General features: G+C 42.2%; 3 protein-coding genes, 1 long non-coding RNA gene, 1 other non-coding gene and 2 pseudogenes across 5 annotated transcripts; 6 read left to right on the top strand and 1 right to left on the bottom strand.

The window, feature by feature from the left end:
- Positions 1–118,911: 118,911 nt before the first annotated feature.
- On the bottom strand, positions 118,912–171,639 carry LOC126175276 (probable RNA helicase armi). Its single transcript, XM_049921929.1, has 7 exons — positions 170,951–171,639; positions 169,680–170,864; positions 145,757–146,258; positions 143,381–143,706; positions 136,340–136,620; positions 124,755–124,997; positions 118,912–122,215 (listed from the first exon to the last, which is right to left on the bottom strand). Exons 1-7 carry the CDS (start codon positions 171,561–171,563, stop codon positions 121,853–121,855), a joined length of 3,513 nt encoding a protein of 1,170 aa, XP_049777886.1. The 5' UTR covers positions 171,564–171,639; the 3' UTR covers positions 118,912–121,852.
- Positions 171,640–171,927: 288 nt separating this feature from the next.
- Positions 171,928–215,272, top strand: LOC126175275 (tetratricopeptide repeat protein 1-like). The gene is made up of 5 exons (XM_049921928.1): positions 171,928–172,475; positions 187,069–187,242; positions 203,621–203,806; positions 214,866–214,920; positions 215,004–215,272. Exons 1-5 carry the CDS (start codon positions 172,128–172,130, stop codon positions 215,126–215,128), a joined length of 888 nt encoding a protein of 295 aa, XP_049777885.1. The 5' UTR covers positions 171,928–172,127; the 3' UTR covers positions 215,129–215,272.
- Positions 215,273–238,410: 23,138 nt separating this feature from the next.
- LOC126177856 (5S ribosomal RNA) lies at positions 238,411–238,528 on the top strand (annotated as a pseudogene).
- A 202,353-nt stretch (positions 238,529–440,881) lies between these two features.
- Positions 440,882–879,204, top strand: LOC126175274 (uncharacterized). The gene is made up of 3 exons (XR_007535547.1): positions 440,882–441,010; positions 637,126–637,242; positions 879,110–879,204. It is a non-coding gene; the product is annotated as an uncharacterized LOC126175274 (long non-coding RNA).
- LOC126177918 (5S ribosomal RNA) lies at positions 774,446–774,563 on the top strand (annotated as a pseudogene).
- Positions 879,205–887,537: 8,333 nt separating the features above from the next.
- Positions 887,538–981,196, top strand: LOC126175273 (probable sodium/potassium/calcium exchanger CG1090). Its single transcript, XM_049921926.1, has 9 exons — positions 887,538–887,690; positions 899,862–900,150; positions 919,043–919,317; positions 950,224–950,360; positions 950,469–950,676; positions 950,800–950,901; positions 964,477–964,608; positions 978,935–979,041; positions 980,401–981,196. Exons 1-9 carry the CDS (start codon positions 887,564–887,566, stop codon positions 980,419–980,421), a joined length of 1,398 nt encoding a protein of 465 aa, XP_049777883.1. The 5' UTR covers positions 887,538–887,563; the 3' UTR covers positions 980,422–981,196.
- Positions 981,197–1,045,441: 64,245 nt separating this feature from the next.
- On the top strand, positions 1,045,442–1,045,513 carry Trnag-gcc (transfer RNA glycine (anticodon GCC)). The gene has a single exon. It is a non-coding gene; the product is annotated as a tRNA-Gly (tRNA).
- Positions 1,045,514–1,049,180: the final 3,667 nt, after the last annotated feature.

The raw sequence follows: 1,049,180 nt of genomic DNA, 5'->3' as shown, positions 1-1,049,180 counted from the left end.
GGGAATGCAGCATTGCTGCACAATATACAAGGGTATTCATTATATTTTAGGGGGATATCAAATTAATAGTTGCTGGAAAGCATTTCAGTGAGGTGTAATGTAAACTAAGCTATATAACAGAGATAAAAGGATTTAAACCATCACGAGAATCTGCTACCTCTGCAGATTAGGCACAGTGATGACTGCCAGGTTCTGAGTTAACTGCTTAATTATTTTGCATTTACCTTTCCATGGAGAAATTTCATTCTCTTTAACTATTATGTTGTCTATAATTTACATCCCTCTCTTTAATGTCGTGTCTTACAGAGTAAAAGTACACGCAAAAGAAAGGTTGCATGTTTGGGTTTCACGTACTTTTATGGGGAAGGTGTGGTCATATAAGGTATTAAATATGTAGTGTAACTCATTCCTGACCACGGTTCTCAGTGACTTTCCTGAAATCTATCCCTTTTCCAGTCCATTTAAGCTTCTTTTATGTGTGTGTTCAGCTGTGCTTCATGAGTAGATTTTTTAACTACCCAATTAAATAATTTCGTCATTAAGTAAAGAGGTATTTATAATCCAATATATACGTTTCATAGTGGTAAAATGCTGTGGGTGACCACTAGCTTACAGACTGATGATTCAAAGACTGATTAATACTGATGACTGACATGTAGTTATCCAATATATGGTTATTAATAGAGGTGTCTTAGAGTCAATTTTTGGGGCCTGTACAAGTGAAACCATGAAAAGTTCATTCTGTAGGGTACATCGACCACTCTCCATCCTCTGGCATCATGGTTAACTACTCAACATGAAGAGAACCTTCAGTTGGGGGCTGGTATGAGATTCTGTTCTTGGGGAACTATATTCTTTATTTTTTCAGTTCTAGAACACTAATTCCTATGTTTTCCTTTTCAGTCTTTAACAGGAATACCAGTTGCTCTTCTTTACCCATGCCACATTGTGGTAAATACAACTTGTTTGTTTTCCAAGTAAAGCTGAGAGATGATTCAGGGTGACACATATTAGGCATTTGATGTTTGCTTTGTGGGGCACTCAACTGCTCAGTCACTAGCACCCGTACAAAGTCTCAATTTTTACACAGTTCAATTTTTCATGCAATCCAATCGAGCCACTGTCACAAATGATGATGATGATGATGATGATGATGATGAAATGATAACAAAAACACCCAGTCCCCAGGCAAAGAAAATCCCTAACCTGCAAATTAGGCGTATCAACATAGGCAGTGAGTAGTTTTGATGCACAAACATACGTGAATATAATAGTGTAAATAGTAACAACAACTGGACAAGGGGAGAAAACAACAGGTAGCACGAATTGTTGAAAGCTGATGTTCTAGCAAGTACATAGCAATGCGAAGACATGACACATGAAATACTTGGCTGCTGCAACAATAGTTGGCATTAGCATTATCTACAAGAGTGAACTTATCAGCTGTCGTAGCAAGTGAGGTGACAAATCACTCTAAAAACTCACATCACGTATGGGAAGTGTGTGCTAATGTATAAAAGATTTAAGGAGATGTAAGAAAAATATGGTAATACTGTAATTTCTCACATTTTTTGGAACAGCAAAAGATCTAAAGTATAATTAAGTAAAGGTTTTGTTCCTGATTATTATTAAAAGAAATTAAAAAGGAAATTTATAATGAACTAAGAAATGTTCTTACTGGGATTTAGCAAGTTAGGATTTCATACATGTACATGGTATTTGTCCTGATAACTGAAAAAGAAAACACAGCAAATCAAAGAAAACAAACACTTGATTTCTACCGAATTTTTGAAAGTAAGTGGTTTGTAACTGTGTTAATAATATTAAATGCAACAAAATATCATAATCCAATAACAGCACATAGGTTCCAATTGAACAAATCCTCACTGATGAGGACATAAAAGAAAATGGCTAAGATGAAATATGTTAATAATAATGTATGCCATATGGTGTTGTGAAGTGCATAAATAAACGTTCATAACAGTTGGGTAAAGTCAGTAGGGTATGGAGAAACTTTGCCAGGAATATTTATAAGAACAGGTATTAAGCTGTGCACACAATTTCAAAGATTTGAGATGGAGTGGACCCAATTTTATGTAGGTGCTAGAGAGTATAGAGTAGGCAGATCTATGGAAAGAGGTAGTGTACAGTATCTGTTTGAAGAAAGAGGTGAAATGCAGCTACTACAAGGATAGTAATTTACTATGTGACGATGACTTGGCTACTCAGGGATTCTTTAAATTTCATTTCCATATCTCCTGGCTTATCACAAACCTGAGATCATGTAAAGAGGGAGAGAGAGAGAGTGTGTGTGTGTGTGTGTGTGTGTGTGTGTGTGTGTGTGTGTGTGTGTGTGTGTCGGCATGTAACTCTTTATTGGAAAAAAAAAAAAAAAAAAGCTTGCCCTCTTTCTCAAGCTCAATAAATTTGAAAACCTGCTAATGTTATGTACAAGGATTTTAAGACAGCAGAAAGCTTGTTGAGCCTGATAAATTAGGGTAAGTACTCACACAGTTTTTTATAACAATGCAATGGACATAAGAGCAAAATAATGAGCTTTTAGTAAAAATGTAATAGAAGTCATCGACCAGACTGAAATACATGAATCAGCTTCATATTGAAATAAATGTTTGCAATTATGGTAAACATGTTATGTTATGAAATAGAAAATATTAAAAGGATGTGATGCTTTTGCTTTATCGATTGAAATAAATAATAAATATTTCTACCAAAATGTAACTTTTTTTTAAAGTGAAAAATAAAATGTAATCTAATCTCAAGAGACATTAATTTTTGTAAGGATAATATTGCATCAGACCTAGTAGACAATGATGAAAGAATGTAATCAACTGTCTAAGCTGAGTTTCATGACTTCTTTTGTCTAAGTGGGGGAATCTGTAGTGTAACATGAAACTTTCTGGAATAACATGTTCCACTATTATCCTCTTTGGCCAATGAAAGATGTTCTTGGGAGTTGAAAATGTATTTTAGTAGCTTTTAAGTAGTTGACTGCATACTTTATGTGGATTATGCACAGACATGAAGAGAGAAACTGAGCACAGTGCACAGGAAAGTTGTTTACACCTTGCCATTGGTACTTGGGGATGCTGTAGACTCCAAAGAAGAACAAGTCTGGTCAACAATGGTTTCACACTGGAACAAAAGAAGCTTCTTAAAATATTCTTGGACTTACTTATTGACTCACCATCTATATCTCAGACGGAGACAAAGTTCGGCAGTCAAAATTAGTGGCATTGCTTCACAGAACCACAGCATCAAGAAAATACAAGACGCCTATCAAGATTGAATAATGTAACTTTTACTATGAACTGCATCGGGATGACAGGTCCATACATGAAGTTCCTAGCAGTTTGACCTCAAGAATCAAAAATGGTTAAAATGGCTCTGAGCACTATGGGACTTAACATCTATGGTCATCAGTCCCCTGGAACTTAGAACTACTTAAACCTAACTAACCTAAGGACAGCACACAACACCCAGTCATCACGAGGCAGAGAAAATCCCTGACCCCGTCGGGAATCGAACCCGGGCGCGGGAAGCGAGAACGCTACCGCACGACCACGAGCTGTGGACCCTCAAGAATCCTCTATTAAAACACTTCAGTAACTATCATGAAGATCAGGCACTAGGGTCCTGTAATCCCTGTAACTTGCCCGCGGTTTTATGCTCATGGGAATGTTCATGCCAAGAAACGTTTTTATCTTACGTCATGTTGTGGGTTTGTAAGGCTTCCCATTTTTCTGGTACCCCCATTCAGTGACAAAGTTAGTCTGCATAACTATCCACTGAATTACAGCATCAAATATCAACAATTTGAACAAATTATAGTGAGTGGGATCCTGTAAGTCTCTCACATGCGCAGCAGGACCAGTTACTGAGGAAGAAGGGCATGTCATTTGTGTGAGTTACATTTTCATCACCTTCATTGCGAGTTGGTACTTGTTCTGGATCAGCAGTAGAACTGGATGCAGTTTCATCAGAACAGAAAGATGAGATACCCATTGTTTGATTGTGTATTTTCTCTGGGGAATAACGTTCATCTACAGAAATGGTTATTCCTGAATGAAGTGCACAGTAATCTGGGTCATCACCACTAAAATCTGCATCTTCATCTCACGAATTCTGAGCTGAAGGTATTTCAGCATGAAGTGTTGCCATTATCTCTTCATCTTTCAGTACTTCCCTACAACACTACATTATAAACTGAAATGGAAGATAATGTCTCTAATTAAAAATGTGAAGTTCATGTATCCTATGATGCAATTTTACTGCACAAAAAATGTAATAAACACTACTCAATGTCCCATACACTATCTAGCGTATTGGAGAATTGTTGATGCTTGGTGGTACATGTTATGAACTCTGAATTATGAACTAGTCACAGCCTGTAGAATGTAGAACTGTGAATTCCACAGTGATTCTGAATGTGTCCAAGTCATTATTTTTATCTGTAATAAAGAGCTAAATCAACATAATATCACATGAAGATGGAAACAGTTATGCACTCGGATGCAGAGGGCAAAGACCAGCAACACTGTGGGAAACAATGGTCACCACACATTGATGAGTCAGGACGTTTTTTTGTACCAATCGTGCACTTAAGCAAGGGGGAATCATGATACACATGTACCACCTACCCTTAATGAGTTAAAGGATATCATATTTTTGTTTGCTCTGATTCTGCAGAAGCATATTTCCTAACTTCAAATTTTCTAAAACTACATCAGAGCAGTTATATGAAGATGTGCTTGCTGCACACACTACATCATTCATTGTTCTATTTGCCTCCATCTTGGTAACTTTATCTTCATACAATGTAACACATAATACACCAATCACAATATATAGCTAATTTTACACAATTTGTACACTTGTCTTCTCTATTTCTCAATTTACTTACGGAGCTAGGCAATTTATTACCATGAAGCTAAATTGTGTTCCAAACTGAGATTTGAACTCAGGACTTTTATCTTCCACAGTAAGTGCTCTACCAACTGAGCTCCCCAAGCATGACTCATAACTGGGAAGTTTCTTGTCAGTGCATACTCCGCTGCAGAATGAAAATTTCATTCTGAAAACATCCCCCAAGCTGTGGCTAAGCCATGTTTTTGCAGTATCCTTTCTTCCAGGAGTGCTAGTCTTGCAAGTTTCACAGATTTTCTCTGAAGTTTGGAAGGTGGAAGATGAGGTACTAGCAGAAGTAAAGCTGTGAGGATGGGCCGCCGTGAGTTGTGCTTAGGGACCTCTGTCAGTAGAGCACTTGCCTGCAGAGGCAAAGGTCCCGAGTTCGAGTCTCGGTCTGGCACACAGTGTTAATCTGCCAGAAAGTTTCATATCAGCACAGGCTCCGTTGCAGAGTAAAAATTTCATTCTGAATTTATCATCGAGAATTGATCGTGTGAAAGTTATTGCACAATTTTCTTGATACCTCACAAATCTTATCAAGTAATGACACTTAAAATCTACTACCACTACTTATGGAATTTTGTGTATATCCAGCTCCCTCAACTGAGGCATGACAGAATCAGGTAATGTATGCAGGAATTCATCTGATGACAATTTTTTCACAAACCCCATGAACAAAATTTGTACTTTCAATGTTACACATTCTCCCAATGTTCCCAAAATTTATACATAGTTACCCTTCATAACTTATTACATAAAACATTACATTTTCCTTTACAATAGAAAATTGGTGCACAATAGAACACAAATTTATAACTGATTAAATCTGAGCAGGCACTGAGTGCATATAACATCACAGGACTACCACAATCTATTGCATTCAATGTAGCCTACAGATATAAATTTAAATAAAATTTTCTTGAGCTTCCAGCCATGACCAGATGACATGTTGCTGAAGATGGGAACAATAGCCCAGAACTGGTTATAGCATTGAAATTCAGAGTTTTTAAAAGTATTTGTGAGTACTTGCATTTTGCACCAACAATCCTTAACAGCTGTGGAGTTCATGAGATGCTGCATGGATTAAATAACTTTATGATGTTTGTTCTTGATGTTGCACTAATACCATGTTTCTTAATGAATGAAAACTGAAAAATAATTACAAAGGCTCAGTGTATAGCTTTTAAAATTATGATCTGCGACATTCAATCAATGAATCTTATTATGGTAGTGGTACTTCAAAGTTTTAGAAATGTGAGTAATCTTTATATTACTCCAGTAGGTAATATCATAGGGAATTGACTGTACAAGTCTGCACTGCACAACTTTTAACCAAATCCATAATTTACTTAAAATTAAAGCTACTTCTTTCACTTTACAAGAGATTCCTTCTGCTTTGTGCCAGGAGGGGTAAATCAGAAAATAATCAGACCAAGTATGTAAAAGTGGTTGCATCGTGAAATCAATAAATTTTCTCACTCTCCTGTAGTAAACAGAGTAATACTGTATATATCGAGGTACAAATATATTGAAATAAGACCTGCTGCTACTTTATACACATTTATACAAGTGTGGAGTCTGCATGGGAGTTGTGTGTAGGAGGGAGGAGTGGGGGGAGGGAAGCTAACAGCTAAGAGGGAGAGGCAGTGGAATAAGAATGTGATATAAGTGAGCCCACCTGGTGCAGTTAGAAGAAGCAGTGGGTTACACTCAAAGTGGAGAAATGGGGTGGAAAGGGGAGAGGGACAGAAAAGAGTAAGAGGGAAACCATTGAGAGAACAGTGTATATGTAGATCAATGGAGAGAAGAGTGTGTATGTAGATCAATGGAACGAAGAGTGTGTATGTAGATCAATGGAGTGAAGTGAGAGGTTTGGGGACAAAGCTGGAGAGTGTGGAGTAGTTACTGGTAGAGATTGAAGCCAGGAGGGCATTTACTATGAGGACACCTGTCATTCGTTCATTGATGTCAGTTGTAGATCCACTATCATGTATAATATGCTGCTACTCTTGAAAGGTGCGGACAGTGAACTTATTCTTTAGAATACCACAAGCCGCACAATTCACTGGCACTATCCTCCACGAGCGCCCCCACTCCATATGTTAACCACTTCCTACAACTGTGCAACAAGTTCAGTTGATTAACTTCTTGCTTAACTATTTGATATGAGTTTTAACTATTTGATATGAGTTTGATGTGTATTATTAATTGCTGTGAATCTTAAATTTACCTACATTATGACTGAGGTGGTTGAGGAACGCAAATTTTCACACAGTTTCTGTTCCAGGCACTTTCTGTGCAAAAATTCATGCTCAGCAGAATCCTGCCAGTTCCTGGTGTCCACGTAAATAGTAATGAGTGTTTGGTCCCATTATACAGAAAACAAACCACTGACACATTTTAGTAAGGATGGGTATTAGCATACAGTATTGTGCCATACCTGAACTAATTACATTCAACAATTAAGTACTATTATCCATTGTTTGTTACTTTGGCCATGCTCCCACTACTTTTGTATCCAAACTATTACTAAAAATTTTATGCTCACAGTCATTTGCAGTTTGTTTACTATTATTTGTCATGAGTACTGTTATTTATAATCTGTTATTGACACTGTTGTATGCACAGATGGCAAATGAGTATGAATTATGTCATTTTCATTACAGTCACTTAAATACTTCTTATGGAGAGAATATTAAGCCTAGCACTGCATTTAAGAAGTGTCTCTCTCATTTTTGCACAAAAAAGCAGAAAGCCATACAACTATGTGCTATACTACCTATGTGGAAGTGTTTGTGTATTGCGAGATTAGTGATACAAACAAGTGACCTCTCTGATGCGCATTTTTATTTTCGCTGTTCTCTTGCAAGTTCTATGCTTTTGTGTTATCTTGCTTTACCAAACATTCCTGTATTCTTATGCTGGAAAACAAATGTTAATTCCTTATATTAAAGTAAAAGGTGTCCATAATTAAAGTTTCAGTTTCAAAATGCTGTAGAAAGAGAACCACTGCTCAGGCTATTCCACACTTTTGTCGACAAGCTTGACAAATTCCGCAACAACATACAGATTTTGGAGCCTGCTCTCTTGGCAATTCTGGACATAAACCCTATGGTGTGCGACAAAAGTGTCACTAATTCTGCAAAGTCTCCACTCTACAGTACAGTGTACATTTTTGTCGAAGCAGAAAGTGATGTTAAACTGAACATAAAAACTCTGTTGGTCCTGATAAATTCTACCATGTCACAACCATATGCAACATTGAACTCTACAACAGAGCTCTGAATGCAGTAACTCAACCAGTTCCACATGATAGTTCAGTGAATTTTCTCACTAAGACTGAGTGTGTGGTCATGTCAGACTCAGGAATTTTACTAGTCTGGTGACGTTATCCATCCTGTGCAGTTCGAAACAATGAACTATTTGTCCACCAGATCCAGCAGTTCATCCACACTGTGCTCTGGCATTTATACAAACCCAACCACAAACTTGGTTTGTGGCAGTGGAAAACACTCTGTCAACAACAAATAACCAACAACCACTACAAATTTACTTTGATGTTTAGTAATTTGGACCACTAAATCACAGCATTCAGTTTTGGACATTATTGTGCACCCATCACCAGGTCAAGCTTACAACAAACTAAAGGATGTGTTGTTTCCTTGCTGTACGAAATCCACTGGGCTCATGATCAGACAAGTAATATATCAAGAGAAGCACAATGACAAGAGTTCTGGTGATATCTATGTGATTTAGTAGACCTCTCCACAACATATTTGCATATTTGGCAGCAAAAATAACTGGCACAAGTACAAACAGTGTTGGCACTATATGGCAATAAATCACCCAACAAATTGCTGCAGGTCACCAACAGGATCTACATAATGCTCGAGTCGTCCACAACAATTACCTTGACAACACTGGTGCACTAGCCACTTGAACGATGCCTAATGAGCTCACCTGTGCCAAGCCCCGAGAAAATACAAAGTTTATGAAGCATAATGGCAATGCTGGCAACACAAATACAAGTGAAACAGCAGCAACAGGTGCCAACAGTCAAACCCAAGACCAGTGCAACCTGGCACCAACATCATGAGAACTATGACAGCAGTGGAACAATAACCATGGTTTTTGCCAGTACCACAGATGTTTTTGGCAACACTCTGCAAAGTGTACTTAACCCTATAGTAATTCAAATAGCCAGTGCGTCCATGGTGCAGAGCAGTCATAGACACTGACTCTGAGTTCAGTATACTGCCTGTGCTAAGCACCAGACAACAAACAGGATGTTCAGACACGGTTGAAAGCAGTTAACAACTCCACGATCAACACTTACAGCCATAAAGTGTTCGCTTTTGACATCGGTCTATCCAGTCCTTTCACTCGGTCATTTATAATGACTGATGTCTCCAAACCAATTTAGGCACTACTTCCCACACACTTTGTGCTAGCAGTTGACCTGCAGGGAAAGTGCTTAGTAAACACAACTGACAACAGTGAAGTATCAGCGGCCAGGGGCCGCTGTATTTATAATGCACTACAGGGAACAGACATGGCTTATGCCCTTGAGGAACACATCACAGCTCCTTCAGGGTTTTCTTGCACACATACTTTTCTGCATGCATTATTGAAAATCAAAGACAACTGGTGATTGACTGCCATGATTTATTAAGGAAGAAGACATTTAAAGAGAAAAACAGGGCCTGAAAGCAAATCTATCTGCCATGAGTAAGAAGTTGCTGATGACAAAGGTTGAGATAGCAATTTTTGAGACGCAGAAATGCTCATGTAGAGAGGGCTTCTGAGAACCACACAGTTAAACCATCAATTGATTTACAGATACAGACATCCTGCAACAGTATGGTGTACAATACAGTGCATCACATCAGCATCTCCCATGGACAACCCACCTCACTCCATGCACATGGAAATGCATTGGATAACACCTAATGGATCAACCAACCCCACCTCACAGCCTGCAGATATATCTGTGCTGCAGCTGACAGTTTTGGCACGAAGACATTCCCGGTACTCAGCACTATGGATGGGGGACAGCAGCGGCTGTGATTGATTTTGTGTTCCCGTATCATGAGATTAGTGAAATTTACATGTGACCAATCTGAATTCATTTTTATCTTTGCCATTTTCTTGTAAGTTCCATGATTTTTCTTTATTACCAAATGTTCTGTATTCTTACATTGGAGAACAAATGTTAATTCTGTATGTTAAAATATACATACAATTATTAATGTGGATTCCCTGTCAAACTGAATGGTTGCCATTTCAGTTACACCATTGACTAGAAATATCTGGGCAAGACACTGAACCTGTGTTTCCGTGCAGAACAAACACCCTTTCCTAGTTCTTCCAAACACAAGTTTAACGTGAAACAACTGCATCACAGTGCTTGCTGTCCCTGAATTAACTCTACAGCAAGTGGCTCCTTATGTAATGAGAGTAGGCAACAATGATGATTTCTTTCTCTCTACTTGCTGACAGATAAATGTGTGCCTCTGACAAATGCTTACCTCTGTTATTACAAATGCAACAATTTTTAGTCTTTATAACAATGTGCTGCCAGTGTCATGTATTCAGTGGATGCGAAGTGCATATTCTCTACCTGAGGCACCAGCAAAAGTGACAAAAAGCAGATTACAGAGTACCTGACGGCCCAACACAAAAGTTTTGTCTCAAGTACAGATAGTGTTGAGGATCAGTGGACAAAGTTCAAAACCATCGTACAATATGCGTTGGATGAGTATGTGCCAAGCAAGATCGTAAGAGATGGAAAAGAGCCACCGTGGTACAACAACCGAGTTAGAAAACTGCTGCGGAAGCAAAGGGAACTTCACAGCAAACATAAACATAGCCAAAGCCTTGCAGACAAACAAAAACTATGCGAAGCGAAATGTAGTGTGAGGAGGGCTATGCGAGAGGTGTTCAATGAATTCGAAAGTAATGTTCTATGTACTGACTTGGCAGAAAATCCTAAGAAATTTTGGTCTTATGTCAAAGCGGTAGGTGGAACAAAACAAAATGTCCAGACACTCTGTGACCAAAATGGTACTGAAACAGAGGATGACAGACTAAAGGCCGAAATACTAAATGTCTTTTTCCAAAGCTGTTTCACAGAGGAAGACTGCACTGTAGTTCCTTCTCTAGATTGTCGTACAGATGACAAAATGGTAGATATCGAAATAGACGACAGAGAGATAGAGATACAATTAAAATCGCTCAAAAGAGAAAAGGCCACTGGACCTGATGGGATACCAGTTCGATTTTACACTGAGTACACGAAGGAACTTGCCCCCCTTCTTGCAGTGGTGTAACGTAGGTCTCTAGAAGAGTGTAGCGTTCCAAAGGATTGGAAAAGGGCACAGGTCATCCCTGTTTTCAAGAAGGGACGTCGAACAGATGTGCAGAACTATAGACCTATATCTCTAACGTCGATCAGTTGTAGAATTTTGGAACACGTGTTATGTTCGAATATAATGACTTTTCTGGAGACTAGAAATCTACTCTGTAGGAATCAGCATGGGTTTCGAAAAAGACGGTCGTGTGAAACCCAGCTCGCGCTATTCGTCCATGAGACTCAGAGGGCCATAGACACGGGTTCACAGGTAGATGCCATGTTTCTTGACTTCCGCAAGGCGTTTGATACAGTTCCCCACAGTCGTTTAATGAACAAAGTAAGAGCATATGGACTATCAGACCAATTGTGTGATTGGATTGAAGAGTTCCTAGATAACAGAACGCAGCATGTCATTCCCAATGGAGAGAAGTTATCCGAAGTAAGAGTGATTTCAGGTGTGCCGCAGGGGAGTGTCATAGGACCGTTGCTATTCACAATATACATAAATGACCTTGTGGATGACATCGGAAGTTCACTGAGGCTTTTTGCAGATGATGCTGTGGTGTATCGAGAGGTTGTAACAATGGGAAATTGTACTGAAATGCAGGAGGATCTGCAGCGAATTGACGCATGGTGCAGGGATTGGCAATTCAATCTCAATGTAGACAAGTGTAATGTGCTGCGAATACATAGAAAGAAAGATCCCTTATCATTTAGCTACAAAATAGCAGGTCAGCAACTGGAAGCAGTTAATTCCATAAATTATCTGGGAGTATGCATTAGGAGTGATTTAAAATGGAATGATCACATAAAGTTGATCGTCGGTAACGCAGATGCCAGACTGAGATTCATTGGAAGAATCCTAAGGAAATGCAATCCGATAACAAAGGGAGCAGGTTACAGTACGCTTGTTCGCCCGCTGCTTGAATACTGCTCAGCAGTGTGGGATCCGTACCAGATAGGGTTGATAGAAGAGATAGAGAAGATCCAACGGAGAGCAGCGCGCTTCGTTACAGGATCATTTAGTAATTGCAAAAGCGTTACGGAGATGATAGATAAAACTCCAGTGGAAGACTCTGCAGGAGAGACGCTCAGTAGCTCGGTACGGGCTTTTGTCAAAGTTTCGAGAACATACCCTCACCGAAGAGTCAAGCAGTATATTGCTCCCTCCTACGTATATCTCGCGAAGAGACCATGAGGATAAAATCAGAGAGATTAGAGCCTACACAGAAGCATACCGACAATCCTTTCCACGAACAATACGAGACTGGAATAGAAGGGAGAACCGATAGAGGTCAGGTGGCTTGCGGAGTATGGATGTAGATGTAGATAAAACAAGCATTAAACTTTTAAAGTATGTACTATATTTTTTTTATTTCATCACTTCAAAATTCTCATCAATTTTAATGAGCCTAGCTAGCACATCTGAAGTTTGCAAACACTATATGTCAGGCATGAGAAAAACTGATGTTTTCTATATGGTAGATACTAATGCTTCAGGTGGCCTGTACCTGTGCTTGAAAACACTGCTCAATGGATCCTGCAGTCAGACAGTTCTGCATCTCATTGTGAAGTCACAACAGACTAAAAAATTCTGTTTTCCATAGCACATGGACACCAGCAACTGGCAGAGTGTTGCTGAGAAATCATTTTTTGTACAAAACATGACTGGGGCAGAAAATGTTTGAAATTTTAAGTCACATTCTTCAACCACCTCCATTGTAATGTAGATAAATTCACAGCATTTAATAATAAATATCACACTCACATGAAATAGTTACATGAGAAGTTAATAAATCACTTTTGTTGCACAATGGTATAAATTGGTGAATGTGTAGAGTGTGGGCACTTGAGTAACATAGTGCCAGTGAACTGTGCAGCTTGTGGTATTCTAAAGACTAAGTTCACTGTCTGCACCTTTGAAGAATATAAGCATATTATACATGATAGTGGACCTACAACTGCTTAACATGACAGCAATGAATGAATGGCAGATGCCCTCATACGTAAATGCCCTCCTGGCTTCAGTCTCTATCAGCAACTACCTCACACTCTCCAGCTTTGTCCCCAAAGCTTCCACTTCACTCCATTAATCTACATATAGATTTTTCTTTCTGTGGTCTCCCTCTTAGTCTTTTTCTATCTCTCTCCATTTTCCAACCCATTTCTCCACTTCGAGTGTAATCCACTACTTCTTCTGATTGCACCAGGACAGGCTCACTGATAACACATTCTTATTCAACCCCCTCTCAGCTGTTAGCCTACCTCCCTTCCACCCCTCCCTGCTCCACACAACCCCACAGCAGCAGCAGCAGCAGCACAATACAGCCAGCAAGGACAATGAAGCCATATTAGAAGAGATGGAATTCATTTCAGCTTATTCAATTCCATTATTTGGAGATGATGGTAATTACAGTCTATGCTGACTACGATGGCAAACTACCTTCTTTGCACACTAGTCGTTTTGTTTACAGTACCCATCATCTTGTTTGAAGATAGTAATATGGCAATGAAAAAACACTGCACTGTCCCAGCTGACTACATTGCATTGGCACTGCAGTTAACATGAGGGATGAGGGGTTGTGTTACATGGAGGGAGGCAAGGGGAGGGAGGAGGTGGTAAGTGGGACAGAAGGATGGAGAAGATTGGCTAACCACGAGGAGGTAAAGACAACAGGTGCTTGTTCTGGCTTCAGGCAGTGGAGTTGTGCATAGCTCACAACAATGATGTGCACAAGTGGGTTGGGAAAGACAGATAGAACAGAGGAGTAGGGAGACTAAAGGGAAAAGAGAGTGCGTGCAGCATGAATGACACTAGGGTCACATGGCAACAAGCTGACACATTCCGGCCAGAGGGATACAATGCTAGCCATCATAATGTAAACGGCACACATAGTCTGTGACACAGAAAACCTCCTAGCCAAACTAAAGCACCTGAAGCACGTTCTACCACATAGTGATACAGTTAAGCTCAGATTAGAAGGGCATTCAAGGAAATAAAAGATGAATCAAACCAGAAAGAAGAGGATGGAGACAACAAACTCACTCTTCTTTCCTATATGGGGTCACTCTCAGCAAAGATTGATAGGCTGCTTGGAAAATATATGCCAAGGACATAAACATCAAAAGTTCAATGTGTCTATCACTACATTGGACAAACTCAGCACTCCTACCTGAAATTCTGGAAGAAACACATTAGACTTGTACTTCTGGCACACACAGGGAAATCAGCAATGGCAGAGCACAGCCTAAATGAAGAATATATGCCTGATTTTGTGAACATCAAGGATACTGTGTTGAGCCTACAACTATGGGGAAAGCATAGTAAACAAATCTATAGAAGTAAAGAGCCACAAGAATCTTGCCAACAGGGATGAAGGGTACAATCAAGTTCATTGTAGAATCTTTCATCACTAAAGCCACAAGAATCTTGTCAACAGGGATGAAGGATATCAACTAAGTTCGATGTGAAATCTTTCATTATCAACTGAACCCTGAGTGTGCACCAGCAGTGGGCAGCATGTGAGATGGATCAAGAGTACACGCATAAAGATTTGAATGCAGCCTCCACTCCCAAGCCCACTGCCCAGCACTCGATCTGGCCCCATTGCATCCATCAGCCACATAAGACCCAGACACCCACATCTAGGTGGAGGGGGTGGCTCCTGTTGCATATAAATATAGTATATGGACATCTAAAGTACCTCAACACTTTACGGAGGATGATGAGTATTACGCTCACTGAAATGGCACCATATTCCAACACTACAGACCGTCTGGAAATCTGGGAGCTTTTCATCAATAGTATGCTTCAGGAGAATCTACATTCACAAATTAATGGAGGTTTCCGTATTCCATTAACTAAACCAACCGTTTTAATCCAATTCCAGTGTGTGTAATTTGATGTACTGACAGCTGAGGAAGAGGGTGGTGTATATATATCTAGATCATCTATATCTGTAAGCTTGTAAAGGGCATGTGAACATTGGTTAATGTATTTTGTGGAATTATTTAGTGCTAAGGTCTGCCAGCAGCATCACAGCTGGGTAGCTGGGGTGAAGGGACAGTCGATTTTTAGTAATGTAACTAGTGACTTCCACATAACACATATGAATGATTAATGGAAAATCTCATATAAAGATGTGAAACAAATACTAACAAAGAGATAGAGGGGCTGGCCAGTACTTACCTCAGCTCAGTACAGCCGATAGATACACATAAAACAGAACCGAAAATTTACATTCCTAGCTTTCGGAACAAATGTTCCTTCATCAGGGAGGAGAGAGGGGAAAGAAAGGGAAGAAAGGAAAGGAGATTCAGTTACTCACAACCCAGGCTATGAAGCAACAGGGAAAGGAAAATAGGGAGGGTAGCAAGGATGGAGGCATGGTTGTCAGAGGGAAGCCAAAGATATTCTACTGTAAGTACTGTGCCAGCTTCAAACCAAAGAGGATGCATACAGAAGTAAAGAGGTATATAGTATAAAGATAAACACAACTATGTAGGATGAAAAGATGCGTGAATGGCTCAAGAGGAAAGGGAAAGAGGAGAAGACTGAAGAGTAAATGGGAGTGAGGTTGTTTAACGTAGGTTCAGTCCAGGGGGATGGCGGGATGAAAGGATGTGTTGGAGTGCAAGTTCCCATCTCCGCAGTTCAGAGGGACTGGTGTTGGATGGGAGAAGCCAAATGGCACATACGGTGTAGCAGGTTCCTAGGTCCCTAGAATTATGCTGGAGGGCATGCTCCGCTACTGGGTATTGGGCATCTCCTAGGCGGACAGTTCGTCTGTGTCCGTTCATGCGCTCAGCCAGTTTAGTTGTTGTCATGCCGATGTAAAAGGCTGTGCAGTGCAGGCATGTCAGTTGATAAATGACATGTGTAGTTTCACACGTGGCCCTGCCTTGAATTGTGTATGTTTTACCAGTAGCGGGGCTGGAGTAGGTGGTTTTGGGGGGATGCATGGGGCAGGTTTTGCAGCGGGGTCGGTTACAGGGGTAGGAACCGCTGGGTAGAGAAGGTAGTCTGGGAATATTGTAGGGTTTAACAAGGATGTTACGGAGGTTAGGGGGCGACAAAAGGCAACTCTGGGTGGTGTGGGGAGAATTTTATCAAGGGATGATCTCATTTCAGGGGTTGACTTGAGAAAGTCATATCCCTGGCGGAGTAATTTGTTGATGTTTTCGAGGCCAGGATAGTATTGGGTGACAAGGGGGATGCTTCTGTGTGGTCTGGGGGTAGGAACATTGTTGTTGGACGGGGAGGAATGTATTGCTCGGGAGATCTGTTTGTGGACAAGGTCTGCAGGATAGTTGCGGGAGAGGAAAGCACTGGTCAGGTTATTGGTGTAATTGTTGAGGGATTCATCACTGGAGCAGATGCGTTTGCCACGAATACCTAGGCTGTAGGGAAGGGAGCATTTGATGTGGAATGGATGGCAGCTATCAAAGTGAAGGTACTGTTGTTTGTTTGTGGGTTTGATATGGACAGAGGTGTGGATGTGAGCTTCAACAAGATGAAGGTCAACATCCAGGAAGGTGGCTTGGGTTTTGGAGAAGGACCAGGTGAAATTCAGATTCGAAAAGGAGTTGAGGTTATGGAGGAAATTAAGGAGTGTTTCTTCACCATGAGTCCAGACCACAAAGATGTCATCTATAAACCTATACCAGGCCAGGGGAAGCAGCTGTTGGGTCTTCAGGAAAGCCTCCTCCATGCGGCCCATGAAGAGGTTGGCATAGGACGGAGCCATCCTGGTTCCCATGGCCATTCCCCTGATTTGTTTGTAGGTCTGGCCTTCAAAAGTGAAATAGTTATGGGTGAGGATGAAGTTGGTAAGTGTGATAAGGAACGAGGTTTTTGGAAGATATTCGGGTGGGCGTTGGGAGAGGTAGTGCTCAAGGGCAGAGAGACCATGGGTATGTGGGATGTTTGTGTAAAGGGATGTAGCATCTATGGTGACAAGAAAGGTTTCAGGTGGGAGAGGAGTGGGAATGGATTTGAGGCGTTCTAGGAAGTGGTTTGTGTCTTTGATGTAGGATGGGAGTCTGCGGGTGATAGGTTGGAGGTGCTGGTCTACCAGAACTGAGATACGTTCGGTTGGGGCTTTGAAGCCTGCTACAATGGGACGGCCAGGATGGTTCTCTTTGTGGATTTTGGGTAATAGGTAGAAGGTAGGGGTACGTGGCTCAGGTGGAATGAGTAAGTCTATGGAAGCCGTTGTGAGGCCTTGTGAGGGACCTTGGATTTTTAGGACTTTGTGCAGCTCAGTCTGGATGGAGGGAATGGGATCCTGGATAACAGCTTTGTAGGTTGAGGTGTCGGAGAGTTGACGCAGTCCTTCTGCCACAAACTCCATACGGTCAAGTACGACAGTTGTGGAGCCTTTATCCGCCAGGAGAATGACAACAGAGTGGTCTATTTTCAGCTCCTTAATGGCACGGGATTCAGCTGGGGTGATGTTGGGGGTTGTCGGGATGTTCTTCAAGAAGGACTGGGAGGCAACACTGGATGTGAGGAATTCCTGAAATGTCTGCAATGGATGGTTTTGGGGGAGGGGAGGAGGATCCCTTTGGGAAGGCAGTCGGAACTGTTCTAGACAGGGTTCAACACGGGGTCTAGTATTTGGCGGCTGTGTTTGGGTAGTGAAGTGATATTTCCAGTTGAGGTTCCGCGTGAATGAGAGGAGATCTTTAACCAGGGCAGTGTGGTTGAATTTAGGCGTGGAGCTAAAGGTTAAGCCTTTTGATAGAACAGATGTCTCTGGAGGAGAGAGGGATCTGGATGAGAGGTTTAGGACTGAATTGGGACTAGTGATATGTGGCATTTGACTGTGGTTATAGTTGAGATTTGGTCTGTGTGGGGTATGTGCTGGGATGGGGAGATTGAGTAGGGTGGCTAGGCTACGTTTGTTGGCTATGAGGGGGGTTTGTTGAAGGTTCTGTTGTGGTTGGTGTTTGTGAGGGATAGGGAGAGGGACCACACTTCTTAGGTGTTGCACTAGCACTGTGGATAGTTTTTTCAGGTGGTGTGTGGCATGGAACTCAAGTTTGCAGCTGGCTTCTAGGATGATGTTCCTGAGTGTGTTCTCCAAGCAAGGGTTTGAGAGGTGAAGGAGTTTGAAGAGAGATAGGAGCTGTTGGGAGTGGTGGTTACATGAAGTAGTGTAGAGATTCAGGACAAGTTGGGTAAGGGCTAAGGATTGAAGGTTCTGGAAGTCCAGGAGAGACTGGTGGAAGGAGGAATTGCACCCGGAGATGGGAACTTTTAAGGTAAGCCCTTTAGGGATAATTCCAAAGGTTAAGCAGGACCGGAGGAAAAGTATGTGGGATTGCAGTTTGGCTACGGTGAATGCATGTTTCCGGAATAAATGTAAATAATGTGGTATAGGATTAGGGTACATAGTGGGTAACTGGTGGGTAGGGAAATTAAATAACTAAAGTTGAAATAGTAATCATAAGAAGGAATAAAACGGGGAGGGAATTACGAGAAAGAAAAAAATTGTGTTGGTAATGTTCAATACCAAAGGAAGACCACTAAATAAGAAAAATACGGAAAAAGTTGACCAGACCAAGCAAGTATGTCCAGATCAGGGGAAAAGAACACACGTTGCTCAAAAACAGAGATAGCGAGTGGCGAAAAAAGATCGCGCGTGCCGCTAAAGCGATCGCGCGTGCCGCAAAAAAGATCGCGCGTGCCACAAAAAAGATCGCGCGTGCCGCAAAAAAGATCGCGGGTGGCGCAGAAATGTCCCAAAAAATTTTCTTGTGGCAGAGAATGATAGCCAATGGCACAAAAATATCGCCAGCAACAAGAAATCGACGGAAATGGATGATACTGGTAGGTGTGGAAGAGATTGTTGGCAGTGATTGTTGGCTGGGAAACAGCGAATAACGAACGTTAAAACTATGGAATGTTGAATAAATAAATCAATAAATAAAAAAGAGAAGAGGACTATAAACGGAACAAGATAATGGGAGGAAGATGAAACTAGCACAGTTGGCGACGAAAATATTTATTTAATGTATATATAAAACACTGAAGAAGAGAAAGTGTTAAGATGACAGACGTAAGTGATAGCTAACAAAAGGGAAAAAACAATGAAGGATGTGGAACATATAGGTGATCTAAATGAGTAATGGAAAATCTCATATAAAGATGTGAAACAAATACTAACAAAGAGATAGAGGGGCTGGCCAGTACTTACCTCAGCTCAGTACAGCCGATAGATACACATAAAACAGAACCGAAAATTTACATTCCTAGCTTTCGGAACAAATGTTCCTTCATCAGGGAGGAGAGAGGGGAAAGAAAGGGAAGAAGGGAAAGGAGATTCAGTTACTCACAACCCAGGCTATGAAGCAACAGGGAAAGGAAAATAGGGAGGGTAGCAAGGATGGAGGCATGGTTGTCAGAGGGGAGCCAAAGATATTCTACTGTAAGTACTGTGCCAGCTTCAAACCAAAGAGGATGCATACACAAGTAAGTAGGTATATACACTCCTGGAAATGGAAAAAAGAACACATTGACACCGGTGTGTCATACCCACCATACTTGCTCCAGACCCTGCGAGAGGGCTGTACAAGCAATGATCACACGCACGGCACAGCGGACACACCAGGAACCGCGGTGTTGGCCGTCGAATGGTGCTAGCTGCGCAGCATTTGTGCACCGCCGCCGTCAGTGTCAGCCAGTTTGCCGTGGCATACGGAGCTCCATCGCAGTCTTTAACACTGGTAGCATGCCGCGACAGCGTGACGTGAACCGTATGTGCAGTTGACAGACTTTGAGCGAGGGCGTATAGTGGGCATGTGGGAGGCCGGGTGGACGTACCGCCGAATTGCTCAACACGTGGGGCGTGAGGTTTCCACAGTACATCGATGTTGTTGCCAGTGGTCGGCGGAAGGTGCACGTGCCCGTCGACCTGGGACCGGACCGCAGCGACGCACGGATGCACGCCAAGACCGTAGGATCCTACGCAGTGCCGTAGGGGACCGCACCGCCACTTCCCAGCAAATTAGGGACACTGTTGCTCCTGGGGTATCGGCGAGGACCATTCGCAACCGTCTCCATGAAGCTGGGCTACGGTCCCGCACATCGTTAGGTCGTCTTCCGCTCACGCCCCAACATCGTGCAGCCCGCCTCCAGTGGTGTCGCGACAGGCGTGAATGGAGGGACGAATGGAGACGTGTCGTCTTCAGCGATGAGAGTCGCTTCTGCCTTGGTGCCAATGATGGTCGTATGCGTGTTTGGCGCCGTGCAGGTGAGCGCCACAATCAGGACTGCATACGACCGCGGCACACAGGGCCAACACCCGGCATCATGGTGTGGGGAGCGATCTCCTACACTGGCCGTACACCACTGGTGATCGTCGAGGGGACACTGAATAGTGCACGGTACATCCAAACCGTCATCGAACCCATCGTTCTACCATTCCTAGACCGGCAAGGGAACTTGCTGTTCCAACAGGACAATGCACGTCCGCATGTATCCCGTGCCACCCAACGTGCTCTAGAAGGTGTAAGTCAACTACCCTGGCCAGCAAGATCTCTGGATCTGTCCCCCATTGAGCATGTTTGGGACTGGATGAAGCGTCGTCTCATGCGGTCTGCACATCCAGCACGAACGCTGGTCCAACTGAGGCGCCAGGTGGAAATGCCATAGCAAGCCATTCCACAGGACTACATCCAGCATCTCTACGATCGTCTCCATGGGAGAATAGCAGCCTGCATTGCTGCACTGTACTAGTGCCGACATTTTGCATGCTCTGTTGCCTGTGTCTATGTGCCTGTGGTTCTGTCAGTGTGATCATGTGATGTATCTGACCCCAGGAATGTGTCAATAAAGTGTCCCCTTCCTGGGACAATGAATTCACGGTGTTCTTATTTCAATTTCCAGGAGTGTAGTATAAAGATAAACACAACTGTGTAGGATGAAAAGATGCGTGAATGGCTAAAGAGGAAAGGGAAAGACGAGAAGACTGAGGAGTAAATGGGAGTGAGGTTGTTTAACGTAGGTTCAGTCCAGGGGGATGGCGGGATGAAAGGATGTGTTGGAGTGCAAGTTCCCATCTCCGCTGTTCAGAGGGACTGGTGTTGGGTGGGAGAAGCCAAATGGCACATACGGTGTAGCAGGTTCCTAGGTCCCTAGAATTATGCTGGAGGGCATGCTCCGCTACTGGGTATTGGGCATCTCCTAGGCGGACAGTTCGTCTGTGTCCGTTCATGCGCTCAGCCAGTTTAGTTGTTGTCATGCCGATGTAAAAGGCCGTGCAGTGCAGGCATGTCAGTTGATAAATGACATGTGTAGTTTCACACGTGGCCCTGCCTTGAATTGTGTATGTTTTACCAGTAGCGGGGCTGGAGTAGGTGGTTGTGGGGGGATGCATGGGGCAGGTTTTGCAGCGGGGTCGGTTACAGGGGTAGGAACCGCTGGGTAGAGAAGGTAGTCTGGGAATATTGTAGGGTTTAACAAGGATGTTACGGAGGTTAGGGGGCGACAAAAGGCAACTCTGGGTGGTGTGGGGAGAATTTTATCAAGGGATGATCTCATTTCAGGGGTTGACTTGAGAAAGTCATATCCCTGGCGGAGTAATTTGTTGATGTTTTCGAGGCCAGGATAGTATTGGGTGACAAGGGGGATGCTTCTGTGTGGTCTGGGGGTAGGAACATTGTTGTTGGACGGGGAGGAATGTATTGCTCGGGAGATCTGTTTGTGGACAAGGTCTGCAGGATAGTTGCAGGAGAGGAAAGCACTGGTCAGGTTATTGGTGTAATTGTTGAGGGATTCATCACTGGAGCAGATGCGTTTGCCACGAATACCTAGGCTGTAGGGAAGGGAGCGTTTGATGTGGAATGGATGGCAGCTATCAAAGTGAAGGTACTGTTGTTTGTTTGTGGGTTTGATATGGACAGAGGTGTGGATGTGAGCTTCAACAAGATGAAGGTCAACATCCAGGAAGGTGGCTTGGGTTTTGGAGAAGGACCAGGTGAATGTCAGATTCGAAAAGGAGTTGAGGTTATGGAGGAAATTAAGGAGTGTTTCTTCACCATGAGCCCAGACCACAAAGATGTCATCTATAAAACTATACCAGGCGAGGGGAAGCAGCTGTTGGGTCTTCAGGAAAGCCTCCTCCATGCGTCCCATAAAGAGGTTGGCATAGGACGGAGCCATCCTGGTTCCCATGGCCGTTCCCCTGATTTGTTTGTAGGTCTGGCCTTCAAAAGTGAAGTAGTTATGGGTGAGGATGAAGTTGGTAAGTGTGATAAGGAACGAGGTTTTTGGAAGATCTTCGGGTGGGCGTTGGGAGAGGTAGCGCTCAAGGGCAGAGAGACCATAGGTATGTGGCATGTTTGTGTAAACGGATGTAGCATCTATGATGACAAGAAAGGTTTCAGGTGGGAGAGGAGTGGGAATGGATTTGAGGCGTTCTAGGAAGTGGTTTGTGTCTTTGATGTAGGATGGGAGTCTGCGGGTGATAGGTTGGAGGTGCTGGTCTACCAGAGCTGAGATACGTTCGGTTGGGGCTTTGAAGCCTGCTACAATGGGACGGCCAGGATGGTTCTCTTTGTGGATTTTTGGTAATATGTAGAAGGTAGGGGTACGTGACTCAGGTGGAATGAGTAAGTGCAATTCCTCCTTCCACCAGTCTCTCCTGGACTTCCAGAACCTTCAATCCTTAGCCCTTACCCAACTTGTCCTGAACCTCTACACGACTTCATGTAACCACCACTCCCAACAGCTGCTATCTCTCTTCAAAGTCCTTCACCTCTCAAACCCTTGCTTGGAGAACACACTCAGGAACATCATCCTAGAAGCCAGCTGCAAACTTGAGTTCCATGCCACACACCACCTGAAAAAACTATCCACAGTGCTAGTGCAACACCTAAGAAGTGGGGTCCCTCTCCCTATCCCTCACAAACACCAACCACAACAGAACCTTCAAAAAATCCCCCTCATAGCCAACAAACGTAGCCTAGCCACCCTACTCAATCTCCCCATCCCAGCACATACCCCACACAGACCAAATCTCAACTATAACCACAGTCAAATGCCACATATCACTAGTCCCAATTCAGTCCTAAACCTCTCATCCAGATCCCTCTCTGCTCCAGAGACATCTGTTCTATCAGAAGGCTTAACCTTTAGCCCCACGCCTAAATTCAACCACACTGCCCTGGTTAAAAATCTCCTCTCATTCACACGGAACCTCAACTGGAAATATCACTTCACTACCCAAACACAGCCGCCAAATACTAGACCCCGTGTTGAACCCTGTCTAGAACAGTTTCGACTGCCTTCCCAAAGGGATCCTCCTCCCCTCCCCCAAAACCATCCATTGCAGACATTTCAGGAATTCCTCACATCCAGTGTTGCCTCCCAGTCCTTCTTGAAGAACATCCCGACAACCCCCAACATCACCCCAGCTGAATCCTGTGCCATTAAGGAGCTGAAAATAGACCGCTCTATTGTCATCCTCCTGGCGGATAAATGCTCCACAACTGTCGTACTTGACCGTATGGAGTATGTGGCAGAAGGACTGCGTCAACTCTCCGACACCTCAACCTACAAAGCTGTTATCCAGGATCCCATTCCCTCCATCCAGACTGAGCTGCACAAAGTCCTAAAAATCCAAGGTCCCTCACAAGGCCTCACAACGGCTTCCATAGACTTACTCATTCCACCTGAGCCACGTACCCCTACCTTCTACCTATTACCCAAAATCCACAAAGAGAACCATCCTGGCCGTCCCATTGTAGCAGGCTTCAAAGCCCCAACCGAACGTATCTCAGCTCTGGTAGACCAGCACCTCCAACCTATCACCCGCAGACTCCCATCCTACATCAAAGACACAAACCACTTCCTAGAATGCCTCAAATCCATTCCCACTCCTCCCCCAACTGAAACCTTTCTTGTCACCATAGATGCTTCATCCCTTTACACAAACATCCCACATACCCATGGTCTCTCTGCCCTAGAGCACTACCTCTCCCAACGCCCACCCGAAGATCTTCCAAAAACCTCGTTCCTTATCACACTTACCAACTTCATCCTCACCCATAACTACTTCACTTTTGAAGGCCAGACCTACAAACAAATCAGGGGAATGGCCATGGGAACCAGGATGGCTCTGTCCTATGCCAACCTCTTTATGGGCCGCATGGAGGAGGCTTTCCTGAAAACCCAACAGCTGCTTCCCCTGGCCTGGTATAGGTTTATAGATGACATCTTTGTGGTCTGGACTCATGGTGAAGAAACACTCCTTAATTTCCTCCATAACCTCAACTCCTTTTCGAATCTGAATTTCACCTGGTCCTTCTCCAAAACCCAAGCCACCTTCCTGGATGTTGACCTTCATCTTGTTGAAGCTCACATCCATACCTCTGTCCATATCAAACCCACAAACAAACAACAGTACCTTCACTTTGATAGCTGCCATCCATTCCACATCAAACGCTCCCTTCCCTACAGCCTAGGTATTCGTGGCAAACGCATCTGCTCCAGTGATGAATCCCTCAACAATTACACCAATAACCTGACCAGTGCTTTCCTCTCCCGCAACTATTCTGCAGACCTTGTCCACAAACAGATCTCCCGAGCAATACATTCCTCCCCATCCAACAACAATGTTCCTACCCCCAGACCACACAGAAGCATCCCCCTTGTCACCCAATATTATCCTGGCCTCGAAAACATCAACAAATTACTCCGCCAGGGATATGACTTTCTCAAGTCAACCCCTGAAATGAGATCATCCCTTGACAAAATTCTCCCCACACCACCCAGAGTTGCCTTTTGTCGCCCCCTAACCTCCGTAACATCCTTGTTAAACCCTACAATATTCTCAGACTACCTTCTCTACCCAGCGGTTCTTACCCCTGTAACCGACCCCGCTGCAAAACCTGCCCCATGCACCCCCCACAACCACCTACTCCAGCCCCACTACTGGTAAAACATACACAATTCAAGGCAGGGGCACGTGTGAAACTACACGTCATTTATTGACTGACATGCCTGCACTGCACAGCCTTTTACATCGGCATGACAACAACTAAACTGGCTGAGCGCATGAACGGACACAGACGAACTGTCTGCCTAGGAGATGCCCAATACCCAGTAGCCGAGCATACCCTCCAGCATAATTCTAGGGACCTAGGAACCTGCTACACCGTATGTGCCATTTGGCTTCTCCCACCCAACACCAGTCCCTCTGAACTGCGGAGATGGGAACTTGCACTCCAACACATCCTTTCATCCTGCCACCCCCCTGGACTGAACCTACGTTAAACAACCTCACTCCCATTTACTCTTCAGTCTTCTCCTCTTTCCCTTTCCTCTTTAGCCATTCACGCATCTTTTCATCCTACACAGTTGTGTTTATCTTTATACTATATACCTCTTTACTTCTGTATGCATCCTCTTTGGTTTGAAGCTGGCACAGTACTTACAGTAGAATATCTTTGGCTTCCCTCTGACAACCATGCCTCCATCCTTGCTACCCTCCCTATTTTCCTTTCCCTGTTGCTTCATACCCTGGGTTGTGAGTAACTGAATCTCCTTTCCCTTCTTCCCTTTCTTTCCCCTCTCTCCTCCCTGATGAAGGAACATTTGTTCCGAAAGCTAGGAATGTAAATTTTCGGTTCTGTTTTATGTGTATCTATCGGCTGTACTGAGCTGAGGTAAGTACTGGCCAGCCCCTCTATCTCTTTGTTAGTATTTGTTTCACATCTTTATATGAGATTTTCCATTAATCATTTAGATCACCTATATGGTCCACATCCTTCATTGTTTTGTCCCTTTTGTTAGCTATCACTTACGTCTGTCATCTTAACACTTTCTCTTCTTCAGTGTTTTATATATACATTAAATAAATATTTTCGTCGCCAACTGTGCTAGTTTCATCTTCCTCCCATTATCTTGTTCCGTTTATAGTCCTCTTCTCTTTTTTATTTATTGATTTATTTATTCAACATTCCATAGTTTTAACGTTCGTTATTCGCTGTTTCCCAGCCAACAATCACTGCCAACAATCTCTTCCACACCTACCAGTATCATCCATTTCCGTCGATTTCTTGTTGCTGGCGATATTTTTGTGCCATTGGCTATCTTTCTCTGCCACAAGAAAATTTTTTGGGACATTTCTGCGCCACCCGCGATCTTTTTTGCGGCACTCGCGACCTTTTTGCGGCACGCGCGATCTTTTTTGCGGCACGCGCGATCGCTTTAGCGGCACGCGCGATCTTTTTTCGCCACTCGCTATCTCTGTTTTTGAGCAACGTGTGTTCTTTTCCCCTGATCTGGACATACTTGCTTGGTCTGGTCAACTTTTTCCGTATTTTTCTTATTTAGTGGTCTTCCTTTGGTATTGAACATTACCAACACAATTTCTTTCTTTCTCGTAATTCCCTCCCCGTTTTATTCCTTCTTATGATTACTATTTCAACTTTAGTTATTTAATTTCCCTACCCACCAGTTACCCACTATGTACCCTAATCCTATACCACATTATTTACATTTATTCCGGAAACATGCATTCACCGTAGCCAAACTGCAATCCCACATACTTTTCCTCCGGTCCTGCTTAACCTTTGGAATTATCCCTAAAGGGCTTACCTTAAAAGTTCCCATCTCCGGGTGCAATTCCTCCTTCCACCAGTCTCTCCTGGACTTCCAGAACCTTCAATCCTTAGCCCTTACCCAACTTGTCCTGAATCTCTACACTACTTCATGTAACCACCACTCCCAACAGCTCCTATCTCTCTTCAAACTCCTTCACCTCTCAAACCCTTGCTTGGAGAACACACTCAGGAACATCATCCTAGAAGCCAGCTGCAAACTTGAGTTCCATGCCACACACCACCTGAAAAAACTATCCACAGTGCTAGTGCAACACCTAAGAAGTGTGGTCCCTCTCCCTATCCCTCACAAACACCAACCACAACAGAACCTTCAACAAACCCCCCTCATAGCCAACAAACGTAGCCTAGCCACCCTACTCAATCTCCCCATCCCAGCACATACCCCACACAGACCAAATCTCAACTATAACCACAGTCAAATGCCACATATCACTAGTCCCAATTCAGTCCTAAACCTCTCATCCAGATCCCTCTCTCCTCCAGAGACATCTGTTCTATCAAAAGGCTTAACCTTTAGCTCCACGCCTAAATTCAACCACACTGCCCTGGTTAAAGATCTCCTCTCATTCACGCGGAACCTCAACTGGAAATATCACTTCACTACCCAAACACAGCCGCCAAATACTAGACCCCGTGTTGAACCCTGTCTAGAACAGTTCCGACTGCCTTCCCAAAGGGATCCTCATCCCCTCCCCCAAAACCATCCATTGCAGACATTTCAGGAATTCCTCACATCCAGTGTTGCCTCCCAGTCCTTGAAGAACATCCCGACAACCCCCAACATCACCCCAGCTGAATCCTGTGCCATTAAGGAGCTGAAAATAGACCGCTCTATTGTCATCCTCCTGGCGGATAAATGCTCCACAACTGTCGTACTTGACCGTATGGAGTATGTGGCAGAAGGACTGCGTCAACTCTCCGACACCTCAACCTACAAAGCTGTTATCCAGGATCCCATTCCCTCCATCCAGACTGAGCTGCACAAAGTCCTAAAAATCCAAGGTCCCTCACAAGGCCTCACAACGGCTTCCATAGACTTACTCATTCCACCTGAGCCACGTACCCCTACCTTCTACCTATTACCCAAAATCCACAAAGAGAACCATCCTGGCCGTCCCATTGTAGCAGGCTTCAAAGCCCCAACCGAACGTATCTCAGCTCTGGTAGACCAGCACCTCCAACCTATCACCCGCAGACTCCCATCCTACATCAAAGACACAAACCACTTCCTAGAATGCCTCAAATCCATTCCCACTCCTCCCCCAACTGAAACCTTTCTTGTCACCATAGATGCTTCATCCCTTTACACAAACATCCCACATACCCATGGTCTCTCTGCCCTAGAGCACTACCTCTCCCAACGCCCACCCGAAGATCTTCCAAAAACCTCGTTCCTTATCACACTTACCAACTTCATCCTCACCCATAACTACTTCACTTTTGAAGGCCAGACCTACAAACAAATCAGGGGAATGGCCATGGGAACCAGGATGGCTCTGTCCTATGCCAACCTCTTTATGGGCCGCATGGAGGAGGCTTTCCTGAAAACCCAACAGCTGCTTCCCCTGGCCTGGTATAGGTTTATAGATGACATCTTTGTGGTCTGGACTCATGGTGAAGAAACACTCCTTAATTTCCTCCATAACCTCAACTCATTTTCGAATCTGAATTTCACCTAGTACTTCTCCAAAACCCAAGCCACCTTCCTGGATGTTGACCTTCATCTTGTTGAAGCTCACATCCACACCTCTGTCCATATCAAACCCACAAACAAACAACAGTAACTTCACTTTGATAGCTGCCATCCATTCCACATCAAACGCTCCCTTCCCTACAGCCTAGGTATTCGTGGCAAACGCATCTGCTCCAGTGATGAATCCCTCAACAATTACACCAATAACCTGACCAGTGCTTTCCTCTCCCGCAACTATCCTGCAGACCTTGTCCACAAACAGATCTCCCGAGCAATACATTCCTCCCCGTCCAACAACAATGTTCCTACCCCCAGACCACACAGAAGCATCCCCCTTGTCACCCAATACTATCCTGGCCTCGAAAACATCAACAAATTACTCTGCCAGGGATATGACTTTCTCAAGTCAACCCCTGAAATGAGATCATCCCTTGACAAAATTCTCCCCACACCACCCAGAGTTGCCTTTTGTCGCCCCCCTAACCTCCGTAACATCCTTGTTAAACCCTACAATATTCCCAGACTACCTTCTCTACCCAGCGGTTCCTACCCCTGTAACCGACCCCGCTGCAAGACCTGCCCCATGCATCCCCCCACAACCACCTACTCCAGCCCCGCCACTGGTAAAACATACACAATTCAAGGCAGGGCCACGTGTGAAACTACACATGTCATTTATCAACTGACATGCCTGCACAGCACAGCCTTTTACATCGGCATGACAACTAAACTGGCTGAGCGCATAAACGGACACAGACGAACTGTCCGCCTAGGAGATGCCCAATACCCAGTAGCGGAGCATGCCCTCCAGCATAATTCTAGGGACCTAGGAACCTGCTACACCGTATGTGCCATTTGGCTTCTCCCACCCAACACCAGTCCCTCTGAACTGCGGAGATGGGAACTTGCACTCCAACACATCCTTTCATCCTGCCATCCCCCTGGACTGAACCTACGTTAAACAACCTCACTCCCATTTACTCTTCAGTCTTCTCCTCTTTCCCTTTCCTCTTTAGCCATTCACGCATCTTTTCATCCTACATAGTTGTGTTTATCTTTATACTATATACCTCTTTACTTCTGTATGTATCCTCTTTGGTTTGAAGCTGGCACAGTACTTACAGTAGAATATCTCTGGCTTCCCTCTGACAACCATGCCTCCATCCTTGCTACCCTCCCTATTTTCCTTTCCCTGTTGCTTCATAGCCTGGGTTGTGAGTAACTGAATCTCCTTTCCTTTCTTCCCTTTCTTTCCCCTCTCTCCTCCCTGATGAAGGAACATTTGTTCCGAAAGCTAGGAATGTAAATTTTCGGTTCTGTTTTATGTGTATCTATCGGCTGTACTGAGCTGAGGTAAGTACATAACACATATGCTGTGTTGGCAATTGTCACCCTGGTTAGTAAGGCTGCTAGTGAAAAGCACAGTCAACGAAGTGGGGTAAGGGTGTGGGAGGAAGCAGTCACCTATTTTTGTGAACACCTCATGGAGCTTACTAATCTCTCCTGTTTCTGATATGATTAGGTGAGAACCCTTATTTGGTGCTTGATGGTCAACTGAAGATTGCTGGAGGATTATGCTCAATCTTAGAGCTGTACCTGGGAAATGGCTTAAAGGCTATTCCCGATTTCTAATGAGAAGATTAAGCTCTGAGGAGTTTCGGCAGAAGGGGCTGCTACTTGTAAGTAGTTCCAACATTAAGCATGTATTGATACCTTTAAGTCAAAAAGCACATTGTGGGGGAAATGAACCCACTATGTAATCTTTTTCCCCAAATCATCTGTCAGGTGGAAGAGGTCATCATGAGAGCCACTGAAAACAAAGACTTACTCAGTTGCAGATAATCATCCACATTGTCACTCAAATTGTTCGTCACCTGAGATTTAAGAGAATTCTCTACTCCTTCTGGGGACTCACAAAAATAGTAAAGACAGTTGATTTTCAGCATGTTCAGAAGACTTAAGTGGTTCCTCTAGTGCAGAGGCGAGAAGAACTACAAGCTACTTTATAGGGTGTTTCTCCTGATAGATCATGCATGCAGTACACATCAAAGTGACCATGTACAAGGCATAGTGTACCAAGCTACAAAATGAATCTGACTGAACTTTTTTTTGGATAAGAAGAAATTGTGTCACTTAACATTATCAAAAGATCTTTCACAGCCAGCAGACAGCATGCCAGTGTGGTACAGATGCTTCTCTCTGGACCTAAGTGATAAGTAAGTGGAAGGAAGCACAGAGAGAGAGAGAGAGAGAGAGAGAGAGAGAGAGAGAGACCCAGAATGTATCATGCATAGTGAGCATGATCTGTGTTCCTGTGTCACACATTGTGAAGAATTTTCTTCTGATTAATTTTAGAATGCCAGGGAGTGAGCAGCTTGTAAATTTATTGTATTTTGGAGGGAAATTACTTTATGTGATAATACTATTGTGACACAAGCAGCATGCATTTCAAAGGTACCACTAAATGGCATTTGGATGTGTTTTCATTGTAAGCCATTCTGCAATTCAGTGATTGGGTCTGGATGGCAATACAGGGATAACTTTTTGACAGCAGCATTGCAACTCATGTAAAATTTTCTGCTTTCTAACATTTATTTTTTCAAGCTTGTTGTCATGTGTGGAGGAGCTCCTTGACCTACTACAAAGTGGTGGTGGAACTGACCTAATGGCCTCAAGGTGTCATTCTTTGTTGGAAGCAAGGAAGATTAAGGTTGAAACTCCTATTGATGACAATGTCATTAGAGACAGAACACAAGCTTACATTGGAGGAGGATGGAAATAGAAACTGGTCATGTCCTTTTCAAAGGGACTATCCCAGCATCTGCCTCAAGCAATTTAAGGTAAGACAAAGACCTATATCTGGACGGCTGAACAGGTATCTGAACTGTTGTCCCCCTGATTGTAAGTTCATTGTCTTGCCGCTGTGCCATCTCATTCGGTTTCTGGCTGAGATCTGATTCTAGCAACATCATGTATAGAGTTAATACCTTCATTTGCACATTATGTAAAAAAGCAATATTGCAAACAAAAGTAAATATTATAAATATGACATATTCATTTTTTTGACTGGGTAACAGATGTCTGTGAGTTATAACTACTGATACATATCTATGAAACTCACACTCCATAACTTTGTGGTACAAAGTGCTGTTGCAATGTTACCACATACAGAAGATATTTTTCCTTAGACATCATCTTGTTTTCCTTAGACATCAGACCAAGATGGTATGGTCTCACAAATACCATCTAAGGGCTTGGCAATATTGAAATTATAGAGAGAAACTGCCTCAGGAGGCAATAAATGAATCAAATCAGATAATGTTGTGACATGTGAAACATCAATGATGTACTTTTATGTAATGTTCATCATAAATACATAATGAATATGTACAGACTAAAATTATTTGTGTAATTTCGTCATTATTTTGTTTTCTTTGCATATGGAATTTGCAGAAATACTTTGTGGCTTAAACTGAATGAAAGAACATTGGTGAACTATGCACATTTTCAGAAGAAGAAGAAGAAGAAGAAGAAGAAGAAGAAGAAGAAGAAGAAGCAATGTTTGTTGGTCAGATAATTACATCACCTCTGCTTTAACAGCAACAGCTTTTCAAGTATGATTCATCAATGAAGCCTACATAGACTATCATGACAAGAAAGAAATGCTGATTGTAACAAAACATGGTAGAACCATCCACTTGTTCTTGTATTATTCCTGATGAATATATATACACTTTTATTTGATCTCTTTCGTACAGGGCACATATGGGACAGTGAAACAAACTTAAGTAACTTTCTATTCACAACGTATTTCATCAGGAGTCACTGTTCAAGATATAGTTTCTCTAATAGTTTAGCTGAAAGTAATTTGCATAAACAAATTTTTGTAATTTAAGATGCTTCATGAACATGTGGAAATGGAATTTGTAGTGAGCTAATAGGTGGCTCTGACTTAAGTGTTATAACTCAGTTTAAAGATCACACCTTCTTCTTTTTAATAAAAACATCTTTTTTTTTTTCAAAAACTTTATATTCCAAAAAGTATTGTAATCAAAGTTTTAGTGTTCCAGATCTTTTGATTCTTAACTGATGTTTACTTCTAAAATTTGGTACATAATTTTGTAGCCATGATTTTTCTCATCTCTAAAATGCCTAGTTTTGTTAAGAAAGCTTGTTAGTTTGTCAATTATTCAACTCAGAAAATTTTATGGATAAAGAAACAGAAAATCTAGGAATAAATGATATCACGGAAGTAAATAATAATGTTCAAAGATTTACTGAATTAAATCTGCATAATAATAAAACACATTGTCTAAGTTTCAATTTACATAAACTATAACAGTGAAGATAACAACATTTGCATAGATGAGTGCATTGCAGAAACTCCAAATACACAAAATTTCTTGGAATAGTAATCGATGAAACTGTCAACTGGATAAACACATATAATATATAAATGGGAAACTCGAGTTAAAGAGATATGTGTTGCACAAATTCAACTAACTAAAAGATACACATTATGCTAATGATATACTATGCAATAATCCATTTGACATTACGTTAAGAGTATCAAATTATAAAAAAAAGCCTACCTTAAGTTGAGAGAATCATGTAGGCCAGCATTTAAACCTCTTAAGATATTAAAAGTACCCAAGTATATACCTATACAAACTCCTATGTTAGACAAAATTCAAATATGCTCCTGATACACAAGATAACAAGACACAACACAACCCAGACACAAGGAAATGGAACCTCTTCCATGAGACCATACACAACACTATGAGATACAACTCAAAGCCATCATATGCAGTACCACAACCCCAGAAAAAAATGTCTTCAAAGTTGAGAGAGATAAACAATAAAAATATTTTTAAAAAAATCTCAAAAATTTTTGATAGAAAACTGTTACTACAGTAGAAAGAATCTTATGTGCACTGAAGTTTAAGGCAATTGCAATGCAATTACTATATAAAAAGAAATGCAAATTATATGTACAAGCACACACAATACAAACAATAATAAAATTGTAATTTAACGTGAAGTAGGCCTAGAATATTAATGTAAAAATCATAATTTGTTAAATCCTTAGTACACAAGGTATATTTATCAATGCATGTAATACAATTTTGCCCGATCTATACAATGTATTCTGCCTACAGATGAAATAAATAAATAAATGTCCACTAATTTTATTAGCTTTTCTGTTATAAAGTAAAATATAACAAGGAATTTTGAGTTTTATTCACACACATTTCTACAAATAGTTGTACTGTACAATCCTTCACTCAGTCGGTTAAGTAATCAACTGGTTAACATCTTATGGTTTCTCCCAGCTGAAAATGTATTCTCGGTCAGCTAAATGATTCCAGCCAAATGTACTACTATGTTGTGATTCATTCTGCAATTAATCATCAATTTGCAAACTGCATATCAATTGTTTGTGTGGACAGCTACTAGATGCATTGATTATATTAACAAATTTTTCCTTAAATACATTGCCACCTCAAGAAATGAAAAATGCAGATACTGGCTTGTGATTCATGGACTATATAAATCCATAAATAGAAGATGATCATCATAATGTTTTTGTATATCGATAAATGTGAAAAGACATCAAGTTAACCTCTACAGTGTATTCATTTAACAATCAGGTCACTAAACCAAATAATTCAGGAAGATAATATCAACAAGACTAACTGTCGAGTGAAATAAAAACAGCTCAGTAACCTTACATGTTTTCCAACAATTTTCCAGGAAGAGAGTGGGTTCAGTCATTCATTAATCATCGCAACGAAGTTTTGTGTTAACATTCAGCAAAAAAACATTATTTATGGTAACATATTAAGGTGCCAATGCATACATGAAGGATGAAGTAATGGCATGACCATGCCATCTGTGATAGTGTGACTGAATTAATATTTTTAAGGAGTGGGACCTTGCCCAATACAGAACATCCAAGAAGTTATGCCAGAGCCACCTGTGGTTTATCTAGAGCAACCAACACTTTTTTCTGGCAGTACACAATGGTACACGGTACTGGTATTTTTTTTCTCAGGTTTTAGAAAGTGTTCAATCAATTTAGGGAGAAAGTGTTCAATCCATTAAGGGCAGAAAGTGTTCGATCCATTTACAGCATATGTTAAAAATAACGCAGCAGATGGCACTGTCTTCGTAAATGAAATTCCTTTAAAGATGGCACAACATTTTTTGTTACATTTGCTGGTATTAGAAATAGGAAGTTGTGCCAACTAACTTGCTATTGGATTTGGACACTACACTTTGATCTCAGTAATTAACTTTCCAACATGGGTGGACAAAGACACTAGGACACTAATAGATAATGTTTTCTTACATGAAGCTCTAAGCAAGAAAATAAGTGTTTGCCCAGTAACAAATATGTAATTTATTCATCTCATTACGTACAAATTTCAAATAATTTGATTTGATGTACAGGAGACATGCCAAGGTTTACAAAAAGAAACTTTTTTCTCTTTTTTAAGAGAAATACAAAAGTTTACATTATACTTTAAATTTCTAAGTTACAGCTACACAAGTACATAAAATAATACATGTAATACAATGCATGTGTTCAGACTGTGAAGCTGTCCTCAATGAATTCTTCGACAGGATAATAACACTTTTCCACCAGAAGAGTAAAGAGCAATCTTTTCCGTGAACCAAGCTCCATCTTAAATATATTACTGCCTTTTATTTTATTCAAAATTTTTAACCCCATATACTCTGGTGTTTGGGCATAAAGTTTTAAACGATGTGTCGGAAGTTTGAAATTATCTCTGCGGCGAGTGCTGCAGTTGTGGTCAAAATGGAAAGTGTCTAGTGTATGTTGATTTGTATATAAGAACACCAACACCTCGTATATGTAAAGTGAGGGGATATATAGTATTTTTAAATTTTTTAACAGAGATCAACAGGATTCCCATTTTTTTTTTCACGTATCTAATTAATTTCTTTTGTAATACTAGGAGCCTAGTGACATTTGCTGAATTTCCCCAGAACATTATGCCATAACAAATAACTACTCAAAGTAGCAGTGATAAACTATCTTTCTGGTACCATGTTTGCAGCACCTGACAAAACAAACATTGCAAATGCCACGCTGTTCAGTTTATTTCCTAAGTATCTATGTGTACCTTCCAATTTAAGTTTTTATCAAGATTTAGGCCTAAGAGCTTCACATGGTTCACTTCTGTGATATCCTGATCATTGCAAGTTATCTTTATTTCAGTCCTTTCTACTGATTTAGCTTCAAATTGCATAATTTTGGTTTTAGTTACATTCAGTTTTTGTCCGTTTTGCTGGAACCAAGATTTGAGTTTTTCTGAAGTATTTTTGGCTTTTTCTGGAATACTTTCAGATACCTCATTTTCAATTAGAACTGATGTATCATCAGCAAATAAGACTGAATGAATATCAATAGCAAGTGGTAGGTCATAGGTCATTTGCATAAAAAAGAAACAGAAAGGGTCCCAATATCGAACCTTGTGGGGACTTCTTGGGGGAACTGTTTTCCAGTCTGACGAAAAATTGGTTCCATTTGAAGTTTAAATTACTCTTTGTTTCCTATCTGACAGGTAAGAGCTAAACCATTTTAAAGCAGTGTCCCCGATTCCATACATCTGTAGTTTGTGGAGGAGTAATGCATGGTTCACTGAATCGAAAGCTTTAGTTAGATCACAGAATATTCCTGTGAGCTTTTACCCTTATCTAATGTGGACCATATTTTTTGGATAAACTCATTTATAGCATTCACAGTGCTTTTACCCTGTTGGAATACAAACTGGTTCTTAAAAATTATATCATTTACAGTAAGAAATTTATTAATTTGCTTTGCTGTAATATTTTCAAACACTTTAGAGAAGACCGGCAAAAGACAGATAGGGCAGTAATTCCCCATTATCTTCTGTCAATCCTTTTTTGAATACTCTCTTATAACGATGCACAGTTATTTATGATAAATAACATAGTACCTTAAAGTATAGATACTACTCAATGGAAATCAGTTAGAATAATTAATGACTCCATAATAAATATTTCTAAGAACAGTGTACAAGACATGATCTGGGATGAAATTTATAATGAACCAAATACTAAAATAAAATTTAGTCTAATCCATGATAAATTCTTATTATTTGAAACTAGCTTTCCCTATAAGTTAATAAGAAAGGACATTAAACAGCCATGTAATAAACCATGGATCACTAGAAGGATTAAAGTATACTGTGAAAGGAAAATGTATCTGTTGGCAATTAATAGTAGATATCCTGCAGCAGCTGCACATTAAAAAAGCTCCTCAGAATTACTAAGAAAGATTATCAGAAAATCAAGGAACATGCACATAATGGTAGAGATCAGTAATTCCAACAACAAACTTAAAGCTCTATCGAATGTAGTGAAATGAGCTTACGTAACAGGATAACATAACTATTGAACTGAATGGAAGGGCTATAAATGATGAGTCACAAGTAGCAAACATATTTAATAATCATTTCTTAAAAACAGAAGAAAGTATCAGAACAAACAATTCAAGGGAAAAATCACAGCAGTATGCTGAAAAAGTATCACTCTTCAAATACAAACATATTACTGTCCCACCAACTTCCTCCTTCTCAAATTAAGAAAATTATATATTATCTCAAAAATAAAAACTCATTTGATTTTGACGGTGTTTCCAATAGAGTACTACAGAAACTTCCTGGCAGATTAAAACTGTGTGCCCGACTGAGACTCGAACTCAGGACCTTTGCCTTTTGCGGGCAAGTGCTGTGAGTACCGGGCGTGAGTCGTGCTTCGGTAGCTCAGTTGGTAGAGCACTTGCCCGCGAAAGGAAAAGGTCCCGAGTTCGAGTCTCGGTTGGGCACACAATTTTAATCTGCCAGGAAGTTTCATATCAGTGCACACTCCACTGCAGAGTGAGAATTTCATTCTGGAAACATCCCCCAGGCTGTGGCTAAGCCATGTCTCCGCTATATCCTTTCTTTCAGGAGTGCTAGTTCTGCAAGGTTCGCAGGAGAGCTTCTGTAAAGTTTGGAAGGTAGGAGACGAGATACTGGCGGAAGTAAAGCTGTGAGTACCGGGCGTGAGTCGTCCTTCGGTAGCTCAGTTGGTAGAGCACTTGCCTGCGAAAGGCAAAGGTCCCGAGTTCGAGTCTCGGTCGGGCACACAGTTTTAATCTGCCAGGAAGTTTCATATCAGCGCACACTCCGCTGCAGAGTGAGAATCTCATTCTAGAGTACTACAGATTTGTTCCCATACAATAAGCCTGGTCTTATATGAAATACGTAAAGTATTATTAATGGAAGGCATTTTTTCAGAGAGACTGAAATATGCCATTGTTAAATCCCTCTTTGAGAAAGTGATAAGTGAGATATCATAACTGCTGACCTCCTTCATTGCTGACATCATTTTCCAAAATCTTTGAGAAGGTGGTGTATTCTAGAATAGTATCTCCCCTTAGCAACAATAATGTCTTCTTCAAATCACAGTTTGGGTTTCAGGAGAGTGGCTCTACTGATAATGCCATTTACATTTTCATTCACCAAATTTTACAAGCATTAAATAATAAAATGGCACCAGTTGGTATTTTCTGCAACCTATCTACACATTTGACTGCGTGAATCACAGTATTCTCCTAGATAAATTGAGGTTTTACGGGACTGATGGTATAGCCAACCAATGGATAACATCATATCTAACCAAATGACTGCAGAAAGTTGTACTTTATAATTCAACCAAAACAGTCCAGGGACAAAATTCTGACCGGGGTGAAATAAAGTATGGGGCTCCCCAAGCCTCAATCTTAAGTCCACTACTGTCCCTTATATATGTAAAAACCTTCTGTCTGATATAAAAAAAAGCAGAGTTAGTTCTTTTTGCAGAATGATACTCATATTGTAATCAATTGAAGCACACAAACAGAGATAGAAGAAATGGTACACAATGTTCTTAAAAGCATCATTGACTGGTTTTCTGTGAATGGTTCTGCGCATCTACGTGCACTACACCAATGATAAGTGTAACACATGGTGAAAAAATAACAAATGGGGTGGGAATTCCAAAATTCTTGTGTGTCCTTAGTGATGAGAAATTAAACTGGAAAAAGTACATTTTGGAACCCCTAAAACAACTGAGTTCAGACACATTTGCATTCTGAATAATTTCGAATCTTGGGGAGAGACAAATTGGTACGATGACATATTCCGCATATTTTCATTCAATAATGTAATGCGGGTGATAGGTTGGAGGTGCTGGTCTTCCAAGAACGCCTCAAATCCATTCCCACTCCTCTCCCACCTGAAACCTTTCTTGTCACCATAGATGCTACATCCCTTTACACAAACATACCACATACCCATGGTCTCTCTGCCCTTGTGCACTACCTCTCCCAACGCCCACCCGAAGATCTTCCAAAAACCTCGTTCCTTATCACACTTACCAACTTCATCCTCACCCATAATTACTTCACTTCTGAAGGCCAGACCTACAAACAAATCAGGGGAACGGCCATGGGAACCAGGATGGCTCCGTCCTATGCCAACCTCTTCATGGGCCGCATGGAGGAGGCTTTCCTGAAGACCCAACAGCTGCTTCCCCTGGCCTGGTATAGGTTTATAGATGACATCTTTGTGGTCTGGACTCATGGTGAAGAAACACTCCTTAATTTCCTCCACAACCTCAACTCCTTTTCGAATCTGAATTTCACCTGGTCCTTCTCCAAAACCCAAGCCACCTTCCTGGATGTTGACCTTCATCTTGTTGAAGCTCACATCCACACCTCTGTCCATATCAAACCCACAAACAAACAACAGTACCTTCACTTTGATAGCTGCCATCCATTCCACATCAAACGCTCCCTTCCCTACAGCCTAGGTATTCGTGGCAAACGTATCTGCTCCAGTGACGAATCCCTCAACAATTACACCAATAACCTGACCAGTGCTTTCCTCTCCCGCAACTATCCTGCAGACCTTGTCCACAAACAGATCTCCTGAGCAATACATTCCTCCCCGTCCAACAACAATGTTCCTACCCCCAGACCACACAGAAGCATCCCCCTTGTCACCCAATATTATCCTGGCCTCGAAAACATCAACAAATTACTCTGCCAGGGATATGACTTTCTCAAGTCAACCCCTGAAATGAGATCATCCCTTGACAAAATTCTCCCCACACCACCCAGAGTTGCCTTTTGTCGCCCCCCTAACCTCCGTAACATCCTTGTTAAACCCTACAATATTCCCAGACTACCTTCTCTACCCAGCGGTTCCTACCCCTGTAACAGACCCTGCTGCAAAACCTGCCCCATGCATCCCCCCACAACCACCTACTCCAGCCCCGCTACTGGTAAAACATACACAATTCAAGGCAGGGCCACGTGTGAAACTACACATGTCATTTATCAACTGACATGCCTGCACTGCACAGCCTTTTACATCGGCATGACAACAACTAAACTGGCTGAGCGCATGAACGGACACAGACGAACTGTCCGCCTAGGAGATGCCCAATACCCAGTAGCCGAGCATGCCCTCCAGCATAATTCTAGGGACCTAGGAACCTGCTACACCATATGTGCCATTTGGCTTCTCCCACCCAACACCAGTCCCTCTGAACTGCGGAGATCGGAACTTGCACTCCAACACATCCTTTTATCCCGCCATCCCCCTGGACTGAACCTACGTTAAACAACCTCACTCCCATTTACTCTTCAGTCTTCTCCTCTTTCCCTTTCCTCTTTAGCCTTTCACGCATCTTTTCATCCTACATAGTTGTGTTTATCTTTATACTATATACCTCTTTACTTCTGTATGCATCCTCTTTGGTTTGAAGCTGGCACAGTACTTACAGTAGAATATCTTTGGCTTCCCTCTGACAACCATGCCTCCATCCTTGCTACCCTCCCTATTTTCCTTTCCCTGTTGCTTCATAACCTGGGTTGTGAGTAACTGAATCTCCTTTCCCTTCTTCTCTTTCTTTCCCCTCTCTCCTCCCCGATGAAGGAACATTTGTTCCGAAAGCTAGGAACATAAATTTTCGGTTCTGTTTTATGTGTATCTATTGGCTGTACCGAGCTGAGGTAAGTACTGGCCAGCCCCTCTACCTCTTTGTTAGTATTTGTTTCACATCTTTATATGAGATTTTCCATTAATCATTTAGAATTGTGTAGACTGTCATGGTGGAACATGTGTAAGACTGTACAAGAAGATTGCTGATGTAGACTTTCCTTTCAAGCTTTACCATAAAAATTTCAAGAAAAGGACTTTGATAAGAAAGAAACACTTGGTTTGATAGTGCAAAGTACAGCATTGAAAAGAATATAATTATCGTTTTGTGCTGGGTAAATGATTACACATTAAAAGGGTCTGTGTCAAAAAGTGAAACCCCAGTGAATACCATGAACGACTGTCATGGGTTTCACCATCAGGCCTGCTATGTTATTGTGATAAATGAAAATTTCCCTATCAGTGGTTATAACAAAATGGTAGAAGTTGATTAGCTGCACACTGCCACTCATAAGTATGGCAGAGACATCTCATTGAGAATGAAGTAGAACACATTTGGGTTTTTGGCAGCACTGAAAGGGAATCGAGAAACTGTTTCATACTTCGAGTGCACTCTAGAGGTGAGCCCATAATGAAGCATTTCATTTTATCAGGTAGGAAAGTGATAACAGATTGCTGGAAATTGTATCAAAATTTGAAACAAGAGGGTATCAATTACGAATTTGTCAACTACTCAGTAGAGTTTGTATCCTCTGACGATCCGTCAGTGCACACCCAGAGTGCAGAATGGTTGAGGAAATCACTGAAATAATCAATTAATAAGAGAGAGGGCCAACTGGGGCACAGAGATGAACTATGTATCTTCCAATTCTTCCACTTACAAAATTTACGCTTGTCAGCAAAATCTCTTCCATGTGACACCCACTCCATATTTCTGAGAGACATTTCACAAGTGTATGAAGGGCACAAAAAAAAAGTAATGCTCCTGGCTGCCTATACTACAATTGACATCGTCCGCTCCGAGAAGCGACATAAATGTAACTACTATTACAATGTTCAGTAATTTCCAAGAAGCCTTGAGTATTGAAGTCATGCTCTCAATGCGAGCAATACATAATGAACATCTGACTGTCGAGGCAAGAAATTGGAAAGGGAATGTGGTATAACATTTTTAACAGTCATCTTTTTAAATTAAATCATGGGAGGAGATAGGTGGGGCAATGTCTGTTAATATATCAAACATGTGACTCTATTATTAATAAACATTGATCCAGCTACCTTCTCTCATTGTTTAATTAAAAAACACTGTTCCACTTACTCCATGTTTCTGAAAAATTGGGCATTCAATATATATCGCTCGCAGTGATGGCGCAACTTCAGTACCCATGGTTTCTTGGAAATTACCAGTATCTCTCTTCAAAGCAATGAGGCCATTAAGTTCCAAGCATTGAACGCCACAAAAATGAAGGACACAGTCCTACAATTAGTTCATTTGGTTTTTATAAAAGTCTGAAAGAAGCTTTTTGGTACGTGTCTGCTTGAAGGAGATGACGTTGATTAGCTCAAATACAGCAAAATTTTAGATTCCAATTACGAGGCAGAAAATCCTGGGAAGCGTGATATTTGGTGAAGCCAAAATTAGGAAACCACCTAGCAAATTTTGCTTAAATGAAAAAGAAACAGCTTTTGGTTTCCACAAATATCTTCAACAACATAAATTCCCAAATATACTACTTCCTCTGAATCACCCTTTGGGTGCAATTGCAATATTTTCTAGTGAATGTGAAAGGTATTTTTCTAAAATCAATCTTATATTTACTTTACCTATATCATCTATGCTTCTATGGACAACTACTGCACTGCTGTAATTACTCAGTTCACCTAGCAAGATATAGGTTCATGGTTGCCCCAAGATCATCATTCTGCAATTGAGAGCAAAAGCAAGAAATAGTCTCCAAAGGATATGTTAAAATTGTGAAAGTTGCTGGAATAACATCGTCTTTTTGAGTACTAGTGCCTTTTCTTTCTTTCTTTCAAGGGGGGGGGGGGGGGGGGGGGGGGGGAAAGGTCTGAGGACAACTACATAGCTAATTGATACCAGTGTTCACCACACGGAACCAACAGCAATATTAATTCATCAGCATCCACAGATGATCTTTATATAACTATACACAAAAGTAACAGTTTCATTTTGAGGAACTAACTATAAATTTGATTGCACAAATGTTAATTGTAATTCAGTTTGGTAAACTGTTTTTGGATTGAGAGAGAAAGTTGTTTAAACAATCTCTGGTTTATATAAATGGATAGGGAAAAATGCCCAGTGCACAATATTACTAATGAATGTTGGTATCATGAATAAATATGAAAGGGCATATGGAGTCCATGACATGTGAACAGTCTAGAAAGATGCAGTTCCACAATAAAATTACATGTAACATGGATTGCACAGTTGTCATGAGTGTTCAATAAATGGCTAAACAGGATTTTGAAGTCATTGTTCTGATAGGAAACAAATGGGCAGAATTTGGTAAAAGAAGGATTTGAGAAACTAAAGCAATCAATATAATCACAGTCCATGGAATAATCGATTAAAGATGATTAAATTTCCTCAGGGAGCTGTATCATGTTATTCTATAAAATCACGTTATTCTATAAAATATTTTAAGATCTATAAATTATAAAACCAGCATTTCAATTGTACTACAATGGCATCCCTCAGGGTAAGGCTGGTTTCACTGGAAGAACGGTGCCACTATTTATTGCAAACTATTGGTGTCAATGTGTCATTTCTGGAACTTTATTGGCCCTAGAATATAAAAGACTAGTCATGATGAGAGGGAGAGCGTACAAAGGGGGCTACTTGTAGATTATCTGGGTTGTCGATGATTTACACCTTCCCACAAATTAGCACTTGGTTTCTGATGGGCATGTTTTCTTTCTGATGTGTGTGGAAATATGCCAACAGTTCCTATATGGCTGTTCCTTTAGTCTGTTGCGTCTGCTTCTTTGTGTGACCAGATAATGAATGTCATCTACATACTGCATCCAACAACAGTGGCATAACAGTGCAAAAGTTAGGGTCATTTGCTCAAAGTTTCCATGAAGAAGTCCAGGGTGACTGGGGAGAGCCCACTGTCACTTCATCTAATTGCTAATTTCCTTCAGTACTTAAAAAAGCCTGCATACAAATATACAGTTCACTCACAAAACCGAAAATAATGGTATGACACAACTTTTGGACTTTTCTGGTAATCCAGCGAGGGCAGTATGTCAACAGCTGGACACGAAGTAGTTATATGATGATAACAGAAACCATCAGCTGGATTGTAACCCAACGTCTTTTGTTCAAAATGTGCTACCAGTTTCAACACTAAAAAGTGTCATCTTCATGCCCCTGTAGGTGGAAACATACACAGCATGACAGCAAAGTATGAGGGTACTGAAAACAAAAATCAGTTTGTGATGTATTTATTTATTTATTTACTGATTTATTTAACCTGGCAAGATTAGGGCCATCAGGCCCTCTCTTACATCTAACCAGGCAGTCTACTTATTTTACATTTATATGTTTTAGTAGGCATGTTAAACTACATCCAGTGCAAAAAGTGAAATAAACAATTACAAAGGCACACCAGGAAAAATACATACATATAGAGTTTATATTCGTAGATCATAAGTACTGTTATAATTAGACATTACTGAAGAGACAGATTTTAGATAGGAGTGCTAGCAGCAGGGCGTATGGGGAGACTGATGGTGAAAGGAGGAGAAGAAGAGACATGATGAAACATAATTAAGGAAATATAAAGGAAAAGAAGATTGCATGGTTAATAGGGACAGATGAAGAGGAAGGCATCTCAGGAGCAAGATAGGAGACGCTAGCTTTGCTATTTGACAGAGGAGAGGATTGGCCTTGTACATTAATTTTGTGGAGAACATTATGAGGATGATAGTAGGAAATGCTTCAACTTCTTTTTAAAAGCAGCAGAGGACTGAATTTTGCGCAAGGGAAGGGGCAGTTTGTTCCAGAGGCAGACAGCAGCAACTGAGAAGGAGTTTGCAAAAGTTTTTGTTTTGTGAGTGGGCACAGTTAGGATACCAAATAAGAGTGACCTCGTGTTTCGATTATGATGGCATGACAGGTGTTTAATCTCTGAAGCAAGGTACTGGGGTGCTTGCGCGACGAGGAGTCGGTGAAGTAGACATAGAGTGTGGTAGTCACGCAATTTGTCTAGCCACAGCCACCCTAGCTGGGAGTGTGAGGCACTAACATGATCATATCGGTGAATGTTGCAGGTGTAGTGCACACAGGCATTCACGGTTAGCTCTAGCCGTCTTTTGTTTTCACTACTCATGCCTTGTTGAATTACATCACAATAGTGGAGGTTCGGTAGAACGAGTGCTTGCACTAGCTGGCGTTTAAAGTCCTGTGGAAATATGTTCTGAAACTTTTTGAGAGCATAGAGACAAGCAGATGTCTTCCGGCACACTGCAACTGTATTCTCCGCCCCATTGAGATGCTCATCCAAAGTTACACCCAAGTTCTTAACTGTTTTCTGATATGGTATTGGAGTACCGTCGAGCAGAATAGGAGGCAGCTGTTCGTGGAAGTCTGAACTTATTAATTTATGATGGGCTATTAAGATTACTTGTGTCTTTTTTATATTTAGTTTAAGCCCCAGGTTTTTCGCCCATGTCACTACTGAAGACAGATCATCTGAGCGATTGCAGTGTTTATATCTTCAGGTCTGACACTTAGGTAGAGCTGGAGGTTGTCGGCATAGAAATAATATTTACAGGAGGACAGAACCGACGATATATTGTTGACATATAAAGAAAACAAAAGTGGTCCTAAGACTGATCCTTGTGGCACTCCTGAGGAAACATGTTTCCAGGAAGATTTTTCATTTACACAGACACCACATCGCTGTCTGTCTTTTAAGTAGCTTTCAAACCATCTCATTGCACTATCTGAGAAATTAAGCTGTTGCATTTTTCTGAGCAATATGTCAAAGTTAACAGTGTCAAAAGCTCGGCTGTTAGAGCGTCGTGGTCAATACGTTTCATGTTCCTACAAGTTATGTAATGTGATTTGATCCTTGGCAGCTGCACAGAGTAGGCCAGGAATATTACATCATGTGCGAGAGGCCAGGGGCTGATGTTTGACCAACATCTCTTACTTTGTCAGTCTGTTTCATTGCGATTACATCTATACGAGTATGACTGTGCGCCGTATGGAGTGTAGGTTGTAATGGAAGAATGTTCATGCTATTGCAACTAAACAATCTTCTTAGGTTTATTGTGGAGGGAGTGTCTCTTAGCAGGTCTATGTTCAAGTCACCAATTACGATGACATGTTTGTATTGACACTGAAGTGAATGTAATTCCGACTGAAACGAACTCACTGAGCTTATTTTTGGTGGCTTGTACACAACGCCAGTCAAGAACTTCGGACTTTGTATGTTTATTTCAATGACCTTGAATTCAGCCTCTTTTTCTTCAGAAGGGTTTGACATACATAAGACTTTCGCTTTGAGATCTGTTCGTATATACGCGCCGACCCTGCCACGTTGCTTATTTGATCTGTGTGCCCTAAGAAACGTGTACCCTGGGATATGAATAGATGCAGAGGATATGTGTGGTTTTAACCACATTTCGGATAAGAGGATTACGTGGTAGTTTAGTTGGTTGCAGAGGAGGCTAACTTCTTTGTAATGTGCAGGTAAAGACTGGATGTTGCAGTGAGCTGCTAAAAGCTATGATGCGTTATGCTGAGCAGCCTGGAGTAGTGTGGCAGACTGGTTTGTCCCTTGTTAGGCACTACCTGCCGCGAGGGGCACTGGCCGCTGCTTCCACCAAGTGACACAGAGGTGTCCGAGAATTTGCGTGACCTATTTGTGAGCCCGCGAGTGCCGAAAGAAAGGCAACCGCAAGAGATTTCCTGAGGTTGCAGGAGTATAGAAAATGGATTAGTGGTACTCGGTGCAAGGAGAACATGACCAAAATAGTGACGGCTGTGTGTCACTGTGTATCCTCTGTCATTAGAGGTGAAATGTATTAAGTGTATTTGAAACAGCTTAGGGTGGAAATAAGGGAAAGGGGAGTGATTTAAGAGGCCAATGCTGCCAGCAGAGAGAAGTAAGATTAATAACTAATAGATTATCATAGGAAGCTAGAATTAAATTGAAATTTACTAAAGTGCTACTGGTAGTGATTATTGTAGGAAGCTACAATTAGATTGAAATTTGCTTAAGTCATACTGATAGTGATTTTTGTTATGAATAATTTAAACCGAAGAGATGGGTGATTAATGAACTAAAGGAGACTAATAACTGCAATGGTACTACTACAGAATGGAAGAGAATAAACTGAGAAAATTAAAAAAGTATTAGCAGTAACTAAAATTAAGTAAACGTTAGAGCTACAGGCACCAAAAATAGTAAAAAGTTAATACAGTTACAAAAACAATTAGTTGAAGGTACAAATATGGGTATAATTAAAAAGTTAATACAGTTACAAGACAGTATATCTGAGTATAGGGCTGTTACAATTTGCAAATGGTGTTAAGTTTGCACTTTTGGCTCGAGTAGCTTCACTTAATACTATTCAGTTCTGTCATGTTTGTGACTGTCTTTTTTCCAGCTGCTGTCTTAATGATTACTCTGCCATCCTGAGTCCACACATTCTGAAGACCGGAATGGGATATGACACTGTTTAAAATCTTTAGCCGTTCGTGTGTCAGATCTTCCCTTATTGTAAGCCCTGCCCTTGCTATCCTCATTATTCTGGGTAAAGATCGCTGCCCTTTTTCGGTATGAGACAAATTTAATTATTATCGGATGAGGTTTGGTAGCACCTGGTAGTTTTCATTCCACCTGATGGCTCCTGTCAATGTCTGCCTCAGTCACACTCAACCTGTATAAGCAGGTTGTCTGTGTCTTCTTCCTTATTTTCTACTACTCCAAACAGTTGTAGACTATTTCACCTATGGTACTGTTCTAGCTCGTCTGTTGCGGCAGATGGTTTTACTTCCAACTCTCGTGCCTTTTTCTAGTATTCAGACACAGACTTTTTTAGTGCTGTAATTTCGGCAGTATTGGCCTCAACAGTTTCACGCATTTTGGCCAATACTGCTGCCGTTACTGTATCTGCTATAGTGCCTGCTATCAGATCGAGATAGTCTCTATCGCGAAGTGCAGCGTTTACCTCAGAGCGGAACAGCTCCGCTATACCGGGAGCCACAGCCACACCTTCCGCCAAGAACAGGCCCGCCGCACCTGCTGCTTCCGCGCTGCTGTTGACTCTTCTGTTTACCATTTTCTCGTAGATATTGGCGGAGCACAGTAAAAAAATAGCACTACTGCACAGAACACTGTTGTTTACACAATTTCCACTGGTACTAGACAACACCACCTGCGAGAGCACCTTTGAATTCAACTAAATTTCACAAGCCGAACTTAACATGTGTTACAATGCAGCCGCCATCTTACTGAATATATCCCCATTTCAGTCCACAACTGTGATTTTTTGTTGTTGGTTCACTCATACTTTGCTATCGTGTTATGTGTGTTTCCCCATACAGGGGCTTGAAGATGATGTTTTTTGGTATCAAAACTGGTAGCATGTTTTGAATAAATGACGTTAAATTACAATACAGCTGTTGCTATCAATTAGCATGATTCAAGTATGTGTGGACTTGGAAGTGTACAGAACCATCAGTGGTAGACTGGGACACAGGCATACTGGAAGCCAACAGACACTAACTGGTGTCAACACACAGAGCCACCATCACTTATCTCAGAGGTATTCTGTTCTGCATACACTGACTGCCCATACCTGTCAGATAAGTAACACTAACAATATAAAAGAAGAATTGAGAAGGCTATACCACATCTTTCACACCAACGGGTCTCACAACAACACTGTAAGAAAGGCAACCAAGGCCAAGCGGAATGAAACAAGAGAAGATGGAAAGGATGAGATATTTCTGCTAGTGCATTTACCATATGTGAAGGGCTTCAGCGAATGGTGTAACTATTCGCTCATATCAGTGGATAATAACAGACAGTTTTCAAGTCATCCCTTTTCTAACCAAAAATTTTTAAAGGTATTTGAATAAACTTCAATAAAAAGTATTTAACAGGAAATGGATCATAACTAATAGTAGAGGTACTGTAAGAAATTAAAGCATAATGTCATAGCTTGTTTTATGATATATAAGCTGAAAATATTTATTGAATGCTGTGTGTGTATTCAGATCTGTTCTGTCAAAACCTTGTCCGTTAGCGCTAATTGCTTCAATGTGATGTGTAAATATGAATTAGAAGTTGAAACAATATATCAGTATTATTAAAGCTGTGTTTTACCTGATTTGTCCAAAAAGAGAATTTGCCATATGGTCAGTATTGATTCCAAAGATCAGAATTTTCTTCACCAACTCTGATAAATCAGTTAAAGAAATAGAAAGACTTATTTTTGGAGATAGCTAGAGAGACTTAAATTATTAACAGATAAAGAATATGGATAGTGAAAAGCATTGAGGTGATAATACTTGATATTTACTTTCTGAAATTTTAACATAGCGAGCATTACACTAACAGTACTCAACTGAAGCCATGAGATGCAAAACAGCACAAGTCCAATTTTTGGCAATATATGAGTTATTGATATCACTGCATTTGTCTCACTCAGGGCTATCTTTTGAGAGTCAGAACAGCACAAATAGATCATTCTCTACACAATTACAGAGTTACTTATAGTCATAACCTCATAAGTCCAGTAACATGTGTTGTTCTGCATGTCATTCATGAAACATCTAATGAAGCAAATGAGATTCAAAACAACACAAGCTCGTAGATCGCCTTATTCCCACCTGGAATCATGATTGTGGCAACAGTCATTTTATTTATGCACAGCGAGTCCGAGTGATTAATGTTTGATTCCTCTGTAAATGTAGTGTTTATTTACAGTTTTCCTGAACTTTAATACCACCAATAATAGTAAAATGGGTGACAACAGAGATAATGATATCCCAGTGCCGAAACAAAAGTCATATCCCTCAAAATGGAATCATAATGTGCAAAAAACCAGTCTCATATCTGCCAAGTTGTATGTACACAATGACGGAACTGTTACATCTGGGGGGAGGGGGGGGGGGGGGGGGGGGAGTACTGGTGAAAACTCAAGTACGTATCAAGAGTAGTAACATTTTTATATGATTTGACAAAAAACATTTTCTAATCTACAGTTAATAAATAGCCTGGTGTTATGAGCATAAAACAAATATAGGTGGCTTAAGCTTATGCTAATGTTAAGTTTTATTAACACACTTAGGTGAATGATAGTGTCGCAGAAGAAGCTGAGTAGAACCGTGGTGTAGTGGTTATGATACTAAACTGTTGCACGGAGGGTCATGAGTTCAAAACTCACCTGGGCTGTAGAGTTTTAATTTCTATATTCGGTTTGAGTACATTCTAAAAGTATCCACAAATGTCAAGAATCATTGTACTGGAATGTTCTGTAGCTGTATATATACTGTATGTGTTCTGGCCAGAGGCAGTTCGCTCCGCGCTCCTGTATGTGCAACTGCTGAATAAACCTTCGTTAAGTGAATTTAGTGTTAGTCGTTCAGCTATTTACACCTTCTTCTACATGACATTAATCTGGTGGAGGCGCTGGGTATTGGAACTTGTGACAGCGCACATTATCGATGACAAGTGGCTCCCATCTGGCCACAACAGAGTCGCCGTTTACGTGGCGAGAAACCCGAGCCATATTCAACAAATCGCAATCTACCAGAGACAGAAGAAGAACAGTATGTTACGATGACAACTACTGTGTGCCACCACATGAGGCATCCTTTCGGGTTCTCTGGTGATGATGGCCAAGATCCAAACAAGTGGCTGAAGGTATATGAGTATACAGCCAAATTTAACGAATGGGATGACACCACATGTTTGGATAACGTATTTTTATACTTGGAGGGCACTGCCAAGCAATGGTATAAGAACAACGAGGAGAAGTTCACAAGCTGGTAAGTATTCCACGCGGAACTGCACAAGTACATCGGCGACACACAACAACAGAAGTGCAAGACTGAAGATAAATTAAAATGCAGGGCACAGCGTCCAGGATAAACTACAGCATCCAACATTCAGGACATCTTGGAGCTGTGTAAAATAGTGGACCCTAGAATAAAGGAGGAAGATAAGATTGCACATCTCATGAAGGGTGCTGCTGAGGACATGTATCAAGCCCTACTCCTGAAGGTGGTTTCGACAGCAGACGACTTCATAAAATGGTGCCAGTATATCGAGACAATGCATCAAAAAAGAATTGAATGGCTTCCAAACATCGTATCGATGTCTGTGATGGAGGAAGCAACTGATTTCACAAGTGTTCTTTTTCAGATAGTGAGAGAGGAAGTTCAGAACGCACTTGGATTGCACGGCGAGCAAAAAACCGAGACGCTTCAAGAGGTCATAAGTGAAGAAATGGAACAGACATTGAACGCAATCTCTCGTCCTTCATTTCCCTTTAAAACGGTGAAAAAGTCAAGACCTAGGCAGAGTTACGTTCCTACAATGCCGCATGAGGAACCTGGAAGACTGACGTCTGGAGGACCCAGGATAACCAACCAGTATGTTTCCACTGTGGACGGCCGGGACATGAGGTGCGCTATTGTCGAGAAAGGCAGCGGATATTTGATGATGCCCGTGCCAGAGAGAAGACAACAGACCAATCTTAGCTGATGCCAACTTTGGAACGACGATGATGAACAAGAAGATGTGGGTGCAGGACGACGTAGGTCACCATTGCTGCAAGCTAGCCATTGGTGAGGACGTTCCCCAATATGCCAGTCTCCATCGCCGTTTAGAAGCTCCAGCCGATCACCTAGCTGCTGCAACCTGGAAAACTAAAGGGTGCGACTTTCCTTGGATATGTGGCCACCGAAGAGAAAAATCCTCCGCCATCGATCACTACAAATATGATAGGAAACTACGTCGATATCCTCATGGATGGCCAACCAGCCCAAGCTCTTGTGGACTCTGGAGCATCATATTCAGTCATTTCGGAGAAGTAACGTTGCCTGTTGCAGAAAACCATATTCGTCGACAACAAAGCATCTCTGCTGAATGTGGCTAATGGGAAATATTTAAAACCTATAGGAAGATGTACCATTCGTATGGATATAAGTGGCCATACACAACCCTTACAATTCATCGTCTTATAAGAATGTACTCATAACACCATTCTCGAATGAGACTTTTTGAAAGCTTCTCAGGCAATTATAGATTATGGTTGCTCGAAGATTATGCTCGACGAGATGAGATACTGTGGACAGAAAGACGCGCATCTGAGCATGTGGAAACTATGTCTGCTGGATGAAGTGATAATTCCTGCAGTCAGTACTAGAAAGGTAACTGTCATGTGTCATGCCATGCATCAATCCATGGATCGTGTAGTGGAATGTAAGAGAAGCATACCACTGGAGAATAACTTGGTCATCCCAGCACCTGTTGTCTCATTTAAGAGCGGATTTGGTGAATTGTGGATAGTTAACTGTCGCCAAGAACTGCAGATGCTTCCAAGACGCATGTGGGTAGCAAACACTGAGCCGTTAATTGCAGAACAGCTGAGCGTCATAGAAACCTTCCATGCCGAGTCTGTGGGCGAACTTAGCGCTACCACTACGATCTTCTAGCTCGACTATCACCAAATCTCAATAAGGAACAACAGAAGAAGTTGCTTGCAATTCTAGAGTTCTCTGAATGCTTCAATCCACAGGTGAAGAGCAAATTAGATAAACCGATGGTGAAGCACCAGATTAGTGCTGGAGACCATCAACCAATAAGCCAGAGAGCATACCATGTGTCAGCAATGGAACATCGAATAATTCGCGACGAGGTAGAGAAAATGATGAAGAACGACATCATTCAGCCTTCACAGAGCCCATGGTCGTCACCAGTGGCCCTCGTCAGGAAGAAGGATGGCAGTTGGTGCTTTTGTGTTGATTCCAGGAAGCTTAATAAGATAACTAAAAAGGACGTTTACCCTCTTCCACGAATTGACAGTACATTAGATTGTCTGAAGGGGGCTAAGTTTTTCTCAACCATGGACATGTACTCAGGATACTGGCAAATCGAAGTAGATGAGGCTGATTGTGAGAAAACTGCATTCATCACCCCTGAGGGCATGTCTGAGTTTAAGGTAATGCAGTTTGGTTTGTGTAATGCACCAGCAACTTTTGAACGGATGATGGATAATCTGTGTCACCTGAAGTGGACGATATGTCTTTGTTATTTAGATGACATTATAGTGTTCTCAGAGACATTTGATGAACATATAAAAAGACTGAGGGCCATTCTTAAGTGTCTCCAACAAGGCGGACTGAAACTTAATCCAAGAAAGTGTCTCTTTGGAGCAAAAGAAATCAAAATACTTCGACACCTTGTGTCAAACGAAGGTGTGTGGCCAGACCCAGAAAAAGTGAGAGTTATAACGGAATTTCCTATTCCTAAAAGTATTAGAGATGTGAGAAGCTTCCTCAGATTATATTCTTATTACCATTTTATCAAAGAATTTTGTATTGTAGGTGCCCCGGTGGTCCCGGTCGCCTACGGTGGACTGGAAGCTGAGCGGTGAACTCTCCAATTGTCAGGATGCTAGGAAATGACTGTGGACACGTCAGAAATGCAAAAGAAACATTGTTAATTCATGACACCTTTATTCCTGCCGAGTACAATGTGGCCCGCGTAACACAGGCTGGCTGAGCTTGGTGATATCAACGACCTTCCCCGAGTCCTCGCTGACTCGGAGCGATGATGCCAGCTCCAGGCCACACCAGTCTTGCTAGTGCAGCGCCGTGTGATGTGACATAGCGGTGGAATGCCCTTACTTTGGCCGCGCGTGGCTGGCGGCACCCGGCTCGGCGGCAGACAGCAGGACTGCTAAGCAATTCTCTCTCGCCTGTTGTGTGTAACCAGGCCACTGCCCCTGCGTAACGACACATTCCGATACACGTGCAATCCTCTTACCTCTTGGCTAACCTACTGCCTCTGGCTCTCGGCATAGGCAACGAAACTCTGACAATATTCCACGTTTCCAACTCTTTACTATTCCGCGACACTACAGTATCAAAGCCAGGCCACTCCAAGAGTTGTTAAAAGCTGAAGCTAAATTCATCTGGTGTGGTGCTCAACAAGATTCTTTTGATGTGCTGCGAAAAGCTCTGATGACTGACCATGTACTTGGTCTGTATGATGAGAGAACACCTACAGAACTACACACATATGCCAGTGGGTATGGGATTGGTGCTGTTCTGGTGCAAATTTCGGATGGAAAAGAGAAGGTTATAGCCTATGCTTCTAAGACACTTACAGAAGCCAAGAGAAACTACTCAATTACAGAAAGAGAATGTCTTGCTGTGATCTGGGCCATGTGAAAATATAGACAGTATCTCTATGGAACGCCACTCACAGTTGTTACAGACCATCATTCTCTTTGTTGGCTGATAGGTCTTAAGGATCCAACACGACGACTCGCCAGGTGGGCACTACATCTTCAAGAGTATGACATTACCATAGTGTACAAAAGTGGAAGAAAACACCAAGATGCTGACTGTCTCTCAAGAAACCCTTTGCAAGTCCATCAAGACTTTGATGAATATAGTGACTGTCTCGCTGCACTCCAGGATCTCTCTGCTGAGCAGAAGAAGGATGCCAAGATATCTCAAATTATGCTTGCCTTAAATTGATCAGATGATGTGAACAGACAATTTAAGGTAGTTAATGGATTCCTTTGCAATAAAAACTTTGATCTGTTTGGAAAGAGGTGGCTACCAGTGATTCCTAAACACATGCACTTAGATGTTCTACAGAAATTCCATGACACACCTGAGGCAGGACACTTAGGATTTATTAAGACATACGATAGAATCCGCAAGAGATTTTTCTGGCCAGGTTTATTTAGGAGTGTCCATCACTGTGTTGCACTGTCAAGAGTGCCAGAGGAGAAAGTCAGTTCCTCAGAAACCAGCTGGCTGACTCATACCAATTCCACCAGCCGAAACACCTTTCCAGCGTGTTGAGATTAACCTCCTCGGGCGATTTCCAATGTCTGCTAGTGGCAATAGATGGATTATTGTTTGCACTGATTATCTGACATGCTATGCCATTACAAAAACCGTGAAAACAGCCAAAGCATCCGAGGTAGCCAAATTCATTGTGGAAGACATTGTATTAAAACATGGTGGCCCAAGGTTGTTAATTACAGATCGAGGTAAAGTTTGTCAATCGAATCTTGTGGCAGAGATAAAACGTCGGTGCAAATTTACTCATCACATGACGACAGCCTACCATCCGCAAACTAACGAGCTTACTGAATGCCTTATTAAGACTTGGTCGACATGCTATCAATGTTCGTCAATGTTGAGCAGAGCAACTGGGATGAGGTGCTACCTTTCATGATGTTTGCTTACAACATGGCCAAACAAGGCACCACAGAATTTACGCCATTTTTTCTGGTGCATGGGTGTGAGGCGGCTACAATGATGACACTGTGTTTCCGTTACATCCTGATGGTGTGGACGATGACTACATCGGCCAGGTGTTCACCAGAGCTGAGGAAGCACGCTGCAGGTTCAAGAAAATGATTGCCGAAGGTATGATGCGAACCACTGCCCTGTTGTCTACCAGCCTGGTGACCTCGTCTGGATCTTCACTCCTGTTCAGAAGGTTGGTCTCTCCGAGAAGCTCCTCAGATGCTACTTTGGACCTTATAAGGTTGTAAGACAGTTGTCTGATGTTACTTATGAAGTTGAAGATTTCGCTCCAATCAGAGTTACAGTCCACGTCTTTCAAATGAAGCCCTACAAGGATCCTGCAACCCAGAGTAAATTTGAAGCTCCAGCGACAGGCAATAAGCGGAAAGGTGACAAGTAGCAAGCGGAAAAATAAGTTCTAAAAAGATCATCACCAGGGCGAGCATCAGTCATCGGGAGTCGGAGTACGCAGGACCGATGACTCATTCCTGGACTAGGAGGATGTAACACCGAGACACTGTCGCAGAAGAAGCTGAGTAGAACCGTGGTGTAGTGGTTATGATAACTGTGCACGGAGGGTCATGAGTTCAAGACTCACCTGGACTGTAGAATTTTAATTTCCATATTCGGTTCGAGTACATTCTAGAAGTATCCACTGAAGTCAAGAATCATTGTACTGGAATGTTCTGTAGCTATATATATATACTGTATGTGTTCTGGCTGGAGGCAGTTCACTCTGCGCTCTTGTATGTGCAAGTGCTGAATAAACCTTCATTAAGTGAAGTTAGTGTTCATCATTCACCACAGAGTAGGGTTATCCTATTTTCAAAGAGTCACTAGAAAACAATGACTAATGTACATACCTTTAATAATAATAATAATAATAATAATAATAATAATAATAATAATACATTTTTCTATTGTTTTCTAGGTGAAGGTGTAAATGCATGGATGACACATCTCATGCTGCCAAGGAGCTATTACTTACACAAATGAACAACATGGATTTGAGGAATACACAGGATACATGTTTAGCTGGTTCAATATCACTTTGCCCACGAGCTAGACGCAGACAATGACTACATGATGCTATGAAGAACCATTCCTCTGTTTTCCATTATCATTTAAGTCATGTATTCATAAAATAAGTAATAAAATATCATAATATATTTTGACCCTTTACTATGCATGGGATTTCTAATTCAAGACTATGATGGGTCACTTCATTGGTAGCTGAAGGTGTACCATCTCCCAAAGATCGACAAGGAGTACACAAGAAAAATGCTGCAAGCCAAAAAATGCAAAAGAAAATATGAAGGCCCATATAAAATCATTTCCATGCTGAGAAGCTCATAATGGCAAATCAGGGAAAAAGACATGATATTTAAACCCAGAACCCAGTGTAATAACAACATGGAAACTATATTTACAAACACATGAACCAGAAGTATATCTGTCTCTACAAAATCTTGAAAGTGATGTTACACCAGACATCAACCATGAATATTACCTTCGCTTCTAACGTGATAACTTCAACTATTCCTTTGGATGTCTGCGAACTGACATTTGTTCATAATATGAAACACTGGAACTAGACATCCAATGTGAAAATATTGCAGCACTCAGAGACAATCCGAAAAGAACTTCATAAAACTGGAACTAAAAGATTCTACAATGATATGAAAGAATGTACACTATTAGTGAAGGAGGGAGAAACAGAGCATCGTACATTAGAGTATATTGCATTTGATTTTATGCAAAATGTTCCATATCTGGCAAATCCCATGACAGAGAAGTTCTATGCCAGACAGCTCTGGTTATATGCTTTGATGATCAAACTTTTATTTATTCCAATGCTGAGCTGATTGGTAAAAAGATGTCTAATGAAACTGTGTCTTTATTGGACAACCTTCTTACAAATTATGTTAGTGAAACAACAAAATGGTTGCATATATTCAAAGATGTCTGTACCTCACAGAATCAGAACACCACCATTGTTAAATAATTAACAACGAAAATAATCAATTATTGACAGTGTAATATAATTGGATAGATAAAAAAATCTACTCATCAAGCGGTGGCCAGAGAACACACACACACACACACACACACACACACACACACACACACACACACACACACACAAGGTTTTACTTATGCAAGCTTTTGGAGCCAGTGGCTCCTTATTCCAGCAGAAGAGTTGAGGGGGAAGGAAGTATGGTGAAGGAAAAGAACTGGAGAAGTTTAGGAAAAGGGGTACAGTTCAGAAAAGTCACCTAGAACCGGGGTCAGGGGAGACTTACTGGACGGGATGAGAAGGAAAGTCTGGTTGTAGGTTGCTGCCTTTTTTTGGAAACCTGAGAGCTTAAAGGTGGAAGACAGGGTAATATGCAAGACAGAGATTACTACTAAAACATCGTGCACATGTTACTAAGAGTGAAAAACTGAGTACATTGTATGTAACAGAGGTGGAAGGGGGAACTGCAAAATACACACAGGTCAGAAAATGAAAGATGTAGAAAACTAAAATGGAGTGAAGAAAGGAGTAACCACTGTGAAGAAATGCTGAGATGGAAGGAATTAATGTAAATTAATACCAGGTGGGTGACGAGAACCAAGGATATGTTGTAGTGCTAGTTTCCACTTGTGGAGTTTTGAGAAACTGTTGTTTAGGGGAAGAATCCAGATGGTGCGTGTGGTGAAAGAGGCACTGAGGTAGCAACTGGCATGTTGTAGAGCATGCTCTGCAACAGGATATTGCCACACGAACCACGGCAAGGCACCTCAGACCACACGGCTACCCAACTCGGCATTTTGGGTGGAGTAAGAAGTTCTATGGATTGAGGTGTAAGTCCTTGTGAGGGGCCTGAGGTTCTTAGGATGGACTGTAGGTCAGTCTGAATCGCAGGGCTGTGATCTTGATGGCAGATGCTGTATGTAGAAGTGTCAGACAGCTGGCATAGACCTTCACTAACATACTCCTGTCAGACAAGTACCACAGAGGTATATCTTTTGTCTGCCGGGACAATAATGATTGAGTCATAAGCTTTTAGGGAACATAGAGCCTGAAGTTTTACAGAGGACAGGTTAGGGTCATGCTGTAGGGACCTGAGGATGGGTTGTGAAGCAATGATGGATGTGAGGAATTCTTGGTAGGCTTGTATGGGATGATTTTGAGATAGTGGTGGCAGATCAAGTTTGGATCGTCGTCAGAACTGTTCAAAACTGGGTTCAGTGTCAGGTTTGCTGTTGGAAAGGTTTTGGGATTGGATTGCAAAGTGATATTTCCAGTTGACATTACATGTGAAGGAAAGTCATTCACCAAAGCAGCATGATTAAATGTAGGTTTAGTGTTGAAAGTGAGACCCTCGAATAATACAGATAATTCATAACGGGAGAGTTCTTTAGATGAGAGGTTGAGAACACTACAGTTGTGGCTGGTTCCTGTGATTATGAGGTTTTATTGGTCTGTCAGGCAGTGGTGAAGGCTGTAGGATGTTCAGGAAGTTGGCCAAGCTCAGTTTGTAGGAGAGGAGTGGTGGTTGATGTGTGGCTGTTTGGGGAGCTACAGAGGGACAGGAAGGGAAACACTGCTATTCAGGAAGTTTAGGAAAAGGTGGGATAGCTTTTTGAGGTGAAGTCTGGCATGTTATTGCAGCCTGAAGTTGGCTTGGTGGATGATACTATCCAAGGGAATGTGAGCAGCAAATCACTGCAGGATTTTGTAAAAGGAGAGAAGTCTGGTGGACTGGAAACTGGCAGATGAGGCATGTAAGTCACAGATTAGTTGGGTAAGTGCAAGAGATTGCTGTATTTGAAACGGTAATAGAGCCTGTTGTAGACTAGGACTGCATCCAGAAACAGGGACTTTCAATGTCAGGCCTTTGGGAATAACTCCAGGGAACAAGAAGGTTTCAAGAAACAGAATGTGGGACCTTAATTTTGATAGTGCAAAAGCAAGTTTTCAAAAAGAACGGATGTAATGTGTGATGGAATTCATCATAACAAGAGATGACAATTTGGAGTGTTAGAAATGGTGCGGGTGGTAAAAACGAGAGGCAGAGGGTGGAAAAACAAAGAAAAACTGAAGAAAATAAAGGAAAAAAATTCACACAGAAATTGTGAGAACAGACAATGGTTAACAAGAGACAACGAGTGGGTGAGAAATTCCTCGCCAGAAGAATGGTCTATATCATACGAAAAAATGATTGGAAAAGAAAAAAAATTGACAGGGAAAGTCGTGAAATGAGAGAGAATTTTAAAAATGGGCAAACAGAAAGCCATAGGAGAAAATGTAAAGTACTTTGCTTGACAAATAAAGTAATGTAGGAGACATCAGTAAAAGCAGACAGGAGCGGTTTGGCAAAAAACAAATGCACAAAAATGTGAAAGAATCGCATACAAACAAAGTAAGAGGAGGGTGAGAAAGAAAATAGCTATCAAATTTGCAAATAAATTAGTTAAAGAAGATTGGGAGAAGACCCAAACAATCAGTCTTTCCTTCTTATCCCGTCTGGTAAGTCTCTGGGTGACTTCTCCAAATTGTACCCTTTTTCCAAAAACTTTCCTGTCCTTTTCCTTCACCCCTGCAACTCTTTTGCTGGAAGATGGAACCAGTGGTTCTGAAAGCTTGCACAAGTTAAAACGTTTTGTGTGTGTGTTCTCCTGCCACCGCTTGACAAGTAGATTTCTTTTATCTACCCAATGACATTGTTAAATATTTGTAACATATGACCAAAAGTGGACGATTTAAATATATTTGACATGTATGAAAGGACATTTCTACTTATCGTGTGACTGGGATTTTGCACACATTGAACCAAAAAAGAGAAAACAGGACACAGTTTACATTCCCAATCAATGGATACAAATAAGGGAAGAGACTTAGCATAAGATAAGATGTATCAATGTGAACCAACCAATTATTAAGGATTATAAGACTTTATTTGCCAAGGGAAAAGCTCCAGTGCCAACATCAATACATCAGGAAAGGTGTCAGATAACAACATACAAATTCCTGGAATATCGACACATCATCATAACAATATGCACCACAGCAGGTGGAATAGTAACTGAGAAGTTTCAGTTTAAAGATAAATGGTCTGTTGACTTCAGATCACTTCAGACAGCATATTTCCATCAAAAACTACCAAGGGTACAGATATTAAAAATATGTATTAGGTCCTCAACACTGACCTTAATTTGAACATCTTATTTAGAGGTACAGAAATGAACCAAATAACGTGGAAACTGATTTGCATATTGAGTCAGAAAGTGAGGTCTGCGATTCAAAATAAAGCTTTGTACAATCATTGGATGGAAGTGGACATAATAAAATAATAATATGTAGCCATACTTAGGTTGACCTGAACATTATAAAAGCCATGTTAGAAAAAGAGAACATGTTTCCTAAGTTTACATTTAAATTTACATTTACATCAAAGACCATGTTCCCCTTGTCTCTGAGTGTATGTAAACTATATGACCACTCATCATGTACAATAAATATTATGTAAATATATAATAATGAAACAAGTTACTCTACAGAAACAGTTAAACAAATCAATGAAATAATGCTGAGATGCAAAACAACATGTGTTGTGATCTTCAGTCCTGAGACTGGTTTGATGCAGCTCTCCATGCTACTCTATCCTGTGCAAGCTTCTTCATCTCCCAGTACCTACTGCAACCTACATCCTTCAGAATCTGCTTAGTGTATTCATCTCTTGGTCTCCCCCTACGATTTTTACCCTCCACGCTGCCCTCCAATACTAAATTGGTGATCCCTTGATGCCTCAGAACATGTCCTACCAACCGATCCCTTCTTCTTGTCAAGTTGTGCCACAAACTTCTCTTCTCCCCAATCCTATTCAATACTTCCTCATTAGTTATGTGATCTACCCATCTAATCTTCAGCATTCTTCTGTAGCACCACATTTCGAAAGCTTCTATTCTCTTCTTGTTCAAACTATTTACCGTCCATGTTTCACTTCCATACATGGCTACACTCCACACAAATACTTTCAGAAATGACTTCCTGACACTTAAATCTATACTCGATGTTAACAAATTTCTCTTCTTCAGAAACGCTTTCCTTGCCATTGCCAGTCTACATTTTATATCCTCTCTACTTCGACCATCATCAGTTATTTTGCTCCCCAAATAGCAAAACTCCTTTACTACTTTAAGTGTCTCATTTCCTAATCTAATTCCCTCAGCATCACCCGACTTAATTTCACTACATTCCATTATCCTCGTTTTGCTTTTGTTGATGTTCATCTTATATCCTCCCTTCAAGATACCATCCATTCCGTTCAACTGCTCCTCCAAGTCCTTTGCTGTCTCTGACAGAATTACAATGTCATCGGCAAACCTCAAAGTTTTTATTTCTTCTCCATGGATTTTAATACCTACTCCGAAATTTTCTTTTGTTTCCTTTACTGCTTGCTCAATATACAGATTGAATAACATCGGGGAGAGGCTACAACCCTGTCTTACTCCCTTCCCCACCGCTGCTTCCCTTTCATGTCCCTCGACACTCATAACTGCCATCTGGTTTCTGTACAAATTGTAAATAGCCTTTCGCTCCCTGTATATTACCCCTGCCACCTTTAGAATTTGAAAGAGAGTATTCCAGTCAACATTGTCAAAAGCTTTCTCTAAGTCTACAAATGCTAGAAACGTAGGTTTGCCTTTCCTTAATCTTTCTTCTAAAATAAGTCGTAAGGTCAGTATTGCCTCACGTGTTCCAGTATTTCTACGGAATCCGAACTGATCTTCCCCAATGTTGGCTTCTACTAGTTTTTCCATTCGTCTGTAAAGAATTTGTGTTAGTATTTTGCAGCTGTGGCTTATTAAACTGATTGTTCGGTAATTTTCACATCTGTCAACACCTGCTTTCTTTGGGATTGGAATTATTATATTCTTCTTGAAGTCTATGGGTATTTCAACTGTCTCATACATCTTGCTCACCAGATGGTAGAGTTTTGTCAGGACTGGCTCTCCCAAGGCCGTCAGTAGTTCCAATGGAATGTTGTCTACTCCGGGGGCCTTGTTTCGACTCAGGTCTTTCAGTGCTCTGTCAAACTCTTCACGCAGTATCGTATCTCCCATTTCATCTTCATCTACATCCTCTTCCATTTCCATAATATTGTCCTCAAGTACATCGCCCTTGTATAGACCCTCTATATACTCCTTCCACCTTTCTGCTTTCCCTTCTTTGCTTAGAACTGGGTTTCCATCTGAGCTCTTGATGTTCATACAAGTGGTTCTCTTTTCTCCAAAGGTCTCTTTAATTTTTCTGTAGGCAGTATCTATCTTACCCCTAGTGAGATAAGCGTCTACATCCTTACATTTGTCCTCTAGCCATCCCTGCTTAGCCATTTTGCACTTCCTGTCGATCTCATTTTTGAGACGTTTGTATTCCTTTTTGCCTGCTTAATTTACTGCATTTTTATATTTTCTCCTTTCATCAATTAAATTCAATATTTCTTCTGTTACCCAAGGATTTCTACTAGCCCTCGTGTTTTTACCTACTTGATCCTCTGCTGCCTTCACTACTTCATCCCTCAAAGCTACCCATTCCTCTTCTACTGTATTGCTTTCCCCCATATCTGTCAATTGTTCCCTTATGCTATCCCTGAAACTCTGTACGACCTCTGGTTCTTTCAGTTTATCCAGGTCCCATCTCCTTAAATTCCCACCTTTTTGCAATTTCTTCAGTTTTAATCTACAGGTCATAACCAATAGATTGTGGTCAGAGTCCACATCTGCCCCTGGAAATGTCTTACAATTTAAAACCTGGATCCTAAATCTCTGTCTTACCATTATATAATCTATCTGATACCTTTTAGTATCTCCAGGGTTCTTCCATGTATACAACCTTCTATCATGATTCTTAAACCAAGTGTTAGCTATGATTAAGTTGTGCTCTGTGCAAAATTCTACCAGGCGGCTTCCTCTTTCATTTCTTAGCCCCAATCCATATTCACCTACTACGTTTCCTTCTCTCCCTTTTCCTACACTCGAATTCCAGTCACCCATGACTATTAAATTTTCGTCTCCCTTCACAATCTGAATAATTTCTTTTATTTCATCATACATTTCTTCAATTTCTTCGTCATCTGCAGAACTAGTTGGCTTATAAACTTGTACTACTGTAGTAGGTGTGGGCTTCGTATCTATCTTGGCCACAATAATGCATTCACTATGCTGTTTGTAGTAGCTTACCCGCATTCCTATTTTCCTATTCATTATTAAACCTACTCCTGCATTACCCCTATTTGATTTTGTGTTTATAACCCTGTATTCACCTGACCAGAAGTCTTGTTCCTCCTGCCACTGAACTTCACTAATTCCCACTATATCTAACTTTAACCTATCCCTTTCCCTTTTTAAATTTTCTAACCTACCTGCCCGATTAAGGGATCTGACATTCCACGCTCCGATCCGTAGAACGCCAGTTTTCTTTCTCCTGATAACGACATCCTCTTGAGTAGTCCCCGCACGGAGATCTGAATGGGGGACTATTTTTACCTCCGGAATATTTTACCCAAGAGGATGCCATCATCATTTAATCATACAGTAAAGCTGCATGCCCTCAGGAAAAATTACGGCCGTAGTTTCCCCTTGCTTTCAGCCGTTCGCAGTACCAGCACAGCAAGGCCGTTTTGGTTATTGTTACAAGGCCAGATCAGTCAATCATCCAGACTGTTGCCCTTGCAACTACTGAAAAGGCTGCTGCCCCTCTTCAGGAACCACACATTTGTCTGGCCTCTCATCAGATACCCCTCCGTTGTGGTTGTACCTACAGTACGGCTATCTGTATCGCTGAGGCACGCAAGCCTCCCCACCAACGGCAAGGTCCATGGTTCATGGGGGGCAAAACAACATAAAACATGATTATCAAAAATTAACTTTGTGAAACACCTTTAATATAGCCAATAAAATTTTACCTTCTTACAAATAATTACATTGTCTCCATTTAAAAGAATAATCCTCAATGTAGGACGAGCAGAATTACATTTATACAAAAAAAATCTCTATTATATCAAAACTATAGTTACTACACTTGTGTCATTTTGCACCTCATGGCTTCAACTGAGTGATTTTTGAAGGGAATGACAGTTAGAATTTCTGGTTTCTCTGCCAAGCTAGCTGGGACAAACATTATTACATTTCATACGATCACTAATTTGCCTATTGCTAGATATGTGGGGTAGATAGTTCAATTCAGAATCTTATTAAACAAGCTGGAAACAAATGAATTGCTTCATTTTAGTGTAGGCTTGGATAATAATCAACACAGCTTGTTGTCTAGCACCAGGCATTGTGGGGTTTTGTATGATTTGCAAGCATTTTAAAGTATCTCCTTTCCTGCTACACCCAAAGTGAAAAGTGACAATAAGGCAGGCTGTGTCTACCTGTCTCACAGTTCTCCACCAACAACACGAAGATCAGAGCACCCACAAATATGGTAAATAACTCGCCCTCCTCACAAAGAAAGCAAGAATTTCATACATAAAATTTCACCATCATAATATCACCACATCAGGAGAAAGGAGGACCCAGTACAACAGCTAGGCAATGTCTGCTGCCGATGAGGTTTCAAACTGGTTTTCCACATCAGCCACAGTGTCCATGACATCATAGGTTCCACCGAGAATGCAGTGAAAAAGCTTGATACTACAGGAGGATGTGAGCTATGTTGTGAGTATGGCACTGCCTACATAGGGGAGGCAGAGAGGCCAGTCAGCACCTGCCTGGCAGAACATGAACACTACAGGTGATACAAGATATAGCAGAACATAACTGTGATTGTGGACAACTTATCAAGTTGTACAAAGACCATCCTGTGGCAAAAGTGTTGTGGATGTGCAAATGCAAAATACAAGAGGCAACTGAAACTATTCCAATCTGACAACACCAATAGACAGGATAGCTAGAGACTTTCAGCATCCTGTTTGCCAGCTCTCCCACTCGCAGGAAAGAAAGCTCACTGGACACAGATGAGACAGCCTACACTAACAGATATATAGGAATCTTAGCGCATTTCTGTGTACACCAGAAACAAAACATGCCCACCAGAAGCCAAATTCTGATTTTCAGAGAGGTGACAGTCATCAACAAGCCAGATAGTCCATGAATATCTTCCTTCCTACCCCTCCCTCTCATCATGACTAGCCATTTATATTCCAGATCTATGAAATACCAGCACTGTTAGTTCATACCAAACAGGGGCTCCTTTCCTCCTGTAAAACCATTCTTGCCCTGCGGAAAGCCTTTATAATACGATCCAAATGTCAGTTACATAATTTATTTATTTTAAAGTATTTTATATTTTATACAATGAAATGGCACAACACATTGATGAATTTTAATCATCTTGACACTGGCCATGGAAGCCTACATAGTCACATAACTGAAAAAAATATCACTTGTAATTTTGGAGGTACAGCGGTATGTGTGGGACATTAATTCATGAAAGCAAGAACACCAATAGTGCAATTATTTTTTCTTACTACAATTTGTATATACATGAGTGTGTGATCTCCCTCTAGTATTGGTCAAACGCAAAAGAAATAAATACTTGTACTGAGGATCAAACTTTGATAATTTATCTGCCATTTACTGACTGAAGTTATTTTCAGCTTACCTGCATATGTTAAATGGTCCTAATTTATACATAATTAAAGTAAAGAAAGTTGGGGACAGATAATGGAAGAAAAAACAGAAGAGAGTAGAACATGTTTTGCTGCAAGTACATGTACTGTGCCACTTGCTTCTAACTACTGAGTGAAGAGATTGTGAGTGAATAGCTGTGACAAGCACAAAGGGATTTAAGACACAGGTTGTTGCTGTTATTATGACTCATCCATTAGTTGTGTTAAGTAGTTGTATATTGAAGACCATGTCAGTACATGGGCATGCGTAAAGTCTCTAGTCGACCTTAAGGTTAGGGGTGCTGCTGCTGATTAACAGTTACATTATAAACACTCATATTACAGACTGTTACACAGCTGTCCTACACTAAGTGTAAATGCTGAACAATTAAATACATAAATGACCAGACTGTTTAAAAACTTTTGTTTTTTATTTTAATATGTGATTACATAGGACAGTTTCAGACTGTAACCACAGCATACAATGCTGCTCAAATGACTTTGTGGCTGACAGGTTTGTAACATTTCATATGTAATTTTTGGAGTTACAAGAAATTTGTACATTTTTTTTACACGTTTTTGATGGCTGTAAAATCATCTATGGATTTTATAAATAACTAAACATGTATTACGTAATTAATTGTAATCAGTTCTGGTAAATGCACCAATTATTAATCCAGTTTCTATATAGGTACTTAAGTAATGACTGACTTAAGAATAATTTTTTAGCCTATGCAACCAACAGTTATTTGGCAATATTGTTTAAAACACGCTTTTAGAAATCTACTGCATTACTGGCATTCACACTGTAATGTAATTACAGTGTTCTGATAGACTGTGTCTCTGAAGTAAGGCGATCATATCACTGATCTACTGCTACCACACTGAACTAAGTGTATGAAATGTATTCAATGTTTCGAATACGGACAGCCATCAGCTCTTAATGGAATGATGACAATTAAAATTTGTGCTGGACCATGACTTGAACCCGGATTTCCTGATTATTGCGAGTGATTGCCTTACCGTTTGGCTACTCAAGCACAACTCTAGGCCTGATCCAAACTTCCCTAAGTCATCAACCATGTGTGTACAATGTGTAATCACACATTCATTACGTATATTCCCATACAGGAAAGACATTTTAGTTGAAAATTGCTGGCCCGATGTCAATGGATAAATACAATACAACACAATGGTACTTTGGACATGAATGCACGTCCAAAGGAACAGGCACTGTGGCGACTACAGCTATTATGAAATACATGAAATGTATTCATAGTTGCGAATATGGGAAACCACCGGCTGTATAATGGAATGATGACAATGAAAGTAAAATGTGTGCCCTGTACAGGAATATACATAATGTTTATACAAGTATAGGATGTAGACACATGGCTGACGACATGTGGAAGTTTGGGTCTGGCCATGAGTCATTCTTTGGTAGCCAAATGGTAAGGCGACCACATGTGATAAGTGGGAAATCTGTCCTTACATATACAGCTGATGGTTGTCCATATTCGCAACTGTGAATAAATTCCACATATTTCATAATAGCTGTAGTCGTCGCAGTATCTGTTCCTTCGGACATGCATGCATGTTCGAAGGAACATTGCATCATAATTCAGAATAACGCAGGCACTGCAATATCATATGAACTAAGTGTGTTACCATTATTGCTGTAATTATTCCTCTTTGGCTCACATTGTTTTCACTCAGGTTTTTCTGTAGCATGGATGGTTCCTCAAAAGACATGTGCAAGCCTTGCTGATAACTATATCTTCAGATCTTTAAAAAAATTAATTTTTTTAATTTTTTTATTCTCATTTTTGCTATATTCCTATTGAGAACATTGTTGTTACTTTGGGCATAACCACAGCTTACCCTGCTATTTAAATGGCATGGTAGAATCCCAGATTATGCAACTGATTTTGTGTAAGCCCTGCTGATAATTATATTTCCGCACTTTATGGTATTCCACTTTGGATGAAACCACAGCTTACACCACTTCTTTCACGACATTGTAGAAGCCCAGAGGTAATTTTTGCTTTTGCTTTTTTAGGATTTGTAAATTAAAAAAATTAAATATTTTAATGGCACTGTAAATGTGTCTGTGATTTATGTAAACTGTTAAATCCTGTGAGAAGTAATTTATTGTAAGTCATTTTGCATTAACTATACCAAATATACAGTCAGCTTTTACACAACCACACTGTGTAATTAACACAATTAGAATCATTTTTGGAGCCTGCCTTAATTAATTATTGTCAATAATTTTGTAAGCACATGGTTAGATTAATTTCATCCACTTTTAGCTAGCACATTGTATGTATTCATATAAATTATTTTAAGAAAGAATATACATGCTACATTAGCGATACCTGTTGATAAAACTGCTAACATCTATCCTTCACTGGACATCATTTGCCAGTCTAGTGGCGCCCTGCCTGTAATGATGTGCCCTGTTGTGAGTGACACGAGACAGACGTTGTGGTGAATAACTGTGTATGTAGTTGTTTTCATTTTGACATGATGATACATCAGTCGTATAGTCTGTTATGTACATGCCAACTGATGAGAAAGAGCACTTTTACTGCTATTTTAAGAAATATGCAACAACTTGTCCGCCAGGTATGTAGTATGTCTGTCTTCTTTTTTTAATATACTGTACCTGATACTGTATATTACAACTGTCTTGTATACAGTCAAACTGTACAAATGGCTCACAGATCTGAAGATGGTAACATTGATAATTGAAACCAGTTACTGATCCCAGCAAAGAAGTTTATCTCCTCTAATGTTTCCTAAGTATCTTGGCAGAAGCAAAGGCAGCTAAAGTCAATTTATATATATATATATATATATATAAAAAAAAAAAAAAAAAAAATTGAATAACTGCATGGCAGCAAATGATGAGTATATTCTCTAGTATCTCTAGGAAGCAAGGAAGGAAGATCAGTGTTTAATGTTCTGTCAACAACAAGGTCATTAGAGACAGAGTGCAAGCTCAGATTATTGAAGGATGAGGATGGAAATGGCCCTGCCCTTTAATGGAGCCATCTGGCATAACCAACTTGGAGAAATCATAGGAAACATAAATCTATTTGGTTGTACATAGATACGAACTGTCATTCTCCCAAATGTGGGCCCAGTGAGCTAACAACTGCTTCACCACACTCAGGCAACCCTAGGACACGTATATTCTGTTGCAGAATACTGCTCCTCTGTACACTGAACACAACCATGTAATGAATGGAGATGCCAAACTATACAATATGACGCATATAATCAGTACACTGCTACAATGGTTACCTGTGCTGAGCCACACTGTTGTGTCTCCACTCTGGTTAAAGAACTTGGTCGGTCAATTGAAGAAAATTCAATATGACCCAGAACTGCCAGTGCATAAGCAACATCTCTCATATATCACTGAGAAGTTTGATGCCCAGGAAACCACCACTACCCTTATTGCAGCAAATATTAGGTGCAGACTTCAATACCAATGTGCCATGCTGGACAGACTGGAGCACCACGTTTCACTACCCCACTTTAGACTCCACACAAAGGCCTACTGGACTTGAACTTTCCTGCCGACCATGGAAACCTCTTAACACAATCTGAACATCACATGGAGTCTGCCAATGCTTTCTGTTCAAAAGGGGTAAAACATCAAGTTCTCAGTGTGGCTATGGTGCTCTGCACCAGACAATGGACCAATCTCTGTAACCCATCGTCAATGCAAGGGTGCCAACGCTAGAATAAACGTGAAACAACGCATCGGTTACAAGTTATTTACGCTGAGGAGAGGTTTCATGCACTTAAAGTAGGAGCCTCAGTACCAAATAAATGTCGGTTTAGACCTTGTAGTTTACAACGGCAAAGCAAATTCAGTACCCATCGTGACTGTGAGGTTGCCAAGGCTAGAATAAATGTGCAAAAATGCATCGGTTATAAGTTATTTATACTGAAGAGAAGTTTCATGCACTTAAAGTAGTAGCCTCAGTACCAAATAAACGTCGATTTAGATCCAGTAGTATACAATGGTGAAGCTGCATGGTGTAGACATTAATATTGAAGGATTATTCTTGCTGTACATATTTCTTAGCCACTGTCAATTTTTCTAGTGTAAATTCATCCATTCATTTTTTATACTTTTTATTATTTCTTTTATTGTTCATTTTAATGTGGTTTATATTGATGATTTTGATGTTTATTCAGTTGTTCATCATACTGTTTACATTATTGTTCCTTTTTGTTGGCTATCTGTACAGCTTATTTTACTGCTAATTTTACGGCCCATTGCACTGCACGTTATGCTGGTCATTTGACTGTATAGTTTACATATATTTTGTAACTAACAGACATAAAACTTGATGCACTTGTTTTCTCAGCCACCCAGCTGGATTCATTTAAATGCCCAATGTACCACATATGTGAAGTGCTTATGACAAACAAACAAACAACTAAATAAATAACTGAAAAGGAAATGTGAGAAAGGCCAAAAAATGAACATTCAAGGGCAAAATACAACAGTAAGAAAACCAACAACAGGAAAAGAGGCTTGCACCATGAAGTCCATGACTGGACAATAATCTCGATTTGACAGTGCAAAGTCCAACAGAGGCAATACAAAGATTAATGTAATCATCAATACTCGTTGTGAAATATTTTGTAGCAACCGAATGAAAACTGGCATGTTCAATGCACAGATTTCATTTTGTCAAGTTGGTGTTAAGTTCAGGAGTTCTGCACAGTGAGAGTAATGGTTACTCACTCTCAGAAGAAGGTAAGACACTAGCTGCTTTCATATGTGTGTGGTGACATTGACTCCTAGTATTGATGCTCACCAACATATTGACTGCAGCAACTATGGACATGGGTTATCAGGAGCATAAAGCTCACAATCTTTGATTGTCAGTTCCCACTTGCCTCACAAACAGTGGGTACCACGATAATGTTTCTTGTATATTCCGTTTATGTTCACAGCAATGAAGTGTGAAATACTTTGCAAAGGTATCTGTACATTATTCTGCTCAACCCCAGCTACCTGTTATTCCCACACTGGTGACCCCAAACCATAGTACATTTGCCACATATAAAACGGACATGCAAACCACCATCAGGACAATGAAAACCAGTGACCAACAGATAATTATTGGATCTTTTAATGGGCTCGACAATATTCTTCACGGACTACACAGTGCAATGAGTGATTCGGGACATGTAAAACAACAAAATGTGAGCGAAAGTGACTTCTTCCACTCTCCCACGTGTGCACTCAAAAACCACCTTCTTCCACTCTCCCACATGTGCACTTAAAATCCTCCTTATTCCACTCTCCCATGTGTGCACTTGAAACCGTCATCCCCAAGTGTCACACATTGCCACTACGACAACAGATCAAATCAACCCACCTTCCATTGAAAATCTTCTGTACCCAACACATGTAAACCACCATTCTATTCCGCGGGATGCCAGTGATCACATGCGAGACTTGTTCAGGTCCCTCTCCATCCCGACCGAAACTTGTGCTACAATGTTGAGCTCTCAGCAATGAATCCATTCCTACATAGCGGGGTACTTGGCCAGCCGAGTCATATCAGAACACTTCTGGTCGCTCTACCATGCCGCAACAGGGTTCTGCACGCCACTACCCTTGGATCTAATCAAATAGTCACCTATGGGTACCTTCCCTAGAACACCTCACCAGTGCTGCTTACACCTCCTAACCTGCCTCCATCTTAGCAGATCAGTCTCATACCAGGTTCACTATTGCTGAATCAGTGTTCACCACACACAACATATTTGATGATGCATCGGAGTACTGGACTTCATTGTGTCATTTAGGTGAACATAGCAACACAATTAGTGACATCATAATGTCTCCATGTAGATTTAACACAAGTTCAGGCCAGGCAAGATGGCGTTGCTCCTGAGACTAGCCAAGACTTGCAAATAACAAGTAGTTGAAGCCATCCGTGTGGAACAATGAAATGGATGACCAGCTTTGCTGTTGTGGCATATTTTACAGACCACAGTGTGCCCCTCATTAATGCCTGAAATTTCACTGTGGGTTAAATTGTCACATGAAATCCAAGCTGTGCTAATATGCAATGAAGGAATCTCATTGGACTATTAATTACAGTTTGCAGATCACACGTAAGTTTTACAAAATGGCCACCCATGCTAGCCAGGACCCACTGGCACTACATGTTGCAGACAGTTTTTTGCGCACCGTGCTAGTAGATGGCTTCCAAATGACACCGACCTCTTCCAGAGGTACTTAATGCACCAAGTACACGGTAGCTGCAACCATCTTGCCCTCTCCAGGACACCACTAACGGAAAGTGTCGATCTCACCCAACATTCTGCGACAAGTCACGCATGGAGCAGCGGCGGCCATCTTACCTCCATGCCCAGCAAGCCAAGACCCACTGCTACTGGACCTTCCCAATGATGCCCAATGCTACCTCATCCTGTTACTATCCCCAGCTGGACACATCACGCCCCCCACAGCTGATGACAGCAGCCAATGCGATGCCACCCACACCACAGGATATGGCCAACAAACAACAGACCATGCAGTAGTGCTGGTTTCACACCCACTAACTTACCACCGCACATGTGTGTTCCCAGCCCTGCCAATACCAAAATATCTCCTGTGACCTTCACTAGGCATCAGAGGCCATGGCTTCAAAAAGGTTTGCCACATGTCGTGCCCAGTTAACATCCACTCATTGGCAACAACTTCAGCTCTACATGCAACATCATCACACCAAACAATACTCTTTGGTGGACTTAGGGTTGGAAATCAATACATCTCAAATACCACCCCACCCCCTCACATTCCCGACTCAAACCCACATTAAAAGCAACAAACAGATACATCATTGCCACTTATGGAACTGTCATTAACCTTGGCAGCAGTCAACACTTCACATGGACATTTCTTCCCACTAATGTCAATTAACCATTGATTGGGCTTGATTTCCTATGGCAATTACATCTCTACCTGGATTTACAGGAAGGAGTACTGTTCTGCAGACCAAGAAATGATACCATCAAAGGTACCATCAGACGACCACCGGTCCCATCTACACCACAACATGAGGACACCCACCTTTCAGTGGTACATGGGCTTCAACTTCTACGATCCTTCACTGAGAATCAATTGACAGCAACCAACCAACCACCAGTACATCCACACAAGGAAAGAATGCCTCACACTACAGGAGGAAAACTCATTCCTTCAGAGGCTACTGCATGAGCATCAAAATCAGTCAGTGGAAGCAGAATTACAACTTAGGGTCTTCAGACCTCACCTACCACCACTGTGAAACAACTACCACCTCAGGGCACAAATCAATGGACTTATGGCCCATGGTGGAGGACCTCCATACTAGAGCGCAGCAATTCTCCACCAGTCCTGGTGACGACAACGAACACTATCATCTTGACAAATCACTGACCCAGATGCAGCTCATCCTGGACTCCACAGACACTGCTGCCACTGCAACGAAACAGTGAATACCATCCAACGTCACATCAATCTGCTTGAGTCTCCATGAACGCTACCTCTCACCAACAGCAAGCAACCACCTTCGACAAATACTATGAATGAACAGGTTAAAACCAGTGAAACAAGTGACAGTGCAGTCAAATGTTTGTAGTTCAAGTGACTACGACAGACATGTCCACCCACTCCCTACTGCCTCCTCCCTGCTATGGCATTTACTAAAGGGATGGAGCACAGAATTGTACCAATAGAGGGACTGCCCATCTCCCCCCTACACACCGTCTCTTCCCCAAGACATGGCAAATATAGACAAGTTGCTTAACTTGGGCGTCATCCAATCCTCAAATAGTCCTTGGGCTTTGTCTGTACATATGGCCTGCAAAAAGGATAGCATTTTTTGAATGTGCGGGGACTATAGAAACCTCAATACTCAGACAATTCTCAATTGATACTGTACCTGTTACCTAACATCCACAACTTTGCACATGCATTATCGGGTGCAACAATTTTCAGCATCACTGACTGCTGAAACGCACATATGCTAATACCAAAAGTGACTGAAGACATTCCTAAAACTCCCATTATCAACCCCTTTGGTTTATTTGAGTACCTGTTCATGCCATTCGGACTAAATAATATGGCTTGAACACAACAGCAATTCATACATTCCATCCACACAAATTCCCATCCCTTACATGGATGACATTTTGATATGTTTACCTATGCCCCAAGACCACGAAGGCCACATGTGACAGGTTTTTCGTACCCTAGAATAGCTAGGTGTAGTCATCAACAATGAAAAATGCCACTTGTGTCAGCAGAGCCTAATGTTCTTAGGTTATTCTGTTTCATCTGCAGGGATCAGGCCAACAGAAGAAAGGAAGGAACTAATACAAGTCACTTCCAGGACCACTACCAACAAAGTGCTGTGCAGATTTCTAAGAATGGCTGATTTCTAATGGTGCAACATTCTGCAAGCAGTTGAAATCCAAGCACCAATAACCAATGCCCTTTCCAGAACCAACCTGTTCTGTGGTTGGAATAAACGTCACACGCTTTCTAGGCAATCAAACAGTCAGTACAGAGGGCTGTGACCCTGGCCCATCTTTCACCAATGGCCCACCTCTAAATTACTGCTGACATTAATGACACCGCCATCAGCGCTGTCCTACAGCCAACAGTTAACAGCAAACACCAACTCTTGCGACTCTTCTCACACAAATTGAAGATACTGCAAAAGTTGTGGTTTGCACACGACTGCGAACTATGTGCCCTCTACGAGTCAGTAATGCATTTCAGAGAAAACACTGAGGGACACCCTCTCACGCTTTTCACTGATCACCGCTCTTTGGTACAACCCATTTGCTGGAGGAAAAACATGGTGGTGGACTACATGTTCCCTATTCACACCATCAGTATCCTAATCAACTACGAGGACCTAGTGAACACATAAGTACATGACGAACAGTTACACGAACTCTTAGATAACCCCAACAATGGCCTGCAACATGAATAAATAACCCACCATGACACTCACATCATAGTTTGGTGCAACACATCAACACATTGCAGGGAAGACCATGTCCACAGATGACTATCTCACTAAGGAAATCAATTTTTGACAGCCTTCATAACCTGTCACATCCCACAGTTCGCCCAACTATGGGGCTCACCACAGAACATTTTGTTTGGCCGGGGATTAAAGAAGATTGCAGGAAATAGGTGAGGGTTGTGTTCCATGATGCACTGCAACACTTGACAACACTCATCCCCTCCACAAATCACTTTTACGGTTCCTAAGGGATGCTTCCAATATGTATACTTGATCTTAATCAGCCTCTCCCAAGTCCAGAGGTTACAAATACATGTTATTGGCTTCAACCACACAACCCGCAGGATAGAAGTGACCCCTTTATGATAAACAGCTGATTCAACGGCAAGGACTTTGGAGTTCCCACTTTTGTTGTCCCATCCAGCTGAATTGACCAAGACCAGCAATTTCAATCTGCCCTCTTCGCTGAACAGCTGAACAGTACAGTGGTGTGCATCTGTTCTATACAGCGGCTTACCACCTATACAGCAACAAAGATATCACTGGATTTTGAAGGCCTTCTTAATGTGCCATGATCTGCAATGGACAGGCACTTTACCCTGGGTTCTTCAAGGCACCTGGGCAGCATGTAAGGATAACCGCAAGTCATCACTTGTGGGGGGTGTTGTATGGCAAATGTCTTACCCTCCCAGCAGACTTTCTCTTGCTGCTGTCACAACTTTCAACTGCAAAGCTACCTGCATTAGTAGAGAACTTCTGATGCAACATTGACAATATCCTCATACCCCTGCCACACCCCCACAGGTTATGACCAATCTTTCTCCACAAAGAGCTAAGCGAGTGCTCTCAAGTAATGTTAAGTGATGACACAGTCCGCACTGCACTCCAGCAACTGTACACCGGCCCATACAAAGTACTCCAATGGGGGTAGCAAACATTCTCAATACTCAGAAGGACAAATCCACAACTGTATCTGTCCACTGGCTTAAACTGGACTGGGTGCTAACAGTAGAGGAGAACATTCACCTCTGCAACCCTCCTAGCTCAACCTCCCCTCACCCCCAACCATTCCAACATGGATCTTCACCCCAATTCAAAAGCTTCAACCCAGGACTGGAGATGCTTCTACACATAACTGATGGCAACACTCCTCGTTCCCACTATGGCAGAACCACCCCCCCCCCCCAACCCAATGTTCCTCTGGGACTACAAATGGGAGTGAACCACTGCCTCACTACTCACTATTTACTGCTCCGCACTGGATGGGGGGAGGGCTCTGAGGCAACACTGACCAACAGTATCGACTGCAGTAACTACGGACATGGTTTATCTGTAGCCTAGGTTCATGATCTTCGATCATCAGTTCCTGCTTGTCTGTCGAACACTGCATATTGTGATAATGTTTCTTCTATATGTTCTGTTTGTATTCACAGCAATAAAGTATGCAACACTTTGCAAGGTGTCTGTATTTCATTCTGCTCGACCCCAGCTACCCGTTATTTACAAATGTATAATGATACCTTAGAGAAGGTGAGCTTCTCCACCTCAAGCAAAATCAGCCAGGGCAAAACATAACAGAGCCACTGACCTCAACAGGCTGTCTTTGGGGATGTGGCTATGACAAAAACATAATATCAAATTAAATGGAAATGATGACAGAGGAGAGATGCCATGAGGCTCAGAAATTACTACAAATACCACAATTAAATCATGAAAATAGTAACAATTAAGAGATAAATGTTAGACAGATAACCTGGTGGAGGAAATGAAGCCTCCTATTTGGCCAGTTTATACTGCCCTTTCTGAGAGATGGATAAGATTTGTTTCATTTGGCCTGCTGATCTGGACAGAGAAGGGCATACTTCAGACTGACTATAAAGTGTAAAGTATAGGCTCTGAGTAAGTCATTTTTGTTGTAATAGAAAACTTGCACCCTGGGAGGGAAGTAATGTGTGATGTCAGTCAGATTTATTGGCTGGAGGTTCAAAGCAACAAAGCAGACGACAAAATAAATGATGTTCCACTGGGTTATCTGTCAATATTCGAAGTACTTATTCCAAAAGTAAATCAAATAATTGACAGACAATACCAGTAGCGAAAGAAGAGACATGAAAAACTAAGGAAAAAGCACGAGTAACTGAGAGTGGAGTGGGTAGATATATATAGAAAGATCCAACAAGCAGCTAAAGAAATAAAAATGCACCAATAATTGGTCTAAGGAAGAAATGACAGGTAAATTCAAACTGTTCACAGAGAATGTAAACATGACAATGAAGGACATGGAACTGAACATAAATGAGCATGTAGCAAGGGTTGAGATGGGATTACTTAATCATTTCAATGAGATAGATAAAGAAACCTAGACCACTTGCTCACAAAAATAACAGAATGCAAAGTGAACTTCCAACAGCAGCTATCTACTTTTCAGGAATAAGTAAAACTGGTCGAAGAAAAGTCAGTACAGGTAGTGCACTCAAACATGAACCCATGTATGAGTAATTTATGCAAGCTCAGGATGGAGTTGGACATTGAAACATGTTTTGATCTAGGTGCAAGTGAATAGTACTTAATTGCCTGCATGAAACACGAGTTCTGACTGCCTAGCAAGCTGCACTTAGCTGCTGCTCTAAAGTAATTCCAACACTTACGGCCCAAGCAATGGGAAAAATGGAAAATGATAGGATTTGTAATCAGTGGACTTGAGGATGAAGCATTAGCATGAGAATTATACATATCAGAGTTTCGCAAATATTGCTATACTACTGAACAGCAGTTTATACATAAGCTCTGGTCTAATGCAAGGACAAGGAATGACATGTTCCGAGGTCGAAATTTTATGAGGGAGACATGTGACAGCTTGAAAGAGTTCTTCCCATGGTCCTGGACCTTAATATGTATTTCTCAGAAACTGTAAAAGCTGGAAGATCCAGTGACACTAACACTAAGTGCCCAACAGATGTGCAAGAAAATTTAGTAACAATATCTATGTCAGATAAGGGAGGTCTTGTGGCTGGATCAGAACACCTTGACTACTATGAATATACATAACTGTATGCAAGCAGGGGAACAGAGAAATAATGCTATACATGGTGGTAACAAAAGAGGCACACACAAGAACAAAGAAGTAATGATCAGAATGGAAATGGGAATCGACCACAATGATTCGAAAATAGAGGAGAAAGGGCAGAACCCAGAGTGAGAAGGTATGTAAAAGGGCACACACAAGGGAAGCAGAAAGAGATGAAGGAAATCATGACGAAAGGGATGTGATGCATGGATGAGATTAAAATAGCTTTAATGGAAGAGACAGAGTTAACCATTCATGAAGTAGTACATTCTGTGTCAAGTGTTGGATAGGCAATCAGGAATTCACCGCAATCCTGAATTCTGGGAGAGAGCTATAAGCAATGACAGGAAATGCACGTGCAATGTTAAGAGGCTGAGAAGCTGTAGCCAAAGTCGCTGTTGAGAGAAATTATATTAGTGAACACTGTTCTTTCCAAATGTAGGCACGTAAAAATGTAGGTGTTGATTGAATTTGCTGTCAATAGGCAGCTATTAAAACCGAATATGACTGCAGAATCTAGTTTAGGCATACCCGTCATTCTAGGGACAGGTTGATTAGCAAGCAACAAGGCATAAATCGATGCAGTCCAAGTAACCTTATCAGAGTCATTGATCAGAACAAATTAATTCACTTCAGTTGCTGGGCAGAACGAAATGAAGTGACTGAGCATCATGTATCAATAGTCAAATCCAATGAGCCAACAAGTAATTGAAACTAACGGTAGTAAGCTTGGCCAACACTCTTGAAAGTAAAATGGAAGAGACCACTTGAGTGTTGACAGATAAAGAGTATTTTGGAGTGGTTGTGAATGAGAGGCCATCCGATCAATTTACCACGAGTGTTGCAATCTAGCCAGCTGGCATATGAAATGTTTCACTCTCATACAAGACAATTCTTACTACTTTATTCACCCATGTAGAGGTAGAAAAAATCTTGTTGACTGAGAATACAGCATTGTCAAGTTTTACTTTATGGTAGAATTATCCCTACACAGTACTGACAAGACAATTAGCCTGTTAATAAGAACTATTTATTATCAAGAAAGGTAAAAAGGTTGTCTAAGAGTAATTGAGATGTTGCTGAGGAACACAGTGCCCTTGGTGGCTGGCATAAAAATATTTTGACAGTACAATGTGAATAAGCACTCGCAGCACCACACAACAGTGCACTACACTGAGTAGAGGTGACCTTAGCCACTACAAGTGCATTTAAGACAACTCTCAGCTTGCCACGAAAGGTCTCCTCACAGAGTGTGGGAGACATACAGGTCATGAGCGCAATTTTGAGGTGAAATGCTCTCTTCCATGCAAACTTATTCCATTCTATTTGCAAAACATGAGGTATTAGACAATGAGATACAGTCCATTGTTCTGGAAGATATCACACATTCTTACAGTCAGTATAACAATCCAATAATACTACGGTTGAAACAAGATGATTCCATGCATCTCACGCCAGATGCAAAGAAGCTGATAAGAATATAGTTGAGGAGGGCAACAGACCAGAAATAATGGAGCAAGCAGCACCACATTTTAATGAGGAACGAGTGTTAATCAGCACTGCCCTCATACATTGTTATTGACAGGTGAGACTTACACCCAAGTGCAGGAAATAGACAATATTGCTCCATGGAAGATGAACATATCAGTTTAAATGTCTTCCATTTGGCTTAAATGTGCTGAAACTTTGAGAATATCAGTGATCATTATAAAAAGAGCTGCACCCAGAAGGACACGGTGGATTGTGATCACTGTTGGCAGACAAGTAGATGGTACTGCCCTACACTTTTAAAGTTGAGGGATCAACGTTTACAGTGCTACATGGCAACACAATAAGTGTTAGTAGGGCATTGAGCCTCCATAGTTACAAATACAAGCATCCAGATGTTGCACCATGGAGTTATACAGGTCTCAGATGTCTTCCTGTGATACTCCATCCCATGCCACTTGCACCTGAGCGCACAGTATCCGCACATTGTTGGGGAGGCGGAGTCCTGATGACATGCTCCACGGAATCCTACTCATTCTCAATCAGAGAGAGATCGGGCAATGTGGCTGGCTAGCCATGGCAGAGTATCCATAGTATACTCAGGAGGTGGGAGCAGTATAAAGACAAAAGGTATGAGGACAAACATTGTCCTGTTGAAATAGGGTTTGGGGATGACCATTAATGAAGGGCAGAGCCATCAGTCCCAGGACCTTCTCCACGTACTGTGCAGCAGTTATGGAAACCATTAAGAACACTAATGATGAATAGGCACTATAGGGTACTGCTTCCCACACCATCATGCCAGGCAAGCAGAATGTGTTATGGGAGATCACAAACCACTCTTCTTGGCGCTCACCACTGTGCCTTCGGACAGGGACCGGTGGTCGTCACTTCCATGGCAGAAAAAGGATTTGTTGCTAAGAATGACCTGCAGCCAGTCTGCAGGGGCCCATGTCCATCGCTGCTGATACCAGGCGAGTCAGATACAACGTTGTGGGGGGCATGAGGGCAGGCATCATAGCGGTCAGGATGCGGCAGAGCCCTGTGTCCTGCAACTGCCTGCAAATGCATTAGCACTCATGGAATGTTGTGCAGAATGCAGGACAGCTTGCTGAATGACCCCCATCATTGCCCTTGGATTTCTTCACACATGGCTGTCAGTATGCCAGTCCTCCATCCTTGTGGTGCATGCTGGATATCCAATTCCCATAGGTCATGCATGTGTGCCTTCCTATAACCACTGCTGCCAATAATGGGCAATGGTGGTGTCTGTATGACCATGGTGGCTCACCTAGCCTCTCACATCCCCATGATGTAGCCCCTCCTGAATTCGTCTAGCTGGGCACCTTGCAGTCTAACAAGTCGCCTGGACATAATGAACATTCTGATGATGTTCTCTCTGGTGATTCTGCCTGCACTTCATACTGTCTGGTCTGACCATTTGGGCTCTCTTACATCAACCAATGGGCACAATGTCATGGCCCCATCCACACTCCCGAAGTGTGCAGCTGACGATGCAAAAGCAATCATTGGCATAGCCTATGGTGTGCAAAATGCTCATCCAATTTGCTGACACAATAATAGGATGCAGAAGGGTTGGTAAAATTCTCTTTTAATACTTTTCAAGATTTTTATAGACATTTGAATTTTGTACTACGAGAGAGAGAAAAACTTAATAGTTAGATATACACCAGAGCACAGAAAGTACAGCACTACGATATTCAACAGAAGACATATTAAAGATATACCAAATTACAATAGATTTGACTGATTTTACAAGGGTACAGGGATAACATAAGGGACAGTTCAGAGGGTAGAGTCCACTCAAAAAATAGTAACAATTATAATTAATACAATATGAAAATAAAATTAAAGTTAAATGTTTTTCAAGTATAGATTTACAACAGTAAAAATTACAGATGCAATACAATTATTATTAATAATAATTTAGTGTGCACAAAGGAAGCTTTTTATTAACACAGAAAATGGCCCTGATGTTTCAGTAGCTATCTTTCCATTTCATGGTCCTCTCCAGACACAACTGAGACTATATAAGCAACCACAGAGCTACCTTGTGGTGCACTCACTCAAAGTATTTTTCTAACAGTTTATGTCTCCATTAAACAGGGCAGTGTTCAACTGCACTACAAATAGTGTTGGGATGCTATCCACAACTGGGAATGTGAACTGAACTGCAATACTTGAAATGCGTGTTCTTTTTGGTCTAATATGGCCAGTTCACTAATGATAGTATTCTAAATTCACTTGGAAAGTGGAGTATTCAAATTTACCATTTTTTGGCAAGAAATGAAAAGTACTTTGAATTCTTAGAACAATTTGTTTCAGAACAGTAATTAACATTAAATGGAATTCTGAGGAGATTTAAGCTCTGAACTGTGCCAGTTGCTGTTTAGAGTAGTAAAAACTCAAATGCTTTTTAAAAGATCCAGTATGTGTGAAACAATATATTTTCTGAGTATACTTTATTATTGAAGACAGTGAACTTTTAATATTTTGCTGTTATTACCTTACTCATTTCCACAGTAATGAGTATGACTATTTTTCAGTTTTGGTGAGATTAAATGCGGACAGGTGGAATGTAGATTACAAGCATCAAGTTTCAGTCTATTTTCTGGATGGTCATCAGAGTAATTTACAAGACCTAGTGGCTTAAAGACCATGAAAATTCTGCATCAGATCAGCCGAGAAAAACAGTGAAAGTAGTCTGTGAAAATAGTGAACTCAGTAGCCATAGAAAAGGTAAACGGAATAGAAAGAGGTGATATTAAGTGACACAGAAAGTGAGAAAAGTTCATATTTTTTTGTGACTGTGGCAACTGTCTGGTGGATGTCACCTTCAATGACTTTGGACATTACAAGCAGAAAGATGATGATGCTATTACATGGCTGCCATTGGTGCTGAGTGCAGAAGTAACTGATGTGTCATAGCAGTGATGAGTGGTCTCCAAATGGCCACACAAGGTCAAGAACTCCAGTCCCATAACCCCTTCCATCCATAAGTTAAGCCAAGAGTAACTATATTAGTTATTAGCTGTCTCTAATCAATTAGAAAAAACATAATCTACGGAAAATGGCAATGTCAAAATCTATACCAGGCCAAAAACCAATAATGTATGGAAATGGATCAGGAGCAATTGTGCTTTCATAACGAACGGAAAAATAATATTCTGTCAACTATGTGAAAAAGAGGTAAGTTTAATTTTGTTTTTTTTTCTTTTTTGATAATTTTTCCAAGAAATTAAAACAATTATTAAGTTCATTTGTAAATTTGCATGCATGTTTTCTATGTATGAATGGGAAGAAACAAAAAAAATAACCTTTAGGAATTACATTCAGCGTTCTTGCAAATTAAAAATGTTGTGAGGGGATTGAAGTTCCAATTTTTAGAAACTTATTTGTAGCCTTAATTCACTTTTTTGAGTGACCGTCTCACAGATACACACTGTTCACTTACATTTTTGTACAATTGTACATATTTATTGACTTCTCCAATGTTGAGAAGAAATTTCACCTGGATCAGTATAAAAAGACATGTCAGCACCAGAACAATGTAGCCAAGACACAGTTAAAAACTTTACAGCAACCACTGATCTCCTCATTTTCGAAGTATATGGACGACAAAAATGAGTTGAATGAAGATCTCTGCGAGGCTTTAATAAAAGCAAACATCCCCTTGAATAAGCTGGAGAATGAAGGATTAAGGACCTTCTTGAAAAAAATACACAGGAAAAGATATTCCTCACAAGTCAACGCTCAGAAAGAACTATGTAGACACATTGCACGAAAAGGTAAGGTTTTTCGGTCATTTTTATGAACGTAGGTATGTGAAAGTCAATGGATATAATTTGGTATATACATGGACCGAACATTGTTACTTGAACGTAAAAAAAACTAAATTTAAAGTGAGTGAAGTTTTTCAAGAAAGCAAAAGACAAATGAAGAAAGGACTTGAAAAGGAGACAGCCCGTCTTGAAGCGTTCACTGCAAATAGGAAAGTAAATTTATTTTTAAGCAATATAATTTTTTGTGCGAGTTAAATGACTACTATTTCGATCACTGTATACATAAGAAAATTGTCAAAATGTAGGTAGGTGTTAAAACGGATATAGTTTGTTTTCGTGTGTATGTCTCCTATGTAGTGTCCACATGTTTATGTGTATTTTTTTAATTTAGTTTCTCTATTACAGACATTGGAGAATATTAGGAAAGACATTGGCGATTCTCCAGGCTGGCTATCCATTGACGAAACCACTGATTCTTGCAGTCGGTATATGGTGCACGTCATAGTTGGAAAACTCTCTGCTGACTAGGCTGGACGAGAACACCTCACACTGTGCAAAGATGTGGAACGAATGACACACGCCACGATTGCATGCACAGTGCAGGAAGCATTGTGTAAGTTTCACCAATGCTGAATAGTTTAAAATAAATTATAGGTAACATAAGAGTGCAGTTTTTCACATCATATCCCGAACCAATAATTAGTTTTTCACATCATGTCCCGAGCCAATAAAAAAAAAATTGTAAAATTTTTAAAATCCTTTCATTTTCTTGCGTGCTATGGAGAAGTGAAGAAAACGAACGCAACATAGAACTCCAATATTAAGCTTATTTCTCTGTACAGTAGTTTTCAGCCTGAAATCGACATTCACTATTTCCTACTGTTTTGTTCCAAATCCTAAAGGACTTTGTTGTTGTTGTTGTTGTTGTGGTCTTCAGTCCTGTGACTGGTTTGATGCAGCTCTCCACGCCACTCTATCCCGCGCAAGCCTCTTCATCTCCCAGTACCAACTGCAACATACATCCTTCTGAATCTGTTTAGTGTATTCATCTCTTGGTCTCCCTCTATGATTTTTACCCTCCATGCTGCCCTCCAATATTAAAATGGTGATCCCTCGATGTCTCAGAACATGTCCTACCAACCGATCCCTTCTTCTAGTCAAGTTGTGCCACAAGCTCCTCTTCTCCCCAATTCTATTCAATACCTCCTCATAGTTATGTGATCTACCCATCCAATCTTCAGCATTCTTCTGTAGCACCATATTTCGAAAGCTTCTATTCTTTTCTTGTCTAAACTATTTATCGTCCATGTTTCACTTCCGTACATGGCTACACTCAGTACAAATACTTTCAAAAACGGCTTCCTGACACTTAAATCAATACTCGATGTTAACAAATTTCTCTTCTTCAGAAATGCTTTCCTTGCCATTGCCAGTCTACATTTTATATCCTCTTTGCTTCGACCATCATCAGTTATTTTGCTCCCCAAATACCAAAACTCCTTTACTACTCTAAGTGTCTCATTTCCTAATCTAATTCCCTCAGCATCACCCGACTTAATCAGACTACATTCCATTATCCTAGTTTTGCTTTTGTTGATGTTCATCTTATACCCTCCTTTCAAGACACTCTCCATTCCGTTCAACTGCTCTTCCAAGTCCTTTGCTGTCTCTGACAGAATTACAATGTCATCGGCGAACCTCAAAGTTTTTATTTCTTCTCCATGGATTTTAATTCCTCCTCCGAAATTTTCTTTTGTTTCCTTTATTGCTTGCTCAATATACAGATTGAACAACATCGGGGATAGGCTACAACCCTGTCTCACTCCCTTCCCAACCACTGATTCCCTTTCATACCCCTCGACTCTTATAACTGCCATCTGCTTTCTGTACAAATTGTAAATAGCCTTTCGCTCCCTGTATTTTACCACTGCCACCTTCAGAATTTGAAAGAGAGTATTCCAATCAACATTGTCAAAAGCTTTCTCTAAGTCTACAAATGCTAGAAACGTAGGTTTGCCATTCCTTAATCTTTCTTCTAAGATAAGTCGTAGGGTCAGTATTGCCTCGTGTTCCAACATTTCTACGGAATCCAAACTGATCTTCCACGAGGTCAGCTTCTACCAGTTTTTCCATTCGTCTGTAAAGAATTGGTGTTAGTATTTTGCAGCTGTGACTTAATAAACTGATAGTTCGGTAATTTTCACATCTGTCAAAACCTGCTTTCTTTAGGATTGGAATTATTATATTCTTCTTGAAGTCTGAGGGTATTTCGCCTGTCTCATACATCTTGCTCACCAGATTGAAGAGTTTTGTCAGGACTGGCTCTCCCAAGGCTGTCAGTAGTTCTAATGGAATGTTGTCTATTTCGGGGGCCTTGCTTCGACTCAGGTCTTTCAGTGCTCTGTCAAACTCTTCACGCAGTATCATATCTCCCATTTCTTCTTCATCTACATCCTCTTCCATTTCCATAATATTGTCCTCAAGTACATCACCCTTGTATAGACCCTCTATATACTCCTTCCACCTTTCTGCTTTCCCTTCTTTGCTTAGAACTGGGTTTCCATCAAAGCTCTTGATATTCATGCAAGTGGTTCTCCTTTCTCCAAAGGTCTCTTTAATTTTCCTGTAGGCAGTATCTATCTTACCCCTAGTGAGATAAGCCTCTACATCCTTACATTTGTCCTCTAGCCATGCCTGCTTAGCCATTTTGCACTTCCTGTCGATCTCATTTTTGAGACGTTTGTATTCCTTTTTGCCTGCTTCATTTACTGCATTTTTATATTTTCTCCTTTCATCAATTAAATTCAATATTTCTTCTGTTACCCAAGGGTTTCTACTAGCCCTTGTTCTTTTACCTATTTGATCCTCTGCTGCCTTCACTATTTTATCCCTCAAAGTTACCCATTCTTCTTCTACTGTATTTCTTTCCCCCATTCCTGTCAATTGTTCCCTTATGCTCTCCCTGAAACTCTGTACAGCCTCTGGTTCTTTCAGTTTATCCAGGTCCCATCTCCTTAAATTCCCACCTTTTTGCAATTTCTTCAGTTTTAATCTACAGTTCATAACCAATAGATTGTGGTCAGAGTCCACATCTGCCCCTGGAAATGTCTTACAATTTAAAACCTGGTTCCTAAATCTCTGCCTTACCATTATATAATCTATCTGATACCTTTTAGTATCTCCAGGGTTCTTCCATGTAGACAACCTTCTTTCATGATTCTTAAACCAAGTGTTAGCTATGATTAAGTTATGCTCTGCGCAAAATTCTACCAGACGGCTTCCTGTTTCATTTCTTAGCCCCAATCCATATTCACCTACTATGTTTCCTTCTCTCCCTTTTCCTACGCTTGAATTCCAGTCACCCATGACTATTAAATTTTCGTTTCTCTTCACTATTTGAATAATTTCTTTTATCTCCTCATACATTTCATCAATTTCTTCGTCATCTGCAGAGCTAGTTGGCATATAAACTTGTACTACTGTAGTAGGCATGGGCTTCGTGTCTATCTTGGCCACAATAATGCGTTCACTATGCTGTTTGTAGTAGCTTCCCCGTACTCTTTTTTTATTCATTATTAAACCGACTCCTGCATTACCTCTATTTGATTTTGTATTTATAACCCTGTATACACCTGACCAAAAGTCTTGTTCCTCCTGCCACCGAACTTCACTAATTCCCACTATATCTAACTTTAACCTATCCATTTCCCTTTTTAAATTTTCTAACCTACCTGCCCGATTAAGGGATCTGACATTCCACGCTCCGATCCGTAGAACGCCAGTTTTCTTTCTCCTGATAACAATGTCCTCCTGAGTAGTCCCCGCCCGGAGATCCGAATGGGGGACTATTTTACCTGCGGAATATTTTACCCAAGAGGACGCCATCATCATTTAATCATACAGTAAAGCTGCATGCCCTCGGGAAAAATTACGGCTGTAGTTTCCCCTTGCTTTCAGCCGTTCGCAGTACCAGAACAGCAAGGCTATTTTGGTTAGTGTTACAAGGCCAGATCAGTCAATCATCCAGACTGTAGCCCCTTCAACTACTGAAAAGGCTGCTGCCCCTCTTCAGGAACCACTAGTTTGTATGGCCTCTCAACAGATACCCCTCCGTTGTGGTTGCACCTACGGTACGGCTATCTGTATCGATGAGGCACACAAGCCTCCCCACCAACGCCAAGGTCTGTGGTTCATGGGGGGCTTTGAAGATAGCGAAAATTTAGCTGTACCAAAAGCCAAGGACACTCTGAAGAATTCCAGTGTGTTACACAGCCTATCTTTCATCCGAGCGCATTTGGTGGCCTTCCAGACCTAATTGAAAAACTTGAGACTCGTAACATGGAAGTTACAAAGGCAGTGGCTTTCGTCGAAGGACTCAGGAAACAGAGCAAGAGTTGGTCAGGTCCAATCAGTGAGAGACTTAGGAGAAAATTGGATGCAGTTCTTCACAGAAATCCTGGTTGGTCTACGATTGGAAGGTCGCTCAGTTACTGGAAGGAGAGAAACTGTGGTGTCACCGCCAGACACTACACTTGCTAGGTGGTAGCCTTTAATTCGGCCATGGTCCGTTAGTATATGTCGGACCTGCGTGTCGCCACTATCAGTGACTGCAGACCGAGTGCCGCCACACAGCAGGTCTAGAGAGACTTCCTAGCACTCGCCCCAGTTGTACAACCGACTTTGCTAGCGATGGTTCACTGACAAAATACGCTCTCATTTGCTGAGACGATAGTTAGCATAGCCTTCAGCTACGTCATTTGCTACGACTTAGCAAGGCGCCAGTACCAGTTACTATTGATACTGTAATCATGTACCGTCAAGAGCGACGCTCATCATTATTGGATCAAAGTTAAGTATTCCACCAGCTACGTCCGTTTTTCTAAAGTCTAATTTCCTTGTCCTGTTCCAGACCTTACGCCAGCCTGCGTGAGCTAAAACGCGTGCCTTTCAGCTTCCTCTCATACCCGGTGTTGGCTCTCCTGCCAATCCACAACAGAAACGCTCCGAGAATTTAGATGATTTCACATCGTCTGATGTCGCTGCTCTTAAATTTTTACCTGTAGTGTCATGTGATGTTGAACGATCATTTTCAAGAATGAAAATGTTATTATCTGACCACAGCAAAAATTTTCATGTAGAGAATATGGAAAAAAAAGATGTTGTTAGTTGAAACTAACTCTAATTTTTAGAATTTACCAATCTTATCATGTAAGTACCTATGTTATACTTCATTTTATTCATTGAATTATAGCCATTATTGAAAATATTTGATGGTTATTCATTAATTTTCCCAAGTACGATGCATATTTTAAAGAATTTATCTAAGAGAAATGCATAATTGAAGATTTTTAGCTGCATATTTAAAGGCATATACTGGCAGTAAGAGCTTATTTTAACTGCATATTTCTAGGAGTTTTGGCGCATATTTCGTGGGTTTTAAGTGCATATCGATATGAACACTAGTTATAACATTACTGGCTGTGAGAAGAGCCGGGCAACTATAGCTTCTTCTTGGTGTTCCTTTTTTCCTGTAAATAGATGGTTGGGCTGGGTTGTTTTTGGGGAAGGAGACCAGACAGCAAGGTCATCGGTCTCACCGGATTAGGGAAGGAAGTCAGCCATGCCCTTTCAAAGGAACCATCCTGGCATTTGTCTGGAGCAGTTGAGGGAAATCACGGAAAACCTAAATCAGGATAGCCGGATGCGGGATTGAACCGTCGACCTCCCGAATGCGAGTCCAGTGTCTAACCACTGTGCCACCTCGCTTGGTAAATAGGTGGTATGAGACGTTATATACCATTGGAATGTTGAGAAATCAATCTATTTAGTGGTCTAAAATACACTAAATTTCTTTTGATAGTTTGCAAGAAGCAATTGTTTTCAGGGTTTTCATCAACTATGAAGTAGCAAGCAATGTCACACTATAAAAAAGTTTCTCTCTGAAGAGGAAATTAAAAGTCTATTGAATAAAAGTAACGGTGATGTTTCTGAAAGTGATATTTCTAATAGATCTGGTAATGAAGATAGTGACTTAAATGGTACTAGCCGTGACAGTGAGGCAAATGAAACAGGTAGTGACAGTGATGTTGCAGCAACAAGTGCGAGTGTTGTTAAAAAACAGAAGACTGAAAAATGGAAATGGGGAATAAATCAAGATAAAGGTTCCAAAATTTCATTTTCTGGTTCTAGTGGCATGAATCCTAGGGTTTAAAGACAATACTCTCAAGAACTAACTCCCTTAGATATGTACAGAAAAATGGTTCATGTGTCTTTCTGGGTGGACATAGCAGTAGAAACACACAGACACGCAACAGGTTGTTATAAAAATGTCCTATTTGAAAATCATCCTTGATTTCCTACTACATCTGATGAAACGCTTTGGCATTTTTGCTTCATATATTCTTAGGGCACAGGCAAAGAAGCCAACAATACAGTCAATCTGTTCTATAAAAAAATCAGTTCATACTATTTACCTTTCTTTTCTGATGTCATGCTAGGTAGAATATTCTTACATGCTTCTAGGCTGTTTCATTTTGTAAGTAATGGAAATGCTGACCCTGAAAACTGTCTGAAGAAGTTACAATCTGTTACTGACCATCTCAAATAATATTTCCAAAGTATTTCTTAACCTGAAGAAGATATTGCAACTGATGAAAGCCTCATGAAATTCAGAGGTATACTCTGCTGCATTCAATTCAATTGCCAAGAAAGGACATTTTTTGGAATAAAGTTCTTACAAATTTGTGAGTCAAATAGTGTCTACTGTTCAGGATTTAATATCAACCCAAAACAGAAACCTGAGCCAAGCAATAAAGAAATCCTGGTTAGTGAAGCTGTTGTTACAGACCTCATGCAACCATATTTGGACAATTTTCATACAGTATATGTTGACAACTGGTACGCTTCCCTGTCACTGTTCGTAAGGCTCACTGAAAGGAGCACAAATGCCATAGGGACAGGCAAAATATGCCAGACCAGCTCCAAAAATCTAAAGTAAAAAAAAAGGAGAGACTCTTGTGTTAGTGGCGACCCTTTCCATTGCCTCCATTTATGGCAGCAGACGACAGACTGCGCAGACTGCAAACCAGCACTCCCAAAAACTCTGAACTGGTTACTTCCATTGAAGGGAGAATTTAGATGGCCACATTTTCTGGATGCGAGGCACACTGAATCATCGCTCAAGCAGTCTGCTCCTAGGAGGCAACAGCCCTGGCTGCAGTATCGGCAATTCGTCCACGCAATGGCACATGCAGTGAAGGCCGATTTATGAGGGCCTTCTTTTTTTTTTTCAACCTTGCAAAGCTTGTTCACAGGTATGATAAATGTCTCAATCTTTTCAGTGATTATGCTGAAAGTAACCATAAGTGTACAAAACTTTTGGTAATAAAATAATTGTTTTCTATTAACTTGTCTTTTATTTAAGCCTATCAGGGGCTGGAAAAAAAGAAAACCAGCCCTTGTATTACAATTCTATCTCCGGCCATTTTGGCACCCCCTCCGCATCAAGCACGCCATTGAAGCAGGTTTTCCTGCATCAACAGATGACACCAAACAAAGGTACTGTGGTCCACCCAGTCCAGAGTCTCCACCCCGAGTGGAAGCGCTCCTTGATTAAGAGGTATTAGCTTTTAGGTTAATACGTTAGAAGTAACCTGCACGGCTCTTCCAGCATGCCGTCATTTATTGTCATTTTTCTTAACTAATACACTGCTTAGGCATGTATGCTCCTTAGGAGTATAGAAGTAAACATAAATTGTTCCCTCACTAGTGACCACCCGTAAAACCAAAGCACTGAGTCTTACCGAAACACACTGGTTTTTCTTTTTTATCCTGATTAGAAGAGCCCACGTGGTTGCAAAATCAGTTCCTGTTAGGTTGGCCGGACGCATCCCGCTCACACTCCCACCCGTCCGTTGCCTTCTCCATCCTCCCACACCCGTCCACACACGACAATCCTCCGCATGCACCACTGCTCCTCTCCTACACCCCTCCATTCGCACTCACCGCACGCCACTATGACCCTCCCACAGCCCACAGACATGCGCCTTGACAAGCTACAATGTTACTGTGCGATGAGCTGACCACCCCTTCCCGCAACAACACATGGCGGAGATTATATTTCATGGTTCACATTGTGTGTCTCCCACCTGTCTTCTGCGCAATGTTGCCTGCCAGCACCATCCCGCTTACCAGGACACACTGCCTGCACGGTTAAGTTGCAACACCTCTGCCGCATATTCCCACCCCTATATTGGTCATGCCCGACAAGCTCTCTAGCCAGCAGCTCCCTGTTACCCCTCTCACCCCAGCACAAGGCAGTTTTTGCAGGTTGCTCTATCAAGTGCAACACAATGAAATTCAGGGTGGTTGTCGGCCACCTCCTCAACACCACCGCTGCCATCCAAGTCCAGGATGTTACTTTACGCCCACCCCCCTCCGACAACTACAGTAAACAAAAAAGAACCCATCGTATCCAGCTTTGTGCCCTTGGAGCTGCAATGGTCACATAATTTGTTATCATGAAAGCAATATGACGTCATGTGTCTGTCCCTGTTGCTGCATCACATCAGAGCACTCACTGAACACCTGTTCCTAAACTGCTGGTTCATGTGCCTTCCTGCCCCCCATATGGGCTGCCCTGGCCTCACATGCCCGTTTATCATTAGGTGATCAATGGTTTTGGCCAATAAACTGCTCAAAATCCTGAACTCCTTCCCCACTGTGGCTGCAGCATGGAGCGCCGGCTACTACTCTACACCTCCGGCCGACTATTCTCCTGCCCCACCCCAAGTCACGATATCAACTTCGCCATCTGCTGCAAACGACCCTTCGCCCAGCATGCTGGCCCTCAACCACTACCAGATTCTGCAGTGCTTGAGTTCCAAGATGGCAGCACTTGTAACCAGTGTCACCAGCCTAAACCTTGTGCACCCATCGCCAGGCCCCTGACTACCCTCAAACACACGATGCCGGCATAGGCGTAAACAGCCACCCCTGCAGGCACAATTCTAACCATCCCCCCCCCCCCCCCCCGACAACAATAACCACCGCGAACTAGGCACAGCTTGCTGATACCACCAGTGGTTTGGCAAGAATGCGACCAACTGCAGACCTCTGTGCTACTCTCATCTCAAAACCTGGCAGCCACTGGTAGCAGGTGCGCCCAGTTGCTGTACCACTTCACAGCACCTATTAATATGGGATTTTTTATGACACTAGTCCCCCTGCACACCACCTCGTTGACACCGGCTCTGACTCATTCATATTCCCCTGCAAAATATTCTAAATCCTGTCCCCCCCTTTTCTCCTCCTAAACACTGCTGCCAACAACTCAGCCATCCTTACTTACAGGGTGTAAACCCACTTGTCTGACCTACGCTTCCAGCACGAACTCTCGTGGACCTTCATGGTAGCAGATGTTATCGGCCCCATTCTGCGCGCTGTCTTCCTCACTCATTACAGCCTACTGGCCAAAGTAGTGAAGCAGCATTCAGTTGATGGTACCTCCGGTAGGACTGTCTGCCCTGCCACATTCTTTGCCATGAAACAGGTGGCACTATCAAGCCCATACGCTCAGCTCCTTGCAGAAATCCCCCTCCTCATCCAGCCACCCAGTGACCCTCAGAATGTTCAGCATGAAATTATACATTACATTGCCACTACCCCCAGTTTTCCACCATGCCCACCCCCTCACAAGCGCAAAATTGCACAAAAAAAGTTTGAAGAGCTGTTCGCTGCCAGTGTACTTCACCCTTCCAAAAGCCCTTGGGCTACAGCTCTTCACCTTGACCCCAAGGACAGTTCCTGGCTTCCTTTTGGTGATTACCATAAACTCAACACCCACACCATCCCTAACTGCTATCCGGTCCCATTCCTCCGTACCTACAATGACACTAGTATCTTCAGTAAGATAGATCGCACTAAAGTCTACACACAAATCCCAGTCGTCCCAGAGGACATTTAGAAAACAGCCGTAATCACACCTTTTGGCCTGTTCAAGAGAGCATTCATGACAATCTGCCTCTGCAATGCCGCACAAACATGACATCTACTTCAGAGGTCCTACTGAGCATCACCAACAACTCCATGAAATTTTTTCCCACCTACAGGAAGCTGGAGTGATCCTCAACATCAGTACCGTACCCAATATGATGCAAGCCAACACTGTCCCCTCTGCTGATCCTGACATGCCATCAGCTGAAGCCACCCAATATGCCGTGCCTGACACACCACCAGCCGATACTGCCTCTGGTCCGCCACCAACCAACTATATGAGTGACACACCCCCTAGTGCCTTGGACCCAGATATCGCCACCACACTACCCTTTTCGCAGCCTCCAGACGATGTAAGGAGAACCCTGCCCCCACAGGCACCCACCACTCCCAACAGTGTCATCACCACCGCTGCTAGCATCTGCAACATTGGAGCAGCGACGCTACTTCATAAGTTCCCAACACTACACGCAGGAGCTGCCCATGCCTCTCACCGGAAACCACTGCACGAGCACAGCAGCAACAACTTGTGTATGCCACTCAGCAAGCATTGTCAGTCAGCGTCAAACACCACTCTGCGCAGTAGACACTGGTGTTTTCTCTTGAAAGGGGGGAACTGTGTGGCGACTCCTTGCATCGCCTCCATCTGTAGCAGCAGACGTAGACTGGAAACCAACGCCCCAATACCCTCGGTGATCACATCTGCCGGAGGGAGGCAACCGCGCTTTCCAGACGCGAGGCATGCAGAACCATCACTCGAGGTCACTCGTTCCACTCCAACGATGCAACACCCTCCACCATGGCTTCAGCAGCTTGCCCGTGCAATGCCATGTGGTGCATGTCGATGTCTGCCGCATTTTGATGGGATATGCATGAAGTGCAGAATTCTTATCCTACTCTCAGTGTCAGTCTTCTGTCGCAGTTCATTTACCGAGAGGAGTGCTACTGAATTTTTCCACGCCACCTTCCCAAGCTGCGTTTCCTTGAAGTGGTTCTATTGACTATGCATGTACTAAGCCTGATGCCGGACACCTAGTTTATCCTCCTGGCATCAGCAATTGCAATACTGTGTGCAGTGTAGTGCAAATAGTGCAGTGCAAGCCAGGAGTACTGGACGGATTTATTACCATTCTATCCCGGTCTGTTTTGGTACCCTTCTGCCACCAAGCATGCCATTGAAGCTGGTCTTCCCGCGCTGCTAGACGACACCAAATGAAGGCTGTAAGCCACTCATGGTCCACCCAGTCCAGTCTCTCCACCCTGAGCGAGGGTCCTTGTCGCTTAAGAGGTATTAGCATGTTAAATTTAACTGTAGTCTTTAGCTTTTAGGTTAATATGTTAGAACCAGTCCTCTTGGGTTTTTCAGCAAACCCTGTCATTTGTTATCATTTTCCTTCACTAGCACACCACTCAGGCATGTATGCCCCTTACAAGTATAGAAAGGAACATAAAACATTACTTCATGTTATTTTCACACAAGTTCATGACTCTGAAGTAGATGGATAAAAAAGAAGTAAATATTCTATCCATTATCCATACAGATATCAATATGAAAGTAACAGGATAAACTGACATGAAAATCAAAACTGCAGTCCAGAATCACAAGCAATTATACAATATAATAATTCAATAAAAAGAGTCGACGGATACGACCAGTGGTTGTCATTTTTCCCTCTCCTGAAAAGTTATGCCAAAGGATATAAGAATATTTGCTTCTACCTGAGGCCATTGGGATTTTCAATTCATATGTCCTAATGCACAAAGTGACAGGAAAATAATCTTGTTTCAATCAGTTTAGAATTCACCTGGCAGTGGACATTATAGAGCAGATCACACCACCAGACTACCCCAGTTGTGGTGGCCTCAATCTGGAATTTCCCATTAGAGTGCTAGAAGCAAATTGGGAACATTTTGTTATGTTCCCCTACCCCCAAATCCTACCAAATCATGTAGTGTGAAAAGCAAGGAAGAGCAAAAGTGACACATGGTTTGAGTGTGAGGAATGTCTTGTGGCACTGCACATGCCTGAATGTTTTCAGTTATACCACAGCAACAAAAACTTCTAAAACAATATTATCTTCAGTCCTCATCATCTCAATAAAGAGTACAGTAAGATTTATAAACAATTCCCAAAAAAAAAAAAAAAAAAAAAAAAAAAAAAAAAAATATAATAATTCTGAGAAAAGGGGCAAAATATCCCGATTTTCATAAATTTAAATGATAAATACAGGGTCAACTATGAGGAAAAATATGTTAATAAGTTTCACATGTATACCTACAACGAAAAATTCCACTTAATCATTTCTTGCATCTCTGCTAAGAAACAACAAGGATATTCCAATAGCATACTGTGATATGGGAATGGAATCAATTAGTTGTCTAAATAGGGGGGTGGGGCATAGAAATTTGAGCTGTGTGGAACTCGAGGCCACCAGGAGATGTGACTTAGATGGGCAAACTTTATGGTTTCTTGGGCAATTTAAGTAAACATACACCATAGCCAGGAAACCAATCTACAGACTGTAAATGAAGACTACTTTGCACACTGTAACACTATCAACCTTTTGTGATTCGAGAGACTTTGCACTAATGAGGCAAAGAATGAGATATGTACACTGTGTAGTGTATACGAGTGCCTGCAGAAGACAATATTCTTTGACTGTGTGAAGCTAAATGTGTATATGTAATTAAAAAATGTTTGCAATGTTATGTAATTAACAATAACTATCTTTTATTTAACTATGTATAATTGTTTGTAAAGTGAAGTCAACAACAGCTCAGGGCTAAAGCTAAATATGGGTGAAAACCAGTAGGGATCTACCAATGTTCTGGAAGGTCGGAAAAGGTGGATGTTTTTTGCTGCTAACGGAAGCAGGTAGGAGAGCGGAGAAGCGGAGTGGGTCAGACAGGCGCAAGACACTGTGGAGGCAGGTGACGAAAGCTGATGCGCGCTGTACTCCACACTATTGTTTAAACAAAGGTAAAAATTTAACTGCTTAATAGACGTGAGTGAAGGGGAAGTGCTAAGGTACATGTTTGCAACACTTTAGAGGAGATATAAAATGATGTCTGCAACGAGTGTTCGTTCCTGGGTGGGAAAGGTCTAAGGCATCCATTACTTAGACTGACGCAGATCGCCAGGAGAGCCAAACTCATAATTGCACTGGTATAAGTCACATAATTTGACGCCATTAAGACAAGTAATATTCTCTGTTGCTGCAAAACGGTGCGTGCCTTCAAAGCACCTAAATCTCCAGCAACTCTGCTAAAGACGACAATAATGAAATTAACTGTCCATAGTTCTGTATACGAGCTGTGTTGACAAGTTCAATAATCATTTAATTGTTTTTTAAATGCAAAATGACTCATTTAACCTAAAATTTTCCAAGTAGGGATCCTTTTCTATACTCAAGAGAAAGAAACCAAGAATCTATTGGTGTGAAACATTATTGCGTAACTGAGTGTTTTCTTTCAAAGTAAATTTAAATTATCACTCAAGTGCAGCAATTAAAGTAAATATGGAGAATTGTAGACTGCATTGAAAGTACGTAAAGTAAATAACAATTCTACCTAGTGTGTCAACTTGATTATTGGGACCTTCTGTCCAAGAAATCACGTAAAGTAACTATTTCAATAAAACTGAGAAAAACCAAGTATAAAACCTTTTGCAAACATTTCGATACTTACAGAAGCATCATACAATATTTGTTGTGTATAATACATGTTTTTAGAGGCAGTGTTGCTGATCTTACCTTCAGAAACATAAGTGGGCATTATTGTCACTCCGGTGTTGTTTTCATGGTCCAAAACTTTCTAAGTGTGTGTAACTTATTCTGAAAGCAGTTATTATTCAGCAATCTACATGCATTAGCCTGTTCCTTCAGTGATATAGAAATTATTAAAAGAGAAGAAGTTTTAATGAGAACCAAAATATAGTAAAGACCAAATTTGGTGAATTTGTTGAATAATGTCTTCAGGCCAGGAAGGAGCACAGGTTCAGCAGTAGCTCACTTCACAAATTTTGTCTTAGAAGCACTTGACGAAGGTGAACACGTAACAGGCATATTTCTTGACCTTAGCAAAGCATTTGACACGGTAGACCACAAAATACTACTAAACAAAATGGAGGCACTAGGAATAAGGGGAACAGTAAATAATTGGTTTCAATCGTACTTGGAAAATAGGGTACAGTGTGTAGAGATCTCACAAACGAAGTTCAGCAGATTGACAAAACACATTTCCAAACCAGAACATATTAACATAGGAGTCCCTCAGGGAAGTGTGTTAGGGCCAATACTCTACCTAATATATATCAATGATTTTCCCCAGAGTGTCAAATACGGGGAAGCAATACTATTTGCAGATGATAGCAGCATTCTTATCAGTGATGAGTCACCAGACAAATTGAGAGACAAAGCTGAAGAAACTCTCGATCATGTATGCAAGTGGGTAGTAAGCAACAAATTAACCCTCAATATTAAAAAAAAACAAATAGTATTAATTTCCACATAAATAAAAAACATAATAGCATAGGCCTAAAAGTTAAAGATGAACTTATAGATTGTGTCACAAACACAAAATTCCTAGGAATCCATGTTGACTCACAGCTTAACTGGACTGACCATATTGCAGCACTAGAAAAGAAAATTGCTACTGCTTGCTATGCACTCCGGATAATTATGTCAGTATGTAATAGTTCATGTGCTAAGACTACATACTTTGCATATGTGCATTCAATAATTATTTATGGCATAACCTTCTGGGGTACAAATGTGCAGAACATACAAGCAATTTTCAAGCTGCAAAGGAGGGCTGTATGAATAATAACAAAAAGCAGCAAGAGAGCTCACTGTACTGATTTATTCAAAACCATGGGAATCTTGACAGTACCATGTGAATACATCTTTCAGACTGTGATATATATAAAAAAACACATTGACCAGTACACACAAAACAGATCTATACACCAACACGGGACTAGATCCTGCCACCATTTGCATCTCATACGAAAAAACAAAACAAAAACCCAAAATAGTTTATTATTTAATGGAATAAAAATGTATAATAGACTTCCAGGGGTGTAAAACTAGTTCACATCCGTAGTAGAATACTACACGTGCACCCTGGGTAACGCTAAATGAACTAGTAAAGTACAGGCGACCAGATAATCCTTAGTTGATCTCCTGGTCACGGCAAATCAAGATGAATTCTAGCAAAACGAACCCTTTGACTAGAGAACTCGGATCGCTGATTCGAGTCTGCCACATGAATATTGAAGGCATAAGTAGAGCCAAATGCATGTACTTGCATAAAGTTTTAACAAAGAACGACATTGACGTAGTCGCAATTCAGGAGACCCATACTGAAGATGACGAGCAGCTAAGATCAAGGGGCATAATATCTGGCTATGACCTAATAGGTGCCACACACCACAGACATTATGGCACGGCAACATACGTCAGGAGAAATATCGAAGAAGTGGCTCTCGTATCAACATCTACCACAAACGAGATTCACGAAGTCATTATAAAAGTGGGTGAAGTCATAATAAATAATATATACAAGCCTCCAGGGCAATCGTGGCCCCCACAAGCCCTTCAAACCCTGCCTCACCCAGCAATATACGTGGGTGACTTTAATAGCCACCATGAACTGTGGAAATATCAAATATCTGACCAAAACGGCGAAGACCTGGTAAAATGGACAGAAGATCATAATACTCAACTAATCTTTGACGCCAAAGACCGAGGTACATTTAAATCAGCCGCTTGGCTAACTGAGACCTGCCCTGACCTCAGTTTTGTTACAACTGACAAGAACAACAAACCCCTGCCGGTCTCTCACAGGGTACTTGAGGATTTCCCCCATTCTCAGCATCGCCCAGTGCTCTTAGAAATAGGTCTTACTATTCCCCTGATATCCTCTTATCCTCGTACTATATGGAACTTTGGGAGGGCAGATTGGGCTGCTTTCTCGGAGAAACTTGATAAATGCCTTGGATGGATACCCCCAACGTATAAGAACTACGAAAGATTTGTTGGAGCCGTCATCAGCTCAGCTAAAGTTAGTATGCCCAGAGGATTCAGAAAAGAATATGTGCCAGGATGGAGCGAGGAAAGTGAACGGCTTTATAGACAGTTTCTGGACAATGGGGATAAAGAAATTGCAGACGATCTATTACATAGCCTAGACGCGGCCAGGCGTGCTAAGTGGATGGAGACCGTGGAACAAATGGATTTTACAAGATCAAGCAGAAGGGCGTGGTCTTTGCTTCGGAGACTTGGAGGTGGAGGTAAAAATCTGCGAATGACCAGTGCTATGTCCCCAAATACAGTTGCGGTTCACATCAGCAAGACTTCCAGGGCCCCAAAGGAACGAGCCCATACTATAAAAATTAAAAAGGAGCTTAAAGAGCTAAAATCGACAGCAGAGAACAATACATCTTATTCCCAACCCTTTTCAGTCGAAGAGTTAAATATGGCCCTGAACGATATAAAACCAGGAAAGGCCCCAGGGTTTGATGGGATTCACCCAGAATTTCTGCTCCACTGTGGTAAATTTGCAAGATTATGGCTTGCGCGATTCTTCTCTAATGTGTTGCAAACTGGAAAAATTCCGCACACTCTCAAAAAGGCTAAAATTGTTGCCATATTAAAACCGGGCAAACCGAGTGACCAACCTCAGAGCTACCGCCCAATCGCCTTACTCAGCATGATCTATAAATTACTGGAGAGACTTATGTACAACAGAATGAGTGAAGTCATCCTGGAGGCTGTACCGGTAGAACAGGCGGGCTTCCGGCCGAAAATAAGCTGCACGGATCAGGTCCTCGCTCTAACAACCTACATCGAGGCGGGCTTCCAAAGACAGCAAAAAACATCAGTAGTATTTGTTGACCTGACGGCAGCGTTCGACACTGTCTGGAGACAGGGCCTGATTTATAAGCTCCTCCGCATCGTGCCATGTCTAAAAACGGCTAACCTTATCAACGAAATGCTCTGTAATAGACCATTCCAGGTTGTCATCGATAACAACAGAAGTAAATTCATGAAACTTAATAATGGCCTGCCCCAAGGTTCAGTACTGGCTCCACTGCTTTTCAGCATGTATATAGCCGATATGCCTAGGACGAGATCCAAAATGTTCGGATATGCGGACGACTGGGCCTTGGCCACACAACATCGAGTGATGGAGGAAACTGAGATCACACTATCCAGCGATTTGACCACTCTAGGAAAATACTTCCGTGACTGGAGGCTCCAACCCACCCCATCCAAAACAGAGGCCACTTGTTTCCACCTGAATAACAAATTAGCAAACAAAGAGCTCAAGATCCGCTTTGATGGCGGCATTCTTCCATATAATAGAACACCAAAGTATCTGGGCGTGACACTCGATAGAACATTGAGCTATAAACAACACCTTGTAAACACTGCTGAAAAAGTCAGAACTAGAAACAACATTGCCCAAAAGTTTTGTGGCACTAGTTGGGGGTCCACTGCCTCCGTTCTGCGTAGCTCTGCACTAGGACTTGTCTACTCTGCAGCAGAGTACTGTTCCCCAATATGGTTAAATAGTGCTCACATCAAGAAGGTGGATGCAGTCTTGAACCAAACGATGAGGATTATCTCTGGAACGATCAGGTCAACTCCTGTCCAATGGCTGCCTGTATTGAGCCATATCCCGCCGCCACACTTGCGCAGAGAACACGCACTTGTCAGGGAGTGTCGAAAAATCCAAAATAGCCCAGATCTTCCTATCCACACAATGGAATTGAGCAAAATAAATTGAAATCCAGACACCCCCTCTCGCAAGTGCCAAAGATCTGGTAAAAAACGCTTTTATTCTTGAGGACCGCTGGAGAGAAGAATGGGAGGAAAAGACACCGCCTCAGGTTAACACCTTATTGGGAACATCTAACAGACCTCGGGGCTTTGACTTGCCCCGCAAAATCTGGTCTACCCTTAACAGGATCAGGACGAGCCACGGCCGCTGTGCGGACTCCTTGTACAAATGGAGCATAGTGCCATCACCACAGTGCGACTGCGGCGCTGACAGGCAGACAATTCACCATATCGTGGTAGAATGCCCTCTGAGGGCCTACCCTGGGCCAACAAGGGACTTCATGGATGCGACTAACAGTGCAATCGATTATATTTCTAACCTAGATGTTTGTTTGTGATATTGTAACTGTTTTGTGTGTTATGTACTTTTAGACTTTTCATACGTGATTTGTACTTGCCATACGCTAAATAAATAAATAGACTTCCAGAGGAGATCAAAGCTGAAACTGGAATACATGCCTTTAGAAAAGCTGCAGAAAGTTATTTAGCAGATAAATGTTACTATACTGTCAAACAATACTGTAAATGACGTGTTCACCTCAATTCATGCAAGAGTACCTTTGTAAATTTATATTTATCTGTAATTAAGATTGGTGTGTATTTGTTTTGTGTAATCCATGCAAGAATACATTTGTAAATTTATATTTATTTGTAACTAAGATTGGTGTGTATTTGTTTTGTGTACAAATGATTAAGTTGCACCATAGAAATATGTACTACCAGAAGTACTATTATGTATATACTCATTCCATGTATACAGTTGACGACATCCATACAACACAAGTTGTCTACGGATGAATAAATAAATAAATGTCAATTGATTCGTCATTTTGGCTGGCGACCGTGTTTTTCAGTATTATTATCACTTGCAAGAAGTAGTTGACGGAATAGAAAAGCTGCAACCAAGATTATACGATAACTTCACATTTGACTGAGCTTTATCCATTACGCGGTATCTGAGGTCACTAGTGGTTGTTAAGGAGATAGTTGTGTTTAAGTGCTTCAGTTACTAAAGCTAGAATAACATCTGAAGTACTAAACGTAGTTGTAAGAGTAGAAATCATGGGTTTGTAAGCAGCCTTGAGAAGGTGACAGAACAGCACTTACATCACCATACTACCGTTATAATGCCATTAATATATTGAGTTGTTTCCATTTCTGTGGATCTGGATTTCAATCCGGACACGACTAGGACTATTAATGTGTGGCTTACAATGGGTTTTGCATCCATTATGGAATTTATCACCTTGAAACTTCCTGAGTAAAGTCACACACCACCATTTCCCACTTTGTATCATTTGTGAACATGTTCCACACCAGTTTTAAATTTACTTCACGACATGTGGAGTGGGAATAGGTAATAGTGCATGTTTTGTAAGGAACAATTCATGTTTGCATCCATGGGGATATGAAAGACACAATAAGGTAGTTCCTACACATGTCCTTCCACCATGGAAAAATTTATGGTGCTACAGAAGCAGTAGCTTCAACAAATGCATCAGCAGCAACTCTGGATCAGTTGCAGAAACAATAGTGGCAGCTTGAGTTACTGTCACAGTTGCAGCAGCAGAGGCTGTTGGTGACTGTCCCAGCCCCCCCCCTCCCCCCCACCGGCTTTGACAGGATGCTAGAACAGTGGGAAGCATATTTGAATTGTTTTCTGTTGTACTGTAAAGCAGACAATGTTGTCAAGCCAACTCGTCAACAAGTGTTACTGCTCTCTCCTGTAAAACTCACTGGGATCAGAAGTCTCCAGATAGGCCTTCATGACAGTCATTCCTGGCCACACAGGTCCTCACATGGTTAGAATTCTCAGAACTCATTAACAAGCAGTGATAAAGCACCTCTATCTGTTAATAAAAACTATTAGACAAGCAGAGCACATACCAGCGCCATGTGACTCAATTCCCTAACAAGACCTGTACAGGTTTTCCCAGGTTTCCAAGTGTTTCATTAATCATTCTCATCCCAAGTGTCCCATCTGGAACAAGAAACATGATCACTGTGGCAAAATCAGACAAACTATGGAGCAGGCTCAGCCCCAGTCACTGCCTGCCATGACCAGCTCACACTTAACTCCCCTGACCACTGCAGTGTAAACATTTCAATTAGTTGTTTACATAGCTCAGTGTGTTCACAGAAAGACATAATCAGAACCTCTTATAGTTTACCATTAATAAGACTCCTGTCCAATTTAATTATAATACAGATGCCACACTTGTTAGTAGATGCGCTCAAATACGAAAAACTGTTGCCCTTCCCATCAAATCTACTGTAGGTCTGTTGTTAACAGTGAACAAATTATCCCACTCTTTAGAATTTGCTATTTGGATGCAATGTACAAGAAAGATCTTATGCCACTCTCCACCTTGGTTGTTGCTTCTGCCTGAGCACATAACATTTTTAGTTTAAATGCTTTTAAGCTTTCAGTTTTCAGACTGACGATATAGTCGATAATGTTTCACAAGGCATTCCCTTTGACACTCTAGAGGAATTCTGTGATGAATTTTCTTCTCTCTTTAACACCAGGTTGGGTTGTGCAGCTGACTATCCTGCACATATCACACAACACACAATGACACCTAAAATCTACTCCACTCAGCCTATTCTGTCATTCTCCACAAACCTCTCAAACAAGACCGTGCTTGTCTCGAGTAACAACATATTCTCACACTGTTCTCATCCAACTAATGGGATATGTCTCTAGACACTATAAAGGAGCCTAATGGCAAACTTCGCCTCTGCAGTGATTTCAAATCCACTATCAATGCTCAATTTGTGGTGAATCCATATTCAATATCTCACCCAGTAGACCTTGTGACCAAACTCACAGTTGTAACCCAAAATCAATCTGGCCGATACACATCTCCAGTTTCCACCTGATTCCTCCTCATTTACACTCATTAACACACCATTTGTTGCTATCGTCTGCCTTTTAGCATTCCTAGCATCATGGTGATTTCCAGCACTACCTGAGACTTAGTTGTAGCAATTATGAGAGTTGTTCAACAAACAATGCCCCACAATTTTTTTATCAGAAAATTTATTCTTAACAGTTGGATATGGTGACAGTATCAATTACTCTCTCTTTCACATGTACTATTTTTCTACAAAATCTCTTGAAATGATCCATGGTCTTATGCCAGTGTTGTGTGTATTCTCTATTGGTAAAAGCTCCTGTGCATGTAGTCATGTTTTCAATGCATGAATTACACTCTCAACATCTTCATAGTGTATACCATGTAGAGAACCTTTAAGCAGCCCAAACAGGGACAACTGAGGGCAGCAGTGGCTGTGACAGGATGTCCCAAACATGGCCTGTTCTGGAGCTCAGTTTTTTGCACTTCCTGATGTTGTAATCCTCTTTACCCACAAACCAAAAGTACTCCTATCAACTATATCATTACCATAAACTGTGCACAAATGCTTATGGATGTTCACCAGTTTCCTTTCAATACAGTCAATTTGTGTTAAGAAGGGGCACTAGCAGGAATGTTGTGGGATCGTGGGATAGTTTCGATTTCTCCCATTCTATTTGGTTTTTGGGGTGCTGAATCTGAATCTGAGGTGTGCCAACAAAATCTCATGATGCAAATTCAGGAAGGGGGGGGGGGAGTCATTTTTGGTGCTTTTTAGCTTATGACTCAGAACCTATCAACTTTTCTTAAATAACCTCTCTGGTCTAAATTAAACAACATGAAATTTCCTACAGATTTTACCCCCCCCCCCCCCCCCCACGTACAGTTGGGGCCCAAATGCTGTTTGAAAAGTTGACCTATTTTGGATGTCTCTGCAAAAACCGACTTTGTACACTCCAATTTATTATTAAAGGCTGTAATTTAGTGAATTCCTCCTAGTTTTAAGTTGAATACAACAGACTGGTATCGTCTGTTTTACCTGTGCCAGTTTTGAAAAAAAAACTATGAACCAAAACAGCTGGAGAGTTTGTGTTGCACTGGGTCAAATGACATCATGGCCAGGCATATGCAGAAATTTGCTGCAGTTATGTACTGTGATAAACCTTTTGCATTTTCTTTATGTTTTCGTCTTCCTTAAAAGCAAAGAGACAAGATGAAGCGGTAGCCCATCATAGAGCCTATGCCTACCGTCATGTATTTTTTGACTTTCAGTTGTTAATAAACAGAGGATTTTTTCTGGTACCGGTAGGAGCAAGGAGGGATTCGCGCTCGGCTAGTGAAAGAGTGAGAAGCACGTCAATATTTTAGCGAGTAATTGTAGACCGCCATTTTGGGGTCGCTATGAATAAGTGAGGAGTGTGGATTTTATATGTGCACCGTTCAGAAAAATACAGTATTGTTTTATTAACAGAAAGGTCGTGTGAGTTGTTATTTCAAATAGTGCAATAATTACAACCACTGAAGCCCACCTGTGTACTTTGGAAAATTACGAAGATCCGATAAGCTTAATAGGAACACGGTCAAGACTTCAAAGGTGAACGCGGCGACCAAACATAGTATTATAAAGAATGGTAAGCACAAATCTACAGCGGAGAAAGAAACTACTCCGCCCTGCAAAATAATATGAACTAATACGGACTTATTTCCAGGCAAAGCTCAGCTTATTGTGCTTGTCATTCACGCCGAAAAATTAATCTCATTAATTCAATACATTTTAAGAAGCCACGCATATTATTATCATCTATTTCATTATTTTATTATACTATAAAGTTGAACAACGTCCTGTCACGGTCGCCACTTTATAGTATAATAAAATAATGAAATAGATGATAATAATATGCGTGGCTTCTTAAAATGTATTGAATTAATGAGATTAATTTTTCGGCGTGAATGACAAGCACAATAAGCTGAGCTTTGCCTGGAAATAAGTCCGTATTAGTTCATATTATTTTGCAGGGCGGAGTAGTTTCTTTCTCCGCTGTAGATTTGTGCTTACCATTCTTTATAATACTATGTTTGGTCGCCGCGTTCACCTTTGAAGTCTTGACCGTGTTCCTATTAAGCTTATCGGATCTTCGTAATTTTCCAAAGTACACAGGTGGGCTTCAGTGGTTGTAATTATTGCACTATTTGAAATAACAACTCACACGACCTTTCTGTTAATAAAACAATACTGTATTTTTCTGAACGGTGCACATATAAAATCCACACTCCTCACTTATTCATAGCGACCCCAAAATGGCGGTCTACAATTACTCGCTAAAATATTGACGTGCTTCTCACTCTTTCACTAGCCGAGCGCGAATCCCTCCTTGCTCCTACCGGTACCAGAAAAAATCCTCTGTTTATTAACAACTGAAAGTCAAAAAATACATGACGGTAGGCATAGGCTCTATGATGGGCTACCGATTCATCTTGTCTCTTTGCTTTTAAGGAAGACGAAAACATAAAGAAAATGCAAAAGGTTTATCACAGTACCATATATAAAATGCTCTTATCATTTTCGATGGGTATCATGATGGAGCTTGTGGATGCTTTATCTGTGTAATGGAAAACAGATGGTGCAAAAATTGATTCACCGAAAGCTGTGGAAGGTATATCATAACTATCACAACAGCTCTCATGTTGGCTCCCTCAAATGAATATGTAACAGTGCTGGTGGGAGGATATTATACACCTTTTAGTGATTTTGATTGGCCTGTGGAGTCCTTATATAAACAATGTCTCCCTTTTGAGAGCAGGACCAGGAAAGGTGTCTCAAACCTTCTACAATCCTCGGCAACTGGTAGTGTTTGTAATTTGTGTGTGTATGAAAGTTATAGTTCAGTAGTACAAAACAACAAATATGTGCCTTGTAGTGATATTACTGTGAAGCTAAACGAACGAATAATCAGTCTGCAGAAAACTGTGGAAGTCCTACATAAAGAAATCGTATACCTGAAGAAAGAAAATCAGCAGCTATGACTCACTCAGAGAGCATGTGGGACTTCAGAAGCAGTAAATAACGAATCGCAGATATCGAAGGTAACCTGTACTGTAAAGGAACCTCCACTCTGTGAAACGGTTCACCATAATAATAGCTTAGCAGCAGTAAATAAACCACCAAGAAGAGTAAGGTTCACCGATGTAAACAAATATTCGCAGCTCTGCCCGGTAGAAGACAGTGTAAAAACCTGTAGAGTGAACGTAAGTAAGTTTTGTGAACGAAGTGATGAACAAGAACCATTCGCAGCAAAACGGCATAATGCCAAAAACAGCATAAGTAGCTGCAGTGTGAATGTTAGCAAGTTTAGTGTGAATGTTAGCAAGTTTCATGAACAAAGTAGCGAACAGGAAACACATGCAGTGAAACATAATAGTGCTAATAAATATCAGAAAGAAATTCAAACAGGAGTGAAACAGTGTGATGGTCAAAGTTCAGTACATAAAACCTGTACAATTACCTTATTGAGTGATAGCCAAGGTCACAATGTTTCAAGTTACCTTAATGAAAACATAAATCTCGAGTGTCTGGGGTATGTGTATCCTTTAGCAGAAGCCAAGGATGTCTTGCAAAACACGAACAAAAAGGCTTCTGAAGCTGATGTCGTCGTAATTATGACTGGAACAAATTACATAGCGAAAAACAACAGCGCGAACTTAATAAAAGGTTTAAGAAGCACATTACCCAGTATCACATTGAAAAATGTGTTTGTTGTCGATGTTCCACTTAGATATGATCTTACAAAATGATCCTCCGTAAATCGCGAGGTATTGGAAGTAAACAAATGGCTATATCACCTGTGTTCGAAATTCAAAAATACCACAATCATTAAAGCTAGCGAGTTTGACAGGGAGTGCTACACACGACAAGGATTCCACCTCAACAACCAAGGAAGAAGATTAATCTCGAAACTAATTACCAAAACTGTGACTAAAGAAATGGCCAGCTTTACAGTAATACCGCTGGACCAGGGAAACCTGTAAAGCCTGCTGGCCTGTCTGGCAAAACATTAACAGATATGCTCCAGCAGGATCAAAATAATCTTCAAACCATTCACTCTGGGCCCAGGAAACTAGATGATCTCAAGGTAAACAGACTCAGGCACAGACCAGACAATTTTAACGTCCTTCACTGGAATGTATAGTGTTTATCTAATAAGTTGGAAGTACTGGAAGATGTCATAGAGATTTATCACTTAGATGTAGTCTGTCTCGTAGAACACTGGTTAAAGCATGATGAAATAGATCTATACTGCCCTGAGGGCTACACCCTAGCTGACAAATATTGTAGAACTAATAAAAATTATGGTGGGTGTGTTATATTTCCAAAAAAAAAAAAAAAAAAAAAAAAAAAAAAAAAAAAAGGGGGGGTGGGGGGGGATTAAATATGAACCAATAGCAAAAGGGGGGGGATTAAATATGAACCAATAGCAAAAGTTAAAGCATTATCTCTAGAAATGTTATGTGAAATTGCAGCTGTTAGGTTAACAGATTTAAATTTAATAGTTGTAGATGATTTTGTTAACAAGTTAGTGTCTTTATGTGAGACAGTCTGTAAGTATAAGTGTAGGATACTAATTTGTGGAGATTTCAATTTGAATTTTCAGTTGTCCACTATCTATAACTCATATGTAAATAATTTATTAAATTCTTTTGGTCTTTATATTACAACCACTGAAATAACAAGGCCACATTATAAAGGTACTAGTACCTGTATTGACAATATAGTTGTATCAAATGAGTTAGTGCAACTGAAGTCAGAGGTAATTAAGACCTGGGTATCTGACCACTGGCCACTACTTCTTAGAACAGATATAACAAGAAATTGTAACACTGACTCAGTGCACATGGCAGGAAAGAAAGTATGTGTGGTTAATTATGATAATCTAAATATGTTTAAGTCTCATATTGATAAAAGTAATTGACTGCAGGTTTATCGAGAACATGCAATAGATAGAAAGGTGGAAGAACTCATATCTACTCTTTCTGTATATGCTAAGATGTCCTTTCCCATTAAGTTACTAAATAATAAAAAGGCACTTAGAGTAAATAAGGTCAAGGATGAAAAGGTGTTGAAGATCAAGAGGGAGTGTGATCAATATTATGACTGGTATAGAAGTACAGGTTCTCAAGTATTTAAAGACATGCTCACAGTTAAAAAGAAAAGATTAAGACAGGCCTTAAAGGAAGCTAGGTGTAAAAAAATGAAGATATAATACTAACATCTGAAAATAAGACAAGTGCAATATGGAATATCATTAACAGTCAGTGCAACAGGAAAATGACTTCACAGGATGAAAGCAGTAATCTGAATGCTGCACAGTTAAATACATTCTTCACTGAGAAGGTGCAAGAAATAATAAAGGTGATTGGCGCTTCCAATATAGCCACTGACCATAAATACTACCTGAGAAACACCACAAAACCTGAAAGTACATTTAGCTTTAAACTGGTCAAGGTACAGGATGTTACTAATATACTGAGGAAAATGAAGAACAGTTTTAGTAATGACATTTATGGTTTAAGTTCAGCCATGTTAAAGTGTGATTCAGTCCAACTGCCAGAATTGATAACAAATGTAGTAAATACATGTATTTTGGAGGCTCAGTTCCCAAAGGCACTAAAGTTTGTTAAAGTCACCCCAATACACAAAAAAAGGCAGCCTCTCAAGTTGTGATAATTTTAGGACTGTTTCAATTGTGCCAATCTTGTCTAAAGTGATTGAAGCTATATTAAATAATCAAATAGTAAAATACTTCGAAGAAAACAAAATCTTCACTGATAGTCAATTTGGCTTCAGATAAGGGTTAGGAACTGTTAAATCTGTCTTATCACTTTTAACACAGTGTGTGAAGCAACTAGAAAGCAAGCTAGTGGTTCAGAATAAACTCTTTGATTTATCAAAAGCTTTCGACACTGTGTCTCATGAAATCTTATTGAACAAACTGCAATTCTATGGCTTTACAGGAAGTGTTCTGGAATTGATAAAATCTTATCTAAGTAATAGAGTGCAGAAGGTGGTTTTTAATGGTGCAGAATCAGATTACTTACCTGTGGGCATGGGTGTCCCACAAGGTTCTGTACTTGGCCCAATTCCATTTATTATTTATATAAATGACTTACCATGTAACATAGTTGGGCCGTCAACTAGGACTTACTTATTTGCAGATAATCTTGCAGTCTGTATAACTGCAGAAACAGCACAGAAGGTGAAATATGAAGCAGACCAGTGCACTGTCAAAGTTGAAAATTGGTGTACAGCTAATTCCCTTTGTGTCAACCGAAAAAAAATACAAGACCTGTATGTATCGTGGAATAATAACACTGAACTTGAGCAGAGCTTAAATGCTGTTAATTTCCTTGGAATCTCAATTAATTCAAAATTATCCTGGGGTAGCCATATAGAAAAAGTGGGAAGCAGCATTAGCAAAGGAATATTTGCTCTAAGGAAGCAGCGTCTTTGTCTAAACGTGCCAGTACTTAAAGTGGTTTATTTTGCTTTAATACATAGTCACATTTCCTATGGTACAATACTGTGGGGACATCAAAGCAAGGCAGCTAATGTCTTCAAACTACAAAAGAAGGCAATAAGACTGATATGTAGCTTGGCACCCAGAGCTCACTGTAGGCCAAGCTTTAAAAAATTACAGATTATGACCTTGCTGTCAATATTTATACTACAGTGTGTAATGCATATTAAGGAAAACTATCCAAGTTATCAACAGTATGACATGCGGCATAATTATAACACAAGAAACAAGCAGGACCTAGTTTCTCTCCGATGTAACTATAAAAAACACAAAAGTGCTTCTTATACAAGTCCATAAAATTTTTTAATGCCATACCCCAACATATCAGGGATCTTCCAATTCAACAATTAAAAAAAAAAAGAGTAAAAGAATTTCTTCTTGAGCTCAACATTTATGAAACTGATGAATTTTTAAGGGAGGCAAAGAATATGGTATGACTACACTTTGTGATCAGTTTTTATATGCTTCTATATATGAGTAAGTCTGTAATTGGCTAAATTTACTATGAAATATCAATTTGTACCTGAAGTTTCTCTGTTTTGTTTTTGTGTGAAGGTACCATAATCGTCTAGTCTAAAAGCTAAATGGCAGCAGGTACAGGTGTACTCGACTTTAACGCTCAAATGAATTATAGTAATGCAGTCAAAAAAGAAGCGTGTGTAAAGTATAAAAGTGAATTCTCGAAATTTAGTGAACGCATTTCAAGTTTACATTTCGTTATTGATGGTCTAAGAAGAGAAAACCACAGCCTGAAGCTCCAAAATGTACAACTAAGAACGAAGGTAAACGTGCTTTTACTCCAACAAGATAAAATGGGTAAATCGACGGCATGGAGGAAAGTCAACAACAAACGCAGATCGCCGGGCGCTAATACTTCACAAACAGTAAGTGACACAAACTTGGAGGACGTAAATAAATTTGCTCTTAGTAACAGTGTATCAGTGACTGGCGCAGAATCAAAACTAAAATTGTGTGTTAAAGTCCCTAAAAGTGAAAGTTATCACAAGGAAGTTTCATTTGATAAGCCAAAGCCTATATCTTCACCAAATGAACGTTCGAGTTCTGACAACTACAAACTTTCTGCTTCAAATAAATCTATCAAACGTGTACACATTTTTGTGGACAGTCATGGTAGAGGCTTAGCAGATATCGTAAAAAGCTATCTTAGCAACGCTGAAGTGTGTGGAATAGTGAAACCTAGTGCAAAAATCGAGCAAGTATTATCGGGTTGCAATCCTGAGAACGTTAAAAACGACTATGTGATAATAATCGGTGGTGCAAACAATGTAGCCTGTAATGAAGGCCACGATGTGATACAAACGTTGGAAAAGAATTTCTCAGTGCTAAATCGCTCCAAGTTATTTGTTGTAAACATCCCGAAAAGACATGACTTTGAACCACAGTCATGTGTCAATGAAGCTATCTCGCAAACAAACTATAAATTGGCAAAGACTTGCAATCGCTTTAATAACAGTTGTGTTGTAGATGTAAGCAGTTTTAGAAGAGAGTTGTTTACAAAACATGGTATGCACCTAAACCGGGCAGGAAAGAGAGCATTAGGTATTCTCCTAAAAGCAGCAATGACAGAACAACTCAACTCTGTGAGATGCACTTCGTATAAACAAACTACAATAGACAAATGGATTTAAAAAAAAACAGGACAAGAGTGCATTCGTGAACTCGACAGTTAAGAATAATTTTTTAGGCAAAACCCTGTAACAGCCTCTGTAACAGATCAACTTGCAATCTTCCACCAAAATATTAGAGGCCTGTTTAATAAGCTAAACGAACTCTCAGTCAATGTGCAAGACAATGGAAGCATAGATCATGCCCATGTACTATGCTTCACTGAGCATCACGCCTGCTCAGGGATGGAAAGGCTGGTAAAACCTGACTACAACCTGACGTCTTCATACTGCAGAAACCAAAGAAAAGGTGGTGGTGTTGCAATTTTTGTTAAGAACAGTATCAATTGCAAAGAAATGTATGTTCAAAATTTTTGTTTAGAGCAACATTTTGAATTGTGTGCCATCGAAATTTCTGTAAGTAATTCCACCCTATTAATTGTGGCAATTTATAGAGCACCTTCAGGAAATCTTGACCTCTTTTTGAAGCAGCTCGATTTGCTTTTACTGCACTTATTCAACTATAAAAGAGATGTTGTACTACTTTGAGATTTCAACATCAACTTTCTTACACACAGTAGTGGGAAGACAGACCTAGAAAATCTGATGTACACCTACAACCTTCTGCCAGTGGTCAATTTTCCCACCAGAGTAACTTCATATTCAAGCACACTAATTGACAACATTTTTGTAGACCAAGAGAAATTGGGCAGTATCAGTGTTAGTAAAACAATAAATGGTCTTTCTGACCATGATGGTCAAAGACTTACCATCAAAAATATAAATGTTTGTCAGAATAAAACTGAGCCAACATGGAAGGTATTCAGGCCCCTAAATGTACTAACAATCAAAACATTCAAATCATGCCTCCATAATGTAAATTGGAGTCACATATATTCCGAAACAGATGTAAATTCCAAGTATAACCTGTTTATTAAAGAAATTGCATCAATATTTGAAACCTCCTTCCCAAAAAAAGTTTATAGGAATTTACCAATGTATAACAAATGGGATTAAGACTTCTTGCAAGCAAAAAAGAATTTTGTACATAACAGCAAAAGAATCAGGAAACCCAGTCAAATAAATCATTATAAAAAGTGTTGTAAAACTTTGAGTAAGGTAATCAAACTTTCAAAAAGCATATATTTTAGATCCAAAATCAACCAAACCAGTAATAAAATTAAAGCAATCTGGGACATAATAAGGAGCGAGACTGGTACGAACAGTGCCAGTAAACTAGTAGACATTGTACTAAACATAGATGACAATACTGTAAGCAACCAAGAGACTATTGCGAATGCATTCAATGACTACTTCATAAGTGCTGCAGAGCAAATAGGTTGAATTGGATCCTTAGAAAGTGCCATGGATATACTGAAGCACAGTTTTCCCATTCCAGTGAGCGAGATAAGGACATCCCCCATAACCAGATATGAGATTAAAAAAACCATTGCCTCATTAAAATGTAAGGGATCATCTGGTGTAGATAATATCTCCAGTAAGCTGCTAAAAACCTGCTCTGACCAATTAAGCAAAGTATTAGCCCATATATTTAATGCCTCTATGTACCAGGTGTTTTCCCAGAGGGCATGAAACTTGCTATAGTGAAGCCTCTCCACAAAAAGGGAGACACAACGCAAGTCTCAAACTATCGTTCAATCTCCCTCCTGTCCACTTTCGCTAAAGTCCTTGAGAAACTACTGCATTCCAAAATTGTAAGGCACCTAGAAAACTTTGGAATCATAAGTGATAGACAGTTCGGTTTCCGGAAAAGTATGTCCACAACTGAGGCCATATTTTCTTTCACAAATGATATACTGGAATCCCTAAATAATAAAATGAAGGCAGTTGGAATATTTTGTGATCTGTCCAAACCCTTCAACTGTGTGGACCACAAAATACTCCTCAACAAAGCACGCCACTATGGGATCACTGGGAAGCTGGCTAAAATCCTACCTCCAAAACAGGAAGCAGAAGGTAATTCTCATTGGGAGCAATAAAGAGGGAGAGGTAGTAGAGTCAGACTGGAGCACTGTACTCCATGGAGTACCCCAGGGATCCGTCCTTGGTCCGTTGCTGTTTCTGATATACGTAAATGACCTACCTTTTTCATGCAATACATGCAAGTTCACCATGTTTGCTGATGACACCAGCATTTTGAGTGGTAACAAACAGCTCACTGATATAGAGGTTGATGCCAACAAATTACTTACAGTACTATTAACCTGGTTCCAAGTGAACTCGCTCACAGTAAACCTGAGCAAAACAAATTATATCCATTTCAGCCTTGACCACAAACTCCCCCAGGAGATTACGGTTTTAAATAACAATAATCAGATAGGAAGGGTACACTGCACCAAATTCCTAGGCCTCCACATAGACAGTAGGCTCAACTGGGACCACCATGTCCTTGAGACTGTAAAAAGGCTGTCCTCAGCAATTTTTGCCATTAGGACAATCTCACAATTTGGAGACATAAATGTCACGAAGTCCACATACTTTGCATACTTCCACTCCATTATGTGTTATGGCATCATCTTCTGGGGCAGTTCACCCTCATCTAAAAAAATCTTCCTCATGCAGAAAAAAGTAGTCCGTATAATGTGCAGAGTACCCCCGAGAACCTCCTGCCGTACACTCTTTAAAAAACTTGGAATACTTTCCACAACCTGCCAGTATATTTTTTCCCTAATGAGTTCAATTATCACAATACAAGAAAGAAGGCTGACCTCTATTTTGAACTAAAAAGTTTAACTCGGGTACAGAAAGGAGTGCATTACTCCAGTGTCAAAATATTAAACTTATTACCGAGCTATATAAAAAGTCTACGTAGTAACAGTGCATCATTCAAAAACAATCTAAAGACATATTTAATCGAGAAAACGTTTTACTCACTTGATGAATACTTCAACAGAGAAAAGTAGTCTTTGTATGTATTTATATTTACTGTTGTTTGTTTATGTTCTTTTTGTTCCTATTTGTAACCATATACTTACTGTGACAAATAGGCTTTTGCAATGTGATAAAATTTGTATAATGTATTATTCCTACGACTTTATTTTAGTTCATTATTAGTTCTGCAAGTCTTATGTAATTTATGTCTAGTTCTGCTCTTGTAAACTAATTGCTACCATGGTCTGTGAACATATATTACTCAAGTCGTTCTACATCCTAGCGTCATACGCATAACAGGATCTATGGAATTTGTAGATAAATAAAATAAAATAAATAAATTGTGTAATATTTATATTCTGTAATATTTTTCTTATTTTTGTAATTATTTGTGTAACATTTATACTATGTAATATTGACTTTTGTAATGCCTCAGATGATCTCTGAGGTCTCTACCACAATAAAAATCAATCAATCAATCAATTAATCAATTTTGCCATTGACAAAACCCTGTAAGACCATATATTGTTCCTGCATGCATCAAGTAGTTCTGACACCATTCCTGCTCTGTTTAATCAGGAGAAACTGAGATTTCTCAAAGTCACTGATGCTTTCAAAGAACCTCATGCACACAATGATGAGATTGTCAAAGCAGTAAATGTATTTCTCGTAGCTCTGTATGGGGAAAGACATGAGATTAGCCTGAACAATTTGAAATGCAGGCAATATGTATCTTCACTGTACAAAAGTAAAACCAATATTGCCCCCTACTACCTCTCATCAAAGCTGCTGCACAACAACATTCACTAAAAGTTTACTTTCACATGCAGTAGCGATTTCTCGAGTCAAACCACACTTGATGATCTACAGAGACTTGAATGAGTGGGGGTGGAAAAAGAGTGGTCTTGAGTCAGTGCCAGGCAGTCTATACTGGACTTGATACTCCGGCAGATTTCCTACAAATGTAAAAAAGGCTGCCAACACAATTGTGGATGCAGCAAGGCAGGCCTTCATTGCTCCACAACCTGCACATTGTGCGAAAGGCTATTCACCAATGTTGAACCCCAGAAGACAGCACTGACATAGACAAACAAGAAAGTGAAGAAATAGATCGAGAACAGATTTAAGAAAGACTCTTACATAATGTGGAAGGTAAGTCAGATCTCACAATCTATTTCATAAGCATTCACCTTTCCTCGCGATACAATCACAGGTTGTTTCGCACCACCTCTTTCATTTTCTGGATGAAGACCAGATGTTGATCGTAGAACAACTCCGCCAGCACCTGCTGCCTTCAATCTGTCATGACCCTCCAATTGGCAAAGCTGCATACAATTTTTGCTAATATAACAATGTAACATATAAACATATGTAATATAATATGAAAGATGTAATAATTTTTCACAATTTTTCATGTGAATTTCAACTTTTTTTGTGACTAAATCTGTACAATTTTGCACATAATTAAAGAATCTGAACATTATGTAATTTTTGAAAAAAAGAAAGAAAGAAAATGACATTTACCTTTACATATATGATCCAAATTATGTATGTGTAGAGAACTCGGAAGAATGGAGAGACAGTGAAATTGAGTTTTGGAGTGGACAAAGTGGGTTTTTGTGGAGACAGGTGAAATAAGCCAATTTTCAACTAGCACTTGAGTCCCATTGGTTTGTGGGAGAATAAAACCTAAATAGTGAAATTTGAAGGAAATTTTATGTACTTTCATTTAGAGTAGTGAGGTTATTCATGTTAAGTTTATAGTTTCCAGGTTATAAGCAAAAATCTGCCAAAAAATGAGGTTGTAATATCTTTCGTTTTGCATTTTTTCACTGATGTGCCATGAAATTTTGTGGGCAAATGTCAGTTTCAGACCCTCAAAAAACAATATAGAATGGAAAGAATCAAAACTACCCCACAACTTCCCTGGTGAAAACACAGTTTGACTGTAGTATTTTCCAATGCTAAGAATTAAATTATAGCATACTGACTGTAAAGAGTGTCATGCATAGATGCCATATTGATGCCTCACTACAGTTCTAGCATTTAGTGAAATTGTTCAAAACTTTGCACACGTGCGGAAGAAACATTAGATTTGAAACAGCTAAGAGGACATTTTCCTATGTTTATGAACAACTGTAAAAAGAAATTAATGACTGCAAAAAATTTGGGGGGATTATTTATTGCACGACCTTGAACTTGGATGATATAATTGCGATGTGCTGTACGGAAACTCAACACCTTCACAATCTGCACCTGCTTTACTACCACACTCCAGCAGAATGGTCTACAGTACAATTTAGATAAATGTGAATTCTTGAAAGCTGAAGCTGAACACCAAGATTACACCCTTAGCAGTACAGGCTTAGAACTGATGCAAAATAATGTAGAAGTCATTACTAATTTACTTGCACCAACAAGCTTAAGGGAACTATCTGTTTTCTTAGAGAAAGTAAATTACTACTCTAAATTCATAATGCAGACATCAAAGATTACTAAACCTCAGAATAATTTGTGAAAAAAGGCACACGGAATGTTTGAATAGCACCTGTCAGGCAGCATTTGAATTGACCCTTAAACAGGCTCACTGCTTAGGTAGTTTTGATCCCGTGAAACTTCTCTCTTAGGCACTGACACGTTACCAAATGGCATCAAGGTGTTCTGTCCCAGAAAAATCCTGACAGATCCAAGCAATCCATTGATTATGCCTTTAAAATTCTGCCCCTGCACCAGTCAACTGTAGTCAAATTGAGAAAGCAACTCTTGCCATTATTTCCGGTGCTTAAAAATTTCACACATTCTTATATGGTACCAAATTTCATGTAGTAACTTGCCATATACCAGTACTAAATCAATAACTTAAACACTGAGCTGTCTTTTTTTAAGTGAATAGCACTGTGACATTCATTACTGTCCACCACCTCAACAAGCAAACACTGATGCACTCTCTTGCCTCTACAAGGGATGTGATTCCTCATTCGATTCTCTGGAGCCTATGTCCTATCAAATCAAGGACACCATCAGTGAAACTATTCAGGGTTTTTCAGTCAAGGGAGGAGCTGTTGTTATAACAACCAGCGATGACCCCCTACTTGATCAAGTATGTTATTTTATTACTCATGGCTGGCCCGCACACATACTTCCCAGACCTACACAAGTCATTCTCTCAAGCGCCAGTTACAGGTCACCAATGATGTCAGTCATTGCATACCTCTTGTTTAATAAAGAATGCAGGGTAGTCGTGGTTCAATCACTCTACTGTTTCATCCTGCAGATGCTCCATGTAGATCACAGGGTCACCACTTGCATGAAGGTGACAGCACACAGTCATGTCTAGTGGCTGGGACTAGACAGATGTGTATGCACAGCCCACACTTGTGCAGCCTATTCCGCCCACCATGCTGCTCTATCACTGTGCTATGCAGCCTGGGCCACCAGCTCTGTGGAACCTCATTCACATGGACTTTGCATGACCTTCTGTTGGAAATGTGTGTCTGAGTAATGCTCACTCAAAATTCCATTATGTGGCACATATGCACTCTTCTACTTGCATTACCATCTCAGTCCTCAAAGTAATTTTTTCATTTAAGGTCCTTGGAGTCTCATGTCAGACAATGGCACATCATTTGCCTCTGCTAATTTCTCTCCTTTTGCCACTGTACCAGCTTTGGTTTGGTTGGATGGGGGAAGGGGACCAAACAGCAAGGTCATCAGTCCCATCGGACAACAAACAAGTTCTGTGCAGGTTGATACATCAAAGGAAAAGGTTCCTTTGCAGCTCTGTTTGGACGACATTTCTCACTTTCTATTTTTTGACATGTGCAACCCCTCCCCCCCTCCCACACACACACACACACACACACACACACACCACACACACACACTGAAACATTGCTGCACACCTGCGAACACTTTGCTCCATTCTGTGCTGGTCTGTGGTTTGTGCTGCAAGTTTACGCACAATGCGGCATGACTGTTCAGAAAGTAATTTATTTCAGCGAGGTTAACTTAGTGTGACAGTGTTCAACCTGATCCTATGATTACTCTTAAAACATCTGACTACCCTCCACAAGCAAAATTTGGTTCTCTTGTTGGTTGATGCAATGAGGTAAAGGGACTAGCTGAGTGTGGTCGTACAATATGTTTTGACACGCGACAACTCACAAGTTTTGGCTTGTATGAAATACAGTTTGTGATAAAGCCAGTAATGTCACAGCCCCACAACTATCGCTGGGTGCCATACTGGATCATGGGCACATTTAATGATACCAATGGCAAAATGTTCTTTGAGCTAGATGCCAAAGGAGTGAACTTCCAATGCTAATGCCAATCAACTTCACCATGCAATACACCCTATCCTCTGTATTAGGACCACCCTCATATACTGTTTCCACAGCATAAGCTCCAGCATTGCCCTGGAGCAGTCATCTACAAACCTCCCTCATTCCTGTTTGATGGGGGCAGGGGGGGGGATCTCGAATACCGGCCTAACGACAATTCAGGCTCCCTCTCAGATACTGGTATAGAGACCGTACAACTGGTGGCAACAGTCCAGTCAGTGGTAGCTTTCACTCACAAGATACTGTGGCCAGCACTAGTTGGCACTCGCATGATACTGTGGCCACACTAATGGCACTTACAAGATACTGCAGCCTGTGCTGGGGGCATCACAAGATACTGCAGCCTACACTGGTGGCACTCACAAGATACTGCATCCAGCACTAGATGGCACTTGCAAGACACCATAGTCACCGGAAGGTGGCACTCACAAGACGCTGTGGTGACTGCTATGTGGCACTCGCAAGATACAACTGTAAGCAACAGTACACAAGCACAAGACACAGCACCATGCACTCTCTGAGGTGCTTGCAACATGTGCTGTGGTGCCCTCAGTTACAGTGCATGGACAGTATTTAGGGAGCTGCATTATCCTTGTCAGCTCACTCTGAATTGTCTAGCACCTTGTGACACTGGCTGACTGATCATGAAAGCCTGCCCTAGCATGTGGACATAGATTCTACAGGACTGCTGATTTGGAAGGCTTTGTAATTGGATATGATGAGTTAGCTTGGTCTGCTGTACTTTCTGATTAAGCTATACTGTTCTATTTTTCACCCTAGTGGACTATGAGTCGACATTTATAGATTACAAACTGTTTCACTTACTATATACTGTGCTTCAGTTTGTAAAGAAATCAGAGCATTCAAGTCAGAGTTGAATACTTCAGCAATACTGACACTGTCTAACAAATGCAGGATTTTCTGCAGTGGTATTGAAATGAGATTAAGGAAAAGATTGGAAAAAGAAATATTTTGTCTAGGGTATTCTACGGCACCATACTGAAACGTGGACCATAGATAGAAAGGCAGGAACAGGCTTGATGCTTTTGAAATACGCATACAGTGGATAATAGAAAAAATAAAATGGGTGAAACTGTGATAAATGAATAGGTTCTGAAGAGAGTGGTAGAATACATACAATTACAGGATGTAGCTGAATGTAGAAGATGAAACTGGACATGGTATGTACTGAGAAACTGTGAAGGAATTTTAAAATCATTTTAGAAGGATATGAGGAAGGGAAGATACAGAAAGGACTGAAATCCTGACGATCTACTCAATGGATGCAAATATACCAACCTGAAGAAGCAAGCAATCAGTCGCAAAAACTGAGTACAGCAAGAAGCTGCTCACAGGGCAGAAAACTGATGATGATAACAATGATTGATTCTACATCAGAATTGAATGAACGTATTAAGAATGTGGAAGGTAACAGTTGCTGGGCACTAATGACTATGAGTGTCATACTTTGGATTCTTTTATCCATATATTTCTTAGTACAGGTATGATGAAAGAGGTTTAGACAAGTTAGAAGCTGAAAGATTTATATATTTTGAAATTTGCTTGCTTAGAATATCTACCTATTCATTTGTTTATCGAGATGTAAATAATTACTTCTTAGTTCAGGCTATTTGTGTGAGAGGCAATTTAAGTAAATGGAAATTCTTGAAAGCATCACCTATTATACATGTGTTGATGAAGGCAGGAATAAATAAACTGTTAATGCTAACAGATGGTTGCTTACTCCATTATTGACTATAACTTGATTCACATTCATGAAGAAGGTTCTCATTTATAATCAGTTCTAAGAAACACGGTGAACATATGCATGAATGAATGACTGCAAATTATACACTTACTTTGCTAGTATAAATGCTTATAACTCTGCTGATACCCTATACACAATACAACAAATCATTATTTTAAGTAATATTCTTCAAACATACTGACAAAGTTCAAATTGTTTATGGATTGTAAAGTAAAATTAATGTTGCCAACTTACATGCCATGCTTGAGAATATATGAAACTACTAACAAAAATAATCAAATCACAGACAAAGCATGAGAAGCTGCATCTTATAGTTAAAAAGTATATAAGGAACTGAAGTAAATAATGAAAATTTGAGGAACTTGGACAGATACAGATCAGTAATTGATAAGTCATCACTGTAATTATATTAAAATGACAGTTAAATCTTTCCAGTCTGGCAACTGGCTTCAAAGTATAAAAATTACGAAAAAAGCTTTAAATTATCTCTCTGTTAATGCTAACAAAAAATGGTTCATCACTGTTTCTCAGTACATGGGTCTGACACGCATTTTCCACATATGGCAGCACAGTGCCACTTCAAGTCATATACTTATCCTGTATTTACATATTTGTTAGAAATCAAGAACAATCCTGCACACTGGTTGTACAGTACTGGCCAAACATTTCATATGGGAGAACAAAGCTTTTGAACTCAATAACAACTATGTGTTGTCTAACTGATCATCACACATGTTCTGAATACTCACTGGCAAATCACATCCAATATAACAGTTTCTGCTGATACAGAATGATACCAGAATTCGCCAGAATGGATCACGTGCTAAGAGAACTGGATTTCCTACAACTACCAGCAAAGCTCGTGCCCTTGTAATAGCCACATTTAATCTCTGTGGTGATGAAACAAACCCCAGTGCACGCCTAATGTCATCTTCAATATGATATGCATTACTTCGAACTGCTGAGAGAATAGTCACCATGCGTTCTTGACCTTGAAACTCTTCTACTGAGCCAATTTTAGGAATATATGTTTCCAACTGTTTAAGAACATCTCTGAGTCGTTTAACCTGAAACAAAAGATGAATTTTTTTACATTAGTATTAAGTTCTGTTACATAACTACTGAAGTTTTTGTGACCACTTCTTGGCATACTGCCTCAAGCAACAGTTCTTGGTTCATTGGCTGATGGTTCTTTCATTAATAATCTCATGTTTGGCCAGAAGAAGTGGCTAGCATTCTCAAAGTATTATTCTCCATTACCAATGGAGGACTGAACTTGAGCTCATGGGTGGAAGTTGTATGTACTAATGACAAAATTGTTGGAGGGCCTTCTTGTGACCATTGTTGACATGTCTTCTTACCATATGCCATAATTCTCTGTAAGATAGAAATTTAAACTTTTATTAGCCTGAAAGTTTCCTCTTTCTTGTTGAAGTTGTTACTGTGCTTTTAGATTGCAATTACTTCTCAGAATAGGATAAGGTCATTAATTTTCACAGACAGAACTTGAGTTTCAGGGAACTTTATACACACATAAATAAAAGTTTTGCATCACTGTGGTTCCAAGAGTTCTGGAACCTGTACAGTAAATTGGAATAAAGATCAAGATAAACATCATTTCTGCCCCTTTTAATGCTCATGAAAATCACACATTGCATGTTGTGCCACCATACAGCAAGACCTTCAGAGGTGGTGGTCCAGATTGTTGTACACACTGGTACCTCTAATACGCAGTAGCATGTCCTCTTAAATTGATGCATGCCCATATTTGTCAAGGCATACTATCCACAAGTTCATCAAGGCCCTGTTGGTGCAGATTGTCCCACTCCTCAACGGCGATTCCCTCAGAGCAGCTGGTGGCTCATGTCATCCATAAACAGCCCTTTTCAATCTATCCCAGGCATGTTTAATAGGGTTCATGTCTGGAGAACATGCTGGCCACTCTAGCCGAGCGATGCCATTCACAAGATGTGCACAATGGGGGTGCGGTTTGTCGTCCATGAAGACAATTGCTTCACCGATATGCTGCCAAAACGGTTGCACTATCTGTCAGAGGATGGCATTCATGTATTGTACAGTCATTATGGTGCCTTCCATGACCACCAGCGGCACACGTTGACCCCACATAATGCCACCCCAAAACAGCAGGGAACCTCCACCTTGCTGCACTTGCTGGACAGTGTGTCTAAGGTGTTCAGCCTGACCGGGTTGCCTGCAAACATGTCTCCGATGACAGTCTGGTTGAAGGCATATGCGACACTCATCGGTGATGATGAACATGATGCCAATCCTCAGTCGTCCATTCGGCATGTTTTTGGGCTCATCTGTGTTGCGCTGCATGTTGTCATGGTTGCAAAGATGGACCTCACCATGGACATCGGGAGTGAAGTTGCGCATCATGCAGCCTATTGCACACAGTTTGAGTCATAACAAGACGTCCTGTGGCTGCACGAAAAGCATTATTCAACTTGGTGGCATTGCTGTCAGGGTTCCTCCAAGCCATAATTCATAGGTAGCGCTCATCCACTGCAGTAGTAGCCCTTGGGCGGCCTGAGCGAGGCATGTCATCGACAGTTGCTGTCTCTCTGTATCTCCTCCATGTCCGAACAACATTGCTTCGGCTCACTCTGAGACGTCTGGACACTTCCCTTGTTGAGCAGCCTTTCCTGGTGCAAAGTAACAATGCGGATGTGATCGAATTGTGGTATTGACCATATAGGCATGGTTGAACTACAGACAACACGAACCGTGTACCTCCTTCCTGGTGGAATGACGGGAACTGATCGGCTGTCGGACCCCCTCCGTCTAATGGGTGCTGCTCATGCATGGTTATTTACATCTTTGGGCGGGTTTAGTGACATCTCTGAAGAGTCAAAGGGACTGTGTCTGTGATACAATAACACAGTCAACGTCTATATTCAGGAGTTCAGGGAACCGGAGCAATGAAAAACTTCTTTTGGTGTGTGTGCAATGTTCTGTATCACTCAATGGGTGCTCATTCTTGGACTGTCAGCTTGCAATTTTGTTTGTGTTCTGTTATCCCGATGTTAATGGGTTTTTCCTATCACTGTGATATACACTTTGTTGCAAGTGGGTATTATTTAGTAATTTTATGATTTTCTAATTGGGTTTCATTTGTTTTTGGGCATTCTGGGGCACTCACTGCTTTTCTTAGCCAGTCTAAACAATTTTCAAAGTATATGTCCAATTCTGTTAATTATGCAGGGGATGTATGGCACAAAGACAGTGGCTGGAATATCTTCTTTAAAGGTATCATTTCATCAGTTGAGGGGGTTTGTTACATTTTTATGTGGTCCATAGAATATCCATAACATCACACTCATGTCTGAGTAATGGCGCTACAAATATTCTGCTTGCACATGTTACAAGGGTGACAAAGCCAAAAAGTGGTGAAAACACCAGCCCCTCGTACTCATTGAATGCCAGATTATGAATCAAACAGCAATTGGCTGATGGAACCAAAACAGACATGTCCAAGGCTATACATCAATGAATTGTGTGTTTCAGTTCATGAGACAACAGATGAAAACTATACAATGTAGCTCTACATTAAAGAAAAAATTACCTAAATAGTAACAGTAGTACCTGTCTTTGATATGGTGTGATGACTCCAATTTGATCAGCGGTCAGACCCAATTTGTAAAGTTTTTGGATGTAGGAAGTTACAATGACAATTTCCTCTGGGTTATACCATGATGGACATTCAGCATCCTGATAGTTTGTGCCAATAACACCATGAAATACAACTGCAGGTGGTGATGAACGCGATGGCAGTATAGACTCAACTGATGCCAGAAGTTTTGCCTCATTGCTTTCTTTTTCAGATATCTGTTTTATAAACAAAAAGCATTCCATGCAATCATTCAAATACAACTTTTGAAAAATATCAATTACACACAAAAAACATAACTATTAAGAAGTGTGCCAAATAACTGGGAGGTTGGTAGCAGCAGCGACTAGATGTAAAATTGGACAGGTGAAATTCGACAATGGAATACACAGCACGGAAAGTAGTTTTAATGTTACTCACATCCTCCACTGTTGCTCTGATTGTTACCCATTAGCCAGATACTCATCATTCTTCACTAAGTCTTTTCCTACAACTGTTGCCTGATATCACACAAATATACATGGCACATTATCCACTTCTGATTAGGAAACATTGAAGTTAAAAACAATTTTACATAGGTTATTAATTTTTAGGATAGTGGGTTTTGCAGCAAAATACATATTTTGTTCCATTATGGAGCTTATTCACGTGCCACAACTCACAACAAAAGAAAACAGTGCAAAAAGAAAGAAATTTGACTTTGATTTTATCTATACTAATAACAAAACTGTAATGTCTGTATGTCTGAACAAGCTAATATGCAAAACTACTAGACAAATTTTCTCTGTATTTTCACAGGTAGCTTGAGCACAGAAAATTGTATCACAGAGGAAAAAAGATATCATATTTTTAAGAGTTTGCTCTGTAAGTAGTTCAGATGTTTATCTTAGTGACAGCACAGTACACCAAAGAAAAAATAGATGGCACTGTTAGTTTTGAAGTACACCCAAGAATCAATTGCCAAGCCTTATCTTTCCAGTCTCCCATCACCTCCCAAAGTTCCACCATCCGGCCGCAGAGGAAGATTCCCCTCGTAACTCAATACCACCCAGGACTGGAGCAACTGAATTACATTCTCTGAATTACAACCGAATAACAGGGCTTCGACTACCTCTTGTCGTGCCCTGAAATGAGAAATGTCCTGTTCACTATACTTCCCATCCCTCCCACAGTGATATTCTGTTGTCCACTGAACCTACACAATATACTCGTCCATCCCTATGCAGCCCCTGCTCCCAACCCTTTACCTCATGACTCATACCCCTGTAACATACCTCGGTGCAATACCTGTCCCATGTTTCCTCCCACCACAAACTACTCCAGTTCATTCAAAAACACCACCTATCCCATCAAAGGCAGGGCTGCATGTGAAGCCAGTCATGTGATCCACAAGCGAAGCTGCAACGACTGTGTTGCATTCTATGTGGGCATCACAACCAACTGTCTGTCTGCATGAAAGGCCACCGACAAACTGTGGCATAGAAACAAGTGGACCACCCTGTTGCTGAGGACACCACCAAACATGGCATCCTTCATTTCAATGACTGCTTCAGAGCCTGTGGCATATGGATCCTTCCCATGAACACCAGCTTTTCTGAATTGTGCAGGTGGGAACTTTCCCTGGAGCATAATGTTCCCGTAACCCTCATGGCCTCAACCTTCATTAGTCATTGTCCTCTCTCATCCACCACCATTCCCTGTTCCCATTCCTGCACTACACTGCCCTCATTCCACCATCACACTCAGTAATTTTACTTCTCTCCTTTCCTGTCCCCCCCCCCCCCACTCTCTCCCCACCTCTCCCCTGTCCCCATCTAACCTCTCGACTGCACACAGCTTCCCTATCCTCTCTCCACCTCGGCCCTGCGCGCTCCCCAGCAGCACGTCACTGTCCGCACCCATGCTCGACTATCCCTCCTCCTCCCCACCTCCTTCTTACCGCCACCCAGTCACCACTCCCATCATTCACTGGTGCTGTTTGCAGTGCGGCATCAGTTGCCGGAGACTGCAATCATGTGAATGAGTTGCATTTGTGTGAGTGAGTGTGAGCGTGTGTGTCTGTTGTCTATTTTTGGTGAAGGCCATACTGGCCGAAAGCTTTATTTGTGACAGAATTTTTGTTGTGCCTATCTGCAACTCAGCATCTTTGCTATATGGTGAGATGCAACTTTCCTTTCCATTATATTGTTACATTCCATCCCAGATTTTCCATTGCTTGATTTATCGTGTAAATTTTGAAAGGACTCTCAGTTCATGTTTATGTCCACCTTTGCAAGTACACATATTGCAAATAGTTATTATTCCCTTTTTATGCTTATTTACACAAAATGTGCAGCTGTGCTCTAAGACAGTGTGAATGCAGAGATGTAAATATTTGCAACAAGTACATCAGGATTGGTGCATTGAGGTATGTAATGTGCTTTTACTACTAAGATAATAAAAGTGACATTAAATAGTTTTTTCATAACAACCAACGAAATAGGTTTTCACTGTAACCAGATGAAGATTTCTACAGCATTCAAAATTAATTACTCAAGCATTTTTTTCAAAAAAGGGGAAAAACAGTTCTTCAATCTTAGTCAATACCACACTATCACAGGGTACCAAAACTAAACACATCAAACAAGAAGCATGTAGAGTAGCCTGACTTACATAAAGTGCTTAATTTTCAACAGTTAGGCAGCATCAATCAGAAAATGAAGGTCAAACTTCAAACATGCATCACTGTTGAAGGGAATTTATTTAATCTGTTACAAGCAACATTTCTCATTCCTTCTTATTTCTATGCCTCCCATCTTTTTCTAGAGATTCTTAAGATTCTTTGTCATACAGTTCTTCACTAATTATGCAAAAACACACACACACACACACACACACACACACACACACACAAACACACAGTTTCAAAATTCAAATAAAAATTTTCTTAGAGGCAGTACGCAAACTGCACATAAATTTGTACCTCACATATACAATCCAGGGAACTCTTCTTCTCTCTAAAGCAAAAGAGAGCTTATAAAAAAATACTGAAGTACAAAGAAATCATTCCAATATAAAAGCCCTTGATCTGTGATGTGTTATCAATGTGATACCTTAAAATCTGATAAAGGTGTGAAATTTCAATTGTGTCCTTATAGTTATTTGAATATATACTTCACACACTGGATACATGAATGTAAGAGGTGAAGAAAAAAATGCTGCATTTGGAGGTCAACAAGTGATTTCTCATTCAGATTCAAGACAAGAGTTTATCTAGCAAAATCAGATCAATTGCATTTTGGTAACATCAGTACGAAAAAGATGAGCTGGCAGCACTGTCACATCGCATAGTACATTGGAATGTACAGAGGAATGTATATCAACACACACTACTGTACCAGCATTTGTGGCTCACTGTGTACACTGCTGGGACATCAAACCCTCCTCCACCATGGAGCTATGTTTTGAATCATCATCAGATTCCTTTTTCATTTTTCAGACATGCGTTCCCTAGGTATCGTCATTTACAAACAGGACATCATTCGGCCACATGACAATAGCCTGTCATATGACACTGGACTCCATTAATCTACATGTCTGTATTTAATAACCATGCTTTGCCCAAATATAAGTGGTACTGTCAAGCCCATGTAGGGGATGCTCCAGATGGAGCACACAAGCGATGAACACGTCAATATGCTTTTGGGGCTGAGTGCATCTGACAACCAAGCTGCTGCAGCTGCTCATGCATATGATGCTAAGTATCCTCAAAGGTGCCAGCCTGATAAGAATGTTTTTCATAGCAATGTCTTTGGGAAACTGGTAATCTTCATCCACAAGCAATGGAAAAAAGTTAATACTAGGACTGCATGTGCTCCACAAATAGAGGGTGTGATTCTTGAAATCATTCACCAATCACTTCCACAAAGTACCTGTGATATTGCAAGGAAGTTCCAGATATCTGAAAGACTGGTTGTTGAGGTGCTGCATGATGAAGAACTGCATCCCTGTCATCACCTGTTACCTCAGCACCATTGGCAACGAGATCACTTTAGACATTACAGTTTTGTGAATGGCTTTTGCACTAAGTGGAAGATTATGAACATTTTATAAATAATGTGATATGGACTAATGAATCTAGCTTAACTCATGAAGGTATTTTCAGTCTCCACAACAGTCAATATTTGTTGGAACACAACCCATGCCACCCTTGAATGTGGCTTTCAGGCATACTTCAGCTAAAACCTGTGAGCTGGAGCTGTGTGAGTGCTTTTGGGCCCTTACCTATCGTCAGACAAGTAGAATGTGCCCTGTAATGTACATTTCTTTGCCATAGTTTGCTTGACACATTAGAAAATGTTCCACTTTGTGTTCATCAACAGCTATGGCTTTAGCATGACGGTGTACCACCACACTTTGGAATAAATGTGTGTAACTATTTAAATGAAGTGTTTCTAGGGAAATGGATTGATTGGTCAAGAAGGCCCAATGTTCAGGCCTTCACATTTCCCAGACCTTAGTTCACTAGATTTTTATTTGTTGGAACTCTTAAAGGAACAAGTTTATTGTACTCCATTCATGGCTGTATATGACCTAATAGCTCACATGCATGCCACTTCAGCAATGTGGAGGCAGATATGTTGCTTAGGGTCCAGCAAAGTATGATTTAGTGAGTGGTGAAGTGTTTGCAAATGCACAATGGTCACTTTGAACATCTTCTCTGAAGTGAATGTTGCTTGTGCCTGTACGTATAGGCTCTGTTAAGATAAGCCTGGACATCAAACATACCGAATGGAATTACTGCACGTAGCACAATGTGCAGTCTAGCTTAGCCTAGCTATTATGTTTCTTGTGCCTGATCAGATACAGATGACGCCACTGTATTCATGACTGTTTCCTACTGGATTTGTGTCAAGGACAAAACCAAGCAGTCATTTATTATACTGCACTGTGGAAGTGTAAATTGGATACAATTTGATGCTTTAATTTGGGGGGGGGGGGGGGGGGGAAGTTTGGCACAAACATTCTTGTTCATGGACTTGTTGTCCACAGTTACAGTACTGTGTGTGTGAAATCTTATGGGACTTAACTGCTAAAGTCATCAGTCCCTAAGCTTACACATTACTTAACCTACCATATTTACTCGAATCTAAGCTGCACTTGAATCTAAGCCGCACCTGAAAAATGAGACTCGAAATCAAGGAAAAAAAATTTCCCTAATCTAAGCCGCACCTGAAATTTGAGACTCGAGATTCAAGGGGAGATAAAAGTTTTAGGCCGCACCTCCAAATCGAAACAAAGTTGGTCCATTGTAATATGAGACAAAATTTAGGTCGAATGAATGACGATACAGCTACAGTAGTTTGGTTCGAGTAGTAAGCTTAGCAGTTAAGCTTTACCAGGTAGCCATTGCTATGCGTCAGGCGCTCCGTACGTATTTATATGGGTACCCTTCCTTTTTTATGTGCTTCGTCTGGTTTGAATTGATTGCTTATTTTTCTTTGATGTGATAAGTGCTGTTCTCTTTGTTATAGGTGTTCACGTCACTCTAAGCTGAAAATGCATTACTGTACTGTGTCATGCATTGTTTGTCGCATTCTGATAGTGTGTGTTTATGGCCTGTCGCTGCTTGCGAGATGGCTTGCTTTTGTGCGCGCTACTGCTGCTTACAATTAAAATAAAAAAGAGAGGAATCGCCTCATTAGCGAAACAATGACAAGAGACTGCTACTTGTTGTTATTTACACTGATCCTTTCTTTGATAATGATCAACAAGAACCAAATAATAGACTGCGTATGATAGAAGATGTTCTGAACGAGAGTTTAGCAAAAGTTTTTCTCCGTTTGAAAATTTTTGCAGGCGTCTCTTTAGTACATTACATTCTGCACAGAAATTAGAGTCATCTTAGATTTAAAAATCTAGTCAATTGCCGTGCTTCATTTCTGACTGTATCACTATTAGGCATAAGAATAATACGAATATAAACATGACTCACTCTAGTTTCGTAGTTTATTAGGCAGACAGGATTTAAATGAGATAGCAGCAATCACGAAACAATACATGGCAAAATGGTTATATTCGTATTATTCTTATGGTGAAGAGAATGCTGCATGTGATTCACAGTTCATAAAAGTTCCTATTAGCAACCATCTCTTCTCACAGATAGGAAAAAAATCAGAACGTAGAACATCCCAAACAGTCTTGCCAGTTGGATTTTCGTAGTACACTGAAATGCTGCTACATTCGAAGATGAACAATACGGAATCTGTATTTACTTCGTTGGATAATGTATGAAAATGCAGTGGTTGAAACTTGGGGTGGAGAAAAAAGCTCGTCTTTAACTTTTTGTAATCCAAAAAACCACAGGCGGTTTTTTGGATTACAAAAACCAGAAAAAAAGTGCGGCTTAGATTCAAGTAAATACGGTAAATTATCCTAAGGACAAACACACACACACCCATGCCCGAGGGAGGACTCGAACCTCCGCCGGGACCAGCCGAGTTACAGTATTACTTGAGCCTTCTTTTGTAAATCACATCTCTATTAAACCTATTGCCAGGACTAGGTTTTGTTTAAATGCACTTTTGTCTTGAATTAGGATGAGGCATCACATGCCTACCGCCAAATGTAACATTTTTTCTTCACTCTGTATACATGAACAACTCTCTTCTTCTGTTATGCAGTAGGACAAACGTCTCCTGCTGACCAAGCAGAACTAGCACATCTAGTAAGCAGACTATGTTCAAAAAATGTCCAAAATAAAACGACAATCCAATACAGATGTAAAAGTCAATGCTTACCAGGTAGCTACACACATACAAATGAGTAAAAAACAAAATCACTGGTTTCCAAAACCACATGTTCTGTTTACAGAAAGAAACAGCAAAGGAATGGAAGAAAGGGAATACACAAGAATTGTTTTTGTATACTTCCATGTATTACGCAAGGCAAAAACTTCAGAGTTGAGAGATTTTAAACTATTGCAATACTACTGCATACAGGATTATTTGCTAGCTAATGTTGTGAACAATTGGAAACAAGTCTGATCTTTTTTTTTAGTTTCCATGGATCTCAGGAGTCCCACTAAAAATGCAAAGATATAGAAAAGTCTTGTAATTTATCGTCTACTTCTTCCATATCATGGTGGCAGCACCAATGCCACCACATGGCCATTGCCCCAAAGAAATGTATATATGTACAAAATTTCCTCTTCTCCAAATCTTTACGATACTTTTTTCAGCTGACTCTCCACCTCCAACCAAAGATGATGAAGGAAAAAATGTATATTGCTTACTACATTTTTGCTGTTCATGCAGTAAAACTGCCACATCAGTCATGAAGTTTTAATTTATTGCTTCTTTACAACTGGAGTTGCCATCAGGGTGAATACTTTGGCCATGATGCTTCAATGTCAGGTCAACGTAACACCACACAGAAATTGCTAAAGTAGACTCGGAGGGTACATGCTGCCTCATGCCCAAAGTAGTTACTGAAACAATATTAAGCATCATATATTTCCTGTCCAGACAAATACAACAGCTGAGATATCAATGTTAAGGCAGCTAGCATTGGCATGTGCGCAGACAGTAAGCGCCCACTCCTTAATGTGCTGACCAGATGTGCCTCGCAGTCACGGTGGCAGTACCAATGTCACCACATGGCCATTGCTCCAAAGAAGTTAGCATGCGCTGTGTCGTCTGCACTGCCAAGGTGCTAACAGTTTCCAGGAGATGATGACCAAGCCACCCATGACCCTGTCATAGACTGTGAACAGGAGAGGCAGCCATGGCAATAGAGTCTGTCATCAGGAGCAGCCACATTGGCTCTCCCATTGTGATGACGGAGGAACAGCTGCATCTCTCCAGATGGGAACCAGAGATGCTCAGTATGGAAGACGGCAGCAGCCATAGTCGAACCCTCCATACAGACCACAGGTCACAGGCATTTTAGTTCTTCCCATCTATATCAGCACGGATGACGACAATGTGACTGGCAGTGTCAGAGTTCCCAGAGTGGGACATGCTGTTCCACAGAAGAACATTGACAGCTACATGACTAGACAGCAGGCCAGCATAGGTTTTACGGCCAGGCTGGTTGGTTGCACACTGAGCCTACCTCCACTGGAACTGACGATGGCCTGCATTCATCATGCTACTGTAGGGTGGCAATGACATCCACTGGTCTGCTTTCCTTGCTTGGTCAGAATTTCATAACTTTACCTTTCAGACAATCTTTCTGCTGTGTCAGTACACTGACTACTTACTCGTACATCTAACTTACGCTTTCTCGTTCCACTTTGCACGGTCACCATTGTGACAGAATCTCTCTGTCAACACACTGTTATTCTGCTGCTTTGCTGGCTTGGGCACCCAGCTCAATTAATGTGTAGCAATCGCTTCTGTGTTCACTGCAATATCAGTGGTTCTTTTTCGCTGGAATTTCACCAGGCTATTAACTTGTTCTGTCCTGCCTCTTGCAACATCAGAAATGTTTCTAAAGTTTATCTGGCTGCACAAGGTATACTATCGTGTGGCACTTCACTACTAAGTCTGTATGCAACACTTTTTGCAGACAGTATCCACATACACTACTAAATGTTTTTGCACCAGACAATGATGTAGCTATTCTTTGAAATATACCAATAACTACTTAGTTAGAGTTCATGTGATATACCTTGGTCTGTGCAGGGAAGAGGACAAACTGACAGTATGCACAACCTGACTTCCTCCATTATAAAATGCTGTCATTGCATCTACTGTGCTTGCAAACTGCAATCCTATTCTGTATAGGACAGAAATAACAACGAAAATAGTCTATGTGCATTAGCCAACAATCTACATGCAACTAAGGTGGCCACTTCTTTATATCACAGAGATGGACTTGCTGAACACACAGAGAGCATATACATTTTCTGTGCATAGCCATCTTACTTTGTTCACGCTCTAGTACTCCATTTGATGTGACTCATGATTAACTAGAGATGCCGTACAAAACAGGATTAAAATAGACCATGATAGTTGAAAGATAATATTGACTCTTTGCATACTGTATTTGCCTAAATGTAAGTCAAGTTTTTTCCGCAAAATTCAGCCATGAAAAATTACATAATGGTTAATCCTCATGATCTTATGCACATGATAATATTTTTGTGTCACAGAATATTTGCTGTAGCACTCATTCCTAAGTTAGAAACAGAGCAATAGTATCACTAGTGTTCAGAATTAATCAATGTGTATGAGATAACAATGTAACCATCTTCAATTATTGACATTTCATTTAGGCAATCACTGTTATAATTTTCACAGTTCCATTATTTTACATGACAGAACAAGCAAAAGTTTTCTCCAACTAAAGGAAAATTATGTGTGCACCAATGATCTGTAACATCGAGAGAAAATCATCAACAAATTTCGAAACTCGGTGCAGTTATGATGCAAAGTTCGAGCTCAGAATTCCTGTTTTGCAAAGAATACATTTAACTGAGAAGCTGGCAAAAAGTATGGTTTAGATGAATGTAATGATTGGTGTTGAACATATTGCAGAAAAAGCAACACACCACAGTTTCAGCAAGGAAAACCTACAGATGGGAAAAAGCTAGGAAATATCCTAAACTTGAAGCTATGCCTTAACCATACCATGGGCAGAGTGCTATGGTAGTACTGGTTGGAGCTGCATGGTTATCCATTTCACATACACAGAGAATGGCAGAGGATTTTACCAAGAATCTCAGCTACTTTCAAATGCAGGCAATCCAAATATGGCAGTGACACTCTTACCCTCATATATCAGATGAGCAACAAACATTTTTTTGGGACAAACCAAGCAACATGACAGAGGACTATGGGAACGAAAAAAATCAAAGCATTACATCTACATCTATAGCTACATTTAAGTGCCTGGCAGAGGGTTCATCGAACCACCTTCACAATTCTCTATTATTCCAATCTCGTATAGCGCGCGGAAAGAATGAACAGCTATATCTTTCCGTACGAGCTCTGATTTCCCTCATTTTATCGTGGTGATCGTTCCGCCCTATGTAGGTCGGTGTCAGCAAAATATTTTCGCATTCGGAGGAGAAAGTTGGTGATTCCATCGCAACGAAAAATGCCTTTCTTTTAATGATTTCCAGTCCAAATCCTGTATCATTTCTGTGACACTCTCTCCCATATTTCGCGATAATACAAAATGTACCGCCTTTCTCTGAACTTTTTCGACATACTCCATCAGTCCTACCTGCTAAGTATCCCACACCGTGCAGCAGTATTCTAAAACATGATGTTAGTAGTTACTGCAGAGGTATGAAAGCTCCCCTCTCCCTCTTCTCGTTATTCTGAAGAGTAAATATTTGCCCAAGGAATATTTCCCAAATGGAGGTTGTGACTTGTTGCCTACAAAAAGGCTGCAAGTACAACTACAAAACTGCATGTGCCTGACGTCATCGCGAAGAAGCCATTTAAACACCATCTCTTAAAAGACTACTCTGACTGACTTTATATGGGGACCATGCACTCACTCCATCAGTCAATATTAAAAACTCATCAGTCAGAGTTATATGTGAGTGGATTATCATTATCTCTCCATAGTACACAATATCACAAGATTCTATCACAAAAGCATCAAGTAGTGTAAGAGTGACCACATTGTGTACAGATATTGTAAAAGGGTAATTTGACACTATTTTTCTTCAATGAGACCCCCCCCCCCCCCTCCCCGACGCACACACAATAAACTGTGTGGCTTATATTCAGGCAAATAAGGTATTATCAAATAATAAATATGTGTATTCTTCACAAATTTAGTTCAACGTAACGTAACAGCAAAAATATAAATTTACATTGACAGAAACTTTTTATCTGTATACTGACATTTCTGTGAGAATAAACTGTGTGGCTTATATTCAGGCAAATAAGGTATTATCAAATAATAAATATGTGTATTCTTCACAAATTTAGTTCAACGTAACGTAACAGCAAAAATATAAATTTACATTGACAGAAACTTTTTATCTGTATACTGACATTTCTGTGAGAATTTGATTGTCATCAAGCGTGTATTATCTGATAATGAAAAATTTTGTTCTTTTTGAGCAAAGTAGTTGTTTTGTCTATTTGATTTATCAGCATTATGAAAGACACGTTTTGGTGCAACTTTTATAGGGTTTTTCATCAAGTGTGTGTGTTATAGTAATGATCTCTTATAAACATTTTGTTATTGCCAGGTACTGCGCCTCCTATTTTTCTAACGACATGGCATTAGTTTTCATTTATTATACCCAATTTTATATTGTACTGTAAACAACACACCAAATACTACACTGATAAAATGTCAAGCTACATAGTTGTTATAGCAATTTTTGGGAGTATAAACCTCTGAACTACCCCTTTAAAGGAGTTTTTTTCTTTTTTTTTCTTTTTTTTGGTATCACCCATGCATTAAAATTATCATATTTCATTTATTCCTCTAATATATTTCAGAATTAAAGGTACTTTGAGATTAAACACACCAGTATTAATAACTCAATGATTTAAGTAATAGATATGAATAACATCTAGCCAATTTAATTAAAGAAGCCATTACTTACCTGAGCAATTAACTCACTGTTGTAGAACATTTTGTTAGGCACTTCAAGAATCTCAGGCAGTGAACGATAATTGTACAGTAACTTTGTTACAAGTCGGGGGTTATAACCTGTGCCAGGAAACCCAGCTGTGTCTCGCAAATAAGGGGGGCAGTGTAGGAGACGAGACAAGTATGACTCGCCAAGCCCATATTCCTTGGCTGCAGCTGATGATACTATAGGGCCCAGTTGTTGCGGGTCACCTGCCAGCACCACCTGACCCAACTTCTTATCAAGGCATCCCGCTGTAGACAAAACGAAATCACAACACTTGTAATATTCAGGCTAACAGAAGAAATATTTCAGTTCTGCTCTTTATGAATGCATCATATACTGGTGTATTGTGAAATCTGATGAATGTAGAATGAAAAACAGAAATTTTAGGGAACTTTGACTATTAATTTGGTAAATCATGCAGAAGATTTAGGAAATCTATTTATGGAGTACAAACAGGCAAACTTCTGATAGAAAGTTTAAGACAATACTTATCACTCAATTATCATTTTATTTTATTTTTGTTTGGCTACAGAGAGGCAGTCATGTCATTCATATAACACAAATATTGTCTCTCTACCCAATGGTTCTAAGTACTCTGGCCTATACAGTACTAGTATGATCTTTTTAGGATTTGAATATACAGGATATAAATTCCATGAGCAGCTAGAGCTAAATGAATCAGGTGGAGAATAATGGGGATCAAAATATCTGACAGAGGTAAATAACAAGGTAATTATGTAGAAAATGAAGTGAAAATTATTGTATTTTCCTTTGTTAAGAAACTTGAATTGTTTACTTTAGTGTCTTATTTCAATTAAACTGACATGTGAAAAGAAAGACAGTCATGGATATGCAGCCAATGTGTATGATACAAGAATAGCTAGAATTTTAGAATGCTGGAATAAAATAGTGCCATATCTGCAAATGTCCCTAATGCTCTGACAACCCTCCAAGAACCACCCCTCACACCCAATACCAACCTGGACTGGAACAAACTTAACCATACCCTTCAAAATGGCTTCAACTACTTATCACCATGACCAAAAATGAGGAACATCACTCACCTTTTCCAAAATGGTATTCCAACCCCACTCAATCTAGAAAATATCCTTACAGCACATCTCAACCCCTGCCACATGGGTCATACCTCTGAGGAAGACCTAGTTGCAAGCCAATACAACCCCCCCCCTTCTCCCCCTTTCTCCCAAACATCCTATTCCAGAGGCAGGACCACTTGTGAAAGCAGTCATATCATATATCAGTTTTGCTACGACTTTTGCACAGCATTTTATGTGAGCAAGTCCATTAATCGGGTGTCCACCTGACTGAATAACTACTGACAGACTATGGCCAAGAGCACAGTTCACCACCCAATTGTGCAACATGCTGCAGAGCAGTACACACTTGATTTTACCGGCTCATTCAAAACCCAGGGCATCTGGATCCTTCTCCTCAACATCAGCTTCTCTGAGTTACACAGCTGGGAGCTGCCGTTGCAACACATCTTTCGATCCTATACTCCTCCTGGCACTTTATCTGCACTAGTCCCTACAACACACCCACTTCCACCCCTGCCCCATGATCCTTAACTCATCTCATCCTGCACTCACAACTTCCTCTGCAGAATATTCCTCTTTCTCTGTTCTGTCTCCTCCTCTAACCCTTCCACACCCTCTGGCTACATCTTTTATTGTATTTATCCTCAACACAAGCTTCCCCCCCTCAAATGGAAGCCTCAGGTACACATCTGTGAATGTTCCACTGTTTTATCGTGTGCAAGTGCTGTCAATTGTTGGGCATTACTACGAAAATATCAGCAAGTCATTCTAGCAGTGCACAACAGCTTATGACCACCTGAATGCATGTATGTTGTTGGTTCACTATATTCCACTGTATAATTGAATACTGTTGTTGTTATTTTGCATGGCAATTATTAAAAGGTCATTTTACTATTTATTACAATAGACACTACTTCATAAACAGTTATTTTAGCCCAAGTGTGCAAACTATGTTTTGAAAACCGATACACATTTTTGTATAAATCTTGCATTTAAAATAATTTTGAATCACCTAAGAGCATAACTGCATAAACAATTTTCCTTCCTCCAGAATAAATTCAGGTCTGAAATAGTTAATATACTCCTCTATATTGTATGCTGCACACAACTGCTTCTGCCTGTGATCAGAATGAGCTCACTGGTGGGACATTCCCATCCAGTGTCTTGCTGCCTCTCCCTCTCAGCCATCAACTAGCCTTCCTGAATCCCCTCCCTCCCTCCCTCTCTTCGCTGCCTTTCACCCACCACCCACTCCATCAGACACAAACCCTCATGCTAGTTGTGCTGCAGTACCAGCACAATGAAATCAGCCAGGATAATGTAGCCATGCAGTCGTGAGAGGACACTAAAGCTCTGAAGAAGGATCCATCCAAAAGCAGTAAGATTCTCTGTCTTGTTTGCTTGCCTATAAGTGAGTCAATGCCTTAACTACTCAGTTAGTTGTTACCTTTACTCCTTCCATTATTTCCACTCCTCAAGGGGCTTTCCATTACCATACAAATAAATAGTTTCAAATTATATGACATTATGGTCATAATGACAATCTTTTTGTTCATCAACAGCAAGCACATCAAAGATCAGTGTATAATCTGATTCGTGAAAATGAAGTGACTATTGAAACAGTATATATCAAAACTGAATCCACAACATAAACAGTCATCCAGAAATGTGTTTATTACCAATCACACCAAGAAAGCTTTGAAGTTTACAGGTTGTTGTTGTTGTCGTCAGTCCTGAGACTGGTTTGATGCAGCTCTCCACGCTACTCTATCCTGTGCAAGCTTCTTCATCTCCCAGTACTTACTGCAACCTACGTCCTTTTGAATCTGCTTAGTGTATTCATCTCTTGGTCTCCCTCTATGATTTTTACCCTCCATGCTGCCCTCCAATGCTAAATTTGTGATCCCTTCATGCCTCAGAACATGTCCTACCAACTGGTCCCTTCTTCTTGTCAAGTTGTGCCACAAACTCCTCTTCTCCCCAATTCTATTCAGTACCTACTCATTAGTTACATGATCTGCCCATCTAATCTTCATTCTTCTGTAGCACCACATTTCAAAAGCTTCTATTCTCTTCTTGTCCAAACTATTTATCATCCATGTTTCACTTCCATACATGGCTACACTCCATACAAACACTTTCAGAAACGACTTCCTGACACTTAAATCTATACTCGATGTTAACAAATTTCTATTCTTCAGAAATGCTTTCCTTGCCATTGCCAGTCTACATTTTATATCCTGTCTACTTCGACCATCATCAGTTATTTTGCTCCCCAAATAGTAAAACTCCTTTACTACTTTAAGTGTCTCATTTCCTAATCTAATTCCCTCACCATCACCCGACTTAATTCGACTACATTCCATTATCCTCATTTTGCTTTTGTTGATGTTCATCTTATATCCTCCCTTCAAGACACTGTCCATTCCGTTCAACTGCTCTTCCAAGTCCTTTGCTGTCTCTGACAGAATTACAATGTCATCGGCGAACCTCAACGCTTTTATTTCTTCTCCATGGACTTTAATACCTACTCCGAATTTTTCTTTCGTTTCCTTTACTGCTTGCTCAATACACAGATTGAATAACATCGGGGAGAGGCTACAACCCTGTCTTACTCCCTTCCCCACCGCTGCTTCCCTTTCATGTCCCTCGACTCTTATAACTGCCATCTGGTTTCTGTACAAATTGTAAATAGTCTTTCGCTCCCTGTATTTTACCCCTGCCACCTTTAGAATTTGAAAGAGAGTATTCCAGTCAACATTGTCAAAAGCTTTCTCTAAGTCTACAAATGCAAGAAATGTAGGTTTGCCTTTCCTTAATCTATTTTCTAAGATAAGTCGTAGGGTAAGTACTGCCTCACGTGTTCCAACATTTCTGCGGAATCCAAACTGATCTTCGCCGAGGTCGGCTTCTACCAGTTTTTCCATTCGTCTATAAAGAATTCGCGTTAGTATTTTGCAGCTGTGACTTAATAAACTGATAGTTCGGTAATTTTCACATCTGTCAACACCTGCTTTCTTTGGGATTGAAATTATTATATTCTTCTTGAAGTCTGAGGGTATTTCGCCTGTCTCATACATCTTGCTCACCAGATGGTAGAGTTTTGTCAGGATTGGCTCTCCCAAGGCCGTCAATAGTTCCAATGGAATGTTGTCTACTCCCGGGGCCTTGTTTCGACTCAGGTCTTTCAGTGCTCTGTCAAACTCTTCACGCAGTATCGTATCTCCCATTTCTTCTTCATCTACATCCTCTTCCATTTCCATAATATTGTCCTCAAGTACACCGCCCTTGTATAGACCCTCTATATACTCCTTCCACCTTTCTACTTTCCCTTCTTTGCTTAGAACTGGGTTTCCATCTGAGCTCTTGATATTCATACAAGTGGCTCTCTTTTCTCCAAAGGCCTCTTTAATTTTCCTGTAGGCAGTATCTATCTTACCCCTAGTGAGATAAGCCTCTACATCCTTACATTTGTCCTCTAGCCATCCCTGCTTAGCCATTTTGCACTTCCTGTCGATCTCATTTTTTAGACGTTTGTATTCCTTTTTGTCTGCTTCATTTACTGCATTTTTATATTTTCTCCTTTCATCAATTAAATTCAATATTTCTTCTGTTACCCAAGAATTTCTACTAGCCCTCGTCTTTTTACCTACTTGATCCTCTGCTGCCTTCACTACTTCATCCCTCAGAGCTACCCATTCTTCTTCTACTGTATTTCTTTCCCCCATTTCTGTCAATTGTTCCCTTATGCTCTCCCTGAAACTCTGTACAACCTCTGGTTTAGTCAGTTTATCCAGGTCCCATCTCCTTAAATTTCCACCTTTTTGCAGTTTCTTCAGTTTTACTCTACAGTTCATAACCAATAGATTGTGGTCAGAGTCCACATCTGCCCCTGGAAATGTCTTACAATTTAAAACCTCTAAATCTCTGTCTTACCACCTATCTGATACCTTCTGGTATATCCATGTATACAACCTTCTTTTATGATTCTTGAACCAAGTGTTAGTTACGATTAAGTTATGCTCTGTGCAAAATTCTACCAGACGGCTTCCTCTTTCATTTCTCTCCCCCAATCCATATTCACCTACTATGTTTCCTTCTCTCCCTTTTTCTACTCTCGAATGCCAGTCGCCCATGACTATAAAAATTTTCGTCTCCCTTCACTACCTGAATAATTTCTTTTATCTCATCATACATTTCATCAATTTCTTCATCATCTGCAGAGCTAGTTGGCATATAAACATGTACTACTGTAGTAGGCATGGGCTTCGTGTCTATCTTGGCCACAATAATGTGTTCACTATGCTGTTTGTAGTAGCTTACCCGTACTCTTTTTTTATTCATTATTAAACCGACTCCTGCATTACCTCTATTTGATTTTGTATTTATAACCCTGTATACACCTGACCAAAAGTCTTCTTCCTCCTGCCACCGAACTTCACTAATTCCCACTATATCTAACTTTAACCTATCTATTTCCCTTTTTAAATTTTCTAACCTACCTGCCCGATTAAGGGATCTGACATTCCACGCTCCGATCCGTAGAATGCCAGTTTTCCTTCTCTTGATAACGACGTCCTCTTGAGTAGTTCCCGCCCGGAGATCCGAATGGGGGACTATTTTTACCTCCGGAATATTTTACCCAAGAGGACGCCATCATCATTAACCATACAGTAAAGCTGCATGCCCTCGGGAAAAATTACGGCTGTAGTTTCCCCTTGCTTTCAGCTGTTCGCAGTACCAGCACAGCAAGGACGTTTTGGTTAGTGGTGCAAGGCCAGATCAGTCAATCATCCAGACTGTTGCCCCTGCAACTGCTGAAAAGGCTGCTGCCCCTCTTTAGGAACCACACGTTTGTCTGGCCTCTCAACAGATACCCCTCCATTGTGGTTGCACCTATGGTATGGCCATCTGTTTCGCTGAGGCACACAAGCCTCCCCACCAACGGCAAGGTCTATGGTTCATGGGGGTAGGGTTTACAGGTTAATTTAATTATTTGAAATGTTACATAGTTTGTTAACTGTAGGTTAAAAGAATTAAAAGAAAAAATCTCTTGTTCTGACAACTTGTCTGCTTAAAAAGATGTATCATACAGTGTGTCTCAAACCTTTTGAACAGTGCATGATGCCTAGACAAAGATCGAATTTTACTCATCAGGAGAGTTGGCAAACATTCATTTAATGTGAGTTGTGGCAGGATGTAGTGCCCGTAAACCAGCATAAATGCATAGAGAATGCTTTCCTCAAAGTCGTCATCCTAACTGGAAGACGTTTATCTCTGCAGATACCAACTTATGAGAGACTACAAGGAGCCGACAAATGGTCCCACCAAACACATGTCCAAACACAAGCCTTTGAGGAGATGGTGTTGGATCCTGTCTCCTGGTACAATAGACACCAGGAATCTTTGAGCGAGTGTGACAGAACTTCATGTGCCACTGCCATGCATGCGTTGACACTGGTGGTGATCACTTTGAACAATTATTATAAGCTACATTGTTGTTATTCGGTTTATGCTGTGTATGTGTACAACATGATAAATATGCCCAAAAGGTTAGAGACACCCTGTATATGCTTATTTGAAATCTCCATGTCAATTATCGAACTTGTTCACTGGAATCTACAGCACACAAATATTTCTACAAACATTAGTTGAGCTCATTGCTTAGAAGTGTCATACTTCACATCTCTTCTACACAAGTGCATAAAAAGTAAGACTATGCCCAAAAAATTATACTGACAACACAAAACTTTTAGACAACTTGACAATGCCTAATAAAAGCTCCTGTATTTATGGGCAATGCAAACTAACAAACTACAGAATGAATAAAGTGTATTGCACACAGGATATTTCAAAGCACAAAATTACAACAATAACCCACCCACAACTTTCAAAGTAAGTAAAAGGGGCTAAACAAAGTAATATAAATAACTAAGTTAACCATACCCACCAACAGGAATAAGCAGTTCTGGTTCAAGTGCTTGTCCAGCCTCATCCACCAGTACATGTGTGAAATGGCCACGAGGTAATCCTGCAATGAACAACTGGCCAAGTGCAACACAAGTACCTACAGTAATCCGATGTCTTCCCATCAGATGTGATTGTTCTACTTCAGCACAGAGACAGTAAGGAATGAGATCCTCAGGCATTCCACCTTCCTCCAGGTACCGATAACCCACAAGTCTTACCATATCGCCAGGTTGGAGCAAACCTGACTCCAGTAATCGCTGAGCCACAAGATTAGCAGAACTATTTGATGGCGTAGCAACAACCAATCTGAAAGTAAGCAGTGCATCAGAAATAGGTCAAAATCAAAATACCTGCCACAGATTTTCAGCTGTGAACACCAACATAAAAGGCAGTGGACCATACGTGGAATCCAAAACATGAAAGAAGGATGTTACAGGAGAACGAAATAGGTATCATTTGCATATTTACTGGAAGTTTTGAAGCAGTCACTATCATGTACACAGTTCCTATACCAAGTTCAAAAAACTTTGGGTTTTCTGTGAGTACATCCAAAGCAGCTAAGTATCATAATACACATTATATGGCAAAATTACGGTCCCATTGAAGCCATGCTTCATTGGGGTAACCGATCTAACACCAGAAGTAATGTACAGGGTGATTCAAAAAGAATACTACAACTTTAAAAATGTGTATTTAATGAAAGAAACATAATATAACCTTCTGTTATACATCATTACAAAGAGTATTTAAAAAGGTTTTTTTTCACTCAAAAATAAGTTCAGAGATGTTCAATATGGCCCCCTCCAGACACTCGAGCAATATCAACCCGATACTCCAACTCGTTCCACACTCTCTGAAGCATATCAGGTGTAACAGTTTGGATAGCTGCTGTTATTTCTCGTTTCAAATCATCAATGGTGGCTGGGAGAGATGGCCGAAACACCATATCCTTAACATACCCCCATAAGAAAAAATCGCAGGGGGTAAGATCAGGGCTTCTTGGAGGCCAGTGATGAAGTGCTCTGTCACGGGCTGCCTGGCGGCCGATCCATCGCCTCGGGTAGTTGACCTTTTTCGTAGGACTCTCCATACAGTTGATTGTGGAATTTGCAGCTCTCTGCTAGCTCTGCGAGTCGATTTTCCTGGGCTGTGAACAAATGCTTGCTGGATGCGTGCTACATTTTCATCACTCGTTCTCGGCCATCCAGAACTTTTCCCTTTGCACAAACACCCATTCTCTGTAAACTGTTTATACCAATGTTTAATACACCACCTATCAGGAGGTTTAACACCATACTTCGTTCGAAATGCACGCTGAACAACTGTCGTCGATTCACTTCTGCCGTATTCAATAACACAAAAAGCTTTCTGTTGAGCGGTCGCCATCTTAGCATCAACTGACGCTGACGCCTAGTCAACAGCGCCTCAAGCGAACAAATGTACAACTAAATGAAACTTTATAGCTCCCTTAATTCGCCAACAGATAGTGCTTAGCTCTGCCTTTTGTCGTTGCAGAGTTTTAAATTCCTAAAGTTGTGGTATTCTTTTTGAATCATCCTGTATTGTATCACCTGAAGAGCACTGGAACATTGGCAGTTCAATCTGCACAACAGAATTACATTATCTGCTACTACACCATAATGAATTCAGCTTTATACATTGAGATAAATTTATAATGTAAAATATGGAAATTTTATGTTTAATGGAAGTTGAACATACAGATGAATAGTTGTGTAATATAAACGGCATACTAATTTTGAAATAAATCATTTGTTTACTGAGAAGATACCAATAAATGTTGATAGGCACCTGAATCTTTAATGTTAAGAAATTAGAGGAAAGATGGACAAGGGATGCAGTTTCCTTTTGTCTCTCTCAGTTCAAACATAGATTTGGTATCACTAACAAGGACGCTGAAAATTAAGAGGACTTATAAGAAATGAGAAGGTTATTTGCAGAACTGGAAAAGAAAAGATATGTGAAAAACTCCAACTAGAAGAAAGGGCACAATGATAAGGTATGCAGGCGCAAGAGAATAATGTCTGTGTTAATAGAGGTAGGTATAGAGGGGAAGAAATTGTAAGTAAAGACAGAGATAAGGATATATGCAAAAAATAATTTAGGATGTTGGTTATAAGTGCAACTCTGAGATGAACATATTGTCACAGGAGAGGAAATCGCAGCAGCCTACATCTAATCAGCCAACAGAATGTTGATAAAAAGATTAAATAAATAAAACCAAAAAAATTATAATTTGAGTAAATCAGTTGAAATTTTGTACATGATAGAAATATATAATGAACAGAATCCTTGATGAGAGAAAATATGTCACTTAAACTAACTAAGCAATACTCACCTGCTATCAGGTATCAGATGAAATATTTGAAGAATAACTTCTACCAGTGTGACTGTTTTGCCTGTTCCTGGTGGACCAAATATTACATATGGAAGGGGACGGGCTTCTCCTTTTAAAATACATTTTATTGCTTTCTTTTGATAAATATTTAGATTTCTATTAAACCACTGTATTTTACGCCTTGCAAAATCAATTTTATCCTTTGTACTAGAAGTGCTGGAAGTTCTCTTCTGGTGCTGCCCTTCATCATCATCATCATCATCATCATCATCAATATGAAGCTGTGGTGATTTTAGAGTAACTGTTGTTGGGAAGAGCATGTCAGAACCAAGGTTTTTAACTGCAAGATCAACTGCAGCATGACATCTCATGTATCCACTACGGCTTATTCGAAACGTTACATCATATTCTTCTCCATTATATGCGAGGTGAAAATTTTTATTGAACTTCAACCAAACTTCTCTCTGGTAAACTTCATGAACAAATCCTTCATATTCCATTCCTAAAAAGGATTAAGAAAACAAAAGAAAAATAGAAAAATCAAGTTTGGACCACTCAGCACAAAGCAAATAAAACTTAGCAATTTTTAAATTAGCTAGCACGAGAGGTAGCAGCAGCTACATACCAAATGGTGACAGATTTCATATCTTTTAAATCGAAGTTCCACCAATGAAAGAAATAAAGAAAATGAAGAAGGGAAAACTATATGAATGCTTTAATGGAAAGAGAGGGTAGTCACCACAAATGCCATGTCAAGTATGACATAGCACGAAAAAGGAAAATAAAGATATACAATGAAGCACATGAGGTCTGCAACCATTAACAGGAGGAACATTGCTGGAGCAGGTAGTAGCTCATGAACTACAGGATGTTACTAATCACTGATGGCTGTCATATGTTCTATATTTCCATTAAGTCCTACCTCATTTGCACTTTACAACACTGACTGGCAAGCTCTTCCTTCTCTCCAACAATCTTTTCCAGTTAGTATCATTTTTTCTTTGATTGGTGAACTTCCCTTCTTATTTAGAAGTCATTTTTTGTGATCAATTTAGAAGTAAAGGTAACAACCCGTTAGATAGTAGAGGTATTAAGATGCCAGCAGGCTCACAAAAAGACTGAAAACTTTGCTAGCTGTTGAGCAAATCCTCTTTTGGGCAACAATACACAGATAAATGTGCGCCGACCCCCACCCCCCTACCCACACATGTACAGCTACTTTGTGATGGCTGAATAAACTGGGACTGTTTATTTAGCCAGCACAATAGACTGGTATGTGTGTGTGTGTGTGTGTGAGAGAGAGAGAGAGAGAGAGAGAGAAAGGATTTGACCTAAAACTAGGTAAGTTTTCAGTCTTGTTTGTGTGCCTGTCGACAACTCAATGCCTCTATTATTCCGTGAGCTGTTAACTTTACTCCTAAATTAATCATATTCTGCAAGAACTTTCAATACCATATTTGTAAACACTTTTGTTGTTCAGTGAAATATTTTACTGATCTCTTCAATGGAGTAAGATTATTTAATTTTTGTTTCTCTTTCCATTATTTCTCAAGATTCTCTGCAAATCTGGGATTCGAGTGACTTGACTGATCTCATCCCTCTTTTCCACTTTCATCTTTCCTAATACCTTTCGCAGAAAATTTGGAAGCTAGGAGAAATGGTATTTTATTTATTAATGCACTTCTAATGGCTGTACTAGGATTTTTGTCTCCTGAAGAAGTTGTGGTCAGCCCATCTCTATCTTCACAAATGAAACAGCACTCGATGAGCCAAAAGGAAAGATAAATGGTAAATGTTAGGGGCAGGCAAACACAAATGTTGAACAGAACAAAATTTTTCACTTTGAGCTGTAGTGTGCGCTGATATGAGACTTTCTGGCAGAGTGAAACTGTGTATCGGACTAAGACTCAAACTCGGCACCTTTGCCTTTTGTGGGTGAGTGCCCTAGTGACTGAACTACTGAAGTATGAATCACGACCAGTGCTCTAGTGACTGAACTACTGAAGTATGAATCACGACCAGTAGGGAGAGCACTAGCCCGCTAAAGGTAAAGGTCCAGAGTTCGAGCCTTGGTCCGGTACAAAGTTTTAATCCACCAGGAATTTCCATATCAGCAAACACTCCACTGCAGAGTGAAAATTTCATTCTGGAAACACCCCCTAGGGTGTGGCTAAGCTATGTATCTGCAATATCCTTTCTTCCAGGAGTGTAAGTCTTGTTAATTTAACAGGAGAACTTCTGTGAAGTTTAGAAGGTAGTAGATGAGGTACTGGCAGAAGTAAAGCTGTGAAGACGAGTTGTGAGTTGTCCTTTGGTAGCTCAGTTGATAGAACACTTGCCCGTGTATGGCATAGGTCCCGAGTTTGTGTCTTGGTCCAACAAATAGTTTCAATCTGCCAAGAAGTTTCACACATGTTGAAATTGCAATGGGCAAAGTATGTGGCAGAGAATCAGGACAAAAGAGAACAAAACAACACATAAAATAGGAAATACAGAATCAAACAAATGAAGAGAGGGTATGAAAGTATTCAGTATAAATATATTTCATTTATTTATGTCCATTCAGACTCACAAGCAAAAGATGGCGGGACACTTAAAGTTAGAAAGCCCTATCATTTACTTCTAGTACTGAAGAGTTTACTGTCATTGCAACATGAAACTACCAACAGTACCTTACATCTAGAGTATCTTTATTAAACAGACAAAAATATTACTAATCACCTGTCAATGATCACAGAGTGGCACACACTAACATAAACAGCTTACAAAATTGTACTTGCCACAAATGGATGTTTTTGTTCAGTTCAGCATATTCTATTTTCATGTACTTAAGGGGACTTGTATGTGAACAACTGTCAAAAAATGGATTTTTTAAAATTTTTGTCTTAAAAAATTCTCTGTAGTTTTATGAACAAGAAAAAGTTTACTTCCAGGGAAATGAATCACAGAAAGTACCAAAAGTAAAGGAATTTAAAAGTGGCTGCACGCACCATGACGTCCCCAAGGCATATAATCAACTCTGTTAAAAATAAAGTTTTGCTCTCATTTGTTTCATTTTTATGACTTTTTAGTCCCTTAAGCTGGCTAACCTGCAGAAGCTTTACAGTTGCTTATCTTTTATTTATACAGGGAGTTTAGTCATTGTTTTGGCACTAATATTTTGTTTACAGCGAAATAATTGTGTGTGTGTGAGTTTCTTATAGAGTGTGTAAGTTTCTTATTCCACTTGAAAGCAAAGGGAAGAATTAAGAAGTTTGGGGTTAAATAATGTACATTTTATGGAAATTGAGTCACCACATGGATTAATTCTGCTAATACTGGAATACAATACAGCTTCAACTACTCCAAGTGCTTCGAAGCTAAAACTGAAATATTTGGACATTGAGCTTGACAGTATTAAAGCTGATAATAAGAGGCACCAACTACTGATACAGGTTGTGTTATTCATGAACGCTCTGCTCTATCTGAACTAATAAATAAAGCTTTGCAGTATAAGGAATGTGACAATAGTGGTGTGAAGGTAGTTGAGGAGATACGTGCTAGAAGAGGTTGCACAACGAAATTGAGAATTGTTTGTAATTTTTGTGATTTAAACGAATGTGGTTATACTTGTGGTGTAACTAAACAGAGTATGTTTACCACAAATATTAAACTTGCTTATACTATGCAGTGTATAGGCAAAGGTTACAGAAATACACAAATTTTCTGTGCTCTAATGGACTTATCTCCTCCTCCAAGGTCTGACAGGTACAATAAAATTATTCTACAGACTGAAAAGGAACTAAAAAATGTTGTAATTTAATCTCAAAGATACAAGAAGAAAATTTGTTCGACTGTCATACCAGAGGAATACTCTAAGAAACTTTTTTATCATTGAGAGACAAATGACTAATTTCGAGATTCTTTTATTAGGTACTTCGAGTATTAACTACCTTTTTGTTCTGATGTGCTGGCGTAAAGACGTACTGTATAGTTTTATGTCTATGTGTGTGTTAAATGATGAAAAATGTGTTTTATAATTTCTGTCAAGATCAAGCCTAAATCCCATACCAATGGAGTACAAATGATTCTGTTAATTCGAGAAGCCGAATTTTAGATGGAGACGACGATCTTTACGACGGCGCTGCTCAACAATAGAGGTAGTACGTGATTGTGCTCACTACTTTCCTTTGGTAGCCGCTAAGATTAATTTCGATGTGTTTTTGCCGAGACATTCAGAAACTGTAATCTTCCTTTTCATATAAAAATAGGAGTCCGATTGAAAAAGAAATATTCTTAAATTTAAATAATTGCAATTCTTTTACCCAGGCCACGGGGAATGATAGAAAGAACGTGCCTCTACCCAAATTTTACACAAAAAGATTTAAGATAGATCTTTCTCATCAGATCGCAACCACTCGTACGCGAATGTACGTACCCTCTGAATGTGTCTAGTCAGCCATGCGCATTGTTCTAAAGCTTTTCTGTTAATATTCTGTGGATTGCATCTCCGCAATTAATTTTTGTTTATGCCGCAAATCGCGCTTCACGTGCAGTATTTATTACGCAAGTTTCAGGCGCCATTTAATGTCAAAAAATTCCGAAGTACGGTTGACTAAGCAAACTGCTACAATAATTTAATATCTCTACAACTACAATAACAATAACAGAGAGGGTACGTTACAAGACTTTGAAGGCGGTAGCAAATGATTATATGAAAAATGCTGCTCAGGAAAGTGTAGACATGAATGACAGCAATATGTGTATGTCTGCAGCCCTGGATGCATCCTGGCAATAAAGATGCCCTAGTTCCCTAAAAGGTGTAGTGACAGCTACCTTCTTGGATAATGGCAAAGTCACTGATGCGGAATGTATTACCAAGTACCGTCATGGTTGTACTAGTGGAAAGCAAAATCATAAATATTGATCAATTCTAGTGGTTATAGTGGAGGGACAGAATCTGAAGGTGAAGTGAAGATATTTCACAGGTCAGTGGAGAAATAAGGAGTGATGTATACATCTTACCTAAGAGATGGAGATTCGAAAGGGTACCAAAAAGTTTGTGAATCCAAACCTTATGAAAACACAAAAATTGAAAAAATGGGATGTGTTGGACATGTCCAGAAAAGGTTAGGTAAAAGACTGAGGAAATTGAAGAGGAATTTGAAAGGAAAGAAATTAGCTGATGATAAGTGCATTAGTGGGGGATGGGGATGGTGGTATGGGTGCACAATGGCAAGGTCTTTAGTGCCTACACAAAAACAGATTGAGACGAGAGTCAGTAAAATACCCAGAACAGAAAGATAAAACACTAAGCAAAACACATGTAACACAGGATGGAAAACTATATGTGGACTCACACCGAAGCAGGGATGAAGTGTGGCGTCAGTAGTAAAACTCGAATGATACAGGAAGAAAGTGGTAGAAGGAGTTAAAGTGCACTAGTGGACGTGATCAGGTTACAGATGAAGAAATAGGCAGGTTTCAGTATTGTCATGGCCGAGCCATAAGACAAAGTAAAAATGACCCTGAGGGAATGAAAATGGCCGAATGGGCTACCATCTTTCATAAATCCTCCACAGATGACAACCCATATCATGCACTCTGTGCATCTGGCAGAGATTCATGGTGTGGCTACCAGAGGGCTGCTACTCAAGGTGAGACCTACAACCATAAACATTCTTTGCCATTTACTGTAATGTATGTTGTAAAATCTATATATATATAAGGAGCTTAGTGACACAAGATTATTAGAGAAATATTAACACAGTAGAACTCAAAACCCAACTGAAAGTTTCATCAATTGTATTTGGGAACGGATACTATAAACTGTTCTGGTAGGACTAAATACTTCAAAAATAGGTGTGCTAGATGCTGTTATATGTTTCATTGATGGTGCAGTATCAAGGATTAAGGGGAGATTGTACCTTATATACTTACAATGTTAAATTTGTCAATTTTAGGTACATTTATCTTGTGAATGGTTCATGAGAATGATATAAAAGGTGGAGGAAGAATTTCTCTCCATTGACCTATTTTTGTAGATAAGTCACTTGCAAATTTCTACAATATTAAACTGAACTTCTTTTAAAAATGAATCACTGATGTTCAGCCCAGTTTCTGTAAATTGTGTAAGTTTCACTGTTCTAAGATGAACATAGTTTGTAACTGATCTTAGAACTTCCCTGCGCCATATCCTGGGTCATCTGCATTTTCTTCATCCTCCCTGGATCTCTTAGCATTCCTTGAGTGCATTCTTGCCTTCCTAGCTATCATAATCTACTTTCTTCACAAAAGCATCCAATTCGGAGAGTGCCATCATCGTATTTTCCCCAGGTTATATGCCTAACTTTTGAAGCAGCCTACCTCTCCCCACATTGCCATCATTAAATGAAAGAACTGCATCATAAACTCTGAAATTCAATGTATCTTTACCTACAAATACTGTTTTAGGAATTCTTGACCATATGACACTGTTAAATGATTCATTTGGTTCTGGAAGGACAAGGAACAAGCAAAAGTAGTGTACAAACAGGGCAGCCAACTGTGAGCACAAAATATTTTCACAAATCAGGTAATTACGTTTCTGAAGTTCAAGAAGCTGACAGAAGGCAAAAGGTGGGTATGGCAACATGTGCTGCCCTTAAAGTAAAAGAATATTTAAAGCCCTTAGAAAACATATTTCTCTAGTAAAATACACTCCAAGGAATGTTTATGAGAAAAAAAAATTAATATTTTGCCCCCTACGAAGGAATTACTCCCCTTAACGTTACGGAACTGATGGGAGTGCCTGGTGGGCTAAATGTGCATAGAACTCTAGTATCCATTGACCAAAGAAGACTCTTCGAAGCAGTAAAATCAGTGTTGGAAGCCACCAAAGAGGCAAGAATAAGAAGGACAAGTGTGAAAAGAGAAGGGACGAAGAACAACACAGGAAACAAGATGAATATGGACCTGGGATGAATTAGTGCCATGCAAGTTTAATAGAAAAACCAAGTTTTGACTTTAACTTGAATTTCCTGAAAGTTAAATTATTTCATGTTCTGATACACTTTGACTAAAAAGTATTAAAGATAGAGAAATGGAATTTTGTATATTGTCTTAAAACATGGTTAACTAATAAGCAGGCTGGTCTTGTGACTTAACTTTGAAAATAAAATGCTTTTTTGAAGAAAAACCCTGAATTCATTTCCAAAATTTTTGATAAGCATAATTAAAATTTTTTTGCACCACAATTAATGACAACACCATCTTTTCAATAGTCTGCTTTAAAGATAATAGTGTAAAGAACTTACAGGAAAAAATATACCTTAAACTTTCTTTGTATTTTGAGTAATGTGTACCTATGATGTACATAAATAATTAGCATGGTTTATTTCATGTGTAACAAAAAAATACAATTAAAAAAAGTGTGAGAGCCAAAGCTGTGGTTCATATATAAAAATGTTCCCAAAAAGATGTCTTAAAATATGGTAGGCATTAAATGGTCTTACAAATCTTATTTTTTGAGTTACACTGTTTAGAAAACTGACCATTTCTTCCAGGTTTCCCCTGGTATTCAGGAACCAGTCACTTCAAAATTCTTGTACTATCTTCAGTAGTTACTTAGTTTCATTTGAGATTTTCTTCTGTTTTATTATTTTGTATCTGTAACGTATTAAGGTGTTTGTATAAGTACCTTTGTTAAATAATTGCCTCTTTCATCCAAGTTGGTATAATCTCCATATTTTCTGAGATGCTGAACTTATTTATTTAATCTGATCTGGTACACCTCCTTATACTTAGATAAATTAACATCTACAGTCCTGATTTATTATTGTATAGGTTTGTTACTTCCAATCAGTGTGTCCATTTTCATCCTAGATTTTCTAGTACATGATCACTCTAAACTTTAAAGCAGTTCAAGACTCACATGAAATACAACTTCCTTAGTATTTGATAAAATATAGTCAGTTTCATATCCCATTCCACATGGTCTCTGTCAAGTGTGTTTTCTAGTTTCATACACCGAAGAGTGTGTTTAGGGTGAACATGTTATTCTTGCTGGTGAAGTCTGCTAATTAATGACATCTGTCATTCCCAGTATGATACATGAAATTTTCAGCTGAAGAATCAATCTTAACTTTTTGTCCTGCTTTTCCATTAACATCTCCCATTAGGATGGTGTATGAACTTCTTTAAAATGGACAACAGCACCAATTAGTGATCACAAGACAAAGGAATGGTCTTTTTGTTGTGAGTACATATTTAATTATTGTTGAAAGATAACTGGAGCTGTCTGCAGCATAAATCTGTTCCATAAGCACTAAAGGCAGTGTGTGACAAAACGCGGATTTTCAAACCCAAGTTCAATGCTTTTCACTCAGTAAATTTCACCTACTTCCTGCAGGAATACTTTAGATTCATAGTTCTGTTACGAAAGAAGAGAAAATGTTGTTCATATGTGAATTCTTCAGGTCAGTTTGAGTTATGACAATTGTAACTCATTCAAATAAACTTTATAGTATAAAATACCTATTAGTCAACCACAAGATTATTGCACCTGGGAATGAGGACACATAGAACAGCTTATCAAGACTTTCTATACATTTCACAAGGGCACATTGAACTGCTTCATAGTATAAGAACAACTGGCTTAAAATCATCCACAATGTGCTGTGTTTTCCTAAGCCATCACTGTATTAGTTTACTGTAATGTCACTGTATGTTTCTGATAACGGCCATGGGAGAATAAATGCAATAATACTGTGGTTGGGTAGTATTTATGCAAATAGAATTCAAACTTGTTTACTTCATGCCAACATCTTAATTTTCTCAAATCACTCTGTATAAATACTGGGGTAATTACTGCTGATAGGGAATTCCCAACAAGATCTTGTTTCGGGCATCACTGTAAGGCTTTGTAAAATTAAGTATATTCTTATGCTCATTATTATTATTATTGTTATCATTTGCTTATTATTTTTCACACTTCAACTGTTTGTCACCACATCTGGACCTGTTTCAGTGATGCTGTGTAACTGACAAAGAGACCCAATAAGACAAACAAAGGTAAAATGCATGGGGGAATAGCAAACCGCCTCATTAATTTCTTGATGCGTAAAAGCCAAACACTGTTGTCTATTTGCATAGACCCTATCATGTTATCTGACAGACTGAATTGAAAGTTTATCTTTACACAGTATACGATATCTCATTTGGCTCTCTCACGGATTTTAACAGAAACACGATTGTCTGTCAAAACAGAAACTACCATAACAGAAACTTACCATATATCTCTCACAGACCCAAAAGAAACTGGTTACAAGTAAAGGCTGTTTGTGGCACCAAATTTAGTGTCCACACACTCATGGATGACATAGGAACTAAAACTGAGAGTAGCGAAGCAAACACATAAATGCTTAACTCTGCTTTAAAGTATTCTTTCACAAAGGAAAATCCAGTACTGTCCCTGTTTAATTCTTACACTATTGCAAAATAAAAGATGTTGATAAAAGTGTCAGCAGCAGTGAGAAACAGCTAAAATCGCTAATGTTGAACACTGTCCCAGGGTCCAATGGACTCCCGATCATGTTCTACGGAGGATCTGGGAATGAGTTAGTCCTTTTAATCATAATATATCATACATCCCTCAAACAAAAAGCTGTGCCCAACAGTTGGAGGAAAGAACACATTATTTCTGACTGTTGTTGTTGTTGTTGTTGTTGTTGTTGTTGTTGTCTTCAGTCCTGAGACTGGTTTGATGCAGCTCTCCATGCTACTCTATCCTGTGCAAGCTTCTTCATCTCCCAGTACTTACTGCAACCTACATCCTTCTGAATCTGCTTAGTATATTCATCTCTTGGTCTCCCCCTACGATTTTTACCCTCCATGCTGCCTTCCAATACTAAATTGGTGATCCCTTGATGCCTCAGCGCATGTCCTACCAACCGATCCCTTCTTCTGGTCAAGTTGTGCCACAAACTTCTTTTCTCCCCAATCCTATTCAATACTTCCTCATTAGTTATGTGATCTACCCATCTAATCTTCAGCATCCTTCTGTAGCACCACATTTCAAAAGCTTCTATTCTCTTCTTGTCCAAACTATTTACCGTCCATGTTTCACTTCCATACATGGCTACACTCCATACAAATACTTTCAGAAATGACTTCCTGACACTTGAATCTATACTCGATGTTAACAAATTTCTCTTCTTCAGAAACGCTTTCCTTGCCATTGCCAGTCTACATTTTATATCCTCTCTACTTCGACCATCATCAGTTATTTTGCTCCCCAAATAGCAAAACTCATTTACTACTTTAAGTGTCTCATTTCCTAATCTAATACCCTCAGCATCACCCGACTTAATTCGACTACATTCCATTATCCTCGTTTTGCTTTTGTTGATGTTCATCTTATATCCTCCCTTCAAGACACCATCCATTCCGTTCAACTGCTCTTCCAAGTCCTTTGCTGTCTCTGACAGAATTACAATGTCATTGGCGAACCTCAAAGTTTTTATTTCTTCTCCATGGATTTTAATACCTACTCCAAATTTTTCTTTTGTTTCCTTTACTGCTTGCTCAATATACAGATTGAATAACATTGGGGAGAGGCTACAACCCTGTCTCACTCCCTTCCCAACCGCTGCTTCCCTCTCATGCCCCTCGACTCTTATAACTGCCATCTGGTTTCTGTACAAATTGTAAATAGTCTTTCGCTCCCTATATTTTACCCCTGCTACCTTTAGAATTTGAAAGAGAGTATTCCAGTCAACATTGTCAAAAGCTTTATCTAAGTCTACAAATGCTAGAAACGTAGGTTTGCCTTTCCTTAATCTTTCTTCTAAGATAAGTCGTATGGTCAGTATTGCCTCACGTGTTCCAGTATTTCTACGGAATCCAAACTGATCTTCCCCGAGGTCGGCTTCTACCAGTTTTTCCATTCGTCTGTAAAGAATTCGTGTTAGTATTTTGCAGCTGTGGCTTATTAAACTGATTGTTCGGTAATTTTCACATCTGTCAACACCTGCTTTCTTTGGGATTGGAATGATTATATTCTTCTTGAAGTCTGAGGGTATTTCGCCTGTTTCATACATCTTGCTCACCAGATGGTAGAGTTTTGTCAGGACTGGCTCTCCCAAGGCCGTCAGTAGTTCTACTGGAATGTTGTCTACTCCGGGGGCCTTGTTTCGACTCAGGTCTTTCAGTGCTCTGTCAAACTCTTCACGCAGTATCGTATCTCCCATTTCATCTTCATCTACATCCTCTTCCATTTCCATAATATTGTCCTCAAGTACATCGCCCTTGTATAGACCCTCTATATACTCCTTCCACCTTTCTGCTTTCCCTTCTTTGCTTAGAACTGGGTTTCCATCTGAGCTCTTGATGTTCATACAAGTGGTTCTCTTATCTCCAAAGGTGTCTTTAATTTTCCTGTAGGCAGTATCTATCTTACCCCTAGTGAGATAAGCCTCTACATCCTTACATTTGTCCTCTAGCCATCCCTGCTTAGCCATTCTGCACTTCCTGTCGATCTCATTTTTGAGACGTTTGTATTCCTTTTTGCCTGCTTCATTTACTGCATTTTTATATTTTCTCCTTTTATCAATTAAATTCAATATTTCTTCTGTTACCCAAGGATTACTACTAGCCCTTGTCTTTTTACCTACTTGATCCTCTGCTGCCTTCACTACTTCATCCCTCAAAGCTACCCATTCTTCTTCTACTGTATTTCTTTCCCCCATTCCTGTCAATTGTTCCCTTATGCTCTCCCTGAGACTCTGTACAACCTCTGGTTCTTTCAGTTTATCCAGGTCCCATCTCCTTAAATTCCCACCTTTTTGCAGTTTCTTCAGTTTTAGTCTACAGGTCATAACCAATAGATTGTGGTCAGAGTCCACATCTGCCCCTGGAAATGTCTTACAATTTAAAACCTGGTTCCTAAATCTCTGTCTTACCATTGTATAATCTATCTGATACCTTTTAGTATCTCCAGGGTTCTTCCATGTATACAACCTTCTATCATGATTCTTAAACCAAGTGTTAGCTATGATTAAGTTGTGCTCTGTGCAAAATTCTACCAGGCGGCTTCCTCTTTCATTTCTTAGCCCCAATCCATATTCACCTACTACGTTTTCTTCTCTCCCTTTTCCTACACTCGAGTTCCAGTCACCCATGACTATTAAATTTTCGTCTCCCTTCACTATCTGAATAATTTCTTTTATTTCATCATACATTTCTTCAATTTCTTCGTCATCTGCAGAGCTAGTTGGCATATAAACTTGTACTACTGTAGTAGATGTGGGCTTCGTATCTATCTTGGCCACAATAATGCGTTCTGACTATAAGAAGCATTATTCGAAGTGATCAACAAACTCAAACATAATGAAGTATCTCAGTCAGTATAACCCCCTCAATGTCAACTATCATGGATTCTGAGAATTTCAGTCATGCAAAAGCCAACCTGACCTTTCTGCGCACGACATCCGGAACACCATGGATCAAAGTTACTGGGTAGTTGCAATATTTCTTAACATTAGAACAACATTTGAAACCATATAAACTAAAGTATGATCATATGAGGTATAAAACAAAATTTTTGACTTGATTGGGGATTTCTTGATATGGAGGATGGAACATGTTATCTCGGTTTGAGTTTCATTGATAGATGTAGAAGAACTTCAGGCACCTCCCAGATTTTTGTGGAGGGTCTGTTGCTGTTCATGTTGCACATTAATAACCTAGTAGACAGTATTAACCTTCCATTGGTCCCACCTATATCTGTACAAGTGGTAGTGTACTGAACAAAGCACAACACATTGTTTGTTTCAATTATTGGTGTTACTTTAGGTTAACTGTGTTATATAATGTTGTAACCCTACAGTGTGAGTGCATATGATCAAACAGAGCACAATACACGTGCCTCCACGAATGGCCTAGAGAGGTCACCTCGCAACCTGGACAGACGGTGCAGCAAGCGCTGTGACATGCCCATAACAGCCTCAGCCTCACTGCTGCAGCAAATCCTGTCTTACATCAGGTTGCACAATTTGTCCACCATAGCTGGCTGCATAAACCACCGGGCTGAGCATTGGATTCCTTGCATAACTATTATGCTCTCTGCCACCATCTCTCAGTTCTTGACAGTGTGTTACTATTGGCTACTGAAGATTCAGCATCCAGGGTTGTGATCCCACGTGCTTTATGATGGGGTGTCACGCGCCTACTCCACATGGACCGTTGGCATGTTTCACAAACAAAATTGCTGGCCCACCACCACATATTTTGGCCGGGTATTGACAATGAGATCTTGCGCTTGTGACAGTACGCTACCCATCACGTGCCATCAAGGGTCTCTATTTTCCCGTGGCCTGCACCCCCAGCACCCCTGGGAGAGTATTCACGCCGATTTTGTAGATCCGTTCCTTAACTCCTTTTGGCTTGCAGTAGTCGATGCTTTTTAAAATTTTCTTCTGTGGTTAGATGCCTGTCCATGTCCATGGCAGATATGGCCCTCTCGGAAATTATTTCCTTAGGATTCACCATATAACAGGGATGCTGAATCGCAGATAGGCACAACGAAAAGGCTGTCACAAATAAAGCTTCCAGCCAGTAAGACTTTTGCCAAAAATAAATGACACACACACATACATACATACATACATACACACACACACACACACACACACACACAAACACACACACACACACACACACAAACGTGTAGTGTGGGAATGGGGACAAAGGAAGGGGCTGGATGGGTGAAGACAATGACCAACGAAGGCTGAGGCCAGGAGGGTTACGGGAACATAGGACATAATGCAGGGAATATATTGCAGGCAATATATCCTATGTTCTCATAACCCTCCTGGCCTCTACCTTCATTAGCCATTGTCCTCACCCATCCAGCCCCTTCCCTGTTCCCATTCCAGCACTACACAGCCCTCATTCCACCATTGTACCCAATCTTTTTACTTATTTTCCGCTCCCCCCCCCCCCACCTCTCCCTTGCCCTCTGTCGACTGCTAATAGCTGCCCTACCCTCTCTCCACCTCGCCCTGCGCGCTCCCCAGCAACACTTCACTCTCCACCACCCCTACCCTACTATCCCTCCCCCTGCCTGCCCCAACTTCCTCCTTACCCCCACCCAGTCGCCACTCCCATCATGCACTGGTGCTGCTGCTCGCAGTGTGTCTTCAGCTGCCTGAGACTGCAGTCATGTGTGTGTGTGAGTTTTGTTTCTGTCTGTGTGTGTGTGTGTGTGTGTGTGTGTGTGTGTGTGTCATCTATTTTTGACAAAAGCCTTACTGAGCAAAAGCTTTAATTGTGACAGTCTTTTTGTTGTGCCTATCTGTGACTCAGCATCTCCGCTATATGGTGAGTAGCAACTTACCTTTTCATAATATTGTTATATTCCATTCTCGATTTTCCACTATTTGATTTCCTTAGGATTGTCTTATATGCTTGTTACAGACAATGGCCCACAGTTTGTGCCTCAAGATTTTGAAGATTTTTGTTCAAAGAATGGCATCCGGCATGTTACAGCTCCTCCATTTCGACCTCAGTCCAACAGGGAGGTGGAGCAACTGGTCCGTATGCTAAAAACCCAGATAATATTGCTCAATCTTCTTCCAAGGAAGCCCTTGATAGATTCTAGAGTTCATATATGTTCACTCCAATCGGCGACCATAGCCAGATGGAGCTGTTTCACAGTCACCAGTCCCATACACTGCTTCATCAGCTGTGGCCAACCCCGGCCAACCGCCAGAGCTGTGGTGCTCATAGAAAATATCATAAAATCATATATTAAAAACATATGCTGGGGTGAAATCTCTCCTGTACTACACTAAATCTAAAATTACTCTGGGTCTCTGCAGTAATCACAGTGGCAGGTGATTAAAAACCTCAATTTGGGATTGAACTTGCTCCACAAGTGATTCCAGCACACACTGCATACTGATCCCATACGGCATTCATTATTCCTCATGGATGGTAGGCAAAATGGCATTCCAGAGGTCGACAAGCAACAGTACAGTATGCAGGTGAAGTCTGAGCTGCGAGGAACTTACATGCCTGATGCACCATGAGGAGCTGCTGCCAGACGGTGAGTGATGGCTTCCCAGCCTCAGCACAGGGACTGTTTATGGTGTTGGTCCTATAAGCACTCATGGCCAGCATAGTTCCTTCATGGTGGATAACATCAATGGCCCTCAGGTAAAAAGGCCTCATTGAGTTATACACTGTGCATTCATAGTCTAGCCACAAATGCATGGAAGCCCTATAAAACTGTAGTGGATATGCCCTGTCTGATCCTTAGTATGGTTCATGCCACCTCTGGCTCCAGCACTGTCTACACTCTGGCTGGTGCCATCACTGGGTGGAGTATTCAGTGCTGGGCTGCCTCCATCTCCACACTCTCTGTCATCACCGCCATCTTCTAAGGTGTCACCATCAGCGAGTGACTGCCCAGATGTGGACATGGATACAGCACCATCTTCACCAGTGCTCCCTTATGGTCTCTCGCAGAGTGGGCACTGTACCTGTCCTTGCCTGCACCACTCCAGACCACATTCCCTTGTGACAGCAAGACAGTTGCTCCAGCAGTCATCACCTGCCAATGAAGAGATGGATATCTCCACAGTGAACACTTTTCCACAAAGGGGAAGGAGTGTTGTAACCCTATAGTGTGAGCATGCATAATCAAACAATGCAATTCAAGTGGCTCCGTAACCAGCATAGAGAGGCTGCCTCACAACATGGACAGATGGCACAGCAAGTGCTGTGTCATGTGCGCAACAGCCCAATATAAACCCAGAATGCCAGTACCTCGGCCTCATTTATGTTTACTTGCTTACAGAATGCTCATCTAATACTGTATTTTGATGTGTTCTATAGTTATGAGACTTTGTACAGTTCTATACTTCATTCAGCATTATTGTGATCTCTTCTTGTGGAAGCAGAATAAAACATAGTTGGTGTTACCTCTGATACTGTGTCTATACAATGTTACAACAAATAACATATTGTAACCATTTTAAGTTCAAAGTATAGTGCTTTTCATATGTAATTATGTTATACTTTTTTATTATATTTATTCACATAAAAAAATTTAAAACAAGAAATATTTATTGTTCTTTGTATTACAACTGATTTTTTTTACAATCATAAATCATCACTATTGGCATTTATTGCAAACAATTTTTATTTAAGAGTGAGTTTTGCATACAAAATGACCAGACATACTGCATGCCATTGTTGTGGAGCTGTTTTACTACCTGTCACAGACGTTGCGTAACTGATGCATCTCTTTTTCTTGAAGACTCAATGAAACTGAAGTTGAGGATGGTGGGTACTGGAGATGTAGAAATGCTTCCAGGTCTATTGGGAGACAGGTAATTTTTCTTCTGGAAGATCAACAATGTAGAAAAGATAGACTGCTACTTACTGTAAAGATGACATGGTAAGTTGCCGACAAGCACAATTAAAGACATGTTCCTTCATTAATTCAAGGGAACACATACTCAAGAAATTTCTGCATAAAATGGGTCTTTCATTTCCTTTTAGCATTACATATATCACCTGTGTATTCCCTCCAGCTATATTTGTAATGGTGAAAAATGTTGATAAGGGCCACCTTCTTGTTGTTTTGGCTCCAATATATGAATCGCATTGTCCAATGTGTCCACTCCATCTTTGGCCCTATTATAGTCCAGAATATTATCTGCTTTTCCACTTTCATGTCTATATCTCAACTATCATGCTTTCTTGACATCAAATAACTGGTTTATTTATTGTGGTTACATATATACACAAGTGTTTGGCCTTTCTGATAACCAAATGCTGAAGAACCTCATCTTTTTAGGCAAAATTTCTAGAGAATGATGACTTTTTTTTATTGTTCCTGGAAGCGTATACTTTTTTTATACAAGATATTTGAACATGGACAAAGAGTTAATGAAGAACAAAGTGAAGGAAAATAATCAGAAAGGGAGTGGTCGCACACTCTATTCTGTACAACAGCCAGGCATACTCTGACTAAATTGTTTATGGGCATGACTGTACCACAACATAGGGATGAGGGGGGACAAGTGGCAAGACAAATACTGACGCAAGGAAGAGCTGGTGCCTATTTTGAGAAGCTGACCAGAAGTGATGGTCAGTTAACAGCGCAATCAATGGGACAACTGGAGGAGGGGGGGGGGGGGGGGGAGGATAATAGTGACATCACACTTTTTGCAGATGATATATTTGGGACCCATAATAAGCAGGAGTAAATGGAGATATTGAATGTATACAAATAAGGGTTGCATGAATTTTGACGTGCTTGTCTGATACTTAGAATGGTGTCACAGAAATGCTCAAACAACGAAAAGTGAAGATAGGTGCTAGCTATCCTGTGAACGCATACTAACAAAGTTTCAAGAACCAGGAATCTACTAATATACTACAATCACCTTGTTTATCATTTCTGGAGGGAATGCAAAGATAAGATTAGACTAATTACAGTGTGCACAGAGGCACTGAAATAGTAGTTCTTCCTGTGTTCCATATAAGTGAGGAACATGTGACACTCTGGGAATTACCCTCTGTCATACACTTCACAGTGGTTTGTGGAGTGTAAAATTAGTTAGTTTAATGTTCCATGGTTTATCTTGCATGATAAGTCATAATGATGTTGAATAAATCATTTTCCATTCCATTGCAAATTAATCTGTGAACCTGGCTAGGTGCTGAACATTAATATGTCTTTTTTTCTTCTTCTTTTTCAATACGTCATTTTTCTTTCTGGTATATTAATTATGTACAGTATTGTTCCTTTTGAACTGTAGTGGATTATTTATCACAAATTTCATGAGGGAATAAATATACTGTAAAGCAGTAGTCATGACGCCCAACTCTTTAAAAGATGTTGTTGTTGTTGGTTGTTTTGGGCAAGGAGTCCAGACAGTGAGGTCATCAGTCTCATCGGATTAGGGAAGGATGGGGAAGGAAGTCGGCCGTGCCCTTTGAAAGGAATCATCCCAGCATTTGTCTGGATCGATTTAGGTAAATCACGGAAAACCTAAATCAGGATGGCCGGACGCAGAATTGAACCGTCGTCCTCCTGAATGCGAGTCCAGTTTAAAAGATGTCTACTAGGTGAAAGGGTGAGCACTACATTATTGTTACAGCATGCTTTTGAGCAATGAAGACTTTGTTTCTTAAAAATGAGTTACCCCAGAACATAATTCCATACGACATTATTGAATGAAAATACGAAAAGTATGTCATCTTACTGATTTATCTGTTCTCCAAACTTGCAATGAGTCTAACACAAATATGGTTGAACTAAGCTGTTTTAGGAGTGCCCAAATGTGCTATTTCCAATTTCATTTCTCATCAAAATGGATGTCTAAGCAATTCGGAGTTATCACTCTATTTATTATTTCCTCACTAAGTGTTGTATTTACCATTGGTGTAGTGCCCCCAGATGTACAGAACTGAATACATTGTCCCTTTTTAAAATTAAGGTTGACACCAGTCACAGAAAATCAAGGAATGATACTTTAAAGAACATTGTTTACCATTTCTTCTGCTTCTGTATGTATGCTTGGACTGATTACAATACTAGTGTCATCTGCAAAAAGAACTTATTTTGCCTGTTGTATATTAGACAGAAGATTATTTATATACATGAGCAACAATAGTGGACGTAAGAGTAAGCCCTGTGGAACCTCAAATGTGATTTCTTCCTAGTCAGAATTACATCTCTGATCTATATTGGATGAATTACTAAGCACAACTTTCTGCATTCTTTTGGTTAAATATTACATTATCAATTGGCTGACTATGCCATCGATTCCATAAAACTTCAATTTATCTAAGAGAATACTGTGTAGGATGTAGAAAGTACCAACAGGTGTTATTTTATTATTTAATGCTTGTAAATTTTGATGAGTGAACATGTAAATGACATTAACTGTAGAGCAACTCTTCTGAAACCCAACTGTGATTTTCCAAGGATACCATTGTTGCTAAGGTGAGGTAATATTCTAGAAAACACCACCTTCTCAAAAATTTTGGAAAATGATGTCAGAATTGTAACAGACATCTTGCCTATACCTTTCTTAAGGAGGGGTTTAACAATGGCATATTTCAGTCCCTCTGGAAAAATTCCATGAGTTAATAATTCTTTACACATTTTGGATAAGACCTGGGTTATTATGTGGGAACAAATCTTTAGTACTCTATTGGAAACACCATCTAAATCATATGAGCTTTTATTTCCAGGAATGAATAATTTTCTTAGTTTCAGAAGGAGAAGTTGATGATGCACTCATATCACTGAATATTATGAGTTACTTTTTCAATATACTAATGTGTTTTTTTGCTTGAACTGCCTGTCCCTATACTTTCTACTGTATTTAAAAAAATGATTATTAAATATAGTTGCTTCATGTTACTCCTCATTTATAGCCCTTCAACTCAGTTCAATAGTGATGTTACTTTGTTCTGTGGCTGGTTGATCTGTCTCTTATTTCACTACAGTCCATATAACCTTAATTCTTTTGTTGGAATTATTTTTTTCTGGCATTGTGTGTGTTTCTTGACTTTTTATTAACCTTTTTTAGTAATTTTGAGTAGTTTTCATAGTTTGCAACTATTGCAGGATTCTTAACTTGTTCTTGCAAACAGATAAAATTCCCTTTTCCTTTCACAAGATACGTTAAGCTCTCTAGTGAGTCATGCTTTTTTATGTGGTTGTTTGGTTCTACTGTCTTCATCCACTTGTGTTGGAAAGTTAAAAGTTAATTACTGAGATCGAATTGTATGATCTAAATAAGGTTTCCAGATAATTTTTGCTATCAGAATCCTTCAGAAAATCTACACTGAAGTCACCACAGATTAGTAAGTGCTTGCTGCTGTCTGACAGATAGCACAGAAAGGAATCCAGATTCCTCATAAACAGTGCAAAATTTTCCAGTGGGGACCTGTATACTGTTACAATAAAAGTATTAATTCACAAGTACACTCTTCTATGTGCTGGTCACTACAAAATATACTCGCCTCAATGTTTCTGAACTTGTGTTCCGTTTTAAAATATGTAACAACTCCTCCTTTTCTCTATTAGTTTTGCATGAGTAAAGTGATATAATGTAATCTTTTATATGCTGGAAATAAGAAGCTGAATATGAATAAAATAATGCAAGCTGTGGAAGAAATGCACTCTGAAGGAGTGGGTAGCATACAGATAGATGAATCTGACAAGAAATTAGACTAACTGAAGTACAATAAATCAAAAGGGGTTGATGAAATAACTATGGGACTTCTGAATGGAATGGCAGAAGAAATACATTATCAAATGTATAAACAGGAATGTGTTATTTATACACTCAGCCAGTTACATGCATACTTCATAAATGTATTAGAGTTCCCATTAAAAGACAGTTTCTACCAACATGTGCAGTCAATACTGAACAATGATCTTATATGTGAAAACATCATAACAAAAATTCTGCCTACAGTGATACTTTCAGAGTGGAGGAGCTATCCATAAAGATCAGTTCCATTTCAGAAGAAATAGAGAACAACAGAAGCAGTGCTAGCACTTAGGTATTTCTTAAAAAAAGAGAATGAATAAGGATTTGCATATATTGACAGCTTTTGGCACTGAGGCATGGGAATACCATTTTCAAGATACTAAGAGAAATTGTATGAAGGAGATATGATTGCAGTGAGATTTTTATATAGCAAGAACAGTATGTCAGAACATGGAGAGGCACGTGAATGGGTGCTCCTCAATATTATTCAACATTCACATCCAAAAATCACAAGAGGAAATCAGATTGCTACAAAATGTTAAGATTTTAAGATGCCATACCAATATTGATAGAAAATAAAGGACAATCAAACGATAAGCTGCTCAAGAAAGAGTCTACAATGAAAAATAGAACATACAAAATACAAGTTTTATGGGTTAATTGTTGTCTTTCGTAAATGTAATAAAAGGCTTATTAAGACCAGATGCATTTCACTTTATTCTAAAGCTTCTTTAGTGATCAAGGTGTTCTTTTCTTTCCCCTCTTCATCTTCTATACGTATGTGTTGAGTTTTTGCACACAGCACTTTAACCACAATTAATACAATCACATTTTTATGTTCTCAACAAATAAATGTGAATATATTACATGCAGTGGAAGTGCTGTGTTCAAAACTCTCTTACTATAATGTGAAACATGTCTGGTATTAACGCAAGAATAAAAAAAGAATCTACTGAAGACATTTGTGAAGTGTGTGTTGTTTGACAGGAGCAAAACAAGGACAGCGGAAGCACGGAGGAGGCAAAGGATTGAAGCCAATGAAATGTAGTACATTGTCACATCCAAAATATGTACTGGGTCACAAGCATAACAAATTAAGTGCAGAGACGAAATGGAATAAAACCAGATTTGTAGACAACAATATGGAGGCATGATGAAAATAATACTAGATGGTACAAAGGAAGGAGAGAACAGCAGACAAAGACTTGGGGAGATATTCACTGAGATACTGGAAATGGATAAAAGATGTAACAGCAACTTCAACATGAAGAGAGAGGCTACAGTCGAAGCAAAGTGGCTTCTGTAAACCAACTGACAAAGAACACTGTGTTGAACAAATTTAATTTTGAATACAGATTACTACTGCAAAAACGTTCTTTGGTTGAATCTTACATGACTTGAAACATTCACCAATATGTGACATGACACATAATAGCTTCCTGGATGAAAACAAAAATTGTGCAAGGAATCACCTAAGACTTCAGTTCTGGGTAAACTATGAAGAAAGCAAATGTGCTACCAGTTCCACTGAAACACTGGAATTTTTATATTCATTAGTTTACAAACAACATGTCATGTAAAATTTGGAAGTATGAGAACAATACATCTAAAACCTGTGTAATGGAAATAAGAGGCTGAATGCAGCCTGAAGAAAAAGTTACCGACAGTTGACAGTTGCTGCTAATAAGGGTTTTTTTCTGTTTTTTTTTTTCTTTTTTTTTTCATTCCAATGGTAGCAATAATCCAACCAGAGCACCAAAACTGAAACACTGATGGAAATTAAGTTAAGAAAGAATTAACCATGGCACAATGAAATTAAAATGCAGCAGAAAGGTTGGCATCAGTGTGATGGAACAAGCCTATATAGAAAAAACAAGAATGAAAAGTAATGCAAAAAATAAATACAAAAGCTTATCACATTGATAAAGTTTGCTTGCTGCGACAACACTGTCTCCAAAAACAAGTAATATCATAAGCAGCATTCACCAATATTTCAGTGTTATTCATATTTATGATAGTGCTACATTTTCCGGTAGCATTGTTATTTCTCATTATAGAAACATTAACATATTGTTCTTAAAAATCAAGCCATTTTGATGTTATTCTAAAACAACAACCATAATTTTTGCATGAGTGCAAGAATTAAAATATTGCTAATTTCAACTGATCCTACCAAAGTTAAAATCTGATACTGATCGGTTCAACCGACCTGTGAAGTATTTGGGGCTTTAGTGTATATTTTACAGTATCCTTAGGTCATTAATCAATGTATCTGTGACTTACTTACTTAACCCCATCCAAAACATAAACTGAACTAATACAAATAAAGAAAGAGGATATGCTAAATAAAAAAAATTTCTCACTTCCATACTACTAACAAGAGTATTACTTTTATTCTGGGTGTAACTGAAATGAATATTTAGCTACAGAGCATTAATGTAATTCATCAACGATACATCAGTATCGCACTTTCGATAAGAATTTGTTAGTGGACAATACACACATTTTACACTCTTAGGAAAAAAAATGGCACTAAATTGAAGTCGACTACATACACTCATCTTCCGAAGGAAAAAAGTGAATGGCATATCTCAAAATGAGTTCGCTTTGACTGTTGAAGATATCCAAATAAACGTTAGAACTCACATTTATATTTGAACAGAATATACTCAAACAGATTAAAATGTGACCAACAGTCCTAGCTCTACAGTTGGCATCTCGAAATTTTTTTTTTTTTTAAGGATCTATTAGGTCATCACACAAATGAATCCTGTAACATATTATTCATAAAAACTTGACTGTTGAAGATATCCAAATAAATGTTAGAACTCACATTTTTATTTGAACAGAATATACTCAAACAGATTAAAATATGACCAACACTCCTAGCTCTACAGTTGACATCTCGAAATAGGAACTGACTATTTACAACAACTTTTTTTTTTTAAGATCTATTACGTCATCGCACAAATGAATCCTGTAACATAGTATTCATAAAAACTTCGAAGTTTGCCGATGACATTGTAATACTGAGAGAGACAGCAAAGGACTTGGGAGAGCAGTTGAATGGAATGGACAATGTGTTGAAAGTAGGATATACGAAGAACATAAACAGAAGCAAACCAAGGATAATACAATGTAGTCGAATTACATCAGGTGATGCTGATTAATAGATTAGGAAACAATACATTAAAAGTAGTGGGCCTATATGAGTTTCTTCTATTCGGACAGCAAAATATCTGATGATGTAGAGAATATAAAACAGAGACTGGAAATGGAAAGGAAAGTTTTTCTGAAGAAGAGAAATCTGTTAACATAGAACATAGATCTAAGATTCTGAAGTGTAGCCATGTATCGAAGTGAAACATGAACAAAAACAGTAATGGAGGGAAATTTGTGGGGTTAAAGTTGTAGAGGGAGGCCAATTGATGAATACAATAAGTAGATTCAGAAGGAATGTAGCTTGCAGTCATTATTTTGAGGTGAAGAGCCATGCACAGGACAGAGTAGCATGGAGAGGAACAGCAAACCAGTCTTCACACTGAAGATCACCACCACCACCATCACTGCCACAACAATAACAGTTTACAATTAACTAGGCCTTACTAACAGTATGATTATTTAACACAAAGAAGAATGTAGGCACTTACTGTATTACTCACCTTTGTTTGAACTTAGCCCAGCAATAGCTTTGTCACCAACAAGAAGGGATGGTCTTTTCTCGGCTAAACCAGGAACTTCTAGTGCTAGGAATTCTGCACCTGGGCCAGTAATCCTGAAGGTCACATTTTTTAGGTCATACTGCCTCATCTTAATTGTTTCTGAAATTTCTTCCAGGTGCAACAGTGTGTGGAAAAAGTCACTGTAATTTATAAAACTGAGAATGTCAGATAAATATGGAACAACACTTGTTAAGCTTTCACTTCGTTCAATGCCACTTTTTCTTTGACTTTCAACTGTATAAACAAACTGCCAAAGATATTTTGGCACTATGTATTGACCTATTCGAACAGGCACAAAAGGAGGTGCCTTCTTAGGCTTCACACCTGTAATAAGCAATCTGCCACTTACATCATTCTCTCGTTTGATTGCATCTAATGTGTCAAATTTCATTTTACCAGACTGTGAATTTCTAATATTATTACTCTGTGAATCATCTCTCACCCTCACTTCCACTGCAATCTCTATTTTGAAGCCCTTAAAAACAAATCTGAATTTCTCTGTGTGGCAACCTGCATATCTTCCATGGCAAATAAAATAATAGGAAAAACTTTTTCCAGGGTGCAACACTATTAGCTTATCAATACTCGGAGACTTCAAACGAAGCTGTGACCATGACTTTTGACTTAAAAATTGACAAAATTTCACTACCTGTTTTGTTTGTCCAGTGTTCAGCAAAGTAACTGAGACTTCTTTTTCTTCGCCTATCTTCAGTTCGCCAGATTGTAGAACAGCAGGAGTAACGGTGACACCATTTACAGAGATTGACTCCAAAACAGGTTTCTTCTGTTCTGCTTTACTTTTGTTGTAGTTGTGTTGTCCTGTGTTGCTTGTATGCAATGGGACAACACTAAGAGCACGCCACAATACCGACTGCTTTGTACTTTCAATCGCCTCAACTATAACTTCGTCACGTAACTCAGGTACGTAACCTGGTTCACAGACTTCCTTGCTGAAATATATCGACTTGTCCACGAGACCATCACCTGTACTTTCGTAATTTGTTATGCGTCCGGTGACAATACGTGATCGCAACGCTCGTACGGAAAATAAGTGTAAAATTTCTCCTTCCAAATTTGCTATACTACCATCCAATTCAACAAGAGCATCAATTAGTATCCAGTCTCCTGAAATCAGACACGAAGAAAACGCGTTTAAAAAAATACACAAACTAACATTGGATGTAATGGAATATCCTTTGTAATACACAAACCTTCAACTGGTATGAAGTCACAAGAGACGTCATCCAAGCTAAATTTGAATTTATCTGATATAATGACATTTCTGCCATCTCTGCTCATTACTTGTCCAACAATACTCCTCGACAGGGTATCTCGTTTTTCAATTAATGGCTCAGAATTTTCCCAGTTTTCTTCTTGTATAGAGTAAATTTTCTTAACTCTCCATTCGTCCGACGGCCTTAAACGGAAGGCAAGATATTCCAATTTGTTTCCGACCTTTATATTGCGGTATGCAGGATCTTTTAAATCACAATACACCTCATCATCAATCAGGGCATAATCCGAATGTACATGAGTTACTACTCCCACTCTGTAACAGCAACAACTGTCTTTGGAAAGGTCTTGTACAACACTACACTCAATTTCTGAAGGAGCACACGATTCATTACTGGCTGCATTCTGCTCTAATGAAGACAGAAGATCAACAACACTAAAATCTTTTTCTGAAGTTTCTAATTCCGAATCTGTGGAACCTAGTAAGTACCTAGATAATTTTGCAACAATTGAAATCATGTCTACGTAAAAGCTAGCCTCACATTCCAAAATATAAGAATAACTCTGAATGCCAGATTTTAATGCTACCATCAGTAAATTATATCACTCATAATTCGTTTACACAACAAAGTGCCTTCGAATCACTGTACAATACACGCGCGTTTCAGAGATGTTGGCGACAAATGTAAACACAAATATGGAACACTTGTTGCCGAAGCAGTTAACACTATGAGCAGAGATGTAAGACATTTTATTTATTTATTCGTCCGTATGACTGTAACAAATTTACATTGCGAATAATTGTAGCGTAAATAGCTATACGTGACCATTATTTCTGGCAAAATGGTGCCTCGTCCATAGTCAAATAATTAAAAAAAATAGTAACAACATAGTAGCAGCACAGTCTAATAGTGAGAATCTTTGTTGACATGAATAGTTTGACGTGAAAACCTAGTGCGTTGGAAAAGTGAGTGATCTTTTGTGTTGAAGAGCTTTGGCCTTTGGGTCTGTTAAATCATGTTTGTTGTTGTAAATGCTGTTGAAAGGTAGAGGAAAACGTTTGCAGCGCGCTTAGGAGTTTGATGGCATATCTGCTACAGAAGTAGTTTCCGTGCCAGTAAATTGAAGAGAACTTTTGATAATACTGTTAGCAGAATGTCAAAGGCACCGTGTGAGGTTTCAAGTAATGTGCCAAGTAACGAGGAAATTATAGCGGAATTAACTAAAGATCTGGAACAGTGCGCAGTTAAAACGAATTCTGTGAACGGTGACACGCCTTCTACAGTAGAGCATGGTAGTGTTGACTCTATATTGACTACACCAGTAAATTGTGATGGCGCAATTATCAGCAGTGTTTCGGACGAGAAAGCGAAAGAAGGCAAGGTAACAGATGATGCTTATAGGTCGGACGATGATGAATCAATCCTGCACGACGATTATGATACAGTTGATGAAGAGGCACTTAAAATCGCAGAAGCTACTTATTCGGACGATGAGAAGAAGGTTGTTACATTTTTACAGAATAAAATCTTATTCACATTTTAGATTAAGGTTAGGCCTAAGTTCCTGGAAGTACGTGTTGGCACAGTTATTCATTAGAGGGTGCGTGTTATACAACTTTTTGCATTTACGAAGCATGTGATATCGTCAGGCAAAACACGCTGTGACGTGTCATGTTCTGCTGTGCGATGTAAGTATCCTCAAAAATGAGAACGGCACCCCATCAGAAGTCACATTTGCATTTATGGTTTACTTAGTATACTTGATGTGAATGTACTATAAAGCAGAAATCTTCCAGTCACCAGTTACAAATCTGTTAGCATGTCGACATAATTTTTATAATTCTTTATGTTCATAGTTTAATCTCTGCCACAGTTTGTTTTTTACCAGCTCTAATAAATAACAGCTAATAGATTCACTGAAGCCCTCGAAACAGCTTTGATAACTTCGAGCAATATTATCGAATTATTAGCCTATTTGATGTTAATTAATATGGTACTCTTTACATGACAAAAAAATTATTTACATTAACAAAACGATTTACTGCGCCTGTGGTGATGTGCTGTTGTCAGACAATACTGTTTCTCACCATAGTGTTCTATAAGATTAGATAGCCAGACGCTTACAGTAGAAATTAAGAGTGTAATTTCTCTTTTTATTTATACTGAATGCTTGGGTGCTTCCAACGTGTCAGCTGCAGAAGAGGCACTTCTATCGTTATACTGAGTATCCCATTGACAAATTTTATACTGAGTATCCCATTGACAAATTTTATACTGAGTATCCCATTGACAAATTTAATTAAGATGCTAGATGCATATTAAGAACAATTTTGATACCCCTATTAGCAAATGTCTCTCTAAATTTTATGTAAGCAACACTGCATTAATGATGAATCTCACAAAAATGTTCTTCTGTGTGTAGTACATTTCACAACATATATAGTTTCTGGATCAACTGTTAAAAAATTTGGTAACATAGCATTAGACGCTACGTGTATATTAATTTTCAGAAGAGGCATTTGTTGTGTAATTGGTGCTCTAGGTTTGGTTGAAGTGTAAAACAGTTATGGAAAAGAAGTGTAGTTGTTGAGTAGTTCTCATTGTCTAGCTATGCAGAAATTTCAGGAATTTGAGAACGTGTTTCCATTTTAGGATTCGCATTAGTGCTTCGCTCCAGCTCTGGATTGTCTTAAGAAATTGTTATTGCTGCATCTACCTTTTAGGATGCTTTTGTTGTCTTTGTTGTTTCTTGCAGGTTGAACTCCCTAACTTCAGGTAATTCTTTCTTATTACCTTCCATAATACCTATAATTGCAAAAAAGGTTGGAAATTAAGGAGATGGGACCTGGATAAACTGGTAGAACCAGATGTTGTTGGAATTTTTAGATGGAGCATTAGGGAATGATAACAGAACAAATGAAATGAGTACACTATAAGACAAATGGGTAGCTTCGAGAGATGAAATAGTGAAGTCAGTAGAGGATAAAATAGGTAAAAAGACAAGGCCTAGTAGAAATCCTTGTGTAATGTAAGAGATTTTGAATTTAATTATTGGAAAGATAAAATATAAAAATTCAGTAAGTGAAGCTGACGATGAGTAATACAAACGTCTAAACAGTGAGATTTACAGGAAATGCAAAATGCTTAAGCAGGAATGGCTAGAGGACAAATGTAAGGATTTAGAAACATGTATCACTAGGGAAAAGATAGACACAGCCTACAGGAAAATTAAAGAGGTCTTTGGAGAAAAGAGAACAACTTATATGAATATCAAGAGCTGAGATGGAAAATTAGTCCTAAGCAAAGGAGGGAAAGGTGGAAGGAGTATATAGAGTCTTTACAGTGGAGATGTACTGGAGGGCAATGTTATTGAAATGGAAGAGGACGTAGCTGAAGATGACATGGGAGAGATGATACTGGGAGAGGAATTTGACAGAGCACTGAAAGACCCAAGTTGAAACAAGGCCCTGGGAGTAGATGGCATTCCTTTAGAATTAGTGATAGCTAGTCATGACACAACTCTTCCATCTGGTGAGAAAGATGTATGAAACAGGCAAAATCCCTCAGACTTAAAAAGTAATATAACAATTCCAATTCTAAAGAAAGCATGTGCTGACAGATGTGAATATTACTGAACTATTATTTTAGTATAGTTGCAAAAAAACTAACATGAATTCTTAACAGAAGAATGGAAAAACTGGTGGAAGCTGACCTCGGGGGAGGTCAGTTTAGGTTCTGGAGAAATGTAGGAACACGTAAGACAGTACTGACGGTATGACTTCTCATAGAAGATAGGTTAAGGGAAGGCAACCTATGTTTATAGCATTCATAGACTTCGAGAAAGCTTTCGACAATTTTCAGTGAAATACTCTTTGAAATTCTGAATGTAGCAGGGGTAAAATCCAGCGAGCAAAAGGCTATTTACAACTTGTACAGAAACCAGGCAGCAGTAATAAGGGTTGAGGGCATGAAAGGGAAGCAGTGGAGAAGGGAGTGAGACAGGGTTGTAGCCTATACCTGATGTTATTCAATCTGTGCATTGAGCACGCAGTAAAAGGAACAATAGAAAATTTTGTAGTAGGAATTGAAGTCCAGGGAGAAGATATAAAAAGTTTGAGGTTTGCTGATGACATTGTAATTCTCTGTAAGACAGCAAAGGTGTTGGAAGAACAGTTGAAGAGAATGGTCGGGTCTTGAAATGAGGATATAAAATGAACATCAACAAAAGCAAAACAAGGATAATGGAATGTAGTGGAATTAAATCAGGTAATGATGATGGAATTGGATCAGGAAATGAGGCACTGTAATAGGAGAGTTTTACTATCTGGACAGCAAAATAGCAAATGACCAAAATAGATAGGATATAAAATCTACAATGGCAGTCCCCCCTGCGGGTCCGGGGTAAGAATAGGCCCGAGGTATTCCTGCCTGTCGTACGAGGCGACTAAAAGGAGTTTCAACCGTTTCGGCCTTCCATGTGATGGTCCCCCTTGGGGTTTGACCTCCAGTTTTCTAAATTTCTACAGAAGTACAAGCCTTTTGGGGAAGGACACCTTACGTGATGTACCACTGGTCCTAAGTGCACTCAGACCTTGGCACTCAGCATTGCACCGGCGTTGTAACCATACCCACTATTACTCAAATTGGGCCTAAACGCCTTTTGGGTTGTCCCAGTTACGCCCATAGAGCGTCTCCATCTGCACCAGCGATCATGATGGACTTTCCATGGCACCAGAAATCCAGCACGGTAGCCAGCCCGTTGTGGTGGGGTCGTCATGTACCCTCTAGGTTGTAGCCCCCTGACAACACAGGGATCGTACTGCCGATACCTGAGCTGCACCCTCCCCACGTCGGCCAAGGAGTAGCTGCCCGTCTCCTTGGGGCATCAGGACTCCCGGCAATGGTCATCCTGCCAGGTGGCCCTTGCTGCGGCTGGGTGGCGCCCGTGGGGAGAGCCCCTGGTCGGAGTGGGTGGTATCGGGGCGGACGTTTTGCAGATGAAACGTCACCACGTATCGGGTCGCTCTGCGGCCGAGTCTTTCAAAAGAAAAGGTACCGTTTCTAGTTCTGGTTCTCCTGCCCCTTCCCCCTTGGCCACTCCATGGGAGGAGGGACAGGCCCGCCGGCTTGGAGCAAAGTACTTCCCCCGCTATTTGGTCTGTTCTCGAACCGATGGGGGGACATTCGCCACCTCCAAGCCCATGTTCTTTGTTCAGCACATTGAGGACATCTGCGGGGAAATCGAGGCTCTCAGCAAGATGTGTTCAGGGTCCGTTCTCATCAAGACCACGTCCGCCACACAGTCGGCGGCGCTCCAGGCGTGCGACCGCCTAGGGGACATCCCAGTCTCCATTGTCCCACATCTGGCACTCAATAGGACGCAGGGGGTTATTTTTCATCGTGACCTCCTGCTACAATCTGATGAGGAGCTCAGGGCCAACCTGGAGCGCCGAGGCGTGCATTTCGTCCGGCGAGTCCAGCGCGGCCCCAAAGACCGTCGCATCGACACTGGGGCCTTTATCCTCGCCTTCGAGGGGGACGTTCTCCCGGAGAAGGTAAAGGTAATGTGCTACCGGTGTGACGTGCGACCCTACGTTCCGCCTCCTATGCGCTGTTTTAGGTGTTTGCGCTTTGGGCACATGTCGTCACGGTGTGAGGCTGAGCCCCTCTGTGGCGATTGTGGACGTCCTCTTCGTGAGGAACATACATGCACCCCACCACCTCGGTGCGTTAATTGTCCTGGCGTCCACTCGCCTAGATCCTCAGACTGCCCCGCATATCAGAAGGAGAAGAAGATACAAGAAATCAAAACTTTGGATCGGCTGTCTTATTCTGAGGCCAGGAAGAAGTACGACCGCCTCCATCCCGTGCCATTGACCGCTTCGTTTGCCTCTGTTGTGTCCACTCCTTCCGCGGTATCCTCACCCCTCTCCTGTCCCCCCTCCGCCTCCTCCGCCCATCAGGGTGCTCTGCCTCCGCCTCCCAAATCCCTCCCTTCCAAATCCTCCTCCCCCGTGGCCCCCACCCCCTCTGCCCCAGGGGCCACCCTTCCTCCTCCTTCTCCCCACACGCCACTTGAGAAGCGATCCTCTTCTCAGGCGTCCATCGGGGAAACGTTCCGGACCCCGGCTTCCGAGGTCCGGCGTTCCAAAATGGACCCCGCGCGTGAGGACCTTCTTCGGGTCCAGCCCACCATCCCTGTGCCTCCTCGGCCTTCCAAGAAGGCCTCCAAGAAGAAGTCTCTATCCCCCTCTCCACCCCGGCGCGTTTCGACTGACGCTCCATCCGTGAGTCGCCGCTCCTGGCCGTCCTCAGTTTCGCCGGGATGCTCTGCTGCCAGGCGCTCAGCTGGCCTTTCGTCGGCAAATGATGCCGCCCCTCCTACACAACCAGGGACAGCGGCCGCAGCTGGCGACCAGTCGATGGAACCGGATCCGCCTCCCGTCGGTTGTAGCGTTGTTCCCTCGCAACCTGGCTCTCCGCGGCCGTCGAGGTGACCAGCTCTTCCCCGTCTCGTTCCCCCAACTTTTTGACTAGCGATGGCGTTGTTTCATTGGAACATAAGAGGTATTCGATCTCATCGGGAGGAATTACAACTGCTCCTCCGCCTGCACTGTCCGCTCGTCCTTGGACTCCAGGAAACCAAGTTGCGCCCGACTGACCATATTGCCTTTACCCACTATACCTCGGAGCGGTATGACCTCACCCCTGTGGACGGTGTCCCAGCTCATGGTGGGGTCATGTTGCTCATTTGGGACGACGTCTATTACCATCCCATCCCATTGACCACCCCACTCCAAGCAATAGCTGTCCGCATTACTCTTTCTGCTTTTACTTTTTCAGTTTGTACCATCTACACTCCACCGTCGTCTGCTGTTAGTCGGGCTGACATGATGCACCTGATCGTTCAGCTTCCCCCGCCGTTTTTATTGTTTGGCGACTTCAATGCCCATCATCCCCTTTGGGGCTCTCCTGCATCCTGTCCAAGAGGCTCACTCTTGGCAGATGTCTTCAACCATCTCAATCTTGTCTGCCTCAATACCGGCGCCCCGACTTTCCTCTCGGACTCCACTCATACCTACTCCCACTTGGACCTCTCGATATGTTCTACCACTCTTGCCCGTCGGTTCGAGTGGTATGTCCTTTCTGACACCTATTCGAGCGACCACTTCCCCTGTGTCGTTCGTCTCCTGCACCACACCCCATCCCCACGTCCTTCGAGCTGGAACATACTGAAAGCTGACTGGGGACTTTACTCATCCCTGGCGACCTTTCCGGACCACGATTTTCCCAGTTGTGACAGTCAGGTCGAATACCTCACGGCTGTTATCATCCATGCTGCCGAACGTTCCATTCCTCGTACTACTTCTTCACGTCGCATTTCCGTCCCCTGGTGGAACGAGGCTTGTAGGGACGCTATCCGTGCTCGACGACGTGCTTTACGCACCTTTCGCCGCCATCCTACGTTGGCGAATTGTATTGAATACAAACGACTCCGAGCGCAATGCTGTAGAGTCATCAAAGACAACAAAAAAGCTTGTTGGGCCTCTTTCACCGGCTCCTTTAACAGTTTTACTCCCTCTTCCGTCGTTTGGGGTAGCCTGCGCCGGCTGTCGGGCATTAAGGCCCACTCCTCGGTACCTGGCCTGACCTCAGGTAATGCGGTCCTTGTTGATCCGGTGGCTGTCTCCAACGCCTTTGGCCGCTTTTTCGAGGAGATTTCAAGCTCTGCCCATTACCATCCTGCCTTCCTTCCCAGGAAAGAGGCAGAAGAGGCTCGGCGACCTTCCTTCCACTCGCTGAATCTGGAAAATTATAATGCCCCCTTTACTATGCGGGAACTCGAACGTGCGCTTGCACTGTCCTGGTCCTCTGCTCCGGGGCCGGATGACATTCACGTTCAGATGCTGGCACACCTTTCTCCGGCGGGCAAAAGCTTCCTTCTCCGTACCTACAATCGCGTCTGGACCGAAGGTCAAGTCCCCATGCGTTGGCGTGACGCCGTTGTTGTTCCTATACCCAAACCCGGGAAGGATAGACACCTTCCTTCTAGTTACCGCCCCATTTCTCTTACAAGCTGTGTCTGTAAGGTGCTGGAGCGCATGGTTAATGCTCGGTTAGTCTGGATTCTTGAATCTCGACGGCTACTTACTAATGTCCAATGCGGCTTTCGTCGCCGCCGCTCCGCTGTTGACCATCTCGTGACCTTGTCGACATTCATCATGAACAACTTTTTGCGAAGGCGCCAAACGGTAGCCGTGTTCTTCGACTTGGAGAAGGCTTATGACACCTGTTGGAGAGGAGGTATCCTCCGCACTATGCACAGGTGGGGCCTACGCGGTCGCCTGCCCCTTTTTATTGATTCCTTTTTAACGGATCGAAAGTTTAGGGTACGTGTGGGCTCCGTATTGTCCGACGTCTTCCTCCAGGAGAACGGAGTGCCACAGGGCTCCGTCTTGAGCGTAGCCCTTTTTGCCATCGCGATCAATCCAATTATGGATTGCATTCCACCTAATGTCTCAGGCTCTCTCTTTGTCGATGACTTCGCGATCTACTGCAGTGCCCAGAGAACATGCCTCCTGGAGCGCTGCCTTCAGCGTTGTCTAGATAGCCTCTACTCATGGAGCGTGGCAAATGGCTTCCGGTTCTCTGAAGAAAAGACGGTTTGTATCAACTTTTGGCGATATAAAGCGTTCCTTCCGCCATCCTTACATCTCGGTCCCGTTGTTCTCCCATTCGTGGACACAACTAAGTTTCTAGGGCTCACGTTGGACAGGAAACTGTGTTGGTCTCCACATGTCTCTTATTTGGCAGCCCGTTGTACACGTTCCCTTAATGTCCTCAGAGTTCTTAGCGGTTCATCTTGGGGAGCGGATCGCACTGTCCTGCTTCGCTTGTATCGGTCCATAGTCGGATCGAAGCTGGATTATGGGAGCTTCGTCTACTCGTCCGCTCGGCCGTCCCTCTTACGCCGGCTCAACTCCATCCACCATCGGGGGATACGTCTTGCGACCGGAGCCTTCTACACTAGTCCTGTCGAGAGTCTTTATGCTGAAGCTGCCGAGTTACTGTTGACCTACCGGCGCGACGTACTGCTGTGTCGGTATGCCTGCCGGCTGTCGTCTATGCCCGACCACCCCTCTTACAAGTCCTTCTTCGCCGATTCTCTCGACCGTCAGTACGGGTTGTATGTGTCTGCCCTGCTGCCCCCCTGAGTCCGCTTCCGTTGCCTGCTTCGACAATTGGATTTTGCCCTCCCTACCACCTTCAGAGAGGGTGAGAGCCCGACACCACCTTGGCTCCAGGCTCCGGTTCATATTTATCTCGACCTCAGCTCACTCCCGAAGGATGGTACTCCGGCTGCAATGTATTGCTCACGGTTTGCCAAACTTCGTGCTCGACTTGCCGGTCACACCTTTATTTACACCGATGGCTCCAAAACTGACGATGGTGTCGGCTGTGCCTTTGTCGTCGGGGCCGCCACATTTAAATACCGGCTCCTCGACCAATGTTCCAGCTTTACGGCCGAGCTTTTTGCTCTCCATCAGGCCGTTCAGTATGCCCGCCGCCACCACCATTCATCATATGTACTCTGCTCTGACTCACTCAGTGCTCTTCAGAGCCTTGGAGCTCCCTATCCGGTCCATCCCTTGATTCAACGGATACAGCAGTCCCTCCATTCTTTCGCTGATAACGGTGGTTCTGTCAGCTTTCTGTGGGTTCCCGGACATGTGGGAGTGCCTGGGAATGAGGCTGCGGATGCTGCAGCCAAGGCTGCAGTCCTCCTGCCTCGGCCAGCCTCCCATTGTGTCCCGTCATCCGACGTTCGTGGGGATGTCTGTAAGAGGCTTGTGTCGTTGTGGTGGGATGCTTGGTCATCCCTCCAAGGAAACAAGCTCCGGGCAGTAAAACCGCTACCAACTGCTTGGACAACATCCTCCCGACCATCTCGGCGTGAGGAGGTCCTTCTGACCAGGTTGAGGATTGGGCATTGCCGGTTTAGCCACCGCTACCTGCTCTCCGGTGACCCAGCCCCGCAGTGCCCTTGTGGTCAGGCATTAACAGTGCGCCATGTTTTATTGTCGTGTCCCCGTTTTAGTCAATTTCGTGTTGTCCTGTCCCTGCCATCTACTTTACCGGATGTTTTAGCTGATGACACTCGAGCAGCTGCTCGTATTCTGCGTTTTATAACTTTAACTGGCTTGTCCAAAGACATTTAATCTTTTTACTTATTTTGTCTGCATCTTTGTCGGGTCCTTCTGGTGTCCCCTCCATCCCCTTGAGTTTTACCAGATTCCATGTGATCTAACAACAGTGACTGGGCGCTAATGACCTCAGCAGTTGAGCGCCCTTAAACCCAACCAAAAAAAAAAAAAAAAAATGGCAGTGGCAAGGAAAGCATTTCTGAAGAAGAGAAATTTGTTAACATCAAATATAGATTTAAGTGTCGGGAAGTCGTTTCTGAAGGTATTTGTATGGACTGTAGCCGTGCATGGACGTAAAACATTTGATGATAAACAGTTCAGAGAAGAAGAGAGTATAAGCTTTTGAAATGAAATTGGTGCTACAGATGAATACTGAACGTTAGGTGGATAGATCACGTAACTAATGAGGAAATTTGTGGCACAACATGACTAGAAGAAGGGATTGGTTGGTAGGACATAATCTAAGACATAAAGGGATCACCAGTTTAGTACTGGAGGGAAGTGTGGGGGTAAGAGTTGTAGAGGAAGATGTAGAGATGAATACAGTAAGCAGATTCAGAAGGATGTAGGCTGCAGTAGTTACTTAGAGATGGAGAGATTTACATGGGATAGAGTAGCGTGGAGAGCTGCATCAAATCAGTCTTTAGACTGAAGATCACAACAACAGTACCCACTATATCCTTATTGCCCAGTTATTGAGATAAGAGCTTAGAACTTCATATGTTCTCTTTGACGACATCTGTGAAACTAGTTTGTTTAGAGAATGAGGCATCGGTTTTTACTGTTTATACATTCAGGAGTGATTCCATATTGGGTATGTCATCCAGTATCTATTATTTGACCTTCAGAGAATGGGTAACTTATTCTTGTCAGATGCCTTTAGTATCCTCACCTCTTCTAATTGGTAGAGTGTAGTAGGCTTTAATTAATAATATCCAGAACGGTTTTCTCGAAAAGTTAATTGAACTTAGCGCCTTTAAAACTGGGAACTGTTTTCTCATCAACAACAATGCACATATGGTTAGATATTATTTTCAAAATGAACCTGCTTCAGTGTGTAAAGGTTTTCTGTCACAATTTTCTTCAGTTTTAATAGTTCATTTGGTCAGAGTTTACGTGTACAACTGCCTCCATTAATAGTTTAATAGTAGGGAAGCCAAATTAATGCTTGTAATGATTTACACAACCTGCTTGTCATGTAAAAGTGATGGATCCCCTGTTCTTTAGTGAGATCTGCAAACTAACTGTTAACTTTCATTTCAATTGCAGCTGCAGAAAGAGGAATGTGCTGGTCAGTGGCTGAAGTTTTTCTTCCATTCTTTTGAGAAGCCCCTGTGTCTGATCTATTCACATTCATTGCCCTGTGGTTGTTGGAGCATTAAACTGATTTTACTATTGATTCTGAACTATCACCAATAGTCATATTGCTGAGTCCTGTTGCATGCTGAATGTGAACAATAAATTCATTTTTCTTGCAGCAGTCCAAAACTTCTTTTCTAATGAACACTGATCCCTCCCTCCCTCTTCCCCCCACCCCCCACCCACCAACACACATAGTTTCCCTTTAATGGCAAGTATTGACACAACTACTGCACTCGGCACACCAACTTCCTTGGCAAAGTGGAAGTGGTAACACCAGTTCCTGTCAGATTGCCGAAGTCAAGCACTATTGGGCTTGGCTAGTGGTTGGATGGGTGGCCATCTGGGTGTGCCAAGTGCTGTTGGCAAGCATGGTGCACTGATCCCTTGTGAGGGCATTTGAGGAGCTACGCAACTGAGAAGTAGTGGCTCCAGTCATTAAAATTAACAACAGCTGGGAGAGCTGTGTGTTGACCACATGCCTGTCTGAATCTGCATCTAGTGATGCCTATTGATGATTTGTCTCTACCATTGGGCCTTCCAAGGCCTGTTTGGACAGAGTTGTTTTTAGTTTTACTGTACTTGGCACACATTTTAAACATGTAATTCTTTACATTCTTTGCATCGTTAAGCATAATCTCACTTGGGATCTGCGGAAAGAATGTTAGCGTGTGAATTCTTTTGTAAAAATGTATTTTTATTATTTTTGTTTTTCAGAGATGTTCTATAGCACCGTTCATCACCATCATATTTCATCAGTTCACATCATCCTTGAATTTTTTCAGATTAGTTTCGTGTGGTTGATCATTAGCCTATACCTCTTCATTTGTTTAAATACACTTCTGCACAAACTGGTCCTGACAGTGTTCTGTATCACAAGTATATTCATTGTTAAAGATTTTTAAGCCAACAGACCACTGTTGTCTTGTCTGGAATGTGCTGCTCTTCATAATGAAATGTAATGTGAGAAGTCTCAAACGTCTCAAACATGTTGCAGTACTGTCTTTTTGTGCACTGATAGTGTTATTTGAAGTTTTTAGGCTATCCTTTATCTTGCTCCATCTTGTACTATATCAGCTGAGTGGCATTGTTGTCTTGTAACAAAGTTTCAGTGAATTTCCTGCTTGGCACTTTGAGGTGAAGTGTCAGGTTCCTATGATGTGCGAGATTTATTAACTGCTGTAACACTGATTCCTCTGCTCAGGGTATAACTGGTGGGTCAGATGTAAGGTTCCAGAAAAGTATGTCACAGCTGGTGGTGGGAGTTCATGACCAGGGTAGCAGAGATGTCTTGACGTCAAGTCTTCGTGTAGCCTGTCCATTCTGTCTGCTGTTTCTTCTGCTTTGAATAAAGCTGTCGTGATGGATTTGAGCTGTTGCCAGATACCATGTACAGATTAGTTGAAAACAATTGTCCCAGTTGACAAGATTGTCATATATTTATATCTCCATTGTGTCTTTGAAGACAGTTCCAGAGCCTACTGGTGTGGTGCAGCCCCTTCATCTGTTCAAAACCAAATATGTGTCCTCTGTTGATGCTGTGCTCTGCTACCATGAAGTTGTTTGTTTGGCTGAGGCAGACTCTCCTGACATGCTATATGCAGCACTGTGAGTTGCAGTGCTACTTACCAAACTCGCACCTGATACTATAAGTGTCAGGTGTTCATAGTCCTAGTTGATCTTTTACTGAGGCAAGTAGGCCTATGTCCTTGATTTTGTCTGGTGCGTGGAAAATGTTTTTATGTGGTGTTTCTCCATGATCCTGTTAATCTTTGGTGTGGGTGGCTCTGCACACAGAACGATCATCAGGTGTGTGGTTTCTTCTTCCGGTCTTTTCTTTTTTCCTCTTGTTATGCCAGAATGCACGCCTTATTTTGGTCACCATTTACCCATTCTTATATAAAGGTTCCTGCAGATACTGTAACTTGACAGGCAGACTCTTCTTGTTCAAAATCTTCTTTTGATCCTTTGATCCTTATACTGAGGTGTGAGCTCAGAATTTTCTTGTGCTGTTTTGTGCCAACTATTAGCACTATGGTGCAAGTCCATGTGTATCTTCTTCCCGTAGAAAGATTGCCCCAACATGCCATCGTGGTTCTTCTTCATCATAATGACCAGTAACAGTAGGCATACATTTTCTTCCGCCTCCATGGTGAACCTGTGATGTTGTTATAATGACGATAAAGGGGATCCTATGACACTCCCATCTCTTTCTTCACAGGATTTCACACCACATTGAAAGTAAAGGGTTGTTAGTGCATGTCGGACCAGTTTAACTGTGCTCTTATCAAAGTGACCCTTGAACAGTACCATGGAGTGTCTCGGTGGCACCTGTCTGAAGACGGACGTGATGTTGAAGCTGACTAGGAGGTTCAGGTGCAGTTGCAGGTGCAGGTGAATCTTCAGGAGCAGTTTTACAATTTCTGTCGAATTCTTGACTTGTTGTGGGTAATGATCTGTGAGAGGTATCACCAGCTGCACCACATGTTGGTGAATTTATTGCATTCACTATAGGACGTAGTGGGACTCTCTCACTGTGTATTTTCATGAGATCGTGAAGCCATGGTGGTGCCTGTGTTCTGGAGTAAAGCAGTCTGACACTATCCTTCTCTTAAGCTGAGCTGTTTGGGTGTGGTGTGGTCTTCTGCATCATAGGTGGTGTAGAATCCTTATCCACTTCTTTGTTTTCCAGATGCTGTAGTAATTGTCTGTATTCATCCAATAATCATCTGACCTTAATAACACCGTCATGACTCTTTTGTCTGCTGTTTAAGTTGTCAGCTTTGGCCAGTGATGTAATCTTAATGGCTGCTGACACATCACTTTTGGTTTGTATATTCACAGTTTTATTAGTTGGTGAAGCCAATGAATATGAAAGCAATAAATAAATAAAATGGTTGTGGTGACTGACTGGTGTGTAGCTTAACACAACATATAGATTAGTTTGGGAAATGACAGTTTGGTTGTGAGTAGGTGAAGCCAACGAATGTGATACTAAAAAAAACCCTAGTTATGCTGATGGACTGATCTGTGCTGATGCCGTTTGGAAAAATTGCCAAAAACATAAAGTTATAGTTGGCATATTGTTTATGGCATTTGTCACATGTTTCCCATGACACTGGTCAAAAGCTTGTTCTCTGTTGCTGGGACCACTACATTATCACCCTCACCAAGATGGTGTTGGCATCTTGGCTCTTTCAATGGTCCTGCAGGTCTTCCTTCTCACTTTTTCCGTGACATCACTAATGGTTTGCTCGATGCTGCTAATGATCTCATGTTTATGTAATGCTCTTGGTACTGGTGCAAAATTCAAAGCTTTCAGCAGTATGGTTGTTTTCGTCCAGTAGAACTGTTGATGATCCCTTAATTGGTAGTGGAAATCAATGAAACTTGTTGCACTGTGTTGCGGTAGATCTCTCTGTGTAGAAGCCACTGGTTGCAAAGATGTTTCCATTGACTCGCTTCTAAATGCAGGCGAAGATACTGGATGCAATAAGCAGGCGGCAGCTTAATGCATCGTTTATAACTTTTAAATTATTTGAATAATTTTTATTTTGGTATCATAATTGTCCCTCTCCTCTTTGGATTCTAAAATTTAGTTATTTCCAACTATGTGATGACTGTCATTATGCCATGCATGTTGGACTGCTTAATGGCTGCCAGGACCAACTATGGATATTAGTTATTTCTGAGCTATGGTAGTGAGAATTGGGTACAGTGCCACCTTGGTTGAATTAGAGTACAGCAGAATTTTCCAGTGTGAGTTTGCATATGACAATGTTATGTTGAATTCATGCTGCAGTGGAAGACAGAGCAAAATAAGATGTTGGCACACATTATTCTAATCTCAATTAGCTCAAAGAAGCCAACAAAGTTTAGTGTCGCCATTGAAGGGATTATATGCTTCGACTCAAAAAGTTGCTGTTGAGAGGTTTGTGGTTTAATCCAAGGCATTTGGATATAACCTGTAATGATATGCTGCAATGTTTAAGAGACTCAACCTGCTTAGCTCCAATTGATGAACCATCCGAGTACAGTCTTTTTCAGCATTGAGGTGCTATAGAGAAACATTCAGGCGTATTATCTGCAATTGTAATAATCCATCCTGACGTCATATGTCATGGGTGAACAATGCTCACATTTTGAAAAAGCATGTGGGAATTCCTTAGCCATGTTGAGTAACTCAGAAGAAAGTGATTGGATTTGCAGGGAGCTATGTGTTGTGATATTGCTATGCAGTCACTGAATGTGATTATGATGTGCGGGCTTTATATTCCTGTCCAAGTATATTGATTAATCTTTTCTGTGGTTTTCCCTAATTTCCTTTGAAGACACCAGAGCAGAGTTTTACTTTCACATCCTTGTAGTGTGTGCTTTCCCCTCATATTTTTATACAACTGTGCAACTTTACTTTTACACGCAATTATGTTGTTTGTAGTGTATTTTTGATTTGAAATGGTCCAAGGAAAATAAATAAATAAATAAATGTGCCCGTAGAACCAAAGATAAGTGTGGTATTTTTTTTTCCAGGAAAGGAAAGATGAAGCAGAGAAAATAAAATTATCTGCAAATGATTTGTTTAAAGAAGGCAAACACAAGGAAGCTGCTTTAAAATACACTCTCGCCTTACGGACTTGTCCACTAAAGTATGAGCACGACAGAGCCATCTTATACTCCAATCGAGCAGCAGCAAAAATTAAAATGGTTTGTTGAAAATAAGATTTGTTTTGCTTGTGATTTATGTGTTTTACCATCTGCAAAATGTGAATTTATGCATTTAGGCATAGCCTCTGTTGCATGAGACTTATTTCCTACAAGTTACTATATCCTTGTAATTCACCATATACCGTAGCAGTAAAGAAGACCACTCACCATGAAGCAGAAGTGCTGAGTTGCTGATAGGTAAAAAAACACACACACACACACACACACACACACACACACACACACACACACACACACACCTGCCCTTACATGGTGTCAGCTGGACTAACAGTGCCAATGCTTTGGTTCTCAGTAGGTGGATTGGTATGGTGAGGGTAGTGTCGTGTGGGATGGGTAGAGAGAGAGAGAGGGGGGGGGGGGGGAGGGAGGCAAGAGACAGGGAGAGGGAATGGATGTGGGTGGCTAGCAGCTCGGAGGTAGGCAGTCGGTTTGCTGGCTAGCAATGTGAAGAGGAGAGGTGGCAGGTATATGAGCTAGCCATGTAATGCACAATTGTAGGGGCCAGCGGGGAACAGCACATGCTGAAGGTAATGTGGAGACATGAATTGGTAAGGGGTAACAGTACGAAGTAATGGGAGACTGTTGGATGGAGGGTGCAAGGATAGTGTGTTACCTTAGATTGAGGTCAGGATGATTACAGGAGTGGAGGATGTGTTGTAAGAAAACATCCTATCTGCATAGTTCAGAGACCAGATGATGCAGGGAAGGATCCAGATGGCCTGGGTTGTGAAGCAGCCATTGAAATTCAGCATGTTGTGCTCGACTGCGTGTTGTGCCACCAGGCAGTACCTTTGTTGTTGGCAACAGTTTGACAGCTGCCCTTTCATTCTGGTGGACAGCTGGTTAATTGTCATACTGACATAAAAGGCTGTGCAGTGTTTGTAGCAGAGTTGGTATATGACTAGGCTGCTCTCATGGGTGGCCTGGCTACTTATGACTAGAATAAGCTTATGACAGGACTGGATGGATGGTCTTCCACAGGGATTTTATCCTTGTGGCAAAGAACTGGGAGTGCAAATGCCTTAGGGATGGTCTAGGATGTTGTTTAGGTTGGGTGGGTGTCAGAACACCACCTTAAGGAAGGGTGGGAATGATCTTCCGTAGGATGTTCCTCATTTCAGAGCAGGGTGAGTGATAATCAAACCTCTGACGAAGAATATGGTTCAGTTGTTCCAGTACGTGTTGATACTGGGTGATGAGAGGGGCCTCCTTTGTAGATGTTTTTTTACTCATATTTTGGGTGGGGCTTGGGGTTATGCGAGTTTACAGCCTGGGAAAATAATTTGTAAACTAGGTGTAGGGGCTATTGTCAGCCTGTGAAGACCTTCATGAGGCCTTCAGCATATTGGCCAAGGGAGTTCTTGTCACTGCAGATATGTCGTCCGTGAGTGGTAAGGTGGAAGGGATCTTTTTCATTTGGGAAGGATGGTATCTGTTACAATGCAGGTGTTGTTGCTGTTTAGTAGGTTTAATATGGGTGGAGATATCAGAGACATGGGGGTCACTGTCCAGGAAGGTGGTATGTTGCGTAGAGGAGGACCAGGTGAAGTGAATGGGAGAGAGGAGGTTGAATTTGCAAAGGAATGTGCATGGTTATCTTGGCCCTGAGTCCAGATCATGAAGGTAACAATGAACTTGAACCAGACGAGTGTCGTCGTAACTGCCGTCTGCTTCACGTCTGCTGTGCAGCAAGCTACCTTAATTTAAGTATTAACTGTATTTTTCTTACTTGTCACTTCTTCTTCCGTGTGTGTTTGCTTTTAGGAAGCTTTAATTGTCGGGTGCTATTAATAGTGTTCCATAGATTTTGTGTTTGTTTTGAATACAGTCAGAGAGAGTCCCTTTAGTCAACCATAGTGCCAGTAGCGCTAGTGTTTGTTTTCAATACAGTCCAGAGACAGTTAGTGGTATTTTCTACAAGAAGTGGCTAGCAACCACAGTTTAGTCAATAAACAGCCGCCTTTAGTGAATTAGCGGTCTAGTTAAAGGTTGATTAACTCTCTCCAGTAAATTGATTCCTTAGGATGGATAGGATGTGTGACTGCTGTGTACGGACGCAGGAGGAGCTGGCCACTGTTCGTGAACAGCTGAGCGTGTTGATGACCGCGGTCAGCCGTCTTCAGGCAGCTGCCTCGGAGTGTAGCGGCAGTGGGGAGTCTGGTGCGTCGCAAGGTACACCCCAGGTGTTACATGCTTCACCCACTGTCCCTGCTGTCGAGACATGTTCGTGGGTACCGGGCGCGGTTGGGCCACCCTCTCCCCAAGGGGAGTGGCGGGTTCAGCGGCATTCGCGGTGCACGAGGCAGAGGGTCAATGTGGAGGCTGGCCGTTTGGCACCGCCCGCTCTGCCTGTGAGTGGACATGTGGCTGCTCCTTCAGCAAGGTCCGAGCAGGCACACGGGGGGGGAGGGGTTTATTAGTTATTGGGAGCTCCAACGTTAGGTGGGTGATGGAACCCCTTAGGGAAATAGCGGGAAGGTCGGGGAAGAAGGCCAGTGTTCACTCTGTCTGCTTGCCGGGGGGTCTCATCCGAGATGTGGAGGCCCTACCGGTGGCAATAGAGAGCACTGGGTGCACCCGACTGCAAATTGTTGCTCATGTCGGCACCAATGACTCCTGCCGTCTGGGTTCAGAGGTCATCCTCAGTTCGTACAGGCGGTTGGCGGAATTGGTGAAGGCGGAAAGCCTCGCTTGCGGGGTGGAATCAGAGCTAACTATTTGTAGTATCGTTCCCAGAACCGATCGCGGTCCTCTGGTTTTTAGCTGAGTGGAAGGCTTAAACCAGAGGCTCAGACGATTCTGCGGAGATCTGGGGTGCAAATTTCTCGACCTCCGCTATCGGGTGGAGAAATGTAGGGTCCCCCTGAATAGGTCAGGCGTGCACTACACGCCGGAAGCGGCTACAAGGGTAGCGGAGTACATGTGGAGTGCACATGGGGGTTTTTTAGGTTAGAGAATTCCCTCCCTAGGCCCGACAAGACGCCTCCTGAGACGCGGCAAGGTAGGAGTAGGCAAAATGCAACAGGGAATAACAATATTAATGTGCTAATAGTAAACTGCAGGAGCGTCTATAGAAAGGTCCCAGAACTGCTCTCATTAATAAACGGTCACAACGCCCGTATAGTACTAGGGACAGAAAGTTGGCTGAAACCAGCCGTAAACAGTAATGAAATCCTAAACTCAGATTGGAATGTATACCGCAGAGACAGGCTGGACAGTGAAGGGGGAGGCGTGTTTATAGCGATAAGAAGTGCAATAGTATCGAAGGAAATTGACGGAGATCCGAAATGTGAAATGATTTGGGTGAAGGTCACGGTTAAAGCAGGCTCAGACATGGTAATTGGATGTCTCTATAGGCCCCCTGGCTCAGCAGCTGTTGTGGCTGAGCACCTCAAGGATAATTTGGAAAATATTTTGAGTAGATTTCCCCACCATGTTATAGTTCTGGGTGGAGATTTTAATTTGCCAGATATAGACTGGGAGACTCAAACGTTCATAACGGGTGACAGGGACAAAGAATCCAGTGAAATTTTTTTAAGTGATTTATCTGAAAGTACCTTGAGCAGTTAAACAGAGAACCGACTCGTGGCGATAACATATTAGACCTTCTGGTGACAAACAGACCTGAACTATTTGAAAAAGTTAACGCAGAACAGGGAATCAGCGATCATAAAGCGGTTACGGCATCGATGATTTCAGCCGTAAATAGAAATATTAAAAAGGGTAGAAAGATTTTTCTGTTTAGAAAAAGTGACAAAAAGCAGATTTCAGTGTACCTGTTGGCTCAACACAAAAGTTTTGTCTCAAGTACAGATAGTGTTGAGGATCAGTGGACAAAGTTCAAAACCATCGTACATTATGTGTTAGATGAGTATGTGCCAAGCAAGATCGTAAGAGATGGAAAAGAGCCACCGTGGTACAACAACCGAGTTAGAAAACTGCTGCGGAAGCAAAGGGAACTTCACAGCAACCATAAACATAGCCAAAGCCTTGCAGACAAACAAAAATTACGCAAAGCGAAATATAGTGTGAGGAGGGCTATGCGAGAGGCGTTCAATGAATTCGAAAGTAAAGTTCTATGTACTGACTTGGCAGAAAATCCTAAGAAATTTTGGTCTTATGTCAAAGCGGTAGGTGGATCAAAACAAAATGTCCAGACGCTCTGTGACCAAAATGGTACTGAAACAGAGGATGACAGACTAAAGGCCGAAATACTAAATGTCTTTTTCCAAAGTTGTTTCACAGAGGAAGACTGCACCGTAGTTCCTTCTCTAGATTGTCGCACAGATGACAAAATGGTAGATATCGAAATAGACGACAGAGGGATAGAGAAACAATTAAAATCGCTCAAAAGAGGAAAGGCCTCTGGACCTGATGGGATACCAATTCGATTTTACACAGAGTACGCGAAGGAACTTGCCCCCCTTCTTGCAGCGGTGTACCGTAGGTCTCTAGAAGAGCGTAGCGTTCCAAAGGATTGGAAAAGGGCACAGGTCATCCCCGTTTTCAAGAAGGGACGTCGAACAGATGTGCAGAACTGTAGCCCTATATCTCTAACGTCGATCAGTTGTAGAATTTTGGAACACGTATTGTGTTCAAGTATAATGACTTTTCTGGAGACTAGAAATCTACTCTGTAGGAATCAGCATGGGTTTCGAAAAAGACGGTCATGTGAAACCCAGCTTGCGCTATTCATCCACGAGACTCAGAGGGCCATAGACACGGGTTCACAGGTAGATGCCGTGTTTCTTGACTTCCGGAAGGCGTTCGATACAGTTCCCCACAGTCGTTTAATGAACAAAGTAAGAGCATATGGACTATCAGACCAATTGTGTGATTGGATTGAGGAGTTCTTAGATAACAGGACGCAGCATGTTATTCTCAATGGAGAGAAGTCTTCCGAAGTGAGAGTGATTTCAGGTGTGCCGCAGGGGAGTGTCATAGGACCGTTGCTATTCACAATATACATAAATGACCGTGTGGATGACATCAGAAGTTCACTGAGGCTTTTTGCAGATGATGCTGTGGCGTATCGAGAGGTTGTAACAATGGAAAATTGTACTGAAATGCAGGAGGATCTGCAAGGAATTGACGCATGGTGCAGGGAATGGCAATTGAATCTCAATGTAGACAAGTGTAATGTGCTGCGAATACACAGAAAGATAGATCCTTTATCATTTAGCTACAAAATAGCAGGTCAGCAACTGGAAGCAGTTAATTCCATAAATTATCTGGGAGTACGCATTAGGAGTGATTTAAAATGGAATGATCATATAATGTTGCTCGTCGGTAAAGCAGATGCCAGACTGAGATTCATTGGAAGAATCGTAAGGAAATGCAATCCGAAAACAAAGGAAGTAGGTTACAGTACACTTGTTCGCCCACTGCTTGAATACTGCTCAGCAGTGTGGGATCCGTACCAGATAGGGTTGATAGAAGATATAGAGAAGATCCAACGGAGAGCAGTGCGCTTCGTTACAGGATCATTTAGTAATCGCGAAAGTGTTACGGAGATGATAGATAAACTCCAGTGGAAGACTCTGCAGGAGAGACGCTCAGTAGCTCGGTGTGGGCTTTTGTCAAAGTTTCGAGAACATACCTTCACCGAAGAGTCAAGCAGTATATTGCTCCCTCCTACGTATATCTCGCGAAGAGACCATGAGGATAAAATCAGAGAGATTAGAGCCCACACAGAGGCATACTGACAGTCCTTCTTTCCACGAACAATACGAGACTGGAATAGAAGGGAGAACCAATAGAGGTATTCAAGGTACCCTCCGCGACACACCGTCAGGTGGCTTGCGGAGAATGGATGGAGATGTAGATGTAGACTAGGGGTTGGGAGGTTTCCTCCAGATGGCCCATGCGAGGATGTCATGGAGATGCCCATGGCTGTGGTGTGGATTTGTTTGTATACCTTTCCTTCAAAGGAAAAATAGTTGTGGGTCAGGATGTGATTGGTAAAGTGTACATGGAATGAAGTGGTGGGACTGATGTCTGAAGGACAGTGGGAGAAGTACTGTCCAGTACCGGCAAGGCCATGGGCATGAGGGGTGTCGTATAGGGAGGTGGCATCATCAGTGATGAGTAGGGATCCAGGAGGTAAAGGTTGGGGGGTGGTTGAAATTCAGTGAAGGAAGTGGTTAGTATATTTGCTGTGGGAGGCTAGGGTTTTTTGCAGTTGGTTGGAGGTGTTTGTCAACAAGAGTAGAAATTGCAAATAGTCTTCAAGGGTTTGCCACGGGATGACATTGTGCAAATTTCACAATATTTCCTTGGAGAAATTGTCCAACATCTTCAAGTGGTTGAACCTTGCTGCTTTGTTGGTGGCTAGGTGTGACTGGCAGTATCCACAAGTCGAAACCCCTGTATATAGAACATGCGTACGAAGAATGCCCGAGTGCGGAAATCGCGCATGCACAATGATTTGCAGATAGATGGCGCCATACTCAAATGCCCTTTGCTGAAAATTCTGGAGCAGCCCTCCTGTGCATGCGCTATGTTCACTGACAGTGTGGACAGACGTTACTCACTAAAAAACCGTACTAGACCATTGTTATGACAGGTCTGTTATTGAAAAATCTTGTGATTTTCTTATCATTTAATAGCACCCAATGCAGGGTTCCAGGTGTTCTCAGTGGAGATCCTATATCCCTTTTGATTAGATTATCAGCTGTAGAGATATATATTACCTCCTTAATGACGCAGTCCTTGAAAGATGATGCTGGGGATGAAACCTCCGTCTTTTCATAAATAATGCGATCTCCCATATTCAGATAGTATTCTGTGATTGCCGACTTCTCCAATTGGTGTAGGTATGTATGAAGTTGATGTTTATCACAGCGGGTCTTGTACTATGTGACATGTCTGGCCTATATATGCCACTCAACATTGACATGTTTGAGTACGGCGCCATCTATCTGCCAGTCGCTGTGCATATGTGTTTTTCGCGCATGTGTTCTATATATAGGCGCGTTGACATGTGGATACTGTCAGTCGTACCTAGCCACGAGCAAGGTTCAACCACCTGAAGGTGTCTGACAGTTGCTCTGAGGAAATATTGTGAAATTTGCACATCATCTGGCAGCAAACCCATGAAGACTGTTTACAACATATCCTCTGGGAAAGCTTGAAGAGTCACATCTGGTACTCTTATGGAGAGGAGATGGCAAAGAACATATGCGAGTTCAACAAGTTACACCTCAAGAGAGGTAGATTGTTAAGCACCCTTGCATTTTATTTGAGATGCTGCAACAAGCGAATCATTCCCATGTTTGTTGAATTTAAACTTTGTTGAAAATCACGAATATTCTCATTCCACAGGTCTCAGCCAGTTGACAGAAAGTTTAAGCACAATGTTTGAGGAAGATTAAATTGTGGGAGGGACTGGCGGCAGTTTAGGATGGTATTAGCCGTATGATATTGCTTGTAACTTGGGCAAAATTGCTCCTGAGATTCTCACTGCTGATGTTTGCTTTGTGCAGCACTCCGATCCTGGTCTCAGACACACATTTAATCTGCCATAAAGTTTCAAATCAGGGCACACTGAAGACTGAAAATTCATTCTGGAGATATGTGGTTGAATTGTTGGCCAGTACGTACCTACAGGAGATGAAATGTCAGTGCTGCTGATAGACACACAGAAAAGTACACACACTATTCCAACTTTCAGAACTCCTGGAGGAGCAGAGAGCTGTAGAGTGGGGAAAGATTGAAAAGGAAAAGCAAGTTACTCCAGTACCAGGACAAGAGAGACCTACCTATTGTCAGGTCAAGGGGACATCTTTTGAATATTTTTTCAGGTGTTGAATATTCATCCAGAAAACATAAATGCATTTTCACAGTAATGATATTTATGGAACCAGAGAGAAACTTCTTTTTCTCTGCTTCTACTTGATCAATGCTTAAAACGATCTAGTCACGCAACAATGCTTTCTTTACATTTTTTACTTCAGCATTTTGCTCTAAGTGTTTCAGGAACCCATTATACTTTATGTGGAAGGCATTGTAAACCCAATCAAAAGTAAATTCTATTCCATACCACACACAGATCTGAATCTTACGCGAACATATCACAAAATTGTGTTTGTAAGTCTGATTCTCACTTGGAAAGTCCTAGGCTCTCAACACACAGGATGAAGTGGAAAATTTTTCAGTTATTCTGTAGCAAATGCCCCAGCTGTGCAAGCAGAGAAAGAAGAAAGCGACCTGTTCTATGAACTGGAAAGAACATATGATGACTGCCCTGTGTACAACCTTAAAATAGTTGTTGGTGATCTAAATACTCAAATGGGAAGGGAACAGATTTTTAAACCAATGATTGGAACCCACAGTAAACAAATCACAAGTAGTAATGGAACAGTGCTCATATTATTGTTGGTTCTTCACTGTTCCCATACAAAGATATACACAAAGTAACATGAAAGTCATGAAATGGGAACATTGTTAAGCAGACTGATCATGTGTTGACTGATGCAAGGTGCAAGTAGGACCTTTTGGACTTGGGGAGCCGCAGAGGCCCAAATGTAGATTCAGACCACTTTTTACTACGTGCCTGAGTGAGGGCTGGAATTTTCAATACGTGTAAAGGAAACAAAACCAACAAACAGGAACACAATGTAATAGCTCTAGAATCATCTACAATTAGAAAGTAGCACCAGGAATAAAATCACAGATCCCTGGGTTGGTACCCACACCTGCTGATAATGCTATGATAATGTAGGACACAGAACCAACAATTTTGGCAGCCAGCAAACTGGGTATGATGGCTGTTGACAGGGGGTGCTCACACTATATGTATGAGGGTTGCCCAAAGAGTAATGCACCAGAATTTTTTCTCAGTCGAAAACAATGCTACAAATGCGAAACGTTACATATGTAAGTCTCCTGATTGAGCGTGCCAAGTTTCCGTCACTTCTGACAGATAGGGTAGCTGCAGGACAGTTTCAAAATGGTGTCTGTAGGTGATGTATGTTAGCAACATACCATTATTGAATTTTTCACTGCAGAGAAAGAACTGTGGGGAATATTCACAAATCCTTGTGTAAATTCTGTGGAGCATCTGTTGTGGGTAGAAGTACAGTTAGTCGCTGGGCATGGAGGGTGAGGTCATCAGAAGGTGGTTTGGCGGAGCTCCAATATTTGTGGTTTGACGGAGCTCCAAGATTTGCAGCAGTCGGGGAGATCATCCTCAGTTGTCACACTTGACTTGTTGCAGTCAGCTGATGTCATTCTCAAGGACAGATTAAAGGATGCTGTTCGTTAAAGACATTTTGAGAACGATGAGGAGGTGATTCACACAGTGAAGGACTGTCTTTGCCACCAGGATAAGAATTGGTACTGACAGGGCACACACATACTTGTTTCGCGCTGGAGGAAGGCCATAGAATGGGATGTAGATCACGTGGAAAAATGGGGTGTGTAGATAAAACACCATTCTTTCATGTGTGTAATTCTCATAATGTTCAATAAAGAATTGTTGAAGGAAAAAAATGCGGTGCATTACTTTCTGGACGAGCATCATACAAGCAAGAGCCTCTAGTTTCCAAGATACCAAGTTAAGGTGTATGCTGACTCGAGTCAGTTGTATGTTTAGTAGCTCAGCAGCATTTATGTTTGCATGTTTAGGGGATCTCTTTTTCTTTGATCTCTTGATTACATATGTGGTTGACGTTCTGGCTTGTGTTCTGGCCTGTTCTTTGTGGTTGTTATAATTCCCGCAGTTGAATTGGTGCAGCTAGGATAGAAAACTTGGAAGGACTGATGAGTGTGATAACTCTGAGGATAAATGGAAAATAATAAAGACTGTAACAGTGGTGTCAGGAAATGAAACACTGGGAACTGAAGCATGGTGCATAAGACGTCCATGGCTTGATGCTGAGTGTGAGATAGCAACAGGGGCAAAGAATGTAGCATATAGAACAACACTACAGTCAAATTGTATAAGAGCAAAAATGGAAGTTGAGGTGGGGTTGGAGGAGGGGGGGGGGGGGGGGGAACTATGAAAGCAGACATTAAAGAACTAGTGTGAAATGTATTTGCATTTGCAAATATGGACAACCATCAACTGTATAATGGGGTAACAACAATGCAAATTTGTTGCGAGCCGATTTCCCACCTATCGCAAGTGGTCACCTTTAACCGTTTGGCTATTCGAGCATGCTCCACGGCCAGATCCAAAATTCCATATGTCATCAACCATGTGGCTACAACCTGCACTCTTGCATCGATTATGGATATTCCTGTACAGAGAATTTTAATTGAAAGCCACTTGCCCAATGTTGGCAGATAAATATGGTATTGCAGTGCTTGTGTTGTTCAGAAATACAATGCTCTCCCCTGTACAGGAATGTACGAGTGCAGGTTGTAGACACATGGCTGATGACATGTAGAGGTTTAAATCTGCCCGTGGAGCATGCTTGAATAGCCTAATGCTAAAGGGACCACTTGCAATAAGTGGGAAATCTGGGTTTGAATCGTGGTTCCAATACAAATTTCCATTGTCATTATTCCATTATACACCTGATGGTTGTCAATATTAACAATTGTGAATAGATTTCACGAATTTCATAGTGCTGCTATTGTGTATGTTTCTTCAGATGCATCATACTTCTGAACAGCACAGCTACAGCAATATTGTATCAAAGAACTGGAGTTTCAAAATAACGAGAATGATGTGAAAAATTTTTATAGGAAGGTAAATGCTGCCTGCAAATCCTTTAATGGTAAAGGATGAAACAGGTAAAATCATAAGTGAAGGGGGGGAGAGGGGTGAGAGATGGTGCTGACATTTTGATAAACCATGGAATGATACCAAGAGATCTCGTGAAGTACAAGGATTAAATGAAATTTAATTGGATGGATAAAAATCTACTCAACAAGCAGCAGCAGCAGCAGCAGCAGGAGAAAACATACATAATGCTATTGAAATGTGCAAGCTTTCGGAGTAAGTGTGTCGTTTCACAGGGTTAGCCACCTGTGAAATGACACGTTGTGTACCACCTGTTGTGTAAACATTGTTTGGTCTTTTACATTGGCATGACCACCATGAATTTATCAGTATAAGTAGGCATAGGTAGAGGATGTATACTATAAACACAATATTCTGTTGCTGAACATGCTCAACAACATGACAGTCATGACCCTCGTGCCTGTTTCACTATATGTGCCATCTGGATTTTTTCCATCAGACACCAGTTTCTCAGAACTCCATGAGTGGGAACTGGCCTTACACCATGTCCCACCTAGCCTTAATTTCCAGTAATTTCTACACTTTCAGCATTTTTTTCTCAGTAACTATTCCTTTCTTCACTCCCTTTTCATTTTCTATATATTTTTTTTCTGACCTGGCTATTTTTCCCTGCCCTCCACCTCTACCACATACTTAGCTTCCTGTTTATTAACTCTTGCATGGTGTTTTGTCACTAATCTCTCTCTTGCATGTTACCCTATCTTCCACCTTTAAGCTCACAGGTTTTCAAAGCTTGTCCCATGCAGTCCCCAACAATCAGTCTTCCCTTCTCATCATGTCCAGTGAGTCTCTCCTGACCCAGGCTTCCAGGTGACTTTTACAGTGCTCTCCATTTTCTAAACCTCACCAGCATTTTCCTTCACCACTATTCCTTCCCCCTCAACCCTTCTGCCAGGAGGAGGAGCCACCGGCTCCAAAAGCTTGGAAATTTCAATATTTTTTATTTGTGTTTTCTTGTGCTGCCTCTTGCTGAGTAGATTTTTTAACCATCCAGTTACATTATATTTTCAAAAATTGATTGTTTTCATTTCGAATGAGTTGGACAAAATTACTTGCCCACCAGATCTAGAAGAGACGAGAATTGCTTTGAAGAAATTGATGAACAATAGGTTACCTTACCAGGAACACACAATATTCTGGCAGAATTTTTCAGGCAAGGCGACCTTAGATTAGAACAAGTTCTCCTAAAACTGGTCATTTCAGTATGGAATGAGGAGAAAATCCCCCAGTAGTGGAGAGAAGGAAATATGTGCTCTGCATACTAGAAAGAAGATAGTTTGGAATGTGACAACTATCAAGGAAGTATGCTGCTAAACTTGGTATATAAAGTATTCTCCAACATACTGTTCGACCACTTCCTCCCAATTGATCAGAGAGACTGGCTCATATCAATGTGAATTTCACCAGCGCAATCAATACTAGATCAAGTAGACATCCTAAGACAAATTTTAGAAAAGAGAATTGAATTCTGGATTGGCATGCATCACCTTTGCATCAGCTACAAGTCAGCATATGGTAGCCTAAACAGATAGCAACTGCACTATGCTTTGACCAAACTTGTAACTACCAGAAAATCATTAAGAATTGTGACAATGACAATGTATGTGGTACGTAAGAAAATCTACTATTCAGGGAAATGATATTTTGTAAACCAGTACAGCTACTTAGTTTATGCCGACAACGTAGATATAGTCACAAGAACTATAAAGGCAATGAAGAAGACATTCAGCATTTGGGAAGGCCAGTGAGAATATAGGACTGAATATCAACAAGAAGAAAGTGCCACCCCCAATAACATTGGGCGATTATACTTTTGAGAGAACTGAGCAGTTTCAGTATCTGGGAAAACAGTCAGGCACTTCAGTGACACCTCTTATGAAATTAAACAGAGGTTAATACCAGCCAACAAAGCCTATTTTACATTAAAAAACTATTTTTCTCAAGACTCTTAACTCATAGTATCAAGTTAACAATTAATGAAACTCTTATGAGAACAGTGTTTACATATGCTTCAGAAACTTCATCATTATAATTAAAAGATGTTGGAAAGCTAGATGCCTTTGACGGAAGGTATTTCGAATAAGTGTTGGTCCAATCTGTGAAAGAGGAAAATGGAGGAGGTACAGTCATGAGTTGTACAGTATATGTAAAGATCGTCCTCCTAGAAGAATATGAAATCAGCCAAATGGAGATACGGTGAGCACGTGGCACGGATAAGTAATATGGAAGTAAAGAAAATAATAGTAGATGGAAATCTAGGGGTGTCAGAGAGGACAGCGTCAACCAAGGACCAGATGGAATCAGGGAGGACCAGCAGAAAATGGAGTGTACAAGGAAAACTCGATTCTTGAACAGTGATATCAGACAAAGAATTGTTGAAGAGGCTGTAGAACCATAGAAGAGTAATTTCAAGAGCCTGTGCCCCATTGTGTGGTAGGTATTGTAGTTCCAATCAAAACTAAACTTTGTCCTATATCATACAAAAGTTTGAATCTCACACGGACATATTGCAAAACTGTGTTTGGATGTCTGATACTCTCTTCAAAAGTTCTTGTACTGGCTATCATGTATACCTGACACAGAGAATCTACATTGTCACGATAGTACAATGAGTACCTTTGCTTGCAATTACATACCAATCAATCTACCTCATTGTCTTTGACTTCATCCTGGATGTACAAATACATAGAATATTATTCTGTGATGCAGCTGAGTTAATTACATTCATCCTTGCTATGCTGGGACATTTGTTAACAAAGTGCCACTTACAAAACCACAGTCTTCGAAACGAACCTGCATATCTGTTTATCCAATGAATTTCAGTCACACTAAAAAACATTGGCCAAGTGCAAATAGGACATGTGCACTAAGGGTTCCATACAAATTTTTAAGTTCATTCATCCTGTGAATTGAGAATCTCAAAGCATATTGCCTGTTATCGATATAGATACTGGCAGGATATTGGTCCCAGAAATTCAAAGATCCTATCAAAATCTTTACAGTAGTTCCTCAGCCCAGCCCGGATGTACAAAAAGAAGTGAACAGGGTACTTCAGTTCATACATGCAGAGAGAGGTGGTTTAATAATACAAAAAAATATTTTCACACTAAAACATGATTACAACTTACATTTTGTGTTTGCATCCAGTAATGTTTGTCTATTATGCTTTTGACAGATGATAAATGAAATGTATGTTCAAATGGCAAAACAGATTTTTACATATCTTTCAGAAGTCTTAGATAGAGACAGACAGATGAAAAAAAAATATTTTTGTGTTATATAGTTACAAATTAACAATTTTTTGATTTTTTTTTTCCTGCGTTTGTACTGTGAAATGTTGCTTCTTACCAAATTTTGAGGTTATAGGTCAATGGGAACCAGTCTATAGGTTTTGATTAGCGAGTTTTTGAGTATCAAAGTATGTGACCTAAATGGCCATATCTTTTTTATTGCATTGACTTAGAAGCTTAACATTTTTATACCCGCAAGGGACCATAGACTTTAATGTGTAACATAAAATTGAGCTTGATACATGTACCTGTTCATGAGAAAAAGAGTTCTTGACAGTCGGACAGACAGATAGATGGACAACAAAGTGATCATGTAAGGCTTCCATTTTTACGGAATATGTGAAACCAAAACATGTAAAGTTTGAGCTGTAAAATCTGACTTCTTCTCAGTTTTTCTGTGATGGGATCTGCTGCAGAGTTTTTTGTCAAAGACATACATCCCATTTTCTTTTCTGAAAGGCAAGTTTTAACTGTCTCAAGACTTGACATTATGCATCAGCTTTAATTGTTCTAATAGGAGCCATAAAATCCATCAGAAGAATTTTGTGTGTCAGAAAACAATAGCAGAGTTTTTTGTTACAGAATTCAAATTTTGTGTTTTTGAAGCATTTGTGTAGTGCTATTACACTGCTTTGTATAAAGTCATGGATGCAATGAAACACTGTTTGAAGGCCAGTATCTTTGAAATCAGCAGTTATTCTCTTTTTTGTGCTCATTGTGTGTGGAAGAAACCTCCAGATTTGTATTTGAGATTGTGCAAATGTGTTATTCCCAGTTACATCTGTTTATCGTGAATTAATCCTGTCCTCCTCATATTTATATTAGATAAGGATATTATGTTGTGTTGTGGTTCCCCATGTTAAGTTTGACTAAGAATCATAAGGTTTTGGAGCACACTCTTTATTTGTTCCAGGATTTATTGTGGCATTTAACAGAACTTTTACCTGAATGTGGAGAATACCAAGAAGTCCTATCGTTCAGTTTTTTTGGTGTAGGAAGTGTGACCAAACCATTAACAATAGTACCAAGTGCTAACTGTATCATGTTTGAACTCTGTTATGGTTGTTGGTTGTAATATTTGCATATGCTGTATCAAATTTATTGTAATCTTCACTAGAGTGTGAACAAATATGAGTTGTACACAAAATCTTTCCAGTAGTTTCAGTAACAGATCAAATTGCATATTAGCCCACAAAACCAGCAATAGTAATTCCAGATTGAAATTACTATAACTCCAAGCGTGACTACTTCATTGTGCATGCATTTTACATTTTTGTTTTTCCTCCTCCCACTGGACAATCACTTGTTGAAGCAGGATTCACCAGGTACTCTATGGGATTCTGGATTGTGTTGTACATTGCTAGACTTGCTGTTGTGCTTTTATTTTCAAGTACAAAATAGCTTTATCATGGGTACTAGGTCATATGGCTACAATACATAATACTAGTTGCTTTCTTGCCAAGTACAGTGATGGTATACACTTTAAACTTTATTAAGACTTCAAGCTTGTCACATCATTTCCACCACCCAATACTTTAGCTAGCTGGAACTTAAGTCGCGCTGGTCTCATAATTTGTAAATACAGTGACAGTTCTCTGAATGTTAAGTATAAACTAAATGTATATAGTTATGAGTATTTTGCATTGCTGTTGTTGGGATATTTATGTTTAATTTCTATTTGGCAATTTATTTTCCATTACTTCAAGAATAAGAATAGGATAGGTTTTCAGTGGTCATGCTTGCAGAGAGAGAGAGAGAGAGAGAGAGAGAGAGAGAGAGAGATTTTCTATACAAGTGTGTGTGTGTGTGTGTGTGTGTGTGTGTGTGTGTGTGTGTGTGTGTGAGTGACACAGTCTTGAGTGAACAGACCTGATAGATGTTAATTGATATGGGTTTTAAGTAATTGCATGTAACGTGTGTCTACATTCTGAAAATGCTTAGTGAATGATGGACGTCGGTAATTTTGTTTATGAAAATACGCAAATATTAAGGGGACAATTTAGAGACTGAGCTAGTCAAGTTACTGTTGGCAGAACGTATTCTTAGGTGTTTGTAATTGTCCAAATTCATAAAACTTTATGATGTACTTGAAAGAACTTATGAAATTACGTGTGTTGGATTGAAGCAATTATTTTTCTTGATGATTCAGGCATTTGTCACTGGCGATATCTAGGATAGAAATTACATTTTTCTGTAATTCGTCACTGCACTTGCATTATATTTTAATAATGTTATCTATTACCTCTGCAGTTTTGACTAATGATTTTGTTGTAAAAAGTTGTATCATTATTTTAATAAGTTTTTCATTATTCTACAGGACTTAAAGAAAGAAGCTGTTGAAGATTGCAGTAAAGCCATTGAGCTAAATCCAACATACGTGAAAGCACTCTTGCGTAGGGCACAGGCACAGGAGTCACTAGAGAAACTTGATGAAGCCTTTGAGGATTACAAAAAAATACTTGAGATTGAGCCAAGCCACAAAGAAGCAAAGGCAGCTGTTCAGGTGATTAAACTTTTCAATGCATATAACATTTTTCACTAGTATTAATGGCTTAGAAATAATGAGACTGTCATATAACAACAAAAAAATCACTTCTCTTTGCCCTCACAAAACCTGTACTCTGTTCTAGGCTTCTCTCTAAAGAAAAAGTTTGGCAGAACTGGGAATCAAAGCTGGTCCCCCTGTGCCTCAGCCACAATTACTGACAGCTCAGCTGTAGACACAGATGTGAAACCACTAAAATCCAATAACATTTATGAAGTTCGAACTTACTGATGGAAGATAGGACCAATAACTTCGGTTTTCATTATTTTTATATCTGTCACAGTTGAGATAACAGTTATTTCTTTCTGGTTACTAATTTCGAACCACAGCATCAGTTTTCAAACCATAGTCTTAGATGTAGATGTAATCGTACAGTCCACCAATTTGTATATGTGAGTAACCAATTTTTCATTACTTGTCACTGGTAATCATTACATGAATTAAAAATGTTAAATTATATGAATGTGTGGTGTCTGTTCTTCTTACGTGTCTGAAAGAACACACACTGCACATTCATATAACTGATTTGCCATTGTGGGCAATGTGTCCACAATATCCAGGGTGGATGCACATTTCGTTCAACCTCCTGTGGCAGTCTAAAATTAGTGAGCTTGGAGATCATGGATGGGGACTACGGATAGATGGTACTAGGTGGGAATGTGGGTCAGCCAGGGAGCATGGCAAGGTAGTCCACACATTTATGATAAACACTGTGTCTGGATGGCACATTGGTTAATGCAACTGCCTAGTAAGCAGAAGAGCCCAAGTTCGAGTCCCAGTCCGGCACACATTTTCACTCACTGCTGCTGATTCCACATAAAGTCCCAATGCCACTTATTCCACATAAAGCCCCAATGCAAGTGATATCAATAGTTCCTTCCCTTTCATTTCCTTTCTACATCACGTTACATACTATAATGTGTATCACAGCTGCGGATTTTGCATGGTGTCTGTTCTTTCAGACATGTCACAGTACTGTGGATAGGTGGCGCTGGGTGGGAATGTGGGTCAGCCAGTGAGTGTGCCGAGATAGTCCGCGCATTTGCGACAAAAACACTGTGTCCAGATGGCAAAGTGGTTAATGCTACTGTGTAGTAAGCAGGATATCCTGTGTTCGAGTCTGGATCCGGCACACATTTTCACTCACTGCCACTGATTCTGCAAAAAGTCCTGACACAGTTGTATCAATAGTTTCTTCCCTTCCCTTCCCTGTTCCCTCTTTGCCCTTCCCCCTTCAAGTTACAAAATTTTAAGCTTCATATGAGTATACAGTGTGATTTCTTTCCAATGTAATGGGTTTGCTGTGTTTGATTGGCAAGGAATTGCAATGTATACTCACATGAATTTTAAAATTTTGTTTTCATATAGTGATTACTAGTGATGAATAATGAACATTTGGTTACTCACATGCACAATGATGGTGGACTGTATGATTACACTTATATCTAGTGCTATGGTTTGAAAATGGACTTGATGGGCCAAAACTAGTCACCACAGAGAAATGACTATTATCATATGTGTGATGGATATTGGAAGAAAATAAAAATATCCTATACATTGGTTTATTGGTCCATTTATCCTGCAAAAAATTAACCACAGCAGAGAAAACTGAAAAAGATATTGCTATTTTTTCTTCAAAATATTCCATACTCACCTCAAAAAAGTGCAAAATTAGATGTTTCGATCTCAGTGTTAGGTGGTTCTTTTTCTAGCCCACATAATCTTAGTTTGCATTACTCGCCCATACACAAGAAATTTCTCAAGTGTCACACATTTATGTGTTTCCTGTGACCATAAAGTAATCCTGTCTCCTTAAAGCTTGACAGACCTTACATGTAATGATTTTGTCAGTGTCATTAAAAAGGCAGAAACTTTTCCGTGCATTTTCTCAATATGTCCAAGCATTCTGTTGGAGTTATGCTTGTCACTATCAAATAAACTTGTCATCTCGAAAGAATTAATAGAGATATGCATCTCATCATTAATGTTTGATCAACAGTTATTGAGTTTGTTACGGCTATAAAAACCAGTCATAACTTGTAAACAGCTGTATGAATTTTTGTTTATAATTTGTGAATGTTATTTTTAACCCTTTGAAAGTGGCGGACATGCTTGCTACTTGACTGCTGCATCATTATCAGTAATCCAGCTAGCTGCTTGACAAGTGCCTTGCACTGCAGCTTACCTGCACCTGAATTACCCAGAATGACCTATGTTGCTCCATGCAGAATATTTTCTTTGAGTTTGGCCATTACCGATACAACATAGATACAATGAATGTGCAAGTTATTCAGACAGTTAAGTTTCTGACTCTGAAACTTCACTGCATATAAATAACTGAAAAACTCAGAGTTATTTTAATTGTTTCCTTGACTTAAATTATGTCTTTTGATACTATTTTAGTAGTTTATGATGAAAGCAACACTCACCTTTGGCCAGTATTTCTTACCATCTGCTCCTCTCCATGTATTCCTCACTGTTTTAACTGAAGGAATAGTAAAACAAATCACAACTTACTTGAGGATATTTTTGTTAGTGAAAAAATCATAGTACATTAATTGTAAGGGGAAGGGATGTACTGACCATCTGTTGTATTGCTCTGATGTCAGAATTTACTGTGAACCACAATATAAACTTTTTCACTCCAGTTTATTGAATGCATTTCATGTGTGCTTTTTGTCATTTTATGTATAATTTATTCTTTAAACTATAACAGAGGGCTTAATCAAAGGATATATTTTCCAGCTTCAATAAGTACACTGTGTAAATAGTGTTAGTAAAGCACAAATATTGCTGCCCTGGATAGTAGCTAATCAAAATGCTATTTTAATTTTGATTTACTTTTTGTGAACTTTAAATAGTTGACTATCTACGAATGACTTTCTTTTGAGCAGTGATGCTTAATGTTTATGTTTTTTTTTAAATCCAATCTGAAATAAATACTTCAGAATCCAAAATGTCAAACAGTTCCTGTTCGTCAGTGCTAATTTAACTTCTCTCCCCATTAAATTGAAGTTAAATTATTATGACTGAATTATATTTTGTTACTTGAGTGGAAACTTTTGGGCAAGAGAAGTCGCTCCTCCATTATTTTAACACAGATATATCCCACACTTCCTGCTATACATTTAATTCCTAATTGAATTCTCAAGTGTATAAAACAAAATTATTAGACAGTCACAGTTCATAATCATACTATGTCTGCCTCTCGATGTCGAGGTTAGCATCTGGAATAAAATTTCTTTAGCTCTGCAGAATGACAGCAATCCTTGACTCTGAAAATTCATAACATAGTCAGAGGCACAATCGTATGCCATGGGGAAGCCGTCTTGGGTGCTATGATGTATTCACTCTGCAGCATGGGAATCAGTGTCAAAGTTGTGTATTAATTTCAATAAAAGTCCAAAAATTGATCTCTCAAAATAGAGCATAAATGAATGTGTTGCAGGCTTTACTGATTTTCTAGGATACAAAGTTCCCTACTAGTTACGACGTATCAAATAATGTTCTTCTGAGCCACGGACAAGGGGAAGTTAAAATACCCAAAGAATAAAATGTGTCGTTTCCATTAATGAAATTATATTTTTCCATAAATGATTTTCAAAGCTACATTTCAGGCTACATTATCCTGTTGTATGAGATGAAATGTTATCATAATTAATTAAATTTCATTCCATATTCAAAATGGCAGCTTACAACAATGCCGCTAATTACAGTTCCACTGCAATCCTACTCTCCACAATTCTAATCAGAAGTCAGCCTGTCCATTGTACAAGTAATGTTCCACATTATATCCACAAAGTTTTTATATCATGAGTCAGAGATAATCTGTCTTTCACAGTTGTAATGAGTCTTTTACCCGTATAGATGACTTACACAGTTACGCAAAAACATTTGCTCTTAAAAAAAAGACAGAGAAATTGTGATACTACACGAGCACAGTAACTCCTCCATAAACAACTTTCAAGGGAGATGTCTAAGTACTAGAAAAAAACTCTTCAAATATATAACATTACATTTTTAGCATATAATTCCAATAAAATTTCACTAGGTAACCTTCAAAATTAAAAAAATCAATGTATCTGAGCCCTTTTCATTGGTGCCCAAGTAATAGTTACACATTGGAAGTAGTCAGTTAAGTACAATTGTGCTTCATTGACAAAATGTGTGCTGGGTTTCATTTGTGTACTTCGTAACAGATATTACTGCATCAGAAACGCATGAAGTCTATGTGTTTTTCAGGCCAGAAATTCATCTGAAGAGAAGCTTCAAAGTCAGTTACTCAAACGTGTTCAAATTCTTTTCACTTCTTCTGTATGTACTATTCATTCTTTTTTATCTGGGCTTTGGATTGGAAATGGCAAAGTGATGGTTCTTTTTTGAGTTCGTGCATGGTGCACACGGGGCCCCGACCTATTGCATCTCATTCTTCATTCCCTAGCTGCGTTTCCTTCTCCCTAACCCCTCCTTCCCTATCCCCACTCCTTCCCCTCTCTTGGAGTTCTGATTTATGTCGACCTGGCTATTCCCCTGGTTTCCTGTATGGGTTGCAATTTTGTTCCTTTTGCCTGTTCTTTTGTGATTTTGGTGTTAAGGTCACCACTTGAGGTTTGACCTCCACTTCAGAATTTCCTGTTTTTGGTGTGAGCCATATGGGGAAGTACTCCCTCGGTAGTATCTAAGGTGTGGATCCCTCACCCACCCACCTTCCTTCCCCTCTCCCTTCCCCACTGTAGCCCCCTTCCACCATGGTAGGTCACCAGTACGTGTAGCCAGTCTGTGTGGTGGGGCTGTTATGTACCCATATGGCTGAGCCCCCTGACAACACAGGGATCACACTACTGATACCTGAGCTGTACCCTCTCAGTGTATGACACTAGACTCACATTCAGGAGGACGACGTTTTAATCCCCCATCCGGCCACCCTGATTTAGGTTTTCTGTGATTTCCCTAAGTTCCTCCAGGCAAATGCCAGGATGGTTCCTTTGAAAGGGCGCCACAGACTTCTTCCCCGTCCTTCCCTAGTCCGATGAGACTGATGACCATGCTGTCTGGTCTCCTTCCCCAAGCAACCCAACCCTCCCCTTTTATGCCAAGGAGTGGTTGCTTATCCTCTTGGAGCATCGGAACTCCCGGCAATGACCATTGTGCCAGAGGACCCTTGCTGAGGCTGGGTGGCGTCCAAGGGGAGAGCCCCTGGTCAGAGTGGGTGGTATCACGGCAGATACTTGGTGCATGAAGCATATCAAGCTGCAAAAAATTGGCCCCTCTCAAATGGCCGTCTCTTCAAATGGTGAAGGATCCTCGATTGCTGCTTCGTATGATCCGGCAACCTTCCCTTCCCTGGCTACACCATGGGAAGAGGGCCAAGCTCGCCATCTTGGGCTGAAAGCCTTTCCCCGTTACCTCGTGTGTACTAGGGTGGATGTATACACATTCACCACTACAAAGCCATTGTTATTCATGGAAAATATCGAGGACAAGCTTAGTGGAGTGCAGTCTATGTGTAAGATGCCTCGGGCTCCATATTGATCAAAGCTTCTTCTGCCACTCAATCCACAGCTATTCGTGGCTGTAATCATCTTGGCAATGTCCTGGTGTCTTGTCACTCCTCACCTATCCCTGAATATGGTCCAGGGAGTAATTTTTCATAGGGACCTCATCCTGCAAACTGATGAGGAACTTTGGGCTAATCTGGCGTTCATTTTGTTCTGTGTGTGCAGAAGGGTTGCAAAGACAACTGCACTGATACTGGTGCCTTCATTCTGGCATTCGAGGTGATACCCTCCCAGAGAAGGTCAAGGTTATGTGCTACAGATGTAAGGTGAAGCCGTACACCCCTCCACCTATGCTGTGCTTTCGGTGCTTCTGTTTTAGGCACATGTCTTTCCGCTGTACGGTGGTCCCTTTGTGTGATGACTGTTGCTACTCACTCCATGAGGTAAGCCCCTGTGTTCTGCCGCCTGTGTGTGTATCAATTCTGCTGACTGCCAATCCCCTCGCTTGCCGAATTGCCCAGCTTACAAGAGAGAAAAGAAGATCCAAGAATAAAAGTCCCTGCATTGCCTGTCTTAAGCTGAGGCTCGCCAGAAGTATGAGAGACTCCATCCAGTGTCACTATCTTCAAATTTTGCTTCTGTTACTTCCTTTCCTCCTCCTCCTCCCTCGTCCTTACCCCAGCCCCATCCCACTCTCCCCTCCCCCTCCCCTTCCCCTGCAGTTCCCACAACCTCCCATCAGGGAGCTGCTCCCCCTTTCCGGCTGAAGAAGCGACCCCTTTCTTCAACATCTGTCGGTGATGGGGCTCCCTCCCAGGACCCCTCTCCCCAGCGTATCTCAGGCCAAAAGACTGTTACCACCACTCGGCCATGAGGTGCACCACCTGTGTGCCCCAAGGTTGCCTGCTGTCTTTTGGTTCCTGTACTCATCCTGTGCCCTGCCCTCCTCTACCACAGAAAGAGAAGAAGAAGAAACATAAATCCCAAGACAAGGCACCCCCGTGGCCCCGGAGGTGCCATCTCCCCCCTCACAACCTGAGTCTGACATGTTATTTATGGATGTCACCCCATCCCTGTAGGTGACAACTACGACCAAGTGACCTGACCTCCTCGACTTCTTCACGTCTACCTTGGACCCAGGATCATCCAATGGAATTGCAATGGATACTATCATTACCTACAGGAAATGCAATGTCTTGTCTCCTCTTATTCTGCATTCTGTCTCGTTCTTCAAAAAACATATTTCCATGATGACCACTCTCCAACTTTTCGTGGTTATTGGGCATTCTGTCAGAACTGTGCTGGTCCTGGGGTGGCATATGGTGGGGTCTGCACTTTGGTTCGCTCCTATGTCATTAGTGACTGGATCCCCCTATGTACCACCTTGGAAGCGATAGTGGTTAAAGTGCAAACGACTCTGGAAATCACCATTTGAAATGTCTACCTCCCTCCAGGTTGGCCACTTGTTTATGTTGCACTGTCTACCTTAATCCAGCAACTCCGACCCCCATTTCTCCTCCTTGGGGACTGCAGTGCCCACCATCCACTGTGGCGAGTGTCACTGCAGCGGGTAGGGGTATCCTAATTGATCAACTTATCACGGACCTCGATTTGTGTCTCCTCAATGATGGTTCCCCTATCGACTTTAGTGCCGCTCATGGCACCTTTTCTGCTATCAATCTCACGCTCTCCTTCTCTTCCCTCATGGCTTCCCTACATTGGTCATCACATGATGACCTTCGTAACAGTGACCACTTTCCAGTGATTTTATCGTTCCCCCTGCTGCTGCCAGGCAGACAGGCCCACACATTAGGCATTCTGCAGGGCCAGTTGGCCTTTATATATCTCTGCTGTCCACTTTAACACTGCCTTCTCAAATTCCATTGATGTAGCTGTGCAAAGCTTCTCTGCCTCTCCTCCTTATGCTGCTGTCCCCCTATCTTCATGTCCCCCTCGTCACCCACCAGTATCGTGGTGCACCAAGGATGTCACAGTCACTGTCCATGGCCACCAACATGCACTGCAGCAATTGAAGCGATAACCTTCACAGCCCAACCTCCTCACTTTTAAGCGTCTCCGTGCTAAGGCTCCTTACCTTATTAAGCTAAGTAAAAAGGAATGCTGGGTGCCTTGTTTCTTATGCAGTCACCATTCACCAATTCCCTGACCATCCCATGTACGCTGTGCTCTTCGCCAATGAGGGATGTCTCCCTCCTAACACCTGCCCATGGGTGGGATTGCCGGTTGGCATGCTCCTCACTTCCCTCTCTCAGGAATCTCCATCTCCACTCACTGGACTGTACCCCATGTCTTTCCTCCCTTACCTCCCTCCTTGGATGGTGCCTAAACCACAGATTAGGACTGATCTATTCCAGGGTCCTGAGGTCTGTCACTCCTATAGTTTTCCAGCGTCTTGTCTGTGCCATCCTAGCAGAGTTTCAGGGTGCCACCATCTTTTACACTGATGGTTCTAAGACCACCGATAAGGTGGGATATGCTTTCACGCCTTCTACTGGCTTCGAACACCATTTACTGCCAGGATCATGTAGTGTGTTCACAGCAGAGCTAGCCATTCAGGTGGCCCTCCTTTTTGTTTCTCAGGCCTCCCTCCACAGTGTTTTAATTTGTTCAGTCTCCACGAGCAGCTGCAGGCTATTGGTCAATGCTACTCTTGTCACCTTTTGGTCTCTGCTATCCATGACCTTCTCTTTGCCATTGAGCACACCACCTGTTCATTGTCTTTCTCTGGGTCCTAAGTCAAGTGGGCATCCCAGGGAATGAATTGGCCAACCATTTGGCTAGAGAAGCAGATACATACCCCCATTTCCTTTTATGATTCCAGCTGCAGATATGGGGATGTATGTCAAATCTCACTTTGCCCAACAGTGGGATGCCATCTGGAATGCTACTGCTCATAATAATAAACAACACACAATCAAGGAGTCTACTGCAGTTTGGGGCACTTCTCTCTGCCCCTCTCGGAAGGAGTCCACTGTTTTATTCTGTTTACGCATTGGCCACACCCGTCTCACTCATTGTTTCCTGCTATGTAATACCCACCCCCACAATGTGGTTGTGGTGTCGGACTGACAATACCTCACATATTGGTGGCATGTCCCCTTTTTTCGACCCTTCATGCTAAGTATAGTCGTCCTGCTTCCTTAAGTTTAATATTAGCAGACGATCCACGGATGGTTGACCTGGTCCTCGGTTTCCTCCGTGAAAGTGGGTTTTATTTCCAGATATAAGGCGCTCCTTTAGTCTTGGAGCAGGGGAGGGTAGTTGTGGTTGGGACTCCTTTTGCAGCCTTCACAGTCTGAGACCCCATCATCACCCCCCTTTTTTCCCCCAATTTTTAGATTTAGTCTCACCTTTTATGCTTTTACTGTGTTTGTTTAATGTTCATTCTTTTATAATTCGACTCCTCTACGTGAATCCGTCCACTTTTAGGAGACCCTCTTTCTTATATGACCCACTTTGGAATCGCATGACTGATGACCTCACCGTTTGGTTCGATACTTTCTCAATCAATCAATCAGCTACCTGACAACAGAGTTTACATACTTGTACAAAACTCTCCACAAGAATGAAACTTTGAAACCCAAATCATTTGTGCTTTCTAGACAAATAAAAGGTGAAATAGGACAATGAAAAGAACATGGGTTTGGCATTCCTAACCTTAAGCAAAAGTGCTTACTGCCCAGGTAGATAAATTCAAGGATCATTCAGATTTGAATTGCTTTTTTGATGACAGGTAATGTTACAAAAGCAATATTTTTCTTTTTATACTTTTTGTCCTTCAACACATTTATTTACGAGAATGGCAGCTTCCTCATAAAAATATGAGTACTTCAGCAACCTATTACACATTTATTGTCGACTACTTTACCATTACTGAAGTTTTGCCCACCTGAGCCTCCTTCATGAGCGAAAAAGAACGTTTGAGATATGATCAGTGAATTGCTTTGATTTTTTAGCTGGTTAAAGCTGCTGTGTGCAGCTGAAGATCGTTATTCAATAATATTGGCAGTATAGTTTCTTGCAGTAGGTAGGTTTCGTATTAACCAACTACCTGCAATATTATTCTGCATCCATCAGCCTTCCATCACAATGAAAATCAATGTGCAACACACATTTTGTACCCTGAATGACAGTCGCTAGAAGTTGTGTGTCTAATGGGTTTGTTCTGGCTTTGACTGCAATATCCCCTACACCTTTTCCCAATATCCCCCACACCCTTTCCCCTTTTAAATTTGTCTTATTTTTTTCTGGTGTATAGTGAAAACCTGAATCTTGTCACTTGAAAGTCACTTCCTCTCACTGAGGACACATGGGACCCACCTTATTGATATCTTGTGATATCAAAGATCTTTTTCTGATAATAGTATGAACACTCTCACATTCAGTGAGATGTTGACATCAGCTGAGCACTGGTAATTTTATATATTGTTATGGTCAGTGACAATGTTTTCATTAGTCATACCCAACCATGAAGGACAATAGTGAGCTTTATCTTCAACATGGTCATGACAGTGGAAACATCACTGATCCATTCAAACACTTAGGTCTTTCCAAATAGAGCAGCTGCAAACTTTGTTTCGTCTTGTTAAAGTCTCAGTGTATTTGTCATCTTCTTTAACGTGGAAATGAATAATACTGTGTTGCGCAACAAGGGGGAGATGGTTATAAGTGCTGCACTCAACTGATGGACAGCTGTTATGGAATGACAAGGGAAGAGTTGGCTTGGAATGATGTGAGTGCCCCAGCCAACAACTACTAGCAATCCATGGTGCTTCTGGCTCTTTCACCATGCACAATGTGGAAGTTTGGCTTAAATTCGTGTGAATTGTGGACAGTGTGGGGTGTACAGATCTGGGTATGAATGTGGACCCCAGTATATAGGGCCAACATAGCATTGTAATTTCATCGTCAAGATATTACCTTCTTTTGAATGCTCAGATGTTACCAGTAATTAGTTCTGAGCCTCTTGTGATCAAAAAGAAGCAGTGGGAGTAAGTGTAAAAGTGATTTGCTGAAGCAGAACAGAAGTTTCCATCTAAATTAAACTCCCTGCCACCACCACCACCACCACCACCACCACCACCACATTGGGCAGTGTGTGACTGGTCCATCTGGTGTTCTGTTGGGAAAGCAGAGGTGTAATCCAGAATCTATAAATAACAGCTTCCACTTCACCAGAACAGAAGTAGAATATTTATTGAAACATTGTATTGGGGTGAATTTATCTTTGTGCTGATAATCAAGAAAATTTTGCCATATCGTTGATATGAAAACTTTACTTTAAAAGTTATTTCTTAACATAACTAATTCACCAAAACTGATATTACCTATGGTCTCATTTTCAGTCATAGCTAAAAACATCTGGCCAAAGTCTCTTGTAAACATAATTCCCAGTCCTATTTGTTGAATCTATTGCATTGATAGATCAGTTTTCAGTTCACAGAGTTTGAAGTACCTTTTTTGACATCCACACTGTATAATAATTTTCTGTGTTGCAGAGATTACCATATGAGATAGAACAGAGAAATGAAAAATTGAAAACGGAGATGCTATGTAAGTAAAGCAAAATTAATTCCTATTGTCTGAGAGAACAAAAGTAACAGAACAAGCTAACGGAAGTATTGTCACTGTTTCAGCAAAACTGAAGGATTTGGGTAACATGATACTTCGACCATTCAACCTTTCAACTGAAAATTTTGAACTCAAGAAAGATCCAAACTCTGGTGGCTATTCAGTTAATTTTAAGCAGAATCCAAGATGAAAAGTTGTGATAATGAATGTAATTTATTGGCACATGGACTGTTGTACAATTTTAACAGTCCTTTCTTGTGACTGCATCTTTCTGTGATATATTATATGATATTACAATATGCACCAAAATAAATAAAATATAATCATGATGCTAGTCAGTGAAAGCTAATTTTGAAGATACAAGTCAGGACCATTATTGCTTGTGAGACAATTTTATTAATTTTATTGTTTTTAAGACACATGTAGTATTAGCTAAATAGTAGGGCTGTTGGTGTAATAAGAATCCTAATTGTAAGTGTTAAAAGTTAGTGTTTTCCTTCAGCACTTCAAATTAGTTGCAAATATGTACTTATTGTGGATTTGGCAAATAACAGACAAATATGACTTCATTGAAGTATTAATGTAGATAAGTTATTAAAACAGATGAAACTATGTTAGTTTGTTAAATGTTGTGGAAACCAGTGATTAACATGGTGTGAGCACATATTATACTGCCATAGTTTTTCATCAGTTCATGAATTGTTTTCAAGGCAGAACTGTTATATATAAATAGCAGTTCTTGTGATATCATATCATTATATGATTTTGGGTAGAAGGTGCTGAAGAGTATTACGCATAGAGCTATAACTTCCAATAAATATTCACGACTACCACTGTGCAGTGATAACAAACTAAAGCTGAATTTTATTGATTCAAACAAAGTTATGCATTTCCAAGTGTCAAAAGGTGATTGACAGTGAGTTGTGTTGGTAGCATTAATTTACATTTCTTTGAAGACATCTTCTGAAATGATTAAGGTTTCCAGCAATAGGGAGGGGAAAACTAAGAAATACAAGAAGAAAGTATGCTACTATCCTCATATATCTTTTTACTTCGGATGAATTTCAAATCATTTCTGTGTCTTCAGTTGAATTAATGATTACAGACTGTAATGTAAGTTTTGTTTTTGCCTGATTTTAGTGGACACAGGTTACTTTTGAGAAACTGCGCACAGTTGCATTTCCCAGTTTTCACCTTGTGGAGATACAAAACTGGTTACCCAAAATTGAGCATGAAACTTAGCAACACCTAGATACGTACACTTTAAATAAATCTGCTTGATGGTTGTTCAAATCACACATAATGTACCATTAAGATGGGTTTTTATGTTTTCAATTGATATTCAGTATAATTACATCAATCTCAAATATATAAAGTAAATGTTCATGTAATGTACACTTTTCAAAACAGTTTGGGAATTGGAGATGATATCCTGTCATATCCTGAGCTGACTGTTATGGCTGGAGTAGCTGAGAATATATGCAACAACACTATGAAAAGGGTAGATTGCTACTCATTGTAAAGATGACACGTTGAGTTCCAGACAAGCACAGTGAAAAGACTATTACGCATTTGATCATCCGGCCAAAGCATTCTTTTCAAAAGAAGGCGCACACACACACACACACACACACACACACACACACACACACACACACAAAAGTAAGCAAGCAAGCAGACATCACACGCACGTGACTGCTAGCTCTGGACTCTGAAAAAGTCTGGCTGGAGCAGCTGTAGGTAATGGTCATGTGTGTATGAGGTGTGCTTGCTTGCTTGCGTGTGTGTGTGTGTGTGTGTGTGTGTACTGAGTGCATTTCTCAAAAACTGGCACCCTAAGAGTTGTCTATTTTCAATCCTTATTTTTCAGTATTATACAAATAACAGTGATGTAATATCTGAATATAATCTGTCAAATTTTGATGGGATAAATGTTAGTAAATGGTATAGAGATGTCCCAAAGTAAAATTTCATGAGTGGCATTCCCAAGCACCTGGAAGACCCCATCGGTGTTTGGTCACCTGGTGCAAGTAGTTTTTTGGCTTCGGTATTTCTTCTACTTCAGTGACTTGGGCATAGATAAAGTTGAGAAAAAATGATTAGTACAGCACACACCCAGTCTCCAACTGAAGAAAATTTTGAACCTGGGAACCTGCGATTTAGTAAATAGTAAATGATGATGTGAAATTTACTGACTGGTTTTGCACAAATGGGCAAATGTAAAGCTCATTCATTATTGTACAGTAAAAAAGATGAGATGTTAGAAAAGTAATCGACCATTTTTTGTTTTGTTTTTGCTGACAGCTGGTGGATCTGAATCTAACACACTTGCATGAGCCAACCTTGAGCCTTCGTGGGCATGTGTGAATTTTTTTCTGCCTGTCGATAACATCAGTTGTTGGCAAGCAGCAGTTGCGTGAGGTTGTGTGTAACGTTCATGGCAGTTTTTCATTGCAAAGAAAATGACAGAATGACTGGAGCAGCTCTACTGAATCAGTTTGCCAGAAACTGGGTGACAGCCAAATGGCAGCCATTCTGAAGATTCAGACAGCTTCCAGTGACGTTGCTGTGAGCATCACACAGATTAAGGAGTGGTACGTCTAGTTTAAAGAAGGCTGCACGTCGGTGGAGAGTGAGCCACACTCCAGTTGGCCATCAACGTGCTGAAAAGGCCAGGCCATTGCCAAAGTGAATACTGTGTTGATGTCGGCTGGTCATGTGACTATTAGAGAAGTTTCAGAGGAGGTGGGCATCAGAACATTTTTGGCACATTCCATTGTGACCAAAGATTTGGCCGTGAAAAGAGTGTCAGTAAAATTCATGCCAAAGCTCCTCACAGCAGAGCAAAAGGAACTTTGTGTTGAAGTCTCACAGAACACACTGGACTCCACAAATAGTGACCCTGACTTTATGAATGCCATTATCACTGGTGACGAATCCTAGGTGTATGGTTATGATCTGGAAACCAAATCCCCGTCGTCATAGTGGAAGCATTCCTTGTTACCAAGACGGAAGAATACCCGCCAAGTGCGCAGCAACATCAAAGTGATGCTGACTGCTTTCTTTGACTCCTGCAGTCTGGTACACCGCAAGTAGACACCATAGAGGCATAGAGTCAAACAATCACCAAAGAGTGCCGCAGCAGTGTCGTCCATTGCCTATATGATGCTGTGTGGCACGGCGAGATGGACTTGTGGTCAACAGGAAAATGGTGCCTCCATCACGACAATGCTTCAGCACATACCTCGCGCTTGATTCACACTTTGTTGGCGAAAAACAAGATTCCTGAGCATCAACAGTCTACTTATGCTCATGATGTGGCTCTCTGCAACTTCTGGCTGTTCCCGAAACTCAAGAGGCCATTGAAACGAGTGTGATTTTAGACGAGAGGACATTATGGCAGCTGTGACAGCTGAGCTAAACTCACTTCCCAAATAGGCTTTTTCGGCATGCTTCCCACAATGGTGGCACATGTGGGAGAAGTGTGTGTACTTTGCTAAAATATTTAGGTACAGCTACTTCTGCCATAAAAATAATTGCCAGCTTTTGAAATACAGGAGTCAGCAAGTCAACATATTTTTCATGTTTTCATTCACAGATGTATTATTCTTGGGTAAGTCTTCATTTTGGTGAGAAATATTCAAAAGAAAAAAGAAAGTGATTAAAATTGTGTGGGTCCCCACACTAACATCTTACAGGCATCTCTTCACGCAGCTGGCTATATAACCACAGTCTTGTGGAACATTTATTCGCCTATGAAATTTGTAAATGATTTGTCAGAGTTTGAGAGTAACAGAGGTATTCACAACTACAACACTTGAAGGATAAATGAGCTGCATCACTCTTTAATGAATGTAAAATTGGCATAGATAGGGAAAGGGGTGAAAGAAAAATGGTTCAAATGGCTCTGAGCACTATGGGACTTAACAGCTAGGGTCATCAGTCCCCTAGAACTTAGAACTACTTAAACCTAACTAACCTAAGGACAGCACACAACACCCTGTCATCACGAGGCAGAGAAAATCCCTGACCCTGCCGGGAATCGAACCCGGGAACCCGGGCGTGGGGAGCGAGAACGCTACCGCACGACCACGAGCTGCGGACAAAGGGGTGAAAGATGCAGCTATAAAACTGTTTGACAATCCACCCTGTAAAGTAAAATGCCTGACAGATAGCAGAAGTGTTTTGAAATGTAGATTAAAGATGTTTCTCTTTAAGAGAAACTAACTGAATTCTTGAATAGAAATAACTAGTTATTTTCGTAGACTGAACATGTAAAAGGCCAGAATGCAGATATATAAACATTTTTCCATATGTATGTTCTGTTGACACATTCCACATAATAACAGTTGCTGGCCGGTGTGGCCGACCGGTTCTAGGCGCTTCAACCGCGCGACCGCTACGGTCGCAGGTTCGAATCCTGCCTCGGGCATGGATGTGGGTGATGTCCTTAGGTTAGTTAGGTTTAAGTAGTTCTAAGTTCTAGGGGACTGATGACCTTAGATGTTAAGTCCCGTAGTGCTCAGAGCCATTTGAACCAATAACAGTTACTATGAATCTGGTCTGTGAAACAACTAACAAACTAAGAAGGCATTTTGCAACTTTAACTAACATTACATAATAAAATGAAACACCTGCAGCCATAATTTTGAAGCTATTTTATTATACTGCAACCAGTTTTGGTGACTCAGTATACCATCTTCAGGCCTTAACTAATGCTGGGAGGGTGAACTCCAATCATTTACATGATCCCATCCGTAGCCAACATCTATGAACTGGCTTCTGTAAAATACTGTAACAGTGATTTTGTGTCTGCAACTATGAACTACGAACTGACTGGTAGTTGGTCATTAATGGTTGTATACACATCATCACTGTTACAGTATTCCACTGAAGCCAGTTCATAGATGTTGGCCGCTGATGGGATCGTGTAAATGATTGGAGTTCACTCCCCCCCACCCCACCCCACCCCACCCCTGCATTAGTTAAGGTCTGAAGGTAGTATTCTGATTCACCAAAACTGGTTGCAATATAATAAAATAACATCAAAATGAGGGCTGCAGGTGATTCATTTTATTATGTAAGTGAATGACAAAGTCCTGCAGTCCATCAGTCAGAAGGATGGACGTACAAAAACTCAGCTAACACTGGAAACAGGATGTAGAATATTGTCTCCAAACTTGTTTTCGTAAATTGACTAAGGCAAAGGCAGGGATTGTTCCTTTGAAAACATCATGGCAGATTTCCTCCCCCATCCCAACTCTTCCCGGAGCTTGTGCTCAACTTCTAAAGAACATTTAACATTAATGTTCCTTCATTCTCCATGAATAAATGAAATTATCTTGGAGAATTCAGTCTTTATTCATATAGATTACATTTAATAATGAACAGTGTAATTCAGCAATATCCTGATAATATTAGTCAGAGTTCATGGAATAAATGAAAACTTATTTTGACTCAATACTAAGCATAGTTGATCATTGTAATGCCAATAGATTTTGTCCAAAAGTATGCTGAAACATCTATTATTTCACTCTGTGTGCCAGTACACGAGTACATGCTGAAAAGTAATGTCTAGAAATTTTTCTATGTGAAAATTCTTAATGTTTTTTAAATAATACATATGTTAATAACACCCTACATCTTTATTCCTAATGTCTACTTATTTATTTCTCAACATAGTCACCCTTGTGACAAACATGTCTCTCCTAATGAGAGACAATGTTGTTGAGACCGTCGCTCTAGAACGCTTGACTTCATTGACAATGCCACAACCTTACTTCTGCTTGCACTGTTTATCACAACCAAAGTGAAATCCTCAGAGGTGTTCTTTAAGCTTTAGGAACATTAAAATCAGATGGGGCCATGTTGGGACTGACCCCAAGGTATTGGATTGTTGCAGATGTAGCAGCATTCTTGTGTGGTGTATCACTCTCGTGCTGAAGAAGAGAGTGCGTCACATAAGGAAGAGCTCTTCCAATTTGAAATTAGATTACAGCACACCGTTTCTCATATCCTGATATAGTTACATTGATGGACTGCAGTGCTATAAGCTACAATTTGGAGCCCTCTATGACAGAGGGCTCAAAATCCATAGACATGAAGAATAAAGATTTAGAATGTTAATAATCTGTGTTTTATTTAAAACACTTTAAGAGCTTTCATGTAAAATATTCAGAGGCATTACTTTTCAGCATGCCCTCGATTAAATAGCACTAAACTCAAGCAAGCTCTTTCTTGGCATACTGTGTTTTGTTGTCTCAAAAGCTGTTTAGGTGGTACTGGGAACATGTTCTTGGGTGTCATTTAGGTCTTACATTTCTCACGACAAATGAATGTTTCATTTCTGCACACACTGTGGTGCAGAGTGCAAGATTCTTTCTGAAAATAATATCCTAGGCTGTGATTAAGCTGTTTTTCTGGTATATCCTTTCATCCAGGAGTGCAGATGAAGGTTATAAGGTAAGACAGGTATTGGCAGAAGTAAGGCGCTGAGGGCAGGTCATGAGTTGTGCTTGGCTTGTTCAGTTAGTAATAGCATTGCTTGCGAATGGCAAGAATCTGAGTTGGAGATCTGCCCTGGCATACAGTTTTGTTCTACCTGGAAGCTTCATGCCTGTGAAAGTTTTTTACAGAGACCTCAAAAATTAAAGCCACTACCCACATCAACAAGTCCATATGGAAGCAAATAGTGCATCAACTGCAACTTCATGATGAAGTACACAGGGTCATTTCATAGTCTGTGACAGCACTTAAACCGACGTGTGATTGTAGGACCATGTGCACATTGACTATAGCCACCTTGTTCCCATATTTGAATATAGTTTTAAACCACTGTATTGTACAGTATATCATAGAAATCCTTTGCCAGCCGGAGTGGCCGTGTGGTTCTGGGCGCTACAGTCTGGAGCCGAGCGACCGCTACGGTCGCAGGTTCGAATCCTGCCTCGGGCATGGATGTGTGTGGTGTCCATAGGTTAGTTAGGTTTAATTAGTTCTAAGTTCTAGGTGACTGATGACCTCAGAAGTTAAGTTGCATCTTGCTCAGAGCCATTTGAACCATTTGAGAAATCCTTTGCGACAATATCAGTGACATTCAATTTTATTCTCATGGGAAAGGTTTATATAAGATGGAACATGTTCAAGAATGTGTTCCTGCAAGAGCCCAGTGAGAGCTAGTCCCAGCCTAAGTCTCTATCACCACTACTGTTCCAGTTAATTGCACCTCTCTCTTCCAAAGAAGAATCAGCCACTCTTTGACAGCATATGTTACCACCACAGTGGTGCCTATGCAGGATAGAAGACTGTAGTGTGCACCAATATGACAAGAGTCTGAGCAAGACTGTCACAGGCTAGGAATATTGTATAACAATATCTTGAATCTGAGTACTTGACTCATTGAATGAAGATCTGTTCCGCAAAATAGAAAACCTCTGAAGCAGGCAGCTAAAATTTTCTAACAAACTCACTTCGTCTGGCAAGTCAGTCATCCTGTATAGCTTGTGTTTTGTGAAGGAAGTCTAACTTGCAGAAGTTGTGCAGCTCATGGTCACAACATCCCTCCCTCCCCCTCTCCTCCCCATTCCAAAGGGAGAGATGCGGTGCATCTTTTCCTGCTGCTACTGCTGTAGGCAGATTAGATCCACCTTCATGCTGACCTCCACACTGTCACTGCTGGACTTTCTCTGCATAGACACTGATGCAGTGCGATGTCAGCATTGGTTGACCACTGCGATTCCTGTCCCCCCCCCCCCCCCCCTCCCCTGCCAGATTGATCTCATGTCCCCATCTGAAACTAAAAAGTTTTTCATCTTCTGGAATGGATTATCCAGTTGGTGGTCAGATCTGCTTACAGAAGATGCCATCATCTTACTATGTACATCACCTTTCCCAGTTTACAAATCATAGTCCCCAGGTACCATACTTTCTTTCTGCAATAGACTTTGTATATAATTTCATTACAAATGTTGAAAATACTTTTTCTACTTCCAGACTCACTGGCAGCAGTTACAGCATACCTGTGGGGTACTGTTAGGGAGAGAGCTCTCATCTTCCATCCATGAACCAGCTTGACCGGGGACATGTCCTTTTGTGGAGTGCTTCTGTATGAAATTACAAACATTGTCTGAGTGTTCTCTGTCATGGTCAAGTTTCCGCATCTGTGTTTTGAAAGTCCTGTCAGAATGTTCTGCAACTCTGTTAGATTCAGGGTGGAACTTTGTGCTGTGGAGATGCTGTATCCTTTTAGCCATATAGATCTTTTCAGATTTTCTGGGAACAATCTGTATGTCATTGTCAGTTACAATGGCAAATATCTGCTTCAGTACTTTATTTGCAGTGCACCTGTGTCTCATCCTTCCAGTGTCTGAGAAAGCCGTGAAGGCAACTACTAGTATGAGCTGATTTTCTCTAAGAATCGTCCAGTCTAATCCAAGTAAATTCCATTCCCAAGGTCATGACAGCTAGGGCATGGAAAATATGACTCAGATGGAGCAGCATAATATTTCCTGCAGAAAATACATCTAGCAAACATTTTTGTCTGTGACCTACTCAAGATCTTTTCTGTAGAAGTGTTGTCTTGCTGTTTTCATGGTAGAGACAGTTTCCAAATGGCATCAACAAGAGTTTTAACACTTCTGGATGTAATGCTTGTGGAATGCCAACACGCACTTTCCTTTCACTGAGTGTAGGATGATTACTCCTTTAAATTGAGGTAATGCGTGTTGATGATCCTGAAGTGCACTACAATTCAAGGAGCATTAGTTGCGTCTTAGATAAAAATACTTCACTTTTGATAGAACTTGCAATTCCATTCTTCGCCTTTTTTGAGCATTTTGTGCAGCAGCTAGGCTATTGTGGCTGCTGCTGAGAAGAATTTTTTATAATTTCTAGTTTGACCCAACACATACTGCAACTGTTGTGCATTGGCGGGTACTAGAAGCTCTGTGATGGCTTGCAAGTGTTTGGTGGTAGGACATATATCTTCTCCTGACAGTATATATCTGACAGTATATTTCTTTCTGAAAGAAAGAACAATTGTTTTACTTATTATTACAGTCTTCCTCTTTCAGTAGTGTATTAAACAATTTCTCTAAGTTGTCCAAGTGTTCTTCATTGCACTCCCTGAGACTACTGTACCATCTACAAATTTACTTTCCCCATAATCATTGTGATTAAATGCTCTAAGGGTCTTCGATATAACGCTGGGGCAAAATTTATCCCATTTATAGAGACTAAATGGTGTGTTAATTGCCATCACTTTCTGGCTTTCTTCATCGAGTGGCAGTTAAAGGAGTGTCTATTAAATCAGTGTGTTAATAGCATCTGCCTCCATCTAATTTTACATTATACCTTCAACTCTCAGGATTGGCTCTGTTTCAATTATGGACTGAACTTTCATGTTTGATTTGAATTTAATGCACAGCCATAGCTTCCCCATTCAGTTTTTTCACTATCACTAAGTGTGTAGCCCATTGACTGTTCATGGTAGGTTTAAGTATGCTATTTCCTTCCGTTCTAATTCACTAAGCGAGGTGGTGCAGTGGTTAGTACACTTGACTCGCATTCAGGAGGATGACAGTGCAAACCCACGTCTGGTCATCCTTATTTAGGTTTTCTGTAATTTCCCAAAATTGCTTATAGGTAAATGCCAGGATGGTTCCCGTGAAAGGACATGTCTGACTTCCTTCCTCATCCTTCCCTACTCCGATGGGGTTGATGACCTTGCTGTTTTTCCCTCCTCCGAATCAACCAACCATCTCTGTAATTCCTGTATGACCTCATGCAATGTGTAAGGGATGGATCTAGCCATGAAAAAAACTTTGGTATTGCATTCGGCTTCAAGGTTATATGCACCTGGTTATCTGTGATGCTTTCTGGGGTTCCTCAGAAAATTCCTTCACACTTTTACAGACCTCCAATTCCTCTTTCTCATTTGTTACATGTATTTGATTTGCTGAATCCTGGACTGTAAATAGATTGAGTCCCATGATGTTGACAGCTGTTGGCGACAGTGTCACGAACAGTGATATGTGCTTATACCAAACATTTACTGTGCTGTGTCCTTTTTTCTTTAAACTGGTTGGTCACTGTAACCTGTTAGTGTATACTTAACTAAGATGATCCAATAAATTCATGAGTTGCAGTATTGATTATAGTTTTGGATGAACCCATAACTACTTGAATTGCACACACTTCCAATCATATTCTATGTAACTACGTTGTTTCTGTAGACATACTTCTTTCTGTCTTGTGCCTCGACATTAAAGTCGGTGTAAACATTTGATGTCTTTGTTATAATATGCTTTCCTGTTGTGTGTAATGAAACACTTGGCAAATTATTTTACTTTTTTTATTATCATGATTCGCATTTCTAACTAACTTTGTATTCCCTCCTCTTGTACAGATCTTTTTGTACTCGTGAGTACTTGTCTCCCCTTAAAAATTTCTGGTGCTGTGAAATTCTGTATTGAAAACTTTATTTTCCCCATTGCTTAGTCTTCTATCCGCCTGTTTTATATACTCAAATACCTGAATTCCCCAAAACGTTCTTCAAGTGTTGAGTTATTTAACCTAATTTGGCCGTTCTTTCAAATTGCATCAGGAGCGTGTACCATTAGCTTGTTCCCTACTGCCACATCAGCATATGAAAGGTTACTCTCCGGGTTCTCACATTTAAATGTACAGTCTCCGGTTAGACCCTGGAGCATAGTGGCCCACTACTTAAAAAAGTGTGACAGGATTTCTGGCATGCTTTGTAAAATGTTATCAACAATACCATGAAATGTCAAAACTTCAAAGCTCCATATTAGAATACCAACAGTATTGGAAAGGATAGGTTGCCACTCACCATAAAGATAACTGTTGAACTGCAGATGGGCACAACGAAAAGAATGTCACATGTTATAGTTTTCGACTACAGCCCTCTTCAGCAAAGAAAACACACACACACACACACACACACACACACACACACACACACACACACACACACAAAAGCAAGCAAGCACACCTCACGCGCGCATGACTGCTATTACCGGTGGGTCCAACCGCCGAAAGCTGTAACAAGTAACATTTTTTTTGTTGTGCTTGTGTGCAACTCAACAGGTCATCTTTACGGTATATTATGGAATATGATATTTCTACCTGGAATTTCCATTGTTTGATTTTAGTTTTGAAGTATTCAGATAATTTTTCTTTAATTTCTGTAGAGTCTAATGCGATGGGATTCTTGTCCAAAAACAACTGTTGATATAGGTTATAAATGTCATTTCCACCACAGATAGCAAAAAGGCTCTTCGCATTATATTGCCTGTTCACGTGACATCAAATGCTGCAACATCTGGGCGGTGTAATTGGTCCATTTGTACTGTTGGTCGAATGTGTGGATTGCCCCGGCATTCTCCTGACTTCCCCTTGCCCATGTACTTGTTTGCCTGCTGTGATCAGCAGCCTTCTCTTCAGGTTCCTAATAGATTGTTTGCTTCGTAGTACAAATTTGTTGGTCCATCTGAGAATATAATCAATATAGATTATTACTCTCTAACTTTTCTTCCGGGGAAAAAATTGGTTAGACAGTGCACTTCCTTAGCAGGTTGGACACAAAATTGAAAAATAAGTATAATGTATTGAAATGTTCAAATATGCTAAATTTTCTTTATATTATGACATTCTAAAACAGTGAGTCCTTGATACTTTTGCAGGCTGTTTGAATTGCACTATGTCTGTATACAACACCAAGATATAACTGTTGTAACTACACTTTGTCGTCAATGTGTACGAGTATGTCGAGAACAAACACAGAGGTGCCAGTGACATCAGTGTAAAGAGGGGTGCTACTCACAACCAGACATCAGGCACGTGTACCTGTAAGGGGCAGTCAAATGAAAATGAGACATGTGGAAAAAAAGTAAGTAAACTGTTCATCATTTCAAAAGTAATTGCCATATGTTTTAATACACTTATCCCACTGTGAGACAAAATAGTCCGTGCTATAATGTAAAAGTGTTTGTGGTTGCCTGTGGAACCACGATTCAGGCAGTTGGCTTTCAATATCTTCAGAACCCTAACTTTTGACATTTACAAATACCTGAGATTGTTTCTGCTGTAATTAAAACACAGGGTGGGTATTTATGACGACTATCCTGAGTTAAGTATTGTGTGGTTGCTCTGATCACTTAATGTGAATGGCAGACGGGCTATTCCCAGAGATTACATCAAATTTGCCATCCATCTTTCCTCCACTGATATCCATTTTCTAAGACATCGATGTCAATAGACGAAAGGGATGACCCCATGTATTGCCAAGGTCGTTTTGACTATGGTGCAGAAGTTTCGCTGGGAAGCCCTTCATATTCTCCATGTAGTCCCAGTCTCTCCCCATCTTTTTAGAGCCCTAAAGAAAGATATTCATGGCCATCTGTTTGCTTTGGACAAAGAAATGCATGCCTGAGTACAATCATGGGTCCATAAGCAACTGCAAACGTTGTGCCATGTTGGGTTTGACTCTCTTGTATCACAGTGGGATAAATGTATTGACAGTTATGACAATTATGTCTATCTCATTTTCATTCGACTGTCCCTAATATAAGCACAACTACATAAATGATTACAATTCTATATCCAAAAACACACACTTATTCAGTGGCATACAATTACTCAAGTCCAAGAAATTTTTACACAATATCCCTAGCATGTGACACTCCTACTCCGAGGCGAAGTCCAGTCTGTGCACACTATGGTCTTCTATTCAGATTCAGATTCTTTATTGGTCATTCAGCATTATTACATGCAATAGACTTCGTCAGTTCACTTAACCTATTAATTTTACAAAATAAATTTTTACATATTTAAGTTGATATTGGGCATTTCTAAAAATTCTTCTAATGAATAGAATGGATTAGTTAACAAGAAGTTATGTACATTTTCTTTAAATAATTTGTCAGGCTTGACTGATGCATTTTTAGACAATTTGTTATATATTTTAATTGCCATATAGTTATGACTATTGTTAGTTTTAGTTTTGTGGCAACAGCAGAGAAGTACAGGTTCTTGTATAGTAGTCATGCCTTTGATTTGTTACACTTAGATTAGGTAGTTCAGCAAGTATGTTGTTAACACTGTCAAGAATATATAAATTAATAACCATTAAAATTCTATATTTAATGAACAATGGTTTACAATGTGTTCTATTATCTACCTTAGCCATTACTCTGATTGCTTCCTTCTGGATCATCATAATTTCATTTATTTTTCTGCTGTTTCCCCAGAGTCACACAACACATCAGTCTCTTCAACAAATATATAACTCTTGACAACATGAGAGTTCCATGTTAGACTGTTGTCAAGTACGATACCTAAAAACTTTGCCTTTTGTTTTTCTATTTTTGTAGTCTTTGATAGACTGAACCACATATTCTGGGTCTTTTCCTCATTTAATAGCAGACCATTTGCATTAAGCCATGATGTTGCATTTTCTTTTGCCAATTTCATACCACTTACAACGTTATCAAGTACATGGTTTACAGATAGAAAAGTTGTATAATCTGCATACATATAGGTCTTTACATCTATATTTCCTGGTAAGCCATTTATGTCTACAAGGAAAAGAAGTGGTCCCAATTTAGATCCCTGTGGCACTCCGTATTGGACCTCGAGTATGTTTGACAGATGACTTCCTGAACTCACCACCAGTGTAGGCTGCGCCATGGAGGTGCCTTGTAGTGTTCAAGAGAGGTGGATTCTTCTTCGGAAATGTACTGGATCAGTAGTAGTGACAGCTACTGGAAATGGTGTGCTTGGCTTTCGTTGGGAGTTCTCAGAGAAATACAATGTCGACCACACCGTGCCAATTAAATTGCAAAACGCAAGTTACAGCCTGTTGTACAGTGATACAAAGCTCCATATTATTTGTTCCACATGATGTGTGATGTGAAACAGTTTCACTCTACTAGCGGCCTCTGAAGCAGCCCACTAAAATTTGCTGGTGGACTGGCTCCGCCTGGGGACCTATTCTGTATCATTCACACCGATCTGTGCAGTAGGTTAGCCTCGGTAGTGAGGTCATTTTCGGTTCTTGAGCCGAAGTTGTTATTCTGTAAGCTTCTGAGACCTGTTACTGATCGGGCGGCCTGCCGATTTTTTGACAACTGTACTAAGAGGTTTTGGATTTCGGTATGGCCCTCTCTTTCGGTTCGGTGTGATTTATTTACACCTAGAATTTGTTATTTTAAACATATTGAGCGATTTTAGCTTCGGATTTAGTGATTGATACTGAAGAATCACCAGGGCGTGTCCAGGTGGAAAATGAGTTCATAATAGACTCTTTTTCCTTTGTTAGAAATTGATTTGTATTATTGTTACTGTGAATGATTATAACATTAAAAACAGTGTCGGTCAATATTCTCACAAAATACCTGTTATTTTTACGTAATTAAGAGTTTAAAAAATCATTAAATTTCAAAAGGTCTGCTCTGCTTACGTATATCACACGAGGGTTAGCTGAAATTACTAGTGACTTCGCGTACTTTTTTCAGCAAATGGTTTACTTATTAACCATCGAAACGCGTTTGAAACTTTTAAGTAACAATGGAAAGGAATTTTGTGAAGCCTGGTGGAGGAAACCTTCCAAAATTTCGTGCATTTACGGCTTACGCCGCATCATTCAGCAACGAAGTCGGCATGCGTGTCTCTTCACTGGAATTACGTAAAACAACATGCGTTAGTCATGCGAGTTCTAGAAGTGCAGTGGATAAGGCTACCGCTGCTTATCAATATACATATATATTCTTCGCGTTTGTAACACATTCTGAGACTTCATTAATCGTCAAAGTTAAGCATTTTTCTGATATATTTTTTATTTACACATAAGACCACACTTTCTCATTAATGAGTATCTTCGATTTCGTGACTTCCATATATGTAAGAAGTGAAACATGAAATTTCTGTGCATGAAACAACTGACAGTGACATTTATACTTCGACCATAGATACTAGTAGACTGGCCTTGCTGTGCAGAAGCTATTGGGCTGGTGTGGCTCCAACATAAACCACGTGATTGTAGACAAAACGTGGCGGGATTTCAAATCAGCGGTCTGCCATCCTGTGTTTGTATCGTATTTTACCCACATTTCTCAATTGACTGTCAAACGCTTCCTTTTTTATTTGCGAAAAATTATGGCAGAACTACATTTGACCTGGATTTGCCCACAGTATCATTTATAAAATCTAACAAATACATCGAACACCCCTCTGGTGAGCAGCGGGACGAAATTACTATAAACTATCAATCAAAGTAAAATGCCGTAAAAATTCTTTTAAACACTAAGAGTGGTCTCGTGTCAAAACTGTAAATGTTGGATTAGCCGCGTTTTGAGCTCTAGTCACTTTATAAAAGAAAATGGGATATGGGAATTATGTCAACTATAGGTGCCAAAATTGTCGACTTTAGGAGCAGGTCCATTTTAGAGTATCAATTTTAGGTGCACTTCAAAGGTTCAGTTCCTACTATTTTTATAAAAGATTATACTATCAGTTTTTAAAAAAATGATATTTTAGATGAAAGGTGAGACTTTGAAGTTTCAGAAAATAATTTTGGAGCCTACATTTATTTGATAGCATTAGAAGGTAAAAAAAAATTCTCTTCAGGTGTCGACTATAGGTGCTTTTACCTTATTATAATCTCACTTGTATATACAAAAAGGCGATGCCGATGGCTTAAAGTTTTTCCGTTTCAGGGCCTGTATCCAAAGCTGCCTTCGGTTTTCATCCTTAGGGAACCTATGAGTAGGAACGAGAAACAGTTATATTTACTTCTGTAACCGAATTATCACAGATAGTTTCCAAAATTTAGTATGAGTCTGACTTTACAGGCATCACTTTCAACACTTTAATTTACGTGATACTCTATTTCAAGGGTAAAAAACATATAAAAGTCACTTCAGCAGATTTCAATAAACGCATCTGCACTGTCATAGAAACACACGTGAAATGTAATGCCATTTTCCCCGACAAAACGCTGAGTACAGCCATAAGCGCAACACGAAACAACCATGTTTTGCCAACATTCACGTGACTTTAGCCCAGAGATGTTGGAGCCACGAAAATGACGTCAGGGCCAGTCTATTATATTTATGGTCGAAGCATTTATACTTTTTCTTGTCACAAATAATTCACCATTTTTTTCCGAATACGTAGGGAGTGTGTGGTCAGACAGGAATCTAAGAGTACAACAAATTAAAGAAACTAGCAGCAATCGTCTTTATAATTTAGGTTGTCACAAGTATTTATTTTCGATCGAATCTTTAACAACAGTAGACAGAGATGAAAGATTGCTGCCACAATATTTTTAGACTATACCACCATATAGGAAACATTTTGATTCATCAGATGCATGTTATAAACTACAACGAACTTCTATAGCGGCACTCGCCACACGTTCTCAGAAAGCCGTTTTTTGGCCGTCCGTGGTGGCCGAGAACACAGTCAATATTCTGTCGTTACCATGCATTCATGGAAGCACGTGGCCAGCGAAGTTTGAACAGTATTATGTACACTAGTCACACTTCTCGGTACTATGAAGAACAGCGTGCCTGTGTCGGCTGCTAGCCGCTTCGGGCTCGTGGCGCTGCAGGGCGCATGCGCGGATCTGGGGCAGATTGCTTGTGATTGGTTGGTGCGAGGAGAACTGTCGATAGCTTTTCAGTTCGCTAGGACCATTCGACATCGCTTCCAAAATGCTTACAGAATAATTTTGGGGCTCATTAGAGAACAAGACCGTTCTGTGCACTCGCTTACTGAACCGATCGGCAAAATGGCGGAAAGATGCAGAATAGGACCCCTCAAGAGAAGACTGTCCTGTGTACCTTGCATTGTTTGCGGGAAGTTTAGCTTGCAAAAGTTGCGTCTCATGGTAACAAACAATGATTCCTCCAGAAAACAAACCATTAGTACCGTTTGATACAGATGGCGATGTACAAGACACCGGACTTGCATTTGGAAGGATGATACTTTCAATCCTTGTCCAGCATCTCCAAATCAATTAAGGCTACCGTAATGCTATGGTGGTTCCTCTGAAAAGGACATGGCCAATTTCCTTCCCTGACTTTCCCAGGTCTGTGCTTGTGTTCTGTTTCTAATGAACTCATCATCGAGATGACGTCCGCAGCTCGTGGTCTTTTGGCTAGCGTTACTACCTGTGGATTATGGGGTCCCAGGTTCAATTCCCAGCCGAGTTGGGGATTTTTCCGGCTCAGGGACTGGGTGTTTGTGTTGTCCTCATCATTTCATGACCATTCATGAAAGTGGCGAGACTGGGTTAAGTAAAGATGGGGAATCTGTTCGGGTGCTGATAACCACACAGATGATTGCCCCACAAACCAAACATCATCGCTAGGATGTTGAACTCTGATCTTCCTTCCCTTTCATCTATTGACAGCAATGTCTTTAAGGGTGGATGTCAATTGGGCGAGGATGAATGATAAATTGGCTGTGATCTCTAGAAAGAACCATTCTGACCTTATTCTTAAGTGACTTAGGGCAACCACACAATACTTAACCGAGGATACTCATCATAAATATCCAACCTGTCTTAAACACTGTACAACCCTCAGTTCTTTGTAAACTTCAGAAAGATTTAGGGCTGTGAAGACATCGAAAGTGAATGTGTAACTGAAAATGACATTAGAGTTCAGAAATAAGTGAATGAATGTCTAGAACACAGCTAAGTAGCATATCTGTTTCTGAAAGTGGGCCTGTTTCTGAAAGTGGGAAGTAGGCATACATAGTCATAGAAGTATTTGCTTGTCTATAGATAGATGTACGTACATTTGATGGAATTTGTTAGGTAGCTGTTATTATATGAGAAAAATAGGCATTTAGAACTGCTCACACGCAGCATGCGTGTGCCAAACACAGTAGAGTATAGAGGTGTTAAACGGCTATTTAATGATATTAGTCATTGAAGTTAAAGTTATTCGTGGATATCAGCTGTTTCATATCTACATCGACATGACTGCTCTGCAATTCACTTGAAAGTGTCTCGCAAGATGGTCCTTCTAACCACATCTTCAGATTATTTCTCTACTCTTCCACTCTCCAACAGTGCATGGGGAAAATGAACACATTGGCGAAATTAAATATTTTTACATTCAGAGGTGAAAACTGCTAAACGAAATTTCGTTGAAAGTTCTCACCACAATGAAACGCCTTTGTTTTAATGAATGCCATCCCAGTTCGCCTATCATATCCATGACACTCTCTCGCCTATTGTACGAATGCTGGAAAGTGCTGTCCCGAAATCTCAATAGCAAATCTCTGTGTGATGCACAGCGCCTCTCTTGTAACGTCTGCCAGTGGAATTAGTTTAGCATCTCCATAACACTTTCTCACTAGCTAAACGATCCTGTGATGAAACGCGCCATTGTTTGTTGGATATTCTCTATCAGTCCTACCTGATAGGGATCGCAGATAGATGAACAATACTCAAGAATCGGTCGAAGAAGCGCCTTAAAAGCCACTTGTTTCGTGGATGAGTTACATTTCCTTAAGATTCTTCCAATGAATCTGAGTCTAGTATGTGCTTTTCCCTCTATCTGTTTTACGTGGTCATTCCACTCAAGTTCGCTCTGGCCTAGATATTTCACAGCAGACACTGTCTCCAGCTGTTTGTCATCAATAGTGTAGCTGTTTGCGAAATCCATGTTGATTTTTGTAGAGGAGATCTTCATTATCCGAAAACGTCATAATTCTTGAGCATAGAACATATCTAACATGCAATGGAAAAGAAGTGTTGTTCCTAGCCCCTAGCACAAAAAATAATTATAAAAATGCTTCGTTATTTTATGATTTCTCAAAATGGCTTCAAGCAACATCGTAATTTATAACAAAGACATTACGTTTTTCATATCTTCCCACCATACACGTAGTAAGTACACTATACCTCTACACAGTATCCTCTAGTGTTGAATAACTATTGCATTTAATTAATACTGCAACTGTTAATAACTGTCAGGAATGTGTAAAACCTCTGCATTAACCTCCTCCATGGCAGATTAAAACTGTGTACCGGACTAGAATTCGAACCTGGGACCTTTACGCCAGGGTGTTTAAAATCGGCGACACTCATTCGCAGAGTGAAAATTCTTCCTGGAATTCCTTGGTGTTGTCAGACTATCATCTCTGGCGTCGTGTCTATAGCGGGGTGAACGAAATAGACGGCGCGCGTCACAGCACGGTATGCTAAAGGTCTTATGAGCTCCAACGACTTTCTCCGGCGTCGAGCCAGCTACTTTATCAGACCAGTTTAATTATTCGTAACTGCACCATTAAATACAAGCAAGCTCCTGATAACCCATGACAAAGTTAAGGACTTCAGTGAGTACCTTTTCATTAGCATATTGATTTCTCGTGAGCTCTGGACAGGGCCAAGTGTTCACGATGTATGTCAGGCAAGGCAACTTGAGTGACGTCTCAAGTTCGTTGTGGTGCCCGTATTTATAATGCTTCTTGGTCTACAGCTTATGAAGTACTCTTATTACGAAAGTGATACTCATATTATCGAGGGGCCAAATTATTTCGCAGAGTTGATGACAGAACAATGCACAGAAGTTTTGGAACAGCCTGGGTCCATTACAGCACAGTGCCTTTGTACTTACAAACTGTAAAAATCGATAACTGCAGCAAAAGATAACTGAAGGGATCAGAGGAAGAATCAGCTAACCCTCAGTTTAGTGAGGATTAGACTGTTAATGTTATCTGTTGCATTTTCGAATGTACTGCATGCTGGTAACAAGTAGTTTCATATGTAAGGCTTGAATGCAAAATCTACTCTGGAAGATGTTCTCTTTTATTGTGTTTGTGTTCTTGTCTCAAAATACACTCATGCTCACAAATTAAGGGTAATGCTGATACATGGTGAAACAACGCTCTGGTGGGTGGTTTACGGGTTTAAGTCACCTCGGGGTATGACTATGCGGTGCATTTGACCTGCGGTCGTCGCACGGTGGCTCTGGCAGCAGTCCACACATGCAGAGGTGTGTTGGTGCATGTCAGAGTACGGTGCAGCGAGTAAGTGTGCAGACGTTTTCAGACGTGCTAATGGTGACTGTGTGTTGAAAATGGCTCAAAGAACACATACTGATGACGTTGTGAGGGGTAGAATATTAGGGCGACTGGAGGCTGACCAAACACAGCATATCATAGCACGGGCCCTAGGTAAGCCACAAAGTGTGATCTCAAGATTATGGCAACGATTCCAGCAGACAGGAAACGTGTCCAGGCGCTACAGTATGGGACGTCCACAGTGTACAACACCACAAGAAGATCGATATCTCACCATCAGCGCCCGCAGACGGCCACGGAGTACTGCAGGAAGCCTTGCTCGGGACCTTACTGCAGCCACTGGAACTGTTGTCTCTAGACACACAGTCTACAGACTACTGAACAGACATGGTTTATTCGCCCGGAGACCTGCAAAGTGCATTCCAATGACCCTGGTCACAGGAGAGCCCGTAAAGCCTGGTGTCGAGAACACAGTACATGGTCATTGGAACAGTAGCCCGAGGTTATGTTCACGGACAAGTTCAGGTATAGTCTGAACAGTGACACTCGCTGGGTTTTCATCTGACTTGAACCAAGAACCAGATACCAACCCCTTAACGTCCTTGAAAGGGACCTGTATGGAGGCCGTGCTTTGATGGTGTGGGGTGGGATTATGATTGGTGTACATACACCCCTGCATGTCTTTGACAGAGGAACTGTAATAGGTCAGGTGTATCGGGAGGTCATTTTGCACCAGTATGTCCGCCTTTTCAGGGGTGCAGTGGGTCCCACCTTCCTCCTGATGGATGATAACGCAAGGCCCCACCAAGCTGCTATCATCGAGGAGTACCTGGAAACAGAAGATACCAGGTGAACGGAGTGGCTTGCCTGTTCTCCAGACCTAAGCGCCATCGAGTACGTCTGGGATGCTCTCGGTCGACGTATCGCTGCACGTCTTCAAACCCCTATGACACTTCAGGAGCTCCGACAGGCACTGGTGCAAGAATGGGAGGCTATACCCCAGCAGCTGCTCGACCACCTGATCCAGAGTATGCCAACCCGTTGTGCGGCCTGTGTACGTGTGCATGGTGATCATATCCCATATTGATGTCGGAGTACATGTGCAGGAAACAGTGGCGTTTTGTAGCACATGCGTTACGGGACGGTTTTCTCACCTTATCACCAATACCGTGGACGTACAGATCTGTGTCGTGTGTGTTCCCTATGTGTCTAAGCTATTAGCGCCAGTTTTGTGTAGTGCCACTTTGTGTGGCACCACATTCTGCTATTATCCTTTATTTATGAGCATGAGTGTACACTCCTGTGGGGTAACACTTTCTTCTGCCGACCCCTTCAGTTATGTCGATGATGGAACTCATTATGCAAGACTTTGAAGTAAGTCAACAGATGAAAAAAAAATCTGTTCCTAAGATCTGAGATTTGGGGGGAGGGAGGTGCAATGTTAGTTTTACAGTGAATTTGATGACAAAAATAGTTCCGGGATTTCACGATAAATTACCTGTGTTCCCTTGCTGCTAGTCAATATTTATTGCTTGTTCTGGCTTTCTTCAAATAGATATTGACTTAAAACCTCTCTCTGTCTGGTGTGGCAGTATGCAAATTTAGTTTGTGAAGATCTTTTTTCTAGGAATGGAAACAGGAGAGAACGGCAGCTGCACTCTCTTGCCCCTCACTGGGCATGCTCTTGAGATCGATATTCCGGAATTTATTCACTTCAGCAGTCTCCACTTTGACAAAAGGAACTAAAGAATCTCTAAACTTTGGTTATTTCCGTGGAATCACAAATCATCAACTGGATTAATCAATATTTTTCTCTCGATAGTTTTAAGATCAGACTTAACTATGAGCTATAGATTCTAGCACGGTATTGTTGTCTCCATGTCAAGAAAAGTTGTTCCTACTCAGGTAAGTGTAAGAAAATATCTTTTACCTCTGGAGAAAGAACCGGTTCATACAGGGACATGTTAATACTGAAAGTTCACTATTATATATATGTGGCAGATACTGAAAGCTCGATGTCGCACTTCAGTAAACGAATGCCATGCCATGTTAGGTTATATAATATGGGTCACTGGTTATTACAATAACTGAAAGCATTTAGTGACTGGTTATTTACTGCTGTTAATTCATTCGTTACTTCCTGTATGGGACAGTCTGCAGGGGCTGTCATTACAAACAGACTTGTCTGAGATACTGGGTTGGATGCAGTAGTTTCTATGGGTGTACACCGTTCTAGTTGGTCCGCAACAACGAAAGTAGCTGGCCTGGTATCACACCTGTTCATGCCGAATTAGCTTGGGGTACTCATAAGTGCACAAGAGAAAGTATTCATCGCACCGCTTTATCAGCTACTGCCTTTTCTTGGAGTCCTGTTAGGCCAGGCGCTTACCAGAATACCACTACCTTTCCTGACTCCTGTAGCTGGTAAACAGTGTCCTGATATTACATCACTGTTTTCCGAAGCGCCATTCTTGTATGAAATCTTCTTGGTATACAGACTGCATCAAATAAGAGTTAAAACTCGAGTTGTTGAAGATAATCACCATATTCCTCGTCAGGAGATGTCTGTCTGGTGGGAGCAAACGCTTCCTCCTTTGTAATAGCGTTCAAATTTGTCACCGGCCGAGTGACGTTGCTTGGAGTTCCAACTTATATTGCCAAAGTGACGTCACCTGCTGGTGGATTCGCATGACCAAATGCGGGAAATTGGCAATGATAATGATGTTTGCTCAACTGCGCTGTCATCAGCGCCCGTACGAAGTCCCAATTTTTACACAGTCCAATCTAGCCACTGTCACGAATGATGATGATGATGATGATGATGATGATGATGAAATGATGAGGACAACACAAATACCCAGCTCCCGCGCAGAGAAAATCCGTAACCTGGCCGTGAATCGAACCCGTGCCCCGTGATCCGGAGGCAGCCACGCTAACCACTAGATCACGAGCTGCGGACGAAATTGGCAAGGAGGCAGTAATTCCCCCTTCCCTCACTGAGCTGTGATTGAGGGGCGGAAGGGGAATGGAGATCAAGCTGTTTTCACTGGATGCGGCTGGGTGGTGTCTACAATGTACCAAGTGAATGGGGCGAAAATTATGGAGGGCAGACAATCTGCACCGTAGATTAGCGCTGCACTGAACATAGACAGCAGATCAAGTTCAGAAAACTCGCAAAAAATGACAGCAGAACACTGCCTTATGGAAGGGCACAATCAACTTTGAGAATACGAAGATCCTTTCTTGTCCATCGAATAACTGAGATTCTGCAATAAAAGAAGCGATGGAATTTCGATTGTGCGCAAAAATTTTTAATAGGGACAGAGATTATAATCTCCGTGGTGTCTGGGGACGAGCACTTCTTCAAATAAAGAAGACCATAAAAAGGTAATTCTTAAGGGTAGGGGAAGGGTGGCCAACGGCCTTGCCACAGTGGTAACACCGGTTCCCGTCAGATCACCCAATTTAAGCGCTGTCGGGCTGGCCTAGTACTTGGATGGGTGACCATCCGGTCTGCCGAGCGCTGTTGGCAAGCGGGGTGCACTCAACCCTTGTGAGGCAAACTGAGGAGCTACTTGATTGAGAAGTAGCGTCTCTGGTCTCGGAAACTCACATACGGCTGGGAGAGCGGTGTGCTGACCACATGCCCCTCCATATCTGCTTCCAGTGACGCCTTGGCCTGAGGATGACACGGCGGCCGGTCGATACCGTTGGGCCTTCATGGCCTGTTGGAGAGGAGTTTAGTTTAGTTTTAGGGGAAGGATGGGCGCAGTGACCAAGTTAAGGGAAAATGTTGTTTTTGATAGGTGAAAATTGATAGGTATTAGTTAGCTTAATTATTTATGTTTGTGTGTAAATTTTCACTATTACTTTGTTTCATTTACTTTTTGCAAAAAAAAAAAAAAGTTTTTAACTCACTCTGCGAAATGGCTACTTTGCCCTGTTGGCTAATGTAAAATGGCAACTGGATGGCCACCATACCTGATTTTAAAAAAAAAAATTAATTGCATTTTGAGAAGTGTTTATTTTATCCATTTTGGTTGGAGAATACCGCAGTTGTTTTCGTAAATAACACTGTAGAGCTACTGCAACCAGTCACAAGTTTTCTTGAAAGATTTTCTTATACAAAATCAGATCTCTGTCCTACAAAATGCAGAGGAGGACTTTTCAGGAAGACAGAAATGTAGAGCTAGCAAGAAGTCAACACCATCATCTGATGGTGGGTTCAGGCCCGAAACTAGTACTGGTAGAACAAAATCATTTCAAGAAAACTTGTGGCTGTATGTAGTAATTCCTACAGTGTGTATTTTCGCAAATAATAGGAATTTTATCATCGTATATAAATGCTTAACAATTTACAATTTGTTTTAAAATTATGTCCTGAGTTAAATTAAACAATTTATCCAAAATTGCATTTCAACGTTGTTTCACAATATATCTTTGGCTATTGCCTTTTTCAGTTTATTTGGAGAGATCACAGATGAACTCATTGTCTCCTTCCTCTCACCTGGCACAAGCCTCGTGTGCCCAATCCAGACAGTCTGAACACCTGGGCCATCCTTCATTTTCTCTGGACCTTGAAAATAAGTCCCTACAGTACAGGCAATCAGTGTCACTATCAAAGTCTTGAAACAAAGCTCATTTAGCCACTTTCGATTTCTTTTTTCCTTGTACTTCTTTCTTCTTTATTTACTTCTTATTTTTATTTTTCTCTTCCCTTTTTAATTGTATTTGAATTTTCTCCAGTCTTTCTCTTTCTTCCTTTTCTGCCTTTGCTGTTACAAGAAGAGATTTGTAAGGGGTTGCAGTTAAACCTGCTATTGAACCTTTTTTCCGCTTATTTTGGCGTTTGTTAATGTTTGATGTTGGGATTGGAACAATATCATGAGGGCTTACTGCAAATGAGGTTGGCCTCCTGGGCATGGAGAATAACCTTACAGTAGATGTGCTGGGCTTTATAGGGGGATTAACTGCAGATGAGGTGCTAAGATTTGATGAGTCTCCAGAGATGAGAACTAAGCCAGTGTTGGGGGTTCCAGAACCTACTGTGAATTCTGCACTGCGATCCCTAGAAAGTGCAGGTGCGTGATCAATCTCAGCAGAACGAGTTCATTCAAATCCTAGAACCTGTTAGTCTTGACTGTCTTCAGTTGGTGGGCATGCAGCAGAGGCAGATAGATGGATTGGGAACTTCTGAGGCTGTAGCCGAGGCAAAATCCGCTTCAGTAAACACGTTCCTGTTGATTGGTTCTACGCCACACCTCCAAAATCCATGTACAACAGCAGGGGTAGCTGCACTTAAAAAAGCCTGAAGGAGGCGAGACACTTCCTATTAAGTTATTTTCCTGCCACGGTTATTATGCAATAATCTCTGGATAGCCTGAATGTAAAGGGTGTTGAAAGGCCCCACAAAAGGTACGTCCAGCAGCTGCAGCTTGTGGCTGCAATGTGGAGGGAAGGAAACTAGAGTTGTTTGGTTATTCATAGCAAGTCAAGGTTCCTCATGGGCGTAGCTTGTGCATAATGTATTAGTAATACAGGGTCGTTTTTTGTTGGTTAGCATACTTCAAAAAATGTTCAAACCATACTGCAAATACCTCACTTCGCATCCACTCTGACGTGCGACAAGCGAAAGCTGCCGAGGTGGAGGGTTATCTTGGGGTTCTACTTTCATACGCTATCTGGGAAATATGACGAAAAGAGGGAGAAAAGAGACTCCAGCCGCCATAAAAATTACAAACGTAGACAGAACATCTTTTTCGGCAGATGTAAGAGGACCAACTTGCCGTCTACCTTTTACTGCAAAAACCTTAGCTGATTTAGATCGCCTATGGTTTTCTCAAAACAATTTAGGGACGGTGCTTTCTGAAGCCTCTAATCCAATCTCTCTCGGCTAATTTTCTGTCATGGTGTAAGTTATTCTTCTTTTAGTGTTCAACCCTGAGGTTGGTTTGCAGCAGCTCGCCATTCCTCTCTTCTGTCTGCCTTCCTCTTCATTTCCACGTATGTGTTACTTCCAGCGTCACTCATGATCTGTTGCATGTATGATATCCTTGGTCGCCCCCGCCGATTCCTTCCCTCAATAGCTCCTTCTGCTATTGTTCCAATGTTGTTGTGTCGTAATATATACCCTACAAGTTTGTCTCTTCTTGTTTGGATGTACCTCCACAGAGATCTGGTTTCCTGTACTCGTCTGAGCACCTCTTCATTTGTTCCTTTGTCTCTCCAGCAGTTCTTCATCATCCTTCTATAGCACCACATCTCCAGGGTCTCTAGCCATTTTCTCTCTTCTCTTCCAATTGTCCAAGTTTCACATCCGTATAGAGCCACACTTCAAACGAAACCTTTCATGATACGTTTCCTTATTTTCAGATTGATGTTGTTGCTGGTGAGTAAGTTCCTTCTCCGATTAAATGCAATTTTGGCCTTTTGTATTCTGGTCGCAATTTCTTTCCGGCTTCTACCATCCCTTGTAATTTTGCTTCCCAGGTAAGTAAATTCCTCTATCACTTCCAGCTCCTCTCTTCCAATTCTCATTCTCAGAGGTTCATATTCTGCTTCTGTACTGCATACCATTACTTTAGTCTTTTTCTTGTTTATCCTCATTCCATACTGATTGCATAGAATTTTTTCCATTGTTCTGAGGACTTCCTCTAGATCTTCTTTTGTCTCCCTGACTATAGCAATATCATCTACATAACGTAATATGTCTATTTTCTGCCCATTAATTTTGATCCCCACCTCAGTAGCTTCTCGAACTTGGCGTATAGCTTCCTGGATGTAAGCATTGAATATAAGAGGAGAGAGAGCACATCCTTGCCTTACCCCTTTTCTAATATTTGCTTCTTGTTCATGGTGACAGTTCCTAATCACTGCCACCTCATTCTTATAGAAACTGAGTATCACAACTTTATTCCACTTTTCCTCAGCACTCTGAACATTTCTTGCCAGATAACGTTATCAAATTCCTTCTCCATGTCTACAAAGGCAATATAAGTTGGTTTATTTTTCTGTAATTGCTTTTCGATAACGAGTCTCAGTGCCAGAATCGTCTCTCTTGTTCCCAGTCCCCTTCTGAAACCAAACTGATCTTCACTCAGCATATCCTCAACCTTCTCTTCCATTCTCTTCAGAACTATTTTTATGAGAATTTTTGATGCATGTGATATTAGGCTTAGAGTTCGGTACTCTTCGTATTTTGTAGCTGCTGCCTTCTTTGGTATAGGAACAATGATACATTTCTGGAAGTCTGTAGGTATCTCTCCTGTGTTATAGATGGACCTAATAAGTTTAAGCAGCAACATTTTCATGCTGTCACCAGCATTCTTTATTAGTTCTGCAAGAATGTCATCAATACCCGCTGCTTTGTTGTCCCGTAGTTCTTTTAGAGCTCTGTCAAATTCTTCTTGCAGAATGTCATCTCCCTTGTCATCTTCGTCTACTTGCTCATCTCTTCCTATTACTTGCTCCGAAAGAGGTGTTCCGGCCTACAACTCCTCTATGTATTCTTGCCATCTCTTCACCATGTCTTCACCAAACAGCATTTTCCCCTCTTTATTTTCTATTGTGCCTGAGAGCGTTGTTTTACGTTTGTTAAAAAACTGATTTACTGTTCTGTAGGCTAAATCAGTTCTTCTGTTTTGCATATTTTCTTCCACTTCTTTGCACATTTCTTCAAGAAAATTTTCTTTTGCTTTCCTAGCTTCTCTATTAACTAAATTCCTTAGTCTTCTGTATTCAGCTTTTCCTTGTTCATCAGTTGCATTTCTGTATAATCTCCTGTTTTCTATAAGCTCAATAATATCTGCTGTAATCCATTTCCTCTTGTCTTTGGGTTGAGTTCTTCCAACTATCTTTTCTGCTGCTTTGTATATAACAGATTTAATTTGATCCTAGTCTTCATTTACTCCGCCATGTTGAAAAATCTTAGCTAGGTTGTCTGTTTCATGAGCATAGCGCTTTGGCAGTCCCTCAGTTTTTAGTTTTTCTAGTTCCCATTTAAGTTTTGCTGGCTTGTTCTTCAAACTTTTGAATCTCAGTGAACTTTTCATCAGGACCAGGTTACGATCACTGCCTATGTCTGTAGATGGATAGCTCCTGCAATATTTTATCTGGTTCCTACTACGTGCTTTCACTAGAATGTAATCAATCTGTTGTCTCCTCAGGTCTCCAGAGACCTTCCATGTGTATCTTCTTCGTTTGTGATGTTGAAAAAATGTGTTTGCAACAACTAATTGGTTCCTCGAGCAGAACTCGATAAATCGATCTCCTCTTTCATTTCTTCTTCCAAGTCCATATTTGCCAACAATTCCTTCCTCCGGTTCTTCACCCACAATTGCGTTCCAGTCCCCCATGGCAATCAGGTTTCCATCTCCATTAACATTTCTCATCGAATTACTTATTTCTTCGTATATTTCGTCAATGACTGCATCTTCTTCTTTGGATGTTGGCATGTATATTTGTATTATCACAGTGTCCTTTGGTTTAGTTTCAAGCTTGACTAGTATTATTCGAGAGCTATATTGCACATATCCCTTGACACGTGAGCCATAGTTTTTCCTCAAAATTATTCCAACTCCTTCCATTCCTGGTCTATCTTGGTCAATTCCGGTGTGAATGACTCTGTATTCTCCAAACCAGAAATCACCTGGTTGGGGCCATCTCATCTCTGATATGCCTAGGATATCGATTTCAAGTTTTACATTTTCTAGCTTGCTACACTAAAGCAGTGTTCTCACATTCCAAGTGGCTGTGTTAAAATTGGGATTCTTTTCCTTCACGTTGTCTGTATCTTTTGCAGTCCCCACCTGGAGATCCGATTGGGGGATTATTTTATCTCCGTAAAATTTTACAGAAGATACTGACATGGTTTACTGCTGATGCTTGGGATAACCGTAGTTCTATAATGTGGTGGTTTCCTGTTGCCTTCCACATCCTATGCCGTTGACCATCAGCTGGTTCTTCCGCCTTTGGAAATGATTTCTCATTTCCAGGGCAAGAGGGTGCCCTGTCCAGCAAATGCTGGGGTGATGACTTATCCCGGTCATCTCTCGATCCCTGTCTACGTTAGACATCACATGAAGTGACATTGCCCACTCTCTACCGCGTGGAGGTGTAGGTCAGGAGTTTCCCTTCATCGGGTCTAGGACCTTAACGGCATTACCGAGTCCCCTCCAGTACTTTAGAGAGTTATTAGGGATATTATTCTGCCGGCCGGTGTGGCCGTGCGGTTCTAGGCGCTTCAGTCTGGAACCGCGTGACCGCTACAGTCGCAGGTTCGAATCCTGCCTCGGGCATGGATGTGTGTGATGTAACCGCGTGACCGCTCGGTCGCAGGTTCGAATCCTGCCTCGGGCATGGATGTGTGTGATGTCCTTAGGTTAGTTAGGGTTAATTAGTTCTAAGTTCTAGGCGACTGATGACCTCAAAAGTTAAGTCGCATAGTGCTCAGAGCCACTTGAACCAGGGATATTATTCTATTCTACGAAAGTCAGCAATTTTTATTCCATAAAAACTAACCTCCACATCCAAAAGATGTTGAACGAGCTACTGTTCTTGTTCTTCATTAAAAGCAGCACGGTAGTATCCTATACATTTTTTGTTTCCAGTAGCGTGCTGGTTTTTGTTTAGAAAACGACGTTTTAGAGTGTTTCTAGGTACTACCGGAGTAGTTGAGGCCCTTGCCGCTTGGTGGTAGCAATATCAGGCGAAAAAACAGCTAGTAATAAGTGCGAACGCCGAGACCACTATGCCCATCCTTCCCCTACATGTAATGCTTGGGGGCGGAGTCCGAACTCCTTCCACCACTTAACAGCGCACCGTTGGGGGAGGAAGAACCTACAGGCTCATTACCGATTTCGCGTAGTTGCCCATGCAAATGCTGCTCTCCTAGTGATGACACTACGCTAACAAGTTAGGGATCCAAATGACGACACGCGACCTATGGCAAGTCTGATCGCCACTATAAGGAGGACAGACTTTGCTCTTGGCATTCAATCATTTCCTAATGAAGAAGATGGTGATTATTTACGGAAGCTCGAGTTTTAATTCCTATTTGTCGTGGTCCATACACCAAGAAGATTTTGTACAAATTGTGTCTTGGATTGTTTGGACAATTTTGTCTGCTGGTAGTGTACTCATTTGGAAAACAAATTCTGAAGACATCTGGATTATCTGCATGCTGTTTTCCTAATTGGTATGGTCACACTGGATGAAATGTAGTCTATAACACGTCGTTCGTGATGCTTTTAAGACATCCAGCCTTAGTTTTTCTGCGGTTACCGTAAATCCCTAAGGGTAAATGCACACATGATTCCTTTTAGAAGGACACGACCAGTCTGCTTCAATATTCTTCTGCTTCATCTCTAAAAACGCGACTTTAAACCTTAACCTTCCTTCCCTTCCTTGATACGTCTGTCATCGTCTCATTTGGGTGGACTACTATGTAAGGTAACATTTTTTTCCTGGTCGTTTTTGAGTAAGGTCACAGAAAACTCGACAGCAGACTCAGTATGTTATAACTCAGTATATTTTCTCCACACACAAAGAATTATAATGAAAAATTATTTTTTGTTCCTTAAGTTAGGTAGAAATTAAGGGAGGGGAAACTAATGCTGGATCTTGTGTTTGTTTTCCATTCAAATCTAACCAAAACTGCGTACCGCTGAGAAAACCGATACGAGTGCCATCTAGCTGTAAGTTGTGGAACTCTCTCAACAGACAGACCCATCAGCTTATGCCAGCTAGAGACATAATACTGTGCCAGTTTAAATTTCAGCTTCTGAGAAACGTCAAGTGGTTCAAGTGGCTCTGAGCACTATGGGACTCAACATCTGTCATCAGTCCCCTAGGACTTAGAACTACTTAAACCTAACTAACCTAAGGACGTCACACACATCCATGCCCGAGGCAGGATTGGAACCTGCGACCCTAGCGGTCGGGCGGTTCCAGACTGTAGCGCCTAGAACCGCTCGGCCATCCCGGCCGGCGAGAAACGTCAGATTTTGGCTTTAACGAACATATATAAGGGCTGGAGATATTAAAATGACCTCTCTCTTTGATCGGATATTAAGTGGGTCAAGTCTATAATTGAATTGTATTGTTTTGTATTTTCTTATATAAAATCTCAGAAATAATTTAATTGCCTGTAAAACTAATGCAATGGGAAGTGCGTTAACATTTTGTTGTAATGTACGAATAAATGATTGCAAGCACGATTTTGTAGCTATCAAGAAATACTTATTTCTGAAGTTCAGCGCATTGTAATGTCGTTTCATGTGATTTGCCTTTTCCGTCATTTCGACTGCAAACTGACTGTTTCACCATTTAAAAAACTATTTTTCTGGGACTGTGACCAGAATTTTGTGTGATATGACCTAAACTTGTGCTGATGGAGACTCAAATGGGACTGAAAAGTACTGACGCAACAATTAGGTTTGCTAAAGAGAGAAATACATTTATCATAAGTAAGTAACAGTGGAAGCATATAGCACGTGTACGGTAATAACTATTTTCAGATAATGGGACATGTAGGAACTTTTATTTTTTAAGTCGCACCGGTGATGGTATAAAATTCTGTCACAGTTACGGCAAAAAGTGTGCCTGTTGGATGTTTCTTGTCAGAACAGAACATCTCCACGGTTTCCTGATATCTAAGTATTCTTGGAAGGTGTTTCCACGTGTCTGGTGACGCTGGAAACGCAGCCCATTTAAACTTAAATGTTCTTTACGTAGTTTTTTGGAGAGGAAATTGTTCCTCTCTTAAGGCTGGCAATACATTGACACCTTTGCAGACCTATCTTTCAAAAAAATACCCACATTATTTTGTTAATTCATTTGATTATTTCACATCCGCATGTGCTTTACGGATTGTTAGTATTTGGCTTCAGTTTGATCGTTATTAATGGAAGGTCATTGATTTCGGATATACGTTTATTGGTCACCGATATCCTGGCAACCGTATTGTTTATTTTAATTACTTTAATTGTGCAATGCAGTGCTTAGTTTGCATCACAAACGAAGTCCGATTGTGCGCGGTTAACATTGTGAAGGTACAAAATACATAGCATCACAACTGTCGATGAAAGGCATTCGTTTATTTGCTTACAGCTCCCGCTTCTTCAGCGTCCCTATTTACCAAACAGTCTCTCCCAAACTGTTTCAGTATGGTTTGAGTATAATCAACCACAATATTATGGCACCTGGGAGTGGGAACGCTTCGGTCGGCTGAAGGGGGTTGCGGAGGGAAGGAACGCCGGTACAACCACAGCCGTGTAATGTAAATTGCTCTAACCTTGGTGGTTAGAGTTATTAAGTGGATGGTCCATGTGACAAGGGGTAATCGTAAAGTGCATCATCTGCTTTAACTGTTTCACTGGAATCCGTTCCAATTTCACCCGCCGGGTAAGTTTCCATGTAATTGACATGGTCATGTGTTTTATATTCATCTCATCTCTCCAGACCAACACTGATAATTGTAGTCTCTATTGCGTCTTCCATTATCCCATCTCTACACCAATATTCCTTTTGCATATTCGCAGGATTTAAACCAGTCGTGTTGGATAATCTTAGGTAAAGATTCTTTGGATATTTGTTTTAGGGTAATTGAATGAATGAAAGAAACTTTTTTTCTATAATTAGTTTTACTGTATCTCATATTAGCTCTATAGCGTTCAGATCACAGTGGTAAGATGGGAGTCTGATAACAATGTATTCCTTATGCTTTAAAACGCATTTGCTTTGAAAACAGGCCTTAGCTTCTTGTAATACAAAAAACTGATTTTGTTCTGAGTGAGCGTGGAATTATATCCATTTTACGAGTTGCAGTAGTTTGGGCTTTATTTATCCGAACAGTATGATACGAGGCGTTACCAAGAACAATATAAATTTCAACAGGGATGTTAGGAATCAGTTTCTCTTCTAACCATTTGTCATAGCTATCTGCATTCATATCCTTATGATATTGTGGGATTTTAATTTTGAATCACAAATGAACTCAGTACACAGCAAAAGCTCTTTGGCCTGCACTGCTGTTAGTCATTACACCCTGAACGTCACCAGGCTGGTATAACTACTATACACCAGCTTTGATCCGTGAACACTACTGGTTTATTTGGCTCTTCTCAATATTTCTGATTTGTCTCAAGTATGCCACGCACTTTACAAAAATGTCGGCGAGTTCCCTTAGGATGGTACTCATAGTTTTACATTTTTGAAACGAATTCCAACTCTCCCACCCTCAGGAAATTTATCTCAGATTTTGAAAATGTAAGCAGCTTCCCATCGTTGAAATTTCCTTCTTCTGCTCGTAATTCTCCAAACATTTTCTTCAAATAAGTGCTTTGTCGAAGTCGTCTAGAAAAAGTACTTTTCTAAAAAAGTCTTTCTTTTTAAGGAGTTTTAACTTTTTCCCCGGTTTCTTCCGTTTCTTTAAAGTCTTTAAAAATGTATTTTACTCTTCGTTCTAATTTCACTACTATTTTTTCTGTCCGCAAGATTGCTTTCTGTAGGAATATCATTACCCGATTCTGTTTTTTTTTAATTCCTGGAAAAATTGTACATCTTTGCATATAAGCTAATTTTCACCTGAATGTTTTCCGTTCCTAGGCTGTTCCTGATTATGGATAACACCACACTCCACTTCTGACGATATTTCACAGACACGCTGAACCACTTGATATTATATTCACAGCTGACCTGAAAGCATCGGCAGTCTGACGTGTTTTCCACAGCCACCGCTGTACTTGTTTACTGTAATGTTCGCGTGTTTCCGATAACGGCCACGGGAGGCCAAGTGCAGTAATATCGTGGCTGGGTAGGAAAGCTATATGCATGTGGTGACACCGCAGGTCACGTGACCACAATCGTATTGAACATTCAGTGTCTGGAACGCAGTCAAGATAGACGTGCGTGCCTTTGAAACAAAAGAAGCAGCGTCGTAAAGTTTGACGCCCCGCCGTCGACGACGAGTTGATTAGGAACGGAGGACAAGCTCAGAATGGGGAAGGCAATAAGCCGTTCAGGACAGTCCCATAAATTTGCCACAAGTGGTTTACGGAAACGTAACTCTGGATGGTCGGACAAGAATCTGAATGTCAGTTGTGATATTGCGGCTTTATCCTGTCAATGGCGGTACAATTAATTCAGTCTCGCGAGGACGTAATATTTTTTAAAAAAAGATCCATACCGCAGGTGTCAGAAAGCGCTTTCGAGTGATTGAAGACTACCCTACTCGTGGTTCACCAGTTTTACCAATTGTAGCCACTTTTTCAGATGCGATTACGCGTTACCAAAAAGTTAAAAAAGAATGAAAAATCAAATTACAGATAAAATGCGTTATTAAACGAAATGAATAATTAAGAAAATCTGTATTTTGTCGCTCCTACAAAATATGAGCAGTTAATGTCAGTGGGGGTACAATGAAACTGAACGAATTTTAATTACATTGCTAGCCATTAAAGTTAAGGGGCATTCCGTGCGTCTTCTTTTAAGGGAAGTCTCGTATTTATTTGCTAGAGAATAACAGATCTGCGTCAGACAAATACAGTGATATACCTCTTTTATTGATCTGATAAGAAAATACGGATTATGAGTATACTGAATATGAGGAATTGTTGCGGCCGTTTGAATGGGGCACCGACTGGAAGTTTGTGGCATATTCCATGGATACTGTCGCAGACGATTAAAGCGATGCGTGAAGTTTACTCCACACATTCTACGGGTCCATTCAGGTTAACGAGATTAGTTACTGTAGCGGTATGGGACAGCTATTTGCGACCTGGCATTCGATCGTTTTAGTTAGCCCTTGGTCACTATTCGCGCAGATAAAAAGAGGATATTTAATGAGTCAAAAGCCATCTGAAGCGAAAAAGTCAGGCGCCTCATCCTGTATACAGAATGAGACAATTCAGGGTCGTACCGACAGCGTGGCGGGATAGGCACCCGCCAAGGGCGCAGACACAAAGGGGACAAAGAAAATTAAGAACTAACCAGGAGAAGTATGTTCCCCGAACTATCGCGCTGCCGTCTTATGTCTACGAGGAAAAGCCTTTCCCCTCGAACTGAGAGTGTATGCAGTTGCCACAGTGTCTTACCAATGGAGTTCTTTCGTCCAAGTGGCATTTTAAAGCAGTGATTACTACCGAAGACGCGTTTGTCGCTAACATGGCGTATGTGGTACCAGAGCGCTTGATTGACATACTTGCCGCCTGGACAACTCGACTATGTTCAACAGTGGAGTTCACAACAGGGTTGTGATATCTCGAAAGTCGACGAGCAAATGCTGAAACAAATATGCTGTTTGACCGTAGGCTTCCGATTTTTGCCGACCGAGAACAGGAGTAAGAATGAGCTAGAGATTTTCTTTCCTTTTTTATTTATTTTATCCATATGTTGCGGCAAGGGTTGCCAGACGTACGTTTCAGCCAGAACAATACAGAATTTTCCCGTTTTGTTCCGGGTACGGTGCAAACCTTTAACCGTACGCCAAATGTTCAGATTTTGAACACGAGGCATAATGACTTATATTTTTTTTTAATCTTCCGGTACCAAATTTTATTTATTTATTTATTTATTTAACCTGATCAGATTATGGCCATCAGGCCCTCTCTTATATCGGACCAGTGTTTCACACATGCAGCATTTCACACATCAGAGTTACATCATGACAATAGTTTAAATAAGAAAAATTTGATTACTCTAGTCACAATATGAATAAAGAGTAATGACTAAGACCGAATAAGTTCTGGCAGTATTTTTACAACAGGTGCTATACATACAAATTATGATAAAAGCAATAATAGTAAAAGTAAAAAAAATCTAATAATAATGATAAACATGAGAAAAATTGGCAATAGTAATGAAGATTTGTGCAGATGTACATTAATATCTTGGTGTGTAAAGTAGATGTTTACTAGTATAGCGAGGTTTGGGGAACGGAGATTTAAGGAGGGGGAAAGAGGGAAGTAATGAGGTGAAGTGCATTCATGTACAGAGGAAGGCATTACTGTTGCTTAAGTAGATACGCCATTAACTGTTTTTGAAGCCAGACATGTTTTTAAGTTCTCTAACGTAACGAGGGAGGCTATTCCAGAGTCGGGTTCCCGCTACTGTAAAGGACTTGGAGAAGGTGACTGAGCGATGCAGTGGAACAGAGAGGATTTTATTATGATGGGAACGCGTGTTTCTGTCATGTTGTTCCGACATAAGCGTTAAGGACGAGGAGATATATGAGGGACAGTGTACATTTATAAGGCAGTAAATGAGACCGAGTGTATGGAAATCTCTGCGTTTGTCTGCACGCAGCCAGGACAATTTTGCATATGCTGGTGAAATATGATGCACATTACGTTTTTCATGCTAGGGCGCGCATGTGATGGCAACTGAGACTGAGAATGAGAAGGATGTGACGTCAGAAGCAGAACTGCGTTGTATGCCGTCTATTAACACGGAGATCAACGAGTCCTGCCTAGTTCTGGCTCGGCAGAAGTCGGTCGACTTCGGCCTGCTCGTGTTTTGTGTCGGTCGCTGCCAACCTCAGCGATCTAACACGGAACCTTGCGTTGTAGCCATTGCGAAGTGATCGTTGTCATGTGTTCTTTTTATTGCCTAAATGTAAGTTTTATTACTGGCTCTTTTCAATTTCTAATTGTCTGTGATACGGAAATAGGAGAAAAAGGCACCATCATTGAACATCAAACTGTCAACTCCGACTGGAGCCTTGCTTGGGCATAAATTAATACCGGTATGTAAATGCGACTGTACTAGTAACACTGCGTGACGGAAGTGGGGCTTATTCTCCCAACTCCGCATCCCCTCAGAATTTTTCTTCTTTTTTATGAACAAGCTGTACTTCCACTCCATGCAGCAAAGGCACAGTGTTTCGTTGATTTCGGGAGCAGGTTCAACACTTTATCGGAAGCCATCGTATATTTTACGTTTTAGAACTTATTCCTTTGTGGAAGAAGTGTGTTCAAAATGGATGGGACTGTGACAAATCCCACGAAAGGGAAATGAGATATTCAAACCAGCACGCACTGGAATAGAAGACTGCTAGTGCATCGCCCAGTTTGGGAAAAATAATTTCCAGAACTGCGGCCAGTTCAAGGAAATGCACTCAAAGCAAAATGTACCTTATGTGTTGGAAAAGCTGGAGAGGGATTTTCGATTTCACACGGCGGCGTAACCGATGTTAGGCATCACTTAAACAGTGTCAACCACAAGCGCAGATGCTTAACACCAGTACAAATCACACTGATGAAAGTTCTCTATAAGATGGATTCTGTTGAAGCACACAATATATCTGGTAGGTGCATACTAATTTTAACATTTCTAATTTTCAAGGTAATAATAGACCTGTTTAGGCAATTATAAAAAGACGCTATTAATAATGCTTCTTTTTTCCTTTTCAGATAACAGCATCTGAGCTTACATTCGCATTTCATACAGTTAAATATCAACTTACCTATGCCAGCACTGAGCGCAATGTAAAAATATCTTCTCAGTTTTGCACGGATTAGACAATTGCAAATAAAATCACTTGTGGTAAAACAAAATGTGGAGAATTAATTACTGGTGTTTTGGGACCAAATAGCGTCAACAATTTAACTTAAAAGTTGAAAGATAACAAGTTTTTTGGTGTGGGGTTTGACGTTTCTAACAAAGGTAATCAAAAGTGTTATCCCATTTATGTAAGGTACTTGATTTGCAAGCAGGCGTGCCCCACAGAATTCTAGATTTCTATGAGGACTCTGGTGTATCTGCATCTGCAACTTCTGACCAGGTCTTGAAAAGGATTCCAAAACACGAGTTGAATTTGGCCCAGGTTTCAAGTTTTACTGCAGACAATACGAATGCAAACTATGAGAAGAAAAACTGTTTATGTTCACTTGAAAAAGGAAAATCGTGGTATTGTGAATGCAAACTGTGTGAACATATAGTCCATAATTTTTGTAAATCTGGTATGAACGCTATGTCAATAGATACTGATATGTTAGTAATTAGGACAGTCAGTTGAAAGATTTATTTCAATTTATTGATATAGAATACAATGCTCTATTGAGACATGTACCTACAAGGTGGTTAAGACTAAAGTGTGCTATAGGAAGATTGTTGAAAAATACTTCTACAGTTATATCATACTTTTCTAGTGTAGATGGTTGCCTCAGCTTAATTAAAAACAACTTGATAGATGTGTCTGGTTCAGGTAAACTATTTTAGCGGAATTATATCTACAATTTTCCTTGCACTTAATTGACGTTTTTTCGAATGGTGTACTCAACTTAGAAAAAAATGAAATGACAGTTTGTGAAGTATACTGAGTGATGAAGAAAATAAAAATGGAGTTAGAACGTAGGATAAATGATTTGGTTTTTGTTTATAAGGTACAACAGTTGCTAGATAAATTGGAGGACCTGATCCCAGGTGAAAAACAAACAGAACTGGAAGAATGCTGATGTATATATGAAGTCTATCTGAAACATTTAAATAGAGTTTTGATTTTGATGAGAGTAACGTTTTGTCCAAGTGGATTGCATATCACTTGAGAAAAGCCTGAGTTTCAAAATATTTTGAATTTAGCCAAATCACTTTGTACTGTCGATTTCCTTGGTGTATATACTATATATACAGAAGTTGCTATGATTTCTGATTTGTCTTGGGGGGAAGGAAATGAGCATTTGAAAGCAAAGTTAGCTACTTTGACAACACCACACAGATGCATCTACGTTATGGAAATGATTGGCACATCAAAATTGTGCAGTGTTTTAGTTTTAGTTACATTTGTTTTGAGTATATTTCCTTCAAATGCATTCACAGAGAGAGTTTCCAGCTTTATGAACATTAAATGGAGGGATGAGCAAAATAGACATTCAATTGATCTAATAAAAAATAAATTGTACACTTATTTCAATTATGATGAAAGTTGCAGCGATTTTTATAAGACAGTATTGTCTAATGAAAAAAATCGAGAGCTGCGCACTGAACAGAAAAGTACTCCTCTTCATTGTGTTGAGTGTATTTTGAAGAAAATGTGCACTAAATATAATTATTTAAAATAATGTCAGTTTCTATAAATGCGTTCCTATTTTCCCTCACTGAAATCTGGCAACCCTAGTTGCAGCTATGACCGTGACTGTATTCAATACACAAGATGTTTGAATAAAACCACCATCAGTTACAATTTTGTTAGTGTTTTATTAAATTGCGCCACGCATTTCGAACCTTGTAGGGTCCATCTTCAGGTACAAATCGTATAATACAAAATTTTCCTGTCTTGAGAAAGTTAGATGTTAGGTTTGGTATTTCATGAATCGATTGCGGAAATATACAAGAAATAATGGAAAAAAGTGAAAGACTTACCAAACAAACAAAGAAGAACATTTTTAACCATTTGAGGTCAGCTTATGTTGGATTATTTATACTGGTGTCACACATCTCGTCAATCAATGAACACATTTATTTATAACTGTTTACTAATTTAGAACTAGATTATATACTACATCCACTAGAACTGCAATGAACTGAAGAGTATGCAGAAAGTATTGTAAACATAATCCAAACTGAAATCACATACAGGCACTAGAAGAAGTTAGAAGCGATACAATCAAAACTTCGTCGGCAACAGGACAACCAACCATCCGACAAAGCATAGTTTTATGAAAGAGTCATTAATCAAATCTTCAGTGGAAGAGTACAACATTTGCTCAAAAAAGGGTTAAATGCAATGTAACGCCCAGATTAAGCAACAGTAACCTAAAAAACGCTCATCATACACACTAAAAAAGCAGCTCCTTAGTTGACCTAAACAGCACTGAATGTACTGTTCTAGCACACAACAAAAATAAAATCATTCTAGTAGCTACAGTGATATCTCCGAAGTACGAGGTGCATTCAAGTTCTAAGGCCTCCGATTTTTTTTCTAATTAACTACTCACCCGAAATCGACGAAACTGGCGTTACTTCTCGACGTACTCGCCCTGCAGACGTACACGTTTTTCACAACGCTGACGCCATGATTCCATGGCAGCGGCGAAGGCTTCTTTAGGAGTCTGTTTTGACCACTGGAAAATCGCTGAGGCAATAGCAGCACGGCTGGTGAATGTGCGGCCACGGAGAGTGTCTTTCATTGTTGGAAAAAGCCAAAAGTCACTAGGAGCCAGGTCAGGTGAGTAGGGAGCATGAGGAATCACTTCAAAGTTGTTATCACAAAGAAACTGTTGCGTAACGTTATCTCGATGTGCGGGTGCGTTGTCTTGGTGAAACAGCACACGCGCAGCCCTTCCCGGACGTTTTTGTTGCAGTGCAGGAAGGAATTTGTTCTTCAAAACATTTTCGTAGGATGCACCTGTTACCGTAGTGCCCTTTGGAACGCAATGGGTAAGGATTACACCCTCGCTGTCCCAGAACATGGACACCATCATTTTTTCAGCACTGGCGGTTACCCGAAATTTTTTTGGTGGCGGTGAATCTGTGTGATTCCATGAGCTGACCGGCGCTTTGTTTCTGGATTGAAAAATGGCATCCACGTCTCATCCATTGTCACAACTGATGAAAAGAAAGTCCCATTCATGCTGTCGTTGCGCGTCAACATTGCTTGACAACATGCCACACGGGCAGCCATGTGGTCGTCCGTCAGCATTCGTGGCACCCACCTGGATGACACTTTTCGCATTTTCAGGTCGTCATGCAGGATTGTGTGCACAGAACCCACAGAAATGCCAACTCTGGAGGCGATCTGTTCAACAGTCATTCGGCGATCCCCCAAAACAATTCTCTCCACTTTCTCAATCATGTCGTCAGACCGGCTTGTGCGAGTCCGAGGTTATTTCGGTTTGTTGTCACACGATGTTCTGCCTTCATTAAACTGTCGCACCCACAAACGCACTTTCGACACATCCATAACCCCATCACCACATGTCTCCTTCAACTGTCGATGAATTTCAATTGGTTTCACACCACGCAAATTCAGAAAACGAATGATTGCATGCTGTTCAAGTAAGGAAAACGTCGCCATTTTAAGTGTTTAAAACAGTTCTCATTCTCGCCGCTGGCGGTAAAATTCCATCTGCCGTACGGTGCTGCCATCTCTGGGACGTATTGACAATGAACGCGGCCTCATTTTAAAACAATGCGTATGTTTCTATCTCTTTCCAGTCCGGAGAAAAAAAATCGGAGGCCTTAACCTTGAATGCACCACGTAGTTTATGAAGAGAGAGAACTTGTACACGCCGGCCGGTGTGGCCGAGCGGTTCTAGGTGCTCTAGTCTGGAACCGCGCGACCGCTACGGTCGCAGGTTCGAATCCTGCCTCGGGCATGGATGTATGTGAGGGCCTTAGGTTAGTTAGGTTTAAGTAGTTCTAGGGGACCGATGACCTCAGATGTTAAGTCCCATAGTGCTCAGAGCCATTTGAACCATTTTGAACTTGTAAACAGCACAAACATGAAACTCAATATTAATAATAATGCGATGAGTTTTGAAATCTGACAAAAGCATTTCTGTAGTAATTATGAACGAAGATGGACACTTTATGACACTCCACTCCTTCTCTCTTTCGTCAGACATCAGCAGAAATGACTGCGAGTGCATAAGCGTCTATAGAATAAATGACTGGGGTAAGAAGTGGACGCTTGTTCTATGACAGAACACAACGGTGTTTAAGCTGTACACAAATTGGTTTTAATGCAGAATTATTGTCAAGGAAATACACGAATTTACACATATTGTAATGTGGCAATGTTAGGACAGTTGTTAAGATAACGCATTTCGTCCTGAGTAATCGAAATAACTCTGAACACAACAATATGAAATTTCTTACCAGAAGTTTCTTTACAAAATCGTTCTTACTAATTCATAATGAAATTGGCCATTCTACAACAAATCCTCCGATTCCGGTTCGAAGTTTGGTACTATTTAGGATGACAATCAAGTGTATGGAGGATGGTTAGTTTTTTGTGACAAGCTGAGCAAAAGATTACTCAACGTTGCTCAGGTTTACAGTGGACATAATCTGGTGAACCAACAAGTTTACACCTCTGCTCATGGTATTTACCTTAGCTGCAATGAGCCGTTGGCAGCATGGCTACTCTTGTCCTCTGATACGCCTATAAAAGCTAATCGAAACCTTTGCTGATCTTATCAGCAGAAACTCTCCTATGTTTCTCGTTAGGCGAGAAAACATGCACTCATCCCTAGTCTTGAAATATGGCAATATGCATGCACATGGCTGGAGCAGCATGCATATTACAATGCCCTCTCAGTTCTTGCAGGAACAATTAACTATGTGGCTGATTCGTTTCTCTGCCGTTGGAGCTCATAGAGGCTACAGCTAATATCTAGCTTAAGGTCAGCTGAGGTGAATGCAGTGTTCACACAAATTCCTCCTGTGCGTCATCCAGAGCGTTAGGCGCCCCATTCTACACTTGACGCCAATTCAGATGAAAGTCCCCGAAATTATTGCTCTTGTGTCTCATACAGCCAAACTGTCTCCCACCTGGGTCCTTTCGTGCTCCACGTCACGGCTTTTTCCGACCAATAAGAGCGTTCCTCTTATTTTGTGGAAACTCTCTCTGCCAATCGCAAAGGGCCTACCACTAAACTGCATCGAAATTTGGGCACTTTACTCCTTCTTAGTTTGTGTCAGCCAATCGGACAGTTTGTGCCCGCTCCAGACACCTAAAAGTTACATGAGTACAGCATGAGCATACCAGGCGCAGTTCACATGATCGACTGCATCACTGGTTTGTTCGTATCCATCTGGAAATTCCCAATGCAGTTTTCTAAAGCTTCTTTCCGTACCTCTCCGGTGGCCCGCTACTTGCCCTCCAGGATGAGTCACCTGTCCTGTTTGTTGTCTCATGCCGCAGGTCGCTTTCAAGAGCTTTCCGTTGTACTCCGCCCGTGATGTGCCAGGGACATCGCCTCTCTGCTTCCCAAACGAAACGTTTCCTCCAGCAGCTTGTTTCACCTCTTGCTCATTGACATGCAGGATATAGGTTCAGTGTGTTAAATACCGTCGATTGAGTGTCATCCCTTTGCATTGCATACTGTACATTTTTATAGGCAAATCTATTCATTTTCGCCGAAGTTTGTCAGGTGATATATTTACCTTCCTGTTACAATGTATAAGAACTCTCTTGTAAGTTGCGAAATTGACCATCATTTAATCTGCCACCTTACAACTTCTCTAAAATATTGGACTTCTTTTCTGAAAACAACATACCTAAAAAAAAAAAAATCAGAAAAACATTAATAAATGCTATTTCTTGTTCACAGAACAACAAGCAAGAATATGTATTATAATGAATCCTACTGCCCTCAGACTGAGAGCTCAACCTAATATCCATAAATCTCATGTTCCAATGAGTCTGTTGTTGGTTCTAGAAATGCTCCTTCCTTTAAAAGCTCTCAATTCCTGAACGAAATTCTGAAGCAGAAATATACTTCTGATACATCATACTCAGTTAAGAACACAAGTGGGTTAACAACTGAAATTGAAGTTGTAGAAATTCCAACAGCTGCTACGTTTACTTCTTTCGATGTAGCTAACCTGTTAACAAATGTAGCAATCAAAGAAATAATAGAGATAATCCTTAAAAACAGAGTCAAACATAAAACATTATCAGTTTCAGAAATATCAAGTCACTGACATGCTGCGACTAGTATTGCAACATAATTTCCTGTATCTTAGAACCACCAATCTCGAACAAAAATGTAAGTTCAACATACACAGAAAGTATACACACACATATATAACAACGAAAAATTCATCATAGCACTCCACTGCACAGAAGCATGCTGCCTTCAGGTCCATGCTACACAGTGCACGGTCACTTGATTTAGAAGAACACCGTCTTAGAAAAGAACTGGGCACAATAAAAAGTATTGCCATAAACAATAGCTGCACAATCAGAACAAGTGATAATCTAGACACACAAATACACAAAAACAGGGCAATACAATACCACACTAAAAAAGAAGGCAAAATATTTGCCAGCTTCCCTTACCTAGGCGCCACATCATAAAAATTTGCTAAACTTTTCAAGAATACCAATGTAACAACTGCGTTCTCCACTAATAATCAGTTAGGACACTTACTGGTCCATAATATGAAACCAAAAACTCAACAGCAGTGGAGTGTCTAAAGAATTGTGGCCCATTTGTCCTGCCTCTTAAGCAGGGAAAAAAGCCAGAAATTTCAAAACCCATTTGCAAGACCAAATAAATGTTTTCAGACTCAACCACTTTGAAAAATCAGTTATTGTACAGCAAATGCTAGAAACCAAATATGTGATCAACAAGACGGAAGAAAAAAATGTTCAAATGTGTGTGAAATCTTATGGGACTTAGCTGCTAAGGTCATGAGTCCCTAAGCTTACACACTACTTAACCTAAATTATCCTAAGGACAAACACACACACCCATGCCCGAGGCAGGACTCGAAGCTCTGCCGGGATCGGCCGCAAAGTCCATGACAGCAGCGCCTAAGACCGCTCGGCTAATCCCGCGCGGCAGGATGGAAGAGAATTTGGTAGTGCTACACAATGAACACAATAGGAAGACCCTAAATCTAATAGAACAACTGAAAATATACCTCCACAAAATCAAAAAACCTGATTCTACCTGTGAACGAGTATCTCGAAAACGGCGAAGATGGTCGAATGTTCACATGCTACTGTCTTGAGCATCCACGAAAAGAGGTAGAAAGACATTGGAACTACCACTAGGCACCAAATGGTTGGAATCCAAGATCTTCACAGAATTTAGGGCTCGGAGGTTTGTCTGCTCTGTGTAGTAGGATAGTAGGATAGTAGGATCTGTGGCATATTTTCTGAAAGAGCTCAATACTGCATTCTCCACTAATAATAAGTTAGGACGCTTACTGGTCCATAACATGAAACAAAAAATTCAACAGCAGTGGAGTGTATAAAGAATCATGCCCCATTTGCCTGCCTCTTATGTAGGGAAAACAGGCAGAAATTTCAAGACCCGTTTCCAAGACCAGGCCGTTCATCGTACATAATGTTTCGGCTCATCAGCGTATATTGGTGTGACGGAAGTCATGAGGTACCTCCTTATATCACGTCGGACCTCCTTTTGCCTGACGTAGTGCAGCAATGTAACACGGCTTGGGCTAAACAATTCGTTGGAAGTCCTCTGCAGAAATATTGAGCCGTATTGACTCTGTAGACGTTCATAATTGCAGAAGTGTTGCCTGTGCTGGATTATGTGCACTAACTGACGTCTCGATTATTTCCTGTAAATGTTCGATGGGATTCATGTCAGGCGGTCTGGATGACCAATTCATTAGCTCGAATTGTACAGAATGTTCTTCAAACCAGTCGTGAGCAACTGAGGCCCAATGACCTGGCGCACCTTCATCCAAAAAAATTCAATCGTCGTTTAGGAACATGGAGTCCATCATTGGCTGCAAATGATCATCAGGTAGCCGAACATAACCATTTCCAGTCAATTATCGGTTCAGTTTGACCAGAGGACGCAGTCGATTGTATGTAAACACAGCCCAGCCCATTATGTGGCCATCACCAGCGTGCACAATACTTTGTTGACAACCTGGGTTCATGGCTTCCTTTGGTCTGGACCATACTCGAACACTACCATCGGCTCCGACCAGCTGAAATGGGGACTCATCTGACCAGGCCACGGGTTTCCGGTCGTCTAGGGTCCCATCGTTATGATCACGAGCGCAGGAGAGGCGCTGCAGGCGATGTCTTGCTGTCAGCAAAGGCACTACGCGTTGGTCGTCTGCTGTCACGGCCCATTAACGCCAAATCTCGCCGCACTGTCCTAACGGATACTATCGTCGTACGTCCCACATTGATTTCTGCAGTTGCCTGTTAGCACTGATAATTATACGCAAACGCCTCTGCTCTAGGTCGTTAAGTGAAGGCCGTCGGCCCGCGTTGTCCGTGATAACAGGTAATGCCTGAAATTAGGTATTCTCGGGCACACTGTTGACACTGTGTGTCACGGAATATTGAATTCCCTTACGATTTCCAAAATGGAATGTCCTAAGCGTCTAGCTCCAACTAGCATTTTGCGTTCCAAGTCTGTTAATTTCCGTCGTGAGGCTATAAACGCATCTGAAACCTTTTCACATGAATCATCTGAGTATGTATTACAGCTCAGCCAACGCGCTGCGCTTTTATACCTTGTATACGCGATACTACCGCCATCTGTATACGTGCATATCGATATCCCATCACCTTAGTATACATCAACTTCTTAGAACTCAGATCTCAGTCAGTATGTGATAAACTTCATCTTTGATCACGCCAGGTTAAACTAATTCTGTGAAGCGTTTTTAAGCAATTGTAAAGAAATGTGCTGCTTGAGTGACGTGTGCGCGATGATAGCACGAATAATTCAGCGTATGCTGGCCTCGAAAGGTTAAAAATGTTGTTCCTTGTTTATTTGGTAAGTTTTTTGCTGTTATGTTCCCACAGTTTCGCACATATTTACGCACTTGATTCACGAAACACGAAACCTAACATCTGACTTTCTCGTAACAGGAAAATGCGTTTCGCATCACTCAAGAGCAAATGTAAATTATGTATTATGCGATCCGCAACTGAAGATGGACCCATGGGGTTCGAAATGTATCAAGTAATTTAATAAAAATCGAAAAATATGGCAAAAGGCGATTTTAATCAAACTTCCTGAGCTAGAGTTCTTCAAAATGGTTCAAATGGCTCTGAGCACTATGGGACTCAACATCTTAGGTCATAAGTCCCCTAGAACTTAGAACTACTTAAACCTAACTAACCTAAGGACATCACACACACCCATGCCCGAGGCAGGATTCGAACCTGCGACCGTAGCAGTCCCGCGGTTCTGGACTGCAGCGCCAGAACCGCTAGACCACCGCGGCCGGCAGAGTTCTTCAAAGTAACTGAAAGAATAATAAGTCAAATAGAAAACAGATCTCACAGGTAATACGCCATTTCCTCTGATATTTATTTCCTGTTGGAAAACACGTTAAGCGGACGCTCTGTATGTTATCTTGAAAAATATGGAGCTGATTTTAATGCTAAAAGTAGCAGTGACATTAGTACAGCCGAGCTAGTTCGCGACTTTTTTTTTTCTTTTATGGGGCCTGGGGCCCCTCCACGCCCACACCAATGTGGTGACCAAGCCAAAAGTTCTACTGTCACCTCCGTATAACATATTAGTTTTCAAATCGTGAGTCACAGGATGCGGGCTGTGATGTTGTCCATGCGTCTGGGTAGGATTACTCATTGACATGGTCCATCCGGAGACAGAAAGTGGACGAAAGCGATAGAAGGATGGCGGTTTGTAAGGGCAGAGGGAAAAAAGTGCCAAGGCAAGCGCCTAGGAGAAAAACCTCTGCGACAGTAGGACGGGTAGTAAGGGCAGTAGCGGCTTGCTAGCTGCGACAGTGCATGCAAGGTGTGGTTATGTTAGTGCGAGGTATCGTGCATTGTGTCGTTGCGGGTGCTCGTTGTAGGGCCTGCTGTAGATGCTGCGTCCCTGTAACAGTTCAAGGTCGTCATACATTAGTGGGCGATCGGTGATAGGTCAGCTCACAGTGTAGAGGCTGTGTACTGTATTGTTAGCGTGCTATGGACCACAGATGTTTAGTTTCTTGCTAATAGTGTCTCTGGTCTATTATGTTTCCATCTATGGTTGTGGGCGTAGTTACCCAGAGGAAGGATAAACTGGTTACGCGAGTGTCTCGTGTTTCTGTACAGTCGTGTGGAGAGTTTTTGGAATACCTCAAAGATGGTATCTAGCCGATATTCCCGGTGAAGATCCGCGGTGCGTGTGTAGTGCAGAGCGTTGTTTATGATTCTGAGTACTTTGTTCTGTATGAGCTACAGATGGCGCAGGCGGGTGGGCGCAGCGTATCACCAGACGGGAGCAGCATACGTCATCAGAGGTCTGATACGTGTGGTTTACATGGACCTGGACACCCTCCTATTCAGTGTGCTACGCCTGTTACGCATAGGGTAGAGTTGTTTGAGCCTCGCGTTTGCTTTGTTGCTCACGTGTTGAATGTGGTCCTCCCAGAGTAGTTTCCGGTCCAGCCAGACACCGAGGTATTTGACCTTCTCGCGGAAACGTATTGGGCGTGCATGTAGTGTTATTGGGTTGCAGTGTTCATGTTTGCGCAGTAGTTTCGGTCTTCTAGTGAACAGAACAGCTTCGCACTTGTCGACGTTCACTCTAACACGCCATTTCACCAGCCGAGGTTCAGCCGCTCTGAGTGCAGTCAGTAGTCGTGAGTTAATGTTGGACGGCTTCCAATCTTGCGCAAGGATTGCAGTGTTATTCGCGTAGATTGCCACAGTCGTGTTGAACTGCGTTCAAGTTTCAAATGAAACCTGCGACCGCTACGGTCGCAGGTTCGAATCCTGCCTCTGGCACGGATGTGTGTGATGTCCTTAGGTTACTTAGGTTTAAGTAGTTCTAAGTTCTAGGCGACTGATGACCTCAGATGTTAAGTCCCATAGTGCTGAGAGCCATTTGAACCATTTGAACGTAATCACCGAGTTTGCTTCACTCAAAACAAGGAAATGCAAAGTAAAATTATAATAAAAATATAGTTCCTGGAAAAGGGTAGTTTCACAGCTCTTTTTCTTTTATTTATAAATAGTAATTAATGCTCTGTTAATAATTTATGAGGAATAAATAATATATATGCTTTATTGTGCTTCGTGCTGAAACCTCTGTACAATACCTGCCATAAACAACAAATAAGATATATATTCTGTTTTCTATTTCTTATAAAGTTTTACAACTTGTAGTTTATTTACTGCTATGATACAGTAGTTCGTTGTGAACAATATTTTATCTAAATCTGCATCTGCACACAGACTTCGCAAGCCGCCGTATTGCGGAGGGTAGCTTGCATCACTACTTGTCAGTTCCTTTCCTGTTCCAGTGGAAAATAGAGCGAGGGAGAAACGGCTATCTACATGTCTCTGAACGAACCCTAATTTCTCTTACCTAATCTTCGTGGTCCTTAAGCAGTCGTTCTGCAGTCAACTGCAAACCCTGGTTCTCTTTATTCCAGTTCAGTTCCTTTCAGTTATATCTTTTTGAGTAATGATTCATTTTTATTAAATCTACGTGAAAATTATAAATTTCGATAAATCTATATACAAAAGTTGCAAACAGTTAGTTTTAGGCGGGTGGGATGGCGCAGCTTTGGCTGGCAGAGGTGCAAGGATCGCCTCGGTTCAGCCCTGAAGCCATTAGACAATCCATGTCAAATCCGTATATTCAGAGCGAGTGAATACATCGAAATGTGGTTTTTCGCTAACTTATAGCCAAGGCCGGTTCGAGAACATTTTTGCACAAAAGCGACTTACCATTTGGTGCCCCCTACCCCCAACACCGTTTTTCCCTCGTAAACTTTCACCCATGCCAGCTTTCGCTACTACTAGTAATACTCACGGTATACAAATCTTACACTTCGGCGTCCCTGTCGCTCATATGCGGTCACGGCCACAGTCAGACTTCCATGGATTTTGCCGTGCCGCCCCGTGCGAAAATTCAAGCGCCTCCTCCCCCCCCCCTATCCCTACCCCCTCCCTCCTAGCGTTTCCAGACAGTCAATCGTTTTTTCAATGTCATTCATCCATAACCTCTTATTTTCACACACTGACTCATTCATCTTTTTCGCGTGAATACCACCATAAGACGAGAACCAGGTATAGCGCACCAAACAGTGGAAAAGACCGAGCGAGGTGGCGCAGTGGTTAGCACACTGGACTCGCATTCGGGAGGACGACCTTGCTGGTTCAATCCCGTCTCCAGCCATCCTGATTTAGGTTTTCCGTGATTTCCCTAAATCGTTTCAGGCAAATGCCGGGATGGTTCCTTTCAAAGGGCACGGCCGATTTCCTTCTCCACCCTTCCCTAACCCGAGCTAGCGCTCCGTCTCTAATGACCTCGTTGTCGACGGGACGTTAAACAACACTAACCTAGACGGTGGAAAAGACTGAAAAGTTTTCAGTGCATACTTTACTGAGAAGGCGCACATAGGGAAGGAGTACAGTGTCACAGTAATGTTAAGTGGCGAGTGGCTGTGTTAAAAAATTTGGAGGTCACTACACTCTTGCAACATTATGCCTTCCCACAACATAAAACCTGCACCACCAAAACGATCATCTTCGGCAATGTTTTTGGGTGCATTAAGTGTTCCCAACTCTCGCAATAAGAGGGCATATCCCAGTATTGTCGAACAAGATCGCATTGGTGTCCCATGTGTGGGGAGGCAGAACGTTGCATGGGAGTAGTGACCTCCAATCTTTGAAAACGTTAGATTCACTGGTCGACATTATTATGTCACTGTACTCCTTCCAAATTTGCGTTTTTTCAGGAGTGCATTCAGCTCTAACTTAATTTTTATGGCAGACAGTGTGTGACCGCATCGAACTGCTTAGGTGGAGGAACTCTTGGAATGGGTTGTTGATTTGGGGGAGGGGACCAACCAGCAAGGTCGTCGGAATAGGGAAGGACGGGGAGGGAAGTCGGCCGTGGCCTTTCAAAGGAACCATCCCGGCATTTGCTTGAAGCAAATGTAACTGCGGCCAGCAGCTCTTTAATGGTACAAAGCACCCTGCGATTGTAGTATTTTCTCACGAGATTTACTTTAAATTGTTTCTGAAACACAATAGGCATGATACGAATCTGTTGAACTTAACAAGATTCGGTATTGCATCATCCAATGATTTGCATCAGTATTTGCAGTATGATAGTGGATGTGCAACTAATCTACAGGCTGTGGTGTTATAAAGGAAAAAACGGTTGGTATGACTTATTCATGCACTCAGTAAGCGGTGTGGGTCAGCTGTATGCCGGGCAGGCATGAAACCGCGCTTTCCGCCCCATGTAACTTTACAATGTGGTCCGGCTGAACTCCCGGCGCGTGGCACTATACAGGGCGAATCACCTAAAATTTGCACTGGAAATATTGCGGAAATTAAAATGCTTTGGATGCGTGGTTTTCACAGAATGGATTAGTAATCAGGGGCTTGTATTGTTAGCCAATAAGCAGATTGTAATAATGCTTAGAAAGTACTTTTTGTGCAAATATGCACTTTTTTAAATAGAGCAATGCCTGTTGACATTAGCAGACTAAAAGTAGGATAAATTAAAGCATCAATGATGTTTATTGCTGGATTCGAGATATAGTATTTTGAAAAGTTTCAACGGCGCCAATTGTTTTGCCATTCAACCTGCGTAGTTGCTAGGTATGATGTTACGTTTGCTTACAGTGTGCTTATGTGTTCCTTGAGTGCATTGCGACTTGCTTGTCGGTTAGTGTGTGACAGTCCAAGCAGTAGGTCGTCGGTGGACGATGGGATTTACCAATCCAGAACAATCTGACGTGCTCATGATGTATGGGGAGCGTAGGAAGAATTCAGTTCTTCCTTGTACAGTATATCTGGCATGATATCCCAATAGACGTCAACCATTTCGGCAATTATTTATCAACCTCTTTAACCAGTTACGTGAAAGTAGTAGTGTAACACCTAGACAGAGCAATAGAAGGAAACAGTTGACGACAGAAGAGGGAGAAAGTAATGTTCTTGCTGCTGTTACATTTGATCTACACGTCAGCTCCCGCTCAATCGCACGAGCAAGTGGCATGAGTCAGGCCACTGTCCTGCATAGGGAGCTACGTGGAAACGACTATGAGAATCATGCACTATGGGTCTGCTGACAATCCCTGTTGGCTTCTTCGTCAGATGGAATGTCAGCGTCCATGGAGTGTAAATGTGTTGTGTGGAATAGTGAACCGCCAGCTCATTGGCCCATTTTAATAGATGGAGAGCTGAATCTCTACAATTTCGCGGTCTCCTAACAAACCATCTTCCACGGATGCCAGAAGAAGTACCTCTACAAACTAGGAAGAACCTGTGGCACCAACATGATGGCTGTCCAACCCACTGTGCATGTCTTCACGAACTGTTTCTATATCGTTGAACCGGACACAGAGGACTTGTAGCTTAGCCGGCCGATTCTCCAGATTTAACTCCTATTGACGAAAGCTATTGGTGAAAGCTAAAATACGCTATCTATAAGGACACATCAACTACACCCAATGATATGCAACGACGTATTACTGCAGCCTGCTCGGAAATCTCTGCTAAAATGCTATCACATGTGCAACAGCCATTCCATACCAGAAAGGAAGTACTGCCGCTGCCGGTGGTCATTTTGAACACAACCTGTGACGGTCAAATATCTCGTTACTGATCAGAATCTACATAACTAGTATATGCACTTGTATTGTTCTTTAGTGTGTGCTACCACAGGTATCATACAAGTTTCAGTGTGGGGACTTTCCAAAATACAATATCTCGCAAACGATTCACACTAGAATCCTGCAACAAACACCACTGGCATTCTAAACTCCCATACTTTTAGTCTGTTAATGTCAAGAAGCATTGTTCGATTTAAAAAGTATATGCTTGCACAAAAAATACACTTTCTAAGTGTCGTTAGAATTATTTGATTGGCTAAAAAAAAAGTTACCAGTCCCAAAGCTTACACACTACTTGACCTAAATTATCCTAAGGACAAACACACACACACCCATGCCCGAGGGAGGACTCGAACCTCCGCCGGGACCAGCCACACAGTCCGTGACTGCAGCACCATAGACCGCTCAGCTAATCCCGCGCGGGACTGGCTAACAATACGAGCCCCTGACTACCAAACCCTTCTGTGAAAACCGCACATTAATAACACTTTCCATTTCCGCAGTATTTGCAGTGCAAGTTTTAGCTGATTCACCCTGCACAGCTCCTTTCACAGCAGAAGCAGGGTGGCGCCGCACTACAATTGTGCGTTTCACCTTTTGTTTAGACTTCGTCCATCCCAAGGTGCTTGACATCGAACGGCTTCTTCGCGACGATGTTAAATACCACCACAGGATATCTTTAACATCCATCTGTCCAGAGTTAGTAGTAGCCTGTACGTCAAGATGATTAACGATGTAGCATGCGACAGGGTACTACAGGAGCCCAAACGTGGACTACGTTTCTGTCATTCCGACAGGAACATAGAGCCCGTAACCATCGATCACGCCAGTTTCGGTGTACGACTTTACGGATATTCGAACTACCAATGGACACCATCATTGCGGCGCTCCGACACTGCAGTAACGTCCTGGAACATGTTGCTGAACTATGGGTACAATTCCGAACCATTCCCATCTTAAATAGTGACAGGCAGGTTCGTATTGACCTACAGAGTCATGTGCCCTCCTACCTTCTAATTGGAGGCTGCTCTGCCATCATAATGTATGACGGTCAGCCCTATACACGTTTAGGTTGCGGGAAGGAGGGCCATTTGCGGTCTCTGCGTCCAACGATGTGCCTCGTGGTTCCTGTTGTCAGAAGCATCCGTACAACCCACGTTGAATGCCCTATCAGTAACTTACGTGACAGCTCTCGTCAAGCCTTTGGCTTCGGCCAGCACGTTGCATGGTCTCTCCGATCGGTAACTCCCGCCATCCCACCATCCTTCGGACGGTGCAGTCACCTCACCAGATGACGTGGTCGTCACAGATTCCTGCGTCGGACGCCAATGGAGACAAATACCGCTTCACAACACTCGCTCGACTCCTTTACTGTACCGACTGAGGCATTCGAACCAGGCCGACGCTCCTTCTCGCAGTTGTCCGTCTCTGAGGAACACATGTGCAAACAGCGCTCACAATGTTGGCGCAAACGTCGTCGCCACTCGCTCACAGGTCCTCAAGATATTGTTACCCAAGCCTATGGAGACGCCGCCCAAACAGCTTACAGTCCCATGCAGATGTAGATGGACGGCACTAGCGATGACCAACACATTTTGCTGGGTGGCAGGCGGGAAGGCCACCAAAAAAAAAAAAAAAAATACAAACCGGTGCGTAGGTTGAGATGTGGACGGACCTTCGGCGAGGGGCATAGGGTGACGCTTTGGAGGATGAAACGCCTCCTCCGTGGGACTGTCTGCAACCCCCCCCCCCTGCTGCCCCCCCCCCCCAATGAGGTTGTCCCTTAACATCTGAATCGACACACTGCAGTCAGAGTTATGAGCCATCCCTCATCCCTGTGATCCCCAGCCTACACTGATGGTAGACGTGCGTCCACCACTGCAAGCACAGATGTACCCATTCACCAAATTGAACACAACATTATCAGCATCGCACCAAAGCTGCAGCTCCTCCATGATGTGCTTCACGCCTCTGGCGTCGATACAGTCCTTTTTCAGATTGTTAGTACTGTCACATACACCAGTTTAAGGCTATGACTCATAAACGTCAGTAGGTGATCACTCAGGCTACAGATCGGCCTTTTACATATGCGAATAGATCCTAGTCATGGACATGACACTCTCTCCATCTGGCTATGGCATGGCTGTAATCATCTTTCACATGCCCGTCTTCAATATCTAAGCCATGCCTGGCTCTACAAATCGTCGGCAGTTGTCCACACTCTTCATAGGTCATGTGACCTGTTTTCCAGATCCTATGATCGCTTCATTGTGGTTGGCGATTTCAGCTGCAGCAGCTGCATCCTCCGCCCCCCCTCCCCCTCCCGATGCAGACATCTGGTTGTTCTCCATATCCATTGATGCAAAGCTTGGTCGAAGAGTTTCATCTTATTGACATTTGGGAGAAGATTCATAGTGGCGTCCCTGGTTATACCCATTATGCAGGGCATTCTGTGGGCAGACTCGACCGGTTTTATAGCTCTGTCCACCTTGGAAACGAAATCTCCAAAGCAGAAAAATTGCCTCTTGTGTTTTTGAACCATTGTGTCATACGCACTCTACCACCTCCGCCAGACTGAGACAGCAAAGGATTCTGGAAGCTTAACACTCCCCTACTTGGAGACCTGCACTGCCAACATATTGCCACTGCATGGACATCCTGTGAAAAGCCTCCTATGGTACATGTCCATGTCGCACTGGTGGCCGAAGTGTGTGAAACTTGCAATCATGCAATGTGGCAAGGAAGCAGTGTTGTGACATTGGGACAACACCAACTCTCACTACACTGTCCTTCATGGGCTTAATGTGCTCCCCCTTTCACCTGATGTCCACAAGGAACGACAACATACTAAAACCTGTGTTCTCATTCTCCAACGCGAGAAATTGTGTGGCGTCGAGGTGTCATCGTGACGACAATACCTTCTACAAAAGGAATCGGTGTCCAAATCTTCGCTACATCTGACTATTCTCGTCGACGTCGACTCATTTGTTTCTACCCTCACCAACACCGAAGGTACTCGCTACACCACGCAGACCACTACCACCACTTCGATGATGATGATTCGATGGCTACACCAATTCCTGGCGATCTCCGCACCACTCTTGAACGAACTCTCACCATTGCGGAATCAACACCAATGATGTCCAATTACCACAGATAAGGTCACAGACACGATCGACAAGGGGGTGAGGATCAAGTCGCTGGGTCCAAATGGTCTTCCGTTGGAGTGCTGCCGGCGTCCACCAACTTAATGCTCCCTCGCTGGATGCAGTTACTTAGCGAACTCTTTTCTCCATCCTTCCTGATGGCACCTGAATTTGTCACTTGTGTTCTTATGCTGGTTTCTAAGCCATCAGGAGGACAAGTGTCTCCACACACTGCCCCCTTGCATTAATGAATACAGATTATAAAACCTGTGCACACCTCGTAATGGTTGCAAACACAAGGTCTTAATCAGGGTCCTCCCAGCGGCACAGACTGCATGTGTTTGTGGGGCTATCCTTCAAATGGCTTTGGGGGAATACTGTGACATCATCACAGTAGCTGTGATCTGTTGGCTCCACAGGGTACTGATCTCCATTGTTTTACAAGTGCCATCGATCATGTTCGACACATATTTCTTCCCATGGTCACGGCATGTATGGGGTTCCCACCACTCTTTGTAGACGCCATTCGAAGCTCACTGCTTCCCCCTTTCTCCATGGATCAGGTCAAAGGGAGACTTGTTGGACTGAGTCCTATACGCTGCTCTGTGTGTCAGGAATGTTCCCTGTCCACGCTACTGTACGCCATTGCACTAAAAACCATCATTCCCAGTCTTACAACTCACCTATAGGGTCTTACTTTGCGTGCTCTTACCTGTCGCTGCACGGTCTACGCAGATGACCTCCTACTTCTCAGCCACTCCACACCAGAACTCAGTAACACCATCCACTGGATTCAGCAATACGGACATATTTTGGATAGCGTCCTTAACATTTGCAATCGATGATGATGCATATCGGGTATGTACTGCAGTTTTCGGCGCTGGACCTACTTCCTGTTGGTACCACTCTAAATTACTTAGGGATCGACTTTATGGGCTACACACACCACACTATGGTATTGGCTTATTGCTGGCTTTTACAGTCCTTATGGCACAATGTTCACTGCCATGTCCATTGTAGCTTGAACCAACCACAACGTGTGTCCTGTGTCAAGAGTTATGTGATCTCTAAAATGGCCCAAATCCTCCCAATGCCGTTACTCCTTTGTCACTAACTTCAAACAGTTTTTGGATGCTTCGTATCAGCAGGAGCCCCTTTGAAGGTCCATTACAACACTCCAACATTGTTCCCTGTAAATGGTGGCCTCGGACTCGTGAATGTGCACATGTGATGCACTGTGCTCTTTGGGCATACTATCCTGTGGTCCTGGCGGGAGTCATCCCCATCTTTAACACACTGTCTCTTGAATATACTTCGACCAGTTACTCTCCAACCAAAGACCGATATAGCACATATCTCCCCACTGTTTTACAATAACGTAATTTATTTCGACGAATTCAGCTATGTTTGGAACTATCTCCCGGTCACCCACCCTTCCCATGCAAAGGACTGTTACCCTTTGTTTACATCATTCACTCCAACACCCCTCTCGTACCACAACCCCATGGAGGTTCAGTACCCAAACGTTAACTGACAGATGGTTAGAGGGTGCATCCACGCATGAACTTGTCTGCACTCTGGTATGTAGTTGTCAACGGTAAGCTCCCGAAGGATCGTCGACTTCATCATGAAGGACTTGCTGCTTCGCCCCTTTGCTCTGATGCAAACTTGACGACACAGATGAGCATCGTCTTACACGGCCCTGAAACGGGACGTTTGGCTACTCATCCAGCACATTGTGGGCTGTTATCTCTATGCCCTGTCAGTGACAGCTTCTTTGGAGTTCCTGCTGTTACCTCAGACTTCACACTACCTTCTTGCTAAACAACACACACTCATCTGGTTTCGAGGACAGGCTTTGAAATTCCTTTTTCACAGTGATCCATATGCGATTCTTGACTTTTGGAATCAGGTTGTGATCGTACACAGTACGCTCACCCAGTCGGCCCATTACCGTCGAACTTTCGCAAAATATCTCCACAGCTTCTTTCCTGACCTCTCCCCCTTCTCCCCCTACACATGGGTTGTGCCCAATCTCCCCACTTGATGGCGCATCCATGATCATCTTCCATGGCATAGTGATAGTGCAGCGACACGGACGGGCCAACGAAAGGCTATAATGCGAAAAAAGCTGTTGTTTCATGGTTATGGGATCTCCTATTCGTCATTCCTGTTATATTTAAGGATTAGCGCTCGAACAATTGCCCCTTTTAGTTATCATAATTTCCTTAGGGGTTGGGGGGGGGGCGGGGAGGGAGGTTCAGGTGTAGTTAGGATGGCAACGCATGAAGAAGGATCAGTTTATTTCGGTCTGGTAGAGACACAAGTGGCTGTGTTCCAGGGGATTAGTCCTGCTTTTTTTTCCTAGATACCCTTAACACGCTAATCAAATGAAAAAAGAAGAAACGGAAGCGCACTAGGTTCATAACCGAAAGGTTTGTGGATCAAAACCACGCTCTGATAAACCGATTTTAACTTTGTGATGAACTGTTTAATTAATAAATGTGCACTGTCAGTTTCAAGTTTTCACTCATCAAAATCTATGAAATTGGTAGCATATCATTTGCTATAGTCCCGAATATTTCGGTACAGTAATATGATTGTTAATATTTGTTTATAAACAAACGCACAAAAGAAGAATGACGTTTTCAAAACGACAGAAAAGGGCCATAAGAATAATAATCAAAAAACTAACAACTGGGCTCATTGTAAAGATCTCTTCAGAACATTGTTGATTGGTTTCATGTGACCTACCACTCATTCCTCTCCTGTGCCAACCTCTTGATCTCAGGGTAGCACTTGCAAGATACGTCCTCAATTATTTGCTGGATATATTACAGCTCTATGGAAGTTAAACCGCCATGTCTTAACAGGTGTCCTGTCATCCTGCCCCTTCTTCCTGTTAGTGTTTTCCACATATTACTTTCCTCTCCGATTCTGTGCAGAACCTCCTTGTTCCTTACCTTCCCAGTCCACCAAATTTTCAACATTCATCTGTAGCACCACATCTCAAATGCTTCAATTCTCTTCTGTTCCGGTTTTCCCACAGTTTATGTTTCACTACCATACTATGCTGTGCTCCAAACGTACATCCTCAGAAATTTCTTCCTCAAATTAAGACCCACGTTTGATACTTGTAGACTTCTCTTGGCCAGTAATGTCCTTTTTGCCACTGCTAGTCTGCTTTTGAAGTCCTCTTTGCTCCGTCCGTCATTGGTTACTTTGCTGCCTAGGTAGTAGAATTCCTTAACTTCGTCCACATGGTGACCATCAATCCTGATGTTAAGCTTCTTGCTGTTGCCATTTCTGCCCCTTCTCATTAATTTCATCTTTCTTCGATTTACTCTCAATCCATATTCTGTATTCATTAGACTGTTCATTTCATTCAGCAGATCATGTAATTCTTCTTCACTTTCACTGAGGATAGCAGCGTCATCAGCGAATCTTATCATTGATATCCTTCAACCTTGAATTTTAATGCCACTCCCGAACCTTTCTTTTATTTCCATCAGCGCATCATCGATGTATAGACTGAACAGTAGGGGCGAAAGACTACATCCCTGTCTTACTTCCTTTTTAATGCGAGCACTTCGTTCTTGGTCTTCCACTCTTATTCCCTCTTGGCTCTTGCACATGTTGCATATTACCCATCTCACTCTATAGCTTATCCCTATTTTCCCCAGAATTTCGAACATCTTGCACCATTTGATATTGCCGATCGCTTTTTCCAGGTCAACAAATACTTTGAAGGTGTTTTGATTTTCCTGGTGTTTGGTTTTCCTTTAGCCTTGCTTCCATTATCAATTGCATCGTCAGAATTGCCTCTCTGGTGCATTTACCTTTCCTAAAACCAAACGGATTGTCATTTAACATATCGAACAGTTATGTACATAAGAAACATTGATATTTAGTGCGCAGTCAGCTCTATCCATGACCGTGGTGCAAAACCCAGACTGAACATATATTTACGAAGAAAGAATTTTAAAAAATAAGAACATGAGTTTCTACCAGGAAACAAAATTTTACAATGAATTGCCTAAAGATGTTAAAGAATATACAAAAAAATTGATTTAAGAAGGCAGTAAAAAGAAGCTCTCCAACAACAAATTATATACGGACTCTATTTTTGAAGCAAGCAAATGGGAATATGCCTTACACAAAATGGAAACTATACATCATTACAGCGATCCTAACCCTAAAGTCTGCTGACAGTGTGTTTAGTGCGCGCAGTAATTAGTGTTGAGTTTTGGATAAACAAATTGTTTACTTCATGAAATGAAAACCGTAGCACCACGAAACGGGCACACGACTAATGTCAAACTGGCTTGAAGTGTAGCACATGTGTAGACATGCATATCATTAGCATTTCAGGTAAGATTAACGCCGTCTGCATTCTACATGTAAGGAAAGATTACTCAGTGGTTTTCTCACTCAGAAATCGCAGTTTAATGTTTATATGAAGATGGTATCTGTTCTTTCGGACATGTCCGAAAGAACAGATATCATCAGTGACCATGGAGCTCGTTAGAATGAAATTACAATGAAATGAATACCCCTAGCTGCATACACGCTTTGATATAAGTCAACAGGGACAGACGAAAATGTGTGCCCCGACCGGGACTCGAACCCGGGATCTCCTGCTTACATGGCAGGCGCTCTATCCATCTTTTTTTATTGTCTGTCTCATTTTGTTCTACATTGTTCGTTGAATTTGTTCGGTGCGGACGTCAGAATACACCCGTTTAGGTTCTGAGTTGATCCATTCACTCAGTTTTTTATTACAGAGGGTACCGCTCCGGCGTCTAAGCCACCGATGACACAGAGGATAGTGCGACTGCAGGGACTTATCTCTGGCACGCCTCCCGTGAGACCCACATTCGCAACTCATTGTCCCGCACTATATTCATAGTGCCCCTGCCCATTATACTCATTACTCGCGGCTTTTTACCGATTCCCGTTCGAGTTCGGGCACTGTTTGTGCATCTGCACAGAAGAAGTTGGTCAAATGGCCGGTGAGCCTTAACAATATCGTGACAGGGCCAAATATCTCACGAAATAAGAGTCAAACGAAAAAACTACAAAGAACGAAACTAGTTTGAAGGGGGAAACCAGATGGCGCTATGGTTGGCCCGGTGAATGGCACTGCCATAGGTCAAACGGATATCAACTGTGTTTTTTTAAAAATAGGAATCCCCATTTTTTATTACATATTCGTGTAGTCCGTAAAGAAATATGAATGCTTTAGTTGGACCACTTTTTTCGCTTTGTGACAGATGGCGCTGTAATACACTCCTGGAAATGGAAAAAAGAACACATTGACACCGGTGTGTCAGACCCACCATGCTTGCTCCGGACACTGCGAGAGGGCTGTACAAGCAATGATCACACGCACGGCACAGCGGACACACCAGGAACCGCGGTGTTGGCCGTCGAATGGCGCTAGCTGCGCAGCATTTGTGCACCGCCGCCGTCAGTGTCAGCCAGTTTGCCGTGGCATACGGAGCTCCATCGCAGTCTTTAACACTGTTAGCATGCCGCGACAGCGTGGACGTGAACCGTATGTGCAGTTGACGGACTTTGAGCGAGGGCGTATAGTGGGCATGCGGGAGGCCGGGTGGACGTACCACCGAATTGCTCAACACGTGGGGCGTGAGGTCTCCACAGTACATCGATGTTGTCGCCAGTGGTCGGCGGAAGGTGCACGTGCCCGTCGACCTGGGACCGGACCGCAGCAACGCACGGATGCACGCCAAGACCGTAGGATCCTACGCAGTGCCGTAGGTGACCGCACCGCCACTTCCCAGCAAATTAGGGACACTGTTGCTCCTGGGGTATCGGCGAGGACCATTCGCAACCGTCTCCATGAAGCTGGGCTACGGTCCCGCACACCGTTAGGCCGTCTTCCGCTCACGCCCCAACATCGTGCAGCCCGCCTCCAGTGGTGTCGCGACAGGCGTGAATGGAGGGACGAATGGAGACGTGTCGTCTTCAGCGATGAGAGTCGCTTCTGCCTTGGTGCCAATGATGGTCGTATGCGTGTTTGGCGCCGTGCAGGTGAGCGCCACAATCAGGACTGCATACGACCGAGGCACACAGGGCCAACACCCGGCATCATGGTGTGGGGAGCGATCTCCTACACTGGCCGTACACCACTGGTGATCGTCGAGGGGACACTGAATAGTGCACGGTACATCCAAACCGTCATCGAACCCATCGTTCTACCATTCCTAGACCGACAAGGGAACTTGCTGTTCCAACAGGACAATGCACGTCCGCATGTATCCCGTGCCACCCAACGTGCTCTAGAAGGCGTAAGTCAACTACCTTGGCCAGCAAGATCTCCGGATCTGTCCCCCATTGAGCATGTTTGGGACTGGATGAAGCGTCGTCTCACGCGGTCTGCACGTCCAGCACGAACGCTGGTCCAACTGAGGCGCCAGGTGGAAATGGCATGGCAAGCCGTTCCACAGGACTACATCCAGCATCTCTACGATCGTCTCCATGGGAGAATAGCAGCCTGCATTGCTGCGAAAGGTGGATATACATTGTACTAGTGCCGACATTGTGCATGCTCTGTTGCCTGTGTCTATGTGCCTGTGGTTCTGTCAGTGTGATCATGTGATGTATCTGACCCCAGGAATGTGTCAATAAAGTTTCCCCTTCCTGGGACAATGAATTCACGGTGTTCTTATTTCAATTTCCAGTAGTGTAGTCACAAACATATGGCTCACAATTTTAGACCAACAGTTGGTAACACGTAGGTTTTTTAAATTAAAATACAGAACGTAGGTACGTTTGAACATTTTATTTCGGTTGTTCCAATGTGATACATGTACCTTTGTGAACTTATCATTTCTGAGAACGCATGCTGTTCCAGCGTGATTACCTGTAAATACCACATTAATGCAATAAATGTTCAAAATGATGTCCGTCAACCTCAATGCATTTGGCAATACGTGTAACGACATTCCTCTTAACAGCGAGTAGTTCGCCTTCCGTAATGTTCGCACATGCGTTGAAAATGCGCTGACACATGTTGTCAGGCGTTGTCGGTGGATCACGATAGCAAATATCCTTCACCTTTCGCACAGAAAGAAATCCGGGGACGTCAGATCCGGTGAACGTGAGGTCCATGGTATGGTGCTTCGACGACCAATCCACCTGTCATGAAATATGCTATTCAATTCCGCTTCAACCGCACTCGATCTATGTGCCGGACATCCATCATGTTGGAAGTACATCGCCATTCTGGCATGCAGTGAAACGTCTTGTAGTAACATCGGTAGAACATTACATAAGAAATCAGCATACATTGCATCATTTAGACTGCCATCGATAAAATGGGGGCCAATTATTTTTCCTCCCATAATGGTGCACCATACACCCGCCAAGGTCGCTGATGTTCCACTTGTCGCAGCCGTCGTGGATGTTCCGTTGCCCAATAGTGCATATTATGCCGGTTTACGTTACCGTTGTTGGTGAATGACGCTTCGTCGCTAAATAGAACGCGTGCCAAAAATCTGTCATCGTCCCGTAATTTCTCTTGTGCCCATTGGCAGAACTGTACACGACTTTCAAAGTCGTCGCCGTGCAATTCCTGGTGCATAGAAATATGGTATGGGTGCAATCGATGTTGAGTAGCATTCTCAACACCGACGTTTTTGAGATTCCCGATTCTCGCTCAGATTGTCTGCTACTGATGTGCGGATTAGCCTCGACAGCAGCTAAAACACCTACCTGGGCATCATCATTTGTTGCAGGTCGTGGTTGACGTTTAACATGCAGCTGAACACTTCCTGTTTCCTTAAATAACGTAACTCTCCGGCGAACGGTCCGGACGCTTGGATGATGTTGTCCAGGATACCGAGCAGCATACATAGCACACACCCGTTGGGCATTTTGATCACAATAGTCATACATCAACACGATATCGACCTTTTCCGCAATTGGTAAACGGTCCATTTTAACACGGGTAATGTATCACGAAGCAAATATGTCCGCACTGACAGAATGTTACGTGACACCACGTACTTATACGTTTGTGACTATTACAGCGCCATCTATCACAAAGCGAAAAAAGTGGTCCAACTAAAACATTCATATTTCTTTACATACTACACGAATATGTAATAAAAATGGGGGTTCCTATTTAAAACAAACGCAGTTGATATCCGTTTGACCTATGTCAGCGCCATCTAGCGGGCCAACCATAGCGCCATCTGGTTTCCCTCTTCAAGCTAGACGAGTTTCGTTCTTTGTAGTTTTGTCGTTTGATGCTTATTTCGTGAGATATTTGGCCCGGTCGCTATCAATGGACCAAGAACGAAGATGGTATCTGTGTCCGAAAGAACAGATACCATCGGGGCACACATTTTCAGCTGTCCCCGTTGACTTATATCAACGCCTGTATGCAGCTAGGGGCATTCATTTCATTGTAATTTCAGTTGAATGTTGTTTGTGAGAGGACTGCGTTACGCCTCGTGTAAGAAGGGGAAAGAGCGCCTATGAGCATGTGTATGAATTCGACAGTAGCATGATCGTGGATATATATGATACTGCGATATATCGTTCAGCAATACTTGCTGAGCATATACATTGTAGTGGGAAGAATACGTGGTTAAATTTCTAGCTGTTTTGGGGATGTGTATGGTGCGGAATTTACTTCCCAGACCTGCCATCTATGGCAGCAACAGTGACTCTGACCTGACTGGGCAATGAGTCTACATTACCTTGGATCATAGAAACGGGTACGTCACTGCATGCTGCTTCAGCTCTGTGATGGATAATCCAAGCATTCTGTAACAGTCTAACGTTAAATTTGCAAACATTATTACCTGAAAACAAAAAAATGAGCGTATAGGAAATAGAAATTTAAAAAGAGTTTTTTTACCGAACTCGAACCAATATGGCGGACATGGCCAAAAAAATCGGCGAAGTTGCAAAAAATGCCTTCCATCGAATCCGAGACGGTTGAAAAACCGTTAAAAATATGTCCTCTGTAACTTGTCGACATTCACGTTTCCGTACTTGCTGCTTACTGTAAGTACAGACTGCTGTAAGCTGAGAAAGTTCTTGAAACTACCTGGCAGATTAAAGTTCTTGAAAGTTCTTGTCTCAAAAATTAAAAAAAATATTGGTTAATTTTCGAGTTCTGTCGATTTTTTGACAAAGGGCGCTCTCGATAATTAGTCTTCTCAGCGGATTACCCAATAGTAAGGGTTTTAGGCTTATTTTCTTTGCAAGGCGTTGTCCTATCATGCTACTATGTAATTTTTTAAATTTTAAGGATTAAAAACTGACTTCGAAGACTTGCTTCGCCGCCCAGTCCATCTGACCCACTCCGTGCTGCCACGTTTCACTTTATTACTCAGTTACTAATACTAAAAATCAGTGACACACATCCTACTATTTTTTTCTTCAAAATATAAGTATTCATTAACCTCCATCAAGCGCATCGCTGTAAATATTAATCGCGCCCACTTGATTTTTTAAAAGTTATCCCAGCTGCAGGAGGTAGTAACTTTTTTTTTAAATTCGTGAAATAATCCTTTCTTTCTTTAAAGGTTATTATCATAAAATAAAATTGAAATAGTTAGTTAAAAACACTCCCAACAAAATGACAAGTTTTTCTAAGTCATTTTTATACTTACAGTTAGTAAAATCGTAAAAATTATTTAATATCATGGTAACACAACCCTTTGCGAAGAAAAGAAGCCTAAATTAATGTACTCGAAAAATAATTAATATTTATAATTTTTCAAACAAGTACTTTTTTGACTTACCGTGAGAGATACAGTAAATAGCAAGTATGGAACGTGAAAGTTAATGAGGTGTAGAGAATCAGATCTGAACGCTTTTTTCGTTATATATGGAAACATAAGAAAGCAGTCGACACTTATAAAAAAATCAGGTTACACTGGTCCACTAAATCAACATTGTAAAATTTTCGAGTACGAAAATATCGTTATGTATTTCGACGTGCTGAACACGAGTCTGGCATTGGGTTTTGCACAGTAGCCACAGTTTTTGTGTGAATTGTGTATTTTTATTCGGTGTTTGTGTTGCTTAAACAATAAGATTTCGTCTGTAAATGCTAATTTATCAACATACCAGGTGTACCGGTATGAAATGAGCGTTAAGATAAAATGTGTCGATAGGGAACATTTGTTGTGAACGAGCCTTAATTTTTTTTTGTTTGGTTGGTATGACATCTGTCAAAGATATTTAGTATACATCAAATCATGGAAAAAACAACATCATATGTTTTCATCGTATTAACAATGTCGAATTTTGTACCAGAAAGTGATGATTTGCGGAGAGCATTAATATTTCGTTTTCATTTGAAAAAAAAAAAGTGCTGCAGAGTCGCATCGAATGCTTGTCGAGGCATATGGTGATCACGCTCTATCAGAAGCAACATGCAAAAGATGGTTTCAACGGTTCAGAAATAATGATTTTGATGTAAGAAATGAAGAACGTGGAAGACCACCAAAAAAGTTCGAAGACGCCGAATTGCAAGCAATATTGGATGAAGATGATACTTTGAGTCAGAAGAAAATGGCAGCAATGCTAAATGTTCCACAACAAACAATTTCTGACGGTTTGAAAGCTATGGGAAAGATACAAAAGTGTGGGAAACGGGTGCCACATGAACTGAATGAAAGACAGATGGAAAACCGAAAAACCATTTGTCAAATTTTGCTTCAAAGACATGAAAGAAAATCAATTTTACATCGAATTGTTACTGGCGATGAAAAATGGATTTATTTTAAGAATCCTAAACGGGAAAAATCATGGGTTAATCCGGGACAACCATCAACATCGACTGCAAAACCAGATCGATTCGGCAAGAAGACAATGCTCTGTGTTTGGTGGGATCAGAAAGGTGTGGTGTACCATGAGCTTCTAAATCCCCAGTGAAACTGTGAATACTAATCGCTACAGACAACAAATGTTCAATTTGAACTATGCATTGATCGGAAAAAGACCAGAATGGGCCAGAAGACATGGAAAAGTAATTTTTTTTACACAATGAACCTGCACACAAAGCAAAACTTTTTCAGGGTACAATGAAAACACTTGGCTGGGAGCTGCTACCCCACCCGCCGTACTCACCAGACTTGGCCCCTTTCGACTACCATTTGTTTTCATCAATGGGACACGCATTGGCTGAGAACCACTTCGATTCCAACGAAGAAGTCGAAAATTGGGTGTCTGATTGGTTTGCTTCAAAAGACGAACATTTCTATTGGCGTGGTGTCCACAAATTTCCAGAAAGGTGGTCAAAATGTATAGAAAGCAATGGTCAATACCATGAATAAAATGTTTTTACTTTTCAATTCAAAATTAGTGTTTCAATGTCACAAAAAAACACTCATTTCGTACCGGCACACCCGGTAAATAGCATGAAATGCTAATGAAATATGTTTTCATACACACCCGAATTATTTTTGGACATTTGCTGCGCCTCTTATGTGTGGCAATAATATCCTGGAGTAGTGTAGTCCAGTAGTAAGCCATAATGCTTGTTGCACATTGCCCCTGATAGCACTGGTCCAATGGTCTGATGAAATCTTTCCCCATGATCATCCGAGACTTGTCCAAAAGCACCAGCAGGAAAAATACTTCAAATGTGCGTGAAGAATGTGCAGTTTTAATGACATGTTACAAGCGCGATTACGTTAATACTGTAGTAGTTCGTTGACTAACACATCACTATTGTCTGCTCTCTTGTTTCCAAATAAATCAGAATGCAGCTTTCTGAAAGAACTCCAGCAGTCCAGTTCAAGAGGGCTCAGAGGTGTGACAAAATCAGGATCGTGAATACGTTGTCTAATTTTAGGGCCAAGAAAGACACCTGCTTTCACTTTGTCTTCACTCAATGCAGGGAGTTTCTGACCTAACTACATAAAACCAGGTCCACCTTTGTCCATTGTAGCAACGAACCGCATTATAAGTCGAAGTTTTATGCGAAGTGTGGTAGCAAAATGTTCAAATTCACCACTGGAACGTTTGCTATGTTCTTCCAACCAGGTTCCCTCTGTATATGGGCAGGCCAAATCCGTGTGTCTTAATGACTCTTCCGATCACGACTATCCCCTTCGCAAAGAAAACAGCACTGCTTTTTATACCTAGACTGTAATCCTGTAAGTATCCCAATTACACTACTGGCCATTAAAATTGCTACATCAAGAAGAAATGCAGATGATAAACGGGTATTCATTGGACAAATATATTATACTAGAACTGACATGTGATTACATTTTCACGCAGTTTGGATGCATAGATCCTGAGAAATCAGTACCCAGAACAACCACCTCTAGCCGTAATAACGGTCTTGATACGCCTGGGCATTGAGTCAAACAGAGCTTGGATGGTGTGTACAGGTACAGCTGCCCATGCAGCTTCAATACGATACCACAGTTGATCAAGAGTAGTGACCGGCGTATTGTGACAAGCCAGTTGCTCGACCACCATTGACCAGATGTGTTCAGTTGGTGAGAGATATGGAGAATGTGCTGGCCAGGGCAGCAGTCGAACATTTTCTGTATCCAGAAAGGCCCGTACTGGGCCTGCAACATGCGGTCGTGCGTTATCCTGCTGAAATGTAGGGTTTCGCAGGGATAGAATGAAGGGTAGAGCCACAGGTCGTAACACATCTGAAATATAACGTCCACTGTTCAAAGTGCCGTCAATGCGACCAAGAGGTGACCGAGACGTGTAACCAATGGCACCCCACACCATCACGCCGGGTGATACGCCAATATGGCGAAGACGAATACACGCTTCCAATGTGCGTTCACCCCGATGTCGCTAAACACTGATGCGACCATTATGATGCTGTAAACAGAACCTGGATTCATCCGAAAAAACGACATTTTGCCATTCGTGCACCCAGGTTCGTCGATGAGTACACCATCGGAGGCGCTCCTGTCCGTGATGCAGCGTCAAGGGTAACCGCAGCCATGGTCTCCGAGCTGATAGTCCATGCTGCTGCAAACGTCGTCGAACTGTTCGTGGAGATGGTTGTTGTCTTGCAAACGCCCCCATTTGTTGACTCGGCGATCGAGACGTGGCTGCATGATCCGTTACAGCCACGCGGATATGATGCCTGTCATCTCGACTGCTAGTGATACGAGGCCATTAGGATCCAGCACGGCGTTCCGTGTTACCCTCCTGAACCCACCGATTCCATATTCTGCTAACAGTCATTGGATCTCGACCAACGCGAGCAACAATGTCGCAATACGATAAATCGCAATCGCGATAGGCTACAATCCGACCTTTATCAAAGTCGGAAACGTGATGGTACGCATTTCTCCTCCTTACACGAGGCATCAAAACAACGTTTCACCAGGCAACGCCGGTCATCTGCTGTTTGTATATGTAAAATAGATTGGAAACTTTCCTCGTGTCAGCACGTTGTAGGTGTCGCCATCGGCGCCAACCTTGTGTGAATGCTCTGAAAAGCTAATCATTTGCATATCACAGCATCTTCTTCCTGTCGGTTAAATTTCGCGTCCGTAGCACGTCATCTTCGTGGTGTAGCAATTTTAATGGCCAGTAGTGTACTTTGAAGACAGCACAGATTTCCCGCTTTTGTCTGTTATATTGAATTGCTTACAACAAAAGTACCATACTGCTGTATGTTTCCTTCAAAATAGAGGCGTAAGCGACTGGAAGAGGAGGATATACACTGCTATTGTGAAGGAGTAGCGCTTTGAGGCTAATTTTGGAGCCATCAACAAATAGTCGCTATTCCGTTGATACATGTTTAACCCTCATCGCATTAAAGAGACTATTCATGTCATTGCAGTAACAGAGTGAGTCTTTCTGTCAAAGAACGGTGCGAAGGCAGCCTGACGAACTCGGAAAGAAACAAAACCTAGCATCTTTTTCCAGTAAATTGCACGTTTTAAGACTCGAACGCAAAAGTTCAGCTTGCACCGTAGAAAAACTCAGCTCCCTAACAAGGTCGTTCAGATCATTTTGTGTCAGAAGATGTGGCGTCATTTCTTCGTAATCGAAATCAGAGCTTGCGTTCTCCGCGTCTGTGCTAGATTAGACCTAGGTTTCAACTTCCCATGACCATGTGTCTGGAGGAACGGGGACAGATAAGGGAGAACTGTGCAGCACAGGTCGACTTGATGGAGAGATACTTGATCGCCTTTCTATACTTGCCCTTCAGCCCTGCCATTTTAACCATGCAGAAGTAGCAGCCATCTGCGTGATTGGTCGGTTCCCTCCATATCGTCGGGATGGCAAAAGCTATTGCAACATTTAGTCCTTTATCCGCTCAACCATTAATACGAGACGTAAAGTTCACGCAGACAATGTGTGGTGCCAGTTTCGGTACTGATCACCTAACTTGCACCCGAAATTAAGATCATATAATTTCCTCACTACGGGTGTCAGATGTCGTCGGCATGATTTAATACCATACTTCCCACAGATGTAGCAAAAGTAATTTGGGCGATTTAAAAGTACCCGTGACGATATACAAACACTAACGCAAATGCACCAATACAAAAAACGAAACACTCAGCACAAGATATATTTAGATCGCACTACTCACGCTCGCGAATGCACAGCCAAACAAAGGATGCATTTCCTCACGACTGATAGAACGTGGTGTTCAGAAGCAACAGACAATGAGTCACACGCACTGTTGCCCTATTGTAAAAGATTAATTATGAGAAAACTTTCCAGTAGCCGCGCCAAGAGGGTGGCCTTAAGAAATCTACCTATGCTTTCTATAATCAGTCTTATGTAATGAAGTATTTTTGAAAGTGAGTGTGCTTGGGGTTCAAAATACATAAGAAACACCCACTTCCATTCTTGAAAATTTTTCATTGTTGACTAGTTTTAGTAGCGTTGTCTGTCTTGCTGCATGTGACGACGGAGTTGGCATGAGAGAACTGCTTGACGAGGTTTACTCCACTATAGCCGACTCTGGGCGCATTGATTTAAATTTTAGTAGTGTTCTCTGATTCTTTTGGGAAAAATGTTTCATCCTCAGTATTAACAAACGCTATATCACTGTAATCGTCTTTTCAAGAGCTACTGAATGCTGTTATGAAAAATTTACGATTCCATTTAAAAAAACCATCATTGTTTCAAAACCTGTGCTGATACCAGATTTCTAAGCATTCTCCATATAAAACACTACGTGCCCCTCAGTCTACTATCAATTGTAGAAAACCTCGTTTCGACTTCTGGAGCCATACTCAAAATGAAAGGTGTGTTGTGTCTTACGTGACTCATCACTAGTGCTCGGATTTATATGCACTGAAAAGTATGAATATATGCATGCATATATGCATTAAAAATCTCATAAATACGCTCTAAAAACTTAAAAATATGAATAATAATTAAAATTCATTATTTCAACTTTCTCACATCGTTTGATCCTCCTAAAGTAATCTGATTATACAATTATTCTTAAAGCATTAATTAACATAGTTAATATTTATTACTGTCTGTTTGTCTCTTTCTATTAGTCTATTTTAGCATCAGTTGCTTTTATTGCAATAAACAATTAAATATTTTTCATAGTTTTCTGGAAAAAATGATTTCCTTCTGTCTCTTAAAATGTTTTTATACGAAGAGAAAGATCTCTCTACATCACACTAAGTCACAGGACCGTACCGAAAAGAGGCTATGTCACTTACAGAATAACTATTAAGCTGTTTTTCAGGTTCTCCTTGTAACACCTTATTCACATCCCGAAGAAACATTAAATTCCTTGCTTCAGTTTTCTCAATTCTGTTGCGAAGACACTTTCCTATTTCTCCTGGTATGTCTCCGACGACAGCTGTTTCGTAGGCGTCAAGGGCAGAAAATAAGAGGCATTGCTTTTTCTTCGAAACGTGTGATTGTGGCTGGGAGTTTACTGAAATAGGTCCTAATAAACACTAATTTACTCTGGAGACTTTCCTCATTGGAAGCACTAATTGCAGCTGGGATACTTGCTGCTTCGTTTCTGTCCATCACGTCAAGCACCCTTTTCACGTCTTCTAAATGCTCACTGTAATACAGAGCTGCTTCTATCCATGTTCCCCACCTCATGATCATCGGCTGTGGGGGTGAACGAATACCTGGCATCATTTCAGTAAATAATTTTACTCTTGATGGTGCCTTCACAAACACTTTTTTCACAGAGGACATTTTTTCACAGAGGAAATTAAGGCATTTACTTCTGGAAAATACGCTCGAATTTCTTCAGCCAGTCGGTGAAGAGCATGTGCTAAAAAAAAAGTTATGTAAACCGTCTTGGGATAAAACACCTGCAAAGCTTTAGCAGCCTTAATCATATACGCTGCTGCATCTGTAACTATCACCAGGAGTTTTTCCTCGTTCTCTTTAGCGGGCCACAAAACGCGTAATGCATCACGAACAACCCTGGCAATGGTAGAATGGTTTGTTTTTTCCAGTACTCTGGAGACAATGAGATGAGGTGTTCCTGGTTCAGATTCCGCCATTTTGGCAACGTTGGCAATATATCTCCCACATGAGTCAGTCGTTTCATCTACAGATAACCACACGTTTGAATCCCCAATATCATCTCTGATCTCTTGTATTACCGTAAAAGAATTATTTTATTGAAAATTTGTAAAGAACAGCCATGGTAATATGGGTCACACTTTTTTTTTGGGGGGGGGGGGAGCACAATTGTAAAATGGGGGAGGCGGTGGAGGATAAGTATAACAAAAAATATTAAAAATGTTTCTTGATTGTAAACTCGTCGACACTACAGGCCATACGAAATTATGTTTCGATTTTAAAATATTTTTGTGTAATAGATTAAAAATTCTTAAAAAAATTGAAAATTTTTAATGAAACTTAAATGGAGGGTGGGGGATATAGGGGTAGCTGACATGCAAACTAATTTCATTAAATGAATGTTTGAATTTGCCTCTTTGCTAACTTTGCCAAGATAGTTTTTCCTTATTGTTGATTCATCATAAACTTTTCGTTTGGTATATTTTTCGAGGAACCGTCGAAATTCTACATTGTTTAATTTTTTGAAAGGGATGTTGAAACTAAAGCTTTGCAGAGATCTTTCGAAAAAGTATCATTACCATCATTTCCACTTCTACTAGCAGAAAATGCTGCTGGTAAGGTTGTCTGGACGTTGGAGATATTTTTATTAGCAGCATTTCTATGAGCGGCTGTTTGTAAATGTTGTGTAATCTGGAATTTTTTATCACAGGGCACCTATAACAATGGTATCAAAATAAAATGAGTTTATTTTCATTAAGTAAAAAACTAACTCGAAAATCACATTTATTTTTAACTTTGAGAAAGCAAAAATAGAACTTAACGTGCTTCTCACACACTTGGCACAATACTACATTTCCATCTGTCGTTAGAGTAGGATTTCCATCAATCGACTGTCTAAGTAAATAAGCTTTACTGTTCTCCTTCAGCATTGTGGTAATATGGTCTCCTCCTGCGCACACTTCAGAGATCACGAAGTACAGCACACTAGTTACTGATTTATAGGTAGCTGACAATGGAATTTTTTCATTCTTGGAAATGTCATTGTTGCCGCCGGCGGCTTCGTTTGTTATACAATACAAACCGTACTGACTTTCATGACACGATGGCCGACCGAACTTAAAAGTTTGCCGCATGATTGTTGATCGCTATTTAGTTTTTGTTAAGCTGTTGAGAGACATATTTTTATAGTACAGGAACCGCTCATTGCTGATTGCTATGTTCGGCTCATTTTTAGGCGCCCTTTTATGGATTTGAAATATGACAGAGAAGTAATTCTACACAAACAGAGCAATAAAAGAGAAATTTGCTCAGGTCTTACTCTTCTTCTTAAACCATTGTGGTGAAATACTTGTATTTCAAGAATCATTGCTGCAAAAGTAAAATATATGCATAAATATGCAAAAGTTATTTATATATGCAGTAACCCCTTAAATATGCATTTATATCCACTATTATGCAAATATGCAAAAATCCTAGATCTACTCATCACGTATAGAGATTGTGCAGTAACGTCTGAAAGTCCTGTCGCCCCGTTTTCTTTTGGTCATGATGTGTGTTTATACTCCATATGTATTTTCTTTTTTTTTCAGATGGCGGGAACAAGTACCTGCAGTGTAGAAGAACATGTTCTCGCCAAGTGCATGTGCTCATGGACGTGCACACACCGGGGATACCACAAGAGGTGTGCAACGGGATTTTGAGGACGATTCCATAAAGAAGCTGCACCAAAGCGAACGGTACTGCGATGGCAACAGAAACTCTTCATAACCGGATCCATTGTGTATGGAAAGAGGTCTGGTCGACCATCAACACGACAGCAAACGTTTGCAGCAATGGCGGATTCTGTGACCCAGTCTCCCAAAAAGTCGTTGCGGAAAACATCTGCTGAATTTTGAATTCCAAAAACGAGTATGCTGACACATATGGAAAAAGATCCGTAACTAAAATCTTTTAGGGTATAATTCCTAAATTAGTTGAGTGCAGAGGACATGCGGTGAAGACATGAAGCTTGCGCAAGATTACTCCATTGTATGTGATGCTCCCACAGCGGAGAAACGTTTTCTTCTCAAACGAATGTGCGCGCAATTTATCGATCTTGTCGGAATAAGGGAATTTTTTTCTGGAGCAAGGAAAACCCATATTATTATGAAGAGTTGGAGACTAATCCCCCCGCACGTTATGATCTGGGCTGCAATGTCCACTATGCACCTCATACGGCCGTATTTCTTTGACGGTGCTCTGAATCAACATTCTTACTTGCAAATGTTACGTGAATGGTTTATTGCAGAGCTCCATAGACCGAACATTCTTGGTGACAGTTGACTTCAACATGGAGTTCCTGCCCACTACGTTCTCCGTGTTCGAGAATTCTTGGATGAAGTATTACCCCAGAGGTGGATAGGGAGAGAGAATCAATGCATCTGCCAGCGCCGATCGAGTAGCCTCCGAGCAGTCCTTGTGGGGAATAATTAAGCAACATGTCACAAAATAACGACACCAGATAATTGATGAACTGAAGCAATCTATCCGGGAGGCATTGAAGGAAATCACACGGCCTATGCTTGGAAAATTTCGCGCAGGAGCTGGCGCCGTATCATTTTGTGTTGCGACAATGATGGTGCCCGTACTGACGTTCTGGATCACTAAACAAACTGGAGCGTGAAGTATCAACGTTGGTCACACACGTCTGCTATGACATTTTCGAAATAAATAAATAAATACACATTATGACGGAAAAAAAGAGGAGAGTGACAGGACTTTCGGACCAGAATGCAGATTGCATGCCTTTGTGTGTTTGCACTGAAATGCTAATCATTTGCGTATCTAAACATGTATGACACTTCCGCCAGTTAGACGGTTGTTACTTACACGGTGCTGCAATGGCCAGCAGTGTAAACGTACAGGTGTTTACATACTTAGTGTTTTAGTGGAGCGTGTGTGGGACAGGTAATCGACAGTGGCCTTCAACATGGGACCATCCCAACATTTAAAAAACTGAAACTGAATCCCTCAATTAGGCTCCTAAGACCTCGCGATTGTCGACCGAGAGCCGTCTGACCTTCAGTTATTCATCATCGCATGCTGCATGGAGCGGCAAAGGATCAACACACCGCACTTCCGGCCGTTGTTGGCTTTGCAGACTTTGGAGTCTCCACTACTCGGTCAATTTGCACCTCAAATGGCATCACGAGACTGAGTGCACCCTGGTCCAGTCCTCAAACCAAGAAAAAATCTCTGGCAGTGACAGGAATCGAGCCCGGGTCCCTCACATTGAGACTCTGTCGCGTTGACTCGGGTACACAGGCGGACATCCCAGCATTTACTTGACGTAATTTACAGAAACTAAGGGAGACCTACGTCAAAAAGGCCGAATGGGAATTGGTACTCTAGCCTTCTGCATACAAGGCCAATCTGTTAGCTACAGCGCAACTTCTTCGATTTATCCCTGATTGCAATGCTGTTTTGTTTATACATTCTTGAAAGAATTCGTTCAATAATATAAGATGGTGCTACACTGTTTATTCACATCTCAACACTAATCAGACTTTTGACTGCTTGATTACAAATGCGGGTAATCAGCCATCCATGTTGTTGTTGTGGTCTTCAGTCTTGACACTGGTTTGATGCAGCTCTTCATGATACTGTACCCTGTGCAAGCATCTTCATCTCCCAGCACTTACTGCAATCTACATCCTTCTGAATCGGCTTAGTGTATTCATCTCTTGGTCTCCCTCTACGATTTTTACCCTCCCCCCCCCCCCCCCCTCCACGTTGCCCTCCAATGCTAAATTTGTGATCCTTTGATGCCTCAGAACATGTCCTACCAACCGGTCCCTTCTCCTTGTCAAGTTGTGCCACAAACTCCTCTTCTCCCCAATTCTATTCAATACCTCCTCATTAGTTATGTGGTCTACCCATCTAATCTTCAGCATTCTTCTGTAGCACCACATTTCGAAAGCTTCTATTCTCTTCTTGCCTAAACTATTTATACTTGCAGAAACGACTTCCTGACACTTAAATCTATACTCGATGTTAACAAATTTCTCTTCTTCAGAAACGCTTTCCTTGACATTTCCAGCCTACATTTTATATCCTCTCTCCTTCGACCATCAGTTATTTTGCTCCCCAAGTAGCAAAAGTCCTTTACTACTTTAAGTTTCTCATTTCCTAATCTAATTCCCTCAGCATCGCCCGACTTAATTCGACTACATTCCATTATCCTCGTTTTGCTTTTGTTGATGTTCATCTTATATCCTCGTTTCAAGACACTGTCCATTCCATTCAGCTGCTCTTCCAAGTCCTTTGCTGTCTCTGACAGAATTACAATGTCATCGGCGAATCTCAAAGTTTTTATTTCTTCTCCATGGATTTTAACACCTACTCCGAACTTTTCTTTTGTTTCCTTTACTGCTTGCTCAATATACAGATTAAATAACATCGGGGAGAGGCTACAACCCTGTCTCACTTCTCACTCCCTTCCCAACCACTGCTTCCCTTTCGTGCCCCTCGACTCTTATAACTGCCATCTGGTTTCTGTACAAATTGTAAATAGCCTTTCGCTCCCTGTATTTGACCCCTGCCACCTTCAGAATTTGAAAGAGAGTATTCCAGTCAACATTGTCAAAAGCTTTTTCTAAGTCAACAAATGCTAGAAACGTAGTTTTGCCTTTCCATAATCTTTCTTCTAAGATAAGTCGTAAGGTCAGTATTGCCTCAAGTGTTCCAACATTTCTACGGAATCCAAACTGATCTTCTCCGAGGTCGGCTTCTACCAGTTTTTCCATTCGTCTGTAAAGAGTTCACGTTAGTATTTTGCAGCTGTGACTTATTAAACTGATTGTTCGGTAATTTTCACATCTGTCAACACCTGCTTTCTTTGGGATTGGAATTTTATATTCTTCTTGAAGTCTGAGGGTATTTCGCCTGTCTCATACATCTTGCTCACCAGATGGTAGAGTTTTGTCAGGACTGGCTCTCCCAAGGCCGTCAGTAGTTCTAATGGAATGTTGCCCATCCACTGAAAAGAACCGAATGTGAAGTCGTTTTGTAACAGTGTGTTGCCTGTGTGAATCTCGTAATATTTCGGGTTGGACTTAGCACATTTGTGGCTGTCTTACGTGTGATATAAGCTGCACGAACTGGAAGTAGATGTACTACCAACGTAAATATGGGCTTGGTGGCACCATAAATGAAAAGGACCAAAATAAAACATCTACAAACAAAGATTTTCAATGAAGGGAGGAAGCACCCACTTTGCCCGTTATTAATAGAGATTTACAGGTTTATCTTGTTACTGGAATTACGCGGACTTTGTAATCGTAAGTATGGACGGTGGTTTTCTTCAACTCTGATTTTCTCATCGGCAACATAGTACCTACGAATGCAGAACAACGGGTGGCGAATGGACACTATACTGAGGTAGGTGGACAGTAATTAAAGCGCAAAACGAGACCTACCAACCCCGCCCCGCCACAATCTCACATCTTCCTTTCAAGACGATGTACATTTCGTTCAGCTACTCTTTACAAGTCCTTTCTTATGTCTGACAGAATTACAGCGGCACAGGCAAACCTCAAAGGTTCTATTTCATCTCCCTCAACTTGAATCTCTGCTCGAAATTTTTCTTTGGTTTGCTTTACTGCTTGCTCAGTGTACAAATTGCATACCGTCGGGAATAGGCTACAACCCTGTCTCACTCCATTCTCAACCACTGCTTCCCTCCCGTGCAACTCGACTCTTTTCAGAATTTTAAAAAGGATTATTCCTGTCACGATCGCCCGACTTAATTAAACCACATTCCACTACCGTCGTTTTTGTTTTGTTGATGTTCATCTTATATCCTCCTTTCAAGACACTGTCCATTCCGTTCAACTGCTCTCCAAGTCCTTTGCTGACTCTGACAGAATTACAATGTCATCGGCGAGCCTCAAAGTTTTTATTTCTTCTCCATGTATTTTAATACTTACTCCGAATTTTTCTTTTGGTTCCTTTACTACTTGCTCAATATACAGATCGAATAACATCGGGGATAGGCTACAATCCTCTATTTTCTCCAAAGGTCTCTTTAATTTTCTATCTTACCCCTAGTGAGATAATCCTTACATCCTTACATTTGTCCTCTAGCCATCCCTGCGTAGCCATTTTGCACTTTCTGTCGATCTCATGTTTGAGACGTTTGTATTCCTTTTTGCCTGCTTCATTTACTGCATTTTTATATTTTCTCCTTTCATCAATTAAATTCAATATTTCTTCTGTTACCCTAGGGTTTCTACTAGCCCTCGTCTTTTTACCTACTTGGTCCTCTGCTGCCTTCACTACTTCATCCCTCAGAGCTACCCATTCTTCTTCTACTGTATTTCTTTCCCCCATCCCTGTAATTGTTCCCTTATGCTCTCCGTGAATCTCTGTACAACCTCTGGTTTAGTCAGTTTATCCAGGTCCCATCTCCTTAAATTCCCGCCTTTTTGCAGTTTCTTCAGTTTTAATCTACAGTTCATAACCAATAGATTGTGGTCAGAGTTCACATCTGCCCCTGGAAATGTCTTACTCTTTAAAACCTCTAAAGCTCTGTCTTACCATCTATCTGATACCTTCTAGTATATCCATGTATACAACCTTCTTTTATGATTCTTGAACCAAGTGTTAGTTACGATTAAGTTATGCTCTGTGCAAAATTCTACCAGACGGCTTCCTCTTTCATTTCTCTCCCCCAATCCATATTCACCTACTATGTTTCCTTCTCTCCCTTTTTCTACTCTCGAATTCCAGTCGCCCATGACTATAAAAATTTTCGTCTCCCTTCACTACCTGAATAATTTCTATTATCTCATCATACATTTTATCAATTTCTTCATCATCTGCAGAGATAGTTGGCATATAAACTTGTACCACTGTAGTAGGCGTGGGCTTCGTGTCTATCTTGGCCACAATAATGCGTTCACTATGCTGTTTGTAGTAACGTACCCGCACTCCTATTTTTTATTCATTATTAAACCTACTCCTGCATTACCCCTATTTGATTTTGTATTTATAACCCTGTATTCACCTGACCAAACGTCTTGTTCCTCCTGCCACCGAACTTCACTAATTCCCACTATATCTAACTTTACCCTATCCATTTCCCTTTTTAAATTTTCTAACCTACCTGCCCGATTAAGGGATCTGACATTCCACGCTCCGATCCGTAGAACGCCAGTTTTCTTTCTCTTGATAACGATGTCCTCTTGAGTAGTCCCCGCCCGGAGATCCGAATGGGGGACTATTTTACCTCCGGAATATTTTACCCATGAGGTTCAAATGGCTCTGAGCACTATGGGACTTAACATCTGAGGTCATCAGTCCCCTAGAACTTAGAACTACTTAAACCTAACTAACCTAAGGACATCACACACATCCATGCCCGAGGCAGGATTCGAACCTGCGACCGTAGCAGTCGCGTGGTTCTGGACTGAAGCGCCCAGAACCGCTCGTCCACCGCGGCCGGCCTACCCAAGAGGACGCCATCATCATTTAACCATACAGTAAAGCTGCATGCCCCTGGGAAAAATTACGGCTGTAGTTTCCCCTTGCTTTCAGCCGTTCGCAGTACCAGCACAGCAAGGCCGTTTTGGTTAGTGTTACAAGGCCAGGTCAGTCAATCATCCAGACTGTTGCCCCTGCAACTGCTGAAAAGGCTGCTGCCACTCTTCAGGAACCACACGTTTGTCTGGCCTCTCAACAGATACCCCTCGGTTGTGGTTGCACCTACGGTACAGGCATCTGTATCGCTGAGGCACACAAGCTTCCCCACCAACGGCAAGGTCCATGGTGAGTTTTTTTTTTTTTTTTTTTTTTTTTTTTTTTTTTTTTGCTATTTACGTTACGTTTTGTTTTACCGAGACAGTGCTCTTTGTTTTCTGAGAACTCCGTCACCGTGTGGAATGTGTTGTTTTACGTATACTTTTAACTAAGACTTTTAATAAGTTTTTTAATTAATTACTTTGATTTCATTAGGCAGTTATTGAACTAATTTATTCTCTGATATATGTTCAGTGTGGATGCTATTCGATGGTTATTGAGGTCTGATTGTGCATTTACTACCAACATTTTCTATGTTGATATGTGACTGATAAATGTACTCACACGGGGAATCAAAGCCCTGTTGTTTAGAACATATCTCTACACTATGCCCTATTACTATTTTTGATTATAGGTGCTCTAAATTTAGAGCAGAATTTAGTGCTAAGTGCTTCTAATGCTAAGTGCTTTCAACATGAAAGCCTGTCTCGAAATCTGACAACAAAATCCGAAGATAGTCTAGCAGTATGTAATGTATACCAGCCGAAAGGCTCAGTACCTCCATGATAGCAAAGATGATGTTACCGATGACAGCGTAACTAAAGCGAAGTTAATAAACACGGATTCCTCAAATTCCTTTAGCAAAGGAGATGCAGTAAATATTCCAGAGTTCGAATCAAGAACAGCTGACAACGTGAGGTAATTGGGAAACAGATACTCTCGGTGTATCGAGGTAGTTAATAAAAGCAAGTCTTCCGGTCAGAATTTACAATATATCAGTTACGTAACTTCCAGATTGTGGTATGTAATCGCTCCATTTTTGCAAACTTATACAACCACCTGCTTGACAAAGGATCTGTACTTTAGATTCGAAAGTGGCAGATGTCACACCAACACTCAAGAGAGGAAATAGAAGTAATCCGCTGAATTTATAGACCCACATCGTTCTCATCGATTTGTAGCAGGATTTTTGGACGTATACAATGTTTGAACAATACTAAAAACCTCGAAGAAAATGATCTGTTAGCGCATAACCAGCATGGATTTAAAAATCCCGATATATGCGAGTAAGTGTTGCACACCGAGGTTTCTATTAATTTTTCTTATGTATGTAGATGCATTTTGTGCATCTCTTTATAAATAAATCTTAATATTCATATAGTTGTATCCAGATGGTAGAACTTATGACAAAGTAGCTGTGTCCAGCGATTAAACAGTTGTTCATAAAGAAAAGCTAATGCCGAAACTCACTATCGCCGCGTACGCGTCATCACTAAAGTTATCTCGTGGAGGTTTTGAGATGCGAGCCACTTGCGGCCCAGCAAACCGCGCAACATCGGAAGAAATAAAAAAGAAAAAAAAGGAACACATTTTGAGACGATGGGAGAATCTGACAGAATACATGTCGCTCACAATTCACCAGTTTACTTAATGAAGATATTTTTATGCGACCGCGTAACGAATTACAAAATATGCCAGAAAAGGGAGTAAACAGTTTCACTACTGTTTGCGACATGCCTAGCACGGAAAAGATCATAATTGTCTTGGTGTGAATGGAGAGCCAGTAATCTACTGCAATACGTCTCTGTAAATTACACTCCGTGACTTATTGTTCTCTGTGTATTTGTAGAGATTTCTGACTCTCGATACACGCGGGCAGTCAACGAAGATCTGTCCGTGCGAATAACATGATGTGCCCAGATGAATACCTGACTATTATTGATAGTGCTCGAGAAGGCCACCTTCAAAGGGAACTACAACGTTTGACATGGAAAGGCAAGTTTGTTGGGATGATAGGAATTCGTGGTATCATTATCGCCTCTTCTTTGGCCCCGTTGGTGATGATGGTGTCCTCAGCTCCGTGGTGAGTGACCTGGCGCCATTGCACTTGGTGAATCCAGGTGGTGAGAAATATTTTCATGCATATACCGTACGCTACATTGTTATGGAATTTAGTAGTGATTTTATCCTACAGCAATATTTCTGCTGCCCAAGATTTATGTACGCACTTATTTCATTTGTCAAAAAAAGGTAAAAACTTATCTCTACGCCAAACGCAATGCATTCATTTGATAGTTAACTGTCATGGATGGCTTTTTAGTCAAGTTGCCCATCCCACGGTAACAGTGATTTTTTTCGGAGTAAAAGGTAGCGTATGTGTTAATTCAGGCTATGTGCACTCTCCATTCCAAAGCTCATCCAAATCCGTCGAGCTGCTTCAGCGTGAAGAAATAACAAACATACAAACTCGACAAATAAAGAAAATAAGCAATTTCTGGGTCGGTGTAGGGCAAATTTTATAACATTTGCACGTGCAACAAAGTCATCAGTCCTCACAGGTGTGCCTGTTACCAGTGGATACGCTCGCATATCATAATTATACCCAGCCTCACCAAAAGCCTACCACTTTCTACATGTAAAGGCACGACTTTTCTGTCGTACAGCATTTAAATGGCATTGCCGTGAGACTTCAAGCGCCTCAGAAGCTGTAAGATACGTCTGACGCTCAGCAGCTAAGTGCAACGGGCTTGTATGGAAGTGTGGGTCAAATAGTTTGAGGACAGTATCTGCACTGTATTCATTACATTGAATCTTATTATGCAGGACATATTAAACAACAAAACCATTTTCGCAAACACGATACAGTTCAAAAAGACAAAGAGCAGATAATTTTTTCTAAGAATAATTATTGTTCCACATTTCGTGTAAATTCTTCAAATCAGTATTTGTACTACACGCTTTTAAAAGTAGCGTGTGTGTTAATTCAGGGTATAAGCTAATTCCATTTCAGATTTCTTCCACATCCGTCCACCGATTCAGCCTGAAAGAGTAACAAATATACAAACTTTCGCATTTGTAGTATATGTGGGTTATGGGATGACCTGCTATTAGTTTTGTACCTGTTGATGGGCGTAAGTTTGAATGTAGCAGTACACCGTTAATTAAACTATTCATCACAAAACGAAAGTGTGAATTTTTAAATGTGTATAGCAGAGCATGGATTTGATCCACGAACCCAATGCACTTCCATTTCATTGCTCTGCTTTTACTTCTTACGGAGCTGTACAACTCCAGGTGAAATAAGTTCGGCAGCCTCCCCCCCCCCCACCCCCCCCCAACGTTCCGTCATCTCCGCATCTGTTGTAAAGCTACGAGGGTCGAGAGAGCGCTGTTTCGTACCTAGGCGACATAAAGTGGTTGGAAGTCCCACTGCATTTGTGGCACCTACAAAAGATTCGGAAACACCACGGTCGGAAAAACTACGAAGCCAGGTTAGCTGCACATGCATTTGTTGTTGCTGTTGTTGTTGTTGTGGTCTTCAGTCCTGAGACTGGTTTGATGCAGCTCTTCATGCTGCTCTATCCTGTGCAAACTTCTTCATCTCCCTGTACCTACTGCAACCTACATCCTTCTGAATCTGCTTAGTGTATTCATCTCTTGGCCTCCTTCTACGGTTTTTACCCTCCACTCTGCCCTCCAATACTAAATTGGTGATCCCTAGATGCCTCAGAACATGTCCTACCAACCGATCCCTTCTTCCAGTCAAGTTGTGTCACAAACTTCTCTTCTCCCCAATTCTATTCAATACCTCCTAATTAGTTATGTGATCTACCCATCTAATCTTCAGCATTTTTCTGTAGCACCACGTTTCGAAAGCTTCTATTCTCTTCTTGTCCAAACTATTTATCGCCCATGTTTCACTTCCATATATGGCTACACTCCATACAAATACTTTCAGAAACGACTTCCTGACACTTAAATCTATACTCGATGTTAACAAATTTCTCTTCTTCAGAAACGCTTTCCTTGCTATTTCCAGTCTACATTTTATATCGTCTCTACTTCGACCATCATCAGTTATTTTGCTCCCCAAATAGCAAAACTCCTTTACTACTTTAAGTGTATCATTTCCTAATCTAATTCCCTCAGCATCATTTGCCTTATTTCGACTACATTCCATTATCCTCGTTTTGCTTTTGTTGATGTTCATCTTATATCCTCCTTTCAAGACACTGTCCATTCCGTTCAGCTGCTCTTCCAGGTCGTTTGCTGTCTCTGACAGAATTACAATGTCATCGGCGAACATCAAAGTTTTTATTTCTTCTCTATGGATTTTAATTCCTACTCCGAATTTTTCTTTTGTTTCCTTTACTGCTTGCTCAATATACAGATTGAATAACATTGGGGACAGGCTACAACCCTGTCTCACTCCCTTCCCATCCTCTGCTTCCCTTTTATGCCCCTCGACTCTTATAACTGCCATCTGGTTTCTGTACAAATTGTAAATCGCCTTTCGCTCCCTGTATTTTACCCCTGCCACCTTTAGAATTTGAAAGAGAGTATTCCAGTCAACATTGTCATGTGTATAGCAGAGCATGGATTTGATCCACGAACCCAATGCACTTCCATTGCATTGCTCTGCTTTTACTTCTTACGGAGCTGTACAACTCCAGGTGAAATAAGTTCGGCAGCCTCCCCCCCCCCCCCCCCCCCCCCAACGTTCCGTCATCTCCGCATCTGTTGTAAAGCTACGAGGGTCGAGAGAGCGCTGTTTCGTACCTAGGCGACATAAAGTCGACAGACCCTACTTATACTGCGTGCCAGAAGTCGCCCTTTTAACCGTTTCTATTCGACCGTGTACTGTAAACTGTACCCAATGAAATTTGAGCCCAGAAAGATCGAGGAAGGGCCCACTTTCTCCTACTCCCAATTCCGCGACCTGCTTGACAGATACAAGAACCGAGGGCCCTTCGTTACGTGGAGCACTGATGAAGAGGACTAGTTATCAGTATGAAATTTTCACTCTGCAGTGGAGTGTGCGATGACATGAAACTTCCTGGCGGGTTAACACTATGTGCCGAACCGAGACTCAACTCGGGACCTTTGCCTTTCGCGGGCAAGTGCTCTACCATCTGAGCTACCCAAGTACAGCTTTACTTTTGCCAGTAGCTCGTCTCCCACCTTCCAAACTTCACAGAAGGTCTCTGCGAATCTTGCAGAACTAGCACTCCTGGAAAAAAGGATATATCGGAGACATGACTTAGCCACAGCCTGGGGATGTTTCCAGAATGAGATTTTCACTCTGCAGCGGAGTGTGCGCTGAAACTTCCTGGCAGATTAAAACTGTGTGCCAGTCCGGCAGGACTAGTGATGTTTGAACAATAATTATAATGCCTAAGTTTTAACACACTGAATTTTCTAATTTTCTGTCAGACGTAATAATAATTTTTTTCATTCATGACCAAATGCCCAGAAAATACAAAGAAAATTGTTAAAAACTAATAAAAAACACGGATTTTAGAAATCGTTTCTCTTCTAATCGACAAAGCATACTTTAAAATAAAAAATGCTGTTTAGCCGTGGATCACTATTTGGTACATGTAAAGAACACAAGAAGCGCTGTCATACAAACTAAAAGGCGATTATGCATGTATGTATGTGATACGAGTTATATGTAGCCCCTACTCCCACTTTTAGTGCTACTTCTACGCGTCGTCTATTTGAGACTAAAATATAAAAGCAATTTTTTTTATTATAATGATTCTACATCTAAATCCATATTGTGCAACTACTGTGAAGGTGCTTCCAGTTGTATCAGTTATTAGGGATTCTTCCCGTTCCATTCGCGTATGGAGCGCAGGAAGATTAGTTACTCAAACGCCTCGGTGGGCGCTGTAATTAGTCTAAACTTGTGGGACAGATACTTAGTGGGTTTTAGTATATTCTTAGATTCATCATTTAAAGCTGATTCTTGAAACTTACTAAGTAGACTTTCTCGGGATAGTTTCCCTTAATCTTAAAGTGTCTGACCGTCCAGTTTCTTCATCATCTCCGCGACACTCTCCCAAGGTTGAAACAAACCTGTGACCATTCGTGCTGTCGTTCCCTGTATACGTTCCATATCCCCTGTTAGTCCTATTTGATACTTGTCACACACCCTTGAGCAATATTCTGTATCCGCTGTTAGTCCCATCTGGTACTGCTCCCTCACACTTCAACAGAATTCTAGGATGGGCCACTCCAGTGTTTCATGCGCAAACTCCTTCGGAAATTCATTGCATTCGCCTGCTACTCTATCAATGAATATGTCTGCCAACTGCTTATAATATCCCTCCAAATATGAACTATTGGTTAAGCTAAAATTGTTAAAATTCGTTGTGTCAGCGCATTTCGCCCGCGGAAGGAACGCGTTACTGCGAGAAATTGAGTTGCTCCGTGGCACGCGGTCGATTACAGCAAAAATTTTGCCATCGGGAAAAGGACACGCTATAGAAAAGTGTTGCTGCATGGATCCATGGAACTCAGATGAACGTAACTGTCAATTGATGAGCACCATCTTGTAAAGAGTAAAGTGATACAGAGTTATATAAAGAAAGAGAGAGAGGTCTGAGATTTTATCGTTGTAAAGCTATGCGACAATTTTTGGAAATTCTATAAAAGGTAGTTCAATCGACTTCAATTATTTTCTGAAGTGAATTTTGAGGAAGTAAACTGTGCTAAGCTTCTTAAGGAACTTCGGACGTTTAATTGATGATGTTTGCTGGCGCATGTGTAAGCACGGTCAAAGGAATTTAGAAATGTTTCCTCTTATTAATAGAAATCTGCGAACCGTTTCTGAGGCGCCTTGTCACGGTTCGCGCGGCTCTCCCAAATGGAGGTTCGAGTTCTCCCTCGGACATGGGTGTGTGTGTTGTCCTTAGAGTAAGTTAGTTGAAGTTAGGTTAAGTAGTGTGTAGGCTTAGTGACCGATGACCTCAGCAATTTGGTCCCATAAGATCTTACCACAAATTTCCAAACTTGCGAACCGCTACGCATCATATAACCAAACGTGGACTGAGTCGTACGGAATTAGTGCCCGAGGCTCCTATACAAGTTCCTAGTTGCCTCTGCTCTACGATATCAAAGAGTTTTAACCACTACAGATTTAATAGTATTTCTAGGTTGAAATCTTATCACCGGGCATTTTTTGACGAAGGCTGAGTGATATGTGCTTATGTTCTGTAAGACTATAGTTAGTGCGCTAGTAATTGAGAATGTCAAGCATTACCAAGAAAGTTTTTGCTCATTCATGACACAAACTTTCTCAGCGTGCCGTAGAGCAGTTAGACACAGATTCAGACACTGGTGCATTTATATTAGCTTGAAGTTACAATTAATTCAAGCTTAACTGTTTTATTTTCACGATTAATTGCGCCTTCAGTACAATATATCCGCACATACATACAACAATATACACAAACATAATGGGTTCGTACACTCGTGACATTTTCTGTCCGCTCGGTAGCGATGACCATCCTTGAGAAGACACTACTTCTCTTTCGTTATTGCAAATATTTCCATTACTCACAGTGTATAGAACGCAACTTCCTTACACTTGCGAAACCATATGGAAGCGACGGCTGTCGACGAAGGCACTGACAGTGACAACGCATCCGCTGCTAGTGAACGTCTGGCGTAAATCAGCACTGGGAGAGACTCTGGTCGGAAAACCCACGGTGCAAAACTACGTGGCTGGAAGTCCCACTGCACTTGTGGCACCTACAAAAGATTCGGAAACACCACGGTCGGAAAAACTACGAAGCCAGGTTAGCTGCACATGCATTTGTTGTTGCTGTTGTTGTTGTTGTGGTCTTCAGTCCTGAGACTGGTTTGATGCAGCTCTTCATGCTGCTCTATCCTGTGCAAACTTCTTCATCTCCCTGTACCTACTGCAACCTACATCCTTCTGAATCTGCTTAGTGTATTCATCTCTTGGCCTCCTTCTACGGTTTTTACCCTCCACTCTGCCCTCCAATACTAAATTGGTGATCCCTAGATGCCTCAGAACATGTCCTACCAACCGATCCCTTCTTCCAGTCAAGTTGTGTCACAAACTTCTCTTCTCCCCAATTCTATTCAATACCTCCTAATTAGTTATGTGATCTACCCATCTAATCTTCAGCATTTTTCTGTAGCACCACGTTTCGAAAGCTTCTATTCTCTTCTTGTCCAAACTATTTATCGCCCATGTTTCACTTCCATATATGGCTACACTCCATACAAATACTTTCAGAAACGACTTCCTGACACTTAAATCTATACTCGATGTTAACAAATTTCTCTTCTTCAGAAACGCTTTCCTTGCTATTTCCAGTCTACATTTTATATCGTCTCTACTTCGACCATCATCAATTTTTTGCTCCCCAAATAGCAAAACTCCTTTACTACTTTAAGTTTCTCATTTCCTAATCTAATTCCCTCAGCATCATTCGCCTTATTTCGACTACATTCCATTATCCTCGTTTTGCTTTTGTTGATGTTCATCTTATATCCTCCTTTCAAGACACTGTCCATTCCGTTCAGCTGCTCTTCCAGGTCGTTAGCTGTCTCTGACATAATTACAATGTCATCGGCGAACATCAAAGTTTTTATTTCTTCTCTATGGATTTTAATTCCTACTCCGAATTTTTCTTTTGTTTCCTTTACTGCTTGCTCAACATACAGATTGAATAACATCGGAGAGAGGCTGCAACCCTGCCTCACTCCTTTCCCATCCTATGCTTCCCTTTTATGCCCCTCGACTCTTATAATTGCCATCTGGTTTCTGTACAAATTGTAAATAGCCTTTCGCTCCCTGTATTTTACCTCTGCCACCTTTAGAATTTGAAAGAGAGTATTCCAGTCAACATTGTCAAAAGCTTTCTCTAAGTCTACAAATGCTAGAAACGTAGGTTTGCCTTTCCTTAATCTTTCTTCTAAGGTAACTCGTAGGGTCAGTATTGTCTCACGGTTTCCAACATTTCTATGGAATCCAAACTGATCTTCCCCGAGGTCGGCTTCTACCAGTTTTTCCATTCGTCTCTAAAGTATTCGAGTTAGTATTTTGCCGCTGTGACTTATTAAACTGATAGTTCGGTGATTTTCACATATGTCAAAACCTGCTTTCTTTGATATTGGAATTATTATATTCTTCTTTAAGTCTGAGGGTATTTCGCCTGTCTCATACATCTTGCTCACCAGATGGTAGAGTTCTGTCAGGACTGGCTCTCCCAAGGCTGTCAGTAGTTCTAATGGAATGTTGTCTATTGCCGGGGCCTTGTTTCGACTCGGGTCTTTCAGTGCTCTGTCAAACTCTTCACGCAGTATCATATCTGCTATTTCATCTTCATCTACATCCTCTTCCATTTCCATAATATTGTCCTCAAGTACATCGCCCTCGTATAGACCCTCTATATACTCCTTCCACCTTTCTGCTTTCCCTTTGCATTATCACTTTGCAAATTACGATGAGTATTAGTCGTCTGAGACAGTACCGAATCTTGTTGAGTTTAAGGGAATCGTACAATGCTGCTTGTACTTCAGAAACCATTTAAAGAGGAAGTAGTAATAAAATTACACTTAAAGCACAGTAAGATTCGTATAATTAAAAACCTTGTCGCAGCAGTTAAAAGTGTCTCCGCAGGTACACCTGATTGTCATTTTTTTATTATGTTGGCTGTTACCTTTAAGGCGCTCGATGGTGCTTTCATTTGTTGTTTCATTCATGTTGTTTTGAAAATAAACGGTCGCGAGCTATTCGCCGAAGCCTCTGGAGATATTTATATATATCTATGTATGTCCAGAGACAGTAAATATACTGAGGTGCAGGGCCATGTAGCGAATTTTCTGTCGTCCCCAAATAATTTTTAATGTTTATAGATACAAATTATAACACCGACTTATTCCTTCACGGACTGATGCTTTTTTCTCTGGAGCGTGCGCAAAAAACTTCGAAGAGGACTTCAACGACATAGCATGTATAGAACTTGATCAAATAGTGACAGAATAACAGAGACGAAAAGCACTGTCTCGTCCGCAGAACTGGTGCCACAAATGGCTGCCCTACTACACCAGACGTACGCAGAGAACTAACTCAAATACGCTTCGAGCGTTTGCCTTTGCGCTTGAAGCTTATCCAGCTCCGCTCTGCTGTTACAGCGATCAGATAGTTTGCTCGTGCAGCTTTTCACACATACAGTCGGAGCAGCAGTGCGGCTGTTTATCCTGGCCGTGCCAGACCCTCACGAACTGTTTTTACAAACATTGTAAATCAGTTGCGACACATTTTCCACATGTCACTACGAGGTAGCTTGAATGTACTACATGGACCAGCCAATCGAGTATTCTGGGAAAAGTACATTCCAACGAGTTTTATCTTTTGCACCTTTTGCTCTATCAGCAGCTTCATGGCAGTTACTTTCACCATTCGCTGAATGGTATGTACGAAAATTACGAGATGAAATGAAAGAGAGAGAAGTGAATATACAACGATCACGGCCTCTCATTGTGTGGGCGGACTTCTCAAGAATCGCAGCATTGGTTCCTGTTTTATTGATGGGACTCTAAATAGCCACAATTATCTACAGATATGCTATCACTTTTATTGGAAGACATTCCACTACACGTAAAGCAGACTTGTCTGATGTCCTGCCCATTCAGCACAGATAAATGAAGACCTTCGTAATAAAAAAAGTTCGGAGATCGTTGAATCCGTCGTCTGAAAAACGCAAAATGGCCTGTACGTTCACGAGACGTAATCCACGGTAAGATGATTACAGCGAATGAGAGTTCTAGAGAACACGACGGCCAGGCTAACAATCGTGCACTTCCTGTATCGAGGTAAGGAGGGGTAGCATTGGCAAGAAGCGGTCTTGCATTGTTGAAAGATGACGTCAAGGATAGATAAGAGCACAGCCACCGGCCTCAATACGTCAAACGTAACAGATGCTGCCCAAATTACCTGCTATGAAAACCGAAGATGTGCACTCAATGGTAGCCTATACAATTCCAAAGGAAGCGGTTGCTGACTGGTGTGAATATTACCAAACTATTAGTTTAATAAGTCATGGTTGCAAAATACTAACATCAGTTCCTTACAGAAGAATGGGAAACCTGGCAGAAGCCGACGTCGGGAAAGATCACTATGGATTCCGGAGAAATGCAGAAACACGCGAGGCAATACTGATCCTACGACTTATCGTAGAAGATAGTGTAAAGAAAGGCAAATCTACGTTTCTAGCATATGTAAACGTATAGAAAGCTTTTGACACCATTGACAGGAAAAGCTTTTCTAAAATTCTGAAGGTAGCAGTGGTGAAAAAAAGGGAATGAAAGGCTGTTTACAACTTGTACAGAAACCAAACGGCAGTTATAAGAGTCGAGTTGCGCGAAAGGGAAGCAGTGGTTGAGAAGGGAGTTAGATAGGGCTGTAGTCTATCCCCGATCATATACAATCTGTACACTGAGCAAGCAATAAAGGAAACAAAAGAAAAAGTGGAGTAGAGATGCAAGTTGAGGGAGATTAAATAGAAAAATGAGGTTTGCCTATGACACTGTAATTCTGTCAGATACAAGAAAAGACTTAAGAGGAACTGAACGCAATGTGCAGCGTCTTGAAAGGAGGATGTACGATGCACATCAGCAAAGGAAAACAAGGATAGTGGACTGTAGTCGAACTAACTCAGGTGATTCTGAGGGGATTAGATTAGGAAGTAATAGATGCATTTTGGTATTTGGGCAGCAAAATAGTTGATGATGGCCGAAGTAGAGAGGATATAAAATGTAGACTGGCAATGGGAAGAAGAGCGTTTCTGAAGAAAAGAAATTTGTTAATATGGAATATAGATTTAAGTGTTAGGAAGTCTTTTCTGAAGTTTTTGTCTGGAGTGTATCCATGTACGGAAGTGAAACATGGACGTTAAACAGTTTAGACGAGAAGAGAGTAGAAGCTTTCGAAATCTGGTGCTACAGAAGAATGCTGAAGATTAGATGGGTAGATCACGTGGCTAATGGGCGATACTGAATAGATTTGGGGAGAAAAGAAATTTGTAGCACAATTTGACTCAAAGAAGGGATCTGTTGAAAGAAGACATTCTGAGACATCACGGGATCTCCAGTTTATCATTGGAGGGAAATGTGAAGGTGTGCGGCAGGAGGAGGTAAAATCATAGAGGGAGACCAAGAGATGAACAGTAAGCAGCTTCAGAAGGATGTAAGGTGCATAGTTGTCTCCACGCATGGCTACGATCATCGTGATGCTGTACCAGAACCGGGCCTGTTCTGAAGTGACGACGTCGTGCCACCCCTCATCTCAGTTTTGTCGTTTGGATTTCCTCTCTCTGCTGCCACGTTACCTGGCAGCAGTGGTCGCCGTGTTGACCGGCCGGGGTGCCCCAGTGCCCGTGTGAATACTTGACTTGCTGCAGACAAGCCGATCTCCTGTCTCAAGGTACGTGCGTGGTTGTACGATACTGCATGGCCGAGCAAATGTAAGTCTGTTCTCTCGTGTGCTAGTCGCGCTGGGCCGTCGAGTAACTGCTTAGTCTTTAGTATGGCCTTCCTGAACTCATCGATAGCTCACTCGCACGACAGTTGTGGGATCCCGCCGAGAGCGAGTTACAGTCACGGGGAACTATACAGTGCAGTCACAGTAGGTTAACGAGTCTACTTCTGTTGCATCCCGACACTAGCTAATAGTCGTTTCTTCTTCTTGCACTATGCATAGCATGATCTTTTTACAGACAAACAACACTGGAGTGAGATTTCTGAACGAGAAACGCGCCGTACAATCTTTACTCATATACGGAATGCAGATGAAGAAACGGCTAGCTATTTTGTGCAGTTTTGCTGAAAAGCCGATCATTAGCCTATCAAAGCATATAAGACACTTAGGCCTGTTTGGAGTTTGTTGCTTGCCAGAATTTTCACGGCGAGCAGTGTGTATACAGGGTACAACAGAATGACGTTTCAAAACCTTTGGCGATGCTAGAGCATGAATTTTTGAACGTTTCAATATAAAAACCTAGGGCCAGAAATGTGAAACAAATCGACACAATGCCTGTGTGAGAAGTTGCCAGGTGAGGTTCATAATGATCATTTGGACTGTAATTCTTGGAGATCATGTTGTAGAACCACACATCTTACTACATCAGGTGAAAGGTGAATAGTACTAAGCCGTGCTGAAAGGTAATACACTACTGGCCATTAAAACTGCTACACCACGAAGATGACGTGCTACAGACGCGAAATTTAACCGACAGGAAGAAGATGCTGTGATATGCAAATGATTAGCTTTTCAGGGCATTCACACAACGTTGGCACCGGTGGCGACACTTACAACGTGCTGACATGAGGAAAGTTTCCAACCGATTTCTCATACACAAATAGCAGCTGACCGGCGTTGCCTGGTGAAACGTTGTTTTGATGCTTCGTGTAAGGAGGAGAAATGCGTACCATCACGTTTCCGACTTTGATAAAGGTCGGATTGTAGCCTATCGCGATTGCCGTTTATCGTATCGCGACACTGCTGCTCGCGTTGGCCGAGATCCAATGACTGTTAGCAGAATATGGAATCGGTGGGTTCAGGAGGGTAATACGAAAGCCGTGCTGGATCCCAACGGTCTCGTATCAATAACAGTCGAGATGACAGGCATCTTATCCGCATGGCTGTAACGGGTCGTGCAGCCACGTCTCGATCCCTGAGTCAACAGATAGGGACGTTTGCAGGACAACAACCATCAGCACGAACAGTTCGACAACGTCTGCAGCAGCACGGACTATCAGCTCGGAGACCATGGCTGCGGTTACCCTTGACGCTGCATCACAGACTGGAGCGCCTGCGATGGTGTACTCAACGACGAACCTGGGTACACGGATGGCAAAACGTCATTTTTTCGGATGAATCCAGGTTATGTTTACAGCATCATGATGGTCGCATCAGTGTTTGGCGACATCGCGGTGAACGCACATTGGAAGCGTGTATTTGTCATCACCATACTGGCGTATCACCCGGCGTGATGGTATGGGGTGACATTGGTTACACGTCTCGGTCACCTCTTGTTCGCATTGAAGGCACTTTTAACAGTGGACGTTACATTTCAGATGTGTTACTACCTGTGCCTCTATCTTTCGTTCGATACCTGCGAAATCCTACATTTCAGCAGGATAATGCACGACCGCATGTTGCAGGTCCTGTACGGGCCTTTCTGGATACAGAAAATGTTCGACTGCTGCCCTGGCCAGCACATTCTCGAGATCTCTCACTAACTGAAAACATCTGGTCAATGGTGGCCGAGCAACTGGCTCGTCACAATACGCCAGTCACTACTCTTGATGAACTGTGGTATCGTGTTGAAGCTGCATGGGCAGCTGTACCTTCACACACCATGCAAGCTCTGTTTGACTCAATGCCTAGGCGTATCAAGACTGTTATTACGGCCAGAGGTGGTTGTTATGGATACTGATTTCTCAGCATCTGTGCACACAAATTGTGTGAAAATGATATCACATGTCAGTTCTAGCATAAGATATTTGTCCAATGAATACCCGTTTATCATCTGCATTTCTTCTTGGTGTAGCAATTTTAATGGCCAATAGTGTAGTTTATCCTGGCGACGAACACATTTCTCCCAACGAGAGACAAGTTTGATGATACCGTCATTGTAGAATGTTCAACTTTGTTGTCGGAATAACAGCACCTCTGCTTCAACAGCTCCATCACTATCAAAGTGAAGTCCTCGAAGGCGTTCTTTAAGTTTTGAAAACGGATAATAATCGTATGCGGCCAAGTGGGGTTGTATGAGGATGACGGATGGCAGCGAATCCGCGGCGTCGGAACGTTGCAGATGTCGCAGCGCTCGTGTGTGGCCTGGCATTGTCATGCTGAAGTAGAGGGTGCTCCATGTCTGGACAAACTTTTCGAATTTGAAACTCGATTATAGCACTGTTTCTCACGCACCGAAATAGTTATGTTACACACCGCCACGTTGCACGCTACAATAGGACGCCCATTAGCGGCAGAGGCCTGTAAATATGTAGCCATGAAAAATAAAGATGAAGAAAGTTAGTAAAGTTTGTTTCATTTAAAAAGCTTTAAGAGTTTTTGCATAAAAAATTCGGAGGCCTCTTATTTGAACTTTTTTTTAATAACGTCTTGCCTGAGCTTCTGGAGGAAGTTTCCTTGTAATTTCGCACTAGTTTGTCGTTTCAGAACGATGGTGCTCCAGCGCTCATTGACCAAGGCCATAGACAGCTTCAGGTAGAGACTAATTGGAAGGGGATTTCCAGCTGCTTGCGCTCCGCCGACCTCACCCTCACCGTCACGTTTTCCTCTGCGGTTATGTTAAGTCCTTTATGTGTTCAATACTAGCAGGAAGAGTACCTGAGCTTACTGACAGCATCTTTGCAGCGTTTGATACCATCAGAGGGCAACGCGGAATCTTACAGAGAATCAGAAAAAATGTGGTTCGTCATTGCACATTTACTCTACAGTAGCGTAGCCATAGATCTGGTTTACAGTATTTGATTGTGTTCTACTTCCAACAAGCATTTTCCAGCACTCTCGTTCTTCATTTAGCCTAGTAAATGACTAGAAAATGCACAGTGCTGTAAAATCTTCATTTTATATTTCCGGTTGTAGGTGTCTTACATGAAAACTTTCAAAATTTCATCCTCTACAGTCTCCCAAATTTTTAAAACGTTATTCTGTTATACTCAGCCGGCCGCTGCGGCCTAGCGGTCCTAGGCGCTACAGTCCGGAACCGCGCGCCTGCTACGGTCGCAGGTTCGAATCCTGCCTCGGGCATGGATGTGTGTGATGTCCTTAGATTAGTTAGGTTTAAGTAGTTCTAAGTCTAGGGGACTGATCACCTCAGATGTTAAGTCCCATAGTGCTCAGGGCCATTTTTTTTTTTTTTTTTTGCACTGTGTAAATGTGCTTACACGCTTACAGCTCGTTCTGGACAAGAGTGGGACGGGAGTTGGCGGTCGCCTTATACTAGGGACAATCCACAGAGTTCACTTGAATTATTTTAGGGAAACTAAGGGAAACCTGCAACAGAATCGCTAAATGCGAGTTGATACTCTATGCTTCTAAATACAAGGCCAGTCTCCTAACAACAGCGCAGTTTCATCGGTTTATTCCTGGTGTAAAATGCTGTTTTGTTTATACAACGAAGAGCCAAAAAAATTGGTACACCTACCTAATATCGTGTAGGGACCGCTCGAACACACAAAAGTGCCGCAACACGACGTGGCATAGACTCGCCTAATGTCTGAAGTGGTGCTGGAGGAAACTGACACCAAGAATCCCGCTTAGCTGTCCATAAATCTGTAAGAATTGCAGTTGTTTCAAAGAAAATGCCTTTTTTGCATGCTGCACATCGAAATTTTTATTTTTATTTATGCACCCATACGCGTTTCGCCTTTTTTACAAGGCATCTTCAGTGCGTGTCCTGAAATATTACATGATTTGCCCATTTTTACACATAGATGTAAGAGTAATAGGCGGTGGAGTTCTCTTCTGAACAGCACGTTGCAAGGCATCACAGATATGCTCAATGTTCATGTCTAGGGAGTCTGGTGGCCAGCGGAAATGTTTAAACTCAGAAGAGTGTTCCTGGAGCCTCTCTGTAGCAATTCTGGACGTGTGGGGTATCGCATTGTCCTGTAGGAATTGCCCAAGTCTGTCTGAATGCACAATGGACATGAATGGACGCAGGTGATCACAAAAGATGCTTACGTACATGTTACGTGTCAGAGTCGTATCTAGACGTATCGGGGATCCCATATCACTCCAACTGCACACGCCCCGCACCATTACAGAGCCTCCGCCAGCTTGAACAGTCCCCTGCTGACAAGCAGGATCCATGGATTCATGAGGTTGTCTCCATGCCCGTACACGTCCATCTGGTCGATACAATTTGAAATGAGATTCGGCCTACCAGGCAACATGTTTCTTGTCATCAACTATCCAATGTCTGCATTGGCGGGCCCAGGCGAGGCGTAAAGCTTTGTGTCGTGCAGTCATCAAGGATACACGAGTGGGCCTTCGGCTCCGAAAGCCCATATCAGTGATGTTTCGTTGAATGGTTCGCACGCTGACACTTGTTAATCACCCAGCATTGAAACCTGGAGCAATTTGCGGAAGAGTTGCACTTCTGTTACGATGAACGAGTCTCTTCAGTCATTCTTGCAGGATCTTTCTCCGGCCGCAGCGATGTCGGAGATTTGATGTTTTATCGGATTCCTGATATTGACGGTACACTCGTGAAATGGTCTTACGGGTAAATCCCCACTGATACGTCATTTCTTAATCGTACAACACTTAAACATCACATATTAAATACCATAAAAGAAGAAGCTGGATAGAATCATGGCTGGTAGTCACAATAACAGTTAAGACAGTTTATTGACATCATCCCTTTAAAACAAAATTGACAATTACAAATTGTGGACGAGCCACTAGGTAAAACTTTGCAAATACAATCAGAAACCCAACATATTCAGTACTCATACAATTCCAAATTAAGAAAAGGGGGTTACTGAGAAACTTGAGAACTTCAAACCCCATATAGGACTTCCCTCAAAATAGATATAATAAAACAGTTACAGGTAATGGGTGACTTAATAACACTTGAACACTAGTGCCAAACTAAGATGCCATTACATAACATGATAGAATCACTTAATTTAAAAAACTACAACAGAGACACTGATCTAAAAAAAATAGATGTTTACGTGCTCAGACATGTTAATAAAAAATTACTAGTAAAAGCTGCACAAGGAACTCAGCAGATGCTACGCGGTTTAAGGTTTAGCCAGTTGCCAGTCTCTAATATTTACGAAAACAAGTTCATGTACAAACAGGTTACATACAATATATATATCTACCAGCTTAACCCGCCTTTACGGAAGGAAGATAATTTCTAAACTTTGGAAGGTGATATGTGACCAACTCCGGTAGTGGTCAGGTTCTTAAACACTGCCAGGCCTAGACCTCGGATGACATTTCACTCTCCGCCTAGGCGCTGGCACAATTAGAAGTTTCTGCCCGAATCACAAAGACATTCCAATAATTCTGAAACATAGAAACACTGAGCAGAAACTTAGACTCACTTACACATGGACAACTGTATTAATAGAGTGCAGGATTTAAAAACAGCAACATAAAATCATTTGATTGCAAGAGAGACAAAGCACTAGTAGAACTTCTGAGAAAATTTTGAGATAACTGCCACCATTTAACTCGGCCAAGAAAGTCTCTCCATAATAATAAAGTTTAAAATCGATGAGTGCATCGGTGAACAAACAATTACGACGACTTACTCCATATTACATAAGAATGCTGAAGATTAGATGGGTAGATCACATAACTAATGAGGAAGTATTGAATAGGATTGGGGAGAAGAGAAGTTTGTGACACAACTTGACCAGAAGAAGGGATCGGTTGGTAGGACATGTTCTGAGGCAGCGTGGAGGGTAAAAGTCGTAGAGGGAGACCAAGAGATGAATACACTAAGCAGATTCAGAAGGATGTAGGTTGCAGTAGGTACTGGGAGATGAAGCAGCTTGCACAGGATAGAGTAGCATGGAGAGTTGCATCAAACCAGTCTCAGGACTGAAGACCACAACAACAACAACAACAACTCCATATCAGGTACACAATACGAGGCAGCGGGTTCCACAGCTTCATCGCTTCCTTCAAATTTTGTTCCCAGCGAAGTCACAGAACTTGTATCTCCAAGGTGCCCATGTCGGCAAAACGCCCAACCAATTTCACACCACAACGTGTAACGGTCACCACGCTCGTTCGGCAGCCGTTGACACTCGTCTCCCTCGCGAATGCCACCGGATCTCGAGGGCTACCCGTCGAAAGCTAACGACCAACTCGCTTCGCCTGCGAAGCCGCAAGATAAGACACGCGAAAAGAAAAGATAGCTTACCTCAACCACAATCGATCTCAACCATACGTGGACAAAATAAGATTGGCGCCAGCTCGCCACGGCTCACCCAGTTCATCGCTACCTCGGAAATGCCGTGTCCCATCGCCCGTGCGCCGATTATAACACCACGTTGAAACTCACTTAAATCTTGGTAACCTGCCATTATGGAAGCAGTAACCGATCTAACAACTGCTGCAGACACTTGTTGTCTTATATAGGCGTTGCCGACCGCTGCACCGTATTGTGCCTGTTTACATATCTCTGTATTTGAATACGCATGCCTATACCAGTTTCTTCGGTGCTTCGGTGTATTAGGTTTGTGCATAAGTTCGTAGCGTTTTTCCGTAAGTTTAAGAAACACAACAGATACCTATTACAGAGACTTTGGTCATCAATAATATATTCTCCTTCAGTACTCAAATAGTAACAGTGATCCACAAATAAAAAATAGCAGTTAGTAAATAAATCCATAGCAACTGAAATACCGACATGAAAAACAAAAACGCTACGGACGTGTGCACTCACATAATACATTCTTACAATGAATGCATTTCATAATACAAATAAGCCGTTGACACTGTTTTTTCACAACTCAACGCTAATCGGGGTGCATATTACGCATACCGTCGACTGATATCTGGACCATCGCAGTGATTTATGGTTACTGCATTGTGTACTGAAATTTTCCACACTTATCTGAAAAACTGAGACAGCATTCCTCCACATTGGGTGAGATGTTGACCTCAGAAAGACTGTAACATTTGGTCCATTGTACAGTTTTAGTGTAAGGCTTCCTCGTAAAAATTGCCATTAGACTACGAAAGTGTGTTGTTGTAAAATGATAGGTGTTTTGTTACCTTTTACTTGTGTTACATTTACGAGACTCCTGTTCCATGTTATATAAGGACTCCTTCATTGTATAGAATGTATACTTTTTAACGACGTTTTTACACGGATCTTCTAGTAATGTGTTTAATTTCCTTAGGAAATTTATTGTACAGTTTTATTCCCTGGTAAAATATTCTAATATGATATTTTTGTTTATTCTTTCTTAATAAATGGAAGTTCTGGCTAGATATTATTCTAGAATCGTGGATAGAGCTGACTGTGCACTAATTAGCAAGTTTTCTTACGTGCGTAATTGGCCGGTAAAAAAAATGGTTCAAATGGCTCTGAGCACTATGGGACTTAACATCTATGGTCATCAGTCCCATAGAACTTAGAACTACTTAAATCTAACTAACCTAAGGACAGCACGCAACGCCCAGCCATCACGAGACGGAGAAAATCCCTAACCCCGCCGGGAATCGAACCCGGGAACCCGGGCGTGGGCAGCGAGAACGCTACCGCACGACCAAGAGCTGCGGACAATTGGCCGGTAAAATTAGTGTACTCACAAGCAGTCAAACTCTCTAATGTTTTGAACAGATGTTTATAGTGAGACGGATTACTGTTTATGGTTATTATTGTTATGGCTCTTTTCTTTATCCATATTTTTTGTCTTTCTCCATCCCCACACCACCAACAAAAAATCCTGTTGATAAGAACTGCGTGCATGTACGAGTGGTATGTAACTAAAAGACACTGATCGTTACACAGTGATCACAGGATTGTAAGAGCATAAACGTACTTCTACGTGGATTTTACTCAAATTTGTTTGAGCGGCGTTTACTATGTAGCATTTTTTATGTAAATGTTTGCATTAGCGTATGTGCGGGATGAAACCTGAAATCCATCGCTCTGGATTGAGAGACGCAGCGGCGACAGAGACATGGAACGAATCTGTGATTCGAACTAAGAACTTTTAGTCTGATGTTACTAGACAAAGCAAGCTGTCGTGGAAGCATGTTGTTCACGTGACTAGGTACTACCATACTGTAGTTTAACGTGCTGCACGTTGTTAGCTCGTGGTGTATCATGGAACGTGATACGAAAAATATATTCGTTGACAGGAGTGAAGACTTATTATTTATTTCATTACAGTTACTGACAACGAGAGGAAAACAAAATAGTTCTGCCGGAGAAGGTAAAATGTTAGCAATCGGTCCGAACACGACAGTATGTTCCCAACGGCCGCGCACGAAAATGCGACTTTTTAGGGGATTATATCTCGGGTTTTGCTTATCACAGAGATAAGGAGTCAACTGTTTTCGCTAACACTTGGTCTAGCGACCATTTGTATATCTATCGGAAGATTTCCTACAGTCTAGGGTCAAGATATAAACGTTATACACTTTCCCCAGCCCAGGCAAACAGAGCAACTCGGTTTATTCTTTTGCATTAGATATAGTACAGGGTGGGCCTTAGGCAGCTTATAAAAACACCATTTTTGTGCATGAGCGGTTCCTGAGAAAATCCCGAAAAACCATGATTTTTGGGTACCAAAAGTACCAATTGTGTGGATGGCCACTCCGATAACTTCTATTCATGACAAATCGTCGAAATTTTTACCATATGTTCTCGAAATGGTGTTATAGGGGAACTTCGAAATTTTTTTCTATATCACTGTCCGTTACCGAGATCCAGAGGTTCAAAGTTATCGTAGTCATTCACATAAAATATTCACATAATATCCGGTCTGAGGCGTAAATATGGTTTTAACTGACGCAATGAACACGTGGCAAGGGTCTTAGGACCGTCACAAGCGTTCTGACGTCACCAAAGGATGTTTTAGCCACCATTTCTTCACCAACAAATCATTATGACAGGCTGTCTTGACCTGGAAATTATTCAATGGTGCCACCTGGCGGTGTAAACCCGTTACAAAAAATTATATCGTCATACGAAATTCTATGCAGATGCAAATAAAAAAATGGTTCAAATGCTTCTGAGCACTATGGGACTTAACTTCTGAGGTCATCAGTCCCCTAGGACTTAGAACTACTTAAACCTAACTAACCTAAGGACATCACACACATCCATGCCCGAGGCAGGATTCGAACCTGCGACCGTAGCAGTCACGCGGTTCCAGACTGTAGCGCCTAGAACCGCTCGGCCACTCCGGCCGGCGATGCAAATGAAATATAACATTTTTTGTACACTGTAGGTGTAGCCTAAAAATGTGCATTTTTATGTAAAGTGGTATAAAGTGAACTTGCGTTGGATGAGAGATGATTTTCTTTTATCTTACATTCTGAGTACTTATTTATTGTTTACATGTGTCAAAGTATGTAAATATGCCGTCGTAAATAAACCGTCAAAACTTCACTGACCTACAGGCAGCAAACTCTGCTATAATAGAGAAAAGTAGGGAACCAGCTGAAATATGCCTCTGCTGGAGCACAAGGAAGGTGTATATGTCCCTTTACAAGTCTCTGACAGGAAAATGGGGAAGCAGCGACCTCAGTCCCTACTCTGCCCTTCTCAACAAAAATTTTGTCATGCATATTCGCGCTTTTTAAAGCTGAAAGAATGTTGCAGAAAGAAAGTGGCAATGGAACAGAGAGAGGAGACGGTGCTAGTTTGAGAGAAAGAGAGAGGAGACAGTGCTGGCAAGAGAGAGAAAGTGGCAGTAAAAGACAAAACAGACAGATGAAGACAATAGAAGTGAGGGTCAAAGAGAGAGGAGATTATAATGGTCAGTGAGAGACAGTGACAGTAAAACGGAAAGAGAGATGGGTGGAGACAGTAGCAGTGAGAACAAAAGAGAGAGGAGACAGTGGAAATAATAAAGAGAGGTGCCTGGAGACCATAAATAGCCTGGGGTGGGGTGGGGGGATTTTTTGACCCCCCAGACTCTCCAACTTTAACATCAAGAAATTTACCCAGTTTCCCCCATCCCCTACGCCCACTTGTTGAAGTTTACCAGTGTAGGGGTCAGAATCCTGGCAAACAATACCCAAGGACTCGAGTAGACAAAGAATGGCTCTGAGCACTATGGGACTTAACAGCTATGGTCATCAGTCCCCTAGAACTTAGAACTACTTAAACCTAACTAATCTAAGGACATCACACAACACCCAGTCATCACGAGGCAGAGAACTTGAGTAGACAGGGGACATCGGTGGTTGAAGAGAAAGACAGCAGACTGTAAGGGAGAATGAAAGAGACAAGGCAATTGGAGAGAAAAAGAATGAAACAGGGACAATGGCGGTGGGACAGAGAGACAGTAAAAGTGGCAGAGAAGGACACAGTTGTAAGAGAGAAAGGGACGAAAACTGACAGTGGGAGAAACTGATAGGAGAAAATGCCAATGGGTGTAGACAGTGGGGGGCAAGAAGCAAAAAGTTAACAGTCAACTATGGGCAGCTGCTTTTGTTGACATTTTAAACAGACTTTCATATGAATGTGACGTCGGTCATTTGCGCTCTTTGGTAAATATACATTGACTAGCTAGAACATTATGACCTCTTACTTAATAGTGTGTTACAAATTTGACAACTCATTGGTAGGTTTCTGGAGTTACGAGTGTGTAATACGAGATATCTACGCACAGGTGACACAATTCCCGTAATTACCGGCCGGTGGCTTATGGACGTGGTATTGGCGCCCGATACAGTCCTAGATGTGTTCCATAGGGTTCAGATTAGCGGAATTTGGCGACCTAGACATCAACCTAAGTTAACTGTCATGATCCCCAAACCACAGCAGCATGATTTCAGGTGGTGACACGGATAGTTATCCTTCTGTAAGATCCTGTGCCTGTCAATGTTACCGGCAGTGGTAACTGGTAGTGTATCGAGAGACGGTCCTGCTCGGGAATGAACGGCGCTGGCTTCAGTTAGTTGGTGCTGGGGATGGTAGATGGTGATTGTGGTGTCAGGGATCCGAAGGCTAAGCACGCACAATCCGTCACGGAGCTAATTATTAATTTGTACTCAAGGCCTCTGCGTTACCAATTTTATTTTACACTTAAATATGGGTAAGTAATCTATTTTATAGGGATGATGGGCTTCTAAAAATTGTTTTTCACATGTTAAATTAAGACCTCGTTTCAATTGAATTCAAATTGGTGCCGGCCGCTGTGGCCGAGCGGTTATAGGCGCTTCAGTCCGGAACCGAGTGACTGCTACGGTCGCAGGTTCGAATCCTGCCTCTTGCATGGATGTGTGTGATGTCCTTAGGTTAGTTAGGTTTAAGTAGTTCTAAGTTCTAGGGGACCGATGACCTCAGATGTTAAGCCCCATACTGCTCAGAGCCATTTACAATTGGTGACATTTTCAAGTATTTTTCAAAGCATAAGGCTGAAGGAATATATTTTCTGTAAATATTTTTGTTATTTTAAAAATAGAATTAATAATTATATACTGTCCAGTCACATCAATGTGACCACTGGCTATCTTAGACGTCAAATACAATAACTACTCACAGACGGTAGGACTGTAGTGAAAAAGGGGCCATAGATGACAGGCTTGAACGACGGCTTTGGAGATGTTTACGGACGAACAGATGTATAACTGTTTAGCCCAGATGAACCCTGAGGCAGCACTAGCAGTGGAGGGTTTATAAAGCGTGCCGAGGGGATGTGGAAAACAGTGCAGTCGTTGTCGTAATGCGGAAACGGAGATATTTATGACGTCCGAAAGAGAGTGATCACTGGCCTTCGGGCCAAAGGTGGAAACATTTCCAAAATGTCTAGCTCTGTAAATTGCTCGCGTGCTGCTGTGGTTAAAATGTACCGTTGTCCAAGGCTGCCACCGAGTCAACTGTAGTGCACAAGAGGCCATAGATGACAGGCTTAAACGACGGCTTTGGAGATGTGTACGGGCGAATAGATGACTGTTTAACCCAGATGAACTGTGAGGCTTTCTACAGTGTCTCCTCAACGACCGTTGAGCCAACGTTCCTACGTCTGGGCCTCCATAGCAGGCACCTGCTCATGCACCCATGTTGGCTGTTGATCATTGGCCGCAAAGGCTGAATTTGCACGCCAATACCGCAACTGAATGCCCACGGATAGGCGAGAGGTGGCCTTTCCACATGAATCCCGTTTTATGCTTCATCGGACCGAAGGCAATCGAAGTTTTTAAAATATATATTTTTATGTAGATCTAGAAGACACAATGGATCAGCATAAGTATGTGTTTATCCTTGGGGACCATGTTCACTCCTACAATCAGTTTCTCTTTACTCAGCTCTGTGGCATCTACCAGCAGGACAGCGCAATGTGTCATACAGCTCGCAGTGTGTGTCCATGGTCTGAAGAGATGTGTATGGTCTGAAGAGCTCCAGGATGACTTTACCGTACTCCCCTGGTCGCCAAACCTCAGAATCTGTGGGACCACTTCGATCGTGCTGTTCGTGCCATAGAGTCTCAACCGAGAAACCTAGCGCAGCTGGCCACTGCACTAGAGTTGGCATGACTCCACATCCCCGTCGGTACCTCCCAGAACATCTTCCTGCGCGTCTCGCGGCAGTCTGTGTGGCAAAAGATGTTTATTCAGGATTTTGACAGGTGGTCGCATTAATGTGACTGGACTATGTATGTTTTAGTGTTGTGTATAGTAATAAACGAACATTACAAACTATGTTTTCTTATGTAAATCATAAAACTAAATTAACATCTACATTAAATTATTGAAAATCAGGACTGGATTAGCCCATCATCCTAACTTCACTATTAGTTAGAGGCGCCAACGTAGTGCCTACACTCTGGCAGTAGATGGGCTAAGACCAGCTATGTCTGTATCAGAATACATCAGCGAAACGGAGGTACAAATGGGATACCCAACATCAGTTTTAGAATGTTGAAATAGAAATACCCTAGGAGGAGTTCAATACCACTGTCATCTATTGTGTGTCTGTAGCTGATGTCACAAATGCACGCTAATGTGGTAATCAATTCGAATCGTCGTGATGTAAGAAATTTTCGTCGACGGTAACTGACTGATTATGGGAGGACATATGGTGGCTTCTAATATCTGATCACCAGGTTCAGTGCCAAAGTACTGGGTTAAATCTTATCCCCTCCACACTGTTTCGCATCGTATCGACATGTGATACTTGTGATAGGGACCACGGTGGATACCTGGTTGGAGGGTGTGGGTGTGCTCTGGTGAAGGATGGTGAGTCAGAATGAATCAAAAGCCGCTCGACGATTATGGAATCGATTTATTACTTGTCAGCAGTTTATTTTACAATGTCAAACCCACAGCTGGCAGCGCGGGGAGGGGACCTCAACTAACGAATCCCAGCAGTAAAGTATTGTATTGAAGACATCCGTGGCTGCTACCTGTGGACCAAGCACGGTGTGACATGATGTGGTAAACAATTCCGGCTGGTAGCTGAGATACGTCAGCAGCTGATGTAGTAGACTGGCTCGGCTGGCCGAAGCAGAATAGCTGCCAGGCTGCTCCAGCCGTGGCAGGTGATGGGGGTTCAGACATGCAGGGAGTGAACCCCAGTTTCGATGCTGGTTGGCGGCGACTGGCGCTGGCCAGGATCCTAGTGGCTTGGTGACTAGAAAGGCCTCACTTCGACCCTCGTCCCACCCAACAGTGTTTGGAGACCCCTGTCATTGCCGCTTCAGTCTATAGACATAAAATCAATAAAATCATATGTGTATGAGACCAGTAATGTCTCTAAAATTGTGTCATTTCATTTGTATAAGTACATGCACCTGGGCTTCACGCTGGATCCCCAATTTACGTTCGATGCTTAGGTGCTATTCCAGAACATGGAGAATCTCGGCAATTCTATTCGTGTTTAAGGGGGAATTTGAAGTAGAATGGGACAACAGTGAGAATTTGGCCCAACGAGGGAGCCATGCCAGGGTAAAAAATGGTTCAAATGGCCCTGAGCACTACGGGACTTAACATCTGAGGTCATCAGTCCCCTAGAACTCAGAACTACGTAAACCTAACTTACCTAAGGACATCAAACACATCCATGCACTAGGCGGAATTCGAAACTGCGACTGTAGCGGTCGCGCGGCATGCCAAGGTAATTCGTACAGTTTTGTGAACTGCTGTGCCAGGGTGGTTTAGTAGCTAACGCACATGGCTCGTAAGCAGGATATCTGAGTTTGATTCCCGGCCTTGATACACATTTTCACTTATCGTTTCAGTCTATATACACAAAATCATGTCTGTATGAGACCAGTAAAGTCTCTGAAATTGTGTCATTTCATTCCTATGACATCAATGACTCAGCTTTTCCATCGTGTCAGTAACTTCACATTCTTGCTGTAATGGTGTCGTAACTTCTTTCAGAAGCTGCGAGCGATGACTTCTGCAATGTCGTCATATTGAATACTTACGCAAGAACATCTTAACTATTGAGACGTCTTACGTCAACTGTCCTATGACGTATTTTTGCTCAAACGATCACAAGAGTCAGCTGTTTTGCCAGACTGAACCGCGCGTGGTATAACAGGTAGTTTACTTTCCAGGAATAAGAGGATTGTAGTTGTTCTGAGACCCAGACCTCTGTTTGGCGATATGGCCGGAATTCCTTCTCTTTACAGCCAAATTTGTCACCGTGAGACCTTAACTTTTCCCGGCGAATTGAATGGCAGCGTGTGCTCCAGTCGAAATATCGGCGGTGGTCGACGACGTCACCCGGCAACAAACCCGTAAGTTATTTGAACAACTTCACCCACTGCAGTTTTAGATCCGAAACTCCCCTCCATTACAAAATTAACTACAATTATTACTTGGTACATCTGGATGGTTACCATCAATACATCAATTCTTTCAGTCACGCTGTGCCCCAAAAGCTCTTTTCTTCTTGTTTGGATGCAGTACCTTGTAATTTTTCATTTGACATATCCACCCAATCTTCAACATTCTTCTATAGCGTCACATTCCAAAAGCTTCTATTTTCTTCTTGTCTGTATTGCTTAGCGACCATGTTTCACTTCCATGTAAGGCTACATTCGACACAAACACTTTTACGAAAGATATCCTAACACTAAATTTATATTCTATGTAAACATATTTTTTCTTTTTCACGAAAGCTAATCTTGCAGTTTCAGTCTGCTTCGAACATCGTCAATTAATACGTATCAAATGGAAACAATTGCTCGTCTAAACATCCGGAAGCACACCATAAATCCTTTAAAGGAAGTTGTTTTCCTTGGTAGGCTGTTCTTTTATTTTATAATAAACTCTTTGTTTCGTTATTTTAGAAATTAGCTCATTTTCGTCCCCTCTTTACCATTATTAAGCTACATTATCGTAAAAACTCTTATCCTTACCACGTCATATATTCCATACACCAATGTGTGGTAAAAGCAACGTATGATAGCACTCCATTTTACATACAGAAATGCTGTGATCAGCGATCCCTATACTACCTTGATATCGAACTCCAGCTGTCTGAATGTGGCGACCAAAGATGCTCGTATTTCATTTCTTGCTTAGTTACAACATGGTTGCCACGAAATTTCACGAGAGCGCAAACTGAAAATACTTTTCGATTCTTCTCCCACATCAGCCTATTCATCACATATTGATATAAAGTTCAAAGGTAGAAATAAGTAAAGAATTCTTTATCATGTACACCCTGTTGCATATTATTTTGTCTAATTTCAGTATGGCGGACAATGCAGATGACAAGAATGCGCAGGCACGGTGAAGTTCCATGCTCTGAAATCAGTGATCTACATCCCGGTAAAGTAGAGATGAGTGGCTCTAATAGTTGTGCCCGTACACGCTGTTGTTCTGCGTATCTCTTAATTAAAGACGCCGTCATATCTTTGTTTACCACGATGAAGTGTGGAGTGTAATGTACTATAGGCCTGACAGTTTTTATTGTGATGTAGCCTGATTGTGCCAAGGAGAACAAATAAGCTAACTGTTAAGTAATGAAATAGAGCGTTTATTTCAGTATACGAAGGGACTTTAACAAATAAATTACATATTTTTACAGCAGGCCTAGTAACTTTCACTGGATGTTGAGCTACACTTCAAAACGACACAAATACATGAAGTATTTTTTACTACAGTCACCATGTCTTTTTAAACAACGGTAGGAACGTTATTTCAATTGTTCAATGTTTTCACCATTGAATTCCGTTCCTTGATCACGGAGCCATTCGAGAATCGCTATGTGAACTTCCCCATCGCTGGAAAACCTCTTTCTCCCAGATATTCGTCCTCGATTGTCTGGATATTGTCCTCTGTTGTCGATGTCAATGGCCTTCCTTCCCGATCGGCATCACTCACGTCTGTGTGACCATGGTCAAATTATTAACACCGTTCCAGTACGCTTGGAAGCTACATTGAATTTCCATATTCAGTCAGTATTTCGCGGTGAATCTGTGTACAGTGTAGATAATTTTCCAACAGGAATCGTAGTGACCCGCTTATGTCAACTTTGGAGTATGTTTCCAATTGCCGCTCGATTTCATTTGCACATCTGCTATCGGTGCCGCAGCAAACCTGTGCCTGTAGGAAACCCGGAACATGTACTGTCTTCTAACAATGCTCCACTCTTCTTGAGCACTCTAACAGTGGGATGACATTTGTAACTCACTTTCTGAAGTCCTTTTGTAACAGCACACTCCACCTAGCTAACCAATTTCCTTTAAGAAATTTTCATAGGATATAGATATGTACATAAAAAAGGCACTATAAACTCATCACATCAGGAAACTTGAAACACCGACCCTAGTCGGAGCTGTACCGCCGTAAGCGTACTGTATCTGCCAGAGTCAAGTTCTTTGCAATACGGACTTCATAGACTATTGGAGTGCTGACAATATAAAGTACTTAATGAATTCAACTCCATCTTCTGGACGGAGTGTGGGACTACGGCTGGTCAATATCCAATAAAGCAATACCAATCGCCGTTATTTAGGTTTTATTTTTATTTTTAGGCTACCAGTTTCGACGATACATTACGTCGTCTTCAGGCCTGCTTCAATCGAGTAATCTTCGTGTTACAAGATACAGCAGCACTTTTAACCGATCTCGTAACGATTTTACGGGCATTCGTGCTCCTTGGACACGTGTCAGTTGCTGTATCTTGTAACACGAAGGTTACTCGATTGAAGCAGGCCTCAAGATGACGTAATGTATCGTGGAAACTGGTAGCGTAAAAAGAAAAAAAACCAAATAACGGTGATTGGTATTGTTTTATTGGATATAAAGTACTGGTTTGGAGCATGCGTACATTTTCATACGACTGTAGTGAGTTGCTGGAGTCCTGCGGAGGCAGTCAGAATTTCGAGGATCCGCGTTACGTGGAATATTAAGAAAAGTAAAAACATGAAATTGATGTAGAGGATAGATAAGCAGGGGGACATGGTGAGACGTAGAATATTAAATAGTAATACAGAGGAAAAATCCTAATAATGGGTTATTAAGGAAGTAGTGTGTGCGTTTTAAATGGCACAAGTGATTTAAGTTAATTATCACGTGTGATTTATAAGAGACAGTAGTGCCTTTGTTACACTTTGACTTCGTCACCAGTTGTACGTTGACAACAGCTTGTGAGCTGATGCTGATATGTCTCTGCTAACAGGGGCGCTTCTCCCAACAAACAGTATCAGGCACGCATATACGTAAATATTACAACTGCTGAAATACTCATTTTACTAATATTTGAAGCTCCTCTTGATGTTCTCCCGTGTTTGCGATTTAAAAGTTGGGTTGTTTTGAAAATCCCCCTTATGCAAACACAATTAGTTTATTTTTTTTTTTTTACATTTACCCAGACATATTTCGTCACCTATGTGTCATCTTCTGTAGGTCAAATTTTTATTTCTGTAAAATACAATATCATATTTATAATAATTTAACTGTCGTAGGCCTAAGAATTACAATATATACAATTAGCTTTGTTTTGTTTAGACGCACACCTTAAAATTACATCGCTAAATGAACTGCATTATTATACACCGGGTTTTTGTGCTCTTTTTCGTCGTTTTTTAATATCATGTCATCTGCAAACTGACCATGAAGAAAATTATTGCGTATTTGTGAAGAGGTGTTTCGTGGGTGGAGGTTTTGTGCGTTTCTGTACTTACATTATCCGCCCTGTTTCGTGTCTCTGATTGGTGTCTCGATCAATCGCTGTTTCGAGACAGTTTTTCACAAAATTTTCGCTCACTAGTTCATCCTGTGTGGAAACAGTGCACTGAACAGTAGTTGATCGAGACACCAACCAGAGACACGAAACGGGACGGATAATGTAAGTACAGAAACCCTCACAATCTCCACTCACGAAACACTTCTTCACAAATACACAATAGTTTTCTTCATGGCTACTTTGCAGGTGGCATGCTGTCAAAAAAACGACGAAAAAGAGCGCAAAAAACCTGTGTATAATAATGCAGTTCATTTAGCGATGTAATTTTAAAGTGAGCGTTTAAACAAAACAAAGCTAATTGTATATATTGTAATTCTTAGGCCTACAACAGTTACGTTATTATAAATTTGATATTGTATTTTACAGAAATAAAAATTTGACCCACAGAAGATGACACGTAGGTGTCGAAACATGTCTGGGTAGATATAAAAAAATAAACTAATTGTGTTTGCATAAGGCGGATTTTCGAAACAACCCAACTACTGAAATAACTATAAATGTCTTTGTACGGAACATTAATTTATTCAGTAATACAAATTCTCAACTGTCTTGTGATCTTAGTACAAATAGTCCTCGCCTATGCCACTGTTCCGTGCAAAACCTATCAGTGAATACGACTGTCTTGTTCTCGGAGTAAACACTGCTCCGTGGCGACGTGTCGTGTTGTCGCAGGACGGCTGTTTTCTCATAAGACTCGTCATTGGCTTGTGTGACGGCCCCTGCGGCGAATAGGTCGGTCGGCAGGTGAACTGCGATCTAACTGCTACTGCAACTGCCTGTTAAGTTCTCTTTTCTTCCAATTTTGAAAAGCTTTGGCGGGCCACTGAGATAGATTTTACTCTGTCCGGCCAGTGGTTCACGGTATACTTTATTTTCTTTACTTTGACATTCTTTCTTGTTTTTGGTCATGAGTCTACTGACTCGTTTGATGCGGCCCGCCACGAATTCCTTTCCTGTGCTAACCTCTTCATCTCAGAGTAGCACTTGCAACCTACGTCCTCAATTATTTGCTTGACGTATTCCAATCTCTGTCTTCCTCTACAGTTTTTGCCCTCTACAGCTCCCTCTAGTACCATGGAAGTCATTCCCTCATGTCTTAGCAGATGTCCTATCATCCTGTCCCTTCTCCTTATCAGTGTTTTCCACATATTCCTTTCCTCTCCGATTGTGCGTAGAACCTCCTCATTCCTTACCTTATCAGTCCACCTAATTTTCAACATTCATCTATAGCACCACATCTCAAATGCTTCGATTCTCTTCTGTTCCGGTTTTCCCGCAGTCCATGTTTCACTGCCATACAATGCTGTACTCCAGACGTACATCCTCAGAAATTTCTTCCTCAAATTAAGGCCGGTATTTGATATTAGTAGACTTCTCTTGGCCAGAAATGCCTTTTTTGCCATAGCGAGTCTGCTTTGATGTCCTCCTTGCTCTGTCCGTCGTTGGTTATTTTACTGCCTAGGTAGCAGAATTCCTTAACTTCATTGACTTCGTGACCATCAATCCTGATGTTAAGTTTCTCGCTGTTCTCATTTCTACTACTTCTCATTACCTTCGTCTTTCTCCGATTTACTCTCAAACCATACTGTGTACTCATTAGACTGTTCATTCCGTTCAGCAGATCATTTAATTCTTCTTCACTCTCACTCAGGATAGCAATGTCATCAGCGAATCGTATCATTGATATCCTTTCACCTTGTATTTTAATTCCACTCCTGAACCTTTCTTTTATTTCCATCATTGCTTCCTCGATGTACAGATTGAAGAGTAGGGGCGAAAGGCTACAGCCTTGTCTTACACCCTTCTTAATACGAGCACTTCGTTCTTGATCGTCCACTCTTATTATTCCTCTTGGTTGTTGTACATATTCTATATGACCCGTCTCTCCCTATAGCTTACCCCTACTTTTTTCAGAATCTCGAACAGCTTGCACCATTCTGTATTGTCGAACGCTTTTTCCAGGTCGACAAATCCTATGAAAGTGTCTTGATTTTTCTTTAGCCTTGCTTCCATTATTAGCCGTAACGTCAGAATTGCCTCTCTCGTCCCCTTACTTTTCCTAAAGCCAAACTGATCGTCACCTAGCGCATTCTCAATTTTCTTTTCCATTCTTCTGTATATTATTCTTGTAAGCAGCTTCGATGCATGAGCTGTTAAGCTGATTGTGCGATAATTCTCGCACATGTCAGCTCTTGCCGTCTTCGGAATTGTGTGGATGATGCTTTTCCGAAAGTCAGATGGTATATCGTCAGACTCATATATTCTACACACCAACGTGAATAGTCGTTTTGTTGCCACTTCCCCCAATGATTTTAGAAATTCTGATGGAATGTTATCTATCCCTTCTGCCTTATTTGACCGTAAATCCTCCAAAGCTCTTTTAAATTCCCATTCTAATACTGGATCCCCTATTTCTTCTAAATCGACTCCTGTTACTTCTTCTATCACATCAGACAAATCTTCACCCTCATAGAGGCTTTCAATGTATTCTTTCCACTTATCTGCTCTCTGCTCTGCATTTAACAGTGGAATTCCCGTTGCACTCTTAATGTTACCACCGTTGCTTTTAATGTCACCAAAGGTTGTTTTGACTTTCCTGTATGCTGAGTCTGTCCTTCCGACAATCATATCTTTTTCGATGTCTTCACATTTTCCCTGCAGCCATTTCGTCTTAGCTTCCCTGCACTTCCTATTTATTTCATTCCTCAGCAACTTGTATTTCTGTATTCCTGATTTTCCCGGAACATGTTTGTGCTTCCTCCTTTCATCAATCTTTCTTTCTTATCCTAACAATTTCTTGCTGAATTCTAACTAAAATTAACAGTAGTTTTTGTCTGTTCTTACCATATTGCATTACAAAATCCCTTACTCTTTGTTTGTTTGTACCATATCGATTTACAAAATTATCTTTACATTTAGCTCATATCTATTGGTTTGACATTAACAGTGTAAGACGTATGCGTTGCCGGCGATGGGCGAGGCATGGCAGAGTCTCTGACCAGAGAGCAGTATGTAGTTAGTTGTTGCTTGTCGCGAGTCGGCGTCAGTCCGTGCTAGTAAGCAGTAGTCGACAGTAGTCTGCAGTAGTCGACAGGAGTCGGCGCGTGCCTGCGCGTGTCGGCAGTCTGCTCTGGTCGGGATTCTGGAGGATGAGTATTATTGTAGAAGGTAAAGAAGCAGCCTTGTGCATGTCTAGTAATGTATATTAACTGTCATTAATTTCTTTAAAAAAATGCCCCCAATAATAATTTTTATAATATAAAGAAATTTTTTTTAAAGAAAAGCATTCATTTCAATTTAAAGAAAATTTCCAATGCATGATCATTCCTTCCAAGAATCAGAAAATATATAGGCCAGCATTGCACGAAGCTGTGCCAAAAAATTTTTTACGTAAGAGCAGATATATTCGCAGTTTTTATTGAGGTAAGAATTTTTCCTTTTTTGATTCAGAATACAGGGCCGAGGCGCAGTGCTGCTGTCGTCATAAAATTTACCAGGATACTGAATTTTGTATTATTTTGATGTTTAGGAATTTTTCTGTTTCTAACTTAACATTAAAAGAGAAAATAATTTTGTGGGTACATTAAATGTGAATGCATTTCTGCACAGAGATTATCAATGGAAGCCAATTTTGTTCAGAGGTTACAATATTAAAAAATTCATTTTATTATTGTTTTTGTGCGGAGGTTACACTTGGTTCTTGGTTTCTAATTTAAAATAAAATTCTGTGGGGAGGTTACACTTGGCGACATCCGGCCAGGATCGTATTTCTTTGTGAATCTTCTGAGAAGTAGTCACATATCTGCTCTTATTTACTTAAATGTAGTTTGCATCTGGTGCAACGCATTTATTAATTTGTTAATCTTTCTTTCACAGATCATCGGCAATTTGTTGCTCTTTGTTGTAATTGTGATTGTTCCATTTTGCTTTGTCTTTGTTTCATTTTGTGCTTAATTGTGATTTGTCAAAAAAGCCGCGAAAAACTGTTAACAGTACATCCAAACGCATATAGCCGATTCGAATAATTTGACCGATAGTACTTGCAACACTCAGTGTAATAGTGACAGTCCTCCATTTACAGACAATCAGTGCGTACCGACCACTAATATTGACTTTGATCCTAGTGATGAGCAAATAAATTCAATTGTGTCGTCTGTTAATTTAACGACAATGGATGACGCGGCACGTTCTGTTACAATGAACGCTGCCCAGCTTGACACACCCGGTTTGCAAAATTTACGTAATGAACAGATAATTATTTCTAACGAAAATGAACAATGTACTCAAAATACGTCAGATTTATTTGATTCCGGGGTAGTGACTAACAGTGCACATCCGATTAGCAAACATTTTCAAGAATCACAGAATATCCAAACGGATACACAAAACGTGACAATTCCAGATACACCATCACACAGCACAGAGAATAGAGTTGCTAATTTTAGCTTGGATCAAATTATGGCATTGTTGCTACAAATTAATGAACATAATAAAAAACAAGACGAAAATTCCAAACAACAAAGTGAAAATTTCAAACAACTTAGTGAAAGTCTTAAACAGTCGAATGATAAGCAAGACAACAATCACAAACAACTTAGTGAAAATTTCAAACAACTTAATGAAAATTTCAAACAGTTGAATGAAAAACACGACCACCTTAATGAAAATTTTAAACAACTTAATGAACACAACAAACAACTTAGTGAACAGATTACAGCCGTTGCCGCGCAATGTCATGATACAAAAGAACAATTACGTGAAGAAATTAAGGCTTGTGCTAGGAAAAGTAGTGAAGAAATTAGATCTGTTGCTCAAGAATTAAGGAATACGCAAGCAGCTACAACAGAATCACTCAGAGACGAAATTAGTGCAGTCGGTAAACAATGCTCTGAAAACGCGACACAGTTACGCGACGAGTTTAAATTAATGTCAGCAGAACTTTCGCGCACATTGGATGCAAAGGTAGACGCGAAATTTGAACAACAGAACAGCCAAATTGACGAACGCTTTAATCACCACCTACAAAACAGTGAAACGCGTTACCGTAAATTTATATAGGGACAGAATAAAGTAAAGCGACAAGTGATGGAAACAATTACCGCACAGAGACAGGAAGATAAACGCAAATTGTTTACGAAAGCAAAAACATACGTAGACAACAATATTGCTACAGTATCAGACGAAATTAATACTATCAAACAGTTGAACACCGAATTGCGTGATGAAATTTCCGATCTTAAATCAAAAACAGATACACACATAGTAGACTTTCAGACAGTGACAGACAGACTCGAACAATTAGAACTAATACAGGATTCCAATGTCATCAAAGCAGACGTTAAAAAGTTGAACGAAACCACACGTAAAATACAAAAACAAATTAATGCTTGTGACACTAAAAACGATGATCAGGTAAAAATACTGACTGAAAAATATGATAAATTGGCCAGTCGTATTGACGTTATTGAAAGCAATAATGACAGCAAATCAGACGATACTTCACCGAATTCCAAAATTTACAGCAGACAATCAGTGAGATAGGTTCGTCCAATAATACATTACGTAGAAAATTGTCAACTCTACAGCAAGAGGTAACAGAGATGAAAAATGTTTCAGCCTTTAACACATCACAGCAGACGCCACTTTGCGAACATTTGTCAGACTCACACAGCCAGTATAATTTAGGTAATTTACAGAGAGTACGTGAGTTAGATTCCGAACAGTCACAGGCAAATAGATTCTCATACAATCCTGAACCTGTTCAGACATACAGAGACGATAATTTTGATTACAAGTATTTTCTATCCGTGAGAAAATTTAAAGTATTTAAAAATGATAGAACAGAAATTCACCCATTGGATTGGATACAGCAATTTAGCTTTGCTTTTCCACCGACTTGGCCTGTAACACACAAACTTGAATTTATTTGCAGTTTTTTGGAAGGCGAACCGGCAACTCGTATGAGACCGATCGCGAGACAATGCTATTCGGTAGAAGAATTTCAGAATGCTTTTCTGTCAGCGTATTGGTCGAAGACGACACAGCGCGGAATCAAGGATCAATTAATTAGTTTACCGAATTATGAGAACTCAAATTTTTCCACCGTCACGCAATTTTTTGAACACATGGTCCAACAAAACCAGTACTTAAGTGAACCATACAGTGAATCTGCACTTATTCAATTATGTATTTCTAAATTACCACGATCATTAAGAGTGTCACTTTTAACGGGTCAGCAGAAAGAAAATATTTCGGCATTCAGAGATCTGTTACAGCTTTTGGAAGTGCAGCAATCGGATTATTCCTTCATAAACAAAAATTTTTCACATAATGACCAAGGTCAGCAAGGATACAGTAATTACGATCAGTCACACTATTTCAATAGCAAAGCTAATAGACGCTTCAGGAACGACAACTACCAGAATTTTAATAACAGACAAAATTTTAATTATCAGAATCGTCAAAATTATCAGCAACCACATTTTGGTAACAATAGAGGTTTTTCACAACAACAGCATGAAAGCCAGCCGGTTAGCATACCTAACCAACAATGCAGTGTGCAAGGTCAACCAAGCTTTTATGTTTCGCCGCCTACACGTATAGCGTCAGCTCCAACAAATAGTAACGCACAGCAACAAGGGAATCAGTACGTACAGAAAACACACCATTTCAATTCCTATCACAATGCACCGTATAGAAATGATTATCATGACAGACGTAAAAGTTATGGACACAATTTTCAGCGTACGTTTAATAACAGTCGGTCTTACCAGCAGCAAAATCATCCGCAACAACATATTATCATGAATGAACCAGACAGTAGGTATCATCCCGAACGTAATACCTCAGGAAGAAATAACAGAACAGTGCAAATAGTTGAAATGCCACAGCATCCTCCCGAAAATAATAGCACATCAGATAGAATTTGACTAGATACAGTACAAGTTGCATCTTCCAGTAACGGAAGCAATACTTTTGATACGCAGAATCATGTTCACGAAAATGTTATTACTTTTGACGACATCCGAGACACTCTTTTGCAGGAAAAACCAGCTACTCAAAAAACCATTTCACACCCTGTCATTGAAGTAAAAGTTGGATCATCGAAATTTTCAGCAGTAATAGATTCTGGATCTCCTATGTCAGTCATAAATGAGGAAACTTTCAACGAGTGTAACAAAGAGAATACTTATCCTACGTTACCATTAGGCAAAAACAAAAGTAAAAGGAGCAGTATCTGGTAAAGGAGTAGATGTTAAATTACAGACACATTTATCATTTTGTATTGCAGGTCATACATTTCACTCAAATTTTTGGATTGTTCCCTTATTGACGACAGACGTTATTTTAGGTACAAATTTTCTGGTACAACACGACGCAATTATTGACTTTCAAAATTCCTATTTAATGTTAAAGGATGAAAATGTACAACTGGCTTTAGAATTTCAGCACTCTTTATCTGCAGAAGAACAAACAATTAATCGTACAGAGGTCATTTCCACATCGCGTAACATAGACTGTCATTCCACATTGTTCACAGATACGTACGTACACAACTATAATACTCCAGACGAAGCCAACTATGACGTTATACAGATGATTTCTGATAAAGTTAAACAGAGCAGTGCAAATACAGACGACGAACGCACACAACTACGCGAAATTCTTTTACAGCAAGCTTCAGTTTTTGACAACGTGCCTGGTACTATGTCCGGTTTTATGTATGAATTTCAAGTTAAACAGCACGACACATTTAAAGCCAAGCATTATCCCATTCCGTATATTCACAGAGAACAAGTTAAGAAAGAATTGCAAGCTATGCTTGACCAAGGAATTATTGTACCGGCGGTTAGTCCATACATAAACCCACTCCATATTGTTAAGAAAAAGGATGGTTCACTTCGCCTCGTACTTGATTCGCGTCACATCAATGACATTATTATTAATGAAACGGATCGCCCACAGACACTAGAAGAATTTCTACAGAAATTTCATGGTACTACTATTTATTCCACATTAGATTTGAAATCGGGATTTTGGCAAGTTCAACTCCATCCGAACTGCAGAAAGTACATGGTTTTTCTCTGTTTTGGTGACTGTTATCAATTTTGTAAATTACCGTTCGGTTTAACTATTTCTTCAGCAGTATTTATTCGCGGTTTGGATACAATACTTCCGACAGAACTTAAAGACAGAATCACAACGTATGTAGACGACATTCTTATTGCATAAGCTAACTGGTCTGAACACAATCTGATTCTTGAACAACTGTTGCAAACTTTTCGTGCACAAGGACTCACAGTTAATCTCAGTAAATCGCACTTTGGTAAAACTTCTATAAAATTTCTTGGACATGTAATTTCAGCAGAAGGCATTGCACCTGACCCGGAAAAACTTCAAGCTTTACGTGACATTACTGTTCCTACGACGAAGAAACAACTACGCAGTTTTTTTGGGTTTAATTAACTTTTTTCGTAAATTTATTCATTACTCTGCTTTAGACACCCCTAGATTATGTCAATTGACAGGTAAAAACACTATTTGGTCCTGGGATAAGCAAGCACATTCTGAATTTATGAACCTGAAACATGCTTTGTTGAATGCACCACTTTTATCACATCCAGATCTTACTAGAAATTTTTCTATTGCCACCGACAGTTCTAACACCGCTTTAGGCATACATATTTTTCAGGAAATTGAAGAAGATGGCACTACAGTAATTAAAAACATAGCCTTTGCGAGTCGCATTCTGTCACCTGCTGAACGTAATTATTCTGTTACAGAACTTGTAACAATATGTGTTGTATGGACATTTACGAGATTTCGGCATTTTCTTTATGGAAGACATACGACCGTTTACACAGATCATAGAGCGATACAGTTTTTACTTTCGGCTAAATTTACACACGACAGATTGAGCACATTGAAACTTTATTTACAAGAATTTAATTTTACAATTGTTCACATTCCCGGTACACAAAATATTGTAGCAGACGCACTATCCCGTTCTCTCAGCAACAATCAGCAAGACATCGCAACCAACTTCTGCAAAGCAAATTTCAGCGTCATGTACATTCAACAAGTTGCATTTGAAAATTTCATTTCGTCGTCATTACAGGACATAGCACAAGAGCAGAGTAAAGACAACGTGTGGAAAGAAATTAAACACCTTTGGCAAGATAGGAATAATGTTACCATTAGAAACCATTACACTGTACGCAATAATATTCTGTTTCGCCGCTTTCACCCTGACAGCAACAATTGGTTATTATGCATTCCCGACGAACTTGTTAACAAATTAATCTGGTATAATCATTTAAGTTACGCACATTACGGAGCCAGAAAATGTTTTCTTATACTGAGACAGAACTGTTATTTTACCAACATGGAGAAACGTATTCGACGAGTTTTAGCGTCATGCAAAATCCGCCAGAAAGCTAAGTCAGATACGACTTCACATATTCCTCCATTACATCCCATTGTACCTGTTAAATTGAGACCATGGCCGCTGTAGACATTTTTGGTCCGATTCCCAGAACTAGTAGAGGTTTTTGCTACATCTTTGTCGCTGTTGAACTCACTTCAAAATTTGTTACCTTCACTCCGTTACGCAAAGCTACTGCTAAAACTGTTTCGAAAGCATTTGTAAAACATTTTCTATTTCATGTAGGGCATGTATTGAAAGTAATTTCCGACAATGGACCACAGTTTCGATCTGCTATATGGACACGTATGTTACGAGCTAGAAACATTTCTCCGATCTATGTATCCAGGTACCAAGCTTCTTCGAATCCTTGTGAACGATTAATGAAAGAAATTGGTAAACTGTGTAGAATATACTGCCATAAAAGACATATTGATTGGGACACACACATACTCTCATTCCAGGATGTAATTAATTCCATACCAAATGAATCTACTATGCTCTCTCCGTCTATTATACTGAAAAATGTTGAACCACCTAACAAAATTAAAGAATTAGTAACCTTTCCTACATCTCGTCGACTACGACACCATGAAATAATTGACATTGCGCTGCACAACATCAAACGTGCCGCAGAGCGCCGGAGAAGACAGCAAAAACAGGTTTGTACACGCCGCGACTTTCACATTGGACAGAAGATATTAGTACGTACACACTATTTATCCAACAGAGGAAAGAGTAGATGCAGTAAATTTGAGCTTCTATACGCAGGTCCATATCGAATTCGCAGCATTCCTCACCCCAATGTAGTACACGTCGAAACTTTGAGAACCAGAAAAAGCAAGGGCAATCACCATGTCTCCAACATCAAGCCCTTTATTGAATGAACATACTTTATGATTTATCACACGGTAATGCCATTTCCTAATTTTTTTTATGACCACTTATGCAATTATATTCACATGAACACTTACTGAAGATTGTCATATTTTTTCTTGGCAAGTGCCCGGCAAGGTAATGTTAGCAGGTCGCTTTTCTTGTCGTTACACATCAGACCGTCCACATTTTTCCAGATAAACTTACATATTTTATGAACAATTGTTTTCCTGTTTTGTTTGTATGCACTATGAGATATTTAAGATATAACAAACACCAGTTGACTTTAACATTTTGCCTTATGATATCTCAACATCGTGACTACTTTACTTTTTTTTTGCTGCTACATTGTGATACTCTGTGTACATTTTTGCATCTAAACACTGTCTATGTTTTTGACATATTACGTTTTCTGTCATGCTATGCTGTATGCTTAATTATATCACTAGAAACCAGTTTTTATTTAATGGGTATATGATTTAAATGCAAGACATTAATCATTGTTCATCATTTTCAGAAAGAAATAACGTGTAAAAGAAATAAATTATGGGAATTTCACCTTCGCAGTGCACGAAAGAAGGTGCAATACCTCGTCACGAAGAGTAAATGGATCAGAATTAACAAGCATTAACGAGAACATACTATACACATCGTATGATAGCAGTCTTAACTAATTTTTTCTTTCAGAATACGAGGCGATTGATGCAGGCTGTCAGACAGAACTACACATCTTAGTTTTAGTGATGAAATATGCTAGAAATAAGGAATAGTTGTATAATGAATAATGAAGTGACTTTTTTGCAGATGATAATGAATGGTGATGAATAGTGATGAAGAGTATGCTACTATGGATAATGAAGATTTTCTTTACAGATGATGATAATAATGGAGTTATGATGATATGGATAATGAAGTTTTTCTTTGCAGATGAAAATAATGATGAAGTTTATATATTTACTGTTAGTTAAGAAATCTATGTAGTTATTTAAGTATTTGTTGCAGTTCGTTTTGACAGTATGTCTTATGTCGCATGGTATGATGACTGAAGGTTTTGGAAAGGACAGCTAGAGAACATATATATTTAATACACATTTCACTACCTGTTAATTCGAAGTTCACTACTTTTCAGCATAATATGCATTTCTTCTTTCAGTTTAATAATCCATTTTGTATTTTTTGCAGGAGAAATTATTCATGAAATTAATGTAATATAAGCAGTTGATCATTAAACCTGCGTCAATCATGAATGTGATTACATATACTCTATTTGTTTCATAACCTTGCTACAGCTGACTCATGACGAATGACGTTACACATCTTCATTTGCAGCAATAAGTCAAATGCAAATATTGTTATGCCCCAGTAATTAATTGTCGATCCCAACGCAATGCATTGCTAGCACAAAAAAAATGTATTACCTGTCCCAAATAATGCTACCAGTTTAAGAGAGTTCTGAGTAATTTTTCTAGTCACAGACGTTGAATAATAGTTACAGTATGTTACATTTTCAATATGTCCTATGTCACTGGAATGATCAGTTCTGAGTAATACTGAATGATGTTTTCTAGTCACAGACGTTGAATAATAGTTACAGTATGTTACATTTTCAATATGTCCTATGTCACTGGAATGATCAGTTCTGAGTAATAGTGAATGATATTTTGTAATAATGCATACATGCTATGCCAATAATTTCTGTAAATAATATTTTTTTATACTCTATAAATGCTATGCAAATAATTGACTCTCATTTTGAATGATAACTTCTGAATAATACTGAATAAGGTTTTATAAAAATATAAGAATACTTTGTAACTGGCCAATGAGTGCCAATAATTATTTTAAATATGTTGTATGTCACTTGAATGATGAAAAGTGTTTTGTACTATTCAATACTTGCTATATGTTTTGTAACTGGCCAATGAGTACCAATGATTACTATAACTAAGTGAATTATGTTAATACTGTGCCATTCCTTAGCTCCTGTTTTGAATGATGACTTCTGATGGTTTGTAACTGGCCAGTGAGTGCCAATGTTCACTGTAATCAGATGATTTATGAACATTATTCTGTAATACTTCATACATGGTACAGAAATGTTCAGTAACTGGGCGATGAGTGCCACCAATTACTCAAATCAGTTGTTAGACTAGTGTAATTCTCAATGAAGACTAGTATGTGACTTAATGTCCTTCACCTTCTGACCTAATTACCAGAAATTACTGCAATATCCGTTTGTCCTGTCTATCCTCATGATTATGGAGCACTATATTTGGTTTTTGCACTAATTCTACGTTGGTGTACCTTACAAGAACGTGGTGTTGACACGACATGCTGTCCACCATCTTGAGCGATGGAGATGTTATTATGGTCCCACTGTTTGGTGTACCTAATGTACTACCAAAATGATAACATGGAATATTACTACGACATTTCAGTGTCTTGGCTACACTGATTAATACTTCAAGGGAAAGAACTTCAGATTGTCTCACTTGGTGTTGTGCTTCTTTAGAAAGATATGGACTTTCAGTGCAGCTGCGTGCAACCTAAAGTGCTACAACCATGATGCAATCTTTCCCTTTCCTATCCTAGTTATTGTAAAATAGTAAAAAAAGTATATACAGTGCGTGTGCACTTTTGTCATTTTGTTAACATGATTTGTATTCATTGCATATACATTTTGTGATTTGCTGATATGTTCTGAACTACAGTGCGTGTGCACTTTTGTCATTTGGTAATATGATTTGTACGCATTGCCTATACATTTGTGTTTTCCTGATATGTTCAGTACTACAGTGCGTGTGCACTTTATGTCATTTGTTAATATGATTTGTACTCATTGTGTATACATTTTGTCTTTGCTTGATATGTTCTGTACTCAGTGCATGTGCACTATATTTCATTTCATGTTCTGCACTTATATATATGTATATATTCTGTGATATTAAACTTAGTTAATTAAGAAAAATTTGTTGCTCATGGCAAGTCCAATTGACTCACCATCGGTGCCAAATTTTTGCCCCCCCCCCATTGGAGGGTTATGTAAGACGTATGCGTTGCCGGCGATGGGCGAGGCATGGCAGAGTCTCTGACCAGAGAGCAGTATGTAGTTAGTTGTTGCTTGTCGCGAGTCGGCGTCAGTCCGTACTAGTAAGCAGTAGTCGACAGTAGTCTGCAGTAGTCTGCAGTAGTCGACAGGAGTCGGCGCGTGCCTGCGCGTGTCGGCAGTCTGCTCTGGTCGGGATTCTGGAGGATGAGTATTATTGTAGAAGGTAAAGAAGCAGCCTTGCGCATATCTAGTAATGTATATTAACTGTCATTAATTTCTTTTAAAAAATGCCCCCAATAATAATTTTTATAATATAAAGTATTTTTTTTAAAGAAAAGCATTCATTTCAATTTAAAGAAAATTTCCAATGCATGATCATTCCTTCCAAGAATCAGAAAATATATAGGCCAGCATTGCACGAAGCTGTGCCAAAAATTTTTTTACGTAAGAGCAGATATATTCGCAGTTTTTATTGAGGTAAGAATTTTTCCTTTTTTTATTCAGAATACAGGGCCGAGGCGCAGCGCTGCTGTCGTCATAAAATTTACCAGGATACTAATTTTTTTTATCATTTTGATGTTTAGGAATTTTTCTGTTTCTAACTTAACATTAAAAGAGAAAAGAATTTTCTGGGTACATTAAATGTGAATGCATTTCTGCACAGAGATTATAAATGGAAGCCAGTTTTGTTCAGAGGTTACAATAATTTTAAAAAAATCATTTAATTATTATTTTTGTGGGAGTTTACACATGGTTCATATTTAAATAATAATATTTCCCTTGGTTCATTTAAATTATTCTGTGGGGAGGTTACAACAGTAGTTTGTGTATTGTGATGTTTAGTTTGCTAATATTTCATCTGTTGTTCTGTTTTTGTTTGGTTTAGTCCCAGTTACAATCCTCTTTTCTAAAGGGCGATCAAAAAGTTTCCGTTTGAAGGCGTCGCTGCAGCGCGTATACGATGTAGCGCGACACCGATGCGAGTATATAAGCAGCGACATGTAAGCTAGCTGTTATTGCATTCGTGCCTTTCCGTGCGTGCAGGAAATGCGGAAAGGTCAACTACGCCGATGTTATTACCAAAGGCGTCCAAACAGAGCCAACGTGCTGTTATTTTTTTCTTGGTTGCCGAAGGACAAACCCCGGTAGACATTCATCGGAGAATGAAGAATGTATAGGGGTCATACAATGTAGGCTTTCACGGCCGGTGTTGTCTTCAGTTAAAACTTGGGTACTGAGAGGTCGTGGTCGATGTATAAAATTTCCACCTGACTCTATAAATGTGAGAGTACCAGCAGCCTCAGTGGCAGTAGCCGGACGACCTCAGAAGATGTCTCCCGCAGATGGAGACGAAACGTCAGGTGGAAATTTTATACATCGACCACGGCCTCTCAGCCCGGAAGTTTTAACTGAAGAATGTATATGGGGCTGCATGTATGTCGATAACTACCATAGGAGAATGGTGTGCCAAGTACCGTGCTGACCCCAATTCGTCACAAGACGCCGCTCGATGTGGGAGTTCAGCCTCGTTTCAACTCATGAGGACGACACTCGAGTACCCGCCCTATTGTCCTGATCTCTCCTCTCCCCATGCGATTATCACTCCATCAGACCCTTAAAAAAAGGCCTTGGAAGGTCGAAGATTGTTGCCGGACGAGGATGTGCACCTGGGCACGGTGTTTTACCAAACGGGTATCTTCAACCGGATGCGTCGGTGGGATTATAGATCAAATGCTCTCGGCGATTTTGCCTAGTAGCGAACCGCTTCTGGACTGTACGGTCTGCGAACGGACACTTTCTAATCACCCTTTACTTTTGTTTGATACTAATTTTATCGGCTTTGTCTTTCTGTATTTTACATCTCTTTCCACGTATCTTCATCCCTATTACGGTCGGAGGAAGGCAATGGCAAACCACCTCCGCTAGGACCTTGCCTAGTAGACCGGTGCGGTTCTCCTGCATCGTCCCCTACGCTCCTCGGAGTATGAGACCTCATCATCATCACCATGTATATTTTTATCATGAGGTTATGATGGTGTTTTTCCTGAACTATTCTGAAATGCCTTCTTCAGAGGTTAAACTCAGTAATTGTAGAGGTGTAGGAGTTACGTTGGGTCGTTGCTAGTATTTCATCTTTTTGTTCGCGTCCATCTACACTGAAGCGCCAGAGAAACTGGTATAGGCATGAGTATTCAATACAGAGATATGTAAACAGGCAGAATACGGCGCTGCGGTCGGGAACGCCTATTTAAGACAAAAAATGGTGCAATTGTTAGATCAGTTACTACTCCTACAATGGCAGGTTATCAAGATTTAAACGAGTTTCAACATAGTGTTGTAGTTGGTGCACGAGCCATGGGACACAGCATTTCCGAGGTAGCGGAGAAATGGGGATTTTCCTGTACGAACATTTCACGAATGTACCGTGAATATAAGGAATCCGGTGAAACATCAAATCTCTGACATCGCTGCAGCCGGAAAAAGATCCTGAAAGAACGGGACCAACGACGATTGAAGAAAATCGTTCAGCGTGACAGAAGTGCAACCCTTCAGCAAATTGCTGCAGATTTCAATGCTGCGCCATCAACAACTGTCAGCGTGCGAACCATTCACAGAAAATTCATCGATCTAGGTTTTCGGAGCAGAAGGCCCACACGTTCATCCTTGATGATTGCACGACACAAAGCTTTATGCGTCGCCGGGGCCCGTCAACACCGACATTGGATTGTTGATGACTGGAAACATGTTGCCTGATCGGACGAGTCTCGTTTCAAATTGTATCGAACGGATGGACGTTTACGGGTCTGGAGACATCCTCATGAATCCATGGACCCTGCATGCCAGCAGGGGACTGTTCAAGCTGGTGGAGGCCCTGTAATGGTGTGGGGCGTGTGCAGTTGGAGTGATATGGGACCCCTGATACATCTAGATATGACTCTGACAGGTGACACGTACTTAATCATCCTGTCTGATCACCTGTATCCATTCATGTCCGTTGTGCATTCCGACGGACTTGGGCAATTTCAGCAGGACAATGCGACACCCCACACGTCCAGAATTGCTACAGAGTGGCTTCAGGAACACTCTTCTGAGTTTAAGCACTTCCGCTGGCCACCAAACTCTCCAGAAATATACATTATTGAGCATATCTGGGATGCTTTTCAACGTGCTGTTCAGAAGAGATCTCCAGCCCCTCGTACTCTTAAGGATTTATGGACAGCCCTGCAGGATTCATGGTGTCATTTCCCTCCAGCACTACTGCAGACATTAGTCGAGTCCATACCACGTTGTGATGTTGCATTTCTGCGTGCTCGCGGAGGCCCTAAGCGATGTTAACAGGTGTACCAGTTTCTTTGGCTCTTCAGTGTATTAGGTCTGCGTGTTGAGTTACTGTGTTCTGTCGTAGGATCCATAGGGAGCGTGTCTTACACCCTCGTTGGTGCAGTGATATGAACTGCGCGCTATTTGTTACACGTGATTACTGACGGGCAATATAGTTCCCCCTATGCTGGCGACCTTTGTAGTAGCCCGCTCTATTTGCTAGCGAACTCGATCCGCCTGGTGTGTAGGCTGCCTGCGCTACGAGCGTTGCTAGAGGGAAGACTAGCTTGCAGTGGAGTCGCAACCACGACAATAGCTGTCTCAACAGTCCTGTACGATGTTTTACCTAAATTTTCAGGGAAGCCAAATCTTGCACACTAAACAAAATCAGATCCCACACATCCTCCTACAATGTGAGATAGATTCTGTAACCAACCGGCCACTGACTTGGCGACTATGACTTTTACAGGTAAGTGGACACTGCATCTGGCCCAGGAGACATGGTCGGTGCCCAGCCCAGTAGTACATTACGTCGATCTAGATTGATAATCTTATGACGAACCTAAGCTGTGACACAGGCAATCTTTCAGTCCACACGTATCAGCATTACACGATAACCAGTAACTAACCAATCTTACGCTTGGCCGACCTGTCGCAGATACAAGAAACTCCGCTGCTGCTTTAACTACCTGCCCAGACTGTTGCCGAAGTACTCGTATTTTTTCTTTTGGCGCTTACCTTGGCACTTATTTCACTCTTCCCTTAAACCCACTACTCTTCAGCACCTTTCGTCCATTTCTATTACCTCGATGAGCATGTGTTAGTGGGTTAATCATACCAACACGCATGGGCAACATCACGGCCCCACATCCCGTGAACTCCTCGATTTGCAACTAACAATACGGTGGTGACGGTAGATCTACTGAGATGGTCACCGCATCGCCATGGGCGTGAAGGGGCTCTACCTTTGAAAAAAATGGAGAATGTTCGTGATTGGCGCTAACCAACATGAAAATAATATTTCAACAATAGTGGCGAGTGCGAGTGCAAACTGGATATATTAGGGTTGAAACGCTTGTCTAACAAACAATGCCTGTATTTGCATATTTTTTTCGTCTCAGTTATTGAATAAAATCTATAAGCACTCTGTTTTCTGTAAGATATAAGCTGTATTAAAATCGAAACAGGAGTGTGGGATGGCGACTAGGCACGCGGTCATCGTGCGTAAGCTTTCGGTGATCACCTGTACGAGGGTTCTGGCCACCAACTAAATTTATTCCGATTTCCTGAATCAAAATTTTCGACCGGTATGTCCGTTGAAATTTAAGATACGATTCGGGGCGAAGCTTACACCATGTCTGAGCTCCGATGCACGCTGCAAACCTATCGTGTTCTCGTTTTTTTGAGTGGATAGAAAATGGTTTACGTAGGAATGATATATTGTAAAACGTGAAGCTGACGTATATCTTATTTTTAGTTGTATGATCTGTTTCAGTTGAAGACGACACTCCAGTACAAATTCTTGTTAACAAATGTATGAAGCGTCAGATGTGTAATTGGTACTCCAAGCATCTACCTTTGGATTACAAAATATTATTTATAAATGTTATATTTTGACGTTTAGAAACGTTTTAGAAACAGCCAGTCAGTCGTGGTTACAGGGATGTATTTATTATTTATTTACCAATGACACGTTTCGCTTAATTCAGGTATCTTGTAATTGGCTGAATATTAGATGGTGATAAGTACATGGGATACCGAACATACAGAACGTCCCAGCAAACAATTGCTCTCGTCAAATATTTGTAAATATTGCGCGGTGTCCTTGATGAGGCATGCGGAGTAGTCCAATGAATGCAAAACAGGATCAGGCTTACATAGATCTGCCATCATGCAAATATGTCGGACTCTACAACAACGTGTTTGCACGATGGCAGATCTGTGTAAGCCTGATCCTGTTTTGCATTCATTGGACTACTTCGCATGCCTTATCAAGGACACCGACCGATGTTTGCAAATATTTGACGAGGACAGTTATTTGCTAGGACGTTCTGTATGTTCGGTATCCCATTTACCTAAAACTATCTAATATTCAGCCAATCCGAAGATGCCTAAACCAAGCGGAACGCGTCAGTGGTAAATAAATAATAAATACAGTCTTGCAACCAAGACTGGCTGTTTGTTTCTTCATTTAGAAATTTGTTTTATGACTTGTGTGTAACACTTAGTATTAACAAAATTTTATACTGGAAGATGGTCTCTGCCCGAAACCGGTCGTACAATTAAAAATAGCTCATACAGCAGTTCCACGTGTTTCAATATGTCACTGCTACGTGTTTTCACAGCTGTGCAACACAATCAACAAAAATTATTTTAAAATTGTTTACATTATTGAGAATTCGTACCTGTGATTGACTATTAAGTGCAAAGTTATGCATCAGTCATCACTGTATTGAAGGTTCGAACTGTTTTCTGTTTACTGTGCTGATTTACAAACAACGAAAACAGTTCGGGATAGAGTTACATCTATTTCCTAATACCAATGTGACGAAACAAAAATGCACAAATGCTTGTAATGGGGTTATGTTGCTTAAAGCGTTAAATGCAAATGCAGAGTTAGTACGTATGGTAGCATAAATGAACAAGAAAAAGTTTACAGGAAAGAACTGGCTTCGAATGATGTCAAGAGGATGTTTAATGCAGCTAACTGAACGGTTTATGAAACTGGTCAAGAAAACCGAAAGAGAATTTGAACGATTCGACAGTAACTTCATTGATGGTAACCCAAAGGTTTTGTAAGATTAAAGCGCATTATAAATTCGAAATTTCCAAAAAGACGTTGCTAAAATATAAATACAGTTGAAGGTTTTGTTGTGTGAACAGAAAACGTGATTTATACTGTGTATATAAATTTAACCGATATGCAAAATTAAAAAAATGAAACTTACCGTTTTAAAGAGTCTGCAGAGACGTTATTGCAGGTTTCTCCATATCCCAGGTCTGTGTGTTCTAACCCTAAAAAGATGGCATGTTGATATCGTTTACAGCCTTTATACCAAAAAATAAGTTGATTAATTTTAGAAATCAAACAACCTTTTAGATATTTCTTAAACAACATTTTCTGTAAAGAAAACCTTTGAAATAATGACAATTTAATTTTTTCCAACTAATAAATAAGTTTATAATAATATGTGTCTTGCCTGGAAACGATCTTTCCCCACACATTCACGCTACTTGCTGTTTACAACGTTAACAAGGTCCAAATAAGTCCTGCTTCTGCATGAGTATCGTAATGGGTCTTTCAGTCTATTCGAATTTGTCCGTAGTAAATTACATTACGTCCAGAGTCAACCACCAACCAGTACACTTTTTTACGGCAAATAGTACTGAAAGGGTACAGTCCCGCCGACGTTGAAAGTAGGTACAACATTCTTCGTTATTCTTGTCAGAACAACATGTTTTTTCTAATAATAACTCAATTTCAATTAATACAGCGAAGCCGGATACCAGTGTAGGAAAGAATGACAATTTATTTATTTAATTGATCACATGTGCACTCCCACAAAATAAATCCCTACATCCAATTTGGTGAGGTCTGCGAAATGAATGAATGTATGGTTGTCTGCTAACCACAGATAGTGAATGAACAATATATGATCATCTTGGAGACGGTACTTGGGTCACCTTTGGTGGGACAAAAGAGATGAAATTTACCTGAGCTTTGAGCGTCTGAAATGTGGCTGACCAATACGGTAGCATGGTGCTCCCCCACCTTGGCGGAGGTGCGAGATCGGCCATGTTTCAGCACTCTGCCGCTGGATCTAGTGTTGGTAAGACATGTCTTAGGTGTGCTCCGTAAAAACAAAAGAGTGGAGACATGGTATGCATGTGAAATACTTAAGAGTAGTTTGGAATAATAATTTCTCTATTTCAGGAACTTTTGTGGGGAGAATTAAATGTCAGGCAGGTAATATTAAGGGGATCGTAGTAATCTTCGGAAGTGACCAACGGTCACAATGAAACAACGTGTAGCAATAAGTTGAAATACTTCCGAGTGTATAAGTTAAGCTGAATTACTGGCGTGTGTACTATAAGTTGGAAATATTTAAGAAATGGCGTGTGCAGAACTTGAAATTAGAGACGAGTACTTCCACGTGGTGAGTACTGTGTGAGTCTCAATCTGTGTGTGAGACAAAGGATAAAGAGAAGTTCTCGTCCATGGTATCAGTTGAGGACTCGCGTGTGTGATGAATATGTTCTTAATATTACTTTGCGTGTTATGTTTCCGTGTGACGCTTGATTCAAACTATAATACTCTGAGAGTGAAGCAAGGTGAGTCAACCGTCTCTCCAGCAACGCCACTTGGCTTGCATTGCACAGGAAGACGTGCATATGTCCTCCAGAGTCCATAGTAGGAAAGAAAAGTTACGAAGTGGGGCCGTGTCGTGTGAAATTGGGATGAATACTAATTGAAGTAGGAAAGCTGAAAGTGATGTGATTATGACGTTGTGACTATTCTTTGTATTGTAAGTTGCCAGTATGATGTATTTCATGAAATTTAAGTATGTGTGGTTAGCATGGGAGAGTAACAAGATAGTTTCAGAGGCAGTGGGTTATGCATGTTCCTTTTTTTGTACCACTCGGTCTGGAGGAAATTTTCGTGATGATGGGTGTGAGAGTCGAAGTGTGAGATATAGCAAAAGATCCACCATCCTATCCAGAAAGTGCACTGTAGCGTTAAATAATTACGAGACCATAAGATAGAGAATCACCAATGTAAAGCCATGCCCACTGGGCGGAATTTCTCATGTGTTATTGTTGTAGGTTATAGAATTTGTGTGTTTAGGTTATAGAATTTATCGGAATAAATAAGATAGTGAAAAGAAAAAGATTGGTGGCCTTTTCCTTCGAATAGTATGTTGCCATGATACCCAGAATTTATAATGTGTGCGCTATTCATATTCAGTGCGATGGCCACGTGTTGATCAAAGCCGTTGAATAAGAACGAAAATGTGGTATTGCCAGTGCGTAGTGAACAATCAGAGTTGTCCAGAATGAGATTTTCACTCTGCAGCGGAGTGTGCGCTGATATGAAACTTCCTGGCAGATTAAAACTGTGTGCCCGACCGAGACTCGAACTCGGGAGAGGCAAAGGTCCCGAGTTCGAGTCTCGGTCGGGCACACAGTTTTAATCTGCCAGGAAGTTTCAATCAGAGTTGTGTAAATTTTTAATAGTCAGATGTACGTTATCCGTTTCCGTTGGTTAATATTCAAACAGGAGAATAATTTGTAACTTAATTGTGAGTACTAGAGCTCACTCATGTTACTTGATAAATAAAAAATGAATCCACTCGCTTGGCAGACCACTCATCTTGCAGGCCTGACTGCTTGATGCCACAGTATGAGCAAGGCATGTGGATGCCTCTCAATACCTAAGGCGATGATGTGGTCCTACTTTGGGTGTAATGCATTTATTTGCAAGGGGTGGTTAAAAGTTTCCGTTTGGGGACATTGCTGCAGCGTATATGCAACGAAGCGCAACTCGATGCGGGTATATAATCACCGACATGTAGACAGGGGATTAGTGTGGCATTCCTGTCTCCCCGACATACGTGCGGTAAAAGCGGAAACGTGAACTACGGCGACGTTATTACCGAATGCGTCCAAACAGGACCAAAGTGCGATTTTCTTATTATTTGTTTTTTATTTTTATTTTATTATTTATTTTCTTTTGCTATCGAAGGACAAACACCGGTAGAAATCCATCGGAGAACGAAGAATGTGTATGGGGCAGCAAGTATGTCGAAAACTACCGTTGTGGATTGATGCGCCAAGTTTCGTGCTGGTGCGTCCCCATATCGCAAATGTTGCAACGCAGAAGTTACGACAACTGAATTGCGAGACACGCGAGCACGCGGCCTATAGTCCTCTTCCCAAGCGATTATTTCTCCGCCGGCCGCTGTGGCTTCAGACCGGAACTGCGCTGCTGCTACGGTTGCAGGTTCGAATCCTGCCTCGGGCATAGATGTATGTGATGTCCTTAGGTTAGTTAGGTTTAAGTAGTTCTAAGTTTCGGGGACTGATGACCTCAGATGTTAAGTCCCATAGTGCTCAGAGCCATTTGAACCATTTGTTGATTATCGTGCCTTCGGTTTTTTTAAAAAGTCCTTGAAGGTCGATGATCTCTGTCGGATGAGAATGTGCGACAGGCAGTTAACAACTTCTTCGCGCAGCAGGAAACGTTGTGTTACCAAACGGGCAACTGGGCAACTTCAACCTAATGTTCCGGTGGCATGGTTGCTTCAGTGCTCACGGCGTGTTTTCCTGAGTGGCATGCCGATTACGGACTGTACGTTCTACGAATGGAAACTTTGAAAGGTGGCTACACTGAGCCACAGCGCCAAAGATCGCGCCAGAGAGTATTGGTCCACCGCCTCCACTGGCAGTGCTTATTGAGACGTAGCGGCAGGCAGTTCTTGCCGAGAAGTTGTGGTGGACACTGCTTGTCGTGAAGTCAGAGTGAGATGTGGTAGTGGAGAGTGTTGTTCCATGTTTTATGCAGTGGTTTGATGGGAGAGATAGCAGTTGTTGTTCTAATGGAGATATTGTAATGGTAAGAGTGCATTTTGTCAATATATATGGAGGTATTTTCTTTTATTCTTTTATTCTTTCAGTGACCTGAATGATGTGTCATTACAGGTTCAGTCAACAAAGCATCTGGCGTGTGTTCTTGTATTAGAGTGTAATTTTGGTTTTCTTGCACAATTATAGTATTTGTAATTTTCTTCTATCATGTCAGTATAATTGGTATTTAAAAATTCTTGTCTTGTTGAAGAAGAACCGTGCCAGATGTGCGTTGAGTCATACTACCACATACAGAACAGCTACACTTGTACTTTGTTGGTTTCGTAGGTTTTATAGTTGCTGGGGACTTAATTAATTAACTGTGTTAAAGAAAATTTTCTTACATTCTTTGTTGTCATTCTAAGCAGTCAGATTGCGTACTAATACTAGTCAAGGCCAACCGTTTACGAGACTTGCGTAATCGGACAGACAGCTACTAAAAAAATATTTTCATTAATATTTAATAAAGCCCCCATGCACGTGGCGACCGCTGCTTCGGATCGTCCCTTGGAATTCTTCTGATTGCAAAAATAGTAGACAGTAGTATTGTTGTAGTAATTTGTAGTTTAGTAATTGTAGTCGATTTTGCATGTGTAGATTTGGTGATTGTCATTCTTCTATTGTTCGTTAATCGTGTTTGAAGGAAGCATTTCGTGTGATTGATATTGTTGGTGATAAGGAGTCATTGTGTGTAATTTTCGTACAGTGACGAATTTTTTATGTTTTGTAAATGATTACGTGGTCAATGAAACAGGCAAAAATGATGAATAGTGAGAATAACGAAATTGTTAACATGGCGAATTCGCCAACAGAGGAAAACAGTATCATGAATAATGAAGGGGAAAACAATTTAATCAGTCGGGAAAATAGTCCGGAAACAGTTCAAAATTTTTCACAATCGAAAAATTCTCAGAATACGAGATTAACGACAGAAGATATGCAGCAGTTGATGAGTGCAATATTAAATTTGGGATCTCGGTTAGACTCACAAAAGGGAACAATGGAAGCACGGTTAGACTCACTGGGATCACAAATGGGAACAATGGAAACACGGTTTGGATCTGAATTAAAAACAGAGATGGGAACTTTGGAAACACGGTTAGACTCACGAATAGGGACATGTTTCAAAAATATGAAAGATGAATTAAAGAAAGAAACCAGAGAAGAAGTACAACCAATTTTGAATGCTCACAATAATGCCACTGATGGACTGCTTCTACTGAAATGATGTCACCTGATGGTGTCTGCACCTACTCAACATTGCTGGGTGCTACTGCTGGAACTGTCAACTACTTGTTATGAAAACATTTTATGTGAATATTTGTATAAACTGATTTTTTGTGTATTACTGTTTGTGAAAAGTTATAAGACTCTTACCTGCTCATATTCGTCATTGCTGACGCTATCGATTGAATTGTTTAACCACATGATATTTGTGTAAACTATTATGTAAAGTCATATGTATGAAAGAATTTGTATTCCTTACTGTATTTTATATATTAGGCTATTGTAAGGTCAGTGCAAAGCCAAAATTTTATCTAGTTATATGATATTTACGTATTAATATTATCTTTTATTTTTGTCTGTGTTTTTTTTTGACGAATTTGGTGGTATTTTCACCACCAATGCTGGCAAAAATACCATCAAATTCTAGCCCGTGGAGGAAGGGCATATGAAAGGTGGCTACACTGAGCCACAGCGCCAAAGATCGCGCCAGAGAGTATTGTTCCGCCGCCTCCACTGGCAGTGCTTATTGAGACGTAGCGGCAGGCAGTTCTTGCCGAGAAGTTGTGGTGGACACTGCTTGTCGTGAAGTCAGAGTGAGATGTGGTAGTGGAGAGTGTTGTTCCATGTTTTATGCAGTGGTTTGATGGGAGAGATAGCAGTTGTTGTTCTAATGGAGATATTGTAATGGTAAGAGTGCATTTTGTCAATATATATGGAGGTATTTTCTTTTATTCTTTTATTCTTTCAGTGACCTGAATGATGTGTCATTACAGGTTCAGTCAACAAAGCATCTGGCGTGTGTTCTTGTATTAGAGTGTAATTTTGGTTTTCTTGCACAATTATAGTATTTGTAATTTTCTTTTACCACGTCAGTATAATTGGTATTTAAAAATTCTTGTCTTGTTGAAGAAGAACCGTGCCAGATGTGCGTTGAGTCATACTACCACATACAGAACAGCTACACTTGTGCTTTGTTGGTTTCGTAGGTTTTATAGTTGCTGGGGACTTAATTAATTAACTGTGTTAAAGAAAATTTTCTTACATTCTTTGTTGTCATTCTAAGCAGTCAGATTGCGTACTAATACTAGTCAGGGCCAGCCGTTTACGAGACTTGCGTAATCGGACTTACAGCTACTAAAAATATTTGCATTTTTTTTATTTAACTAAGCCCCCATGCAACTTTTTGATCGCCTTTTGCATCAATATCTGCCATTTCGGTATTCGTGCAAGGAACTGAAAGGTAGAAGCGTATTACGACCCTCCGTGGTGAAACAGTTTCGGAAGACCGAATTCAATACTTCAACCTTATCTTGGTCATCTTCCGTTTTGGTGTCAATATGGTCCTGATCGACTGAATAGTACCTAATACCGAACCGTGGAGGCACGTCTGATAGTCCCTGTCTCCACTGCAACTTTGTGGTTCCCGACATGGTATAGCGTCGCCATATGTCTGTTACGAAAGGGTTTGTAGAAGCTTGACGTGTGACGGGACGGGTCACAAAGTTATGCCGCTCCTTCCCAGGTGACGCTGCAGCGTCGACTGAATGAACGTTGTACAAGGTGAGCAGCTGTCCTTCGCACCGACCCCCGAGTAGGAGGTGGGGCAGAAAGAAAGCGACGCCTCCTCTTGGCATGCGCGCAGAACGTCGCGAGCAAGTATCGAGCGCCCGCGACGACGTCCGCAAATGAGATGTTACGGCGGCGAGCGTGGCGCGTGGGCGTCGAATCAATACCAGGCCGAGCCGCAACACGCCGCCACAGCCCACCACCTGGCCACCGCACCGCCCACTGGCTAGGCTGCGTCCACCCTATCCACACGTCGCCTAGCCGTCGCCCTGGTGACGCTCGCAACACGCTATGTCTGTGGCCGTTGCAGTGACAAGTAACTCACACGTCAATATCACCTACAACGCTTCACATTCCCGTTGCCCACTGGCGACCGAAATCTTGTTGGACACCTAGTTCTGATGATGTTGATGGTGGTGGTGGTGGTGGTAGTGGTGGCGGTGGTGATATTAAATTATATTGATTTTAAAATCAAAATCAAATTATATTGATTTTTTCCGTTTGCATAGTCGTGGCCCGTGAAACTTTTTCGATCCTGTTTCGTCGAGAGCTGAGTTGGATATCTTCAGGAGTACTCCAGGTTCCATTGAAACCTGTCGTCAACGGATTCAGAGACACCTCGGAAGATGTTAGACGCCACTCTGGACGAAACGTTAAGAACGAAAAAGCGTCATGGACCACAGCCACACAACACGAAAGGTTCACCAGCAGCCGGCCGGGTGGCCGAGCGTTTCTAGGCGCTACAGTCTGGAACCACGCGACCGCTACGGTCGCAGGTTCGAATCCTGCCTCGGGTATGGGTGTGTGTGATGTCCTTAGGTTAGTTAGGTTTAAGTAGTTCTAAGTTCTAGGGTACTGATGACCTCAGAAGTTGAGTCCCATAGTGCTCAGAGCCATTTGAACCATTTTTGTTCACCAGCAACTAAAACAACCGGTTGTTTAGTAACTGCATAACTAAATCATATACCTACAGCTATACTCCGCTAGCCAGCTGACAGTGTGTGGTGCAGGGTACTCCTGGTACCACCATCTGATCCCCACTTTCCTGTTCTATCGCGACTGATGTGTGCGAATAATGATTGCCGGTAAACCTCGTATGATGTATGTGGAAGGAAGTAATACATTGGCCGGCTCTCCCCGGAAAGTGTTCTCTCGAAATTGCTACAGTAACCCTCTCTGTGATGCACAAACCTCTCTTGTAGCGTCTTACACACGAATTTCCACATCTCCGCAACGCTCTCGCGTAGACTTAAATGTCCCGTGACGAAACGGTCCTCTCTATTATCAGTCCTCCCCAGTAAGGGTCCCAAACTGATGAACAATATTCAAGAATCGGGCGAATAATTACCACGTCTTTCGTGGACGAACGTCGACCTTGCTGGCCGAGTCGTTCTAGGCGCTTCAGTCCGGAACCGCGCGACTGCTACGGTCGCAGGTTCGAATCCTGCCATGGGCATGGATGTGTGTGATGTCCTTAGGTTAGTTACGTTTAAGTAGTTCTAACTTCTAGGGGACTGATGACCTCAGATGTTAAGTCCCATATTGCTCAGAGCCATTTGAACCATTTTTTTTTCGTGGACAACTTACTTTTCCCTAAGGTTCTTCTTATGAATCTGTCTGGTAGCCGCTTTTCGCACTATTTATTTTATGTGGTCATTCCACTTAAGGTCGCTCCAGATAGTTACTCCTAGATGTTTTACGGTAGCTACTGTTACTGTCAGTTTGCTACCAATAGTGTAACTGCAGAGGAGTGGATTTATTCTCCTAAATATGAGCAATAGGTTACATTCTTTCTACGTTCAGTTTCATCTCCCATCAATCTTTTCTGGGTCATTTTACAAATCGATACTTTCTTACAGACAAGAGCATCATCTGCAAACAGTTTTATGGAGCTTCCGACGTTTTCTGCTAATCATTTATATACGTTGTGGACAGTAACGGTCTTACCACCTTTCCCTGAAGCGCGCCAGAAATTACTTTTAAAACTGCCCATTTTGTTTCGTTAAAAGCGACGTGTTGGATTCCATCTCCAAGGAAGTCTTAAATTCAGTCAAAAATCTGGTCCGATACTTGGTAAGCCCGTATTTTTATCCAGTAGCCGACAGTGTGGAGCGGCGTCAAACACCTTCTTGAAGCCAGGTAACAAGGCATCAGCTTGAGTGGCGATGTCTACAGCGCTGTGCGTCTCATGGAGAAATAGAGCGAAATGAGTCACGCAAGGATCTCTGTTTGCGGAATAGACGTTGATTTTTATAGAGATTTTCGTTCACCAGAAACATAACAATACTTGAGCATAAAACATGTTCCATAATAATACAACAGACTGACGTCAGCAATGTAGGCATATACACTCCTGGAAATGGAAAAAAGAACACATTGACACCGGTGTGTCAGACCCACCATACTTGCTCCGGACACTGCGAGAGGGCTGTACAAGCAATGATCACACGCACGGCACAGCGGACACACCAGGAACCGCGGTGTTGGCCGTCGAATGGCGCTAGCTGCGCAGCATTTGTGCACCGCCGCCGTCAGTGTCAGCCAGTTTGCCGTGGCATACGGAGCTCCATCGCAGTCTTTAACACTGGTAGCATGCCGCGACAGCGTGGACGTGAACCGTATGTGCAGTTGACGGACTTTGAGCGAGGGCGTATAGTGGGCATGCGGGAGGCCGGGTGGACGTACCGCCGAATTGTTCAACACGTGGGGCGTGAGGTCTCCACAGTACATCGATGTTGTCGCCAGTGGTCGGCGGAAGGTGCACGTGCCCGTCGACCTGGGACCGGACCGCAGCGACGCACGGATGCACGGGACACTGTTGCTCCTGGGGTATCGGCGAGGACCATTCGCAACCGTCTCCATGAAGCTGGGCTACGGTCCCGCACACCGTTAGGCCGTCTTCCGCTCACGCCCCAACATTGTGCAGCCCGCCTCCAGTGATGTCGCGACAGGCGTGAATGGAGGGACGAATGGAGACGTGTCGTCTTCAGCGATGAGAGTCGCTTCTGCCTTGGTGCCAATGATGGTCGTATGCGTGTTTGGCGCCGTGCAGGTGAGCGCCACAATCAGGACTGCATACGACCGAGGCACACAGGGCCAACACCCGGCATCATGGTGTGGGGAGCGATCTCCTACACTGGCCGTACACCACTGGTGATCATCGAGGGGACACTGAATAGTGCACGGTGCATCCAAACCGTCATCGAACCCATCGTTCTACCATTCCTAGACCGGCAAGGGAACTTGCTGTTCCAACAGGACAATGCACGTCCGCATGTATCCCGTGCCACCCAACGTGCTCTAGAAGGTGTAAGTCAACTACCCTGGCCAGCAAGATCTCCGGATCTGTCCCCCATTGAGCATGTTTGGGACTGGATGAAGCGTCGTCTCACGCGGTCTGCACGTCCAGCACGAACGCTGGTCCAACTGAGGCGCCAGGTGGAAATGGCATGGCAAGCCGTTCCACAGGACTACATCCAGCATCTCTACGATCGTCTCCATGGGAGAATAGCAGCCTGCATTGCTGCGAAAGGTGGATATACACTGTACTAGTGCCGACATTGTGCATGCTCTGTTGCCTGTGTCTATGTGCCTGTGGTTCTGTCAGTGTGATCATGTGATGTATCTGACCCCAGGAATGTGTCAATAAAGTTTCCCCTTCCTGGGACAATGAATTCACGGTGTTCTTATTTCAATTTCCAGGAGTGTAGTTATGTCCATCTGTTCCACGACCATCCTGATGATCTACGCTTTTGTTCAGTCGCTAGAGACCTACGATAAGGTGCTGCTCGGCTCCTAGAAGAGTAGCATCTATCTTAGCATAATCTCTGTAGAATGTTATGGATATCTCATCTAGTCCAAATCCTTGTCTTACACCCTTTTTAATCCGAGCACTTCGTACTTGGTTTTCCACTCTTTCCTCTTGGTTCTTGTACATATTTTATATCACCCATCTTTCCCTATAGCTCACCCCTATTTTTCTCAGAATTTCGAACATCTTGCACCATTTTACATTGTCAAAAGGTTTTTCCAGGTCGACAAACCTTACCAACGCGTCTTGATTTTTCTGTGGTTTAGCTACCATTATCAGCGGCAACGTGAGAATTGCCTCTGTGGTACGTTTATCTTACCTAAAGCCAAATTGATCATCAACTAACAGATCGTCAATTTTCTTTTCCGATCTTCCGTATATTATTCTTGTCAGAATCTTGGATGCATGAGCTGTTAAGTTGATTATGCGATAATTCTTGCACTAATCGGCTCTTGCAATCTTCGGAACTGTGTGGACGATATTTTTCGGGAAGTCTTATGGTATATCCCTAGTCCCATTGAAACATCTACGTTTGAAATATGATTGAAATTACGTAACTGACAGTAGTCTGAAATACAGCTGCCAGAATGCGAATGGCCTGTGAACGTGTATTTTACCTCGTCACTTACGCGCTTTGCCCTGTACTGAGCTTTTCTGACTGCGAGACTGTAAATTTAATTTAGCTGCGACAATGTAAACTGCCAATAACTTTTAACGAAACCAAAACTGCGTGAGTTTACGTAACACAAAAACTGAATCTGATGCAACGCTGTTGATTTGCAATTGGCCCTGGTAATAAAACAAAACTTGATCAATTTCAAATAATGGTCCCTGTGCTTAATGAATGTTATCCTTGAAATAATAAAATTTCACACCTTTATCTGCGCAATGGCAACGCTCTTCGCACTGCTCTCTGTTAGTATTTTAAATTGTAAAGTTAGCAAACAGCTATTGTGCACGGCTGTTGCTTAGTATACATTTTAATTAAATCGAATATGACTAAGACAATAACTTATTGATAAAAATAGGAAATCAAAAATGACATGGATCTGCGAACTGGTATTGACTTGGGGTAAGTAACAATACGGCACTAACTTTAAAACTTGTTTTTTAACTCTTTGAAAATTAATAATGCTCACAATTAACACACTCAATAAAATGATAATACATTATCAATTAGCTCTAGAAAATCATTGGATGTGAGTGCTATACATTGTCTCAATCACCACTTGTGAATACGCGCACTGTGTTAGTAACAAAACAATTAACTTTACCTTAATTATTTCCAACTCCTGTTGAGATTCCTTTTACAGTTAGCAAACAACATACTATCTTGCAAATAAAAATTATTACTTCCAATAGCGAGTAAGTACATATCCAGCACTCATCAGATACAACACGTCTTTACACCTGAGAATCCTCCATACATCATTCTATCTAAAGTTAAGGCCCGTCCACACGCAACGATCTGTCTGCGCAAATGTCTGCGCAACTCACATCTGCGCAGACAGATCGTTGCGTGTGGACAGAAGATTTGCACCAACCTGAAGTGTGTGCAAACCTGGAAGTTGGAGTTGGAGATTTGAGCGAAACCTCTCAAATCTGTGGGTTCAAATCACATCTGCGCAGACAAGTTGGAGCGTGTGGACAGGAGATCGCCGCAAATCTGGCGCCAAACAGCTGTTAGCTCAATCCAGTGTTTGTATTTGAGCGCACAGGGCATTAAAATGGCTGATACTCGTCAGTGTTCCCGAGAGTTTGTAAGTGAATTCATTGAAATATATAGAAACCAACCATGTTTGTGGAAGATAAAAAGTAAAGAATATAGTGACCGAGACAAAAAGACAGCAGCATACAATGTTCTAATTGAAAAATTGCGGGCAGTTGACGCCTCGGCAAACAGAGAAACAGTAACAAAAAAAAATTCGTTGCGAAGTGTTTACCGAAAAAAGTTATCGAAAGTTCAGAAATCTAGAAGATCTGGTGTAGGAGTAAATCAAGTATACCAGCCAACGTTATAGTATTTTGATCTGCTTGGCTTTCTTAGTGATCAAGAAACACCAACACCAAGCAGGAGTACAATTGAAGATGAAATTGGCGTATCAATGTGCGAGGAAATGGAACACGAGGTAATGTAAAGCAATGTATTTCACATACGTTTATCAAAGGATTATTCAAAATAATATATTTGCGTGCAAACATAATAGAAAATTAACTGCTGTTATAAAAAGAAACATGAATATACTTGTCCATGTTTTAGGTTCGCCCTGCAACTCTCGCAGTAAATTTACGTGAGAAAACTGCTTTCGCTTTAGCAGCCACTGTCTACACCATTTTGAGTGCTTTCTCTGTTTCCTGTGGTTGGTTTGAATGTTTCTTGCAACACAAGTTGCGAACACAAACCACAACAGAACTTCCTCCATTTCTATATTTCGAAATAACTGAATTAAATTTTTGACGTTTAAGGGGAGGGTAGCCGCTTGCCACTGATATTTCTTTCCTACACCGACAGATGGCGGGCGAGTAGTAGATTGAGGTTTGTGTCGTGTGAACACACCACATTTGCAGCGATCTTTTGCATGTTCAGACGTCTGCGCCGATGTCTGCGCAGACAGATCGTTGCGTGTGGACCGGGCTTTAGTCTAACACCTTATCCATAATACCTTGAATCAGCGATCACTGTTGAGCAACGACACTACTTCACAATCGATACTGCATTTGACCATCTCTGGTTCAATAATATTTTCTTACAAAACTTGAATTAATTTACCCTGTGTATATACCTTTCACCATATCTTCTGCACACCAACATGAATAGTCGTTTGGTTGCCACTTCCCCCAATGATTTTCGAAATTCCGATGGAATGTTATCTATCTCTTCTGCCTCATTTGATGTTAAGTCTTCCAAAGCTCGTGTCAGCTATTATTCTAATAGTGGATCCCCTATTGCTTCCCTATAGGTTCCTGTTTCTTCTTCTGTCACGTCACCGGACATATCCTCCCAATCATAGAGGCCTTCCATGTACTCCTTCCATTTGTTCGCTCTCTCCTCTGAATTTAACAGTGGAATTCCCTCTGTACTGTTAACGTTACCGCCCTTGCTTTTAATTTCTCCGAAAGTTGTTTTGACTTTTCTATATACTGACTCAGTCCTTCCGACGATCATTTCTTTTTCTATTTCTTCACATTTTTTATGCAGCCATTTGGTCTTAGCTTCCCTGCACTTCCTATTTATTTCATTTCTAAGTGACTTGTATTTCCGTATTCCCGAATATCCCTGAACATTTTTGTACTTCCTTCTTTCATCGATCATCTGAAGTATTTCTTTTGTTATCCATGGTTTCTTCGCAGTTACTTTTCTAGTATCTATGCTTATTTTTCCACCTTCTGTGATTGCCCTTTTTAAAGAAGTTCATTCCTCTTCACGGAACGGCCTACTGATCTATTCACTATCGCAGTATCTATAGCCTCGGAGAACGTCAGGCGTATCACTTCATTCCTTAATGCTCCCGTATCCCTTTTCTTTGCATAGTGATTCTTCCTGTCTAGTACTGAACTACCCGTTCAGTATCCTCATATATTTCCTCTCTCTCTTCGTCGCCTGCTAGTAACGTCGGCATGTAAACCTGAACTGTTGTCGGTGCTGGTTTGCTGTCGCTTCTGATGAGAACAACGCTGTTACTGAACTCTTCACGGTAGCTCACGCTGTGACCTACCTTCTTGTTCATAAAGAATCCTACTCCAGTTATACAATTTTTTCTTCAATTGATGTTATCCTATACTCATCTGACTGGAGAGCCTTGTCTTCTTTCCATTTCACTTCATTGACCCCCCATTATATCTAGACTGAGCCTTTGCATTTCGTATGATGATTGAAAGGAGGGACCGTGAAATAGTCTCAGAGGACCGAATTCAGTATTTCGGCTTTCTCTCTGACATTTTCCGTTTCGGTGCCGGTATGGTCACTAAGGGATTGAATAGATGATTTAGATCCACTTACTGATTTTACGTGAGACCAAAACTTTTTAGGGTTTTTATTCAGGTCGGTTGACAAACTTTTACTTCCAAAATAATTGAAAGCTTCTCTCATTCCTCCCCTTAGTATCATTTTCGCTTCGTTCTGCTTTTGTTTGTCGGCTAAGTTTTGACTGTAATGATGATCTCTTTGTTCACGTAGCACAGATATTAAACGACGATGGGTATTTCCTATTCCTTAAAATCTTACTCAGAGCCTACTTGTTTAAGGTTTATTGAACACTACTTCTGAATTTTATCCATCTGTGCCCCCTATCTCCGTCCCCGCACTGAATGCTTGTTGTTGAATATTGAGGTATCTTGTAGTTTGTATTGTGTCAGTCTTGCTAAGCAAAATTACTTTCCCGCCTATCTTCACAGTCCTTACAACACCAGCAGTTATTGATGCCACCACAGCATAATGATTATTGATGCCGCCCTCTACGTTAGCTGATTCAACTAATTCAGGCCTATTTGTTGCTAGGAAGTCTAATTCTTTACATTCACGAGTTCGTTCCCTAACTACGAGTATCTGCTGGAAATATTTTGGACAACAGGTCTATAATAATGCCACATGGATCCTTGTCTTTGGCATCAGTTTTGTTTGTATGGCTCTGTCATTCTACAGCTGGCAAGTTACAACAGCATGAACAGGAAACTTATTCACGAAATTCTACAAGTTCTTTCTGAAGCCCTCTGCCACTGGAGTTCCTGACGCTGGCGGCTATAAAAACATCCGACTGCCGAGTTTGAACCACATTTGATGCTCAACGTGCGGTTATAGGCGCTTCAGTCTGGAACCGCGTGACCGCTACGGTCGCAGGTTCGAATCCTGCCTCGGGCATGGCTGTGTTAGGTTAGTTAGGTTTAAGTAGTTCTAAGTTCTAGGGGACTGATGACCACAGATGTTAAGTCCCATAGTGCTCAGAGCCATTTGAACCATTTTTTGATGCTCAACTTCACCCACGTCACTTTACATTCGGAGTCCGTAACAATCTTGCTAGATATTATTGATTTCCTTACGGTAATAAATACGCCGCCACCATTGGCGTCTTACATACACTTACGATAAATATTCCAATCTGTGTTTAGGATTTCGATGCTGTTCAGTTTCGGATTCAACCAACTTTCCGTAGCTAACAATATCTGCGCATTATTACCCTTAATAAGCGACACTATGTTTGTTTGCATGGCCATCTTCTGCAGCAAGTCAATTATTATTTTTCATCTCCCTTCAGTGCACTGAAACTTAAGGAAAACTACCACGTTCATAAAACCATAAAAGTAAAGAAACAGCTAATGAATGATGAGATGAACTCGGCAAATCACACACTTTTTAGACAATCACAGACGGGGGGTGGAGGGTGAGGTGGGTGGACGGGAGTGCTCTACTACGTGGTGTAGCCTTAACAGGTGGCACTATAGGCCCTGACTGGCTTTCATTCAATCGTAGAGATGGTGAATACTGTCCTGGGGTACGTTGTCACGCCTGCTCGACTTGTCCATGAAGTTCCGTAATAGTTGTTGGTTGACGAGTCGTACGAGTCACTTCTCGTCCCATCATATCCCATACATGCTCGATTGGAGACATGTCCGGAGATCGTGCTGGCCAGGGAAGTTACTGCACGTCTCGTCGAGTACGTTTAGTTTCACGGGCAGTATGTGGGTGAGCACTATGCTGTTGGAACAACACACCTCCTTCGTGTTGCAAGAACGGCAAAACAGCAGTCTAACAACATTCTGCACGTACCGAGCACTGGTTAGAAAAAGAAACGCGGAAGGTGAACGAGAGTTATAACTTTTGTACACCAGACCATAAGGTCTGGGGTGGGACAATTGTGTCTCGGACGAATGCACTCTACGAGACAGCGCTCAATCTGCTTTCATCAATGAAGACCACGGGGTGCTGTTCCATCTTCCGAGTGATCCTCTGACGGCAGCAGCCAAGCCGTGCACGTCGACGCTGTGACGTGGGTGGAAGACAGGTTGTAGCTGTGCGTGCCTGTAATCTCATTGCAAATAATCAACTAGCAGCAGGTCGTGTTGACACGCCTGGCCTCACAAGTCCGTTATCTGTCTGTGACGGCTGTACCACCCGCCACTGCTGGCGGGCGTCTGTGCTGCGTAGATGTCCAGATCCTGGTCTATGGGCGTGAGAACGTTCATGTGACCACTGGTACCACAATAGTTGCACAACAGACGCAGCAAGTCCAACTTGTATGGGAATTCTCCGAAAGGACCACCTCGCCTCTAGAAGGCCACAATTTGACCCCTTTCAAACTTGCTCAGTTGACTGTGTGTGTCTCCGTGCCATAGTTACCTGCTTGCTTCAAACGTTTGCTCCACACTGAGCCTTCTGACTGTGAGCATTCTCTGCTAAAGTGCAGCCACACGGTGCTCAGGTAGCTATGCCGCCACTCTACCTTTTGGCGGACGACGCTGGAACCATTATCAGTACATAACTATCCCCCGGGTGGCATGTGCAGTCATGGGATCAAAATCGTTGTCGTCTGTGTACTAATTTTTTTCCGACACTTTACTATCACCAAATCAGAATTAGGCCAATTAGAGATTAACAAGCCCCTGAGGCTAGGAACGATATCAGTTAATTCTGAATTTAATTTGTTTCGTGATTTTATTATGGGGAACGAGAGGCACCAAACAAAGAGTAATGATGCTCGTGGAATTTGGTGAGAAAGGCGCTTCACAAAGCACAACGCTTGACTGTAATGTCTGCCATTGAGTTTCATTGAGCATTTCTGTGACACTCTCATGGTGAATAAATAAACTCCTCACAAACAGTGCAGCACAAGTTTGAATGTTTTTTCTACCTTACGCTAATCCAACTTGCAAGAGTCCCAGAGCAACAAACAATACAGAAGACTTAGTCGAACGTGGGTTTTGTAAGAGACGTCTTTCATGCGTAATTAACAGTACCACAGGTTTCTCGCAATGAATCTGTCTACTATCTGCTTCCTCTAAGCTGACGTTTACGTGATCGCCCACATTAAATTACGCCAAGCAGAAACTCTTAGATACATAAAGTTTGTGCTGAATCCAGTTACTAAATGTCGCACACGCATTACATTACATCAATTGAAGCTTAGTTGCTAATCTTTGCATCACGTGCTGAATATTTGCATGGTCCTCTGCATTTTGTAACAAATTATACATGAAGATGACGCCGTGAAATGACGAAACCGGTCGCATAAATAAATTACATTCAAAATATAGGCGGTTCAGGGTGTTTTTGATTTTACGTGTTAAAATCACTAACTTCTCTGGTAAGGGATTTTCGGGAACCGAAAACAGTTGAGGAAGTGCAGTCATTCGTCGGAATTTGCAATTTCTATCGAAAGTTCATGAAGGGTTTTGCAGATTTAGCACAGCCGATGACGCGATTGGTACGGAAGGGTGTGAAATTTGAGTGAAAAGAAACTGTCAGAAAGCATTTGACAAAATAAAAGAAGTGTTAACATCAAGTCCGGCTCTTGTGTTTCCAGATTTTGAAAAGAAGTTTATACTAGCATGAAATGTATCGAATCAACCAATAGGGTATGTTCTTAGTCAGGAAATTGATGGGAAGCAACATCCTGTAGCCTATGCGTCTAGGCAGTTCAATGCAGCAGAGAGGAATTACTCAACAACAAAGAGGGAGACGCTTAGCGTAATCTATGGAATCACATATTTTAAATGTTATTTATATGGGAGAAGATTTCGGGTAGTGACAGATCATGCTGCGTTGAAGTGGTTGTTGGGCTTGAAGCATCCGTCCACTATACCCGCTAGATGGGCTGTGAAGCTTAGTGAATTTGACTACTAGGTGGTGCACAATCCTGGGAAGAAGCAGGGTAATGTGGATGCACTAAGTAGGAAGATGGCAAAACTAGTAGTCATAGGTTATGACCTAGCAGTATGGCAAGAACTACAGGACGTGGCCAACGATTGTAAATTGTATTGGACACAGCTACAGTTTAATACGTACGACGGTCTTCTGTGCAGGGAAACGAAGTTAGGGCCAAGGGTAGTAGTGCCATCGAAGTTGAGGGATGAGGTTTTAAAGGAAGCACATGATCACGTGTTATCTGGTCATGGAGGGTGTAGAGCGACGAATAGGAGAGTGGCGGAGAGATATTGGTGGAGAGGTAGGAAAGGAGATGTGGATCAGTATGTCAAGAATTGTATAGCATGTGCGCAGAGAGCAGATTTGAGTCGGAAACAGATACAGCTACAACAATTACTGGAAGCGACATCTCCATTTTCTTTGTTGGGGATTGATGTCTTAGGACCTTTTAGGCGAACACCATCGGGGAACATGTTTCAATCAACGACACAGGATCACAGGGAGCGTCTCTTGCGACTTAAAGTATAGTTTGTGGAATATGGTCATCCTCCTACACTACAGGCGACGAAACTTTACACTGGTCTGTGCAATGGATCCATACATATATATTTTATAGGGAGGTCACATGTGCTCGATGCTGGCACGCAGACGATAATTGTTTGCGGTAAAAATATTATCGAATTCTCTATTGGATGAAGTCAATTGAGTTTTTTTTTCTCTGTTGGATGGTACAGAACAACGATGATAGCGTCTTGGGGTGATAGATGTGAATGGGGCCTGAGGGATGTGGATCTGCTTCGGAGTGCAGTACCTGAATGTAGTTTGGGGACACACGACAATGCAGTATCAAAATCCTCGTCCTTCTAACAGTGCCCGTACTGTGTTTTATACTACCTCGTGTTGCAGGAGCAAGCTTCATTTGGTGCTCACCTTACACATCGTACACTGTTGGCAGAGCTATGACAACATGTACCCATTACCACCGAATGGTCAAAACACGGTCCTGTCACACTAACTCAGGTCACTCTGTTTCTACACTGGTTGCAGAAGGTGGTCGATATAACTCTCTCTGACTTCTCCTAAATTCTGACTTAAATTGGAACGATCATATGCGCAAAGCTGCAGAAATGGTAGCAGTTGTAAAAGGCATAGGGACTATCTAAAATTTTACTGTAGCTGATAGGTTCGAAAAGGGTAACACGTTTCAAGGTACGAGAGTGGCAGAAATATGATTCACTAGTGGCTGAAATCATTAAAAGACTTCTCCATACGATCCAATCTCGGTATACGGTTAAATGGAAAGACTTGATTCCAAATCACAGACAGCGTTTCTACCGGAAAGCGTAGCACTATCAATCTGAAAAGCTCGTATACATTTCTTATGACCTCAACCAGCACACCATCTGCTGTTTGTGATCATTGTCAATCAACCATCGCCTATACCTCAGTGGATATATCGCAGAACCTCTGACATGGCATCGAGGCAGAACACATTACAAATACTGGAGGAATATCTAGCGGCGGCATAAGGGAGCAGGAAATACCAGCTTCATACCGCGTTCGTTAGCCGAATCATTTTCTAAATTTGGTGATTTTATTATGACCTTACGCCGTCGGAGACGTGTAAACGCACTTTCGGTCTGTTAATATACACTCCAGCAAGCACCGTCTGTATTCAGTGTCGTGGTATTTGTCTGGAAAAACCACTTCATTCGTAGGTAATGCAATACCTCGATTTATAAAGCTACTATGGTTACTTGTGAGCACCTGTAGAACAAAGACCGCTTGTGACAGTAACGTGGTCGTTGCGATCGGTTTTTTTTTTTTTTTTTTTTTTTAACATCAGTCGGATTGTAAGATGATTACGCCTCTCGTACTAGGAGAAAGTGGTACCATTCGCAGGAAAAACTTATGAGACATGTCCACCCATCGTTGATTTTCGCTCAATATTGTTTTGTATCGCCAGCAATCGGTTATTGGCGAAGTATTATACTTTGTAGTAGAGGATGCGTGACAGGTTCACCTTGAACATCAGGCTTATAAAGTATGTTTGTGTGTTCCGACATGTTGGTGCTCACCTTACTATATCCTCTCATAAGGAAGGTATCGATTTGATGTGGAATACTGTGATAACAAAGGGAAAAGTATGTCAAGTCATAAGAATGGTGCAGATATTTCTATTTTCAGAGCCACAGCCGTCAGCATGGGGTTTTTGTGATACTTCGCTCATTGTCGAATGTCATGCAACTGAGACCGCAGTCGTAATATTTAATTGTATAAGTATAGCGATCAAATACGTGTGTGGCCGCTTTCCTAGGATGATTCTGTCTGGGGGTGTGTGGCGTGTGGGGGCAGTGGCTTGTGGCGGGAATGATTCACGTTTCCGGCCAATGGAGGAGCTGTCCAAATGGAAAGGCCCGCAGGGAGGCAGGAATGCAGTTGACCTAACCGTGTCGCCATCTAGAGGGATGAATGGCGAACTAATACTCAGTATGTGTTGGGCAGCCTTCACGATTGCGTGCGTTATTGGTGGAAATTCGAGGAGATTCAATATGGATGTGTGTTTGCGCTGCACCATTATTCCCTCCCATGTAAATCGTCCGGTTGACTGCTTCTGAACATACATGTTTGCTTGTTCTCTGGAAATGAAAAACACCTTAGTTGACTTTGTAAATTATAATAATGATTTGGAACATGTTATATCACCGATATCGTTATTCGTGAGTGGAAATATCGGTTTCCTCTATTTTTTCGAGTTTTCACGTGATGTTCATTGCAGTCGAGATAATGACAATGACACCTTTTTCTTTAGGAGGTCCACGAAAAGACTCTTAATGTAATTTGGGTTCCACCCGGAACAAATAGTGTGATTCAGCCTGTGATAAATAAATTTTTCGACAGTGTGAAGCACTTCTCAGAAAACTGTCGGACATTATAATTTCCGTTAGCTCTTTGTCATTTCAGGTTTATCAGGGGAGCAGTATTGTTAAACTTGAGTCATTTGTGCATTGTCAATGTGCACCACGGCATTTTACGAATTTGATGAAATATGCCTGATACGCAGCACACTGCGCTGAACAACGGTCTCGACCTTTTCTTACTACATTTTTTTTGGACAGGAGGCCTGTTGGTACATACTCTGTGTCTATGTCATAAAAATATTAGTTTTTCATCAGTGTATAGCGTCCCTATACCAATATGTAATAATAATATTTTTTGCAAATGAAGTTGTTGTTGTTGTTGTCTTCAGTCCTGAGACTGGTTTGATGCAGCTCTCCATGCTACTCTATCCTATGCAAGCTTCTTCATCTCCCAGTACCTACTGCAACCTACATCCTACATCTGCTTAGTGTATTCATCTCTTGGTCTCCCCCTACGATTTTTACCCTCCACACTGCCTTCCAATACTAAATTGGTGATCCCTTGATGCCTCAGAACATGTCCTACCAACCGATCCCTTCTTCTGGTCAAGTTGTGCCACAAACTTCTCTTCTCCCCAATCCTATTCAATACTTCCTCATTAGTTATGTGATCTACCCATCTAATCTTCAGCATTCTTCTGTAGCACCACATTTCAAAAGCTTCTATTCTCTTCTTGTCCAAACTATTTACTGTCCATGTTTCACTTCCATACATGGCTACACTCCATACAAATACTTTCAGAAATGACTTCCAGACACTTAAATCTATACTCGATGTTAACAAATTTCTCTTCTTCAGAAACGCTTTCCTTGCCATTGCCAGTCTACATTTTGTGTCCTCTCTACTTCGACCATCATCAGTTATTTTGCTCCCCAAATAGCAAAACTCCTTTACTACTGTAAGTGTCTCATTTCCTAATCTAATACCCTCAGCATCACCCTACTTAATTCGACTACATTCCATTATCCTCGTTTTGCTTTTGTTGATGTTCATCTTATATCCTCCCTTCAAGACACCATCCATTCCGTTCAACTGCTCTTCCAAGTCCTTTGCTGTCTCTGTGAGAAGTAGAAAAACCATGAGAAAAACTCGTGTGACTATGAAATGGATAAATATAGTGTTTTATGCTAACGGTGCAAATACAATACTTGAGTGTATTTTCGTCCCTTCGTTACAACTGCAAGAAAATGCGTGTTTCCCTCACCAGACGCGTTTCGATTTATTGAGGTAAAGCATCATCAGTGATCTGTAATTAAAGACATTTACTGATTGATTTTTTTTGATCGAAAAACAGTTCGTTAAAAATTGATTGGTTTTTACTTACGGTGATTTCTGCTTGGTTTTTCGCCTACAGCAGGAAATGCTGTCTGCTAGCACGTCAGTGGCGTCTTTCTTCGTTAGACATTGATACTTGAAGTCTAATTTTTCGTTGCTCTGCAGAACTACACATTTCTTACTTTGACACAGCACACTTTTTTGTGCACCATTGTTTGCTGTTTATTTTTTACTTCTAACTGCGTAGTGTGTTTTGTAGTGTTGTCAACATAATATTGCCACTAGTTGATCTTTGACCTATACTTTTTTAGTTAATTATATGTGTATTATTCTGTTTAATTATGTTGCTGTGTATTTATACACTGTGTAAGAGTAAGTCTCTAAGTATCCGTATCTAATGAAGAAAGACACTAAAGACGTGATAGCAGACGACATTCCCTAATGTATGCGAGAAACTAAGCAGAAATCACCGTAAGTAAAAACAAAGAAACTGTTAAGGAACTGTTTTCCAGTCTTAAAAACAAAACAAACTGTAAATATTTTAATTACAGACTCCTAATGATGCTTTACCTCCATAAAGCCAAACGCGTCTAGTGAGAAAAAAAACGCATTTTCTTGTGGTTGTAACGGCGGAACGAAAACACTCTCAGGAATTGTAAAGCAACAACGGACCATAGGGCCACACAAATGAACAAATTAAACAAAAATAATAGTTAAAAACACAAAGAGAGTAATTCCAGTTTTCAGAATTATAGCACTCTCTACAGCGGAGAGAAAACAGCATAGCTGGAGCGCTGCAGTCCGCCGCCATTACGCGGCACATTTAAAATCCACATTATTGTTTTACAGGCGTGTCACAATCAGCACAGATTAATAATTTTTCTTCTAGCAAAGTCGGAGACCTGTACCCGGTAGTTTACTGACGAATTTGCCAGTCATTATAAGGTATTGTGTGGAATAAGGCCCTGGGCTAACGGAAGACGATTTTCATTACTGAAAGTGAACATTATATTTGTCCAAGCACGTTGAAAAGCAAAGTAACAGTCAAAAGCGTATTCATTTTCACGAACAATCATCAGGGTGCACTTGGTTGTGTTTTAATGTGTTCGTAAGATATCGATAGTATGTGGCTTACAATTTGTATAGTGTTGCTAGATTGTTTTTACTGTTTTTTTCAATTTTAGCAATATTATTCCACATAAAGACAGTTTCACTGAAATAATAATTTCAGTATTTAATTAACATAATAATAAAAAAACTGAAATATTAACACATTTTCAAAGAATATATAAAACATAATTTAATGAGAGTTTGGGCAAATTAAAAGCGCCAACAGTGTCGTATATATGTTTCCAATTTGTATTTCGGAAATACGTTTTGGTGTCCTCAGTTTCTTTATCATATTTACTCTTATGATATAAATACAATTATTTATACGGTCGCTATGCAATGTACATGTGCCTGCAAAAATGTTGTCAGTCGAAATGCTGATTAAAAAAGAAGCTGTTGTTGTTACAGTCTCAGTTGCAGTTAACGTTTGCAACTGTAACTGTAATGCCGGCCGGTGTGGCCGAGCGGTTCTAGGTGCTTCAGTCTGGAACCACGTGACCGCTACAGTCGCAGGTTCGAATCCTGCCTCGGGCATGGATGTGTGTGATGTCCTTAGGTTAGTTAGGTTTAAGTAGTTCTAAGTTCTAGGGGACCGATGACCTCAGATGTGAAGTCCCATAGTGCTCAGAGCCATTTGAACCATTGTAACTGTAATAATAAGTATCTATCAAATTTTTTTAACATTTGTGGAATTTCAGATAGTATGTGATCCATTATAAAGAAGTGCTGATGGTTCCCACAACTCTTGGTGCTTCTGCTACACACATCAACAAAAGTTTTACGTCACCCTTTATTTCGATACTCATGACACAGAAAACAAAAACTGGCTCTGAGGCATGCGTATATATTCATTTGAATTTTGCCCAGATAACCAAATAAAAAAAAAGTGTAACGACAAAATCGACTGTTTCGCGGCCAATAGGTGGTGAACGTCTCCTTGTTCAGATGCAGCTTGAATCCGTCTTGACTTATCGTCTACGACATTATCAAGCCAGCCCTGATACAAATTGACTCACACTTGAACGGCGATTCTACTTAAGTGCCGGCCTCGGTGGTCTCGCGGTTCTAGGCGCGCAGTCCGGTACCGCGCGACTGCTACGGTCGCAGGTTCGAATCCTGCCTCGGGCGTGGATGTGTGTGATGTCCTTAGGTTAGTTAGGTTTAAGTAGTTCTAAGTTCTAGGGGACTGATGACCACAGCTGCTAAGTCCCATAGTGCTCAGAGCCATTTGAACTTTTTTCTACTTAAGTTGTGCAGAGTACGTGCTCGTTTCAATAGATCCTAAACATATTTGATTGGGTTCATGTCCCCGTAACATGCAGACCACTGCATTCTGGTGATTCTAACATGCTGAGAACAGCACGATGACCATAAGAGTTAACATTCATCAAGGTGAAATTGTCACCAATATGTTAGTGACACGGTTCCATTATTGTTTGCACAATCTTGTCTACGTACTGTAGAACAGTGAGATTGCCCTAAGCACCCGCGAGAGGTCCACGGTGGCCCAATGTAATGCCACCCAAGAATATATATCACATTTGTGGGGCATAAATTTGGGGGCGTTCTATATTACCGAGTTGTCTCCAGATACGTTGTCTACAATTATCAGGTTGCAAACAGATCAAAGTTTCGTCCATTAACAACACCTGACGCCAATAACGGGGCGTCCGTTCTGCACGGTTTCTTGCCCACTGTAATATAATCTATAGTGTTTTGTTGTACAACGTGGGTTTCACTATGGTCGTCGGGATTGGGGATGCGCATCACATAATCGTCTCCTAACAGTTTGATGCGGTACATGAAGTCCTGTAGCCACTTAGAATATCGAGTTATGGTCTGTAGCACTCAGCCCACGGTTTGTAACCTCCCCCTCACTTACCGACCTTAATGACAGTGAAAGATGAAACCGCGTGTACCTAATGGGAGTTTTGGAAAAGCAATCGTCACCGAAGTTAAGCTGTCGGTAAAGAGGGAGGAAAGGGTTACATCTAAATGAAAGGAAATGTGCTAATGAAACTGGTGGAAATTAATTTTGAAAAGGGGTAAAGTTAATAAAGAAAGTAAATGTGCAGCCGTTACGTTAACAATTAACTAGCGGTAATTAGGTATTTGAGATTTGGGGGAAATCACGGTCGCCAGTCCTAAGGACAATTACTATAGTAACTGAAAAAGAAAGGTTATTACACATATAATTAGCACTAGAAGCGTGGCAACTGAAGGTTGACACGTGTAGTGTGAAAACTGAAAGTTTGTCAGAAGTAATAAATTTCGCTACACCCTGACTTAATTTAGCAAAGAATTAATAAAACCGGAAAATCGAAAGTTAATTTAGTGACTGAAGTTAATAGTGAGCTTTCTTTCTGAAGCACATCGAAATTCAGTAAAATACGGTTAGTCTTGGACTACCTCAACAATCATTTCAAAAAACTACTTGAATCTGCGCAATTTGGAAATAAGGGATTTAACTTTGAACTTGAATTAAATGATTCTGAACAATTAACAATAGTAAAATTTAGTACGTACCAAGCTGAGCTGCAGTCACAGGTAAGCTAAAATACGATAACAAAACTCGCACTCTTAATTTGTGCTTGTGTAATCTGAATATTGTAGCCAGCTAACTGAACTTTGAAATTAAAGCAGTGAAATAGAATTAGCTATATTACTTTAGTGCTGGCGTTTAAATTTCAACGACACTCGGGTTCATTTCGGAAAAGGAAGGGACCCTGCTTGGTAATGCAATTGGGACAATGAGCAACAAAGGTTCATGCTAAGTTGCTGTTATTATAGTTACGAAAATGGTACAGTTTGAAAAGCTGAGGTCTGCCATACAGTTCTAAAACTTTACTTGCTTCCAGTCTTCCTTGATGGTTGATTGAAGGTTTGAAGCCGTCGATCGAGGAGGTGGCGACAGTCACTCATTGTCGGCCGTCGCTGTTGCAGAAGCTGGATGTTGGCGCGCCTTCTTCTCGACACGGTCACCAGACGAAACGGGCTCTTGATGTGAGCTAGTTAATGTTTCCCGTCCGCGACACCATGTCAGAAACTATCATCGCAAGTCGAGCGCAATTACATGCTGCCAAACCCCGAAAGCGCGGCAACTCGCGGGAGCGTCACACAACACACCTGCTCCACTCGCTACTCCCGCCAGACTCCTTCCCTCAGGCCGCGCTCCACGCGGCAGAGTTAACACTACCAAAGATCCTACACACTTTGATTCTTCACACGACCTATCGACGTAATCGTTCGATAGCAGTTTTCCCTAGGCAAGACCCAGCGTAAAAATACAAATAATATTTACGAAACAAACCAATTATACATCGACATAAATGCATAAATATACAAATAGTAAAACAATTACAATATACAAAGAGACAGAAATGTCATATCTTGAGGTAACAAAGCAAGGAAAAAAAATAGTACAATAGATGGAAATAGGAGGATATGCATTTCCGGCGTTACACGTGCCCCACATTGTCTGAGGATGTTCGTGTAACGTAAACAGACTCAGAAAATGTCCCAAAAAAGAAACAGCGGAAATGCATATGCTCAAAACATCAAAAAAATTTAGCATTCGTCTAATTAACCATAAACCAATTTTTAGACAATAATAATTGAGTGGAGACACTCCTAATCTTATTCCACTCTGTCATCTTGCACAAAATAAAACAGGTTGACAACATATCAAAATTCATAGAAAACATAGAAAATGGTTTAGCTATTCCAAAATCATTAAAATTCGTAACACTATATGAAATGGAATACTATTTGCAAAATTGATCAGAGTACATGGTCATAAAAAACAGGTATATCAAAATATGCAAACTAATAATTAATTACATAGAATACACAATTTTATGTAACCTTTTCATAATTAATATTCTCGTCATGTCCAATTAACGCTAAACAAGAAAATAATATACAGCAGATAAAATAAAACATAAATATTGACAGCAGAATCCTTTCACATCAGCTGTCCGGGAAGAAAAGCAACTCCACATTCCGTACTCGCGAGTACAAAGAATGCCGACAGCGGAACAAGAGCCGTCAGCGGCACAAGAGCCGACAGCGGCTTCGCCTCGCAAGTATTGTTGCGCCCGCCTGTGCGGCACGCTTGATCTCACTCGCCCTTGTAACGGCGTTTCCAGAACGTCCGTTTCACTAGATTCTTTAGGAAAAACTCACTCCCGAGTAATCTCAAGGAGTCCCTTAATACTATCACAGTGGATAACTCAACACTGTCCATCATCACACGCATGTACTAGCCTGAAACTTGAAACAGCGTCTAAGTACATCGGCAATGACTAATAAAAACACACATTCATGAAATATTACAGAAAGTTACAAAATCATATTTACATTGCTTAATCTACTGTGACTCAGCTGAAAACTTAAACTAGCAGCTTGGATTTTTCAGATGATTACTAATCAGTTACTCTTAAATCATTTAGTCAAAATTAATTACTTATTAATTACAACTTCTTTAATGACCTCTAGGTCAGGCAAAAGCATCGTAACATGGCACATCCTTAAATCTTACACTCTATATTTACATACTGTACAAATTACCCATTGTGTGGTATTAATCAATCCTAGGTTGGTACAATTTCAAGTCTACAATGTTCCGTGTACCTAATAGCTTTCCAGAGCTTGGATACTCTAAGCAATAAGCATTTGTGTGAGGTATACCAATGACTTTATATGGTCCATTATAAACAAACTTAAATTTAGAGATTTCATTGTCTATCTCGCTCGATTTCTCATGAGCTTTTACAAGTACTAAGTCTCCGATTGCAAATTTAGCAAAACGCGTTTTAGCGTCATGACGACGTATGCGAGCATCGGCTTTTAGCTTCATTACTTCTCGCAAACGATCTTTTTTCACACCAATACTAATGTCAATCCGTGGAGGGAATTTGATTATCTCTTCCAATTCACTTTCTACACTTTTGTCACTGCCGAAATTCCTCACGTTACGGCAGTTCAAATTCATTCCTACGTAAATGTCATGTGTATAGGCTGGTATTGCTTATGCACACCGTCTCCTGCCTCGTCAAAACTAACTACTATCGTTTGATTTTGTGACGTACATGTCAAAGTTTTACTTTCGCAATTAATCACTGCACGGTACTTTAATAGCCAATCTAACCCGATAATTACTTCCGTAGTCAAGTCTGGCACGACGACAAACTCTTGTTCAAATCGTGCCCCACATATCTCGAAGTTGACAAAAATCTGTTTTGTGACCGGTTTACTGGCCTTCCCAGTAGCACCGATAATTTTCACTCCTGCTACTGGCATAACTACGATGCCAGGTCTGTCTTTCAGTAACTCAAATATTTTCCCAGATACAGCACTCAATTCTGCACCGGTGTCAATCAACACGTTTAGTTGTAGGTCATGCATATTAACAGACACTACTATCTGTCTACACTTGTCCTCGGCTGTTTCTTTATTTTCCCACAGTAAATCCTCGTCTATATCCAGGTCATTCCAGAAAAAACCATCCGGCTTTGACCCTAAATCCGGCTTATCTGGCGGCTTTTTCAACCTCTGTTCAAATACAGTTTTAATTTCAACACGTTTGTCCTGAGGCGTAGTCTGTAGCTTCGCCTCCAATACCGAAACCTTTTCCTGTAACTCGTCAACTAGTGAGTGTTGCTTTGCTATCAATTCATTAATCGTCACCTTCGTTGATTCCACTTTGGTCAGATTAATCTCATCCGCCAATCTACCTGGAGAAATGTGCCCAGTAGTATCTGCAATTACTTCCTCTGGATCTGCGCAACCCACACTGCTACCGTCTGACCGTATAACGTCAGCTCTTACCTCATACACGCTGTAATCTATGTGCTTTTCTACCAATCGTGTCCGGCTATCACTAAAATTTTCGCAATCTTTCTCCTTAATACTCTCGCAGTTTTTAAACTGGAGGTTTGCGTCGGATGGGTCGGCTACTTCTACCACTGAAACTTTCGGTAAGGTCTGCCGGTTAGGGCCAGAACTTTCCGTTACTACTTCAACATCTAACTCCTGCGGGACGAAACACGACGAATCTTGCTCGTGCTCCCCATTAACATCAACTATTTCTAGTAAAGTCTGCCGATTAGGGCCAGAACTTTCTATCATTTCACAAACACTATCTTCCTGCGGGACGAGACGCGGAAAATCCTGCACGCGCTCCCCATAAACACTTCTCCCATACAGACCCCTATAATCTCTTAGTTCGTCGTATAAGCGACCGAACTGCCTTAACCAGACCTCATCCCTCTCTGCATCCCCTCGCTCGATGACGGACGTGTTATCCGACATCTGATCTTCTCTCAACAATTGCGAATCATTCTTAAACTCAATCTCCAGTTCCGCTGTGGGTATTACAGCTGCCACTTTATGATCGATTTCCGGAACACTTCTTAAATTGTTCTCACTGACAGCGAATGTATTTTCTACTGCCGTGTATACAGCTGATCTACTACTTGTGGGCGCACTCTTTTCTCTTAACACTGGCACACTCTCCCGCCGTTGATTATTCCATACGGAATTTTCATAACGGCGACACCTGGGTTTTCTCTTGTTATTGGGCCGCCAAAATTTCTCCACGCCCGCTCGGCCCCTCACCGGCGCGGCTAATGTTTTCCCTGTCTCGTCCCAGCAGATACGCTCCCCGGATGCTGCTGAGGCGGCTGATCACACCCTCTGGCGTTATTACTATTCTGTGAAGCCCGTATCACGTTAGTATGATACTGGTTTCTGTCATTCCTGTTATTGTTTGCATTGTACCGATTGTTATTACGGTCCGAACCATTATTGTTATTGCTGCGGTATGCATTATTCCCATGGTTATCGTTGTTGTGGTTGCTGTGGTACCCGTTGTTGTTACCACGGCCTCTACCACTGTCACGATTATTGCGCCAATTGTCCTCGTCCTCAACTCTGTCCAGGAAATCATTGATTGTCCTGTGATTGCTTCCTAGGTAGCGTTTTGTGTCATCTGGAAGCTTCCTGTAGAGTTCCCAGACTATTTCGGATTCCGTGCGGCGATCACGCAAATATTCCAACTTGCGGATCCAGCCCTCACAAAACTCCTTCATCGAACCACGCGAATTCGCATCGAAAGGCCTCGATACGACAAATTCGCGCCAAACACTTTGCTGTTTTTGCTCTGACCAGTATTCAGCCAGAAACAAATTTTTAAACTCGTCAAAAGTCAGGTTCGTAATGTTGAGGTTTAAGCCCCAACGCTTGGCATCACCAGCCAGCACATCAATAACCGCATTAATTTTTCTCTCATTAGTCCATGATCTGGGTAAAACTCTTTCACAATTTTTAATGAAATCCGTCGCGTGTATACCGCCTTTTTTCAAGGGGTCGAACCGCTCCTCTTTCGTCAACAATTCCGAACTATGTGCACAGATTGGCACATAGCTCTGTTTTTCGTCAAGTTTCTTTTCTAATTCCGACACTCTCGTAATTACTTGGCAAGTGGTTGTCGCAAGCGTTTCCACTTCCCTCTTTTTCTCTTCGCAGGTATTAGCCTGCTCCCTCACTTTAGTGTCTACTTCGGACACTAAAGCCTTTAAAGTTTCCACCTTCTGTTGATCCTCTTTTTTCACTAATTGAATTTGTTCCGTCACCTTATTCTCGATGATCGGAGCAACTGCTTCTCCTACAATTTTCTCGATTCTGCTAATTTCGGAATCAAAACGAGTATTTATGCTCGCAATTTCCGCCTGAACGCCTATCATTTCCTGTTTAAGATTACCGATTTCGGTATTAATTACAACAATATCTTCTTTGATTTTATCAACTTTTGTATTAACAACTCCAACATTGTTGTTAACAACGTTAATAGCTTTGTTCTGATTGTCTAGCTTGGCCGATTGACTCTTGATTTCGTTAATCAAAACATTCAATAAATCAGTTAAATTCCCGGAAACTACCGGTTCCACTTCCGTAGCGGCTTCCTCTTTAATTGTCCCCCCGTATTCGTCATAAAGGGATTCAGGTTTGATTTTCACTTCTGATTCCGAAACATTTTCTAAAGTTTGGAATTCCATTTCTGCTCTTTGTTGCGTTTCGGCGGTCGCGTCTTTCATGCTAGCCGCCTGCCCCTGAACAATGGGTACTGCGGTGCGCGTTTCCCACTGTTCGACCGATTGTTCCGTATCCAAGTCTACCAAATTTTTGCAATTGTTGCCTTCACTCATTTTAATAATTTTCAATATAAATGCCAAATCTCAAATATAATTAGGATTACTCCCACTACTTATTCTCGCTGACGTAACGGCCTGTACGTAACCAATACTTTGTTACGAGATTTGCACAATGCAAAATTCGTGTCCAGAACAACCTCAAATCTGAAGATTGTCCTGTCACCAGGTCGCCACGTGTAACCTCCCCCTCACTTACCGACCTTAATGACAGTGAAAGATGAAACCGCGTGTACCTAATGGGAGTTTTGGAAAAGCTATCGTCACCGAAGTTAAGCTGTCGGTAAAGAGGGAGGAAAGGGTTACATCTAAATGAAAGGAAATGTGCTAATGAAACTGGTGGAAATTAATTTTGAAAAGGGGTAAAGTTAATAAAGAAAGTAAATGTGCAGCCGTTACGTTAACAATTAACTAGCGGTAATTAGGTATTTGAGATTTGGGGGAAATCACGGTCGCCAGTCCTAAGGACAATTACTATAGTAACTGAAAAAGAAAGGTTATTACACATATAATTAGCACTAGAAGCGTGGCAACTGAAGGTTGACACGTGTAGTGTGAAAACTGAAAGTTTGTCAGAAGTAATAAATTTCGCTACACCCTGACTTAATTTAGCAAAGAATTAATAAAACCGGAAAATCGAAAGTTAATTTAGTGACTGAAGTTAATAGTGAGCTTTCTTTCTGAAGCACATCGAAATTCAGTAAAATACGGTTAGTCTTGGACTACCTCAACAATCATTTCAAAAAACTACTTGAATCTGCGCAATTTGGAAATAAGAGATTTAACTTTGAACTTGAATTAAATGATTCTGAACAATTAACAATAGTAAAATTTAGTACGTACCAAGCTGAGCTGCAGTCACAGGTAAGCTAAAATACGATAACAAAACTCGCACTCTTAATTTGTGCTTGTGTAATCTGAATATTGTAGCCAGCTAACTGAACTTTGAAATTAAAGCAGTGAAATAGAATTAGCTATATTACTTTAGTGCTGGCGTTTAAATTTCAACGACACTCGGGTTCATTTCGGAAAAGGAAGGGACCCTGCTTGGTAATGCAATTGGGACAATGAGCAACAAAGGTTCATGCTAAGTTGCTGTTATTATAGTTACGAAAATGGTACAGTTTGAAAAGCTGAGGTCTGCCATACAGTTCTAAAACTTTACTTGCTTCCAGTCTTCCTTGATGGTTGATTGAAGGTTTGAAGCCGTCGATCGAGGAGGTGGCGACAGTCACTCATTGTCGGCCGTCGCTGTTGCAGAAGCTGGATGTTGGCGCGCCTTCTTCTCGACACGGTCACCAGACGAAACGGGCTCTTGATGTGCGCTAGTTAATGTTTCCCGTCCGCGACACCATGTCAGAAACTATCATCGCAAGTCGAGCGCAATTACATGCTGCCAAACCCCGAAAGCGCGGCAACTCGCGGGAGCGTCACACAACACACCTGCTCCACTCGCTACTCCCGCCAGACTCCTTCCCTCAGGCCGCGCTCCACGCGGCAGAGTTAACACTACCAAAGATCCTACACACTTTGATTCTTCACACGACCTATCGACGTAATCGTTCGATAGCAGTTTTCCCTAGGCAAGACCCAGCGTAAAAATACAAATAATATTTACAAAACAAACCAATTATACATCGACATAAATGCATAAATATACAAATAGTAAAACAATTACAATATACAAAGAGACAGAAATGTCATATCTTGAGGTAACAAAGCAAGGAAAAAAAATAGTACAATAGATGGAAATAGGAGGATATGCATTTCCGGCGTTACAGGTTCCTTTGACTCAAAAGTCGTAGATATCGGTCATATTGTCCACCTGTCGAACGTGGGCGGCCTGTGCAGTGTACGTCCTCAGCACTACCTGTCAGTTGGATCCTATTCAATGTCCGCACCACATTACTTTGACCACGGTGTACACATCAAGCAACTTCTCTGGTTGACAACCGTGCTGCGTGTAACGTACTGATGCTGACCCGACGTCTTGTTATTCGCAACATAATGGATGTTTCAATACCGTTCCATAAACGTCTCGAATGCGTCCATACTCGTGTTTTATTTTCAATTGAAATGCTGCAATAAATCGAGTGGTGCGGCGTTCTAACCTTACGTAGCACTCATGGCAACTGTGAGTATGTTTGTAGCAAATGTCACAGGTGTCATCCCTCTCGGTGCAGGAACAATCTCGATAGCAACACACCTGCACGACATATCGGAGTGAAGCAAAACTTTTTTGACGTGTGTATTTGTGAGTACAGGAATATAATTAAATTATTTATTGATTTATTTGTTTATTTATTTATTTCATTAACAGTGCAGAGTAAACCACCACCTTGAAATGTAAGGTGGGTCGCATGCTACTAAATCTAATAACAAAGACTTCCTATTGTTACAGTCTTATTGGTAGAAGATGTTAATGCTATTTTGAATAATATAAATAACATTATATATAAAAGTTTCTCTAAGGTTGCAGAGCGTTTAATGCTTTACGATTGTTAAAGTGGTTCCTGCTTAGTCGAGGAGAATGTAATTTATATTTCATATAATGAAAGCGTTAAAAAATAAAAATGTAGTACAATAAGTGTGGTAAAAATATGTTGCATTATGTAGAGGGAAGTGATATGCTACATTTAGATGTCTAACATAGGTAAGTAGCTTGTTGGTTGATGATAACCTATTTGTACCTATTTCAGGTGAGAAGGTCCCGGTAGAACCTCGAGTTGAGCTCATCTGAAATAGTATGTTCTTATGTAGGTTTGTTTTGTTTGCGTGTATTGATATATTACTTGGAGTGTTCCATATCAGGTCACTACATGACATTCAGTAGCTTTTAGTTTGTCTAATTGATGATAGTTGTGGTACATTGTGTTTGATACCTTAGATACACACACACCTGGTGTCATGTAGATTATATGCTGACTGAGCATTTAATACATGGAATACATGAATTTTAGCTTTACATGAACAATACACTTATGGGTTTAAACACATTAGCAGAAAAAAATGAAGTTCATTGCTATTTGAGTGCAGTAGTCTGTAAATAACTTAATAGATTACATTTTTATACATGCTTTATACATAAAATACATCTGATATATAAAATATACTGATTGTAGCTTTAAATGAAGAAGAGAATATACTTCTGCCTTCAATAATAAGACGAATAATACATTACTGCTTATGTACAGTACACTAAAATAACATACAATGTGTCGTTGGGGAGGAGGAGCCTCGGAATACAAGTTCTTCGAGCCTTCTTCTCCCAGGCGACGTTACCTTATTACAGTCTTAGCGTGTGGTGTCACTGCTTGTGTCGAAACTTAGTTTGTTTTGTGATTGTTACTGCCTGTTGTGTTGTTTGTGGCTATATTATGGCGTGCAGTGTCGTGTGTTGTTGGTTGGGGTCCCTTACGTGTGGATCCCTTTTGAATCACATTCACTTAGTGTGTTGATTCCTTCCTCGGTTTCGGAGTCTGTGGTCGTAATTGTGTCCTCCCATGTGTTTCTTTATGTTGTTTGTGCTTGTCTACGCTTCCTTCCACATGGGTTTAGCCCTTGTGTTCTTCGTGTTGTGTGTTCGATACAATATAGGCTACGCTATTTATTTGTTACATTCATCGGGACTGCGTATTATTCTAGCAATGTCATTGTCTTGCTGCATAGGTCTCACACGTGTTAGCGTGTTGCGTTGTAGTGTGACATGTTCTGGTGTCCCAGTTTCTCCGCAAATGGATATTTCGTTGCTAGCTAGTCCCATGCAGTGTAAGTGTACCGGGTACGGCCTACGACCGGTCAGGAAATGGACCATCCCTCGGCTCGGATCGACATGTTTTAGTTGTAATCTTTCGCTTACGTCAGAGAAGAAAGAATGTACTCGGCGAACCTTGTCGGATACGTCCCACGCTCTCTGGTATATTTGAATCCTCCAATGTTTCATTTGTGCTTTGTTTATAATGTTGCTTCCTGTAATCTCGGTGACTTTATCGAGCCTTCCCCTATTGAGCCATTAAAGTGCAGCTCTATAACGTATTGTTAAGTCTATGAGACAAGTCCCCAACACAACGCAGAGCGCCTCTAGTGATGTGGTGTCAAAGGCTCCGCTTATTCTCAGGACTACACTACGTTGACTCGTCTTGCACTTGTCTTGTTAGTCTGTTCAGTCCGTGAAATCAAGCACTTGTGGCACGAAGCGTGCGATGGATTCAAATATCGCAATGTGGTAGGTCCTTATAGTCTTAATAGGTAATTTGTACTGCGTTGTGTGAGTCTTTGTAGTTTGTGCGTAATTTTGGAGGCTTTGTCAAATGTCAGTTTGATATGTTCGTCGAAAGCCTGTTTTTTGTCGATATACAGTCCTAGATAGCGTGTGGCCTGCTTCCTCTGTATGCTGGTATCGTCTAATTTTAGAATTGGGTTCCTCTGTAGTGTCCCTCTGAGTAGTAAATATACAGTTTGTTAGGTGCCACTTTTAAATTATTTTCTTTGCACCAACTGTTCATTTTCTGAACCAGTCGCGTGCCTTTTGTTTGTAGTGCTGCTCTAGAATTGGCTGATACCACTATGAGCAGGTCATCTGTATACGCCACCACACTCTTACCCTGTCGTCACCGTCCAGAGTGTTGAGCAACGGCTCGTTTGCGATATCCCAAAATATTAGTCCGCAGATCGAGCCCTGTGGACATCCCTTTCTTATTCGCTTCACAACCTTGCATGGCCAGCTCTGCCTCTGTGGTAGTCGAGGAAGCTATTGTAAGGGGAAGCTAATAGCCGCAGTTCCATTAATCTGGCGAAGAGGAACAGGAACCACAGGTTGTTAAAAGCCCCGGCTATGTCGATTAGTATGGCGGCCACGTATTTGTCGGTGATGTTATTTGTTGCTGTCAGTGCTTCGTTGACAGCGTTTCGTATTGATCTGCCTTTTCTCAAATCGAATAGATGGGTTGTTAGGCCGAAAAGACGTCTGTGCGATTGTAGGCGGTCACACAGGAGCCTTTCCTGCATCTTGGGTTGGGTTGATTTGGGGGAAGAGACCAAACTGCGAGGTCATCGGTCTCATCGCATTAGGGAAGGAAGTCGGCCGTGCCCTTTCAAAGGAACCATCCCAGCATTTGCCTGAAGCGACTTAGGGAAATCACGGAAAACCTAAATCAGGATAGCCAGACGCGGGATTGAACCGTCGTCCTCCCAAATGCGAGTCCTGCATCTTGGCGAGAGTGTTTAAGAGGCAGATCGGTCAGTTCGTTTTGGGGTCTGTTGGCTCTTTGTCTTCTGATTTCCTGATTATTTCTACATTAGCAGTGTTCCAAAGGTTTGGAATTCTGTCTGTTACTGGTGCCTCGTTGAACATGTTCGTAAGAAAAGGTGTGATTTGTGTTACTGTTTGTTTTAATGTTTTTGAAAGTATTTTGTCTGGCTGGGTGCTTTACTGTTTTTAAGCCTGCTGATTGACATTGCCACCTCTTCTTGTGAGAACGGTACAGTTGCACTGTCATTGACGTATGGTTGGTTCATCTTGTCTCTTAAGTCAGTGTGGTGTCGCTCGTCTTGTGAGGGGTCGTCATGTGGGAGGAGTCTGTTCAGGAGATATTTTTCTGTGCTTCTCCATCCTTTGGTCACTGTGCCGTCAGGTTGTTTTAGTGCCGACAGAACTGTCGGTGTTTTAACTCATTCTCATTCTATCTTGAATGGTCATCCCCAGGTGTCATTTTCTAATTAGATTTTGGTTGTCTGTTGTTTTAGTATTTCTGTTTAGGGTCACGATACAGGTCGAGTCTTATCTGTCTCTCAGGAGCTGTTTTTGCTTTTTGGTAGTACTTTGTTTTGTCCCATGAATACTTCCTTAATCTAGATGGTTCTGTCGACCACGGTTGTTTCTGTCCCCACCCAGTTTTCGCCCATGGTATAGCTGCTTCCTGTGCTCTTTGTAGGAACTCTGTCAGAACACGCGTTTCGTAATTTATATTGCCTTGAACAGTGTATTGTAACCACGCCTCAACAATGTCTCGAAATTTTTGAGAGTTGGCCCTTCCTATGAGTAGAAGAGTAGATGCTGCTATTCATGGTCCGTGTTAGGTGTACTGACAAATCTGTCTGTGGTTATGATGATGGCGCTGTCTGTGGCTCTATCTAATACCCACCATATGTTGACTAGTGGAAGAGATTTTGCGCTCCCTAGAGAGAGATCTATGTTACTTATGCCACCGGCGTCTCCGCGGTAAGTAGGTGGCTGCCCATCCCTAATCAGTATGAAGAGGTTGCATTCATTTACCACGTCAAGCACTTGTTGTCCTCTGTCGTCAGTTCTATCTGAGTTCCCCAAGGGGGATTTTGCGTTGATGTTGCTTAGAATGAGCAGCATTTTTCTTTCTAAGTGTGGTGCAGTGTCCTTTACTTTGTCCAAGAAAGCTTCTATGTCATACGAGTATCAAGCGTACATAGACGACATGAGCCATACACCCTGTGAGTCTGTTATTTCTGCTATGTCCATGTATTCAAAGCAAAAGTGGTGATCTGTGTTAATATGAGGATTTCATTAAGTGCTATTATCGCGGCTTTCGCACTTGGTCGTTCTGCTATTGCGATGTAATGTCAGGGCAGCCCTGGAACCTTCTCGCCTCTCAGATAGGGTTACTGAACGCAAGCGGTGTCTGCTTTTGTTTCATCTAAGAGAATACCTAGTTCCATGCTTACTAGGGTACTGCCCTGGCAGTTTAGTTGTATTACGTTCAAAAGGGATTTCTAGTGAAGCAAAAGCACTTGGTTATGATTTTCTTAACATTCATAAACACATGTTCATGTGCTCTCACGAAGTCCTTGTATATATATATTCCCTAAGTTTAGACACTCATCCCTTCGCACACATGCTTCCCTAAAAGCTTACATAGTTTTTGGGTTTCTTTGGGAGATTTCCAACCCTTCATTTGGGAAGCAGTTTTTATCTCGGTTTTCGTGCTTAGTTCGTATTACATAGCGAAGAGTTATTTGAAATACACTGAAGAGGCAAAGAAACTGGTACACCTGGGCCCCCGCGAACATGCAGAAGTGCCACGACACGACGTGGCATGGGCTCGATTAATGTCTGAAGTAGTTCTCGAGGGAACTGACACCATGAACCCTGCAGGGCTGTCCATAAATGCGTAAGAATAGCAGCGGGTGGAGTTCTCTTCTGAGCAGCATGTTGCAATGCATCCCAGATACGCTCAATAATGTTTATGTCTGGGAAGTCTGGTGGCCAGCGCAAGTGTTTAAACTCAGAAGAGAATTTCTGGAGCCACTCTGTAGTAATTCTGGACGTGTGGGGTGTTGCATTGTCCTGCTGGAATTGCCCAAATCCGTCGGACTGCACAACGGACATGAATGGATGCAGGTGATCAAACAGGATGTTTTCGTAAGAGTCGCCTGTCTGAGTCGTATCTAGGGTCCCATATATCTTCACACCATTACAGAGCCGCTACCAGCTTGGATGCAGGGTCCATGGATTCATGAGGTAGTCTCCATACACCTACACGTCCATCCGCTCTATGCAACTTGAAACGAGACTCATCCGATCAGACATGTTTCCATTCATCAACAGTCCAATGTCGGTGTTGACGGTCCCAGGCGAGGCGTAAAGCTTTGTGTCATGTAGTCATCAAGGGTACACTAATGGGCCTTCGGTTCCGAAAGCTCACATCGATGATGTTTCGTTGAATAGTTCGCACGCTGACACTAGTTGATGGCCCAGCATTCAAATCTGCGGCAATCTGCGGAAGGGTTGCGCTTCTGTCGCGTTGAACGATTCTCTTCAGTTGTTGTTCTTGCAGGATCTTTTTACGGTCGCAGCGATGTCGGAGATTTGCTGTTTTACCCGATTCCTGATATTCACAGTACACTCGGGAAATGGCCGTACGGGAAAATCCCCACTTCATCGCTACCTCGAAGATTCTGTGCCCCATCGCTCGTGCGCTGACTATAACACCACATTAAAACTCACTTAAATCTTGATAACGTGCTATTATAGCAGCAGTAACCGATCTAACAACTGCGCCAGGCACTTGTTGTCTTATATAGGCGTTGCCGACAGCAGCGCCGTATTCTGCCTGTTTACATATCTCTGTATTTGAATACGCATGCCTAAACCAGTTTCTTTGGCGCCACAGTGTATATCCTTGTTTTCGAGTCGGCTAGGCCGGAGGTTAGCTTGCAGGTTTTCATAGTTTACGTGACTAACAGTATACCGCTTGTGGTCGTCGGTTGTGGCTGGTTGGTGTACTTGACTGTTCATTTATTACTCCGATGATGAGAGATTTTGTAGTATAGCGTGCTTTCCCTGCTTTATGGTTTCTGGCAGTGTGTGGAGTTTGATGTGTTTACACTAAGCATTTCCGTTGATAACGACTTGTTGTTTCTGATCTCCACTGGGGACTCGTTCATGAAAGCACAATGTGTGTTTTTGTCAAACTACATTACTACTTTGTTTTTCGTGGTGACTCCGTGTACTGCCCCCGTGGACAAAATGAACTCGTGTAATATAGAGTCTACATTTGGTTGTATCATATTCTACTTGTTGTGCGGGTAGTGTGCAATTCTCTTTGTTTGTATTTGTCTGTGGTGTTGCATTTCTTGTGAACGTTTTCAACCTTAGGATATTAAGAGCTGTCGTTACTTTTCTCTGCAATGTATAGTAGTATTTCGTCTTCCAGTTCGTGAAAACGTAAAAGGAGACCAGCCTGGAAGACTATTCAATCAAACACGTGATGTCCTAGATACCAGGCTACTTCAAACTCAATTGGACCCTGCATGCACATGTCGTCTGTATAGTCGGTAATGCTGAAGTACCTAGACTGTCACAGAACTGAAGCATTTCATTAGTATTAATATCTACATTTGGGGGTTGTAATAACCTCATGCGTTGCTGCCGAGCAACGGCTCGCCGCCAGCCTCTCATCCTAGTCGACGGCGATTTGTATCTTTGCCTGTTTGCGATATAAGTTACGTCTGTTCCCGTGTGTTTCAAGGGGAGGGGGTTTCTGACAGTTATGGTAGCGCTCCTTATTAATTGATGTTGTCGAGTATATCGTACTCTGTGCACTCTATTTATCTTTCGTAGAGCTGTTTGTAAGTATGACAGACTGAGTCCTCTGCCTTATCGTATGTTCTGTTTCTGTGTTTGCATGGTACACAATCTACAGGATTCTCCTCCCTGCATTCTCACTTTTGGTGTCCCGGTTTTGCACACCTTCCACATACTGGGTCCTCGTCGCAACGCTTCGGTGGGTGACCGAAGCCCCAACAGTTAAAACATTTTCGTGCGGAAAAAAATGGTTGATATACAAGGATTCAAACTGGATAAAAACTCTTTCTTTCTGAAGCAGCTGTAATCGTACTCTTGACGATACCTCTGTCCTTTCACCCTTTGGTTCTGTTTTTAAATTTTGTGTTAACCTCGTTATCGAACCCGTCTTTAGTAATGTCTTTAGTCAGGTTTATTTCGTATAGCTCATCTACGAATTGCTGGTCAGTTAAATATGTTGAGACATGGTGCACTGCCAGAAGGGGTCTAAACTTCTCGGGTTCATCACACCAAATGTCCCTAATAATTAAACTGTCCGCTTATCTGTTCCTACACTCCAGCTTCCGAGCACACAAGGAGTAACTCAAACCGACTCATCTACATCTACATCTACATCTACATGGATATTCTGCAAATCACATTTAAGTGCCTGGCAGAGGGTTCGCTGTTATTCCAATCTTATATAGCGCGCGGAAAGAACGAACACCTATATCTTTCCGCACGAGCTCTGATTTACATCATTTTATCATGGTGATCGTTTCTCCCTATTTAGCTCGGTGTTAACAAAATATTTTCGCATTCGGAGGAGAAAGTTGGTGATTGCAATTTCGCGAGAGGATTTCGCCGCAACGAAAAACTCCTTTGTTTTAATGATGTCCACCCCAAATCCTGTATCATTTCAGTGCCACTGATACAAAACGTGCTGCCCTTGTTTTAACTTTTTCGATGCACTCCGTCAATCCTATCTGGTAAGGATCCCACACCGCGCAACAGTATTCTAAAAGAGGACGGGCAAGCGTGGTGTGGGCATTCTCCTTAGTAGATCTGTTATATTTTCTAAGTGTCCTGCCAATGAAACGCAGTCTTTGTTTAGCCTTCCTCACAATATTTTCTGTGTGTTCCTTCTAATTTAACTTGTTCGTAATTGTATTTAGTTGAATTTATGGCCTTCAGATTTGACTGATTTATCGTGTAACCTAAATTTAACGGATTCCTTTTAGCACACATGTGGATGACCTCACACTTTTCGTTATTTAGGGTCAACTGCCAATTTTCGCACCATTCAGATATATTTTCTAAATCGTTTTGCAATTTGTTTTGATCTTCTGATGGCTTTATTAGTCGAAAACGACAGCGTCATCTGCAAACAACCTAAGACGGCTGGTGAGATTGTCTCCCAAATCGTTTATATAGATAAGGAACAGCAAAGGGCATATAACGCTACCTTGGGGAACACCAGAGATCACTTTTGTTTTACTCGATGACTTTCCGTCAATTACTACGAATTGTAAACTCTCTAACAGAAAATCACAAATCCAGTCACATAACTGAGACGATATTCCATAAGCACGTGATTTCACTACAAGCTGCTTGTGTGCTACAGTGTCAAAAGCCTTCCGGAAATCCAGAAATACGGAATCAGTCTGAAATCCCTTGTCAATAACACTCAGCACTTCATGCGAGTAAAGAGCTAACTGTGTTTCACAAGAGCGATGTTTCCTAAATTCATGTTAACTATGTGCCAATAAACCGTCTTCTTCGAGGTAAGTCATAATGTTCGAACACAGTATATGTTCCAAAATCCTGCTGCATATCGACGTTAACGATATGGGCTTGTAATTTAATGGATTACTCCTACTACCTTTCTTGAATATTGGTGTGACCTGTGCAACTTTCCAGTCTTTGGGTGCGAATCTTTCGTCGAGCGATCGGTTGTATATGATTGTTAAGTATGGATCTATTACATCAGCGGAACGTAATTGGTATACTGTCTGGACCAGAAGACTTGCTTTTATTAAGTGATTTAAGTTGCTTCAGTACTCCGAGGACATTTACTTCAACGTTACTCATGTCAGCAGCTGTTCTCGATTCGAATTCTGGAATATTTACTTCGTCTTCTTTTGTGAAGGCATTTCGGAATGCTGTGTTTAGTAACTCTGCTTTGGTAGCACTGTCTTCAATAGTATCTCCATTGCTGTCGCGCAGAGAAGGCATTGAATGTGTCTTGCCGCTAGCGAATCTTTTAGGATTTTCTGCCAGGTTTCGAGACAAGGTTTAGTTGTGGAAACTATTATCAGCATGTCACATTGAAGTCCGCACTTCAGTAAAAGATCGCCAATCTTGAGGATTTTGCGTCTGGCATGTTCCCACTCGACTTGTAAAGCCGGAAATGCATATCCTCCTGTTCCCATCTATTATACTATAATTTTTTCCTTATTTTGTTACCTGAATATATAACATTTCTGTGTCTTCGTATATTGTAATTGTTTTACTATTTGTATATATATTTATGCATTTATGTCGATGTATAATTGGTTTGTTTCGTAAATATTATTTGTATTTTTACGCTGGGTCTTGCCTAGGAAAAACTGCTATCGAACGATTACATCGATAGGTCGTGTGAAGAATCAAAGTGTGTGGGATCTTTGGTAGTGTTAACTCGGCCGCGTGAAGCGCGGGCAGAGAGAGTGTGGCTGGAGTAGCGAGTGGAGCAGGTGTGTTGTGTAAAGCTCCCGCGAGTTGCCGCGCTTTCGGGGTTTGGCAGCATGACTTGCGATGATAGTTTCTGACATGGTGTCGCGGACGGGAAGCATTAGCTGGCGCACATCAAGAGCCCGTTTCGCCTGGTGACCGTGTCGAGAAGAAGGCGCGCCAACATCCAGCTTCTGCAACAGCGACGGCCGACAATGAGTGACTGTCGCCACCTCCTCGATCGACGGCTTCAAACCTTCAATCAATCAACAAGGAAGACTGGAAGCACGTAAAGTTTTAGAACTGTATGGCAGACCTCAGCTTTTCAAACTGTACCATTTTCGTAACTATAATTACAGCAACTTAGCATGAACCTTTGTTGCTCATTGTCCCAATTGCATTGCCAAGCAGGGTCCCTTCCTTTTCCGGAATGAACCCGAGTGTCGTTGAAATTCAAACGCCAGCATTAAATTAATATTATAGCATTTCGCTGCTTTAATTTCAAAGTTCAGTTAAAGTATTCATAGCTGGCTACAATATCTAGATTACACAAGCACAAATTAAGAGTGCGAGTTTTGTTACCGTATTTTAGCTTACCTGTGACTGCAGCTCAGCTTGGTACGTACTAAATTTTACTATTGTTAATTGTTCAGAATCATTTAATTCAAGTTCAAAGTTAAATCTCTTATTTCTAAATTGCGTAGATTCAAGTAGCTTTTGAAATGATTGTTGAGGTAGTCCAAGACTAACCGTATTTTACTAAATTTCGATGTGCTTCAGAAAGAAAGCTCACTATTAACTTCAGTCACTAAATTAACTTTAGATTTTCCGGTTTTATTAATTCTTTTGCTAAATTAAGTCAGAGTGTAGCGAAATTTATTACTTCTGACAAACTTTCAGTTTTCGCACTACACGTGTCAACCTTCAGTTGCCACGCTTCTAGTGCTAATTATATGTGTAATAACCTTTCTTTTTCAGTTAATATAGTAATTGTCCTTAGGACTGGCGACCGTGATTTCCCCCAAATCTCAAATACCTAATTACCGCTAGTTGATTGTTAACGTAACGGCCGCACATTTACTTCCTTTATTAACTTTACCCCTTTTCAAAATTAATTTCCACCAGTTTCATTTGCATTTTTCCTTTCATTTAGATATAACCCTTTCCTCCCTCTTTATCGACAGATGAACTTCGGTGACGATTGCTTTTCCCAAATTTCCATTAGGTACACGCGGTTTAATTTTTCACTGTCATTAAGGACGATAAGTGGGGGGGGGGGGGGGGGGCAGGTTACAGACTCGTCCAAAGTCTTTCATGACAATGTCAAAGGTTCTTCCTTGATATGCCTCTCGGAGTGTTTCAGAGTTAACACTATATTAAGCCCCTGACATTCAGTGCATCGGAATATCTTTTTTACATTTACTTAATAGTGAAGGTAATGTTCACACGGTTTACATATACTTCGCAGTATTTATATAACATGTGATATCGGTAATAAACACAAAAACATATAAAATATAACATGCAACCAAATGAAAATGAGACAGATGGAAAAAAGTAAACCGTTTATTATTTCAAAATTAATCTTCATAAGTGTTAATACATTCATTCCAATGTGAGACAAGACGGTCAATGCCTTCTTGGAAAAATGGTGGCGATTCCCTAAGAAACAATGACTGCGAGCACCTCTTCGTGCTTCGTCCAAAACAAATCGGGGGCCACTAATTTATTTCTTCAGGGCTCCATAAATACGGAAATCACACAGGGATATATCGGAACTCTACGGAGGATGTGTAAGGGCTTCCCAGCGAAACTTCTGCAGCCTAGTCGAAACAACAGGCACGCCAGCTCGGAGAAAGTCACGGCATTTTTCTTTGATAACAAGAGCCCGCGGCTCATTGAGTTTCTAGAGCACGCCGCCACGATTAACGCATAGCGGTACGTGGACACTTCGCAACAATTGAACTGCACCATCAAGTCCAGACTCCCAGAAACGTTGACGGGCGGAATCAATTCGTTGCAGGATAATGCCAGGTTACATTTTGCCAAGGTTGTTTCGACTCTGCTGCCGAAGTTCCGCTGGGAATCCCTTATACATCCACCATACAGTTCCGATCTGTCCCCATGGGGTTTCCATGGTTTCGGTTCCCTTAATATTCGCGGCCGTCTATTTGCTCCTAACGAAGGGGTGCATGTCTCGGTACAATCATGGGCTTGTAGGCAACTGCAAACATTTTTTTCGAAGGAGGCATTGACAGTCTTGTGTCACAGTGGGCTAAATGTATTAACGAATATGGCGATTACTTTTGAAATAATGAACAGTTTACTTACCTTTTTCCGACTTGTCTCGTTTTCATTTGACTGCGCCTTATAAAAAGAAAGAAAACTAGTTGAATAGTAATAAATTTGTTGCAGCATCACATAGACGATGATGGTTTACGGTCGGTACCAACAACAGTCTTTTTGCAATTGGCGGCTGTATGCTGGCACCAGCGGTGGCAGCTAGCAGGTATCTTTTCGCACCGTATGGGGAGTACTTTTGCATCGTGAGTACTGGAGGATTTGAAGAGGCTCATGAACGCCTAATGCATGTAATACACAGGAGTACAGAGTGTTGTTCGAGATCTCGGCAGCTGCTGAGGAATGGGCAACGCGAGGCGATGCTTGACATACAGTACTCCCGTCAACGACGACAGAAGGGGAGCTCATGACTATTTACATCTGCATCTACGAGGTGTGTGAGAAAGGTAATGAGACTGACAATACTGCGAGCGACCTGGCTACGTTGTGTTGTTCTACTTGTGTAAATCGATGTGTTCATCCCTTCCAGATGCTCAGTCCGATTTTTACCTCCGTACAGCCATCACATGATTTTGGAGAGCGCCATCAGCGAAGTTGTATTATTGTTGCGTGTTATGAAAATGAAACAGCGGAATTTAGAGCAACATAATCCATCAGGTTTTGTGTGTAACTAGGGGAAACCGCGACCTGACTTTGGAAAGTTGAAACAGACCTACGGGAAACATTACTTACAAGGAGCCCAAGTTTTTCTGTTGACAAATCATTTTTGCGACGAAAATGTCTAGCGTGTCCGTTCTCTTGTAAGATCATACCAACGTTTAAAATAAGGATGATGGACGATCTGTTTATCTTAAACACCTTCAACAATTTTTTTAAAAAGAAGAGGGAAGCGCAATTTGACTGTGTATTACTATATTTATCTTCTGTACTCTCTAGATTTCGGATTTTATGCTATTTACAAGTACAATGCTAAAGGAGTGACAGTTACATCTTAAAGATGTGTGTTAGTCTTGTTTACTTCTTTGGACTGCGTTAGTAGTTATGGCATAATAATGATTTAACAACTTTTTGCACTGTACTTGATAATGGCAAAAAAACAGAAATCTATATAGTACAGAAGATAAATGTTGTAATACACAGTGTAATCTCCCTCCTCCTTCCTAGATCCATCTATTTTCCACATTAGTCTTTTATGAAGATTTGAGAGGAGCAAGACTGCAATAAACTTTTTAGTTTACTTAGCTGTTTTTGTAGAGTTGGCTCCAGTTCTTCTTTTCTAGGGGTCAGATGCTCGAAGCTGAAAATGTCACATTTTAGGTCCTCATTGTTGGACTGATCAACGTAAATTTGAAGATTTTTGTTGCAGAGTTTTTGTTGTTACGTTAATATATTTTGTCACGTTTTAGTGTATCACACAGTCTTTTGATTTGTCATCTTAACAAAGCCAAAAGAACATTGTTCACACAAATACCCAAAAATACGTCCGATCACATCAGAGGCATGCTTACGACTCTCTCACTCAGCGGGAATAACAATATTCCAAAGGGTTTACAATTTTGCTTGACAAATGAATTTCTATTAGTTTCTATTACATTATTACTTACGATTATTATTTTATAAATGAAGTCAGAAATAAACATAGTAACGCGTACAGTATTGCGTAATTAATAACAGAAGTTTTAAGTGCGCGAGTAGTTCGTAATTTCAAATGTTTCTAAGAAAAAATAATTCCAACTGTACGTTCGGAATAGTACTTCCCTATTATAACATTAAAAATAGTGGTTCCTTTTCTTAAATTTTAGCTTGAAATATAGCAAACTGTGAATAAAATTATATGGAAGTTGAAACGTCCCCTTAAAAAATTGTACAAGACTGTGCTTATACTGACACCCAATATTTTTAGCGCAACGCAATCTGATTTTCAATAATCCCTACAAAACAATGGCCCTGACTAACATTAACCTATACCTTTCACAAATCACTTACCTCACAAAAATATTCGTTACTCGAACTACTGCAATACAGCGAGCGCCACTACTGCCAGCTAAATAAAAGATTCAAACTACGGAAGGCACTAACTACTGATAGGCATAGTTAGCAAATGAAAGATTTTAATAGAGAACAAACAATGTATTTACCTTAATAGTCATTATATATATAGCAGTTCATGACATCCATTCTGTACTCAAAAATCCGCCATCTCGTTTCCCACATCCACCACTGCTGGCGGCTCACCTCCAACTGCGCAACGCTACGCGCTGTTCACATCCAGCTGCCCAACACTACAATGGCGGACAACAATGCAAACTAGCCACAGACTGCACAGAGCACAGCCAGTGATTTTTCATACAGAGCGCTACGTGGCGTTACCAATAAGAATCTAAACAGCCTACATATAAGAACCTAAACAGCCTACTTACATAGCCCCCATGCTCCCCACAAAAAATTTTACAAATTGTTTTGGGCACTGGGCAATACATATTTGTTAAAATTTTTCATAATCGTAATTAGAATAACAAAGAAATCAAATGCACACACTTATTGATACAATGTTGGTCAAAAGCTTAAATTCTCTCACAGTCCATAAAGATAGTCCTGATCATTCATCATAATAGTAATTACAGTTTTTTTTTCACAAAGTCTCACTAGTAAAAGAAATTGCACACAGAAGTAGTGGATTTCCATGCAGTCTTGAAGAAGTAGTGTTGTCCTTCCAACGGAAAGACAGTGCTGACTCTTGACATCCAGACAGGTAATATGCTACAACAGAGCAAACCCACAGCAGAGTCAGTCGAAGTTTTGAAGAATATTGGTAGGTAGGTCATCACAGAGTAGACCCACTGTAGTCCTGGTAGAGATTATGGTATTGCTGGGCCACCAGAGGTGCAAACCTACTGTAGTCCTTGTAGAAATAATGGTATTGGTGAGTCATCAAAGGTGTAGACCCACTGTAGTTCTTGTAGAAATAATGGTATTGGTGGGTCATCAAAGATCCAGACCCACTGTAGTCCTTGTAGAGATGGCCAGCAGCCATCTGTTGTGACTGTGCAGGTGCACAATCACCTTTGAAGAGTCTTGCAGATAATATAGCAAGTCCATAAACCACCACTTGTGCACTCACAAAGTTTTTGGAATTGTCCTTAGAACCAGCAATGCTGTTATACAGTCCCTTGCTGAATCGTTAACACACGTGCAAACACTAACAGTCCCTACTTCTCACATATTGTCCGTATAGTATGACCAACAGAAACGTGTGCAGTGAAATGGAACTTACAAGTTACTTAATTTGATGAACTGCTGTCAATTACAATTTTATAACATAAAAATACAATAACAAAGGTACAAAATACATCATTAAAGAATATAAGAATACAGATAACATTTGTAGTACAGGCTTTACAAAACAATAGAAATAAACATATACATTAGTGTTACAGGAATTATGACATAAGTAAATACATAAAAGATCAGAATAACTTTTAAAACATCAACTTCACACATGAGCATTAAAATAAAACAGAATAAATAATTTCTAAACATCTTTACAAAGTAAATAACATAGTATTAGAAAAATTCTATGACATAGCTCTCATCAGCTAAACACATAAAGACAGGAAAAACACAAATACACAAGGGTACATAAACACATAGTGGGATAACACAAGGAAAGGACAGGTTTTGTTTTATTGCCGTATTTTGCAAACAAAACTTTCTTTGCTTCTTGAAGATCTACCTTCATTCATCATTATTCCCCAAAAGTCCTATCTATACCTCCTTCCTGTATTCTAGTCATATTTCTTTCAAAATAATTATTTCTCATTGTACAATACTCATTTTGGCCCAAATCTTTTTCATATAACTTCGCAATGTATTCATCACCTATTCTCCATAGTCAGTTTCTTATATAGTCTACCCCTCTTAAGCTAACTTAAATCTACTGAGCTCAGATGCTAAACGAGGCAATGCAGCAGCACAAAACAATTAACACAAACAGCAATGAAAAAAATGCAGATTTGCGAAGGAAGCAGCATTATAGATATTAGCAAAGCAATTGCAATATTACAACTAATATAAGGCTATGTGCAGCAAACAATAAAATAAATCAGTAGTAAACTAGCTTAACAGAGTAATACAAAGTGAAATTTAGGAGCACTATGCCTGGCAAACAGCCGCAACAAATGCAATAACTTACATATAAACATGAGAAAGCTCAAGGGGAAAAAATATTACAGTAAAAATGGCCATGTTTAATACCTATGTCACATCCTAACACTAGGGTGATGCATCACCTTAAATTACACTACTAAATAAGTTACCCAGTCACTGACAAAAATTATGTATGCAATTCCTGTGAAGGGAAATGTCTTTTTGTGCTCCCTCGTTTTTTTGAAGTAGATTATAAAATGGTTATTTACTGGATCTGTAGGCATAAAATATTTATATTAGTACATCTATTAAATTTTATTTTAACCAATGCTGCAGTGCAGCTAGGAACTAGATATTAAACAAAATGAGTAAAAAATACATAAAGCAAGCCATATGGCATTTCTCTCAACTAGCAAGACAAAAGCCGTGAAATGTTTCTCATCGTTTCATTAGGCATTTTAGTAAAATTTCATAAATTAAGAGCTCCACAGTATAATCACATGTTTTCAAGTTTGAGCGTGTCGTATTTGCGATGCTTTCTACAAAGGAATGTCAATAGCGAGGATAATGCCCTCCCCTTTTTTTTACCTGTGCCTCTGAAACGCACACACTAATGGCTATTTTTTCCAGGTGTCTGTCACACAGCTGGGTGCTTACAGAGACCTACCTTTCTTCCCGAAATATTTATGACAGCAGTTTCCACTACAGTGACAGTCTCATATAAAAATATTTCACAGGGCAAGAATTTGCGTTACAAATCTGTAGAAACAAAATCCTATTGATATAACAGTGTCCAAAAAATTTTCAGTGGCATTGTGATACATTCACAGATTTCATAACTCTTAAACTACGATTCTTGGTTTCCAACATCCTTTTTCACAAGCCAGAGTCCCTAAACACTACTCATTATTCCTTACCTTATTCGTCGACACTTCTTCAATATTTCATCATAACAGATACGTAGCATAATCAAATAACTCATATAGCATCAGCTTACTGATCATAAACATACCTCAGCAGCATAATACACATCGTCGTCGTAATAATAACATCATAACACCTCAGTCAACTCTCAAAATCGTCGTAGCTTCCTCCAATAATTTCAAAATCTAAAAAAAAATTCTCTACTCATGTCAAAAGTGTCATCTGCCTCAAACGTACTTTAAAAATCGTGATCCCATACCAAATATATCATTCAAAGCTCTCATAATATCACAATGGGTCTGAAAAAAATATGAACAGTTCACAAAGTACAGACAAAATACAATTTCGTAAGTGTGAAGTAATCCAACTCTGTAATTGTGTAAACATGTGTCACTGACGTAGTAAAAAAAATGTTTGTCTCTCAGTTAAATGATCAGATAGCTGTGTAATTTATGTGTTAGAGAAATATGGTACCGGTGTGTAAAGTTGTGTAAGCAAATACCATATTAGCTAGGGCTCCTTGTGCTTGCCAAACACATGGTACACAAAGTAGGCGTGTACCCCCCTGAGGATTAATGTAATTATGCCCTCAGGTGGTAAAGATTACAGCAATGGAATGAAATGGATCACGAAAAACCTTTGTATCATTGTACTGCAAATATCTTTAAAAATAAATGTTTTAAGTACAAAACTAATCACTCAAATACGTGTACTGTAGCGCTAAACTGTGCGCCTTGTTGTAAGATAATCTCTGTGGAAGTGTCGTATTTATCGTCCTCCGAAAGCTAAGTTCTGCAAAAGTCATTGTACTTACCTCATGATAAACAAAAGTGAAATGCTTTGCGTATGGATATCTTAGTTATTACGCTTATTGCTGTGGTGATGAAAGTACTGTGCTGTAACGTATTATTGTGCTAAGGAAAAGGCAGTCTCATTGTAGCTATACGACAAAAATTACTACTAAAACATGTTTTACTTTACAGAAGAATTCAGAAAAACTGTGCAGATATAAAACAGATACACTGCAAAAGCAACATTGTATATTGTCACTAATTAGTAGCGTCATGATAAAATCGTGTAGCTGTCACATAAACTAACCACTGTGTCATCTGGTATCTCACTGAAAGTACTTTAAATCCAGAATGTATTTTCAAGTAAACCAAAATGTTGCATTAAAATCTCATTAGCAGTACTGGTAAATGTTCTAAGTATGTGAGCCTTATAATCGTTACGTAATCGTGCAACTAACAAGCAAGAATGAACACACACAATAACACTGTGTCAGCTGTTCACAATAACAATGCATTCATAATTTCTGTTTAAATACGTTCTCTTGGTTCTTGACTGTATGGTTAACTTTATAAAACATAGTTGCATGTTAACAGTTTCTCAGTGTGACAAATTGTACTAGTAGCGTGAAGTGAAAAAATTTTATAGTAAAGACTAAATTACAAAGCAGATCATCTCTCAATAAACGGCTTTACATGTGAAATGTGGTGTAAACCTTTACTCTTCCTCAGTATGCAGAGTTTCAACTTTAACGCAATTATCATGTGGTATACGTCGGTAAAGAATACTGGAATTTTTCTCAAGGTTAGCGTCTATGTTATTTTTCCCTGAGCCAGCGGGCGCGCGTGGCTGCCTGCGGTGCGAGTCATTGTCTGTTTCTTTGTTGGCGCGCATCGTGACTGGGATTAGGAGACCTAACTTCTACAAATTCGCCTTGCCGAGAGGGCCCAGCCCTGTTAGAATCCCGCCAGTTCTGATGAAATTCACGTCTGTCGTTATGATTATATCGTCTGTCGTCATGTCTGTAGTTCGCGTAGTTTCTTTCGTGTCGGTTAATTGGTGGAGAATTTCTCCCTGAATTATCACTGCACGGTGGACCGTTGCGTCTGAAGTTATTCTGTCTCCCATGATAATAATTATTTTGGTTCCCATATTGTCTGTTTCTCTGATTGTCTCTGTCATATTCATTACTACGGAAATGCGATCTTTCTCTGTAACTATTACTCTGCCAGTGGTTGTCATACGGGAGGTGTCTGTTTTGGTCATGATTTATGTTGTAAGAATGGCCTTGTCGCGTCCAGTTATTTCTGTCATCGCGGAATTGTGACAGATGTGACCTGTAATTGTTGTGCTCCTGTTTTCGTGTTCCGCGATTGTCAGTGTCAATTTCCAGTTCTAGTAAGAGTCCCTGAAAAACTTCAATGTCGTCTTTGCAACATCCTGCCAAAATAATATGTCGTAAATGTTCAGGTAATTTGATTAAGCAAATGCGGATGAGTTCTGAGGGGCTGTATGGGCTTGACAGGTACTGATTCTTGTGCAACATGTCTTCAAAATATTTCACAAGACTGGAAAATTCAGATTGTTCAAAGTGTTTCATCATCATGGTGCTATGTTTTACTCGGTCTTGTGTAGCTTGAGACCAATATGCTGAGAGGAACGCATGGTAAAATTCTCCTTCACTGTGGCAATCATGAATGACCGATCGCATTCTTACAGCTCGTTCATTCTCTAAATAGCCACACATAAAATCTAATCTGTGCTCTAATGACCAGTTGGGAGGAAAACAATGAGAGAATTGATGGAGCTACGCTTGTGGATGAATGTCATTGCCAGAATTCTTAAACGTTTGGAATTTACGTGTAGTAATGAACAGCTTATAGTCAAAATCATCATGTCGGCGAGTCGCATGTCGGTCATTGTTACGTCGTGTCGGCGGTTCCATCTCAAAATTCGGTGCACATTGCCAATTTCTTTCATAATTCCGAAATGCCCTGTGTTATTATTTTGTGGCTGTTCCGTATTTCTATGTCCCTCTTCCAGTACTGGAGCGCGAGTGTCCTCTGAAATACGTAATTCTTGTATTACTTGTGTCAGCTGATCTTGTACTTCCTGGATTTCTCTTTTGTACTGTGTATTGATTTGATTTTGATTTTGTTTGAATTTTCTAATTTGTTCATACTCTTCTGTGTCAGTGAAGGCTACAGGTCTTGTGTCATTCAGATCATCTACCTTTGTAGATAAATTAGTGACCTGATCCGAAAGTTCAGCTACTTTCTCCGATAGTGAACACATTTCCTCAGTGTGTTTTTCTGAACCAAGTTTCAGAGTGTCCATTTGTGTTGAAATCGAATCTACTGTGTCCTTTAAGTTTTCCTGAGTTTTTGCAAGTTGCGTAACCGAATCGGTAGATGCAACTGAGTCAATTTAACCCACAAGGTCTCATGATTTTCATGAACAATGGTTTGCAGTTCTTTTATGGCTGCTTCGTGATTCTGTAATACATTTTCATGCCGCGAAAAAATAGGTTGAAAATGCTCACAAATTTTTGTTTTTACGTCATTACAGACTTTTTGACATTTCGATTCAATGGTATGTAACTCAGTAGTTAAATCTTCACGTGTTTGTTCAAGTGTGGTGTCTAACTTCCGAAGATTTTGTTCCATTGTGTCTAACTTTTGAAGCTTTTGCTGTGTTTGTCTCTGATTTTGTTCCATTGTGTCTAACTTTTGAAGATTTTCTTCCATCGTGTCTAACTTTTGAAGATTTTGTTCCATTGTGTCTAACTGTTGCTGTGTTTGTCTCTGGTGTTGTTCCATTGTGTCTAACTTTTGAAGCTTTTGTCCCATTTGTTGCATTAATTGTAATAACAATGCACTGGTGTCTGAAACATGTTCCTCAGTGCTTTTCGGCAGTGAATTTGCACCGGCAACATTCACATTTTGACAAGCGGAAAATGTGTCTCGACTCCTTTGAGAAAACGGTGAGAACCCAAAACATGAGTCTACAGTATTTGCAATATTTTGTTCTGTCATTCCCGATTCCTGAGGCGAGCTTTTGCTGACCGATCGATCGATAATGCTTCCCTGTTCACTACCTGTTTCACTGTCTACTCCATTATTTGACGCCCGCTCCATTTCCCTATGCACAGTTACCAAATTACTACTTTGAATATTAGTTAATTCATTACATGGTGGCGCTAACACACTGCTTTCGTCTTCACTGTCATTTCTCAGTTTACTTTGGAGCCTAGTATTACGTTTTTCACACGCCATTGTTTTCACAATATTTCACACGACAACACAGAAAAGCACAATTTGAAGAGCAAAAATAAGAGAACACATTAACATAGCACTGAAAATAATATCTAGTTAATTGCAGCTGCGAAATACTTGGTGCAAATCTACATGCGTGCCACACCTGTTTTACTGTACAACAATGAAAGACTGCAACTACAAAGGAAATTCTCTCTATAATTACACGCTAGCAATAAACAATAGCTACACTAATTACACAAACTACAAGAAAAAAATCAGAAGATTCCAGTGAGGTATCCTAGGCTAAGGGTCGACATATGAAACGTCCCCTTAGAAAAATTGTACAAGACTGTGCTTATACTGACTTTCAATAATCCCTACAAAACAATGGCCCTGACTAACATTAACCTATACCCTTCACAAATCACTTACCTCACAAAAATCTTCGTTACTCGAACTACTGCAATACAGCGAGCGCCACTACTGCCAGCTAAATAAAAGATTCAAACTACGGAAGGCACTAACTACTGATAGGCATAGTTAGCAAATGAAAGATTTTAATAGAGAACAAACAATGTATTTACCTTAATAGTCATAATATATATAGCAGTTCATGACATCCATTCTGTACTCAAAAATCCGCCATCTCGTTTCCCACATCCACCACTGCTGGCGGTTCACCTCCAACTGCGCAACGCTACGCGCTGTTCACATCCAGCTGCCCAACACTACAATGGCAGACAACAATGCAAACTAGCCACAGACTGCACAGAGCACAGCCAGTGATTTTTCATACAGAGCGCTACGTGCCGTTACCAATAAGAACCTAAACAGTCTACATATAAGAACCTAAACAGCCTACTTACAAAGTATTCAGAAAAGCAACTGAGATAATATTGACCTGTCCAAAATTCGAAAAATCATACTGGTATCGACAACTATAGTTAGGAAAAGTAATGTTAGTGGAATATGTCCCGCTACAAGACTCAAATGGCGGTTTTCTCTTTTAAAAAGTATTGGAAGACTGTGTGTGGTTCAACACCATCAAAGCTTTCACCATACATCAAATTTTGACCGAAGTTTTGTGGATGTGAAAGGTTTGTGCCGAAATGGTTTCTAAAATCCTCACAACTGAGCACAAGAACAATCGAAGAAACGTGTGCGTTGATCTTCTTGAGAGGACTGCTAATGACCACGAATGGTTCATCCGTGTGATCACAGGTGATGACTCCTGGATTTTTAGTACGATCCTGAGACAAAGTAGCAAAGCGAATAGTAGCACACTGTGACATCTCGACTGAAAAAAGCTCGAATGAGCTAATCAAATATCAAACAATGCTGATTTGCTCTCTTGATATTAGGGGTATCATGCGTAAATGATTTATTCCTCGAGGACAAATTGTCAACTAAATGTTTAACAAAGATTTTCTTGAAAGCCTCAGGAAATGAGTAAGTGGAGTGAGACCGGACATTGCAGACAAGTGGATGCTGCATCATGACAACGCCCCGTGGCACACGGCCACTTCCATCACGGAATTTTTGACCTCAGAAGGCATTAATTCCTGTTGTTCCACATCCCCCCCCCCCCACCTATTCACCTGATCTGAGTATTTGTAACTTTTGTCTTTTCCTGGAACTAAAATATGTCCTAAAAGGACGTCATGTTTGGACTCTGGAGAACATTCAAAAGAATATGACCGACATGTTAAGGTCCTAACAGCTGAAGCCTTTCAGCACTGCTATCAAGACTGGGAACAACGGCTCCACCGATGTATAGCTCCCGAAGGGAACTGCTTTGAAGGGGACAATATTTTTATTTGAAAAAAATAAAAACTTTGGTAGGTAAAAAACCAGTCTCATTACTTTCCTCACACAATTCGTATACTGCCAATAAAAATGTAAATCTACAAACCGTAGTAGCAGAGAAAACAAAATTTATGTATTGTAAGAGAAGGACATGTTCTGAGGCATCGAGGGATCACAAATTTAGCATTGGAGGGCAGCGTGGAGGGTAAAAATCGTAGAGGGAGACCAAGAGATGAATACACTAAGCAGATTCAGAAGGATGTAGGTTGCAGTAAGTACTGGGAGATAAGAAGCTTGCAAAGGATAGAGTAGCATGGAGAGCTGCATCAAACCAGTCTCAGGACTGAAGACCATAACAACAACAAGATAAAAAAGGAAGTTTTGGAATTATTGAGATGTCAACATAAAAAATAAATATGGAAAGAATAATATGAGAAATTTAGTAAATTTTCTGAGATTGTATTCTAGTTAATTATAATGAAATTTATAATAATGTAATAGTTTCAATTCATCGTTTAAAATGCACATAATGTTGGTGGAAGAGGCTACAGGAATATAGTTTGGGTTGGATATATACTATCAGAACAAGTATCGGATAACTGTTAGCGGACATTATTTGGGGTGTAATCGCCCGTCGCCTTTACAACGGCCATTTGAACTCTGGTGGGGAGCCTTTCAATAAGGTGACTGAATATCTGCAGAGGAATGGCACCAAGTCTTCCTCAGGAGCTGGAACCAGAGAATGTAGTGATACTGGACGCTGTGGCCTGGAGCGAAGCCGACCTTCTATCTCGTTCCAAATGTGTTCCATTAGGTTCAGGTCGACGTTGTCGACAGGCAAGTCCATTTCAGGAATGTAATGGTCCACAAACCATTGCCTAATATATGCTGCTTTATGATGAAATCCATTGTCATTCTGATAAAAACAATCATCGTCTCTGAAGTGTTGGTCTAATCTGCGCAGTACACAATACTGTGAAACGTGTTCATATCCTCCATCATTTAGCGTCTTCTTAAGTACAATAAGGGGATCACATCCTAACCACGTAACACACCCTCACACCGTAACACTAACTCCGTACTTCATTGTTGTCACTGCACGTCTGCACATGATGGTAGGTAACGTTCTCCAGGTATTCGCCAAACCCAAACCCTTCCTCAGGATTGCCACAGAGAATAGCGTGATTCATCATTCCAAATCACTAGTTTCCATTTATCCACTAACCAACGGTGTCCCTCTTTACACGACCTGTTTGGTAGCAAGGGAAAGTATTTTATGAACTTATGCGTGATCCAACACGCTGTAACCGAGATAACCATTCCTGAGGACAAAGAACAAGAGAGAAAGTAGCCGTTACTCAATGATTCGAGAGGCTAATGAACCTACAATGTAGTTAACCGATTCGCACCGGACAAGAGTAGAGCGAGAGAAAAATGGATGTTAGTTACAATTTTTGAAGCAGGACAACGAACATACCGAAAGATCGTTCCGCCTACGCGCTCCAAGTCACGCACCCCAAGACAAAGAGGACTGGGGTCCTCTGCTACAATTTTCCTCCTTGTTATTGTCCTGTGCATTCCAGGGGTTCAGCCCTCCGTTCTTAAGCTCAGAGAGGGCAGAAAATTTGCGTTAGCTCAGCCAAGCTAACAGAGGGAATTTTATGCAGAACAGGGAGAATTCGTGAAACAGAGCCTGTTGATTATAAAGGGAAAGTTAGGATTAAATAAAACACATGCCCCCCGCCCCCCCAGATCACTTTCTGTAGGGATTGGTCCGACTACAATATGATGGCATATAAAAATGATAAACTACCATACCTAGTTGATAGGATGCACTCTAATGAAAGCTGTACTCATATAAACGTTCGTCTTTCCATGTTATAACCTAACTGCAAAATTTCGCCGCTTGTTATTTTGAGTGATATCACGATCGACAGGTCCCTCGTTTTACATTCATCAGTTGATCTTTCACGTTCTAAAACGCCGTCTCAGAGTGGGAGAGAGAGAGAGAGAGAGAGAGAGAGAGAGAGAGAGAAGACGAAACGAAATGTCAGGAAATATTCTGGAAGAACATATTGCAACTTGCATTGTTTCTTTCGAAAAAGTTGAGCTTTCTCGTGATTGCAACAAGCAGGAGACAACTCTCGTTGAAGGATGACTGTCCTGGATATAAAATGGTTAGCTCTTTGTTTACCATTGGTTACTATGCGAAACTTCCGTTTTTTGTCGATTACGTAGTCTACCAGTGTACTGTTAGCGCAACCATAACGTTTATTGATTGCCACCGACCTCTAGTGGCCACTCTATAGTTTAGAGAACGTCAGTGTTTGTTGTTGATAAGTATTGACGCATCTTTAAGATTACTTTTCGTCTGCCGCAAGTCATTACAATGAACCAACTTCCGTACGAAACAAGATAATCACACGTCATTTCAGTCTATAACCACTGAGGCGCGCATCAAGTCCTGTTCTCACCGTGGAATCATCATGGAATCTCGGAGCTGCTGACCTGACAACTGACATATTATATCAACTACTGAGTAAATTACCAAGTGATTACTAGTAACCTTCGACAGTGACAGTGAAAGTGAAAAAGTGGTACCGCACCATGCGTCATTTTGTTTATGCGGCTGCAACCAATTATAGCATTATCTCGAGCGAAATTAGTGCAGAAGATAGAATGAGGTGGATGGAGTTTAGATTTGCTGGATTTGCATGGTTTGTGGGAACACTGCATTCGCCAACGATAGCAGCAAATAAAACACTCTGCATCATCTGTTAGAAACCAAACGTTCCACACGTTAAATGGGTAAATGAAACATACCTGCAAAGGGAACATGAAGTTGTGAAATGTGAAGCACAATGACTACCAACGGTGGAGCTAGACATGTGGTGTTGAACTCTGTGTGATTATCAGTAAGGACCGTTTTGCGGAGTGCCACAAAAAGTGAACAATCCTTGGTTTCCCAGTGGTTTAGTTCTGAAACCACATAAAATAAAAATAATGTTAAAATTTATTTCCTGAATCTACTGATACTTATGTTACTTGGACCCGTACTTGATTGCAATTATCTTCAGCAAATAAAATAAAAAATTCTAACAAAGATTTTACTGCTCGTAAACAAAGAATTAATAAGGAATGGTTTCCTTCCCAGTATTATGATGCAAGAAAGCCACCAGTCGATAACCTACTCCCCACGGAATATATTTAAATAATAGAATACGTGGTTAAAAATTACTCCAAAAGACACGCGAATACGATACTGTGTGGGGCGAAGGAACAACTAGAGCGATAGACTTCGCAAATAGCCTGCATCTGCTGGCGAATATTTTTTACAAATTACAAACAAAATTAAATAACAAAAAATGCTTAGACAAGTACTCATTTTGGTCCAAAATGGTTCAAATGGCTCTGAGCACTATGGGACTCAACATCTTAGGTCATAAGTCCCCTAGAACTTAGAACTACTTAAACCTAACTAACCTAAGGACATCGCACACACCCATGCCCGAGGCTGGATTCGAACCTGCGACCGTAGCAGTCCTGCGGTTCCGGACTGCAGCGCCAGAACCGCTAGACCACCGCGGCCGGCGCACTCATTTTGAAATCAACCCACCGACACCAAATAATCCAGAATTTTTTTTTTTTTTTTTTTTTTTTTTGCAGCTCTGAGTGTATGCTGAATTGAAACTTCTTATCATAAGACAGAAAAAAGTTGAATAATTTTACTAACTTTGGAACTGTTGTTGCTACCGATGCAGGTGCCGCAGAGGTTGCCAGAAGCGTCAACAAGGCCAGACACGCGTTTTGAACAGTATGGACATCAACGACGCTCAACATTATCACGAAACTACGCGTACTGTTCCTTAATATTAAGTCGATTTTTCTTTTTTGTGGTGCTATGCCGGGATCGATGTAGCTGTACTTCTGAAAACTGTGTAGAAACAACAGAATTTTTGCACTCTATTATGAATATAATGGTTACAAGTCATTCTCTGAGAGGAACTGAGGATTAACGAGGATACAGACAGAGATTGAAATTCGTCATAGAAAGTGGATCTGCACGCTGTACTGTGGAAAAATGAAAATTGTTGCCAGAGTAAAAGTTTGTGTTAGACAGAATCTTGAGACTGAATTTTTGTCTGTTGAAAATTAGGACAGAATTGCGGACGGCTTGCAGGTATTGTTGACGCTGTAAGGAGGCAAAGTACAAATGGTTTGTAAGTAGGTTGTTTAGGTTTTTATGTTGGTAACGTCACCTAGCGCTCTGTATGGAAATCACTGGCTGTGCTGTGTGCAGTCTGTGGCTGGTTGGCATTGTTGGAATATTCGCCATTGTAGTGTTGGGCATTTGGATGTGAACAGCGCGTAGCGTTGCGCAGTTGGAGATGAGCCGCCAGCAGTGGTGGATGTGGGGAGAGAAATGGCAGAATTTCGAGAGCGGACGATCTGAACGTGTGTCCATCAGAAAGAGTAAATTTGTAATATTGGATATCATGAACTGATATATATAGGATGACTTTGGAACATTATTAAGGTAAATACATTGTTTTTTCTCTATCAAAATCTTTCATTTGCTGACTGCCTATCAGTAGTTAGTGCCTTCAGTAGTTAGAATCTTTTATTTAGCTGGCAGTATTGACGCTCTCTGTATTGCAGTAGTTCAAGTGACGAAGATTTTTGTGAGGTAAGTGATTCATGAAAGATAAATGTTATTGTTAGTCAGGGCCATTCTTTTGTATTGATTTTTGAAAGTCAGATTGCGTTGCACTAAAAATATTGTGTGTCAGTTTAGTGTTGATCAGAATAAGTGAAGAGAGTAATGTCTGAGTACGTTCAGTTTTGGTCAGCTATTTGAAAATCAAATAACGTAAGAGGTTTTCCAGCACAGTAATTCATAATTTTTTCTAAGGGGACGTTACAGGTTCAAATGGCTCTGAGCACTATGGGACTTAACTTCTGAGGTCATCAGTCCCCTAGAACTTAGAACTACTTAAACCTAACTAAACTAAGGACATCACACACATCCATGACCGAGGCAGGATTCGAACCTGCGAACGTAGCGGTCGCGCGGTTCCAGACTGTAGCGCCTAGAACCGATCGGTCACTCAGGCCTGGCGGCAAAGTACAATAATCCTTTCTAGTCTATAATGACATTTTGTTTTGGTCTTTCAGAGAGTACTACTATAATAACGACGAGACTTGTTTATATCGAAAATCGACCTAGATTGTTTTTCGTAGACTGTCATTAATATGGTGACGCTAGGCAATGTGTAAGCGATAAGGGTTTGAATCGCCAGTGATGGAGTGCATAAAAATACTTGCAAGAAATTGTAATCGGACTTTGTAAATCATGAAAAGTTAATGAAGAGAGGTTCTCTGACTGATCATGCAAATTTGCATAGAGGCGACTATAATGGCGGCCGATCAATCGCATCACCGTATCAAGACTTCCACACTGTCTCGTCTCATGCTAAAGCTGAAACAGGTGGGATCCAGAGTATGCCAACCCGTTGTGCGGCCTGTGTACGTGTGCATCGTGATCATATCCCGTATTGATGTCGGGGTACATGCGCAGGAAACAGTGGTATTTTGTGGCACATGTGTTTCGGGACGGTTTTCTCAACTTATCACCAATACCGTGGACTTACAGATCTGTGTCATGTGTGTTCCCTATGTGCCTACGCTATTAACGCCAGTTTTGTGTAGTGCCACGTTATGTGGCACCACATTCTGCAATTAACCTTAATTTATGAGTATGAGTGTAGTTCGTTCACAGGTGGCAACTTGCACCAAACACTCGCCCCTGTCTATGTTGAAATATTTACTTTCATGAAAATGTCACGGCAGACACACACTGGCAAAATGGTTTCCCGTAGTTCACACTCCAGTTCCCACAGAGTACTTTCACTCTGTAGCTTGTCATAGTTTTTTACGTGGCACAATAACAGTTTGGATTCGGATCTCGGCAAGAAACAGGTTTACTTATTCTGCGCGTTCTACTTGGAAATATTAACAGTTCTCTTTTGCATTTTCTGTGTCTATCCTTGTCCTTTACAACAGTGTTTAACTTTTATCTCATTACATCACATAAAGCCGAGTAAATAGCAGTTAGGCCGATCTGTTTTTCTGAACACTCATTACAATACCGGCGCTACACAATTTACTAGCGCCACAATATTTCAGATTCAGGAATAAGACTATATTACATAGGAAACATCTGCACACCACAGACCCAGACAAACTGAAAACACATGAGCTAAGTCAAAGCAAAGAAAAACTCACAAACACGGTGCAAAATTGGACAGTGTATATACACTCCTGGAAATTGAAATAAGAACACCGTGAATTCATTGTCCCAGGAAGGGGAAACTTTATTGACACATCCTTGGGGTCAGATACATCACATGATCACACTGACAGAACCACAGGCACATAGACACAGGCAACAGAGCATGCACAATGTCGGCACTAGTACAGTGTATATCCACCTTTCGCAGCAATGCAGGCTGCTATTCTCCCATGGAGACGATCGTAGAGATGCTGGATGTAGTCCTGTGGAACGGCTTGCCATGCCATTTCCACCTGGCGCCTCAGTTGGACCAGCGTTCGTGCTGGACGTGCAGATCGCGTGAGACGACGCTTCATCCAGTCCCAAACATGCTCAATGGGGGACAGATCCGGAGATCTTGCTGGCCAGGGTAGTTGACTTACACCTTCTAGAGCACGTTTGGTGGCACGGGATACATGCGGACGTGCATTGTCCTGTTGGAAGAGCAAGTTCCCTTGCCGGTCTAGGAATGGTAGAACGATGGGTTCGATGACGGTTTGGATGTACCGTGCACTATTCAGTGTCCCCTCGACGATCACCAGTGGTGTACGGCCAGTGTAGGAGATCGCTCCCCACACCATGATGCCGGGTGTTGGCCCTGTGTGCCTCGGTCGTATGCAGTCCTGATTGTGGAGCTCACCTGCACGGCGCCAAACACGCATACGACCATCATTGGCACCAAGGCAGAAGCGACTCTCATCGCTGAAGACGACACGTCTCCATTCGTCCCTCCATTCACGCCTGTCGCAACACCACTGGAGGCGGGCTGCACGATGTTGGGGCGTGAGCGGAAGACGGCCTAACGGTGTGCGGGACCGTAGCCCAGCTTCATGGAGACGGTTGCGAATGGTCCTCGCCGATACCCCAGGAGCAACAGTGTCCCTAATTTGCTGGGAAGTGGCGGTGCAGTCCCCTACGGCACTGCGTAGGATACTACGGTCTTGGCGTGCATCCGTGCGTCGCTGCGATCCGGTCCCAGGTCGACGGGCACGTGCACCTTCCGCCGACCACTGGCGACAACATCGATGTACTGTGGAGACCTCACGCCCCACGTGTTGAGCAATTCGGCGGTACGTCCACCCGGCCTCCCGCATGCCCACTATACGCCCTCGCTCAAAGTCCGTCAACTGCACATACGGTTCACGTCCACGCTGTCGCGGCATGCTACCAGTGTTAAAGACTGCGATGGAGCTCCGTATGCCATGGCAAACTGGCTGACACTGACGGCGGCGGTGCACAAATGCTGCGCAGCTAGCGCCATTCGACGGCCAACACCTTGGTTCCTGGTGTGTCCGCTGTGCCGTGCGTGTGATCATTGCTTGTACAGCCCTCTCGCAGTGTCCGGAGCAAGTATGGTGGGTCTGACACACCGGTGTCAATGTGTTCTTTTTTCCATTTCCAGGAGTGTACATCGATCAGCCAGAACATTATGACCACCGATGTACTATCGATATAAACCCGTCCAGGCGATAAAAGCGTCACCTGGCGAGGAATGACTGTGTCAGACAAACGCACGGTGCATGTAGTATCAGTGAGCTTGCTGTCCGTGTGTAAACGGGGAAGGCATGCGATCTACCTGAGTTTGGTCGAGGGCAGACTGTGACAGCACGGAGGGTCTGCAGCAGCATTTCGGGAGCTGCGTGACTTATCGGCTGTTCGAGGACTGCTGTGGTGAGTGTCTTCAACAGGTGGCGAAACGAAGGTGAAACCACGTCCAGGCGTCGTGGGTTGGGCGGCTATCCTTCATTACAGATGTCGGACGTCGTAGGCTGGGCAGACTGGTAAAATAGGACAGGTGGCAAACTGTGGCGGAACTAACATCAGACTTACATACTGTGCAGAGTACAAGTGTGTCTGAACACACGGTGCACTGAATACTCCTAACGACGGGTCTCCACAGCCAACGACTCATGCGTGTGCCAATGTTATCACCACGACATCGGCAACTACTGGCCGTTGAAGCAGTAGCAGTGCGTTACATGGTCTGACGAATGCCGATACCTTCTTCGTCATGCCGATGGGAGGTCGCGAATCCGTCGTCTTCCAGAGGAACAGCTCCTTTGACACTTGTACTTCGGGACGGAGACAAGATGGCGGCGGTTACATTACGCTCTGGAAAACATTCAAGTGGGCATCCATGGGACCAGTGGAGCTCGTGCAAGGCACCATGAAGACCAAGAAGTATCGTACAATGGTTGCAGACAGTAGTATTTCCCGATGGCAGAGACATTTTTCAACAAGATAATGCGACATACCACGAGGCCAGGAGTGCGAGGGGATGGATCGAGGAACACAGTGGCGAGTTCCAGTTGACGTGCTGGCCCCCCAAACTCGCCAGGTCTGAACCCGATTGAATAATCTGGGATGTAAATGAATGTGGCGTCAGAGCTCATCGTCCCACTCCACGGAATTTAAAGGAATTAGGTGATTTGCTTGTGCAGATGTGTTCCCAACTCCCTCCAGCGACCTGCCAAAGTCTCATTGCTTCCGTACCATGACACGTCGCCGCTGTTATCCGTTCCATAGGTGGACACAACTGCTATTTGGTAGGTAGCCATAATGTTCTGGCTGATCAGTGTACAATTAACTTCACTAAGACGTTCGTCCACAAGGTACTACAAGTTTCGTACTCTATATGAGGCTATCAGAATAATGCCTCAAACAGGCTGTGAAGCCCGCATCTCGTGGTCGTGCGGTAGCGTTCTCGCTTCCCACGCCCGGGTTCCCGGATTCGATTCCCGGCGGGGTCAGGGATTTTCTCTGCCTCGTGATGGCTGGGTGTTGTGTGCTGTCCTTAGGTTAGTTAGGTTTAAGTAGTTCTAAGTTCTAGGAGACTGATGACCATAGATGTCAAGTCCCATAGTGCTCAGAGCCATTTGAACAGGCTGTGAAGTTTCTTGCATTAATTCCCTTAAGAGCAAAAAATACACATTCAAAATACTAGTTCAATGTAAAATGTTTACGAAAAAAATATCGCTTCGGCGATCGCCGTAAGAGTTCATTGCCATATATATTCATGGGCGTATAGCAGTTTAGTTAGCATTAAGCCGCTTAGGAAAACTTATAAACTAGCAGGTACAATTAAATTCATATTACTCTTCAACATAAAGCTATAATAGTTACTAAAGTCAGTATAGTTCGTTGGTTGGTTAATTTGGGGGAGGGGATCAAACAGCGAGGTCATCGGTCCCATTGGATTAGGCAAGGATGAGGAAGGATGTCAGCCGTGCCCTTCCAAAGGAACCATCCCGGCATTTGCCTGAAGCGATTTAGGGAAATTACGGAAAATCTAAATCAGGATGGTTGACCGCGGGATTTGAACCATCGTCCTCCAAAATGCAAGTCCAGTGTGCTAAACACCGCGCCACCTCGCTCGGTCCAGCATAGTTCCTGCCTCTTACTTCTACAGAGAGCACAGTAGTCAGCTATTATTCAGATAAATTGTTTGTTCAAAGTGTCGACATTGGTTATACACTAGTATCATGGAAACAATAAATCTTTTTCAAATATAAATCTTGTTTCTACTCACTGATAGTTTCTTGATAACGCAAACAAACAGTTAATATGAGATTGCTGTCTCAGAACATAAGTGCATGTCTTTACATTGTAAACAAAATATTTGAAATACAGAATGGTTGTTGTGAACATCAGGTTAGCCTTTAGTTGGTTCAAATGGCTCTGAGCACTAAGGGACTTAACATCTGAGGTCATCAGTTCCCTAGAACTTAAACCTAACTAACCTAAGGAAATAACACACAGCCATGCCCGAGGCAGGATTCGAACCTGTGAACGTAGCGGTCGCGCGGTTCCAGACTGAAGCGCCTAGAACCGCTCAGCCACAACGGCCGGCTAGCCTTCAGTCTTTCATACAGGTAGTACTTCAATTGAATAGACTCAGTATACCAACATTAACGATATTTAATGGAATGTAGTTACATATACAAAAACTTGAATCTGTCATAACATTTCATAGTCCATCAGTAGAAAACGTATATTTTATGATGATTCTCAGGTTGAAAACTTGGTGGCTAGCTATGTAAATATCTCTTTAGGGAATATAATCCTTTAATATCCCCTTATCTTGGAAGAGCTAAAAGAATACTGCCAAGGTTAGGTATGCTAATGATTTTATATGGACCAGTGTAAAGCAACTGCCATTGTCTACAGTGTTTGTACAGATCACAAGATTTCGGATGTGGTCTTACCAAAACTGTTTCTCCAAGAGTGTGTGTTCGAACTCGTTCTAATTTTTTATCGCGTGTTTTCTTCCGAATTCTGGCATGTTCTGTCAGTGCGATCAGTGTGTATCTCACCTTTTCTTGCTGAGCAATTTCTTCATTTCTCTAGACGTGGCAAGAGATTTATCCAATCATATGCTTCTTTTTGTTTGTTCTTGCTCAGTAATTCAGCAGGTGTGTAAGGTATGCTGTAAATTGGCAAGTTATTTACTATTTGCTCGAAAGGTTCTATGAGCTCGACCCCGCGTGTGGGTTGTATATTTGCATATGTTCTTATAGATCGGTTAAATTCCCTAAAAATAATTTATGGGTGAAAACGGAATATTAAAATATGCTTAATGTCGTTGTCTTATTATTGTCTTCTCTGCCTGTAAAATTCGATGCATTGTCCATAAGGAATGTAACAGGATTGCCAACTGTGGGTATGTACTGTTTGTCAATCCTTACTACAGCAGGTACTGCTGTTAATTTCAAGGCATATACACTCCTGGAAATTGAAATAAGAACACCGTGAATTCATTGTCCCAGGAAGGGGAAACTTTATTGACACATTCCTGGGGTCAGATACATCACATGATCACACTGACAGAACCACAGGCACATAGACACAGGCAACAGAGCATGCACAATGTCGGCACTAGTACTGTGTATATCCACCTTTCGCAGCAATGCAGGCTGCTATTCTCCCATGGAGACGATCGTAGAGATGCTGGATGTAGTCCTGTGGAACGGCTTGCCATGCCATTTCCACCTGGCGCCTCAGTTGGACCAGCGTTCGTGCTGGACGTGCAGACCGCGTGAGACGACGCTTCATCCAGTCCCAAACATGCTCAAAGGGGGACAGATCCGGAGATCTTGCTGGCCAGGGTAGTTGACTTACACCTTCTAGAGCACGTTGGGTGGCACGGGATACATGCGGACGTGCATTGTCCTGTTGGAAGAGCAAGTTCCCTTGCCGGTCTAGGAATGGTAGAACGATGGGTTCGATGACGGTTTGGATGTACCGTGCACTATTCAGTGTCCCCTCGACGATCACCAGTGGTGTACGGCCAGTGTAGGAGATCGCTCCCCACACCATGATGCCGGGTGTTGGCCCTGTGTGCCTCGGTCGTATGCAGTCCTGATTGTGGCGCTCACCTGCACGGCGCCAAACACGCATACGACCATCATTGCCACCAAGGCAGAAGCGACTCTCATCGCTGAAGACGACACGTCTCCATTCGTCCCTCCATTCACGCCTGTCGCGACACCACTGGAGGCGGGCTGCACGATGTTGGGGCGTGAGCGGAAGACGGCCTAACGGTGTGCGGGACCGTAGCCCAGCTTCATGGAGACGGTTGCGAATGGTCCTCGCCGATACCCCAGGAGCAACAGTGTCCCTAATTTGCTGGGAAGTGGCGGTGCGGTCCCCTACGGCACTGCGTAGGATCCTACGGTCTTGGCGTGCATCCGTGCGTCGCTGCGGTCCGGTCCCAGGTCGACGGGCACGTGCACCTTCCGCCGACCACTGGCGACAACATCGATGTACTGTGGAGACCTCACGCCCCACGTGTTGAGCAATTCGGCGGTACGTCCACCCGGCCTCCCGCATGCCCACTATACGCCCTCGCTCAAAGTCCGTCAACTGCACATACGGTTCACGTCCACGCTGTCGCGGTATGCTACCAGTGTTAAAGACTGCGATGGAGCTCCGTATGCCACGGCAAACTGGCTGACACTGACGGCGGCGGTGCACAAATGCTGCGCAGCTAGCGCCATTCGACGGCCAACACCGCGACAAAATCGATGTACTGTGGAGACCTCACGCCCCACGTGTTGAGCAATTCGGCGGTACGTCCACCCGGCCTCCCGCATGCCCACTATACGCCCTCGCTCAAAGTCCGTCAACTGCACATACGGTTCACGTCCACGCTGTCGCGGTATGCTACCAGTGTTAAAGACTGCGATGGAGCTCCGTATGCCACGGCAAACTGGCTGACACTGACGGCGGCGGTGCACAAATGCTGCGCAGCTAGCGCCATTCGACGGCCAACACCGCGGTTCCTGGTGTGTCCGCTGTGCCGTGCGTGTTATCATTGCTTGTACAGCCCTCTCGCAGTGTCCGGAGCAAGTATGGTGGGTCTGACACACCGGTGTCAATGTGTTCTTTTTTCCATTTCCAGGAGTATAGTTTAACATGTTTAAAGAAAAGATCATAGAGAGGTAGCAAATATTTGACGCCCCCTCGTGTAGCCGGTGCCGGCGCAGCTGTATCGACAGATTCTAAATGCATTGGTTGTGTTGATAATATTGGCTGCAGTTCAGTGCTACAGCAGTTCTTTGCTTAGCCTTCTGGCACTCCAGAAATTTTTTTTAAAAGTGTTCAGTGTACCTGCGCATATTTGCATAACAGCAGTATAAATTCTGTTCCCTCAAGCATTTAGCAGCACTGTACTGACCCCAAAGATAGTGAATATGCCAAACCGAATCCCAGTTATTAAATTGTCATTGCATCGGTAGAACAGTACTTCATTGTGAATCTTGTAATGTTGCTGAATTATCGCAGACGGATTATCTGACAGAAGCGTTCGTACCTTATGCCACTAGGATCTGAATCCCGCAATGTTGCCATGTTATTACGTGTGACTAAACAGTACTGAGTGTAACGGGTGTCTTTCATCAAAAGTATTCTGTAGTCTGTGATTTGTTCAATGAGATCCGAAATTTCTGGCGCTCGTTGTGGCAGACGTGATAAAGTGTCAGCGATGAAATTATCCTTACTTTGCACATGCACTTTTTCAAAGTCATGTTATTGAAGAAATGATGTTCATCTAGCAATTCTCGGGTGCAGTAACTTACTTGTTAATAGAAAACTAAGTGCATGGTGATCGCAGTACACATTCATATATTTAACTTTAATTGTAATAATTAAATTTCTTAAAAGCCCAAATGGCAGCTAGTGCTTCAATCTCGAAAGCTGAATATCCACGTTCTCATTCAGACAAAATCCTACTTGCAAAACTGATCATGTCACTCTCAACTTTACTATTTCTCTCTGACATCTGAAACAGCAAAGCTCTGATTCCTGTAAAGGAAGCGTCAGTGGCAATACAAAAGTTTAACCTCGTGTCAGGATAATGTAGGATATCGGTAGTCACAAGTGCATCTTTAATAGCATTAAAATTCGTTCGAGAACTATTTGACCAAAACCAAATTATGCCCCTCTTTAGTAATCCTACGAGTGACAGGCTATTCAGCAATTGATTGGACACAAAACGCCGAAAGAAAGAACATTAGCCAATAAATGCTTTTAACTGTCGTTTAGTGACTACAGGAAGATTCTTGATTGCACTTATTTTGTCGGGAGCAGGTACTATTCCTATTGGAGAAACAATACGACCTAGAAACTTAATTTTCTCTCTACCAAACTTCGACTATTATAGTTTAGCTGAGACTTCACTCAGTGAAATTTTGCACAAAATCCCATCTAGTACATCGAAGCATTCTTTCCATGTGGCTATAGCAATTAAGATGTCATCAACATATAATGTTACCTTGACTACCAAATCACATTCGAACACAGTGTCTACCGCTGTAATAAATACACAGCAGCTCACATTTAGACCGGAAAGCACAAAATTGACAGCTCCTGCCAGCCTGAACAAAAACTATGTATTTCCTAGACTATACTGGTAACGGGGTCTGAAAGATCTCAGATCGAAGCTAGATAAATAGTGTAAGGTGTGAAACGTTTGTAATTGCTCTTCTAAATTCTCAGGCTGTGTGCATACTGGTATTGTAATTTTATTAACTGCAAGAGTGTCTATGACCATAAGTATGTCTCCATTACGTTTCATTCCAGGTAACAAAGGAAGGCTCGATAACATTCCACGATAATATCCTCTTTCATCTCGCGATCTACAGCGACCATGGGATTGGGTATGACTACCTACAGAAAGTGTCATGTGGCGCCAAGTCCATGCGATATATGTAACTGTTTATCACTACAAGTTTTTCATCGAATACGTGTGAATGTGTCGTTAGTAATTCATTTAGTTTTTTTCGTTGCTGCTCATCAGAATGTGGTGATTTAAGTACATAATCAACCATACTGGTGTTGTCTGTATAATTATTACTGCAACAAGTCGATGTGTTGTCAATAGGTGCACTCACAGTCCACGTTCAGTCTCGATGCACACGTAACACTTACCTGAGAGAAGTTTATCGATGCGTCTTTGTCAGACTCAGTACCTATCGCACAATCAATTGCAAGATTCTTTACAATTAGGAACGGGCATAAAGTCATTTTATTATCTATTAAAACTTTTGAGTTTACCATTTGATAGGCTGCGACGTTGCACCAAAAACTACTGTTATCCGACAGTTCGGTACCGGATGTATTGGTAATATGTTTGCTTCCTTAGTTTTGTTAAATAAATTTTGTGACATGACATTCACATAGGCGTCAGTATATCGTATAATCGTGGCAAGGATTGTTCCTACAGTAGCATTTATAGACGCTTGCCCCATCACTTGCATTTCATTCGAATCTGTTTGTTGATCATTGCATAATTCTTCTCTAATATTGCCTTCATTATAGCGCAACATGTTGACGTGGCTACCAACACTGACCCCACCCTGCGATACGACCGAGATTGGAGGGCTTAATGAGATCGAATTTAGTTTGTTTAACTTTCAACGCGGGCGGCGGTTCATTCGTTACTTCAATGAGATTCACGGAATAACCCTGATTTGGCTATCCGCTGTCAAGCGGGCCGGGTGGTATCTGATTATGCTGTGAGTACTATTTTGCATTGTGTGCCTGCCCGTGACCGTTATTATCGTTCCTGTAATTTCGTCCATCGTCATTTCCCTGATAATCAGGATGATACCGGTTGTTATTATAGTATCTCCTATTATTATTCCTGTTCATATTCGGCGGTGGTTTCCGTGCTGCTATGCGTTCGGCTGGCTGAGCGGCGGCGCACCGTTTCCGCTGTTATTCTTACTGATCTTCACATCTTCGTGCATAAGGTCAGTTGAACCTAGAGCCGACATAAAGCGTTCTGGGTCATCTTCCTGCAAATGTATTAACTTTTTACCGATATCTAATGGCAACTTTGCCTTCAAAATTCTCACCATGTTTTTGTGCGAGACTGGCTCATCCTAGTCACATGTTTTATTTAAATACCTTTTGAAGTAACGGCGGAGGCTGCCTTGCTTGGAATTAAATTGCTATGGATTAAAAACCTGTTTTCTAAGTTTGTCCCGATTATCATGAGACCTATATTTTGACAAAAAGGTCGTTCGAATTGTTCGTAAGTTTGACAGCACTCAGCCGTTTTCGTCGCCCATAGGGTTCCGTCTCCTTGTATATGTCCTTTCGTAGAGCGTATCTTTTGCTGATCCGACAAGAATGTCGGTAACATACCTTTGAAGGGTTTAGTGAATACAGTTGTGTGTTGAGTACAAAGCTGGAACGGTCTATGTCTGATATGCTCTCTTCAAGAAAGGCCCTGTGCAACGTAGGGGTTGCTAGTATTTCGTACGGCACACAGCTCGGTAATAGACCATTAAAAGTCACAGCCTCACCTTACGGCGTAGGAAGAAACAGTGGGATTAGCACTTTCATCACATAGTGCGTTTGCAGTCGTTGCTGCACCTCGAACTGAACCTGTGACTGCAGTTATTTCTCGTTGCATGCTAGCAATCCGCATAGACATCTGGCCACGCCATTCTGGTAAATAATTATTTAAAGTTCGTTTGATTTGTCCAAGCTCCGCTTTAACAGATAGATCAGAACAGTCACAGTTCGATACGGTAGCAGTGACTGTTTCACGCACAACTCGTCCGAGTTCAAATTTAGTTTATCATTTATCTCCGTATCTTTCTCTGTCAGCCGTTGCGAAAAGTCGTCAACAATGACTTTGCACTAATCTTCAAACTGTTTTTCCACTTTCACTCCATGCTCATTGACTTTATTGGCTCTGAGCACTATGGGACTCAACATCTGAGGTCATCAGTCCCCTAGAACTTAGAACTACTTAAACCTAACTAACCTAAGGACATTACACACAACCATGCCCGAGGCAGGATTCGAACCTGCGACCGTAGCAGTCACGCGGTTCCGGACTGAAGTGCCTAGAACCGCACAGCCACCACGGCCTCATTGACTTTATTCTCTAATTGTTTTACAGTACCTCGCATTTATTTTTATTCTTTAACCAAACTTGATATGCCTCCCGGAATATCAAGATAAGCTGTTTTCAATTGTGATGCGTCGGTGGCTACACTATTGTATTGAAGAGACAAGTTATTAAAATTAGCAGTTAAAGCTGGATTGTTTTTTCTGTCCTGTTTGAAAAATATTACAATCTTTACGTAACTCTTGTTGTTCAGTTGACAATTCATTAAGATTTTTTCAGCAGTTTGCAACTCTAATACACGGAAAGCATTGTCCATTTGAACATTCGCTCCACGCGAAACATCATTTTTCAAAATCTGCATTCGGTGTTGTTTGTCGGTGTGAATATCATCTTTACACAGAAGATTTTCAGGTAAAATACGTACTTGCGTTTCAGAGCTCGATTCTAATTCGGGCTCGGAAACACGACAATTTTCTGCATTCATAGCGTAAACTTCTCTTTGTTCAGCGTTCATTTTAACATTAATGTTATCATGTGAAGCCATTTTGTTCACTTCTCTTATTTTCAGCATAATAAATATATTTAATAAAATAATTTTGAAAATTTTTGTAAAAGGTCAAGATTTGAAAAGGTATCTACAGCATTAAGCTGAGAATAAATAGTGGCTAGCTTAAGCAATTTATATTAGGGCATACAGTATGAAGTGGACATTCGCCACCATACATAAGTAAAGCAAAGGGTAGCCGTCTTGTGACACATAGATCATCAATGATTTACACACATAATTAAATTCAATGAAGGCAAATTTACATTTATCAAACAATAGTGGATGAGTGCCTCGGTGGTATCAATTGTGAGTACTGGAGCGTAAATCTTGCTATGCCTAATGTCTGAAATAGCGATGAGGTCGCATCGTCTCCAACAACGGGTTCCTCATTTAAGGTTGCTATATACACCTGCGTTCCATTTTTAATAGGAAAATAGTTTTTTCCTTCAAATTCGAAATAACAATGCTTGTGTCCTACATCGATGAGCTCAGATTCCATGCTACATAAAAGGAAACAATGGACAATTTCTCATACCCTGTCATGGTCGCCATTTAGAATAATCCTTCTCTGGTTTATAAAAACATTCCTTTTATTCTTTCAGAGAGAAGTATTGTTAGAACGACGAGATTTTGTGATAAAGAAAATGAAATGAACGGCGTAGCTGGTTTTCGCGGTAGGTAATTAATAAGGTGATGCTAGGACATGTATCATTAATAAAGGTTTGAATCGCCATTGCTGGTGTACATAAAAATGCATGCAAAAAATCGAAATTGAACTTCGTAAATCATGAAAAGGTAATGAAGAGAGGGTCTTTGACTGATCATGTAAATTTTCGTATAGATAGCTACAATGATGGCCAATCAATTGCATCACCAAATCAAGATTTCCATGTTGTCTCGTCTCATGCTAAAGCTGAAATAGATAAGAAGTGGGTTAGGACAAGCTAGTTACAAACATTTTAGTAAACATGAGTTTTCATTTCAACGTATATATTTTCATAAAATGTACAAGCATGAAAAAATACCGCTCATCCTAATTAAAGCATGTATCTACCACACGACACAAGAAGAGAGAGGGTGTGTGAAGGCGATAAGATCCCTCGCTGAAGAAACCAGTATAATTTGTTTCAGAGATTGCATTTGTTTTACAATGTAGCGTCACTGCCCCTGAGGAATGCTCGATTTCATAACTGATTTAAAAAGGGGTATCACAAGAGGGTGACTCAGCTAGCAGATGGTTACATGTGGAATGTAACATCCTGGATCAAGAGCCAGTCCGATGAACAGCTTTAATCTGTCGGAAAGTTTCGTCACCACCTACACTATGATGCAGAGTGGAAGTTTCCTTCCGAAAAAAAAAAAAAACATGCAAGACTAGTTTCGGAAAGGAATATTTGATTTGCTAGGTGTGAACTAAGGCATCTGTAAACAGCAATAGGAAGAATAAAGAAGGAGATGGAAACTTCGCAAGGGTCCACGAGGCCATGGCATAGCGGTGTTTATCGATTCTCTGTGTCTGTTAAGGACATTTGCTGGATTGCATGTACAGGGCTATTACAAATGATTGAAGCGATTTCATAAATTCACTGTAGCTCCATTCATTGAAATATGGTCACGACACACTACAGATACGTAGAAAAACTCATAAAGTTTTGTTCGGCTGAAGCCACACTCCAGGTTTCTGCCGTCAGAGCGCTCGAGAGCGCAGTGAGACAAAATGGCGACAGGAGCCGAGAAAGCGTATGTCGTGCTTGAAATGCACTCACATCAGTCAGTCATAACAGTGCAACGACACTTCAGGACGAAGTCCAACAAAGATCCACCGACTGCTAACTCCATTCGGCGATTGTATGCGCAGTTTAAAGCTTCTGGATGCCTCTGTAAGGGGAAATCAACGGGTCGGCCTGCAGTGAGCGAAGAAACGGTTGAACACGTGTATCTGGACATTCTGGAAAATTGGCTCATGCCACAACTGGAGACCGACAGCACCGACTTCATCTTTCAACAGGATGGTGCTCCACCGCACTTCCATCATGATGTTCTGCAGTTCTTAAACAGGAGATTGGGAAACCGATGGATCGGTCGTGGTGGAGATCATGATCAGCAATTCATGTCATGGCCTCCACGCTCTCCCAACTTAACCCCATACGATTTCTTTCTGTGGGGTTATGTGAAAGATTCAGTGTTTAAACCTCCTCTACCAAGAAACGTGCCAGAACTGCGAGCTCGCTTCAACGATGCTTTCGAACTCATTGATGGGGACATGCTGCGCTGAGTGTGGGAGGAACATGATTATCGGCTTGATGTCAGCCGAATCACTAAAGGGGCACATATCGAACATTTGTGAATGCCTAAAAAAACTTTTTGAGTTTTTGTGTGTGTGTGCAAAGCATTGTGAAAATATCTCAAATAATAAAGTTATTGTAGAGCTGTGAAATCGCTTCAATCATTTGTAATAACCCTGTATTACCTGTCTAGAATAAGATTGTTAACGCAGTTTGGTATAAAAGCTTTTTGAAGAGATTTTGCGCTTTACGAACAAATAAAGTGTGTCCCTTACGTTGATCCCCATTACTATGGATCTTTGTGGTCTACAACTGATCTACGAAATGTTACATCCAGGTAGTCAAGAAAGATTGACAACGAGGAAAGAGATTTCTTCGGATCGTTTTTCTCCAAACAATAGTTTGGTACGATGCGATTTGTCAGAAAGTTTTTTTTTAATGCGCCATTTGTTGCAAATACAGTACACAATCCTTTTTAACTAGCTAGTACTAATGGTGTGCTTCCGGCTGTTTAGCTGAGCTATTTCTTCCATTTTATGTACAAGATTTCGAGAATCGGCCCAGCGCCTTCTTCAGGTGCCGCGAGTACTGCTGCGTACACTCGCTGCCTGAACTCTGAGAACATTGTTGCTCTCGCGTCGCTATTTATAGCTGAATTGAACATCCACTGTGTCCTCTGCTGCTCTTTTGTTTTGTCAGTGGATGTGATGGTCGGCGAGACCTTGATAAACTGAATGCCGGACCCCAAGCCTTATTTAAACTGAACCCTCTGTCACCGTTCTTTAGTTTTTAAATCTTTGTTTCGATAGAGTTCTTAATTATGTTGTCCTGGAAACTTCGCTTTTGCACCACGATACTGGTCTTATCGCATTTCATTTGATCATTATATTCGAGGCAGTGCTCTGCGAAAGCTGATATGCTTGGATGCTTCAGTTGGGTATCTGGTTGCCATTCCATGAATATCTCCTCGGGTGGCCTAATAGTGTTCCCCGAGTAAGACACGTCTCATTCGCTGAACGTAGCGAAAAGTTGGGAGATCGCGTAACTTGTATTACATTTTTTCCTGATGTTTAGCGTGTAACGTAACTGGCACACCGAACGGAAGTATGGTACTTCAAACAAAAGTGCAGAGTATTAGCACTTTAACGCTAAACCTGTCCTATGACAGACCATCGATAATGTTCGCTCACTACTCACTACAAGCCGCGTCATATAAAAGAGCCTCCTCACTAAGAAACGAAACAAATTTTTTAAGCTAGTACTATCAGCACAGAGTTATAGAAGGTGGCCCAGCTAGTCAAAGTTTCATTTCCTCTCTTCTTTTATTTCTTCATTTCCTTTTTGATGTGTTTTGAGTGGAGTAACATGTAAACACACCATTAGTAAATTTTCCCGTTCCTTCATGTTTCTGTTAATTTTTCTCCTTTTTTCTAGACTGTCGATCGGTAACTAAATGAAACAATAAAATTACAGACACAGTACATCGTACAATATCGGAAATAATACTGGTATTATGAGCAAAGGACTCGGATGCTAACTGGACTTAAAACATAACAACGCTGACTTTTATCTCCATGAACGAGAAAAAGAATCTATGTCGTTTATGCTTCACTTGTTTTTATGTTTTCTTGTGATCTGTTCTTATCTTCAGCTCTGGCTCGTAATTGAACGTACGTATTATCCTTGTAAGTGGCATTAAATAATAAGCTATGTTGAAGACAATGTGTTGTGTTGTGGTCCATAATTTTATTTCTATTATTATGTTTCAATAGTTAATTTTAGGGAACAACTGGTGAGCTTTTGGTTAGCAGAATTAGCCGACTTAGTCGCGATCTGTTTAGACGCCACTGCGGTCATCTTATTGATATAACAGTTATTTACATTTGTTATACAGGTCGTGCATATTGTTATTTGACGAAGTCCGCTGTCTAAGTGCGAACAGAAAATGTCGCACTTATAATTTTAAATTTGCCTCTCATAGAGTTTTTCAACCAAACTTCTTAATTCAAGAGAAAATAATTCGTGCTCGTTACCTGATTAATAGGGTGAGAGAAAAAAATGTTCAAATGTGTGTGAAATCTTATGGGACTTAACTGCCAAGGTCATCAGTCCCTAAGGGTGAGAGAAAGTTATTTTATTCTAAGGCAACTCTTAAGAATAATTTCGAGGTAATTATCTCTCTCCCTGTGACAAGTGTCATACGTGACCTGAAATCGCGATTCGTTAATCAGTCAATCTGACTTCGGACGTTATTTGATAGAATATATTTTTCGGTAATTTTTTTTCTGCTCAGTTCGCAAACAACGAGCGTTGCAATACACAGACACTGATACAGTGAAATGTGACGGTATGTCCCACTTCCTTAGTGACTGTGTGAACTTTGTAGTATTACTTACTATCAATGAGTTTTCACTTCCATATTTTTTTCTCTTTGTTCTTGGGAAAGTATTCAGTCATCCTCAGGAGAGAAAGAATGCCACTGTGTACATTTATATTTATCTAACTTTCCTTGATGCAGAGCCGGCCGCGGTGGCCTTGCGGTCCTAGGCGCTGCAGTCTGGAACCGCGGGACTGCTACGGTCGCAGGTTCGAATCCTGCCTCGGGCATGGATGTGTGTGATGTCCTTAGGTTAGTTAGGTTTAAGTAGTTCTAAGTTCTAGGGGACTGATGACCTAAGATGTTAAGTCCCATAGTGCTCAGAGCCATTTGAACCAATTTGAACTTGATGCAGTCCAGTGCTTTTTCCTTTTCCTAGCGGTGTGAGTGTGAGTGTGTGTGTGTGTGTGTGCGTGTGTGTGTGCGTGCGTGCGCAACTGTGAGGACACGAATGTTTGAAAAAACTCGTTCCCTTGTAGACAGATAGCGTCCTGGTGTTCTTGGAGCGTAGTAGCCACTTAACTGTTTCACTTGCTTTGAGAGGAACCAGAGACACAGCAGAAGCTGGAAGTGTATGCTGTAGGCTAGTGTGGAATGCAGGTATTCATAACAGGTTCGACTTCCTGTCCCCTCTCCGCCGCCACGCACTGCTGCTGTGCTTGTGTGCTTGGTGAGTAATGGAGGCCCTGGCTTTTCTCGGCGCCAAGACTGCAAAAAAAAAAGTTTGCAGTATGGTACTTTTCATCTAAATTCAGACTGGGACAACGCAGGGAGGTATAGCATTCGTAAATCGAGATGATTCCGTAATTTTTGTGTAACTTTCGGGTGATTGGTGGTATTTTAGGTATCCTGCTTTGTCCACATGGAAAACTGTTAGGCTCTGGGTCCAATGAGCAGCTGTAGGTCTATCTTGATCAGGCCAATATTCAGGATCTGTTTCTGAATTACATATGCGGTCGTTTGTTATTTTATGCTGAAACGAAGTGTAATTTATTTTTCTGATAATGATTGGGGCCACCACGTGTTGCTAAACTAAATGCTGGTTCGTTTCACAAACGGCGAGGACACAGAAACTTGCATTGCTAAATGAAACGAACTCGCCGCATGATAATTTAAGGTGGAATTTAATTGAAACCATGTGTAATTTAGTTTTCTGATCATCACGGAGGCGACCAGCCGCCAAGTGTTGCTAAACTAAACGCTGGTTCGTGCCAGTGACGGTGAGTACACAAATTATGAAACAGCTCTGTGATGATTTAAGTTTTTTCCGGGGAGATCATAGCAGATCTGGCTAACTGAAAGGTAGCCGCCATTTCGTGCCATTTCTTGCATGTGAATTTGAACATCATAGAGAGGTGTTGTTGAATGAAGTGATAACCCACATATATGGTCAGTTCATGGCCTTAAATAGGATTTGTATTTGTTACACCATTATATGTGGAGCTTGCATTCGCGTGGCGCACGAATGCATTCCGTCGTTCTGTTCCGTAATGTGCTCTACGTTCCACCCATCAGCTCTGTATCTTTTCTTAGTGAGTGAATTAACTGTTGCAAGTCTCCTCAAAGTAAATCACAGGTACGATTCTGATTTGTGGTGTCCATATAACCCATCATACCCGACTCAAGCGGGCTGTATCTGATTAAGTACCGTCCTAATTGTTCTTTTAAAGAATGTATTTCATGTTGTTTAAAAGATTATCCCTGAGTGCAAGTGTGCTAAACCACAACGCAAGGGTGTTAAGCCACAAACTGTGCTGCAGTACTTCAAGATTAGGTATTGTATTAAACCAATATTATAATTAACTTATCTTTAAATGAAACACGTTACCCAAGCTGCCACGCCATCACGTTGTCGGGCGGAAGAAAGTACAGTACTGATTTGAGATCTCAAATATACGAGAGACTGCCTGGGAATATTTTTCAGTACTCACTACGTTTTCTTACAAGCGAGTCTGTGCTTCTGTCGTGTTTTCCATTTAGATTTTAGTTGTTATCCTTTTGCGACTTGGAAATTCATCTATGACTTTTTTACGGCTAATTCATGCCAAGATTAATAATACAATCATATATTATCAGATCGCGTACAAGATCCCAAAGAAAGCGTGCGTGAGTCATTTTAAAGTGTAATAACCAGATGTATTTAAGAAACTTCAGAATGAGATTTTCACTCTGCAGCGGAGTGTGCGCTGATATGAAACTTCCTGGCAGATTAAAACTGTGTGCCCGACCGAGACTCGAACTCGAGACCTTTGCCTTTCGCGGGCAAGTGCTCTACCAACTGAGCTACCGAAGCACGACTCACGCCCGGTACTCACAGCTTTACTTCTGCCAGTACCTCGTCTCCTACCTTCCAAACTTTACAGAAGCTCTCCTGCGAACCTTGCAGAACTAGCACTCCTGAAAGAAAGGATATTTCTGGAAACATCCCCCAGGCTGTGGCTAAGCCATGTATCCGCAATATCCTTTCTTTCAGGAGTGCTAGTTCTGCAAGGTTCGCAGGAGAGCTTCTGTAAAGTTTGGAAGGTAGGAGACGAGGTACTGGCAGAAGTAAAGCTGTGAGTACCGGGCGTGAGTCGTGCTTCGGTAGCTCAGATGTATTTAAGTATGTGCACCTGATACTAATGTCCCACGCAAGAACCAAGAGCTCACAGAAAGAGTGGGACTCTCTCAGTAAATATATACGCTAAAAAGTCAAAGAAACTGTTACAACTGCCTAATATCGTGTAGGGGCACCGCGAGGACGCAGAGGGCCGCAACACGGCGTGGCATGTACTCGACTAATGGCTGAGGTAGTGATGGAGGGAAATGACACCGTGAATCCCGCAGCGCTGTCCATAAATCCGTAAGAGTACGAGGGGGTGGAGATCTCTTCTGAACAGCGCGTTGCAAGGTACCCCAGATATGCTCAATAATGTTCATGGTTGGGGGTTTTGGTGGCCAGCGGAAGTGTTTAAACTCAGAAGAGTGTTCCTGGAGCCACTTTGTAGCAATTCTGGCCGCGTGGGGTATCGCATTGTCCTGCTGGGATTGTCCAAGTCCGTCGGAATGCACTTTGCTCATGAATGGATGCTTACGTACGTGTCACCTGTAAGAGTCGTATCTAGACGTATCGGGGATCCCCTTCACTCCAACTGCACACGCCCCACACCATTACAGAGCCTCCACCAGCTTGAGTCCCCTGCTGACATGCAGGGTCCATGGATTCATGAGGCATGAGGTTGTCTCCATACCTGTACGCGTCCATCCGCTCGATACAATCTGAGACGAGACTCGTCAGACCAAGAAACATGTTTCCAGTCATCAGCAATCCGATGTCGGTGTTGACGGGCGCAGGTGAGGCATAAATGTTTGTGTAGTGCAGTCATCAAGGGCACACGAGTGGGCCTTCCCCTCCAAAAGCCCATATCGATGATGTTTCGTTGAGTGGTCCGCTCACTGACATTTGTTGATGGCCCAGCATTGAAATTTGCAGCAATTTGCGGAAAGGTTGTACTTCTGTCATGTTGAACGATTCTTTTCAGTCGTCGTTGGTTCCGTTCTTGCAGGATCTTTTTCCGGCCGCAGCGATATCAGGGGTTTGATGTTTTACCGGATTCCTGATATTCACGGTACACTCGTGAAGTAGTCGTACGAGAAAATCTCTACCTCATCGCTATATCGGAGAGGCTGTGTCCCATTGCTCGTGAGCGGACAATAACACCACGTTAAAACTCACTTAAATCTTGATAACCTGCCATTGTAGCAGCAATAAACGATCTAACAACTGGGCCAGACACTTGTCTCATAGAGGCGTTGCCCACCGCAGCGCCGTATTCCGCCAGTTTACGTATCTCTGTATTTGAATACGCATCCGATACCAGTTTCTTTGGCGCTTCAGAGTAAGATGAATGAGGAGGCAAGGTACGTGCTTTGAGGGGTGATAGTACAAGTGGCTCTGAACAAAACGCATCATGGGAACATATGTCCGTTCTTAACAGTATCCAGGGAAACTAATGACAATAATGGAGAACAGGATAAACGCAGGTGACAGTATATGAAACATTTCCTCACAGAAGATGTTCAAAAATTTCACAGTCAACAGCAATGCGTTTAGCTGCCCTTATAGACAGCCGTGACGTTGCTGATCCGAGCTCATTCGTACGCACGTAAAATACGAGCGAGATGTTACTCCTTGTGCTTAAAGACTTCGCTCTTAAACCAACCCGTCAAACAGTAATCTAATAGAGAAAGATCGGGTGAGCATGGTGGCCAAGAAATGACTCCATAGCGACCGATCCAACGCCCAGTATACGTTTCAATGAGGTACTGTGCCAGTGGCTCTACGGAATGTGCAGGAGCTCCGTTGTGTTGGAAATACATAGGACTTCGTGTTGCCAAGGAAGATCTTCCAAAAATTCTGGAAACACATTTTCAAGGAAATCAGGACATGCGACTCACGCCGGTGATTTTCAAACTGCTGTATGTGGGATATGGTTAAGAAAACTCATATGTTCATTTGAAGTTTTTGGTTCAGTATCACCAATACTATCAACTCTCAAAGCATATACCTTTCCTCCTGACTCACCATATATATATATACACTGCGCAGCACAATTACCAAGCGAGGTGGCGCAGTGGTTAGCACATTGGTCTCGCATTCGGGAGGACGACGGTACAACCCGCGTCCGGCCAACCAGATTTAGGTTTTACGTGATTTCCCTAAGTCGCTCCAGGCAAATTTCAGGTCGGTTTATATGAAAACGCACGGCCGATTTCGTTCCCCATCCTTGACTCCCTCCGAGCTTGTGTTCCGCCTCTAATGACCTTGATGTCTTCCTTCCTTCTTTTTCGCAACATAATTAAAGAATCATTTTTCCTAAACCTCAAAATTTCCCCCATTACGACGCAGAAATTTGAAATTTGGCTTAAAGGTGCTACAACCTTCCTCAGTAACGATGGCGCCCTGCGAAGTCACCCTCGGGAACGGCGACGCTTCAAATTGGCACCAAGTTTTTCCACAATATTTCCAAACGCTACCGTCGACGTGTTACGCGATTGGAAGGCCGTCACACTCCTTATTACCCACATTTCACTCATTCGTTTGACGTCTGTGTGATGGATGTCAGAACAGCGATTCCCAGGGTTGAAATCACCCGGTTTTCTTATGGGTGTCCAAGGAAATCACCATCGTCATCGCTCAGGATCTACACGAAAAGGCATTGAGTGGCATAAAGGGCGTGGTGCGTTGATTCCCGCACATTTAGGGGTCGAAAACGACGAGTCACACCTAGAGTAGGTGGTGGTGCTGACACCCCCGGACGATTCAAATCGTCTGTAAGGACATCGTGGGCCTGAAACATAGAACTTGACCGTACCGCTTTGGAGTGCCGTACGACTTATATTTTTGGTTTGGTATAAAGCGTGGAAGGACCATGGACCATTCAAAACCATTCGACGAAATTTGAACGTGATCCGAAGCAGAAAATGTTGCATATGCTTTGTAGCCTTCGTGTGGCGTGATCGCTGGGGAAACGGCAGGGGGGTTGCAACATTGCAACGTCGACAGTTGCATGAATAAAATAGCAAAGGGTCGTTGTATCCCTGTAATACCGCTCTCCTCGCCATTCCGGCACCATGCTTGGTGCATCTGCCCACCTTTGTTAAGCGCTCTCAAAGTACGTATATCTGTACCGAGACAAACTGTGACAGAGTCCTAGGCGCCTGCAGGCAGGCTACATTGCTTCCCTAGCGCCTGCTAGCAGACATACTGGTCGGTATCGGAGGGGTGTCAACGGTTTGCAGTTTTCATGACTGTTTCCGCTAGTTTTTCTTTCGTTGAACAGTCAGCAGAAGAAAAACTAGCGGAAACGATAATGAAAACTGCAAAAGAAGTAGAGGGATCTAAGAAAGCTACTAAACAACTGGGAAGTTAAGAGATGAAAAAAAGGGCCTCATTGTCAAAGAAACGAGAGATGAAAATTGAAACAACTATTGACAAGATAGAATACTCAGGACTTTACGAGTGTATAAGGAAGAAAATAAAAGCAGAATAAAAAGTATCTTAAAATTATCGCTACAGAATAAAAGATGCTGTAAGAAATTTAAACAAAAGCTTAAGACGGAAAAAGATAGCAACACCAAAAAATAATTGATGTAGAGTAATAAAATTTTGGGAATGCGTTTGTCTAGGTAACATATTTGATTAACATTGCAATATCACAGATTAATGTAAGCACGAGACAAGCCATTGCCAATGTGAGATGCTAGTTTATTAATAACCAGTGTAACCGCCAGAATACTGAATACAAGCATGCAAACGTACATGCATTGTGTTGTACAGGTGCCGGATTTCAGTTTCTGGAATAGAATCCCGCGCCTGCTGCACCTGCTCGGTCAGTACAAGGACGGTTAACGCTATTTGTGGATGACACTGGTGTCGTCAACCGATGATACCCATATGTGTCCGAATGGAGACAGACCTGATGCACGAGCAGACCTAGGCAACATGATGACACTTTGTAGAGCATGTTAGGTTACAACAGTGGTATGTGGGCGAGCGGTACCCTGTTGGAAAACATCACCTGGAATGTTGTTCATGAATGGTAGCGTCACAAGTCGAATCACAAGACTGAATTACAAGTTTGCAATCAGTGTGCGTAGGATAATCACGAGAGTGTTCCTGCTGTCATACGAAATTGCATCCCAGACCGTAACTACAGGTGTCGATCCAGTGTGTCTAGCACGCAGAAAGATTGGTTGCACACTCTCAAGTGGCCTCCTTCAGACCAAGACACAGCAATCACTGGCACAGAGGCAGAACCGGCTTTCCTCAAGAAAGGCAACAGACCTCCATCCTGACCTCCAACAAACTCTCGCTTGATGCCACTGATGTCGCAACTGGCGGTGATTTGGGGTCAGTGGAATGCACGCTACAGGCGTCTGGCTCGAAGCTGTCCTTGAAGGAACCGATTAGTAGCGTTGTATCGCTATGGTGTCCACTACTGCTCAAATCGCTGCTGCAGATGCAGTACGAGGCACTAGAGCCATACGCCGAACACGATGGTCTTTCTTGTCGATAGTGCCACGTATGCGTCCGGAGCCCTCGTGACCACCGCTGCCAGAAATCATATACAATGGCTACATCCCTGCCAAGGCTTTCTGCAGTATCGCAGAAGGAACATCCAGCTCCTCGTAGCCCTATTACGCGATCTTATTCAAACTCAGTGAGATGTCGATAATGGGGTCTTTGTCGCCTTAAAAGCGTTCTTGACTAACATCAACTCACTATGTCCAATCTCAGAGGTAATTAACGTTCCCCATCGTTACAGTGCTTATTTAAAGCAAACCTGATTTTCATGCTCATAGTGGCGCTACTAGCGCTACACTTAGGCGTCTGGCGCGAAATTTGAGTAGACGTAATCTTTCAGATGTAGAAGAACGCCTATCAATTTTCTTTTATGTCGCACAACTCGTTCTTGGAGCTGCGACTTTTTTCCGTTAGTGTATACGAAGAAACGCATGAACGGCTAAGAACACCTAACGCAAATGAAAGTGAGGAAGTCCCAGAAATCCTCCCGAAAGAAATAGGAGAAGCTATAAACGAAATGCAGAATGACTAAGCACGTCTGACCGAGCGAGGTGGCGCAGTGGTTAGCACACTGGACTCGCATTCCGGAGGACGACGATTCAATCCCGCGTCCGGCCATCCTGATTTAGGTTTTCCGTGATTTCCCTTAATCGATCCAGGCAAATGCCGGGATGGTTCCTTTGAAAGGACACGGCCGACTTCCTTCCCCGTGCTTCCCTAATCCGATGAGACCGATGACCTCGCTGTTTGGTCGCTTCCCCCAAACAACCCAACCCAACTAAGCACGTCATGATGGTCTGACGATTGAGATACTTAAGCTTTCTGGTAAAGAAACAGAAATATATAAGGATAAAACCTTTACTACTTGTTTACAAAAAGGTAGAATCCCCGCTTCGTGGACAAAGGAAACACAATCCCTCTTTACAAAGAAGGAAGTATTCAAAATTTGAGGAATTACCGTCCCATCAGTTTACTCCCTCTCATCTATAATGTTTTGTCTAATCCTGACAAATGGCATCAGTGATACCGAGGGAAACCCACAGCCCATGGAACAAGCTGGACTGAGCAGTGGTTATAGCACACTTGACTATATACACACCCTGTGTGAAGTAATTAATCGAGCCAATGAAAAGGAACGCCATGTCCTTAATTTTTACAGACTTTGAAAAGTCCTTTGATTCTTTCAGCCGCACTGCTGTCAAACAGGCGCTGACCAAACGAGATGTGGAATAAAAGTACATAAACGTATTTCATAACATCTATGATACCTCAATGTCTTCTGTCAGCATACGAAAAATCACGAGAAAATCCTTCATTGGAAGAGAAGTGAAGGAGGGTTGACACTATATTCACGAAACTATTTGTAGCAGTCCTTGAGATGGCTATGTCCAGAATTAATTGGAAGGAAAGGAGAGTTAGAATAAAAGGGAAAAGGCACTCTAGTTTGAGATTAGCAGACGATATCGTAGTCCTAGCCAACAATATGATAGAACTGCAACCAACCAACCGTAAAGGATCTATCAGACAATACATAAAAAGTAGCCCTTAAGACAAAACTGTCCATAGAAATACTGTGAACAACAAATGAGTAACTGCAAGACCAATAATTTTGAATAACAACTGTCTAAAAATGTTAACGAATATTCTTAACTTGGAAAAATAATTAATATCCAAGGAGATTTAAAACTTGAAATTTTTCTTATGGAAGAAAGGCAACCGTTTTAAAACCTAATCTGACAACAAACGTATTGTTTTCGAACAGTGTGTTCTGCCCCTACTAACATGTGACGTCATAACTTAGATTTTAAACGAATTAAAAAAAAAAAACTACGATCGTTTCAGTGAGCTGTGGAAAGATCACTCCTAGATCTTACTAAGAGAAATCGGAAAAGAAGTGTATAGATAAGAGCAATATCAGGAGTTCAGGATGTTGTGGAAAGGGGCAGCACATATCGTACGAAGAAATGACGGAAAGTAGACAATGGCTGTATTAGAGTGGAGTCCCAGATAAAAGGTAAAGACTACAAAGAAGATCACCCGACCACTAGAGTACAGAACTCAAGAAAGTTGCAGTCTTCGTATAACTGAGGATAACGGAAGATAGAGAGCCATGGAAAGAGCTATCGAAATGAAGGAGGCGAGAAACGAGGACGAACATGTCTATTAAGTGCAGTTTGTCACAATTAACATAAAATATATTTCAGGCATACATTGAATGAAAATAACATACTGCAATGCAAACACCTTTAATTTTGTGACAAAAGGCAGTTCATATCTGCAAATGAAAATATTCCTATAAAAAGTACATGTTCTCATTTGAATGACCCATTTGGACATGTTCGGCTTTGAATGATTTTCAAAAGCAGATATCCGTTTTTTTAATAACTTACATCTTATTGTATAACGCTTGCTGTGCTATATCATATTATGTATTTGTCACAATTTAGGACGTGATGTAACAGGAAAATTTGTTTTACAGGAAGTTCTGATTTTAATGTTACATCACAATCATTTAAAATATTTCAAAACATCGTAACACAATACAGTGATGTAGCAGAGCCGTTACCTATTATTGAAAATGTTCTTGAGGTAACTATTACACTTAAGCATAGAAACCAGAAAAATCTTATAAACAATCACAAGCAATTTTCTCTGCCTTTCTGTTGAACAACATGCGTATTTCGTCAACGATGGAGGTGTTTTTCCAGTCTTCTCCGAAAATTGTTTACAGTAAACCACCAACATCTTCTTGTCATCTGAGTTTGGATGGCTGAGAAGTACTTCATCTCGTGGGTAAGAAGGGTTTCTTAACGGTCCAAACATGTTTATAAAGTGACTTCTGCTCTTCTACAGCTTGCTGGGATCTCTGTCTCCATATCAGAAAGGTCCTGTTCTTTTTTTATGTAGAACTAATAGTTTGACATAGCTAGCAAAAGCATATGATAATATAGCTTGTAGTTTTTGGAGGCATTGCAAGTTGCATGGAACCTATCGGTAGGGACAGCGTTTTGCGGCCAGCAAATGATATTATGCTAGGGGCGCGTACTTCAGTGTGTGAGAGTGAGTCTTAACTCTTGTTTGATTGAGATATTGAAGCAAGTATGATTTTGCAAACAGAACGATAAACGTATTTAAAGGCAACCGAAAGTGCTTGAAAAGACGAGTATACTGATATAATGATTGTTAGTTTTGAGGCTGAAATTCTTTGCAAAAGAGTCAGAGAAATATTCTAAACTGAAAGGCAAGCTGGCTGTTGCGTTCTAAACACGTTCATGCCTTACGCCTATTTACTAGTCGGCACTGCAGAACTAGTAGGAGCTAATGTGTTATCCACCGGCAGGTCATTTATGCTTCAACATTCTTTGCTTGTAGACATGTACATCAATGAGGAGAAGTTACACGTGCTATTTTTATACGGTGAAAGCCAAATAAATGCTATCGAAGCGGATGACGGTATAAATATGTCTATCCTGATCGTCGTCGTCCGTTGCGCAAGGCACTTATACGAATTATTAGGTTACTGGTGCGAAGCGGCAGCTTTAACTTTAGAGGACGAAGACGCAAACTCTAATTGACAAAGCAAATGAAGAAGCTGTTCTGGCTATGTCGCTTATCAAACCGCATTGTGGCACGAGACGTACTGCCAAAGAATGTGGATCGAGTGTCATTCGTATCTGGTATCAACGTAAATTCCAGCCTTATCATCTGTCACTGAAACAGGCACGCGGAGGACGTGATTTCGAAGTCCTTGTAGGATTTCGTCGGTTTGCTCTACAGCGCCTGGGAACGACATTACTTTTATCCGGCGTGTGCTCATTACCGACGAAGCAACATTTAAGAACTACGGCAAAGTAAATTTACGTAGCATACACTGCTGGGCAGCGGAGAATCCGCGTTCACGTAGTCAGGTAGAACAACAAGGGCCGCGAAGCGTAAACATACGGTGCGACATCATAGAAAATGTTGTGGGACATTACTTCATTCCAAAGGTATGAGCTGGAAATACGTATGCACACCTTTTTTAGGAACTTCCATCCTGTTCATCTAGAAGAGATACCACTGGATAAACGACAGCGTATGCGCTTCGAACACGACGGCAAGCCAGGTCATCCTTCCCGTGTTGCAAAGTAAATACTGAACGAAACGTTTCCTGACCGTCGGACATGACAGAATGTTCAGTACAAAGGCTGACCAAGTTACCTGATTTGACTCTGATAGATTTTTTTCGAAAGGGAGCACTGAAAGATGCAGTTTACCACGAAGCCGCAAACAAGCCAGACGATATGCGCCGTCAAATCGCCACAGCATACAATCATCTAATGTCCTTTCATCTGTTCATCTCTTTCTCGAATGGTGATTGCACATATGCCTTGCAGTCGATGATAAGCAATTTCAGTACATGATGAAGAGAAGTGTAAAACTAGATTGCATTAAGGAAAGTATTTATTTTGTGTGTAACATGTAGTCAGTCATTCCGAATAAAATGTTTAGTTTGTTTAAAGTGCAGTTCGTTCGATTACAGTGCTGCGTAGTATCTGTAGACACATTTGTCTAACAGCGGGTGTTTTACCTTGAAGAAGCATTCAGGCGGCTCCTGGCAAAGACGGGTCAGGTTCTACTTTTTCCATGAAAAGGGCTGTTTCAAAATGATTCAAATCGCTCTCAGCACTATGGGACTTAACATCTGAGGTCATCAGTCCCCTAGAACTTAGAACTACTTAAACCTAATTTACCTAAGGACATCACACACATCCATGCCCGAGGCAGGATTCGAACCTGCGGCCCTAGCGGTCGCGCGGTTCCAGACTGAAGTGTCTAGAACCGCTCGGCCACACCGTCCGGCGAATAGGGCTGTTTATTAACATGAAGTATGAAAGACTGACGTATCTACTGCGGATTTGACAAGTAGGCTGCAACACGGGGGGTTGAAATGGAGAACTGGCTTCCACAAATATATGGAAACGTACACACATTTGAAATACACCGGGGTCCAAAATTAAAGAACAAACGGAATTTTTGCAAGGTTGCGTTTATTTTGCCGTAAAGCATTATAAACAGGCGATAGTGAAGTAGAAACAATGTAGAGAACACGGAACGTAAACAATTACAACATGCATAACGGTAGACAAAAATTTTCTTCGTTTTTTCCAACTTAACAGATTTGCACACACATTCCGACAACTGATTAATGTGCTCATTATGGGGTGTGACGACCTCCGGCAGCAACACAGGCTTGACAACGGCGGGACATATAGTGAACGATGTCATCAGTCTTATGTTGAAGCAATAACGACCATTATTCCTGCAGAGCTGTTCGCAAGCCTTGGGTAGTGGATGGTGGATGCTGACGTAATGCAATCCGAGTCGGCAGTGCACCCCCAGACATGCGCTATGGGATTCAAATCGGAAGAGCGAGCTGGCCACGTCATCTTCCTTTTCCAAGACACCATCAACCACCTGTGGTCTATGAGGTCGACCATTATTGTCCATCAATACAAATTCTGAGCCCACAGCACCTTGAAACAACCGCATACGAGCTCCCAAGATTTCGTCACGACACCTGACAGCAGTTAAATCTTACCGATTCACCTGTACAACTTCATGAAGAGCTGTTCGAGTGGTCAGCATAATCGCTGTGCACAGCTTTAGGTATCCTCCTCGATATCGGTCTCTTTCCACAATGTTTGGGTCCCGAAATCTTATTCCACATTCCCTCCAGAGGAGAGTCCGCCGAGAATCACTCTCCAGACCGAATCGGGAGAAGAACGTAGGAGCACTGTTCGATCGTCCAGGTGGCACGCTGACGACTCTGTTCTAGACGTTCGCTCTAGTCCTTCTGTGGAGACGCGTCAGAGGTACACATCTAGCAGGTATCAGACAGTAAAGGCTGCCCTGCGATGCCTTCTGTACACAGTTTGCCTCGCTACAACACGTCCAGTGGATGCTGCGAGGTCAGCTGCCAATTGCTGTTCGGTACTAAGGCAGTACCGTTGTACCCTTCCCTGGTCATTGGGCTACAGCATCGGTCTCTAGAAAGCGTAGCCACATCGGAGAAACAGCAGAACGATTCACTTTAAGCCTTCGGACCACATCAGTTTGCGACTGTCTGCTTCCATTCTTCCTACGCCTGTCCAATCGAGTGTGTCTGGCAGCCGACTTCTCTGTGCCGTACTGCACCGTCTTTGACAGTGTGCACTGTGCGGCTGGTCCCGGCGGAGGTTCGAGTCCTCCCTTGGGCACGGGCGTGTGTATTTGTCCTTAGGATAATTTAGGTTAAGTAGTGTGTAAGCTTAGGGACTGGTGACCTTAGCAGTTAAGTTCCATAAGATTTCACACACATTTGAACATTTTTTTGACAGTGAGCGGAGTGATTGTGTCTGTGGAACTACCCGACAAATACTTCGCCGTCTGATGGGTGGCCTGACGTCATCGCTGGCGTGGTTGTCCGTTGACAAGAATGCCATCTTCCGCGCAGAGCTCAGTCGCACGGACATCCGTTGACAGTTTGTGTAATTTTGTCGTGAATTAGACACAGGAAGGGTAAACAGTGATTTGTTTAATTTTGGACATCAGTGTAGTTTTCCTAAGTCGCAAGTCTTGCGCCAGAAGCTAGTATCTGCCTTAGTTCCATATACAAAATCAAATTGGACCACGTATGTAAGTCGTTTAGAAAATGAAATTTCATTTTAGTAACGCAGGCCTCTCTTGCTGCATATAACGACAGTCTGGCATGAGAGTCTTGCTTGGAGCAATTTTTAAACCGCAATGTCGGCTCTGGCAGTATTGCTTTCCCATTTTTTTGGTACACTTCTTGGATTCTTTCGCTAAAGGTTTCAGTGTCAATATTAACAAGCGCTCTATCACTGTAACTGTCTTTCCAACAGCTACTGAATGCGGTTGTGAAAAGTATACACCTGTTTAAATATTTCGGTTGATACTAGAGCTCAGGGCATTCTTCAGGCCGCTGTGCGTGCAAATTCAAGAGACCCCCAGAGACGGTGTCAGACGTGCTTCGTTTGCTTCCTAAAATCCAGCAAGAGATCGATACAAAATTTGGACATGGGACGGCAGTAAGGATCGAACCAAAGGCTGAGCAGTCTCTTGGGCTGTCGTCTACATTATGAGAACAACTGATACCAAATGTATCTGGCGGGCCACTGGCATTTTTTGACCACCTCTTATGAGGGAAGGCTGGTTTGAATGGCTCAGTGCTTAACTAGGAATGGTCCTATTAGAAGAGGTACGCCGTTGCCTCCTCCGACCTTTGAAATGACTTCCGCAGTCAGTTACAAGTAACCTAAAGTTTAATGTGGATTCCGAACCACACTGCATTCATACAATACAACTGAACACGAATAATAACACAGAAAAATTGAAATTCAGTCTTTACTGTTGGTCACAGCTGGATGCTCATTTTCAGAGTGGAGAACTAGTAACATGTGCTCGCCTTTTTTAAATAAAATTAATTCTGTATTTTATGTGAAAACGCAATAATTTAAAAGATAGAACATAACAATCAACGGAAATTCGTACTTCCACTTACAAGTGGACTGGCCTACTCGTCATCACCGATTTCGTCCAGATTTATGATGTATGCAGGGGTTGGCCAGAAATGAAACTGAAAGAAGTGGAAGCTCCAGATGGCCAAGCGTTTAGGTAAAAATATTTCTGGTGCGGATCAGGCGAGGCATGAGGCGTTTGTATTACCGTTGTTGCCAGGCGTTGGTTGGCGCAGCGGAAAGAACACGAAACGGTAATCCGAGGGTCACTGAATTGAGTCCCTGTGTGGAAACCTTCGTGTAATTTTTTTATTTTCATTTTTTAAGTCACTTGCATTGCTCAGTATTTTGGCTTATTAATATTTTCATAGAAAGAATGAAAACAAAAGTCGAACGAAAATTTGCTGGATGAGCACGTGGAAAAATATAGGAATGTCGTCATTACTCCATCAAAATATGGATACAAAATTTTTTTGGCTTATATGATGAAGACTAACATAGAGGAGAAGTAATTTCTTCTGCTAATTGACTCATGGAATGGACAAAAATATTCGCAATTTTATGAATAGATTTTTGAAGATGAAAAAGCTAACATTAAACAGTATTAAAGTGGTTCCTCCCCTTCCCCTTCCCCTTCCCCTCCACCACTCCCCCACCCCACAGCAAATGCACTCTCCAGTGCAACCCTGCAGAGTCTATTTTTACCATCGGGTAAAGAATTTGATCAAAAAGCTTCAAAACTGCTCGAAACTCATCGAGTGAGGAAAATAAAACACATCCCGAGAAGATAGATTCCATTGCGAATATTTGGTGAAATAATGCATTATGCCTAGTTCGCTGCCACATTGTGCGATAATACAACCTCTTATGAATGTAAATCAAGTTTGTTTTTCTGTAGAAACTGTAAAACCACCATCTAATTATAAAAATGCGGCGTTTGTTACATGAACAAGTTACCTGTTTTTATGATGAAAATCCCCCTGCACTTCTACAGCATCAACTGTAAAATAATGAAAGTATCTAATTTAGACAAGAAGAGAACAAAAGCTTTAGAAATGTGGTGCTACAGAAGAATGCTAAAGATTAGATGGGTAGATCACGTAACTAATGAGGAGGTACTGAATAGAATTGAGGAGAACAGGAATTTGTGGCACAACTTGACTAGAAGAACCGGTTGGTAGGACATGTTCTGAGCCATTAAGGGATCAGCAAGTTAGTATTGGAGGGCAGCGTGGACGGTAAAAATCGTAGAAGGAGACCAAGAGATGAATACACTAAGCAGATCAAGGAGGATGTAGGGTGCAGTAGTTACTTGAAGCTTGCAGAGGATAGAGTAGCATGGAGAGCTGCATCGATCCAGTCTCTGGACTGAAGACCACAAAAACAACAAATTTACACAAGACGTTCTCGTGTACACCTTACAGTCCTTTTTTTTATTTGCGATCGTGAATTTTTGTTGACCTTTCCGTTCGTAACTTTTATAAAAATATTAATAAATACAGTGTACTAGCCGGTCGCGGTGGCCAAGCGGTTCTAGGCGCTTCAGTCCGGAACGGCGCGACTGCTACGGTCGCAGGTTCGAATCCTGCCTCGGGCATGGATGTGTGTGATGTCCTTAGGTTAGTTAGGTTTAAGTAGTTCTAAGTTCTAGGGGACTGATGACCTCAGAAGTTAAGTCCCATAGTGCTCAGAGCCATTTGAACCATTTGAACAATGTTTTGCTTATATGCGGCGTAAATAACGTGAAAATTGAAAATAAAACAAAAAGGTTTCTGCGTAGAGATTCGGGATTATCATGACCCTCGGATTACCACACTGTACTCTTTCTGCTGCGCCAATCGCTACGTGGAAACAACGGTAACATAAATGGCTTATGCCTACGAGTGCCAAAAATTATATTTTTCTGATCACCCGTTCATCTGAACCTTCCACTTCTGTCACTTTCATTTCTAGTCAAGCCCTGCATGTTCTACAAATATGGACGAAATCGGTGATGATGGGTAGGCGCGGTCCCCTTGTTAGGTAGGGCCCGGGTTCTCGAGACGGATGAATGGTATGTACTTAAATTCGTCGAGTCTAGTCCCGTGAGTCCGCCTAATTATTTCGCGTACAGTAGAGTACGATCGCGCAGGGATACGCTATGTGTCATTAAAGGGTTAACATGGTGTGAGCAACTGAAGATAGCACTATTCAGCCGAATTCCGTCACCCCAACCTGTTCTTGGTATCTAAAATGAGTGAAACAAAAAGTTGGCCGTTTTCTTTAAGAGAGATCCTTTCCAGAGTTGTATTCTCAAGCGGGCTGGTACGAAATATTGATTACCGTTCTTGTTCCTCTAAAAAAAAAAAAAACCTTTCACTACTTTGACCCTCCAAAGAAAGTAAAGAAATGAACGAATAGCAATATCTCTTCGTCCTAAAATCTGAAGCTTCTTTTGAACGTGAGATGTGGACCGCTAATGTTAGTTAACTGCGAGGAAGATAATGACACCGCAGAGCCAACTAGAAGATTAGCGATTAGAAAGAAGCGCGATAGTTGAGGGAGAAATGGAGAGGTAATAAAAAGAACAGCGCGGAGCTTAGTGTAATGACGCTTGCCGCTCGTACACAACTGGGAGCGGCGCCGGGGCGACGTCGTACAGTAGAGGAAGCTCCGACTGTGGCTGTTTCCCTCCTTCCTTCCTTCCTTCCCTGCTTCGCTTCTGCTGATCCGGCGCTCCGAGCCCGAACGATGCGCATGCGCCGTGCAGCGGCAACAGTTGAATGCGGATCGGCGCGAGCTGCGAGGGGGCTGTCCAGTCTGCTTGGCCACACACAGCCTGCCGCAAGCGAAACTTCCGTCGCCTCTCGACTTCTGCCGCGACGTTCTCGCGCCCCTCTGCAGCGGTTTCCGATTGCGACACCTCTAGCGGTAAGTGAGCTTCAGCCGGCTCTACGACGCTTACTGCGTTTTCTATCTGTAGCGTAAGCCCTGTTACCGGAGGAGAGCACAGCGGCCTGGTTCATTCTCGTACCAGCAGCTCTGTGTTTTGTCACCCACTGAGCGCTTTTCTGCTTCCGCTTAATGCAGTGCGACGTCTTTCTCTACCAGTACCTTGCTAATTCCTAAGCCGCAGCTGTCTGGTCATAATCGTGTACTGCCAGCTGTAAAGAGATTGAACTCGTCCGTGTGGGTACGTCACGTGCTCGTACACCGACGACGTTGCTATCGACAAAATTTCTGCGACACAGAGTAAGTGCACGAAGTGCTGTTGGTCTGGAAATATGTGTCGTGTAGGCTACAAGTGTATTGTGCAGTAATTAACAGCATTGACAGTACAATGGGCAGAATTATCTTGTACTCTCACTGCACGAACGTAAAATGTCAACCCCTTGCCTAAAGTTGTTCCGTTCGATCCAGCGAGCAAAAAGAAATATGCAATTCATAGTTTGTGTGGTCAAGATTGAATGTTGTGAATTAGTTTTAGATGCTGTTTGTGGTATATACTGATATTCGAGAGTGAGGCATATACTTTCCAGCATTAAATGATCAAAAATATGACAATGTACTACATCAAATATTGTTGAGAAAATACACATTTCAACCTCGTTTTTTAGTTAAGAGAATTATTCAGGTTTCACACTTATTAGGTTTGTTGATTGGGAACGAAAGAACTGTGGACTATTACTCGCACTTGGGGACTAAATTTGTGACCAGTCACGCAGAGGTTAAAAATACATGAAACGTGTCCGTTCCATGGGTTCTGTAATGACGGAGATAATATTTAATAAATAATTTTCTTCATAAACTTCATCAATATTCGACGAGTAATATGTATTGTGTTGCACGTTTCATTTCAGGCAATTATAGAAACGAGAAAACATTCATTTAAATGAAAAATTGTATTTACAACTGTCGAAACAAAAAAATTTGGTTTTCAGTTACCTCATTGTGTTTTCCAGGTCAAAGACAGCTTGTATCCCGATGTGGTGATTGACAAAAACAGTAAATATGGATGCGTTTCGGAGCATATTCGTTATTCAAACTGACTAGCGCTCAAAATGTGGATGTCGACAACTAAAAAATGTACCTCCTTCGAATTGTTGACTTTTGCAGATCCTGGTAAAGTAATGTACGAAAAAAATGTTCTTCCTCCAGAGGTGAATCTGAGAGTCTCAAGATCTGAAGATTGTCGCCAAACGGCAATACGGGTAAGCACCAAGTCCAGAAAGAATTTGCGTTGTGGATGTGGTGGGCCCTGTTTTTCAATAAGGGGAGCCCTTTTGGAGGAAGATCTTACCCGTCATTTCGTATGCCACGTTGAGGAAAATAGCTGTCGTGGGTGACACTAATGGCACGAAGGGCAGGCGAAGATGTGTGGTGATGCACGCTTGCTTTCTCGACACTGCCGGGGAGGATAGTATTCTGTCTTCTTGTGTTGACGGGGGCGCGGGACTCGCGTTGTATCGATTAACCAGACCTGCCGAGACAGTTACTGTCGCTGGCGACATTCCACCAATAGTACAGCGCCTCGCTGTTCCGAGCAGAACGTATCGGTTTTGGACTCGTCTGTCCTTGCGATGGTACTTCTGCAATGCTGCTCGAGAGGCTGCGTGCTTTAGCTGCTACAAGGCTTTCTGTTGTTCGGTATACATGTAGTACTGCATGTTCACGCCGCATTCAAGTACAATAATTATTAATCTTATCGCTGTACATCAATGCAGATTCTCCACTTCTTCCGTGATCTGCCGGTCGTTAACGGCTGTTGTCTTTTGTGTCACCGGAAACACTTAACATTTCTCCGTTGATTTTCATCCACATTCGTATTTAATTGTTTGTTCATGGTCCTGATCGTATCAGGCAGCGAAATTCTCAATGGTCTCCAACAGTAATAGCAAACGCATTTTGGGTTCAAAATGACCAATTTCAAATACACACATTCAGCGGTCTACTGGAACATGGACGCTGATACTGCCGTAACAGTACATTTGTCACTGTGTTCAAAATAATTGTAGCTCTTCAGTATTTGGCTATTGTAATTTCGCAGCTTTCCCTACTAAACTTAGTTCCATTTTCGCTGGACATTCTCCCGTATTCTGTATTAATTACTCGAGATTCATCACAACTCGCACTATCCTTGATATTTTTTTTAGCTGAAAATTAAATGACAATTGTTGGTTTATGCGCTAATGCAAGACGATGAAAGAAGTTTGTCATTTAATTTCTCATCAGTATCACTATTTTCGAACACCAAGAGAATTCAAAAGTGTGACTTTAAATTAATTTTATGTCGTTGCTGTTTATTCTCAAGCCCACGTCGTTGCTAATCTCTTTAAGCATGTTTAGCGAACATAATCGTTTCTTCTTTTAGAGAAGTAGCTTGTCGCAGCCCAAGTACTACCGTTCGATTCATATGGAGAATAAAATGAAGACGAAAGGTGTGAGAGGAGTAGTAGTAGAAGGGGGAGGAGCAGTTTTGATTTTGAAGGAAAAAAAGAAAACTTCTAAAGCAAATCATGCTGTGTTCAAAGTACGAGCTGTATATAGCGTTCATAATGCAGCAACACTTAATTAAATACGCATTATGTTATGTAGTCTGTAAACAGAGACGTTCTACGTTGCGATATACTGTGTAGTAAGAATTAGTTTCGTTTGAATTAAGTTGCAAGGGTGATGTGGCAGATGTAAGTTTATGAGTATCCACTAACTGTATTTCTTCGCGAGCTTATTAACGGTGATGTGTCAGATGTAAGTTTATGAGTATCCACTAACTGTATTTCTTCGCGAACTTATTAACAGCTGTCGGCTGCAAGGGAGCTATTAGAACTGTATCAAAGAAATTTGTTGAGGTGAGTAATTGGGGGCTTAAGTAAATTCTCGTGCTTCGAAATTTCACTAGGTGCCACATACGAAGAAATAATTTTTTGTTGGCTACCTCATTGGAAATGTCGACATTCAGGAAGACAATGAATGATCTTTTCACGACCACTATTTGGATATAACTGTTACAGTTTGTTTCTTTTACCTTCTTCATGAAAGGAGAGAGGTACAGTTCGTTTCAATTTACGGAGTTTAATAGTTCGGACATAAAAAAAACGCGCTCAGCTGCACTGTATTACATTAATGTTTTGGCTGTACTACAAAACCATTGTAGAAACAACTGAGGTTGGGATCTAAAATCTCGAAACCGGTGATGAGAATAAGTAAATCGGTAAGTGATTGTGGGAAGAGCATTCACTGTCCTTCTGAAAAACCGAATGACGTGACACTTTTTTAAAGAAATTGATCTTGTATTCGGGAGGGTGGAGGTTCCAGTCTTCATCAGTCCATCCTGATTTAGGTTTCTCTCTCTCTCTCTCTCTCTCTTTTCTTTTCACAAGTTATTTCCCTCGAATGCCGGAATGGTTCCTACTACTGCATAACGCCACAGCCGACTACCTATCCCATCCTTGCCAAACTAATCCTGTAAGCATGTTGTAACCTGTATATATGAATTACGTAACTTTTGGTGTTCTTAAACTATAATACCACAAGATGTCCAATTCCCTAGCAAAAGTGATCCCCGTAAGCGTCGTAATACAAACAAAAGAAATTTCGACGTTCTTCTGCCTGTTCAACATTTTATTTGCGGTTTTTTCGAATGCTGATATCTTCAATCAGTTGTAGAAGTAATTTGTTAATGAATCGAAACTAGAACTGAGTGGATTTGTCACTTCACCGAAACAGCTTTAATCTGTAAGGAAGTACTTTAAGGGGCTCCGGGACGCCCTATACTTGCAATGTTAAAATAACGCTTATAAATTACATCTTTCCTCACAAAGTATTTGAGGTAGGAAGTTAAACTTTTTACAGATTATTTATTGGAATATGGGCTACAACTTAACGCAGGGATTTTACAAAATTTTAGTTCAGTTATTAAAGATGATTTTTTTTCAATTGTAATGAAAATTCACAACATTTTTTGCAATTTTTTATTTATATATTCAAAAATATACAGTTTTTTGGAAAAAGGCTGTGTTAAATTATGCAGAAGGTACTGTGTAACATTTACTGAAAGTTTGAAACAAATATCTTTGGAAGATCCTTAGAAAACATGTAATTAGTATGAGAAAATAAAAGTTTTGGGAATCGAGCGACAAAGATTGGATGAACTTTTTAGTATATTCCAGGTCCATAGGATGGATTATCTTCATCCTCTGCAAACTCCTCCTCCAGCTTCCTCTTGTTCCTCCTCCTGTTTACTCTTGCTTGTATTTCTAGACTCTTTACAGCCCTGTCTGCAGCCCGAAGGAGTTCCTTGTCTAAAGCAAGCATCGCTCGTACCATGTTAGAATGTTATTATTTACAGTAATAACACATACCTTTGGCTTTCCAACATTTCTCCTTTTCTTAAAAGCCTTCAGAGGATTTCTAATAACTTTACTTTTACTCATTATTATACTTCAACAAAACAGAGACTCAAGAAACAGAATTAATTACGAATATTTTCGAGATAACGACAGAGTAAATAAACATGAAACAATCGACAATCACACCAGCGATATATATTGAACCATCACAGTTTAGCCACAACACATACTTTATCTCACATCACTAAAATGTACCTGATGAACACGGACGTTAATAATAACACCATTTGACAGCAGTTTAACAGCGCCACAGTGGGTCACGCCCATGTAGAACACACTTAAAAAAAAAAAAATTAAAAATAGTTGTAGTCTTCGGAATTGAATAAATTATATATCTATTAAAAGGTAATAGTCTGCAGATTCAGAAAACGCAAAAAAGTAAAAATTGAACTTTTCATGATTTTGAGCCTTTCCGGAGCCCCTTAAGCACCACAGCAGTACCAGTGATTACAAACGCTACATGAGCCACAGACTACGAGAAATGTCACAACGTTTATGAGATTCGTAATGCCGCATTTTATGCTCGCTTGTTCAGCTGATACGAAATGACGCTGCAGTCTGAATAACTAGTACTAAAGGCGAAGTTGCAATGAAGTTCAACGAAAGGAACGAAGCCAGTCCGTGCAATTGACACGTGTAGTTGTATCCCTGTTTTCTGGGTTGTGACCCAGATAAGAAAGTTCTGCATGGCTGATTGAAACATAACAACAAATATATTAAATTGTAAGGACAGTTTTCATCTTTCGCTTTTTTGTTTGGTTAGATTTTTAGTGCGGATTATGTCATTGTATATAAAAATGAATGGCATTTTTATAGAAACGCCGCTGGAGCAATTGTGATGATTACAGATTACTGATACCGGATGAAATGGTGCACTAGTAAGGGATTCGACTTAAACTAAGGAGGGACCGGAGTCAAATACCTAATCCATCTGTCTCGATTTAGGTTTTCCCTTGTTTCTCCTATATAACTTCGGACGTTCGAAAAGAAGGTCACTGGACAAATCAGTTATCCACCCACATTTATATTAAGTCACATCGCAAATGGTTTTCTTATAAGTTTGTTCCATTATGTAAGTTCGTTGCCTTACAAAAAACATAGGACAGGACGTTCTCCGTAATACGTCAATCTAGTGTTATTTGAGTGAGTATATATTGCCCTGTAATGTTAGTCTACGGATATCAATAGTGTTAGAAAGTAATAGAGCTATACATCACGATGGAAACATTGGATCAATTTTTCTGAGCTATGACTTCTACAATATATTACACGTTCTACTTGAAACATACAGATTCTTCGATGGCGGCGTGGATTAAGGTCAATTTTATTTGGAAATATAATTATTACAACCTAAATTATCGATCTGTGCTTATTATCATCATTTAACAGCCAAAGTTTTTTTTAAAAAAAGTTAACTTGTTTTACAGTTGAAACGGATATCAACAGTGCCCTCAGGGTATTGAAATAGTAATAGGTAGATGAGAATCAGAACGAACATTTTTTTTCTACATTCGTTCCACGTTTTGAGATCCAAAAAGTAGTAAATGCATCCTAGAGTTTCAAATACGCCAAGAACGTTTACGCGACATTTCACATAGTTAAGAAATACGATGAAAATAGCAATATTTTGTCCACTGCAGACTAAGGAATTGCACGATTCTACTGAAATACAGGTTGCATTGGAATGCCCACAACCAGGTCATACACCATCTCACAGAAGATTAGCACAAAATGCTCGAAACCAGGCATCGTTGAAAGAAGTAAAATACTTTCAACTCACGCGACTAGTTGCTGTCGTTCGGGTACAACCTGAAAACAACACTCTAAAAACCATCACCACCACCATCCCAATCACCGTCATCGTCAGGCGTTTTCTACTGGATAAAGGCCTCCTGTACACTTTTCCATTCATTATCGTCATCAGATGTAGGCATCCTTACAATGTCCCTGCATATTTTCTGACGTCATCCACCCACCTACGATTAGATCATCGTTTCGGTTTTTTTTGTTATCCCTTGTAATCTCAGCAAAGGACTTCCTAGGTCCATTTATATAATCTATTCGTCTGAATGCGGGCGTGCTTGTATGGATAGATGGGTGTATTCCAGCACAAATCTGGCACGCCTGGAGGAATGTCAATAAAACCAGGGCCGGTTTATAGCCCAAGCGACGCAAGCGACACGGTGCGTCATAACTAGTAGTGAGAACTGGTACAGGTAAAAGTATACGATAGTAGAAGCACCGCAAACAAGCCGTTTTCGACTTAACTACGAATGTGTGCTTACAAGCCGAAACTGGCTTCAGTATCAGCTATTGTCCTACTTAGGACAAATGTACATGAAATGTAGAGTCTTCACCTAATTGCGCTCAATTTTCGCTCAAGGCCTGTTTGTGTAAGGAATACAGAACTACTTCAGCACGTTACGCTTGGTGAAGGTAGTTTTTCACAACCTACGTTGATGAAGACATAACTAGAGTCGACACTGTCTCAAAAAAATATGTACGGGCTGTCATCTTCAACCATTTAAAGTGGTACCCTTAAGTCATTAGATTTAGGTTCTATTTTGACAGAGTTTTTTACGTTACAGGCAAGAAATATTTCAGCAGAATGTTTTTGTTCATAGAAAAAGTTGTCAGCACATATACTGAAAAACTGCACGAATCCTATACGAATTTATGAAAGGAATACTTCTCTTTCCAATCACACATAAATTTGCGCTTTGTTTGTAGTTGCATGCATAAAATTTTGACCTTGTTTACCACTTTTCAACTACTTTCATGGTAAATTTTCTAAAATTTAAATGTATACTGGTGAGTTTTTTTCGTATGAAACATACAATTTTCCAAGTTAAACAGTGTCTTATGATTAGCATGTCAATATAAAGGCAAATGATATTTTTCATTTCTGTCACTCTTTTTCCGATGGAAAGTGGAATAATTTGTAAATCATTGTATTGAAAGTTCCATTATTAAATTTAAAAAATAACAGAAATTTTATATTTCCTTTCTTTTTACTGAGTTTAACAGATAGCAATTTTTATTGAAATCTGAGCAATGAAATTGGTCTAGACCTTTCTCCTCACACTAAAAGCTTCTAAATAGTCAGGAATTACTTGAAATGGAAATAAATTATTCCTTGTTTTAATATTTAGCAGTGGAATAAGGTTGAAAAATATATTTCTCTAACAGAGGAATTTCTATGTTGTAATTATTTTGAAAGAAAAAAAAGAACCTATATACTCCATCACAAGAGTTAGATTTATTTTTAAAAGTCTTACCAAGAACTGAAGAAAAGGCAACTAATGTGCGAGTGTGTGTGGGAGGCAGGGGGGGGGAGGGATTTGTGGGTAGGAGAGGGGGGGGGACAGGGAGCGCCAAATGATATGTCGCTTGTGTGGAAGAATGATTTTGAACGGGCGCTGCGTAAACCTTACTACACATTTATCGTCCTATCAGAAAAAGTCTTCTGGGGAACACTTCTCTACTTTTTCCAGGATTTAGGTTACAAACTGTGGTTCATTTGGAGAAATTTCAAAAATTGATACTGGTACACGTGTGTCGAACTAAACAAAGAAAAATACTGCAGGAGTAAGAGACCACTAAAAAACGTGAGACTGATAGCGGTGGCATGGGTTTTACATTTAATAATAATCGATTACGTCTTTAATATAACATTGGTGCAGTTCATTAACCAGGTAATGCCAGTAATGAGCAGGTATGGAACACGAATCTGCATTCACTAAATACTGTGCCCATATTGAAGCTCCAGGCTGCGTTTCGAGCTCTACGGCGCGTCTCCAGGTGCAGACGTTACTTTTTTCATCAATATCTGTGTACAGTTTTTGACTGTTGCCCGCTGAACGACAAAATTATCGTATTTTCTTTGCGAGAGCTATGAACTCGTTCTTCTAGTGGTGATTGTATTAGATTCAGTAATTAGTATCCGTGAAAATTAAAGACTGTTACTTAACGCTAACTGCATCAGCTTACTGGTTTCCCTCGCACAGGACCAGAGAAACTGCACTGAGACGGTGCTTAACCTCATGAGCTGTCCTGAGTGTAAGGCGCCAGTCTGTCACACATTTCAAATAAATTAACGATTTGCCACGAAATTCAGATTTATGTTCCGCATTTTACGCAAGTATTGTAAAACCAACGAAATAAGAATCACGGGAACAAAAGGGACACTGATTTTGTAATTCAAAAGAATTAATTCTGTTAAGCTACTTTCGTTTTAGTTTCTCGCAAAAACGTCTGTTGAGGCACATCTGAAGTTGAAAACGTCCGGGTTTTAACTTGACAAACCACGCACATAACTAAATGGATAACAACTACGAGGAAGTGTGCCTGTAAAGTAAATTGATGTTCTGCGTTAGTAAAATAAAGAATGCAATACGAATTCGGATTAGCTTCTTGGTTCGCAGTGCCATTTGGTCCATATAGGTGAGTACCTACACAAAGGTAATTTGTTACGTAACACAATGACGGGGTCGTACCCGAGATTGGTCAACCGATGCTCAAACGTCGCTAAATTACTCAGTTGAATGCACGACTTGAAACTGTTTCTCCGAATTGTATGTGCTCTGCACAAGACCGATAGCGAAACATTTCTTTGATAAGGATATCAGCTGCGGACGGCTAATGTCTCACCACGCCATTCTTGCTGTCCACAAAAGCTACACATTCGCTTGTGCGTGATGTTTATCGACTAAGTCACTCATTCCTTACTTATAGAAAAGGTGCTTCTGAATTTCTGCTGGACTACTCCACTAACGTAACTGTTTCAAAGACAAGAAAAAGATTTCAGTTTGTTTTCTACGAAACTTCTTTGAAAGAAACATATTTTTAAAATTTTTCCATTAAGAACGTAATATACAAGATATTCACAGAGACAGAAACAAGTTCAGAGCTAAAACTGTTTTTCGGCGAATTTCCAGGTCCAGTAACATGTTTCACTTCGCAACTATAAGTTATGGCTATTAACATTCATTTGTACGTCTTTTGCTTGCAGCTCAGATGTCTAAAAGACAAAGGACAAAATGAACTAACCTCGCAATGTCATGTGAAATATAAACTGTTTCATACCAATATCGTTTAAAATATTCAATAAAACCAAGGTATCTTACTTACTTGCTTTCTTTTATGCGAGCTTCTTATTTTCCAGCATTGCATCACAAACATAAAGGCTGTTCAAAGTAACTTGGACATCCTTAATATGTCATAAACGCTTCATAATATCAAAAGAAAGTTTACAACAAATGCTACTCTTTAAAGGATTATTTTTGGTACGATTAACCTACAGATTATTTCGTTCGAAGACATATTGAAACACCAAAATCGAAAGGATAGGCCTACTTTTCACAGTCGGCAGATCTTCAAGAGATTTGTACAATTACACTCCTGGAAATGGAAAAAAGAACACATTGACACCGGTGTGTCAGACCCACCATACTTGCTCCGGACACTGCGAGATGGCTGTACAAGCAATGATCACACGCACGGCACAGCGGACACACCAGGAACCGCGGTGTTGGCCGTCGAATGGCGTTAGCTGCGCAGCATTTGTGCACCGCCGCCGTCAGTGTCAGCCAGTTTGCCGTGGCATACGGAGCTCCATCGCAGTCTTTAACACTGGTAGCATGCCGCGACAGCGTGGACGTGAACCGTATGTGCAGTTGACGGACTTTGAGCGAGGGCGTATAGTGGGCATGCGGGAGGCCGGGTGGACGTACCGCCGAATTGCTCAACACGTGGGGCCTGAGGTCTCCACAGTACATCGATGTTGTCGCCAGTGGTCGACGGAAGGTGCACGTGCCCGTCGACCTGGGACCGGACCGCAGCGACGCACGGATGCACGCCAAGACCGTAGGATCCTACGCAGTGCCGTAGGGGACCGCACCGCCACTTCCCAGCAAATTAGGGACACTGTTGCTCCTGGGTTATCGGTGAGGACCATTCGCAACCGTCTCCATGAAGCTGGGCTACGGTCCCGCACACGGGTAGGCCGTCTTCCGCTCACGCCCCAACATCGTGCAGCCCGCCTCCAGTGGTGTCGCGACAGGCGTGAATGGAGGGACGAATGGAGACGTGTCGCCTTCAGCGATGAGAGTCGCTTCTGCCTTGGTGCCAATGATGGTCGTATGCGTGTTTGGCGCCGTGCAGGTGAGCGCCACAATCAGGACTGCATACGACCGAGGCACACAGGGCCAACACCCGGCAATATGGTGTGGGGAGCGATCTCCTACACTGGCCGTACACCACTGGTGATCGTCGAGGGGACACTGAATAGTGCACGGTACATCCAAACCGTCATCGAACCCATCGTTCTACCATTCCTAGACCGGCAAGGGAACTTGCTGTTCCAAAAGGACAATCCACATCCGCATGTATCCCGTGCCACCTAACGTGCTCTAGAAGGTGTAAGTCAACTACCCTGGCCAGCAAGATCTCCGGATCTGTCCCCCATTGAGCATGTTTGGGACTGGATGAAGCGTCGTCTCACGCGGTCTGCACGTCCAGCACGAACGCTGGTCCAACTGAGGCGCCAGGTGGAAATGGCATGGCAAGCCGTTCCACAGGACTACATCCAGCATCTCTACGATCGTCTCCATGGGAGAATAGCAGCCTGCATTGCTGCGAAAGGTGGATATACACTGTACTAGTGCCGACATTGTGCATGCTCTGTTGCCTGTGTCTATGTGCCTGTGGTTCTGTCAGTGTGATCATGTGATGTATCTGACCCCAGGAATGTGTCAATAAAGTTTCCCCTTCCTGGGACAATGAATTCACGGTGTTCTTATTTCAATTTCCAGGAGTGTATATAAAGTTTCACAACAATGCCCAAATATAAATCAAAAGCGAGGCAAAAAATTATGAGTATAGAAGAGTTTGTCTCTGTTATTCAAAGTTGTTGTGGAAGTGGAATGGAATTGTACTGTTGTTTGCCTTGGGATAGGTTTTCGGCTCACCGACTACTAGCTTTCGGCAAGCACAAATAGGTGCTATATCACGAAATTGCTCTTCTCAAAAACTCTCGTATGCTTTTCTAAAATTTGTTTTAGACAAATTATAGTTTCTTCTACATGTCTCGAGACGCCGTTACGAGCATTAAGAACATTGTATTCTATCACTTGTATAAAACTGTTTCGTCACATTCGCTTGTTCCTACATTGTTATACTGTTCATAACACATGAGACACACCGCGAGTCTTTGGATTTCGAGCATCTGTTTGTTAATTAGTACGCTAAGCCAATACTGATGATAAATAAAATTTAATACTTTACACTATTGGAAGAAATTGCTAACAATAGATATATGACCGGCCGCTTTCTCCTCTATTAAATTAAATTCCAAATATTTAAATATCAGATCGCAACAGTAAATTAAATTTTTTCATCCTTTGTTAAACGTAACTATTTACACATGACATAAAAGCTTTATCTGTCATATTTTGGGACTATCAAATGTCCCGTCAACATTGCGGTTATTAGAATTAACAAATACTCGGTGGGCAAGTATGGAGCGAACTTTTCTTCTTCCTTTTCTTCTTCTTCTTCTTCTTCTTCAATGGTGGCGACAATCTCCTTAAATGAATTAACGTTATTGTTGGGACTCTAAATCAGTATGGCCGGAGGGGGATTTTAACGCAGCTCCTCCAACTTACGACTCCAGTGTCTCAGAATCGCACAACCGCCCTCGGCCAGTGAAATAATACGAAGTACATACGCGGCATTCAGTATAAAAGTGCTGTTAAGTCCGAACATAGTTCCACTAATTTTGCCTCAAAGTTAAAAACTAATTAAAAGTCAAGAACGTTCTTGTAGTTTCGTTTTTATCTGATTTATAGAAAAAAAGTTTTCTTATTATTCGTCTCATATCAAGAACTTATAGTATACTGGTGTGCTAAACTTTGGGACAAAAAGTGACTTCCCTGTGATGTGTCACTGACAAGTAACGTAGCTCGACGAAACGGGGTTCATACATTGAAAAAACTGTTACAGTATAGTGCAGAAGGTAACTGAAAGAAATATCCAATGGAACGAACAGATATGACACTACTATTCGAAGACAACAGTTACACTGAAGTCACCGCGGTGCTTGGCGGTCCCCTGGACATTACAAAAGGCGGTACGTGGTTTATAGTAGCGTGTATGATCGCCATCGATGGCAGTGCACCCTCTGCAACGTGCTTCGATACTGGCGAAAAGGTTCGCGTGGATATCTTGTTGCTCTTGCGGTAGGGCGTTCCATCTCTCCACCAACCCGGACGTCTGCCTAACGCATCCCGTGCGTGCTCAGTAGGATTACAGTCAGGGGAACGGGCAAGCCGGTCCATTCACCGCATATGATCTCGTTCAAAAAGCACTTCCACCTCCGCTGTTCGGTGCGGTCGTACATTGCCATCTATAAAAGTGAAATCAGGGCCGAATGCATTCCTGGAAAGAGTCTCATAGGGGAAGGAGTACAATGTTATAATAATATGCACCAGTGAATGTACCGTGCTCAAAGAACTGGAGGCCAATAGGTCCATGCAACGTCACGCTTCCCCCCACGGTGACACCTGGGCCAACAATACGATCATGAAAGTTCCTGGCAGATTAAAACTGTGTGCTGGACCGAGACTCGAACTCAGGACCTTTGCCTTTCTCGGGCAAGTGCTCTACCAACTGAGCTACCTAAGCACGACTCACGCCCCGTCCTCACAGCTTTACTTCTGCCATTACAGAAGTTCTCCTGCGAACCTTACAGAACTAGCACTCCTGAAAGAAAGGATATTGCGCAGACATGGCTTAGCCACAGCGTAGGGGATGTTTACAGAATGAGATTTTCACTCTGCAGCTGAGTGTGCGCTGATATGAAACTTCCTGGCAGATTAAAACTGTGTGCCGGACCGAGGTTCGCAGGAGAACTTCTGTAAAGTTTGGAAGGTAGGAGACGAGGTACTGGCAGAAGTAAAGCTGTGAGGACGGGACGTGAGTCTTGCTTGGGTAGCTCAGTTGGTAGAGCACTTGCCCGCGAAAGGCAAAGGTCCCGAGTTCGAGTCTCGGTCCGGCACACAGTTTTACTCTGCCAGGAAGTTTCATATCAGCGCACACTCCGCTGCAGAGTGAAAATCTCATCTTGAATACGATCATGTTTGACAGTATTCCTGTGTGCATTACGGGTTACCACTCTCGTCATATGAGGCTACCTCCAGAATCATATCGAACACGATCGTTTTGATGGTCCAGGTGTTGTGGTGTGGAGAGGCGTATGTTGCATGGGCACACTGACCTCCAATTCTTTGAACACAAAGTATTCTCCTGTTACCCTTATTGTCACACTGTACTCTTTCCCTACGAGCATCTTTTCAGAGGGTTCATTCGGTCCTAACCTCAATTTTATAGACAACAATGTGCGACCTAATTGAATTGCGAAGGTGGAACAGCTCTTGGAACGAGAGAATACTCCGCGAATGGACTGCTCTCCCCGTTCCTCCGAGTGAAATCACTGTGCACGTTTGGGATGCGATGGAAACCAATACATCCACAAACACCATCCACCGACCGACAGTTGTCAACTGCGCTGGTGGAAGAATCGAACGCCGTAAAACGAGAATCCTTCCCAACCTTATGGCCAGCTTTGGAGCACGTTGCACAGTGCGCGCTGCCGTCCGTGGCGATCACACACCTTGGTAAGAACGTATTCCGCGCTTTGAAATGTCCGCGGGACCATCATGAATAGAGGTGTCATTTTTGTTCGTCTCGTTGCGTACGTCTTTCAGTTACCTTTGCTATAGCTGGTAGATCTCTTCTATGTATGGTCTTAGTTTCGTGGAGCTATGTTAGTTGGCAGTGACGCATCATGCGAAAGATACTTTCAAATGGCTCTGATCCCTATGGGACTTAACTTCTGAGGTCATCAGTCCCCTAGAACTTACAACTACTTAAACCTAACTAACCTAAGGACATCATACACATCCATGCCCGAGGCAGGATTCGAACCTGCGACCGTAGCAGTCGCGCACTTCCAGGCTGTAGCGCCTAGAACCGCTCGGCCACTCCGGCCGGCAAAAGATACTTTCGTCTTTAAGTTTTCCGCACCAGTGTGTTAGGAAAAATTTATTACAAGGAAGTTACGAAACTGATACAAGCAGTAAGTAAGAGCAAAACTGTTCTTTTTTTTTGTTTTGTATCAAAGCAGATTAGTACTGTAAACCGTCCAGTTTCAGTGAGATCTTCACCGTTTTGACTGCCTTCAGTACATTCTGATTGAGTCGAGTGTGGACTACAATTGTCAGTTTCTTGAAAAATGTCTGAAAGATTGCTCGCAAGAATATATTTAATAGTAAAAAAAAGAATATAAGCAAAACGGAGATAAAGTACTTGACTGTATTGACCCCTTGCTTCACTTATCGCCCGAAACATACGCCCAAATTCATCTCTGGAATACAAATAATTGCCAGCTGATCGGTAACTGTTAAATTGTCCACTTGGTTCGCTACTAGTTTCACGAAATACCATACGGTAGCATATTTACAGAGTAGCAGCATTTTAACAACTTCTGGAGTTAAAACACTTGTATTGTGAACGCTATATATTTGACAAAATATTTCGGAGTAACTAGGGGAAAATTTCTTAAAACTGTAATGGGCACTCGCTGCAAATGACACCAGCCTAGAGTCCAAATTGCCTTTCGTAAACTGATGTAAGTTAATTTTAAATTGGAAATATTTTTCTTATTTCCTGCGAAATATCTATTTCATCACGAACCGCCTTTCGTCTTCTTAGGCTGTCGTCAGCTTACAACTGAATTTTGCAAGCACTGATAAAATGGCGTGCTATTTGCACAAATATTAGTGATATAGATACAGAAGATACGTGAAATGATGAGTTTAAGTGTGTTTGAAAAGGGAAAGTATTGCATTTTTTGTTACGCAGAACGTTTCAAGAATATGAAAAATAAAGTTTTCATTTTATATGGCAATCGTGAAGTGTAGCAAAATATGAAAAAGAGTTGAATTTACTTTTGTAATCGAATATTGTTAAAACTGAAATTTAATTTAACAGAAGAGTAAACGGGAATTGTGTTTGTTCGTTTAAAACTAAGATGGTATTCTTCAGTGCACGGTGAAGAAGAGGAAGATTAGAGATTAGCGTCCCGTCGACGACTGATTATTAGAGACTGAGCACAGACTTGGGTTAGGGAGGGATGTGGAAGGAAATCGGCCATGTCCTTTCAAAGGAAACATCCGTGCATTTGCGTTAAACGACTTAGGAAAATCAATTAAAGCCTAAAACCGAATGGCAGACGTCGAATTAATGCTACGTCCTGTAAATATCACGTTTCAGTCTTTTTAAATAAACGAGACGAAGTGAATCATGATAAAATTTCGATTAGTTTGCCTTGCAGTAACATGAAGTGACCAAGACTCGATAAACGTTATGCCAGGTTGCGCTGAATGTTTTACCTACTGTACAGTCTTAGAAATCAATTCAGTGGTTTTCCATATGGAAAACACCCACAAACTAAGTCTTAAATGAACCAGAGGTATTATAGCGGAACAATCGTATGGTAATTTGATTCGTTTTCGCTGGCCTATCACTGTAAATTTTCAGATTACGTACTGGAACACTTGATATTGTTACGTACATGTCCATTACCTGTCTGATACTGCGTTGAACCTCTCATACCCTCACTGAAAACATACTAAAAAAAAAAGAAATGGCCACGTGCAAGTAGGGCTTGCGCTTTGGTGGTTCTGTACAAACTTAATTATGTATAACTCTAGCTCATCCAACCCGAAATCGAGAACCTCGACGATTTTTGTTTGTTATCGATGTCGATATTTAACATACGGACAGACCGACAGTCGGTCAACAAATGACAAAATTTTTTTTCGTGTGATATAATTACAAATTAATGATTTTTGGATTTTTTCCTTTACCTGTACTGTAAATCTTTGCTTCTCTCCAAATTTCATGATTCTAGGTCAAGGGAAGTACCTTGAAGGTTTTAATAAGTGAGTTTGCGAGTACGATGTCAAAATGTGTGACATAAATAGTCGTATCTTTTGATTGCATTGACTCACAAGCTTAAATTGTTTACATCTCCAAGAGACCGCAGACCTCAATATGTGACATAAATTTCAACTCGATACGTCCATCCGTTCGTTAGGAAGAAGACAGACAGACTGACAGAAAGACCAACAACAAAACGATCCTAAGACAGCGCCATCTCGTTGTGCGGAGACGGACGAGCGCTGCGCCTGTGCTGTTGTGCTTAGCGGGGCGCGCTCTAGTGGGAAAGCTGTGTACGCGCTGACTACGCGGAACTATGTACACAACACCACTAATCTCCTTTATCGCAAGTTTCGTGCACATACAATTAAAATTTAAGCAAAAGTATGAAGTGTTCTACGCAATCGGACATTATTGGTAAATTAAAGAAACAATCACTTTCAGTTTAATTAAATTCACTGACGTGAAATGAATGACGTGAATGGGCTAGAAATCACTGAAGATGCGATGATATTAAACAATAATAGTGAAAGTGCTTCATCTGCAACGTAATCTTCAACTTTTATTTTGTCCTGTAAGTGTGTTCGAGAAATGTAGGATTAAATAGCTTTTCCTCCTGAAAATCATTTCCTGAAACCAAGCCTGAAATATTACAACAAATTATGAGTAGTTACATGTATTATTATTCTTTTACACATACTCTTCTTAGAAATCTTTGGAAACACTCATAATGAAGAAATAACAAAAAATGGTTCAGATGGCTCTAAGCACTATGGGACTTTACATCTGAGGTCATCAGCCCCCTAGACTTAGAACTACTTAAACCTAACTAACCTAAGAACATGACGTACATCCATGCCCGAGGCAGGATTCAAACCTGCGACCGTAGCAGCAGCACGATTCCGGACTGAAGCGCCTAGAAACGCTCGGCCACAGCGAGCGGCTGAAGAGATCACATCGCAATTGTCTGCATTATCTCTTTCTACATTTCATGGACCTTGCGGCAGTGGGGTGGTTTGCATGCCTCAACGATACATATCGCCACGTCGTACGTGCAACCTCATCTATGAAGAGGCTGGACTAAAATATAGTCCTTGATGAGGGACAGTAGCCTTTTCAGTAACTCTGGGAGCAAAATTGTGGATAATCGACTGTTATGGACTTGAGACATCAAACCAAATTGCTTTGGTACGTTGGCTGCAGACAGTTGAAAGGTAGGGAGACTACAGTCTTATTTTCCCCGAGGGGATGCATTCTTTGACGGTGATGGCAATCATCTTGGATAAAATATTTCACAGTCCCCATCGGATCTCCGGATGGGGACTACGCAGGCTTGTTTCCTCAGCAGACACAAAACTGGTGTTTTTCGTGTCGAAGCGTGGAACTTTAGATTCCATGACCAAATAGGTACATAAGATCATGAAAACAGAAACGGATAAGATGAAGTAATTTGTAGTGGTAATTAGTGAAGTGCGGTGATAAGAAGAAAAAGACTTCTGGTCCAGTCAGTACAGGGTTATCAACACAAAATCAAACAGGGGCAACCCCGAGGTAGATCTAATAATAAATAAGAAAATGAAGATGCGGAACAGCTTGATAATGTCATTATCATATCCAGAATAAACACAAATTTGAAAACGATGAAGCACTTGAAAGAATATACGATGAGATTAATTATCAGATCTTTAAGAAAGTCGTAAATTTAATAGACAGCAATTTAGGGCCCAGATTTTATATTCCAAAATATTCCCACGTACAGGCGTGAACTCTGACCATGATTTATCTGTTACGAAGAAGAAACTGAAGAAATTACAGAAAAGTATGAAATTAAGGAGATGGGATCTGGATAAGTTAAAAGAACTAGGGGTGGTCGAGAATTTCAAAAGGAGCGTTAGACAACAACCAATTGAAATAGGCATCATGATCACAATAAAAGAAGAATAAGTAGCCTTGGCAGATCGAATAGTGAAGACCACATAAGAAAAACAACAAGGTCCAGTAGAAATTCTTGGATAACACATGATATATTGAATTTAAGATTGAGATAAGACAGGAAATGTGATACAACGAGAAAAGTTTGACAGAGCTGTGAATGGTCGAAGGAGAAGCGACGCTCCTAGGGTAGACGACGTTTCCTCAGAATTTTTGGGATCCTTGACTGAGCAAACCGTTACAAAATTATTCCATAGGTGATAATAGGTGTGTATATTTCCAAATAAGTCATGGTTACAAAATACTAACACGAATTATTTACGGAAGAATGGGAAAACTGGTAGAAACTGAACTGGCAGTAGGTCATTTTGGCTTCCAGAGAAATATAGGAACCTTACGACTTAGCTTAACAGATAGGTCAAATGAAGACAAACCCATGTTTATAACATTTGTATATTTAGGAAAAGCTGGTGACAATGTTGAGTGCAAGACACTCGTTTAAGACTTGAAGTTAACATAATTACAATACAGGGAGCAAAAAGTTATCTACATCTTGTACAGGAACCAGATTGCATTCTAAGGTGATGAAAGAGCCGGTGGCTGAGACGGAAATGAAACGTGTTACAGACCATACCCCATGTTATTCAACCTCTACGTTGAGCAAACCGTAGAGGAAACCATGGAAAAAATTGGAAAGGGAATTGAAGTTCAGGGAGGAGAAATAAGAACTTTGAGGTTTGCCGATGATATTGTAATTCTGTCGAAGATGGCTAGGGAACTGGAAGATCAGATGAATGGAATAGATAGTGTCTTCAAACTGGCTATAAAATGATTATCAACAAAATTAAAATGAGAATAATTTGAGCGGCAAAATAACTAACGACAACTGAGGTAGATAGAATATGAAATTCAAACTGGCAACAGCAAGAAAAGCGATTCCGAAAAAAATAATTTGTTAACTCCGAGTCCAAATTTAAGTGTTAGAAAAAATTTTCTCAAGGATTTATACGAAGTGTAACCTTGTATGGAAGTGAAACGAAAACATTAAGCAATTTAGAGAACAGAAACTTTTTAAATGTGGTGCTGCAGACGGATTCTGAATAACTAATGATATGTTCCTGTTGTGGTCTTCAGCCGGAAAACTGATTTGATGCAGCTCTTCATGCTACTCTATCCTGTGTAAGTTCCTTCATTTCTGGATAACTACTGCAACCTACATCCTTCTGAATCTGCTTACTGCATTCATCTCTTGGTTTCCCTATAGGATTTTTACCCGCCACACTTCCCTCCCGTACTAAACTGATCTCTTCTTCAACTAAGGTTGTGTCACAAATTTCTTTTCTCCCCAATTCTATTCAGCACCTCCTCTTTAGTTACGTGATCTAACTACCTGATCTTCAGAATTCTTTTGTAGCACCGCATTTCAAAAGCTTCTAGTCTTTCTTATCTGAAATGTTAATGTCCATGGTTCACCTCCATTCACGGCTGCACTTCATACAAATACTTTCAGAAAAGACTTCCTGACACTTAAATCTATTTTTGATGTTAACAAATTTGTCTTCATCAGAAACGCTTTCCTTGCCGTTGCCAGTCTATATTTTATATCCTGGCTATTTCGATCATCGTCAGTTACTTTGCTGTCCAAATGGTAAAACTCTTCTACTACTGTAAGTGCCTCCTTTCCTAATCCAGTTCCCCCGTCATCACTCGACTTAAATCGACTACATTCCATTATCCTCGTTTTTCTTTTGTAGATGTTCATCTTAAATCCTTTCAAGACCCGTCCATTCTCTTCAACGGGTTTTCCAAGTCCTTTGCCGTCTCTAAGACAATTACAATGTCTTAGGCAAATCTCAAAGTTTTTATTTCTTCTCCCTGGACTTTAATTTGTTCTCCAAATTTTTCCTTTGTTTATCTCACTGCTTTCCCAATATACAGATTGAATAACATAGGCTACAACCATGTCTCACTCCCTTCTCAACAACTGCTTCCATACATGCCCCTCGACTCTTATAACTGCCGTCTGGTTTCTGTACGAGTTGGAAATAGCCTTTCGCTCCCTGTGTTTTATCCCTTCTACCTTCAGAATTTCAGAGAGAGTATTCCAGCCAAAACTTTCAAAAGATTTCTCTAAGTTAACAAATGCTATAAACGTATGTTTGCCTTTCCTTAACTTATCTTCTGAAATGAGAAACTCGCCATCGCACCCCCCTCAGATTTAGTGGTAGAGGGCCGAGTGGACAGCCCATCAAAAGTGAATACAAATGAAACACGAAAACAGGAAGAAAGTGTACTGGACTGTGGGAAAAAAGCAAAGTAGAAACAGTGAACGGTCCAAGAACAAGTAGTACAACATAGAGCAGCTGAGAAAAGAAATGGCTTCGTGGTTGAGTGGTTATGGTGTTGGTCGGCCAAGCAGGCGAGCCGTGTTCAAACCTCTCTCGTAACATTGTTTTTTTTCCCGCTGTTCGCTTTATTCAAATTTCTGTTTGTGTCGTGATGTAACGTCCATTTTCAACAGCGAGGTGTAAGGTAGGGACCTATAATGACAGTTCATTCTGCACAACTAGTCTATTAGCAGCCGAAAGGAAGTGACTTTCAAATGGGAACCGCAAACAGTTGATGACAAGTCAGCTGAATCCTCCACCGGAAAACACGTCTGATGTGTCATACATGGCCTTAGTGACAGTACGTGAGTCATATGAAAGGAATCTCTTATCGACGCACCTAATTTGTACGCCTGGTAATCGAGTGAGATATGCCTCCTTCTCAGATACAGATGTTCGTATGAGTGTGAATGTGATCACTCCCAGAGAAATGATGAAAACAGAATAGTTTGTCACATAAGCTGCAACAAATGAACGTAACAGTTTCACAATTACACAGTTTCTCTTTGGTCTGACAAGAAATATGTATTTAACGTTGCGTTCCGTTTTGGAAGTCTTGACTCTTTGATTCCTTTGTTGTAACATAGTTTACACCCGTTTATTTTCTGTTTCAATTTTTGTGAGACGTTTATGTGGTGTCTGGCATGTTCTCACTGTTCATCACATTTACTAGTGACGGTAATGTATTCTTATCACATGACTCATATTCTGTAACCAACGTATAGTATGACAACTGCTAAGATTACAGAAAAAGAACAAACATTTCAATGACCAGACGGACAGTGCATACTGTTGTAAAAACTAAAATAAAATAAATGGCCCGAGGGAGTTTCCAACACGGCTCGCCCGCTTGGCACTCCAACACCATGACTACTTACCCATGACGCCGTTGCTGTTGTAGGCTGCTCTTCATTGGGCTTTTTGTCCTTGGACTGTCCACTGTTTCTATTTTGCATTTCTTCACAGTTAAGTACGCCTTCTTCCTGTTTTCATGCCTGATCTGTGTTCAGTTTTTGACGGGCTATCCACCGGGTCATGTTACCAGTTAATCTGAGAGGATTGCGATGGGGAGTTTCCCGCGTATGAGAAGTCGTAGGGTCAGTATTGCCTCGCGTATTCCTACATTTCTCCGGGATCGAAACTGGTCTTACCTGAAGTTTTTCTATTCTTCTGTAAAGAAATAGTGTTAGTATTTAGCAACCATGACTTACTAAAACAGATAGTTCAGTAATATTCATACCTGTCAGGACTTGATTTCTTTGGAATTGGAATTATTATATGCTTCTTGAAGTCTGAAGGTGTTCTGTCTTGTCATACATCCTGCACACCAGATGTAAGAGTTTGGCTAGCTCTCCCAAGGCTATCAGTAGTTCAGTAGTTTTTACGGAATGTCTTCTACTCCCGGGTCTTCTCGCAGTATCATATAACCCATATCATCTTCATCTGCGTTCTCTTCCATTTTTATAATATTGCCCTGAAGTACATCTCCCTTGTAGAGACCCTACAGCTGTATGTTTCTTCCCCGAAGGCCGCTTGCTTTTCCTGTAGGTACAGCCTATCTTTCCTCTAGTGATATATGCTACTAAATCCTTACATTTAGCGTCTAGTCATTCCTACTTAGCCATTTTGCACTTCCTGACAGTCTCATTTTTTAGACATTTGTACTCCCTTTCGTCTGCTTCACTTACTGCATTTTTATATTTTCTCCTTTCATCAGTGAAATTCAGTACTTCTTGTGTTATCCAAGAATTTGTACTAGGCCTTGTCTTTTTACCTATTTGACCTCTTCTGCCTTCACTATTTCATCTCCGAAAGCTACCCAGTCGTTTTCTACTGTATTCCGTTCCCCAGTTCTAATGCCCCTGTGAAACTCTCGACAACCTCTATTTGTTTCAAGTTATCCAGGCCCCATCTTCTCAAGTTTTTACCTTTTTGCAATTTCTTCAGTCTTAATCTACTGTTCATAACGAATAATTTGTGGTCAGAGTCCACATCTGCCCCTGGAAATGTCATACAATTTAAAATCTGGTTCCTAAATCTCTGTGTAACCATTATATAATCAATCTGAAACCCTCCGGTGTCTCCAGGCCTTTTCCACGTATACAGCCTTCTTTCGTAATTCTTAAACAAAGTGTTTGCAATGATTAAATTATGCTCTGTGCAAAATTCTACTAGGCGGCTCCAACCTTCATTCCTTTCCCCCAGTCCATATTCCCCTACTATTTTTCCTTCCCTGCCTTCTCCTATCGAATTCCAATCCCCCATCGCTATTAAATTCTCGTCTCCCTTAACTATGTAATAATTTCTTGTACTCATCATACATTTCTCCAGTCTCTTAATCATCTGCTTAGCTAGGCGGCACATAAACTAGTACTACTGTGGTGGGTGTGGGCTTCATGTCTGTCTTGGCTACTGCTATGTTGTTCACAGTAGCTTACCCGCGTTCCTATTTTTTATTTGTTATTACATATACTTCTGCATTACCCCTATTTGATTTTGTATTTGTAGCCCTATATTCACCTGGTCAGACGTCCTGTTCCTCCTGCCACCGAACATCAACCTATCCACTTCCGTTTTTGAATTTTCTAACATATCTACCTGATTAAGGGGGGATCTAACATTCCACACTTCGATCCGTAGAATGCCAGTTTTGTTTCTCCTGCTGATGACATTCTCCTGAGTAGTCCCCGCCGGATATCCGAATGGGGGACAATTTTACCTCCGGAATATTTTATCCAAAAGGATGCCACCATCACTTACCCGTACAATAGAGCTTCTTGTCCACAGGAAAAATTACGGCTGTAGTTTCCCCCTGGTTTCAGCCGTTCGCAGTACCAGCACAGTAACGCCGTTTTGGCTGATGTTTTAATGCCCGATCAGTCAATCATCCAGACTGTTGGGAGGACTAGTGAAAATACTCTGCCGCTCTTCAGGACCATACGTTTGTTTGTTTGACACCTCAACAGATCCCTCTCCGTTGTGGCTGCACCTGCGGTACCGCTATCTGTATCACTGAGGCACGCGGGCCACCACACCAATGGCAAGGTCCATGGTTCGTGGGGTGGGGGGAGGCGTATTGAATCGTATTGGGCAGAAAAGGAACTTACGATACAAAACAACTAAAAGATAGGATTGGTTGACAGGACACATAAATTGAAATGCCAGTTTGGTAATGGAGGCAAGTGTGGGCAAGTAGAAATTGTAGTGGGATGCCAATGCTGGACCAAAGCAAACAGGTTTAAGTGGGTCCAGGCTGCAGTAGTTATGCAGAGATATGCACAGAATAGACCAGCGACGAAGAAGTCTGGGGACTGACGAGAATAACAGCAACATGGAAAGATATTAGCAATCGTTGTTTTAATTAATTAGTTCATTAAAATAACATCAAATACACGTAGCAGTTTAAAGGAATGGGGGGAGCTTTTATTGTTGTGGAGATGGCGCTATTGTTGGTGTTGTGCTGCTGCGTGCTTGGGAGCAACAGGGTCGCGGAAGTCGCAGCCGTGACTGCTGGTGGTTCCCGGAAACAGGCCACAGGCACGCTCCACTGCAACACGTGAGCCTTATCGTGACTCAGCTGGTATTCACTTAACAGCTTGTTCGTATTCGTTCCAGCGGCAGTGCATCCGTTCTGCGGCCACAGAAATCGGAAAATCATGACGGGTTCAGTAAGCTGTCCGAGCTTCAAGCATGCGACCGATATGAGTTATCACCAAACGCTTCAGGTGACGCAAAACAGTTATTCGACTTCGAAGAACTAACAAGTGTGCGAGATTTGTAAGATGGATCGAAAGTAGATAGTGCGTACCTCTAGATATTTTTTTTCCAAGTATTTAAGGCTTCGTCGAAAGCTTTGTCGTCTGAGACAGGCGGTACCTCACTTGGAAAGGGAAAAGAAACGGCTGAGATCTTGTTAAAGAAATCGATGTGGTAGTCGATTGAAGTAAACTGGAAGTAAGATTAGATCCCTAACAATGGATTTAGAAACTGGTAGCTATACTTTCACGAGCGACTGAATCAGAGTGACCCTCTGACTAACACCTAGAATACCCTTTCGCCCTGGTAAAGGCAGCGACACATCGTGGTATGGACCCCTCGAAACACCAAAGGCATCAAGATTGATCTTGAATCATGACAATTCAACCGTCACCCATTACTCAAGGATGTGACGACCCTCGTTTTTCCGCCAATTGTTCATCTCGTTCTTCGTTGAATACCCCAATCAGATATTTAAACAGCTGGCCCAAGAGATGACAGGACAGGTTTCATCTTTCTATGTACCTAGACCATCTGGCAAAGCTCCCTGATGGTTATCACCCGAGCTATTTACTAAATCCGTACCTGATCACTAGAGTCTTTCCTGATCTGTAATGACTCCATAAGGAGCCCACAGACTGTAAACCCTGTTGTTCCGCCGCGCGGGATAGCCGCTCGGTCTTAGGGCGTCTTGTCACGGTTCGCGCGGCTCTCTCCGTCAGAGGTTCGAGTCCTCCCTCGGGCATGTGTGTGTGTGTTTTCCTTAGCGTAAGTTAGTTAGATTAACTAGTGCGTAAGCCTAGGTACCGATGACCTCAGCAGTTTGGTCCCATAGTCCTTACCACAAATTTCCAAATTTTCCCTGTTGTTGCCAGCATTCACAGGTAACGCACAATCACGATCTTGTATTAGACCAACATCACAACTAGAATTCCTCCGTTTGCCCAGTCACGATGGGATCATGGGAATCGATCTTGTGGAGCGATTCGCCAAGGAGGCTGAAAATAAAGATACCGGGCAAGTGAAGACCGAAAGGATCGCTGTGTCAAAAATCTACGGATACCAGTCAATGAATGCTGACCCTTATTTTGACTGGACCAGAGGTGAGATTCTTCCCAAAAATCGGTCAGGGGCCTAAAGATGCCGTAATGTAGTGCTGAAACTGGTTGCTCAAATAAAATAAAAACTGGAAATTTAGACGGATGAAGGTGTTTTGATTCGACGCTTTATATTGAACAGCCGAGGTCCCGCGATCATCTGTATAAAGATGGACTTACAGTAAGTAAGACACAGCTTAAGTTGCAAAAAATTTGGGATTACAGTTCTTGTTCGAGTAACTCCAGTCCTTTCATCAGTAGTTATTAAAAAGGAACCACCATGCAAGAGCCTTCTGCTTCTCTGCTTGCCTGGAAAGTTATAGAGTTCGGACAGGGTGATTGCTGATCCCACACTTTTACGTGGCTCCTGAGTGAAGGATACTGGAAGCGGAAGCTTGCAATTGGCACGTAGCATATTGGCTACTAAGACAAGCCTCCTTTTCTCAGCTAGCTTACATTTTATAAAAGAAACTAACGTGTAACTGATTAATGCATCGCTGAAGTGACACAAAAGTTGATGGCGAGTTGCTAGAAATACCAGGTACAGCCTCTTCGCTCATTTCTGTAAAAAATGGCTCTGAGCACTATGGGACTTAACTTCTGAGGTCATCAGTCCCCTAGAACTTAGAACTACTTAAACCTAACTAACCTAAGGACATCACACACATCCATGCCCGAACCTGCGACTGTAGCGGTCGCGCGGTTGCAGACTGTAGCGCCTAGAACCGCTCGGCCACACAAGCCAGCCGCTCATTTCTGTAAATAATACCAACAACACTACGTACTACACAGCACACGGATCAACACTGTATTCACAACGGTTACTTAATGTTATGGCGCACAATGCGATTACTTAGCTAGTATTGGCAACGAGCGTAAACATTTCAGAGCGGCACGAATTCAGCCGACTTCTACGAACCACAGAGGGGCCAAGTAAAAGTATACAATCTTGACCTTTTCTGAGGACTTGTTTCATTGGGCGCAGTTTGCAGGGCACCGCACGACGAGCCCTGGTAGATCTTCTGTCGCTTTCGTCTGATTTCTACCGCACCCTGTTATCTTATATGTTCAAATTCTTTTGTAATTTATTTTTAACATCTTCTACGGCTGTCAAACATCAGTCTTTTCATTCCCCTTTACTTGCGGTTTAAAATCGAATCTTTTCTCCCATATTTCCGACATACCTTGTGTAGAAGGACCGATCACCATAGCAGTTCCTTAAAAGCCCATAATCCTTACATCCATCGACTACTGAAAGCGATACATTTCAGTTAGGTTTAGGGTATGCACATTTCGCCTATGACGTTCCAGATGTGCTCAATCGGACTGACATCTACTGGCCACAGATACCACACAAGAACCTCACGCACGCTGAAGACTCGTCAAACCACTGTGATACTGCTTCATCGGTTGACGAGCGTCGCGTCTTATAATGTTGTGGAAGCTGCACAGTATTTCCACGACAGGTGTTTACTGACGTATTGCTGCAATGGCTCGCCAATATACACGCTGACCCTCCAGGAAAGCACAGGCGCCAGGGGTTGTTATAACGTCACTGTATACAAATCATAGAGCACGGCGACGTCCGGTGCCCCCTGCCGAACAAACAGGCCACGGGCTTCTCATTCGTGACGCGGGAAAAGCGCGGCCGCAAATACAGGGCTATTACAAATGATTGAAGCGATTTCATAAATTCACTGTAGCTCCATTCATTGACATATGGTCACGACACACTACAGATACGTAGAAAAACTCATAAAGTTTTGTTCGGCTGAAGCCGCACTTCAGGTTTCTGCCGTCAGAGCGCTCGAGAGCGCAGTGAGACAAAATGGGGACACGAGCCGAGAAAGCGTATGTCGTGCTTGAAATGCGCTCACATCAGTCAGTCATAACAGTGCAACGACACTTCAGGACGAAGTTCAACAAAGATCCACCAACTGCTAACTCCATTCGGCGATGGTATGCGCAGTTTAAAGCTTCTGGATGCCTCTGTAAGGGGAAATCAACGGGTTGGTCTGCAGTGAGCGAAGAAACGGTTGAACGCGTGCGGGCAAGTTTCACGCGTAGCCCGCGGAAAATTGGCTCATGCCAGAACTGGAGACTGACAGCGCCGACTTCATCTTTCAACAGGATGGTGCCCCACCGCACTTCCATCATGATGTTCGGCATTTCTTAAACAGGAGATTGGAAAACCGATGGATCGGTCGTGGTGGAGATCATGACCAGCAATTCATGTCATGGCCTCCACGCTCTCCCGACTTAACCCCATGCGATTTCTTTCTGTGGGGTTATGTGAAAGATTCAGTGTTTAAACCTCCTCTACCAAGAAACGTGCCGGAACTGCGAGCTCGCATCAACGATGCTTTCGAACTCATTGATGGGGACATGCTGCGCCGAGTGTGGGAGGAACCTGATTATCGGCTTGATGTCTGCCGAATCACTAAAGAGGCACATATCGAACATTTGTGAATGCCTAAAAAAACTTTTTGAGTCTTTGTATGTGTGTGCGAAGCATTGTGAAAATATCTCAAATAATAAAGTTATTGTAGAGCTGTGAAATCGCTTCAGTCATTTGTAATAACCCTGTACTGGGCCAGCGCGCTCGTTGGCAGTGTGTTGGCGCCCAGTTTAAGTGTGCGGACTTTGATTCTCCTACCGTGTTGACTCGGATTCGCTCGTCTGCGGCCGACGTTCTGGATTCACTGAACAATCATTGAACACTATTAAAGTCACTTTCCAGTAAATCTGCAGTCTGTTTCAGTATTAATTCCGTTGTCCCCGTTTACATCCACGGCACGATCGATTACACCCGATGTACGTACTGTTTGTTTCTACATTAAATTCCACACTTTAAACATTCATTTTGTGGCACGCTACATCCTTGTTTGCATGTATCACATAATGCAAAACAATACAGGTTTAAATGCGGTGTCAGACACACGCTGACATTCATATCTGCTTGTACGCCAAAAACTACTTGCTTAACTCGATCCACAATCGCAAGCTACTTGCCCGCGTTGCGAACTGTCAACTCATTGGGCAGAGTTATCGATACAACTATTGTGAATGATGAACAGTTTCAGAGAGAGTAACAATTTTGAAATAACCAGATCAAACAGATTTTTCAAAGTCTGGATCTATGTCCATGCTGAGTTGTCCAATGCGATCAAAGACCAGTTATTAAAAAAGATGTTACACACTTAGAAATCTGTTATAAAACTCCCCGTTTTCTTCACTCAAAATTCAAGTATAGCATGAATATCTGTTTTCTTTGTTTCAAGTAATGGATGACGGCAAGTTATATTTGGTTTGGGTTGGAGGGGATTGGGGGGAAAGCGGGGGGAGGGGGGGGGGAAGAGAAATGTGGCCTTCCTTCCCCGTTACAACCGAATCCTGGATCCCTCCTTGCCGAAAATATCAGCTGAGAAAATGTAATCGCAATGGAAATAATTACGGAGAGATTATTATTACGTTATAATGTATCCATTCCTCGGCGGTCTAAAATGACATTAAAATATTTGTCTCTCCCTGTGCGGAAATCACGAAATGTGCGAGTGTAAGGCTGTGAACTCCGTGACACATAGAAGATTTATCGGTCTTGTAAACGTGCTTGGATAGCTGAAGTTGCTAAGGCGACCGCTCACGAAAAGCGGTAAATCGGGATTCGAGTGCCGGTCTGGCACAAATTGTCGTGTGTCGCAGACAGCTGATGTCAATCCGGATTCAGAAAATGCGAAATCCGTTTCGTAATTATAACTGAAAGACTCTTCTAATTTTTGCATTCCGGATTCAGAAAATGCGAATCCGTTTCGTAATTATAACTGAAAGGCTCTTCTAATTTTTGCATAAAAGCCGAATATAGCGCCGTCAGTAAATGGAAAATAATTCAGATAATTGTAACTAGATTTACGTCCAGCAGAGAACGAAGTGTACAAATATGTGCCCCGTGAAGGGGCGCCAGATTGGCGATTGGGTTAAACCGTAATGGTGGCATGATCAGTCCATTACCCGTGCAACACGGCCCGAGCAAAATTACTAGCGGCAGGGATTTGTGCAGCGGGGTACGTTAATACAGTGCGGCGCACCCCTCCACGGTTCGTTCTGATATCGACGTGGCCGCCGCCATTATGACTGACGTTATCGTTATTTGCGAGCGGCCGCGGTCGTTCTGGCAGGTGATTCACTTTCTGCTGCAGCATGCCTTCTATAGTCACTATCTTACCTCGTGGGACAGTGAAACTCTGTAGTTTGGTAAGTTACGCAATGGCAAAGGCTGTGAGGATTTTTCTCTTTCGAGATATTACTATTTAAATTGTAAGATCTTATATGAAAATCACAGCAAAGTCCGTTTCCCGGGGAGACTCTGTAATGACACGGTTCAAATCCTTACGTGCTTGAGTTTCTATCTTTAGGAGCAGACCTACCCATTTTGACTAATATAAGAATAAATTTATTCATTAAGTCGGTTGAATTTCTCTTTTTAAGGATCTTTGACCATTCTGAATGGCCAGTAAACCGTATATTTGCAGAAGAATACAGGGTGAGCATAAAGCAATTCGCGGATTACAAAAATTTGTTTCAAGGCAATTATCTACATCTAGACACTAGTATACAGACCGCAAGCCACCGTCCGGTGCGTGGTAGAGGGTACCCTGTACCACTACTAGTTGTATCCTTTCGTGTTCAATCACAGACAAGCAAGGGGAAAATGGCTGTCTATATGCCTCCGATGATCCCTAATTTCTTGCATCTTATCTTCGTGGTTCTTACGCGAAATATGTGTTGGCGGCAGCAGGATAGTTGTGCAATCAACTTCAAATGCCGGTTCTCTAAATTTACTGAATAGTGTTCCCCAAAAAGAACTTCGCTTTCCTTCCAGGGATTCACGTTTGAGTTGCCGAAGCATATCCGTAACATTTCCGTCTTGTTCGAACTACCGCAAACAATTCTAGCAGCTTGCCTCTGAATTATTTCGATGTCTTCCGTCAGTCCGACCTTGTGCGGATCCCAAACACTCGAGCAGTATAAGAATAACTAACACTAGCGTCTTATATGCGGTCTGATTTACAGATGAACCATACTTTCCTAAAATTCTCCAATAGCCGGCCGGTGTGGCCGAGCGGTTCTAGGCGCTTCAATCTGGAACCGCGCAACCGCTACGGTCGCAAGTTCGAATCCTGCCTCGGGCATGAATGTGTGTGATGTCCTTAGGTTAGTTAGGTTTAAGTAGCTCTAAGTTCTAGGGGACTGATGACCTCAGCTGTTAAGTCCCATAGCCCTCAAAGCCATTTGAGCCATTTCCCAATAATCCGAAGTCGACCACTCGGCTTCCCTACCACAGTCCTCACATACTCATTCTACACTCCTGGAAATTGAAATAAGAACACCGTGAATTCATTGTCCCAGGAAGGGGAAACTTTATTGACACATTCCTGGGGTCAGATACATCACATGATTACACTGACAGAACCACAGGCACATAGACACAGGCAACAGAGCATGCACAATGTCGGCACTAGTACAGTGTATATCCACCTTTCGCAGCAATGCAGGCTGCTATTCTCCCATGGAGACGATCGTAGAGATGCTGGATGTAGTCCTGTGGAACGGCTTGCCATGCCATTTCCACCTGGCGCCTCAGTTGGACCAGCGTTCGTGCTGGACGTGCAGACCGCGTGAGACGACGCTTCATCCAGTCCCAAACATGCTCAATGGGGGACAGATTCGGAGATCTTGCTGGCCAGGGTAGTTGACTTACACCTTCTAGAGCACGTTGGGTGGCACGGGATACATGCGGACGTGCATTGTCCTGTTGGAACAGGAAGTTCCCTTGCCGGTCTAGGAATGGTAGAACGATGGGTTCGATGACGGTTTGGATGTACCGTGCACTATTCAGTGTCCCCTCGACGATCACCAGTGGTGTACGGCCAGTGTAGGAGATTGCTCCCCACACCATGATGCCGGGTGTTGGCCCTGTGTTCCTCGGTCGTATGCAGTCCTGATTGTGGCGCTCACCTGCACCGCGCCAAACACGCATACGACCATCATTGGCACCAAGGCAGAAGCGACTCTCATCGCTGAAGACGACACGTCTCCATTCGTCCCTCCATTCACGCCTGTCGCGACAGCACTGGAGGCGGGCTGCACGATGTTGGGGCGTGAGCGGAAGACGGCCTAACGGTGTGCGGGACCGTAGCCCAGCTTCATGGAGACGGTTGCGAATGGTCCTCGCCGATACCCCAGGAGCAACAGTGTCCCTAATTTGCTGGGAAGTGGCGGTGCGGTCCCCTACGGCACTGCGTAGGATCCTACGGTCTTGGCGTGCATCCGTGCGTCGCTGCGGTCCGGTCCCAGGTCGACGGGCACGTGCACCTTCCGTCGACCACTGGCGACAACATCGATGTACTGTGGAGACCTCACGCCCCACGTGTTGAGCAATTCGGCGGTACGTCCACCCGGCCTCCCGCATGCCCACTATACGCCCTCGCTCAAAGTCCGTCAACTGCACATACGGTTCACGTCCACGCTGTCGCGGCATGCCACCAGTGTTAAAGACTGCGATGGAGCTCCGTGTGCCACGGCAAACTGGCTGACACTGACGGCGGCGGTGCACAAATGCTGCGCAGCTAGCGCCATTCGACGGCCAACACCGCGGTTCCTGGTGTGTCCGCTGTGCCGTGCGTGTGATCATTGCTTGTACAGCCCTCTCGCAGTGTCCGGAGCTAGTATGGTGGGTCTGACACACCGGTGTCAATGTGTTCTTTTTTCCATTTCCAGGAGTGTATTTCATATCCCTTTGCAATGGTATGCCCATATATTTAAACGAATTGACTGTGTCGAGGAGGACACTACTAATGCTGTATCCGAAATTTACGGGTTCGTTTTTCCTGCTCGTCCATATTAGCTCACATTTTGCTACATTTACAGCCAACAACCATTCATCACACGAACTAGGAATTTTGTCGATGCTGGATTCAGATAACCGGTTTGTTGCAGATGATAGCTTAACTCACAACTTTTTTAATGGATAGACACATATTTTTCGTTTTTTTGCCCTTAGAACGTCTAGGCGATAATCAATATTTCTCCACTTCTTCGCCAGTATCTCTTCCGTCAGTGCTGTTACAGTTTGCACGCTGAATGTTTTATCCTTAACGTAATACCACAAAAAAGTCAAGGGGGTTATTTATGGTGAACATGGTGGCCATTATGTTGAGCCGTCTGTCCGGCAACGTTTCATCCAAGAACTGGCGAACAAATAACCCCTTGTGTGGCGGTACTCTAACTTTTTGAAACACTACCCACGGTTGAAATTCCTGAAACTGAGGTCAACATGTCCAGGTAAACTGTTGCCGAAATGGTAGGTTTAGTTAAAAAGAGCTGTCCAATAACTGTGTTGCGGATTAATCCGCACCATACATTTACTTTCGGACTGCCCCTTACTTGTTTACCACGATAAGTGGTGTGTTCTTTGACAGATATGATGCGTATTTATTTTCCTGGAGTTGTGGAAAGTTACTGCATCTGAAAAGCAAACATTTATAAGGTTGCCTCCATCGATTCGTTCCAGCATGTTCCTAAGAACCTCAGGACGCCGGAGTCTGTCATCTAGCAGCGAAGCTCGCAGGAGTGCCACCTCTTACGCACGGAAATGCAGCCATTTGTATAAAATCTTCGCCACGGCGCTCTGAATACGCCCGTGTGTCCGAAAGACGACGCCTCGGTATCCTCGTACTGTGTTGGAATGCTGCGCGCACGGTATCAACAGTGTGGTCACTCGCTCCAGGTTTATCAGTTCATTCCATCACTAGCACTGCCAGTTTCTATAAACTTTTCGTATCATCCTTTGATGGTCTTCACATCTGGCGGATCCTATGTGTTTTAAAACTGTCGCTGAACTGTAATAGGCAAACATGTTACGAGAAACTGCAAAGTACATTGCGCTTTCTCCTGCAAGGACATAACTCTGAAAGCAGAAGCCCTAAAATACACTACCTGTAACGAGAGAGAGAGAGAGAGAGAGAGAGAGAGAGAGAGAGAAAGAGAGAGAGAGAGAGAGAGAGAGAGATAGAGAGAGAGAAGAAGAAGAAGAAATTAGATACTGTCAGAGCACGTGTGTAAATGTAGGGAAATGTATCCATAAAAACTTCATGGGACAAGCTACCAATTGAAGGGGGGGAAAACGGATTGACATGTGGAATTGTATCCATAAAGTTTGTGTGTTAAGCTACTTTTTGCAACAAACTGCATAGTTTTATTTAGCCTAGTTCCTTAGAAATAAATTTTTGTTTTCAGTGAAAGCCTTTATGCCTACCATGCACATCCGCGTTTTGTTTCTTGCAGATGGAGGAAAAACAGATCGGCAACCTAACAAATTCGTCCCTTCTGGACAGAATGGATGGCGTTTTGCTGACGTTTAGCAGGTTTGGTGGGAGGAGGCCGGCTAACGGACTCACCGAATGACACGTCTTTACATGGGGCCGACACCTTCTCGTTGCCCTCATTTGGTGATTTAGCTTGTTTCGTTCAGACAGGTTACATTGTCAAATACAAGCTATTTCAGTTACGACACGCTGCTTGCCGGCCGGTGTGGCCGAGCGGTTCTAGGCGCTTCAGTCTGGAACCTCGCGACCGCTACGGTCGCAGGTCCGAATCCTGCCTCGGGCTTGGATGTGTGTGATGTCCTTAGGTTAGTTAGGTTTAAGTAGTTCTAAGTTCTAGGGGACTGATGACCCCAGATGTTAAGTCCCATAATGCTCAGAGCCATTTGAACCATTTGAACACGCTGCTTCTGCCACTGCGCGATAGCAAGTAGCAACCCACATACAGGCAGGCTGTGATCACATGACGCTCAGGCACGTTACTCGGACTGTGTGGCGTGAGGCATTTTCGGTTTACTTGATTAAAATACTCTGCAATTTGGGAAAGGCCATGGGGAGTAAATCCGAGAGAATTGTTACTTTTGTGGCTTCAGAGTGGTGTGCCAGCTGCATCTGCTTTCAGATCTCTGCACAGACTCGCACTGACAGCTCACAAAGCAACGTCAGGGCATCGACTGCCCAACTCAGCTACTGCTGTCTAGTACCATTACTGCCACTGACTATTGCAGTCTGTGTGTGAGGGAGAGTTTGATCCTAAATTCTTTTAGACCTGAAAACGGCTACTTGCTCATCGGTCGACCTTTCTTGTGTGACAAAATACCGTCAGATTTGAATCTCTAATAATTATGAGATTAATGATGAATATAAAATGGTTGTGCCCACACCGGATAAATCACGTTTGTACGTCATCGTCGCGTAGTATTTCTTTTAACTGTGATGTAATCGAACCTGTCTTGGCTAGGACGATCGAAATTAAGACAAAAGAAATATTTGCCGGATTATACGTGAGAACCGGTATTAAATCGAAAATGACAAAATAATGAAAATGTCGTCTCATATAACTTGTAAATATGCTCGTAATTATAGATAACAAAAGTCCGAGGAACGGTCGTGTCATAATTATGCGAGGCGTGTTTTTTTAAGTAAGTACCGTTTTGAAACTTAAAAAAGACGTGCTAAGATATCACAATAATTTTATTTTTGCGTGAAAGCCTGTACCTTAATCTACGCACTGACGCCATTACAGTCTGATTCTTACTTGTTTACGTTGTGTACTGAGTGTTTAAGATGCCTCCTATAATCGTGAGTCCCGCCGACTGTCAAGTATGGTCTGTTATAAGATTTCTTAGTGCTAAACGCCTAAAAGCGATCGATATTCATCGTGAGATCTGTGCAGTTTACGGAGAAAACATTATGAGCGATGGAATGGTAAGAAAGTGGGTGAGAGCATTTAAAGATGGCCGCACAAATGTGCATGATGAACAACAGAGTGGTCGTCCTTCGGTCGTTAATGAAAGTTTGGTGCAGGAAGTGGACAATAAGGTGATAGAAAACAGACGCTTTACGATTTCCTCCTTGCGGGATGACTTTCCTAATGTTTCTCGTAGTGTTTTGTATGGCATTGTGACCGAGCACTTGAATTAACGGAAATTGTGGGCACGTTGGGTACCGAAAATGTTGCGGATGTGCACAAAATCAAACGTTTAGACAGAGCATTGACTTCCCTTGAGCGGTAAGGTAGATTAAGGTACAGGCTTTCATGTAAAAATAAAATTATTGACATATCTTAGCAAGTCTTTTTTTTAAATTTCAAAACGGTACTTACTTAAAAAAACAAGCCTTGTAGATAACAAAAGTCAGAGGAATGGTCGTGTCGAAAGAAATCCAAAAAGCCTAAAAAGTTCAGTATCGAGCGAACGCGAGAGGTACGGCATTGTCGGCAACGAAATGGAAAAAACTACGGAAGGCGACTACGTAGTTGGCCCGTCCAGCGACTGTCCAAACCTGTGATCAAACTATTCTGTAACCATTAAACTACTTTGTGTAACCATCGTACTTAAGAGATCGACAAATAAATTACACATTAATACGAAACACTTATGATTTAATCCCAGTGTTTTCACGAAAAATCCACGGCCCATACCCGAACTGCGTACAGCCGATCTGTGCATAGAGATTTCTTTTATGGTGAGGCATTTACCAGTTACATCGAACTACTATGTATGGTGGCGTCAGGACATACTTTGATCTGACACGTGTCGTGGTCTCACATTCTTTTCTGTTTGCTTTCCTTTTACTCTTTGCTAATATAAAGAAAGCGGATTGGGTGCGGATGTAAGTGCATGCTCAAATACACTTCTACTTTTCTTTGTTTGTTCTAGTATGAATGTCGCGAGGCAAAGGGAGTCCTGTGGACTCTGATACGAAATAGAGCGCAAGAAACATTTACAGTATCTTCCGACAAAGCGCAACTTCCGATCCAGAGGTAATAAACCAATGAACGTTACAGGTGGACTCTTGAAATAATAATAAAGGAGTAATTAAGAAAAACTCTACGAATGTATGTAGAAGTTACAATGTGTTTCTATGTTGGAATTCAATGTGTAACGTTTGACACACAATATTTTTAGCGCAACGCAATCTGACTTTCAAAAATCCCTACAAATGAATGGCCCTGACTAACATTAACCTATACCTTTCACAAATCACTTACCTCACCAAAAATCTTCGTTACTCGAACTACTGCAATACAGCGAGCGCCACTACTGCCAGCTAAATAAAAGATTCAAACTACTGAAGGCACTAACTACTGATAGGTATAGTTAGCAAATGAAAGATTTTGATAGAGAACAAACAATGTATTTACCTTAATAGTGTTGAAAAATCATAATATACATAGCATTTCATGACATCCAGTCTTACAAATTTCAAAACTCCGCCATTTCTCTCCCCACATCCACCACTGCTGGCGGCTCACCTCCAACTGCGCAACGCTACGCGCTGTTCACATCCCGCTGCCCAACACTACAATGGCAGACAACAATGCAAACTAGCCACAGACTGCACACAGCACAGCCAGTGATTTTCATACAGAGCGCTACATAACGTTGCCAATAAGAAAACATAAACAGCCTACTTACAAATGCACTTTCGTATGTAGTTTAGAAACGGAATTGGTATAAAAAGCAAAAAGCAATGGACTATGTTGAGCTGGTTTCAAACATAAAAAAATGGTTCAAATGGCTCTGAGCACTATGGGACTCAACTTCTGAGGCCATTAGTTCCCTAGAACTTAGAACTAGTTAAACCTAAGGACATCACACACATCCGTGCCCGAGGCAGGATTCGAACCTGCGACCATAGTGGTCTCGCGGTTCCAGACTGCAGCGCCTAGAACCGCACGGCCACTTCGGCCGGCAAATTCATCAAACATCAATATTTGAAAAAAGTAACTCCGTAGACTAATTCAAGGCGTTATCAGATTTGAACCAAGACAATCATTCATCTTAGTCACGAACAGAAAAACAAACTGTAACTGTTTTGTTTATTCAGTCACAATAGAATTGAATTAATTCAGCTGAATGTTTCAGTGTATGATACATGTTCGATTTCGATCTTGCTTTCAGTACAGGTCATTATCATTGCCATTGTATCAGGCAAACTGAAATCTAACTTTTCATTTCCAGTCAGTCTTGCTCAATGCACGAGTCTGATAATAAATGATAGGTTCAGCAACTACATAACGTAAATATATGTGGGCTGCTAAAGAATGTACGAAGTACTAGTGTGAACCTAATTCTTTTCATAGCCAGCACAATGAGGGACATCGTGGAACAAGAATAATATTTGAATGCGGGAGGTAGGCTACTGGGGAGTGTCACCAGGTGGCTTGGACATGATAGGGCCACGAGTTGAGGAACGGAAAGTTTAATCATTAATCACGAGACATGGAAATGAAAAAAAGAGACTGGCGTGCTGTTAGTGCAGTACGAAACATTTGATCGATCCTCTTCCGTCGAATCATACTTCCTACATGTATGTGAACGATGTTGTTACGTTAAGTGAACAGCATGGACTTCTGGGTTGCGCTACGCTAACCGTGATGTCTCGATCGTCTCTTGCCGTGGACGCCAGTTCTAGATTTAAGGCTAGCTCAACATCTCTATTAGAGGTTCTGAGAGAACTATGCACAAAAATTCAGCTGAGTTGCAAAAGAGAGAACATTTATTCTGTATAACTTCATAAAAAGTAACTACACATATGAATAAGAATGCCCTGTACTCTGAGTCGCCTGAACTGAGCATTATGTAACTTGACGTGTGTGATGAACGTTGCTGCTGCGGCTTCTACAGAACCGGCCCTTTGTCCGGCTTTTTGCGTCAGTGGGTCGTCAAGGAAACAAACAGAACTGCTCTCTCGGTCTCCGGTCTGTGGTGTGCGTCCGGTGACGGTGTGTGCGGCGGTAGCAGCCTTCGCGGCTCGGCTCCGAAGCGTGTCGCTCAGCCACGGGTGGAACACTTCTCCGGTGCATGACTTATCGTAGAATACCTCAAGCCGCGCGTAGGGCCCCGATGTCACGGACTGTGCAGCCTCTCCCGTCGGAGGCTCGAGTCCTGTGTGTGTTGTTCTTACCATAAATTAGCTTATGTGGTGTGTAAGTCTAGGGAACGATGACCGCAGCAGTTTGGTCCCTTAGGAATTCACAAACATCAATACTTCTGAAATCTCATTTTCCAGGTCCATGTCCTCGCTTTGGTTAGCACCATAACGACTGGCCTAGTTCATGACCTTTGTCCGCCTGTCCCCGCCATTCTACCTCGAGCGTCTCTCCCTCTCCTTTCTTGACCAACTGAGGCGCTCGGAGGCTAGATAATGGTACGCCGCCGGCCGGTGTGACCGAGCGGTTCTAGGCGCTACAGTCTGGAACCGCGCGACCGCTACGGTCGCAGGTTCGAATCCTGCCTCGGGCGTGGATGTGTGTGATGTCCTTAGGTTAGTTAGGTTTAAGTAGTTCTAAGTTCTAGGGGACTGATGACCTCAGCAGTTAAGTCCCATAGTGCTCAGAGCCATTTGAACCATTTGAATGATATGCCAAATGACGAGATATTTTGAGAATTGTACATTTTTTTCTATCTACCAGACGCTGGTAAGACACTGGTAGAGTAGCAATATTTGAAGAGAACGGGAGATGATGGCGCACACTCTGTTGTTATGTATTATACCAAGATGCAACATTTCATTTTGTGCTTTAGTATGGTAAGCTGAAACAAGATGTCGTTCCGCAGAGGAACGAGGATGAATTTTTTGGATGAAAAAATGCATTGTGGAACCGGTATGGACGCCCATTGTTTCGAGGGTGAATCCTTGTGCGATGGTGAGACTTCAAAAAATTCCAGAACCTCGTCTCCGAAATTGTTCGACGCTTACCATCTACTCACTGTGCATGGTCTCCTTCGAAATACTCTCCTCCACAATTGATGTACCGCTCCCAAGGCCGTTTCTACTTCCGGAAGCAGTCTCGGTACGCCTCTTGCTGGATCGCGCGAAGCACCGTCTGCGAGTTTTCTTTTATCTCGTTTATCGTTGCAAATCTTCGTCCTATTAACGGAATTTTCAAGTTTGGAATTAAAAAAATACCAGCAGGGGCAGGTGTTGGAAGTACGGAAGATGAGGCAGTACAGCGGTTTCGTTTTTTGTGCAATAGTCACACACCAACAGGGACGAACTTGCGGGTGCGTTATCGCGCTGCGAGAGCCATGATTTGTCTCGCCACATTTCAGGCCATTTCCGTATCACATTTCTTGCAGTTGCCACATTACAACTGGATAGTACCATCGATTAACAATTTGTCCCTGTGGCTCGAATTCATGGCTTTGACATTTGACTGACCTGACGAGCTTTTCTTGGTCATGGAGAACCTTTTCCGACCAATTGCAAAGATTGAATCTTGGTCTTAACATCACAACCACAGACCCAGGTCTCATCACCAATTATGATTCTCTTAGGGAACATCTTGTTCTCATTTGCGCGATCCAAAAGCTCTTCACAGATTGCGAGGCGAAGGTCTTTGTGGTCTTGACTCATGAGCCGTGAGACGGACTTGGCGGCAACATGATGCATTCCAAGATGCTGTGTCAGGATTTCATGACACGATCCACCTGAAATGTTACATTCTTCTGCAATCTCTCGGACAGTAAGTCTTCGACTGGCACATACAATTACGTTGGCGTTTCCTGTCATGAACGTCGTCGGTAGACGTCGAAGAGCGTCCTGAACGAGCGTCATCTTTAACTTCCGTCCGGCCATTTTTAAACCAAATGAACCATTCGTAACACCGAGTACGGCTTAAGAACTCATCACCGTAGGCTTCCTGCATCATTTGGTGCGTCTCTGTAAAGGTTTTCTTGAGTTTCACGCAAAATTTAATGCAGATGCGTTGCTGCTCTAGCTCTGCCATCTCGAAATTCGCGAACTGTACGACACAACGTTCTACTCAATACAGCACTGAACAGTAACTAACAGTCATACAGCAATGAAACTTCTAGCAGTTACACAATAACACAGGCGTCTCCAGGGATACCAATTGCGTTTCGCTCCAGTGTACCATTGATACGAAATTACGAACGATCGGAATTTTTTGAATAGTCCTCATATTATCAGGCAGATCCATGTGATACCTTATCATCATCCTCATCATAGGTAAGCATCAACAAACTATAATCAAATGGCATGTGATTATGTGGCTTATCATGATAGTGTGGTACGTACAGTACTTTTAAATAATGCCAATGTTTAATGGAACCATGAATTATGGGACAATATCTAATCTAAGATATTTATCTGGAGCTCATTAACCATATACGATTGTTGTCATGGTTATTACTAGCGCCTGCTATGGGGGTTACCGTGGCTTGCTATTATGTAGCTATAATGCTATGTTGTTCAGTGTAGTTTCGTAGCTTCATGCTAGTAGTCATTTCTACATTTTTTTCCCCCGTAGGGTGGAAGACTTAACTAACCAACCGAACGAGGTGGCGCAGTGCTTAGCACACTGGACTCACATTCGGGAGGACGACGGTTCAATCCCGCGTCCTGCCATCCTGATTTAGGTTTTCCGTGATTTCCCTAAATCGCTTCAGGCAAATACCGGGATGGTTCCTTTGACAGGGCACAGCCGGCTTCCTTCCCCATTCTTCCCTAATACGATGAGACCGATGACCTCGCTGTTTGACCTCTTCTCCCAAATCAACCCAGCCCACTCAACTGCCCACATAACAAAAAGAATACAGCAACGGATGGACATCGTATTAACTTCGCAGAAGTTACGTTGTTAAAACTTTTGACGTCAAATTCTGATTGAAATTTCCTGAAGCACGCTGTTGACGGAGACTTCCGTGAAGTTCATGTCAAGAAGTCTGGCTGTCCTATACAGACAACATGGATTACGACCTTAGCAACAAAATATCGTTTCAGTACAGCATAACAAACTGTCTTAACGACCTTTACTCGCTTCCCTACATGTACCTGCGGCGCAACATGGATGGTATTTATCGTGACTGAGTACGAAGCCACACAGCAAGTTCATGAACATGAATTAATTAATGGCAGTATCTTAGATTACGCTAAGAGCAACATGAATTGTGATCAGTAAAGCCACATGTTGGCACTGAAACTTTGGTGAAATACGACAAGCTACAAAATTATATGTATCTCTTGAATAATTGTTGTTTTTCACTAAGTGCTGTACTTAAATGTACTATTTCGTGTGACATGCATTGCCTGATAATACAGTAAACACAACTCTTATTTCCATCACCTGATTCATGAAACTTTTTGAAGCTTTGTGTGTCCCTCCTATAACATTATTTAATGAGGCTTACAATTATCTAACCCCAGGCGTCTCAGTTTTCTTCTGGTTATTCGTAGCCAACTTGCCTTGAGGAGTGTCTCTTATTCCATGTTCTTCAAAATTAACATTCCTATTCAGGGTCTCTTGTCACGACATAACAAGTTCTTTAAGTGCCAGTACGTCGCGCTCTGCATATCGTAGAAGCTGTTTACTGGCAACTACACGCGAGTACGTTAAAGTGCGACCGAGAGAAACTCATCATCCGCTTGAAAATATGCGTGTGTGTGTTAAAAATGTTTAAATATGTGTGAATTCCTAAGGGACCAAACTATTGAGGTCATCGGTCCGTAGACTTACACACTACTTAAACTAACTTATGCTAAGAACAACACACACTCATGCTCGAGGGAGGACTCGAACCTCCTGCGGTGTGTGTGTGTGTGTGTGTGTGTGTGTGTGTGTGTGTGTGTGTGTACTGTACTGGAATTCCGCAACGGATGGTAGTGAGTATCGAAGCTAGCAAATAATTATGTTAGCTAGCCCTCTGCGGAAGGCCAGTTTCTTGTCCATACATTGCAACATTTTTCGGAGCACTAATAATGAACGAAAATTTATTTCTTGCAGAAAAATGCAAGGGCATATACAGCCAATGCATCTGCACTATCTAATCGAAAGTCTCCAGACAGCCCTGTGTAATGCAGAACTGACCACTAGATGTCACGAGAGGCGGACTTGCCGGTATAAAAGAATGCGAAGAGTTTTATGTTGTCGGTAGAGAAGCAGTAAGACCAGAATGGCGCGGTCAGAAGAGTTGGATCACTTTGAACGTTGACTAGTCACTGGATGTCATCTCAGTAACAAATCCATCAGGGACATTTCGCTCTTTTGGAGCTGCGTAAGTCGACAGTTGTTGAGGTGATCGTGAACTGGAAGCGCGAAGGAACAACTACGGCTATACCAAAACCAGGCAGATCTCATGTACTGTGGGATAAGGACCGCCGACCATTGCCCAGGTAACTGTAAAAAATCGCATGAATTGAGCAGAAGCAGTCAATCGTGAGCTCCGAAGTGATACCAGCAGCCCAGCTAACACAATGCTTGTGCGTAGGCAGTTAAAAAAAAGAATTGGGTAGAAACGACAAGCAGTTCCTCATGAACTACGTATTCTCTAGTGCGGTTAAAAAAAGAATGGGGTAGAAAGCACGAGAGGCTTCTCATGAACTACGTATTCCATAGTGCATTTTAAGCGAGGGCTGAGGTGGTGTCGCCGGCCGGAGTGGCCGAGCGGTTCGAGGCGCTACAGTCTGGAACCGCGCGACCGCTACGGTCGCAGGTACGAATCCTGCCTCGGGCATGATGTCCTTAGTTAGGTTTAAGTAGTTCTAAGTTCTAGGGGACTGATGACCTCAGAAGTTAAGTCCCATAGTGCTCAGAGCCATTTGAACCATCTGAGGTGGTGTCAAATGCGACGCCATTGGACAACGGATGACTGGAAACGTGTGATCAAGAGTTGGGGTTTGGCCAATACCTGGAGAACGTCACCTGCCATCATGTGTAGTGCCAGCAGTGAAGTACGGTGCAGGTACGAAGCTGTTTTTCATGGTTAGGGTCTCTTCCCCTTATTGCACTTAATAGAACGCCAGCTGCGGAAGGATATGAACGCGTTTTACAGCATTGTGTACTGTGTATGCTAGAGGAACAGTTCGAAGACGATGATTAGTTTTATATGCACGACAATGCACCCTGTCGCAAAAGTAGTCTCTGTGAGGCGATAGTTTGTGTAGAGTAGCATTCCTGAAATGGACTAGGCTCCCGGAGTCTCGATCTGAAGCTAAAGGGACATCTTTCGGATGAGTTAGAACGTCGACTTCGCTTCAGACCTCAGCAACTAACATCACTATCTTTTCTGGTTTCGGCTCTTGAGGAATAACCGGCTGCCATTCCTCCACAGACATTCAGACACTTCACTGAGCATGCCCCTAGCATAGTCCCAGCCCTCATAAAGGCTAAGGCTGGACACGCACTATATGATTGAACTTTAACTGGTGTCCAGATGGTTTGATCAGATGATGTGTGACAGTACATACGATAGAAAAGGTTCTACGCGTCACCAGCCATCCACACATCCGTACGGCGATGACAGTCTTCTTGCAGGAGTAGTGGTCCCCTAATTTTTATCACGACCTGGCATCACTGCGTGGCAGGAGTTATTAAATATTTCAAGAGCAATCTGCAGCGTCCTGGCAAGACCGATATTGGAGATGAAGAACTGTCTTTCAAGATTAAACGCCGCTTGCCTCTCTCTCTTTCCCACCATCTCTTTCTCTTTCCCGCCCTCCCTCCCTCCTTCCTCTCTCTCTCTCTCTCTCTCTCTCTCTCTCTCTCTCTCTCTCTCTCTCTCTCTCTCTCTCTGTCAGTAACACAAGGCATAGTCATAGAGTTTTGCGTCCTCGAAAAAAATCAAGCTGCTGGCACGAATGTTGGTGATAGCGTCATATACACCCTCCAGTACCAAACGTTTTTCCAAACGATGAATAATTCGGCAATGCCCTTGATTGTAGAAGTATGCATTTCATTTGTTCAGGAAATGTATCACGGAATGCCTACCATGCATTGATTTCTTCATCTGAGGAGAGAGGAACAAGGCACTGGATATGGATCAGGATAATACGAGGCCTGTGTGGCTGTGTGGTTCAAATGGCTCTGAGCACTATGGGACTTAACATCTGAGGTCATCAGTCCCCTAGACTTAGAACTACTTAAACCTAACTAACCTAAGGACATCATACACATCCATGCCCGAGGCAGGATTCAAACCTGCGACCGTAGCAGCAGCGCGGTTCCGGACTGAAGCGCCTAGAACCGCTCGGCTACACAGGCCGGCGGCTGTATGGTGTTTAAAATGAGTTATGTCGTTGTCGTGGATCAATAACCCCTTCGACAGCTTACCGCTTCCCCTGACGCTTCGTCTTGCCAGAAGGAGATTTCAGGCTTATATAAACAAGACGGGTTGCTGACGCAACTACTTAGGTCTGAAGATGATCCGGAGTGACTGAAACATCTAATTTGACTAAAAATGTGCAACTGAGACGGAACAAAAAATGATAAATATATCAAATAGTGAGCACTCGCGAAACCCAGCGGTCGGTGACCACTGTCCTGTTCAGACATCGTGCAAAATGTTAAAACCATATCCATGACTGATTTTTCATTTATTCCACTGTCGCCTCGATATTGTAATGCGCTGGTTTCAAGCACCAAGGTCTCCATATCTACTGAGAATCGCGGTTCTACGCGGAGAGAGAATCTGCCACGTTATTCTTCGTCATTCAGATTTGTTTGACGACACTGGAAGTATCTACGGCACCTAACCACTGGTTCATGATTGTGCACTGGCGTAGTGTTCTCCCATCAACGTAACACGAAATTCTGCCGCGTTGTTCCTCTTTGTAATGCAGGAAACGAATTACCACCAGTTACAGTACCGGGACTGCAGACATGCACTTGAAAAGAAGAAAACGGGGGAGAGGGAAGAGAGAGAGAGAGAGAGAGAGAGAGAGAGAGAGAGAGAGAGAGAGAGAGAGAGAGAGAGAGAGAGAGAGAGAGAGAGAGATATGATGATACTTGAAACTTCGGCTATCCCTCGTAGATCTTGATTTATTCGCAGTCAAAAGTGCCTTTCAGAGTGTATAGCCGTTTTTCTGTGCTTCTTTTTCTCGAGAAATTCGAACCTGGTTTGTTTTTATTTGTTAACACTTTTATACTCACAATTTTCCCACTGTTGACAACTTAAAGCCTGCCAGTATGTGATAAAGTACGATAACCAACACTGTCTGTATCGATACCTGTTCATTTTCATCAGTACTGTTTACATCGCACGAGAGAAGCATAGGGTTCATCAGCTCGCACCAGTGTGTGCAGCAAGCAGCAGCACACTTTCAGTGGAGAGCGTACTATTCCAGTTATCATCGTGACAGCATTTGCTTGCTGCATTCGGAACTTACATGCGCCAAGTGATTTTCGTTACTATAGTGTCGAATGTTCGTAGTTCGATCTTGGAGTGAGTTAAGTTTCGAAAGTATCATCCGAATTGACATCGCTTATCTGTCATTCTTGAAATGTTCTCCCACCATCTTTGATCGTAAAAGTTCTCTTAATGTTCCTGAGACGCCACTGAAGACAGACGTTTGGAATTATATAGATGAACATGGACTACTGTGCTCCCATAAATTTCAAGAACCTCTACACGACATCACCAAAACTCCACAGGTAGCCTAAACTTTGAAATGAGTGGTTCTTCAACTGGAGCAGAGGCTGACTTTGTATAATATTAAATTAATAAAGCGATCAGTCCACCTGAAATGCTGTTCGTTCATTAAACATAGCGGCTTATCAGAAGATGTTACTTTAAGGCTTTATACAGGGTGGTCCAAATTGCATTAATGTGGTATTGCATTATTGCGGTATTTACAGGTAAACATGCTGTAACAGGACTCATTCTCAAAAATGATAAGTTCACAAAGGTACATGTATCACATTGGAACAACCGAAATAGAATGCTCAAACGTACCTACATTCTGTATTTTAATTTAAAAAAACCTTCTTGTTTCCAACTGTTCGTCTAAAATTGTGAGCCATATGTTTCTGATTATTACAGCGCTATCTATTACAAAGCGAAAAAGTGGTCCAACTAAAACATTTATATTTCTTTACGTACTACACGAATATGTTATAAAAATGGGAGCTCCTATTAAAAAAAAAAAAAAAAACCGGCCGATGTGGCCGAGCGGTTCTAGGCGCTACAGTCTGGAGCCGCGCGACCGCTACGGTCGCAGGTTCGAATCCTGCCTCGGGCATGGATGTGTGTGATGTCCTTAGGTTAGGTAGGTTTAAGTACTTCTAGGGGACTTATGACCACAGCAATTAAGTCCCATAGGGCTCAGAGCCATTTGAACCATTTTCCACTTTAGAGAGTATACTTTATTATAACTCACAAATACCTTGATGAGAACTCTGAACACAAGTACACCATACTTGCAGAAATGGAATCTTTGGGCCCGCATCTTGTGGTCGTGCGGTAGCGTTCTCGCTTCCCACGCCCGGGTTCCCGGGTTCGATTCCCGGCGGGGTCAGGGATTTTCTCTGCCTCGTGATGGCTGGGTGTTGTGTGCTGTCCTTAGGTTAGTTAGTTTTAAGTAGTTCTAAGTTCTAGGGGACTGATGACCATAGCTGTTAAGTCCCATAGTGCTCAGAGCCATATTTTTTGGAATCTTTGACAGAGGAAAGTCCAAATAGCGATGCAGTATTTGACTGTGCTGTTTACAATAACAAGTCCGTCACTACAACGGCCTATTCCAGAATGGAGTCCCAATTAATTCACTCTGAAGAACTGCCGATATGGACTCCGTGTCGGAGCTCTAGGGTCTGACTACGCGATGAGACTGCCTCCACAACCCTCGATTGTGGGTTGTAATAATACCTCGCAAATAAACGCAGTGGAGTCGCGTGACTGGCCGCCGGTGATGGAGATAGCGAGCTCCTCGCTGGCTGGCGTTCCTGACCAGATGATGTCTTCAAAGTCTCGGATTGACGCCTTTTGGAGGTGCGGAAAAAGTAGTTCCTCCGCCGAAGGCGACCTTCGCTGAACTAACATCGGACTGGCTGTGGTCACCGCGTTGCAGGCGTGGCCGGCAACCCGGAACACAGCAATGTGGGAAGGGATGTGTGCGGCAAGTGCATCCAGAAAATCCAGTACACACACACACACACACACACACACACACACACACACACAGGCTCGTGCACAAGCTCACACGCTCCCAAAAAGCTATAATTATTGTAAATTAACATCTTGTCCACAACAGTGGAAGCCGACTGATGCATGTCGGAGGTAGGGGCGTTATTGTTTGGGAAATGTTTTCCTGCCATTCGCTAGGTGATCACTTCATTCTGGAGGCACAATGAATCAACACAAGTATGTATCTATCCTCGAGGAACATGTCCACGCCCACATGCAGTTTGTTTTTCGGCACTATGGCATCTACCAACAGGAGAGTTCAACGTGTCACACCGCTCGCAGTGTTTGTGGGTGGTTCGAAGAGCACCAGGATGCGTTTACTATACTCTCCTGGCCCTCAAACTCCCTGGATTTAAACCCAGTCGAAAATCTGTGAGACCACCTAGATCGGGCTGTTCGCGCCATGGATCCTCAGGGCACTGGACTCGACATGCTCCATATCCCTGTAGGCAGCCTGCAGAAACTCATTGACTTTCTTCCTGCACGTCTCGCAGCGGTCAGCGCCGCTGCAAAAGGTGGTTATTCAGGCTTCTGATAGGTTCTCACATAGTGACTGGACACAGTATATGCTGAATTTCATTGCCTTACCAATCTGTACAACTGCAGTCTGAGATCAAGTAAGTTTTGTCGTGATTCACTGTAGTGTGGAAAATGGAGTGGTATCAACGTATATTAACACTGCTATCCAGCTTAGGTAAACAGTTTATCTCCCTCCACATTCTTCCTTCTCTCAGACGGACGCTATTTAGCCAATGCGGCGTGAGTGCGTGTCAGTAAGCACGAGCACATTAAGGAACAGTTACCAGGATGATTGAATAGGTTCTGCAGTCATTAGTGAGTTCCAAGTATTGCTTTCGACCGGCAACCTGTAGTTTAGGACGAAATCTTGCGGCAGCGTATGTCAGGATATTCCACGAAAGCGTTTGGTTGCACTAGTTGTGCGTTTCTACAAATTGTTTAATTTCTTGGATGGAGTACCTCATCACATAGCCATAGTAAAGATCGGAGCACTCTGCCAAATAAGCCGCGCTGCGTTGCGAACCTCGTTAGTTGTTGTGGGTAACCTCATCCGACCCGCACTGAATGTATTGTGCGACAGTTCAAACAGATTTTGTAAGCACGGATCTGTATCCATTGCTCAACTTCCCAGTGTGCACAACCGGTTATCATATAATTTGCTTGATGTGTTTATACGAGTGTAAATGCAGAGAATCATGAATAAGTAAATACGTAAAAGGAACCAACAGAAGTATAAGACACACTAAAATTGAAAAAAATCATAAAATAAAACAGTGCATGAAATGTAATCCAGCATCGTTTATACCATTTCCCAGCGTTTTCTGACAGATGATCTCGTTATAGACTACAGTTTTATTTTCGTAGAATGTTCTGCTTGACCCCACTATTGAGAGGAGTACTTAGATTTCTTCTCTAGCATAAAGTTCAGCTTTAGTGGTTTTCATATTCAGCTAATACGGGAAATTTCAGAAACAGTTTTTTATATGGAAATGGGGACTATCTCGTTGCTCTCTACAAAAATCTTGTATATTTTGTCGTCATTGTCTGGTGGTTGGTTCCCTTCCTTCAATTGATTTCTCTTTTCAGCGTCAATTTCTTCATCTCTGCGTATTTAGTGCTCATCAGTATAGATGCTTTCATACGTGGTTTTTAGATCTGGAACTTCCCTACATTTCAAGTTTAACAAGCCACGAAAGCCTTTACCAATTCTTATTGATTTATTTCCTTTTTGCATTTTATTTTTCGGTATAATTTTTAAGGCTTGTTGATGCACCATATACAGTATGTTTTCTCATCTTCAGATTTGCAAAGTTGTTACATCCATATAGAATTCTGTATCGCAAGAACAATTTTAGAAGAGTCTTACGCATTTCTAGGCTGATGTTTGAGACTACTGAGACACTCTTACTGAAGAAAGGTTTCTTCACCTTCTCTGTCTGTTGCTAATGTCATCTTTGTTCCCGCCATCGTGAAAAATCTTACTACCAAGATCATATATTAATTTCACTTACTCTGCTCCCCCATTCGCAGTTTTTATACAAAGCATGCTATTATTTTGATTTGTGCTGTCATCTTCAATCTTGATTGTATCTGGTTTGTCTTTAACGTTTATTCTGCGGTCAGCATTGTCCATCTTAGATCTTACATACCTTCAGCCAGAATATCTGCGTAAACTTCGAATTTTATCGTTGGAATCTACTTCTGTTATCAACATGTATTTCACTTACTTCATTGCCTGTCGCATATGTACATTAATTAGGAAGGCATCAAGTAATGATAATCTGTTAGAACAGTTGCAAGAACTGCTCTTCTTTGTCGGCCTACCATTATTACTGTCTACACTGTCCGTTCAATGAGTTCCGAGATTATTACTGGCTTATGAGCTGTGTCAGCGCAGTAACCACGGTGGCGGTTTCAACAAAAAACTCTAAACAACAGACGTACATTCCACCGCTTAGGTGTGAGCAGGCAGTGTTAAGTAGCGGACGCGCGACCCTAACGTATCAACGTCATTATGTGACAGATCGCAATGCAGCAGCAAATGTAAATCGAATGTTCAAGATATTCACCAGAAAGTTTTCAACAAAGGAAAATGTATGCAAAGTTTGTTCCGCACACTTGAAAGGCGTGGACAATTATTTTACTGCAAAAAAAAAAAAAAAAAAAAAAAAAAAAAAAAAAAAAAAAAAAAAAAAAAGAAAAAGAAATCACAGGTGACGAGACTTGGTGTTATCGATGCTAACCTACTACAAAACGACAAACTGCAGAAATTCACTTGAAGTCATTTCGACGCGCGATTGAACAACATCTCAAAAAAGACTTTTCTGAGTTTCATATGGTTGTATGAATGTTCTGTGCGTTGTACGAAAGTGAGGGGAAAACTATGTGGAACAAAAGAAGTATATTAAATCCACCATATTGACCATTTAATATTTTTATTACACTACTGGCCATTAAAATTGCTATACCAAGAAGAAATGCAGATTATAAATGGGTAATCATTGGGCAAATATATTATACTAGAAATGACATGTGATTACATTTTCACCCAATTTGGGTGCTTAGATCCTGAGAAATCAGTACCCAGAACAACCACCTCTGGCCGTAATAACGGCCTTAATACGCCTGGGCATTGAGTCAAACAGAGCTTGGATGGCGTGTACACGTACAGCTGCCCATGCAGCTTCAACACGATACCACAGTTCATCAAGAGTAGTGACCCGCGTATTGTGACGAGCCAGTTGCTCGGCCACCATTGACTAGACGTTTTCAGTTGGTGAGAGATCTGGAGAATGTGCTGTCCAGGGCAGCAGTCGACCCTTTTCTGTATCCAGAAAGGCCCGTACAGGAGTGTCGTCGTAACTGCCGCCTGCTTCACGTCTGCTGTGCAGCGAGCTACCTTAATTTAAGTATTAACTGTATTTTTCTTACTTGTCACTTCTTCTTCCGTGTGTATTTGCTTTTAGGAAGCTTTATTTTTCGAGTGCTCTTAATAGTGTTCCATAGATTTCGTGTTTGTTTTGAATACAGTAAGAGAGAGTCCCTGTAGTCAACCATAGTGCCAGTAGTGCTAGAGTTTGTTTTCAATACAGTCCAGAGACAGGTAGTGCTATTTTCATTGTTTTCTACAAGAAGTGGCTAGCAACCACAGTTTAGTGAATAAGCAGCCGCCTTTAGTGAATTAGCAGTCTAGTTAAAGGTTGATTAACTCCCTTCAGTAAATTGTTTCCTTAGGATGGATAGGATGTGTGACTGCTGTGTACGGACGCAGGAGGAGCTGGCCACTGTTCGCGAACAGCTGAGCGTGTTGATGGCCGCGGTCAGCCGTCTTCAGGCTGCTGCCTCGGAGTGTAGCGGCAGTGGGGAGTCTGGTGCGTCGCAAGGTACACCCCAGGTGTTACATGCTTCACCCACTGTCCCTGCTGTCGAGACATCTTCGCGGGTACCGGGCGCGGTTGGGCCACCCTCTCCCCAAGGGGAGTGGCGGGTTCAGCGGCGTTCGCGGCGCACGAGGCGGAAGGTCAATGTGGAGGCTGGCCGTGTGGCATCGCCCGCTCTGCCTGTGAGGGGACATGTGGCTGCTCCTTCAGCAAGGTCCGAGCAGGCACACGGGGGGAGGGGTTTATTAGTTATTGGGAGCTCCAACGTTAGGCGGGTGATGGAGCCCCTTAGGGAAATAGCGAGAAGGTCGGGGAAGAAGGCCAGTGTTCACTCTGTCTGCTTGCCGGGGGGTCTCATCCGAGATGTGGAGGAGGCCCTACCGGCGGCGATAGAGAGCACTGGGTGCACCCGACTGCAAATTGTTGCTCATGTCGGCACCAATGACTCCTGCCGTCTGGGTTCAGAGGTCATCCTCAGTTCGTACAGGCGGTTGGCGGAATTGGTGAAGGCGGAAAGCCTCGCTCGCGGGGTGGAATCAGAGCTAACTATTTGTAGTATCGTTCCCAGAACCGATCGCGGTCCTCTGGTTTGGAGCCGAGTGGAAGGCTTAAACCAGAGGCTCAGACGATTCTGCGGAGATTTGGGGTGCAAATTTCTCGACCTCCGCTATCGGGTGGAGAAATGTAGGGTCCCCCTGAATAGGTCAGGCGTGCACTACACGCCGGAAGCGGCTACAAGGGTAGCGGAGTACGTGTGGAGTGCACATGGGGGTTTTTTAGGTTAGAGAATCTCCTCCCTAGGCCCGACAAGACGCCTCCTGAGACGCAGCAAGATAGGAGTAGGCAAAATGCAACAGGGAATAACAATATTAATGTGCTAATAGTAAACTGCAGGAGCGTCTATAGAAAGGTCCCAGAACTGCTCTCATTAATAAACGATCACAACGCCCATATAGTACTAGGGACAGAAAGTTGGCTGAAACCAGACGTAAACAGTAACGAAATCCTAAACTCAGATTGGAATGTATACCGCAGAGACAGGCTGAACAGTGAAGGGGGAGGCGTGTTTATAGCGGTAAGAAGTGCAATAGTATCGAAGGAAATTGACGGAGATCCGAAATGTGAAATGATTTGGGTGAAGGTCGCGGTTAAAGCAGGCTCAGACATGGTAATTGGATGTCTCTATAGGCCCCCTGGCTCAGCAGCTGTTGTGGCTGAGCACCTGAAGGATAATTTGGAAAATATTTCGAGTAGATTTCCCCACCATGTTATAGTTCTGGGTGGAGATTTTAATTTGCCGGATATAGACTGGGAGACTCAGACGTTCATAACGGGTGGCAGGGACAAAGAATCCAGTGAAATTTTTTTAAGTGCTTTATCTGAAAACTACCTTGAGCAGTTAAACAGAGAACCGACTCGTGGCGATAACATATTAGACCTTCTGGTGACAAACAGACCCGAACTATTTGAAAAAGTTAACGCAGAACAGGGAATCAGTGATCATAAAGCGGTTACGGCATCGATGATTTCAGCCGTAAATAGGAATATTAAAAAGGGTAGGAAGATTTTTCTGTTTAGAAAAAGTGACAAAAAGCAGATTTCAGAGTACCTGTTGGCTCAACACAAAAGTTTTGTCTCAAGTACTGATAGTGTTGAGGATCAGTGTACAAAGTTCAAAACCATCGTACAATATGCGTTAGATGAGTATGTGCCAAGCAAGATCGTAAGAGATGGAAAAGAGCCACCGTGGTTCAACAACAGAGTTAGAAAACTGCTGCGGAAGCAAAGGGAACTTCACAGCAAACATAAACATAGCCAAAGCCTTGCAGACAAACAAAAATTACGCGAAGCGAAATGTAGTGTGAAGAGAGCTATGCGAGAGGCGTTCAATGAATTCGAAAGTAAAGTTCTATGTACTGACTTGGCAGAAAATCCTAAGAAATTTTGGTCTTATGTCAAAGCGGTAGGTGGATCAAAACAAAATGTCCAGACACTCTGTGACCAAAATGATACTGAAACAGACGATGACAGACTAAAGGCCGAGATACTAAATGTCTTTTTCCAAAGTTGTTTCACAGAGGGAGATTGCACTGTAGTTCCTTCTCTAGATTGTCGCACAGATGACAAAATGGTAGATATCGAAATAGACGACAGAGGGATAGAGAAACAATTAAAATCGCTCAAAAGAGGAAAGGCCTCTGGACCTGATGGGATACCAGTTCAATTTTACACAGAGTACGCGAAGGAACTTGCCCCCCTTCTTGCAGCGGTGTACCGTAGGTCTCTAGAAGAGCGTAGCGTTCCAAAGGATTGGAAAAGGGCACAGGTCATCCCCGTTTTCAAGAAGGGACGTCGAACAGATGTGCAGAACTATAGACCTATATCTCTAACGTCGATCAGTTGTAGAATTTTGGAACACGTATTGTGTTCGAGTATAATGACTTTTCTGGAGACTAGAAATCTACTCTGTAGGAATCAGCATGGGTTTCGAAAAAGACGGTCATGTGAAACCCAGCTCGCGCTATTCGTCCACGAGACTCAGAGGGCCATAGACACGGGTTCACAGGTAGATGCCGTGTTTCTTGACTTCCGCAAGGCGTTCGATACAGTTCCCCACAGTCGTTTATTGAACAAAGTAAGAGCATATGGACTATCAGACCAATTGTGTGATTGGATTGAGGAGTTCCTAGATAACAGGACGCAGCATGTTATTCTCAATGGAGAGAAGTCTTCCGAAGTAAGAGTGATTTGAGGTGTGCCGCAGGGGAGTGTCATAGGACCGTTGCTGTTCACAATATACATAAATGACCTGGTGGATGACATCGGAAGTTCACTGAGGCTTTTTGCAGATGATGCTGTGGTGTATCGAGAGGTTGAAACAATGGAAAATTGTACTGAAATGCAGGAGGATCTGCAGCGAATTGACGCATGGTGCAGGGAATGGCAACTGAATCTCAATGTAGACAAGTGTAATGTGCTGCGGATACACAGAAAGATAGATCATTTATCATTTAGCTACAAAATAGCAGGTCAGCAACTGGAAGCAGTTAATACCATAAATTTTCTGGGAGAACGCATTAGGAGTGATTTAAAATGGAATGGTTCAAATGGCTCTGAGCACTATGGGACTTAACTTCTAAGGTCATCAGTCCCCTAGAACTTAGAACTACTTAAACCTAACTAACCTAAGGACATCACACACATCCATGCCCGAGGCAGGATTCGAACCTGCGACCGTAGCGGCCGCGCGGTTCCAGACTGTAGCGCCTTTAACCGCTTGGCCACCACGGCCGGCTAAAATGGAATGATCATATAATGTTTATTGTCGGTAAAGCAGATGCCAGACTGAGATTCATTGGAAGAATCGTAAGGAAATGCAATCCGAAAACAAAGGAAGTAGGTTACAGTACGCTTGTTCGCCCACTGCTTGAATACTGCTCATCAGTGTGGGATCCGTACCAGATAGGGTTGATACAAGACATAGAGAAGATCCAACGGAGAGCAGCGCGCTTCGTTACAGGATCATTTAGTAATCGCGAAAGCGTTACGGAGATGATAGATGAACTCCAGTGGAAGACTCTGCAGGAGAGACGCTCAGTAGCTCGGTACGGGCTTTTGTCAAAGTTTCGAGAACATACCTTCACCGAAGAGTCAAGCAGTATATTGCTCCCTCCTACGTATATCTCGCGAAGAGACCATGAGGATAAAATCAGAGAGATTAGAGCCCACACAGAGGCATACCGACAATCCTTCTTTCCACGAACAATACGAGACTGGAATAGAAGGGAGAACCGATAGAGGTACTGAAGGTACCCTCCGCCACACACCGTCAGGTGGCTTGCGGAGTATGGATGTAGATGTAGATAGATGTAGACCTGCAGCATGCGGTCGTGCATTATCCTGCTGAAATGTAGGGTTTCGTAGGGATCGAATGAAGGGTAGAGCCATGGGTCGTAACACATCTGCAATGTAACGTCCACAGTTCAAAGTGCCGTCAATGCGAACAAGAGGTGACCGAGACATGTAACCAATGGCACCCCATACCATCACGCCTGGTGATACCCCAGTATGGCGATGACGAATACGCGCTGCCAATGTGCGTTCACCGCGATGTCGCCAAACACGGATGCGACCATCATGATGCTGTAAACAGAACCATGACGTTTTGCCATTCGTGCACCCAGGTTCGTCGTTGAGTACACCATCGCAGGCGCTCCTGTCTGTGATGCAGCGTCAAGGGTAACCGCAGCCATGGTCTCCGAGCTGATAGTCATGCTGCTGCAGATGTCGTCGAACTGTTCGTGCAGATGGTTGTTGTTTTGCAAATGTCCCCATCTGTTAACTCAGGGATCGAGACGTGGCTGCACGATCCGTTACAGCCATGCGGATAAGATGCCTGTCATCTCGACTGCTAGTGATACGAGGCCGTTGGGATCCAACACGGCGTTCCGTATTACCCTCCTGAACACACTGATTCCATATTCTGCTAACAGTCATTGGATCTCGACCAACGTGAGCAGCAACGTCGTGATACGATAAACCGCAATCGCGATAGGCTACCTTTATCAAATTCGGAAACGTGATGGTACGCATTTCTCCTCCTTACACGAGGCATCACAACAACCTTTCACCAGGCAACGCCGGTCAACTGCTGTTTGTGTATGAGAAATCGGTTGGAAACTTTCCTTATGTCAGCACGTTGTAGGTGTCGCCACCGGCGCCAACCTTGTGTGAATGCTCTGAAATGCTAATCATTTGCATATCACAGCATCTTCTTCCTGTCGGTTAAATTTGGCGTCTGTAGCACGTCATCTTCGTGGTGTAGCAATTTTAATGGCCAGTAGTGTAACTTGTTCTTGACACTTAGTGCACCAACGAGGTACTCTTCCATCAACTGCCACGTCTTTTTGCTAACACTTTTCCAACTGTCTCACTTTACATGTAAAATCACCAGGCGACTCTTTCTATGTTGTTTAAACGGTATATATTTCATATTAACTCCAGCCTGCTTGTGAGACAATCGATGCTTTTACTGTACAGAAAATATCTCAAAGCGATAGGCGTATATAAATTTCAAAATTACTTAGGCAGGAGCTTACAAGTGATTTAGAAAAATTATAAATTTCATTTTGGTCAAATAAATGATACATTAATGACACTAGACCATCTATGAACCATTTGAGGAGTTTGTAAGTGACCAATAACCATTAAAGGTATACTTTCTACAAGAAATCGTTGATCACAATAATTAATCCAATGTGATGTGGATGCTACTTGTCATGGTTGTGCAAGTGTTAGCAGACTGATGCAGTATAGAAGAAAAAGGAGTGTCTATCTAGAAAAATCACGAGAAACTCAATTAAATGATCTACATCTATACTTGCAGGCCACAATACGGTGTGTAGCAGAGGCTGCGTTGTGTACCAGACTTGGTGGATAGGAAAAATACGGTCACTAACCCTCTATATAAATCTGACTTTATCTAATTTTCCATTCGTCCTCAAGACATGACAAATATGTTCCTTGATTCGTTTCGGGTCATGGCCTCTTGAAATTGCGTGAGTAAGGCTGTACAATCCGTAGTAGCATTTTTCCACGTTAGCTGCTTTCCTGTTAATTCTCTTAGTCAAATTTAGCTTAACCAAACACAAATAGTTTGTATCAGTTTAACGATACTTCATTTTCATACAATTTATAGCTGCAGCTTTACTGTTTTAGTGCATGTCTCGTCTGCTCCCATATTCCTAAACGATTCCTTCCTTTTCTGAGCACTATGAAAGAACAAATTGAAGAATTAACGATCGTTTGGTACGTTTCGGCGTAATATTCCATGATACACAATGTCGGAAACAACTATATTTTTAGTGGAAATAAGGAAATGCCAACATTTCTTTGTTTTTCATTATTATTTGGAAAAAAGGTGCTGAATAAAAAAAAATTGTCGACTCAGTCGAGAGGGAGTTCCTAGTGACTTAAAATGCCCATGTTTTATGAACAATTTCGTGTAATGCCGAATTATCCAGCATGCTCTGTTAAATCGCTTTTGCTGTGATTTCCTTTACGAACCGTTTCTGTTCAATTACGAGTGTATTTTGTGATGTAAAGATACCATCTGCCACAACTATGAGCAATATAATTTAAGTTTCAAAAATCTTCGGTTGAAAATCGACATTCACACCAAACCCCACTTAAGTCATACTGATTTTTGTTTAGTATTTCTGTGATACTTGCAAGCGAAGTATGTAAAACTGTGAGCGCAGCTTTTCTTGGAATCTTTTAGATCGCTTTCGCTAATCCAGATTGCTAAGTCCCTCGGGCTGTTGAATAAAAAAAATGGTTCAAATGGCTCTGAACACTATGCGACTTAAATTCTGAGGTCATTGTCGCCTAGAACATAGAATTAATTAAACCTAACTAACCTAAGGGCATCACACAAATCCATGCCCAAGGCAAGATTCGAACCTGCGACCGTAGCGGTGGCTCGGTTCCAGACTGTAGTGCCTAAAACCGCACGGCCACTCCGGCCGGCGCTGTTGAATAATTCACAAACAATGGTCAAGGGTTATGCAAGAGCCGATAACGATTGCCTATGATTCATCGTACAAATTTTGAATGTTTTCTACCTCTCTCGCTTCTAAGTTTAAGTGGTCGTTCCATCTAAAATCGTTCACTTCGGACATGCTAAGAAATTTGCCTGTTGTGACGCTGGTCGCACATCGGGTAGTCGAACGATACTGGACTTTTTAGTCCATGCTATAAGGGCCTTGTGGTTACTGATTCGCGAAAGATCTAAGACCTGGAATGGTCTAGAGCGATTTTATACGTGCACTTCCTAGAAACTCTTTTCTGTATGCGTATGTGAAAGGTGTCTGTTGTTACTCGAAACTTCTTTCACGCCGCGTACTTGTGCGGGCGACGATAGGCACTTGTCTGCCTCAAAGATCTGTAGTAGCCTGTCTATCTGGTAGGGCAGTCCATCTCTGGTGCAAACTGCTATTTTTACTTCATGGGTCGTACGAGCTCTGACGCAGACCAACGACTAGGAAAGCTCGGCGGCACGTTTCGTTCGTTTTACTGAGGGCACATGGCCTGCACACAAAGACACTCTTCTTCAGGCTGCCGTGATCATGACAAGCCGATCTGACTAGTATTGTACTTGTCAGTATGTCACTTGTGATTGTGAAATGGGCATTGTTTGCACTGCATTTTCATGATTATACATTAAGTGACTTTTCAGGTAATTTAGAATAGATTTCTTTCCACGATACACATTGCAGTCATGAGTAATGAGGGAAATGTTGGGTGTTTGTTTGTGCTATCAGCTTCTTTAGAAAATTTGGGATCAATATCCTATTTTTATTGAACCATCTAAGGTTTCAAGCGGCTTATGTGATTGTTCCTCCACTAGGGTAATGCTTCAGACGTTAATACTATTTTCTGGTACTTTTCTTTTGTTTGTTGTATCCGGTGGTAATGTAAGACTCATAGTCTGCTGAATGGAATTGGCACATTAAATACGTTACATTGTACTCAAATACTGGTCATTATATTACGATGAACATAATTTGGGATTTTTATGAACTTATTATCACTACCCCTGTGTTTGTTCCAGTTTATCTTCCACGTGTTCTGTATCTCTACATGTGTTCGTTCAAGAACCACGTTCTCGAAACGTACCACACTCATTTTGATTGTGTTTAAAATCCGTGAGGAATGGTCTTACTTTCAGCAGAGATTGCACCTTTATTTAGTAAAATTGTCAGTCATGCTGGTGAGCGTGTGCTGCTGTTGAGTTTTGAGACAGGAGCCAGCAATGACGGAGATGTCGAGGCTATTTCTCCTACTACACTAGCTCAGTCTTCAGATTATTGTTAGGTATATATATACACATTGCACGAATTGTACATGTAAGATGCAATTCCTTTACATGCGTATTTAGTAACAGCATGATGTCTACAGTGAGAATCGTAATTTCAATTTCGTCTTGGTTGGTTCTGGTTAGCCTCCCTTTTTATTATTCTGTTGTGATTTGCGAAACTCCTTCCTGTTCCTGTTTGAAAGGGAAATAATTTGAGTAAGGTTGCTTCTATTCACGTATTTTTTTTCTTATGGGACTTAACTGCTAAGGTCATCAGTCCCAAAGCTTACACACTACTTAACCTAAATTATCCTAAGGACAAACACATACACCCATGCCCGAGGGAGGACTCGAACGTCCGCCGGGACCAGCCGCACAGTCCATGACTGCAGCGCCCTAGACCGCTCGTATTCACGTATTGGTCACTTTTAATATAAAGGAGTAACATTTCTGGGCATAGAAGCCAAGGTCACATTCACATCTGCATCTACATGACTACTTTACTATTCGCATTTAAATGCCTGGCAGATGGTTCATCGAGCCACCATCAGCATATTTCTCTACCGTTACATTGTCTAACAGCGCGCGACAAAAACGAGAACTTAAATCTTTAATTTCTCGTGTTTTACGTCTACGATCACTCCTCCCTATGTAGGCTGGTGTCAGCTATGTTTTCTCATTCGGAGTGGAAAGTTGATGTTGAAATTTTGTAAAATGATCTCGCTCCAATGGAAAACGCCATTATTTTAATGACTGCCACTCTACCATACAAAACGCGCTGTTGGATCCCATAAACGCTGCAATACTCCAGATGAGGACGAACAAGCCTATTGTAGGCATTTTCTTTAAGAGTTCTGTTGCATCTGTTGTGTTTCACAAGAATAATATTTTCCGAATCTGTGGTGACTGTATGTCAATAGATTGTTTTCTTCACGGTAGTTCAGAATGTTCGAGCGCAGTTTATGTTTCAGAATCCCATTAAACCGACGTCAATGATAAGGACGTGTAATTCAGCGGATTAACTCCGTCTGCTTTCTTCTATATTGTGTGACTTGTGCAACTTTCCACGTTTTAGGTACGGATCTTTTGTCGAGCGGGCAAATGTATATGATTGCTGAGTATGTAGGTATTGTGTCAACATACTCTGAAAGCGACCAAACTGTTATACGATCTGGACCAGAAGACTTGCCTTTATTAAGCAATTCAAGTAGCTTAGCTACTTAGCTACACCGAGGAAGTCTACTTCTAAGTCACTACTGTTAATTCAAATTCTGTAAGATTTACTTCGTCTTCTTTGATAAAGAAATGTCGGAAAAGTCTGTTTAATTACTCCGGTTTAATGGCACTGCCATCAACAACATTACTACCGCTGTCATATGGTGAAGATTATATTGCTCGCCTGGCAAATCTCATACGTTAATCATAACTGATTTAAAATCATTTCTATCTGAACTCTATTCCCATCAGTTAATAAAATCGTTAACGTTTGTAATTAAAGTCAGTGATTGTCAAGAGTTAGCCGGATACTTTTATATTTTCTCCCTCTTTCCTGATGGTTGTTTTGCATGTAATTTTCTCTGTACTTCAGTTGAGTATGTGATGAACCAGGTTGGGTACAGTGGCCCAAGCCAGTGACTAGGTGTTCGGACTTATCCGTCTGGTAGTGGATCTCTTTTTAGGGGAGGGCGCGAGAGGATGAGACGAGCTGACGTCTCGGGGCAGGTAGCGGCCAGCAACACTGCCATTGTCAGTGCTGCCATCTACGAGTTGCATTTTGCAGTTTTTCGCACTACACACCGCGCGCAATATGAGATCCAGGGCTACAACAACAGAAATCGTATAATGTGGCGTGACGAACACCTGCACTCGCAGAGAGTCTCAATTTTTACAAGAAGCGGCATTCGGCTAAAGCACACTTGAAAGGAGCATTGTTAGCGCCGACGAGTCTCTTTCTGAGAACGCTGGGTGGGGGAAAGTAAATTGCAAATAAATATCTCAGCATTCCGTGAGAAGCGTCAGACTTGCACTGTGGACAGGGATTCCTTTCTCTTTGCAACGCGATGGGCCTACTTCTCAGCGCCGTTGTTCATGGGCTGAATAGCCTCTGACCCAAAACGTTGTAACAGGGCTCCTTACTTGACAATCTAAAAAGAAATAGCACAATATTAGAAGTCACGGCACCAGTTTCCGAGAAATGCAGGCGTGGAGACGAGTGCACTGGCTGAAGTATAAACTTGGCTGGGGACTGGGAGAGTGAGTCAGCATCGTGTAAGAACTGCGTGCGAGGAAGTGTAACGATGGGTTAACATTGTAAAACATTTGCAGTAAATGGATAGAGCTGTCTTGTTATCATTGGCCAGTATATTGCAGAGCCTTGTTCAGTGGCACACGGAAATTGCTTGGACTCGTGGAGAGGAAAAAGGTTTCTGTGTCGCAGAAGGAGGCATTTTGGCTTGGAACACGGCGGGAGGAGAATTCTTCTGAGAACTGCGAAGAGACACTTGGTCTAGAGGTTTCGTCTGGAAGTCCACAGAAAGCTGATATATCGCAGTCTGCGGCAGATCTATGCTCCACACAACTGGCAATACGGTGAGAAACCGCTGCTTGGGCGAACAGGGTATCAGAATTACCATGCATTTGTAGGCGCATTGTTAGGATTAGGAACATTTCGTGCATCTACTAATTTTCTAGACTGACTGAAGGCTTATTCATCATTCAGTCAGCAATGCATATGTAATTTTTCATTCTTCTGGCAGATTAAGGCGACCACTGCGTGACCACTGCAAATTTATCCTCCTATAATTCAAAACTATCCAATCTTAGCCAGAACGATAAAGTACTAGATTAGTGCTGCCCATGCCGACAATTGTTAATTTAGTTATTCTGTGTATTTCGTGTGGTCGAACAGACCCTGCAACAATTCATGTATGTCAGAAGGGAACTTTGCAATAAACGGAGATAAATGTGGCCCATTATTTCATTTCATAGTTAAGTCATCAACTTGCTTGATATATTCAGTGAGGTATAACACCGACGTCTCATATTTGCTAGGGCCACCTCTGTGCTGTTAGTTACCTGCTTGTCAAATACATATAAGCCCGGTCAGATCAACCGACGCAGATCATTCTGACACCCACAGATGTTTGTCAAAAGCTCAGTTGTGCCCTCACAAATGTACTGACTGTGTCTTGCCGATGGCGAGCTTTATATACGACCAGATATCTCCAAATTTTCTGCCAGATTTCGAGACAGTGTTTCGTTGTGGAAACTGTGAGAAGCATCTCGGGCTGAAGTCCAGCTACGTTTCAAGCTTCAGTAAAACTTCGCCAATCTTGGAGATTTTGCGTCCTTTTAATTTGGCAACCTCTCTTCGCTGCTTCTGCGAGAGAGTTTTGACCTGTATTGTATACCATGGGGAATCATTTAGTCACTTATTAATTTATTTGAGATAAACCTCTCAACTGCCTACGAAACTGTTTCTTTGAATTTAACCACCTCTGGTCTACGCTTACATGATCAGACTGGAAGCCACGACTGTGTTTCAGGAACGCGGCAGCCTAATTTTTATGTGTTTTTTTTAAACTAATATATTCTGCTTTTAATTTTGATGGTTGTGGATGTTACGGTCATCTGATCATTCTGACACCCACAGATGTTTGTCAAAAGCTCAGTTGTGCCCTCACAAATGTACTGACTGTGTCTTGCCGATGGCGAGCTTTATATACGACCAGATATCTCCAAATTTTCTGCCAGATTTCGAGACAGTGTTTCGTTGTGGAAACTGTGAGAAGCATCTCGGGCTGAAGTCCAGCTACGTTTCAAGCTTCAGTAAAACTTCGCCAATCTTGGAGATTTTGCGTCCTTTTAATTTGGCAACCTCTCTTCGCTGCTTCTGCGAGAGAGTTTTGACCTGTATTGTATACCATGGGGAATCATTTAGTCACTTATTAATTTATTTGAGATAAACCTCTCAACTGCCTACGAAACTGTTTCTTTGAATTTAACCACCTCTGGTCTACGCTTACATGATCAGACTGGAAGCCACGACTGTGTTTCAGGAACGCGGCAGCCTAATTTTTATGTGTTTTTTTTAAACTAATATATTCTGCTTTTAATTTTGATGGTTGTGGATGTTACGGTCATCTGATCATTCTGACACCCACAGATGTTTGTCAAAAGCTCAGTTGTGCCCTCACAAATGTACTGACTGTGTCTTGCCGATGGCGAGCTTTATATACGACCAGATATCTCCAAATTTTCTGCCAGATTTCGAGACAGTGTTTCGTTGTGGAAACTGTGAGAAGCATCTCGGGCTGAAGTCCAGCTACGTTTCAAGCTTCAGTAAAACTTCGCCAATCTTGGAGATTTTGCGTCCTTTTAATTTGGCAACCTCTCTTCGCTGCTTCTGCGAGAGAGTTTTGACCTGTATTGTATACCATGGGGAATCATTTAGTCACTTATTAATTTATTTGAGATAAACCTCTCAACTGCCTACGAAACTGTTTCTTTGAATTTAACCACCTCTGGTCTACGCTTACATGATCAGACTGGAAGCCACGACTGTGTTTCAGGAACGCGGCAGCCTAATTTTTATGTGTTTTTTTTAAACTAATATATTCTGCTTTTAATTTTGATGGTTGTGGATGTTACGGTCATCTGATCATTCTGACACCCACAGATGTTTGTCAAAAGCTCAGTTGTGCCCTCACAAATGTACTGACTGTGTCTTGCCGATGGCGAGCTTTATATACGACCAGATATCTCCAAATTTTCTGCCAGATTTCGAGACAGTGTTTCGTTGTGGAAACTGTGAGAAGCATCTCGGGCTGAAGTCCAGCTACGTTTCAAGCTTCAGTAAAACTTCGCCAATCTTGGAGATTTTGCGTCCTTTTAATTTGGCAACCTCTCTTCGCTGCTTCTGCGAGAGAGTTTTGACCTGTATTGTATACCATGGGGAATCATTTAGTCACTTATTAATTTATTTGAGATAAACCTCTCAACTGCCTACGAAACTGTTTCTTTGAATTTAACCACCTCTGGTCTACGCTTACATGATCAGACTGGAAGCCACGACTGTGTTTCAGGAACGCGGCAGCCTAATTTTTATGTGTTTTTTTTAAACTAATATATTCTGCTTTTAATTTTGATGGTTGTGGATGTTACGGTCATCTGATCATTCTGACACCCACAGATGTTTGTCAAAAGCTCAGTTGTGCCCTCACAAATGTACTGACTGTGTCTTGCCGATGGCGAGCTTTATATACGACCAGATATCTCCAAATTTTCTGCCAGATTTCGAGACAGTGTTTCGTTGTGGAAACTGTGAGAAGCATCTCGGGCTGAAGTCCAGCTACGTTTCAAGCTTCAGTAAAACTTCGCCAATCTTGGAGATTTTGCGTCCTTTTAATTTGGCAACCTCTCTTCGCTGCTTCTGCGAGAGAGTTTTGACCTGTATTGTATACCATGGGGAATCATTTAGTCACTTATTAATTTATTTGAGATAAACCTCTCAACTGCCTACGAAACTGTTTCTTTGAATTTAACCACCTCTGGTCTACGCTTACATGATCAGACTGGAAGCCACGACTGTGTTTCAGGAACGCGGCAGCCTAATTTTTATGTGTTTTTTTTAAACTAATATATTCTGCTTTTAATTTTGATGGTTGTGGATGTTACGGTCATCTGATCATTCTGACACCCACAGATGTTTGTCAAAAGCTCAGTTGTGCCCTCACAAATGTACTGACTGTGTCTTGCCGATGGCGAGCTTTATATACGACCAGATATCTCCAAATTTTCTGCCAGATTTCGAGACAGTGTTTCGTTGTGGAAACTGTGAGAAGCATCTCGGGCTGAAGTCCAGCTACGTTTCAAGCTTCAGTAAAACTTCGCCAATCTTGGAGATTTTGCGTCCTTTTAATTTGGCAACCTCTCTTCGCTGTTTCTGCGAGAGAGTTTTGACCTGTATTGTATACCATGGGGAATCATTTAGTCACTTATTAATTTATTTGAGATAAACCTCTCAACTGCCTACGAAACTGTTTCTTTGAATTTAACCACCTCTGGTCTACGCTTACATGATCAGACTGGAAGCCACGACTGTGTTTCAGGAACGCGGCAGCCTAATTTTTATGTGTTTTTTTTAAACTAATATATTCTGCTTTTAATTTTGATGGTTGTGGGTGTTCCGGTATTCAATATCGATACAACGACACTGAGGTCACTGACCCCTGAATCCGTCAAGACGCCCCTATATGCTCAGGATTATTTGTTCCAACCATTTACACTTAGAGTGCTCTTGAACTAATTGTTCAAAATAATTTTCAGAGAAAACATTTAGGACAATTTCGGATGATATTTTATGTCTAATTATTAATTTATTCTCGCCATCAAGTATAAACTATGTCCATACGTTACGTGCTTCAATTTCACAACAAGATAAACCACTAATAACAGCAACAAATATGCCATTACCAGTTGTATTTAATCTACTCGTTCTGAACGCCGGTAGGCCCTCTGTAAAAATTTCGGCTGAACTTATCTTTGGCTTTAGCCAGCTCTCCATACCTCTAACGATTTAAATCTCAGTGCTCTCTATTAGCACCTGGAGCTAGCAACCAAACCGATTGTTGCTAGATCTACACTCTTCCTGTATTTGCCCTAAAGAAAAGGGTTCAGTCAACTCTGCACAGCCGCTACCTTTATAGCCGTCTCCTGTTCGCACAAGACCCCTGACCAATTAAGCGGCTCCCGAAACCCCACCATTATACGGCGCAAGTCGAGGAATTTGCAGTCTAAACGTCCGCAGAACTGAACCTCTGGTACAGAACAGAACGCAAGTCTGAATCAAAGGTCCGCAATCGGTCCTGTCGATGATGCTACAAACGGTGAGTTCTGTCTTCATTTTGCAAGCAGCATTGGCATTTTAAATAGCCACCGGAAACAAGAGAGATTCTCTTTCGATGCAGAGCGACACACATCATTAGTAGCGGCATGAATCAGCACCTGCAGTTGGCTGCACCCTGTGCTCTTCAAGGCATTCGAAAGTCCCTGTTCTACATCTGGTATGACTCCCACCGGTGAGTACACAGAGAGTACAGTGCACTTCTTCCCTTTGAAACGTCCCCTTATGAAAAATTATACATGGCTGTCCTTAAACTGACACACAATATTTTTAGCGCAACGCAATCTGACTTTCAAAAATCCCTACAAAAGAATGGCCCTGACTAACATTAACCTATACCTTTCAGAAATCACTTACCTCACCAAAATTCTTCGTTACTCGAACTACTGCAATACTGCGAGCGCCACTACTGCCAGCTAAATAAAAGATTCAAACTACGGAAGGCACTAATTACTGATAGGGATAGTTAGTAAATGAAAGATTTTAATAGAGAACAAACAATGTATTTACCTTAATAGTGTTGAAAAATCATAATATACATAGCAGTTCATGACATCCAGTCTTACAAATTTCAAATCTCCGCAATTTCTCTCCCCACATCCACCACTGCTGGTGGCTCACCTCCAACTGCGCAACGCTACGCGCTGTTCACATCCAGCTGCCCAACACTGCAATGGCAGACAACAATGCAAACTAGCCACAGACTGCACACAGCACAGCCAGTGATTTTCATACAGAGCGCTACGTAACGTTGCCAATAAGAAAACATAAACAGCCTACTTACATAGCCCCCATGCTCCCCACAAAAATTTTTACAAATTGTTTTGGGCACTGGCCAATACAGATTTGAAAAAAATTTTCATAATTACAGTAACAAAGAAATCAAATGCACACACTTATTGATACAATGTTGGTCAAAAGCTAAAATTTTCTCACAGTCCACAAAGACAGTCCTGATCATTCATCACAGTAAAACTGCCGCTTCTTTTCCCAAAGTCTGAGCAGTAAAAGACAATGCACACGGAAGTAATGGATTTCCATGCAGTCTTGAAGAAGTAGTATTGTCCTTCCAACGGAAAGACAGTGCTGACTCTTGACATGCTGACAGGTAAATGGCCACAACAGAGCAAACCACAGCAGAGTTATTCGACTTTTTGAAGAATATTGGTAGGTAGGTCATCACAGAGCAGACCCACTGTAGTCCTGGTAGAGAATATGGTATTGGTGGGCCACCAGAGGCGCAGACCCACTGCAGTCCTTGTAGAAATAATGGTATTGGTGAGTCAGCAAAGGTGTAGACCCACTGTAGTCCTTGTAGAAATAATGGTATTGGTGAGTCATCAAAGGTGTAGACCCACTGTAGTCCTTGTAGAGACGGCCAGCAGCCATCTGTTGCGACTGTGCAGGTGCACAATCACCATCGAAGAGTCTTGCAGAGAAGATAGCAAGTCCATAAACCACCACTTGTGCACGCACAAAGTTTTTGGAATTGTCCTTAGAAGTCTTGCAGACAATATAGCAAGTCCATAAACCACCACTTGTACGCTCACGAACTTTTTGGAATTGTCCTTACAACCAGCAATGCTGTTATCCAGTCCCTTGCTGAATTATTAACACACGTGCAAACACTAACAGTCCCAACTTCTCACATATTGTGCATTACTATGACCAACAGAAATGTGTGCAGTGAAATGAATGCTTACAAGTTACTTAACTTGATGAACTGGTGTCAATTACAATTTTATAACATAAGAATACAATAACAACAGTACAAAATACATCATTAAAGAACATAACAATACAGATAACATTTGTAGTAATACAGGCTTTACAAAACAATAGAAATAAATATATACATTAGTGTTACAGGAATTATGACATAAGTAAATACATAAAAGATCAGAACAACTTTTGAAACATCAACTTTACACATGAGCATTAAAACAGAGCAGAATAAATAATGTCTAAGCATCTTTACAAGATAAATAACATATTATCAGAAAAATTCTACAACATAAATCTTATTAGCTAAACACATACAGACAGGAAAAACACAAATTCACATAGTGTAATAACACAAAAATACAGGATAGGGTTTGTTTTCAGTGTAACATTTGGTACTGGAGTCCAACCCAAAACTTCATTCCATAGATCTTTCGTCTTATTTCAACATTTGTTTCCACCAAAAAAAATCCTATCCAAGCATGCTTTCTGTATTTATATGTTCACATATTTCTTACCTCATAATTTATATTCCAGTATCTTACCTCATCATTTATTTCCAAGAAAATCCTACCTGTACCTGCTTTCTGTACTTTTTTCGTATAACTTCTCAATGCATTTCTTCCAATTCATCGCAACTCATTCTCTTACATAGTCTACCCCATCTTAAGCTAACTTAAATCTACTGAGCTCAGATGCATAAACTAAGGGACGAGGCAATGCAGCAACACAAAACAATTAACACAAACAGCAATGACAAAAAATACAAATTGGCTAAGCTAGCTACAGTAAATCTAAATTACCAAGCAAATGCAACATTACAACTAATATGAGCCAATGTGCAGCAACAAGAAAAATAAATCAGTAGTAAAACCAGCTTAACAGAGTAATACAAAGTGAAATTTAGTAGCACCATGCCTGGCACACAGCAGCAGCAAATGTAATAACTTATATCTAAACATGACAAAGCTCAAGCAAAAAAAAATATTACACTAAAGACAACAATGTAGATAAGGGAAATGTCTATTCACATCTTAATACTAGAGTGATGCATCACGATAAGTTACTGTAGCAGACAAGTTACCAAATCGTTTAAAAAATTAATTATGCAGTTCCTGTGAAGGGAAATGTCTATTTGTGCTCTCTTTTCTAAGAAAGTAGACAGAAAATAGTGATATTAGTACATCTATTAAATTTTATAATAACCAATGCTGCAGTGCAGCTAGAAACTAGATATTAAACGAAATGAGCAAATATATATAGCCTATATAGAGCAATGCATGAAACGCCATCACTGGGCAAATGTCGTCTCCAAAGGCAAAAGAATCTCTCAACTAGAAGGACAATAAATGTAAAATGTTTCTCATCGTTTCATTAGGCATTTCAGTAAATATCATAAATTAAGAGCTCCACAGTGTAATCATATGTTTTCAAGTTTGAGTGTGTCGTATTTACGATGCTTTCTACAAAGGAATGTCAATAGCGAGGATAATGGTGTCCCTTTTTTTTCTACCTGTGCCTCTGAAAATGCACACACTAATGGCTTTTCCTCCAGGCGTCTGACACAGCTGGGTGCCCATGACGCATTACGTGCAGGTGGTCACTTAACTTTCTTACGGAAATATTTATGACAGCAGTTTCCGCTACAGTGACAGTCTCATATAAAAATATTTCACAGGTCAAGAATTTGCGTTACAAATCTGTAGAAACAAAATGCTATTGATATAACAGTGTCCAAAAAATTTTCGTCGGCATTGTGATACATTCACGCATTTACATACATTTCATAACTCTTAAAGTACGATTCTTGGTTTCCAACAACCTTTTTCACAAATCAGCGTCCCTAACCACTACTCATTATTCCTTACCTTATTACACATATACATATTCGTAGACACTTCTTCAATATTTCATCATAATAAATACATAGCATAATCAAATAACTCATATAGCATCAGCCTATTAATCATAAACATACCTCAGCAGCATAATACACATCGTCATCGTAATAATAACATCATAACACGTCAGTCAAATCTCAAAAAACGTCGTAGCTTTCTGCAGTAGTTTCAAAACCTAAAAATAATTCTCTGCTCGTTTCAATAGTGTCATCTACCTCAAACATACTTTAAAAATCACGATCCCATACAAAATAACTCGTTCAAAGCTCTCATAGTATCACAATGGTTCCGAAAAAATATGAACAATTCACTAAGTACAGACAAAATACAATTTCATAAGTGTGAAGTTATACAACTGTGTAATTGCGTAAACATCTGTCACGGACGTAGTAAAAAAAATGTGTGTTCCTCTGTTAAATAATCAGATCCGTGTTAAAGGAATATGGTACTGATGTGTAAAGTTGTATAAGCAAATACCATATTAGCTAGGGCTCCTTGTGCTTACCAAACACATGGTACACAAAGTAGGCGTGTACCCCCTGAGGATTAATGTAATTATACCCTCAGGTGTTACAGATTACAGCAATGGAATGAAATGTATCAGGGAAAACCTTTGTATCATTGTAATTCAAAAACCTTTAAAAATAAATGTTTTAAGTACAAAATTAATCACTCAAATACGTATACTGTAACGCTAAAGTGTGCGTCTTGTTGTAAGATAATTCTATGGAAGTGTCGTAGTTATCGTCCTCTGTAAGCAAAGTTCTGCAGAAGTCAATGTACTTACCTCATGATAAACAAAAGGGAAATGCTTTGCGTATAGATGTCTTAGTTATTACGCTTATTGCCGTGATGAAGAAAGTACTGTGCTGTAACGTATTGTTGTGCTACGGAAAAGGCTGTCTCATTGTAGCTATACCACAAAAGTTACTACTAAAACATGTTTTACTTTCCAGAATAATACACAAAAACTGTGCAGATATAAAACAGAAACACTGCAAAAGCAACATTGTAAATTGTCACTCATTAGTAGCGTCATGATAAAATCGTGTAGCTGTCACATAAACTAACCACTGTGTCATCTGTTCATTATAACAATGCATTCGCAATTACTTTTCTAAATTACCTATGTTCTTGACTGGATAGTTAGTTAGCTTTAAAACATAGTTGCATATTAACAGTTTGTAAGTGTGACAAAGAGTACTAGTAACATGAAGTGAAAAATTTTATAGCAAAGACTAAATTAAAAAACAGATTATCTCTCAATAAACGGTTTTACAAGTGAAATGTGGTGCAATCCTTTACTCTTCCTAATGCGCAGAGTTTCAACTTCAAAGCAATTATCATGTTGTATACGTCGGTAAGGAATGCTAAAATTTGCTCAAGGTTAGCGTCTATGTTATTTTTCTCTGAGCCAGCCGGCGCACGTGGCTGCCTGCGGCGTACGCAGCTGCCTGCGGTGCGAGTCATTGTCTGTCTCTCTGTTGGCGTGCGTCGTTACTGGGATTAGGAGACCTAACTTCTACAAATTCACCTTGCCCAGAGGGCCCAGCCCTGTTTAAATCCCGCCAGTTCTGATGAAATTCACGTCTGTCGTTATGATTATATCGTCTGTCGTCATGTCGGTAGTTTGTGTAGTTTCTTTCTTGTCGGTTAAGTGGTGGAGAATTTCCCCCTGATTTATCACTGCACGGTGAACCGTTGCGTCTGAAGTTATTCTGTCTCCCGTGATAATAATAGTTCTGGTTGCCAAACTGTCTGTTTCTATGATTGTCTCTGTCATATTCATTACTATGGAAATGCGATCTTTCTCTGTAACTATTACTCTGCCAGTGGTTGTCATATGGGTGGTGTCTGTTTTGGTCATGATTTACGTTGTAAGAATGGCCTTGTCTTGTCCAGTTATTATTTCTGTCATCGCGGAATTATGACGGATGTGACCTGTAATTGTTATGTTCCTGTTTTCGCGTCCCACGATTGTCAGTGTCGATTTCCAATTCTTGTAAGAGTCCCTGAAAAGCTTCAATGTCGTCTTTGCAACGTCCTGCCAAAATAATATGTCGTAAATGTTCAGGCAATTTGATTAAGCAAATGCGGATGAGTTCTGAGGGTCTGTATGGGTTTGACAGGTACTGATTCTTGTGCAACATGTCTTCAAAATATTTCACAAGACTGGAAAATTCAGATTGTTCGAAATGTTTCATCATTATGATGCTATGTTTTACTCGGTCTTGTGTAGCTTGAGACCAATATGCTGAGAGGAAGGCATGGTAAAATTCTCCTTCATTGTGGCAATCATGAATGACCGATCGCATTCTTACAGCTGGTTCATTCTCTAAGTAGCCACACATAAATTCTAATCTGTGTTCTAATGACCAGTTGAGAGGAAAACAATGAGAGAATTGATGAAGCCACGCTTGTGGATGAATGTCGTTGCCAGAATTCTTAAATGTTTTGAATTTACGTGTAGTAATGAACAGCTTATAGTCAAAATCATCATGTCGGCGAGTCGCATGTCGGTCATTGTTACGTCGTTTCGGCGGTTCCATCTCAAAATTCGGTGTACCTTGCCAATTTCTTTCATAATTTCCGAAGTGTCCTGTGTTATTATTTTGTGGTTGTTCCGTATTTCTATGTCCCTCTTCCCGTACTGGAGCGCGAGTTTCCTCTTCTTGTATTACTTGTGCCAACTGATCTTGTACTTCCCGGATTTCTCTTTTGTACAGTGTATTGATTTGATTTTGATTATGTTTGAATTTTCTAATTTGTGCATACTCTTCAGTGTCAGTAAAGGCTACAGGTCTTGTGTCATTCAGATCATCATCTACCTTTGTAGATAAATTATTTAGCTGATCCGAAAGTTCAACTACTTTCTCTGATAATGAACTAATTTCCTCCATGTGTCTTTCTGAACCAATTTTCAGAGTATCTACTGTGTCCTTTAAGTTTTCTTGAGTTTTTGCAAGTTGCATAACCGAATCGGTAGATGCAACTGAGTCAATTTTAGCTTGCAAAGTCTCATGATTTTCATGAACAATAGTTTGCAGTTCTTTTATGGCTGCTTCTTGATTCTGTAATGCATTTTCATGCCGCGAAAAAATAGGTAGGAAATGCTCACATATTTGTGTTTTTACGTCATTACAGACTTTTTGACATTTCGATTCAATGTTATGTAACTCAGTAGTTAAATCTACACGTGTTTGTTCAAGTGTGGTGTCTAACTTCCGAAGATTTTGTTCCATTGTGTCTAACTGTTGCTGTGTTTGTCTCTGGTATTGTTCCATTGTGTCTAACTTTTGAAGATTTTGTTCCATTGTGTCTAACTTTTGAAGCTTTTGCTGTGTTTCTCTCTGATTTTGTTCCATTGTGTCTAACTTTTGAAGCTTTTGTCCCATTTGTTGCATTAATTGTAATAACAATGCACTGGTGTCTGAAACATGTTCCTCAGTGCTTTTCGGCAGTTAATTTGCACCGGCAACATTCACATTTTGACAAGCGGAAAATGTGTCTTGACTCATTTGAGAAAACGGTGAGAACCCAAAACCTGAGTCTACAGTATTTGTAATATTGTGTTCTGTCATTCCCGATTCCTGAGGCGAGCTGTTGCCGACCGATCGATCTATAATGCTTCCTTGTTCACTACCTGTTTCACTGTCTACACCATTATTTGACGCCCGCTCCATTTCCCTATGCACAGTTACCAAATTAATACTTTGAATATTAGTTAATTCATTACATGGTGGCGTTAACACACTGCTTTCGTCTTCACTGCCATTTCTCAGTTTACTTTGGAGCCTAGTATTACGTTTTTCACACGCCGTTATTGTCACAATATTTCACACGACAACACAGAAAAACACAATTCGTAGAGCAACAATAAGAGAACACATTAACATAGCACTGAAAATAATATCTCGTTAATTGCAAGCGCAGCTGCGAATTACTTGGTGCAAATCTACATGCACGCCACAACTGTTTTACTGTACAACAATGAAAGGCTGCAACTACAAAGGAGATTCTCTCTACAATTACGGGCTAGCAATAAACAAAATCTATACTAATTACACAAACTAAAAGAAAAAATCAGAAGATTCCAGTGAGATATCCTCGGCTAAGGGTCGACGTATGAAACGTCCCCTTTTGAAAAATTATACATGACTGTCCTTAAACTGACACACAATATTTTTAGCGCAACGCAATCTGACTTTCAAAAATCCCTACAAAAGAATGGCCCTGACTAACATTAACCTATACCTTTCAGAAATCACTTACCTCACCAAAAATCTTCGTTACTCGAACTACTGCAATACTGCGAGCGCCACTACTGCCAGCTAAATAAAAGAGTCAAACTACGGAAGGCACTAACTACTGATAGGGATAGTTAGCAAATGAAAGATTTCAATAGAGAACAAACAATATATTTACCTTCATAGTGTTGAAAAATCATAATATACATAGCAGTTCATGACATCCAGTTTTACAAATTTCAAATCTCCGCCATTTCTCTCCCACATCCACCACTGCTGGTGGCTCACCTCCAACTGCGCAACGCTACGCGCTGTTCACATCCAGCTGCCCAACACTACAATGGCAGACAACAATGCAAACTAGCCACAGACTGCACACAGCACAGCCAGTGATTTTCATACAGAGCGCTACGTAACGTTGCCAATAAGAAAACATAAACAGCCTACTTACACCTTCCTTGGCAGCCATTACGCATCTACTAGTGGCCCTCTCAACTACCATTAATCCCACCCTCTATGAATGCCTGTATCTCTTATGAACTCTCAAGTTAAAGTATAAGAGGAGGGAAGGCTTTCAAATGAAATAGAAACTCGCGAAATTCTAACCAGAAAGAGAGAAAAAAAAACACCAGAAGAGTTAGCATGCATTCCTCTTTTGCTACAACAGCCGAGCCTCGAGTCCATTTCTTCGAAGTACATTTATCGTATGGAATCTACTTCGCATAAATTCATGTCTGAAGAAACATATTTTTTCTCCTTTTTTTGCAGCAGAGCAAGAAAGCAAGTTGCACCTTTAGCCAGAAGTTGAGTCTCGAATACATGAAGTATGATAGGAAATCCTGTAGCAGTAAGTCTCTGTTTCAGTGGTTGTTACTGCAGTATCAGTAACTTCGTCGGCTTCCTGCCAAAATCTGGTATGACGAAGTCCCAGCCCGCAAAAGGCAGACAGTAAAATCGAACGGGTAATAAAATAAATTTGTAGGTCACAGCAGTACCGAGGTTGAAACGCATTATGCAAACGAAGAAAGAACAGAAGGAAGAAAGAAACTTCTTGACATATATAAACTAAGCAGACGGTGGTGTGCATTTTGACTGCCGACCGCAATTATTTGAGTATTCAGATTTCATTGCTCAGAATGATAAGTGAGACGAGATCTTCACATCACAATATACACGCGTAACTGAGCGGGAAGGGTTGGAGTTCTCAGCAAAAACAATTAGCGCACGCTGGACAACTCTGTATTACAGGAAATAACTCTTTATAAAATGTAGACTTTTATGTTATAAGGAGCATCCAAACCGCAGTCAGTACGAATTTTATTCAGAATTCTAAGATCACGAAATTCTTGCAAATAAGAAAAGTGTAGAAATTGTAAAAAGTACACTACATACATGTAAAAGATATACCCTTGTAAAATCTGATGGTTCTTTTAGAAGGAAACAAAAAATATTTTGTACTATTCTGTCATTTAAAATATACATCTTGTTTCTGTTTTGATTCGTGTAGAATGGTACTGTCTTCTGAAAGCGGACGTGAAAAAAAAAAAGTTGCCGATCCCTCTTTTGCAACGTAAAAGCTGTTGTTTCCGACTCCGCCTGTCGTGAAAGGTTCGAAGCATTCGTTCATTCTTTAATTTGTTCATTAACTATATTCCGTAGATGAAAGGATAATTTGGGAATATAAATAGTGACAGGATATGCATTACAAAAGTGAAGCATGAGTTAGAAACTCCATAATAATTAACTATCGTTTAAATGACACAAACTATTTGTTTACTTATGCTGAATTTGACAAATAAAATTAACAGGATAGCAGCTACTTCAGAGAAACTGTGTTACCCCACAGGTTACAGTAAATATCACTATTTAACATTAAGGTAAGTTGGGGCTAAATGAATCGTTTTTTGGGTCCCAAAAGTACACTAATTATTTTATTGTACATGTTAAATTGTGTTGGTGAATAGGACACAGTTATAAGTTTTTTAAGATACAGACACATTGCTTCAAAAACTACTGCTCTTAGTTGCAGCTAAAGAAATATAGAATGTTGAAACATCGGGAAAATTAAAAATTTGTGGGATATTTGAATCGTAAATGGCGCTATGTGAATCATTGTCACCTGTCATACAGCTATAAAAAATGTGTAAGATTACACTGCAGTTTCCCTTCTTAAATGTTCCAATAGTTGTTCCCACAGCGGAATTGTTTACGACCAGCAGCCCTCACACAAATTTCGTGCAACCACACCTTGCACTTATCACAACCGATCCATTCTCCTTTCTTCAGAGATCTAGGGTCGTAATATTTGATGCTATAGAAACTACAAGGTACGTTTTCTTCCTCAGACCTAGCTTCCGGTGATGATGAAGATGAATCATCCTATTTATTTGAAGATTTCTCTTGAACGTCCGGCGCATTTCTGCAACGCTTGATCTTCTTGCTTTGGGAGTTTTCAAAAGGTAATTTTCTCTTCCCTGTCGTAAGACTGAGATGAACTGATGAAGTCCGATGGCAAGCTGAATTTTTGTCTCTTCTCGCACATGTGGTACCGGTAGTTTTTGGGGGGATGGCAAAGCAGAAGAAAATGACGTTGATGAGTTCCAACTTTCCGAATGTGTTGGAGGATTAGAAGGAGTTGTAGGGCTTGGGTTTTCTTCGGATTCTGCGGTAACAGAACGGGATACATCATTCAGGAATGTAGACGAAGGAAGGAATTTGTGTGATGATATTTTGTTGGACCTGAAGCGGAAAATTCCTGTGCACTCAAATGCCTTCACAGGATTTCCTGCACTAGCTCCACGCCTCCAGGCGACGTCGAAAATTTTACCAAAAACGAATTTTGTGATGGAGGCTGACGGATTATTGTGTATGAATTAATTTGCTTCTTGGAAGTAATACGCTTTTAATGGCTTGAAAACAGTTCTGTCCAGCGGCTGCAGAATATTCATGGTATGTGATGGCAGACACACCAGTTCAGTAAGATTCTTCACACAGTATTCCAGGCACTGTAGAGGAAGGTGTGAAATGTGACCGTCCAAAAATGAGACATCTGCCTTGTGAACGGTGCTTGTTGAAGTGACCGAGCCAAGTTAAAAACAAATCTTCGTTTATGTAGCCCGAATCTGACATAGATACTTGAGTACCTGGAGAGGTTTCCAGCTTGTATTCTTCTTGTATTCTTTTGCCTTTGAAGATAATGAACGGTGGAATACATGTCCCAGGGGCATTACGGGCAACAATGACTGACATTTCCTCCCTCCGACCTCGTCAATTCAACAACTTCTCTTTTTCCATTTTCCCTCACAACTTTTTCAGGCCTATTGTTCATCGGAGACCCGCTTTCGTCCACACTAGAGTGTTCCGTAGTTTATTTTGCAAATCAAATTCATCTAAGAGAGATTTCAAAACACTGTTAAATTTTTTAACTGCTTCCTCATTTAATCCCGTGGCTGGTGCTTTAGAAAGTGCCTCAGGCTCCCTTGATGAAGTATCGCCCGTATGTCGTTTCATGAGAGAAAGGAACTAATCCTTACCAGCCACTTTCGTATCTTCCCCTCATGGAACGACAATGTCATTGATTTTGGCATACTGGTACACTGATCTTCGAATGCAGAGTGAAGTAAGCCCAAAACCACGGTTAGATAAACTCTTCAATCTTTCGACCAAATCTTTTTCTTGTTATGCTGATAACACAGTTGGATGACCTACTTTCCTTCTTCTCTGAGTGATCACTTGATGCGTTTGTTTCTGTTCCATTCCTCAAAGGAAACGAGTTTCTTGAGCCCGTCTATAGAGCGTCGTAAATGGCACATTATAAAGCCCAGCTGCAGCAAGCATGCTTACATACCCTTGTAGAACACTGATTATAGCGCCTACCATAGTCTTCTGACCAGTGTAAACATGAATGGCTTCGTTTATACGTTCTTGCCATCTAAAATAGAGCGAAAAATCAGAAACTCTTTTTATAACTACTAAATTAGTCTCTCTTGTTAATTAATATAGGGTAAATTAGAGCATGAATGAATTATCGTTGTAAGCTATAGTAATTAGGCTATATGAATACGTCAATGAAGAAGAAATGTTAATATTATATTTCGATTCAGAAAGCCCCAAGATGACAGATCCACATATTATTATTTTTAAAATGCTAGCAGTTACTCAAATTCGCAACAGATGTTACTAGTTGTGCTGTTGACCAACCTGATGGATCCTGTACAACTGGTAGAGCAAAGATTTATATCTAGCATTCATGTATTTCAACATTAGATCGTATTTCAAACTGACTTAATGTTGCATGGCGGATTTTTATAAGCAGTACTATCTTACGTCTTCTGTTTCCTTCTGGATGATTGCTTCCTGGATTAAATATATTTGGAAAACGCTTCTTGCAGATTGTACACGACTTGTCTAGCAAAGATTCTGTAACATAATGTCGTCCGAGCTGCGTGCACGGGCTGCACAGTAGATTATTTTTTTGTTTATATCCACATAGCCCCATGATTCAGAAAGCCTCACCTTACTCTGTTACTATCTAGCATGACTGCAATCACATTTATCACAGAATAAGTTAATTTATGTACCAAACGAACAGAAATACGTTTATGATGAGCATTGCTTCTTGTCACCCATCAGTAGGAATCATAGATAATTAAATGTAAATAGTAAAATAATTTATAAATGGATTAGCAGATCTAGAATATTTTAATCATCTTTTGAATTTTAACTTCTTGTTCCATCATTTGGGATCTTGTAGAAGACCTCGCCAAAATACGGAATCCGATTGTGAAACCAAGACAAAGACGCAAAGTCTATGTGGAAATTCCTGAACACCAGAAATCGCGCTAGTGTACTATCCAATTCAATTCCGATGCACACTGTTTTGAATGGCGCAGGAATCCTCAATTCTTATGTTCATCTCACCGTTTTATCATAGCTCACATTGTCTCTTCGACTTCTCCCCCAGACTCCTCCACTACAATCGCTTCACCCAAATTCCATAGCTAATGTAAATTTTCGCTGCTCGACAAAAGTAATTTTAGACACTGGAAATAACAGATATTCGTTTTCCTTCTTGAACAGATAACTAAGTTCCTAAGAAGGAGCCACAGAATGGAAGAGATGCACAAATCACGTGTTTCTAACAAACTGTCATTTTTGCATATTGTTCTCAATCGACCTAAGGTATCTGCGGAATGTTCCAACAACTTCTTTTAAAGATTTTCAAGGATTGGGCTTTAGGCACTAAGAAATGTTCTACTTTGGTGCAACAATTACGGCAAGATAACCTTTGTGCTAGGTATGTAACTACTGCAATACAGCTAGATCCGAGGGTTGCAGAAACCGTCAAGCGCAGAACGTTTAGGAGCTGGTTTGAGGAAGACTCCATTCATAAGCGGACCTCCCCTACACGTCGTCGCCGAATTCGTCCGTATTTGTGGTATATGCATGGCTTGGCGAGAAATGAAAGTGACGAAAGTGGGAGCTCCAGACGGTCAATCGTTTAGAAAAACAGCATTTTGGGGGGTCGGGTGAGGCATGAGCCATTTATGTTAGTGTAGTTTCGAGGAAATGGTTGGCTCAGCGCAAAGAATTCAAAATGATAATCCGAGCGTCGCGGGGTAGGGTGCCTATAAGATGTGTTTTTCCATTTTTTTCATTCTGAATTCGTATGTTGCTTACACTGCAAGTAAACCTAAATACTGCTCAATATACTGTATATATTAATATTTACATAAAGCCGTGAAAACTAAAGGGAAAAGAAAATTTGGGATTGCAAATAAATTTCCAAGAATGAATTATAATTAATGAGTTCACGAGGACTCCGCAAATAACTTTCCAAGAAGGGATTATTATTACAGTGTGGAGGACTTTCTTTCCCCTTAGTTTAATTTTGACGTACGAGCAATCCTCCGGCTGGTGCTTGCTAAAAATAAGTTCCCATTGCAGCTGCCGAGAAAATTATTTCTTCCCCTGTTTTTACGATAAACATAACCCCAGCACGTTTAAATCTTCAGCTGTAAAATAATAAAAGAACCTAATTTTATACACGAAGTTATCGTGTACGTCTTACCATTACAAACCCTTCCAGGAAATTTATTTGCAGTCCAAAATTTTTCTTCGCCTTTCCTTTTCAGGCCATTTATGAAAATATTAACACTTTCGCTGCGGCATCGGTGCAGGCGCGCAACTCTCCAGTGCGACCCGGCAACGTGCGAGTGCGGGCCGGTAACACTCCGAAATGGCAGGTACCGCTCGTAACCGACGCTCTTAAGCACGCCTGAGCTACAAGCTGACGTCAAGACCTTGTAAGATCTGTAGGATCATGTTCTATACCGGCTTAATGATGACACCTTAGATGCATTACTTCAAATAAGCTTCGACTGTATTGTGGTCATGTTTTAAAGTCTGTTTGCTGTCTGACACCTATAGGGGTCACACAGGCGTCATTCAAATGTTCATTAGCCGCCATTGCAAACAATATACGTTCGATAACTGACCACACAAAACAAAAGTTTACACGCTATGATGCTAGCTTAGACACTGCAACTAGACTGAGTAATCCGACAGTGAGGGCGGACGCTTATAAGCGTCAGCCGCACTGGCTCATGGCTTGTTGTGACGCTTATAAGCGTCAGCCGCAGCGAAAGTGTTAAGTACAGTATATTGAGCATTATTTCCTTTTTGTAGTGCAAGTAAAGTAAAAATTGAAAGTAAAAAGATAAAGTTTTTCCTGGTAGGGTCTCGACACCACGGCGCTCAGATAACCGTTCTATACTCCTTCCGCTGCACCAGCCACTTCCTGGAGACGGCGCTGACATAAATGGCTCAAGTCATGCCAGAGAAGTGCCAAAACTGCTATTTTTTCTAAATATTGTTACTTTTAACGGGAGACGGAAGGCAATTTTTATCCCTAGTCTGCCAATGCTATTTTACCCTTTCAATAGGTACATTTTTCAAAAGAACTATAAGTGATAAAGCAATGAAATTTTTACTGCATATATATAACGTATATGCCTCAATTTACAAGTAAAATGAACATAATATCTCTTATGGGTTTGAAGAAAAAAAATTCTTTCACCAGTAAAATTTAACTTTTTTTGTACATTAATTATTATAAAATAGTTTCAGATTGTTTGGTGGTTCTCAATTTACTTTTAATAACATACTACCATCTGCAGTACAAATTGACCAAATTTCATGTTTCTAACCCCATTAACTTATCAAATAATGGTACCTGAAAGTAAAAAAGAATGTAGTTTTGAGAAAATCCATTTAAAGTTTAACATTGAAATTCTAGTATAGTTATTGATGAGAATTACTTACCACTAATATTTTCCTGCACCATACTTAGCATCATATGAATCATGCTGATCTTCTTTTCTTCTCTTTTCTGTCTAGCTTCTTTTGTGCATTTTAAATTTGCAATATCTGCTTTGCGGATTCTCTCTTCATCTATTTGCACCATCGATTTTGCCGTATTTCCACGAGATTTTATGCTCAATAATTCCAAAACATTTCTTCAACAACGTATCTTTACAAAGATCCCTAAATATGGGTTTAATTTCATTCATTACCTATGCAGGTAAAGTATGTTTGTGGTCATATCTGGCACTTCTCCTGTACTTGCACCAAATGTCAGGATCATTCGGGCAAATACTGTGCACTGGATTTTCATTTGTGAAAAGATTATGGTAAAAGATAGCCCATGCAACTTTTTCCATGTTTTCTAAATTCCCTACATTTCTTTTTATGGCCAAGCCATAATAATTCTGTAATCTTTATATTTCAACATTTGTCAGGCGACCTTTACCACCTATCTTCTTACCATCTTCCTATACTATTTTTGACCTTTCATATAAATTATTATTTGCCATTTTTGATGTCATTTTTGTAGCAACTGCACCACATTTTGTACAACTCAGTGTCAGGTTTGACACAATCTCTTTACGAAGACGCTGATTCTCACCCAAAGATACGTCGCCACGACATATTCTGCACACAGTATTTTTGGAAATGAAATCACAGAGCATGCTAAGGTTCACCATAATATTTCCAAACGAATGTTCATCTCAACAAGCTGACTGGGAGGAAATGCCTTAAAGACACTGCAGTTTCTTTCTTGATGTGCTGATTTTCTTTATGTCTAACATTCTTGGGTCCTTTGACACACTAACCTCATTTACCTTTACGTATTTATTTCCTTTCAATTTTAATTTAGGCGAGAATTTCTTTATTCACGGTATTTTTTATGAAAACACGCGGAACCAAAGAAAATACAAATCAACACGTACGTCACTCACAACAAACTTCACTAAGTACAACCATTAACGCTCGAAAACAATAACAAACACGATCGGAAAAACGAGTATCGATAGTAGATACAGGGTAGGAAACATTGAAGCGATAAAACAATAGAAGCATGAAATAATTTACAAGAAGTAAAAGAACGTTGTGCATTATCTCTGCATGGCGCAAAAAGTAAGACGTGGCATTTAAATGACAGATTGCACAGAGCGTCAGGAAAACCATCACATCGCACGAAAAAATTGTCTTATTTATATAAAACAGAAACTGTTTCATGCAGGAAATACCAGGCATTTCAAATATGCTAAAATCTAAAAATCGAATTTTTGAAGCCCACTTGCCTTCCGTCTTCCTTTAATCCTTTAATACTGCATAACGGCAATCCTTTTCATGTTCAAAAATCTATTCTTGTAATTGAGCCGCGCGGGGTAACCGCGCTGTCTGGGGCGCCTTGCCACAGTTCGCGCGGCTCCCCCTGTTGGTGATTCGAGTCCTCCCTCGGGCATGAGTGTATGTACTGTCCTTAGAGTAAGTAGGTTTAAGTTACATTTAGTAGTGTGTAAGACTAGGGACCGATGACCTCAGCAGTTTGGTCCCATAGCAACTTACCACGACCACCATCTTATAATTGTGGATTTGTTTGTTCTCACCACGAATCAGTTAACAGAAGAAAATTGTTATCCTGCACGTATGGCTGCATCACATTAGACAAAACAAATTTTGTATAAATTTCTCGTAAGCTTCCCAGAGTTTGATGAAGTAAGGACGACATTGCTATATTTTTCCACGTCCTCATCCATCAAATTACTCTTCGCTTTCCTTTTCAATCCTTTTAGGAAAATATTAATAAGTAATAAATACTGAGCATCATGTCGGTTTCTTTACACTGTAAGTAACGCAAAAACTAAAAATTAAAAAACGTTTTCACGGAGGGGCTCGATCTAGCGACCCTCTGATTACCGTAACATATTCTTTCCGTTGCGCCAGCCACTGCGTGGAAACAACACTAATGCAAAAATCCCAAGATGAAATTTTTTGTAAATGCTTATTAGCCATCTGGATCTCCCATTTCTTTCACTTTCATTTCTGGCCAGCGCCTGCGTATACCATAAATTAGGACAAAAAACGTGATGAAGAGTAGGCGCGGTTCCCTAGTCAGGATGGCGATGCCAAAATCGTCGTACTATTTTTCGTACGCCTATGCGTGTCCAAAGGGAGCGAGACACAGATTCTTCCGCTCCATCAGTATGTAAGAGGCAGCACGTCTCCAAATGAGCAGTTCCGTTCAGCCAGTTCCAGTTACACTCCTCATCGGCGAGTAGCACCGAGTTCCGTGACAAGCCAAGCCGTGGTCATCGGGAAGCTATCGATTGACCACCCAGCATATCATCTACAAGTGTTTGACTAAGTGATTAACTCTCTCTTACGCTTGGACGTTAGCGTCTAAGTGATTCTTTAACTCCTCTTAGTTTGGACTAGAATCAGAACTGATCATTTTGTCAGAACGTCGTGTAATTCACACTCCACCTCTTTACGTGTTCAATTGTATAAACTGTAATTTGGATAAAAGTTTGGATTTGAGTAAAACTGAAATTTATAATTATATACCCACCTTCACCGAAACTGACAATTCAAAGCGTGCATTCCAACACTCAGTGACTGTCGACACGACATTTTCAAAAGAGAAGTCCGATTTTGCAAGAGTATATCTTTTACACGTATGCGCACACAGTCTTAGGGTACTCTCTACAATAATGCTTAAGACCAAAGTTTTCATTTACCTTTCATATACAGGGGGCGGAGTGAAACATCAAAACGGAAAAACACGACACAGAAATACTCTTAAGTGTAGTGTCCAGTGGGAAGGTGCTCCGTTCTGTTGAAAAATGAACTTTTCGGCATATTTTCGCCACTTCGAAAAAATCCTGATCCGGAAGGCGATCGAGCTAGCTGCAACAGGACAAACCCTTACCGGCTAACATATAAATAGGCAATATACAACTGGTGCCAAGGTGAACAATCTCGTGAAATCGGACGAGCCTCTTGTAACACCTTGTATACTCTCTGGTCAAAAGTATCCGGACGCCTATTGATGAACATGAATTTGGGTTGTGTCCGCCGTTGGCGTATACGACGGCTTGCAATCTGTTGGGGACCCTTTTAGTGAGGTGTCTGAACGTCTGAAGAGAAATGGCAACCAACTGGTTCCCAAAGAGCCGAAACCTGAGGTGGCAGTGATGTTGGACACTGGAGTCTGGAACGAAGTCGCCGTCCTTACTCATCCTAAACACTTTCGATTGGGTACAGGTCGAGAGGCTGGTTAGGCCAGTCCATTCTATGAATATTACTGTTCGCAAACCATGTTGCTTCTGACAGGGCACATTGTCATGCTGAAACCACCAACCATTGTCTCCGAACTGTTCCTCTACTGTACGTACTATACAGTGCTGTAGTACGCGTTCATATCCTTCCCCACCTAGCGTTTGCTTAAGGACAGAACGGGACCACACACCAACTACGAGAAACAGTCCCATAACGTAGCACCATCTCTGTACTTCACTGTTGGCGGTACGCATGATGATAGGTAACACTTTCCAGGCATTCGCCGAACTCGAATCCTTCCATCGAATTGCAGCAGGGTATAGCGTAATTAATCACTCCAAACCACTCGTTTCCAGTCATCCACAGTCCACTGGCGTCGCTCTTTACGCCACCTCAAGCGTCACTTACCACTGACTGCAGAAATGTGCCGATTACGCGGAACACCTCGATCGTTGCACCCCATTCTTTTAAAGTTCTTACGCAGTCGTCGTGCTTGCTGGAATGCTGGTAGCACTTTGGAACTCACGAGTGATTTTTTCAACTGATTTCAAGCGATTTTTTACAATCACCCTCCGCAACGCTCGATTGTCCCTGTCTATCAGTACGTGAGGTCTGTCAACCTGTGGTTGTTCCTTCGCGTTTTCCCTTCACAATTGCATCACCAACAGTCGACTTGGAAAGCTTCAGAGTGATTGAAACGTACAGTTTGCTGGGTTTGTTACTCAGTTGGCATCCAGTGACTAGTCCATATTCGTGGTCACTGAGCTCTCCTAAGCGAGTAATTCTGCTGTTGCTGTTTCTCTACTGACAACATAAAACTCCCTGTCTCCTTTTGTGCTGATGAGGCTACCTCTCGTGACATATAGTAGACAAATCTCCCTTACATAGGGCTGTTGGGTACTTTTGAACAGATAGCGTATATCTTTCGCGATCTCCATCATTAATGTGATAGGATCAAGAACGTCGCTTGCGTGTTCTATGTAAACTGTGGAAGGTTGCTGGCCTACCCGTCAGAAGCGTAGGGCGCGACTCGGAATTTAAGTGTCTTTGCAACGACAGGGCTTCCCGACGCCTGCGCTACAAGTTGCAGTCAGCTGGTATCTGCGTGTGGGCTTCTCGGCCTTCCTAGCGAAGTGCAGTTTGTGTGTGTGGTACACATTGGTTTTTCTTGTTTTCGCGTAAACATACTGCGCAGTGACTTTCTCTATCGTGGACAACACAGATCTAAATTGTTGTACAGCCCAACGTCTACAATCACAAGTTGTTTAAATGTGGCACGTATTAAGAGCACACATAATAATTAATGTACATCTGTAAGACCGGAGGTAAATATTGTTTGTTAAAATGTTTCCGGGATGGAGATGTCCTATTCGCTTCGAATATAACTCTGGCGTTAAACTGATTTTCGGAAATGAACTGGTCTAACTTCCCGCGACTTACGTAGCGAAATAATTTCGTGATACACTATTTCAGCTAGTCATAGTCTGGACTATCGCATTTCTAAAGATACACGTAGTGGCCGTTGCTGCCGGCCGTGTGGCCGAGCGGTTCTAGGCGCTTCAGTCCGGAACCACGCTGCCGCTACGGTCGCAGGTTCGAATCCTGCCTTAGGCATGGGTGTGTGTGATGTCCTTAGGTTTAAGTAGTTCTAAGTCTAGGGGAATAATGACCTCATATGTTAAGTCCCTTAGTGCTCAGAGCCATTTGAACCATTTTTTTTTGACCGTTGCTCCGTCGTCGTATTTGGATCTGCGGTTTCAAATCTGTATGCAGTCTCTTATTTTTAGAGGTTTTTTGAGATCCATACGTCCACCTCAATATCAGAGATATTTCTTGAATGAGATCAGAATAATTTTTGTAACTTTGTCACACGTTGTTCATGTGGTTTAACGTTCCATTCCAGTTACTTGGCCTTCAGCGGAGTGTTATCTTTGATAAACAAACGTATCAGTGTGGAGTATTTTTCAGCTAGTTAAGAATGCATATACATTTACCGCCTAAATATCATTTATTATTGCCAGTACTTTCGGTGATCACAAGCAGAATAACAATTGTAATATCTGAGCGGCGATAAGTGTAGCGGAAACATGCTATACTGGTATTATTATTATGCAGTGTCTGGCTGCATAAGGATTCAAAGTGAAATCCACAGTTTCTGCCACTTGAGTAAGTCTTATTCGACAGAATGAGGATCGAAATGCTAATCGTCAGTCTTCTACAACGTGTGTCAATATCTCTTAGAAGCTTCTAGTTGATGTAGAGGGGACTTAGCAGACAAAGCTTTGATGAGGAACCCTTATCCGGAAAAGTGCCATTTGGATGTAAAATAAGTTTGAATCACTTTCAAATATCCCGCTTCACAGTACACACGCAGTAGAGGCAATGAGCTCAGTCAGATCTTTGTGGACTTCAGGAGACCGTGGCGTGGGCCGTGTTTGGAGTACTCGTTTTTAGGGATCTCTTCTACGTGACGAGAGACATCCTCTTCAAAGTCTAGAGTGCAGGGCGTCTGTGGAGCACCATATTCACCCCGCCCTAGTTGCAAATGAACCAGTTTCTCGTAGCACTTGTTGTACACGTCGAAAACGGTATGTGATGTCGTAATTACAACAAGGACTAGCGACGGAGCCCTTTTCTCAGATTGTGTGCGCACCGTGAAGTGTGAGATTTGAAACTGGTTTGCTTCTTTTACATACTAACGGTATGTTGCTGGACATGGGTTCCTAATTCCCTTACAACCTCTAGAAGCCTGCAATAGAAACTGTGAAGCACCATGTGTATACCACAAGGAATAGATGCGAAACTTAGTAAAAATTTTCAGAAAGTATGGTTCCACAATCATGCAGTGTACGAAGGCGTGCTGAAAAGGAATGCCTCCAAATTTTTTGTGTGAAATTTCTTTAAGCGTTTTAAGTAAAACAAACTTTATTAGCATCATAAATCTTCATTCTTCATGTCTACGTATTTATTTCTCAACAAAGTCACTCTGGCGACGAACACATTTCTCCAACGAGAAACCGGTTTGTTGAAACCGTCAGATGTAATGTTTGATTTTATTGACGTAGCCACAGCTGCACCTCTGCTTGCATCCCTTCATCACTGTCAAAGTGATGTCCGCGAAGGTGTTTTTGAATTCTGGAAACAGGTGAAACTCGGATAGGGGCCTAGTCGAGACTGCGTGGAGGATGATCGATGAGAGTGAACCCCAATCGCCGGATTGTTGCAGATGTCGCAGCGCTTGTGTTCTTGTGTGGTCTGGCAGTTTCATGCTGATGGAAAGAGTACTACATGTAAGGACGAACTCTTCGAATTCGAAACTCAATTACAGCACGCTCTTTCTCACGCACCGACGTAGTTACGATGCACTATGTCTCAAGTGCTACAATTCTGAACCCTATGGTGGTAGAAGGCTGCAAATAGACGTAAACAATACATATGTGTAATGTTAATAACGTTTGTTTTATTAAAAAAGCTTTAAGAATTTTCACGTAAAAAAATTCGGAGGCATTACTTTTCAGCGCGCCCTTGTATCTACTGGAGCCACGCGTGTCAGTAACATAGTTTGGTTATGATAAAAAGATTTAAGCTAATAACTGGCGCCGGCCGGGGTGGCCGAGCGGTTCTAGGCGCTACAGTCTGGAGCCGGGCGACCGCTGCGGTCGCAGGTTCGAATCCTGCCTCGGGCATGGATGTGTGTGATGTCCTTGGGTTAGTTAGGTTTAAGTAGTTCTAAGTTCTAGGGGACTGATGACCTTAGAAGTTAAGTCCCATAGTGCTGAGAGCCATTTTTGAATAACTGGCCACTATCGGAATATTTTTCGGTGAGTACCAAAACGAGTTGTTTCTTTGCAGAGGAAAAAGACTCTGCAACTAGCGTGAAATTTTGACACGGTTATAGAAATAGCTATAAGTATCTACAAAGTCTTAGAAAACACTTACACTGTAATATGAATGGATTAGGTTGTAAAAATAGTCAGGAAAGTTAAAATGGATCTTTAAATCGAAGTGATACGACCAAGTCAAGTCCATTATATGTGATGCACAATAGTCGTCGTAAGAAGTAAACGCTACTATCATGTATCACTTGCTCTGGAAAACCGTCCCTAGTTTTCACTCTCTACGTTTGCGATTTGTATTGTAAACGAAAAGTCTACGTAGCAACGAAAATTTATGCAGTTCTAACAAAGTTGAAAAAAGTAGTTACCTACCTTACTCTTGGAAACAGTGTCTTATGTCTATGATATTTGACCAAAAGAGCTATAATGTCAGTTAATTTTCAATATCTCACTAGTTAGTACCAGAGAACAGTTAACTGTAATGCTCGTTGACGACTGACTTGTGACGACGTTCAAATGGTTAGAAGTGACATATCGTATAAGACAGTTAAAATTGTCTTTGGGAGCAATATAGTTGTTGGCAGAATGAGATTTTCACTCTGCAGTGGAGTGTGCGCTGATATGAAACTTTCTGACAGATTGAAACTGTGTGCCGGACCTAGACTCTAACTAAGGACCTTTGTCTTTCGCGGGCAAGTGCTCTACCAACTGAGCTACCCAAGAACGACTCACGACCCGCCCCCACAGCTTCAGTTCTGTCAGTACCTCGTCTCCTACTTTCCAAACTTCACACAAGCTCTTTGGAAAGTAGGAGATGAGACACTGGCGGAATTGAAGCTGTGGGGGCGGGTCGTGAGTCGTGCTTGGGTGGCTCAGATGGTAGAGCACTTGCCCGCGAAAGGCAAAGGTCCCGAGTTCGAGATTCGGTCCGGCACACCTTTTTAATCTGCCAGGAAGTTTAAAATATAGTTATCGGCATACGACCCGTAGTGACAGACTCTTCGTGATTTTTTTCTAAACCACTGCAAGTGGAAATTAGAATGGTTTTTCGAGCAGGTTTTTTTTTATGCGGATGATTGCAAAACGTTAAACTCATCAAATTTCATTTTGTGTACAGTGTTCTTCGTTTTCTTCTAATCGGTTTTATTATTTTTATAGGTACAAAAAGTTGAGGTTTTCTCAGTTACGGCTTGAGAGAGCAGTAAATGAAAGATCAGTGCTCTGAATTACAAAAAAGTGCAACAGAAATGGAGGAACTGGTAAATCGAGATTAGTAACCTGCAATGGACAAACATAGGTTATCTTGGAGGTCAGCAAGGGACGCTATGATATCACAGCAACTGTTGAACGATGTTCCGTGCTCCACTTCGGGGAAGTCCATGACAGGAAGCTGAGCACGTATCGAACGACGCGTCTGGTCTGAAAATAGACTAACACAACAGCGGAGTGGCGGACTGCAAAGTGTGGAATGACGATTCGTGACTTCTATTAGCGCAAGGGCCATAAACGCCTTCTAAGCTTACTGTAAATAAATTTTCAGTTAACTCTTGAGTGACGATCATATTTAATGACAAAAAATATTTCGTTTGTGTACATTAAATAGTTGTCTTAGTTGACTCCCTCACAGGACTGCGACATTTGCTGAGTTTTTGTAAACTACATTGACATTTTTCCCGGAATATTCCTTGAGGAAGATGGTACAGGAGCTTCTGTTTCCGTATTTTTGTATCTCTCTTCATGCGAAATCAGTTAAAACACCAACGAACCAGCGGACGCCAGTGTGACATGCTGGGGATTTCCTCGTGTTCTGTTTGTAACTAAAAAGAAAAGAGAAGAACGGTTGTTAACTAAACAATTTCCTCAAAAGAACGCAAATGTTTGTGGAAGTATTTATCCTTGTTGTCCTTTCCAGTTAAGATGAAAAGCGAGATAGGCAAATACGACGGAAGCGGCTTATATTACGTCCATGCTAGACATAAAAGCAGCGATTTTCCTCTGTGTTTATCTTGTCTAAATGTTGCTGTGGCTGAAAGGGTGATTAAAACTCATTAGCATAGTCCATAATAAATCACTGAGCCTTATTTGGCACAAATAATAGTGATGTATTCAGCCATAAAAATGTTTGACACTCTGCCCAATTATGTAAAAAAAAAAAAGATAATAAAATTAACTTCAAACAAAAACTGAAATGGTCCGAAAGTTACCATACTTTTCGTTGGTAAAGTGTACAATAATTGTAAAACTGACACGTTCCGTATCAGAAGTAAACAAAGGGGAAAAGGAATGGCCGCAGAGCCATCACGCAATGGATTAAAGCGTATAACAACGTCTTGGGCAATGAGATCGCTGCTACTTTCGCTAAGGAGGCAGCCGACTTCTTTATATAAGACTATGCACACATTTCGGCGGATGATCTATTACCGATTTACAAGAAGAGGATTCGGAATGAGTGGGACAAAGAATGAGAAGACTCCCAGACAACTAAAAGGAAACGGTATGCCTTAGTAACACCAGTGCTACCACCCAGGGCTTGCTACCATGGTGTGATGTGTTCATGCAAAATTGCAATTACCAAAGCCCAGCTGATGTTCAGCCACGGTCGGCTTGTACAACACCCACGCCTCGTAAGGACGGAACCATCTCCACTTTGTCCATGCGACGAAGCGTAGGACCCGTATCACATATTTTTACTATGCTTTAACGGACTCACATCACAGCTGTTAAAGGATGTCGTGCGTAAGAAATTCCAGTCACTAACATCTGTCTAATGTATCCTGCCGATTTCAGCGTGAATAAACCCCTGGTGTCCGTTCATGGTAATCTGTGAACTCCAATTCTCGATTCGCTAATCCAGTTCACTATCCCAGTTTAGTAATTTGAATAATGAATTTCAAGCCATTTGAATACATTTGATTTTTGTACATTAAAGGTGATTTATGTATACCGATAACCAATCGGGTATTATCAGAGAGCTCTCTTCGGGAGCTTTCAGGAATTCGTTTCCCTTATAGGCCGCCAATCAAATATCTGTCCTCGATAACTTGTTCAAGTAGACTGCTCTTTCATATTGAATAGAAAGTAATTTAAATGAAGTTGAAACTCAGGTTCAGTCACAGTGCATTCGCCTTTTTCTTGTTCATAGCGGTATGTTCTGCCTGGGTGCCATTCTTTTATATACAGTAGTTGTCCAATTCCCCAAGTAGCACCTGGGTTATACGTAGCTTTGCCTTCCCTACCCAGTCAAAGCAGTTGGGTTACACTGAGGTCACAACAGTTATGGTACACCACCTAATATCGTGTCAGACCTCCACTTATCTGGCGTAGCGCAACAACTCGACGTGGCTGGACTCAACAAGCAGTTGAAATTCCTCTGCAGAAATACTGAACCTGAAACGTCCCCTTAGAAAACTTTATGAATTACTGTGCTGATAAACCTCTTACACTGTTTGATTTTCAAACAGCTGAGCAGAACTGAACGTACACAGATATTTCGTTCTTTACCTATTCTGATCAACACTAAACTGACACACAATATTTTTAGCGCAACGCAATCTGTACAAAAGAATGGCCCTGACTAACATTAACCTATACCTTTCATGAATCACTTACCTCATAAAAATCATCGTTACTCGAACTACTGCAATACAGCGAGCGCCAATACTGCCAGCTAAATAAAAAATCCTAACTACTGAAGGCACTAACTACTGATAGGCATACTTAGCAAATGAAAGATTTTGATAGAGAACAAACAATGTATTAACCTTAATAGTGTTCAAAAGTCATAATATATGTATCAGTTCATTACATCCAATCTTACAAATTTACTCTCTCTGATGGACACACGTCCAGATCATCCGCTCTCAAAACTCCGCCATATCTCTCCCCACATCCACCACTGCTGGCGGCTCACCTCCAACTGCGCAACGCTACAATAGCGAATATTGCAACAATGCCAACCAGCCACAGACTGCACACAGCACAGTCAGTGATTTTTCATACAGAGCGCTACGTGGCGTTACCAACATAAAAACCTAAACAGCCTACTTACAAACTCTGCTGCCTCTACAGCCATCCATAGTTGCGAAAGTGTTGCCGGTGCAGGTTTTCTTACACGAACTAACCTCTCGATTATGTCCCATAATGTTGGATGGGATTCATACCGAGCGATCTTGATGCCAAATCATTCTCTCGCATTGTCCAGAATTTCTTGAAACCAATCAAGAATTGTGGCTAGGTGACATGGCGCTTTTTCATCCATAAACATTCCATCATTGTTTGGGAACACGAGTGGCTGCAAATGGTCTCCAAGTAACCGAAGACAACAATTTCCAATCAATGATCGGTTCAGTTGGACCAGAGGACCCAGTCCATTCCATCTAAAAAAAGCCCACACCAATATGGAACCGCTACCGGCTTACGTAGTGCCTTGTTGGCAGCTTGGGTCCATAGCTTCGTGGGATCTGCGCCACACTCTACCCTACCATCAGCTCTTAGCATCTGAAATCGGGACTCATCTGACCAGGCCACGGTTTTCTAATCGTCTAGGGTCCAACCGATATGGTCACAAGACCAAGAGAGGCGCTGCAAGCAATGTCGTGCTGTTAGCAAAAGCACTCGTGTCGTTCGTCTACTGCCATAGCCCATTAACGCCACACTTGGGCGGACCGCCCTATCGGATACGTTCGATGTGCGTCCCACATTGATTTATGCGGTTATTTCACGCAGTGTTGCTTGTCTATTAGCACTGACAACTATGCAAACGCCGCTGCTCTCGATCGTTAAGTGAAGGCCGTCGGTCACTGCGTTGTGCGTAGTGAGAGCTAAAGCCTAAAATTTGGTATTCTCGGCAGACTTGTGACACTGCGGATCTCTGAATATTGAATTCCCTAAAGATTTCCGAAATAGAATGTCTCATGCGTCTAGCTCCAACTATCATTCCGCGTTCAAAGTCTTAATTCCCATCGAGTGGCAATAATAACGTCGGAAACCTTTCCACATGAATCGCCTGAGTACAAGCGACAGCTCCTCCAATGCACTGCCCTTTTATACCTTGTGTACGCGATACTACCCCCATCTGTATACGTCCACATCGCTATCCCATGACTTTCGCCACCTGAGTGTATGCTACTACATGTTCCCCAGGCGGAGTCAGCCCTACTATCGCATTGCCCGCTCGCTACTCACTCACAACATCGTCGCGCGTCGCGATACGACAATGCCCCGTCAGCCGGAGAGTCGGGAGACTAAAAGAAAGTTCCAGACACTAAGGTTCGACAACTGGCTACTGCTGCTAGGATGATCGCTGTATACTTGCAGAACCTTTGATAACGTAGTCCCTTGCGAATTGGACCCTTTTATCTCGGTTATCATTGTTCAAGTAAGGCGTTTGTCTTATCACGCTGCTGTTGTACCCTGCTTCTCCGCCAATCCTGTGGAGATTGTTCCACTTAAGTGCTTATCACATTCTTTCGGCAACTGGAGTGCAATTTTAGGAGCATTTAATAGAGTATTACGCTTTTCATATGATTAATTGCCGTTCGCTTTCAAATAGCTTCCTTAGTTATGGGCTAGATTCCATGTGATCTTCTCCCTCATATCATCTTGTACGCCAACCATAATTCTGGTACAATCAGCTATGTGACTACGAATCTTCGCATGATAAAAGGTGAGACGCTATCGCTGTCCGAACACTATGACGGATCCCTTGCGTCCCAATGCGACCTTATAGACAAGTCGGCAGGCCGGAGCATAAGTGAACGGACAAGGATAAACACGTCGTATCTCGTCACATTTGCACAAGAGAACTCAGGTTATACATTTACAAGAGCGAATATTAAAGTTTCAGTCGCTTACGATTATTCTAAAAAAATGTTTTATGAAAAATATTTCTTGACATTTTATTGTGATTCAAAGACGCTTTGTTAGTTAAAAGCTATCTCTCTACTTATTCGCAGCACGTATAATACATAATTCTCAATTGACTTCCAGAATTATTAAATCTTCTGGGGACTTTCGTTTTCTTGCTGCTAGTCGCGCGTATGCGAAGGTTCTTCTGGCACTGCTGCTTGTTTGGCCGTTCTTGACACAGTGCGCTAGAGCCTTCGCTCAGCCCCCCTCACCCCCTCCTGCCCCCCCCCCCCCCCATCTCCCTTTCTCCTAAGGCCTTTGGTTTGATCGCTGGCAGTCAGGATATGGCAACGTCTAAGCAATTTTCAGTTACTGTTATTGAAATGTTTCAGGATTGCGATGAGCATCTCTCAATGCTGTTGGTGCACTCTCGAAAGCATTTGAGTTACTTGGAATTTAGTAGTCGAGGTGGCTTTCGTCTATCGCCCAGCGATGGCTAAGAGAACTCTGTCACGTACCCAAATGAATACATCATTGAGATCTATCGTATACTTATTCCGCTGTGTGTGTCGTTAATGGCCTTATGGTTTCCCCTATAGAGGTGACGCTGTCCTCACACTATCTCTCTCTCTCTCTCTCTCTCTCTCTCTCTCTCTCTCTCTGCCCCGCGTTGGTAAGAGCTTTTAAGGCATCATTTCTGGACCTCACTATCTTAAAGATCATGCGTCAGGAAGATTTGCTTGATGTCTCTACAGTAAAGCACATTCACAACCTTTTTGCTGGCAGCCTTGACGTACGGTAAGTGCACCATCGGAAGCTGTTTCGTATACTTGACGTTCTCTGGTCTTTGGTAATTCATCTTATTACTTTGTCCTCATTTCTGTTGGTGCAGTTCATTCTAAATGTTGCGAGCATCAGGTATTCTGAACGAAGATCACGTTTTACTGTCCCGTCGACGACGAGATGATGAGAGACGGAGTACAAGCTCATTGTACGGAAAGAGGGAAAGGAAATCAGCTGTGTCCTGTTCACGCGAATGATACCGCCGATGGCCTTAATGGTCCATTCTCCTTAGTCAATTTACAAAATAAGAGATATTTACGATTTTTTTAGAAAAACTAAAGAAGCAGTCAACGTAAATATTTTTACACATTATTTATTAATCCTTGGATAACATTTTCTGATTTTTTAAAGAAAATCAGTCACCATTAAGCCTCCCATCCCAGGAGTTAAACTTGCTCTGTCGAAAATGAGGTGTGCCCATGACAGAAGTCCTGCAGCTTGTAAATGTTTTCCGGAATCAAAAAACAAACAATTTTCTTAATCTGCAGGATATTGCGCACGGAGTAATGGTACAGTTTTTTGGAATTTGAACAAGAAAGGAAACTGGCGGACGTTTGAAACAAAGTTGCTTTGTCGTATGGTTTTTGGTCACGTTTTTTGCAGTAACTAATGCATAAATTAAAATAAAAACAGTAGCCGATTACCTCTTGTGGACATGCCCGAGATTCAATGTGCCCGCGCTCCATTCCGTCAGCTTGAAATACACTGAACTTTTCGGATGTGGGGCTTAATGGTGACTGAATTTCTTTAAAAAATCAGAAAATGTTGTCCAAGAATCATTAAAAATTGTGAAAAAATATTTACGTTGATCGCTTCATTAGTTTCTCCGAAAGAAAATCGTGAAATTCACTTATTTCATAGGCTGTCTGAGGAGAATAGACCCTTAAACGAATTCCGTAAACTCAGAAAATATAAATCTAGAACGCCAGGCGTAGGTCTGAGTCGCTGTCCTCTCGAATGGGAATCCAGCGTCGTGGCATGTTTATCCGTTGTGCTGGACCAGCGAGCTCAGAGCACTTCAGAAACAGGATGCTGGCAAAATCCAGCTTACAGTTACTGAGAACTGCTAGGCATGACCTGGCACCCCGGAGTTCTACAGGACTCCTCGTCAAGAAATAGACTCGCTTCATTTCTTTCCTTTACGTACGTGAACGGTGTGCTTTTGTGAGGACTGTCGAGATTGTGATGAAAGTAGAATCTTGCATTCTCTGTGTACTTTTTTGTACCGATACTAGCATTTCCCAATCGATATAGGAGTCGAATCATTAATGTCGAACCGTATTAAAATACAGCTCGAACAACATGTGAATCACGTTATAGCACACCCGAAGGCAGACAACTTGTCTTACATAGCGTAATACTCCTTCCTCGCGAAGGAGCCTGTTAGCGAAAACAGTATCAAAATCCTTGCACTAGTTCCTGAGATTATAAAAGGTGTCACCTGTGTTATAACATTCGAGTAAGCAAGCCGCCACGCTCGTATACAACGAATTATACATATTGTCCCAGGAGGAATGGTCAATATTCATGGATGTGACAGGTTCAACCACTCGAAGCAAATAATTCCAGTAAACATGGGCTCTAAAATGAGTACTTTAAGAGCTATGAGCACTTGTTCATCTTCGCTATTGTGAAACCCATCACTTCCACTGAACAAGTGCTTGTATCTCTAAAGATATGCATTTTAGAGTCATGTTTACTAGAATTTTTTACTCCGAATGGTCACCCCTGTCATATCACTGAATACTTACCATTCCTCCTGGGACACCGTGAATAGTACTACTATCTGAGCAGCGTCGCTACCTTATAAGGGGACGTTGCGGCTTACAGGTGATGTTTTAACTATGCCGTTACATATATGTACTCTGACTGTAAATGAAATAGTGTCTGATAAATACGGAGATAGTTCACTTAAAAAAAGCAGGTTATCTGGTTTTGTGGCCTAGACGCTAAACAATAAATTTAAAAAAATGCCTGTTTCTGGTATAACATTGCATGGTAGCTGCAGAACTACATAGCTAAAGACAATACGCACGCCTGATTTCAAGAAAATACGTAAAATGCGAAGACATCTTCTTTACGGAAGAGTACCGCAGTATGATTCATTCGTTTTGACCATGTTCTCGACACGCTGCATAGCTTTCAACACTCTGCTATGAATCTAAATCCATCTACACTGGGTGTTATACGAAGAATGTGACATGGATAAGTATACCAAGAATCGATTTTATATTTACTACATCATTACCAATTTCAGGTAGCGAAGGCCATTCTCAGATACATGACTATATACACCTTTAGTTTAACGCGGAAGTCAACATGGTACTATGTATCCCTCCAAGTTTGTTGTTACACGAATGGATCCCCCTACAGGCAGGACCTAAAGTACACATTGTCGAGTACAGTCGTGTACGATTTTAAGGCTACGTTTATGCCGCAGCCTCGCTGCTCCCATATCGCCTTACTACCAACTTTAGCCTGCAGCCGGAAAATAAAACGTCAAACTGCATGTGAATTACATGCGAAAGTGATCGTAAAAACAACTTGTACAGAGAAAACAACAAAATTTCAAATGCCATGGAGCAGTTATTGTTTTGGTCATTAATCCGGAGGTAGTTTTGGACAACGACTCCATTCATACCACCTGTCAGCTAACTTCTTCACTTCTACAAAACAATGACATTCCTTACAGACTTACATCTAGACATGTCGTTCCCTTCATAGCACATTCATCTACAAATTTACGAACGACCCGTATCGTAAAGTGTGCTCAACCATTCTCTCTCTGCATTTCATTATTACCGAGCGAGGTGGCGCAGTGGTTAGACACTGGACTCGCATTCGGGAGGACGACGTTTCAATCTCGCGTCCGGCCATCCTGATTTAGGTTTTCCGTGATTTCCCTAAATCGCTCCAGGCAAATGCCAGGATGGTTCCTTTGAAAGGGGACGGTCGACTTCCTTCCCCATCCTTCCCTAATCCGATAAGACCGATGACCTCGCTGTCTGGTCTCCTTCCCCAAACAACCCAACCCAACCCCCCCCCCCCCCCATTTCATTATGTTCTTAAACAGACTTTTTTTCTTGTTGCCTCGTTGCGGGAAGTCTTCATTCCTAGTTCCATCAATCCATCTGATCTTCAACAGTCTTGCCACACTACATTTCGAAGGTTTCTTAGTGATTCATTTCTGTCTTGTAGAAAAGATGACTTTATTAATATAGGGTAAAAATATGGTAATACGTTTCACAACGTATCTACCAGAAATTTTAAGTTGGGCGATAAAAATAACACACAAAAAACAACCTGTCGCAAACAGGGTATTTCATCTGAATAAGGTATATGCAACAAAAAAGTGTTTTGTACAGGTTTCATCCCACAACCAAGTAACGAAGTTAATGAAAGCAGTATTTTCAGTCAGGTAATTTCTCAGCCCCATCAGAATTAGAGGAAACCAGTTCGCTATTGGAGCTGTCTTCTGCTGCATTGATGACACCTTTATTAACAACAGCCTCCATGAAAGCATCCAAGTGCCACATTCACTGTTCTTCTTTCACGACACGCAGCTCTGATAAAAAGTGGGTGTTCCTTTCGTGTATCTTTCATAACTTCATATTTGAGCTGTTGCGGATTTATAGTTATTCTTTATAAATAAAAATTGTGTAGACGACTGGGGAATGGACAATTTATTCAGTGAAATTGTCTCGTGTAACTCCTGAGGTCAGCGTCCTCATTCCCTTTCATATACCAATTCCTTCCGTAGCCACTTGCATGAAAACGGTAACATGGCGTCTTTCGGTCGAGCTTTAGACGATTCTTTCTATCTGTCCTTCCTCACCCAGGACAAGGAAGATTCGTTGGCCTTCTTCAAAATTGACCGGCTAAGCTAGCCACAAAGACGGCATAGCAGTTTCCAGCCGTTTTAAAAACCTAGGTTTTCTCATAGAATTGCGTGAGGTAGCTCCCAGAATCTACTGGAACTTCTTCTATTCTCAAGGCACTGGGGCCGGAAGCATCCTGGGCTTTTTCCCGTCACTCTGGTCTAGTGCGTCGCGTCGTGTAGTGGACGTTGGAGATTAGTCGGGATCGCCCCAACCACAAGATTTCTGCTCTGGAGTCAGCGTCCAGTTCTTGGCGGAGACATTCATGTCCCAGGCATCGGAGAGTACACGCGTTTTTGCTGGAACGTGGAGCTGTTAATGCCGGTTGAAATTAGTAAGTTACCTCGCGCTCAAACCTGATGGCATCGGCACCACCAGGAGTATGGAGTGATTCGTTAGATTCGTTTTAACAATCGCTGACGTGATTTAATTGTTTCGCGTGAAGCTTTAGATCGAGCACATGGGTCTTGTGTTGCCCACGAACCACCCCTGTGGACACATCATGAAGTCGGTAGCGAGTTTTATACTGACACTTTCCTTTAGATTATCAGACGCAACTAGGATTCGCGAAGCACTCACTATGCACTGGAAATAGTGTTGGGATCGATTACCTCGTGGTCACAGGTGTCTATCATTACAGCGGTAGTTCACGTAGTTGCAGTGCTTTTGTTTACACGTGATCTAGGATAAGGAGTTCACCTTCTCTAAAGTAATTATTGCAGATCGCCCCTTACTAGTCAAGATGAGGTCCGCCTGCTTAGCTGGGTGGTAACGTGCTTTGCCTTCCATGCACTGGGCGCGGGTTCGATTCCCGGCGGAGTTTGAGATTTTCTCCGCTCGGGGACTGGGTGTTGTGTTGTCCTCATCATTGTTTCATTCTCATAACCTGCCGAAAGTCGTCCACTGTGGTGCCGAACGAAATAAGATTTGCACTTCGCAGCTGAACCCGACTGGGACATCCCGGCCAACAATGCCGTACGATCATTTCATTTCACTCAAGATGGGTAAAGTAATCGGTGATCATAGCAAAAGATATAAAAATCCCTTGTGCAAATAGACATTAAAAATTAACAGTAAAAGGGGCAGTGATAGTTGAACAAAGTAACGCCACCTTGTTTCTTGCTTCGTAAACCAAGTTTGGAGCAGAAGGAAACAGTCAAGATAGTTTTAAAAAGTAAAAAGTTAAATGGTACCTGGCGACAACTACAAGAATAAGTGAAACTTTATATTGATCTCCCAAATGCTAGTATGAGAAACAAAGAATGGAAAATCCAGGATGGCATGTAATAATATTTGAAAAGGATAGATGCTACTCACCATATAGCAGAGATTCTGAGTCGCAGATAGGCACAGCAAAAAGACTGTCACAAAATAAGCTTTCAGCTAACAAGTCCTTTGTAAATAATAGACGACACACACACACGCACACACGCACACTGTGGCTTCAGCTGCCACAGAGAGTGGTCAAGTGTGTGTGAGTTGCGCTTGAGTGACAAGTGTGTGTGTGTGTGTGTGTGTGTGTGTGTGTGTGTGTGTGTGTATGTCGTCCATTTTTGACAAAGGACTTGTTAGCCAAAACCTTACTTTGTGACAGTCCCTTTGTTGTGCCTATCTGCGACTCAGAATCTCTGCTATAATATGAGAAAAAAGACACTTTATACCACTTTTGTATGTAAATGTGTTCAAAGATAACGCTCGTATGGAGAGAGTCGCGTATAAAGAGCTCAGCAATGACGCTCCGCGGGTCGCTTTCCGGGTGACCGGCGGCGCTGCCATTGACAATGGCACCGTCTGAAGCCTGCAAAGTGGCATTCACGAGCGCGGCAGAGCGGGGGTGGCTCGCGCCGCGCCGCCCACGCGAGTCCCGTCCCGTAACAGTGGCCGGCGTGCCCCTGGACGCGGCGGACAGCGGCGGCAGATGAAAGTCAATAACGCGGCGCGGGTGGCGCCCGCTTGCCGCGGCCGGCACAATCGAGCAGCCGAGCAGAAGAGCAGATAGTAGGCGGCCAGCGGGACCGCTGCCAGCGCCGCACCGCCGCGAAACAATGTGCCGCCCCCATCCGTCCCGCGCCCACGTCAGGGGCTCTTCAGGCCGCGGGTCAGCTGTCCGCCATTGCTGCACCGGGGCAGATCGTACCAGAGTGGCCTGCTAATGAAGACCTCTGGACTCGCACAACAGAATATCTGCTGCGAAGCTATCTTACCCGGCGACAGTTACTGAACTATATGAAATAAAACCGTCATAACTTCTGAACCCTTCGCGTTAGGACGTTCAAACTGCACCGTTGATGGGAATTAGTATGGTCTGCTTTAGAGATGAAGCGCACTTTCATTTGTGTGGATACGTCAATAAGCAAATTTGGCGCATTTGGGGACCGAGAATCTCCATTTCACCCTCAACGAATGACTGCGTGAAGTGCAATGTCCAGTCACGGAATAATCAGTGCGATATTCCTTGTCGGCACAGTGACTACCGAACGGTACGTGAAGGTTTTGGAAGATGATTTCATCCCCATTATCCAAAGTGAACCTGATATCGACAAGTGTGGTGCATGCAAGACGGAACTCGACTCCATCAAGCACGAGAGTATTTGACGTCATGGAGGGGCACTTTGGCAACCGCGTTCTGGTTCTGGGGTACCTAGAGGCCACTAGCGTGGGCGTCAAATGGTTCAAATGGCTCTGAGCACTATGGGACTTAACATCTGAGCTCATCAGTTCCCTAGAACTTAGAACAACTTAAACTTAACTAACCTAAGGACAGCAGTTACATCCATGCCCGAAGCAGGATTCGAACCTGCGACCGTAGAGGTCGCGCGGTTCCAGACTGAAGCGCCTAGAACGGCTCGGCCACACCGACCGGCGAGTGGGCATCGATTGGTCGCCTTATTCTCCGGATCCGAACACATGCGACTCCTTTTTGTGCCGTTATGCTGAAGACAAGGTGCACAGAAATAACCCCAAAACCATTGCTGAAGTGAAAACAGCCATTCAGGAGATCATCAACAGCATCCATGTTCTGACGCTTCAGCGAGTCATACAGAATATCGCTATTCGTCTGCGCCACATCGTCGCCAATGATGGCAGACGTATCGAACGTGTCATAACCTAACTTCGAATATCGGTAGTGACGTTTTCATGTTGAATGAAGTGTGTGCACGCCGTAGTTTGCAACTAAGGTTTTTTTTTTTACATATAGTTCAATAACTGTCGCCCTCTATAACTGTCTCAAGCACCAGTACTCAGAATTTTACGCGCTAGTAGTCAAACGTGCAATAGTTGAATTCATAGGATTATTTAAGTTTCTCCGAAAGAACTGACACCATTTTAATCCTGCGGCCACTATGAAGCGAGATACAAAGGAATTAAACACATTAGCTGCCAGAGGGCACTGATGTACAAGGAGAGCACAAAGTCTTGCCTGATTATAAAAATTTATTACAAATGGTTCAAATGTCTGTGAGCACTATGGGACTTAGCATCTGAGGTCATCAGTCCGCTACAACTTACAACTACTTAAACCTAACTAACCTAAGGATATCACACACATCCATGCCCGAGGTAGGATTCGAACCTGCGACCGTAGTGATCGAGTAGTTCCAGACTGAAGAGCCTAGAACCGCTCGACCACATCGGCCGGAAATTTATTACAGAAAAACCGTTTGACATAATAATTTACATTTGATGCCGTTACATATGTTATTGTTACTAGTTGTTTTTCTACATCTGCATCTACATCCATACTCCGCAAGCCACCTGACGGTGTGTGGCGGAGGGTACCTTGAGTACCTCTATCGGTTCTCCCTTCTATTCCAGTCTCTTACTGTTCGTGGAAAGAAATTGTCGGTATGCCTCTGTGTGGGTTCTAATCTCTCTGATTTTATCATCATGGTCTCTTCGCGAGATGTACGTAGGAGGAAGCAATATACTGCTTGACTCATCGGTGAACATATGTCCTCGAAACTTCAACAAAAGCCCGTACCGAGCTACTGAGCGTCTCTCCTGCAGAGTCTTCCACTGGAGTTTATCTATCATCTCCGTAACGCTTTCGCGATTACTAAATGATCCTGTAACGAAGCGCGCTGCTCTCCATTGGATCTTCTCTATCTCTTCTATCAACCCTATCTGGTTCGGATCCCACACTGCTGAGAAGTATTCAAGCAGTGGGAGAACAAGCGTACTGTAACCTTCTTCCTTTGTTTTCGGATTGCATTTCCTTAGGATTCTTCCAATGAATCTCAGTCTGGCATCTGCTTTACCAACGATCGACTTTATATGATCATTCCATTTTAAATCACTCCTAATGCGTACTCCCAGATAATTTATGGAATTAACTGCTTCCAGTTGTTGACCTATATTGTAGCTAAATGATAAGGGATCTTTCTTTCTATGTATTCGCAGCACATTACACTTGTCTACATTGAGATTCAATTGCCATTCCCTGCACCATGCGTGAATTCGCTGCAGATCCTCCTGCATTTCAGTACAATTTTCCATTGTTACAACCTCTCGATATATCACAGCATCATCCGCAAAAAGCCTCAGTGAACTTCCGATGTCATCCACAAGGTCATTTATGTGTATTGTGAATAGCAACGGTCCTACGACACTCCCCTGCGGCACACCTGAATCACTCTTACTTCAGAAGACTTCTCTCCATTGAGAATGACATGCTGCGTTCTGTTATCTAGGAACTCTTCAATCCAATCACACAATTGGTCTGATAGTCCATATTCTCTTACTTTGTTCATTAAACGACTGTGGGGATCTGTATCGAACGCCTTGCGGAAGTAAGAAACACGGCATCTACCTGGGAACCCTTGTCTATGGCCCTCTGAGTCTCGTGGAGAAATAGCGCGAGCTGGGTTTCACACGATCATCTTTTTCGCAACCCCTTGCTGATCCCCCACAGAGTAGATTTCTAGTCTCCAGAAAAGTCATTATACTCGAACATAATATGCGTTCCAAAATTCTACAACTGATCGACGTTAGAGATATAGGTCTATAGTTCTGCACATCTGTTCGACGTCCCTTCTTGAAAACGGGGATGACCTGTGCCCTTTTTCAATCCTTTGGAACGCTACGCTCTTCTAGAGACCTACTGTACACTGCTACAAGAAGGGGGGCAAGTTTCTTAATGCCTCTTATGTTAGTAAACCTCAACGTGTGCTCCATTGGTAGCTCGGAGAATGTCGAGGCGGTATTCCAGTTCCCGCCAGGTTTTTCGTAACAGAGCGTGGTGGCCAGGTTGTTGGACCGTTCCTTCCAATCCACCGATCCGGACATTACTCCCCTCTCCAGACATTACGCCCCTTGACTTTTTTTTCTGGGGCTATATCAAGGACAGAGACTTCATCACACCTGTTGCTGACATTGACGAACTGAAGGCTAGGACACAAGCTGCTTTGGTTACTGTGACAGAACAAATGTTACGAAAAACCTGGCGGGAACTGGAATACCGCCTCGACATTCTCCGAGCTACCAATGGAGCACATTTTAAGGTTTACTAATGTAAGTGGTCTTAAAAAAAACTAGTAACACTAACCTACGTGACGGCATCAAATGTAACTTATTATGTCAAACAGTTATTCTTTTATAAATTTTTATAATCAGGGCAAGACTTTGTGCTCATCCTGTATACTACATAGAACTAAGGCGATGGTGACCGATAATCGCTTCAGTGCAGATGCACAACAACTCGGACTCTTACGGGAATCGGCGAGATACCGCGAGTAATGCGGCGAATGAGTAGGGGCCCTACATCAATAGTGTGAGAATTTAGTTCTGATGGCAGGCGTGCTAGGGTGGTCCATGCACTGGCGGTGACCACTGTGGCCGGAGAGCACAGCGGTCAGGGCATCTACCTAGTAATGCCGGCATGGTTGAACAGCGTGTTCCGTCAGAGGGTTAGCGGCCCTCTGTAATAAAAAAACTGAGTTAATAGATCAACAACGAACTTAAACGGATGTCGTACGACGTCCGCCCCGAGCAGATGGAATGAACGAAAGCGAACAAAATGACATTAAAAAAAAAAAGTAAGCAGGAGACCCGGGTTCAAATCCCAATCCGGCACAAATTTTCAACCTGCCCCACTGATATAAATCAATGGTCACTGGCAGCTAATGTCTTTAATTCCTTTGCATCTTGGCTATTACTAATGGTTCAAATGGCTCTGAGCACTATGGGACTCAAAATCTGGGGACATCAGTCCCCTAGAACTTAGAACTACTTAAACTGAGCTAACCTAAGGACATCACACACATCCATGCCCGAAGCAGGTTTCGAACCTGCGACCGTAGCGGTCACCCGGTTCCAAACTGAAGCGCCTAGAACCGCACGGCCACACCGGCCGGCCGCTATTTCTAAAGCAAAGTGTTAAGTACTGTGATAAAATATATATGTGTGTGTACGGAAGAGTGTTGGCGATATACTTACGGTGTATCAAGAATCCGATGAAGAAATAAATGACTTCGCGAGTGATCTTAACCAGATGCATAAGAATGTAATACTTATAGTAGAGCATGAGGAACAGGGATTTTTAAATTATAAGTGACATACTAAAGAAACCCAAGGGCCTTGCCGCAGTGGTAACAGCGGTTCCCGTAAGATCACCGAAGTTGAGCGCTATCGGCCTGGGCTAGCACTTGGATGGGTGACCATCCGGTGTGCCGAGCGCTGTTGGCAAACGGGGTGCACTCAGCCTTTGTGAGGCAAACAGAGGATCTACGTGATTCAGAAATAGCGGCTCTGGTCACGAAATCTGACAACGGCCGGGAGGGCGGTGTGCTGACCACATGCCCCTCCATATGTGCATCCAGTGACGCCTGTGGGTTGAGGATGACACGGCGGCCGGTCGGTGCCGTTGGGCGCTCGTGGCAGAGTTTAGTTTTAGACTAATTAAAAACAAACACCCACACAATTCCAAAGTAATAACCACAAAGTGTTAAGAAATGTATCCCACTGAGAGATGAGACGGTCAAGCCCAGTTTCGTAGAACGCGGTCGCCCCCTGACGGATCCACAATTGCATCCACTCTGGCACTTCCTCGTACGACTGAAACCGCCGTCCAGGGATGTCCTCCTTCGGGTCACGACAGATGTGAAAATCACACGATGAATTATCCGAGGTGTACGGAGAAAGTGGTAGTGTTTCCCTACCAAATCGCATAAGCGTAGCCTTCGTCTGATTGGCAGTGTAGGAGCGGGCATTATCGAGGAACAAGATGATTCCCCGTGACAGCGTTCCGACAGCCCAAGGGTGAAAACGGTAAAGCCAACAGTCAAAGCATATTACATATCACATCTCCCCCCCCCCCCCCCCGCTAAAGAAATCCAAGACTCCAGTAATGTCCTCATGACCTCCTTCCTCGACTGCAAGGCCCCACTGCTCGTTGCGCTTCTCGAGCGTGGAACCACAATCAGTACGTAGGCTCTGAAAACACTTTGCAGAAACTGTGACGCGCCATGAAGCCAAAACACGCGGGAATGCTGTAGGACCGAATCACCCTGTTGTACGATAATGGCCGCCCCCACACTGGCAATCAGGCGAAGGCTATGCGTCAGCGATTTTGTTGGGAAACGCCGCAGCAGCCTCCGTGCAGCTCGGATCTTTCACCGCGTGATTTTCAAGTCTTTGACGACCTGAAGAAAGACGTGCCTGGACTTCCGGTTCGGTTGGGTGAAGAAGTACAAGAGTGGGAGCGGTTGTGTGTTCGTCAGCCGCCGAACGCGTTCTACAAAATCGCAATTCATTGTCTCGTCTACTAGTCGGATAACTATCTTTACCTGTGTGGAGATAATATTTCAGTGGAACCGTTCCATGGTTCCGTTGTGGCAGGTGTTCGGTTTTCATTTGACTGCCCCTCATAACTTCACTTCATTATCGAAAATAAGGATAACAAGCTTGAGATAAGAATATTTAGGAAACCTATCTGAAACGCCCAGTTTAACCCGCAGGACAGGACAGGTAGTTTAAATTGTGGAAAGGAGTCAAAATAAGGGGCTGTCAGTTACACTCGAACTTTACTATTTTTATTCTTTGAACTAGGCTGAAGGCCTTAAGAGCAAAACAACTCAAACTCAAAATCGACTGAAGGCCCAACACTTAAAATTCAACAACATTAAAACCTTTAAAACGCCACAGGTCTTACGTGAAACAGTTCTTTAAATTAGGCTGAAGGCATAAAGAATCTTATGGCTTAAGGGCAAAACTACCTTAATTTTAAAGCCATACAAGTACAAACAACACCAAAATAAAAAAAGGCAGTACACCCAAGGGCGCTCAGATGTTCAAGGGTCGGCCTGGAATTCAAACGATAACGCTCACTTAGGTGAGACAGGCAGTCGGGCCAACTATTCGCGATCCGACGACAACTCAACCAACCGACAGTCAACGGACCCACCGACAAGATAACTTCCACTTCACCCGACCAGGGCACAACAGGGAGTTCAACGGAACAACGTAGAAGATATTGGCGCCCACAACTAATCGTACATGGAGCTGTCAAACTACACGTCAACGGCCATGGCAGGCCACAAGGCAGAAGATTCCGCTGGAGCACTTCAATTCAAATAACCAAATACAGTGAAACTCCACCGGAGGGTGGCTAGAATTTTCCAACTTGGAAACCACGTTGTTACTCACGGGAATATCCCAACAGCCGACAACGAACTCCAAACGACACAATGTGAACAGTCCTGACTCGCTGGTAGATTAATCAAAACTCAACTTTCGTGTCCAGGGTCGGTGAGCCACGGACCTCGTAGCAATGGGAACAGCACCACACACTCTTGACACCGCGTAGAGACCGCCAGCGGCCCCAGCCAAACTACGTCCTGCGGAGAATTCCCCGCGGCTCCACGCCAACCGACCGACTGCCCAGACCCGGAAACGGTGAAAGGACCAAGTATACGTCGGCCGATGAGACGACCAATCGAACGACCAACCAACGGTCAACCCGCTCCGTTATCCCTCCGTCGGACAGTTCACGTGTATCGCCAGCGGTCGACGAGCACTGGCTGTCGTCGCCTCACCGGCGCTCCGTCCCCGACTGCACTGCTGGTCCGTCCAGAACTGACTGCCAGACACACGACGACCCGGAAATACTATCAGTCGCCCTAGAGATGGTACGACAGTGCACTTATCGATACGCGCTGCTGCTGCCGCTCATGGGCAAGTAAGGCAGGAAGTTAGTGACGCCAGTAAATGGAATAAGAAAACGAGGCGGCAGTACCGTAATAGAAGATGACAAAGAATAAATGGGATAAACGCGAGCCGCGCACGGATCACTATCATCACAGGTAAAGTAACTGATAAAATCTCATGTCATCCCACAGAAATAATCAGTTTTCTTAAAAAAAATGCAGTGCACAGAGTTAATTCGATTCCTCTGAAGAAATGGAAACAGGCAAATAGAGATAGAAAACGGTTTTGAGGCGGATGCAACAGATGGGAGTGCTGCGGTGATAGGGCACAGAAACCAACAAAACGAGAAAAATCCGCAGAAATATAAAGTAATACCATACTGGGGAACTATCTCATATAAATTGGCGATGTTATTAAACAACAAATTAGTGAAAATTGTATTTTGGACGGACAGAAAACTGGAGCAAAGGCTGAAGTATAAGACTGGTACAGGGTAGAACTGGATGGGAGAGGCGGGAGTTTATGAAATAAAGAGTCATGATTGTGAAATGAGACACGTAAGGCAAACTGATAAGCATAATAATAAAGAGAATGGCTCATGGGCGGTGGCGAAGCACCTCTAGAAGGAACAGCATTCGTTGGGTAACTTCACAGATAGCATGAGGGTATTACACATTGAGGACACAGTGTAGTTACTGTCAGATTTAGACAAAGTTGAGATTTTATGTGCTTTGAGACAGCAACGCGACAGCCTGTTAAATAGAAGACTAAAATGTCCAAAGAGCATTTTGCGCCCACTCTAGCGATGTCATCCTTCAGAAGCTACAATTAACTAGTTGTAATTGCTGGCATGAGGTGTAATATTTTCTATTCTTTATTCTATATGGATGCACAAATTGAAATATAGGGGTAATAGTGGTTTTTAGAATTTGCTGGGACATCGTCGGGGGCTGTGATGTATACGCCATAGGACACTACTGCCTTTCGTAGGTGAAGGATTTTAGTTTCCAACTGAGCCTTGTGACGGTATTATGCCCAATGTGAGATGTCCTAGAAAAAGTCTGATGTTTGTCATTGCATGTTTTATTTGACGGTACCTAATGGCACACAGTTTTAAGATGTGTGATACTACAGGACGTCAGTGTGTGTAGTTAAGATGTCGATTTGTTTCCTCGTTTTACAGCTCTTGATGATGGGTCTATGCAGTCCCGAAACATGTATTTCACACTTTTCATAACTGATGCGTAACACTCCAGGACCCAAGTAACAGACGCCGGAACACTGCGGCACTGTTTAGACATAAAGTGCTACAAGGATTATAGCGTCCACACCCATTCAAACAGCTAAGCAAGTCTGAAATCTGTATCAGCGTCTGCAACGAGATCAAATATCATTGCAGAATGCTAAGTAACCCTTGTGAGGCTAGTAGGGGAAAGCAACTGGGTAAACCTGCTGTGAGCGCCTGGTGTCACTAGTAACGAACAAGCTGACAGCCTAACTAGAGCAGGGACAACAATCCCATTTTTTGAGCCGAAACTTTCCCTAGCTATAGCTAAGGAGATGATAAAATCTAAATTATATATCTACATCTGTAGGTCGCAGTAGAACAACTAAAACGCAAAAACAAAAACATTACAAACTAAGAACGCCGAAACCATCTTCGAAGTGCAGTTGTACTTCCTGGACCTAGACCGGAAGTACATTAAACACATACGAGGGTAGATTAGATTGGATTAGATTAATACTTGTTCCATAGATCATGAATACGACACTTCGTAATGATGTGGAACGTGTCGGTTAAGAAAAGATGTCTGTACAAGATATTACATTACACAAAATATTGCATGACACTAATGTTTAAGTTTTTTTTTGCCCCCTTAATTTATATCTAAAAATTCAGCCAATGAGTAGAAGGAGTTGTCATCTAGAAATTCTTTTAACTTATTTTTAAATGTTAGTTGGCTATCTGTCAGGCTTTTGATGCTGTTTGGTAGGTGACCAAAGACTTTTGTGGCAGCATAATTTACCCCTTTCTGTGCCAAAGTCAGAACATAGTGAAGATAATCCTTTCTCCTGGTGTTATAGCTATGCACACTGCTATTACTTTTGAACTGGGCTGGATTATTAACAACAAATTTCATAAGTGAATATATATACTGCGAGGTTACTGCGAGGATCCCTAGATCCTTAAATAGATGTCTGCAAGATGACCATGGGGTGGGCTCCAGCAATTATTCTGATTACACGTTTTTGAGCAATGAATACTTTTCTACTCAACGATGAATTACCCCAGAATATAATGCCATACGAAAGCAGTGAATGAAAGTAGGCATAGTAAGCTAATTTACTGAGATTATTATCACCAAAATTTGCCGTAACCCTAATAGCATACGTAGCTGAACTCAGACGTTTGAGCAGACCATCAATGTGTTGCTTCCAGTTTAACCTCTCATCAATGGACACACCTCAAAAATTTTGAAAATTCTACCTTAGCTACAGACTTCTGTTCAAAGTGTATATTTATTACTGGAGTTGTGCCATTTACTGTACGGAACTGTATATACTGTGTTTTATCAAAATTTAAAGAGAGTCCGTTTGCTGAGAACCACTGAATAATTTTGTGAAAAACATGATTTACAATTACATCACTTAGTTCTTGGTTTTTGGATGTTATTACTATACTTGTATCATCAGCAAAAAGAACTAACTTTGCATCTTCATCAATGTGGAATGGTAAGTCATTAGTGTATATCAAGAACAGTAAAGGAGCTAAGACCGAACCCTGTGGGACCCCGTACTTGATAGCCCCTCAGTTTGAGGAATCAGCTGCTGTTTTAACATTACATGAACCACTTATTTCAACTTTCTGCATTCTTCTAGTTAAGTATGAACTAAACCATTTGTGCACTGCCCCCCTCAAACCATAATGATTTAGCTTATCTAAAAGAATTCCATGATTTACACAATCAAAGGCCTTTGAGAAATCACAAAAAATACCAATGGGTGATGTCCAGTTATTCAGAGTATTTAATATGTGATCAGTGAAAGCGTATATAGCATTTTCTGTTGAAAAGCCTTTCTGAAAACCGAACTGACATTTTGTTAGTACTTTATTTTTACAAATATGGGAGGCTACTCTTGAATACATTACTTTCTCAAAAATTTTTGATAGAGCTGTCAGAAGAGAGATTGGGCAGTAGTTGTTGACATCCGACGTATCCCCCTTTTTATGCAATGGTTTTACAACGGCATATTTCAGTCTATCGGGGAAAACACCCTGCTCCAAAGAACTATTACATACGTGGCTGAGAATCCTACTTATCTGTGGGGAACAAGCTTTTAAGTACCTTGCTGGAAATGTCATCAATTCCGTAAGAGCTTTTACTTTTCAGTGAGTTTATTATTTTACTGATTTCGGAGGGAGAGGTTGGTGGAATTACAGTTGTTTCAAACTGCACAGGTATGGCCTCTTCTACTAGTAGCCTTGCATCTTCTAGTGAAGATCTAGATCCTATTTTCTCCACAACATTTAAAAAATGATTATTGAAAATATTTCCAATTTCTGATTGTTTGTTAGTACACTTGTCATTCAGTTTATGGCACTAAAGTCTTCCTGTGCTCTTGGTTGCCCTGTTTCCCTTTCAATAATATTCCAAATTGCTTTAATTTTATTATCAGAGTTACTGATCTCAGACATGATACACATGCTTCTGGACTTTTTAACAACTTTTCTTAGTACCGCACAATAATTTTTATAATATTGAACAATTGTGGGGTCAGTACTCCCTCTTGCTGTTAGATACAGTTCTCTTTTACGGTTGCAAGATATTCTTATTCCTTTAGTTAGCCATGGTTTTTTATATGTTTTCTTGGAATTATGTTTAACTATTTTCTTGGGAAAACAATTTTCAAATACCCTTAAAATGTATTGTGAAATAAGTTATATTTCAAGTTTGCATCAGGTTCCTTATACACTTCATCCCAGTCTAGCTGCTGTAGGCTTTCCCTAAAGTTTGAAATATTTATATTGTTAATTGAATGCACTGCTTTGAAAGTCTGATTTCATATACTGCATGGAGCTATGTCATGTACTGTAACTAGCTGTGCACCATGATCTGAAAGACCATTCTCAACAGGATAAGCATTTATGTCCTTAAACTTATCTTGGTCTATAAAAAAGTTATCTATTAATGTACTGCTGTCTTTGTTATCCGTGTAGGAAAATCAATGACGGAGCTCAAATTGAAAGAACTGAGTAATACTAAAAGGTCATTCTTCCTATTACACTCTTTCAGGGAATGAACATTGAAATCCCCACAAATGATAATTTGCTTCCCCCTGTCTGACAGATAGCACAACAAAGCATCCAAGTTTTCTAGAAATAGCTGGAATTTCCCTGAGGGGGACCTATACACTGTTACAATTATGAAAGTGCCATCATTTAGTTTAAGTTCAGTGGCACATGCTTCCATATGTTGCTCTACACAAAATTTTTTAGTTTCTAAATTTTTTACACTGTGGAAGCTTTTGACATATATGGCAACTCCTCCTCTCATCATATTATCTCTACTTACATGTGCAACTAATTTGTACCCATTGATGCTAACCTTTTGCATATCAGTGACAATGTGATGCTCAGACAGGCATAGTACATCTATTACATTCTCAGTCTCTATATCTTTTAAACAAAGCAGAAGCTCATCAATTTTATTCTTCAATCCCCCAGTATTTTGATGAAATATACTAACATTATTTTTCACTTTACTTTTGTGAGTATCTTGAACTTTTTTGACATCTTTAGTACTTGCCTGGCTGAGTTTCCCACTGGACACTGATCTTATTCTAAAAAAGAGTTTCCACCATGAGATGTAGTTCCTCTCCCCTTTAAGTTTCCTGCTATCAGCCTAGCCAGTTTATCCTTCCCTTTCATGTTGAGGTGTAGGCCATGTCTAGTATAGTCCCACCTACAGAGTGAATCAACAGAAACCACACAAATGTGTGACCCTGCACCAGTTCCAAGTAGCCGTTACAACTCCAAATTAACTCTCCTGGCAGAAGAGCTCAAATGAGGTCGGTCGTAGTGTGGAAAGTTCGCGGAACGATGTTCCCAAGCAATAATAAGTCATCCTTTATGAGTGAAAACTTGGCGCGTCAGTCCTCTGGGTCGAGACCTGTGGTGTAAACGCCTCTCTGTTGCTGTTTCCGTGTAGTAATTGGTGAAGGTACGAAAAAATCGAGATTCAAGCAGTGATTAAGTACTTCGTAAAGAAGGGAAATTCATGTAGATTTTCAGAACATACAGGCGAACTCCTGTCCTTTATATTCAACTGTTGTCAGGTAGACAAATGAGTTTCAATTTGATCTTGTCAACTTAGATGCTGATCCACGTAGTGGTCGACCAGGACTGCCACTATCTCAGAAATTATTGCAAAATACCATCAAATGGTCATGAAGGCAAGCCAACTGAAAGTGCGAGAAATTCTTGAAGTTCTAGAAATGTCATCTGAATGGGCATATCACATTTTAACAATTATCTGCTAGATCGGTAGTGCGACTCTTGCTGCAGGATCAGAATGGGAATGTGTGACCGTTTTCAGAGCAAACGACAAGATTCTTTGCGCCAGTTAGTTCAAAATGGTTGAAATGGCTCTGAGCACTATGGGACTTAACTTCTGAGGTCATCAGTCCCCTAGAACTTAGAACTACTTAAACCTAACTAACCTAAGGACATCACACACATCCATGCCCGAGGCAGGATTCGAACCTGCGACCGTAGCGGTCGCGCCAGTTAGTGACCATAGATGAATCTCTGGTGAACTGCTATATCTCAGAGACAAAACACCAGTCAAAGCAGTGGATACATATTGATTCCCCGCCACCAAACAAATAAAAGACAATACAGTCGGCCGGAAAGATCATGGCTTAGTTTCCTGAGATGTGAATGGGATTTTCGTGCTAGATTATCTTATTACCGATCTAGAAGCTATGGGACAATACAACGCTAACCACCTGAATCACCTGGAGCAAAAAATACGCGAAAATTTGTCAGGATGGCATGGAAGAAAGTCATCTTACATCGAAACAATGCGCGCCCACACACAAGTGTCGCTAACACTGCTGAAATAGCATGAAATAAAACACAAATTGTTGCCACACCCACCTTATTCACCTGATTTGGCTCCATGAGACTTCCGTCTCTTCCCCAAGCTCAAAAGTTTCCTCGGTGGACGGAGACTTTCTTTAAACGAAGGACTGACGGCCGATGCTGACGGGCATTTTGCTGGCCAGGAGGAATGAAATTTTCGAGATAGGATTAAGGCACTGAAAAGTCATTGGGCCATGCGCTTTAGCATACAGGAAGACTACAGTGAAAAATAAAGTTTCACCGAGGTCAGCCGTTTCTTCTATTCCATTTCGAGAACTTTTCAAACTACCCTGGAAGTAAGTTTAATGATTGGCAATGGAAAATTCAAGAAAGACCTGAACACGATGGAAACAGGTACAGAAGCCCATAAATACAGACTTGCTGGTACGGGGAATGAAACCTCATCATGTTTAATCTTTCGGTGTGGAGCACTGGAGGCCAAAAAGACAATATATATGAGTCGGTAATTCTTGAAGAAATTGTGCCTAACAGAAATCTAATAAAGGGACTCCCACACTTCTAGGTACTGGTCGAGTTTACTAGAATGACAGGGAGAAATGCCTCACCATAAACTTAGATTCGGTGCGGGCTACAGGAAGCTAAGGCCACTGTTGTTTTGCCTCCCTTGTTAAACAAGACCAAATTATAATGATGAAGTTAGAGACAAAGACAAATGGCATTTGGCGAAGGAAGTAACAGATACGGTATCAGGGAGATAACGTAGAACATATTTAAAAAATAAAGGTACTGTAAGAAGAGACAACCAGATTGTATCTGACAGCGCTGAAGTGAATATTGTGAGTGCAGTAACACCGAGGATTCTTCGACGCAGGAATTAACTACTACACAGAGGATGACCAAAAGCAGTGTGGGTAGCCACGCGGTCTTGGGCGCCTTGCCACGGTTCGCGCGGCTACCCCCCGTCAGAGGTTCGAGTCCTCCCTCGGGCATGTGTGTGTGTGTGTGTGTGTGTGTGTGTGTGTGTGTGTTATCCTTAGCGTAAGTTAGTTAAAGTTAGATTAAGTAGTGTGTAAGCCTAGGGACCGATGAACTCAGCAGTTTGGCCCCATAGGAACTTACCACAACTTTCCAAATTTCCAGAAGCTGTGTGTATGTGGCCAACAACGTGGCAGCTATAGCAGAAATGAAGAGAATTTGTAGGTGACTTATGTAGGTCTCCCTGGATCATTTGTCCGCTGAGAGAGAGAGAGAGAGAGAGAGAGAGAGAGAGAGAGCGAGAGAGCGAGAGAGAGAGGAATCCGTTAAGTTGCATTGGTTGACCCCACTGGGAATGCGAACGACTGCGCTAGCTCATCTGTGACCTCATCTCAGGACTGACGTGTTCTGGATTCAGTTTTGTCAATGAAAGGGTACCCATTAAAGTGCTTAACGTTATCTTGTATTATCGAGAGCTTGAGTGTATTTAACCGTACAGCTGTGAAGCATTACATGGGTGTGAAATAGTAACACAGTGTCTCGTGAATACGGTCACTGCAACTCGTAAGAGTTGCCTGACATGCTACAAGGCCTGGGATGTACAGTTGGTGATGGCACCATGACTGTGAGCGAGGCCCACAAAAATGACACGCCATCGCACGCACATCAAAACACGTGATACTGCAGATCATACGAATGCCAGCAAGTGTCTCTGGCGGTTGCGAATAACTATTTTAGACGAGTTTAATAACTTTCGACTGCGCGTTTAAATGCATGCAAGCTCTAGGCAGCACACGACAAAGTTAAGACCTTTAGTGGGTACCTTTTCACTTACATATTGATTTCCCGTGGTCCCTGCGGACACCCGATATTTCATAAAGTGTGGAAGACAAGGTAATTAATGTTACGTCACAAGTTGGTCGCGCGGTCCGTATTTCTCGTGGCTCCGGGACTGGACAACAGTGACGTCGAAGGCGGTAGCGCCCCTGCTTGAGGGCAGCAGCAACCATACGTCAGTCAGCACTTGACGATGGTGGAGGAGTTCTCGGTCGAAAGGTAGCGGATTTTAAACCATTTTACGCAGTTGGAAACCAGAGAGGATTTTATCACAAAAAACAATAGGCGCCATTCTTTGAGCCTGGGCTACGAAATTTCGTACTTGAACCCTGCGGCTGGTACTTGCCCGAGAACAAAGAACACGTAATGGGGCTGTGACACGTAGTGATGCGATTTAACGGCGCTTGCGCTGGCGCGGCAGCTGATGCGAGGTGAACGCAGGTGGTCCCCGCGCGGAGCGGACAATGCAGCGCTGACGAGCGGCAGCCGGTGGCCATTAGGGGCACCGCGCTGCTAATTAAAAGCCACTAATGCCCCGGCACCTGCTGCCGGCAGCTGACGCCCCCACAGCCACGCAACAAGGGCCGCAGTTTAAACAGGGGCTGCGACTGCTGAGTTCCTCAAAATCACTGTGCGCTTCAGTTCTATTTGAGCACCCCAACGTTTTGTCAGTCTAACAAGGAGACCACACGACAAGCGGATTTTTGTCGAACCCGGAAACGCTTCGCATGTGCAAAATATGTACAGGAATTGAATATATTCCTATCTCCTTCTCCCCCGTCTCTGTCCCTCTCCTCTTCCCCCCACCCATTGTCCACCTCCTCCGCCTTTCTCCTCCTCCCCCCCATCTCTGTCCATCACCTTCCCCCCCCCCTCTCTGTTCATCTCCTCTTCCCTCATCTCTCTCTTCATATCACCCTTCCCTTTCTTTATATCGATTTCCTTCCCCTTCTCCGTGCATCTTCTCTCTCTGACCTTATTTATTGTTATTGCAAACGGAAACCTGATTGAGCGTAGAAGTCAAAATGAATGGGTAAATCGCTGTTTTTAAAAATCAGTAATTAAGAATTTATTTTTGCAGTGGAAGCTGGATTTCTATGCACAATATGTAATTAAAAATAGGGAAACAAGCATTTTTCGTAAAAATGACATCAAATATGTGTTATTTGCATCTACATCTACGTGATGACTCTGCTATTCACAATTAAGTGCCAGCCAGAGGGTTCAATGAACCACCTTTAAGCTGCCTCTCTAGCGTTGCACTCTCGAACGGCGCGCGGGAAACACGAGCACTTAAATTTTTCTGTGCGATTACTGATTTATTTTATCGTGGTGATCATTTCTCCCTATGTAGGTGGGTGCTGTGTTATTTAACATTTATTTCATGAATTTTATATTTAAATGACGTAGGCATCTGGACCAAACGAAAAAACCGAAAGAAATAGTGGCCGAATTTTATTTCTGTCAGTATATATTTTACGCTTCACGGAAACGTACGCACAACATATACATTTGTTTAAATTTGCACTGGCTAGGAATCGAACCCAGGCCACAATGCCCATCGAATAATCAACCTTACTTTATGGTATTAAAGAAGCTCGGAAATTTTGGAAGTTGCATCCAACTGCTTGGGTGAATATACATTTGAGTGCTGAACATCGCGTGCTATTTATACAAAATAATTACAAAAATCGATTGCCGTGTGGTCTTCTTGAAAAATCGATTGTAAGTTCTCGACCTACATCTAAAGCATTATTTCAGGCGAAAACCCCTTTATAAAATAAAATACATAATTTTCCATAATGAAATTTAGTTCTGATGTAACATAACAAAGAATTGCAGCCGCTCTATAAAACTGCTTGAAATTGTCCGTCTCCTTCCATTTCGATCTTCTTACCTGTACTTATTTTGTCAGCTTTCATCAAGTCTTCCAAGTTTTCTGCAGTATCACTGGGGGCTCGTGCAATTTCAACTAAACGTAGATAGATCTGAAATTGTAGAAATATCTTACACGCCTTGAGGTACCGTTACAAAATAAAGACCACGCACAGAGGATGAGGGAAGTAATACAAACGTCCACGCAATACGGTATGAGAGCCACATTTGACATCAAAAACTAATGAATTCTCCCAGGCGTCGAAGCGGAAATGCGTACCTGGAATAGAATGACGAAGTGCCTGACATATGAACACAAGTGAGCAATAAAGGATACAGGGTTCTAGGTTTGCCGCTCCCCGATCGCGCAACACAACTGAGGCAGTAACACACACATACTTTCACAAGCTTCCTGTTAGGGATTGGAATTTTTGGGAGCACAAAATTTTAGAGGGGATCCGAAAACCGCAACGAGCTGATTAGCGGAAATGCCTTCTGACTGGAAAAGTAAAACAGCGACAGCGCACACCCATACCCCACGCAAAATTCATCAAGAATTCCGTCATAGTATTGTAGATGGTACGCATCTACTGGCGAGCCTTTGCAACAGTAGGAAACCCACCTTCCGCGTCGCAGTAGGTACAACAAAATATTTTCACTGTGCAATACTATGGTGGGGCGCTGCATTTTTCTTTTAAATATTTCTAAGAGACGGCAGCACTTTCAAGTTCAACCTAATCCTTGGGTAACTACAGACCTATCCAATGGCAGTCCAAACATGTCTGAAGTGGTTGCGATTTTCACTAGCAGCATTGTTAGCACACCACAATGTAAATTGATCCAGCAGCTCCTCATAAGCCACAAATTTCTGTGGTCAATTCTAAACGACAATTCAGGTGGTCCAAAGAGAGACAGCACTGGACATTGGATGACTGGAAATGAGTGATTTGGAGTGATGAACCAAGCAACATCCAGTAGCAACTGGATGGAACGGTTTAGGTTTGGTAAATGCCTGGAGAATGTACCTGCGAAGTACCAACAATGGAGTCCGGAGGAGGCGGTATTACGGTATTGAGGTGTTTTTCGTGGTTAGGTTGTGAGGCCCTTAGTAAACTTGTAAGAAAACGTTACATGCATACAGCAGAGGAGTACTTTTATATCACCATGACGATGATGAAAGACGTGTGACTAGGGCGTCCCGTCGGGTAGACCGTTCGCCTGGTGCAAGTCTTTCGATATGACGCCACTTCGTCAACTTGCGCGTCGATGGGGATGAAATGATGATGATTAGGACAACACAACACCCAGTCCCTGACCGGAGAAAATCTCCAATCAAGCCGGGAATCGAACCCGGGCCCTTAGGATTGACATTCTGTCGCTCTGACCACTCAGCTACCGGGGGCGGACATCACCATGACAATGCATCCTGTCGTGAAGCAGCGTCTGTGAGGAAATATGTGGACAGTGACATTGAAACATACTGGTCTGGCCAGACTCTCGCTCTGCAACTAATGGAACTCCTTTGAAATGAGTTAGATTGTCGACTTCGCTCCAGACTCCAGCTTCCAATATCACTATCTTCTCCGACTTCGGCTTTTGGGGAAGAATGGGCTGTCATTCCTCCACAGGCATTCAATGTAATGTGTTCTCAGCAGGGTTCAAACTGTCATAAAGGCGAAGGGTGAGCACACCCCATATTAATGTCCACTAACAGGTATCCACATACTTTTGATCAGGTGTATGTTCTGTGTTCGCACTTGTGTTTGCGGCCAGGTTCCAGTACATTGCCAGAAACATGGTGCAAAAATCTTTGCAAGTATTGCTCTCGCAAACGGTCAACCGAACAAGATAGATTCCTTCTGATCAAGCGTCTGCTTGCTACACAACGAGGAATGCATTACACTCTGTCACTTCTGTCACTCGCAGATTCGTGCATAAAGTCTTTTGGTGGAGGATACCTATTTGGCCGAAGCTAAGCAGCAGTATGTTCACACACAGTTCGTCGGAAACACAATATGCAAATCAGTTCCCGTGACTTGCGTCGCAATTGCACACACATCCTGCTCGAGAACAGACACTTGTTTCTTTGTAGTTTGATTGCCTGCTAGTTTCATGCTATGTATGCATGGACGATAAATTTTAGTTATCCATGCCTGTGGCGATTTCCGCCATTTATGCGGTCACTGGTGTTTCCACGCTGGCAACTCTGTCGTAAGACGCGTTTCTCACCTCGCCCAACACTGTCGGTGACCTGCGCTCGTATTTTTGCAGTCTCTGACCCCACATCACGCCTGACTTTTAGTATCTGACGATCAGTCTTTTGACGCACAGTTTCAGCTCGGCTTGGGGCTTCGCAAGCCGCGTGTGGTTCCCCTGCCGCAGTTGAGCGTGTTGCTCCGCGGTCTCTGGGTCCCCCAGTTTTATTTTGGCTACCTGTTATATGGTGTTTGCTAACATTGCAAGGGTGCGATCCGACGTACTCAGACATTGTGCACTCATACAAAGGCGGCTTGTGTTTCCTCACTCACTCTCGAACGTTCATCGACTGACCTGTCAGGTTCTATGTCTAACGACTTTCCTGGCCTCAGTTACACGGAACCGTGACCGCGAATCAAAAGTACTCCACAAAACGACGTGACACAAACAAAACAATGTAGATGTCAACAGTGGTAGCAGCAGACAGAACAATGGAAATGCAAAGCAGAACACTAACACAGCAACAAATTACACATTCTAAAAGTACATCACAAGATAGAGAGAATGCTGCGGCTACAGACACTAACAAGGGAATATTCCCACATGAAATAAACGATCTTGATAAAATTTGCCCATCTGAATTCTTCCTAAATACCCCGCCAACACAAAATAATTTTGAAAAATTAAAACATTTTACAAAATAAATTTAAAAAACTATCACGCCACATACATCCATGTGTAATAAATATTGTTTCTGAACTACCATTTTTGGAAAATAAGCTTCACACAGTGTGCTGTCGAAGCATTTTCAACATACCTAATTAAAATATATAAGCGGTGGTTGTTATTCTAATTATTTATCTTGCTTATTTTTTGTTGCAATTGAATCAACTGCGGGTTTATTGTGAAACATTGCAAATTAACTAAACAATCATTATTTTTTGCCTTCTTTCATAAATTTCATTATACTTACTGCACAACCTAGATTTCGGGTTATAAGCCCATTTTCAAGTACTTTACTGATTCCAAAGATGATAAAGCAAAGATAAATTAATTTGTCAAAAATGGTAATTGAAGTAATTTCACGTTAATCCATGGATCGATATGTTAAGAAGTTGAGATGTTTATCTTTGCCTTATCATCATGTTATCTTTGCTTTACTTACTTTTATTTCATGTTTTAAATTTTTATTTCATGTCTGAAATTCATGTTTTTCTTTTGATGTACATGTATTTTACGAATGGAAAATAATGAGTAACTCATTATTCCGATACAAAATCATTACAATAATAATAATCCGTACAGAAGCGCCTATAAAAATTTTTTACAGCGTGTACATGATATGAACGAAATTTCTTCACGTAACACACTCGACAGAAAACACAATGAAAAACAAAATTCATCAGGATTCTCAAATTGTGGCGGACGATCCTGTAAATCCCCTGGCTTGTATCAACAGTATTTCAGTGAACTGGAAAACCTTGGCGAAGAGAATTGATTATGCACTAGTGACTGCAGCTTCATTATGTTGTTTCTCAAGTGGAGACTGATATTATAATCATTCAGCAGACTAGGGACATCTTAATCATTCAGCAGAACTAGATCTGAAAATCTTCTCACGGTGAGCTTCCAATATTGAATGCCATAATAGTCCAACGACTGTACCTGTTACGTTGACCCTTTTGGGATCACCAGATGAACAAGTTCCTTGTCCTTGGCTGCAATGTTCAAAACGGTTCATTCACACTGACCACCCCCAAGAATCTAATAATGATAATAATAATAATAATAATAAATATTATTATACAGATGTTTCTCCCGCACTGGGAAAGACAACTTCTGCCACACATCTTTTGACGTGGGTAGACGACGGTTTACCAGATGTCGATGCTGTCACAAGAACATTTGGAGCTTCAAAAAGACATTATCAAATTCTCGTCACAAATTGTCCATTAGTTTCCTTTAAAACGAGAAGAAGGGGAGGGATGGTAAGAGCGTAAAAATCGTTTAGAGCATCGTACCTGAGGATTATTTGATGATCTCAAAATACTCGACGGGACAGTACAACCGCTGCCTGTATATGACATTCGATGCTGGAAGAGCTTTGTAAGATGACTTTCAGATCTAGTTTTTCTGAATGATTATGACGTCTGTCTCCATTTCAGAAACAATATAATCAAGCTGCAGTCACCAGTACATAATTAATTCTCATCGGCAAGATTTCCCGAAGTACTGAAATACCCTTGATACAAATGAGGATATTTAGAGAACTGTCCGCCACAATTTAAGAATCCTGCTGAATTTTGTTTTATGTTGTGTTGTTCGTCTGTGTATTACGTGAAGAAAATTCGTTAATTTTATTTGAAAGGGGTAAAAAAAACACGTTTTAAGCATTTCTGTATAAATTATCATTATCGAGACTATTTTGCGGCATAATAATGAGTTACTTATTATTTTAACTAACAAAATACACGTATGTGAAATGGTAAACTAAAAAACATGAATTTAAAACTTAAAATAACAATTTAAAACATGAAACAAAAATAAGTAAAATAAATAATAAGAATAAGAACGAACGTTTAGATATCTTAATTAGGAATGTTGAAAATGCTCCGACAGCACACTGTGTGCAGCTTATTTTCCAAAAATGGTATTTCAGAAACTGGGTTTATTAGACATGGATATATGTGTCATGAAAGCTTTTTTAACCTATCTTATTACAAAATTTTTATTTTTCAAAATTAAGTAATGGTGATGGCAAATTTTGAAATATTTTCAAATTATTGCAAAAGTTGTTACTGTACTTTTCAAGAACGTTAATTACATTTCAAATTTTGTATGAAACAAACATACATACACATATTATATATATGGTTTTGAAGATATTCCCTCTCAACTTAATATGCCAAATTACGTTTTGGGCTGTGTTTTATCCCTTTAAAGTGAGACAGGGCAAAAACGAAAAAAAAGTTGACCCTCAACATAACACCCTCCCGCCCAAGTTTCATCAAGATCGTTTATTTACACCTGTTAATGTTCTCTTGCAAGTACACTAACTACAACTGCACATTCATTCGCAATGCACTCAGCACACACATACACACCATGTGGTGCCTGACCTCAAACTCAAAAAGGGTAACTTTTTGTATATAGCTATGAGAAGTTAATCTTTCCCGTGTCATTCCTAATAGTTTCGAGGTTTTCATACTAGCAATAAATGAAGGATGTGATAAAATAGAAGCCCCGTGTTGGAGATGAAAAACGAAATAAATTCAAAAATTGATTCTGGAAGCCAATGTGTAAATTACTTCTTGTTGGGCACCATAATGTTATAATTTCTTACGGCTTCTTGGAAAATAGAAATAAGGTGAGGTTACCTCATGTTTGGCGCCAAACTGTAATAAATTCAAATTGAGTGACGAAAATAATACATGCAAATCAGGTTACAGTGAAAACAAAGAAAGATTAATAAGTGGAAACATTTACGTTTACTGCAGGATCAACAACACAAATTTTACTATCAGTGCCTATTTCACAGGGAATAGACAAAGTAATTGGGGAAGTAGGCCGGGGAGGGAGAGGGATGAATTATTTCATCCCACCACTCGATGGAGACAGTTTTACATGTAGTCGTGTGCGGCAAATGTTATGTCAGCAATATGCGTTGATCATCCTTCGTCATATGTGTGTTTGCTTGTGGTAATCATATTGAGGGTTCTGGGTTTGGCGAATGCTTGAAGAACGCTACCTGGCGTCATGTATAATATCTACAGAGAAGTATGGAGAAGATGGTGTTGCGGTATGCTCTCCTTATTACACCTAAGAAAATGCTGAGTGCGGAAGGATATGAAAACGTTTTACTGCACTGTGTCCTGCACGATGTAGAGGAACAGTTCGGAGACGATGATTCTTTGTATCGCTATGGCAATGTACCCTGTCAGTAAGCAGCACCCATGAGGCAATGGTATGTGGACAATAACATTCCTGAAATAGGCAGAGCCTCGGACTGAACCGAATGACATACCTTTTGGGATGAGTTAGAACGCTCACTTCGCTATGGACCCCAGGTCCAACATCACTATCTTTGCTGGTTTCGGCTCTAGAGGAAGAATGGCCTGCCATTCCTCCACAGACATTCAGACACCTCACTGAAAGTGTCTCCAGCAGAGTTCAAGCCACCATAAAAGCGAAGGATGGAAGCACCGCAAATCACTTTCCAGCAACAGGTGTCCGGATACCTCTGACCAGATCTGTCCTGACTTCCGAACGAACTTAAGAATAGTGTTTACATTATTTCGCAAAGAAAATTGCAGGGGATTTACGAAGTAAGGTAGCATTCCTTCTAAAAGTAGAGATAGTGTGGCGAAACAAGCACTGCATCATTGTGAGAGATACAGAGGCGAGCGATTGTGCCGGGGCTAACCCCAGTCCACTGCTACTAGCGCCACGTCATCATAACGCGCCTGTGCGTCCAAAATATAACGATGAAATTAAAAATTAAGGTAGCTTTCCCAAACTTTGCCAACGAATGCTTCACTATACTAATGTTTAAACTGCTAAATCTCAGAGTGATCTGATGAATATGTTTCCCAAAATACAACGTTTTAAATAAAAAAAACAAGTGACGCTAAATAATAACGAAGCTAGAAAGCCAAAAATAGATCAGAATGTGCGAATATATATCAAAATCAGCTGTTACAATTTTCAACTTGATTGGAGCAATAATGGTCAAAATGGGCGTTTTTACAAAAAATTGTAGGTGCTAAATATTAGACTTAGAGATATGAAAATTGGTATGAAGCGTCAGTTCGATATAAAAACCTTAACTATGTGGCCCCATTAAGCTACCTCTAATAGCTTTCGAGTAATTTACTGAAAACCAAATTTGGAACAAAAACGTCCTTATTTGTAATAGATTAAATATCATTTATATTCATGATAGAAAGTTCTGATCACAACACCTGATGAAACTCATTAAATTATAAAGCTATAACAAGTTCCAAGACTTTGATGTAAATAACAATCAAAATAAGGTCTCTTAAAATTGTATTTCAGAGGTCATGTTCTACTGTCAGTTCCGTTTCTAGAAATTCTAGCCGGCAAAGTATAAATGCAGTCGAGCTAAAACTTTTTCTGTGATTAAAGCCGCCTTAACTGCATTAAAATAAAAATTACGAAAATTGTAAATTGATTCATGACCGGATGACGTCATTGCCAGTCTGTTGCTAAATGCATGTTTCCGGTACAAATAGGATGTGAACTTGCATGGACTGGATACCGTCCTGCAAACTGGAAACTTGTGGTAAGCTCCTATAGGACCAAACTGCTGTCATCTGTCGCTAGGCTTACACACTACTTAATCTAAGAAACTAACTTACGCTAAGGACAACACACACACACACACACACACACACGCACACGCACACACGCACATGCCCGAGGCAGGACTAGAACCTCCGACGGGGAGAGCCGCTGCACCGTTCTGTACAGCTTAGATTTCGTGGAAGTAACTTTTTGTGTGCCACCCGTGATGTTAATAAAACCGCGTGGCAAGTGGTGACATTATTTTCCACTTTTGTGGCGAGCAATTAACTTTGATTATTAGAAGTCAGGGCGAAAGCCCTTTTAACGGGAAATTAGCGTTGAGGCCGTCTCTGAAATGCTCATAGTGCTGTTTATGACAGAGATATTATTATTATTATTATTATTATCAGAAATATTACTATGTTTTGCGTGTGAATTTTTTAAATATAATTGAATCAGAACTCAAAACTTTTATTTATAATCATAGTTCCTGATCCCGCTGAGTATATAGAGAGTAGAAACATTTCTTTCTGTGAGTCCCAGAAGAAAGTGGACTTGCAGACTGGAAATTGTGGCCAGTACGTTCTCCATCGCTGTCCCGCTGACCGCAAAAATAGTTTTCAGGCTCTCGTAAAAGACGGCGACCAATAACTTATTCCACACGTTGCCCCACAACAGCCAAAGGAAGTAAAATGATACTAAATTTAATTGAAAATTAAACAAGAAAGATTAATGTGAAACACCCCGCTGAAAGCAAGGCCATTGAATAAGAATAAGGACATTAATCGTGTCCTTGACGTAGGGTGCCGTCCCGGCATTTCCCCTCTAGCGATGTAGCGAAATAACGGAAAACCTAAATCTAGATGGCTGGACTGTTATTTGGACGCCAGGCTCGGTAATCGATGTTCCCGTGTTTTGAGATAAACGTTGCAGAGGATGCGCGGAGACGTCGAAATTGGCCCGGAGCCGTAATGAAGACCGACGGCGTGGCGACGCGCTCCGCAGGCGACGCACGCAGCGGTCCCAGGTCGCTGGCTCGTGGCTTAATTACGATCGTGGCGGGCGAGGGGGCGGAGGTTGGGGGGAGGGGGGATGGTGAGGCCAATTACTCACGCAGAACGCGGCTGCGGCCGAGGGAGGGCAGGGCCGTACCGGAGCCTCTGCTGCTAACATTTCCCCCAGAGGACTGAGGAAAGGACATCGGCGTCACCGTGCGAAGGACTTGTCCTGGTATGTGTCAAAATATTCAGATGTTCAAATGTGTGTGAAATATTACGGGACTTAACTGCTAAGGTCATTAGTCCCTAAACTTACACACTACTGAACCTAAATCATCCTAAGGACAAACACACACACCCATGCCCGAGGGAAGACTCGAACCTCCGCCGGGACCAACCGCACAGTCCATGACTGCAGTGACTTAGACCGCTCAGCTAATCCCGCCGGCTGGTATGTGTCTCGGCAGATGAGAAAGAGAGAGAGGCGAGGAGAGAGACACAAAATAAAAATACTGGCATCTAAGTTTTATGTAGTATTGTCCACACAGCAGATTTTTTTCAACGACCCCTGACCCAGTTGGAACTGTAGACAAGGATAGTGTGTTGCTCATACAAGCAATTTATCTAATGCGTACGATCGATCGGAGCAGGTGTCCAGAGGGCAAAGTTGGTACACCTCGCGCAGAACAACACAGCCCTGGCACAGAAACGCATTCTTGTGTCGACCGCATCCCTACCTTCTGAAGGGATTGCCGCCACAGATGACTGCCGCCTGCCAACCTGTGCATTTCGAGCGTTCAGTTAGCTATCTCCTTCCTATGTAGCATGGCTGTGCTGTCTCCACGCACCCTACGTGTAGGAAAAGTTCTTCACGATCAGATGCTTGTGATTATACACTGATGTGACGAAGGTCTTGGGCAGCCTCCTAATATCGTGTCGGACCTCCTTTTGCCCGACATAGTGCGGCATCTCGACGTGGCACAGACTGAACAAGTCGTCGGAGGTCCCGTGCAGAAATACTGCACCATGCCGCCTCTGTAGCCGTCTGTAACTGCGAAGTGTTGCCGGTGAAGGATCTTTTTATAATCAATTATTCAAAATGACAGTCACAATCGCATTATTTATTTTGCCGCCAACCGGTTCAACCCGCGACGGGGTCATCTTCAAGGCAATTTTCACAATTTAGTCGTTCGCTGGAGTCGTCACCCCGCCTGTGCACGATGACCAACCGTGCACAGGGAGGGTGACGACTCCAGCGAACGACTAAATGGCGTAAATTGCCCTGAAGATGACCCCATCGCGGGTTCAAACCGGTTGGCGACAAAATAAATAATGCGATTGTGACTGTCATTTTGAATAATTGATTGCAAGTGAATTAATCGCTGTTATCTCCACACAACTATGTTGTCTAAAAATTTATGAAGGATTTTGTGCACGGACTGACTTCTCAGTTATGACTATGGGATTCCTGTCGGGCGATCTGGGTTGCCAAATCGTCCTCTAGACTTACGCAGAATGTTCTTCAAACCAGTCGCGAACAGTTGTGGCGCATTGTCATCCATAAAAACGTAGTCCATGAATGGCTGCAAATGATCTAGATGTAGTCAAATATAACCATTTACAATCGATGATCGTTTCAGTTGGACTAGAGGAGCAAGTAGTTTCCATGTAAACACAGCCCACACCGTTATGGGCTCACCAACAGCTTGCACAATGCCCTGTTGACAACTTGCGTCCATGGCTGCGGGGGGTCTGCACCACACTCGAACCGTACCATCAGCTCTTACCAACTGAAATCTGGACTCATCCGAGCAGATCACAGTTTCGCAGTCGTCTAGGGTCCAACCGATATGGTCACGGGCCCATGAAAGGCGCTGCAGGCGATGTCGTGATGTCAGCAAAGGCACTCGCGCCGCTCATCTGGTGCCATAACCCAATAACGGCAAATTTCGCCACACTACCCTAACGGAGACGTTCGCCGTACTTGACACTGTGGATCTCTGAATATTGAATTTCCTAACGAGTTCCGAAATAGAATGTCTCATGCCTCTAGCTCCGACATCATTTTGAGTTCAAAGTCTTAATTCCCGTTGTGCTGCCATAATCACGTCGAAAACCTTTCCACATGAATCACCTGAATACAAATGACACCTCCACCTGTGCTCTAACCTTTTATACCTTGTGAACCCAATGACTTTTGACATCTTAGTGTATATAGTACCATCAAATTTAATGCAAAAGTAGCAAATGAAGGAACAAAAAGTTCATTAAAATGTATGCTTAAAAGGGCTATTAAGAACATCTCTATGTTCCAGTTCCGCCATAAAAAGAATAAACGGGAAAAGGGAAAACATAGTTGCAAGTGCTTTCGAACGCTTCACTTCTTCAGGAGAAACGAGAAGAAAGTACAAGCAAATTTTTTACGAGGGCGTACTGCAAAGTGATGCCTCCGAATTTTTTGTATGAAAACTGTTCAAGCTTTTTAAACAAAGGAAACGTTATTAATATTCTACATATTTATCCTTTACGTCTACACGTTTATTTCTCAACATAGTCGCTCTGTCAATGAGAACATTTCTCCCAACAAGAGACCACTTTGTTGATACAGATGCTGCAGAACCTTGCTTTTGTTGACAGAACCACAATCTCACTTCTACTTGCAACGCTTTGTCACAATCAAGGTGAAGTCCTCGAAGGTGTTCTTGCTGTTTTCGAAACAGATGAAAGACAGAAACTTATCGAGGAAGATCGATGACAGTGAGCCCAAGGCGAAGGATTGTTTCAGGTGTCGCAGGAATTTTGTGTGGTCAGGTAGTGTCATGCTAAAGGAGAGGGTGCTCCAAGTGTGGACGAACTCTTCGAATTCAAGTTTTCAGTTCTCTGAGGGTCTCCCAGTATCTTACAGAGTTTATTGTGGTGCCTTTTGGCATGAAGTCCAAATGCACCACACCTGAACGTCCCAGAACGCTGTGGGCATGATTATGCCGGCTGATGGCAAGGTCTTGAACTTTTTTCGTGTCGGTGATGTTTTGTGCCGGAAGTCTATTGATGCTCTCTTGTTTTTGGCGTCAAAATGGCGAACCCAGCTTTCATCAGTTGCCACAGTGTTGTTAAAGAAGCCATCACTCTCACGCTCAAAACGCAAAAGCAGTTGCTGCGGATGCCCAATCCATTTTGGGAAACAGCAGCGAGCATTCGAGGCACCCACCGCACACACAGTTTTCTGTACCGCAATTCTGCAATGGTGGCCTGTACAGGCTCTCGTGACATGCCACACTTATCCGAGAGCCGTGTCTGCGTTAACCGCCGATTTATTCTCACTAGTTCATCAACGCGATTCCAACTGGTCTCGTCGGTTACCGTAAGCGGTGGTCCACTCCGAGCTCTACGACACACATTGAGGTTAGCGCCATCATTTCTTTCATTAGGGACACAAACAAGTCAACGTCGCACATTACTGACGTCGACTGAATCATAACCGTAAAAGCTTTCATTCTTCTATGGAGTTCAATTTGAGGCACGCTTTCCGCGGTTGGAAACTATTGCAGCACACTGTTTATCACGCACCAACATATTTACGTTTTTCTTTCTCGAGCCTGTTAACTACTCCTGTTCTGCGTCTTTTGGTCAGTAGCTTCGAACGCAGTTCTTAAAATCGATACTGCTGATCAACCACTCATCGTGCTCAGACACACTAGAAAATACTGTATTTCAAGTTTTCCCCAACAGCCAAGCATGAGAGCACAAAGCCGAGCCATCAGCAAAATCACAGACGGAATTACCGCATCAGGCACAGAAGCGTCTCTTCTGCCCAATACACTGCCTTACTAAAAAAGTGAAGCACCCGGATATCAATGTAGCTCCATACCTGAACGGATATGTAATGCCCAGAGATGGAATTTTCAGTGACTGGTAGCACGGCTACCAGAGTGCATTAATGTTGTTCGTGTTTAGTGTTGTTTCAACGCTTGTCATGGTATATAAGGAGCATTGAATGGCGCCAGATGTAGACTGAACACTGAAGTACACGGAGATGCCACGTGATGGTGTAAGACGGCGTTATCAGCACTTGACATGGCTTGAAAGGGCCTCCATTTTCGGTTTCCATTGGGCCAGATGGTCGAATCGTGCAATCTTCAGATTTGGGGGGGGGGGGGGGTGGGCGGCTTTCGGGTGTGACAGTGGCCCGATGTTGCACTACATGCGAACATGAGGCCAGGATACTCGTCGTCACGATTCCAGCTGACCATCACAAGGAGAGATCGCTGTATTGCGCACCAAGCACATCGTAAGTCCTCACATCTGCATCTCCCACCCGAGAACAAGTAACTGAATCCCTGCAGCATTCTGTGTCATTCCTTACCACTGGTCGGAGACTGGCGGCAGTCGACAAGGAAATTATCGTCCCATGCGTGGACTGCCGTCAACACCATAACACAGGCGGCTGCGTTTGGACTGGGGCTGAGACCGGGAAGCATCGGCTGCTGATGAAAGGTGACGTATTGTGTTCAGCAACGAATCGCGGTTCTGCACTACCCCAGATCACCATCGCCTGCAAAAACAGCTGCAGCCTGCGGAGAGGTCCTATTCTTTCAATGTTTTGGAAAGGCACAGAGGTGTTCCTCCTGGCGTCATAGTGTGCAGAGCAATCGGGTAAGACTTTATTTCATGGATGGCAATGGCTAAGGGAATTCTGGTGGCATAACGGTCCGTCACGGACATCCTGTGTCCTCTTGTGCTATCTCCCATGTGGCAGTACCGTCATGCCATTTTGCAGTGGGACAATGGTCGTCCAAATATGGCGCATGTCTCTGTGAACGGTCTGTGTGATGCTAAGGTACTCCCGTGGCCAGAAAGATCCGTAGTTCTATCAGTGATAGAGCGTGTGTAAGACCATCTCTGATGTCAACTCCTTCTCAATGCCAGTTTCAAGGATAATAATGACCACTTACAACAATTCGGGTCAGTTTGCCTAAAGAGACGGTACAATGGCTTTGGACACTTTTCCCACCCGAATCAGAGCATGCAGCCAGGATGAGGGAGAGGAACTTCATACTGACAAAAGGGCTCTCTTCCAAGTTCCGTCCTCCCCGATAGCTGAATGGTCAGCGTGACGGATTGCCGTCCTAAGGCGCCAGGGTTCGTTTCCCGGCTGGGTCGGGGATTTTCTCCGTTCAGGGAACGAGTGTTGTGCTCAATGTGGCGTCCAATGTAATAAGAACTGCACTAAGGCGGCCGAACCTGCCCAGTAAGGGGCCTCCCGGCCAATGACGCCAAACGCTCACTGCCAAGTTCTTGGTAATTTGACTCCATTTTTTTTGTAATCACTGAAATAACTTCACTTACCCCATCAACGAGTGAAGTTTTATTTCGTCCCTTCTTCACTTTTAAGTCTGGCAGTATATAAACACTTTTGTTGAAATGTACATTCCCCTCGCCCATTAGGCCACACATGAACAAATTAAAAAGATATCTCTGTTAACCTTCACCAAATGTGTTCAGAGCTGAAATCATGTGGGCTTTGTGTCCACGTGATGGCATACTACAATACGCATTACATAACTTGGTCCACACCTGCGCGAACGGGTCGGTAGTGGAGGGAACAATGGTAGTGGCGGGGTCTCCCGTGTCAACGGCTACGACGCGGCAGGAGTAGTGCAGATCGACAATGAATCCTAAACACAATTGCATATCTCACTTAACTTGTAACCGATAGCTATCGACTCCGCAAACGATAGTATTACCAGGCTATTTCAGCGCGACCAAAACTCAAACTAAACACAGTTTTCAAAAATTAAGTTTGAGATGTGTTTGAAATGAAAGTTTGCGGTTAGTGTGTTATCAGTTTTAAGTTGACAGTGAGATATGAACATATGAACTTTTAGTTCGAAATTGGATAAATGCATGCTGAAATTAGTAGGAGAGGCAGAGAATAAAGAAATTAATCAGAAAACGGAGAGGAAGACGAAATTACGAATGAAATGAAAATTAAATTGGGATGGGCGAAAGGCGAAAGAGTGTTAGAGCAAGAAAGTTCTTCGTTTAATTCTGGGAGATAAGAAGGCTGGGAGGAGACAGATGACAGCAGAAAATGTGCGAAAGTACATTGGGGGTTTCAGAGCACGACTGCGTGAAAATCAGGAGAAAAATGACATGAAGTTCTCTCCAAGTTTCGATCTGTAATACACACGGTGGCGTAGTTGCAGAGCGCACCGCTACGGTGTAGACAAATCATCCGTTCCGTGTTGCCGCATTGAATAATTTCGCTCCTGCATGTAGGCAACCCAATGAAAAGACTCTCAAAGCGGGTTGCTGTTGTAGCGCCTTCCCCTGCAGCTGCAGTAGCAACCTCACTGAAGTGCACCCTCGTATTGATGTTGGCCTCGTCACGAACAGTGACCATATTGACCATTTGTAATGTGAATTAAACGCTGGATGAGATGCTCTGTCCATTGATACGTGTGTATTTTCTGTATGTCTTCCAGTTTTTGCTCAGTCATCTTTTGAAACCCTAGAGGTATGGAGGGTATCGTAAATAATGATTTGTTTTGAATAATGAAATAGGTGAAACATTTGTAACGTCGTGATCTGAAATCAGCATTGGCTGTGCGCAGAAACGTTAAAATTGTTGCACTTGTGAGCCTGGAAATGTTAATAGACACAAAAATCATTTTTTAAGCTCTCGCCTTCCAAACGCGCGACGTACGCGGCAACTGACATGAGCTAAGTTGTTATTTTCCTTTATCAATTATGTTTTTCTGTCATTAATGACTTTCAGTTATCTGCGCGGAGAATGGCTGACGGGAGGCGTACTGAGTAGGCGTCACACTGGATTTCATCTTTCTACCAGTAGTACTCTGTATTTGATGGTCTTCGTAATGTAATTTGTATGTAACGACGAACTTCTATTTCCAGAGTTGAACATCTATGAAATACCTACAAACTTTTAACGATTTCTTAGAATTACAAGGCATAAAATGGCAAGTCGATAGATAAAAGAGTTGCTATTCTTCTATTCTACTACCAAATGCATTGTGAATACAGTAGACTGGCTCTCTCTGAAGTACTTTTGGCAGATTTCTTTATTTCCACAAATTTGTTTTCGAGCCTTTTCAGGTCCATCTTCTGATGGAGCATGCAGAAGTTAGATATTTATTTTAAACCTTATTTCAGAGATATTTATTGTTAGTATAAGTTCATACTTCCAAAATGAGCACATTATTCATTTAATACATAGTCACAGGCTCTATAGTGTACACAATGGATAAGCTCAATTGACCACTTCGTAAGTTTGTTTACGTAGAATTAGCAGTTGATTCCACTGAGATATGAATGAAGCGCGAGTTATATCTTCTAGCAGTATTACGTCCGTGTGAAGAATAGCTAGTTCTATACACATAAGAATACTTGAACGCGGCATTTGTATCTCCATAGAAATAAAGATTCTTACCCTGGAATACTTATACCATATACAGGGGTAACTAACAATACGGAAACACGAAAAACACAGCACATACCCAGTGCGATGTAGGAAACCCGTTGGCATTCAGAACAGCTTTCAGTGGTCTAGGAATGGGTAAAAAGATCCTGAATGGTTCTGAAGGGAATCTTACATCATTCCCCTTGCAAAATAACGATAATTTCAGGGAACGATGATGGAGGTGGATACGGTCACGCACCCTTCTCTCCAAAGCAGATCGCAAACGCTCAATAGTACTGGGATCTGGTGACTTTGGTGGCCAGGGGAGATGTGACAATTCATCCTCGTGTTCACAAATCCAGTCCCGAAAAAGGGCCCTGTCGTCTTCGAACAGAGCATCACCACTGTGGAACAAACATTGCTCCTTTGGATGGACCAGGAAATACATTGATATGGCTGTCAAAATAATGCTTCCCTCTTGGGACGTAAATAACCGGGAAGTGGGAACAGTGTGAAATAAGACTCATCCGACGAAACGACTTTCTTCCAATGACCTACAGTCTGTTTTGGCGCTTCGGCATCGCGTTTTCCTATTAGTGGAATTTGCATCACTGGTATGTGTTTCTGGAGTTCAAGTTCCGCAGTTCCTAGCTGAAGCAGCTCTCTTCATGTTGCTTTCCGAGTGCGACATTCCGTTATGCAGTGACTTTGCAGCTGCCGTGCGCCTATTTTTCATCACAATCCTCTTCAGCGACCGTCTGTCACGATGACTAGACACACAGTTTTGTCCGCGTTGTGACTTGGCGATGGTGTTTTTCCCCTTTCCCCGCATGCGATATAAATCTTCGATATGGTGCCTCTTGAAGCAGCCTCAAACACTTCGGCTACCTTCGTTACGGAAACACACACACCATACGAGTACCAACAATTCTTCCACATTCAGATTCACTTAAAATCGACATAATGACTTAAAACTACGCAGAACGCTGTTCCGAAGACGCCTGACACTTACAACGTATTGAGGGCATCGCTCAAATGACGACAGCCGAACCATACTGATCCAAGTGGCATTCTCATCATTTAGAGAAAGCTAGGGAGATGCTTTTGTGTTTGTTTTAAGGAAACAAGTCATTTTCTATGGTTTAATCTTCAATGGAATGTGACTAATATGTTAGGATACTTAAAAAACTAGTTCACTGAATTCTGTTTTACTTCAAGTTACTAAAAGTTTGGTTTCTGCATTAACCAAATCATTTGGATCACTTACAAACAATTAGTGAAATCACAGTTGCGTCGCACCGAAACGCTGAAGATCTATGAAGGTAATCAAACTTAATCATCTCCAAATATGGAGGGTAGCATGTTTTCATCGTCCTTGACCTCAATGCCCCTTCCTTTTCTGGGTACATGCGGAATTCATAGGTAGAACAGACAATGGACTGCTCGAACAAATTCAATTATTTTTATGTCTTGCATCTTTTTGTATAGTGTTGAATTTGCTGCCCAGCCTTGCAGTTATGTAATTTCGAAGGCTTAGCAGAAACGACTGCAAATCTGTTTCATTAGATTTGAGGTCAATCGATTTATACTTTTCTCAGTAGTCATCATTATAATGCATAAGACTTGGGTGCTACTTTTGGAATTTGTCATATCTTTGCTTTCTCCCCGAAAATAGTTTAGTAGGCTTTGTAGTGATGTGATAGGCTTTCAAACTCTAGAAACATGTCAGTAATGTCTCGAACAATGGAGCGTTTACGCTTCCAACAGCACACGCACGAAGTTCATCAGTGCCTGAGATGTGGATATGTCTGTCCTCTTGTTTTGCTCTCGATTTATGAAAGAAAAATCCAAGTCATTTGGCAAGTATGAATGGCTACTTACAAGGTAGTGCACAACAAATTTTTGAGACGGGATGATTTGATGACCAGAAACATTAAGAAATGCAACACGTTCCAATTTCTATTCTGTTCAGAGCAACAGTCGCTAAAAAGGTACAAGGTTTTAACGGTATACGGCAGAGAATCTTCTACGCAGTGATGGAGTGAGGACATCGCTTCCTGAGAACCTCTTTCTCCACAGTGTTCAGGCCACATGTTCCTAACTATTTTCTCTTAATGTTAGAGACAGGAATGTATTCCGAAATTGAGCATCTGAAGTTGCCTTAGATAATGGACCATACCCATAATTAATTATGGAAAAGGAAGTTTGCGCTCCAAATCAAAAGTTGTAACTATCAAAGTTTCATAGTCTTTAACTCGTACTTTACTGTCGTCCAGAATATCTCTCACTTTAGCTCCCAGTTTGATATGATCGTCTTTTTTGTGATCATTTGAAAAATTACTGCATAGTTAGCCCCGTATACGATCAATGTTATAAAAACTAAGTATCTGTTTTGTCTTTAACAAAACAAGTTACATGAACTCCAAACTATAAGTCGTAATCATAATAAGACACAAATCAAAAAAAGATGTGCATCACCCCGGTTCCCAGAACTCTGGAAGATAGTCGTTGACTGTGGATATTGTATCACAGACACAGTCCCTTTGGCTGTTCAGAGATGTCACTAAACCCGCCCAAAAACGTAAACAACCATGCATGAGCAGCACCTATTAGACGGACGAGGTCCGACAGCCGATGAGTTCTAGTCATTCCACCAGGAACGAGGTACATGGCTCGTGTTGTCTGTATTTCAACCATCCCTAGACGGTCAATACCGCGGTTCGATCGCGTCCGCATTGTTACTTTGTGCCAGAAAGCGCTCTCAACAAGGGAGGTGTCCAGGTGCCTCGGAGTGAACCAAAGCGATGTTGTTCGGATATGGAGGAGATACAGAGAGACAGCAACTGTCGATGATATGCCTCGCTCAGGCCGCTCAAAGGCTACTATTGCAGTGGATGACCGCTATCTGGGGATTATGGCTCGGAGGAACCCTGACAGCAACGTCACCATGTTGAATAATGCTTTTCGTGCAGCCACAGGAGGTCGTGTAACGACTCAAACTGTGCGCAATAGGCTGCATGATGCGTAACGTCACTCCCGACGTCCATGGCGGGGTCCATCTTTGCAACCACGACACCATGCAGCGCGGTACAGATGGGCCCAACAACATGCCGAATGGACCGCTCAGGATTGACGTCATGTTCTCTTTACCGATGAGTGTCGCATATGCCTTGAAGCAGACAATCGTCGGAGACGTGTTTGGAGGCAACCCGGTCAGGCTGAACGCCTTAGACACACTGTCCAACGAGTGCAGCAAGGTGGTTTCCTACTGTTTTGGGGTGGAATTATGTGGGATCGACGTACGCCGGTGGTGGTCATGGAAGGCGCCGTAACGGCTGTACGATACGTGAATGCCATCCTCCGACCGATAGTGCTACCATATCGGCCGCAAATTGGCAAGGCACTTGCCTTCATGGACGACAGTTCGCGTCCCCATCGTGCACGTCTTGTGAATGACTGCCTTCAGCATAACGACATCACTCGACTAGAGTGGTCAGCATGTTCTCCAGACATGAACCCTATCAAACATGTCTGGGATAGATTGAAAAGGGCTGTTTATGGACGACGTGACCCACCAACCACTCTGAGGGATCTACGCCGAATCGCCGTTGAGGCGTGGGATAGTCTGGACCAACAGTGCCTTGATGAACTCGTGGATAGTATGCTGCGACGAATACAGGCACGCATCAATGCAAGAGGACGTGCTGCTGGATATTAGAGGTACCGGCGTGTACAGCAATCTGGACCACTACCTCTGAAGGTCTCGCTGTATGGTGGTACAACGTGCAATGTGTGGTTTTCATGAGGAATAAAAAGGGTGGAAATGATGTTTATGTTGACGTATGTCCCAATTTTCTGTACAGGTTCCGGAATTGTCGGAACCGAGGTGATGCAAAACTTCTTCTGATGTATGTGTTTTGCACGTGGAACACTTCAGCTTTTGAACTGAATTAGAGCCTTAACGATCCATGTGTGATTTTTCACTTGGATCAATGGGGTGGGATGTATTTTTCAAAGTAAGAGCAAAAGTGGGAGATTGAGACCTTCTTACAGAAAATGGTGGTTTTTGCACTTGAATCAATGTGTCATGAAAATTTAAATTTTCTCCCATGCCTCCGAGTGAAAAGCTCTAATAAAGAAAAAAATGTCTCTTGGATCAGTATGATTCTACTATCCCCAAATGCCGTTCGCGGTCAGATACAACAGCGCAACGATCAGGCTCGCGCAGCTCCCACCGTCTGAGGTTCGAGTCGTCCCTCGGGCATGGGTGTGAGTGCTATCCTTAGCGTAAGTTACTTTAAGTTAAATTAAGTAATGCTAAGCTTACGGACCGATGTCGTCAGCAGTTTGATCCCATAAGACCTTAGCACAAATTTACAAATTTTTTTTCCATCAGGCTTGAGTAGCATCTGGATTTATGATTAAGTATAAATTTCTCACGAGGTTTCCATTATTTTTCACCAGTCCCTGTAATATATTTTTATTCTTTCGAGCCCGCAGCATAGAACAGCAGTGGTAGAGTAGTAGTAGTAGTAGTAGTAGTAGTAGTAGTATTATAGTGACACCGTATAATTATAATTTCAAGTACGCTGCTAAGTTTGATTGCGATCATCCAGTTACCTGTAAGCATATTTTCATATATTCACGGTCAGGAACGGCATGTACGGAAGAAGAATGCCATTAGATACATATCGGCATTAAAATAACTGTCTAACTGAAATAACCGGTTATTACAATAACTGTAATATCAGTAATAGGTTATTTATCCCATATAAGCCTTTCCTTGCCACCTAAGCGTCACAGATCCCTAGCGACCTACAAGGAAAGACTTTTCCAAAAAACTGGACTGGAAAGAAGAAATTCCGATGGATGTAACGATTGCACTCGTTGGTCTGCTGAAATTACACAACCAACATGTATTGAACTCAGAGAGAACGAATTTAGAACTTCACTGACCCTTATAATTCAGGGTCAATTTAGAATCTATACATGTTATAAATTAATATTTCCCGTGCGTTGTTCTGTCTGTGTGTGAACGATAATCTCAGATTTTGATACAGTTTTCAGTAATAGATAAACTGAATCGTGAATAATACTTTATATACAATTTATAATTATAGTAATAAAGAGTGTATAAATATCTGTGAGTCGTCCGAGTACGTCTCTGGCCGCGAGTGTGCTGTGGTGCTTGTTATCTCTGGCAGAGGCGGAGGGGAAGCGGTGTTGGATGGTACGCGCTCTCAGTCACGAGTCTGTCTACAAACGAGGAGGGGAACACACGGTCGGCTGGAGCGCCTTGGGTAGCAGCCAGCTTGTATATCGGAAACGTGGCCGCGACCGCTGAGCACGCAGGGCAGGTGGCAGGCTTGAGCTGTGCGCATCCAGAGCAGGCGGTTTGTCTGCGACTTTGTGTGTTGTGCACGGAGGACCGCGCCCGCATGGATGTTTTTGAGCAACAAACATTTGGAATTTTGTGAATTTTAACAGTATAAATGAACAAATACATCGTTGTATTCGCCAGGTCTAATGACTACGAAACTACTTCGCTTGTAGTGTTTAAGTTTGGAATGGTCTGTCAACGTAATTAGTTTACAAAAGTAGTTTTTCCTTCCATTACCCTGACGTTCGCCTTTTAATTAATAATCTTAACAAAACAGCCGATTATACTTGTGGCGTGGCCCGATCAATTGGGAACAAAAAAGATCGAATCGCGGGAGTAGTTCGTGTATTCGGAAATTTTTGTACAGTGGTAGGTGGTGGTGGTGGTGGTGGTGGTGGTGGTGGGGGAGGGTGGCGGGCACGAACAACACATGAGAAATCCTGACTAATGAGGCAGGAGTGTGAGGGTGGAGGTGAGTTTGAAGATCGCTTTTGTAAAGGTGTTGGATCGTACCTTCCAATCCACCGATCCGGACATTACTCCCCTCTCCAGACATTACGCCCCTTGACTTTTTTTTTGGGGGGGGGGGGGGCTATATAAAGGACAGAGTCTTCGTCACACCAGTTGTTGACGTCGACTAACTGAAGGCTAGGATACAAGCTGCTGTGGGTACTGTGACAGAACACATGTTACGAAACACCTGGCGGGAACTGGAATACCGCCTCGACATTCTCCGAGCAACCAAGGGAGCACACGTTTAGGTTTACTCGCGTAAGTGGTCTTAAAAAAACTAGTAACACTAACCTATGTAACGGCATCAAATGTAAATTATTATATCAAACGTTTATCCTGTAATAATTTGTTATAAACAGGGCAATACTTTGTGCTTACCCTGTACATTTCCTACAAAAAGGTCCTGTTCATTCTTTTCAGTACCACTAATAGTTTGCCCGTAGAGAGTGGGAGAATATGAAAGCGCGTGGCTTTTGAAGATGAGGATTAGAATTGATGGTCGCATAAAACGGTGATAGATTAACGTAAGACAGATAGACGGCCCAGTGTTCACCCCTCCAACTTTGAATTACGCGGCCGTAACTTAGCACTCTATTACGAAAATTTAGAGAACTGGGTTTGGGACAAATTGCAGGAGAATTCTACTGGCACCAAAGTACTTGTCACGTAAGCAATACGAAGTCAAAGTAGAGTAAAAAAGAGATCGTACGGAAGCATAGACAGTGGTTTTTCCCTCTCTCTGGAAGCAGAACGAGAAAGCATAGTCGTGGCAGAAGGCATTTCCGTCATGCATCGCATGGTGGCTTGCGGAGTATGTATGCAGGTGTAGGTGACGGCGCTAGCGACTGGTTATATCACAGGTGTGAGTGACCCGCCCGACTGCCGCTGACAATGCGTGCAGGCTCGGAAGCGCGCATCAAAGCGGTGCCCAGGGCTGTGACGTAAGAGCGCGGCGATTGCTGACGGCGAAGGCGCTCGGCGGCTGCGCAATCGCGGCCGAGAGCCGTGCCGTTTGTCGAGAGGCCGGGATGATTTTTATTTGCCGGCGGCGTGGCGCGGCCCTCGACTTTATCCAGGCCCGCAGGTCGGCAGGCGCCGAATCGGATTCCAATAAACGACAGCCGCAGGGGGCGGGCGCGACGCCCGCCGGCGCCAAGGACGAGGGCCGCCCTCCAGCGTCTGGCGGCTGCTGCGAGCGGCACCTAGCGCCAGCTGCGAGTAAATGCGAGGATCAGGTGCCGACCCAGGGTCACTTCTGGAGTGAGTCGCGAAACGTTACTGGCCATGTCTGCTCCTGCTTCCTCCCTCCATCCACCGCCACCACTTCTGAGGGGAAGGGGGTGGCTGATTCATGAATCACTCCTCCCTTGGTTCCGAACCTACCGAGGACCAAGTGCGTACGGCTGTCTTCCAGCTAAAGTTCACTTCCTCCCACAACATCCCAATATAATTTATAAAATAATTATAACTGGGGAAGCTATTAGAGACAGAGTATCGTGGTTCTGCCCATGTAGGAGTCAGCATTGCAGCATCAACAGTTAGGCTTGCTTCATTGGTCCGAGCACAAAGAGTAGCAACATCGTTGACTGGTATTGTGTGTACGTGATCCTTGACAGAAAGCCATAAATAGACGTCTGACGGTTTGACACTGGCAGAGTGCGGATGCCGTGTGATGGGGCCATCAAGGCCTATCCACATCTCAGGAAGTGTGTCATTCAGCTCATCCATCACAGTCAAACTCCAGTGTGAGGGGCACCATCATACTATAAGATGATGGACGTGTAGCTCTGAAGTCTGTGGTAGCAGGTACTCTTCTACCATGTCCAGGTAAACATTTTCCATTACGGTTTCCTCTGAGAAGAAAAATGTGTCTGTTACGCTACTGTGCGTTAGCCCACACCAAACGTTAAACCCCGGTTTATCACAGGTGTGCTGCGTGGCTTTTCGGACCTCCAGATCCTAATACTGTGGCGATTGACATATCTACAAATGTTGAACATTGCTTCTTCTAAAACCAGGCACTTTTTCAGGTAGTTATTGTAATTTACATCTTTATCATACTCCGCAATCCATTTCATGGTGAGTGGCGGAGGGTACTTCTGGTACCACTAACTGGCCCTCTCTACCTCTTTTCCACTCGCAAATGGCGCGTGGGGAGAATGATTATCGGTAAGCTTCTGTATTAGCTCTAATTTCTCGAATTCTCTCGTCGCGGTCATTACGTGATATGTACGTGGGAAGAAGTAATATGTTGTCTCGCTCTCCCTGGAAACCACTCTCTTGAAATTTCAATAGTAAACTTCTCTGTGATGCACAATGCCTCTCTCATACCATCTGTCAATGAAGTTTGTTGAGGATCTCTGTAACTCTCTCGCGCCGATTAAACGATCCTGTGCGGAAACGTTGGATCATCTCTTTCTCTTCTATCAGTCCTCCATGGTAAGGATCACAAACTGATGCACTTTCTTCGTGAACGAGGTGTATTTCTACGGAGGCCAGCAGGGAACACATGAATGCGTACGGTAGAGAATGATCGTTTGGCTGCAATGTTTGGACCATTTGCACTTGATTCGCGAAAGCCGTAACAGTTTATGTAACAATTTATAAACAGTTTAATATTACACTCCTGGAAATGGAAAAAGAACACATTGACACCGGTGTGTCAGACCCACCATACTTGCTCCGGACACTGCGAGAGGGTTGTACAAGCAATGATCACACGCACGGCACAGCGGACACACCAGGAACCGCGGTGTTGGCCGTCGAATGGCGCTAGCTGCGCAGGATTTGTGCACCGCCGCCGTCAGTGTCAGCCAGTTTGCCGTGGCATACGGAGCTCCATCGCAGTCTTTAACACTGGTAGCATGCCGCGACAGCGTGGACGTAAACCGTATGTGCAGTTGACGGACTTTGAGCGAGGGCGTATAGTGGGCATGCGGGAGGCCGGGTGGACGTACCGCCGAATTGCTCAACACGTGGGGCGTGAGCTCTCCACAGTACATCGATGTTGTCGCCAGTGGTCGGCGGAAGGTGCACGTGCCCGTCGACCTGGGACCGGACCGCAGCGACGCACGGATGCACGCCAAGACTGTAGGATCCTACGCAGTGCCGTAGGGGACCGCACCGCCACTTCCCAGCAAATTAGGGACACTGTTGCTCCTGGGGTATCGGCGAGGACCATTCGCAACCGTCTCCATGAAGCTGGGCTACGGTCCCGCACACCGTTAGGCCGTCTTCCGCTCACGCCCCAACATCGTGCAGCCCGCCTCCAGTGGTGTCGCGACCGGCGTGAATGGAGGGACGAATGGAGACGTGTCGTCTTCAGCGATGAGAGTCGCTTCTGCCTTGGTGCCAATGATGGTCGTATGTGTGTTTGGCGCCGTGCAGGTGAGCGCCACAATCAGGACTGCATACGACCGAGGCACACAGGGCCAACACCCGGCATCATGGTGTGGGGAGCGATCTCCTACACTGGCCGTACACCACTGGTGATCGTCGAGGGGACACTGAATAGTGCACGGTACATCCAAACCGTCATCGAACCCATCGTTCTACCATTCCTAGACCGGCAAGGGAACTTGCTGTTCCAACAGGACAATGCACGTCCGCATGTATCCCGTGCCACCCAACGTGCTCTAGAAGGTGTAAGTCAACTACCCTGGCCAGCAAGATCTCCGGATCTGTCCCCCATTGAGCATGTTTGGGACTGGATGAAGCGTCGTCTCACGCGGTCTGCACGTCCAGCACGAACGCTGGTCCAACTGAGGCGCCAGGTGGAAATGGCATGGCAAGCCGTTCCACAGGACTACATCCAGCATCTCTACGATCGTCTCCATGGGAGAATAGCAGCCTGCATTGCTGCGAAAGGTGGATATACACTGTACTAGTGCCGACATTGTGCATGCTCTGTTGCCTGTGTCTATGTGCCTGTGGTTCTGTCAGTGTGATCATGTGATGTATCTGACCTCAGGAATGTGTCAATAAAGTTTCCCCTTCCTGGGACAATGAATTCACGGTGTTCTTATTTCAATTTCCAGGAGTGTATATGGAGAGCTGATTCTGGTTCCTGTAGTTCACGTGATGCCCGACGAACTGACTTCTGAGAGCTCAGTTGAAATGGAGCTTGCACTCTGTCAACACGTGCTTGGCACAGAGGGGGACGCCCACTTCGAGGAAGGTCTCTGACACTGACTGTCTCTTTACAGTTTTTTGAACCACCTCTTTATGCTTGTTTTTACAGGTGGCATCCTCCTATACTGCCGTCTATAATTCCGCATGATCGTTGTCATAGATGGGAATTTTGCATACCAGACGATGCACTGCGCGTCCTCCAGGTCTGTCGCAATTTTCATCACTCCAAGCCAAATCTGCAGCAAAGGGCAAAGGAAGGATCTTTGAGGCCTGTTAAGCGTTTTACAACAAACTATTATTCTATCTGTAATAGTTTCCAACTTATAATTTTTTGGAATGATATGGGGACTTGAATCATACTGTGTACTCCACGTGGTATACTCCCTTTCATACAGGTCGTTAAAGACAATCGACTATTATTCGAAGTCACTCTATTCGAAGTCGGTTCGTCGGGCATCACGCGAATTACAGGAACCAGAATCAGCTCTCTATGTACTTTCAGTTGTAGTCTATTTGTAATGATGTAAGTTTTTCATGCTTTTCGTAAATTACGTCTGAAAAATGATGTGTAAACGTCCCTTGACCTCGTCCCCATGATGCCGTGGCATCACGTGAAGTCCGATGCACGTCGGTACCCGGAACATCAACATTTGCATAAATTCATCTCAAGCCACTGCACTGTGCTTGATAGAGAGTACATCGTACGAATATTATCCATTTTCTTTCTGAGACTAAACGAGAGAAAAATGACTGTAAACTGCGTACATCCCATAATCTCTCGTCATATGCCTGTGTTCCCTACGTGACATACAAGTTGTTGGTAGCGTGATGGTCACATTCTCTTTCTCCAACGCAACGTATCTAAATTCACCTTTCGCGAGAACAACGATGTCTTCCTTCGAAGGATTCTTGCCTAAGTTTCCCTAATATTTCTGCTTCGTTGGACTTCTATTATGATGCCCACTTCATAAGAACACATCAAACGCTGAAACAGTACCCTAGAATTGGTTGCACATAATGCAATTTCCTTTCCAGGTGGATTGCATTTTCCCAGAATCCTTCCAACAAATCTAAGTCTTTTATTCGCCTTTCGTAACGTTGATGTAACTCAGTCATCTCATCTTATATAGCTCTGAGTGTTACCCCTAAATACACTTGGAGAGTTATGTTGGATGAGGACGGGCTGTCAGGATGTGCCGTACTTAAACTAATCCGAGTTTCCCAAGCGATTTATTATTTCCAGCTTCAGTGCCCCTGTTCCTGTCAGTCTACATCACTGGGTCCCGCAATGCTGTGGACATCACTTTGCCAACTGCAAAATGGCCTGGCACGGAATGGCTGCCTCAGCGAGCCGTGCAATGCCCTGCTGTGTGTCGGCCTTGTACGGTCGCTGAATTGTGACGTCAGGATGCGCCGGAATTGGACTCAGCGGTGTCCGTCCCTGCCGCCTCAGTGCCGCCCGCTGGGAGCTGCGAGATGGCCCGGGGCTTGCTTCCTCGGCGGCGTGCCTAAGATCGCGCTGACAACAAGTGTCCACATTCTGGTGTCCGAATCTGTGGCCCTCACCTCGGGATGCCTCTGGCGTGTGTTGGGAGCCAACAAGACTGCCTGCAGTAGTGAGCCATGGCGTGGCCCACCGCTGGTTGGCCTCAGAGGTTCGAACCAGCAACCCGCCGTGGACTGGAACGCTGGCGCCCTATCTGCTGCTGCGTGTAGCCGGTGGTGTGACATGCCTCACCGTCCAGGAGAGCTGTCACACTTGAATGCCTTGTCAGTGAACCGGCGCCTATTTATATGCGGCTGTGCGCCTCTGTTTTGCTAACGCGTCGCTCCGAGTCATGTACTCATAACACCTGGGTTGGGCCAGTGGGCCCCTTCTGCCTGTAACTTGCACCATGCACACCGCTGCGTTTACTCTTTTCAGTGGGTCTACGGCACTGTGGCCTCCATTCTACTTCGCAACCGCTGGTAGCATAACTTACTGTCAACAGGCCCACGCTCTGGCTGTAACCTGTGCACTCAGAAGCTAACCTTTTTCCATCTTAAATGGTGGTGCCGCTACAAACTGGTGCACAAAACGGTAGAACGAAGTAACTTGCGCATGATGTGTCACTGCCAAGTAACATTACTCAATAAAACTGGGATCAAACCGTATGAAGAACTGCTACAGAAGGCAACTGAAAGAAATACGCAGTGAAATGAACGGAAATGACACTTTTATCCAAAGACAATAATTGCACTTAAGTCACAGCGATTTGTGATAGTCCCCTGGACATTACAGGAGGGCGGACATGTTTCCTAGCAGGGTGTGTGATTACCACGCACGGAAGTGCTTGCTCTGCAGATTGATGCCAAGCAGGTCACAAGATTGGCAAGGACTTTTTGCGGTGGGGCGTTCTATTCCTCGACTAGCGCGGTTGACAGTCACTGGATGGTCATTGGCGCATGTGAGCCTGCTGCAATACATCTCCCCAACGCACAATTCATCTCGATGAGACTTAAGACGAAGGAACAGGTCGGCCAGTCCATTCGCCGAATATCCATCTCCTCGTATCAAGAGCTCCTCTACCTGCGCTGTTCGATGCGGTCGCGCGTTGTCACAAATAAAAAAGAAGTCAAGGCCGAAAGCACACCTGAAAGGACGCACAGAGTGCGTTTTCTCAGCATGTTATAGTCTTAGGTGGAGATTTCAATTTACCTGATATAGACTGGGACACTCAGATGTTTAGGACGGGTGGTAGGGACAGAGCATCGAGTGACATTATACTGAGTGCACTATCCGAAAATTACCTCGAGCAATTAAACAGAGAACCGACTCGTGGAGATAACATCTTGGACCTACTGATAACAAACAGACCCGAACTTTTCGACTCTGTAAGTGCAGAACAGGGAATCAGTGATCATAAGGCCGTTGCAGCATCCCTGAATATGGAAGTTAATAGGAATATAAAAAAAGGGAGGAAGGTTTATCTGTTTAGCAAGAGTAATAGAAGGCAGATTTCAGACTACCTAACAGATCAAAACGAAAATTTCTGTTCCGACGCTGACAATGTTGAGTGTTTATGGAAAAAAGTTCAAGGCAATCGTAAAATGCATTTTAGACAGGTACGTGCCGAGTAAAACTGTGAGGGACGGGAAAAACCCACCGTGGTACAACAACAAAGTTAGGAAACTACTGCGAAAGCAAAGAGAGCTTCACTCCAAGTTTAAACGCAGCCAAAACCTCTCAGACAAACAGAAGTTAAACGATGTCAAAGTTAGCGTAAGGAGGGCTATGCGTGAAGCGTTCAGTGAATTCGAAAGTAAAATACTAGGTACCGACTTGACAGAAAATCCTAGGAAATTCTGGTCTTACGTTAAATCAGTAAGTGGCTCGAAACACCATGTCCAGACACTCCGGGATGATCATGGCATTGAAACAGAGGATGACAAGCGTAAAGCTGAAATACTAAACACCTTTTTCCAAAACTGTTGCATGGGGGCTTATTTATATATTAATGAAAATATTTTTTTTAGTAGCTGTAAGTCCGATTACGCAAGTCTCGTAAACGGCTGGCCCTGACTAGTATTATTACGCAATCTGACTGCTTAGAATGACAACAAAGAAAGTAAGAAAATTTCTGTTAGCACAATTAATTAATTAAGTCCCCAGCAACTATAAAACCTACGAAACCAACAAAGCACAAGTGTAGCTGTTCTGTATGTGGTAGTATGACTCAACGCACATCTGGCACGGTTCTTCTTCAACAAGACAAGAATTTTTAAATACCAATTATACTGACGTGATAAAAGAAAATTAGAAACACTATAATTGTGCAAGAAAACCAAAATTACACTCTAATACAAGAACACAAGCCAGATGCTTTGTTGACTGAACCTGTAATGATGCATTATTTAGGTCAGTGAAATAATGAGAGAGAAAAATAAAAGTAGTTTGTTACCTTAATTTATATTGACGAAATGCACTCTGATCATTACAATGTCTCCATTAGAATAACATCTGCTATCTCTCCCATCAAATAGCTGCATAAAACATGGAACAAACACTCACTACTACCCCATCTCACTCCAACTTCAGCTACAAGCAGTGTCCACCACAACTTATCGGCAAGAACTGCTTGCCGCTACGTCTCAATAATCACTGCCAGTGGAGGCGGCGGAACAATACTCTCTGGCGCGATCTTTGGCGCTGTGGCTCAGTGTAGCCACCTTTCACTGTTTCACAGAGGAAGACCGCACTGCAGTTCCTTCTCTAAATCCTCGCACAAACGAAACAATGGCTGACATCGAAATAAGTGTCCAGGGAATGGAAAAGCAACTGGAATCACTCAACAAAGGAAAGTCCACTGGACCTGACGGGATACCAATTCGATTCTACACAGAGTACGCGAAAGAACTTGCCCCCCTTCTAACAGCCGTGTACCGTAAGTTTCTAGAGGAACGGAAGGTTCCAAATGATTGGAAAAGAGCACAGGTAGTCCCAGTCTTCAAGAAGGGTCGTCGAGCAGATGCGCAAAACTATAGACCTATATCTCTGATGTCGATCTGTCGTAGAATTTTAGAACATGTTTTTTGCTCGAGTATCATGTCGTTTTTGGAAACTCAGAATCTACTATGTAGGAATCAACATGGATTCCGGAAACAGCGCTCGTGTGAGACCCAACTCGCTTTATTTGTTCATGAGACCCAGAAAATATTAGATACAGGCTCCCAGGTAGATGCTATTTTTCTTGACTTCCGGAAGGCGTTCGATACAGTTCCGCATTGTCGCCTGATAAACAAAGTAAGAGCCTACGGAATATCAGACCAGCTTTGTGGCTGGATTGAAGAGTTTTTAGCAAACAGAACACAGCATGTTGTTATCAACGGAGAGACGTCTACAGACGTTAAAGTAACCTCTGGCGTGCCACAGGGGAGTGTTATGGGACCATTGCTTTTCACAACATATATAAATGACCTAACAGATAGTGTCGGAAATTCCATGCGGCTTTTCGCGGATGATGCTGTACTGTAGTTGCAGCATTAGAAAATTGTAGCGAAATGCAGGAAGATGTGCAGCGGATAGGCACTTGGTGCAGGGAGTGGCAACTGACCCTTAACATAGACAAATGTAATGTATTGCGAATACATAGAAAGAAGGATCCTTTATTGTATGATTATATGATAGCGGAACAAACACTGGTAGCAGTTACTTCTGTAAAATATCTGGGAGTATGCGTGCGGAACGATTTGAAGTGGAATGATCATATAAAATTAATTGTTGGTAAGGCGGGTACCAGGTTGAGATTCATTGGGAGAGTCCTTAGAAAATGTAGTCCATCAACAAAGGAGGTGGCTTACAAAACACTCGTTCGACCTATACTTGAGTATTGCTCATCAGTGTGGGATCCGTACCAGATCGGGTTGACGGAGGAGATAGAGAAGATCCAAAGAAGAGCGGCGCGTTTCGTCACAGGGTTATTTGGTAACCGTGATAGCGTTACGGAGATGTTTAACAAACTCAAGTGGCAGACTCTGCAAGAGAGGCGCTCTGCATCGCGGTGTAGCTTGCTCGCCAGGTTTCGAGAGGGTGCGTTTCTGGATGAGGTATCGAATATATTGCTTCCCCCTACTTATACCTCTCGAGGAGATCACGAATGTAAAATTAGAGAGATTAGAGCGCGCACGGAGGCTTTCAGACAGTCGTTCTTCCCGCGAACCATACGCGACTGGAACAGGAAAGGGAGGTAATGACAGTGGCACGTAAAGTGCCCTCCGCCACACACCGTTGCGTGGCTTGCGGAGTATAAATGTAGATGTAGATGAATGTAGATGTAGATGTAGAGTGAAGGAGTCGACAGTGAGCACAGCAGTCGTGTTGTAACACACCGTGCAGTTTGGTGACAGTACTACACACTTTACATTAGACTTATGCTCTGCATTGGAAGTACTATGGCGAGTACGCTCATGTCCAAAAAGAAAAGGGGATAAGACACATCGGGCAGTGCCGAAGCCGAATGGGAATTGCTTTACTTTTTCTATTGTCTGAAGGTCATGCAAAGTGCTTAATATGCCATGAAATTATTATGAGATGTAAAAGCACTTGCTGGAACGTCATTACAACATCAGCCAAAAAGAAGATATGATGCTCTCGTTTTCTGACTAGCTACAGTGTCCTTAGGTCGGCCATTAGAGGAAGAAACAAAGGATAAGTAGATGTGACAATATATTTTATGGTCGACATCACCAATTACTTGAATTCATTAAGATTGATGCTATGGAAAAATAAATTTCAACTTCATGAGATGGAATATTTCCCGTAACTCAAGGCAGTCGTTTCTGGATCAGATATGACCGACTATGTTTGAGTAGCTGAAACTTTTCGTCATGCAATCCCAAGGAGATCTTAAGCCATTGCACGACTGAAGACGGACCTTGATTTATTTGTCAGACAATTCTCGATTTTGTCGGCTTATGCACCTCATTACTTTCAACTTGAGCTGATAAATGTACCGTGTAGCACCCGCTTCAACGACCTGTTTTTCCAACGCAGTAATTTACCGGGCTTTTAGAAAATGTTGCCCCAAAAGCAACATCCTCGACTACACAGACAAGCTGCTACTGTTATTTCAAAGTTTTATTCTACAGATGTGAGTGAACTTTTTTTTACCATTATGAAATTTAGGAAGTACAGCCAACGTTCGGGTTGAACAGATTTTAATATGCGTAGCTCCACGTGTCTGACTGTATCACGACCCGTAGTTCCAGGTAAATCACTTTTTCTAAAATCGAAATGTGTATAAATTTATAAACATCACATATTAATGTTAAATGCCTGTATGCAAAGCTTTTTGTAGTAATGATTACAGTATTAACACTACATGTATTTAATTAGTCAGGTAATAAAAGTTTTTGCGTTGGTAAAAAAACTGCAAAACAAACACACCAAAAATGCTGACTCTTATAAAACTGTACCACAATGTCCGCCTCTTAGAAGCAGTTGCAGTGTGTTCCAAACAGTCTTCCTAAGTTCCTGGAATCTGCAGCCTATGGCATATAGCCACCTCAGTCACAAAACTGCTCCGAATAGTGCAGCGATGGGGGAAATCGGAGGGCTGAGCAGATTCGGCTGTTCTCGAAGATTGTGGCTAGACATGATGTAGAGCACTGGGACTCGCGATTGGAAGGGAGAGAGAGGAAGGGTGGTTTCCCGCTCCCCACCTCAAATTTCGCAGGTATTCTTCTGAGCCACCTACTGCAAAAAGGTCTAACACATACAGTCACGACACTCCCGCTTATTTTTGTTATACAGTGCGACAGAGGCGCTACAGGCGGACAGGAAGCTACACTTCCGAATACGGTATTGGATTGTATTGTTTATATTGATTTACTACCAAATTGATAGTTGATGGTTGCAGGTACAACATCGCTGTTACAGTGGTCTACGGAAACCGGTTCATAGATGTTGGCCACTGATGGGATCGTGTATAGGATTGGGATTCACCCCCTCAGCCTTAGTTAAGGCGTGAAGATGGTGTGCTGAATCATTAACACTGGTAGTTATGTAACAAATAACGTCGAAAAGGACGGCCGCTGGTATTACATTTTATTACCAAAGGGAACGGCCGAAGTCTCCCAAACCTTCAGTCAGAAGAATAGACGTAAGATTTATTATCAGGTTATTGAAACTTTTGCACTTCTTGTGTCGAGCTTCCGTATGTGTCAAAGGAGATAATTTGTGTTAAGTCAAGGAAAATAATTTTGTTAATAAATGGAGACAGAACTTAAATCTCATGTTTTCTTGCGGGAGTGTTCCGAGAACGAAATATTTCATGAGTGATTCAAACTGCGGCACGAATCAAGTATTATTGCATTCCGTGGTTCTCATCTCCATTTTATAATAAAACGGTATGCAACTAGCTACTTACTTACAAATATTTGTTTTCTTTTGGGGCAACCGCAGCTGAAGTAATCCATGTTTCTGAAATAAACTGCTTTCAGCTCTACAGGGTGTTACAAAAAGGTACGGCCAAACTTTCAGGAAACATTCCTCACACACAAATAAAGAAAAGATGTTATGTGGACATGTGTCCGGAAACGCTTAATTTCCATGTTAGAGCTAATTTTAGTTTCGTCCACCTACTCTCAATGGAGCACGTTATCATGATTTCATACGGGATACTCTACCTGTGCTGCTAGAACATGTGCCTTTACAAGTACGACACAACATGTGGTTCATCCGCGATGGAGCTCCTGCACATTTCAGTCGAAGTGTTCGTACGCTTCTCAACAACAGATTCGGTGACCGATGGATTGGTAGAGGCGGACCAATTCCATGGCCTCCGCGCTCTCCTGACCTCAACCGTCTTGACTTTCATTTATGGGGCATTTGAAAGCTCTTGTCTACGCAACCCGGTACCAAATGTAGAGATTCTTCGTGCTCGTATTGTGGACGGCTGTGATACAATACGACATTCTCCATGGCTGCATCAGCGCATCAGGGATTCCAAGCGACGGAGGGTGGATGCATGTATCCTCGCTAACGGAGGACGTTTTGAACATTTCCTGTAACAAAGTGTTTGAAGTCACGCTGGTACGTTCTGTTGCTGTGTGATTTGAAGAGAAGTAATAAAATGAGCTCTAACATGGAAAGTAAGCGTTTCCGGACACATGTCCACATAACATATCTTCTTTCTTTGTGTGTGAGGAATGTTTCCTCAAAGTTTGACCGTACCTTTTTGTAACACCCTGTATATGAACTTTAACAGGAACACGACCGGTTTCGCAACTTCAGATTAAATCTTCAGGTGCACATCATCTACAAGATAGGAAGCGCACAATCGACATTATGATTAAAAACAGGTACTTATCCTTATAACCTATGCTCATGACGATCAATGAAATATTCACATGTCAGTAAAATATTTAAGCGCTGATACGAGAAGGAGGGGGACTCAACCATCTCAAAATAAAATACTTTTACCCACAACAAGCAGGGCGTCACAGTTTCAAATTGGGCAGTTGAGAAACTCACGTGAAAAGCGCGTTTAGCTACACTGAACAGAGCAATATATGAAAACAAGAAAAGCTAAAAGACCTTACTAGCGACATTGAAAGCCGATGGTTAGGAAACCTCACTTCGCACTTAGTCCAGTCAAACTGTCAGAAAAAAAGCCTGTACCTTGCAAAAGATGGGGTAGAAGATTTTATTTTTTTAACTCGTTCATATTGTTGGAAAGGTTATAAAACCAAGTGTTGCCAACAAAATTTTTCTTGGGGAAAACTTTCTGCAGTCAAAAAACTTCGAAAATTTCGGACTTTTTGCAGTTTTTTCAAAATATCTCAGTTTCATTTGCTCCTATCGCTTTGACATCTATTTTAGTTTTTAATGAGCACAAAATTCTCTACAAATTTGATTCTTACCATTTTTTTCTACTCCCAGTATCTAAGACGCTACAGCGCGTCAAAAAATACAAATTTTTCAAATTTCGAGCTAAGTGGCAAAGTACCTAATATTTGAACATTGTTATTTCAGTTTCATACTACACATCATGTTATTCATTGGAATTTACCATCTCACTCTGCTGCAGGGCCAGGACAAGCAGCATCATATTCAGTAACTACGAACACATTCACGTCGGATTGCGTGAAGTTTATTTGTGTTACAATATGTAATACGTTTGCTTGCAGGTGCCGTGCAGTTTCTACAGTTGATTGAAACAAGATGCGTTTGATCACACTTCTTAAAAAGGAATTTCTGGAGTGTAGCACTGAAGTGCACCAGACACAAGCAGGTGCTGACGTTATGATTGTAACATCTGCCATTTCAAGAACCTAAGATTTTGGAAGTGTTGTCATTGTAGCAGAAGATGTTGAGCTGCTTGTGCTCATCACCGGTTTGGGGCAAGGCATTGAAAACTTATTTTTCTTAAAGCCAGGAAGAGGAAATGCAGAAGACAAGTGGTTTTCCACTGCATCTTACAAGTATGACAGTGAATATATTCTGTTCACTCACGCCTTTGGCGGATGTGATACAACATCCGCTTTTTTTGGTGAAGGAAAAATTAAGTGCTGCAATATTGTTGCGAAAAATGAACACCTAACCTCAGCACTTTGCACGTTAAATAAACCACATGCTACCCGTGAAGAAATAATAACAGCAGGAGAACAGGTTACTATCGCATTGTATAGTGGAGGTGTCAGCAGTTCCCACACACTAGACCATTTGCGGTACCAGCTATTCGCCAAGTCTGCCACAAAAAGCAAACTGAATCTTGCACGGTTGCCACCTATACAAGATGCTGCACATCATTCGTTGCGGACTTACCAACAAGTCGAAAGTTGGATGGGAAACTGGAAACCTCCTGAGAAATGAGGCTGGAATCACAGTGACCACAGTCCAATACCCTTTATAATGAGCCAAGATCCAGCACCTGAAGCACTTCTTCACATTGTTTCATGCTCATGCAAGCTGAACTGTGGCGGAGAGTGCTCCTGCAGAGAAACGGGTTTGAAATGTTCATCAATTTGCAAGAAATGTATTGGGATCAACTGTGAAAACGTGTCAAAAATTTTATATGAAGACAGTGATGAAGATGTTATGGAGGATGTCGAGGAAACCGCTGACGAAATCAACGAACTTGCTGCGGCTGACTCGCTGTTTAAAGAAGAGGTCAATCTGGGATCAACTCTATGTACAGACCCTGAATCCGTAACTCAAGGTATTTCTGGTGACACTGAGGGACTTGTTCCATCAAAACGTTGGAAGTGATGCTCATATCTGTCTCAAGTGCGCTAAAGTGCGATATTACAAGTACTACACACCCGGAGCTGTCAACATTTTTTAGTAACTGAAAATGCATTTTAATTGTAATAAAGCTACCTATTTTTAATGTCAACTGTGTGGCTTTTATACACAAGAATAATTACCTACCTAATTAGGTTGTCTATTGCAGCTAATAATAGTTAAGTTTCCTGAGACAATTTATTTTGTTTGCGCTTTTGTGTGTGTGTGTGTGTGTGTGTGTGTGTGTGTGTGTGTGTGTGTGTCTGTCTGTCTGTCTCTTAATGATGTATTTTTATATTTATAGTTTTAAAATACCAGGGCTGAGGTGGCCCATAGTGAACTTCAGGTAGTGATGTAAGAATCACAATAGTTGGGTGCCCAGCAATCCTCATGTTGCATGCAGAAAAATTGAATACCTGAAAGTGAGGTGGTAAATTCCAACATATAACATGATGTATAATGTATTTATACTACACAAACAGAAACTGAAAAATTAGTGTTCAAAAATAAGGTATCTTGCCACTATGCTCAAAATTTGAAAAATTGGTATTTTTTGAGGCGCTGTAGCGCCTAAGATATTGGGAGTAGAAAAAAATGGCAAGAATCACATTTGTAGAGAATATTGTGCTCTTTAAAAAAGAAAATAGACGTCCAAGCGATAGGAGCAAATGAAACTGAGATATTCTGAAAAAACTGAAAAAAGGCCGAAATTTTCCAAGTTTTTTGACTGCAGAAAGTTTTCCCAAGCGAAATTTTGTTGGCAAAACTCAGTTTTCTAATCTTTCCAACCATATGAACGAGTTGAAAATATAAACTCTTCTACCCCACCTTTTGCAAGGTATATTTGCTATTTGACTGGACTAACTAGGAAGTGGCGGACAGCAACGCTCCAGCCGTCTAGTCGTGCAGCGCCACACTGATAGTGTGCTCAGGTGTATCATGGAGGACACTAGCGCCACCACTCACATAGCGGGGAAAGCTGCAAACATTTTCGTGCCTATCCAGATCTCATAGAAATGACTGAGGCCCCCATTACACAGCATAACCATATAAACTATAAAACTCTTTTGCGCAAAAATCGTTAAAACCAAACAAACCAGACGCAAGAGCATGTAACAGCAAGTTCAGGATGAATAAGCAAGCAGTCAAACAACTATGGCATTATGTCATTGAAAGGCAAGCAATGTTCGACAGTATATCGTTATGTCTGAACTCCAGCTATAGCTTTAGACTCCGCATAATGTCAGTCTCTTGCACCACTTTTCATTGTAGGTAAACGCGCTTTTAACATCAATTTCTCAACTGCTCAATTTGAAACCGTGACGCCCTGCTTGTTGCGGGTAACTGTATTTACGAGTATATGGCTGAGTCCCCTTGCTTCCCGTATCAGGGCTTAAATGTTCTACTGATGGGTGAGTATTTCATTGATTGTTATGAGCGTAGATCATTAGAATAGGTATCTGTGTTTTATCATAATGACGACTGTACGTTTCCTATCATGTAGATGTACATATGAAGATGTTAGATCGCATTCTTACTAGTTAAAACTAGTTCATACTGACCCACTTCGTCAAAACGCGTTTTTACTAGTTAAAACTAGTTTTATCTGACTTTCGCTTTTGACCAGCAGTAATTCTAGTTCTAACTAAGGCTATAAGTATGAACTAGTTTCAACTAGTAAGAACGCGTTCTACTTATACTAGACAGAACTAGTTTTCACTAAATTTATTTAGGGGCAAATATTATAATTAAGGGCAACAACGTGTTGATCGAAATAAAAAACAGTATTTTTGAATTGTGCAATGCAATATTTATTGAGAATATTGATCATACATCTAAGTCATTAATATTAACTACAGCAATGCTAAAATAACCATACACTGAAGAAACATTTTAAGGAACATTGCAGAGCCATATTAACAGTATTAGTTACGAAAGTAGAAAAAAATAATCGTACAGGAAAAGTATATTAATTACTCATACAATTGTCAAAATTTGCTACAGTCTTAATAAAAGAGAAACGTACCAAAAAAAATTAACAATTAGATTTTGATTATTTGTTATTGCAAGGCAAACTGTCGCGACATTTTGAGTTACAAAGGTTTCCTTATTTCCTACAAAAGCACCTTCTTGAAATACATGCCTTCTTACACACACAGCGAACAAATGCTTGTCCTGATCCTAAGGCTGCCATCTTGGCAGCAGTTCTTAATGATACCTTTGTCTCTGGCACGTCTTCCAGCAGCAAGAATTTCTCTTTGGACACGTCGAATTCGGATCTGGAAGAGAACTTTTAATTAGCTTGTTTGAAAGGTGATTAATTACTTAATACATATTATAAAATATATTACAACGTAAGTATTAAAACTTAAAATATTAATTAATTACTTGATCAGTTAGTAACATTTTCAGAGCATTAAATCGATAAGGTAAAGAATATGTCTGACATTTGTCCTTAATTATTGAAATCAATTCAGAAATACAACTTACAGTACAATTTGTCGAGTATCCCATATTTCGTTCCAATCTTGTGCAAGTCCTGTTCATCTTTCTGTAGAACAACTTCAATAATATTGGGGAGATCTGCTTTTGCTCTGTCGATAACAGGAATCGGTATAATTATATTGTCACTGGTTTCTACAATGGCGTGTATTGAATCTGAAGCCATCTTCATTCTTTTTCTAGTTGAAACTAGTTGGTACCGATAGCCTTAGTTACAACTAGAATTTACTGCTGGTCAAAAGCGAAAGGCAGTTAAAACTAGTTTTAACTAGGCAAAACGCGTTTTGACGAAGAATCTCAGTAAAAAACTAGTTTAAACTAGTAAGAACACGTTCTCACTAAAAACGGGTTTTGACTGTAATATATATATATATATATATATATATATATATATATATATATATATATATATATTGACGAAGAAGCTCAGTAAAAAACTAGTTTAAACTAGTAAGAACACGTTCTCACTAAAAACGGGTTTTGACTGTAATATATATATATATATATATATATATATATATATATATATATATATATAAGCGGTTTATTTCAGAAGCATTGCAATTAAAGTTAAGAGCTTTTTAAGAGTATAGTTTTCCAGCTCAGTACCAAACAAAAATACTTAAAAATACCTCAAGAGGCAGTAATGTCATAAGAGATGCTTAGTTTTATTTGGCCGCGTGTTGAGTGAAGTTGGCCGCTTATGTCAAGGGCGGAGGGGTAAGTAGCGTGGTCACTGCGGAATTAGAGTTTGTGAGAGGGGGGAATGTTTCACCGTTTGTCTTCCAGTACTGACAACTCATGCCGATCAGCTGCTATGATATGTATTTGACAGAAGTAACAGGTTTTCGTGAATGCTCGTTCAAGAAGTAGTCATCTCGAAACGCGGAAATAGTCGTAGCAAGGAATACTAAATTAAATTGAGGCGTTCTCTTTTTCGCAATGAGTGGAAGAAAACTGACATTTAACTCGTTTATATAATTATCGTGATGTTACCTCATAATCAGTAGTCCAATTAAATATAAGTGCAAATACTATTACTAGTCAAAGTGATTAAAACCAACACTTCACCATGCAAATATAGTATGACAACACTGTTAGGTGGCTAGGGTCGGCAGCAGTCTGAGAAAGGCCAGCCGATACGAAGTGTTTCGAATGGCGCCGACATTTGACGATCAGTAGTTGGGGGCTGGCGGCCAACTTATTGCGCCCTATTGTATTTGGGGCTCATACCATACTAGTTTACGCAGGCTGCCGGGTAATAATAAGATCGGTACATACGCGGCCCGAGTTGCCGCCCCACAATGTCAGTATTGACTCTTGAGCAAAAGTGTTTGACAGCCACTGATTTAGCAGACCCAACAGATCTACTAAAGAGATTGCCTACACAATGCTGGTCCGTCCTCTTTTGGCGTACTGTTGCGTGTTATGGGATCCTTACCAGATTGAATTGACGGAGTACACTTAAAAAGTTCACACAAAGGCAGATCATTTCGTATTGTGACTAAATAGAGGAAAGAGTGTCAGGAAATAATGAGACAATTTCGGTGGCAATCATTAAAATGAAGGCGTTTTTCGTTGTGGTGGGGCTTTTCATGAAATTACAATAATCAGCTTTCTCCTTCAAATACCGAAATATTTTGTTGGGTCCCACCTACATAGGAAGAAATTAGAACTATGCTAAAATGAGAGAAATCGGAGTTTCGAGGAAAAGATTTGAGTGCACGTTTTTCCCAGGTGCTATTCGAGATTGGAACGATAGAGAAATACACTGAAGAACCAAAGAAACTGGTACACCTGCCTAATACCGTGTAGGCCTCCCGCGAGCACGCAGAAGTGCCGCAACACGACGTGGTATGGACTCGACTAATGTACGAAGTAATGCTGGAGGGAACTGATACCATGTATCCGGCAAGGCTGTCCATAAATCCGTAAGAGTAACACGTTGCAAGGCGTCCCAGATATGCTCAATAACGTTTATGTCTGGAGAGTATGGTGGCCAGGGGAAGTGTTTAAACTGAGAAGTATGTTCCTGGAGCCACTATGTAGCAATCCTGAACGTGTAGGTTGTCGCATTGTCCTGCTGTAATAACCCAAGTCCGTCGGAATGCACCATGGACATGAATGGCTGCAGATGATCAGACGGGATTTTTACGTGCGTGTCACCTACCAGAGTCGTATGTAGACGTATCAGGGGTCCCATATCACTCCAACTGCACATTCCCCACGCCATTACAGAGCCTCCATCAGCTTGATCAGTCTCATGCTGATATTCAGGGGCAATGGATTCATGAGGTTGCCTCCATACCCGTACGCGTCCATCCGCTCCATAATATCTGAAGCGACACTCGTCCGACTAGGCAACTTGTTTCCATTCGTCAACAGTCTAATGTCAGTGATGACGGGCCCAGGCGAGGCGTAAAGCTTTGCGTCGCGCAGTCATCAAGGGTACACGCGTGGGCCTTCGGCTCCGAAGTCCCATATTGATGACGTTTCGTTGAATGCTTCGCTCGCTGACACATGTTTATGGCCCAGCACTGAAGTCTGCAGCAGTTTGCGGAAGGGTTGCCCTTCTGTCACGTTTAAAGATTCTCTTCAGTCGTCGTTGGTCCCTTTCCGGACGCAGCGATGTCGAAGATTTGCTGTTTTGTCGGATTCCTGATATTCACGGTACACTCGTGGTATGGCCATACGGGAAAATCCCCACTTCATCGCTACATCGGAGGTGTTGTGTATCATCGCTCGTGCGCCGACTATAGCACCAAGTTCAAACTCACTTAAATCTTGATAACCTCCCATTTGCCGGCCGGTGTGGCCGAGCGGTTCTAGGCGATTCAGTCCGGAACCGCGCTGCTGCTACGGTCGCAAGTTCGAATCCTGCCTCGGGCATGGATGTATGTGGTGTCCTTAGGTTACTTTGGTTTAAGTAGGTCTAAGTCTAGGGGACTGATGACCTCAGCTGTAAAGACCCATAGTGCTTACAGCTATTTGAACCGGTTGCAGCGATGTCGGAGATTTCATGTTTTACCCGGTTCCCGACGTTCACGGTACACTCGTGAAATGGTCGTACTGGAAAATCCTCACTTCATCGCTACCTCGCAGGTGCTGTGTCCCATCGCTCGTGCGCCGACTATAACACCACGTTCAAACTCACTTAAATCTTCGTAACCAGTCATTGTAGCCGCAGTACCGATCTAACAACTGCGCCAGACACTTGCCGTCTTATACAGGCGTTGCCGACCGCAGCTTGTTTACATATCTCTGTATTTTAATACGGAGGCCTATACCAGTGTTTTGGCGCTTCAGTGTAGTATCAGAGTGGTTCCATGAAGCCTCTACCAAACACTTAAGTGTGAATTTCCGAGTAGTCACGCAGACCTAGACCACTGTCGCTCGCCTGCCAAGCGGCTGCGCGTGCACGCACGAACGCCTCTTCTACTCCTCAGCAGAGTCTGTCAAGACAGCGTACGATGGCTAGCGGCAGCTATGTGTACAGAGCCAGAGTGCCAATGCGGGAGGCGCGAGTACAGCAACAGCCTGCTGCCTGTCCTGTTGTGGTGCTCCCGCCAAAGCACCACTACACTGCGCAGTGTCCTCGTGCTGCGTCATGGCTGCAGCCATGCATAGCGTCGCGTCGCCATGCCGCGCGCAGACTGTGTGAAGGGCGCCAGGTCACGGCTCGTTGGTGGCGCGTAGCTTGCTGCCTCATCTGCTGGGCGTTCCCTGTTGTTTCGTCGAAGCAGAACGTTCCTTCGTCTCGACCGGGAGCGACCGTGCTGTCGCCTGAAGTCTCACTGATCCGTCGGCTGGAATCCACGAGCTCTTTCACAATTAAAGACGTAATGCCTACAGGCAATGTACAGATATACAAACACTGTCTACTTAACTTTTTTTTATTGGACAACCCGTTTGGATCTTTATTAGGCCACATCCACATCCATTAATGTTAATTTTTCAAGCATGCGTAACTTCTGTCTTTATTTTGCTTAGACTTTTACTTTAAAACGTTAACTTATCATGAAGATGACTTTTATTACATAACGGCGCTGAAGTCTGTTGTCAGTCATACAATGAAGGCTTTCACGACCGGATGGTAGTGTTGTTGATAATTCTTCCGGGTTATATGGCCGTGGTCCATGGAATTCTTCTATTCCTAACGTTTCTTCCAATACTACGTTGGACATCCTCAGAGGTATGGCTGGTCCAGCTGTACCAGCGATACCTCTGAGGATGTCCAACGTATCATTGGACGAAACGTTAGCTGGACCAGCCATACCTCTGACGATGTCCAACGTAGTATTGGACGAAACGTTAGGAATAGAAGAATTCCATAGACCACGGCGATAACCCGGAAGAATCTGTTGTCAGTCACCTGACAATGTGCGTAAATTTCCTTGTAGTTCAATTCCACAACTAAAGTAGTTTTCCAACCCACGCTCCACATTAATTCTGTACGATTTGCTTTACATTGCTTTACTGTTATTTTGTGTATCTCCACTGTATATCATTTGCGTCGCTTTACAAGTATTCTACCGTCATACCCCCTTTTGCTTCCTTTTTAGTAAATAATTGATCTGAGGACAGCCTAAAAAGAACGGACCCGCAAAATTACAAACCAGTATCCCTAACTTCTGTTTGCTGCAGAATCCTTGAACATATTCTCAGTTCGGATATAATAAACTTTCTTGAGACTGAGAAGCTTTTTTCCACGAATCAGCATGGTTTTAGAAAGCACAGCTCGTGAGAAACTCAGCTTGCCCTTTTCTCACACGATATACTGCGAACTATGGATGAAGGGCAACAGGCAGATTCTATATTTCTAGATTTCCGGAAAGCATTTGAGACGGTGCCCCATTGCAGGCTGTTAACGAAGGTATGAGCATATGGAATAAGGTCACAGATATGTGAGTGGCTCGAAGACTTTTTAAATAATAGAACCCGGCAAGACTCAGCGGAGGAGCGCCTCTAAGCATTTCCGGGGCAGTCCTGGACGAAACGTCAGGAAGAGAAGAGTTTCTTGGACCACGACCTCACATCCCGAATGGTTTACTAGCGGCTACGTCATCCCGTCGTGAAAGCCTTCATTCTATGTCTACTGCCGCCAACAAACATACGTCAGTATTGACTCTTGAGCAAAAGTGTTTGACACCACGAAGAGAAGATACGAAGAGAAGATACGAAAAGTTAGGGCTCACATGGAGGGGTACAGACAGTCATTTTTCCCTTGATCTATTTGCAAGTGGAACAGGAAAGGGAATGACTGGTAGTGGTACAGGGTACCTTCTGCCACGCACCGTACGTTGGCTTGCGGTATATCTGTGTGGTTGTAGAATAAGATGTAAAATAAAGGGTCGAAACTGATTGTTCAATAAATAAAATGAGCGACCTAGGCCGTGTTCGTTTTTCTATACCACTAGCTCCTGGCGCGCGAGTCAAATTACGCGCCATATTGCTCCAAATGTTATATAGCTTAGATTCACTATACAGGGCTACACTTCCTAATGAGTACCTGGAAAATTATATCATTGTACTACATTGTAGTTCAGGAGATATGACATCATAAACATTGACGTGAGTAAACAATGTGATATGTGAAAAACTAACTTTTCTTAAAACGGAGCTAAAAGTATCCAGTCTATACTCATCCAGTTTTGGTTTCGACTTTTTCATTAGTCAGTGGGTGAATAAACCGAAATTAATAAAACAAACATAATTAGGATTTTACGTCTTGAACTATGAATATTTTACGTTCTTGGCGTCAAATACCGACCACACTAATCATATGCTTGAAGATGTTTTATAAGTGGGAATTCGAGTCTTTAAAGAATTAGGGGTGGGTGTGTGGGTGTTTACTGAACACTTTCTAAGTTGGAACAACTTTTCAGTATTCTGTTAGTAATCCCACCAACACCATATGACCTTTCACTTTTTAGAACTTTCATAATTCCAATAATTTCAGTTGGTTGTTAGATTTGGGGGAGGGGATCAATCAGCGAATTCATCGGTCTAATCGGATTAGGGAAGGATGTCGTGCCCTTTCAATGGAACCATCCAGGAATTTGCCTGAAGCGATTTAGGAAAATCACAGAAAACCTAAATCAGGATGGCCGGACTCGGGTTTGAACCGTCGTCCTCCCGAATGCGAGTCCGCTGTGCTCGGTATAATTTCAGTGAAAGCTGTTCGTACTACTTCTAGTTGCTTCAGTTTTCTTGGCATGACGTTTTTAATACAGTCTCTTGCTTCTTCAACTGAACCATTTAATCCTAGTTTTGCTGCTGTAGTTGGAAAGAGAATGTTAAAAATACTCGCAACGTGTGAATTATCAGTTACAACATAGTCATTTCCTGTAATTCTGATGGTACTTTGTGCACTGACTGGTTGTCCTGTTTCCCATTTCAAAATATCACGTATAGTTTTAATCTCATTATCAGCATTATTAATTTTTTCAGTATGTGCTTATTTCTGGGTATCTTAATGGCTTCCCTTCAAATATTTCAGTGTTTCTTGTAGAATGCATGTGATGTCGGACACTGATTTGGTATGGCCGTTGTATAAATTTCCCCTTTCTCTCATATGAGATTTTAATCCCTTTAGTTATCCATGTCTTACTTCCTTTCTTAATGGACTGTCTGGATAACTTTTTAGTAAAGCTGCTTTAAAATACTGACACAAATTTACTATGGAACACTCTGAATTATACATGAGCTTCTCTTTCTATATATACTTCCTTCCATACCATATCTTTTAACTTATTTTTAAAACATTGTATCCTGGTCTCATTAATAATGCTCACCATTTGTATGAAAATACGTCAGAGCTGTAAGATGCTACATTGTTTATTTCCTTAGACATCAAAATCAGGGAATCCATAAAGAATTAGAAACACATTAATTGTTTCATCCTGAGCGCTGTCTGTAAAAAAATGTTATCAGCGAAGGTCATGTTATCAACGTACATACAACCTGGTATCTTCATTACTGAAATCAGCCGCAAACAGCGAAATAATGTTTTAAAATCGTTTTTTCCGTTCGTGTCTTTTCAGAAATATACACTGAAAATTATGCTAACTACTAATGTTTCTTCCTGTGTGACAAGTAGTTCAATAATGCATCTACACGTCTCATAAACAGTTGAAAGTTTCATTGAGTGGGCCTATAGACGGTTGAATTTATGGAAACAACTCACAAGCATATGCTTCCAGGTTCTAATTTTAAAAAACTGCTTGTTTCAATATTTTTAACTTTATGTCCAACCTTTACATATAGTGGAACTCCACCTTTTCCATGCTTACACGAAAATCATCCTAGTCTATAATCGCCCATACATTGACGGAAAAAAATATCGAAACACCAAAAAATAATCGATATAGAGTAATGAAATTTTGAGAATAAATTTGTCTAGGTAACATATTTTATTGGTTAACATAGCAAGATCACAGAAACTGGAATATACAATCTACCATGTTTATCAGCTCCCTAATTGTCTGATGAAACAAACTAATTTTACTTTTCTGGAAACTGTTACATATGTTACAGTTCTATTCTTCTCTAATTTCTTTCAAGATAGTCTGTCTAAAACTGGACTCTAACCTAAAAAAATGTGGGTCTCTGAACCAGTAAGCACGAGATAAGCCATTGCAAAGGTGAAATGCTAGTACATTAAAACCTGGCCAGCCGCAGTGGCCGAGCGGTTCTAGGCGCTTCAGTCTGGAACCGCGCGACCACTACGGTCGCAGGTTCGAATCCTGCCTCGGACATGAAAGTGTGTGACGTCCTTAGGTTAGTTAGGTTTAAGTAGTTCTAAGTTCTAGGGGTCTGATGACCTCAGATACTAAGTCCCATAGTTCTCAGAGCCATTTGAGCCATTAAAACCGGTGTAACCGCCAGAATGTTGTATACAGGTATGCAACCGTGCACACATTGTGTTGTTAGAGGCCTGTTGCATTTGGTCGGTCACTATTTCAACATTTCTCTCACATACTTATCTTTTTGGTCAGTGTGTGTTTACTATATGCTTTTAGGTTCTTAAGAACATTAACACATCATGAAGGTATTTTTAAAGAAAACTAACACATTATGAAGGTTTTTCTCACTTATTTGAGGGCACTGACACATGCACACATGTCATATGGTTGACCACACAACTCTCTTTGTTGTTGTTGACTTCAGTCTTAAGATTGGTTTTATGTAGCTCCCCCTGCTATTCTACCCTTGCAAGCCACTTCGTCTCCAAATAACCTACATCCATTTGTACCTGTTTAATTTCTTTGTAGCTACGTTTGTACAATATATCACACTGGAAGACACCGAACGCAGCAAACGGTTATATTTTTTTCATCGTGATATCTTTCTTAACAACAGCTTGAGACTGGACGTTCCAGGTAGTACTGCCCGAGTGATTCAAGATTTCGGATGAGAATTTCTGTAAAACCTGTAGATTTCTGTTGCTCTGGTTAAAAAAATCTTGTTTCAAGGTTCGAGAATTGCCTGGATAATGGTGGTGAGTGTGTAGGAAAGCTTAGTAGGAGCGGTGTATTTGCGTATCTGTGATAAAATTTTGATCTGCTTCTTCTCTTATATTTAAAGTGAATTGACACTAACTTCATGATACGCCTCCTTTACGGATGGTAAAACACTGAGCAATGGAAATAATACAGCTGTCCCGAGGTGCAAACAAAAATCACTCTTCCGTCAGTTTCCATAGTAATCCAAATGCAATGCAAACTTCGAAAGACACATATCGCACTTGTCTCAGCTTTATCTATATTACATATCTGCTGCTTCGCCTCTGATACCGGATACCAGTGCAAACGGAAGCAGATGAAATGTCAACAGCATGGAGCAGCAGAATAAATGCAGAAATCCCGCCTGACTAAGCGGAAGTTACGCAAACAAACCCGAGTCAGCGGAAGGGAACTTGCACGTAACAAAGATAAAACAATGATGCCATCAAAAACAGTGTGTCAGAGAACACAAGTCAGTCAAAGGCCGTCTCTAAGCCGATGAAGTCAGTACCAATATTCATAACCAGACGAGATGGACGAAAATATTAAATCTTACGATAGACTCGAACAGATATTTGATCTATGTACACAGCAGGAAAGCAAGTTACCAAGTGACAGGCACACCATTAATTATCAATGAAAAACAACTAAGGAACGTATGCTCTACACTATATGATGACAAAGTTAGAACTATCTGAAACTGTCAAGAATGAGAACGAAGCAGGAGACTCTATATTCAGGGAAAACTTGCATAATCTTTTGTGCAATAATGTGACACTGCCCGACGGATTAAAACTTTATGCTGTACAAAAGTTGGATGCAGACCCATGCCTTTTGCGGACATTGTTCCACCGGATGAGCTTTCCAGAGAGCAATCACAACCCGCCTTTGAGGATTAGATTTGGTCTCAGGAGAGAACTACTGACACAAAGAAATAGAAGAGGTGACAGGTTACTGATGCTTTGAGTGTACCACGTAAACAAATAAAAGAGGCTGTGACAAGCTGGAAGGAACTGGAAGATGACATCAAGCCAATTTTTTAAATTCAATATGTTTAGTTGATAGAAGATAAACTCTACTGAATAGTCAGGTGAACAACATATTACATCTAAATCTGCTTCCACGTCTACATCTAAAATCTGCAAAGCAATGAAATGCAGGGTCAGTCACTAACTATTGCCATCAAGAATAACTCCGAAAGTATGATAGGAGCTGAAAAGTTTGTGGGACAAAAGCTGCATGAGACAACGGGAGCCATAATATGACGTTGGTTTTTTGTTGCTAGGTGGGGTCGCTTCAGAGATATGAAGGCCAACTTTTTTTTTTTTAAATGGGATGCTATAGTTTGGTACTTATTTTCTGATAGCGGCTATCGAGACGAATCCAATGATTTGTAACAGTAAGGTCTTTGAAGGTCAACGAAGGTCAAAAAGGTGACATGAACGTCCATTTACAGAAGGTGTTCGAAGAGATGACCATTGGTATCAATGCAGAGCTGCAATCTTCTTATCATGGATTAAGTGGTAATCCTTATCACATCGGCACTTATCGAATCACATGCTGTGACAATTTTCTCTCACATATCTTCAGGTGTAGTTGGAACGTCTTTATAAACAATGTCTTTCACGAATCCCCACAAGAATAAAACCCAGAGCTGTCAAGTCTGGCGAACGAGCCGGCCACGACACGTCTCCTCCGCGTCCAATCCAATGATTTGGGAATTGTCTCTGCAACTCATTTCTAGCCGTCAGCGAAATACGTGCCGGACACCAATCGTGTTGATACCACATTCTGTTCCTTGTTCCTAAAGGTATTTTTTTCAATAACATACCTAATATTTCTTGCAGGAATGTGGTGTACTTCCTATCATCAGGACCTTAGCCGCGTTCCAAAAGGCGGGGAAGTGTTGGTGTTTAAGTATGGCATTCGTGATGTGTGTAAGGTATTCTACAGCTTTATCCGTGAACTCCTAGAGGACACGGTTTTGAATGCCATCGTGACCAGGGGCCTTCCTAGCTGTGGTATGCATGATGGCCCATTTGAGTTCAGCTTTGGTAGCCTGTCGGATATCGTTGCGCGATGGTTGGGCCAAGATGCGTGTAACCGCCTGGTCGGTCGCAAGTATGAACGCTGAGTCTGAGGGATCCAGGTTCGGTGTGAATAACGCTGCAAGTGTGAGAGCCAGTGTGGAACGAGTCCGGTATTTATGCGTACGTTGTGCTACGCGTTTCCTCTGCGGTCCGCGCCGCATCTGGCGCTCTGTCCGTGGTGTGCACCGAACAGTTCAAAAATGGTTCAAATGGCTCTGAGCACTATGGGACTTAACATCTATGGTCATCAGTCCCCTAGAACTTAGAACTACTTAAACCTAACTAACCTAAGGACATCACACAACACCCAGTCATCACGCGCCGACCAGTACCAACGGCTGTAGCGTTTTCTTCTAGCCGCGGCTGTTCCGAACGCTGTGCGCGTACTTTGTGGGTATTATCCGCTGTCAATATAGCTGTATTAAGTTCTGAATGGCGTCCAAGCCGTGCTAGACGTTTTATCTTCCGACTGTCGTCATTTGAGCCCTTCTGTGTATTAGGACGTTCTGTTACCGTGCTGGCCCCACGGGAGCGGCTGCAGCGTTATTTTCAGGCCGATTGTGTTCAAATCGTCGCTCGAGACTCAGAAGAGCGTCCTCAGACACCGTGTCTGTTGTTTGAGGTGCCATTTCACGTACGTCCTTTGTTACGTGTACTGGGCTGTTATCTCTAATTCCATCATTATACTTGTGTCAGTGTTCTACAAAAACAGGTACTCTTCTCGAGATCTTCAAAAGGCGCTACGCCCTGTTTCCCCACGAGAGGTTCCTGAAGAGATACGTGAAATGGCACGTGCAGAGGTAGGTCCTGCTGGACAGGTCTGGTGAGGTGTCTTCCACCGGCAGTGTAGGACTCCATCTCCTCCTACTTTCAGCTCCTGCACTCTTGCCTTGTTCCACATGTGCCATGGGAGAAACACTACTTGCAGAAGGACGACGTCACCAAAACGGATTCTCACAGAGCTTCCATGTGGACGTTACATTCTGTGGAAGTTGGCGCAATACTGTGAGATACTCCTTAACACAGCTGTTCCGAAAATTTCCCGCTGATTTATGACGGAGTCCGAACTTTTTCGTCACGTCTATTGGATTCGTTGACTCGGGTCCCGTTGGCATGTCAGAAGTCCCTCCTCACGAGGAAGTGTGCTGGAGTGAGCATTTAGTCTTCAGTTTGAGAGTTCACGGCGGTTTCAGTACTTATGAGCACAGTCTGTAGCCTGTCTCCGTCCATACCGTTGGGAAACATCTAATGATTGATTGGACCATCTACTCCCAAAATCCTCCTGACGAAGCTGCACTTAGAGCAATAAATTTCCAAGTTAAGACTTGCTGAGCGAGATAGTGGGTCTTATCAGCAAACATGACTGTCCACAGTTTCGTTATCTCTTTGTTGGCTGCGTGGAACGTTTGGGCACTGTCACTGTAGAAGGTGTGCGGAATGCCGTGTCTGCCAATACATCTTTATAGTGTCAACACGAATCGACCTGTCATAGCACATGTAAATGGTACAATATAGCATTTAGGTGTGATCCTTCCTATTCCAGCGGACTACGACGTTGCAGAATTAACGTCAGTCACCTGAGAGGATCTCTCCGATGTTACAAGATCGGCTGGTAGTGGAGCTTCTATTTCTTGATCGCGCACTATTTTACATGGGAGGCACCGGAAAATAACCTCCTTCATCGCACGACGGGTTTGTATTCCCAGGAGAAGGATGAAGCTCTGAAAGCACAATTCTAACACCAAGATGATGGGAACGGATGTGAGTATATAAGATTACAAGTTTCGTAAAGTGTTAGTTTCCGTCCAGGATAAGTGGATGTCGTTGCACTTTGGTTAACTTGGCATAATGCAGATGACCACCTAGACACAACAAAAAAATGGTTCAAATGGCTCTGAGCACTATGCGACTTAACTTCTGAGGTCATCAGCCGCCTATAACTTAGAACTAATTAAACCTAACTAACCTAAGGACATCACACACATCCATGCCCGAGGCAGGATTCGAACCTGCGACCGTAGACACAACAAATCCTCATCCCAAAAAGGGTTGAGACTTTTTACTTTCGATCCATTTGGTAGTGGCGTGTTTTCCAGCAAAGCTTTGACTTCTTGAAAAAAGCACAGTACTTGTACAGCTTTCATCCAATAACGTCAGGGTACTGTCATTTCTTCGGCTGTAAATTCACTGCATGTAAATGTTGACTGGAATGCTCTCTTTCAAATTCGGAAGGAGGCAGGGGTCAAATACAGGGAGCGAAAGGCTATTTACAATTTGCACAGAAATAAGATGGCAGTTGTAAGAGTCGAGGGGCATGAAAGGCAAGTAGTGGTTTGGAAGGGAGTGAGACAGAGCTGTGGCCTATCCCCGATGTTATTTAATCTACACTCCTGGAAATGGAAAAAAGAACACATTGACACCGGTGTGTCAGATCCACCATACTTGCTCCGGACACTGCGAGAGGGCTGTACAAGCAATGATCACACGCACGGCACAGCGGACACACCAGGAACCGCGGTGTTGGCCGTCGAATGGCGCTAGCTGCGCAGCATTTGTGCACCGCCGCCGTCAGTGTCAGCCAGTTTGCCGTGGCATACGGAGCTCCATCGCACTGGTAGCATGCCGCGACAGCGTGGACGTGAACCGTATGTGCAGTTGACGGACTTTGAACGAGGGCGTATAGTGGGCATGCGGGAGGCCGGGTGGACGTACCGCCGAATTGCTCAACACGTGGGGCGTGAGGTCTCCACAGTACATCGATGTTGTCGCCAGTGGTCGGCGGAAGGTGCACGTGCCCGTCGACCTGGGACCGGACCGCAGCGACGCACGGATGCACGCCAAGACCGTAGGATCCTACGCAGTGCCGTAGGGGACCGCACCGCCACTTCCCAGCAAATTAGGGACACTGTTGCTCCTGGGGTATCGGCGAGGACCATTCGCTACCGTCTCCATGAAGCTGGGCTACGGTCCCGCACACCGTTAGGTCCTCTTCCGCTCACGCCCCAACATCGTGCAGCCCGCCTCCAGTGGTGTCGCGACAGGCGTGAATGGAGGGACGAATGGAGACGTGTCGTCTTCAGCGATGAGAGTCGCTTCTGCCTTGGTGCCAGTGATGGTCGTATGCGTGTTTGGCGCCGTGCAGGTGAGCGCCACAATCAGGACTGCATACGACCGAGGCACACAGGGCCAACACCCGTCATCATGGTGTGGGGAGCGATCTCCTACACTGGCCGTACACCACTGGTGATCGTCGAGGGGATACTGAATAGTGCACAGTACATCCAAACCGTCATCGAACCCATCGTTCTACCATTCCTAGACCGGCAAGGGAACGTGCTGTTCCAACAGGACAATGCACGTCCGCATGTATCCCGTGCCACCCAACGTGCTCTAGAAGGTGTACGTCAACTACCCTGGCCAGCAAGATCTCCGGATCTGTCCCCCATTGAGCATGTTTGGGACTGGATGAAGCGTCGTCTCACGCGGTCTGCACGTCCAGCACGAACGCTGGTCCAACTGAGGCGCCAGGTGGAAATGGCATGGCAAGCCGTTCCACAGGACTACATCCAGCATCTCTACGATCGTCTCCATGGGAGAATAGCAGCCTGCATTGCTGCGAAAGGTGGATATACACTGTACTAGTGCCGACATTGTGCATGCTCTGTTGCCTGTGTCTATGTGCCTGTGGTTCTGTCAGTGTGATCATGTGATGTATCTGACCCCAGGAATGTGTTAATAAAGTTTCCACTTCCTGGGACAATGAATTCACGGTGTTCTTATTTCAATTTCCAGGAGTGTATATATTGGGCAAGCAGTAAAGAAAACAAAAGAAAATTTTGGAGTAGGAGTTAAAATCCATGGACAAGAAATGAAAACTTTGAGGTTTGCCGATGACATTGTAATTCTGTCAGAGACAGCAAAGGACCTGGAAGAGCAGTTGAACGGAATGGACAGTGTCTTGAAAGGAGGATATAAGATGAACATCAACAAAAGTAAAACGAGGATAATGGTATGTAGTCGAATTAAATCAGGTGATGCTGAGGGAATTAGATTAGGAAATGAGACACTTAAAGTAGTAGATTAGTTTTGTTATTTGGGGGAGAAAAATAACTGATGACGATCGAAGTAGAGAGGATGTAAAATGTAGACTGGTAATGGCAAGAAAAGCGTTTCTGAAGAAGAGAAATTTGTTAAAATCGAGTATAGTTTTAAGAATCAGGAAGTATTTTCTAAAAGTATTTGTATGGAGTGTAGCTATGTATGGATGTGAAACATGGACGATAAATAGTTTGGACAAGCAGAGAATAGAAGCTTTCGAAATGTGGTGCTACAGAAGAATGCTGAAGATTAGATGGGTAGATCACGTAACCAATGTGGAGGTACTGAATAGAATTGGGGAGAAGAGGAATTATTGCCACAACTTGACTAGAAGAAGGGATCGGTTGGTAGGAGATGTTCTGAGGCATCAGCGGATCACCAAATTAGTATTGGAGGGCAGCGTGGAGGGTAAAAATCATAGGAGACCTAGAGATAAATACACTAAGTAGATTCAAAAGGATGTAGGGTGCAGTAGTTACTTGGAGATGAAGAAGCTTGCATAGGATAGAGTGGCATGGAGAACTGGATCAAACCAGTCTCTGGGCTGAAGACCACAACAACAGATTCACTGCGCAAGTACACTTTGTAAATAAAATCGGAGAACGTGCGCTGTGACTCTCAGTATTTTCTAGTAGGAACTTGACCTTTCAGTATCTCTCACTGTCTGGAGTGTCTCCGCAAGAACGGCCGAGTATACGAGTGTAATTTTTTAGTTTCCGGCAAAGAAGCAAGTGCAAGGAACTCACTTGGCCACCAATAGAGCTGTTGAGAAAGCCAAGGCGGGCCATGCTACCGTATGTTCATTGTACATAAGATTTGGAACGTTCTTTCTCTTGACAGATGATCCGCAGTATAGTCTCTACTAAGGTCCCTTTGAATTTCCGTGATCCTGTTGCATACAAAAGTGTCCCAAGTATTGGGATTACCCTTTAGCCGATCAAGCGTTACTATCGAGTCAGTCCGAAGAGCTGCTCTGCTTATACCTGAGTTGGTAGCCATGTCGCAGTAACTTAGAAGTCTCGTCTACATTAACGCTGCCAGTAATTCCAGTCGTGGCAGCATAACCGTCTTCACGGGTGATAATCTGCTTTGATTACATATCAGTATATCCGTACATACACTATAATCAAAAGCTGGAATTACTCTGACCTATTCCACCTCACATAATGATCATTTTCTTTTTTCCATTATAATTGTCAGTATACGGCAGAGGACGATCATGATTAAGAGCAAGTTACTGTGTTTGTGCCCAAGAGAAATAAAATTGTGTCACATGACTAGTATATTGGGTGAGTTAGCGTCTTGGGGTCCAGCAGAAGCAAAAAGAGATCTGCGAAAAGTTAGAGGCAGACGCTGTCTCGAGGTCTGACAGTTCGCCGATACTTCGAAGAAATGGCTCCGCTGCTTGAAGACGACTCTCCACATTGCTTTGCTATATTCATAGTTCAAGAGGTGAAACTTTCGCTTCTATGGAGCTTCTACCTTAGGTCCACCTCCTCCTCCAGTCCCCGAAGAGAATATTAGTCATGTAAACAAACTAGCAACGGTGTATACTATTGCGTCAGCGAGGAGTGGGGTGGCTTTTCAATAAGAGGTGCAAGACAAAGAAAACATGGCTGCCCCCAACGAAGTAGAATGTACGGGACCGAATACGCTAGCGGGGAAGTTCAGCAAGCAAATGGAGTTACTTCTCAGTGGACAAACCTTTTGTTCAGTTGTTCGATGCGACGCATGCTGCTGTACCTGAAACTTCGACAGGGTAAAGCTGTGTACCGGACTGGGATTCGAACCCAACACCTTATCTTTATCGGGCAATGCTATTGTTAACCGAAGTATCCACGCAAAATTTCACCTCCCGCCTCACTGCTTGCAATATCCAGCACGCCTTTTCGCAGAAGTATCGCCTGCGATAGATGAACATACCGATTACAGTGGCCCACAGCTTTAATTTCACAGAAAGTTTCATAACAGCGCGAACTGCCTTGCAAAATGAAAGATTCGTTTTGGAAACGACCCAAGGCTGTGGATAACTCATTCTCTGAAATTTTCTCTGTCATAAAGTAATTCTTTTGAATAGACCGTTCTTTAACACTCAAACAACTACTACAAGCATTAGATCGACATCTGGTTGCTTTTGACTGAAAACTCTTTATTCTTTTAACCTAAATTTTCACATATTGAGTATTGATTCTGGTGGAAGGTCACATACTTTCGGCTAGAACGTAGAACGGCTTGAAACTGACCGTCTATTTCATACCAGAAATTCTTTTCTTTTCTTTTTTTTAAATAGTCCGTTACAGTCTAATTAAGAACCAAGTCAAGATAACTATTTCTCTTTTCCTTCATTTTACTCCAAAACTCTTACCTTTTCTTAAATGGGATCATTTCCCTTCATCTGATCATTTTTCAGCAGTTATTCTTCTGCTTTCTTTAGCTTCCTGAAAATCTCTGAATTTCTTGAATTCGTATCTGAATTTGTATCTGTTAAGATCTCCTGTTCTCTCTGCACTTCTACTGAGTCCTTTTTTGTCTTGCCTTCACACCAGTTTTGTTTGTCCTTTTTGTTGTTTTGGAGGAAGAGCCTGTCTGTTAATCTGTCTTTCTTCATTCTCTCTCGATGTCAATAGAACGTAACAGGTTTTTTTCCTGATCTCATCTGTTATTTTAAAGCGCAATGAGTATATTTCATTATTTGGTCTCAGAACTCAATTGCCATCTTTGTTCTTGATTGGACCCAAATCTTCTAATGCCCTTTTATGTCCTATAAAAGCAGTGTATCCGACCCATAGAGGACTTCTGGTTTCACAACTATGTTAGAATTTCGTCATTTAACATCTTCAGAAAAACATTTTCTATTGTGCTTCATTTTGTCAGTCCTGGTTTAGACTGCTTCTTTTTCGCTTTTTATGCTTATATTTTCACCTAGATATTTAAAGCTTCCATTTTCTTGATTTTGCTACACTTGGCTTTTAAAACTCTTGGTTAGTTACTTTCTGTGGTGTCACCGCCAGACACCACACTTGCTAGGTGGTAGCTTTTAAATCGGCCGCGGTCCGCTAGTATACGACGGACCCGCGTGTCGCCACTGTCAGTAATTGCAGACCGAGCGCCACCACACGGCAGGTCTAGAGAGACGTACTAGCACTCGTCCCAGTTGTACAGCCGACGTTGCTAGCCATGGTTCACTGAGAATTACGCTCACATTTGCCGAGACGATAGTTAGCATAGCCTTCAGCTACATTTGCTACGACCTAGCAAGGCACCGTATTCAATTGATATTGAGATTCTATTAATGTATCATCAAGAGCGATGTTCTGCAAATGTGGATTAAAGTTAAGTATTCCAGAAGCTACGTACTTTTCTTTATAGCATTCATTACGTATCCTGTTTCAGACCTCACGCCAGCCTGCGTGAGTTTAAGCGCATGCCTTTCGGCTTCCTCTCATTGTGTCTAGGCTGTCTTGTCTAGACACAACACTTTCATTGGTAATGTATTCTGTCTTTTCGAATGTTATTTGTAGGCCTCCTTTCTAACTGTTTCCTTCCGAAGATTTAGCCTTTTTATTACTTTCTCTGATGTTCCACCTATTATTACGAGATCGTCTGCAAACGCCAAACAGATTCTTGTTTCTTTCGTTCTATCCAATGCCATGTAGTTATTAACGTTTTGTTTGTCTTCCTTTATTTTCCATTCTCTTAAAACTTTTTCCAGCGCACCGTTGAATGATGATTGTGACAAACTGTTCCCTTGTCTGATTCCTGATCAGAAGGGACTAGAAGTTGTTCCAAGAAGTTTAACTTCAGATGCTGTGAGTGTAAGAATTTTCATAGTTATTTCCAGAGTTTTCGTATCTGCTCTAAATTCCTTCAGGGGTTTGAGGAGGGAGTCTCTGCTTTTAAATCAAATTTTATTTTTAAAATCAACAAGTATTAATAAAATCTCTTTATTTGATATTTTCGTCTGGCTAACTATTTGTTTAAGAGACTTCTTGGCAGATTAAAACTGTGTGCTGGAACGAGACTCGATGTGAGGACCTTTGCCTTTCGCGGGCAAGTGTTCTACCGACTGAGCTACCCAGGCACGAGTTACGAGCGGTCCTCATAGCTTTATTTCCGGTACTTCCGCCAGTATCTCGTCTCCTAGCTTCCAAACTTCACAGAAACTCTCCTGTGAACCTTGCAGGACTAGCAGTCCTGGAAGAGAGGATATTGCGGAGTCATAACTTAGCCACAGCCCGGGTGATGTTTCCAGAATGAAATTTTCATTCTATTACGATGTACTGATATGAAAGGTACTGGTGGAAGTAAAGGTTTGAGCACGGTTCCTGAGTCGTGTTCGTGTAGTTCATTACTTGCCAGTGAAAAGCAGGGATTCCGAGTTCGAGTCTCTGTCAAGCACACAGGCTTAATCTTCCAGGATGTTCCATATCAACGCACACTCCGTTGCAAAGGGAAAATTTCATTCTGGAAGTATTTGTTTAAGGTTTAGAATTTACTCTGAACAGGATCTGTTACTCCTAAATCCAACTTCATACTCTCTAATGTGTTCAGTAAACTTTCGATAAGATTTTGTATAGTAAGGGTAGTAGCGAAATGCCTCTCTAATTATTCATATGTTTTGTTCGATTTTTTAAGAAGTGGATGAATTAATAGCACGTTTCAATTTGCTAGCATTCTTTCAGTGTCCCCGTCCTTAGCTGGTTTTTCGTTTATAACTGTGATCCCTAGATCTCAACTTCCTTTTAGAATTTCTGCTGTGAGGTCGTTTTCACCTGAGGCGCCCGTTTTAACTGTTTGGTGTAACTTTTAATCATACAGATGCTTGGTGATTTTGAATTTTAATTTGGAATGTTATCGTGGAATTCCAGTTGTTTGGTAGATTTTCACAGTTGAACAGCTTATCGAAATATGCTTCCAGTAACCTACAGTTTTCTTCACTGTAAAGTGCAAGCTCTCCATTTTCTTTGCTGAAATATAGTGATTTTGGGATGTGTGCAGACATACAGATCTTGAATTATTTGTAATATTCTCTTGTATTATATCTTTTAAAGTGTTTTTCTATACCTTTAAGTTGCACCTTTTCAAAGCACCTCTTTTGTGCCTAATAATTTTAATTGCTCACTTTTTCTCATACTGATCGATTTTCCAATTGCTGATTGTTTTCGTGTTATAGCGGTTGTTCCAAGCTTTCTTTTCTTGTCTAAGTGCTTCTTCACATTTATTGTTCCACCATCTGTGCTTTCTTTGCTTATTCTCTGGAGCTATTTTAAATGCAATGTATTTAAGTGTTTAAAGTTCCTGGCATCAGTATTCACTTCCTTCAGCATTTTTTGAAAATCGCATTCCTTTTCGTTCAAAGTTTCGTTACTAATACTCTCATGTACTCTGGGTGTTACAATTCGATATAACGTTATTGTGTTCACCTGATGCACATACATTGAGCCCAAACGTTATGACCATCTGTTTAATAGCGTGTTGGTCCACCTGTAAAACGCAATATAGCTTCGAATCTGCGTGAAAAGGACTCCTTGGTTGGTTTCCGGAGGTATGTGCTACCAGAAACCTAGCTCAGGTCGCGTAATTCCTTTAAATTACGGACCAGTGTTTCGTGGGAGCGGAACTGGCGTCCGATAGCTTAGCACGTGTGTTCCGTCGCGCTAAGATCAGGCGAATATGTTGGTCAAGACATCAACGTAAGCGACTTCCCCTCAAACCATTGTTTTCCCACGCTGGCCTTTTGACAGTGAAATTTATCCTGCTAGAAGATGTCATCGCCGCCAAGGAAGACATCAAGCACGAAGTGATGCAGGTGGTTCTGTAATTATGTTCGTGTAGTCCACAGCTATCATCATGCCTTCGATTACTACGACAAGTTTCATGAAAGTCCAGGTGAATGTCCACCAGAGCGTAATACTGAACACAACGGCCCGTGTCCATGGTGTGGTGAAGGTTTCGAGCAGCAGTTCACTTAGATGATAGCAGATCCAGATGCGACCATCGAATTGGCATAACAAGTAACGCATTTCATCCGACCAGGTGACACGTTTCTATTGATGTACAGACTAGTCTCAATGATCCCGTGTCCACTGCAACTGTAACAGTCGATGTCGTAGGCACAACATGTGAGTACGTAAGGGTCATCTCCAGCGGTGCCCCGAGTTCAACAATGTGCGCTGAACGGTGTGCTCCCAAATAGTTGTACCTGCACCAACATTGCACTCTGTCGCCACATCGGCCACAGATCGCCGCCTGCCCTGCTTCACGGAGCTCTGAAGCCTCCACGTCCTGTGCCGAGATGTGTCTTGTCGACTACTTGTGGTTTCGCAGTCCTTCAATCACTTTCAATGGATACTCACGACTGCAGTAGGCGAACAGCTGGCTAGCCTTACCGCTTCCTAGATGCTCGTTCCGAGACGCCGGGTCATAATAATCTGTCCTTTGTGAAAGTTGATTATGTCAGTGGATTTCGCCATTTGAGGTGCATATCGTCGGTAGAATGATTGCCCATTCGTTTATGCTCCTCTTATGTATTCTCTTTGTCGCATCACGTCCTTACCTCCCCCCCCCCCCTCCCTTCCCGCGCGCGCGCGCACACACACACACACACACGCACACACACACACACACACAGACACACACACACACACACACATCAATAAACGTCACTCAGTCTAGCTGTGGCAATGGCCATAATGTTCTGGCTCATGAGTGTACATCGTTATCTCAGCACTTTTGTGAAGACTGCATGAACAGCATTCTTGTTGGACGTAAAACAACCGCGTCAAGACATGTGTAACAGTTGAGTTGCTGGAAATCGGAAAGAATACTTTAATTCCAATTTACACAATATTTGCTTTTTCTAAAATGGTTCAATTAGCTCTGAGCACTATGGGACTTAACATCTTAGGTCATCAGTTCCCTAGAACTTTGAACTACTTAAACCTAACTAACCTATGGACATCACCCACATCCATGCCCGAGACAGGATTCAAACCTGCGACCGTAGCGGTCCCGCGTTTCCGGACTGAAGCGCCTAGAACCGCACGGCCACCACGGCCGGCTGCTTTTCCTCACACCCGTATTTAAAGACTTTTTCTTGTCACTTGTATGTATGTGTTTTAATGTATGTGTTCAAAAAGTTTAGTATCTTTGTGATCGTCGTAATCCCAGTATTATCCACAGAAGATTAAATTTGTCTTCGTAGCTCAGTATGACTATTTTGGTCGCGTGATCCCGAATTGCGCGCAAATCTAAACCTTTATCTGCTCTTGTACTGGTCAACTGCGCCAGCGGTCACTTTTCGAAATTCTCAATTTTTGAATCAAGTCAACTATACACGGAGGAACACAAGTTAAGTTGGCACTACAGCATTTTCCTTCCCATTGTCTGAGACTTAGTACTCTCTGTGAGTGCTAAGCTGGACTAATGCTTGAAATATAGGGAAACTATTTTCATTTCTCGTAGTACAAGAAGAATATAAGAAATCCAATCACAAAGAAAGCAGGTATTGACAGATGTGAAAATTACCGAACTATCAGTTTAATAAGTCACAGCTGAAAAATACTAACGAGAATTCTTTACAGGCGAATGGAGAAACTGATAGAAGACTACCTCGGGGAAAATCAGTTTGGATTCAGTAGAAATATTGGAACACGTGAGGCAATACTGACCCTACGACCTATCTTAGAAAATAAGGCAAACCTACATTTCTAGCATTTGTAGACTTAGAGAAAGCTTTTGACAATGTTGAATGGAATACTCTCTTTCAAATTCTGAAGGTGGCTGGGGTAAAATACAGGGAGCAAAAAGCTATTTACAATTTGTACAGAAACCAGATGGCAGTAATAAGGGTTGAGGGCATGAAAGGAAAGCAGTGGTTGGGAAGGGAGTGAGACAGGGTTGTAGCCTCTCTCCGATGTTACTCAATCTGTATACTGAGCAAGCAGTAAAGGAAACAAAAGAAAAATTCGGAGTAGGTATTAAAATCCACGGAGAAGAAATAAAAACTTTGAGGTTCGACGATGACATTGTAATTCTGTCAGAAACAGCAAAGGACTTGGAAGGGCAGTTGAACGGAATGGACAGTGTCTTGAAAGGAGGATAGAAAATGAACATCGACAAAAGCAAAACGAGGATAATGGAATCTAGTCGAATTAAGTCGGGTGATGCTGAGGGAATTAGATTAGGAAATGAGACACTTAAAGTAGTAAAGGAGTTTTGCTATTTGGCGAGCAAAATGATGGTCGAAGTAGAGAGGATATAAAATGTAGACTGGCAATGGCAAGGAAAGCGTTTCTGAAGAAGAGAAATTTGTTAACATCGAGTAGAGATTTAAATGTCAGGAAGTCGTTTCTGAAAGTGTTTGTATGGAGTGTAGCCATGTATGGAAGTGAAACATGGACGATAAATAGTTTGGACAAGAAGAGAATAGAGGCCTTCGAAATGTGGTGCTACAGAAGAATGCTGAAGATTAGATGGGAAGATCACATAACTAATGAGGAGGTATTGAATAGAATTGGGGAGGAGTTTGTGGCACAACTTGACTAGAAGAAGGGATCGGTTGGTAGGACATATTCTGAGGCATCAAGGGAACACCAATTTATAATTGGAGGGCAGCGTGGAGGGTAAAAATCGTATAGGGAGACCAAGAGATGAATGCACTAAGCAGATTAAGAAGAATGTAGGTTGCGGTAGGTACTGGGAGATGAAGAAACTTGCACAGGATAGAGTAGCTTGGAGAGCTGCATCATATCAGTCTCAGGACTGAAGACCAAAACAACAACAACATAGTACTGGATGCCCAAATTTTGGCCGCGAACCCACATTTTGAGTCTGTGAAGTACTTTATCAAATAATCAACAAAACATATATGCTAACATTTTCATTTTCAATATTAATGCTTATTAAATCTTCAGCAATGGCACCCCAACTTCTTCGCGAGGAAGAAAAGCCAAACCAAACATCCAGTGTACCCATTTACCCAGGTCAGTGTTACTTACTTCTCCGAGCAACGATCAACTTACGGCCTCGTTCACTTGTCATAAGCTCCACATGAACGATAAAATTCATTCATTACTTGCTAGTCACATCAAAGAGTAGGAACTGGCACACACAGCACTGCACTAAGAGAAAATGATTAATGATAACCCTGCCATCGAAGGTTCACTGCAGACACTACCGAGTAGCAAATAAAACACTCGCGCGCAGTCGACTTATTTATAACACATCCCATCGTGTACAATCTATCTGTTTGCTGAGGTAATGCTGAATTTGGTCTCGTGCTGTTGGGCAGACAGTAAACCTTTTCGCGCGCAATCAGTTCCGACCCATTTTGGTGACGTGCATGTTACACTCTTGAAGCTACCTGCTGAACCCGGTTCCTTGTTCCCGTTCTCACCTAAGATATAATTTTAAACTAGCAGTAAGTTTCACAACAGCGCACTGTTCTGTACAGAGCAGAGGCGTCACATTCAGCTTTTAACATGCCGTGCCCATCCCAAGCAGGCTACAAAAGTCTTGCTTGCTTGCCTGCCTGTCTTCTTGCTGAGCTACGCTACGGAACAGTTTATTCTGTACGCTTTCACCGTGGTGTTATGAATAGGGTTCGGAAGTTGATACCAGTACGCGAGTATGACAAAAAGAGGCTTATTTCTGGTCACTGTAGGCCAGAAAGGGGGGATTTTATATATCCTTTTCTTCCCTTTCCGGCGTAATTCTGGCTTATCTATTTATTTCAGTATGAACTGTTTTCTCTGCAACTTCACCATCTTTCGGCTAGCACTGGCTATTGTCAATTCTGACCACCATCAGGTCATCTCTAATACGTGTTTTTGTAGTAATGAGAACCGTCTCTGAAAATCGAGATTCTTCGCACCAAAGATTCTTCGCACTGAAGATGTCTATTATCTTGCAACACCAACTATAGTAAGGATTTGGAAGTCTAGTTTGTCTAACATTAGTGTGTTCCAGCCAAATACGGCCTAGTTATACCAATTTTAATTACATTTTCCAAGATACGTATTGCACATTCACTGAACTCATTTTAAGTGGTCAAAATAGTTCAGTCTAAATTCCCCAAATACATTTTAGCAAACATGAACCACGTTTTTCATATTATGTTGATGGAAAAGGTACATGGGTGACAGAAGAAGTTTTCTTTTCGTACGAAGCTTTCTTGCCACTAAACTGCATACTGCCTACCACTGGAACATGGTTTTCAATATCCACTGAGACATATTTTTTTCCTATTTTAACCAATGTTTGCCTTAAATTAAGAAAGTCCGTGTACTGCTAAATGCCCTCAAGTCCTTAACACAAATTTCCACTCACTTGGGAGCCGCCAAGCTTTTGTCCTCTTTCAAAATATGTACAGAGAGAGGGAAGTGCTGGTCAAATTTAGAAACATGTCTTAATGTAGTCGAGGTTCCAGAATGAGTATTTAGTAACTTTTTACAAAATTTTCATTGCGATACACACACTGATTTATCTGAAACTCTCTCATATACACACAACTTTTACGTTGCTGGACTAGGACTGGTATATATTCCCCAATTCTTAATTTTTGCTCAATCTCCTTTAAGTTTGGTTTGTTCATTTTCCTGCGCCCATCGTTATGGTTAAAGAGCTGCAGTGAAAAGTCCTACGCAAACATTTACCTGGCCAGTCGCGTTGGATTGATAGCGCAATCAGTCAGGTGCACAGGCTGAATAGGTCCCGTGAAACTTGCCAGACAAGCGGAAACCCAAGTTGGCCAGCATGAACCACTGTGCGTCAGTACAGATGCATTCTTGTGTCTCCGTTTGGACAGGTTGAGCTGTTTTAATGGTTACGGCAGAGAGATTGGGGCAGGAAAGCTGGATAGAGAATTTGTACACCTACGGTTGAGTGGTAGATTCATTATGCAAAACAGCTGTTTCAGCAACATGCAAATTCTGCTGAGCTTCCCCTCCAATTCGCATAAACGGAATGCTGCTCGCTTTACGACGCAAACACGGGAAATTAGAGGGCGCGGACTGGCTGTGGTAATAATGTAGCAGTATCGATGCGTGGCCAGCAACAAGTGCCTCGGTATCTGGTCTCCATCGCGCGGTCGCGTGACACTCGCCGACGCCGGCCACGGGGGACGACGCAACAGATGCCGCTGTTCGCCTCGCCCTTAACTGCTCCCACGCACGAGTGCCCCTCCCCGGCTTTCACTCCTCTCTGAAAAGTAAACAGTAAGCTCATCTTATTTTTCCAGTCCACACAGTTATTATTCGCCAACGTGAAGAAAACTCCGGCTGTCGCGACGTCCCTGCCTACTTACACTGATGTATTAAAACATGAAGACGACGACCCGCCACGAGATGCAATGACGCCTGGTGGCGTTGCGTGCATGATACGCAGCGAGAAAAGTATACAGGGTGATTCAGAATTCATATTCGGCAGTTAAACAATACTGTTGTAGAGGAGACTCAAGACAGCAGTACTTGGTAATAAACCTATGTCCGGAAATGTGCCGTTTAGAAGACAAACGACTTTGAACGACAGAAAGCAGTACACGCAGTGTTCGTGTCACGTGATGTCTTATGCGACGTCATGTCACATGCCATCAGAGAACAAACGAGTGAACTGAAGTGTATGTGCATCTGTTGCCACTGAGTGATCTAGAAAGACGGTGCACTACAGAACGTCAGAGTACACGTTTTCCGAGTGTACTGACATGTTACTCATCTACAGTAAAAGTGGACAATATGGTCGATTAGCATAACTTCTGTATCACGATCTGTTCCCCGGTCGTGCCCGTTCATTACATGCTATTTTTGCAAAACTATAGCAAAGCAGTCACTTGCAAGCGTAACAGGACCGATCGTGGTCGTGGTCGTGGTCGGGTGCGTCGCTCTGTTGAAGTGGAAGAGGAAGGTCTGCAATTGGTCGACCAGAACCCGTCGACGAGTATCCTCAACATTACAGGTTCCGTGAATGTATCCCAGAACGGCGTCTGGCGAGTTTTCCACGAACAACAACGTAAACCATATCATCTCCACAGGGTACAGGCATGGATTGTAGTTGATTTTGCGCAACATGCCGATTACTGCGCATGGTTCTTACACAGTTGTGTAGACGTTCCGCACTTTCCACGGACCATTCTTTTCCTAGATGTAGCGCGTTTGTCGGCCGCGGTGGTCTAGCGGTTCTAGGCGCTCAGTCCGGAACCGCGGGACTGCTACGGTCGCAGGTTCGAATCCTGCCTCGGGCATGGATGTGTGTGATGTCCTTAGGTTAGTTAGGTTTAAGTAGTTCTAAGTTCTAGGGGACTGATGACCACAGATGTTAAGTCCCATAGTGCTCAGAGCCATTTGAACCATTTTTGTAGCGCGTTTCACAAACGAAGGTCTGTTCAGCCGTTGTAACAGCCACATTTGGGATGAGGTTCAAATGGTTCAAATGGCTCTGAGCACTATGGGACTTAACTACTGTGGTCATCAGTCCCCTAAAACTTAGAACTACTTAAACCTAACTAACCTAAGGACATCACAAACATCCATGCCCGAGGCAGGATTCGAACCTGCGACCGTAGCGGTCGCGCTGCTCCAGACTGTAGCGCCTAGAACCGCTCGGCCACTCTGGCCGGCTGGGATGTGGAAAATCCTGATGCCACACATCCCCATGGGGTTCAAACTCTTTTCGGTATTAATGTGTGGGCTGGTATTATCCATGGTAGTCTGATTAGCCAGTGTATTCTACTGCTCCGTCTAACTGGTCACAGATACTAGGCCTTCCTCCAAGACGCACTGGTGCAGCAATTGGAGGACGTTTCACTGCATGTCCGTCGGAGGATGTGGCTCCAGCACGATGGCGCGCCAGCCGACTTTTCACACAGCATCCGTCATCACTTTCGCCAAACGATTCGTTGGCCACCACGATCTTCCGATTTAACACTTCTGAACTTTTTCCTGTGGGGCTACATGTATCCATGCCACGCAGAAATGCTGCTCTTTTGGTTACCAAAGCTGGACCAACACGCTCTTAACTAGGTGGTCATAATGATTCGGGTTATCAGCCTAAGGTGCTATAATATCCGACACAGGCTAACGTATGCATCTAGACCAGCAATCGGTCTCAGAATTATGCTAAATAATGTAGTCTAGATGTTAAATTGTCACTCACAAAGATTATTTATTTGAGTTAACTGCTGTTCATAATATAATGCTATTGCCTATACACTCAAAATATAAATAGTTATGGAAATATTGACCTCAACAAATAATCCTGAGCAAGTGGGGAGCATCATGACGGATGTAGGGATTAGTGACCAAGTTGTAGCAAGATGGAATACCGTAACGTCCAAACGTAGCGAAAATAAAAGGGGAATATATCTTTAAAAAAGGAGATACAAATTCGCTTGACACTTTACTAGGACACAGTCTCTCCTCACAATCTACGTAAGAATTCAAAGAAATAGTATGGACGACAATTGAGAAATGTGTACCAAATAAATTACCAAGGCACGGTACTGATCCCCCATTGTACACAAAACACGTCAGAACACTTTTTCAGAAGCAACGAAAAAAGCATGCCAAATTTAAAAGAATGCAAAATCCCCTAGATTGGAGAAGTCTTACCGAAGCTCGAAATGTAGCACGATTTCCAATGTGAGGTGTTTTTAATAGTTTCCACGATGAAAGTTAGTCTCGAAAACTAGTAGAAAAACCAAAGAGAGTATGGTCGTATATAAAGCACGCCAGTGGAAAGACGCAATCAATACCATCGCCGCACGATAACGATGGTCATGTTACTCATGACAGTGTCACTAAAGCAGAGCTACTAAACATGACTATTCTGAAATTCCTTCACCAAAGAAGACGAACTAAATATTCCAAAATTGGAATCAAGAACTGCAACCAACATGAATAATTTAGAAATAGATATCCACGGTATAGTGAAGCACCTTAAATCACTCACTAAAGACAAGGCCTCCTGTGCAGATTGTATACCAGTTAGGTTCTTTTCAGAGTATGGTGGTGCAGTAGCTTCATATTTGACAATCATGTAAAACCGCTCGATCATTGAAAGGTCCGTAACTAAAGACTGGAAAGTTGTAGAGCTCCCACCAATACCCTAGAAAGGAAATAGGAGTAATCCGCTCGTCAGAAAAGTCACAGTTCTTACTAACTGCCGGGAAGTCATTGAGTAAAACAGAAGTGATATCTGACGTTCCCCAAGAAAGTGTTACAAGTCCTCTGCTGCTTCTGACGTACAAAAAAGATTTAGAAGACAATTTGAGCAGACCCATTACATTGTTTGCCGATAATGCTGTCATTTATTGCCTTGTAAAGCCATCCGATGATCAAAACCAATTGAAAAATGCTTTAGACAAGAAAACTGTTTGGTGCAAAAAGTATCAGTTGACTCTAAATGATGAAAAGTGTGAAGTCATCCACATGAGTACCAAAAGGAATCCCCTAAAGTTTGGTTATACGATAAATCACATAATGTAAAGGCTGTAAATTCAACTAAATACTTAGAGATGACAATTGCGAATAACTTAAATTGGAACGATCACTTAGATAATTTTGTTAGGAAAGACACCTTAAGGCTGCTAGTTATTAGTAGTTCCCTTAGGAAATACAACAGGTCTACTGTGGAGACTTCTTACACTACACATGTACTCCCTCTTCTGGAGTATTGCTGTGTAGTGTGGGATCCGCATCAGATAGGGTTGACGGAAGACATCGAAAAAGTTCAAAGAAGAGCAGCTCATTTTGTACTATCGCGAAATAGGGGAAAGAGTGCCACGGATATGATGCGCGAAATAGGGTGGCAACCATTGAAACAAAGGCAAGGTCTTCTCATGAAATTTCAGTCACCACCTTTCTCCTCCAAGGGCGAAAACATTTTGCTGACACTCGCCAAAAACAGGGAGAAATTATCAGTACAATAAAATAAGAGAAAGCAGAGCCCGCACGAAAAGATTTAAGTGCTCATTTCTCCCGTGTGTCGTTCGAGAGTGAAACGGTAGATAAATAGCCTGAAGGTGGTTCGATGAGCCTTCTGCCAGGCACTTAAATGTGTGCTCCAGACGAATCATTTAGCTGTAGATATACAAATGGACATGTCAGAAAACGCGTCTGCTTTCTGTGCGATTTTAAGGCTGACCTAGTTATTCTACATTAGTTATTTTTTGTATCTTCTTTCAACGATATATAACACAAAAAGAGGAAAGCCTGCGCAAGTAATTTCTGTGATATTAATTCAAAATAATTATATGAACAAATTGTAAGATTTATTATGTTTTACAATTGCTAGAGGTCTCCCACTCTCCACGGTAGTACCACTACTCGCAACAGCTAATCCTTTGATGCGTTGTCAAACGTTTTTACTTTCGTTACAAATGAATATGATTGTGTTAGTCCTAATGAAATGTGCTATCGCAGTACGTTGCGACAAACAACTGAGCTTTAAAGCGAGATATCTGTACTACCTTTATTTTGCATGATTTTAAATTATGTGGAAGGAACGGCCGCCATTCCGCGATGTCACACGCTGTTGTCAACTAATTAGTTGCCAGCGAAACCTCCATTTATCACTTAAGCACATTTATTTGTGTTAAAACCTAAAAATTACGTGTTTACATTATTCTAAATAAAAAGGAACCCAGCATACTGTCTGTACAGAACAGTACTGGTGCATTAAAGCAGCAGCTTCATGTGGCGACCACTAACGTTGTTTCACACATTGTATCTACGAATCGTATTCTGGTACACACTCTCTCCATCCCACGTGGTTTCTCTTCATTTTCTAGTGAAATGGCCAGAACTCGTGCCAGCAGATCTTCCTCTGTCTTTACAGGAGTCTCGTAGCAAGGCAGAAGTTAAGTGACATCAGCAGTCTGAGGTACTACACGTCATCCTGTCTAGCATATTTCATACCAGGACAAGAAACTCTGAGTTTCTTGTCTTTCCCTATGTTATGTACTTACTCCCCTCTACAAGTTCTAGAAGTTAATGACGGGAATTTCCGAACTCCCTGTACAATCGTTTCCTAATTTAATGTCAACTGCTTCCTTAATAACACTAAGTAGGTGGGTGGAAGTGCCCGCGTACGGTGGGTGTCCACTGTATCACACGCATCTGTGGCATTCTCAGACATTGATGAGACCATTCAGTAGTATGGAGGACCGCTGTACACAGCGTGACAGTCAGACGCCTTTACAACAGTCGAGCAAAGCTGAGATGCAGGTAACAACACGGAGATTCTGGGGTGCACTTCCCGCTATTGGGATAGTGTTATTAAGGAAACAGCTGACATTGAATTAGCAAGTGACCTTATAAATAGATACGGAGGTTTTTGCTTAAATTGTGGTTGGACTCCTGCTCTCGACCTCTGATCAAACAAAAGAAGCACAGAGTTAATGCTGCTTGCTCACTTATTAGTAATTAATATTCATTACGATAATTTCTGACGTTGCTCTCATCTATGTTGCTCGTTGTGTTTGTGTTTTCTGCAGAGGCTGTATAATCGTTCATGGTCGGCGTACGCCCCCAGCCCCACCCCTTCACCTATACCCAGGGTTTAAATTTCATGCACAGCAGTCTCCGTTTCATTTGTGCCTTGAAAACGAACGCGGTATTCACCTGGCGAAAGAGCGATAGTTGTCGAAGGCATGCAGAACCTGCATTCCCGTAAATTGCTTGATCGCCTTATTTGTTTTGTATGTCACATGTTTGTGAAATACACTACTGGCCTTTAAAATTGCTACACCACGAAGATGACGTGCTACAGACGCGAAATTTAACCGACAGGAAGAAGATGCTGTGATATACAAATGATCAGCGTTTCAGAGCTTTCACACGAGGTTGACACCGGTGGCGACACCTACAACGTGCTGACATGAGGAAAGTTTCCAACCGATTTCTCATACACAAACAGCAGTTGACCGGCGTTGCCTGGTGAAACGTCGTTGTGATACCTCGTGTAAGGAGGAGAAATGCGTACCATCACGTTTCCGACTTTGATAAAGGTCGGATTGTAGCCTATCACGGTTTATCGTATCGCGACATTGCTGCTCGCGTTGGTCGAGATCCAATGACTGTTAGCAGAATATGGAATCGGCGGGTTCAGGAGGGTAATACGGAACGCCGTGCTGGATCCCAACGGCCTCGTATCACTAGCAGTCGAGATGAAAGGCATCTTATCCGCATGGCTGTAACGGATCGTGCAGCCACGTCTCGATCCCTGAGTCAACAGATGGGGACGTTTGCAAGACAACAACCATCTGCACCAACAGTTCGACGACGAGGAAGTTTGCAGCAGCATGGACTGTCAGCTCGGAGACCATGGCTGCGGTTGGCCTTGACGCTGCATCACAGACATGATCACATGCGATGGTGTACTCAACGCCGAACCTGGGTGCACGAATGGCAAAACGTCATTTTTTCGGATGAATCCAAGTTCTGTTTACAGCATCATGATGGTCGCATCCGTGTTTGGTGACATGGTGGTGAACGCACATTGGAAGCGTGTATTCGTCATCGTCATACTGGCGTATCACCCGGCGTAATGGTATGGGGTGCCATTGGTTACACGTCTCGGTCACCTCTTGTTCGCATTGACGGCACTTTGAACAGTGGACGTTACATTTCAGATGTGTTACGACCCGTGGCTCTACCCTTCATTCGATCCCTGCGAAACCCCACATTTCAGCAGGATAATGCACGACCGCATGTTGGAAGTTCTGTGCGGGCCTTTCTGAATACAGAAAATGTTCGACTGCTGCCCTGGCCACCACATTCTCCAGATCTCTCACCAACTGAAAACGTCTGGTCAATGGTGGCCAAGCAGCTGGTTCGTCACAATACGCCAGTCACTACTCTCGATGAACTGTGGTATCGTGTTGAAGCTGCATGGGCAGCTGTCCCTGTACACGCCACCCAAGCTCTGTTTGACTCAATGCCCAGGCGTATCAAGGCCGTTATTACGGCCAGAGGTGGTTGTTCTGGGTACTGATTTCTCAGGATCTATGCACCCAAATTGCGTGAAAATGTAATCACATGTCAGTTCTAGTATAATATATTTGTCCAATGAATACCCGTTTATCATCTGCATTTATTCTTGGTGGAGCAATTTTAATGGCCAGTAGTGTATGTAACATGGTGGCTGAAGATCGTTGTTTTCCTCTGCCAGTCTACCCCGTCAGGGCAACTGAAGCAATGGCAAATGGAAAAACTATATTTTGTGTAACTCTTCTCACGAGTTCGAAGAGTTTACGGGGAGACAAATAAGTGATTCACTAAAATGTGGACTTTAGAATTCTGGATATGACGAAAGACTGTTTTGAGGGGCGGTGTTTCAGCAGTACGGATCCGGAAAGTAGCTCTGCAGAGAGGCAGTGAGCTGTGAGCGCTTTGTGCGCTGTGTGCAGGTGCGGAGGTGTGCACTCCGTAGCGGACGGGCACTGTGTCTGTGGAACGGCGTGGCAGCCGCCCGCGACTTTCCGCTTCCGGCGGCTTCTGCCGGGCGGACAATGGCGACACACACACACACACACACACACACACACACACACACACCTGGTGTTTCACGGCATTTCAGCCGCTACCTCCTTCCTCCCGCGCCGAGCTTCCGTCAGGTGCTGGTTTCATACGGCGGAGTTTATTCGGAGGAAACGTCACAGCTCGAAATCGACTTGCAGTATAACAGCTTTACACTTACCGGAACGGAAAAAGGCGCTACTGCAACTTTATTCATTTCCTTTTCTATGTCGAAGATAGTATTAGAAGTTAACGTTCGGATTATTTTTTTTTGACTCATCGGTCTTCTGACAGGTTTGATGCGACCCGTCACGAATTCCTCTCCTGTGCCAACGTCTTCATCTCAGTAAATCACTTACAACCCATGTCCTCAGTGATTTGATGGATGTATCCCAATCGCCGGCCGGAGTGGCCGTGCGGTTCTAGGCGCTTCAGTCTGGAACCGCACAACCGCTACGGTCGCAGGTTCGAATCCTGTCTCGGGCATGGATGTGGGTGATGTCCTTAGTTTAGTTAGGTCTAAGTAGTTCTAATTTCTAGGGGACTGATGACCTCAGAAGTTAAGTTCCATAGTGCTCGGAGCCATTTGAACCATTTGTAGCATTTCGAACGTGTTTAAAATAGGAAACTGTAGCTGCGTTTTGTTCGCTGGTGTATAATGGATACTACTAAAACGCCCTCCTTGCAGTTTAGTCCCTTAGCCCCAAATCAATTAACCAGCCGGGTTCCTACTTACAACTGAAAGAATTACACGCCGTCGCCACGATCCCAGCGACTAACTGCAATTGGTGCACAGTACAGGGTGGAATAAAAAGAATCTGAAAGTACTGTGAGAGCAAGATATGAGACATTAAAGCGAACAAAATTTTCCGAATAGCTATAGGTCAGAAAAGCATCACTGTGAAGCTACAGCTATAAGACAATGACCAATCAGCTCCGAGAGCGCGGGAGTTTTTCCTGTAAGCGCACTACTTGAGGTCTGTCTAGCAGCGTGGTTGTGTCCGACCAAGCTGCTGCCGTGTGATGCTGTGGTTGTTCTGTTCCACTGCACTTGCTGGACGCACGAATTTCAAACTTTTCGTGCAAAAAAAGTTTTCTTTCTTTCTTTCTTCTTCTTCCTCCTCCTCGTTGTGTGTACCCGTTTCCCTACAGGACTATCATTACTGTACGGGTTTCTGCAAGTGTGAGTGCCCGGACGCCCTTCCTGACGCCGTTATTCCCCCCACCTACCTGCATCCAGAGTAAATCCCACCTTCAAGTGCCAGCATGTTTTCTAAACTAATGGCTGCGTGGCGTGTTTAGGCCTGTGCCGATCTGTTACTGTCCTAGAAACTCGTCTCTTAATTCTGACGTCTATTGCGAACACCTAAAATTGGCAACACTAGCGTCTTGTATGCGATTTACTTTACTAATGTCCGGAATTTTCGCAGAACGCTTCCAACAAATGTGTCGCTTGTTACAATTACCCGGAAATAGTTACCCAATGTGACGTGCTCAAGATGTTCATCACATCTATGTAATCAGATACTATACGGTTCTTACCCTTTATTATAGACATTATCTTACATTTATTCACATTTAAAAACAGCTGCCATCTGTAGCGTGTGGCTTCAGCTTCGTAGTTTACAGATTTCATTCCAAATGAACATTTTCCGATTTTCAGTTTTTCTGTTGATTCTGTGTACCTAGGCGTAAACCAGTACTTCTTTATATTTACTTGGTATTTGTTAGATTACAGATTCGTCTTTCGCAGAAAAAATAGATGCTAACGTAATTAGACTTCTTATTGAAAATTTTCATGAAATTTGTGGTAATGCATTATGTTTAACAGAGCGCTCACGGTGCTCTCTACACATGAGTAACGTAGAAGTAAATATCTTCGTAGTAGTGAAGCAACTTAAATCACTTAATAAAAGCAAGTCTTCTGCTCCAGACTGTATACCAATTAGGTTCCTTTCGGAGTATGCTGATGCGTTAGCACCATACTTAACAATCATAAACAACCGTTCGCTCAACTGGAAAGTTGCACAGATCACACCAATATTCAAGAAAGGTAGTAGGAGTAATCCATTAAATTACAGGCCCATATCGTTAACGTCGATATGCAGCAGGATTTTAGAACACATATTGGTTTCGAACATTATGAATTACGTCGAAGAAGACGGTCTATTGTCACACAGTCAACATGGATTTAGAAAACATCGTTCCTGTGAAACACAACTAGCTCTTTATTCACATGAAGTGTTGAGTGCTGTTGACAATGGATTTCAGATCGATTCCGTATTTCTGCATTTCCGGAAGGCTTTTGACACTGTACCACAAAAGCGTATCGTAGTGAAATTCCGTGCTTATGAAATACCGTCGCAGTTATGTGACTGGATTTGTGGTTTCCTGTCAGAGAGGTCACAGTTCGTAGTAATTGACGGAAAGTCATCGAGTAAAACAGAAGTGATTTCTGGCGTTCCCCAAGGTAGTGTTATAGGCCCTTTGCTGCTCCTTATCTATATTAACGATTTTAGAGACAATCTGAGCAGCCGTCTTCGGTTGTTTGCAGATGACGCTGTCGTTTATCGACTAATAAAGTCATCAGAAGATCAAAACAAACTGCAAAGCGATTTAGAAAAGATATCTGAATGGTGCGAAAAGTGGCAGTTGATCCTAAATAACGAAAAGTGTGAGGTCATCCACATGAGTGCTTAAAGGAATCCGTTAAACTTCGGTTACACGAAAAATCAGTCTAATCTAAAAGCCGTAAATTCAACAAAATACCTAGGTATTACAATTACGAACAACTTAAATTGGAAGCAACACATAGAAAATGTTGTGGGGAAGGCTAACCAAAGACTGCGTTTTATTGGCAGGACACTTAGAAAATGTAACAGACCTACTAAGGAGACTGCCTACACTACCCTTGTCGGACCTCTTTAGAATATTGCTGCGCGGTGTGGGATCCTTACCAGATAGGACTTACGGAGTACATTGAAAAAGTTCAAAGAAAGGCAGCACGTTTTGTATTATCGTGAAATATGGGAGAGAGCGTCACAGAAATGATAAAGGATTTGGACTGGACATCATTAAAAGAAAGGCGTATTTCGTTGCGACGGAATCTTCTCACGAAACTGCAATCACCAACTTTCCCCGCCGAATGCGAAAATATCTTTTTTTGACGCCGACCTACATAGGGAGGAACGATCACCAAGATAAAATAAGGGAAATCAGAGCCTTTACGGAAAGATACAGGTGTTCATTCTTCCCGCACGCTGTACGAGATTGGAATAATAGAGAATTGTGAAGGTGGTTCGATGAACCCTCTGTCAGGCATTTAAATGTGATTTGCAGAGTATCCATGTAGATGTAGATGTATCCACAGACGTACATTACGAGACTGGCAGTTTATGGTGTGACTGAAGCCAGCAGTGTAGTATAGCAACATGGCGGCGAGCGCAAAGGCCTTCTGAACAGCTGTATTTTTACTGATATAACACTCGTGAAAAATGAGATATACTGATAGAACTACGTTACTTTTAGAGTTTTGACATAACGATCAATAACGTTCGCGTTTCGTTTTAATATTTCGTGCGGCTGACGAAAGATAACAAGGAAAGGAACATGTCTCAATGCAAGCATAACTGGGAACATCTTACGTATTTTTGTTTTTGTACTGTATGTAAGCCTAAATAATCACATTACAGTTTGTCTTATCCGAAATACTGGTAGCATTTAAATAGTTTATGTCTATTTTAGGTAGTTTAATAATCTAGTGTTAACAGACACGGCTTAGTGATGTGCTTTTAACCAGTTTTGAGCGACTTCGGCTTTCCTTCGAATACTATGTACATTATGAAAGTGCTCCTATAATTAGAACGTGCTGCTTGTCGTTGATAACAAGTGTCTTCAATCATTTGAGTATTCCTACGAAAACTACAGTCTGCTTTAAACGTGCATATATGTAAATTGATGTTCTTCTGGTAACACGATTCTACATTGTATGTGTTAAACTAATCTAGTACGCAAATATTTGATCAGCTCCAGAAATTCTTTAAGCCACCTCATAAAGCTTAAACGACATTTCATTTCAGAAAATCGTGTTAGTACCACACACAAACTTCCTGACGCCGTCATCTTACCTCACCAAACGTCAGGCTTCAGTAAAAGCTATGTCTTTGCCAGTCTAGAAATGTATGTCTGTGATATTACCTGGATATCGTTCTCTGATCTCAGAGCACGGAACTTTGACTAGCCTGCAGATTCTTGTCATCTGCATAGTCCGTCATGTTGTAATTAGACAAAGAATTTCCACCTTCCACCCGTGTGTACGCGATAAAGGATAAAGAATTCCTTACTTATTTCTGGCTTCGAACTTTATATCAATATGCTATATGGGAGCAGAATCTAAAAGTATTTTCATTATTCGTTCGCATGATATTTCGTGGCAGCCATATTGTAATTAGGCAAGGAACGAAATACAAGCATCTTTGGCCGGCACATTCAGGCCGCTAGAGTTCAACAACCATACAGTATAGAGATCACTGAGCGCTCACCTCAGTATACCGATAATGGATCTTTCGCTAACAGTCAAACTCAAACTGATTTCAGCTTTAATGTATTTTAGGGTTGCTTTCAACTAATTGGAATAAAATATCTTTCTTCCACATTTAATTTCTATCTCAGTTCATTTTTAGAAACATCAAATACTGTTTTGCGAAATATACCTCGGCGAACTATTTGAAAGGGAGAAATATCCCTTATCACTTTCTATACTACTCACCATATAAGTGCTTCTTTCAATGTAGAGATTCAGTTTATGAAACGTTCATAAAGCATATCACGAAATAAATTTATTCTAATGTGAACCATAAAAGATGGTAAACTCACTCATTGCTCTTCAATTGCAAATCGGGTTAACTTGGTTTATTAACTCCAAAAGAATACAATACTGCCATGTATGAAAAACTTTTAAGTAAAGTAGTAACATATTTGTTGGATACATGGTGGTAAATTTACGGTGGTACAGTTCAGATTCTATATCGCTACCGGTAAATTACTCAGACATTTTGCACATATTGCACGTCTATTCATCCCACACCATTTGCTCAAAATAAATAAATAGATAAATAAATAAAAAATAAAAATACACCCTCAGTTTAGGATCATCATCCATTTGTACAATTCTAATCCAAAAGCTTGGTGTACCTTGTATGTAAAAAAGTGTGGACATGATGAAGCCGACAACGTGCTAGCTAGAGAAATACTAAAGGGTTTCTGTTACCTAGAAAACCTATAGCCGTCTTGTCGCTGGCGTGCTAGTGATAATAAAAGCTTGTAGCAAGCCTAAGCCTCTACTATAAGACACTGCTTAAGAGAGACACGTAAGTAAGTTGAAACTTCACTTCCGATGATAATGTAGGATCTCTTCGTCACACAAGATAGTACGGCAGCTGTTCAGACTTACAAAATGGTACAGGTGACACATCTTCGCGACAAGCGAAAGCTGAAGGTACTAACTAGCCCTCTTTTTTTGTTGCAGTGCAAACAGCGGAGCATCATCGACGTAGAAGGCCTGTGATGGCGTCCGCCTAGAGCGGCGGCCGATCGTGTGGCGAAGGAGGCAGCTCTTGGGCGGAGGCTCGTCTGCAGTATGGCGGTGAGTGCTTCTCCCCACGCGTTGGCGCGTTGTGTTACTCGCCCCCCCCCCCCACCCCTCCTCACACACACACACACAAACACAAGGAAGAAAGTCTTCACAATCCGAACTTACATCCTGCTCCACTAGACACAGATGTCTCAATCCAATACCAGTTTCAAGAAAGTCACAATTCTGATTTTCACTAGTGGACAGATGTACCTAGAGCCATTAGTCGCGAAATCTGAAAGCTATTTTGACAATGACGGCGAAACTAGGGTACTTGCCCCTCTGTTCCCATGGGTACACCCTTGCTGGCAGTGATGACATCTCGCTTTGCGACCTTTGGCCCAATAGACTCGTTGATAGTATTCTTGCGAATATTGGTGCAGCAGAGCTCTCTACTAGCGGATCAATCCGTATTCCTTTTGGAGTGACAGGGTCCAAAGAACACTTAAAACCAGTTAAAAATGTAAAGTTACTAGCCTTTTACCCGTGGCTTCGCCTGCATAGGCATTTGGGGCATATACTGAACACACTTCCTCATACCCCTCTCTTTGTACATTTTCTCACTCCCTCTCCATGACCATAACTTCTGCCCCTCCCCCAGATCTCTATGCATCACTGCCTTCCATCTTCCTTTTCCACCTGCCAACTACCCCTCTATACCTGCCTCGTGCATCTCCTCCTCTTCCACCCCCCTCTTTATTTCCTCCTACCCTCATTCTCTCCACCCCCTTCTCTACCCATCTCAGATTGTCATCAGTCATGCTCATCAGCACATGTAGCCGCTGCAATACAGTTCATTAAAGCAGGCCAATACTACTACCATAATGTGCCTTTCATGCAGGTTGGGCAACACGTCAGTGGTTTGAAAATTATTTATTTGCCCCTGATGTACAGGCTGCCATTCAAAGCAGGTCAGTAAAGCAGGTCTATACTACTGCAACACAACATGCCTGCCATAAGGGGCAGCCAACATTTCTTGCCCCTGACATATAGACTGCCCTGCATAGCTGGTTGATTTTGTAGTACAATACTATTCCTGTGCCATGCAAAGGAGCTCTATACTACTCCAGTGGGGCAGCCTACATTTCTTGCCCCTGACATATAGACTGCCCCACAAAGCTGTTTGATTTGGCAGGCCAATACTGTTCCTGCACTACATGCCTGTCTTGCAGTGTATCCTACATTCCAGAGGCTGGACAAAATACTTTTTTGTCTGTATCTCGACTCATATTGTAGTTAGGAGGTGCTGATACTTGTGATGCCTGCTGTTTCTGTGCCATATGGTTGAAATAGACACAGGGGGTTGGGAGGAGATTTGGAAACACACACACACACACACACACACACACACACACACACACACACACACACACACACAAACACAAACACACGACACACACACTGTCCTTTTTATATATAACAGATAAATTGTATTACATCCTTCAGTGTATGCCCTTTTTTCTTTACTCTCATAAACTTGTCTGTATGCATTTGTTAAAAGCACTTTTCAACTTAACCCTTTAAAGGTGAGACCCTTAATATGCAGGAGCAAGGAGAACATATCCTCACTATAAGAAACAACATATGATGGACCAATGAAGACATACTGTCACTAGGCTGTGTAACGAAAGTCTTAAGCTACTGAGTAATATCAATGTAGAGTTATAAAACATAAATCATTCCTTCCTACTTACTGTGGCAGCTCTCTCGAATACACGCTGCTCCAATCATCGGCGATAATTTGCTTACCTTCTTCTTTGCGTTAATCCTGCCTAGCGTGGGGTCCGCTGAATGCAAGATTTTTCAAGTTTTTATTTTATTGGCGTCCCAACTAGATGTTCTTCCTGACGCAGCAGTCATAGACTAACCTAAGAGAGGGAAATCGTATATATAACCTGTCTGTGAATTTTCGCAACTTTCTTCTGCAAGTGATCATACTGTAAATGTTTATGCATAGCATTTTTTGAGGCAGGACTAGGGTACCAGCTCAGCATTTTCGTAAACTAGCGTAGGAAACCGGCCAAATCTACGCTCGGGTTGGCCAGTGTGCCAGCCATGGTTGTTAGTCCGCCACACTAATTCGATCTCGGGTGGCTAACATTCCCGTCACGCAAGTTAATGCACTTCACGTTGCGCTATATGAATAGGTGATATCTTACATTTCTCCTCAATCTCCTTACTAAAAAAAAGTTGGAAAAGAGTGCCACTGTATTCTGTTTCCATTGTAATATATGCTGATCGTGAGTCGGTGATCTCAGATATTAATTTTGTTTCGAAAGATAGTGCTGACTCGCGGTGGAAAGGAGAACAAGCGACTGCAACAAGACGTTCCCTCTCCATCTTTTTGTAACTTTAATATGCCTGGCGTACTTCAGAGGCAGCACTCAACGAAATTAATTTCAAAATTAATTACTTAATTAATAATTGCAGAAGAAATTTTGTTCTGCAACCGGTTTATGAATTTAAATTGAATACGTTCGTGGCCCTATTCACGTTAATGTAGCTTCAATATTTTTAAACAAAACAAAAAACTCCCATGTTGCACATTTCACATTAATTTAACGACCATCCCTACGCAGCCTGCAACCAAAATTTTCAGCTCACGCGTAATTTCTCCCTTGATACGAAAAGTTTATTTACGATCACGTACATTGTGATACTGCCACATATCTATTATATTATTTGTTCTCCGTGAATCTCAGATTTTTAATGGTAAGAAACAAGATTCAAGCTCCTACGAATAAAAATGATTTATAAATCACATGCAGATGGGAAATTGAAGGAGTTAAAGACGTCCACAGAAAATCGTTCTCTCATTTCCACAGGTAGACACTCAACGCAATGCATAAAACTGTAGTACCAGACACCGATCACAATGCCTGCCACATCAGTATCAGGGTTCGAGCTCGGTGCCTGCCTACTTGAATCAGGCTTGGAATGCTTTCTCCAGAAATAGTATTAAATCTCAAGATTCACCCTCCCCCCTCTGATTAGTTCATCCGTCCCACCTTCCTCCCTCTGTCCCTTCCTTTGACCCTCTCTGTTTCCTTCCGTCCTTTCCTTATGGTATGTTTATTATATTAAATTTGTAAGGTTCACCTCCCCTACGAAAGTCTGACCTTGCAGAGATAGGGTGGCTTGCGTACCTATACAATACAAATAGCTGTACCATAAGTGATGCAACATTGGAGAGGTATCGGAGGAGAGGTCAGGCAACTAAGTGGTTTCTGAACAGGAGCATCAACCTTTTCGGTAATCGCAAGTAGTGGAGCAGAATGAGTTCTGGAACAAGGGCCCATTGTTCACCTCATGGAAACAAACCAGCCACTTCGCCTAGCATCTTCGTGTGAAACAAGCGGCCTCCAGTAAGTCACACTCCATTGTTAATTGTAAAAAAATAAGCAATCTCTAAAGGTACGTTTATGTTAGTCTAATTTATGACCAAATGCTTTTAGCCTTATCTTAATGGCCATAATTTATGACCAACTATAATACTTGACTGCCAGACGCTTTTAGCATTATTTTAATTATGATAATTTGTGATCAAATAGCTGCCTGCCCTCCCTCACTCCTGTATTGTAAGGGTGTTACCTGGTGGTGGATATTTAATCCTCATCACCAGTTCCCCACACCATTCATTGTGGTATGATAATACTCATCATGATATTGTCTTGTTATTTGTGCATTGTACATTTTTCGATCACCATGGAGTGTTAGCAGCAGCAGCGGTCATCGACAACTTCTGATAATAGACGCTGAGGCAGACCATAGCGTCAGCCCAGCCATCATTCAACAATAGTTCCTGCAACTACTTCATTGCTGTCACTGGGGAATGTCCCGCATGAAAGCCCTAGCCAGACATCACACTTACTGGCCAGACTTAACAGAGAATTGGAAGCCGCGGTTCGGCTTGCGCTCAGGATCTGGCAACATCACTCTTTTCATTCGCCTACCGTATCAACACTGGGACGTCAATCATATGGACTTTACAGGCCCATTTCTGAGCTCTACATGGTTAAAAGTCATGGACACCTACTCGAAATACCATATGTGTTAAGAATGGAGTCTACCGCCAAAGAAACCACAGATTCTTGACATCAAAGGGCTTCCCAGCGCTATAGTATTGCAAAATAAGCTTCCATTTATGGTAAAGACTTTCAGTAGATTCTGCACATCAAACAGCATAAAATATGTCCTTAGTCTGCCATTTCACTCGCCTTCCAGTGGTAAAGTGAAGCATTGTCATGAACATTCAAGGAATAATGTTGAGAGCAATGGGAACCATCACCACGACATCAGTGCTCACTCTATTCCTGAGCATGTACAGGACCACCCCCATTCAGGACCATAGACCTCTGGAGCTCCTCCATCACGGAAGTCGATGCAACAAAGACTTTGGAGAGCTGTCATACAACCTTGACTACATGTAACAAATGCAGCAGCACCAGTGGCACATCCTGAACTAGAACTCCAACCACTGCTAATCTCTCAAAGATACAACTTGTGCCCACGAAAACCAGTGGCAATTTCGTTGGACAAACAAGGAAATGGGGATCTCAAAGCCGCATTTGAAAGCAAAGCCAATAACGTCGAAAACACCGTGTCCTAGAATAATGCTGGACATTCCCAATTCTTCACATCAGCTGGCAGACTTAAGTGCTGGGACATAAACCATACCACCAGTTCACCTTCTGAAATATCGTCCAGGATGCTTGTGGCCATACACGCTCGTTACAGGGGGAGGGCGGGGGGGAGGGGGGGGGGAAGGATTTGGTAACCTGGCTTAGCGACTTTGCAAGCCCACCAGAGCGTATGGAATTGAATCTCGGCTACTAGGCAGAGCAGTTAAAACCACGACAGACTGACATGGGAGGGGACTGGGATCAAGTGGTTCAAGTCGCTCTGAGCACTATGGGACTTAACTTCTGAGGTCATCAGTCCCCTAGAACTTAGAACTACTTAAACTTAGCTAACCTAAGGACATCACACACATCCATGCCCAATGCAGGATTCGAACCTGCGACCGTAGCAACAGCGCGGTTCCGGACTGAAGCTCCTAGAACCGCTCGGCCACAGTGGCCGGCGACAAGCTGTTGCCTATGACAGAAAATGGAATTCACTCAAGTGATCCATCAGCTGCATCAGGCATAAACCGTTCGGACTCTCTCAATTCGTGTTGCCACTGTCCTCTTTCTAGCCTGTTTAAATAAAGCAGACGATGGAATCAAATCAAATATGAATTTCCGTCCATTAAGGTGCTGCGTATACAAATCGAAAATCACACTTGTAAGAATATATATCCATATTTACTCAGGAAAAGACTGGAGACTTACCTTGTTATAATACAGCGGGTTGTGAGGAACATACAGACTCCTTTCCTCGCTGTGTGCCTGAATTGGGATTCTTAGTACTTGTTTGGTCTTTTCCATTTCTAGAATACGAAGCAATCAGTACAAAGATCGCTTTTTGGAAGCAGCCTGTGAAAAATATCTGCTGGCAAAAAGAAAAAATGCTTTTGTTTAATTACTGCATTAATGAAAATTTACTGTTCGAAAAATTCGCAACATCTCAATTATGAAAACCTGAAGTTAGCTTATGGCCACAGATGTCAACAATAACTCTGGACTATTAACTATAACAAGCAGAAAGCACAATCTGAGTAGCCCCTTCTTAGCATGTGCGCGTTACTGCCGTTCACAGAATAGTGCACATGCGCGGATTCACAGGAGTTTAGAGCTGCTGTCTATTTCCGTGAATGGGTGTTGTGTCTGCTAATTCTTTTAGTTCCATTCTTTCTACCCCATATGGCATTCGCCCTAGATCTGTTGCGTTCGTGGCGATTTGTCGTGTAATACAGCCTTTCGGTCAGCGCGGCGTCTTTTTGTACGAGAGCTATTCAGAAAGTAGATTAAAACAATGGGCGGGGCTAGCATGGCCATATTGTTGTTTGAATGTTTGGCCACTTAGTCGGCATCCAGCCGTCCAGTGTTAGGTTCGTGTCGTCTCCAGTTATTTCACAAAAAAAGTTTTAAATATGTGCCGCAACTGAAAATTCCGCGACTTGTGATGTGCGGTCAGTAATAAGGTTTTTCTCGGCAAAATAACTATAAGCTGATTAAAATTTATAGTCAGCTATACAAAGTGTACGAAAACACCGAAGGTGGAGTGCGCAAGTGGTGCATTAGGTTTAATAGCCGCCGAAATAATGTCTAATGTTCGCGATAGAGAGCGAAGTGGACGATCCAGCATTTTAACTGATGAGCTGGTCGCAAAAGTCGCCGATTTACAATTGTGGAGCTCTCGTTTAGTTTCCAACAAGTTTCACGAAGTTTTTGCATCAAATCATTGCACAGAAGCTAGTCTAGTACATATTTTGTGCAATATGGGTAGCAAATATCTTGGCAGAAAACCACAAGAACCAGCACGTGGCTGGAGCATTGACATTGCTGAATTCTTACGAAAAAGATGGTGACTCATTAGGTTGATCGAATCGTAACTGGAAACGAGACTTGTGTCAAACATGTGAACTGCGAGACCGAGTTGCAGTTTGTGGGCTCATAAATTCCAAAAAACCTTGTCTCCAAGAAAGATTATGGCGATTGTCTTTTGGGACATGAAATGTGTCCTTCTTGTAGATTTTCTTTACCGTGGCACAACACTAAGCTCTGCATGGTATTTTCAAACTCTTCAGACGAGCAACTGAGAATAAGCGAAGAGGGAAGTTGCACTCAAAAGTTTTGTTCTTGCACGATAATACACGACCCCAACGGCAAATCACACCCGAGATGTATGCGATGCTTTCTAGTGAGACGGATCTCCTCCTCCGCCGTACAGTCCGGATCTTGCACCCAGTGACGAGTACCGTCTGTTTCCAACGATGAAGACCTGTCTCGTTACGCAGCGCATATGCCGTGCGCGTATATGCCGTGCATCTCAAGGGGTATATTGAACACCTGTGGAAAGGTATGAAAAAAACTTTTTGAGTTTCCCATTCATTAAGCAACAAAACTCGTTGTACACGTTTATTAGTTTCACAAATAAAGACGTGCCAAATTGGATGATTCGGTTTGTTACACCCTGTATTTTGATACTCGCAAGTCTGTCATCAAAGCCTACACGACACTTTGCTGTGCCCTGGAACCATGAAATATGGCAAGAAGCAAGGTTTAACACAACAACCAATGGAAAGGATCCTAAATTTGTTAATTATATCACCTGAGAAATTCACTCATTAAAACCTATAGAGTACTTCTCGTTGACGCAGAATCATCAAATTTGGCAAGAAGAAAGATTTCACAATACAAATAAAGGGGAAAAAAGTGTAATTTATAGTTGTATCACACTGAAAAGGTATTTTTTTGTCATTTTTTGTTCGACTTCAGACTTGGAATTGAAATTTGTCATTTCTTAGCCAACTGTCTATCTGGTCCTCCGTCAGACCCCTTTTTCTCAGGAGTGGGTATACGTTTCAAGTTGAAATTTATGTTGGATACTAAGGTCTATGGTCACTTGGCGTTGTAATAAATGTAAGCTTCTAAGACAATACAACCGGAAGATGCGGGCATATTTGTCACGTATTTTGACACTCGCAAATTCACTCATTAAAACCTATAGAGTACTTCCCGTTGACGCAGAATCATCAGATTTGGCAAGAAGAAAGGCTTCACAATACAAATAAATGGTGAAAAATATAATTTGTAATATATCTCCGGCCGCTGTGGCCGAGCGGTTCTAGGTGCTTCAGTCTGGAACCGTGCGACCGATACGGTCGCAGGTTCGAATCCTGCCTCGGGCCTGGATATGTGTGATGTTCTTAGGTTGGTTAGGTTAAGTAGTTTTAATTTCTAGGGGACTAATGACCTCAGATGTTAAGTCCCATAGTGCTCAGAGCCATTTTAACATTTTTTTTTTTTGTAATTATATCACACTGAAAAGATATTATTTGTCCGACTTCAGACCTGAAACTGAAATATTATCTAAAGTCTTGGGACACTGGGACCGATATCTTGCCAGTATTAATGCCGATAACAGGTGATTCCCAGAATGGTTCAAATGGCTCTGAGCACTATGGGACAACTTCTGAGGTCATCAGTCCCCTAAAACTTAGAACTACTTAAACCTAACTAACCTAAGGACATCACACACATCCATGCCCGAGGCAGGATTCGAACGTGCACCGTGGCGGTCGCGCGGTTCCAGACTGTAGCGCCTAGAACCGCTCGGGCACCCCGGCCGACGATTTCCGGAATGGATGGAACGTCTACATACAGAATTAAATTCGTGCGCAACCCTCAGTGAGCGAGTTCAACTCACGCTTGACCATCTTTTCCTTTTTTTAATACGAAAACATGATCTACTTTCTGTATCGCCCTCGTAGATCCACGTTTCGTGCCACCGCTAGTGATGCATCCCCACGAATAAGCGACCTTGTTGGAGACATCTCGCGACCGGCGGCAAACAGCGGGCAGGTGGGAGTTGTGTGGGCGCCGGTGTGGGCCTACGCACAGGAGGGCCAGGTGTGGGCAGGCCGGCGGCTGTATCGAACGAGGCGCGCGCAGGCCCGCTAATTCCCGGGCCCGCGGGCTGCCAGAGCGGAGCACGGCGCAGCGCGGCTCGGCGCTGCACAATGCGCGGGTCGCGCGCAGCTGGCCGCTTACGAAGCGCGGCTGGCGCGTAATTGGCTGGGCCGGGCACAAACGCCGCCCGTGATTACATTCCGACCGCCGCGCCGCGCCGCGCCGCGCCGCGCCGCGCCGCGCAGGCCGGAATCCTCGCCCGCGCGCCGCCCCCAGCTGTCAGCCGGCAGGTGGAGGAATCTGGCAGAACTAGGTGGCGCCTGAGGCTCAGGTTTAACAGCTCGAGAAAGTTTCTCTCCGAAGACCGAATACCGACAAGGCCCTACGGGATTGTTCTGCCCCTAAATTCCTACTGCATTTGCTTCAGGCCCTGTAGTAGTAAAGGCGCCCCATAAACAACACAACTTCTCGAATGCTCGCCATTCCTCCCCTCCCGTCCTCCCCCCCCCCCCCCCCGAGCAAGTTAGTAGCACTGAACGCTGCTCGATTTTTATTTGTTTTCGTGCAGTTAGTAAAGCCGGTCGGTGTGGCCGTGCGGTTCTAGGCGCTTCAGTCTGGAACCGCGTGACCGCTACGGTCGCAGGTTCGAATCCTGCCTCGGGTATGGATGTGTGTGCTGTCCTTAGGTTAGTTAGGTTTAAGTAGTTCTAAGTTCTAGGGGACTGATGACCTCAGAAGTTAACTCGCATAGTGCTCAGAGCCATTTGAACCATTTGCAGTTAGTAATGACGAAACAGCATGTCGGCATAGCGAAAACAATACGGTGAATGTTGAGCAAGAGACTCTTCGCAGTTTTCGAGGAATGTTTTGTCAATGTAATGCATCGAGTAAGTCGACTGTGATGAGACTAATTGCTAAATTTGAGAAACCGGTTCGGTCGTGGACATTAAACACTGCCGGCCGCTGTGGCCGAGCGGTTCTAGGCGCTTCAGTCCGGAACCGCGCTGCTGTTACGGTCGCAGGTTCGAGTCCTGCCTCGGGCATGGATGTGTCTGATTTCCTTAGGTTAGTTAGGTTTAAGTAGTTCTAAGTCTAAAGGACTGATGACCTCAGATGTTAAGTCCCACAGTGCTTAGAAACATTTGAACCATTTAACTCTCAGGACGTCCTCACTTACATCTCCATCATACTCCAAAAGTCACCTAACGATGTGTGCGGGGGATACTTGTGATACGTCTTAACTGATACCTCCTTCCCTGTTCCACCTGCGAATGGTGCGTCGGAAGAACGATTGTCGGTAAGCCTCTGTATTAGCTGTACTTTCTCGAATTTTCTCTTCGTTGTCTTTTCGTCAGATGTATGTGGGAGGAAGCAATTTGTTGCTCTACTCTTCCCGAAAGTGCTCTCTCGAAATTTCAATATAAACCTCTCCGTGATGCACAGCGCCTCTCTTGTAGCCTCTGGCGCAGGAGTTTGTTGAGCATCTCCGTAAAGCTCTCGCGCCTACTAAACGAACCCTTGAGAAGACGCACCTCTCTTCGTAAGATCTTGTCTATCTGTCCTACCTGGTAAGAATCCCAGACTGATGAACAATACTGAAGAATCGGTCAGACGCCTTGTAAACCTCTTTCTTCGGGGACGAGTTAAGAAGTTTTCTTAAGGTTCCTCCTATGAATCTCATTCTGGCATCTGCTTTTCCTACTGTTTGTTTTGTACTCATTCCGATTAAGGTCACTCTGAATAGTCATTCCTAGATATTTTACGGTTGATATTGTTTCCAGAAATTTCTCATCAATAGTAAAGTCGTACAGCACAATATGTTATATTTATTTACGTTCAGAGTCAACTACTAGAGCCTGCACCATTCACGAATCCTCTGCAGGTCATTCTGTGAATCTTTAAGGTCTTCTGGCGTGTTACTCATTTTGCGGAAAATATCGACATCTTGACTGATAACATTGCTGTAAGTTCACAACAAATAGATATTCCCTTTTGTCGAAAACTGACGTTTTGAGACGGTGACTGTGTACCAAAATAGGTCGATTCTTTCAAAAAAGCAGATAGCAATCAGCCACTAATGATAATGCTATTTATTTGTAAAAATAGTGCCGTAACCGCTTTCTAATCAACAGGTTAATCTTCAGACGGCTGTTCACGTCAAGATTCACACTTTTTAAAGTTCACATAAATTTTAGGCCATTTATTCCACCTTATTCTTGGGATGATAGTGCCGTTCAAAATCACGCGTCATTTTGCTGAAATGTTGTTGGCTTGTACTCACGAAGTACTGTAGATTACATGCAGCACTTATTTCTTTCGTGTGTAATCACACTGCATAACGCTTTACACAGTGTGATTATACACGAATCAATAAGTGCAGCACATACCCTACAGTATTTCATGAGTACAACCAACAACATTCCAAGAAAATGACGCCAAAAACGTTTCACCACAAGGCACAATAAAGGGTCAGAAACTTGTGTAAACACCAACAAACGTGCATCTTGACGTGGATAGCTGTCTGGAGATGAACCTGTCTGTTCGAAACGGGCTACGGCGCTACTTGTGCAAACGCATAGCATTATCATTACTGGCTTGCTGCTGTCTTCTGTGTGAAAGAATCAGCCTATAAATGAATAAACGCAGAACAAATTCTGAAAGATGATCCCAAAAAATCCAACTGACACAAGAACTGAAGTCAAACGATCATGAAATGCGCCGAGCACTTGCCGTTTGGATGCTGGCGAAACAAAGAGCGGACAACAGTTTCATCAAGGAAAATGATGTGCACTGATCAGGCACACTCTCTGGTGAATGGCTTCGTGAAGAAGCAAACTTCTAGGACTTGGGGCTCCGAAAAGCCTCGAGTAATTCTGGAGAGTAATTCCATCCACAACAAGTAACTGTTTCGCATTTGGGCGGAGGACACAACTAAGCTCTATTTCTTCGAAGTTGAAGCCGGAAACGCTTTATGTTAGGGGGGGTTATTATGCTCTGAACTGGATCATGTGAATGCTGAAGAGATTTGATTTCAACGAGATGGCGCAATCTGTTTCAAATTGATTGCAACGATGAACATGTTACGGGAAAGTTTCCTTGGTCAGGTGTTTTCTCGCAACAGTGACATGAACTGGCCGCTTAGATGGTGCGATTTGATACCATGTGATTTGTTTCTGTGGGGGCGTTTGAAATCTCGTAAGTGCGCCAACAAATCACGATGACATCCACCGCTCATGGCCGAGATTCGGAGTGTAATTTCAGAGCTAGAAGTACAAATAGCGCACCATGCCGAAAAATTATGGAATATTTCATCGATAGAACAGGAGTGTACCTGCAGAGCCGTGTAGGGTACTTTAATACTGTCATATACATAATTACGGGTATAATACATACCAATAATATGTTAATTGCGTAATGTTGTCAATAAATTCGTATATTATTACCATCCTGGCCCACCTTCGTACAGGTAACATTAAATATCTACAGCCATACAACATGATTGTCATGGCTTATTTTGTTTGGTGTCACGAATAAAATTCAAAAGCGAGCGCTAAATAAGTGAATGCCGTCACATTCATATAACTTAGCGATGTAAGCAGCGCATCCCAGATCTGTCGGAGGCATAAATGTTATGTGTTTCATACAGAATTGGCGTTTGGAGTGACATCTCAAGGCAATGAAGGAATCACGTCGAAAGTAACGTGTGAGCAACCAATGTACGTACCGTATGCGAATCATGGGTTTATGTGTGTGCGAGTTTGCGTGTTGCGGAAGTCATCAGGCGCCGACGCTACGCTGCAACACACTGCCAAGCGGGATGCAGCAAGCACCGCCCCTGCGACTCAACGATTGCACAGATGAGAAATTTACAGCTCGAACCGCAGGTGGCCTTAACATACACCAGACGCGAAAACAGATGACGCGCGCACGACCGCGACAGCGGTCTCCCCTGCTGCTGACCTTTTTGCTGCGTCCGCCATGTCACGTCGAATGCTGTATCTCCGCCATGCGAGTATAGGACCACACCGGCGCCGACCCAGTCAGTACCGTCGCAGTCAGCCAACTGACGTCATGTGCCACGCACTCAGCACCACTTCCGACTGCACGCCACCTTCGCCTCCAGAGGATACATCTAAGTTGGGCGGCGTGCTCGCGGGAACTGCTGGTATCATTCATTACTGTCAGACTCTTCTGGCGAGGCTGAAGGGATTTTGTAATTATACAGGTCTTGTCGGAAGCTTTTAAATTTCATGTAATAAAATGAAACACCTGCAGCTGTCCTTATGACGTTATTTATTATGTGGCAACCAGTTTTGGTGACCCAGTACACGATCTTCAGGCCTTAACTGAGTGTGAAGGTGTGAACTCCAATCGTACACACGGTCCTATTAGTGGCCAACATCTATGAACTGGTTTCTGTAAACTACTGTAACGGTTATGTTGTGTCTGCAACCATCAACTACCAAGCTCAGTTGGTAGTTTATGGTTGCAAACACAACTTAGCTGTTACAGTAGTCTACGGAAACCAGTTCATAGATGTTGGCCACTGGTGGGATCGTGTATACGACTGGAGTACAGCCTTTCCGCGCCAGCTAAGACCTTAAGCTAGTGTATTGAGTCACCGAACCTGGCTGCTATATAGTAAATAACACCGTAACGACGGCTTCAGGGGTTTCATCTTATTACATAAGTGAACGGCAGCATGGAAATATGAAAATTTTAAGTTTTGTTCCGTTCAGACTTACATCTCGCAGTAGGATCGTGGACTTAGACATTTCCGAATGTTCAGCCTATTGGGTGGACTGTATCATAACTTAAAGAATATTTCTGCGTGTTCCATTAATAGGATTGTATCAAACATTCATTGAACTTCGTGTTTAGTCTAAGATCTACTTACAGGTTATTGAAACTTTTCCATTTTCTGTTTTGAGCTTCAGTATAGGTCAAAGGAGACCGTTTCGTTAATAAATGGGGACAGAACTTCATTCTAACGTTTTCTTGTGTGAATCTTCCGAGAACGAAATAGTTCATGAGCGATAGAGTATGTATCGGAGGATGGCTGAAGTGGTACAAAAAGAAATAATAAGAAAAAACGTACATGATCTACATGGTTAGCTCGTGTTACAGCACTCCTCTTGTCAAGCTTAGTAAGCAATGTGACGCGCTATTGAGACTCGTTCCCACAATTCTTTGTCGGGGGCTTTTCATGGCAGACTTCTGCTCCGTACCGTGAAAGAATCTTGTTCACATGTAGGTTTGATTCAAGAAAGCAAAAAGCTGAAAGTTAAGTCATCCACTGCGTTACTGAAACAACGTATTGTATGTAAACGAAGCAAAGTTACTGCAGTACTTTTTCGGAAAACGTTTTACTTGAAGCATGAAAAATAAAACACCACTGTTTTTGGATTCGCCTGTATTGTCGCTATGCAACTGCTCTGAAAAGATTGCAGGACAACTATTGGTTAAAGATATTTGATTATTTCAAATTGTAAATCTCATATCACAGCCTCATGATGAGGTGGGTATTCGTTATTAGTCATATTACTACGATACTGCGAAGTTGAGTAAGTCACTGCCCGTTGTTCGAAACATTTGCAATGAATTAACAGTGCGAATCGGACTGTTAATCTAAGAGAAGCAAAAATTGAGACCGTTATAAAGGCTATATGTCTCCTGTGGGTTGGGGGGTGGGGTATGGGGTGGGGGTGCGGGGAGGATGGGGTGACTAACTGTTTATTCTGTGTGCTTAGTAACCAATACCAATCGGAGTGTATGTATTGAAGTAAGTCTGTTGTGTGTCAGTAACTAAGTATTCTTGCAGTGTGAGCTGAATAAAAATATATATTCTGGGGGGACTATGTAATCTGCTGCTTCAATCTACAAGTTATTCAATACAAAGCTTGTCAGATACCTGAGGATCAATTATTAACACAAAATAAAGGAGTATATCGTATGGGCTCTTAGCTGATTGGAAGCTATCTGTTATTTGAAAGAAGATTTGGACCACGAATTTGTCATAGGGAACAATGACCTACACATCTAGGAATGGCTCATGGCCACGGTTAATCTACAGTCACATTACATGGTTACTTAACTGCCGAAATGATATCCAAACATTCCATTAGTGCACATTTATTTCACGAAGTTTGCACACATGGAAAAACTAAACTTAACGAACGTCTTCGTTCAAAATAACAAGAAACACTTGAAGTATTAAACTGCCTCACCTACAAGTAATACACATGTGGAGGGCCACAGAGTACTGGGAAACACAGTATAAAAGAGGTGTTACTCCCAGAGATCGCGACTGAATCGCCTTTTAACGATGTAGCAGAAATAATTGTTTTACTCATAGTATTAAGGAGCGGTTAGACATGTACCGGAATTAATATGTGTACTTGGCAAGTTAACAAATAAATCATGATAACTCAAGATTCACTGTAATAAGTGTTGAGTCCCGATTCGTGAAGAAATTGAAATCGTAAAATTAAGAATCGTGACGACAGTTGTGGAACGACTCTACCTTTGTCGCAAGGTTCCTAAACTTCACTCGATGCTAATCTTAGGTAAGTCCCAGCACCACCAAAACACTTAACATTTGTGCCGCTATCTCAGATCTCGAATGAACACCAACTGCTCTCCATCAGTGTCAGAACCAGAAAGCTGGCGCCCTCCACGATCCTCAGGACCGGTGTGCTCTCTCCACCAGTCCCCGGAACAGAATGCTCCCTCTACCAGCCTCCGATACCAAATGCCTTCTCTACTTTTCATTTCCCTATCTCTGGTGTCTCACCCTCGTGCTTATTTGTTTAACCTATCGGAAGAGAGAGAATTTTTCACGCGACATTTCCTCCCGTCTTATGAGCCTCAGAAAGATCGACACCACATATTCATGGCCAGGAGAGCTCTTGTCTCGGCGTTAGCCTATGAGACCTGAGCAAATGATCGCATCTTCCGCTACCATTCAAACTATTTTCGAAAGCAACTTTACTAAACCGTAAAAGTTCTCACAGTACTTGTAAATACCTGTGGCATCGCTAAGTCTGACGAGGGCATAACTTCCTAGTCAATTAACAGACCGGCAATTCTCAACTGGCGCCTGCAACTCCCTTATAGGTGTAACTCAAAGTCAGTTTATAAGATACCTTCTCACTGCTGGTGCGATTCTGTCTGCAAGAGGTGCATCTCCACTGGTAACCAGAAGGACGTCTACCGCAGCGCACTCCACCAAACTCAATAATGACAGACTTCTCGCATGTCTGAAAAGAACGTAAGCCCGCTCACCAGAGTGATCTGTGTGCATTAAATGAGGGTCACGATTATCTAAGGGACACAAACGGGAGCTCTGCCCTTAGTCAAGCAACTGAAGTAAGAATTCAGTTACGCAAAAGCATATCAGAAGAAAAATACTGTACTTTGAGTAATGTCTGACCTACTTACCCCTTGCACTGTTAAGAGAAGTATCGAGTTATATATTTAGATTATATTAAAAGAAACTGATTGCTAGAGTGATTGCAATTACTTCTGCTATGTTAATGTCGCACTGGAATTACTAATGGACACCAGCCTCAAACGACTTTTAATCACAGCAAAGGGATGCCTCATGCAAAGTCCAGCATCTTCCTACATACTCTGTCAATTTACTTCGTCACCCGATGTAGGATTTCATTTTGATATAAGCCGTGTTAAGAAAGGAGTCAGGAGAGTGGATACGTATCATCATTTATCAAACATGCAAACCTAAAGAATACAGTGACACACTTCTTTCTGAGAGATTGGTTTGCTTTCTCAACTTTTAGCAAGTGGCAAAAGGAAATGGGTGGTTTAGAAACCAAAGAGATACGAGAGGCATCTGACAAATATACCTCAGTATTTACTGGTAACCGCTGGCTGAGCACTTCAGCTACTCACTCTCCTGTGGCCGCGCGGGATTAGCCGAGCGGTTACATGTTCCTTTTAACAGAGTGATCTTTATGGAAAATAAATAAATAAAAAAAAAAGGAAAACAAAAAAAAAGTTAGTAGAGCACTTGCCCGTGAAAGGCGTATGTCCCGAAAACATTGTCAAAAGTATGCACAGTAGTACTACCAGTTTTTTTTAATTAACTTTTCTTCCATTATTTGTACTAAACTGAATAGGGAACAAGCATTACAAAAAAAAAAAAAGCGGACTGTGCGGCTGGTCCCGGCGGAGGTTCGAGTCCTCCCTCGGGCATGGGTGTGTGTGTTTGTCCTTAGGATAATTTAGGTTAAGTAGTGTGTAAGCTTAGGGACTGATGACCTTAGCAGTTAAGTCCCATAAGATTTCACACACATTTGAAATTTTTTTTAACTCTCATGTGTGTTGTTGAAAACCTCGATAGAGACCTATAAATTTTAGTTCCTCCTAAAATACACAACAACCTTGATCTGAGGACATCTCCATCAATACATAAAAGTCTGAGTTTCAGGTCTTTTCTGCACTCTGAATCCCAAAAAAAATAAATTAAAAATGTTACTAACTAAACAAATATTGTTTTTTGCCTCGCTTCTCGAAGTTTGTTATTAATGTCACTGCACTACCTTGTTTGGTTAATTTACAATTTTTCACCAAGAACCCACAGTTGATTCAATGCAAATGATAAATATTTTATGTTGTTATTGGGGTCTTCAGTAGGAAGACGTATTTGTTGCAACTCTTCGCACTAGTCTGTCCTGTGCAAGCCTCTTCATCTCTGAATAACTACTGCAACATACATTCATCTGAAACTGCTTACTTTATTCAAGCTTGGTCTCCTTCAACACTTTTTCTCAGTTCTGACAGAGATAAAGTTGAGAAATTTACCACGTAGATAGCTGATGAAGTCACCGCACACACTTGAAAGTGTTCGCTAGTTAGACTCCCAGCTTCTATCAAGAAGTTAAAGCCTACTAGACACCTTAGACAACTGAACAAAAACGAAAAAACACACACAGAAACCGCATTCGAGTACATTACTACAGTCTGCCAACCAGCCAGTGTGCTGTACCAGTCCGTGCGAAGACCATGTTGAGGTACAGTGTCATAGTCTACCGGCCGGCTGGTGCACTGTACCAATCCATGCAAAACCACTTTCAGGTACAGTACTATTATCTACCATCCACTTAATGCACTGTACCATCCTTACGTAAGGGTGAGGCTCATGAGGAGCAGTCCTTCCCTCCCTTCATCGACACCGTGTGTGTGTGTTTTTGTTTGTTTGTTTGTTTTTAAGTGTAATTATACAGATAATTATGTGGCTGGTTTCCAAGGACGACTCTGCCTGGTGTCCGGACGTTTGGTGGAGGTGGCCGGAAACATGGATAACAATAATTACCATGACATACAGTGTATGTAAGGAACGCCATATAAATGCATGTCCTTAATTTGATCAATGTGTTTATTGGAAAGCAACTTCGATTTATACTCAAAAAACCGTTCTTGGCCACCCCATTCAGCAGTGAACAGCGCCGACGACTGCTCACACAGTGTACAACGGACCTGTTCCATTTCATAAAAGCACGCACGGTGGCGGGACGCAGTATTCGAAGCTTCTTCCGGTTAGTGAAGTATGTTTCGTCATTATCATTAATATGCGGGTGGGTATTTCTTCTCGCAAGTAGGACGGTGCGTTGTGGTTATTAGACACACGACATTGTTGTCTTTCACAGTTTCCTCATCTGTTGGACTTTTCCACGAATTCCTTTATCTTTAGAAACACGTGGCTTAACGGTGCGATACGCACTGGCTCTGTGACCCGCGGCACCCGGCCGGCGCGGTGTACAGCCCCGGACCTGGGACTGGCGGCTGACGCTACGGCGTCGGCCAGTTAACGCTCGCAGGGCTGTGTCCGGAAAATACTTACCCTCCTGGTGTTTGAGAGTACAGTATGGATTTTAACTTAGGGTGAGGTTGCACGGAGATGTGTATGGTTCTATGATGGTTATGTTACTGTCGTCCATTCCACTCATAAATCTGTGGTGATTTTTGTTTACAAGTGTAATACAGTAGTGAACTCCGTCTTCAGCATCAGAGTGCCACAACACTGGTGAGGTGGTTATGGCAGCAGTGTGCCTTGTCCTGTTTGCTCTCTGTGACGGCACGCAGCTGTGGCAGTCCCATGAGTGTTTTCGGATGGTCTACTTACCAAGAGAGGCCCTTGCCGTAGTGGTGTTTGAGGCGCAGTTGTTTCTATCCTAACTTTGCTCGTAGTGAGGGTACCACGGATGGGATGGTGGTGGTCTCCGCGACCTGCCTGTTGATTGTGAACTTTGCGATCATGGAATAGGCAGTTCTCTCCCTACAAAATATTTTTTAAGATAAAGATGGGAGCATTCCTATTTCACAGCGTACACTTTGGACTTCAACTTAGGTGAATACGTCAGCGCTACTGTCTGGTGCTGCTGGCATAGTGGAAGATGGCTATACACTGCGACAGGGTACAGCAGTGGCCACGGATATGGTTCGTGAATTGAAGTAGTAATCAGGCATTTTTCACTGTGGGACATAACATATAAGAACAGATTTTTTTACTGGATGAGGCAATACTTAGAGATAATATGGCTATTGCCATACTGCTATCAAGATTTTCACTATACTTTAGTGATGTGAAATCGCCTGTTTGCTCAGTCCCTACAAATATGGGGCAGGATATACATTTAGGAACGGGTGGTCCATAGACATGTATTTTGCTATTGTCCACAAGGCGGGCATGTTTTGGGTTATAGAAAGCATTTCTCTCAGAGTTCAGGAAAGTTCTTGAATCCATAACACTTAACTATTCGTGATATTCTATACAGGAATTTTCTTTCGAAGAACTTTAGTTTCGACAGGTATTACCTCTATCTCTCACTGCTGCAGGTGCTGAGAAAGCCTTTAGCATAATTGGCAGAGTGCTTTGGAAATAGCAATATTTTTGGAGGCTACTATTGAAAGTTTTGACAACTGTATCTCAGGAAGGACAATGTCTGTGAAAATGATGGAAAGAGTCCATCATTTATAAACGGAGAGGACCGTTGGCGGCATGAAAACACACACACACACACACACACACACACACACACACACACACACACACAGAGAGAGAGAGAGAGAGAGAGAGAGAGAGAGAGAGAGAGAGAGAGGGAGAGATGTTGCGAAAATATGCTATTGTTCTAGACAGGCGACAGCTTTTGTTTGCTCTCGCCCGTTTGTACATATTAGGCTGATTGCATATATGTGTTAGGGGCCGCAGAATGGACTATATCACTCCTGTGAAATCATAACAGGCTTCCGCATGCGCTCTGACATGCCAGGCATCTGGGTGAGTGTGCTGAGTGTCTCTCTATAGTTCTACCAGCGGCCCTCTGGTATTGCGACAGTCGGCAGCACACCCAGCAGCCCCGCTGCAGGTCACAGTCGCTGACAGAGCGTTAAGCGAACCACACCACCAGCCCAACACGACGTGTCACGGCCGGCCGGATTGGCCGAGCGGTTCTAGGCGCTACAGTCTGGAACCGCGCGACCGCTATGGTCGCAGGATCGAATCCTGCCTCGGGCATGGATGTGTGTGATGTCCTTAGGTTAGTTAGGTTTAAGTATTTCTAACAAGGGAACCTCCCCATCGCACCCCCCCTCCCCCATTTTTAGCATGGTGCTGTTGCCAGTAACAGGCATGTGTAGTCCAAATTTTTTTTACATCACTGCAGTTCCCATTTTTTAACACTGTTTTTTTCTATGCATATACCAGTTTTAGGGTGTTGTTTCAGTTGTCGTTTTATACCAAATCTTTTTCCCGCCAATTCATAAGTGGAGCAGACAGATTTATTTCAACTAGTAGGTGAAGTGAGTGTCCTATGTAGACTTACTATTATTTTGAGTCTGCTTGCTACTATTTTCGAGTGATATAGTGAACTTTCTTTCCAGCAGGGTAACACCAATTGTGCGACTTCGTCAATTTTGAGCTGTATTCCGATTTTAGTAACTCATTGCATTGTACAATGCATATAGATGTATAATCAGTAAGCGATTTTTACTTCAGTCTCCCACCAAAATTAAATAAAATACACTAATCTAATCTTCCTCTCCAGCAGCTGGACAGAGACTGTTTGTTTCCCACCATTTCCAAGGATGGGGTGGTCGTGGGGGGTAGGTGACGTCGTAGGAGGGGGTTAGTCGAAGTATCCCAATTGTTCTATTTTTCACCATTTCCAGGGGGTGGACGGGAATGGGTGACATCATGGGATGGCTGAAGGGATCGCCGCCATTTGGAATAGATTATTTGTTCTCGTAGCAGCTTTGTTCCACTACTTATGTGTCTCAATCCCTTCCAGTATACTGTCGCCCTTGAATGCCATTTGGCTCTTCCAGCTGCAGTGAGGTTTCTAATGATGCGTGACTAAGAATATATTTTAATTGCACGAATTGCATTATAGGTCTATTCAAAAAGAAGGAACAGATTTCAAACATATATTGCTTCCAAACTACAAAAGATAGAAACACCATACCTACGTTCCTGGAAAGAGAAAAGTTGAAATTTTTATGCATTCAATGTGAGCACCATGTGTTACACGACAAATATCAAAACCAATAGCTTATTTCATGCCACACACGAAGCAGCTAGTCTCTTGTTTTCGAATTCACAGAATTTCTCTGAGCACGTCCGACGTTACATGATGACACCTTTCCAGGGCCGGTTGGAGTGGCCGAGTGGCTCTAGGCGCTACAGTCTGGAACCGCGCGACCGCTACGGTCGCAGGTTCGAATCCTGCCTCGGGCATGGATGTGTGTGATGTCCTTAGGTTAGTTAGGTTTAAGTAGTTCTAAGTTCTAGGGGACTGACGACCTCAGAAGTTGAGTCCCATAGTGCTCAGAGCCATTTTTGAACCATTCCAGGACGTTGGATTGGAAGAGGAGGAGCAGAAAATGAGCTTCATCGCCGGTGACCTCCCAAGTCTCCAGATCTCACACCTTTCCTTTCCATAATATTCAAATAAAAGTGAAGAGGTTATAACACGTGAGCACTTTTGTAGGACACAGTTAACTTATTCCACTTTAATTTCAAGTAGCACATCCCTACATGTTCTGAGTACACTCCCACTACAATTACAGTTACTCGGTTGTCACGAGCATATGCAAGTTTATCATTGCCGATTCTTTACTGTACGATCACCATTTAGTTGTACAGGGTGTCCCAAAAAACACCGACTAGCTTTATTGACAGATTCGTAACTAAAAAAAAAAATAATTAGTAAACAGGGGCTCTAAAATGCATACCTTAAGAGCTTTGTGCACGTACCTGTCCATCTTCGATGTTATGAAACAGATCTTTCCTGCTGCAAGGACTTTGCTTTCCATAACTAGGGATGACGTGATATGGACCATACCAAGGAAAAAATGTTCAGTAAACATGGGTTCTAAAAGGCATTACTTAAAAGTTATGAGCACTTCTCATCACCGCTAGTACGGAACACATCTTTTCTATTGAACACGTGGTATTAATTCTTACAGTTCTCATTTTATTGACCATGTTTAATGGAAATATTTTTATTGTTTTGGTCCGTACTACCTCCTTCTAAAATATGGAAAGCAAAGAGCTTGAAGTAGAAGAGGTGTATTTCATAATATCGAAGATAAGCAAGTGCTCATAGCTTTTGCATAGGTATGCATTTTCGAGCCCATGTTTACTGGCTTTTTTTTCTTGCTTTACTGTAAGAAACCTGTCCCTGAAGTGGTTTTTTTGAGACCCTGTATAACTACTCCCGCGTTACATTAATCCTGAGCTTCAACAGTCTCACTTCAAAAAAATGGCTCTGAGCACTATGGGACTTAACTGCTACGGTCATCAGTCCCCTAGAACTTAGAACTACTTAAACCTAACTAACCTAAGGACAGCACACAACACCCAGCCATCACGAGGCAGAGAAAATCCCTGACCCCGCCGGGAATCGAACCCGGGACCCCGGGCGTGGGAAGCAAGAACGCTACCGCACGACCACGAGATGCGGGCAACAGTCTCACTTGCTCACACACGTATGCGTCCTAGTAGCGTCATGGCTCTGATGCGACTCTGTGTAATCTTTTCACAAAAATCCTTTACTTTCATCCCCGATCGCGGTAAGCGCGAACATCCGCTACCTGTCCTGAAGGCTTGCTTAGGTTCGACTGCCTCACTCCCTCGCAGGTATACGATAAGTATCTGTACCCTTACAGACGCCCGGAAAGTAAGAGTGAAGTTGTCTTAGCCGCAGACCACCGATAAACAAGTCAGAAATGGGGAAGCACTCGTCTGCTGTGATTCGGACCTTAAGCCGGAGCCGCAGTCACAGCGGGTAGCGGGCGGCAGTGGTTGACGGAGAGAGGCGCCGTCTCCATTGTGGGCGCGCAGGCGGCGTCTGAGTGGCGGCGCTTTTTAATTGTCGAGGGCCCTCTAGGAGGAGAGCCGCCTCAGCGCTGCCTGCTGGCCGCCGGCCGCACTAACTGCCTCCCCCTCCTGTTTCACGCGCCTCGAGTTTCTTTGTAAATGTAACAGGTCCTGCTAATGACCGTGCCACGTGTACGCCCTTTACCTGACCGATGCCTCCGGGTTCGTTTAGTTCTTCAGTCACCGATAAGCACTGGAATGGAGTACCTGCGTTGCGTCCCGACCACTGAAATTTATTTTAACACTCTGTGTTTTACATACGAAAAAGACGAAACCTCTTGGCTTATTATCTTACTTGTGCTCAATTTTAAGCGGACACGCGCCAAGTGTGACACGTGATACAGAATTTTATAATGTGCCTGAGCTGCTACTTGATTGGGTTGAGTAGACTTCTTATTGAGTCTCACGGTGCCATGTTCATCAAATTTTTCTCACGCTCACGAGCCACTTGTATTCCTACTACTATTTCAAACATACGCTGCCTGACAGAAAAAAATGTAGCACTAAGAAGGGAGCTGGAAACGGAATGAAACTTCCGGGTTGACAGGGTATGCGATGTTTTTTTTTTTTCAGTGACTACAAAATCATGTCGAATTTACAAAGATCTTGACAGTATTACTCCACTTGTCAAGTATGATGATGCATCACTGTGAGCTGTACGTGTGTACGGATTTTAGCGCCCAAGTTTACTGGAGATATTTTTCTTGTTTTGATCCGTACTGCAAAGTAAGAGCCTACGGAATATCAGACCAGCTGTGTGACTGGATTGAAGAGTTTTTAGCAAACAGAACACTGCACGTTGTTCTCAATGGAGAGACGTTTACAGACGTTAAAGTAACCTCTGGCGTGCCACAGCGGAGTGTTATGGGACCATTGCTTTTCACAATATATATAAATAACCTACTAGATAGTGTCGGAAGTTCCATGCAGCTTTTCGCGGATGATGCTGTAGTATACAGAGAAGTTGCAGCATTAAAAAATTGCAGCGAAATGCAAGAAAATCTGCAGCGGATAGGCACTTGGTGCAGGGAGTGGCAACTGACCCTTAACATAGACAAATGTAATGTGTTGCGAATACATACAAAGAAGGATCCTTTATAGTGTGATTATATGATAGCGGAACAAACACTGGTAGCAGTTACTTCTGTAAAATATCTGGGAGTATGCGTACGGAACGATTTGAAGTGATCATACAAAATTAATTGCTGGTAAGGCGGGTGCCAGGTTGAGATTCATTGGCAGAGTCCTTAGAAAATGTAGTCCATCAACAAAGGAGGTGGCTTACAAAACACTCGTTCGACCTATACTTGAGTATTGCTCATCAGTGGGGGATCCTTACCAGGTCGGGTTGACAGAGGAGATAGAGAAGATCCAAAGAAGGGCGGCGCGTTTCGTCACAGGGTTATTTGGTAAGCTTGATAGCGTTACGTAGATGTTTAGCAAACTCAAGTGGCAGACTCTGCAGGAGCGGCGCTCTGCATCGCGGTGTAGCTTGCTGTCCAGGTTTCGAGAGGTGCGTTTCTGGATGAGGTATCGAATATATTGCTTGCCGCTACTTATACCTCCCAAGGAGATCACGAATGTAAAATTAGAGAGATTCGAGCCCGCAGGGAGTCTTTCCGGCAGTGTTTCTTCCCGCATATCACACGCGACTGGAGCAGGAAAGGGAGGTAATGACAGTGGCACGTAAAGTGCCCTCCGCCACACACCGTTGGGTGGCTTGCGGAGTATAAATGTAGTTGTAGATGTAGAATGATTCCGTTGGGAAGGCTGTCAAAGTCATTGTATTATCTCCTGAAAGAAACCGAGTGAGATGGCACAGTAGTTAGCACACTGGACTGGTATTCAGGAGGACGACGGTTCAAACCAGCCTCCGGTCGTCCAGAGTTAGCTATTCCGTGAGTTCCCTCAATCGTTCGAGGCAAATAACTCAATGATTCCTTTGAAAGGGCGCGGTGGATTTCCTTCCTCTTCTAGACACATCTGAGCTCGTGCTCCATCTCTAATGACGTCGATGTCGACAGGACTTTGAACCCAGTCTTCCTTCCTTCCTTCCTTCTACTCACAGAAGTTAGTGTACAACTGTTGTAACAGGTCCTTGGTATCCTGGGACGGAGTTGACTAACGAGCTGGTTCCATACATGTTTTATTCGAGACAGATCTGGAGACCTTGCTGGCTGCAGAGGTACCTCAACATCAGACAGACAGTTCGTAGAGATACTACGTGAGAATAATTAAACTGACGGTGTTCTGAGTACTGCAGTGTAGGCTGTACATCTCACAAGACGCTGAAACATCGTAGGTATGTTTCATTAATCGGTTGAGTATGCTGAAAAAAATAGTAATTCCACTTCCTGCCACGAGGTGAAAATATGGCGCTGTAAGCACTTAAAATGTAGTGTAGGTGCAGGAAAAGGGGAGTAACGATCAGACACATGATAACGGTGGTTCTGCCACGTTTTATTAGAATACGGTCACAGGTTACAACTTTCAATACGCTCTACCAACTCAGCAGCATGCTGCATCCCTAACGTGGCATGCTCGACAATTGTTCAGCATATCTGGTGTAATCAGAGCGATATGTCGTCGTATGCTATTCTTCAAATCAGAAAGAGTCCAGATACATTCCTGACAGACACGATCTTTCAGATATCCTCACAGGCAGAAGAGACTTGGGTTTAGGTCGGGAGATCTGGAAGGCCAAACTTGTTGAAACTGCTAAGAGATGATGTTATCGTTAGCAAAGTTTCTCGAAGCAAATTTTTTACCTGCCAGGTGAGATGTGTTGTCGTCCCCATCTTGCGTGAAAATAGTGGTGTAGACGAGGTTGTCTTCTTGCAAAGCTGGAATCACGTGTTGCACAAGGTAGTCCTTACAACATACATTTTATTTTATTTATTTTCGTTCGATATGACATGCCTTACAGTACTATACGCATTCAGCATGGGAAACTTAATTAACATCCAAATGTAACAAAACATTACTCATTATAAATTTCGTTATACATATTGCAGTACTTATAAACCTATGGTGCATGCATGTTGTAACCTGTCAAAAAAATTAACAGGAAATTGGAAATTTGTGGTAAGGACGATGGGACCAAAGTGCTGAGGTCATCGGTCCCTAGGCTTGCGCACTACTTAATCTAACTTAAACTGACATACACTAAGGACAACACATACACACCCATGCCCGAGGGAGAACTCGGACCTCCGACGGGGGAGAGCCGTGCGAACCGCGACAAGACGAATTAGACCACACGGCTATCCCGCGCGGCAAAAAATTAACAATTAAACAGAAACATTTAAATTATAAAGCCAAGAAATGGCACAGTTTGTGAGTCTATACAGATTCTCTGGTGAACCGTCCCGAAAACCATGAATTTCTCACTCTATTATGTGCATCGTCTTTATTTCGCCGCAGTAACAGCCCCCCTTGGCCATCAGCTCGTTGCACCGTCCAACAACAGTTCTCATTCCGTTTAGTGCCACCCAGGTTCTGCGAGGGATGTTGAGACCAGGAACACGATCAGCCGAGTACTTAATGAGGTGTCCATTGTTAACATTTGCCTGTTGCCATAGGTGTTTCCATTCTGCTATGGTGTCCCGATTGTTCGAAGAGTGGTCCCAGAAGGGATTTCTTGACTTTAACCGTGTCGGGCCATGCAGATCAGCGTGTATTGGGAGTGTGGTATCAGCAGCAATTTTTTGCATTCCTCTTTGGACTGCGTGTTGTCTGCGGAGTGAGGGAGGTTCAGTGTTTGCCAGCACAGAGAGTCATGGTGTTGGGTAGGTCTCACTGTTTCAGTTATTGTTCGCAAGGTGTCATTTAGGCGAACATCTACTTTATTGACGTGCGAACTGTTGGCCCATACAGGCGCACAGTATTCTGCAACGCTGTAGACTAGAACAAAGGAGGAAGTGCGAAGTGTCATGGCATTACTTCCCCAGATGGAACCTACAAGTTTCTGGATGATATTGATTCTGCCTCTGAGTATTTGTCTGACATCCTGAAGGTGTTCTTTGAATGTCAGGCTGCGGTCCAGTTTAACACCCAGGTATTTTGGTGCTCTTTCATGTCTTATATTCTGGCCTGCTATATTCAAGCGCTGCTTCCTGTCTGCCTGTTTGTTATTCAGGTTCGTCAGTGTGCTTACTGTTTTTGATGCATGAAGGTTCAGATGCCAGATCCTGTAGTAGTTATGAAGCTGCACCAAGTCAGAATTTAGGCCTGATTCCAATTGTTCGAATGACTCGTCATGCAAAGCAATAGCCAGATTATCGGCGTATGCGAACTTCCTTGATTTGAGTTCCGCCATATCAGAGACGTACAAATTAAACAGTAAATGAGCTAGCACAGAGCCTTGTGGCAGTCCATTATTGAGGATTCGGGCTTTGCTTGTTTTTCCGTGAAGATGTTCTATGTACTTCCTTGTGGATAGCGTATTACAAAAGAGCTTTAATGACTTCTTATATTTGACTACTGTAGCAAGCTTATACAGTAACCCTTTAAGCCATACTGTGTCGTATGCACCTGAGAGATCTGTAAATACTACACCGCTCTTTTTCCTTTTCTGAAAATCACGTTCAGTATGTGTGGTTAGAGCCAGGACTTGATCGCAGCAGCTTCTCTTCGACCTGAAACCATCTTCCTCCACGGGTACTGCTGCATCTATTAGGTGGGTCACTCTCTTTAGGAGAATTTTCTCGAGAAGTGTTTTCTCATACACAGCAAAGATATAGGTCTGTAGCTCTTGGGATCTCTCTCGTCCTTTCCAGGCTTCAAGATAGCCATTATCTTAGACTCCTTCCATTTGTCTGGGATGTTTCCAGTCTCAAGTATGGCGGAGAAAAACTTGCAGAGCTATGTGCGTGCTCTTGGAACTAGGTTCTTTAGAAACTCCGGTATGATTTCATCAGGCCCGGCCGCTTTCCTTGATTTTATGTCATTTATTGCAGTTATCAACTCATCTTCAGTGCTTACAATGTCTGTCTGTTCTGCGCAGTTCTTCAGTGCTTCAGCCGTAAGTTTTTTAAGGTCCTTCTTTCGTTGTGTAGTGACGTGGCTCTTGGAGTTTTCAAGTATAATTGAGCTTGAGAATGAGATTTTCACTCTGCAGCGGAGTGTGCGCTGATATGAAACTTCCTTGCAGATTAAAACTGTGTGCCGTACCGAGACTCGAACTCGGGACCTTTGCCTTTTGCGGGCAAATGCTCTATCAACTGAACTACCCAAGCACGACTCACGCCCCCCTCACAGCTTTACTTCTGCCAGTACCTCGTATCCTACCTTCCAAAGTTTGCAGAAGCTTCGCAGGAGAGCTTCTGTAAAGTTTGGGAGGTAAGAGACGAGGTACTGGCAGAAGTAAATCTGTGAGGACGGTGCGTGAGTCGTGCTTGGGTAGCTCAGTTGGTAGAGCACTTGCCCGCGAATGGCAAAGGTCCCGAGTTCGAGTCTCGGTCCGGCACACAGTTTTAATCTGCAAGGAAGTTTCATAATTGAGCTTATTCTATTAGGGTTAACAGCACTCTGTTTGGAGCTAGGATGAACAGCGCCCCCTAATTTTCTGAGAAGGCCCCAACTTTTACCTGTGGAACGGTTGAAATCAAGCTGCTCAACCAGGTCATACCAACGTGTCCTCCTTTCTTCGTCAAGAAGCTTGGTCAGTGAGTCTGCAGTCTGGGGATTTCCAGTGTTGTTGTATTCCTGAAGAAGAGATTCACATTGATTGGTAAAGCCTGGTATGTATTCTCTTCTAACTCCACGTGGGATAGTTTCTTGGGCTGCTCACAGCAGCAGTTTAGTAAACAGTTCATAGTTTATCGGAATTGGAGGAATTGTGGTCACAGTTTGTTCCACGCGAGATTGGAATTTGTCCAATTTGACTTACGGAGGTTTCAGCGGGGGATTGGTGGGCTGATACCTGCAGGCCAATCTCCAAAATGACTGGCGAGTGTTGGCTTTTCGGCAGGCGTGTCAAAACAGTTCGCTTTTCTTGCGTTAGAATCCGCCATTACCGGTCGTCACAAAATAGAGATCTGGCGAAGTTGAAGTTTTCCATGCATCCGACGTAAATGTGGCCTTGTCCTTAGCATGGATGGATGTTGTTGACATCAGCCCAGTCTGCTAGCTGGAGACCTTGGTCATCACAGGAGTGGTATCCCCTTCTGAAATGGTGAGAACGGAAGTCCCCAATGTACGCTGCTGGGTGGCTTACATCAGGAAGAACAGGAGATGTCCAGTTTTTGGATGGAGATTTGTACACGTTGACTATCGTTAAGTCATTTACATTTACCTCTATAGCAAAGTCAGTGGCCATGGGAAGCTCTGTAGTATTATTCAATAGCTCATTTTTAATTAGTGTTGCGATTCCATGCTTTTCATGGCCTTTGGAGGCAACTGTGGTAAATCCTTGCACTACGTTGGTAAGTTGAACTCTCATCGGTATGTGTTTCTTGAAGTGCCAGGACGTCTACCTCGTTTTCTTTCATAATTTTGGAGAGGATATCACCTTTGGCTCTGCTGTAGCCTTTAATGTTGGCTTGGAATATTCTTAGAATGTGCCTAATTTTTGGTTTTTTGACGGGCCGCATTCTGCTAGCCTTCGAGTAGCGCATCTGGCAGGGCCGGGAGGTACGAGTACGTCCGGCCATCGCTTGGGGGTGACATTCGCTTCGTGTTTCGCTCATCTTCTTCTCATCGCATCGAAACGCTATTAGGGGAGTGGGCCACGTCGAGGCTGTCACCGTCCTCCACACTGTCCATACACATACAGATGTCGCTGAACAGCTAACAGGCGCACGAGGTGTCATCTGCTCGAAGAAAAACGGACCACGAAACGAGGGGCTTGTGATATCACACCACACAGTTGCATAATCTGGGTGCAGTGGATGTTCGTGCACAGCATGTGACAGAGTAGAACACCATTTACGAGTGTTGTGCATTCACCTCACCGTGCAGAGTAAAAAGTGTCTTGATCATCCAAAGAATATTCCCTAGCCACATATCATTCACTTCCAAGCGTGCCAAAAAACGAAGCCCAAAGTCATGGCATTGTAGCCTATCAAGGGGAATCATTTGGTGCACATTCTGAATCTCGCAGGTATACCATTGCAAAATGTGCCGCAAAATCTTTTGAACTGTTAACTATGGGAGAGAGAATTCCCGTGACACAGCTGGAGCACTGGCTGAGAATCTGAGGCTTGTGCTGCATGTTCAGCTGTAGCTACAACTTCAACAAAAACTACTGCCATGGGAATGGGCCACCTACCTATACCTTCTGCACTACCTAATTCACCTCTTTCTTCAATTTTCTTCTTCATAGTCTTTAGCCCATTTACTGACACGGGGCCTCTTCGCAGCTGTTTCTGTCTGTCGCATTCCTGCAATGCAGCGCTGCTATTTACCGTTTTGATAAAACAGCTTTACCAGCAGCGCACGGTCTTTCTTCTCAATAATCATCGCGTTTCGTGCGGAAAACCTGAACCTTCGTAATCCTTCACACCAACATTCGCGTCAGAAAAGAAATTAACATGCGCCGCTAAGCGACAAACAGCATACTGACGCCAAAGCCGGTCGCTGTGGCCGATCGGTTCTAGGCGCAACAGTCCGGAACCGCGGTGCTGCTACGGTCGCAGGTTCGAATCCTGCCTCAGGCATGGATGTGGATTAGCTTAGTTAGGTTTAAGTAGTTCTAAGTTCTAGGGGACTGATGACCTCAGATGTTAAGTCCCATAGTGCTCAGAGCCATTTGAACCATTTTGTAATGTTTTAGCGTCCTGCGATGTATCAGCGCACGCTGCAGCACACCCAACACCGCCAGTTTAACTACAACCACCGGTTGCGTGCCATGTGTGGACGATTATCGTCCTGCTGAAACAAGGCACTACCATTCCGTCGCAAGAGAGTCGGTAACACATGAGGACGCAAGATGTCCGCGACGTACTGTTGTGGCGGCACAGCTCCTTCAGTTACTACCAGGCATGACCTGGACAGACACCCATGGCTGACGACACCAAGACGTCAGGAGTAACAACGCTGTGCGTCTCGAAAACACTGGAAGAAGGCGATCTCTCCCCAGGCCGCCTCCATACTCGCCGATGATGGCCATCTGGGACGATTCATCGCAGAGCACAATGCGACGCCATTCTCAGCAGTCCATGCTTCCCTGTCACGATACCTCTCAAACGCAGCTGTTTGTGATGCGGTGTTAACAGCAGCCAAAGCATTGGCCGGTAATTCCCTAGCCTGGCTGCTGGTCTTCGGGCATGTTCAGTGATGAAACAGGAGCCAATAACGTGTTCTCGGATAGTAGACGCAAACGTGAAGGGGTTTCGAGGTGCAGGGATTCTTCTTTGTGGTGTCCACTCGGGATCAGTCGGAAGCTTGACAATGAGTATGCCTACTCTCACGTTGCCATGCAGTCCAATGTCGGGGCAGTGTGACATCCGAATGCCCGATAAATCTGGATATTGCACGGCCCCACGAGACAGCCAAATAAGACCCACAATGAGACCCCTGTCAGACTCTCTCAGGTGCTGATAACGCTCACTCACGTGGGTACGTGACATCTCAATGTCCTCCACAATCACAAAATGATCATTCAGCATCTAACGTTTTTAGGGCCTGGTAAACAACATTAAAGACGAACAAGAGTAATCCACTCTGGTGGCCGTCTTACCTGTCACAGAGAAATACACTCCTCGAAATGGAAAAAAGAACACATTGACACCGGTGTGTCAGACCCACCATACTTGCTCCGGACACTGCGAGAGGGCTGTACAAGCAATGATCACACGCACGGCACAGCGGACACACCAGGAACCGCGGTGTTGGCCGTCGAATGGCGCTAGCTGCGCAGCATTTGTGCACCGCCGCCGACAGTGTCAGCCAGTTTGCCGTGGCATACGGAGCTCCATCGCAGTCTTTAACACTGGTAGCATGCCGCGACAGCGTGGACGTGAACCGTATGTGCAGTTGACGGACTTTGAGCGAGGGCGTATAGTGGGCATGCGGGAGGCCGGGTGGACGTACCGCCGAATTGCTCAACACGTGGGGCGTGAGGTCTCCACAGTACATCGATGTTGTCGCCAGTGGTCGGCGGAAGGTGCACGTGCCCGTCGACCTGGGACCGGACCGCAGCGACGCACGGATGCACGCCAAGACCGTAGGATCCTACGCAGTGCCGTAGGGGACCGCACCGCCACTTCCCAGCAAATTAGGGACACTGTTGCTCCTGGGGTATCGGCGAGGACCATTCGCAACCGTCTCCATGACTGCATACGACCGAGGCACACAGGGCCAACACCCGGCATCATGGTGTGGGGAGCGATCTCCTACACTGGCCGTACACCACTGGTAATCGTCGAGGGGACACTGAATAGTGCACGGTACATCCAAACCGTCATCGAACCCATCGTTCTACCATTCCTAGACCGGCAAGGGAACTTGCTGTTCCAACAGGACAATGCACGTCCGCATGTATCCCGTGCTCTAGAAGGTGTAAGTCAACTACCCTGGCCAGCAAGATCTCCGGATCTGTCCCCCATTGAGCATGTTTGGGACTGGATGAAGCGTCGTCTCACGCGGTCTGCACGTCCAGCATGAACGCTGGTCCAACTGAGGCGCCAGGTGGAAATGGCATGGCAAGCCGTTCCACAGGACTACATCCAGCATCTCTACGATCGTCTCCATGGGAGAATAGCAGCCTGCATTGCTGCGAAAGGTGGATATACACTGTACTAGTGCCGACATTGTGCATGCTCTGTTGCCTGTGTCTATGTGCCTGTGGTTCTGTCAGTGTGATCATGTGATGTATCTGACCCGTGTCAATAAAGTCCCATAGTGCTCAGAGCCATTTGAGCTAGTTCTGCAAGGTTCGCAGGAGAACTTCTCTGAAGAGTGAAAGGTAGGAGAGGAGGTACTGGCAGAATTGAAGCTGTGATGACGGGTCGTGAGTCGTGCTTGGGTAGCTTAATCGGTACAGCACTTTCCCGCAAAAGGCAAAGGTCCGAGTTCGCGTCTCGGTCCGCCACACAGTTTTAATTTGCCAGGAAGTTTCATATCAGCGCATACTCCGCTGCAGAGTGAAAATCTCATTCAAGAGAGAAACTTCCTCCCCACTGTTTACGAACTAGTTTGATAGCCATAAAGATGTGCCATTGGACATTCTGCAAGAAGGTTCCAGCATTATGGCGCGGCAGTACATTTGCAGTTCGCGTCCGAAACCATCTGAACGTAGTCTAGGGGGACAGGTGGATTGGTCGAGATGGACCACATCCTTGGCCACAAAGATCCCCCGATTTAACCCCTTTGGTCTTTTCTTGCGGGGCCACATGGAGAGTCTTATTTACGAGACTCCAGTCGGAGGAAGATTTGGTTGCGCGGATCATGGCTGCGGCAGAAGCGATTAACCGTACACTACGCTTGTTGGAGAGAGTTATGCGAAGTTACTACCCAGATACACTGTGTGCAGCGAACTTGGTGGTCGTCATATAGAACTGCTGTTGTAATATCACATTAAATAGGAGGGAAATCTGTACATCTTTCCTTGCTTGTGACGTGGAAACGATCTGTTTCCGGACATGGATTGCTATCTACAAAGTCCCCTCTGCAGCCTCTACATGAGTGTAACATGGTTAATTTACTCATGTTGAGCTCGAAGGGGCTATATTTAGTGATTACTTAGGAGAACAACAACTTCTTAACCGAGATCGCCATAAAAGCGTTATTGTAGATAACCGGTTTCAATAAAACTAAGTTACAATCTTCAGATCTTCGTAAAGAGTATTAAAAATATCTTGTGCTAGCTACAAGCAAAATCTTTCCATCGATTTTAAAGGTACGTAAAACATGAAATAAGTGATGCGTCGTCGGCCGGAGTGGCCGTGCGGTTCTAGGCGCTACAGTCTGGAACCGAGCGACCGCTACGGTCGCAGGTTCGAATCCTGCCTCGGGCATGGATGTGTGTGATGTCCTTAGGTTAGTTAGGTTTAATTAGTTCTAAGTTCTAGGCGACTGATGACCTCAGAAGTTAAGTCGCATAGTGATCAGAGCCTGTTAAGCGATGCGTCGGCACAATAATGTGATGTACATAGTAATTTTCATATTGACGTGCCAACTATTCACGTATTTCATTTTTATGTACCTGGAAGTTCAACGAAGAGATTTTGTGTGTAGGTGGCACAAGATGTTTTTAATAACCTTTATGAAGATCTGAAGATGGTAACTTAGTCTTACCGAAACCGGTTATCTATAATAAAGCTTTTATAACGACCTCGGCTAAGAAGTTCTTCTCCTAAGAATGTGTAATATGACTTTTGGAACACACTGTATAAAAAGTAAATACAGACAATCAATACACGATTTAAAAAAAAAATAAAGTAAAAAAAAACACTCAGTGGAAGTGAAGTGTTCAAGTGAAATGTGCTAGAAATGCCTAAGGTGTGACATCCTGCTATACGCAGGACAACGAGGTAAAATTGCAGAACTAAGCAAATGTGGTAAGAAGATCACAAAAAATACTGTACATAGACGGTTCATCCATACTGGGAATCGAGGATTTCGACGATTTTTTCCTGTTATCGACATTGATACTGGCAAGATATCGGTGCGAGAGATTCCAAGACTTTCGAAAATGTTTTAATTTCAAGTCTGTAGTCGGATAACGAATGACAAAAGAATGTTTTTTGTGTGATGTAATTATAAATTAACACTTTTCTGATCGTTTTCTTTCGCTTGTTGAGGCGGTGGTTCGTGTCTTAACACTTCCAATTTTTGTTCCTAACATTCGCGTTTTTATTGGGTTATGATACTTTATTATTAGTTTAATATAAGTATATGCTATAATATTTGATGTTATGTAAATATAATTTCACCTTTTTTTGAGGGGTGACTTTGTTCGATTGGCTTAATCCAAAGGACAGCTTGCGCTACTTGTATAAAGATATTTTGCTCCTTTTTCTTCTACGTTTCGTAATTGATATGTTGCGAAGATTCTGCTCCTGGGTAGGAACAGTGATCAAGTAAAACTGACCTTGGGGTTTTACTAAAATGTGGGAATGATGAAACAATGTTTATCTTATGCGGAGAAGTGTTCCAAATTTGTACCGCACTGTTTGTAATGGAACCTTTATAAGGCTGTGTCCTTATTGATTGGACATGGTGCTTTCCTTTTCGTGGACGATGGTGGAAATGTGCGTTTTAATAGAGCTAACGTGGGAATTTTACGCGCGCCCGTTGAGTAAACAGTGTGATTTACGAACTAGAAACATCCCTCAAACTGCCGCTGGATTGCGTTGCGATCGCGTATACCACGCTGGGGCCCACGTACCGTATGCACAAGTAGCAACGTTCCTGAGTGTTCAGCAGCACGTTGAACTTGGCACGCTCAACGTTAACGTTCGACAGCACGGCCCGTGTGCCGACGGCTTAAGCTTAATGGCCCGCGGGCTGACCTCAGCCGCGCAGCCCTGAGACGGACGCAGAAGAGGCACGCCAGTGCTCGGCCTCGGAACGAGGGAAAGCAGAATGAAAGCGACGTTAATGGCGGTAACCGGCGGCCGGTAACGAGGCAGCAGCTGGCGCAGGGCGGCGCGGCTCCACTCGTAGATCGATGGGCGGCGCGCGCCGAGGGCGGCGCGTGACGTGACTGCGCCGCCCCCGCCGCCGTGGCAACCGTTGCTACAGCCGCAGCAGCAGCCGCCGCCCCCACCGCGCCGATCGATGCGCACCCGGGCACAGCTCCAACCTGCGCCGCCCACGTTAGCTGCGCTAGACACTCCGCGCCTCCGCCCAAACAACAATTCGGGTTCCTCGCAGGTCGCCCACGGCACCATTGGAAGGCAACGGATCATCTCGCCAGAGCAGGAAACATGGTGTCTTCCATTGTTAAACTTAATAACGTCAAGTAATTAATACACTACTGGCCATTAAAATTGCTACACCACGAAGATGACGTGCTACAGACGCGAAATTGAACCAAGAAGATGCTGCGATATGCAAATGATCAGCTTTTCAGAGCATTCACACAAGGTTGGCGCCGGTGGTGACACCTACAACGTGCTGACATGGGGAAAGTTTCCAACCGATTTCTCAAACACAAACAGCAGTTGACCGGCGTTGCCTGGTGAAACGTTGTTGTGATGCCTCGTGTAAGGAGGAGAAATGCGTATCATCACGTTTCCGACTTTGATAAAGGTCGGATTGTAGCCTATCGCGATTGCGGTTTATCGTATCGCGACATTGCTGCTCGCGTTGGTCGAGATCCAATGACTGTTAGCAGAATATGGAATCGGCGGGTCAGGAGGGTAATACGGAACGCCGTGCTGGATCCCAACGGCCTCGTATCACTAGCAGTCGAGATGACAGGCATCTTATCCGCATGGCTGTAACGGATCGTGCAGCCACGTCTCGATCCCTGAGTCAACAGATGGGGACGTTTTCAGGACAACAACCATCTGCACGAACAGTTCGACGACTTTTGCAGCAGCATGGACTATCAGCTCGGAGACCGTGGGTGCAGTTACCCCTGACGCTGCATCACAGACAGGAGCGCCTGCGATGGTGTACTCAACGAAGAACCTGGGAGCACGATTGCAAAACGTCATTTTTTCGGATGAATCCAGGTTCTGTTTACAGCATCATGACGGTCGCATCCGTGTTTGGCGACATCGCGGTGAACGCTCATTGGAAACGTGTATTCGTCATCGCCATGCTGGCGTATCACCCGGCGTGATGGTATGGGGTGCCATTGGTTACACGTCAGTGGACGTTACATTTCAGATGTGTTACGACCCGTGGCTCTACCCTTCATTCGATCCCTGCGAAAACCTACATTTCAGCAGGATAATGCACGACCGCATGTTGCAGGTCCTGTTCGGGCCCTTCTGGATACAGAAAATGTTCGACTGCTGCCCTGGCCAGCACATTCTCCAGAACTCTCACCAACGGAAAACGTCTGGTCAATGGTGGCCGAGCAACTGGCTCGTCACAATACGCCAGTCACTACTCTTGATGAACTGTGGTATCGTGTTGAAGCTGCATGGGCAGCTGTACCTGTACACGCCATCCAAGCTCTTTGTGATTCAATGCCCAGGCGTATCAAGGCCGTTATTACGGCCATCGGTGGTTGTTCTGGGTACTGATTTCTCAGGATTTATGCACCCAAATTGCGTGAAAATGTAATCACATGTCAGTTCTACTACAATATATTTGTCCAATGAATACCAGTTTATCATCTGCATTTCTTCTTGGTGTAGCAATTTTAATGGTCAGTAGAGTATTTAGCGAAAAATTGGTGAGGGAAGGGCGGTCGTAACGGGCACCCTAAGGCAAGGCTATTATTTTAACTAAGCTGCAAACGAAATAGAAAACTCAAAATCGCAGGTGTACAGTCGCACTTTCCCTCTACCAGCTTGAATTTTTTTTCGTTTTTGTTGAACAAAAAGAATGAACATAAATAATCAATAATCCCGAAAATGCCCAAGTTGCTAATGCGGTCGGCGCGGTAGGACATTATGGTTACATAGCTGAAAAGGGCTAAATAAATTTGGTAATGCAGATGTAAATGTGATGTATTGAGAAAAAAATATTTATTTACCAGTATTAATATTACACGCTGAGAGTAAAACATTAATTACTTCATACAATCATCGTTTTTTCAAGAATAAATTCTTTATTACTACTGAAAAGAACTAAATGGAGTCAAAACCCTTTAGGAGCCTTTTTCGCACAAATATTCGTTTTCGTCCTTACTAACAGCCGCTCACTAATTGTGGGACCACTTGACCACTTGACATTCTGTGGCGACTTGACTACAGTCTATATTTTAGAAACCTTTTCTGTAAACTAGCTCTCCACCTGGTCTTCTTGTTAAAATTGTGAGGAAGTTTATTCCTCTCGGCCAGTTGAAATGCTGCGCATCGCAGATCCTTAATTCTCATTCCGAAATACCTTGTCTCCAGCAACAGGACATAGTCGTAAATTTCCTTTGTTTGCTGTGAGATTAAAAAAAAAGCTGTAGGAGGACTTGCGTTCTGAGCTTTCCGTACACACTTAATTTTTGTGTATAGATAGTAACAATTTCGTGTGGCTTCTTTGCCTAGTGCAAGTCTTTCTACTGGACGCCACTCTAGCGACTTGCGTGTCCCTAACCTACCTCACTTATCCAGCCAGTGACAAGAGACCTACAGTGTAACGTGGAATCCGAAGCAGTTGTTTCTGGCGACTCGCCACATCGTTGAGAGGTGAAGGCTATGTTAGAACGAAGACCGAGAAGTCTGCGGTTCGACTCGCAATATTTCGGTTTCCAAGCATGCGCTTTATCGCTAGCCCACAAGGTCCGACTTCTAAATACGAGCAGATAGTTCATCTACAGGTTTTCATGAGTTACTTTACAAGTATCAAAATATGTGTAAAATATGACCTGTCTTTTGATTGCATTGGCTTAGAAGTTTAGATTATTGACACCGCCCAGAGATCGTAGACCGTGGTATTTGACATACTTGCACTTGATACCACTATCCGTTCCTGAGAAAAATGGGCCTTAACATATAGACAGAGATAGGCGGACAAATGGCAAAAAATATATATTTTATAATGTTATACAGCTACGAATTTACAATTTTCGGATTTTTTTCTTTACTTGCTACTTGCCAAATTTTATGATTACTGGTCAATGGGAAGTACCATATAGCTTTTGATGAGTGAGATTGCAAATACCGAAATATGTGACATTAACGGTCTTGTCTTTTGATTATACTGACTTAGAATCTTAAATTTTCCACGCCACCAAGGGATCGTAGATCGTAACATTGGACAAATTTCAACTTAATACTTTTAGCCGTCCCGGAGAAAAAGGGGACTTAACAGACAGGTAGACAGACGGACAGCATAGTGATCGTATAAGGGTTCCGTTTTTACTGTATGAGGTGCGGAACCCTACAAATTGGCTGAAGCTCTCCAAATGATTTATTGATCTCAGTAGCACTTTGCTTCCTCTTCAGAAGACTCCTCTTCAACGTGTGCCTGGCTACTCAGTAGGTGGTTGCAGCAGTTCTGAAAGCTGTGCCGTCTTTCACTTCCTGTATTGCTCTTTCCATGTTACGTAGGTCCCACGACTGTCTCACTCCTTAGCGCTCATGTATGAGCACACTCGCTTTAAGGAAAAAATATTTTATTATTTAGTAATAGGTACTTACTACTATTATTGGTTAATTATTATTATTATTCATCGTTTACTATGGTTATATTCAATATTTTTCACTTAAATAACAATAAAAACTGAAGAAAAAGTTTTAGTTGAGGGCTGGTATGCTGGCCAAAGTGGTGAGCATATTGGCCACTGACTGGTCACTATGCCAGCTAAGACGCAGTTCCATAAAGCGACGGTCTCCAATGGGTATGGAAATTTGTCGGTAAGTACCCTATCTTGATCTATGCCGGCGATTGCTGCGCAAACAAGTTTTCGACGTACGCGTACACCACCATTACCATTACTATACCACGCAAACGTAGGGGTTACACACGTCTGGTGTGTGTGAGACGTTCCCTGGGGGGGGGGGGGGGGGGGACGTGTCATCTGGGGGCCGAACCGCACAATAACCCTGAAAGAGTGGTTCGGTTTGGGGCGGCGGAGGGTGAAGTGGACTGCGGTAGTCGTCGTGGGGTTGTGGACCACTGCGGCTGCGGCGGGGACGGAGCCTCTCCGTCGTTTCTACGCCCCCTGTTAACATACAATACAATACCCTATCTTCATATGTGATGATCATATGAAGCGAGACGGTATCTTAGACCAGAAGTTCTCAAAACCATACAGAACGTGACTGCGAAGCAAAGCGAAGTGGTGGCTCCTTCAAATGACTATGCGTAACTTAGGGGATTTCGAGTGACACCTTTAGCAGTTTCCGTACTACCGCAGCAGTATTAGCCTCACGAACTCAAATGGGCTAACACAAAGGGCTCGGGTTCGATTCCGGCTGGGTCGGAGAGTCTCTCCGGTCGGCGACTGGATGTTGTGGTGTATCATCATTACTGACACGAAAGTTCCCTCAAACACACTGTCGTATCGCCTTTTCGCTGTTGAGATGGCTGCATCAGCATGAACCAAAATCCAATAAATTTAAATAATAACAAAATATCTGAAACGTCCGTTCCACCGTCACTGGCAATTATGGCCGCCCCTGCCCTAAGAGTAACGCCAGCTACATTACGTGTTCAAGAAAAGATTACGCACCAATTTTCCGATCACAGATCATATTTTGAACGCTAACTGTTTACGACGAGATGGTTTTATTCTTCGTATAGAAAGGAGAAATGTCTGCAACCATGTGCCGGAATTCGATAGTGACAGAACCATGGTCTGTCGAGACCGCGATTTATCGTTCCGCTATTTTGCTGCTCGCGCAGGTTGAGTTCACACAACTGTCGTACGAATATTTCATCGATTGGATCAACGGAGCCGTACTCAACGCCATGCAGCATCTCGGCGGTCCCGCCCGACCAGCGCCCTAGAGGAAGCACACGTTGTTCACCTGGCTGTGCAGGATCGTACAGTCACATCACGAACTTTGAATCAGGAAATGGGCTTGTTTGCAGAAAGAAAACAGTTATACGGGCGGTGCTACGACATCTGGATGACAACTGTCTGTCAGCACAGCGACTGTCGTTACGGCTTTCCTTTCCTCGGCTTGTGCAGCAGAAGGAGGTGCAACGAGAGTGGTGCGCCCGACGACACTGGACACGTGAGTGGCACCTCTTCGTCCCCGAAGGCAGAAACTGCTCTCATCGACATACGGCCTCAGCACCTGGCGTGATAGTGTGAGGCGCGGCTGGATACATAACACGATCACCTCTGGGTTTCATAGCCGGAAATTTGGACAACAGCCGTTGCATTACTGATGTATTAACGCTGGTAGTTGTGTCCTATTTTTGAGGTGTCCACGCCTTAAAGTTTCAGTAGGATAACGCAACACTGTACGTTGGCCATGCTGACCTAGGCTACTTCTGTACAGAGGGTGTTACACTGCTGGCCTCGTCAGCACGTTCTCCAGGTCTCTGAACGACTGGAAACATCTCCTCCTGCGTTAATGAGAGACTGGAATGACTCAGCTCGCCAACCATTACGATTAATGAGTTCTGGCATAGAGCTTTGAAGCAGCATGGAATGTGTTATCCGTACCTGTCAGTTCGACTCAGTGCCCAGCCCGGTTACAGCTGTAGTTGCGGCTAGAGGTGGCAGGTCCGTGTACTTTTAATTTCGCTCCTTGTTCACCCCTAAATCACCTACAAATTTAATAATGCATTCTTTCTGTTATAGTGTACACTCACAACAATAAAAGTTATTTGACTGCCTTCCTAGGTTTTCAATTTTAATGGCCAGAGATTTATTTTAATTACAAATGTTTCATACGCTAACATAAGGGCAGCCCTCCGCTTGGCTGGAAATCTGTCCATCGTCCCTGCCAACAAGAGTTTAACACCATTTCTAAATTTGTGAATCACGATCTTCCAATGTAAATTTAGGGAGAGAATGTCAATGAACTCTTAGTGGACGGATTTTTTTTTTTATTTAGTGGTCAGCCATCCACATAGAACACAGTTTTAGCATTTTTATTAAGCTTGTTCTCTTTCCATTAAGTAGCACATTAAACGAGTAGTAGTGTACATTCCATTGCACCTGTTAAAAAGTAGAACAGAAAAACACTTTTGTTGCTATATCTCTACTCGACGCACACTTAGCGCTAGGAGACTCCTTCCGGCATAAACCACACAACCCGACAACAGGCGACAAGATCAACTTTTGGTTTCGATATATCAGTTAAAATTCACCCCATATTTTTGTCCTGGTTGATATATGATATAATCTTGTGTAATAGTCTGAACCGTTTTAAAGCTCAAAAAACGTCATTTGTGAAATGCATGAAATCTGCGGAGCTCCGAACCCCCGTAGCGCTTCTGCTTGAGGGTGCTGTTTAGTGATCTAACCCTGCGGTACACGCAAAAGCGCTATCGAAACTCAATTTTTTGGGAAAAGCGATTTCAATTATCTTGGATGCGGCTGCGCAAGTGAAGCAGCCTGTTGTAATGCGGTATTGTGGCATAAAGGGCATAATTCTACGGTGCATTACTGCACAGTGCCATCTTAGAAAATTTAGATGAAGGCGCAGGTAGCAGAGGTGCAGATTACCCGTGCATCGCGGCGATCAGCTATTGACCCAGCTGAGGATTGTCAACAAATAAGAAGCTGATGATAATGATGGGTTAGAAGTACTATACAGAGTACAGCTAATGATAGTCTTTGCTGTGAAGTTTTGGCAGTTTTAGCCAAATACATGATTATTTACAACTTCCGTTTGCCAGAAGCTGTTCAGATGCACGGAGCTGATATAAATGACAATGACGTATGTAAAACTGTTAACTTCGCGAACGATGTTCGTACAAAAAGATTAAACTATTTGTTTATTGTCTGCGAGTTCTTTTCTGAAAATAATACACCCACTGCTCTGTTAATAAAATTACTGTGATCACCCCTGCTACTTAAAGTCCCATACAATACTACTACTGTACATAAGCTCTCTTCTCCTACCAGGCTACGCAATTAACAGCACCTGATTTTCTTACGCATCGCAAAGAAACCTGTTTCGTATCTCCACTGTAATATGTGAAATATCACTAGGGAGCAACTCAAAATTTACTTTCACGACGCAGGACGAGGAAATATTTACCTTACTTTTGACAAGCAGGAGAGAAAACACAATAATTACGTAAATAAATTTTGAAATGTGTGAATTTTCTAACAGGCAGCGTGAGCTAGCGTACAAAATGATGCATGAATGTTGGAGAAAGTGTTAAATGAATTATCTCCGGGTTTGTTTTTCATCATTAGTGTACTCACTAATTTATTACCAATAGCTTCGTTTCGGAGTCGCACTTATAACGAACGTCCTCAATTACTTGCAGGTTATATTCCGATGTCTTTCATTTTCTATTGGTTTTGCGATCGACGGTTTCCTCTAGCACCATGGAAGGTATTCTCTGAGGTCTGACACATGTCATAACATCCTGCCCCTTCTTAAAGCCCGCATCTCGTGGTCGTGTGGTAGCGTTCTCGCTTCCCACGCCTGGGTTCCCGGGTTCGATTCCCGGCGGGGTCAGGATTTTCTCTGCCTCGTGATGGCTGGGTGTTGTGTGCTGTCCTTAGGTTAGTTAGGTTGAAGTAGTTCTAAGTTCTAGGGGACTGATGACCATAGATGTTAAGTCCCATAGTGCTCAGAGCCATTTGAACCATTTGAACCCCTTCTTAAAATCAGAATTTTTCGTAAGATCCCTTACTAGCCCATTCTGTGGAGCACCTCTTCATTTCTAATCATATCAGTCCACCTAATTTTGAACATCCTTTCATAGCACCACTTCTCAAACGGTTCAATTTCCTGCTTTTTCCGCTTTCCCCAGACTCTGCGATTCACTTTTGTAGAAAGCTGTACCCCAGATGCACATTATCAGAAATTTCTTCCAGTGCTATTTCTCTGAAACACAGTTCGTAAATTGAGAACGTAACAGAGAACCAGAACTCTGAACTCTACATTGCCGGGATGGTGTGGAGCGGAGTGCAGTGGTGAGGATTTGTCAACCGCCCGAGGACGCTTTCTTGTGACATTGTTATCAGAATACACGGATACAAAGACGTTTCCAACGTATGTCGCAGCCACGACTGTTGCGACGAGGGAGGTGCCTGTTCAGCTGTCTGCGACGTCGCAGTCAACTAGCTGTAGCTCTGACGGCGTTGCCAACAGATTAGCAGGCCGCTCGTGTTGACGTAGTAGACTGTGCCCAGGCAAGGCAGCCAACAGCTCCGCACGTGGTGGCCGTAGTTGTGAAACGTTACGTCACGGTCCCTCAGCGAGAGATGAGCCACTGGTGCCGACGTCCGCTCGTAGACTCAGGTCGGAGGGGGGGGGGGGGGGGCGGTAACTAGTGTACTGCGCCGAGTTGATGGTAGTTCAGCAGCACACCAGGTTCCATCAGCTAAGCCTCCAGAATGCCTGGTGGTAGGAGGCACCCAAATCTTCTCATCAACGAAGGTGGAAACAAGATGGCAACTAAGTTCTTCAGGTGCTGCTGGCTGTTGCATCATTTGTCCTGGTCATCTAGGCAGGCTGTGGTCGGAGAGTCACAGGTCCCACCTTGTGACTGGGTTAGCTGCAGACTGAAAACAAAGTTGCGGTACTAAGGGTATTTGTACCGGCCGGTCTATGCCAATGACATTATCCTGTGGCAAGAATGATCGAATGCGCCCTAGTTTTCTGGACTCGTCAGCACACTACACTGTACCGCAGTGTCCCAGCTTCGCTCTACAGGCTCTCAGTTTAGTTATTTCTGCAGCGTCTGTGTGCTGACAGCCATTCTTGCATACGACTTAGGGTTTGCTGCTTCACTGATAGTGGTAAACAGAATGAAGTTACGCTGCTTTCTTCGTGAGGTCACTTTGCTGCGTCGACACCTTGATCCTGCAGCTTGCATGGTGCATGACTAACTCGATGGTGTGCTCATACTGCATGTAATATCAGCTGTTCTTCCTTGTTGTAATTCCGATCCAGATACTATGTACAGGGTGTTTCAAAAATGACCGGTATATTTGAAACGGCAATAAAAACTAAACGAGCAGCGATAGAAATACGCCGTTTGTTGCAATATGCTTGGGACAACAGTACATTTTCAGGCGGACAAAGTTTCGAAATTACAGTAGTTACAATTTTCAACAACAGATGGCGCTGCAAGTGATGTGAAAGATATAGAAGACAACGCAGTCTGTGGGTGCGCCATTCTGTACGTCGTCTTTCTGCTGTAAGCGTGTGCTGTTCACAACGTGCAAGTGTGCTGTAGACAACATGGTTTATTCCTTAGAACAGAGGATTTTTCTGGTGTTGGAATTCCACCGCCTAGAACACAGTGTTGTTGCAACAAGACGAAGTTTTCAACGGAGGTTTAATGTAACCAAAGGACCGAAAAGCGATACAATAAAGGATCTGTTTGAAAACTTTCAACGGACTGGGAACGTGACGGATGAACGTGCTGGAAAGGTAGGGCGACCGCGTACGGCAACCACAGAGGGCAATGCGCAGCTAGTGCAGCAGGTGATCCAACAGCGGCCTCGGGTTTCCGTTCGCCGTATTGCAGCTGCGGTCCAAATGACGCCAACGTCCACGTATCGTCTCATGCGCCAGAGTTTACACCTCTATCCATAGAAAATTCAAACGCGGCAACCCCTCAGCGCCGCTACCATTGCTGCACGAGAGACATTCGCTAACGATATAGTGCACAGGATTGATGACGGCGATATGCATGTGGGCAGCATTTGGTTTACTGACTAAGCTTATTTTTACCTGGACGGCTTCGTCAATAAACAGAAGTGGCGCATATGGGGAACCGAAAAGCCCCATGTTGCAGTCCCATCGTCCCTGCATCCTCAAAAAGTACTGGTCTGGGCCGCCATTTCTTCCAAAGGAATCATTGGCCCATTTTTCAGATCCGAAACGATTATTGCATCACGCTATCTGGACATTCTTCGTGAATTTGTGGCGGTACAAACTGCCTTAGACGACACTGCGAACACCTCGTGGTTTATGCAAGACGGTGCCCGGCCACATCGCACGGCCGACGTCTTTAATTTCCTGAGTGAATATTTCGATGATCGTGTGATTGCTTTGGGCTATCCGAAACATACAGGAGGCGGCGTGGATTGGCCTGCCTATTCGCCAGACATGAACCCCTGTGACTTCTTTCTGTGGGGACACTTGAAAGACCAGGTGTACCGTCAGAATCCAGAAAAAATTGAACAGCTGAAGCAGTACATCTCATCTGCATGTGAAACCATTCCGCCAGACACGTTGTCAAAGGTTTCGGGTAATTTCATTCAGAGACTACGCCATATTATTGCTACGCATGGTGGATATGTGGAAAATATCGTACTATAGAATTTCCCAGACCGCAGCGCCATCTGTTGTTGAAAATTGTAACTACAGTAATTTCGAAAGTTTGTCTGCCTGAAAATGTACTGTTGTCCCAAGCATATTGCAACAAACGGTGTATTTCTATCGCTGCTCGTTTAGTTTTTATTGTTGTTTGAAATATACCGGTCATTTTTGAAACACCCTGTATTAACATGCCTTGACTTCCACTCTGGCTCTGGTACTGGTCGGGGGAACTTTAAAAATTTTCTCATCCATCTGGACTGTCATCCACTCGGACTATCATTCTTGAGCTTAACAATACTGTCAGATTTAGTATGTATAAAGCTGCGAGGGTTGCCCAGAAAGAATTGCACCGCATTTTGTTTTCTTCAGCTATTCTCTATTGAACATAATGAGAATTACACACACGAAAGACTTTTATCTACACGCCCTATTTGTCCATGTAATCTCCAACCCGTTCTATGGCCTTCCTACAGTGTGAAACAAGGGCGTGTATGTCCTGTCGGTGCCAGTCTTTGTCCTGTTGGCGAAGCCAGTGCTTCACTGTGTGACTCACCTCCTCATCGTCCTCAAAACGACGTCCACAAATGTCTGTCCTCTGCAGTGACAACATCAGCTCGCTACAACATGTTAGGTGTGGCAGCCGTCGTTAGTCTCCCCGACCGCTGCAAATCGTGGAGCTCCGCCGAACCGCCTTCTGATGACCTCACCTTCCCTGCCCAGCGACTTCTTGTACTTCTGTCGACAGCATAAGCGTGTGTGAATATTCCCCACAGTTTCTTCCTCTGCAGTGAGAAATTCAGTTACGGCACGTTGCTTGTAACGTACATCACCTATAGACGCCCGTTTGAAACTGTCCTGCAGCTACGCTATCCCTCGGAAGTGACGGAAACGTGATGCGCTCACTCAGGAGACTTCAAATAATACGTACGTAACGTTTCGCATTCGTAGCGTCGTTTTCGGCGGGGGAAAAAAATGCGGTGCATTCCTTTCTTCTCAACCCTCGTAGTTTGCTACGCTAAAATGTGAAATAAGCTTATGGCACTGCTGAATACACACTGTAATATTGTAACTACACTCCATGTACACTCTAAGACAAAAAAAAAAGACGCGATACGAAGGAATTATGCGAATGGGGTGGAAATCGGTAGTTGTGATGTATATGTACAGACAAACAAATGATAACAACTGCAAAAAGTGGATGATTGATTCAAGAGAAAGAGTTTCACAAATGACGCAAGTCAGTTAATTTTGGTCCACCTCTGGCACTTATGCAAGCAGTTATCCGGTTTGACATTACTGACAGAGTTGTTGGATGTCCTCCTGAAGGGTTCTGCGCCAAATTCTGTCCAACTGGCGCGTTATAACGTCAAAATACGCAGATGTTTGGAGTGCTCTGACCATAAGCTCCAAACTTTCTCTGTCAGAGAGACATCCAGCTAGCTTGTTGGCCAAGGTAGGGTTTGGCAAGCACGAAGACAAGCAGTAGAAACTCTTGGCGTGTGCGGGCGGGAATTATCTTGCTCGCCATGAAAGGCCGCTGTACTGAAACGGTGCGGCGAATGATAGCCAAAGAGGTACTGCTATGAAAAGAAATGGCATCCGAGATCATCACTCTTGGCTGTCAGGCGGTAAATAAACGCAAATGTCATGTGACTAGGGCCTCCCGTCGGGTAGACCGTCCGCCGGGTGCACGTCTTTCGATTTGACGCCACTTCGGTGACTTGCGCGTCGAATGGGATGAAATGATGATGATTAGGACAACACAACACCCAGTTCCTGAGCGGAGAAAATCTCCGAAATAACCAGGAATCGAACCCGAGCCCTTAGAACTGACATTCTGTCGCGTTGACCACTCAGCTACCGGGTGTCTGGCAGTACTGGGGGGCGACAATCACGGTGATATTCCACCACTATCTGTGGCGCCTCCAGACACGTCTTCGCTGACCATCGTAGTGGGATCCATCACTGAAGACAATTCTACTCCAGTCAACGAGCTTTCAGGCCGAAGATGTGTCTGGAGATGCCCTGGAAAACGGTGGAAGACGGACCTGACTGTCGTCCGCCAAGCGGACTGGAGTGCCATTTATTTTCATAGAAGGACCTCTTTGGTTATCATCTCGGCACCCTTACAGCACACTTGTACGTCGACGGTATTCTACGTCCCGTTTTGTTCCCCTTCGTGGCAAGCCATCCTGTGCTTACATTTCACCGAGATAATGCCCGCCTGCACAAAGTGGGAGTTTCTACTGCGTGTCTTCGTGTTTACCGAATCCTACCTCGGCGAACAAGCTCGCATAATATCTACTAAACTGAGAACGTTTGGAGCATAATGGGCAAGGCCCTCCAACCATCTCGGGATTTTGACAATATAAGGCGCCAACCGGACAGAACTTCGCATAGTATCCATCTTGAGGACATCCAACAACTCTGTAAGTCAATGCCAAGCTGAAGAACTGCTTGCATGGTGCCCAGAGGTGGACCAGCATGCTATGGACTTGCTCAAGTTGTGAGGTTCTCTCTCTCAAGTACATCATCCAGTTTTTCAAAAATTGTAACCATTTTTTTGTCTTTACATGTGTTTGACACGTAACAATTTCCGTCCCACTTTGATAATTCATTAGCGGCGTATATATATATATATATATATATATATATATATATATATATATATATATATATATATATATATATATATATATATCGTGTATATTAAGCTATTATGTTATCCACAAAACAGTTTGTAAAAACTGCAGAGTGAAAATTCAATATGGGATCACAGTTTGTATTGTAACATTCACGTTCTACACGGTTTAATTTATAAACTTCTCTTTCTATACTAATTGTTGTATTAGGAATGGTAACATTACTTACAATCGAATAATTATGCTATTGTAAGAGGTTGCAATGCACATAGAATCGTATTAGTACATACTTTAAACATGATATAACTGTATGTAACAGGCAATGCCATCTTCCGAACGTAATTTCTTTTATCGATCTAACTGAAAATTAAATTAGGGACTATTGGCTTTAATAATACCAGTTTTTCAAGGTCATGAGAATGATAAAATAAAATAGGTAAACTAATAGTACTTTTTCGTTGTCTGTGATTTAATCAGTTCTTAAGAAACTAATCCAGTAGTTACATGTACTCACTGACTGTGGTACCTAATCAGATCCGTCATTTCTGCATATCTAATTCATGTGTTGTGTTTAAACTTCAATGGAGTTCTGGTACCTATCACTTTCACAGCCAATGGTTCAAATGGTTCAAATGGCTCTGAGCACTATGGGACTCAACTACTGAGGTCATCAGTCCCCTAGAACTTAGAACTACTTAAACCTATCTAACCTAAGGACATCACAAACATCCATGTCCGATGCAGGATTCGAACCTGCGACCGTAGCGGTCGCGCGGTTCCAGACTATAGCGCCTAGAAACGCTCGGCCACCAGCGGCCGGCCACAGCTAATGCTTGACACTTGAATATGAGTGAAGTATCCCAGACAACTTTCACAAGAGTTACAAAGTAAATAATTCTACCTTTACCTGATTAAGACACTTTACTTCGATCGATACGGGGGTCCGGTGGCTAAAGATGGAACGGGAAGATGCATAGACCACCAAATGGTAGACCGAAGTAATTTCACGTTATGTGAAATCTGGATCAGAAGCATCAGATAACAAATTAAAAGAAAACTGTAGTGTTGGCAGAAGAGCCAACACCGTGTTACAACTGGAGGCAAAAATGCACGCGTTTTAGCTCACGCAGGCAGGCGTGAGGAGGGAAAAACTATTTTGATGTGAGGTCTGGAACATGACAAGAAATGAGAGTTCAGAAATCGGACATAATTAGTTTGATACTTAACTTTAATCCATTAATGATGAACGTCGCTCTTGACGGTACATGATTCACAATCTTATCTGTTCAGACGACATATAGTAACTGAATATGGCGCCTTGCTAGGTCGTAGCAAATGACGTAGCTAAAGGCTATGCTAAACTGTCGCCTCGGCAAATGAGAGCGTCTGTAAACAGGGAACCATCGCTAGCAAAGTCGGCTGTACAACTGGGGCGAATGCTAGGGAGTCTCTCTAGACCAGCCGTGTGGCGGCGCTCGGTCTGCAATCATTGATAGTGGCGACACGCGGGTCCGACGTTTACTAACGGACCGCGGCCGGTTTAAAGGCTACCACCTAGCAAGTGTGGTGTCTGGCGGTGACACCACAAAAACAGTACCCGTTATGAGCGTAGAGCTTTTGTACAGTTATATATTACAAATTATATGTAAAAAACAGAGCACATTAGTTAGTCCGGTTTAGCCTAGGAGCAGACAACTTCAAATTGCATTAGGAGCTGCTGACATGAGGTCTTCGAGGCTTCACTGAGTGGCGTAATCAGGTCAAGAACACGTATTGGTTTGTTTGGACCTCACCACAACTGCAATAGTCAGACTGTACTACGGAGCACTCAGTTTAGAAGTTCTGCTTTCCATCTTGTCTCTGTTTGAAGGGATTCCCAAACGTCCAGTTTTCGCGATGGCCTGCGGCTAGTTCTTCTAGTGGTTCCACACAATATTCGTCGTTTGCGTCGAGCACGTGTCCACTGAGACTGGCGTTTGTAGTCCTCGGTTGTTCAGATGAAGATAATTCTAGATCTTAGCCTTTGGATGTGAGGATGTATGCCACATAACAGGTGTTATACCTACGTTGAACACTTACTTCCCTCTTTGAACGTAATTACCTCCTCTGGAATAGTCGGTGGTATGATTTCAGCCAAGTCGGTTTCAGGCAGCTGCTGATAATTCTACACGTTTTGTTTAGTGCCACATTAATTTGCTTAGCGTGGACTTTGTACTAGGTACAAGTAAATTATCACTGATAAAATCGACGACTAAGGAATGTGCCTGACTAGTAACTCAAACAATGATCACAATGAACGTTCACAAATAATCAACTCTAATAAGAAACAAATTTAACAACAAATGAAATAAATAAACTAATGACTGGAAACTTGGATAAAAGATCTGAAATTGTAATTCAAAGTTGGCGCATATTGGATGAAAACCTTTATGTCCATGGAGGTCATACCATAACTGCTGTATGTCAGTATACAGAGATAAAAAAACATACCACAGCATTTGCATATATTGCAGGAGCTGAAAGCATGTTGAACTTCTAACTGAAAATAAGTCTTCGAAATGATGATTTGAATTATTGTACATCGTAACGTAAACTTTGCCCTCCTCTGCAGTTCAGTGAGTGTGAAGTGGTTTCCGACAAGGATCATCATTGAGCTCTGTGTCTCTCAGCGTTGCCAAATTTCGATTAGCGGAATAATCATTCTTTTGAGTGCCGACCAGTAAGATCTATATCTTCATGCCAGAAGCTGCCATCACCCTTCACAGACCATAGGTGTCCTTAAGACCTTTGTGCATAGGACGCACTGTATATCCGATAAAGACAATTTGCAAGAAGAGCTCACATACCTCAAGAGCATTTTTAAATCGAATGAATTTTCACCACAACAAATTTCTAGAGCATTCAATGCAAAACATAGAATGCAGGTATGTGATGGGGAGAAGATAGTAATTCCTTCTAGTGCGTTTTTGCCCCATGTGGGTGCTCTTTCATTGAAGATAGGCCGTATTCTCGAGAAACAGTGTGTTAAGGTGAACTTCCGGCCCTCTAGGAAGACTGCAGCTTTACTCGGCTCTGTGAAGGATGATTTACAGCTTCGTAAAGCGGGTGTATTTCAGATTCCTTGCGGAAATTGTGAGAAGTCGTACATACGTCAAACAACACGCACCTTTCATGAGAGATGTGTGGAGCATCGAAGATACACACGCTTATTACAGCCAGACAAGTCAGCTGTGGCCGAACATTGTATTGATACAGAGCATTCCATGAATTACAGTGATGTGAAGATTTTAACATCCACATCTTCCTTTTGGGAATCTGTCTTCAAGGAAGCTATAGAGATTAGATTAGCTAATAATTTAATAAATAGAGGTAGTGGTTTTAATTTGGACAAAGCATGGAATCCGGCTCTTGGCGTATTTAAACTGCAGAGAAATCGTCATGGTGTCATCGCCGCCGATCATACATCGATAAGCGAATCGAATGTCTGTACGCCTTCGCCACAGGCGGCGCATGTGTTAGCGTATATCTCTGCCGCCGACCAGCATCTGTGACTCGCATGCGCAAATGGTTCAAATGGCTCTGAGAACTATGAGGCTTAACTTCTCAGGTCATCAGTCTCCTAGAACTTAGAACTACTTAAACCTAACTAACCTAAGGACAACACACACATCCATGCCCTAGGCAGGATTCGAACCTGGGACCGTAGCGGTAGCGCGGTTCCAGATTGCAGCGCCTAGAACCGCTCGGGCACTCCGGCCGGCTCGCATGCGCAGTACCGCCGCAGTGGAACATATAAGGCCGCGCTTGGCATCTTGTCGTCAGTCTTGTGATTCACTCCGAGGATGGCCGGACGATATGCGGCCGAAATACACTCCTGGAAATGGAAAAAAGAACACATTGACACCGGTGTGTCAGACCCACCATACTTGCTCCGGACACTGCGAGCAGGCTGTACAAGCAATGATCACACGCACGGCACAGCGGACACACCAGGAACCGCGGTGTTGGCCGTCGAATGGCGCTAGCTGCGCAGCATTTGTGCACCGCCGCCGTCAGTGTCAGCCAGTTTGCCGTGGCATACGGAGCTCCATCGCAGTCTTTAACACTGGTAGCATGCCGCGACAGCGTGGACGTGAACCGTATGTGCAGTTGACGGACTTTGAGCGAGGGCGTATAGTGGGCATGCGGGAGGCCGGGTGGACGTACCGCCGAATTGCTCAACACGTGGGGCGTGAGGTCTCCACAGTACATCGATGTTGTCGCCAGTGGTCGGCGGAAGGTGCACGTGCCCGTCGACCTGGGACCGGACCACAGCGACGCACGGATGCACGCCAAGACCGTAGGATCCTACGCAGTGCCATAGGGGACCGCACCGCCACTTCCCAGCAAATTAGGGACACTGTTGCTCCTGGGGTATCGGCGAGGACCATTCGCAACCGTCTCCATGAAGCTGGGCTACGGTCCCGCACACCGTTAGGCCGTCTTCCGCTCACGCCCCAACATCGTGCAGCCCGCCTCCAGTGCTGTCGCGACAGGCGCGAATGGAGGGACGAATGGAGACGTGTCGTCTTCAGCGATGAGAGTCGCTTCTGCCTTGATGCCAATGATGGTCGTATGCGTGTTTGGCGCCGTGCAGGTGAGCGCCACAATCAGGACTGCATACGACCGAGGCACACAGGGCCAACACCCGGCATCATGGTGTGGGGAGCGATCTCCTACACTGGCCGTACACCACTGGTGATCGTCGAGGGGACACTGAATAGTGCACGGTACATCCAAACCGTCATCGAACCCATCGTTCTACCATTTCTAGACCGGCAAGGGAACTTGCTGTTCCAACAGGACAATGCACGTCCGCATGTATCCCGTGCCACCCAACGTGCTCTAGAAGGTGTAAGTCAACTACCCTGGCCAGCAAGATCTCCGGATCTGTCCCCCATTGAGCATGTTTGTGACTGGATGAAGCGTCGTCTCACGCGGTCTGCACGTCCAGCACGAACGCTGGTCCAACTGAGGCGCCAGGTGGAAATGGCATGGCAAGCCGTTCCACAGGACTACATCCAGCATCTCTACGATCGTCTCCATGGGAGAATAGCAGCCTGCATTGCTGCGAAAGGTGGATATACACTGTACTAGTGCCGACATTGTGCATGCTCTGTTGCCTGTGTCTATGTGCCTGTGGTTCTGTCAGTGTGATCATGTGATGTATCTGACCCGAGGAATGTGTCAATAAAGTTTCCCCTTCCTGGGACAATGAATTCACGGTGTTCTTATTTCAATTTCCAGGAGTGTATCAGTGGCGGAAATTTTATTTGCGCGGCTGCATGCCCGACATTTAATGGACTATGAAACCAGTTTCAAATGAAACAAAAACACTTATGAATTATCTACCCCATCCAATACTACGGACGAGAGCAAAAGTTGAACAGAGTACGAGAAACACATTTTAGCTGCAGTTCAATGAGTGCAATACACACAAAGAGGTCGTAATCAGGAACATAATTTCCACTTCATAACAGCCACACGGTCGAAGTGGCAATGTTCGGTTTTACAACTAAATACACTTTATCACCAGGCTGCCAGACCTACCCATACATAAAGTATAACTGAAAAATACAGAGTGAGTCAAAAATAACTTTCCAACTTTGTAATGATATAGAAATTTATTGAGATAACTTACAGAATCGGTAGATGTGCCACTTTGTAGCAAACAACATCAAGTTTGATTAAGTAGTGCATCAGTACCCCATTCCGCCACCAGGAGCGCCAGCATAGTGCACAGCTAAAAATGGCTACTTTCACTGATGCTGAGCATGATCACTATGTGTTTTGGTTTCATAAAACGAACTCTGCAACAACTGCTTGGCGTAAATTTCGCACCGAATACGCTAAAGAACTTCCAAGCAGGCTTATAATACACTCTTGGAACAAGAACTTTGTTGAGACGGGTTGTACAGTGTGACATGATAAGTGACCAGATTTGCTGCAACGACTGAGGGAAGGAAACTGATTACCAGTGGGATATTTGCCGCATCAAAATTGGTAGTGACATCCTACGTAAACGACACTTGACGCTTTTATGAAACATTTACCGATTCTGTAAGTTATTGATATAAATTTCTATGTAATTCCAAAGCTGTAAAGTGCTTTTTGACTGACCCTGTATTATCGTCTAGTACTCGAATTTCAAAACGCAATAATACGGATTTTCGCGCCATATTTCTCGTATTCAAAAATCACTGCCAAGCGATTTGGAGCGCTGCCGTCATTCTCTTTCCGTGTCGTAACACGGGCCTTGCACTTGTGATATTTCGGTGTTGTGTGTTCTCTACGGACATACTCCCCCCTCGTTTTACACTACTGGCCATTAAAATTGCTACACCACAAAGATGACGTGCTACAGACGAGAAATTTAAACTTCAGGAAGAAGATGCTCTGATATGCAAATGATTAGCTTTTCAGAACATTCAAACAAGGTTGGCGCCGGTGCTGACATGAGGAAAGTTTCCAACCGATTTCTCATACACAAACAGCAGTTGACCGGCGTTGTCTGGTGAAACGTTGTTGTGATGCCTCGTGCAAGGAGGAGAAATGCGTATCATCACGTTTCCGACTTTGATGAAGGTCGGATTGTAGCCTATCGCGATTGCGGTTTACCGTGTCGCGACATTGCTGCTCGCATTGGTCGAGATCCAATGACTGTTAGCAGAATATGGAATCGGTGGGTTCAGGAGGGTAATACGGAACGCCGTGCTAGATCCCAACGGCCTCGTATCACTAGCAGTCGAGATGACAGGCATCTTATCCGCATGGCTGTAACGGATCGTGCAGCCACGTCTCGATCCCACGAGTCAAGAGATTTGGACGTTTGCAAGACAACAACCATCTGCACGAACAGTTCGACGACGTTTGCAGCAGGATGGACTATCAGCTCAGAGACCATGGATGCGGTTACCCTTGACGCTGCATCACAGACAGAAGCGCCTGCGATGGTGTGATATCTCAGGATCTATGCACCCAAATAGCGTGAAGATGTAACCACATGTCATTCTAGTATAATATATTTGTTCAATGAATACCCGTTTATCATCTGCATTTCTTCTTGGTGTTGCAATTTTAATAGCCAGTAGTGCATATTGGCAGTCCCGCGTCTCGTGACATCTAGTGGCCAAGTCCGCACTACATCGGGGTGTCCGCACACTGTTGATCAGATATTGTAGATGGCATTAGCCCTGTGTGCTTTGTGTAGTTGCACTGGAATACGTATCGAAGTATTTAGTATACTTGGTTCCAATTTTATGTTTGTCCCATGGCGCTATCATGGTGTTGCTATTTTAATGCTCAGCAGTCGTGTAGCAGCAACGGGGATGAATGTCGGCAGATCTGTGCACTGTGTACCAGAGTTGTAGGTCGCCTCAGCCTGAAGACGGTCGATAGCGTTTCACCTCGGTGCCGTTCGCTCCGGGCCCTTCGAAAGCACCCCTCCCCCCCCCCCCCGCCCCCTCCTCGGCAACTCTTGCTGCCCCAGATCGCGTCACCGTGCACTCGCGATGTGGCCGCGCTAGCAGTCCCCGGGATTTATTGCGTCTGCTGCCAAAAGCGGACCCATCTCCAGCCGTCGGAATCTCGACGCCTCTCCAGCCTCTGCGTTCGCTGCGGCAGCCTGCCTGGCGCTGATAGGTAATGGCGGAAGCAGCCGACGGTCCCGCCGCCGTCGCCGGAAATTGCGAATCCTCCTCTCGACGCCACCACTGCTAAATCTGGTTACGGAAGCGACAATGGCTAACTCGAGGAGATGAGGCGACCAAACTCGCCGAACGTCGATGCTGAGGACAGACCGGAATCTCGGCTGTGACGAGGTGGGAGTCGTTATGTCTTTCGTACACACTGCATCTGGCTGAACAAACTTGCCCGAGAACTTAGCTTCAAACTGACATGGCGCATCAGCGCCCACCGATAATAGTTAAAAGGTTCTGTGGCGGAGGTGTCCGAAAATATATTTCTCAATAGTGGATTAAAGAACCTACATTATCAGAAAAAAATGTTCAAATGTGTGTGAAGTCTTAAGAGCCCAAACTGCTGAGTTCATCGGTCCCTAAGCCTGCACACCACTTAACCTAACTTTAACTAACTTACGCTAAGGACAACACACACACACACACACACACCCATACCCGAGGGAGGACCTTCGACGGGGGCAGCCGCCCGGACCTTGGGAAGACTCCTTAGACCGCGCGGCTAAGTTGTGAGAATGCATTTCTAATATTTACTAAACGAATTTAAATAATAGGAGTCAACATTTTTCAGACTGTTGATATCGAACGATGTTTTTCAAGAATGTACGAGAGGCGTTCAATAAGTAATGTAACACACCTGTTTTCTTGGCTAGTTTCGGTTGAAAAGATGCAGCATTGGTTGCGGTACATCGTGCAATGTTTTCGCTTAAGCCTCTGTAGTTTATGAAATTCCGATAGGTGGCGGCGATATGCGCAGCCTTCAAAATGGCGTTTGTGACGGAGGTGCGTTCCAAGCAGACAGCTGTCATTCGGAAAACCAGAGCATCGCAGAAAAATCACAGATGCTTTAGAATGTCTACGAAGACCTGCCAGTGAACAAAAGCACGGTGAATCATTGGGCGAGGCGTCTTTCATCAACGTAACAAAGTCGCACTAACCTGTCCCATCTCCCGCATGCCGCACACAGCTGTAACTTCTGCAGTGTGGCAAAGTGCGGACGTTCTCGTACGAGGTGGTCGACGGATCACAATCAAACATTCCCCTGCACAACTGGGCGTCTCTGTTGGTAATGCTGACACACTCGTCCACCAGTTGGGGTACTCAAAGGCGTGTGCAGATTGGGTTCCTTGCCGCCTGACAGAAGACGGTAAATAACAAAGAAGGACGATCTGTGATGAACTACTTGCGCGTTACGAGGCTGATCGTGACAATTATTTGTCGAATATCGTCACAGACGATGCAACATGGGTTCATCACTTTGAACCGGAAACCAAACGGCAATCCATGAAGTAGCGCCACACCATTTTTCCTCCGAAGAAAAAGTTCAAAGCAACACTCTCAGCAGGTAAAGTCATGGCGACGATCTTCTGGGAGTCTAAAGGGGTTATTCTTTTTGATGTCTCCCTCGTGATGCACCGACCAAGTCTGAAGTGTACTGTGCTATGCTCAATACACAACTTCAGCGTGTTTGTCGCCACAAAAACGCAAACGAACCTCTCGTTCTCAATGGCAACGCCAGGCCTGACACAAGTCTGCGCACACGAGAGGAGCTCACAAAACTTCATTTGATTATTCTTCCTCATCCACCCTACTACAGTCCGGATCTGCCATGTGTTTGGTCCAATGAAGGATGCGCTCCGCGGGAAGCAGTATGTGGATGATAGGGAGGTTACTGACGCAGCAAGACGTTGGCTCAGACGTCGATCAGTGGGGTGGTACGGTGCGTGCATACATGATGGCCTCTCAGTAAGATGGCGTAAAGCCATCGCATTGAACAGAGATTATGTTGAAACATAGGGTTGTGTAACCAAGACAGTGGGGAATAACATGGTGTATTGGAGTCCTGAATATAACCATCCTACTTTCAAAAAAAAAAAAAAAAAAAAAAAGCGTTGCATTACTTATTGAACGTCCCTCGTAGTAGTTAGTTTTAAGGTTTCGCCTTTAAATGCCGGTTAGCTCCATGAATCGTAACTTTTACGGAGTACATCTCCTACAGTCCTTCCAAAGGCTCATTTCCTGCAGCCTAAGGCAGCGCTACAACCTCCACGTGACTTTCATATTACGCTGCTTACAGCGAAAGGGAATCAACACAATGATAATTAACTGAAACCCTCAGCTGCCGACAGGTGTTGTTGACATACCTCGATGGTTGAGCTGAGGGTTGCACTTAATTATCATTTATTCTAGGAAAACTGCACGGTCATGAATAGCATCTGTTCTTTCGAGAACAGTTACTATCCTCACATATATAGTTAAAGAGCTATCCAGCCATGGCCCTTCGTCTGTGCGAATGCGTACAGGTTGCCCGAACTCTTACGGGAATCGTCACCTTAGTGTGTGCGAGTAATGAGTGGATGGGCAAATATCTATTAGGTACATTGCGTATGTAGATTGTGAACAGTTGGGAATGTGGGTCTCACGGGAAGCGTGCGAGTGATAAGTCCCTGCAGTCGCGCTATTCATCCGTGTCCTTCGTGGCACAAATGGATTGAGCATCTGCCATGTAAGCAAGAGATCCCGGGTCGAGACCCGGTCGGGGCATACGTTTTCAGCTGTCCCCATCGAGGTATATCACGGTAGCTGAGGGTTTCAATTATCATTTATTCTAGAGAGGCTGCACGGTCATCAATGGTATCTGTTCTTTCGAGAACGGTTACTATCTTCATATATATAAACAACACAATGGCTGAGCCTACGCTATCAAGGAAGGAAGGAAGATAATGGTGTAACATCTCGCCGACATCGATGTCATTAGGGACGGAGCACAAGCTCGGAACGTTTCAAGGCCGGCGAACGAAATCGGCCGCGCTCTTTCAAAGGAGCCATCCCGGCATTTCCCTGGAGCGGTGTACGGAAATCGCGAAAAATCTGAATCTGGATGACCGGACGCGAACATTTACCGTCCGTCGTCCCATACACATTTTGCCAAGGTTCTTTAGCGTACGCTGAACAAATTTCTTTGGGAAGCCCTTAAACTTCCTCCATATGGTGCCGATCTCTCCCCATGCGATTTCCATTTTTTTAAAGGCCAGAAGAAAGACATTCATGACCGTCGATTAGCTTCAGACGAAAAGATAGAATCATGGTTCTGCTGGAAACGGCAAACATTTTTCCAAATATGCATTGAGTATCTTGGTTCACATGGGGATAAATGTATTAACAGTTACGGCGACTACTTTTGAAATAGCAAACAGTTTACTTACTTCTTCCATCTGTCTTGTCTTCATTTGACTGCCGCTTGTAATAGAACCCGAAAACGTAATCTTCATCAGGGACAAGGATATCGTCAGGAGTGCCCCAGGAAATGTGATAGGACAGACACGAATGATCTGACGGGCAGGATGACCAGGCAGTCTGCCATTGTTGCAGATGGCGCTGTAATATTCGGTGAAGCATCATCGTTGAGTAACTGTAGAAGAATACAAGATACTTAAACAGAATTGCTATTTGGTGTGACGAATGACAGCTTGCTTTGAATGTAGAAAAACGTAAGTTAATGCAAGTGAATAGGAAAAACAGCCCTGTACGTTCGAACACAATATTAGTGTGTGCTGCTCGATACATTCACGGCGATTAAATATCTACGGATAACGTTGTAAAGCCAAACGAAATGGAACGATCACGTAAGGACGTTAGTGGGGAAGGCGAATGATCGACTTCAGTTAATTAGGAGAGCCTTAAGAAAGTGTCACTCTTCTACAAAGGAGGCCGCTTGTAGAACACTTGTGTGAAACATTTTCGGCTGACTCCAAAACGATTTTACTCCCGTCAACGTGCATTTCACGTAAGGAAGTTAGAGAAATCAAGGCTAGCAAGGAGGCATATAGATAATCGTTTCTGCCCCGCTCCATTTGCGAGTGGAGTAGGAAAGGAAATGTGTAGCAGTGGTGACATGGTACGTTCCGCTCGGTTTTTCTCTGTCAGCCAATCACGGCAGACGAGCCATGAGGTCTCGTACTTTACTGTTCCGTCACGCGAACTCATAAACGCCAGGGAATGAACAAACACTAAAAGCATGAAATGCCTTACATTCGGAAATAAAAACATAAGAAACATTGAGAGTGATATGACGGTAACGTAAACCGTGCTATAGATCTCCCCAAAACGCTCTATTTTTAGTAATGTTTGATGTAATAAAATGTCGGACAACATGCCGTCGGTGGCTATATATTCTGTCTATAAATCTTATCTTGGAGTTATCGTTTGACGTTATTTAGTAGTTTATTATGAAAAGGAAAGGAGCTACAATCTGCAGACTTTTTATAGACTCCTGGCGTCACGGTTCTGATCAATGAATGTTGCAGCGTTCTCCAGTATTGAAACCACGAGCCGCGCCTGCGCTAGACGGAGGACATTTCGTTCTTCTGATGAATGACTCACTGAATACTCCTAAATAGGTGAGAACATTCGACATTCAAATATCTGTATCCAGTCATTCTGCTTTAAAACTACACTAAGAGTTTCAACATTCTATCTATCGTACGCCTTTACTTGCAGCTAATGTAAAATAAATTTTAACAGTGAAATCTATAATATCTCGTTTTTCACTGCGAGATTAAGATGAGTCTCACCCTCCCCCCTCCTCCGCCCCCCAAATTTCTTGGAAGGGTTCTGGGAAACTGCAGTGTCTCTGTAAAGTAGGACCAGTCCTCGAGTATTGTTCCAGCGTAAATGGGAATCCTTGGAGGGAAGACGACGTAGTTCTTAAGAAACCTGCTGGGTAAATTTAGAACCCTGCATTCGAAGTACTTACGGGACATGGACCTTCGAGGCTGTAGAGTCGTCCTGCAGTTTGTAGCAAACGCTGTGTCTGTAAACTACCTCAATATATTTTCGTGAAAAGATCGTCTTCTGCCATCCAAGAAATTCCAACTAAGCTCAAAAGCATTTCTGTAAAACTCTCGCAGTGGTACAACCTGCTGGAAACACAACCAGCGGCATGCCTCTGAATAGCTTCGAAGTTTCTGTGACCATCATCACCATGCACTGTATTGCATGCAAAAGTTACTGTCTCAGTTTATCAAGGTGGCTTACGACAACTATGGAGCGACAGAGCTCAGTCAAAGTCGCAGTACTTTACGCCTACAGTAAATACAATTCTTACTCTTATAAAGAGTCCCAGATTCTAAGATAATACGACGAGCGCAGGCTTACACGCTGTCGTCCAGGAAGTAGACAACCGTATACCACTGTAGACTTCTCTGTGACACTCGCACACAACTGGTAGGTAACTGTCTGTCGTTGGGTCGTGTGGCCCTTGAGTACTGTATGAGCTCAAGGGTACAGCCACACTATAGACTTGCTTTGTACAGCACTGCGGCCACATTGACATCCTATGGCAGATCTGGCGCCATCCATGAGCCTGAGCAGAGCTACGAGGGATGATTTTTTTCCAAGGTCCGATGGGTTGCGAAGTGGAAACCACTGTGAAAATCGAAAATGTTTTACATGTAACCTTCAGGTACACCTTCCAGCTACTTTCCTCCACACTTGTCGCTCCGACTTAGAACATTTGTAGAAGCGTTGTATGTAGTGTTTCCTTTCCCTCCGATGTGCATTTTCGTGACTTTAATAAGACAGTAAAATGTTGTCAAAGAAAGTAGGGATTGGCAAAATATATCGATACATCAGAGTACCGATGTTACTTCAAAGTAATATCGATTACTATAGCCATACATAAATTCCATATATATCGATTAATCGGTAGTTAATACTGAGTATCGAAAGCGATATTTTTATCGTCTATCTTTTCTTGATCCGTAGGTACTATAGTTCTCATCAGCAAATTTATTGCCCATCCCAACTACTACCAATATTCGCAATCTGATAAAAAATGTCTTACAATAGGCTTAATTAAATTTGATATTCAGTCTGCAAATGAGCATCAAATTTGAAAATAAATGTATGTATACTGTATATTCAGAGTGTTTGTCACTTTCGTGTGTCATTTCTGCAATTGAAATTCATTGGTACAAGGTGCAAAATGCTCACATTTTGTCACAGCACTGTATGAGAATGGTGGAAATTATTACTTGCCGCTCCCAACTATGAGGCAGAAAGTACGCTTCTCTAACCCCTGATTGCCTGGATAAAGAAAAGATAGGCGCACTGTAAAAGTAACAGACACTCGGTACAAAAGTCGCATATATTACTGCACTGGTATTTAATGGAATGAACTCTGTTGCCTCAAATGTTTAGTCAAAATTTCACGCCTGTTTTGTCAGAAATTGCTCAACAACACGTAATATGCCAACCCCTTCTGTTTAGTTCGAAAGAGTGACTTCCTTAGTAAACCTTATTGTGTCCAATAACATAAGCAGACTGACAGGGAACATATTAAACAAAGAGTTCTGTTAGTGTCTGTCTGTGATAATTATTGGCTTCATTGATTAGTTTTTTTTGTAAATAAGTGATTTTATAGCACATTTTGTGTCTTTTATTGGTTAATGTTAGATGTAATAAAATATATGTCAGTTTTTAAATGTCTTGTAAGTATTGAAATATCTACCGAGGCATCGAAATATCGATACTTTTGTCAGGATAAAATCGTTATCTCGTATAAATATCGATGCAATATCTACCGATGTTTTTCTAAATTTACCTATCCCTAGAAGAAAGGACACTTCATGTTGCCATTAAGAAAACATGTTATGAAAATTAGAAAGCGTTGAACTTTTCACTGTTCTTGTGGCATAAAAGGATTCTGCAAGAGGTTCTTTCCTTACTCTCATGAGTTTTGCTACAGAAGTCGTCGTTGGAAACCAGCAAACTTGGTGACACAAGACCGTGTTATTGTTGACCATTAATGCAAAGAAATAGTTTGCTTGATAATGATAATCACAGTCCGAGTTCCTTAAAATCATAGAGTGCAGGTTCGGCTTACAAATATTGAAATGTGAGAACGGTAGCACGCTTACGGCGCGTGATCTTTGCATCACCAAACTGACAACTTCAGCTGATTTGAAGAGCCAAAAAAATATACAAAATATTTCATTTTACAAGAAACTCAACTACCAAAATAAAGTTGTAAATGGCTATGTTATTATGGTATTTCACAACTTCCTTTCTTTTTTATAAAAAAGTTAGAAAATTTCATAGATAACTGAGACACTGAAACAAAGTTCACTCTATGGGATATAGTCTTACCGCTAATGTACTTAAAACACAATGACTTTCCAATACCCTTGTAGTAGAAGGCAGTCAGCTATACTTTCCGCACCGAGCGAGGTGGCGCAGTGGTTAGCACACTGGACTCGCATTCGGGAGGACGACGGTTCAATCCCGTCTCCGGCCATCCTGATTTAGGTTTTCCGTGATTTCCCTAAATCGCTTCAGGCAAATGCCGGGATGGTTCCTTTGAAAGGGCACGGCCAATTTCCTTCCCCATCCTTCCCTCACCCGAGCTTGCGCTCCGTCTCTAATGACCTCGTTGTCGACGGGACGTTAAACACTAATATCCTCCTCCTATACTTTCCGCCACTTCTCCACGCTGGTCTGCGTGTTGTTGCCTGTGTCAAAATGTTGTCCTCATAGCTAGCAGATCATTGAGCAAAGAGGTGAAAATCAGAGAAAGACAGATGTGGGCTGTATGGTGGGTGATCAAACACTTGTAACACCGAAAATACAGGATGCATGGCACCTGCTACCCATATATTACTTTTTTTTAAATTGTATGTAAATATTTGTAATTTAAATGCTTTCTTTTAATAAGTAAGGACTTTGCTTCACTGTATGTGTACATTTAGGTAGAACTCTGTTGACATTTCATTGTATTTATCTGTGTTTTACTGTGAAACTTATAAGCTCATCCAAAAAGCCAAAGGAATTGTTATTTGCATCGACTAGCAACGATAGTAGCAGTGCTTGTGCGTTGTGAAATCTTTGGGTAGGGAGTTGTATCGCAGAGCGCATGGAAAGAGGGGAGACGGGTTCCAGCGCTTGTAGTGTGCGGAAGTGTGGTGTCAACACTCTCGTAGTAGAGAGTACCATTTTCGGCGGCATCATGTACGCGCGCCGGCCAGATGTCTAGAGCAGGAGTACAGACAGTGGACGGGCGGAAAAGGCTGTATTAATTACGATTGCCCGTTCCTATAATTAGCCGTTTCTCCACAATATGCTACCGTCTTCAACAACAACAGCAGTTCCAGCAACACAGTTTCGTCCTCGGCTCCGAGTTTCGTTGTATGCACAGCACAGAAGTAAGACTGTTCATTGGTAGAAAGTATTAACGGCTAACCCAGCAGCACAACTGAATGTGATTTGATTGATAAGATTTATTTAAATAATAATCAGTTAAACTTACGGCGATTGTGTCCTCATTGCCCCCAGACATTGTTACCAAGCAGGATCCTTGTTCCTTTCTTTCCTAATATGAATACTGAGTGTCATAAGAAACAAATTGAATAGTTACAGCCAGATTATTAATGAATAATTTCTCTTTTAAGAATTTTAGCCTCAGTCTACTTTCAATTAACTGTTGTACAACAGAGGCTTCAGTACGTAACTAAAGTAAAGCAATTTCATTTTTTAAGTTTGAGAATCAATCACTGGAAAAAATCCAAATCTAAAGAAATGCACAAATTAAGAGAGCGGAAGTTTTATTTATTTTACATATAGCTTGGAGCACATGGCTTTTTGGTTTGATTCGTATTCTAGTATTTAATTATGTTCAAGTAAGCAAAAAAGGTTCAGTTGTTCAGACAATAATATGAAATGCAATCTGCAAAATAAGTAACGGCAAAGTGAAATGTGCTTGCTTTTTTTCTAAATTTCTTTGCTGACGTTATGCTGAATTCACTGAAAGTCATTGTTCACGTAACGAAGTTCAGTACTAACCTACAGTTTAATTGCATATTTTCAAATCATTACTCGATTGCCTTTTTCAAAATTTAATGCCGAACATAACGTAAGAGTGACTTCTCATTTTTTTTTATCATTACATACTCACTTAAAATTAGTGTAAAAAAACGTGGCAACCTTTAGTTAGTGTAACTTTTGGACTCATGATCAGTGGTACCCCTTTCTGTCCAGTGTTGTTCGTGAGTGAACGCACAAAATAACTTTCATTTTCCAAATTATAGCCTTGTTCGGTTTAATTACTTTTCTTTTTAGTAGACTTTCCATCAGAAGGGTCGGTTGTACACTTTCCTCCTACTTATCGGTATCACTTATTCGGGAAAGAGAGCGTTATACAATTAGAAAAAAATCCATTAGGCATACACGCGATCCACGGTCATATTTTATATCGCAAGCAGGATAGGCCGATTAGTAAGAGGGAGGTTACACACTTAGCATCGGAAACTCTGCACTAGCGTCCTTGTTGCAGCTGCAGTGTGCCGCCGAGCATTGTCTTGAAGAAGGATGGTGCCTGATGACAACATTCCTATACGCTTGTTCTGATTTCCCCTTAGTAGACGATTTTGTCGAAACGCTTGATCCACTCGCTGAACCAGGTCGTCGGCTGACACTCGCTTCCTTCCCTGACCGCCTGCGTCATGAACGTCTGTGTGTGCTTCAAAGTTCTTGCAGCACTGCGGCACGTTACATGGGCTGCATGAGATTAGATGGAACTCTTCAGCACGAAGAAACTCACTTCACACTTGGTGGGAGACACTATTGTTCTAGTCGTCTTGTACGTGCTCACTGTGCGCTCGGAATAGAAAAGTGTGATGTGACGTGATAGAATGGCATATTAGGTACACTGCGGACCACATCTGCACGAAGCGTCATCGGGTTTTCTCTGTAGTTTTAATTTCGTGTCCGATCGGATCTTGAAAAGAAAATAGCTCTCGTATGCTTGCATCTGCCGAGCAGGCAACTCTGCAGGCTTGGGTGTAGCTTGGGAGGTCTCAGTGCCCCTTAAGACAGCATTAAGTCTTCCTTTAATATGACGTAGTGGACTTCCCAAACACTCGGGTATTACTCTAGAACGGGTTACACGAGTGTTATCTATGTCGCTTTCTTTATTGGTGCGCTACACATATTCAGAATTCTCTCTAGAAACTACGTTTGCCATTCGCCTTCATTACAATTTATCTAATGTGCTCGTTCCACTTCATGTCATTTTACAACTTTACAGTCATACTTAATAGATTTGACTGAGTCAAGCAGCATACCATTAATACTGTTTTCGAACGTCGTAGATGTGCTACTTCTACCCTTCAGTAACTTACTTTTATCCACATTAATCTGATTTGACTGGCTAAAAGTTGCCTTTGAAAATCATTACACGCCTCAGTTTTAGTAAACATTGAAATATACTTTCCTGGAAATTGAAATAAGAACACCGTGAATTCATTGTCCCAGGAAGGGGAAACTTTATTGACACATTCCTGGGGTCAGATACATCACATGATCACACTGACAGAACCACAGGCACATAGACACAGGCAACAGAGCATGCACAATGTCGGCACTAGTACAGTGTATATCCACCTTTCGCAGCAATGCAGGCTGCTATTCTCCCATGGTGACGATCGTAGAGATGCTGGATGTAGTCCTGTGGAACGGCTTGCCATGCCATTTCCACCTGGCGCCTCAGTTGGACCAGCGTTCGTGCTGGACGTGCAGACCGCGTGAGACGACGTTTCATCCAGTCCCAAACATGCTCAATGGGGGACAGATCCGGAGATCTTGCTGGCCAGGGTAGTTGACTTACACCTTCTAGAGCACGTCGGGTGGCACGGGATACATGCGGACGTGCATTGTCCTGTTGGAACAGCAAGTTCCCTTGCCGGTCTAGGAATGGTAGAACGATGGGTTCGATGGCGGTTTGGATGTACCGTGCACTATTCAGTGTCCCCTCGACGATCACCAGTGGTGTACGGCCAGTGTAGGAGATCGCTCCCCACACCATGATGCCGGGTGTTGGCCCTGTGTGCCTCGGTCGTATGCAGTCCTGATTGTGGCGCTCACCTGCACGGCGCCAAACACGCATACGACCATCATTGGCACCAAGGCAGAAGCGACTCTCATCGCTGAAGACGACACGTCTCCATTCGTCCCTCCATTCACGCCTGTCGCGACACCACTGGAGGCGGGCTGCACGATGTTGGGGCGTGAGCGGAAGACGGCCTAACGGTGTGCGGGACCGTAGCCCAGCTTCATGGAGACGGTTGCGAATGGTCCTCGCCGATACCCCAGGAGCAACAGTGTCCCTAATTTGCTGGGAAGTGGCGGTGCGGTCCCGTACGGCACTGCGTAGGATCCTACGGTCTTGGTGTGCATCCGTGCGTCGCTGCGGTCCGGTCCCAGGTCGACGGGCACGTGCACCTTCCGCCGACCACTGGCGACAACATCGATGTACCGTGGAGACCTCACGCCCCACGTGTTGAGCAATTCGGCGGTACGTCCACCCGGCCTCCCGCATGCCCACTATACGCCCTCGCTCAAAGTCCGTCAACTGCACATACGGTTCACGTCCACGCTGTCGCGGCATGCTACCAGTGTTAAAGACTGCGATGGAGCTCCGTATGCCACGGCAAACTGGCTGACACTGACGGCGGCGGTGCACAAATGCTGCGCAGCTAGCGCCATTCGACGGCCAACACCGCGGTTCCTGGTGTGTCCGCTGTGCCGTGCGTGTGATCATTGCTTGTACAGCCCTCTCGCAGTGTCCGGAGCAAGTATGGTGGGTCTGACACACCGGTGTCAATGTGTTCTTTTTTCCATTTCCAGGAGTGTACTTTCCTGAAAAGCCGCCACTGATTAGTGAAAGATAGTGTCCCTGTTTGCCAACGAAATTGTGTGAAGTAAAATTAAATTATGCTGCATGAAACGTAATTGTAACTACCTGAAAAAAGAAGTATTATAGTTTATAAGCCGTCTTCGAATACAGTAACTAAGTTCACATATTGGTGTATTTCTACTGATAATCATAATATTCACAGGTAGGCTAATCTACAATGTCGTTACATATGTGTAAACCTACGCCGATCGAGTGGTGGAATTAGCGACACTGTTATATATCTGAGATTATCCAACTTTGTCGGTTTAATAAGGAAGAATCACACTAATATTTTTGTGAAGAAGCGTCCGATTGACTCTTGAGCAACGTTCAGCAGCCACGCGCCTTATCTGAGTTGAATACAGCAAGAGTTGGACGGACTCAAAGAAGCACACTGCCGTAACCAAGAGCAGAAGATGCTGCATGTTATGAAGCCTCGCTTTTACAATTCCAAGAATAACCTTCCAAGATGCGTCAAGAAAATTATTACTATTATTCTTCCCACACATCATCCGTTAATGGAATTGGATGGACGCAATAGAATACTTGTCCCGTTATGCCCTCCTTCAAACATTGTACAAGATTTTGGCGGAAAACTTTCGTATGCATTACTAGATTTTCCACACAGGTCACGAATGTGTGCAATTATCATCATTTGCAGTATCGTAATATGGCATGAAAAGGCACCCGAGCCCCGTGGTACAGTAAGATAACATATATAGGAGTTGAACAAAAATGTGGAAACGCCTAACACGGTGTAGTTAATGCTTTGTCATTCGAAACAGTTTCCAGTAGTCTCGGAGTGGATAGATGCATGTCCTGTATGGTTTTCAAGGGAATCTTATACCAGTCTTCGTGCAAAATAGTGGCAAATTGAGGTAACAATGATAGGAGAGAGGGGGATATCGATCGCTCACCCTTCTCTCCGAAATACACCGCAAGCCTCAATAATATTGAGATCTGCCAATTGTTGTGGCCAGGGGAGGCGCGACAATTAATCTGCGTGCTCGCAAAACCAGCCCTTGACGACGAGAGCTCTGTGAGTAAGGATCCTTCGTCTTGGAAAGCAGCATCACCATTGGGGAACAAATACTGTACCATCGGATGGAAGTAATCAGCGAAAATCGTCACATAATCCGTGGAGCAATGCAACCTTGCAGAGCAACCGTGGGGCCCATGTAACACCACAATGCGGCTGCCAAAATCATCAGTGAATCGCCACCATGTTCACTCTTAGGACGTAAACTCGGCCAAAAATTGGAAACTTTGAAAGAAGACTAATTCGACCTGATGACTTTCTTTCATTGCTCCATGGTCATGGTTTCATGGCGTCGGCACCATGCTTTCCAGTTACAGGTATTTGTATCACTGATGTATGGTCTGGAATTCCAGCTTGTCGTGAAATTCCCTGGTTATGTTGTTTTCGTGCTGACAGCATTCGTGAATGCGACATTCAGTTCTACAGTGACTTATGCAGTTGTCCACACGGAATTTGGATTTTTGTAATTTTGTTTAGATTTATGGTATTTGAAGATCAAAAATGAAATATCAATCACGCAAAGTAAATAGACGTAACTCTGAAAAATTCTCGGGAAAATAGAGTCTGAAATTTTGAAGTTTTCCGAGTGTTTTCAGTAACCTAATGTAAGATCGATTTCTCGACAGGCAATATGGCTTTATGATAGATGCTTGTCTGCTCTATGAGCAGTCTGGGTTCGATTCCCGGCTGATGCAAATTCTTAAGCCAAGGTACGAGCATTTCCGTAAAGCGTAAAATGCATAAAGATAAAGAAACTCGGTGGCGCACGGTACTGGTGACTGGTGGTTTGAGTTTCGTTTCGGTCATCATTTTTTTGTTGTTGTTTTTCATTAAGTTCAATATGAATATAAAATTCATCGAATATATGGTAATTAACACATACTTAATTTCATTTTATCAGAAATGCACATCTTCTATTTATAATTACATAATACAGGTGAAAACCCAGTTTTCATTGCAAGCATAAATTCTTAATCACTGATTTTTTTATGAAAAATATTTATGAAAATTGTTTCAAAAATTACAAATTATTTTTTTAATCTTTGTATATTACAAATACGGAAATTCAGGTAGAACATGCACTTTTGGGTTAAAAAAATTACTACAGCCAGTAACTGAACCTGTGTCGCCTATGTGGGAGGCAAGAAGTCTACCAAAGCGCCATACTCCCTATCGGAAAATCGGTCTTGTCCGCCTCGATAGTTGCGCGGTCAGCGCGGCGGATTGGTAAATGTAGGAGCCTGAGTTTGATTCCCGGAAAGGTCGGAGATTTTCTCCGCTCGGGGACTGAGTGCTGTATTGTCCTTAGTTAGTATCGTCCTAATTGACATTATTACACTGTGGAGATGGCTGAACAGGAACGCCCCAAAAGTCAATTTAAAAAATTGTTCTTAATTTGAGATATTAAAGATGTTCGGAAAACGTCAAATTCGATTTTCTCGACAATTTTGGGAGTTGCGTCGAATAGCTTAGTGCTATTGATATTTGTGTTCTGATCATCACGTGCCATAAATGCAAAAATTTCGAAAGTACGATTCTTGAAAGGCAAGACCTTGTAAACTCGCCAAGTTCGTCTGTCTTGTGAACTGGTGTACTTCAAGGCTTATCTACTCCTAAGGCAAATACACTACTGGCCATTAAAATTGCTACACCAAGAAGAAATGCAGATGATAAACGGGTATTCATTGGACAAATATATTATACTAGAACTGACATATGATTACATTTTCACGCAATTTGGTTGCATAGATCCTGAGAAATCAGTACCCAGAACAACCACCTCTGGCCGTAATAACGGCCTTGATACTCCTGGGAATTGAGTCAAACAGAGCTTGGATGGCGTGTACAGGTACAGCTGCCCATGCAGTTTCAACACGATACCACAGTTCATCAAGAATAGTGACCGGCGTATTGTGACGAGCCAGTTGCTCGGCCACCATTGACCTGACGTTTTCAGTTGGTGAGAGTGCAGCAGTCGAACATTTTCTGTATCCAGAAAGGCCCATACAGGACCTGCAACATGTGGTAGTGCATTATCCTGCTGAAATGAAGCATTTCTCAGGGATCTAATGAAGGGTAGAGCCACGGTTTGTAACACATCTGAAATGTAACGTCCACTGTTCAAAGTGCCGTCAATGCGAACAAGAGGCGACCGAGACGTGTAACCAATGGCACCCCATACCATCACTCCGGGTGATACGCCAGTATGGCGACGACGAATACACGCTTACAACGTGCGTTCACCTCGATGACGCCAAATACGGATGCGACCATCATGATGCTGACGTTTTGTCATTCGTTCACCCAGGTTCGTCGTTGAGTACACCATCGCAGGCGCTCGTGTCTGTGATGCAGCCTCAAGGATAACCGCAGCCATGGTCTCCGAGCTGATAGTCCATGCTGCTGCAAACTTCGTCTAACTGTTCGTGCAGATGGTTGTTGTCTTGGAAACGTCCCCATCTGTTGACTCAGAGATCGAGACGTGGCTGCACGATCCGTTACAGCCATGCGGATAAGATGCCTGTCATCTCGACTGCTAGTGATACGAGTCCGTTGGGATCCACCACGGCGTTTCGTATTACCCTCCTGAACCCACCGATTCCATATTCTGCTAACAGTCATTGGATCTCGACCAACGCGAGCAGCAATGTCGCGATACGATAAACCGTGATAGGCTAAAATCCGACCTTTATCAAAGTCGGAAACGTGATGGTACGCATTTCTCCTCCTTTCACGATGCATTACAACAACGTTTCACCAGGCAACGCCTGTCAACTACTGTTTGTGTATGAGAAATCGGTTGGAAACTTTCCTCATGTCAGCACGTTGTAGGTGTCGCCACCGGCGCCACCACCCTTGTGTGAATGCTCTGAAAAGCTAATCATTGGCATATCAGAGCATCTGCTTCCTGTCTGTTAAATTTCGTGTCTGTAGCACGACATCTTCGTGGTGTAGCAATTTTAATGGCCAGTAGTGTATGAAGTTAAGACTGTTAATTTCATTGATACATAACGTGCACTGTTAACACTGATTGCGTTATTTACACACTACTGTGAAACTATGCAGTGAGGTACCGTCGCACGTTCCGTTCGAAATGAAGTGGTGCTGTGTCGTGTGTAGTCCACAGTCATTATCTTTCTGCAAGGGCAACGTTCTTCAATAGCACCGGTAATTACACGCGGTCATGAACAGCACCTGTTAATCTGTGCCGGCCGGTGTGGCCGTGCGGTTAAAGGCGCTTCAGTCTGGAACCGCGTGACCGCTACGGTCGCAGGTTCGAATCCTGCCTCGGGCGTGGATGTGTGTGATGTCCTTAGGTTAGTTAGGTTTAAGTAGTTCTAAGTTCTAGGGGACTGATGACCACAGATGTTAAGTCCCATAGTGCTCAGAGCCATTTGAACCATTTTTTGTTAATCTGTTTGCAAAGAGTATGGCCCTGTGTGTTTGTCACCGGCAATTCCTGCCCATAAGCTGATACTGAAGCGAACTTCATGCTTCACTTCCATGATTGCCACAGTTAGCGGTCTGGACATTGCAATGATTCAGACATCGCAGAGAAATGCAAGAGTAAGAGAGCCGGCGCCACTGAATTCGACACATCCGCCGATAACTCAACAAGTTGTTTCCCGAACTTATAACTAGGGAACTTTTCTTTTCGCACCGGTAGTGCTGACACAGTAAGGATAAGAGGATCAGGGAGTGGTAAACGCCTGAGCTCACAATCAGCAGAAAATTTTCACGAATTTATTTCACCCAAACAAGGTAGTTTAAAGGCACCGATAAGGTACAACAAAAATTGCTTGAATGCGCAAACGAATAAACAGCAAAGTAGTTTAAGGGCTCCGATGAGCAAATAAAATCACACCACGATTTTAAACTTAGTGACAGAATTCCAATAAGAAGGGTTACACTTACAGAATGCCAGTAACAGACGAAGAACGTCAAGACATCACCCTGAAAATCTTCGTTTACAAGCCGATATGAGCATATTTACATTCGGCACAGTTCCCCAATAAGTGGCCTCACCGGATTTAAACGAGTAGAATAACACAATTAGGTTTTAGAGCTCTAAAACAGAAAAACCACAATATTACCACATGTACAATAACATTCTAAAACAGTTACATATAATTTAAGAAAAGATACCGTTTTTGGGCGTTTCCGACAATTTAACACGCCAAATGAATTTACCAAACCTACGATCCAGTAGTCTTCGGGGTGCACTCAGCCTCGAGATGCCAATTGAGGAGCTATTCGACCGAATAGTAGCGGTTCCGGTCAAAGAAAACCATCATAACGACCGGGAGAGCGGTGTGCTGACCACACGCCCCTCCTATCCACATCCTCATCTGAGGATGATACGGCGGTCGGATGGTCCCGATGGACCACTTGTGGTTTTTTTTTTTTTTTTATCCAGTACGCAGTTAACTACACGGCCCGTCTGGTCGAGTCGCACACAGTGAAACCTAGTGCCGGATCAGGCAGTTTACGGCAAGATGCCGTGCAGGAGGTACAACACTGTATTTACAGTTAGATTTAAAGCACATGAACAAACACAAGTTACCGCTGGCACTCTGTTTGAATCTTAAATAGAAAGAAAACACAAAACTGACACTTTGTACCACAGTGGTTGGTATCTGATTTCTCAACGACCAGTACAGGATCAGAACGCAAATGATAGGGCAATCGAGCTCCGACGAGCACTATTAAGACTTGACTCACGCGAGTAGTATGTTCACTTGCCTTTGGCACAACAAACCTCCGTTAAGATGTAATACAGCAGATAGGAGCTCACTTCCGTTGTTAGTCCACTCAGTTGCTGCTCAAAACAGCTGTTTTCGTAAGAAAATTACGTAAGTCTTTTTCTCAACGGTTTTGTATGTTTTATGGGATAGTGAATCCGAATTTCATATTTGCTACCATGTAGAAGATCGGCTTTACAAAGAAAACCTCAAAATTTTCACACTTTTCAGTTTTTTAAGCATATGTCTAAACCTATACGTTTTTCGAAGGTGTCACTAGTGATGTAATACGGATACAAAAGATATTTTAGATGTGTAGTGAACTATCAGTTACGGAGAAATACCTGTACTGTCGTCATATGTGCAGTGTTTTTTTACTTGTCTCAGTTTGGTTGTTGATGGCCCCAGACAATCTTTCTTTGCACTAGAAGGTCTATGTGCAGGGTGTTGGGCACTGGAAGGTCCAGTTAAAGGGTCAGGAGCTCTCGAAGATTCCGGTAAAGGATCAGGGACTGCGGCAGCTCCACGCTGAAAAGTGACTTTTCCTTTCTTCAGTTGAAAAAATTGTAATTGAGTTGTTAATTTTACGCTCGATAAAACTGATAAATGTAAATGTCGTGTGACTAGGGCCTCCCGTTGGGTGCAAGTCTTTCGATTTGACGCCACTTCGGTGACTTGCGCGTCGAAGATAAAAGTGATTAATAAAGATACATAATGCTGCATGTCCGAAAGAACATCGCATCGTACTTCTGAATAATTCAGGCACTGTAACATCATTTTTATCCGCCAACTTTGCAAGTGACTTTCAATTAAAATGTCTCCCCTGTACGGGAATATACTTAATCAATTTACCAGTGCACGTTGTAAACATGTGTCTGATGACCTATGGAAGTTTGCATTTGGCCTTTAGTCGTACTCAGATAGCCTAATGGTAAGACGACCGCTCGCGGTAAGCGGGAAATCGGGGTTCGAGTCCCGGTCCGGCACAAGCTTTCACTGTCGTCTTTCCATTATACAACTGATGGTTGTCCATATTCGCAACTGCGGTTACATTTCATGTATTTCATAACGGCTGTAGTCGCCGCAATGTCTGTTCGTTCGGAGGTGCCGGCCGCGGTGGCCGAGCGGTTCTAGGCGCTTCAGTCCGGAACCGCGCGTCTGCTACGGTCGCAGGTTCGAATCCTGCCTCGGACATGGATGTGTGTAATGTCCTTAGGTTATTTAGGTTTAAATAGTTCTAAGTTCTAGGAGACTGATGACCTCAGATGTTAAGTCCCACAGTGCTCAGAGCCATTTGAACCTTCGGACGTGCATGTATGTTCGAAGGAGCTTTGTACCCCACTTCTGAAGAACACAGGCACTGCAGGATCGTCCCGTACCATTTGACTGGGCTATGAATAACGATAATGACTGCCACCACGGTCTCGTAGTGGGAACACCTCAGTAAATTACCTTAGTGGTGGAATTAAACTCTGGACTCACCGCATCAAAATGCTCGAAATCAGCAGTGGAAATGGCACGTGAGAACCGACGACTTTATGTGTTGCTCCCCATCACATAGTCACGTCCACACAAAGTACTTCTCAAGCCACTGTCCACTGTATCGCGCTTGTGCCCCGTCTTCATACTCGCGCATGCGGAACTCAGGTCCTCTCGCGGCGTGCTAAGGAAACTGCAGACCACTGACGTCGAAGCATTGCCGCCAAGTTATCAAAATATCGAAACGAACGTATCAAATATCTCCTACAGGAACATGTGATACCACTTTTTAAACACTCTGAATAATTCCCATCAATCCACTAGCTTCAGCATTTAAAATCTATAGTAAGCATTTGATCGATATCTGATTGATTTCTCTTGGCAAACAGTTCTTTGGTTCTCTAATGCAAATTCCCACTTACGAAAACTTGATTCGACGTAACGTAATATGTAGTTTTGACCATAAGAGAAATTTGCTTGAGATTTCCGATCTCTTTCCCTACCAACAGTTTTACGCATTAATTATATCCGACATTTCGTTACGTAAGTAAATTTTCGCCATTTCCGACACACCACGATCCTAGCGTCCAGGTACAATTGATCCAAAATACGTTCCCGTAACACCTCCGTTTCATGATGAACCTGCAGTGACTCGAATAGTAGTCATTTTAATTAATAGCCACTGCTTAAAACACTGATTACTTTCAATAGGAGTCCTTGATTTCACTATTAAATATCTCGAAAACTGAGATCGATAGATGAGTGCAACAAAAGGTATGTTAGTTGTGAAAGCTGCAATAACTTTATACAGAGGATATACAGAAGTTTGACTGAGCGAGGTGGCGCAGTGGTTAGCACACTGGACACGCATTCGGGAGTACAACGGTTCAAACCAGCGTTCGGCCATCCTGAATTAGGTTCCCCGTGATTTTCTTAAATCGCTCCAGGCTGATGCCCCGATGGTTGCTTTGGAAGGCCACGGCCCGTTTCCTTCCTTATACTTGAATCAGTCCGACTTTGTGCTCCGTCTCTAATGACGTCGATGTCAACGGGACGTGTAAACCCAATTCTTCCTTACTATACAGAAGTTTGGAAATAGTTCGAAAAGCTGCTAACAGATGGCACTGTACAGTATTGTGTGTTGCGATAACAACGCCATCTATATTAGCTGCTTTTCGAACTAATTCCAAACTTCTATAATACTTACAGCTTTCATAAGAAACATACGGTTTTGTTTGTTTGTTTTTTTTGCACTCATCTGTCGATCCTAGTTTTCGAAATTTTTTTTTTTTTTTTAAATCAGAGACTCCTTCGCTGAGCACCCTGTATGTTGCCTAGAGGAAATCTTATTTCAGATTCAAATTCCCTAAATTAGACACTGTCGGTTGATATGCTTGATGGTAAAGATCCAGATTTATTTTGGTAATATTTGATTTTTTTCCCTGGTACACCATTCACACGACAGCTCGGTTCAGTTAATATGTTACAAACATGCTTTGCATGCATATAGACTCGGCGCACTGTGTCATTAAACCAGTCTGTAAATTGTCCTTCAGCCTGATTTAACACTAGTCATGTCACCAATATGAGTTATGCTCGCTTGACACTAAAGTTATATCTTCGCCAGATTCTGGTTAACCTCAGCTGAAAATTGGCAGTGTGGGTGAAGCGCCGACAAACACGTAATGAGTGCCATACGTGTTACATGCATAGATGTTAGCGTGTTCGTGTGACGCATGATAGCGAACTGATCCCAAGCAACCACAATTTTCAAAAAATTTCATTATCATCAAACCGTAAAACCCAAAGACAAGACATGGGCCTGCGCTCTTGGGGCTGAAAGTTTTAAAAGACAAACATATCATCTAATAAACGCGTAGATCTTTCAATATTCAAATTTACATTAATTGACGCACGAAGAACCTATCGATAACCAATAAACGTTAGGTTGATTGTAACATACACTCTTTCTAACGTTGTCTGGAGACAACATTGTCCTCGAAAAACATTAAAAATAGCTCCGGTCCCCTCGCTTAAGACCAAAGTTCTTGGGAGATTTCTGTTTATCGGATAACCCCTTCTATCCTACTCCTATCTCTGGAGGACCGAAAATTCTAAAATATCATCCCTCCCTCCCTCCTCCTTCCCGATTAAGGCAGGAAATGAAATACGCAAAATAAGTGCTGTTGAACTATATTAAATACTTTAAGAAACTGCAGCATTCGTCAGTTGACGCCTCGGCGGTTACACGATAACGCCCCTTCTACATCACCAGTAATTAAACTAGGTATGAAATCAATGTATAAAAATTTAGAAATACCTTTGTAATCCGACTCTCTTGCCCAAGCCTTGGATTCTGTCACAACCAATGTGAGCCGGCCGCTGTGGGCGAGCGGTTCTAGACGCTTCAGTCCGGAGCCGCGCTGCTGCTACGGTCGCAGATTCTAATCCTGCCTCGGGCATGAATGCGTGTGATGTCCTTATGTTAGGTTTAAGTAGTTCTAAGTCTAGGGGACTGATGACCTCAGATGTTAAGTCCCATAGTGCTTAGAGCCGTTTGAACCATTTTTGAACCAATGTGAAGATCCGAATGTATGAACAAAAACACAAGTACAGAAGATTTTTGGTTCGCATGGGATAGAATATTCTGCTTCAGTGGTTCGTCTTTTTTATTTGAATCTTAGCATACTCATTTGCATTTTTTGTTATCTCATTTATTAGTTCATGCGTAAAACAATATCCAGTATCTCGTTAGGACACTGAAGAGAATCTATATACAACAGTGAAATTGGTTTTTGCAAAGTGCGGTTGTTTTCTGTATTTTCGCCAATCGTCAGAAGCAGGCTGGTTGTCAGTGTCACTATTACTTGTAGACTTTGCGTGTTCATGTGTATCAATTTATGTATTTTCACCTTCACTGTCACTGTTTTGTGAACTGTAATTACTATTGTCATCACTCAAATCACTCACGCTTTCATCCAATATCTCCAATATTGCTTTAGGATTCTCAAATATATTCGGCATTTTTGATGTTACGGTTCCGAACACCGCCTTCGGAGTGAATCAGAAACGTGAAACAAAACAACAGCAGTATGCGTTCGACAAATGCGTGTTCTCGTCATTGTGTCTCTTGCCGACAGATGTCGCAACACATCAGTACAAGAAATACGGCGCTCACACCTCTGACATACGAGTTATAGCGAATTGAAGTTTGTCTGTTGCGGTATTTACGCGGTCGGGGCTGCCCATCTGGTCGACCGCCTAGGGTTAATAATGCTATAGACTCTGTTGTTCAGAGCGTAATATTGAGATTACTTCGCGTCTGTGGACATGTGAAACCCCCTGAGCCGCAGGGGAGTGTGGTAAAGTTGGGGTGTGTGGAGAATGTTAGCGGGAGTGAGGCCGGTCGGCGAGTAAACGGCAACTTGCTTGGGGAATCCCCGTGGGTCGCTGACCCAGTGACGTCACCGAGAGCCAATTAGCAGACGGGCTAATGGCGCACTCTGCGCCGCGCCGCTCGCCCCTTGCCGCCGGCAAATTATCGCGGCGCGCGGCAAATAATTATATTCCTGGGTGAGCGAGCGCGCAAGAGTGCGGGCCGCGCCGCTAAATGGTCACCGAGAGCGCTGCCGCTGCCGCCTCTGAGTAGGCTCGTTAAAAAGCCGGCCGGCCGTGTAGCCAGTGCCCTTGTTACCGCGGGCAGTCAGAGAGCAGGGGGTGGAACGCTAGGCTCGCAGCCTTTTTTTTCCCCTTCCAGCCACTGTTTACCGAGTAAGAAGCAGGTTTCACTGAGGCGATACAAATGCGACTTGCGATACAGCATAGTAGAAACGCACATTGGTGGAGTGCATATGTACGAAGTTGAAGAGACTTGACAGCGATGCAACACCGGTACAGTTCACTGTCGTATCGCCCTGCGCAGCTGTATCGTGAAGATACACGTTGAGGAAAATGTCAGGTGATCTGATGTGCCTCAAAAATATTTTTTTTACAGAAACAGTCCTGTCTCGGAGGAACATCCTCAGCTGAGCGTTGTAGTAGAGACCGCTTTCTTTTATATTTCAATGCTTTGACCACAACAGGTTTCGAGCTGTTACATGACCATCATCAGGTGTGAAAATTTTGTGCTGTGACCCCGAGTGCCGCGATGGAGAGTACAGGACGCGGTGTACCACCAGCGAACGGCCTACACTCTCCATCGCGGCGCTCGGGATCACAGCACAAAATTTTCACACCTGATGATGATCATGTAATACCTCGAAACTTGTCGAAAAAAAAATTACAACCGAAGCGGTATTTTTAATCCCTGTTTTATGTAGATAAGGCATGCAACTCCATAGTTAGTTTCTCAGTAAATCTTTTACTTTTCGCATAAAAAATTAAAACCGACAGTTTTGGGATTTGCATATATTTCTCATTCGATTGTAGTCTGATCTCACAGCTTGATAATGCTTGCCCTCTGCTGGTTAGGTAGCATCAAATTGATTCCAACTGGCGGTTGATTTCACATCAACCTAACAGTTACCAAACCCTCTGTGTAGCTACATAACATCCTGTTACTTGTGGGGATAACCGCTCACTGCATTTACTACCTTACGAATTTTCTTGTGAACAATCGATCAGACTTCGAAACCAGCAGTACCGTTCATGACTGTAATACTAGAAGGGGAAATGAACTCACTATCCATCACTGATCCTTATTACGGCACAGAAAGGAATGAGGTTTTCAGCCACATAAACTATGACCACTTATCTAATGAATTGGCGAATCTAACACATAATGAAATTAACTTCAAATAAGAATCCAATAGATAATGAAATTAACTTCAAACACAAACTGGAATCATACCAGATTGATAGCTCATTCTATTTCATCTCTGAATGTGTAAGAATGTGTGCGTGTGTGAGATTGATGTCGCATAAAGACAAATGCGAATAGAAAAGTACATTAAGATCAATGTAAAGACAATCATGTTAACGGTCCTGCTGTTAACTGGGAAAATTTGTTATAATTGTACGTGAACTAAATAACCGTCGTACGGTTGTTATTCACTGCGTCAAGCCAAGACGTAAAAGGATAATATTTCTTTCCAGAGCATATTCTAGCTAACGTTATGATGTAACAACTGCAAACGACACTGCACAACGGAATACATAAACTTTTCTTTTATCTGTAACAGTTCTACAATACCTTTACTAATACGAGGAAACGTCATAGAACCTCCTAGGTTGAAGAGAGCTTTTGTTGCTCATGTGAAAAAGTCCTCGAGTGAAAAAATGAGGAAATGGATAAAATTATAAAGACATACGAGTCTACTGCAAATGCTATCAACTCACATATAGACAGTCAAGAGTAAAACCTTTTTGCCATAAAACATGTAGATAAACGTTGCTGTAGGTGACGACGATTCTCTCAGCACAAACAAACAAATCTAGAGACATATTGAGGTAGTCGTACATCGCATTGCATCCACATCATATGTGTCAGGCACATGACTACAAGCAACTGAACAACAGAAATTCTCTTTGTTGGGTTGATATGTGAAGTCATCCCACGAGAAGCACGATCACGGTATTCATCCCTATGGAATTTTTTCTATAGGGTTTCTATAAAATCGTTGGAGTATGAAACCACAGTATAAACTGAAGAGGGACTGCAGGGGTGCTAACAGTCTGTCTCTGTAACAAACAACAGGATGTCTGAGACAGTGCGCCACAATGGCATTAGTTCCTTCTTCGATAAAACTCAGAATAGGATGTACTGTCACATGTACAATTCCGGTAGTAAAACTCATATAATGCAATACATTATGTTGTAGGCATGAAGGTAGGATATTGTTTATGTTAATGCTACATTAATTTCATTTTTTGCTATTATTGTCATGTTAATTAATGGCAATTTATGTTATTTTGATATTAATGCATTTATTTGTTAGTTACTCAACATAAAAATGGCTTTCTATACTGTAATGTTTTAGGATGTAGTAAGAAATTTAGCATAATCTATAACATCTTTACTGTAATACGTGTTACATGATCATAGTAGGCATAGGAAACAAAGATTTCTGTTCGGCAAACAAATAAATAATCAAACATGTTACCACAACCGTTGAGTTATGCTAGGATATTTCATACATTATGAATGAAAAACGATACTTCTGTTATATTCTAAGTGCTAAATGTGTGTGTTAATTGGATCTACGTCCTAGTCTGGGGAATCCTTGGTAACTGTATCAGGACGCAAACTTCAGCTCCTAGTTGCGACTTCGCCCTCTTTGAATGTATAGAACTCTAAACTGTAATGAATCACGTAGAATATGAATAAAAAAGTTTTTTTATTTTCGAATTCGGTTTTTATTGCTTTTGAGGCTTTTTAAAATTATTTTGTACACAATTACAAATCCTCAGAATGCACATCATTTTTCGTTTTTTTTTATACTATGTGATAAGATAATGAACTGGTTTTCTGAATTACCAGTTCACGAAAGGGCAACATACAAATGACCATGCGAAAAACACTCTGATCTTAAACTATTGCAAACGAAATCTTGATTGGAAATTGAAGTTTCTTAAGTTGAATGTGTAAATCGATTGGGATGACTGGTATATGGGGTATTAGAGAGACCTCTCCAGATGCTGTATCTGTCAGAATGGTTGCAAATTTGGAAATTTCTGGTAAGGACTATTGGACCAAACTGCTGAGGCCATCGGTCCCTAGGCTTACGCATTATTTAATCTAAATTAAACTAACTTACGCTAAGGGCAACACACACACACCCACGCCCGAGGGAGGACACGAACCTCCGACGGGGAAGCCGCGCGAACCGTGACAAGGCGCCTTAAACCGCACGGGTACCCCGCGCGGCGAACGGTTGCTTCAGCGTCACTGTTTCACATAGTTTTAACTTGCGAACAGGTAGCATTACGAAGTTTCGGACGATTCATATTGCATAGTAATACTCTAATCATAAGCCGCTAGGCCATAAATACTTCTTTCCAAAAGTATATCGGGTGACTCAGCTGCTCCTTCCGCTGAGTCTTATGCAGCTAGCAGTATCTTCAAATAACACACGCAAGATTTTCATAGTCTCTCGCTCGCTACGCGCAAACTGTTAGCCCTACAGGAAGAAACGAACAGAGCCTTTTGTAAGAAATTTAATATAGTGAAATTCTGTACTGGGATACGTTTCCGCTGGAGGCCACGATTTTCGAGTTTTTCATAAAAAACTTAATTGAAGAGTATTTTTGTACGTTTTTCTTGGATAATTCGAAAACTACAATCTCTTGTAAAACGCAACCAAGTACAAAATTTAACTACATTATATTTCCTACAAAAAAGTCCTGTTCATTTTTTCTATAAAACGAAGAGTTTCCACGTAGCGAGCGATAGAACACGAACATCTGCCGCGTCGTATCCGGAGGCACAGCAGGTTGCATAAAACACAGTGGTAGGGGCAACTGAACCATCCTGTATAGGTTTTCTGTTAAAACCGATTGCAAGGAAGAAAGCGAAACAGTACTTCTTTGTGTAAACAATTTCTTGTCTAAAATTATAAATACGAAGAAATAATGGGAGAAAATATTTGTCTTATGTTTTAAATGGCTGCTATCGTATTTGAAACCGTCTGCGAGAAAGAAAACAAATCCGGACATTTTCACGGCATAGCGCATTAATGGCAGCACAGCACGGTATTTTCTTCCTCGCAGCCGGTTTTAACGGAAAACTTGTACCTTGTTGTTTATCAAATGCAGTGCCTATTCCATCCGAATGTTTAAGAATGTCTAGTAAAAATTTGAAGTAAACCGAAAAGTACTTTTCGAGATTTTTGGAAACAACGTTCAACAATGTTTCCCCGTTATGTTTTAGTATAGATTTAACTAACCGGTTTTCGGTTGTTAGCACATCACCAGCTGCAAAGATAAATATGTGTGCTTTTTACCTGATGTAACAACAGAAAATACATATTGTAAAATATAAGGCAAACATCGTGTGTTTTTCATTCAAAAAACGGTATATTTTCGCCCTGATCACGGTGCAATTTCTCGCTAACGTTGGTTATCGATGAATGTTAAAATTATTAAACGGGCCATTTTCAACAATCCCAATTCTCAGGAAGTCAAAATAAAGGTTTACCGTGTCGCTTTTGGACTGTGGATAACAACTGACTTGGCTCTGTTTAGGAGGACTGCGGTCACACGTATCGGCTTCTATGCTAGTGTGCTGGAAAGGTACCTACAGCCTATGCTCGGGTGACGGCATCCTGCCTGCGGGGAAAGCGGTGACGCGAGATATGGGATGCAGAACTTGACCGACCATCCTGCCGAAGCTTTAACAGTTTCCCTAAATCATTGCAGCCGAACGTTGGGAAGATCCGTCATCGAGGACAGGCGACACCATTCACATATTGGTGACGGAATGAAACAGAGCTATTGGTAAAACATAATGAACACAATTGTGGCTTCTACAAGTCATGATATTCTGTAGCCGGAATGGTGAGCTATCCGATTCTCATCGGAGTAATCATTTATTCGTTACTGAGAACCTGGGGACACTGGTGCACATGTTTAATTGATGATCCCTTAGCGAATGAAAAGGTCACTGAGAAAACATCTTTTATGTTCAGGTGGAAGTTCTGCTCAAAGAAACTGTCATAGCACAACGTCACATACTCACATAAGATTATTCAGAACAGTCTCAATGGCAACATTATTACTCTGCTGCTAAATAAAATGAGAACCTCTCGTGTCACTAAAATCGACAGTTAAGTAGCAGGACAGACAGTGTTCATGCATATAAAGGAAAAATCAGAATACAACACATTCCCACAGTGTTGCTTGCACTTAGAAACAAACTACACTGAAATCGGTAGGTTCAAATGGTTCAAATGACTCTGAGCACTATGAGACTTAACATCTGAGGTCATCAGTCCCATAGAACTTAGAACTACTTAAACCTAACCAACCTAAGGACGTCACACACATCCATGCCCGAGACAGGATTCGAACCTGCGACCGTAGCAGTAGCACGGGAAATCTGTAGGAAAATGATATTTCATCAATCACGGGTTCCACATTTTAGTGTGTATTATGACAAATTACGAAGACAGACTGACGTGTTATTACTATAATGTATGTTTTTATTTACTGCAGGTAATAGTGTACTAATGTACTGTATTAATTTTTTTGTTTACATGTGTGACTTCTGTCTGTCTCATTATTTAATGCATGATTGCAGTGACACAAAGTGTCTTTGTATTATCTAATGCAGCAGTAATAACTTCCATTTTGCAGAATGTTGTAAACAATATTCTGTAAGTATGTGATACCATATTATGGCTACTTCCGTTAGCACGAACACTACATAGCGTTGCACTGATTGTTAAATAGTAAATGTATCTCCGTTGCTTTACAGGAGAGCTGAAAGTGACCAAACGTCACAAACCGTAATAAACAAAGAATTATTTTATGAGCAGCGCTTGGTGATTTTCTGATTTTTTTTCCCTTCAAAACAAGAGATCACTCACTCTACCTGACGTTTCACTGGACGTTTTCATTGTTTCCGCTAACACTCATGACAGCAACGAGAGACAGTAAATATCTTTTATATAATTTGCCAGAGACTCCAGCACGAGGTACACTACTCCAGTGCCTACTGAATGAATGTAGAACGAGGCTCTGCAAGCAGCAGATGGAGCCGTTCGTTAGAGCTCTTGCAGCGGCGGGTCACTAGAGAGCCCATTAAAACGTAAATGAGAGAATTAAAACGGAGCCCGGGGGTGCGCCAAGTTCCGGCGTCTGCTCAGATAACTGCCGGGTTCCCAACTTTGCCGGAACAGCGACGCGAGCCGCTCCAGCTTATCACAGACTGCCTTCCAGTCGTTCAGAACTGTTATTATGTGTATCTGTTGTCGTGCTGCCGAAACGTCCGAAAAATCATCAAACAAACGTCGGCCGAATAACCAGAGACTGAAGCCAACAGGCAGTTTGTCTATTTAAAACTGTTTATCTGCTCACACACTCCAATTATTTGTAAAAGGGGACAACTCACGATTAATAAATTACTCAAGATGAAAGAAGAAAACATTTCACAGCCTAATTTAATGCCGAATATCTTTTTGCCATGTGAAACAATTTATTATACGTATGAAGATGGTAGCTGTTCTTTCGGACATGCCCGAAAGAACAGATACTATATATATATATATATATATATATATATATATATATATATATATATAAAGGCTTATCGGCCATTTGACCATCTCCTTCTGTGCGGATGCACAAACAGTGCCCGAACTCTTAAGGGAATCGGCAAAAAGCCGCGAGTAATGAGTATAACGGGTAGGGGCGCTATGAATATATTGTGGGACACCAAGTTGTGAATGTGGATCTCACGGGAGGCGTGCCAGAGAAAAGTCCCTGCAGTCGCACTATCCTCTGTGTCCTCGGTGGCTCAGATGGATAGAGCATCTGCCAGCAGGAGATCCCGGGTTCGAGTACCGGTCGGGGCACACATTTTCAACTGTCCCCGTTGACTTATATCAACGCCTTTATGCGGCTAGAGGTATTCATTTCATTATTGTCTGAATGTGTCAGGCTAATATCAGATAGTTTGAAAAATATTTGTAGCTACTATGATGATTTTATTTCGCTTGGAGCGAAGTAAATGAGGAAGCAGATATATTTTGAGGCATGTATTTAAATTACATGAAAAGTAAAAGCTTGTATTTTATGAATGACAGTATTTCGAATGCAATAAATGTAATGTAAAGTATATATGTCTGTCTGTATGTACCATTACACAGAAAAATTGCCTTACATAATCATGACATGAAATACACTTAATTGATAACTAATTAACCTACTGTTTCTCAACGCTTTTGAACCTGAACCACTGAATATGTAAAAAGTATCTTTGCAGTTCTAAGTGTTCTCAAAATTACGCTCAAGTCTATATATATATATATATATATATATATATATATATATATATATATATATATGGATGTTCATATATAAGTTTGTATATACTAGCTTAGCACCCAGCATTGCCTAAGTATGTATTTATTCCTACCTTCTATTAGTCCATCTCCTCATTCCCCCTCTCTCTCTCTGTCCATCTTCGCCACCCCATCTCTCTGCCCATCTCCTCCTCTCCCCCCTAATTCCATCTCATCCTTCCCCTCTCTTTGTTACTCTCTTCCTCCCCCTCTCTCTGTCCACCTCCTCCTCCCATTTCTTTGTCCATCTCACCCTGCTCTATGTCCATCTTCTCCACTTTGCTTTCGGTGTCCATTTCGTCCTCTTCCCTTCCTCCAACTATTTCCTCCTCCCTTCTGTCTGTTCATCTGCTCCTCCCCCATCTCTTTGTGTGTCTCTTCCTCCCCTGATCTCTGTCCATTCCTTCCTCTTCCCTTTCCTGTCCATCTCCTCATCTCCCCTCTTTCTGTCGACTTCCCCCTCCCCCATCTCTCTCCATCTCCTTCTTCCCCATGCTGTCTAATTCTTGTCCTCTATTCTCTTTCCTCATAATCACACTCACCTCTATAGGAGGGTAGTGGTTCTTCTCCCTACTGTATTTCTTTCCAGAATATAACTAATATATGCACGAAATGTTATTGAAGTTGTTCCAGGGATGTAGCGTGAGCGTTTTACCCATGACTTTGCTTACATTGTTCAAATGTCAAATATACTCTCTAAGACAAAACTGGCGCATCACAAAATGAGACGGAAATCGGTAGATGTGACGTTCAAGTACAGACAGACATATGATTACAGTTTCAGAAAAATTGTGTTATTTATTCAAGAGAAAGAGCTTTACCAATTGAGCAGATCAATAACGCAGTGGTCGATCTCTTATGAAAGCAGTTATTTGGCACGGCATTGATTGATAGGGTTCTTGGATGTCCTCCTGAGGCATATCGTATCAAATTCTGTCCAATATGCGCATTAGATAGTCAAAATCTCGAACTCGTTGGAGGACCCTGCCCATAATGCTCGACACGTTCTCAGTTGAGGGGAGAGCCGGCGACCTTGCTCGCCAACCAAGGGTTTTGCAAGCACAAAGACAAGCAGTAGAAACTCTCGGCATTATCTTGCTGCAATTTGTTCCGAGGATAGCTTTCCATGAAGAGCAATAAAACGGTGTGTAGAGTATTGCCGACGTGTCGCTGTGCTTTAAGAGTGCCATAGATGACAACCGAAGGAGTCCTGCTGTGAAAAGAAATACCACAAGAGGCGGTCACTATTGGTTGCCAGGCCGTATAGTGGTTGACAATCCGGTTGTGCATGCCACCGCTGTCCAGGGCATCTCCAGACACATCTTCACTGACCGTCAGGGGTCAGTTCGAAGAGAGACTCATCACTAAAGACAATTCTACTCCACTCAATCAGATTCCACGCCCCAATGAGCAGCGAAGATGTCTGGAGACGCCGCAGACAGCAATGGCATACCAACCTGTCACCCGCCTTACGACGTGCTGTGTTACGTATTTCATTATTCATGTATTCTTATTTCGACGTAAAGGATTTGATAATTTACCGTCGGCAACATTTAAAAAACTGTTGACCCCTGAACAAATACATACTAAGCCAAAGACGCACCACGAAGGAATTATCCGAAACGGACGGAAATCAGTGGCCGTCCGGCATTTGCTAGCGTCTCCCGTTTCCAGGTGGGAACGCCAATTTCGTGAGCGACTGCACCACCACGGAGAAAACTTTCCACCGTTGTTGCCGCGTGCTGCACTGCTGCTCTCTAGTGGGAACCAGTCTTCAAACCAGCGTGCATCAATAGGCTCCCATCTGTCACCTCACAAAATACATACGCAGCGAAGCGAAAGGTTGATCGGCTTCGGAGTTCCCGCTGTGCTCGCTCCCAGGCTTCAGGCCATAATAATCTCCCAAGGATGCCATATTTTGGTAATGTCTTGTTATACACTGTCCAGTCACATTAATGTGACCAAAAAGCCAGAATAATCACCTATTGCAGCGCGAACGCGCAGGAAGAGTGTCAGTGAGGTTCTGGAGGGTACCTACAGGGATTTAGAGCCATGCCGACATCATTGCCGTGGTCAGCTCCGCTAGGTTTCACGGTTGAGGATCCATGGCGCGAACTGCGCAATTGAGGTGGTGCCTCAGATTCTCGACTGGAGAATCCGAGGAGTCTGCTGGCCAGGGGACTGCGGCAAACTCATCCTAATGCTCTTCACACCACTGCAAGCTGTGAGACACATTGCATTGTCCTGCTGGTAAACGCCATTGTACTGAGTAAAAACAAACTGCTTACAGGGGTGGACATGGTCCCCAAGGATAAATGCATAATTGTGTTCATCCATTGTGCCTTCCAGAATGACGCGATCACCTGGCGAATGTCACGAAAACTATAACGCTCCCTCTTCCGGCCTGGATCCTTCCGATGGTTGTTCTAGGGCTGTACACGCCATCGGCTACCTGTCCGATGGAGTATAAAAAGCGATTCATCCGAGAAGGATATCTGTCGCCACTCAGTGGACGTCCGGTTCGGGTACTGGCGTGCAGATTACAGCCTTCGTCATCAATGAACACGAGTCAACACGGGTGCAAGAACAAGGCATCTTATGCGTTGGCCCATACACAGAAACGTTCGCTGAATGGTGCTTGAGGAGGAACTGCTGTTAGCTCCTTGGTTCGTCTGGGCAGTCAGCTGCTCAACAGTCGCACGTGCAATCTCCCATACACAGCTTTGCAGCCGTCGTGAGCGCTGCCCATCTATGGCCCGTGGTGTACCACTGTTGCTCTACCGCCAGTTTTGGATAGCGCCGTTTTGGCATCCACGGTATTCTTAACCACGGTGGCACTCAAGAGTGTACATTCTTAGCCATCTCGGAAGTGCTTCCACCCTTGGCCCGAAAGCTAATTATCATACGATTTTGGACATCAGATAAATCGCTCCGTTTAGGCATTATGACGACAACTGAACTCTTTTCCGCGTCCCCCGACAAGCTTTGCATACCCTCCACTGCTAGTGCTGCCACCTGCCGACCGTGCGTCGTTAATATTCGGTGAGCTTGAAAATACACTACTGGCCATTAAAATTGCTACACCACGAAGATGACGTGCTACAGACGCGAAATTTAACCGACAGGAAGAAGATGCTGTCATATGCAAATGATTATCTTTTCATAGCATTCACACAAGGGTGGCGCCGGTGGCGACACCTACAACGTGTTGACATGAGGAAAGTTTCCAACCGATTTCTCATACACAAACAGCAGTTGACCGGCGTTGCCTGGTGAAACGTTGTTGTGATACCTCGTGTAAGGAGGAAAAATGCGTGCCATCACGTTTCCGACTTTGATAGAGGTCGGATTGTCGCCTATCGCGATTGCGGTTTATCGTATCGCGACATTGCTGCTCGCGTTGGTCGAGATCCAATGACTGTTAGCAGAATATGGAATCGGTGGGTTCAGGAGGGTAATACGGAACGTCGTGCTGGATCCCAACGGCTTCGTATCACTAGCAGTCGAGATGACAGGCATCTTATCCGCATGGCTGTAACTGATCGTGCAGCCACGTCTCGATCCCTGAATCAACAGATGGGGACGTTTGCAAGACAACAGCCATATGCTCGAACAGTTCGACGACGTTTGCAGCAGCACGGACTATCAGCTCGGAGATTGTGGCTGCGGTTACCCTTGATGCTGCATCACAGACAGGAGCGCCTGCGGTGTTGTACTCAACGACAAAACTGGGTGCACGAATGGCAAAACGTCATTTTTTCGGATGAATCCAGGTTCTGTTTACAGCATCATGACGGTCGCATCAGTGTTTGGCGGCATCGCGGTGAACGCAAAGTGGAGGCGTGTATTCGTCATCACCACACCGGCGTATCACCCGGCGTGATGGTATGGGGTGCCATTGGTTACACGTTTCGGTCACCTCTTGTTCGCACTGTCGGCACTTTGAACAGTGGACGTTACATTTCAGATGTGTTACGACCCGTGGCTCTACTCTTCATTTGATCCCTGCGAAACCCTACATTTCAGCAGGATAATGCACGACCGCATGTTGCAGGTCCTGTACGGGCCTTTCTGGATAGAGAAAATGTTCTACAGCTGCCCTGGCCAGCACATTCTCCAGATCTCTCACCAATTGAAGACGTCTGGTCAATGGAGGTTGAGCAACTTGCTCGTCACAATACGCCAGTCACTACTCTTGATGAACTGTGGTATCGTGTTGAAGCTGCATGGGCAGCTGTACCTGTACACGCAATCCAAGCTCTGTTTGACTCAATGTCCAGGCGTATCAAGGCCGTTATTACGGCAAGGGGTGGTTATTCTGGGTACTGATTTCTCAGGATCTATGCACCCAAATTATGTGCAAATGTAATCACATGTCAGTTCTAGTATAATATATTTGTCCAATGAATACTCGTTTATCATCTGCATTTCTTCTTGGTGTAGCAGTTTTAATGGCCAGTAGTGTAGGTGGTGGTCACATTATAAAACTGAAATTTATACACCGACTGAGCATGCTAGTGGTGCAGCGACATGGTCGAATTAAAAATGTAAATAAAACAAAGAGTGAGAAGGCTTAACCGCACCGTAGTTTCGAGGGCGGAGCTCTTGGACGAACAGGAGCAATCTGGTATAGCCGCTGCAGGAGCCGGTGCCGGCGCTAATGAACCCTTGTAGCAGTGCGCCGGCTGGAAGAAGCCAGACCCGGAGCCGAGGTCCGGGCCAATCAGCCGGATTACGCCGCCCCCCCCCCCCCCAGCTTCCTTTCTCCACGTGCTCCAGCGGCTGTTATACAAGCAGCGACACGCCGAGCGACTTTATTGTTGAGTTGAGATTAAATCTGCACAACTCCCGTACCGTGTAAAAGTAAAGCGACGTCTCTCGTTTATTGAAGAAACTAACTTATCACGTACGCATATAGTATCACAGAAACTAACTTATCACGTACGCATATTGTATCTCACAGATTTCATACATATTGCATTTAAAGGGCTATTCGAACAGAACAAACAAATTTCGAACATTTATTGCTTCCAAACTGCAAAAGATAGTAATACAATTCCAATGTTCCTGGATACATTCAATGTGAGCACCATGTTTACACGATAAAATATCAAAACTGTGGCTCATTTCCTGCCACAAATGAAACAGCTGTTCCTCGTTATCAAATTCACAGCTTCAGCATTGCGATGTCGCAGACTTTCAAGATTGTCAGGTTAGGGGGGATAAAAATACCGTATTTTACGCCACAGATGAGTCACAAGACGTGTGGTCCCGGACGTTGGATTGGAAGAGGAGGAACGGAAGTTGAACTTCAACGCTGGTGACCTCCCAGGTCTCCAGACCTCATACCTTGTAACTTTTATCTGTGGAGTTACCTAAAAGACACTTTTTACCCCTCCCCTATGCCTGACACTCTTCAAAGTCTGCAACATCGCATTGTTGAAGCTGTGAATTCTATAACGAGGGAACAGCTGCTCCGTGTGTGACAGGAAATGAGCCACCGTTTTGATACCAGACATGTAACACATGATTTTCACGCTGAATGCATAAAAATTTGAACTTTTCTCTTTCCAGGAATGCTAGAATTATCTTTCTATCTTTTGCAGTTTGAAAGAAAGAAATGCTTGAAATCTGTTCCTTCTTTTTGAATAGCCCTGTATTTCACATTTTTACGTAGAAATCTTAGTATTATTTGCTAATTAATGAGAATATGATCTTATGTGTAACCACATGGGCGTACATAGCAGTCGCGTGGACAAGAAAACACTGTCTACTTCAACACAAAAGAAAATTCTAATTCGGAAATCGACATGTATATTGAACACATATATTGCAGATATAAAAACACAAGGCTTAATCCCCTATGAGAATGTGGTTCAATGAAGGCACAAACCATCAAGTTTCCACAAATCGATAAAAATAAAAAAATTAAATACCATATTCCCCTTAAGTTTACTTGGTAGATTGGCAATGAATTAACATTATTAATCGTTCTAAGGAGGCATAATATCTTTGTAAAACCAAGCACGTCGTAGATCAATTCGATCTACACACAGAGCACCTCTCACAGTCATCACAGATATTCACGTAGATGTAAAACTACACTCGACATAGGTACTATAATTTCCCACTTGTAACCTCCCCTTTCCTAATCAGCCTACTGGACATATTGGAAACTCGAAGTGTGGAAACGATTCAGTGTCCTGCTGTGGTATATCAGGCGTTGCACCGTGGAGTCGATATGCATGCTGACTTGATTTCTGCTGCTGCTCAGGCGTATCAAGCGCTGCATCGGAGATGTCAGGAAGCTGTAGTGCTGAGCTAGAAACAAGAGGAAACACTAAAAACATACACCTACATATACGTACTTGACAAATAATAACCAGTGAGAAAGAGAGAGGAATGGTTTAATACTTACTATTGAGTGTGCGAATAATTTTTTCTGTCTGGAGGTGGTACATCTCGGATGACACTTCATGATGACGATTGACCTTTCACTGTAGAGTACAAAGCACAATTCGCAGGTCTGCTAGTCAAGTACGAGTAGTAAGCCTTGATAATAAGGTTAGGTGGTGTGGGTACACGACTGCAACACCACAGAAAATGGAAGAACTGTTTTGGACTGGTAACGTTGGAGAGTACGCTCTTATCTCTAGGCCCATCATTTTGGATTCGAATGTAATTGATGGCGTCATGAATCGCCATCTTGGATTGCTATCTTGAATTCTAAACTTAGAACCACGCAGACTGTGTCAGTTCCCTCAGGACAGCTTTCTCCTGCGCAGGAGAGCTTCTGTAAAGTTTGGAAGATAGGAGACGAGGTACTGGCAGAAGTAAAGCTGTGAGTACCGGGCGTGAGTCGTGCTTCGGTAGTTCAGATGGTAGAGCACTTGTCCGCGATAGGCGAAGGACCCGAGTTCGAGCCTCGGTCGGGCACACAGTTTTAATCTGCCAGGAAGTTTCATGTCAGTCACTTTGTTTACAATTTTGGAAGGTATTTTGCTACAGTTTTTGGTGAAACATATAGATGTGTGGTGAAGTGTTATGCAGTCCCCCTGTGAAGTGGACAAGTTCTTCAATTTCCCACCATATTCCAACTTCATACAGAACACCCAACGTCCAAACTTCTCCAAAATATTGCAGAGTAGTCTTCATAAGACAAAACTCCTCATAGCCTTAAATAATTCTAAGTTTGATGATTACTGGAACTATTTCACTACTGTCCTACACACTTTAGTGTCTATAACATAGAAAGCATGTAGAATTTCCTCAAGACAACGTACTGCCACTTTACATCACATCTCCTGATACCAACTAATGTGACCAGCAGAAAGACCTCCTACTGAAGCACACTTATTGGTGGAATGATGAAGACGTTCATCAGAAAATGATTTCCAAATCCTGTTGGAGCATGAATGCTAGCTAATGCCAATGCTACACCAGTCAATTACGAGCTTGTTTGACGTCTCACTCACATCTTCAGACACCATCTGTCACAATTTGAAAGAAGACTTATGTATAATGTAAAACACTTACAGTTTGTGACAGGAGCATGTAAAGATGCAGTGCTAGGTTGGACACTAGATCTAATTATGTTATAGGAATGATGGCTGGAATTTAACGTTTCGTCTACATAGATATCAAATTTCCATCACAATAAGGCGTACCTACAGCGAAAATCAGCATTAGTGAAAAAACAATACTGTCAACCATCAAAATAGCGTGTGGACGCTGTGGTACAGTTGACTGATAATCCGTGGTTATGACGCTACTACTGCGGCCATTTGGAAACCTTTTGCAATCTATAGTATGAATTTTCTGCTACCAACTTACTTAACTTGCCATGGGACCTAGTGTTGGAATCATTGCCTCTGTTACTTCTACAACCAATAGTACTCTACCAAATGGACCACATCAAGTCACACATCTTTCTGAAATATTATAGCACATTTTCCTGTCCGAGCACCCTTACAATTGATCACAAATGATACAGAAATCCGTTTGAAATGTTTGATGTATATTTTAGTCGTTTATGTATCTTGAGATGTAGGTCAATCGTAGTCCAAATCAAAACGATTACTCTTCCATGTCAGGGACCACATGCAACATTTGTAACTACAAGACTTTCATACTAATTCTGCTGAGTTACAGACTGAAACCTTAGAAAAGCAACTATGTGGACCCACAATTCCTTTCAGTTAGGTACAGACCGCTGGGAAACGGATTTCAAAGTAAAAATTGCTGTCTGTGATGAAAAATTGAAAAATCAAGTTGCATCCCCTCTAGATGTTAGAGTCCTTCAACTGAAGATGCATGTAAGATGATATGAAGTACATCACTTCCCTCTCACACCTTGGATATAAATTGGGTCATTCCGTTTTATCGCTTTAGCGATTCTACAGTAAATGATGAGATTCTGTCAGCTCTATGCATACCTTTCTCTAGCCATTTGCTTGACAATTATTGTGTGTGTGTGTGTGTGTGTGTGTGTGTGTGAGAGAGAGAGAGAGAGAGAGAGAGAGAGATTTTGGTAATCTAGTGTTCTGTTCTGTTCTTGTTCACTATGCTAGGGCATCATACTATTTAGGTTCTGACGTTAAGTGCTTTTTTTTTTTTTCTTCTAACTGGTCTGGTGAGGTCCACGACGAATTCCTCTCTGTGCCATCCTCTTCATCTCAGAGTAGTACTTGCATTACTTCCTGGATGTATTCCAATCTCTGTCTACCTCTACAGTTTTTACCCTCTAAAACTCCCTCTAGTACCATGGAAGTTACTCCGTGATGTCTTAACAGAAGTCCTATCATCCTGTCCCTTCTTCTTTTCAGTGTTTTCTAAATATTCCTTTCCTCTCCGATTTTGCGCAGAACCTCCTCATTCGTCATGTTATCAGTCCGCCTAATTTTGAACATTCATCTGTAGCAAATGAAGTACTATTCTCGAGACTTACAGAGATTTGAAAGACGCATCATCAACGAATCTAGTGCTATCAGCGCTTTTCGAGGAACCACAGTGTAACTTTGTTGGTGATTCTCTTCGAAAACGAAATGTTTCTCTCAGTGGAGTCAGGCAGGAGACAATATCACAGATCTACTCTCAGTAGTTCTATCCATAAAGTACTTATGTTATTTATGATGACACTGACTCATTAGCTCACAGGTCCACATGATGTTAAGCCACGGAAGACAGTATCATAAGAAATCGACTGGAAATGTTGGATGTACAATGTAAAACGATCATAATTCATATGCGGACTCGCTTAAAGTCACCTGAATAGTAGATCGCTTTCTATCTGTAGGAGGGATGACTCGAGTTTATCGTACCGCCAAATGTGTGAAATTATTATTATGGTATTCCAGGCTAAAGACTTTCACTCTGCTTCTGCTACGCTGCAAACCTTAGAAAAGCGACTACGTATACTCCACAAGCCTTCATAGAACATGTCGTGGAGTATATCTTACATCACTGCCAGTCGTTTCCTTCCCTATTCCACTCGCAAACGATTATATACTTTTGTACGTTAGGTGTTCTCCGTCAAGTAACTTTAAAAAATTCCAAGTGCCCTGAACTGCTCTTCCATTTTGTTGTCAAGTGTGTGCTGGAAGATAAAGTTCGTGTAGCTGTCTTATGGTCAGTGTTACAAATCAGAGGTGTCACCACGTGAGCAAAATACAGAATATCACATCAGATTCATGATTGGATTGAATAGTTCCTAGTTAATAGCATGCTGTCCTTAACGGCGGGTATTAATTTCATTAATTTCTGTACTATATTCCCTGCTTTCAACCCAATATTCGTTTTAAAGGCCTAAGATTGTATCTGGAGAGGGATTCTGCAATTCTTTAGGTACAAATTTCAATGATTCCGGTACTATATTCGCCGGCTGTTATGGATTCCATATGATTGGTTGAAAAAATCACAACTACCGAACCGGTATGTGACGGAGATTTCATAAACACTTGAAGCTATATACCCCAAAGAAACCTGTCAAAGGCTCGTGGTGTGCTGATAGTTCTCATCGGCTACAGCACAGGCGTTTCATCCCCTTATAGTATAACATCGAAGTATGTGGAACTCTACACAGAGCAAACATTGCTAGGTGTAACTATGTTACGTGCTGGAAATAGATATTCCACATTTAAATATTTACGTCTCACTCAAGGAAACCAGCAGGACTGGAATAGCTCTCACAAATGTTGTAGAGTGTTTGATACAATTTTGCACTGTCATCATATGAATAAAAGATGAAATAGCAAACTAGATTTGTGGTTGTGTTGAAGAGTGCCTAACAAACGGCGTGTTGTTAACGCAAAGGAAAGTTCAGATTTAAAAATTGTTCATGCATTTTTTTAGAGAGATAGGTGCAGTAGCGTTTTTCCGTAAGGTGAATAAACACAACAGGTACACATAACAAAGACTTTAGTCATCAATAAAGTAGTCTCCTTCACTATTTACAACAGTGTGCCAGTCTCGTTTCCACAACTGTAGAAATCACATGGTTCTTTGGCGAAGAACTCGTCGAACCATGTTCGGAGCGCATTTTCATCCATAAGGGAAGTTGCTTGAAGGTTGTTCGATAGAGAGCAGAAAAGGTGAAAACTTGAGGGCATAAGATCGGGGGAATAAGGTGGGTACTGAATGACTTTACAGCCCATTTCCTGTGTAGTGTTTTTTCAGTCTAGTAGAAAGCTGTCTCATAGTAAATACACAACCAGAAAAAAAGTTAGTACACCCTTTTAGCGGTTTCCAGTTCACTCAAGATTTATTGCTGCAACAGTGCATATGAAGGACATGAAATGATCATGTTTACAGATCAATAGCAGAAGCAGTTCTGAGGTACCAGATACCGAACCACGCTGAAATAACCATATTAGTACGTCGTGTAGCCTCCACTTGCGGATATGTAGATGCTGACTCCGGTGTCCAGTCGATCGTACACATGGCGAATACTCTCCTGGGTTACGTTATTCCACGCCCGCTCGACCTGTTTACGTAGTTCCATAAGAGTTGGTTGAGGAGTCGCATGAGTCACTTCTCATCTCGCCATATTCTATACGTGCTCGATTGGAGACAAATTCGAAGATCGTGTTGACCAGGCAAATTGCTGCACATCTTACAGAGCACGTTGAGTTTCAAGGACAGTGTGTGGGTGCGGATTATCCTGTTGGAACAACACATCACCTTCCTGTTGCAAGAACGACAGAAGAATGGATCTAAAAATATCTGTACATATCGAGCGCTCTTTACCGTCCTCTCCAGAAACACCAAAGGTGAACGTCAGTTGTAGCTTATTGAATCCCAGACCATTTGCTCTTGGAGGGTGGGGGGGGGGGGGGGGAGGGGGGGCAGTGTGTCTTGGACGAATGCACTTTACAAGACAGCACTCATAAGGTCTGTGTCGTCACTTGCGTGCAAGCAGAATCTGCTTTCATCGGTGAAGACCACGGAGCGCCATTCCACCTTCCAAGTGATCCACTGACGGCACCAGTCGAGCCGTGCACGTCGATGCTGTGGCTTGAGTGAAAGAAGGGCTAGACGTGTGCGTGCCGGTAGTCCCACTGCTAATAACTGGTCCGTACCCGTTCATGTTGGTACGTCTGGGCCCATAAGCCCTCTTACCTGTTCTGTGTAGCTGTACGACCTGCCTTTAGTGCCCTTACAATATGACGATCCTGGCGGGCGTCTGTGCAGCGTGGATGTCCAGAACCTCGTTTATGGGTGTGAGGATGTTCACGTGACCACTGATACCAGTATTGTTGCACAACTGACGCAGCACGTCCAACTTGTGTGGCAGTTCTCCGAAAGGACCATCCCACCATTCGGAAAGCCACAGTTTGACCCCTTTCAAACTCGCTCAGTTGGCTATAGGAACCGTGACACGGTTGCCTGCTTGCTTCACACTTTTGCACCACAGTGAGCCTTCTGGCTCTAAGCAGTTCCTATTAAATGTTAGACAACGGTGGGACTCTGGTAGCTATGCCACTACCCAACCTGTTGGCGGGCAATGTTGAAATCATTATCAGTTCATCTACTCTCCCCCAGGCAGCACATGCCGTCAACGGATAAAAATCGACGCCGTCTTTCCAGATGCACTAGTTTTTTTGCCGGCAGTGTACATTGTCAGTACAAGCTGTCCATTTTCGAAAACCGTTCTGTTCTTTTGCAACAGTGACTCTGCTATTGGCTTCAGTCGGTTATTTGATATGCCAACGTACAGTTTAAAAGTTGAAATTAATATTCTTATGCCTCCGTAGTTTGTAGGTTTATTTCTTTCCTCTTTCTTAAATATAGAAGGGACGGTTGAGGTTAACCATGTATCAGGGAATTTCATTGTAAGACAGCAGGTGTTTAATAGATGAAGAAGGTGGAGAGAGAGTAAAAGTCATTCATTCTTTACGAGTTCTGTATTTATACCCTCTGGTCCTGGCGATTTCATATTCTTTCGTTTTTTTATTAATGCCTCTGTCTCTCTCCCAAATAAGTAAGTCAATGTTTTTTAATTAATTCTGCGGCCCTATCTTCAGGGTCGGTAGAAATGTCTGCTGACATAATTTCGCTCTAAGTATCTTCCCCGCCATCCTTCTATCAATCCCTCCCAACCCTGAACGCCACACACTTAGCCTAGCTTTCTGAATCCGCTTACTCTCTTCCAAAAGATCCTTTACCTATTCGCCACTTTCCACCACCTCCTTGCTCACACTGAACGCTTTCATATGTCCTACACTACAATAACCCCATTTGCCGCCCCCCCCCCCTAAATCACCAACCCTGGTGTCCTGTCGGATCTCATCAATATATACCACCAACTCTACATTTACTTACTCTCCATATGCTCTCCAAGCGCTATTTTAACACACTCCCACTCCCTGACAACGAAATCCGGCCTTGCGTCTATTCCTCCTATCAGCTTTAAATCTCTGCTTCCTTTGGTTTCCGAGTTCAGGGCTGCCATCATTCTCCGTCCCTTCTTTTCCCTTGCTTTTCGTGATCACGGCCTGGCTTCCAATTTAGCTATTCGTACACTCAATTCCATGTTTTCCTACCAGTTATCCTCCCATATTATATCTATCTTCACAACCCAAGACAGCTGAACTACATATATCCACAAAAATTTAACTACCTCAAAGGACTCGTCCACATCACTCTCCTCTTTACTCCTACTCAATACGTGTCCTTCCCATAAAATGGAATCGTAATGCCCGAGCAGTCTTTATTTTAACTTTGTCGCAGCTCATTATCACAAAAAAATGGCTCTGAGCACTACGGGACTTAACATCTGAGGTCATCAGTCCCCTAGAACTTAGAACTGCTTAAACCTAACCACCCTAAGGACATCACACACATCCGTGCCCGAGGCGGTCTCGCGGTTCCAGACTGAAGCGCCTAGAACCGCTCGACACCGCGGCCGGCTCATTATCACAGTTTTAAATGTCAATTAGCGTTGTCCTGTATGTTATATTTAAATATCGTCGATGAAAATAATCTTTATTATATTTCAAAGGCCTGGAAATACAGTTAATTCTTTTAAACATTTTATTTCAATCTTCGTAGCTTTTAAACTCTTTTAGCTGAAGAGTTCAGGGACAAGCTGGATCCGTAACAAGGGTGAACTAGACGGAAAGCACGTTATCGTTACCTATAATAACTTTAACAGAGTGTAACTGAATATTTGCAACCAACAGCTCGAACAATTGCAGTCGGGTATCACAATACTGCCGTTAATAAATCGTACGAGTACTGTTAAATTTTTGTGGTTAATAGAAGCAGTTCTGCATCAACTAGTCACTTACTTCCCTCCCTTCTCCCCTGCATGACTCTCTCTTTATGTTTTTTATTTTCGTCCTATACATAAAACTCGTCTCGGTAATGGGCACCGTGTACAAAGTTTTATTCGTATTACGGCCCCCATCTCGTAATTGCTGTGCGGTGCTCGGCAACAGCAATTTATTTACAGGCCACTGGCTATCGCGGCTGGAAAAAATGACGTCGGCAGAACCACGCTGATATAGAATAACACAATAAATTAAACGCAGCGAAGTAGCGCTGCGCGCATGACGCAGCGAGCAATTTCTGCCGCATAATTCTGATAGCGATGCGATTACGTCCACTGGCAATAGCTGCATTTGCTACCCCTTATTTTTAGTCCTCCACTATGGGTTTCAGTTACAGCGTTGTACTCGTCATGCAATTGCATACAAAATTATCTTTGTACTGTGCAGGTAAGTAGAAGTAAATCAATTTTGGCTTTAAACGTTATGGTAGCAACAAATATACTTTCTGGGAGTTTTGGACTGTAACCACATATTACGAGGGCGAGTGAAATGATAATTACCGATTTCTTACAGTGTCTGGAAGGAGTTTTCATTTGTTCATCGATCATAAAATTGGTTTGCTCACTAATATAAAATTCACGCTGTTTACCGGAAACCACCTCATGGTGACCATTAACTCAGCGCGCAAAGCTTTCACCATCCATCCCAAAAGAGGGCAGTTTTAAACAGTGATATTTATAGCTAAAACTGTTTGTAACAAGAACCACATAGATTCCCGCACTAAATATCTGGGGAAAGGTGTATCGGAAGAACGGCTATGGTGAAAGAGATATTGAGTTAGCTTTATCTAAGAAACGAAAATACAGAGATAATAAATACAAGCTGATCATCCCGTAAAACTCTTCCTCTTCTTCTGAGCCACATCAGATAAAACAGGCAGGGGTCTGAGTGCACTACGCGTTCAGTCGATTTTGCAACCACTCAAGAAAATTAAAAATGTGATACGCATAATATAAGGCAGCCTTGATCTCAGTGTTCCGGAACTTTATAAAATTCCTTGTGAAAGAGGTAGCAGTTTTATTGATGAGTCTATACGTCTTTCGAAACACTGTACTGAGCACCGACACCAAGTCAAGCGTCGTGATTTTGACAAATCTGCTGTTTTCGAACACAGCCTCACACGTTTTATGAGACGAAAATCATGCCATACATCTACCTACTAGAGTTGTGTCACCAAAGAAGGCGTTGAGATCAGACTGCGGACCAACAACATTAACCGAAACAGCATGGAAATGTACTCTTGGTGCTGAAAGACTAGAGAGAAATAAGTTATCAAATCAGACGCCTACTGCCTTCCTTCAGAAGATTAGAATTATAGCATTATTGGCGAGCGTAAAAAAGAACCATGTGTATGCAGCATAGTACTATAGTCCTATTGCTCATGGTACATATCTTACGTACTAAGATCCATATGACTACAGTGCTATGCTGCATACAAAAGATTATTTTTCATGCTCGTTAATAATGCTATAATTCTAATCTTCTGAAGGAAGACATTAAGCGCCTGAAACCGGCAAGGAAATAAAATTTCTTTTGTGCTGCCCCCCCCCCCCTCTCTCTCTCTCTCTCTCTCACACACACACACACACACACACACATACACACACACCATTTCGCGCTAATACAAAATGAACTGCCAAATTTCTTTTGGCGTACGGACGTTGTTCCTTGTTATTAATTTCACTCTGATAGTTTCTTCTGTGGGTCACTAATGCCAACATGGCATGCGATCGGGAAAAGCGACCACACTACTCGTCGGGAAAAAGAGGACGAGGTGTTCACGTCAACAAAAACATGTATGATATAAGAGATAAAACTGACTTCTAAACCTTTTATATACAAAGCTATCATCCCCCATTCTATCCCTTTGCGGCAATTTTGAATTAATTTTATTATTTAAAACTGTGTCTGTTCTATTTTGTCTAAAATAAAAGTCCGATTGAAAAGGATCTGCTGCAAGCGCATGGTATTCCTTCAGATATTAGGCTGTGAAGATGCCTAGAAAATGTACCTGGAAATCGAAAAACAAAAATAAGGTCCTGTTGCGATTGCACGAGCCACAGTACCCGCTTGGGTACAGAAAATTAGTAATTATGAAAGCCTTCTCTTTTTCACTTAAAAATATTTGGTGTGGTACTTTCTAGTACGTAGATTCAAAATGTGCAAGAGTTAAGCTTCTTTTAATAACCATGGTCTGGTGAAAATTGAATTTCTCTTTGAGGGGTCACGTTCCACCTCCCCCGCCCCCCTCCTTTCTATGCGACGCAAGGTGTCGCCCTACAATGTCGTTCTCCCTTCAGTGAATTCTCTTCAACGATGAGCCTACATTTTAACTCACGGAACACTGCATGTATGAAATATATTCCGCACTGAGAAGGGCAGGTTGAGCATCAGAGGGAGTGGAGTGTGAACGTTTGGTGTGGAATTATTGGAGACTATGTAATTGGTCTTTAGGTTACTGATGAAATCTCTTCTGCCAAAGTTTTACCGGTTCTCTTACAGGAAGTTCGCAGATGTATGTGATGCCAGCACGATGGGTGACTGGCTCATGAGCTGCTTGTGGCTAGGAAAGCACTCATGTAATAATCTCCTGGCCCTGAACAGGATGTGAAGGTATTGTCATCTGGTGTGTTCGTTCACGTGATTCAGCGCCACTGCACGTTTTCTCTGGAGTAAGTTCAAAGACGAAATCGATGCGCTAGTTCCGTGTGTCCAATGGTACTGAAGGAACCAAATGGTTCAAGTGGCTCTGAGCACTATGGGTCTTAACTTCTAAGGTCATCAGTCCCCTAGAACTTAGAACTACTTAAACCTAACTAACCTAAGGACATCACACACATCCATGCCCGAGGCAGGATTCGAACCTGCGACCGTAGCGGTCACGTGGTTCCAGACTGTAGCACCTTTAACCGCTTGGCCGCTAGCTACTGAAGGAACCCCTCTGTCTTTCTAGAAGCCTGCAACAACGATTGCAAATTTGTCTTCTAGTACAAGATTGGCATTTCGAATATTTGATGACACAAATGAAATTTTATGGAAATGTTTATGAACACTTTCTTATGTTATTTCATTCCATCTTTTTTTGCAGTTTTAGTGTAGATTTTTATCTCAAAATTAAAGCAATATTAATTTTTTAGTTCAATTCCCAATTTAATAAATCAATTCAATTTCAAAAAACTTAACTTTCTTTAAAGGCTCCAGCGCTGTGCTCGTCAAACGTTTTTGATTAAGTGAAACAATTGCATGCATCTCCTGAAGTCCCGCTGCTTAATCTGTTAGCGAAGTAACAGGCAATGCGGATGGAAGCTGTTTGTATGCAAAATGCCAAAAACATTGAATTTACTTGTTCCAGGGGCATTTGCTGTTTCGCCGGAGCTAACGTGTGCTTTGTGAGTGACAGCTCGTTGCAGACTTACTTCTTACCCTCTGCGTGGCACCCCTCTCTAATAACAATTTTTTACTAATTCGGTAAATTATCATTCTCGTTGGATACTGTCTATAAGGACACTGATTAGCGTAGAATTCTGTCCGTTTCGCAATCCTTGTGCATTCTCCTTAAGGAAGTGTAGTCGTTACGTATTTCCTTATTTGAATCTGTAATCATTAAATTTCCTTATAAGATTATGTTAGAAGCTGAAGAAAGGAATTAATATCTATGCCAACGGTGGGACTCGAACCCGTGTTGGTTCAAATGGCTCTGAGCACTATGGGACTTAACATCTGAGGTCATCAGTCCCCTAGAACTTAGAACTACTTAAACCTAACTAACCTGAGGACATCACACACATCCATGCCCGAGGCAGGATTCGAACCTGCGACCGTAGCGGTTGCGCTGCTCCAGACTGAAGCGCCTGAACCGCGCGGCCACACCGGCCAGCCGAACCCGTGTCTCCTTGCTTACTAGGCAGGTATACTAGCCATTACACCACCAGAGCAATATAGGTGACAGAGTTACACGGATTACCCTAGTCCGTTGCTCTCCCTAAGACAAACTTCAATCCACATCTTCAGCTTACTTTCTTCTTCTTAAATTTGAAACTCGTACGTCTCAAGGAAAATTTAATTCCAAATAAGACATCATTGAATTGATATGAAGACTGGTAAATCCTAAGATTCTCCGATACTACTTGCAGTATTTCAAGGGCAACACCCGATTTAATTCGTGTATTGTGTGTGCGATCATGCAGTGTAAGCTTCCTAAACCCTCGCATCATCAACCCTCGCATCATCAACAGGATTAGAGTTCGAAGTGGAGGCTACGAGCAAAGATGAATTTACGCCTGTTATTTAGTATTTATTATATAATATTTTGACACACTCTAAAAATACCTAGAATGTAGAGCATAATATGCCATATAAAATCTTACAAACATGTAGTTCGGCAATGTTCCAAACTGCTTTTCTATCCCATCTAATTGTGAAAGTTTATCAGGTAGGCCTTGTCTCTCCTCCAACTAGAATTAAGGAAACCGAATCGCGGAGCAACCAGAGGACGGCTTCAGCACATCAAGACCACCAGACCAACTTTTCTTTGACACGTGCTCGTTGGGTACCCTTCGGAAAATTGAACGACTATTTTATAAGGGTTGCCTTTGTGTTTTGAGGCTGTACTTCTTTGTGAGGAACGGTAGACAGCTGTTTCGTTTATCTGTCTTTATATTCCGAAGAATTAACCAACTACAAACAAGGAAATGCTCCATAATCCTCAAAAAATTCCATGTATTTCTCATTAGACCGCTCAGCATAGCTAACTCAGCGGGGAAATTAAATGCGTGAGAAGAAACAGAATCTTTTGTCAAGTCAGCGGCAGTAAGAATCGAGGGCTGTTGTACGTCTCTCTCCGTCTGGTAGAGGGAGATTCCGACGTCTGCGCACTGAGGCTGGTGCGTGCAAATTAGACGCTTGCGTGGCTCTGCACCGTTGCGTGCGTCCGCTAGCACGCTCGTGCAACATCCACACGCACCCTGTGCGCACGCGATATTGCGCAGGTGCAGATGCCAAGTCCTGAAAACGTACAAACGAACAGAACAGAAGTACTTATCCAAATTGAGGCCAATCGCAAGCGAGAGTAACTGTGTACAGTCTGATAAGCTGTAGACGTAACGAGATTTGAGCTCGAACCGAAGCGCCACCTGCTGCTGATCTTCAAATGGTAGTTCTTCAGTCCTGCTGTGCACGAAGTTCAGTTCTTTGGATTGTGTCGTCTTGTCTTCATTTTTATACTCGTTTTATAATTGTCTTCTACACGACCCATGCTTCCTCTACTATGCACCTGGATGTTTATATTTCGAAAGTTGCGGATCTTCGTGTAAAAGGCGTACCAGCAGACGTAACGCCAGACACCCCGTGCACGATTACCGCTCCCCGCCTCAGTGCTCTACTTTGATGACGTGTCGTTGCCCTCTTGTCATGTTATAAACCAGGGGTGACCATAATGCGGCTCTTGCCTCAGAGACCAGGTCTGCTCTTGTCGACTTGCCACTGCTGTACACGCGCAACCTTGTCGTCGGTTTGAGAGCGCTGTAGACGGAAATTAGTAGTCAAGTGTTGTCTAGTATTTACAAAAGTTGAACGTACACTGAAGCGCCGAAACAGTATTACCACCTGCTAAAAGGTGTGTTGAAGAGGCCTAGACGATACCGGTGGAATATCGCGCTGTTGTCTTCAATGATGAGAGTGGGTTCTGTCTGTATGCGAGTGATGGACGTATACAGTGTGTAACAAAAATGTAAGGCACAAATTGCAGGACATTTTCCTCATAAGTAGACCAAGGAGTTAATTTATATGAACATGGGTCTGGAAACGCAACTCATATTCCCAACTCATTAATCATAGGAAACACACACGAACAGAACGCACCCGCGTACCACACGCAACTCTTTCTCACATGAGATGTTCAATATGCTCTCCGTGGGCACTGACACATGCATCAGCCCGCCGTCGTACTGAATCCCGGATGCGCCGATGTATCCCTGTAGTATTGCGTGTGGTTTCTCGGCCTTCCATAATACGGGCACAGAGACTGAACGTCTTGTACTGGGGTTCCATACATAAGAGCTTTCAAATGCCCCCGCAAATAAAAAGTGCAATGGGTTTAGGTTTGGAGAGAGTGGAGCCGAGTCAGTTAGTCCATCTCTACCTATCCATCTGTCACCGATTCTGTTATTTAGAAGCCGACGTACACTAAGATAAAAATGAGGAGGTGCTCCATGGAGCATGAAGTACATTTTGTATCGCACAGCTAAAGGCACATCTGCTAACAGATCAGGTAGAACATCCCCTACTTATTTATGATAATTTTATCCGCTGAGACTGGGTGGAAGAAAGTGAGGCCCTACCGAATAGTCACCAACAATGTCGGCTCAAACGTTGACAGAAAATCTTTGTTGATGACTTGTTTCAACAGATGCGTGAGGATTGACATCTACCCGTACATGCCTACTGTGAAAATCTACAATCTGATCTCTTTGAAACGACGCCTCAACTGTGAACAAGACCGTTGCACAAAAATCAGCGTTGACACTTTGTTTAGTAAACCATTCGCAGAAGAGCACCCGTGCAGAAAAATCAGCTGCTTATAGTACCTGCACACTCTGTAAATGGTGTGCATACAGCTGGTCTTCGTGTATCATTCGCCAGACAGCCATGTTGTCAACATTCAGTGTTGCAGTTACGTGTCTTGTACTGAAACTAGTGTCGTCTTCAAGTGTCGGGGAACCTTCCTTCTGGAAATCTGTCCCCGTATAAACGTTGAGCCCGAGCGCCATTACCGTTAGCTAATCCATAAATTAACTGGCCACTTCCAATTCTGTACTTTTGTACACTGCCATTGCACGAGCCAAGTCTGTGATTAGCTCTACGTAGTAACCGGTGTGCTTGCAACGATCGTACTGATTGCTGGAACAGTTGATGTTACCTGTAAAGAAGCAATGACGTACGTCGCATGTAAACAGGGGCATGTAAAACAAAATACTGGAGGTGCACAACGTAACCAGACGTGACCAAGAGGGATTGTTCCCCCTGATTCTAACGTTATGTTCTTGTGTGTTTCTCATGATAAATGAGTTGGAGAAAATGAACTGCAACATGGAAACAAAGCGTTTCCAGACCAATCTTCATATAACATAATTTCTTCGTCTACGTGTGAGGAACGTGTCCTGCAGATTTTGCCATACATTTTTGTTACACCCTGTATGTAGCTTTGGTGAGAGGCTTATTCTGGAGTGCATTCGTTCACATTGCATAGGTCTCTTCCCAGGCTTCAGGGGAAAGGGGGAAGGTGGGGGGACAGTAGACTCACAACTCGCGGTCGCATTTGGTGTTCCTGCAGGGTCAAGTAACCTAGGCGCCGCTACATTGCGCAGGCAGGCATTCCCGTGCTACTGCCACTTTTTCGGCAAGAAGGTAATTTGCTTTTTACGTAGAAAAATGCACGTCCGCATACAGCTGCTGCGAATGAAATTGCTATTCGTCTATTCGTGGTGTACAACTACTCTCGCAAGCAAGATCGCCAGATCTCTCGCCGGCTGAACACGTGTGGGACATGATGAAGCTGGAGAGCACCCGTTCTCCAGAGACTGCAAGAACAACTGCCGAATAGCAACAAGATGGCTGCGACAGTCTGTCGAACTATTTGAAACAGTTAACGCAGAACAGGGAATCAGCGAACATAAAGCGGTTACGGCATCGATGATTTCAGCCGTAAATAGAAATATTAAAAAAGGTAGGAAGATTTTTCTGTTTAGCAAAAGTGACAAAAAGCACATTACAGAGTACCTGACGGCTCAACACAGAAGTTTTGTCTCAAGTACAGATAGTGTTGAGGATCAGTGGACAAAGTTCAAAACCATCGTACAATATCCGTTAGATGAGTATGTGCCAAGCAAGATCGTAAGAGATGGAAAAGAGCCACCCTGGTACAACAACCGAGTTAGAAAACTGCTGCGGAAGCAAAGGGAACTTCACAGCAAACATAAACATAGCCAAAGCCTTGCAGACAAACAAAAATTACGCGAAGCGAAATGTAGTGTGAGGAGAGCTATGCGAGAGGCGTTCAATGAATTCGAAAGTAAAGTTCTATGTACTGACTTGGCAGAAAATCCTAAGAAATTTTGGTCTTATGTGAAAGCAGTAGGTTGATCAAAACAAAATGTCCTGACACTCTGTGACCAAAATGGTACAGAAACAGAGGATGACATACTAAAGGCCGAAATACTAAATGTCTTTTTCCAAAGCTGTTTCACAGAGGAAGACTGCACCGTAGTTCCTTCTCTAGATTGTCGTACAGATGACAAAATGGTAGATATCGAAATAGACGACAGAGGGATAGAGAAACAATTGAAATCGCTCAAAAGAGGAAAGGCCGCTGGACCTGATGGGATACCAGTTCGATTCTACACAGAGTACGCGAAGGAACTTGCCCCCCTTCTTGCAGCGGTGTACCGTAGGTCTCTAGAAGAGCGTAGCGTTTCAAAGGATTGGAAAAGGGCACAGGTCATCCCCGTTTTCAAGAGGGGACGTCGAACAGTTGTGCAGAACTATAGACCTATATCTGTAACGTCGATCAGTTGTAGAATTTTGGAACACGTATTATGTTCGAGTATAATGACTTTTCTGGAGACTAGAAATCTACGCTGTAGGACTCAGCATGGGTTTCGAAAAAGACGATCGTGTGAAACCCAGCTCGCGCTATTCGTCCACGAGACTCAGAGGGCCATAGACACGGGTTCCCAGGTAGATGCCGTGTTTCTTGACTTCCGCAAGGCGTTCGATACAGTTCCCCACAGTCGTTTACTGAACAAAGTAAGAGCATATGGACTATCAGACCAATTGTGTGATTGGATTGAAGAGTTCCTAGATAACAGAACGCAGCAAGTCATTCTCAATGGAGAGAAGTCTTCCGAAGTAAGAGTGATTTCAGGTGTGCCGCAGGGGAGTGTCATAGGACCGTTGCTATTCACTATATACATAAATGACCTTGTGGATGACATCGGAAGTTCACTGAGGCTTTTTGCAGATGATGCTGTGGGTGTATCGAGAGGTTGTAACAATGGAAAATTGTACTGAAATGCAGGAAGATCTGCAGCGAATTAACGCATGGTGCAGGGAATGGCAATTGAATCTCAATGTAGATAAGTGTAACGTCCTGCGAATACACAGAAAGGTAGATCCCTTATCATTTAGCTACAAAATAGCAGGTCAGCAACTGGAAGCAGTTAATTCCATAAATTATCTGGGAGTACGCATTAGGAGTGATTTAAAATGGAATGATCATATAAAGTTGATCGTCGGTAAAGCAGATGCCAGACTGAGATTCATTGGAAGAATCCTAAGGAAATGCAATCCGAAAACAAAGGAAGTAGGTTACAGTACGCTTGTTCGCCCACTGCTTGAATACTGCTCAGCAGTGTGGGATCCGTACCAGATAGGGTTGATAGAAGAGATAAAGAAGATCCAACGGAGAGCAGCGTGCTTCGTTACAGGATCATTTAGCAATCGCGAAAGCGTTACGGAGATGACAGATAAACTCCAGTGGAAGACTCTGCAGGAGAGACGCTCAGTAGCTCGGTACGGGCTTTTCTTAAAGTTTCGAGAACATACCTTCACCGAAGAGTCAAGCAGTATATTGCTCCCTCCTACGTATATCTCGCGAAGAGACCATGCGGATAAAATCAGAGAGATTAGAGCCCACACAGAAGCATACCGACAATCCTTCTTTCCACGAACAATACGAGACTGGAATAGAAGGGAGAACCGACAGAGGTACTCAGGGTACCATCCGCCACACACCGTCAGGTGGCTTGCGGAGTATGGATGTAGATGTAGATGCCATTCGCAACCTCTATGACCGTTTGCATGCGAGAATACACAACTGCTTTACCGCCAAAGCAGGGTACACTATGTGTTTCTGAAACTGTTTGGGCTTCTTTTACTGTGAGACATGTGTTTCGTGAGTTTTGTCATATACTCCTGCAGTATTGAACTACCTGTCACAACACTTGTCAATAAAATGACCTTCTGCTCGAGGGCGTTTTTTTCCGGCAGTGTAGACACCAAGGACAGCTGGGGAGGTTGTAACGTATCCACACTGTCCGGTAATTATATGACACTTGTCTGTGTGACAGTTACCGTCCATCTTCAACAGTCTGCCATTTCAGCATTTTAAGCGTTTATATGATATTCTCTTGTGAGTCAAACAAAACACGTATCTATTTGTGCTGTCCTCTTTTGTCTTCTTTCATTTTTCCCTGAACCAAAATCTGCCGCCTGCTTTTCCTACCATTAAGCCTATAGATCATTCCATTTCATCTACTCATAAAATGTTACACCCAGATATATTTTTATGCTTTGGAAGATTCCAGTTGTACCTCATAAAGGTACTGTAGCCATAGAATACTACGCTTCTGCTAATTTGCAACTGCACAGTTTTTACATTTCTTCCATAACATTGCATACTTGTCCCTACGTCTTGAAACATCCCCTTAGAAAAATTATACATGACTGTCCTTAAACTGACACACAATATTTTTAGCGCAACGCAATCTGACTTTCAGAAATCCCTACAAAAGAATGGCCCTGACTAACATTAACCTATGCGTTTCACAAATCGCTTACCTCACAAAAATCTTGGTTACTCGAACTACTGCAATACAGCGAGCGCCACTACTGCCAGCTAAATAAAAGATTCAAACTACGGAAGGCACTAACTACTGATAGTCATAGTTAGCAAATGAAAGATTTTGATAGAGAACAAACAATGTATTTACCTTAATAGTGTTGAAAAATCATAATATACATAGCAGTTCATAATATCCAGCATTACAAATTTCAAAACTCCGCCATCTCTGTCCCCACATCCACCACTGCTGGCGGCTCACCTCCAACTGCGCAACGCTACGCGCTGTTCACATCCAGCTGCCCAACACTACAATGGCAGACAACAATGCAAACTAGCCACAGACTGCACACAGCACAGCCAGTGATTTTCATACAGAGCGCTACATAACGTTGCCAATAAGAAAACATAAACAGCCTACTTACAGTCTTTGTGTGTATTTTTTCTTCGTCCAAGTATGCTGATGAGATTGCGCCTGCACCTTAGTGGTCTAAAACAATTGTCATCATCATTATTTTCTTTGTCCACAGCCTTACTGATACAATGTGTAATTTATGCAATAGCAGAGCCAAGTGTGTTAATAAAGATAATGTCTTTTCACGTGTAATTTTTTTTATTTCTGATGAGGACTGGGCCCAGGGTTTTTATGCTATTATTGACTGGAGTGATTTCGCTAACAGCTGTTGAAAATAATTAGTGCGACTGCCGTTTCGAAATTTTATCATTGTCAAGCATATTGAAAGTCAGCATTCTCAACATATGGAGTAAGCTGGGATTGAAAAGAAAGTAATAGAACGTTAAAACTGAAAAAATGAGTAATAGCTACATGGAATATTAAAGCTCAGTACACTGCGGTAAGTCATGATGTGCTAGAATATAGTTTCCAGCAGTCTGAAAGTAAATAGCAATAGCGGTGTAAGTATAACTGTACTTCTACGCTCCATGTGAGCATGTGCCATGAAGAGAAACACAAAAACTGCATTCCACGAACATAGGAGCTGAAACTTCATCCACAATTTACACAAAAACCAATCACTCGCGGAGCCACCGTGATGGGAGGATTACAACAGCGGTAAAATCAGAAAAGGGCGTGAATACGCAAAGATTGTAAGCTTGGGACAGTAAAGATATTAGTACCTGGAGACGGTATCTTATGGCTTGGGAAAGGTGTAACCACAATGAGCTAGTGTGATCAAAATACGTACGGTCGTGCAAAATGGTTAACATAGGTAAAACTATAATGAGAATTACAAGTAGATAATGCGTTCACATGTAAACATCTACACGATCTGATCAAATGCATCTGAACACCCCTATCTGATGCGTCCACAGCTCGTGGTCTAGTGGCTAGCGTTGCTGGCTCTGGATCACGGGGTCCCGGGTTCGATTCCCGGCCGAGTTGGGGATTTTCTCTGCCCGGGGACTGGGTGTTTATGTTGTCCTCATCATTTCATCATCATCATCCGTGACAGTTGCTAGATTAGACTGTGTAAGAAATTGGACTGCGAAAAAGTTGGGACTTCTTACGGGCGATGATGACCGCGCGATTGACCGCCCCACAAACCAAACATCAACATCATCACCTATCTGATGCAGAATTGACCGCTAGATGCCACGAGAGGCGGACCCGCCAGTGCAAAAGGCGACGGAGAGTAATGTGTCGTCAGTAGAGAAGCAGTTACAGCACAGTGGGTCGGTTAGGAGAGCTCACTGACTTCGAACGTGGATTAACCATTGAATCTCACTTGCGTAACAAATCCATCAGTGACATTCAACCGTTCTAAAGCTGCCCAAGTCAGCTGTTGGTGATTTGACTGAAGTGGAAACGCTAAGGACCCATCAAAACCACGCAAACCTCATGTACTGATTGACAGGGACTCTCGAGCATTGGGGAGTATGGTTGCAAAAACCCATACGAAATATTAGGAAAGAATCACTAGTGAGTTCCAAACTGCTACCAGTATTGCAGCCAGCACAAGGTGCGTAGCGAGTTAAAGAGAATGGGGTGATAATATCGAGCAGCACCTCATAACACGTTTCTGTAGCCGGTGCTAAGAGACGCTTGAGGATACAAGTGATCTGGATTGATGAATCACGATATATCCTGTAGCAATCCGTTGGAACGGTTTGGTTTTGGCAAATGCTCGGAGAACGTAATACGGCACCACGTGTGGCGCCAACAGTGAAGTACAGAGGTGGTGGCGTTACGGTACAGAAGTGTTTTTAGTGGTTAGGGTATGGTTCGTTTATTACGCTTAACAAAGCTCTAAATGCGGAAGGATATGAAGACTTTTGCAGTGTTGTGTACTGTAATGCGAATTAAAAGTTGATCGTACCTGCACACGGAAATACACTTACATCTTATCGTCATTTATGCTACCATACGTATTTCCATTCAAGCTGTTGGAAACTATGTTGCACAATGTCACCACTTAAGGTTGTAGAATGGGCTTTAATATCCCACGTAAGCACTGTATTTGTTTTCAGTTTTAAAGTTTTTTGTTCTTGACTTTACTTTAATGTGTAGCGTCATCCTGTCGTCGTACCTGTGGTGTGTCGTGAGTGACGTAGTTTCTTACTTATCACATTTTTATCTCTTCCAAGTATGTTGAACACCACATATCAATTCAAACAGTAAAGACTCACTCAAGATCCTATGTTCTTTGCCGTGTGCCAGAAGTCTTCACTGACTGATATTAATAATTTTCAGATTTAGGTTGCAGGTTCGGCTTTTTACAACGTGGGGTGGAAAAGATAACAGGATGTGTAGAGCAGGGATGAGGTCTGTGATAAACTTCGTATCTATCTGTCTTCAGTAACCTTCATTATATCGCCCCTGTGCGGGACAATACTTCAACGTTAAAAAAGAAGTAAACAAATAAAATAATAAATTCTTCCCTCTTAAAACTGTCTTGTCGAAATAATTCATCAACCTTTTGTCGTACATCCCTATAATCATCTCCGGGGTCCAACGTAAAGCAAAAATTATAATTTATTCTTCCAATAAAATTAATTTCTGTGTGCTCCTCAAAAATCAATGCATACAAATACAGAGCAACTATTTATTATCTTCCAGTCTACAACAAATATTTATTGATGGTACATGCTTTGTATATTAGAATGAGCAAACATATCTGATAAACTGGAATCAGCACAAGCAAGTCCATTAACCTAAAGTCACGAGTTTTCGATAAAAACCTCGCAGATAAAACAGGGACAATATTTGATCGGTGCTCTGAGGGACGATGGCTTTCAACGCGTAACGGCTAGTGACCAGGTATTCACCAGTGCGGCCCGTCTTCAGTGGTTACATGAAAAGAGATAAATGGAATTTTTGTAGTCACATAAGATACATACATATTATTCAAAACATGATAAAAACTTAAATAAAAGTTGTGCTTCATTTATTACACCGGCTGCTGCGAAAAATGACTCTCCCAAATGAATCGGTTACTGAAGAAACCCAATAAGTGATGTATTGTAAACCTGACAGAAAAGATAAAAAAAAACTGATCGCTAAATAAACTAGAAACTGTTTGTGAACTTCCTTGACTGTGAGCATTAATACTTACAGAAAGGCATAATGGAAGTGTCTCATGAATTTTAATTACTTATTAAATTTTCGTATAGATAACTTTAAAACTCTGTGACCTACGGGCTTTCAAAACGACATGAACAACATTTTGTTACTGTTTTTTTTTTTAAAAAAACAAAATTTATACTCGTAGCGGTATTGATGTATCAACTTTATTTGAGTGTGAAAAGTAATAAACATTTACAATACCAATAAACTGCGCCCAACTTTCACAAGAAAAATATTTGAGTACATGGAACATGTTTATTAAATGGAAATTAAAACAAAAATTCCAGCTTTTAGTGATACTCCTTATACACATAATTCTAAAAACTTTTAATCTCCTCTTCAAAAATGGTTCAAATGGCTCTGAGCACTATGGGACTTAACAGCTGAAGTCATCAGTCCCCTAGAACTTAGAACTATTTAAACCTAACTAACCTAAGGACATCACTCACATCCGTGCCCGAGGCAGAATTCGAACCTCCGACCGTAGCGGTCGCGCGGTTCCAGACTGAAGCGCCTAGAACCGCTCGGCCGCTTCGGCCGGCAATCTCCTCTTCCTTAGGCAGGTATCCCTCTGGCCTTTTCAGATCCTCCATTTCCATTATATCAGTTGGCAGATTACTGTAGTTCACTCCGTTTACTGTTATCGTAATCGTCCTGGAATCATAGCTTACATATCTGAATGTGTGATGTACAAGGTCATTAATCCATTGGCTAACCTTAACAACACGAAAATGATATCTCGAGTGAGGAGAATGGTCATATAGTGATACCTGAAATGATGCTTTCTCACCTTGAGGCGCCGCACTACCGTGGTATTCAATGGAAAAGTTGGCTTTCTTGAATGAGGAAGGACAACAAGATTTGTAGGAAACAATATTATTGCCTTCTACAACATTGACTGTGAGTCAGTTATTGCTGGATGCACCAGTAATCAGTGACACGTACTCCATCAGTATGTATGCCGTATCACATTTCCTTACCTTTCGGAATCAACAGGTTAAGTATAACACTTACTTGCAAGAAACATTACAACCTAGTGCATCCACTTCTTTGTTATTGTACCCCGTGTCACTTTTGCTATTTTTACTATGTTACACATATACGAACATGTATTTCTAATTATTCTTTTTTTTTTTGCACTAACATAGTTAGCGTCAGAAGATGACAGCTTAAACAAAGAGAAACGCTTCCATCACAAACGCAAACCAATATGCCTCCCTCGATTGGTGGAATTCGTGTTACCGACAGCTGATGCCAACAACACGCACTAGCGGACAAGCACTGTTACATTCAGAAACCCTGCAACTCAGTGACTCACGGAGTTTCAAACCAATGCAAATATTTACTATCCCCTCATGACCGTTTTACACAGAACACATACGGGCCTTCTACACGCAATAACTGTCTACCTTCGAACTTCATTTTGCGACATAAAACGAAATAGTCAAGTTAGTTAAAACTAACCGATTCAAATAAGTATGTGTCAACAAACACCAGCTTAGTTCAAATGACAATGTCGCTTTTCAAAATAGTAAAAAGTGGCAGTTAGTCGCTGTTTCAGTTCTAGCTTTATTAGGGCAGATACCTATTTCAACCAGTAACTAGCCGTCAGCAATACTAAAAATACAAAAAGTACATAGTTATAGTACAGTGTACAAAATTTGCTACTCATGACATGACCTATATAGCTTGTATATTACATACAAATATTTCAGAGTTGTTATACGTGCCCTAGTACGCGTACACCTGTCGTTCTGGTTCCTGTCACAGTTCATTAAAGACTATTGTGCAGTGGAGGTAGACTATTGCAGAGAACGCATCGATTGGCTGTGTGTCGCTCTCTACATTAAGAACGTTATACATGACGTTCATAGGAAAGAAATTATGTTCCCTAATAAAATTTAAAATTTGCACGGGAATTAAATTAAATTATTGACGTTGCTGTACTGATTTACTGCCACATTTATGGTTAACATTACAGAATTTGAAAAAATTCCAGATTCGCGTTTTTTGAGCCAATTATTTTGTTAACCTTTAAAAGCATAAGTAACATTAGCTTCATAAATTTTTTTCTTAAAATTTTACTAACAGTTAGGAGACACATTATGTTTTCTGTGACTACTAGAATTGATTTGAAAATTTTTCTTTTTTCATTCTTTTTTAAGTGTCACATCGAGGTGCGTGGCTCCTCTTACGTATTGAATAGTTCAAAGAGGGAGACAAATATCACCAAGATAGATTACTCGAGTTATTTGCCAATCCGTAACGGATGTGGAGAGTATTGATCTCGCAGCCACTTCAAACGGATTTTTACACTACTTGCCATTAAAATTGCTACGCCAAGAAGAAATGCAGATGATAAACGGGTATTCATTGGACAAATATACTAGAACTGACATGTGATTACATTTTCACGCAATTTGCGTGCATCGATCCTGAGAAATCAGTACCCAGAACAACGACCTCTGGCCGTAATAACGGCCTTGATACGCCTGGACATTGAGTCAAACAGAGCTTGGATGGCGTGTACAGGTGCAGCTGCCCATGCAACTTCAACACGATACCACAGTTCATCAAGAGTCGTGATTGGCGTATTGTGACGAGCCAGTTGCTCGGCCACCATTGACCAGACGTTTTCAATTGGTGAGAGAATGTGCTGGCCGGGGCAGCAGTCTAACATTTTTCTGTTTTCAGAAAGGCCCGTACAGGACCTGCAACATGCGGTCGTGCATTATCCTGATGAAATGTAGGGTTTCGCAGGGATCGAATGAAGGGTAGAGCCGCGGGTCGTAACACATCTAAAATAGCACCCCATACCATCACGCCGGGTGATACGCCAGTATGGCGATGACGAATACACGCTTCCAATGTGCGTCCACCGCGATGTCGTCAAACACGGATGCGACCATCATGATGCTGTAAACAGAACCTGGATTCGTCCGAAAAAATGACGTTTTGCCATTCGTGCACCCAGTTTCTTCGTCGAGTACACCATCGCAGGCGCTCCTGTCAGTGATGCAGCGTCAAGGGTAACCGCAGCCACAATCTCCGAGCTGATAGTCCGTGCTGCTGCAAACGTCGTCGAACTGTTCGTGCAGATGGTTGTTGTCTTGCAAACGTCCCCATCTGTTGACTCAGGGATCGAGGCGTGGCTGCACGATCCGTAACAGGCATGCGGATAAGATGCCTGTGATCTCGACTGCTAGTGATACGAGGCCGTTGGGATCCAGCACGGCGTTCTTCATTACCCTCCTGAACCCACCGATTCCATATTATGCTAACAGTCACTGGATCTCGAGCAACACGAGCAGCAGTGTCGCGATACGATACACCGCAATCGCGATAGGGTACAATCCGACCTTTCTCAAACTCGGAAACGTGATGGTACGCATTTCTCCTCCTTACACGAGGCATCACAACAACGTTTCACCAGGCAACGCCGGTCAACTGCTGTTTGTGTATGAGAAATCGGTTGGAAACATTCCTCATGTCAGCACGTTGTAGGTGTCGCCACCAGCGCCAAACTTGTGTGAATGCTCTGAAAAGCTAATCATTTGGATATCACAGCATCTTCTTCCTGTCGATTAAATTTCGCGCCTGCAGCACGTCATCTTCGTGGTGTAGCAATTTTAATGGCCAGTAGTGTAATTATAAGTACAATAAAAAGAAGATACTGAATTGCTGTTATTAACAAATGTAAATGCATCTAAATCAATATAACTATGTAGGTTCTATGTTACAGCCAGTGTACTCGAAGAGCAGTACGTCAACGGCTGCTACGTATTGGTAAGAAGTCAGGACCTATTTCGTGACCCCCTGGGTCCAGCCTTCAAATAATTCCCAAAAATGGGCATTTTACACACTGACTTGAGCATTAATCAGTTTGCAACTAACATTTTTTTGATGCCAAAAGATCTCGAGCTCTTCCAGGAGGTGCAGGAACGTGCAGCAAACTCATTTAAGACGTCAATGTCGGCAACCTATGTTTGCTCTTAGTGTGCTTTAAAATGACAAAATATCGAAACATAAATTCCAAGAAAGTTTCCAGCAGCCATAAATGGATTGACTACGTCCAATTTGTTATTTTGTTCGTCCCATGTAGGGAGGTTGCGCATAGCGTGGATGTCCACGCACGCTTTCCGATCTGACATTTCTATACAGCTGGGGGCAAAGTCCGCAAAGCAGATTACAAAGCCAATAGCCTTTCTGGAGCGATACTTATAATGAATACGTGGGAGACTACTTGCGCGAGGAGCCTCATTAGGCAATTCATTAGCGGACAGCGGCGCGTGCTTGCCGGGTTCGCGGTCTGGGAACCGTGGAACGGCAAAATACGGCCGAAAGCCGGGCGGCAGGGCGGGCGAAGAAAAGGCCGGGGAGGGGTCTGCGGGGGCTCGGAGGGCGGCGGGGCTTTCTGATTCTCTTTGTGGGCCCGGCCCGGCTTTGTGCTGTCCATTAGGGGCGTAATGCAGTCTCCCGAGTGCTCAGAGGCGGCCGCCCGTCTTCTGAGCCCGCGGCGAGCTGGCGAAACAGCGGCCCGGCTGCGCCCTCGCGGCCTCTGTGCTGTCCGCAGTCTGAATAGATCCAAACATGTTTCAACCATCTGGGTCAGTACTCCGCGAACCACTACCAAGTGCCTATCGGTGTGTTATCTTTTTCAGGCTGTCCTCGCGCGGCGCTGCTCAGGAGAAGTGAAGCACCCAGTAGGGGAGGAGAAACGAAATAAAAGTTCACGGGCTGAGAGGGTGTGTGACGTTATTTCAGTGATAACAAAATCGAGTCAAATTTACAAAGAACTTGGCAGTATGAGCCCACTCATCAGTATGACGTTGCCCCCACCCCCTTCTATGGCCTGGATGGTTGCTCTGACTAGGTTGTTAACTTTGTCATAGAGCTGTTGTATCCTCTCCTAAGGCAAGCTGAACCGTAAGTGTTGTAACTGGCCTTTGATATTCTGCATACTGTCACTGGGATCAGGTTGACGTGCGAGCTGGCCTCACACACGTTCTACTGGGATTAGATCTGGGTGACCTGTTAGTCACCGCCGGCCGGTGTGGCCGTGCGGTTCTAGGCGCTTCAGTCTGGAACCGCGTGACCGCTACGGTCGCAGGTTCGAATCCTGCCTCGGGCATGGATGTGTGTGATGTCCTTAGGTTAGTTAGGTTTAAGATGCTCTAAGTTCTAGGGGACTGATGACCACAGATGTTAAGTCCCGTAGTACTCAGAGCCATTTGAACCATTTTGTTAGTCACCAGCGTACCTCAGTATGACGTAGGTAGTTAATAGAGACACGAACCATGTGTAGACGAGGACTATCTTGCTAAAAAATGGCACCACGATAGTGTTGCGTGACTGGTAAAATATGGAGACGCAAGATGTCCGTCACTTACTGTTGCGCCGTCAGCGTTCACTTGACAGTGCCAGCTGTGGCCTTAAATACATCTGATAGCTCCGGAAGCAATGACACAAGGAGTAACAGTGCTGTGCCTCTCCAAGACATCAGAAAATCGGGACCTCTCCTCATATCGCCGCTGTACTAGCCGACGATGGTCATCTTCCTTGCCGGCCGCTGTAGGCGAGCGGTTCTGGGCGCTTCTGTCCGGAACAACGCGGCTGCTACGGGCGCAGGTTAGAATCCTGCCTCGGGCCTGGATGTGTGTGATGTCCTTAGGTTAGTTAAGTTTAAGTAGTTCTAAGTCTAGGGGACTGATGACCTCAGATGTTAAGTCCCATAGTGCTTAGAGTCATTTGAACCAATTTTTTCATCCTCCTGCAGAACCGCGATTTATCACAGAACATAATACGACGCCTTTCATCAGCAGTCCATGCTTCCTGGTCACAGCACCGCTCCAAACATAGGCGTCCATGCTATGGTTTTAACGACAGCCAACGCCTCGGGCAGTAATTCCATGGTCTGGCTGCTGCTAGTCTCGGACTATTGGTGTGTGATGACAACATGTTGCATCTATTGTTCTAGTTTTCTCAGACGGACGGCGCAGATATGAAGGGGTTATGATGTACGTGGTGCACAATACTGCGTCCTCCCTTGTGGTGGTCAGACGTGGTCGAACGGGTCGTTGGCCACAAGTATGTCTGCCCACACGATGCCACGCAGACCAACATTGGGGCAGTTTCATATTCGAATTCCCCACAAATCTGGATACTGCACGATTCGACCAGCAGACCAAATGGTGACCCGCAATGAGGCCCATCTCAAACTCTGTGAGGTGGTGATAACGCTGTCCTGTACGAGATGGTGGTATTTCTATGTCATTCACAGTGGCCATTCAACATCTGACACTGTTCACACCTGGCCTGTATACCGATGCCTTTTCTTTGATCTTTTTCTTCTTCTTGTTTATCCCAGTTTCTTGAGAACTGTTGTGAAGAGACACGATACAACAAGTTCAGTAGTGGTGTATCAATGAAGTTACACAACAGTTAAAATTTAACTTTTGAAAATGCCGGTTTATTGGCATTTATGGAAAGAAAAACACTCTCACACTCTCATACTCTCATGCAGTCAGCAAACTTCGTGTAACATTTTGTGTGTGTAATGGGCCTTACTACGTCGCAAATCGTTCTAACGAATTAATTTAGCTGCTTTACAGTGTTTGCTAGGCTACGTAACCAACAAGATGATACGTGTCTCAATCAAAACTGGCACTCGATATTTTGAATAAACTTTCGGTTCATTTCTTTTGTCGAAATCAGCAGTTGTCTCAAAATTAGTTTCCAACTTCGCGCATTAAGTCCAAACGCATTTGAAACTATTGTACTCGATTTAGGGGACAGCTCGTTCACGCACTGGCGTGTAACGTATTTCAAATCGAGCGCGCAGGTTTCAGTTTTCCTGAATGGGCTAAACGACTCTTTTGTAATAAAGTGATGTATCTATCTCACGTAAAGTTTAAATGAAACTGAATTTACTCTCCATTCGGGTCAAGATAACAAAATAAAATTCACCACATAGGTCAGCGAACTGTACACGCTCACTTTTAACACTCTAAGTGATAACTCGACTCAGAGTAAAAGCCGCACATAAATTCACACTTTTTTCTATGCATACACAATTCAAAACACCTTTATGTTAAACAAATAAGTTATGGCATGTACTCATTAACTAAACATTTCTGATTCTGAATAAACTTCAAGAACTTGTATTTCATAATCAATAAAATTTTATCACCTGAGAGAAATTATTAGTTTGCTAAAACGGATTCAGATTACAGTCAACTCGTGTCTGGATGATGACGTCACGAATCGACACTTGCTTGGAATGAACGAAATACCTGTACTGAAAAATACTGTCCGTTGAGTAATTTACTGACTTTTATAACAAATTTGGTGCCCCTTGCATCGCTACACCTGGAAACAACACTGATGCACTCATTTGGCCATTCTCTCTGTCACAGAGAACTGTAGCTCTAATCATTTACATCGCCTCTAGCAGTGTGGAAGTGTACAAAGTTCCGCTCACGTCTGACTATGACACTGTCACATGACAGGTACCATTGTACGGTCAGTTCTCTCAGTCATTGCCGGCCGTGTCCTAAAGTCATACCCAATGGCTCCCCACATTATGACATCGCTGTGTCTCTAGAAAACACTGGAAGAATAGGTCTTCTCCTAAGGTCACCACCGTACCCTCCAATGTTGCTCATCCGCACTAGTGCAGAACTGCGATTCATTACTGAACAAAATGTACGCCATTCATCAACATTCCATGTTTCTCACACTCCAAACCGAGACGTGTGTGTTGCGGTATTAACGGTAGCCTACACATGGGACAGTAATTCCCTAGTCCACGTGGTTCTAGCCTCTGACCAGTGGTGCGGCATGACACAGAATTATCAGTAGCAGTGCAGGGAGTCCATTAATTGTTCTCAGATGGGGGTTGCAGATGCAAAGAGGTTACGTTTTGTTTGGTCCACAGCACGGTGATCCTCCCGCGTAGTGGTCAGACGTGGCCGAGCAGAATCTTGGCGACTAGTGTGCCCGACCTCACATTGCCAAGCAGTTCAACATACCCTCACTGTCACATCCTAATGCGCTACACGTCAGAATACTGAACGATTCGACTAGGCAGCCAAATGGCGACCTACAATGAGATCGTTTCAAACTCTATCAGGTGCTGATAACGCCGTCTCAAACTTTTATGCGGTATCACTGTGTCCTTCACACTGATCCGTTAACAGCTCACGCTGTTAACGCCCCTTATGTGTCTTACAAGGGCTAGCAACAACAATGAACACGAACAACACCAATGGAGCCTAATGGCCATTCTACCTGTCACAGAAAATTGCAACTTCTATCATTTACATACTCGCGCATGGTGTGTACGTGTACGTAGCTGCACTGGCATCTGACAGTGTCTTCAGAGTGCTTCATTTTTGTTGTCATACAGTATAGTATGTGACGCAAGTTGGCAACGAGTCACTTGCAAGTTGCTTCCTGTGTGATTCAGTCAGAGATATAGAATTATGAAAGAGAATTTGCGATATCAGCTGTAATCAGACACACATCACACATGTAAATACATGGTGACTTTTTCTACCGGTACAAACTCTAGGGATTGGTCGATGAGAGGATACGGAACAAAAAAGGTCTAATGAACTTATGACTGGACATGCATGGTTTCTATGCTAGAGACCATTTATTCAGTCATACATTGTTACAGAGACTGCGCTCTAATACGCCCTGTACCATGCTGCCACAGTTACAGAATGTTTTGAAAATGGTTTCCATATTCCTCAACGCATGTGCGAAAGTGCTGTAGCATGTTCTCTCTCACACGTTCACATGGGTCAGGCTGCATTCGAACAGTGTCAAAGACAGCATGCTCCACATCTAGAATGGGCTCTGCATACACGATACTTTTGAGATAGCCCCATAACCAGAAATTGCACAGGTTGAGATCCGATGAACGAGCATGGAAACCATGCATTTCCGGCCGTAAGTTCATTTAGACCTTTTTTGTTCCGTATCATCGATCTATTCCTAGTATTTTTACACGGTGGAAAAAATCACCTTGTATATGATCTGTCATGGCAAAAATGATATCTTTAGTGTGGGTACACTCCTCGTTCGACCTCTTACGAGAATCAGGTGAGGCTGCGAGCAATGAGGATAATGGACAGGAGACACTATGCAGTATGCGACATATGGGAACTTCAGTTGGACCGGAAGCATGCTCGGATAGCCGAAGTTGTTAAGGCAACCACTCGCGATTAGTGGGAAATCTGGATCAAGTCCCGGTGTGGCACAAATTTTCACTGGCCGCCATTGGATTTATTTCAACGCCCAATTGCAGCTGATATCGAAATTTCCTTTTATCATGTACGAGGTGCATTCAAGTTCTAAGGCCTCCTTTTTTTCTAATTAACTACTCACCCGAAATCGATGAAACTGGCGCTAGTTCTCGACGTAATCGCCCTGCAGACGTACACATTTTTCACAACGCTGACGCCATGATTCCATGGCAGCGGCGAAGGCTTCTTTAGGAGTCTGTTTTGACCACTGGAAAATCGCTGAGGCAATAGCAGCACGGCTGGTGAATGTGCAGCCACGAAGATGTCTTTCATTGTTGGAAAAAGCCAAAAGTCACTAGGAGCCAGGTCAGGTGAGTAGGGAGCATGAGGAATCACTTCAAAGTTGTTATCACGAAGAAACTGTTGCGTAACGTTAGCTCGATGTGCGGGTGCGTTGTCTTGGTGAAACAGCACACGTGCAGCCCTTCCCGGACGTTTTTGTTGCAGTGCAGGAAGGAATTTGTTCTTCAAAACATTTTCGTAGCATGCACCTGCTACCGTAGTGCCCTTTGGAACGCAATGGGTAAGGATTTCGCCCTCGCTATCCCAGAACATGGACACCATCATTTTTTCAGCACTGGCGGTTACCCGAAATTTTTTTGGTGGCGGCGAATCTGTGTGCTTCCATTGAGCTGACTGGCGCTTTGTTTCTGGATTAAAAAATGGCATCCACGTCTCATCCATTGTCATAACCGACGAAAAGAAAGTCCCATTCATGCTGTCGTTGTGCATCAACATTGCTTGGCAACATGCCACACGGGCAGCCATGTGGTCGTCCGTCAGCATTCGTGATGACACTTTTCGCATTTTCAGGTCGTCATGCAGGATTGTGTGCACAGAACCCACAGAAATGCCAACTCTGGAGGCGATCTGTTCAACAGTCATTCGGCGATCCCCCAAAACAATTCTCTCCACTTTCTCGATCATGTCGTCAGACTGGCTTGTGCGAGCTCGAGGTTCTTTCGGTTTGTTGTCACATGATGTTCTGCCTTCATTAAACTGTCGCACCTACGAACGCACTATCGACACATCCATAACTCCATCACCACATGTCTCCTTCAACTGTCGATGAATTTCAATTGGTTTCACACCACGTAAATTCAGAAAACGAATGATTGCACGCTGTTCAAGTAAGGAAAACATCGCCATTTTAAGTATTTAAAACAGTTCTCATTCTCTCCGCTGGCGGTAAAATTCCATCTGCCATACGGTGCTGCCCAATTGCAGCTGATATCGAAATTTCCTTTTATCATGTACGAGGTGCATTCAAGTTCTAAGGCCTCCTTTTTTTCTAATTAACTACTCACCCGAAATCGATGAAACTGGCGCTAGTTCTCGACGTAATCGCCCTGCAGACGTACACATTTTTCACAACGCTGACGCCATGATTCCATGGCAGCGGCGAAGGCTTCTTTAGGAGTCTGTTTTGACCACTGGAAAATCGCTGAGGCAATAGCAGCACGGCTGGTGAATGTGCAGCCACAGAGATGTCTTTCATTGTTGGAAAAAGCCAAAAGTCACTAGGAGCCAGGTCAGGTGAGTAGGGAGCATGAGGAATCACTTCAAAGTTGTTATCACGAAGAAACTGTTGCGTAACGTTAGCTCGATGTGCGGGTGCGTTGTCTTGGTGAAACAGCACACGTGCAGCCCTTCCCGGACGTTTTTGTTGCAGTGCAGGAAGGAATTTGTTCTTCAAAACATTTTCGTAGCATGCACCTGTTACCGTAGTGCCCTTTGGAACGCAATGGGTAAGGATTTCGCCCTCGCTATCCCAGAACATGGACACCATCATTTTTTCAGCACTGGCGCTTTGTTTCTGGATTAAAAAATGGCATCCACGTCTCATCCATTGTCATAACCGACGAAAAGAAAGTCCCATTCATGCTGTCGTTGCGCATCAACATTGCTTGGCAACATGCCACACGGGCAGCCATGTGGTCGTCCGTCAGCATTCGTGATGACACTTTTCGCATTTTCAGGTCGTCATGCAGGATTGTGTGCACAGAACCCACAGAAATGCCAACTCTGGAGGCGATCTGTTCAACAGTCATTCGGCGATCCCCCAAAACAATTCTCTCCACTTTCTCAATCATGTCGTCAGACTGGCTTGTGCGAGCTCGAGGTTCTTTCGGTTTGTTGTCACATGATGTTCTGCCTTCATTAAACTGTCGCACCTACGAACGCACTATCGACACATCCATAACTCCATCACCACATGTCTCCTTCAACTGTCGATGAATTTCAATTGGTTTCACACCACGCAAATTCAGAAAACGAATGATTGCACGCTGTTCAAGTAAGGAAAACATCGCCATTTTAAGTATTTAAAACAGTTCTCATTCTCTCCGCTGGCGGTAAAATTCCATCTGCCGTACGGTGCTGCCATCTCTGGGACGTATTGACAATGAACGCGGCCTCATTTTAAAACTGCGCATGTTTCTATCTCTTTCCAGTCTGGAGAAAAAAATCGGAGGCCTTAGAACTTGAATGCACCTCGTATATACTGCTGCAGGATCATGAATGATGCCTCTTGGGACCGAAATAACAGACATCACACATGTAAAGACAGTGAAACAGGCTGAACAAGTCACCATCATGTTTTATATCCTCAAAACAAAGGAGTATGGCGTAGGACAGTGGCAGAATATGTAAACTAACTACAAAATAATATCTAAATTTTTATAAACAATTACAGCCAGGAACGAAAGTATCCATGATTACAGCAGAATAACACTGTCTCTCAGTAGTGACAGTAGCGTACACTGGTGAGCCAAACAATTATGACCACCTGCTTAATAGTGGGGTGGTCCACCTCTTGGAACACAGTAAAGCAGCGACTCAGAGTACCATGGATTCGCTAAGTCCTCGGCAGGTTTCTGTGGCACCAGATGGCTATGCAAAGATCATGCAGATCCTGTAAACTATGGCTCAGTGTTTCGTGGAAACACAGCTGGAACCCGATACCGTCCCGGATGTATTCCATCAGGTTTAGAGGAGGTGAATTTGATGGACGGGACATCACTGTCACATGCTACTCAGAGCAGTATTGCGGCCTTGTAACACAGACAGTTATCCTGTTGGAAGACGCCATCACCTTTGGTGAATCCATCAACACGAATTTTCACGTAGTCTACAGCTACCAAGGTGCTCTCAATTAGTACCTCAAGTCTCATTGACTGCCAGGTGAATGTCCACTATAGCATAATACTGACCCTGCTGGCCTGCATCGGAGGCGCAGTCGATGCCTCGAGCAGCTGTTCGAATTGATGATGTCGTGTCCAGAAACGTTCACCAACCTGAAGAAACGTGATTCATCCAACCAGGCGAAACGTTTCCGTTGATCTACGATCCAATATCTATGATCCAGTGCCCACCGCAATCTTATCTGACGATGTCGTTGGATCAGGGTCGGAACATGTAGGGGTCGATTGTTGCAGAGCCGCATGATCGTCTATATGCGCTGGACTGTGTGCTCCAAAACACTTGCGTCTGTACCAGCATTGCACACTGTCGTCACATGTACCACAGATCGCAGCCTATCCTGCTTTACATAGCGAGCAAGCCTCCAGCCTCTACATATTTTGATGAGGACTGGACATCCAGCACTCTACGCCTAGTCTCTGTTTCACCATTCTTCGACCACTCACCATAGATCTTCATGACGGGAGCACGCAAACAGCTAATCAGCTTCACTATTTCAAATGGTTCAAATGGCTCTGAGCACTATGGGACTTAACAGCTGAGGTCATCAGTCCTCTAGAACTTAGAACTACTTAAACCCAACTAACCTAAGGACATCACACACACCCATGCCCGAGGCAGTATTCGAACCTGCGACCGTATCGGTTGCGCGGTTCCAGACTGAAGCGCCTAGAAGCGCTCGACCACTCTGGCCGGCAGCTTCACTATTCCCGAGATACTCGTTCCCAGGCACCGAGCCCTAAAAGTCTGCCCTTTCTCAGAGTCACTTATAAGAGTAACCGGTATCGTCGCTAGAATAATTCCCCATTCTTCTCTGCTCCATTTATGCAGGGTGAACGTTAATAAAACCGACAAATTGCAGGGACGAATTCCTGACCAGAAATGGAGAGAAAGAGGTCCTATGAACATGTGTCTGGAAATGGAAGGTATGCGTGCAAAGACAACAAATCATCTAGGAACACATTATAGAGCTGCATCGCATCCACGTCACAACAGCTGTTCAAAGTGGCGCACGTTCGTCTGTCTGAAAGGACCCATGATCGCACAGACGCCGAAAAAGGGCTTGAAATATTGTGTGATGTGGTTGGTGTCTGTGAGGGTACTTGTTTTTGTACAGCCAAGCTCTTCTCGACCGTTTCTATCTTTTTGGCTATACACAAACACCATCTCGGCTTGTTCCCGACATGAATACCGGACCATTTTGCTGCTTATAGTACGCTGCGTCAATCACACAGCCTGCTACACACAAGGAACACACGGCACTTTGTCAGAGGACCTCTTATTCGTCAGCGTCATCTACCGTGGCAACGGCGCATTTCCGGACACATGTTCATAGGACCTTTTTTCCTCCATTGCTAGTCAGGAATCCGTCCCTGCAGTTTGTCGGTTTCACTAATGTTCACGCTGTGTACGTTCCTTATTGTGTCCCGTACTCCCATCCACCCAGGCAGCATTTAATCCTGTTGTGGACGGTGGTCGTAAGGTTTTGGCTTATCAGTGTGTGTAGGAGGAAGTAATATGTTGGGTGACTGTTCTAGGAACGTACACACTCGGAATTTCAACACTAAACCACACCGTAATGCACTACGCCTCTCTTGTAGCCTCTGTTACTGGACTTGGATGAGTATCTCCGCTAATCTTTCGCATTTCGTTGTTCCATTTATCAGTCCTGTCTGGTAAGAGTCCCAGTGCAAGTAAGAAGGTGGGTGGTAGACGAGTTCTGCACAGTGTGATATAGAGAAAACTTGGCAGCATCGCTGGTGCGCTCTCTGTGTTTGTCCCACGCCACATGTTCCAGTTGCTGTCCATCGTGCTAACTGGCAACGCTGGGGTAAACATCACACTAGGAAGTCAGTTGGCAGCCCTGCAGCCAGGCGGACGCGCGTGTACGAAGCTCTCACTAAGTTAACCGATTAATATTGAAATAAGAGTTAATTTTGTTAGTATTACATTTTAGACTACTGCATTTACTTCTTATCTAATCGATCTATTGAAGGTTTCGCTTTTCTAAACGTAATTACATCGAAAAGGAAGTATTTCGTAAAGGACGGCAGTCGCGAATTTGTTTACATACTTAGGCGTAAATTTCGTACGAGCGTAGATATTTGTTTATTGTCTAGACTCAGCGCTTCAAAGTTAAATTAATTCGTGTCTCTCATTCAGAATTTGTGTGGTTAATTAAAAGTTTCTAAAGTAAGTTTATAAGTTTGTTTACATTAGTGTTTAGTTACGTATTAGTACAGGTTACGAAACTATTGTGTTGTTGAAGTTATTTTGTGCTTTTGTGTTACGTTTTGCTATCAAACGATGTGTGACAAGTGTGGTGGTTGCCGTAGAAATTTGAAAGACGGGGTGTTCTGTATAAACTGTAGGTTGTGGTTTCATTCGGGCGAGTGCAGCGGAGAGGAAACGAGGGTAGATAATGAGGCTCTTCCATGGCAGTGTAGGTTATGTAGAAAGGACAGAAAAATCGCGGAACAGGAGGCAAAGATTTGTGCCCTTAAGGCTGAATTAGAAATCGCGAATTTGGAATTATGTAAGCTAAGGGAGGAAAAGGATTCTGGGCGCTGGGAGAAGGTAGCAAACAAAGGGCGAAAACTGGAATCAATTGGCAAAACTTAAATTCAGTTAGCAAATCAGTTTGGCTTGCTATCTGAAGTAGTGGGGGAAGGGCCTCATTCAGATGTAGTTAAATGTAGGTTGAAACAGAATACTAGCTTAAAGAAAAAAGACAGGTCGGGATCAAACCAGAATAGGAAAAGAAAAATTCTGCTTATAGGTAGCAGTTATGGGAGGGGTGTGGGCCAACAGCTTCAGGAGAAATTAGGGACAGAGTACCAGGTCACAAGTTTTGTGATACCAAGTGCTAGCATTAGCCAGGTGACAGAAAACTTAGGTCAGCCATGCAAGGACTTTGAGAAGGAAGATCAGGTAATTATATTGGGTTGTTGGTTGGTTTGGGGAAGGAGAACAGACAGCGTGGTCATCGGTCTCATCGGATTAGGGAAGGATTGGGAAGGAAGTCGGCCGGGCCCTTTCAGAGGAACCATCCTGGCATTTGCCTGCAGTGATTTAGGGAAATCACGGAAAACCTAAATCAGGATGGCCGGACGCGGGATTGAACCGTCGTCCTCTCGAATGCGAGTCCAGTGTCTAACCACTGCGCCACCCCGCTCGGTCAGGTAATTATAGTTGGGGGAGCAGGAAACAGCCTGGCCATGAATCCAAGATATAGTATTAGGAGTAACCTGGATAAAATAGGAGCAGAAACTGGGCACACGAATGTGGGGTTTGTGGAGGTCTTTCAGCGCCATGATCAGCCGTGGGTAAACACTGCTGTAAGGTGTGTTAACATTGAGCTGAACTGGATGCTCCAGACACCGGCAAAGTCTCACATGAGTATTGTTCCAGTTGATGCTATTGGTAGGTGGGGTTACACTAAATATAGCCTGCACCTTAATAGGAAGGGGAAAGGTAAGTTAACTTCTCTATCAGCAAATACTGTAAGGGGGGCCACAGTCACACAAGGGGTGATCCCTGTGGTTATTGGGACCAGGCAGACAGGTTTTTTTAGGTTAAAGCCAATTCCAGACAGACAACAACCGAGGAAAATAGAAGAAAAGAAACTTCATGCACAGGAAATAGGGATAGAGCTAACGGTGGTATCAACTTACTTCACCAAAATATCAGGGGAATAAAAAATAAAGTAGATGAGCTGATAATGTGTTTAGAGGATCTCAAAATTAAGAATGAACTTGATATACTTTGTCTGTCTGGGCACCATGTAGCTGTGGGGATGGAAAATGTCAGTATAAATGGGTATAATTTAGCATCTTACACTTGTAGATCTAGTATGGATAAAGGAGGAGTTGCCATATTCATAAAACAAGGGTATAAATACAGAAGTGTTGAAGTTAGCAAATTTTGTGTTGATCAGCATTTTGAGGTTTGTGCATGTGAACTTCGCTAGATAATATTGTGTTTATATTAGCAACAGTGTACAGGTCTTCTCTAGGAGATTGGGAGCTATTCATAAAAAAGTTTGACTCCCTATTATGCTGTCTGTCAGACAAAAAGAAGTAGTTATTAATCTGTGGTGATTTCAACGTTAACTTTCTAAGCAATTCTGATAGGAAAAGTGAACTAGAAGTGTTGTTAACAACATATAACTTAGAATCAGTGATCAATTTCTCTACACGTATACCTCAAGACGGTAGTGGTCTAAAAGATAATGTATTTGTACAGCAAGAGTATGTAGGACAAACACATGCTTTCCCTGTGGTAAATGGATTATCCGACCATGACACACAGCTGACAAACTTACAAAACCTAACAGGATGTACACTTCAGAAAGCGTTAAGTAAAAGTGTGAGGGTGCTGAACCCAGTATCTATAAATCACTTTAGAGAAAGTCCAGGAAATGTAAACTGGGAAGATGTATATGATGAGCCAAATGCTATCGATAAATGCAGCATATTTGTTGATAAATTTACATCCCTTTTTGGACATTGTTTTCCAAAGAAAATCACTGAATGTAACACCACAAAATTTTTAAGAAACCTTGGATTACTACAGGTATTAATTAAAGTGTCTTCAGAAAGAAAAAGAAAACTGTATGAGACAGCAAGAACTAGTAAAGATCCAGAAGTAGTTTTACACTATAAAAATTATTGTAACATACTGAGAAAAGTTGTAAGGAAATCAAGAAATATGTATGTTAGAGAATAAAATTAACAACTCAAGCAATAAAATCAAATCAATATGGAATGTTGTTAGAAGGGAGACAGGAAAAGTAGCCACTGGGGTAGGTAGTATTACTGTTAAGAATGAGACCATCTTAAGCAACAGTACACAGGTAGCCAATGTATTTAACAATTACTTTGTAAGTGAGAATAGTTCAAAAGAAAAAGCCAGGCAGTACATGGAAGAGTCAGTTTTGAAAAATTTTAGTCAGATTAAGTTTCATCTAACAACCTCTTGTGAAATAAGGAAAATTATTAAATCTTTGGAAAGTAAATGTTCTGTTGGAATAGATGACATCTCTAACAAGTTATTAAAACAATGTGGAGCAATTACAGCTGATGTTTTGAGTCATATATGTAATACATCACTGACTCATGGTATTTTTCCAAACAGGTTAAAATATGCCACTTCAGGCCTCTCTACAAAAAAGGGGAAACCACATATGTCAATAATTACCAGCCAGTATCCTTGCTTACAGTATTTTCAAAAATCTTTGAGAAAGTAATATACTCAAGAGTGGTTAGCCATCTCAACAGTAATGGGATACTTAGTCCGGATTTCAGAAATGCTGTTCCACTGAGACAGCAATATAGAATTTCGCTGTTCACATAGTAGAGTCGTTAAATAGTAAAATGTCACCAGTATGAATATTCTGTGACTTATGCAAACCATTTTACTGTGTGAGCCATGACATTATGTTAGAGAAATTACAATTCTATGGTATAAATGGAACAGCATACGAGTGGTTTAAGTCATATCTACAGAACCAGAAGCAAAAAGTCTCTTTATATGCTTCAAGTGATTCAAAGGAGTTTGCCAATTCATCTAACTGGGTTGAAATTACATTAGGTGTTCCACAAGGTTCGATCATGGGTCCCCTCCTGTTCTTGATGTATGTCAATGACCTCTCTTCTTATGTGAAACAAGATGCTGAACTGATACTGTTTGCTGATGATACAAGCACAATTATTAATCCTGTAAAAGAAAGTCCGATAGAAAATGATACAAATAAGGTCTTTGGAAAAGTTATTAATTGGTTTTGTGCGAATGGGCTTGCTCTGAACTTTGAAAAAACACAGTACATCCAATTTTCTGCTGCAAAAAGTATAATTCCTTCAATAAATATAACACATCAAAAGAAGCCAGTAGCCATGGTAGAGCATACTAAGTTTTTGGGTGTACATATAGATGAGAATCTTAATTGGAAAATTCATATTTTGGATCTCTTAAAGCGACGAGGTTCAGCAACTTTAGCAATCAGCATAATTGCCAATATTGATGATATAGAAATTAATAAGCTAACATACTTTGCATACTTCCACTCTCTGATGTCATACAGATTAATATTCTGGGGCAACTCAACACTTAGGCAAAAGGTATTCACTGCTCAAAAGAAAGTAGTTAGGATAATGTGTGGGGTTCATAGTCACAGATCTTGTAGGCATCTGCCTAAAAGGTTAGGAATACTTACAACTGCTTCACAGTACATTTATTCAATAATGAATTTTTCTCTCGACAACATGGACCAGTTTAAATTCAACAGCGACATTCATGATTACAATACCATAAAAAAGAAAGACCTGCGCTATCCTTTACTTAACCTATCTTTGGCACAGAAAGGGGTAAAATATGCTGCTATAAAACTTTATGATAAATTACCAGATGAAATAAAATGTCTGACATACAGCAGTAATAGTTTCAAAAACAAATTGAAATCATACCTCCTTGACAACTCCTTCTATACCATAGATGAGTTGTTGAATATGAGTAAATAAATCTGGACATATAATATATGCATTTTGTGGCATTTAAGGGAATGGGATAGATAATAGAAATGTTTAGGTATAACACTATAATGTAACAAAACTGTTTCCTGTGCGCATTTCTTGTGCATTTGACACGTTCCACATCATAACGGTGTTTCCGTGCTATTGATCAATGGAACATGTAACTAGCTAACTAACTAACACTGAGCCACTGCGCCTACTTCTGACTGTACCTAGAACAAAATGTATGCTCAGTAAACTATCGTTTGATAACTAATATCCGGCGGGTTACACTACAGTGAATAGAAGCCTAACCTGAACTGAAAACAAATGCTAAATGGTTTACTTTCATGCCAAAGCTCACACTATAGACTGATGCGACATTATGACGCTATGGACTGGGACGTCACGTGGTATACTACCCTTGCCGCTGTGCAGCGCCCCACAACTGCCTTACCGAGCGAAGTGGCAGAGTGATTTGCACACTGGACTAGCATTCGGGAGGATGAAGGTTCAGACTCGCGTCCGACCATCCAGATTTAGGTTTTCTGTGATTTTCGTGACACGCTCAAGGCAAATTCTGTGATGGTTCCTTTGAAAGAGCACAGCCGATTTCCTCCGCCATCCTTAGCATATTCCGAACTTGTGCTCCGTCTCTACTGATGGTGATGGCACATTAAATCCAGTCTTCCTTTCTTCCTTCCCCCACCAACGTCTTTTTCTGTGCACAGCATTACAATAATGAACAAATGGGGCTTTCCTAATCTATGTCATGGTTGGACAACGAGTTCCGTGGATTCTTCCAAAGAATCTGTCAGGCATCTGCCTTTCGTACAATTAGTTACATGTGTTCATTAAATTTTAAACCCCTTTGTATGCACACACTCACATTTTTAATGAATATGATGCCTTGCAGTATTGTGACTGGGGAATATTTTATTAATATGTCATACTATAAGGAGAGAAAATTCATCCGAAATCCTTGGACGGGCAGGCCTGTGAGATTACGAAATAGTTTCGCATTCTGTGACTACCCACTGACTTCAGCTATTTGCGACACATGAAAATTTGTGCCAGACTGGGACTCGAACTCAGATTTATCGTAAGCGGCTGCTTTAACCACTTGGCTATCCGAACGGGCTTCCAGAACGGATGGAAATTTCCATGTCATGTAGACACAACTCTTATGCTCGCTCAGTTCATGATTCCCGCACAGTGAGACAAGTACAGGGCTATTACAAATGATTGAAGCGATTTCATAAATTCACTGTAGCTCCATTCATTGACATATGGTCATGACACACTACAGATACGTAGAAAAACTCAAAGTTTTGTTCGGCTGAAGCCGCACTTCAGGTTTCTGCCGCCAGAGCGCTCGAGAGCGCAGTGAGACAAAATGGCGACAGGAGCCGAGAAAGCGTATGTCGTGCTTGAAATGCACTCACATCAGTCAGTCATAACAGTGCAACGACACTTCAGGACGAAGTTCAACAAAGATCCACCAACTGCTTACTCCATTCGGCGATGGTATGCGCAGTTTAAAGCTTCTGGACGCCTCTGTAAGGGGAAATCAACGGGTCGGCCTGCAGTGAGCGAAGAAACGGTTGAACGCGTGCGGGCAAGTTTCACGCGTAGCCCGCGGAAGTCGACGAATAAAGCAAGCAGGGAGCTAAACGTACCACAGCCGACGGTTTGGAAAATCTTACGGAAAAGGCTAAAGCAGAAGCCTTACCGTTTACAATTGCTACAAGCCCTGACACCCGATGACAAAGTCAAACGCTTTGAATTTTCGGCGCGGTTGCAACAGCTCATGGAAGAGGATGCACTCAGTGCGAAACTTGTTTTCAGTGATGAAGCAACAATTTTTCTTAATGGTGAAGTGAACAGACACAATGTGCGAATCTGGGCGGTAGAGAATCCTCACGCATTCGTGCAGCAAATTCGCAATTCACCAAAAGTTAAAGTGTTTTGTGCAATCTCACGGTTTAAAGTTTACGGCCCCTTTTTCTTCTGCGAAAAAAACGTTACAGGACACGTGTATCTGGACATGCTGGAACATTGGCTCATTCCACAACTGGAGACCGACAGCGCCGACTTCATCTTTTAACAGGATGGTGCTCCACCGCACCTCCATCATGATGTTCGGCATTTCTTAAACAGGAGATTGGAAAACCGATGGATCGGTCGTGGTGGAGATCATGATCAGCAATTCATGTCATGGCCTCCACGCTCTCCCGACTTAACCCCATGCAATTTCTTTCTGTGGGGTTATGTGAAAGATTCAGTGTTTAAACCTCCTCTACCAAGAAACGTGCCAGAACTGCGAGCTCGCATCAATGATGCTTTCGAACACATTGATGGGGACATGCTGCGCCGAGTGTGGGAGGAACTTGATTATCGGCTTGATGTCTGCCGAATCACTAAAGGGGCACATATCGAACATTTGTGAATGCCTAAAAAAACTTTTTGAGTTTTTGTATGTGTGTGCAAAGCATTGTGAAAATATCTCAAATAATAAAGTTACTGTAGAGCTGTGAAATCGCTTCAATCATTTGTAATAACCCTGTATATATCCTCATTTTAACGTGTGTAAGCATGTCTGATGACAATTTATTGTGAAGACGCCGACACTTTATAAACACAAACATTGTAATCATCAGTAAAGCCCGTGAGAGCTATGAGACGCCGATGTGGTGGGCAGGATATTTAGAGAAAGCAACGCAACTGGGAACAACTGCTCATACAGTAAGTACATGGTAAATTTTTGTCAGAAGACCAAGAGGCGAAGAATGATTTAGCTACAAGCCAGTCCATAACTTACATTAGGCCACAAAGATAATGCAGGGCGTCGGCTGCAATCATACCGGAGTGGAAAAGACCCTCAATAAACATACATAAGGGCGGACATAGCCATTATCAAAGTATTATCACAGAAGTGTCCAAGTAGTAAGCAGCCAATGTAGCTGAGACGGAGCCAGCGACCTTGGTTGACAGCATCAGCTACTGATAGGGTAGTAGAACTTCAGCCACGAAAAGACAGTATTACTTCGGGGGGCGCAACTACGACTGATGGATAAGTAGCAAGCTTACAAGTGTCTGATGTATGTTTCACTGATCAGTGTAGAAGAGAGACAGCCTGTTTTTGTCTCTAATATCATTGTAGCGGATTTCATTTGCTAGTAGTCACAAGAAGCTAAATACCACTTGTCTCCTATGAGTTCGACCAAGGAGCCAGTGATATGACAGGCCAAGTGGCCACTGATTTCGTAGTTAGACCAAGTGGCCATTGATTCAGCAGACAGCAGAACAAATGGCAACAATCACTGCATTAGTATCTGAGTGGGGCACTCCAGGTAGTCCGTCTCATAAAGATTAGATGAAGAAGCCAGGTGGGTCTTGTCAATTGATGGTGTGAAGCCCATGTGTAATAGAGCGGAATAATAGTGAAAGGTATTCCAGCTGATGTACGCGTAATAGTGGATTTGGTGGTCAGACACCTTGCATACAAATATGTTCAATGGTAAATAAACTTGTTTAAAGGGCGGATATTATCTTGATACTTTGGCAGACAAGCATTCTTGACAAAGACCCTTCTCTGTTTCCTAGAACCAACCCTAAATCACCAGAGCGGCTCTACTCCATCTCGACTCTGTCATAAAGGTTAATCAGCGGAAATCAATTATTACAAACAGAACATATTGTAGTCAACGTCCTGCTTGCGCCACATCAATTACGTATTGGTAGCTTATACCAGTACCGGGCTTGCGACACGAGTGCTCGTAAATGAATTGAGTTACTGGGGAATATGAGCTCTCTAATAATTTCCAAGAGTCCACTGACAAAGGAACATTATTTTAAGTGTTGGGGCATGATCTGGTAACTGATCGGTATTTCCGTTGTGTATTTCCCCCTCAGCCAACGGCCTTGCCGCAGTGGTAACACCGGTTCCAGTCAGATCACCGAAGCTAAGCGCTGTCGGGCTGGGCTAGCACTTGGATGGATGACCATCCGGTCTGCCGAGCGCTGTTGGAAAACGGGGTGCACTCAGGCCTTGTGAGGCAAACTGAGGAGCTACTTGATTGAGAAGTAGCGGCTCCGGTCTCGGAAACTGACATACGGCCGGGAGAGCGGTGTGCTGACCACACGCCCCTCCATATCTGAATCCAGTGACGCCTGTGGGCTGAGGATGACACGGCGGCCAGGCGGTACGTTTGGCCCTTCATGGCCTGTGCTGGAGGAGTTTAGTTTATTTCCCTTCAAATGAATTCAGCCAAGTGGTCATATTTTTTCTAGTAGCCAACTCAAATGGTTGTTTTCCGTAACGATGTTGCGGAGGTTTTTTCTCAGCGGTTCTGTATGTTTTTTTGGGGTGCTGAATTACAATTCATGTTTTCTTTGTTGTAGGAGGTCGGCGTCAAAACAAAAACCGCAAAAAACCTCAAAGTGTTTCCAGTTTTTCCTGTTTTTCAGTTATATATCCAGAACTATGCGTTGCTCGAAGATGACCATTCCGTGCAGAATAAAAGTAGACAAAATTTCCTATAAAATGCACTAGTCATGTTTGATTATATGACGAGCGATAACGGCGCTGGAGCGCGCTGAAAAACAGCCTTTTCTTCCGCTGTATTGGATGAGAAAAATTGCCTGGGTCACCTACAGCCAAACGGAGACGAATAAAAAATTGCGCACATTGCTTCTTTCTTTTCCACATGGATGTCCCACGCGAGTGACCCAATTCTGGGTTCGACATTCACTCATTTCATGACACATGTACATTACTAAGTACATATTTCATATTCATCTTTCTACTGAGTGTGGCCACTCCCGCCGGAGGTTCGAGTCCTCCCTCGGGCATGGGTGTGTTTGTTGTTCTTAGCATTACGTTAGTTTAAGTAGTGTGTAAGTCTAGGGACCGATGACCTCAGCAGTTTGGTCCCTTAGAAATTCACACACATTTGAACATTCTACTGAGTGTCATGTGCCTAACCTGTTGTAAATATAATTTATTACTGTTTTCATCAAACATGCTTTCCCATCAATACATTAAAAACAACCTCCGCTCATTATGATACATCGAAAATATAGTGCCCATGAGAGACTTACAATGGGAGGGGTCGTGTGGCTGTAGGACGCAGAAGGCATTTTTCGTAACTGTCACTTTGCTTCCTCCCCCATTATGTGAAAATTGAATGTTACTGACGTCTCTTGTAAGAAATTTCATATACTTTCACGTAGTGTAGGTTTTTTAGTTGGTAATATGAATATTTTTTGAGTTGTAGGGGGTGAGAGTGGGAGTTTCTAACGTTTTTACAGGACGGCCAAAAAATGATTGCTCTTCAGAGCACTCTAGCGGCAATACCGCTCGTCATAAAATGAAACGTGACTAGTGCATTTTATAGGAAATTTTGTCTACTCTAATTTTGTATGAGCGTCATCTTCGAGCAACGAATAGTTTTCAAAATACAATCGACAAACAGAAAATATCGGAAAAATCTTGAGGTTCTCTGTGTTTCTCCCTGTGAAGCCGACCTCCTTCGAGGCAACAAATACGATATTCTGATTCAGGTCACCAAAAAACATACAGAAACGCTGAGAAAAAAACTTCCACAATTTTGTTACGAAAACTACTGCTTTAAACACCAATTGAGTGGACTATAGTGGACACTTCCTTTACTCTGCCTGGCAACACAGGTTCCTGGTTCGGCTCTAAGAAGTAGTTGACGCTGGTGGTAATGAGTTTCAGCGGCTCGTTGCAGCGGCAAGTCGTGGTTGCGACGTGGGCAGGCGGGCAGCTGAGCTATGCTGTCGGTCCGCCTGCTGGAATCGCGGCGTCGATCTGCCGCCCAAGACGACGACAGGCGTTTGTCTCCAGAGGAAGGCGCGCCGATCGATGGCGCCGGAGCTGCCGGATTACCCCTGCGCGGCGGTCCTGATGGAACCACAACATTCCGGCCGGTAATCTCCTGCCTGCTTTACTACAGCCCTCCAGAAGGGAAGGCAGAGAGGGCGGTGGGGGATGCGGGCGCATTCCAGCCCTGCGTTGTCTCTCTTGTTTCCTGAATTCCAGCTCCAGCAGACTCTCTCCCTAATAAATACACACTTGTCTTGGTCACATTTGTGACCTTAAGTCAGTTTACCGTTTCGACACGTACAGGTTATCATCAGAACTTCTGTTTTTGGGTCATCACTTTTCTGTCGGGTTTGATACGGCCTGCACGAATTTCCCTCGTATGTCAACCTCTTTATCTCAGAATAGCATTTCCACCCAACGTCCTCAGCTATTTGTTGAGTATTTTCTACTCTGTCTTCCTCTACAGTATGTACCCACTACAGTTACCTCATCCGTCGTGGAACTTATTCCTTAGTGTCTTAAAATATGTGTCATTGCCCTATCCCTTTTTCTTGTCTGTTTCTTCATGTTTCTTCTGACACGCCGAACGATTCTCTTCAGTCGTCATTGGTCCCATTCTTGCGGGAACTTTTTTTAGCCGCAGCTATATTGGAGATTTGATGTTTTACAAGATTCCTGATATTGACGGTACACTCGTGAAATGGTCGTGCGGCGTAATACCCACTTCATCGCTGCCTCGGAGATGCTGTGTCCGATCGCTCGTGCACCGAAACGCTCAAACTCACTTAAATCTTGATAATCTGCTTTGCGGCAGCAGTAACCGATCTAACAACTGCGCCAGACACTTGCTGTCTTATACAGGGTGGTCCTTTGATCGCGACCGGACCAAGTATCTCACGAAATAAGCGTCAAACGAAAAAACTACAAAGAACGAAACTTGTCTAGCTTGAAGATGGAAACCAGATGACGCCATGGTTGGTCTGCCAGATGGCGCTGCCATAGGTCAATCGGATATCAACCGCGTTTTTTTAAATAGGAACCTTCATTTTTAATACATATTAGTGTAGTACGTAAAGAAATATGAATGTTTTAGTTGGACTAATTTTTTCGCCTTGTGGTAGATGGCGCTGTAATAGTCACAAACATATTGCTCACAATTTTAGACGGACAGTTGGTAACAAGTAGGTTTTTTTAAAATTAAAACACAGAACGTAGGTACGTTTGAACATTTTATTTCGGTTGTTCCAATGTGATACATGTACCTTTGCGAACTTATCATTTCTGAGAACGCATGCTGTTACAGCGTGATTACCTGTAAATAAGACATTAATGCAATAAATGCTCAAAATGATGTCCGTCAATCTCAATGCATTTGGCAATACGTGTAACGACATTCCTCTCAACAACGATAGTTCGCCTTCCGTAATGTTCGCAGATGCATTGACAGTGCGCTGACGCATGTTGTCAGGCGTTGACGGTGGATCACGATAGCAAATATCCTTCAACTTTCCCCACAGAAAGAAATCCGGGGTCGTCTGATCCGGTGAACGTGCGGGCCATGGTTTGGGGCTTCGACGACCAATCCACCTGTCATGAAATATGCTATTCAATACCGCTTCAACTACACGCGAGCTATGTGCTGGACATCCATCATGTTGGAAGTACATCGCCATTCTGTCATGCAGTGAAACATCTTGTAGTAACATCGGTAGAACATTACGTAGGAAATCACAATACATTGCACCATTTAGATTGCCATCGATAAAATGGGGGCCAATTATCCTTCCTCCCATAATGCCGCACCATAAATTAACCCGCCAAGGTCCCTGATGTGCCACTTGTCGCAGCCATCGTGGATTTTCCGTTGCCCAATAGTGCATATTATGCCGGTTTACGTGACCGCTGTTGGTGTATGACACTTCGTCGCTAAATAGAACGCGTGCAAAAAATCTGTCATCGTCCCATAATTTCTCTTGTGCCCAGTGGCAGAACTGTACACGACGTTCAAAGTCGTCGCCATGAAATTCCTGGTGCATAGAAATATGGTACGGGTGCAATCGATGTTGATGTTGTATTCTCAACACTGACTTTTTTGAGATTCCCGATTCTCGCGCTATTTGTCTGCTACTGATGTGCGGATTAGCCGCGACAGTAGCTAAAACACCTACTTGGGCATCACCATTTGTTGCAGATCGTGGTTGACGTTTCACATGTGACTGAACACTTCCTTTTTCCTTAAATAACGTAACTATCCGGCGAACTGTCCGGACACTTGAATGATGTTGTCCAGGATACCAAGCAGCATACTTAGCACACGCCGGTTGGGCATTTTGATCACAATAGCCATACATCAACACGATATCGACCTTTTCCGCAATTGGTAAACGGTCCATTTTAACACTGGTAATGTATCACGAAGCAAATCCTGTCCGCACTGGCGAAATGTTTTGTGACACCACGTACTTATACGTTTGTGACTATAACAGCGCCATCCATTACAAAGCGAACAAAGTGGCCCAGCTAAAAAATTCATAGTTCTTTACGTACTACAAGAATATGTAATAAAAAATTGAGGTTCCTATTTTAAAAACCGCAGTTGATATTCGTTTGACCTATGGCAGCGCCATCTAGCGGGCCAACCATAGCGCCATCAGGTTTCCCCCTTCAAGCTAGACGAGTTTAGTTCTTCTTAGTTTTTTCGTTTGATGCTTATTTGGTGAGGTATTTGGCCCGGTCATTATCAATGGACCACCCTGTATAGGCGTTGCCGACCGCAGTGCCGTATTCTGCCTGTTTACTTATCTCTGTATTTGAATACGCATGCCTATACCAGCTTCTTTGGCGCTTCAGTGTTTATAATTTTTCTTAAGTGGGGTCACTTCGGCTTATACCAAGGACTCTGGAGAGCTTAGCGCTAACTGTTTATTAGTAACGTGATTGACATTATTTATCCAGCCCTGAGTGCCAATTCGTCTGAAGTTCCGTGATTTTTCAGTTTAATGACAGCCCCGATTTCGGTCCTAGTGAGAAACCTACGCAAGAGATCAATTGTTGAACTTGAGAACGACGGATCAGCGATCAGATTTTGCTAACATATTTACTAACTTTCTGGTACAGGGTACAGGATCCTAATGAGTACAGGGCATGGGGGCATCCGCTTTCGTGGACTTAGGCGAGAAATTCTGCAACTAAGTAACTGCATTTCCATCATTTATTCATTATTTTTTGGTCTATGGAATGAAATATTCGATCTCAAAGAGTTAATGCTATGAATCACATATATTTAATAGGTGAGAAAAACAGTTAAAGACTGGCATTAGTTATAACAAGTGAGGCCGGGTCTGAACTAAGAAACCGAAACAGTCCGGTGGCTACAAACATCACGGCACACGACGTCGCAAATCAATATCATTGAGTGAGTGGCCGTACAGCTCTGGCAGCTTAAGAAGCGAAAGGAAGAAAATGAACACTACTTGGCTACGCTCGGATACCCAGTTTAATGCTGTCCGAGATTATCTGACCTGAAATCCGTCTCTATCCTTTCCGATGCGCGCTCATTGCTCCGCATTGCTCAGACCTTACCGTGGCTAACTCACAGTTACAGCGGCCGGCGTCGGGGTTTGGCCGCAGCTCTCCGCCCGCCAGTTGCCTCCGTCGACCAGCGACGGTCTCCATACCAATTTGCGCCGAGATTCGAACACTATGGCCGATCCCTATCAAAACTCATGGTCGAAGGCCCTATCTCAAGACCCCTACTCTCCACCTAGACTGGGTGCAGAGCTTCCTCGCTTAGCCGTCGACCGGTCACTGGGCAGACGTGAGGAGCAACTTTCAGACAAATCTGGAGTAAAATTTAAGCTCCCACCCGCGTGTCGAAGAGGGAAGAGCCAGTCAGATTCGCTCCCGCCTAAGGCAGAAAGTGTGCCCAAAACCACCCATCCAGCGACACGTCGGAGTGAAACTTCCTCTCCCCCAAAAATTTAGTCAAGTATCAAACACGTTATTTTCCGTTGGTTGACTGGCCGCCCGAGTCCGGTGAAGAAGCTATCGGGTTCTGAAGGCCCTGGCGTTCGCATTCCTCGGTCGCAGGCCACACTCCAAACCAAGCATTAGCTGGCGCCTATTCGTCCGACCACCACTACTGAAGCTAAAGTTAATGCTATGTCTCCGTCCCTCAGTATTGTTCGCGTTTGCATCTCTGAGAAAGCGATGTCAGAGAGAAATAGGTGCCAGAGCAACACCGTCCATTCGGGACAAAGATCCCCTGCTGCTTGCAAGGCCATTTGGCGGCCACCAACACAGCTTCTGAAAGCAGCTGCAAAATCTCGGCGCACACACGAAAGGCGTCTCCCGGTCGGCCTCTTACCGGACGTTGCAACATTTCCCAATTCGTCCTGCACAACAGAGTGGTGGTAACTAAAACGCTGGCTCAGAAAGCTACCCTGCGTACGCAATCACCGTAAGAATCTTAACTGCAAGCAAAAATCTGAAAAGAAATTACTGAAGAAACTTTACACCTGAATCTCGTAGTCACTCACTTATTGATCGAAAACAAAAGTGAGGCTAACATCGAAAGGAAATCGCATAAACTCGAATGTGATTAGTATCACTGCAGAAATGAATGTGAGGGGGTGACCGACAAAGCAGTCACCCCACTCTTTTTTTCTTTCCGTCATTGTTTCTTCGATGTCTAGACTGAACAGTAGGGGAGCAAGACTGAAACCCTTTTTAATACGAGTACTTCGTTTTTGGGCTTCCATTCTTAATGATCCTTCCTGTTCTTGTACATATTGTATATTACCTGTCTTTTCCTGTAGCTTACACCTATTTTCCTAAGAATCTGAAACATCTCGCATCATTTGACATTGTCAAATTCTGTTTCTACGTCGACATATCCTACGAATGTGTATTGATTTTTCTTAAGTCTTGCTTCCATTATAAAGCGCAACGTCAGAAGTGCCTCACGCGTGCCTTTACCTTTCCTGAAGCCAAACTGATCTTCATCTGACATACCCTCAATTTTCTTTTCCATTCTTCCGTATTTATTCTTAGGTACCTGAGCTGTTAAGATGATAGTGCAACAGTTCTCGAACCATCTTCGGAATTGTGTGGATGATATTTTTCCGCGAGTTTGATAATGTGTCTCCTGTCTCATAGAGTCTTCACACCAATTTGAGTAGTAGTTTGGCTGCCACAACGATTTTAGAAATTCCGAACGATTGTTATGTATGTCTTCCCCTTTAATTGATCGTATGTCTTCCAGAGCTCTATTAAACGCTAATTCTCAAACCTCGTGTGTCTTCAATATCGACTCCCATTTCTTGTTATACCACGTCATCAGTTCCCTCCCCTCAAAAGCCTTCCACCTAACCGCTCTCTACTCTTGCGTTCTTAATGTTTTCTCCTTAGCTTTCTGACGAACATACCTTTTTCGATTTATGCGTGTCTTTCGGCAGCCATTTCACTTTGGCTTCCCTCCATTTTCTATTTACTTCATTCCTAAGATTCTGTATTCCTGTCTTTTCCTGGGCGTTTTTGATCTTCCTTCTTCTGTTCTCCAACGTTTCTTCGGAGCTATTTTCCGTGGACTTATATTTGTCTTTTCAATTTCTGTGACTGTCCTCTTTAGAGATGTTCGTTCCTCTCCACCTGAATGGCCAACGTAGGTATTCATTAATGCAGTATCTACAGCCTTAGAGAACTTTAAACACGTATCATTCCTCAGTACTTCAGAGCCCCACTTCTTTCTAAATTGATTCTTCCGAGCGATTCCCGTAAACTTCAGTCTACTCTCCACTATTACATGAGAATCAAAAACCCAGAAAAGACAAAATACAAAATATTTGTAAATTACAGACTGATGCACGTATTTTTAAAACTCAAATTACGAGAACAATTCGGAAAGTAAGGCTCGATAGGTCGCGAAATGGAAATCACAGTGAAAATATGTCTACATCTACATGGATACTCTGCAAATCACACTTAAGTGACTGGCCGAGTGTTCATCGAACCACTATCACAATAATTATCTATTATTCCTCTCTCAAACAGCACGAGGAAAAAACGAACACCTATATCTTTCCGCGCAATCTCTGATTTCCCTTATTTTTTATGATTGTTTCTCCCTATGTAGGTCGGCGTCAACAAAATATTTTCGCTTTCGAAGGAGAAAGTTGATGAGTGAAATTTCGTGAGAAGATACCACCGCAATGAAAAACGCCTTTGTTTTAATAATTTCCACCCCAAATCCTGTATCATGTCCGTGGCAGTCTCAGTAATACAAAACCTGCTGCCGTTCTTTGAACTTTCTCGATGTAGTCCGTCAATCCTGCACACAGTGCAGCAGTACTCCAAAAGAGGATGGACAAGCGTAGTGTAGGTAGTCTCTTTAGTAGATCTGTTGCATCTTCTAAGTTTCCTGCCAGTAAAATGCAATCTTTGGTTTGCCTTGTTTTCTATGTTCAAATGGTTCAAATGGCTCTGAGCACTATGGGACTTAACAGCTGCGGTCATCAGTCCCCTAGAACTTAGAACTACTTAAACCTAACTAACCTAAGGACATCACACACATCCATGCCCGAGGCAGGATTCGAACCTGTGACCGTAGCAGTCGCGCGGTTCCGGACTGCGCGCCTAGAACCGCGAGACCACCGCGGCCGGCTGTTTTCTATGTGTTCTTTCCAATTTAAGTTGTCCGTAACTGTAATCCCTAGGTATTTAGTTAAATTTATGGCCTTTGGATTTGATTGATTTCTCGTGTAACCGAAGTTTAACGGATTCCTTTTAACACCCATGTGGACGACCTCACACTTTTCATTACTTAGGTCAATTGCAAATTTTGCACCATATAGATATCTTTCCTAAATCGTTTTGCAATATGATGATTGCCTGAAGCGATTTTAGGGAAATCACAGAAAACCTAAATCAGAATGGCTGGACGCGGGTCTGAACCGTCGTCCTCCCGAATGCGAGTCCAGTGTGCTAACCACTGCGCCACCTTGCTCGGTGAGGTTTCGCCTGATTTCATGCAACTCCACTAACCAAACTGTCGTGCATTTCCCTCTTCATGACAATTCTCATCCACACACTGCAGGGGCAATGAGGATGCTACTGCAGCGTTTTCGATGATAGATGCTTGATCACCCACCATACTGCCCGGAATTGGCACTCTCTGATGTTCACGTGAACCGCTCGCTATGAAGACAATATTTTCGCACAGACAAAGAACTGCAGACCAGCGCAGAGAAGTAATGGAAAGCACCGGCCGCTGCCTTCTATGATGAGGTTATTGGAAAGTTGGTACAACGCTACAACAGATATTTGAAGTCTGAGCAGTAATAAGTAATTGAAAGTTGTAGCAAAGAGCTGCATATAAAACATTTTTGATTTTCATTGTGGTTTCCATTTCGCGATAGATCGGACCTTTCTTTCCGAATAGCCCTCGTACTTTTGACGAGCTGAAGAAATCTGTAATCTGCTTTCACTTTGATGTACAGTGGTCAGGGAGTCATGGAAAAAAATGACGACGCGTGCTCGCAAACTTCATTAACAATCGAGGTAGGCAAATTAGCTTTTTTTCCTTTAAATGCAACTGTTATGTCTTTAATTTGCAAGCTGTGTGGTTCTTTGGTCGATAAAGAAGCGAGGAACAGATGCTGTTCATGACAGAAAATTCAGATATTAATTTATTCTACAGCTATTGTCAAATAGTGAAAATAATACTGCATGGGGGCATTATTAAATATTAATGAAAATATTTTTTAGTAGCTGTAAGTTCGATTACGCAAGTCTCGTAAACGGCTGGCCCTGACTAGTATTAGTACGCAATCTGACTGCTTAGAATGACAACAAAGAATGTAAGAAAATTTTCGTTAACACAGTTAATTAAGTCCCCAGCAACTATAAAACCTACGAAACCAACAAAGCACAAGTGTAGCTGTTCTGTATGTGGTAGTATGACTCAACGCACATCTTGCACGGTTCTTCTTCAACAAGACAAGAATTTTTAAATACCAATTATACTGACGTGATAAAAGAAAATTACAAATACTATAATTGTGCAAGAAAACCAAAATTACACTCTAATACAAGAACACACGCCAGATGCTTTGTTGACTGAACCTGTAATGACACATTATTCAGGTCACTGAAAGAATAAAAGAAAATACCTCCATATATATATTGACGAAATGCACTCTGACCATTACAATATCTCCATTAGAACAACGTCTGCTATCTCTCCCATCAAACCACTGCATAAAACATGGAACAACACTCTCCACTACCACATCTCACTCTAACTTCAGCTACAAGCAGTGTCCACCACAACTTCTCGGCAAGAACTGCTTGCCGCTACGTCTCAATAATCACTGCCAGTGGAGGCGGCAGAACAATACTCTCTGGCGCGATTTCTGGCGCTGTGGCTCAGTGTAGCCACCTTTCATATGCCCCTCCTCCACGGGCTAGAATTTGATGGTATTTTTGCCAGCATTGTTGGCGAAAATACCACCAAATTCGTCAAAAAAAATACAGACAAAAATAAAAGATAATATTAATACGTAAATATCATATAACTAGATAAAATTTTGGCTTTGCACTGACCTTTCAATAGCCTAATATATAAAATACACTAAGCAATACAAATTCTTTCATACATGTGACTTTACATAATAGTTTACAGAAATATCATGTGGTTAAACAATTCAATCGATAGCGTCAGCAATGACGAATATGAGCAGGTAAGAGTCTTATAACTTTTCACAAACAGTAATACACAAAAAATCAGTTTATACAAATATTCACATGAAATGTTTTCATAACAAGTAGTTGACAGTTCCAGCAGTAGCACCCAGCAATGTTGAGTAGGTGCAGACACCATCAGGTGACATCATTTCAGTAGAAGCAGTCCATCAGTGGCACCCAGCATTGTGGAACAGGTGCAGACTCCAACAGGTGACATCATTTCAGTAGAAGCAGTCCATCAGTGGCACCCAGCATTGTGGAACAGGTGCAGACTCCATCAGGTGACATCATTTCAGTAGAAGCAGTCCATCAGTGGCACCCAGCAATGTTGAGTAGGTGCAGACACCATCAGGTGACATCATTTCAGTAGAAGCAGTCCATCAGTGGCACCCAGCATTGTGGAGTAGGTGCAGACTCCAACAGGTGACATCATTTCAGTAGAAGCAGTCCATCAGTGGCACCCAGCAATGTTGAGTAGGTGCAGACTCCAACAGGTGACATCATTTCAGTAGAAGCAGTCCATCAGTGGCACCCAGCATTGTGGAACAGGTGCAGACTCCATCAGGTGACATCATTTCAGTAGAAGCAGTCCATCAGTGGCACCCAGCAATGTTGAGTAGGTGCAGACACCATCAGGTGACATCATTTCAGTAGAAGCAGTCCATCAGTGGCACCCAGCATTGTGGAGTAGGTGCAGACTCCAACAGGTGACATCATTTCAGTAGAAGCAGTCCATCAGTGGCACCCAGCATTGTGGAGTAGGTGCAGACTCCAACAGATGACATCATTTCAGTAGAAGCAGTCCATCAGTGGTACCCAGCATTGTGGAGTAGGTGCAGACTCCAACAGATGACATCATTTCAGTAGAAGCAGTCCATCAGTGGCACCCAGCATTGTGGAGTAGGTGCAGACTCCATCAGGTGACATCATTTCAGTAGAAGCAGTCCATCAGTGGCACCCAGCATTGTGGAACAGGTGCAGACTCCATCAGGTGACATCATTTCAGTAGAAGCAGTCCATCAGTGGCACCCAGCATTGTGGAACAGGTGCAGACTCCATCAGGTGACATCATTTCAGTAGAAGCAGTCCATCAGTGGCACCCAGCAATGTTGAGTAGGTGCAGACAGCAGTCCATAATATTCACTATCACTGATCACACAGTTCATCAGCAGAAATTAAACATGTCCTAGTGGCACCAATCATGTAGAAAAAGTACAAGTAACAGTCCATAATATTTACTATCACTGATCACACTGTTCATCAGCAGAAATTAAACATGTCCTAGTGGCACCAATCATGTAGAAAAAGTACAAGTAACAGTCCATAATATTTACTATCACTGATCACACAGTTCATCAGCAGAAATTAAACATTTCTAAGTGTCACACATCATGTTGAAAAGTGCAGGTAACAGTTCATAATATTCACCATCACTACTCAGACAGTTCAAGCATGAATAATAGTTTGAATACACATACAAATGCTTTTACACTAAACATACAAATCATAACAAACACACAAATGATGTCAGATAATTGTCATATTAACTATTACAAGTACATAAACATCAGTAAACCTATAATATTTATGGGTGTCAGTGCAAGCCACTACAAACAAATAAAATAATATTTAGGAGATAGGTGGGTAGGATTAGGAAAGGAAAACACACAAAACACACTCACTCATCTTTCATCCACATTAAGTACTACTGTGTAATTGAATAGTGTTAACTGTGTAAATGCAATTCTGTCAAAATTTCATGTTCATCATGTGTATCAAGTAGTAGTGGCAGCAATGTATAACAGTCAATAATAGTTAAGTCAACGTCATAGTCATCATGTCAAGACCAATGTTTGCCAAGCCAGATCAAAATGTACGGTTGCTGAACAACTGTCAGGGTGCCAAGATATGCAATGCTTCCTCTCTCCAAAAAAAAAAAAAAAAGTACATACTGCTTAGTGATTTAACAAAGTGTGTGTAGACAATCTTCCTTCCATTTTAGTGTTCTAGTCTGCTATCTTCATCCTCCTTGTTCCATATAGACCAAAAAAAAAAAAAAAATGCACCTCACTTACTTTACCTCTTATACACCAAAACTCCAATCAACTTCATATAATCTCAATACCTCAATAATACCTCTTCAATACGTCGATACATATAAACCTTATTGCCAGTATCATTTCACTTCCATAACAACTCTTTCCTCTAGTCAGTCTCCTCGAATAAGCACAGATAAAATCCTAATGCAAACCTCATCATCCCATACAATCCGAAGACACACTGTCAACACACAACCTCTGTGTAATCCATCTGACCAAAATCTTCTACTCATTATGAATTATAAACAAAGAATGCATACATGACCTCTAACAGACTTAGTTCGAATAACTCTCAGTAATTAAGTACGATTACGGAGTGTGAATGATCCTAATTTTTCACAGTGTGGACACCACTTCAAGAATTATGGTAAACAAAAGCAAACATGTGGAGTATTTCTTGTGTCAAGTGTCACTTCCTATTTCAGTTGCTCACGAAAAATGCAGTGTAATAACTGTCAATGGTCTAAACCTAGTTTTGGTATGTCATATCGTTAGCTTCCTTCCTATTAGCATAAATTTATACAGCTTCCATAAAACCCCCAGCTCATGTGACTTCTATGATGTTTCTTGTACTAAAGTCGCTCGTCGAATTACTGCAGTTCATTTTCTTATGTTAAAATATAAAGCACTGAGGGTAAGCAAAGCAAGCAATAGCGAGTAAATATACCAGTAGTGAACAGAATGTCAACAAGTGGATGCAGCACAATTCTTACAACGAGGCTCTGCCAAGCAAACAATCTATAATTAATACAATAGTGTGACCTAAACTCTATGTTCATACACAGTATTCAGCATTTCTATATACCAAATTATAGTTATGACAACAAGCAGAAATGTGTAAATATGCAATCCATACGCATAGCAGTAAACATATATCTTACGTACTAAACAGGTCATTAGCATCGTATCAGCGTAAGCAAATAAATGTTCATATGTAATCTTAATAAGTAAACATGAAGGCGCAAGCAGATAAATCACAAAGTATAACTTACATACCTAACCACATCAGCACAATTAATCAGGTGACAATTATAATTTAAATAAATAAGCACAGCAGGCACATAATAAAAAAATATGACATCAGTGAAAAAGCAGTGCAGCCAAGCGATGCAAATATACACAAGTAACAATCCAGTTCATTAATAATCATTGTCAAAATCAGTTAACGCACGCAAGCACGTCGCTTCACAAGTAATTTCATAGAACATGTAATTAGCACAAAGTATGAATCACGTAATCGCGAGCAGTAAATTACGTCTAAAGTACGTACCTAAGTGGAAATATGTTACCTGAAAAATAAACTCAATTAATAATTACCTTTTTAGTTTATTACTTTCTTCTTCGAAATGACATTTTTCCTGAAATTTTCTCGATAGCAAATCGTCTTAACGTCGGACACGCACAGAATTTACCTGAAGTTCTTAAATATTTTATAGAACCGTATCCTGAAAAATACTGAATGTTAATAACATAATTCATCAAGTCACTATAGCTTTATACTGATTTTATTCGGAGAAAGACTGTGTATTTGTTTACGGCTGTCAGTGCATTCGCATCGAGCGCTCGATCAGCTGTAGGCGCATGACATAGGAAGTGATTGTTTGCGGTCAACGACTGCCCTGTGCGGCGCGCAGACTTGACTGTTGCTTTGAGTATATGCCGCCGCCAAAACACAGCGCGGTATCCTTTGTACTCTCCGCATGTTTACATCTAGCTGTTAGTTTCTCACAAGTATGTCATTCCACAAAAATTTTAACGTTTGATATATGATGTATTCCCTTAGAGCGTCGAGATTTAAGAGTTTCTACTTCAACAGTGTTATCATGAATAATTTTGCGAATTCTATATGGACCGTTATAAAGCAGAAAAAATTTGCGACACAAGCCTTTTCCTTTGTGAGACAATCGATGAGATTTAATTAACACTTTTTGACCAACTGACAAGATTTTTAAACGACGAGGACGCTTAGCTGATTTCTCTCTTCTAGCAGCCGCAGATGCAATATTTTGTAGAGCCAGGTTGACAACTTCAGAATGCCGCAGTTTCCGTGAAGGCGGAAAAGGAACGATTTCAGAAATGCGATTTGTCGGTGCTTCGTTTTTTAATATCAGTATAGGCGGTAAAGAAGTTGAGTCATTAGGAAGTTCATTCAGAATGTTTTGAAAAATATGAAGATACTGATCCCACGTTCTGTGATTCTGATGACAATAAAGACGACACAATTTATTGATTTCCTTCATCCATCTCTCTGAAGCGTTAGATTGAGGGTGAAAAAGTGAAATGAAGATTGGTTTAATTTTACGACGCCGTAGAGTACGAAGCCAAATTTTAGAACGAAACTGTGATCCATTATCTGATATAACCTTATCAACATGACCAACTTCTTTAAGAAAATGGTTAATGAAAGCATTAGATACTGAACGAGCTGTTGCTTTGCGTAACGGTGTAAAACACACATATTTTGATGTCAACTCCACTGCTACGAAAATGTACACAAAACCATTAGTAGAACAAACCACTGGACCGAACAAATCAACTGCAGCCATGTCCTTTAATTTTGCTGGAATGATAGGAAACAACGGTGCTCTATGAGAAATTGTTGGCGGCTTAGCCTTTTGACATAATTTGCATTTGGCAAGAACAGATCGAATACGTTTTTCCATATTACTGAAGTAGCAATTTTCTCGCAATTTATGAAAGCATTTTCTGGGACCAAAGTGTGCATAACTGAAATGCGTATACCAAATCAGCTTATTAACCCACTCATCAGGAATACAAACTAACCAAACATAGTTGTCGACCGATTTTCGTTTAAAAAGAATGTCGTTGCGAACTAAATAATGCTGTCTAATCGCTACGCTTTCCTTTCTCCTCCACTTCTCCTTAATGTCCTTCCAGATTGGATCCTTATTTTGCTCCTTAGCGATGTCCTGGAGCGAAGACGAAATAAAGTTCTCAAACGCAACACCTTGAATATACATCAAACAATAATTGTTTTCCTTGCAGTCCTCTTCAGCACTTTGTTTCAAACCCATAGGTGCACGTGATAAAGCATCAGCAACAATATTTGAAGAACCCTGTATGTAAACAATACTAAAATCAAATTCCTGATGGTACAACGCCCATCGCGACAATCTGCCATGAGTTAATTTTGTAGACATAAGAAACTCCAGAGCTCGATGATCGGTGTAAACCTTAGTATGTCTGCCAAACAAAAATGTCCGAAATTTTGTAAAAGCCCAAACAACAGCCAAAGCTTAAAGTTCCGTAATCGAATAATTCTTTTCTGATTTAGAAAGAACACGACTTCCAAATTCAATAGTCTTTTGTACTACAACGCCGTTTTCTTCTATCTCTTGAAATAAATGTGCACCTAGCCCTTTGTATGATGAGTCCGTTGCCAAACAAAAATCTTTAGATAAATCCGGATGTGAAAGAAGTGGAGCAGCAACTAAAGCATCACGAAGTTGTTCAAATTCTGACTGAGCTTCCTCATCCCAACACCAATTAGATTTCCTTCCAGATAGTTCACATAAACGAGGTGTGGCCAAATTGTCCAATCTAACAAAGCGTCTAAGAAAATTACAGACACCAAGAAAACTACGAACATCACGTTTTGTAGTAGGAACAGCATAATTACGAATAGCGTCTAATTTTTCTGGATCAGGAAGAATACCTTCTATAGAAATACTGTGACCAACAAATTTCACCTGTTGACGACCAAATTCAGATTTTTCCAAGTTCACTGTAATGCCAACTCTTGCAAAGATACGTAACAATGAATCCAAAATTTTGTTGTGCTCACTCCAAGAACGTTTAGCAATAAGAATGTCGTCAACATATGAAGTAATATTGTCACGAAGATAAACAGGTAAAATTTCATTTAGGCTACGAATGAATGCTGCTGAAGATACAGTAAGTCCAAACGGTAATTTCCGAAATCACATTTGGGTAAAATAGTCATATCCGGTTATTTTTTACACTGTCTAGATAGATTGATAGTTGAAGAGTTGTTTCGATAGATGCAAAGAATAGTAAAAGAGTAGGCAGCAGTACAGAAAACTAAAAGAGAAAAAGCACCACTACAGCTCGGGGCCCTATGCTCGCTACGGCACATATTCACTTAGAGTAGCGAATCCCCTGAGGACTTTAATAGCCGCACATAAATTCTAGTTTGTGACTTAATGGCAAATTTAGCGGAAGTGCGTACAGAAATTGAGCTAGCCATGAACATGGATGTATGTCATTTTTAGATTAGCGAAAGATCTTAAATTTCAGAACAGTTAAAAAATGTTTATAGTCAAAGTTTTCGCCTCGTGGCGACAAAGACCTACCGCGTCTGTCCCAGTCCCAATGTCGATTATTGTCAAGTTCGCGCGCCTGGCGATCTCTTGTTGCATCCCGTAAATGAAACAAATTATTTTCTTCAAAGCCCTCTGCTATCCGTGATTCTAAATTTCTTCTGCTATCTTTTCCTACGATTTCGCCTTCGATCTGTTTGACTTGCTTTCGTAATGCCTCGACTTCTCTTTCAACGCGTTCATTAAATTTTCCCTGATTTTCAACATGCTTATTTATGTTCTGGTACTCTTCGGTTTCTGCAAATGGCAATGGTGCTGTATCATCCGAATCTCTGTCCCCATTTAAACTAAGACTTGTCAATTTGTCTGAAATCTCCTCAACTCTTTCCGATAAATCACCTATTTGTTCTTTCTGTTTATTTACGTCTTCCGTAAGTGTCGCGACTCGGGTTTCAGTATTAACACATTTGGTAGTTAACTGTTCACATTGTTGTGTTAGGTTATTTATTCTGTCATTTGGTACTGATTCCTCGATTCTCTCAAATATTTCTTCCTTATCTTTTGCACGTTGTAAATTTAACTCTGAAAATTTCTGTACTATCACGCGATCTCTTTCTTCCTGTTCTCTATCCTGTTCTTTTTGTCTGATTTCTACTGCAATTAATCTATTATTGTGAGCATTCAAAATTGGTTGTACTTCTTCTCTGATTTCTTTCTTTAATTCATCTTTCATATTTTTGAAACATGTCCCTATTCGTGAGTCTAACCGTGTTTCCAAAGTTCCCATCTCTGTTTTTAATTCAGATCCAAACCGTGCTTCCATTGTTCCCATTTGTGATCCCAGTGAGTCTAACCGTGCTTCCATTGTTCCCTTTTGTGAGTCTAACCGAGATCCCAAATTTAATATTGCACTCATCAACTGCTCCATGTTAACTGTTTCAAAATTCTTTTCGCCCCTAACATTTCCCGCAAAACCAGCTTCCTTCGTCATAGCTGTAAAGCTATCTGTGTTCGATACTATTTCAGAATCTTCTATCGTTAATCTCGTATTCTGCGAATTTTCTGATTGAGAAAAATTTTGAAATGGTTCCGGACTATTTTCCCGACTTATTACATTGTTTTCCACTTCATTATTCATCACACTGTTTTCCTCTGTTGGCGAGTTCGCCATGTTAACAATTTCGCCATTCTCACTATCCATCATTTTTGCCTTTTTCATCGATCGCGTAATCATTTACAAAACATAAAAAATTCGTCACTGTACGAAAATTACACACAATGACTCCTCATCTTCAACAATACCATTCACACGAAATATTTCCCTCAAACACGATTAATCGAACAATTGAAATAATTGCACCAAATCGTCAAACGCGTATACAAGGCAATAGAAATTAAATTTTGAAAAATACCATTAGAAGAATGCCAATTATCAAATCTACACATGCAAAATAGACTACAATTACTAAACTACAAATTACTACTACAATACTACTGTCTACTATTTTTACAATCAGAAGATTCCAAGGGACGATCCGAAGCAGCGGTCGCCACGTGCATGGAGGCATTATTAAATATTAATGAAAATATTTTTTAGTAGCTGTAAGTTCGATTACGCAAGTCTCGTAAACGGCTGGCCCTGACTAGTTTTAGTACGCAATCTGACTGCTTAGAATGACAACAAAGAATGTAAGAAAATTTTCGTTAACACAGTTAATTAATTAAGTCCCCAGCAACTATAAAACCTACGAAACCAACAAAGCACAAGTGTAGCTGTTCTGTATGTGGTAGTATGACTCAACGCACATCTGGCACGGTTCTTCTTCAACAAGACAAGAATTTTTAAATACCAATTATACTGACGTGATAAAAGAAAATTACAAATACTATAATTGTGCAAGAAAACCAAAATTACACTCTAATACAAGAACACACGCCAGATGCTTTGTTGACTGAACCTGTAATGACACATTATTCAGGTCACTGAAAGAATAAAAGAAAATACCTCCATATATATTGACGAAATGCACTCTGACCATTACAATATCTCCATTAGAACAACATCTGCTATCTCTCCCATCAAACCACTGCATAAAACATGGAACAACACTCTCCACTACCACATCTCACTCTGACTTCACGACAAGCAGTGTCCACCACAACTTCTCGGCGAGAACTGCTTGCCGCTACGTCTCAATAATCACTGCCAGTGGAGGCGGCAGAACAATACTCTCTGGCGCGATCTTTGGCGCTGTGGCTCAGTGTAGCCACCTTTCAATACATAACTCTGTTGCTCTTGCTGCAGCGTCAGTTGTTAAAAGTAGCACTGAATACTGAAACATACACAGACACAAAAATGTATAAATCTCTCACTCATCACTACAATGTCTATTGAGAAGACATCGAGTCCTGACAATTATGAAAATCTGTAAATGTTATTCAACTGGGAAACACACTAAATGGGCTCAGTACACGAATGTTTGAACTTAAATACACCCGCCGCTGAAACTCCGGAGAGGATTTAGTCGCATGACATTGGCACTGGCGTAATCTTTCGTGGCCGTCGTGAGGGCTGTAGGAAACGCGGCGGCGTAACTGGCGGAGTGCGTATTTGAAAGCGCGGCTAACTGGATTGCGGACGATGCCGCAGGAACTATGCTATTTTTTACGTTAGGACAACAGATCTCGATTAGAGAAAGTCAGTGACATAACTCTTTTGTGGATCTAACAAGAAATATAAAATACATCGAATATAAGGATGTTTGCGCTGTTGTTGCCACACAAGGAGTTTATGCAACTCTCCAAGAAAACTTATGCCACCGAGTCAGAAGGCATGTGATGTTTAAGCTGCTGCAGACAGAAACTGTGTCGTCGAGACGACCTGCGTCATCAGTTGTGTGTTGTACTTCGAAGGAGTTAACAGCAGTGCAGTGGAACCACTACTTACAGTACTACAGTAATTAAATCAAGACCTTAAGCTGTCGACAGGCGTTGATATACATCAATGGAGATACTGTCAAATGTGTGCGTCGACCGGGACTCGAACTCGGGATCTCCTGCTTACATGGCAGACGCTCTATCAATCTGAGCCACCGAGGGCACAGAGGATACTGCGACTGCAGGGATTCATCCCTTTCACGCTCCCCCTGAGACCTACATTCCCAACTTAATGTCCACACACTACATTCGTAGTGCCCCTGCCCATTACACTCATTACTCGCGGCAAACAATTTTACCGAGTCCCTCAGAGTTCGTCCAAGCACAGAAGAAGAACGTCAATGGCCGGTTAGCCTTAACTATATATGAAGATGATATCCGTACTTTCGGACATGTCCGAAAGAACAGACACCATCTTCATATAATCTACTTACAGGGGTCAATTTCTGTAAAAGATTTCTGGGTTATAGTCTAACACAGCATCATGTAAAATGTTGTACCAACATTGCAGCTGTAGTTGTAAGTGGGCTTCATGCTGCTTGAAAAACGACGTTGTATGATTTTGGCTAACACCCTCACTCTCTTACACTGGCAGGACGAATAAAATGAGAATAAATAAAAATAAGATAGGAATCGTGGTGTTGGTAATCAACGCTGTGAGGAAGATTTTGGTTAAACATCAGTTCCGTATGTGCGCCCATGGGTGTGAGTATACAGGAATTAAATCCACTCCTGCTGTAAACTGTCGTCCTGTTTCAACAAAGCGATACAAGAATCTATATGTGTGTTAACAAAGCACATACCTTGATCCGTAATACTGCTACAAGCGCTCTTCAAGACTTGCGTTCTTCGTAAGGCAGACGCGACGGAGGACGCGCCCACTGGCCGCAGTATTAGGGTACGGGGTGGGGTAGGGTGGGGGAAGGGTGCTCAATCTGCCGGAGGTGGCGTAATTTATTCTGGGCCCCGGATCGATACGGCGGATTGAGTTCACGGAGACAGGGGGAGGGGGATGATGGGAGGAGCGCAGCCGGCTAATAGCGAGGGCGGACGTCCCGTTACAAGCGTCCATGCACCAGCTGCGTAATGCTTTAGCCAAACCGCAGCAGCAAGCGAATAAAAAAGAAAAAGAAAACTTCACCGGAATACATACGGGTGCGAAATAAACTGCTACTATGCTTACATACGTAGCTGTACGTCCTCAGTCGCAACGAAAGGGACCAACCACAGATTACAATCTTTGCTTTTTTTCTTATATAAACCTGCGGAAAAATGCACCTATCGAAGCACAAAAAAGACGAGTATCCTCCTTTGCATTAAAAAACTCTGGTTGAAAAGTGGTGTTTCAGTTGCCTCATTCTACCTTCCTTAGCACCTTTAAAATTTTTCCCAGATCTTTTGCATGTGAACATATTCGCACTCTGTTCAACATGAAACTCAACTATCACTCCCACAAGCTCCCTTAATTGTAACTCTTTCACACCCATTAGTCCATTGCTGAAAGTCATTCACACCCATCCACCCCACTTGCCTGTTCTCACTCACCCATTCAGCCCAGCTCATTGTCATTGTCTCTGTGTATCTCTCTAACTCTCACTGGCCCCTGTGTTACAGCCACTGTCGCCTCCGTTCTGTCCTCCTGCTGCTCTCACTATCATTTCGTCTCTCCTGATCCTTCTTACTGCTGCTATCTCATTCATTCCTTCCCACTGCTGCTGTCTGTTCTTATGTCACTATCTCTCTCTTCCTCGTTGTCACTGTCGTAGACTCTGCATCTCTTTATGACTGGCTCTCACCCACTTCCATTTTCTCCTACTCTTTGTTCATATCGAACTGGCACTATCTCCTTCACTCTTTTCCTAATATGTGTCCCTCTCTTTCTCTCACACTGTCATTGTCTCCTTCACTCTTCCTATGACACAACCACGGTCTACTATCTTCCAATATTTATTACTTTTCCACCGCTTTCCCATTGCCACTATCTACTTCTTTCCCAGCTCGAAAAAGCGCGAATATTTTCGCATGCCAAAAAGTGTGAGAAATTTTTTAAAGTCGCTCGGAAAGGTAGAAAGAGGCAGCTGGTAACCCACTTTTCAGTCAGAGTCTTAATAAAGACAAAATATTCACATGTTTTGTTGTCTGATAAGAGCATTTTTCGGATGGTTTCCTTCTTTTCCCTGCTCCAGTAGATGTCATATGAAAAGAACTTCATAGGTTAGTAAAATTTTGGTAGTTTACTTATGTGAAATTGAAACAACGAAAAACTAATTTTAAACCTCATTGATTATTTTTTCATACACACCAGTATGGATAGGTTTACTGATAAAGAGCCGACCGACATGCACCTCGTGTTTCGGTTCACTGAGCATAGTGGAAGAGGGGCTCGACGCCTCAAGCAACTGCACATCACAGATTCGGACATCATGGTTATTTTTGATGTGGTATCGCTGTTCAACAGGGTCCCACTGAAGGACTCACTAGGACTTATTGCAGAGAAATTTTACGGTGCTCTGTTGGACCTGTTCAGTCATACACTGACATCCACGTATTTCCTGTACAGAAACCAATATTACGAGCAAACTGAAGGTGTAGCTATGGGCAGCCCACTGTCCCCTGTGGTTGCCAACATGTTTATGGAGAGTTTTGAGGAGAGGGCATTGGAGACAGCCACATTTAAACCCACATGCTTCTTTAGGTATGTGGATGACACCTCGTGATCTGGCCACATGGGATGGACAGGCTCAATGAGTTTCTTGAACATCTTAACTCATGCAACCCTAATATCAAGTTCACCATGGAACTGGAGAAGAATGGCCAGCTGCCATTTCTGGATGTACTAGTCCAGAGGAAAGCAGATGGATCAATTGGCCACAGTGTGTACCGAAAATCAACACACACTGATTTATATCTGCAGGCCAGCAGCTGTCACCACCCTGCACAGAAGAATGGGGTTCGACACTGGACTCGCATTCGGGAGGACGACGGTTCAATCCCGCGTCCGGCCATCCTGATTTAGGTTTTCCGTGATTTCCCTAACTCGCTCCAGGCAAATGCCGGGATGGTTCCTTTCAAAGGGCACGGCCGACTTCCTTCCCTGTCCTTCCCTAATCCGATGAGACCGATGACCTCGCTGTCTGGTCTTCCCCAAAAACAACAGAAGAATGGGGTTCTGAAGACATTGGTCCACAGAGCATGTGCCCTGTCAGACCAAGAGAATCTACCTATAGAGATAGAACGTCTCAAAACAGTTTTCTCCAAGAATGGATACACGGACAGACAAATTGAGAGGGCACTCCAACCAGCCACTATACCACAGGTTCCTGAAGAAGACCAAGATCAAGCAAAGAAGGTGGCATATCTGCCCTATGCTGGCTCTATTTCTGCCAGAATCAGTAGGATCCTCCGTAAACACAATATCAAGTGTGTTTTCTGTCCATCCAAAAAGATCGGGGGACTGCAGGGGAGTGTCAAAGACGACCTGGGGTTACGAAAACCAGGGATTTACAATATACCTTGTCAATGTGGCATGTCCTACATTGGCCAGACGACAAGAACTGTGGAGATCAGGTGCAAAGAACATCAGAGGCACACTAGATTAAGACAGGTGACTAAGTCAGCCATTGCTGAACACTGTCTAGAACTAGATCATGCCATGAAGTATGAGGATATCAAGATTCTAGCACAAACACCCAGATTTTGGGACAGTGTTATAAGAGAATCGATAGAAATTAAAATGTATCACGATCTTATCAACCGTGACACAGGGTACCAGCTAAGCAGAGCCTGGGATCCGGCTCTGGAATTGTTAAAGGAGCAACGGGGCCAGCTGCAACACTACACAAACAGAAGAACCAGAGAGATGGAGATGGAAAACGAGCCCCTGACGGACTGACAGGCGCACCAGACCGAAGATGGAACACCCAGAAGTGGGACTGGTGGGCGCGGACCGCAGAGGGAACATCCAGAGCCGCAGCGGACGAAAAACGGAGCACGTCACGTCACTTTACTTGCGAGCAGTCCTTTGCTCGTGAAGGGGCAGGGTGAGCATCGAGGTGCTATTCCTGCTAATATTGACTTACAAGATGAGGGAGAGAACTGGCTTACTTCGGGCTGGCCTATCGGATGCGTTGCATCCATTGGTTGTTGCAAGATTTTTATGCTTGCAACAGGTCGGGCCAACGTGTGGTCGGCCTGCGGTGTATTTGGTGGCCCAGTGCCTGGATGAGCCTATTGTGAGACCTGTGGGCCTCTTGATAGAAATGTCGCGCTGATTGTCGGAAGCGATCTCTCAGCAGAGGTGTACCAGTTTGTTGGTGTAGCAGGGCAGTTGGGTAACGCCAGGGTAGATGGAGGGCGAGCCGAAGTGCTCGGTTCTGCACCCTCTGGAGCTCAACAATGTCGGTTTCGGCCGCATTTCCCCACACCACGGCAGCGTACTCCAGCACCGGGCGAACCAGTGCCAGGTATAGTGTGATGCCGTGGTGAGGGGGAAGCGTCGAAGTCGGGTTGAGTAGAGGGTACAGGACGCGAAGACGCCCTGCAGCCCTGCCCTTTACCTCCTGTATGTGGAGGCGCCATGTTAACCGCTGGTCTAGGGTTACCCCGAGGTATTTCGCGGTTTTACACCACGGGATGGGGCCTCCCGTGATCGTCACCGGCTCTAAGTCAGGAGGCAGCATTCTCTTAGTGAATATTACTGCCTGACTTTTGGCAGCATTAAATTTCAGCCGCCATTTCGTCGACCAACTTCCTAAAGCCTCACACCCTAGCTGGAGATGCCGTCTCATTTCTTGCAGGTTCATGCTCCGGACGAGCAGCGCAGTGTCGTCGGCATATAATGCGAGCGACACCCGCGCCACTCGTGGAGCATCTGCGGTGTAGAGGGAGTACAGCAGGGGGCCGAGTACGGACCCCTGCGGCACTCCAGCCTGGATCGGTCGTTGAGTAGACACACCCTCCTCAAGGCGCACATGAAAGGTCCGGTTTTCGAGGTAGGACTTCAGTAGCACCCCGTGCGACGTCGGGACCCCGTGCACGAATAGTTTGTACACGAGCCCGTCGTGCCACACGGAGTCAAATGCCCTAGAGACATCCAGGAACACCGCCCCAAGGTATTCCCGGGTCTCCAGGGCTCTCATGGCTTCCTCCACGACACGCATGAGTTGGTGTACTGTGGAGTGGCCCCTGCGAAAACCGAACTGTTCATCTGGAAGCAGATGTTCGGCCTCCACGTGTCTGAGGAGGCGTTTGGCGTAGAGGCGCTCGAATACTTTCGAGAGTGTGGGCAGGAGGCTGATCGGGCGGTAGGAGGCCGCCAGACGGGGGTCCTTGTCTGTCTTAGGGATTGCTACCACTTCCGCGTGTTTCCACTCGGAAGGGTAGATTCCCGTGCGTAGGATGGTGTTGAAAATGTCTGCGAGCGTCTGGTATGCCTCTGCTGGGAGTTCGCGCAGGAGGATGCCAACGATGCCATCATCCCCTCCCGCCTTTTTCGGGCTGATTGTCCGTAGCTGCAGGGCCACTTCTTCCACTGTTATCAGTTCAATGTTGTCTCCGTCTTCTCTGGCCGCCAGGAAGGTGGGGAGCTGTGTTTCTACCAGGCGAACGTGATCGGCGTCCACGACGTCCTCCATGGGCGTGAAAGGCGCCGCGAAGTGGTCGGCCAACACGTTCGCCTTTTCATCGGTGTGGCTGAAGACCTCCTGGCCTACCTGAATTGGTGGGACGCGCCTACGGCGTCTCAAAAATGATTTTGCGACGCGCCAGGCGTTGCCGTCCGCGGGGTCAAGAGTTTCCACTAGGGCCGCCCATTCCCTGTTTCGGTGGGCCTCGACTGCAGCCTTGATCTCCCGGCGCATGTGGTTTAGCCGGGCCTTTGTGTGATGTTGGCGTGTAATTTGCCACTCTCGGAAGAGCCGGTTTTTCTCCCGGATCGTCTCCCTGATTTCGGGCGGGAGGCGACGGGAGTTTACCGGTGGATGTTGTGGGGGAGGCGGTGAAGCTGCCTCGGCGGCCTGGAGTAGTTTTTCGGTCAGATACTGCAGGGCAGTGTCCGTGCCAACCTCAGAAGGGTCTGGAGCGTCTGTCAGGAGAGGGAGGACCTCCTCCTGATAGCGCTCTCGATTTAGGTGCCTGAAGTTCGGGCGACGTGGCGGAAGGGCCGCACCGACGATGTCCACGTCATAGATCACTGGGACGTGATCTGATGACAGTGCACAGCGCGTCGATGCAGAGATGTGGTGCCCTATACCTTTGAGAAGTGCTATGTCCAGCACATCGGACAACAGACCCTGGCGAGCCGGGAAGATAGTATGTTCGAATGGCCCCAGCGCTATGGCGCCATTTCTCTGAGCAGCTCTGAGGAGACGGCGGCCACTGGCATTTGTGAGGCGGGAGTTCCACTCCGCGTGCTTCGAGTTGAAGTCACCCGCAATGAAAACCCGCCCCCCAGCCGCCAGTAGCGCGTCGATATCCTGGTCGGCAAGAATAGCGCGTGGGGGCTTATAGGCAGCGACAAAGGTTATCTGTCCTATTGCGGTGGACACGCTGACTGCTGTGGCTTCCACCGATACTAGGTCAGGGAGGTGGGTGGCATGGTGCATCAGTGCACGTCGAACATACACGGCTGTCCCACCACCGGCAGTCGGCCTATCATAGCGGTAGCAGGCGTAATTGGCTGCCCTGACTTGGACTCCAGGCTTAAGGTGGGTTTCGCACACGAGACATATATCGACTGCTTCGTCCTGCAGAAAGTTGCGAAACTCACCTTGTTGCCTTACCAGGCCGTTTGCGTTGAAACCGCAGACGGTTAGCCCATGTATGTGTGGATTATCCATGGTGTAGGGCTGGGACAGTGCTGGCCTGGAGGGCCGCCGTGACTGCCTGCACTAGTACCGGGAGTTGCTGGAGCATTGAGGTCAGCGAGTGCAGGAGGGCATTTAGCTGTGTTGTCTCCAAACAGGGTGTATTGTGGGGCTCAGGAATGGCTGTTGCAGTATTCCGAACCGGTGGGCTGTGTGCAGCAGGTGCCGTGCGACTGGCCCCCTGTGCGTTTGCCTGCAATGTTTGGGATGGGGAGCTGGGAGTGGGACGCAGTGGGCCCTGACTGCAGTCTTTGGTGCTTGTTGCGGGTGGTGTGGGGCCTGGCTGGGGGTTGCCGCTCCGAAAAACGGAGCGGCAACGCTCCAACAGGTCGTGGTGAGCAGGCGCGGACCGCAGGGGGAATGCTTGGTACCCCAGACCGTAGATGAAACCCCCAGGAGCGGGTTTGGTGGGCGCGGACCGCAGAGGGAACACCTAGAACCGCAGCGGACGGAAAACGGAGCAGCAACGCTCCAGCAGGTCGCAGGGAATGGGCGCGGACCACAGAGGAAGCGCCTGCAGCCGTTGGTGGAGGGGGAAGGCCATTGGCATAAATACTGTACCAGGTCCACTCGAGGAGCACTCGCTGAGTAGCAGTCGAGGGTTGAGCATCGCTCCTCTCACTCGCGTACTGTCAGCCATAGGCCCCCGCTTGTACGGGTGACACACCAGGGGTATCTACGGCTTTGCTTTTATTAAAGCATCGGCGGGAACCTAGTCAAGGTCCGCAGTGAGGAATTACGGCGGGCAGGATATTTTTGGGACGCCCGGCAGCAGAATTGTCGTGTTTTCTTCTTCGAATTGCGGGATGTCGAGCTCCAGTGGTGCCTTGGGGTCGAAGCGGTCCACCGCTGTCGACAAGAGGCGCGTCTTTTTGTTGCCGCGTGCCGCGTTTCCGGCGGACTCGAGCACTTCAGCTGCCGCAGAGCTAGGCTCTGACCCCCCCCCACCCCCCCAAGGTTAGGGAAAATGTGGGCCAGGACCTGGCAGCCGGCCGCGGAACCGCAGAGAAGGTTTCCGCCGCCGCCGATCAGACCTCCGCGTCCACTAGGAAAATAGGGCCAGCAATGCAGCCGGGCCACCTAACGGCGTCAACGATGGCTGTAACTGGCACCCCCGTGGCAGCAGCCCCACACTCCGCTCCGGACATGGCGAGAAGTACACAGAAAAACGCAGTCATACACAGTACGCCGACAACGAAATACATTGTCAGTACTTGCGATCCTGCCCCTCCTAACCTCATCCTAACTCCGCTCCTGCTTGCCAACGCCACCGGCACACTTCCCGAATACATTGCGTCCATGAAAAATGGCAAGCAGACGCCCCGTCTACCGACCAAAATCCTCCCCAAACCCACCCCCTCGTCTCAGTCTTCCACCCGCTCCAAATACCTTAAATCCCCCCCACTCAAGTCCACCACATCCAACCAGCGGCGAGTAAGGAAGGATAGGAAGGAGAAGCACTCCAAGGGGAAGAAGATATCCACCATCCCCACCCCAACCACTTCCACACCCTCTGAGGAGCCAGCGCCCCCGACAGCACCTGTCGTCACACTGGGAGGGGACCAGGAAACACCGGCACTGGAAGGGAACCGCGAAACCGGGCAGGATTCGGATGGTTTTGTGCTGGCGAGAAAAACGTTTCGCCAGCCGAAGCTTCCGCCAGCCCGGGGAGTGGAACCTACCCCGAACAGATTTCAGGCGGTTGCTGATGAGCCAGAGACAACAGAAAACACAACACAAACACAGAACCAAGTCGCCCACCACCTCCCCCCGATTGTCACAGAGTTTTCACAAAGCTATGAAGAGCTCTTCGAACTGTTGAAAGCAGAAATCGGGGGAGGCAGTTTTCAGGCAAAACCTGCTGGTGGAGACAAAATTAAAATCACATTACACACACTTGAAAACTACTCCGCAGTCAAAACACTTTTTAAAAACAAAAACATACCCCACTACACGTTCCCCACAACTAAAACAAGAAACAGAAACATAGTGATAAGAGACCTCCCAAGACGAGTGTCCCCCCAGGCGATCAAAACAGATTTGACTGCCCAGGGGTACATAGTCAAGGCGGTCTATCAGATGGGCAACATCAACAGCAAGTGGCCACTATACCAGGCCACACTCCCAGACATCCCCCAGAACAAAAGGGAGATAAAAATGGTTTTGGCTGTGCCTGTCACCACCAAACCGCTGCACCGTAAGAACAAAACGGTGCAGTGCTTCAGGTGTCAGGGCCTGAATCACATCGCCGCCTACTGCACCATGCCAGTAAGGTGCAGGAAGTGCGCCGAGGCCCACGACACAAGAACATGTACACTACTACACACGGACCCACAAATAAGGTGCGCACTGTGTGGCAAAAACCACACGGCAGGTTACCAAGGTTGTGAGGTCCACAAACGACACACACAACAGGTAAAGGGCGCAAAGGCCGCCCCCCACACACAGAAACAAAACACCATAAACCCACCCAGACACACAAGAAAACAAAACATGCCAACACACACGGACAAGGCCTGGGTAAAACCAAGGCCGGATACACCGAGGGCGACTTACGCGGAAGTGGTTTCCCCTCCGAGGAACCATGAAAGCGTGGCCCAATCATCACAACACCAGACACTATCACGAGAACAACACCAGGTAACACACAGCAACAACGACCAGGTCCACCATGACAGAGGAAGCACTAGGGAACCCCACACACACTCCCCCTCCATGGATCAGGTGTTAGGCGTAATGGTGCAGACCATGAACCTCGTCATGGAAATGATGAAGGATTTCAGGGAAGCCCAGAAGCAGAACGCACAGATCCTCGTCGCCCTTCAGGCAACAGTCCAGCAGTCGCTCCCCTCTGCGACTTCCTCAGTAGTATCAAAACCCCATCATGAATAGACGACCGAATATTCAAGGCCTGACAATGTGCGTCTTTAACGCAGACGGCATTGTTAATCTAGAGGTCGAGTTCAGAGAACTCATGAAGGAGTTCTCCATCGACATATGCATGATGGGGGAAACCCACCTAAAACCGGGAATAAAAGCGACAGTTCCCAACTACGTTAGCTACCGTAAAGACAGGCCAACCCAAGGCGGAGGAGTGGCCATATACATAAAAAGAGGGATCCCCCACCACCAGTTATTCTTACTAGCTACCAACAAAATCGAAGCAGTGGCGGTGGAAGTAACCACTGCCACTAGACACCTAACAATTGTTGCAGTCTACCGACCCCCAAACGACCAGATAGATGAGGGAGATATAGCTGCTCTAGGGCAAATTGAAGGCAAACTCTTAATAGGGGGAGACTTCAATGCCAAACATCCTGATTGGAATTCTAGAGTAACCTCCAGAGCAGGCGCCAAACTGCAACAACTAGCGCGCACCCAACACTTCGAAACATGGGGTCCAGCCGAGCCCACACATTTTCCAAAAAATGGAGGCAGGCCCGACGTGTTAGACATAGCTCTCACTAGAAGGATCGCAGGGTTTGTGGCCGCAAGGACAATCAACAGAATGTCCTCCGACCACAACCCAGTGATTCTGGAGGTCGATGTGGGAGAATGGGTAGCACTCCCACGGTACCAGACGTCGTACAAACGTACAGTCTGGGAGCGATACCAAGAAACTGTCGCCTCTGATATCGCTCGCGCTCCGCCACCTACTGCCGAAACAGTTGAACAAGCGCTACAAGACCTAACAGGCACCATCTTGCAGGGAGCGGAAGAAGCCACCCCTCCACAAAGGGATGGCCCACCGCCGCAAATACAGCTCCCGGAACACTTGCTAGCTCAAATTCGACATAAGAACAGAGTGGCAAAAGAGTGGAAGATCACCAGAAATCAGGCCACCAGGAGGCTGCTCAATCGTCTACAGAGAGAACTGAAAATAGCGCTCAATGAGCACAGAAACCAGCAATGGCAAAACCGCCTCACAGCTCTCAAAGTAGACGATCATACACTATGGCAAGCGACCAAACAGTTTACAAAAAGACGTGCTAGGATGCCGCCACTGCATGGCGAGCGGGGACTGGTCTACAGCCATGCTGGAAAGGCCAACGCCCTCGCCGACTCCTTCGAGAAGCAGTTCCAAGCGGCAGAACCCCAAGATGAAGAGCATGAAGAGGTAGTTAGTCGTCAACTGATAGTCTTCCTCAATGCCGAGGAGGACCCAGAGGACGAACCCATACTTTTTGCCCCCGAGGACGTGGCAAGGGTAATTAGGTCCCTCCCAACAAAAAAGGCGCCAGGGCACGATAGTGTCACTAATCAGTTAGCCAAAAAACTCCCACCCACAGCAATCACACACCTCGCGAACATCCTCAACGAGATTACTCGATCCCGTGTTTTCCCAGCTTGCTGGAAACATGCGGAAGTGGTCGCGATACACAAACCAGGGAAAGACCCTCTATTCCCGCAGCACTACAGGCCGATTAGCCTCTTGCCAACTCTCAGCAAGATCTATGAGCGCCTCCTGCTAAGACCCATACAAGAACATATTACCAGAGAGCAAATTCTGCCAGATTTCCAATTTGGGTTCCGGCAGCACCACTCTGCCCCACAACAGGTCATGAGAATGGTTGAAGCAGCCACAGAGGGCTTCAACCACAGAGGCTACTGCGGGATAGTGCTACTAGATGTAGCCAAAGCCTTCGATTCGGTATGGCATAGAGGGCTACTCTACAAGTTGTACACACAAGGGTTTCCCGGGAGCATAGTTCAGCTGATCAAAAGCTATCTCACGAATAGGACCTTCTCCGTCAAAGTAGAAACTGACACCTCCACCAGAAGGCGTATTCGTGCTGGGGTGCCACAGGGATCGGTCCTGGGGTCCGTATTGTACAGTTTGTACACTGCGAACACTTCAACGGCCCCCCTGGTGCACACCGCACAGTACGCTGACGATACAGCCTTCTACACGAGAAACGCGAATAAGGACCTGGTCATCCGTAGGCTACAAAAGGTTTTAGATGACACAGAAACTTGGGCTTGTCGCTGGCGCATCACCATCAACTCTGAGAAGACGCAGGCAATGCTGATTACCCGCAGGCTCGGAAGGCGCGAACCTCCTCAAAGCCCCCCCCCCCCCTCCACCTTTACCTAAACGGAAACCAACTCCCCTGGCGCAGAACCGCCAAGTACCTTGGCGTAACCTTGGACTCTCGTCTTACGTGGAAACCCCACATAGACGAGGTCCACAGGAAGGTCTGCGCCAGAATGTCCATCCTATACCCTATCCTGAACACAACCAGCTCCCTTCCCTGCCCAGTAGCAGTAAATGTACACCAGGCCCTGATCCGGCCAGTAATGGAGTATGCGTGCCCTGTCTGGGGATACGCGGCGAAGCAGCACCTGGACAAACTCCAGAGGCTGCAGAACCGCGCCCTCAGAAGGGCACTGCGTCTACCCCTTGGATTCCCCACAGACGACCTGCACGCCACAGCCGAAATCCCACTCCTGAGAGAGCGTTTCCAGGATCTGGCAAGGGCCTTGTATGAGAGTTCTTCCAGATCCGGAAACGCACTCATCCACTCCCTAGGTCGGTATGACATGTCCCGCGATAAGCACAAGCGCCCTATGACGATCTTCGACGACTAAGTCGAAGAGAAAATCCCAACACACAATCCCTAATCCTGTTCCTTCCCACATAACACCAATCTTCTCGCCTACCCCAGGCAAGTACCAGACACACTCACAACAATCATCACATTATCACAGACACCTTAAAAACTATAGAAAAATCACACACACACACGTCCACAGGGGAGTAAAAGCCGAAAGGCTACAAACTCCCCCTCACACTTCCCCAAAGAGGGGAAAGTAAAAGATGAGAGCAGCAGCAGCACTCGAGGAGCAGTCTCAGGTCGCACCTGATGAAGGTCACGAACTACATGGTTCAAATGGTTCAAATGGCTCTGAGCACTATGGGACTCAACTGCTGTGGTCATAAGTCCCCTAGAATTTAGAACTACTTAAACCTAACTAACCTAAGGACATCACACACATCCATGCCCGAGGCAGGATTCGAACCTGCGACCGTAGCGGTCGTGCGGTTACAGAGTGCAGCGGCTTTAACCACTCGGTCACTTTGGCCGGCACGAGCTACGTGACCGAAATATCGTGCAAGTACGACGCTGATATCCGGCAGAACACACGACAACCCAAGATGTCAAAACTGTAATACTGACCAAACATGTTGTTCTCCTACCACCCTATACCTATTTCATTTGGCATTGCTTTCAGCTAATTTGTATACTGAAATGTTTGTGTGTGTGTGTGTGTGTGTGTGTGTGTGTGTGTGTGTGTGTGTGTGTGTGTGTGTGTGTCTGTGTGTGTGTCTGTGTGTGTGTGTGTGTGTGTGTAATTTGTAACTTGCAACCTGATTGCTTTATAATGTTTCGTTAAAATGTCAGCTGTCGGTTGTTAAAAAAATGCTGAAAACTTTAGCCCTGTAACTTTAAATGCGAACATTTTTAGGTTAGGCTTTACCGTGACTGTTACTGACATTAAATGAAACAACAAGTTTACTGTTACCAGTCACCGTTTTATTTTATTTTTTCCACGACGCGTTTCGAAGGTTTAAACCTCCATCATCGGGTGGATTTACATTAGTTAGTCTTACATATGTGTGTATGTTGTGTTACGATTTTGGAGGAACTTGTGGCACTGCCTAGTGGGGAAACAAGACACTATTTCAGAATATGGTTTTGGATAACTTTTGACAAAAAATAAACTGATATCTAATGGTAAACTTTAATAAGTAAACTAGAGTACCTCCAGTGGTCACAGGTTCCTTTTTCTGTCGTAACACTTCACATGTATACTGCCACATTTGTAAACAAATATAGCGTCTGGAATCAGCTGGGTGCAAGGTTCGTACAGCAGAAGAGAAGACATAATCGCAAAGTGCAAAGAATATAGATCGTAACAACATTACTACAGAATAATCGTTTAAACCATTTGGGGGTGTTCGTTTTGAGGTGTCGAATATATGTGTGTGTACTTCAGGTGGTATATAAATCCAATTTTGAAAGGTTAAAACAGCTAAACATTCGTACTCATTTATGCAATCAGGTGAAATGTTAAAATGGCTTAAACTTCATACTTGCTAATAACAATTAGGTGAAATGTTACAGGCTTGAATTACAATGATCATATTGGCTACAGCAGTAAAATCATAAATAGATGACACTCTTTGAAGAAAGAGAGAGAGAGAGAGAGAGAGAGAGAGAGAGAGGAAGGAGTGATTATATGAGAGCAAACATTTACATGGCAAGGAGTCTTAAGATTACATGTTGCATATATTAGCTGCTTAAAGGTTGGGGTAACACACTGGTTAATGTTATGGATATGCAGATAGATATACATTTGTGCCAGTAGTTGATGTACCTACAGTTTTAAGCTGACAAGGGGTACAAGCTGTTGGTGTGATGAAATATCTGTGAATGAGGTCAATCTCTTGTACTCTTGGCGGCTGTCAATATTTATGGTAAATATTAGCATGTGTGCACATGTGTGTGTGTGTGTGTGTGTGTATGTGTGTGTGTGTGTGTGTGTGTGTGTGTGTATTTTTAAGAGTGTAGCCAGTTGCTGAAAACAGAGATGATACTATTGTAAATATTGTCATTTTTGTCATTTAAGATGGATTCTGGTTGTTTCAATTGGTGTTTGTATATTTGGAGTGTTTCAAGGATGTCTAGTTTTCTGCCTTTTGGTTGGATGTGTAGGATGCTAATACTTGTGTTGTTAACATGGTGTTTTGTTTCATGTAGGTGAGTAGCTATTGCTGATGTGTGGTATTTTTTGTTTTTTAGTGCTGCCATGTGTTCCTTGAACCTAATCTCAAATGATCTGCCTGTCTGGCCAATGTAGAAGCAGTCACAGTCCAGACATTCAATTTTGTACACACCTGTGTGATGAAGTGGGTTTCGTGTGCCGATGTTGTGGGGTAACTTCTGTCCAATCTTGTTGTCTGTTGTAAAGAATATACTTATGCCTTTCCGTTTGACTTAAACCTAACTAACCTAAGGACATCACACAACACCCAGTCATCACGAAGCAGAGAAAATCCCTGACCCCGCCGGGAATCGAACCCGGGAACCCGGGCGCGAGAAGCGAGAACGCTACCGCACGACCACGAGCTGCGGACCCCTGTAAATAATTAGCTCGTTGTTACAGTACGAGCGTTTTTCTGTTATTAATGTGTCGCACCTCCCACGTATTTGCTTTGCTTGGGTTAGATCTTTGCTCAATGGGAAATAAGTAATATCTTTATCTAGGGCACGTACTTTACTTTGTAAAGAAAAGCATCTAATGCAAAGTGCATGTGCGAAGCTCATACTGACATGAAGAATATTAGGAAGTTTGTTTTCATGCCACAGTGATTATTTCGAATATTTGCGATGTTTTCCCTGCAACTGTTTGTAAATTGTATTGGAAAAGGGTAAAGACCTTAGCAAGACAAAGCGCCGACCATGGGAACTTACGTTAAGTGTATACACACATCAAAAAAAGTTTTGTATCGCCACGATTCCCAGAACTCCTGAAAATAGACGTTGACTGTGGATATTGTATCACTGACACAGCCCCTTTGACTGTTCAGAGATGTCACTAAACCCACCCAAAGATGTAAACAACCATGCATGAGCAGTGCCTATTAGACAGAGGGGGTCTGACAACCGATCAATTCCAGTCATTCCACCAGGAAGGATGTACATGGTTCGTGTTGTCTGTAGTTCAACCATGCCTAGACGGTCAATACCACGGTTCCATCACTTCCGCATTGTTACTTTGTGCCAGGAAAGGCTCTCAACAAGGGGAGTGTCCAGGCGTCTCGGAGTGAACCAAAGTGATTGTTGTTCGGACATGGTGGAGATACAGAGACACAGGTACTGTCGATGATATGTCTCGCCCAGGCCGCCCAAGGGCTACTACTGCAGTGGATGGCCGCTACCTACGGATTATGGCTCGGAGGAACCCTGACAGCAACGCCACCGTGTTGAATATTGCTTTTCGTGCAGCCACAGGACGCCGTAATACGACTCAAACTGTGCGCAATAGGCTGCATGATGCGCAACTTCACTCCCGATGTCGACGGCGAGGTCCTTCTTTGCAATCACGACACCATGCAGCGCGGAACAGATGGGCCCAACAACATGCTGAATGGACCACAGCAATGGCATCACGTTTTCTTCACCGATGAGTGTCGCATATGCCTTCAGCGAGAGCCGGCCGCGGTGGTCTAGCTGTTCTAGGCGCTTCAGTCCGGAACCGCGTGACTGCTACGGTCGCAGGTTCGAATCCTGCCTCGGGCATGGATGTGTTTGATGTCCTTAGGTTAGTTAGGTTTAAGTAGTTCTAAGTTCTAGGGGACTGATGACCACAGATGTTAAGTCCCATAGTGCTCAGGGCCATTTGAACCATTTTTGAACCTTCCGCCAGACAATCGTCGGAGACGTGTTTGGAGGCAAGCCGGTCAGTCTAAACGCCTTAGACAAGCTGTCCAGCGAGTGCAGCAAGATGGAAGTTCCCTGCTGTTTTGGGGTGGCATTATGTGGGGCCGTAACGGCTGTACGATACGTGAATGCCCTCCTCCCACCGGTAGTACAACCATATCGGCAGCATATTGGCGAGGCATTCGTCTTCAGGGGTGACAATTCGCGCCCCCATCGTGCACATCTTTAGAATAATTTCCTTCAGGATAACGACATCGCTCGACTCGAGTGGCCAGCATATTCTCCAGACATGAACCCTATCGGACATGCCTGGGATAAATTTAAACGGGCTGTTTATGGACGACTTGACCCACCAACCACTATGAGGGATCTACGCCGAATCTCCGTTGAGGAGTGGGACAATCTGGACCAACAGTGCCTTGATGAACTTGTGGATAGTATGCCACGATGAATGCAGGCATGCATCAATGCAAGAGGACGTGCTACTGGGTGGTAGAGGTGCCGGTGTGTACAGAAATCTGGGCTACCATCTCTGGAGGTCTCGCTGTATGGTGGTACAATATCAAATGTGTGGTTTTCATGAGCAACAAAAAGGGCGGAAATGATGTTTATGTTGATCTCTATTCCAGTTTTCTGTACAGGTTCCCGATCTTTTTTTTTATGTGTGTATTTCACCTTATATTTAAACAAATGCTGGCACATTAGCAAGTTTTTGCCATCGAAACAACATATAAAGAGGCGCAAAGCATTCAAATGTTCTTCAGTCAACGACGTGCTAATGATGAAAACATTGATGTAATTAGAAACATTAGCCATCTGAAGATGGGCATGAATGGCCGAAACAGGTAATGACACTGAAATAAAGCAATTTAAAAGTATTTCTGGCTGGTTGCTTTATTCACTAGCAGCTGTTATGTAGCGATGACGATTATCGCTGAAACAACTGGTTTTCTGTTAAATCAGGTTCTTTTTTTTTCAATTCCAGTTTAACCGGAGTACGGCTCGAAATAACCTGTACCTGAAACAACCGATTTTAGGTTTTTTATTCCGATCGTTTCCTGTGATTATAGAAATCGAAGAAACCAAAAAATTTTATTCCCTCAGTTTAATCATGGAATAAAAATATTAAATACAGAATAAAAATAAATCTTGGTCCTTCCGCTGTTTGCTGCTTTCTTCAAAGGTGGTAGGCGGTTGAATGCTACAAAAAATTATCAGTGTTCTCGTATAGATCGTAAGGCGACAAATCAGCTACTTTCTATCCTTGTTTTGAACTGTGAATGACTGTTAAGCTTTTTCTTCTTATTTGATGTGGCAAGTTTGTTGTGGTTCATCGCATTCTTGATCTTTTAAAGCAAATGCGGCATAGTACTTCACCGATACCGCAATTTGTAAAGTACTTCCTGACTAGGGATAGTGCCAGTCTGTAATACAACTAATGTCCGACGACAACAGCGAGCGAGAAACTACTATATAGAAGAGTCGGGGCGAGTCTCGTTTACAGCGTGTACGTGCGTACCTTCCAGTAGGCCACGCGACATGGTAGCAGGTACTTTATTGTCTCAGCAAAGTTGCACCAATCCTTACGCCATGTGTTTGTCACTGGTTTCTGTCGGCATTGTTATTAAAATAGCACTGATCGCTTTTCCCATTTTCTGTAATAACGTAATATTTCAAAGCTATGGAAATCTTAGGAATAAAAAAACTCGTTTTTTTAAAAAAAGATTAATTTAAAAACAAAATATTTTAGCACTGCTGCTTTGATTACTGATATTTCGGTTTTTTACCCGGGTATTGATAAAAAATAAAAAAAATAGCTGTTCTAACAGAGACCAAACAAATGCCAAAAAATCGCAGTTATTCAAATGGTTCAAATAGCTCTAAGCACTATAGGAATTAACATCTGAGGTCATCGATCCCCTAGACTTCGAACTACTAAAACTAACTAACCTAAGGACATCACACTCATCCATACCCGAGGCAGGATTCGAACCTGCGACCGTAGCAGCAGCGCGGTTCCGGACTGAAGCGCCTGGAACCACTCGGCCACAGCGGCCGGCCCAGTTATTCATAACTAAAATACCGGTATCGGTTTCAACTGGCTGATTTTTCCGATCCTTACTTTAGGTTCACTGAGTCAACGCAGAGCTTACCAAGAATGCAGTTGATAAAAATATTACACTGAAGAAGACATAAATGTGTGGGGGAAAGACTAAAACACGCCCAGGCGTAAAATGAAGCAATACAAGTCAGTGGTTAGTTGTGTTTCTTCAAGTAACTGAATCCACAGGCACAGAGATCAGCCACCATTATATCGTGGATAAATGAAGTGGTTGGTATTCACACAAGAGAAGTCCGGCTGGGCGGAGCCGGCCTGTTTGCGTATTAGCGTGGAGAGCGCTTTGCTGCGCTGACGGGCGCTCGTCCGCGCGACAGAGTGACGTCACGGCGGCTGGCTGGCGGGCCATTAATCTCCTGCAGGCACGCGAGCACGGGCGCCACCAACACGGGTGAGGCGAAGCGAAGCAGGCGTCCGGCCGTGACGACGACACCCGGTCGCGGCCTTCCCGTCACGAGCGCCATATTCTGTCAGTGTTCAGCTGCCTGTGGACACACCATTTACCTTCATTATTTACCCGCCTGTTTGCTTTTGTTTCACCCGGAAAGAAGGATCCTGTGATACTGCCATACTATAGGGCCTGTGCCGCAGTTTACGAACATACGAGAGTAGGATTTTATTTTATGAGACCCGAACAGCGATTTAAACGTCACTTAGGTCGTTACACATGAGATTCGTTCAAATGGCTCTAAGCACTACGGGACTTAACATCCTAGACTTAGAACTACTCAAACCTAACTAACCTAAGGACATCACACACAGCCATGCCCGACGCAGGATTCGAACCTGCGACCGTAGCAGCAGCGCGGTTCCGGACTGAAGCGCCTAGAACCGCTCGGCCACATCGGCCGGCGTTACATAGAATATAACCTATCGGAGCAATGATTTAACAGGGGTGGTTGTCGTTGGTTCGAAAACTATTGTGATGTAGGTCTTCATTCGGGTCTATCCTGTGTAAGCCTGTTCACTCCTGCATACCTATGGCAACCTACATCCATCTGAACCTGCTTCACTGTGGTAAAGCCTTAGTCTCCCTCTACAATTTATCCCCACACCTCACTTCATTACCAAACTGACGATTGCTTCATGTCTCATGGCATGTTCTATCAACCTATCCTTTCTTTTAGTCAAATTGTGCCATAAATTCCTTTTGTCCCTAATTCGATTTAGCACCACCGAATTGGTTTTCGATATACCCTTCCAATCTTCAACATTCTTCTGCAGCACCAATTACAAAAGCCTCTATTCTGCTCTTGTGTTTCATTTTCGTACGTGGCTACAATACAGACAACTAGTTTCAGCAAAGACTTCCTAATTCTTAAATTCCGATTCCATATTAACGAACCAGCGGAAAAGTACTCCTATCGGAGCACAAAAAAAGCAAATATACTCCCGTTTAAAAGATCCAGACTGACAACTGGGGTACCAGCTGCTTCGTTCTACCTCCCTCAGCAGCTTTAAAAAAATTTGTAATAAATTTTGGCATGCGAACACATTCGCGCTATTTTTCACATGCAGCTCACCTCTTACTCCTGCAAGCTTCTCCCTCACACCCGCTACATCTCCGTAAGCCGCTCATACCCATCCATTCTCACTTGCTCATTCTCACTCACTCATTCAGCACAACTCATTGTCACTATAGACACTCAAATCAAACAAAAAATAATAATAAATAGGCTTTTTGTATCTCTCTAACAGTCACTGTCTCGTGCCTCACAGCCATAGTCCCCTTCGTTGTGCCCTACTACTACAGTCTCGTCTCACTGTCACTGTTTCCCTCTTGCTCTCTCTTACTGCTACTATCTCATTCATCCATTCATTCATTCAATTATTCATTCATTCATTCCCAGTGCTGCCATCTCTTCTCAGTGGTACTACATATCTCCTCTTCATCAACATAGTAAAAAAGGCTCTGAGCACTATGGGACTTACCATCTGAGGTCATCAGTCCCCTAGAACTTAAACTACTTAAACCTCACTAACCTAAGGACATCACACACACCCAGGCCCGAGGCAGGATTCGAACCTGCGGCCGTAACAGTCGCACGGTACCGGACTGAAGTGCCTAGAACCGCTCGGCCACCGTGGCCGGCGACATAGTCAAAGACTCTGTCTCTCATTATTATTGGCTCTCACTCACTTCCACTTTCTCCTTCTCTTTATTCCTCTCCCATTCACACTGTTTCGATTGATGATGATGGTAATGATGTTTGGTTTGTGGGGCGCTCAACTGCGCAGTTATCAGCGCCCGTACAAATTCCCAACCTTTTCTCAGCCCAATCTCGCCACTTTTCATGAATGATGAGAACAACACAAACACTCAGTCATCTCGAGGCAGGTGAAAATCCCTCACCCCGCCGGTAATCGAACCCGGGATCCCGTGCTCGACACACTGTTTCCTTCACTCTTTTCCTAACAATGTTCTGTCACTTCCAACTATGTTCCACTACCAGTAAGTTCCTCTCTTTCCCTCACAATTACTTTCTAACACTGCATTCTTTTCACGTTTGTCAGACATCAGCAAAAACACCCTGTGAGTGCGTGAGCATTACTAGAGTAATTCACTGAGGTTAGGGGTGAACCCTTATTATATGACAGAGAACATCGATGTTTAGTTGTAAAATTGCTTTAATTTCTCTATTATTGTCAAAGAAGCACACAAGTTTACATTGATTGTGACATGACAATTTCAGAACAGTTGTCAATTTAACGCATTACGTCCTGTTTAGCAGAAATAACACTAAACTCAACAATATCAAATTTAAATAGAAGGCCCTCTACAAGATTTTTCTTACTTCTAGACAGTGAAGTTGACCAATATGACGACAAATCATCCGATTCTGGTTCTAAGTACGGTACTGTTTAGGATGACAATCAAGTCTACGGAGCATGGTTAGTTTTTGTGACAAGATGAGCAAAGGATTATTTAAGGTTGCTCGAGTTCACAGTGGATGCAAGCTGGTGATCCAAAAATTTTACGCCTCTACGAACGGCATTTACCTAATACCCTCAGACTTCAAGAAGAATGTAATAATTCCAATCCCAAAGAAAGCAGCTGTTGACAGATGTGAAACTTACCGCACTATCAGTTTAATAAGCCACGGCTGCAAAATACTAACAGGAATTCTATACATACGAATGGAAAAACTGATAGAAGCCAACCTTGGAGAAGATCAGTTTGGAGTCTGTAGAAATGTTGGAACACGCGAGGCAATACTGATTAACAAAAAGCCAAACCTACGTCTCTAGCGTTTGTAGACTTAGAGAAAGCTTTTGACATTGTTGACTGGAATACTCTTTCAAATTCTGAAGGTGGCAGGGGTAAAATACAGGGAGCGAAAGGCTATTTACAAGTTGTACAGAAACTAGATGGCAGTTATAAGAGTCGAGGGACATGAAAGGGAAGCAGTGTTTGGGAAGGGAGTAAGACAGGGTTGTAGCCTCTCTCCGATGTTATTCAATCTGTATATTGAGCAAGCAGTAAAGGAAACAAAAGAAAAATTCGGAGTAGGTATTAAAATTCATGGAGAAGACGTAAAAACTTTGAGGTTCGCCGATGACATTGTAATTCTGTCAGAGATAGCAAAGGACTTGGAAGAGCAGTTGAACGGAATGGACAGTGTCTTGAAAGGAGGATATAAGATGAACATCAACAAAAGCGAAACAAGGAGGACAATGGAATGTATTCGAATTAAGTCGGGTGATGCTGAGGGAATTAGATTAGGAAATGAGACACTTAAAGTAGTAAAGGAGTTTTGCTATTTGGGGAGCAAAATAACTGATGATGGTCGAAGCAGAGAGGATATAAAATGTAGAGTGGCAATGGCAAGGAAAGCGTTTCTGAAGAAGAGAAATTTGTTAACATCGAGTATAGATTTAAGTGTCAGGAAGTCGTTTCTGGAAGTATTTGTATGGAGTGTAGCCATGTATGGAAGTGAAACGTGGACGATAAATAGTTTAGACAAGAAGAGAATAGAAGCTTCCGAAATGTGGTGCTACAGAAGAATGCTAAAGATTAGATGGGTAGATCACATAACTAATGAGGAGGTACTGAATAGAATTGGAGAGAAGAGAAATTTGTGGCACAACTCGACTAGAAGATGGGATAGGTTGGTAGGACATGTTCTGAGACATCGAGGGATCACCAATTTAGTGTTGGAGGGCAGTGTGGAGGGTAAAAATCGTAGAGGGAGACCAAGAGATGAATACACTAAACAGATTCAGAAGGATGTACGTTGCAGTAGGTACTGGGAGATGAAGAAGCTTGCACAGGATAGAGTGGCATGGAGAGCTGCATCAAACCAGTCTCTGGACTGAAGACCACAACAACAGGCGAGAAAACATGCACTCATCCCTACTCTGGAAAATATGACGATATACACGTGCACAGATGGAGCAGCATGAATGATTCAACCCTCTCTCAGTTTTCGCAAGAACAATTAACTACGTGGCTGTTTCGCTTCTCCGCTAGTGGAGCTTAACGACTCCTCAGGTAATTTCTAGCTGAATGTCAGCCAAAGTGATCATAGTTATCACACAAAAATATCTCTTTCGTCGTCATACAGAGCGTGATGCGCCCTGTTCTATACTTGATGCTGGTTCAGAGGAGAGTCTCCGAAGCTTTCGGTGTTGTGTCTTTCGTAACAAACTGTCCCCCACCTGTGTCCTTTCGTGTTTCACGTCACGGCTTTTTCAGACCAATGGGAGCGTTCCTTTCATCTTGTAGAAACTACCCTTGCCAATCGCAAAGGGCCTACTTTTAAACTGCGTTCGCAACATCGGCCCTTTTTCTCCTTCGAAATTTATTTCAGGTAATCGGACATTTTGTGCCCACTCCTGATGCCTAAAAGTTACACGCATACATCAAAAGCTTACCACGGGCCTTTCATGTGATCAACTGCGTTGCTGCCTACTCACCTAGCTGTATTGCCCGGCGCATTCCTTGTCTCTCTCGCTGCCGGTCACCAACCCCTCTTACAATCCGTCCGTTGTATGTGGGCCGTGATGGCGCAACTTGCGTCTGCCCCCAAACTAAAACGTTTCTTGCAGCAGCTTTTTTCACCTTTTGCTCATTGTCATGCAGGATTGGTGTGTTAATACCGTCGAATCGAGTGTCATCCCTTTGCGTTACATGGTGTACATTTTGATAGGCAAATCTGCTCACTATCGCCGAAGTATGTCAGGTTTCATATTCTTCTACTTGTTACGCCGTATAACATCTCATGTAAGGTGCGAAATTAACATTCATTCAAGCTGCCACCTTACAACATTGTCTCCTTCGCTCTTTCTACACCACTACCACTGTCTACTGTCTTGCAGTATTTATTACTTTTCACTCTCTTTCCCAATGCCACTGTCTCCTTTCTCAGCATAAATATGTGTGAATCTGAATGCCAAAATGCTTAGGAAAATGGTGAGGAAGATATATTGAGTCGGTTGGTACCCCACTTTTCAGTCAGTTTTTTAAACAGGACCATATTAAAATTCTTTGTGCTCTGACAGGAACATATTTCCACTGGTTCCCTTTTTTTCCTTGCTACATCTGGGTATGTCGCTCATATGAAAAGAACTTCATGAGTCAGGAAAATCTTGATAGTTTACTTATGTGAAATTGAAAAACCGAAGAACTATTTTTGCACCACAGACCGGATTTTAAATGCAGAAAAGCTTTTCATGTACTTCAGTACCCTTCCCATAATAACGGAGACACTTTCCAGCGTATTTCTCCTCCTACATCACTTTATAAACAACGTTTTCACCCCACATTGGTTATTACGTGCGTGTCTTACGTTTACAAGTAGGGTAACTTTGAACCTCTGTGCCTTGGGAACGGATAAAGATATACAGAAAATCTGAAAGACTATTCGAGGTCGGGATCTTAGGAATACATCGTCAAAACTTCAACCATTTTCTGTCCATAGCCGTCTGAGAATCTGCGGCTTGGCTTTGATACCTAGAAACCCTGCTTTTTGGGTTCTCTCACGAACCGCCCATGAGCTAAATGGTGCCTTCATAAACCCCTAAGCCACAACATTGACCAGATGAAAAGCAAAATGAACCAACCGATTTGCTGCATTTGCCTAAGTAGGGGGAAGTGTGTATTATTCAAACTTTGTGCCTATACTGGAGAATAGTTACAGTAAGACGATAGTTCTGTCGGGTATATAAATGGTCGCTAGTCCAAGGGCTATCCAAAATCTTCAACCCTACCTTTGTATCGCCAGTAATACCCGAGGTATGAGACCTGGAATAATCCCGTTTTTATGGGGGGCGATTTGGAACATACTAGGTAGCGCATATTGTCGAATGGGTATCGATTTTGTGCTAACTAGGTATCCCGGTGCGATACCCCTTAGGGATTCGGCTGTACCGCAACACATTCAGCCTTCTCGGGACTGTCTCGCCGTCGACCACGGCAGGTGTGCGGTCAGCGCGGTGGATTGCCAAGTGAAGGGGCCCGGGTTCGATTCCAGGCCGAGTCGTGATTTTTCTCCGTTCAGGGACTGGATGTTGTGTTGTCTTTATGTTCGTATCGTCATCATTGACATTCCACTAATGAGATGGCTTGATCGGCATATTCCGACAGCCAATAAATTAAGAAAGAGATAGCGCCCGTAATAAACACTAGAAGAGTGGTTCCCAAACTTTCTGAGACCATTACATCTCAGTGCAGTAAGTATTACAACACTGACGTCTAACTAAGCATAAGAATGAAAAAGAATTTTCTTTGAACATTTTTATTTTTAAAATGACGAAAGGAAAAAATATTTAATTTTTGTAGGTGTTCTATTAAACTACGAATTAATGAGTCAATGAGATAATTTGTAAGGCTTATTTCCAACAACCGTTCTTTAGAATGGTGAAGAAATTCAAAGTAAATCATGATCGCTACTTACAAACCTTAGCAAATAAGCCTAACTATCAACAATCAAGGGCAGACCCTTCTTGAAAGACCTGTTTCCTTTGCATCGCTCCTCTTTCCAATGACACTTGTTTCACCCACACCCTGCATCCCCATTTACAGTAAACTAAACCAAATTGAAATGTGAGCACTATTTATGTTACTAAACGGTTTACCCGGTTCATGGTACCCAACCTCAGTTGCTGGTTGCCTTGTAAAAGACGTCTGGAGGCTACAAAAATCTGATTTTCAGTATTTCATATAATTATTGACTGACTTTAAAAATTCAATATGTTACCGTAATCTACTAATTAACTTATAAATCTTAAGTATTACAGCAAGAAACTGTGTGTATGTCTGTGGCAGCGTAGCTCTGTGCGCAAATACCCAGACTGGATGGATACATCCAGTATTTAAGAATTGGAGTTCTTAATGGCTTGCAACAAACTAAACACACAATTTCAAAGCTTGACGAAACTTTTTTCTCGCTGACATCCCCACAAAATAACGCTAAGAAAAGTGTTTATTCACTTACTACAATTTCTCCACTGACAAAGTAAAATTGCCGCATCAGGCATGACATTTTAATACACTACTTCTTTGCTATTTATTTCATTCGTAACACATTTTGCAGACAGTGTCCACATATAGCACTGAATGTGCTTCCAAAATTATATTATTATATGACACATAGTTCAAAAGATATGTCATAAACATTGAGATGTGTGAAAAGATAGCTTTTGATTAAAATGAAATGGATATTACCCAGATTCCTTATGCAGTGTTTGCTAATGACAGCATTTAGCGACTTCTGACCAACTACAAAACAAAATTATCACACTTTTCTAACCTTTTTCCGGATTGCGTGCAATATTAAATCATTTGTAAAGTGATCAGAGGGTCGAAGCTGTGTAATACACGAAGGTTTGATTCTTTAAGGAATCGGGGCTTACTGATTCATAATATTTTAAGTCACTTACTTCTAAAGTGATAGAAACTGGAAGACATCAGGCTATAATGCTGACTGTTGCCACTAATGATGATGATGATGATAATAACAATAACAATAATAATAATAATAATACTGGGTAGGCCATATGACAGTGCAGTAGCCATTACATTGTTATTACTGTATTCTTATGTCAGTTACTTCGTTTATTGTTTTGAAGTGAATAATGAAGCACTTCATGGTCTATTGCTAGTACTACCTACAACTCGCTAAGTCTTTTTCATGACATATTTAAGCATGTGCGGTGTACAGGATGTCCCAAAAAACGCCGACTAACTTTAGGGACAGATTCCTTATAAGAAATAAGCAAAAAATGTCAAGAAACGCAGGCCGGGGTGCCAAGCGGTTCTAGGCGCTACAGTCTGGAACCGCACGACCGCTACGGTCGCAGGTTCGAATCCTGCCTCAGGCATGGATGTGTGTGATGTTCTTAGGTTAGTTAGGTTTAAGTAGTTCTAAGTTCTAGGGGACCTTAGAAGTTAAGTCCCATAGTGCTCAGGGCCATTTTTTTGTCAAGCAAACATAGGATCTAAAATGCATGTTTTAAGACCTATGGGCATTTCGTCATCTTCGCTTATGTGAAATATATCACTTCTACTGAAAAAAGTGCTCACAGCTCTTAAGGAATCCATTTTAGAGCCCATGCTTATACAACATTTTTTTCTTGTTTTGGTCCATACTACCTCCTCCAAAAATGAGAAAAGTAAAATGGTACGTTCATCAGCACCCACGGCCTGATACACTCACCAATAAGTAAGCAACAGTGATTTCACTTTCTTACAGGATCTCACTTAAGACAAAATGAAATAAGTTTTCAAATGTTTGGATTTAAATACAATACGTTGTGCTATCGCTTCTGTGATGTGTCCTCCCGACGACAAACCTTTAGTTCATGCACTGCATACTGTTAAGTAGATTCATTTAACTTTATCATTTTCGTAGTTGCTCACTGCTGCACGACGAAGGGTGCATTACAGTACAAACGATCCGTCTAGTGGGTAGACTACGTGAGGAAGGTGTTGTTCATACTTTGTTTCAAATCTCAAGTCTCCACTTTATTTTGCCATCCGCTAATAATTGTTCTTGAAGAAAAAAATGTAATTATTGGTAACATATAATTAATGTTACTATCTTAAAAATTGTGATAAAAGTAATTATCTTTTGGATATAACTTAGTTTCATGACCGAAACACAGTTGAACCCTGTCTGTGTTAACCCCTCAGAAAAACTTCTTTTACCTCTCAGGGAGTGATTATTCATAACATGGCAATCGTTACTTAGAGACTCTACATGCACTGCTTGTAAACATCAGTATATCTAAGTCAACACGAATTACGTACATTGGTTGCGAGTGGTCATTGATTTAAATCAATGAGGAAAGTTGAAATTTTGTGACAGACTGGGGTTCGAATCTGCATCTCCTGCTTACCAAACAGATGCACTGACCACTGTGTCATCTGGACACAATGGTCTTTGCAACTACATGGGCACCTTAGCGCGCCTCCCGTGAGACCCAGATTCTAAATTTATCCACACACTACTAATATAATGCACCTTGCCCATTATCCTCATTACTCGCGGCTTTTCGCCCATCCCTGTAAGAGTTGGAGCCTGGTGTGTGTCTGCACTGAAGAGATCACTGGCTGTCCTCACATTAATCATATATCTGTACATGTGTGTGTGTGTGTGTGTGTGTGTGTGTGTGTGTGTGTGTGTGTGTGTGTCTGTAAAATACAGGACGTTCATTTTAACTGAAGACATTGAAATTTCTCCAAAACTACACAACAGATCAAAGAAAGTTATAATTCCAATTTGCTTGTCTGGGAGGGGGACATCCAATGATCTCATCCCAACCCCTGTGTAGGTGGCGAGGGCAACCTTTAAATCTTTAATGGGAACCACCATTGAAATATGGCAAAATCTACATACGTTTTCTAGTAATGGGACAAACCGATTCTGGCGACATTTTTATATCGAATTGATATCAAATTAATTAATCCAATCAATCAATTGATGAACTAATTACCCCCATCTCTTAATGACATCATGGGTTATCCCCTCAGGGTACTCCCAGCACTCTCCCTTCCCACCTTCCCTCCCTCCGTCTCTTCCATGACGTAATCCAAGATGGCGGCCTGGGAAAAAAATGGCGGAAATTCGCTCAGTCTGTGTCAAGGTGCTGGACTGGGAGGGTGTCAAGATGGTAGGCTAATATAGCATGCAAAAGGCAATTTTAAACAATTTAAGAATATTGGTTACTTATTTCTGAAATCGCAATACATCTCGAAATTAACACTGGTGTTTAAACAAATGCAGGAAATGCTTAGTGCAGCTCTGCAACCACCATGCGTCGATACTGTGAGCCCGACGCACAACTCCGGTGGATGGAGTGTGCGCAAGAATGTTTAGTGATCTGAGGCAGTGTAGTTATGTGGTTCCTTTCACTATTGGAATAAAAAAGAAGTACCGCAATTGATTAACATTGTCTGAATTGTTTAAAAGCCAGCATCAATGTCGCTGTGTACTGAGATTTCAGAAATAAGTAATCAATAATCTTAAACAATTTGTTCAAACAATGCTTTATCCTCCTAGTCCAGCAGCTTGACACAGACAGAGCGAATTTCCCGCGATTTTCCCCAGGCCGCCATCTTGCATTATGTCATGGGAGAGGAATTGGAGGGAGAGTGAAGGGGACAGGTTGGAAGTACCCTGTGCTGGCAGGGTAACTTCCTTGACATCATCAGGGTGTGTGGGAGGGTAATTAATTGATCTACTAATTAATTTGTGTAATTAATTTTATATCAATTTGATATCAAAATTTCGCCAGAACTGGTTTTGTCCCACTACTTCCTGTCTGATGCATATCTTCGTTTGCCACAGTTGGCGCTGGAACAAGAGGATTCGAAATGGGTACAGAATAGTAAGTTAAGACATGCTAATCAATGGCCCTTGAAAATCCAGTGGTATGTGGAACCTCACCTCCAAGCAGTACAAATATGACAGGGCAGTATTTCATAACTTCTAATTGAAAACCGTTTTGCAACGTTGTACTGCTCAGACATATCAAACAGGAGGCTACTCAGTTCACCACCATGGTCATGTAGCAAACTACGATGTTTCATAATGGGCAGAACAGTACGACCAGAGCTCATGTATCATGCAGATGTAGAACAAATAGGGGCTCTAAGCATTACAATACTTGCACAGTGTTTACTGCCTGCACACCTTCCTATCGTTTGGAGAATACAATGCAAGTGGACGATGAATGTTGCAACCACAGAAGAAAAATTTGAAATGATTCTGATTTATGGAGAATGTAGGAGAAATGTTGAGGCTGCTATAGCTTTGTATGCCAAGCGTTTTTCAGAGAGAGCTCTCTCTCTTTCGTTCTATTACAAGGTTGTGAACGCCTCTATGTCTGGTGGTATCATATACAGGGTGGTCCACTGATCGTGACTGGGCGAAATACCTCACGAAATAAGCATCAAGCGAAAAAACTACAAAGAACGAAACTTGTCTAGCTTGAAGGGGGAAACCAGATGGCGCTATGGTTGGCCCGCTAGATGGTGCTGCCATGGGTCAAACGGATATCAACTGCGTTTTTTTTTAAATAGGAACCTCCATTTTTTATTACATATTCGTTTAGTACGTAAAGAAATATGAATGTTTAAGCTGAACCACTTTTTTCGCTTTGTGATAGATGGCGCTGTAATAGTCACAAACATATGGCTCACAATTTTAGACGAACAGTTGGTAACAGGTAGGTTTTTTAAATTAGAATACAGAACGTAGGTACGTTTGAATATTTTATTTCGGTTCTTTCAATGTGATACATGTACCTTTGTAAACTCATCATTTCTGAGAACACTTGCTATTACAGCGTGATTACCTGTAAATACCACATTAAAGCAATAAATGCTCAAAATGATGTCCGTCAATCTCAATGCATTTGGCAATACGTGTAACAACATTTCTCTCAACAGCGAGTAGTTCGCCTGCCGTAATGTTCGCACATGCATTGACAATGCGCAAACGCATGTTGTCAGGCGTTGACGGTGGATCACAATAGCAAATACCTTCAACTTTCCCCACAGAAAGAAATCTGGGGACGTCGGATCCGGTGAACGTGCGGGCCATGGTATGGTGCTTCGACGACCAATCCACTTGTCATAAAATATGCTATTCAATACCCCTTCAACCACACGCGAGCTATGTGCAGGACATCCATCATGTTGGAAGTACATCGCCGTTCTGTCATGCATGTTGTAACATCGGTAGAACATTACGTAGGAAATCAGCCTACATTGCACCATTTAGACTGCCATCGATAAAATGGGGGCCAATTATCCTTCCCCCATAATGCCGCACCATACATTAACCCGCCAAGGCCGCTGATGTGCCACTTGTCGCAGCCATCGTGGATTTTCCGTTGCCCAATAGTGCATATTATGCCGGTTTACGTTACCGCAGTTGGTGAATGACGCTTCGTCGTCCAGTGGTCACAGGTTCCTTTTTCTGTCGTAACACTTCACATGTATACTGCCACATTTGTAAACAAATATAGCGTCTGGAATCAGCTGGGTGCAAGGTTCGTACAGCAGAAGAGAAGACATAATCGCAAAGTGCAAAGAATATAGATCGTAACAACATTACTACAGAATAATCGTTTAAACCATTTGGGGGTGTTCGTTTTGAGGTGTCGAATATATGTGTGTGTACTTCAGGTGGTATATAAATCCAATTTTGAAAGGTTAAAACAGCTAAACATTCGTACTCATTTATGCAATCAGGTGAAATGTTAAAATGGCTTAAACTTCATACTTGCTAATAACAATTAGGTGAAATGTTACAGGCTTGAATTACAATGATCATATTGGCTACAGCAGTAAAATCATAAATAGATGACACTCTTTGAAGAAAGAGAGAGAGAGAGAGAGAGAGAGAGAGAGAGAGGAAGGAGTGATTATATGAGAGCAAACATTTACATGGCAAGGAGTCTTAAGATTACATGTTGCATATATTAGCTGCTTAAAGGTTGGGGTAACACACTGGTTAATGTTATGGATATGCAGATAGATATACATTTGTGCCAGTAGTTGATGTACCTACAGTTTTAAGCTGACAAGGGGTACAAGCTGTTGGTGTGATGAAATATCTGTGAATGAGGTCAATCTCTTGTACTCTTGGCGGCTGTCAATATTTATGGTAAATATTAGCATGTGTGCACATGTGTGTGTGTGTGTGTGTGTATGTGTGTGTGTGTGTGTGTGTGTGTGTGTATTTTTAAGAGTGTAGCCAGTTGCTGAAAACAGAGATGATACTATTGTAAATATTGTCATTTTTGTCATTTAAGATGGATTCTGGTTGTTTCAATTGGTGTTTGTATATTTGGAGTGTTTCAAGGATGTCTAGTTTTCTGCCTTTTGGTTGGATGTGTAGGATGCTAATACTTGTGTTGTTAACATGGTGTTTTGTTTCATGTAGGTGAGTAGCTATTGCTGATGTGTGGTATTTTTTGTTTTTTAGTGCTGCCATGTGTTCCTTGAACCTAATCTCAAATGATCTGCCTGTCTGGCCAATGTAGAAGCAGTCACAGTCCAGACATTCAATTTTGTACACACCTGTGTGATGAAGTGGGTTTCGTGTGCCGATGTTGTGGGGTAACTTCTGTCCAATCTTGTTGTCTGTTGTAAAGGATATACTTATGCCTTTCCGTTTGACTTAAACCTAACTAACCTAAGGGCATCACACAACACCCAGTCATCACGAGGCAGAGAAAATCCCTGACCCCGCCGGGAATCGAACCCGGGAACCCGGGAACCCGGGCGCGGGAAGCAAGAACGCTACCGCACGACCACGAATTGCGGACTAGCCGCAACAGCAGCTAAAACACCTACTTGGGCATCATCATTTATTGCAGGTCGTGGTTGACTGTAAGACTGTATGACATGAACTGCTATATATATTACGATTATTAAGGTAAATACATTGTTTGTTCTCAATCAAAATCTTTCATTTGCTAACTATGCCTATCAGTAGTTAGTGCCTTCGGTTGTTTGAATCTTTTATTTAGCTGGCAGTAGTGGCGCTCGCTGTATTGCAGTAGTTCGAGTAACGAAGATTTTTGGTGAGGTAAGTGATTTGTGAAAGGTATAGGTTAATGTTAGTCAGGGCCATTCTTTTGTAGAGATTTTTGAAAGTCTGATTGCGTTGCGCTACAAAAAAATATTGTGTGTCAGTTTAAGCACAGTCCTGTATAATTGTACAAAGGGGACGTTTCACTGTAGGCAGTATTGCCACAATACTGCATCCTCGTAAGAATCATTTATAGCATGTGTCACTGCACCAGGATCTTTATGGCACAGATTTCCATAACTGGGTAGTGTTTTGTGAATGGGTATATATTTTTAATATTTGTGGTAAAGTCTTAGCGGACCAAACTGCTAAGGTCATCTGTCCCTAAGCGTACGGGGGAGTCGCACGGACCGTGACAAGGCACATCAAGTCCGTGCGGCTACCCTGCGTGGCTGAATGGGCATATTAACAGCTGCAAACGATACCAACGTTCTTTCCCGAGGTACTATTTCCCGACGAGTCTACGTTCACAAACATGGTAGCGTTAACTGGCATAACGTATATACTGGAGTCTAGACTATCCACACTGGTTACGGCAAGTTGACCACCAACGTCCTGCATAGTACTGGTAGTTGCTGTTCCAGACACGTTCGATATTTGCGTCCACTCAACATGCCGTCGATAAAATACAGACCAGTGAGTTTGTTCCCCATGATGCCACACCATACGTTAATCAACCAAGGACGTTGATGGTCAAAATGAACACCCTATACAGGGTGTTACAAAAAGGTACGGCCAAACTTTCAGGAAACATTCCTCACACACAAATAAAGAAAAGATGTTATGTGGACATGTGCCCAGAAACGCTTAACTTCGATGTTAGAGCTCATTTTAGTTTCGTCAGTATGTACTGTACTTCCTCGACTCACCGCCAGTTGGCCCTATTGAAGGAAGGTAATGTTGACTTCGGTGCTTGTGTTGACATGCGACTCATTGCTCTACAGTACTAGCATCAAGCACATCAGTACGTTGCATCAACAGGTTAGTGTTCATCACGAACGTGGTTTTGCAGTCAGTGCAATGTTTACAAATGCGGAGTTGGCAGATGCCCATTTGATGTATGGATTAGCAAGGGGCAGTAGCCGTGGCGCGGTACGTTTGTATCGAGACAGATTTCTTGAACGAAGGTGTCCCGACAGGAAGACGTTCCAAGCAATTGATCGGCGTCTTAGGGAACACGGAACATTCCAGCCTATGACTCGCGACTGGGGAAGACCTAGAACGACGAGGACACCTGCAATGGACGAGGCAATTCTTCGTGCAGTTCACGATAACCCTAATGTCAGCGTCAGAGAAGTTGCTGCTGTACAAGGTAACGTTGACCACGTCACTGTATGGAGAGTGCTACGGGAGAACCAGTTGTTTCCGTACCATGTACAGAGTGTGCAGGCACTATCAGCAGCTGATTGGCCTCCACGGGTACACTTCTGCGAATGGTTCATCCAACAATGTGTCAATCCTCATTTCAGTGGAAATGTTCTCTTTACGGATGAGGCTTCATTCCAACGTGATCAAATTGTCAATTTTTCACAATCAGCATGTGTGGGCTGACGAGAATCCGCATGCAATTGTGCAATCACGTCATCAACACAGATTTTCTGTGAACGTTTGGGCAGGCATTGTTGGTGATGTCTTGATTGGGCCCCATGTTCTTCCACCTACGCTCAATGGAGCACGTTATCATGATTTCATACGGTATACTCTACCTGTGCTGCTAGAACATGTGCCTTTACAAGTACGACACAACATGTGGTTCATGCACGATGGAGCTCCTGCACATTTCAGTCGAAGTGTTCGCACGCTTCTCAATAACAGATTCGGTGACCGATGGATTGGTAGAGGCGGACCAATTCCATGGCCTCCACGCTCTCCTGACCTCAACCCTCTTGACTTTCATTTATGGGCGCATTTGAAAGCTCTTGTCTACGTAACCCCGGTACCAAATGTAGAGACTCTTCGTGCTCGTATTGTGGACGGTTGTGATACAATACGCCATTCTCCAGAGCTGCATCAGCGCATCAGAGATTCTGTGCGACGGAGGGTGGATGCATGTATCCTCGCTAACGGAGGACATTTTGAACATTCCTGTTACAAAGTGTTTGAAGTCACGCTGGTACGTTCTGTTGCTGTGTGTTTCCATTCCATGATTAATGTGATTTGAAGAGAAGTAATAAAATAAGCTGTAACATGGAAAATAAGCGTTTCGGAACACATGTCCACATAACATATTTTCTTTCTTTGTGTGTGAGGAATGTTTCCTGAAAGTTTGGCCGTACCTTTTTGTAACACCCTGTATATGTAACCATATTTACAGCAGGCGGTACTGCGGCGCCAGCATCGCTCCAGGCAGCACCACGATCACTGAACTATTTCCTACGCCAGGCAGGGGCTATCTAGAATGAATTTGTGTATGCTCCTGCCAAGCCTGTACTTAACAAGTCACCCGGCGCACAGCCAACCAGTTGTTCCATGAGCTCCGACACATTCCTGGGCACCAGTCTTCTTCAAAAGCAGCCTCGAAGGGCTCCGCCTGCAGTACGCTGCCGAGTCGCCGTGCCGCCGCACTGAGCGGTCACCTTCTGCCACCGATCACAACTGTGTGAGTCTAGCTTCCACTGTATGAGCCACTACGCCGATTCCGTGCAGCCACTGCTCACCCGCTGACCACGGTGTCGCTGGACGCCGCTCAGCCGTCACCAGGTGCAGCCATTGCTTAGCGCTGACCACTGCCTCATGGGACATTGATGGGCGCTGTGAGACATTTCCTGTTTCACTGATCGAACCCAGACACTCTGTGAATTTCCTGTGGTGGATACACTGTTAACCTTACTTCCTATTGTGAAGCATTGACTCTTATTTTCTTGTTTTTCTCATTCCATGTTCAGTGACATAATAAAGCACTGTTCATCACAGCGGGTGCATATATGTATATGTGTCGTTCCCCTTTTAGTCACAGACGTAAAACCGGCATTCGTGCTATACGCTGCACTTCATGCGCCATTCACGACACATCTTTAGTTCGGTCAACCATTCCGTAACTTTTGGCCACGCAATTCATAATCATTCTCAATCGCTGATGCTTCCCCATAATAAGATTAATTTTAACTAATTGTATGTTACACAAACTACACTTAATGACATGCAAATGTTTTCGACTTTATACACTGAAGGGCCAAAGAAACCGGTACACCTGCCTAATATTGCGTAGGGCATCCGCGAGCCCCAGAAGTGCAACAACACGACGTGGCATGGACTCGACTAATGTCTGAAGTAGTACTGGTAGGAAATGACACCATGAATCCTGTTGGGCTGTCCAAAATCCGCAAGAGTACGAGAGGGTGAATATCTCTTCTGAACAGCACACTGCAAGTCATACCAGATATGCTCAACAATGTTCATGTCTGGGGACTCTGGTGGCCAGCGGAAGTATATAAACTCAAAAGAGTGTTTCTGGAGCCACTGTGTAGCGATTTTGGACATGTGGGGTGTCGCATTGTTCTGCTGGAATTGTCCTTATCCGTCGGAATTCACAATGGACATGAATGAATGCAAGTGATCAGACAGGATGCTTACGTACGTGTCACCTGTCTTAATAGTATCTGGACGTATCAGGGATCCCATATCGCTCCAACTGCACACGCTCAACACCATTACAGAGCCTCCACCAGCTTGAACAGTCTCCTGCTGACATGCAGGGCCCATGAATTCATGAGGTTGCCTCCATACTCGTACACGTCCATCCGATCGATACAATTTGAAACGTGACTCGTCCGACCAGGCAACATGTTTCCAGTCATCAACAGTCCAATGTCGGTGTTGGTGGGCCCAGGCGATGTGTAAAGCTTTGTGTCGTACAGTCATCAAGGGTATACGAGTGAGCCTTCGGCTTCGAAAGCCCGTATCGATGATGTTTCGGTGAATGGTTCCCACGCTGACACTTGTTGATGCCCCAGCACTGAAATCTGCAGCAATTTGCGGAAGGGTTGCACTTCTTTCACATTGAACAGTTCTCTTCAGTGGTCGTTCCCGTTCTTGCAGGATGTTTTTCCGGCCACATCGATGTCGGAGATTTGGTATTCACGGTACAGTTGTGAAATGGTCATCTGGAAAATCGCCACTTCATCGCTACTTCGGAGATGCTGTGTGCCATAGCTCGTGCGCCGACTATAACACTACTTTCAAACTTACTTAAATCTTTATAACCTGCGATTGTAGCAGCAGTAACCGATCTAACAACTGCGCCAGACACTTGTTGTCTTATATAGGCGTTGCCGACCACAGCGCCATATTCTGCCTGTATATATCTCTCTGTATTTGAATACGCATGGCTATACCAGTTTCTTTGGCTCTTCAGTGTAGTTACAAATGCGTTAATGAAATATGCAGAGTGGAGTTTTAAAAAAGACATGGTGATGAGAGAAAATAAAAATATTCGTGAATGAGAGTAATAAATACAAGGAAGAAAGTTATGTCGAGATATATGACAACCACGGCAGAAAAGTTAACTTGACAGAAATTAATTTCACGAGGCAACGTAATGAAATATTGTCGTTAGCTATAGAAGTCTGCGCATGGAAGTATAATTAATCTGATTTATAATATTTGACTATTACTAGCACCATCATATGGCTAATTTGAACAGAAGCTACGCGAACTCAATGAAGTTAAAGCAGAAACATGATAGAATACACTGAATTATACAATTCGGAAATTTAAATTTCTCCCAGAGGATGTGATAAACGTAGGCTCTAAAGTGTATTAAAGTGTATACGTTAAGAGCTATGAGCACTTGCTCAGTAGAAGAGATGTTTCACAGTAGTGAAGATGAACAAGTACCTCTAGCTCTTAGGGTATGCATTTTAGAGGCCATGTTTACTGGACGTTTTTGTCTTGTTGTAGTCCATACTACCTCCCCCCAAAATATGGAAAACAAAGAGCTTACAGTAGAAGAGGGCCATAGTCAGAGGTGTAAGAAAGATTTTCGCATATACCTTTCGACTCAGTCGTTTCCAACCAGAGTCCGTTGCCTCAAATTGATAATTTTACACTTCATCATCATCCCTGAAAGATTGTAACCTCATAGTATTACCCTCTACATTTTTATAATGTCTTTTAATCTTTTTTAAGATTTATGTATGTTTTTTTACGTTTTCGAGAGGCAGGTCGGCGGAATATTTTAATTTCAAATATAGCATTTACTGCTTCCCCCTCCAGATTATTTATCAAAAAAATATGTTCCGACGTTTTTAATTTATTGACACGTTTAGTTTCCTATGCCACCCTTTGACATCGTTCGTGGTTCTGTGAAGAAGGAGATGAAGTTCCACTTTCTGGACCTAAACGGGCCAGTCTGGCCGACCGACCGCCGCGTCATCTGCCAATGGCGTCATCGTATGCTTTGTGGAGGTCAAACTAAGACCGCTATTTTCGGTGACCACCCAAACATCTTATTTTTCAATCCGGAAAAAGTTTTGTATGAATTTTAATTTTTTTCTGGGACCAAATAAAATAAAACAGGAAACACCTTCATCTGCTCTTTTTGCTTCCGATTTCGACGTATATGATGGACAGTTGTTTGAATTGTTTCGAACAACTATTATATGTTCCGGCCGTAAGAACAGTTAAATTTTCAGATAGGATTGTTTTGTCCGGAACAGATCCAGCGTTAGTTGAGTATACGAACTGTATCGTCCGAATAGCTCCTCGTCTTGTTCCACACAATCCAGTCTTGGAGTTATAATTTGGCATATTAGCGACGAAATCAAAAGCTTTATCTTACAAATCTTGAAATTCATCTTCAAAACTTTTAAAAACAGGCTTAAATCACAAGTTAGGAAAACTATGGTCGGAAATACCATAGTCCAAAAGGGACTGGTCGGAAGTACCACGGTACCTGTGGCACCTACCATAGGATCGGAAAGGCCACGTAGCCGGCTTGTAGGCTTACTTGTAGTCAGAAAGAAAAAATTACAGTAAATAAGTAACAAGTAATAGATATTCCTTCTTCCACTCTTCACATTAACCGAATTATGTATAGACAACAAGATCTTGAACCTTGTGAAAGTAACACTGCGGTATACGAAATGGTGGTTATTAGCTGTCTTGAATTTATTGTTACAGCTTCCCAACGGTTTAATGCCAGCATGGCTTTGATTCTGTTATGTCAAGTGGCTTCGCCACTTTCTTTTCGAGAGAGGCTTGGCTCATTCACATGCCTTCGGCATCTTTTTAATATCAGAAGTCTCTGTACAACACTCTTCTCCAAGCACAGAGGCAACGTAGTATCCATCCCATCCTAGGAGGTTAAAACCTAACCTATTGTATAGATAGAATAGATTCTAACTTAACCTAACCTTTCTTCACCCCGCCCACAACTGACGAACGAGATCCGACGCAGTATGACCAAACAGTCGGCCGATGTTATCGGACGACCTCTGGCGACGACTTCTAACAACTATTGTCGGTGCCACTGCGAACGCAGCCGTAGGCCTTGGGCCTGTTCTGACCGGCCGACTATTGCTTACAAGGCAATACGAACAGCTGTGTAGAATCGTGGGATCAGCATGTGGCCAGTCTATCCAGTCGTTATTCCAGTAGATTGTTTATTCAAGCAGTTCCTGATTTGGCCTCACAAGACAGAGTAGGCTCAGTTCCAGACCTCCCTGCCTCAGAAAAGTCCGAGGAGGTACCGGGAAACGAACGCTGGTCCTTCCACACCAAAGGCAATCACACTAATCATTCTGCTACTGAGGCGAACGGAATATAAAAATAAATAGCAGTAATAGGTTCTGGATTCGTTTTCATCGCAGTGGTGGTTAAATGCTTACCTACGTTATTCAGTATTTTTATTATGTCAATTTTGGAATGTGTGTGCATGCATAATTACAGCGTATGCTAATGTGAGGTTTGTACCAGTACAATATAAACAGATACTTCGTAAGTGTGTTTTGTGACTGTATCCGGGACGAAACGCGAGATTTTAACACATCGAGAAAGCACAATTAAAATCCTTCGACCACTTTCGCGCATATCCAGATAACTGCGAGCGGCAAGCTCGGAATTTTGGTGCGCAATAATGGAAGACGAAGTTGGCAGCAATTGTGAGAACCGCTCGGAAGCCAGGCCCTGCATTGAGGAGGCCACTTGGCCGCGGGATTACAGAGAACAACGGGAAACCTTAATTAGGACCCTGGGCGTCAGGCATAAAGGCGAGCGCTCTCTGTCTGCTTCCCCTACCCCTCCCCCCTCATCACTTTTCCGGAATATATCCGGTCTGGCGCCTGCCGCAGAAGTGGGCTCGCGTCCGCTATCTAAGTTATAAGCAGTGCTACAGCCAAGACGGGAAATTGTAACCAGTCAGCTCTAAAGATTCTGTAGCTGTCTTTGGTGTTATTGTTATGTTCGTCCTGCAATATCGCCACTCGGCATTACTGCCGAAAACACTGTGATACGGACTGGTTGTAACAACCATACACTTCACGAAGGTGTTCCTGGCGAGCATGTGGGCTTCACGTATACGTCACGAATTTTCTCTCCACTAATCTTGAATGCCTCCTATTTCTTTATTAGGCTAAACTCAGTACATAGCAGACGCAATATGAGCAAAATACCCTGAAAATAATCCCCTATTATACAAGATTTTGACCCAAGAACAATTACTAAAGATATCTCACTACCGTTTAATTGAAATATTCAGAAGTAGGAAATGCTTCCATCGCATAGAGGGAAAAGAAAAAAGCGAATATTTGAATGAATGCAGGCTTACGTTTACACCCTGTAACTTCCCAGCACGGTCTATATATATGTGACTGACATTCCTTATAGGCACATCACTTGCACTGAAGATATGCGGCCTCGCCTTATAAGCTTAATGCCTCCATTAATGAAGACTTCCGAGCTAAGAGGTCGTGGTCGAACAGTAGGAATTGTTCTCCTGACATTTCGTTGCCAACTGCGGGCAGCATCTTCGGAGGTGAGCCAACGACTGGCTGCTAGGCCGTGGAGCTCCTGTTCTTATAGAATGCATAGAGGACGCCACCATTCGTCACGTGCTGTCGACAGTGAACAATCTCTGACTAACGTCATAACTCCTCATCGAAGGTAATCGATTGTCGCATCGTTAGTTCAAAGCCGACCGCCATATCTTATCTAACTCGAAGCTTTCTTCTTTTCTGTTAAAATTATTGTGACGTTTATAAATCTCTAACGCTTCTCTATACATACATGCATAATAATGCGATGTCTTAGTTCCACGATTGCCTCACTAAATTGTATTTCATGATCACCGTCTTCGAAAACATGTTCCGCTACAGCCGGTTTGTCGGTGTGTTTCAGACGATAGCTCTTTTTGTGTTCGGTTAGGCGGATATTAACACTTCTTTTCGTTGTTCCAGTACAAACCTTCCCACAACTACCCGGAATTTTATACACTCTAGGGGTTGCAAAAGGGCATCGTGCGTCTTTCGCCGATCTTAAACATTCGCTGACCTTCTTGTGAGTCTAAAGGTTGTTTCAACTCGAAACTTGACCAGAACTGTCCCAGTACGGTCCGTAATACTGTGGATAAATGGAAGAAAAACTTTCCCAGCCGATGATTGTTGTTGTTCTTGCCTGTTTTCGGACACTTTTTCTTCTGCGATGGAGTGCTCGATCTGTATCATTATCAGCGTATCCATTTTTCTTAATAGCTGTTCGCAAATGATTTAGTTCCTTTTGCAAATAAACTGGCTTCACATATTTTATTAACCCTGTCGACCATTGTTTTAATGACAGTTCTCTCCTACCTGGGATGAAGGTTGGAATCCTTATGCAGGTAACGAACGGTATGTGTATCTTTCCCATAAACGTTATGATCTAATGTCCCATATGCCCGTTTAATTACTGAAACATCAAAAAATTAAGCTGTCCATTATTCTTTGTCTCCATAGTAAATTGTATCTTTGGATTAATGCTATTTAAATGCACCAAGAAACCATTCAGTTCCTTTTCACTGTGATGCCGTATCACGAAAGTGTCATCCACATACCGACACCATTCAAATGACTTTTATTGGCTGACTGTAGCACCTGCTGTTCAAAAAATTCCATGAAAAGATTAGCAACAGCTGGACGTAGAGGGCTCCCCATTGCCACTCCTTCAATTTGTTCATACAACTCATTATTATACTGAAAATAAGTCGTGGATAAGCAATGTCTAAACAAAGCTACTATATCAGTGGGAATCATGGGAAAGAGCTTCGTTAATGGGGATAATGGTGAACATGGATACCACATCAAAACTGAGAATGATATCGCTTGGGCTGACAGTAAACTCCTTCAGTTTTTCGATTAAGTGCATAGAATTTTTAATATGATGATCAGTTTATTCTGATATACGGTTGTAACAAGGAGGCGGGATGTCCAGCCAACCCTTGAGTAGGGGATCCAATAGAACTCACTACCAGTCTCAGTGGGACATCAGGCTTAGAGGAACCTTAGATAGCCCATATAATCTAGGAGGGTAAGCTTTCGTTTTGCAAAGATATTTTTTATCCTCTTTAAGAGTGGAAGACATTTTTATTACTCGATTGGTACCTGTTGACACTTTCGTTGTAGGATCCCTTTTCAACTTTTTATAGGTGGTCACTGATATTCCTGTGGTAGTCTTCACTCTTCAGCACAATGGTAGCATTACCTTATCAGCAGTAAGTACAATATTATTCTTGTCCGCAATAATCTCCCGTAGCGCCTTCTTTCCTCCTTGAGACAAATTACTGCTACGTGACTTAGCTTTACGTAGTAGCCTCGCTGTTTCCATCCTAACTTCATAAGCAGAATGTGATAGTAACAGACGAAGCCCCGCCTCTACATTATCTACAATATCCTCTGTGAGAACCTTCAGTGGAGTAATTGCAAAATTTCCTTCTTTCGAGAGAACAGAAATTTCTTCCTTAGATAATACTTTTCCGGACAAATTAATAACCGTATTGGAATTGCCTGTAACGGATGCTTCATGTCTGCCCTTCTGCAAATTATCAAACATCCTCTTCTCCCTATTAGAAGACACTTGTGCACTAAATTCCATAGATCTAAATGTTAGCTTGTCTACCTTATTCCAACCACAAAACTGCATTGTGTTGCTAATAAATAAATGGTGATTTAACAGACGACTGCTAGTCACCGCCAGCCCTCGACATATATGATGGACCCGCTCCCGTAGCATCGCCATTTCCATGCGGAAACAGGTACGGTTAGCGTGCGCTGAATGAAACTATCTTCACACCTTCAGAAACTTCGGAACAGTGCCGGTGTCACAACGTAAGAAAACAGTGATCGCACAAACCTACTAAGCTTCCTTCTTACGTAGATTCCCCAGTCGTCGCACCATAACCGACGCATCCTCCCCGTAGAGGCGTTTAATCATAACGTGTAGGCTTTCGCTGCCGATGTCTTCATTACTGAAGACTTCCGGGGTAAGAAGCGTGGTCGAACAGTAGGAATTCTTTCACCCGACGTTTCGTTGCCAACTGAGGGCGACATCTTCCGAGGTGAGCTCTATACAGGGTGTTACAAAAAGGTACGGCCAAACTTTCAGGAAACATTCCTCACACACAAATAAAGAAAAGATGTTATGTGGACATGTGCCCAGAAACGCTTAATTTCGATGTTAGAGCTCATTTGAGTTTCGTCAGTATGTACTGTACTTCCTCGACTCACCGCCAGTTGGCCCTATTGAAGGAAGGTAATGTTGACTTCGGTGCTTGTGTTGACATGCGACTCATTGCTCTACAGTACTAGCATCAAGCACATCAGTACGTAGCATCAACAGGTTAGTGTTCATCACGAACGTGGTTTTGTAGTCAGTGCAATGTTTACAAATGCGGAGTTGGCAGATGCCCATTTGATGTATGGATTAGCAAGGGGCAGTAGCCGTGGCGCGGTACGTTTGTATCGAGACAGATTTCCAGAACGAAGGTGTCCCGACAGGAAGACGTTCCAAGCAATTGATGGGCGTCTTAGGGAACACGGAACATTCCAGCCTATGACTCGCGACTGGGGAAGACCTAGAACGACGAGGACACCTGCAATGGACGAGGCAATTCTTCGTGCAGTTCACGATAACCCTAATGTCAGCGTCAGAGAAGTTGCTGCTGTACAAGGTAACGTTGACCACGTCACTGTATGGAGAGTGCTACGGGAGAACCAATTGTTTCCGTACTATGTACAGCGTGTGCAGGCACTATCAGCAGCTGTTTGGCCTCCACGGGTACACTTCTGCGAATGGTTCATCCAACAATGTGTCGATCCTCATTTCAGTGCAAATGTTCTCTTTACGGATGAAGCTTCATTCCAATCTGATCAAATTGTCAATTTTCACAATCAACTTGTGTGGGCTGACGAGAATCCGCACGCAATTGTGCAATCACGTCATCAACACAGATTTTCTGTGAACGTTTGGGAAAGCATTGTTGGTGATGTCTTGATTGGGCCCCATGTTCTTCCACCTACGCTCAATGGAGCACGTTATCATGATTTCATACGGGATACTCTACCTGTGCTGCTAGAACATTGCCTTTACAAGTACGACACAACATGTGGTTCATGCACGATGGAGCTCCTGCACATTTCAGTCGAAGTGTTCGTACGCTTCTCAACATCAGATTCGGTGACCGATGGACTGGTAGAGGCGGACCAATTCCATGGCCTCCACGCTCTCCTGACCTCAACCCTCTTGACTTTCATTTATGGGGGCATTTGAAAGCTCTTGACTACGTAACCCCCGTACCAAATGTAGAGACTCTTTGTGCTCGTATTGTGGACGGCTGTGATACAATACGCCATTCTCCAGGACTGCTTCAGGGCATCAGGGATTCCATGCGACGGAGGGTGGATGCATGTATCCTCGCTAACGGGGGACATTTTGAACATTTCCTGTAACAAAGTGTTTGAAGTCACGCTGATACGTTCTGTTGTTGTGTTTTTCCATTCCATGACTAATGTGATTTGAAGAGAGGTAATAAAATGAGCTCTAACATGGAAAGTACGCGCCTTCGGAACACATGTCCACATAACATATTTTCTTTCTTTGTGTGTGAGGAATGTTTCCTGAAAGTTTGGCCGTACCTTTTTGTAACACCCTGTATATACGGGACCTCCAAGGCCTAGCCAGCCAGTCGTTGGCTCACCTCGGAAGATGTCTGCAGTTGGCAACGAAACGTCAGGAGAAAGAATTTCTACTGTTCGTCCACGGCTTCTTAGCCCGGATGTTTCAATTAATGAAGACGCCGGTCGTGAAAGCCTACACGTTATGATAAGCCTAATACATATTCCCGAAAGAACATGGAACATAAGTCACGTTGGACGTAGTCTGGAAAAGTATCAGCCGCGAAGTGTAGTAAAGACTGAATTACCTTACTGGCTGCAATATACCTGCAAAGAATTGAAAATATTTCAGCCCACAGCTTCATATTTTTTTCTGGATAATAATTTATCGGTAGGCACAATAACTCGTTCTCAGCCAAAATACTACCTCACGTAAGAATGTAAGACCAAAAGGAAACAGCTCAACGACCGAGCAAGTTCTCTGAATTACTGGAGGATGTGAATAAATCTAAAGCAATTTAGTACTCTTGTTGGTTATTAATAAGTAACTCAATAAGCGTAACACCAAAATGAAATTGTCCTATGATGAACCATGTGGAGTACAATTCCACGAAAAATGAGAATCAGAACAAAGAGAAACTAGATACACTCTGTATCACCAGCAGTAGTACCAAAACAGCGGAAAAGTAATGAACACAGTACTCTGATCTCACAGTTTTCATACTGATATTGTTTAGTAAATATGGAACTAGATCACACTCTTTTAACCACACACCATTAGGTGGCTTGCAGAGTATGATGTAGATCTAGATTAAGCCTGGACACGACTGAGCGTGCATCTATAGCCCTGAAAGCGTTGCAAATAAAATATTACGACAAGCTGCGCCAGCGTAGCCACGACCTCATCATAACTCTTGTAGGATACACCATGGGAATAAGCATCAGAACGCAACATCAGCTCAGTACATGGAGCGTCCTCAAACCAGCCCCGACAAACATAAAGATCAAGTGTGGCTACCAACAAACAGCACAGAATAGAACGCCTTTTTCAAGCATTCACTGGGGTATGCTTCCACTGAACTTAGTCATAAGAGCATGTGGCTAGTCAGTTGACTACACTTCCAAAGGTATCAACTACAGATATACCATCACTTTTCCAGCCAGAGACTGTAATAAACTTGGTACTCGAGAACCTGGTACTGAATGGCTCTGCAGCGTTTCAGCGGTTCACGTCTCGCGTAATAATTAGTCATTTGGAAGCCGACTTCTAATGAACGGCTGTCAACGCTGCGCTTTCTATAGGCGTGTCGCTTGCACAGAAGATATACCACACAGTCGAAGCCTATTGATAGTACTCACCTTAACTCCAGTACCGATCGCTATGGGTGACTGATAGGCCTTTTGATAACTGACAATGAGTATTCACTTTCTAAGGATGCCGGAACACGTTTTATTATGATGAGACGTATCCTGGTCAGTGTTTACCACTCGCTTTCACAATCACTTTCAGTTATTATCACTCACAACTGAAGTAAAACATTTTTTAAATAAGTAATATTTGCACCACCTTCTAGGCACGCCTTTCTCTATGCACACTAACCCAGACTCTTGCCATCCCTTCATGTCAGTCCGTTCTGGAGTCTCTGTTTTCGAATACTAGCCAGTCAGAGAACAGAAAATGCAACGCTTCTCCGCAGGGGTGTGCTGCGAACAGCCAGTAGGAGACGAGAAACGTATTACTCATTCATTTCATGCAACCAGCGCGTTATCCGACGCAGTAGATGTCTCCCAGTTGCGTTTAACACATGTTGCACAACAAACCGCATTATTTTGCTAGGATGAGTGTCTCTTAGTAAACCAACACCATGTTTCAGATATGCAGATTTGTAAGGTCTCAGTATAGGATCAATGAGCCAAAAATACTATAGTATCCCAGTCCCTTTTCATTATCTGTCACATCTAAAACTTTACAGCGACCTGAATATCTGATACAAAAAGATAATACTGCTGAGACCGCTAAATATTATGTTTCAGAGCATGCGATACTTCTGTTTATGAGCAAGCCGATTTACATCACAACCCTTCCATCATGTTGTACCTCATCGTGATTTTCCAAAATCGTTTCAGACGAAGCTATGACAATGTCGACAAGGGTATGGCAGGTTCTTCCCGGCTTGAAACAACTCTTCCTCCTGATGAACAGACTGCCATACAATAATCAAGTAATGTGTCAATGTACCTGAAATTCAGACTTTCAACAGTTGTGCGATACTTGTCCTTTCACAAAACGGGCCTGTAAAGCGCGATCCCAACACTTGGATAGTGTGTCGTGTATCTTTAAAGTTCACTATCCAACTGCGGTACTTCGGAGTAACGTTCTTCCCTCTTGCACTCTGCGTGAGCTCGTCTTGTCCTATCATTGATCAAAAGGTCAGGCCGCGTTATCCTTGATTCACATTCACCTTCTGGGGGTAAATTCCGGGGCATAAAATGTGTTCATCATTTTGCATGAATACATGTAATTTGTCAAGATAGGAGAGCAGCATGTAGCCTATATAGAAATGGTGAGCTTCCAACGAAATGAATAGGGCCTATTCCTGACAAGTGAAAAACTTGTCTGACAGCTGAAAAATTGTGTCAGACCGGGTTCGGTCACGGATCTCTCTATTGCGAGCAGTCGCTTTAATCCATTAAGCCCCCTCGAAAACGTCTGCAGTTTTGTGAATCAAATTTTCAGTGTCTGCATCTATAACTACACTCTGCAAGCAACATTACAGTGTGGTGGGGCCGCTGCGTGAGTAGGAAAGCAGAGGGAATTCAAAAACAGGTAAACACAGAGTGATGCATCACTTCCAGTGAGCAACCTTTCCAAAATATATTGACAGGCATCGGGAAACGTTGCAGGATTTCGGTAGCCCACGATTGTGTGATCAGTGCAGGCTTGTGATATATTACTGCTACGACTGATAAGAGATCAAGGAGAGTTCAAGCCAAGATAACGATCTTATCACATCCGGTGTTAGGTTACACACCCGGTGTCAGGTTATACATCCAATGTCAGGTTACCCACTTGAACTCCATGGTCCCCCCACTCCCTTTCCCCAGGGAACCACTGGGGCCAGTCGCGGTGGCCGAGCGGTTCTATGCGCTTCAGGGGTCGTTAGTTGTGCTTGAAAACTTTTGCCTGTAAGAGCGTTGCACACGAAAGGCGAGGTTTCAGGATCGAGTTCTGCTCCATCACAAGATTGTACTCTGTTACAAAGGTTCAGGTCATTTTCGAAGCGAAAAATTGACGTGGCTCTCTTTGTATGTAGAGGATGAGGCTCATAAAACACCACCACAATAAAATGTCATTATTAATGACGGAGAGTATCTTCGCCAGAAGTCGTTAGAGGCGACGCGTGTCACTCCAGCAATGAAGCGATTTACAAACAGTAAGTATAGTGTACACATTTTAATTTGGTTGATTTTAAATGTGGTGCGGTGTGTGGATGAGCAAGTGCCGCTAGGGACACGAGTGGTTCGGAAGAAGCATGTTTTGTAACAAGAGTCTACTCTCACTGTGGATAGCTTTCATATTCCAGCGCGCTCGCGTGACCGCACGCGCGCACACACACACACACACACACACACACACACACACACACACACACAGGTACCACCCAAACACAACACATGAAAAAGAAATATGAAATTAAAGATATCGAGCGAGGTGGCGCAGTGGTTAGCACCCTGGACTCGCAGTCGGAAGGACGACGGTTCAATCCCGCGTCCGGCCATCCTGATTTAGGTTTTCCGTGATTTCCCTAAATCGCTCCAGGCAAATGCCGGGATGGTTCCTTTGAACCCTATGAGACCGATAACCTCGCTGTTTGGTCTCTTCCCCCAAACAACCAACCAATCAACATTAAAGATATGTAGATGTGAAAGTAGATTTTTGACTGTGGTAACAATGCAAATAAAAACAATGAACTGAATGGATTTTGAGCCGGAGTTATGTTATACGATGAACGAAAACCATTCCAATGTAAAATAGGTCGTTAAAGAGTACCAATTGTCTCAGTGACTCATTACTTCGTGTTTTAATGAAACACCCACCAAAAATAAAGATCATTCATCTTTCTTCATTTTAAAAATAAAAGTGTTCAAAGAAAATCCTTTTTCATTCTATAGTGGTGATGGTGGGGAGGGGCGGGGGAAGTGGGTTGAGGGAAGGGTGTGGCGGTCGCGGAGTGAAGACGGAGGCTGGAAGGGGAGGGGGGAGGAGGAAAGTACTAGCTAATATCTGATTGCACTCAGAGGTAATGGTCTAAGAAACGTTGGGTACGACTGATCTAGGGCATATCGAACAATAAGACTGAAATGCGCTCGAATCCAATCATGCTTCAATAATGTGATTTTTGTCGTACGGAGGGGTGCACCCTGTAGCACGTGTAGAAGAATGTTCTGACTGAAATTCTTGTAGAAAGCACCTGCAGGTCATGCTGGGAAAACATGGACCTACCGGATAGCCACGTACGACTCCCATCTTAGACATTTATCTTAGGTTACTGCTGGTGTATAGCATGACTTGTGCAGAGAGGATCGCTCAACTATGCGCAAAATGAATCGTAAGTGTTGATTACAAATTTTAATTGCAGTTTTCCCTGGAAATGTATTGGACATAAAGTTTCGTTAATGACTCAAAACCAATGATTTCGATCTTGTGTTTCTATGGACATTTTTCGTGTTTCGTTACGAGGAATCCACAGCCAAAGTAATTTTGATATACCTTCGTAATTGCATTGTCACCACCAGCCTTTTGAGGGTGCTAATCCTTATTTTGAGAAGCGCCCTAAATCATATCGACGTCATCAACAACACCAGCACTGTTGGAAACTTCTCCGTGCACTGAGCATCTTGTTGCTGCCGCGTGTCTCCTAAGATCATCTACCTATCCTCCATTAGGTGTCGACTCGTATCTCTTGGAATCCAGCAAAGAATCACCTACTATAAATATCTAAATATTGTTTAGATGAACATCAGAACAGTTGAATACAAATTATTATTAACACAACGAAACGAAAATAGCTATCTGCTCTTTTGCAGTGTGAAAAGTCAACAACAACTTGTCGCAGATGATACCTTTATCTATAATGAAATACAGTCTGAAAAAGCTGACAAATATTCAATCTTATCTTGATACAATTTCAAAGTGGTGCAAACTTGCTACAAATGTTCATAAATGTAAAATTATTCATTTCACTAATCGAAAAAGTAGTATCCCATGACTACAATATCAGTGACCCACCACTGGAAACGGTCAACTCATACAAATACCTGGGTTAAAAATTTGTCGAGATATGAAATGGAACGATAGCATAAGCTCACTCGTAAGTAAAGCAGTTGGCAAACATCGACCCATTGGTAGACTACCATGGAAATGCGACATCTACGAACGAGACTGCTTTCAAAACATTTGTACGACCCATCCTGGACGGCCGCGGTGGCCGAGCGGTTCTAGGCTCTTCAGTCCGGAACCGCGCGACTGCTACGGTCACAGGTTCGAATCCTGCCTCGGGCATGGATGTGTGTGATGTCCTTAGGTTAGTTACGTTTAAGTAGTTCTAAGTTCTAGAGGTTGATGACCTCAGATGTTGACTCCCATATGCTCAGAGCCATTTGGCCCATCCTAGAATACTGCTCAAGAATGTGAACCCATACCAAGTAGGACTAACGGGGCATTTAACATATACAGAAAGGACATCACGAATGGTCACATGATTGTTTGACCCGTGGGAGAGTATCACGTAAATACTGAACAAATTGAACTGGCAAACGCTTGAAAATAAATGCAAACTATCCCCTGAAAGCCTACTTACAAAATTTCAAGAACCAGCTTTAAGCTTCCGTCGGAATCGAGAAGACGAGATTACATTAATTACAGCGCCCACAGAGCCGTTTCAACAGTCAATCTTTTCGCGCTCTATACGTGAAAGGAACGGGAAGATTGACTGGTACAATGAGAAATCCCCTCTGGCGTGCACTTCATACTGGTTTGCAGAGTGTGACTGTAGATGTATATAACAGTGTTAATAGCTACAGTGGTACACAAAAAATATCCGAGTGTATGGCAAACACCGTACTGTTGAGTCTGCACACAGGGACCAGTGATAAAATAGAAAAAAAAACGCGGGACTAATGCAGTACTCTTGTTGTTGTTGTTGTTGTTGTTATTGTGGTCTTCAGTCCTGAGACTGGTTTGATGCAGCTCTCCATGCTACTCTATGCTGTGCAAGCTTCTTCATCTCCCAGTACCTACTGCAACCTACATCCTTCTGAATCTGCTTAGTGTATTCAACTCTTGGTCTCCCTCTACGATTTTTACCCTCCACGCTGCCCTCCAATACTAAATTGGTGATCCCTTGATGCCTCAGAACATGTCCTACCAACCGATCCCTTCTTCTAGTCAAGTTGTGCCACAAACTTCTCTTCTCCACAATCCTATTCAATACTTCCTCATTAGTTATGTGATCTACCCATCTAATCTTCAGCATTCTTCTGTAGCACCACATTTCGAAAGCTTCTATTCTCTTCTTGTCCAAACTATTTATCGTCCACGTTTCACTTCCATACATGGCTACACTCCATACAAATACTTTCAGAAACGACTTCCTGACACTTAAATCTATACTCGCTGTTAACAAATTTCTCTTCTTCGGAAACGCTTTCCTTGCCATTGCCAGTCTACATTTTATATCCTCTTTACTTCGACCATCATCAGTTATTTTGCTCCCCAAATAGCAAAACTCCTTTACTACTTTAAGTGTCTCATTTCCTACTCTAATTCCCGTAGTATCACCCGACTTAGTTCGACTACATTCCATCATCCTCGTTTTGCTTTAGTTGATGTTCATCTCATATCCTCCTTTCAAGACACTGTCCATTCCGTTCGACTGCTCTTCCAAGTCCTTTGCTGTCTCTGACAGAATTACAATGTCATCGGCGAACCTCAAAGTTTTTATTTCTTCTCCATGGATTTTAATACCTACTCCGAATTTTTCTTAGCTTTAACCTGCCCATTTCCCTTTTTAAATTTTCTAACCTACCTGCCCGATTAAGGGATCTGACATTCCACGCTGCGATCCGTAGAACGCCAGTTGTCTTTCTCCTGATAACGACGTCCTCCTGAGTAGTCCCCGCCCGGAGATCCGAATGGGGGACTATTTTACCTCCGAATTATTTTACCCAAGAGGACGCCATCATCATTTAACCATACAGTAAATCTGCATGCCCCGGTAAAAATTACGGCTGTACTTTCCCCTTGCTTTCAGCCGTTCGCAGTACCAGCACAGCAAGGCTGTTTTGGTTAGTGTTACAAGGCCATATCAGTCAATCATCCAGACTGTTGCCCCTGCAACTACTGAAAAGGCTGCTGCCCCTCTTCAGGAACCACACGTTTGTCTGGCCTCTCAACAGATACCCCTCCGTTGTGGTTGCAGTACTCTTATTATGTAATATCATGTCATTCAACCAAAAACATGAAAGTTTGCGTATAATCCTGATAAGTTCGTGTAACAATCATTGAGTATGTATATCCATGGAGTGAGCATAGTCTACTGCGCATCTTCTCGGCATCAAACCGGGTTAGTGACATGAGTTTAGGATGACGCTGCTTGTCTACAATTTGCAGCAATAGCAAAACTTGAATACCACACGTATTTGCCTTGTTTAATGTACGTTTCTGCTTGTCTGGGTTTTAGTGATAGCTATGGTGTAGTATTGTCGTCGCTACAGATATGAAGAAAAGTATGTGAAAGGAGGACTTTCATAGGTATGTACGACAAATGTATATTTGTAAATGTCATATTGATATGAGGCACTTCATATGTTGATAAACGTCGAGACAGGGTATTGTAAAGTCTTGTATTGTAGAGAAATTTCTGTGATTTGATGGCCATGTATTTACGAGACAAATGCTTGATAAATCTGCAAGGTATTAATTGAAGACATAAAGTCTGTAAATGAGTCTGCAATCATTTTTGGCACTTTATTTTCACAAGTCCGTCTTGATCACACAGATTTAATACACTTTATTATGGGTTCGGCATACTGCCGTCCTCAGATGATTAAAATATTCTGATGTAAATCATCGTCAAGCGAAACATGTGAGTACCATTTAACTTAACGATGATTTACATCAGAATGTTTTAATCATCTGAGCATGGCAGTGTGCCGAAACGGGTAATAAAGAGTAAGAAATCTGTGTGATAAAGACGGACTTGTGAAAATAAATCTGCAAGTGTGTCTGAGCCCAGTTTATGAAGGTTCTCAGACCCTGGTGTGTATCTAAGCGTTCCTGCATGTGACAGTTTCCTATCATCATAACATAATTAATTATAACAGATTCGACCATATGAATCAGTGCAATAAAAATCCTAAAAATTATAGTTGTCTGTCACTTCTTTCATTATTCCGAAATTTGAGCATTGATCTTGATTTTTTTATTTTTTCGCGCTAGTGTATGGTTTTACGTTTCTAATGAGTTGGCGAAAAAATGTTTTAGGTATTTTACTTATCCATAAAAAGCAGAATGGTAAATAAAGAAAAACTGAAAAGTTTTCCCGAAACTGTTATACATAATATAAAAAAAATAAATAACAGAGGCAGCTACGAATTTAGGTATTCTTTGGCCCTCTACAGTAGTGTAGTTATATCCTTGTAATTTAAGTGTTGTAAAATATTCCGGTTTTTTAATGGAAACTTTATTATATTGTTTCAAATTGCACCTTATTTGATGTTCATGTATTGCAGCAGATAAAACATTTTCGCTGTCAGTGTTTTTTTCTGGAAAGACTGAAAACAACACAGAATATTTTTCGCTTACCGTGTTTCCTGAAACAATCCTATAGTTCCAAATGCGTTGTTTTTCCGTGACGCGTCGCCGCCATCTACAGTGTCGTTGGAACGTAATTAATTAGATCGGAGATTCGACAGTACGAATATGTGCAATAGAAAACGTAAAAAAAAAAACATTGCTGGCTGTCACTTCTTATCCAGTAACTGAAAAAAAAGTGGAAACTGAGCTACGATACTGTGGCGAAAAAGCGTACTACCATTGCTCTTAACATGTTTGCCAACTTCAGTTTCTGGTCTCAAATTTTTTAGATGTCTGTAAAACGCCTATCCAAAGTTTCACGGTACTTCTGAAGGTGATCTGTCTGTAGCAGCGAAGTAACAACACTCAAAATACGCTAAGTGCTATACGGGCTAAAATGCGCCATTCCAAAATCACGTGACTTAAACTCACCCCATAGATGTTCATGGTTACGATAGACCAAGGATAGACCGCTGGACTGTGCCGCTGGTATGAACGAAAAGTGTAGCATCTTTGTGAGCTGATAATGTGATCGTTGGCTTTGCCTTATGTGTTACAGAAATGAGGAAATGGCAGATTGCATTTAATTTTATGTATTCTGAGTTCAAGACCCTTGAATTCTGCCGTCGCAGTATGAGAGACGCAAGTATTATCAAAAGTAATTCCCAAAATGGTTATCTACTTTATTAAAGTAAACTTCGTTGCTGATAACTATTGTAACGTGAAAGGCATTCTGCGTGTGTGTTTGTGTAGATGTTACAGTTGGTATCTATTCTGAGCACTAAGGTTCCATCTTCTGGAGTGGAAGCGTGCTATTCACTATGCTTTCTTTGTACGAGTAGGCTATGCCATATCCGCTTGCGGTATGGCGTACCGTTGCACCCAATCTGCCAATGGATTTAAATGGAAGATGAAAGCAACCTCAATAGTCTATCTTTCATAAATTAACTTCTGTTTCCGGAAAACGTGCGTAAGGAATGTTCCCTTCTCCTTTGCAGATTCACGCTTTTTCTCCTCCCTACATTTTCTCGTCTGATATTATAAATTCACATAAAAAAATAAAGCAGTTTTCCCGAAACTGTTATACATAATATAAAAAAATAAATAACAGAGGCAGCTACGAATTTAGGTATTCTTTGGCCCTCTACAGTAGTGTAGTTATATCCTTGTAATTTAAGTGTTGTAAAATATTCCGGTTTTTTAATGGAAACTTTATTATATTATTTCAAATTGCACCTTATTTGATGTTCATGTATTGCAGCAGACAAAAAATTTTCGCTGTCAGTGTTTTTTTCTGGAAAGACTGAAAACAACACAGAATATTTTTCTCTTACAGTGGCATGACACACATCACTGAGACGCGAAACGAAGCGCTTTCGCAAGGTTGAGACTAACGCATTGTTATTCACTTAGATATTGTTTGAAGATAAAGAAAAATATGAAGTGAAGTGAAATGCGGTTACTGTCTTCGTACAAAGTTCCCTCTGAAGTTAATGTCTTGCACTTTCTTTGTGTTTTACATGCTAGGGAAATGTACACATTACTACGAACAGAGCGTTATCATTGTAGCGTGTCAAATTATCTGAAAACTGGATAATTATCGCCTATAGTTTAGAGGATCTATAGCAAATACGGATGACTACTTTAAAATCTACCGGTTATCCTTAAGTCATTTACAACTCTAAAAGCTGAAACTGGGACAGTATTATCGTAGCCGAAACTTGGGATGCCAGAGGAAGATTTACTGAACTGCTGTTAGTGGTTCTAATAGGACTTCTTACCAGGCATTTTCATCATCATTTTGTGATAACTTCAGTACTGTGCATATTTTTCCTATAATGTACCATACCCTGCTCAAGAGAGGATTGAAAAAACTCAAAAGGTGCCACACAACATTCACATTTACGTGGCGAAAGTAATTGAAGTCTTTAAAAAGCTGTAATGGTTGTTCATGTATGATAAGGAGAAATCGATGACATGCACAGAGGTAGCGTTAATGTCAATGAAACTGCGTTGGTATGAGTTGCACAAAATCGTAATTCGAGTGTGAAACGAACGCGAAACGGTTTCGAAGTAGGCTGATAGCGTGTTTCATAGAAATGTATACACTAGAGTACAATGTCTCCATTACAATTGTTTTACGTACTGTTTATCGCCAATGAATATTTATTAGTTCGTTTTCAACAGTAGAGGAAGGGTCGGCTACATTAAAATATGATCGTATTTTTCTTCTAAATGATACGTACGAAAAGAATGACAAGGAGAGGTTTTAGTATGGCTCTGGAGAATCGCCGGTTAAAGGTGTGCGGATTAAGCAGTTGATGCCACGGGCAAGTCATAGTAAGGGCACATTGCTTTTTACCACAAGACTAAATTATGAGACAGCTTTGTGCAAGATGTGTACCGCATCTGCTGAGTGCTTTTCAAATGCAAACTGAGAAAATAATTTCTCTATAATTTTGGGGCGATTTAAAAAGAATTTAACAGTTTATGTGCACTTAATTGCAATGAACAGAGCTTGAACCTCCACTTTATGCTAGAAACGAAACACCAGTCAATGCAATGGACTGAACATTCCACGATTTTTCGAGCGTTCGTCTGGGATATCATTATTTCCTCTTCCGATATTTAGGCAAATAAACTTTCAGCCACTGTTAAGTCGGTAATTGAGGATTTTTGTCTTTAATCTCGCTCAGACGTCACCAACCACGGCCCGTGGCAGTTTTCGGGAACATAACACTTAACTCTGAGAACTTCAAACTATGAAAAAGGAAAAACGAGGTGACTTTCTAAAACACTGACATTACTAATGGTCATTTGGTTATTGTGTGCATTAAACTTCCATAAGCTCATGTTATTTAATTGGTCTGTGCGTAATCGATAAAATTAGTTTGAAAATGGTGGCCCTAATTAAACACGTGTCATGGGTTGACCATCAAGTAATACTCGAATGTATAATTAATGCCAAAAGGATTATCTATTACTAAATGAAACAGGATGCCAGATTAATTTAATTTGTTACAATTTGCAGTCAGAGAACGTTAACCAGAATTTATTCATAAGATGTGATTGAGAATCGTAAGTGGCAAGTATGTAGGCTGAGTGGTTGGTTGACATGAATGGCAAAGACCGGAATATGAGGGAATATGTGAGATCGTGGCCGGCCGGGGTGGCCGAGCGGTTCTAGGCGCTACGGTCTGGAATCGCGCGACCGCTACGACCGCAGGCTCGAATCCAGCCTCGGGCATAGATGTGTGTGATGTCCTTAGGTTAGTTAGGTTTAAGTAGTTCTAAGTTCTAGGGGACTGATGATGTAAGAAATTAAGTCTCATAGTGCTCAGAGCCATTTGAACCATTTGAGATCGACATCTCATAAATCATTTGTGAAAAATATATGAACTCATGCTGCCTGCTCAGTGATTGCGCGCTTACGCAGCAAGAACGATTAACTAAAGCATGATCAAAGAATGAACTGAATGTGCCCTAAAATTCTCCATGAAATAACAAGATTCGAAACAGTCACTTAGCGATGCAAGTCTATGATCAGAACTCGTGATCTAACAAGGAAATGGTCCAATATGTCTGTTGTGTCTAGACACAAGGCGAGGAAGCCGAAATGCACGCGTCAACTCACGCAGGCTTGCTTTAGGTCTGAAACAGGATACGTAATGAATGCTATAAAGAAAAGTACGTAGCTCCTGGAATACTTAACTTTAATCCATCATCTGTATACAGCATTCTTGATGATACAAGTGAGACTCTCTCTAGAAATGGTTAATGGCGCCTTGCTAGGTCGTAGCCATGGACTTAGCTGAAGGCTATTCTAACTGTCTCTCGGCAAATGAGAGAAAGGCTTCGTCAGTGTAGTCGCTAGCAAAGTCGTCCGTACAACTGGGGCCGAGTGCTAGTACGTCTCTCTAGACCTGTCGTGTGGTGGCGCTCGGTCTGCAATTACTGACAGTGGCGACACGCGGGTCCGACATGTACTAATGGACCGCGGCCGATTTAAAGCTACCACCTAGCAAGTGTGGTGTCTGGCGGTGATACCACAATGTCATGTCAAAATCTCCCCCTGAAATTTTTCACGCAGGAAGAATACACCGAAATAAATGTACTGACAAAATTTTAGTTGCTAAGGCGCACATCAGTTTTTTTTTTTTTAGTGTTAATGTTATTCATTGTTGCCGGACGAAGAACCGCTTAAAACAGCATATCGTGGAGCTTTGCTTGCCTAGCGCGCGAATCTGCGGATAAGCAGGCACAGCCAACGTACTGCGTCCTAGCGCAAAGACCAAAACGCACGCACGCGATTTTTAAGCGCTCAAACCGTATAATAAATGACACAAATCATTAATTTCTCGAAAACTTGCAATTAATATGGACTGCTAAACTCTTACAGATGTAATTGTTACACATGTGACTAGTACAGCAAAGAAAATCAAGGCAGTGAATGATGTTACATTACAGACAGCTTCTATAAATCGGCACTTTAATTTGTCAACATGAGATATTATGCAGGGTGAACATTAGTGAAACCGACAAACTGCAAGGACGGATTCCTGACCGGAAATGGAGGAAAGAAGGTCCTATGAATAATTGTTCGGTAATGTATTACTGCTGCGGTAGATCGTGCTGGCGAATGGAAGTTCCTCTGACCACGTGCCGTGTGTTCCTTGTGTGATCCAGGCTGTGTGAATGACGCAGCGTACTGTAAGCAGCGGAATGGTCCGGTATTCGTGTCGGGGACAAGCCGAGATGGTGTTTGTATACGGCCAAAAAGATTGAAACGGCCGAGAGGCAGCACGGCTACACCAAAACAAGTTCCCTCGCAGACATCAACCACATCACACAACATTTCAGCCCTTTTCGGTTGTTTGTGTGATCACGGGTCCTTTCAGACAGGCGAAAGTGCAGGAGGTGGTGGACTGTGCGTACACCACATGTGGAGGACGGGTTCTACAGTATATTTAGACGAATTCTAGTACAAGCTGCAGGCAAGTTGCCCGCCAACATGGTGTAAGCCAAAGTACGATTATGTGTATCCTGCATGACAACCGCTACTATCCCTGTCACCTGCAACGAGTGCAAGGATTATCAGCAGCGGATTTCCCTGTATGGAAAGGATTTTGTCGATGGTTTTTGCACCAGACCATCACAATAATGGGATTGCTATCATCAGTCCTTTTATCGACGAAGTAACCCTTACCAGAACTGGGATCATCAATCTGCATAGTCGTCATCTGTGGGCTACAGGCAATCCTTGGAGAATGGTTGAGGCGTCTCATCAGCATCGGTTCGGCATCAGTGTGTGGACAGGGATTCATGTAGACCTTATACTTGGACAAGATATTATTTCACAACGCCTCGACGTAGGGACGTACCTAGACTTCCTGCAGAATGCTCTGCCTCGGCAGCTTGGAGGTGTGCCTCTGGCAATGCGACAGGTTAAGGGGGCTCAGCATGACGGAGCACCACCCCACTTCCGCATTACAGTTCGCCGAAACGTCGACATCTTCCTCGGAAGTTAGATAGGACGTGGAGGCCCTGTAGTTTGGCCTGCAAGCTCATCGTTCATAAACTCCTTGGATTTTTTACCTCCGGGGTACCTGAAAAGCGTTGTGTATCTGCATATCAGTCCGTGATATACAGACTCGTCAACAGTATGTTCACGACACCAGTGACGCTATTTGGAGAGAGGCCGGAGCGTGCGAGAAAGTGCAGCAATCCATGATGCGACGTGTAAACAGCTGCAATTCATCCCATGGAGGCCACTTTGAACATCTGTTGTGACACGAATGCGATGTAGTTCTGTACTGTGTTCCAGGACGATTTGTTATCGTTGCACGCATACCGTTCATTTCCGGACAGGTCGTCATATGACCTTTTTTCCTCCATTTCCAGTCAGAAATCCGCCCCTGTCGGTTTTATTAATTTTCACCCTGTATAACAACTCCTACAGCACATGTCTTATGGTAATTTTTAAATAATGTATATATTACTAACAATGAAACAGATCCTTGTTTATTTCCTGTCGTCGTCACAAAAATATTAAATGTCTATTGGATGATGAAAACAAAATATTTTCCTTACACGAAGCACATCTGATAAAAGAAAAATTACTGCATTCAGGCGCTTCAAAGAATATTTAGCACTGAAGGATGTGCAGATGAGGTCTTGTAAGATCCAGGATGATGAGCTGAAATCAGTCTGCAAATTTAAATACCTGGGGTCGTACATACAGAGGGATGGAGCACTGGAAAGCGAGATACAACACCGAATAAATTGCGGTTGGTACAACTGGAGAAAAATGAGTGGAGTGTTGTGTGACAAGAAGGTGAGCATTGGGTTGAAAGGTTCAAATGGTTCAAATGGCTCTGAGCACTATGCGACTTAACTTCTGAGGTCATCAGTCGCCTAGAACTTAGAACTAATTAAACTTAACTAACCCAAGGACATCACACACATCCATGCCCGAGGCAGGATTCGAACCTGCGACCGTAGCGGTCGCACGGATCCAGACTGTAGCGCCTAGAACCGCACGGCCACTCCGGCCGGCTGGGTTGAAAGGGAAAGTGTACAAGCCGGTGGTAAGGCCTGCTATGATATACGGGGCAAAGACATGGCCAATCACAGTAGCCCAGGAAAGGAAGATGGAAGTGGCGGAAATGAGGATGCTGTGGTGAATGTGTGGGGTAACAAGGAAGGACAGGATTAGAAATGAATTTCTTAGAGGAGCTGTGAAAGTGGGACCCATGGGGAAAAAGATACAAGAGAGCAGACTAAGGTGGGTACCGACACTTGCAGAGAAAAGGGGAAGAGTATATCGGAAACAGAGTTGAAGATATAAAGATTGAAGGAGCAAGAAGGAGAGGAAGACCGAAGATGAGGTGGAAGGATAAGATATCCTGGGACCTAAGGGAGAAAGGATGGAAGAAGGAAGAGGCAATGGATAGAGAACTATGGAGGAGAAGGATCCAGAAGAGCAACGCCGACCCTACGTGACGTGGGACAAGGCGACGATAAAGAAGAAGAAGAAGGAGGAGGCGCTTCAGACTAATTCCTGGTTTTATTTAGACAGAACATGGATGGAGTAAGACGTGATTGTGGTCGTTATTCTTCTGCTTACCAGGCATATTTGAATTCGTAAGACATGGAGATACAAACTAACAATTCACAAATGACTAAAGTTTAAAAATACTCTTCCGTTGATGAATCTGAAATCACAAAGAGCTATCTGAAATTTTATACTCTGATAATTTCTAAAAAATGCTTTACACTGTCGAAAAATGTCTTTATTGAGACAGGTGGAACCGACTTATGTTACAGTCTATCCATTCATTGCCTTCCTTTAAAGAGAGAGATGTTTGTTATGTCCATGCCAAATGTCCAACAAAAGCAAAGCAAGCACGGTACGGAGATTGCCCGATGCAATACTGAAAATTATTCTCTTCCATTATTCCAGTTGTTGCTTCATTGATTACAAGTTTTTTTTGCAACTAAACAGTCCTTTTGAAATTTATGGCCCTAATTTGCCTTGAGGTTCCTGAAGACAGATATAAAGTTGCAGAAACAATAATCATGATACTTGTCACTGGCATTGTTGCATATGGATGTTCATAGCATTCGTCAACTGCACAAGCAACTCTTTCTTCGTTCGAAATGAAAGAATGCGGCTTGCACACAGTTCTTGCACAATACCGGGTTGCCTTTATGCACAGCAGTTTAGGGGATAACAAGAAGCTTCGTCTTCACATCAGCTACGAATTTCTCTATAATATTACCTGCTAATAACATTCCCCCTTCACGTTTACCTGAAGTAAACTTCGTTATTTTGCCACTTTCTTTTCCGTATACTTTGCCGAATCTGTTTAACCAGGCTGAAGAAGCCTGAAAATCAGTAATCTTCATCTCAGTAGCGATTCAGAGGGCCCAGTCTTGTAAATATCCCTCGGTGATGGCACACTGACTCCCACAAGCATTTCTAGATCTTTCGAATAGTTTTTGTTTCACACTTTTGCAAGTTTCAGTTTGGCTCCTATTTCGAACTTCGTGTAGATCTTTCTTCCACTTGTACAGTTCGTGTTCAGATTTTACAAAACAAAAAAACAAAACCGACTTTGCACGCTGCTAAACTTTAAGCCTTTTCTGGCTCGTTCGTTCAACCAAGATATTTATAGTCTTTTTCTTTGTCACAGAGCTTTTACTGTGCATGTTTTCTTTGGGCTAGAACGAACTGTAATTTTGTTCTGGACTTTAATTAACACAATAACCAATTTTCAAACCATAACTCATGGAATCGTCAGAGTTATTACCAGTTTTTTCTTCCACAATTTCTAATGAAATGTCAATATCATTCGAATGTATGTCCAAGAAATTAACTAATAAATAACACGACGTAAGTCTTCAGAGGAAATAGGTGATTTCAGTTGTATACCACGATCTTCTTATTTCATCTTTGTAAGGCTGAAAACATTGACTAGGTTCCACTTAACTGTGAAACTCGGAAAGCTGTACCAAGGCAGATACAATTAGCAAGCATATGCGAGCAAAATACATGGAAAATTAATTGAGTTTTATCTCCAGCGTTAACCTCTGGCAATATTGTAAAGGATACTGTTAATTATTATGGAAATTAAATTAATTACAAGTTCGAACGAATAGTATTTGTGAACAGTTGCGTCAGACAAACTGTCAGTGAAAACTATGAAATTCACTTTCAAATTACGATTGCTTTGTGCTCTGTTATCTGTTTACCAATTGGTCATCACCCAAGGATATGCATGTTGCGCATGCACTGTCTGCTACAGCTATACGTAGGGCTGTGCTTTTTTTCCAGCCACCTGGCGAGTTATGAACTTGGCAATTTTAACATTTTTGTAATGCTTACTGTGTCTTAGCAGCTAAAATTTTAACATTATGTTTCTTTCTGGGTATTCTTCCTGTATAAAAAATCTCAGGGCGCGTTTCGACGTGTCGGGTTGGACCGTTCGTTCTACATCTACGTCTATGCCTGGCAGAGGGTTCATCGAACCACTTTCACAATTCTCTATTATTTCAATCTCGTACAGCGCGCGGAAAGAACTACCATCTTCCCGTACGAACTCTGATTTCCCTTATTTTATTAGTATGATCGTTTCTCCCTATGTAGGTCGGCTTCAACAAAAGATTTTCGCATTCGCAGGAGAAAGTTGATGACTGGAATTTCGTGAGCAGACTGCTCCGCAACGAAATACGCCTTTGTTTTAATGATGTCCATCCCAAATCCTGTATCATTTCAGTGACGCTCACTCCCCTGTTTCGTGATAATACGAAACGTGCTGCCCTTCTTTGAACTTTTTCGATGTACTCCGTCAATCCTATCTGGTAAGGATCCCACACCGCGCAGCAGTATTCTAAAAGAGGACGGACAAGCGTATTGTAGCCGGTCTACTTATAATTAGATCTGTTACATTTTCTAAGTGTCCTGCCAATAAAACGATGACTTTCGTTTGCCTTCCCCACAACATTTTCTGTGTGTTTCTTCCAATTTAAGTTGTTCGGAATTCTAATTCCAAGATATTTAATTGAATTTATAGCCTCTAGATTTGACTGATTTATGGTGTAATCGAAGTTTAACGGATTCCTTTTAGCACTCATGTGAATGACCTCACACTTTTCGTTATTCAGGGTCAACTGCCAATTTTCGCACCATACAGATGTCTTTCCTAAATCGTTTTGCAATTTGTTTTGATCTTCTAATGACTTTACTAGTCGATAAACGACAGCGTCATCTGCAAACAATCTAATACGGTTGCTCAGATTGTCTCCCAAATCGTTTATGTAGATAAGGAACAGCAGAGGGCCTATGACACTACCTTGGGGAACACCAGAAATCACTTCTGTTTTACTCGATGACTTTCCGTCAATTAGTGCGAACTGTGACCTCTCTGACAGGAAATCATGAATCCAGTCACATAACTGAGACGATATACCATAACCATGCAATTTCACTGCAAGCCGCTTGTGTGGTACAGTATCGAAAGCCTTCCGGAAATATAGAAATACGAAATCGATCTGAAATCCCTTGTCAATAGCACTCAGCACTGCATGCGCGTAAAGAGTTAATTGTGTTTCACAAAAACGATGTTTTCTAAATCCATGTTGACTGTGTCAGTAATGTTGCAAGGCTTATTTGTAGTCTTGAAAGCATGTTTAATTTTTTACGGAGAGAGGGTGCTGGCCTCCCGTCCAACCTGCGGTGTTACCCTCACAGCTTACAGGACTGCTGGCTTTTCTTTCAACAGTAGATCACATCTTCAGTCTCCGGCAGCTCACTGAGAAACTGGGTGAATATGGTAAAGATTTGCTTATTTTATTCGTTGATTTTAAGAAGGCCTATGATTGCATGCATCGCAAGAGCCTGTTCAACTGTTTAAGGGAGTTTGGCATAGCAGAGAAACTCATCAATCTGATAAAGATCTGTCTGAACGAAACACGTGCAAAGGTGAAGATGGGAAATCGCGTAACTGAGGAGTTTGAAATTGTGACAGGACTCAGGCAAGGAGATGGGTTGTCCCCTATCCTGTTCAACTTTGCCCTCGAGAAGATCGTACGCGAGACCTTCCAAGAGAACGAAGGGATTGAAATCGAAGGAAAGAGACTGGCATACTTAGCCTATGCAGACGACATCTGTTTACTCTCTAGGTCGGTAGAGGAGTTGGAGCAAATGACCAAAGCACTAAAGGAGGCTGCCAGCAAATTTGGGCTAAACATAAACGAAGCCAAGACAGAGTACGTTCAAGATTCGACTGTACAAAACCCGTTCTATATGTCTGTGAGACATGGAGTATCCGGAAACAGGACTTCAATAAGCTCCTTGTTTTTGAGAGAAAAGTGCTTCGGAAGATCTTCGGTCCGGTTCTGGATGCAGATACAGGGGAATGGAGGCTCAGATACAACCAAGAGCTTGAGGAACTATACCAGCAGCCCAACATAGCAGGAACTGTCAAAGCCAAACGAATGGAGTGGGCCGGCCATGTGGCCCGGATGGAGGATCAGAGATGGCCTCGGAAGCTCCTGGATTTCACACCTACAGGAAAGAGACCTCCAGGGAGACCCAAGAAGCGTTGGAGGGATGGACTCCATGAAGATTTAAACCAAGTGTCAATAGATGCGGGCGAATGGCGGATAGCAGCAATGGACAGAATACAGTGGAGGAGGAAATTTGTAGATGCGTGCGGTCCACTGGGCCTGATCACGTAGTAGTAGCAGTAGTAGTATGTTGACTGTGGGTCAATAGATAGTTTTCCCTGAAGTAATTCATAATGGTCGAACACAATATACGCTCCAAAATCATGCTGCATATCGACGTTAATGATATGGGCCTGTAATTTAGTGGATTCATCATATTACCTTTCTTGAATATTGGTGTGACCGGCGCAACTTTCCAGTCTTTGGGTAAGGATCTTCTAAGTGCTGCTCGTGGGGCAGGGATCCTTCCTCACTACCGAGGATGGAGTGTTTCTACGTTGCCTGTTGCAGAAGAACTGAATTCTTCTCACACTCCAGACTAACTCTCGCCCCTTTATCTGCACAACTTTCTGTGCACCAATAAGACGATTTTACTACACACTGGGCCGGCCGAAGTGGCCGTGCGGTTCTAGGCGCTGCAGTCTGGAACCGCAAGACCGCTACGGTCGCAGGTTCGAATCCTGCCTGCGGCATGGATGTGTGTGATGTCCTTAGGTTAGTTAGGTTTAAGTAGTTCTAAGTTCTAGGGGACTAATGACCTCAGAAGTTGAGTCCCATAGTGCCCAGAGCCATTTGAACCATTTTTGAACTACACACTGAGAAATGCCACGGTCATAAATAATCGAATAATTTCCGAGTTTGCAACGTTAACCTATGGAACAATTTTGCCTGACGTCCCCACTCTGCTGTCGAGTTGTCCCTCAAGCCAGTCCGCTGGTTTCACATTCTGGATTTTATGGAAACCAGCCTCAGCTCCTCTCTGCTGAACTATTACTGTTGACTAACATGGAGTGTCGTTTTAAAATTTCCAGTAAGTGGTCTCGCTGTCCCGTGTGTAGAACAGTGCCGCTACGATTCTCAAGGAACCACACGGGGCCTTCGGCCTCTCACTTCTAGGAAGGGCTTTTCCAACTTGAAAACAAACTTCTTTGGATCACACCCAGTGCGAAATACCGCTCTGAGACCAGTATGAGTTTAACAGCACGAGGTGCACAAGGCGGCGAACAATACCGCAGGATGAGCGGCCTAGCTGCCAGGCCGCACGGAACTGTTTGCTGCCTGCTGGTGGTTGCTCCTGAATATACAGGGTGGTGCACGAAATGTGTTACCATTTTGTTTTTGAATATAAACTTTATTGTCAGTACCATCTGAAAGGAACATATACTACAATGAAGAGCCGTCCATGGAGATTTGTTCTAACTGAGGACATGATTAATATGTCCACCATTTTGTTTCCTAACTTTCTTCAAACGAACACTGAAGTTAGTGATTACCCTACGGCACATGTCTTCCGTAATTTCACTGCATGCTTGAAGAATAAGTCTTCTGAGTTCCATTAAATCACGTGGACGTTTCGGGAAGATTTTTTTCTTTAGGTACCCCCAAAGAAAAAAGTCACATGGATTGAGGTCTGGACTATTGGGGGGGCCAATTTTGTCCGTCATTGAAGCGACCTGGAAACCTTAGTGAAATGATCCGCATGTCGAAACGCTCGTGTAAAAACTCCAACACAGTGTTTGGAGTATGTGGCCTTGCTCCATCCTGCATGAACCACTGCGTGTTGAAGGGCAAGGCAGTAGCAAGAAGTTGTGGAATGAAGCTATTGCGAAGCATGCTCAAATAACGCTCGCTGTTCAGTTTCTTCAAAGAAAAAGGGTCCAATAAGTCCGTGACTGGAAATTGCTGCCCACGCTGTAACCCTCGGAGCATAATGTTGTCGTTCATGAAGCACTTGTGGGTTTTCTGTGGCCCAAAAGCGTACATTTTGTTTGTTAACCACACCGTCTAAATGAAAATGCGCCTCGTCTGAAAACCAAACGTTGTTGAGAGTTTCTTCCCCATCCTCCGCCCACTGAGCAAACACTAGTCTCTGCTGCTTATGTTCTTCAGTGAGCTCCTGTTAGAACACTACCGTCTGCTACTGCTATACCATAACCTCGAAGCTGTAGGCAGTTTGCAAAACAGAATTATTTTGTTAGAGTAATTATGGTATAAAGCAACAGAGCAGTCTTACCCTCTGAGAGGAATTTTGTTATGTTGACCGGGTTGTACCTAACGGAGGTGGCTTATCGGAAGTGAAAGTCAGAATTACGTAATTATTCAAACAGTAACAAATAATCTTTTTGCCTATCTGCAGTGTTTAATGGATAAAGAAAACGGTCGCCAGCCTACTTAGGCAAGAGAATGAATAACATTCTTGCTCAAGAGAATAGCTATTAGTAACTTTAACCGATAAACACAACCTATACTTTACCACACGTGAGTGCAATGAACTCTTGACACCTGCATATGTTAACGTTAATGTTGGAACTAACCGCTAGAGCAGCACAAATTATTTGCAAAAATAACGAAACACACTATTACTTTCAGGGCTTATTCAAACTGAATGGTCTTTATAACATTACTATTAATATTCACTGCAGAATCACTAATTGGACATAGGTTCAGTACTATTGTTCAAACATTTCCCCAGCTGACATAAAATTGTAAATGCAGTTCACTGCAAATTTATGAACTGGTCACAGGTTAAATATCTCTCAACTAAATACTATTCTATTTAGAATGAAAGTTAGATGGAATTCACAAACAGGTTACTTCTCACTGTCTTTTGAATAAAGAAATTATTGTTTTCATAAATAGTGGTAAAGGTAACCTGTGGATCTTATTACACTATTAATATGCACTTTCAATACCCAAAAGAAACAAGTGCTTAGCAAGCATCCAACTTTCCACAACTGCAATTCACGACTTTTACTACAGTGAGACACAATGTTGACAAATTTACAAGAAACAGACTCACCTTTTAAAATCTACTACAGGCAGCAATGTGATCATTTACTAAGAAAAACTTTATAAGCCTCAGTCTTAAGAACTTTTCATTTTGAATCTGGCAACAACATATTAATAAGCAGTTTTAATAGGAAAATTATTTTCAGCAAGCATCATTTACTATAACTCACTCTCTTGCCACATTAGCATTAACTTTCTTTTTGTTATGTTCAAGAGGCATTAATTAGCAAACCACTGGGCTTTAATATTCTTTCAGTAAGGACACTCGGTAATCATAGTTCAAATGGAGAGGAACCTGAGAGGTGTTGTGATAGGGAAAAAATCAAGGTAGGTACATAAATTCAGTTATAAGTTACATTATATTTGTGCACACTAAATCGCCCAATAAGCTGATCCTTCACTGTACATTATTATAGTACTCCTTTACAGTGATTGCGCAATGTGGTGGCAACTGCATGTTGGTAGGTGGATTTGCAGGCAGAATTGCTGGACTCTGGCCCTTCTTGGTGGCGATGATGAATACCAATTCCAGAATCGTTCCAGCTATTTATCCATCCATCCGAGGCATTGGAAAGTAGCAGAAAAAGCCTCTCTCGGAACCAGCACAATATGCAACATTTACATGGCAGTGCACAGTTTGGTAGCTCGTCCCCAACTGACTCTTGGTTCCACCTTTTCTACTTAGGGCAGCCACAATTTGCGCGCGCTACACAGTTAAGTTTCCGAGGGGAACCACTACACCTTTTACATACAAACTAATTAAGAACCCTAAGTGAGGATCAGCAGTTTACATAACAGCAACCAAACACATTAAATAAAACGGAACATTTGCACATACTGACATTTCTACAAAAAACTATTCACACAGAAATTACAATTACATACAGTAAGTGTTGTTCCCTCCAAATGAGACAAAGAATTCAAATGACAGATATACTACATTGCATAGAATCAAATCATGACATCAAAGTTTTTACAAAGAAAGGAGTATACAATTTTATGTTATCGATTCAAACACATTTACAGATACTCAATGTTATAACACTAAACCAAAGCAAAAGGCAAAATAAATCCGTACAGCATTAGAGCTATGGTGTTACACTGTGCACAGGTCATCTTGTATGGGTACATATGGAGGTCACTTTTAAGAATGCGTTGAACGGAACGTCTGGATATTCCCAGTTGTACTGCTGCCTTTCTACACGATTTCCCGGGACTTCTCTGTACAGCAACTCGTACCGCTTCAATATTCTCCGGCGAACAAACAGGCTTAGGCTGAGGTCGCTTCGCTTCCAGTACTGTTCCTTCCTGTACAAATTTATCGTACAACCTGTGGATGGTCTTCTTGCAAGGAACCCATCGTGTGTTAAACTGTTGTCGAAAACGCCTCTGAGTCACAACAAGGCTTTTCGTTTCATGAAAAAGTAACACAATTGCCAATCGTTGCTGTGTCGTGAGTCTTCCATTGTCAGCCATTGCTGCTTACTAGTCTCCTAGCGGCAGTATCTAGAATTACACGTCATTTCGTAACTCATTTGTTTTTCCAAGTTCTGCTGATACCGCTGTAAAGATCCCAGCGGGATATCTAATGTGCGTCGTAAATTGTGAAAGAAACAATTGGTAACACATTTCGTGCGCCACCCTGCATAAGAGACTTAGTTTCACTGTTCACAAACGAGGTTGTCAGGCGGTGGCCCATCTGGGATTCAGTATTCACGAAAGTTACAGAAAAGTTTGCGTCCAACTACCATCAGAGTAAAGAAAGAGATGAAAGATATTACTTGACGACTTAATCTCAGCAGTCGGTGAAGGTCCCTTGCTATAAACACGAGCATTCGTCAACTAACATCAATCAAACTCGAACCAAATAAATTAAAAGTAAGACAAGAAAACACGAGATTGTCATTCCAGCAATGGACTGCCACATGTACTCGTAGTCGATATTTCTATGATATTTTCATTTATTCTTGAAGCATAAATCCTTGAGTCGTTAAAGACTCGAACTCCCATGTATAAAACAGCTTCAAACATCTGATTACTTTACTAATGAGCTAATCTGTAAAATATTTGACGTTAAGCACATAAGCTGAGAAAATGATTGGAGAAGGTTTAAAATCACTTTTCCAGTGTGTTGGAAGTTCTTAGATGCTCTCATTATCAAACACTGCATGAAAGTAGACTGGGTAATTTGCGTGTCATGAATTTTGCTGCCCCAAGACATATACACGGATTCTAACTGTAAATTTTTAAATTCGGTCAATAATTATATGAAATATTGAAAATTAAATGCAATGAATGTTTCTGTGAAAGACAAAAAAGGTCTCGCATAACTTTACGAACAGTGAAGGAAAATCTTTGTTTATCTTAGTGCACCAAACCAATAAAAAACCAGTAACGAGTACAAAACAAGGCTCCAAGAGGAAAGCTAGGAAATCTGAAAGAGCTATCTGAACATAGATTTGTAATGCACTGAGCTGACAAAAGTCATGGCATACTTCCTGATACGACGTCGGACCTCCTTCTGCCTGGCCTAATGAAGCAACTCGACGTGGAATGGACTCAACAAATCGATGGAAGTCCCCTGCAGAAATGTTGAGTCATGCTGCCTCCATAGCCGGCCACAACTGCGAAGTGTTGCCGGTGCATATTATGTGCACGAACTGATCACTCGAGTATGTCCCATAAATGTTCGATGGGTACCCAAATCATTCACTCGAATTGTCCAGAATGTTCTTCGAACCAATTCTAAATCTACATCCGTACTCCGCAAGCCACCTGACGGTGTGTGGCGGAGGGTACTTTGAGTACCTCTATCGGTTCTCCCTTCTATTCCAGTCTCGTATTGTTCGTGGAAAGAAGGATTGTCGGTATGCCTCTGTTTGGGCTCTAATCTCTCTGATTTTATCCTCATGGTCTCTTCGCGAGATATACGTAGGAAGAAGCAATATACTGCTTGACTCCTTGGTGAAGGTATGTTCTCGAAACTTCAACAAAAGCCCGTACCGAGCTACTGAGCGTCTCTCCTGCAAAGTCTTCCACTGGAGTTTATCTATCATCTCAGTAACGCTGTCGCGATTACTAAATGATCCTGTAACAAAGCGCGCTGCTCTCTGTTGGATCTTCTCTATCTCTTCTATCAACCCTATCTGGTACGGATCCCACACCGGTGAGCAGTATTCAAGCAGTGGGCGAACAAGTGTAATGTAACCTACTTCCTTTGTTTTCGGATTGCATTTCCTTAGGATTATTCGAATGAATCTCAGTCTGACATCTGCTTTACCGACGATCAACTTTATATGATCATTCCATTTTAAATCACTCCTAATGCCTACTCCCAGATAATTTATGGAATTAACTGCTTCCAGTTGCTGACCTGCTATATTGTAGCTAAATGATAAAGGATCTTTCTTTCTATGAAGTCGCAGCACATTACACTTGTCTACATTGAGATTCAATTGCCATTCCCTGCACCATGCGTCAATTCGTTGCAGATCCTCCTGCATTTCAGTACAATTTTCCACTGTTACATCCGCAAAAAGCCTCTGTGAACTTCCGATGTTATCCACAAGGTCATTTATGTATAGTGTGAATAGTAACGGTCCTACGACACTCCCCTGCGGCACACCTGAAATCACTCTTACTTCGGAAGACTTCTCTCCATTGAGAACGACATGCTGCGTTCTGTTATCTAGGAACTCTCCAAAACCAATCACACAGTTGGTCTGATAGTCCATATGCTCTTACTTTGTTCATTAAACGACTGTGGGGAACTGTATGGAACGCCTTGCGGAAGTCAAGAAACACGGCATCTCCCTGTGAACCCGTGTCTATGGCCCTCTGAGTCTCGTGGACGAGTAGCGCGAGCTGGGTCTCACACGACCGTCTTTTTCGAAACCCATGCTGATTCCTACAGAGTAGATTTCTAGTCTCCAGAAAAGTCATTATACTCGAACATAATACGTGTTCCAAAATTCTACAACTGATCGACGTTAGAGATATAGGTCTATAGTTCTGCACATCTGTTCGACGTCCCTTCTTGAAAACGGGGATGACCTGTGCCCTTTTTCAATCCTTTGGAACGCTACGCTCTTCTAGAGACCTACGGTACACCGCTGCAAGAAGGGGGGCAAGTTCCTTCGCGTACTCTGTGTAAAATCGAACTGGTATCCCATCAGGTCCAGAGGCCTTTCCTCTTTTGAGCGATTTTTATTGTTTCTCTATCCCTCTGTCGTCTATTTCATATCTACCATTTTGTCATCTGTGCGACAATCTGTGGCCCGGTGACATAGCACATTGTCATCCATAAAAATTCCGTCGTTTTTTGGTAACATGAAATCCATGAAAGGCTGCAAATCGTCTCCAAGTACCTGAACATAACCAGGACCCATTCTATGCCACGTAAACACAGGCATTATGGAGCCACTACAGTGACTCGTTGACAAGTTGGGTTCACGTCTTCGTGAGGTCTGCGCTACACCAGGGCTTTACCATCAACTCTTACCAACTGAAATCGGGACTCACCTGACCAGGCTACGGTCCAACCAATATGGTCACGAGCCCAGGAGAAGCGCTGCAGGCAAAATCGTGCTGTTAGCAACGGCATTCGTGTCGGTCGTCTGCTGACATAGTCCATTAACGTCAGATTTCGTCGCAGTGTCTGATATTTTCGTCGTACGTCCCACATTAATTTCTCCTGTTATTTTACGCAGAGTTGCCTGTCTGTTAGCACTGACAACTCTACGCAAGCGCCTTTGCTCTCGGTCACTAAGTAAAGGCCGTCGGTCGCTGCGTTGTCCGTGGTGAGAGTTAACGCCTGAAATTTTGTGTTCTCGGCACAGTCTTCACACTATGAATCTAGGAATATTGAATTCCGTAATGACTTCCGAAATGGATTGTCCCATGCGTTTAGGTCCAACTACCATTCCTCGTTCAAAGCGTGTTAATCCCCGTCGTGCGGCCATAATCGCGTCGGAAATCTTTTCACATGAATCCCCGAATACGAATGACAGTTCCGCCAATGCACTGGCCTTTCACACCTTGTGTACGCGATACTGCCGCCATCTGTGTATGGGCATATCGCTACCCCATTACTTTTGTCACCTCAGTGTAAATCTGAAACCGGTAATGGTCTTATTTAAATAACCTTTTTAAGCTATACTTATGACTAGTTGCCTTGCCAATTATAAACCTTATAACTGTACTACAGCCGCGCTCTTCAATAAGTCAGCTATAGAAAAAACAGTGTTGCAATAACTGGTTTGATACTTGTACTGGCAACTCGACGTGAACTCTCTAGATGAATTAACAATCATCAGCCCTCGTGCGTGCGTGCGTCTGTGTGTCTAGGACAAGCTACTCCCGTACCGTGATTTTTGAAACTGTCTCAAACTGAATATTTCATAATTTCTGGCTTGCACTCTAGTCGACATTATTTCCTCTTGCACTATTTCAGATGTTATCCTTATCTCGCCATTACAAAGGGAAACGGTAACTGAGGCTCTTGATGGAATATCCTCAGAGGAAGTATCGTATGAGGAAATATTGGTGTCTTGGGTATACACCCAAAAATTATGGAATGTTCAGTCCACCAGGAAAACTTAACAATCGCAATGAGGAAGAAGTTGCTTGCTCTAAACAAAAAAGTTTTTTTTGTCGGTTTCCTGCTTTGAGAAGGGCATGGTCAATGTTCTCTGCAAAGCAGTGGGTATTGTGCTTATTGACTATCTGGGAAACAATCAGAGACGAACCTACTCGGCGAATATGTGTGTCTGTTTTGCGCGGGAAGTGAAGGCACTACAGAACAATAACAAAAGTTTGTAGGAAATAATTCGACTGTCAAGACAAAGAATCAGAGCTAGTCAATCAGCTGTACAGATACACATAAAAAGAACTTTGAGGAACACTAGAGGAGAGTTTCAATAATTTGAAACTTCAACAAACACTTCACTGCTTCTGAGGCATTTCATTGTGTCCGTAGAGCTTGCACAAGAGTTTGCTTGTGTAGGTAAGCGATGAGTGCCAGTGAGAGATACAGCCAATTGCCACCTAAGTCAGTTCAACACGACCGCCGGCTTATGTCGGCACCAATCACCCCTGTTTCTAAAATTCTGAGACCATCCTCAGTTCACACGGGCGGGTGGCGCAAGTGGTGAAGGCTGGTAGCCCCAGTCGTGCGGTGCAAGCAGAGCTCAGAAAATTTGCAGTATCGCACCCGGAGTTGCTCGTGGTCCTTTGATTTCGAGCGGAGGGGAGGGTCTCAACCAGGGGCTCCGTCAGTTCTGTGACGGTGTTGGCTGCAGATTCCTGGAGTTCCGTTATCGGGTGGGGATTTGTAGGATTCTCCTCGATAGGTCAAGGGTGCAGTACACACAGGAAGCGGCTACTCGGGTAGAGGAGTACTTGTGGAGTGCACATGATGAATTTTAGAGAATGAATCCTTAAACGTATTCCATGTTCGTGTATAATAAATTTCCTTGAGACAGAGAAAACTTCTGTCCCCAAATCACGGGTTTAGAAACTATTGCTCATACGAAACTCAGACAGCAAACAATGGATGAAGGGCAACAGGCTGATCGCATATTCCTAGATTTCCGGAAAACATTTGGCACGATTTCCCACTGCAGACTGTTAACGAAGGTCCGTGTATGCGGATTAGATTCCCAGGTATGTGAGTGACTCTGAGGCTACTTAAGTAACAGAACCCAGTACACATCCGAGATGACGTGCGTTCATCAGAGATAAGGATATCGTCAGGAGTGTCCCAGGGAAGTATGACAGGACTGCTCCTATTTTCTATGTACATAAATGATCTGGCAGATAGCGTGAACAGCAGTCTGCAGCTGTTTGCTGATGATTCTGTGGTGCACGGGAAAGTGTCGAAGATAAGTGACCGCAGGAGGATACAAGATGGATTTGACAAAATTTCTAGTTAGTGTGATGAAAGGAAGCTAGCTTTAAATGTAGAAAAATATAATTTAATGCAGATTGGTAGGAAAAGCAATCCTGTAGTGTTCGAATACAGTATTAGTGGTGTGCTGCTTGACACTGTCGCATTAATTAAATATCTATGTGTAGCGCTGCAAACTGATACGAAACAGAATGAGTACGTAAAGGCAGTAGTTTGGAAGGCAATTGGTGGACTTCGGTTTATTGGGAAAAATTCAGGGAAATGTAACTCATTTGTGTGTAGAACACCAGTGCGATGCATTATTGAGTACTTGTCGAGTGTTTGTGATTCCCAGCAGCTCGGAGGCATAGAAGCAATTCAGACTGATAGATTTGTTTCCTGTAAGTTCGATCAACACGTGAGTGTTACTGTGATGGTTCGTGAAGTCGAATGGGCATATTTGGAGGGATGAGTACGTATTTTTTCGTGAAACACTGTCGGAAAAATTTAGAGAACAGGCATTTGCAGCTGACTGTAGAACACTTCTACTGCCGTCACGTACGGACTGCGAAGACATGATAAAGAAAATTAGGGCTCGTGCGGAGGCACATAGACTGTTGTTTTTTTGTCGCTCATGCACCATACGTTGGCTTGCGCAGTATGTATATAGATTTAGAGTTGCAATTCCCTTTGAGAGAAAGAATGCCCATCAGAGTGCACTTTACAGTTCGCGCTTACTGTTGTTACCTGGAGTCATGGCCTGGGGAGTCATCATATCTGACTTCACGTCACGGCTGGTAACGACGTGCAGAACTCTGATGTCACAACAGCACATCACAGACATTGTGTGTCTTTATGTGTTACCTCACATGCGACAGTATCGTGCTGCCAGTTTTCAACAGGGCAATGCTCATCTACAAATAGCAGGCGTCCTTAGAAATCGTCTGCATGTTGGTAAGGTACTCCCATGACCAACAACGCCCCCACATCAGTCCCCAATAGAACACGTGTGGGACCTGCTCTGACCTCAATTCCACTTCACTATTACTATCGAGTATGCGTTATAAAAGCTGTGGGTCATCTTGCCCCAGGAAAGCATGATAATAAATATAAAATTCAAATAAATAAAAGTAAAAACACGCTCTGATTAGAGATTCGAACCTACAGCCTCGGGATTACAAGACAGAAACGTTAGGCATACTGCTACAAACTGCTGGGTTCAGAAGTTCGTTAACTGAGTTCGGAAATCTTCAAATTAGATTCTTCGAGTGTTGTTGAGAAGTGCATCGTACTCCTTTGGGAAATTGATGTCTGCGACCTGATCTTTGAATCCTATGAAGAAAGTCGAACAGGGCCAAACTGTAAGGTCTTCTTGTTCAAGGGAACACTATCTAAAATGCAGCAACAATGACCGTTAGAGACCTTTTCTTAATATAATGAACATTTTTTGTTATCTTAATCGTAGTGATGGAAAGATATTAATGGTTTGTAATTATGTTTTGTAAAAGGTAACTAGATTAACTAGCTGTGGTCCACGACAGAACATTTTTATAAAAATAAAACAATTGCAATGTGTTCTATTTACATTTTCTGCAGATAGTATACCTAATGTTTCAGTATCATAGAACTACAGATGCTGCACTTACTTGCTGTTACCTTACAAGTAATAAATGTAAGGTATTTAATTCGTTTCACCACGCAGAGCCTTAACGTAGTTAAATCAGTCACTACATAATTGGTAGTAGATGTAGAATAAAATTTCTGACTACTACAGCACTACGAAATCATCTCTAGCTGGTAGGATCGATAGAAACAGCTTTCTCTTTTTGAAGTGCTGTTGAAGTAAGTACCAATGTTTCTAGAAGGACAAGTCCTGATCACTCTTTATCAAAATCTACAGAAATAGTCCCATAAGCCACTGTACAGGGCATGGCGAAGAGCATATAATATCAACATTATCAGTTTTCAGTCCTAATCCCATCGCGTATTCAGTGGAGGAGACTGTCTATATGCCTTTGTAGGCACCCTAATCTCTCTCATCTTTTTCTCGTAATCCCTACGCGGGATGTGTATTCTTCTTGTTCTTGTTCCTCCGTCTTATCCTGTTTTTCGTACGGGGGTCGCCATCGTTATGTGGATTGAAGCAAATGTTAGCGGTAATTGGTGGCCGGATGGCCTTCCTGATGCCACGGAGAGGAATCAGTGCGTCCGACCTATTTGCGTCTAGAGTAATTCGAAGTTCAAGTGTGAGAAAGTTTTCTAAATATTTGTCTAGCGTGGGACGTGCGTACCAGCCTGGTATTTACGTATCTGGATGTGGCAAACCGTTTGAAGCTCAAGTCCAGGCTGGTCGGGTCGCCAGCCATCGTCGTTCTATCCGGGGCAAGCTCGTCTCCCCGTATCCCGGAAGCGGCGCTTTTAACGTGCTCGGACATCCCGACGGATACGCAAGACATACATTGGTGGCAGCATAACCGTCGCACAGTCACCTTCAAACACAGCTTCTCTAAATTTACCCAACAGGCTCTCGCGAAAACAATGTCGCCTCTTTTTCTTTTTTTTTTCTTTATTGAGTTTCGATTCCCCCCGAAGGGGGCGGGCTGGCAGCAGCTTAGTACGCCGCTCTTCAGCCTACAGAATTTTGTTTCAAAAAGATGAAGATAACAAATAATAAAAGCAGGCGATCAAAACGGTGATTTTAATGGTAAAACGGTGGAAAATTGTGGAACTTAAAACATAGAACAAAGGGTTGATGATGCTAATAAAATACATACGAAGCAGACAGATAGAAGAATAGACAGACAATTAAAAAAAAAACACGGCGACAGTCTGGTTTCTGTTCGCAGGAGATATAAAATTTACACCCAGCAACAGCATGGTTTCTGTTCGCAACAATTTGGAAAGACCAACAATACTGAACATTCACTTGAACACTGCACAAAAAATTGGCACAAATACGATATATCACAGCCGAGGGCAGATGGGGGGAACGTGGACAGATGATGGGAAAGGAAAGGGGAGGAAGGAGAGGAAAAAACGAATGGGGGGAGGGGGGAAAGGAACCGATGGAGGACGAGGACTCATAAGAGGGGGGCGGGTGCTGGGCAGACGCGACAGGGAGTGGGGAAAGACAGAGGAGGGGTATATAATAGGACTCGGGGGGGGGGGGGGGAAGGGGAGGCAGAGAGGTTAGGTTGGGAGAAAACAGGATGGAAGGGGGGGGGAAGAGGGAGCCCGGGGAAAGGACAGAGGAAAAGAGGGGGCGTGAGGATCAGAGTTGATAGGAGGGATATGTGGCGTCACTGCCAGACACCACACTTGCTAGGTGGTAGCCTTTAAATCGGCCGCGGTCCGCCAGTATACGTCGGACCCGCGTGTCGCCACTGTCAGTGATTGCAGACCGAGCGCCGCCACACGGCAGGTCTAGTGAGACGTCCTAGCACTCGTCCCAGTTGGACAGCCGACTTTGCTAGCGAAGCTACACTGACAAATACGCTCTCATTTGCCGGGACGATAGTTAGCATAGCCTTCAGCTACATCAATTGCTACGACTTAGCAAGGCGCCATTACCAGTTTATATTGAGATTATAAAGCCTGTACCGTCAGATCGATGTTCACCAATTATGGAATAAAGTTACGTATTACTTCAACTACGTACTTTATTTGCTACTAGCAAGTCCCTTAACTGTTCCAGACCTCACGCCAGTCTGCGTGAGCTTAACGCGTGCTATTCGGCTACAAGTCATAGTGGATTGGCTGTCGGGTCAGTCCACTACAGGATAAATGGAGGGACAGAGGGCATCATCCAGGAGGGGGAGTTGACGGAAGCCACCTTGGGAAAAGAGATGAAGGGTGTAGAGATGGAGGGTAGGGGGGACACAACAGTAAAGTCGTGGGAGAGTGCGTGGATTGAAGAGGAGAGGAGCAACCAGGGGGTGAGGGGGATCGAGGTGGTGGGAGGTGTAGAGGATGCAGATAGCTCACCTCTCTTCCAGGGACTCTAATAGAAGTTTCCTGAGCTTTTCTGTTACACTTTCGTATGGGCTATACCAGCCTGTTACGATGCTAGCGGCACGTCTTTGAGTTTTATGATACGGACTTCAAAGACTGGAATAACACTAATAGGTCACACTAGGGTCTTGCATATGATTACCTTTACAGATGCATTGCATTTTCTCTGAATGCTTCCTACTAATTCAAAGGCTCGTTTGAGCATTGCCAGAGGGCTACTACGAAGCGCCAGAAAACACGTGCTACTGCTCATGCGCAGCTACAATGGTACGTGGTACGGATCCCGTGCTCGGTGTTTGCTCTGTTCAAATGCTTTCCCTCGCATTTCTGTTTGGTATTTAGTGCGTACTGGGACATCATATGACCATGAGCAGCAATGTGGCATATTGTTCAGGGGGGACGTACGGAGTTGTTATACTTAGGGCAACTGGCAACTGTTTCATCATATCCTATCCAGATAAAGGATGCAATAAGGAAGCATTTCTTGGCACAATATTCATTTCAAAACTAAACTTTACAGCACAAAGTACCCCAGTATTTTGCTGTGTGGTGACTTTAACACAAAATTGTTTTTTCGTACTCTGCAATACAGTTATGCATCATTTCCAGTCAGGTTTAAATCTACAAAGCGCTGCAAAAATCTAGTAAGAAAGAATACATTTCTTGCAAAAAATAAACAGTTACTCGTATACACCAGAACTAAGGACAATAAGTTATTTCATCACGATTTCAAACTGTATAAACAATTAACAAGGTTATCTATGAAGCCAAGAAACTGTACAACTCGCAGTTTGTATTCTGCTCTAGGAATATATAAAAAGCGACATGGGCAATTACTACAATTTACCAAAGAATGGCATTCTGTAAATCTAAGACGAAAGCAAACAAATTAACGTCAAACCTAGAGGATGTACGAGACTAGTGTTGAACCATGTCTTGTGAACGCAAAACATGGTGTTTTACGGAAGGCTCATTTGTTTCAAAAGGACCATATTTGAAGTAAAACATTGTAGTCAGTACTACTGATCAAATTTGCCTGTTCATTGTTATTCCTCTTTAAGTGAATATTTACGTGTCTTCGTACACACATAGCATTAAGAGAGCTTACAGTATGTCATTAAATAAACGGGACAGCAGAGAATACTCCAAGCCCGTCGTAATTTCGTAAACCTTACTAAAATGCGTAATTCAGCTCAAATAGAGCATTCTTATGTCCAGATTTACACTGAAAGTACCTGGTATTAAACTTTTCACTGTGGTATTCGTGGTGACAATTATCTTAGAGTACCGGTAACATATTATCTCATGTTTGGCGTAATGCCGTACGTACAAGAAAATGAAAATGTACACTAGAAACTGAGCGAACAGTTGAAACTAGTCGATAGTATGAAATGAAACACTTAGTTTCAAGTAAATTGCATGCCTCTGCGGAAAACAATAGTTTATTTTGACTGTTTAAGAAGTCGAATTTCCTTAGAAAACAACAAAAATAACTTCTTGTACTGCAACACGGTTAATGCTTGATTTGCTAATAACGTGGAAACAAAATAAAATCAGTAAAGTGAAACTGGTAACATATTAGTTTAGTCTTCTGTGATTATGTAAACGTATTTTAATTCACAACCGGTCGCTGTGGCCGAGTGGTTCTAGGCGCTTCAGTCCGGAACTGCGCAGCTGCTACGGTCGCAGGTTCGAATCCGGCCTCGGGCGTAGATGTGTGTGATGTCCTTAGGTAAGTTAGGTTTAAGTAGTTCTAAGTCTAGGGGACTGATGACCTCAAATGTTAAGTCCCATAGTGCTTAGAGCCATTTGAACCATTTAATTCACTTGATAGATCCAGTTACCCAAATCCGCTTTTTTATTATTATTATTTGGCGGGATAGAAAAACAGCAAAGTCACGAAACGTAAACACGAGTCGCGTGGAGATTACCCCTTCTCCCCCCTCGCATACGCGAATCTCGCAGTTTGGGAGTGCCAGAAAAATTTTTCCGGGGCATGCCGTTGCGACTTAGTGATTAAAACACGTCGTGTTTTCACAGTATTAAATATCACATGAACATAAAATGGTGCTCGTTTGGTTTATTACTATTTTAACAGTTGCAATTTTATATATTTGAAACTTAAATCTAATTCGGAAAAGGAACTGACAAAATTAAGAATTTATGTATTAAGGATATAGGAAAAACGAAATAGAGGAAAGAATTTAGATTTATAGAATGCCACCGCAGATTCTTTCCAAGAGGGAGTACTTCAGAAGTATAATAAACCTCTCGCTCTTGGGCGGCTACCGACCTATCTACTACTACTCGCAGACGATGACGAGGGCCTCAGCAGTCCTTTGAGCGTCTCGTCCTCAGACTGTGTGATACTACGTCTAGGTTGGGTTCAACATTTCGTTTACTTTACACGGCAGCATGTGCTGTCTTCTATTTCAACATTTGTCTAATATTAATCTCAATGTACACTTGTTTTTATGTCATTCCGGTGAACATCCCTAATCGCTTTTAGTTATGATCCTATGAATAGTTTTTATAATGCTTAAGGGAAGTCTCTCTAACAAAGGAACCGCTTTTGACAAAGCTTAGGTATCCGAGTAATGAGGGAATTAGTATATTTCATCAAAATATACAAGGTATTAGAGATAAAGTTAGTGAACTGCTTATAGATGTTGACTATGAAATTATTGGTATATCTGAACACTTCTTAAATAAGGAGATAATTCAGAGGCTTCCTTGACCAGGATACAGGTTGGCTGGCAGCTTTTCGAGGAGCTCTTTGCGGTGTGGGGGAGTAGCCATGTATATGAAAAACGGCATCCCATTTGAGTCAATTGATGTTTCAAAGTACTGCACTGAAAAGGTGTTTGAATGTTGTGCAGGTGTGGTTAAATTTAACGGAGCTAAACTTCTAACTGTTGTTATTTATAGATCCCCAGACTCCGATTTCAGAACATTTTTGCTAAAGCTAGAGGAGGTTCTTGGTTCACTTTATAGGAAATACAAAAAGTTAATGTGGTGACTTCAATATTAATTGTATAAGTGATTGTGCAAGGAAGAGGATGCTGGTAGACCTCCTTAATTCATATAATCTTATGCAAACCGTATTATTTCCAACGGGAGTGCAAGGGAACAGTAGAACAACCATAGACAACATTTTTGTTCATTCCTCATTACTAGAAGGGCATTCTGTTAGCAAAAACATGAATGGCCTTCCAGATCATGATGCGCAAATTTTAACTCTAAAAGATTTTTGTGCTGCAACACGTGTTAAATATAGTCATCAGCTGTTTAGGAAAGCTAATCCAGTTGCTGTAGAGACCTTTGTAAACCTTATCAAGGAACAAGAGTGCAAGATGTTTATAGCGCTGATACAGTAGACGATAAATCTAATGTTTTTCTCAAGACTTTTCTCGTGCTCTTTGAAAGTTGCTTTCCGTTAGAACGTTCAAAACAGGGTACTAGCACAAACAGGCAGCCTGGGTGGCTGACTAGAGGGATAAGAATATCTTGTAGAACAAAGTGGCAATTATATCAAAAGGTTAGAAACAGTCAAAATCTAAATGCAGCAGCCCATTACAAACAGTATGGTAAGGTGCTTAAAAATGTTATTAGGAAGGCAAAAAGTATGTGGTATGCAGATAGAATAGCTAAGTCTCAGGATAAAATTAAAACCATATGGTCGTCGTAAAGGAAGTGGCTGGTCTGCAGAGACAGGTCGAGGATATAGAATCAGTGCGTAGTGGGAATGTCCGTGTTACTGATAAGTCGCTTATATGTACAGTATTTAATAGTCACTTTCTGAATATAGCAGGTGAACTAAATAGAAACCTAGTCCCAACAGGGAGTCATATAGCGCTCTTAGAAAAAAGTGTTCCGAGACTGTTACCTGAAATGCTCCTCCATGATACTGACAAGAGGGAGATTGAGTTAATAATTAAATCACTAAAGACCAAGAACTCTCATGGATATGACGGGGTATCTAGCAGAATACTTAAGTATCGTTCTATGTATGTTGGCCCAGTACTTAGCCATATCTGTAACTTTTCCTTTAGGAGTGGTCGGTTTCCTGACTCTCGGTAGTGAAGCCACTTTATAAAAAGGGAGACATTGATAATGTTGACAATTTTAGACCTATTTCTATGCCATCGGTGTTTGCTAAAGTTATCGAGAAGGCTGTATATACAAGGTTACTGGAGCATTTAAATTCACGTAATTTGCTGTCAAATGTTCAGTTTGGTTTTAGAAATGGTTTAACAACTGAAAATGCTATATTCTCTTTTCTCTGTGAGGTTTTGGAAAGATTAAATAAAAGGTTGCGAATGCTAGGCGTTTTCTTTGGTTTAACGAAGGCTTTTGACTGTGTTGACCACAAAATATTACTGCAGGAGTTGGACCATTATGGAGTAAGGGGAGTAGCTTACAATTGGTTCGCCTCTTACTTTAAGAACAGAACGCAGAAGGTAATTCTCCGCAATATTGAGAGTGGTAGTGATGTTCAGTCCCAATGGGGCACTGTTAAGTGGGGCGTTCCCCAAGGGTTGGTGCTAGGGCCACTGCTGTTTCTTATTTATATAAATGATATGCCTTCTAATATTACAGGTGATTCAAAAATATTTCTGTTTGCTGATGATACCAGCTTGATAGTGAAGGATCTTGTACGTAATATTGAAACAGTATCAAATAATGTAGTTCATGAAATAAGTTCGTGGCTTGTGGAAAATAATTTGATGCTAAATCACAGTAAGACTCAGTTTTTACAGTTTCTAACTCACAATTCAACAAGAACAGATATTTTGATCAGACAGAATGGGCATATTATAAGCGAGACGGAACAGTTCAAGTTCCTAGGCGTTCGGATAGATAGTAAGCTGTTGTGGAAAGCCCATGTCCAGGATCTTGTTCAGAAACTAAATGCCGCTTTATTTACCATTAGAACAGTATCTGAAATAAGTGACACTTCAACACGAAAAGTAGTCTACTTCGCATATTTTCATACGCTTATGTCGTATGGTATTATTTTTTGGGGTAATTCTTCTGATTCAAAAAGGGTATTTTTGGCTCAAAAACGGGCTGTTCGAGCTATATGTGGTGTAAGTTCGAGAACCTCTTGTCGACCCCTGTTCAATAATCAGGGAATTCTGACATTGCCCTCACAGTATATATTTTCTTTAATGTCGTTTGTAGTTATCAATATTAGCCTATTCCCAAGAGTTAGCAGCTTTCACTCAGTTAATACTAGGCAGAAATCCAATCTGCATGTGGAATGCACTTCCTTGACTCTTGTGCAGAAAGGAGTGCAATATTCTGCTGCATCCATTTTCAATAAGCTACCACAAGAACTCAAAAATCTTAGCAGTAGCCCAAACTCTTTTAAGTCTAAACTGAAGTGTTTCCTCATGGCTCACTCCTTCTATTCTGTCGAGGAGCTCCTGGAAGAGCTAAAAAATTAAGCAAATTCCAGTGTTATATTGTTGATTTTCTTTATTTAAACTTACGACTTGTCACCTGAATATGTTTTTTTATATATATTTCATTTTATCTGTTTCTAATATCGTGTTATAATTTCATGTATTGACTCGTTCCATCACCCTGGAGACTTCTCCTTAATTTGGTCCCACGGAACAATAAATAAATAAATAAAAATAAAGAAGTGTACGTGTTTTTACGATCTGTACCGTGTGTGTATGATATGTTGCCTCGTATAATGAAGTGATCAATATTGATCCATGCCTAGTGCTACAGGATCCATCTGCGTTAATAGCTAGCAATTCCGGTGTATCACCTAGCCTATATCAGTGCTTTCGATTTAGTCCTTATTCGATGTTATTACATCTTCGCCTGTGCTGCTGTCTGCTGATCTGCTACCACAACTACTTGTCTCTCTCTCTCAACAGTCGTGTCTGTGGAGTCAGTCGTCTCCTGTGCTCGTTGCTACCTGAGCTCTCGTCGCTGGAAGGTGTAGCGCCCTAAATATTCCTCTAGATATTGTCTGCACAGTCGTTGACACCATTCCACAAAGTCTGCTGTGTAAGCCATAGTGTTAGTCGCCTCTGCTGCACCCAAGAGTCACAGTATAGAAGTACATGTTCGAGGGCCCCCTCTCTCTCCACAGGCACAGTCAGCCCTCTGACCGAGGTTTCCACGCAGCAAACGCGTGGGGAATGGCTCGTGGCCGATCAAGAAATGAACAGTGACCTAGCTGTCAATGACACGTTTCGTACTCAGTCGCTCCCTGATACTGAGAAAGATGTCCGGAACCTGAGTAGACCACAAAACTTGAGCCTGGAGTGTGGCTAATCTGGTGGTGGTTGTCGTGTTGCAGACGGCGGCGGCGGCGGCGATGACGAGGACGCGAACGCGGAGGCGGCGGTGGCGGCCGCAGTGGTGCGCCGCGCTGGTGTCGCTGCTGGTGCTGGTGGCGGCTCACACCAGCTCGCGCGGCGCGCACGCCACCACCACGCCGGCGTTGGCCCACGCCGACGAGGTGAGACGCTCTGCCGGTTCGCTGCACCACTCAAAACTGCTAAAGAAAGTGAAGCATCCAGAAGACATGGTGGGACATGAAACTCCACACCGTTTTCGAATATTTAAATGTTTAGAATTGCAAACCTCAGTGACTGCTAGAAGGTTAATCAGAGTGCATTAGTGTTCTTCGTGTTCACTTTTGTTACCAAGTGCGGTACAGTCTATAAGGGTGGTTAAAGGCTCCTGATGTTCAGTGACTGGTAGAAGGTTAATCAGAGTGCATTAGTGTTCTTCGTGTTCCCTTTTGTTACCAAGCTTGGTACAGTGTATAAGGGGGGTGAACGGCTCCAGATGTTCAGTGACTGGTAGAAGGTTAATCAGAGTGCATTAGTGTTCTTCGTGTTCACTTTTGTTACCAAGTGTGGTACATTGTATAAGGGGGGTTAAAGGCTCCTGATGTTCAGTGACTGGTAGAAGGTTAATCAGAGTGCATTAGTGTTCTTCGTGTTCACTTTTGTTACCAAGTGTGGTACAGTGTATAAGGGGGGTTAACGGCTCCAGATGTTCGGTGTCTGGTAGAAGGTTAATCAGAGTGCATTAGTGTTCTTCGTGTTCACTTTTGTTACCAAGTGTGGTACAGTGTATAAGGGGGGTTAACGGCTCCAGATGTTCGGTGTCTGGTAGAAGGTTAATCAGAGTGCATTAGTGTTCTTCATGTTCACTTTTGTTACCAAGTGTGGTACAGTGTATAAGGGGAGTTAATGGCTCCAGATGTTCAGTAGCTGGTAGAAGGTTAATCAGAGTGCATTAGTGTTCTTCGTGTTCACTTTTGTTACCAAGTGTGGTACAGTCTATAAGGGTGGTTAAAGGCTCCTGATGTTCAGTGACTGGTAGAAGGTTAATCAGAGTGCATTAGTGTTCTTCGTGTTCCCTTTTGTTACCAAGTGTGGTACAGTGTATAAGGGGGGTTAACGGCTCCAGATGTTCGGTGTCTGGTAGAAGGTTAATCAGAGTTCATTAGTGTTCTTCGTGTTCACTTTTGTTACCAAGTGTGGTACAGTGTATAAGGGGGGTTAACGGCTCCAGATGTTCGGTGTCTGGTAGAAGGTTAATCAGAGTTCATTAGTGTTCTTCGTGTTCACTTTTGTTACCAAGTGTGGTACAGTGTATAAGGGGGGTTAATGGCTCCAGGTGTTCGGTGACTGGTAGAAGGTTAATCAGAGTGCGTTAGTGTTCTTCATGTTCACTTTTGTTAGCAAGTGTGGTACAGTGTATAAGGGGAGTTAATTGCTCCAGATGTTCAGTGGCTGGTAGAAGGTTAATCAGAGTGCATTAGTGTTCTTCGTGTTCACTTTTGTTACCAAGTGTGGTACAGTCTATAAGGGTGGTTAAAGGCTCCTGATGTTCAGTGACTGGTAGAAGGTTAATCAGAGTGCATTAGTGTTCTTCGTGTTCCCTTTTGTTACCAAGTGTGGTACAGTGTATAAGGGGGGTTAACGGCTCCAGATGTTCGGTGTCTGGTAGAAGGTTAATCAGAGTGCATTAGTGTTCTTCATGTTCACTTTTGTTACCAAGTGTGGTACAGTGTATAAGGGGAGTTAATGGCTCCAGATGTTCAGTGGCTGGTAGAAGGTTAATCAGAGTGCATTAGTGTTCTTCGTGTTCACTTTTGTTACCAAGTGTGGTACAGTCTATAAGGGTGGTTAAAGGCTCCTGATGTTCAGTGACTGGTAGAAGGTTAATCAGAGTGCATTAGTGTTCTTCGTGTTCCCTTTTGTTACCAAGTGTGGTACAGTGTATAAGGGGGGTTAACGGCTCCAGATGTTCAGTGGCTGGTAGAAGGTTAATCAGAGTGCATTAGTGTTCTTCATGTTCACTTTTGTTACCAAGTGTGGTACAGTGTATAAGGGGGGTTAACGGCTCCAGATGTTCGGTGTCTGGTAGAAGGTTAATCAGAGTGCATTAGTGTTCTTCGTGTTCACTTTTGTTACCAAGTGTGGTACAGTGTATAAGGGGGGTTAACGGCTCCAGATGTTCGGTGTCTGGTAGAAGGTTAATCAGAGTGCATTAGTGTTCTTCGTGTTCACTTTTGTTACCAAGCTTGGTACATTGTATAAGGGGGGTGAACGGCTCCAGATGTTCAGTGACTGGTAGAAGGTTAATCAGAGTGCATTAGTGTTCTTCATGTTCACTTTTGTTACCAGTGTGGTACAGTGTATAAGGGGGTTAATGGCTCCAGATGTTCAGTGGCTGGTAGAAGGTTAATCAGAGTGCATTAGTGTTCATCGTATTCACTTTTGTTACTGAGCCTGGTATGGTATAAAGGTGGAGGAACGGTTCCAGATGTTGAGTGATCACTGTCAAGGGCACATAGACGCCATCTACATGTGTGAAACAGAGTTATCGGAACCTGGAACATGACAGAGTTTGAAAGGGACTTCATTGCGAGTTTCTATTTGCGAGCCTACCGAATCGTGCAATTTCCGGATTTCTGGTACATTCGGATGTGACAGTGGCTCGATGTTGTACTGCATGGGAATGTGAGGGCAGGCATACCCATCATCGAGACTTTGGTCAACCACATACGACCACCACAATGGAGGATCGCCATATTGTGCACCAAACACATGTTAACCCCTTTACATCTGCGCCTCCCATCTGAGAACAAGTAATGGGTTGCCTGCAACATACTGTGTCATCCCACACCATGGGCAGGGACTAGCAGCAGCCAGAGTTGAGAATTACCGTCCCAGGTACAGCGTGCCCCTAACACCTGCATTTGAAGTGATGCTGTAATTGGAAAGGATGGACTTCTGATGAATGGAGTCACGTTGTGTCCAGTGATAAACAGTGGTTCTTTATTGGCACAGATGACTGTCATCAGCGAGCGTTACACTGACCCTGCGAGACATCCCACTCTTTCAATGTTCTGGATGGATACTGTGGCGTGACGCCTGGCATCAGGGTGTGTGGACCCATTGGCTACGACTTGAGTTCACATCTGATAATGATAAATGAGACTCTTATGTCACAACACTATGTCCTGGACATCCTGCATCCTCGTGTGTTAGCTCTCGTGCCAGAGTATCGTTGTGCCATTTTCTAACAGGACAATGCTCGTCCATATATGGCACGTGTCTCTACTGACTGTCTGCATGATGTTGGGGTACTCGTGTGGCCAGCAAGATCTCCATATTTGTCCCCAAAAAAACTCTGCGACATCAACTCTGCCCCAGTAACAGTATCCGTAATATAAAGCCAAGTTACAACAGCTGTGGGCCATTTTGCCTCAGGAGAGGATACTATGGCTTTATGTGATTCTTCTCAACCAGATAAGTGGGTGCATCCAGGCCACAGGAGGTACAACGTCATACTCGTAAGTAGGCTCATACTGCCAAGTTCTTCGTAAATTTGACACTATCTCGTAATCACTCAAGTAAGATCGGATCGCTTTCAACCCGTAAAGTTTCATTTCGTTTACTCTTTCCCTTTTGTCTGGCAGTGTACCTTATTTCGTAATTTCTGGTCTATTGCGGGAACTACCTGCAGTTGGGAGGAGATATTTTCGTGATGTGTTTACGTATATCTGATGTGTGTGTAAGCATACTAAAAAGTACTTAGTATGTGTGTAATGGGTGGACTACGTCAAGATGATGATGTTCATACATTCGTTTCACGAGCTGTAACCTCCGCCACGTTGTGTGACGTGTTAAAGGTAGTATTTTAGAAAGAAACGTAATTATTGGTAATTTAAGTGCTCAAGATTATATCTTCTGGAATATTAATAATAATTTTTTCTTGCTTATGTATTTACACCGTGTTCCATTACAATATCTGTAACATTATATGTATGTATTTGTGTGTGTGTGTGTGTGTGTGTGTGTGTGTGTGTGTGTGTGTGTGTGCGTGTGTGTGGCATGGTGTGTAATGTTTGTGTTTTATGATGATGATGATGATGATGATGATGATGATGATGATGAGAGAAGGGAAAGCGTGAAACCCGGTGCCAGCACATACCCTACTCCTCGTGGTGGCGCCAAGCTTAACGTCCCCATCCGACGGACGGACCATCACCAACAGTGTTATATGTTTTTACTTCATGAGACACTGCAGAGAGGTTTGAATTTTAGCCAAGAACGTTGGCGCAAAGACTGGTGATCAGGTACTTTACGTCACCACCTCTCCTCCTCTTGCCGATCAAATATGGGCAGCGAAAATTTTTTCCACCACCAGAATCCGAACCGGCTTACCCCTGGGTCGATCGCCCCCTCACAAGCATGCTGTAGTGAATTAATAGTAGTAATTACCTTTTAAAAGTAAGTTAATTTCCTGACTGAAACACAATTGAATCCTTCTGGTTTTACCTCTCATAAAATTATACTTTACATCTCGAAGGGGTAATTTTACCCTCAGGTCAGCCCACCAGGCTAGTCGCGTGGGCTAACGCGCTGCTTCCCGAGCGGGAAGGCGTACCGGTCCCCAGCACAAGTCTGCCCGGCGGATTAGTGTCGAGGTCCTGTGTGCCGGCCAGCCTGTGGATGGTTTTTAAGGCGGTTTTCCAAGTGCCTCGGCGAATGCGGGCTGGTTCCCCTTATTCCGGCGATTGCTGCACAAACACTGTCTCCACGTACGCGTACACATAATTACTCTACCATGCAAACATTTGGAGTTACACTCGTCTGGTATGAGACGTTCCCGGCGGGGGAGGGGGAGTGTCCACTGGGAGCCGAACCACACAGTTCAGTGTGGGACGGCGGTGGGGTGGGTGGACTGCTGTGGCCTGTTGTGTGGTTGTGAACCACTGAGGGCTATGGCGGGACGAATCCTCTCTGTCGTTTCGAGGTCCCCGGTTCAATACACAATAGACACATACACCCTCAGATTGGGACTCATTGCCCTAGACTATCAATGTATTGCTCAGGGTATCGGGATGTGTGGTTTAAATCGAAAGGTCCCAGAATAATATTAAGCAGATCAAAAACTTTGTTTGTACGTTCCGTGAGCTAATAAATATTGTGCCGTCAGTGGGCAGCATTGACAATATGCTTGCCAGGCTCATATGTATTTCGTTGAAGTATAGTCTCTGTTGTTCTTTATGTTCGCTACCCATGTTATCTTATTGAAATGAGTTCTGAACAAGAAGAGAGATCATTCATATCAGATTGCATCGAAATGTGGAAACATTGCCGCCATTGTAGGTTCTTAGAGCGGATGAAAGACAAACAGAATTAGACAGATACGTGTTGCTCATTACATAGAAAGAGAAATACCCTATAGCAAATAGTAAAAATCTTTTTAAAAAATTTCATCGTTTAAGAACGAATTGCAGAATGTTAAACGAATAATAGACAAGGGAAATGACGCAGGCACTGACGAAATACGTAGAGAACCAACATTTCGATGTTTCGAGGAGATGAGTTTTCTTGCAGATGACGGCGCTCAGTGAGCACAATGGTATTCGCGTAAAATCATTTACCTTTGGAAAAAATTACACACTGCCTTAGAAATGAAGTGATTGTGATTTAGTTAGTTTTATTTTTATTTTTCCGGCAACCGCATGCGGCATATGTCTTTCGTCTGAAGCACAAACTGGTCGAAACTGGTGAAGTCTTTTTGAAATGCTCATGTGGCTGTGTGGAAAAAAATATTTAAAAATTTATTTATGTCGGTCAACCTCAGCTGTCAATACACGATTTCTTGAGAGAATTTTTGACGCTCCTTATACCAAATTTTCATCCACCTTTTCTTCTTCCACTTACAACAAAGCAGACTAGTTAGCACAGTAACAACGTCTTGATCTTCCAACGATTCAAACCAGACTAAATATTACACAATATTATAACAAAATTTTACTGAATAGGCTAGGAAGGACTTCAGTAAAATAGTAAACTGTAGTACTCGGTAATTCTGACCATTCGAGACACACCTAACGGCCCGTAGACGAAGAGGTCGTTAGAAATGCAATGCTATTTTCAATAGCCGTAGTTTTATTATAGATAACTTTTACAAAGATATGAGACATATCTTGGTATTACAGTTGAAGAACAACAAAAATAACGTGTTTCATACAGTATATATAGTTATTTACATACTTAAATGTCTTGGAACAGGTAGTCGGCTGTGGCCTTATTAGTGGGAACCATCTCGTCATTTGCCTGAAATAATTTAGGGAAACCACGGAAAACTTAATACAGGATAGCCCGATAAAGCCTCCACATTCTATAATACGTGACCAATCTGTTTAAAACAGCGCCTCTTCTTTCAGTTTATCCCTAGTGTACAACACTTTTTTACAAAGAAGCATTAATAATACAAAAGGCTAGTGCTACTCTGTTCGTTTCCCAGTCCCAGTAACTGTACACAGTACTCACTATTGATTATACACACATTGTTTCACAAAGTGACGCAACACACACTGTCGTCTGACGTCAGAACCATAGCGACGATGTTTGGTTCTCATTTTGTGTATCACATCTTCCCATTTGCTAGCTTGAAAAACACTGTAGTAAGTAAGATATTGTCCGCCCTCGTGGTCTCGCGGTAGCGTTCTCGCTTCCCGAGCACAGGGTCCCGGGTTCGATCCCCGGCGGGGTCAGGGATATTTCCTGCCTCGAGATGACTGGGTGTTGTTGTGTCGTCTTCATCATCATCATTCATCCCCATTACGGTCGGTGGAAGGCGACGGCAAACCACCTCCATTAGGACCTTGCCTAGTAAGGCGGTGCGGGTCTCCCACATCGTTCCCCTACGCTCTGTAAAGAAGCATGGGACTTCATTTCCATTTTTTTTTTTTCAAGTAAGATATTGAGCTCAGCGAGAGGATAAAGTGTTTGTATTAAACATTGCATAGTTTTAGGGTAAGGTTTTCCAGAAAAGGAAAAAATGAAAAGAAATACAGAAGGGAAGAAAAATATGAAGGGAAAAAATACTGTGAAAGTGTTAAGCAAAATGATAAATTTTTTATTGTTGCTGTTATTTATTTGTGTCATTTTTTGCCAAACTCTACTCGGTCTTATTTAAGTAATCTTCACTATATAAAATATCTTGCTTAACATGTTCTTTTTATGTCTTTTTTAGATAAGTTAGCTTTTTGTGCAGTAATTACGAAAGTTATTTTTGATCCGTACAATTCATTGGTAAATGTACCCTTATCCCCGATGTTATTCAATCTGTATATTGAGCAAGCAGTAAAGGAAACAAAAGAAAAATTTGGAGTAGGTATTAAAATCCACGGAGAAAAAAAAACTTTGAGGTTCGCCGATGACATTGTAATTCTGTCAGAGACAGCAAAGAACCTGGTAGAGCAGTTGAACGGAGGGTATAAGATAAACCTCAACAAAAGCAAAACGAGGATAACGGAATGTAGTCGAATTAAGTCGTGTGATGCTGAAGGAATTAGATTAGGAAATGAGATACTTAAAGTAGCAAAGGTGTTTTGCTATTTGGGGAGCAAAATAACTGATGATGGTCGAAGCAGAGAGGATATAAAATGTAGACTGGCAATGGCAAGGAAAGCGTTTCTGAAGAAGAGAAATTTGTTAACATCGAGTATTGATTTAAATGTCAGGAAGTCGTTTCTGAAAGTATTTGTATGGAGTGCAGCTATGTATGGAAGTGAAACGTGGACGATAAATAGTTAAGACAAGAAGAGAATAGAAGCTTTCGAAATGTGGTGCTACAGAAGAATGCTGAAGATTAAATGGGTAGATCACATAACTAATGAGGAGGTATTGAATATAATTGGGGAGAAGAGGAGCTTGTGGCACAACTTGACGAGAAGAAGGGATCGGTTGGTAGGACATGTTCTGAGACATCGAGGGATCACCAATTTAGTGTTGGAGGGCAGTGTGGAGGGTAAAAATCGTAGAGGGAGACCAAGAGATGAATACACTAAGCAGATTCAGAAGGATGTAGGCTGCAGTAGGTACTGCGAGATGAAGAAACTTTCACAGGATAGGGTAGCATGGAGAGCTGCATCAAACCAGTCTCAGGACCGAAGACCACAACAACAAAAGCCTCAGTGATTTGGACAGATCTTTACAATGAACTCGTTTACTCGCTTTGGTTATTATTCTTACGACCCTTCCCTGATGTTTGAGAACTCTGTTCATTGCCTACGTTTACTGTGTTGCAGCTCACGACGCAACCGGCGCCGCCACTGACGCACTCGGACGCGGCGACAAAGGCGACGGCGCCTGCGCCCACGACGACGGGCAAGGCGACCGTGCCGGCGACGACGACGGTGGCGCCGCGGCGCGCGCGCGCGCGGAACTGCACGCCGCCGGCCATCCAGCAGTTCCCGCGGCCGCTGATGGGGCCTGCCGCGCGCAAGGACGGCGGCCTCATCCTGCACATCATCGTCGCCGTTTATACCTTCCTGGGGCTCGCCATTGTCTGCGACGACTACTTCGTCTCCTCGCTAGACCGCATCTGCGAGGGTAACACTTCGTACTCGCGACTAAGTTGGCCTTTTATCGTTGCGCGTGCACTTAAACGTCGTCAGATACACATAAGTTAACTACTAAGTTTTATCTCGTATAAAGTGCGGTTTAGGAGCCTAAAAGAGGCTCTTTCAGCACTTCACTTAGCCTATATAAATCCTAAAATAGACCTTAAAAAGTATTATGCAGAGAAACCAAACACAATGTAAAATACACCGTATACAAGTGAGCATATTATTATTCATTAAAAACGAGGAAAATGAAAACACGCACAGTTGCACAACACGGCAAACAATACACTACTTTAGTGTTCAAACTGATCCCAAACTTTTCTAGTTCGTCCAAGATAAAAATACAGTATAAAACACATATAACCATATGCTGGAATAAGTATAATATGTAATTTAATAAATGCCGGATAAAAAAAAAAACAGTTTCTCGTTTGCAAAAGTTACAGAGGCTGCATCCTCCAGTAGATATTCTAGCCTTAATTGCTCTGCTACATAACTGATACCACTTCACCCAACCTAAAAAGTAAACAAGATTAATAACTGACAACTGAAATGAACATTCCATACAAATAGCTTAGACGTATGGGCAGTGAAAGACGAGGAAAGGAAGATAAGAGTTTAAAGTCTCATGGACGAATATGTCACTGAAGACTGAAAAGAATGCCAACGAAATAGGCCATGTCCCATATTCCTTTCATTGGAAGCATCTCTTAAGAGATTTGGGGAGACCATGTACAACATAAATGTGGACAGTAAATCAAATGGCAGCCTTTGACCTTTTGATACACTTATGCGAAGGAAGTGTCTTACAAATCTTTTGTTTTTTTAAATGGAATATGGTTTTTAAAGGTGTGGGATAGGGGCAACGCTACACACCATATTCGAAGGAGGCTGGACAGTGACTACAGTGGTGACAGGCTTGATTTTGTCTTGCAGACTTCTCAGCCAGCAGACGCTCGAAGACTGACAATAACTTACAAAAAGCTATTTAGAAAATTCCAAATCCAGTTTTTCAGGGCGCTATGTGCGAACATAATACGCAGTGAAATTCAAATTAGGCTACTGCACTAAAGAGCCAAAGAAACTGATACTCCTGCCAAATATCATGTAGGGCCCCTGCGAGCACGCAGAAGTGCCGCAACAAAACGTTGCATGGACTCGACTAATGTCTGAAGTAGTGCTGGAGAGAATTGACACCATCAATCCTGCAGGGCTTTCCATAATTCGGTAAGAGTACTAGAGGGTGGAGATTTCTTCTGAACAGCACGTTGCAAGGCATCCCAGATATGCGCAGTAATGTTCACGTCTGGGGAGTTTGGTGGGCAGCGGAAGTGTTTAAACTCAGAAGGATGTTCCTGAAGCCACTCTGTAGCAATTCTGGACGTGTGCGGTGTCGCATTATCCTGCTGGAATTGCCCAAGTCTGTCAGAATGCACACTGGACATGAATGAATGCAGGTGATCATACAGGATGATTACGTACGTGTTACCTGTCAGAGTCGTATCTAGACGTATCAGGAGTCTCACATCACTCCAACTGCACACGCCCCACACCTTTACAGAGCCTCCACCACCTTGAACGGTCCCCTGCTGAGATGCAGGGCCCATGGATTAATGAGGTTGTCTCCATACTCGTACACGTCCGTCCGCTCGATACAATTTGAAACTAGGCTCGTCTGACGAGGCAACATGTTTCCGGTCATCAACAGTCCAGTGTCGGTGTTGAAGGGCCCAGGCGAGACGTAAAGCTTTGTGCCGTACAGTCATCAAGGGTAGACGAATGGGCCTTCGGCTCTGAAAGCCCGTATCGATGATGTTTCGTCGAATGGTTATCACGCTGACACTTGTTGACGCCCCAGCACTGAAATCTGCAGCAATTTGCGGAAGGGTTGCACTTCTGTCACGTGAACGGTTCTCTTCAGTCGTCGTTGGTCCCGTTCTTGCAGGATGTTTTTCCGGCCGCAGCGATGTCGGAGATTTGATGTTTTACCAGATTCCTGATATTCTCGGTACAGTTGTGAAATGGTCATCTGGGAAAATCCCCACTCATCGTCACCTCGGAGATGCTGTGTCCCATCGCTCGTGCGCCGACTATAACACTACGTTCAAATTTACTTAAGTCTTGATAACCCGTCATTGTAGCAGCAGTAACCGACCTAACAACTGCGCCAGACACTTGTTTTATATAGACGTTGCCGACCACAGCGCCATATTCTGCCTGTTTACATATATCTGTATTTGAAAACGTATGCCTTTACCAGTTTCTTTCGCGCTTCGTTGTAGAATTGCTTAGAACGAAACAATTAGGCCAACGCCAGCCCTCATCAGCAAATAACAAGGAAGAACTCCAATGCAATTATACAGTGAAAATTACTCTCTGCTAAATACTTCATGTTGGTTTATGGAGAATAGCTGTCGGTGTGTATGAAATCATTTGGCGAGATACTCTTAAAGGCAATGTGGAAAGAAATTATAGCGTACGAAGCAACTCCGTAACAGTTCAGAAATACAGATCGTATTGAAAAGAATAATTCGTATGCGTCTTATGAACTTCATTCCCTTAACTAACGATCATCTCAAAAAATTCCCTATTCGTGTTTAGACGGTTAAATTATTCATGTTGATATGCGAACAGAGCGCCTTGTGCCACTAAAATGGGCGCCAAAAGCATGAAATATTCACATCGAATGTTGAGGAGATGGAAGAATTTTTTCGATACTGGTCATGGTTTAAGTGAATGTAGTTTGTCCAACGCATCTGACTCGTAGCTTTTTTTATTTATGTTTTTTCAATACAATCTGTAATCCACGAAAATCGTAGCCCAATTAGGTATGGTTTATCATCCTGCAAAATTCATCGTTATTGAGAATCATGACGCCGATTAAGTGGTGCTCAAGGTCATAAAGCAACTGTTTACACTCAGTGTTGATGTAACTGAAGCGCAGGACGGAAGTCTTTGTCATGAAATGAGGACACCAACTCACATCAAAATGCCTGGGTGACAATTGGAATCTGTGACTTTTTGGAGTCTGTGTTATACTCACATTTTACCACGAACTGCTGCCAATTGAAAATTGATTCACTAGAGCAAGTAATGTCATTAAGGATCTACTCGACAAGTTTGTGCAACCGCAAGAGCCCTCATTCTGGTAGCGTGCTGTTAGCAAGGGGGAGTCGTCGGTTTTGGGTTGTTATATGCCATCAGAAACACACTGCCGTGATCTCGTCGACATTGTTAGCAAGCTCGATTTTACTCAGATGTTATAGGTCGCGTTCAATTAGCAGACATATTGTCAACTACTCTCCTCAGGTGGGAGTGATGCGATGAAGTCACGACTGGGTTACAAGAGACGAATTTTTTAATAGGATGTTTATTAAGAAAATGAGGACCACTTCTCAAAAGTGGACCTTTTAAAAACAGCTTCAAGTATTAAAATAATTATTAGCATATCTGCTTTAAAGGAAAAAATGTACCTGGTTTTAACAAAGAAAAAAATGAACCTGGTTTTAATCAAGAACCTCAGTGACAGATGGAGCTGTGTACATTTATATCTGTCACCGTGAAACTCTTTGGTAGGAAGCAATGAGGTTGTTTCTTGCAGAGTTAAACTGGAAAATTCGGCGGTTCTAGAGACATTTTAACTGATTTCAGTTAGTAATTGCAGGCATATAAAATTTTCCAGAATGAGATTTTCACTCTGCAGCGGAGTGTGCGCTGATATGAAACTTCCTGGCAGATTAAAACTGTCTGCCCGACCGATACTCGAACTCGGGTCCTTTGCCTTTCTTTCAGGAGTGCTAGTTCTGCAAGGTTCGCAGGAGAGCTTCTGTAAAGTTTGGAAGGTAGGAGACGAGATACTGGCAGAAGTAAAGCTGTGAGGACCGGGTGTGAGTCGTGCTTCGGTAGCTCAGATTGTAGAGCACTTGCCCGCGAAAGGCAAAGGTCCCGAGTTCGAGTCTAGGTCGGGCACACAGTTTTAATCTGCCAGGAAGTTTCATATAAAAATTTCATCGCAATAGGTACAGAGTTTAGTGATCATTGCTAATGTGTTTCTGCATTTTTGATCGAGAAATCTGTTATTTACTGAGAATAATAGCCAATAGAAGGAAAGATGACAATAAAATTTTTCTTCTTACTCATATTGACTCCACCTGTCCAATACTGAATCCGGTCATTGGCGTTAATTACGTACCGCTTGGAGACGTTTCTTTCATGCTTCAAGGATTCCTACGTATAAGATCATAAGCGCTCGAAATTGAAATGATTTATTATTAATCAGAGAGTATGTTCGTGACAGGAGCGAAATTAAATAAAACTAATAAAAATCAATCGGAACAATTTAAATATGAAATTCATATAGGGCAAAATGCCAGAAATTTTACGAAATTTAAAAATGCTTGCCGACACAACCAAAATACAAAGAGGACGTGTTCTCCTTTTGGCGGACGGATGGTAGTAACCCTAAGCTATGATACACTCTGGAGATTGTGCGACGTTAAACGTTGATTTTTTACACAATGTACGAAATGATACTGTAACTATTATTCCACATTGGAATTTATAAAACTGTAATCGTCAATTTGTGATGGCGCTCCGAGAATTCACAAAACACACAACAGTCTAGCGATAGGGATATGCCTTCCTATACAGCTTTCGCCAGATGCTTAGGGCTGGTTTATTCATACAGTATATCGTGTGTTACGGGGACCATACTGTCTGGGGCCCTGCCAGCTTTTCGGGGGAAAATTAACAACTAGCAGTTTACAACTGAATAAAATTTAGTTCTTGTAGCATTAGTGGTCTCGAAACTACCCAATTCATTTATATGAAAAATCCAAATTTTAGAGTATTGCCCCGCCTCCTTCCCCCAATCCCCATGGATAAATTTCTGGGGACGCCCATGACACTGCCGTACATTACTACGAACACAATACAGTATTATTAGGTTCACATTGTTAACAAAGATCACCAGAAATTCAGGTTTTTGATTTATTCTTGCACCAAACTGCGAGGGCTTGCTGAAAAGTAATACCTCCGAATTTTTATGTGAGAACTCTTAAAGCTTTCTAAATAAAATAAGCTTTATTACTAGTCTACATACATCTTTATACTTCATGTTTACATATTTATTTCTCAACATTCTCACACTGGTGACGAACACATTTCTCTCAACAAGAGACCAGTTTGTTTATAACGTCACCAGTGGCGGATAACTGCGCTTACAAACGACAAAAAATTTTAATATTGTTCAACAACTTGCTAGTTTAAATGAGCCTTAAGAATGAAATTCGACAATACAAGCTTGGAAATATACATAGTTTGCTTGGAAATTTAACATTGGGTTTCTGTCTGGAATCATCTTCATGATTGTTCAAAATATTTTAAAGTAAGCTGTCAGGACAGCAATGTACAATACAGTGTTTGAAACGTTATTATTCCGAGAATATTGTCGGCTTCTACTTAACCCTACCATATTTTCCCTGTGAAAATACCGGGACCACTGAAAAGTTGTGATAAACTAATCAGCAGTTTCTTAAATACTGTAACATGTGTGGGGCTCAGTATGTAAAACCCGACTCTACTTAAATTTCTTGTAGAAATTACGGGGAAGTATCAAGTCAACCCTTAATTACTGTAATTAACGTGAAAGCTCTGTGGTCTTCAATATCTGAGCTTTGATTTAATGACACGCGTTTAACTGATACTGGGAATGTTTTACATTTACACATGTTTATACGAAAAGAACATAAATACAGTGTTTGAAACGTTATTATTCCGAGAATATTGTCGGCTTCTACTTAACCCTACCATATTTTCCCTGTGAAAATACACTTCACAACAGCTTAATTTTATTTATTTACTTAGTTACTTTTTTGGCGAAAAAAGAAGAAGAAACCGGCTTTCGTTTGTCTCATTTATTATGCTGCAGCCTGCACGATGTCAAAGTTCCCACTCTGTACAATCGAATACGTGGCATTGCAAATGTTATATTAAACTTCTTAACCAAGCTTTGTTTCTTCGAGGAAAGGTTATTTTTATTTTATGTTGGAACAAAATGAGCATTTGCGTGTAGACATAACAGCAGTGTTCACACAAATAACAACACACCACGTCAACTGCCAATAAGACTTCTTAATCTTTGTAGTCTGTCTTCTCTGCCCACAGAAACTGCTAAAATGTTGTAAGAATAAGTGGGATAAGAGTCGAACCAGCACACCTTACTGCAAGAAATTGCAAAAATATTTTGCTTTTTAAATTAGAAAGGCAGTGTCAAGAATATAGAGAACATTTTTGCGTCCCAGGTAAAATTCCGGCGACACGGGAAACAGAAGCCAAAAAGGACTGTCCCGTCTTCTTTACGAGACGAATTCCAGCCGCCAGGTGTACTTCTACTGTTCACTGACAACAGAGAAACAAGCGACAGTGAAATTAAATTTTTCTGCATTGTCGTTCTTTCATAGCACAGTTACGTCGTAATGGAAAAAAATCTTTGTGCTCGTGTGCCGTGTTTAAAGTAAAAAGCTTTGTGCTCATGTGCGTAGTAGTACGATTGGAACTGGATACAGCTTTCTTTCTTTCCTTTCACAGTTTTTTTTCTTTTGTTTTGACTGTTTGTTGACAATTTTGGAAGTGCCTTATCATGAATAACAGTGAAAAAAGCAAATGTGCACAATTAAGTGGGGGCGTCATTTCGGAAATTATCGAAGGGAAGGCGAGAACGAGAAGACAATGTTCTAAAAACGCTTGGCAGAGTAGATAAATTTTTCGTAGAAAATGATGCTGGTTCGACTTCGAGTTCAAATAGTACGGATGATATTTCTGACACTGCAGCTGTTGTAAAAGAAGTAAATACAGACGAAACAAAAGTTAAAATGAAGAAAAGCAAATTGTTCCTAATTTCACGAAAAACTAAGTGTGGAGTCAGACATTACAAAAAGAAATAACCTCGTTAATGATGATCCTGCAGAATGGTGTGTCAATGAATCAACAATCGACATTTTCTTACAACGTGGCATTAATCAAAATGGTAACGGTGATTTTTCTAAGTCAAGAAGATCAATAGGCGATGAAACGAGATATTTGGGCCAAAATATTTTTTACCGTTAACTTTTAAATGGTGAATCAATTTTTCGTGATTTTCTAGTATACTCCTGTAGCACCTGTGATGTTTTTTTTTTTTGTGCACAATGTAAATTGTTGGGAGGTAAGACGGCGATTGCTATTAACGGTACTGCAAATTGGAAAAATATTACTAATATTTTATCTCATCATGAGAATTCACTTGACTACAAAAATTCTGAGTTATCACTCTTAAAAAGAAAAAAGTCACTTGGAACAATAGGTAACCATTTAGAGTCATACGTTGAGACAAGAGGAAATGTACTGGTGCAGTGTGTTGAAAAGGGTGTTTGCAGTAGTGAAGAAGCCATAGAATTCCCCTACGTGGACACGTTGAAAGATTCAATTCATTGCATAATGGTCAATTTATGATGTCTCTTGAACTTATAGCCGAGTTTTATGCTTTTCTGGCAGAGCACATTGAACGTTATGGAAATCCTGGGCAGAGACATGCAAGTTATCTGTCTTCATCAATCTGCGATGAAATAATAGGGCTTCTACCTGAACGAATAAAAAGAATTATCATAAGTGAAATAAAACAGGCCAAATATTTCTCTACAATAGTAGGTTCTAATGCGGACATTTCACATATTGATCAACTATCTTTCATATTAAGATATGTGAACGAGAATGGCGAACCTGTTGATCGGTTGCTTCTGTTTTTAACAAACCTGGGACACAAGTACGAAAACTTAGCTGAGGCCGTCTACAAATTCCATTGATATTACTGACTGTAAGGGCCAGTCACATGACAACGCAAGCAATGTGTCAGGAATGTACACTGGTTTGCAGGCACGCATTAAAGAACGAAATCCGAAAGCGCAATATGTGCCTTGAGCAGCACATTCGTTGAATTTAGTCGGCACTAGTGCTGCTAGCTGTTGTCGGGAAGCATGTTCATTTTTCAATGTAGTGCAAAACCTTTATAATTTTTTCTCTGCTTCTACACAGCACTGGGATAAACTTCTTTGTTTCATGAAACCGGGAAGCAAAACGGTAAAAAGTTTATCAAAAACACGTTGGGCAGCAAGAGAGGACGCGTGTGTAAGTCCATACGAAAACTGGGCGGGCGTTGTCAATGCCCTCACACATATTGCCAATAATACGTGTGAAAAACCACTTGGTGCGAAATGAGGCTTCAGCTTTATTGAATCAACTCAGCAGACTAGAAACATTATTCATGATGAAAGTTTGAAAGGACATACTCCAGAAATTTAATAGTGTAAATCTGAAATTGCAAAATGTACATATTGATACTAAAATAGTGCATGAATTACATGACTCACTTGTAGGATTTATTGCATCTATTCGTGGCATGTTCGACTATTATGAAAATAAATCCATGGAGATTGTGACTGATATAGACTTTGAATGCACCTATAAAAGATCACGAAAACGCAAGCTTCATAATGGCGAAGAAGCGGGCTCGGAAGAAATTTTTCTGACTGGAAGGCAAAAATTTTCCCAGTACTCGACAACTTGGAAGCTGAATTAGTGAGGAGGAAGGAAATGTATAGAGCACTGTTGGACTCCTTCACAGTTTTCAGTAACCTTAAGAACATTGAATGTGTACATTTCACGGAACTTATGAAATCTTCGGAGATTAGTGATATATCACTCGAAATGAGTAACTTTTTACGGAAAGAGAGGTTACAGTCCGTGTTTCCGAATGTTGACACTGTTCTTAGAATATTTCTATGTATGGCAATTACAAACTGTTCGGCAGAACGCTCGTTTTCGGCTCTTAAAAGACTGAAATCGTCCCCACGCATATTTTGTCTGAGGAGAGATTGAACGCCTTGTCCATTCTTCACATCGAAGCCGATCTGTTAACTGGTAACCGTCTGAACTATGACGAATTTTCTGCCGTCAAAGCCAGTGGCAAACTTAGCTGACTGGTGAGTTTGTTTATTTATTCATATTTGTTTTAAAAATTTAAGATTATAACGTGATTTTTATTATAACTTACAGTACATTCATTGGGACTTACAAACTACGTATTACCTGTTTATTTTACAATTGGCGATGGCAGAACGCTGAACTAAACCTCGTCTACGTGCAGACCTGACCGAAGGCGCCGGGACAATTCTAAACAATACCCGAATCACCCAGGCCGCTCGGTGCTGTACAGTCAAGTCATAATGATACTGTAGCATATACATTCAAGTTATTAGATTGTAAAACGACAGTTCAGTTTTAATTTTGAACACATCTCTGTAAAAGTACGTATTAATTTCTATTGTATGACACGTTTGCTTCAATTTTTACATCGTAACACAACTTTTTTTTATTTTCATTTTCAACGGTTTCGTGTAAAAGAACATATTAAAATTGAATGTATAACAAAATCCGTTGCCTCCTACACGCTCTGCTGAATTTTTAGGCCATAAAAGAAAAGTTATTTTCCTTGTGTTCGTTTCTGTTGTCTTTCGACAGAAGAATGTGTTAACACAATGCAGTTTTAAGTTTGTTTTATCCGCTGCCGTACACCAAGTAGAGTTCAGGAACCATATTGCATTTTGATTGAGCGTGGCTAGAGCGCTGATGCGTCCTTCAGAACAACGAATAGCAGAGCACGGAAACAGCTCACAGCGCTCCCACCCAAAACGGCAATTCTGAAGTGATCGGGAAATAGTTATTATTTAAAACATGTTTTTAGGGGGGGGGGGAGCCGCATATAATATGGTGTGCCTAGGGCCGCAAAATTTTTAGATCCGCCACTGAACGTCACTGTAGAATGTCTGACTTTGCGGACGGAGCCACAACCCCACCTGTGCTTGCACCACTTCATCACTGCCAAAATGCAGTCCTCGAGGGTGTTCTATAAGTTTTGGAAACAGATGCACTTTAAGGTTCGGATGTCTGACAACTATTCATTTGTACACTGAAGCGCCAAAGAAACTGGTATAGTCATGCGGGAGAGATATGTAAACAGGCAGAATACGGCCTTGCGGTAGGCAACGCCTATGTAAGACAAAAAGTGTCTGGCGCAGTTGTTAGATCGGTTACTGCTGCTACGATGGCAGGTTATCAAGATTTAAGTGAGTTTGAATGTGATATTATCATTGATGCACGACACAGCATCTCCGGGGTAGCGATGAAGTGGGAATTTTTCCAGACGACCATTTCACGAATGTACCGTGAATATCAGGAATCCCATAAAACATCAAATCTCCGACATCGCTGCGGCTGGAAAAACATCCTGCAAGAATAGGACAAACGACGACTGAAGAGAATCGTTCAACGTGACAGAAGTGCAACCCTTCCGCAAATTGCTGCAGATTTCAGTTCTGGGCCATCGACAAGTGTCAGCGTGCGAATCATTCAACGAAACATAATCGATGCGGGCTTTCGGAGCCGAAGGCCGATTCGTCTACCCTTGATGACTGCGCGACACAAAGCTTTACGACTCGCCTGGGCCCTTCAACACCGACATTGGACTGTTGATGACTGGAAACATGTTGCCTGATCGGACGAGTCTCGTTTCAAATGGTATCGAGCGAACGGACATGTACGGATGTGGAGACAACCTCATGAATCCGTGGATGCTAGATGTGAGCAGGGGACTGTTCAAGGTAGTGGAAGCTCTGTGATGGTGTGGGGCATGTGCAGTTGGAGTGATATGGAACTCATGATACGTCTAGATACGACTCTGACAGGTGACACGTACGTAAGCACCCTGTCTGATCACCTGCATCCATTCATGTCCATTGTGCATTCAAACGGACTTGGGCAATTTCGGCAGGACAATGCGACACCCCCACACGCCTAGAATTGCTACAGAATAGCTCCAGGAACACTCTTATGTGTTTAAACACTTCCGCTGGCCAACAGACTCCCCAAACACAAATATTATTGAGCATATCTGGGATGCCTTGCAAAGTGCTGTTCAGGAGAGATCTCCCCCCGTCGTACCCTTACTGGTTTAAGAACAGCGCTGCAGGATTCATGGTGTCAGTTTCCTCCAGCACTATTTCAGATACTAGCCGAGTCCTTTCTATGTCGTGTTGCGGCACTTCTGCATGCTCACGGAGGCCCCATATGATATTAGGTAGGTGTACCAGTTTCTTTGGCTCTTATGTTTATTAAGGTTAGTGACAGTCTCACAGTGCTGTTTTTGCGCTCCTGTGTTATTTTCCTTTCCCTAATTTTGAGTTGAAGCACAGAGTGTCTTTACAGTATGTATGTTTACCACTTTTCGGTGTAAAGTTGTCATGCATGCAGTAATCTTTATCCACTCAGACACACCACTGCACTCATTCTCCAGCTTCCATCTCTAAGCACAACGCAGATTAACCTTTCGCAGCGGGCGTGGCATGACATTTGACTGTGTGCAGTAGCTAGTAGCCCTATGGAGCGTGCCGCGGAATTCTCTTCCGTCCAGAGGTCTAAACATTATATGCTTCTAATACAAGGGACTTATCATTTATAAACAATGTTTGCTTCCCATGCTCTATGTGCGGATGTAATAAGAGTCAACTTTGATAAGTATTTTTAGGGGCTTCTAAATCATGTCCCACGTAAACCTCGTACACCCCACATAGGAGTTAATCATCTCCACTCAAACTGCTTGTGAAGTGGCCTGTATGCCCATGGCCACCACTTCCAGCATCTCCCATAAATATGTACCCAAATGTTTTTTAACATTACTATTATCTTTTCCTTTTTAGTCAGTTTGTTGTTACTTCAATCTCAGGCGTGAAGCGTACTAGTTTTATGTGGGACACCCTAATGTTGTTCAGAGAATGGTTCAAAAATTATTATGCATAGCATCTGTTATCGCTTAAATAAGTAAAATAAAATTTTACCCGAAGCTGCATTTCCATTTTATGAAAGTAAAATAAAATAAATAATGCTGAATCGGGCCCCTCAGTTTGTCAACTGTAGCGCCATTTGCATATTTAAACGCTCCTGCCTCCGATACATCAGAATATTCATTTATCTGTTCCTACTTCTACATTAACATGCTGTTTCAGTGCTATAAGGCACACAACAGCAGAGCTACTGGGTTAGTAAGATGTGGCTCGAATGTGTGCAGAGCTGAAGCTGTCCCCCGATGTAGCGGGTGCCACCTTCATGGCCGCCGGGTCATCTGCGCCAGAGCTGGCCACTGTCGTCATCGGTGTCTTCTTCGCCAAAGACGACATCGGTGTTTCGGGCGTGATCGGCTCGGCCGTCTTCAACATCATGTTCGTGATCTCGGTGTGTGCGCTGTGCGCCGGCGCCACGCTGCACCTCAACTGGTACCCCATGGTGCGCGACTGCATTTTCTACTCTCTCGCCATCCTCATGATGCTCGTCTCCATCTACAATGAAAGCATTACCTGGTGCGTACGTTATTTCGCTCTTGTTCGAAAGAAAGTAAGCTTGCATCATTGTTCAGTCACAATAAACCACATTTTTCATTAGGAATTAGCAGTAATCATTTCACCTCATTTGAGTTGTACGAATTGTTAAGAGAGAACAAAATTATTACTAAATAAGCATAATATGCTATCTGTATTATTACTTTAAATGATATTGATATTTTAAGACCTTTTTCCAAAATTCTTTAATGCATGTGTACAAAATAACACATTAAGCCAAGCACTGTTAGCTGCATCATGCGCAAGGTATGCTTTCTTGGGCTCCGTGATTTTTATTGTTTTTAGTAAGATAAACTGACCTTAATGTTCATTTTGGCACAAAATGCATGCATTTTGCATATCTATTTACGTAATGTATGACAACTTCCTGTATCCCTTGTGTACAAACGAGATCATGTGTGTCATAAACCTGTGTCACTAATCTACAGGGTGTCCGAAAAGTCTTTCCCTGATTACATAAATTGATAACTCAGGCTATAAGTAAGATACAAATATGAAACTGGTGTCTAATTGTTTACAAACTATCAAAGTTTTTTTCAGACATCAGTAAACTTCCACCTGAGCACCCTTGGTAGCACGTAGCACATCTGGGCGATATTCAATTTCCGTCCACACACTAGCCAACATCACTGGAGGGATCGATTCAACGACTGTGGTTATCCGTTGCCACAGGATTTCGAGATCTGGTACACGTGTTCAGTAGACCTTGTCCTTGACATAACCCCATAAAAAGAAGTCTAATGGGGTTATGTCAGGAGAGTGTGGAGGCCAAACCATTGGCCCATCACGACCTATTCATCACCCAGGAAAGGTCATATCGAGATAGGCACGGATGTCCAAACCCCAATGAGGCGGTGCACCGTCTTGCTGAAACAAGACATCGGTTCGATACTGAAGCAGCTGAGGAACAGCATACAGTTACAACATGTCCAGATACACTGCAGATGTGATGGTAGCCTCAGCGAAGAAGAATGGCCCGATAATTCGATCGTGCAATAGCGCGCACCAAACATTCACCTTTGGACTGCCTCTGGTGCACTCCATGACCTCGCCAGGGGGTTGTGAAACCCAAATGTGCACATTATGGCGATTCACTACTCCACTGACAAAAAAGGTCGCTTCGTTGAAAAAGGCAATTCGTCTGAGATAACCATAATTGTCCTCAATACGTGATGGCATTTCGACAGCAAAGTCATATTGACGTGCACTGTCATTGGGCAACAATGGAAGTGGAAGTTTACTGATGTGTGAAAAGACTTTGATAGTTTGTAAACAATTAGACACCAGTTTTATATTTGTATCTTACTTCTAGCCTGAGTCATCAATTTATGTAATCAGGGAAAGACTTTTCGGACACCCTGTAGATTGATGGTCGTCAAACCTTTTTGCTCACGATCCAATATTGACTTTGTGAGGCGGCACCTGAGGCCACAAATATACCAATCATATTATTAGATGGCAACCAACATAAATGACTGTCATGAGCCACCAATAGACTAGCTATGGTAAACGTGCTGTAAGTTTTCCACCAATCGCCAAGCAATGATTGATAAAAGTTGCCACTGTTCAGAACACATTTTGTCAACTGTTCTTGGTTTTGCACTGTTACCACTCTCAACGACCCAAGAGTTGGGACACTGTAATTGCCTGATGACGCAATGTTGCGTTGTTTGTGTGAGTGGGTTAGTAATAATTCAAACAATAATTGTACTTATATTTAATTTAAATACGTTATGCAGTATAAAACATGATCACAATGTTTACTGTATGTTTTGAATGCCAGTTTTTATCTACTTAATGTTTTGTACTAAAGAGGCTCAATTTCATTTCATATTGCTTGCTACAAGTAACTGCTTCATTTAAAGGTAACCGTCTCTGTAATGTTCCGTGTAACTTCTGTGTCAAAATCTATAGTGGCTTATAGGTATGAGCTGCATACACACGATTAGTCAGTACTGGAAGACACAATAAAACATTCCGCCTCTCACAATTAATAAGCACTTTGTAAAAGAACGTGATGTATCTTGGTTTTGAATGCTTGCTCAGATACTATGGTTTTCTTCCCATTTTTGGACTCAAGTTACAGGTCCAGCACACCACACAAAATTTATATTCGTTGAAAGAACGTATCAGTTCCCAAAAAAAAAAAAATCGAAATTTCTGTAGATGTCGTCTACAACTGATTCCAAATTGTTACAGGTTAATCCAATACTTCATAAAAAAATATTGCACTGTGTAAACAAAACTGAGTTCCAGGCAACCTCATGTCATAAGAGTTGACCAAAGGCGTATAGAGACTGAAATGAGCCAATCTTGCACATTTAACAAACGTGCAATTTTTTGCTCCTTTGTAGGTGGGCGTAAAAGCAGTTGCAGAAATTCATATTTTTAATTAACTCTGCCATTAGGTTCTTGGGCAATATCAAAATAAAGAACAGGCATTCTAACTAAAATAACGTATACAGGACATTGATTTTATAGAAGTTCTTCACATATTCCAAAAAATAAAACTTGTACATCAAGTCAACTTGATTTCACATCACAAAAGTATTCTCAATACTTTACTAGATGTCTCTTCACCCACGTGCCTTAAATAACATAAAAATACTACAGGACATATTCTCTCATTGCTGATTGCATGTTTTCTACAAATTAAAATTATTGTTGTGATAATGTGGTGAATTTAGTAATGATTTTACATTTGATAGTAACTTTAGCAATTCGTTAATAGCATAATGCATAAATATGCAAGGTTGATTATGTAAACACTGCCAGAAATTAAGATATGAATTACAACATTATTTGCTGATTCAAAAGATGCTAAAATGTTTCCATCAATATCAGATAGGGTATGTTATACAGAACTAAAGATTCTTAATTTGAAAGTTTGTGAAATCTAAATGCTGGTGTTTGTTTACAGATAGGCAATGGTGATCTGCTTTGAAAGTTAGTAACTACATTAATAAATTACTATTCCAATTGGAATCTATTAAATAACAGTTATTGCTCATGTAAAAGTTAATACGGCAGTAAATGCACTAATATACAGGGTGAAGAAAAAACAATGCACTTGGGTGTCAGCATGCAATTCCTCATCTACATTCAAGACAAAAGTTTATCTACAAAATCAGATTGGGTGCATTTTGAAAACACAGGTATGAAAATGAAGAATTCACAAGAGTGTCACATTGTGCAGCACATCAGGATGTACAGAAGAACGTGTATCACTCTATAATGCTGTACCAGGCATCGTAGTTCACTGAATAGACTGTTGGGTCATCAAACATGCATTTACCCTGAAGCTATGGTTTGAATCGTTGTCAGGTTCCTATTTTATATTTTAGGCATCTGTTCCCTGTTTCTCATCATTTATAAGTTGGAAATTATTTTGCAATATGACATTAGCTCATCACATGACAGTGGGATCCATTCAATTGCTTGCATATGTCTACTAACTGCGCAATGTACAAATGTAACTGGTCCCGTCAAGTTCGTGTAGGGTGGCTTCCTGATTGAGTACAAGGATGATGAATACATCGATATGCTTTTATTGCTGGGTGCATCTGTTAACCAAGCTGCTTCTGCTGCTTCTCATGTGCATGGTACCCTGAAAGGCACCATTCCGATAAGAACAGTTTTCATTGTCTGGAGCAACATCTTCAGGAAATTGGTAATCATCGTCCACAAGTAACAGACAGAGGTCTTCCAAGGATTAAGATGCACTTCACAAACAGAGGATGCGATTCTTGAAACCATTCACGTCAGCGAAGCAGTTCCAGATATCTGAAAGACTGATTGTTGAGGTGTTGCATGATGAAGAACTACATCCATATCGTTATATGATCACCAACACCAGTGGCTAGAAGACCGCATCCGGCGAGTACAGTTTTGTAAATGGCTTTTCCAATAAGTGCAAGATAACAAACATTTTATAAATAGTGTGATACGGACTAACAAATTTATCTTCACTCATCAAGGTGTTTTCAACCTCCACAATAGACATTATTGGTCAGAACACAACCCACATATCCCCTTGATGTGGCTTTCATGCACACTTTGCCATAAATCTGTGGGATGGAATCATGGGAAGAGTGCCTTTGGTCCCTTACCTGTTGCCGGAGAAGCTGAATGTGCACCTTTATTGTATGTTTTTTTTGCACAAGTTTGCTTGATGCATGAGAAAATGTTCCACTCGGTGTTCGGTGACAGCTATGATTCCAGCATGATGAAATGAATGCGTGTAACTACACTCACAGAAAAAAAATCACAACACTAAACAATAATTAATGTAGAGTATTGAAATTTTGGGCATATGTTTGTCTAATAACATACGAGGTGTTCAAAAATTCTTGTTACATACTCCTAGGACTGGCAGTGGTGAGTGAGTACATAATATTTTAAATAGGCACTTATGTCCAGGAACATATTGGTATCATTTCTGAGCTACAATCATTTGAAAACATGTTTGCTAGCTGTGCAAGAGGGTAGCCGTGGTGGGGTGGGGTGGGGTGGGGGATGGGGAGGGGGGTGCTTATGTCAGATTGTCTAATGTTATTTGACATCTGTCCTACCTCTCTGACTTGGTTTGAGTTTCATTTTTCATTCATGTATCTCTGAGCTTCAGAGCAATTTAGTACATTTATACAAAATACACGAACATGGTCCTTCTGTATGGAGAAGCTCGCAGTAATGGAAGAACTTCTCACCCCTTTATCAGAATCATTATGCACAACATCCAACCCCACTGTATACCTTTTTCACTACAATTAGACGAGGCTTCAAGAAAGGTTTACCTTCACTGTCAGCAGGTGTGATTGTGGTGCTCCAAGGGGTCACTGCATGCCCTAACTGGAAGAGGCCAAACTGCATCATGTTGAAGAGAAACTGTCAGTGAGTACATGAGAAATTGTGTGTGCAATAGATGTTGCTTCCAGCACGATCTGGTATGTTGCAGATAACCAACAACTACATCCATACCACCTCCAACACCCCATACCACCTCTAGCATTCACAGACATGTGAATGAGGCTCGAACCAGGTGAGAGAGGTAGTATACACACCAAATGACATCACCTAAGCCACCATAAACATCCCCCACCATGGCTACCTTGTTGAAAACTTGCCTAGCAAACATGTTTTCAAACGGCTGTAGTACAGAAACAGTACGTTTCTGGACAAGGGTTTCTGCTCAAAATATTGTGTACCAAATCCCCTTTACAAGTCCTAGGAGTTTGTGATAGGAATTTCTGAACAGCCTATATTTATGGATTAACATTGCAAGATCACAGATTAATGTAAGCACAAGATAATCCATTGCAAATGCAAAAGGCTGGTAAATTTACAACCTGTGCAATCGCCAGAATGTTAATTGCAAGCATGCAAATGTGTGTCCTTGTAGTAGCTGATTTGCAACAGTTGGCTGTGTCACTGGGGTACCAACTGCTGCTCAAATTGTCACTGCAGATGCAGTATGATGCACCAGAGCCATACTCCAAACACAAAGGTCTTCCCTCTCTATGGTGCCATGTGGCTGGTCTTCTGGCAACTGTAAATTCTTGTAACCACCACGCCAGAATCATGTACAGTGGCTACATTCCTGCCAAGTCTATCTGCAGTATCACAGAAGGAATGACCTCATTCAAACTCAGTGATGTGTTGATAATGTTGTCTTTGTTGCCTTAAAGTCATTCTTGACTAACATCAACCCATCACATCTAATCTCATGACTGTTACAGCATGTGATTTGCATCCTCTTATGAAATTTGAGTAGACATCATCTTCCAGATGTAGAAATGTGCCTACCAACTTTGGTTTATTCGCACAAGTCCATCTTGGGGTTGCGATTTTTTTTTCCATGAGTGTACTTAACAACCAATCCATTTCCACGGAAATGGTTCATTTGAGGTCCAATGTTCTGGCTTCCAAGTTCCCCACATCTTAATACACTATATTTTTATTTGTGGGGACACATAATGAAAGAAGTTTGTAGTACTCTGTTCATAAATGTACATGACTTAATAGCTTGTTTGCCTGTTGCTTTTGCCATGCTGGATACAGATATGTTGCCTAGGGCCGAGCAAAGTATGATACAGCAAGTGACAAAGTGTCTGTTAATGCAAGATGGCCACTTTGAACATCGGCCCTAAAGTGCATGTTGCTCTTAAGTGTATGTACTGGCTCTGTGAAGATAAGTCTGGATGTCAAATATACAGAGTGGAATTATTGTGCATAGCATAATCTGCAAGATAGTTTAGTCTACCTATCATGTTTTTTTACCTCAAAGAATACGGACAATGTTACTGTATCCATTATTATCTTCTGTTGGCTTTGTTTGTCACATGGACAGAACAAAGTGGCCATTTATGTCTGTAAGAAGTTCATGTTATGTCTTAAGGTTTAAGTGAAGGTAACAGTAACAGAAAGAAATACACAGGATACTGCATTGTGGTGGTGTAAACTGGATACAGTTTGATGGTTAAACTGAAAAAAAAGAAAAGGGGGGGGGGGGGGGGGGGAAAGTTTGCTGTGTACGCCACTCGAACATTGGTGAGTTTGCATATCTGTTCCCCATGTTATTGCCTCATCTCACTGAGCTAAGGGGACAGCTCTGGCACAGCACAGAGTTCATGCTACCTGTTCTTGGCTGCACTGCATCCAGTTACAGTGTTGCCAGAGTCTCGTTTTTTAAAATTGAGGTTCCGTTAAAGGTATTGATGGGACTAGGTTTTGCCAGATACACTTTTGTCATGAATTGGGATGAGGAATTGCTTGCTGACCCCCAAGTGCAGCATTTTTTCTGTACCTTGTACAAGACTGCATGTTGTCTGTAAGAAATAGTGCAAATTTCTGTTGACCCAAAATGATCATGATGTCAGTATATTCAGAATCTGTGATTCCATTCTGTCACATTACAAGACAAAAGTGAGATGTTCTCTCTTGATACCAAAGTGCATGAAAGGTCTCTTCTCTGATTTCACATTCATGGATGATTCATCTGTACATTCACTCAGACAGTACAACAGATGAAAATAATATCACCCAACAGATACTATAATAGTGACTGTCTGAAACTGAAAACATTAAGTAAATTTTTGTCTCTTTAACCAACTGCTGTTTACCTAGTTATTTAATGAGAAAATATTTAGTTGAAGCTCTTCACTGACTATTACATAAAACATATTAGCAGGTCAAGAAATTATTCATCATGGAAAGTCATAAATTCTGTGTTTTAGGTGATTTTGTGTAGATTCTATGTTTTAGGATGTTTTGTGTACTTCAGAAATAACTTTATAAATCAAATTGAAATTCATACTGTCATTAACTATTATCAGTAAAAATTTCATAACAATCGGGTTGCTATAAGTAAACTACATACACACACCTTAGTTTAACGAAATGGCCAATTCATGTGTAACTTGGCACTCCCATTGTGCAAAAGCATTCTCAAGGACCTGAGCCACTGCATATGGCAAGAAAGCTTCTGATAGTGTTCTATATATTACTATAAGATTTAGAAATAACTTCAGGTATGCCCCAGAGAAGTGTGTAGGGACCCTCACTGTTCATATTGTATATTAATGACCTGGCAGGGAAAGTAAATACACTCCTGGAAATTGAAATAAGAACACCATGAATTCATTGTCCCAGGAAGGGGAAACTTTATTGACACATTCCTGGGGTCAGATACATCACATGATCACACTGACAGAACCACAGGCACATAGACACAGGCAACAGAGCATGCACAATGTCGGCACTAGTACAGTGTATATCCACCTTTCGCAGCAATGCAGGCTGCTATTCTCCCATGGAGACGATCGTAGAGATGCTGGATGTAGTCCTGTGGAACGGCTTGCCATGCCATTTCCACCTGGTGCCTCAGTTGGACCAGCGTTCGTGCTGGACGTGCAGACCGTGTGAGACGACGCTTCATCCAGTCCCAAACATGCTCAATGGGGGACAGATCCGGAGATCTTGCTGGCCAGGGTAGTTGACTTACACCTTCTAGAGCACGTTGGGTGGCACGGGATACATGCGGATGTGCATTGTCCTGTTGGAACAGCAAGTTCCCTTGCCGGTCTAGGAATGGTAGAACGATGGGTTCGATGACGGTTTGGATGTACCGTGCACTATTCAGTGTCCCCTCGATGATCACCAGTGGTGTACGGCCAGTGTAGGAGATCGCTCCCCACACCATGATGCCAGGTGTTGGCCCTGTGTGCCTCGGTCGTATCCAGTCCTGATTGTGGTGCTCACCTGCACGGCGCCAAACACGCATACGACCATCATTGGCACCAAGGCAGAAGCGACTCTCATCGCTGAAGACGACACGTCTCCATTCGTCCCTCCATTCACGCCTGTCGCGACACCGTTGGAGGCAGGCTGCACGATGTTGGGGCGTGAGCGGAAGACGGCCTAACGGTGTGCGGGACCGTAGCCCAGCTTCATGGAGACGGTTGCGAATGGTCCTCGCCGATACCCCAGGAGCAACAGTGTCCCTAATTTGCTGGGAAGTGGCGGTGCGGTCCCCTACGGCACTGCGTAGGATCCTACGGTCTTGGCGTGCATCCGTGCGTCGCTGCGGTCCGGTCCCAGGTTGACGGGCACGTGCACCTTCCGCCGACCACTGGTGACAACATCGATGTACTGTGGAGATCTCACGCCCCACGTGTTGAGCAATTCGGCGGTACGTCCACCCGGCCTCCCGCATGCCCACTATACGCCCTCGCTCAAAGTCCGTCAACTGCACATACGGTTCACGTCCACGCTGTCGCGGCATGCTACCAGTGTTAAAGACTGCGATGGAGCTCCGTATGCCACGGCAAACTGGCTGACACTGACGGCGGCGGTGTACAAATGCTGCGCAGCTAGCGCCATTCGACGGCCAACACCGCGGTTCCTGGTGTGTCCGCTGTGCCGTGCGTGTGATCATTGCTTGTACAGCCCTCTCGCAGTGTCCGGAGCAAGTATGGTGGGTCTGACACACCGGTGTCAATGTGTTCTTTTTTCCATTTCCAGGAGTGTAGTAGCCTCAGAATCAGTTATTGTAATGAAATATTGTAATAACAGGTGTTCAGATATTCAGTCAATTCTGATTAGATTTCAATGTGGTGAAAAGATTAGCAATTTATAATATCTTAGATTTTCCCAGTGATTTGTTGTCATCTCATAGAATAGGGTGTACTGCAAGTGGTCCACATCCTCCCAACAGAATATTTTGATGTCATAACTCAGTGTCTACATCAGGTGTTTCCTGAGATTGGAAACTCCTGATGAAGGCGCCAAGTTATGATGTCCAAATCTACCTTGCTGTCCCTTAAAAGTTATATCTCCTCACACTCCATTCCATTATCAAATGATGATTTATTGATGTCGCAGGAAGTGTCCTATTAGCTCGTCAAGCCGTACCACAGTTTTATTCCTCCAGTCTGATGCAGTATCTCCTCATTAATTATTAATCTGTCCATCTAGCTTCAGCATTCTTCTATAGCAGCACATTTCAAAAGCTTTGGGTGTCTTCCTTTTTGCACTGTTTATCACCCACATTTCATTCCTGTATAAGGTTATTCTCCATAAAAATACTTTTAAGAAAGATTTTGTAATATTTAAATTTAAGACAGATTTTTGATTCATTGGTGTGATACTAGGGAAAAGTGCAGTCTGTCTACAGAGGAGGTTACTTGTAAAACACTCACACAACTTGTCCTATAATATACTCAAGTGTTTGGGATGCATACTGAATAGGACTAACAGGGAATATTGATTGTATACAAAAAAAAATTGCAGCATGACTGGCCACAGTATTTTTTGATCCATGAGGGAGCTGCTGAAAAACATGAACGAGCAGTCGCTTGGAGACAGAATTCAGGTGTCTGTAAAAACACTGTTCACAAAATTTTAAGAACCAATATCACAACATGAATCTAGAAATTCACTGCAACCACATATGTATTCGTTCCATAGGAACTGGAGGGACAAGATTGAAGTAATTACAGCCAGCATACAAGCATTTAAGCAATCATTCTTCTCACACTCCGTAAGTGAATGGAAAGGAAATGAATAGTAATATGTGGTTCAAAATTGAGTATCCTCTGCCATGCAACTCACAGAGGTTTCCAGAGTGTAGACGTAGATGCCGATTTTGTGTTTCCTGTCTCACATGAGGGGATACCCCAAAAAAAAAATCTTTTTTAAGCTCTATATTTTCAAAATTGTTTACAAAACAACCTTATCCACTTCAAAATATTCTCCATTACAATTAATACATTTGTCCCACTGGTGCTACCACTGTTCAAAACATTTTTGTAGTCATCTTTAGAAATGGCTGACAGCTCCTCCCTCATTTTTTCTTGACTTTTTCAATATTGTCAAATCGGTGTCCTTTCGTGCCCCTTTTCATGCTTGAAAATAAGAGAAAGACGCATGGAGTCATGTCAGGCGAGTAAGGTCCATGGGGCAGTGGAACCATGCCATTTTTAGCCGGAAACTGTCTAACAGAGATGACAGTGTGTGCAGGTGCATTGTTACAGTGGAAGAAACAGTCTCCTGTCTGCCACAAATTGGGTCTTTTTTGACAAACAATGTTGCATAATCTTCTTACAACTTCCAAACAAAAGGTTTGATTGACAGTCTGACCTGATGAAACAAACTCTGAATGAACTGCGTCCCTGGCATCAAAAAAGGAAATCAGCATTGTTTTGATGTTTGATTTGACCCGACATTTTTTTTGGGCTGGGCAATGATGACATCTTCCATTGGCTTGACTGTTGCTTTGTTTCTGGGTTGTAACCATAGCACCATGACTCATCACCAGTTATGACCTTTGACAGAAAATCTGGATCAGTTTCAAGCTGTTGTTTCAAAGCACAACATGTTTCAACTCAATGTTCCTTCTGATTGTCAACCAGAACCCGAGGAACAGACTTGGCAGCAACCCCTTTCGCTAAACGAAGCTCCAAGATAACCCACTAATCTCTGACAGTTGATAAATTGTCTGTCTCCGGTCTGTGAGTACAAGCTCTCGAATTTTTTCAATATTTTTGCCAGTTCGGGCAGTTGATGGACATCCAGTATGAGGTTTGTCGCCATTTTCAAATCAAGCAAACCACTATTACACTTGAGTTTTTTCCATAGTGTCATCTTGATAAGCTGTTTTCAATGTTAACACAGTTATAACAGCATTTTCACCAAGTAGAAAGCAAAATTTCACAGCTGCACATTGTTCTCTTAAGCTTGCCATCATAAAAACAAAACAAGAACAGAACAGCACTAGCAAAAACAATCACTACAGATGAACAGAACAAGCTAGATCAAGAGCATGGACAGTGCTGAACTGGTAATGAGTTGCATTATACAAGCCTAGCAGCAGAAATACGTACTATACAAGCTCCGCCCCCAGCAATGTTTTTTTTTTTTTTTTTTTTTTTTTGGGGGGGGGGGGGGGGAGGTGGGTGGGTGTACCCCTCATATCTGCTGGTAAACAGTTAGACTTTTTGGTATATAAAAACCATTCTGAATGTTAGATAATTGTATAGTATACTTAGAAATTATTTTTATTGCTGGAATTTTGTTTGTGAATTGCACAATTGATTCTGAATTCATTGTTGTTATGAACCACACACAAAAGTAGGGAGTAGGCTAAGTGTAAGAATCCCTAGGTAACTTCTGAAAGATGTTTGGTTATCATACTCTTTCTGCATGCTGCTGCAGAACAAATTTATTTCTTTATTTTTGCTAGCAATCTCACCTGCAGATCCACACAGTGAGAGAGATTTCTAAGTTCAAAGAAGGCAGGTGCCACCTCAGTTTGTTATCCATCTGGATGCCTAGGGATTCCAGATATGGAGGTTTTCATTTAGTGTGAACTCAGTGATCTCTACTTCTGATAGCTGTAAACCATTTTTATTTATTTAGAATTACATAAAATGAGTTTGTGTGAACCAGTTGTAAGTCTGTCTCATTATTCTCCTGGTTGTGTCTGATATTGGTGCATTTTGTGCCCTTTATCAGTATTCTTGCATCATTAAAAATATCACAGTAATTGAAGAGTTACACCACATCATTTATATCATTTATGTATGTTGAGAACAGGAATAAGCCAAGATCTGAAACTGGTGGGACACCATGTTTTAGTGCTTCCCCACTCCTAATTTGGAGGTATTCTTGTGATATATTTTTTAAATATGATCCTAAATTTTCTGTTGTTAATATATAACTTTACCCATACAAATGGAAGCCTTTAGTGCCATAACATTTTAGTTATCACATTTTAGTTATTTCTGTAACAATTGAGTCTGTAAACCTGATCTTAGCTGGTGCAGTGTACAGTGCATGCGTAAGTGAATTGCCTTGTGTTGTCAGTTGCTGTTAGAGCAATTTCATTAAAGTTTGTGGCCAGTTATTTGTATCCAACAAATTGTCTCATTGCTACTGTCATGAGAATGTTGAACACCATTTATCTAACAAAGTTTACTCTTTTAGTGACTCATAATGCTCCACATTACCTTTGCCTTGTTTATCACAAAATTTATGTGGATAACTAAAGTGTTGTGGTATTGATGGCCTCCTTCTTGTATTGATGCAGTCTTACATTCATAACTGAGTGCAGAGGGTCTCTTTAATAGACTATGTCATAGATATAAAATTAACCCCAGAACAGGAAAACAGAACATGCGGAGTGCTGTAAGGAATGGTACTATGACCATTCTTGTGTTGTATGTACATATGTGATATCCAACTACTTTAAAAGATGGTCCAAAAACTATGATATATGCTGAAGATACAAGAATACTTGTCAAGGTCCAAATTCAGTCTTAGCAGACACAGCTTAGATCATAATCAGACTCACCGAAAAGTGAATCACAGCTAACATTTTTAAGTCTTAATCCCACACAGACCTATATTATGCAGTTTCACCAACACTTTAAAAGCCCTACATTACATGGAACATACTGTGTAAAATTCCTTGGAGTCTAATGGAAAAACAAGTTAAAATGGAGTGAACACATATATAAACCAATAAAGAAGCTCATTTCATCTTCTTATGTCCTTAGAAATATCCCTCACTGTACTGACCTAGAGACAAATGCGTTGGGGTGTTTCACATATTTCAATCTCTTTTGCCCTACATAATTATCTTGTAAAGCAGGGCACCCGAAGGAAATAAAGTGTTTATCATGGCATTCTTACTCACTTGCCAATGCATTTACTTCTTAATTATTTTATTGCTGATAATAAAAATCAGTTTTAACTTAATATTGATTTTCACAGTCAAAATGCAAGGCACAAAACTAATTTTCATGTAGACTTTGCTTCCTCGTCAAGAGTTCAAAATAGACTCATTTGCTGTTGTGGGAAGACACTTGAATAGCTCCCATCCAACATAAAGCAACACTTTTGTAATCCCTACAAATTCAAAAGAAAACTTAAATATACCTCAGCAATCAACATATCCCAGTGATCACTCTTCCTACAAATTATCTGAAAATCCATATTCAGCAACTGAAGAGTTCTGTTAGCTACATGGCAAATGGCAGTATTCATTGTAAAGCTTCTTGACAAGCAGTAATGTACTGTAAGTAGAACACATTATTTTCAGATGTAGTTACATATTTTGTTTAAAAAATCCCATTGTAATTAAGTAATGTTCGAGCTACTAATACTAGATAAACAGCAGCTCTGTAATATAACTGAGGAAACAGCAGATTTTTTCAAAGTTCCAGCTTTCTTTCTAATAATTTAGTTGGTTAAACTTAGATGGCATAAGTATGAATAGCATTAAGTAGCTTAGTGATAGTTATTGTGAATACACATGTGATCAAAAGTATCCAGACACCTGGCTGAAAATGGCTTACAAGTTCATGGCACCCTCTATTCGTAATGCTGGAATTCAATGTGGTGTTGGCCCACCCTTAGCCTTGACGACAGCTTCCACTCTCACAGGAATAAGTTCAATCAGGTGCTGGAAGGTTCCTTGGGGGATGACAGAGTATTCTTCATGGAGTGCTGTACTGAGCAGAGGTATTGATGTCAGTCAGTGAGGCCTGGCACGAAGTCGGTGTTCTTAACATCCCAAAGGTGTTCTATAAGATTCAGGTCAGGATTCTGTGCAGGTCAGTCCATTACAGGGATGCTACTGTTTTGTAACCACTCCGCCACAGGCTGTGCATTATGAACAGGTGCTCGATAGCGTTGAAAGACGTAATCACCATCCCCGAATTGCTCTTCAACAGTGGGAAGCAAGAAGGTGCTTAAAACATCAATGTAGGCCTGTGCTGTGATAGTGCCATGCAAAACAACAATGAGTGCAAGCCCCCTCCATGAAAAACATGACCACACCATAACACCACCGCCACTGAATTTTATTGTTGGCACTACACATGCTGCCAGATGATGTTCACCGGGCATTCATCATACCCACACTCTGCCATCGGATCACCATATTGTGTACTGTGATTCGTCAGTCCACACAATGTTTTCCCACTGTTCAGTCATCCAATGTTTACCCTCCTTACACCAAGCAAGGTGTCGTTTGGCATTTACTGACGTGATGTGTGGCTTATGAACAGCCTGTCGACCATGAAATCCAAGTTTTCCCACCTCCTGCCTAACTGTCATAGTACTTGCAGTATATCCTGATGCAGTTTGGAATTCCTGTGTGATGGTCTGGATAGATGTCTGCCTATTACACAGTACAACCCTCTTCAACTGTTGGCAGTCTCTGTAGGTCAACAGACAAGGTTGACTTGTACGCTTTTGTGCTATACATGTCCCTTCACGTTCCCACTTCACTATCACATTGGAAACAGTGAACCTAGGTATGTTTAGGAGTGTGAAAATCTTGTGTACAGATGTGTGTCACAAGTGACACCCAATCACCTGACCACATTCGAAGTCCGTGAGTTCCGCGGAGCACCCCATTCTGCTCTCTCACTATGTCTAATTACTACTGAGGCCACCGATATGGAGTACCTGGCAGTAGGTGGCATCAGAATGCACATAATATGAAAAATGTATGTTTTTGGGGGTGTCTGGATACTTTTGATCACACAGTGTATTAAGTTTCTTTGATCTCCTCGTCTTTTGTTTATATATACCTTGACTTGTTATATTCTCCTGAATGTTCTGCTTTTCGAAGGTATGTATGATACATGATGAACGAATGAATGCCTGAATAAAAGAGTGAATGATTTTTGTTTTATTGATGACATAGTATTTTACTTGTAGTGCCCCTTAAAGTCTTTATTAAAACTAATTCTCTTTATTAAATTGTATTTTCTCCTCCTGATGCAATATACTTTAATCTCAGAAACAGCTATCATCAGTTTCGACTGTCCTTAAACCACTGTAAAGAAAAACTGGATTCATAGTGTTGTTAGACCATGTTTAAGAAAGGATTAACTTTCTCATCTACTGTTTATCCTCGGTAAACTTTGTACTATTACACTTATGTAGAGAAAAAAAAGAACACTTTGAATGACTAGTGATAGGATGTTCATATTCACAGGACATGTATATTAGTATGTTCTGCAGAAATGATTAGCATTTGAACCATGTCAGCCTGTGGGTTCAACATCAATATCGACATCACTGCACATCATCATCTAGTGGTAAAATATGCCTGCAGCTCTTGTTGTCACTACAAACTGTAGGTAATGGATCATTCATCCAGGAAATTGCTGGTCGTGTGGGGCAAAGTGTTTCGGCAGTGCAACACTGTGTGCAGAATGGTTCATGGTAGACTGTAGAACATAATGAGATGGATCCGAATGGCACTGCAGCACAGATCTGCGTCTCCTCCTCAGCTTTTACACAACAGTGGATAAGTGTAACACACTGGTCACTATCGGGGTGACAGTCCGTCGCCATTTGTTACAACGTGGGTTACATGTGCATCGTCCATTTCTCTGCTTACCTCCAACGAATGTGCAGTGGTGTATGGCACAAAATCACTGAGGACAGGAATGGAATCAGATAGTGTTTCTGGACGAATTCAGGTTCTGTTTGTCTGAAAATAATGGTCACATTTTGGTTCACTGTAGACAGAGGGAGTGGCGTCACAGTGACTGCATTTATGCAAGACATACAGTGCCAGCTCAAGGCCTTATGGTGTGTAGTGCTATTGGGTACAACCACAAATCACAGTTGGTGTGTGTCCAGGGCACTGTGACCTATGTGAATGACATCTTGCAATGGCTAGCCATATCCTTCCTGCACAACACTCCGAACACCATTTTTCTGCAAGACAATGCACGACCACATGTTGCTGCATAAACAACTGCCTTCTTAGTGTCACAGGATGTCAGCTTTGGTCCACCAGATCACCAGACTTGTTGCCAGTCAAAAATGTGTGGGATATAGTGAAACGACGGGTGCAGTGCTTTGTCCTTATGCCAACCACCATAAATGGAATGCAGCGTGGATTTCTATACCACAGGACACCATTCACACCTTGTATACATTGATACTGTTATGTGTGGGAAAAGTTATCAGAGCCCATGGTTGTCCCTGTGCCTATTAGCAATGGGACACATGCTGAACCAAGGTGACTAAAATACTAATCATTTCTACAGAACACACTAATGTACATGTCCTGTGAATATGAACGTCCTATCTCTAGTTGTTCAAGGTGTTCTGTTTCTTGTGAACATGAGTGCATTTGCCCTGTAAATTGTCTGTGAATAAAGTGACAGAGTCGACATTTATGAATCTGTGGATGTATACTTTCACCTTCATAGCTAAATTTTGTTGATAGGGATGTTTTATTGATGCCATTTGATTATTGTGGCCAGAAAGAAAATTTTTGGGAGTTAACATTTATTTTAAGAAAGACAGTTGGATTCAGAAACAATTTATGAATTACTGTTTTGATGTTTCTTATTATTGTTGTGAATGTTACTGTTGTGAACAAACCGAAGTTGTATAACAGCAACAAAATCTCCTCAATCAATACTGTTAATAATGAAGTCACTATTACAGTCACCACATATTGGTGATTTGCCAGTTATTTTTATTACATTTCCACAGTACTCTCTCTAGTTGTGTGATAGAGTTCAAAACACTGTCTGTCGGAGTCTGTACTATGTCAGAACCACTATCTTGTATGAGTCCAAATCTGTTACTGACTTGTAACATTCAAGAGCTGTCAGTTAGGCCCATGGCCCATGGATTTATTCCACTTTTTGTGCATATAGCCATGCCCTCTGTACTACTATTATGGCCACAGTAATGTTATTAATTTGTATTCATTCAGGAGTTTGATTTTTGTCCAATTACTGTGACTTTCAAATGACGTTTTATTTTGCACAACGCATCTGTAGAAATATCTTTTGATTTCTAAAATTGAAGTAACCCTGCAAAAAGCTTTGTATTTAACAGGCTTTGTATGTTTTTTATGAAAAAGTTGCACATGGAGGGTAAAAATGTAGAGTGAGAGTAGTTCTTGAAGACAGTAAGAAGGTTCAAATTTATAAAGGGAACAGTTATTACATGGATATGAAAAGACTTGAGATGGACAGCATGGTGACCTGCACTGAACCACTCTTCAGACTCATTACTATAACTTAAAACTGGCAAGCGGCTTTGCACAAAAGATTGTGTGTACCTTGGACTGGCATTCAGTTTGCCTGAAGGAAGGTCTTTACCTTGGGCTTTGAGATATTGGTTGCAGTTGCCCTCAATTTGTGGGAACCATGAACACATAGTGTATCCAGTGATAACCCAAACTGTCACAATCAAGTGTTTATGCTGTTGAAAAATGCATGATGGCAGATAGCACCTAGCAAATAGGTCTCCATCACTGAAGTGCAGAGGGAAGAGAAATTCTTATGAAAACACTACATTTTATCACTCAGTTTTGCCACTGGTAGAAACATTTGTAGCTTCTGGGCAATGGAAGCTGATACAGGGATGCATGCATCCAGTACAGTGTGGGCTGAGTGCACTGAATTGTTGACAGATGTTTCACATCTGGTGCAGGGCTCTAGTGTTGAGTAAATACTTCGAAAAAGCTGTATGACCCCCTGTTTTGTGGATAAAGTGGAGGTCATCCCATACTACAGTCACGTTATGTCATCTATAATACCTGATCATACCTGATCATTATATCCACTAATTCCTTGAATATCACATTGTCACAGCATGATGCCTGAAAGCAGGAGTAAAGGTTACAGTTTAATATTTAGTAAACACCAATGGGGAAGAAAGGTATCGGTATACTTTTTGAAGAAACCATCCCAACATTCATCTTGTGCAGTTTGGGGAGACAACAGAAAATTTTGATGGTTAGATTGGGAATCAAATTCTAGTCATTAGGGCCCAGGTCTTAGTCGCTATGCCATGTTGCTTGGTTCATGTACACTGCAAAATGTTGTATGAGGAACCCATTTCCTGGAGGCCAGTCACTACACCCTCATCCAAACTCACCCATATGCTGATACTGTGCCCTTTGATATCAGTGACATAATTGACACTTACTTCCATGTTTTCATTTTGACAGTTCCTCATTAGCTGAGCTTGCTGTACCATGGACCTTTCTGATCACAAGGAGAGGCACTTACTTCTTCAACCACTTTGAGGGCTCAGCTGATTCTATAAGTGTATTCCCTATCTGTCACCATTAATCATTTATTGCTGGTACATTGTGTTAAATGTCCTAGTTTGATTTCATTCAGGCCATTCTTTTTGAGTATTGCAGTTTCAACAAATGTTAGTGTAACTTAATCATTCTGCAATGTGCTTACCATATGCAGTATGCTAAATGCTAATTAATAAAATTAAGCACAGTAGTCAAGCATTCTTAACTGTAATTTGGAATCTCAAGAGCACATTCTCATACTGCGCAACATGTTGGCAGGATCGAGTCCTTCACGATGCTGGTGATGTATGGCGCATACTGTGTGGTGCTGCACTACAATGCACGACTGGAGCGCTGGGCCCAGACACTGCCAGTACCCTGTCGTGTGCAGGCTCCAGAAGAGGAGTCTGCACTCGTATCTTACCGACATCTAGAGGAGGATCGCTCTCGCCGACCATCTTACACCAGCCCACAGCAGTCAATGGACAAGCAGCAACTGAGCTTCAGTACAACGAATCAGGGACAGTCACCAATTCAGCAAGAGTACTCGACTGGTAAGCTTGAGAGTAGGCAACAGGACAGGAAGAACACAGTGCAAACACTGTACTGAAGTTTTCAGCTTCCTATATCCTTACAGGTTTTTTTAATAAAGCACACATGTGAAATGATCCATAAACTTGCTTCATTGTGAAAAACACACAATATAACTAAGTTTAAATCTGTTGCTTCAAAGATGCTTTGTTCTTGATATTGTGATCTACCTCAATCAGCCACTAACTTCTTTTCATTAAATGTTTTTCTTTCAACAGTGATCGAGATCAGTAAGAGATCCTTAATCAGAGTTCCATACAATTTACAGAGAATCGTTTTTACTTATGAACTATAACTGCCCAATTCGTAAAAATCTTTATCTTGCAGTATCTCCTATTAAGTGATGTCAAATAAGCAAAAATGACATACTAACACAGAAAGTAGATATTGATGATGCTAATATCTGTCTAAATGTGATTACAAGCAGCTGACACTCTTAAATTATTGGGATTATAACTTGGTAATAAATTCAGTTAATAAATTTAACTAAGAGGAGATTACCCCAGAACTGCTAAAACATCAAAACAAATCTAAATTTATCTGTGGTAATAGTGGTTTACCTCTGTGGCTGTTGGCTGAATTACTTGAAGAACTATATAGTGAGCAGCCACTTTTTATGTAGCATTATTTATGATAGGACACACTACATGCTTTTGCAAACTGGAGAGGAACCTGAAACAAATCTCTGCAAAACTAAAGCTGTATAAATAGTGGCTGGTTTTCATACTTTTTCAAGTGAACAAATCTTTTTATTTCAATGCAGAAGTTGTCAGATGTAGGTCACATCAATATGAAAAATCTAACATACTTGACTTACTTTCATTCCATAATGTCACATGGTATCATTTTTTGGGAAGGGGAGGGGGGTGGGGTGGTAACTCATCCAGCCAAGCTAAAGTTTCTTAAATGTTGAAGCAGGTAATACAATTATTTGTGGTGTGAACTCAGGAACATCCTGCAGAGTTATATTCAGGGAACTGGGAATACTTACTACTGCTTTCCAATTTACTTATTCCGGAGTGAAACTTGTCATAAATTAAATATACCGGTACATTTTTCAAAGAAACAGTTTAGTTAATGGAACCAATACTGGAAATAAGAATAATTATTAGTTTTTCTCTAAATTTTGTAAAATTGATTACAATAAGATACCTTTCCATTAATTAATGATCCCTGTTAATTATATTTAAACGAGTGTAGTTGACTAAATGGGCGTGTTACATTATATATATATCTTGTGTACAGGGCTACTTGATATAATACAGAGCACCAAAAGTTGTGTTTTAACATTTGCTATATTTTGTGTAATGTGCATCATATAATAAATAAAGACTTGGTACCAAACAGTTCATATAAGGATCCCCATAGTATGTGCTATCACAGGTGATATGCAACAGACTCTGTGGCATCATATCATAAGCTCAGCAAGGGGGTAACACCCTACCATAGTGCCATCCAGGACAGGGGGCAGCGGAGTACCATGATCAACAGGCATAGTCAGGCTGAGCTGCGGGGGCACGGCTTGTCGAAGGGTACAGCAGCTTGCTAGTACTTGGACAGGTCACACAAGCTGAGTGTTGCACAGTGTGCCCCACTTGGTGGCATAACACATGCAGTCCTGTGCCAGTGTCATAGGTGCCTGCTGCTGCCTCATGTTGGTTGACCAGGTCAAACATTGTGGTGGAGGCATGTGCTACCTCCCGGTTGGTGACAGGTGCTGCAGTGCTGAATGTATGGTTTGGTGCTTCGTTACTCAGGCAGGGTGCAGGGTATCAATGGAAGGACTTGGTGTGGGGATTGGGGGGGGGGGGGGGGGAGGTGGTGGATGTCGTGGGCAGCTCTGTTGGGCAGGTGGTGGAGTAAACAATGTGCAGTCTCCTCTCTCAGGTTCCAAGTGCTACCTGCCGGGTCAGCAGCATCATCCAGGATATTGCTTTTGCTGCTTGATGGCACCTTAATTTTGATGGTCAGTGGTGATCAGTGGTGTGCAATGGTTAGTAAGGCTGAGCGTATGTGCCAGTTTCAGTCATTCGATGGATAAAGCGCAGGCAGTGCTGTGGAGATGCTTGAACACTAGCCTGAGTACTGCATGTGGAGGGCTGGCTGGCTCGCAGGCATCCACCAAGAGCATGACATGCATGCAGGTTCAGAGGTCCCATTGCATGAAGGATTTGTGCTCACTGTGGCATTTCGGGTGCACTAGGTGCAGGTCAGCTGTGCTCACTGTGGCATTTTGGATGCACCAGGTGCAGGCCAGCAGTGCAGTTGTACAGCTGCTATACAAAGGTCAGGGTGCAGGTGGTAGCAGGCAGGTCTGCAGCTTGATTAAGTCACCTGGGATGGCAAGCAGGTAAACAGCTTTGGTGGTGGATGCACCCAAGTTGGTTTTGTGGGCCAGCAGGAAGTCTAGGAGAACTAGCAGCATAGCTACAGACCATGTTATGGATTGACAGGCAATGGCAGCTTTTGGTGTCCTGTGGAATATCTCCACCATGCTATTTGCAGCAGGGTGGTAACTAGTCGTAAAATGGTTGGGCATGTCTCAAGTATTGGTGAGCATTTTAAACAGGCAAGATGTGAACTGTCATCCATGGTCCATTGTCACATGGTGGGGGTACCCAATACACAAGACCCTGGTGTCCATGAAAACCTTGGTCACTGTTCCTGCCATGTTGTCGGCCAATGGCATGGCTTCCAGCCTCTGAGTGAATCTGTCAATGTTGGTGAGGATGTACCAGTGGCCTTTTGATGATGGAAGGGGCCCACAAGGTCAGTATGGGCAAAGGGAAACAATGGTCCTTTGGGGGAAAGAATAGGGGTGTGCACCTCCCAGGGTGGGGGGGGGGGGGGGAGGCTGGTTAGGGGCGGAAATTCAGAGAGAAGGTCAGCAAAGGAGTCGGGAGGCAGATGCAAGCCCATTCGATGCATCCTAGCTGGATACCAGGACAGACAAAATGCTCCTGCATGATGGACGCTGTGTTGGGACAGGTCGTGGAGGTATTTGAATGCCTCTTTGCAGAAGTGCAAGGGGGGGGGGGGGGGGGGGCAAAGTAGAGGCACATGCACTATGCAAAGTCAGCTGGGTGTCTGAAACACGTGCAACAATATTCTTGAGGCCTGCCACATGCCACGTGTCAGTTGTGAACTGTGCCATGTATTCCTGTTGATGGAACTGCCTAAGAGAAATCTGCGTGCCTTCCTTTCGACAAAACCTCATAGAGGCAGTGGTCAGTGAAGACTGTGAAGTGGCCTCCTGCTACTAAGGGGTAGGAAAACTTCACTGCCTCATATACAGTCGGAAGCATGCAGTCATGTGTAGCCTAGTTCCACTACAGCAGAGAGAGTTTCATGGAAAAGAATGCCAGCCACTGCCAGAAACATTCAATGCATTGTTTATTGATGGCGCCCAAGGCAGATTCGCTAGCACCAGTAGTGATCATGAGTGGTGTGATCAGGCAATGAAGGGTCTGGAGGGCAGCATACGAAAGGTCATGTTGTGTTTGGTCAAAATTCTCTGTCAGTTGCACCGTCCAGGGCATGGGCCTGCTACCTTCATTGTAGTCACAGCATTGAGTCATGCTTACACATCTGTAGCATTCTTCAAGTGGTGCCAGAAAAAAAATTCCATCCCAAGGAACCTGCAGAGTTGTCTGAAAGTTGTGAGGTACAGGAATTCAACATTGGCTCAGACTGTCTTGTTGAGCAGGCAGGAACCCATGGGTGATAACTTGTGTCTGAGGATGTCCGTCTCTGAAACACCAAAAGTGCATCTCTCCTTGTTGATTGTAGCTGTCACATCTTGGACGTGTGAAAATACCTCCTAGAGTTGCCAGCAGTGCTCCATGACATCATGTGAGTAGATGAGGACATTATCCAGGTCGGCAGAGCAACCCGAGGAGCCGCATAGGTCATTGTTGAGAAAGCACTGCCCAGTCTGGGCAGTGTTATGGAGACCAAAAGACATAAATATGCTTTGGAAAAGACCAAAAGGGATGTCTATTGCCATCTTCTCCATGTCCTCCAGAACACAGTCTACTTTGCAGACAATGGTTGCACTGGACAGATCTGTTCTGTAAAGGTGGAAGAGGGGCACTGGTTAGCAGCAGGGAACTATCCTGGCATTTAGGGCCTGAAAGTCACCACACAGGCACCAAATGACATCTTTGTTTTGGGACAAGGTGTAGAGCAGAAGCCCATGAGCTCTTTGAGCGATGGAGGATACCAGCAGTGATCACAGCTAGAATATCAGTTTGTGCGGCTCTATGCTTACCCAGCTGAAGGCAGCATGGGTGACAGAAAACTAGGGGCTCATTGTCATTGTGATGTAGTGGTGCAATGTATTGTGATATACTTCCCAGAGGGGTGGTGGTGAGCAGTGCTGGAAGAATGACGGGGATGAGGAGAGGAAATTCAATGAAGAATATGACAATAACTTGATGACAAAATTGGTTGCAGGATAGGATCTACAAGGAATGGTACAGTGAGACATGCCATCAACAAATGATGATTCACTTGGCCGAGGAAGAGGCCGTAGTGTGCGATGAAGCCAGTGCCAGGGATAGGGTCCATTTGTGATTATGGAGCCATTCACCACAGTGAGAAGGAGATGGGGGCCAGAGGAAAGTAACAGTTCACAGGGATAGACCAAGAGATTGGAGCTGGTGTCAACAGGTAGGCTGCTGGGGAGGACGGGTTCCAATGATAGTGTATGAACAATTGCTGAGAAATAAAGTAGCAGCCATGTGCACATCCAGCCAGGTGCCATCAATGTCAGGGGGCAATGTACACTGTGCCTGGCAGTCTGTGGTGTCATTGCTAAAACGCTCGTGATACCGACACACTGGATGGCCCTAGCTGCAACTAATTTGGAGGGGAGGGGGGAGGGGGAGGTTTCAAACATGTGCAGACATGCACATGGTGGTGGTAGGCATCACAGGATGCGAACAGATACAGCAAGGGATGGGGGCTGCACACAATCCAGGGTGAAGGTACTACTACTACTACTACTGCTAATTCATATTGCCAATCATCTGGATGAGAGCTACTCTATGTCTGTGGAGGGTATGTAGGATGTGGAGTGTGTTGGTGCTTGTACATACTGTATGTGTGGTTGACTGTGCAAAGGGTCATCGCGATGCTGCACAGTGATGGTGTGGGAGTGATGGGACACCGAGACCCTGCCAACCATGATGGCTGCCGCATCAGTGTTCATATAATAGTGCATGGGTGACACCGTGCAGGTTGCAGTGGACAGACACATGGCCCAATTCGCAAGTAGTAGCATTTCAGGAATAATCATAGGCTCGGCAAGTGTGTGGAGGTGCTGGAGGAGTTGTGAGGTCCACATGTTGACACATTCATCCAATGAAAATAGTACGCATGTGTACTTTCTCATGTAGCCACCCATGCCATCAGCTAGTCTTTTGGGGCATGGAATCTGCCAGACAGTGGCAGGCATGCAATGATGTCACATGCCTCCATGGTGATTAAAGGCTCTAGCTGCAAAACTTTTAGTGTGAACGCTAATCAAGGAGCTTGCAAATATTGCCTCCGCAGAACGAACCCACAGCCAGGGGGTTGCGTGAGTTGAAAGGCAGCACATGGATCGTGGCACAGGTCAGCTGGGGGGTAGATGGGAGGAGGGATGTACCCCGGGGCAGTGATGGACTCTGCGAGCTGCACACAGTGGTGAAGGAAAGTGTGAAACCCAGCTATATGCATTTGTACATCAGAGGGTGTGGGGGTGGGGTGAGTGGGGGTTGTGGTTACTGGCTACTCGAATGTAGCAGTAAGTCAGGATCAGACTCATCCTGAAACATCATTGGATGCCTGCCACAGTCTGGCAGATTCCATGCCCAAAAGACTAGCTGATGGCATGGGTGGCTACATGAGAAATGCAGTGCACAAGCGTACTATTTTCATTGGATGAATGTGTCAACAGGTGGACCTCACAACTCCTCCAGCACCTCCACGCACTTGCCGAGCCTATGATTATTCCTGAAATGCTACTACTTGCGAATTGGGTCATGTGTCTATCCGCTGCAACCTGCACGGTGTCACCCATGCATTAGTGTTAGTGCTGGAACAGCAGTGTAGTACACTGTGCCACACACGTGGCCCAGTGTGGCAAGCATTAGCCAGGTGATGAGGGAGCAATACATTGGCAGTTTCTCAGTGTGAACGCACATTGTGTGGAGCATGACTTGGGGGCATGGATTCAGCTGTGCTCACTAGTGTGAACACAACAGGTGGATACTGTGGGTTTGCTATGCATGGAGGGTAAAATGGATGGTAAAGCATGGGATTAATGTAACAAAAGATGTCTACATACTAAACAGTTCCTTTATCAGAAGGTTAACGGGCGCAGTAAAAATGTCTCTCAATCACATCCATCAGGTAATCCCCATCACGCATGATGGTGTTTAGAGTACACACAAGGGGTGCCCACCATCCATGTGTGAGGAATCTGTGACTAAAGCAAATACAAAATACAAATAACTTGAACATAAACTTGACACCAAAGGAACATTAAATCACTGCACTCGTCATGTGGACAATTCAGCGTCTGCGCAGGAAGTGCCTGGAACTGGGGATGTTTCCTGTAATATTCTTTAGGGGAAAACCCAATATTCTGTAGCAAAGAGGTGCATGACAGCGAAAACTCTTGTCCTTGGATGAACACAGATTGTGTGTCGTTTTTCTTTGGCAGGTGACACGCAGTCTGCTACAGCCTGAAATTGTCTGATAGAGCAGATGGGTGGTGTCCACAAACATGTGGTAGTTCTGGTACCGAGCGCCACGGTTTACGAATCTGTGCCAGATGGCATGGACCTCTATTACAACTAGAGGTCTCTGCAGCCGTTGCACTGTAAGCCGTGTCTGCACGCGTTCCTGGTTAACGTGAGGGCACCACGGTGGAGCATGTGATCACAGCAGCCAATAGTGATGTATCCTATCCTGTAATTAAGTGCCTGCCTCCCACTCAGTGAGGCAGTCTGATATTCGCGTGAGTCTATCAACATCTCACATACAGACAGTGTGTTTACATTACTTTGTTTCCATGTACGAGTGGATGTTGTGGATTTGTGAGGTTGTCACTTGTGACCCCATTGCTTCTTGCATGTTGTTGTTCGTAAGGTCTTGCTCGGTCGTCCATCACTGTTCATGTCCGTCCTTTCCCGTTCATTTGTTCGTGGGCCACTCCCATTTGGTCCCGCCGTGCTTCGTTCTCGGCAACCTCATCACCTGAAAGGTCGCGGTTACAACAGTAGTGTGTTGTCACATCACAATAATCAGTTCAATTGAAGAGGAATGGACTTCTCTAAAAAGGGCAGTCACAGAAGCTAGATAGATAAATAAAGATCGAGTTAGATAACTCTGAAGGAACTTTGAGCAACTAGCAACATAAAAAAAAACTTCAGTGTTTTGATGACAGAAAGCAGTACAAACATGTCCTGGGAAAGGCAGGAACACAGAAAACTAAGTCACTTAGGAATGAAGTAAACTGAAATTGCATGAAACAAGTCAAAATGCCTGCAAGAAAAATGGAAACAAAAATTGTTGTAGAAAAAACTGATGCATCATATGGAAGAGTCAAAACAACTTTCAGGGAAATCAAAATTAAATGTGTTAACATTAAAACTGCAAGAGGAATTCCCCTATTAAATACAGAGGAGAGAGTGCTTAGGTGGAAATAGTACATGGAAGGCCTCTACAAGGATGACGAACTGTCTAATGACATTGTAGGTGAAATAGTAGTCGATAGGGAAGACACAGCTGATCCAGTATTGTAGAGTGAGAGTTTAAAAGAGCTTTGGAAGACTTGCAGTCAAATAAGGTGGAAAGCATAGATGCCATTCCTTCAGAATTTCCAAAATTATTGGGGTTAGTGGCAACTAAATGACTATTCACATTAGTTTGTAGAATCTCTGAGACATGTGATCAAACTTTTTGAAATCACTATCTACAAAATCCCGAAAATGGTAAATGAGAACTATTTCACAATCAGCTTAACAGCTAATGCATCCAAGATGCTCATAAGAATATTACACAAAAGGATGGAAAGGAAAATTGAGGATCTTTTAGATGATTAGTTTGGCTTTACAAAAGTTAAAGGCCCCAGAAAGGTAGCTCTGACAATGTGCTTAGTAATGGAAGCAAGACATAAGAAAAATCAAGACACATTCCCAGTATTTGTTGACACAGATAAAGTCTTCGACATGTAAAATGATGCAAGAGTTTCAAAATTCTCTGGAACATAGGTTTAAGCTGGGAATGGAAGACCATGAACAAAATGCTCACATTAGAAATGGACAGGGATGTATGTTTTTGCCCCTACTGTTCAATCTATACATTGAAGAAGCTGGACGGAAATTGAAGGAAGTTTCAAAAGTGAGATTAAAATTCAGTGTGCAAGGATATTAGTGGTAAGATTTTCTGATTATTTTGCTTATCCTCAGTGAAAATGAGGAACAGTTGCAGGATGTGTTAAATGTAATGAGCATTCTAATGAGCACATATTATGCAGAGAGCAAACCCAAGAAAGGAGATTAGTGATCAGCTTAAGAGCAAAACTAGGGACCATAAAGCAGGCAAATTGTGTTGCCTTGAAAGCAAAATAACACATTACATACAAACCAAGGAGTACATAACAATTACCCTAGAGCAGGCAAAGCACAAAGAGCATTCCTGGCCAAAAGAGGCCTATTAGAATCAAACATAGGTCTGAATTTGAGGAAGAAACTTCTGAGAATGTGCGTCCAGAGCACAGCATTGTATATAAATGAAATGAAATTATCATATGGCATTGTTGGCCAGGAGGTCCCATTCAGGTTTGACCGCCAAGTGCAAATCTTATTTCAGTCAGCGCCACATTGGGCAACTTGTGACTGATGATGAGGACAACACAACACCCAGTCCCCAAGTGGAAAAAATCTCCAACCCAGCTGGGAATCGAACCTGGGCCCAGTGCATGGGAGCAAGCACCACCCAGTTAAGTAGGTGGACAGCATTGTGTAGAAGTGTTGTTATGTTGGTAATATAGCACCATATTTCAGCTTTTGCTGTTACTATTGATGAGGTGATGAACTATCTTTTTGTTGTTCCTTTGTCTTCCTGGGTATATGATGTAATGTTAATATGTGCATACAAGTATTATAAATGATGTAACTGTTACCTATCCATACCAACATGTTTGTGAACACCAAAATGTTCTCTAATAGGTTATGGGCTTTTTTTCAATCTGTTATATTGTCTTCAGATTTAAGTCTGATAGAAGCTACTGCTGTAGTTACAGATAAACTAAAGGGGAAAAAATGATTACAAATGGAAATTTGGAAAAAATCATGGGGCTATGCCATGGATACAAGTACCCTTACTAATACAGAGAGGGATGCAGATGTGTGGGCCATTTCCTTTTGGAAATGCAGGTAATGCACATTTATATTTATATTTGGTATTGTTTGTAGTCATCAAATGATGGAAAACACAACAAAGTCATAGAAAGCTTGGGATACCCTGGAAAACCTGCTTGCTGGTTGGAATAAAACTTGGTGAATGGATCTCTGGGACACTCTGTTGGACACCACATTATTTAGATTTTAGGGATGTGTTCATAATTGTGTGACTTGTATTATGGCTATAACCAACAGACCTCAGACCATGGCCAAACCAGCCAATGACTAATTGCACTCATTATGCTGAGAGGTTTACCGAAAGTTTGTCTGCCTACTGGATGGGTATATAATCCAGTACCATGGATTAAAATTTCACATCAGAAAACATCAAGGAAAAATTTCTAAATGGAAGAGTGGAAGAGTACCTGAAGTTGAACAAAGGTGATGCTGATACTGCTTTATTCACAAAGCATTTTAAGAAATCACAGAAGCATTTTTATAAAGCCCATCAGAAAATGAAATGTTTCAGTTGCTAGAAGTATGGTCACCTCATTCTGACTATCCCCAGAGACAAAAACATAGAAGTATCCCAAGGGAACATATAAATCATTATTTAGTGCACTAAGTTAGTCAGATTTAAGTGAGAATGAGTGGTTCATTGATTCTGGAGCACTGTCACATGTTCTTCAAGAAAGATATGGCTTCAAGATTTTGTACCAAGGTGCCAGCTGTAAGTGAAGATTACTGTGTGTTCTGGCTGAGTAAACTCCCTGCTGAACAGGGCAAGGCATAGGAAGTAGTGGAAAATAGGAGGTGCAGGAAGTGACAGTGCAGACATTGACCAAGACCCAGATTATATCACTGAGGTGGACATTCTGCCAATGGACCCTGATGCCCCAGAAGGTGACCAGTGTGTCAGAAGGTCAGCCTTGGTATACAAACCCAAAAGTTCAGGCAACAGTTTTGCAATCATTGCTTTGTATGTTGATGATTTTTATGTATTTCATAATAACAGTCTGATCAAAGACAAGTTGTACCAGAGGTTATCTGATGAGTTTGAAATTAAAGATCTAGGAGAAGGAAAGCCCTGCATAGGTATGTGTATAGTGAGTAACTGGGAAGAAAGTAATTTAAAATTTGACCAGAAGGGTTATATTGTAGATGTGCTTGACTGCATTAATGTGTTTGATTGTACTTATGAATGAACATCAGTGGAGGATGCAATAAAGCTTTGGGATGTACAGGGTGAAAAGGTTCAAGTGCCATATCTGGAACTTGTAGGATGTTTGCTGTGTATCAGTACTAATACAATACGTGACATGTCTTATGCAACAAGAATTTAAGCCAGTATAATTCTAAGTTTATTAGTGTGTGTTGGAGGGCAGCAAAAAGAGCCTTCATTAATTCAAGGGTACTAGGTACTATGGTGTTGGGTTTAACTGTGGGGATTTTAAAGAACTGTATGTAACTGGTTTTGTTGACCTAAATTTTGTAGATGATTTAACTACTTGGTTGGTGCTTATGGGATACTTTCTGTTGGGGAAAAATATAATTTCTTAGGAGAGTAAGAAACTGAATGATGTTGCCACGTTGACTACTGAAGGTGAATGTGCAGCATTAAATTCTGCTGCCAAAGTCGTATTGTATTTGAGACAACTGTTAGAAGAATTTTGAAATAATAAGCATCAAAACCTGGAATCATTTTTCATGACAACTATAGTTCTGTTAAACTGTCACTAAAACCTATTTTGCATTCTAAGCTGAAACATATTTGTGCTATTTATTAGATAATGTGTGAAGAGAAGTGACACTGTTATTAAGTACTTGCAGACAAAGAAAATATCTGCTGATGTAGTAACTAAAACCACTTGCTAGGGAGCAACACATGAATCTTACATGTAAGTAGAAAATGTCATTGGATAAAGTAGTAGTGTTTTGTGTTGGTAATCTGGTACATTATTTCATCTTTGTTATAACCATCTGTGAGGTGGTGGACTATCTTTGTTTTCTGTTTCCTTTATCATCCTGTGTGTACAATTCAATACTCATGTGCGCATACAAGTATAAGTATTATGAATGATGTAATTGTTATTGTGAATTGTGGGCTGTTGGAAAATGGAAGAGGAGAGAATTGAAGCTTTTGAGATATGGTGCCATGGAAAGATGTTGAAAATTGGGTGGAATGGTAAGAAATAATGTGCTTCTCCAGAGAATCAGCAAGGAGAGAAACAAATGGAAAACTGACAAGCGTCAAGTTATTAAAAAAGACTTGAGCAAGTGATAGAGAATAAAAACTGTAGTGGAAGATAGAGATTGGAATATATTGAACAAATAACTTAAGATGTTCAGTGCAAGTGCTACTCTGGCATGGGAGAGTAATTTGTAGCAGGCTTCATTCAACCCGTCAGAAGAAATGACTAAAAAAAGAAAAAGAAAAAAAATTAAGTAGAGCTGACCTAGCTTAAAAAATGAGACTGATAGAAAGTTCACTGCTTCACAGACTTGGCAAATCAACCAAACAACAAATCCAACAGGCTATGTACTCTGAATAGCTGAAAGGTAGTGTGCTTTCACAGCTTTGACACCACTTACAAATATTGGTGGAGCCTATATTAATGCCTAACCTTACACTGTGGGAAATATGGACAAGCAAACTGCCTCATGAAATTAAAACATTTTTCATGTGCAACAAAGGACTCCCACAGGAGGTTAAGTTATGGTTAGTAGATTGTGTTTTCAAGTTGCAAGATTGCTGCACTCAATACCCAGCATCCACCAACAGTACTTACACTCAACAGACACCTTGTGTGCCAATGTAGATGACGATTACCAAATGCACCTCATCACTTCTGATGCCTGTCAGCATGCCATGCAGAGAGCAGCAACAGCCATCTCAATCTTTCCTGCAGCAGGTACTACCTGAACAGCACTGTGTACACCCAAAATGTCTAACGCTGCCAATACTAGTCATCACTCTCCAGTGGCTGAAGTACACTGCACCCAGCTGACAACAAGCTGCCAGGCACCACCCACCTCTCAGGGAACGGATAGTGAGCAACAGATTGTACACAGTATCATCATGCTTAAGTTGTTCTTTCTTGTGAAGATCAAACGACACCCACAACCTTCACTAGATGTCAGAGGTCATGATACTAAAACATGCTTTAGAACCACCAGTGTAAACTGAACAACTTAGGTCCCACTATCAGCCATCAGCAGTGGCCAACTCTATTTATGTGACCAGAATATCGATCAGCATTTACTGGTGGACTCTGCCTCTGAACTCAGCACTATCGTGGTCCCCACTACTCTTCAACTGACAGCAATATTTTATGCCACCTCAGGGTGGTGAATGGATTGATTGTTATAACATATGGTACTGCCACACATAACATTAATTTTGACAATGGACTGACTTTCAAGCAGGCCTTCCTACAGGTAGACAAGAACAAACACTGTTAGCAGTAGATTTTCTTCACCACTTTCATCCAAGTCCAGCACTCTTTTGTTAAATGTCTAATGTTTGCATCTTGGGCACAATCAGGAGACCTTCAATTCAGGCTGTCCCATAGCTCACTAATGCACTTCAGACACCAGTGTAGGTGCTTCAGCAATTACATTCATCACTCACTCAGGTAGTAGATGCTAAGCCTCAGCTCCTATCATGGTTACCTCCATCTTCCACCAATGTGGATAGCCTGCTTTCGCAGGACTTTAAACTCGCAGACATTTAACATAACGTGGAGGACCAAAAAATCAGAGTGCATAACTTCATCCCCAACACTTGGGATAATAATGAATGTACCCACCTCAACAAGTTACTGACCCAGGATTTACTTAAATTGGATTCAGTAGACACTTCTAAGAATGTGAAGACATGCCACTTCCAAAGATATGCTACGAACACTGTTCAACACTGCATAAAGCTGTTAGAATCGTGGCAGACTTCTCTACCTTCCTACTGCAGCCACCTCCTTTCTGCATCTATGAATCACATACAGGTTAGTGACACTGCAATTTGTGACTGGACAATTGTTGACAATTATTTATTTATTTATTGATTTATTTAACCTGGCAAGATTAGGGCCATCAGGCCCTCTCTTACATCTAACCAGGCATTCTACTTATTTTACATTCATACGTTTTAGTAGGCATGTTAAACTACATCTAGTACAAAAAGTGAAATAAACAATTAGAAATACATACATATAGAGTTTATATTCGTAGATCATAAGTACTGTTATAATTAGACATTATTGAACAGACAAATTTTAGATAGGAGTGCTGGCAGCAGGGAGTATGAGGGAGACTCATGGTGAAGGGAGGAGAAGAATAGAGAGACATGATGAAACATAATTAGGGAAATATAAAGGAAAAGAAGATTGCGTGGCTAATAGAGATAGATGAAGAGGAAGGCATCTCAGGAGCAGGATAGGAGACGCTAGCTTTGCTATTTGACAGATCAGAGGATTGGCCTGGTACATTAATTTTGCGGAGAACTTTATGAAGATGATAGTAGGAAATGCTTCAACTTCTTCTTAAAAGCAGCAGGAGATTGAATTTTGCGCAAGGTAAGGGGCAGTTTGTTCCAGAGGCGGACAGCGGCAACTGAGAAGGAGTTTGCAAAAGTTTTTGTTTTGTGAGTGGGCACAGTTAGGATACCAAATAAGAGTGACCTCGTGTTTCGATTATGATGGCATGACATGTTTTTAATCTCTGAAGCAAGGTATTGGGGTGCTTGCGCGACGAGGAGTCTGTGAAGTAGACATAGAGTGTGGTAGTCACGCAATTTGTCCGGCCGCAGCCACCCTAGCTCGGAGTATGAAGCACTAACATGATCATATCGGCGAATGTTGCAGGTGTAACGCACACAGGCATTCATGGTTAGCTCTAGCCGTCTTTTGTTTTCACTACTCGTGCCTTGCTGAATCACATCACAATAGTGGAGGTTCGGTAGAACGAGTGCTTGCACGAGCTGGCGTTTCAAATCCTGTGGAAATATGTTCCGAAACTTTTTGAGAGCATAGAGACAAGCAGACGTCTTTCGGCAGACTGCGACTGTATTCTCCGCCCAGTTGAGATGCTCATCCAAAGTTACACCCAAGTTATTCACTGTTTTCTGATATGGTATTGGAGTACCGTCGAGCAGAATAGGAGGTAGCCGTTCGCGGAAATCTGAACTTATTAGTTTCTGATGAGCTATTAAGATTACTTGCGTCTTTTTTGCATTTAGTTTAAGTCCCAGGTTTTTCGCCCATGTCACTACTGAAGACAGATCATCATTCATCTGAGCGATTGCAGTGTTTACGTCTTCAGGTCTGACGCTTAGGTAGAGTTGGAGGTCGTCGGCATAGAAATGATATTTACAGGAGGACAGAACTGACGAAATATCGTTGACATATAAAGAAAACAAAAGTGGTCCTAAGACTGATCCTTGTGGCACTCCCGAGGAAACATGTTTCCAGGAAGATTTTTCATTTAGGCAGACAACACATTGCTGTCTGTCTTTTAAGTAGCTTTCAAACCATCTCATTGCACTATCAGAGAAATTAAGCTGTTGCATTTTTCTGAGCAATATGTCAAAGTTAACAGTGTCAAAAGCTTTGCTGAAGTCCAGTAGCGTCAATACTGTTGCCTTTCGATTGTCGATGGCACGTTTCAGGTCATCAGTTACTTTAATTAGAGCAGTGTTTGTGCTGTGATGTTTACGGAAACCGGATTGAAATTTGTCATATAGGCTGAATTCATGCAAGTGTTCAGTGATTTGGTCATGAACAATATATTCAAGTGCTTTGGAAACAGCAGGCAGTATGCTAATTGGTCGGTAATCACTAGGCAGTTGCGGGTTTTCGATCTTAGGGATGGATCGAATTATGCTTCTTTTCCATGCAGTGGGGTATATTCCGTTCACGAGGGAAAAATTAAATATGTCAGTTAAGACAGGTACTAAGATATCGGCAACATTCTTAATCATGGTTATACCGATACTGTCGTTGCCTATTGCATCAGAAGAGATTCTCATAATTGCTTTTCTTACCGTATTTGTTGTTACATGTTTTAAATAGAAGGTATCGTTTTTAGTTATCATGTTTGGGGATTCTTGTGGACGGTAATTATCAGCCGTGCTGGTATTCGGAGGTGCAGAGAAGAATTCATTTAATTCGTTAGCTGACACATGAAAAGTAGTTTCCGATTTTGCCTTTCCGACCCCCAAGCTACGGAGATTCTTCCATAGAGTCGTGGGCGTCAGATCGCTGCATACAAGGGAGCGAGCGTGCCTGATTTTAGCATTGTGAATGCATTGTTTCACTCTGTTCCGTAGCTTTCTGTATTCTTCGAAACGCTCGGGTTTCGGATCTGCCTTGAAACGCCTGTGGGCAGCATCCCTATTAGTCATCATTTGACGTAATTCAGCTGTCAGCCATGGAGCAGGAGATTTTCTTACACGGATTGTCCGCTCAGGTGCATGTTTGTCATAGAGGGCAGTGAGTTTATCACCAAGTTCATTAATTTTGCCGTCGATTGTAGGTTCTCTGATTATTTGATGCCATGAGATTTCTGAGCAATCGGCTGTTAGAGCGTCAGGGTCAATGCGTTTCATATTCCTACAAGTTATGTAACGCGATTTGATCCTTGGGGGTTGCACAGAGTAGGCCAGGAATATTACATCATGTGCTGAGAGGCCAGGGGCCGATGTTTGACCAACATCTCTTACTTTGTCAGTCTGTTTCGTTGCGATTACGTCTATAAGAGTATGACTGTGCGCCGTATGGTGTGTAGGTTGTAATGGAAGAATGTTCATGCTATTGCAACTAAACAGTCTTCTTAGGTTTGTTGCGGAGGGAGTGTCTCTTAGCAGGTCTATGTTCAAGTCACCCATTACGACGACATGTTCGTATTGACACTGAAGTGAATGTAATTCCGACTGGAAGGAACTCATTGAGTTTATTTTTGGCGGCTTGTACACGACGCCAGTCAAGAATTTCCGACTTTGTATATTTATTTCAATGAACATGAATTCAGCCTCTTTTTCTTCATCAGGATTTGACGTACATAAGACTTTCGCTTTGAGATCTGTTCGTATATACGCGCCGACCCCGCCACCTCGCTTTTTTGATCTGTCTGCCCTAAGAAATGTGTACCCTGGGAGATGAATAGATGCAGAGGATATGTGTGGTTTCAACCACGTTTCGGATAAGAGGATTACGTGGTAGTTTAGTTGGTTGAAGAGGAGGCTAAGTTCCTCGTAATGTGCAGGTAAAGACTGGATGTTGCAGTGAGCTGCTAAAAGCTCTGACGCGTTCCGCTGGGCGGCCTGGAACAGGGTGGCAGACTGGTTTGTCCCTTTGTTGGGCACTACCTGCCGCGAGGGGCACTGGCCGGTGCTTCCGCCGAGTGACATAACACAGGGGTGTCCAAGATTTTGCGCGCCCTGTTTGTGACTCCGCGAGTGCCGAAAGAAAGGCGACTGCAAGAGATTTCCTGGGGTTGCGGGAGTATAGAAAATGGATTAGTGGTATTCGGTGCAAGGAGAATATGACCAAAATAGTGACGGCTGTGTGTCAGTGTGTATCCTATGTCGTAAGAGGAGAAATGTAATTAGCGTATTTGGAACAGGTTAGGGTGGAAATAAGGAAAAGGGGAGTGATTTAATAGGCCGATGCTGCCAGCAGAGAGAAGTAGGCTTAATAATTAATAGATTATCGTAGGAAGCTAGAATTAAACTGAAATTTACTAAAGTGATACTGGTAGTGATTATCGTAGGAAGCTACAATTAGAATGAAATTTGCAAAAGTGATACTGATGGTGATTTTTGTTATGAACAATCTAAACCGAAGAGATGGATGATTACTGAGCTAAACGAGAGAGTAATAATTGCAATAGAACTATTACAGAATGGAAGAGAATAAACTGAGAAAATGAAAAAAGTATTAGCAGTAACTAAAAGTAATGGTTAGAGCTACAGACACAAAAAATAGTTACAAAAACAATTTGTTGAAGGTACAAATATGGGTATAATTGAAAAGTTAATACAATTACAAGACTATATCTGAGTATAGGGCTGTTACAATTTGCAAATGGTGTTAAGTTTGCACTTTTGGCTCGAGTAGCTTCACTTAATACTATTCAGTTCTGTCATGTTTGTGACTGTCTTCTTTCCAGCTGCTGTCTTAATGATTACTCTGCCATCCTGAGTCCACACATTCTGAAGACCGAAATGGGATATGGCACTGTTTAAAATCTTTAGCCGTTCGTGTGTCAGATCTTCCCTTATTGTAAGCCCTGTCCTTGCTAACTTCTTCTTCTGGGTAAAGATCTCTGCCCTTTTTCGGTACGAGAGAAATTTAATTATTATTGGACGAGGCTTGGTAGCACCTGGTAGTTTTCGTCCCACCCGATGGCTCCTGTCAGTGTCTGCCTTGGTCACTTCAACACCTAATTTTTCACGCGCAACCTCTATAAGCAGGTTGTCTGTGTCTTCTTCCTTATTTTCTACTACTCCAAACAGTCGTAGACTATTTCGCCTTTGGTACTGTTCTAGCTCGTCTGTTGCGGCAGATAGTTTCACTTCCAACTCTCGTGCCTTTTTCTCGTATTCAGACACAGACTTTTTTAGTGCTGTAATTTCGGCAGTATTAGCCTCAACAGTTTCACGCATTTTGGCCAATACTGCTGCCGTTACAGTATCTGATATAGTGCCTGCTATCAGATCGAGATTGTTTTTATCGCGAAGCGCAGCGTTTACCTTAGAGCGGACCAGCTCCGCTATACCGGGAGCTGCGGCCGCACCTTCCGCCAAGAGCAGACCCGCCGCACCTGCTGCTTCCCCGCTGCTGGACGCGCTGCTGTTGACTCTTCTGTTTACCATTTTCTCGAAGATATTGGCGGAGCACAGAAAAAAAAATAGCACTACTGCACAGAACACTGTTGTTTACACGATTTCCACTTGTGCTAGACAACACCACCTGCGAGAACACCTTCGAAATCAACTAAATTTCGCGAGCCGAACCTAACACGTGTTACACTGCAGCCGCCATGACACACATTACTCTCCCATATGTGCATTTGGTGCATCACACACCTAAACAACCATGGCATTAAGTGTAACATGCTTAATGTGGCTGTAGATGAATTGCCCCCAGACAGCTCTTCAGCTTTACCAATCTATTTGGCTTCATATGTGTGGGGATCATAGTTCACTGAATGCGAGACGCATCCTTGACTGCTGTCCTGTACCCAACACCCAACAACTCTTCCCATTAATTATCAGATGCTTCCATTTCCAGTGTCTTAGACTGTGAGAAGGTCAACGGCAACAGAGGACTTTCCTAAAACTGCTATTATTATCCCCGTCATATTATTTGATTTTTTTGATTCAGACTGAAAAATGTGGCACAAATGTAGCACAGATTCATCACTCTCCATTGCACAAACTCCCATTTTACTTTCCATACCTGGCCAATAATTAATTTTTTCTTCTTCACCACATGAGCATGAAATCTCCTTAAACTAGTTTTTAACATCCTGGAATAGTTAGGCATAATGATGAACATAAAAAAATGCCACTTATGACAACAAGAAGTAACATTTGTAGATCACTCGATTTCATCAGAGAGGATCAGACTAGTGAAGGAAAGGACTGAATTGATTCAGATAAAACCTAGGCCCTGAACTTACAAGAAACTTCGTATACCTTTGGGCTTGATCGATTTCCTGGCATCACATTCCAAAGGCAGCAGCTATCCGAGCACATCTCACCAATGCCCTTTCCAATACAAACAATAAGGAAAAATGAAGTGTTCCGTAGTCAGAAGGTATTTTACAAATTTATGAATGTATCAAAAAGTAGTTACTGAAAGCAGTGAGGTCAGCTGACTCTTTTGGCATGTCCTGCCTCTGTGTCACTGCTGACACTAGTGACACCCATTACCACAGTTTTACAACAGTGAATAGTATCCAGCAGCCACTACATTTTTTCTCCTGCAAGTTAAAAAGGATCCCAGCACTTGAGGTCAGCATGCAGCCACGAATTACTAGCACTTTAAGAGGTAGTGAAATACTTCAGTGGACACATCAAAGGCCTACTCCTCACACTTTCCGCGAATCACATCCCATTGTTTCGTGCCATCTACATTCTTAGGAGGGACGTTTCCACTGCCAGGTCAGTTCATTGCTCAACTTTAAACAGACATCAGACATATGACCGAGGGAGAAAACATAGTGGCAGACTGTGACTCAGATTAATGCCCGCAGCACTCTCACTGATTTCAGTGATTTAGCTGCAGCACAAGAGCAAAACAAACAATCCCAAGATGAGCTTGTGGTTCCCAACATTAATATACTCAACTCTATCATACATTTATTGTGTAGCACATCACAGGACGGACCACTACCCTTAATCCCAGGAAAACGATCTTTGACATTTTACACAATCTGCATCCAGTGGTGTGCCATGGCATGAACTGATTTTGGAACAATTAGTCTGGTCATGAATTAAGGCAAGTGCAGGAAATGATCATGTGCCTGCATTCTTTGCCAGCACAACAAAACCAGATGTCATGCATTCAAACTGCATGAACATGAAAGGTAGTATTGGCCCTATATATTACCTGACAAGACAGGCAAATCTACGTTTTCTAGTGGAAAAACACTCCTGTCGGAGAGCAAAAAAATGTGAATTTCTTCCTGTTTATTTACAAGGTTCTGACTGAAAAGTGGGGTACCACCTGCCTCATTCTGCATTCCTCAGCACCTATAAAAATTTTCCCAAATATTTTCACATGTGATCATGTTCACACTCTTTATAATATGCAACTCACCTCTAACACCCACAGGCTCCCCTAACCGTAACTCGCTCTCAGCCATTAGTCCATCGCTGTAAGTCGCTCATATCCATCTGCCTCCACTTGCCCATTCTCACTCACTCATTCAGCCCAACTCATTGTCTTTATCTTTTTGTGTCTCTCTGTCATTGTCTCCAGTGTCACATCTCCAGTCTCCTTCACTCCACACTACTACTACAGTCTCCCCTCACTGTCACTGCCTGCCATTTGCTTTCTCTTACTGCTAATATTTCATTCCTTCCTTCTCACTGCTGCTGTCTCTTCACACTGTCACTCCCTCCCCCTCCCCTCTCTCTCTCTTCCTCATTGTCATCATCATACACTCTGTCTCTCATTATCACGGGCTCTCACCAACTTCAACTTTCTCCTTCTCTTTATTCCTCTCCTACTGGTACTGTCTCCTTCACTCTTTCCCTAGCACTGTTCTGTCACTGTCAACTATGTTCCACTGCCAATGTGTTCCTCTCTTTCTCTCACACTGCCATTGTCTCCTACACTCTTTCTATACCACAACCACTGTCCAGTATCTTCCAGTATATGTTACTTTTCCGTCCTTTTCCCACTCACACACTCTCCTTCTCTCTCACCATAAAAAATGCAAATATGCTCAAATGCCAAAATATTTGGTAAAGCTTTTAAAGGTTCTGGGGAAGGGAGAATGAGGCAGTTGGTACTTACTTTTCAGTCAGAGTCTTTTAAACACACAGGAACATATTCGCATTTTTTTTTCTCCAATTGGAGTATTTTTCTGCCAGTTCCCTTCTTTTGCAGCAGAACATGTCACTAATATAAAATGAAATGTATTGGTCAGTAAAATTTTGATAGTTTACTTGTATGAAATTGAAATAGAGCAAAACGAATTTTACTCCTCAGATCGGATTTTACGTTCAAAAAAAATTTTGTATGTGCTTCAGCACAACAACATCAGTTTCCCAGAACCCTTACAATGATAATGGAGACACTTTACAGCATATTTCTCCATGCTACATCACTTTATAAACTTTGTTTCTGCCTCACACTGGATTTTACAAGTGTATTTTATGTGTGCAAGTGAAGTAACTCTGAACATCTTTATCCTGGAAATGGCTAAAAATTTCAAGAAGATTTTCAGGGTTATTAGAGATTGGAATCTTAGGAGTATATCATAATAATGTCTACCATTTGCTGTGCTTAGCTGTCTAGGAATCTACAGCTCAGTTTTGGTACTCAAGAACTGTGTTTTTGAGGTGTTTCTCGCTAATACTGGATGGTAGAGTAACTGTGACCCTCTGTGTCTTGGAAACTGGTAAAGATATCAAGAAAATTTTCAAGGTTGTTTAAGATTGGGACCGTACAAAGGTTGTTGTTGTGCTCTTCAGTCCTGAGACTGGTTTGATGCAGCTCTCCATGCTACTCTATCCTGTGCAAGCTTCTTCATCTCCCAGTACCTACTGCAACCTACATCCTTCTGAATCTGCTTAGCGTATTCATCTCTTGGTCTCCCTCTACGATTTTTACCCTCCACGCTGCCCTCCAATACTAAATTGGTGATCCCTTGATGCCTCAGAACATGTCCTACCAACTGATCCCTTCTTCTAGTCAAGTTGTGCCACAAACTTCTCTTCTCCACAATCCTATTGAATACTTCCTCATTAGTTATGTGATCTACCCATCTAATCTTCAGCATTCTTCTGTAGCACCACATTTCGAAAGTTTCTATTCTCTTCTTGTCCAAACTATTTATCGTCCATGTTTCACTTCCGTACATGGCTACACTCCATACAAATACTTTCAGAAACGGCTTCCTGACACTTAAATCAATACTCGATGTTAACAAATTTCTCTTCTTCAGAAATGCTTTCCTTGCCATTGCCAGTCTACATTTTATATCCTCTCTGCTTCGACCATCATCAGTTATTTTGCTCCCCAAATAGCAAAATTCCTTGACTACTTTAAGTGTCTCATTTCCTAATCTAATTCCCTCAGCATCACTCGATTTAATTCGACTACATTCCATTATCCTCGTTTTGCTTTTGTTGATGTTCATCTTATATCCTCCATTCAAGACCCTGTCCATTCCGTTCAACTGCTCTTGCAAGTCCTTTGCTGTCCCTGACAGAATTACAATGTCATCGGCGAACCTCAGAGTTTTTATTTTTTCTCCATGGATTTTAATACCTACTCCGAATTTTTCTTTTGTTTCCTTCACTGCTTGCTCAATATAGAGATTGAATAACATCGGGGAGAGGGCACAACCCTATCTCACTCCCTTCCCAACCACTGCTTCCCTTTGATGTCCCTTGACTCTTATAACTGCCATCTGCTTTCTGTACAAATTGTAAATAGCTTTTCGCTCTCTGTATTTTACCCCTGCGGCCTTCAGAATTTGAAAGAGAGTATTCCAGTCAACATTGTCAAAAGCTTTCTCTAAGTCTACAAATGCTAGAAATGTAGGTTTGCCTTTCCTTAATCTAGCTTCTAAGATAAGTCGTAGGGTCAGTATTGCCTCACGTGTTACAATATTTCTACGGAATCCAAACTGATCTTCCCCGAGGTCGGCTTCTACTAGTTTTTCCATTCTTCTGTAAAGAATTCGTGTTAGTATTTTGCAGCTATGACTTATTAAACTGATAGTTCGGTAATTTTCACATCTGTCAACACCTGCTTTCTTTGGGATTGGAATTGTTATATTTTTCTTGAATTCTGAGGGTATTTCGCCTGTCTCATACATCTTGCTCACCAGATGGTAGAGTTTTGTCAGAACTGGCTCTCCCAAGGCTTTCAGTAGTTCTAACGGAATGTTGTCTACTCCCGGGGCCTTGTTTCTATTCAGGTCTTTCAGTGCTCTGTCAAACTCTTCATGCAGTATCATATCCCCCATTTCATCTTCATCTACATCCTCTTCCATCTCCATAATATTGTTCTCAAGTATATTGCCCCTGTATAGACCCTTGTATAGATCCTTCAACCTTTCTGCTTTCCCTTCTTTGCTTAGAACTGGGTTTCCATTTGAGCTCTTGATATTCATACAAGTAGTTCTCTTTTCTCCAAAGGTCTCTGTAATTTTCCTGTAGGCAATATCTATCTTACACCTAGTGAGATAAGCCTCTACATCTTTACATTTGTCCTCTAGCCATCCCTGCTTACCCATCTTGCACTTCCTGTCGATCTCATTTTTGAGACGTTTGTATTCCTTTTTGCCTGCTTCACTTACTGCATTTTTCTCCTTTCATCAATTAAGTTCAATATTTCTTCTGTTACCCAAGGATTTCTACTAGCCCTCATCTTTTTACCTACTTGATCCTCTGCTGCCTTCACTACTTCATCCCTCAAAGCTACCCATTCTTCTTCTACTGTATTTCTTTCCCCCATTCTTGTCAGTTGTTCCCTTATGGTCTCCCAGAAACACTGTACAACCCCTGGTTTCAGTTTATCCAGGTCCCATCTCCTGAAATTACCACCTTTTCGTAGTTTCTTCAGTTTTAATCTACAGTTCATAACCAATAGATTGTGGTCAGAGTCCACATCTGCCCCTGGAAATGTCTTACAATTTAAAATCTGGTTCCTAAATCTCTGTCTTACCATTATATAATCTATCTGAAACCTGTCAGTATCTCCAGGCTTCTTCCATGTATACAACCTTCTTTTATGATTCTTGAACCAGGTGTTAGCTATGATTAAGTTGTGCTCTGTGCAAAATTCTACCAGCCGGCTTCCTCTTTCATTTCTTACCCCCAATCAATATTCACCTACTATGTTTCCTTCTCTCCCTTTTCCTACTGACGAATTCCAGTCACCCATGACTATTAAATTTTTGTCTCCCTTCACTATCTGAATAATTTCTTTTATTTCATCATACATTTCTTCAACTTCTTCGCCGACTGCAGAGCTTGTTGGCATGTAAACTTGTACTATTGTGGTAGGCGTGGGCTTCGTATCTATCTTGGCCACAATAATGCATTCACTATGCTTTTTGTAGTAGCTTACCCGCATTCCTATTTTCCTATTCATTATTAAACCTACTCCTGCATTACCCCTATTTGATTTTGTGTTTATAACCCTGTAGTCACCTGACCAGAAGTCTTGTTCCTCCTGCCACCGAACTTCACTAATTCCCACTATATCTAACTTTAACCTATCAATTTCCCTTTTTAAATTTTCTAACCTACCTGCTCGATTAAGGGATCTGACATTCCACGCTCTGATCCGGAGAACGCCAGTTTTCTTTCTCCTGATAATGACATCCTCCGGAGTAGTTCCCGCCCGGAGATCCGAATGGGGGACTATTTTACCTCCGGAATATTTTACCCAAGAGGATGCCATCATCATTCAACCGTACAGTAAAGCTGCATGCCCTCGGGAAAAATTACGGCTGTAGTTTCCCCTTGCTTTCAGCCGTTCACAGTACCAGCACAGCAAGGCCGTTTTGGTTAGTGTTACAAGGCCAGATCAGTCAATCATCCAGACTGTTGCCCCTGCAACTACTGAAAAGGCTGCTGCCCCTCTTCAGGAACCACACGTTTGTCTCGCCTCTCAACAGATACCCCTCCGTTGTTGTTGCACCTACGGTACGGCTATCTGTACCGCTGAGGCACGCAAGCCTCCCCACCAATGGCAAGGTCCATGGTTCATGGGGGGGGACCGTACAAATATATTGTAAAAATTTCAGTCATTTATTATGCATAGCCATCTTGCAATCCATAGCTCTATTTTGATTAAAAAAAATGGTCAAGAAATACTTTTTTCAAGTTTTCTGATGAACTGCTGCTGAACTAATGGTGCCTCCACAACCACCTAAGGCCCCCTCCACAACTACCTAAGGCCCACCATAGACCACATGAAATGCAAAAAGAACCAACGTATTTGCTCCATTTGCATAAACTGGAGGAATTGTGTGCCGGCCATGGTGGTCTAGCGGTTCTAGGTGCTCAGTCCTGAACCGCGCGACTGCTACGGTCGCAGGTTCGAATCCTGCCTCGGGCATGGATGTGTGTGCTGTCCTTAGGTTGGTTAGGTTTAAGTAGTTCTAAGTTCTAGGGGACTGATGACCACAGATGTTAAGTCCCATAGTGCTCAGAGCCATTCGAACCATTTTTTTTGAGGAAGTGTGTAATATTCATATTTTGACCCTGCACTGCAGGTAGTGACACTAAGATGATCCTTCCGTTGGGTATACAAATAGTCCCTTGTCCAAGGGATATACAAAATTCTAGACCCTACTTTTCAGTCACAAATAGAACCTGTGACATAGATACCAGATACATCTAATTTTTATGGATGAAATGAAATGTCGTGTGGCTAGGGCCTCCCATCGGTTAGACAAGTCTTTTTACTTGATACCACTTCTGCAACTTGTGTGTCGAGTTTTTATGAATGGCATTTTGGAACACACGTTGCATGTGTACCAGTAACATTTGTAGATTAGAGAAAGTTTTTGACAATGTTGTATGGAATATATTCTTTTAAATTCTGAAATTAGCAAGTATAAAATACAGGGAACCAAAGTTTATTTACAACTTGTAGAGAAACCAGTCTGTAGTTGTAAGAGTCAAAGGACTAGAAAGAGAAGCAGTGGTTGAAAAGGGAGTGAGATATGGTTGTAGCTCATTCCTGATGTTATTCAATCTGTACATAAGCAGTGGTTGAAAAGGGAGTGAGATGTGGTTGTAGCCCATTCTTGATGTTATTCAATCTATACATTGATCAAGCATTAAAGAAAACCAAGCAGAAATTTGGAAAGAGAATTAAAGTTCAGAGAGAGTGAAAATAGATCTGGCAATTCTAAGGGAATTTGCTTAGGGTATGAGATGCTAAAATTAACATGTGAGTTTTGCTGTTTGGGCAGGAAGATAATTGATGATGGCTGAAGTACAGGACATAAAATGCAGACTGGCAATAACAAGCAAAATATTTTGACATCTAGTATAACTTTATGTGATAGGAGGCTTTTTTAAGGTATATGTCTGGTGTGTAGCATGGTCAATAAACAGTTCACATAAAAAAAAACTAGAAGATTTTTAAATGTGGTGCTACAGAAGAATACCAAAGATTATATGAGCAGATTAGAAAACAGATGAAGAGTTATTGACCTGAACTGAAATTTATTTCATAGCTTGGCCATATGAAGGGTAGGACATCCTGGGGCATCAAGGAACAGTCAGTTTGGTGACAGGAAAGTGTGGTGACTATATTGAGAAGATTCAAATGATTGTAAGTTGCAGTACTTATGAAGAGATAAAGATATTTTCACAGTATAAATTAGTTTGGAGGTGTGTATCACACCCATTTTCTGACTAAGATCACAGTAACAATGACTGTGATGTAATGTAGTGACAATGCATTTCAAATTTAAGTGTAGGGCTCTAAATTGTCAGCAAACCAAATTCTCTAAGTTTTCCTTTTGCAGTTCAGCTCATGCTTTGGGTAAATTTTACTGCACTGCACTGAAAGAGCTTCTTCATTATAACTTCACTCTATGTGATTTTCTATTTCATGTGTTTACACAATGCAGTAATCGTCAGAAAAATATGTATAAACTATTAAGTGCATAATGTCAAGACTATTCGTGGATGATGTTGCTGAATGTAGAGAAGCCACAACCCTAAAAAATTGTGGCAAAATGAAGTAGACCTGCAGAGTTTCAGTGCTTGGTGCAGGGACTGCCAGTTTGTACTCAGCATATGTAATACATTGTTCACAAATAAATGGAAATACCCATTACAAGGTTGCCACACAGTTACTAGAAGCAGTTGTATCCATTAAATATCTGGGAATATGTGTAGGGAGCAATTTAAAGAGAATCAACATAGAAAAATCAGATACCAGACTGAGATTCATTGAAAGAATCCTCAAAAAATGTAATTCGCCCACAAAGGAGGTCGCTTACAAAACTCATTCAACTGACATTAGAGTATTGCTCTAGGATTGATACAGGAGGTGAGAAGATTCAAAGAATAGAGGGCAGGTTTTTTCACTGGTTTGTTTAGTAAGTGTGAAGTGAGCCTGGAGATACTCATCCAACTCTGATGACAGACATTACAAGAGAGGCATTATACATCATGGGGTGATTTACTGTTAAAATTCCAGGAATGTACATTCCTAGAGATGTCAGCAAATATACTGCTACCTCCTATGTATAACTCATGCAAAGATGACAAAGGCAAAATTCCAGAGATTCAAGCTCACACAGAGGCTTATCAACAATCATTCTTTCTACTCTCCATTTGTGACAGAAAGGAGAAGTGAGGAAAGTGACAATGGTAAACAAAGTATTTTCCATCATACACAATAAGACGATGTATGGGGTACCTATTTAGATATAGAAGTGGAAATTGTTTGATGAACATGGTCATGTAGCCAACAGGAACTGAGAGAAGAGGCATCAGATGAAAAATGTTTAATAATTCAGGCAGATAGATTACAGGAATACAACATAAAACACTTTCTGAAAGGAGGTCTCAATCTTCTGAATTTCATGGATCAGACAAACATTGTGTTAATAAGGAACTCTCTGAATGTTATGTAACACACAATTATTAACTTACAAATCACCGTGAGAAGAGGGGATAACTCTTCGAGCCTGCTCATTTCCACTCCACAACTCTAATCACTACCACTAGCTGGACAACATAAAGATAGCAGCAATAGTATTTTCCATATATATGTCCATGTAGAAATATGATTACTCTACTGTGCAGTTTACTCAGAAACAAATACTCTTAACAGCTAATATACAGTGTGTATATGCCCCAGGACCACAGAGAAATCTGGGAAAAACCAGGGAATTCTTCCATCTAGGAGAAATCCAGGAAAAACCTGAATGTTTTCTTAGAATTCCAGGAATTCTTCATTGTTTTAGTTTTCAGTTAATTTTGACTGGTAAGTACTGATACTCTAACAAAGAATTTTCCTTTCGCCTGCTACTGCAGAATAACACTGCAACAATAAAACAGACAAGGGAACAGCACCAAAACAAAATGTTGGCTGTAAAGAACAACAAAACACAGTGCACACACAAGCATCTGCCGACAGTAAAATGTGTCAAAGATTATGCAATACTCATAACAACAAACTGCTTTGAGTGCATCTTTCTCATGGGCCTCGTTTTAATGAGTGTGACGTCACAACTGCCTACATTTGTAATAGGTCGCAGAAAAATGTTGTGAATGGTGGTTTGAGAAATGTTACTTTTAAAGTAAATTTTCTTTACGTAAGACAAATTATGTTACATGTGGAGAATGTACAATGAATTTCTCGAATCACGGAGCATTAGGCTCTTATTCATTACTTATCACTGAGGACTGGCCACTTACAAGGGAACCTCCCCATCGAAACCCCCTCAGATTTAGTTATACGTTGTCACAGTGGATAGGCCTTGAAAAACTGAACACAGAGCAATCAAGAAAACAGGAAGAAGTTGTGAGGAAGTATGAAAAAAATAAGCAAAATATACAAACTGAGTAGTCCATGCGCAACATAAGCTACATTTACGATGGTGTGAGCTCAGGAGCACCGTGGTCCCGTGGTTAGCGTGAGCAGCTGCAGAACGGGAGGTCCTTGGTTCAAGTCTTCCCTCTAGTAAAAAGTTTAGTTTTTTATTTTCAGACAATTATTATCTGTCCGTCCATCCGTCCGATGTGAGGTAACTGCGCCGTAGTATGGGGACGCTACACCTAAACGGAAAAATTTGAAAACGTTAAAAACATATGTTTTGACAGAGCACAGGGAAAACTGTGCACCTGTGAAACTGTTGCATTCATTTGTTGCAGTTTATGTGACAAACTCTTATGTTTTCATCACTTTTTTGAGAGTGATTATCACCTCCACAAGAAAACCTAAATTAGGCAAGGTAGAAGAATCTTTTTACCCATTCGCCAAGTGTACAAGTTAGGTGGGTCAAAAACATATTCCTGTCATGTGACACACATGCCGTCACCAGTGTCATATAGAATATATCAGACGTGTTTTCCTGTGGAGGAATCGGTTGACCTATGACCTTGTGATCAAATGTTTTCAGTTCACATTGGAGAGATACGTCCTTTCGTCTACTAATCGCACGGTTTTGCGGTGCGGTCGCAAAACACAGACACTAAACTTATTACAGTGAACAGAGATGTCAATAAACGAACGGACAGATCATAACTTTGCGAAAATAAGAAAAGTAAAATATTCATTCGATGGAAGACTTGAACCAAGGACCTCTCAGTTTGCAATTACTCACACTAACCACGGGACCACGGCGCTCCTGAACCTACACTTTCCTTGATGTTGCCTATCTTACGCATGGACTACTCAGTTTGTATATTTTGTTTATTTTTTTCATAGTTCCACACAAGTTCTTCCTGTTTTCTTGATTGATCTGTGTTCAGTTTTTCAAGGCCTATCCACTGTGCCAACTTACAACTAAATCTGAGGAGGGTGCGATGGGAAGGTTCCCTTGTTGGAAAAATTTCAGGCCCAGTAAACCAGACATTTATGCCACTATTTAAAATTTTACTGGCACATTTTTGTTTGATGTATCTTAAAGGGTAACACATGCCAAAAAAAGACCAAGTTTCAAGGATAGTTTTGCATATTTACTTTAGTGCTTTCATAGATTACAAATTATGCAGTAATGATGGCAGAAAGTATATAATTATCATTCAAAAAAAGTACAAAGTGAGTTCTTGAGCAGTTTCACCTATAATTGGCTTTTCTGTGAAAAAGTCAGAGTTCTCAGTGGAACGTGTATTCATACAGGTAACCCTCGAAATATTTGGTGCACAGCGGTGAAATTTATGATCATGCTTGTCACAAATATCTAGCTGCTGCAATTTAGACTGTGCTCTTAGGATTCTGTCTAACCACACCCTCAGAAAAAAAAAAAACAGCAAAAAAATTTTGATGACCAATGTTATACGTGAAAGCTTAGCTTTTCTTGTAGCCACACTGTATCTATATTCATTCAAACCATGAACTTCCCTTTTTGTGTGTTCATGCTATTTAACAATGATGTTGCTATTGGCTGACTACATCATATATCCTATTCTCTGAATATCTACTGTATTTGGTTGGCAAGATCATGTGACATGAGTTATGATTGGCTGACAAAAGCGCATTTCAATCTCAGTTTCAGCACTTTGAAAGCTACTGTGCTGTACTTGGTGAAATTTGTGTTTATATTTTCATAGTATGAAAATATGCAGGATAAACATCACCACGTAACAAAGATCTTTCCAAAATGCATTGTTGTTCACAGGGTTTTATTTACTAAAGTGCCAGAAAGTCCTGTGCCAGTGTATAAAACATTCACCATTCAAAGGACTGATAAGGTTTACAGTTCTGGGGGAAAGTGTACTGTCACTTAACATAGTAAAAATGTACTTTCAGCTGGGGTATAGTGTATTGTCACCTGAGAAAAAGTGTATTTTTATGTGGGAAATCTGGGAAAAATCAAGTACTTTTTTGTCCTTGTATACAGCCTGATATAGCATTTATCACCACCATATTTTGCTACATGTCACATTATATATTACTTATAACAGCATATTTATTTTCCTAATGGAAACATGCTTATGACAAAGATGACAGACTCAACAGTTTCTAAAAATAAGTTTAATTCTGAATGTAGATGAGAAGGAAATAATCTCTCTGCATACTATTTCCCTGTTAGACATGGAGAAAGGACCAGCTCCACAGCAGCAGGAGCTGCAGCAGCCAACAGGAGGGCCACCACCTGTACCTCCACCTCCAGCAGCAATCCCACCAACCACTGACTACTACAAACCTAAGGACTACAATGTTCCTGATGTAAGTAATAAGAGCTGGTCTAATATACCAGGCTGTTCATTCCTTATTTAACTAGTGACATTGAGGCAATAATGTTGAAATATGAATGTTGCAAAACCTCACTTTCAGGTTTCTCCATTAGTTATGCCTACTGATGCAGGAATGTGGGAAAAGATTTCTTGGGGAGTAACTTTACCCATCCATGCATTCTGTCGCGCAACCATGCCAGACTGCAGGAAAGAGAAATGGCGTCACTGGTACCCTTTTACATTCCTCGTGTCAATGGTTTGGATCTCATTTTACTCTTACATAATGGTCTGGATGATCACAATTATAGGTGAGGAATTACTTTTAATAAGAATACTGCATTCTTTTTTATTCTCCAGTTGATAACCAAGTGCAGGTTTTGTGTAATGAGAAGACATGGACCAAAAGAAATTATGGTGTCTTTGTGTTCCAGGTAGTACACTGGGGATACCAGACACAGTGATGGGTCTGACTTTCATGGCAGCTGGCGTTAGTGTCCCTGATGCACTCTCCAGCTTGGCAGTTGTCAAAGAAGGTGGGCAGTATCATTTTTGCGTATTGCTACATCATGAAAAATGAAAATTAATTGTTTTCCTCTTCACATTAATTTTAAATTTGTGATCTTTATCATTTAACTCATCACTTATTTATTTCTTGGTGTCTTCCTAGTGTGACAGTTGTTGAAACTGTGACGTTTCTTTTATCTGCAAAGTCCACCTCTTTGAATTAATTGAATGCTTGTAAATAACAGGCACACAAGTTATGCTTCATTTATTTTTCCACATAGATTAAATATAGTGTTAGTTACCAGTTCACATATGACAAAATATAATATTCCTTAACACTGATTCATTTCACTGATTCATTTACTCACCATGTTCTGTAAACCCTGCCACGAACAAAAGCCCTCAAGGATGAGGAACAAGTCAAGTTATACATTGACATGCTTAAGCAGCCACTGCTGGCTTCAGCTGTAATTTATGATTACTGTTAATCTATTCAAACTGATAATTATGGTAATTACTGGTAGAGTACTTTATATATCTAAGTTAGGAGAAAAACAATTACTTAGGAAAAAAATTCTACAGCCCCTCTTTATATACTTCTCAGCTGCTGTTTTTATCTAATACATCAAACAAACCATTTATGTAATTTTACACAGACCATTATCAGCTCTTTATACACTGGAAAAATGAGGATCTGCCTAATATAGGTATTAGACTTATGCAGAATCTACATTCTTGAATCCAAGTATTCATTAAACTATGGAAGGAATAGCTAATGGTATTCCTTTACTTTGCTTCTGAAAGGTTGGGGTTTCCAATCTTCTGCCTGATCTCCTCTGATAACCTGTTATACGAGGGTGATCCCGTAAGTACCCGGCCTGACTGAGAGATGGCAGCCATTGTTGAAAAATCTCTCTGGATTAGAATGTATACAATCTATAAAGCATATGTTTCAAGTTTGAAGACATCACATTGCTTAGTATTTGTTTGACAGCCGTCAATAGTGAACATTGTGAGTGAACTTATGAAAATAGAGAAAATTGGTCATCGTTATGTGATACAATTTTATTTTTTTCGGAAAGGTTTCAGTGCAACCAATATTAAAGCTGAGCTACATTCTACTTTGGGAGAGTCTGCTCCTTTCTTGACAACAGTAAAATATTGGGTAGCCAAGTTTAAATGGGGCCGTACGAGCTGCCAAGACGAGCATCGCAGTGGTCAACCAAATGAGATGACTACTCCAGAATAGTAAAGAAAATCCCCAAAGTGGTACTGGATGATCGTAGACTGAAAGTGCGAGAGCTAGCAGACATAGTAATTTCAAAAAATGCGGTACATTGCATATTAATTTAAAATTTGGACATGAGAAAACTGTGTGCAAGTTTTGTGCCACATTTGTTCACACTCGATCAAAAACAATGTCATGAAAATGTTTCAGTTGAGTGTTTAGTGAAGTTTTGCAGCAACAAAGCAGATTTTTTGCACCATTTTATAACCATGGAGTCCGCAGCTCGTGGGCGTGCGGTAGCGTTCTCGCTTCCCACGCACGGGTTCCCGGGTTTGATTCCCAGTGGGGTCACGGATTTTCTCTGCCTCGTGATGACTGGGTGCTGTGTGCTGTCCTTAGGTTAGTTAGGTTTAAGTAGTTCTAAGTTCTAGGGGACTGATGACCATAGATGTTAAGTCCCATAGTGCTCAGAGCCATTTGAACCATTTTTTTTTTATAACCATGGAAGAATCATGGGTCCACTACTTCACTCCTGACACAAAAGAAGAATCAAAGCAATGAACACAAATTGAAGAACCAACTCCAAAGAAGGCAAAGACCATGTCATCTGCAGACAAGGTCATGGCTTCGGGGTTTTGGGTTGCACATGGGATAATTCTCATTGATTACCTTGAAAAAGGGAAAACTATCAATGGTGAGTATTATGGGAAGTTATTGCAACATTTGGGTGAAGAAATCAAGCAAAAACAACTGCATTTGGTCAAGAAGAAAGTGTTGTTTCTTCAGGGCAATGTGCCAGCTCACAAGTCCATTATTGCAATGGTCAAAATTAATGAATTAAAGTTTGAATTGCTACCTCGTGCACCCTATTCGCCGGATTTAGCCCCCTTGGATTATTTTCTGTTCCCAAACTTGCAAAAATGGCTCGGTGCTCGAAGATTTTCAACAAATGAAGACATTATGTTGGCAGTTAATAGTTATTTTGAGAAGTTAGATAGTTCTCATTATAAAAAGGGTATCGAACTTATTGAACATTGCTGGGAAAAGTGTATAGAGCTGAAAGGAGATTATGTTGAAAAATAAATATATTTTCTTCCAAAATTTTTGTGTTTTCTTTTATGGGACCACCCTCATTGACTTTTGGATCATAATATAAAACTCCTTTAAGAACACTACAGGGAGTTGCATAGTCTATATGTAAATTATTTCTACTTCTAGTATTATGGTTTTGAATTGCAGAGTTCATCATAAACTCACTCTTGTTATTAACAACAAATACCGTAAGTCAGTATGTGTATTGACGTGTAGGTGTAAGGATCCTCAGATTCCTGAAGAAACCTCTGTAAGATATTTCATTTTCAACTTTTCACACTATTCATATTGTACACTTCTGTGGAATAAATACTTTTTTCTCCTTGGTTTCAATGCCCCAGAAGATTACATCTCAGGACAGAACTGAGAGAAAGTACATAAAGTGACCTAGGAATCGACACATTGAGAGAGACAGGCACAACTGTGCTTCTTACTTACTTCTCAATCTTCTTCTGCTGGTGTCATCTCAGTTTATTGTCCATCTGGATGCTCAGGAACTCCACACAGGGAGCCTCATCCAGAGTGTGCCTGTTGATCTCTACTTTTGGTACCTGTAAGTCATTTTATGTGTTTGGAACTGCATAATATGAGTTTTTCTAAGGTTAAGAGCTAAGCTGTTGGCTGTGAATCAGTTGTAAGCCTTTTCTAATATTCTCTTTGTTATGTGTGACATGAATGTGTTTGCGCCTTTTATGAATATACTTGTCATCAATAAACATTACAGTTTTTGAAGAGTCCTTCAGTCTTCCATAAAAATCATTTATGTGAACCAAGAACAGGAGTGGGCCAAGCACTGAACCTTGTACACACCATAGTTAATATTCCTCACTCTGAATTTAATCTTATTCTTGCCGTATCATTTGTTAACATGCCCCCTGTTTTCTGTTGTTAAGGTGTGACTTCATCTGTGCAAGGAGAAGTCAATTAATGCCATTCCATTTTAGTTTCCCTAGTAGAATTTTATGTTCTACACAATCAAATGCCTTGAAGATTATAATTGAAACTTCCTGTCAGATTAAAACTGTGTGTCAGACCAAGACTCAAACTACCGAGTTTGAGTCTCGGTCCAGCACACAGTTTTAGGCTGCCAGGAGGTTTCATACCAGCGCACACCCTGCTGCAGAGTGAAAATTTCATTCAAGATTATAATTAATGCTAATAGGGTTATTTTCCATGTTGGGTTCTATTAGAATTATGTTTGCGAGATGATATATTGCCTTCTCAGAACAGAAGCCTCTGAAGGAGACACACTGAGCTGTGCTTAAGAGGTTATTCTCAGAAAGATGTTTCAGTACTCTGTTGTAAGCTACTTTCTCAGAAAAATTTATATATATACAAGGTGCTACCCAAAATTTTTGGGACTGGTGCTGCCATCTGTTGAAAACCTTACCTTTGGGCTAATGGTCACCATCACACTTGAAGTAATTCCCATCAGCACGTACACACTGGTCCTAGCACTTCTGCCACTGGTCAAACGTTTTCTGGAAGTCCTGTTCTTTGAGGGTGTTTGTCACCACCAGCAGTGCTTCTTGAATCCTCTCTAGAGCATTGAACCGACGGCCTTTCAACTTGAGTTTCAGTTTCAGGAATAACGCAAAGTCACAAGGTGCCAAATCTGGCAACTACGGTGGGTGAGGTAAACTGCCATGTTGTTTTTTGCCAAAAAGGTCCTGGTGAGCAAGGTCGTGTGACAGGGCATGTTGTCGTGATGCAGCAGTCAGATCCCTTGACGCCAAAGTTCAGACCGATGTCACGTTTTCATGGAGCCATCGCAAAACATCACAGTAGTATATGGAATTGACTGTCTGGTTGGGTGAGACAAATTCTTTGTGCACAATTCCCTTGGTATCAAAGAAAATGATGATCATGCTCTTCACTTTGCTCTTCACCTGTCTCACTTTTTTGGGTCTTGGAGAGCCCGGGCTCTTCCACTGGGATGATTGTTGCTTTGTCTCTAGGTCATAAACGTAAATCCAGCTCTCGTCACTGATGATAACTCGTGACAAGAAGGTTGGACCATCAGATGCTATCTGACGAAGGTCCGTGCACACTTCAACATGCTGCATGATGCATGCCCAATTCATCAGTCAACATTTGTTGACATGTCCCATAACCAATACCCACTTTATCCACACGAACCAATTGTTGAAGTTTGGCAACAATGTCTAGTGTTGTGCGGCTAACAGGCCTTCCAGAGTTAGCATCATCTTCGACGTCTGTACAACCAGCCCTGAACCGAGCATGCTGCTCAAACACACACGTATGGCTCATGCTCTGTCCCCCAAACACTTGTTGAGTCATTGCAAGGATCTCCATAGCATTTTTCACGAGATTCACACAGAATTTGATACACATGCACTGTTCTGTTTGCGGATCCATTGTAAAATCGCAACACACCAAACACAGAGTATTATGGAAATCACTGTGGACATGCAACATGTCCTCCCATCTGAATGCCACTCCAAACACTGACTCATCAGATATGCAGCTCTTGTCACCTAGTGGTGCCAAGATCTACTACTCCTACTTTCCAGATGGCAGCACCAGTCCCGAAAATTTTGGATTCCACCTAGTATATCATCATAGCCAGAAGATTTGGTACCTTTAGTGACCCAATGATTTTTGTGATATCTCTAATGGATAAGTTGGCAAAACTGATATCTGGTGGTGGAATATGAGTTACTTGTCTTAAGTACATTTACTGGCTCTGCTTTTAAGGAAACATTTTTTTTGTTTTTTTTTGTGTTTCCAGCTACTCTTAGGGAGAATTCGTTGAATTTAGTAGCTCCTCATAAATCCACAGCCTCTGGTGGGCCCATAGGTACTGACCACCCGCCACGCCATCCTCTGCCAAAGGCGTCATTGTATGTGGTACAGAGAGGCATAGGGTCAGCACATCGCTCTTCAACCATTGTCAGCTTTTGTGACTTAGAGCCATTGATACTCAGTCATGAAGCTTCTCAGTTGGCAGCACGAGCCTGTGTGCACCCCATTCCAGTCCTCTCACCACAGAAAAATTGCTGGCATTACTGGGAACTGAACGTGGGTCCTCCGCATGGCCATCGGCTGTGCTAACCTCTCAGCCAGAGATCTGCATGAATTTAATAGCTACTGTCATCTGGGGGTGGAACATCATTTGCTTTGCTGAGTTTACTTATTCCATTCCTTGTAATGCAGTAAATTGTTCTTGTATTGTTATTTCTGTTACTTTTAAATTTTTTGTGTGTTATTACACAATTTTTAGCTTTTTGATGATGTGCAAGAAATTTGCAATATTGCTTGTTGAGCATTTTTAAGTCTTGATTAGAGCTAGTCCTTAGCATTAAATAAAGCTCTCTATGCCTAGTACAAAATATTCTGATACCGGATGTTAGCCACTGTTTTTCTTGGCATCCACTTGATCCATTGAAAAAGGAAAATTGTATTCATAATGCTGTAATAATATATTTAGAAAAGAATTACATTCTATGTGTATTTTGGGGCCCATTTTTGACCTGTAGTTTCTCTCTGGCTAGTTAACTGAGTCATTGTTTATAATTATGTGAAATTTTACTTTTCATTTCTTAATTAAACCTGTTTGATGGGAATACATTATTGCTGCAGTTTCACCATCATAGTCAGATAAACTATTTATTATGGGACTCATATCAATTTTGCTAAATACAGTGGGATTTAGAAATTATCAATTAGAGTTGTGTTGTGTCCTATTCTTGTTGGAAATGTTGCTGTGGGGTTGAATCAGAGTTGGAGTATTCTTTCTAACTGAAGATTGAAAACAGAAAATGTTGTAACTGCCTTCCACAAAATGTGTTTTCAGTGGCAATGTGTTTTCAGTACTCTGTAGCATGTCTACATTTATTCAAAGTGTCAAATCATGAAGAAAACACATCAAACATTCCTTATTTGATGCTGCATTGTTTTTGTGCCATGTGTCTAAGTCCCCTCCATTTAACCTGGGAAGGTTTCAAGGTTGTTGAATAGTGGGCACAGCTCTTTGAGCTGTGACAGAGATTTTTCAATTATAGAGAAATGAGTGAAGGTAGGCAAGGCGTTTCTTCCACAGGATTTACGCAAAATTATTGACTCAGCTAAAGCTATGATCCCATTCCACGTTTCCAATGCATACAAGTGACTCCTTTGATTTTTAAAGATACAGCTTAAACATTGTTGTCAGTACAGATCTATAAGATATGCAAGTGCAGTATAATCAAAGTGTCTCAGAGTTATACATCTCAAATAGCTATGTAAAAATTCTTATTCTGAAACAAAAGAATGCAAAAATGTCAATATATTTAAAAAAAGGAAAGACAATGGCAGATGTATATCATGCATGTTTCATCTGAAAGACCAGCCATTTTTATCAGCTGCAAAAGAGAAAGACCTGTCTACGATGTTGCCATTATTTCCTGGACAGTACAAGGAGTTTTGCAGGAAACATTGCAATGTCAGATCCCAAGAATGGTGTTGTTTAAGAAATGTAAGCCAATATTGAGAGATTTTTTTCTTAAATTTAATTGTGTAACTCTCTTGAAAAAAATTTAAAAGAAATGAGAAATGGTTTTTGTTGGTTACAGTTCTAATAATTTTATTACTGCTGTATTTCTTTACTTGAGTATCACAAATAAAATGTAGTGCCCCTGCAATAATAGAAGTTGAAACAAAAACTTTCTTCTTGGCACTTAGAATGAGTCAGTTTTTTGGTATGACATTCAGAACGTCCTTAAGAATATCTTTTTAATTTTTAATTTTTTTTGATAAAAATAAATCAAATTGTTTGCATATTATAAATAAGTATAATTTAGTTTCTAACAAAGACTGCTGGATACCAAGACACACATGTCTGCAGGAACATTGCATGGTACATCTTAGAAAAACACAGGCACTGCAATATCGCCTCATGGCTAATGTCCATACTGTCTTTGTAATGTAAAAGATTTAGTTATCCATCACAGTCCCTACTCCATTCCTTCACCCATATTTTGGGGATAGGTGCAGTCATGTATAGTTTTGCTGCCAATGTTTTGTTGCATGATTATCATCATCATCTTCAGGTATTACTGGTGGTTGATTGCTCCAGTTGTGATTATTTTGCCTCTCGTACTAGTACTTGTGCCACTGGTGGTTGGTGTTTGGCATTTACTCAGGCTCATACCTCTGTTCTTGTCATTTTTGCTTGTTACAGTTGTTACTACAGTTATTGTAACCAATACTGTGTTGTTCACCCTGAGCATCCATTTGATGTTTGTGGCAGGTACAATAGTCACCTGACGTGTGTTTTCTGTGACCATTACTAGTGCCAGAAACCATCAGATGATTCATGGCTTGACTTGTCCTAGTCTTTATGTCCTCTTGTATCAGGTCAATTGAGTCATAAATTCCTCTGAGTTTGATTCTGATATATGTATTAACTTCTCATGTACATCAATGGGAAATTTCCCCCTTAGAATCTGCAGAATGTCATGATGTGACATTAGCTCTCCTCAGTACCACATCTTGTTGACATATTTTTCAAATTAATGTCTCAGACTTTGTTGATGGATGCTGAAGAGTTCCAGATTGAGGACTTCTTTCCTGAGCCATTCCTGTTACCATTTGACCAATGATTGTCCAGAAATGATCTTTCAAACTCAGTCATATATACAACTATTCTGCTGTCTTGGTAGCACAGATTGCAGCACTTTGTGAATATATCCACTCACAGATCTGATTTTTTGGACATCATTTCATGAGTGCAGTAAAGCACAGCAGAATGCACAAATAAATAAATACAAAGAGATGGATACTCTTTTTATCTGGCAGAAAAGTCTGGAACTGCTGGTGCGTCATCAAATTCCCTTCCATGAATACTGACGTACAGTTCAGTGCAGCACCCATCACGTATTGCATTTTGTTGCAACAGATGAGCAGCTGCTCATATTCCCCTCATATGTGTCTGATTTATCGGTGCTTTCAGGTTTGTGTCTTACTGAGTGAGTGCCACGCACAAGCTCTTTAATCATCATCTAATCCCATATTTACTAAGTCAGTCTGCTTGCTAATGGCACAGTTACATTGCAGAAAATCTTTTACTTTCTGTTCTTTTATCTTGTTCAGCTCACTTTTTGCTGTATTTGTCAAACCTTCACATTCATTCAAGATGAGTAGCCACCTGAACTATTTTATTGTCAGTTTCTTTTGCAATTCTTTCATCATTTACAAATGTCCACTTTGCAAATTTGGCTGCAAATCACTCGCTTTGCAAATCAGATTGTTCATTTTTTCTGTTCAAGAAATAAGTTACTAACATGTTTGGACAACTGACAAGTGATTTCAGATTGTGATTCCTAAGACTGATTTAGTTCTCCTACCTCATCAGTTAATTTGGTGATAGCTTCAGATAGTCCAGTCTGAGCTTGTTTCAATTCTGTAATTTCAGTAGAGATTTTATCTTGTTTTTCTAACGTAGCTTTCTGTTTCGCCATCATAGCACCTGTTTGATTCAATATTTTGGACATTTTCACAAATACAATGGTATAAAAAGTTATTATTTCACTAAACCACATCAATATGTCCTATCATACAGGAGACAGTGTGTTACATTTTTGGAACTAAGAACTTTAATTATTTTTTCTTTTATCCTTTTTTATACCCTTATACACAATGTGCATACTTCCTTGTTCAGCTAACAATTAGCAACAAAGATCTTTAAGTTGTAAATATTATAATCAATTCTGAAGATGGCAGGCCCTATTTGCTGAACCATCAATTCAGTAAACAATTACCCGACTACTCATAATAAGCACCGCATGGAACAGAAATAACAAGGATATGAGTGGATAATTCCTGAATGAAAATAATAATAATAATTTGTTAAAGTTCTCACCAATAAATTATTTAATTTATGTAGCAACATCTGCTACAATCATGCTTACAAGTTTATCAATTTAAATGATACAATATGGCTAATTTGGCCTATCCCTACTCAGTATGTCCATTCAGTACAATTACAAGACATGATTAAATCTATAGATTCAATATTCAGTACAAAGAAGCCACAGGATAACTGAGGGCCAGGCAGTGATTTAAAATATGCATCTTTAAAATATGCGTCTTGACAGATAGCGTGTACACAATAACTACTCTGATTCATAACCCAGTGATTGACACTTAGAAAACACTGTAGTATGTAAATAATTAGACTTCAGATTCATTTCCACCTGGAACAGCATGCTCCATGGCCATATTAATGAGACCCAAGCTAGAAGCAAGGGCAGCATCAGTCATAAATTTTTAATCTGTTTGTTGCAGATCGATTTCAGCTACAGTGTAGCTATCTTCACTACAGTTACATGCCATGTTCATTTCTATTTATGATGAGTCATCATGACTTGAATGTAATTGCACTGAAGATAGCTACATAGTACCTAAATCAGTCTGCAATAAACAGATTAAAAATTATGACTGATGCTGGACTTCCTCCTATCTTGGATCTAAAATGTTATAGAGTTGCAATTCTCTGTGACAGGTAGAGTGGTCACCAGAGTGTGTAAGTGTTCTTATTACCAGGCTTGTTAGAGCATGAGCAGCATCAGATGTTGAGTGATCACTGTGAAAGGTGTGAAGATGCCGTGTACTTGTGTGACACAGTATTATAAGTATTTGACACCGCCATAAGGCAGGATCACAATATTGTGCACCAAGCACATCGTAATTGCAGTAGCCACCAGAAAGATCGCGGGAGGCGCACATTGGCATGGCACATCACGGACGGTAGTTGCCGCAAGTAGAGTCCCGTCCACCAGAGGGCACATGAGAATTCGGACGTGACCTCTGCCGGCATAACAACAACAACAACAACAACAACAACAACAACTCCAGCAGCATGGGTCGGGCCCAGTCAGTTAACATCGGTCATGCCTAGGACACAGTCCCGGTCTACGCTAAGTGAAGTGTGACGTAAACGTGAACAGTGTTACTACAGTAATCCCTTTACATATGCACCTGCAATCTGAGAGCAACGTCCTGCATTGTCTGGCACCATCGGTTGTAGATTAACAAACAGTTTCCGGACTAAGAAATTACCGCCCCATGCATAGGCTGCCGTTAACACCACAACACAAATGACTGTGCTTGGGATGGTGCCATTACCTGGAAGCATGTCCATGACTGCTTATGAATCGCATCACACTGTGTTCAGTGATGAATTGTGCTTCTGCACTACCCTAGATAGCCATCATTGGCGAATATGGTGGTGACGTTGAGAGAGGTCCCATTCTTCCAATGTTTTGGAAAGGCACTGTGGTGTTACTTGTGGCATCATGGTATGAGAAGCCAATTTGTATAGTTTCAGGTTAATGACTAGTAGTGATTAAGGGAACTCTGATGGCACAAGTGTATGCCATGGACATCCTGTATCCTTGTGTGTTACCTCTCAGGCGAAAGTATCATCGTGCTATTTTTTCACGGGGCAATTCTTGTCCATACATGGTGCTTGTCTCTCAGTGAGTGTGTGTGTGTGTGTGTGTGTGTGTGTGTGTGTGTGTGTGTGTCTGTGTGTGTGTTTATATACAGGGTGTTCCAAAAGTACTTTTACAAACTTTGGGGACAGGTTCCTTACACGAAAACAAGAAAAAATGCCAAGTAAACACGAGCTCTAAAATGCATATCTTAAGAGCTATGAGCACTTGTTCATCTTTGCTACTGTGAAACACATCTTCTCTTTTGAAGAAGTTCATATCTGCTACTGTGAAACACATCTCTTTTACTAAGGAAGTAGTCACATTCAAACATTGCTGCAACAACTAATGTGGGCATATCATGTAGTTTCTGATAGTGGATGCTTTCCCAACTTTATCTGTGGAGCGAGATGCTCCATATGTTTGTGAGGAAACACCACTGATTCTCATTTTTGAGGTGATATTGCAATTTCATTTTTAATCAATCAAGTAATATGGCAGCTTGAAGTGTGCTATGACATATCATCAGAAGTTGAAATTTCTCTGCCTGAAGTTTGGTACTGGCCACTCATTCTATCCTTGTAATTTTACATTTTTTAAGTGAATAGGTCTATTCATTTTGATGCACTTAAATTTAGTAAATGGGCCTGTTCAGATACTTGTAACTGGAGTAGGAGGAGTTGTCAACAATTTTGTGAATTTATTTTTAAAACTGTTTTCAATGTCTGTCAGTTACTTTAATTTGCAACAGACATCAAATATTTTTATAGCAACACAGTTTGGTCCTTTCTGTTCAACAGTAAGCTTACATTGTGAGAAGTGAGGACTATTTTTTATCTTGGTGCTGTATAGTTAACTCTTACTATTCTTTTCAGTCTGTGACCAGTTCTTAACAACAGATTTAATGAGAAAGTGCATTTACTAGTTGGTTAGTGTTTGCATACAAACATTTTTCAACAATTGCTCTCATGAGATTTGAGAATGTGTACCAGACACCTGATGTTTAACATTGGTCATACACAGAACAGACAAGACGTTAGAATGTTGGTGTTGTGACTCACCGATCATTCAAAGCACCACCGCGCAATTATGCACATCCTCCACGTGCGGCGCTGTCTGCCAGCCATGCAGCAGCTGCGCCACCTAAGCGGCCAGCCGAGCAGTGGCCGCTAGACTGAGACTCAGTGCTCATTCGAATGTTAATGTGTGCACATGTCTTGCTTGTCAACTTACTCTGTGACTTATATGTGTTGTGTCATTCTGAAATATATTTGTTCAACTTGACGTTATAACAGTTGGATGTACATGGTGAGCACCTGTGGCCAAACACACATATAGCATGAATTATGAATTGACTATTGTGATTGGATTTAAAACATGACTGAGTTTAAAAACTCAGGCAATATGTTGATGGATGTTTTGTTATTTCTATCACTTAATGGTCAAAAAGTTTCTAGATTATATGACAGCAGTGTCATAAAGTGAAGTTATCGTGTTACGGTGTTTTACGATAGTGAGAAGCAACCGGCATAAAACTTAACATGAAATACACTGATCAGCAGGAACAGTATGATTGCTGACCTACTATCCAGGTGACAGCAGCATTACCTGGCAAGGAATGACTGCTAGTCACACACATGTATGGCGCATGTAGTGTCAGTGAGCGTGCTGTCCATGTGACGAATGGGGAAGGCGCACAATCTATCTGAGTTTGACCATGGATAGATTGTGATGACCTGGAGGCTCAGCATGGGTATTTCAGAAACTACATGACTTTTAGGGTGTTTGAGGAGTGCTATAGCGTACATCTTCAACACGTGGCGAAACCAAGATATCGTGGGGCAGGGCAGACTCATAAAACAGGTGGTGACCTGTGTTGGAAATAACATCGCACTTTAATGCTGGGCAGGAAACAAGTGAGTGTGAGCACACAGTACACCAAACACTCCTAGCAATGGGCCTCTGCAGCTGACAACCCATGCATGTATCAGTGTTAACACCACAATATCTGCAACTAGAACTGAAATGGGCATGCAACCAGCAGCACTGGATGGTGGCACAGTAGTGGAGTGTTGCAGGGTCTGATGAATCTGATACCATCTTCATTATGCCAATGGGAGGGCACGAAGCCATCATCTTCCAGGCAAACAGCTTCTTGAGAACTGTATTGTGGGATGGAGACAAGCTGGCAGCGGTTCCATTATGAGCTGGGAAACATTCATATGGGTATCCATGGGTCCAGTGGGGCTCATGCAAATCACCATAACGGCCAGGGAGTACTTTACATTGGTTGCAGACCATGTACACCCCTTCGTGACAGTCATGTTTCTCGATGGCAGTGGTGGTTTTCAACAAGATAATGTACCATGTCACGAGGACAGGAGTGTGATGGAGTGGTTCGAGGAACACAATGGCAATTTGCAATTGATGTGCTGGCCCATCAACTTGCCAGATCTGAACCTGATCGAACACATCTGGGATGTGACTGAACATTATGTCAAAGCTCATCGCCCCTCCCTCCCTGGAATTTATGGGAATTAGGTGACTTTTGTGTGTATCTGTGATGCCAACTCCCCCAGCAACCTACCATTCCATAATGTGTTGCCACTGTTACCCATGCCAAGGGCACACATACCAGTTATTAAATAGGTGGTCATAATGTTCTGCTGATCATTGTATGTCATGCTTGTCTCAGATTTTAAATATATGCAAATCATGCAAGTGATATCAGAATCAGAGGCATATAATGCTAGAGATCTTAGCTAGAACTTCTCTGGAGCAGTTGTTTTCTGCAACCATATTCAAAGACTGTGAATGTAGAATACTGAGTTACTTTCTCCTCTGTACAGGGTATGGTGATATGGCAGTTTCAAATGCAGTGGGCAGTAATGTGTTTGATATACTGATCTGTCTTGGGCTTCCATGGTTTATGCAGACTGCAATTATAAATCCAGGTAGCACAGTTAATGTCTATAGCAAAGGTAAGTGTCTAATCTAAAAGTTATGCTATGTAGTAACAAGAATTGAATTAGTGACCCTTTCTATTTAGACTCTTTATCATAGAGTAATTATAATATGAAGAATGAACTTTTATGCCCATAAACAAGTAGACATGAAATTGAAATAAAAGACAAGGTATTTCTGTCCTGTTTGTGAAGATAATGCAAGTGGCTTCAAAAGTTCAAGATACATTAATCTTTCAGTGGCCACCTGGAATTTTTCTGTCTTCTCTTTAGAATGTCAATTTTTATCTACCATTAATAATATTATATATTTTTATATTTTATTATTGTTTATGATGTTTTAATGTTGGCATTATAGATACAATGTATGAGAGGTGTTCAGAAGGAAAGGTATAAACAACATTGTGGGTGTAATTGAAGTCTTTACAAAAGTAATCAGCAGAGGACTGAGCATAACTATCCCACTGTTTCACGAGCTAAAGGATTTCTCTATCTAAAGGATTTCTCTGTCTATCACAGGAGCCAGTTCTCTACTATGTACTTCGCTTTGTCATCCGGCTTGAAGAACTTCCTTTTGGGATGTCTTTTTAGCAGACCAAACAGATGGAAGTTATAGGGTGACAAGTTCGGGCTGTAGGGAGATGCTCACGCTACCCCCACATGAACCTACCCATTATACTTTGTATCACCTTGGAGATGTGAGGACACACATTATCGTGTAATGAAATCCCTCCTTCCACAAGTAGCCATGACTGTTTGCTCTTGACAGACTTGCATGGGCTATGGAGTGTCTCACTGTACACCTCATTCATAATGGTTTTTCCGTGCTTGAGGAATTCAATTAATATTTGGCCCTGGACATTGGTAAGGACAGTGAGCATCACCATGCCTGCTGAAGGCACAGCTTTATGTTTCATAGGAGGAGGTGACAAAGCTACATCCACATCCCTAGATGCCGCACTAGATTATCCCAAAGTAGCGTAGGCAACTTTTGACTCTCCCAAAGTAGCATAGGCAACTTTTGACTGGTTTGATTGTTTTGACATTTCACAGCTTCTCATTTGAACACTCCTTATACTTCATGATAAGTGCTAGTTACGTACTCAAAACAAACTTACAATGGGAAGTCCTGGATAGAACAACAATATGGAAAGGATAGACTGCTACTCACCACATACATTAGATGTAGAGTTGCTTATGGGCAGAATGAAAAAGACTGGTAAAATATTGAGCTTTCAAACAAAGTCCTTCTTCTGAAATACAAGACACACACACACACACACACTTTCACACATGCATGGCTCTTACTTACTCATGGGCAGTCGGGCTCCATTGCCCAGAGACAGTGGCCACGTTTGTGTGTTTTCTATTTCAAAAGAAGGGCTTTGTGTGAAAGCTTAATATTTTACCAGCCTCTTTCACTGTCCCTGTCTGTGAATCTAACCCTCCTCTATGTGGTGAATAACAACATGTCCTTTCCATATTGTTGTTACTCAGAACAGTGTTACTTTAATTATTTATTAATTTATTTTCAGCCAGCTTATTTTATGTTAGATTCATTATGGCACACATATTATCAGAAATTTTAAATTGAGTACTATGACAGTAGTAAGTAACTAAAGCAGAAGAAAAGGACAGTTTAAATTTTGTCATGAAAAGTGGAACAACAAAGACAAATTACAAGCAGGTAGATTTAAACCGAAGGCACTTTGTACATGAGAGAAACGCTGGCAGATGCAGAAAAAGAGGAACGTTATACAACACAATAGATAAACAACATTGGACAAGAGATTTTTTTAGATAACTGATCATTTATGAAAAAATATTGTACCAGCATTCATAGAAAAATCGAATAACAAAACAGAATTAAACACAGAACTGTGCATATGTATTTTGTATAATACATCTCCAAATAACACAGAGAACTGACTATGAGGTCTGCTTTTAAACATTCAAAATGGCAATTAAAGTAGGCCCACAGTTTAGAAAAAGAAGTCCAAAATTTGTTGTTACTTCAGACCTGAGTCTTTTTTTGTAGCTAAATCTTGAAAATGTTTCAAAGACAGCAATTAAACAGCACCACATCCTACTTGTTGTTCACTTCATAGCTGTTGCAAGGCAGTCAGAAGCTTCTTCAGTATATGTGATTTCAAGCTTTCTCAGTATAAAACCTTCTCAGGTGATACGCTGATGGTGCGACAGTCTTGTTGCAACATTTCAATGAGTATGTTATCCATCATCTACAGGCAAAAAGTCAGGATGTTGAGTTTTGTGTATCTACATAACTGTTGGCTGCTGACTTCTTCTGTTGGTGGGCCAGTCACACAGCTCTGGAAGCAGATGCCACACCAGTGGTGGAGATATACAGTGTGGTCAGTGATAGGGAAACGCAAGGTGGCCCCAGTGTGGACATTGAGTCCTAGTGTCTGTCCATTCTGACCACAGATGTCACTGTCTTTGGAACAGATATTTTCATAAGTGCAGAATCCCACACTGTGCTGAGTTGAAACCCTCTATCCCAGTTTATTAGGTTGTTGTGCAGACCAAGTATTCCAGTGTGCCACCTGGACTTCTCTTGAACAAAATTTCCGAGAAGAATGATAGGCTTCTATTCTCTTCTGTCTCCATGGTGATCTTGATGCTGCTCAGAATGCCATTGAGTTGACACAGAAACTCCTGTAGATTTTCTCTGTCATGTGGCCGCACTAAAAATGTGTCATATACATATTTGTAGAATGCCTTCAGTTTTATGTGGACAGTATTCAGTGCTACATCATCAAAGCACTCCATATATAGATTAGCCATACCCAGAGCTAAGGGGGAAGCCATGGCAACCCCATCTATTTGCTTGTCAAATTTTCCACCAGTTTTGAAGTAAGTGGTGGTTAGTACACATCAAAGGAGTTTCAATGTGTTCTCATCAAAGTTTCCCTCAAGTAGAGCTGAGGAATCTTCCAGTGACATACAGATGAAAAGCGAATTCACATCAAAGGTGACTTGTAGGTCCTTCTCATCAAAATGTAACTCATGTAGTACTTTCATAAATTCTGTGGAGTTCTTGACTTGGTGTGGGCAGTGACCCACAAGAGGTTTGTGCCAAATGTGTGACTATCCTGTATGTTGATGGGTTTATGGTCTTCAACACAGACCACAGTGAATCTCCCTCCTTTCATATTTTTGGGACGCCATCTGGTTGTGTTAGTGCTGGCACCCTAGTGTAAAGCCTGCGGATGGTTTTCCTATCCACTCCTGAGCTGTAGAATAGATCAATGGTCTCATGTGTCACAGATTTTATTGCATCTTTCCCCACTTGTTCAATACCAGATCTTACAGTGAAGTTTCAATCTTTTGCCAGTAGTCTTCTGACTTCAGTAGCCCTGTCACATTGCCTTTATCTGCTGCTAAGACCACTACATCCTTGTCACCACATAGGGCCAGTGGCTCACTGTGTTCTGCTGCCAAAATGTTGTTCTTTAGCATTCTTACTTTCTCAAGGACCCCACATGTCTCCCTTCTCACTTCTTCAGCAGCCTCTGAAGGGAGTCATGTATGGCTTGCTCATTATTGCCGAGGATGCATGTTTCAGTAACATTCTTGGAACTGGAGCAAATTTTAGGCCTTTTGACGGCACAGAAATTGTTGGCTCATCCAGTTCTCTCTCTGTCAGCTTAGTGATGGTCTTAACATTGCTGACATTGCCTTCCTGCTGTTAAGCCCATGGAAGTTGGAGAAACTAGTCACGCTATTTCTTGGTGTCTTTTTTCTGGTAGATCTCCATGCTTGCATAAGTGTGCTATGCATCCATTCCCAGGTATGTGCTAGGAGACTGAAAGCCAGGAACAAGTGGTGAGCGAGCAAAGCTCTTGCATTCTTGTTGAGTTCCAGTCTGATAACACAGCTGAACTAGCCTGTCATAATATGCATCTTGTCCTTGTCATGTTGGTAGGATGCTGTTAGTTAGAAAACTGTGATATCACTTCCTTATCCCGACAGCACAGCAAGAAGGCCAGTTGCTGAGCAACTCTGCTGCCTTGATTTGAAGTTTTTGTAGCATCTTGTAGCTCCACTGGATATCCTCCCCATAGTGGTGTGATGTATGTGATTGCAGCTTTTTTGGAATATTCCAGTGATAATATCTTCTTGAGCGATCAGCCAAGTGGTGGCCGTGTCTTGTCACAATGTTTCAATGAGTTTCATACTCATCATCTTCAGGCGAATTGTTGGGATGTCGTATTCTGCATATCTATATTTCCACTGGACCTCCAGAAGTGCTGGTGATGAGGGAATGTGGTGTGGCCAGTGGTGCAGGTAAAGAGAGAGAACTGGATGAGCCAACAATTTCTGTGCTGTCCAAAGGCCTAAACTTTGCTCCAGTTCCAAAAATGTTACCAAAATGTGAATCATCAGCAACATCAAGCAAGCCATATGTGTGCTGTCTTTGGAGGTCACTAAAAAAGTGGGAAGGGAAACTTGCAAGATCTTTGGGAAGTCAAGAATGCCAAAGAACAACATTTCAGCAGCAGAACACAGTGTGCCACTGGCCCGGTATGATGACTAGGAAATAGTGGTCTTAGCAGCAGATAAAGGCAGAGTGACAGTACTACTGAAGTCAGAAGACTAATGGCAGAAGATCAAAACGTAACTGTAAGATCCGTAATACAAACAAGTAGGGAAAGATGTGACGACATTTGTGTTATGTGAGACCATCAATCTAGTCTGAAGCTCAGGACAGGATACGAATACCATCAGAAGGCTTTACCCCAGGGCACTGGCACCAATGTAACTATATGGCCTCCGAGAATTCTTTGGGAGGGAGTTCCACTTCAGCCTGTTGCCAAATATCTGGCACAGCCGCTAAAACCTCTCATGTGTCACTGTCACTACTACGTCAAGAACTCCACACATTTTGTGAAGGTATGTGCTTGGGCAAGAAGAACCTACTAGTCAGCTTTGATGTATTGCCACTTTTAACCCAGGTGACACTGCTTCACTCTGTTCGAAGGACACTTCAATGAGGACACAGGCAAACTCTTTTCACATGTAGTAACCTCCATTAATTTCAAATGTGGTGGGAAATTCTATGAGCAAATAGGTAGGATTGCCATGAGTTCCCCCTTAGTTCTGGGTCAGACTAATGTGTGCATGGAGCACACTTCAAAGATGTAGCACTGAATAACGCCCACCTAAAATTGAAGGCATTCTGCAGATATGTAGATGACACATTTTTTGTGTGGCCACATGGCAGAGAAAACGTGCAGGAGTTCCTATATAATCTGAATGGTATTAATGATAGTATCGAGTTCACCATGGACATAGAAGAAAATGAAAGGCTACCATTCTGGGACATTTTGGTCAAGAGAAGTTCAGACAGCACATTGGGACACTTAGTTTACAGGAAAAAGGTGCACTCAGACCCTTACCTTAACTCTTGGAGTTGCCACCATCCAGCACAATTCAACCTGGTAATAAACATTGTAGCACATAGAACCAGGTCCATCTGCAACAGGAAGACCTTGCCGAATGAGTTACAGCATCTGCGGGAAACTTTCTGAAAAAATGGTTACAAAAATAGATGTGAATAAGATGTGCCTTAAAGACAGGAAAGAGGAGGGAGGACTAACCAGAAGAAGAGGAAGAAGGCAAGCATTCCTGCCATTTGCAAGTGCACTGACAGAAGAGAATGGAAGAGAAGAATGGAAAAAACATCAAATAAAGACCGTTTTCCATTCAACAAAGAAAATTAGGATATGCTTTGCTTGAAAAAAAGTCTGCTAGAACTGCAGACCCTGTGTGTTCACAGTATTGAGTGTGAATGTGGGACGCAATACATTGGACAGACATAGTGATGCATTTCCCAATGTCCTACAGAACACATCAGAAATATTTGACTGGGGCAGACAAACAAGCCTGAGTTGGCAGAGCATAGCATCAACAAGGAAGAAACCTTTGAATCTGAACAGATGAAAAAGCTATGCAGCACCACTGGGTTCTGGGACTCAATTGTCAAAGGTGCGATAGAAATATATCTGCACAACAACCTAATAAACTGGGATAGTGGGTTTCAACGTAGCACAGCATGGGATTCCATGCCTACAAAAGTACAATAGGAATGATCTGTTCTGAAGGCATCTATGGACAGAATGGACAGACACCAAGACTAAGTGCATCATGTTTCTCCACAACTATCTGTGGCACATCTACAACTACATCCACTTAGATACTCTGCAAGCCACCGTACAGTGTGTGATGGAGCGTACCCTGTACCACTACTTGTCATTTCCTTTCCAGTTTCATTTGCAAATAGAGTGAGGGAAAAACAATTGTATATATGCCCCCATATGAGCCCTAATTTCTCATATCTTATCTTTGTGGTCCTGATGCACAATGTGTGCTGTTAGCAGTATAATTGTTTGGCAGCCAGCTTCAAATGCTGCTACTCTAAATTTTCTCAGTAGTGTTTCTCGAAAAGAACGCCGCCTTCCCTTCAGGGATTTCCATTTGAGTTCCTGAAGCATCTCTGTAACACTTACATCTTTTTTGAACATATCAGTAACAAATCTAACAGGCCACCTCTGAATTGCTATGATGTCTTCCTTCAATCCAACCTGGTATGGATCCCAAACACTCACTCAAGAATATATTGCACCAGCATCCTGTATGTGGTCTCCTTTGCAGGTGAACCACTCTTTCCTAAAATGCTCCCAATAAAATGAAGTTGACCCTTCCTACCACAGGTCTCACATGCCCATTCCACCTCATATTGCTTTGCAAGGTTATGCCCAGGTATTTAAATGACTTGACTGTGTCGAGCAGGACAGTAGTAATACTGTATGTGAACATTACAGGTTTGATCTTCCTACTCATCTGAATTAACTTAAATTTTTCCACATTTAGGGCTAGCTGCCATTTGTCACACCAACTGGAAGTTTTGTCTAAGTCATCTTGTATCTTCCTGCAGTCACTCAACTTTGGTGCCTTACCATACACCATGGCATCATCAGTGAAGAACCACAGATTGCTGCCCACCCTGTCCACCAGATCATTTATGTATATAAAGAACAACAGTGGTCCTACCACACTTCCCTGGGGTACTCCTGACAATACCCTTGTCTCTGATGAACACTCACTGTCGAGGACAACATACTGGGTTCTGTTATTTAAGAAATCTTCAAGCCACTCACATATCTGTGAACTTATTCCATGTGCTCATACCTTTGTTAACAGCCTGCAATGGCACACTGTGTCAGATGCTTTCCAGAAATCTCGAAATATGGAATCTGCCTGTTCCCCTTCATCCATAGTTCTCAGTATATCGTGTGAGGAAAGGACAAGCCAAGTTTCACACGAATGGTGCTTTCTAAAACAATGCTGATTCATGGACATAAGCTTCTCAGTCTCAAAAAAGTTTATTATCTTCAAACTGAGGATATGTTCAAGGATTCTTTAATCAAACAGAATTTAGGGATATTTTTCTGTAATTTTGCAGGTCTGGTCTTTTACCATTCTTACATACTGTTATTACTGGCATTCTTCCAGTTGCTCGAGACTTGTACTGGGTGAGAGATCCATGATAAATCCAAGCTAGGTAAGGGACCAATGCTGCAGAGTACTCTTTGTAAAATCAAACTGGGATTCCATCCAGACTTGGTGATTTATTTGCTTTAAAACTTTGAGTTGTTTCTATATGCTTATTACTGTGTCATCCATATGGGAGTCTCTCTGATGGTCAAATAACAGTATGTTTGTACAATTCTCCTGTGCAAACAATTTCTTGAACTTGAAGTTTAAAACTTTGACTTTTGTTTTGCTATCGTCAACTGCCACACCAGAATGGTCTACAAGGGACTGACCAGAATTACCTCGGGGCCTCATCCATATCTTTTGCTGAGGTGTGATGATGGTAGTTGTCATATGCTTATCACATAGATCTTTTCACAGATGTACAAATCTCTACTAACCTTCGCTTGTCATCATTTATGCATTCCCTGTTAGAAAGAAAGTGCAACAGCCTTTGCTTCCTCGGCATCTGCTGAATTTTGTTATTAAGCCAAGGTGGGTGTTTTCCATCCTTTATCTACTTACTAGGTACACAACTCACCATACTGCAATTTGTAATCTGCTTAAACTTTACCTATAATTCCTCTACATGCATCTTACTGGAACTAAGTGATGCCAATTCACTGTCTAAGTGAGATGTCAATAACTGCTTATCTGCTCTATGTAGCAGAAACACTCTTCTAGGTTTCTTGAATGATTTATTAACTTTTGTAATCATAGTTACTATAGTGACATCATGATCACTAATCGCTCTTTCTATACAACACTGTAGATGAGGTCTAACCAATTTGTAGCTATAAGGTCTACGATATTTCCATTGTGTATTGGCTGTCGGTCTAGCTGCTCAAGACAATTTTCAGAATACGTGTTGAAAAGTATTTTGCATGGGTGTCTGTCTGTACCCCCACAATGAATCCATACACATCTCAGTCTATAATTGGCAGGTTAAAAGTCACCTCCAACTAGTATTGCGTGGTCTGGGTATTTACACGCTGTCAACTGTAGACTTTCTTTGAATGACTCTAGATCTGTCACAACAGAATAAGTTGCCTGGTAAAAAACACCCTACAATTAACTTGGTTTGACCTACACCTGTGACACGCAACCATATGACTTCACTGTCACACTCAACTTTCAGTCAAAGTGTCTCTATTCTGAAAGCCATTTGGTTTCCCTCGTTGCATATTGACTGGTGAGTGTTTTTCAGAGAACCTCAAACTACTGCCAAGCCTAAAAATCCCTCATGCACATTCAACAAGTACTCTGCTATGCAAGTAGGTGCTTTCTTTGTATAGTTCTACAAATCCCCACATTGTAATGCAGCTCTAGAAATCTGCACCTAAGACTATCGCAGAGGCGACGAAGACTTTGGTTGAGACTCTCCACTTGGTTCCAAACCAAAGAACCCTCATTCCCCCATCACCACCATAGATAGCACCCGTCTCCAGAGTTGCATGATTATTCTGCCAGCAGAAGAGACCAGTGGTCCAGTGGCTATATGCATACACAGAACACGTCATCCCAACAATTTGTCTGATGACAATGATACAAAACTCATTGAAACGTTTTAGATGGATAGTGAACAGGTGATTTCTTGGCAATTAGACAGCCCACACAATTGTTATGCATGCTACGTTAACTGGTACTCACGCTGTGTGCTATTTATTGTGCTGGAGACACAACTCAAACTAACCAACAAAATGCAGGTAATTCTTCTCTTTTTAAATAATCATAGAGTCGAGCAGACAAAAAAATCCAGAAATTCTCAGCATCAGTGTTTTGTTTCTTTTCTTTAGAATACAAGGAGTACAAAGGGTTGAACATCCACTTAAAGTGAATACAATGCAGATATGACTGACACATATGCTGTGGAAGACTGGGATTAGCTCCAAATACTATAGCAAGCATCCTGAATTGCCAAATGTCCTTTACATTTGGATTATCAGTTTACTTGAATGATCTGTGTCCTAAAGTGACCCCACAAGTAGTTATCCACTGATTTCAGGCTGGTGATCTGCTAACCAAATTGCTGGCCCTGAGCAGTGTGTATTCATTTATTGCCTTCATCTGTAAATAAAGTGTGCTGGTATGTGATACTCTATGTACACTAGAATAAATAAGCCACACTCCTTCCAGTAATTGTGACAAGTCATTGTCAAAACAGCATTAATAAGTGTAATGGCCAAGCTGGAAAGATTTATGGTCAAATAGTATCCACCAATAATGCATATCCAGATACTCAGGCAAATAGTTTCTTAGAAATGAAATCCCCCATACTTAAAGTGGGATGATGTGTTTTCATACATGATTGCAGATCTGTGGAAGGCACACAGGATGTTCATGCGTAGCAGAATTTTTACATTTGCATAAATAATAAAAAATATCAGAGATTAACTCTTCTCATACTCATGGTTTATATGAAAACAGTCATCAACATTGTGTGAAATTTGGCTTTACCTCCACTTGCAATTAAGTCAGGCCAGTTGGGTTGAAGGAGTATCTGCTCTGACTTACAGTAATATGTGTGCCAACTGTCTTACACTGGAATGCGCGATAACATAACATAACATAACAGGGTATGATGGATGCAGTTCTTTCCTGAAGTGCTGATATGTAAGTTAGCACCAGAATTCAGGACACTGTGTTCAGTGTTTAACTGCTGATGGCCACTTCACAGTAATTTTCAAATGGAGTACATGTTTCACATAATGGCTACGCATCTGCTAAATCTATGTCAATTCCTTGTTGCTTCACTCAATGCTCAATGTTGCACCAAGTGAAAAACTATCTGCCGTATAATGTACCTCCACAAGATAACTTAAAGTCTGGTTTTTAAATCTATGTTGTTCTGAAACATAATCAGTCTGTAACCTTCCAATGTCCCTGAGTGTCTGCCAGCTATATGAGATTCTTTCATGATTCTTAAGTCAGGTGTTAACAATTATTTAATTGTAGTCTGTTCAAAATTTTCTCAAGCAGTTTCCCCTTTCACTCCTTTCCTACAGTCCGTGTTTATTACTGTTCTTCTCTTCCTTTTCTTACTACACACATCAAAAAAAGTTTTGCATCACCTCGGTTCTGAGAGTTCTGGAACCTGTATAGAATATTGGAATAGCGATCAATATAAACATCATTTTTGCCCTTTTCATTGCTCATGAAAACCACAGATTGCATGTTGTACCACCATACAGCGAGAATAGAGGTGGTGGTCCAGCTTGTTGTACACACCGGTGCCTCTAATACCCAGTAGCATGTCCTCTTGCATTGATGCAGCCTGTATTCGTCATGGCATACTATCCACAAGTTCATCAAGGCACTGTTGGTCCAGATTGTCTCACTCCTCAACGGCGATTTGGCGTAGATACCTCAATGGTTGGTGGGTCACATTGTCCATAAACAGCCCATTCCAAACTATCCCAGGCACATTCGATTGGGTTCATGTCTGGAGAACATGCTGGCCACTTTAGTTGAGTGATAATGTTATCCTGAAGGAAGTCATTCACGAGATGTGCACGATGGGCACGTGAATTGTCGTCCATGAAGACAAATGCCTAGCCAATTTGCTGCTGATATGGTTGCACTATTGGTCGGAGGATGGCATTCACGTATCATGCAGCCCTTATGGCGCTTCCCATGGCCACCAGTGGCGTACATCAGCCCCACATAATGCCACTCGAAAACAGCAGGGAACCTTCACCTTGCTGCACTCGCTGGACAGTGTGTCTAAGGTGTTCAGCCTGACCTGGTTACCTCCAAACATGTCTCTGACTATTGTCTGGTTGAAGGCATATGCAACACTCATAGCTGAAGAGAACATGATGCCAATCCTGAGTGGTCCATTTGGCATATTGTTGGACCCATTTGTACTGCACTGCATGGTGTCATCGTTGCAAAGATGGACATCTCCGTGGACATCGGGAGTGAAGTTGCGCATCAAGCAGCCTATTGCGCACCATTTGAGTTGTAAGACGACATCCTGTGGATGCATGAAAATCATTATTCAATAAGGTGGCTTTGCTGCCAGGGTTCCTCTGAGCCATAATCTGTAGGTAGTGGTCATCCACTGCAGTATTAGCCCTTGGGTGGCCTGAGCGGGGCATGTCTGCAGTTCCTGTCTCTCTGTATCGCCTCCACGTCCGAACGACATCGCTTTGGTTCACTCCAAGACACCTGGACAATTCCCTTGTTGAGAGTCCTCCCTGGCACAAAATAATAATGCGGACATGATCAAACCACGGTATTGACCGTCAAGGCATGGTTGAACTACAGACAACAGGAGCCGTGTACCTCCTTCCTGGTGGAATGACTGGAATTGATCGGCTGTTGGACTCACTCCGTCTAATAGGTGCTACTTGTGCATGGTTGTTTATATCTTTGGGCGGGTTTAGTGACATCTCTGCACAGTCAAAAGGACTGTGCCTGTGATACAATATCCACAGTCAGCATCTTATCTTCAGGAGTTCTGGGAACCGGGATGATGCAAAACTTTTTTTGATGTGTGTCAGTCCTCAGCCATAATTAAATTTTCATCTCCATTAACAAACTGAATAATTTATTTTATCACAACATATATTTCTTCAATATTTTCATTATCTACAGAGCTGATAGGCATATACACTTATGCTACTGTTGTCGATCTTAGTTGGCCTGTATTCTTATTTTCTTATTCATTGTTAGACCTACTTCTGCATTCCCCTTTCTTTGATTTTGTGTTGGTAAACCTTTTGTCAACTGACCAGAAGTCCTATTCTTCCTGCCACTGCAGTTCACTACCCACCACTTTATTTAGCTTTGCTCTATCCACTCTTCTCTTCAAGTTCTCTAACCTTCCTGTTCGATTATGACATCTAACATTCCGTGCTCTGACCCATAAAAAGCCAGATTTGTTTTTCCTGATGACATCTTCCTGAGCAGTCCTCATGCAGAGATTGAAATGGGGGACAACTTTACTTTTGGAATATTTTACCATGCAGTAAATCACACGGCAAATCTGAGTGTCAGCAGGGAATTTAAAAGCTATAGTTATAATGTTAAAAGGCCAGATCAATCATCCAGTCTGCTGGCTCTGTAACTACCCCTCAGAGACCATTTTTTTAGCCTGGCCTCTCTCCACAGATATCCTTTTCATGTGTTTGCACGTAGCCAGTAACTATCTGTATTATTGAGGCACATACACCACTCTATCATTGTCATGGGGGAGACATAAATATTATTTTGACAAAAATAGTAATTATTGAATACCTTAGAAAAATGCTAAGACTCATAAAAAAGCTCGTACAAGGAATCAAGGATTATAATGAGCTCATATGAAACAAATAACTGTCAAATTTTAATAAAAATTATGTGATAAGAGTGTACCACACCATCTACTCTTTTTATAACTGGTATTAATCATATCTGGCCAAATGCATAGGCTCATTAAGAAATAATAATAATATAATTTTAGTTACATTTTACTTTCAGTTATAAAATAGTAACTGAATTAACTTTTCTTTTTTATTTGTAAGAAATTTTGGAATGGCTCTCAATTGGACACTAGTGATTGTACAGTCTTATGGAAGACATAACAAACAAATTATAATTTTATATTTGCCAGATTGCAGTAAAATGTCATTGTATTCTGTATCAAATTTAGAAACATAAAGATCATTTTTATCTATCATACTGCCTCTGGCTGGTTTCCCCCTCCCTATAGTCGTGTGTCACACTTGGCTGTTATGCTACTGGAAATATAAATCAGCAAAACAGTCGTTAAAAGTACTTGAGGTAATCTCTGTCAAAAGCTACAAAAACACATTCTTGTGTGGATTGCTCTCACAAACAGTCAGTTACATCTTGCACATTTTCTTCTACAGGATTAGTATTAGTTTCTTCATATCTAAAACTAGCTCCTAATCACACGTATCCTTGAGCAGAATATAATCCAGATTCTCTTTCGTGTGGTTTTCCAGATTCCCAGAAGTAATGTAACTGATTTCTTTCCAGACATAACTTTTTTACATACACATTTTGCCTATTTTGTATAAATAAAGATCGCGGATAACTCCCTAGTGATGAATATATCTAGTTTTTAATTAATACTTGATTGGATTTGGAATGTTTACTTTCAAATAACCCTCATATCACTAGACATTAAACAGCCTCAAACTGAGAGGCAATGTAAGCTACCAGTATTTTCATGACAATATCATGGTCACACTTTTCAATAATTCTTCACAAGAGACACTTAATCACCATCCTTAAATCAAACCAGAATCTTTGTTGTCATTGAATATCAGAGGTACATCACAATCAGCATGCTATCCCTCACTGTAGTTGTAAACAATGTAAGTACTTCATGATAATATAACTCTACTTTAACCTAGACAATGAATTATGTAAATATAGTTTAAAAATGTAATACTGCCTATTTATAACAATTTCCAGTGACAACTATTGCACAAAAAAACGTTCAGAGGTTAACAAAACCTATTCTGTTTTATTCTGTGACAGGAGCATTGAGCTTTCTCAGCACCAATGCTGTTACTCATTTTGCACAAATCTTGAAAACATGTTATTTTATATCAGTTGCACAATCACAGTTAATAACTTGGAGAGGAGTTGAATGATAACTAAATGAGTCAAATTGAATTTTTGATATAGAAGCAGACTTGTTGACGATTTAAAATTTTAAAAGTTACTGTAGGTTTCAATCTTGTGTTTGGTGAATCACTTATAAAAGTCTATCCTATTTCACACATTTCTTTGATGAAGGCTGAAATAAGACAACTGGATGCTCTTCTTTCAGGTCTTACATACTCAACTTTGTCTCTGCTGTCAACTGTTGTATTTCTAGTGGTTACAACCCATCTTAATGGTTGGAAACTTGACAAGAAGTATGGTGTCATTCTGATGGTATGGTATTTGTTGTTCATCACTTTCGCCAGTTTATATGAACTTAATGTATTTGGGTATATGAACCCACCAGAATGTCATAGTGACTTCTGAATTCAGTTTCCTATAGCATTACAGCTTTGCAAAACGCTGAATTGTTATAAAATACAGATGTGTTCAGAATTAACTGTCAGAGATGGGAGGTGTCTGGCATGTAAGAAACTAAATATATGATCTGTTTAATTTAAATAGGAATAGAGTCTTGTATTGAGTATTTAAGAATGAATGGTAAATGTTGTTTACTTTTTTAAATGACATAGAGGCTGTAAGAGTTGTTTACTCTTAATAATTTATACCAAGTTGAAGAGCCACTCTTGTGCATAGATAATAGAAAAATTATATAGCAGAAAAGCCATCTGATGACTATTCATTCTTAAGCTTCCAAACGAGACAGAATAAGAATGATGATTGCTTTGGCCTAATTCTGCAGCGACTTCATATTGTGCCGAAATTGTGTGTGTGTGTGTGTGTGTGTGTGTGTGTGTGTGTGTGTCATCTTGTTGTATGGCTCTGTGTTGTGTTTTTGCTGACAGTTATATTACAAAGTCACACTGTGTGTTCAAGTGTGTTAACAAATTGTAACACAAGCCATAAATGCTTAGACATAGAACTTGAAAACTTTTTGATGTATCAGTTCACTGACAGCATTGGCTAATGAAGCTGACAGCCTGCATCATCTGAAAAAATTGTATCACTTACTAGACAATTTTTCAATGTGTAAAAAACAAAATATTTTGTAACGATGTTATAAAACCAGGACACACAACTGAACAAATATTTGGGAAGTGATAGTGTTGTTTATAATAATGATATACATGTTATTTGATGGTTTCTGACAGTTTATCACAAGAAGATTGATTTGAAACAAATAACACACAGAGCTATATGGCTCTTATCTCGCACATAAGCTGTTACTGTTGGAAATATTATTTAAAGAAAAAATACAAAAAAATTGGATATTTTTGAGGTTAGTTGGTTGTTGATGTAAATACAAAGAAAAACTGTAGAACTAATTTGATATGAAGTGTGAGAATGACAGGATAGATTTTGTTTAGAAAAAGATATGTGGTCAAATAAACTGTATGTACAACATATGACAATAATTAAAGCCTTATTGTAATACTTGTCCTGTTACCTTAAAGCTCATACAAAAGAGTAATCTAGCTTCTAATGTACAAGTGTTTTAGATTTTAGCTCACTCAGACATGAACAGAAAAATTCTAGCTCATGTGATATACAACTTGTAAATTATTGTGAATCTTTATTTTCTAGAAGAGCTGCATTTATAATACAAGGCCACCAAAATCCATTTGTTTCCAGGTACCTTTCCTTCACAACTAATACAAACAAGAAACTATCTGATCTAATATGACAAAAGAGCTCTACTAATTTAGGTATTTCTGTGGGAAACACATGGCTAATAACTGCAGATTTAATTGTGCTTGTTAAGACTGAACATCATGTAGACACATTTCCTGTGGTTGGGTTTCTGCTTACACTAACATGAATATAAGAGCATTTGCTGTACATCTGGAAAACTGAGTGAGGTATTTGTAAACTAAAAAAAATCACATTGTTTAACTTTGTTCTTATTTTTGAGAGTCTGAATAACTGTTGTTTCTTATTAACCACATAAATGTGGCAAAAGCATATGTGTGACATATTGTATGCCACAAAAAATACAGTTCACTGTTAACCTTACAGAGAAACAAAATTAAATTCTAACACTATTCATGGACTATATAATTCAAATGTCAAAATTAACTGTGTAATTACTTTTGTAAGCTAAGCCAAACAATGAAGGAAAACACATTCGATTAATTTCAGTTGTGCTCTCACGCTGTTCTGTCATGTATTGCTCAAATAATAGTTCACAGAATGATTCATGTCATAGAAAAACAACTACTTAAAATGTGCTTTTATGATACCCTATGCAACAATAACAGTCATGTTAAAGAAAGAAACAAAACAGTTGAGAACCACATTCCTTTTGTATTCTGTATTCTCTGTGCTCTCAGTTCCACAGCTAATTACATCCATTTCTTTCCACCAAACAGCATTTTTGTGTTTCATTTATCACGATATAATGTTAAAATGTCTTCAAGTTGCTTCTCTAAATTTGGAAATTTACTATTAAATTTTGGTTTTGTGCATTTGTTTCACATTAACATCTATGTGCTATTCCAGTATCATACCTGATTAATTTTCTTTCTGTGTACTTTACTAGAACACCATTCCTGTTATCCTTGATTCCTCTGTTTTTCTTGTGTAAACAAACACTTCAGAAATCTGACACATAAAATTTCATATAAATATTACAGTCAAATTTACAGAAAATAAAAAAAAAAACGATTATATCTGCTTTGCGAATCAGAACTTATGTGCAGATAGTTTACATATAGCTACCAAAGCTTCTTCAGGTCAACAATATGCTGCCCAGTTAGTCCAAAAACAGCTTTCTTGTGCCATTTCTTCGTCACATGAATAAGCTTGTCACATAAGTGTACATTCATTGATCAGTACACTTCTTATCTTCATGTCATAACTGTTGTTAAAAAGAAGAGGTTGTGTCTCTCATGAAATATCTCAGAGCAGCCTTGCAAACAACTTTTAGTAACATGAACATCAGCCTCACTACACCAGAGAAGTAATATCTGCCATGAGATCCTTAAATAAAAAAATCTGGTGGTTATGATAAAATATCAAAGAAGTTAGTTAAAAGTGTTGTTCTGAATTCAGTATCATATTAAGTGATTTTTGTAATCAGTTGTTGACCACTGGAACATTTGGCAATTGGCTGAAATATGCTGTCAGACTTCTGTCCAATTTCAATATTGCCAGCATTCTCAGAAATTTTTGAAAATACAATACGGCTGACTTCTTAACCATATGACTACAAATAATATAATGTCAGAGCAACAATTTGGGTTTCCATAGGGCTGGAATATTGAGAAAGCTATTTACACATATAGTCACAATGAACTGAATTCATTAGGCACTTAATTACTGACCAGGCATTTGGCTACAAATCACAATGTTGTTATAAGTAAATAAAAAAATATTAGTGTAAAAGGAACTGCTGCAATATTGGACAAATCATGTCTCTTTGACAGGTTCAAAGGATATCAATAGGAAGGAGCTGTGAGTCACCCTCCACGTAGGTAGAAATTACATGTGATGTTCCAAAAGACTCCATCTTAGGGCCCTTACTTTTTCTTGTGTATATTAAGGACCTTTCACAATTGACATTACCAGATGCAAAGTTTGATTTGGTTGCAGATGATACAGAAATTGTAGTAAAAAGTATTTCAGGTATAGTCACAAAAAGAATGACATTTTCATGGATATTAATAAATGATTCTTAGCTATTTCTTTGCATTCAACTTTGGAAAGACACACCATATGCAAATCAGAACTTGAAAGAGGTTTACTCCCAGCATATGTCTAAAGTATGACAACAAGGAGACAGATGGTGTTAAATTCCTGGAATTACGTGTGATAATACATTTAATTGGTAACAGCTTATTACAGAACTGGTGAAGGGCCTAAAGACAGTCTCATTTGAAAAGTGTATCTTGTCAGTCACATGGGAACTAAAATAAAAAAGGTAGCACAGCTTGCTTACTTTCATTCCATAATGTCACACAGGATCATTTGTCGGGTTAACTATTAAACTGAAGTTTTCTGAGTTCAAAAATGTGTAATACTTGTGCTAAGAACTCAAGAATCCCTTGCAGAAGCATATTCAAGGAAGTGAGCATACTAGCTATAGCAACAAAATATATGTATTGCTTAATAAAATTTGTCATAAATAATATATCTTTATCAGACCAGCAGCTCAGTTCATGGGGACAGTACTGAAAGTAAAAATGAAGATTTAAAGTAAATTACTTCGGTCCAGGAAGGTATCCATTATTTATTTTCAGTAACTTCCCAGCAGTCATTGGTAGTTTAACTACTAATAAATTTCAATTTAAGAGGAGTTTAAAGGATTTATTGGGAGCCATTTCCCATTCAGTTGACAAATTTATTGGTAGAACTAGTTGATTTATACACTCCTGGAAATGGAAAAAAGAACACATTGACACCGGTGTGTCAGACCCACCATACTTGCTCCGGACACTGCGAGAGGGCTGTACAAGCAATGATCACACGCACGGCACAGCGGACACACCAGGAACCGCGGTGTTGGCCGTCGAATGGCGCTAGCTGCGCAGCATTTGTGCACCGCCGCCGTCAGTGTCAGCCAGTTTGCCGTGGCATACGGAGCTCCATCGCAGTCTTTAACACTGGTAGCATGCTGCGACAGCGTGGACGTGAACCGTATGTGCAGTTGACGGACTTTGAGCGAGGGCGTATAGTGGGCATGCGGGAGGCCGGGTGGACGTACCGCCGAATTGCTCAACACGTGGGGTGTGAGGTCTCCACAGTACATCGATGTTGTCGCCAGTGGTCGGCGGAAGGTGCACGTGCCCGTCGACCTGGGACCGGACCACAGCAACGCACGGATGCACGCCAAGACCATAGGATCCTACGCAGTGCCGTAGGGGACCGCACCGCCACTTCCCAACAAATTAGGGACACTGTTGCTCCTGGGGTATCGGCGAGGACCATTCGCAACCGTCTCCATGAAGCTGGGCTACGGTCCCGCACACCGTTAGGCCATCTTCCGCTCACGCCCCAACATCGTGCAGCCCGCCTCCAGTGGTGTCGCGACAGGCGTGAATGGAGGGACGAATGGAGACGTGTCGTCTTCAGCGATGAGAGTCGCTTCTGCCTTGGTGCCAATTATGGTCGTATGCTTGTTTGGCGCCGTGCAGGTGAGCGCCACAATCAGGACTGCATACGACCGAGGCACACAGGGCCAACACCCGGCATCATGGTGTGGGGAGCGATCTCCTACACTGGCCGTACACCACTGGTGATCGTCGAGGGGACACTGAATAGTGCACGGTACATCCAAACCGTCATCGAACCCATCGTTCTACCATTCCTAGACCGGCAAGGGAACTTGCTGTTCCAACAGGACAATGCACGTCCGCATGTACCCCGTGCCACTCAACGTGCTCTAGAAGGTGTAAGTCAACTACCCTGGCCAGCAAGATCTCCGGATCTGTCCCCCATTGAGCATGTTTGGGACTGGATGAAGCGTCGTCTCACGTGGTCTGCACGTCCAGCACGAACGCTGGTCCAACTGAGGCGCCAGGTGGAAATGGCATGGCAAGCCGTTCCGCAGGACTACATCCAGCATCTCTACGATCGTCTCCATGGGAGAATAGCAGCCTGCATTGCTGCGAAAGGTGGATATACACTGTACTAGTGCCGACATTGTGCGTGCTCTGTTGTCTGTGTCTATGTGCCTGTGGTTCTGTCAGTGTGATCATGTGATGTATCTGACCCCAGGAATGTGTCAATAAAGTTTCCCCTTCCTGGGACAATGAATTCACGGTGTTCTTATTTCAATTTCCAGGAGTGTATATTATTAATAGTGTCAAATGATGTGAGTGTTATGTAAAATCTGACTTACGCACATCTTCAGTGCACTTGAGTGATCAATGGATTAACTGTTGTAAACTGATTTACTGTTTGATGATGCATACTACAATGGCCTAAGAATTACCTCAGGGTATTCCACACATATATGTTTTATGACAAGGTTGTTGTTATCTCTGGCATGAAATACATTTAAGGTATTTTTCACTAATTCCACATTGATGTGGACCCTTTAACAAAGGATCTGTGGAAGGGGCATTAGCTTCTCCCTTTTTTTTAGAAATGTGTTATGTATTCTTGTTTTATATGTTCTACATTCTTGAGGATTACCTCCTCAATGATCTATGGAACAAAATGTATATCTAATCTAAACAGTATCATCCAAGCCTTGAAAACTTTAATCACACACATTTCTGGGACTTCAGCATACCTCTCGTATGCTCTGAGGCAATGGATACTTGCTCAAAATCCTACTTTCATTCTTCAAAGTACTATTACCTTGCCTGCCCAATTTTTGTTGCATCTGATTCCACCCCTGTCCCATTCCCTGCTCTCAGATCCTACATCACTTGGGACATTACACTGTGGATGACACAGGTGCAAGAAATTTCCCATACATTCACCCAGTATCTGCTATTCCAGCCCAACCACTGACATTTCTTACCCAACCAAAGGCAGAATCACATGTGAAGCAGCCACACCATATATATTCTGCATGGGTATTTCCACTAACGAACTATCAACTTGCATCACTTGGCACTGATAAACAGCAAACAAAAGCCAGTTGCACTTAACCTATTGATGAGCACTCTCTGTCCTCAAAATCCTCCTGGTCTAAATCTCCACTAGTTCCAATCCTCATCTGCCCTTCACTCACTCCCTTACCATCAACATCCCTTCTCAATTTCCACCCCATGCCTCCCCTGTAATAACCCTGTCCCTTATTTCCTCATTTTTGTGTACATCTGCCTGACATTCACCAAAGTGGATCAGTGGTTGAGACAATGAACTCATATATGGAAGGACAGAGGTTCAGTGCACATATACAAATAATCTTTATTGTGTATTTCCACCTTTCTCTTCCAAATTACCACTCATAAATAAACAGTGTTTCAATTATCGTAAAGATGTGTGTGAGGACAATGGGGGTGGGGGACAGGAGGGGGAAGGGGGCGGCACAAGTGCATGCACATCCACGTGAATGTGCATTTGCATGAGAGAGGGAGGGGAGTTTGTACTTAAAGTTAGAAAAGAAAGGAAGTTCATGCTGTTTTATGGGTTGTTGTACAGAGGTGGACTAAAATATAGAAACACCAAAAATGCAATGCATTACCTTGCCTAATATGGCAAAACAGGTGGCATTCTAAACAGCTTCCAGTCATCTCAGAATGGTTTTCAAGGAAATCTATACCATTCTTCCCTCGAAATAGCGGCAAGTACAGGTAACAGAGATAGAGGTGGATAGCAATCATGTGCCTTTCCCTCTGAAGTAGACCACAAAGGCTCAACAATGCTGAGATCTGGTGACTGTGGTGGCCATGGGAGATGTGACAGTTCATCCTCATGTTCAAAAAACCAGTCTTGGATGACGTGAGCTGTGTGAACAGGCGCCCTGTCATCTTGGATCACAGCATCACAATTCGAGAACAAATATTGTACTATTGGATGGATCCGATCAGCCAAAATGGTCACATAATCCTCAGTAGTAACGCAGTCTTGCAGAGAATCTTGGGGGCCATGGAATACCATGATACGACATCCCAAATCATAATTGAACATCTGCCATGTTTCACTCTTGAGATATAAATTCAACCAGAAATTGGAAACAGTGTGAAATTAGACTCATATTACCGAATGACATTCTTCCATTGCACCATAGTGTAGGTTTTATGGCTGCAGCACCATATTTTTCTGTCAAAGGCATTTACATAACTGAAAAGCAATTTCAGAATTTCAGTTTGCCCTGCAATTGCATGCATTTGGCGCTCGCTTCATGTTGTTTTGGTGCTGACAGGTTTCACAAGTGTGACATTCAGTTCTGTAATGACTTTTGCAGTTATTCATCACAATCCTCTTCAATGACCATCACTCAGCACACACTTTCTTCTGTGTTGTGACTTAGCGGATGATGTTTTTTCACTTTCCCTATATGAGGTATAAATCTTTGACATGGTGCCTCTTGAAACACCGAACACTTCAGCTACCTTAGTTACAGAAGCACTCACTATAAGAGCACCAACAATTTTCCCATGTTCAACTTCACTCACACTACACAAAACACTATTCTGAACATAACCAACACTTGCAACATATTGAGGACACTTCACAGATGCCATTCATGCTCAAATATGACAGCATAACCTGCAGACTTGGCTTGCATTTGCTTGTATGTTGAAGCATGCATTTCTCGCAGTGTTTACATATTTCTGTCCACTTCCTGTATGTCTCTATGCACCAACCATCATTGAAGTATGACCTACTAGCAAGTGGCTTCCTTTCCTCATTTTTATTTGTTGTTTGTATCCTGTAATTGTCATTATTGAAAAATCTGTGTTCATGTTTGTAAGTTTGGTACAACTGTTGATGATAAACATAAAAGGTACATGCTGATATGTGCAAGACAGATGAAATACTCATAGTTACACAATGACCTGTAATGATAAGAAGCTCTTAAAACCTTACCATTGAAATCTGGGAAAACTGAGAAACATACATGATAAAGAGTTGTAGGGCATGATGCCAACCATATCAAAGTTAAAATAATAGTTTTTCATATGCAAACAGGACATATTTTGGTACCCTACATGATTAATGTGTTTGGTGCCAACCATCTGCTGTCTTTCTAACATAGTGTCACATAATATTATCTCTCCTGGGAAAAAAATTAAGTTGTAATATAATATTGTGTAGGTGATCTTACAACAGCTGTGTTGTTTCAAAGTTTGTTTACAACAGTTTGTCAGATTTAATAATAGTATGGGAGACAAGGCAGAATGTTAGTAAAGTAACAAACTCAATAAACAATACAAGTTTTTTACATGCTCATTTTCTCATTTTTATAACATCCTCATACACGACATAACATTTATTTCATTAAAAAAAACATTTAAAAAAATCATCAACAGACAGAAAAATAAGTCTGTTTTGTATAAACAAAGACCGTGGATAACTCCCTAGTGATGAATGTGTCTAGTTTTGAATTCATACGTGGTTGAATTTGGCATATTTATTTTCAGATAACCCTCACTGTGTTAAACATATGAGATGCCAATAAACAACTATACTCTTGGCACTGGCGGTGGTGGTGATGGTGATGACTGGCTGTCAGCTACCACATGAAAGTACAATGTTCACATTCCCGTTCATTTTAATTCAACTTTTATACCATTAAAAACAATTTGGGTGTGAAATCCGATGTTCAAATTTTATCAGCTTGCTAGTATGTACTTATTTGCTCAAAGGCTTTTACACAAAAAAAAAAAAAAAAAAAACTGTGTACTTATATGGCATGAATTGCAGTGAATTTTTTAAATTCTTTTTGGGATTCCATCTTTACAGAATGTGGCAAGTTGTGAATTTTTGTTTTTTTTTTTTTTTGTCTGAAAGCAGTCCAGGCACATACAGAGATACTATTATGCAATTCAAACATGGAAATCTGTTTGCAAGTTTGTCAGAGGTATCTTTCTGTAAAATCTTGTTAGGCTCATTAAAAAATAACTGAGCCAGAGGCTGTAAAATGAAAAATGGTACAGTGATTATAGTGCCATTACCTGCAGAAGGAGGTGTGGCCAGTATAAAAGCATTGAGGCCACAAACTCACCACTAGTGCGACATGGGCACGCATCCACATGAAGACAGAAAGAGCATGTGCACACATTGATTGTCCAGTGGATTCAGTAGTGCTGGAAACAGAGAAATATTAGCTTCAAAAGAAAAGCAAACAAGTGTAGTGTATTTCCCTATAGCAGAAGGAAAGCAGGGAACAGAAATACGGTGAAGAATGACAGGGAACAGAAATACGGTGAAGAATGACACAAATTTACAGAGAACTTTGAATGTCCATTGCAGTTCAAATGCTCACTCCAACCTTTGGGGCAGTCGCTACCACTGTAACTTGCTGATCTTCAGTAGTAAAGCATCCACCTGCTGAACAAAGATATTGGTAATGCGATGTGGCATTCGAGATTGTGCATCATTAGGCAATGATCATTCGTGCCATACCTTGACCTGTGTGATGCATGTGCAGTGCTCTTCATACTTTGTACCATTCTTTAATGAATTTCCATTCCCCACCCTCCTCCTGCTGTCAGGAATTGCACTACACCCCATTGCCCTTCTTTTTTACAGCATGTCTTAGGGTAGTGGATACTTGATGCTGTCTTCTCGTGGCCATTTGCCCATGTCCTTCTAGTGGCAAATTCAGCGCCTCACCACTCTTTTTGGGACAACATCTTCTTCTGTAGGCAATGGCGTTATGATGCCATCTGCAGTTTTCATTTTACAGCCTCTGGCTCAATTCTTTTTGAGTTTCCCTAACATATGCCTAAGAATGGTGAAAACACATGTGGTAAAATGTAGTTCAAGATGACTCCTTATTTAGGATTTCATGATAGGTTTTCATTTGTTTCAGAATGCCTAAAATATAATCAAATAAGTGCTTTTTAAAGATCTTATCATGAGTACCTACTCCATTGTGAACTCTAGATAAGAAGATAAATGTATAAGGTGATATTTTCTGACTGACAAGTGAGGTGTGTTGCTACTGTCACAAGAACTACTCCAGGCTCAAAACAGTTATTTCTCAGACAAGTGGAAACATATGAATGATATGAAAACTTTTGTGACCCATCTTCTATGGCAACAGTTGTTTATTACACTTGCATAAGTAAATTACAAGATGAAATAAAGATCGCAAGAAAAAAATTGTCCTGAGCCACAAGAAAATTAAAGAAGTTGCAGCCTCATTCAATTGTAGACACAGGTTAAACTAAATACCCGCTAAGTGCTGTATAATAACACTGGTGTAGTAATATTGATAGACAGTGGTGAAAACTACCATAATACTTAGTTCACTCGGCTGAATAAATTTACCAGCCTATAGGCATTGGCATTTAACTTTGCTCTAACAGCCTCACATGAAGGTGTAGTGTTCTTGCAAAACAATAAGAGCTGATTGCCGTGTTATTCAGCAGAGTGTGACATTGTGTCAGCTCCTACTGGATCATCAATTAGTTGAAAACAGCATCAGCTGACTTCCAAAAAATAATACTAAGCTTGTGGCCATTCAGCCAGCTAGCTGGTCTAATGTCTCAGTTTGCCAGATATGCTGTTTTCGTTGCCGGCAGCACCCCTGCTAGATGTAGACATAATGGCACTTGACAATAGTTCTGTCTCTTCCATTGGTGCTTCCAATGAGATTACAAAATCCTTCCCCACTGCATCAGCATGTAGAGCCAAAACTAGCCAGAACAATGCAGTTCCAGAGCAACACTCTGGTCCCCATACAGAGGTAGTGGAACTGGAGCCAGAGGCTCCTTAGGAAGTGTGGGAACATCAGATGCTGGTATTGGCAGCCCTGGCAGTTCTTCTGATGGAGGAACCAGATCAAAGTCCACAGATTCCCCTTTATCAAATGGGATAGAAGGACCAAATATCCATCATATGCAGTGTGTGAGTTTCCGCTGTTTTGGTTACTGTCTGGATAGTGGTGCTGGAAAGAGAAGATCCAGCAGTGTCTCATGAGGATACCCACTCAGTAATTCTGCTCGGCTATGACTATGTTTGAATGTTGACCTGTAAGAAGCTGAAAAGGTATTAAGATCTGAGTCCTATTTAGTTGACCCTATAACTTTTGCCATTTGGGTTTTAAAAGTGCAAATGATACATTTGGCTGTGCAAATGATACATTTGGCTAAGCCATTAGAAGCTGGATGAAAATGTGGGGTTGTAAATGCTAAATGCCATTGCAATTGCAGAATCAGTATAGCTCAGATGCCATGAACTGATATGTATTGTCCAAAACCAAGGTTCAGGGGCTCCTTCTATGGTGGAATTTTTTGGGGCACCACCGTCACTGATATCATCTGTTGCAACCTACCAATATGAGGAAAACAGAAAAAAGGTCTAGCACAATAATCCACATCATTCCAAGAAAGAGGCTGGAAAAGTCTGCATGGACACCGTTGCACCACTGAATTGATGTACTTGGAAGGTTGTACAGTGTTGAACTGTCCACATAATGTCATCATCCATGCATGGCCACCAGCTGCATCATCTGGATGGTCCATCAGTGTCACTGGTGCAGTATGGCAGATTCAGATTATTAGTATTATAGACTGTGATCTTGTAGTAGCATCTATGAATTTGCTATTTCATGTTGAACGACAGGAAGTGTCAGTAACATTTCTTATTGTTGTTGGTGCTCTGGCACTGTAAAATGTGCAAGCATAATTATGGGCATTCTGTTCAATGATCTGCGCATTGAGAAGCAATACAATCCATCCACAATCAATTTTCATCATTGTTTGAGTTGGATTACAGAAGGCTTTGAACTCTCACACCTACATGGCATTCAAACAGTCTGCAGGACCATGATTTTTAAAGTGTGTCAAATTGTGTGAGCACTCAGAGATAAAGTTAAAATCAAACAATGGAATAATGACAATATTATGAAAGTATTATGAAAAAAAATAGATTGCTGCTCGCCATATAGTGGAGATGTTGAGCCACAGACAAGCACAACAAAAAGACTACCAAACATGTAAGCTTTCAGCCAGAAATCCTTCTTCTGAAATAGCCAACATACATACACACTCATATTCATGCAAACACAGTTCACACACACATGACCGCTGTCTCTGGCTACTGAGACTAGACTCGCAGACTGGCCTCGGAAGCCAGAGTCTGTTTCAGTAGAAGGCCTTCTGACCAAAAGCTTACTTGTTTAGTTGTCTTTTTGTTGTGCCTGTCTGTGACACAACATCTCCACTATATGGTGAGTAGCAATCTATCCTTTTCATAATATTAGAGATAAAGTTAAGTTGTAGTTGGACAGACTGGAACAGCAGCAATTGCTTTCCTCCATCTCTCTTAATCAATAAGCCTCTAATTTGATGGCAGTGTGAAAGCTGGGTGGCTCCCTTCACATGTGAATTTTAAATTTACAGTTAATATTCAAGCAGCAGTAGATTCATGCCAATAGCCACACCCTGACCAGCTCTTTTCTAAATTATCCGGGAGTCAACATTTTTCCAAAACTGGATCGCATCGAAGTTTATTTTTAGCTTCCATCAGACAAGCCCTGAAAATTTTTTATATTGAACACCCCCATTGGTCTTTATGAGTACATACAATAGATTCATTCAGAATTGTCAGTGTGCTAGTCATATTTGAAAGATTTTTGGGACAGAGCATCACAGCATTTGTGTCCTAAACATTAACTCCTAAACTGAAAATTACCTTTTGCTTCAGATATGTCAACACTAACAACTGACAATTATCTGTTACTTCAGATATATCAGCACTAACAACTGACAATTACCTGTTGCTTCAGATATGTCAGCACCAATAACTGACAATTGTCATCGTCTTGCATTTGTAGCAGGAAACCCTGACACATTTGAAGTTGACATCATTGGATGAAGAAGCAACGGAGGCCCATTGGTGCTGTGGCCAGCAACTTGATGGGCCATCCATTGTAGGCATGCTGGAGGACCTGCTGGAGGAATGCTCACACCTGGATGTGGCTGGCAAGATTGCTATTGTAACACATTAGTGGATTACTAGTTTCAGCAATATAAACTGCTGTTTTCATATCCATAAAGCCAGACAGTGGTGGTTACATCATACAATGATTTAAACCACTATGTTACAAGAAGAACATACAATGTGCATAACACAGCTGAGACATTACACTACCATGCCGGATGTGCAACCATAATGTATGTACAACTTAGAATTCGTATGGCAGATAATAATGTCAGTTTATGGTTTAATGTCATGTTGGCCAGGACACTGTTATATTGTCAAAACTAGTAATCCACTAATGTATTAAAACAGTGATTTTGGCAAATAAATAAAAGTTTTCATGAAAAGACCAGAGTACAAATTTATAATTAGCCTCCTGCACTGACTGAATATGCCAGGTAATTGCAGTTTCTAGAACTGACAGGAAAGTCTTCAAGGATTACTCTGTTTGGGTGTACATCTGGAAACGGACTGTTTCCTGTGTGTCAAAGGCCAGGCCCAGTCCCAAGCAAGGTCAAGACATTTCAGTGTTGGGTGGACAGACAGTAGTGTATAAAGTACTGACAGTTTGATAAGTACAAGACACTCTGATGCAGGCAATGGACAGTGCATTCTGGGGTCTAAGCTCTGGGCACAAACAGTGATGACAATGGCTTATGATCCATAATTAAATCTAAATAACTAAATCCATTATTAATCTATCCACACAAAAGTCTACAAAATTTGTGCACACCAGAAATGATAGCAAATGCCTCTTCTCAGTTTAGGAGTTAATGCTTTGGACACAAGCAGTATCGGTTTTTCAGAACCACCAGCAAGCTTATGAGACAGAATGGTATTGATGCCAGCCAGTGAGATATCTATTGGCAGAGTTAATGGTAAATGAGACTAATACATCTATAAACATGGCACAGATAGATTGCATAAGTTCAGTGCTTGAAAAGTCTTCTTACATGCCTCTAACCAATGAAAAAGAACATCCTCCTGGTGTAACTGATTTAGTGAGTAGATGATAGAAGCTGTCCATGAGATAAACCAGGCTTAAAAATTATGTCTAAAGACACTTACTGATAGGTATTTTGTTCATTGCTGTGACCTGTTCTTGCATAGGCCAAAGGCTGCCTTTACTGAGAAGGTAGCCAAAAACACATAACAGAAAGCTGGAAGAGGAACATTTTGAAAAATTACACTTGAGGCCTTCATTTGGAAGCACTGTGAAAATGAGACACAAATTATGTAAATTTTTTCATTAGTACATCCCATTACCAGTCATCCAGGTACTTGACACAGTATTAGACACTGTATTGCTCTGTTCCAAACATCTTTCAAATATGACTAGCACACTGACTGTACGTACTCATAAAGCCCAATGGGCAAGTTCAAAATAAAATAAAAAAATTCATGGCTTGTCTAATGGAAGCTAAAAATAAACTTCCATGAGATCTACTTTCGAAAAAATGTTGACTCCCAGATAGTTTAGAAAAGAGGTGGTCAGGGCATGGCAATTGGCATGCATCTACTACTGCTTGTATATTGACTGTAAATTTAAAATCACCACATGTGAAGGGAGCCACCCAGTTTTCACACTACTGCCAAATTGGAGGCTTATTGATTAAAAGAGATGGAGGAGAGCACTTGCTGCTGTTCCAGTCTGTCCAACTACAGCTTAACTTTATCTCTAATATTATGAAAAGGATAGATTGCTACTCACCATATAGCAGAGGTGAGTCACAGACAAGCAATGTTATCTGAAACGGATAACGCATGCACGCGCACGCACGCGCGCGCCCACACACACACACACACACACACACACACACACACACACACACACACACACATTGAAGCCAATGCAGTTCACACACACATGACCATTGTCTCTGGCTTCCGAGGCCAGTCTGCGAGTCTAGTCTCAGCAGCCAGAGACAGTGGTCATTTGCGTTTGAACTGTGTTTGCAAGTGTGTGTGTGTGTGTGTGTGTGTGTGTGTGTGTGTGTGTTGGCTATTTCAGAAGAAGGGCTTCTGGTAACACAATTTGACACACTTTAAAAAATCATGGTCCTGCTGAATGTTTGAATGTCATGTAGGTGTGAGAGTTCAAAGCCTTGTGTAATCCAGCTCAAACAATGATGAAAATTGTGAGTGGGTAGACTGGGGAGTTTCAAGAAGTATTGTGGTAAGAATTGGTACATTTTAATCTGACAGTGTGAACTTGCAGGCCCATTGATGATGCTTAACAGTATATGGGCTTTCAACTTGTAAACAATAAACATCAGTTCTACATAACTGTCATGATATTAAAAATATGAGATTGAAAATTTAATTACACTGAAGGTTTTGTTGCCCCCCCCCCCCCCCCTTCTGTCTGTATCTGCCATCCTTTAACTCATATATCTTTGGTTTTTCACTAATTTTTCTTTGATTTATCGACTTCTGGTTTATTATTAGTGCTTTTTGTCATTTGAATCTTTATTGTTAGTTTGTTGTCTCATAAGAATCTTCTCCTATGGCTTAAGTGTCTCTTAATCTTCAATTATTAACTACTTTTCCATTCCACAGAATGAGTTGGTACAATGGGTAGACAATTATGTAGCAGAAAAAATATCAAATACCCATCTAATAATTTTTATTTAGTTGTTCTACAGTTAACTTCAACCACTCCAACTAGATGCCAATTGGATCATGGTCAGTCCCTCCAAACATTATTTCCCACCCGAGGCAATGCCACTTCTCTGGTGACATTGATACTGATGATGAAGTATCTGCTCTAGCAGAATAGAAATGTGGAAAACAATTTATTGGACTCACCAAAATGAAACAATAATACAGTCTCCAAAAGAGCAATAGACTCGATCCCAAGTGCAGATCGTCACAAAGATAAAATAACAAATAATACAACAAAAGACCCGTCTCTTCACAGGGAGAGATCACAATGAAACAATTCTACAATGTCAATAGATTTGTTGACTAAACCAATTCCATCCACAAGAGATCGGCCAGCTAGAATAGGCTGCCAGTATGGCAGCTCTGTAGACTTTCCAAGTGGTGCATCGAACTGCCCTTTGCCGACATAGTGTTGCCCATTTGGCAGATGTATCTGCCGGATCTATTTGCAATCATGTGCCTAGCATATCAAAGTAGTTTCTTGGCTATCTGTAACCTCTGGTGAAGGTGTTCCACAGGCTCCGCAGTTGGGTAGCAGTCCCTGGTGGCCGTTGGTGGAGACCTGATGTTGTGTTCTGTCGTGCCTGTCGGTAAATATTTGTGTAACAACACAGACAATGTAGGTTTTCCTGGTGAATATACTCCCTGTGATGCAGGCATCCCATATTGACTGGACATGAAGTGGGATGCCGATGCAGTAGGTGCTATGATGTATGAAGTGGGTGGCCACAGCAGATGAGACATAAACTTCAGTTTTCCATTTTCTTCCTCCCACCGCCTGTACTTAAGAGATGCTAGTCTATCTCAAATATTAACCATTTGTGATTTTTATTTAGAATCATAAGTGGGGTCTGAATTACAGGACCAGTCTCAAAAACTTGTTGGGTCTTAAAAATACCGTAAGTTGGTAATTCATGGTATTACACTATCTTAAATCTGTTATTTAATAGTAATTACAATGACACCTGAGAACTCCTCTGAAAATCTGGGTTCAAAGAAAGTCATGTGCACCATATCTTCAGCCGTTATTCAACTTTCTTGATGCTCACAATCCATAAAGCCTCCAAATTATAATTTTTTACATGTGAAATTTCATAAAAAACTTAATTCTTGAAGAAAATACTGAATATTGTAAACAACTGTGAGTAAGATTTTGAGATAAAGCTAATTTTTTCATGTTGTAAAAGTGAAGCAGATGTACCACATACCATTACGAATTGTAGCCAAACATAATATGCTATATTGTGTAACATAATAATGAGCAAACATATTTATAACTAAGTTATTACTACACTTGTTTCTAGATTGGCATGTAAGTAGACTACTTTCTGACTTTGGAGGAGGATGTCACCAGAAGTATTCTAGTTCTACTATCATTTCCCACACTGCTAGAAATTGTCATCCAAGATTGTGATGACTTTCAGTGATGATAAATTAAATTTTGTGTCCATCAAATTTCACAATCTTACATTAAATACATAACTGAACCTCTTTGAGGTAGATACCAACATTGACATGAGAGATGTAGTTTTGCGGTTTAGCTGATTAAACAACTCATTATATCAAACATATTATTGAATCAAACTGCAACGCAGGACTCCTCACAGCATAGGGGCACAAATAATGCGTCTCCAACTCGTGTAATTACTGAATGCCTCAGAAATGTCATATTTCAGCATCACCTTTATGGTAGGCATGAAGTTGAAAACTTTTGTAACTTCTGGGACTCAACACAAACTATTCTTTCCCTGTATGACAGGTGAGTTATGGAACTCAGTACTCAGAGAAAAAATTCCACCACTGTTTGATACAGCTGGGAACATGGCACACCAACAGGCAGTGAGTGCATTCAGAAACAGTATAAATAACAAGAAATGTCACAGAAGAAGGTGGGAGCCTGTAATGTGAGGATGGAAGCTAACTTTGTCATAAGCAGTGTCCAAATAAACCCATTTACATCCAAATCAAAGTCCAAACATATAATGAGGTAACCAGCACATTACTATAATACTATATAAGGGATAGCTTCATTTATAGTATGTGAACTGGCTCTGTGGCAATAGGGCTTGTGTATTTAAGGTGTTCAAGAGGCCAAAGTATCTGCCCACTTCAGTTGCCTAAAGAGATCCCTTTCAGGTTGCCCATGATGTGGGGACACTGACCACCTCAGAAGTGACTAACTGATTCCACCTCCATATCCCTTTGCAGTGATGGAGTGTCATTGTCAGTAGCTGGTGGTGTACAGTATTCTTCCCCTCTTCAGTCATAGGGTTGGAAATGTCCCAGATGGTAACTGGATGGATGACAAAGAGGCTCAGGTAACGCTGAAATGGTGATAAAGGGAAAGCCCATCCTGGACATTGTGGTGGTAAGGGTGCTATGCTGGTGTCTTGTCACTGGTCATATAAGAAGATAGAGTAAACTGGGTAAAGGTAATGGCTCAGTCTCCGTAGGTTCATCCCTGTCTTCATTCGAGCTTTCTTGTTGCCACTGAAGTTGGCAGAAGTGTAGCTCATAACTGTGTGAACGCTATTGTGGTGACAGCAAAGACAAGAAGTAAGCTCATTACTTGTGCCGGGTGTTAGACCTCTTATGTGCTGAGCTACAGTGCCATTCAAAAATATGATCTTATTTTTTTCTCATCTAACATACATTTTATCAATAGCAGAAGTTAATAAGGTCTTCCACAAATTACAGTGACATCTATCACAATCCGAAAAAAGTGGTCCAACTAAAACATTCATATTTCTTTAAGTACTACACGAATATGTAATAAAAAATTATGGTTTATATTTTTTAAAAACGACTGATATCCTTTCGACGTATGGAAGCGCCATCTAGTGGGCCAACCATAGCACCATCTGGTTTCCCCCTTCAAGCTAGACGAGTTTCGTTCTTTGTAGTTTTTTTGTTTGATGCTTATTTTGTGAGATATTTGGCCCGGTCACTATCAATGGAACACCTTGTATACTCCACTTCATGAGTGGTAATTTGTCTCATTTTCACCAATGTAGACTTTGTAGTGCTTCCCCTATTAAAAATTGTTACCTTAGAAAAGAGAAGATTTCTTGCTAAAATGCCTTACTGCACTGGACGTACTAACCGTGAAAACTAGTGTCATACGTAAGGTTGTTTATGGAGGGCTAAACTGAATGTGAAGCCAAAATAAATTCTGGTGAATTGCTCTAAATTGTTTCCTAGATGGTCAATTTTGTTTATGTACATTTTTTGTAGATATTATTTAATTTTTGTATTTTTTTTACTTTTTTAAAGTAAATAATTTCATGTATTACATTTAATTAAATATATCATTATAATTAATTGATTATTCTAATTCATGTATTTGTCAAAAGTTGTAGATACCTATTTTTAAGGAAATAGAAATTATTATATAGCAATATATTTATAATGATGTAATTATTGTATATAATACAAAATATTTAATTACATATTTGATTAATATAAATATATTTAAAATAATCAATTATATTAATTACAGTGATATAATTGGTTTTTAATTAAATGTATTATGATAAATATAATTATTATTTAATATAATGCATGTAATTGTATATTATTACATATTATATTAAAGAATACTGATTTAAATAATTTATAGTATTTGATCTTCCTTTATTAATAATAGAAAATAAACATTAAACTATGTGGAACAATGATATAATATAATTATTGAGATACTAGACCCATCTTTATCTTTATTTATATATAATATAGAAGTAGTTGTCATATGGAAAATGTGTTCTGTTTTTTTTATTTCTTCCTGAGCTTTTCTTTTTGTCTTACTTTTTATGATTTTGTAACTTAATCAATTTAAGTTAGTTATAAGAATTCGTTTATTTGGAATATATTTATTTGTTCAAAAGCTTTTTTCTTGCTTATTTTCTTTGTTTTATTTGCAAGTTTTGTTAAACTGTTTTTTTATTCTTTTGCAGTAATTTGATTTGATTATACAAGTGATCTTGGAATTAGTGACTGATGCAATATCAGCATAACTCATGTCAGCGACTGTGATTATACAACTAACACAAGTGAATATTATTGGTTAAGACAATTACAGACAATTTTGGTTTTAAAACCACAGTTTATGAGGTGAAATTTAAAATCCACATAACTTTTTTTATGAATCTGTGGAACTTACATAACAAACTAAGATTGATATCCTATTATTTTTAATGTTGATTTTTGTACCAGGGTACAGTTAGTCCAGGTCTTTAAACTCAAAGAATTTGGTGGTATGAGGGTAAGACAATTATTAGCCACAATTTAGTTATATTTTTGTTTATTTTGACAGTACTGTTGTTTTACATTGATGACCCATGCTTTGATTATTTGTTGTTATATCTTTGCAATTTTCAAGCTGCTAGGTTAGTTTCGCTATTGCTGCCATGCTGTTAATCATGATTGCTCCGCTGTCTATTTGCACCAAGGAAGAGCAACATTCAGTGATCCATTTTTTGTGGTCGGAAGGCATATCAGGGGCTGAAATTCACCAAAGACTTTTGGTACCATATGGTAACAGTGTTTTGCCACAACAGAGTGTCTATGAATGGATTGAAAAATTTCAAAATGATCACACAAGTGTTACGCATGATGAAGGAGCCGGACGACCATTTACCGCCACAATATAGGAACCCATTAAGTGTTCACGTGAAGTAATTCTCTTAGACAGACGATTAACTATTGATGAAGTGGCACATCATCTGCAAATTAGTCATGGTTCTGCCTATGAAATCATCCACAACAGACTTGGGTTTGATAAAGTTTGTGCAAGATGGGTCCCAAAACAACTCACACAGTTGTAAAAACAAATTCTCTTGGACATCTGCTAAAAACATTTGGATCACTATGGTAACAAAGGGGACAACTTCTTAGACAGGACCATTACTTGTGATGAAACATGGATCATTCATTATGAGCCGGAGAGTAAATGGGAGAGTAGGGAATGGAAACATCCAAATTCGCAAGAAAAAGTGCAAGACCCAACCATCTGCAGGAAAACTGATGCTTACAGTTTTTTGGGACACACAAGGGCCAGTACTGGAACATTATGGGGAGAGGGGCATAACAATAAACAGTGTACATTACAGTGAGATGCTTATTGCCAGGCTAAAATTGTGTAATTTGAAGCAAACACTGAGGATTGCTGTCAAAAGGTGCTGTGTTGTCGCACGACAATGCCCGTCCACGTACTGCAGCCCACACTGCTCAAACGCTCCAGAAACTAAAATTTGAAGTACTGGATCATCCTCCATATAGTCCCGATCTTGCCCCTTCTGACTATCACTTGTTTGGTCCACTCAAACAGGCAACAGTGAAAGAAGTAGTACATTCCTGGCTTGCAGCTCAACCGAGAACCCTCTTTAAGGAGGGCACCAGGAAGCTTGTACAACGATGGACCAAGTGCATTGAAACGCAAGGAGACTATGTCAAAAAATGACGTTCTTTCCTATTTGATTACAATAAAATTTTATAACTACTTTGCAGATAATAATTGACATAACCTCATATTTTGCTCCATTCAGAGGAACCTACCCCATGATTGGTAATGCACAACTGCCTGTAGTTAATTAATAATTTACCTCATGTCATCTAAAGCTGTCTCTAGAGCCGCATTGAATTTTTTCTCCATAGCTCATGACTTTTAACATCTGGTTTATAATAGTGAAATTTTGGAGTTGATTTCAGGAGTACTGCTACGATGCTACAATAATGTCTCAATATGTGGAATACCTCCTCATTTATTAATCCAAAACATAATGAGGAAAAATTATTTATCAGAGTCAGTTCTATATGAGAGCCAGTCTAAACACACTAAAAACAGTAACAATTGTAGAATCTGATAATGACACTTTGTACATCACAATATACAGAAGATAATACACAGCATTTGTTTCCATGTTTCTTTAGTAGTTCAAATCACTTTTTCATTAGTAAAAATTAAACTTTTAAACATTTTATTACATAAAATGAAGCACTCATGATTAATATTGTGTCACATCATAGGGGTCAATTTTTAATAAGTGAAATTGTAATTATGTAGACATCAGTATGGGTAAAGTCTTCAGCATTGTCAGATTGGTTTCTTAATCAGTAAAACAGTAAATATAAATACTGGACATTATGGACCTTGGCACCAAGTTTGATACAGAATTTCCTACAGTTTATCATGACTCAAGGACAACTCAGCATTGCTTTCCCACATTCCTGGTCTATACGGCATGACCATTTGTCACTTGTGGAGATGGTACCCTGTCTTCTTTACCTGCTTGTATCACTATCACAGCATATGTAGTTTTGCACAATATGATAAATTACAGCCCACAAATTGGCATAAATGCCTCAAGTTATCAAAGTTTATAGATGTGTGCAGTGTGGATAGCAATTATGCCAGCATTCTTTATGGGCCTCAACAGATCATGATTCATGTAGCTGCTATACAATACTGGTTTAACTTCTCTGTAGTGCAACACCTTGCCTAGGTTTGAATAAAGTGAAATGGCATTACCTGAGCTGAGGACAGGCCTCGACCATAGCTGGGGTTGTAGTGGTCCTCCGTCTTCTGGAGATGAAGATGAAGGTGAGGATTCTCCGTTAAAATCCTTGTCCTCTCTACTTAAAGCCACTAAACTGATAATCACATCTGATTATGTATTCAGATATGATGTACTTTTGTGGAGGAATACTCATAACCAGCCAGTGATAATGAAGCTGTTTGTTTTAATTTAAATCGAATTATTAGCTGTAAAATTTCACAGTATAACTGGACAAAATCTTTCTGATCACTTCACTACCAGAATGTATGGTTTTACAAATATACACAATTAAATGATGTTTTTGGTCTGAGAAACATAACAACATTGTATGAAAATTATTGGTTCATCTTATGTGCAATTAAACATTGCTTAGCCTGCATGATTGCACGAGCCTAACGTTCCCCAGAGCGTAATGGAGTCGCCGCCAACTTGCCTCCATCCCGTAGGATTGCGCTAGCTTCCAGTGCCGATGGTCACATGCCCATTTCAGCCATAGCTGCCGATGTCGTGGAGTTAACATTGGCTTTTGCATGCGGAGGCCCATCGTTACGAGTGTTCAGTGCACTGTGTGTTCAGACATATTTGTACTCTGCCTCAGCATGGAAATGTGATGTTAGTGCCACAGAGTTGGCCGCCTTTCCTGTTTTACCGGTATGCCCAGCCTACGATGTCCGACACCTGTAATGAGGGGTAGCCACCCAACCGCACGACGTCTCGACGTGGTTTCACCTTGGTTTTGCCACGTGCTGAAGACACTCACCACAGCACTCCACGAACACCCGATAAGTCATGCAGTTTCCAAAATGCTCGTGCCGAGTCTGTGGGCCATCACATTCTGCCCTTGATCAAATTCACATAGATCGCGCGCCTTCCCCATTCTACACACGGACAGCACGCTCACTGATGAACTTACTACATGCTCCGTGCATGTGTCTGACTAGCAGTTATTCCTCGCCTGGTGACGTTGCTATCGCCCGGACGACAGTAGGTTGGTGGTCATAATATTCTGACTGATCACTGTAAGCATGATTCATGGTAATCTTCAAAGGAAACCCTTTTCCATTATTAAAATGATTATGGATGTGACACATGTTTGAAGTTGACAATCCAAAATTATATCCTATATTTGACATATATTCATCAAAACGATCAATAAGTTAGGAAATAGAACAGCAAAAGCCGGCCGCAGTGGCCGAGTGATTTTGGCGCTTCAGTCTGGAACCGCGGGTCCACTATGGTCGCATGTTCGAATCCTGCCTCGGGCATTGATGTGTGGGATGTCCTTAGGTTAGGTAGGTTTAAGTAGTTCTAAGTTCTGGGGGACTGATAATCTCAGATTTAAAGTCCCATAGTGCTCAGAGCCATTTTGAACAGCAACAAAATATTTTTAAAAAGATGGTTCAAATGGCTCTGAGCACTATGGGACTTAACATCTGTGGTCATAAGTCCCCTAGAACTTAGAACTGCTTAAATCTAACTAACCTAAGGACATCACACACATCCATGCCCGAGGCACGATTCGAACCTGCGACCGTAGCGGTCACGCGGTTCCAGACTGAAGCGCCTAGAACCGCACGGCCACACTGGCCGGCAAATATTTTTATTCATGTACCAATAATGATTATTGACACTGAATGTGTAATGTCTGAAGAGCTCGCCGGCCGGAGTGGCCCAGTGGTTCTAGGCGTCACAGTCTGGAACCGTGCGACCGCTACGGTCGCAGATTCGAATCCTGCCTCGGGGATGGATATGTGTGATGTCCTTAGGTTAGCTAGGTTTAAGTAGTTCTAGGGGACTGATGACCACAGCACTTAAGTCCCAGGCTTTGTCGGATTTTCCTTGAAGTGATCATGCAGAGAACAAATTTTAATGCATAGCGTAGTACACACGGTACCGTACATGGCATTTCCGAAAAGCATTCGACTCAGCACCGCTCTTGTGCTTATTGTAAAAAGTACGATCGTATGGAGTATCAAGTGAAATTTGTGACTAGATTGAGGGACTCTTCGGTAGGGGGACACATCAAGTTATCTTGGATGGAGAGTCATCATCAGATGTAGAACTTTTGGGAATGCCCCACGGAAGTGCGTTGGGACCGTTGCTGTTCATGTTGTATATTAGTAACCTTACAGACAATATTAATTTTAAAATCAGGCTTTTCGCAGATGATGAAGTTATCAATAACGAAGTACTGTCTGAGAGAAGCTGCGTAAATAAATATTCATTCAGATCATGATAAGATTTTAAAGTGGTGCAAAGCTTGGCAACTTGCTTTAAATGTTCAGAAATGTAAAATATAAAATTTTGCACTTCACAAAACGAAAAAAATGTATTATCATAAGACGTAAATATCAGTGAGTCAATGTTGGAATTGGCCAACTCATACACATACCTGGGTGTAACTCTGTAGGGATCTGAAATGGAATGATCACATTGTTTCAGTCGTGGATAAAGCAGGTGGTATAATTAGAATCACTGGTCGACTAATAGGGAAGCGCAACGAGTCTACAAAGTAGATTGCTTGCAAATTACTCGTGCGACCGGTTATAGAAATTGCTCAAGTGTGTGGGACCCATACTAGTTAGGACTAACCGGGGATATTGAACGTATACAGGGAAGAGCAGTATGAATGGTCACAGTTTTGTTAAATCTGTGGGAAAGTGTCACAGAGATACTGAAGGAACTGAAATGAAGGACTCTTGAAGACAGATGTAAGCTATCCCGAGAAAGTCTATTAACAAAGTTTCAAGAACCTGCTTTAAATGATTGCTCTAGGAATATACGACAACCCCCTACGCGTCGCTCACACGGGGATTGTGAGGCTAAGATTAGATTAATTACTGCACACACAGAGGCATTCAAACAATTCTTCCCGCACTCCATACATGAATGGAACAGGAACAAACCCTAATAACCGTTACAGGGGACGCACACTCCGCCGTGTACCTCACTGTGGTTTGTGCAATATAGGTGTAGGATGTAGATTCTACGAGACCAAACGGTGCTCCAGGGCGCGCTGTGTTTAGCTATTGTTGACAGAATGAGATTTTCACTCTGCAGCGGAGTGTGCGCTGATATGAAACTTCCTGGCAGATTAAAACTGTGTGCCCGACCGAGACTCGAACTCGGGACCTTTGCCTTTCGCGGGCAAGTGCTCTACCATCTGAGCTACCGAAGCACGACTCACGCCCGGTACTCACAGCTTTACTTCTGCCAGTATCTCGTCTCCTACCTTCCAAACTTTCAGAAGTTCTCCTGCGAACCTTGCAGAACTAGCACTCCTGAAAGAAAGGATACTGCGGAGACATGGCTTAGCCACAGCCTGGGGATTGTTTCCAGAATGAGATTTTCACTCTGCAGTGGAGTGTGCGCTGATATGAAACTTCCTGGTAGATTAAAACTGCGTGCCCGACGAGATTCGAACTCGGGACCTTTGCCTTTCGCGGGCAAGTGCTCTACCAATCTGCCAGGAAGCTTCATATCAGCGCACACTCCGCTGCAGAGTGAAAATCTCATTCTGGAAACAATCCCCAGGCTGTGGCTAAGCCATGTCTCCGACCCTTAGGATTGACATTCTCTCGCGCTTTTTTTTTTATCGTTGTGTTTGGTCGTTCGGGACGTCACATGACATCCGTCCAAGTTCGTTTTGTTGATCCTCCCACTCAGTTTTTTATTACAGAGGCCCACCAGCTCTCTGACCGAACACGCTGAGCTACCGTACCGGCATCACTCAGCTATCGGGGGCGGACAATTACTGAAGTCACAGGCTTTCCCATCCAGCTAGCAGTGCTAAAAGCACAGTTCAGTGGAGTAGCCGATAAACATAGTGCCACCTCTTGCGCCACCGTCCCTTCCAACCCACTTTGCGGTCGCCTACATACTGGACACACGTTCACCGACCTGCTACACTGCTACTGTTTTGAATGTTTCGGCTGGCAGCAGTTGAAACCATGGCGTCATAGTTCTGCGATATCCATCGAGCAGAACTAGCGAGCAAAGTGATACTGCTACAGGGACAGACGCTAGCATCTGTTGTTTATGTTAAATCCTGTGGGGGGGGGGGGGGGGGGGGGGTGCGTTCTGGCGCCTAAAGTTTAGTCATGGCCTGAGTGATAATTTGTTTTTATATTTTATTCACACTGCGCCAGCAGTAGATTAAATGCCACCAATTTGAGGAAACAGCTTCCTTTTTGCTGCACGAAAACTATCCTTCAGTCGCATCCTTCATCCTACCCCCCCCCCCCACCTCCTCTCTCTCTCTCTCTCTCTCTCTCTCTCTCTCTCTCTCTCTGTTTCTCTCTCTCTTTCTACCTCCCGTATTTTCTAACAGTAAATAGTGGAAAAGATCAACGCTTTGAAAACATAGTGTGTGGGTGTTTCATGTATAAAGAGATATACAGGTTGGGGGAAATAAAAGTAGCCCGGATGAGTGGATACGATTCGACGCGTTAACGGAGGAGGAAACGACCTATAGTTACTTCCGACAGGATGGAGCAACCGCTCACATAGTCGGTAGTACCGTCACACCTGAAAGACGTGTTAGCAGAGGTCAGTCTGGTTGCGGCCATAGCTGGTCACCAAGGTCACCTGATCTGTCAGTGTCCGATTACTTTGTGTAAGGAGCCCTGAAGTCTAAAATGTATCGCAACGACACTCATGGTCTTCAAGAATTGCAGCAGAACATTTCTGATGAGACAGAAGAAATTCCAGCAGACCAGCTTCTATCCGCCTTCAGCAACTTGCTGACCAGGTCCCGAAATTGCCAAGAGGTGAATGGTAGTCACTTTCAACATGTGCTTTAATCAGGTCAGTACTGTATTTCCTTTCCTATGTTGTGTTTATTTGTACCCTGGAACTCTGTTCTCTGGGTCACTTTTATTTGCCCCACCCTGCAGTTGTGACTTCGTCAAAGCCATCCTAAACAGTTCCAGAAACATACTTGTCGCCTACTCGTGGCTTCACCGATCTTCAGTCACTTTCTGTAGGTGTTCACGACAACAGCACGCGAACAGCCTACCAGCTTCGCCGATTCCGAGATGCTCATTCCCAAGCGCCAGGCCATAACAATCTGCTGTTTGTCGAAGTCGGTGATGCCAGTGGATTTTTCCTATTTTCGGATCGCCTTCGTCACTTGAATAACTCCCTATTTCTCTCTGCTCCGTTTACACAGGGTCATTTATCTTAATGGAGACGAACTGCAGGAAACGACGCCTGGGAGGATAAGACAGCTTAAGAGGCCATATGCGCTTTCGGCCGGAAATGAAAGTGAAGAAAAAAGATCTTCGACAGTGACCTCGGTGTCAACACAACGCATGTGGCAAGCCGGCATGAGGTAAGCCAGGCGACTGTGTGTACAAATGGTTCAAATGGCTCTGAGCACTATGGGACTTAACATCTGAGGTCATCAGTCCCCTAGAACTTAGAACTACTTAAACATAACTAACCTAAGGACATCACACACATCCATGCCCGAGGCAGGATTCGAACCTGCGACCGTAGCGGTTGCGCGGTTCCAGACAGAAGCGCCTAGAACTGCACGGCCACACCGCCGGCTGTGTGCAACGTTCTCCACAACTGTCTCTATCCGTATTACTTAAAGGCGTCTAGGTCTATTCACCTACATACGAGTACTAGACTCAGCGACGGCCACCACCTTGCTGCGATTTCTGTCGTCCGTCCTGCTCACAGCTGCCTCTACCAGGTGCTGTGCCGTCAGCCCTTAAAACGCCCACCTGTGGGGTTCGGAGAACTTCCATGGTACAGTGACAGAGAATCATCATCACCGGTCCAGCCTCAGTGCGTGAGCGGAGATTATTGGCCACCGCCTCGTGTGACCAGTGAGTCATCCTGCCACAAAGCCACTTCCGGCGGGTAACATGGCTTCCCCTGCTCGAAGACGTACCCTTGGTAGTACGAAGGGTAATGTGACTACTACATGATGATGCTCCAAGCTCACTGGCCAAGCTCTTGAGTGTGAAGCTAAAACACCGTCACCGACAGAACATTTCCACGTGCATAATGTTTTCTCATGTGTGCTTTCAGTCACTGAAACCAACACCGTCAAATATATTTTACATCCATCTTCAGGTGTGTGTAACTCCCTGAGGCGCATTCCCTGCCGTACGTCCATAAGACCTTTTCTGTCACTTATCATCTCAGAGATCGACCCCTGTGGTTTGTCCACATTTAGCAAAATCACTATGTATACCTTCGTTACCGCGGCCCGTCTGCAACGCCACAGGTGGCTGGCAGTGGACAGCCGTCATGATGTATTGACTCAACAGTGTACTGTACTTGCAACATGTCGGACCGGCACGCTAACTTACAGATGGGGAGCGACCCGGAGAGTGAGCGCCAAACCATGTCATAAGTCATTAACGTATATAAATATTAATAAGAATAACTCCTTTTCGAAGTAGAAAATATCAATAGAAGGCTTATCAGTCACAGGCCATTTTCATACCATTATTTCTAATGGTTCAAATGGCTCTAAGCATTATGCGACTTAACATCTGAGGTCATTAGTGCCCTAGACTTAGAACTACTTAAACCTAACTAACCTAAGGACATCACACACTTTGCCCGAGGCAGCCGCGTGGTTCCAGACTGAAGCGCCTAGAACCGCTCGGTCACCGCGGCCGGCTCATCATATCTAATCAGTAAGCTTCGAGTTTTTCTAAGTACAGAGGACAGAATCGGTTGAGAATATACGAAAAAGTATGATGTTATATAGTAGATTCCAGGCGAGATCTTCGTGTAAGCTACGATCTTAATATTTTAGACCATAAGCGTATTTCCGTAATGTTCACGGTGTTTATTTACAACCAACTCTCCGCGATGGCATTCCTGTTTTTCATTTATCAGTGTTAGCTAACCACAATCTTATAGTCTTGCGTACACTAGTAAATGAATTCTACAAGCAACTTCTTCAAGCACCTGCTGGTGTGTTTACATTAGAAAGAAACTTTGCATAAGTTTGTATTGTAGGTTCCTCTAAGACTATGCTGATAAAATAGCTCCATATTTAGCAATTATATACACCCCTCGCTCACAGAAAGATCCGTACCTAAAGACTGGAGCCGGCCGGTGTGGCCGTGCGGTTCTAGGCGCTTCAGTCTGGAACCGCGTGACCGCTACGGTCGCAGATTCGAATCGTGCCTCGGGCATGGATGTGTGTGATGTCCTTAGATTAGTGAGGTTTAAGTAGTTCTAAGTTCTAGGGGACTGATGACCATAGATGTTAAGTCCCATAGTGTTCAGAGCCATTTGAACCTAAAGACTGGAAAATTGCTCAAGTCACACCAATACCCAAAAAGGGAAGTAGGAGTAATCCGCTGAATTACGGGCCTATATCACTAACGTCGATTTGCAGTAGGGTTTTGGAACATATACTGTATTCGAACATTATGAAGTACCTCGAAGAAAACGATTTATTGACACATAGTCAGCAAGGACTCAGAAAATATCGTTCTTGTGAAACACAACTATCTCTTTATACTCGTTAAGTAACAAGTGCTATCGATAGGGGATGTCAAATTGATTCCATATTTTTAGATTTCCAGAAGGCTTTCGACACCGTTCCTCACAAGCGTCTTCTAACCAAACTGCGTGCTTACGGAGTATCGCCTCAGTTGTGATTCCTGGATTCGTGATTTCCTGTCAGAAAGGCCACAGTTCGTAGTAATAGACGGAAAGTCATCGAGTAAAACAGAAGTAATATCCGGCGTTCCCCAAGGAAGTGTTATAGGCCCTCTATTGTTCCTGATCTATATTAACGACATAGGAGACAGTCTGAGTAGCCGTCTTCGATTGTTTGCAGATGATGCTGTCATTTACCGTCTTGTAAAGTCATCAGATGATCAAAACGACTTGCAAAATGATTTAGATAAGATATCTGTATGGTGCGAAAATTGGTAATTGACCCTGAATAACGAAAAGTCTGAAGTTATTCACATGAGTACTAAAAGAAATCAGCTAAATTTCGATTACGCAATAAGACTCACAAATCTGAAGGATGTAAATTCAACTAAATACTTAGGGATTACAATTACAAATAATCTAAATTGGAACGATCACATAGATAATATTGTGGGTAGAGCAAACCAAATACTGCGATTCATTTGCAGAATACTTAGTAGGTGCAACAGGTCTACTAAAGAGACTGCTTACACCACGCTTGTCCGCCCTATTCTGGAGTATTGTTCTGCGGTGTGGGATCCGCAACAGGTGCGACTGACGGATGACATCGAAAAAGTACAAAGAAGGGCAGCTCGGTTTGTATTATCGCGAAATAGGGAAGATAGTGTCACAAACATGATACGTGAATTGGAATGGCAATCATAAAAACAAAGGCGTTTTTCGTTGCGATTGGAACTTCTCATGAAATTTCAATCACCAGTTTTCTCCTCCGATTGCGAAACCATTCTGCTAGCACCCACCTACATAGGGAGAAATTATCCTCACGATGAAATAAGAGAAAAATTTAAGTGCTCGATTTCCCGCGTGCCGTTCGAGAGTGGAACGGTAGAGAGACAGCTCGAATGTGGTTCATTGAACCCTCTGTCGAGCTCTTTATTATGAATAGCAGAGTAATCACGTAGATGTGATGTAGATATAGATGTATTGTGTTGTATGTTAACCGGGGACCTAGAAACGACGGAGAGGCTCCGTCCCCGCCGCAGCCACAGTGGTCCACAACCCCACGACGACTACCGCAGTCCACTTCACCCCTCCGCCGGCCCACACCGAACCACTCTGTCAGGGTTATTGTGCGGTTCGGCCCACGGTGGACCCCCACAAGGAACGTCTCACACCAGACGAGTGTAACCCCTATGTTAGCGTGGTAGAGTAATGGTGGAGTACGCGTACGTGGAGAACTCGTTTGCGCAGCAAGCGCCGGCATATTGTAGCTGAGGCGGAATAAGGGGAACCAGCCCGCATTCGCCGAGGCAGATGGAAAACCGCCTAAAAACCATCCACAGAGTGGCCGGCTCACCGGACCTCGACGCAAGTTCACCGGGCGGATTCGTGCCGGGGACCAGGCGTTCCTTCCCAATCCGGAAAGCCGTGCGTTAGACCGCGCGGGTAACCAGGCGGGCTTCCACAAGTTTACTTCTGCAAGTAGCTTGGGCAGGTTAATTTTAGGAACTTCCTGCACGTACTTGCAGAACCGTGTCCACTAGCGCCGCATCATGAGCTTGGCAAGTGAAAGTTCACAGTATCATACTTAAAATCCTGAGCATCCATCAGCCATCACCATTGTTGCATTCTTATTACTGAAGAAAAATCGTGACTAAGAGAAAAAGTTAAGAAAAAAGGAAATGTTTGTGTGAAGAAATACACTGAAGCGCCAAAGCAACTGGTATAGGCATGCGTGTTCAAATACAGAGACATGTAAACAGGCAGAATACGGCGCTGCGGTCGGCAACGCCCATGTAAGACAGGTGTCTGGTGTAGTTATTAGATCAGTTACTGCAGCTACAATGGCAGGCTATCAAGATTTAAGTGGGTTTGAACGTGTTGTTATAGTCGGCGCACGAGCGATGGCACACAGCACCTGCGAGGTAGCGATGAAGTGCGGATTTTCCCGTACGACCATTTCACGAGTGTACCGTGAATATCAGGAATCCGGTAAAACATCAAATGACCAACATCGCTGCGGCCGGAAAAATATCCTGCAAGAACGGGACGAACGAATTTAAAGAGAAACGTTCAACGCGACAGAAATGCGACCCTTCCGCAAATTGCTGCAGTTTTCAGTGCTGGGCCATCAACAAGTTTCACAGTGCGAACGATTGTACGAAACATCATCGATATGGGCTTTCGGAGACAAAGGCCCATTTGTGTACCCTTGATGACTACTACACGACATGAAGCTTTACGCCTCGCCTGGGCCCGTGAACACCGACATTGGACTGTTGATCACTGGAAACATGTTGCCTGGTCGGACGAGTCTCCTTTCAAATTGTATCGAGCAGATGGATGTGTACGGGTATGGAGACAACCTCATGAATCCATGGACGCTGCATGTCAGCAGGGGACTCTTCAAGCTGGTGGAGGCTCTGTAATGGTGTGGAGAGTGTGTAGTTGGAGTGATATGGAACCCTGATATGTCTAGATACGACAAGTGACACGTACGTAAGCATCCTGTCTGATCAACTGCATCCATTCATGTCCATTGTGCACTCCGACGGACTTAGGCAATTCTTCCAGCAGGACAATGCGACATCCCACACGTCCAGAGCTGCTACAATGTGGCTCCTGGAACGCTGTTCTGAGTTTAAACACTTCCGCTGGCTTCCAAACTCTCCAGACATGAACTTATTGAGCATATATAGGATGCCTTGCAACCTGCTGTTCAGAAGAGATCTCCAACCCGTTGTGCTCTTGCGGATTTATGGACCAGCCCTGCAGCATTCAACGTGTCAATTCCCCCCAGCACTACTTCAGACATTAGTCGAGTCCATGTAATGTCGTACTGCGGCACTTCTGCGTGCTCGCGTGGGCCCTACACAATATTTGGCAGGTGTGCCAGTTTCTTTGGCTCTTCAGTGTAGAACAGAGTGCACATTGTTTACGTTATCAAGGATCACTATTGAATGAACTAAAATCCGGGAAATTTTATGAGATTACAAACTTTCAGAGAACGTCTCATGCAATTTTTGTAATTCTCTTGTCTATTGTACGATAAAATATTCGAAACCGGGATATAAATATATTGCAAGCTGTATCAGAAAGCCGGCCGTGGTGGCCGAGCGGTTCTAGGCGCTTCAGTCCCGAACCGGGCGACTGCTACTGTTGCAGGTTCGAATCCTGCCTCAGGCATGGATGTGTGTGAAGTCCTCAAGTTAGGTAGGTTTAAGTAGTTCTAAGTTCTAGGGGACTGATGAATGGTTCAAATGGCTCTGAGCACTATGCGACTTAACTTCTGAGGTCATCAGTCACCTAGAACTTAGAACTAATTAAACCTAACTAGCCTAAGGACATCACACACATCCATGCCCGAGGCAGGATTCGAACCTGCGACCGTAGCGGTCGCTCGGCTCCAAACTGTAGCGCCTAGAACCGCACGGCCACTCCGGCCGGAGGGACTGATGACCTCAGATGTTAAGTCCCATAGTGCTCAGAGCCATTTGAACCATTTTTTTGTATCAGAAAGAGATCAGCTTTTAATCGCTATTCGATTTTTGCAAACATAATTCACTGCTTTTATTATGAATGTGATGACTTCGAAAACATGGTACAAAAATTGTGTAAACTATGTCACCAAGAGATCATTTTTTAATTACTCTTCGAGTTTTGCAAACAATATTTATTACAAACATATGCATTTATGTTTATGCTAAGATTAACAAATCTTCTAAATCAGTAGAACTTTAAAGATGTCTCTACTACCATCTACTTTTTCTGGTGAAACAAATTAATCGCTTGTCCGCCGCTCGTGGTCTCGCGGTAGCGTTCTCGCTTCCCGAGCACGGGGTCCCGGGTTCGATTCCCGGCGGGGTCAGGGATTTTCACCTGCCTCGAGATGACTGGGTGTTTGTGTTGTCCTCATCATTTCATCATCATCCAGGAAAGTGGCGAAATTGGACTGAGCAAAGGTTGGGAAATTGTACGGGCGCTGATAACCATGCAGTTGAGCGCCCCCAAACTAAACATCATCATCAAATTAATCGCTTAATCCATTTCGTCCTTCCTTGACTGAAGGCGGCCAATTATACTGGGCGAGGAAAAAGATGTAACATTAAATGTGTATTCTAATTTTTGTTTTTTCGCGTATTAAGTCAAGGCGTCCAGATATTCCATTGAGGAACGGAGGAAGATAGCTGCCTGGATGGAGGTCTTTCAGTCCCAAAGCATCGTATAGCATCGTACAGGAAAAATTCAAATCCTGGAGTGGACGGGATGCACCATCGTTCCTGAAAATTGACAGGATCTACGGGAAGTTCGTAAAGACGTGGTCCGTTCAAGACAATTTCAGGGGAAACGGCGGTAGAAAATCTGCCCGAGCTGCAGAGAATATCATCCTCGTTCAGGGGGCTGGGAGCCAACCCAACCAAGTTCTCGTACACGCTTTCTCTAGAGACTACCGTTTCTCAAAGGTCAGTGGTTAGACTTTTGCGCCATGATTTAGGAATAAAAAAAAATGGTTCAAATGGCTCTGAGCACTATGGGACTCAACTGCTGTGGTCATAAGTCCCCTAGAACTTAGAACTACTTAAACCTAACTAACCTAAGGACATCACACACATCCATGCCCGAGGCAGGATTCGAACCTGCGACCGTAGCGGTCGTGCGGTTCCAGACTGTAGCGCCTTTAACCGCGCGGCCACTCCGGCCGGCCAGGAATCAAGCCATACCACTTGCAGATTGTGCAACAGCTGACAAACACGGGTAAGCAAGCACGTATGAGTGCTGCACAAATTAATTTGGAAACAGTGCACATGGAGGCTGACATTCTCTTCAGGTTTTGTGCCGAAGTAACATTCCAAATCACTGGTCGTGTTAACAAACGCAAATGAGTCATCTAGGCAATCGACCATCCCCTGGAAGCTTGAGAGCACATGCGGGGTTCTACCAAGGTGAACGTTTGATAGCCGGCCGCGGTGGTCTAGCGGTTCTAGGCGCTCAGTCCGGAACCGCGGGACTGCTACGGTCGCAGGTTCGAATCCTGCCTCGGGCTTGGACGTGTGTGATGTCCTTAGGTTAGTTAGGTTTAAGTAGTTCTAAGTTCTAGGGGACTGATGACCACAGATGTTAAGTCCCATAGTGCTCAGAGCCATTTGAACCATTTTTTTTGAACGTTTGATGTGCAGCGAGTATATCTGGAGTGTTTTTGAAGAACAGGCCGTCAGGGGAGAGAATTACTCTACCACCCTCATCACGTTCACGGAAGAGAATGCACCACTTGCCGTTCTCCAGCAAGGGTACTTTTAGCAAGACGGCGCCCCTGTCCATTGCAGTCAAATTATTCGTTATTGCCTGAACGACACGTTCGGTAAACGTTGGGTTGGTAGAGGTGGTTCTCTCCCGTGCCCAGCACGTTCACCCGACCTGAAGCCGTGCGATTTTTGGCTGTGGGACATGGTGAAGGATTGTGTCTATACCGGCAAACCTAGCAACTTGGACAAACTGAAGCACTGCATGACTGAGGTCATCGCTTGTATCCCTGCCCAAATGGCCCAGTGGGCCTTACAGTCAACAATGGACAGACTTTATAAGTGCACTGACCGGGATAGATGCCAAATTGAAACCCTGTAACCAAACCCCTGCCTTGTAGTTTAACGTGATTGAACGTTCATTTAATGTTAACTTCCTGTTTTGCCTCTTCCTGTATATGATTATGGTCCGCCCCGATAGCTGAGTGGTCAGCGCGGCGGTCTGTCACGCCCAAGGGGCCCAGGTTTGATTCCCGGCTGGGTTAGAGGTTTTCTCCTCTCAGGAACTGGGTGTTATGTTGTCCTCATTATCATTTCATCATCACCAGTGGAAGGCAACAGGCAACCACCACTGGAATCACTTCCCTAGACGCTCATGCGGTGGACCTCTCTGACGAGGCTGCCCCCATGACAAAACCTGCCATAAGGCAGAACACAAAGTAAATTAAGTATATGGTTATGGGTTCCCACGGTACATTTGTTTCGGTTCTTCTGTCTTTGCCCATTGCCCTTCTGCACAGATATTTTAGTACCGGTATTGAATACACAAAACTTCTGCAAACCTGAGAAAAACTTCCAGCAGCCGCGCGGTTTGACGCGTCCTGTCATGGACTGCGACATTCCCCCCCCCCCCCGCCCCCCCCCCCCCCCCCGCGCCGGATTTTCGAGTCCTCCCTCGGGCGTGGGTGTGTGTGTTGTTCTTAGCATAACTTAGTTTAAGTAGTGTGTAAGTCTAGGGACCGATGACCTAAGCAGTTTTGTCCCTTAGGAATTCACACACACACACACACACGCACACACACACACACACACACACACACACACACACTTGCAGCAAGATACAAAAAACCGTTTCCACTAACTTGCGGACGCTTCTTCTGCAAGTTGACGAAACTTGGCGGAAGTCGATTTGCCAGGGCTGTTCCACGTCAAATAATTCGCAGTAGCAGCTTCTGCAAGTGACCTTGCTAGTAGACACATGCCTTACCAGTTTACAGCACGACAGCAGTGCCGATTGTGGGGGACATCATGAGAACTGCAACAGGTAGTTTGGTAGGAAACATTGAAACTTTCTAGCAGATTAAAACCGTGTGCCGGACCGAGACCTGAAATCGGGAGCTTCGCCTTTCGCAGGCAAGTGCTCTACCGACTGAGCTACCCAAACACGACTCAGGACCACTCCCCACAGCCTTACTTTCACCAGTACCTCGTCTCCTACCTTCTCAACTTCACAGAAACTCTCTTGCAAAACTTGCAGGACTAGCACTCTCGGAAGAAAGGATATTGCGTTAGTCACACACAGCTTGTTGCGCAGGTCAGGCATAAATGCCATGCCGCATTCTCCTCCCTACCCGGCGCTCTCCACACCCCATCACCCGTCCAGGTCCATCTGGGCTTTACAAAAGATGCCTGCGGAACCCCGCACACCTGGAGAAACGAGACCCAAACTGGAAAAACATTAACCGCACAAGCAGGGTGGCGCAATGGAAGCGCATTGGGTTTGGATCAAAACCATGCTCTGCTATATAAATTTTAACTTATGAGAGTAGTATTGGAATAATATGCGACCAGTCGCTTTTTAATTTTGATACGTTTTGTTCTACCATTAACTAATTTTTGAGCCACTGCAGGCACATCATCAGATGGAGGAGTTACAGGAGTGTTACACCTGTATTCTGGATCATTTGCAGCTAGACGATAGTGTCGTCGTGATTACACTGCCTCATGGTAACCACGACACTTTCATTACGATAATGCACGTTTTAGCCAGCCAACAAAGAAACAAACACATACACACACACACAAAGTATTTAGATGCATTTGATTTTAAAGTAAACGAAAAGCGACTGCTTGCGTAATATACCTACATAATTCGACAATCTTACAGTGTCGGCTTCAAGGGGATTCCTATGCAGAATCAGTTAGAGAACAGGTGTGAAATAGTCTGAAGAAAGGAATAAGGAGACCTGGTGAAAAGATGAAACAATATTAAAGGAAAAGAAAAGAGCAAACGAGAAGGAATGGAAATAATCACGTAGCCTGTAATTGACGTAAACGGAAGTGGGAAATGTATCTAACTATTAAGTTCCAATCAGACAATATTATGCACATAACAGAAGATGCTAAATTAAACATAAATATTTAGACATGTCTTCGAGGGCGTATGAGGACGCGTAATGAAAAATTTAGTAAGAGAAACTACTGAAACTGATAGAGAATACACCACATTTCATTTTTAAGATGGAGGATGGTACAGTTACTAAAAAAAAAGAGAAAATTATTACAGGTCTCTAAGATTTATTTAAATGCTTGTATAGTTCAAGCCATGAAACAGAAACACAGATGCTTAGTAATAATTTTTATTTTCTTTGTTAATTTTATTCTTTACTAATGAAGATTAGATGGGTAGATCACATAACTAATGAGGAGGTATTGAATAGAATTGGGGAGGAGTTTGTGGCACAACTTGACTAGAAGAAGGGATCAGTTGGTAGGACATGTTCTGAGGTATCAAGGGATCACCAATTTAGTATTGGAGGGCAGCGTGGAGGGTAAAAATCGTAGAGGGGCACCAAGGGATGAATACACTAAGCAGATTCAGAAGGATGTTGATTGCAGTAGGTACTGGTAGATGAAGAAGCTTGCACAGGATAGAGTAACATGGAGAGCTGCATCAAACCAGTCTCAGGACTGAAGACCACAACAACAACAACATTAATAAAGCTGTAACTACTTGACAATGACCCAAGGTCGACATTGAGATAGTGGATATTGTAATAAATGACACAGTTGATGGCGAGCCGGCCGCGGTGGCCGTGCGGTTCTGGCGCTGCAGTCCGGAACCGCGGGACTGCTACGGTCGCAGGTTCGAATCCTGCCTCGGGCATGGGTGTGTGTGATGTCCTTAGGTTAGTTAGGTTTAAGTAGTTCTAAGTTCTAGGGGACTTATGACCTAAGATGTTGAGTCCCATAGTGCTCAGAGCCATTTGAACCATTTTAGTTGATGGCGAATATGGAGTCATTTAAAAACAATATTCTGTGAGTCTGTGGTCCCACAAGAAATACAACTGAACACAATATGAGATTCCACAGATTATGCAAGCTCAGATGTGTAAAACCATTTGAAATTTGAAGACCGGTATCCGTTTGTAGATAACGCTGTTTCAACAGAGATAACTGGGGCTGGAGGAGAAGAAATAGAAGAGAAAGTTGCAAAGCTACGTCTGTGAGGGAAGAGATTCCCCAAAACTGGGACAATGGTTTAACTGTCATACTTCCCTAAAAAGGATACGGAAAGGCATGAAAATCAGTGGACTGGATCTACCAGCCTCTACTCCGTAGTATACAAGTTATTTTATAATGTTATCAGCAACCACATGGATTTAACATTGGACTGTAATCAAGAAAAAGTGAATCCTGCATCAGAAATAGATAAAGCGTAATGGACCGTTTACAAGGCGCTGAAGAAATCATAGATCGAGTAACAAGCATGAATTATCAATTGTCCCGGAGGTCACACATATTGAGAAGGTTTTTCACTAAATTAATAAAAATTTTCTAGGAACAATGCATTGATTTAATTTACGTTATTATATTGAGGAATATATACTTCAATACTGCAACTTCCATTCGGTGTTATCGGGATAGTGGCAAATCCGAGATTGGAGAGACTTAGGAATGAAGACTGGTATGATGATGACTGTAGACAGGCAGCGGAACAGAGGAAGCAACCACGTCTGAACTGCTTGCAGTGGAATACTGCATCAAATCAGGCATTACACAGAGTGAGTCACTATTACCACATAGAATAACTCCGAAAGTATGATAGGAGCAGAAAAGTTTGTGGGACAAATGTTGTAGTATGGAACAACGGGGGCCATAATATGACGTTTCGTTGTTGGTGCTAGGTGGAGTCGCGTCAGAGATATGAAGGTCAATTTTGTTTATTTAAATGGGGTGCAATAGTTTGGTACTAATTTCCCGATAACGGCTATCGAGACGAATCCAATGATGTGTAAGGTCAACGAAGGTCCAAAAGGTGGCATGAACGTTTATTTACAGAAGGTGTTCGAAGTGATGACCGTTGGTATCGATGAAGTGCTGCAATCTTATTATCATGGATTGAGTGGTATTCCTTATCACTTCGGCACTTATCTAAGCACATGCTCTGACAATTCTCTCTCGTATATCGTGCAAATAGTAAATATTCGCAGAATACGGCGAATCCATCTAACGTGCCATTGACATGTAAACACCATTCGACGGTTTGCAATACAACACTAATGGGATCGGTAAGACTAGTATCGTCGAATCAAGCGAATGTGAATGATGTATTCCTTCGAAGAACAAGTCGATATGCTTCTCATTTACGGAGAATGCCAACCAAATTTAGTGAGAGCGAGAGACTTATACGCTGAAAGGTATCCTCATCGTACTCACCCTACACGTACATTTAAATGTGTGTATGATAAATTGAGAACAACTGGATCTTTAACGCATCGGAACCATATCCGGCAGAGGAAAGTTACTAACGAGGAAACGGTAATTGCTACTTTTGCCTCTGTGGTTCGAGATCTTTGTGTTAGTTCGCGTCAAATTCCAAGGGAATCTGGCATGGGCCAGAGTAGTGTTGTTCGTGTTCTACGTCGCCATAAATATCATCCTTACCATATCAGTCTCTGGCAAGAATTAACTGGTACGGATTGTATGTGTCGCATTGAACTCTGCCGAGGGGTTCAATTTTAGATTCAGAGGGATGACACATTTATTAATTTGATGTTATTTACTGTCGAGGCTACATTTACGAACTATGGAAATATTATCTTGAATAACATGCATTATTGGACAACTGAAAATCCATATTGGCTGCGGCAAGTTGCACACCAAAAACCGTGGTCGGTGAATGCATGGTGTGGGATTCAGGAGGACAGAATTATAGGCCCCTATTTCATCGAAGGAAATGTTAATGGTAGGAAGTACACCACATTCCTGCAAGAAACATTAGGTCTGTCATTGGAAGAAATACCTTTAGGAACAAGGAACAGAACGTGGTATCAACAAGATGGGTGTCCGGCATATTTTTCGCTGATGGCTAGAAATGAGTTGCAGAGACAAATTCCAAATCGTTGGGTTGGATGCGGAGGAGATGTGTCGTGGCCGGCTCTTTCGCCAGACTTGACGCCTCTGGATTTTTTCTTGTGGGGATTCGTAAAAGACAGTATTTATAAAGACGTTCCGACTACACCTGAAGATATGCGAGAGAGAATTATTAGAGTATGTGCTTCGATAAGTTCCAATGTGATAATAAATACCACTCAATGTATGAAAAGAATGGTCATCACTTCGAACACCTGCTGTAAATGGACGTTCATGCCAGCTTTGTGACCTTCGTTGACCTTCAAAGACCTTACTGTTACACGTCGTTGGCTTCGTCGCCTTAGATAAGTTCGTACCGACTAAGGTCCAAAGCGAGGGGAAAGATCCACCGTGGTATAACAATCATGTACGAAAGGTACTACGGAAACAAAGAAAGCTTCATCATAGGTTTAAGAGTAGTCGAATCATAGCTGATAAGGAAAAGCTGAACGAAGGGAAAAAGAGCGTAAAGAGAGCAATGAGAGAAGCATTCAACGAATTCGAACATAAAACATTGGCAAACAATCTAAACAAGAACCCTAAAAAGTTTTGGTCATATGTAAAATCGGTAAGCGGATCTAAATCCCCTATTCAGTCACTCGTTGACCACGATGGCACCGAAACAGAGGACGACCGAAGAAAGGCAGAAATACTGAATTCAGTGTTCCGAAACTGTTTCACTGCGGAAAATCGTAACACGGTCCCTGAATTCAGCCGTCGCACGGACGCCAAAATGGAAAATATTGAAATAAACGATATCGGAATTGAAAAACAACTGCTATCACTTAGTAGCGGAAAAGCATCCGGACCAGACGAGATACCCTTAAGATTCTACAGTGATTATGCCCCCTTTCTATCAGCAATTTATCGTAGATCGCTGGAAGAACGTAAAGTACCTAGCGACTGGAAGAAAGCGCAGGTCGTTCCCATTTTCAAGAAGGGTCATAAATCAGATGCGAATAATTATAGGCCTATTTCGCTTACGTCAATCTGTTGTAGAATAATGGAACATGTTTTGTGTTCTCGTATTATGACGTTCTTAGATAATACAAATCTCCTTCATCATAACCAACATGGATTCCGCAAACAGAGATCATGTGAAACTCAGCTCGCCCTATTTGCCCAAGAAATTCACAGTGCCGTAGACACTGGCGAGCAGATTGATGCCGTATTCCTGGACTTCAGGAAGGCATTTGATACGGTTCCGCACTTACGTTTAGTGAAAAAAATACGAGCTTACGGAATATCGGACCAGGTTTGTGATTGGATTCAGGATTTCCTAGAAGAAAGAACACAACATGTCATTCTTAACGGTTCAAAATCTGCAGATGTAGAGGTAATTTCGGGAGTACCGCAAGGAAGCGTGATAGGACCTTCATTGTTTACAATATACATAAATGACTTAGTTGATAACATCGGTAGCTCCGTGAGGCTATTTGCAGATGACACGGTTGTCTACAAGAAAGTAGCAACATCAGAAGACTCGTACGTACTCCAGGAAGACCTGCAGAGAATTAATGCATGGTGCGACAGCTGGCAGCTTTCCCTAAACGTAGATAAATGTAATATAATGCGCATACATAGGGGCAGAAATCCATTCCAGTACGATTATGCCATAGGTGGTAAATCGTTGGAAGCGGTAACGACCGTAAAATACTTAGGAGTTACTATCCGGAGCGATCTGAAGTGGAATGATCACATAAAACAAATAGTGGGAAAAGCAGGCGCCAGGTTGAGATTCATAGGAAGAATTCTAAGAAAATGTGACTCATCGACGAAAGAAGTAGCTTACAAAACGCTTGTTCGTCCGATTCTTGAGTATTGCTCATCAGTATGGGACCCTTACCAGGTTGGATTAATAGACGAGATAGACATGATCCAGCGAAAAGCAGCGCGATTCGTCATGGGGACATTTAGTCAGCGCGAGAGCGTTACGGAGATGCTGAACAAGCTCCAGTGGCGGACACTTCAAGAAAGGCGTTACGCAATACGGAGAGGTTTATTATCGAAATTACGAGATAGCACATTCCGGGAAGAGATGGGCAACATATTACTACCGCCCACATATATTTCGCGTAATGATCACAACGAAAAGATCCGAGAAATTAGAGCAAATACGGAGACTTACAAGCAGTCGTTCTTCCCACGCACAATTCGTGAATGGAACAGGGAAGGGGGGATCAGATAGTGGTACAATAAGTACCCTCCGCCACACACCGTGGGGTGGCTCGCGGAGTATAGATGTAGATGTAGATGTATCGATAGCCGCTATCAGAAAATAAGTACCAGACTACAGCACCCCATTAAAAAAAAAAGGTTGACCTTCATATCTCTGAAGCGACCCCACCTAGCAAAATAAAAAAATCAACGTCATTTATGGCCCCCATTGTCGCATGCTGCATTTTTCCCACAGAAGTTTCAGCTCCTATCATACTTTCGGAGTTATTCTAGGTGGCAATAGTTAGTGACTCACCCTTTATAATGAAAAGAGAATAGCGGCAGCAAGGGTATGCAGGAGGAAAAACTGGAAAGCCATGAAGAGACAGATAGAGGAGAAGGAAGAGCACTACCAAAGAAATGAAAGCAGAAAATTCTACAACAAAATTAAAGATGGAGCTCAAGAATATAGACCAAAAATAACAGCTTATAAGGACAACGAGGAAATCTGCTAACAGATAAACAAGATGTTGTGGATAGATGGAGAGTATATTTCTACGGAATTTTGGAGGGCACTCCTACCAGGAATGAGCAGCCATTTTATTATACCGCAGATCCAGAAACAGAGGAGTCAACATTAGAGGAAGTACGGAAGGTAGTGCACTGGTAAAAAAATTATTAAGTACCGGGAAGTTGAACTGCTACCCCTGAAGAAACGTTATTACCGGCCAGTGTTCAACAGAAGATCCCAAAGAGGATGGCAATAGATAATCACATTAGAGTGGTTGCCTGAATGACGTATCTGAAGATTCCGGTGAAGATATCAAGAGAAGATACTGGCAGGGTATAACACCATAAATTGACGACACTACCCGACTCAAGTATCAAACAGATTTTCAAAGAATAGTGTCAATAGGCAATCACAACATAATACAATCTACCTTCTTAGTTGTGGAATCAGTAGAATCGATTAGCGGTGTTAAAATATATTGATGTACAGTTGTGATCTCTCAAGATCAATATCGTAAATCAATCCACAATATATAAGAAAACTTCTGAGTACACTACAGAGACTCTTTAGAGATGGATTCTCTAAACTAATGTATGTTCGTTGGGCCTATACTTTGGTAACAACAACTTCCTTCAGTAACGTAACACCACAGTTTTATTTAGGCCGTTGGTGTTGAAAAGAGTAGGCAACCCGTACACGTGTGTTATATGCAACAAAATTAATCTGACACCGACACATTGGTTGATAGTTATTTTTATTTTCAGAAGATGTCCAGCTCTGCCTCAATTCAGCACCCAAATAAAAACTCACAACGTTGCAATTCCAAGTCGGCAAATCACAAATTCACAAATTACTGCCCTACTTACAACTTCCGTTCAAATAAATGCCAATATAGATACTAGTGGGACTCTCAGTGCATAGACGTACAAAATATTACGTACCCGGGTATTGCAATCTGTAAATCATGTTTGCTTACGATAAAACAATCCTATGCCTGTGCTCTGTATTTGAAGAGGATTAATATAGAAAGGTATTTCTTTAGATAATAAAAGAAATCGTTACTTCCATCAGATTGTTAAATCAATGTTAAAGAAAATTAACGACACAAAAACGCCTATTTGCAATCAGTTGATCTGATAGACAAATGACTACTGTTTGCGTATTGTTTCGATGTGATAAAATATGTCTTTTCTACCAGAGGCAGTTAACCTCTCTGACAGCTTAAACTTTATATCGTAACTGTCAAAATTCAATCTTATGCTTTACTTTTGACTTTAGAGAAAAACGTTACTAAATATTTCTCTTCAGAAGTATTTGTATTATTATTTCTGCATTTAAAATGCTCAGAGACATTGACACAAGAATATAAGTAGTATTAACTAACTACACAATAAGTTCTGACACCAGTGGAACTTTGATTTTAATTTTAACGATGAACGTTAATTTATTGTCCTTGAGGAACGTGTCACAATATCTCAGTCTTTTATGTTTCAACAATTTCAGTTGTTATATAATCTTCTGCTGGAAAATATTTTTAAAAAATCCCTATTTTCGGTAATGAATAATAATAAATAAGAAATAAAGAAAAACAAATCACTAAGCTCCACCGCCACTTTTGTCCCTGTGTGAAATAATGTACAAGACTCAACCTCTTCAGGCGTTGGACATTCGCGGTTACTAACCCTTTTTAAAATATCTTTTTCCAGCAATGTAGAATAAGAACTTTTTTTTAGTATGTCCGGTAATTGTTCACTTTACTTTCTATCCAATAGTAATGTCATCACCGTAGGTGCTCACAGTTATTGAAGTCGCAATTGCTTATTTCAGTATGAAATGGGAAGAACAACTATTACAATAGTATAAATTCTTTAGGTGAAATGACCAGGGCCTGCCGGAGTGGCCGTGCGGTTTTAGGCGCTACAGTCTGGTGCCGAGCGACCGCTACGGTCGCAGGTTCGAATCCTGCCTCGGGCATGGATGTGTGTGTTGTCCTTTGGTTAGTTAGGTTTAATTAGTTCTAAGTTTTAGGCCACTGATGACCTCAGAAGTTAAGTCGCATAGTGCTCAGAGCCATTTGAACCATTTTTTTTGAAATGACTAGGATTTAATCACACAATCGTTTACACTCTCCACAGGGGTTAGTAGTCACAACCACCAACAAATATACCCTACATATACCGACACCTATCATCAAAATAAATCAATATACGACAGAGGCTTCACTTACGCTTGTCATCACTTTCTCATCAATTGTTAGGTTCGCGTATTTTACAATATAGAACTACTACCCCGAAGACAACGAAAATTCAACCAAAATCACCGGCGTCACTTTTCAACCCAAACAAAATTTATTCTGAAATTAACTTCAGATACTACACTGAACCTCTGTTCAACTTTCTAGGACAGCTCAGTCCTTACTTTATAAACCATTTGGAAGCATCTAGCTTCAAAACTTCCCATTTCAGTCACCATAAGAACAATCTCCGACCGAGAATTATTCCCTTTTTTACAACGAACTTTATATGGTTGTTCACTCACCTTAAGTGAAAACAGACTTATCTTCTTCAGAATTAAACGAAAACATGAGCCTTACGTAAGTGATGACAAATTTTAAACTTTTCAATCAGGATAGAATGCAATATTATCTTGCTAATTTTCCTTTCTTTACGTATCGATGTAAATAAGTAAGTCACATCATAAATTCTCCTACTGCAAGATATAATATTAATTAAGCGTCAAACGCCGAATTAGTGTCCTAACCATGAACAAACGACGAACTCTGTGTCTACCTCAGACCTACTTCGGACATACTACTAAAATTCTTATTCTTTTACATCATTGTTGTTTTAAATGATTAACTCTTCTTTGGCCTTCTGTATTCTTTTTTCTTTAGACGCCAGGTCGCTGTTCTACCGCGATCGGCAGCCAAGCCCACCACTTTGTCGTGCGCTCTTTAACATATAACAGAATTCCTTTTAACAAATAAAATTTATATATTTATTATCCAACCACTTTGCGTATTTTGAGGCTAGGTACATCTTGTGCTGATAAAATATGAGCGAATTTTTACTCAGGGGCAGCACAAAGTGATGAAACAACAGCAGAACTGCTTAAAAATGTGAGAAGTGATATTCATAAGCGGATCCACAAACTTATTAAGTTGATATGGAATCAGGAAAGAATCCCAGAAGAATGGACCTTAGGTGAAATACAACCAATACACGAGAAAGGATACAAGACCTGCTGTTCAAATTACCGAGGAATTACCGTGCTGAATGTAACCTATAAGATCTTCTCTAGTATTATCTACAACAGGTTAGCACCATGTGCAGAAGAGATTCTGGGGGAGTACCAGTGTGGATTTCGGTCTAATAGGTTAACAACAGACCAGAAGTTTGTGTTGAGGCAAATACATGAAAAGGCATATGAATATAACACTGAGCTTCATAACCTCTACGTATACTTCAAGCAGGCCTTTGAGTGTAGATCGAGCACAATGCTAAATGATTTTCTGCTGCTTGTTCTATCATCGAAGTATGTCTCACTTATTCAAGCAACACTGGCTGGTTCCGAGGTTGCAGTACGAGTGGATGGAGAACTGAGCAATTGGTTTGGCATTAGTAAGGGAGTCGGACAAGGGGAAGCGCTCTCTACAATGCTTTTCAATTTGACTCTCGAAGCAACCATGCGGAAGCTTATCTGGTTACATAGGCACAAAGTCGACTCAGATATGCGCATTTGCCAATGATCTAGCAATTATTAATAGAAGAAGGGTATCACTAGAGAGGACAACATGTAAGATGAAAGAAGCCACAGGACCTACAGACATTTCTATAAATGAAACAAAGACTAAGTACATGACTTTCACCAGGAAGAAAAATAATAACTTGGATAGAATATCAGCAGACGGTTTCAATTTTGAAGATGTGCAGAGCTTTGGCTATTTGGACTATAATATTAACAACAGAAATTCCATGTCAACTGAAAAAAAACTGCGCATCGTAAGTGGTAATAGGTGCTTCCAGACGTTTAAGAAGTTAATGGCCTCTAGGTTACTGAAGCTGCAACTATATAAAGTCATTATCAGGGCAGTTGTAATCTACGGATACGAAAAATGGACGCTAACGAGTGTTGATGAGCATCAGCACAGGATATCTGTATGTAGAGTGCTGCGTCAGATCTATGGGGCAGTTCAAGATAATGTTTTCTGGAGATCTAGAACGAATACTGAGCTGGACCGACTCATACAAGGAGAATTATAAAAAATAGAAGAATAGCCTGGCTTGGGCATGGCGACAGGGTGGATACTGGAAGAACAACTAAAAAGATTTTTGAATGGAGGCCAATCAGGAGAAGACAGAGAGGAAGGCCACGAAAACGGTGGACAGATGACATGGAAGAAGATGTAAAATTTCTCAGAGTCAGAGGATGGCGGAGAACGACGCTGGAGAGGTCAGAATGGAAGAAACTTGTTGATGAGGCTAAAAACCACACAGGGTTGCAATGCCGTGAGAAGAAGAAGAAGCCGGCCGATGTGGCCGTGCGGTTCTAGGCGCTTCAGTCTGAAACCGCGCGACCGCTACGGTCGCAGGTTCGAATCCTGTCTCGGGCATGGATGTGTGTGATGTCCTTAGGTTAGTTAGATTTAAGTAGTTCTAAGTTCTAAGGGTCTGATGACCTCAGATGTTGAGTCCCATAGTGCTCAGAGCCATTTGAACCATTTAGAAGAAGTATAAACCTGCTTCGTTCTGCTATCGGCAGTTTACTGTTTCCTTGTAGTCCACATAAACTACAACTATAGGATGAAATGCAGCCCTGAGCGCGTGGGCATAATCTTGCTGAAATGCATGCCCAGGGTTGCTTGTCATGAAAGGCAACAAAGCGGGGCAGGGTGTAGAGTATCGTCAACGTTCCGCTGTGCTGTAAGGGTGTTGCAGATGACAACCAAAGGAGTCCTGCTATGGAATGAAATGGCACTCCAGACTGTCGCACCTGATCGTCAGGCCGTTTGTTGGTATCCCACCGCTGTCTGGGGCGTCTCCAGACACGTCTTCGCTGGTCATTGGGGCTCATGACTGAAGCTGAAATGATTTGGGTGAAGGTCACGGTTAAAGCAGGCTCAGACATGGTAATTGGATGTCTCTATAGGCCCCCTGGCTCAGCAGCTGTTGTGGCTGAGCACCTGAAGGATAATTTGGAAAATATTTCGAGTAGATTTCCCCACCATGTTATAGTTCTGGGTGGAGATTTTAATTTGCCGGATATAGACTGGGAGACTCAGACGTTCATAACGGGTGGCAGGGACAAAGAATCCAGTGAAATTTTTTTAAGTGCTTTATCTGAAAACTACCTTGAGCAGTTAAACAGAGAACCGACCCGTGGCGATAACATATTAGACCTTCTGGTGACAAACAGACCCGAACTATTTGAAAAAGTTAACGCAGAACAGGGAATCAGCGATCATAAAGCGGTTACGGCATCGATGATTTCAGCCGTAAATAGGAATATTAAAAAGGGTAGGAAGATTTTTCTGTTTAGAAAAAGTGACAAAAAGCAGATTTCAGAGTACCTGTTGGCTCAACACAAAAGATTTGTCTCAAGTACAGATAGTGTTGAGGATCAGTGGACAAAGTTCAAAACCGTCGTACATAATGCGTTAGATGAGTATGTGCCAAGCAAGATCGTAAGAGATGGAAAAGAGCCATCCTGGTACAACAACCGAGTTAGAAAACTGCTGCGGAAGCAAAGGGAACTTCACAGCAAACATAAACATAGCCAAAGCCTTGCAGACAAACAAAAATTACGCGAAGCGAAATGTAGTGTGAGGAGGGCTATGCGAGAGGCGTTCAATGAATTCGAAAGTAAAGTTCTATGTACTGACTTGGCAGAAAATCCTAAGAAATTTTGGTCTTATGTCAAAGCGGTAGGTGGATCAAAACAAAATGTCCAGACACTCTGTGACCAAAATGGTACTGAAGCAGAGGATGACAGACTAAAGGCCGAAATACTAAATGTCTTTTTCCAAAGTTGTTTCACAGAGGAAGATTGCACTGTAGTTCCTTCTCTAGATTGTCGCACAGATGACAAAATGGTAGATATCGAAATAGACGACAGAGGGATAGAGAAACAATTAAAATCGCTCAAAAGAGGAAAGGCCTCTGGACCTGATGGGATACCAGTTCAATTTTACACAGAGTACGCGAAGGAACTTGCCCCCCTTCTTGCAGCGGTGTACCGTAGGTCTCTAGAAGAGCGTAGCGTTCCAAAGGATTGGAAAAGGGCACAGGTCATCCCCGTTTTCAAGAAGGGACGTCGAACAGATGTGCAGAACTATAGACCTATATCTCTAACGTCGATCAGTTGTAGAATTTTGGAACACGTATTGTGTTCGAGTATAATGACTTTTCTGGAGACTAGAAATCTACTCTGTAGGAATCAGCATGGGTTTCGAAAAAGACGGTCGTGTGAAACCCAACTCGCGCTATTCGTCCACGAGACTCAGAGGGCCGTAGACACGGGTTCACAGGTAGATGCCGTGTTTCTTGACTTCCGCAAGGCGTTCGATACAGTTCCCCACAGTCGTTTAATGAACAAAGTAAGAGCATATGGACTATCAGACCAATTGTGTGATTGGATTGAGGAGTTCCTAGATAACAGGACGCAGCATGTCATTCTCAATGGAGAATAGTCCTCCGAAGTACTCTTACTTCAGGTGTGCCGCAGGGGAGTGTCATAGGACCGTTGCTATTCACAATATACATAAATGACCTTGTGGATGACATCGGAAGTTCACTGAGGCTTTTTGCAGATGATGCTGTGGTGTATCGAGAGGTTGTAACAATGGAAAATGGTACTGAAATGCAGGAGGATCTGCAGCGAATTGACGCATGGTGCAGGGAATGGCAATTGAATCTCAATGTAGACAAGTGTAATGTGCTGCGAATACACAGAAAGATAGATCCTTTATCATTTAGCTACAAAATAGCAGGTCAGCAACTGGAAGCAGTTAATACCATAAATTATCTGGGAGTACGCATTAGGAGTGATTTAAAATGGAATGATCATATAATGTTGATCGTCGGTAAAGCAGATGCCGGACTGAGATTCATTCGAAGAATCCTAACGAAATGCAATCCGAAAACAAAGGAAGTAGGTTACATTACACTTGTTCGCCCACTGCTTGAATACTGCTCACCGGTGTGGGATCCGTACCAGATAGGGTTGATAGAAGAGATAGAGAAGATCCAACGGAGAGCACCGCGCTTAGTTACAGGATCATTTAGTAATCGCGAAAGCGTTACTGAGATGATAGATAAACTCCAGTGGAAGACTCTGCAGGAGAGACGCTCAGTAGCTCGGTACGGGCTTTTGTCAGAGTTTCGAGAACATACCTTCACCGAAGAGTCAAGCAGTATATTGCTCCCTCCTACGTATATCTCGCGAAGAGACCATGAGGATAAAATCAGAGAGATTAGAGCCCACACAGAGGCATACCGACAATCCTTCTTTCCACGAACAATACGAGACTGGAATAGAAGGGAGAACCGATAGAGGTACTCAAGGTACCCTCCGCCACACACCGTCAGGTGGCTTGCGGAGTATGGATGTAGATGTAGATGTAGATGTAGAAGACAATTCTACTCCAGTCAATGAGATTCCAGACCGAAAACATGTCTGGAGACGCCCTGGAAAGCATGGAGCATCCTGAGCAGGACTCTCCAACCAGCCTGGGACTTTGACGATCTATGACGGCAATTGGACGGAATTTGGCACATATCATCAAGAAGACACCCGACAACTCTATCACTCAGTGCCAAGCCGAATAACTGCTTGCATATGGGTCAGAGGTGGACCAACGCGTTATTGACATGTTCAATTTGTGAAGCTCTTTCCCCTGAATAAAACATGCAATTTTTTTTTAAACTGTAATCATTTCACAGGCGCTGTCTTCACAGGCTTTACGCACGCTGGTCGCGTATTCATCATCGGGGATAGCGACTGATGCGTGTCGCTGATAAAAGTTGTATAATGACTAGAGAATATGAGTTTGTAGCTATCGTGAGAGGGTACGGCTTGAGGACATAGATAATTGGACTAGATTTTTTTTATATGGAAATTTATGCAATCTGTAGATAGTGATATTCGACCACTAGTGACAACAGTTAAGAGCGGAAAAATAGGTCCAAAACGAGCGCTGGCAGAATGTTGCGGCAATGGTAATAATATTTAATTCAAGTTGGAGGTGGTAAATATGGACCAGGCTTTGAATACTGATGTGAGTGTGGTATGTGCTTGATGGTCTGTATAAAAGTTTGACTCTTTAATTGCGTTTGGTATTTCGGGCTGTGTGTAAAATTAATTTTACTGTTGAAAGTGCCACAAAGATGAGTTGATTGGTGTTTAGACAGAGGCTACGTTTGTAATTCGAAAAGAGGGGATGAGAATGGTAAATTGATTAATGGACATGGTTTGTGGGGCGATATATGAACGTCAAGATTGGGTTGAGGACGTTTGCGTATGTTGATGGTGGGACAGGTGTGAGGTTAGACAATACTGGCTCTTATCTAATAACTCATCCATTAGGTCTGGCTACAAGCTCACCCCTTTCTTTCTTTCTTTCTTTCAGCAGGAAACGGCTATTTTTTACAGTGTTAGCTAAATTGCTCCATCAACTTAACATCACCAATCGCACAACATATCTTCAAATAGTGGGAGGAGTAAATTAGATCTTATTTTTTAAAAAAATCTTGTAAAGTGAGATTAATATTGAGAAGGTTTTAGATGGCTGGTCAGGCGACAAGGTGACAGCAGTGAGGTGTAGTTATGTTTAGTTAAAGGGCCGTGTAATGTTGTGTCAGGAGCAATGCCCAGTGTGCTATTGTGTCATAGGAGGCAAAGACATGTGGTGCTATGATGTGTCTAGCGTATGGAGGCTGTGCTTTGGAATTATGCTACGATGATATAAAGTTGACTTTCACCCGCCTTCGGTGGTCACGGCTCGGGCTTATGACGGATCGGGGTCCTGGACGGTCGTCTCTGTGTGCTTTGACAGCTGTCGAGCGCGTCGACCGCGCCAATTCACGCTTGTGGAAGCCGAGCAGGAGCTGTGTGCGGTATGAAATCAGACGGATGCGTTACTTCACGATTCTGTGGACATGGTGCAGTGGGGGGTATCTGCGCACGTCTGCTGACTTAATTTGCGAGCGGATCTGCAGTCTCTGCTATGCGTTATTTGGATAGCTTACGAGTACTGAGCGTATCTACACATCGGTGTGAGGAATTAGAGGAATTATTTAGTAGCAGTTTGCTATTGTGTGTACTGAAATTATGAGTTGGATGCGTGTCTGTGGACTATGCAACATGGCCTAAGGCACATCTGGGTGGGTGTTTTGTAATAGTGCGATAGATACACTGTATTGTTAAATAAGTTGTTTGAAAAGTAAATAGAGTGCTGTCGATCATTACACGCCCCTGCAGTGCAGATCAGAGTGAATGGTTTTCCGTCACCATCTCAGTTGCAGGCGAGTAGTAAGTGTTTTCGCGGAGGCTTTAATCGTGTGTGTCAACGAGCTTTGGGCTATTCCGACAAGAGACGTAAAGGCAGGTCCAGACCTGAGTCGCCGGCGGTATACATGAGAAGAACAAAGCAGCTTTCACATGTGTGAGAGGAGAGCGCCCTTTCTGGTCGGCTGTCACGAGCGCGCCGAAACTGAACTTGGCTGGAGGCTCTGGAACCCCCCATCCCTCCGACCGCACGTGCGCGCGGCCTGCCTTGGAGCGTAATCTGAGGCGCATAGGTGATATGAATTTCTGCGGTTAGGCGCGAATGCGACTGTGAGGAGGTCATGTTTGGGGGGAGGCCGAGCAGAGACTTTTGGTCGGTTTGGCCGCTGGGGGTGTTTGGGCGCGTCTGTTGCACTATTTTGCGAGCATGTCTGTGCCCTGTGCTGTGCGTTATTTGGAGAGTTTAAGAGTGCAGAGCTCGTCTGCGGATATTGTGTACTGCACTATTTAAGAACAGTTTGCTATTGTGTGGTGAAATTAGGAGTTGTTTACGTATTTGTGGGCTATGTCACATGACCACAGGCAGATCAGTGGGTGTTTTGTGATAAATATACACCATGCCTAAATAAAAGGGCTTGAAATAAATAGAGTGCAGTCCTTCCTTACTTCCCCGTGCAGCACAGCGCAGCCTGGGTGGTTTTTTGCGCAAAAACGGCAATCTGGTCAGACTGTAAGTGAGTCAACAAATAACTCGACAAATTTATCTGTAGAGGAGTTACCGGCCTGGATTGGAATGAATATCTTGATGGGTGTGGTTGTGTTGCCCAGTGAAGTGCACTACTGGAGTTCAGAACCTGCCTTAGGTCAGCCTTACATATCGAAACCTACGACATGCAAACGTATCAAAAATATAAGTGAAACTATTCACATATTCTGGGGGTGCCCTGTGTCGATGGTTCTGTGTACTAAGTCAGCTGGACCGTGGACTGAGTGGCGAATACAGAGGGTGGTGGTGCTGTCTATCTCTAGTTCTTTAAATAAAGACCGGTGTATGATTTGGAAAAGTTGACCATTAGCGAGCAGGTTATTTTAGATGGATTATTATTTAGAGAAATTAAGAGTAGTTCAGTTCTATGGGCGTAAATGTTTTGAATTATTTAGGTGTGCTTCACATGTCTGTAGGCTGTGCTGTGACTTTTTTGACGGTTTACAATTAGCATGCGTGTGTGTAGAGCTTTATACATGAGTTATGTAGTAGTAGTTTGCAGGTCTGTACGCTGTGGGGGCATGTCAGAGAGTGTGTTCTGTGATACATATACTCCATCCCTAAATAAAGTGCTGGCAAATAAAATAAAGTCTTTCTCTCGATCAGTCTAGTGCAGCCTGAGTCCTTCTACCACCAGTCCCTAGGAGGAGGTGGCGGTCGGGTTACAGGTTAGTGGAGGTGAGCTTTGGTTGCCACAATTTTCTCATGTTGATAGCGAAGCACACAGTGACCGCTAAAATTCAAAGTTCACTTATTTCTATAGAGAAAATGTCATATAAGTTCATGTACGTTGGTAAACGTTAATACAGCTCAGTGCATGAACATGGGTTGGTATGGGGGTGTGGCGGTCGGGCCGGCCGGTGTGGCCGTGCGGTTAAAGGCGCTTCAGTCTGGAACCGCGTGACCGCTACGGTCGCAGGTTCGAATCCTGCCTCGGGCATGGATGTGTGTGATGTCCTTAGGTTAGTTAGGTTTAGTTAGTTCTAAGTTCTAGGCGACTGATGACCTCAGAAGTTAAGTCGCATAGTGCTCAGAGCCATTTTTTTTTTTTGTTGTGGTGGTCGGTAGAGGATCGTGGTAGAGACTTCAACTATTTGATTCGAAGTCCAGGTGGACGTGGCGCCTTCCGCACCAACGAGGTTAATTAGTTGATCAATTTAATTACGTAGTGATGTGAACTTTGTGTTAGGTTAAATTGCGGAGGTATGTAGGTTGGGGCGAGCGATGGTTCACGCATACGCGTGTGTGTTTTCGGGACGAATTTGGATTAGGTAATAGCACTATGTCGATTGGATAATGAGACTCGCTTGATATGTTAACTTAGAGACGGACTTTGTGGCGAACACATGTGCTGAACCTCCTATTGTGACTTAGGCATGGGCTGGTTCCAACCTGTGCAGCAAAACATGTTTACGACGAACGTGTGGTAGTGCGTTCTATGTCGGCCACGAGCTGGATCGGCAACTGACCGACCGTTGTGTGACGTCAGCATCGACACCTTCGAACCTGTCCGGGAAAACAAATTTTTCGTCAAAAGTGTGGCAGTGCGTTCTACGTCAAACACGTGGTGAACGGCAACCGACCGTTGTGTGACGTCTGCATCGGGAGCTTACAGCGAGTCCGACGAAAACATGTTTACGACGTGGGAGAGATCGCTGGGCCGCTCCCGGCGCACCGGCTGCTGGAGCGCGCCGCCAGTCCAGCGCGAGTGGCGCCTCACGTGACAGGCGTCGACAGTGGTCCGTGCACTGGCCGTCGGGCCGGGGGTTGGCGACGATTTGAACTAATTCAGTTGGAGCGCGGGCGTCACATCTCTAAGATGTGTACCGAGTGTGTTGGAGAACAAGTGATGACCGTACTGCTTGAAATAAAGACTTCAGTCCCTTTCCCCCCGCAAAATCAAAGGACGTGACTTAGGTTACTATAAGTGCACTTTATTATTTGACGCGATTTTGATAGGTTACAAGTGAAAAAACAAAAGTGAGGGCGAAAGTTCGTACGTGTGATCGATTACGGTGTTGGGATTTGAACTTGTGATAAATTTTTGTTATGGATGTAACGCAAATGTCTTTCTCGCCGCGAAAATCGGACATCTTGAATAAATAATAAAAATAAATGATAATAAATAATAAAAAAATAGAAGTACAGTTTTCGAGACATTATAGTGTTGGAATTTGAATTTGTCGCAATTTTCTAGTGGAGGTTGACCAATAATAATAATACATAATAATAAATGATGAATGATAATCAATAATAGTACTACTACTACTACTAATAATAATAATAGTAATAAGGAGAAGGACGGTTTTGCAGAGATTATCGTGCTGGAATTTGAAATTGGCCCGAATTTTCTAATGGAGGTAGGCCAGTAATAATAATAAATAACAACAATAATAAAAAATAATAAATGATAATGAAAGATAATGAATAATAATAATAAATGATAATGAATAATAATAACGAAAAGTAAGGTCTTGCAGGCATTATCTTGTTGGAATTCAAATTTGCAGCCATTTTTTCTGGTGGATTAGGTTAGTGGACATGGTCCAATCGACCTATTTTCCAGCCAAAATTCAAAATTCCCGCCATTTTTTCTGGGGTTTAGGTTAGAGGACATGGCACATTTGAACTATTTTTCAGCCAAAATTCAAAATTGCCCCCATTTTTTCTGGGGGTTAGGTTAGTGGACATGGCACAATTGACCTATTTTCCCGCCAAAAGCCGCTGTCTTGGATGACGTCATGTGCTGTTGCCAAGTCTACATGCCGCCATCGTGGATGACGTCTTCGCCGCCATCTTGAATAAATTTGGCAACAATGCTGAGTGGCGTCGTACGAATTTAGTCCCACTACTGTCAAGGACCAGTTAGAAGAGTAGTCGGCTACCTTATCTCAGGAGAGGATACAACAACGGCCTTACGACACCATACGCAACCGAATCAGTGCGGGCATCCAGGCCAGAGGGGGGTGCAACGTCGTACTGGTAAGTGGGCTCCTACTGCCACCTTCTTTGTAAATTTGACTCGGTTTTTTCATAATCACCGAAACAGCAGCACATACCCTCTAGACACGTGCGGTTTCATTTAGCTTTCTCTTCCCTTTCTGGGTGATTTATTTTTTTTTTTGCCATGCAGTTTGGTAATGCTTCACCTGTGACAGTCAGTCAAGAACTGTAAACGTTAGTTGAGTCCACAGTGGACACAGTCCATCACAGGAGATACAGGAGATACCGTATTGTTATTAAGAGTTTCGTCAGCAACGTTGATGCGGCTGACTCCCTAACGTCTGGATAATTTTGACCTTAAGGGTTTTTTTGGCAGAAAACTTGCGAGGTGCCGGGGCTAGCAGTGTTTTTAACACTCAATTCTTAGAGAATTTACATACGTACATGATGCTCTAAGCCCCCCCTATTCTAACTCCAACTTTTGCTGTTGCACAAGGATAAAAAAAATACGCGAACTGACTCTAATCAACCCTGCCAGTGGAGTACAAGAGAGTTTGGCACCTGCAATAATTTAATTTGATAAATAAGTTAATTAAACGAAGGTTTCATTAACATAGTGAGGAATGATGGGGTTGCTCTACCTATTAACAGAATGAAAGTTCTGTCCAAAATAACAATATGATTTATTAAGACTAAACACAAAATAATAAACAACAACACATGAAACATTAACAATACATCAAATTGGCTCTAATTGGATACTTAAACAAACGCTGTGAATGTGAAGTTGTCCCTAAACTAGATTGTGAGGATTATGACGAAGTGATATGTGCAGCCAATTCCTAGCAACTCAATTCTTAGAGAAAACACATAGCCAACCCAACATTAATTGCTGCTACCCAAGACAGAACAAAGTTAGAAAAAAAAGACGAACAGGCGCGCTCTGCTGAGCTCTGATTGTCACCTAGGAAAATCCCTATCTGCCGGTGCTGCGGACATACATTACCAAACCGACTTCTTGACTCCCAGGACACGATCTGCCATACCGGAGCCGTTGGCTGGTTGCTTCGACGTCCTCGACCGAAAGGCGAGAGCCAACTACTTACAAGAGCACCCGTACAAAAACCGAACACAGAACATTCCCGCCCTCACGACAGTGGCCGTGGTTAAACGTTCCAATCAGCAACTCGAAAACCGGCGGAAAATTCCACTCCATTGCCGGAACGCTACCATTCCACCAATGGAGATTCTTGGCGCCAATTTCTGCGCCGATCTTGCTACGTCACGGAGCTATGCCCTGAGCAAGCCAATCACAGTTACTATTTTGCAGAAAGTGCGGGAACCCGCCACAGCTGCCTGGGTACACAAGTCATTCCCACGCCTCGCTGGTAGCCCGCCAGAAAGTGTTTTCGCTAAGTTTCTGCGAAGTAACGGAACCTCTAGCCCAGCTGCTACTTCAGGCTCTGCGGGCGTGCCTCTTGACAATGTCGGTGTCTGCAAAGCATTCACTCGACTTCCTCACACCCGTCGGCTTAAAGCTTTCCAGATCAGCAGAGCCCGCCTGTCACCGGACCACCCGGGTGGCGAGAGACGCTGCGTGGGAAGTCCGCGTGTGAAGGAATAGCAACTTTCCACCGCATGCAATTAGAGAGGAGAATCGTAAGATAGAAATATGAGAGGGGGCTCAAGCCACCTCTCAAACTTAGAACATGTAAGAGATCTGCTAAAGAGAATGCCTACACTACGCTTGTCCGCCCTCTTTTTGAGTACTGCTGCACGGTCTGGGATCCTTACCAGATAGGATTAAAGGAGTACGTCGAGAAAGTTCAACGAAGAGCAGCTCCTTTTTGTGTTATCGCGAAATAGGGGAGAGAGTGCCACGGACATGATACAGGATTTGGGATGGACACCATTAAAACAAATGAGTTTTTCGTTTTGGTGGAATCCTCTTACGAAATTTCCAATCACCATCTATCTCCTCCGAATACGAAAATATTCTGTTGACGGCGACATACATAGGGAGAAACGATCATTGTAATAAAAGAAAGAAAATCAGAGCTCGCACGGAAAGATATAGGTGTTCGTTTTTTCCGCGCGCTATTCGAGAATGGATTAATAGAGAATTATTATGAAGATAGTTCGATGAACCCTCTGCTAGGCACTTACAGTGATTTGCAAAGTATCCATGTAGATGTAGACGTAGATGTAGATGAAAGGTTTGGAAGATCTTTCATATGATCAGATTTGCGACTAGATTGAGAATTTTGACATGCTGAACGCAGTCGTTAGATAGTGGCCCTCCAATATACAAAGAATTTCCGCTGTTCTCCAGAAAAAATATGGTACAATCAGTAGTATTTACATAATAGTCTAATTTAATCTTTGAAATAATGTTTCCAGTTTCAAATATTTCAAATTAACATTGTGTTCATGGCTGGTTCGAGAACATTTTCGCACTCGAGCGGTATGTGCTTCATGACCCGCCATCCCTGCTGGCATTAATTACTATTCCTTGGGCTCCTGATACGATCTTTAAAAATAAATCTATCTGAGTCTAGCGAGGGTGTAAGTTGTCGTAAAATAAGCTCTACATAGACATTCCTCTGTAACAGATATAAATTTCTGAATCTTCTTTCAGTACTATGTATTAAAATAAAAAATTTATTTCCATTAACGTAATTCCCGAGATCTTAAAAAGTTTTTAAACTGGATGGAAAGAGTAAAAATATAACATTTCCGTTACTTTTTAGTAAAGTGTGACAGAAATACAAAAAAAAACATCTAATTTTGTACTGACTAATTAAACATACATTTTATTGAAATGCTAAGGTTGTATGTTACACTTAAAGAAAACTCACCACTTAATAGTAAAATTTTAGAAAATTTTCCATTGAAGTAGCTGAAAATTGATAAATACGGTCAATGGTTTTATGATGCAAGAGAAATAGGTGAGACAGATTTGTTTGTTATACGAAAGGCACCACTCAAATGACGCCAGATGAAAAGATTTTCACCAAGCTCTGAGCCACAAGATGTAATACTTGAACACTTATGCGAACTCTTTTTATGGAAAAGTAATTAAATGACGGTGAGGTTCGCTGATGAAATTGTAATTCTGTTATGGCCAGTACAGGTCTTGGACGGGCTGTTGAATGGAATAGTCAGTGTCTTGAAAGGAGGATATAAGATGAACATCAACAAAAGTAAAACAAGGATAATGGAATGTAGTCGAGTTAAATAAGGTGATGTTGTGAAATTAGATTAGGAAACGAGACACTAAAAGTAATAGATTAGATTTGCTATTTCGGCAGCAAAATAACTCATGACGGCCGAAGTAGAGAGAATACAAAGTGTGGAACGGCAATGGCGAGCAAAGCGTTGCTGAAGAAGAAAAATTTGTTAACATCGAACACGTATTTAAGTGTTAGGGAGCGTTTCCTGAGGTTATTCGTATGGAGCGTAGCCTCATATGGAAGTGAAACGTGGACGATAAGCAGTTTAGACAAAAAGAGTACAGAAGCTTTTGAGATGCGGAGTTACAGAGGAATACTGAAGATTAGATGGGTAGATCGCGAGGTACTGAACAGAATTGGGTAGAAAATAAATTTGTGGCACATCTTTACTAAAGGAAGGGGTCAAATATTTAGATGTCGGTGGAGGAGGGGGGTGGAGGAGGGGGGTGGAGGAGGGGGGGTGGAGGAGAGGGGGGGGGAGGGGGGGGGGAGTGCGGGCGGTAAAAATCATAGCGAGAGACCAAGAGCAGGTTCGAAAGGATGTAGGTTGAGGTACTTATTCAGAGACGAAGAGGCTTGCACAGGATAGAGTAGCATTGAGAGCTGCATCAAACCAGTCTTCGGACTGAAGGCCACAGCAACACCAACAACAATTAAATTAGTTGCCAATGACTTATCTTTGAAGGTTATTGGGTAGATAGTCTTTATGCATCTCTGCTGTGAATTACGTTCCTCGCTTGTCTTTATGCGATGTTCAGCTTGCTCTGTCTTCTTCTTACTTGTTGTTGTATGGGCTTCGAAGAATATCGCACGAAAATTAGCGGTTACGCTATACGGCTCATTTTTTGTACAAGAGTTAGATCAAGAGCACAAGCAGTGATTATCGTCGTCTTAATTAACACAGCTTGTTGGAAGAGGCCATGCATATAAGGTAACAAAACTATTTTCCTCTTGCTATTCATTAGTAGTCATTGTACTCATGAATGGACTCAATTTAATTACGTGTATTTAAGAAGGTTTTCCTATGCACTTATAATTGAGACTGTCCGCGTAAAATATTGCTATGGGTGACAGACTCTACAAAGGGAACGTTGCCAAATACTTGTTTCTATGCAGTCTCATGTATAAAGAGAGAATCTTGTGTCTTCGGTGAAAGTAGTGATTGTTGCTCCAGTATCTGTTTAATCAGAGTTGAGTGAAATCAAAGGCTAATTAACATTATTTTACCTCGAGACGTATTAAGTCCGCTCTTGAACATGTGCTGTATTTGTCCTTAGATTTCTGAAGATGGAAATAGTTCCGAAACGCGTCACGCATACTTTGTGATCAATAAAATCATTCTTCACCTGCTGTACGAGTTTTAAGCCACCCAGCCGGCTTAACTGCAGATATACGCATATTTCCAAAAGAAATTAATGATAACTTATGTTTCATTAATTTTGAGGATTTCCAAAGTGTAAATATATTAGATAGAAATTTATTGATTTTGTAACGAGATTTATTATTTATTTGCCGGCCGCGGTGGTCTAGCGGTTCTGCCGCTGCAGTCCGGAACCGCGGTACTGCTACGGTCGCAGGTTCGAATCCTGCCTCGGGCATGGGTGTGTGTGATGTCCTTAGGTTAGTTAGGTTTAAGTAGTTCTAAGTTCTAGGGGACTTATGACCTAAGATGTTGAGTCCCATAGTGCTCAGAGCCAATTTATTATTTATTTACAAACATTACAACAAAAATTTTGTCATTATATGTGCTAAGTGGGATACACGAATGGAAGTATACGACAGCAGAAGCAGAGATGTTCCACTAAACATGGATCCAAAAACAAGCCGTTTGCGAGATATTTGCGAATGTGGGCTTACGAGACGCGAATGCACTTCTGGTATCATTTATCGCTACTAATTTCGATACAACTCTTTACGAATTTTGGACTTGGGCGTATCAGGCGCCTCTCTCAGATTGACACCCTAAGGGGCCGTTCCCGTTTTTTTTTTTTTTTTTTTTTTTTGGTCTTATGGCCGTAGACCGACTGTGTATGAACAGCTCATGTGTCTACTAAGGCATTCCAGAAAACGTAAGAATGTTCTAGTGCATTTGGCATACGTGCACTGAGTGAGAAACGCTTTCTATGGTTACACATAAATAATTGGAATTCAAAAAAAGTTGCAATAGAAAATTGAATGCTTTCACTCGTAGGGGAAAATTCAAGTCTGTACCAACAGGAGACCTGTTGTGTTTACGAAATAGTACAGTGCAAGCAAAGTCATGATTGACCCGCACTAGAATTCCATGCAAATTACGTCACATCTAAACTGACAGTCAGTCGAATGCCGCATTTAAAATCCACAATATGGGTCGCTAGCTCATCAGCACGCACTGCGAAACGACATGGGCGTCCCAGCGGGAATAAGCGTCTCCATAATGGCCGTTTGAGACTCCCTACTAAGGGGAGACAAATGTCAGTAGCACGCAGAGTGGCGCAGTGGGCTGATAACCGGAAGGTCCATGGATCAAAACCATGCCCTCCTGAAACATTTTGAATTGACAAAGTAGGTCGCTCTAAAATGTAATAGAAATCGCCAAAGCGAAATAATCAGTCACACGGCATTTTGGAAATATTACATCGTTGCACTAGTCACAAATTAACGAAAGCAATACGTAGTCATTTTAATTTTGTCTTTGTCTCAACTCCAAATACTTTATTCAACGCATTAAATTCCCTATCACTTGCGGCTGATGCCAATGTATATATATTTAAAAAAGAAGACTTCAAAATTTTTTAGTCTCATAGGCACTCATAGTGTGCACTGGATACAATGAGTCAAAACGCCGTGCTGAGGACGAAATATGAACTCTACAATGCACATGAAACCGCAGAACTCGCAACTGCATTTGGTTTCCTGGAAGTGTGCTACAAGCTTGTACAGGTATGAATGACTCTCGGAAAGATAGCTGCAGCGTATAGGAAAATTAGGGAGCACTTGGAGAAAAGAAAAGAACCTGTGTGTACGTTAGAAGCTCAGACGGCATACCCCTATGAAACAAAGAAGATAAATTTGAAATGTGGAAGAAATACGTAGTGTGTCTAAGGAAGACAAGCTCGAACACAATATTAAAGAAAAAGAAAAGGAAGTAAATGAAAATGAGATGGGAGGAATGAAATATTTGACAAAGCGCTCAAAGAAGCAAATGGATACAAGTCCCCTGAAGTAGACGACATTCACCCCAAATTATTTAGTGAGATCGCTGGAAGAGAGAGTCAACTATGACAAAACTATTTCACCTAGTACGAAAAATATGTCATACAGGCGACATACTCTCTGACTTCAAAAATAGTATAATAATTTGTATTCCAAAGAAGGCAGGTGCTAACAGGTGTGAATACTACCGAACCATCTTAGTAAGTACACCCTTATTTACAGAAGAAAGGTAAAAGTGGCAGAAACCGACTGCGAGAAAGATCAGTTTGCGTTTCGGATAAATGTAGGAATACACGAGGACATACTGAACCTACGACGTCTCTTAGAAGGTAGACTGAACGGAGGCAATTCTATCTTCATATGGTCTGCAGATTTACAGAAAGATCTGGACATTGTTGATTGGAATACACGTTTTGAAATTTTGATGATATTAGGGGTAAAATACAGACAGTGAAAATTTATTTACTACTTAGATAAAAACTAGACTGCAGTTGCAGTATAAGAGCAGAAGAATGTGAAAGCGACACAGTAGTAAAGATGGGATGAGACAGGGTTGTAGCCTCTTCCCAGTGTTATTCAATCTATAGCTTGGGCAGTCAGTGAAGAACACCAAGGAGAAATTGGAAAGGGGAATAAAGTTCCAGAAGAAATAAAAACTTTGTGGTTTTCCGATGGCATTGCAACTCTGTCATAGATGACAATGGATTTGGAACAGCAGCCGAAAGAAATATAAAGCGTCTTGAAAACAGGTTATAAGAGGAACATCAAGAAAGAAAGATCAAGAGTAATGGAGAGTAATCGAATGAAATCATATGATGCTGATAGAATATGATTAGTCTATGAGTTTTGGTATTTGGGCAGAAAAAAAAGACGGTATCGAAGTAGAGAGGATATAAAGTGTAGACTGGCAACGGCAAAAAAGGCGTTTCTCAAGAAAAGAAATTTGATAACATCGAACACAAATTAAATTGTTAGGAAAGATTTTCTGAAGTTGTCATCCTGACGCATCATGGAAACGTCAATTTGGTAATGGAGGGAAGTGTGTGTGTGTAAGTTGTAGAGGGAGACCCAGACTTGAATGTAGTAAACAGATTAATACACGGTGACAGTTATTGAACTATCTGAAAAAAACGTAAATTATTTACAAACTACGGCCTGCACACACTTTATTCAACATGCAAACGTCACTACAGATATTCGGATTTAGGTTATGATATTCTCGATATGGTTGCCATTATTGGTGATGATGTGACATAGACGAATAGTGAAATTCTGCATGATCCGCTGAAGTGTCTGAACATCGATGTTGTCGATGACCTCCTGTTTTCAAGTCAGCAATGGTTTTGGGGTTATTGCTGTACAACTTGTCTTTAATACAGCCGCCCGCATCTCGTGGTCGTGCGGTAGCGTTCTCGCTTCCCACGCCCGGGTTCCCGGGTTCGATTCCCGGCGGGGTCAGGGATTTTCTCTGCCTCGTGATGGCTGGGTGTTGTGTGCTGTCCTTAGGTTAGTTAGGTTTAAGTAGTTCTAAGCTCTAGGGGACTGATGACCATAGATGTTAAGTCCCATAGTGTTCAGAGCCATTTGAACCATTTTTTAATACAGCCCCACAGAAAGGAGTCGCATGGGTTCATAACCGGAGAATATGGCGGCCAATCGAGGCCAATGCCAGTGGCCTCTGGGTGCACCAGAGCCAGAATGCCGTCCCCAAAGTGCTCCTCCAGGACGGAGACATTCTCCTGCTTCGATGGGGACGAACTCTGTCTTGCATGAACCACATCTTGTCGAAATCAGGGTCACTTTGGATAATGCGGATGGAATCATCTTCCAAAACCTTCACGTACCTTTCGGTAGTCAAAGTGCCATCAAGGAAGCCAAAGTGCCATGAGTGGACATTGCACACCACACGGTCACCCATTGAGAGTGAAGAGACTTCTCAATCGCGAAATGCGGATTCTGTCTCTCAAATGCGCCAGTTTTGCTTATTGACGGCCCCACTCCAAATGCAAGTGAGCTTTGTCGCTAAACCAAACCATAGTCACATCAAAGTCCTGTTCGTCATTTCTGTGGACAATTGTGTTGGTGAAACACACCCGCTGTTCCGTGGCCCTGGGGCTTAGTGGCTGATGGGTTTCAATTTTCTATGGGAAGAGATGCAGGTCTTCAACAATAATTTCTCGCAGTGCCTCCCGCTTGATTCCTACCTGTTGTGCAGCTCGTCTGATCGATTTCCTGGAGCTGGTTTGAAACGCAGCGCGTGTCTTCTTTATGTTTTCAGGCATTTTCACCCTTTTTGGACGACCGACTTTTCCAACGCTGTCAACACGAATACTACCCGTTCTCTCAAACTTGCAAATCAAATTCTTAATTGTTAGCACACTTGGACCGGTTGTCTTCAGCTTGAACTCTGTCGCAAACTTGCTTTGAGCAGCAGTTGGACTGTTGTTGCTCGCATAGTAGGTTTTAACAAGCGCTATACGCTCAGGCACGATGTACGGTGATATTTTCACGTGCAAACGGCCACAACAACAAGGCGCGTGCGCACGCGCATACTAATTCCCATCATTCCCCGCGGCCGACTGTGCAGTTTGAACGTCCTAACGTAAACAGTTCAGAAGTTATGAGGCTTTTATTTCATATAGTTTAATAACTGTCACCATGTATGTACGTATGTTGAAGTAATTATGCAGAGATGTAGAGGCTTGGACAGAACTGGTTAGATGAGAGGTGCGTCAAACCAGTCTTCAGACTGAAGGTTGAAGTATAGATTAACATGTCTACAGCGTAGCATGGCCGTGTTGTTTTAAAACCTATTACAATCAGTCTGGTGTGTAGAACTGAATACAGGCTCGGCAAGCCTTCTTTGCCTTGAACACAACTGTTGTGATTAAGTTGTGTAGAAGAGGAAGGGGTGTCGTTTTAGGAATTTGGGGCACATGCTGGGTGGGCATGTTGCAGCCATCTTTACTTAGTGCTCTGTATTGGAACTGTGCCTTCCTGCAGGTCGGTGACGACTGTACGAGAAGAGGTCGTGGACACTATTTCGGCTTTGTTCTGTAAAGGTTCGTACCCACCATGTCCACGCCTATAATGAGCACTCAAAATCTGTTCAAAAGATGTAACAGCAACACAGATGTAACTTTCTCTTTTGCCGGTAGGTGGTAGTGTCCTTCGGGCAGCATGGCGGCAAGCAGTGCGACGTGCGCAACTACCTGCGGCCCCCTTTCGCGGAGGGTGCTGGTGGCGGCCCCTACTTGGTTTATTCTGCAGAATACACTATGGGGAGGCTGAGACACGTGTACAGCGGAGTGGCGCAGTGGCAGCGCGTTGGGTTGCCAACCCAGAGGTCCGTGGATCAAAACCACGCTCTGCTATATCAAAATTTTAGCAGGTCATCTACTTCTAGCTGATGGATTCTGAAAATAATCAAAAGAAATCTTAATACTAAAGCCTGTCCACTTTTTTTCGGTGACATTTTTAATTCGCCAACATAAATTTCATAATAGAGAAAAGATGAGAATCGACGGCGTGCGGAAAAGCTGTCCCTCCGAATTTTTTATGTGAAAGCTCTTGAAGCTTTTTAAATAATAAAAAAAAACGTTATTAACGTTCGACATCTTTATTCTTCATGTATAGAGAATTGCAGCCCTCTGCCGCTAGAGGGCTCCGAATTGTAGCGTGTAACATAGCAGTGTGTAACGTAATTACTGTATGTCAGTGCGTGAGAAACCGCGTGCTCTAATCGAATTTCGAATTCGAAGAGCTCGTCCACACATGGAGTACCATCTACTTCAGCATGAAAATGTCATACCACACACGAGCGCTGCGATATCTGCAGCCTTGTGTTCACTGTAATCTGTCATCCCCACCCGGTTTTCTTCTCTTTCCAAAACTTTGATAGTGGTGAAGCAATGCAAGCAGAGGTGGTCCCTCGCTGGGAGAAATGTTTTCGTCGCCAGGGGGACTATGTTTAGAAATAGATATGAAGGCATGGAGAATAAAGATTAAAGATTGTTAACAACGTTTGTTTTATGTACACGCTTTAAGAGTTTTCACATAAAAAAATTCGGAGGCATTACTTTCCGGCACGCTGTCGTATAATCTACAAACGCACACAGTATTTATAGATTTGGTTAAAGCATTTTATAATGTTAACAGAAACTTGGATTAGAATGGAAAGCAATGGATATCCCAACAAATTAGTAAATGCCATAAGACTTCTATACAAAGAATATAAAATTGTAATAAGTATAGCTGAAACAAGAACAGAAGAAACTTTAACAAACATAGGGAAGGCTGAGTATCACCCAAACTTTTTAATACGAGTATTAATGAGATTAGCCTAAACTGGAGCCAAAACGTCCAAAAAGATATTAAGATAGACATCACGTTAAAAGTTTTTGTTTATGAAGACGATGTCTTGATATGGAAAGAAAAAGAAGACGATTTACAACATGCACTGAACCACCTGAATTACCTTGTTACCATCTTAAGATACCTAAAACCAAGACTAAAGTGGTGGCTTTCTGGAGAGAAGATCCTGTACGATCCAAGATCATTATCGACAATGTGAGTTTAGAATAAGAGTCCTCCTTCACTTAGATGAGATGCCAAACTGGCTTAGGCACTAATACAAACTTATATGTAAAATTGGCTACATTTGGAAATTATGTTGCACCATTCATAATGAATTTAAAAATAAGACCAGACAAGAAATGAGCGTAAAATTTTATAAAACTATAGCTCTTCCATCATTTCTTCGTGGGAGTGAACATTAGTAAAAAACTAAGTGCGGAAGTGAAATTTCTAAGAGAACAAAACGCCGCTCAAAAAAACTAAACAATGTGACAAGAACTGCATACAGGTACAGACAGCTGCAAGCAGAATAACCGAATACCGTGACACCTGGTTCGAATATGTACATACAATGGATAGTAAACGATTTCCCAAACCAGCGATAGCTTATAAATTGGCAGGAAGAAGGTATGTTAGAAGAGATGGACAGACAATTTCTGAAGACGGAACAGGTTCAATGGTTCAATGCCTATACCATCAAGTACAGAAGACGAAGAGGAAGAAAAACAAATTTCGATGCACAGCTACATCAGTTGTTTACCGAAGCAGCTACATTGTGTTGTCAACAAGTCAGAAACGCGTGTACTGGGTAACTTCGAACTACCCCGACAAAATTTCGGAAGTTCCTCAGAGATATTTCAAAATGGTTCAAAATGGCTCTGAGCACTATGGGACTTAACAATTTCAGGTCATCAGTCCCCTAGAACTTAGAACTGCTTAAACCTAACTAACCTAAGGACACCACACACATCCACGCCCGAGGCAGGATTCGATCCTGCGACCGTAGCAGTCGCGCGGTTCCGGACTGAAGCGCCTAGAGCCGCTCGGCCACCACGGCCGGCAGAGATATTTCCTTAGTACTTTAGTATAAGGGACTTCTAGTGGTTCGTAACACAGTAATTACATTTCGTATGATTTCTTAGCCCTGTTCATCTTTGTAACTGTACTGCACTGAAAACAGGTATTTGCCTACAGTGTAAATGTAGACGATATGCGCTGTGTGTCCTGTTTGGAAACAAACTTGTACCCTTCACTCACGGCACTGGTTGCTCACAACAGTAATGCCCACTTCGTTCTTCGCCCTCAAGGTAGCACCCGGTACTGCTGGGTTCTGTCTCGGATTTGTTTTTCCGGCAGTTCTAGTTGCATTTTAACAGTGATACACAGCAGTATGGATAGGTTTACTAACGAAGAGTTGGCCAATACGCAAAGCGTGTATCCGTTCACTGACGGCAATAAAAGAACGGCACAACGATTCTATACTAACCCGTTCCCGCAGTGATGTCAACCTCGCAGTAGATTTGCATCTGTATAGGCATCCACTTGAAACTACACTGAAGCGCCCAAGAAACTGGTATAGGTATGTGTATTCAAATACAGAGGTATGTAATCATGCAGAATACGGCACTGCGGTCGGCAACGCCTATATAAGACAACAACTGTCTGGCGCAGTTGTTACGTCGGTTATTGCTGTTACAATGGCGGGTTATCAAGATTGAAGTGAGTTTGAACGTGGTGTTACAGTCGGCGCACGAGCAGTTGAACACAGCATCTTCGAGGTAGCGATGAAAAGGGTACTTTCCCGTACTTTCATTTCACGAATGTACCGTAATTATCAGGAATCCGGTAAAACATCAAACATCCGACGTGCTGCAGCCGGGAAAAGATCCTGCAAGAACGGGACCAACGACGACTGAAGAGAATCGTTCAACTTGACAGAAGTACAACCCTTCCGCAAATTGCTGCAGATTTCAATGTTGGGCCATCAACAAGTGTCAGCGTGCGAACCACTCAACGAAACATCATCGATATGGGCTTTCGAATCCGAAGGCTCACTCGTGTACCCTTGATGACTGCACGACACAAAGCTTTACGAGGCCTGGGCCTGGGCTCGTTAGCCGGCTGGAATGGCCGAGCGGTTCTAGGCGCTACAGTCTGGAGTCGCGCGACCGCTACGGTCGCAGGTTCGAATCCTGCCTCGGGCATGAATGTGTGATGTCCTTAGGTTAGTTAGATTTAAGTAGTTCTAAGTTCTAGGGGACTGATGACCTCAGAAGGTAAGTCCCATAGTGCTCAGAGCCATTTTTTGAACCTGGGCTCGTCAACATCGACATTGGACTGTTACTGACTGGAAACATGTTGCCTGATCGGACGAGTCTCGTTTCAAATTGTATCGAGCGGATGGACGTGTACAGGTATGGAGACCCTCATGAATCATGGACCCTGCATGTCATCAGGGAATTGTTCAGTCTGGTGGAGGCTCTGTAATGGTGTGGGGTGTGTGCAGTTGGACCCCTCATGCATCTACATACGACTCTGACAGGTGACACGTACGTAAGCATCCTGTCTGATCACCTGCATCCATTCATGTCCATTGAGCATTCCGACGGACCTAGGGGATTCAAGCAGGACAATGCGACACCCCACACGTCCAGAATTGTTACAGCGTTGCTCCAGGAACACTCT

This window comes from Schistocerca cancellata, chromosome 3 (genome assembly GCF_023864275.1).
Source record: "Schistocerca cancellata isolate TAMUIC-IGC-003103 chromosome 3, iqSchCanc2.1, whole genome shotgun sequence".
Classification (NCBI taxonomy): domain Eukaryota; kingdom Metazoa; phylum Arthropoda; class Insecta; order Orthoptera; family Acrididae; genus Schistocerca; species Schistocerca cancellata.
The sequence above is the reverse complement of the archived record's forward strand: the minus strand, read 5'-3'. Positions and strand labels throughout refer to the sequence as shown.

Bases quoted from the DNA above. Each gene is read 5' to 3' on its own strand.
- LOC126175276 (XM_049921929.1), bottom strand. From the start codon at position 171,563: ATGGTAGCATTAAAATCTGGCATTCAGAGTTATTCTTATATTTTGGAA. The intron at 170,865-170,950 runs GTTTGTGTATTA...GTCTGATTTCAG, and splicing joins TGACTTCATACCAGTTGAAG to GAGACTGGATACTAATTGAT. The intron at 136,621-143,380 runs GTGGGTATGGTT...TTTTGTCTACAG, and splicing joins AGAACTGCTTATTCCTGTTG to CGGGATGCCTTGATAAGAAG.
- LOC126175275 (XM_049921928.1), top strand. From the start codon at position 172,128: ATGTCAAAGGCACCGTGTGAGGTTTCAAGTAATGTGCCAAGTAACGAG. The intron at 172,476-187,068 runs GTTGTTACATTT...TTTTTTTTCCAG, and splicing joins ATTCGGACGATGAGAAGAAG to GAAAGGAAAGATGAAGCAGA. The intron at 187,243-203,620 runs GTTTGTTGAAAA...ATTATTCTACAG, and splicing joins CAGCAGCAAAAATTAAAATG to GACTTAAAGAAAGAAGCTGT.
- LOC126175273 (XM_049921926.1), top strand. From the start codon at position 887,564: ATGGGGCCTGCCGCGCGCAAGGACGGCGGCCTCATCCTGCACATCATC. The intron at 900,151-919,042 runs GTGCGTACGTTA...ACATGTTGGCAG, and splicing joins TACAATGAAAGCATTACCTG to GATCGAGTCCTTCACGATGC. The intron at 979,042-980,400 runs GTATGGTATTTG...ATTTGTTTCCAG, and splicing joins AGTATGGTGTCATTCTGATG to GTACCTTTCCTTCACAACTA.